Source organism: Microtus pennsylvanicus, chromosome 7, assembly GCF_037038515.1.
Source record: "Microtus pennsylvanicus isolate mMicPen1 chromosome 7, mMicPen1.hap1, whole genome shotgun sequence".
NCBI lineage: Eukaryota > Metazoa > Chordata > Mammalia > Rodentia > Cricetidae > Microtus > Microtus pennsylvanicus.
In genome coordinates this window covers 41,792,685-42,863,460 of record NC_134585.1, presented here as the reverse complement: position 1 = coordinate 42,863,460, position 1,070,776 = coordinate 41,792,685, and the positions used below count along the sequence as shown (strand labels likewise).

Genomic DNA, 1,070,776 nt, shown 5'->3' with positions numbered 1-1,070,776 from the left:
GCTGGTGAGAGAAGAAATGCTCACTTTGGTCTGTTTATCCTGCTAAATTCTTTCCAGCCCTTTGCACTCTAATCCTTGGGATTTTGGGGTTGTATATATAAAATAAGATTTCCTTGGTAATTTTTAGAATTTTGTTTTTGGCAAAGGGTACCACAATATTCACTCACTGAGGTGTCATTCAAAGGAGAAGCAAGAATATTTTTCTCCAGTCCTGGAAATCTTGATATATTTAGGTGCTAGATTGCACGAAAGGATGCCTGACTTATCTGTTATGGGAAGGAAAAGCATTCTTTTCCGAGCATGCACATATATAACTATGCACAATTAGTATGGGTATTTACATTTTCAACTTTATTCCTAGAAAATAAAGAAGCTAGCCTTAGCACAAATTGCATATAACCTTTTATATCGTGTATTCATTAGCAGTTAGATTTGTGTAAAAAAGTAGATGTTTTCTTCAGCAGAGACAGCACCAAAGGACAATTAAACCTCTAGTAACAAATATGATTTCTGCCATATTATGTGACATAAAAATACAGGTAAGTAAGGCTACAGCATCTTTAGTCTTATGTCTAGTGTCTTAGCATCTTAGATGCATGGCTATAAGCTGTAGAATCAGAGAGAGCCGGGTTTGAGGTCAACTTTTGATACTTTCATGTAAGTAACTTAATCTTACTCTTAATGTCTACATGCGGTGGATCTGAAAAGATTTCTTCAAATAATTAATATGGATATTACTTAATATCGGAAAACTATAAGATATATATTAATTGCTCCATAGAGTATAGTAATTGTCTTTTCCTTATCTTCTTCATTCTCCTTAATCCCGAAATTCAGCCAATTGCCATTTCCTATTAGCCCTTCACCAGAAGGGATATGAGTTTGGTTCCTTTGTCTGAATTTCCAAACCAATTAACCAGAGAACACATTTATTCATTCAAGCAGTGCTTGTTGAACACAAAGAGAGCCACCAAAGGGACACCAAGGTGCCATTAAGCTTTTATTCTAAATTGCACTGCTTTGAATACTAAATTTAGATAAAGGAGCCCCCACAGTATCCAGCATAAAGCCTATTATTAGGGATATTCCAAAATGTCCTCAAAAGTGGCATTATAAAATTAGGAAAGAACATACAGATAATTTTGTATAAACTTTTTAACTTTCAAGTAAATTTTAAGGATAGACCAGCATTTAGGTGATGCTTCAAGTGGTGAGAACCAGAGCAGTGTTACTTGTGAAATAAGAGAACTCCTTGTCTGATAGAGATAGAACAATGAAGTATGAAGTGGTATTGTCCAGTTCTAGAAAGAGTGGCCAGTGGCATTGCTGGAGTTGAAAATCTCAAAGTTAAAATAATTAAGGATCTAAAACCAAGAAAGAGATAAAGTGTGTGTTAGCAAAAATTGAATGATATAAACAATGATCAAGTGAAAACTTTAGGAGTACACACACACACACACACACACACACACACACACATATATATATATATATATAGAGAGAGAGAGAGAGAGTAACAGAATAAATGGAAATTAATAGCAAATTACATACAGTAGAAGGAAAAACTGGTAAAACTGGTGCGGACTGATCAGGACAAAGTAGAGTTATCTGAGACAAAATGAAAATACCACTTGTGAGTAATTAGAGTTTTCATATTAGAAAGTAGAAAATAGATCAATAACGTGGGGGAAGACAACGTGGCTCATGTTTTTCCGGGTCTGATGAAAGCTATTATGCCAGGCAGTGATGGCGAACGTCTTTAATTCCAGTACCCGAGAGGCAAAGGCAGGCCGATCTCTGTGAGTTTGAGGCCAGCTTGTTCTGATGAAAGATATAAAAGTCAAAATTCAAGAATATAAGTCAAAAGGGGCAATCACAAGTAGAAACGTAAGAAATAAAATCATATAGGGGTGGGGAAAGCTATAATTTCTAATGAGCTAGTTTTGATTGTGTGTTTCTTAACATAAATGATGTGAGGCAGACAACAGTGTAAAAAAAATCACTGAAGAATTTGAAATAAATAACTTCCCTAGAATTTCAGATCACCGCCTCCCACAAGGTTGTTCTTAAAGCCAAAGATAGAACACTAATTTCTCAGGGGCTGCAGAGATGGCTTAGATGTTACGAGAGCTTGTGGCCCTTACAGAGGACTGAGCATGCGTCGTCCACCATTATCGTCTGCAGATATCTCCAGCGCCAAGAGCTCTACCACCTCTTCTAGCCTTCACAGCCATCTGCACACACACAGCAGACATATAAACATGCAAATAAAAACTGAAGAATCTTAAAAACAAAGCCAACCAACAAAAACATCTCTCAACAAAAGCAAGGTATTCTAAGCCAGCGCATACTAACAAAATCTATTTAAGGGACATTTGGTAGACACAGTGAAAACGATCCTAGTTGACAAAACAAAAATTCAGAAACAGAGGAGGGGCAAAAATAAGAAGAAAATAAGTAGGTAAATTGCATAGGCTTTGGCTGACTAAATCAAAATGCAATGGATTATTTTAGTTTGATACACACGTGCTTGGCACTGCTGAGATGATGACCCAGCCTGACAGCCTGTGTTCTGTCTAGAGCACTCACCTGGTGGAAGGGGAAAACTCCTTCTGCTTGTCTTCTGGGCACCCACACCTCAGCGCACATACAAATAGATACATACATACATACATACATACATACATAGATAAATAAACAAACAAATAAATGTAATTAAATGGTTTAACGATTTCTTTTTATTAGTTCTGTGTGTAGAGAAATGCCTGCATGTGGGTGTGTGCACACAAGTGCGGATGTCAAAGCTGGAGTTACAGGTGCTAGTTGAAGCCACTTGATGTGGGGTCTGGGAATCCTGTTTAGGTCCTCTGGAAAAGCAACAGGTGCTTTTAACCACTGGGCTATTTCTCTAGCCCCAAATGTAATTAAAAAATTTTAAAGGTATCTGTATCGTTATATGTACATAGAATATACATATGTAGAGACTAGACTATAATGTATGTGTGCTTAATGGCACAAAAGAAGGTAAGTAAAATATCCAAAGTTTACTGTGTTGTTTTGCAAAAATACAATGACTAAATAAATCTCATCAGGTCTCTAATAAGCTAGCTATTTATAGTTTATGTTCTATGGGCATATTCAGTCCTTCAACATTATCACACGACATAGTCATCTTTAACATTTATGCTCAAGAATTGAAATAATCAAGTTACAAAACTTCATTTAAGAACATTTCACGCCAGGTGGTGGTGACCCATGCCTTTAATCCCAGCACTCGGAAGGCAGAGGCAGGCGGATCTCTGGGAGTTCGAAACCAGCCTGGTCTACAAGAGCTAGTTCCGGGACAGGAACCAAAGCTACGGAGAAACCCTGTCTCAAGAACAATGGCAATGGGTTTTTGATCCTAGTGCACTTACTGGCTTGGGGGGAGCCTAGGCAGTTTGGATGCTCACCTTACTGGACCTGGATGGAGGTGGGTGGTCCTTGGATTTCCCACAGGTCAGGGAACCCTGATTGCTCTTCGGGCTGACGAGGAAGGAGGACTTGATTGGGGAAGGGAAAGGAAAATGGGAGGCGGTGGCGGGGAGGAGGCAGAAATCTTTAATAAATAAATTAATTAATTAAAAAAGAACATTTCACAATATTTTAAGTAATACTTTTGTGTTGGGCCACATTCATTTCTTTGTGCCTTCAGAAAGCAGCAAGTTTGACACACCTATTAGATTATGTACTTTCACAGACTAGTGAAAAATTAGTGGAAGCTACACATTCTTGCATGTAGTTGATGGAATGGGGAAGAAATTCATGAATGTATGAATAATTTAAAGGAGAATACAGAGTAAAGAACATATGAATTAGAAAAAAAGCACATGAGTACCTCTACAGGTAATATAACTGAATGTTAGACTATTAATATTTTAAATGCAGCAATTTCCCTATATTTATCTAGAAAAAAAATGTATTCTGAGACCACAGAGCAAACTTGAAATTGCAGTTACTACTGAACCCTGTACACATAGTGTTTTATCTATATATAAATATCTGTGATAAATTTCAGTCATAAACTATGCAAAAACAAAAATAAAAGCAAAAAATCCTACGTAACATTGAGTCTTTAACCTTTTGCTTTAAAACTCAACACTTCATGCAATTTTGAAACACAGATCGTCTTAGTTAGGGTTACTATTGCTGTGATGAAACGCCATGATCAAAAGTAACCTGGGGAGGAAAGGGTTTATTTGGCTTATACTTCCAGATTACAGTCCATCATCGGAGGAAGTCAACCCAGGAACTCAAGCAAAAACCTGGAGGCAAGAGCTGATGCAGAGGTCATTTAGGGTGGAGCTGCTTGCTCCCTTGCTTCCCCTGCCTTGCTCAGTCTGCTTTCTTATAGAACCCAGGACCACCAGCTAAGGAGTGTCCCCACTCACAATTAGCTGGGCCCATTGCCATCAACCACAAGTTTCTTGATTAGTGCACTACAGTCAGATCTTATGGGACTTTTTCTCAATGAAGCTTCCCTCCGTTCAGAAACTCTAGCTTGTGTCAAGTTGACATAAAACCACCAGGACATAAATACATGTTACAAACTTTTAAAATATGCTACTTATATGTTAACCTATCTTCATGTTTATAAATGCTCTCACCTCGTGCTCATTCTTAGAAACACAAAACTGAAAGTTTATACCATGTTAGAACTTAGAATTTTGGGGTCAAAAGAACTGAACTGAGAGATTGTGCTGACAGAAGGGTTCTATGAAAGCAATGGGATTCAGAGATGTTCAGTTTTCTCCCCACAGGCTCTGAAATGGGAATGTCAGAGGCAGCAGTAAACCCCAGTTCTTCAAAGCCGGATAATGCCTGCCCTTTCTTTATACACTTTACTCATTTAAGAACACTTGCTGACTACACTGTATTTGGAAAACAGAAAATAGTGTCTGACACCCCTTCCATTCTGATACAAATATCATGCTAAATATCTATGCATATGTGTTTATTATGTCAGTGTTTTTAGGTATAATAATAACATTACTATATTGATATAATCAAATATAAAATGTTTATTCTATTTATATTATATTCTAAAACATTAAGTATTAAATATGAAGTTGACTTTTCTTCCCTTCAAGCATAAAAAAAATTCATTTTGGTCCTAAAATCTCTATTTATAATCCTTGCATAGAACCTCAGCAATTACATAAGATCTGTCTCTTCTAGAAAGTTTTGGGTTGTGTCTATTTTTTAAGTATATAAAATCATTCTGAACATACTTGTTAATGTACAATCTCCTGAACTTGAGACCACTTCTCCTAACCCTCTTACTCAAATTGTCTACCTTCTTGTGACTTCCAATATATACTAGTTATTTTTTAAATAACAATGAAATCAGCAACTTGTTGGGGTGGAGATGTGGCTTAGTGTTTGAGAGCCCTTCTTAAACTCCAGCTCCAGAGGATCTAATGCCCTCTCCTGGTCTCAGGAGAAACGTGCACTCATGGGCACATACCCAGACACCTCACACCCTTATTAGTTCAGACCTTGCTGTTCGTGCTTTTCTTCTTGACTGGAGACACACTGCCTCTTTACATCCCTGTCATGCTGCCTTCCCCACCATGATGGACTATATTAAACTACAAATCTAAGAAGATCTGTCTTACATTTCTTCTTCTTGGGTGTTTAGTCACAAAAAGAAGTAACTGATATAATGAGCACCCATTTCACTGCGAAAAAATCACTCTTTATGTAATAATAAAAGTTATGGGCTTCATGTTTGTCAGAAACACTATTAGCATCATACAAAGATCACAGGAAAATATGAGCAAATAATTGGCTAATAATATAAGTTAACACTTAAAGCTATTTCATGTGCATTGGGACTGCAAATTTAAGTATACCATAATTGAGATCATCATATAAAGTGACTTTCTTGTTTTTCTATAACTGATCAAATCTTTATTGCTTAATCTATACATTGGAAAGTGGAACAGGAAGTCTAATTGCAGTCTTCAAATGGCAATCTAAGTATCTGTGCAGGCTAGTTATGACAATCCTAAAATCCTGTGAAAATGCCTAATTATCTTTCCTCTATGTCTCTTTTACATGATATTTAGATCTTCAGGAGAGGACTGTAAATAATATTATCATTCTAGAAAGAAGGGACATGCTAGCTTCATGCTAGTCCTTGAGTATGCGTTGACAAACCAGTCAATGGGATATTGTCACCGTTATTGGTGACAATAGAAATAGCTAAATCCCAGCACAACATGGGTACCTAAGAAGACAAACTATGGTGGTTGGTACTCATTCTCTGTGTATTGTCCAGTGTGCATCTGTTGCTCAGGTCTGATGCTAATAAGCCTACGTAGGCCCTTTCAGGATCCATTGCCATTTTTGAGCATGTTACATCTCCTTCTACTGATGCTGTCAGCACCCCTCCTGACTGTCTCCCCAACTCTCTGAATAAATCTCTGAACCAACTGCTACATCATAGTCCCTTCTTCCAGAAAAGAAACCTATCTGCACCTCTATTTTCCTGGACTTTAAATATTTCTTACAATTTGAATTGTTTGTGCATATGCCTGGGTGGGGAAACACGTGCATGTGAGTGAAGGTGCCCAGAGAGTCCGGAGGAAGGTGCTGGGAGTTATAGATGGTTGGGAGCTGAAGGCCTTGATACCAGGAACCAAACTTGTGTCCTATTCAACAGCAAGAAGCACTCTTTCCAGTCCCATTTCCTGGAACATTTTGACTTTATTTAAACAAGCTTCTTAATCATTTTTTGATCATATTCGCTGCTGCCCCCTCCCAAATCCTCTAATCTGTATATCTACTCAAATTCATGTTTTTGCCCTTTTTCTAAAACCCATCAAATCTAAGTGCCATTTAAAATGTATGCCAGGAGGTCAATATATGAATTAAAAGCTTTTAGTAACATTTACTTACAGATTGTTTAATTTTTTTTGTTCTAGAATATTTTACAATATTCCTAGAGGACTATAGACCAATTTATTAACTTTTACCTTTGAGATGGTAATATAATTACATTTCCTTTTTCCCTTTCCCATCTCCAAGCTCTCCCATATAAACCCAATTCAGTTCTTCTTGAAATTATTTGCCTATGTCACTAACTGATCATGTATATATATATATATATATATATATATATATATATATATATATATATATATATCCTAATTATAACATGGTCAGATTGCATAATGTTCCCTATATGTATATTTTCAGGGCTGACTGTCTGGCACTGAACAACTAATTGGTCGTTACATGTACAGATAAGTGTAGTCTTCACCCCTCATCCAGAAAACTTTTCTTTGCAACAGACAGACAACATTTCAGAAAACCTCAACCAATCAAAAATGCAGAGTTCAGAGCTCAGTGCCAATGGATCCATCTACAAAATACTCCACCCCTACGACTCAGGGAACATTGCAGATAAGGGGTCTGAAAAACAGTAAGAGCCCGAAGACCAGGGAGCTTGCTGTGAGATTTTGTATCCTGGTAATATCAAAAATTGCTCCCATAAAGTCTCACAAACATGACTGAGTGTGAGCTTCTCCAGTGCGAGCTAAACAAAGATGACACCAGGGGACCTGCCAAACTGGATGGGAAAGCCCACAAGGCCTCGGCCCTACACAGTGAACTGAAGTCAACTAAGCAAAGCTGCGATCAGGAGAGGTGGTCCTTCAGGGGAAGAGCACATCAATTGGTTGTTTCGTACCAAAGTGTCAGCTGTGAAAATAAACATACCTGTAGTGTTGCATGGAACGAACAGGTTATATTTAGGAATATATATGCATATATGTGAAATCACAATTAGTCAAAAAATGATCAAGAGGCCATGAATGTAAGGCAGAGGAGTGGATATATTTGGGAGAGTTTGGAAGGGGGAAAGGGAAGAAAAAAATGTAATCAAACTATAATCTTGAAAAAACATGAAAAATATATTGGGATATAGCTTAGTGGGAGAGCAGTCTCCTAAAATAAATGGGACATCCAGATATACCCACTAACAAGGCTGTGGGGTGTTATAATATCTCAGAAATAAATTTCACCTTAACAAAAATGTTAGCCTGGGAGACGGACATTTGTGTGTGCAAAGGCATCCATGCAGAGAAGAACATCTGTGGAGTCACGTCTTGCTTTTCCACTTTATGTGAGCTCCAGGGATGGCTGTTGCTCGCCAGACTTGTGCAGCAAGAGCTGTTACCCACTGAACCTTCTCTCCAGTCCCCAGCAATGTTTGTCTTAAAAAATATGTGTATGTTGTGATGCTGGCGTGCTGAGGGGAGGTGGTTCAGTCTATTTATGTGTTGTTGCCAGATTTCTGTGACAGGCTAAACATGTTCACCAAGATATTGTAGCATGTGCATTAAATACCAAACCGCGGATGCGCTTTTAAAAATTAGATATGCTAGAACTGTTTCTAAGTCTGTCTCATGCAATGCATAACAATTCTCTTCAGTCTCATTGGGGACAAAAATAGAAAGTTCATATGGTCCGCTATTGCTATTTATAGTTTTAATGACAAAAGAAATCTAAGTTTTAATAAAACAGAGACTGGATATGCTGTCACCAAAATTTTAATATGAGAAAGTCAACATTATAAAAATAAACAAGATTGAAACTGGACCTCCTGTTATTTCGAGGCATTTTTTTTTCAGGCTAATTTTAAAAAGACTCAGGCTCAATCCCAGGCATTTGAAGTCACAAGCACAGCTTGACATTGTCCTTTAACTCCATGCAACTCTAATGCCAATATACGATAGCAATAAACACATGTCTTCCTTCACTAAATCAACTACCAGTTGATATCAGTTGCATCTTTCCTTTTATGAATAGTCGGTATTCTGTGCCTTCACAAAGTGGCTCCCATGTGAAATGGGAACATTAGGGCTACCTCAAATGTTGGCTTTCTTTAAAAGAAAAGAGATAGATAACATAGAAAAATGCATACTTTTGTTTACTTATTTATGAAACACTGTTTTGAAATTTTATCAAAACTAAAACTACCCAGGCTACATCTTATCCAGGTCAAAATTCTGAAAACTTTTCCAGTAAAACTTGGTATGTTTTATTATGATAGCATAAATTGAAAATATTTTACCTGCTTGTCTAAAATGTTTATGATCGTGTTTAGTGGTTTTGTTTTGTTTTTCAGTATGCTGTTTCTTGTTGTGACTCAAGCATTCTCTTCCACATAGAAGACTTCATCCAATAGTGCACAAAGAGGACTGCTCTGGGAGTCCTCCCCACCCAAGCACAACTATTCCTTTTTCTAGGTTCTCATCTGCAATGAGTTGAATCTGTTAATTATTCTAAACTATCAACTTTTATTTAAAATTGTACATCAACTACTTTAGAATAAATGAACATTTATTTCTACCCACACCCTTTTGCGTTCTCACGTTTATTCAGATGTATTTCTATAGGGTTATTTAGGGGCAAACAAAGGTGACAGAAGCTAAGCTTGCTTTCATAGTCCTGTCGCTTACTGCACCACCAGCGCTGGATACACCCATCACCCAACCCCTGGGGGTTTCAGTTCCTCAACACATGAAAGAAGACATTGAACTATGTGGTATGGGAACATTCTAGCATCTATAAGAGACCTGGATCAATCATGGACCCGTTGGGAAACACCCCAAAGAGATATGCTCGAGCCTAACACTTCATAACTTTGTGACAATCGACTTCTCTTCTCTGTCCCGTGTGTTCTCTGATAACCTTCATTGTGTTTCTCCCAAACCCTGTGGTGCCAGATTAAATGAAACTGTGAAATCTGGAAAGGCAGATTCTGCATTTAACTTAACTTTAATATCTACTTTAGTGATCTCAGTGATGTGACTTCAACATCTGCTTAATTTTTCAAGCATTTCTTTATACTTATGCATGCGGAAGTGTGTCCATGTGAGGGTATGCGCACAAGATGGCCAGAGCCCCTTTAAAGCTGGAGTTATAAACTGTTGTGACTATGTTGGTTCTGGGACTCAAGCTTAGGTCCTCTGCAAAAGCAGTAGGTGCTCTTAACCAGTAAGTCATTCTTTCAATCCTTTAAGAATCAAAAATTCTATTTTGTAAAACTTTTTTCATTTTTCTCAGTATAATTGGCACTGCTAATCCTAATGTAACAGGGTTGTTCTGAAAGTTCTATATCAACTGGACACAAACTCGTGTCATCTGAGAGGAGGGAACATCAATTGAGGTAATACGTCCATAAGAATGGGCTGTAGTCAGGCCTGTATGGTATTTTTTAAATTAGTGATTTATGGGGGAGGACCCAATTGATTTTAAGTGGGGATAACCTTGAACTGTTGGTCCAGAGTTCTGTAAGAAAGCTTGCTAAGTAAGCTATGACTGTTCCAAGGTCTCTGTTTCAGCTCCTGCCTCCAGCTTCCTTTCCTGATTGAGTTCCTGCCCTACCTATTTCCAATGATAACCTCTAATATGGATGTATGAGTGAAATAAACCCTTTCCTCCCCAAGTTGCTTTTGGTCATGGAGTTTCAACACAACAATAGTAACCTTAACTGAGATAAGGGTTTGCATGATAAATTTATGTATTAAAATGTAAAATCAGATGATTTGATTCATGAGCCCTGGAAATAGTCTATGTATTTTTTTCTAAAGTAACCTCACCAGTTTATCATTTCTCCTGTAACTGTCGCAATACCCAAGAAAAGGGGAGGGAGGGTTTCTTCTGGCTCACAGTTCAGAAGAATACAATCCATCATAGCCAGGAAGGCATGGCGATGTGAAGAGTTTGGTCTGCAGTGCCAGCAAGGACACAGAGAAAGGGGAAAGCCAGTGCCACCCACATTCCCTCTTATTCCTTCCTCAGCTCATCTTATTGGGTACACACACACACACACACACACACACACACACACACACACACACACCTTGTTAATTTCCTAAGTATTTATTAATTCAATCAAGTTAATAATGGAAATTAAATATTAAAAACAGAAAAAAAATAAAAAAGGTAGCTCCTACTCCACCAGAGGCCAGGCCAGCAACATGAAACCCAGGTAAGACTGTCCCCCGACCTGGCCTGTGCCTGCTCAGCATAACTCTCACAACCTCTCCTCTCCTTGTCACCATATCTTGGCCCACATCTCTAACAGAAGCCTTCTACCACATCATAGCCCAAGCGAACTCCCTGAAAACCAGGTGAGCCACTACCCCACTCCCTACCCTGCCTGTACCCACCCAGAATAACCCTAACTGCCCCTCCTTTCTTTGTCACCATATCCCAGCCCAACTTCTGGAAGAAACCTCTTATTCTACTGGAGGTCAGGGTAGCATCCTGAACCCCAGAGGCCAGACTGGCATCCTGAACACCAGAGACCAGGTTGGCATCCTGAAAACCAGGCAGAAGCCTCCTGTTCTACCAGAGTTAAGTCAGTATCTTGAACCACAGTAGACCTGTGGTCAGTGTGGGGGCCAGCCACGAAAAACTAAGTCTGGCCAGGTCATCCAAAGGAAGTTTCTTTACTTCCAACCATTATCACCTGGGACTTTGGCCAATGATAAATTTAAGTGGAGTCTGGAGTCTAAATAGTTTGCCCTGAGACAATGCCTGGCAGGCCGAGATTACCCGACCCCCAGCCAAGAGCAGACCATTCAGAGGAAATCCCTGGTATTCCAAGCACTGTAAATAAAAACCTGCCAGCACTTCACCAGGACACCCCTAGACAAATATCAGCCAATCAGGGGTCCTGAACCTCATAGACCCCTCACCTCCCTTTACTACTATAAAAACCCAATTTAATGGCACTCCGGGCTCTCTAGATATTCCAATACATTGACCAAGTTTGCAAACTTGTTTAAATTAAAGGTTCTTTGCTTTTACATATGGGACTTGGTCTCCTTTGTTGGCTTTTGTGGGAACCCACGGATTTGGGCAGAACAGTCAGATCAGAGGTCATACACAGAGTCAGAAATCCAAACCTAATCTTGGGCAGCAAGTCCTTGCTGGATCAGAGACCATCCAGGCCATCAGAAGTCCAACCCTTCACTCAGACAAAAGCCCTATACTCAACCACAGACCCCTGCAGTCAGAAGACCAGGGAGAAACAGAAACCGAGGAAGAAAACACCCACCCAACAGTCCAGACATTGGCACCTATAATCACTCCAAATCTAGATGTCTAAATGTCAGTGTAAGAACACAGACAACAACAGCCAGGGCAACATGTCACCACCAGAGACCAGCCATCCCGCTACAGTAAGCCCTGAATTTTCCAACACAGCTGAAGCATGAGAAGATGACCTTAAAACCTACTTTATGAAGATGATAGAAAGTTCTTAAAGAGGAAATGAATAGATCCCTTAAGAAAATTGGGCTGGAGAGATGGCTCAGTGGTTAAGAGAACTGGCTGCTCTTCCAGAGGTCCTGAGTTCAATTCCCAGCAACCACATGGTGGCTCACAACCATCTGTAATGAGATCTGGCGCCCTCCTCTGGTGTGCAGGCATACATGGAGGCAAAATGTTTTGTACATAATAAAAATATATTTTTTTTAAAAAAAAGAGGGCCGGGCGATGGTGGCACACGCCTTTAATCCCAGCACTCGGGAGGCAGAGGCAGGCGGATCTCTGTGAGTTCGAGACCAGCCTGGTCTACAGAGCTAGTTCCAGGTCAGGCTCCAAAGCCACAGAGAAACCCTGTCTCGAAAAACCAAAAAAAAAAAAATAATAATAATAAATAAATAAATAAAAATAAAAAAAAGAAAAGAAAATTGAGGGAAAGATAGCAAAAAATTAGAAATCAATAAATCCCTTAAAGAATGTGAAGAAAGCCAAGAAAAACAAATGAATGATTAAAGGAAATCAATATAATTGTACAGGACTTGCGAATAGAAATAGAAGCAGTAAAGAAAACACAAGCTGATGGAATTCTAGAAATGGAAAATCTAGGTAAGAAAACAAGAAGTACAGATGAAGTATTACCAATAGAATATGAAAGACTGAATAAATCCAGACCCCTCTAGCAGGAAAAAATAGAGCCAAAAATCTAAGGGAGAGAAGTATCAGAAATCTAGGATTAGTCAGTTCAATTTCAAGAACTAGCTGAAGATAAAGTTAGATTGTAATCTTGAGTATAATCTTGAGAAACAGGGAGTTGCCCCCTTGTGAACATCACTGGTATTTTCGGAATTTTCTATGATGCCCTCCCCACCCCCTTTTGGGATTACTGGGCTGTGGTTTCTTCCTATAAAAACCCCTTGTCCAGGTCACTCAGGGTCGAACTCTTCCCCTGTGTGGGTTATGGCTCTTGGCCCCAGTGCACTGGTTCCCATCTTGTCAATTAAACCTTGTGTGATTGCAGCAAGGACGGTCTCTCGTGAGTTACTGGGGGGGGGGGGGTCGTATTTTCCCGAGACTTGAGTGAGAGTCTTCCCACACAGGGGGTCTTTCAAATACAAGAGATGAAAGAGAGAATCACAGGCACTGAAAACATAATAGGCGAACTAGATGCATCAGTCAAAGAAAAAATGCTAAATCTAAAAAAAAAAAAAAAAAAATCCCTGACACAAAACATCCAGGAAATCTGGGACACCCTGAGAATAAACCTAAGCATAACAGGAGTAGTAGAAGGAGAAGAATTCCAGATCAAAGGTCCAGAAAGTATTTTAACAAGGCCATAGAAGAAAATTTACCTATCCTAAAGAAGGAGATGCCTATAAGAGTACAAGAACCTTACACAACACCAAATGAGAAAAACCTCTCACCACATAAAAATGAAAACACTAAACACATGAAACAAAGAAAGAATATTAAATGGAGACACTAGAAGCTGGAAGGGCCTGGACAGAAGTCTTACAGATTCTAAGACACCATAGATGCCAACCCAGACTACTATACCCAGAAAAACTTTCAACCACTGTAGATGGATAAATTAGATTATTCCATGATACAATCAAATTTCAAAAACACCTATCCATAAATCCAGCCCTACAGAAGGTACGAGAAGGAAAACTCCAACCCAAGGAGGTTAACTATACCCATGAAAACACAGGAACTAAATTATCTCACACAAGCATAACCCAAAGAATGAAAACACACGCAATAAAACACACACACATTGTCACCACCAACAACTACATCAAAATAACAGAAATTAATAATCATTGGTCACTAACATTTCTCAATTTCAATAGGCTCAATTCTCTAACAAAAAGACACAGACTAACAGAATAAAAAAACAAGATTCATCCTTTTGCTGCATACAAGAAACACACCCCATCACCAAAGATAGAGTAAAGGGATAGAAAAAGATTTCCCAAGCAAATGATCCCAAGAAGCAAGCTAGTGTAGCTATTCTAATATCTAACAAAATTGACTTCAAATCAAAATTAATCAAAAGAGGTGGGGAAGGACACCATACTCATTAAAAAAATATCTACCAAGATGCCATCTCAATTCTCAATATCTATGCCCCAAACACAATGAAATCCATGTTTGAAAGGAAACACTAATAAAGCTTACATCACACATTGACTATCATACATTAATAGTGGAAAACTTTAATACTTCACTCTCAACTACGAATAGATTATCCAGACAAAAACTAAACAGAGAAATATTAGAGCTAACAGACATTATGAACCAAATAGATCTAACAGATATCTACAGAGCATTTTACCCAGACACAAAAGAATACACCTTTTTCTCAGCACCTCATGGAACATTCTCCAAAATTGACCACATACTCAGTCATAAAGCAAGTCTCAAAAGATACAAGAAAATTGAAATAACCCTCTGCATCCTATCAGACAACCATGTGTTAAAGCTAGATTTCAATAACAGAAACAGCAGAAAGTCTACAAACTCGTGGAGAATGAACAAGTCTCTACTGAATGAGTACCGTGTCAAGAAAGAAATAAAGAAACTAAAGACTTCCTAGAATTCAATGGAAATGAATTCAACATACCCAACTTATGAGACACAATGAAAGCAGTATTAAGACAAAAGTTCATAGCACTAAATGCCTACATAAAGAATTAAAACTTAAAAACACACCTGGAAGCTCTAGAAGAAAAAGAGTCAAAAGCACCCAAGAAAAGTAGACAACAGGGAATAATCAAACTGAAATCAATAAAATAGAAACAAAGAGAAAACGTAAAGAATTAATGAAACCAAGAAAAAAACATAAAGAATTGATGAAACAAAGAGCTTGTTCTTTGAGAAAAGCAACAAGATATACAAACTGATAAATCTTTATCCAAAGTAACTAAAAGTCAGAGAAAGAATATTCAAGTTAACAAAAACAGAAACAAAACTGGGGACATAACAGACTCTGAGTTATTCAAGAGAAATATTAAGTCATACTTAAAAACCTGCATTCCATAAATAAGAAGGTAAATCCAAAGACAAACATAGAGGCATCCTCCTGAATATTAACCTTCATCAGGCGATGAAAGGAGACAGAGACAGAGACCCACATTGGAGCACAGGACTGAAATCTCAAGGTCCAAATCAGGAGCAGAAGGAGAGGGAGCACGAGCAAGGAACTCAGGACCACGAGGGGTGCACCCACACACTGAGACAATGGGGATGTTCTATCGGGATCTCACCAAGGCCAGCTGCCCTGGGTCTGAAAAAGCATGGGATAAAACCGGACTTGCTGAACATAGCGGACAATGAGGACTACTGAGAACTCAAGAACAATGGCAATGGATTTTTGATCCTGCTGCACTTACTGGCTTTGGGAGAGCCTAGGCAGTTTGGATGCTCACCTTACTAGACCTGGAGGGAGGTGGGCGGTCCTTGGACTTCCCACAGGTCAGGGAACCTTGATTGCTCTTCAAGCTGATGAGGGAGAGGGACTTGATTGGGGGAGGGGAAGGGAAATGGGAGGCGGTGGTGAGGAGGAGGCAGAAATCCTTAATAAATAAATAAATTAAAAAAAATAAACATTAGGAAAAAAAAACCAGCATTCCAAAATTTGAAAAATTTAAAAGAAATGAGCAAATTTCTTGATACATACCACTTACCAAAGTTAAATCAAGATCAGATAAACAATTTAAATAGACCTGTAACTGCTGAGGAGATCGAAACAGTCATTAAAAGTCTTTACAACCAAAAAAAGCGCAGGGCCAGATGGTTCTAGTACAGAATTCTACCAGACTTTCAAAGAATAGCTAATACCAGTACTCATCAAATTATTCCACAAAATAGAAACAGAGGAACATTACCAAATTCATTTTATGAGGCTACAGTCACCTTGATACCCAAACCACACAAAGACTCAGGAAAGAAAGAGAATTACAGACCAATATACCTTATAAACATTGATGCAATGGAAATACAATCCAAAACCAAGAACACATCATAAAGCTCATCCACTGTGATTTAGCATGCAAAAAAATCTGCCAATGTAATCCATCATATAAATAATCTGAAAGAAAAACAAACATGTTATCTTCTCATTAGATGCTGAAAAAGCCTTTGACAAAATCCAACACCCCTTCATGATAAAAAAATTGGAGAGATTAGGGATTCAAGAGACATACATGCCTTTATGTAATAAAGGCAATATACAGCAAGCCAATAGTCAACATCAAATTAAGTGGAGAGAGTTCAAACAATTCCATGAAAATCAGGAACAAGACAAGGCTGTCTGCTCTTTTCATATCTATTCAATACTGTACTTGAAGTTCTAGCTAGAACAATAAGACAACTAAAGGAGATTAAGTGGATACAAATTGGAAAGAAAAAAGTCAAAGTATCTTTATTTGCAGATGATATGATAGTATACATAAGAAACCCCAAGAATTATACCAGAGAATTCCTACAGCTGATAAACACCTTAAGTGAAGTGGTTGGATAAAAGAGTAACTCAAAAACATCAGTAGCTTTTCCATATACAAATGATAAATGAGTAGAAAAAGAAATCATGGAAACAAAACCCTTCACAATAGCCATAAATAATACAAAATATCTCAGTGTAACTTTAACCAAGCTAATGAGAGACCTGTATGACTAGAACTTTGAGTCTTTGAAGAAAGAAATTGGAGAAGATATCAGAAAACGGAAGGATCTCCCACGCTCATGAATTGGTAGGATTAACATAGTAAAATGACTTCCAGAGACTGGATGGACCAAAGACCTAGGATTGAACTGAACAGGACTGGCAAAAAAAAAAAAAAGTCAATGCCTAATGATGTTCCACTATACCATACATTGGTGCCTAGAAATATCAGAGAAACTTCATCCAGCAACTGATGAAACAGATGCAGAGACCCACAACCAAATATTAGGTGGAGCCTGGATAATCCTGTGGAAATTGTAGATGGGGAGGGAGGATTGTAGGAGCCAGAGGGGTCAAGGACACCACGAAAAACCCCAGAGAATCAACTAACCTAGTCTCATCGAAACTCAGAGAGACTGAATAGCCAACAATAGAGTCTGCATGGGACCAAGCTAGGCCCTCTTTATATATGCTACAATTATGTAGCTTAGTCTTCTTGTGGGACTCCTAACAGTGGAAGGAGGGGCCATCTCTGACTTTTTTGCAGGCTTTTGGGACTCTATTCCTTGTACTGGATAGATTGCTTTGCCCATTCTTCATACAAGGGGTGGTGCTTATTCTTACTTGATATGCTATGTTTGGTTGATATCCATGGGAGGCCTGTCTTTTTTGGAACAGAAATAGAGGAGGGGGAGGAGGGGAAGTAGGGGGAGGGACTGGAAGGAGAAAAGGGAGGAGAAACTGTGGTCAAGATGTAAAAGAAGAAAGGAAGGAAGACAAGAAGGTGAATAGTTGTATTTCAGTATGTAATTTTTACTTCATCATAACTGAACCTACCCCTACCTGCTACTTACAGATTGTAATAAGAAACATGATTGAAAAATAGTAATAAAGAAATGAAGAATAATCAATCCAAAAAGATAGTCAAGTCGGAGAATAAAAGCAATAGAATTTTAAGACTGAAAATTATGTTATGGAAAGCTTTATGTGTGTTGAAAGAGACAATTACTACATGGAAAGTTTACCCTGAGGAAAATATGAAAACAAAACTTCTCAGGCACAATTTATAAATCTAGGCAGTTGTTTTCATTGGACATGGATGTAGCAGCATAAAGTAGTTTTTCTATGTTTATTTTAATGTATCAAAGGCAAACAGTAAAAGAATGCAAGGTTTGGAACTTACTAGCAGACATTATTTTTTTTTTAATGCCAACACTACAGCATAGTTGAAATGGAAGAAGATATCAGGATGTTCTTTTACAGAGACACTAAGTAATAAAAGGAATCCAGAAGGCAGAGAAACCTGAACTTTTATGGTATGTGGAGAAGTTAAAACACAGAAGCTCTTCAAAGTCAAGGGAACCTATAAACGAGTAAGAATGCTTCAGGCAAGATTGAAAGCTGAGCTGGGAGAGGAGGTAGTGCTATGAATAGCGTGTTGAAATGTAAACAATTCAGCCTGCTTACTGGCCACGGAGAAGCTGAGATGAGAGATACAGGCTGATACATAGAAAGAGAGAAATGAGACAAATGATAAGTGATAGATGACAGATAGGCAGATGGAAGGATGGACGGGTGTGTAGATGAAACTCCACATATTCCCAATTGATTGATGTGGCTGTTTTGTTATGTAAATAGATTAGAACAAAGGAAAAGTTAAAGAGAACAATCTCAGTAAGTATGGATCACAGCACAAGTAAGGTGTAATGTCCAAATGGGTAACCAAGTTGATAATGAATCCTTTAGATATGAGATGAATTTGGAGGTCCCATATTGGGAGTTCCAATCCCAAAGCATATAGCTGTGACCACGGACAGCCATGTTGCTTATAGCCTAGGACCATTCGATGATGTACATTTCAGCTGGTAAACATGCCTGTCTAAGGCAGCACCACCAGGAGGGAGCAGGAGAAAGGGGTCAGAAACGAGTGAGGTAAGGCTTTATCTGCAGAGAACCTCGATTCTGAAAGAAGAGACAGATGTGACCGAAGCAATGGCAGAAGTTTTCTGGTTAGAACAGAAATATAGAGTTATAAACAACCTTCTGAGTCTGGAGGAGAGAAATCCTTCTTCCCCCAGGGAGAAGAGCATAAAATGGGTTAAAGATACAGCATATGCAAATGTACAGAAGCAATACAAATGCATAGTCCTTCTGTTCTTCCATCCTTCTTTCTTTCCTCCTTCCTTCCTTCCTTCCTTTCTCCCTCCCTCCCTCCCTCCCTCCCTCCCTCCCTCCCTCCCTTCTTCCCTTCCTTCCTTCATTTCTTTCTTCTGTCCTTCCTTCTATCCATCCATCCATCCTTTTTCTTTCTTTTTACTTTTGAGACCAAATCTTGCTTGGTGGCCAAGTATGACCCCCAACTTTTATTGCCTAGGCATTCTAAGTGCTGGGGTGAATTACTGTGGCTGACTGATTTACATTGCTTTTAACATCTTGATTTATTATTAAGTCCACTTACTCATCAAAAGGGTAAAACAGGCATATAAATACATATTACATATATGAAAGTGCATATAAATTTTAATCAAGAATGGGTAAATAAATAAATAAGCCCATTGCTTGGACATTAGCCGCGCTCCTCAAAATGGAGTCCCAGAGCTCCAGCAACAGCATCACGAGCCTTCACAGATATGACAATTGTCTGGATCTACCTCAGATTGAGAATCCTGGGGGTTGATCTGGTATTAGCCCATTAGTTCTCCTGGTAATTCTGATGCCAATGTCTGAAAAATGATGCATTTGTCTCAAGAATTCATCTCTACTTGTGCGGAGTGGATCTTGAGAACTCAGAAACAAATCCCTTTTATTTCAAAGGCTTATTTAACCTCACAGATATCAGGACTGTGATTTTTAAAATTTTAGAACCACCCAAGAGCCACCCAAAAAAACCACCTTTTTGTGTTACGTGAGATACAATGACACCTACGCCAAATGGATTTTCATATCACCTTTACAGAGCGAAAGGAAAGTTATTTAGTGTGAATATATATGTAAAATTTAAAAGGATTCTTAGGTACATTTTAGTGTCATAGGGAATGTGACATCTGTACTCAGTGTAAGGAGAAATCATCCAGAAGAAGTAGCCCATCTTCTTCCTACATGGAGATGTATAGGAAAAGCCTATTGATATTGGCTTTGATAATGACCTATTATTATTATACCAAAATCTCTAAAATGAAGAATAAATTTACAACAGTTTATATCAACTAGAAAAGCTGATGGGTATGGCCCAGAAGGGAAAAGATGTGAGCACATCATAGAGATATCCACAGTTTTATGTTTACTGGAGGATCATTTTCAATCCCCAAGACATGGAAACAATCTCAGTCTTCATTAGAGGGTCAGTGGGATCAATTGTGGTATAGAGCTACAGGAGAGTATTGCCCAGCCTTTGCAATGGAGATGGTGCCACTTATAATAGCATGAGTCAACCTGGAAGACATTAGTCTGGGCTACTATTGCTCTTGTGAAACACTACAATCAAAATCAACTTGGGGAGGAATGGTTATTTGACTTGAATATCCAGAGTCAGAGACCACTGACAGAAGCCAAAGCAGGCATTCAAAAATGGCAGGAACCTAGAGGTAGGAGCTGATGCAGAGACCATGGAGGGGTGATGCTTACTGGTTTCTTCCCCTGGTTTGCTCAGCTTGCTTTGCTATAGAACCCAGGGCCACCAGGCCAAGGGTGGCACCATCCACAATTGTTTAGGTCCTCCCACATCAATCACTTGTCAAGAATATGCCTTACATGTTTGCTTACAACTTTTTATTTTCGCTGAGTTTTATCTTTTTTAAATCATTGTATTTTAATATTGGCTTCTGTTTAGTGCTTCTTATTTACTGTTTACTGTATGCATTTGAGGCATGGGGCATGCTTTGATTAAATAAAACTCTCTTCACATCCGTTTTCAGTATACAATGTGCCAGCAATAGTCTTTACAGCAATAGTCTTTGCACTGTGCACTGGGTCCCTAGATTTATTCATTGTATTGGAAACCTGTGTTGCTCTAAACAAAAGCCAACATTAACATTCAATAATTAGAAAAAGATAAAATTCAGTGAAAGTAATGAACTTTGAAAACATCTCTGTCTCTTGAATCTTAAAAAAAAAATTAGAAAACGATTGGAATTTACTGATACACCACACCAAAGCAACAGTTTTGCAAGAGAGAAAAATGATAGCAAGTCTAACTGTGTCCAAGAAAAGAATGGGCCATCACAACACATAAGGCAAAATTACGAGGAGCACAAATCTTTATTCTTTCCATATATTGATAGTATTAAGGAATAAGCCTATTTGTGATTTTTGCTCTTATAGTTCTGAGACCTCCAAAGGCCTTTTCTTCTTATTTATTCCTTACTTCAAATTATCCCAACCTTAACAAAGCAGTTGGAGGTTATAGTCTACACTGAAAATACAGTTTATGAGAATGATTGATGTTGTGTTTCAGCAACAAGTATTCCTTACTAAATAGAGTTGGGGTGGGGTTTTTTTGGTTTTGTTTTGTTTTTGTTTTGTTTTTTAGTTTTCTTGTTTGTTTGTTTTTGTTTTGTTTTTTCTAGATATATGCTATGGTGAATTGAAGGGAAATGGCCCGTTGTAATCTATGAAGACTAAATTTTGACCATGGAAGCTTAGAACTTTTGGTATCAGACATCAAATAAGTGTCTTTTTGTGCTAACTGACCTTTATACCAGTATTGACGCACCTTATGGCTCTGGAGATATATGTTTCAGGTTATCCTGGGAATCATAGGAAGTAAAATTGATCTTTCAGCCTCCAGGCTAACTTGCAGCAACCATGGAAAATGACAATTCTAAAAATTACACCTGTAACAAAGTTATACAATGTCAGCAGCTCTCCATTTCTCATGAGTGCTATCCCTTGCTATGTGATCATATTCTAATCGAATGCTGAGAAGAACTAATGGATTACTACAAATTGTCAACTGTAAAATTCATTATAATGGAAAAAGAACTCATAAAGCTGGGAAAAAATGCTGTCAGGAGTAAAGTCATTCTGATTATTAGCCATCAGAAAACGTCTCCTTGAGTGGAATCATAGTCATAAAGAGAGTGGCTGCTTGGGTTCTAAATCATCAAAACAGAACTCAGAAACCAGGGAAGCAGCTTAAGACTTTTACCCAGGAAATATGATCAAGAATGAATTGCACATTAAAAATAAACACTTTCTTCAACTCCCCAAAATAAAAGCTAGACAGAAGTAGGTGAAAGACTGAGGAGGGAGTCTTTTCCATCTGGCGAAGGGATAGTTTGAGAACCCATCTGCAGAAGTGGGTTTTTCATATGCCAGACAGGAAATGAGGTCTTGCCAGGATAGCAGTAACATTTCCCCCAACTGTCAAGTGATTTTTTTCTCCCCATATCCATTGTCTTAGTCATTGTTCTATTGGTGTGAAGAGACACCATGACCAAGGAAATTCTTATAAAGGAAAGCATTTCTTTGTGGCCTTGCTTACAGTTTCAGGGCTTTGGTCTGTAATCATTATAGCAGGAAACATTGCAGCAGGGATAATGGAGTAGGCACTCATGGTGCTGGAGAAGTAGCTAAGAGTAATATCCTGATCTATTGGTCAAAAGAGAGAGAGAGAGAGAGAGAGAGAGAGAGAGAGAGAGAGAGAGAGAGAGAGAGAACCTGGCATGGAGTTTTAAAATCTCAAAACCCACCCTACCCCTACCACCAGTGGCATACCTCCTCCAGCAAGGCCATACCTGACCCAGCAAGGTCACGCATCCTAATTTTTCTAATCTTTTCAAATAGTACCACTTCTTGGTGACTACAAATTTAAATAGTTGAGCCTATGGGGAGCATTCTTCCTCAAACCACCACATCAATGTCTAGAGAAAGGTAAATGTTAATGACTTTGGCAGTACCTGGGTGGTACTTGTTCCTCTATCCTTCCCATTAGGGCCTCATGTAGTCATACTTAACTCTTGGAGTCTTAAGTAGAAGCTCAGTGAATAAATCTTAAACACATTTTATGCAATAAACCATCAAGAGCTTGAAGGAAGGAACTGAGCCTTCTCTTTGTTTACATTCTTTACAGTATAAAAAGTTTAATAAATTTAAATAGATGTTTGTTACAATGTGATTCAGCAATAACCACTCCTGAGTATCTACCAAAAGAAACCCAAGTTACCATAAGCAGAGCTTCCTGCATGCCCAGTATTACGAAATTGATCACAAGAGCTAAAGGCTAAGCCTAATGTCCATCAACATTTGAAAGGATAAAGAAAATGTAGAAACACACAATGGAGTGGTATTGACCCATAAAGAAGAATAAGATTCTTTTGTTCGTAAAATACTGCAGAGAACTAGATATTATCTTACTAAGCAAAATACACCAACTTTACCACAACAAATAGTGCACCTTTCTCCATGTGCAAAATTTAGCTGTGTGTGTGTGTGTGTGTGTCTGTATCTGTGCGTGTGCGTGTGTGTGAAGGCAGCAAAAAAGTAGAGAGTAAAGGGTCATGGGGCAAATATATATATATATATATATATATATATGTGTGTGTGTGTGTGTGTGTGTGTATACATATATATATATATATACATGAAAATGTTGCAATGAATATACACTATTTTTCAAAGCTAATTGGATGCTGTCTGTTTGCATTTTAGAGACATTACTTTATGGTCCCAAGATATGCTTGTGATCCCTTGGTGACTAGGAAAGTTACAAGCCAAAATAGTTTATATCCATGACAACGGATTTAAAGAAAAAAACCCCACAGATTTGTGAATGGACAATTTTTGTGTCCTTCAATTTGTTATTAAGGAGCATAGGCTGAAGGTGTTTGCACTAACTGCCAGTTTTAAGATGGACATTTCACTCCCCGTTTGTGGAGTTGCTATTAGGCCAAGTGAGGCAATAGAAAGGACACTGCCTTGTACGATGTATACCTGGCACTGAGGTGTGCATATTGTTCATCGCACCAACTGGGACTAGCTTTCTGGAATGTGTCAGACATAATCGTAGAAAGCTCATTGTACGATTAGCGAGCGTGTGGCCACACCTACCATTTCCATACTGACTTGAGGAGGTACTCCTTGAAGTTCCCACGTTCTTCACAGATAAGACAATCCACTCATTCACACTACAAACCATCGCTTAAGAATATAAAGAAACCTGTAATGTTTAATCCAATGCCTGGCACAAGCAGCATGCTCACTGGAAGCCATTTTCCCCTCTTTCTCTTCTAGTTCCTCCTCGTTGCCGTCATCGGCACCTCAGAGATGAACAAGAATCTTCAGGGAAGGAGCCAACGCTACTCCAATGCCAAAAGGAACCAAACCTCCCAGGCCTCCCAGGTTATAATCATGATTTCTCTTTTCCATAATGATCTTCATCTGAGGATCTGCAGGGTTTCACATGACTGGGGAAAGTAGCTAGCTTTAAAAGACCAAAGACCTGGCCGGGGTGGGGTGGGGGCACTCTGACCGATAACTTTACTTGCCGTCTAAATCCTACTTCTTTTATGGTTACTCTGGAATTTAATTTCTTTATCTAACACATGACATCACAGGTAGGGTTGAGAAATAAGAAAAGGCTTATGAAGACAATTAACAGACAACATGCCGTCTCTAGAAGAAGAGGGAATGATGAGACAGCTCGGCTGGTTGAGGGACTTGCTCTGCATGTGTTAGGGTCTGGGTTTGGTCTCTGAAACCCATGTAGAGGTCGGAGAAAAAAAAACAGACTTCACAAAATGGTCCTCTGACTGTATGGCCCTCCCCCCCGTAAAAAGTAAATAATTTTTTAAAGGTGGGATTAGGAGGGGAGATGAGATTAGAAAGGGTGACCGGAGAGCCTGAAATTCAGAGTACATCCTTCATCGAGCCCTTGAATTCAGTCGCTCTGGAGGGTTGGAAAATCAAGTACAGGCAACTGCAGAGCGCCATCTAGTATTGGTTGCTAGAACTGCAGCCGCGTTTCTGACCGGCCAGAGGGGAAATTCTTCACTGTTGAGAATTCTTTAATTATTAAGATGCTGAATTACAGGTGTTGCCTCTCTATGACCACAGAGGGGGCAGCCTTCTCTGAAACAGCCGCTGTTCAGATGACAATTTAGAGTATCTCGTAAAAAATAAATAAGCTACAAACAGATGACAGCATCCGAGGTTGTGCGTGCAAGACAACATCAAGGCACTCTTTACGACCTGTTTCCACAACTGTGGAAATTTGCAGTAAGTTTAATTTTGGTGCATAAACTCGAGTATATTTCAGGAAAAAAAATAGTATTTTTTAAAATAAAGTTGGCATTTTATAAAAAGAACAAGGTTTTATTTAACAACAATTTTAATTCCAAAAGTATCTTTTGATCTTGATTTAAAAAATTAGCTTGAATTTTCTGAAAATGACCCACAGCACACAATATTCCCGTCATCTTAATTTCTCCTTGACTTAACAATCACATTGTTTATTTCAGATAATTGTATGTAGACTCTGTCTTGACACACAATCTGGAACCACTGGGAAGGGAGTCTCAGTGAGGGATTATCTCGATTAGATTGTTTATGGCCATGTCTGTGGGGAAGTATCATAATTATGTTGATGGATGTGGGCTGCAGCCATGCCTGGGGTTAGGTCCTAGATTGAAGACCAAACAGAAAACCAGCCAAGCAAGCATGCATGCATTCATGTCTCTCTGCCCCATAGATGCTCTGTGACCAACCCTTTTGAGCTCCTGCCACTGCGACTTGGACCTGGGATCTGAAATGGATTCTTTGTCTTCCACATTGCTTTCATCGGGGTATTTTACCAGAGCGGCTGTTGAGATTAAGACAGTCCCTGTCCTAATTCAGTTCCGATCGCTGTGATGAACGCTGTGACCGGAAGCAGCTTAGGGAGAAAAGGGTTCATTTCATCTTGCATTTTCAGGTAACAGTCCATCACTGAGGGACGTCAAGGCAGGGACCTTGAAGGCAGAAACCGAAGCAGAGACTAAGGGCGAGCATCACTTACTGGCTTGCTCTCCTTCTCTTACTTGCTTGATTTTTAAAAATACTACTGATAACCCTGTCCCAAGGTGGCAACACCAACACTGGTCTGGAACCTCCCACATTAATCGTTAATCAAGAAAACGCCCCCACAGGCTACTCTACAGGACAATCCGATCGAGGTATTTCTCATTTTGCGTTTCCCTCTCACAAATGACACTAGTTTGTGTCAAATTGAGAAAGAAAAAGAAACTAGCCAACACTATATAATTTTGATTGATTTGGACATTCCTCCAGTTTAGTCTACCAAGCATATGTAAATACTGTGAAAAGATTAAAAAAATAGAAAAGTTGTTTATTATTTGTTTTTTTTTTTTGATTGGTTGGTTTTTTTTGGATAGGGCCTAACGTCATAGTCAAATGAGCCTGGAGCTTGGATCTTTCTTCCTCAACTGCTTTGGTCCTGAGACTACAGGTCTGTGGTACTCCCAGCGACAAATACCATATTTTTCCAAGAAGGACTTTTAAAAGAATGAATCTACAGACTCAGTCAGCCATCTTGAACTTCCTCTTTTAAAAAGACTTTCTTCATAATACTCTTGTTAAATTTCCATATAAACTTCTAAATTTCTCATTAGTTAGAGTGAGCATTGTCACCTTTAATCTGACAGAAAATCTCTTTAATAGTTTGCCTAAATAAATTACATGTTATTGGTGATTCAAGAACATAATGCTTTGACTTCATATGCCATTGTAACATTTCAAAGGCACTAAATCACTCATTATAATGGAATCACTTCTCTGACAGTAAACGTCATGTAACAAATTACTTAACCACTTCAATAGTTTTCCTTTTCTATTCTTCAATTGTTCTCTTTATAATTAAATGAACTTCAAGGGCATATTTTTTTCCTTTAGTGTTGTAGTTAGAACTGCAGTTTTTTCTGCAGAGAAACAGTTATCATTGGTGCTGATGTTCCGTGGTTATTGGAAGGAAATCATCCTTCCATGCAAGTCATGCTGCTTTTGACTCCAGCCCTTCTCAGGGGCTAACCTCTAACTAGATAAAGCAGAGCCTAAAGAAAGGTGAAAACAGAGCCCCCTCTGTGCAGTCATGATGCCCTGCTGAACTGGTCCCCTGTCCGATGTCCTCCCCATGCTGTGCTCTATAAGGCAGTGAACTGATTTATCAGTTATTCTTCATTATCTTTTAAAACCAGTTCTAGCCCTGTAAGACTGTGCCCTATTGTTTGCATCCATAAAAACCATATTTCCAGTCTTCTCTAAAATATTGCTTAGGGTTCAGATTCTACTGAGTGAGTTTCAGGTTTAAAAAAAAATGTACCTGTCAGATACCAAGAAGAAAATTTAGGTGGCAGCTAAGGGGGACACAATCAGTCACTGGTTTTCCAGATAAGGCAAAACTTAGTTCTGTAGAATATTTCAGTGAAGCTGACAGGTATAAACATGCTTCTGTTTTCAAATTGGCTTTTAATGTTCTAGCAAAAATTTTAAATGTCAAGAACTAAAATTATTTGTTATTCAAATTAAAATATGTATATAAGGCTTAGCAAAGAATCATTACATATGTTATTTTGGAAAAGTGATTAATTCAGAAATGTTTTCCTCCCAAAGAGAATCATTGTCATCTTTTTCTGATAATACAGAAACTGTGTTTGGTTATATAACTGCCACCAAATAATTTTTTGATGTTTTAACCTAGAAAGGCAACTCAAAAACATATAAATCCCATATAATATATACAAAATATATGCCACCCCCTACGATAAATGTTCCAAACAGCATCTTTCTTAGAATTGATAAAAATACAAATGTCAAGAAGAATTTGCAGTCTGAAAATTAATAAATAGTGCTCATTGGTCTCCTTCAACATCAGTGGTCTTAATTTCCCAAATAAAAAGACACAGACTAACAGAGTGGATACAAAAACAAGATCCATTCTCATGTTGCATCCAAAAAACAAACCTTAGCATATGATATGTCTATGGATATGAAAAACAGGAAAAGATACTTTAAGCAAATGGACATAAGAAGCAAGTTGAAATAGCCATTTTAATATCTGACAAAATAGACTTGAAGCCAGAAATAATCAGAAGAGATACGGAAGAGTACTACATATTCATCAAAGGGAAAATGGCCTTTACCCCTATGTTCCAGTGTATTTAGCATAGCCTTCTGTAAGCTACCAAAGGAGAAACAACACCAAGCCAATCACAAAGTCTTTGATCTATAGTGGCGTCCTGCCTGCCATATATGCTAGTGGCACAAAGTTTGTGTGAGTAACCAACCCATCTTTGACTTGACTTAAGGCCTATTCCACAAGATGGAACCCATACCTGAAACTGCTTGTATGACCAAGATCTTGAGATTAGCTCCTTGAACCCAGGGTAAAACTATGTATTACTGTTCTTTTAAAATAAAAAAAAATCAATAAAATGATTCCTAATGACATTCTGCTATATTCAGACCAATGTCATGCTCAATTAGCAACAGAGACACTTCCTCCTGCAGCGTATGAGAAGGAATACAGAGGGCCATAGCTAAACATTATGCAGAAAAGGAGAAACCTTAGAACACTCAGCCCTAACCTGGATATCTCCATCAAATCCCTGCTCTCAGTGCTCAGGGAACTCTGAGGAAGAAGAGACAGAAAGAGTGCAAGAGCCAGAGGGGATGGTAGACACCAAGAATACAGAAAAACTGATGAACACAGGAACTCAAAGATACGGAGGCAGGATGCATAGGGCTACAAGGGTCTGCACCAGATGCGTCCTATAGCTGAAAGGAGAAGTGAATGTATGCTCACATCCTGTGGCAGAAGCAGTCTGCTATTGATAACCATTTGCGAATGAAAACTTAGTTTCCTCCAAAGGAGTCTCACTGGGTAAACAAACTACTCCTAAGGGTAGACATCATACGCAGAAGTAAAGCGCCAACAGAAAGCAAGCTTAATGGCACTTTTGGACGTCCCTTTTCTTGCAATGTCATTGTGAGCTCAATTGGATTAAGGAATGTCTAGAAGCACACAACTCTGGGTGTGTCTATGGTGGAATTTCCTAATGTGAATGTTCGGGCCTAGTCCATGAATTAACTTCTTGATGGAGTTCAGTATGATGATAGCTTTACAAGCAGATGGAGAAATGTAGGTCAGGAGGTTGGGACAAGTTGGAGGAAGTAGATCACTGGGGCATGTCTTTGGGCATGGTACCTTGCAACAGGTCCTTCCCGTGCCCCTACTTTGTCCCATTTCCTTTTTCTTACCACCATGGTGAACTGAAATCCCTGATACTGGAAGCCAAAACAAATCCTTCTCTTGGGTTACTTCTGCCAGGCATTTCATAACTGGTCGCAAATGGTCTTAAGTATTAAAAGCATTAATTATCTAATCATTTTAAGGAAAATAACTTAGACAAGGTGATCTGAAATAGAAGCAATGAAATTAATTTGAAAGTATTCATACTCTTCATGTAGCTTCTTATTTTCTATTATAATTCCCTGACCCTGTCCCAATTATTTCTACTCAATGGGCTCTTGTGGTAGACAGTCAACTGTGAGATTTTATCATCTTGGCTGAACCTGCATCTCATGGTACCATGTGTTCTTTGTACAGGTATGTTACAATAGCTAATGGTTTTTCTGACATCTTGAAATTTCTCTTCTGAAGAAAGGACCACATGGTGGATATTCTAGCTAGTCTTTTCGAAGCTTCTGATAAGAATGAACTTTGTGAAAAGTCTCTATTTCTGTGACCAGTCTGCATATCTGTGGCTCCTTCTGCTTCACTGTGTGATAGTGATACTGAGTGGTAGACTTTGGAATGCAGAACCTTTGGTGCCTCAAAGATTCTGATACTTTTCCCAGGCTAATGATAGTTCATGGAGACACACAGAAGTCATAAATATTGAGTGCTCCTACACACAGTTTCCCACTTGTCCTTCTAGTGAGTGCCCACCTGTTGTGCTTCAGGAATGTGAGATGGAAGTCTAAATTGGATTGGAGTGGGAGATGAGATTGTGTTACAATAAGGACTTAGCTCATTTTGTGTTTGGGTCCCATGCTTATACTTGCTAAAATAGATATCCTGAAATCACTACATTTCCCAAGTTCCTGTGAAGCACACCGACCTACATGTTTTACAATCCTAGTTCTACACTTTACCATCAAAATAGAAAACCTCTAGGTATGGAGTCTTGGAATTTTCAATTTTAAAAACTTTCTTGTATGCCAGGCATGGTGGGGCACACTTCCAATCCCACTACTTGGGAGGCTGAGGAGAGGGATCATGGGTTTGAGGTCAGTCTGAATTATATAGCAAGCCCGACACAGCCTTGGCTGCCTAGGAAAATCATTTAAAGCAAACAATGACCCTTTGATTGACAAGTTTAATTACTTTAAAACAGTTTTCTCAATATTGAAAGGATTGCTTTGAACTAAAGAAATGTTAGAGTTAAAATATGCACCTTCTAGAACATGATTGTCATGTTTGCAGCTCTGTTGGTGCTTATCATCATTTCACAGTTCATAGTTGCCTATTTGCTCTTTTATCCTTACATCATAAGGACCTTAACAGTACACAGTGCTTCTTCTCCACCAATGCCCAGGAGAGTTTTTAAACATACTGTATCATAGGAATGGTTGTTTTATTGAACTTAGTTGAAGATATAGATGGACATTTAATTTACACTATGGTTTCACACCCAGGATTTTCCTGTCTTGACTAACTTAGCACACTTGATATAAAGAATGAGTCTGAAATTTTTCTAATGTTTAAATGGCTTAATGTTTAATTAAATAAAGCAACATTAGCAAAATTTATTGTGGAATTAACATAAAAGAATGTGACATGTGAGACACAGAAATCAAAATTCCATTAGAAGGGATAGTTTTAGTCCCTCATGAAGTGTTTTGGTCCAGTGTGTTTGGTATTTCAGTAGCTTCTCAATGTCAGCAACAGACCAACTGCAATGCAATGGAATCCAAGAGGTCAAACACATAAATTAATTACATTGAAATCTGAAATGCAGAACTCTCCAAAACTATGCTTTCTATTTAAGTAGTTCATGGAATGTTTTTGGAAATTAGTCTTCAATATTAACAAGCTGTTAGGTAGGCTGATTATTGATGGATTTATGCAGGTATATTCCCTGGTAATGAGCACAAATTATCTGCAGCAGGAGGGTAGTTAAACATCAGAAGGAACTTGATCTTATGACACCTATGAAGTTATAGAAATAATATTAGTCAGAAGAAATACTTAAGTTATTCATAGATGATGAAAAAATTATTATCTTATCAGCCTGAATTATGCAAATGAATCTCTCTCGGGCGCATACCAGCTATGTCAGACGTGCAGATATAAATAGAGTTTATTAGGAGAAAAATTATAAAAAGAATAACGACCATACTGAACTCATTGGCTTAGGTCAGGCAGAAATAGGATGCGCGCACCTGCCTGGCAGTCCAGGTGAGACTCTCATCAGCTCTGCACAGATTTACAAGGAAGAAGGTCAGAGGACATCTGCATAGTCATGTAACAGTAGATGCCCATGTTTGAGCAAGTGGCCTTGCTAAAAGGGGGTAATATTTGGAAACCAGTATCTGGTGTCAGCCAATTCTTCAATTGCACTAAGTGACCTGCAGAGTCAGCTCTCTGAGAAGTCACGAAAGGAGAAGAAAATAAGCCTTTGGCACCATTCCATTTTGTCATTGTCAGTCAGGCCCCTTGGTCCCTGGGGATGAAATAAATGTGAGCATTCCCTAGCAGGGAGTGACTCCAGATGAATATGTTTCCCACTTTGTTCTTGGGGGTCAGGCAGTGATGCGGCACTGGCTGGGAGCAACGCATGGTGGCACACGCTAGGTGAGACTTCTAGTGCCAGCTCAGATGAAGTGGCCCACCACATGCACTTCTTCCACAGAGCATATTAGTTATTTTTTTCTCCTCCCTTCAACAGAATTGCTAGGAAAAGAATCTAACTCAAAGGAGGGAAGATTTATTTATATTGTGGTTTAGAGAACACAGTTGGCGGGGAGCTTAGGCTGTGGCAGCTCAAGTGTGTGACTGTAGCTTCTCACATCCTACAGGGTCAGGACACCGAGGACTTGAGCTCTAAGCAGGGCAAAGCCATAACCCCCAGTGACCTGCCTTCACCATCATGCCTTCCATCCAAAACGTTCCAAAACTTCTCCAGACACCACGAGATGTTCAAATGCATGACCTTGTGTGAAACATTTCATATTCAAACCACAGCATTGACTAGTATCAGATACTTTGACAAAGGGCTTTTAAAAATTACCTGAGGATTCTGAAAAGTCTAGCAGGAGAAAAATTAGAGAAGAAACCCAAACCTCAAAGAATGACTCTTACTGTGGAGAAGACTGATTCTGCTTTCCTATTTTATTCCCTTCTTCCTTCTACCCTTCTCCTCCTTCTTCATTTGCCCATCCCCCGATTATGATTACTTTCCCTTATGATTTTGTGTCTGTCTTTGTTTTGTGTTTTTGAGATCTTGATATGCTATTTAGCCCAAGGTGGCTTTGAACTCATTATTCACCCAAATTCTGAGATGATATCTCACACCTGAGACCCGAGCAATGGCTCAGTGAGTAGTCAAAAGAATCCAATGTTCTTACAGGGTACATGCGTTCAGTTCCCGGCACCCACATGGAAGTTTGCAACTGCCTGTGACTGCCATTCCATAGGTTCTAATACCCTCTTCTAGCTTTCAAGGGCACTGCACTGCACAAACGGAGACATTCATACATTGGGGTCTATAGTTCAGCTGCAGCCAAGGGCGTGTTGATGTCTGAGACCTGTTTTAGCAATGAAGGCCTTGAAGATGTTAGTGGTCGGTGTGCTTCCTGTGCCCATGTTGATGTCCATGGGCAGGCCTGCTGCGGAGGCTATATTAGTGCCAATGGCCTGTGCTGATGTCTGTGCTCCGTACTGCCACCATGTGGAGGTCTGGGGCACATGTTGGCTCTATGTAGAAGCCTGTGATCCATGTTCTGCCTGACTGAAAGGGCAAGGAAGCTACTTTTGTAGTGGTATCGATAACACAGATGTACAGTTAAAAAAGAGAGACATAGAGGGTTTTTGAGACAACCCCTACCTCTACCCCACCCACTCCTCCCAAAAAGTAACAGCCTAGACAGGAAACCATCAAAGAAAACTCTTAAAATTGTGATAAGGAAGCTGAAGTGTAGCTCTCCATAAGTGAGGGTTCCTGATGGGGTTACTGGTGGGGAAGAAATCAATTTTCTTTAAGGGGCTGGTTACTGGGAGCTTGACCCTGTTCCAGTGAGGAGTATATATGAGCAACACAATTTGAACTTGTGGTTTCTTCTTCTTCTCCTTCTCCTTCTCCTTCTCCTTCTCCTCCTCCTCTTCCTCCTCCTTCTCCTCCTTCTTCCTTCTTCTTTGTCAGGGTTGGGATGGGCCTGGGAGGACTGAGACATGAATGTGATGGAGTACATAATGTGAAATTATCAAATAATCAATAAAAATATTACATTGGAAAAATGACTTAAAATAAAAAATAAAATCCTTTTAAAACACGTATATGCTACCATGCTGAACCATCACTTGATTTCCACTCACAATTTGCACTAATTCATGCAGCCATTAGACTAAAACTACTAATCCTAGTACCCACGAAATGATTCCAATGTGTAAGACCTGTAAAGAATCCTTCATATTCCACCTCCCTATTTCTATTTCTCTCCCAGATGTTCTCCCGTCTGTCAGCCTTGACACACAAGCATACAACATTAAACCATAACCTTTTCTTTCCTTGTTTGTCCCCAAGATTTCACATTAATATTGCAATATAAAATACAGTACAACTTTTAAAGTCTTACAATCTTTAATGTTTTCAACACTTCAAAAGTCCAAGAGAGCTTTAAAAATTCAGTCTCATAACTGAGCTCTTATAAACTAAAAAAAAAAATACACACTTTCTTATTCCAAGAAGGAATAGTCATGGCACCATTCAATCAAATAAAAACAAGGACAGAAAATAAAACCCACCGCCTAAAAGTTTAATTAAAGCCATCTGGAACTCACTCATGATCTAGACTCCAAAAGCCTTGGGCAATTGTGCTTCTCCAGCTCGGCTACCCATATTCCTGTAGTTCACACTGACTCTGCTCCATAGTTGCCATAGTCCTTAGTGGATGTCCCACGGCCCTGGCATCGCCAACATCCTGGGGTTTTCTGCAACTCAGTCTGCAGCTTCTCTTTTGGCCTTTACTGGCTTTCTTCTGAGCTTACCACGCCTACCAAGACCCAAGTGTTCTCCTTCATGCCTTGAAAACCAGTTATGTGAGAGATTCTTACACTTTGTTTGCCAAGTTGATGAGAAGCCTTGCACCCTGTCCTCCTAGTGGGTTCCAGCTTCTGTGTGCTCACCTTGAGGCAATGCTTGACAAAACATTTTGCTTCAATGATACTCGTGATTTTTATAATAGCTGATTTTCAGCCCCAACTAATCAGCACCAATTGTCCTAGTAAAGCAAAGGTTTCACTTCAGTGGTTCTGATCTTAAGCAATAAACTTACCAGAACTTATCTTATTTACACCATCACAGAAATAGTCCTGATAAAAGTATTGGAAGAAAAAAAAAACAAATTTCCACCTCCTCCCACCAGCCTCCCATTTCCCTCCCCCTCCTCCCACTCCTCTCCCCCTCCCTTTCCAGTCCAAAGAGCAGTCAGGGTTCCCTGCCCTGTGGTAAGTCCTAGGTCCTCCCCCCTCCGTCCATATCTAGGAAGGTGAACATCCAGACTGGCTAGGCTCCCACCAAGCCAGCACATTGCGTAGGATCAAAACCGCGTGCCATTGTCCTTGGCGTCTCATCAGCCCTCATTGTTCGCCATGTTCCAAGAGTCCAGTTGTTTTTTTTTCTTTTCTTTATCCTCCTTTTATCAATAAAAAAATTTAAAAAAATTAATTCTACATATTTTGTGCAATTTTTTAATTTTACTTATGAAATTGTTGCCACAATCATACTTGTACACACACACACACACACACACCATCTTTCACATCTTTGCCCTTGGTGATTTTATTTAAGTAAAAAGATCTTTACTAACCAATAATTATACATATCTTCATGATAAGAATGGCCATTTTGTAATAAAGTTGGTAGGTTTTGTGTATAGGGTTTTATAAATTGATGCCGTCATTTACCAATCGGTGATTCTATTACAAGGCATCACAGAAGTTTATCGTCATCTTCATTTAATTTTATTTTCTCTAGAGTGGTTTTCCAAAGTCTTTTTCTACTAAATAAATCTTTAAAAAAAAAAAGTATTGGAAGAACTCTCAAACTTTCCTCTGAAATTTCACAAGCTAGTCCTCAATTGTCTGCATTTATCTCAACATTCTTATCTTCCAAGTTAAGTTATATCTTTTCTAGCTCTAAGCTCCAAATGCTTCAACAAGCCTTCCCCAGAACAAGGTGGTCAAGTCTGTAGCAGTGATGCTTTATGAACCCTGGAACCAATTTCCATTCCAGTTTGTTTTTCTGGTGTCGTAACAAACCTCAGGAGCATAACCTTTCCACGATAGGAAGAAAGAGGTTTATTTCAGTTATAGGTCACAGTCTATCATCAATGAAGCCAGGTCAGGGGATCAAGGAACTGGGATGCCGGAACTAAAGCAGAGACTGTGGAGAAATGCTGCTTACTGGCTTGATTTATGACTCATAGTAAACAGTTATGTCATTTATATATAAGGCCCAGATCCAGTTGCTGAAGGATGGGGATCACCAACAGAGGGCAGGCTCTCCTACATCAATTCTTCTTCCCAGATGGCTAGGTTTGTATCATGCTTGATATACGCGTGTGTTGGTGCTATAGACAACTAACCCTTGCACACTAGGAGAAAGATAGAAAGAATGTAACTATAGGATAATGTAGTTGTTCAATAAACCTTACCCAAGGCTCAGACCATTCTCAGAGAACTTCAGACAAGAGCAAGAAGAAGAGTAGACAAGAACAGAAAAGCAAACTACTGGTGTGAAATCAGCATAACACACAAATGATGAACCAGAATTTAATGGAGCCTCCCCCGCCCAAAGTGCTTAGCAGAAAACTTTAGCAGAAATTAAGATTTCATAAAATAATATGTAAAATGCTGTCAAGGTGCCTCCGTGGTTAAGAGCCCTTCCTGCTCTTACAGAGAACCAGAATGGGAGTTCCCAGAAATCACATCAGTCAGCTTACAACCAACTGTACTCCAGTTGTAGGGCACTCAATACCTTCGTTTAACCTCCGTGGGCACCTGCACACGTCTCAAAAAGTACATGATGATGGCTATACATCCTGATAAATGTGTCACTAAGTCATTTGGCTGTTGTGTGAAAATCCTAAAGTTGTAGTTATAAAAACCAGCATGATACAACATGACTAAGAAACATAATTTTATGTGAACACTATCATCCACATAGTTCCTTATTAACTGAAAGGTTGTTATGCACTGCATAATAGTATATAAGTACATGTTATACATTATCCATATTGAGCATCAAGTATAAAGAGCTATCAGACACCTAGAATTTGATGTATGTTATTCTTCATTTTGCATTTACACTTATCTTTCATATTTATATGTCAGTTATAAAAGGTGTATAATTAGAATTAAATCCAAACATAAAACGGCTGTCTTTTTAAATGTTTGTTTTTATATTTCTTATTTGTGTTTTTGTATCAGTGTAAGTATATGTCATTTGCATGCAGGTGCCCATGAGCTAAGAAAAAGGCTTCAGATCCCCTGAACATGGAACGGTTGGCGTGACAGGCAGTTGTGACCCTCCAGACGTGGGTGTTGGAAAATGAACACAAGTCCTTAGGAAGAGCAGCAAGTGCTCTAAACCACTGAGCTATCGCTCCAGCTCCTAACATTTATCTTTCATTGAAACATTTGGCCCCTGTACACAGAATGTAATTATTGGTATAATTCCACTTTAATCTTATTTTCTACTTTTTATTTATAATTCTGGCCCAAGTTTCTTTTCTCTTGCCCATTTAGAGTATTTTTAACAGTCTATTCTTTTCCACTGGTAGTCTGAAAAGTATATAGAGTGTTTTTAATATTTGAGATTGTTTTATATATTTTAATAAACATTGCTTCTCAAAGTCTAACAATAAATATTTTTGTTATTTGAAAATAAATCCAAGGCCTTATTCTAGCATTCTGATAATAATATTTGCATGTTTTATGTTTATAGTACTAATATTGCTTTGATACAGTCTACACAGTTAAAAAACAACTTTATGGGAAAGTGGGGTAAAGCCACTTGCTGTGCAAGGTTGGTGCCCTGAGTTTGATCCCTGGGATGCGTGGGACAAAGTTATCTTCCAACCTCCGCATGCACCTGAAGGATGCGTGTCTTCCCCCAGTACAGCTTTATAACTGTGTTATACCAAGTACAGGTAAGAACATGTGACAGATAGGCACATTTTAAGAAACAGAGAGTAAATGAATAACTGCTCGCTGTGCCTACAAAATAGAGTGATACGAATGTATTTACTTTCTGAAATCTCTACACAGATGTGTTTGCTAGTTTAACACTACAGGCACTATTTCACTGTATGAGTGGGCTACCAATTCTCCATTCGAAGAGAGAAGTATTCGATGAATATTCATTACTATTTTAAAGTTAGGCTAAAATATTAATGTGCGTGCCTTGTCTGAACATGTGTTGATGAAAATCTGAGGTTAAAATCATTACTTAAATTTCATAAGGCGTTCGCCCATGGTAAGTTTCATACAATGACATAGTAACCATGTTTGTTCCTGTATGCTCATATTCTCCACAATGCCTCTCCAACAGTTTCGTTGCTCTCTAATTTGTCTAACACTAGAGATATTACTTCAATTTTTGTTCGTATTGGTAGACATAAATCATTTATCATCTGTTTGCTTCATGAATTTTGTTGATTAATAGAGTTGGAATATCATTTCATATTATTTGTCATATATGTTATTTGGGTCAGTATGGCAGTATTAAATTAGAAAAAAACAGGCAGTACACATCTGTGGTGATACAGGTCATAGCAATTGCTAGGTAGTGAAGGGATGGGTAGTTTTTGTTTATCAGAGGGCTTACATTCTTGAAGCTTTATGCATTCTGAGCTGGGTCTCATTGGGGCTACCAGGGACATTTAGTAACATTGATTGAAATATAAACTGCCAATTGTAAACTGTATTGTAGCTGCTATATATAATACCAAACTGGGGAGGGGATCCTCATCTAAACAGTAGGAAAACAAGACCTATAGACATATGAGGTATGGTTGCTTGCCACTTTTGTAGATAAACACTTAGTAAACAGATGAGTTCTGAGGTCGGAGAAGGCTGGAAGCTACCTGCTTCTCTGACAGGAGAAAAACTGGGTGCTCTTTCTTCTTTGTCATTGGCATAAACACGGAGGAATGAGGATGATGCTAAGTAGGATGATACCCAGGAAGTGTGGCATGGAGAAGCCATTTACAGGACTGCAGGCTCTTTAGTGTTTGGCTAAATAGATTCCACAAGAAAACAACAACACATTTTTCTTCTGTGACTTGACTTTGCTGTGGTATATTGCTGGTAAGACAAGCAAACAGAGAGAAAACATATCACTAAAATATGCAATCAGGATCAAGTTCAAGGGAATGCAACCAGCACACGCTCAGGAAGCCTCTCATTCAGAAGCTGCCCGCGGCTTAGCCAAAGCTTCAGCTATCACTATCTTGAAATTCTTAACAATTATATTTTGAATTTGTTTTTGTTTTGAATCTTAATTTCTGTAAGTGAAATCTGACCAAAAATGTTATGCCTGAACAGAGGAGGATACATAGAAGATAGGAGGGGGAAAAAAACCCTGCATTTCAGATGTTTTAAATCCCTTTCTCTAGTTCAACAAATTGTTCAGTCAGCTGAATACAGTGTCAATGTATAAAGAGGATAAGTTTTGTATTTAGAATATATGTTATATCTACATCTGTTGTAGAATTAATCACTGTTGTGACTTAATGAGTGCTTTGAGACTTTTTAAAATATTTTTTCCTTTGTGTATTTATTCTGCATGTGAAGGGGTGTGGTATGCTTACCTGTGCTATGGTGTGTGTGTGTGTGTGTGTGTGTGTGTGTGTGTGTGTGTGTGTGTGTGTAGGCCAGTGGACAACTTGCAGGAATCAAATTTCTTCTCCCACCACATGGGAGGAGATTGCAGATTGAATTGTCACTCTGCTCAGTGGCACCCTTAGTCACCAAGCCATTGTGTTAGCCCTCTGGCTGCTTTTAATTTGGTAAAAATGTAATTATCTGTGTTACTTAACTAGAAAATGATAATATATCATGGATCAATATATGTAACTCAAGAAAATTGATGAGGTGGACTAACCCTTGTTACTTGTATTCGAGGTATATCTTTTGCACCAGATTCAGGTAAAATCATAGAATGGAGGGGAAAAAAAAAACTCCACATAAAAGCAATGAATGAAATGCCTTTGGAAATTGGAATTTTGAATTTAGGGATTTCCAACCTGCTGTCTTTGGCCTCTAGGGGAGGCCAGGGGTCCTCTATGGCCACTGGGGGAGGCCAGGGGTCCTCTATGGCCACTGGGGAAGGCCAGGGGCCAGGCAAGTGACTGGCAGACAGAACACGGCTTAGAGAGTTTGTTCAGAGTGGTGACTGGGTACCACCGAAAGAGGCACACAGAGCAGATGGGCAAAACAAGAGTAGGAGGATACCCTGGGACATGGCCACCAGAACTGCTGCTGGCTTGGGCCCAGGACATGTGGGAGTAACAAGCTGGCTAGCATATCACAGCAAAAGAGCTTGCATTCCCTTTTATAAGTAAGCCCCAAAATAAGAGTAAAGCAACACAGACTGTAGGGGAAAGGTGAGACAAAATACACTAATAAAAAAGCAAGAATTACAGAAAGAAATATGTCTAAACAGTGGGTTCCTAAAATCAGGATAAATTGTAAGCATGGCTCAAAGGAATTGTTAAAGACCTCGAGTAACATGTCTTACAAAGATTAGTGCCACCTTCCTGAAACGTTTCTCATTCATTTCACCCACCAATCCTCTAATACCCCAAGTGCACTCTGTGACGCTGGGTTGTCAGCTGGACAGCTTTAGGATCTTCTTGGAGATGAGCCTCTCAGGGTGCCCGTAAGAGGTTATCTTAATGGCTTCAACTGAGGTGGAAAGATTTGCCCATTATGGGAGGTGCTGTTCCCTGGTTTGGCTCCTATACCATATAAATGAAGAAAGGAAACTGAGCAGCAGTATGCAGCCCTCCCTTGCTCTCGGTTTCTTTACTGTAGATGCTGTGTGAGCAGCTGCCCCCAGCTCCTTCTGCTTTGGCATCTCTGCCATGATGAACGAACTGCTCCTTGAACTGTAAGCTGAAATAAACCACTTCCTCCTTAAAGACACGTTTGAGAGAATGTTTTATTATAGCAAGAGACATTCAGCTCTGAAGCCATTCAACTTTGTATCTAACTATAAACAGTCAGATTGGGGTGTTGTAGGAATTTCTACCACCACTATCCTTTAAGTTATCAGCCCAATTGGGCGTGGCCTCTTATTCTAGTTAAGCCGATATAAAGCACGAGTTGGGCCTCTTTTCCGGCCATGGGATGCAGTTGCTGTTCCCTGTTCCAGCAGAGGATTGTGATCTGTGAGTCTACCCCTAAAAGATAACCCTCTATTATTATGAGCTAGTATGGGATTTCTTTTAAGCGTCCTTCTTCATCAGGGAATGGATACAGCGGACAACTCCATTTCTTTTCCCTGGTTCCCCTGTACTTTTTAGATGCTGGTGCAGTGGACCTCCAGTGTCTTGACTATTGCCACATTGATGTTCTTATTCGTCCAAGGTAGTACAAAAGGTCATACTGGTGGCCCACATTGGGAGATGTGGTGGTGTCTACTAAATCCCTCACTTGGTCCATATATTCCCAGACTAACAGCCGTGTCAGTATCAGGGGTCACCTTCTGATGTAGGCTGGCTTAGAGCCTCACTGAAAGCTTGAGGCTAAACTTTGACATGCTATTTCAAGAGACCCAATTTTCCAAAAATGATTTTGGTTCCAAAATTGCTTGCTCCTCATAGAGCTCTAAGGCATAACTCTGGAAGTTCTGCTTTCTCCAGAGCCCATGTTCTTTACATGGGAAGCTCACTAAAGATCAAAGTCCTCTGCACATTGTCTCCAGTGAAGCTTATTTTCTCTGTTATGATATATGTAAGGGAGACCTTCTAAAACCTTCCTAAAAACAATAGTTGCTTAGGGCTGTCCTTCCATCTCGTTTCTCTGAAACTACCTAAAGCAACTGTAACTTTCCTTATTAAAATACAGATACGTAGGACTGATGTAACTGCTCTGTCAGGAAACCCCATTTTGTACAGGTCAGTACACATAGATTTGTAATTATTATGTATTTTTAAATTCTATTTTTGTTATTTCTTTCTGAATGCATGTTTGTGTGTATGTGTATGTTTTAGTGAGTACACATGAACATGTATGTTGTGAGTGTGGAAGCCAGAATTGAATGTTGAGTGTCTTCCTCAATTACTCTCCACCTTCATTTTTGGGTCAGGGTCTCTCACAGAACCTGGAGCTTCCTGATTGGTTACCCTGGCTGACCAACAAGACCCATGGATACTTCTGTCTCTGCGCTCCCAGTGCTGGGATTTTAGGCATGTCCCTCAAGCATGTTTTCTGTTTGTTTGTTTTGCTTTGTTTTATTTTGCTTACAGTGGCTATTTGACTCATTCATCAGACAAGAACGCATGGACAAATTCTTATATGACAACCCTGAGGATACAAGAAACATAGCCTATGGACTAGAGGTACAGATGAAAGAAGCTGATAAGTAAATAGATCATTTTAATATGTCACAGCCAGTGAATATGCTGGCTAATGAGTGCAGGTCTGGGTAATTACAAAAAGGCTGTTTTAATTAGATCTTCTTTCTTAGTTATAAAGACAGAGGTTCCCTAAGAATGCCTCAAGTCATGTGGAGTTTATTAAAAGACTCCACACAGGAGTAAGCAAAACAGACATTAGTGCTCATTCATTCTAGCTTCCAGCCAGTCTAAGGAATACATCAAACCAGGACCCACAAGAAGAACTCTTTTTGGTAGCACTGATTTTCATCGGCTTCAGGAATGTAAAAGATGTCCTTTTGAACCTCACAATGTTCCACCCATAATATTTTCATCCCTTGCTGGCTAAATTTTTGTTTGCCTCCTTCCTTCTGAATCATAGCTTGTATTTCTTGCCTCTTGAGCCTGGTGTTGGATTACTCAGCGATTCCGTTCTTCAACCTCTACCGCTAGATGTTGGCAACTGCCTTCTTCCTGTGTATCTTTCTTCTTTGCTTACTGATTACCCCCTCACTACACCTTCCTTAAAGCTTCCAGAGTAGGTATTCTGTTTATCCCGATTTTAAACATGGGACAAAGCTCTAGAGTCAGGCATGGTGGCCTACTCCTTTAATCCCAGCACTTGGGAGTCAGAGGCAGGTAAATATGTTCAAGGCAAGCTTGGTCTATGCAAGAAGTCCTCTGTCAACTCTCAAAGAAAATTGTAAATCAAAATTTTTATTCTACATTTTATATTTTATTTAAAAATCTTACAAAGTTATAGGTACATATTGGATCAAAACTCCAGTTGAATGCCCTTCTATAATTTAAACTTCTTGTCCTGCCTGCACTAGGCAAAAATCAGATGACAATATAATAGAATGTATTGAATTCCTTTGATTGGAAAAAATTGTAACAAGATGGATAGAGGCCATGATTAGTCAGGACTCACCAACCCCTCGAAAATCTTACTGGGTGGTTAGTGTTACAATCACATTGTAAACAAATGGTTTTTTTTAATATTCCTAACTTACAATCCATGTTCTAATGCTTTATTACCAAAATATACAATAATAAGTAGTTCTATTTGAAGTTGCAGTAGTAATTGGATCAATTAATGCAAACCCCACTGGTACTAACATCACGCTCTCTCCAAATGAGGAAGAGAGTTCACACGATTATCAAGACTCCACTTTCAAACCGGCTCTCAAGGATTATTCCCTAGATCTACTTAAGCATAGAGTCTGATGACACTTAATTACCAAACAAAGACTGGAAATTACCACTTGTACCACATACTTAGGGGAACTGAGATTTTCTACAGTTGTGTTATTGAAATCAAAGTCCCCAAGCAGATTAATTCTAAAGCCAGACATGAGTATTGAGCCCAGGACTAGATAGCTTTGTTCCAGCAAGGTACCATCATGTATCACATTAAAATAGTGTCATTAACACAAACCTCTGGAAATTGTGTTAGAACTTCTTAGCTTTATAGGGTCTACAAGCTCCAGGCATTTGCACACAGATTCTTAATTATAGATATCTAAATGACATAAAAGAACTTGACACTGAGCTGGATGGTGGTGGCAAACGCTTTTAATTCCAGCACTGGGCAGGCAGAGGAGGCAGGCAAATCTCTGTGAGTTTGGGGTCAGCCTGGTCTACAGAGTTAGTTCCAGGACAGCCAGAGCTGTTAGACAGAAAAACCCTGTTTCGGAAAACAAACAAACAAACAAAAAAAAAAACAAAAATCAAAAAACCCAAAAAAACAACAACAAAAAAAAAACCCTTGACATTGGATTCCTGCAAAGATTTTTTTTTTTATTCAATGGGATAAATCTACATATTTTCAAAGCTTGAGAAACACCTTGTAATCATATAAAAGACAGAAAATTTTATTCTCATTTAAATTGAAACTGGAGAGTCAGTGCTCAAGATAAATGCGGTCAAGAGGAGAAAGGGAAAGCCCAGATGTTTAGCAGATTTGTGACGGGGAGTGGCATATTAGTTCAATAGGAGATGGAGGGGGTGCAGGGAATGCCCAGCACGTGCTGTGTGCAATGCAAAGTGTTGGTTGTAGGTTTCTAAGGAAGTCAGAGACAGGAAGGTGAGTTGTTTTTTAAATTGCATAGAGGCCAAAACTTCGCTTTCTATTGTTCAAGTTTTTTTGAATACAACAGATTAGTATTATGATTATAAAATTAGGCTGAAAGGATTTAGAAATGGCTCAGAGATGAAGAGTGTTTGCTGTGCTCGAAGAGGGCCCAAGTTCATCTCTCAGCACTCACATCAGGTGGTTCACAATAACCTGTACCTCCAGTTCTAAGGGATGCAGTGACCTCACCTGGCTTCTCCAGGTACCCACCTCTCTCTCTCTCTTTCTATCACATGTGGGCACACACACACAGAAAATGAAAAATAGAATAAAAATAAATGTTTATTTGAAATGAGAGAAGATAGACAATTTTAACAGCTGATAAAATATGCATCATAAAATTAAAAAAAAAAAGACAGCACAATCTAGATTCTGGTTTCACAGTATCAAAACTTGGGTCTTCCCACTACCCACAAACTTCTAGTATCAGGCACTGGACACATATTCATCTCAGGTCCTGTCATTTGTTACAGTCCCAAATAAATTGGAATAGAGAACAGAGAATTCTTGGAAGCAAATCAAATACCTGGATATCCATCAATAACAAATCTAACAGAGGATATATGGGCCATGTGAATATATCCCACTAGTGCTAACTGAAAAGCATTCCTAATGCTAAATAACACTATCTGATGCTTAGGGTTTATGATTTCTCAAATGACATGCCTATGAGAAGTGTGACAGAAGGATAGTTCCATGGGAAGGTCCAGGAAACAAACACACAGAAATTGCAAACCACTTCAGGAAATCTTGGGAGAATGTGGTGGGGACTCTTTCAAGACCCTGAGAAATGTCTATGTCAGTGGGGTCCGTAAGTGGAGGCTTCATCAGTGCTGTGGCGAATTTACTCGTGCAGGCATGAGTGTAAAGGTGGTGCTATCGAAAGGACCTTAAGGAAGCTTAATTACTCAATTACCTCTCAACAACTTCTCCAGAGATGGCGTTTTCACTTTCTAATTATATTTTTATGACCAGTCGGCGTTCCTTTAAATGTCAGTCCGTAAGACTAGATTAAATGAGAAGTCCCAAGATCACACAGGTTACAAGGCAATTAGAGCCTAGTAAACAGATGCTTGAGCTGAGCAGATGGGAAAGACTGAGTAGAATTCCAAACTCCGTTGAAAAGTTGCATTTGCCTACAGTTGTCATGAAACAAATGTGGCACAAAGGGGAAATGGGTAATTCCCTAACTTGTGTAAAATTCCATCTTTCCTTAGATGCTTGGAACATGTCAGTCCTGGGAAAATATTAATTAGTGTGGTGGCTTAATAAAGCAAAAGAAAGAAGTTAAAGGAATAATAAGGGAGTTTCTTGAGGGTATTCTATCACATCTACCAAAGCTGTTTTGCACTTCAACTTGGGGGCAAAATACTCTAATGTGACATTCATCAGATACACACATACATTTCCATACTAATAAAATTAATTTTAAAAATCAATATTTGATATCCAATTAGTTATGGGCCTCTCCCCAGTAAGGTCACATTCATTTGATAATATATAACTTGGCACAATCCTTAAGTTGTCTCTAGCTAAAGATGACTAAAATTGAGGTTAAAATGAAATGAGTACAGAAAAATATGGGCTGAAGTTACTTGATCTACTGAGACTTGATTCACTGGATTAGAGAGTAAAAAGTATAAAAATTAAATGAATAAAACTTTAGGATCAAAATTAAGTTGAAGGGGCTGTTCAATGTGCACTGCTCTTATTGAGGACCAGAGTTCAGTTCCCAGCATCTGCTTGACACTTACGGCCTCCTGTATCTCCAGCTCCAGGGTATCCAACATCCTCTTCTGAGTCCCTGTGTGTGCATAGACACAGGCAAAGGTACACATAATTCAAAAATTAAAATATTAAAAATAGTAGAAATAGTGACAATCTACAAAATTAAAGTTTTAACATTGTTTCTTTTTATATTCAGGACCAAGCCTGTTAGTGCTTTATTTTTTATGGAAAAATATAACTGGTTTATATTTTTCTGAAATAAGGAACATTGTTAGTAATAAATCTGGTTTTTGATAATATAAAGATGAATCATTATACAAGTAATTAGTTATGCTGCAGAAAATTAGAGCTTTTTCTAAACCATAGGTATCATTGCCTGTTTTCATTATACACAATAAAAAGTGAACAATGGTATTGTTTTATTAAAGAGAGCTATTGAGCCTTTTCATATTAAGAAACATCAGTTTCCTGTTAACTATGCCAAAAATACTGTAAGATTTGTTTTCTACTGCTGTGCATCATAAATATTTGAAAAATGAAATCATCTCTTTGTCTTCACCAAGATCCTCCTGCATGTCCTCTGTGAAAGTCTTGATTCTTCTGCTGAGTGTCTTCTACTTGTCCCCCAGGTAGACTCTCCACTCTTTACTCTGTTGGGAACCCCAGTGGGCTGAACATAAGCCTCTGCACCAGATACATCCCTCTGCCCTCTGCCTTCCTGTGAAGTTCACTTAAAAGAGGCACTGGCTTAGGATAAGAGAGTGGGGAATAGTGGATATGTATTGATACTCTCTAGGACTGCTAAGTCGCTCTGTCCTAGGTTTATGTATTTTGTTCATTAAAGCTACTTCTTATTAGGAAAGAATGATAGTATATACTTGCTATCCCCACTAACCACTCGGGTGGTTTTCCTCTATCCTGCTCACAACTTTGTGTATAGTCTTTAAACTCTTAAATCACCCTTTCCAATGTACTCTGCAGTCTGCTAGAATATTCATTAACTGGTAGACTTGTCTCTTCTTGAATACCTCATTCTTCAGAGTTCAAGTGGTGGTCGGGACAATCTGATAACGTGTAGGTAGCCATATCCAGGGAACCACCTTCCTATTCATCTTAGAAAGAAGTTCAAATCTCAGTCACTTCTCACTGAGTGAGAAACCACTTTGGACCCCCTTCCTTCTAAAAAAAATAGTTTTTCCCCCATTTTTGTTATCCATACTTCCTTATAATTCCCTTTCATCAATTCTGTTCCCCAGTTCTCCTTTACTCCTGAAGTAAGTGTTGTCTTCATGGCCAAAAACCATTCTGGAAACACCGTTAATAACACTATCGGTCTTCATTACGCTTGACACTGACAGCTCACTGGTTCTCAAGCTGTCTTTGCTTTGTTTCTGAGATATATTCTGTTTATTTTTTTCTAGACACCTCTTTTTTCTTTTGTTTCTACCAAAAAAAATTATGTTGATTTTTAGAATCATCTGTCTATATATTAGTCTCATTTATACTTATTTTCCCTAGGAATTTCACCCCTTGATATTTCTTCAATTATCATTTGAGTGCGGATTAATCCAAAGATTTATCTCTGTGGTAAGTCTCTTGTCTGAGTATCCTCTCTAACAGTTCTATGACCAAAGGTCACCCCTGCCCTCAGGCAAGTCAAATCCAAGATATCAAATCAAATCTGCTATCTCATTTCCTTAAATCTAAGGTGCCATTAATTATAAAATGTACTACCATTTCATAAAGTATTAAGAGAAAATTTAGGGCAATTATAGTACTGAATTTTAAGACAAATGAATCAGAGGTGTCAAAATGTAAAGGGTAAAGGTACACTTTTATCTTCAATGAGTAGGACATACAACTTTCCTCGTGTGTTTACGGTTCTTAATCACAGGCATCTTTCTCTACCAGTTTCCTCAGACCAGAATCAGAAAGGCATCTCTAATGTTTGGTTTTGCTGAGTATTCGACTATTCAGATGTTTAATAGGTGCTGCTGTAACGGTATTCTGTAGACAAAACATTCCCAAGAGAATCAATGGACTCAATCAAATAATTCTTGTGCATCTAGATGTGATTATTCAATCAGTTGAAATATCTTGAAAGCTAGACTCATTTTCCTCGGTTCTTTCTTTGCCTCTTTGGATAAATTGCAAGGACTGTCCAATGCTGTCACTCCTTCAAGAGTTTTAAATAGATTTGTTGGTGCATAATTATGTACTCCTAAAGTAGGATGTCGCCAGATTGGTAGGCGACAGAAGAAAGCAGCTAAAGGAGGCTCCAGGAACAGAGCTGAGGGAGTCATCGCCAGCACAGTGTTGGTGGTGTTGCTCTTACCTTCTATTTTGCCTGAAAAGGAAAAATCTTCTTTGCTTCTTTTACCAATTTTAAGATTTGATCATTCAGTTTATATTCATTCAAGGAATTATCCATCCCTTCCTCATGATTAGTATTCCCTTTATTTTCCATAGGTTTCTTCCGAACAGTCCAAAGCAAGTGACATGAAACTGACTGGAGATTTTCTCCTTGCTTGCCTTTTCAATCTTTTTTTTTTTTTTGGACTCTGTTCCATATTTTTTCATCTAAAATGGCTTTTTCTGGAACCCAGGAATTATAATCATAAACAACTTGCAAGGGATCTAATAGTTGTAATTTTGATACTTGTTCTCCTCTTTTAAAAAAAAATCACAAGCTCAACATAAGACAAAGCCTTCCCTGGTTTCCGCCCAATTATTCTCAGTCAATTCCTTCAGTGAGGGTTTTTACTCTTTTATCTCATAGCAGACTTGAGGTTGCCCATTCAGGTGCCTCTTGTATACTGTTCTAGAGGCAGCAGGACCTTGGAGAATGGAACCAATGATTGAGGTGAACTAAAGTCTTGTGCAATAAACACCCAGCTTTATTCAAAGCATCAGACAATTTATACTCTGGGGGTTAAGGCGAGTCACGTGAGTTAAGTGGACAATCACAAGGACAAGCCATATATGGTAAAAACATGTTTTATCCCTAGAGGCATATAAAGGATAGTTTAAAAATTAATTGAATAACATCAGCAAGCAATTATGAGTATTAAAGTAAACTCACTTCCAATTTGTACACCTACAAGAAGCATGAAAGCACATTCCAAGAACGATTCTGTTTTGAAAAAACTGAGGTCATAAGTCCATAGTCTTTTTATTAAATAATTAATTTGTTGGGATTTTCTTATAAGTACTCAAAATTCTTCTTATATGACTCCATCTGGGGCTGTGTTTGGACAATCTGTTGCATGGACTTCAGATTTACCTAGCCAGTAAGTCTCCCACAAACGCACAAGCTAAGCGAATTCTGCTTGTTCCAACTCTCACTTATGTTTCTTACTTATCTATCATCTAGTTACCTATCTTGTTCCTTTTCACTTACCTCTGTATCTTTAATCTACTGTTCAGTTTGTTGGAACCCTAATACAGCATCTTTCTACATTCTTCTTCATTCACCATTCACATCTAGATACCACATCTTGAAAATTAATCTTTATTACCATTTCATAAATTTATCATGTCCTTTTATATTGACAGAATTGATGTAGCTTCATTATCTCTTGCAATGACTCTAGCAACAGCAGCAAAATTAAAGACTCATGTGGTCAGAGAAAGAGAGTATACAGTAAAGAGAGATTCAAAGATGAAGAAAACCTGTAAATGGTTTACAGTGTGTTAAAAATGTATGCAGGCTTGTGAACGAAAAGAATAAGGTTAAAGTCCTTAAAATAAAAAAGAAAAAGAGAGTAGTTAGGTGTGATGGTACACACCTTTAATCTCAACACTTGGGAGACAGAGGCAACAGACCTCTGTGCTGGGATTAAAGGCATGTGCCACCACCACCCAGCTTTTTAATTTAAACATATTAAGCAAAGACTCAGATATAGAAGTTGAAATATAGTTTCTATCTTTCTATAATTAGAACTTAGAAAATTTTACAAAGTTTGATGGTCAAAACCCACAGGAATGACAATGTCTATCATTTGTCTATCAATTTTTAACTAGTTCACATGCTACAGGTTTGATTAGCTATAAGATACTTCAGTTTAGTGGGTCTCAATCTTCCTAATGCCTCAGCCCTTTAAGGCAGTTCCTTATGTTGAGGTGACCACCCCAACCATAAAATTATTTTTGTTGTTACTTCATAACTTTAAGTTTGCTATTGTTATGAATCATAAAGTAAATACTTGTATTATCTCATGGTCTTAGAAGACCCCTGTGATAATCCAATAAAAAAATGGAGTACAGACCTAAACAGAGAACTCAACAGAGGAATCTAAAATGGCTGAAAGATTGCTTTGTTTAACATCCTTAGTCATCAGAAAAATGCAAATCAAAACAACTCTGAGATTCCATCTTACACCTGAAAGAATGGCCAAGATCAAAAACACTGATGACAACTTATGCTGGAGAGGTTGTGGGGAAAAGGGAACACTCCTGCATTGCTGGTGGGAATGCAAGCTGGTACAACCCCTTTGGATGTCAGTGTAGCAATTTCTCAGAAAAGTAGGAAACAACCTTCCTCAAGGCCCAGTAATACCACTTTTGGGTATATATCCAAAGGATGCTCAATCGTGCCACTATGTTCATAGCAGCTTTGTTTGTCATAGCCAGAACCTGGAAACAACCTAGATGCCCCTCGATCAAAGAATGGATAAAAAAAATAAGTGGTACACTTACACAATGGAGTACAACACAGCAGAAAAAAACAATGACAGCTTGAATTTTGCAGGAAAATGGATAGAGCTAGAAAACATTATTTTGAGTGAAGTAACCCAGACACAGAAAGACAATTATCACATGTACTCACTCATAGGTGGTTTCTAAACATAAGGCAAAGAAAGACAGCCTACAAACCACAATCTCACAATCTCAGAGAACTTAGACAACAATGAGGACACTAAGAGAGGCTTATATAGATCTAATCTACATGAGAAGTAGAAAGTAGAAAAAGACAGATCTCCTGAGTAAATTGGAAGCATGAGGACCTTGGGGGAGGATTGAAGAGGGGAGGGGAGAGGCAGGAAGGGGAGCAGAGAAAAAATGTAGAGCTCAATAAATATCAATAAAATATATAAAAAAGGAAAAAAAGAAGACCCCTGTGAAAGGGTCATTTGACTCCCAAAGGGTCAAATCTATAAACCATTAGCATGCAAAAACTGAATACAGAAGGTCGCAATTTGAATTTAAATTTAAGGTGGAAAATTCTACAAAAATGAAGCAAACAAAAGTACATTATGAAAAAAACAGATGTTTGCATCAGGAGAGGAACCCTATTGTTATGAAAAAGAGCAGCATATGCTACCAAATATATAAATAAATCAAAAGCATCTTTTGTTAAAAGCATTGTGTGTACTATGAATAATTTTAAGTATGAGTTAAAAATCAGTTTTTAAAAAATTATATATACTTACAAACTGACATTATGAACTGTACATCCAAGTTTTTTTCATCTTAATGCACATAAGTAATAAGTTTGACATTTGATAATGAAAAACAGTTGGAGGCATTAAATGATTTTAACATGTCTAAACTATGAATAAATCATTTCACTTTAAGAAAAATCTTAAGGAGACTACCATGCATTGCCAGTCTACACAGAGATGCTTGCTCCATTAGAAGATTATGAACACCATCCACTAGGAGCCCTTCATTGTAGAAACATGGACATGTGGATGTCACAGTTCGCATCACCATACGGTGTGCAATTTAATTTTAGGATGGTAAGTTGGAAAGTTGCCTGTGCATTTTTAAATTAAAACACCCAGGTATTAACATTTTAGTGGCATTTTCTTCTTGGCATGTTTTTCCTCCCTCTCTCCAGTGAAATAGATGTGCTATGTTTGAAATGTACCTTATATGTTGGTGTGAAAAAAATCTCGAGTTTGACAGGAAATGTAGACATGAGCACAGTTTTTCATGAATTGGCTCTTGTGCAAAATCTTCTGGCTCCCCACTGAGTTATATATAAATGAACAAATGTGCTCCTAGAACCAAATAGGCCCCACAATTTTATGTGTAGAGGACCTTATAAATACAATCGAGCCCCTTTCTCAAGGAAAAGAAGAAACTTCTTAGGGCTGTGATGAGCAATTTAGGGAGTTTACAGTGGAATAGCTATGAGAGAAAATAGTTGATATAATACTGAAAAGAAAAGGCTGGCATGCTTCTACTCCCTCAGTCCCACATCAATCTTCACCCTAGATCACTCCTAACCCCTTTTGACAGAAGATTAAGTACAAGGGAAACCAGGAGCACAGAGAACTAAATACTATATAAACACATTAAGAATCAAGACAGACATGTGCAAAGTCACCAGACAGCAAAGCTTCAATGTAACCTGACTGAAGGAATTAAAATAGCTAAAGAAAGATTTTGTCATTCAAAAGAGGGATTATCTTTGAGACAAAATGACAGTCAGAAACACAAAGTTGAATGCTTATTTCGACTTAGTCTAGTGTTTTCAGTTTCCATAAAAGTAATGCATTTCAGAAATTTGACTTAACAATCCTCAGCTATCTAACGATATGAAAATGTCAGCATCTAAATATATTGTCAATAGGTAATTTGGACATATAGCTCTGTATGGTTAATTTGCACACAGAGTTTAACTTCACTGTGGCTTAAATGCAATTTCAGCTACAAGCCATATATACATGTGTATGTTTGTGTATATGTATGTGTATGTACCCATACTTCAGTTTCCTTCTTGCAGTTAGGGTGACTCAGTGCAGAGCTAAGTTCCTGTTCAATTCTCTGAGATCCTTCTTAGGTTGCAGCCCTACCTCATGGGCTCCCGTCAGCCTACTTTTTGCAGGTGCAAGCCGAAAGGAACTCTCCATCCCTTTTCTTGGCTTCTGAAGAGTCCAAGTCCTTTCTTCTCACTCCTTTTTTGTGTCCAAATGACATAACTTTCTTCTAGCCTGTTCACCTTTTCCCTTTATTAATAAATTCAAAGTCTTCTGTGTTTTCTACTAATTCTTATATTAGTCTTCTTTTGAATTTTGTTTTCTAGTTTTATGGCTGTTAATCAGAATCTTACCTTGGTTTTCCAAAAGTACTTCATAAAAGGATGGTGGCTACATACTTATACCTCGTTGGGCCCCTAACACACTCTCAACTGCTCGGCTCAAGGAGGAAGCATACTTTGAGTACTTTGGGAAGCAAAACTAATTGTCTTTGCTCTAGTCTTCCTATTTAGGCCAAGAGAATTCTCTGGAAGACCTACTTCAGTGAAGTTGCACTCCTGTGGCACCTTGTATTAGGAAATCTCAGTTGTCAATCTGATGAAGTGTACAATCACCTGGGAGACAGGCACATCTTCCCTACCTCCCTTCTCTATATTTTAATTTTAACAGAAGCACATCACTTGTCCTCCCCCATCCTTGCCCTGTTTGTCTTGAGCTGTAAAAAACCTCCCACCTTGACTAGCCATAGCAATACATTTTTATGAAAATATCTCTTACATTCAAAGAAATTGGACTCTGTGGGGCCCAACCTCACAGTCAAACTAGCAAGCAATACTTTTTGAGATCACTTAAGATTTAACCTACTATCCTACTATGGTAATCAGTCTGTTTAAGTTTAGTCTGCCTTTAAAGAAAACAATGTAAAAACCAACCTTATTTGTCTTGACTTCCCCATGCAATTAGCTTTACAACCTAAGGCTAATACACAGCTTTAACCTTAAATTATGTACTCTCCCATGCTGCTGACCCAGAACAATTTATACGTATTTGTGTGTTATAGTTAATTGTTATGGAACAATCTTTTTGTACACTGTGAAGATGTGTCTTTGCCAAGGTGTCTTCTGATTAGTTTAATAAAAGAGATGACTGGTCGGTAGCTAGACAGGAAGTATAGGCGGGATAGCCAGACAGAGGACACTGGAAGGAAGAAGGGTGGAGTCTCAGAGAACATGCCATGTTGAAAGAAAGTACAGCCATGTGGCAGAGGGTAGATGAGAAATATTGGTTAATTTAAAATATAAGAGTTAGCTAGTAACCAGCGTGAACTATCGACCAAGCATTTATGATTAGTAATATGTCTCTGAATAGTTATTTGGGAGCAGCTACAGAGACACAGAGAAACTCCGCCTACAAAAAATCATTTGCTGAAAACAACCAACAGGTTAGAAGCAACCTCATAGGACAAAGAGTCATAAGAATTGGATTTGGAACGTTAGGCAAATGCATAGGCTCTGAAGGCAATTACATTCTTCGGTCTGCAGTGTTTTTTGGAAGGTAGGAGGACCTACAGAAGGTGGGTCCTAATGAAAATTAGAATACTGAGGGCATATCTTTTGAAGGGACTCAGTTCTCTTTCTCTTTCTTTGCTTCTCAGTCACCATGAGGTAAAGTTCTTCTCCACTATGCCCTCTTATATAATATACTGTGACTAAGCAATATGATAAAGTAACCATAGATTGAAACCTCTGAAACTATGGACCAAAATAAGACTTTTCTTTTTATAAGTTGATTACTTCAAGAATTCTTTCTTAGTGATGGAAAACTGACAAATGCAAAAGATCTCAAGGAACCTATTTAGAGAATTTAAAAATGGACACAACACGGAGATATACAGAAAGCTGTTGTCTGATGTAGTAATAAGAGCAGCGGGGCTGCGTCCCCAACACCCCAGCCGCCTGCACGGCTAGCTTTACCCGAAATAGTTACATGGACACTGTATTCTTTTAAACACTGCTTGGCCCATTAACTCTAGCCCTTACTGGCTAATTCTGATATCCCGATCAACCCATCTCTAATAATCTGTGAGCACCGGTCTTACTGGGAAGATTCTAGCCTAAGTCCATCCTGGGTCGGAGCTGGGGCATGGCGTCTCTCTGAGGCCTCTGTTCCGGAGAGGAGAGCTGTGGAGTCTGAGCTCACTTCCTCTTCCTCCCAGAGTTCTGTTCTGTTTACTCCTCCCACCTATCTTCTAACCAATGAGGACCAAGTAGTTTCTTTTTATTTAACCAATGACCTTCCTCCATCAGTCTGATTTAGGCCTGAACAAATTATACCCACTGTGGAATGGGAACTGAATTCAATAGAAATATGCAGAAAAGAGAGACTGATTATTCCATGGCAGAACTAGGGAAATGCAGCTTCACTGGGCATCAGCTTGTGTTCACAAAATTATTGATCACATGACTATTTCCAGAAGAGGATTTGGGCTATGTGAGGAGAATGGGGGTGACTGGTCCCGAAATGTTTTATTTATCTCCTCCAAACAGGAGGCCTACTGGGGAGAATTAAAGACCTGGGCAGGAAGAAGCAAGGCCCAAGTATGCCCTGCAGCTAATGGAGAAATTTTAGGGGCTTCAAATTGCTTTAAGGAAAATACAAGAGAGGTCTCCAAAGATGTACATAAATCTCTACCAGAGCCAAGTTCTACACTGAAGCCAGTCTGTGAAGTTACCAGTTCACCTCAAACTTGTTCTCCCCAAATTTCTTCACATATCTGTTCTGATAGCTACTGCTGACTTCCAGGAGGAAGTAAGTCTAGGGTGTATAATAGTATCACCGTGTAATAAGCTGTAGAGATTGTGACCTTCATTTCATAAACCTTGTTTTGACTGCATCCTAAGTGTCTTAGATTCCTTTGCTAGTGCAATGATAAAATACCTTGGTAAATATGCAATTTAAATGTGGAAGGTTTATTGGGCACACGATTCAGGGTTCCAGTCCAGCGTTGGGGGAAAGTTAAGACAGCAGAAAATTGAAGAGGCTAGTCATATCCACAGTCAGGAGCAGACATCCATGAGTTCATGCATGCATGCATGCTAAGTGCTCAGCTAAGCTCAGCTTTTGTACAGGAACATGAAATAGTACTGGCCATACCTCAGTTAACCCGATAAGAAAATCTCTCATACGTCCACAGGCCAACCTAGTCTAGACAATTCTTCCTTGCGACTCTTTTCCCATAGGGTCTGCATTGTGTCAAGTCTACAGGCAAAACTACACATCACTACAGGATTTATTTATTTAACTTAAAGATGCACGAACACACCACAGGACCCAGGCAATCATCCCAGGATTTCCCTCAGCTTCATTTATGGCAATGCCTGTTTTGTCCACTTGAAAATATTATAAGCACCTACAATCTCATTATCAGTATGTTTATATACTCTGATGTCTTGTGTGAAACCACCATGTAAATTGATAGGTATTCGCAGATGAAAACATCACGTGATAACAAAGTGCCCTGGCAAACAATGACGTGGCTTGATCACCAGCAAATTATCAAGTCATTTGGGCAGCTAGCATTCTTTTCTCCTGACTCATTCCTGCACCATGATGATTTATGCTTAGATATTGGGAACTAAACCTCGTTTGGGAAAATCATGAAGGCCCCTAAACCTCACTTGAACATTAAGTGGCGCAGAAGACACTCTTGGTAGGGATTTTCCGAAGCCACGGCAAAACCCAGGAACGCAGTCTGAGCGTGGCCGGGCAGCGTGGTGACGTCACGGCACGTCGGGTGCGCCCCGCCCCGGTTCGGCTGGTCGCCAGGGGACGCTCGCGGTTAGGGTCGCCTTGGCAACCCTCCGCTCCGCCCCTCCACCCCTTTAACCTTTAGGCTGCGCGGTTCCGGGTCCCTCTCCGTCCCTGTCCCTGTCCCTCCCCTCCCCTTCGGGCCTGTCGGAACCGGAAGCGAAGATGGCGGCGGCGGCGGTCGAGCTGGTGATCGGCTGGTGCATCTTCGGCCTCTTGCTCCTGGTAGGGGAGGCGCTCCGAGTTCTCCCGGGCTGCGGAGGTGGGAGGAGGAGGGCGGGCCAGCCAGGGCCCTGCGAGCCGGGAGAGCTTCCTCACTCGTCCTGCTCTCTGCTGGGTCCGAGGGTGCCCCAGAGGAAGGTGGGCGAGGTGCTGACTCCCGAGGTCTACTCCCTAACTTCAGGCTCTGTCTCTTGTCTGAGGACGTGGCTGGAGGGTCTGTTTGGGGCCGAGCGACCCTTGGGGTGGAGAAGGGCGTGTTGGCTTTGCTTGGTGTCCGCGCCGCCTCTGTGCCAGTGTCCCGGGCGCTGCCCTGGTCACTTGTTTGTTTTTCTAAATGCCCCATTTCTCCCACCTGCTCCAACCCGTGGGGTAGTAAGTGCCCAGACTTCCCCGTGCTCATTGTGCGATTCTGCCTTGATGACGCGAGTGTCACGTTCTAGATGTCACATTCCACCTAGAACAGCGCGAGCAGGAGTATGGCCAGTGTGACAGCCCTCCTGTCAGCCAGTGTTAGGCTACCCTAACACTGTGATTATACTGCTACCTCTCTGGCCTCAGGTGCCGTCTTTCCAACCGTCTCGTCTTAGATTATTGAGTGCACAAACTCTACTGTCATGGCCCTGAATACTTTGGTTATCACTCTGCTATCAAAAGGCAACGGGCTCTGTTCAGTTTGCTACTCTTTGGGCCTTTTACATTGTCAAGCCTTTCCCTGCTCTTCAAGGACTTTAGTCCTACAGTTATTCAGTGTTTACATTTTGAAACTCGTTGGACATAGTTTGTCCGATTCCCTAGACTGACATTTATGTAGTGTGTTTTTCTAGTAGTTTTTCACCAAGAACCACATACACATAGCACCTGTGTAGCGTGTTCAGGGATCCTAAACCGAATCTTTGGTTCAAGGATGGTACCCTCACTTTCACAAATCCCATTGCCCTGGGCCATTTTTGGGGGGTGGGGAGTGTGAGGGGAGGGCTATTGGAAATCCCTAAGGTGTTAGTGGTGTAGTCTCCAAAGCCATGCAATCCTGTCCTTAGAGAATTCACTGACTTTTCCAGTCTATTTATTTAGAAGAAAATAAACATGTAACCAGTATGAAAGTATAGTGGGACTGTTTTGATTAATGAAAGAAATTAAATCACAATAGTTTTGCTGTAGACCATAGAAGGATACAAAGGGAATAATAACATGGCTTTTATAAAGGACTGATATGTGGGAAACATGGATTTTTAAGTGTTGAAAGACAAAATATGATTTTGTAAATGAAATAGAACTTGGGAGAGGACGTGGTTGGAAGAAAGTGGAAGCAGAAGCAGACTTTGGAAAGTTAGTGAAATTGCATCAGCAACAATAGAATTGAGCATAGGTGAGGTGCAAAAATCGCGATTTATTCAAAATGAAGTTAATGTCAGTCTGTTTAGTGCTTGGCTTATTAGAATGGATCTGTATTCACGTCTGCTTCTCATTCAGGCTTGAAGTAAGTTATTTCAGCTGAAATGTATGCACAAAATCTAGTCTAAGCGGTGTGGAGTCAGAAGTAGAGGATTGCTTTTGATAGCTGGGGATATTCTTCGTGACTGCACCAGAAGTCAGCAAACGCCAGCGTCTTCAGGTTCTGTGGCAATGTGCAATCTAAAACACTGGACATTTTCTTTAGATTCAAGGCTCTTAGTCCAACTTGTGCTTTCAGTGACTCTTTTACTCAGGAGGAGGTGCTGGTAACTAAGTGAGGTGCATCCTCAAAACATGGATACATTGTATTATGTAATATCAGATGTTACATTTATTGAATCACCACAGACCTTGTCAGAAATGTCCTGAGAATTTCCAAGTACAGAAGAGTTGTAAGCTCACAACTTGTTGTACTATGTACAAGTTTTGCAAAATTCTAATTCTCACTTGAAAACTTGAAATTTTAAATTTCATTTTACTTATTCATTTGTGTGATGCGTATGTGTGCTGGCCTGAGGGAGCACTGCAGGTATGTGTGGTGTGTGTGTGTGTGTACCTGCACTCAAGAGTGCACCACGGTGTGCTGGTGGAGGCTGGAGGACAGCTTTCTTCCACTGTGTGTTTCGGGAGCAAACTCTGCTTCGGCAACAACACCTTTGCTGGCTAAACTCCCTCACTGACCCAAAAGCATGAATTTTGTCACTGGCAACAAGTACTGTTGGATGTATTAAAGTGATATTTTGTTTATTGTTGTTCATGTGATAAAGTCCATTAAAAAGCAAGGGCAGTGGTGGCACACGCCTTTAATCCCAGCCCTTGGGAGGGAGGCCAAAGCAGGTGGATCTCTGTGAGTTCAAGGCCAGCCTGGTTTACAAGAGCTAGTTCAAGGACAGGCTCCAAAGCCACAGAGAAACCATCTTGCAATAATCAGTGGAATTTCGAGGAAAGAATGTGGTTGCCTGAGGAAGGTTGCTTGGCTCTCAGCTCTTTTTAAGTGTTCAGAATCTGCCTGATAGCCACCATCACGCTTTGGTATACCACAGGACATTATGCATGCTTTTTATCTTACTGCAGAGCTTAAGGCCCATTGGTTAGAATTTAATAAAGTGAACTGTCCCTGTTTCATCAAACACAGTAACAAGTTAGTGTGTGTGTGTGTGTGTGTGTGTGTACGCCGTGTATGTGTAGTGAAGAGTGCAGACTCGGGGCGCTTTGGTCCCGTTGTCTTGTTTTATGATAATATACCAACAGTGTTACCTGCAGTGGTTTATCAGTCGTGCACCCAAATGTCGGAACGGGTTTTTAAAATGATGTAGTAGTTTTCAGTTTTTGAATCTCTAGAAACACAGGATCTGCGGACTTCTCATTTTAAGAATGAATGTCAGCTGTGTAGAGAGGGTCAAGTAATGAGTGTTTCCTTTTTATGATCTTTGACAAACAAATTGGATGTTAGTTTCTAGGGCCACATGCAGAATAATTACATTTGGTCCCTTATGCTCTAAAATGTAAGCACTTTTACTGACTTCCCCATGTTCTCAGTAATTTGGCCTACGCCACCTTCCAGCTCTTTCTGTGACTACAGAGGCAAACTCCATTTTGTAGCGCACATTTATTAGTGTTCCTTGAGGTGTGGGCATCACCTGTGGAGTTGTGACCACTCCATAGTCTGTGGGGAGCCCCATTAAAGTAGTCTAATAAACTCCCTGGGATCATATCTGCTGCTTAGTTTGACAAAACTCTTTAGCGTCCTCATTCTTTCCTCTACCCCAATGGTTGTCAACCTTGGCCGTTTGTTAAAACCATCTAGGGAGTTTTTAAAATCCTAGTGCCCAGAACAATTAAATCCAAACTGGGAAGAGTTGGAGAACTATTTTAAAATCTTTCCCTGGTTTAATAATAGCTTTTTAAAAGAAAAGAAAATGCCCTGAGGTGTTATTTTATGAGGTATTAACTACAATGCCATTTGTTAAGCAGTTACTGTAGCTATGCAGTGTGCTACACAATAGCTCGTTTAATCTTGAAAACCCATTCCAAGAGTTTTCGTTCTTATCTTATAGGCCAGGAGAATTTGTTCATTATACAGTTACTATTGTCATCTGTAGCATAACCTAAAAGAAAACATGGGGTCCTCTTAAATTAGCCAAAACCTCTTGCTTGGCCATTCTACCTGGCAGCTCTTCGTGAGCTTGTCTCTCTGAGTTTAGTATATGCTTTCTGTGCGCTTGCTGTCAGCTTCAGCTTGGTAAAAAATGCTCATGCGTCTTTCCTGAGATCTGTAAATGAATGCACTGAGTTCTGTGTTAAGTGCTATTCAGTATAGAGAGAAAAGACTCAGCTTCCAGTGAGTTCAAAACAAACTTGAGGAATGTTTACAAGAATTTTGAATCCACCTTAGAAACTTATTACATGTTAATATAACATTTTATGGACAGTAACTTCCTGAAAACAAAACAGACCAACAAAAAGTTTGAACTTTTAAACCAGAATTTGAGCTTAAGTCATTTTTGCTGTGGTTGTATTATTATTATTATTATTATTATGCCTAACATCTAGCTTCTTTTTCTTTTCACTTATTCTTTTCCTTTTTGTAAATGACAATGTTGAAATGACAGCAATAGGAATGACATGCAGCTTTGATGAATTTCAAATGCAGTGGGCCAAGTGAAAGAAACTGGACCCAAAAGATGAGCTGAAACATGAATACATAATGGCATTTGAGAAATGATACAAAGTGTAGGGACAGATTGCAGGGAGTAGTGGTTATGGCGGAAGATGGAGAGTGAGGTTAGCCAAGACAAATCAGAATGTTCAGTTTAGTGGAAACTTCTTGGTATCGTAATTGTGGTAGAATTTGGATGCTTACAGAACAAGTTGTATGGTACAAAGTAAGTTTGTGTCTCTGCACTCCGACAGATCTCGTTTAGAACAGTGGTTCTTACTGTTGACTTATAAAGCCCTGATTCTTTTTTTTTTTTTTTTTTTTTTTTTTTTTGGTTTTTCGAGACAGGGTTTCTCTGTGGTTTTGGAGCCTGTCCTGGAACTAGCTCTTGTAGACCAGGCTGGTCTCGAACTCACAGAGATCCGCTTGCCTCTGCCTCCCGAGTGCTGGGATTAAAGGCATGCGCCACCACCGCCCGGCTAAAGCCCTGATTCTTGAGAAGCCCTACAGATTGGTTGATTTGCTATGGAGTAGGGGATGCATAAAGGTATTTAAAAACTACTAAGATAACTCTAGCTCACAGTCAGGGCTGAGGACACTGACTTAGTATGGTGTTGGCAACTCTCTGTTATGGGGTAGAACATAGGAGCTCAAAATGCAGTTCCTGACCGCTGCCACAATCATGTCTGTTAACATGGAGGTGTTTGGAGCCTACCTGGGTCTCTATTATGAAGCTCTGGGAGGTGGGCCCGGCACCCTGCCTCAGCAGGTCCCCTGTATGATCCCAATGCTGCCTAATGATGTAGAAGCCTAGGACCTATGTATGCTCTAGAAAGGTCTGAAGAATGCCACTCAGCTAAAGATGTGAACCCCATTACCTCTGGGCACAGTTTTCACAGGAAATCTTGTTAGGCACATGAATCTGTTTTCATTATTGGCTTTTCTTTTCTTTTCTTTTTTTTTTTTTTTTTACTTGAGCAGCAAGAGTTTATTTCCGCTTCTGTTTCCAGGGAAATAGTTTGTAATGGTTGAATGAATGCTGGAGTTGATAGCAGAGAGATCGTGAGGTAGAGAGAGTGAGAAACTTGAGGCAGAGAGAGTGAACTGGAAGTGGTGAGGATATATACTCCCAAAGTCCATCCTCAGTGACCTATTCCTCCAACGAGGCTCCATTGACTAAAATTCCTATAACCTACCCAAACTGTGCTACCAACCACGCAGAGGACCATGCATTTAAATATCAGAGACATGGGGGTAAATGCCCTTTAAAGTTTGGATTATAGCTTTTGTGTGGTGGTTAGCAGTTAACTTCTAGGTGGATGGCGTCTGTGGGCTGTAATTTCTGGTACATTTCCTTTAGATTGGAGAGAGACATTGGGACATGACATTGCATGTAACTATTAATGTTTGCTGCGGACATATGCAGTGCTGCATTGTTACTCATAAGGTGTGGATTTACGTAAAATTGTACTGCATTTTCATTCATAAGTAGAGTTTAACATTCTATCTTGTGCAAGTTAATAAAAGTTTTCTTTACACATGTAAAAGAAGTTTTTGCCAAATAAACTCCAAATACAGGTTGATGTTAGTGCTAAAGGAGGTATGAGGTAGTAATAGGTCTTTCTTTTTGCTGTGTTTCAGGCTATTTTGGCATTTTGCTGGATATATGTTCGTAAATACCAGAGTCAGCGGGAGAGTGAAGTTGTCTCCACTGTAACAGCTATTTTCTCATTAGCGGTTGCATTGATCACGTCAGCACTTCTGCCAGTGGACATATTTTTGGTTTCTTACATGAAAAATCAAAATGGTACATTTAAGGTAAGTGTTGCTGTGCTTTGTGGTTATTTTTTCCTTGTGGGTACTTAGCAGTTGTTTCATTAGCAAACCGGTGTATTTTGTCCGTCCTTCCTTCCTTCCTTCCTTCCTTTCTTCCTTCCTTCCTTCCTTCCTTCCTTCCTTCCTTCCTTCCTTCCTTCCTTCCTTCCTTCCTCTCTCTCTGACTCTGTCTCTCTGTCTCTCTGACTCTCTCTCTCTCTCTATGACGTGTGTGTGTGTGTGTGTGTGTGTGTGTGCGCCTTTGCATAGGCATGTAGAGTCCAGACGTGCACATCAGACATCATCTTCTGTCCCTGACCCCGAAGTTTTGTGTTTAGGCAAGGCTGGTGGGTCACATTGCCTTTCCGCATCCCCTGTCTCTGCCCTACCTGTTTAATGCTGAGGATATAGGTGTGGGCAGCCATGCTTGGTTTGCATGTGGGTGCTGAGGATCTTAACTCAGTTTCTGCTGCTTACACAGCAAGCTAGCATTCGTTGCCACTGAAGAACTTTTCCAGATCTGTTTTCTTGTGTGGGAATAGGTAAGTGTAGAAATGAACTGTAAAGAATGAAAACACAAAGTGGTAGACTAGATGCAGACGACTATCTTATATGAGAATCTGGTGTGGGACAATTCTATATTCTGTCAATTATGTTTTAAATAAAAGCTGATTGGTCAGCAGCCAGGCAGGATGTATAGGTGGGACAACCAGACAGGATGTAGAGGCAGGTAAAAGAGAACAGGAGAATTCTGGGAAGGAGGAAGCCCATTCCCCCCCAGCCCTATCCAGACACCGAAGAAGCAGGATGTTACCTGCCCTGCTAAAAAAGCTACTGGGCCATGTGGCTAACATATACTAGAATAATGGGTTAATATAAGTTACAAGACCTAATACAAAGCCTGAGCTAATGGTCGGATCAGTTTATAACTAATGCAGATTCTCTGTGTGATTTTCTTTGGGACCTTACCACCTGTGGGAACTGGACAGGACAAAAACCCCAACAAGCAGGTCCTCATGTTATGAGAATCATCTGTTCAACATCCCAGTCAGTATTGGGAGTCATTTTTTTTTAATGTGAAAATACTTCATTATAATTGCTTTTATTTTTGTGCTTCTTATAATTCCTTTGCAGCATATTTGATTTTATTGACAGTGATGGCACAAGTAAATGTTTTAGAAGGACTTTAGTAAAACAACAGAACAGCATTTACTTCGTAGAGTATAGAGAGAGTTTGCTATGCTAGCAGCCATTAGACTTAGCTGAGTGATTTTGGCCAAGTTCCTTAACTTTTCTCCACTTTGGGTTCCTCATTTTAAAAAGAAAATACATAGCCTAGAGGAAGTTCTTTTTTAGTTATGTAAATTTCTTTTTTTCTTTTCTTTTTTTTTTTTTGACTTTTTTCGAGACAGGGTTTCTCTGTGGTTTTGGAGCCTATCCTGGAACTAGCTCTTGTAGACCAGAACTCACAGAGATCCACCTGCCTCTGCCTCCCAAGTGCTGGGATTAAAGGCATGTGTCATCCCCGCCTGGCTTAGTTATGTAAATTTCTTTTGTTTCTTACTGGCTCAGCCTCTGTGAAGTGGGTACCATATGTCAGTATCTGCACATGGTACTTAATAAATAGATATTTTTTAATTTTCAGTAATTCGTAGTGTTTTAATAACTCTGATTTTGGTTCAAATGCCTTCAATAATTGATAACTCTTTTGTGACTATGTTTTGATATATTCTGACTGTTGCTGAAACTAAAATTTCTTTTTCTCCTATAGGGAAGACTCCTAGTTAGTATTAATGGAGTCTTAGTGTGTGCCAAAGTGTAGTGTTGGGAAAATTGATGGCAGTGACTGTATTGCGTCTGTCTATTAAACGTTTGCATACATTGGACCCTTTGACCTCCCAAGTAGTCCTATGAGGTAGTTAGATTACCTACGGCTTTATGGGTGAAAAAACAAAACAGAGGTTAAGCCTGAAAATATATATATAAAAAAAATTGAAACTCTGCTATCTGCCTCCAGAGGTCTTCTTTCATTTATTTTTTGTGGGGGAAGATGCCCTTTTAATAAATATACTTTTCAATTTAGTGAAAAGTCTCTTCCTGTCTTCATTTGTTTTAATTCAATTTTTCATTTAATTTATATTTTGTGTTTTACACTGAGACATTTTAGGAGGAGATGATTATCTTCAATGGTTTCATTAGATTTTTTTGTTAATTTTTTTTTAATTGTTGGTCAAGAAGTAAATACCCTTAATGATCTTAGATACAGGTAATTAAGTAATTTATCTTAGCATTATGAGGCCATTTTCTCTGATGTCATTATAGTATTAAATTACATGGAAGTGTCTAATTTCTTGTGATTGCGGTTGGGTACACAGCTGTGTTTCTTAGATAAATGATTCTGACATTGTAAGAATGTGGGGGTGTTTTTATTTTGAAGTAGTATAATGAAATCCAGGAAGTACATAATTATCAACTTCTGGGCTATTTTTCTCCTGCAGTCTGTGAAATTAATGCATATGTGTATGTATGTGCATAACTGCTCTGACATAGTACAGGCAGTGTAATTATCCCTCGCATAATTACTGTCTGAACTGAGATTGGTTTTAGTTTTGAATTTAGAATATTTATTTATACATTATAGAGAACTGTTTTCATCTTTGAATTTCTAAAGTAAATATTTCTATGAGCTTATGAACTTTGTTACATATTGTTGATTTTTGGTACTCATGCCTAAATTAGTAGTCTTTTTCTGGGTCTCAGTTATCTTCCTTCTTAAACATTTAGTCTGTGTTCATTAGTTTTTCTTCTTTTCTCAGTGCTAGGGATCACGACTCAGGGTTAGCACACGCAGGCCGGTACTTTACCAGTGAGCTGCTTTCCTAGCCTTGGTGTTGTTTATGTTGGGAACTCTTATTACACTTATAAGAAGAGTTGTACCATTTTCCTTCTGACTGGGCATGTGGTTCATAGGCAGAACACTTGCCAAGCATGTCTGCAACCTTGGACTCTGTGTTCGAATCCAGTTTCCATATCTTATTGTCTCTAGTTTGTTTATTTTTAGCTCCTATAATCTAAATACTGTAATAGTATTTTTCTTGGTAACTTTTATTTGATTTTGAATGTTACTTTTATTGTTGTCATCATCTTCATGATTATCATCTCAGTGTGTGATCCTGGCTGGCCAGAACACCTCCATCCTCCTGCCTCAGGCTCTCTAGCACAGGGACGACAGATAAACATCACATCGTCATCCTCATCACACCCAGCCCCACGTGTGTTCTCATGTGCATGCACGCACTGTGTCTTTTATTCCTGAAATTGTGTTCTTGTTTGAAGCCTATTTGCTGTCTCACCAAAGTAAAAACGGAAAACACACACATAGTTTCTTCCTAGCCCAGTCTTCTCTCTGAGTTCTTGCTCAGTTCTGTTCAGTTATATTATTTTTATATGTCTAATTTGGCGCTACTCTTGCTCCTATTTTAATGGTGATAATGACACCCTGGAGATTTTTTTGCTTCCTGAACCCTAAGAGTCAGTTCAATGTGGGCGGTGAGGTGAGGAAGTTGGGCTAGGGAATGCTGATAATGTTTGAGGGCTTTGGTTTATAGTAATGGTTCTCTTGTGTGGGCCGACCCATCTGGCAAACCTCTGTCTCCCAAAATGTTTACATTATGATTCATAACAGTAGCAAAATTACAGTTCTGAAATAACAAGGAAAATAATGTTATGGTTGGGGGGTCCCCACACCATGAGGAACTATATTAAAGGGTCACAGCATTAGGAAGTTTGAGAGCCGCTGTGAGAGGGAAGTGGAGGGGCAGTGCAGGGACTTTCACTGGCGGTGGTTATGTGTTCCTCTCTGTGTGTCTTATAATGAAAGTTACTGGAGTTGTGTATGTTATGAATCAGAGAAGGAAGTTTTTTTTGAGACAAGAAAGGGTAGCATTGTAAGAGTAGTGTCCTGAAGAAGGGAAGGGACTAGAAATCTCAATATGATTGTGATACAGAGGAAATTGGGGTCCCCTCTAGGTGTTCTCGGTCTCACTAATAAAGGAATTTAAGAGTAGACTCAAATGGAAACTGAAGGACTATTTTATTAGCGTTTAAAAGAAAACCCCAAGTCTGGCCAGCTGTAAACTTCCACTGCTGTGCAGAGGAGAAGGGTAAAGGCCATGCCATTTAAGCTGGCATGGAGGGCAGAGACATGGAGATGAAGGGCGGGGGGGGGGGACTAAGAGAAACATTGGCGGAACCCAAAGTGATAGGGAAAGCGTGCTGAGAAAAAAGAAGGAAGTGAGTCACTCTAAGGGGATCCGCAGACTGACTTATAGGATGCATGGCTGTGGCCTCCAATACGTGTGTACGCCAGTACAGTATTTCAACAAGAACTAAGGATTCTGCCTGTGTCTTTAGCATGGATTGAGGTGAGCCCACTGTCTTAGGGGGATTGTCCTCTGCTAACTCGAATGTTAGGTCTCCACCCAGGCCACAGACCCTATTTTCTTGACCAGAAGGGGTTCTTCCTTACTAGGCTTTTATTGCTACTCTAACAGAAGGATTGACTATAAAGTAGTGTGGACACTTTGAAGAAGATAGGCCTAAAATTTGAGTACAAATAGAGATGAGTTTTAGATTTGTTAGTAAGTTGAGTCATGTCTGTATTTTAGAGTCAGAACTCTGAGACCTACTTCTAAGTGACTGCTTCCCTTCCTGTTGGTGTTTTGTCCTGGATAATTGTTGTAGAAGACTCTCCTACTAGATACCTGTAGCCTTGGACTTCCCTTCCCCTCTGCCAGCCTCTGATGTCTCAGGATATTGCCAGATGCCCTGAGAGAAAGGAATTGCTTCTGACTTAGAATCCCTTTCCCAAGGTGAGGCTATTGCATGAGAGTGGGGAGGGCTGTGTTGGAGCTCAGGTTGTCCTGAAGAAGAGCAAAGGAAATGTGTGTACACCCAGTTATGCCCTTTATCTGTGGAATCCGGAACCCCCTGAAATATTCCAGTCTGTTAGTCTCTAGTCCTAGTTCTTGATTGTTCCCCATTCCTCTGGCCTTTAAATAGCTGAAGTTCCCATTAGTTTCTGCTCTGGGAGACAAGAGTTTACAAACCATATCAAGGCCATAGCAGTTCCCAAAGTGTGCTAGAAGGAAGGCTGTCTAAAATCAGACCCTTGGGAGGCAGGGCAGCATAGAAAGCCAATACACTAACTGCCTTTGCATCCTGTGTGTACTTTACACATACTATCTTAAAAATGGGTTAGACAGAAGAGCCCTCGAAATTAAAAGATGTTAAATTTCAATGAATATTTTCCATTAAATTACTTTTATACTTTCTATCCTTAATTTATATTTTGAAATTTGGAATTTCTAAATTTTAATTTTAAGTGGTTTTCAGTAAGGACAGCACTCCCTCAGATTGTCTGGGAAATGTTGGAGCTTCCTATGATGTGTAACAAAGAAAAAGAGAGAAATACAGTGACCCTCCAGCTCACTGATATGATCATCTTAAGATCCTTTTTACTTTTCGACTTTGGTATATAAGGAATCATGAAGGACACCTGGCTCTGAGGAGCTGACACGTATGATTGTGTCTGTTCTCATTCGGGGGTCTTAGGATAGTGTTCTCCTGGGCCATAGATTTTTTTTTCAGTGCTTCGCCATGGTAGGCAGTGGGTCCTACTTACAATTTCAGTTTCTGTGTGTTTGGATGGCTTCCTTTGTTGAGTTTTTAAAGAGAGAAGTTAAATGTGTTGAAACTGTTGGGTGCAGTGTGTTCTGTTCGCCTTACTCTCAAGTACTCCAGGGCACTTTTTCTTAAATAGACCTTAGGCTTTAATATTTACATGATAATTTATCTTAAGAATTTTTGATAAACTTTTTCTCATCTTTCATCTGGTCAATAATGTCTTCAGCTTTGTTTTTGTTTGTTTGTTTGTTTTATTTGTTTTTTTCTTTTCCTTTTTTATTGATATTTATTGAGCTCTACATTTTTCTCTGCTCTCCTCCCCGCCTCTCCCCTTTCCACTTCAACCCTCCCCCAAGGTCCCCATGCTCCCAGTTTACTCAGGAGATCTTGTCTTTTTCTACTTTCTACTTCTCATGTAGATTAGATCTATGTAAGCCTCTCTTAGTATCCTCATTGTTGTCTAAGTTCTCTGGGATTGTGGTTTGTAGGCTGGCTTTCTTTGCTTTATCTTTAAAAACCACCTATGAGTGAGTACATGTGATAATTGTCTTTCTGTGTCTGTGTTACTTCACTCAAAATAATGTTTTCTAGCTCCATCCATTTTCCTGCAAAATTCAAGCTGTCATTATTTTTTTCTGCTGTGTAGTACTCCATTGTGTAAATGTATCATTTTAAATCTATTCTTCGATCGAGGGGCATTTAGGTTGTTTCCCGGTTCTGCCTATGACAAACAAAGCTGCTATGAACATAGTTGAGTACATGTTCTTATGATATGATTGATCATCCTTTGGATATATACCCAAAAGTGGTATTACTGGGCCTTGAGGAAGGTTGTTTCCTAATTTTCAGAGAAATCTCCACACTGACATTCAAAGGGGTTGTACCAGCTTGCATTCCCACAAGCAATGCAGGAGTGTTCCCTTTTCCCCACAACCTCTGCAGCATAAGTAGTCATCAGTGTTTTTGATCTTGGCCATTCTTACAGGTGTAAGATGGAATCTCAGAGTTGTTTTGATTTGCATTTCTCTGATGACTAAGGATGTTGAACATTTCCTTAAGTGTCTTTCAGCCATTTTAGATTCCTCTGTTGAGTTCTCTGTTTAGGTCTGTATTCCATTTTTTTTATTGGATTATGTGTTCTTTTGTTGTCCAACTCTTGAGTTCTTTGTATATTTTGGAGATCAGACCTTTGTCTGATGTGGGGTTAGTGAAGATCTTTTCCCATTCTGTAGACTGTCGTTTTATCTTGTTGACTGTGTCCTCTGCTTTACAGAAGCTCTTCAGTTTCAGGAGGTCCCATTTATTAATCGTTTTTCTCAGTGTCTGTGCTGCTGGGGTTATAGTTAGGAAGTGGTTCCCTGTGCCCATGCATTCAAGTGTACTTCCCACTTCCTCTTCTGTAAGGTTCAGTGTGGCTTTATGTTGAGGTCTTTGATCCATCTGGACTTGAGTTTTGTGCATGGTGATAGATATGGGTCTATTTTCATTCTTCTACATGTTGATATCCAGTTATGGCAGCACTACTTGTTAAATATGCTTTCATTTATTTTGATATTTTTTGCTTCCTTGTCAAAGAACAGGTGTTCGAAGATGTGTGGATTGATATCCAGGTCTTCTATTCGGTTCCATGTTTTTGTTTCTTTTTTTTTTTAAACGTTTTTTTAAACACATTGCGCTGCATAGTTTTTGGTAAAGAGCCATTAATAAAAATCAGAGGTGCAGACTGGAGTTTACTGGGCTATAGGTTTATCTGTACCTTTACTTTCTTTCTTATGTTTACTTTAGGACAGGCAGAACAGTCTTGTCAGTGGGTAAGCTAGGTATCAACTAGTTTGAACAGTTCCTGATGTGCTAGAGTATTGTGATTGCTGTGCACCTTAAGACTGGGTTCCTGGGTTCACGGAGTCACTGAAATTCTTTATTCTGCTCCTTCTGGGTGGGAGAAGAAAGCCCGGTTTGGGCTTCTTGGTTGCCAAAAACGCAGTAAGAGTTCAAAAGCCATCCAGTCATTCATTGGACGGTACTGTTTAAATGATGTTTATACGGTTACGTGTCTTGGTTTGTCAGATTATTTTTATGTTAAATTTAACACAGAATGTATAGGTCATAACTCATCTTGCTCTAATATATAAGAGATGGATTTTCCTCCACAGTTTTGAACTTTCTGTTATTAGAGTCCTAAGTTGTGGGGATGGGTGAAAGGCTTCTATAATAACCTTGTGATGTTTTATCTGTATAGCAATTCAGAAATTTCTTATTGTTGATATCCTTCAGTTTTTTTCTTGCCATTGGTCTGTTGTCAAATGACTTTTAGAATGTCTTCATTCCATTATACCTAAGTTATGAAAATGATGAATTTAAATTATATTTTCTAAACTTAATTTGTTTTTTTTGTTGTTTTTTGTGTTTTTTTTTTCTTTTTCGAGATAGGGTTTTTCTGTGGCTTTGGAGCCTATAGCTCTTGTAGACCAGGCTGGTCTTGAACTCACAGAGATCCGCCTGCCTCTGCCTCCCAAGTGCTGGGATTAAAGGCGTGCGCCACTCTAAACTTAATTTAAATAACAGTTATGAAGGATGAATGCAAAGGAGTTTGAATTAGCTTTTAGGTATTTTTAAAAGGTGTTGTACACTTGTGTCAGTCAGTGTGCTGCTTAGTTCGCGTCCACTTCACACAAACAAGAGTCACCTGGGAAGAGGGTCCCTCAACTGAGAAATTGCGTCCATCACATCACCCTGTAGACGACTCCATAGATCATTTTCTTAATGATGAGGTGGACAGGACAGCCCTACTGGGCAGTGCCACCCCTGGACATGTAGCCCTGGGTCACGTAAGGCAGCAAGCCGATTAAATCATGAGAGCAAGTCAGTACCTCCATGGTCCCAGCTGCGGTTCCTGCTTGCAGTTCCTGCCCTGACTTCGCTGTATGATGGACTGACTGTAACTTATAGGGAAATAAACCCATTGCTCTCCTGGTTTTGATGAAGTGTTTCAGCACACCAACAAAGCCCCAAGCAGAGCAGTTACTTTGTGTTTCTGTGACTACATGTCTGTCAGAGACAGTCTAAGGGAGGGAGGGCTCATTTTAGCTCGAGCTTCAGTGGGTTAGTCATGTACTCGGACAGACATCCTGGTCTGGGAGCATGCGGAGAGGCGAGGATGCAAGCTCGCCTTGTTCTTTCTTCATCTGCGCAGGGCTCCCAACCCTTGGGATGGTGCGATCCTCTTTCTAGGTGTGTTTCACTTCCTCCTTAATTCTTTCTCGAAAAAACCTTCACAGGCATACTCAGCAATCTATAAATCCTAAAGCCAAGTTCTAAATATTGCCAAGTTGATGATGAAGACTGCCACAATGGCCAATATCCAGATTTTCTAAAGCACAAACCACAGCTGTTTTTCTGCATCAGTTTTTCACTGTTTTCTTTTGCTCTTAATACAAAATGCAAAATACTTAGACTGACCCCCAAGCACCTCCAACGTTGGCCCTTCCTGTGCCTGCATTCACTCTGTGCTGCCTACCTTTCCACAGCTGCTGAGTCTCCTTGAGCTTCTTGTGCATTTTTTCAAGCCTGCTCTATATATTCTGTTCTCTTTTCCCTCTCTGTATCTTCTCTCCGTTTTTCCGAGACTGCCCTTTCTTCCTTGAGTCACATCACTCCTGATTGTTGTTCCCCGCGACTCTGTGTTGATGCGTGTGTGCTTATTTGTCTGCTCTCATTTCTTGTAGAGATCATCCTTTATTTGAGCCAGTGACAGACCCCAGAGATGATACTCAGTTGTACTCTGCATGTTAGGCAAAGCTGTTGTTAAAGAGAATACACTTACTGTTTCCCTTTTATCCTAGGAGTGGGCAAATGCCAATGTCAGCGTCCAGATTGAGAACACTGTTCTGTATGGCTACTATAGTAAGTATCGTTGCGTTTCATTTTCTCTTCCACCTGCCAATCGAATTTAGAGTGAGACTACATGAAGAATCTTAATTTTGATATTAGTTGCAAGATTATAGTTTTGAACACAAGGAATAAATAATATGCATTTGTTCTTAATATTCTGAGACATTTTAAACCTCCTCTGTGTTCATTAATTTTACTTGTAACACTTGTTGAGGATAATTTAATCGTTATTTGAAATCTCCTGGTTGTGTTAAATGAGCCATTTCCTCCACTTGTACTCAGTATTTGATACTTGTGTTTTCTAGCGTTCCTTCACAGACTTGAGGGTAGTAGAGTGCACTCTGGGGAGCTTCTTCTACTCTGCCAGCTTTAATCCAGGGGCCATGATCGCTTGGCCTCTTTCCCTTTCTCCTCTCATCTGGTATTAGACTGGAGAAGGTGTAAAGAGCAACCTAAGTGCTTCCTGTTTGTGGATAGTCCCAGATTCAGGCTTTCCTAAAATAAGGTTTAAATGTATATTCCGGAAACGGATGCCATTTTTAAATCAGTAAGTCAATGTTAATAAGATTTTACTAGGTTATTATATTGGAAACTGAAAAATACACAGACATTTCAAATGCAGGAATAGTTAAGAAAATCTGTGTGTGTGTGTGTGTGTGTGTGTGTGTGTGTGTGTGTGTGTGTGTGCGCGCGCGCGCATGTCAGGTCTGAGCTCAGTTCACTCCTCCCATCATAGGAATCCTGGGTGTTGAATTTGGGTCAGCAGAGTTGGGGTCACACCCCTTACTCACTGAATTATTTTGATTCTTTTTCCAAGAGGCTTACTGGATTGTAATTCAGTAGTTTTGGTTGTGCTCTGTGTCTTTCCTCCTGCTCCATAAGAACCATGAAATTCCTTTAGTTTAGGTTTTAGAAGATTTTTATAGTATTTATATAGAATGCATTTTTATTTACTTGTTTATTTTTATTTTAGAGATTGAAGAACATTTTACTAGTGTTTAAGAGGAAAACATAGTGCAAGTTGTGGAAAAGCTTAGCTGCTGCCCGGAGAGAGAAAAAAATAGTAATGCCTTTTAAGATATGATGAGCCTTCCCATGAACAGAAGTCTGCTAGTCAGCTGAGAGACGAGCCTCACGTCCTCAATATGTGGCTCAATACTTCTGGTTAATATAGTAACCATAGACGATAAGATATAAACAATTCTGTTTTAAGTTTTCTCTCCAAATCCTCTGAAATGATAGAAACGACCTCTTTAAACATTCCTTTCTGGGGACTGTGTCTGCCCTCTGCCACATTACAGTCACCACCCTGTAGGCCTTGTGACAAGATAACCAAACTTGCTAGTGAACTCTGAGTCTGGGAACCACATCTTATCATTGAACTTGGCTGTCACAGCAATGACCTTTTGTTACCAAGGTCACAAGACACTTGTAAATAAAGTTATTGCTTTAGGCAGACTTTTAAATTTGATTCTGTCAGCCTATAGAGAAGGATTTTAGTATTTTCTGAATCTTCCAAGGATAGTCTTTGTCTCCTCAAAGATAAAGTGTCCTGGTCTCATTTTAAATGCAGAGGAAATAATCTAATCATTACTAATAGTGGGGTGCCTTGGGGATAGAGGGCTGAATTCTCTGCAGAAGATGAAGGTGTGCTGAAAAATCATCTGTTGGCATCTTGATTTTAGCTTTTCCTCCGGTGGCCAGGAATAATTTGCATTGTTTTCTTGCTTTTGGACTGTTTGTTGTGTGTCTGGCACTCGGGACTGACATTATGGGACAGAAGCCAACTACTCCCACTCCCTTGACTTGACCATTTTCAGGAGTTCTGGTGGTTGTCCTTAGAGCAACGGTCTGTCCATGTCTGTCAATTTGTCTGTAGTTTTGTTTAGTTGTTAATTGTTGCTCTGTGTTTTATTTATTTATTTTTAAAGTAGCTCTTTTACCAAAACTGACAAGCTGTCTCTGCTATGGGCACGCTACACCCGCAACTCCTTTAAGCCAAGTATCACTGCTGCCCAGAGCTGCAACTTGAAATAATTCAATGACGTTGTGTAGTTACAGAATGCAGTGTCTGGGCTTGCGGGGCAGCTTTCTCCAGTGCCCATGAAAATTGGAGCCAATAGGTAACAAGGCTCTTCTCCTTAAACGGATAGCTTAAAAAAGTGAAAACAAATTGTCTGTTTTAGTGTTGGAATGCATGAATGTTGCCACTACATGCTTATGTCTGAGTGGTCTTGAATGTATGAGTTTACTGTGTTCTGTATGTCTTGGTTACAGCTCAGCTGTTACTATTGCAGCCAGCCACCCAAGCTCAAAATTTATCTCTGAGCATTCTGGCCATTAAAACTAATAGAATAGGGATCTAAATGTCAATTGGATGTAGATCATATTAAACTTGGTTTGTGCTGTTCTGTTTTGTTAAGAAGCTGGCTCTGAAATCAGATTATGGCCTACCCTTTCTCAGACTCCCACTTGCTTTTAAAGTCTCTCTCTCTGGAATAAAAAACTGGCAGACAAGAAAAACAAAAACAGAACAACCAAAAATTATTGGTTTATAAATTTATTGGAATGAAATGAAAATGAAATTTATGCTTTGGCAATGCTGAAGCATGCATGGGCAGTCTATACATGGTGGCTCTGTTGAACTTCTCCGTATTAGGTTTCATGGTCTAAGTTGATGAGGACCACTGACCTGGTCTCTTCCTCAAGAGGGCACCAGATCTCAGTACAGGTGGTTGTGAACCACCAGTGTGGTTGTTGGGACTTGAGCTCAGGACATATTTAAAAATCTTTAATATTTGGGGTTTTTTTCTTTTTCTTTTTTTGGCTCCTTGTCGGGGAATCAAATCCCAGTCTCCCGTGTGACAGGCGGGGATACTCACCACTATACAAACAAGGAAAAATCTTTAATATTTGTAACAAAAAGTTAACTGAAAACTTTAACACAGGGTTAATAATCAAAAGGCTACATAGGTAACCTTAAAACAGCAATCTAATCTATCCATGTCTATAGTTCTGGGAAAATACTCAAATGTGCAAACTTTGCTTTTTAGCTTCTTTAGTTCCATTTCTGACTGTTTTTGTCTACTAAACTATGTCAACCTCAAAACATGGTTTTTTATGTTTAAAGGTTTACCCTAAAGAAGGCTCAAGATGCAGGCATAACATTAACCTTGCTATGCACTGTGAACCTCACACTTCTCAGTGAATTTTCCTGACCCATTACTTTTACACTGTGTTACAGATGGAGAAATTGGTGTTAGTGATCATCCTGTTAGTGAGTGACAATGCCCAAAGTGGATGTTACAACCTTAGCTGGGGCTGTTTGCTGTTAAGGGAGCTAGCTGCTTTCTAGTCAGTGGCTCTGGGAGTGTGACCTGTGGGAATAATTAGTAGTATTAAAACCCCAGCGCAATTTCATGATCATCTGGGATCTTTAAATAATTCAGAATTGTTCCAGAGAGATTCTAATTTAGTGTGTATGTCTTAGTTAGAGTTTCTATTGCTATGAAGAGACACCATGACCATGGCAACTCTTTAAAGGGAAAACATTTAATTGAGCTTGGTTCACAGTTCAGAGGTTTGGTCTATTATGGTCATGGTGGGAAGTGTGGCAGCCTATAGGTAGATGTGGTGCTGGAGAAGAAGCTGAGAGTTCTACACCTGGAATCACTGGCAGCAGAAGATGGCTTGACCATCTGAGAACTCAGAGATCACTCCCAGTGACTCACTTCCTCCAACAGTGCCACAGCTACTCCAATCAGGCCATACTTCCTAATAGTGCCACTCCTGGTGAGCAAGCATTTAAGCACGTGAGTCTCTGGGAGCCATAGACCACCAGAGGGTGTGATAGACAGCTTGGAAATCTACTAGTAAAAAGTAATCATTCTGATTTAGCACTCAGGTTGAGAAACCGTGGTGTGAGCGGCTCTTCATATGACATCTCGTGCGCATGTGTGGAGAGAGTTGGAGGCTGCAGACAATAATACTGAATCACTGAGATCTACTGCAGACAATAATACTGAATCACTGACATCTATTTTGACTGTTCTTAAAGTGTATGTTTTTAACAACAAAAAAATCTACTTGCAAATTATTTGACAGCCATTTTTTCATAGACTATTGAAATTAATATATCTTCTCTAAGCCGAACCCAGCTTTTAGGTTCCTTAGACTGTGGAAGAACTGGAAGTACAGCTGCACCCCCACTGTGCCCAATATCCCATGCCCTGGTTTGATAATCTGCCTGATCCACTCTGTTGGCAGTGGGGGGGAGGGATCTCTCCTGCCTGGTTTCTGTCCTCCCACCAGGTCCCACAGACGTTTAACCCCAAAGAAATCACACGAAGGTCTATATTAATGATAAACTGATTGGCCCATTAGCTCAGGCTTCGTAATTGCTCTTATAATATATATTAGCCCATTATTCTAGTATATGCTGGTCACATGGTCAAATAATTTTCTGAACCTTTTTCAGCGGGGCAGGTCACATCTTCCTTCTTCTTTGTCTGGACAGGACTGAAGAGGAAAGGTCTTCCTCCTTCCCAGAATTCTCCTGCTCTCATTGACCCGCCTCTACTTCCTGTCTGGTTGTCCGGCTTATACTCCCTGCCTGGCTACTGGCCAATCAGCATTTATTTAAAACATAATTGACAGAATATAGACAGTTCTCCCGCACACCACTCAAACCTGGATAACCATTGTTTATCTCTCATCTGGTTTCTCACATTTAAAAGGGGAGGGTAGGACTAAAATTTTGGACAGTGAGGCTCACAGTTGCAGTCACATACATCCTGCCATGCTGTTGTGAGATGAGTGCTTTACTGTGCTCTTCCACGGAGCCATGAAAGCTCCATCCTCAGTGGTGGGTATTTAAGAGTCAGTTTGCTGCTTCCAGGGGGGCACTGAATGCAGTCTCCAGCCTTCTCTCCCTCTGAAGAACACAGCGAGTACAAGTATAGTTTGGACCCGTTGTTGTTCCTTCCAAAGCCAGGTTATCCACTGTTGTTCTGGCATCATGCCTAAGTTCCAGTGTTAGTGCAGCAGAAGGGCGGATACCATCCCAGTGCCAGGATAACCAGTGCCTGTGCTGCAGGTGAAACAGACCCCGTGGGGACATCTGCAAACCTTCAAATCTAGAAACCATATTCTTACTGATCTGTTAAATTCATGGAATTTTGTTTTGTTTGTTCATAGAAAGTTTCCACAAGTAAGGCTGAGCGGGGCTGGGTAGTCAGTGTTTGGGTAGTTCCCAGCTAGTGGGGGTTACTGCAGCTCACTTCCTCTTCCTGGAACTCAGTGGAGGCTGAAAAGGGCACCCTGCTGGTCCTGCCTCTTTGCTCTCTGGTCACAGGGTCTTTAATCCAGAAGCTCCACCTGGGGCATCCTCTTACTCAAGACCCTTTAAGGGTTCATTTTCCTCTCTTGTTGTTTCTGTATCTTTCTTCGTTGTTCTCATATTTTTGTGCAGTGTGACAGACTGCTATTATGTGGCACTTTCGTTTTCAGCTCCGCTTGACGTTTCTGTTTAGGTGTGGTACAGAGTTCTCCTTGTTCCTGTCTTAGTCACTGTTCTACTGCTGTCGAGAGACACTGTGACCAAGGCCACCCTTAAAGGAAAGCATTTACGTGGGGGTTAATCCGTGATCATCATGGTGGGTAGCATGGCTGCACACAGGCAGGTGCTAGAGCAGTAGCTGAAGACTTGATGTCCTTATTCACAGGCAGAGAGAGAGAGAGAGAGAGAGAGAGAGACAGACAGACAGACAGACAGACAGACAGACAGACAGACAGACAGAACAACCCTGGGGCCTGGCACCCTAGTGACACATCTCATCCAGCAAGTCCATACATCCTAATCTTTTCCCGTTAACCAGGAACGAAATGTTCAGATGTAGGAGTCTATGTGGTCCATTCTTACTCAGACTACCGCAGTCCCTCTGGTCTCTTTCTCTAACTAAATGGTTTCAGATTGACTGTTGTCTTTAGCTTTCTACCGTTTCTTCATTGTAAGTTTTTGTGCTGTTGCCTTTGTTCTGGTGGTTGCTTTAACTGTACTTGAAAGTGTAGTATGGCAAAGCCAACCATTTTACCGCTTACCGCCTTACAGAATTTCATTTAAATTTATTATTCTGGCCTTCACCCCTCCCCCCACCAAGCTGCCTGGTTCAGGTTTTGGATGCCTATTGAGGTTGTAGAAATGAGGAGTGCCCAAATCCTGTGTGGGAATTCATAAGATGATATTGATTCTGTTCATCTGTGATTTTCCTTTTGGTGACCTCTAAATGCTTTTTCTTCCTTAGCACTGGTTAGTTCAAGTGATCGTTTTTGTTGTTTCTTACTGTTAATATTAATTACATTAATATGCTATAGTTTACTAACCATGTTAACGTAGTGACCACATGGTTGTTCTTAGTTTCAGCTAACTGAAACACGTCTTCCAACAAGATCTATGTATACATTAAATGATTTGGTCAAATTATGTTTTGCTCCTATAGTGTAAACAATTCCAGGTTATTAAGCTCCTTTCTTTCTTTTTTTTCTTTCTCTCTTTTTTTGTTCTATGAAGAAATTCTGTAGTGAAACAGGAGTGTCAGAGAAGACACATATGTAGTAAGTTATGGACTAAGGGAAGATAAAGTAGACCTGGCCGCTTTCAACTTCTGTTTCATTGTCAGAGTTTGACTACTTGAGAGAGCCTCTAGGAAGTTAGTCTTCATTTCCTGTTGATTAATTGCTATTTGTATCTGCCATCCTTCCTGCGTATTTATTTTATTCGTGTGTTTACATGTATGCCTGTTTGTGTGTGCACCATGAGTGTGCAGGTATCTTCTAAGGCCAGAAGAAGACATGGGATTCCCTAGAACTGGAATTACATTTGATTGTGTTACCCAGCGCAGGTGCTGTGAACCCTCTGCAGAGCAGCAAGTGTTCCCAGCTGCTTAGGCATCTTTCCATCCTTTTCCTGTGTATTTTGAACCTGAAATTAGTCTTGCTTGTCTTGTGTTACTTTAATAGAACAGTGAGACTGAGTGTATTGAACAGAAATACGTCGGGTTACAATACTAGAGCCTGGGAAATACTGCGGTAGAATTACTCGCACCTAGAGGGCCTTCCTGTTGTATCATCCTGTGACAGAAGAGCAAAGAGCACCAGAGACCCATCCTTTTACAGTCTGCATAGTCCTAAGATAATGACAGCAATGTGTTCATGAGTGTATAATCTAGGCATCTTCCATCAAGTCCTGCCTTCTAGCACTGCTGTATTAGGGCTCGGGCTTCCAATACATGAGCTTAGCAGGGCTTATAACTCCTAGAATCTTGTTTGAAAAAGCTCCTCGGATTTATCAGAATTTTGTGACTTTTCTACCTGCAAATGCTGATCAAATAGTACCAGTTCCATACTATGAAGGTTGTAGACACATGGTTAGTAACATGTAAATAAGTAGTAAGTAGATGTTCCTGCTGATCCCTATCAGAGATTAGTGATGGGAAAAGTCGGTATTGAAAGCATTCGTGTACAGTCTTCTTCATGTTCATCTGTATGGCAGTTTTTATTTTGGAAATGTCTGTAATGATGTATTTAAGTGCTTTCCAGACACAATAAAGGCTGAAGATTTGTTGTGACTCAGGTCTATAAAGTTCCTTTGGTAAGACAGAGTGTCTTGTCCCCTGTCCCCTCACCTTTTTAAAAGAAAGTGTTGTCAATCACCCAGGATATTCCGAAGTCATTTCCTCTTCATGTAAAAATTGTTTTCATTGTCTCCAAGTAGAAGCTAGGAAAACTGAAGCATCTTCATTTGTGTGACCTGCATATTCTGCATCTGAACAGACTGTCAGTTGGTCCCTTGGAAGTCACAGACCTTGCCCACTTGTGATTTCAGAGACGCATGAACCTACGGGTTTTCTCCTTACATCCCTCTATTCCTTTGAGTGTTCCTGGTTGGTTCTTTGCTGTCTTCTCTGCTGCCTACCTCTTTAATGTGTCAGTGCCCCAGGGTTTAATATTCTGACTTGTTCTTTATCTCAATTAATCCCTGGCTTATTTTAAACTGTTTAATCTTCAGACCAGTTCTTTATCTCAGTGTCTTACTTGTTTCATATTGTGGCTTGACTCAGTGACTTCCAGATTTAAATCTTGGTGCAGATATCTCTTGAACTTCATATTCCAGTTGTAACTATTGAAGAAATTTCTACTAAGAAATCAAAGATACTTCAAATATAGCACAGCTAAAGCAACTAACTTTCAGCTTGCTAGACCTCTTGATTTTCCTGTTTGCCGTGGACAGAAATTGGAGGGGTAGAGTTTCTTCAGATTAAAAGCCTTGGAGATATCACTACTCCCCCTCCCCATTTTTGTATGTCAAATATGGCAATGTTTTCTTATGCTTGATCATCCCAATTAATTCAAAATCCAACTCCTGATCACTACTTTCTTGCTCCTCTGCTGCTTAAGGCACCATTGCCTCATCTTGGGTTATTGCAGCAGCTTTCTAATACATTGTTTCACTCTCCTTTGTCCCAGAGTATTCATGACATGGTTATCTTGGAGATTATTTAACAACATGTGATCCTGTCCTCATCTGCTCAGAGTCCTAAAATACTTTCCTTTTTTTTTTTTTTTTTTGGTTTTTCGAGACAGGGTTTCTCTGTGGCTTTGGAGCCTGTCCTGGAACTAGCTCTGTAGACCAGGCTGGTCTCGAACTCACAGAGATCCGCCTGCCTCTGCCTCCCGAGTGCTGGGATTAAAGGCGTGCGCCACCATCACCCGGCAATACTTTTTTTTCAGTCACAGGAAGAGTAAGTTGTAACTGAAATCCACTAGGCCTTCTGGGATCTGGCATTTTTCATCTCCCAAACCTCTCTGGCCTTGTTTCATACAACTCTCTTCTGTATGTAAATGCCTAAGATGGTCCATGATGCTAATGCTCTCTGTCTCCTCAGATCTGTGCCCTTTGTTGCCCATTCCTCTTGTGTGCTGGACCTAATAATTTGCTTTTAACAAAGAAAATTAAGCAAAAATTGTGGTTTATCACTTCTGATGTGATTAAGTTTTGCCTTGCTTGTGCACCCTGGCTCTTTTCTCTCCCTTGCTTTGATTAAGCATGCTGCCTTGCAGTCTCCTGCCTTGTATAGAATGGCTCACATAGTAAGGGAATGAAGTAGCTTCCAGCCACAGCCAGTGTGAAATAGAATAGACTAGACAACACAGTGTGCTCAGAGGCAGATCCACCCCTGGTTGAGCCTTGCAGTAACTGCTTGTGGCCAGTTGTAGCCATGGGAGAAATTGTGAGCACTACCAGTGGGTTAAACTTTGCTTATATTCATGGCCCATAGAATCTTTGACAGTTCATGTTCTTTATAAATGTACTTTCTGTTCTTTTTGTTGTTGGTGGTGGTGCTGTTTTTGTCTGGATCACATTGTGTAGCCAGGCTTGCTTTAAAGTCAGAATCCTAAATGTTGGGATTACAGGTGTATACCATTGTGCTGGTTCTCCATGCCCCTTTCAGCCATGAAGTTTAGACATGCCATCAATATCTATATTTTCATCAGTATCTGTTGCTGTGATGAAACATTTATTTAAAAAAAATCAATCTTGCAGGACAACTTAACCTCAGGCTTCAGCGGCCTCAGTCCAGGTTCGAATCGATTGCTTTGGGCTTGAAGTCAGGCAGAACATCTTGATGATGGGAATGCAGTGCAGAGCTTCTCAGCCCACACTGGCTCGGATGCAGGGGAATAACAGGAATGGCCCAGGACTAAATAGATCCTCTTCAAGTCCTGCATCCCCCAGTGGGGGGCCACTCTCAAGGTCTCACCGCCTGCCGACAGTCCACTCAAAGTTAAAATAATCATTGAATTAAATATTGGTTAGAGCAGAGCCCTCCTGGTCTGCTTCTGAAAATTCCTCATGGACATACCCAGAAGTGTGCGTTACATCTCAATAGGTGTAGAGTGGGGTGCAGATAATTGTGAAGGGAGTATTTCTTTGCATTGAGTTTCCCACGTGTAAATGGAAGAAAGATTTCTTTGCATTATTGTATAAGTGAGCCTAGAGTAGGGTTTTGGCCATAATCAGGTAAGAAGATTGGCAGATTCCTCCCCACCAATAGAAAATTGAACTAAAATTGAATAAAACTTCACTACTGAAGTACTTTGGAAACCAGTGTAATGTCTATAACATGTGGGGAGTTTAAGAATTGCTGCAGACTATGTTGGAGTTACATCGGTCCTTGACTACTAGCCACCGCTGCCTGCCCTGGCCTGGAGCCCCAGGTTGATGACTGGGGATCTGTCAGGCAGGCCAGGCCACAAGGCAGCTCTAGAAGGACTGCTCAGCTGCGGGCACTCATTTTGAGTAGTACTTTCTAGTCTTTGGATGGTCATTGATTTACTCAGACACAAAGACAGACACCAGAAAGACAGGCTTGGAAAGGATCAAAACAAAGCAGGAATTAAAACAAGAATCAAACAGCTGAATAAAGAACTTAGTGGAAATAGACTTGACAGATTTAACGCAGACAGTTGTTGATCAAAGAGACAAAGCAGGAACTGCATTCTTCCAGCAGCGCAGCAGCCCAGAGTGGGTGCTATCCAAAATACAGAGCTCAAATGGTATTGTGTCGAATGTCGGTTCAGTGCCTTGTCAGAGTTCAGAGGACTGTCCATGCTAGTTCATCAAACAGGTTTTCTATATGTTAAATTTAGGTGGCCGACTTCAAAGCAGCCACTGTGAACTGGTTCAAAGCATAAGGAATTTAAAGAATTAGAAGGAAGTGAGACTAATGGAAATTTTTCTATAAGGAGCTAGAAATAATTTCTAAAAGACCAAATAGAAATTCTGAGATTGAGGAATTAGAATAGAGAAATGAAAACTCTGCTAAAATACCCCACTGATAGGTTTGACATGGCAGGAGAAAACCTCAGTGAACTTGAAGACAGATGACCCAATCAGAAGATCCAAGGAAAAGAAAGGTTGAAGAGAAATCAATAGAGCTTCAAAGTACTGTGTGTTAACTATCAGACTCTTTCCAAAAGAAAAGGAGAAAGAAGGGGCAAAAAGTTAGAGGAAATTATAACCGTAACCCAGCCCACACATTTAGGAGTCAGTGCAGCTCAAATAGGAAGAACAGAGAACCACTGAAATGTCTCTTGAGAATGTAGCACAAAGGGGAAAAAGTCTTAAGTGTTGGGAAATTCCTGAGCGCTTTTGTGCGATTTCTAGCTGGTCCCTAATGGGAAACAGTGGCAACAGAAGGCACTGGATTCCAGTAGTCCAGGTATGGAAGAAATGGACAGATTAATTAAGGATCCGGTAAGCACTGATATTACCCTTCAAGAAGTGAAGACAGAGTAGACGTTCTGCGGCAAAACTTGGGAGAAGTAATTGCTAGCAGGACTTCCCAAAAAAGATAGTGAAGAAGCCCTCCAGGATGGAAGGGAATAACACTAGACTGTAGGCCACATTCACTCGCATGCACACACGTGTCATCAGAAAGCTTTGTAAGGTAAGTGTTCAGTAGTTAATATAAAGATAATTTTTCTCCTTTCATCCTTATAATCAACATTACATAAAACCATAATTATAACACTACAGTGTTGGGTTTCCTTCGTAGATAAATAGATAGGCAAGTCGGCTGACAACTCAATAGTAACAGTAAAAAGAAAAAGGGGAAAAATTGGAACTATACAAGAAAATAGCTCATATATATAGATAGATAGAGATAGATATAAATATATATAGATATACACACACACACACACACAGACACACACACACAAACACATCCCTGGGACTATTAGTTGGAATTAAATTGCAATAAATTAAGGGATGTATTAATTCCTATAGCAACCACCAAGAAAATCATTCCAAAAATATACACTGAGAAATATCAGAAATCAAAATGCTATACTAGACAACAATTATTTAATACAAAATAAGAGAGTAAAAGAGAGGGGCTGGGAGGCATGGAGAGGAAGGCAGGAATAATGATGAGATGCAAATGGAAACTGTAAATACATCTTTATCAGAAATTATATTAAATGTAAATGATGTAACTACTTCATTTACATTAGCCATTGATTGACAAAGAGGGTTAAAGTAAAACCTTGTAATCAGTTTCCTCTCAGATCGATAACTTCTATTCAGGGTTACAAATAGAAGAAAAGTAAATAGATTAGAAAGAGATACCATACAAACAGTAACAGCAGCAGTTGCAATAAGTGTATTAATATCAGACAAGATGAACTTTAAAATGAGTATTACCTGAGACTAAGGGATTTCATAGTGGCTAAAGAGCTAATATACTAAAACATGTATTAATAATTTTTAATGTATTATTAATAATGACTATAATTATGTAATATGTTCTAATCTTGGGACCCAAGATACAAACAAAACATGATTGGCTGGTTGTGGTGGTGTATACCTTTATAAAGTCCTGTTTATTTGGGAGACTGATGTTGATGCATCACTTGAACCTCTTGAGTTCAAAGCACTATTTTGGATCCATAGAGAAAGGAAGAAAGATAATTGCCAGACAGGGAGAACATAGTTGTAAATCATATGACAAGAAATGAGCATTGATGCTATTGCTATTAACCAATCATAACACAAGCTGATCAGCTAGAAATGAGCAAAATATTGAATAGGCATTCTTACTGGTGGAAATAAATGAACGGCTAATAAATACATACAAATGCCAGCATTATTAATCACTAGACAAATATATTTCTAGAGAGCTATGCTGAGATGGCTGCTTACCTGAGCCTGTCTCCTAAAGTACAGCTGACTTGGTGGTTTAAACAAGCAACTTCCTCATGAGGGCCTGAATGATCTAGTCCTGTAGGAGATGATAGGGCTGTCTGTCTACCTTAATGTCATGTTGCCTTCATCCCCTCCACTTCACACTGGAGATGTTTCTGCTGGGGTGCCTGATCGGGTTCATGGTTTCTTACTACTCATCAAATACTTTTTAGAATTTGGGGAGCATTAGCTGTTCAAGTCCATAGCAGATTATAATACACATATTGTCAAGTATACAGAGAGTCTTCGAATGCTGCCGCTGGGGATGTGAAATGGTACATTGCTTTAGAAAACAGCTGTAATTTTCTTGTAAGGTTAATCTGTTATATGACCCTGTAGTTCCACTTCTAGAATCGACCTAACCGAAGCAGGCAGTGCCCACAAGCCACATGTGTTCACAGTAGCCTCAGGCTGTGAATAGGAAAGCCTGAAGCTGGTGAAGCTTAAAGAAATGCTTGCCCTTATAGTGGACTGTATATTCGGAAGCTGAGTTAGACATCAGCAAGCCCCTAGGTGTTCACTTGCCTGTGGTGTCTGCCGTTGGTGCTGCAAATGCACAGTTGAATACCTGCAACAAAGATAGATATACAGCCATTGAAGCATGCTCCTTTTTATGTCAGCATTTGCAAAAACAAAGAACTTCTGAGCTTAATGAGGAAACCAGATGAAAAAGATGATCATGAGTAATTCCGTGTGTATGAATTCAATATACTGAAAAGCCAAATGTCTGTAGCAGCGGTTGCCTCAGATTGGAAAGCAGTTGGGTATTACTTGCAGACTGCCACAGGCAGCCTCTTAGAAGTACTCTAAATGTGGACCGTGGTAATAGTTACACAAGTCTTTAAATTTACCACCTCTTTCCCTTTGGCATATGTAATGTATGACTTTTGTCAGAGTAAATTCCTTGTTGATATTAGAGACAAGTATGGCAGTCAGTATAGTAGCTACATAGCTGGAAAGTTGAGGGCACTCTTCTGGGCACTATTAGTTGGAGGCACCAAGGCTTTAGGAAAAAAGTCACTGGGGTGTGACCTCCCAGAATACCTGGCATCCTTTCCCCCTTTTCCTTGACCATTGACCATGAAGTGAGCACTGTGTTTGACCATGCTCTACCATCTGGCAGCCCCACCGTCCGCTCCCCATTAATCCACCTTCTTCGACTGACTTCTCCAAACTGTGAGCCAAATTAGCCTTTCAGGTATTCATGATAACATGAAACTTAACTACTTAACTTTTGTTTTTTATCATTTTATGTGCTTTTCTGTAGTTGGAATCTCTTGCTTAATTTGAGGATGAAAAAAAGGAAAATGAGACTAAGTTTTGAAGACAAAGACTTAGGAATTGGAATGTGCTTCTTTGCCTTGTGTGAATCATGGCCTCGAGAGTCACCTGTTTGTAAAGTTTATTGCCTTGTACCTGCCTACTGCTATTTCAGCTAATGTCTGTGTAGCTTTGAAGTAGGCATTCTAGTCGTCAGTTGCTAGACAACGTGGGAGTAACAACAGAAATTGCCTAATCTTTTTTCCTGGTTATTTAATTATCAATTATTCCTATTAAAAATAACCTTGTATTGTGAGCTGTAGAATAAATACTATAAAGAGGGAAATAACAACAAATATGAACAAAATGAGTATTGTTCACTGTACCAATTCCAAGCTGATGCTCGCCAACAACTATATTCACCGTTCTGTATTCTCAGTGCGAATACAGGAGAATGCTGAGTGGCTTTGCTTTTCTCTGAATTTATCTCACTTATCTCTTACATTTAACAAAGTAGCTGAGAAATTAGCAGTGTGAAAAACAGCCCTTATGTTGCAGTTTCTCTGCATCAAGAATCTGGATGCATCTCAGCTGGGCCTCCTGCAAAGATGCTAGGGAGCTGTCTGTGGGTGAGAGTCCTCCTGAGCATCAGCTCCTTGTACAGCAGCTTTTCTGTAGGCCATACTACAGCATGACAGCTGGGGTCTCTAGAAGAAAGAGAGGGACCGGGTGGTCAAGATAGAAGCCAGAGTCTTCTGTAATGTAATCTCAGAGTGACTTTGATTACTTTCTTTATGTTCATCCCAAGAGTTGAGATGTTGCCTCTTTTCCTTATTGCAATATAATCTCCTTAGAATAGGGCTCTGCATTTTTATTTAGGTGTATGCCTAACTCTGGAGTGAAGGCTGAAGCATATTCACGGTGCTTAGTCATGGAACACATTATCTAGAGTCTTTTTCTCTGGATGGAGAGGATCATTCCACTTAGGGGTTTTATGTCTTTTAAACGTAATACATGCTACATAGATTAATTATTAGTTGGCCAACTTTGCATGTTGTAAAAAATCAGAATTGGTGAAGATGGTGGCATTTTAAAAAGTTCTTTGCTGCATTTGATTTGCTCTTCTCTCATTTAGAATTCTTCAGGCAACTTGCATTGATACAGGCCTGTGATTTTTCTCTTATCTTATTCTTGTCAGGTTTATGTATGAAGACTCAGGTAGCTTTATAAAATGAATTGAGAAACCTTTCTCTTGGAGAATGCCGTGGATCACAGAGCACAGCATGGCTTCTCCCTTCCATATCCTGTGGGTTACTAATTACCAAAGGGAAAAGGCAGTTTATACCACCATTTCTGGTCTCTTAATGAGTAGTCTAATATCAGCAGTAAGTTATCAAGTCATTCGATATGAAACCTTCTTAACTGTGTGATGGTTAATTCTTAGAAGCTGTTTCGGAATGCTTCCAGTAGAGGGTGCGGCATCGCTTTCACCCTCTCCCTTGCACAGGGAGCAAAGTGTGATTCCTCCCTGGCTGTTGTTTTGTTCTCATTCCACAGATGACCAGGAAATAGCAGCTATCACTACAGCTGGAATGGGAGGCTGGCCAGGGCTGGTATGTTTTGTCATAAGAGTCTAAAATTCATTTCTTCTCTGCTCTTCATCCTCAGCTCATAGTCCCTTAAGATCAGAACAAGTCCAAAATGACACTGGAGTTCTTTTAAGCCATTGTGTTATCAATTTCAAACAGGAAGCAGGAGAAAGGGAACAGAAACTGAAAGGAATATAGGTATTGGGAGTGTAGCTCCCCTGTGTTTCTTCAGCAGGATAAATGTTGAAGAAATTTGAAAATGTTCTTATTCCCAGAGTATAGTATCTTTGTACTTTGACCCTCCAAGTTTAAAAGTTTTGTGATGACTAATTATCCTTAGGGTTGGGGACTGGACCTTGGCAGGCCAGGCAAGCATCATACCACCGGGCTAAATCCCTGTGCTTTTTTTACTTTAACTTTGAGACAGGATTTCAGTAAGCTGTCTAAGGTGTTCTTGAACTTGATTTGAGCCAGATGGGGGATGAGAAGGAGCTTGAATTTATGATCTTGGTACTTCAGCCTCCAAATTAGCTGGGATTACAGGTCTATGCAGAAAGACTTATCTGTTACCCTTTATCATAGTGCGTTGGGTTAAAGGTTAACCATTTTACTGGTAGTCAGGAGGAAAACATTCTTGAATTTGAATACTTCAAGAAGCCTGGTATATTTAAGTCCATTTTACATGTGCTGGTCTCTAGTAACACAAAGCATTTACAAGGTGGATTTCTTGCTTTTTGTGTATCTAAAGAAAAAGAGTGTGAGAGATTAGCATGTGGTCTTTGCCAGTCTCTCTCTGTTTGCTTGTTTTGCTGGTTCATATATATTAAATTTATTTAAATTTCCTAAGAGATCATGAGTTTAATTTGTGTCAATTTCTATGCATGTGAGATTATTTGTTAATGTTATCTTTGATATTAATAGGCTTCTTAGCCCAAAACCTGCTTACTGTAATTTGGTAATGGCAGTCTTTAACCCAAACACAAGTAAAAGTACACTTTATAAAGGTGTTGGGATTTATAGGGTGTTGAGGGTGGAGTGAAGGAGGACGTCCTTTGCCAACGGAGTCCGAGGCACATCTTTAAATGAAAGTTCTGGTTCATGACAGTATAAGAAACTTTTTTTTGCTTTTCTGTTTATAGATATAGAAAGATGATTGAGAGATAGAGGAATAAACGTTAATTTAGTTCTACCTCTACAGTTTAGCATTTATAAGCTAAAGGGCAGAAATCCTGATGAAGGGCACTGAAGAAAAATAACCTGATAGAGAACATGGTTTAGCCTGGGATTTCAAGAAACTAGCATTTAGGGAAGGTGTCTGGTGTGTTTTGGTTCAGGGCTTGTTTTATTCAGTATAAGTGTTTTGTGGCCACTACCTATAGAGTACAATCGCTGCAATTTTTTCTGATTCACTCGCGGAAAGTCTTTTCCTCTTGAATTTTCCTCCCAGTCAGTCTCTGCCCTAGACAAGTTTTTTTTTTCTTTTTATTTTTCTAATTTCCCATGAGACTAGTATGGCTACTTTGTAGAATTTCTTTATCAGTCATAGAACATGTACCTTTGGGTTCAGGGCTTGTTTTATTCAGTATAAGATCTGTGAACTTCATTTGTGTAACACTGCCCGGCTTGCTGTATGTCTTTTGTATGAATGTATAATCAGTCTGTTGGCGGACATCTGATCTTTTCCGTTATTTTTAACCATTGCAGATAATTTAGCTTGATTGGTTTGAGTTCATTGTTGGTTTACTTAACATTTTCCTGATGATCGGGTCAATAAGCGTCTTTAAGTGTCCTTTTGGTCTCTGTGTGTCTGTTGTCTTTTGGTCTCTGTGTATCTAATTTGTGAGTGGTGTATTTCAGTTAGTGCAGTGATTGTAGATTCATCCATGTTATAGTGTATGTGTAGTGTATTTGACTAATGGTCGTTCTGCATATATGCTATATTGTACTTCATTGTTTGTCTATTAGTGAACCCCGGGTTATAGCTGTGTTTTTGCTATTATAAATAATGAAGCTTTGTGCATGGAATGCAGTTATGAAATAAGCCAGACACCATTTTTTAATTCTTTTGGATACATATACAAAAGAATAATTTTCACTCATAGTAGTTGTAACTTTCAGAGTTTGAGAAATCATTGTAGTGTTCTCCATGGTGACTGTACCATTTCACATTCCACAAGAGTACACAGGTTCTCTGTGTCCTTGTCAACCTGTTATTTTCTCATGTACAGTCGTCATTCTGAGTGTGTGAGCAGGTAGCTTTGCTCTCTTGTATGAAGGAATATGATATCTACTGCTTGGTAACTGGTTTATGAGGCTGTTCTGCTATTATTTTTCTTGAATTTATGTCTGTGCAAAAAAATGCTGATGCACAGATTGGAAAAACAGGTTTGGTGGATCTTAAAGTCTCCAAAAGTTACTTACATTGTTTTCTTTACTTCATAAATGTACTGGATCTTCATTCATGGTTTAAGTTTTCTATTAAATTAAATATTTTACTATCTGAAAATATTTCAAATATAATATTATTTTAAAGCAGAAAAATAATTCCTGCCAAATGACTCTGAATCTAGTTTTACTGACTTAATGCCATTCTTACCTTTTCTTTACTTTATTTAATTTAAGATCAGTGTGCTAATTCTATGTATTTATATTTAGCATAGAAAAATTATTTCTATAAAATTATAGTATTATTTTAGCTCAGTCTTTACTTGCCAGAGTGGCTGGTAAATATTGGGCTGGAATGAGTTCAAAAGTTAATTGAAATGAGACAGTGTACAAGTCTGTGTACTGTACACATAATAATTGAAATGAGGCAGTGGACAGGTCTGTGTACTGTACACATAATAATTGAAATGAGGCAGTGGACAGGTCTGTGTACTGTACACATAATAATTGAAATGAGACAGTGGACATGTCTGTGTACTGTACACATAATAATTGAAATGAGACAGTGGACAGGTCTGTGTACTGTACACATAATAATTGAAATGAGACAGTGGACAGGTCTGTGTACTGTACACATAATAATTGAAATGAGACAGTGGACAGGTCTGTGTACTGTACACATAATAATTGAAATGAGACAGTGGACAGGTCTGTGTACTGTACACATAATAATTGAAATGAGACAGTGGACAGGTCTGTGTACTGTACACATAATAATTGAAATGAGACAGTGTACAAGTCTGTGTACTGTACACATAATAATTGAAATGAGGCAGTGGACAGGTCTGTGTACTGTACACATAATAATTGAAATGAGGCAGTGGGCAGGTCTGTGTACTGTACACATAATAATTGAAATGAGACAGTGTACAAGTCTGTGTACTGTACACATAATAATTGAAATGAGGCAGTGGGCAGGTCTGTGTACTGTACACATAATAATTGAAATGAGGCAGTGGGCAGGTCTGTGTACTGTACACATAATAATTGAAATGAGACAGTGGACAGGTCTGTGTACTGTACACATAATAAGAACCTGCATGTTAGCTTCCACAGTTGCCATCATTAATTTTGTTATACATTGCCTGGAAGATAACTTGTGTTGTTATATATTATTCTAATCTATTTGTTGATTTATTGGGATGGAAAGAGGACAGGCTGTTTGAATACTAACAGAGTTAGGATTACAGGACATCAGTTTGGTAAATTTGATTGTGCCATTTGTTGTTCATCCCTACAGCCTTGTATTCTGTTATTCTCTTCTGTGTGTTCTTCTGGATCCCCTTCGTCTACTTCTACTATGAAGAGAAGGACGACGATGACACCAGTAAATGCACTGTGAGTTGTCTCAATCGAGAGTGGTCGTCTCAGTCAGAGATTACTTCCTCGGTTTTCAAAACATGGCATGACTGTACTTGACTTTATTCTAGTTCTCATTTAGACCCTAATAACTTAGATGATACAGGAAACTGTTTATTTTTTCTGTGCTTTGGCTTGGCTCCCTGTCTCTAACTTAGAGGTTAGAGTACCCACCATAACCTTGCTGTGAGAGTTGGGTAAATTAACTTATATAAATGCTCAGAATAGTGCCTGCCATGATAAATGTTGTACATAGATTTGAATCACACACACAAGCTATGTGGTGGTGCTGCACATCTGTAATCCCAGCACTTTGGAGAAGTAGGCAGGAGAATTGCAAGTCTGGATACACAGTGATTTATAACATATATGTGTTTATATAGTTGTTAGATATTTATATTTTATAGACATAAACATGTATGTGTTATGCCCAGATCAGTGAGGTCCCCCAAAAATCAACAAGGAGACCGGAGTTCTGTATGTAAAAGCAAAGAGCCTTTATTTTATACAAGTTTGCAAACTCAGTTTATCAGTGTGTCCAATGTATTGGAATAATCAGAGAGCCCCGAGCTTAGTTAGAGTTGGGTTTTTATAGTAGTAAAGGTGGGGGTGAGGGACTTCTAAGGTTCAGGACCCCTGATTGCCTGACATTTCTCTAGGGTTGTCTCCGTGAATGTGTGCTGGCAGGTGATCCCATCTACAACAGTTGGAACTTTAGGAATTTCCTTTGGATGGTCTGTTCTTGGGTGGTGTCTGGGTAGTCTCAGTTTGTGGTCCTTCCTGCAACCAGGTATTGCCTTAGGGTAAACTACTGAGACCCAGGCCTCCATTAAGCTTATCAGGGTCAGGCCCAACACTAGCAAGTGATAATTGTTGGAAGTTAAGAACTTCCTTTGGGTGATCCATTTCTATTAAGCTAATCATGGCTGGATCCTATATATGTTCATACATAAGACTATTACTTATTATTAGCCAGACATGGTGACACATAACTTTAATCCCAGCACTTGGGAGACAGAAGCAGGCAGATCTCTGAGTTTGAGGCCAGCCTCGTCTACAGAATGAGTTCTAGGACAGCCAGGGCTACACAGAGAAACTCTGCCTCTAAATAAATAAATACATACATACATACAAGAAGCCAAACAAAATATTGCTTATTTTTCCATTGCTTTTGGTGATTGCATTAAGGGTATTTATTATAGGTGTTGAGTGTTATTCATTTTGGGGAATATTTTTCTATTTTGACAGTTTCACCTTTATGTATTCAGCATGTACTTTTCAAAAGGTCTAACCATTCCAGATTTTAGAATCTTGCAAAGACACATAAGATGCAAAAACCTGATTATAGTTTTCTTTAAATTTAATTTGAAGGCTTTTCTGTTCAACAATTGAAACTTTGTGCTCTTGATTTGAAATGTATATTTGCTATGAAAGAGAGCATTATTGTATTGTCATAATACCTCTGTATATAAAGGCTTGCTAAGTGATATGTTTCCCCCCTTGGCCTCTAGCAAGTTAAAACGGCGCTCAAGTACACTGTGGGATTTGTTGTGATTTGTGCACTTCTTCTTCTTGTTGGGTAAGTCTTGATTTTTCATTATGCCAGTGGGAAATAATGGGATAATAGTAACAAAAGGTTCAGTCAAAAATTTAGGCAAGGAAAAAAAAAAGGAAAAGAAAACTAAACAAATGACCTTTTATGTAATCACTGTGTGAGGACGCAGTGAACTCTGGTTGTTGTGTCTAGTCGTTTCACACATCTCTGCATGTACCTTCTGTTATTACTTTTTATACAAACACATTTGTGTTTTATGTATTGTATTTTTCCCATTCCTGGGACGTTCCATTATTAACACTCCTGCTGCAGTGTTTTGGGTGACTCCTCAGGTCTGGGAGTGTGCATTCATTCCTCAGCTGATGATGGCAGGCCCTTCTTGGAGGACAGCTGTTCATGTGACTGAGCTCCCAGGACATGCGTGGTGTTCGCATGTTAAAAACTAAACGTTAGTGCTCTTATGTTTGACCTTCCTGCCAAATCTTTGTCAGTGAGCTCCTTTCTGAATCCTTTCTGAATCCTTCTGTCTTATTTCAGTAGAAATGTCAGTGAAGTTTCACACATGATTTCTGTCCTTGTTTGTTGTAGACTTTTGCCTTTGTTAAAATAGATCTGATCATTTCACATTTTTATAGCAAAATAAAATGGTCCTTATTTGCAACGATGCAGTTTTTAAAAAATTGCATTAAAATTCTTCTGATACTATAATACAATTACATCATTTCCCCTTTCCCTTTCATCCTTCCAAACTCATGTGCTCACATTCTGTTGAGAGCATACATTAGGTGGCAATATGTACCTAATTTTTGTTTATAGTTAATTTGGTGGGTTTTTAATAAAATAAGCTTTATTCTATCTGTAGGATTGTTTTGCTTTCATGTCTATGTACCTGTGTGCCTGGTGCCTGGGGCCCAGGGTTTGGGACCTGGAGCCTGTAGAGATCAGAGAGGGCATTGGACCCTGTGGAATTGGAGTTATAGACAATTGTGAACATTCATATGGGTGCTGGAAATTGAACCCAGATCCTCTGGAAGCACTCTTAACCACTAGCCATAATTTGGTGTTTTATATTTCAGTAACTAACCTAAAATACTTTAAACATTCATTAGATGCAATTGTGATGGGAATGAGATCTGCTGTGGCTTCTGTGACTCCCAAGGACGATGGAGCATATGTTTCCCATTCAGTTACATTCCTGGTTTTTTTTTTTCCTGTCTTGCTGGGTCATAAAAGGGGTGCATTGAAAGACCATGCATTCAAGCTTTTGTTACTTGTTTTAGCTACGGAATATACTTTCACAAGCCCCCTTTTCTACTAGAGAAAGCCAGTATTTATGCTAATTTTCTCTGAAGACATGAAAGTCTTGTCACATAGCCTGTTACTTAGACCAGGGGTCAGCAAACTTAAGGGGCAGATAGGAAGTAAATGCTTTAGACTTACAGTGCAGTTAGTTTGTGTCATTTGTGGGTCCTTTTGTAGCTCTGGGGTAATCATAGACTCAAAAAGCAACAGTAAAACTTACAGTTTCATAAATACAGTCACTTAATATGTGGCAGATCCCTGATTTAGAATGTGACTGAGAACTACCAATAAAATCACCTATCCCTACAGAAACCAGTGTCCAAAAATCATGAATTAAAGACTAGTAATGTTTCAATTATCTAAGACTGTGTTCTTCTCAGTACCAGATGTAAAGATTTGAATGAGGCATGTATGTCAGTTAAGTGATTTACTAAACTTTTGAGAATTTTTTTAAATTTACCTTTTGTTTTCAATACATCCCCTCTGCAGTTTCTTCTACTTCACTCCTTCCAGTCCCCACCCTCACCTTTCCTTTTCCCCACATTCACTCCCCCTCCTCCTCTTCTCCCTTCTTTTCTACTTCCTTTCAGAAAAGAGCAGGCTTCCCAGGGATTACCACAGCATAACAAGATACAATAAACTCGGCACAAACCCTCATATCAAAGCTGCGTGAGATGACTCAGTAGGAGGAAAAGGGACCCAAGAGCAGACAAAAGAGTCCTAGACACTCCTACTACCACTGTTAGGAGGGACTGCTAGAGAGAGTGTGTGTGTGTGTGTGTGTGTGTGTGTGTGTGTGTGTGTGTGTGTGCGCGCGCGCGCGCGTGTGCGTGCGTGCAGAGACCTAGCTGGGATCCCTGCAAGCTCTGATTGCCGCTTCAGTCTCTGTGAACCCTTTAGCACTGTGTAGTTGATGTCTGTGAACTATGTTCTCCTGGTGTCCTTGACCTCTCTGGCTCCTACAAAAATACCCTGGTTTCTTTTCTTTTTTTCTCTTTCTTTCCTTTCTTTCTTTCTTTCTTTCTTTCTTTCTTTCTTTCTTTCTTTCTTTCTTTCTTTCTTTCTTTCTTTCTTTCTTTGTGTGTGTGTGGGGGGAGTTCAAAACAAGGTTTCTCTGTGTAACAGCTCTATCTGTCCTGGAAATAGCTCTGTAGACCAGGCTAGCCTTGAACTCGACAGAGATCTGCCTGCCTCAGCCTCCTGGGTACACCACCACTGGGTCCTAGTTTCTTGGAAATGGGTTTCCTACTGGCACATCTGTAATTTGTTTCGCTATGGTCTGGTGTAGGTTTGACATTTGTTGGACTCATCATTTTTGTAGCACTGCGGGCTTGTGTCCATGCTAGATCTTGGGGCTAGAAATGAAAGTTGAGGGTCTCTGTTCTCAAGGTTCACACATAGGACTCATGTAAACAAGTGAATTGCAGTGTTTAAGTGCTCTAGTGAGAGATGCACACGAGCTGTTGGTGCGAAAGAGCAGAAGTTTACTCTTCTCTGTGGAATCAGAAGACTAGCAATGAGTGGCAATTGAGCTGAAATTCAAATTGCTCGGTCAGTTAGTTACCTGAAGAGAAAAGGCGAACGGCATGCAGACTGCAGTAGTTTGCTCATGCTGCCATAGCAGAGTGCCACAGACCAGAAGGCTTAAACAGTGGACATTTCATTTTCAGAGTTCTTGAAGCAAAAAGTCTGTGATCAAGATTTTGGCAAGTGTGGCCTCTGGTAAAAATTCTGCCTGACTCACAGCCACTTCTTACTATACCATTTTTTCTCTTCTATGTGGAGGAAACTGTTTGGTCTCTCCACTTATTTCAAGGGTACCAGTCTTAAGGGACAAGGACCCCACTCAGCTGAAGAATGACATAAGAAGTATGTGACTTTAAACCACCTTTCCCCTCAAACTAACCAGCAAACAACCAACAGACCACAATGGGATGTTTCCAATGATTACACGGACCACTGTCACATGATATCAGACAGCTATGTAGGCTCTAAGCCTAGTGTGCACTGTTTAAGGAATAGTGGATTTTCTCTACTTAGCCATGAGAAGACTGGAGATGTGTGATTGTGACTCCAGGAAATTTAATATATATGACTCTGACTCAAAAGTTACAGCTCTATGAAGGATGTGAGGACAGGGCTCTTGGGGATGGTGTTTGAGAAGTGATGTAGTAAAAGGTAGCAGGGTCAGCCAGGTAAGCATCTAGTCGTTGAAGTGAGTAAGGATCTCAAAGAGCAATTCCTCAAGAGAGCAAGAAAGAACAGGATGAGCCATTGGGAAGAGGGAGAGACGTGATGTACTAGTCGAGGATAGGAGGTGAAAACCTTGTCTTTGATTGCAGTAAATTCATCTTTTCAATTTCATATCCCAGGAAGCCATTGGTTAGCATCTCCTTTGCCTCTTATACACTGAATTAAGATAATTCAGTAAGTCAGCAGAGTGTAGAATGTTTTTCCTAAGCAGCTTTTTAGGTTTATTATTTTAAGTGATGAGAGAGAGAATTCTAATCTTACTGTGTTCCCATTCTGTTTGTTACTGTGCCTGTGGAAACTGGGGTGCTCTGTATTCGCTGTTTTTGAGAAAGGCAAATTAAGAAGATCCTGATTTGACTTGGCTATATCTGTCCTACTAAACTATAATTCTCGATTGCCAAAAATCGTCATTTACTAAATCCTGATAGTCAAAAATTAACTGCTTTTGTCCCCAAAAACTAATATATCACATCATTATTTGATTTTAATTGCCTGTTTATTAATTTTTGAGAATTTCACACAATTATATTTCACCAAATTCACTCCACAGTCTTCACCTTAACTCTTCTTATATTTGTCATATATGTTCTAATCGTAGTTAAAATGAAATTTTTTATAAAATATTTTTCTATGCTCACAACAGAAAATTTCAAAATATACTTTGTGGTCTCTAAAGAAAAAGTTATGCCAGACAATTGAGTTATTATATCACTACTTCTTTCTTGCTTATTTTTCTGTTAAATAAATCTTAGTAGTTAAATTAATTATTAATAGTATTGATATATAGTATATAGAAGTTATTTTTTTAAAGCTATTCTTGACTTCTGTTTGATTTTATTGCTGGACAATAAATGAACTTTTTACATTTATGCTTGTGCTTTTGAGTAGTTACTTTTCTTTCTCAGTGTGATAAGAATTGAAGTCTTCAAGATTAAAAAGACTCAAGGCAATGCAAATAGTTAGAATTGCCCCCTAAAAGGTGGGAATTGAACTTGGAGCCTTGGTATGCTAGGCAAACCTTGAGAAACACTGTACCACTGACCTATACCTGCAGCTGACTGGTTAGGAATTAAATAGCCTGGCGTATATATCCCATTCATCTTTTCAGAAGAACTGGAGTAAAAGTTAGAACACTAAGGTTTAAAAGTAATTGCTGTTTTGGGAAAATGTTTTCTATACAGATACTTTAACATATCAACATATTCATTATTTCTTCTATAAAAACTGCACACACCTTACTGATTTTCTTATAATTAAATTAGCTTAGGAAGGAAGTATGAGAGTTACCTTTTGCCCAATAGAGTGGTTTCCCATATATGTTTTCTTGGGACATCTGCTTTTTACCTGAAAGTCTTGATGTCTTTGTTTGTTGTTTGGGGCTAGAAAATAAATTGACTATTCTGTTTTCTATTTGTTTCTTAGTGTAAGCTCTTGTAGTTGTTTCTGTGTGAGTGTGCTCCTCTTGCTTGTAGATTAGAAAACAAAAAACAAATGTATTGATTATTTGTATTGGGTAGGATCTTGAAAGATATTGAAAAGAAGAAAAACAAAATCCATCTTTAGTGTTACTGTGTAATATTTACTGTTTATTGTGATGCATTTTATTTCAGTTTACATATAAATATTTTGAAATGATTGTATGTATTTATTTCTCTGCTGATTCACCATAGAATTTTTCTTATATCATGGTTCAGAATGAATATGTGATACAGTTAGTACACAGATGAGAAACCCCCAGGCCTCTGTGTTGTACAGGTTAGTATACAATTAGTACATAGATGAGAAACCCCCAGGCTTCTGTCGTACAGGTTAGTATACAGTTAGTTCATAGATGAGAACCCCCAGGCCTCTGTGTCGTACAGGTTAGTATACAGTTAGTTCATAGATGAGAAACCCCCAGGCCTCTGTGTCATACAGGTTAGTATACAATTAGTACACAGATGAGAAACCCCCAGGCCTCTGTGTCATACAGGTTAGTATACAATTAGTACACAGATGAGAAACCCCCAGGCTTCTGTGTCATACAGGTTAGTATACAGTTAGTTCATAGATGAGGAACCCCCAGGCCTCTGTGTCATACAGGTTAGTATACAATTAGTACACAGATGAGAAACCCCCAGGCCTCTGTGTTGTACAGGTTAGTATACAGTTAGTTCATAGATGAGAAAACCTCAGGCCTCTGTGTTGTACAGGTTAGTATACAGTTAGTTCATAGATGAGAAACCCCCAGGCCTCTGTGTCAAACAGGTTAGTATACAGTTAGTTCATAGATGAGAAACCCCCAGGCCTCTGTGTCGTACAGGTTAGTATACAGTTAGTTCATAGATGAGAAACCCCAGGCCTCTGTGTCGTACAGGTTAGTATACAGTTAGTTCATAGATGAGAAACCCCCAGGCCTCTGTGTCATACAGGTTAGTATACAGTTAGTTCATAGATGAGAAACCCCCAGGCCTCTGTGTTGTACAGGTTAGTATACAATTAGTACACAGATGAGAAACCCCAGGCCTCTGTGTCATACAGGTTAGTATACAATTAGTACACAGATGAGAAACCCCCAGGCTTCTGTGTCATACAGGTTAGTATACAGTTAGTTCATAGATGAGGAACCCCCAGGCCTCTGTGTCATACAGGTTAGTATACAGTTAGTACATAGATGAGGAACCCCCAGGCCTCTGTGTCATACAGGTTAGTATACAATTAGTACACAGATGAGAAACCCCCAGGCCTCTGTGTCATACAGGTTAGTATACAGTTAGTTCATAGATGAGGAACCCCCAGGCCTCTGTGTCAAACAGGTTAGTATACAGTTAGTTCATAGATGAGGAACCCCCAGGCCTCTGTGTCATACAGGTTAGTATACAGTTAGTACATAGATGAGGAACCCCCAGGCCTCTGTGTCGTACAGGTTAGTATACAATTAGTACGTAGATGAGGAACCCCCAGGCCTCCTTCTGTACAGGGTTAGTTTTTGGAAAAATTGATTTTTCTTTTAAAAATCTTGAAAATTGAGTTTCAGACCTCTCAGTTTTCTATAACTTCCTTTGAGGCATTTAAACAGAGTTATCTTTTCCTTTAGTGCTTTTGTGCCACTGAATCTTCCCAGCAACAAGAATTCTACCGAGTGGGAAAAGGTGAAGTTTCTGTTTGAAGAACTTGGCAGCAGTCGTAAGTATTGAAAACATTTTCTCAAGTAATTCTTGTCTTGTGTTCTTTGGGAACTTAGGAAAATTAGCAAGTTTTTATTTCCCTAGGAACGTGACTCTACCATTATTTACTTAAATGAGGAGGTTTAACTTGTTCAAGCTGCCTTCCAGCTATTATGTAGGTAGCTTCTTCAATTTTGTATGAAGTTACCATGTTATTTATAAAGAAACTTTAATGTGCAAAGTATTTTAATGGACTTATTATTTTAATGTGCTTTTTAATTCTTTATGATAACAGAGTAACATGTTTAAAAAGTATGATAGTGGCATATTGATTTTTATTTTAAATTTTTAATAGAATGCTCTATGATGCTTTTAAAGATGAAGTAATATTTCATTGAGAATGTAAATTACATGTTTCATATGAATTAAATAATGTTTGACTGTAGCACCAGAACACATCAGGATTGCTTTTCTTGAAATTCTAACAAAACAAAGCCTAGGTCATAGAGAATAGGTTAATAGTTGAAGATTTCATTAAGACCCTCTGGTTGTATGCATATGTGGGGGGGGGCATGGGTATGTGCACGTGAGGACAGGTGAGGACAGAGGTGTTGGGTCCCCAGGAGCTGCTGTTACAGATGGTTGTGAACCCCCACTTACAGCCCCATGTCGGTGCTGGGAACTGAACCCTGGTCTTCTGCAAGAGCTGTAAGAGCTATGAGCTGCTGAGACAGCTCTCCATCCTGTGAACCACTATTTTAAAGGGAGGAATCGGCAAGTTCAAGTGACTACATTTAAAGAGTTCCTTAGTTTTTGAAAAATAGCTTTATCATTAGAAAGAGAAATTAGGTTAAAACAGTAAAATATTACTCAAAACTTGTGTGTGTTTGAACGTATCAACTAATTCTAAACAAAGGTAGCATCCTACCTTTTATAAACACCGTACTGAGGTGTTCCTGCTTTGTGTTTGCTCTCTCACAGTCCTGATATCCTTGGATCAGCCTTCTTGTTTCTTACCCAGCAGGTGCATTAAATAATGATTAAACTGCGCCATGGGATCTGTCGTGCAGCTTGTAATTTTCTCGCCTTTCACTTGATGCTTCACCTTGGACACCAAAGTCCCTTAGTGTCTCCTGGTGGCAGCAGGAGAAGGGCAGTGGGACTGGCACTGCAGTCACTGTGGGGGTGGCCTTGACCCCATGGCTACACTGGCCACTGCTTTTCTTGCTGCTAATTCCTTTACCGTTTTGGATTGCTTTTCTGCCCCAAACATCAGTGCTTAGATGGCAGCATTCTTCATTTTTGTCATTATCTTACAATTTTGTCCCTCTTTAGTCTCGGTTTTATTTTATGTTAAATCTGAAACACCACATCTTATATAATCTAGTTATAATATATTTTAAAGTCTAGTTTCATTATCCAGCTGTACTTTCTTGTGTGTATGGGTAATTTGCATGTATGGATGGATGTCTGTGCACCACATACATGCCTTGTAGCATGGAGGCCAGAGAGGAAATCTTTTTCCTAGGAACAGGAGTTACATATGCTTGTGAGCTGCTGTGTGGGTGCTGGGGATTGAACCTGGGTCTTTTGGAAGAGAAGCCAGTGCTCTTAACTACTGAGCCATCTCTTTAGTCTCTACCCAAGAGTTTCTAGTTTCATTTCTCCCATCCCACTTCTTATATATGTTAGAAATCAAGTACATTTAACTATTTCAAAATGTTTACTTAAATGTGTTCTAAAACAAACATATTGTGCACAGGCATGTTATGTAAATATGTGTGGCATATCTGAGTTCAGTCAAGGTGTAGAACAAGTCTAACAACAAAATTTTGCTTAATGTACTAGTCAGTTAATATCATGTCCCATGTTGTAATTTATTAAACTTTATGTTGCTTTACTTGTTTAAAAGTATTATCAATATATTGCCAGTTTCGTATATATCTGGCTTCTTTCACTGAACAGTGCTTTAAGATTAATTTATGTAATTGTTTTTTGTAGCAAAGTAATAGATTGTATAACTATGCCACAACTTGTCAGTCAATAGGATCTGTTTATGTCCATTCCCAGTTACTGATCCTATTTTATCAAGGAAATATCATTCTCAGTTAATAATAGCTATATTTTCATAGTATTTCTTTATGTGACCTGATACAATTTTGTTGCACTGTAGACTCTCGCTCCTGACCTTCCTAACTTGTTAGATAGCATTTCTAATTTATTTGGTTGGTAGGGTTTTAACCTCCACAGTGGCAATACCAGTTGAGGTGACAGGGCATTAGGGGCATTTCCCAGGCCCACCCCTGGATGCAGAGCTAGGTAATGGATAGCTGCAGAGAGAAGTGGAGTTGTTATCCAGTTTCAGGAAGTCACCCCTGAGTGCGTGTAAACAGGAGCAACAGTGAATGAACTTAGTAAGCTGTATACAGGCGTAATAATAGAAGAGATCAGAACCTGAGTGGGTTTGGAGGCTGGAAGCATGCGCAGAATTGGAGGACAGGCAGAAATGATGTAAGTACAGTACTCATGAAATTCTCAAAACAATTAATTTAAATAAAATTTAAAAATAAATCTTGAAAAAAATGAAATATACTCAAAATTTTAGGCTACATATAAAATAATATTTTCAAATTAATGAAAAATTAACCCCAAATTATCACAACTAAAGGAAGGCAGGAAAAAAAAGAGAAAGGAAGGGTATTCCTATGTAGTCCAGGCATGGGCTGGGGAGATGGTACCTCGGTGGGCATGAGGACATAAGTATGGATCCCGGCCACCAGCATTAAAGGTCTGTAACCTCACAACTGACTGGAGATGGGAGGAGCCCCCAGGCTTGCTGGCTTACATAGTAGGTCTACATGAATTGCTGAACTTCAGGTTCAATGAAAGACCAACGTGGAGACCACAGAGGAAGACACAGTGCAGACATTGCACCTCCACCTTTACACACAGAAGTGGACACAGAAGACAAGCTCCATGTAATCCTTTTGTCGTCTTTTTATGTATCTAATAGTTTACTGATTTCTTTTTATGTCCAACAGTTAAACTGGCTTTTCTTCATAATTTTAAAAGGTGAAGGAAAGGAAATCTTAGCTGATCTAAAGGATTGTGTGAAGATCAATTTATAAAGAGTTCTTTAGAAAGTCTTCTCTTGAATAGAATTGACACTTAAAGGACACAGTAATATTTGTTTTATTCCTTCATAATGCCTAAGGAGCCTTATTTATATATTTTACATTGCTATAATAAATATAAACATTAAGAGTATTAAAGATGTACATTAACCGTGTGTTTTCATTTTCCGCAGATGGTTTAGCTGCACTGTCATTTTCTATCAGTTCTCTGACATTGATTGGGATGTTGGCAGCCATCACGTACACAGTAAGTGCAGAGGGGGTCTGAGCTCCGCACAGCAGCGTCCTTTGCACCTGCCTGTCTTGTACTTCAGTCGTCTATGCACTGTCCTTCGCTCTTCAAATTAAGAGATTGAGAGGACGATAAATTTTCAATAACTTGGTCACAGTTATTTTGCAAAATTAGTACTGAGAAATGAATCTTATAACTTGTGAATGAATTACAACTAGTTCTATCCTGTTCAGTAAGTGGACTTAGTGTTGGTACGTGCCAGACCCCAGAACCGTAGGCCAGTATGTTACTAGCTTATAGATTTGTTCTGTCTGCACGTGTACTTTTACGACCAGACGCTGACACTCCTCCAGTCTGTAGAGCCTGGTGCTGTATTTTCTAGCTTTCTGATTTTGTTCAAGTGTCTCTTGAAATAGCAAGGCATGGCAGACTACTACTATGTATACACATTGCTCTGTGGTTGGGTCAGATTAAGAAGAAAAGGGCCATAGTCGATGCTCTATCTTACCCCTTCCCCACGGAATTGTATAAGCAGCATCTAAATGATCTGGAAGCTTTTGAGATTAATGAAATTATGCATAGAGCATTCTTGATTCTTGTAAAGATGGGAAATACTGTTCTTTTGGAAACACTTTGGGATATCTTTCCTTAGGCATAAAAGAGATGGGCCGTTACTCTAATAGCAGAATCAAGTCATGTTACACTATCATTCGTGTTTTCTTACACACAGAATTAAAAGTCCTTGGGCTGGCACGATTGTTTAGTGGGTAAAGGTATCTGCCACTAAGACTAACAGATTCTGAATTTGATTTCTGGAACTAATTGTCCACAAACATGTCCAAATACACAGAGAGAGGGGGGGGAGGGAGGGAGGGAGGGAGGGAGGGAGGGAGAGAGAGAGAGAGAGAGAGAGAGAGAGAGAGAGAGAGAGAGAGAAATAATGTATAAATGTATAAAGATAATTTTTTTAAAAATAGCCTAACAAACATGCATATATCTTTAATATCTTGAGGTGCTTTGGGTACTTTGTTTTAGTATTCCTTTTCAGTTTTCTATGTTTTAATGCATTATACATAAGGAATTTGCCATCTGCTAGTAGTGGGTAGTTATCTGTCTGCCTCACAGAGTATGTTTATAGCTTGTTAGTTGTTTGTCTTTTGCAGAGAAGTCACAAATTGTAACCCAATCAGGAGTTAGACCTGGGGCTACTGTTCTCTGGCTGGTCTGATATACTGATTTTGAGTTAGTTTCTTAACCTTCTTGAGTCTGTATCTTCTAGATTAGAGGGGACTAGGAGAAGTTTCACAGGTGTTTGTGAAGTTCGAGGTATTGTTTATAGAAGTCCTTGGTAATTTACCTGGAAATGAGACAAACAGTAGATGAAAGATTAGTCAGGAGAAACAAATGGACACACGAGGAAACCAATGTGTAATGCCACTGTCAAGAACTCCATAAGGCCTAGGAGTCACCTGCTGGAGTCTGCTGCATTTCTCTGGATTCTCTGGAAGTATGCAAGACTTCTGAGTCAGAGACAAAAGACTTTGCTAACCAATTAGCAGCGCTCCATAGACTAAATGTTGTCTTGTTCAGGTTTCCTGGGTTTCAATTTCCACCAGCAACTGTGTGTAGAATCAAAGGAAACATGAGGTGAGACGCATTACAGAATAGGAGTTCCAGCTCAGGAAGGCTGAATCATTTATATGGACAGTAAACATGACTGCCCTTCTTCCAAAGGAATACACTGCCTGTATCTGTCAAGGCTGTTTGCTACCCAGATGGCCTTCAAATGAGACTATGGGTGTGTGTGTGTGGGGGGGGGGGTGATCAGGTGATTCCTGACTTCTAATTTGTGAGTTAGGAGGAAAGTGAGTGAAGTCACTAAGACCAATTTGAAAGACAGCTTCCTGCAGGAGCAGTGTTATGATATAGAGAAATAGATGTTTGTAATTCACTAACTAACTTTATTTTGTGTGGGGGGGTATTGCCTGCATGTATGTGTACCACTTGTGTTCGGCTGCCTGCATAGGCCAGAAGAGGGAACCAGATCTCCTGGAACGGAAATCCTATCGTAGATAATTGTGAACTGCCATGAGGGTGTTGGGTCCTCTGCAAGAACAGCCAGTGTTCTTAATGCTGAGCTATCTCTCCAGCCCATAGAAAAATATATTTAACTAATGTTTCATGTTGTTCAAAATAGAACTTTGAAATTTTTTCATTTAATAATTTAAACCAAATGATCATGATGAATTTAAATATTCTTAAAGCTGTTTTTCTCAGACACAAAAGAGTGACCTTCACAATAGCACTAAAGTAACCGGAGTAACACTTATTACTAGTATTGGAACCCAGAGGACACTGAGGAGCTGCAGAGTAGAAAGGAAGGCTCTGAGGTCCCCAGGTCAAGGAAGAGGTTTCTGGGGAGTGGCCTAGGAGTCACAGCTTTTCTTTAATAAAATGGAGGTTCTTACTATGAATCTCGCATTCAAGACTTCCCTAACCACTCTGTCATTGCCGTTTCTTCGTGGTCAAGGTGAATAATATTTCAAAAATTCAGTATGATGGTTTAACTAAACAGTGTAACAAGTTAGAATCCACTGACTACCTATGAAATAATTGTTGTTATCTTTGATGACTATTTAGTTTTGTCTACACCAAACTGCAATTTCTACTTCTTTCTTTTCTCTGTGAAACTTTAAAAAAAAAGCAATTATATCATGAACAATGAGGAAATGAATTATTCAAATATATACAAGTCAGAGATGTATTCATAATTGATGGTTAGTTGGAATTGGGCGGATGTGGAAAAAGAATAAATATCATTTAAATAGCACCGGAAATATGCTTGGAGCACAGTGAGATAATATTTCACACCTAACCCAGGGCTTGGCATTTTATCACTGATATTGGCAGTGGAAGGAAGGAGAGTGTGTAGAGCTGAGTTAGTTTGTGTGGGTTTTATATGACATCTCCTATCTGATCACTTGCTTCCCTGATAGAAATGGGCCAGTAATCTTAACTTTATTAAAGTCTAGTCAGAAACACGCCATTTCTTTTGGAAATTACAAACAAAAGACAAAAATCATCCCACAATCATTTGTAGATGGCACCTTTAGTGTAAATAGGTAATTAATGTTACTAATTATATTTGTTTCCAATTGATCTACAGAGGTTTCCAACCTCAGATGGAAGGGCTTGATTGGCCAGCTTTTGACATGTAGTGTGAAAGAAGGCGTGGCAGACAAAGAGGCAAACTGCTGTGACCCTGTCTAGACAGAGTCAGCTAAATAGGAAATGGTGTCTCCTCCAGAATTCATAGCTAATTTTTGTATTGAATTTACAGTCATTTCTAAACCAACAATTTGTGGGTTTCATATATGTTCAAACTATGTTTTATATATATATATGAATTTCATGTATATATATTTAATTTAGTTTAGAAACTAGTTGATTATTAAATTTTCACTTTGCTTCTGACATTGTTTTGTGTCATAAGGACTAGCTATGTAATCTTACACACTCAGTTTTTAGGGAATGAAAAACTAGTTTAATCTGCTTATTATTTTAAGTTTAAGTTGAAAAGGGAGCTGATACCTTTCAAATTTAACAAATGAAACCTCTGAGGATACATATCTATGTAGATATTGTAAACTTTCTTGGTGCCACCAAGTGGGGAAATGTTAAATTAAGATATTTTCATGCACAATATGGCCAGTGGTGTGCTTAGAGACAAGATCACTAACTGCATACTCATCAGGGTACCTTAAAAATGTCATATGTGATCCTACTCTATGTACATTTACTATAGATTGGATTTTAGTGGCCATGTGTAGTACAATATTTTCTTTATGCTGTTGAGAACTCATAATGTGTCTGGTTTGCAGTATTGTCCGCTCATGTTTGGAATCTGCTTTGAGGCTGCTAATGCACCAATCAGTGAATTTACATTGTTGGGTTGTTTTTTGTCTCACCATGAAGGCACTACTTAAGGAGAAAAATATATACCTACTTCTGTCTGTCTGTCTGTCTGTCCGTCTGTCTATCTATAATCTATATACATACATATGTATGTATGTGTGTATGTATGTATGTATGTATATGCAAAACAACTAAATAGTCTCGCCCCTTCTTAGAACACAGAACACGTTACCGTTGCTCTACAAAAAGCCGTGCAGTTGTGTTTGTTATAGTGAATGCTTAATCTTTGTGTTTTTGTTTTCCTCCAGTCTGTCTGGACTGTTTCTATGTCATGCCTAAGACATCTTAGATATGCAGGTGGCAGTTAAACTCTGTATTTTATACCAGCGATGCATGTAGCTCAAGGAAGGTGACTATTCTGTAACCAGGACTGCATTGCGTTGTGCTAGGTACACGGCTCGGCTGTGTCATGACTTTATCTCATCGGCAGTTAGAAGAGTGTCAGTGCCAGGACATAGTCAGCCTTCCCTAACGGGAAAGGGGAGACGATGTATGTGTCCTTATAAGGAAGACCTAAGTCACAACACGTGTGTCACTGAATTATGGGTTTTACAGTGCATGGGGAGTGTTTGTTTATTTTCCATGTCCTCGTTGTTGTCCAATCTTAGCAAAAATCCAAGAATTTTGAGTCAAAAACATCATTCTAAGTAAGGGAGTAACATATATAAAAAAGTTTCCATCCTAAACTGAGCAGGGAAATAAGATGGAAGAAATGTTTGAGCTTTCTGCATAGTGTTTTTAAACACTTTGGTTGTTGATTTATTCTTGGAAGCAAAACAAAACAACAAAAATTGGAGGCAATTAGGGCTAACCTACAAGCATTTTAAAGGCTTATCGTGTTAAACATGTCAGTTTCCTAGGAATCCACTGGAGGGCAGTAGTAAGCAATAAAAGTGCTTTGTACATTCCCCCCCCCCACACACACAAAGTATAAAGTTAAATTCAAAAGATTATTTAGAAACCTTAATATTTTAAAATGTTTATTTCAAACTTACCAAAATCTAGACATTAGAGTTAAATTTTTGATAATCATTGAAACTTAAATGTGCAATTGAGAAGCAAGCCAAAGCTGGGTGTCCAGGCAGTGGTTACTGCCTTGTATTTATTTAGTACCTTCCGTGAGACTTCAGAGAAAGGTGGTGTCCCCTGGTGTCCTCTTCAAACAGGTTATTACCATAGGAGTCTTCTTATTTTTTAAGTCCTTTCCATGACACTACTGAGCAGCTCACATTGGCTCTTCTACTAAGCACATTAGTGTGTATAGGAAAATAACTCCATGTTAAGAGGTCTCTCTTCTGAAGGTTTTTAATCAAGTATTATCCTCATAGGCAAATTCTTTTATCAGCTTAGTAAATGTTTTAGAATAAAGAGGAAGGAAAAGAATTGGGACCTCGTCTGAACATATCAAATAGTCTCCACGCTTGTTACTCAGCTCTAGCTTAGAAGCCTGATTAGCCAAGTTTGGCAGACCAGTAATGTCGACTGCACATTGTTATGTATTATAAGCAAGACACATTTGCAAATCAGGGCAAGTTTCTCAGGCATGGCGTAATTAAGCTGACTTGAAGTGCACTGAACTTCCCTCATGAGGCGGGGTAATAAGTGGCATTCTAGGGAGGGCCCTGCTTGTATTAAAGAGTGACAGCAGATTTTGGAGTAGCTCACTGGAGTGTTTGCAGAGTGGTGAGCAATTGGGGGGGTCAGGGTAGCAAGATGGTGGAAATGCAAGATTGTTACAAGAGCTCTAATTCATGTTAAAAATTAGAAAAACTCCTTTTTAACACAATCTTTAGTGAGAATTGGAGAAGATGTGTGTGTGCGTGCGCACGTGTGTGTATGTGTTAAAAATGGATGGACAAGGAGAACCGCACTGGCTATAGCAGTTGAGGATACTACCTGCTGTTTCTCTCCTTATCTTCTGCATTGACCCTCAAAGCACTTTCCCAGAATCCTCTCCTGTGAGAAGGTTTTGAATGATATCCTCGTGAGTCCTGGAGACTCTTAAAGGTTATTAATTAAAAGATAGCATAGTCTGGAGTGGGTAGAGCTCGATCACCTTGAAGCAGCGTAGAAGATGAACATGAACTAAGTCAGAGCGCAGAACAGTCAGGAAGATGTACATAGCCAGCGCTGTGACAGCAGACTGAATTGGGAGCGTGCTATAAATAATGACTAAAGCAACGGATTCCTCCTGCAGCGGTACTGGAGTTACCATGTTAAAACCTCAGAGCTGTTCAGCACAGAGTGAGGAGCCCAGTTCGTGCCCCTTCCTAACTATGGGGAGAATGAGTAAGGTACTGTGGTTGTGTGCATAGATGACAAGCTTGCATCTGGTTCAGAGTCTGCTGTTGTAACCACAAGGTGATAGTTGTCTATGTTTCTTAAGTACTTAATGTGTCTCTGAATAATGACCACATAGTGAAGGAAATAAAAAAAGAAAAGAGGAACATGACTATTCCTAAGTATGATGGAGGGGAAGGGTTCATATGTGGAAAACATAACCAGAGGCAGGAACCGCTGAGAGTACAGAGTGGACATGACCCTGAGCCCACATCATGTGAGGAAAGGGGAGGGGAAGCCGTGTGCAGCAGCCAGGAGGCTCAAAGGTACAGAGAGAGTGGGCAATTAAAATGGTTGGATTATGCAGGGAAGAGAAACCTTAGCTACTTGTCCTGAGTTTGAAACCTAACACGTAACAAATGCCATTGAGTTTTATGTTGGTGGATATAATAAAAAATAATTTGGGAATGGAATATGGAACTGGGTGCTATGTTTATTTTTAATGATGGAAATTAATTGTTGAAATATATATATATATATATATATATATATATATATATGAAGATTAGTAAAAAGTTTGGTTATTTGTACATAGGATATTAAGTTGTATATAGATAATTAGTCTATTCATCAAATATCAGGAATATATTCTAAAGGTTTACTTCATGTAATTGGAGATATTAGTATATTAGTATAAAAATAATTTTTTACCTTTTGTATTAGCTCATACTATTTTAACATTATTAGTCTGAAGTTGTAACTTACCACTCTGATAAAGTCAGACTAATTCGTTTTAGAAACATATTTGTGTATGTATAACTGGAGTAAATAAAAGAAATCCGAAATAGTGAGTGTGCTCAGAGCCATGTAGGCACGTTGCTAGGTAACCAACTTTACTTATTCACTTCTGCTCACTTTCAAGTTATCACTCCGAAGAAAACCAGTTTTGAACTTGAAAATTGTGTATAAAATGTTTTGAGTAGCTTTAGTAAAACATGTGTATGTTCCTTCCAGGCATATGGCATGTCAGCCTTACCTTTAAACCTGATCAAAGGCACGAGAAATGCTGCTTACGAGCGCCTGGAAAACACTGAAGACATCGAGGAAGTGGAGCAGCACATTCAAGCGATTCGATCAAAAGTGAGTTCCCGTCTTGTCATTGGAAGCGTGGTTGACCTTATCCATCCTGATGTGAGTCTGCCATGAACAGACCCAGAACATCTTACATTGTTTGCATCTGTGCAACAAGTACTTCAAGGATTATGTCCCTATTACTAGTTTTCTATGCAGTATATAGGATAGTGGCAATTTGAGAATTTCTGTTGGTGTTTTAACAACTAAAAATGGCCTGCTGCTTGCTTATGGACAAGACTTTTCCAGTTCTTAGTCACCTGGATTTTATTGTAATTTGGTTTGTTGCCTCTCTTAGGTTCAAATTTGGGTATTTGTTGAGCAGTTTAAGGTTACTTTTAATTTTGTTTGATGTAAATGTATTTCTAAGAGCATGATAGCAATTTTTCTTTTTATGTCGTCTTCAAATAGCATATTATGGATTTATTTTAACAACAAGAAGGGCTTACTTAAGTACTCAGCTTAAAGGTACAGTATGTCCGCTTGGCATGCTGTGTTAGCCAAGCAACTCTTTTATTTTTAATCCATTATCTGGCAGGGATGGGGGTGATGGGCACATGCCATAGCACATGTGTGAAGTCAAAGAACAGCTTATGGGCCTCAGTTATCTTCTCTCACCATGTGAGTTTTGGGACTGAAGTCAGGCCGTCAGGCTTGGCAGCAAGCATCCTTCCTCACTGAACCGTCTAGCAGGTCGTGGAGCAGTTCTTTATGTATTCAGGGATGTGAGTCTGCATCTCTCATCTGGGCACAGCACAGAGAACGGGTGTGCTGATACAGAGCTGACTGTCTCCTTTTTCATCACCATGGGGTAGTGCTGCCTGTGTTCAAGGGTATCCTTTTCTTCCTCACTTAATCCCAAAGTGTGTTTTCCTAACTTGGTAAATTCACAGTGAAATTAACCATCAAAAGTCCAGCCTTTATAAACTTGATGCCCCAAAAAATCCCTGTAACCCATAGCAGTCTACCCCGTCTCATACTGTGAAATGGAACCAGTCTGTTTTGTAAGAGTCCCTGGCATGTTAGAAGTGCTGATGCTGCTACAGTGCCAGGGTCTTGAGACCTTGTACAGTAGTGAAGTCAGGTTGATAAATCCACCATACAGTGGCGTAGGGTTAACATCCCCATTGCAACAAGGACGAACAGAAAGATAACAAGGAAAGTGAGCAGACACCACACCCGAAGTTCCAGGTTTGGCTTCTAGGGCTCCTAGTGACATCATGTCATCTCTTAGAGTGAGCTTAGGTGGCTCTGCTCTTCCTGCTTTGTTACTTGGTGGCACATGTCACACGCGGGCTCTTTTGGTTTGGTTCTACTCGGTGTCCACAGCTTGGCTTTGCCCAGCAGATGTCTCACACTTCTGGCAGCTCCCATATCCTGGGGTTTCCATTCCACCTTAAGCTTTCCCTTCACAGCTCTGGGAGAAGCCTGCTCAGGAGCTCTCTGCAGAAATCCCATCCCTGCTACTTACTGCCAGGCCTGTGACTTTCTGAACCTTGCTGTAAGCCTCATAATCTACTCTTGCAGACTGCCGGTTGAAAATCACGATTGTGAATACCACCTTCTGATGCCAGCCCAAGATACAGCCTGGTCCCTGGCCCACATGTGCAGTGGCCTCTGTGTATCTTTGACAACCTAGGAGGGCACTTCCTTTGATGGCCATTTCCCAGCAGACTGCCCTGAAGGAGCTATCTTTCAGACATCATCATTCAAATGGATTGAAAATATTACTTCCTGTAATTCTCAATGGGCAGACTTTTTTTCCAGCCCCTTTTCCACCAGTCAGTGTGAGTCTGTGATTGCTCTGCAGAGGTGCTGTTCTCAGAAACACTTACTGGCGTTTGTCTGTATCCATTTTGGTTACAACTTTGAGCTCTTCATGCTCCCTTCTCTCCAAACTCTTCCTTTTTCCTATCTGGATGCTCCATCTGCTCAGCATAAAGCTAGGAAGATTGAGCAGTCGTCCCGCCCCAGCATGAAGGGTATGCTGTCTTAAAACTTTCTTTACTTTACGACACAGCCGTTTCCTTTGGAACTTAACTTTACTCAAGTTCTCAGCACCTGGACAGAATGCAGCCAGATTCCTTGTCAAAATGGAACCTGAATGGGCTTCTCTGGGTTCTTGTTGGAGGCTCCATTCCCCTCTGAAACCCCTTGAGCCCCCCTTCCACTGTCCAACATCCTGGACTTCTGAACTCCAACTGGAGTGATCCATTGAGATAAGCTATTAAAGAGGTTGGTTGGTTTCAGTAGGGCCTGGACACTATGGAGAGATGTCTGTCACTGTGGGAGGCGTCTCTGAAAGGTAGTCCAGCTATTACCTTCTGTTTGTTCTTTCACATTAAGGCTGCAGTAGCATGGGTGTATGGGGTTTTTTTGTTGTTGTTTTTGTTTTTTCCAATGAACACAATTTTTACTTGGGCTCTCCCTTGTTCCATAACCCAAGAGGGATTGAACATACTTCTTCCTGACTTTTTTTTCTTTTTTAATTATTATTTATTTATCAAAGATTTCTGTCTCTTCCCTTCCACCGCCTCCCATATCCCTCCCCCTCCCCCAGTCAACTCCCCCTCTCTCATCAGCCCCAAGAGCAGACCGGGTTCCCTGCCCTGTGGGGAGTCCAAGGACCTCCCACCTCCTTCCAGGTCTAGTAAGGTGAACATCCAAACTGCTAGGCTCCCACAAAGCCAGTAGGTGCAGTAGGATCAAACCCCAGTGCCATTGTTCTTGACTTCTCAGCAGTCCTCATTGTCCACTATGATCAATGGGTCCGGTTTTATCCCATGCTTTTTCAGACCCATTCCAGATGAGTGTACGTTTTGTGCCTTAATAGAACAGTATGGAAAATCTCCTGTTCATAGTATCTTTGCGTCTTTAAAATAGAGCCCCAAGTAGATATGTGTGCTTCTAATAAAGCACGTGTGTTATCTTTTCTGGATTTGTTTCTATGGAATGCTTTTATGAATCTTTATGCTCACGTATCTTTAGCGTGTATTAGAAATACAGCGGAAGCACACATCAGGCAGCTCCTTTTCAGACAGACCCTGGTCAGACTGGGCCTGCTACATTGTTTGAGTTGTGTGTTTGCCTGTGAGTGTCCAACTTTAAAAAGGCTGTTTGATTATTTTGTTGAAACTTCAAGGATTTGAAAGACAAAACTCTTGATTTTGTTCTATTGTTTGTAGAGCAAAGATGGTCGACCTTTGCCTGCGAGGGATAGACGTACCTTAAAGCAATGTGAAGAAAGATTACGAACACTTAGGAAAAGAGACCGGCACTTAGAATTCATTGAAAACAGCTGGTGGACGAAATTTTGTGGTGCCCTGCGTCCCCTGAAGGTAAATGGAGTTTTAAAAAAATTACCCTGTCACTATTTTGCAAGCTTATGTAGGACCTTTAGAGAGGTTGAGTTCTCCCTTGGCAGTATTGTACCAAGGCAACTTAAGAACAAGGACTTTGGAGTTGAAATAATCAGGTTTGAGTCACTGCTCTGTGGTTTGGTAGTTTGAACAAGGCACAAACCAACCATCAGAGATCCACTTACTCCTTAAAATATGTCATTAGGAAATTCAAGTGAAAGTAAAGATAAGTAGTATAATAAGCTTGTAGCAAATCTTGTGGGTCAGAACTGTGCTGTACATGGGAGAATGGGAAGGCATACTATGTCTCAGGAAGCTGCCTTAAAGTGACAGCTTGCCTTGTTAGATGAGCATCTAGAAGTATGTGAAGCACTGTTAATGAACTGGAACCCATTGTTTTCTCCCTTTCAAAATCCATTGTTTGCCAGCTTTCTGTTCGTGCTACTGTGGTACCTAAGGCAATGATGGTGACTCTGGAAAGTAATTGACACTGTTAGCTGCACATCCAAGTTTATGTGTTCTACACTGGGGGACTCTCAGAGGTCAGAATTTTATATACAGTAATATGCAGTTTGGAATTTATGATGCGCATTACATAGATTGACTTATTAGGTGTAGACTGACATATGCTCCAATTCCTATATTTGGTAGACTGCAACTGTAGTCTTGTAAGTTCAAAGCCAGCCTGAACTACATAATGAGATGGTCTCAAAAACGCAAAGTAAAATAATGTTTCAGAGAATGACATAAAAAATGAGTCAGACAGGTTGAATTTTGTTACTATTTTATTTACAACCTTAAAAACTACTCTTTTGACTTTTTAAAAATAACAATATATTGTCCATGAAATTAGTTAATTCTAGGCGGTCAGCTTTCTGACCATCTCTTGGGATGCTTGCTTGCTTGGTTGTATAATTTTGTGGGGCTGTGGCTGAGATTAAGGGTCTTGTGTTTGGTAAGAAAGTGCTCAGCCATTGAACCATGCACTTAGCTCAGAATGAAATTTTTAAAGGACCTCACCCTGGTCCTTTCTCCTAAGGTGATTTATCTTATTTTACCAAAAATCTTAAGTTTAATAATAAATTCTTTGTATCATCTAATGAACATTTATAATAAAATCTAGCTCTGTCATCAGCTGCCTTCATGTAAGCATATGTTTTTTCATTGAACATATGTTTAGAATTTTTAAATCAATTTTGTTAAGTATATGGACTGATTTTTTTTTGGCCAAATAACTATGTTAATGCATAGAACTCCCACAAATGTCTTTAAATTGACTTTGTGCTTTGTTCCCTGCAGCTCAGACCAGGTACAGTGGTCTTACACAGTTTAGTTTAAGCTCTCAAGAATTTCATAGATGTGAAACACAGAAATGCCTGCTTTGCCACAGCACAGTGCTATATGTTTTTAAAAATTATCTTTATTTTTGTTACCTCTTTTCATACCATGGGTGTACAAGCACCCCTGGAAAGCAGAGCAGCCTTTGTGTCTCTGGAGTGGGAGTTTTACAGGTGCTCTGAGCACCTAGAATGGGTGCTGGGAGCCAGCTTGCTTGTCTCTCCAGCCCCAGCACTGTTGCTGTCCAGCCACGTGGCTTCATTTTGTATCATGCACTCTGCTTTACTGCAAGAAGTAATCTGGTGTGTCTATATCCTGGCTTGCTTATCTTCTTATTTTCTTTTTGAGACTAAATCTTTGTGCAAGTACGGGTTTTCATTGATTTTCTGTGGATAAATACCTTGCAGGAAAGATTTTCCATCTACTGTTTAACGGATAACTTTGTGAGAAATTGCCCGTTTGTTTTTTCCCTCCAACTGGTACACTGGTTTTATTCATTTAATAGTTTTAGTTAATATATCACTCTTACTTGTGGTGAAAATCTCAGTATGTATTACAGTGTGTAATCATCAGTGGGTTTTTCTACTATGACATTTTATAAAATCATTAAGCTTTTTATGTCAAGGATTTTATCAAATAAATTCACTGCTTGTGTCTTTTCCCAATTTGTGGCATTATTTTATCTTAATATTATTGTGCTATTATTTCTTGTATTTTGGTGAAATCCAATTTATTTATTTCCCATTTGTTCTATGTTCTCATAAATTTTTGTTTCTCTTCAGGTAGTTTTCTCCTACATTCTCTTGTAGAAAATCTATAGTTTAACTCCAAGTTCATATTTGGTTAATGTTAATTTTGTGACTTGTTTATTTTTATATTGGTACCCATCTGTTCCAGCGCAGTTTGCATAGAGATTGGCTTTTCCCTCCTTGAACTTGGGCAGCTCTCACTCTCTTGGGGTATCTGTCCAGTGTTTCTGAGCTCTGCCCCACTGTTCTGGATGTCCTTGTACTGAAGCTTCATTAATGGAACTTTATTGTCAACCATGAAATCAGGCAGAAGTGTTTCCAATTTCATCTTCCTTTTTCAGAGTTATTTTGACATTGGTAGATCATTTCAATTTCCATCTTGAATTCTGTAACACCTGTTGAAATGTCTACTAAGATTATTCTGAATTTGCATGATCTAAAAGTAATTTGTGGAGAAGTGATATTTCAGTATTACTGAATTTCTAGCTTGTGAACTATTTATTTATATATCTCTGTCAATTTTTTTTATATTCATTATAATTTCTTCAAAATAGCTTGAAACTCCAGCAATTTATGGAAGCAGATTCAGAGATCTACAGCTAGCACTGGGCCGGGCTCCCAGAGTCTAATTCAAGAATGGGAGAAACGATAATATGAGTAAAAGGGTCAAGACTGTGGTGTGTGTGTGTGTGTGTGTGTGTGTGTGTGTGTGTGTGTGTGTGAGAGAGAGAGAGAGAGAGAGAGAGAGAGAGAGAGAGAGAGAGAGAGAGAGGAGAGAGGACCCAATATATTTCAGAACTTTATATCTGGATAATAGGGACTACGCCTTTTCTCCAAGTCCATGTGGAAAACCATTTATAATGTTAACTGGGTCAGAAAGAAGAGTACCACCAAATTCTATAAAGTAGATATAGTACGTACATTATTCTAAATACAGCTTATTGAAACTAGAAATTTAAACGAAATCAATAAACTAAGGCCCCTTCCACTTGAAAATTAATCATATAGTCAACACCTCCTGAGTGAGTAGACAGCAGAATTTCTAAAACTTAATGACTTAATGGTTTACCTGAGCACCCCTGTCCAGATGTTGCAGACCTACTATTTAGTAGTCTGTGGTAATCAAGACGTTTCAGATTTTGTAAGATTTCCATTTTCTATTTTGGATTAAAGATACTCAATGGGTAAACTTTACATAAGTAGCCAAAGCTTGCAAAAATTAAAATTTGAAACACTCACACATTTGATAAGGAATACTCAAGTCTGGAGTAGAAATGTATCAGAAGGCCTGGGCTCTTTCTTCCTGTTCATTCTGATTGTTGAACTAATGCTGTTTCTTCAAGTTGTTGAGCTGATGCTTCATGTCTTTGTCGGGCTAGAAGATCAACTTAAAACAGTGATCAGAGAAATACATAGCTCAAAACACAGTGTCAGTAAAAATGGAAGTGAACACAACATTCCAAGCTACCAAAAGGCTAACAAAAGATAAAAGCCACATAAGAAAATAAAGTTGAGAGCAAAGGGGAAGAGACAGGTCAATTAGTGGCTCGTGCCTAGAGCGTTTGTTTTCTAATAGGCAGTCCCTGACTGACTCCATGAAAAGGAACTAGGACCACCCAGGCAAATGCCTGATTCTAGTACTGTGCCTGGGAGAGCCAAAGATAGCTGAGAACAGCTTTCTGTTCCAGAAAGCAAGGAGAAATGCTCAGAACAGAAGGGACCAACTTTTTGGGGTCTACCACTGGGTAAATGTAGGACCATTTAGATACTGAATAGTAATATTAACAGTATACATAGTAACAGTAATGATAATAGTTCCATGAATAAAATACAAATCTATGAGTCTATATTGATGTGAATGAATAAGCCAAATAAAGCTCATTAAACAAAAAATTAGAAAAACTCAGCATGCTAGAAAACAGAATTCAACAGATAAAGTGTACCGTTTCTAGGAAGAGACGTATAGATGCCGAAATTAAAGGCAAACAGTTGCTAAGGGTAAAGTTTTGCCTCTTCTCAAGTATAAAACCACAAAACGTATTAGAGAAGGAAAATGGCACTTTTACAGTAGAGAAGCCTCATCAGTCGTCGGACAGATAGACTTGATTGTGCTTCCTAATATGGTATATTCGAAGGACTCAGTAACGTTTCTCAGCTGTTTTTTTTTAAATACTCATGAGAAATAGACCATTTAGCTTGAAGGACGTTCTATAAAATAATTGCCCCGGTCTCAAAATGTCAAGATTATGGAGAAAAAAAGTAATTAGGACTTGATCCAGACCGAAGGTTACTAAAATGGCAGGAGCTGCGTGAGATGCTGGGTCGCATTTTAGACTGGAGGAGTTTGCTTTTCTGTAAAGGACATGAATGACGCGCTTCAGATTTGGCTAAGGTCATATGAGAATTAATTTCCTGATTTCTATGGTTGAACTGGGCTTATGTTAAAAACATTACTGCTTTTTTAGACATAGGTATGACAAGGCATTTTATCTATTTCTAATCCTCAAACTGATCCCTAGGTATACACGGCAAAAATAATAAAGGAAAGTAAGCTGCGATACACCGGGATCTTTGTACTGTCTTTGAACATGGCTGAGATGAAAATAAGAAGATGTATATGTCTCCTCCGGATATTTCTTCCTCCTCAGGCTTCCCTTTATCTTACCATCCCTCTTTCTTCCAGCTATACAAAAGTCTCTTTCATTAGCATGATAGTGTACTAAATAAATTGCTTCTTGTAGATAACAAGGAAAAATCTCTGCCTTCACGAGCTGATGATGCATTGATATCAACATGAAAATTTGTGCAGCTTTGAAGTATTACACATGGTGGAGCTGAAAGCTTTTATCTTTCAGCATTTAAAATCATATTAATGTCGCCATTCTTAACATAATTCTGTTCACATAATCATAGTTTCCCTTGATATGGCCTGTCAAGCCTAAACAACGGAAACCATGTGACTTCCTTTGATCTGTGAGGAAGTCTTGGTGACTGATGAATATAGTACATATAGCATCAGTTCGAGGACTGGGACCATTGGCAGTCCAGAATGCCTACCGCCACTGCACACAGGAAACCAGATGGTTGCTAGGGAGAACAAAGATTAGTTACCATTCTTTTCAAGCTCTTCAAATGAATTAACATGACCTTATATGGGTTAATAAGCACTCTTAAAGACACCCGATGTGAAGAGAGTGATAAAGAGCTTATGTTTGAAGTAATGGTGGCATACTCATGCAGTTTTCCTGCACTGCGCAGTCTCAGTCTCCACATACTCCATACCTGATGTCTGGTCACTTGCTTAGGAAGAAGCGACACGACAGAGCGGTCAGCAATGCCACTTCTTTCTGCCCACCTTGATGCATGATGCCCATGCACCACAGCCTTTTCCCAAAATTGCGATCATCCTTTGGAGCCAGAGCTACAGGCTGTTTTGTAAGCCACAATTAGGGTGCTGGGAATTGAACCTGGGTCTTCTGGAAGAGCAGACAGGGCTCTTAAAGACTGAGCTGTCTTTGCGTTCACAGTTATGTGAGCCACCTGCACAGGCACACTAGCGTACTTTTTTCAGGAGGAAGACTGACTCTAAACGCCTGATGATTGTTAGGTCATGTGGAACTGAGCTTTTTTTAAAAAATTTATGTATTTATCTTTACTTAAAAATTTCCACCTCCTCCCCTCCTCCCATTCCCCACCCCTTCCCCCCATATCCCCCCTCCCTTTCCAGTCCAAAGAGCAGTCAGGGTTCCCTGCCCTATGGGAAGTCCAAGGTCCTCCCGCCTCCATCCGGGTCTAGGAAGGTGAGCATCCCACAAAGACTAGGCTCCCATAAAGCCAGTACATGCAGTAGGATCAAAACCCAGTTCCATTGTCCTTGGCTTCTCAGTCAGCCCTCCTTGTCAGCCACGTTAAGAGAGTCCGGTTTGATCACATGCTCCATCAGTCCCAGTCTAGCTGGCCTTGGTGAGCTCCCATTAGATCAGCCCCACCGTCTCAGTGGGTGGGTGCACCCCTCGTGGTCCTGACTTCCTTGCTCATCTTCTCCCTCCTTCTGCTCCTCATTTGGACCTTGGGAGCTCAGTCTGGTGCTCCAATGTGGGTCTCTGTCTCTAGCTTCATCCATCACCAGATGAAGGTTCTATGGTGATATGCAAGATATTCATCAGTATGACTATAGGATAAGGCCATTTCAGGCTCCCTCTCCTCAGCTGCCCAAGGATCTAGCTGGGGACATCTCCATGGATACCTGGGTACACCTCTAGAGTCAAGTCTCTTGCCAACCCTAAAATGGCTCCCTTAATTAAGATATCTACTTCCCTGCTCCCATATCCACCCTTCCTCCAACCCAACCGTCCCATTTCCCCAAACTCTCTTCATCCCCCCTTCTCACTTTTTTCTCCCCATCTCCCTTTACCCCCACCCCACCCCCAGTTTCCAGTTTTTGCCTGGCAATCTTGTCTGCTTCCAATATCCAGGAGGATAACTATATGTTTTTCTTTTGGTTCACCTTATTATTTAGCTTCTCTAGGATCACGGATTATAGGTTCAATGTCCTTTATTTATGGCTAGAATCCCCTTATGAGTGAATACATACCATATTCATCTTTTTGGGTCTGAGTTACCTCACTCAGGATAGTGTTTTCTATTTCCATCCGGAACTTGAGCTTTTTAAACAGTGTCTGCTTCCTCTTCTACAACATGATACCTGAGGTCTACACTTCAGTTTCTCATATTTTCCATTCCTGTTATCTCCCTTTTTGAAAAATAAAAAGTGAATCTAACCGCGCGCGCGCGCGCACACACACACACACACACACACACACACCACCACCACCACCACCACCACCAACAACAACAACAACAACAACAACTATAATGCTTTTCTTAACAGAGTATTATGTTCCATCTAAAAAAATTGTTTAGTTTTTCCCTTTCCCATTTTGTGTGCATGTTCAGTGCATTTGTCTCATCTCGAGCAAGTGTTAAAAACAGTCTGCAATGCTTAAGCAGAAGCCATTTCTTACAGTTCTGGAAGCTGGTAGGCTCAGTTCCCCTAGCTGTCACTTCCTGGGTGAACATGTCTGCCTTTTTCTTTTGTCCTTACCCAGTACAGAGAGCAAAGCATTAATCTCTCATTCTTCCATGGATACAGTTCTATTGTGAGGGGTCCTTCAATGTAACCACATCCATGTCATTTCTTCCTAAAGCACCACCTCCCAAAGTGTCACTTTTGGAGTGAGGGCCTCAGTATACAAATCCATGAGGTGGGAATGTGCATGTATTTATAACATAACAGTAGTACACGGTGGTTATATTATAAATAGCCTAAATCCCTAGGTCAAATACACTGTAAAGTTCAAAATTTTTCATTTTTTACAAAATAGGCACACACACATACCTCTTATTAGCCTTTTACCTGCTTTAGATCTCAGTTGTTTTCTTCAAGTTAGTTTTATAGTGGGCGACTTTCTATGATTCTACAATTTTTTTTTAAATTTAATTATTTATGTTTATGGGTGGTTTGCCTGTGTATGTGTATGCACCATTAGCATGTTTGGTCCTTGAAAGCCGTAAGAGAGCATCAGATCCTCTTGACCTAGAGATTAAGATGGTTTTAAGCTACCATATAGGTGCTGGAATGGAACGCAGTGCTCTTAACTGCCGACCTTTTCTCTAGTCCCAGACGGTATAAATTTTAAGTAGTTCTTTTTGTCTCTTAGTTTTGCATGTTGAACAAGGGTATTGTGTGCCTGTCACATTCTTTGCCCCAGAGCTGAGCTCCATGCTCTTCCCTTGGCTTTCTCTGGTTTGTCTTCAGCCTTCTATCTGTGGAACCTGAAGGAATGCGGATCAGCTTCATGCGATAAGTCCTTCTCTGCATCCTTTGGGGTGTGTTCTCCCTCCCCACTCTCCCTCCCTCTCTTCTGCTCTGCCTCACTCACTCACTCGCTCCTTTCAGTGTGTGGCGGGTATGGTATCTTTGATTCATTCTACTTGAAGTTTCGTAAGAATATAGGTCAATAGTTTTCATGTTTGAGAAAGATTTGGGCGTTATTTCTTCAAATATTTGTCCTCTTTTCTTTAAATCCCATTGTTTTAATTAGCCCACGTGTCTTTAAAATTGTTCACTCCTCTTTGTGGCCTCTTCTGTGTGTTCCTTGGTGTGGCTCACCTCAGTTAATGTCCTTCTTCCTTCATGCTTTCACCTGCTCACGTCTGCTCGTGAGTTCTTCTGAACTTTTGCTTCAGTTTTCCTGTTTTCCCCTTCAGCATTTCAGTCCATGTTTAAGTGACATTTTTGTCTTCATTGGTATTGTTCATTTGCTAAAACATCATTTTAAGGTATTGATTATAATTTTTTAAGGTTTTAATCAAATTTAAAGGTTTTGTCTATTAATATCAAAGTCTAGATTTCCCAGAATGCTTATTAATTCTTTTATCTTCCTTGTATTTATCATATTTTCTTGTTTTGAATTTATTTTCATGATTTATTTGTTTGTTTGTTTGTCATATCCTTGGGTTTGGGGGTTCTTTATTGGCATTTGTTTTAGTAATCCTTATGAATAAATTCCACAAGGTTGTTATTCTTTGCTGAGTGTTCACTCTAGCTCCTATCAGTTAGTGTGCTGATTAATAGAGATTTTCTTAAATTCTTGCAAGCCGTGAGCTTAGACTGCCTGGACATTTCTGTGTCTGGGTGCAGTACAACACGGCGGGTGCCTCTCAGCTTAACTTTAGCTTTTACTCCTTCCTGCGCAGTCTCAGGCGGGAGTCTGGGCCTTCTTGGATCTTTCCTGAGCACAAACATACACGTTCCTTCTAGAATGCTAGAAAGTATGAGAACTTTAGATTCCCAGTGGACATCCCATTGCCTGGACCTTCTTGTTAAAGCTTTGGTTAGTGTAATTTTGTGCACTGTCCACTAACGCTGGCGGCCATGCAGTCCCTGGATTTCTTGTCACTGTTGGCAGTCATCGCTCCTACCCAGAGGCTTTTAGCACTGCCAGGACATGTACAGACCTCTTTATGAGTAGCTTCCTCGAGAACCACCAGGCCGCTTAAATTATGGTGTTTTTCTGGAAATGATGCTTTCTTTCAAGGAGCTTCATTCCACTTCTGTGTGCTGTATTACCTCCAGATGCTGCCCTGTGTGGTCTGTTACCTCCAAATGCTCCCGTGTGCTGTGCTACCTCGAGACTACTGCCCCTGTGTGCTGTGTTACCTCCAGATGCTGCCCTGTGTGCTGTGTTACCTCCAAATGCTCCCATGTGTGCTGTGTTACCTCCGATGCTGCCCTGTGTGCTGTGTTACCTCCAGATGCTGCCCTGTGTGCTGTGTTACCTCCGATGCTGCCCTGTGTGCTGTGTTACCTCCAGATGCTGCCCTGTGTGCTGTGTTACCTCCAGATGCTGCCCTGTGTGCTGTGTTACCTCCAGATGCTGCCCTGTGTGCTGTGTTACCTCCAGATGCTGCCCTGTGTGCTGTGTTACCTCCAGATGCTGCCCTGTGTGCTGTGTTACCTCCAGATCCTGCCCTGTGTGCTGTGTTACCTCCAGATGCTCCCCTGTGTGCTGTGTTACCTCCAGATGCTGCCCTGTGTGCTGTGTTACCTCCAGATGCTGCCCTGTGTGCTGTGTTACCTCCAGATGCTGCCCCTGTGTGCTGTGTTACCTCCAGGTGCTGCCCCTGTGGCTGTTTTCAGGCCATAGCATTAGAGTAGGATGTTTGGAGCTAGGACAAGTTCAAGTTTGCTATGCCCTACCCCTGTTAAGCCACATTATCATGAGTTCATGGCCACAGATTGCTCTCTGCTTTTGGTTAATGTCCGTAGTGTGGAAAAGGTTGTTTCATTGGTGCTAGGTCCTTTGCTGCTTTTATGGAGAATAAATGCTTCACGGTTCTTACTCCATGGCTTTTGCTGGCACCACCTCTACAGTTTAATTTTCATATAGAAATTGGCATCTTGGCTAAAGCATAATCTGTGGCTTCTAGGTCAACTCAATATTCTCATCACTGGTGAGATATTTAATTGCTAATTTAACTTCTTGTATACATGCACGTTGGAGGAGCATAAAGTATTTTAGATTCTTTATTTTATTCTGTGATCTTAAGTAGCTAATTAAATAGTCTGACTCATATTTAGACTGGTAAGACAGCTAAGGATTTTTGTATTTAATGTTTTTGCCAAAATGTAACAAAAGGGAGTCTTTGGATCTTCAAGGTCTGTAATTTCTGTGTCATGTTTCAGGACCTCTAATTGGAAGCTGGCAGTTTTACAAGCTGTTTCTCACTAACAGTTAGGAAGAGATACGCCTTACCACTAAATAAATAAATTAAAAAAAAAAAGACTCCGGCCTCCATGTTACATGGGCAGCATACATTGGTATCTGAATCTAGTACTGAAGGAAGATAGAACTTCACCCCTTATAGTGACCATTTGGTACCACAAAGGAATGACTTCAGAGTTCCTTGTCAATAAAATCCTTTTTTTGTAATGAGTTCTCAGTGAGGTCCTGTCTTATGAGAGAGGTCCAAGGACTGTTGCTCCCCTCCATGAGATCATCTTGACCCTCTCCTTTGCTGTCCTTCCTACTCCTTAAGCCCCAAAAACACTATGTTTGAACTGGACAATTCACAGAAGGCAAATCTGAACCTCTTTGTCAAATTCCTATCTGATAAGCTCATCTTGATATGGCAGATAGAATAATATGTTAGTATTTACTTTTATCCTCTCAGCATTCTGAAGCACACTTCATGTGAAATGAAATTTCACACTTATCTGTTCTTATCAATTCTAAAGGAAGAGGTAAACAGATCTAGCCTGTACTTAGAACAGAGCCTTTTTTAATCCTATGGCCTTGCCAGTTCTTTACCTTGACTCGGGTTTGCCTTGAACTTAAACAGAATCAGCTAAGCAAACAAACCAATAAATAAAGCTCAAGATTTTGCTGTTAAAGAATCCATCTCTTTTTCATTCTGAAACAGTTGTTTAGAAACTCATTTCCGATATTTTGTTTCCTCTTTTTTTTTTTTTTTTTTTTTTTTTTTTTGGTTTTTCGAGACAGGGTTTCTCTGTGGCTTTGGAGCCTTGTCCTGGAGCTAGCTCGGTAGACCAGGCTGGTCTCGAACTCACAGAGATCCGCCTGCCTCTGCCTCCCGAGTGCTGGGATTAAAGGCGTGCGCCACCATCGCCCGGCTTTTATGTCCATTCCTAAAACCAAGTTTGTATTGTAGGGGATGCGTGTTAAAATACTTTATGTATTTGCCACAGAAACATAGAACAGTTCCTCAAGCTGATGCTGTTTCTGAAGAAATTTCACTTCCTTCTCTGACTTGAGGTCTCCTTAACAGTACATGTATGTGCCTGTGCATGGGTGTGTATGTAGGTGTGTATGTGTGAGTGAAGTTACTTTTCTCTTTAATATACTTTTCAGTAATAGAACAAAATGTTTTCAATCAAACTAAAGTTTTCATATTTACTTGTTAGCTAAGGCTTTTTAAATGTTTTGCTTCTTTGCATACACATTATTGACCAAAGTGTCTTGATGGGAATTTTGGTACAAAAACTGGGACTATATTCTAAACTAAATTGCACCTTGTATAAGATCATTGTTATGTGGTAGCCACTTATGTCAGCTTCCTGATTTTATTCTTTCAATATTAGTGTTTAGGAAGGTATTATAATGGTTGTATTTTTCATTTTAGATCATTTGGGGAATATTTTTCATCTTAGTCGCATTGCTGTTTGTAACTTCTCTCTTCCTGTCAAAGTAAGTACAGCAGAGATATTTTCTAAAGCACATATACAAAATCTTTGATAGAATCCATTTTGGTGCTGAATTCCATTAGTGTAGCCTATTCTACCTAAAGTGTTGTAGAGCATTAGCCCAGAGAATCGCTAAAAGGTGTATTGACAGTATTTCCTTTTTACTTATTGACAGTGTCTGTGAGACATTGCAGCGAAGTTTAATTTGCTTTCTGTGGCTCAGCAGAAGTGGCATGCTTAAGTTACGATGCTCTTCTTTCTGGCTGGACTGGAAATGTGGCAGTATAATGTAAATTCATTCTTCATGGTTTCTTTTAGTTTAGATAAAGCTCTTCATTCAGCTGGAATAGATTCTGGTTTCATCATCTTTGGAACTAACCTGAGTAATCCACTGAACATGCTTTTGCCTTTGTTGCAAACAGTAAGTAACATGTCAGTCATTTTACACTCCAGTAAAGCATCTGTCCCAGTAGAGTCATTGTCATGCAGACTTGCAAAAGTCAGACATGTGTTGGAGCCATATGCTAAGTTTTTATTTGCAAATTGTACCTAAATTGACGTTGGTTTATAGATGATTATATCTGTGTATTGGCCGACTTTTGATATGAGATACTTACTACTACCAAAGGTGAACTCTTCCAGACCAATTTAGTTTTTAATTTTTAATTAAGTCTTTATTTCATATATAAAAATACAACATAATTGATTTTAGAATTTTTTCCTTAGGATGTTACTATTATTAACATAATAATAGTTGGGATTTTATAAAAATATTTTTTCATGGTATTCTCATATTAGCCTAATCTGAAAGGTGATTAACATTTTAATTATCAAATGTAAATAATTATTTCAAACTATTTTGTTTTAATTTCTAGAGCTCTCAGAGCTTGGCATTTAAACTTGATTTTCATCTTTTTTTTAGGTGTTCCCTCTTGATTATATTCTTATAACAATTATTATTATGTACTTTATTTTTACTTCAATGGCGGGAATTCGAAATATTGGCATATGGTTCTTTTGGATTAGAGTAAGTATATAATATCTTCTGGCTTTTGTATTTATTACTTTGTACATTATTTCCATTGTGGCAATTTATCCTCTTTTTAGTTTGTGTGTTATTTGAGAAAAAGTCTTTGTAGCCCAGATTGGCCTTAAGTCTTCCTACCTTTCCCATCTTTGTGCTAGGATGACAGCGTGTACCGCCACAGCCGCTCTTATATTTAGAATATATTATGTGTAGTATGATACTAAAAGTGATAGAAATAACGTTATGTTCCATGTTAACATAAAGTACTTTCTAGAGCAGGAAGTCTTACGTAGGAGTTGTTTACACACACACACTATTTCTTTCAGATATTTAGCAGTGTTTAGAAACATTTTTTAGTTAGTTACTAGGGACTGCTGTGGAAGTGTAAGGATTAGGGATCAGGGATGCTGCCAATTAAACTTCTGAAGTTGAGAAACCTTGGTCTAGAAGGTATGCTGTTTGTCTTAGCCTTTGATTGCTTTGGGCATACAACGAACACACTGAAGTTCAGAGATTCCCCTCCATGGTGGGTGTCAGAGACTGCTACTGTTGTTAGCCTCTTTATTCATGAGTTCCCCACCTGTACATATACCCAACCAAATAGATGGAATAGGGCTGACCTTTGCCCTTTCATTAGTCCTTGAACATCATAAATACTGATACCCCACCTGTGGTAATTGTCCGTAGCATTGGCATGATTTAGAGTACACAGGAGTGTCTGCATAGACTCCATGTAAACTCTACACCCTGCACTCACTGGAGTTGAGAATGTGCAGATTTTGGTGTCATAGTGAACTTTGGACCCTCCATCCCCATACCAAAGACAACTGCAAACATTGCTTATTTTCTTACATGTATCCTGAGAAAATTGTAAATTGATGCTGAATCAGATAGACATCACTTTTAGATATGAATAAAAGAAAACATAGTAAACATGCATTTGAACTGAAGAAAAACTTCTTTCTGTGGGGGGAATGCTTCAGTGGTTAAAGTACGAGATCCAGTAGTGATGTGACTTCCAGTTTCTCATTAGGAACATCTTATTGTGTGACCACTCCTGTGCATAAGGGGATCTCAGTGACTATATCGTCATCTCATCCAGAACAGAATTCTGTTAGCCTGTAATAGGCTGTTGTCTGGTAAAACAGCAGGAACTAGTAAAGTGGGTCTCACCATTACAATGGACCAAGTCACGTAATTCCTTAAGTTACAGTTAACACTTGAGTTCCCCTTTAGCACAGATAAAAATATCACATCTATAATCAGATTACCATAAATGATCATAAGCTAGTTTTTAAGACAGACTATAGTGTGAAGGTATTAGGATATTGTATCTCCTGAGTAAATTGGGAGCATGGGGACCTTGGGGAAGGGTTGAAGTGGGAAGGGAGAGGCAGGGGCAGGGAGGGGAGCAGAGAAAAATGTAGAGCTCAATAAATATCAATTTCTTTGAGCATAGGCTCTCTGATATTATTTCCAAGTACACATAAGATTAATGCTGAAAGTTTTATAGGAAAAAAAGATCTTTTTTGTTCTTTTGTTTTCAAGTTATTAGTGTTTGTGTTAGAACAATGGGACTGTGTCAGTATGTCCCCATTACATAGTGGCCTGACTTAAAGCTTCAAAAAAACTTTGATTAAACTTTGTTCCGGTTTGTTTTTTATTTTCCCCAGTTATATAAAATCAGAAGAGGGCGAACCAGGCCTCAGGCACTCTTATTTCTATGCATGATACTCCTGCTAATTGTCCTTCATACTAGCTACATGATCTATAGTCTTGCTCCCCAGTATGTTATGTATGGAAGCCAAAATTACTTAATAGAGGTAAGTGCAGTAATTAAAATGCTACTATTTTTGTATTTTAGAAACACTGATACAATTGAAAGAAATAAAAATAAACTTAAAACAAATTTAGAAATGTAAAAGCAAATTTTATTTGTTAATTATTAAATTTATTTTTGACAAAGCTGGTTTTTCAATACTTGTAAACATATTTATGTTTGTTTCATACTTTTAAAAATAAAATAATTTCATTATAAATATACATTAAGTGGATCCTGTGATACCAAGCTTTTCATAAGCACTTTATTAGCTAATACTCCTAATGGTTCTACAAAAATTAGCACTTTTAAATACTTCTACTAACTGTTGCCAAAAGTCGCAGAGTGTTTGTACCTCATGTTTGTGAATTGCTCCTATAGCTCAATGAGAGAGGTTTCCTGGATATTTTATCTGTGAATAATTGGACTTCTTTTAAACATGATGAGTTCCTTGGTGCTGTTTTTCTCTTTTCTTGATATGGTTAACTAATAAAAACCAACAATGCTTTTTATGTTTAATTGAATATAGCGAGCTTGGATTTTTGACAATTTAAAGTATTTTTGCCATATTGGATTCAACATTTGTCTAGTATATTGTTTGCTTTTCTGTTGCTGTGATCAACACCATGGCCAAGGCAGTGTACAAAGGGAGAGTCCGTGTATGATGGCAGGGGTGGGCAGCAGCAGGCATTGCCTAGAGCAGGACGCCAAGAGCTCACGTTTTAACTGCAGGCCCAAAGAGGAGAGAGTAACTGGAAGCCTTTTTACTCTCAAAACCCCCTCCAACCTCCCACCATGATGTACTTCAGCAAGCAAGACCTCACCTCTCACACCCTCCCAGAGTGGACCACCAACTGAGGACCAAGTGTTCAAATATTCAAGATTGGGGAAGGAACTTTCTCATTCAAAACACTACTCTATTTCCTTTTCCTAAAATGCATGTGGTCGTTCTTCCTAACAATTTACACTGGACCTATGTTTTTCCCATTGACCTCCCCATCTCCTTTCTCTTGTACTTCCTCCTTTCCGTGTTTATTTTTACATGAATGAATAAATAAATAAATAAATGCACATCAGTTCTTGTATCACTGACATCTCAGAAAGGCATTTCTAAGAGAACATTAGTAATTACTAATGTAGATGCAACACTCCAGTCAGATCATGTGGTACAGGAGCCTGGGAACTCCATGCTAGATCATGAGATCACATGAACTGAGTGTGATTGTGCAGACCCTGTAATTCTTCTGCCTCACCACTTACCTGCTTTCCTAGCTGATACTCAGCAACTGTTCTGGGAATGAAAATTATTCTTTTGTATGAAGAAAAGATATTTTTTCCCTGTTTGCTTTTTCTTCCTTTCTTTCCAATTTTTTTTCCTCCATTCACCTTTCTCCCCACCCCACCCCCACTTCTGTTTCTTTTTGTGTAGTGGGGAAGGATACTTTTTGAATAAGTTTTTGTTGTTGTTCTTGTTATTTTTTGTTATTTTTTTCCCCACAATCTTTCTGCTTTGACCTTCCATATGCTGGGATTTCAAATGAAATCCAAGACTCCAGGCTTTTGCCTTTTTCTTTTTTGTTATCAAGCTACTCTGAAAAGAAATTCAGTTGTTTACTATAAGACCTAAATTATTGTTGCAAAAGTACTTTAATATTAAATTTATCGTATTTTTTTGTCTTACAGTTTTTATTAAATTGATCTTTTAGAATATTAGATGTCATTAGTATAAAGTAGAATATGAAGTTCGCCATGTGATTAGTCCAGATACATTAATGACTGCAATATTTTTATTTTAATCATATTTTCATCTTTCAGAGCAATATAACTTCTGATATCCATAAAGGCAACTCAACCCTTTCTGTGCCAAAAAGATGTGATGCAGATGCCCCTGAAGGTAAAGCAGCTATTGTCAAGCTGTCTTAGAATTTGTAATTTGTAAGACTTAATAAGGTAGGAAGGAGTCATGCTCTACCTAGTGGAGACTGGGAGAATGATAGCCAAAGAGAAGTTCTGGGTCATAGACACTGAAGTAGCATTTCAGGATTGCAGAAGAATGTATTTAGTATGTGCATCAAGATCAAGCAGTTCCCTGCCAAAGAAAAAAGGACACAAACAGTTTATTTTGAAGTTGCACAGTTGTGTTGTGTGATCATGGGAGTTGAAAACATGGTTAGTCTAACATTGCGTGTTTTTGCTTATGAGGACGCGGGTTGGAATGATGCCTGAAGAAAACTGCAGGATTTTAATGAGTCCTGAAAGGTCTGTGGAAGTGACAAAAGAACCAAGGAAAGTTTTAAGTAAAGGCAGAGAAGTTAGTTCATGATTTATTTTTCTAAAAGTTGAATCTGATAGTTTTATAGAAAAGGGGTTTGAGATCAGAGCATGAAAGTAAATTATGGAAGGAAGAATTCTAGAATGATCCAAAACAGATGGAAAAGCTTGAATAAACTGTAAAGTGCAAGATGAAAGACATTGGTAAGAATAGAGAGAGGGGTGAGGGGTGTTGAGGTCACTGGAGACATGCATGCTAAGAACCAAACTGAAAGGAGGAGATGACAATGGAATGGAGACTGGAATTCAAAAACGTCATTTTCCAAAGAAGAGCAGATAAAGTGCATTGGCGGATGCTGCTCATTCGTTCCTAGCCACTTAGACCCAAAATAATCACTCAGAAACTATATTATTTGCAATACTGTTTGGCCAATAGCTTAAGTGTATTGCTGTCTAACTCTTACATCTAGAATTAACCATTTCCATTATTTTAAATTTTACCATGAGGCTTGTGGCCTACTGGTAAGGTTCCCACTGGCAGCTCGCATCTTTCCCCTCTGGCGGCTACATGGCATCTCCTGACTTCACCTTCTTTCTCCCAGCATTCAGTTTAGTTTCTTCAACCTAGTTCTATTCTGCCCTATCACAGGTCAAAACAACTTCTTTATTAACAGATAGTAATAAAACATATTCACAGCTTACAAAGGGTAATCTCACATCAAAAGTGGATACAGAGAGGTATGCAAAACAGGAAAAATTTTGATGGTTGATGATCATAAAACCAGCTGAAAGTAAAGAGGAATATGAAGAAAGGAAGATGTTTTGCCTAAGTCATTTCTGAAATGCACAGTAGCGCCTGGGAGAGACAGATTAAAAACTAGAAAAGCCATGAAGAACCACAAATTATAAACAGTTCTAAAAGTACAAGTCATAATAGTATGGATGAAACATCTAGAAATGGCACCTGAGCAGTTGCCTCCTTTTTGTGGCAAGCAGATGCAGCCTGGATTCTGAGAAAGCCTGAGGAGCTGGGCTCACAGGGTGAGCCTTCAGCCTTAATCTGAGGAGCCAGGTTCCAAGTCTTACATTTAGTGCTTTTCTGTTTTGTTTAAGAGAGAGAGGAAATTTTATTAGTATTACATCATATGTCCTTTAATTTTTAAAAACAGTTCGTTACCATTTTCTAAGTAAAATGGAAAACTCATTCCAAGCAATGATGTAATGGAAGTCACAGACAGTATATGGACACTGGCAGAAACTGACACCTAGGTCAGTAGAGAAGACACAGGCTGGAGAATGAGAGAGGAGACAAGACTAGCAGTTTACTACCCAAGAAAATGCCATGTGTAGTGGGCAGTGGTGTAGTTGCTTCTTAGTGATTAGAAAAACTTTTATAGAATATATTAAACTACAGTCCTAGAGAATTAAGGAGAGAAATTCTAAAATGAAGGAAATTACCTATCTTAACATAGCTTTGAAATACTCTTAATAATTGTATGTAAATCTAATTTTTAATACAGACTCATGCTAAAAGACACTTAGAAGCTCACAATTTAACCAGTTCTTACCGAGGTTTTTTGCAAAAATGAATGTATTCTTAACTCTCTGTCTCTCTTTCTCTTTTTCTCTCTGTCTCTGTCTCTCTCTCTCTGTGTTGGTCTTAACTCTGTCTCTCTCTCTCTGTGTGTGTGTGTGTGTGTGTGTGTGTGTGTGTGTGCGCATGCACACGCGTGTGTATGTGTGTGTGTTGGTCTTAGCTGTCAACTTGATACAATCTGGAAGCACCAGGAAAGAGTGTTAATGAGAGGTTCCAGAAAAGTGAGTATAGAGAAAGACCTGCACAGATTTAGTGTTGGAATTATCAACACTTTAGAGTGGCTAACTAGAGGAAAAGAGTGAAGCAAGCTTAAAATACCAGCAGGCACCAAGCTAAAAATGAATAAATAAATCCCTAGCAGATTTTCAAATGAGCCTAATAAAATATTTAGAGATAAATATAACAGAAGTGACTGAAATTAAACTCAGTGTAGAAATCCTAAGATGAAAGCAACATTGAGTAAGATGTAAAGAAGAAAATAACAGCTATACCTCCAAGGAACTGGATAAAATCTACATCAGGCAGTCAGAATCAGCATCGCTGAAGAGCACATGTGCTTTGTGCACCTCATAAATGACGGCCTGACAGCACTGGGTGACATGAATCAGTGGATTAATATCATACACAGCCACACTGAAGGGCAAACTGCAGGAATTAGCCTGGGCCTTCAGAAGGCAAGTGTCATAAAATGCAAGAGGAAAAATTGTTACAAAAGTAAGGACATAAAAGGGATATGCTCAAGTGGACAGGTGGAAAATAGATGGAATAAAACATGTCCTATAAATGATAAATTTTCTGGGTTTGATACCTGTACTATAATTAAAGCACTTGGAAGACAGAGGCAGGCAGACCTCTGTAAGTTCGTGACCAGGCTGATCTACATAGTAATTTCCAGGACAGCCAAGGCTACATAATAAAACCCTGTCTCAGAAAAACAAATAATCAACAACACCAAAATGCTGAAATACTGGACACGCAAGTCTAATGTTTCTTGTTAAGGAAAACAAGAAAAGCCAGTCTAAATCCTCAAGGGCTGCTGTTTTTTTTTAAAGAATGTCCCAAGGATAGACCGAGATTGGAAACTACAAAAGTTAGCATTTCGGAGTATCATTTTGGGTTTAATTACACACTTTTTTTTTAATCTAATTTCACATTATTTATATAGGTCTTGACATTTAAATGTATATCTATTCTCTTTCTTAAATTCTTTAAGTAGTATACCCAGCAGTTTAACACAGTGTATTTTGCCACACAAAATAACAGGCTTTAATAAGTATACATGTTGGTGAGTACCTGAACATGCCCTGAGCAATTTCAAATAAAAGGATTAATTCCTTGTGAAAATAAGTTAAATCTTTCTAATTTGCTCTTAATTTTTAAATCTTTAGTGAAATATTTTGTCTTATAGTTCTTTTTCTGGTATGCATTTTTTATTTAAGTTTTTGAGAAATTCATACAGAAAATTTTATTTATATCATATTTATATCATCTATTCCCTTTTTTCCTTCTAGCTCCTTTTGTGTCCCCCACACTGCCTCTTAAATCCATTTCTTCCTTAATTATTGTTACATATATGTGTATATATGCATACATACACACAAACACATGTAAATTACAATCTACTGGGTTTATTTAGTCTTAGGGCTGACTGCTTGGGATTGGGTAACCTGTCGGGGTCATCCCTGGAAAAGACTGTCACTCCCATCTCGGCAGCCACTGACTGCCCATAGCTTTCATCTCGGGGTGAACCGTCCCCCAGCCATGCTGTCATAGCCGTCCAAGTTGTCATTGTGCAGATCTTATCGAGACAGCATAGGCTGATGAGCCAAGAACAAAGGCAAGTTGACAGGTTGTTTGCAGTTCTCCAAGGAAGCACTTAATGGTCCTAGTGACAGTGTTACCCAGTGGTCAGAGTCTAGATAGATTTTAAATGTATAGGCAGTGGGGTTTGCTGAGGAGTCTAGATGATGACAGATGAGAAAGCACTGGGGGTGATGCACATTTAAGTGTGGTTTTGTTGTTGCTGATTTGGGGGGCGGTGGCTGTACTTTAATTTTTTTTGTTACAGAGCCTTGCTACATAGCCCAGAGTGGCCTTAGATTCTCTGCCTCAAACTCACAGTCATCTTGCTTCAGCCTCTAGAATAGTGAGATTGTAAGAGTAACCACTGTTAGCTTAAGTCTTAATTAGAACGTATTTGCTGAAAGTTTCGCATTGTTTTTGATAGTATGTAAAATATTCTCTTTAACAGCCTATTTGGACTTACTGAAGTTATTGCTGAGCCTGATTGACTTGTAGTTTAGGGGTCTTCCTTTATAAATAAAGAATTAATAGGGTGACTTATTATTATACTTAATATAATGCAATCTTATTATTATAACTAATTGTGTAACTTATTAGCTTCTCAACGCTGCAGTTGGGTACTACAAAATAACTCATTAGGTTATTCTCAGGACCAGAAGTTTTTGTGTGGTTTTAATATAGTATTTATTGCCTTATAGATAAGGAAGAAAGCAAAAGAAAGCTATGTAGCTCTAATGAGACACAATGTTTATGTGAATGTAGTAGGCTAAGTTTTATATGACCAACTGGTGATAAAAATGAAATTGGTAACATTCTTTCTTACAGGAGCAATGCGTGTATTTTGGCATCTTGGAAAGGGTTCAGACAACCGCTCCATGCTCCACCCAAGTAGCATAGGCTGTCCTCACATTCTCCATGTAACAGACCCTCCTGCCTTCACTCCCCAGTACTGGGACTGCAGATGCAACCACCATGCTTAGCTTAGGCCTTCTTAAATATAATCAACTCACAATACAAATTCTATTCTAAAAATTCTATTATTAAAAATGCTCACTATAACACTTAACTCTTCTGTATGGAATACCTGACGCTTTATTTTTATTAACCTGATGTGATTCATATATCCTTAAAATGTAATAAAACTACTTCCTTCAGATTTTCCATCCTCTTCAGATCAGCATTCACCCCCCCACACACACCTAGTTCTTCCAGTGAGTTTTAACAAAACGTTGATTCAGCTGTGTGGCATTTGTTCAACTTTAAGTTAGTTAGTACGACTCTGCTTTTTAGTGCTTATTTTCTTTGTTTACCTACCATCTCACTTACCTGGTTTTATATTGTCTTTCTAGTCATTTTAGTTGTTGTGTTTCATGTGTGCTGTAAAGATACCTGAAGATAGCTCTCCACCCTGCTCAGCATCCCCATTGCTGGGCTTTACATGTGTGCTCATCTCCTGCCTTTGGGGTTCTCCCCTCCCTCCCCTGCTCCAGGCTATACTTCATATGTGGGATTTCCTTGTTTAAACCATTTAGTAAGTAATTATATTTTTGATAGTAAAATCGTTTGATAAATAATTACAGATTCTAAATATTTTTAAGTTAAGTTTTAGTGATGATTTAATATGATGACTCAATTATGATTGCACTTGCTCTTACCCAGAACTCCTGAAAATGCTATTAGCTATGCAGTATGTTAGTACTGCTTATAAAAAGTGCATTTAAATTAAAAAGTGTTGTTACTAATCAGAGCTATGTCAGTGGCAGTCAACATACATTAGAAATGTCTTAGCTAACTGTCTAAAAAGAAACAAATGTATAATCTTCAAATTACCAGGTAAAGCCTGCTTTGTGTGACACACAATGGTGCATTTGCTGTTGGTTTACTCAGATGGAGGAAGCAGTGGAGGACAGTAGCAGACACTGGCCTTAGAAATCTTCCTGTTTTACTCTGTGTCTGTGTGCCCTTACATCTCTGTCATCAGAAAGAAAAAGACGTTTTAGTCATTGGTGTTATTGAAACTTTATGTGCCATGTTCCATGACAACAGTCAGTCTCCTGAATACTTCTGACTTGAAAGCACAACCCTCAGTGGTCATCTAGCAATTCAGTCCCCCCCCCCCTTTCTCTCTCCCCCTCTGCCATGTGTGAGGGGGTTGGGGGAGAGAGAGAGAGAGAATCTCAGAGCTGGCCTTCACTTCCACCTTGTTTGAGATTTGACACAGGGTGTCTTATGCTCAGCTGTGTCCTCAGGCTCCTGGCTGAGTGTCACCGGATTCTCATATCGCTACCTTCATCTGACCTAGGAGTGCTGAAGTTACAAATGCACGCTGTAACCCCACTATACAGAGTGTGGGGCTCCAGACTCAGGTCCTCACACCTAAGCAGATGCGCTTTACCCACTGAGCCCTCGCTCCATCCTGAAATTGATTTGGAAGGGTAAAGAAATTAAAGTTATTTTACTTTCATTTCCTCAGAACACTTAGAGAGCTAGAGATGTGCTGGATTGGGATTCAGGGGAGCAGCTGGACACTGGCAGATGGGAAACAAGGATCTCCCTCCCTTTGTTCAGTCGGGAATCATCCATTAGGATGAGAGATGAGCAAGGAGCTAATTTACAGGCATTGTTGTCAGAGTACTTGCCACGCTCTGTACATAACTAAATATAGAAGGTACATAAAGATAACAAATGCCATCGCATGCTTGTGTATGGATTTTTAGGGAACTTCATTTTTAGCAACAAAGCCAAACTGACAATATTTTTAATTTTAGAAAGCTTGCATCGAAGACACACCTTTAAAAATGGAGAGCACGTAAACAGTGCGCTTGGGAAAATATTTAAGATACAGTTTTGGTGGTAGGCCAAGTAATCCGGTCTAAGCCAGTTTCGAATGTCACTGAGTGGATTACTAGGCCTCTGGGGAAGAATGATTTGATTTCACTTGCACTTGCTTGTGCCGGCCCAGCTGCTGCCCTGTAATCCCTCTTCTGGCCCTGAGATTTCTAATTCAGTCAAGTTTTAACTCGCTAAGTGTCCTCCAGTGTGGAAATGAATAGAACTTCTACTTCCTTGTTTAGTCTGCCATTCGTGTTGAGAGTTTGGAGGGACACTTTCCGCATAGTTTTATGCTTACACATAAGGCTCGTGTAATACTTAGCCAGAGAAGATACTCTCCTTGCTTTTCAGTGATTTTATATTCCTGTGTTTCTGTTACAATGGCAAGGCTGTATAAGGGGAGACGGATCTACTGGGGCTTAGATTTAAGAAGAGTTGCCTTCCATCTTGATGGAGAAGTATGGCAACTGGTCACATGTTGTCCGCAGTCAGGAAGCGGGGTAAATGCAGCTCGCTCTCTCCTCTCTCTTCTGTAGTCTGATGCCCACATTCAGTTACCCCTCCTCTTCTCTCTGGAAACAAACACACAGGTACATCCAGAGATTGTCTCCTGGAAGATTCCAAATCCAGTCTAGTTGACCATGAAGAGTGATCATTACAGTTTTAAACAAAACTTTTAAAAAAAAATTTTTTTTTCCTAAGTTCCACCTTATAGTGTTCATTTATAAACACTTGACTTGACTAACTTTCCAGCCATATCTCTTGTTGCGGAAGTGTTCACCTTTGAATTTCTTGGCCCGTTGAGGTTCAAGTCTCCACAGAGAAAAGCAATGAGCCTGTACAAGCTAGTGACGCCACTCATGCCAGAGGAATTGTTCCTCACTCCTGTGGGACTCACAAAGAGTACCGCACAGCCATTTGCAACTCCTGAGAATTGCCATCATGTTATCTTATTATATATTTCATGTTACATCATGAATTTCATTATATTTAACAAAACAAGAATATTAGCCGTCACTTGGTGCAGGATTTTTGATGTTTCTCAGTCTGTGTAGTGATCCTGGGAAGAAAGGATGATAGCCATCTTTACAATTCACAGGCGCCATGGTTCACATAGCAGAGAGGATAAGCAATAGTTGCCTGCATAGCTCTCGGGCTCGGGAGCCTAACCCCTCATTCACCACAGTGGCCTTTATTTTTCTATGCTTCATTTTGAAGACGTACTCAGGGGTCTTGTTTTTACATCCTTAGACTCCTGTCTAATTAAGAAAGTTAGAAAATGTTCTGTTTAGCAGTCTGAATTTTTAGTAAGACCAAGACCATCCCAAATTTTCTTTTCCTTCATCATATTTAGTATGATGGCAGGTGAACGTTCTGTGCTTTAGAGTAGTCGGACTTATTTAATGAAAGTAACAGATGATTATAATATAACTGTGAGTTACTGTGGAATAACTGTATAACTGAGGAGAGTAAAATGTGGGAGGAGCAGAGTAAATGATGAAGTACCCTATTTAGGTGTCTCCCCTGGTGCACTGAACCCCAGCACCTAGTTTAAACCATAAACTTGAGCGCTACAAGGAGGGCAAAGACGTGTTTAGAGCCAGCATTCGGTGAAGGATCATGACATCAGCCTAGACTACATAGGACGCCCCTGTTACAACTAAACAGACACAGTTCCCGCAGAAGTGGAAGGGTATGACGAGACCGTGGGGACTCAGTCAGATAGGAATTTCACTGTCACCCTGCTGACTGCATAGTTCCCTGCCAAAAGATTGATATTGGGCAGTTCAGAAATGCATGTTGAGATACACTGGAAAGGGTCAGAGTAAATGAGATGGAGGTTATTTAAATATTTGCATAATGGATCTCTAGGACAGGTCTTGTGTTCTTGTAAAATATAACCTAATTTGTAGTTTTTCAGAAAACTGTGCGTCAGCCATAAAATTTAGGAAAGTATTTTAGATCCTGTAAATAATAATAAACTGGACAGCAAAACTCCCTGCTTAATTTTGTTTCAAGAAAAGAGCGGCACTTAGCATTATTAAAGCTGAGAAGATGGTTCATAAAATACAAATTAAAGGCTTATTTTCCTATCAGTAGTAGGATATGATAATAGCTCCTAATTGGATGTTTGGCCCCTGCCCATTTCAGATGTAAGTATGTAGAAGTCATACTGTCTTTCTTAATAGATGGGAAAGAAGTTGCTTTGTGAGTCTGTTTTCTTCTGGAGAATAAAGGCCCCCTGCAGGGAGGAAGGTTGTTAAACCCTGTGCAGCAGCAAACACGGCGTCTCTCACAGCTGTGTCCAGCCGTGCTGCCATGCCTGTCTGAGTCGCTTGAAACATTTCCTCTGACTTTGCTGAGGACATGCATTTGTGTCTGTAGCTCCATGGGAATAATGAATACAGTGTGACTGTAAAGTCCACCGCAGCTATCGAGTAACCTGCTTTCTGTTTGAGCTCCATTTTATTTGAAGGAGAAATATAAATGAATTGGCTTTTTATGAAGGCTATAATTCTACAGGAGCCATCTCTGTAAACAATGATAATGGGATTTCTTAGAAGAACCGGCTGCTTTTTCAGGGGAGTGCTCCGAGGGGGATGGGAAGGCAGTAAAGTCCTCTCAAGTGTGAGCTGTCCGTGAGAAGCAGTCTCTTTCGAAAGTGCAGCGTCTGCTAACCATATCTGATTACACTTTCTTTTATTTTTTTCTAGGCGGGAGAGCCTTTTTTGTTTTATATGTGTGGCACTTCAAGTTGTACTTATTTCTCCATTTCAAATAAATTGAACTGGCCGATAAAACTTTTATTTTTAGGATCAAAATTATAATATTGACATTCTCTTTTTCTATGTCATAATAGTCAGCAGTTTAACACTGGGTGATTGAGAGTAGCTGTGGCAGAAGCCCCCACCTCTGTCTGACGTACACTGTCTATGTTTTAGCCGATAGTTGGGCAAAGGTGAGTCATTAGTTATCAAAGGAACAACTTTAACATAACTGTCTGTTTGCTTTTGCAGATCAGTGTACCGTTACCCGCACGTACTTGTTCCTCCACAAGTTCTGGTTCTTCAGTGCTGCGTACTATTTTGGCAACTGGGCCTTTCTTGGGGTAAGTATACGTAGCCCAAGCATGACTCCTCCCTTTGCACTGCTCCACCTGTAAGCTTATGTGTATCTCAGTAGTCTGTTAGAATCTCAGACTGCCATTGAGGGGTTGTTAAAGGTGTAATTTTTGTGTAAGTGAGTGAATGCCACTTGTGAGCAGGTAGCCATGAGCCCAGAAGGGGGCCAGATCTCCAGGCACTGGCGTTATGGGAAGTTGGGAGCTGCTGCGTGTGGGTGCCGCAGACTGAACTCAGGCCCCTGGGAGAACAATATTACCTCTGAGCCATCACTCTCATCCAGCTGCTGAGTTTTCAGTGCGTTGCTTAGGTGGTAGATAGTAGTAACACCACATCTTTGAATTTACAGGTATTCTTGATTGGATTAATTGTGTCCTGCTGTAAAGGGAAGAAGTCAGTCGTTGAAGGTGTGGATGAAGATTCGGACATGAGTGACGACGAGCCGTCTGTCTACTCCGTGTGAACAGCCTCTGTCCTAAGGGCTTTATGAAGCTGGCTGATTATCTGTTATGCATTTTCAAAGTTTTAAAGTAACATTAGGGTGAACTGTCTAGCTTTCATCAAAAATGAGAGCATGGCTATTAAAAAGAACTTTATTTTTTATGTTTTCTGAAGTAACATTATTGTATCATAGATTAACAATTTAAATTGCTATAATAATACTGTGTAAATACAATATTTCCAGGTTGGTGAGGGAATGTTTGTGGAAATTTTCTTTATTGTACAATAGTGTTAAATTTATTAAAACCTTGCAGAATTTACATTTCCTTTGTTGCTTTTTAAAAACATAAGAAGTCACTTGTCTTGTGCCTTAGGGTTTCTGTAATAATGTGAAAATTTTAAGTGTCTTCCTCTGATAGGGTAAGGACCGTGTCATAGTATTGCTCGTGGATAAGCCTAACGCTCGTGGACAGCCTGCTTTCAGTCAACTCAAGTAGAGTTCGTGAAAAATTGTTAAGCTGCTTAACATTCCAGGATGTGTTACAGGTTTTTTTGTTCAAATCTTAATGCATTGAGAGTGTTGCTACCTCCACAGGAGTATTTAGGGCACGTCTATCAATGTAGATAGTATTTGTTTATAGAAGACTTTGAAATTTGTATTATCATAAGTGAAAATACCAAGAATAATGAATGCCGAAAATTGAGTTTACTAAGAGTTGTAAGATAAATGATATCATACTCTGCTATTTTTTCATTTACTGTTTGGAAACTTATAAAGGAATACTCTGAATGTGTTCTAGGTAGTGAAAAATAAAATCTAATTTGCTAATGTCAATTAAAACTCATTAAAAAGTATTTATCTTTATGCTTGATGTAAAATATTTTTATCTCCTGGAGAAGACTTAAGAGTTAACCCCTATCTGCAGATGAATCTTTCGTGCCTGAGGGCCAATAGCACTTTGTTCTGGTTGATTCCCTGCTTCACCTGATGCTCTTCTCGAACCTTCATGTTGCCCTTTGCTCCTGTCGTGTGCCCCCCCCCCCCCCCGGCCTTATGTTGCTCGCTAGGATGCCAGTCTCTTCTGCTCCTAGTTTACATTTTGGGTGGACCGCCCTTTGACCTCCATCTGATTACTTTCCAAACACTAACCTTTTGGTGGGGGTAAGGTACATTACTGTTGTAATTGCGGTGGGTTAAATTGATCCCATTATTGACACACTAAGCCTCCCTGTTTGATTTTATTTTATTGGTTTGATAATGGCAAACAGCCTGATCTGTCAGTCAAGGCTCCCTGATTATCCAACCCTTGCATACCATGCTCACCATGAAGCCGGGCTGCTTTTAACTGCCTTTCTCTTTCTTTGTGTGCTCCAGGGCCACTTACCGTGTTATGCACTGAATATCCACCTTCCAAAGTTCACGTGCTGAAGTCCTCATGTGGTTCCTTAGACAGTGGCTATTTAGAGGCCCCTGAGAAAGGTAATTTGGGTAAAAATAGGCAGTTAAGTGGGTCCCTCATCAACATCTGGGATGTGCAGGCAGCACAGGGAGGAAGCTGTGCAAGGGCACAGAAGATGGCCATAACCTATAAGCTAAGAAAAGAGACCCAAGGAGGACCCAGCCCTGCCAGCTGCTGCCATGTCTGTCAGGAAATAGGCTTTCAGCTTTCAAGTCGATGAGTCTATGGTGTTTGTCATTCAGCCGAGGCATGCTAACACATCCTGAACTTCCTCACTGAGTGTTCTAGCAAGTCCTGGCTCCTATCAGCTTTTCCTTGACATTTAAAGAAAAACTGGAATTAGTTCATTGCTTTGCTGTGAAAGCTTTCACTTATTTCTAAATGAAGCCTCTAAGCCCTCGTGTGAGTTTAAGGCCTTTCTGGTGTTTTCTTTTGCTCCTGGCCTTCTACGCTATTCCCACAGCATTTGTGAGTGATTCCTCACAGCCAAGACTGTTGAACTGTTCCTTGTGCTTGTCATGCCCAGTCAGCCTTCCCGTTGTCTCCTAAGAAGAGTCTTATTTTCCGACCCTTGGGTTTAGTGTTGCGTTCCTCCTCTAAGCCCCTCGAGGAGGTGAGATGCTGGCTCGTTGCTGTTCACTTGGACCTTGTATGGGACAGCATATTGTGACCACCTGCCTACATTTCTACCTTCCCTGCACTGCAAATGCGTGTACAGATCACCCAATTTTCTAACTGTTCTGGGGACCCAGAATAACTTCTTACATGTGGAAAGTGCATGTTTGATAGGTGAATTTGCTAATTTGAAGATGTAAACATGTCTACATTGGTTAAGCCTACATAAGCTGTATTTTTCTCTAAGTGTACAGAGGCATATATGCCTTTTTTGAGATTTTTTTTTGCTACTTAATAAGTTTAGAAATATTTATTCTAATTCTTCTATATACTTATAGGAACCAACTTCTTAGCTTGCCTTCTTTACATGTTTTGTTATTTAAACAACAAAATGTAAATGTATATTTTGCCACTCTCATCTCCTGTGTGTTTAGAAGCCTACTTTGTGCTAATACCACCTTGTCTCTCTCCTGATGGAATGGAATGCATTGGGCTTTCCGTTTGCAGAGAGCTGATTTTCAAGTGTTAGGGCTTCCACTAATGAACAATGTCTTTCCTTTGAAGTCCTCGCAGAAATGCCTAACTTAGAGACTATCTAGAGCATTGAGTTTCCAAAAGACAAAAGGCCCTCATGTTCCACGCAGATTTCAAAGTGATTAATTTATTTAGCCATGTAGAAGGGAAATGAGACCTGGCACTGGCTTCTAGACAGCTCAGAGCTGCTGTACCAAAGAAGTAAAAACACCTTGTTGCATAAGAAAAGAAAACCGGTTAGAAGCTCCAGGGGGGGAAAAGCAATATAAGAATGTTTTCCTGAGCCCACATGATGGCTCAGCAGGTAGATGCTGCATAGTCCTTACCACCTGAGTTCTGTCCCAGGATCTCAAGGTAACCCTGAGACTTATCCTCTGACCTCCACATGCCTGCACTCTGAAACCACATAGATTAAACTAATAGTGTTTTCTGCAAAGGTCCTCTCTGGATGTTTCGTATTTAGAGTAATGCACTACTTTAGAAATAACCCACAAAGAGCAGTAGTTGTTGGCTATTGCAGTGAAAGTAGATATCGGGCTGGGTTACTTTGTCGTCTCTCACTGTGACAACCTGGAGCAGTATCACATTGGAAGGAAGAGTGATTTATTTTGATTCCCAATTCCAAAGATTGCAGTCCATTTTCTGCTTGCATTAAACCTTTTAGAAAGACCAGGCGGCATGGTGGGGAGCACACTGGGGAAAGTCCCTGGTGGTGGTGAGGTAGCAGCGAAAATGTGGGGCTGGGATTCCGATATGCAGACCCAGAGCACACCTCAAGTGAACTCAATTCCTTCCACTATATATATAAAATTAAATAAAAAAAAAAAAAAGGAAAGGGAAAGGAAAGACCTTAGATGAAAGGATACTAAAACCTTCCTATCAAGGGGTATGCTGGTTAATTTTTTGTCGACTTGACACAAAGTGGATCATCTGGGAAGAGGGAACCTCTCCCTCAGACTGGCTTGTAAGCAAATCTGCAGGACATTTTCTAGATGAATGATTAATATGGAGGCCCTGGGCCACTATGCGTGGTGTCACCCCTGGGCAAGTGGTCCTGGATTATGTAAGAAAGAAGGCTGAGCCTATGCAAGCCATAAAGCAAGCCAGTAAGCAGTACTCCTTCAAGGTTCTGCTTCAGTTCCTGCCTCCAGGCCCCTGCTTCAGTTCCTGCCCTGACTGCCTTCAGTGATGGATTATTACCGTGAAATAAATCATTTTCCCCAAGCTGCTTTTGGTTATAGTGTTTATTTCAACTAAAACCAAACTAGAAGAGAAAATGACCCAGAGAGTCTAAAATACTGCTGACAGACCTGACTGTTGTTTCCTGAAAACTGGGCAAGTGTTTAGAACCTTGGGCTAGAAGAGCCATTGAGTTGTCATGTAGGGGGTCAGCAAATAAACTCTTTGCTCGGTTTTGGTCAGTGTTTTAGCATTGAACCATAAAAGCAAACTGAAGGAAAGGGGTGAGCAGTCGAAAGGGGCTGTCAGTGCTATTGTGTGGCAGCACACCCCACCCGAAATATGTTGGTATGAGAATTGTTTTGAGCTAAAGGTATTTAGAAAACAGCAAATGCAAGGACACTGGCAACTTGTCTTTCTAAATGGAGATGAACCCCTCTACAGAAGCTCTGCTCCATACTGGTCATCAGCTTCTCCCCCCAAAAAAATGCACTGTATACAAACTGTTCACTAACCCTTCGCTTCCTCGCTACTTGTGCACCATCAATTGCCCGAGGCCAACTTCTGGTGTCTAGTGTCCTGATGTCTAGTTCCATTTGCGAGGTTCACTGCTCTTGTCCAGCTTGGAAGCATTCAAGTTCCATACCACAGGTTCTGTGTTGTTCAAAACTTAAGTGGGCATGTATGATTTTTCTACTATTAATCTTCTGTTACTGAGCCCCGACTGGTGTGCTAAGATGGATAGAGGAAAGATTATGTTCTCTCGCTGCACTTTATTAGGATTGTGAAGGTAATGTAATCAGTTGAGCATCTGACTGATGGTTCATGGGAGGAGGAGGAGAGAGAAATAGTTTAAGGAGGAGGTGGAGGTGGGGGGGAGCTGTCTCAAGCAAACAAAATGCTTTTATCATAGCAACTCGGTAGGTGACACTTAAAATATACAAACACGGGGTTAATGATGCTTTATAGTCTATAACAAATATATTAAAAATAAAAATCATACTGCTTATGGAGAGATTTCATTAGAAGATAAAATATCCATTGCAATTATATGTGAATCAGTCTCTGAATTTCCTGGCAACCAAGACTAAAAGATGATAGATGAGTCTTTACACTTGAGTAGCAGTGCTCAGTTTACTACAGATATTTCCTTGTTTCTTCCTGTTTTTCTCCATGATATTGAACTCTAGAAGAAAGTTAGAAGAGGAATTCTTACGTAGAGAAATTGAATAGTGAGCTAATGACTACTAAAAATTCAACAGAAAAAAAAACATAGAGAGATACAGAATGTTTTCTTGAGAAAACCTGGCTGCCCATCAAGGATTCTCAGTATACATTGTGTCTATGACACTTCAGTTATTTTACTCAGCACACATAAGCCCCTACATATTCCATATGACAGTGGCTACTGAGATAACTCTACAAACACTCAAAATTTCCAATGATGAGTTGACAAGGAACATGAAAGTTATAACAAAGTCAACAAATGAATATTAAGCCATAAATTAGGGATAGCCTTTTAGCTGAGGCCCAAGATAAGATAACTTACTTTAAGTTTTCCACATGGTTTACTATGCGTTATTTCTACCTCAGGTCCATACTAAAGCTGCTGACCAAGAATGATGTCAAGGTTGAGTATTACAGTACAGGTGCATTAAAGCCCAGCATCTGTTGTCCACAGACAAAAGTGCTTTTTGTGGTAGAGAAGCAGATGAACAGCTGTTGCAGGGAGGCCGCTTGTTTGTCCCGGCCATCCAGCCCTGAAATAATCACACAGAAATTATATTAAAATCACCGCTTGGCCCATTAGCTCTAACTTTTTATTGGCTAACTCTTACATATTAATTTAACCCATTACTATTAATCTGTGCATCACCACGAGGTCATGGCCTACCAGCAAAGTTCCCACATGTCCGACTCTGGTGGCGGCTCCAAAGCACCTCTCAATTCGGCCCTTCTCCCAGAATTCAGTTTTGTCTTCCCCACCTACCTAAGTTCTGCCCTATCAACAGGCCAAGGCACAATTTCTTTATTTATTAATGGTAATCACAGCATACAGAGGGTCTCCCACATCAGCCAGTTTACCACTTGAGATTACATGGCTCACCAGTGGATTCCTTCCCGCACTCAGCACCAGGGTACTGGATGAAGGTGCAGTGCTTGCCTAGCATGCGCAATGAACGCCTCAGGCTGATCCATGGAACAAGACTGATATAGTATGTCTAAAATTTTATTATTTGGATTGGAACCAAAGTTTATTTGATGAAGCAATTTAATATATTGATATTTCGGAGTCTGCTGTGTGGTTTATTCTAATACTTAATGGCAAGAATAACATGATGGCTAGGACTTAGGATCATCATGAAACACTTCTGGGTATGTCTATGAGAGTGCTTTCAAAGATTAGAGTAGGGAAGGCCCATCCTGAACGTGAGTGGCACTGTTGGGTCTACTGGAGGTGGACCTGTGGTAGTCAATCTTGATGGTGAATTTTATTTTGAGTCACCATGGAGACATGCCTCTGGGTGTCTCTGTGTGGCCGCAATTAGAAAGGTCTGGCAGAGCAGAAGAGACCTACTTTGAACATGAGTGGCGCTGTGCCCTAGGCTGGGATCCTAAACTGAATTACATGGAGAAAGAGAACTGACCAGCAGCGTTCATTTTTCTCTGCCACCCCACTACAGATGCAATGTGACCACTGCCAACTTGCGTTCCCTGCCGTGATAGGCTGTGTCCTCCAACTGTGACCCAAAATGAACTCTTACTTCTTCACATTGTATTGCTTTTTTCAGGGGTATGGCCACAGATATGAGAAAAGTAGCAAGCACAACTAATCTTGATAGCAGTTTTGCTAAATTTACCTGAAGCTTTTTGAAAACTTCAGATGTATGGGTAAGTAGATGTTTATATACATAATAAGGTTTCAGTCTGTGTAAGGAAATAACAGTCTTCCTATTAAGAGTAATTGATAGGAGAAAGAAGTTTGTTCCTCATGTGTACAAGAGCTCAAATGCTAGCTTAGCATCAATATAATCAAGTACGAAAGCCTTTGGTAATGGATTTACTGATGCATTTGCTCAAATTGATATTTAAGTGCCTAGTGTATTAGAAACAGCTGTATGCCAGAGACACAGAAACAAAATAGTGCCTATATTCAAGGTGTTGGAAACCATGAGACACATTTAAAACTAAACAGTTTGATGCTGCAAGTGCCATCAAAAACATGTTCCATCCTGTGACAAGGCTGAGAGTTGTGGCTTCAGCATAAGGAAGATGGAGGCTCTTGAGATAACAAATGCCAGCCCACTTACAGTAATCACTTGTCCAAGTGGAAGGAGAGTGGATGCTGTTGAGTGAGTCGGTAAGGGAGGCAGAGACGTCATGATGGGCAAAGTGGGAAGTGAGTGTGCTGTTTAAGAGTGGGGCACCTGGGTAACTCCAGGTGAGGAGGGACTGGCTAAGCAGTATGAACACGTGGCACTCACTAACCATACTTCAACCTCAAAGTAAGTCAGGCTTGAGGAAGTGGGGACCAGAAATTGATGAGAACAGTGGTATTTCATTTGTGTTTTAATAAAGAAAGCTTGCCTGAAGATCAGAGAGTAAAACAGCCTCCCTGGTCAGCCTTACAGACCAGGCAGCGGTGACACACACCTCTAATCCCAGTAGCCACACTAGTTTGCCATAGAAACTGAGCGACAGTGGTGTACGCCTTTAATCCCAGCACTGGAGAGGAATGTAAGACAGGAGAGAGTTCTCAGGCACAGTCTCATTGTGAGGATTCCTGGAGGCTGGATCACCATTTCGGACTGAGATTAAGGTAAGAGCCTGTGGCTGGCTGTATTGCGTTTCTGACCTTCAGGTTAAACCCCAATTTCTGTCTCTGGGTTTTTATTAATTGTGCTACATATGTGTATTAATCTTCAGCTCCACTGTGCTAAGAACCCAAATCACTATGGAACACCTTTCTGATGGGGGAGGAAATGTTGGCATGTGCCACAGCTGCACCACTAAGCACAAGTGCATTAAGTTAGTCACTCTGCTGGTGAGGCAGAGAAAAGAATTCTACATTCACAGTGTGAAAGTGAAACTTCCTAGTACCTGTTATTTAGGAATGCCCCTTTATTATTGTAAGCATTTGCACCCTTTCTGTAAAAGGGCAGAGTAGTTAGGGATTTCATACTTGGCAGGTAGGCTACACAAAGATTTTTTTTTTGCTATGTATTCTGTTTTCGTTTCTGTTACTTTACAACCCTTTCAAAAATAAAAAAAAATAATCTTCTAATTCGATTTGTTCCGCTTATTATATAATATGACAAACTCTAGAGTCCCCATTAATTGCATTGCTTAAAGTGGGTTTGTTTTCAGGAGTACAGTCCGGATGACCTATCTAGACTAACCCTAACCCTGTTTGTATTTAAGGACAGAATGTATGTAGTCCAGGTTAATTCACCAATTGGATCCAGGATGAGTTCAGTTGCTCAAGCAAACTCTAACTTCATCATATATGGGGGGAAGGGAAGGTTAAATCAAGTTAGGCTCTAATGGGGCAACAATGCCCCACTAGACATCAGAGGATAACAAAAAGTCCAGTGCCAGGAATGGGTTTCTTCTTTTGGTCAGTGAGCTAGCATAGACCCCCAAACAGCACAGGCTATTGCCAATGCTCTCAGTTATACTCCAGAACTTCACGGTGAGAACCTATTGCTGAAAAAAACATACACTTGAGTCATAGATCTTGGAGAAATCAAAGTGGTACTGACCTGGAAGCTTCATCACTACCAGCTAGCTTTCATAGAGTTTGAAAGGTCTGTGAACACTAACAGAGGAGAAAAGTTATCATCAGTCTTACCCAGCTGTGCAACCCTGAAAGCCACAATAGCTGTCACCTTGCTATTACATGCCCAGTGTAAATCCCAGCCTCCATCTTTGGAGTCCCCTCCCCTGTGCCCCTGTGCCTCTTGAACCTTGACCCCTCCCCAAGGAGGGTCAAGATGGCCCGCCAAACCTTGACCTTTCCCTAGGAAAGATCAAGAGCACTCCCATGGGCTGTTTAAACTGTTCCCCAGAAAATAAACATGTGGTTTTCCCTTTTCCTCTCCAGTTGGTGACTTTCCGTTCCCTTTGGGGCCACCCAGGAGCGCAGGTGTCTAATTAAAGCTGGATATTTTTTAATCTGGTCTGATTTGGCTTGATTGGGATTATTTTGCATTGGCAGAGAGCTCACGGTAGAAAATATTCCTAACACCCACTAGTACAATAGTGGCATAAATGTAATGGGAGTAACCAATTACTTTTACAATAGGATTTAAGTCCTCATCCACACAATGAAACCCATACTTGGCAATGTTATGGGGGTAAGAAGCTGGATTTAAAGAGGTTCTAGGTCCTAGGTTGGAGCATACTGTAATCATTCTGCTAATTGGGCCTGGCGTTAAGCCAACTCCTAATAGCTTTAAAATCAAAACACAACCCGACAAAACTTACTAACGTAACTCTTCAGTGACTTGATTTTCTTCAAGCTGGTTTTCAAAACTGCACATAATGAAATTCAAGAGTAAAACATCACAGTAACTCAAGCGCAGAGGCAGTCAGCACCGTTATTTAGGAAACAGAAACCACTGGACTATGCCTTCGGCACATTGCTCTCAGTTCGGTTAGAAAGGACAACAGTGCAGTCTTTGTCTCCCAGGCTGTGTTTTTCCGCTTACTTTATTGTAGAGTGAAGTACTTCTCTTCAGTTCTTCACAGAACATTTCAAGTTCAGAAAGTAACATTTGTAAAGCTTTTTCCGCCCTTTCAGAAATGAAGAAAAATTTGTACATGTCCCATCGCTACAGAGTATAAAATCAAAATAAATTTAAATGAAACCTTTGGTGTCACTTTGGGGGCTACAGTTTGTATTTAGTACATAGACTCTGGTTTTCTCATATCTCACACACTGCTGCTCTTAACAGTATAGCAGAAGTACAAAGAAAAGACATACGTTAGGTCAAAAGCCAACCTGAATTGCTTAGTAACAGGATGATTTTAGAGGAGCAATTTTTATTTCTATTATCTTTCCTATATAAAAACAAACTCACATTTCCTATCTTGTTAATTATCAAAAGAATTCACAGCATCCAGAACATATTAGGCTCTCAGCTGACATTACCAGTAATCTCTGCACATGTACAGCCTTAGGAAAACATCATGGCGTAAGATATACACAATGCCACACTTCCCACTTATTAACAATGCACACTGGCTGATACATGCTCCAGGAAGGCTGTTATCTGAGCACTGGACCTTCCGCTCTATCACTAGAGTTCAAATAGATGGATGTGTGAAACAAGTAAACTCTAACACCAAAGCAGCTGGGTGCTGACATCACAGTGCAAAACCAGGCACGTATATGACCCACACCCTTGTCATTTATTATTTCCTGTGAACTACCTGACCAGAAGAGAAGGACTATAAAGATATCTAGCAAAATATGGCCCTGACCAAAAGATATTTATCATTCATGGATTTTTCCCCAAAACTTGAAATTTAATCTATAAAGTTTATAAAAATAGATAGATGGTTACCAAGGGCCAGGTGAAGAAGGAACTACTGATAAAGGGTAGAAAGATTCAATTATAATATGAACAATTTCTATAATCCTAGTGATTATAATTAATAATAATTCATACTCAAATTTACAGAGAAGAATATATTTTTGTGACACTAGTTGAAGTGGGAATTATGCTAATTATTTTGACTTTAGTAATCATTTCTCAGTGTTTATGTATATCAAAACATTACATTGTATACTTGAAAAAATATATAAAAAAATCTTTGCTAATTATGCTTCTTTAAAACTGTAAACAAGTTAATTTTTTAAATTACTTTTTATGGCCAGAACAGATGTACAAGAAAATTTAAAGGCATAAGACTACCAATATATGATTAATTGAATTTTTGTCTTGGAGTTCATGTTTTCATCTTCTCCATTTGTTTTGCTTGGGGCATAGGTCTTGCTAGATTTCCAAACAGGCCCCAGATTACTGAGCTGGAGCAATCCTACTGCCTCAACCTCCTGGCTGCCAGAGACCACAGAAGCCCAGCCTGCGCAGCTTTATTTCTGTCTTTTACTTTTGTCAGTCACAATCCTTTTACTCTTCCTCCCAACGCTTTGAAAGCTGAACCTCTGGTGTTTCATATACACTACTTTGAGTATCAGTTTCTTGTGAAAAAGATGGGGTTTCATGCATATCAAAGATGGACGGCCCCCAGGAGCTTTCCCAACATGGTAGCTCTCTGTTATCTCAATCTTTCCCAATTTGGTTGCAGTAATTTCTCCAGGGGAATTTCATTTCTTTCAAAACTATCACTTCCCTTTGGTTTAACAGAAAAAGGAAAACTTTCAACCGGGGAAGCCCCACGATTCTCAGCATGATGCTTTTTCCATGTCTCATGACTGAGCCCCAGTCGGCTCGCTTCCTCATGGATTCCTTTATGACTGCTGCAGAGTTCTTGCTTGATCCAGTCCTTTTGACATGAAAGGGTCTAGGCCCCTCCTGGTAGACATCAAAATGCTGCTGAGAAATGGATCTGACTCAGCATATTTAAACCTCTGCCATAATTGTCAGATAAAGCAACCGAAATCCAAAGACCAGGTTGCTTTAACTACATAAAAACCATAGCAACTTCAAAGTTGCACCTTCTGTACAGACTGTCTCATTGAATTGATAAATTGATATTATGTACAGTATTTAAACATTGGGCACGTGTACAACCCCCAGAGGGGGGGAAAAACCAAGAACTTACTAGATTCATAATACCTAGAATAAGCAAACTTACTGTTGTCGTGCTGAGTTTAGCTCTCAATCTCAGTATCTAATTTTGTGCATGCTCACCATGCAGAAAACCAAACCCCTTTGTGTTTGCTGCAGTGCAGTGATCTCGGTCCACAGTTCTACCCTGGAGAAGTCAATCACCCTGGGTGAGAGCAGAGACTGGCAGAACTTGATGCTATGTTTGGCTCAGTTGCATGCCTGCATTGGGCACATTCACTCTGAGAAGGAGCCACAAAAATCCCCCAGTGGGACGCTTTGGGTTTAGTAGGCAGTCGGTTCTATTATTTTACACATTGGTGTTCCTGCTCACAATAGAAACTTCTCACTCATCCCACAGTCTCCATAATTGAAATAATTGTTTGTTCTTTGTCCTACTCCCCTCCCCCGGTGTTGTTCTTCATTTAATTCAGTAGCTGCCCCTTAAGCAAATGCAATCGTAATCTGCAGGACCGGCCAAAGAAGTCAGGCAGGAATTCTGTTCTCTCAGGCACCGGCTCTATCAAAGCCACTAAAGGAAACTTTATCTAGATCTCTATCCCTCTATAGAACTAGGATTCAAAGGTTGAGGTGAAATTTTGCCCCCTCAGTGAGGCTGAATAGCAAGTAACTAATCTCCTCTCCTGGCATGTTTCCCTGCAAACCAGCATCCTTCTGCTCTGCCCCCACTTAAGAACCCTAGCTACAAAATGAGTTCCAGGACAGCCAGGACAACCCTGTCTTGAAAAACCAAAGAGGGGGAAAATTCTTGCTACACATGGTTCTTTCCTACTACTTCCTGTCAGCTAGTTGCTGAATGAGCCTCCTGACCCCTGGTTAAGTTTATTTAATCAAATAAATGCAACACATCTTTGCATCATTAAACAAAGATTCCACAGCATAAATGAAAGTACACATCTTAAATTAATATTCCACAACATTTCACCCGAGTCCACTCAACACAGATACCACTATACCTATACCCGGATAAAAATTACCTTTATTGGGAATATTTAGGCATGGAAGATTCAGCAGACAACTTTCTGTGGAAAGAAAAGAAATGTCAACAGTTGTTACGAGTCATATTTTTGTCTGTATGTTTTTGTTTTGCTTGTTAGTCTTGAGATAAGATCTGTTTCCATATCCTAGACTGGCCCATGACTCTAGGATCCTACTGGCTCCACTCACAAGTGTTGAGGTCATTGCTGTGCTGTGCCTGCAAGTTGTGTAGTTTTTAAGAGATCTTGCCTAGAAGATAACTTAGTCAATCTTCATGAGCAGATATTGACAAAAGAGAATCTAGATAAGTCTTTAATGACAGCAAAATTCTTATGATCGTTGTTTAAGAACAGCAATCATTATATGAGGTGACAGTTACATCCTCAATACGAACTGAAGCGTGGCATAAACTTGTGGGGCAGAACCTGGGTGACGCTGCCATTTCAAGGCAAAAGGAGCAGAGAGGTACAATCACAGCTTGAAGTAACTCACATTTCATACACAGACTCCCTCATGAGATCTTGGGGAAAGACAGATTTGATGAATGAATGACACAGTCATTGGGCATCAATAACCACAGCCGTCATTGCCAAGCCTCCTCCCCATCTGTAAATGGCAGTTGTAGTTGAGAATTATCTCCAAAATCCAGGATCATCTGGTTGCATATAATTTACAACCTTTGCTCCAAAGCAGTTCTGAATCTGACTGACAGTCAATCAATTGAAACATGATGGTGCCTTCTAGTAGCCAGCAGGTATTCTAGAACAGACTTCTTAATATCTTCACTGTGTACCTAAGCCCTACCTTGAGATGTTTTCATGGGGACTCCAGGTAATTGTGTATACAAAATAAGTGGACAAGACAAGCATTTACTAGTAGTAAATCATAAAATAAAAATAATTCTTTGCTCTCTCTCTCTCCATATATATATATGCTATTGTTTACTGAAGGCAAAATCTACCAAGCTTGACTATTTGGATATGCCTCTATATTTTTATGTAATGAATCAGATCATGGTTGAATATTTGATAATGCAGAAGCAAAACATCTTCAATGATTCCCAGAGTTGATCTGTATTGATCCTCTAATCATCAATACCAATGACACCACTTCATATAAATGGTAGAAGCATAATCGTACTATTCAGAAATTGCTTGAAATTCTGTCTTATTCTCTGGCCAAAATTAATTCATTTTTAATGAAACTTAAGTCAGCACCTAAAATATCAGTTTTTCAAATCAAACGTTCTAACACAACACGAGGACATACTCGTTTGGTTTTATATGCAGAGGACTGGGGAAGAAAATACTGAAAGATTTTAAACCGTTATGCTACTCTAAGATCAGAAAGCTTTATAAGCAGGTTATTTTTTTTTAAAAAAAAAAGCCCCTGCAGTTCATAAAAGACAATAGTCTTGAATTTGAGCCAAGGTGTTTCAGATAGCTTTGTTGACTTTGAGTGGAATATTGGGATGCAGTGCCAAGTACACAAGATTACAGTTAAGTAGCATGATCCATCATTGTTGACCACTATATTTAATTTCAGATTCCCTTGTGGTTTTTGCATGTTCAGATATATTTTACCATTGTAAAATTTTCCAACCTCCATATTTAGCTATTCAACCCCATACAGATTTGTAAGCCACAGTTAAATACCTGGGAGCTCTACAACATCCCACCCAACATTAGTAGTTACATATTTCTCTTGTCAGCACGTGCTGCATTTTCCCCAAATATATCCTATTAGTGGCTTCAAAACCATTCTGAGTAAAATCATTTTTAACTGAAATTATAGCAAATATTTTTCTGGCTTCAATGCAATAAAACTAGAAATCAATTACAAGAAAAAATGTAAATACTGTGGTGGTTTGGATAAGAATGGCCTCCAGGGCTCAGATATTTAATTCTTAGTCATCAGGGAGTGGTGCTACTTAGAAGGACTAAGAAATGTGGTTGGAAGAAGTATGTCACTGAGGGGATGGGCTTTAAGGCTTCAGAAGCCTAAGACAGGTCTGGTGGTTATCTTCTTCCTGCTGCCTGAGGATCTGGTTGTAGAACTCTCAGTTTCTTCTTCGGCATCATGCCTATCTGCATGCCACCAAGCTCTGTGCTCTGATGACAATGGACTAAACCTCAGAAACTGCAAGCAAGCCCCAACTCTTTGTAAGTATTGCCATGGTCGTGGTGTCTCTTCACAGCGATAGAACACTGACTAAGACACACACAAATACATACAAATTATACGATCTACTTTGTGTATATATGTGTATGATGTGTTTTTGTGGAGAGTGTGTCTGCATAAGTATGTACCACAGAGCACATGGCTAGGGGTCAGTGGCCACCTCAGTCAGTGGCCCTCACATTCCATGTCGTATGATACACTGTTTCTTTGTTGTTCACCACTGTACATGTCAGGCAGGTTAGCCCAAGGTTCCTGGGATTCTTTTGTCTCCACCTCTTACCTCAGTCGAGGAGCCCTGGGACTAGAGAAACATGGTGTTGTGCCCAGCTTTGTGTAGGCTCTAAAGATTCAAGCATCGGTCTTCACACCCAGCAAGCACTTTATTCATTGAGCCTTCTCTCCATCGCTATAAAACCTAGTATACAATAATGGTTTGAGGCAAAAAAAAAAATCAAGAAGTAAATTTCTGTGTTCTGCTTTTTGTTCTTTGAGACAGTCTCACTTTGTAGAATAAGCTGGCCTTGAACTTACTATGTGTCCCCTGCTAACCACAAGCACTATTCCTGCCTTAGATGCCCTAGAGCAAGGATTATGGACATATACCTCTGTGGCTGGCTTTGAAGCAGTAAATTAATTTTTTTGCAATAAATCAAAGTGGAGACATGACATACTTGAAATAAATCAAAATGGAGACACAATATACCCAGTACTTAGAGGTAAGTGTATAGCAATCAGTGTCCACATCAAAAAAGCATGGTGATCTTGAATAAATGACTTGTCTCTGTAGCTTAAAGAACTAGAATGAAAGAAAAAAACATTAAAGAAGAAACAAATGACTGTATACCACAAAACACAGACATCGGTGAAACAAAGAACTGCTTCTATAAAAATATAAAATAGACAAAAAGACTAAGAAAATAAGACAAGACTCAAAGAAAATATGTATGCAAGGGGAAAGATTTTATTGACATGTCACAGAAATAAGTGGGCTCTTTGGAAATTCTTTACTACAGTTCTATGCCTGAAAATTTGATCATCAGAAAAAAAGATTTCTGGGCACATGTATCTTACTAACACTAAATTATGAACAAAAAAGAACTCCCGGACTAAGCAATGATAAGTAACTAAACTTAATCATGGAGTCCCCATCAAAGAAAAGCCCACAACCAGATGGTTTCACTATTGAATTCTATCAAACATTTAAAGAGCTGCCACAATTCTTGTCAAATATTTAAGAAAATAAAGAAAATTTCTAAACAGCTTTACCTTATATGTTGATAATTCATATCTATCCTAGACATATCTAGGAAGAAACAATCAATTTAGAAAATACCTCCATAAGATTGGTCTGTAGCAGGGCAATGGGAGATACAGTGACCACAACTGAGCTTCTGAACCTTCAGTTCCTTTATCTGGGGGAAATAGTCATATTCTATGAATGAAAACTCAAGTATATCAATGTAAAGGAGGTTGTCAGACTATATATGCATATATATACATGTATATATATATACACATTTATATTTTGTCTTCTAGTATAAGTCATTTGTTTCCACTTTCAAGCAATTTATTTGAAGATCTATTGTCCTATCTTTGTTGTTGATAATAAAGAAATTTTTTTTCATGTGATATATTTTAGCATAATTTCCTGTATCCCAGCTCCTCTGAGCTCCCTCTACCTCCCACCTACCCAACTCCAAGCCCTTTCCTTATCCCTCCCTCTCTCTCCCTCTTTCACCCCTCCCTCCCTCTCTTTCTTTTGCTCTCTCTCTGGAAAACAAACAGATAAACAAAAGAAGCAAGCAAACCATAATGAAAATAGAAATAAGGAGGGTTGGAGAGATGGCTCAACGGTTAAGAGCTTTGCCTGCCCTTCCAAAGGCAATTCCCAGCAACCACATATGCTCACAAACGTCTGTAATGCGATTCGGTGCTCTCTTCTGTCCTGCAGGGATACATGCAGGCAGAACACTGAATACATAATAAATAAATAAATCTTTAAAAAAAAGAACATAGAAAAAAGGAGAAAACACAAACATAGACACACATACACACATAAATCCACAAAACTAGAAAACAAAATATAAAAAAAGAGACCAGTAAGATGAAAGAAATTCCCAAAAAAGCAATATGAGATAAAAAGGTCTACAAACAAAAGTTTGTCTTAGGATAGCCATCTACTGTTGAGGATGGGAATCTATGTTGTGTGATATTTTGACCACATTCTGACAATAAAGCTTGCTTTAAATCAGAGGGTGGAGCTCACCTCTAGCTGACCAAGCTTAACCATAGGGGTTTTGGAGGACTGACGACAGATCGGTGACAGGAATTAGTAAGGCAAGGCTGAAAGAGGACCTCAGGCTTTTGGATGGAGAAATGGAAAAGATAGGAGGTCATTGGTGGAATCTCTGTTTCTTCTCTGATCATTCAGGTTCTTACCCTGATATCTGACTCATGATTTTTTTATTGATAAAGAATAATTAGGTAAACACTTTACCTGGCACCCCATGTCAGCACCATTTGTAGGAGTACTTTTCTTTCCCACTACCAGTTCCCAAATAACTGACACTGAGTCTTATATTAATTATATGTGCTCAGCTTATTACTAACTAGCTTTTACAATTTAAATTAGCCCATTTCTATTAATCTCCATTCTGCTACGTGATATTGCCCCCCTTTCATCTTGTACCTCTTGTTTTTTCTCCATGTCTTCCTGGCAACCCCTCTGACTCCATTGCTCTGTTCCCCAGTGTCCTTAGTCTGGTTCTCTCCCTGAGAGAAGAGGTTTGATAAAGATGTCCCATTTAGGCCTGGGTGTTCTATGGTCTCTCATTCTTTGCATACTATACAGTTGTGGGTCTCTGTGTTGGTTCCTATCTATTGCAAGGGAAGCTTTCTCTGATGATGCTTGTGTGAGACACAGATTTATAGGTGTGACAGTGTCTTTGGGAATCATTTTGCTGCAGTGTTTCTTAAGTAGAACAGTTATGTTTGGTTTTCTCTTAGGCCCATGATCTGCTGAGTCTCAGGTTCTTAACTACCAAGTAGTGTGAGGCATGGGCTCCCTCTTGTGGGGTCAACCTTAAATCCAGTTAAAAAGTGATTGGTTGCTCCCAGCATGTTTGTGCCAATGTTGCATTAGCATATTATTCAGGCAGATCACTGTGGTAGATTGCAGGGTTTGTAGTTTTTTGCTTCTCCTCTGATAGTATACAGAGTACCTTTCAGTAGCATGAGCATAATCAGCATGTATTAAGGCTTTATTTAGTCACCAGCCCAATTTATTCGTATTCAATGAGGTAGGTACATGTTGTATTCACCATTGTACTGTCTTAATGTATAGTATGAAATCAAAATGGAACTAATGTGTATCCCCTACTCTTCAACTGGTAAAAAAGTAAAATACCCTATAAGAACAAATTTCCCACAAAAATCTTGAATTAGTGGGCATTGTGAAAGAAAATGGAGACCACACTGTAGCCAAGAATCCTGCTTCTCTCTTACTCATGTGTTGAATCCTGTTTAAAGAGGGACTGCTTAATGGTTTGAAGTCCTGAACCAAAGAAATTATCTATTCTGAAAATCTAGAAAAAAAGGGGGCTAAAGGAATTTGAGGGAATTCCTTGATTTTTAAAAGTTCATGTTATTAAAGGCAATGTTTAAATAATTTTAAATAAAAATTCTGATTTGTAATTGAATAAATGGTTTTCTCAGAAAAAAGGGTTGGCCAGCAGGCAAATCTGTGGACTATTTTCCTAGTTAACGATTCTTGTGGGGAGATCCAGACTACTATTGGTCAGTGCCACCCTATGGAGGTGGTAGTGTTGTAAAGAAGAAAGCAAACTGAGCAGGCCATAAGAATCCTTCCCCTTCTTCTTCAGTTCCTGCCTCCAGGTTTCTGAACTGGTTTCCCACAATGGGCTGTGATCTGAGAAATGTAGGCCAAATGGAGCAGCCTGGTCTCCCCTAGTTTCTTTTGGTCTTGTACTTTTACCACAGCAATGGAAATCCTATGACACTTTGATAGCAAAAGCAGAACAAAAGGAGAGAAGACAAATCTCCTTTATTAATATACATGGCAAAACTCCTCAATGAAATAAGTGAATTCAAAAGCACATTAAAAAGACTAATCACCTTGATTAAAGTTGGATTAATCCCAGAAATGCTAGGAGTATTCCACACATAAAAGTTAATAAGTGCAATACACTACACAAAGTCAAAGTTATAAACAACAAAAATTATATGATCATATTTGACAAAAATTCAACATCCATTATAAAATTGCTCAGTAAATTAGAAATAGAATAAATATCTCAACATAATAAAGGCTATCGGTAATAAGTCAATGATCAATATTTTATTGAACAGGAAAAAAAAACCTAAAAGCCTTTTCACTAAGATCTGGAACAAAACAACAATTTCAGTGGATGAATGAACACGGTACTGAGTCTCTTACAGCAACTGGGCAAGAGAAAGAACTAGAGAACATCAAAATTACAAATAAGTCAGATTGTCACTGTTGGCAGGTGATATAATATTACATAATGACAGGCCTCACTATTCCACCAAAATGTAAGAAATGGATTATCATAAGCTAAAACCTGAATATCTCATGATATAAGACTAACATACAGAATCTAATAAAATTTCTATATATGTATAGTGAATTACCCAAAATAGAAATCAAAAGGATTTTCATTTATAGTTATTAAAAGTAATAAAATATCTATTAATTTAGTCAAAGAGGAAAAATCTCTATAAAGGAAATTTTAAAACAATTATGACAGATATTGAAAATTACACAGTAAAACAAAAATAGAGTAACCCATGAACAACATGTGTTCATGGGTTGGGAGAATAAATATTGTTGAAGTGGCTACAATATCCAGAGCACTCCCTAGAGTCAACAGAATCCCAATCATAATACCAATAATGCTCTATATATAACTAGAAAATGATACCTCAAATTGTATTGAACCTCAAAAGAACCATCTTGACCAAAAATAGCTAAGGATGAGGGATTGCCATACCTGCCTTCAAACATACTACACTATTACAATACAGCCCAAGGACAGACAGAGATGACTGGTACGTTTAAGAGAGCCTAGATGCCAACTTAGACCCCCACAGACGGCTGATTTTTGACAAAAGTGCTCTGGGAAGAGTATGGTATTTTTTATAAGTTTCATGGGGGTAAATTGGATATTCATATGCAAAAGAACAAAACAGTGCTGATCTCTCAAAACTTACAAAAACAAAATAGATATAATAGCTGAAACTACTAGAAGAAAACTCTAGAGAATTGCTTCATTGCATTGGAATGGCCAGGTCTTTCTTTTATAGAACCCAAAGAAAAAGAAACAAAAATAGATAAATGCATCAAATAAAAAGCTTCTGGTTATCAAAGGAGGTATTAATCAAAGTGAAGAGGCAGCTAAAAGAAACAAGAAAATAATTATGACTACAAAATCTGACACAACCAAGATATATACATTTAAGGAAGTCTGAAGCATCAATAACAAAAGAAAATTATAACTTGATAAAAATGGATAATATACCCAAATAGGCATTTCTCAAAAGAACATATATAAATAGCAAATACATATCAAAAGGTGTCAAGATAATCATCAAGGAAATGCAAGCCAAAACTTCATTGGGATAACACCTGTTGTACTAGCTACTTTCAGAAAGAAATAAGGTAAGAAGAAACAAGTATCGGTGAGGATGTGAGATGTGGTAGAAAAAATATCAGCGTGCACACACTGTGAAAAACAATGTGCAACTTCCTGAGAAATTAAAAATACAATTGCCCTATGACCTAGCAATACCACTCCCGAAAATCCACCTGAAAAGATGAAACACGGCTTCAATGCAACAGCCACCACAGGCTCCCATTTATTTAATGCACTATTCATAATAACCAAGTTCTGGAAACAATTAAGTGTCTACCAACTGTTAAATGGCTTTAAGCCATCACAATACACATAACAGAATATAATTACATTGTTAAAAGGGAAAAACAGTAATGGAATCCTATTATTTGCAGCAACATGAATGGCACAGGAAGACAGCCACCACATGACTTTATCCACATGTGGAATCTAGAAATGACGATCGAGCAGAAACTGAGAGTTAGAATAGTGGTTATGGGGCCAGTAGGGGAGAGAGAGGTAGAAGTGTAGAAATGCAGGTAAAGGAAAATGATTATACTGACACGAGAGAAAGGTCCTTGAGTTGTACTGGGATAGTGGTTGACAACAGACTCTGATAACATGCCCTATGCTTTTTAAAGTTTGATGAAAGACTCTTGAATGCCTTTAGTAAAAATTATGTTAGAAAGATATTAATACTGAACTGAACATTGTATAATACAGACATAAAGAAAGCTATAACAGGATGTTCTAAAAGGATGAACACTGTAAATTGGAAAAGCTCCTGTTATTGTCAGTTACCCCCCAGCACACTCTGCACTGTTTGCGGGTGATATGGAAGTCTCAGCTACTTCTCCAGTGTCTGCCTGCCTGCTTCCACACTCCCTACTGTGATCTTTATGTGCTTACCCACTGAAAGTGTAAGCAAGCCCCCAAATTAAATGTTTTCCTTTGTAGAAAGAAGAAAACATAATCTATCATTGATATATACCAAGATTGTTCAATACTAAACATGTGTATTTGTTTTCTCATGGTGGGGAGTCCAGAAGAAAATTAAAAATTGGTCAGATTTCAGAAGTTAATCATACATATCTTAGTATATAGTAATTCACAATACAATTTAATATTCTGACTTAAAGAGCATAGGGTGAGCTAGTTAGGAAATGATTACTATTCTAACAGAATATTCATTTTTGAATAAAATTTTCTCTTATACCATGATTTCAACCCAATTTCATATATATCAAAGATTTCAATGTATAGCAATACCTAAGAGAAAATAAACATAAACTATTGTTTAAAGAATATATTTTAAAATTTAACTCTGTGTTTTACTCAGTGTTCTATTGCAGTAAGGAGAAACCATGACCACAGCAACTCTTATAAAAGAAAGCGTTTATTTAGGGCTGGCTTAGAGTTTCAGAGGTTATTATCAGCATGGAGAATGCATAGCAAGCATGCAGGCATGGTGCTAGAGAGGTAATGAGAGTTCTACATCCAGATCCTTGCAGAGAGACAGAACCACCTACTGGATCTGGCTTGGGTTCTTTAAACCTCACAGCCCACTCCCAGTGACACCCCTTCCTCCAACAATGTCACACCTCTTAATCTTTTTTTTTTTTTGTTTACCCCTGGCTCTTCTGACTTTTAGGTTTTATTTTATTTTATTTTTTTACTTTGTTTTTTTTATTTTTAATTAATTTATTTATTAAGGATTTCTGCCTCCTCCCCGCAACCGCCTCCCATTTCCCTCCCCCTCCCCCGATCAAGTCACCCTCCCTCATCTGCTCGAAGAGCAATCAGGGTTCCCTGACCTGTGGGAAGCCCAAGGACCGCTCACCGCTATCCAGGTCTCCTAAGGTGAGCATCCAAACTGCCTTAATCTTTCTGAGTGGTGTCAGTCCCTGATGACTAAGTATTCAAATAGATTAGCCTATGGAGCTCATTCTTATTCAGCCACCATACCCTGGAAGGTTAAATAATTGTGTAGAAGGGTGATAAAGCAAGACATACACTCATCATCTCAACAGAGAATATTTAATGTAGAAGAAGTTGGGTGCACAGTGTCAGAAGGTCCAAGGGCACAGGGTCAGTGAAGACATAAAGACTGTGAATTACACAGTGTGGATCTTCTGTTACCACTGCCCTTATCACTACCACCCCATCTCTAGGTCCAGGGGAGCAGAGAGAAGACTGCAGTTCTCTGATGCTTGGAGTCTGGAGGACCTGCCGGCCTCCTATTAATGTTCAACAAGAAGCTGAAGGACAAGGGTGCCTTATCAAAGTATCATCTATGGCACTTAGAGTTACTTTGGTTATGTTTGATTTTATTAGGGCTAGAAATAGTCACCATTAAACATGCACAGTTATATTTAATTGGCTATACAAACACTAAAATATCCCTGTGGTAAAAGATAATAAATACAGTCAAGACACTGACAACGGAATTGCAACATAAAAAAGAATAATCATGTTTCTGGCAATCACAGTAGCTAAAAAAATACATATGCCTGAATAGAATGGAATTTTGACAAAGCAAATATATATATAATTCGAAGTGGCAGTGGGAGATAGAGATAGCAAGGAAAACTAAGACAAAGGGAAAGCCCATTAATATGAAAATGTTGTGTTAAATGTGTTAACATATCATCACATCATGGAATATTATATTTAGTACAAAAATAAATAAATAAAACTGGCTCAGAATTTGGTCTAATGGAGTAAAGGCACAAGGACCAGCTTATTGTCCAGACTGTGGAAGATCTAAGCTTTACTGGACTTTCAAGATAACAAGTTAGCCTGCCATCGCCCCATCCATACTACCAAAATAGAGACTTGGATCAAAATAAAAGCCATATTGTTCGTGACGCATTGGAGCAGGAAGTGGTACATTTCAGGACTCTTTCAAACACGCTTGGGAAGATTTTTTGAGGCAAACTATGTCATTAAATGTTTAGTAGCATCATGGAGAATTGCCTCCTTCCTAAGTTTAACAATGACAGATTCTAAATAAAGTTTAAAAGTTTAAAGACGAAGAAGATCAAGAACAGCGCTGGAGAAAAGCAAGGGAAAACCTGATGGAATTCAGCTTTGAAAGTAAAGAAGTACACTGAGTAAAACCCACTTTCAAACAACTATTTCTCAAGGGGCCCCTCCAGCCTGCAGGGAACAAGACCATTAAATCTCAAGCAAGCAATTTCTTACTATACTGAGGTATCAAAGGACAGAATTTGGAGCTGCCAAAGTATCTACAAACAGAGAGGGAGATTTTACACTAGAAGGTGCACTTCTTAAGGAAAGTGCCCAAATTTGTGGGGGGAAATTCCCTCCCTTTCAAACATTTGTGATATTGAAAACATACTTCAAAGGGAAAGCTTCAAAAGCAATCAGAAGAAATTAAAGGCATGCATATTGAAATAGAAAAGAAAAACTGGCTTTGCAGCAAGATCTATGAAGAAAATTCTTGAAAAGATGAATTAAATAAGGTCAAATAGTTTAAGGATGATATAAAATACCAGTTGCACTTTTATATACAAGTAATGTGCTGCCAGAATTTAAATAATATAACTTCCCTTAGTATTAAAGCATAAAATACTTTAGATTTAAGGTGACAAATGTATTCCAGGCTTAGAAAACTGTAAAACATTGTTGGGAAAGCTCTTAAGTAAATGAAAAGACATTAATGAATCAAAGGCTCTGTATCTTAAGATGTAAAGTATCCCCCAGATTAATATGCAGATTCTGGAAAATCTCATCAAAATCTCAATGCATTTTTTTTGACAGAATTTGTCACTATTTTGCTCTAGCTAGCCTATAACTTGCCATGTAGGTCAGGCTGGTCTCAGACTCAGAGATTCACCTGCCTCAGCCTCCCAAGAGTTGGCATTAATGGCGTGCCTACCTTCTAAAGTATTTTTAAATGGTCATGGAAATGGGTACAATGTTGCTCAACTGTAATCCCAGTACTCAGAAGGCCCAGAGGGAGGATCACTTGAGTTTGAGCCAGGCTCAAGACCAGCTGGGTCAACAGTGTTAAAACCCTGGCTCTCCACCCTCCAGCAAAACAAGTGGAAAAAGGTAAAAATCTTTACAACTTATTGTACCTTTTCCAAGATACTATAAACTATCCCAAAGCACATAATATTGACATTGAGATAAAATGATACTTCCAAAGAAAGTAAATGGCAGAATCTATTCAAGCATCAATGAACAGCTGGTTTTATATGGTTACAAATGCAACTTGTTGACTAAAGATAGTCTTTTCTTCAAACAGTGCTGGAGCAATTCCATACACAGAATTTAATATGAGATGGGTCATAGATGACCTTAAACCTAGATGTTGAGTGGGATGTGGTGCATGCCTGCAATACCAGCACCAGTATCACAACTTTGGAAGATAAAGGATCAGGAGTTGACAATGGGCTTCTGCTGCTTAAGGAGTTTGAGGCCAACCTGGCCTACAAGAAAGACTGTCTCAATCAACAAGCAAGAAAAGAAAGAAAAGAAGAAGGCGAGGAGGTTGAGAAAAAGGAAGAAGAAGAGAGGAGAGAGAGAGAGAGAGAGAGAGAGAGAGAGAGAGAGAGAGAGAGAGAGAGAGAGAAAACAACCCCCAAACAAACAAAGTAAAATAACAACAGAAAACCAAAACAACTAATAAATTTAGAAGAAAATTTAGTGAAAACTTTTGGGAAACATTTGGGTAGCCTCTTTTATACTTGCAACATAAAACATAAAGGAACAGAGTTATATAAATTACATTTCATCAAATATGAGAAGTTCTACCACTTAAAAGTTGTAGATAGAATGAAAAGTCCAGATTACTGAGAGGAGATATTTGGAAACCATGGAAAAACTTGTATTTATAACAGATGAAAAGCCATTAAAAGTCAAACGTGAAAAGTTCTCTCCATGGTTATTAGGAATCTCCCTTCCGCAGAGGTGCCTGCCAGTTCATCCAGCCATGGCTCACAACAATCGGTAGTCTGCAGAGGATGACAGAGAAAGACCTCAGGACACTCTGATCCTGAAAGAACAGTATTGTTCTTTAACTAGAAATTGAGGAGGTGCAGGGAAATTAGAAGACAGCTAAAGGAGTCTTTGAGAAAAAAAAAATCATTTTAGTATTCTCCATGCTACTTTCTACAGTGACTGTACCTGTTACAATCTACCCAGCAGCGAGTGAGGGTTCCCCTTTCCCGAAGCCACACTGCATTCACGGTCAGTCATTTTCTTGACCTGAGGCGATCTGACAAGGGCAAGATGAATCCCAAAGTAGAGTTAATTTGCATTTCCCTAATTGCTAAGGTTGTTGAACACATTCTGAAATATTTCTTAGCCATGTTTGTGTCTTTTTTTTTTGAGAACTAACTGTTCATAGCCCATTTTTCAATTGGGCCTCTTGTTTTGTTGACTCTGCTTTTTTGGAGTTTTAAATATTTTGGCTACTAATCCTGTATCAGATGTAGAGTTGGCAAAAATTGTCTTCCACTCTCTGGGCTTCAAAAATCTCAATCTAAAGATGTAAGGATGGCCAAATTGATCATGTAGAATAATGGATTCTCTTTGATAAAGAAGTGGGAACACAAATACATTAAAATAAACCTCAGAGACAAATTAGGGTACAAAATAGACTTTCTAAAGAAAATGTGTATAAATTTAAGTGATTATAATATATTTATCATATAATCACATAATCAAACTAACTTCTAATATAATAATCATTAAATTACATGCATAATTATATATGTATGATAAGCAATTTACAATTTAGATAGGAACTGGAGTTGTAGCTCAATTGTTAGAGTGCTTGCCTAACATGTATGAGGCTCTGGGATCAATTTCCAACACCATAAAAAATAGATGGGCTGATGTATGCCTGTAGCCTCAGAACTCAGCAGGGGAACCAAAAGTTAAAGTCCTCAGAATCACCAATTTAAAGGCATCCCGGGCTACACGTCTCAAAACATTTACAGCTGGGCTATGGCGGCGCTGCCTTTAATCCCAGCACTTGGAAGGCAGATCTTCAGAGTTGAAGGTCAGCCTGCTCTGAGGTGAGTTCCAGGATAGCTACGGCTCTGCAGAGAAACAGCCTCTCAAAAAGCAAGCAAACTAACAAACAAAAATCAATAGACAAATTGAAGGGGAAGATAGTCACAAAAGAGAAAATCCTGCTCATCTGGAAAACAAAAGCAGGCCCAAAAGCACAAACAAAAGAGGGAGGGCGTTCCAAAAGAAAGGTCGGTCTGACAGTTCGGAAGTACCACTCCTTCCCAAGAGCCTACTGGGTAGCAGGTCTGGGACCCAAACTCAAGACTACAGAAGGCATAGTATGTAATTCATCTCTCTCGCTTTAGCTTTTAATAACAAAACCTTCCCCCAGATCTCCACGTATGAAAGTTTAAAAAGGTTGAAGACATTTAAAGTGAGAAATGCCACGGAAATATCAAACTTCACCGTACCAACCAGACTGGGTACAGCCTTAGGAAGTTTGACGTGAACGAAGTACGAACACAGGCAGGTCTCAGGCTCTGTAAGGGCAATGCAGAGAGTTCGATGTTAATGTGCCTCTCAGATCTATCTTAAACTTTTAAGCAGATTTCTTTTCCCCCCATAGCAATTTTCTGGAAAGGAGGGCATATTTTCTCCACTGCCTCTTGTTGCGGGAGGTCCTCCCACTCCTCCAACCTATCGCCGCTACTCTTTTAACTTTTTAACCAGAGATATTTTGCTTTTAAAAATGTTGACTCCAGATCTTACTAAAATGGGAATATAGGATTGAACGCTTAGATGAAAGGGGTGCTTTTGAAAAGCAGATTTGATTAAGTTTTTGACATTATTTATAAACTAGAAACTGCTTGTATTCAGATGGCCTTAGGGACTAAGGAAACACGAGGAAGTGGGACACGGCCACTGAAGAACAGTGGATAACTTTTTAAAGTGTGCTTGTTATTGCTTTAAATCAGTCTACTTATTGCCTGTACATATTTGTTTTCTAAATCGTAAGTCAAAGCTGCGTGTTAATATTTTTTAATCCTTTGACAGTGTTTATATAAATCTTTTATACTTTAAAGGATCCTTGCTTTTAACTTGTTTGTGAAAACCCTGATTTCTTTCGTGCTTGAGCGGAGCAGAATGAGCAGCCGTCAGTTGCCATTCTAGCTAGGACAGCCCGGTGGCTGTCAGCTGTAAGACTAGATGAGATGCTCTACTTGCAACTCACAAAGAGTGTTCTAGGATCCCGGGCTGCAGAACTGGAAGTGTGAGAAGGGGTCATTAAACATCTGGCGTGACACAATGGCCTTCTTGAACACCCAGTGACCAGTGACTAATTCAACGTCAAAGGCCTAAGAATCTGGGACACTTCCTGGCCCATTATTACTGGTTCTGACCTGACTTTACTGCAGTTATGGTTCTGAGCACAGAACACACAACTGTACTTTGTACTGTGCATGCCAAGACATCATACACTGACAACACGGCCTGGAACAGATTAGCTCCCATTCACTTCAGGACTCATGTATGATAATGGGTAACAGTGTTTTTTACTGTCCATACCAAGTTTCCTGCTCTTTTAGAAATATAATGGTAACCCTAATCCTAAACCATATCATCACTCCTCAGCATGTAAATATCAAATTAGATTATTTTGGATTGTTTTACGTTAGAATGTTTCATTTTAAAGCTTGCTGACAAGAAGCTACATTCATGTTCTTACTCTCCTGGAACTCCAGGCTCCAGGATTTAAAAATCCTTTAGAATAGTTAATTTTCTTATTTTTTTAAATATTTCCTACTAAATTTACACACATATATATGTTATATATGTAAGTGTACATATATACACATATACATTCATGAGTGTTTTTGTAGACATCATGCTCATCTGAAAAGTTAAACTGTACAAATTCTCTGAAACGCCACGGGGATGCATTTTTCTGAAAACATCTCTTGACCCCAAAGAGACTGACCTTCCACTGGACCTTGCAGTCAAGTTGATGACAAACCCTGAGATAACTTACAACCATGCACTTAGCCTCATGTCCTGCGTGCTCAGCTTGCTCAGGTTTAACGTGCCTCTAAGGGAACAATGCAACCAACTTTGCTGTGCATTGGATATCTCATGCCATCAACTTTTACAACAGAAATTAAATGTGTAGCTTTAATCTTCAGCTACGTATTCTTCCATGCCCTCACCCAGGATAATGTATGTGGATATAAGCATTTGCTGTGTAAAGCAACCTTAAGACACACATCCCATAAATATAGCAATGAACATGTGGACGTAGGTAGATTATCACCTATTGAGATTTTAAGGACCTTTTAAGGGTCTGCTGGAGTCAGTAAAGTAACTTCTTCTCTTGTAAAACTCTATTAAGAAAATTCTGTAATGAAGTCCTCATCTATTTCCCATGCCATATTTCCTGTGTTGTTCCATAAATACAGAGAAAAATGCTTTGTTAGGGTCAGATAGAAGTCACAGAAGTATAAGTAGAGAATTGGTACTCACTAGAAGTCACAGAAGAAGTAGAGAGTTCAAATTTGTGCTTACTCTTGGTCCAGCTGATCCACAATAATTCCTAAACCTAATTGTTATGTTACTGTGTTTGGGTCACATTACCTGTTCTTGAACACCCCAAGGCAGCGTAGTGGCGTGCTTCCTAGCAATCCCTTCCAGGCTCTTACACTTCCCTCTGCACTCTGGGTCTTCTCAACATGACCCATCTGTAGCTGCTCCCAAGAGCAACCTCAATTGAGTTACTACGGATTCCATCTTGTTTTTATTTTCCCCTGGACTTGTTTATTTATCCTATTTAATAGATATCCCATCCACTTTTTATCTCCTTGAGAATAGGTTTTATCTTCTTCATAAAATCATTTTGCAACAAACGTACTTTGGGGTAATGTTTATCTCTGAGCTCCTGCAGTTTTGTTCTATTTTAGTGTGGACAAAATGCTAGTGGGAGGAAGGTGTTTACACCCAGATTACTGTTTTCTGTTTATTTGCCTTCCCTTGAATTTAATCTAAGGAGTTTTGTGGTTCTGTTGAAAATGGTGTTTGTGTCCTCTGTTCAAGGTCACATACGCTCATTTAAGACAGTAGCTAAAATGAAACTCTAGAGTTTTTGTTTCTTGCTCATGAATATGCTTCTGAGAAGTCTGGTGCTGCTATGGCCGATATCTAAACTCATTAATAAATGTGATTTTAGAAAGAAGACTGATCCTGGCAGCAACGATCCTTTTGTTCCCTATTCTTTAGATCACCAAACTACTTCAGTGAAGTGGAGACACGTTCCTCAGGGACAACCAATGCCCTGTGATTTCCAAGGAGTTTTTATTGTTGTTCTTTGGAACTCTATACTCTAACTGATCCTCTTCGAATGATGCAGGTTGACTTGTTTTGGAAACTGATTCTTCCTCAGTAGATGTTCTCAAGTTTCTAGAAGTAAAACATCACTCTGTCTGCAAAATACCCACTGGCTGACAGCTCTTAAAAATGGATTTGGGTTCATTTTATTAAATGTGTCTGGAAAGACCAGAGAAATAGCCATTTGCTTCATTTAAACCACTTTGCTTTAGAAGTGTTTAGTTTAGAGATGGGGGGAAAAGCAGCTAAGTTAATCACGGTTGTATGTTCTCATCCACAGACCTTCATTAACTTCATTAGCTTGTATTGATGTCCTCTCTGATGCTGCAAGGTGGTTCTTCACAAAGAAATAAATACTACTTACAAACACGTAGTTTAGCCAACTAGACAAGGAAAGAAAAACATCCCTCCCTTTCTTCTGAAACCCAATTTGGTTTTCCTGTTTTCTTTGGTCCCTGTTTATTTTGCTGACAAACTGTCCTGGCTAAAAATAGTTCAAACTGGTGTGTGTATATGTGTGTATGTGTGTGTGTGTGTGTGTTAATGTGTGCAATGGTGTGATTGTGTGTGGTCAGGGGAGACAGATTTTGCCTCCCACTTGATTTAAGGAAGGCCGCTCTTGTTCCTGCCACTGTGCTTGGCACTCAGCCTGGCCAGCTAGTTTCCAGAGGATTCTTCTATGTCTCCCATCTTGGCTCTAGGAATGCTAAGATTGCAGATAGATACAATCACGTTTGGCTTTTTACATGGGCTTCAGGGATCTGAATTCAGGTCTCACAGTTGCTTAGGGAACATTTTTACCCATTGAGCCATATCCCTGTCCCTCTACCTTATCATCATCATCATCATCATCATCATCATCATCATCATCATCAAGACAGGGTCTATCCTTGACCCTGAAACTTCCTATTTTGACTAGTCTGACTAGACAATAAACTCCCAGGACTCAACAAGCCCAGACCTAGGCTTGCAGGGACACGCCTCCACAACTAACTTGTACATAGATCCCAGGGATATGAACTCAGACCCTTACTTATGCTTGCATAGCAACCATTTGACCTACTGAGCCACCTCCCCGACCATCTCAAATGGGCATCCTTATTGCTTATGTTTTTGTTAGGTTTACCTCATTGGTGAAAAAAGGAAGTAAATTTAGAAGTAATTTTAAAACAAAATAATTCTAACTTTATCGAGACCTTTGCACCTTCAAACACTTCAGTAGTTAAAACTCAGATCCATATATATTTCTTACTCCTTCATCTGGAGATATATTTCCATAGGGAAGTACAGATTCACCGAGTCTGCTAAGCTGCACAGACTGCTAAGTGTATGAAGGAGGTCACCTAGAAATGTCACTGATGTGAGGAGCATAAAAGGATTTCTGAGTAGATCAGTTAAAGATGTGATAGGAAAAAAAGTGAAGGGAAATGGGAAACGGAGCTATGGAGAGCCAAGAGATAAAGCAAGACATATCAGGATTCAGATGAAGCCAGTGATGGATTGCTCACTAACAATGATGTCTGTCAGAGGCGCCCCTATCTCGACCTCAGTGGAGATCCGCATGGAAATCACTGCCGAGGCCCAAGCACACAGGCCTCACAGAAACCTGATGGGTGTCATGGCAAAGATGAGCATCGGGGAGGTACAGAGAAGCTCCCGTACTCACGGAGAGAAGTGAGAACAGCGGAATCGGGATAAGACCTCTCTACGGAATTGAGGAATTCGTAGATTCACAGTTAACTGGGGAGATTTGTCTCAGGGGTTTGAATGCAACCTTGATGTGAAGCTAAAACCCACTTTGCCCACAGAAGTGAAGTTTCCTTATGGAAGCTTCCGGTATTGGCACCTTTGTGAACGTGTGCTCAGGTTTTATTATATGCTTATTTATTTAGCACTATTGGATGTTGTTCATCCCTCTTTGGGGATAAATAAAAGTAAAAAAATTAAAATTTGCGAATAAGAAATGGAAGTCAAGCAAATGGCACAGGGCATAAAAAAGAATTCCTATCAGAAAGTCTTGGCAGGTTGAAGGATGCTGAATTAACACGGAACCGAATTAACATTTATCAGCCGTGCTCGGATGTTTGCAGAGATGGGCAAAAGACATGTCTGTGTGATTTGGAGAGGACCCTTGAGAAATAAAACATCCCAATCCTCTAAATGCACTCCAGTCATCTGCAGATTTGCTCACTGCCCAGAAGTGCTGACATTGACCACCGGGACAAGTCCTCCCAAACCCTAAAAATGTCAACAAATGAACACAAATCAGCTTATGTCCACAAGCCCTTCAACCGAAGAAGACTTCACTTTTGCTGTTTCTATTTCCCTTCCTAGCTCATCAGGCTTTGACTCTAATATTGAGGTTCAGCCATGTCCTTGTTGGCTGCACTAGAGTTTCAGGCATAAATCCAACTCTTTCGGCATGTAGTATGCAGTGTGGTCAGTATGTAGATTAACCTCCATTTCTGGGTCTTCCCATGCTAAGTTTGAATAAGGAGAAGTGGGTTCACAACTGAAGTATTAAATTAGAACAGGATTGCAAATGTGTATTCAGGAGCAGACACAGAAAAACACAGAGTGGATTCATGTATCTCATGGGTATGCAAGAAGGCATAAATGAAAGTATGCAGGTGTGGAGGGGAACAATGCCAGGTAACTGGTTCGATTGTCCTACATTTTAGATTTTTCTTTCAAGACCAGGTCTCCCAGTGAACTAGCTGTCATTGATTCAACTGGCTTTGCTGCTGAAGAGCCCCAGGGATCCTCATGTTCAGCCTCTGAAGTCCTGGGATCACCAACATGGGTTGCTTCACCTACCTTTATTTTTTTTTTTACTTTTTATAATATGGGTCTGGGTCTTGGACCAAGGTCCTTATGCTTACATGGCAAGCACTTTGTCAGCTGATTTATCTCCCTAGCCCCCCCAAATAGCTTCTGTCTGAAGTATGGAGTCCCACCCATACGGGATTCAAAATGTAAAGAGATGATTACTTGGGAAACGTGACTTAAGGGGCTATTTCTGACTGCCAGATGACCAAGTCCCATATGAAACTCCAAGGACTATGGAGTGCTATTCTTAGAAAGAAAAAAAAAGCTATTGCTCTTAATCTCATAAATGTTCATTACTGGCTCTACAATACAACATACCAGAAACAAGGCCTTTTGCTACCTTTAGAAAAATCATCGATTCTTCCTGCTTTGAGCCCTCCTGATTTCTTGATTGTTCCCCTTAGCGGACTCTTTCAGACAGATTTCTTTGCATTTATCCTGACCAAAATTAGTACTGCACAGATTTTAAATTTTCTTGGAGTCAAAGAGTGAAAAGTTTCTAAAGAATTAGAAAGCTTTATTTTTTCCTATCTACGTCTTTCTCCTCATCCCTTGTCATACATATGCCACATTCATTTTCTTTCCTTTCACCAAAAGGTGCTGCCATTCTTTGTGGTCTTGGTATTCATTGCTTTTGCATGGAATGATCTGCATTTTCATCTCCCCACATCACCTGTGATTTCTACCGTGCTGGGCTAAAAGGATAGCACTTCAGAGCAAGCTCTGTTGAACATCATGCTGAACGAGCATTCCCTCAGCCTTCAGTTGCCTCCCGTATCACTAGTCTACTTATTTTCATCATAGTAATTATCAAATTACAAGGCTTGTTGATTACTTGTTGCTCTATCCCCTGAAATGTCAGCGGCATGCTAGTAAGGTCCTATTCGGTCATGGTTATTATGGCTGTACCCTCAGCACACAGCACAGTGACTAGCTAGTCGTAAGTGCTCAGAAAATGTATTTTGAATAAGCAAGTGAAAATAATGGGGACATTTCAAACCTTCTTGTCATGTCTCACTCTACACTTTATTTATTGACATATATTAATGACTCTGACATTCTGAAGATACTGGAGAGGGTCGGGGAGGAGGGGAAGGCATGTAGCAGTCCATTTAACTAAAAATACCTGTATTTGACTGTGTAACTGCTGGGGGCAATTAATTACAAAACTTCTATTAACTACTTTCTTCATTGCTGAAATGAAATACCCAATCGGAAGCAGTTTAAGAAGGGGTGTCAGCTCACAGTTTAGAGGCTGCAACCCACCATGGCAGGGAAGACAGAGCAGCAGGTGTGTGAGGTGGCTGGTCACACTGCGTCTGCAGTCAGGAAGCAGAGAGAGAAGAATGCTGGTGCCCACATCACTTTCTACTTTCTATTCAGTCCAGATCTCCAGCTCAATAAATAGATGCACCCACCTCAGTCGACTCCATCTAGAAACCAGCTCTCAGATGTAGCAAGGGTTTGATTCTAGATCCTGTCAAATTGGTGATCCACGTCAACCATCACCAGACATTTCTCAGTGGCGTGAGCAGCATGGGAGAGAAGCAACAAGGGTGACGGTGCCTCGGAGACCAACAAACACATGAGGAGTTACAATGAGGAAGGACGTCACAAAGGAAACATGGTCACCGGGACCTGACCATTATGGAGGTCCAAAGAAGCCAAAAGTCAGAGAGTTTTGGGACTTGTTTTTAGTTGAGATCATTGTGCTTCTAACTCAAACGAAGGTTCCACCTATTTGTAAATCCATCTAGTTGTGTGTTTGTGTGTGTGTGTCTGTTTGTACGTATTGTCTGTATGTGTGTTTGTGTGCCTTTCCATATGTTTGTGTATCTTTCTTTGTGTTTGTCTGTCTGTGTGTTTATGTGTCTGTCTGTATTTTGGTCTGTGTGTATATGTGTGTGTGTGTGTGCGCGTGTGTTTTCCTGGACAAATCCAGAGAAGCAGAACATGCTGATTAAAAGCCTGGGTACTGAAGCTGTCCAATGTTGGTTTCTTTATGTACCAGTTGTGTAACTGACTATATCAATTGCTTCACAGGTGAAATGAAATCAGAAAGCTTTGTTCTGGGGATTTAAAAATCTTAAATAGATTCACAGGTGTGAAAATTAAGAAGTGTACTTGTCAGATACTAAATCCTCAGCAAGTATTAGTTCTCATGATAGGCCTCTTTTTGACTTGAATGACTTTCTAATCTGATCTCAAAAGCTATGAGAAATAACATGTGTGTTCAGGGCGTCGGGGTTGGAGTGAGAAGCTTATCCACGCTAAACTAAGTGGAACAATGCATCATTTCTATTAATACGTAGTCCCACAGAATTCATCTTCAAAATCTTTTATTACATCAACAATTAGAAAGTAGCAGGGACCTCAATGATCCATCCAAATATTCTTTCCCATGCCCCACTGGCAAATGGAAGTGACTTTTCTTGTTATTTCTACCTCTGGTTTGCTAACATCTACTAGTCAGGTCTAGCACTATACTTATTAGCGTTCTCTTAATCTAGGAACATTGTAGAATGCTGTTCTAGAGATCGATAATGTAATTTATAAAACAAAGTCCCCCGTGAATATAAATTAAAGATGACTCCAGAGAATTGTTGCTGAGAGAATGTAGATGTGTGTAAGCCCACCTTGAAGAAGCAACTGATGAATTCAAAGAATAGCAGACCAAAATCCAGCAGCAACAGATGGTACGTTGGATACCAGTATTATAGAATGATTGCTAATTTATGTAAAGGATCTCTTTTGCTTTTTCAAGCAATAAAAATATTTACACCTGAAGAGATGGGGATTATTGGGAATATGCGAGTATAGAGGAGCTTCTCACTCAGGAATCCAGCTGAAGCCTCTTGTCAGTAAAGAAGCAAGAATTCTAGAACAAGTAATGACTCCTTAAGGCCTTGCTTCATTTCAAGCTATAAAGCTGAAAATTTCTAGGAATCTCATCAGAAATACCATTCATAGAGAAGGGGCAAGTACCATCCCCCCTCATTTGAGCATTCCTGGTGGCACATGGTTTTATTTTTATCAGATTATAATTTCATCCAAAGCAACTGTAGAGTCACCTTATAATTTCAGCAAAAGAGAGAAAAAAGTTAAGAAAATTTATTTTATTAGCAACTCTATTAATTAAGGTTCTCTAAAATAACAGAACTTATAGAAGAAATTTTTAATCTATCAATCAATCAATCTATCTATCTATGTATATCTTAGCTAAAGGGATTTATTAGAATGACCTACAGACTGTGGTCTATCTAATCCAACAATGGCTGGCTGTGAACAGAAAGTCCAAGGATCCAGAAGTTACTTAGTCCATTAGGCTTGATGTCTCAGCAGGTCTTCATTAGGTACTGGAATCCCAAAGAAGTAGACTCTAATGCCAGTAAAGGAATGCACTTGCCAGCAAGGCGAGAGCAAGCAGGCAAAGAGCAAAAGCTTCCTTCTTTTATATCTTTATATAGTCTTCTGGCTGTAGGTATGGACCAGATTAAAGGAGGGTCTTACCACCTCAAAAGATCTGGATTAAAGGTATGTCTTCCTACCTCAAAAATCTGATTTTGAAGGGGATCCTCCTACTTCAAATTAAGCAAAAATCCCTCACAGATGTGACTTCCTTTTTTTGTGTATGAATTTGTTTATTTTTTTAATTAATTAATTTATTTATTAAAGATTTCTGTCTCCTCCCCGCCACCGCCTCCCATTTCCCTCCCCCGATCAAGTCCCCCCTCCCTCCTCAGCCCGAAGAGCAATCAGGGTTCCCTGCCCTGTGGGAAGTCCAAGGAACCCCCACCTCCATCCAGTTCTAGTAAGGTGAGCATGCAAACTGCCTAGGCTCCTACAAAGCCAGTACATGCAGTAGGATAAGAAACCCATTGCCATTGTTCTTGAGTTCTCAGTAGTCCTCATTGTCCGCTATGTTCAGCGAGTCCGGTTTTATCCCAGGCTTTTTCAGACCCAGGCCAGCTGGCCTTGGTGAGTTCCCGATAGAACATCCCCATTGTCTCAGTGTGTGGGTGCACCCCTTGCGGTCCTGAGTTCCTTGCTCGTGTTCTCTCTCCTTCTACTCCTGATTTGGACCTTGAGATTTCTGTCCGGTGCTCCAATGTGACTTCCATTTTTTGTATTTTAGTCAATTCTAGATCTAGGGAAGTTGAAAAATAAGAGTAGCCATGATAGCAGTCTTTTGAACTATAATTTATAAGCTACCTAGATGGTATATATGGCTAAATCTAAGTAAGACTGGTAGTGGCTCTCCTTTGGGGAGCTCATACTCAAACTTAGCTCTTACTTTCCCCTGGGAAACTCACTTGGACATGTCTTAGTTCTCTGTGCACATCTCTCCATCTCCAAACCCTCACTTAAAGCCTACAGGAAATAATCTTTAATCAAATCTCCAGCTTTGCATCCAGCTGGCTAGGCCTGAAGTCCTTTTCTGCATCAAAGCCATGAATCCTGGATGGGATTGAGTCAAGGTTCCTCAAAGATGTAGGGACCTTTTGAGCCTGCTGAAGAGGACAGTAGAGAGCTGGGTCTGCCCCTCACTACTGAAAAAAAAAAGCCAGGAGAATAACAACATGTCTTACTAATTCTTCTATTGGTATGACAGAGACAAGATGATGAAGGCAACTCTTATAAAAGAAAGCATTTCATTGGGGGCTTGCTTATGGGTTTCAGAGGGCGAGCCCATGATCATCTTGGTGGGGAGAAGATAGGCATGGCATTGGAGCATTAGCTGAAAGATCTGCATCCTGATCCTCAGGCAGTGGAGAGAGGGGGGCCAGTGACAGAGACACTTTTGAATGTCTCTTTTGAATGGCATGGGCTTTTGAAATCTCAGAGCCACCCCCAGTGATGCACCTCCTCCCACAAGGACACACCTACTCCCATACCTCATATTCCTGTCTCAACTGTTCAACAACTAGCAACTAAGAATGCAAACATTTGCACCTATCTTGGGCCATTTTCATTCAAATCAATACACAGCAGAAGCCAACATTCATGTGCTCACTTATCTGAGGGGCCCCGTGAAATGAAAGCAGAAGGTCAGATAGAGGAAACAGAGTCAAGTAATAGTCTTGGAGTCAAGAGTTAGAACAAAACCAAGGTAATTAGTGACCCATGAATGCAATTATCAAAAATCAAAAGGGCTTGTTTCTGAAAGAGTAGAATTGAATGTTAATTTATTCAAGGACTTAACCATATCTGAAGTTGAACAGAATAGGAAATCTTAACAAAAGCTAGAAATAGAAAAGAAATGTTAGTATAAATATACATCATATTTATCATAGTAAGGAGCTGACAATGTGTTTGGGATTTCCTTTAATGACACAGGAATGCATTTCCAGCCCCCAATACAAAGATCACAGCTCAGTAAATACAAACGTGGATGCTACCCGACTTGCAATTTATACTTAATGCATATTTTAAAATGTCAGCCTGCAATTTGACTCCCGTTTCTTTTTAAAATTTACGATTATGCAAACAGTAAGTACGTGTAATTCTATATAATTACAGTGTATAAAATACTATCAGAGAAAAATTTTATACCAAAATGCATAAAACACACATATATTTATTACTTTATATTCAAATATAGAACCATGGTTTTGTAATAAAAATATCAGATTCCAATTTTAAGTTCTTCTGGTGTCTGGAGGCAAGTAAAACTGTCCAATTTAATGAGACGTTTGACACTCAAGTTTTAATATTCTTCAAGCCTCAAAGAACTACATTTCTACAATAGCACAGTATTATGATCAGTCTGAACAAGGAAGAACATGGGGATTAAAAGCTGAATAGTCTCCATCTCCAGGTTTTCCTGTGTGATGAGCAGCAGCTTTTAGAAACTGACACTTTTAAGAGAACTACATTTTTTTTATCTCTTTTTATCATAGGGATGCCGTGGACTTTTCTTGGCTGTTAGACATTCTTTTGATAAGGGATTTATTTTCTATCATGTCATTAGCATATATACACACTTCCACTCTCTTGAGATAATTGCAGGCTCGTTCACTCTCTGGTTGTTTGTTGGGCTTTCTACAAGGGACTCAGGATGCGTTTCGCTGCTGTCTAATTACTTGGCTGCAAATTAAAGAATGGATTTTGGTCGCCTCGCTTGGACTTTCTATCCTTCGCCGATCAGGAAAGAATTCATTAATTTTCCTCTTCACACACAGAATCTGGCCATGTCCAGCAAAGGGAGGGGGTATTTTTATGTGTTCTGTCTTCTAGGAAAATGCAAGCATGGGTCCATTCAGTGCACCGTGCTATTCTGATTGTTGAACCAGGGTGCATCCAAGTGATCTGCCTTGATAAAATTAGTAGGAAGCTGTCAAATCGACACTGTGATACCAGAGGAGAACACTGCAGGTGACATTGCTATGACATTTGCAAACAGAGCTTTGAAGGGTTGAAGTAGTTGTCCTTGCACCATGAGATCAGATTAATGCTGCTGCCTCCTGTTTGGAAGGACGAGTCGGCACAGAAACAGGGCTGAGTGGATGTGGGTTTCAAAAGCCAACTTTCCTTAGGCAGCGTTTTCAAAACCTGTTTGTTCCTTTAACTGGTATATTAGTCAGGGTTACCTAAAGGAACAGAAATGATAGTTATATATGTGTGTTTATGCATATGTATCCTTGCATTATATATGCATGTGTACACGTGTGCGTGTGTGTGTGTGTGTGTGTGTGTGTGTGTGTGTGTGTGTGTACACTTACAAGATATGGTATAGTCCCAGGAGTTCAATGATAATTATGTCATACTGAAAAGGCTGAGAATCTGGTAATTTTTCAGTCCCCAAGGCTTCATGTCTGAGCAGTTCCATCTGGCCCTGTGGGACTCTTGGAGAGCTGCTAGTGTTTGATATATGGTGGAATCCTAGAGAAGTTTGTTCTAATATCAGAGAAACTTGCTATTGGGAGTGAGGGCAAGCAGGCACAAAGCAAAACTCCCTTCTTTTGGGTCCTTTTATCTGGAAGGTGTGGTCCAGATTCAGGGTGGTTCTTCAAGCCACTACAGCCCGGCTTTACATAATCTGATTAAGGCATCCTTCTTAGGAGTGCCCAGCATCCTGGATATTAGTTGATTCCAGGTGTGGTCAATTTGACAACCAGCATCAACCATCATATTTTACTGATAATTAAAAGGAACAATTTCATACCAGTTTAATGACTGTGACTCCTAAGCCATTTGCTTGGCTTTCCTAAACCTTAGCTTCCCAATCTGAACAATGGACATTGTCCTATTATTGAATTATTCTCAGGAATCAAGTAAAATAATTAAGGGAGCTTAGCAGGAGCCTCACCTAGTGTAAGATTCATAAATGAAGCTATCCTCAGGATCTTCTGTGTTCTAAAGGTACCTGTGAGCTTTCACTAAGACACCGTGTCATCTGTAGTACTTCTCAGTGCGATTGCAACTCTCTGGGCAGAAGGTCCTGTATCTTAAAGTAGGGAACTTTTTGTCAACAAACCCTTGAAAAAAGTTTCTCCAGGAATCTGATGCTGGGAGAAGAGAAGGACTAACATCTAAATGCCAGCCACAGGAGTAAATTGACTTCTAGGAGTGATGTGGGAGTGTCATATATCAATCTGTTGATTTCATTGGTCAAGCAATAAAGAAACTGCTTGGCCCTCATAGGTTAAAACATAGGTGGGTGGAGTAAACAGAACAGAATGCTGGGAGAAAGATGCTGAGTCGAGGAGTCGCCATGATTCTCCCACTCAAGGCAGACACAGGTTAAAATCATTCCTGGTAAGCCAGCTCGTGGGCTACATACATTATTAGAAATGGGCTAGTCCAGGTGCGAGAGTTAGTCGAGAAAAGGCTAGATATAATGGGCCAAGCGGTGTTTAAAAGAATACAGTTTCCGTGTAATTATTTTGGGGCATAAGCTAGAGCTAGCCATGTGGGCGGCCGGGTGCTGGGGACGTAGCCCCGCAGCTCTTATTACAACATAGGAGAGATTCCACACAGAACTGATAACTGGAGTAACAGGTGCTGTCAGTTACAGATGGGATCGCTCCAGCAGGAAAGCAGGCTTCATGCTTCTCCCCCTGTTTAAGCCTAAGCCTTACCTTAGTACCACAAAGATGTACTTGGGAACCATTGAACCTTAACCCGGCCATTTTGGATGAATCCGAAACCCAGAGAAAATGAAAATGCTGGCCTCAGTGACACTTTTTCTGGGGAGGGGGATGCTGGTCTCTGTGATAGCTTTTCTGGTGTGTGTGTGTGGGGGGTGCTTTGTTTTATCTTTCCATTACAAAATCTCCCCTCTAGCCATCTGCTTTCAATTGATTTAGGCTTATCTTTGTTGACAGTGCCGTTTTAGGAACTAGCATATCCACCTGGCATTTGATACTGGCAAGGACTCAAAGGAACTTCTTGATGTATATCTCATATCCTGGAGTAACGTTGTATGTGTTTTTCTCCTCAGATCGAAGCTGTTTTATATTCTAAGAAGAGACAGTTAGATAAAAACAAAGCAAGAAGCTATAACAAGGGGGCTCAGTGGTTCGTAGATAACAAGAATTTGTCTCCTAGTACCATGTCAGGGAGTTCACAACTGCCAGTAACTCCAGCGCTAGGGAAACCAACATCCTCTTCTGGCTTATAGGTGTATGCACACACACATGCATGCACACATATACATACATAAATGAGAATAATAAGATAAACCTTTTTAAAAAAGAACATGAAAAGACAAAAAATAAAAAATGAAAGAAACACTAGAACTCAGTGATTGCACTAGGGAGAAGTTGGAGAAGCAGGGCTAAGGATTTATTTTAGCTACAAAGTAATAGAAAGATTATTCTGTCTATGTAGTAACTGGCCAGATCACTTTAATTATGAATTTTGAATCACCTTCTAGATCAGTTCAACCTTTGATTTATGAGCTAAATTGTACTAAAATAAGTTTGACTGTGTCCAATATGGCTTAATGAGATTTCTTTATATAAAAAGATATTATTGGCTATTATTAGTTCCATTCTTCTGAGTTTAAAGACTATTTGCAAATGTGATCAGTACATCTTCCAATTTTTTGTTTATTGCCCTAATTTTTTTTTACAGTCTGTTTTTTACAATTCATTGAGCACCTACCATGTATTACCAGTCCTTTATAATCAAACATAGAAAATCTCTCATCGAAAGATTGTTACGGAAAAATTGCTGTCAAGCTGGCATCTGTTATTTAGGGACAAATACCCCAAACCGGCATCTCCCTTCAATGCTGGCTTTTCTAAGCCTCCACAGGTAATGCAGCTATTTTCCTCCCTTCACCTCTGCTTTCTTTCATGCGCGGCTGTGTTTGCCTGTATTCCTTGCTGCTTTTTGTTCCAGACCCTTCTTTCTTAAAATAAAGTTCCTGAGTTGCTCCTATCAGCAGGGAGACAGGCTGCCTGCAGAACCCTCAGAGGCAGAGGATTGGAAACTCAGGTTTTTTAATTTAAAGGTTGACTAGGTTACCCTGCAGCACTGAGGGGAGTGCTTTGTTTGTCTGTTTCATCAGCTTTTGTTTCTTTTCATTGGTTTATTAGAGAAAAAAAGAGGCAGGCCTGGGAGTTTCTGGGAAAAACAAAACAAAACAAAAGATCAAGGAAGAAATCCCAGCACTCACAACCCTTGGCCAAAAAGGTGAACAAAACCCCACTTTGAGCAGACTGGACCTGAGCCCTGGGAGTTGGGTATTCCCTTTCCAGGGTGATCTGGTGAGTTCTTCTTGCTGTGCTCTTAGAGTTCTGTACATATTTGCAGGGTGCCCAGTGAGGACGTGAGACGGGAGTGATGCCCCCCATCCCCCATCTCCATCCCTTCCTCTCTGCTTCTGCAAAGGTTCAGTCATCAGCAATGAGGGGAATGAGACACCGTTCTGAATGGTCACACAGCAGCCTCAGGAGTTGTCCAAACTTCTAGTGACTTAATTCAGGCCAAACCAGGATTCCTGCCTTTGGTAAGGAAATAGACATAGCCCATAGGACTAGACTGAGTTGGAGATCTTATTGAAGATAAGACAAGTTTAGAGTCATTGGAGAAAGGAAGTAAGATATAGCAGTGCGCATGGGTGTGGGCTTCTCCAACAGGTGATCATAGAAAGTCAGATATGCATATATGCATGTGGGTACGGCCTCCTCCAGGGAGAGCCGCAGTAAATTAGCATTAGGTAGTTACACTATTATGGTGGCTCTTGACTTACTTCTCAAAAGATGGCTAGGATGATGATGATGATGATGACGACGATGATGATGATGATGATGATTTTGTCTCTTTTTAGTTGTGGGAGCAAATTCTCATCTTCCCTTTTCCTCTTCTTCAGGCTTCCACTCTTGACTTGAATATTTCTCCCTCTGGCAGTCATACTTGAGTTCTCTACAAAGTTAGAAGAGTTGGGGGTGGGAAATGAAAAGAATTCCTTTTAATCAAATCATAAAAACAACCTTCAAACCTGCAAATGGTAACAAGAGATTTTGTTGTTGTTGTGTTTTTTTTTTTAAATTTAGACATCCCTTGAGCTGACTTGCAGTCTAGATCTGGAACTCTGTTGGGTAGGCCTCACAATGAAGTAAAGTATGTGTGGGCTTCAAAAAACTCGTAATAGCTAATTTCACGAGACTCTTTCTTGTTAATCCTCAGCGAAACCTTACAATTTAACTCTAATTTAACTCAGGGAAAGCAATTTTGAAAAATACATGGTGATAACCACATAATAATAACTCTCATCCATCACGTAGAGGGCTCAGTTTCTGAAGTGTGCTACTTTCCATGGCCGGCTCCAATCCACTGACAGCTGGGGCTCCGACCTTTGTGTGGATCAATGATTTCTTCAGGAGGTGACTGGAAGGTAAAGCAGCCTTGGAAACAGGAGGTTCCGAGGCTCAACTGGGAAACACACAGGATGGCTTACAGGCTAGTCGCTCTCTGAGCTGGCCAGACATACCTTTCAGTCGGAATTACCCCTGAGCCATATGCTTGTTAAATATTTTAATTATCAGTGCTGCATCATTTGCATCCAGTTTCACATGATGTCAAGAGGTTCCTGTGCTGTCCTGAAATCTATCCCAGGGCCAGGTAGGCATATACATCCTAAGGCAAAAGCTCCAGCCCAGAGCCAGAGAATCTTATGGATTGGTTTGCTTTTAAGATATTTTTTTGCAAACCCTAATTTTGTGACCCAAGAGATGATTATGTATTTGTGTTACTTACCTGTGTCAGGCAACAAATATATACAATGAGGGCTGGTTCTCGAACATCCTCAATCATTCGTTAATGAAATTCTGACTATATTCCTGGCTTTGAGCACAGGTCACTTACCTGATTCTGAGCATCCTTGAGACTCAAGTTATTACCGTGGGGTAGCTTTCCTTGGTGTCACAGTTTGCCCAGCATCTCTTACCTAGGTTCTTCTAGTCTAGCCCAGTGGTTTGCAGCCTTCCAAACGCTGTGACCCTTTAATACAGTTCCCCAGATTGTGGTGACCTCCCAACCATTTCTGTTGCTACTTCCTAACTGTAATTTTGCTACTCTTATGAATCATAATGTAAATATCTCTGTTTTCAGATGGTCTAAGGCGACCCCTGTGAAAGGGGCGCTCGACCCTCCAGGGGGTAGCGACCCCCAGACTGAAAAGAGCTGCTCTAGTCCCTTGCTCCTCGGAGTGGAGTATAGTATGAGAATTACCTGAAACCTTGTTTGAAATGCAGAATTCATTCCCCCTAAGCAGAATCTGCATTTTAACAAGATCCCAAGGTAATTTGCATGTGTTTAAAGTTTGAGAAGCAATTCGTTAGTAAAGATTACTTTGATTTCTTCTGCAAGGTTGTGGCTGCCCCCAAGTCACTGAGAGGAAAGTTACTGACACTCTTTGTGCAGAATGTCAAGTACTCCAGCTAAGAGGACAACTCTCTCTCCAAGTGAATCTATGGTCACATTGACTGAGATACTTTGGATGATGGTTTTGCTTTTCGGCTGAAGACTTGCTCTTGAAATTCAATTCTGAAACATTCTGTATAGCTGGCTGACTATCAACTTGGTACCCTTGAGATACCAGTCCTGTCAGCCCAGCAATAACTAAAATGATGTACAATGTCTCATATACTTGTGAGTGCCAGAAGTTGTGTTTCTAGTGTTGATGTAGGGAAGGGTTAAGATATCAAACAATAAACACGATACAAGATTAAATTTGAATATCAGGTAAACAACAAGTGCTTTAGCATTTATAGGTGAATGTTGCATAAGCACTTTATATGAATAAAATACACTTAATATCCACAGTACATACTTATACTGAAAATATCGTTATTATTTATTTGGTGTTCAGATTCACTGGGCGTTATATATTTATTTGATATTTGCTTAAATAATGCAAATTAACGAGAAGTCAAAAGACAGGACTTGAATATCAATGGTTTTTACGCTGCAAAGGCTGGAGTTCAGATACTCACCGGTGCCAGACAACTGATCTCCTAGTGAATTGTGTTCTCGGCCTTTATATTTATATTTAGACATAGCACATGAATATAACTTCTGAGCCCTCCAGCATGCCTCTCTCAGTGTTAGGACAGCCAAATTTATTCCTATCAAATTGGTGAAGAAAGCCAAAGGAAGAGACATCGATTTTTGCATTAAAAGAGCCTCCTCTTAAAATGGCTATGCCCTTGATAAAACACATCAAACACCAGCCCAAAGCTCAAATCAATGGCTGCGATGTAAGAAAACTAGGTATGCTACCAGGCAATTAGCTGTTGACAGCTGTTATGCTCAACAGCAGCTTCGACAGAGGTGTCCTTTGAGAGACGGCACGGCTGCCGAGAGAAGGGTTACTCTCGCACACCACAGTCAAACGTAGCAGATATCGCTGTGACTCTTCAGGCATAAGGAATAGAAAAATGCTTGCTAATTCAGCTTTAGAACTCAACCGAATTAAATTTGACAAGCATTCCAAAAAAAAAAATACATAATTTTTCAGGTAACTAGTTGCTTCAGCAGCTTAGATGATATGAAAAGCAATGAATTGGATGGCAATTAACTCCTTGGGCGAATTATTCCTGTGGATTTAGTGAAGTGCAGGCTATGAGCTGCTCCTGGGTAAGTGTAAAGTGAATTTTACCACAGTGGTATCTTGCATTGGCAGGCTTTAAAAAATATATATATACGTATATGTGTATATATATATATGTAAAATTAAATGCTGTGAGCAAATTGTTAGAGAGGATGATTCAAATTTTACTGCTCGAAATTTTGAAGCATCTAAAAAAGGGGGAGTTGTGTCTGTAGAGGATGATAGAGATTGATATCAGACAGAGGAGGGTACCCTTCTGCCACAAAAATCAACTACAAATGGACTGAAGAACTTAATTTAAGACATCAAACTTTTAAATACCCAGAGGAAAACATAGGGGAAATACCTAATGACATATACACAAATAAGAACTTACTGAAAAATATTCCAATAGAACAGAGAATTATCCCAAGAACTGACAAATGAATTAGAATTTGCAGAGCAAAGTACATGACCACTCAAATGAAGAGGTCATTTACAGAGTAGGAAAAAATACTTGCCAGAGATACAACAGAGTGTTCATATCTACAATATATAAAGGAAAAAAATACGTAGGGCTGCAGAGATGGCTCAGTGGTGAAGAGAGCACTGGCTGCTCTTGCAGAGAAGCCAGATTTGGTTCCCAGGACCCAATCCCCTGTAACTCCATCTGCAGGATATCCAATACCACCCTTTGGCTTCTTTGGGAACCAGGCACATAACTGGTACACAGACACACACCTGGTACACAGACACACAGGCAGATAAACACCCAGACATAAAACAAATAAATATAGAAATAAAATTGAACACACAACCAAAATATACTTCAATCATACAATCAACCAATTGTTCAGTTGTCAAAAGAACTTCCAGTGGGCACTATATATTTGAGAAAGAACTTCTTTGTATCTACCTTGCCCCAGTCAAAATGCATCTCATCAAGAAAATAAGTAGCTGGAAGGTGGTGGTGCACACCTTTAATTTCAGTACTCGGGAGGCAGAGGCAGGAAGATCTCTGTGAGTTCAAAGGCAGCCTGGTCTACAGAGAAAGTTGCAGGACAGCCAAGGCTACACTGATAAACCCTGTCTCAGAAACCATACAAACAAACAAATAAAAGAAAAGAAGGAAAGAAAAGAAGTAGCAATAATTTTGGTAGAGAGTGTGGGGAAACAGCACCCGTAAACACCAGTGGTGGACATGTAAGACGGTGCAGCCTATAAAGAAAGAGATCAGTGTGGGAAGCCTGCAAAACCTGGAAATAGAACTAACATATGCTTTAAAAATTCTGATTCTGCTCGGAGGTGGTGGCACACGCCTTTAATCCCAGCACTCGGGAGGCAGAGGCAGGCGGATCTCTGTGAGTTCGAGGCCAGCCTGGTCTACAAGAGCTAGTTCCAGGACAGGAACCAAAAAGCTACAGAGAAACCCTGTCTCAAAAATCCAAAAAAAAAAAAAAAATTCCGATTCTGGCTATACTCAGAGTACTCTAAGTTGAGTTGCCGCATAGGTACTTGCTTATGTTCATTGTTTATTGTTTTACTGCTCAGCATAGCCAAGAAGTGGAACCATCTCAGATGACATAACAGATAAACAGATAAAGAAAATAGGACATGGCGGGTATTTTTTAAAGAAACATTTTCTTAAGATGATCTCTCTGGAGATTTTTAAATAAGGCAGACTCAGAGTGACAAATGCTTTATATTGTCTATAACATGCATAATCTAGATTTAAATGTGTGTGTGTGTGTGTGTGTGTGTGTGTGTGTGTGTGTAGAACAGCAAAGTGAACAATAAGACCACAAGGAAGGGTAACTTTCTTAAGAGAGGCTAAAGTGGAGAAAAGAAAGTGTAGTGAAGTATGTGTTGAAATTGTCAGTGCTCTTTGAGAATGATGGAGACTTTCTTGAGGTGCGCATAACTCCAGGTGCGCATAAATCCGGGAGCTAGGGTCTTGAACAGTAAACAATCCCCAATGCCATCCTGGCCAGTGTCTTCAGGTACTTTGTCTCATGAGCTCCAAGAATGACTTTCACTGACAGTGGAGAAGTAAGTTTCAGGAAAGCACTTCATTATAGGTGAGAGCCCAGGAGGAAGGTAACAGGAAGAACGGCCGGCCATGTAGCTGGGAGATCCCTACCTGGGAGATCCCTACCTGGGAGATCCCTACCTGGGAGTGAATATGGCTTCACTGGGCTGAGGCACAGGGTAGGTGTGAGCTGCTAAGTCGAGGTGTCACCTTCAGGGTGTTCATGTGCCTCTCCACCCAGGTGTCAAGACTGGAGTTGGAGGGACACGTTCTAGGACCAATGGAGCATCCAGTCTCTCAAAGCTTCCGCAAAGCTGTGCTTCTTAAGTTGCTGCAGGAAAGGAGAGTGCCCCAGTTTGGTACCACAGCTGTGATAAACATCATGAAGCAATACAACTTGGGGGAAGATAGGTTTATTTGGCTTACATGTCCTGCTTACAGCTCATCATTGAGGGAAGACAAGGACAAGAACTCAAACCAGAAACAGAGATAGGAATCGTGAAGGAACGCTATCTACCAGTTTGCTCCTGAAGTCTCGCTCAACTAGCTTACTTTTATGAAACGTGGCCACCTACCAAAGGGTGGCACTACCCTAAGGGACTGAGACCTTCTACATCAATCGTTGGCCTGTAGTCCAATCCAATGGAGGCAATCCCTCTGTTGAGGTTCCTTTTTCCCAGGGGTACTAGCTAGTTTTAAGTCAACTTGATACAAGCTAGAGTCATCAGAGAAGAGAGATCCTCAACTGAGAAAATACCTTCGTAAGATCCCACTATGAAGAGTTTTATTAATGATTTATCAATGGGGAAGGGCCCAGTCCACTCTGGGTGGCCCTACCCTTGGACTGGTGGTTCTGGGTTCTTTAAGAAAGCTAACTGACCAAGCAAGCCAGTCAGCAGCACCCTCCATGACCTCTGCATGAGTTCCTGCCTCCAGGTTCCTGCCCTCACTACCTTTGATAATGAACCGTTACACGGAATTGTGAACAAATAAACCCTTTCATCCCCAAGTTGCTTTTGGTCCTGGCGTTCCATCCCAGCAATAGAAACCCTAAGTAGGGCACCAGGTAGCTCTATGTTGTGACAAGTTGACTAAAAGTAACTGGAAAAATAACAACAAGAACACAAATCAGGGCACTTTACCATTTTTGCTGTTTGCTTGCTAGCTGGTACAGAGCTGCTCATAGAAGCAGGGTATTTCTTGGTTCTGACCAAGACAGAACTAGTTGTGAAGGGCAAGACACAGAGCTACACATGCCGGTCCCAGTTCTAACAGCCTCAAACTGCCTCCTCACAGATCTTTCCTCCTTCCTCATCAACAGTTCCTAGAGGGCCTTCTTGGAAACTAAGGGGACAGCAGAAGTTCCAGAGACTGAAGGACTATGGGGAGAAGAATGATGAATGAACCGTAACGGAAAGGCTGTAATAGTATCCACTCCTTGGTATACTGACCTGAAAAACCAAGGACATAAAATAAATCTTATTATCATTTCGACTATTTACTTTTATGCATAACTTTAAAGTTAAATAATAAAACTTTGTATTAAGCAAAGCACAAGGGCTGCCCATTTAGAATGTAGCCACTAAAATTAGCATTACAAATAAACAGCAACTCTTTAATATCAGATATCTAAGACTCGTATTTTCTCTATGACTCTATAAAGATTGTGTTTTGGCAGTTTGGTGATTGGAATGGATATGTTTTTATAAATATTTATGAGGCAAAGGGCATAGTCATAAGGGAAAGTGACCCTTTTTCTCCCTCCCAATTTATGGCTGTCAGGGTCTCCCTTTTAAAGTATTTCTTCCCATAATCCTCTAGAGAAGCTCAGAGAGGGGGAGGGGAGGCCAACACCACAATGCAAATATTATAATGAAGCTGAGGTGTGAGGATATAGACTATTCATTAGTACACACTGGGAAGACCATTTCCTGGTCCTTAGTTAAAAAAGATAGCAATAGCCTATCTATAGCCTGAAGGATGCTAACAGCAATAAGGCATTTTTGCCCAGCTGGAGACAGACACCATGAAACAGCTATATGTTTCTTGGTTGCTGCACATCCAACAAATATCCCATTTCCTTAGAAGATAGCTGACAGTCCATGGTTATCAGTTAAGAAATACTGTCTTCGACTTCAGACATGCCATTACTTTGAAAATGGAAGTGTTTACAATGAAGGCAGGGACTTGGGCTCTACAATAGACTGGCATCTGCAAAACCAAGAAACGAACTGTGAATTCTTATCCCTCAGTTCCATAGCTCAGGCCTGTCTTCTGACTAAGAGTATGGTAGGACCCTTGTATGCTTGGCTCCTTCATTGATTTCTTTGAGATACACCTATATTGTTTATATGTGATAACTGCATGTCTCTTTGTTATTGTTTAATATCCCACTATGTGCACGTGCAGATTATTATCCATTTTTTGTTGGTGGGATTTAGAGTGTGGTTATTTAGATTTGGGGTCCTTATGATTAATACTGTGGCATTCAGGATGTAAGCAATTTATTTTAATAGACAATAGTTTACAGGATAGTTTCACCAATACCCCATCCCAGCATCAATGTTACGACTTCCTGTCTTCACACCAGGATTTAGCACTGTTAAGATTTTAAAGCCGTGGTCATCAGGGTGGAAGTGGTACAGTTTCTTATAGTTTTAGTTTGTTCTCTCTTGATAAGTGGATGATGCTAATCACCATTCTCTCTACCTGATTATTGGCAATTTCTCTTTTGAAATTTTTGTTTCTAAATTAAAGTGCTTGTAGTTCCCCCTTGGCATGTTATTTTGTAATATATATTCTGACATAAATCCATTCTTTTTTAAATAAGCATTTATGATTTTTTAAATTTATGCATATTTGTATGTGTATGCATGGAAAGTGCGTGGGAGCGCAGTGCTTGGAGAGACCAGGGAGGTGTCGGATACCCTGGTGCTCCAGTCACAGGTGCTCTGGGCCACTTGGCATGGGTCCTAGGATTGTAACTTCAGTCTTCTGTAGGAGCAGCAAGTACTCTTAAAGTGCTGAGCCACCTTTCCAGCCCGTCCCTCTGTCTCTACATAGTCAATGCACGGGTTCTTTCCTGGAAATAGGTGTCTGCTCTTGTTCTTTAGCACAAATTATTTTAAACTGAGCTTTTATTTTAGAACTTTTGGGGGTGTGGGGCAAAAGAAGCAAACATTTTCTATGTATCCCTCACCTACTTCCCTATGTAACTAATGCTCTACACTCGCATGGTCCATTGCTGCAATTGGTGAGCCAATATTGATACATTAATATTAATGAAGCCATGTGTTACTGGTGTTTCCTATTTTTCATCCAATGCCTCTTTTCTGTTCCAGGTTCTTATCTAAGCGATTAACCATAATTGTCATGTCTCTTTAGCCAACCTGTGGTGGTGAGAGCCTTTGTTTGGAATGATCTTGAAAGTTGTGAAGAATCCTAATCAATTGGACTATAGCATGTCTCTCTTCATAGAGATTTGATTGCTAGATCAAAGATATATGTTTTTGGGAGGATGGCCACAGAGACGACATGTTGTCTTTCTTATATCGTTCCAAGAGCATGCACTCATGTATGGCGAAACACCTTCAACACCCCCAGTCTCATCAAAATACACACTGCTGGGCAGAGGAAATGGATCAGTGGTCGTGTATTTGCCACAGCAGTTTTGAAGGGAGAACTTAATTCTCTCACTGGAACAAGTTAATATAGAAAATAGTCTCCCTTATTTGTGGGTTAATTTTCTTGTTTTCAAATTACTCCGGTCACCTGCAGTCTGAAAATACTAAGTAAACATTCCAGGAATAACTGAAAAGTTTAAGGCTGTATGCTTTTTTAAAAAATGCTTTATTTATTTATTATGTATACAGTGTTCCTTCTGAATGTACATCTCCATGCCAGAAGAAAGCACCAGATCTTATTAGGGATGAGCCACCACATGGTTGCTGGGAATTGAACTCATGACATTGGAGAGCAGCCAGTGCTCTTAACCTCTGAGCCATCTCTCCAGCCCCTGTAGACGGTTTTGAGTAGCGTGGTGAGTTCTCTGTGGGTCTTACCCAGGCTACGAATCACCCCTTTGTTCCGTGTATTCATGTGCTACATTTATGATGGTTCGCCAGTTTTCCTGGGACTTTCAGACATCCTCTTAGACTGTCCCTTAATGAAAGAAATCGGTACTGTACTCTTATTTGAACCCTGGGTCAGATCTTCTGAGTTTAACATTGCTTAAATGAGAAAATGTGTTCACATACTATGTAATTTAAATACTAAGTGCTTCAGTGTGCATGAAATCAAGACATACATTGATAACACTGTCTTTGTAGTCAATCTGCCTAGAATATTTTAGGAATACTATTATATGTGCTTAACTACAGCACAAGATATGCTTTTACAGATGCTTGATATTGTTACGGTGTGCTGGGTGGTAACACACTTCTTTAATCCCAGCACTCAGGAGGGAGAGGCAGGTGTATCTCTGTGAGTTCAAGGCCAGCCTGCTCTACAGAGCAGCTCCAGAACAGCCAGGGCTATAACACAGAGAAACCCTGTCTTGAAAAACCAAAACCAAAACCAAAACAAAACAAAAAGTAGAAAAAAAAATCAAAAACAGATTAGTGTGGTGCTTACCATGTTGTTGGTGCTAAAATAAATTCTGTAACATGTTGGACTAAATTAAATTAGACACAATTCTATGATATCTCAGAGTAGTAAATGTGAGGGGAAAACTCTTACGTATAACTTTCTATATATGGTTCTGTGTAATTTGGCTAGAGGATACAATTATAAAACAATTGTGTGCAACCTCATTTTGCGTATAAAATGCATGTTGTGACAGAGAGCCAGCTTCATGATGCTTGTGTTACAAGTGACTTTTGAACATACTTATCCACCAAACCTATATGTTTCCATAATGATTTGGCTTAGAGTTGCCTGTATCCGAAAGACGCCTTCTAGTATATTTAACTAATTTTTGTCTTGCCCTCTGAACACAGCCACATACACAAATTTATATTTTTGCTTTGGACATTTGTTTTTTACAAAAAGAGATTGGCTCCAGAGGACTTGAATTGTTTTCTAGAATTTATAAAAATTAACATTTAAAAGTCAAAATAAAAATGTGGTTGGTAACAAAGAAAAAGGAGAAAGGAATGTTTGTGCTTTCTGAGTGTTAATTCCCACTGCCACAGCCCCTCGGAAGGACTGACAAGCTGCTGTACTTGGAACCTGCTAGGTTCCTTCTTTGCCTGTGCTCTGGAAAATGTCCAGCTTCACACCTTCATAAGGATGATGGTCCACGGGGCCCAGAGTCACTCAATATACCGGCCCAGAGCCATTGGAGGGTTAATTAGAGAATATTTATAAATCACTTCAGAAATGAAATAAAGTTCTTCAGATGCCAAAGTTATTAAGATATTTGGCAGCATACTCAGAAAGTGGAAATGGTTATGCTGGCTTAGGTTTTGCTTAATCTTTAAAATTTTAAAGAAAATCCAATTTCTAATTTAATTCAATAAATGTTTACTAAGCACATATGGTCTTTGTTTTAGGATTCTCTAGAAAAGAAGAATCGATAGAATTAATATATATGATTATATATAAAAATATACGAATATAGAAGGTATATGCTAGAACGACTTACAGGCTGTGGTCCAGCTAGTCTAACAATGGCTGTTTACCAAATGGATGGTCCACGAATCCACTAGTTGTTCAGTCCATAAGACTGGATGTCTCTGCTGGTGTGCAGTGTGTGCCAGAATCCTAAAGTAGACTCTAATACCAGTGAAGGAATGGACAAGCCGGTGAGAATGACAGCAAACAGGCAAAGAACAAGCAAGCTTCCTTCTTCCATGTTCTTTATATTAGGATGCCGGCAGAAGGTGTGGTCCGGATTAAAAGTGGGTCTTCTCACATCAGAAGATCTGGATTAAAGGTGTACCTTCCCAACCTCAAAAGGCTGGGATCAAAAGTTGATCTTTCCACTTCAAATGATTTAATTAAGAAAAAAAAATCGTCACAGGTGTAGCAAGCCACTTGGGTTTTGGTTGCTTCCAGTAGTCAAGTGGACAACCAAGAGTAGTTTTCAGAGTTCTCAAAGACAAGGCAAAGGTGAATAAAACTTTCTCCTTCTGAAGGGATTTACTACTCAGAAGCTTCCTCTAAGAGATTCGAAGAATGTTAAAGAGGTCTCTGTGAGTGGTTATTAACTGGAGCTAGAAACTGAGCTTTAGAGCAGGAAATATTTTACATCTGGGCCTTGAAAGATGATACATCCTTGACAGAGGGGATGCTGGGAAGAGGGCTGTCCTGTTTCTATTGTTGTCATGAAACATTGGAACCAAAAGCAAGTTGGGAAAAAAGGGATTTATTTGGCTTACACCTCCACACTGAAAGAAGTCGGGATAGAAACTCAAACAGACAAGGGACCTGGAGGCAGGAGCTGATGTAGAGGCCATAGAGGAGTGCTGCTTACTGGCTTGCTCCTCAAGGCTTGCCCAGCCTGCTCTCTTAAGAAATAAGGTTCACCCCCCCAGGGATGGCACCACCTACAATGGACTGGGCCCTCCCACATCAATCACTAATTAAAAAAATATCCTACAGGGCTGCTTATAGCCTGATCTTATGGAGGCTCCCTCCTCTCTGGTGACTTTAGATTGGGTCAATTTGTCTTAAAACTAGCTAGCACAGAAGCAATTAGAGAAGATCAAGGCTGAACGGTAGGAAAGACATTTCAAGGAAATACCATTAGCAAAATACTGTACCTCAAACGAGAAGGCTGGACTGAGATGGTTGAGTGGGGTCAAGTAAAAAAGACCTCATTCAACAAAGCAAGGGAGTCAGTAGACAGCTACTGGAGGCTTTTGGGAAAGATCAAGGGGCCTAGGTATGGATGTGTGCTTAGGACGTCACTGGACACAAAAGTGGGTACTAAGCAATTATTTATGTAGTAATGAATGCATTACATTTTCTTACATTTTTATGATGACAACCGTTTTTTTAGATGCTTTCCTAATTTCAAGCAAGGCCATGGGTCAAGTTTCTGCTAAAATCTGAGTTGTCTTTTAAATGTATCTGTTGTCTTCCTTGCAGAAATGCTTCTTTTCTCCTCTTCCCCCACGGCACCATCCTACTTTGAACCTCTCTAGTCCCAACCTTCTCCATTCTCACTTGACCCTGTCAATAAAGGGCTACCTGGCTCAGCCCTGTTCACAACATCTTTCTTTTCTTCCAGATTTTACTCATTTATTGGTTCTCCTGATGGAAAGTGAGATGTACTTATGAAAGTCTGAGACCCTTTGTAAGCGTTTGGTGCTCAGGAGGAATCACTGAGGAAGGAAGTGAGGAATACCAGTAGAAGAAAAGCAAAGCTTAAGTGTGTGTGTGTGTGTGTGTGTGCTCTTGAGAGCTCTGAAACCTAGACTTTATGCAATTCTGCTTCAGCGTCTCTATGTGTCAGGGAAACATAATGGAATAAATTGCATGTCTTTGTTATACAAAGCCAGTGAATTTTAATATTTTGATAAGATGTTTAGTAAAAAGATGGGTACGTGATTGCTACTCAGTGAAGTTAACATAAGAGATAAAGAATGAGTTGGGTGTGCTGTCTCATGCCTTTAATCTCAGCACTCAGAAAGCAGAGGCAGAGGCATGTCAGTCTCTGTAAGTTTGAGGCCACTCTGGTTGACAGAGTGGGTTCTGTGACAGCCAGTACTACATGAGAAAAGAGAACTTCTCATAGATACCCTAAAATGTGACATGAAAAATATCTGATTTTAATCACAATAGCTTAGTCCAGTGGGTCACACCTGGCAATAACTAGAGACATTCTTATTTACTGAGAAGTGTTGTTAGTATCTCACGAGTAGAGGGCAGGCATGCTGCTAAGTGATACAGTGGGCAGGATGGTGCTTCACATCCAGTACCAAGTGTAGGCAGCACCAGAGCTGAGAACATTTTTCTTAGACTGAGTGGTCAGTCCTATCAGTTAAAATATAACTGAATGAAACAGTTAAAATATAAGACTACCTACTGAGCACCCCTGGTTGGGGCATTGTAGGCCAGAGCCTATGGAAAAGGTACCTACTAACCCAAGGAGAAGGGCTAGCCATTTGAGTCTGAAACAAACTTTGTATATTTGTGAACATGATTCAGGAGAGGAGAGGGAATGTAATGAACTTTGGCGCAGATGAGGACACGGTGACACAGAATGGCTAGTCAGTGCTCATCCTTTATTAGCTCAGCGTTTCTCGGTACATTACACCATTGTAATGGCGTAATGTCTAGGTAACAATCAGAAGAGATGACATAGGTCAGATTTTTCCCTTATCTTAAAATGAGATGCCGTAAATAAATAGAACAGTCTTGATAATTAAAGATAAAATTAATTTTTTTGATAGTTTGCCAGTGAAGCCAGAAATCTCTCAAAATGAATTAAACTAAATATTGCAGATGATTTAAAAAGATGTCTAAAATGCTTTGAGTTTCTTTTTAGAGGGTCGAGCCCTCTTCTGTTTCTTGAGATTGGGTTGTAATAGCAGCTCATGTGAGTTGACTTGGGCAAAACAGATATTATGGCGCTTAAACTGAGAATTGGCAGACTTCTCAAAGAAAGAAAGAAAGAGAGGGAGGGAGGGAGAAAGAAAGAAGGAAAACCATAAAACACTACACACACACACACACACACACACACACACACACACACACACGCCACATGGCTCCTGGCTTACTGTATTTTAAATCACTTATGAAGTTCCAGGAGAAAGAATCACAGCAAAGACTCAACAGTCTTTTCTGAGGACACATCCCCTGGCCTCTATCAAGACTTCAGGTTACTGCATGGCAGTATGAGGAATGAGGCAGAGCCACCCAGCTCACCTACCTGTAGATTCTTAGCCCTTTGAGACTGAGCAATGCTAATGCTTATTATCTTATTTTTTGAGATAATTTGTGAAGCACTACTACATAACTAACATAAATACACAGCATAAGTTGTTTATTAAGGACTAATACAGATAATTTATATGAGGTTTAGAGATAGATTTTCCAAAAAGGTCCTATGTGAGAGATACGATTTCAATTCAGAATTATCAATTATGGTATCAGTTGTTGGAATAGATTTCCAAGGATTTAATACTGGCTCTGCCTAAGTTTATGGCCAATTTGCTCAACTTCCCAGGCTTCAGTTTCCTCAGCATAAGGATAAAAAGCACAATTTTACCTTGTTATCATAATAATACAAGCAAGCCTTCTCCAAGGCAACTTTAATTATAACTTGACTCTTATCTGGGGGAGGATGGCGCATCCAGCTTTTAAAACCTGCCTAGTGCATGCACACAGGGGGTTGATGTGGCTATATCATATGCAGATGACGGGTTCACACACGTGCGCAAAGGTTTAGCTGAGTCACACGTGGATGTAACCACGCAAGCGAGCATGTGAATCACGTGGGGTCCTTTCACATTCAGGCTCTTCTGCCTGAGGGCTTGTCTACACATGCGTCCTTCTAGAACCCGGAAGTGCAGCCTTATTTTTGACTGAATAATTACAGTAACAAAGACTAACAATTGGATTAGCTCCCCAAAATGTTCTGCTCTAGGAGTAGACAGACACTTCAGCAGTTAAGTTTCTATACAGCTTTTGCAGAGGATGGGCATTTGGTTCTCCACACCAGTGTGAGAGAGCTAACGGTGCCTGCAACTCCAGCTCCAGAGGATCCAATGGCCTCTTCTGGCCTTTGCAGGCAGGTCTGTTCATCTGCACACACAGCCCCAATTAAAAATAGAAATAATCTTTTTAAACAAGTATTCTGGTCTAAGCTTGGCATGGGGAAGTACACCTTTGAACCCAGCACTTGAGAGGCAGAAGCAGACAGATCTTTGCGAGCTCAAGGACTGCTTGGTCTACACAGTAAGTTCCAAGAGAGCCTGAGCTACATAGTAAGTAAGACTTTGTCTCAAAATTGAAATAAAACAAAAGTATTCTGGTTTCAGCTACCATATGTGCCAGCCTATACTAATATTTCTTTGCTGCTGTTTATATTAATGATATCTTTATATGAATTTTAGATATTAGATATATACCTGAAACTTGAAAGATTAAAACCCAAGACAAAATTTAGGTTTAGAGAGACTTTTCTGGGAAATGCCTTTTTGCATGAGTGGGTACATTCAGTCCAGCTCTTGGCCTTTGCTGTCAGTCACCAGCACCCATGAGCTTTCAGAATAAACCAGGCGTAGTTTATTAGTTAGGATCACAAGTAGGGCTAATTGAAGATCTGACAGTGGGAGACGAGGGCAGAACAATCCACCACTTTGGAATATTTTTCTAAAATTTTAACCCGACCTTGATGTAGCAAAATGGAGATAAATTTGATATTTTTTGCCAAAATAATAAAATGTGAGAAAATAAGTCAAGAGCGTGCTTTTCCTGCTAAAAGTACAAGAAAGACGGATTCTAATCAGATTTATTAAATGGAGGTAAGAATAAAATCAAGAGACCTTGAACCGAGTGATCTGTTAAAGCACAGAAAAGATGAACGCTGTTCAAGAGACATGTGAGCAAAAAGGAGCCTACTTGGTGCCTTTTGTTTTGTGGAGAAAGAACTTTCCTTTATTAAGACTGACACTATTTAGAACATCACGATGTCACCGCTAATCAGCGTGCATTTTATCCGAGGGTAATCTGTGTGCACTTCAAAGATGTCTGTAAAGTGAGGCTGACTGTGTTTTGTCATCTGCGAGAGGATAAAGCCGCGAGCAACTGTGTTTCAAATCCTTTCTTGATGTAAATTGTTGAAGCTGTGAACAGAAAAAAACCATGTGGAAAAAGAATACTCCGTCTTAAAGGGAGACAAAGATTTTGATAATGTTAATATGGCATCCGGAAACTTCTGTTCCAAAGAAAGTTACAGTTTAAGAAGATAAAGATTGAGAAACAAATAACTATAGTTACATTTTTCTGTAAATAAAGATAATGGCAGTTCCAATTTTATAGGGGAGTTATGAAGATGGATTATCATTTTAAGTTAATATTAAGGAATATAGAACGGTCCTTTGCACATAATTTATGTTATGTAAGTGCTTAAGTACATAAATATCATAGTTTTTAGGATGCAGACTATTAGGGCTGGAATAAATGTGAACAGTGATAGCTGAGAAACGGGCTGGTGCCTAGAGGAGCATGGGAGGTGCCTGGCCACATGCGTGTGGTCACAGTTATGCTAGAGGAGCATGGGAGGTGCCTGGCCACATGCGTGTGGTCACAGTTATGTTAGCATCCTCCAGTGTGACAACTGGTGATTTTCCTGAGGGCTGAAAATGGCTTCATCTTTTTCTTTCTCAGGACTAGATCTACTTGCTTGGTTTGAGGTGATTATTTTAGACTTTTCTCTGTTTTAAATATCTTTTACCGGAATTTGTTGTACTTTTAAAAAATGCTTATTTGGGGGCTGAAGTAGTTAAGAGCATTGGCTGCTCTTCCAGAGGACCTGGGTTCAGTTCCCACCACCCACATAGCAGCTCACAACTGTTTGTAACTCCAGTTTCAGGAGGGCCAACGCCTTCACACAAACATGGATGCAGGCAAAATGCCAGTGTATTTAAAAATAAAAAAAATGTTTTATTTTAGACTCTGATTTTATTATGGTACCTGTTTAATAACCATGGTACAGTTGTAACATGGGCTTTCCTATTATAATCTATATTCACAAATACACATGTGTGTGAATAAACACACACACACACACACTCAAGCATGCACATGAACGCCCCTTACATGAATGTTGCATAAGTTTCTACCATTTGCATATCTTAGTGAGCAAAATTGATTTTTTTCTCCATGCTTACTATTTTACTGAAAGAAATAATGATAATTGAGAACACTTGTCTTTTTCTGAATCAGGTTTAGATGTTCAGTGGTAATTGTAACAAGTCACATTTGCATTGGGGGCTATACCTCACAAAGTAGTTCCTAGAAATTAGTGAATTTGATTCTTATGGCATCGTTACATAAACATTAATATTGTTCACCTTTTATCTGATGATGCGACAAGCAAGGGAGGCGTCTTGGTTTGCTTTCCGTTGTTGTAAGAAACACCACGACTGAAAACAGCCTGGAGAGGAAAGGGTTTATTTGCCTTCCACTTCTGCTTGCGACAGTCCATCTTTGAAGGAATTCAGGGAAAAAACTCAGACAGAGACCTTGAAGGAAAGATGCTCACTGACTTACTTCTTATGTGCCTTAGAACCATGTGTGCAGGGTTAGTACTCTCTAAAATGGGCTGGGCCCTCCTATAGCAATTATTAATTAAAAAAAATGCCCATGAAGCTTGCTCAAAGGCCAATCATAAGGTTATATTTTCTCACTTGAGTTTCTCTCTTCTCAGGTGACACCAGTTTGTGTCAAATTAACCAAAACTAAGCAACACAGGAGGGAATTTAGCCTAAGAGGAACTGGTTTACCTACCCTCAAGTCCGCAGAAAGGGTAGAGTTGGGAGATGCCAGATTTAAATTATTTTCTAACTTATTTTATTTGAACACTCAAGATTTCACTAGTAAGCTAAGATCAAGTCAAAGAAAATTAAAGATGGTTATCTGTCTCTTCTTTTTGCTAATGTTTTATTCTCTCCATTCTTGCTTAAATACTAGGTTTGAATATTATTTAATTATTATGATTATCCTGAGTCTTCTGATTGCAGGCTCAGCAGACTGTTGAAGAGGTCTTCATTGTTCTCAGAGGAACCAACCCTGTGTTTATTTTTAATACACAGGCTCCTGAAAAGTGAGACAGTACATGTATGTTGTTTCAGTCGCCTTCTTTGATGTACTCTGGAGTGATGGTTATACACTTGTCCTTCACTGGAGCTAAGAATAGTAGATACACCGTAGTGCATTTTTCTGTCAGTCCTGGGCTGTTGACCTCTGCAGCAAAACTTTTTGACATTACCAAGCTGTTCTATAATCTGTGTCATTTTTGGACCTTTTCCAGATCAAGTCTACCTATAGAATTATATAGTCATCATTTACCCAGAAGTGCCATAATGGAGGGACATCAAATGGCTTGTCCTAGCATAAGAATATGACTCACTAATGCAAGATGGGCCAGATGTCTGAGGAACACTTTATTGCTGTCATAAAAACAATTAAGTAAGACCTTATGAAATATTTTCAAAGAATCATCATAATTTTATGAGCAAGCACAGAAATGGGGTTTTTTGAAGCTAATAAAAACCTACTATTCCTTTACCTTAGCACAAAAGTTTAGAATAGAAAAAATACTCATAATTATACTTTTTCCTAATTCTAATGTCATTCATGCGTACAATGATAAAGGGGAAAATATATTTAACAGCATATGCCTGTCAAATAGAGCATGATTTCAGTGAACAGAATACGATTCTTCTCAACCGTACTTTACCCAGCATAAGACTCAGTGCTTTGCCATTACTGAGCTCCTCAAAATGTTTTTCAAGCTAAGCACACAAACTAATGGCAGCATGTAAAACTTTCCACCATTTCAGGTTTGCCTCAAAGCTGGAATTCCGTCATTGACACTGTCATTCAAATGGCTGACACATGACTTATTTATAATAAAACATACACCACAAAAGCAAACAAACAAAACCAAAACAAAAGAATCAGTCCTTAACCATAAAGAAGAAATCAAAACCAAGGTTTGGAGACATGGTTTCCATGTCCAGTTTCTTGACCTCCTGCATAATTTTTCTGCCTGGTTTCATTATCCATGAAGAAAGAGGGAAAATCCCACTACATTCTTTCCTACAAGGTTATGATATAATGCTGGCACATACTCATTGAAAAATATCTTCAACATTTTCCCAAGGAAATATTAAGTTATATCTGTGAATGTGAGGAAGTTGAAACTCACCTGTCACTCTGGCTTCAGAGACATGGGCTTTCTGTGATCATTTGCTATCAGGACTCAGTTAAGTAAAGGAGACTGGAGAGGAGTGAAGGCAGGAGAGGGTGGGAACAACCACTGGCTGCGCTGGATGGAGGTACTGATGCCATAGGAGATGGGAGTGGTGAGTTGACAATTATGTGATCCAATATTTAGTTCCATTTACTAATGCAAGATTTTTGCAAAGTGCTGAAGCTCGGGTGATCATTTATGTGCATATATATATGATTATGTTAACTTATATTTATATTGTGTGCACATGTACATAGGTATAGAGATGCAAACACAAATACTTAAAGCTTAAAGAAAGAGACCATGTGTAACAAATAATTTTTATAAATCCTGGAGCAATATGAGAAATATGTACATTTGATTTTCCAGCTTTGAAAGATTTATTTAGCAGTATTTACCTTCACATTGCCTAAATTGTATTCGTAGAATCAGAACCTTAAGAAATCCCTAAAATTTAGAGTTGTGATGAGAAACCCAAATAGGATACAAGGGGGCAGACTGGTCTAAGAACTCGTTATAAAATTTTACTCATTCTTTAAGGCTCCATCGTTTCTCCTTTGAAGTAACCCTGACCTTCTAATGTCCCCCATCCAAAAACTTACTCTTTTGTTCTGCCCCTACTTGCACGAATCTTTTGAGGTTTGGTCTTGATACCATGGCAGAGAGTGAAGAGGGCAAGCCCTGGCAATTGGTTATCTCTCTTCAGCTCAAGCAGACAGCCTGGAACTCAGAGGAACTCAGTGGACACCATTGATTCCACTAAATCCCATGTGTGTTTGTGGAATGTCAGGTTGTCTTTAACTTCTATCAAGTCTCATATCTGTCTCTAGTCACCTGCCATGACTTCATATCTCAAATTTTATTATCTATCTATCTATCTATCTATCTATCTATCTATCTATCTATCTATCTATCTATCATCTTTCTGAACTGAACTACTCTCAGGATCCCTAACAGAGTGGGTGTCAAGCGCTGTTGACAGAGTGAATACCTACAGATTGTTCTATTCTGTCCGGATCTGTCGTCAGATGTTGAGTTTTAATGCCATTCTGAACAACGTTCAGCTTACTAGCTGCTGTTAGCTCTCTAAATCTCGTGAAGCATAAGCTTACTATAGAAATGAAAACATCATTTACCCTCCAGGTTGACTGAAGACAAAATGAGATAATGCAGTTGATGTACAGTTATTCTTATGGTTTCACGATTGTCTGATGTTTATGACTGCAATTAGAGTAAGCGCTATGTGTGTTTATGTCTTCAGAGTTGAGCACAAGGGCCTCCAGCTTGACAGTGGGTAATTTCGTGTTGAGCAAGGGGGCATTTCATAGCTGAAATTTTATAAAGGCCTTTTTTGACCATTCATATTCATTGTGTTCCACTGGTCTTAGTTCATGAAAATTTCCAACCCTCATTTAAATAGTTTTTTTTTCTTTTTAACAGAAATTCATCACATAGTAGACACTATAGAACCTTGGTTATGGGCTCTGGAGCATTTCCTCTAATCATTTTCAGTTAGAAAGGTTTGAAGCACCGTGTCATCAGAAGGACAGAAAAATAGAATCCTGGCTGGAGTGTCAGGAACACATTCAGGGCAGTACTGTGTAGCTGGCCTAACCAAGATCAGCTGCTACTGTTGTGTTAAACCACCATTGCTACCGACAGAGGTGAACTACCATTGTGGACATTACCCTCAAACCACACTGTTACTTCCATCGACAGCCACATAATAGATGCACAGAACCCCCTGATCTCATTTCATTAGCTTTAAAGTATATTTTTGAATTTATGTGTCTATGTGTGTGTGTGTGCATGTGCTATGTTTAAGTACCTCCAGAAGCCAGAAGAAAAGAACACACCCCATGGATCTGGAGTTATGGTTGATTGTGAGTCACCTGGTGTGGCTATTAGGAATTGAACTCAAGTCCTTTGGAAACATACGCCCTCTAAAAGAGTAGTAAATGCTTTAACTACAGACTCCAGAAACCTCTCCACCATTGCAGTATAGCTAAGGTTTTTGTTTATGTAGCAATAGAGAAACATGATTGTTTATGAAGTTGAAGGCCAGTTATTGTGCTAGGGTAGAGTAAGTGAGAGAAGGAGGTACTCATGGAGTGTGACAATTATGGTTTCTGAACAGGGTATAGCTGTGAAGAACCTATTGAGGTGGACATTAAATCTCCAAAATAACTTCCCAAGCTCATATTTTAAAACTTAATTTTGGAGATGTTGACACTAGAATATGTGACTTTGGGAAGTTGTGAGGCCAGGAGGGTAGATTTCTCCCAATTGTGATAATGTCCTTGTAAAGAGACATAACAGAGGGTTCCTGTGTTTCTGCCGTGTGAGGACACAATTGGTAGCTGTCTTCTTTGAACTGGAAAAGAAGGCCCTGTCCAGTTATTACATCTGCTGGTGCCTTGATCCTGATCTTTTCTGCTGTCAGAATTGTTTTTAAAAATTACATTATTTATAAGCAGACCACGAAATCTTGTTATTGAAGCCTGAATAGAGAAAGAAAAGGAAGGAAAGAAGGAAGGGAGGAAGGGAGGGAGGGAGGAAGGGAGGAAGGATGGATGAAGGGCGTTTGGGAATTACACACTGGAATGGTTTATTCCAAGGATATTCCTTACAGCCATGCAGCTTGATTACCTGAGTTTTAAATGAGAATGTAGTTGAGGGCAGGAAAGGGCTGGGTAACTTGGACTCAAATGCTAGCGAAGAAGCATGTTTGGTTCAATTGACTCATTCAATGAAGAGTCAAGGGTCGCAGAGACTGGCTCTCAGATGTAGTTTCTCCTAGGACGTGAGCTGTGGAAGCTGGGAGAACTTGGCACATCATGCCTCCTGGGTCACTTTGCTGCTAGTTACCAGTGAGAGACGATCTTCCACTAGTCAGAGACCTACATCTACCTCAGTGGAGACAAGCATCTCTGAATTTCTTCCTTGGTGTAGGAGGTTCTTCTTTCTATGTGCTATTTTCATTGGTTGAATAAAGAAGCTGCCTTGGCCTTAGATAGGGCAGCCCCACATTGGATGTCACTCTTTAGTATGGAGGAGTGGGCCGCATCCCGCTGCCTGGCTAGCTTAACCCTGAAATAATTACACAGAAACTGTATTTATTTAATTTATGCCTTTGATATATAAGCTTTAATCATTTTGTCATTAAGTCTGTAAAAATTTTAAAATAATTTCTTTATTTTTATTTTATTTGTGTTGATGTTTGACCCATATGTATGCCTGTGTGAGGATGTTGGAGTTACAGTTGGATGTTGGACTTGGAGTTACAGACAGTGTGAATTATGTACATACATATAATGTGTTCTTAAAAAATATACACCCCACATTCCTTCCCCCCTCCATCCTTGCCTCTCCACCACTCTTTGATCTCAAACGTGCTTTTTATTAAAACCTCACTAGCTGGGCGGTGGTGCCGCACGCCTTAATCCTGCACTCAGGAGGCAGAGGTAGGTGGATCTCTGTGAGTTCGAGACCAGCCTGGTCTACAAGAGCTAGCTCCAGGACAGGCTCCAAAGCTACAGAGAAACCCTGTCTCGAAAAACAAAAACAAAACAAACAAACAAACAAAAAAACCCAAACAAACAAACATAAAAAAAACTCACTAAATCCACTTAGTGCTGCTTGTATATCCATGGGTGTAAGACCATCTTCTGGGGCATAGGAAGCTTCTCAACTCCACATCCTTGAGGAAAACCAACTTTCCCTCACATTACCATCAATGTCCAATGGCTTCTGGGTTAGGAATGGGACTTCGGGAGCCTCTCCATCATTCATGCTGAGACCTGATCTTGTGTAGAAAAGATTGACCACAGACTTAAGTATATTCTTCCCTTTGTCTTCAGAGTGGTAGGGTTACAAGTGTGCACCCTTTTATCTGAGTATAGTTTATTTTCTTGATTATTCATTTATTACTGTTAATGCCTTAATCCATCTCTCTTGTATTTTTGATGAGAGTAGGTAAATGATGAAATGTATTAATAAAAAATGCTGTGGATCCCAAGTGGCTGCAGTGGGCAGCAGGCCATGAGACCATGAGACCATGCCACAGGTCACTGAGTGGGGGCAGGCAGCAGACCCCAGAGCAGCCAGTCCCAGGCAGGGACAGCACACAAGACCTCACTGCAGGTCTCCAAAGGCAGCTGGTCCCCAGCAGGGAGCCAGAGGCAGCAGTGGGCAAAAGACAGAGACATGGATAGGCACACCATGTAGAGTGAGGTTGGATATTTATTTAGTGAGTTATGGAAGGGAAGGGGGAGAAGGAGAAGGGCAGAAAGAGGGAAAAAGAAAGAGGGGGAGAGAAGAGAGAAAGGAGAGACAGAGCTGCCTTTTTGAGAGGGAGATGGAAGAGGAAGGAAGATCTGCCTGCCTCAATGGAAGGGGGAGGGAGTGGGCATGGTTTGTCTCTTAAAAAGACAGATCAGATCATTACGGATGAGTGTAAAGTAAGAAAACAGAGAGACACATCATATTTCAGTATTATTGGTAAGCTAATCTTTTGCTACAGATTCCCAAGTCTTCTGATAGTGCTAAGTTCTGATTTATATTAACATTTTCCTATGGTAGCTTACTTGGTATTGTTTGTATGCTTCTCACTAAATTTCTTCAGTTTTAGTTGGTGAAAATTGCATTCTTTTATTGAAAAGTGTTTACCCTTTCTATCCTATTTAGCTGTTAAACTGAATAAACATGCAAATCACACTATGAAATTTAATGAAGATTTCAATTGATAATCATTACAAAGCATTAGTTTGAGAGTGTTGGGAACAAATATTTTTGCTGCCACACAAAGAAACACATGAGCAATGAAAAAGTAACTTGGCAAGGTAATTTCTTCCTGCTAGAAGAGCACACTCTGATCTAAGCAGGGTTAGCAAGCACACTGGGGAAGGAAGGTCACTTAGTTTTCAATCCAACACAGGTGGTGATTGTGTCCCCATCCCCTTGCCTAGGGCCTGACCTCACTGTGTTTAGCAATTGGCTAATTTTAAAAGAGTAAGCACAAGGAAAATGAAGGAAAGAGACAAGAGGTCTGTCACATCAGTGCATCAAGTTTTGGGAATGCAGCTGGGGTATTTGTATTAGCAAAAGTTTTAGTAGGTGGGGGAGATTATAATACTTGCATAAAAACTTAACATCTGGCAACCTGACTCTACTGAATGTCTCTAACCTTGGATCCCATCTGAATTTTGCTTATGTTTCATGCAGGCATGCATCACCTCAAAATGAGTGTTAAGACAATGAACAAGGAGTTTTCCTGGCCCGTCTTGCAGTAACAAATGTGCTCATCTCTATGGCTATCAGACTATTGAAGCCCTGGAGTCTGAGAAAGTAGAATTTCCCTAGGAACCTGCTGCAAGAGGAAGAAAATGTTGCATGCCTGAGGGAAGCCAGAGTAGGGTCTTGTCTCCAGGAGAAAGATTGACCTCTTGTAAAATGACCTTGTAGGTGAGACTTAGTGAAAAAAAACAGAGGGCAGGGAGTCATCTTGCATGGATGGCTCATGTCTTCACCTCTCTCCACTTGTATTTAAATCTCCCCTTCAGGTTAGTGTCAGGCATTGAATGCGGAGGGATCTGTAGAGAACTGTGGATTGCTGGAGAGTGGAGACTCACTGCAGTTAGTAATCTGCTGGGCAGAGACAGAGGGTCATAACACCATGGCAGGTTCTGAAGAGGATCTGAGACCCTGTGGCAGAAGTGAGAATCTGTTCTAAACAGGACAGGGAAAGTTTATAGGAAGAACCGCAGCCAGGTGTTCTGATCTCCAGGGTGGAGACAGGGAAGGGGTGAGATGTGGAGCAGCAAGTCTGCGGATTAGAGACACGCAACACAGACAATGCAGGGTGCCTCTCAGCATCTATTAAAGGGGGGAGAGCTGCCGTGAAGCAGTTGTTAGATTACTTACAGTCTTGGGTTGGTACCCCAAATACAGACTGAGGGGCATTGCGTCTCTTTGTGTCTCTTCCCAGAGTAGGCATATTGAATAAATCCCCCTGTTCTACTTTTAGTATTTACTATTTAGTATTTACTATTAAAAACTAAATATCGTTTATAGACCCCTGCTATGTCGCAAAGTACATCAGGACTTCAATTTTTAAGTGTAACTTGTGTCCATCGATCACTGCTCCTCAGCCCCCTTCCCTGATCTTCTCTGCATCTGGTAACTAACTACATTTCTAGTTTCAACTTCTATGACATTAACCTTCTTATATTCAACGTGTAAGATCACGGGGCACTTGTTTTTATGGGCCCGGTTTATTTGATTTCATGAAATCATCTCCATTTTCGTGTCTGTTTTCGCAAATGACAGGGTTTTATTTTTTATTTTTGTGGTTATTATTTCATTTTGTATATGTATCACATGGTTTTCTATTATTTGTTCAAGATGATGGAGAGTGAATGAACGTCCCCATTTCTTGGCTGTTGTGGACAGTGTTGCAGTCACCATGGCAGTGCAGATGTCTCTTTGATACACTGATTCCTTTGGCTACGTCCCCAGGAGTGGAACTATTGGATGCTGTCGCAGTTCTGTTTTTTAGTTTTTGAGGGAACTGCTTACTTTTTTCCTGGAACAAGGGCACTAATTTCCCATCAATACTGTTCTAAAGTTCCCTTTTCTCACATTCTCGTTGGCATTTGCTTGCCCTTTACCTTTTTTTTTTTAAACAGTAGCTCATCTTGCTGAATTGACAAAGTTTCTCGTCTTTTTTTCAATGTACATTTCCATGGTGATAAGTGATGGTGATTTTTTTTCTTTTTTAAATCAATCTATTGGCCACTTATATTTCTTCCTAAAAACAAAACAAAACAAGAACTACAGGGGTGTAGAGATAGCTCAGCAAAGGTGTGATTTTGGTTACTGGCTCACAACGGCCTGTAACCACAGCTTACTTATTTATTTATTTTAATTCTTTATTTAATTTATTATTTGTTCTTTTATTTTGCCATTAAGCTTGTGGGTATTCTTACAAATCCTTGATTTTTGTTAACTTCCTTTTCACGACACACACACATACAAATAAATATTGTTCTTAATGAGCATAGTAGCACATACCATTAATCCTAGCACTCAGTAGGCAGAGGCAGGTGGATCTTTTTGAGTTCAAAGCTAGTCTGGTCTACATAGTAAATCATAGGCCAGCCAGGGTTAAACAGTGAGATTTTTGTCTTAAACAAGGAACAAAAACAAACAAAAAAAACAGTACAATATATAGCAATAAAATAAAATAACAATAAAAATTCCCTCTTATAATAATGTCATAAATATTTAGAAGCAATTTGTTTTTAATCCCTTTTCTTTTAAAGCATAAAACATAGCTCCCATCCATCTAATGTTTTCTTCAACCCCAGACATGGTTCAGTTTTGTGTTTGATAATGTATGATGGCCAACTCTTCAGCCTTCACCATGATGTCAATGTAGCCCTTCATCTACTGAATTTAGGTTCCAGCTCTTCGCTGTTAATCCATTCTGCTATAATTAGGCTTCCAAGAGTCTGATTGTCACCTGCGAATGCCAAATATGCTTGTACACCATGTTTCACATTTCCTCTGCAGATCCAGTGAATCCAGGAAACGACCGCTTTCAGAATGTGCAAATTCTCACCACCAACCTGCTGAGAAATTCTTTAGCTCTAACTCCATAACTGTTGGAGTTATATTTGCTCTCTCTGACTGACATGTAACAGGGGTTCAAATAGTCACTTATTTTGTGTGCACTTGTTATAAATGTTCTTGTGAGGTATCCATCAGAGAAGACTACTCAGATATGGGTTCAAGCCAGCAGAATGTCTTTATTAGTTGGCTGGTAGCTAGACTGGGGGTTCTTGACTAGAGTGCCATCCTGAGCTTTTCTCAGGGTGAACTTTTTAAGCACAAAATCCACACCTGATTTAGCAAAAATGTTAGACGTAAGAACTACAGAAACCAAAGAGAAAAGTGCACTTGGGGACTTTTCCACTACTATGGACTTTGATAGGGCAGGGTGTTGTTGCCTGTGTGCTGGGTTCCAAGGACTGAATGACACTTCCATCATGGCCTCAGTTGTGCTGTGGGCTGGGGCCTGTTACAATGTGGCTGAACATAAAAGTAGAGTGTTGGGCTTTTACTCTCTGGCGAAGAGAGTGAGGCCACACCTGTTACGAAGGGCATGGCTAATCAGCATGGAAACTCCATGTGGCCTTTCCTGGACAGTTTTGGGCATTCGGATTGCAAAGAGGGTTAGATTATTCCCCGAGGAAGAGAGCCAGTAAGGAAATGCGTTCTTTGAGGTAGGCAGACTAAGCTGCCACGGTAGCTGTCCTGGGTAATTTCATTAAGACAGGCCACTTTTTTCTGCACCATTTTAATTCAGTTACATTCTCCAAGATATTTCTTTTGGCTTTGACATTTCCTGAGAGTAATTTGAAGGTGGAGGCATAATCACGGAAATGAAATATTTCAACTTCTCTCCTAACTATAGAACTGTGGAGGGATAAATGCCAAGGCTGGAACCTTGCGGGAAGGCTTGCTGTTCCTAGAAGAGAGATTGTGCCCCCTCGTGATGAGAGCAAGAGCCGGGCTGAAAGGAATGTCACCTAATCCCAGACAGATCACAAGGCTGAGAGCCAGGTTAGGAACATGGTGAGCCCTGCCGCGTATCCTCAAGACTGAGTTTAGATTTATTCCTTGTCATGTAGTGCAACAAGAATTTCATCTAGAATCCAGGTGAACGTGTCTGGAGGCAGCCGGCGCCTGCAAAATGACTCTTTTAATTCTGCAATTCTTTGCCCGTTGACAGCTTGTGTCAGACAACGGGTCTGCAGCGTAAGAAACGGTGGGGAAAGGAGGTAGTTTAGCAAAGCTGAAAAGGGCAAGAGAGAGCCAGGGTTGCCTCAGAGATCAGCGGGGGTTTTGTCAAAGCCTTCATGTTGGATTCCAGCTGCTAGATTAGGTTTTAAACGCTGCCCTCCCTCTACTCCCGCTTCCCTCTCTCGTCCCTCCCTTGTTCCTTCCATTCTTCCCTCTCTTTCTTCCTCCTTCCTTTTTGCCTTCCTTCCTTCCGTCACAAGAGCCACTGTTTAGACTACACCAGTGCTCACTGGGGACCTGTACAGACTGATCTTGGGTGCCGTTTTACTTGGGGCCGTACTGTCTTCATTCTGCTGATAAAAGACGTCTGCACGTGTTTCCAATCCCGCTCTTTCTATTCTTTCCGCTTCCAAATGCAGAATGGTCTTCTAGGTCCTTTCCTCCCCACAGAAGTCTTCCTCTGAGAGCGAGTCTCACTTTCTTGTTAGTAACTGTACTGTGCTCCAAATCAATCTCCCCATGAGCAGTGTTTTCTAACTCTACGGCCTGGAGATCAATTCGATGGGTTGCAACCGGTGTTTAAGAAAGGAGTAGATTATATGATAGTGGAGTGCCGTGCACAGTGGAATTATTGATTGCTTAGCTATATTGATTTAGTTAAAGGAGAGTGTGCAAGATTGCATCCTGGAGTGCATCTTGGGTAGGGATGATTGGTAACTTCTGTTGCGGGATAGCGGGGATTCATGGGTGCGTGGTGCTAGGTGTGGTCACAGGCTACACTGTTGAAGGAGTCCAAGCGCGATTGCATTCAGATGTTCTGCGTTCTCTTCACCTTCCAGCTAGATCCAGTTCTGTTTACAAAGCCTTGTTCTTTAGGCACTTTTGTAAGCCCCTGGGACGCTTCCTGTGCATTCCTTGGTTGGACCAGTTCGATCAGCAAAGGTCTCTAAACTATGCTGAGTCATGGGAATTAAGGGTTAAGCCCTGAATATTGATGCTGGAAGAATGAGAAATGGGGAAGGGCAGTCAAAACTGGTGTCACAAAACTAAAATTAATACTGTTTACCCCATCTGCCTCACCCTGAAAATATAAAGAAATGCAAAAGGGAGTTTGCTAATTAAAGTCAAAGATCTCCTCAAATGAAGGCAATATTCTGATTACTGGTAACATCATTGCCTTTTTAATGAAACTCAATATGCCACATCACCCTTAATTAACATTCAGTAAGAGCCTCCTGTTACACTTGGCGATTAGAGGTGGAATGGATTGTACAGAGTAAAAATATCAGATAAGACAGTTTCAAGCATGAAAATGTGACTCTTTGCTCTTTCAACCAATTTATTAAAAGATTATATGGTTTAGGATCTAATCAAGGCCTTGTACAGTGCTTTGTTTCTTTACCATCCTAGAGATGTGGAAGAAGCTAGCATTCCTCAAAGTGGGTACTGACAACTACATGTACTCTCATACACTGTGCTGAGAGCTCTTCCTTATGCGCCGGTGCCAACCAATCTCTAAGATAAACAAGCCATCTAAAGTTCATTTGGTAAGCCCCACACTGATGGAGGAAGGTCATTGGTTAATTATAATAAAGAAACTGCTTGGCCTCATAGGTTAAAACATAGGTGGGAGGAGTAAACAGAACAGAATGCTGGGAGGAAGAGGAAGTGAGCTCAGACTTGACAGCTCTGCTCTCTGGAGCAGAAACGCCACGCTCCTCTCTCCCTGGCAGACACATGCGATGAAGCAAGCCACCAGGTTAGACATGCTGAATCTTTCCCAGTAAGACCGGTGCTCACAGATTATTAGAGATGGGTTGATTGGGATATCAGAATTAGCCAGTAAAGGCTAGAGCTACAGAGCCAAGCAGTGTTTAAATGAATACAATTTGTGTGTTGTTATTTCGGGGTATAAGCTAGCCAGACGGCTGGGGTGCTGGGGACGCAGCCCCGCCACTCCTATTACAACACCACCACATGTATTTGTTTACTTACGTTTAAAATATCTGTTGTGAAACGCAGGAAACTAACACCTTTGGCAAAGGAAGGTGGCTGAGGGGGCGACAAAATCTATTTTTCCCACTACTTTCAGACAGTTTGAATTTTTTCAGAAGTCTATACTAAAATATGAAAATTTCTTTTTTTCTAAGAAGAAAGTACATTTACTTTATTCATTCTACACAATAAGAAAGTTACTTTTTTCAAGGGCAATCGTTATCTTTTATTTCTTTTCTTCTTTCTTCTTCCCTACCTTTCTTCCTTCTTCTCTCCCTGCCTCACCCTCTCTCCTTCCCTTTTTTGCTCCCTCTCTCTATATGTGTATGTAATATATGCATCTATACCCACATATACATGTATATACACACATATATAGGGAGAACATATATATGTATACACACATAGAGACTTTATTTTGCTTTCTTCGTTCTTTTATCGCAAACTTTAACACATTAAGAATGAGAGTCTCTTGAACAGCCTCCACTAGGAGAATGTAGCACTGGGCTGAAGCTGTTAGCCTTGATTATTGCTAAAATACACGAGACTCGGAAGTTGATGATTTCTCAACGTGACATTTGATCCTTGTTATTTAGACCAAATACATTTGGCACATTGCCAGCGATCAGCCATATCTGCTTTATTATTTTACATACAGTATGATCACTTGTGTTTCTACAAATGTTCCAGACCTCAAACAACAAATCATGCACCAGGGAAATAAAAGTCCCCAGTGACTCAGGTTCTGTCATGCTCAGTGGTGCCTCTGAAACGGACTGGTCTGTGTTACCCAGTGTATTCGTAGGGTTAAATCTTTACTATTGCCCACCCCTCACCAAAGACATCGCTATGAATATGTATGGCACATTTTATATTTATGAAAGGAATGAAAAAGCCAGGTGCAGCGTGCTGATTTCTAAAAGTACTAGACCCCACTGAGCTGTAAAGAATACTTGGGCTGTAATCTGCCAAAGACATTAGGAAAGAAAACAGCTTTGTGACTTTTAATCAGTGTGGATATCCATACCCACTCAATAACTAAAACATGCACACATCTCCAACAATTTATATTTTCCTTATTTTCTTTGAAGTTTTCAGTACCCAGAATAAAATTAATCTTCACATGACTTTCTATTCTGATTTAGAAAGCATTGCTTGCTGTGTGTTGGGTTAGCATATTTGTTCTAGAGACATAAATGTTAGCATATTTGTTCATAGTGTATGTCCAGGGTGTGTGCTTAAATGGACTAAGTGGGGGCACTATTAACAGTCTATATGTGCAAAGTTTTGTTGCCAGATGTGTAACTGTGGGATGAAATCAGCATAAACTTTTAGGTTCAACTCTATGATATCTAATTCATTGTATGAGTGTTATAAAGAAGTGTCAGTTTTCTGCTGATCACTTGCTTGCCATCTGCTTCGTGAGGGGATATTTGAAGTCACGCCACTTAGCAGCAGTGATAATTGTGGTAATTAAATTTGGGCAGCTGATACCCCCTTGTTTTCCTCCTCTCCCACTTATGGGAGAGGAGAAAAACAAATGGGCCTGAGTGACAATGGGTGTGCTTAAGTAATTTAACCCCCAGAATTCCTTCCTTTCCACCCTCTCATTGCTAATCTTTCTCTCTTACAGACAATGATCCTGGTGTCTCTTCTAATACTTTCTATGAATTTTGCAATATAAAATATATCATCACAGCATGAGGATCCAGGAAAAAACAATTGTAGGGAAAGGCCACTGTTGTTGAAAATGCCAAAGACTCTGAACTGAAGGAACCGGTGGCTAGGAAGAAAACAAGGGAGGGAAGATGGGAGGGGAGAGGCCATTTTCAGAGTAACAGATATCTTAACGCTGAAACAGACCCTGGATTTGGCAAGGGTTTATAAATCGCTTCAGAGATAACCTCTGACCCATGTTGGCATTTCTTCTTGCGTCTAGCAGTCAGTTATTTTGGTCAGTTTCGGTAATAAAGCAAGGGAGCTGATTACCTCAGAATATAGATGGTAACTTGTAGGCAGCAATATCCTTAGGCTTTCATTTAGCAATTAAGCTATTTTATTTAAAAATTACATTTTAATAAATCAACATGTATGTAGGACCTACAATACGGCAGGCATGTGCAAAATGAGAAAGGAGAAAATCACTTCCAGCACTGGGAATATGCATGAAGCAACACAGAGCGATGGAACAATTGTTCCGGTCTTGTAGTTATTGTTAACATGGGAGAGATAATCTGGGTAAAGAAAACGATGTACAGTTGTGAGTCGCGAGTCTTGGAGGTACGTTATTCCTTTAAGAAGGTAGTTGGAATAAAAGACCCCTGTATTTTGAAGGTGCCAGATCTAATACTCTATGTAATCAATAAGTTGCTAGCGTTGGTTTTACTGTGCGTGTCAATAAATAAATAAGCACATATTTTTTAACATAATATTTTTACTGATTATTTGGGAATTTCACATAACATACCCTGATCACCCTTACTTCCCAGTCCTCCAAGTTTTAATCCCTCACCTTTGTGGCCTCCACCCTGCACCCCTAAAAAACTTTTTAAAAAAGGTCCAATTTGTATTGTTCATATACTCATAAGAGCATGCTCAAACTACAGATGGTCACCCCCTTAAAGAAAAGTGAGTCCTTCCTCACCCCACCCTGAAGAGTAGCCATCTATTGTGGAGAGCTACATTTTAGCATCTTTATCACAATCTTTAAGAGTTCTCTTCGATGGCTTCCTTTGTAGGTTGATACTTTTTGAGGGGAGGGTGTGGGTTGTCACAGAAGCCGTCTATGTCTCTCTTTCTGAACTGAGTCTGCGGTCATTGATGCCACTGCAGAAGAAGCTTCCTGTCCCTTTGATGGATCAAGGACTTATGCAGGGTGTCTTGTGAAGCATAGACCGTGGACATCCACCTGACCTCCTGCATCAGCATGAGCCTTGGGCCTCAACATGGTCTCCGGTGGCATTCTGGGCCACTGATACCAGTATGGTCTCCAGTGTCAGCCTGGTCCACGGACATCAACATGACTTCAAGCAGAGTACAGGCCACAGACATCCACATGACTTTAGGTGATAACCCAGGCCACAAACATCAACTTGGCCAATGGCTGCAGCATGGACCATGAGCATCAGCATGGTCTCGATTATAAAACTATCCTAAATAATTCAAGCAGATGAAAATTTCAAGATAGAAATTGCTGGTTTTTTTATATAACTTCTGTTTCTTGGTAATAATGCATGGTTAATTGTATTTGTGTAGATTAAGAATTCTTTAGTGGGTTATTACTAGTTGGCCTCTGGCTTTCTAGTAAGTTGCTACATAGATAGAATATAGAAATAATTTAACCCGAAATGCATTTATAAAGATTTGTTTATCCTGTTCCTCACCCCGAGCAAACTCTTACCTGGATATTATATTATCTCACCAGGAAAAGTTCTAAGGATGTCCCCTGAATCAGTTAGGTATAGTTACTTCAGAAACTCCCACAAGAATTCATCACTTACTTTCATGAAATAAAAGTTTCTTCAAACTCGTCTTCATAGTGACATATCTGCATGCCTAGTGACCAAGTTACAAGGGTTTAAATTATAGTGATTGGTCTTTAAGATGGTGTGGAAGTGAAATGAGCGCAGCTACAATCATAGGTTCAGTTTTACAGTTGGAAGCTTTTCTGGCCAATGGGATGTAAGGCAGTGTGTGAGTGGTGTGTGTGTACATGAGTGTGTGTGCGTGCATTTGTGTGTGTGTGTGTGTGTGTGTGTGCATAAGGGGATGTGCGTGCATGTGTGTGTGTGTGCATGTGTGTCCATGTGCGTGCATACGTGTGTGTGTGTGTGCATAAGGGGGTGTGCGTGTGTTTGTGTGCATGTGTGTCCATGTGCGTGCATACGTGTGTGTGTGTGTGTGTGTGTGTGTGTGTGTGTGTGTGTGTGTGTATGTATAGGGCTGGCTAGCAGCAAGTCAAGGACCTGTAACTCCAGGGGCTGCTTCATCACCAGGGTGAGTGATGATAGCCTAGTGCTTTCTTATAACCATGGGGCCTTTAGGAGACCAAGTTTAATAAAGGTAATTTTGGATTTCATTTTTTTTCAGTTTGCAATGGGTTCATCTGGACATAACCCCAATATAAGTGGAGAAGCAGTATAGAGATACATAGAAATGTCTAGAGAGGAGATATGTGTTTTGTTTCATTTTGTTCTTTTAAAGCAGAACCATTGGGGTGAAATGAGTTTTTTTTTTCCCATATCTCATTGGACAAATTATTTAATCTTTCTGGCTGTCAGTTTCCACCTGTAAGTTAGGGAAATAATGAAATCTACATCAAAGATAGAATTAAATGAGTTGTGTGTAATTTGTGCTTTCTTCTTTGGTTCATTCATTTCCTTTGATCCTGTTCCATTTTAACACCATGGTGTTTTATTTCCTAATTTTTAATTGTGCTGTCTATATAATGCGAATAAGTCCTTATTATATTTGTTAGGAAAAATCATTCCCAGCTCATGGTCTGGTATTTGCATTTGTTATGCATCTTTAATTTTTATTAATGTGTGTGCTTATGTGGGCATTCATGTCCACATGTGTCATTGCATAAACATTTACATATCTAAGATTGTGGGGGCCTGAAGTTGGCATCGGGAGTCTTTCTTGATTTGCTCTACCTCCTATATTGAGGCGAGGATTTTCTCTCAGCCTTGACTTCCCTGTTTTCTTAGTCAGCCTAGCCAGCTTGCTTCAGGGATACCCTGTTTCTGTTTCCTGTGTGTTGGCATAGTCAGGCCACATTCAGATATCCTGTGCTTTCTGTTGCTGAGAATTTAATACACAAGGCCTATGTTTACACAATTTCCGTCCCCTTCTCTCCTCCCTCCAGCTCCTCTCAGTTTCTCCTCAGTCCTCTCAAATCCCCATCATCTACTTAACTTTTAAAACACAGGTTCTGTAGCTCTGTACTCTGGAAAATACTTTAGTCTCTGAGCCATTCCTTAGCCCCTGCTTATTATATTTTAAATATGACATTTCAAAAAAATTGAAGGTGGCAAAATGATTCTGGCCTCCAAGATGATTTCTTCAAGTGTGCTTTGTTTGGAAGGTGGCTGGTCCTCCATTGTATTTCTTGATTTTCCTGCTTCACTTTGACATGTTGTTATGTAGCTTGCATACCATTTTGTACATGATATTTGACATCTCAAATGAGTGCATTTTCAAATATTTTGTCAGTTGTATGTAGTCACATGAATTGGATGGCTTTCCTATATTGTCAAGATTTCAATGTCCTGTGTTATGGGCTTAGTTTTCTAAAATTGTTTTTTAAGTCTATTTTTCTCCCCACTTTGATCTCTGCTGGTACTATATTCTCTCTCTCTCTCTCTCTCTCTCTCTCTCTCTCTCTCTCTCTCTTCCTCATCCCCTCTCTCCCTCTCTTCTCTCTCCTCTCTCCTCTCTCTTCCTCACCCCCTCTCTCCTTCTCTTCTCTTCGCTTCTCTCTCTCTCTCTCTCTCTCTCTCTCTCTCTCTCTCTCTCTCTCTCTTCCTCATCCCCTCTCTCCCTCTCTTCTCTCTCCTCTCTCCTCTCTCTTCCTCACCCCCTCTCTCCTTCTCTTCTCTTCTCTCTCTCTCTCTCTCTCTCTCTCTCTCTCTCTCTCTCTCTCTCTCTCTCTCTCTCTCTCTCTGTATGTGTGTGTGCTCATGCTCCAGTGCAGGGCAGCAGTCAATGCCAGGTGTCTTTACTAATTGTTTCTCTATCTTATTCTTTGAAGGAGTGTCTCTCAGTGAAGCCAGAGCAACTGATTCAGGTAGACTGGCTGGCTCCACGCGCTGGGACTCCAGGATTCCAGGTAAATGCTGGAGAATGTGACCTATTTATGTGCTGTTGTGCACTGAGCCCAGGTTCCCACGCTTGTGTGATAAGCAGTTTGCCAATGGAACCATCTCCTGCACCTCCTTCTGTTAGTTCTTTACTGTTTCATTTGTCCTGTCTTTATAGCTGCCTTTACCATCTGCTGGGGCTAGTCCTTCATTAGACAGCTTCAAATTTTTGAAAGAATTTTCCTCCTTTTTTATAGTTTTGTTTTAAAGTTTGTGTGATATTTTGAATCATTTTACTTCCAAGTTTTGAAAAATTAGTACATGACAAAAGTCCAAAGAATTTAGTGGGAAGTGATTATCCTTCTTAGCTCTGATTTCTGAATTTCTGCTTCAAAAGCAAAGGACTTCATGACCAAAACACCAGCTCTGGAGACAGCTTCATTGTGTCTGAATTATAGCTTATAATTATGAACTATATTAACGTAGGTAGATAGTTTACCCTCTCCATGCCTCCGTTTCCTTATTCTTTACCTGGATATAAAAATGTCTCAAGCATTTCATTGTTTGGGTCAGTAGTGGGTTGTGACCCCTTTGGGACCCTTTCAGAAGGGTCACCTAGGACCATCAGAAAATACAGATTTTTACACTACAATTCACAATAGTAGCAGAATTATAGTTAAATGACGATGACAATGAAATGACAATGAAAATAATTTCACAGTTGAGGTCACCACAACGTGAGGCACTGTAGGAAAATGTCACATCATTAGAAGGTTGAGAACCACGGGTTTAGGTGAGAAAATATTATAAATAAACCAGTTAGTATAATGTCCCATCTGTTGTAAGTAGTTTGTAAAATTTGGCGATTGTTGCCACCAGTAGGTTGCCTCATGAAGCCATTTCTGGAGAGTACATGTTGGCAGAAGCATACGCACGTTACACAAACAGCTCTAAGCCAAGTGCCCACAGTTGTGCCACTGTCTTGAAGGTTAGCGATTACCAGACAGAAATTATCTTTATCAGCATGTAAATGCCCTAGTCCTTCAATGTATTTCGTGATATACCTCAGTTGTATGTATCATTTATTAAACAGTCTATTGGTAATGAGTATTCGGTTTGTTTCCAGTCTTTTTTTTTTTTTTACTAAAAACAATATTGAGTGGAAAGAGTACTTTGTCAACCTGCAGCTGGGTTATTCCCAAAAGTGTAAGTGCTAGATCATGTTGGGTTTCATTTGGCTTCGTTATTTTTTAATCAACTCATACAGTTATCAGTAATGAGTGGCACACTGTGCCTGGTACAAAATACTATCCAACTTTTTATTGCAATCTATGAGGTAAAATATGGAGTGTACTAACAAAATTTCTTTTCCTTTGATATGCTTTAACTTTGCATTTAGTTTTATTTGAAGAGTCTGTGGATATATTTTGGCCATTTTAATTTTTTTTTTGCTTTTTGTTCATTTTGGTATGTAAGAGCTTTTGCAGTACTACGAATATTTTGTCTTATATGTCTGCTGCAAGAATCTTTTTTTTTCTCTTCTTCACTTGGCACTTACTGTTTATAATTTTTCATGTATAATATAGACATTTCAAGCTGCTCGCTAGAATCATTTCTTTTGAATTTTGTTAGTCCACTCAAAATTCTCTGTTGGATCGTGGGTTGGGCCACAGCTCACACTTACTCTCTGAATCTACTGTGTGATATTGAGGAGTGAGCGTAAGAGAACCAAGAGTTAGGAATTAAGCTTTTGAGTTCTGATTGAGACCAAGCCACGAGGCAGGCCACCTGGAGACTAAAGTAATAGAGTCAGAAGAAGGCCATCATTGTCATAGCTGTCATGGTGGGAACTTGATCCCTTCTGTTCTAGGTGAAGGTGGCTGACTGGTAGACTTTACAGTCATAAGGCATGCAAGTTAACTTCTTTCCTTGTCTTGGTCATTAGAAATGTTTTCTGGGTTTAGCATTTAATGTCAAAGACTTTAGAAAAAAGGAAAAAAATCCCCTTTTCAGGTATTTATGTGTGTATCAAAAATGATTACACATATAATTTGTGCTATCATTACAGATGCTGAAGCCAAAACAGAGCGTCTCTCTCTGCTTATCTAAAAACTGATCTTTTTGGTGCACAGTTATATGATGTTCTTGACAACAGTTGTAATGTTTATTGCTCACCACACCGAAGAGAATATTGTAAGGAAAAATAAGAAACACTTGATAGCTTTCTGCCTTACTGAGCAAGTATATGAAGGGTGGCAGATGCATATGGCTTAGGAAATCAGACCTTCTTTCTCATGTCTACTCTGCTATGCCTGCTGTGAGCTCAAAGCATTTTTTTTTTAATCCATGAAATCTCTCCTCTTAGAACTGCTTCGCTGAACTTTATTCATGCTCAAATTTCTTCATTTTTTTTTGCCGTGATATTTTATAAAAATAACATTTAACTTAATGAGAAAGTTAAACTCATTAAAAAATAATTTTAGGAAATTTGAAAATCAAGAGCTCTAAGAAGAAAATGAATACATTATTAGCTCATTATCCCTGGTAGTATCTTAGACAGTGGAATGGTCTTTCATATGTTCTGTTATTAGATAATTAATGAGTTTCTAATTTGAATATTTGTATTGCTTCTAGGATTTTGCCTTTACAGTAAGTATTGAAAATAATATGATTATACATGCAAATTCACCACACTCAGTGGCGAATTTGCGTGGCACTAGATGAAGAGTGAAATTTTGGATTGAGAGCTAGACGTATTTTAAGGTCGCTGGTAGCAGCTCCTATGGTGTTAGATGCCCACATGGATAAGCATCTCTTTCCTACACTCCTCAATAACACTGACTATTAAATTTGAACATTTCTACCAACTTCTGGATGAAATATGTAATTCCATTGTGTGTTTCAACTTATATTTATTGCTTACTAATATGGATAAAATATTCTTAGTTGATATTTTGTTATTTTAAAAAGATGATTAAGTTTAATTTTGTGATATTGGACTCTATTGAGTCCAACATTTATGAATGATCATTAAATAATGATGACTTTAATCTTTTAGTTATAATATAATATACTGAATATTTATTAAGATAAAAGTGCCCTGAGTCTTGAGTATGTGAGTAAATGTATTCACGTGTCATATGTGTGTATATACACATGCACATAAAGATATATATCCTACTTATACTTGATATTTACACACATATATGTGTGTGTGTGCTTATAGGCATATATATTGGTAGACTATACTTATACTTGACTTTTACATATACATGTTTATAGGTGTGGTTCATCTCATAGAAACATGATTATGTATTGTTTTATTTTAGATTCTTAGATAAGAATGCAATACAAGCATTAACTTACTGTTGGTTTTTAAAACCGTATTTAGAACAATACCACTGCAAATGTGTTTGTTAAAATAATAATATTTATTTATTTTGTGTGCATGTGTGAGTGCCTGGGTTCATGCAGGTGCACTGTGTGCATGTCCACCATCCACACAAGCCAGAAGAGAGTGCTCAGTTCCCTGGAACTGGAGATGCAGATGGTTGTGAGTCACCCACTGTGGATATAGGAGCAGTAAGTTGCAGGAGCATCTCTCTAGCCCTGTTTATGAAATTTTTGCATAAGCCTTGGGATTCTCTCTTTGTGAGCTCTCCTGAGTGTCTCCCAATGTTGCTTCACATAGAAAATCTATATTTTTCATAATTTTATACATGTATAAAATGATCTATCAATCTCTGCTTTCCTCTTTTTCTCTAACCGTTCCAACATGACTCCCTCCCAACCTCATGTACTCTTCCTCCTCCTCTTCCTTTTTTATTTCTTCCTTCCACTGTTTTTGCATAAGTTGACATGAAAAGTCCAAGCTGACATGAAAAGCAACCATCACATTGCCTTTAGACTCACAGGACAAACATCAAAATGAACATATAAAACTTGTCTACAATTTATCAACAAGGTATATGTCATGGACTATATAAGGAAATGCTATGTATAAACTTCTACCAGTGCTCATTTAAGGACATTGCATATGCAAGATAGTTTGAAGAACTGCCTTTTGACGAAACTTCCAGTCTCAGAGTTATATGTAAAGACAAACAATTGTGCACAAAGCAGCAGGATTTTTATCTAGTATGATTGCTCAACTCTAAATGGGACATCTTTCTCAATACCCTTAGCATCACAAAGACTCACAGAACAATTTCAGACAAGGAGGTAGAAAATACAAAACTGGTACTTGTATCTGCTGCTGTTACTTATATGAGACCTACCACTCAATACTCGAGCATAGATGGGAGAGGGGATCTACATGTTCCATCCCTTTATAGACTCTATGTCTTCTCATTCTCCACCCTAGATTCCCTCTACACCAAGTTATTCTATTCTTTCTTGTTTCTGTGGTTAGTTTAGCACATACACTCACATCTAAACACTAGGATCTAAGAAACACAAATAGATGACATATGTCATTTTGTCTCTCTGGTTCTTCATTGTATCACCGAGTATAGTATGTTCTAGTTCCATTCATTTACCTGGGAATCTCATGATCTATTTTTTTTTCTTAAAGTGAATAGAATTCCATTGTGTATATGTGCCACATTATCATTATCCATTCATCAGCTGAAGGACAATAGGCTATTTTCACATCCTACCTATTTTTATTTACAAATAGAAAGGCAACAAACATGACTGAACAGGTATCTATGAAGTAGAATGCTGAATGTTTGGGGGGATATGTGTTGGGGTCTAGTGCCAGCCCGGACCCTAAATTATTTTTCTGGACCAGAGGGGAGGCATGGGAATAAAGACACACCCACATGGCTTTATCAGGAGGGAAATTTTTAGGGATTCCTCATGAAATCCTGAGTTTACATTCTGAAAATCCTCCCCGTTTATTCTCCAAATTGTCTAATATATCAAAACATAAACTGAAAGGGAAATTCGTTAGCATTCTGTTCCCTAGGTAACCAGGTAAATGGCTGTGGTCATGTCCACACATCTCCCTATGCCTGCTGTCATGTCTTTTCTATGTTCCTGCTCTCTCATGTAGGCCGAATTAACGTCTCTTTTCAGGCATCATCCAAATTACAAAGAAGAAGTAGAACAACATCCTGACCCTTTGTTAGGGATGGCGACAGGGCTAGGTGACCACCTTCTGTGCAGCAGGTGTAAACTGTGGCCTGAGATTCCGGTCGCCATACCATGTAGAAAATGAAAAAGGATTATTAAAAGGCCAAACACCCATTAGTATGGCAAAAGGAAGATCTCTTGTCTTTTGCTCATTTGACCCTGCCCCTTGCTGTGGCGTTGATTTACTCTGTTGTTGCTCCTGCCGAATCTTTCACTGACATCAGGACCAGTGTTTCTAAACCTCCATACGGACTAAGGGGCCAGCAGCGTTCCAGGAACCTTTCAGGGTTTGAGAGCCATTTGGAGACTTCTGAATGATCCATCCTCAAGGACTAAAGTGCTCAACTTCTTGGGTATGATTCAGCTGTTGCTGCTACTTTAGCAGAAACTAAACAATTCTGTGTATCTATATGTTCATCCGTTTATTCTTTTCCTCTAGGGAATCGTGACTAATACAATCATTTGTCCAATTCAAGAAGACACCCAGTGCTACTGCTTGTGGCTTTGGGTTCCTAAGATGTCCTATGCATTTACATCATTTCAGTTCAGGGGCCTTGGTCACTACTGCTGTTTTTCCTAAATGTTCCTGTGGGCCACTTGTCATCTGCAGTGTCTACATTATTAGATTGAACTTTTTCACCAGTTTCTTACATTATTGTAATAATTAGGAAGGATAAAGAGATGCTTGTGAAGGAGGAAGGAGGGGAAGAGAGGCATTGTGGGTGTGGGTGAAGTATAATAACTCGAACAGGCTATTGAATATTGGAAAATGGAAATATTGTTTCGATAAGAAGTCTCCCCTTTAATCCCAGCACTCGGGAGGCAGAGGGAGGTGGGTTTCTGTGAGTTTGAGACCATCTACAAGGACAGTTAGGGCTGAGAAACCCTGTCTCATAAAACCAGAAAAAAAAATGTCTCCCCTTACTTCCTATCTAAATACTCCAGTGTCTTTCATTGGTGGAGTGCTTCAAGTGCGTTTCAAGGACTTGTAATCTCTTATGCTATCCTGCCGTCCGCCTCCTCCTTAGTGTCTAGAAGTCCCCTTTGAACCTCTTTGCCCTTTCTTCTGTGACACTGGCCACACCGAAGCTCATTCCTTTCCACACACACACATAGTTAGTGTTGCTAGCCTTTGCTTTTCCACTGATCTTTAATTGGGATATTTCCCATGCGTCTTCAAGCTTGTCAGTTTCACACCGTCTCGCTCATGACATCCAGCAGAGGCATTGGCCCCCTCCGCTCCCTCCTACCAGACTTGACATGGTTGAAGTGCTCTACAGGCAAGAGAAGCTTTTATCCCAGAAATAGCGAGAAACTTCACGAACTGAAGGACTGGTGTGTGACCTGCAAAACAGAAAAACGGAATTGACAAAACTGGGACATTGCTGCCTCCTCCTGATGCACCAAAATAGAACACATTCAGCCGACCCCATTTGTAGTCTGGCGTCGGAGTGCTCCTGTGTGAACAGTCACATGAAGGCACAGAATACAATCTAAACAATGGCAAGGACATATAGGCATTTCATATGTATGTGGGATTCCTTTAAAGAGATAGTCACTGTAATGTCATAATTTCCTAAGAGAGATCATTATTGATGATCTATTTTGTGTTTTGAAAATCTTTCTCCCTCAATTTTCATGAAAGATTTCTTGTTGACTCGTAGAGTGCTAAGCAACCAAACATATAAGAAAAATCATGTAGTTTTGTGTTTTTAAACTTTCAAAAAGAAAAACAAAAGCTGATAATAAAGCAGGGTAACCAGACAACCTAACAATGAATTGGGTAGAAAATCAGAAGTTTTTAACCCACCGCCCTGTGTGTGTGTGTGTGTGTGTGTGTGTGTGTGTGTGTGGCAGAAGAACATAGCAAGTGTCTTCTATCACTCTCTATTTTAGTTTCTGAGACACGCTTTCTCTCTAAACCTGAAACTTGCCATTTTGGTTAGACTGGTTGGCATGTGAGCTCTTGGTATCTTCCACCATCCGTTCACAGTCATGTCTGGCTTTTGCATGACTTCCGGAGACTTACTTGATGTTAGTCTATACTCCACGGTAGAAGAGAGCCAATGTGTCACAGATTGGAATGGGTATTATAGCCTTTGACACCCCCTACTTTAAAATGACACTCATGTTTACTTGTATTGGTTCTTAATAAGAGTAAACAATATATAGCATCGTAATTTGAAATTTCCTTTGATATTTCATATAACTATCTATCAAATTTTGGTCATATTTTAAAATCAGCTTTTATTCCCTAGGGTTACACTCCCTAACCCTGTCAGATAGAACTCATTACTTATATTTTCTCTTCCATAACATTTTGTTCAGTCATAGCAAAGGAGCAGAGCAAACTCCATTTTGAGAAAGAACCCCATTTTAGACAGGACCTAACTAGGCGGGGGGGGGGGTGTGAATGCAGCCCAGCAGAGTCATAAACCTTCCCAAGAAACTGCAGACCATGATCAAAGTGACCCATCAGGGTATCCAAGCAACATCTGTCTACATCTGCTTGCTTCAAAAGTCCTTGTAGGTATCTGATTAATGGCTGTTTTGAAATTCCCCTATTCCCCAATCAACGAATTCAAAGTTTTGTTCTTTTACCAAATCCCGGAATGCCAAGGCTTGTGCCACCCTGTTTGCAGTTTCTCCTTTAAAATCCCCTCACCCTGAAGCCTTGGGGTCGCTTCCCCCACCCGCTGTGGCAGTGTGTTGGATTATAGTTCCACTTAGCTAACTGGTAAACAATAAACCCCAGTTTTGTGTCAGATGCCAGCCCTGTGATGGTCTTTGGGGGTTTTATGTAATACGGGTATAACAATAGCACATTGTAATTTATACTACTGTTTGTGAAGAGAATTATGGTGTATTGAAGAACATGTGTTATGTATCTGTGGAGAAAAGGATCCTGGCCAGATGTGATCGAGCACACCTGTAATCCTAGCTACTTTTGAAAGGTAAAGGCCTACTTGGACTACAGGTTAAATTCAAGGCCAGTTTGGGGAATTTAAAACTTATCTTCGGAATTTCTCCCTCAAAACAAATAAAATGAAACAACCAAACAGTCCAGATCACAGCTACAACAACAATAACACACAGTTAAAAAGATTGAGGGTCGCCGGGCAGTGGTGGCGCACGCCTTTAATCCCAGCACTTGGGAGGCAGAGGCAGGTGGATCTCTGTGAGTTCGAGACCAGCCTGGTCTACAGAGCTAGTTCCAGGACAGGCTCCAAAACCACATAGAAACCCTGTCTCAAAAAACCAAAAAAAAAAAAAAAGATTGGGTGTATGTAGGTCACCATAAGAACGCTTTATTTGTAGCATAAATCTTGGATGCAATCCCCAGTGTCTCCTCACCCCTCCATGGGCGCACACATGAGAGAAAAAGAAAAGGATCCCATTCAATACTGACAGTGGTTGGCTTTGGATAGTAGAACCATTTGTAATCTTTGAAAAGAAAAATCTTTTGGCTTCTGTTCTTTCAAATTTGCTGTTCTTTCAAGCGTTCTTTTCATTGCTTCTGTGATGAGTGTGTTAGCAGCGACAGTTCTAGGCATTCGATGCTATGCAGCGAACAATGCAAGGCAAAGCCTCTCCACTCAGATTGCTATATTCTTCTAAAAATATGATATTTTCATTAATTCTTTGAGAACTTCATGCGTGCCACCCACTGGATCATGATTGATTCATCAGAGGCCACAAAGGAGTTCCATTCTTATGCGAAGACAACGAAAATTAAAGTAATGAGAGGAAGAGGCATTATAAAGGAGGAAAAAGGGGGAAGAAAAGAGAAATGAACTTAAACTATTTGGTTTGTAGACATTACATTCTAGCTTTCACTATTGTACACTCGTGCTTTATTGAAGCTATATTTCTTCCTTATAACACAGCAATAAGTTGCCATCTTTGTTACCTCCCTCTACATGTTAGCTTTGGTTTAGTGCTATTGTTAAGTGTTGTTTCTATTTATGTACGTACATACATACATACACATCCACTAACCTACAATATTATCAGAATTATAGGATTGAACCACTTTGATGAATACTAGACATCTTATTAAAGAAAAGTTCACACATAGAATTAGGATAATGCAAGCTATTTAAGAGTTGGACTTGATGAAGAATCTAATGTTCTAGATAGATGATTGTTCTTAACAATGATTCTGCTGGGACCAGGATGACGATAAACTATTACCTGTCCTTCCAAGGAAGGTAATTGTTAAATCTAATGATGACTTTGGAGAACAGAGTAGCAATTCTTTGGTAAAAATTGATGCTTCTTTTCTGACACAGGTCTGGGACTAGGAATCTAGTGGGTGTGGCAGTTTCTTTGCTGAGAGCACTGTTTGTTAGTCAGAGAATCAGGAGGTAGCCGAAGGAGCCAGAGAACACTCAAATTTCTATCTATCTATCTATCTATCTATCTATCTATCTATCTATCTATCTATCCATCCATCCATCATCTATCTATCTATCTATCTATCTATCTATCTATCTATCTATCTATCTATCTATCTATTTCAGGGAAGATCAAGGAGAGAACACATGCATTTGCTTCTATTTGGAAGAAGATAATATGATTTGGTCAACCATGGAGGAAATAAATCACAAACTGGTCACGCCTGAAGTAAGAGATAATTTGTATAAAGCAGGTAGGGTCCTGTTTAAGATGTCATCATACTCAGAATTGATCATTAGCCTTTTTCATCCTTACTCCTGTCCCCCATACTATAAATCTCTCTTCTAAATGCACATGTTGAACTTGTAGTGGCCAGTACTTCCAAATATGACTTTATTTGGAGTTAAGGTCTTTCCAAGAAATTAAATAGAGATGAAGTTGACAGAATTGGCCCTAGACCAGTATGACTATATTCTTTTTTTTTTTTTTGAAGAGGGGTGCAATGAACTTTATTGATGGTATTCAAGAGAGTAGGGCTCCCTAAGCCCCCTCCTGCTATTCTGGGGGTCTGGGATGGAAACTGTGAGGGAGATGCTCAGTGTTAAGGGTTAGGACAGGGACTGCTCAGCAGCCGAGGACCTCTCTCTTGCTGTGTCCTTGCTGGGATGGGTGGTCCAGGGCGGGCTTCTTACTCCTTGGAGGCCATGTAGGCCATGAGGTCCACCACTCTGTTGCTGTAGCCGAATTCATTGTCGTACCAGGAAATGAGCTTTACAAAGTTGTCATTGAGAGCAATGCCAGCCCCAGCATCGAAGGTGGAAGAGTGGGAGTCACTGTTAAAGTCACAGGAGACAACCTGGTCCTCAGTGTAGCCCAGGATGCCCTTTAGTGGGCCCTCGGATGCCTGCTTCACCACCTTCTTGATGTCATCATACTTGGCAGCTTTCTCCAGGCGGCATGTCAGATCCACGACGGACACATTGGGGGTAGGAACGCCGAAGGCCATGCCCGTGAGCTTCCCGTTCAGCTCTGGGATGACTTTTCCCACAGCCTTGGCAGCGCCAGTGGACGCAGGGATGATGTTCTGGGCAGCACCACGGCCATCTCGCCACAGCTTCCCAGAGGTGCCATCCACAGTCTTCTGGGTAGCCGTGATGGCATGGACTGTTGTCATGAGTCCTTCCACAATGCCAAAGTTGTCATGGATGACCTTGGCCAAGGGGGCTAAGCAGTTGGTGGTGCAGGAAGCGTTGCTGACAATCTTGAGGGAATTGTCATACTTGTCATGGTTCACACCCATCACAAACATGGGGGCATCGGCAGAGGGGGCGGAGATGATGACCCTCTTGGCCCCACCCTTCAAGTGGGCCCCAGCCTTCTCCATGGTGGTGAAGACACCGGTAGACTCCACAACATACTCGGCGCCGGCATCCCCCCATTTGATGTTGGTGGGATCTCTCTCCTGGAAGATGGTGATGGCCTTCCCGTTGATGACAAGCTTCCCATTCTCAGCCTTAACTGTGCCTTTGAACTTGCCATGGGTGGAGTCATACTGGAACATGTAGACCATGTAGTTGAGGTCGATGAAAGGGTCATTGATGGCAACAACGTCCACTTTGCCAGAAGTGAAGGCAGCCCTGGTAACCAGGCGTCCAATACGGCCAAATCCGTTCACTCCGACTTTCACCATCGTGTCTCTGGAACGAGGCTGGCACTGCACGAAAAGAAGCGGCTGTCTCCAGAACAGGGAGGAGCAGAGAGCCGACTATATTCTTAAAATTAGGAGAACATTTGAAATAGGGACAAAGACGCAGGAAAATGCTGTGTGGGCATGAGGGCTGAGGATCAGGGTGATTGTTCTTCACGTCAAAAATGGTGAAGATGGCTGGGAAAGAGGCTTGGAATAGTTCTCTTGCCAGCCTCTAGAAAGAACAAACCCTGCCAAATCTAGACCTCAGACTTTTGGATTTCTGGAGTCTATGATAATATATTTCTGTTGTTTAAGCCACTAGGTGTGTGTGTGATTGTTTTTATGACAGTCATAGCAAATTCATACAAACAGAAAAAAGAGCGTTTTTCCAAGTAACTGACATGTGAGAAAGACATTGCTAATTGTTGCCTGATTAATCAACAGTACTTGTCAATGGGTGAAACACTATGTATTTGATGGTGGGTAAGGGTGGGTAGGAGACAGGAAGCTTGCATGAAACTCTATATAGAGCTGTTAGACTCCCCTGGTCCCCTGTTCTCACTTATACTTGTGAGACATTCTTGACTAAGCAAGGAGATTTGTTTGCTAAGTGATTTACCCAACAAAGCTCTTGACACAAGCAAAATGCATGTCCACTTATTTTCCTTATCCTGTGATGATTGTGGGGTATTTAAAGAGGTAAGATATTTGGTAAATTGACATAGTTTTACTATTTATCATAGATAGCATTTATAAACGCTTCTTATAGTTCTCTAAAAACTGTGACTGCTATAGCACTCCCCAGGGTTCACATATTTGTGGCTCAGTTGCCTGCAGGTGGTGCTATTGAGAGATAATTAAACTTTTAGAGGCAGGTCGTCATTGGAGAAAGGGAGGTGATTGGCTGGAGACTTCCCTCTTCTGGGTCTCCCATTTTGTCACTGTCGTGGAAAACTGACTGCTACAATGCCTTTGCCTCAAACATGCTCCTTGTGACTGAGAGACTTATTAGTTTCTAAGTATACTATTGTTTTTTTTTCCCCAGAGTACTGTTATAGCATAATCGTCTTCCTGTGGAAACTAAAGGTCAAGTCCTAGGACTTCTTGTTGCTATGACAGATATTATTTGGGCTCCCATTGCAGAAAAAGGCAAATGTCAGAATGAAGCCAAGCCAGTATGCACTTTATATAAAGGGAAAAGTGTCAGAATCCTACAGATGATAGTGACATTTATATCCATGACCCTATAACTCTTGAGTGGAACTAAGGCTGGTAATGGGGACACCTGTGTCTAATGAGGACAATTTCTCAACATACAATATTTGTGGCATATCTAATTCATGAAGTTCTTTGTATTTAAATTTTTCTGGAGTTTAAATTTAGTGACAGCTGCTCCCAACACCTGCCTTCGGAGTGCAGTGTCAGGAGTGACCTCCAGAACTATGCAGAACATGATACTAAAAAAGAGATGTGATGACCTTCAAATTATCTACAATTGTAAAGAAGGTTACCTACCCTCATATTGACCTTGGCATCACATCCTTTTCTCTACAGCATCGTGCTGATAATAATTAGTCATTTCTGAAAATAGTGCATCCCATGCACTATTAAAATACAAAATTACTATTAAAATTTTAAGAATCACTGAAAATCTAATCAGGTATGAGGACAGGAGATGGGAAATAGAGAGAGGGGATGCAGGGAAGAAGGGGTTTAGAAGGGAGTAAGTTCAAATTAAGGAAGTATGACAAAACTTTATGGAACCCACTAGTTTGTAATGTAACTTAAAATGCAATTTTTTAATAAAAGGAGTTTGAACAGTATCACTATATGGAGAATAATGTTCCTCCTAGAAGATATGGGCCATTAAATGAAGATTTCATTGCCAGACATAGGTGATGTGGGATTTCCCTTTATATGTTACGAATACCATTGGTGAATAAAGACACTGCCTTGGCTTGTTGGTAGGGAAGAACTTAGGTAGGTAAAATAAAACAGACTTCTTTGAGAAAGGAGGCAGAGTCAGAGAAAAGCCATGTAGCCTGGCCCGAGACAGACGCTGGAACATTACTTTGTAAGTCACTGCCACGTGGCAATACACAGAGTAATGGAGATGGGTTAAATATATATGTAAGAGTTAGCCAATAAGAAGTTAGAGCTACTTCGGGCTGACGAGAGAGGGGGAGTTGATTGGGGGAGGGGGAAGGAAATGGGAGGCGGGGAGGAGACAGAAATCTTTAATAAATAAATAATAATAATAAAAAGAAGTTAGAGCTAATGGGCCAAGCAGTGATTTAATTAATACAGTTTCTGTGTGATTATTTTGGGACTAAGTGTCCGGGAACCAACAAGTTGCTCTGTCCTCCTACACATAGGTTCTCATCCTATAGCTATTGGTCAGAAAGGCATGAGAGGCTACCAAAACAATACAAGCTGTTGCTCTTTGTTACAGAAAGATTATTCCACAGTAGGCCTCATCTGTAGCTAGGCAGCTATTGGAAGTTGATGGCTATGGAGGAATGGAGACTTATTTTCCTTTGGGTCAGATGGCTACTGGTAGGCTGCCCAGGCCTTAGTGGATGACTGCCACATCTACAAGACTAATTAGACTCAGTAGGTTCAAAATAATAACAATTTAAAAAGAACATATGGCATACAGACAGCCACCCTAAGGACCCGCCTCACAAGGGTGGACTGACCAATTCCACTGTCATCTGGGCCCAGATTCAGTGCAGTGAGTAGTTACACCCCAACATCTACTCCATCTACAAGCCTCTGGAGCAGGGGGAGAAGCCAGGGTTATTATAGGAGACTGCTTGTTTGTTCCTGGCTGCCCAGACTTGAAATAATCACACAGAAGCTATATTGTTTAAATTACTGCTTGGTCAATCACTTAAGCCTATTGCTAGCTAGCTCTTATATCTGTGGTCAACCCATTTCTATTAATCTGTGTATCACCACATGGCTGTGACTTACCGGGTTCTGTCCGGTATCTGGCATCTGTCTCTGGTGGGGCTACATGGCTTCTCCTTGACTCTGCCTTCTTTCTTTCTCCCAGCATTCAGTTTAGTTCCTTCCTGCTCCCACCTGGCTTTACTCTGCCCTATTGCAGGCCAAGGCAACTTCATTATTAATTAACCAATAAAAGCAACACATATGCAGAAGGACATCCCACAAACACAGGCTGCAGAACCAGATCCAGGAAGAAGTTTTAGCCAAAAGGATGAAAACTTGAAGCAAGGCTGTGAATGAAACCATCACCCACCACTTCTGAGTGACTCAGAGGAGCCTGAAAGACCCATGGAAGCTCTGAGAAGAGATGAGGTTATGGCAGAGGAATCTGCAAAGCTCAAAGTATACCCAGAAATAGTAGAGAAAGGCAGGTTCATAGGAAGATGCTTTTTAAAAGTAGACTCACAAAATTGGAAGGGAAGATAACAGATCAAAGCCAGATGTGTAGAGAATAATTGCAAAACTAAATATGGAGACACTGTGGTCCATGCTGTAGCCAGAAACCACATGGAACACATGATCTATGGCATTGCTGACTGCAAAAGACAAGGAAGCTTCTTTTGCAGTGCTATGTATGACTGCAGACTCATAGTTGAGAATGACAGACATAGAAGGTTTTCGTGACAACCTTTTTCCCTCTCCCCCAAACCCTTCTCCAAAGAAGAGTCTAGACAGGAAGCAATTGAAAAAAAACTAAAAAATTGTGATAAGGATGCAGAAGTGCAGCTTTTCACAGTTGATAGCGTCTACTGGGAGTGGAGGTAAGGAATCAGTTCTCTTTAGGGGACTGGTCAATGGGCATTCGACCATGCTCCAGTAAGTATACAGGCAACATAGACTGTGCTTGGGTTTTCTTTTTCTTCTTTTGTTTTTGGGGAAGGTCATAAGTGTGGGGTGGACTGGGTGGACTGAGTGGACTGGGAAATGAATGGAATGGGTGCATTATATGAAATTTCCAAATAATCTATAAAAAACATGAAGAAGAAGAAGAAGAAGAAGAAGAAGAAGAAGAAGAAGAAGAAGAAGAAGAAGAAGAAGAAGAAGAAGAAGAAGAAGAAGAAGAAAAAGAAAAAGAGAAGGAGGAGGAGGGAGGAGGAGGAGAAGATGAAAGAGAAGGAAAATTGAAAGGCAGATGTATTTTTGGGTCCTGGGAGTAATTGGAAGGGGTAATGAGGTATGCTCAAAACACATGATATATGTACATGAAATTTCAAAGAATTAACTAAAAATATATTTTAAAGATTCATATAAATAAGAATCCAGGAATACAAAGTCACACGATGCCACTTAGTGCAAACTGTTTGAATGCTTTTCTTTGACACGGAAGCAACTTCAACTAGATTCTCCGGCATCATATTCTACAGTTCTGAGAACGAAAATGGAACTGATCTCTATGGATGTTCCTTTTGAGTTTTATAATCTGGTCTAACACACCTCATTTACCTCTTGTTTAAATCTCTTTTAGATTATAATTTAAATTCATCTTTCTCTTTAAATCATCATCACAGCACCGAAAAATCTGGATAGAACCCTTTCATAAAAGTTTCTATTTTAAGAAAGATGGTTGTCACTCCATACTTCATTTCTGAAGACTAAAGAACTTTATCCCTCATCCTAATCTTTGTTATCATCATATCCTGCCACGCCATTTGCATCATCCTTAAAAATTTCCCTCATTGCTCCTTAAATATGTAAACTGAGATTATGCCTATGGAAGAAGGGATCCATGGCCTAATTTCATTTGATTAATTTCTTTAAAAATGAGTTTTGAGAGAAACTCATGCTAATATATAATAAATTCATAGTCTTTTATCATTTCCAACTTAAAAAGAATGTTATCTTTGTGTTCAGCCAGAAATTTCCATAACTTGTGTATGCTTGGTCTAAGACTGAAAGAATCATATACTTACTGTTGCCATCTTTACTTAAATATAATAACAAATTAAAGTTTTCCAGCAAGGTAAGAATATAAGATTCATTGTAAACCAGGAGAAAAGACAGCAATTATATTGGGTATTTCTGATTCTTTCAGTCTTAGACCAAGAAGACAGTTATTTTTGGCTCTCTTGGTTTACTTTAAAGAGATATCTTTTATATAAGTTGGAGTTATCTAGTTGTTATTTATAGCATTCTTTTCAAATCGTATATAATCTGTCCATTTTATGTACAGTGTTTGTATTAGTACATTTTGAACATGTAATGCATGTATACCACATGAATGTGTAGTGTGTTGTGTATTGCATAAAAGGGTATAGAGCCTTCTGGATTCTCATCGCTTTGTCACACTGGAACATGTGACAAATAAAATGGATGTATATACTTCTTAAACTTGGTTACATGTATTTAAGATATGTAAAAGTTACGATTTTTGCTTTTGCTACTTAAGCTTTTTTTTTTCCTTATTAAGTGAACCCAGGAAGCCATGCAGAACATTGTCAGACACATGAATCTAAATGTGTGGCATCTCATTTCTTTCCAATCTCACACTTTTTCTAAAACAGGCTTACATTTAAGAAAGCTTTTTAATGAAGGAGGAATGAGGACTTAACAGATGGCAGACAGTCGCTTGTTCCTGGCTTTTGAAAGAGCGTACACTGTCCTGTAAAAAACCCATAGAAGCAGAGAGGCAGAGGGGAAGATGAAAGGTATTTCTCATCAGTATGTGAGAAGCAGGTGGGAAATTGATGGAGATGATACAGTTAAACCAGCTAGAGAGAGTGAGACCCAAACTGACTGACAATGTAGGGAAATACCACTAAACATTCAACGAGGAAAATTAATTATTTTTGCAGCAAGGAATAATAATTATTTGTGCAGAAAGAAAATACAGAAAAGAGAAAAAGTAGGGGACTTAGCATATGGCGAGCATTCAACACAGCAGAAAGTCTGCCAGTGGACCTCCTTGCCTTCTTGTTAATTTCTCCTTGGACGAGCAACTTTCTGCATCAAGTGCAATGAGAATATGTAAACTTCACAGATGAAGGTCCACTGTGTTTACAATGGCGAACAAAGTGGTGACGATTCTGATCCTGAGTTTTTCTTTAGTTGGGGAAGGATTAAGGATTTCAAAATACAAGGAAACAAGTATGTGTCCTGCAGTTTATGCCAGATGCAATGGGGCGGGGGATGGAGGTGGATAGAGGGCAGTATGGCTGCAATGGAAATGTAGGAAGTGGTGAGAACTACTTTAGACAGAACGATGACATCATCCGCTTTTTCAGGAAGACAATACTTGACATAACATATGGAGTCCAAGCAGTTATTGCTCAGAGTGTATTCTGGTCAGAAGGAAGAATCTTAGGATTTGAAGGACACAATGGCCTTGGTGTTGTGAAATATTACTTTAAATAGGCAAAGATGTGCTACAATTGTTTATGCTGTTTTTGTTTATTGATGTAAAGATGTGTTACATTTGTTTATTCTGCATTTGTTTAATGATGCAAAGGTGTATTGCTTTGCCTGCCTAGGGCACCTGATTAGTCTAATAAAAAGCTGAACAACCAATATCTAAGCAGTAGAGGAATAGACAGGGCTAGCAGGCAGAGAGAATAAGTAGGAGAAGGAACCTAGACACAAGGACAGAAAGAGAGGGAGACCCCTAAGACTAGCTATCTAGGCAGTCACCAGCCAGACAGACATGGAGTAGGACATACAGAATGAAAGAAATGTAAAAGGCCCCAAAGCAAAACATAGATGAAGAGAAACAGATTAAATTAAGTTATAAGAGTTACTGGGACAAGTGTAAGATAAGGCTGAGAATTCATAACTAATAATATGCCTTTGTGGCATGATTTGGGAGCTGGTTGATGACCCAGAAGATAGCCTGCTACATCTTAGTGCTTGCTGAGGTTAAGGCAGACCAGGTAGGCCACCAAAAGGCTCAACTAGAAGGGTTGTGATACCTAAGAGACTGTATTTGAATTTTTTTTATTTCATTCCATGCAATATGGGACATAAGTGGAGTGTTTTTAGTAGAAGCAGGGTCGGGAAGATTTACATTTTTTACTAGGATGTTTTAGCTGTTGTTATTGAAAAGGGCTAGTGCAGAGGAGGCAGGACTGTAGGTAGATATGATTATGTAGGAAAGGATAAGAGTGGGTTTTCTTATAGCAGTGGCAGTTATGACGAAGAAAAGGTAACGGAATCAAGATAGGTTTGTAGTAGAATTGACAAGATTAGGAGATGGATTTGAAGAATGTTGAGAGAAGAAAGAATAAAAGGCAGTTCTGGGTTGAGAAACTTGGCGATGTCATCCATGAGAATAAAGAAGGTACATGGGATAAAGTTTGTTTCGATCATCTTAGGAAAGCAGACACTGTCCTCAGCAAGGGGAGTGGAGAAACCATCAAGGATGAGATGCAGCTGTGGTCACAAGTGCCAGGCCTCCTTAGCCTTATTCCCCAGGGAAAAAAATGTGTGCGCTATCCACTGATTCTGTGGCTCCACAATGTAGGACAATCAGATCCGCAGCCTCATGATGCAAGACAATTAGACATGATAGGGAGTCAAGTCAAAGCAGGAACTCAGTTTATTACTGTGAACGTCAGCTTATATAAGTCAGATGACTTCATGTAATGTGGGGGTACCTCCAGCCAATGAGAGACAGCCAAGCCTTCCCTCTGGCTGGAGCGGCATCTACCTAGATTTCACTGTTTCATCCCCACTCGGTAGCTTTGAGATTATCCTTCAAACTCAAGCCTGGCTTTTCTCTGCCCTACAGATCTCAAGGTACAGGCCCCGAGATAATTTTGGCCCAACATCTTTCCCTTTTTTGTTTTATATCCCACCCCCTACCCTGGTCACCAAGCCAGAATAGCCCACCGGGGAGAGAGTATGGGTCAGGGACACCCCTATCTGGAGTTTTGGTCTAGATCCTCTCAAATTGAGAGTTCATTCGTGGAGTGAGATATATCAAGCCTATCATAATGTACTCAAAGGGCCATGTCCCTGCTCTATCTGTTTTAGGAATGCTTGTTTCAGCCTTTAGAGAATGCATGAGCCAAAAAGACAGATCAGTAAACAAATAACCATTGGCCCAATTAGGGAAGAAATGAGTGTGGTAAGCCATGGGGACCAATTAAACCAGGTCTCATAAGGGGTTCTTGACTTAAATGAATCAATATATATTTTTAACTCATCTAGGGCTCTTGTAACTATCCCAGAATGGTTTGTATAGAAGTAACATTCTTCCCCAAGTGCCCTGCAAATTCCTCCCTGTTTTGTAAATAGCAAGTCCAAGCTTCTCCTATTTTATAAGGTTACCCTTGCTAAGGAATCCAAAGACTTTTGTAAATAACATAGTGCAGTCTCTGTCTTTTCCAAGGTCACTGTCAATTGTGAGCCAATTATTTCCATTTCTTATAAAATCACCAGGGATGAGGTGCCAAGGGCAGTCCCCACCACCCCTAGCCCCATCAATGTGGTGACAGCCAGAACCATTAGGGGCTCTCTCTTATGCCTACGGGCCAGGGATTTTTCTTGCATGTGGTAAATCATGTGAGGGAAAATTAATGCAAGCAGGCAAGTATCGTTGTGCTGAATGATCAATGGCAGATCCAAAAATACCCGTGATCTTTGGGCATCCTCCATGAAGCTATGGACCCATTAGCCACATCACACATGAGAATAAGAAGAGGGTGTCTTGTGTAAGGTGAGGCTTCTAATCCCCCTACATCTCTAGATGGCTTGGTGAAGGATACTTTGGCGGGGGGGTTGAGGTATGTAAAGTTGAGTTATATACAGACATGTCCCCACGGGCATTAGCTTAGAAGCAGGCCCCTGCATCCAAGGTGGATCCCCAGGAAGTATCTCCATTCGAAGCATGAGTATAAGGCCATGATCATGCTTTTTTTGGTATAGCCTTAATCCCCACATCTTCCCAAATAACGAGGATAGGTCCTTTTTATTCCCCTGATCTGTAAACATTAATACCAGAGGGTTACAAGTAAATTGAATACAACTTCCATATGGGGGTTCCAGGATAGGGGTACCTGGGATCCAATATCCAGTCCTAGTCTTCTTACAGCCCCAGGAAGAACAACAGTAATCAGGAGCTCCTCCCACCATTGTCTCCCCACCCCCCACAGTTTCTAATAACAGAGGCAGTTTGGTTGCTTCCTGGGCACATATAAAAAGATGTCTGCAGGAGGACATGTCTCCTAAGGACATGAGAACGCCCAGGCTCATTAGGGTAAGATGCCTGGGGTAGGGTACATCCCAGAGCACCTCTGCATTCAGGTCTCCTTTTGATCCCAGGAATCCAGTCTCTCACATTTCAGCTCCCACATGACAAATTGCAGAGGTCAAACATCAGGTCAGGCCACTATGTTCAGGGTGTTGTCATCTGAGAAATCTGGTTTAGGATCCCTCCAGGGCCAGTGCTTGACAAGATCCACATCACATTTTGTGGTTGGTAGGGGCTTGCTGCCTGGACCTCAGTCCCTGTGAGAAGAATTAACATTATTACCACCTAGAGGGCCATCTGAAATAGATAAACAGGCAACACTTTCCTCAAGGGACAGTCTCCTTTGGGCAGTGATGATTTTTCTTTTTTTGTGTTTGATTTTAAGGCTTGTCTACCAAAATCTCTTTCTTTCTTTATTGGTCATCTGGGTCTTCCCCATTGTACTGAGGGGAGGGAAGAAATTTTAGGTTATGAGCAGGTTTCCGCGTAGGCATTTCCCCTCTGTTTGGGACGATACATCCTTATTGGCCTGTGTCAACAAGAGATGTGGGCTCCTTCCACCTAACCATTAGGCAGGGGCAGGGCCTCGTTGGTAGTGATCCCCAATGTTTCTGGAATCTATTTTGTTCATCTGATTTTTGAAAATTTAAAATATTGATGGTTAATAATGCCTTTTGCAGTTGTAGATAGGGGGAGACTTCTCCCCCTTTTGGTTTTATAAGGACCTCTTTGAGATATTGATGATGTCCTTTGACAATCGCTTGACCCTGAAGGTTGTATGGGATCCCAGTGATATGGGATATATCCCATCTCTGGAAGAGTTCTTTTAGTGTTTACTTATAAATCAGGGGCCATTGTTGGTCTTGACCTGTTGTGAGAGCCCCAATGTAGCAAAACACTGTAAGAAGTAATAGCTAAGCAGCATTGAAGAGGCTCCTTATCTATCTGGGCAAGAAACTGCTCTTGCCTGGACTGTTTAACTGGACATGCAGGACCCCCAGAGAAATGACCGCTAAACTTGACTAAAGGTAAGATGGTCCTTTGGGGCTCCTGCTTCATCAAGAGTCTGTGAGACATTCTACAGGAAAAAAAAAAGACTGGCAAACTGCCAATATAGGCAAAACAGTCTTTAAAATTTTCTGCTTTGTGGCAAAGTCTGCTAAATGCTATGGGCCTGTAGGCTAAAGACGGATGCTCTAATGGTATAAAAAAACTTTGGGTGACTGTCCAGGTAGTGAGATATCTCTGTCAATTCTAAAATTTTGGAAGTTGCTTGCAATGCACTTCCTGTTTACTTAAGTAATATCATCCTTCTAGAGTCTTTGATGGAGTTGAAAATGTATAGTTATAGTTTTCCTTAGCTATGATAAAAGATAAAATAAATATAAATACTGTAACTGTAATTCCTATTTGATATCTGTTTTGTTATATGTAATTTTACTATGTTAAAGTTAAGAACTTCCTTTTTATTTTAAACAAAAAAGGGTAGGTGATGTGGGAGTCTCCTCTGTGTGCTGCAATTACCATTCATGAATAAAGAAACTGCCTTGGCCTGTTGCTAGGGCAGAATTTATGTAGGCAGGGAGGACTGAATTGAATGCTGGGAAAAAGAAAGACAGAGTCAGGGAAATACCATGGAACCACTGGAGATAGACATGCTAAAATTTTGCTGGTAGGCCACGACCTTGTGGTGATATACAGATTAATAGAAATGGGTTAAATTAATATGTAAGAGTTAGCCAATAAAAAGCTAGAGATAATGGGTCAAGCAGTGTTTTAATTAATATAGTTTCTGTGTGGTTATTCCAGTTGGGCGACCAGGATGAACAAGCTGCTCCTTGCAACAACGGATAACTCCTAGTTGTGTCAAGTTGAGAAAAACAGTGTCTGAGGTAAGGACATCAAAGTCATAACCCACCAAGGTTGTAATGTGAATATTCCAGGAGAAATTAGTCTGAAGGCCTTTTCTGGTAATAATCTCTATACCAAAAGATAAAAACAAATGCGTTTTGCCAAAAAGTTAGCTCTGCTGTCACTGATGGCTGAGATTCTACAGGTTTGGGGTTTTATTGTAGAATGGATATTTCTTGCCTGAATTTCATTTCAATAGCATTTATGGGGATATGGATACACGTGATGACAGAAACCTTAATGAGTTTCAAAGATTATGTTCTGCCTGGCAAAAGGGGAGAAAATCCAATTAGGAATTTGCAACATTAAAGGCTAAGCCATCATTAATTTTGCATTTACTTTTTTTTTTGCTTCTGCTGCAGCATCTAGAGAAAGTTTTGTTGTTTGTTTCTGTTTTGTTTTTGCCTTAGTTTGCATTTTGTCTTCATTCTTTTCACAGTTGGATAAGAACATCATCATTATGTCGCCTCTAGGAATCATTCTGTCATTCCCCTGCTTTCTGACCATAATAATAAACATCATAACGAACATTTTGAAGTAATCTTTCTACATTTATATTATAATGATGCTAAGTAATTATTCCTCAGTACATTCCTATGTAAAAAGAAATGATCTTATGGAGGCGAGAAGAGAGCAGGTAGAATTGATGGCATTGTGACACCTGTTGCTATCAAATCATCACAAGAATGGTTTGCTAGGTGGAAAATTTAAGTTTGTGAACACAGTGTCTTATTTATGAAGAAGAGAGTGACAAAGAATGAGTTCATGGCTTTGGAAAAGTTCAATTTCAGTTATCCTAAAGGCCAGGAGACTGAATTCTACATAGATATACTACTGAATTATACAACTAAGTGCATAACCCACAGTGACTAGACTACTATAATCTATTTATCACACACACATGTGCACACACATGCACACACACACCAGACTTGGAATAGAATTAATTTTATATAAAGCATGTTAAAAACAATCTTTATTCATCAGAAATAAAATACAGTCTTAAATTTTCTAGGGACTTAAATCATCATGACTTTCACTGTTGTGCTTAACTTCAGCGTGAAGCCCTCCTCCAGAGAGTGAAGGAACATTAGTTTTTTTACCTTTTCACAAGGGGGTCACCAGTGGGACTGCTTTCATTCCTTTGTTTGCTTTTAGTGCTCCTTGCTTCCCCTGTTCCTTCCTACAGTTAAAAAAATGCTTTGTGTGTTTATTTCTTATTGGACTCATCAGACTGAATCAATGTCTTGGGAGATTTAATGAGTATGAAGCAATTTTAAGATGTATAAATATGTCTTTGCTATTCTTACATTTATTTGCTTTTTTCCCTTTCTTTCTCTTTTTCTCTTTGTTTTCTCGTTTTTCTTTTTTGCTTTCTTTTTTTCCTTTTTGGTGGGCAACTATATACTTACTATGTTTGGGAAGCCAACTGAAGAGAAACCTCAGGGTCCAGCCTGAAGCCTAAATTTAGGTAGATGTGTTTCTTGAAGACCTGTGTAGCCAGATAGAGACCCTGATTGAATGCTATTTCTCTAGGAAAATCTCTACTTTGGATGCATTCTAAAATGAGCCAGCTCTCAATAAAGTCAACTTGAATGTTCTAAAGGCTCTCTTGGACATCCCAGTCCCTGATCCAGTCAAGGAAAAAAATAAAGAGGGGTGGAAGAAACAATAGGGGACAAAGAAGGATGAAAGAGGTGTAACATGAGGGCCGGGCTCGGAGTTTCTGTCCCGCCCCGTCCCCCAGCCCTTTAGTCCCAGAAAAAATCACACAGAGAGTCTACATTAGGTTATAAATTGATTAGTCCATTAGTTCAGGCTTCTTATTAGTTCTTGTAGCTTATATTAACCCATTATTTTTATCTATGTTAGCCACATGGCTTGGTACCTTTCTCAGCGAGGCAGGTCACATCTTGCTTCTTCAGTGATCTGGGAAGAACTGCGGAGGGAGCTTCCTGCTTCCCAAAATACTCCTGTTCTCGTCATCCCGCCTCTACTTCCTGTCTGGTTGACCCACCTATACTTCCTGCCTGGTCAATCAGCATTTATTTCTGCATAAAACAGAGTAAAATAACTGACATACTGTCAATATAGGTGGGACAGTCTTTCAAATTTCCTGATTCATTGAAAATTCTGCTAGACAATATGGGTTTATAGGTAGAGGAATTTGATGGAGGAAATTCAGAGACAGCTAAAATTAAAGGCCATTTGAGGGTTAGCGTGGAAGCCTAATATCGTAGGAACTTCCATATATATATATATATATACAATCTAAATGAAATTGCCAAATGGTAGAGGCAACAGAGCCCCTACTGATCATCTCTTGCCACCAAATACAACTTTCTGTCCTAAGACTGGGTTCATCTAATTGAGTTGTTGGCCAAAGGGTTACCATGGAAGTTCCCAAACAACCCAAACTCTTGTCAATAATATAGGTTGTTCTCCATAAGTAGACAGTGGGGTCCCATTGCTAAGGACAACACCTACACAATTTATTGAACATGGAGAAGTAGAACTGGTACCTACATTCTAGCATCTTTGGTAAATGAAGGTACTCTGCACACTACCAAAAGAGAAACAAACACCAACTCAGCCAGGAATCTACAGGGGCATCCTGCCTGAAAGATATGCTAGGGCAATGCTGGCACAACACTTGTAGGAGCAGCCAATCAATGTCTGATTTAACCTATGATCCACTCCATGAGATGGAATCCATAGTGGACACTGCTTGGTTCACTAAAAAATTGAGACCGGTTAGTTCAGGGATCTTGGGTAAAGCCAAATACTATTTTTGAAGTATTAATAAAAATCTATTAATGGCATTCTGCTATCCTCATAGATTGGCTCTTTGCTCAGTCATCACTAGAAAAGCTTCCCCCTGCAGCAGATGGGAACAAATACAGAAACCCACAGTCAGACGTGTAGAGAGTGAGAGATCTTGGGACATGCAGCCCTAAAAGGGATGTTTCCATCAAATCCTTCCCTCAGGGCTCATAGTACCTTGAAGAAGAGGCAAAAAGGGTACAAGAGTCAGGAGATGGAGGACACTAAGAAAACAAGGCCCTGTCTGGATCAGCATGAGCCTTTATTAATTCACAGTAACTGAGGCAGCCTGAATAGGTCTGCACAGGTCCTTTGTGTATATTAATGTTTTTATGGGATTCCTGAGTGTGTGAACCCTTCTCTTGGGATCTTTCCTGTTTGTTTTATGCAATTCCACTGTGTTGTTAGGTCGTTGTGATTTTTTCAAATTAATTTATTTATTATCTCATGTATTACATTCTGGCTGCACTTTCTCCTCTCTCCTCTCTTCCCAGTTGCTTCCCATACATTTCTTCTCCCCCTAATTCACTCCTCCTCCTTTTCCCATCAGAAAAGGGCAGAAGCCCCAGAGATATCAACCAAACATGGTATATCAGGTTGCAATAAGACTAGGTCCCTTCCCTCATATTAAGGATGGAAGAGGCAATCCCATAGAAGGAAAAGGGTCTTAAAAGCAGGCAAAAGAGTCAGAGACAGCCTCCATTTGCACTGTCAGCAGCCCCACAAGAAGATCAAGCTTCACAACTGTCACACATATTCAGAGGCCTATATCAGTCCTATATAAGCTCCCTGGTTGTCTGTTCAGTCTCTGCAAGCTCCTATGAGCATAGCTTAGTTGAGTCAGTGGGTTTTCTTATGATGCCCTTAACCCCTCTGACTCCTATAATCCTCCCTCTCCCTTTCCTGCAGGATTCCCTGAGCTCTGCCTAATGTTTGGTTGTGGATCTCTGCCTATTTTTCCCTCAGTGGCTGGATGAAAACCTCTCTGCTGACAATTGGGCTAGGCACCAATCTATGTATATAGCAGAATATCATTAGTAATAATATTACATTTAGTTTCTGTTATCCCTTATAAGCCTGTTTGTTTACTAATAAAGGACAGAAAGGGAGTGGATCTGCATGGAAGGGGAGGTGGGGAGGAACTGGGAGGAGTAAAGGGAGGGAAAAGAATAATCATGATATATTATGTGAGAAAAAAAAATCTATTTTCAATAAAAGCAAAGGAAAAATATCATTGTGCTTCCTAGAGAACAGGAAACAAATTTTTGTTACAATTGGAAAATGTTGAGCTTATTTGGTTCAGCTAGTTTCCTGTCCTGAAGAGTTTTGGTCAAAATATCATTGACACCATCAGATAACGTTTTAACCCCAAGAGAGCTGGCACCTATGTTCCTGTGGGTTTTCGCCATTAATGCCAACAGCTCTGAAGGATGACTATGGTTCATCAGCAGAAAGATGGTCAGCATTAACCCATGGGGAGATGGCTGGTGAGCACTAGATAGACTTTTGATGTGTTACTAAGTGACTTTATCCCAAATTTTAATTTCATAAAATGAATAGGGGAGCAGAGCATTGAAAGCCAGGGTCTCCCACACTGACAACCCACATCATCATGCCCACGTGTCTCTTATTGAAGAGTGAGAATTGACTTTACCTTTTACACATTTGGAGTAAGGAAAAGCAGACCTGGGTAACTTCTAGAGGCCTGCTTTTGTGTTTTCAGAAAGAGAAGCTGTATTTAGATCCCAGGTTGGGATTTCAAATAAAGAACATTTTAATCATTAGAGTAATTCATTACCCACTCTCCCTATATTCAATTACCCCTTAAACTACATACAATTATTTGCAATAGTAATATTAAATAAAAAATAATAGTATTTATTGAGTACTGATTTACAAAATTTTGCTTCAGTCTGACTGATCAAATGCAATTAGTCAACTCCATATTTACTTCAATTTGATGGTGTTTCTCTTTTTAACTTTCTGCATTACATATAAAATTCTAATTTTTTTATGTTTACAATTAATTTCTAACTGTATATGATATTTCTTTAAGTATAATGTCTAACACACTTATGTTATATATAATTTCAAAATGTTTTTGTATGTGAAAAATTTATATTTTAAAGCAATCATACCATAGCTGTCTAAGTTGGTACACAATATAGCTAATATAGTCTCTTGCGCTCTTGTGTGGGCTTTTCTGCATTATTTATCATTAGTTTTCTAATCTCCAGCCCATCATTTTACTTCTGAGTTTCAGTTTCTTCATTTGTAAGATGAAGATAATAATTGTGCCTACTTCATCAGGTTATCATGACACAGTCAGTATGATTCGTGACAAGGAATAACACGCAGTAATAGGCAGCTGTAAAAAAATTCTTTTTCTTCCTAAAATTCTAAGAAGGTCTTATATCCACAAAGAAAGTTGCCAGAGGTCAAGGACCACATTTATATGGGCGTTTCCGTAAAATGTTCTACAGTGTACAATGTACTGACGTCTCTGATAAATGCTATTCAAGTGTGTCATTCTGAGAGTTTAAGTAGAAGGGACTTTGAAAACAGGAGCTCTCTGCTCCCACAGGCAAGTTGCGTTTGTAGAACACACAGTAACATTTTTTTTTCTTTCCAATATTTAAGAGAGGAACAAGAATGGCTGAGTTTGAGTGTCAGCAGGAAAGAAGTGGAGTCATTCTGTGTTAGATGAGTCTTTGGAGTCATTGTTAGGCAGCTGGGTGAAGCTGGACATTGTGTGGGCCTTCACTTACTGTGAGGTCACAGTATCCTAATTTAAGCAACTAACCTTTGCTAAGTGTCATTTAGGTATAGACCATGGCTCCTTCTTGTAATTTTGTATCCCATTGTGTTTCATTAAGTAGTGACTTTTCTTGCACCCAGATTTGTTCCAAACCCATGACAGACTGACAGTGATCTCTCACCAGGGCTCTGCCACACAGCGATGCTATTGGGGTATAGGTGGACTTCAGGATTTTACTGTTAGTTTTAAGTTACACATACCTAAAAAAAATCAACAGCAGCGCTAATGAGACTATAGTTCAAAATATCTATAGTTCAAAATATCTATAGTGGAAACATATATATGTACTCCCAGAATGTATTCAAGCCACTTCCGGCAGGCACTCTGTGAGTCATGCTACATGGTAATAGCCGTGATTGCACCCTCAATTCTGATAGGGGTTCAGGTAGATTCAGTTATCTGTGCGCAAACTTCATGATGGTGGCCAAGGGACAGAAACCAGCTGCCTTTTGCGTCACAGACTGACTAGACTAGAAACTGACATGTGGAGATTGTTTCCCTGTTTAACAGTAGTCTTCTGTTGACAGTCATGCACAAAATTTAAGAAAATTGGGTTCCCTTGCCATTCCACCCCTCCCCCCCCACACCTGTCAATTCCATTAAAAAAAACTTTCTAATCCTGTCTTCTTAAAACAGCACTGAAATAGAGGTTAAGAGGAAAGCATTTAAAGACCACCCAGGTTCCTCCAGGAAAGCTTGGAACCTTCTCTGCTCCAATTCCCTTCCAATGTGCATACTCTATGCAGTTAAGGCACGAACCCAGCATGTGTGCCAGGAGAACTGAGGCATATAAAGTTACAGCAGGGTCCCTCCAAGAAGTATGTAGCCGTGTCTAGAGACATTTTTGTCACATTGGTGGGTGAAGTTGACTTGTACTATTGGCATCCTGTAGATGGAGGAGGCCAGGAATGTTTCTAAATATTCTACATAGTACAAGATAGGTCAACAGTGGAGGATGAAGTGCCAACTAGTGCCAAAATGCCAACAAGGACAAAGCTGCTTTGCAGCTCACTCTAGGAGCGCCATGTATCTTCTGAGGCTGCAGGAGATTCAGAATCATAACCCACTGTTGTCAACCAGACACCAGAATCTTTTCTGAAAGTCAGATGCCTGTCGCTGCATAGCCTCTGAACAGAGAGTGCCAGCAGTGGCTGCAGTTGGCCCAGGCAGCTTTAGTCTTCTAGTTCTTCCACTCGCTCCTGGGCTGCACGTGGGCTTGCTAAGGGCACAAAGAGTCAACTCTGGTTTTGGAACTGCAGTAGCAATCAGGGTCCTAGTGTTAAAATCATGTCTATTAAGTGTTCTGTAAGGGAAGAATTGTGGGTCCATTGCAGAAGATAGGTACTTCAGATCTAGGCCCAGATTGTGACCACAGACTTCCAGGCCTTTTCCTGGCCAGGCTCACCAATGGCATCCAGACAATTGCTTGGCACCTTGAGTTGTGGCTGAACCTATATGAGTTGAAGGACAGTCAGCAGATAAAGCCTTATACCCTCATGGGTATGCTGCCCAGTTCCTTGTACAAGAAAGGCTGTGAACCAGCTACATAGAGCTAGCATTAATAGATTAGGCGCAAAGACTTCTTTAAGCCCCCTCATGTGCTCTCTGCACTTTGTCAGCGCCTATGATGACTAATGACTTTGTGGTCAGCGGTACCATGGGATGTGGGAGTCTCTCTGGGATCCCAACATGGATGTATAGCACTTATTTAAAACCACCTCCCAAGCTATGCAGAATGCTATGGCCTGGGGTGCAAGCCAGGCCTGATTGTCATTGTCCACATCATTGAAAAAAGCAAGATTGCGAACACCAGGACACTGAGGGCCCAAGACGACTAGCCCTGTTCCCAAAACCCAGAGTACTGTTTGGTTCTGTTTTTAATAACCTTTCTTTAAAAAAAAAAGTGAAATAAAATTTTATACTTTAAAAAAAAAAGAAAATTGGGAACAGGAAATCTACTGTTTAAAATACTTTATCTTATAAGTGATATTTAAACACACTTGTCAAAATGTGAGTACCAGTATTTAATAAGCTCCCACCATCAGCTGATTCAAAGCAAGAGAAATCTACATATACTGACTGAACATTTGTTCTGAATAATGTCATGGGTAGAGAAGATTCATCACCTAAGCCAGACAATGTGGCTTACGTCTGTGCTGGAGGGGTAACTGAGAAGGCTGAGAGCACCCACTGTTCTTGCAAAGTCCCAGAGTGCAGTTCCCAACACCCATGTAGGACAAGTCACAATTGTCTGTACCTCTACTGCCATGAGATTGGGGGCCTCTTTCTAGCTTTTGCAGGTACCCGTCCTCACCTGTGCACATACACAGATGCATACACAATTTAAAAAGTAAATCTTAAGAATCTCACAGATACATTAACATAAACTGAACCTAGAAACATGTTAAATAAAATATAAAATCACAGTAAATAAATAAAGTCACATATTTTTATCATACTGCATTGAGTGGTCATACTGCATTGAGGGTATTGAAAAGTTTTAAAATAATTGTACTGAAAGTAGTTCTAATTTAATCTCATTTTATGCTACCTATAAATATAAAATATTTTTTATAAATGAAGATTGTTTGTTCATTTCCAGGCCACCCAGATCAAAATAATCACACAGAAACTATTAATTAAAACACTGTTTGGCCAGTAGCTTAGGCATATTCCTAGCTAGCTCTTACATCTTAAATTACCCCATTTTTATTATTTTATATTTTACCATGAAGCTTGTGGTTTGTTACCTCCATCTTGCTTCTTAGGCAGATACATGGTGTCTCTATCCTTCGACAATAATTGTGAATTATACCTTACAGAATGGCCACATTGAGCACCATTTTGTAAACGGAGACTGTTCTTTAGTTCTCGATCACTCATACCCAAATAATTTTTATTAATTGCAGCACTGTTTGGCACATTGGCTCTGCTTTTTATTAACTAACTCTGGCATCTTAAATCAACCCATTTTCATTAATCTGTGTATCACCACAAGGCTGTGGCCTCCATGTAAGATTCTGGCATTACATCTTCTTTCTCCTTCAGCAGCTATGACCCTGCCTTCTCTCTCTCTCTCTCTCTCTCTCTCTCTCTCTCTCTCGCGCGCGCGCGCTTGCGCTGTTCAGATTTCCTGCCTGCCTGGCTTTACTTTGCTGAGCCATTTGCCTAAACAGCTTTATTCATCAACCATTAAAGCAACACATATACAGAAGGACATCCCACATCAATTTAAAAGGCTTATGCATTCATATATCATCAACTAATATGCCTATATTATATGATATAAGCAAAGAACATTACAGAAAAGGCTTGGGATCTTGACCCAGTGGGAATCTAGAAATCAGAATGAGAGACTAGCTTCTGTGGAGAGATACGTGGGGGCCAAAGTCATATTGGGATGGCATGCATGCTCAGATGCGAAAGACAGCATGGTGCTGCTCTGTCTTGTGGCTGTGGGAGTCCAGTCACAGAACGCAGCCTGTGGGAGCCCAGGCCTAAGCATCTAAACTAGAAACCAAGGGGAGATAAAAAGGCTCCTTTTCTCAGAATCCTCACTTCCACATCCAGTCTAACTTTGTCCTTCCTTAGCTGTATAATCTATGCAACTTACTTTTCAGAAAGTAAAGTTACATATCAAAAATGCTCATTTTTGGCATTATTTTGGAGGATTTTTGAAGTTATCTATTATATTTGGTATTAGCATACCAAAGCACATGCTGGCCTCCAGGCTCACTCAGTACCCTCTCAGTACCCTAAACTTCTCTAGTCCAAAGGTTTCCCTTCTCCCAGGCTCTCAAACCCTGCCACTTCAGTCATGCATGTGATCTCTTGACTCTCTCTCTCTCTCTCTCAGTCTCTCTCTCATGACCTGGTTCAGTATGTTGGCCATTCCACCACTTTCTCTCTCTGCTCTTGTAGATGGTGGGAGCAGTGGGCTGTGTTCCTGCCCAGCTCCCGCACAGCTAGCTTTACCCGAAATAATTACATGGAAACTGTATTCTTTTAAACACTGCCTGGCCCATTATTTTCAGCCTCTTCTTGGCTAATTCTCACATCTTGCTTTAACCCATATTTAATCATCTGTGTAGCACCATGAGGTGGGGCTTACCAGGAAAGATCTTAACCTGCGTCTGTGTCAGGTGGGAGAATCATGGCGACTGCCTGACTCGGCTTCTTTCTCCTAGCATTCTGTTCTGTCTACTCTGCCTATCTAAGCTGCTGTCCTATCAAAAGGGCCAAGGCAGTTTCTTTCTTAACCAATAGGCATATGACCCTCCTCCATCATGCTCTGGACTCTTCCAGGTGCTTCTGGCTGTACTCTCCTTTATACATACAATAAAAACCTTCTTTTCAATCTAACCTTAGAGAGGAATGTCCCCAGGTTATACAATTACAAAACTATATTTCCTGATAATTATTATGTGAAATTTAATTTTATTGTATATAGGAATTACTTGCAGTCCCTTTTTTTATTTTCATTTCAAGGTGATGTAAGCTGACACTATTCCGATTTTGTAGAATAAATTGTGGATATATTTCTATTCAGTAGACGGGGTTATAGAGGATTTGTATCTGTGAAGGGCTCCAAATCTTTTATGAATAATTTTATCCATGATTTCAGTTCATCTTGCATCTTAAATCCTTTTACTGAACACCTTATCCCTTTTATTCTCTTTTTGCTATTTATTAACTTATATTGCTTTATCAAGATATTCCCACACACTTTCATCTTGTTTCACATATCTGCACGCGATCCTATTGTGTGCAAGACACTTCTCATAGGCCATCTGTTCTTCGGACAGAGCCCTGCTGGCAAACAGCGTCGCCCACCTACCAAGAGATCTTGAAAACATCTTTTGTAGGCTTTCTAGTCTACCTGCAGGTGCTAAGAAATTCATATTTTTCTCAGCCCCCGAGGATCCAAATGCTATTCAGGAAGCTGGATTAATTACTGCCGCCAGTCATCGCCAGAAGACGTACCACACTGACCTCGGCTTTCCGTGAACTAGCCTGAGTCTAAATGGAGACCATGCAGAGGATGAAGGCAAGAATAATGGAGGGCTGATCAGTGGAGTCTATTTGGAAATTCTTGGATGTTCTGTTCTTACTCAAGCCTCAGCCATTTCCTGGAAGTATTCTCTCCTAGAGACATTGAAACATCCTGTGAGTTCTCTGTCTGCTTTTCTTGCAGCCCAAGAGCCTTTTCTGACCTGAAGATCTCTATTTCCTTTCCTGGAAAAAGCAAAATTTTTATTTAAAAAAATTTTTTTTCCCTGCAGAATCAGAGATCAGAACCCATTTAAAAACTAATTTAAAGACCAATGTCATAGTTGAAATCTCAACCCCCATGATCTGGTGGGCAGTACAGAGGAATGTCTGCAACAACATTACTACGCTGGCAGAATTCAAATTCCATTTTCAAGACATATTTCAATGGACTGGGCTTTGCTTATTTGTTTGTTCATGAGTTACTAGCATTGTGCTTTTCGATCTCATTTTCATGAGTATGTTAGGTTAATTTCTCTAGGAGTAGCTTCAGGGTAAGTTAGGGAAATAGAGAACAGCTTGAATAGTTAGATTTTAAGTCAGAGCTCCCAAACCTGGGTGTACTGCAGAAACATTTGGAAGAATTTTTTTAAAATTTATTTTAAGTTTTTAAGAACCAGGGGAACAGGGAGACCATGTCTTCTAGAAATGTCAGAAGCTAAACCTATAATGTCTCGCCAACATGGCTGCCTAAAGGTGATCTGAATAAGGATGGCAATAATTGACATGCCAACATGAAGAGGGGAACTCACCAGAACTCAAGCTCACACAAAGAACTACAGGCCACTAAGGGATGCTGACAGCGGAAGACACAGTCTTCCCTGGAAAGAGCACACCAACTGATATCCAATACCAAATGGTCAGTCCCAAAGCATACATATTAGGACATTATACAGACTGAGCAGGTTGTATTTAGGAATGTGCTCGCGCGCGTGCGCGCGCGCACGCGCGCGCGCACACACACACACACACACACACACACGAATGCACACACACAACAATAATTAAACACAAAACAGGCCATGAATTTGAAAGAGAGCAAAGGAATATATAGGAGAGTTTGGAAGGAGGAAAAGGAAGGGGGAATAGCAATATAATCTCAAACAATTATTTTTAAAAGTAGTTTTCTAGAAACTGTAATATAACATCACAACATTGAGTTAGAATGTGTAAGGTGGGCTCCACAATTACGCCCAAGTGTTTTGGTGGAGGGTCACGGCAAGTGTTCCTGAACTCAGGAGGCTTTCTCCAAGTACATAAAGGGAATAAAAAGAGGCTTCTGCAGGCCATGGCTTTCTTCACAGTAGGCAGGGCTAGCCCAAGGCATGAGGCAAAGGAGGGAGGAAGGTACTTCTAGAACCTACAGACAGACTTCACTTTGTGGTATATTCTTTTTTGAGAAAGAACATGTCTTCTGATAAGGATGTCACAAAATCGATAGCAACTGACAAAAAAAAATCAGGACAATGAACAAAATGTTCAGAAACAGTGGAGGAATAAGGTTTGGGGGAATATGGGCAGGAACTATTTTACTAAAACAAACAGAAAGTCTTGAGAGCTGCTCTGTTCCTGAGCCATCTGACAAGTTTTTGTTCCTTCATGATCTCACATCTCTCCGCAGTTAGACAACTGCCTGCCTTCCCTGGGGATGCGGGCTGGGGAGGACTGTCCTCACTGCCATCTCAGATGGTTAAGTACGAAGAATTGGGAGCAAACAACCTTCACAGGCTCAAAGGAACAAATATCAGTTCCCATATGCCTCTAACTTTATTTTCTCTTCAGCCACGCCTGGCACTTGTCTCTAGGTAGGCTTTCAGTTGACACTGAAATCAATTCATTTGTAGCCCCGCTCTAGGAGCCCCGCCGTAAGCTAATGGAAGCAGACAGACTACACATCACTATTTAGAAGCTGCAGGCTGGGCTTATACAAACAGACTTATACCTTGTAGATAAATAAGTGGTGTAGCTCCGCAGGGGACATGCCGCCTGAAAGTTGGTGCACGAAGCATTGGGACTCTGACATTTGAGTTCCTGACAAGCCAGCACCTTTATGTTTGCTCCATAGGACAAATACAAACAGGAATCTCATTAGCTTTTTCTTTGTCGCTTTAAATATATATATCTGTCTAATACTCAGTTAGGAGATGACATGGATGTATGGTTTCTAGATTCAGGAAGCATGTCATAAATAATAAAGGAAGACACCGAATGTGGAATTACACATAGGTTATGTTTTCTCTAGAATTCAGGCAGGGACCCTAATACCCAGTAGGGTATTATTAAGAGACGTTCAAGGCCAGTGGATAGAGCTTAGTTGGTGGAGGGCTTGCTTAGTTTGCAGGAAGCCTTGGGTTAGATTCACAGTACTTCATGAACGAAGAGGATCAGAAGTGCAAGGTTATCCTAGTGTACATAGTAAGTTCAAGGCCGTCCTGAGGTACACAAGACCCAGGAAGGTGGGGTGATTTAGTTTTAAGAGCTCCACCCATAAAGGTGATTACCATTTTATTAAAAAAGAAAAAAGAACTGAAGAGAATGGCATACTCTTGTATCTTTCTGCTTTCCACCGCTTGACGTAACAGCTTCCTCTCTGGAAAGTGTCACAGGATGGCGCCATCTTGGAAGCAGAGAGAGACCCTCACCAGAAATCAAATATCATATCCCCTTGGTTGTCGACACAGGAGTTCTCCAATGGGAAACAAATTTCCATCGTTTTTCTAGCTGTGGATGCTTCTTCAGAAATGCAAGGGCAGATAAGAAGAGAGCAGGGCACGCGCGTCCAATCTCTTGTATCTATGGAAACGTGCAGTGCCTCCTGATGGCTTTATGTGGCTCACATGAACCTTGCCCAAATTCCTGTCATATGGAGCTTGATGACTCCTCCCGAGACAGACCTTTTTCTTTTTTTCGGATTTGCACATCATAATTCAAGTGTTAGAAGATGTTTCTTAGTGCAAGTTCTGCAAACCTGTGAGCTTATGCTTGTTTGGCTAACTCATTCAACTAAGTTTCACAGATACTTTGCAGTTGCCTCTAATATGGGAACTTTCGAAGTAAAATTACAATGTAAGAAATTACTAACTCTTTTTTTTTTTGATTTTCGAGACAGGGTTTCTCCGTAGCTTTTTTGGTTCCTGTCCTGGAACTAGCTCTTGTAGACCAGGCTGGCCTCGAACTCACAGAGATCCGCCTGCCTCTGCCTCCCGAGTGCTGGGATTAAAGGCGCCACCACGGCCCGGCTGAAATTACTAACTCTTAAAGTATATTTTTATTGGTTGTAAAGGATGGAATCACATGACCCAGCGGATGTAATGCAATAAATATTCCAATATCAGCTAGCCACGCACGTGCCAATTGATTCTAATTATGCAAAGACAAGCAAAATGTGCCAGGCTGGAGGAAAATTTGAACTCCTTTGAAGATTATCCAAGTGTAGCCAAGCAGACAAGGGAAGGGTGGGTAGTACAGCGTGAACCTAGCTGCACAGGCAAAGCACTGTAGGAGGCGAGTGAGCATAGCCCGTGCTGCAAGCTCTAAAGAAGCTGGCTTGTCTAGAAGAAAAATTATTGGGAAGTGTGTCACTTAAGATTAAATGCAAGTGACAGAATGATCCTAATTAACAGAGACTGATTAAATGTGGAATTGCGTTTCCATGGAGAAACCCAGAGGTATGGTGGTACAGGGATGGTAGGGAATGGACTCTTTCCAGCTTTTTTTCTTTATATGCACAGTAATTAGTCTGTCTTTCTCTTAGGTGTATTAATTCTCCCGGATCAATAAACACGCATTGAAAGAAGTGTGCCAGGGTTAAACATTGACAATGTACATGCACAGCTCTTATCTCCAGAGGGGGTAAGAGAGCATTCATTCTGGAGGCAAATGTGAGTGACAGGGACCACACCGAAGATGACAAACCTAGGTCATCCCAGACTCCATGTTCCAGTGTGGTAACGGTTTCACCAAGTGTTTATTCTAACAGAGCAAAGGAAGTCACCCATCAACACATTTCCCCAAACACACTAGTGGGAACACCAGGTGCATAGGCTTTGCCAAAGCGAGAGAATCTCCTGCGTAGGCTTTGGATACTGCCTTAGGACATTCTTAGAGTTTGGGTTTGGTGGGAACTGGGAGCCAGTGGTCTGTTACTGTGCATGTCAAGAACAGAGCTGGGCAAGGAGTAGCTGTTATTAAGGAAACTAAAGATAGCCTGGGATAATTTGGCTCCTCATCTGCCACACTCCAGCCTCTTCACAAGCACTAACATTCTAATCAGCCACTCAGCCTTTGTAGAAAGTTCAACGCCGGGTAGGGCTTCTCTTGGAGAACTTTAGCTCACAGTATCAGATATGTATAGTGGGGAGAGAGAAGAGGAGAAACAGGAAGAGGGTGAAAAGCACCGCAGCTACTCTGTCTTATTTTAGCAACACAAATCTACATGTTATTGGGTCAAAATATCACCAGGCAGGAGACCTGATTTACTAATCAATGTCTGCCTCAGGTGTACCATGTAAAAGAAGATAGGTTTTCAAGCACCTCTGATGGTGGGTACACATTAAACATGTTTATATGAAGGTACTTAGCAATGTAATGAAGTCCTATGTCTTACCATGAGAAGGATACCCACAAGCACTGGCTCTAACTTCAGGACATGGCTTGTTCATGCCTCTGCACTCGATGCTCCTACAAATTTATTATAGTTTCACAAAGTGGAGGGTTTGGATTTCTGCCATGACTTGTCCAACTTTTGCTCTGCTATATAGGCTATAGCTATGCATGAGGTCATTTACATGCGAGATGCCTTCGCTAGTTTCTTACCATTATTCCAGTCAGGAATAGACAATAGGTAGTGGGAAGAGGGAATATGCTTTAAAGATGCTGCTGGAAGTCAGGTATACAAATATACTCATATCTCATTGATTATATTGGTCCCAAAAATTCAAATTCACATGAGAGACATAACCTTCAATTCAGACTCCATACTTTTAAAAACATGGTGACTTTGTTAATACAGAAGGTAACCGGGAACACTGAAACAGCTAGTCAGTAGTGCCACAGAAAGTGACTAGGAATACAGTAGAGTTCTTTGAGTAAGTCTAGATCAGGGATCAGCAAATGTCTTCCATGAAGGGCTTGATAGCAAACATTAAGTTTTGTGAACCATATTGTGTTGCACAAGTTCTAATTGGTCTTAATAATAAAAACCCAGACCTAGATATCAGGGCAAACCCTGAAAGATCAGAGAGAGAAAGGAGCAAGTCACAGCTAACTTCTACCTTGCTAGCTCCTCAGCTGAAAAAAGGGTTGAGCTCCTGTCTCCTCCGGCCTTATAGTCCTCTCTCTGCCCAGTCATATGCCTTCCTGTCTGTACAGACCTCCAGACCTCTAGGGTTAACTAGTGGCTAGCCCCGCCCCCTGATCTTTAGGAAAGCTGTATTTGTTAGAGTACAAACAAGATATCAGCACAATATTGGCTCTGAAGTAGCTACTCAGTTTTGTCCTTGTAGTGATAAAGAAGCCATAGATAATAAGCTAGCAAATAACCACAGCTGTCTTCCAATAAAACTTTATTGACAAAAAGTTGGTACAGAATAAAATTTGATCATTGGCCTGTATTATGAATTTGATGTGATCAGTGGGAGGCATTAGGGTTTCATAATAAAGCTACATGAACAGAGAGAAGGTCAGGGGAGAAGGCTCGCTGAGCCACTGCTGATAAGGGACTCAGACCTGGTCCATCACAAATTAGACTTGCAAATTTCTGAAGTTGTTTTGCCTCACAGGCTGACAATCGCCTAATTTTGCTAATGATGGGATTGAGCAGAGACACTCTCAAGTTATTTTCAACTTAAAAGACTTTGGGAATACCAGAAATAGGAAGTCTAATTGGAAACCTTTCAAGGATCCTGGTGTGAAGTATGGGGGAAAATGGAAAGATGATACCAGGGACATTTTAAAGAAAAGATAAACAGAAGACAAAAAGTGGTTGGCTGGATGCGAAGAGTTAAGGAATGTTAGGAACTGCTTGACTGGTTTTGATTGGGATGTAGGAAGGGGGCGCTGTACAAAGTGCTGAGTGTTGAGAGGCTGGTGAGCACCGAGACAACAGCTGTTCTGTATCCGTGATAGAAACACAGGGAGGATCTGCCTCCAGCCAAAGGTCACAAAGGAGAAAGGCATTTCCTCAAGCCAGGTTTTCCCTTTATGTAAGAGATTGGCAAACTTGTCTCGTCAACACTCAGACAGCAAATATTCTACACTTTTCAACCAAGCAGTCGCAAGCACAGCTCCCCCTCTGTCACTAGTAGTAGGAAGAAAAAAACAGAGACAACAGAATAAAGAAATCAGCATGACTGTGTTTCTACCTAACTTTACTTACAGACCCTGGGATTTCAAGTTATCCAACATGGATATATCACAAAATATTTTCTTCAGCCTTCCAAAGATATAAAAACAATTCTTAACATATGGACTGTACTAAACCACGACAGGCCACATTTAGTACTAGGGCCAGTGACTTGCTGGTTCCTGCCGCATGAGCAGGCGAGTCTGCAGAACCTGGAGTGTGTGTTGCGCTCTCCGACCTCCTGTCTCTGAGGATCTGGAGCAGACTACATTATCCAGCTGTACAGAAAGGCTCTGCCAGTTTGAGAACCAGCGCAGAAAGCTGTGTGGATATCACCCGGTGTCTGCTAGTTGACCTCCCGTATTCAGGACTAGAAATTCACTTGCTCACCTACATAAACTACATCTTCCAACACAAATCTATCTGACTCATGTTTTGGCCTATGAGATATTCAGTTTATTTAGCTCAGAATTTGGACGGTAACAAGAAATGTATTTATCATCTTATAACGGTTGCTTGTTTGTTTTTCTCTTTTATAGATTAGACCAGTGTTTTTCAACCTTCCTAATACTGCAACACTTTAATACAGTCCCTCATGTTGTGCTAACTCCCGAACCAGAAAATTATTTTTGTTTCTACTTCATAACTGTAATTTTGCTACTGTTGTGAACTGTGATGTAAATATCTGTGTATTCTGATGGTCTTATGTGACCCCTGTGAATGGGCTGTTCAACCCTCACAGATGGTGCTACTCCCAGGTGGAGAGCCACTGCGTTAGAATTCGGATTGCTCTAGGTTGGGGTCCTATGTGTCTTCCACATCTAAAATAGTCTCAGGTGACTGACTGAAAAAATTTTAAAAGCCCTTTTATTTATGTAGTATTTAAATAACTCTAAAGCAGTATAACATACAACTTAAAAATGACCCAAGGATATATTCTAAAACTAATCCTGGGGAATCTGGCAGGAAATATTACGCATTATGCTTTGAATAGAACCATTGGAGGCAAATATTTTATTATCTCTTATACTAAACTCTATCGTTATAATCACTGCCATATCTTACCTATACCGGGTATTTGTAATGTTTAGTGCACAGAGGCAAGTATTTCTTTTACATTAGCTTCTATCAACAAATGTATAGATCACATGAAATATCTTAATTTTTGACAGGAGAGAATTGAGATTTAATGTAATGGCTTACCCACTGACACTTGCCTAGTGGGTCTGATCTGAGTCCAGTGGCTTCAATAGCCACAAACCTAATCTGAAAATCAAGAGTCCCCAACACAGCTATGAGTTAGAGTCATTTGGGGGAGTTTAGGGAGATTTCACACTTCAAATTAAAAGCATTAATGTAATTCCCTGGTGCCATTTCCCTCTCACGTACTTGAGCTTTTCCTATTTAGTGGACTTGACCTGAGGGGAGACCCTGTATATCCCAGAGCACAGAAATCCTCTGAAACTTGGAGACACCCATCCAATTCAAAGTAGACACAACTACCTGAGAAACAAAAACAGAACAACACACACACACACACACACACACACACACACACACACACCCCTTTGTTTTCGTTACTGAATTTGCAAACCAAACCAGCTAAAAAGAGTGCTCCAAATTCTTCATTAGGAATCGCTGGTTTTCTTACTTTGATATAGCAAGCAAGTGAGAGAGGTCAAGCTGTCAAGGAATAAAGTGCAGACCTGTAATGTCCAGGAGAAAGCAGTTCTTAGTCTGACAACCAGGGCTGTGCATGAACTTGGAGGCGGATTTTCCTCAGGTACCCTGAGACGAATGCAGATTGCCAATTCTTGACTGTCTCTCATAAGAGTCCCTGAGGAGAGGATACAAACTGCCTCTGGTTTCCTGACCCATCCAAATTACAAAATACTAAATTTTATTGTTTTAAGCTATTGAATTTTGAGATTTATTTGTTACACTGTGGTGATTGACCTGCATGAATCCCTGTCCTAACATCTTTGAGAGACCAAAATACGTTTCTACTTTAGAAAACAAAATTGTTCCAAACTAGGAAACTGTAAGCAACTCAGATCATTGCTTTTTCTTGCACTTTCATCCATTCCTTTTCTTTGGCAAACTTTCATCATTATTGAAAAGAAAAAAGGCTGAAAATTTACACGAACTGGTTAATGATATAAATTACTTCAATCTTCATGCACTAATGCACAAGGCCAGGGTTCACCGAGTGCCAAATTTGGTAAATTTTCTGGTAGTGTTATTAGTTTTGCTTTGCAGTAGATGGAACAAATTTGTATTTGACCTTAATATAGCATTCTGCATTTTACCATCAAATCAATGCAAACAACTGGCTGTTTACAATGATTTCAAAACAATAAATGGAAGAGAACATGTAGATGGTTTTGAGTTGCATGATCTGGTGGATCCTCCCTGGATACCTATGTGCATGTGTGTATGTCTGTGTGTGTGTGTGCACGTGTGTGTGTTTGTATGTGTGTGCACATGACTATGTGGAGTGTCCATGGCCATAAAAAGCTCTATTTTGAGGAAGATTTCAGTGTAACTATCTATAGAAATTTCTTGTTTAATTTCATGCTGGAAGTAATAAAATAGATTCCCCACGTTCACTAGAGAATTACAGTCTGGTGATGTTAAAATGGTATTTGCCTAAAATGCTAATTATTCATTATTGCTCATAAATCTTTGGTCTCACAAATCAAAGTCTGAGTTTGCCAATTAGGTTTTACGTGGTTTTGTTTGTTAGGATGACAAATAGATTCTGGGTCACAGGCTGCATGTGGAGGAAGAACAGCAAAAATAATTTAGTTTTATTTTGAAATTTTTTATACTGAAATGATTTTAATTATTTATAATGGCCATTCCAATACATCTACTAAAATGTTATTCGCTAAATTGTCATGTGTTTATATAGCAATACCCTATAATTATTTAAACAATACTGTAGAATACTCTTTATGAATTAGTAGCGAGAACTTTGCCTTATATGGACGCTTAATAAATGTAGATATTCGCAGCTGGAAACATCCATCCCGTGCTGTTGGTACCAGATTCATATTGTTTAACAGCACTCCTCTGTGAACTGGATGTCTTCTGGGAGATGACTGCTCCGAGTGAGTTATTAAGATAGCCTCTCAGGAAAAATCAGAAAGAATGATTGCTTTTCCATGATGCTACTTTGCTTAATAAGGCAGTGCTTTTTCCTCATGGAGCGCACTGTTTTGAGCTCAGGTAATGAGTGTGCACAGGCGGAGACGGAGCCTGACATCAGTTATTTCAGGCTGTGCAGGGTGGGAAAGCTCTCCCTGATATCAGGCGAACTGACAGCATCAGGGAGACTTCCTACTCCTGTTTTTATTTTCACAGATGTACTTTATGCAAAACAGCATGAATCGACATGGAGCTGGGGCTGTGTTCAGAACGTGCAACAAAGACATATATGGAAAGCATAACAACTGTGTGCTACCTCTCTTTAGTAGGCCTTTCTCCTTTAGCTCGTACAAGAAATGTTAACATTCATCTTTATAACTATTTGGTAGTTAGTAAAGGCTTCATCTGGGAATTTAAGAGACTTGAAAACATATGCAGACAAGACAACAAAATTACTAAGATTTTCACAATGTAGTAATAATTATTATTTATTGTTTTGGACTAATTCTGTTAGTGTATGTGTTGTGTTGAAGTTTGTAAGTGTTTACATACTCTGTGTGTATGTGGTGAATGGCATATTCTTCCAACTTGCAAGAGTCTCTCCAAATTCAAACAGTAGCCCCAGGAAGCAGGGGATGCTGGTGAGTCTCAGGTGGTAAACAGGAAGTAAACAAAAGTTCTCTTGTCTGAGAAGAAAAATGCTCCAACCGTTCTTGAGGGACCCTACCAGCAGCATACAATGTAGTATACAGTTCCTGCTGGTGGAGATTCTACCAGCCAAATGGCAGAAAATGATGCCAGGACTCATCACTCATGTCGGGATGGGTTTTCTGGTGATGCAGGTGTTTTTGACCCATCCCTGCTCCTTGTGAGCAACCCCACACCCATACTTCGGTTAGTCACTCCAATCAAAAATACCCCATTTCACCAATTCAATATTTAGGCAATTGCTACTTTGGTTTGTCCAGGGCTCTATTTCTGGGGTGACTAGACATCTGTGTTGTGTTTCCCTAGGAAAACTCTGCCACATTACTGTATGTGTATGTATGCATGTATGTATGTATGTATGTGTGTGTATGTATGTATGTATGTATGTATGTATGTATATGTCTTTGTGTTTCTGTGTCTGTATGTATACATGTGAAAGTCTGGAAAATATTTCATTTCTCTGCTGGGCCCTTTTGGAACCTTGAACTACACCCCAGGCTGAAGGCGTAAGTCACAAACAATGCCACACCAATTTGGGATTATGATTAATAGGGTGATATTTATTTAAAGGGGAAAAAACTTACAGATCACTGTCCCAGGCAACAGCCCTCTACGCAACGCAACCAGGAGTCTAGTTGCCGGAGGAGCAGGAAGTGAAGAGAGAGAGGAGAGGGAAGTGGCTGCTTTTTTAAAGGGAGAGAGACCACGCCCCAATGGGCTGGTATCTCAGCGGCTATTGGCTGGAGGAGTGGGAGGACCTCCCGCAACACCAGGCCCCAGGATAAGCTGAAGGCCGACCCCCTAGCTCACAGCCGAAGCTAAAGGCCATGGGACTCCTCTTTAGAGGAAGTATTAGTTAATGAAGACACAAAGTTGGTGACTGCAGCCCATGCTCTCACCCGTAGTTATACATAGAATGTTGACCACTCAACTTCCCCTATCAGCTGGGTAATATTTCAAACAGCACCTGAGGTTAGTAAAGGGTCAGCAGATGTCTGGAGGATGTAGCCAGGGGGGCTGTTGCTATGCCCCTTAGTTAATAATAGCCTATCAGGAACTAACAGCTGAGCTTTACCTAATCTCTAGCCAATTGTGATATAGGATAAGTAATTCTGTATTTTGAGATTGTAACCTTAATACTGTCTTGTGGTTCTTGTCTTTACATACCCCTTACAAAAACAGACAGGGTCCTTCTCCCTCCATCTGCTGTGTCAGACTGTGAGGCAGAGGACCTGTGCTAGCCCGTACTTAATAAACAAACCTTGCTTTTGCATCCGGAAGTGTGGCTCCGTGGTGGTCTTCTTGGGGGTCCCAGGACTCAGGCACAAGAGGACGTTTTCTTTCATTTGCTTTGACATGAGGGTTCTCAACACGGCTAAACTTGTTTTTTAGACTAGTTTTAAGCATGGATATTACTGGATGCAATGCTACTGACTACCATTTTCATCAGGGACTACCTTGATCTTTAGGAATTTGGCAGAATTATATGCGAAATATAGCAGAAAGAAAAGTGTTACATGCTGTGGCTACATAGGAAATTCCAGGGATACTGCATATTTGAACTTATCCATGAGATAGACAAATTGGCTGACAGCAAAAAGTACTCACAAAAATCAACAGTGTTGAGATCGGAGAGCTGGCTCACTGGCTTCAAGAGGACCAGGGGCTGTTCCCAGCACCCATGTTTGGTGGCTTAGAATTCCTCTTGACTCCAGACCCAGTGGATTTGACACACTCCTCTGGTCTATGTACTTTTGCACATGTGACAATGTAAGTAGAAACTGCTTGTTGGTTTCCTGGCTGCCCAGACCCAAATAATCACACATAAACTATATTAATTACAACTCTGTTTTTGACCTATTAGCTCAGGCTTCTTATTAACTAACATTCACAACTTAAATTAACCCATTTCTATTATTTTATGTATCACCATGAGACTGTGGGCATACAGGTAAGGTTGTACCATCTGTTTCCTTTGGTAGCTACATGGTGTCTCTTTGACTCTGCCTTCTTTCTCCCTGAATTCAGTTTAGTTTTCCTGCCTAGGCTGAAGCAGATTCTTTATTTACCAATGGTAATAAAACATATTCACAACATACAGATGGGAATCCCACATCATCTCCTGTTTTCTGTCTAAATAGAAACAAACAGTCTCTGCTTACAAAATAGCACCCACTGTCTGGGGCTTGGATTCACGTAAGACCTAAAAAATCTTAAGAAAAAAAAACCAGTGCCTTTAGATCCACACAAATGAGAGCCAAGCACAGCTTCTGGGTTGCCATATATTTTCAGGTAGACTCTGTTTGCTCGTGGCAAGCACAGATGGTGCTCTTTTAAGAGAAGGCTTCCTGACTTAGCATTAGCAGCAAAAGCTGAGGATCCTTTAAGAAGCAACTTCCTGGTTTGTGCTGGTGGCAGAAATGGCTCTGGCTCCTTCAGGAGGTCCTACTTAAATGGGTTTGTGAGCAGAGTGCTACAACTTGTACAATGAATGGCAACATAGACCCACTGCCTCCCTGCAGCTGGGACAGTGAGCATGGCTCTTAGAGGTGAAGAACATAACTCTGTCATACTGAAAGGCCAAGAGACGTGGAGGCACCATCCATGACTGCTGCAACCACACTGCTTACCATTTTAAAATGTTTCTTGTCAGAAAAGGATTTCAGATATACAACAGGACAGATTCAGGCATAAAAGACCTCTAAATGAGACTCTGTGTTTAAAAAATGTGGTGTGAGCAAATCATTATGTAAATGGAAAAAGTAAAACAATAGTCCCAATTTGTACATTCTTTGCACAAAATTTCAGACAGACTTTTTAAAAAACAAAACACACTTGTAGCTTAGGTGAAACAATTAAAGGGGGATCTTTATGACACCAGGTGTGGGGCTGCTCTCTTCCTAAGTCAGGTCTGGGTATACTCAACTCCATCAAGTCAAAGGCAATGAGAAAGTCAGTCAAACTTCTGTTGTCCCCCACCTCCCCAAATGGCTTCTCAGAAGCCACAGCTAATCTGATGTATAGAGTCCCAGCCCCCCTTATCCCTACCCACTATTATTCCCTCTCTTTACCTCTTCCTCTCCTCCCCATCGACTCCAACCACATAAACTAGCCTGAAACAGTCTCCCAGGTAGTTCATATTTGTTGGATTCACCTCCGCCCAAGACCCCGATCCCCAGCTCTTCTGAATCATGGGACTGCCAGTATGCAATGGCCAGTTGGGGTTAAAGGGGAACTCACATCTGGTGACTGAGCAGGGACTCAATCAAGCAATGGAGGGTTTATTAAATAGGACATAAAATACTCAAATCATAAGTGAAAATATTGATCCATTTCTCTATGACCAAAGACCTGAAGTGCAAAGATAAACGACTGATTTGGTGAAGGTAGAAGAGTAATATGGGAATTACATAAGCTGTCCATACGCCCAGAAAAGCAGCATGCACATCCATTTATCCACCCATAGTTTGTCCACTCCTCCACTTACCTAATTGCCTGTGATTCTAAGAAGCTGAATAACCAATACACATGATAATATGTTCAACTTCAGTACTTCTTCCAGTTAGGAAGTACTGAGAAGGCATTATGCTATCAATTATTTGGATGGGGCAATTTGAATACAGAATAACTGGTAAAATTAGGTTAAATACTAAAAGAACATAAAGAGAATTTGTAGAAGCAGCAAACATAGAAAACAGCCACTGCTCTAGGTGAAGAGAAAATGAGGAAGGGAATATGAATTCAGAATGCTCTGTCTCTTTCTGTCCCTAATGCAGAAGATATGAGCAGGGACAGGTGCATGGGCGCAGAGAGGCACTAGGTAAACAAGCTGCCAGAGGGGATGTGGGGGTCAGACTGCACGTGCAAGTCAAGCACAGGGTGGTGTGGCACTGGACATACAGGTCACTAACGCGTGTGTGCTACTAGGCCTCATAAACACCAGTAACTGACTATTGTGTTGGCTTAGAAAAGCAATAAAAACATGATGAACTGGGAAGAGAAGCCTTTACATGGTTGGGCTTTAAACTCCTCAGTGGCCTTGATTAGCAACAAAGCTCACCATTCAAAGACATATCCTGCTCTAGTAGCGCAGAGGACAAAAAGCATCAATTTGGAGCCGAGAGTCACTAAAATCGATTACTTGTAGGATGGCAATCAGAAAAAACGCAAGCAACGTAGCAAGGGGATTGCGACGGTAGAAATTTGACAGGAATGACTGCATCCGGTATCGCCAAAGATGCTACTGAGAATAGTCACACACTGCTGGCAAGAGCGCAGGGAGCACATCTGTTTCAAACAGCAGCTGGCAGGGCTGATGTCCATGCCTCACTGATAGCACTGCAGCCCCTAGACATAGCAGAGGTGATCTGGCGCTAAATGCTACAGGAATGAGGGTGCCTAGCCAGGTCGTGTTCTTAATGACCAAACATTGGACACGGCCTAGAGGCTATCAGTAAGAGTGTGACAAGCACATGGTGATCCTTTAGTTGGCATTTTAGCTGGGCAACAGTCTGCAGGGAAAACTAGGACTGTAGGTAACATTCATTACATCCTGAATTGCAATACCGAGCTGGGTGAGGGAGGGGAGGGGAAACAGCTTCGAAAGCTTCTTAAATATTGTATCATCTAGATAAAATTTAAAAAGCATATTAATACTCAGTTTTAAGCATGAGATGATTTTATTGAAAAGGGAAAAAAAAAAAATGAAGACCTTCCAGGCCATCTATTGTTACTGGTTCACATATTCTTCTTCATGGTTCTAACTGTTAAAATAATCATAAAAACTATTTTAACTCGTAAGAAAGAGCCGAGCCCATGATTGGATATTACACACAGGCTAGTGCCTGGCAACTTCCACTCTGTGTTGTTTATGGAAATGTAGATGCGGAAGACATGTAACAACATCACAGAGGCAGGCTGTTGCTTCTTGGAGGAAAAGGAATTAGTAATTTTGTGAGATTAGAGGAGAAGAAAATTAAAGTCTGGGTTTGGAGGGAGTACATTCCTCCTTTGCTATGATTTTAATTTTTCTGTACATTTAATATAATTAATTGATATCACTTAGAAGAAAGTATGATGCAATGTGTAGGCATGTAGTTTAGAGATTTGAAATAATAAATTGGAGACATTTTCTTCATGAAATAAGCAGTAGAATTGTTTTACTAACAGTTCTTAATGTCATTTATATAAATGTGTGTATTTAGAATTAAATCGGCAAGCATAATTCATTTGTAATGTTAGTTTGTTGTGCTGCTTTCTAATCTTCAGGAAGAGATAAGGAGAGAGCAATTTAGGGCAATAAGATATGAAACAGATTTGAGGATGAAACAGAAAATTATTGGAGGTGGAAAGATGAGGAAGGTATAATATCAGAAAAAATTCTTCTAGCTATGTTATTTTTAGACATGAACTCCAAATTAATGCTTATATAATTAATTTTTGGGAAAAGAAATTTGTTCAGATTCTCTTTTGATATTTTCAACTTTAAAAATAATTTTGTATATGAGTACTATTTAGATAATTTCCAGCCCCTCCACCTGCATTCATTCATATGTTTCCCAACTCCTTCTCAACTTCATGATCTCCTCTTTTTAATTATTGTGGCCTATATGTGTGGATATATATATATATACATACATATATATATGTATATATGCACACACATATAGATAATAAATATATCCAGTCTGCTGAGTCTATTTCATGCTGTGTGTTTGTCCATTTGTTAGGACTGACCATTTGGGGTTGGATAACTTATTAGGGGGTCGATCCTTGCAGAAGATTGATTCTTTCCCTCTAAATGACCATTAATTGTCTGTAATTGCTTACATAGCTTAATATTTTATCAACTTGACATAAGCTACAGTCACTTGGGAAGAGAGAACTTAAATTGAGAAATTACTTACACGAGCTTGCCTATAGGCATGTCTGTGTGGACATTTTTGTGAATGAATGATTGATGTGTCAGGGCTTGTCTTAGGGTTTCCATTGCTGTAATCAAACATCATGACCAGGAAGCAGGGTCAAGAGGAAAGGGTTTATTTGGCTTACACTTTCATGTCACTGTTCATCATTCGAATGAAGTCAATCAGGGCAGGAACTCAAAGAGGGCAGGAACCTGGAGGCAGGAGCTGATGCAGAGGCCATGGAGGAGTGCTGCTTACTGGCTTGCTTCCATGCTTTGTTCAGCCTGCATTTTTATAGACCCCAGCACCACCAGCAAGGGAAGGCATCATCCATAATGGGTTGGGCCCTCCCCCAATCAATCACTAATTAAGAAAATGCTTTACAGGTTTACCTACAACCTGATCTTATGGAAGCATTTTCTTAATTTAGGTCGTCTCACCTCAAATGACTTTAAATTGTGTCAAATTAGTATAAAACTGTCCAGTACAGGGCCCATCCCACTGGAAGCAGTGCTAGTCCCGGGCAGATGGGCCTGGGTGAAACAACAGAGCAAGTGAACAAAAACCATAGAGAAAAAGGCAGAAATCAGTGTTTCTCCATGGCCTCCACTTCAGTTTCCTTCCTCAGGGTTCCTATACTGAGTTCCTGCTCTGTCTTCCTGTCATGATGGACTGTGGTTGGAACTCGGAACATGTAAATAAACCCTTTCTTCTCCAAGTTAGTTTAGATCAGAACTTTTTATGTGGTAACAGAAACCAATTAAGACACTCTTCATTTGGGGATGGAGCATTGTGGATATTTTCCCCCAAGCAATGTTGACATATTGCTGGTGGTGTCATTGGACAGGTGTGGTTGAGGTGACCATATTGTTGAGATTTCATGGGTACAGTTACCCTGTCACATAACAAAGATACTGTCAGATAGCAGATGTCCTGGTTCTGTGACTCTTACGATCTTTCCACTGAGTCTTTGGCGTAGGAGTTGGACTGTATATATAACAACTGGGTTGGGCACCCCCACAGTACCTTGCTCTCTACATTGGGACCAGCTGTGTCTTTCTGTAATGATCCCTGTCTGCTTCAAAAATAATATTTCTTGATGAGGGTAAGAGCTACACTTATCTGTGGGTGAATATTTAAAACGGAGTTAGAAAGGATACTGTTTTGGGAAAGTAACAGCAGTAGGTTTTCCTCTAGTGTCTATGACCTCATTAGCAATGGGTAGTTGGTTAAGTTTACAGTACCAGGCATGAATTCTCTCCTACTTTGTCTGTCTTAAGTCCAATTAGATAGCTGCTGGTTGCCTTTAAGGTATAAATGCCAAGGTATTCCTGTAGGTATGTTGCTATGATGGTCATTGTTTTGATACATTGGTTACACAGTTGGGGAGGCCTGCTGACTGTTTTCTCCCATGGAAGCTTACAGATTGCCTCCAGATACCATGAAGCTGATGCTCAATGAGGAAGGTTCCAGGTCAGTTGCAGTTCTATTCCTGAAAGTCCTGTGTCCAAAGTATAGAGTGTCTTCATCAGTAGGCATTACCTTTAAGTCCCGGAGGCAGTCAAACGCAACAGCAGTGACCTGTATTACTTTGGCATTCTCTTCAACTCCCCTGACAAATCTCAGCAGGAAGGTTCCCATGACGGCATGGTCACTGTCACTTTTGCTAGTCTATGGCTCTTAGGGGGAGCATTATCACCTCAAGTAGCAAAACTTCTTCCACCATAAAATATATGTGTATTAGATAAATAGAAAATAATACTTCCCACTCCTCTTTCAAACATCCCTATTTTTAAATTCTTATAAAGAAGCAGAAATATTTGAAGTACAGAGTAAAATTCATGATGGACCTTTAATCAGTGATGGATGTTTGAATATAGGAAGACCTTGGAATGCAGTCGTTTCTGTTATTGGTTTGGGGGTGAGAAAATCTGAGTCATAGAGAATAATACAAAAAAGAAACTCCGAGACGATAGCCTCATTTCAAATGGATGGAATTCTGAGAATCTGTTATGCCTTTGTTGAAGGTCACAAGGCCTGCTTTCCTTATGCGCAGTGTAATGCAAATGGGCATTAAAAATGAGTAGTCTTATTTAATTTTAATTTACTTTACATTTTACTGCAATATCTGCCATGGAAGTCATTCTAAAGGTGATTTTGAAAATATGACCAAACCGAAAATAGAGATCATTATTATAAAGGCTAGCGCACTTTCAAGGAGGTCAAAAGCTCTTTCAAAGAATTAATTAAAATTTGTGGCTCTCTAGAGAAGTAAATAAATATTATTTTTTATGGAATAGTAATGTTCGCCAACTAAAGTATTGTGTTGGTGTGAACCTTAGCTAAAAGTCAAATGGTGGACCATTATCTAGAATGTTTAGAAAACTCAGATTCTAAATTTTTCTCAGATTTGTTTTCCAGTAAAGCTACCATATACCTAGTTGTCTTTACAAGCATTAATAAGTGAAAAAACAATAAAAATTAAGTAAAGAAAGAAAAGGCAAGCAAAGCGGTAAAACAACAAATAAAGTTTAAAGTTATGGTTTTAATCTTCAACTATTTACTGGTGTGTGTGTGTGCGTGTGTGTGTGTGTGTGTGTCCCTGTAGGAGTTCAAAGAGGTCAGAAGCCAGAAGTGAGCATCAGATCCCTCAGGGCTGAACTTACAGGCCCTTGTGATCCAATATGCAAGAAAATGAACTCAGGTTCTCTGCAAGAGCAGTGCTAACTAACTGTTGAGCCTCCAGACTGACATTCATCTTTAAAATAAAGTATGCACTTGAACTTGAGGGTTTTACCTATTTTAGCCACATTATCCTGTTGTATATTTTATTTTTTACTTCTTTAAAAAACGTTAAATGGCTGTGAATGATTGCTAAGTATCCATAGACATTCTCAGTATATGGTTTGACACATGAAATATATTTAGCTTTTCTCTTGAAATATGGAGTTCATTTCCGATGAAGTGAGTAATATATCTACCCATGTAAATGAATTGCTCATTAAAAGCATGCATATGGTTATGTTCATTGCAAAATGCAAAACAATTCAATGAGGAAATTTAACAATATACAAAAACATTTGCAAAATGATCTTTTAGAGCTTTTAAAGTGTAAATCACCATATTTCATGGTAAGAGGGTAATTTTTCAGATTCTATAATATATAGTCTATAATCATTTGATTATATTACAATTCAGAAAGATATATACTTACTCTATTCAAAATTGCAACATTTTCAGTGTAGAACAAGTGATATACATTAATGACACATTTTAGTGGTGATGGGGAAATTTCACATGTGTCTAATAAATGATAGTTGCCTAAATTTCATGGATGAAATGAACTGAATATTAATATTATAAATATGAAATCATTGGGTTTTGTCTATGGACTTCACACAAGAATTCATTTTTATTAAAAATGCATTGCTATTGCTCCAACAAATTTATAAATTAACTCTAAGATCCAAGGAATAAGTCCAAGGAAAATATCCAATTTGGGTCGCAATTTAACACATTTTCCCCAGAAATCAATTTAATGGATATTGCTGTCTTACATTTTTCTTCTCCTGAGAATATTATAGAGAAAGAAAAGCTACACATAATGGTAGTCTTAGCAATAAGTTTAATTAAGATAAGACAGGATTAATTCAATGGTTGGACTATGGAGTTGGCAACATCCAGGTCTTCCTCTATCCTGCCAAAATCATCATTCCATAAGTACGTTTGTCAGCTACTTCTGAATTGTGGGGTTTCCTGTCAAGCTTTCCTGAGGAAAGTTTAATTTCCTTTTCTTTTTAAAATGAAATTTTCCCTTTTACTCAAGATAATTACTTCTAAACCTTTTGGGAACTGTAAAGTCCTGTGGTCACCACCTCAACTGCACTCTGAAGTTGCTTGTCCCTGAAAGATGATAAATGTTTGTGATTTTCACAGTATTGGGAAACTGCTCACTTCTGACCTGAAGTCTCCATTTTCTTCAGATGCACACATGTGATGGAATATTTACTACAGTGTAGCAAATTAGGGCATCCTTCATCTCTTATCTTCTGGATGTGGCGGGAGTGTGTTAAATCCTTTCTCTTAAGTGCTTTGCAAACACCTGATTTGGTATACAGTCCTTTTTATCCTCTTCTTCCTTGGCTGATTCATTTAATGTCTTCCACCCTTAAACTTTAGGAATTGGCAGACAAATCAATTCGTGGTCAGTGAGGAACTGTTCCAGGCTAATCCAGGTCCCTTTCCTATGACACTTTGGCAGTGTTATGTGCTACTTAGGTCTTAGGGTTCCTCTTCACTAGAGCACATCTGTTTGAACTGTGAAGCAGATTTCCAATACCCAAACTCATCAACTGAATGCAGGCTTGAAAAGAGAAATGTCAGTCAGTATGTGACTAATTTGGGGCCTGTTGATCAATAAGGACTATTCAAGCTGTAGGCTATGGTTGGTTGACACAGAGATGATCGATCATCTTTATCTATAGTGTAAGCCAGAATTCACAAATCCAAATCCTAGATTTCTAGAGATGTTCATTATTCATTATTTTGGAATGTCATGCAGGAGACTATTCACACATGGATCTTGATAGGTAGATAGCCTTGTTATAGTAACAAATAGTCCTCATCCATATATATTTTAGGTTTATTTTCTGTTGATGGCTATAGTTCTGCCTCATATGTCATCTTTGTCCAGGATTTAGGATAATGGGGTGGTTGAGATTTATAATCTCAATGACCTAGTAGCAAAGGATAACAAGCAAATAAATGCAAGAAAATCAGACACCTCTTTTTTTCCCAGTCTCTAAAATTTTATTTTCTTATTGCGACTTTACCTTGTTTCATTAATGATAAATTGGTAGCTTCTTCTGTCTTTATACTGTGCAACAGTTTAAGAAGCACTGGAGTCTATGCTGTTTAAGGTGCATCTCTAACAAAAATTCTTGTTACTCAGAGTTTGGCCTGATGCCCAGCACCTTCAAAAGGGCATGGGAGCTTAGGAGAAATATAACATCTAAAGCCCCAACTGAGCCCTGTCAAACACAAATCTTCATTTTAACAGGACTGTTAAGTAATTTTTAAGTACATTAAACTTTGAGCAATAACAATGTATGGCAGATTCTCTCATAACTACTCATTAAAACTCTCTATATGATTAAAAGTGGGTTAGAAAATATCCACCCACAGGAAGATACAACTAATCACATGGAAATGGGTAAAGATAAAAAAAAACTCTTAGGAAAGAAGCAGACCCAATAATACAAATTATAATCCAGAAGCTTCGGTTTGTGTCTGAAGATTAGTTATTTCAATTATTAGACATATATACTAATGTAGTTTTACTGATGATTTCACTTTTATCATCTTCAGTGAAGAAACATCTACTCCCTATTGCACAGAACTCCTCTCAGTGAGGTAAATATACAGTTGACACTCTTGCTAAAACTAAGGTTGAGGCAAAAATAACACCTGTGCTCTTCTCTTCCACCCCTGGTCCCTGTGTTATCCCAGTGGACAATTTCTTCAGCATCTCCTTAGGGTTGTCTACTCCAGGGTATCTTAAATGTTATCCACGCATAGCCTCTTTCACCCAAGAAATTTCTACATGACCCCAGGTACACAAAACAGGTTTATTAATCAAACACATACCAATAACAAAACATATAAGACTATTTTAATTCAATACTTCAATACTGGTGTGATTTGCTATTTATTACAAACAAAACAAACCTACATATAAATGTGATGGGTGTGTTTATTTTTACAAAAATATTTAAATCTTGGAAGTATTCTTGAGTCTACAAAGTGTGTAGCATCTTCAGGGCTTTATTTCCAGCCCTATGCCTTATTTCTGGTTATGGTTTGCCCAGGCTCCTGTGCACCTTTGAAGGTGTGGGTTATCAAAGCAAACTTTCAATAAAAAGGATTTGTATTGGAGGTAAACCTCAAGAAGAGCCTGACTCCAGCTTCCCAAACTGTTCTGTAGTATCCAGAAGGGAAGAATGCAACCAATTTACTTTTAATGAAGCCCATTAAGGACACAACAAGAAAATTAATTTAGCGACTAGAAAAAAGCATTGATCAGTATTTTTATTTTATAATCACCACCTTTCAGAATGCCACATAGATACACACTAAAATGACAGACATGTCTAGGGCCATTTCAGATATTGATATGGGATTCCTCTCTGGATGCTGTGAATATGTTTCATTACCATTGGTTAATAAAGAAGATACTTTGGCCAAAGCAAGGCAAAATAGAGCTAGGTGGGAGAACTAAACTGAATGTTGAGAGAAAGAAGGCAGAGTCAGGAGAAGCCATGTAAGTACCAAAGAAGAAAGATGCTAGAAACTTACTGGTTGGCCACAGCCTCATGGGGACACATAGATTAATAGAAGTGAGTTAATTTAAGATGTAAGAGCTAGTTAGGAATATGACTAAGCCATTGGCCAAGCAGTCTTGTAATTAATATAGTTTCTGTGTGATTATTTGGGTCTGGGTAGCAGGAAAAAAAAAACAAGCATTCTCCCTTTACAAGATATTGCTGGGCAGGCTGTATTTACCTCAGGTTAAAAGTTGTTCACCATTTTAAAATATAAAATTCAATTAAGCAATCAAACTGGCAATTTTTAAAGTGGTACGTTCAAATACAATATGGTCCAAAAACACAGAATTTGATATTTACACATTGAAGAATGGCAGTCGGAAAATATTGTTTCTTTCCATAATCAAGCCATTACAGTTCTATAAAAACAGAAAGCTTTGTATGGACACACAGTAGTAGTCTGAAATCTCGTAGAAGGGTTTCATACAATATTCATAGGACTTGACATAATGCAACAGGCACTTGCGTGTTCAGAACCAAGGTTCACTGAAGGCAGGATTCAGCACAAGCAAACAACACAAGAATTTTCTCAGCTTTATTACTTGTGTGGTTTAAAATTAATTCTTAGTCATTGCACACCTAGACTCATTCTACCATTGCCATGTTTTTATTGTTATATCAATATTCAGTAACTCTATATAGGTTCACAGCTCACAGTTTAAGAAGTTGAGGTCCAGGCTGGTCTTCTTGTATCCCTGCTTGAGCCAAGCTACTCAGGTTAGTGAAAATGGAATTATATGACTTTTGCCATCTTAGCAACACAGAGAGTAATGGGGTTACGTAATCATTTTTCACTAGGACACACCACACCACTTCTTTAATCTAGATCTGTACTTGGTTTACAATGTAGGTAAGTCACACTGTAGGTATCTAGTATGTCTGGGTCACTATTCTAGGGCTTCATTTTCTGATTGTGGATTTTTTTTTGTTACTTTGGAATCTAATTCAAGTGCTCTATCTCTGACCTTCAAAGGAGTCTCTTACTATGTCTTTTTTAATATTTGTGTTACTCGGATTTATTTTTAGTTATTTTTTGATAATTTCATGTTTATTTTTATATTTCATATTTATATTATTTATTATTATATAATTTTCATTTAATTTGCTATGCATACCTTCACCCTCTTTTATCTCTTCTTGTCAAAACTCCATTTCCTCCCAAGAAGTTCTGTTCACATTGATATATTTTTGCTTTGTGTTATGACCCACTATGTTTAACCAAGGCCAACTGTGTGACCATAGCTTTGGAGTCTTGCTGGAAGTCTCACTACTGGCTACACAACTAAAGGCAATGACTCCTCTGCTCCCAGAATCCATCAGTAGTCAACATTTCATCAAGGAAGTGTAGAAACCAAAAGTCACTTCCCTCATCCATGAATGACTAATAACAGGGCCATTCTTGTGCAGGTCCATTCAGGCAACCGTATTATTGTGTTTATAACTGTGGCATGTCCAGAAAATGATGTTTTGCTGCTCTTCTCCCTGCCTTTTGGCTTGTATTCTTTCTGCTTCTTTATCTACAATGTCCCCTGGCCCTTGGAGAGGTTGGTACAAATGTCTTATTTAGGGCTGATCACTCACTGTCACCTACTCTCAGTACCTCAAGTCTTTAGACTTACCACAATTCACTGCTAAGATAAGCTTTTCTGATTCAGGTTTAGAGTAGCAACATTTCTCGATGTGCGTAAACATAGATGTTTAGCAGGCAGCTTAACATTATGTCAGTTTAGTTAAGCACCAAGATGTCTCCAGCCATATGCTTTTTACCTAGGTTTATGATACCAGGTTATGCATTCCGTCCAAAGGAGAGGGTTTTAAATTCAATAAAAAGGCAGTTCGTTACCCATGTAACCATTGAACAACCATCACACAAGTAGGCATATCTTGCTTGGAAGGTTGGTATTATAGTTTATAATGTTCAACATAGCTGAGTCAGTTTATAAATTCCTTCCCCCTCCCATACCTTGCTTAATAGTGTCTGGCATCATGAATCCAGCCAAGAGGGAGGAAGCGTCCAGTTCAGTTCCAGTTTTAATAGGGCTTTTGAATGGCATTGTCATGGAATTCCCATCCTGAATCAAGGTAATTCATTATTTGAAATTGATATTGGGAATTTATACTAATTCTTAAAATTAATGCTGCAAGGTTAAGATTCACATTCTTTAAGAAACTGCGAATTTTTTAAATACTTGATGCCATGGTGCTATAAACATAACATCTATTCCAATTTAAATTCATGTATTATACTTTATACAATGAAATCCATCCCTTGCCAAAAAGTCTTCATTCTAATACCATACTTTTAAAAAAGAATATACTTTTATTTCTTTATTATACCCTAATACTATTTTTATTTGGATTAATAATAGATTGATAGATAGATATATGATAGATAGATAGATAGATAGATAGATAGATAGATAGATAGATAGATAGATGATAGCTAGCTAGCTAGATGTTAGATAGACAGATAGATAGATATTATGGATATTATACTCATCTTGACAGGATCTAGAATTACCTAGGAGACAAGCCTCTGGGAAGTCCTTTAGAGATTACCTAAATTAGTTGGGAAGATCCACTGTGACTGAGGGCAGCATCATTCCATGAGTTGGGCTCCTGGACTGAATAAAAGGAAGAAATGGAGGAAACTTTCTGTTTCCTGGATGGACACAACGTGACTTGCCACCTCCAGTTTCTTCTGCCATATCATCCTAGTCATGATAACTATCACCTATTTTGACTTACAGGTCCAGGTGATATAATCCTTCATTTAAATTTCTTCTTTTTTTATGGAGTTTATGAGGTTTATTGCATAGGAAGCCTTAGTGGATACCAGCTGTTGTATTGAATGGCTTAGAAAATCATGTAAATTTTTTCTTGTTAGGTATTTTGGCACAGCAACAAGACACGTTACTATACAGTATATGAGAGAGGTACTTTTAAAAATTGGCTGATATGATGACAGCAGCAAGTTTGAAATCTGTTGGAAAAGTTAACAGGCCAGAGACCCAGAGAAAAGGTCATGCTTCATTCACGTCTGAAGGCTGACTGCTGACAGAATTCCTTCTTGCTCAAAAAAGTACAATATTTCTTCCACTAAAATCTTTCACTCATTAGATAAGGCACATTGTGAAAGTCAATCTGCCCCATTTAAATAAAGTAATAGGAATATTAATCTCACAGTAAAAATAACTCCCTAATAGAAACCTCCAGAATAATATTAGGCAAAATAATCTACCAAGTAGACATAAAAACTACCACTTCATTTACTTCTATGGACCTTAGTTAGAAGGAGATATGCACCCTCAGATCTTAGTTATTATTCAGAACTCTGAGTGTTGAGGATCACTTTCTATAATGCTTCCATGCTGAAATTATCCCAGAGGGGCTGGAAAAGCTCATGAAGCTTGTATCTTGATCCAGTTTTTACTTACTCAGATACAAGGTAAAATGTTGTTATCTGAAAGAACCAAAAATTTGACATGTAGATCGGAAAGGAAATGAGGCGGATGAATGAAGACATAGGTCGAGCTTATGAATCTTGACAAAGAATTTAACGTTTTGACTATCCGAGCTCTCATATTCCTTCCAGAGAACATAGAGAGTCTTTTCAGTGGCTTTTTAATATAGGTGCATAGGTCATTATGACGTAATTAATGACAATACTGTCTTTGAGACGTGAGATGGCGTGACATAATGTGAAATCCTTTGCCAACACTGTTTTTGAGAGGTTGAGGCATGGTGTAAAAAGTTCGCCAAAGTAGGTGGGGAAATCTATAAGAATAGACTTCAAAGGAAAAGTTGCAAACACCAGAAAACAACACTTTTAAATGCATAAATTATGGATATGCAAGGACATGAGAGTTCTATGAACTGCCAGGGAATTCTTCCTTTCAGATTTGCCATTTGGGGTAGCCATACCACTAAGGTGTAGATTTTGTAAGAATCCTTATACAAAAACTATCACTCTTGCTTCCTGCTTTTCCTCTCACACAGGGCTTTGCCTCTCTCCTCCTCCTCCTCTCTCTCTCTCTCTCTCTCTCTCTCTCTCTCTCTCTCTCTCTCTCCCTCTCTCTCTTTCCCTTTCTTTCTTTCTCTCCTTGTTAATAAATTCTTATATGGCTAAAAAACACCCTATCACTCTTGAAACAACCATATATATAAATATACATATATATTTATATATACATACAGACACACATACATACATACATGTATGTATACAAACACACATGTATGTGTGTATATGTATATACACAAAGGCCAAGATCCAGAATAAAAGATGCAGTTTTCCTGATAGACAAAGGCTGATCCTTGTTGGTACGCTACGAAAAGATGGACATGCTTTGCCTGGTTACAACATTCTAAAGAAATCTTGATGATCTTCTATAAGAGAAAGAAGCTTGAGCTTCTGTGGAAATGCTATGGAGTGATTGAGAAAGCCAAATAAATTGCGGTTGGTGAGACAATTTTAGCTCCGGTTTGGTTCTCTGCTGTGATCACCAGGAAAAACTAACTCTAGTGATCAAATAAATAATCTTTCTTTGTGTAGTCCCCAATAAAATAATATCTGAATATCTATTCCCCTTTAATATAAGTTTTCACTGGTCATATCTGTTTTAGTCAGTGTTCTATTGCTGTGAAGAGAAACCATGGCCACAGCAACTCTTCTAAAGGAAACCATTTAATTGGGGCTGGCTTATAGCTTCAGATATTTATTCTATTCTCATCATGGCAGGGAGGATGCAGTATCATGCTGCCATGGTACTGGATTAGCAGTTGAAATTTGGAGGACGAGTTGCCTTCAGATCTGCAGGCAGCAGGAAGAGAAAGACATTGGGACTGGCTTGGGCTTTTGAAACCCCAAAGCCCACCTCTCTCTCAGCCTACCCTTGTGACATACTTCTTCCAAAAAGGCCATACCCCTTAATCCCTCTCAAGTAGTGCCTCTCCCTGATGACTAACCTTCCATATCTATGAGCCTATGGGCACTCTTATTCAAACTGCAACACTATCTTAAAATAGATTTTACTTTTCCAAGTAGTTTTAGAGTTATTTTTCGGAGTAGTTACTGTGGCAAAAGCGAACATAAAGTACAGAGGGCTCCCTTGATGCTGCTACTCCTGTGTGGTCTCCCTGCCATCAGACATTTTTAAATGTAAAATTGCCATTCTCTAAGGAGAACTTGAGTAGCAGTGGAGGCCCTAAGAAACTGTCGTTACCCACATTTCTTTCTCTGCCAGGAAAGTTTTCTGTTGATTCTAAAACGGCTCAGATTTATCTTCTCAGGCTTTTGAGATGCGCTGGAGTTCCTGGGAAAAGGAAAGGCGTTTGACTTCACTGCTGTTGGCTTCTCCCTACATCAGTACAATGACAGCCAGGTACTAAGGCACTAATTATGCTTCTCCCCGAACAATGGCCCAAGATGCCTTAATTATCCCACTACAAGAGTTAATGGCAATCATCATCCCATCCTTTTTTCCATGGCAATGAGGGTTTCCATTATAAGATGCCTTAACTTTGATTTGGTGATTGACTATTTTCTTCTGTGCATCCCTTTATTCTCCCTCTTCTTTGCATTGCCAATGACTCCCGTGATTCTTCAGCACCATGGTCTCTGGGGTCTGTTCCTCTTATCAGTAGGGCCTGTTTTTGTTTGTTTTAGGACGCACATGACTATTGACAACACGATCAATGCAGTCACCATCATCAGAGGAGGCACTCATCTGAGGGACCATTCTCCTCATTTGGTAGGATCACTTGCTCCTGGACTGTGCAAGCCACTGATGCCGTGGTTACTGTTACACATTACTGTCATGGTTTGCACACATTTGGCATGATGCTGCTTACAGGGTGTGTATGCTATGTAGACACTGTAAAAAGCACCCAAAATATGTCATCTCATTTAACCCCTTCGGTCAACCCTGATTTGTGAGTTTCATGTCCACTTTTATGAAACAGCTGATAACCGAAATTTAGTAAAAAGCCAGTTATTTGAGCAACATTACAAGATGATCTCCAACAGGAACAAATGCATAACCTCCTTTCATAACTTTTATTTGCTGACTGGATAGTGTCTTTTGTTCCTTGTCATACATTATTTTAAATGGGACTACATTGGCACATGCCATGAAAGGACCAGCCATTTCTTTAGTTGACATTCACTGTTTCAATGGACTTTTGGTGACCACCCCTAGGCCAGATTTCAAGAACTCTACACTGAAACAGTGGGCTCTGTACCAAATGATTCTCTGTTGACCAGTCAATACCCACTTTCTTTCTATTCTAGGGGGCAGTCTGCATTCAGGCAGAAGTTTCAGGGAACCCATGTTGCTTTAAAATGGTTAAAACAGAGTTGGGTTTAGGTTGCCATCCTCCCTTCTATGTGGTTTAGTCTCCACAGGTGCCTGTGGGGTTTGACTTGTCTCTGCTGTATACGGGTCAGTGTGCAACCTCTCAGGAGGTTGGGTTACTCTATCTTCTCACTTGACTTGTCTCTGTTGTATATGGGTCAGTGTGTAGCCTCTCAGGTTGGGGTACCCTGTCTTCTCACTTGACTTGTCTGTTGTATATGGGTCAGTGTGTAGCCTCTCAGGTTGGGGTACCCTGTTTTCTCACTTGACTTGTCTCTGTTGTATATGGGTCAGTGTGTAGCCTCTCAGGTTGGGGTACCCTGTTTTCTCACTTGACTTGTCTCTGTTGTATACAGGTCAGTGTTCAGTTTCTCAGGTTGGGGTACCCTACCTTCTTCCCACTTTGTTATTATCTGTTTATTACCTGTCACTCTTAGTTTGTTCCTGTGGCAAGTGAGAATCATGATGGATTTACCCCATAACAGCAAATGTTTAAATTCCATGTATGTGAGCCAGAGCTGAGCCAATTTAACTAGAAATACGGACAGATCTGCTTGACCCTGGATTACATATCTATGGCCATGGTTTATTAAGTATTTCTATAATTGAAGAGAGAAGGAAGTGATGATTTGAGCAATGTAAATTCCATAAAACACTTGTCTAGAACAGAGAATCTACTGTATTGCGATTCTTACCACAAAGCCTCCCTCGTATAATGGCCTCTCCCGTAGACATGTAGAATATTTACCTTACTTAAGCAAATAGAAACATATGTCTCACCTCTTACTTGCACATCCTTTTACACATCTCTCAGTGTGAGTTCAAATTAACATTGCCATCTATAAAAACTTCCTTACCTGTATCTCCATTTGAAGATGCTTTGCATATGTTTGATTGTGGCGCTTATGGGCTATGGAAATGTGACTGCTCTGGAAGATCAACAACTTCTTCTCATTCGACTGTTCCACACACATGTTGAGAGCTAGCTGTACACCACTGCTGCCTAAGGGAACAGAGCTCTGGTGGCAAACACCTGGCAAGGGCTCCTGCATTTGACTTTGTCAATTTGGGGTGGAGAAATGTGTTGGTGAGATGTGACAGGGACATGTCAGAAATGGAAAGCAGTTTGGCAAGAAATTGGTCAGCTAGATCATTGGGAGGTCGAGATGTTAATTATTTTCGATGGAGGCCTCGGGTGTTCTTCCTGCAGTCATACTCCCCTGAGAAGCCGAGGTTGTTGCTTTCCTGTGTCATTACTACAATCTGCCCTTGGTCCTTCACATCATCTTTGTCCACCCATCATGCCTGTAACATCTATCAGAACTTTTACTGTATCATGGATGTTTGCTTAATTGTGTCTCTCCTTTAATATTTTGCTCATACCCATTCGTCAGACTGATAATTATTGATTAGAGGTAATCTGTTAAAGATAAGGAAGGCTGTGCTAAAGTAAATCCACTGTTTATATTTCTATGATAATCATCATAGAGTTCATAAGGGCTAATTATCCCTAAAGTGCTAAAAAAATCCACTATTAGCCATAGATCATTTATATTCTCTGTGCACTGCTTCTTCAGGAATGCGTGTGAAGAGGAGAGACTGCAAAGTAATGAGAGCTCCATGCAAAGAAGATACATAAGCTGCTGGCGAGCCGGGGATTAAAGAAGGCTTTACTGCTACTTCCAGTAATAAGATGCCAGGATCAGTGGAAAGCCAGCAGAGAGATGCTCTGTTTTCCTCTCACAGCAGTTTGGGCTAGACGTGCTCCAAGACCATGGTTTTATCATAGTCAGATGTATTCCATCACCCTCTGGTTCTATCCTATTCTTTCCTGTATCTATCAGCTCCTGTATCTCTAGTTATTTTTCCTCTATTTCTTTTTATTTTAGATCTCAGGTATAGTATATTCAAAGACCCGTTTAACATGTTGTGGGAAAATTTACGGCACTGACTGCCAACCCTTATTGGGAGCTTTGGGATGGTTATTGAAAGAAGCAAAGAGACTGGACCAACTTCAACTTCTCTTGAGATCTAATCATCCCTGAACTTCTTTCTGACATGTAAAACAAGGCCTTTCTTTTTTTTCTGGCCCTGTTCTACTCCATAAAAGTTTAGACTGCCCCTACGAAAGCAGAAGTCCCAAAGCAGAACACAACTTATTGTACCTCAACTACACAGTTAATCATTTGTTTGTTTTTACTAAATTTTTGAGATAGGGCCTCTGTCTAGTCTAGGCTAGCCTGGAACCCAGCCTAGAAATCATTCAGTAGCCCAGAGTGGCCTTGCTGTCTCAGCCTCTGGATTGTTAGGATTACAAGTGTGAGCCACCACATTCTGTACTTCTCTCTTAATATTTCTTAGCTGAAGATGGCAGCATGCATAAATAGTAGCTTCACACAGCTAAAAGTGCCTGTAATATATGTGTGTTGGTGATCATTTGGTAGCATCTCATTAATAATTTACATAGCAATAAACAATGTTTTAATGTTTGGTAGTCCTAAATGTAGAGGCTCACTTCAACACAGGTCCTATGTGTAGCAATCTCAGGAACTACTTTTGAAGGGGCAGTGTCTACTGAGCTTATAGTTTTGGCTGTTGTCTCTAGCTGATCATAAAGCAACAGAAGTCAGGTTTATTCTTGAATTTTTTTAAGCACACACACACACACACACCTCACTAAAATATGGAGGCATCTCTTATTTCTTTCATCAAACCTCTGTATGAGGCTGTCTTGTGATAAGCAAAGATAAAAAGCTAGAATGGTAACAGGTGACATGTTATTCCCAAACTTTGTATTTTTCTCATTGCTTTTCCTTCTTCCTTTGTAATCCCATTATGATTCGTTCTCATCTCATTGCTTCTCTCTGCAGTTTGTCACATTGATTTGCCAATTTCTTCAGACGTTTCTTCAGAATTAGCTGGGGAAGAATCCTGTGTCCCAACATCAAGTTTGAAAACATCCTGAAACCTCTTCTCACCCATTTATAACTCAAAGACCTGGCTATGGACATTGCTCCCATGGGTGAGTCTTGTCATTCTCTAAACTTCAATTTAAATGTCATGGTGTATATCTCAATAGATTTCATAAGCTGACTTTACCAACATCTAGACCAAGAACCAGAATCCTATCCTGAACCCTTTTCCTATTCTCCTTCAGTACTACCTGCTCGCAGTAGGAGTCATATTACCTGGACTAATAGGTGATGCTTGTAAGATACATCTACACTGGGTCGGAGACAGGGCTTAGCCAGTAAAGTGCTGCACAAGCTTGAGGGTTTGTTTAGATCCCCAGCAACCATGTACTAGCTAAGCAAGGTGAAGAGTTCATGATCTCACTGTTGCAAAGTCAAAGAGGGGATGATCCCTAGAGTCCACTGGCCAACAAACCTAGCCAAATTGGTGAGCTCCAGGTTCAGTGAGAAACCATGTCTCAAAATAAATAAATAAAATGATAAGAGACTGAGGATCTGATGTCAATGTATGGCCTCCACACACATGGACATGCACACACAACTATATGCACACTTGCACATAATCTTTTGTATATATACACACACAACCATACAGAGAGGTAGGGCTTGAAGAGAGAGAATAGAGAGTGAGTGAGAGACAAGTATAGGTGATAGATAGATAGATAGATAGACAGAGAAATCTATACTGATAAATGTGGTTGTAGTTATTAGGGTCTTACTATAGATTGGTGATGGCTGTCCACCCTATGACTAGTGTATCAGGTGTTCTCACTCTAAGTGGTCAAGACACTAGTAATTCAAGCCTCTAGTAATTCAAGACACGACATGCATGTTTCTACCAGCTGCCAGCTCCCAGGGCGTTCTCTCCAGTAGGCTTGTGTTCTCTGAAAGTCCCTGTGCTCATCTGTTCAGATTTCAGGGTTATACTGTGATGTTAATTCTTTGATGAAGTCACAGAAATAACTTATTTTCCATCTGGTCTGTGTTTTTCTTATAAACATTGGGTGACTATGTCCAGACAAGGTCTTTGTATGTGGGAGCTGACAATGGCAGCTGAACATCTTATTTTTATAAATAAAACATATGAAACTTTGAGTTCTCTTCTCCATTTTAAACAATGTAAAATTTACAGTGTCTCAATTAAGTAGATTTTTTTTTATATAAAGAAAACTAATTATACTTAAAGCCAAAGTAGTCAATACTAAGTGATTTAAAATTGGTTTTGCACATAATTCCTCTGTACCTGTGATTTCTCTTTCTCAAAATAGCTACCATTTGAAACAACTGTCCTGGCCCAGAGAAGATCTTCCAAAGTGGTTGGGAATGTAGGAAAACATTCAAGATGCCTACTTCTATAGGACACAAGGTAAGCTGTGAGGAAGAAGGTCGAAGCCAACAGAAAAATGAAGTGTTTGGATGATGGCAATGAATGATCTAGGCTATCACCGGCCTCCATTGTTATGTCTTCATTGGAAATAGGAGGAGAAAGAGCGAGGCGAGTGCTGTTATGGAAAGGACCTTGCAGAGGATGAGATTCATTCTCTTCATCTTATGAAAAGTTCTTTTCATTCCTAGGGTCTTGCAGAGTTTCAAAGCATCGGCATCATATTCATCGTCAGAGAAGGCTGATCCTAGTCAAACTTTGACAGCCTCCTGAAGATCCACTTCTCTGACAGTGTGTCTCCACTAGAGAAAAATGGTTATTTATGTATTAGCGTCTGGGATGTTAACTGTCGGCTTCTATGAGTTGTATCATCAGGTTCTTAATTTTTTTTCCTTGCATGCCAGGTGATATCCTTGGAGCTTATGTTCTTTGTGAAAAGTACAGTGCTTAGAAAGCGAATAAAATGCTTCCCCAAACATGAACGCTTAATTGGCAAACAGAGCTCTGTCTCTTAAATTGCCAGGAAATTATTTATAATATTTTTTTTTTGCCTAAATTGTCTCTATATGAGCTGTCTGCTGCTATTTTGAAAACACTCCAAAAATCAATGGCTTAGATGGAAAATAAAATTTTATTATCTTTCTTGATTACTGCAAGTCAAAGGTGAAGGTGTTCTCTGGAGGTCAGAAGACATGTTGGATTGTCTGGAGCTAAAGTTACAGGCCTTTGTGAAGTTCCTGCTACAGTTCAGGCCATCAGAACTACAATTCTCTGGGCTGCATGCTTTCTTGCCCCTAATCCTGAGCCTTAATAAACTTCTCTTTAGAACTTCTTGGGTCTTAATGACTTCCTTTCTGGACACAGCTCTTCTATTCAGAGGAAATTTATGTACAAAGAACTGTGATCCGAAGCAAATATTTTCTCCTTTAATGTTTTTCTTTCTAATATCATGTCACAGAAATCAAAAAGCTAAAACTCACAGAGCTCTGGTACTAGAATGTAGAATCATTGTGGAACTACCCGATCAAGTGATCCAGAAGTCTTTGGAGTTGGTTTTGAGCAGCAACCTGTAAAAGGTTAGAGATTTAGCAAAGGAACCCTAGAATGCTACAAGAGAAAACTGATGGGTAGTTTCCATGAGAACTTAGAAGACTTGGATGCTGATAGAAATACATAAAATAGACTATGCTCACGAGGTTTCTGCTGGGAATTAGAATAAAAGTCATGTGTATTATAGTCTACATATCTCTGAAATGTGGGTTTCTGTTAAGGAACACTGTTGGGACTAATTGAGTCCTGGCTTTCAGCTGCTTTTCCCTCCTAGAACCTTCTAATTAAAGTTACTAGAAGCTGTGCCTAGCTTAGAGGATCAGAGGATGGGATTTTCACCTGTTGGCCATTGACTGCAGTGTATTTAAGCCTACATGGTGTTAATTAAAGGGCGGGCTTTCTGAACCAGTGTTGGGAGGTCCGTCTGTCTCTGCGTCTGTATTATCAACCTCCAAGGCCTTTCCCGAAGCTCCCAAACTGGGGTCTAGCACATAGAGCACAGACTGGAACGCGGTGCACAGCAGAACACTTCATGCTCTTTAGACTACAACTGATAAAGCCGTAGGCGTGGGACTGCCCAAGCCCTTTGGGCTTCAGTTGACATCACCACATGCAGCAGATGCCAGAGACAGAGTTATTTATTTAATCTTTGGCCTTCGATATTTTGATCTTGCTTTGACTTCCTCCATCCTTTGCTGTGTCTCCATTCCTCCCATTCAGAAAAAGAATATTTACATTGTTACGAAGAGACAATATGAATAGTTTGTGCTCTTATGTATGTAATTAATGTAATCAAATTACTACTCAATGTTATGCCAGCTTAATACATATCTTTGCCTATGACTGTAAAACTGTTTAGAAGTAAAATACGTTAAAGTTTTACTTACATGAACTTACATCTGCCCACTTGTTAAAGTCCCTAACCCTCATGTTGAGAAGGCCAACACTTGCCAGAAACTTCAACCCACCCAAGACATATTATTGAAGATTTGGTACAGAGTTGGTAGGGCTTGAGAGGTCCTAATAGCACAGCCATAAACAAATGTGCTATCAGGAAGTGGGGGTTGAAGAATGGGAGGGAGAGGAATCTGTGCACTAGCATTCAAGCACCTATTCATTTCTCTCTGTCCTTGAATGTGGTTTCAGTGGGACTAGCTGCCCAGGTTCTTGTCACCTCGACCTCGCCTCAAGGATGGATGTGTCCCATAGTAGTGAGCCAAATAAATTTTCTTCTTTAAACTGCTTTCACCAGAATAGTTTGTCACAGCACTAGAAATCAACACTAAAACCAAAGTAAAAATCGAGTTGCCTTTTTCTCCATGTAATTTATGTATAATATATATAAAGACAATAGCAAAATTATACCATCTTTTGTTGGCCAAAAGAATATTTGAAATAATGTGGAGTTAAGTATTGTGAATAATGATAGTTTAGAATGTGAGGATGGGGATAATATTGGGTCGAGCAGCAAACCTGTTTCCAAGGGAAGCGCACGGCACCCTGGAAATGATCTAGTGACTGTGTGGCTGGTCCCAGCAGTGATGCAATCCTGAGAGGACCAGCATCTGGGTTGGGAACAGAGGCAGCAGAAAGGAGTACTCTTGGATCCTGGAAATATGGAACCATTAACACTTCTGTGGACAAATGATTCAGAAAAAAATAGGCAGGCTTCTCACTTTCATTGTGTATGTTTTCGTACCGTAGAATTTGAAGCAGCATGAACATAGTCTTGTGAGTAGAAGCATTAAGTTCTTCGAATTTGTCTGTGGCTGTGTGTATGGCATTTAAAATAGCTGGTAATTATAAATATCTTTGTCACATACCCTGGTATAAGCACAGAAACCTGCTTTCATTGAGAGAGTTTTGAAATTCCATTCGATTTTCAAAGTAAAATTTTATACATTATTTCTGAGTTTACAGTTACATGAATGTGTATGTTTATAAAAAACATCTTATATATAACGTCCCATGGTTGAAGTTCCCAAAAAATTTATCCAATATATTGTTTAAATTATTATGTATAATTACTAAATCGCTGTGTATATGGGATAGTCTATTTTACTTGTGGTATAGCATTCTGGAAATTTTACATTAGCTATATGAAATTCTTTGTAGATGTTATACCTGAAGTCTAAAACCTTTCTCCTTTAACAGGTTATCCATTAAAAACAGCAAAGTAAAATGTATTTTTTTGCTTACAGAATCTGCATGCTACTTTATTGATTTTTTTAAATAAAGTTCAATGGTAGTCTCTCTCTTGTCGCATAATCATTCAAAGTAAGTTATGGTTAATTTCTAGAACCAATTCTCCCCACTACACCACAGTTATTGCACTTCTTTGAATATCATACGGATTGTCTGGCTCAGTGTCCTTCTGCCCCCTCCCTCTTTTTGACCTTCCCATATTACGGAAGCTGGCCAGCTACGCATTATATGTCATCACTCCCTTACAGCTGGGCTTCGGCATGGCTTTAAATATCTCCCAACAGACACTTAGGAGCTCGGAGGTAGACATGAGCAATGACAGGAATGTCTCCAGGAAAAAAAAAAAAGCAGCATCCCCCAAGTCCTTGTACCTGGAAAGCCTCAAGGTGACTTTAATACAGGTACATCATCTGTCTTAACTTTTAAAGGGATGGCTTTGGCTGGCTTACTAAAAAAGGTTATAATGTGACATAGCATATCAACACAGCAGTTCAGAAAGGAGTGGAAATTCTAGCTGAATGTTAGCAGTGGAGAGGGTGAGTATGGTCAGGCCCTGGATGTATTTTAGAGCTGATCCAGACAGTTTCATGAACTGAATGCTGAAGTTGAGAGGTGACTCTCCCACCGGATCAAGAACGCTGCAAAATTTATCATGACATGCTTCCCTGTGTCGGATGCTTCCCATAATTCAAAGAAGATGGGGATAGGGAAATGATAATTGGCTAGGGAGATGTGATAGGTGACCTAGTTAAGAATAGTTATTATTATAAAGTTGAGCATAAAATATACAGAGGAATGGGTTTAAGAGAGCCAGCAAAAGGGCATTTGTGATTAATCTCAGCCAAAAATTGAGAAGTGATTTGGAGAACAGTTGATTCTGAATGTAAATGATGCTTTCAAGGCACTTTTCTCTAGGAAAATGTGACAATGAGATTTATACTAAGATTTGTGTATTGGTTTTCATTCCTGCTTCCTGGCACAGAGACTCTCATCCCTCCAAAATTTCCTGTGCAATGGGAGTCTATTTTGTTTTAATGAAGTGACATTTGTTGGGATTCTAGGTGACATTTGCTTATCAGAAAGAACAAACCATGATTAGAAATTCAGTTTTCAGCCCTTCCCCAGTCCTCCAGGAAGATGAGAGAATCTGGAGCCTGAGTTAAGAAATGATCTTTCCTACTAGACGAAGATTTCATAAAAGTTCTTACTGGATTCGGAGAGCTTCCAGATTGTTGAACTAGCAAAAGTCAGTAGAGATAGTGGCCTAGGAAGGACCATGAAAGCTCAGTAAGCCATCCTTGTACGTTGTCCTGTGTGATTCTTTTGCAACTTGGTGTTCCTGGGTCTTGTCCTTTAGTAACTAACTAGTAATCTAGTGGGACTCTACTGTTAGAATTTCATGTCTAAAGTAGAATGCAATCTTGTATGTATGATCCTTTAACAAGTCGGACCTAGTGTTATCTTCAGGTAGATGATGTTCAAATTGAATTAGGCCAATATGGATGGATTTGTGTGGGAGAACTGAATTGGTTGTGTGTGTGTGTGTGTGTGCGTGTGTGTGTGCGTGTGTGTGTGTAAACTCAAACCCTGTATCTGATGTCAGAGCAATGAAATAAGAATTGTTGAATATATAGCAGTGACACTTTTTTTTTAGTTTATTTATTTATTAAAGATTTCTGTCTCTTCCCCGCCACGGCCTCCCATTTCCCTCCCCCTCCCCCAATTAAGTCCCTCCCCTCCTCAGCCCGAAAAGCAATCAGGGTCCCCTGTCCTGTGGGAAGTCCAAGGAACCCCCACCTCCATCCAGGTCTAGCAAGTTGAGCATCCAAACTACCTAGGCTCCCACAAAGCCAGTGCGTGCAGTAGGATCAGAAACCCATTGCCATTGTTCTTGAGTTCTCAGTAGTCCTCATTATCCGCTATGTTCAGAGAGTCCGGTTTTATCCCAGGCTTTTCCAGACCCGGGCCAGCTGGACTTGGTGAGTTCCCAGTAGAACATCCCCATTGTCTCAGTGTGTGGGTGTACCCCTTGCGGTTCTGAGTTCCTTGCTAGTGCTCTCTCTCCTTCTGCTCCTGATTTGGACCTTGAGATTTCTGTCCGGTGCTCCAATGTGGGTCTCTGTCTCTGTCTCCTTTCATTGCCTGCTGAAGGTTAATATTCAGGAGGATGCCTATATGTTTTTCTTTGGGTTCTCCTTATTTAGCTTCTCTAGGATCACTAATTATAGGCTCAATGTCCTTGGTTTATGGCTAGAAACCAAATATGAGTGAGTACATCCCATGTTTCTCTTTTTGGGTCTGGCTTACCTCACTCAGGATAGTGTTTTCTATTTCCATCCATTTGCATGCAAAATTCAAGAAGTCCTTGTTTTTTACTGCTGAGTAGTACTCTAATATGTATATATTCCATACTTTCTTCATCCATTCTTCCATTGAAGGGCATCTAGGTTGTTTCCAGGTTCTGGCTATCACAAACAATGCTGCTATGAACATCGTAGAGCATATACTTTTGTGGTATTATAAGGCCTCTCCTGGGTATATTCCCAAGAGTGGTATTGCTGGGTCCAAGGGTAAGTTGATCCCGAATTTCCTGAGAAACCGCCACACTGCTTTCCAAAGTGGATGCACAAGTTTGCATTCCCACCAGCAATGGATGAGTGTACCCCTTTCTCCACAACCTCTCCAACAAAGGCAAAACTGGATGTCAACCTGTAGAAGAATGAAAATAGATCGATCCATATCTATCACCATGCACAAAACTCAAGTCCAAATGGATTAAAGACCTCAATATCAGTCCGAACACACTGAACCTGATAGAAGAGAAAGTGGGAAGTACTCTACAACACATGGGCACAGGAGACCACTTCCTACGTATAACCCCAGCAGCACAGACATTAAGGACCTCATTGAATAAATGGGACCTCCTGAGACTGAGAAGCTTCTGTAAAGCAAAGGACACTGTCGCTAAGACACAAAGGCAACCCACTGACTGGGAGAAGATCTTCACCAACCCCGCAACTGACAAAGGTCTGATCTCCAAAATATATAAAGATCTCAGGAAACTAGACCGTAAAAGGCTAATCAACCCAATTATAAAATGGGGCATTGAGCTGAACAGAGAATTCTCAACAGAAGAACTTCAAATGGCCAAAAGACACTTAAGGTCATGCTCAACTTCCTTAGCGATCAGGGAAATGCAAATCAAGACAACTTTAAGATACCATCTTACACCTGTCAGAATGGCTAAAATAAGTGACACCTTTTTTTTTTTTTGCTTTCAGTACAAAATCAATGTAGTAGAGCTAAATGGCAGCAGACAGAGGGAAAGAACGGGTTTATTAACTATTCAAGAAATAGCCATCCATTCTAATATACTTAATTAGTAGATAAACTCTGCAATGATGTAGGGCGGAGTGGAGAGAACTGAATGATGGCCTTAAGTAGGGAAGAAGGATTAGACTCCAATGCTCACATAGATGGGGTGGGGCTTAGATGGGCTCATGGGTAATTGATCTTTAGTAGCAAGCAAGGAAGCGGTGTGCACATGTGAAAGTACAGTTGGGGATCTGAAAGCTCTATTTTAATTGACTTAATTTTATCAGTGAGACCAACAATTGAAAATTAATTTGAGGTGATTAATGGATTAATTAATGACTAATAGGGAAGTGGTAATGTTATAGCATTTCAAGATTAATTAAGGACCAATTAGGACTCCATTCAGTACCTGGACACAATCAGATGGAAAGTAGGGGAGGCTGGTAGTGAGAATTGGATCTACATTTTATTTTGAGGAAGACAATAGCAAATTCTAGGTTAGATAGCAGAGCCTCAAGTGGTAAATTGTCAATTCAACATAACCTAGTGTCACTCGAGAGTCTCAGTGGGGTCTAGCTCTGTAATTTTGGCCTTGGCCATGTGTTTGGGAGGTTTTCATGACGGCCTCAGTTGATGTGGGGAGACCAAGACAATGGTTGGTACCATCATTCCCCGATTTGGAGCCCTGAATTACATGAGTGGGAGAAGCTAGCTGAGCACTAAGCACATGTGAATTCGTTCTGTGTCTGCTCTTGACTGAGAAGGTGATGTGACCAGCCATCTTGATCTTATACCTCTGTGACTACCCCAAAGGGATAGGTTGTAATCTTGACTTGTTAGCTAATGTAAGCTTTTTCTCCCCAAACTTATGTTTTGCCATGATATTTTTACCACAGCAATAGGGAAAAAAAAAACAAACCTAAAAGTAGGACAGAGCCCAAAGGAACACCTGGGGCTTGAGGTAGGCACTGATTATGGCTGCGAACAGAGCCAGAAAATCAAATTAAAGCTATGAAGAACAACTGAACAGAGGAGGACAGCTCCATTTAGTCTGCATGGATTGAGAGAACCTGGTCTTAGGGCACCCAGGTCCCGACAGAGGTAATGACGCTGATCCTACTTCTGCTATTTTCCTCGGCAGTAGGGGGGTTGGACAGATGCATGGATGCCCTTTGTTGCTTAGAGTCTGAGATGTTAGGGTAAACCAGAAAGTGTGGAATTCAGCGCGTTTTATGTCTATCTACATAATTCCAAATTATGGAATGTTATGTATTATGCAGGCGTTTTGTGGATACCAGCAAGCATTTTTGAACAAAGAGCTGAATGTTAGGTTTTTCCAAACGTGGTCTCTGACATTTTGAAATAAGGATGTAATTTATATGAAGTAAAATTCCAAAATGACATAATAATATATTCTTTTCAAACAATTCAAATGTTTATATACATGATACTGGTTCTGTGATGTAGATTACAATGCTATTTATATTGGGTGAGAAAATTGGATAAGAGACTTGAGAAAATTGGGTAAGAGACATGGAATATCTATGATCATAGAATAGTAAGCGGCAAATTCAGAGTCCAGTTTTGATTTGGAGTCTCTGAATTTACCAAGTTGTTGTTTTTCGGACACTTCAGAGAGTTTCACTTTATTTTCTTCATTTATAGCCTTAGATAAATTCTTTAGTTCAGTCGGTTCAAGCCTTTAGAACAAAATGCTGAGGACTGGGTGGCTTATAAGCACCTGAATGACTTCTCACAGAGCAGAGGCTAGGCATCTAAGATCAGGGTGTCTGTATCATGGTGTTCTGGTTCAAACCTTCTTCCAGTTTGTACAGAGCAAATGCCTTGTATCCTTACGTGGTGGTAAAAGGTCTAGAGTACTCTCTAGGTCTTCCCCACAATGGCAGCACTCTTCCACATGAATGTTATGACTCATGACATAATGACCTCTCTAACACTGGCCTCCAAAGGATGTCTTTTCTCCTTTGGGGATCAGGCTTTCAGCATGCAAATTTGAGGAGAGGAAAGGGTGACACAACCAACCATTGTATTGCAAAGGCCATCCTGAAAAATAATGTCTTTCTTTAGATCCATGTTGCAAATTCACGCTCACGTCTTGTAGACACTGATACCTTTCCACCAACTTCACTAAGAACTAAGTGACCTAAATCAGCAGGTGTTCCAATTGGATATGCTGTAACTCTTTCTGCTTGGGGAGTCTAATACGTTCCAATTTATTTTGTTTAAAACAGCATCTTCTGAAAGTTTTTTTATACAAAGAAGACAATTCTCAACTTGAGTGTCAACAAAGAAAAGTGTTGATGTGGGTTGATGTGCGAGGCAATTTGTAATGGAGCAACCATGCCCTACCATTTCTCCCATGAATACTCTATTTTTGACTGCAGACAAGTGTGTGCATAATGCGAGAATAAGAGGCAGGGAGAAATGGTGTCTCTCTTGCACCTGCATTCGTCTTGGAGGCAGGTGTTCAGCGCTGCTTTAAATAAGTGTTGGTATAATATGGTGTGTGTGTGTGTGTGTGTGTGTGTGTGTGCTTATCACTGTGCCAGTGCGAGTAATCAGACACCAGAAAGAGATCTGTGCTTAAAGAAACCTGTCGATAACTCGACAAAGTTGGTCTCATAAAGAGCTAATGGGCTTCACTGTTAAAGTGCTTGCTTGGGAGACCATTATGAAGACAAAACTTCTAACAATTCCAGTGGTAGTGTGAGCAAAATCTTCAATTATTTACTATACTCTATTTTAGGATCAATATTCCTTTAATTTATTCCGTTTAGAACCAACCAATAGCTTATATCTCAGTATTTCACTGTGCTATCCAGAGAAGGTTGTTTATAAAGAGAGTGTGTGTGAAGGTTTATAAAGTTCATTGTGATATGTGAAAGCTGGCAGAGGTGACAATAAAACACATTAACTGTCTTTGTTAGGAAACATGGAGTTAGGAATTGGTGGCCTTGTTAGGCTTTATCGACTGAGCCCTCTGATTTCCCTTTTTTCTTACCTTGCTGCTTTTCTGAGACCGGAAGAGAGTGGTGCAAGCAGCGGCAGGCAAAGTGACTTTAATAAAAAGCTAGCACAGGGAAAACCTCAAGGGAATTTTTAGAAACTCTGACTTCAAAGCCAATTTTCTGCTCAAAACCTAAACAAGCTGAAAGTGAATAGTCTACTGATTCCTTCACTGAAAAGATAGTTTTTAGTGATTAAGGAAAGAATCAAGAACTTCTAGCTCATTCCTTTAATTTTTATGCTGTTTCTATAATAATGGGTGCTTTGTGTGAATAATACTTTAATATGATTAAAAATAGAATAATGCTAAAAGGGAGGAGCTGAATTCCCTGTACACAGGAAAAACACAGCTCTCAGTTCAAATTCATTCTGGAGCCAAATATAAGTGACCATATCCTGGAAGCATAGATTCAGGTCATGTCAAATTCCATGTACCAACATGGTAACAGTCTGATGAAATTTTTCTTCTACTATTTTTTAATTTTTAAGATTATAATATAATTATGTAATTTGCCTTCATTTTATGATTTTTTTACAGTATCAGACCAAAATAAGTCATGTTTCAAATACATTGGTGAGAAGATGGCACAGGTGACTTAAAGCAAGGAAGGACATCACTGCTACAACCTGGGATGGGGTCCCAGGACATTATTAGCCTTCCTACTTGGTGGAAGCTAGCGGTCTGTGATATTAATACATTTCAAAAGGTTGACCTATTAGTCACAGGACCGCCCTTTCTTCATTTGTCCGCTTGCGTTGCTCTGGTTTTTTTTTTTTGTTTTGTTTTATAATGCATTCCATCTTGCAATTTGACCCTAGAGTACTTTCTACATCAGTATGTGGAGGGTTTCCCTTCTGTTCTCACAGCTGTGTACTGTTGTTTTGTGTAGCTGTGGCATGATTTCTCCCATTAATAAACACTGAAGATTTTTTCTAATACGTTCACAGCAAAGTCATTTGCCCTATTGTGAACAAGTGTTTATTGTTATTTTATGTAGTGAAACTATATTTGTGAGGTTAATTTCCCAGAAACCCCATCCTTTCAAATTCACGACTTGGCAGGCTGTGTTGGAGCCAGATTTCTATAAAAAAATGTGTTTGGATATGTGTGTCATTTTAAGTATGTGTCACATATATGTAAGTGCCCATGAGTGTCAGAAAAGCTTCCTAGAACTGGACAGGAATGGGCTGTCTGATGTGAATGGTGGGAATGAAACTTGGGTCCAGCTGCCAGAGTGCTCAGCTGCTGGGCCAGTTCCCCAAAACCACCAAATTATATATACAAATATCTGTAGGCAAATTGTTTCAGCTCAACAAGGAAGCATGAATATGATATGTTTAGTCACGTTTCTCATCTCAGTAAAAGAGTGTGGGGGCTTATAAAAGGGAAAAGTCTCATAGGTTGCTGTCTTAGGGTTTCTATTGCTGTGAAGAAACACTATGATCATGGCAACTCTTACAAGGAAAACGTTTAATTAAGGGGGCTCACTTACAGTTTCAGAGGTTCAGTCCATTATCATCATGGCGGTAGCATGGTAGCATGCAGGCAGATGCGTTGCTGGAGAAGTAGCTGAGAGTCCTACATCTTGCAGGCAAGAGGAAGTCCACTGAGACCCTGGGTGGTATCCTGAATATTATAAGAAACCTCAAAATCTGCCCCCACAGTGACACACTTCCTCTAAAAATGTCACATCCACTCCAACAAAGCCGTATCTCCTTATGGTGTCACTCCCTATGAGATTATGGGACCAATCACATTCAAACGACCACAGTTGCTCTCCACAAACTGAGGGCAAGGCCCCGTTGCCGAGACACCTACCCAACTCATTGGACATGGAGAAATCAAGCTGGTGGGTACATAGAGACTTCACCCTTGGTACTGGGATGTATTCTACATGTTACCAAAGAGATGTAAATACCAACCGAGCCACAAACTCTTTGATGTAGATTATTGGTGACCTGGCTGTGAGGTATTCTGGGGCACAAGGCTTGTGGAGGTAACCAATCAAAATCTAATTTGATTGAAGGCCCACTCCACAGATGGAACCTATACTTGATACTGCTTTAGTGACCAAGAACCTGAGACTAGATTGCTCAAGGACCTACGATAAAACCAAAACCAAATATTAATGTTTTTTTTTTAAAAAAGCCTAGTAGTAAAATGACTCCTAATGTCATTCTGCTATACTCACAGCTCAGCCACTATCAGAAAAGCTCCCTCCTGCATCACGTGGGGACAAATACAGAGACCCACAGCCAGACATTATCTAGAGTGAGAGACCTGGGGGCACTCAGCCTAAAGGGAATGCCTTCATCAAATCCTCATCTAGGGCTCAGAGAACTCCAAAGAAGAGGCAGTGGAAAGACAGAGGGGTTGGAGGGCAAGGAAACAAAGATCTCTTAATCAAGATGATCAACTCGAATATGAAGTCATAGAGACAGAGGTAGCGTGAACAGGGTCTGCATAGTGCTGCACTCGTTGGGGTTCTACAGCTAAAAGAAAAAATGGACAAATGTCTCTCTCCATCACTGAAATGGACAGATGTCTCCACCCGTGACCCAGAAACAATCTCCAACTGATAACCATTTAAAAATAAAAATTGTGGTTTCTCCAAGTGAGACTCACTGGGGAAGCAAACTCCTCTTAAAGGCAGGCTGCATGCCCAGCAGTGGAGGTCAGCGGAAAAGGAACTCAATAGCATCTTTGGAGGGTGTTTTATAGGGTCATGTCAGGGCTCTTCCTTTTTTGTTGTTTGTAAATTGTATCTTATTTTTTAATTTTTAATTTAATTTTAATTAAAATTTTATCCTCTCTCCTTTGTCCTACAGGTTCTTTGCGTAAATATTATGACTTCCAGTTTAAGGTTTTTATGTGATTCCTGACTGTGGGAACAAGTGGGTTTCTTTTCTTGTGCCTTTTCTTGGGCTCTTTTCCCTCTGATTGTTTATTTTGTCCAATTCAGAGGTATAGCTTGTGTTTTATCTTATCTTATTTAATTATATTATTACCCCATAGAAGCATGCTTGTTTTCTAAGAAGAGACAGAGAGATTGGGTCCTGATGGGAGGGAAGGTGTCAGGGAGCTAGAAGGAATAGAGAGAGGGGAAACCTTAATTAGGATATATAAGTCTATTTTCAAGAAAAGGGAAAAAGTTCAATAGCAGCTAGAAAACAGGAAAGTGTGTTGGGAGTAAGCCACGTGTTTCCAAGATACAGTATGGAGCAGGTCAGACTAAGGAAAACAGAGCACAATGAATTGCGTGTTTCAGAAAATGCTGCTGGGGCATGAGTAGACGTTGCAGCTTAGCTCATAATAAGAGTGACTGGAAGCAGAGAAGAGTCACAGGGAAGGCCATAATTCTACTTTTCAGGACTTCAGAAAAACACAAAGCTGGGGGAGTCATTTTCTCTTCAAAATTCTCCTCTGGTTTCCTTTGCCCTTAAAAGGAGGTGATATCTTTAAGGTGGCACTCAGTCTGCTCTGTTTGCTCTAGATCTTGTACCCCACTTATTTACTGAACTCCACTCATACGGCCAGATCTCCATGTCCACTCTACAGTAGAGCTCTTCACCTTTCCCCCCTCAGCTTAGTTATCGGATCCCCAGAGAAACGTGCTGACCCTAAACTGAGTCACATATATGCTGAAATGTTTTAACTGTTCCCTCCACTTTCGCCTTGTTGAACTCACCACAGCTATAACTAGATTTTTTGGATTTACTTTCCACCTGCTTCCCCCAAACTGAAAGCTTTGCAAGGCCATGAAAGAACTTGTGGTAGGACAGAAGGACAAGGAAAGTTATAACGGCAGGGGAATGGAAAGGAACCCTGCATTTGGGGGCTGCCTTTGGCAGCTGAGAAGCAATAATCCCAGCTCAATGAACATTTGCTATAAAAACTGCCAGCAGCATGTTGTTTTCCTTTATATAGTGTTCCTTTCATACATAAATATTTGGTGTTATAATAGTAATAGCTGAGGTTTAAGGCCCAGTTCTGTATACCAGATGATGACTGAGAATCTCAAACAAAACTTGAACTTAATACTAAAGACCAAATGGCTGTCAATAGCTATGAAAGAAACACTGTATCTCTTGACGAAACCTTCTTTGTGGCAGCAATACAGACATTTTCTCACAAGCTGCAACCAACCCACGGTATTTTTATCAGCTTGCTTCTCTTGCTTTTATTACACAAAGAAGAATATTATAATTAGACATGAGGAAGTGTGCTCTATCATCAATGGAACTTCATTTATATTGAAAAGTTACTTCAATAAAATTGATTAGAGCAGAAGATCCCCACCATCCAGAAATAAAATTGAATCAATGGTACTAGAAGCTTGGCATGCTGGGAAATTCTTTCAAGGGTGAGGAAGGCACACTGGGAGCTGGAACTCAGCTTGGGCTACACGGGGAGATCTTGTCTCAAATATGTTTTATCTAAATGCATTGTTTTTTAATCTTTAAGAATAAAACTATGAGCTAGGTTTTTACATTAATTTCAACAAAAATTTTAACATGGGAAGAAAATAAATAGTATCTCTCATTTAAGAAATAAGTATCAGTAAACAATGTTTGTTTTTTAACTTTCTAGAGAAGTATGTTGAAGTATAACTAAGACTAAGCTGATCCGTCTCCAGTTAGCTGAATACATAGTACCTGGCTGGAAGACTGCATTTTCCTTGCTTCTGTGCCCTCAAATGTGGCCATGAGGTTTGGAACAGGGTGGCTGAATTCCAGGAAAGCACAAAACACTAGGGGGAGCTCCAAATTCTGAGCACAAACCTCTCAACATCTTGTCAAGCTTGGAGATGACACTTGAGTGGAGCAAGGAAAGGACTGATGACCCATGGAGGATTGGGGCAAGGAGCTGCTGAGGGGCCAATAAAAGCTGCCTGAAAATGTTAGCAGTTGCCTGGACGCTGGGAATACAGCAAAGGGCTTGGACCCTTCCAGTGATAAGGTACTGGGAAAACAAATGAGTATTTCTACAAATGTTGACAGTGGTAGCTTAGGGCCATACTTCAGCAAAGTCCTGAAATCTCACCTCCACGCTACCAAAGTGTTAGACCAGGTTTAGTTACAGGTAAAAGGAAAACAAATACTTCAAAATAACAGCATCCCAAATACTCTAAAACGAATCATCCATAAAGTTATTATAAAGACACTGTTTCCATCCGGTCCTCCCTCTTCTGCCTTTTGCAATCTTTCTCCTCCCTCTCCTGAGCCTCGAGGAGAAGGGGTCTGACATGGATGTCACATTTACAGTTCAGCACACCTCAGATGCTTTTCTCTGCCCTTTAATCAGTTGTGAGTCACCACCGAAGTGCACAAAGCAAATTCCAGAACGAGGATTTGAACTCCGATCCTCATACTTACTTGCACAGAAAGGTCTTACCCACTGAACCGTCTCCGGACTGCTAAACCTGTTTTATAAATGTGGACTCTAGGGATCCAAACGCAGGTCCTCATGATTATTCAGAAAGCATTTTACCAGCTGAGCCATCTCCCTCCCTAACCCAAATCTTCACCTTTATATGTAGGTAGTTTGTGGGCACTGTTGCATGTTGCATGCATGCATTTGTAAGGAGGCCCGAGGCTGGGCATTGAAAACTCCACCTTATATTGTGAGGCAGTCTTTCACTTGAACCACAGGCTTGCTAATTTAGCTGGTCTAGCTTGGGGGTAGGTACAATGGGGACGAGTGCAGTAAAGTGTCCTGGATCTGCCTCCAGAGCCCTATGAGTACAGATAGTATGTCACCTCCGTGTGTCATCTACCTATGTCCTGGGAATCCAAACTTTGATCTTTAGGCTTGTACAAGTGTTTGCCAAGCGCCTGTTTTCACCTCTTGATGCAATCCATTTTGAGGGTTAAGGTTTCAGTATATGAACACGGGGTTGGAGGTGAGGAGTACACCCATTCTGACCACAGCAATACTCACAACCAAACCTGTTTACTAGTTATATTTTCTTTATATAATGAACAATTACAATTTAAAATAGATCTATATATTCCTCCCATAACTTTTGTGTAATATGTTAAGAAACTATAAGTTTCTTATATGGGTGAAGATATTGCATTCTTGTTAAGAAATAATATTCCCCACATTCATGCAGATGTGCATGCTTACATAAGGATAAGTCTCAGTACGCATTTCATATGACAGAGCTATCTAGGGTGCTAGAATTACAAGCCGTGTTTCTATTTTTTTATCTGACTTTTTAATCAAATGAAAAAAAATTAAAGACATTTTCTGAAGATCTTTTTAGGTCCCTGGAGTGTTCTGCTCAGCCCTTTGTTGTTCACGTTCTGAATAAATAATCTCTCAGAAAATGAAGAGTTACTGTCGGGTTGTGAGTAGCACCCCAGTTGAGCTGTTCTTGGGCTAAATAGGTTTCTGTGGGCTGCTCTGTCCATGACTCTTAGCACTGAACGTAGGAGAAAATGCATTTAGGGTTTCAAATAGCACTCCTAGGAATAAAGTGCAGTGGGATGGGGACATGGTGTTCTGTTCTAGTCGCTCCGTCCCTTTGGCAATCACTTGCTCTTTCAGGCCATTGTGAGGCTGGGAACAAGGGGAGACGACCTGTGCTCATACTTTGAGTGGCAAGTTTAATTTAGACTAGCTCTGAGAAATTTGACAACAAGGTTCCATCACCTCCCTCTGAACTCTTTTCATCCCTCAAATTGGCCCCAGCTCCTCCAGTCCCGGCACAATTGTGGTTGGACTTAGCGTGTACACAGAGCTGTTGGTGCAGTTCAGCCCTTGGGAGCCGCTGGAGCCCGGAATAGATTGTTGAGCCCTGGAGAATGCCTTTTAAAATTGCATCTCTGGTTTCCTGGGTGATGTACACATCTGCAGTCATGTGAGAACAATACACAACTTTGTTACTCTAAGTGTGGGCTACTTGAGTTCAGGGGAGGAAGGAGGAAAATGAGAACCCGCACAGCATTTAGATTAAGCTTCCTGTGAGAGAAGGGACTTTGGGAATATACTTTTTTTTTGCATAGTATTATAATTGAAACCCCATAGGGACAACATAACTCAAACCCCAACTCATGAATAATTCTTTTACTTCTCTTCAGTATGGAAACAAGTCTCCACTAGATAACCACAGGACACTTTGAGCTACTGGTGTTTAAGAACTTCAAATGACTGTTACAGGGAGTTCTTACATTGCCCAGCAATGCAGGAACATTATATACTTGTGTGCCCCGAAATCCTACAAGCAGTCATAATAACAAATAGGGAATCTGTGTTTGTTCTGTGGCCATTAGAAAAAATCAAAGCATTAAAATCTCTTATTGTTGCTTTGAAATATAGAAAGAAAATAGAAAATGGGAAAATGCATATTAGCCCATTTGGGTTTAAATATTAGAATCCTTAATAATGGAATGGTTTATAAAATCTTGCCCACAGTGGCTCTATCTGTAGTTATGGCTTTGGACAATACATCACATGGTGGAAACAAAACACAGTTGATAAGAATGCAGATCCAAATGGACACGCAGAGTGGATTGTCAGTAGATTTATTTGTCTTAACTAATCTGAGAGTGTTGCGTGATGTTTTATTCGTGTTCTGACAAATAAAGCTTGTCTGGAGATCAGAGGGTGGAGCTAGGCACTAGTTAACCATAGATTCCAGGCAGTGGTGGCTCAAGCCTTTAACCCCAGTGTTCTGGAGGTGAAAGAGGAAGTGATGAGGTGGGACAGGGAGCGAATCGCTGCCCTTGTGATGCAGGAACAGAGACAGGTAGGAAGCAACTGATAGCTGCTCCCGATTCTCTGATCTTCAAGTATTTGACTTCTGATTTTTTGTTGTTAAGACTAAGTAGGGTCCTACTTTGTAAGAAAAAGGAGAAAGTTTTGGGGAAAACGGTAAAGCAGTTTTATCTTAAGAAATGGGGAGATGTTCTGATTTCAGCAGGCCAAGAACTGTACTGACAGTGATTAAACTAAAACTTTCTCCTACCTTTCACGCTTCCTTTGGGTCACAGTGAAACACAGTTTGTATATCATCCCTGTTCCCTTTTAGATTAGTGCTACCCATAGATCCATGGACTGAGAGCTTGGTCCGTGGCCCATAACTCAGTTATGATGTAGCAGAAACAATTAGAGGTAGGGCTAAGGAGGCAAGTGGTGTTTTTTTAGAATTTCATAACGTATTTTGATGATATTCACCCCAAATCTTCCCACTAAGTCCTCTCAGAGCCATTCACACCCCATACCCTACCACCTTACTCTCTTCAAATTTGTGTCTTTTTTTTTCCTCAGTAACTCACAGATTTTAATTTGTGACTCCCATATACTATGGTGTGGTGTCATCTACAGGAGTGAGATCATCCTACCAAGTGCCACACCCTTATTAAAATAAACTGGCTCACCTCCCTTAGAAGCCATCAATTGTTCCCGGCGTTCAGTTACAGGTCAGGGCTCATGAGTCCCTTGCACTCCATGCTGGATGCTTCACTGGCTTGGTCACGTAAGGGTCTTGGTCATGTGCTCGTCTTGTGCAGGCAGCAAAAGGTGCTGTGAATTTGTGAGCACAGCAGTCTTGTTGCATTTAAAAAGCAGTGTCTTGCTTTGGTTGTCCCTGACCTCTGGGTTTTCCAATTTCCCAGATCCCTCTTCCAAAATGATTTCTGAGCCCTGAGATAAAGAGGTCCCATTTGTGATGGAACACTCCAAAGTTACTCTCAACCCTTTGGCCACTTGTGGCTTTCTGCATTAACCACTGACGATGTAGAATAACTTAACTTCTCTGCTGAATTGAAGAGCTACACAACCCTGGTTCAAGACAGGTTCATCATCCCCTCAAAGTGGGTTGTGGGAGCCATTTCTTACTTTTTGTGCCCCTTCATTTCACAGCTGCCATCAAGCAAGCACCTTGTTCCAGAATATATCCTACCCCAATGTGCTGTCTTGAAAAAGGCACAAGGCAGTGGGACCAACTAATCATAGACTAAAGCTTTCAAAACTGGCATCCAAGATAAGCCTGTCTTTCTTTAATTTTTTTATTCAAATATTTTTGCTACAGTATTAGAAAACTAACATACTGCTGGAAAAAATAAAAATGTAGTTAAAAAATTAATCCATCATCTGGATGGCTAACATGAAATTTGAAGAAAGGAAATTTTATAATAAGCAGAATCAAGATTATCTCCTGAGTATGAGAACTTTTAAAAAGTAAGAGGTTTGTGCTCATTGAGTCAATTGGTAGAAAAAAAGATTTTAAAAATGATTTTAGAGCATAAGATCATTTGTCAAAATAGCTGTTAGGAAAATAACAAGAATGCACAAGAATAGTAAAATAAAGTGGGGAGATTGGGCCTGTGTTTTTAACATATTTTATAAATCAATCTTGGTAATTATTAAAAGCAAGAATAACACAAAATGTAGAGTTTCTATAGAACCATGAAAGATAAGTAAATATGTTAATTTATTGTAGAAAAAATGATTATAGAAAATGTCTTTATAGATAGAAACAGTAAGAGATTGCTTTAATGAAAAAAGGATTAAGAATCACTATAGTTTATCTGCAGTGTTTTCTATTTGCCAATAGAATCACATTTGTAAACAAACAGGAAGTGGCTCTGTGGCTGACGTTTGCCAAGATAATAGATAGCCTAGCTTAGGAACTGGATTGATTTCCCAAGTCGAGCTTAGCAGGCTTGAGCAGTTGGGACTATAGCAATCCAGCTGACAAACTAAACCCTGATGATAAATGTGAGTCGGTCCAGTTGGAAGAAGAAAGGAACTTGTAGGGAGCCTTAGCAATTACTGTTAGATATGATCATAATTAGCATATATATTAGGAATCTGAATAAGAAGGAAACACCAAATTAATGCAACAGTTGAAAAATGAGCTAGGAGCATTAGTTTACAGCGGCAAGGATGATAAAACACAGGTAAGTAGAAATCAAAGAAGTGCTTCAATAAAAAAGACATCAAACAAAGAAAAGAAAAAGGAGCGATCATTTTCAGGAGGGTTTAATCTGAAGCTCACTTATGTGGATATTCTGAAATTATATAATAACTAATGGTACCTACAAAAACAACAAACATGAGCATATTAACTTGTCAGGACCTTGCCAGCCCAGTAAATTATTATGCCTGCCTACACATAGATATCATTTGTAGCAAGAAATTATTACAACAGAGTGCCTGGATTGAGATCTCTGTTTTTAGACTATCATATGCTACATCACACATGCATACAATATGTGATAATGAAGGCAATGGAATTTTTATGAAGTATGAAGTAGCACAGGGTTCCCCTTTTCTGACCACAGTGGACTCAATGGCTGTTCATCCTCAGTATAGACGGTAAGTACCAAACAATGAGTGCTCTCAAGTGAAACCCTGAAGGAGGTTTCCATTATGAGCTTCCATGCTGAAAACAGAAAAGCCATGTGAATGAGATCCTTGCTTCCTGCCTCCCTCTTGCTCATATGATTCTGATCACTTCTAAGCTTAAAACTCTCTTTTGCATCTTTTAAGTCCTCTGATAAATTATGAGCCAACACTTCAGTGATAATGGTTTCAACTGTAGAGTTTTCCTTGTCCAAGTGACCAACAAGAATCAGTGAATAGTAGATGCTATTTAAACCAAAGTGCAGGAGCCAAAGAACTTTCTAAAAGTGTACATCAATGCCAAAGCATCTGTGTTCATTGGGGATATAAAATGGACATGTACGTTTTGATTAAACAGTGAAGCTAATAAAGCCAATGAAAAACACATCAGAATCTACAAATTCATTAGAGAAGGCTCTCCAAGGCCCACTGCTGGAAGAGAGCCCTGTTAGCAAATGAAACAGAAATAAAAAGTATTCCTCTTCCTTAGTCTGCTTGGGAAAATATCTCTTTCACATTTTATTGTTTTATTTTTTTGTCCTCTTAAATCATTCAAAATTATAATTATAAGGGCAATTATATCTACTTTGTCCTGATGGCCAAGTCAATCAAACCCATTTAAATCCAGTTTTATATTCTTTTCTCATTGCAGAGCAAGCTTTGTTTTGTTACTGCCTTGACACAAAGGATACCTTCCTTTTACAAAAAAAGTAAAATTTATCATCCTAATTAGTAAAATGGCCTCAAGAGTGAATCTTTGAATGCTCTAGGATCTTTTTATTTATACTTGCACTGGAATTAAAACTTCTACTGAAATTTGAAGGAAAAAAAACCATAATCCAGAACTATATAGCAGAGCAAGCAACATCACTGCAGAACGTCGAGACGTAATAACTGGCATTTAAATTTTCATGTGTGTGGTGTACACGTGTGTGCTGTGTTTATGTGTAGGGATACATGTGTGCAGGTGATGTGTGTGTGTGTGTGTGTGTGTGTGTGTGTGTGTGTGTGTGTTTGGGGACACACCAAGAAAAAAAGCTGAACTTTTTTATTCCTTCAGTTGTTGAGATTTATTTACATTTATTTTTTTGAGTATGACTATTTGGTCTGCATGTGTGCCTGTGTGTCACAATCATGCCTGATGCCCATGAAAGCCCGAAAATGACATCAGATCCCCTTTGAAACTGGAGTTACAGATAGTTTGGAGCTGCTGTGCTAAGAATCAACCCTGGGTCCTGGAGGAGGAGCCAGTGAAGAGAAGGCCTGAGTCATCTCTCTAGCTCCTCTTTATTCTTCTTAAGATGTTTCTTGTTTAATAGCAATCAGCAGCTGATATCAGTTAGACTATTGATAGGCACCTAGAAAGAGACTTTTGTACTTATTTCTTCCCCTACAAATGTAAGTATTCATTTTCGACCGTATTAGAATATTTTTCTGCTAAATGCATTTTTATTTAGTCATCTCTCATGTATTATGTCCCTTCCACAGTTTTCTCTCCATCCACTCCTCCCAGTATATTCCCTACGTCCCCTCTCCTTGAGATCTATTTCTTCTTCATTTTCCTTTAAAAAAGAGAGCAGGCCTCCCAAGGGATAGCAATGAAATAGCATAAGAAGTTACAACAAAACTAGGCATATGTAAAAGCACAAAAGATACCAGAGACACCAATCTAATGCAAACCGTCTTGGTGCTCTAAACACACAGCTGAGTAAATACAGAGGTTTATTAGGTGTATATTAGGGTGAGTTTATGGCAGGTTTGACTTCACCAAAATATGCTCCATGCACTGGAAGTGTGTTTAAAGGGGGGGGGGGCTTATTTAAAAAGTTTAGTCCCAACTTTGTTTCTCCTGTAGAAAGAAAATTATATCAAAAAGGTGGGAATGAGCCAGTTGGTGGTGGTAGTGCCAGCATTAAATCCCAGCACTCGGGAGGCAGAGGCAGGCAGATCTCTGTGAGTTCGAGGCCAGCCTGTTCTACAAGAGCTAGTTTCAGAATTGCTAGGGGGCTGTTACACAGAGAAACCCTGTCTCTAAAATACAAAAAAAAAGTGGGAATGTTACAAGTACACATTTTGTTTTGATGGCTTGATTGTGATTTAAATAAATTAGTTGGGATGGTGAGTCTCATCTCAGCAGCCTGTGAGTCTCTTCCAGTGTCCTCTTCCAGTCCGCATCAATATGCATTTCTTAGACCCCCATGAGAGAGGAGTAATTTGTTTCCAATTTACAAAAAGAGGAGAGAGGCAGAGAGAGAAAAAATCATAATTTTCCTAGAGATGTATAGCTTAGTTTGAGAGAGGAAAGATGCTTGTGTGGGGTGTGTAGGAAGGAAGAAGGGGGAGAGAGACAGCATGAACATGCATGCTCAAGTATGAACATGTGTGCTTGCAAATGTCCCCATGGTTGATGTCTAGGGTCTTTTTCAATCTCTTTTCCCCTTTTATACAGAGGCAAAGTCTCTCACTTGAAACCAGAGCTCACTGAATTGGTTAGCCTAGCCATTCATCATTCTCTAGAGATCCCTTTTCTGCCACCACAACTTGAGCTCACAGAGATCTGTCTGCCTCTGCCTCTCAAATATTGGGGTTAAAGGTGTGTGCCATCATATCCAACTACTCTCTTTCTTTTTTATTTTAAAGACTTTAACCTTTTTCTTTTCTCTCCCAATCCTGCACATATTTTTTAACACACTGTAAAACATTTAGAGGTTTTCTTTGTCTTTGAATCCCTCTTTACTGTATATCTCTCTTTTTCTGACCACATGAGTCTTTAATTTGCTAAGCAACATGGCTAAGATGAAAGCCGTGGCTTTGATGGCTGAATCCATCCCATTCTTTAGCTTTCTGAGATTCCAGCCTCATGGTGGAGGTACCGGCTTATAGGCAGCCTCTGACATCTGCCCAGGTTTTATGTGGGGACTTAGGATTTGACCTCCAGTTTTTATGCTTGCATAGCAAATACTTTACTCACTGAGTCATGTTTTCTCTCCTCAAGAAGGTTTTTGAAGACTATTTACTCAGCCAGCTGTGTCCCACCCAGCTAATTCCTTCAAGTCCCATATTTGGTAACCTCATAATCAAGAGTGCTTAAAATGTTTCTCACTTGTTTAAAGACTGGAGAAGCAATGTAATAAGATTCTGTCTGGAATTCACGCAGTTGAAATTTAGTGATACCACGCATATCCCACCAAGTCACTGACTGCCTCGGGAAGCAGAGTTCTTTGGCACCTAATCTTCAGCTTGTACTTTTTGTCTCCACAACCCTGGATGGAGGGCTCCATTGTACTTCTTCCTCTGCAGACAGAGGTGGCTAGTGATCTGCTCAGTGTGCCATTTATGTTAGAATATGACTAGTAGAAAGGACTCTTGCCTTCTGCTGGCAAGTAGTTAACAGATTCCCAGCCTCAATCATGTCTTCAAAGTTTTTCCCTGTGTCCGCTGAACTTCCCTAAAGAGTCCTCATCTGTCTTCAACACTCTGAAGACTATTTTGTCTTGGTGATGAGGAAACAGTGATTTGCCAGAGATAGAAACATGGCAGAGTCAAAAATTAGCTTGTTACTTCTCCCTCTTTCTGATTCTAAAGAGCTTTGACAAATGAAAAGCCCAAAGTTTCTAGCTGTCTATCCGAAATGGAAGGAACAGTCAGTCTGATTATTATGTGTCTTAGCTATTGTTTTATTGCCGTGAAGAAAGTCAAGACCAAGACAACTTTGAGAAGAAAGCATTTACTTGGGGCTTGCTCACAGTTTTGGAGAGTTAGTTCTTGCCCATCGTGGCAAGAAGCAAGGTATCAGGCAAGGAGGCAGAGTGCTGGCATAGTAGCTGAGAGCCCATGAGAGCCATTTTCATCCAAACCCCACAGCATTCATGAGAAAAATGAAAAGAAAATTAGAAGAGATGAAGTTGTAAGTCTTGCCATTCAAAGAGAAACATTGCTTCTTAACTCATTATTAGCATGTGACTAATGAAGAGAAAATTACAGTTGATACATTTAGCCTTTCTGTGTGTATTTTGGGAGGTGGAATGCATGTACACATGCATGGAGAAGCCAGAGGTCAACATTGTCTTCTGAAAATCATTTCTCCACTTCATATTTTGGGGACAGTTTGTCGTTTGGAACCTGGATCTTATTGCTTTGGCCTGACTGATCGGTCTCTTAGAGATCCTCCTGTCTCTGTGTCCCTCACACTGGGATTACATGTATGTACATGAACTTAGACACCTATTATGTTGGTGTGCTCTGCAGCAAACCCTTCCCTTTGGAATCCTCTACCTCAATCTCTCTTTAGCATCTTTTAATAGCCCCTTAGCATCAGCCTGGCTCCTAGGTTAAAATGATTGGAATATTTGCAGAACATCACAAAACTTCATCCTCTTCCAACCCTAAAGCTAAGATGAGATAACATCTGAATCTCACAGAAGAGATTTTTCTAATCATATAAAGACATTATCTAAATTCCATAGAAATAATTTGCCTGCCTTACTATGTCCTTCTAGCCAATGACTCTACCTGTACTTTGTAAACATAAAGATTGTTTTGGTGACTTCAGAAGGTGCTGTAATACTTTCCATGGGGAACATGCCATTCTGAAAACCTGAAGCCTTGTTTTGAGCAATGGAAAATCATACTGTTTCAGGATACACTCTATTATTATTATTATTTTAGGTTTTTCAAAACAGGGTTTCTCTGTAGCTTTGGAGCCTGTCCTGGAACTAGCTCTTGTAGACGAGGCTGGCCTCGAACTAACAGAGATTGGCCTACTTCTGCCTCCCGAGTGCTGGGATTAAAGGCGTCTGCCACCACTACCCAGCTCAGAATACATTCTTTACCTTCTTTAAAGCAGAGTGACTATTTTCCCTTGACACCCACATAAAGTGACATAGCCATGCACGTGGTACCCCATCATATTCCCTCTCATGATAACACTCAAGGGGAGGGAATTATGCAGAGTGCGAACATCGAGGGGTGGGAATCTCAGGGGAATCTTAGGCTCCTACTGCAGGAGCTTTTACAAAAGTTTTATGTCCTCCTATTTATTATAGAATGGGGTAATACTGATTGATTCCAGAGTAACCTAACAATGTTAAGCCTTCCCACAGCCTTGTGAGCTAAATAACAGTAATGGCTTTTCACTTTGTGTTTTGAGGAAAAAGTATACGCATCTCAACAGGACAGGTTCAAACACACCTCCCTCTTTCCCCTCTGAGAAAGCCAAAGGTCCCTAATGTCCCCATTCTTTGTCTCACATAAATCAGCTAAATGCTTTTATTCTGAGCCATCTCCTGGAGAATAAAGTCCATTAATCAGACTTGATAATGTTTTAGGTAAATTCTCTTCTTATCCAAACCATGAACTTTGAGCCATCTCAGCCTGAGCCAGCATACATTTCCTCCCCGAAGAGCTCTTCTAAGGAAAGGTTGACTGACCTCAGGGTAAAGCACTCTATAACCAGTCACCCTGTCTTGACACCTCCAACCCTCTTTCCTTCACCAGCTTCCCTACCTGTGGGTTTGTGCAGCCATGTCTATGTTTCCTGTAGAACAAATTCTACTGACTCATGATGCCTGCTCTCCTCTCCTCTCCTTGCTCCTCAAACTCTCCTGCTTAAATACCCGTATTAAAATTGACTTTTAAGAATAAATATTTTAAAAACCCCAACTCTGCTTTAGAACAATAGAAAGGAAAAGCCTTTCTGTGGAATGGACTGCCCCAGGTCTGGTAGTTAGTGCATCTTCCCATTGTAACTGCACTTTCCCCACTTAAGAGAGCACCAAACATTTCCAGCTAAGGAAACCTAAGACCAAATTTGTTCTCTATTTGACACTTCTATGCCTTTTAAGGCAGCATTCTATTCAGCTAATGCGAATAATTTCTTAAATCGTTGCTCTGAGAGCAGAACAATTATTCCTGTGTCCCTGGCTGCTGTGCACTGAGACAATGGCTTAAGTGAATCATGCAGATATCTCTCCACAGCCATCGTCCCTTTCCTTGGAACAGCTAATTAAAATTATCCCTCTCAGACCCCAGCGAACTCAATATGGTTAGCTGAAATTAACACTGGGCTAAAATTGGGATAAATTAAATTCCTTTCATTCTATTTATTTGATGGTTGTTTTATTTAATTTGATCATTAATGTTATTATTTTATTATTTTGGTGTAGGGAACTAAACCCATGGCCTCACACACTCTAGTTGTCTTAGGCTTACCTTTGCTGGCTTGAAAGAGCATGACCAAAAGAAATTTGGGGAAGAAATTGTTTACCCAATTGGGGAAAGCCTTGGTAGTAAATCAAACTGTGAACCTGGAGGCAGGAGCTGATGCAGCAGAATAGAGGCACACTGCCTACTGGCTTGCTTCTCAAGTCTTTCTTGTCCTACAAGAACCCAGGACTGCCAGCCCAGGGATGGCACTAGCGACAAGGGGCTAGACCCTCCCCATCACTTACAGATTAAGAAAATGCCTACAACCTGATCTTATGGAGGTGTTTTCTTAATTGAAGTTCCATCCTCTCAAATGACTTCAGCCTGTGTCACATTGGCATAAAATCAGTCAGCAACCTACCAAAATAAATTAGGACTTTAGAGAAAGCAACCATATGTTTACTAACTCTTCATAGATGGGAAATAAAATTACCACTTAATTTTAAAAGCTACCTTATTTATAATTGTGTGTATGTGTGTGTTCTCACACTCAGATATGCATGTGTGGGGGTGTCCATGGAGGCCAGAAGAGGGCTTCAGATCCATTGGAACTGGAGTTATTGGCCATTGTGAGCCAACAGAAATAGACACTAGGAAGAAAATTTCAGGCCACTGCAAGAGTCTCTAATAGACTGGGTTGTTAGCATTAAACCCTTGATTTTAGATTTGAATAATGTAAAATGAATATGACATAGATGGAAGAGAAAAAAATCAATGTAGTGATGAATGCCTGATTTGAAACTCAACATGCTTTCATAACCACTAGCAAAGTAGGAAGCCACCCAGTTAGCGTGCAGTGCACCACATAGGCTAACATATGCTCACTGGCAATTCGATGAGAAGCCTTTTAATTTTTTTAAATAGAAAGTCTGACTTTATGGCAATTAAGTGGATCCATGTCAAATCATTTTATCATAATCTTCACTTATCTTATTCACAGCTAAAAGACCATGTTTAAATATATTAAATAATATTTAATCATATAAGCCAACATGATGAAGTTATATTATTTGGATTTGGGATTATTTGTGTTCTGGAACACTCTACAACTCTCTGACTCTTGCTAAGTCTGTCAAATCAGATAAGTATCTTATGGATTAAAAAAAATGAAAGGCCATGCTAGTAGGGTTTCTGACACACTAGACTAAGAAATGAATGGAAGAATTTGCTCCTAAAATAAAATACTTGAGGAAATTTTTTTTTGCAATTAATAGTGAAAGGCATCAGCTATTTCAACTAAAAATAGACAACCAGTATTGTCCTTTGTTGTGTAATTGTGGAATAATGACCCTTTTCAACAATAAGTATGGCGATATGACAGTGTCTACAGCTTGACTTCCATACTCGGGATGCAGCCAGGACCCTCCCTTAACCTGTAAATGATCAAAGACATCTTGTTCCTGATGTCTTGATGACTTTCTTGTCCCTGGATCCAATCCCATTCTTCTCTTCATAGTCCTTAGCCAATGGCTACATAGTAACATTTGAACATATTAAACAAGTACTATACCAGTAGGCAATAGCCCAGATTCTATAAATGTAAATTGCCTTGCCTAACTCATACTTATACCACATATTGCTTTGATTTTCCAATCAATTTTAACTCAAGAAAGATACTGCAAATGAAAATTTCCCATTCGATGAGAAGCATCATTCTTATAGAGACAGTGTGGGATGAACCCTATGGGACAGTGAGGGTTCCATACATTGCACTATGCATTGTCTCCTCTTGAAAAGGAAAAGAAGACACCAGTATTGAGCTAAATCATATATGCTCAGATCTGAATTTCTAGTTTTTTTTCCTAAAGACACACACACACATTTCCAATTATTATTTAAGGTCTCATCTTTGTAATTTGCAGAGACAATGCGCTGGTCTCATCAAACAGTAATGAGTGAGCCGCACTGACACGTTTTATTTTGTTCATCAAATTGCCTCCCATCTGGAAAGAGATCCTCGGTGTTAGTTCAATAAGCGATGGAACCCAGGGAGTGGGGATGAGCCACGTCTCCACATTGATTATAAGCTACTTCTTTCTGATGGAAAAGGATCTTGTTGTTGCAGTAAATTAGCTATTGGAAAGGCTCATGGTTTTTGCCAAAGGCAAAGCAGGGTGGATTAGAGGAAAAGAGTGTGGGTTAGCTGGAGTTAAGATGGTAACAGTCAACTGGGTGTTAAAACGAGAACCCAATGACGAGAAAATAAGTGGAGTTTCTTTTGATGATATAGCAACATGCAGTATGTTTCCTGGAGCAAGAGCCTATGATTAGGTTCTTATATCTTAGTTTAGTTACTTTTTTCAGTGCTTTGACCAAACACTGGACAAGAAGTAAGTCAAGGGAGGTAAGATTTGTTTTGACTCAGGGTCTGAGGGGCAAGAGGAGAAAGCTGGCTGGTCACCTTGCATCTTTTCTGAGGAAGTGAGGAACGATGATTGCTTGTGCTCAGACCACTTCTTACCATTTAGTCAGCCTGGGGATAAAGTCCAGAGAATGGGTTCTAATTCTGAGCTAGATTTTCCTGCTTCAGCGAACCTAATCAAGATGATCCCTTGTAGGCTTTGCCAGTGGCTTGTTTCCTAGGTGATTTTAGATTCTGTCAGACTGACCATCAGCATAGCCACCATACACCTGAATGCCCGTTTTGCAAATACATTGAAGTCCGCTGACAGCTTTTAGTAAACAAGTTGCGTAGACATCTTCCTTGTAGTTATAAGATAGAATGACGCTGGCTCACATAGCCACCATCACATCAACCTGTATGGCTACCTACCACACCTGTATCTGCCTGCCCAGTCTGCTTGTGTGAAGATGCTCTATTGGGGACTTCTGTCCTTAAACTTGTATTTTGTTCCTCTGTTCCTAGCGAGGGCCTTGAGCTCCTGAAAAACTCGTTGACTCTGGAGATACAAAAGACATTTTAAGCCGGGCGGTGGTGGCGCACGCCTTTAATCCCAGCACTTGGGAGGCAGAGGCAGGCGGATCTCTGTGAGTTCGAGACCAGCCTGGTCTACAAGAGCTAGTTCCAGGACAGGCTCCAAAACCACAGAGAAACCCTGTCTCGAAAAATCAAAAAACAAACAAATAAACAAAAGACATTTTAGCTTCTCAAGCACACAGATACCTCTAGACAAAAACTGTCAGCAGGGAAAACTTGATATTTCGACAGTGTCCTTGACCCACATCCTATGAGGAAAAAAGAAATTCTTTCTTAAAAAAAAAAGGGCCAGTCTTTCTTGCTTTATTACCTCCAAACACTATGAAAAGACATATTTAAGTTCTGTGTCCTGGGAGGCCTGTAAGTTAGGAGTGACTTGTGTGTGGTCTCCTTCTAGCACCTCTGTTGGGTAATTGAGCAACACTGTGAAATTCCCTACGCTACAACTCAGATGAGTGCTGCAAGATGATCTGATTTATAAAGGCCTTTTGGCTTCTAATCTCTATGATATAGTAGGTAATGCTTCGCAAATGGCGTTTTTATTAGCCTGTGTAATAAAATACAAAATCATTTCGGTTGACAAGTATTTGTCTGGTCGATTAATGTTTCTGAATACATTGCTATTATTTATCATTATTTAACCTTGGTTGAACTCTGGTAGTATTGTCATTGAATGAGACATGATCTCTGTGCTTTAAGGAATAGCTACCATATGATTCAAAAGTAATATATGCATGTAAGTTATAGAGGCAAGCAGAAAGCAAGGGAAACTTGGGGATAAGCTTGCATTTAGTAAGCCTTTGGTTGATTAACATATACACATACATAAATATCAGATTATATATATCATGCTTGTTCAGGCTTTTTCTGTCCACTTTTCTCCATAAAATTTATTTGCCTTTCCCACTGGATTTCTGGAAGTTACAAGCCTAACTTAGAAATCCATATTTTCTATGTTCCCTATTGAAGCCCCAGTAACTTATATAGCTCATGATACAACGGTTCTCTATTGAATAAACAAAATGTTTATAAATTTAGGTGGGTCAGTAAGTAGAGGATGCTGGCCTTGCTGAGACAAAGAGTTGGTATGTATGGTCTGTATTTTGGGAACTACTTTATAGCCTCTCTTTCCTAGAGTTCTGTAAAATTTTATTTCATGTATTCTCTTCTTTGCATTATGTCATGCAGGCATCTTTGATTCCATGACAATGCCTCTAACATGCTCCTAAAACATCATTCTTAATTTTATTTTAGCTTACTTAATTTGAAACGGAAAGCTTTCTTTAAAACAGCCCCTATTAAAATTAACTATCAATAACACCCAAGGGAGACTGAGACAGGGGAATGAGTGCTCACTTCCCAGTTTGCACTACGACAGCATCTTCCTATAGGTTAGCAAGCACTTGAAAAACAATCATCTTGTAAAGAAAACCTCCCAATTAATCAACACAAAGCACACTCAAGTGTGTAGAACTTGAAAGATAGCAGCTGTAGGCATTATTCTTTCTATGAATGCCCAGCTGTTTAGAGAAAGATAACAGCCACAGATGAGGGAGAGAGTGGGAATTGGTTCTGATTTCAAATTTAGATGACCATTACCAGTTTCTTGGAAAAGTACATCTTACTAATGGTGATGTTCAAACATTGGAATTTTATGCTATTAGTTCTTGTTATAGTTAACTCTGATGAAAACGCTTGGGAGTGAAGATGAGATTTTAATAGAGGTGGGCAGGGATTGCTGCATCTTTACAAATGTGCTTGTTTCGGGGGTACATGAGTTTCTAATAGCAACATTGATAACCAGAGGAGGAAGATCTTGTCGGTTCTGTTTCCAGCCAGAGGAATGAGAACCAGGGAAATGTACCTTCGAACATCATCTCTGTCTCCTTACAGAAGCATAGTCATGACTTTATAGCCCAACTGCGTTTCTTAGCTAAGTGCTATCAGGATGTGAGCATCCTCTTACCCAGCAGGGAATACTACTGTGCAAGACCAGCTGTTTTAATATGCATTGCTGATTCACATGCAAATGAAGTGCTCAATGAAGAGGTTGCACAGACATTATATACTACCATGCAGGTGATGGTTTATAATAGGTTTAGAAACTTGTATTTATTTGTTTGTTTCTTTGTTTATCGTGTGCGTCCTCATGTGTGTTGCGTGTACTTCCTGTGTATGTGAGCAGCCCAGTTAGACAATTTATATCTTCTTCACTCGCTTGCTAGCTATTTGCTTGTTTGTTTGTTTGATTAAGACAGGGTCTTTCTGGAGCTCACTAGTCTCTAAGTTGGCCAGTCAGTCCCAGGGATTGTCCTGTCTTATCCTGCAAGTACTGGATTTCAGACAAGGGCCACTGCCCTCTGCTTTTGAGATGTAGGTTAGGGATCCAAACTCAGGCTTTTGTGCTTGTGCAGCAGCCTGTGAACGTGTTCGTTCAGAGTGTGATCTGGATTTTACACTTTAGGAAAGAAAATCTGGTTCCATGGAAAGTGTACTAAGAATAAGGAGAAATAAATAATTAAAATTATGAATCATCTCTTTCATATGACTCGACTCACATAATTAATGTTATTGAGTCTTGGACTCATTAAAGATCAGGTGGAATGATGTAGGAGTATTTCCACTGTTTTCATTTAGATGTTCTCCTGATGTTCAGCTTACCTCTGCCATACTGCAGAAGCACACATGTTCACTTTGCGAGAAAAAGAAAGGGGCTTCAAGTTCAACACCTGACTGAATGAAAGAATGTCAACCCCGAGATACCCCCTTTCATTTGTGGCAACATCTTTATACCCTCTCAGAAGAAGACAGAATTGTAGTTTAAAAGATTTAATGTTCTCTGGACAGATCACACAAGATAGCACATCATACTTCAGATGTGAGACAGGATGAAAGATAAGCCACAAGAGGCACTGATAGGAAACGTAAAACAGGATACCTTTCCTTGGTAGATTTAGAACCATCCTCCAACATAAAATCTCCACATACTCCTGGCACCAGGAAGATGTCAGCTTTCATTTTATTTAATTTTCAAATGTACGCCTGCTCCACTACTCTTCAATCTGTGTTCCGCTATTTAAGTTACAAAGTCACTGAAGGGAGGGGATACCGGAGAGAAGCAGAAGCCAAGCCTACTTGATTTGGTATTCTAAACTGAAGATAAGAAATCAACTCCAGATGATATGCACGACAGTGAAACTCCTTGCTCACGGCGAACAAAAACAAGCTTCGGCCACATTTTTACCCATTCTGGACTTCCGCAGAATATCCAACAAATGTGCTTCAACAATTCAGTGGTAAATTTTCAGAAACGTGGAGAAGCTGAACTGGAAGAATTTGCTTGCCAGCTACCTTTTCTAGATTGTATTTCTTTTCTAAAAAAAATGCTTTTTTATATAATATTTTTATATTTATTTTTATTTTTAAGCACATTGGTGTTTTGCCTGCATGTATGTCTATGTGAGGGTGTAGATCTTGGCATTATAGACAGTTGTGAGCTGCCATGTGGGTGCTGGGAACTGAACTAGAGTTCTTGGGAAGAGCAACTAGTGTTCTTAACTGCTGAGTCATCTCTCCAGGCCCATTTTTTTTTTTTTGTATTTTCATATTGAGCTGAGTTTATATCTTTTGCTCCAGCTCCCAGCAAAGACTGTTGATTAATGATAATTACCATGTCCCTTGCCTGAATGCATCAGGTAACTCTGAATCCAGTTTTTGTCAAATATCCCATGGTTCCATTTCGAGTTCAAGTCCTCCACTGGAACAATCCATGTATTTTATACTGTGGTCCGGAAAAAGCTCATTCTTTTGACTTTTCTTGAGGAACTTTCCTGATGACAGCATTGCCTTGGGTTCACTCAGCTTGACCCCCCTGACAGCTTCTTCCCTGTGACAATCACCTGTGTGCAATTTTGGTCATATTCCACGTACTTCCTTTTAACAAGTCTTAAGTTAGATCACTGATGGATCCAGTAGGCCACAAATATTTGAAACGTACCGTTCATTAAGTTTTGGCATATTTGCATGAAGATGAGACCATCATCAGAATGAAATAATAGAGTATATATCTATTACCTCAAAAGAGCTTTTAATCTCTAGGCTGAGTTTCTGCAGGATACTAGATCATTGCTGGAAAAGAATTGGCAGAAAAGACTGTGTGTGTGCAGATGTCTCCATCCTCTCGTTCTTACTTCATTCCAGGGGTGTTGTTACAAACATGTACAAGGCATTCATCTCTGCAATCAAAATCGTTTTATCACTTCCATACAACACTGCTGAGCAGTCATTTTGTTTCTTCTGCCAGCAACAGCTAGCTACCAATCTCCATTCCTTTACTCTTCCTCGGTCACAGCTCCCTAGAGTTTTGCTGGACAGAATATACTCTTCCTGCTGCCAACCTCATCTGCGAGCTTCCTTTGCAGTTCCATGGGCTCCAGCTCTGACCAATAGGATGTGAGTGGAAGTCTGAGTGCAGCATCCTGGAGTAGCCAGAAAGGAGAGTGGATGTGTGTCCTTTTAGCTTCTGACTGACTGCGACTGAGTTCCGATGGCCATCCGAGAACCATGAGAGACAAACTGAATATTGAAGGTGGCAATATAAAAACAAGAATGGATTCCTCCTAGAGTTAACAAAAGAATAAAAACCTATTCGTGTTATTGAAGACATTGTTACTTCTGGCTTTTTGTTATTGAAAACTATATTCTACTTAGATTGTCTTGTTATCATCAAACTACACTCTATTCATTGTAATTAGAACATTTTCCCTATGGTCTGGATATTTGTGTCCACCCCCTAACTAATGTTGAAACCTAATTTCTGATTTAGTAATATTAAGAAATGGGGTTTGGGGAAGTGAGGAGACCATAAATGTTCTCACTAGAATAGACATCTGGTGAAAGGAGACTGAGGCTCTTGTCTATGTCCTTAACCAAGTGGGGACACTCAGTAGGCTCTGTCTAAGAGAAGTGAGCCCTCATGAGAGTTGTGGAATTCCAAATAGCATTTGGAATCCTCGGACTTTCCAATGGCAAGAAATACACTTGTGTTGTTAATAAGCCATACAACTTATGATTCTTTCGCTATTGCAGCCAAATGGCTTAAGACAAGCTCTGTTTTATAAGTAGGAAAAACCGGGAAACAAAGTGGATAACTAAATAAAACCTGCCTTTGGGTCGTCTTACTGAAATGATCAGGCACTTGTGCTAAAATAAATCCAAGGGTAAAGAATGGACTGTTTGAAGTCAGTTCCAGTGCACAGCATGGACGTGTGGCAATTTCTTTGGAAGATATGTTTTAGCAAAATTGGCAACTGGGAAGAATGGCTTAGTTGCTGCATTCCTCCCTGAAATGTAGTTCTGTGGAAATCTGTTCTTCAGAATTATTCTTTGAACAGAATTTGGCTGGATACACTCTCCTTGTTTATTTGATCCACAATATTAATATTTTTCCCTTCTCTGGGCCATTTCTGTTTTGCATTCATGCCCATGTCAGTTAGAAACTTTTGAAAGGGTAACAAGACTTTATTTGATACCATCAAGTAAATAGCCTGGCAGGGTGCTTTTTCAGAGATATGTTATGAAAAACTGAGTGTTAAATATGCCATCATTCTATGCTTTCTCATATTGAAAAAGCCTAATTTGACGTTATCTTGTCGCCACAGCTGCGCTGATTTTCCTCAGCCCCCTCACACCCCTAAACATTTGAACTCCTTTATTACACTGGTTGATATTATGTAATGAAAGTATTTCAAATGGCCGCAACATAACAGACGTTTACTGCTGCTGAATTGAAATACCAGGCTCAGCAGATGAACAGGTTGCCTAGCAACTGATACTGCAAGCTCCAGCGACTGCTCATGCCCACTGAGATTGACAAGGGAGCCATCACTGGTTGCCTGTAACGTGCTATTTAGCAGTTCTGACAGTGAGACCAAAGCTCCCAAATGAAGATGTATGTGATTAAATATAAAATTTGTCGAATCTATCAATCTACCATCCAGATTGTCTTTAAATATATAGTTAGATATGTAGTCAGAAAGTTTTCTAACTGAATTACTTGTATTAATTAAATGAGGATGGAAAAGGCCCTAGAGGATGGAGCAAGTAGAAAAACTAATATATGAGCAGAATAAAATACAAAATAAAATTACTATGGGCTTTGGCTCCCCATTTTGGGTTGGGGTACAATTTAGTTTGGCTCTAAGTCATATCTCATGCATGAGTAACTAGGCATGTCCAAAAAATTTTACCTTAAAATATAATGAGCGTAAAATGCTTCCTGAATGTCTACACAGGTGGAGCCCCACGCTCTGCTCACTCTTCTGTATGGAGTCGTGGTTGTGTGTCACGCTCCAATTCCCCTGAATCGCGGCACTTTGATGGGGAACTGCAGGCTTTTAGACACTGGGAATGAGATTTTTTTTTTAATGATCCAGGTAATTAACTTTCACGAAATAACATTTCTCCATGTTATTCCTTATTCTCTAGAGCTTTCAAACATGCCAACAGGAAGCACCATTCAGAATGTATCCCCTTAAAGTGCTTTTTAAATCCTAGTATTTGTGACAAATTTTGTGAAATATCCAAGCAAAGAGTTGTAATATCCTTTGTTTTTGGGAAAATGAAGTGAGTCATCTTAAGATCCTCCATATTTCGGAAGCAAATAATTACTTATAACTATGACTTTTTTTAAATAATATCAAATTAATACTTTAGTGTATGTTTCATCTGGAAATTAATATTTTCATCTTCATGAATATGAAGTACATGTTACAGTTTTAAAAATACATGTGCCCTTTGATCCAGCAATTATACTAATAGAAATTTGTCTTAAAATAGGTTCCCTATATCCAGAAACATACTTTTAAGAATATTCCATAAATATTAATTATGAGAGCAGAAACCTGGTAACCTAATTTGCCGCTAATAGGGTACTGGTGCTGTGTATTTTTCTATAGCCATGTATCAGTGAATTTTTCATCATTGTAGCGATACCTGAGGGAAACAATTTGAAAGAAGAAAAGATTAATTTAGGGATTCAGCTTGTGATTGCATCTGCTGGAATCATTAGGGTTTGCATGGGTGTTTAGGGGGGGACAGTAAGCAGAGGGAGAAGGGACTTGGGGCAATATGTAACTGACAATAAGACACTCAGCATTACCCATTTTCTCCAGTTTGACTTCACCTCCCAAAACAGTGCTGCCAGACATGGGCTAAGCACTCCACAGGGGAGTTTGAAGTGTGTGTGTGTGTGGGGGGGTGCGTTTTCTATTCAAGTCATCTGGCGCTATAAAATAGAATACAAGGTATATATGACATATACAATACATATATGTATATACTCGTATGCATCTACATCATATTAAATAGGTCAAAACAGCGTAAGATTATGTAAAGAAAACCACTGTGTCACTAAAAGCTCTAAGCACATACACATTGCAGGTTTTCTATAGTAGTTACTTTTAGAAAATATGAGTTTAAAGTACAAAGTAAATGGAATAGAAGGTGAATTATTTTTGTCATTTTCTATAAGACCTTTTTTTCCCCCCCAAATCAGAGCAAACATGGTGTTGGAGAGATGGTTCAGCAGTTTTGAGTACTGGCTGTCCTTACAGAGGACTTAGGTTCAGTTGCCAGCACCCATATGGTGGCTGTAATTCCAGTTCCAGGGGACCTGATGTTCTCTTCTGGGCTCAGTAGACACTATATGTACATGGTGTATTTTCGTTCATACAGGCAAACCGTTCATACACCTTCAATTTAAAAGTACAACATAGTATTTAAAAACCCAAGCATGTGTACTTGTATGTTTTAATGAATGGTAAAGCAGATGCTATTTAGCAGCAATAATTTATAAAATATTGTTTCACTTATGTTTTCTGCATATATACATATATGAACTTAATTTCTTTTCTTCCATTTTGGAAAAACATATTTTTAATCATTGAATCTCTAATAATCCTATTAAGAAAACTATTACACTTGGTGTTCCTAGATCTTCTTCCTGTCCTAGGTGTGTTTCTAGGGTCTTAAGCAAATTAACTCATGAACTTTCAGAATTACAAGCAATTATCTTTTGAAAAGTCCTGAGAAGAGCAAGGGATTAAGAACACACAAATGTAATACTGATCTCTCATTTTTTTTAAAGCCCCAAAGCCAGTAATGTAATTATCTCCTATTAAGTTTATTTCATCCTTCAATGAAATAATGAAACAAATGTCAGGGAAGTAGAGTTATTGCTTTTTATTACCTCATGTGCACAGAACATCTATAAAAGACCATGTTGAATAAGCATTCTGTGGGTTGTATGATGGGCTTGTCTGTTTTGATTGGTCGTTTCCACCTGATACCCCTTCCTCAGGGATGCGGTACTACATGTTTGTTAGATAAAAATAAGACTCCTCTAGGAAGTTGGCAGTGGAAAGACTAGATTAACTGTGTGATGGTTTCCTACTACCATTCCCAAAGGAGGCAATGCAAAGAATTATTTTTTATTTCTAAGAGTACCAAGAAGGGCTGGTTTCGGGTTACCAGGAGCTTTTTAAAAGGGGAGCTTTAGAGTAGATGTTGTGAGAATGCATGGGAGGCATAACAGGTGACCTCTTCAGAAAGTGCACAAGGTCCATAATGAACAAATACATCACCTTTGAGGGAGGGGTCCACTCAGCCTTCTAATTCCTTACTGAAATGATGCAAGGTTTGTTGCTGGTGCTTGTTTTTCTCCCTCAGGCATCTTTCCCTACTCGTTTTAGGCTTCTTTCTCCTTTACATGAGTGCAGAGACTGTGTAAAAGTTCTTTAAAATATTTGGCATTGGTTTTTAGGTTAGGTCACAAAGTGAGAGGTGTCATCATGGCATCTTCATACATATGTGCCAATATACTTTGTTCTTCTGTGTTCCCGTCCCCTGCTACTCTACCACATGTCCCCTTGTCTCTTCCATCTGGTTGGATTAAGAAAGCCTGAATATTTTATGTTGATTTTTCTTTTTATTAGTAAAGCATAGAATAATCATATTCTATTCTTCCATCTTTCCATCAAAATTCTGTATTCCAAGACTTGTGTATTCCTCATTGCCATCCTCTGGACACCATGTCTGGTTTTCTAAGAATATTCTCCTTATTTGTTGTCCAGTTCATAGTAGTCAGCCCTAAAATAATATGTACAAAAACAGACTCAGCAGGTTGTATTTATACATCATGCACACATATGCATACATATATACATATATGTGTATGTAAGAATAATAATCAGAGATAAAGAAACTATCAACTCAAGAGTGATGAAGTGTGAGAAGGACAGGAGAGAGGATACTTGTGAGGAGGTGAAGAGAAGGAGGGAGAAGTGATTTAATTCTATTTCAATTAAAATGTATTTTTAAATTGTGAAAAGGGGAATATGGCTCTGTAAAGGAACTCAACATATTATATAATGAAGAGTAAATTATAACTGAAAATTACCTCTTTTAACAGACACTCTATATGTCCATTGAATATAGTCTGGTGTATCATTTTCACATACTACCTCAGGCTCATGTTGGTTATTTTGCTTAACAATTATGTGACCTCAGAGTCAAATATTAGATCCTTCATTGCTATCTATGTGCCACAGTCTAAACAGAATGCCTCAGTTTTATAATCTGTAAAATGAGAATAATAATAGTATTGATATGAGCATAAAATGACAGTTCATGTAGGTCATTTCACACTATTTTAGTCCATATTAGCCATAGAAAGCAAGTGAACCCAATTTATGCACATTATTATTAAATAGCTTTCATTATTTCCATAATGCCTGTCTTAATGTAGTCTCTTGAACAACAGCAAACAGAATCTATCTGAAAAAATGTGGCTATCAAGAAGCTGTGCTTCTGTTCTTTTGTTTCTGAATTCCTTCCAAATCTCTCTCAGTTTTTGTGTGGATGTAGTCATCCCACATTGGTATGCCATTTTGTAAGCAGAGACTGATCTTTTAGTCCCAGCCTGCCAGACCCAAATAATCACACAGAAATGATTTCACTTATAGCACTGTTTGGCCTGTTAGCTCAGGCTTCTTATTAACTAACTCTTACATCTTAAATTAACCCATTTCTATTAACCTGTGTATCAGCATGAGGATGTGGCTTACTGGTAAGGATCTGTTATCTATCTCCTTTGGCAGCTATATAGTGTCTTTTTTGACTCCACCTACTCTCTCTCTGTGTATATCTCTGTTCAGATTTTCTTCTAACTCTTCTTTCTTCTTTACTCTGCTAAACCATTGGCCAAAAGAAGTAAAGTAACATACATACACAAGTATGTTTTACTTCTCCTTGTTTCTTCTAGCTTTTCTTCTTCTATTCTAAAAACTCTTCTCTAAGAGCCTTGAAGTAATAATAAATTATTACAAGAGTTATCTTATTGGTCAAAATCACTTAGAAAAGTGATTTGAAAGCTGAGCTATTGCCATGACAACACAATGTCCCAATTCCATTAGAGCAAGACCATGAACAGACTGGGTGGGGGAGCACAGTGCCCAATGACACCTTTCAGGCATAGGTCTCTTTCAGTAGACTGACAAGCAGAGCATTGGCATGCTTTCCATAGTGTCCATAGTTGGACATCTGCAACTCTGAACTTGTACATAGCTTTAAGGTTTCCAACTTATAATCTATTTACAAAAAACCTTTAGTTTAGTTTAAAGATTTTCTGAGGTTAAAAAAAATAGGTAATTATCTGCTACTTATATTAGACTAAAAGGAAATTGCTAATTTTTGATATTAGTTTGAGTAAAAAGGAACAAGGCAGGATTTTATGTGTCTACAGTCCTCATGGGACAAATAGACCTAGTTATGAAGCATGTCTTAGTGTATATTCTACATACTAAAACTATATGGCTAAATGAAAAGTCATTTTCTTGACCATCCACAGATACATGTCCCCAGTAAATGGAATATTTTCATGAGATTAACACATGATCAGTGGGGAAACATCCAAAGTTATTCTTAGTAAGAGACAAAGTGATTTATGAGAGAAATTACAGGTGGGAGCAACTGGTTTCTACAGTCAATAACTCCATGGCCTTTGGAGGTGAGGATCCCTATCAGAGAATCACTTATCTGGTAGGTTGGCCTGTTGAACACTAGTTATCACCTGCTGTATCGCTCATAGCTCCTGACAACTAAATCAGATAAAATACAAGGCAAAGCTCCAAGCCAATGGAAACCAATTTTTTTCCTTACATCCATACTGCTATTTGCCCTCTGGGTGGTATTTCTAGAGTGCTGTGCCTAGACAGTAATACCATAAACAAATATCCTAGTCTTAGTTCTGTATTTATCCCTTGTAGTTCTGATTCTATTTGGATAGTATTTGTATTTTACAGGCATCACATAAAATAAGAATTAAGACATTACTGTAGTCAGGTTATAAAAATACAAAAGTGACAATTGTTGCTTTGGCCTTTGGGAATCTGTCAGGGTTTCTATTTCTGTGAAGAGACACAATGACCACAGCAACTCTTATAAAGGAAACATTTAAGTGAGGGGGCTTGTTTACAGTTTCAGAGGTTCAGTCCTTTACCATGGTGGAGAGCATGGCAGCATTGCAGGCAGACGTGGTGCGGGAGTAATACTGAGAGCTCTACATTTTGTAGACAACAGGAAATAGACTGAGACACTGGGTGGTATCTTGAGCATAGGAGACCTCAAAGTCTGCCCACACTGTAACACACTTCCTCTAACAAGGCCATACTCAATCCAATTTTTTAAAAAGCCACATCTTCTAATAGTGCCACTCCTCATGAGATTATGGGGGTTAGTTACATTCAAACTACTACAGCATCAGAAAACATACTCAAAGGTGATGGAATTGGAGCTGAGATTGACATACAGTAGCATTGTTACTGTGTCAGTGGTGCTTATAAAGACACAATTCTACATCCAGAGGGAAAGCTCTATGTGTTATTATTATTTCTTACTTTGTAGACTTAGTGATTAGTATAAGGTGTGGTGTGTGTGTGTGTGTGTGTGTGTGTGTGTGTGTGTGTGTGTGCGCATCTGTTTTTCTCTAAAGATATGGATGGAGAAAGAGACTCAGAGAGAGGGAGAGAGAGGTAAGGCTGGAAAAATCATAATTCCATTCTAAAGGGTTTTGAAAGTTTTATTAGAGACTGGCAGAGAGAAACTCAAGAAGGTTTCTTAAAGTATGGCTGTGAAATAATTAGATTTTTATTTTAGATAGATAACTTCAGACAGCGATAGAAAGAAGATGGAACTAGGGCAGCAGCAGAGGGAATGAAGATAATGGAACTGACTGATTGATGGGACTTTTAGAGGAGGTACCAGTAGGACTCGTGGTTGATGGAAATGGCAGGAGGCGAGCAGACAGATACTGGGTAACTTCAGGCACTGAGCTTCATTAGGAAGAATGGATGGAGATCATGGCACCAGTGACTAAGGTAGATAAAGATACTTGGGAAGACAAGGTCTTCCATCCTGCTCTGTATGAGTTTGTGATAGCAGTGTGGAATAGGCAGAGGAAAAGGCTATCAAAGATTCAGACTAGTGAACAGTCTGTTGTTCAGTGGTGTGACAGTCACCAGCATATGCTGGGATCAGGTTAGGAAGCCAGCATTCGGACGCTGTACAGCTTGCCTGGGTTACTCTTTCTGGCTAATAGAGTTTTAACCGCAACTATAAGGGGGGGCGGTGGTCTGCTTTCTCCAGGTAACAACACTACCTGGGGTTTTCCTTGGGATCTTAAGAGGACAATAGAAGAAGGAACTGAAATAGCTGCACACCCTAGGCAATGATGGGTAATACACTTGACTCAATCTAGTTGGGCGAAGTCCTTAATAAAATGATCTCAGGTGCTCACCAATCTCTACATGTAGATTTTTTTTGTTATGAAGCTGGTGAAGTTCTTCAATCAAATGTGATAATGATAATTATTTCTTTCCTTTATGGCTTTTACTGTTCCTATTCCAGAAGGTACTGTTCATAAATTCATACATAATTGATCAAATTTCAGTTTTAGCACAGAGCCATTAGGATGGCATTCAGAGACCTTTATTCTAAATGTGTTATACTTAATACGTGTTTTTAGCTGTTACTTAATGATTCTTTTCCATATGATTGCTCTTTCTTCCTCTATAATTTAACCCCCAACATGTGCTCCGAATTTAGTTCGTGGGGATGGAAGAAAGAAAAGCTGAGGAACATTGAGTTAAGAATTGAAAATTGTTCCCTTGACTCCTCATAGGCAGATTAACTTCCTAATGGTGTCCAGCTGGAAACGGTGACTCCCACAGGCCTACAGTGTGCATACTATACTGCTTCCTGAATAAACTATGTTAAAATATTTTACTATCACTTATATCTGTGAGATTTTTTGCCATTTTTTGTTGTCTGTCCTTGAATAATTGCACTTAAACTTTTAATAAGATATTCAAGTGAGGAAAATGTACAATCAGCTGAGAGAGAGGTGACAATCTGGCAAGATCAAGGACCTGAGGGAAAGAGAAAATGGCAAGAGGACAAGAAGGAATTGCAGCAGTCCGCTTTGGCCCCTAAATCCCTTCTTTAAAAGACCTTTTTCCTTAAATTGCTCATAAGCTGTTCATTGACTCATCTAGGTGAGAATTCTCATGAAAATGAACGCTAACTCACTGTTTTATAGCTTCTATAATTCCTGGGACATTTGCCCGTCTCACACCTGGCCCATTTCCCAGGCTCTGTTATCTTCACTGACTACACAGAGATTCTGAATTCTTTTCCACTGTCTCTTGATATTTCTAAGCACCTGCTCTCCTGGGTTTGCCTGCGTTTAAAGGGATTTGATGATCTGTCCCCATCTTCTCACCTCTGCTCTGAAATCTAAATTCTGAATTTTCTTCCTAGTCCTAGAAACCCTCTTAATTCTGTACTATGAAATAGATTATACTGGAGGAAAAAAAATGAAATAGGGTTAAATTTTATGGAAATAAAAAAGGTATATATAATATGAAAATTATTTGATGCACTAGTATTAAACAGAATGCTTTAAAGTTCATTAATTTTTTCTCAAAAATAGAGTGCATTTAATCCATTTAATGTAGGACCCTCTTTAGACCTTACACTTTGATTCCCATTACACTGCCTCACCCTTAAAGTTCAGTGGTATTTTATCTCTGCTGTAATTCCTCATGGGTTATACATCAAGTGGAACTCTCAGGTCAAGATTCATATGCTAAAAACCAATCAAAGCAACAGAACAATCTAGATACCATTTCTGTCCTCACATGTGAATGGGGTCCACTTGCAGAAAGATCTTTGGTGGCATCTCAAACATCCCAGGAGGCTCTGAGGCATCTCTCCAGAGGGTCTTTGAGTTTAATGAGCTTTATCTGAGAAAGAAAAAAGAATGGGTTTCTGGTAGGAGAAAAGTTATCTTTGACTTTTCATTGTTCTGGAATCCGCATTCTACTTTCAGATGTTATTTATTTATAATCGATCTTAAATAGCCTTGCTTTATTGACCTTGAGTGTATATTTTTAGTCTTGAACTGACTTCTCTTAGTATAGCTCGTCTTTGTTTCATGGAAGTGAAGGATATTGGAGGTTGCTGAGTCCTACTTGGTCTTGGTTTTGCTATTCATGACTTACTGACTCTGATAGGTACTGCATTCCTTTTGTATTTGGTTAAGCTTTGAGAATAAACCATTAGACAAGAGCTACTTCTCAAATCACTCTGCCGATTTTACTGCTTATGACCAGACCAATCCTGGAAAGCAGGCTTCCCTTTGCAATGAAGCTACCACATTAGATGGTGTGGCTGGCATCCTCCTGGGCTGTCATTCTTCTCCTTTTGGCTGATTGATCTTTGAGTGAATTCTGGTGCCCTTCCCTTGATTTCCTTATTGTACGGTAGAAGCCACAGTTCCCACATTATCTCTAACTCTGATCTCTAGATGACATTCAGGTTCGGTGACTACCTCTCATGAGTAGATATTCGCTAAAGCAAGACTTCCTGAGACACACATACTCATCAATATCTTCTGTTGAGTACATTCTTAATCATCTCCTAGTCTATATATTCCAAAAAAACCATCTGACACCCCCCCAAAAAAACTCATGTTCTGCAATTCCTTATTCTGCCTTCAATCTTAGCACCTAAAGTGTTGTTCATGCAACAAATACTTCCACCATCCATATGAATGCCAAATTTAGACACTGTAATAATTTTCACAGCTTCCTTTTTTTCTCACCATTTAGCCAGCCAACCATCATTACAGGTAATTTAGCCACTCAAGTAACACTTTAATCTGAACTTGTCTTCCTACATGGATCATATTGTCTAAAGAGATGGTCGACTTTTATTACTATGTCACATTCTGACTTGTCTTTCCCATATAGTCTTACCTGGTCCAGTCTTCTCATGTTTAAAACATAATGATGTCAAAAGGTAGACCAAAACTCTCCAGTTTAAATAGTTCAGAATTCCTTCACTGTTTCCTAGAATAAAGACATTTTACAATCTGGCCTATGATTGTAATTCTTCATTGTACAGAGCCGCAAACTCCTCCGCAACTCTCCTGTGTTCTTCAGTACATGGTCTTCTTCAGATGAGCCATACTTTCTGTTTGTCCAGTCACAGGGCCTTTGTACTAGACTGAAGTACCCATCTTCAGACCACTGCTCATTCACTGCTGTCTGTGGAGATGAACTTTAATTTGCAAACAAGTCAAATTCTCTGCTGATAATTTCTCATGGCACTGTGTCTTATCCCTTCTCTTGTCTGCAGAACTCTTTTGCTTCATGAATTCATGGATAACTGCAGTCTCCTCAATACCCCATGCTCTATAAGGTTTGGAACCATATTATTTTCATCTACCACTGTACTATAGTTCTCAGCAAAGCTTGTAGTACACCAGAGGCATTCAATGCCCATTTATTGAATGTATAGATGTATTAACAACTGGAATAGATGTTTTACAAGTGATACTCCTGGATAATTATGTATATAGGTTTGGGGTAGACTTTGTATTTGTATCCATATTTGTCTGTGTTGCCTTTGATTTGTCCACAGGAAGTTGATGGTACAGATTTGTCCTAAGCCTCATTACCAAGGCTCCTCCATTTTTCTGTGTCCCTTGGTTGCATCAGTTGTAATCCTTTTTGTTTTCTTCCCTTAAACTCTTTCCCTTCTGTTTGCACAGGGAAACGAGTGACAGCAGAGAGGTATTTAGTCTGGACTTCCTGTGCATTTTCTCCCCATGGTACCGGTCCTTTTCTTCTCATTTTTAGAGGCTGCTTCCTTGTAATGAACCAGGTATGGCTTTGATAGCTGTCATTGTCACATTGCCTTGCCATCTATTGCATTGAGCTTTGGTTGCAAGAGAGAATTGTCATCTTTCTGGATAAAGGTGCTGGCAGCTCATTCCCAGAGCTTGCAAATGGTTGGGAGGATTAGTTCAGTTATCATTGATTCCCTCTAGGATTCAACCCATGAGAGCTGCTACGAGTTTTTTTCTATGAGGATTACATGGGCTGAGCAAAATCAAGTGCGTGCTTTGTTTGTGAAGTCATGTGCCCTGTGTGTGTATATCCTCATCCATAAAAGTCCTATTTCCAAGCTCTTACAAAGTCTCCAGTGGGTAGAGAACTTTAGTTATGCAAGATGAATAAGTTCTAGAGATCTGCTGTAGGAGATGATGCTCAACAGTAACTTATTGTGCACTTACCACAGTGGATTTAACGCGATGGATTTCTTTCTGACCTTAACAAAAAAAAGAGGCATATAGATATCTGCTTCTCTTCTTGATTGTAGTGACATTTTCTTAAATACGCATGTGCCCAAATTCATCAAATTATATATATTATAAATTTGTAGAGTTTGGTCCATGCCTCAACAGCCCCATGAGCTTCCCTTTCTTCCAGGCACCAGTTTTGCCGGGATCATCATCTCCAGGCAGCACCATCAACTCTTACCAAGTTGTCTGACTTCTTCCCAGGCTCTGAAATGCCAACTATGTTGAGGCCGGCACTAGATATCAAGGGTGGTATCATCCCTGTAAAGGAGGATACCAAGCAGACAATGATCTCTCTGGCCTCCTGTAATCTTGGAGTTAAAGGTCTCAAGCAGTGGCCATCCTGCAATCCACTGGGGTCAGCTCAAATGAAGCCAAAACCTTGGGGTTCACATTAGATTCTCTGCATTACCATCTCCTACAGTAGGCTCTCCTCTCCTACTGCTACTCCTGTTACCAAACCCTCACTCTTCAGTGTAAACCCTGCTCCTCACCTGCTGCCCAGTACACAGCTGCGGAAGCAAACCAGCCAGTTGGGCTGCAGCAGTAAACCAGGGAAGTCTGGGTTCCTGCTTAGCTGGGGCTTTGGAGGTCCAGGCAGAACAGGGCAGTATCACTTTTTCCTGCCAGTGTCAGTAGTCCCGCCATCATTGATTCTGAACCCATGGATGAGGAGTCGCTGATGTTTCTGGTGGCGGAACTTGTACTGAACTGAGCCAATGAGTTACCCTAACAGGCTGGGGCAGGATGAGTCTGACTTCACGGCAGAATTTCCCTCTGGCTGCTGATGCCAAGTGTTCCAGAAGATCGAGAAACAGAGCAACCAATTCTGCTCTAAGTAAAAGTTACTGGCAAGAGAGAGAAATGTATTTTTATATGTAAGCAGTGTTTTTCTGTCATGCCAGTCAGCTCCCAAATAACTACATAGATCCTTATTAATTATAAATTTTGGGCTGATATGATGGGGGAGAGTCTTCTGGCTTGTGTTAATTTCATTGGTTAAGTAATAAAGAAACTGCTTGGCCTCTGATAGGACAAAAAATTAGGTAGACAGAGTAAACTGAACAGAATGCTGGGAGAAAGAAGCTGAGTCAAGGAGTCGCCATGATTCTCCTACCGGACACAGACGCAGGTTAAGATCTTCCCTGGTAAGACACCTCGTGGTGTTACAGGGATATTAGAAGTGGGTTAGATCTATATGTAAGAGCTAGCCAATAAGAGGCCAAGCAGTGTTTAAAAGAATACAATTTGTGTGTTGTTATTTCGGGGCATAAGCTAGCCAGGCGGCCGGGGTGCCGGGGACGCAGCCCCTCCGCTCCTACTACAACAGAGCTTATGCTTATTACTAACATGCTCTTACATCCCAATCCATATTTCTTATCTATGCTCTACTACATGGCAACACCTTTTTTCAGCATGGTATATTCATTTCCTGCTTCCTTTGCATCTCCTGGCAACTCCCATCACTCCACCTTCTTCTTGATGATGTCCTCTTAGTTTGGGTCTCCAGCCTAACCTCTTTTTGCCTAGCTATTGGCCAATCAAATCCTTATTAAGATTGCAGCACATCTTCAGTGTATAGAAAAAGGATTATCCCATAGCTTTATATGTATATCAATAAGCCTAATTCTAAAAATAGTCATAAGAGCCAGAGCCTTGTTGTAGACTCCACCCTGTTCTCTTGTGGGGCCTCCATCAGGCTTCTCCTGTCATGACCTTTCACCTCTTCCTGCCCCATTCTCAATGGAGTTACCTAACTCCTTTTGCTTCTTTCTCAGTTCCTGTCCTACCTCCCTTCCTCTCATTCTTTCTCTCCCAATTCCCAAATTTATATTTCCTACTAATTCTGAAATTTTAATTTCTCTCTTTTTTTATAAATTTGTCTATTGTTCTTATTCAGATAATAAATGCACAAGATGAAAATTCAAATAGTTCTCCAGGGCCTCTCATGAGAAATAGAAATAGCAACCTTAGCTGTTTTTTGTCACTCTTTCCTATTATGCATGCAAACTAATATTCAAAAGGTATTTTCTGAGAATCTTATACATATCAAGCATTATTCTAGCTGCATGGAATACATCAGTAATAAAATAGATTTAAAACCCCTGCATTCAGGGGATTTCTATTTTCTCAAAGAGGGTAAGAACAGAGAATACAGAAAAATCCACCAAACAAGAAGTTATATAGTGTGCTTGATTGTAGTGGAAGCCATATGGAACAAACAGCGCCAAAGGAGAAGGACCCTGAGCATGGTAAAGAGGTGCACACACATCAGGTGCTCAGATGAGCGTCACTGAGCAAGGCTCAAGGGTATGGTGAACTTGCTAGGTGTGGTCCAGCCTAGCAGACTAAGCATGGAGTGATGCCTACCATGTCCATGGAAACCAGTATAGCTAGAGCAGAGTCAGATAAAGGAGATGAAAGAGACCAACAGACAGGTAGGAGGCATGATTTACATAAGGCAATGAAAGTCAACACTCTTCTTCATTCCTGTAGAGTTTCTTTGGGGTTTTATCATACTTATGGACAAATGATGCATATCTCCTTTTAGTTTTATATTTTAGGTAGTTTCTTATTTTTTAAATTTATTTTTTATTTCATATGTATGTACTGTATTTACATCATCTCTAGATCTGGCTTTTATTCAAAAAGTATTTTCCCCCCTTTATCCCCTTTTCTGTCCCCCTGTTCCCTTTCAACTTCACTGCCTTTAAAAAAATTATTAATGTTACATAATATATGAATAAATATATAAATACAGCATGCTGAGTCCATTTAATGTTGTTCATATGTACATAGTTTTAGACCTGACTATTTGGCATTGGGTAACCAGTTCGTAGGCTCACTTCTGGGGAAGGCTAAATCTCCGTCCCTTTCTCAGGCATCCATAATTACCTCTATCTCTTCATCCAGGTGGTAGATTCTGTGAGCGTTCTCCCAAACACATTGGCATGTCAATTGGTGTTGTCTTTGTGCAAGTCTTGTTTAGGTGAACACATTTTTTGATTTCTCATGGAGAAGACAGAATCACACAGCAGACTTCCTCTGGTTCTTACAGTCTTTCTGCTCTCTCTTTTGTAATGTCTCCTAAGCCTTGGGTGTAGGGGTTATGGTATATCACAGGTCCGGGCAGCCCACAATCAGTTGATCTATGTATTTTGATCAGTTGTGAATCTCTACCTGATGGAAAAGGAAGTTGTTTTTTTTTTTCATGAGGGGTGTGATCTACACTTATCTGTGGGTATAAGGATACATGGACACATATTTAGAACAAAGTTAGAAATGACAGTGGTTTATGAAAGTGACAGCAGTAGCTTCTCTTAGATCCATTGCCTCACTAGGTATACAGATGACTAGGTTTGCAGCACCAAGTGTAATTGCCCTTTGCTGAGCTTGTCTTAAGTCTGGCGGCTTATTTCTCCTCATTTAAGGAGAGCCTAGTCTGTCAAACAGAAGCATCAGCATATGATCTGTCTTTTTTCATTTTCCAAAAGTTGTATTATAATTTCATTTACTTAAATTACCATCGATTATACCAATATCTTAATGAGGCAGATGCTAATAAAATTTGATCAGTACTGTCTCTTTTTCCTTTATCACTTGATACAGGGTGATCTTACTAACTTAGTGGTTCTCAGGTTGTGGTGCCTGCGCCCCAAGGGTCCCCCAGATCCTGGTGGAGGCTCGGAGTGAACACTGCTCTATCACCATGCCAAGACAGTGTATGTATTTTCCATGCTATTGGTATTTGCCCACTAACAATGTAAGACTCGTTGGTAAAAGTCACGATGCTGTAATTACTTCTAGACACTCTTAGGGGGAAAAAAATCAAAACATAACTCAAAGGTTCACAGATAAACTGCATTAATGTATCGGCAAAAATGATCACTTGTATTAAATCTCCACACTTAAATACCTGCCCTTTTCATTTCACAAACAATGCAAGAGACAGTGCACACACTTCTGCTTGTTAAAATACCGTGGCAGTCTCTGAATACCTCATGCTCCTTCCAACACGATGAGAAGAGCGTTGAGATCATTTTCAAACTCTGATTGGGGCTGCACTCTGGGTGATCCCAACCAGGTGTATGGAGACTGCCCATGTGAGGACAGCCCTGGCCACAACTCAAGGCCCTGACATAAATTAACAGTGACAACAAGAGCCTGAGCATTCTGAACGTAGTGAGCACGGCTTATGGAAGGGTAGTCATGGCGTGATTCTGTTGTGATCCACAAACACAGCTTCCGGTGTTCTGTGGGCCTCTACTTCCTGTGGCTTAAGCTTTCCGTGTTGGCCCTACAGCCGAAGTGGAACAAAAGTTTAAATCAGTTTGCTGGAAACTTTTTTTTTAACCTTTAATTATTCTTTTACTGTTTTCTTAAATATCTTCCCGTCTGGGGTACATGATAATTCAGAAGCAATTTTCCTGTCAGCATGTTTTCTTTCTTGCTTTATTTTAATTTTTTTTTTAAGGATGTGAGTGATCATGAAGGGAGGTAGTAAATGGGCTAGGGAAAGTTTTGTTCCAGAATTAGTTTTGCAACTCCCATTTTGAACTTCAACTGAAAACGTTTATTTTTCTTTAGAAAACTGGAGAATTAAGTGTGTGGCTACGCTGATCATAAAACAGTGATACAGCAATTCCCACAAAGCTCGGATTTCAGACATTTGATGCAAAGCAATCAGAGAAGCAGGCTCCAAGAGCACATCTTTCTTAGCACTTGGCTGGGCGCTTGATTGCAGCCATGCCTACTTTCCTCCAGGGACAGGAAGGGCAGAGTGCCTTGTTGTGTTTTAATGGCTCAGATAATTCAAATGCTTGTCTGTGATGTAAGCATAACTTAGGTTAAAAAAAAAAGAAAAATTCTATTATCTGAAATTCTCCAAGTGCCCCAAAATGTCTTAGAATACAGACAGTACATGCTGTGCCTTTTCTTTTTTGACATGGATGGCAGAGAGATGTTGAAGCAATTTCGGTGATATTTATTATCATGTGGTTAGGCAACCTTGTGAAATTTCAGCATGGGCTTTCCCTATAGGAAAGAAAGACAGTGAGGGTCTAAGATTCTTTGTGATCCTTCACTAGATCAAGGTCCAGTATGTTTACCTATAGCTGAATTTTCAAATACGCCCAGGCAAGTGATTTTTGTTCTTGTTGTCGTTGTTCTTATGCTTTCTCCAAAAGACTGAGGCCTTGTGTTTCTTTTGGCAACACCAGATCAAACTCTGTGACTAAAAAGCAGACACAATTGTAACAAGGGCTGCAGATAGTCCACTGTGTGAAGGGAACTTTGTGTTTGTCATTGCCCTGGGGAAATAGTTCTAGAATGTTCCCAGTGGTGGTGTGGCAGGCAAAGGAGACTGAGCACAATGTCAAACTGTCGCTGTTTGACATTGAACCTGATAGTTCTGCAAAAGAGGGGGCAAGGATTCAAGTACCCCAGGCAGAAATTAACAAATGACCAAGACACAATTAATGTATCTTGAACGCTATAATTTCATATTAGAGAACTGATCTGGCTTGAAGTGAAAGCAGAAATCTCTTATGGACACGGTGATGATGGCACCTCACTGGAACTGTCACCCTATTGGTAGCAACAGGCTGCTTGCTTGCTTCTAAACTTTTATTTTATTTTATTTATTTACTTATTTTATTGTTTTTTTTTTACCCATTAACCCCCTTATCTGCCCTTTTGGTCTTTCTGGTTATATCAAGAAATGTCTGAAAATGTTGCTTTTGTTACTTTAGCCAAGGAGGGAAAATAGTCTTTGTTTGGTTTTGTTTTTCTTCTTCACCCTCTTCCCCTTTTCCCTCTCCCCTACCCTTCTCGGCCCTCTCCTTCTTTCTCCTTCTCCTCTGACTCCTCCTTCTTCAGAAAAAGAGATGTGTTGTTGCTGCTGGGAATGATCAGTTAGCTTGTTTTTAATGCTTTCTCTTCTTCCAGGAGAAAGAGGAAATTCTAGACATCTTTGATAGATTATGTGACCTAGTGATGCACGCTAAGCTGTTTCCTGTAATATGGTGGCTTACAATGACTACTGTACAAAATATTCTCTTCTCTTCTTTCGAGAGAGTTTTGAAGTATTCCATAGTATTAAAAAGTAATAAAAAAATCCACTGTATCATTAAAAAGAAACATTTACCAAGTGAAGGAAAAATAATGCTCTAAGCAATTGTACCCAAGAGCAAGATGAGGTACTCGTCATGGTGAATGTCTCCCCTTAGGAAGGAAGCATAGAACTATGTACATTGCTCTTAACCAGGGCTGGCATTACTACAGCGTCCCATCAGACTTAGTGATTAGTAACTTTATCTACGGGAATACAGCCACACTCCATCTTCATCGATGCAAATGTCCTCAATGTTACCTTTGGATATTTTTCTGATCAAATGAATCATGCTATGTATTAATTTTAGGAGTCTCAGAATTGTAGACTTGAATTTAGACTCTCAGGAGACCACAGATTCAACATTTTGTGCTTCATTGATCTGCCGGGCTGCTCAGGAAGCAAATAGGCCCATGGTTTCTATTTCTCTCTCCTTTTCTTCGCTGCCACACATATTTCTGTCTGACAGATTCTTTTAATCCCTTATACATAACTAATCAGAACAATTGTCTCTTCAATCCACTGGGAAGAAAGGGCTTGTTTTTACAAGGAGTCAAGAAATGAGTCTGAATGATTGTGTGCTTAATCTTGATTGCTGTTTTAACAATATATAGAAATGTACCTCAAGCAGCTTGAAAAATGGCATGATTTTCTCCAGACATTTATAGTATTTCTGTGGTGCAATAATATTTTTGCTATTATGCTATATCATACATACTGGCTGGTTTTGTGTGTCAACTTGACACAAGCTAGAGTCATCAGAGAGGAAGGAACTTCAGTTGAGGAAATGCCCCCCTGAGATCCAGCTGTAAGGCATTTTCTCGATTAGTGATGGATGGGGGAGGACCCAACCCATTGTGGGTGGTGCTATCCCTAAGCTGGTGCTCCTGGGTTCTAGAAGAAAGCAGGCTGAATAAGCCATGGGAAGCCAGCCAGTGAACAGCACCCCTTCATGGCTTCTGCATCAGATCTTGTGTCTAAGATCCTGCCGTGTTTGAGTTCCTTTCCTGACCTCCTTCAGCAATGAACAGCAATATAAAAATGTAAGCCAGATAAACTCTTTTGTCTCCAACTTGCTTTTCGGTCAAGGTGTTTCATCACCGCAATAGGAACCCTAACTAGGACACTATGGCTTAGAGAAGCAGTTTACTCTAGAGACATAGATGCAAATTCTGAGTTAGGAAAAGAGGCAGCTTCATTCCTTCTGACCATAACAACTGGCACACAGCTGGAACAGCCCTGAGGCCAGTCTTTGAAGGCACCCCTTGGTTCACTATTCCTGCTGGTGACTCTCTCCATCTCCATCACCTGTACTTTTCTTCCCCTTCAAAGGTTTACCAAGCCTTGCCATTCAGTTGCACTACAGCGCCTATTGATTTTTCTTTTTCGCACAGGTTTTCTCCACAGTGTTGATGCTTTGTGGTCCCCAGGAGTCTTCCATGCTTTTGACTAAGAGAGAAGCACACAGTTGTTTTGTCTCCAAATTGCTTTCTATAATATATACCTCTGTGCGTCTCTCAACTCAGCTGTCAATTCTTTCTCATTCTTCTCTCTCCTTCCTCCTTTTCATTCTTTCTGCCTTTCTTTCTCTGTCTAGCTCCTCATCCATTGATCCCTAAACATAATGACCAGATTTGTTGAGTTTGTTGCTGAAAATAAAAACAAAAGCACTGATTACCAAGCAGAGTGGTAAATTGATTTTATTATTTAACTTATATTTTGAAACCATTATCTTTCATCATGCTTTAAAATAATCTTGTTAGCATAAAGACTTCTAATATGTAGAATTATGTAAACATTATTTGGGACATAAAAAAGGATCCATTTCTAAATAATCTTTGTATTTTGAATCTTAGGCTAGGAACAAGAAATGGAGTAGACTGTTCAATTCTCTTCATAGTCAAACTCAAATATATCTAGACTACCCATTGTTTGACCTGGGGCCTTACAAGCATATAGAATACACAGGAATATTTTATACAGCTAGATAGGTGCTTATGAGTTTCCTTTGGATGCACAAAGAAAGCAGGAGAATTTCTCCTGATGAGGAAATAACATTGAGAGATTTTTCTGAGTGTCCAATAAATTCTGGAAACCCTACAATGCTAGGGCTGAAAAATAGGAAGTTAATGATACCAATTAAAATAGGGCCAGGAAGGTCGCTGCACAGCTGCGCTGAAGCAAAGCCTTTGGAATGGTAGGCGAGGGCTAGCATCCTGCTTATAAACACATGGTTGTCATAATGTCAATCTCAACAGAAAGATGTGCCACCTCAGCTCTGTGATGCCCCAGAAACATGTTGCATAAACAGGGAGGATCTCTGCTTGAGTTCCTGAGAAATATGTGTGCAGTCTGACTACGGAGAATGGCCATGCTTGCTTCGTTGGATTATCTTTTAGAAGAAATGATGTGAACTGATCTCTAGGATCTGAGGATTTGGGATCTGCCCTGAGAAATACCACACACTACTTAACGTTTGTGTATTTCGAGAGCCTAAAACTTTTTCTTCAGGTAAATATTTTGCAACTCAGTTAAAACAATCAGTGCTAATAACCAGTGCCTGGTCCCTGTTGAAGAGGACCAGAATGGATTTCTACGAAGGGCTCTCTGGCTCTCCGCCAAGCCTGGCAGGCTAGAGGTTTGTTTGGCTTCCCCTTCCTTACGCTTCTCTGCAGTGAGAAACACTCGGCCTGTGCTAAGGCTGGTGCTCCATCACAAGCACCGCTCCTGTGAGTGGCCAGAGCAGTTTCTTATGCACCTGGGCTCTCTAAGGTAGCCGACTCATAAGCTTCCTGGCAAGCGAGTGCGCAGGTGAGCAACGTAGAGAGCCCACAATAGTGTTTAGAGTCTCAATCCAAAACATGACAAATGGCTGGCTTAATATTTGCCTCGCTCCATGGAGGGAAGTGTGACTAGATTTCAGCCATCTGATGACAGTCCAGGGATGAGACTATGCAGGAAATGCTCCGTCAAACACTGCTCATCAGATGAGACATCTGATACAATTTATCTGTCTGGAGGCTGCTTCTCCAGAACTTTGAAAAATAGAGGAAAATGAACAGTTGCCTAAAAAGCTCACCATGCCCCGAGATCCTAAAACAAAAGCAAAGGCTATTTCCTGGCACAACGAGCTCATAGTGGAAGCTGAGGGGGTCCCTGAGAATATTTCTGTTTTCAGAAAAGTCTAATAGCAGAATCTTTCTGATGAGCCTTGAGATGACTAGATGCTAAGGGCAGATGTGGCCCTGCTTCCCTTATTCTGCTTTTCCGACCTCTGGGTTGCTGAGAGGAGGGGGTTGCTAGAGAAGGGTGCTGCCAGCTGCCTCCGGCGCGCAATTTCCCTGTGTTCCAGCGAAGGAGAAAATGAAGTAGGGCAGTCTCGGAAAAACCTTGTCAGGCTCCAGCCCGGAACTCACTGGGCAAACACTTAGCTGTGTCATTAAAGACAGCAGGCAGTCAGCGTTCATATAGAAATAGACCTAAACTCATTCACCTTATGCTGTTTATAGAACGCAAATGGCGACAGGATTATGCTGTTATAGAAGATGCAGCTTTATCTGCCAATGCACCCAGCACATTTGACATGTCTCCCTCCAGAATTCCTCTTTCCCTGAGCTAATACTGAAGCAAGTTATTAATGCAGATTTTATTTTGAGAAACGACACTTTATTCTTTATAAAAGAGTTAGAACTAGTAGTTGTTAGTCACTACATTGACAAGGTGTGGCAGCGATTGGGGATGCGGCTCAAGGGTGGAGCGCCTGCTTAGTATGACCAAGGTCCTTGCTTCGGGCCCCAGAATGGCAAAAAAAGTACCACAGCTGTACTGAGAGCAGGAACGCACACAGCTCATCTTTTTTTTTTTTTGATTGCTTTTAAGTTCTCCCCGCCCCCACTTTAATAGCAATTCTGCAAGGAGAAACAAATCCCCAAGTAAATAAAAACATTCCTCAAGACAGCATGTGCCTTGTATTTATGATCACTTGACTTGCATGTAAGTTGTTTGAATTATACTCCAAGTTGAAGTTTTCCATAATGTTCTGAGGAAATACTAGATGATTCACTGTGGGATAAATCCAAACTCTCCCGGCTACTCTCTATATTAACAATTTGCTATGATTTCTTGAAGGACTGGCTATGCTATCTTCCTCCCCAGTTTACAGAACAGACAGATGTGAGTCACCTCCTGGAGTATTCTTTTCTCTTTATGGCATGATTTTATGGCCATGAAATAAAATGAGTAGAACAGAACTCTCATCTGCCGATAGAGTCATCATGACGAACATAACACTAAACTCACAATTTTTATGCCATACTTATCTAATTGAGAAACTAATACTAATTACCCTGAATTGTATTGGGCAGGAAGCTTATCCTGTATATACCAGTGAAAAGTAGAATCACTTAAAAGCTATATGCTGGGTTGGGATATAGTTCAGTTTTGGAATGCTTGCCTAGACATGTCAAAGGCCTTAGGTTCCATCCCCAGCAATGCCTGTGCATTTAAAATATTAAATGTATCTTGAATACTGACCTTAAAAACAAACTTCTTTTGAATATATGATAATACTATAAATAAATGCTGTTCTTTTTGTATTTAATAGAGAACTTTGGGATCTCTATCCCTTGTGTTCTTAGGTTGAACCAAACTCAAACTTGACTTTTGAGGATGTTCTTGGTTATTTTCCTCCCATGCTTCTGTAATTGTCTTCTGGCTGATTTGTCTTAATTGATGACGAGTCTTTGCTCCTCCCCCATCACCTGTTCCATATTGGAGAAGTTAGTCACTTCGGTTCTGTCTTTGCAAAGTAAAATTAGTGAGATGATGTGCTATTAGGTTAATTTTTATTAAGTAGATAGTTGTACACACATCATAATCCCTTGCAAGGAGGAATTCTTGCCAGAGGCTTGGTGTTGAGAGTTCCTGAACGTGAATGAATTCCCCACGTGGAAAGAAAGAGATACTCTCCTTTTGTTTGTTTGCTTTGTTTTCTATCTAGATTATAGAAAGGCTCTATTCTTGTGCGTGTGTAATTGGATTGAAAATGTTTCTAATTGTGATTCATGTGTTTAGTTGGATCAGTCAGGATTTTCCATACGTGTAAGAAAATATATGTCTACATGAAAAGAGAGAGATTTACTTTTAAGAATTGAGGCAAGTGATTGTGGGGACTGGCAAGACCAGTAACTACAGGGCAACCTAGCAGCCGGAAACTCAAGAACGAGCTGATGCCACAGCTTTAGGGTGGAGGTGGCTAGGATGCAGAGTCTCCTGTGTCTAAGGGAAATCAATCTTTTCCTCTTAGGGTCTTTAACTGATCTGATGAGGCCCATGACATTATGGAGAATAACCTGTTTTCCTCAAGGTCTACCAACTTAATTGTTAATCTCACCTTTAAATATACCGGGGAAGTTATGTCTAGACTGTTTACAGAAACACCGCATTTATGGTCTGCTCCTGCTGGTGAGTAAGTTACAGACCACCTTGTGGCATAAGAAAAAACATAAAGATACCTCTGTAGAAGTCAGGAAGGCTGCTATTGACACAGAATGGAGCATGGCAGTTCTTAGCAAGCTCCTCCCGATCCTTTGTCTCACAGAGGACATGCTGGCATTGATCTTGGAGACACTGTGAACTGCACAGCTAATTGCCATTTCTATATTTGCACTGCTTGCTTGGAGCTCAGAGCCATCACATGGCACAGGCACAGCCCCAAGACAGACTCTAGGACCTCAAGGTAGACATTTTAGGGCTGGTGTAGCTCTGTCACCTTGATTATCCTTCTTTGTATTTTTTATTTATATGTATCTGGACATTTTCCAGTGTTCTTAGAGTGTCCTTTCCTCTTTCCTATGAAGTTCAATTATGTTATTAAAATTCACTTTGCACTCAACGATGCCAAGTCCCTTGAAAATAGAGATGTTTTCTTGTTCATAGTTGAATTTCTAGCTCTTAAATATGTGGAATGCCTGTCACAGGTTTGAAATAAATGTATTGAATAAATTAATGTATATTTCTTTATAAGCCGCTCACCTCTCCAGTTCAGAATAGAACACAAGTTTATTATTTTGGGGATGATATTTTATTCCAGTATGTATTTAAAATGTCTCATGACCTTCAAAACATAACTCTAGACTTTCGAAGTGTAGGGGGAAGAAACAGCTACTAGTTCAAATATTATTTATTTTTTGAAAATGGGTACAATTCTGAGATGGCAAAATAAAAGCATGGGCACTGAAATACTGACCTTTGATCATCAACTGGGCCTCTTTTCTTTTGTGGGAGGTCACCTCAGAATGGAGGTCTGCCCTTCTACTGTGTCTGGGCCATTTGGAGGCAGATCGAATCAATATTATAATAATAGTTTGAGAGTCTTCGTGTGCTGCGTGGGTGGTCTATAGGAGGAGATCTGTTTTGACACAGCAACTTCTGTTCTTACGGAAAGTGAAGAATTGCAGATATTCTGGCTGTTTTGAGGTGACTTTTCTGTACTGCTAAGTTCATGACAAGGCCCTTCAATCTACCATCCTTTTCTGATACTGCTCTACGAGTTGAATTGTACCAAGAATGTTCTCCCCAACTTGACTAAACTTTAGACAAGTCTCTTCCCTCACTGTTCCTCTGATCTTACTTTTATTATTGCCTTTTCTTTAGAAAACTTGTAAATTCTTTATCTGTCTCTCTGGGATATAAAATTTTAAAGCAGATTCATGCCAGTTTTACCTGCCGGAGGCATTTTCTCAGGGACGTGGGAGCCATCCCTTTGAAATGTAATATTCAAGGAAGAACATGTGTCCACCTGGTAATTCCATGGGAGGCAGCAACCTCATTCTGTGTGAGCCTGGCTGTGAGTTTAAGCTTTGTATATCTTGACATAAAAATACAAGGGACTTTTTGTTGCTTGAGATATTAGTAGACACATTTATTCCTACCTTCCTGCTTTTAGAAAACTTTCCAGTCCTTTGTTTCAACTCAGACTGATTCTTAGACTCTTTTTGCAATATTGCTCCCACTGTGACTTTGGCTTTGTCCCTAGATATAAGGTCTTACTGACATTTTAAAGACTCACTTAAAAACCAGAGTTGCACCTTTTCAACATGTCTAAAACAGCATGCCATACTACAGAAATGAGCAGGAGTCTAGGTCAAGAGATGATTGGCAAGCTCAGAATAACAGCATCTGTTGGGGCTGACAAGGTGGCTCAGTTTTTAAAAGCACTAGCTGATCTTTAAGAAGACTGGGGTTCGATTCCCAGCACCCACAAGGTATCCCAAACCATCTGTTACTCTGGTTTCAGGGAATCTCTGTCTTCCTCTGGCCCCTGAGGGACCTGCATACATGTGGTACACTGACAAAAATGCAGGCAAAATACACATACACATAAAAATGAAAGCGAATACTTTTTAAAAACAAAAGTAGGTGCGGTCCTTTCGCTTGTTGTATTTACGATTGTCACTTTGGATTGAGTTCTGCTAAAGAGTCAGGCTTATTTTTTTTTCTAAGACAATGCTTTCTCTTAATCACAGTTAGGTGAACACTGGCAATTTCGAAAACATTTCAGCAGGCTTAATTTCTACCCGTGACCATTTTCAACTTTATCTGAGTCTATGTGTATGGATTAATCTTGTCATTATGGTATGCATAGTCAGACACAACTGTACCGATTGCCTGAGGCACCCCAAGTGGATCTTCCGTTCTTGATCTCTAAAACACTAAAAATGCATACACATTTGAAAATTAAGAGTTTTGCAGTGGGACAGAGGCCCCAGGAGTGACTGTGATGTTAGTGAATGAGAAAGCTGATGCATTTCGGCTGGGATGAAGCCAGTTTTGTCCTGACCAGTCTATATCCTTCTTCTTTTGACTGAAATCATCTTGATCTCACTGACTCTTGACACCTGGAATCATGCTTCTGGACGTACCTATCAAATCTGTACTCCATAGAACCATCTGTCTCTCTTCAGTTTTATAGCACCCTGCATCGAGCATTCATATATTGGGGCCAGACTGTTACGATGCATTTGGAAAAGAGCATCAGGAAATCGCCTAGCCCATGTGTATGCTAGAAACTACTTATTACAAAAATCTCTCCTTCCCTGCAGTTCTTAGGGGAGCCTGTGGATGAATCCCTTGTTTCCAAGTTCCATAAGGAAACTAGACACAGACTTTCCCAATTTCTTCTCTTCATTTCAGAAATTGAACCATCTGTCCAGACTACCAATCTGAACAAACTATTGGATAATTTAATCAAACTTTACTTAGACAGCTTGCGTTCTTCAGGCTCTGATCTTTGAATTATCTTTGAGTTTAAATAATTTTTTAAAAAAATATGTAATCAAACCCTTGGAGACAAAAAAACTTCTTAGAATTGACTCCCCATAACAAGGGAGACTTCCCCAACTTGCTTCCTCCAACACCTGGCTTTTTATTCTCCTTTGCTTGGCAGCCACAAAGAAAATGCTTTCGTCCTGATCTCTGACATGCTTGTCTTGTTCACCTTGCAATAATGCCCTCGCTCCCATTGCAATATTTTCAAATGAATCTCTGTCTCTAACTCTGCTTTTGTTGCTTGATACATGAAAATGATTGCCATTCTCATCGATTTCCAAGCTAATTTTTTTTGTCCATTCCTATGTTCTAATTTTCCCGGTCCCAAAATCTATTTACTGTGGCACTGTACTTATCATAGCTACAAATCTAAATGTAGAAGGATATCAGGGACAAGATGGTTTTGTCACCATGGAAACCTTTGTGTAGACTGCAATACTAGAGACACATTAGTTTTGTAACTTCCCTGAACTATGAGAAATCTGTAGAACTTCACTAGCGGATGCTGACATGAACCGTGGAAAACTAGAGCCCAATGATATTATTTGTGGCGGAGTGGGGAGGGGATGAGGATGAGGATGATTTTAAATCTGCACACTAAACTTCCTGAACCATGGGTTTAATAACTGACTTTTTACTGGTGGTTTTTACAGATGGACTTGAAAGTTCAAGTAGTTTACCTCATCGACCTCGTGTTGCTCATGAATCAGTGATAAGAAAACCATTGGAATATCATCTATACCTAGATTAAGTACAAGTAAAACCACGCCTAGGATAGACAGGCAGATCCACTCAGGGTTGCCTGCCACTCTAAAGAGGCTATCCATTTCTGCTATGGTAGCTCCTGTTCTCCTACTCTATGGTAGCTGGCGTGTTTCCATTCTAAAGCCTCTGTTTCTTCTCTGAAAATATTCCCACAGAACATTTCCAGTCATCATCTGAATGGGCAAAGTGGCATTTTGTGCCAGGGAAATGGCTTCCTTATGGCAGCCAGGAGACTTCAGCTGTCATACTGGGGGTGTCATTTATTTATGGTGAGCTTCAGGAGGGCTCTTAGCCTCTCTCTTTCTTAATGATAATCAATGCATCCATGTGTGTGTGTAGATACACAGATGTGTGCTTGTAGGTATATATGGGTGTGTAGGTATGTGTGTGTAGGTATATGTATGTAGGTGTATGTGTAGGTATGTGCATGTGTGTGTGTGTGTAACCCATGGAGGCCAGAGGCATCCAGTCCCCCCAAAGGCAGTTATTGGAAGTCATGAGCCACGTGAGTGCTGAGAAATGAACTTGGGTCCTCTGAAAGAGCAGCAAAGTGCTCTTCACTGCTGAGCCATAGGATAGTCATTTGTTGATTCACATGCTCTTACTAGGAACAAAAAGAGATGGTGCATGGTAATAAGCACTTATTAATGCTAAATAATATTACTTATTTTGCATGAGCATCTGATATTTCCAGTAAATTCTCAGCTACATAAAAAAGATCTTTCAGAATGCTAGCTGCCTAGGATAGTAGCAAATCCATCACAATTGCTTAATACTTCTCGATGGTTGACTTGATGAGCTTGGCTGTAAGAAATACTAAAATAAATGCCACGGATAATTTAACAAACATTTATTGTGTGAAATTTATTGTGCTAGGTCCCTTAAGAAATACAAAATGGATCCGACATGAAATCTGCCCTTTAGGCACTTACAGTCTACCAGGGGATATCAGAAAACGTAACAAGATAGAAGGTCTGAGAGCCCTAGAAGAAGTACAGAGACAGCGTTCTAAGAGTTCACAGGGGAAATTAATTGTAGCTCAGAAAATCATGGGAAACTTCATCAAGAGGAAGTTCATGTTTCACATGACGTAGAAGTGAAATTTAGACATGTGGACAGAGCAAAGACGTCTAGTGCAAGGGCGCAAAGACCCTGGAAGGTTCTGAGTACAATCAGCTGGAAAGGAACTGCCCAAGATTAGATAGTTGTTTCCAGCTAAGAAGACAGCTGCCACTCAGTCTTGAAGATGTGTTTGCGTGTGCACACACGGGTGCGTGAGAGAGTGGGACAGAACTGAAAAGGAAAAGACTAGAATGAGGTTTCCTGAACTGAGGATTCGTAAGTAGTTTTCAACCTGTGTTCTTAAAATATAGATTAAAAAGAAAAAAACAGAAAAATGACCCATGCTGATCACTTGGCATACCTCCTAGCCAACCCAAAATTCCAGCCCCAAATATTTCAGTGAGCAATTTCTGATTAACAGCCACGAAATATTGGCTTGCTAGAAATGTAAGGGTTTATTCAGGACAGTAACTATTTAAAAGAAATATTAATCTAATGTGTTGAATTTACATATTTTTAAACTTATTGAATTCATATTTTTAAACAGCTAATGCAATTTTTTTCAAAAACCCTGACGTTCTACAAATGGGAGTGAGTGACTTTCTATGCAATCTTCATTCATAGCTATAGGCTTCTGAGATGAAGCAGAGAACTATGGGTTTTAATGTGTATACACACACACAAGGAGACATGTGTGTGCGTATGTCAGAGAAAGACATATAGGGTGAGATAAAAGGAAGAAGAGAGAGTCAGAGAAGGGGGATGCTTTATCGAATATTCCTTCTCACCAAAAAAGTCATCTTATAAATTCAATAGGACTATACAATTATATCATAATTAGCATTTAATTTATTGAAAAATATTATGTTATACTCCTTTTTGCATAATGATACCACTTCTATCTTTAAAATCTGGTTAAAAATATACTTTTAACACCTTGACACTGAGAACATTTTCAGCATGGGACAGGGGTTCTGCCTGAGCTGTGCAGTTAGGGCTCCAGCCGGGAGGTGCACTTGAAGACAGAATCACCGCAGTCTCTTACTCTCAACTTGAGTGCCAGGGTCCCCCAGGGTCCCTCAAGGTGGCCAAGGTTGCCAGGAGAAGGAACTGACTTACGTGAGTCCCATGACAGACCACACAGCTCAGGTTTAAATAAAAGCTAATCAAATTAAGCATCCTAGGACATTACCTGCAATGCTTTGGACTGCAAGTTACACACTGTCCAGCGACCCAAAGGCCCTGGCAATGCTGGATTCTTTCTTGGCCTTTCTTGAACATGTGTCTGAGCAAGCAAGAGACATCTCTATGAGAGAGGGCACTGGGAACTACTCTTGCAGCTGGCTCATCTCGGGCTCCTTACTTTCAAACCGGAGACAATTGCATCTATTCTCCTTCTCCGTGGATGCAGAGCAGACATTTAAGGTCCTGAATAAGTTCATTGATGTGTATGTTATAAAGAGCTCCCATAGAAATAGTTTTCTGTGGCACATGCAGCAAACTGCATTGCCTCACACGTTTTCCCTGGATCATTTTCTGTTTAGTAAACTACTGTTTTCTGCCACCCATCACTTTGCCACAAGACAGAAAAGAACGTAATGTTATGAAGACGATGATGGTTGCGGATTCCCGACAAGTCCCTTTTACACGGTCCATTGTTCCAAAGGGCGTTTAAGTAGGAGACACAGAAGCACTATGCAAACCTATTATTACACTGAGAAATCACTAGGCTCAAAGGAGTGATAATGGTATGCTGTTAAAACTCTGAATACATTTTCAGTGTCGGTATTGAAAAGGAAAACTTTATAAATATGTAAATTTCTGTTCAACAAATCCAAAATAAAATGCACTAAAAAACTGATATGTAGACAAAAGTTTATTTACACCATACAACATTTTAAATATTTTATACACAGCTGCAGCAGAGAAAGCTACTCAGAGCCTTCTAGAGAAAACTGCAATAATAAAGATGTGAAATATATTATTCATATAAAAGTGAGATTATTACTTTATTGCATTTAAAGCAATGAAGAATGTAGCTCAACAAACATTCATTTAATGACAAAAACTTTTGCTTTTATATTATAAAGTAAAAAGTGTAGTAATGGCCAAACAGACTGTTATAAACTTTAAAAACTGCATAAATATATACATTGTGCTTCATGGTGAAGTTTTCTGAAAACTAAACCACATGAAGCTGTTACAACATGAATCGTTGCTTGAGGTTTATCTATAAAGATTGCCTTACAAATCCATTCCACGGGTACTTACAACACAGGGTGGTGAAAACTGTACACTTGGCCGTCTCTCCACTAGCCTGACCAGTGAGAAATTACCATACGGAAACACTGATGTGGGCACAGGAAGGTCCTGACAGAGAGGAGTCACACTGTCCTGGTGGAAATGTCAGGCTTCCCAAGTCTCAGTGTCAGTGTATCTGATTGTGTCTCCACCTCACTGCGCTTTGATTGTGTTACACCTCGGTTTGAAAGTCACCCTCTTGCACGTCCAGAGGCAAATTCAGACATTTCTCCCACTCCGCAGGCCTCAGCTCCAGAGCATCCTTTGCCTCCGAGTCTAAGACATTGATTGTGGTGTAATGTGGGTATTCGCTGGGGGCCTTGAAAGTGTCCCATGGGTTCTTGTTTGCTGCAGGGTTCTCCTGTTGAGGAGAAGAACAAAGCTGTTAATTTGATTAGTAATTATTGCAGTTTACAGGATTCCGAGATGGTCAACAATTGAGGGGAGGGGCAAACTGTAGTTTCAGTTTAAATTTTCTCTGACAGGACAAAGCAAAGAATATGCTCCTAAGTTATCACATAAATTTAAGGCATTGAAAGATGTGAACAGTAACGTGGAAGGCAAAGCAGATGATATATCTCAATGTCATTATGACTGCTCAAAGAAAGATGAAGGAGAGTGAAGTTACTGGTAAGAACAAATGTAGAAAATCTGAAGACTGTGGCAGAAATTTTAGTGAAGGAAACAGATCTGCATATAGTTCCCAGGACATCCTATTTAATGCTAAACCTAGTCGTCATTTACTGAAAAAAATTGAAGTCATTCTTTCCTTCAAGAAATTAGCATATTTGAAACTCATGTGTTGTTATATTTTCTTGCTTTGTGGTTTTTGGATGCTGATTCTCTGTGATACTCTCTGTGATTGGATGATATACCCATCATCCTTCGTTTTAAAGATGAGAGTTGTATGGTAAATGTATCCAGAAATATGGAGGGAGGGGCATTTGAACATGCGTCTAGCCTCTGGTCCTCAGTGTGTTTTAGTGTGGATGCCTGTTCAACTGCCATCTTGTGTAGCTCAGTAAGTTCGTGAACCGACTCCTGCAGCAAATAACCAAATACCTGATAATCAAAGATTCACTCATGAATTTGATTTAGTTTAAATCAATGCCATTTAAATATTTCTGTAAGAGGGGCAGTTTGAATGGTACAGAGTTAGCTGAATATCATCAGTGAACAAGATGGAAATCATGACTGAACACTCCTTAGAAGAAAATTCAACCCAAGCACGGAAACAACCAGCAGTTAACCTGAAGGACACCAAATTAAGTAGAGCATTGAATAAAGATAAATTTATTTATTGTTGCAAGAGGAGATGTCAAGTGAGGGCTGTCATTTTTACACTAATCCAGGTTTTAATTGGATACGGAGTTCATTTAAATTTTTCATTATTCATGAGAAACAACTGACCTTGGCTTCACTAAATCATTCCCTCATACACAGTTCCTTTCCTCAGCTCTTTTTATCTTCTATTAGCCCTTGAATTCATTCTCCAGTATTATTAAGATAGTTCGAAACTTTGTTTTCACTCTTGGCTTACAGTAAAATAATTTACTTGTCACATGTCTTATCCTCCTCCCCAGATCTGGTCTCCAATTTGTTATAATCAATTACTAAGGGGAGCACAGAATTGTTACTTGGTTTTTATATTGGTTCCACTCAGTACTTCAAATCTCATATCAAGTTATGTACAAGAGACATTGCCTATAGAAATAGTGATAGCTATAAATTAAATCCTAAAATTCTGAGTACATTAGAGGTTTTAGGAAATAGTCTTACTATGAGGAAATCAAAGACAAACAACTAATAATAAAGACCCAATGAGAAATGAACTTTTAGGAAAGGTGAAGGAGATTATTCAGCTTTACATACTAAAAATGTCACGCCTCCTTTCCTTCTCATTCTGTTTCCTTCAACCAATACCCTGTACTGACTGCTTTTCCTGGCTTTTATATTAGGTTCAAAGGAGGAAATAATAAATTCCACCTGGAAACACACAATGGTTCACTTGGGAGCCCAGGATTCAAGGCCTGATACATACAGGTCCACATATCAATTCCCTACTTCAATATGAAGTGGCCTTGAGCAATGTATTTATTCTACCTAAACCCTAATATTTGAATACTTGCTTAACAGAGTTAGGCTTTGTAGTGCATGGCAAAGATGTAAGGTCATGTGTGAATCAAACCTTCTTTTTTTGAAAACAGTTTTCAAGTGTCAGTGAGGAATTAAATCTGTGCTTATTGTTTATTAAGTATATTTATTACAGAAGGTGATTATACTCAAATGAAAGTTACATTGAGTTCATGTCTATAATTTCACAGAGAAAGGGTTCTGCAGAGCAAATAATGTATGTTGATCATAATTCCTCCTCCTACGATCTTGTTTTATCCCCACCCTCCTTGTTCATTTCACATCTGTGTTCCAGTAAAAGTAATATGGACGATAAAAGGGATGGCTTCTGTTTGTGAGGAGCACATGGTCTTTTCTCAGAGAAGTGGCTTTTAAGATGGCACAGGAAGGCAGGACTGGCTAAGGACACGTGTGTGATTGAGACTGCGTGGTGGTACAGAGTATCAAAATTCAGAATGCTGAGATGGCAAGCTATAGTAATTGTCATTTTTATTCATTCTAGTTGGCATGAAAAAAAAGCAGCTGAAACAAAACACGCAGATGATGAAGAGAAACCAGAGAAGGAGGATCTTCGCATGCCAAATTCCTCAACTTGGAATTTACTTTATAGGCAGAAAGCCTGGATGTGCTGTGGGTCACCTGAACCACCAAGCATCAACGGAAAGGGCCATCCCTATGGATTCTACTGCAGCAGGTCCAGAGTGAGCCCATCTATTTTAGACAGGAGCAGTGTTTAAAAGGGTTTTCTGGAACTCTTTACTGCAATGGAAAATCCAATTAGCCCAACTCTGACAGTTATTCAAAATGCTGGTTCATTTGCTGTTATGTTTGGAAAAGATGGGCCCCCCTTCCCCATTTAAAAAATATGCTAATGGTTCGAGCACATAAACTAAAGTCACCAAGTTGAATTATTGGCAAAATATCTAGATACCAATTGCATAATGTTATTTCTCAGCATATGATCAACTGAATTTCCATGAAGTTCAGTATTAATTTATAAATTGGCTTTCTTACTCACTTCTGTTTATTATCCTGAGTCACTGCCGGCTTGACCCTGTCTCATCCTCATTCATCAATATGTAGTAGTCCCTTCAACCAGAAGTTACCTATCTGTCCTTCCTTGTGGAATGGTTGCACACTCAGCAGCCAAAGCAAACAGACCTGGTACAAGGAGGCAGTGAGCTAGTGGCCAGTGGCCAGGGTCAGTGCCCACAGGCAGCTTATCTTCCTGTATGGTGGGTCTGGCAATGGGGGTAGTGTATAAACTCTCCTAAGAGAAAGGGCCTCATATACTCCATACCTCAAGTGATTGCTAAACTGTGAAATAGCTGAAAGGGATCATTTAATTCTACAGAGAGAGAGAGAGAGAGAGAGAGAGAGAGAGAGAGAGAGAGAGAGAGAGAGAGAGAGAGAGAGAGAGACGAAGGAAGAGAGAGAGAGAGAGAGAGAGAGAGAGAGAGAGAGAGAGAGAGAGAGAGAGAGATAGCTACATAGGCTGGGAGAGGCTTCAATGGAGGCCTGACTATAATGATATGAAATGATGCGACCTGTAAAAGTTCCTGAGTTTATACTGTTGTTTGTCTTCTGAGTTCAAGTGCAGGAGGAGCAGGGAGTTAAAGGGAGTGTTAAAGCCTAGTAATTACAGTACCACTGTAAGCCAACATACACAGAGCTCCCAAACATGCTAACTTGGTGTCGGGACACATCAGTAAGAGCAGTGTTAAGTGATCAAGAGAATTCACAAGCATCCAAGCATGGCAGGCTACTTGAACACTCCCAACAGTCGATGGGGCCAGGAATGGCCTAAAGGTCCAGGAGGTTTAAGTTCCTCCATCTCTCTTTTCTAGTTTGTTCCTTCTCCATTACTGTCATCCTTTCTTTGCTTCCTTCATTGGCCAACCTACTCTCGTTTGGAGACAACGCAAAAGAGAGGATGACTCTTCTAAATGGTCAGGAATCCTTAGAAGCTGCTTGAAGGAAAGAGGATCTTGACTAAATTGTGCAACCAGTCAGGGTAGAAGAGTTTCATCTTGGGATCATCTAGAGCCACCCACTGCATTGTTGGGTGTTGTATATACCTTCCTGCCTAGAAGTGAGAAAACGGACTAAATTATATTTTGGTGTCCTTTTGGTCCCACCTGTTATTGTTCTGCGTAATGGCCATCATTAGCAGGGGTGGGCAGCTGTTGTCCAACAGCAGCCTCAAGACAGAAAAACTGAGATTTCCTGAAAATGTCATTCACTTTCCAATTAGGCAGTTTTTCATTAGCAATGTATCCCTACAAATTATGTGACTGAATTAAGGATAATGAACTCAATTGCGTGTTTGTTATTAATCAGGGCTGAATAAAGGATCTTTTTTTTCTATTCTTGGATATTTGGGACAATAGTCAAGCAGCAATAACGACTGTATCCTTCCCCACTTCCAGATGGTAAATATTTATAAATCTCTTCTGGAAAAGGTGCCCTATTACAGAGATGTGGTGTAATTAGCAGGCTATTTTGGTTGTTAGGAAACTGAGACACAGACATTTGTGCCATTAATGATTTAATACCCAGACCAGTTGTTGTCGTAATTTACACAACAAGGGGAAATTACAATCATATTATAGCAGTCAGTCAGCTGTAGCTGTTGCATAAGCCTTCCAGACTTGTAAACACAACCTCTACTTTAAAAAAAAAATGATGTTTCGATGTTTCTTCATTTTATTTTCTTGTTAGCTTTCAATATTCCGAAATGAGCAGCTAATGTGTTTAGTCTAATCCCAGTGGTGTCACTTTCCCTTGCTGCTAGCTGAAAGTTGAAGATTTCAAAATGGAGGAGTAGAAAAGAATTGCAAAACATGCAATAGTATACATGTCTTCTATATGTCTGGCATTGTGTCAGAGTTGTTAAAAATTGACTGAGTTATTATTGCTGGGAAATAAACTCATACTTGCCATTTACCAGTTACTTACCGTGACCAGGAATGTATAAGTACTGGGAGAAATGAGGGAAACTTATGAGGATATACGTGTGTTTCATCCTTTAGTTTTTTATACACTGATTTCATTAGCTAGTTGGGCAGACTAAGACTCATAAGATGCATGTGAAGGAATCATAGAAGATGATCAAACACCATGCTATTCATATATAGAGATTAGAAATAATATAGGTAAAGTAATATACATTATATCTTTCATCTATGAACCTCTATCATTATATATCTATCATCTATCTATCTATCTCTCATCTATCTATCTATCTATCTATCTATCTATCTATCTATCTATATCTATCTATCATCTATCTCTCTATCATCTATCTATCTATCTATCTATCTATCTATCTATCTATCTATCTATCTATCTCTCATCTCTTATCTATCTATCTATCTATCTATCTATCTATCTATCTATCTATCCATCTATCATCTATCTCTATATATCATCATCTACCTGCATCCATCTGTACATTGATCATTTATTTATTCCCGTTTGGAAAAGAGCTACCCATGGGCTGCATTGCCTGGGCAAGGAGCCCCACATGTGAGCTGAAGAGCTTGTGGGAGGCAGCAGAGCTTGTCCACCTCAATGCCCTCACCCTTGCTTTCGGGATGTCGCAAGAACTACAGCAAATCCATACCATCCATTGCTACTTTCTGTGTCCCACGTAAGTAGAGGAAGCCTTAGGAACAAAGACGTGCAAGACTTGCTCAAGCTCAGGTAGTTCATGGCTGTGTTTTCAAGTAGATGGAATTTCTAGAGTCCTGGCACAGTCCACTTACCGGTGAGAATGAAGCCTTCTCTGAAGCGATGACAGTGCCGTGTGCTGAGTCACAGCATAGAGTTAATTTTATGGAGTCCTCTAAGATGGCAGTGGTATGAATGAATGAGAAGGAAATGGTTACAACCAACAACCCAAGTTCCTGATATTGGCGTTGATCCAAAACTCTCATCCCTAAACAAATTTCTTTTTTTATACCAGTATTATGTTTTGTGGCCTTAAAATGGCAGGCATTAGAATAACAATGGGAAAATTTAGCAAACAATTTGGCGATTTGAATTAACTGAATTTTAATTGGTGGGAAAATGGCCATATGAAACTGACCTGTCTTTTACATATAACTAATCCTAATTAAAGCTTATTAGGGAGAATCTTTGAAATTAGAACCAAACACCTGAAGATTCTTGTCATTCCTTCTAAGTCTCCTGGTCACTTCCCAAGTACATTTTGGGCTTATTAATTTTCCTATGTACACTAGAGTTATTTTTGTTTGTTGGTTGGTTTTGTTTGTTTGTTTTATAGCTGTCCTGGAGGGTAAGGGGCACAGCTGGCCTCATGTGTGGCTGTGGATGCAGAATATACTCACCATACTGCTTGTATTTGGTATGTCCCGAAATCTGTCCAAAGTCTGAAACTTCTGATTGAGTTCCTGAAACAACTCCATATGTCTCTTCCTCGTGTGCATGACCTTCTGCAAGAGAGAACAGGGCGGCTTGCATTCCTAATGTGACTCACATGTTCTTAAAAGCTGTCTTGTACTAAGGGAAGCTAAACCAGGCAGGAGACAGGAGTCCCCAAAGACACCACCTATGCAAATAACATGTCCCACATTTTTTCCTATTCCTATTTTTTTCTGAGAAAGAAGGGCTTTTTATTTCCTCTCACAAGATTACAAAAAAATATAAGTTTCTCCTTCTCATGGGTGCATTAAGACATAGTCATCATTCTTGTGTAAGATTTTCATCCCTTAAAAGTGAAGTCTGGTCTGCAAAAAATTGTTGCAGTAATTTTAAAATGTTAAAAATTTGGACTTTGTGAAGCTCACGAGTTCTTGATGTTTGTCCTGGGAAATATTACGTCTTTATGTCTTACTTTTATAAACAGTGCAAACATAGCTTGCTGCACTAAAGGGGAGCATCATCCCAGGCCCCGCTGTTAATGCTGACTCGTAGCTCTGAAGCACCCGAAAGATGTGTGCAATCTAAGACCGTGCACTCTCCATGCGAATAACCGCTGAGTTTTGCAGAAGGGAAATCTGGCCCATAGGTTTCATATACTTGTTTACCAGATGGTGCAGAATCTTAGCAGTCACGGTTTGGAGCACACATTGTGTGGCCGATGAGCTATTAAAAACCCAGGTACAGTTACATGCCTTTCTTTCAACTTCATTATAACCCAACAATGGGCTTGTAAGCAAAAATGATCTTGGGGCATTTGAATATTTTCCTATTGCAAAACATTTAAAGGGCACTAGTAGAAAAGTCAGAGAATAAATTCTCTGTATTTACAGGTGCTGTTCTGTGGTGATGTTCATTTTCAAAAGTTACAAATCAGCATCTTGGTCATTCTCCATGACTCTGAAGTTATGTTTAAGAGTCCACAGCATTTTAAAGACTAAACATCTGAACACCATTTGCTTGTGTGGTTTTAAGGAGGCTGTTAGGTCTTATGTCTGGGCTCTGATTTTAACTTTTGGCTCACTGTCTTAGCTAGCAAACATTTTCAGCTGTAAGGATTTGTTGAGAAAATAAATACATCTTTTGGGGTAAGATTGGCAACTCTTAGGGTTTTTTTTGTTATTGTTTTTTTTTTCCCTAAAATAGATGCTTACAGAGGGGACAAACAGGGAGAAGGACAAATGGAAAGTTAAACTGAATCTTATTACAAAATTCCACCCCCTCTGCCGACTTCGGTTTCCTAACCTCGGGAGTAGGACCTAGGTAACTTCACTGTTGGGCTAGGGTCTTTTGCTTTCCCGCTGCCTTACACTCATGTGAGAGAATCCTGCCATTTTAAGACATGCAATAACCAATTCCCATCTTGCTGCTGGAGCTCTAGGACTTGGCTGTTGAAGAATCAGGTGGTTGAGGATGAGAACACGGCAGCATGACTCATGATGGAACGTGAAACATAGCAAGCAATTACCGCGCCATTAACTTCCCATCCGTCTCAAAGAGAGTACACGAAAACAGGCTTGTGGGGTTCAGAGAGAAACACCAGGCAAACATAATTTGGCTAGTGATGGCTGATGGAGATTTATGAGAGTGAGGATTTGCATAAGCAACTCGGTGAAGGGATTCTGAGGACCATGTAGCTGGCAAGGTAATTCCGCGTATCCTGTGCTCAGTAGGCAAATAGTTCTATGAAGTACCAGGTCCTAAGACACTCATTGAATTACGGCCCTGGGACACAGAGAATGCTTCAAAAAACAGCCACATTTTCATAGTAATGAACATTTCTTCGCAGTCATTTTCTTCTGTGTAGGAGTGACGCCATACTAACATCACTTCCCTCAGAAGATTTTACTGCACCATTTAATGCATTCTGATGAATGCCTCACAGTGTGCTAAATGCTAGAGTAACAATGGCGAAAAAAAATAAGGCTAAATTACTGCCTTCTATTTGGTCAAAGTCTAATGAGAACACCAGAATTAATGGCATTGTAATCCCAATAAGTGGAAATTTGTAGCTGTGATTAAATACATGAGGATGCTATATAAGATAGGGAGGAACTATGGAAAATACAGATAAGACAATCTCCAAATATTTACAAGTTCGTATTTAAGTTAAAAATAATTAATTATGGCTCTGATTGTCTATATTTTCCCCTCTCTCACACTCTGTTTTGAGAATTCTGATTTCTAGCTCAATATCCACCCATGCTCTTGAATCTCTTCTCCTTGGTGAAACCATCCCTCTTCAAAGACAAGCAATGCATTGTCCTGAAGCTCCTGACACCAAAGGCACAGCATTTTTGCTATAGGCATTTGATGACTGTGTTTTTCAGGCGGCTTCGTTTATCCTTTATCTTGTGAGCTGATTTTACTGTGTTTCGTGTGAGTTTTCTAGTCTCATGTTGCTAGCAATCAAATTTGCTACTCTTCCCTGGCCAAGAGCTAAGTGAGTCCATATCTTTCTAACAGGAATCCTTTTGTGTGTGTTTGTGTCTTATCCAAAGTCTTGTCATGATTCTTGCAATCGAATGCCTTTGTTTGAAAAGCAAGTCTATGTCAAGCGTCTCACTGGGAAACTTGATACCTTACCAGATTGGAGGTTTTATGGATATGGTCTGTTTGAATGAGCAGCACTTGATTCTGAATTTGATGGGCTTTATTTTAAAAACTTAGATTGGTTGGACATACTAAAAATATACAGTGGAAAATATAAAGTTATGGTGACTGCCAATGCTATAGAAACAGAGATCATTTTGAATATTTCACATAGTTCCATGAGAGGTATTCTAATAATAAAGCTAAAATACCCTGCAATAAATAGGGAGGGAAATGACAATTTGGATGCTGATATATAGAGCCTTTCCTACTTGCAAAAATTAGTTGCAAATATATTCTCTTGCCAGATGATCATTCTGAATTGAAATGGCCACCATGGCACTGCCAGAAACACCATAGCAATAATAGCCTACATTCTGGAAGAGGTATCAATTACAGCTGCAGTAAACAGCTCCCATCTCTGACCCAGGCTCAGCTTGGCTTTCCCTACATCATTCCTTCTTTTTCACTGTCTCAGTACATCTTCCTACCTTCATTGTGAATGAGAGAGGTTCCTTCAATAAGAATGCCAGCTTTACGAGAGGATGTTGAAAAATTTCTTTCCAGTGATGCTCTGGACTGGAAACTTAGCTACCCTTTTAGCTTTTACAAAATGTTAAGAGTTTCTTCCCTTTTCCTGCTTAAGAAACTTTTCATTTGTAGCATTTATACTTTTGGTGATCTTAGACACCTTGGTCGATTTTTTTCATGCTTATACAATTTATCGGTCCATTTTAATGGCTCTTCCCAGATCGTGGCTAACCTAAGGATTTGTTTAGTTCTTTCTTTCTTTTATGACTTAAATATCCTGTTTCCCAAAGCAACCAACTTCTATGAAAAACTCAATTTATACTTCATATTTTGAAAATCTTAAAATGAGGGTAAAACTCTAACATATATTTAACATGTACTTTCTATGTAAAAGCAGAAAAATATACAGTGTTTGGCAGTATCTTCTGAATTGAGTTGGTTTCATCATATTTCACTGCAAATACTGTAGGAGTGTTTTGCAATAAAAAATCAGTGCATAGTAATATTCTTTTCCACTCAGATTAATATCATTTAACATTGTTTTGAAAGATTCATGAACCTCTGTCCAAGATGACCGCCAGTCTAACCACATGTATATGCTCTCCGAAGCAGCTTAGTTCTTTATTTCTTTTTCATCTTTTATTAAAAAACATTTAACAAAAACAGCAACAACAAACAACAGCAACAACAATAAGACCTCTCTGAGTGTCAGAAACTTTTATAGCAAAATAATTGCACCCTTTGGAACCTGTTAGTAATTGATATTAGAGAAATAACGATGTGTTGACGAGCGCACTCATAATAACTTGGAAATTTTTTAAAACTGAGATTATAAGGTCACCTGATGTCTTAAACACGTACTATATCTTAAGAATTCTTGAAGACCCTTTAAGTTCTTAGACTATGCCAAGTCTGATAGCTCTAGACCTGTGAAAATTCCATCAATTTCAAGTTTCATGGCCTGAAACAGGAAATCCGGTCTCACTGTGGTTGCAGCTTTAGAAATGAGGCTTACCTGCTAGGGCTATCATGAAGATTTTACAAAGGATATAGAACACATGACACGTGACCACATAGACAGGAGCTACCTATGAGGAGGCAGCCAGTATTGTCTTCCTAATGCCTCACAGTAACTCTGGGAGGCAGCAGCTGTGACCTCTACTTCATTGGCTAGGCTGCTGAAGCTGAAGAAGGCAGTTTGCTATTGCAAGAGATAAGTGCATGTTGCTATCTTAGATGTATTCCAGAGATTCAGAAAGCATCCTGCTAGAGACCGCTGAGGATCTTAAATCATGCTCTGTTCAGATGGGAGAAGAGAGAACTAGGAGGGTTTCTGCATCCTCCATAGCAGGCCCTACCTCTCCAGATATCGAGTAGCTGAAACTATTTTGCAGTGCTGCAATGATGTTTCTAAAGTGGGCACTCATGGTTCTCCCTCAGGACACCCCCTAGCTGGCGATCTCTTCCTCTATGCATCCTTGACACGGGACACACTGTCTGGCAGTCAATAGCCGCTTAGTGAATGTTAGCTGGATGAATGAAATCAATGGGATGACATGGGCACATCAGCAAGGGCGATCCCTGCATCATGGAAAACTACTATAAATTTTATCATCTCCTCCCATTAAAGACAATTCTCTATTGGAAGGAATCTTTACTTTAAAATTTTTAAAATTATTTTCATATTGTGCGAACATATGTGTGTCTGCGTGAGGGTATGTGTGTATGACTACAGGTGCCTGCTGAGGTCAGAAGCTTTGACTCCCCCCACTCCCCGGAACTGGAGCTCCAGGTGCTTGTGAGCCATGGGTGCTGAGCCCCAATAAGCACTTGTGCTAATGACTCTAGGCAGGAGCCCTGTCTTCTCCTTCTCATCCTGTTAGGCATTTCCACCCCCTCCGTAAGTGGTTTTGAGGAGCTGACAGTGGCTTTGCTATGAACTGGTGATTTTCGCTTTCCAATTCAGAAGTGTGAATCACAGAGCTGTGTTTGAACTACAGAGAAAAAGCCTCAAATATAAAAAGATGTACTCGTATGTATGGGTTCTTAACCCTGATGGGAATTGTTAGGAGATGGCAGACACTCTTAGTTCACCTTAGAGCACAGGGCTGGAGAACCTGTGTTCACACGAACTAGAAACATGTTCGGCGAGTCACCATTTCCAGCCTTCGAATTTTATAGACCTATATTGCCATTGTCCATATCCATCTGTAGCTTTGTTCATTAGTGCTCCGTACATTCACTCTCGCGAGAGTGGCCTTTGGAAGATGATCTTTAGAGAATGCCGATACTCATATTGACTTTTTAAAAAGGTGCAGGTTGAAGGGGTTAAGCCTGTTGCTAGAGGATGGTGATTTATGGTCCATTACCAGGTCAGAGTATCAATACATTCACAAGATGGAAGCTGCATCCTGGAATTATGCCCGTATCTGGCTCCAAATATGTGATGATTTGGACAAAAACATACTTTGGTTTTCATATAAACTGTACAGAGGGAATATATAAGAAAACCGAACAAGTTATACATTTTGTCATTGCCCCTCAAGAGTATGCTTGGTTATAAGTGCATGATTTTGAAACAGTTTAAATTTAATCATATGGAAGAGATGGATACAGTCTAGGATTAAATTGCTCAAATTGCTTGCCCTCCAAATGTGTCCTAAAAAATATGCCCTGATTGCTTAATGGATTGTACCTGCTGTAGGGGGTCAGGGACAAAGCAGGAAGGAACCTGTTTTGAACGAGACATTTTTTGAAATAATATGCCTTATATATTTAGAAATTAATATAAGCTACATGTTATAGCTTAGCCTTGTTTCTAATGATATCAAATTATTCTAAATGACTCTCTCTAACATGCCCCTAATTCTTCCAATAAAAGTCAAGCTCTGTGAAGAATGGCTCCATTATCCAACATCTCAGTCTGCCCTCACTCCCTGCTCATGACCATTGATGAAATTCATGGATTTGGTGGCTCTGTGGGGTTTCTCTGAACCTTCAGAGAAACATCCTAAGATATTTTAAAGAATACATTATTCAAGTGGAGGAATGAAACAAGGTTTCTGATTGTGTTTTTGGAAGAGAAGTTTTTTTTTTTTAAAATCTCTCTCTATTTTTAACTTGGAACAGGTACTATTACGCATTACAGAGTCATTGAGGTTATTTGTGATTGTGTTTCTAGGAATTCCTTGAGCTTTTTCTCCTCCAATAATACCAACTTTAGCTGCTTGATTCTGAGAATCACCTTAGGCACCTCCACGCCAACGTCACATTGGAACTCATCCTAACCAGATGTCTATTCTCTTCCTTGGTTCTGTTCCCCACACATATAAAAATGCAAGCCCATAACGTAGGCATCTTTGTCCTGCCTTTCCATACCCCATTCAGTTATTGGCCAGACTTCACAGGTTCCAACCGTCACGGTCAGTTCATCACTCCCTTCCTAGGTTAGCCTCTTTAACTGATATTTCCATCTTCTTGTTTTACCCTATCAATCTATTTAGAATATTACCAACAAAGTCACCTTTAAATTATTTGCCAGATGGTAACAAGTTACTCCGTACTAGTAAACAAATAAAAAAGGCTAAACAAAGTTTAGTCAGACAGGCTTAGCAGCATGTCAGGTAAGAACTTTTGGAGGTGTAACATTTTAAGTTACCCTGTTTATTTCTTTTCCATTGACCTTTGTTTAAGAGAATTCTGGCTCTTGTTTTGTGAACATGCCACACTTTAGCCAATCTCCCTGCAGTCTCTTCCCTCTGGAGTTTCAACCTGCCCTTCCTATCCTCGGGTTATGTTTGATGTGCCCATCTGTGCAATCCAGAGAGGAAACTTCTGAAGTGCTGTCTCCGTACTTGCTTGCTTAGTATACTAGTCTTTGCCTTAACTCACGTTTCATTCAAAAGCTTTTTGTTAAAGCAAACACCATTGAAAATCAGCTGGAATTTAAATCATTCATTCACTCATTCCACAAAGAAACATAATGAGTGTTCAGTGTATATCAGGATCCCTGCTGAAGCTGGAATACAAACCAAGAAATATGTCGCATAACATAGAAATAGCGTTATCGTATTTTCTGTATACTTCCCAGAGAGCAAGAATTATTAGTCTTTCTCTATTTTATAGCTCGTCTGCCTTTTGGGTTATTAGTTCAGGAATGCAGTATTATCCTGGAGGCTGTCAGTCTAAAAAAAAAATTTCTTTTCCACCTATAGTAGCCAACAATTTTCAGAAGTTATTATTTTTATCTTCATACAACAATTAGATCTCAGCATGATGTTTTCAATCAAAATTTGTGTTTGTTTTCCTCCCTCATTTTACTCCTGATCTCCTTCCCCCTGTGTATCTGCCTGCTTTCCTTTGCCATGTGTCTCCGTGTGACATCTAATCTCCCCTATTGTGGTCCTCTATTTAGTGTCGTCGTCTATATCATCACACCCCCTTATTTACATGCATAAAAATATTAAAAGTTAGAATGTGCATATAGGAGACATGCAATTTTTCTTTAAAAAAAACTCTTCCTGAGTCACCTCACTTAATGTAATATTTTCCAGATCCATCCATTTTATTCCGAATTTCATTCCTCCTTATGACTTAATTTTATTAAGAAATTCCATTTTGTGTATGCACCCTATTTCCATTCTTGTGTGGATGGATATAGAGTCTATATCCATTTCCTTGCTAATATGAACAATGTGACATTAAACATGGGACAAGGAGGGCTTTGGATGTATGCCTAGGAGTGGTGTAGCTGGCTCATGCTGTAGGTCTGTTTTAAATTTTTTTGGAGAAATCCTCATGTAACAGCGAATGATCAATAAGGGAAAAGTGATGTCTGAGTATCCTCCGCCCCAAGCTTCACCTCCTGCAGTAACCATGCGATGATGATAGTAGTCAAAGGGGTGAGGAAATGGCACAGTTCTATGCTGCAGATATCTTTGCTAACACTACAGTTCTATGTTTGGAATACTAGGCATAGCATCTGCTTGCTAGCGGTTGCCATAGAGAATAGAAGGAAAAAAGAGCAATTTTCTCCTAACGTTCTCAGTAACACAGTGTGGTTTAATTTGTTTCCAGTTTTGTTCAGACCATATAACCCTGGCTGGCCTGGAAATTTCTATGTGGTTCAAATTGGCCTTGATCTTACAAAGATTCACCTCCTGAGTGCTAGGATTTCATCTCCATGTTTGGTTTTGCTATTACCTAACTTGTTGGCTGTGGTTAGGCTTGATGGTAGATCTAGGTTTTTACTGTTTCTTGTCATGGAGTTCTAGTGAGTTCACTCTTTTGGAATAACATAACGGATTATTACTTTCAGGACTACACACACACACACACACACACACACAAATTTATGTAGCCACAAGAAAGGTGATGCTGTACACAACATATACAAACCATATGCAAACAGATACAGTTTGCTTCTTTATTCCTTTGATACCTAGAGGACTAACACAATATTTTTCCCATTAAGGACACAAAAGACTCAAATGTGGAGACTGATAAATATTTTTTCTTGATTTTCTTTCTTATGAATTTGGTATATTTTGGTTAAAATTTTAGGTTTCAGTGAAATACAGATTTTGTGCTTGGTGACTACGCTGGAGCTGCCTAGATATTTGTGATTTAAGCATTGAAGCTGGATTCTTTATCATTATTTTATGGCATACACCCCGAGTTACTACAAACAAAATCATTTTCCTGGGGCACCATCCTTCACCATCGTGTCAGATACAACCGCTAAGGCACACACTGATGTGTGCTGTACGCTATAGAAACACAACACCTACTCACACAAATGAAAAGATTGAATCAAAAGTTTCCATATTCCAGGAGACGCCTATAATTTTGGAGATATCAGTTAAAATATTGAGTTCTGTGTATGCGTCACAAGGGTAGGAATATGGCTGGAGAAATTTATCATATATTATACCCAATTATGTCGGCGAGCTATGAATCACATCCAATTATCAAGATGCATAAGTGCATTTATGTGATACTTAAACATCATTAATTTTGCGCTGAGCACAGGCTGCATAGACAGCATCATTTTAGTGACTTCCAACATCACTATCACGGCATCAATATAAATTCAATGCAAATTGGAAAATGAAAATCTCCATCTTGTTTATATCTGTGAAAAGACATCTACTAAACACAGGCATATATTGAATCAAATGAGCTACTGGGAGAAACAGAGTTTGAATGTACCACAGATAATCTCAGGACAGGAATCACAGCACAATATAGGCCAGTCTCAGACTAAGCTTTGCTCGCCAGCCAAAGCATTCCCTTGGGATTTCCACAGGTGGGCATTGAAGTCAAACTGGACCAAAATGGCTTATGTTAAAAAAGAAAACAAACAAACAAAACCCCAGGAAATTGGCATTCCTATTTCACAATGAACAGGTTTGACCATTTAACTTCTAACTATAAGTTATCTACTTTTACCTATTATAAAGTAGACCTTTACTTGTCTAGAAAATGTCCTTAGAGGAGTAACTAGACGTCTAAACCATTTACTTCCAGCCATGTCGAGAGGAAGCATCCTAATTTTAGAGCCCCGACTTCCTGAAATAATGATTACACAATGTAATACTATATCCACAGAGCTACAAACGGTGCTGCTTTTGAGTGCTTACAAATCAATCTTGAGTTAAATAATTAAAATTATAAAGCAATTCATGGGGACTTACCTCAAAGTCAAGGTCGGAATACCGGGATTTTCTTCTCTGTTTGTTTTTAGAAGAAGGAGAAAAGCAACAAAGTTATGTTTAGTCAGTTAAACCAATAGAAGTCATTACATTCTATGAAAACAATCGCACTTGCTCTTCACCTTATGCCATTTCATTAAGATTATTTTTCTGATTCCGAAATTTTCCATCTACATGTTTTTGTCATCCCGAACTTCCTTGAAAAATTGAAGGCTAGAGAAACACAGACATTTTCCACCGTGAGTTCTGACATCAGTTGTCAGGAAAGATGCTTCTTGGGAACATTCCATCTGCCTTCAGTCTTGAAAGAGATGCTAGTTTTAGCAAAAACCACTTTGCAGGCATGGAGGATTAGAAGTTGTATCAGAAAAATAATCTAGGAACGTTGACACCTCCCACCAACTGATAGCCAGCTTATTTTTTTAAACAGGCTCTTGCAATGTTGCTCAGGCTGTTCTCGGCACTTAGGGTTTATCTTGCCTCAGCTTCTGGGGTGCCGAGACCTCACCCTCATGTCAAGCAAACTCTGTCTGCCTGCCTGTCTAAGTTCTGAAGTTCCTAATGTCAGTCTTGTACAAATTTCTCAGAATGAGATCATCTCCTCTCCTAGTCCTTCTTGTTGCTAGTTCTTAAGAGCCAGACAATATATATACATATATTTTAAATCCTATTTCGTCAAACCACCGCTATTCCACACCCGAACACCCTGTCTTGCAGTGTTTCTCTCTGACTCTAAATCTGTTAAACAACATCCAAAATCTAGTTACAGATACGAGGGCATTGATGAGATAAAGCAATTAGGCAGTGGGCTTGATAAAATCAGGAAATATGATTAAAACAGAATGAAAGCAGGCCCCTGTGAGGATGCGGCTTTCGTGATTATTAATATGGGGGCAGTATTTTTAGCATCTGCTCCAGGGAGCCACCAATTCTTAAAATGGATGAGGTGTAGAGGGAGAGGCCTGTAAATGTCTAAAAAGATCTTTGCATTTTTAGAGAACAAAGCAAATCTCTGCCGTGCTTTTTCTTTAAGTGGACTCTCTGCCTCTCCTTGAAGGGGGTGGGGAAGAAACATAAGGGAGACATGCAAACCCTTTGGGCAGGTTCCATTTTGTTTTGTTTTCCTACTCCCAGCTCAATCCCCACAACCTTAAAGTCACTAGCTTCTCAGGCTTCTGTTCCCCTGCGGATTCACGGCAGCTCTAGTTGCTATTATGACTGTTGCTCGCTAGGAAAGACAAGAAAAGGACTCGTGAAACGCGATTTTCTGCAGCTAGCACTCTAATTGTCATTAGAAAACCAGACCCTCCTGTGCAGCCTATCCTCAGGAGCACGTGTCAGCAGACAGAAGGGCTAAAGGAGGAAACAGGGACAGTTCTCATTGGGGTGGAGCTGCTGAGCGCGGGGAATCCACTATGAAGAATACCGGGGAGAGGGCAGGAAGGGACATGCCTTATTGAAATGGAAACTCAAACACGATGCTCTCTCATTTCCTCCCGTCTCCATCAGCATGCTGCCTTCACGCTGGTGACATCCTTGGGAGAGGAAGGAGTGTGAGAACATCTCTAAACAGATCTGGCTCTGCACTGCCCTTTGCTGCAGTCTGCTAGACAGAGTGTCAGGGCTTCCATTCTTGGCTCTAGGGACGCTGGCTCTTCACAGCACTGTGATTCAGCAAGGCACTTCTTTTCTTTAATAAATATGTGTTAAGCAAAACTCTTTATAATACAGAAAATCTAAGCATGAAAACATTTAGTTAAAAGCAGTTATTATGAAACATTAGTCATGAGCTTCACATTCCTTCTGAAAATGAACCGGTGGAATCTTTCAAAAGAGGTTCAGCCAGCGAGAAGGAGAGAGCCTTCTGCTGCTTGCTCCGAGGGCCTCTCTGCTGCCAAAGGTGAAAACGGCCATATGTTACCGCATTTGTTTCGGATCACAAGGCACTGCTGCCTAGGAACTGGAGATTTCGGTGCACACATGCTGCAAAAGGCTCCATGCTGTAGGAACTAGAGGGAAAGACGGGAACCTAAAGAACCCAGCACCAGATTCCAGCCTAGAATCCCAAGGCCGCCTATGTCTACATGCCACAGGGAAAGGGAAACACATGTTCCTACAAACGGCACTCTCCTTCTCTCTTTTCTCCTATTCAATTTCATTAAAATTAGAGCCAAACAAAGGGCATAGCAAGTCTGGCAGACTCCAAGATTAGATGAAGGCATGAGCAAATGAATCACACAGATTTTAATCAAAACCCGGTGGGGTGGTGGGGATGGTTACTAAATCAATCAGGGAGGTTTAAAGATCAGCTGGTATAGGAAATGTGTCAGGTGTTTTAAGTTCAAAGGGAAAAAAGGGGTGTATGGCTATTCACTTCCCTACGAGACTGAGTGCTTCAACCTTGTGCATCTTATAAAGTGATTTCACATTTGAACATGATAACCACTCTGTGGAACTGTCGGAAAATAGTGTTATTTTATGAATGAGTGTAACTGAGAACCAGTAGTTTGACCCAGAAGGCAATCAAGTGAACAGTGCTGAAAACTGAGGTCTGATTATAAATCCAGTGTTTTCCATGTGAGGTCTCCCTAGCTCAGATATGGAGAATAAGAGTTGACCAACAAGATGTCTCGGGTATTTTGCTTACTGTTCTGGAACTGAGCAAAAGTCACACGGTGTTAGGGTAAAATCAAACCAAAATAAAAAAAAATGTGATATCACTCTACTAGACCAGTTATGAGCAATGCTACAATAAGAAACAGATGTGACACTTGCTGCTGAAAAGTTCCGTTATCTATGTGTCGGGCCCTGACACATTGGCAGTCCAAGGGGAAACCAGAAAAATACCAACCCATTTTGTTTTTGTGTGTGTCTACCCCAGGTGCACATACATGCAATGTTTGGGAAAGTCTCTCGAGGCTGAAGTTTGCTGAGACTGTGATTCACCTCCGTGCTTACTCCAATGTTCCTCTGAGCCCTGTAGAATATGAGAGTGGCTGGAAATACTGACTGTGTCTGTCTGTCTATTCACATGTGTGTACTCATGTTCCTGTGTGTGTACGCATGTGTGTGGGGGCTAGAAGACCTCAGGTGTCGCTCAGGTACTCCCCATCCTCTGTTTGTTTGTTTTCTGTCTTCCCAGTGTTGGGGTTATAAACATGTGACGCTGTGCCTGGCTTTTTTTTTCAGGCGGGTGCCAGGGACTGAAATGGAGTCGTCATGATCACAACACAAGCGCTTTCCTAACTGACACATGCCCTCAGCTCTGACCATACATCTAATCAAAGAGAATCAACTAAGTATTCCAGCCACAGGATAGTTTTTAAAAATAATTTGATAATTAAAAAAAATTACATGTAAAATTAAAGCAAGCCGATGTGACGATAAATTTTGGTGAAGATACAAGTCTCCCTGCCTACAAAGCCTACATTTCCAGGGAACTTAAACCCCATCCTTCTTTCGGATGCAGTTTCCCTTTTTGCAGTCGTCCACTCAGAACTCATCCCAACTGCGTTATGCTTTTAACACTCCATTAAAATTCTTGTCAAAGACCTTTAATGAGCTCCATTTGGACAAACAGCAAGGTCAATTTTCCACCCTCATCTCCCTTGACTCTCAGAAGCTGGAGAAAGTTAATCACTTTTTCATTAAAGCTCTCATCAGCTCTCGGCTTTTTCTTTCCCCCTTTTGTTTTCTTCTTTCAGTTACTATGGCTCCTTTTGAAATCGCCTTTTGCTGGCTGTTTCCTAGGCCTGGTCTTTCTAAATGTGGAGCTTCTGAGATCTGTTCCGTCCTGTATGCTCTCCTGGATGACATGGCTTACTTACCCCTTAGGTTTTAATACTACCTTCCAATAGGCAAATATCCTTTTTTACATGGTCGTTCTTATCACAGATAATACTAATAACTAGTCAACCAAGACAAAGTCTCAGAACTGTCCCTCCTATACACATATCCCTCATCTTCCATATTAAATCCACTCGTGGGTTGTGTATTTGATCTCTGAAATGTACCTACGTGTCTGTCCCCTCTTTTGCCACCTATATGCTTGCCTCATTAGTCCCATTTAATCAGCCGTGTAGCCTTAGCATTTGGAAGAGGATATGTCACAACAGCTTGTGGCTGCCAAATTCTTGACGAGTGATTGAAGGAGTGTAATATGACAGCCCCAGAACTTAAACTCATGTGACCTTTGTTTTATTGTTACTGTCTCTAGGAAGGATCTGGATAACCAAGTGACCTACACACAGAGTAGACTGGCAATGGAAAGAGTCAGAACAATTGATTGGGAAAACATACCTTTTTACTGATAGAAGGGAGACATTCTTTAAGATCCTTTAAAAGTTGAACAAAATGTATCATGGTCTCAGGCTAAGCGGGCTGCAGTGCATGTGTGCCTAGAGAAGCCTCCACGTGAGACTCTTGTAAAATGATGAATAATTTCTCGGGGGAGCTATGTCATTCTTTGTGTCACTGAAAATTAAACTGGACAAGACACTAGACGATTCACAGCAAGTAATGAATCCCATTGACTAATGAGTGGCAATATGAACGCTATTAAAAGTTTCTATTACAGGGTGAGCAATGGACTCACTCACAGGAAGAAAGCTTTGATAACAAATCCATTAGAAATAGCTGCGGCAATGAAGTCTGGGAATAATTAATTTTCTGAAATGGCTTTTATTCACGCTAATTTTGTTTGTATGCCTGCATAAAAGATAAGATTCTCTAACCCGGGAGCAAAAACAAAGCAATAAAGATGGGAAAATTTTCCTTTTACCAGATCTACATGAGAAAAAAAATATATAAAAATGAACCATGGTTTCTGTGCATGGTGAGTTTTATATGGTTTCTGTTTGAGACAGTACCTCCTGGTTCCCAAGTGAGACCATATCACAGTCTGTGTAAATTCCTGAATATCGACTTGATAGTGTTCACGCTTCTTTACACACACTCAGAGTGGGACACTAATGACATAATTATAATACCGCCTCACATCTGAAGTGCTCCTTACAGTCTTCAGAAGGTTTTCATGTAATTTGATCCTCACACCAGCCATGAGGTGGTGTGACAGCCACCATGAAGTGACATTCTCACTAAAATATTTTACTTCTGATAACCATTCTGTTGAGTGCTCTGAATTCTGTATCCAGGGGCAAAGCCTAGAATGGTATCTCATCCCAGTCATTTGCAGTGAGACTTATCTGAGATCTTATCCAGATAGATATTCTTAGGGACAGAAGCAGTCAGAGAGGCTGGAGTAGCAAAACTTTCCGTAGGTAACAACATAATGCTTTACTGTACTACATTAACGTTTTCTGTTATGTAAATGTCTTGCAAATAAGTGGTACTAAGGCAAGGTGACAAGAGAGTGAAATGTTAGGTCACATTCCTTAAGAACTCAAGAAAAACATATAGTTATCCTCCTGCATATGGGAAGTAAACAAGATTGCCGGGCAAAAAATTGGGATCTTGGGGGTAGGGTGCGATGGGGTTAAGGGGAGATGGGGAGAGAAAAGTGAGAAGGGGAGGATGGGAAGAACTTGGGGAAACGGGATGGTTGGGATAAAGGAAGGGTGGATATGGGAGCAGGGAAGTATATATCTTAATTAAGGGAGCCATTTTAGGGTTGGCAAGAGACTTGAACCTAGAGGGGCTCCCAGGTGCCCAGAGCAATGTCCTCAGTTAGTTCCTTGGGCAGCTGAGGATAGGGAACATGAAATGACCCTATCCTATAGCCATACTGATAAATATCTTGCATATCACCATAGAACCTTCATCTGTCAAAGGATGGAGATAGAGACAAAGACCCACATTCGAGCACCAGAATGAGCTCCCAAGGTCCAAATGAGGAGCAGAAGGAGGGAGAACATGAGCAAGGACGTCAGGACCGCGAGGGGTGCACCCACCCACTGAGACAGTGGGGCTGATCTATTGGGAGCTCACCAAGGGCAGCTGGACTGAGACTGAAAAAGCATGGGATAAAACTGGAATCTCTGAACATGGCGGACAATGAGGGCTGATGAGAAGCCAAGGACAATGGAACTGGGTTTTGATCCTACTTCATATTTTGGCTTTGTGCGAGCCTAGCCAGTTTGGATGCTCACCTTCCTACACCTGGATGGAGCAGGGAGGACCTTGGACTTTCCACAGAGCAGGGAACCCTGACGGCTCGTTGGACTGGAGAGAAAGGGGGAAGAGGAGTGTGGGGAGGGGGAGAGGATTGGGAGGAGGGGGAGGGAAATGGGAGGCTGGGAGGAGGCAGAATTTTTTTTTAATAAAAAACAAACAAATAAATAAATAAATTTAAAAAAAAAAGAACTCAAGTGCTAGGGAAGCTGAGAAGCCACAAAGGGAACCGTGAGGTGACCGATGGATTAGCAGAAGAAGCCAACAGACCTCTAAGATGGATGGGCAAAGTAAGATGACAGTGGGACTCTATCCCAGGCTCGGGCACCTGGCAAAAGCAGAAAGTATTTGGAAGCTATGCCACCAACTAATGTCAAAAGCAGGAACAGAGTAGAGCTCTCCTCCATTTTCACATCCCCCTCAAAACTCAGGCTCTGGCCAGGGATTCATGCTGGCTGAATCCAGCAAGAAATCAGCAACAAACGATCCTGTACTAACCCTGAGCGATGAGGGAAAAGGGCAAAGAATGGGTCATGACCAACCAGATGTGGGACATGTTCAGTCATAAGCTGTTCACTAAATTGTCTGTGTTTCAGACTCAGAGCAAATGCTGGCCAACATTAACTGGCAAAAAAGTGTATATAAAATTTCAGAAAAATAAACCAATAGGAAGCACTACAAATCCAGAAACTGTGCTGACCTTCCTTTAAAAAATGTAATCTTTTTATAATATGCTTTCTTTTTTCAATTTTTATTACTGAATATCAACATGTAGAGGAATGAAAATAGATCCATATCTATCTTGATGCACAAAACTCAAGTCCAAATGGATCAAAGTCCTCAACATGAAGCCAGCCACACTGAACTTCATAGAAGAGAAAGTGGGAAGTACACTTGAATGCATTGACACAGGAGACCACTTCCTAAGTATAACTCCAGCAGCACAGACACGAGAGAAAGAATTAATAAATGGGACCTCCTAATACTGAAAAGCTTCTGTAAAGCAAAAAAAACCACAATCAACAAGACAAAATGACAGCCTACAGAATGGGAAAAGATCTTCACCAACCCCACATCAGACAGTGGTCTGATCTCCAAAATATACAAGGAACTCAAGAAATTGATCTTCTAAAAAACAAATAATCCAATAAAAAATGGAGCACAGACCTAAACAGAGAACTCTCAACAAAAGAATCTAAAATGGCTAAAAGACACTTAAGGAAATGTTCAACATCTTTAGTCATCAAGGAAATGCAAATCAAAACAACATCTTATACCTGTAAGAATGGCCAAGATCAAAAACACTGATGACAACCTATGCTGGAGAGACTGTGGGGAATAGGGAACACTCCTGCATTGCTGATGGGAATGCAACCTGGTACAGCCCCTTTGGATGTCAGTGTGGCGATTTCTCAGAAAATCAGAAAACGACCTTCCTCAAGACCTAGTAATACCACTTTTGGGTATGTATCCAAAGAATGCTCAATTGTGCCACAAAGATATATGCTCAACTATGTTCATAGCAGCTTTGTTTGTCATAGCCAGAACCTGGAAACAACCTAAGTCAACATCCTTAGTCATCAAGGAAATGCAAATCAAAACAACATCTTATACCTGTAAGAATGGCCAAGATAAAAAACACTGATGACAACCTATGCTGGAGAGACTGTGGGAACAACTAAGGATGTTCAACTGAAAATGGATAAGGAAAATATGGTACATTTACACAGTGAAGTAGTACACAGCAGAAAAAAATAACAACATCTTGAATTTTTCAGGAAAATGGATGGAGCCAGAAAACATCAGATTGAGTAAGGTAACCCAGACCCAGAAAGACAATTATCACATGTACTCATTCATAACTAGTTTTAAACATAAAGCAAAGAAAACCAGCCCACAAATCACACTCTCAGAGAACCTAGACAACAATGAGGTCGGACCCTAAGAGAGACTTACATAGATCTAGTTAATCTACATGGGAATTAGAAAAAGACAAGATCTCCTGAGTAAATTGGGAGCATGAGGAACATGGGAGAGAGTTGAAGGGGAAGGGAGAGGCAGGGAGGGAAGCAGAGAAAAATGTAGAGCTCAATAAAAATAAAAAAAAATAAAAACAAACAAAAATGTAAACTTTTACTCTTTGAGAAGTTTCTCAAATGTATTTATATCTTATTCACGCTCTACTTCTCTCCCTAACACTTCCTAGATCCTCTCTCTTCAGCTTCCCACCCAGCTTCTTTTCTTTCTTTCTTTCTTTTTTTATTAATTTATTTATTAACGATTTCTGTCTCTTCCCCGTCACTGCCTCCCATATTCCTCCCCCTCCCCCAATCAACTCCCCCTCTCTCATCAGCCCTAAGAGTAGTCAGGGTTCCCTGCCCTGTGGGGAGTCCAAGGACCTCCCACCTCCTGAGGCCAATTTATGCTACTCATATACTCACAAGTGTGGGACCATCCACTGGAGCAGAGTCAACTCATGAGGGGGCATATCCTCAAAGAAAACTGATTCCCTGAGTTCCCTTAGATGTCATCGACTGTTGCTAGCACCTCAGCTAAAGCTCATGGCTAATGAGACCCCTATGGTAACACATTGACTGCTTTGATCTTGTGTATGACTTGTGTGGGCTATCACAGCTGCTGTGGATTCATGGGTGTAGAAGTTTTGTCATTTCCAGAACTGACTTGTCTTTTTATAAATAATAATGCACTTATAATTTTTGGACAATCAATCAAAAGAACTACATTCTAAAATTTAAACTAGTGCTTAGGCTCATGATCCACCCTTGTCACTGTTTATCTTTCTTTGTCCTTCCTTATGCATGTATGCATCATGTACTCGACATATGGTTACCCAAAGGTGAATATTTCCAGAGCTGAAGACAATTTTATCTTCGCCTTAAGTGATGTAGTTATGATCACTTGGGCTATATCACTTATGAAAACTTAATATTGCAAGTTTTACATACTTTTATAAACTCAAATTCTAAGAATTTTCAGAATTGCTTAATGGATCATCCTGGGAGTGACCACAGTTAGGGCAATACCGTGTAACAGAAACAAAGGCACAATGTAATAATGAGCGTGGAGAAAATCTGGATACACTTTTGTGCCAAGGAACTCCATGAATGTCTTAAACATTTACACCCAGTAATTGGGGGTTAGGAGAACAAACTCCCTTGGAAGCTGGAGCCTTTTCTGACGGTGCAGCAACAGTTGGAGCCTCCTCCTCTCTTTGTTGCTTCTTGCTTACTTGAATAAATGCTTCCACCCACTCACCCACTCGGGTCCCTTTGGCTTTCTTCTTTTTCCTCCCTCAACTTGGGTATTTTCTTGCGTGCTGTTTTCTCATGACTACTGAATTCTGTGCTATCCATTAGCAGCATTTGCCCTTCTTGTTCTTCTTGTCACCTCTTTTTGAGGCAAACTCCTGAGTTAATGTCACGACTTTACATTATGTCTATGAATAGATCATGCAACAGCTTGTCATTGCTGCACCAGCCTCCCAGGTTGCATGTTCCCACATATTTAACCTCTTATTTCATTTGGAGGGGCCAAAGACTTGATAGCTTTATTTCTTAGATGCTTGCTTTGTCTCCTTGAGCAGATGCTTTTGCTTTCGAGATTATAACAACTTATTTAAGTGTTGTGAGGATTAATTAATTCTGTTCTAAGATGATTTGAGGACTTGCTAATGAAAAATTCTATTAAAATGGTAATTTTTAGCATTCACTTTGTTATGTATATATTCTCTTTAAGTTGTTTCCTAAAAGGTCACCTAAGTGGTTACTATTAAACGAAGAACTTAATTTCCTTCCTTTGTAAATACAATCTTTGTGATCACTAAGTCTTTGAAATGTGAATCTTTTGTCATATATATGTGTATATATCCAATATTTTGCTTAGAAATAAGAGTACATAAATTTGAAAAAAAGTTACAATACTCAGAAAATACACTCAATGCTCAGGTACACCAAACCTGCATAACATCAACCTCAGTTGGATTTTAGATGTGAAATGTAAAACATTTCACAAAACCTAAATTATTTTAGTGCAATTCCATTCAAATTTCTTTAAAGACTTTAAAAATAGTCATTGTACAGAAGAAAATTACCACATTGTTCTGATTAGTTTTCATGTTATATCCTTAGATATACTCTTACCCCTTAGAAGACTTTGCAGTTTTGCATGAACATTTTGTAGCTTATGCTTATGTAGGCATTATTATAGTAGACAAAGTACTATCTGTGATATAAGGTTATGATTGGAGTAACAGTAGCAAGTCTACTAGTTTAAAAAAATGGATGCTTTCATCCAGGGACATGACAGCTACTCTAGAATAGGATTGGGTTTGCTGTATCTATCTACATCTTTGATTTGAGAACAATCCAAAACATGGATTTATGCTGAAACTGTCTTCTAATTGAGGTTAATCCAGAACTTAAGACTTTCTTTATAGTCTAGTTTTGGTCTAGAGTTTTCTTGTTCTACTTGAGAAAACTAGAACTATCTACATTTCATGGTCTATTTTAATTTAGACTGAGCATAGTTTTGGGGAATCCAGAAGAGCAACTAGCCTTTGGGGACCTCTGCATCTTAGAACATAGATTATCAGAATAATTCTGATTGAAAGGCCATGCAACCAATTACAGTGATTTTTCTCTAAATAACGACTGATACAATAATATACATTAAAACAATTGGTTATTATATATACATATATAATAAATAAGAATGCATGTTGGTTTTTTATATAGACTATCTATCTTAGCAGCGGTTTATAGCAAGACTTCAAGATGTAGGACATGTACAAATTAGTAGCAGGGTAATGGGATATGTTATTAGAAAATCAGATATCTGATTCTGTGAAGCCTGCTTGCATAATTCTAAAACAGGATGAATTAACGATAATTGTTAGTAACCCCCTACTTCATTGGGAAGAAAAGAAGATGAGGGTAGTATACATTTTTACTGCTGATGGCCTTCTGTAGAGCAAAGGTCCTTGTCTGACTCTTAGTCCTGAATCTTACTTAGTATGCTTAGAATGTATACTTTGAGCCGGGTGGTGGTGGCATACGGGCATGTTTCATCCCAGCACTCTTGAGGCAGAGGCAGGCAGATCTCTGTGAGTTCAAGGCCATCCTGGTCTACAAGAGCTAGTTCCAGGACAGGCTCCAAAGCTACAGAGAAGCCCATTCTTGAAAAACAAAACAAACAAACACACATAAGAATATATGCTTGGAATACTCAATAGTTAAAGACTAACACTTAAAATAGTCAACATTCTATAGGAATAAAACAAAATATTCATTCTGAATAATAATATTGATCTGATATAAATAATGTTTATAATCAATGTGATGGCACCACTCACAGAAATGTTCAATTTCATATTAACAGATTGTCTTATAGGAAAGGATTTAGATTAGCTTTGAATTTGCCAGAGCACCCAGTTATTATTTTATATCTGAAAATGCCTTCCATCAGTTCAGTGAGACCTCAGGAGGGTCTGCTGTATTTTCTTTAGGTTCCACTTAAGTCCCATGGTGAGAGAATTAGGACTGATTAGTATAATTTTAAACACATTGGACTCTACTTTTTAATTACATCTTGAACAAGGAGGTTTGAATGTACCACTAAAAAACCTTTATGTCAAGAATCTTAATATACGCATATCAGAAACCTCACCAAAACTGGCACGGATTGTCCTAACACCAACATTATGTGAATTGGCCTGTATGCCCTTCAAATACCAAGGAACAGGTTAATCTCTATGACTCACCTCTAGAGAACTCATGGATATCGTAGATCCAGTTTCGCTTCTTGACAGTCCTGCGTTATCATCCAATTCGGAGGCCATGAAATTCTTCACAGCCGTGCGAGGCTCAAAGGGTAAACTCTGCATATGTTCCTGGGGTGCAAGATGCTGATCTAAGTTCATATTGAACTGGTCCATGACAGGGGGATTCATACTGAATTCAGGATTCACTTTGTAGTGCAATAGCCTTTCATGCGGCAAGGTTTCCATGCCAATATTCATCTTGCTTTCCTCTTTCATTGTTGGCTGAGTATTTACAGAGCTTCGAGGCATCACGATATAGTCACTTTCCATCATTCTCTCTTGAGGGTGGACTATGTCCATATCAGCCCCTCTTAAATTGTCATCCGTGCATAAGTACACAGTTCTCCGCAGTTCATTGTTCTCTTTCTTCAGACACTGACTGCTCAGCTCATTCATACTCATGGGCATGTGCAGGCCTGTGGGCTGCTGGATGATGACTTTGGAAATGACGTTCCCAGGCAGTGTTGAATAGCTCAGCCCTTCAGGGTTCGTTCCCTTTTCTTCCTCGTCGTCGTTTAGAGAGATCCTGGAGAGTGTTCCTGTTATTGTTGCTGCTCGGCAAGGACCGATATCCTTATGGAGCACTGCAAATTTGACCATAGCAGTTAATAAAAAGAGAGCATTTCTTTTTATCGTTATATGCTATTATTTATCTTTCTACCAAACACTCTCTTAATAAAGCAAAAGAAAAATAATCTTTTAACAAATCATTTGTACTTGTTTCTTCCTAATCCAGGTTACTGAATTTTTATTGATTCTGTTATTTATCTGATATTGATTTTTGATTGTTATTGATTCTCTGATGCTGCCATAGAGAGTGAGCAGACTATAGATAAAGCATATCTGAAAACTGATTAACTGGCTTTCAAAAAGTACAAATGTCTTTCCGTGAAAAAAAAAAACTGCATTAATTTTCAAGCAAAGGATATACTGCCAGAGAAGATTTCTCCATCAGTCCACTTCAAAACATTTCCATAAAAATGTAGGTTTTAGTTACATTCATGTAGGCCTTTCTTCTAAAGTTTTCTAGAAGCTTTGATCATTAAGACAGATTCTTGAGGGCTGAGTGTGGTGGTACACTCCTTTAATTCTAGCACTTTGGAGGCAGAAACAGACACATCTCTGTGAATTCCAGGCCAGCCTGGTCTACATAGTGAATTCAGGACAGCCAGAGCTACATAGTGAGACTGTCTCAAAATGAAACTGGTGTGGAATTACCACAAAGCATAGCAACTATAGTAGAAAATTTCATCATGTATAGCTAACTAGAGAACATTTGTTTCCGAAAGCATAAAAACTTTCAGAATTTTGCCTATTATTGTCCAAGTTTTTAACAGAATCATAATTATGAATTAGCATAGAAGTTGAAAACCAGATTCTTGAGAATCTTTTGCTACTATGAAGAAATGAGGAAATGAACCCTTTTAAGTATTCCAAAGCATGAACCACTCAGACAGTACCTGCTCTCTTTAGAGATGCTGTATCTGTCCTTGTACTGCCGTCTCTTTGTTTCCTATATGTAACATCATGCTAATTATTCATATATAACTTTTAATGAATACACAATATGGTTGTAGATTTTTATATTTTACATTTTTATGTATAAAAATAAGAAAATATTAAGCTTTATGATGTTATTTCTAGGAGCCCAGAACTGAGACTTTAAAATTTAGTGCAGTCAACATATGCAGAAATCTCTAGAAAAATTCTGAGGGAAGATGAGGATGAGCTCAACTTAAGAGGATATTGGCCAAAAAATGAAAACAGAGAATAAACAAACTGCAACTTGTTTCATAATAACACAGTGGTACGATTCTGCATTGGAAAGGCTTAACCCAGACTGCAGTGCAGACAGGGAAAAAGGAATAATCTATCATCAGACAACATTGTGCATGCTGAAGGGCTGGAAGCAGCAGCTCTGGGAAGAGGGTCTGTGACGAAAGTTTTCAGCACTCGCAATGCATCTGAGTGACTTGAATGTCTTCTAAGACCCTGGCTAGTGTGACCCAGGCCCACAGTTTCTAGTCTAGAAGGTCTAGGTAGGTCTTTCAAACTGAATTTCTGGCAAGCATCGAGCAATACACTGCTTGTTTGGGTACCACACTTTGTCAAACAGTGGTTTGATATGAGCTGGTAAGGAAAAAACAAAAGTGTCTGTTCTCATTCTTCCCTCTGTCAAGAACTCTAAGGAGTAGACAAAGAGAGGTAAGGAAGCTAAATTGAGGGTGGATGATTAGGAATTAAATAGATAACTAATCATTGAAATAAGTTCAAGCCTCTGACACAGCCAAATTGTATTCTACACATGGGGAAACTTGTGCCATGGCGTGTGAATTTTAGAGATCATAAAACATGGATAAGATTTGTTTTCTATAGGAAAGGACAATTCCTACTCCCCTCACAGTTGCAAATCATAGCTGGTAGCTTACGACTGCGGTGACCATACCTCACTCAGAATGTTTTGACTGAATCCAAGAATACAGATTAGTTTCCCATGTGACTGTGATTATGGCAAGAAATATGATGTGACATTTGCACAGATTTTAATGGCTCTGAGTTGAATCTGAAAACAACCCATAAGGGAGTCTGGAAGGTAGGAAGTGGGTGCCTTTCCCAACAGAGCAGGTTCTGTCTGTTAAATGGCTGTCGTGACATTTAACTCCTTTGTAGACAGTTTGGAGGGAGACTTAGAAGGTACTCTATCAAACGTTCACTGGCTACACAATCTGAAATAGATGTCCTGCTGAAGGAAGTTAAGATGACAGTGTACAGGGATAAATGCAGAGACTGTTTGCTTTTCTACAAAAACATACCAGAAACATAGCTTTTTACATAATCTTAGGAGAATCCTTGACAGCACCTATAAAACACGGTAGGGCTTTTAGATGAGAAGATGATGCTTATACTGAAGCATAAATCAGATGTGAATGCACACCACATTAATACAAGTAAATAGCTAACTTGATGAGAGCTGCAAGGGTATGCATATATGTGCACACTATAATTTAAATTTATTGACAAATTGGGGGCTATTTTCGGCACCAGGCCTTGGAAGATGCTATTAGAAATGAATCATGACACTTGACTGTTAAATCTGAAAGCAAAAAGCACTCAGATTGAATTAAACGATAATTGATTTCAAATATTCGGGTACTCAGGTATATATCCACTTTCAATGTGAGTAACGATAGCACAGAGAACAACAAATCCAAGGAAAAAGGTGGTACATTTTGATGCGCTTTGGAAGACAATTTCCCAGCTACTAAAAAACATCCAAAATAGAAAATAAATATTTTTTTAAAAAAAATTAAAAGCCCTCTTCTTTAGTGAAAAATTAGCCAATGGTTAGAGGACAGCTACCAGTACACACACACACACACACACACACACACACACACACACACACACACACTAGTAGTTTACCAGTTTAGTGATTGATATCCTCTATATGATAAACAAGGCAGCTATAGCGAGTTGCCTTACAAGTGCTCTTATTCACGAGCCTGGAGGTTTATGACATATCTAGTAGTTTCTGCTGGTATGGTGCTCTCAATAGTCTATTCCTCACTTCCCAGTTCTCTACCTCTCTCCTCTCTCTATAGATCCCCAATGGCACAGTGATTCCCACTGGAAGATGCCACTATTCGCTCACCCAAGTATGATGCATAAAGCATAGCTATTTTTAAAACATCAAAATCCACAAAATGATTTCATATTCCTATAGATTATATTTAAAAGATCAAAGTCTTCTTACCTGATCGACAAGCAATGTCTACATCCTTTTCAAAGTCTGTCTGTAACAAGAAATAAGGCACAGAATCATCATTTAATGAAGATGTCAAATTTTTTAATATTAAAATTCTCTGAATATTATAGATTTATAGCTAGCCAGCATTAGTTTATTGTTTTGTGCAAAAGTAGATTCTCAAGGAATAATCAGAATTTCCTAGAGACAAAAACCCATGGAAAATGGAATAGTTTTGATATGGTAACAGAATACCCCATATAATATGACCGAATTTTAGCTGGAAATGGTGGTTCCAGTGGTAATTCTAGCTACTTAGGAAGATGAAGTAGAAAGATTGCCTGCTCAAAGCCTATCTAAGCCAGAGAATGAGGTCAAGGTCGGTGAGACCATGCTTGGTCTAGAAGTTTAAAGGGGTGGAAATAGGGATGCAGCTCAGTTGCTAGCGGATTTGCCTGGCATGGCTGAGGCCCTGGCTTCAAACCCCGCAGATTAATAAAAGTGTGAGTGGTGGCACACCTCTGTCATCTATCACTTGGGATGGTGAAGGAAGGAGAATCGTAAATTCAAGATCATCCTGGGCTTCATGGTGAGGCTAGCCTAAGATACAAGAGATCTTGTCTCAAAATTAAAAAAAAAAGTTGGGACTATAACTCAGTGGCTGAGCCTGCACAGGCCACACAAAGCCTTGGTTCACTTTCCAGTACTTCCATAAACAAAACAAAAAAACAAGACCAGAATTTTAAGGCAATAGCCTAACTTTAATAAAGCAACCAGAAGGTACCTTTAAATAACTGACTTTGGTTGTTGTGTTTTATGCTTCTAGTTTTAGTGTGTTACCTGCAGCCTCTCAAAGGCCATTGGCTAAAGGATGTTTCCCATCAACCTGTGATACAATATTCTCTAATACACTTATGGTAATGCTTATACTGCTATAGAATTGTATTTTCTCTGCTGTAACCAACGGCTCTCAACAGCAGAGATTAAAGATGAGGGCTAAACATCTATTCCTCTGGCCTAGAATCTTCTGGATATTGGTACCACCTTCTCCAAAATTCATATTTTAAACAAATCAGCTTATTTTTATGGTAAAATCAAATGAGCCTGTTGTAAGCAAGTTTTTCAACTAGATTCCTTTTTTTTAAATATTAGTTTTTAAATTTTTATCACTGCTGCTACTACTCTTATTATCATCATCATTATTGTTATTATTGTTATGTGTGTATAAACATGCTCACATGCTGAAGCACACATGTGGGGGTCAGAGGAAAACTTTGTGGCTGTGGTTTTCTCCTAAGTTGAAGTGGGTCCCGGGGATGAAATTCAGGCCACCAGGTTTGCACAACAAATGCCATTACCTGCTGTAACAGCCCAGTGTCAGTATATTAGACAGATTTTTATGGCTAGCTGGGTTTTGTAAGGAACTGATTTTGTTCCTCATCTTTTAGCTGCTAACATATTGCTTAGCCATATTTTTTATGTTCCATACTTCATAAATGTTAATAAGAGAACAGTTATGCTACAGAAAGCTCATTCCGATTCAGTCTCAGTTCTGTTGATGTTGGTGGTTGGTTGATTGTCTTGTTTAGAGACAGAATCATGCCATGATGACCAGAGTGCCCTTGACCTGGGGATCCTCTTACCTCAGCCTCCCTCACAGTGCAGGCATTCCAGGCATGCACCACTCCCAACTTCCATTTCTGTTTTGGTGACAGCAATTTTATCTCATTTCTAAAATTTGCCGAAGTGTTTATATCTATAATAGCCTTCACTCCAACAGAACACTGGGCTCATGCTCAGGATGGACCCGTCACTGGAGGGGTGCCTTTTCTCTGTTTTAGTTTCTTGGTGCTTTCTTTGGGCTGTATAGGTGAACCACCATTATCTGTGGTCACCTTTAAAGACGCATATTTAACTGCTCGGAGTTGCAGCTCCTCTAATTATTCTATAATCTTCAATTAAGTATGAGTAGGAGAGGGGGAATGATCAAAATTTGTTTTATTAAATTCTCAAAAATTAATAGATAGAAAGAAAAAGACCATAACACACACTGAGAAAAAAAGGGTAAAGTCCATAGTGCTCATGTGTAAAAATCATTATTTTGAATTGGATTCTAGACAAGGTGAAAATACTCTTCACTGTTGTATAGGACACCAATGTAACCCACAAGAGAGTCAACAGCAGACCTTTGATTCAAAGGCAATCCAGAAATAACATTTACTGGATGTTGAAGTAAAAAGTATTTATTTTAAATAATTATTTTATGATTTATGTATTTATGTGGGGTGTGTGTGTGTGTGTGTGTGTGTGTCTCCATGCTTGTAGGAATAAGTGGAGGTCAGAAGAGGGAATCAAATCCCTTGGAGCAGGTACTCATGAGCTGTAGATGTGGGTGCTGGAAACTGAACTCCAGACCTCTGCAAAGGTAGAAAATATTTTAATCATTAACTCATCTCTCCAGCTCACAAGGTTTTAGTCTTAATGAATTAAAAGCAAATTCTGATTTTATACTATTTTATTAATAAGGAATTTGTTATATATACATACATATATTTTTCCCTAAGAAACCATGACTTAATTATCATCCAGAAGGAAAATAGAAGCTCACCATGATTTGAGCGTGTCCATTAGGAAAAGAACTTGAAGAATCAGCATTGATCGGATCCTGACAGTTTCTCAACCGGCATCTAAATGCATCTTGTACCTGTGAATAGGAAAAACACATCGATTTTATTTTTTTCCTCAATAATAACTAGATACTGTCCATATTGCCCATCAGTTATGAGAAAACTCTATCTTTATTTGTACAGTATAAGACTCATCTTGTTTCCTGGCTGGCCTGGAACTAGTTATGTAGATCAGGCTGGGATTCTAGAGAGATCTACTTGCATTTGTCTCCCTAGTGCTGTGGCTGTGATGACGAGCAGCACCACCATGCATAACATTGCTTACTTCTTGATACAAATATAGGGGTACTTGGCTAGGGTCACTGGCCAGTGTATTGGACACTTGTCATCGTCTACCAAGTTAAGTGTTGGAACTCATGAAAGAGCATGATAGCTATTTCTGAGTTAATCCTTTTCACTCCTATTGTATGATGGGTTTTTCTTCTATTGTTATAAACCATGTGCATATTGTTGTGTGTTTGTGTGTGGGGGAGATATTGTTATTGTGTAAGGTACATAATGGATTTGAACACTATGAAAACTAAAATCACACAATGATCTTTTGGTTAGAATTGATTTATGATTTTTCCTTTTCTGTCTCACGTAAGAAACTTGTGTGAAGACTATTCCTTTTCTCTTTTCATGTCTATGTCCCCAGACACAAAAAAAGGAAACAACAGACCAATATAAAACAATCTCTTGACTTCTGGTTGATTGACTTGGGGAAGATCAAATCTCTTGAGCTCAGTCAGACTCCCTTGACATCCCACCAGGTCCCGGATGCAGCATAAACATCTCACAAGAGGTTCCCAAGGATGTTACATTAATTGTTGTTATTACAAAAAATCTCAGCAGAGACAAAGAGCTGAAAGGGGAACATCACTGGTTGTGGAACAAAAGCAACACCTCAGCAACAGGATGCACATCCCACTTCCTGTGGTCCCTTGGGCTCCTCCCAGGTTGTTGATGAATATGTTCACAGACGGTGACTTATCACAAATCAACAGCCAGGTCATTCATTTTTTAATCCTTTGTTTGTCTAACTCCATGTGTTTGATATTCTCCTTCTCATCTACTATACTCTGTTTTTCTGTTATTAAAAGCATAGCTGCTGTTGTGTTTTCCCTATGTTGAGTCACTATTATAGACTACAGGGTAATCATTTGTGGATCTTCTCTTTGGAAAAGCACAGCAATATAACATCCTGTCTCAGTTTTGATGTGAGATGTGTAGAACATATACGTTGGCCAGGAAGCAAAGAGGACAAAACAGAACATAGTGGATCAAAACCTGAGTCCACTAATTTGTTGATTTGGGTCTGGAATGTGGACCTCAGTAGTCACTGTCACAAGTCTGCTCTGTCAGTCCTATAGAGACCTGCACATGCATCTCCTCTCGACCTAGGGTTCTCTGCCTGGTGGGGTAGCTAACTTCAGTGAAGTTGAACTGAGAGCAGGTGTCTTCTGACAACTTCCATTCTACAGTGCTAACATTGCCAATCTCAGATTCCTCCAAAAGAACAATCAGTTCCCTAATAACATTTCTTTGGTCCAACACATCAATTAAGAGTCCGGCTGCACCAAGATCTACTCCAATTTTTTTTCTGAAGATTACATAAAACAGGACTGAATCACTGAGCCTCTCACGCTGAGGCAGACATACCCAGGATAGAGCAAAAACCTATTTCATCATCAGTGTTTTCCAGAGATGCCTTTTTAGATCAAGATATCATTGTAGGCTATAAAATAATACATTAAAGATAGAAAATTGGTAATGACTTTAGTGTTTGCCTGAGTGCCGTTATTTTTCTGTGATTCTTAAGTCTGAAGATGGGAACACACAATGTAAGAGTGTTTTCCTTTTAAAAGTCCTATAAAACATTGTTAGAAAAACAGGTTCATGGTAATTTCTGTTTCTACCCCAACACAACCGTTAAAGTACATTTAATAAAGAAAAATAAAGAATATGTTAGGAACATTGCCTTTTGGGGGTTTGTCACATGAAGATTCCCTTCAAATCGACTTCAAAATACCAGCCTATGTAAAATATGAAACTCTGTGGTAGGAATGAAAGTTGCCATGCAAACTGGATTCGGAGCTCCCTGTCCTGCTTTCACTGTCTTCTTGTTTCTCTTGATGTAGTTGAGAGGTGGTTTGATGGATGCCTATCTTTGTTCTGTTACAATAACAACTACATCAAAGTGTCACCATGTTGGGACATGGAATTTTGACCGACCTAAATATGTGTTCCTGGGCCCTGGTCACTCATATATTTAGCTCTAGAATAACTAATTTCCCTCCTTCGAAAGGATGAGAGTTGTGTGCTTGCACAGACAGTTGCAGTACTAAGCATTAATTTCTCTGACCCTTACTAAAGGTATTTTTTATTTCAAAGCTATGGCCAAAACGTCGTCAAGTGCTTTACAGCTGACATTTAAAAACAGGTAAAAGCAAATTCTGTAAATTTCTCTTCCAAATCATTGTCTTGTGGATTGAAAGAGATAAAAAAAGAAATCTCTTTTTCAAAACATATACTTAGACACACACAAAATCAATACCTTTGACTGCAAAACTTCCAGGTGTAACAGTGGGCTATTAAAAAGGGCACATTTACATTGGAGAATGACATCAGCTTTATTTTATCAATATGAGAGAGAAGACGGAAAAGCACACACATCTTCCACTATGTTTAAGGCCATTTTAAGGTTCTTACAGGTGTCATAATTTAAGAATTAGATTCTAAGACAGTTTTAGTGCACAACTCTCATGCATAAGGATTTCCAGGGAAATTTCATTTGATTCCAAATGCTTTATTTGATTTTTTTCTTTAAATCTGAAAATACACTGAGACTATCACGGTGAATTGGCATTAAATATTTGCTCAACAGCATGGGAGGAAGCGATGAGACAAGATGCACAGGGCGAATCTTCTTACCCCAGAGGGGCTGACGGGAAAAGAGTGTCTAAGAAAAGATAGAGGCACGTGCAAGCACTGTAGTAACTGAATTTTCTAGCAGGCACACAAAGAGTTTGGTCCCTGGGAAATTAATGTGAATTATACCAATAAAAAGCTGGAATTGGCTAAAATTCAAGTTGTAGACAAACATAAAAATAAAAAACAAAAAGCAAAAATAGATCGATTATTGTATGCCATAGTACGATTAAAGTTCCCCTGAATCTCCTATACCAAGGTTACATTTACAAAGATGAGCAGCAACTGTTCTTTATTTACGATTTATGAAGAACTAATTCTTTAGTTAATAATTTTATTTAAAACTATTATTATTAGTTATCATTCCTACAAAATCTGAGTTTCTGTGAAATTAACATCTCAAAACTTTTCTGAAGCCTGGTAAACTCGATTTTTAAATGAATCTGTGGGGGAACCATGAAATATTTAACATTAATTATGCCACACTTCATATCTAGATTATAAAATGTCTTCTCTTTGAACCATTCTGAAATAGGTCTGTCATTCTAAATGATGATCAAATGGAGCTAAAAGTAAGAGGGAGTAGCAAGGGACAGATATGCCACTGCCTTTAAAATATTTAGAGTACTTTAAGGATCCCTGATGGTCTGGAGTGAGATAAAGGTAAGAACAGAAGGCGATATCTTTAAGAAAACAGCAGTTGATATCAGTGATGTCTCGACTAAGTTTCAAAGCAGCTAGGGGGCTTTTAAAAATGTCTAGAGACACAGTCTTTCTCAATGCACACGGTTTTTTGGATGGTATCTGAGTTCAAAGTAGCTTTCAGGGGAATGTTTAACTCCTGTCTCTCCCTCATGAGGAGAGACATTTTGGTTTTCTCACAGCCACAGCAGCGGCAGCAGCAGCAGCAGCAAGCCAAGAGCTTCTCAATTGGTCCTCACTCCCGAGGCAGCTGGCAGAGAGTCACTGTGCAAAGTCCATGCCAGATTTAGAGGTTTGCAGGATAGGGGCACCCAGAACCCTTGGCAGTGTTACAAATCCGCGAAGCCTCCCAGAGAAGAGTTTCACAGTCTGAAATGGGTTCTGGATTTAGCTAGCTGCTGAACTGCTCAGACCGCAAGTCTTCTCCTCTAAAATATGAGAAAGTCTTACTTCAAGCTACTCTTTGTGAATGTTTGTGAAATCACAAGATCATTTTAAGTCAGGAAGACACACCTTTTTCCCTTGTATTCATTTGTTATGATTTCTGGGGAGAAGGCTGTCTTACATGCTCCGCGTCATCTTAAGTCTTGAGTCTACAATCACATCTATTGTTTCAGACTTGAACAAATGGCACAGAGTTTTTTTCACCATAATGTATTTTATATTTAATCATTAAATGAATGAATAAATCTCAGTTTCATAAATATTATGGCAATTGACATAAGGAGCATGAATGACTTGACATTTAAAAAATATTGCTTGACTTTTCTCCTCGTGAAAGAAGAAAAAAGACAGGAAGGTTTGTCCTTTGCTATGCCGTGAAGGGTTCAGGGTGCACTCTCAGATTCAAGAACTGGTGGAGCTTCATTGGGATCCCCCAATGCTGAGGGATCTACCACTTGCTATCTCAAACGTCCGTGCTTTTGACCTTCAAATCCGTTTTTTTTATAGCCCTCTTTGGGGGACACTGAAACTTCTTTAGACCATCTTTCAAACACGCGGTCTGAAAATGTAGCTGCGCTCCTTTCATGTGCAAATGTGAGGGGAAAGAATTCTGTGCTAGACACCACACCTCGCACCTTCACAGGAGACATTTCATTCTAGCCTGCTGCCATAGCCTTTGAGACAGACAGGCGTGCACAGAGGCTGCACAGAATAGCAAGCTCACGCTTAGAGCCTGCAAGGACCGCGCTTGACATTATTGCCATAGGTGACAATAGCTGAAGACGGAGCCATGTTTCTTGTTTTAGAAGTCCTCATTCCTGAACGTCATTCTATTTCGAGCCTTTCAAATTTACTGAACAAAGCCTGGACTACTTTAAGCCAAGGAATGAACCAAAACAAAAAGACATTTGGAAAAAAAGGAATAACCAGATAGGTTTTCATTTTACTCCTTTTGTCGAGACACATGCACCACACCAAAATCACAGAGCTAGAAGGTGAGCTCTTGGGGGTCTGAGAGGAGAGGGAAGTGGGGGCCGCTTGTCACCCTGCCAGTGTCAGGTCTCTGCTCACTGTAGGCAGCATCACGATGCTGCTCCCCAGAGTAGGGGGCATCTGGGAGGAAAACGTGACTGGAAGAATTTAGAGCAGCCATAAATCACAGCTGGGTGCTCCCTGGTAGGCACACCAGTATAACAAGTTGGGTTTTAAGTTCCCTGTGTCTGAAGCCATGTCTTCCATCAGATGTCACACATCTGTTAACCTCTTAGGCTTCTGCATGGGCATATGTCTGAAGATTCAGAAAGATGCAGGTGTTGACTACGTAAGTGGAACAATGAGAACCTGGGGAAGCCTAATTTAGAAGCAGTAAGATCTACACTCCTTGTCTAACAAACAGGATGTGGAGTGAGGTGAGACTTTTGGCTTCTGGGGAAATGTAAAGACCGACAGCATGCCGTCCTCTGCTGGGCCGTGTCCAACCGAGGCTTATTTTGTCGCCTCTTGTCATTCTCCTGCTTCAAGGCACATATTTTATTTTACTAGAAACAGAGAAAAACAATAGAATCTTTAGGTGATTTTCTTTTAGAATTTCAAATTCAGTCTGAAAAGTATGACGGTGTTAGTAAATGAGTTGACTGTCTCTTAATCCATGTGCTATGTATCTGTCTTCCGGGCAAAATGTTCCAATCAAACCCTGATCCTCCCCACACTGGGCCACTTACTAACTCTATAAAATACAGTCACGGCTTTTCAGGTACAAGTTGGAGTAAGTAGCTGTCATCAAGACCATCAGACGCTCTAACTGGAATTGTGATATGATGCAGGGAGGGAGGAAGGAAGAGAGGGAGGGATGCAGGGACGGAGAGAGGGAGGGAGAGGGAGGGAACACAATTCATGTTTATTTTAATGGTTTTCCTTCAGAATTGCTTCACAGGTTTGGATGAATATTTGAGGTCTCATCTGGTGCAATCTGCCTTCATGCCAGAGCCCGGGAGAGAGAGAAGAGGATCTTAACCCTGATACTAATGTCGTCAACCAGCCCTAGGATGCTTGCACAGGGACACAACAAGATCATCCATTTTAATGTGTAAATTTTAAACACCCCCTTTCTATTTAGTGAGGGCTTTATTTTAGATGATTTGGTATCACAGTCTTGTTATTTCCCCCCTCTGACATCAAGCTGCAAGATTGTCTCAGAGCCTGGCACAGCTAGAGCCAGAGATGAGAAGAATGTGCAGGGACCAAAAAAGTGGTTTCCTAGCAACAGGAACTATTCCAAAGGTTTCCTAAGTCTTGTGTAGTTTCATTTCCATAGCAATGAGGAGAATAGTAAATAGTATGTGTTCTTATCTGTTCGATCCAAATGAATTCTAATCACCAAATACAGGAAAATCTATACTTGTATTACAAGATTCAATCTGATTGTCTAGAACACATATTACTGCCTAGATTAGGTGTAATGTATTTTGATAAATCAGATGCCTGAATATTTTAAAACTATTTTTATCTTTTTTGGTTTTGTCTTTTTTTTTTACCCTTAGAAACACTTGCTAAAACAATCAAAAAGGACAAAGTTCTTGTAGAAGAAGAAACTATAGTGTAAGAAAAAAAATGGTATTCAAATACTAAGTTTGTCAGGTTTAAAGATCAGGAACAGATATTTAGATATTCAATTTTCTTTTCATCGAAATAAAGAAGAGGTTTGGGCAGATGGCTCAATGGGTAAATTCTCCTGCCTTGCAAGCAGGAGAATCTGAATTTGAATCCCCCGTGTGTGTATAAAAGAACCAGCATAGTGCTAAATCTATAACCAACCCTAGCCCTTGGGGTAGAGGTGGAGGCAGATAGGAGGAGCCCTACTTAGACCTCACTGACCAGTCAGCCAAAGGCAGAGTTTTGGGTTTAGTGGGAAAGTCTGTCTCAATGCAATAAGGCAGAGAATGGCAGAGGACACCAGAAGCCCTGCTTTGGTTCCATGGACAGCACACTGGTATATTAACATATACTGCATCCATGCAAACAGAGAAGTTCAGGGGTCAGTGCCAGTGCAATTATCTCTCCCTTCTTCTCACATTTTTTCTTTAACATTGATCCCATCAAAAGTAAAATCACAACCAAAATATACCCTCTGCATTATGTACCCTAAATGTCACCATTGCAATTGTTCATTCCTCCTGGAAGGACAAGACTGTATTTCTCTTCCACAACGAATGGGCAAGTCAATATTCATAAAAATAGCAACAATTAAAAAGAATCAAAAAAAAGAAGAAAAAGGAGAGGAATAAGAATATGTATGCATCCAGACCCTTTGAAATTACTCTGAAGAAAATAGCAGAGAATAAAATGATAAAAAAAAGCAATAAAAAAAATATAAAAAAAAGCAATAAAGACAAAAACTGTATTCTTAGGTCTCTTATGGATTATCAGCTAAGAATTACAAATTAAGTATTTAAAAGCCACACGTTACAACTCCGTATTTCACAAACATTGTTCTATTTGCTTTGGTATGTTTTTCTGGAAACAGTACTGATAGGAGGCACCGAGGCTATGGGAAAAGGGTGTTTTTTCTCTTATACTACATTCAGAGTTAGGGGAATAAGGTCACAATATGAGACAAATCTACTGCCAATGTCAGGTGATACCTGTGCAGATTAGAAAGACACATTGCCTTCAAAGAAGCTTGCTGTGATGCAGCCCATATAATGTATAAAATGGTTTAAATTATAAATGTAAAAACCTTAGCTCTTTAGTAACAAAATTTCTATAGGAATTCTGAGGATCACTTGCCCTTAACGGAAGTGTATGGATTTTTTTTATCAGGGTTACAGAGTGTTTATATGATTCAGTGAAAAATAAAAAAAAGAATATGTTCACTTTAGTGTTAAAACTAAAGAATGTTATAATAATTCACTGTGAATTTGTCAATAATACAATTACTCATTTTGAATTATCCACTGAAAAATATCAGAGAAAATGACCATGCTTTTGCTCCTGCTAATAGGGAAAACACGTATTTACAGATTTCTTATTTAGTAGAAGCACTTGTTACATGGTTTGACTTAATTGCACTTAAATCATGTTTTTGACAGCTACTCCTCTAATTAGAAAGTACTGAAAAGTTCTGATTGGTATCAAGAATTTTTCTGCCAAATATTTTTCTCCCTGTAAGCAGCAGAGATTTGATAATAAGCCATCATATCTGTCATTTAAAATTCTGTTTATTTTGAGGAAAGACTAGCAATGTCTAAAAATGAGACATGAGTTGGGCACGTGGCTTAGTGGGTAGAGAGCTTGCCTAACATGCACAAAGTCCTGAGTTTAGGCCCTAGCACAGATAAAATTTACACAGTAAGTCTGAGATTACTGTAGGCTACTCGACATCATGTCTTTAAGATAAAAGAGAGAATTCATCTAAAGGTAGAATGCTTGTCTATGCTTTCATAACTGGGGCATTCGTTTCTTCTGAACATTGCATGCAGATATGTCTTGCACCTTGTTTAAAGCCTGCTAGAGTCCATTCTTAATTGTCAACTGAAATGGCTCTGTGCCTATTAATTTAGAAGAATTCTGTTACTTAAAAACGTTAGAGGAACGTGAGTAAAAGAGATGCGCACTATAGTCATAGTTGGAAAAGAATATAATCTACATTTGCATTCAATTGCTTTTTAACTGTCATTACTTAGCTCTATAAAGAGCTTGATATTTGGGAGATTTTAGAAGTGATATTTTAGGTAGAAGTTGGTGAACAAGGTTTGACAGTTGTACGCTACTTTAGACGTTGAAGTTGTGAAATATCCCCCCCTTGCAAGATGAAGAAGTCACACCTCATCTGTTTTCATGGCTTCTCGTCATAGAATATTCTTAGAATACACCTGTGAGTTTACTGCTGACATCTGCGCCTTCCTGAAATAAGGCAGAAATACGGCTCTTCCCACCTAATAAATCAGGTAGAGGCCTTTCATTCCCTTCACACATCGCTGTAAAACGAAAAGGTGTGTGCTTAGAAGCACGCACACTCTGTGATGCGTACAACACAACAAGTTACTCAAGCACACTCGCTAACGTGGACTGGCAGTTGACCTGTCTCAAAATCACTCACATGGCATGGTGTCAGCTTGTTCTTTAGTCCCTACTCGTCCCCAGAGTAAACACTGAGATGACTCATAAACCTTGTCAACACTGCGTCGGTGCTTGCAAGCACCCTGGATAATTTTCACACTGGTAGGAAAACAATATTTTAGCCCTAAACCACACAAGTCTGCTGTCTCTCGCTGTCTTAGCGATGCTTGGTACCTGTCAGGGTTTCTAATCCAGAGAAGGCTTCCTTTTCCGAAAAGTAACTGAAACTGTGACCCAGACAAGTGCTGGGGTTGCAGGCCTGTAGTTCCCATGGACACTGACTGCCTGGAATGCCTTAGTATGTGAAGGTTTTGTATATACATCCAAATTAAGATCGTTTATCTTTCGTAAACTTTCAAATGCAGTTTGCATGGAAAGTAAGATTAGTTAATAATAGGACCAGGGATATGCTATATGTAGTAGCTATATTAGGAAACAGGTAAGAAATAGCAGGGTATGTTGTCTATGAACAGTGTATTTAAGGCATGCCCCCTTTACCCCTTTACCCTTTCTCCCTCAAGTTTCTCCAGCATGCCTAGTTTATTCATCTGGCTTGAATCTGTTCCTGGTTCTTGGCACCTCTGGATGCGTTCCCCTTGTACAAAGGACATGTATTTCACCCTGTCACTTTATGAGTGTCCAAGTCTCCTGACTTCTTCCTTAGAGTTTCTTTCCGCCTTTGAATCTTAAGCAACAGTGAGTGGAGAAGATCAGCTTAGTCTGAAGAGCAGGATTGCAATCAAAGATCCCCCTGGTTAATTAAGACGCAGGTTCCCACGTTTACTTATCTCTTTCACAACAGAAATCAATTCCTCACCTCTCTCCGAAGAATGCAATGGACCATGACTATCACGAAGCCTTGTAATGAATCAAACACAGCAAAAAGAATTTGGAACAATATGGAACGTTTGTCTGTCATGGCCAGAACTGCAGACATCCATGTCAGAGCCAGAAGGGGCAGTACTACGCAGGAGCTCCAGAGGGAGGCCCTGTGGAAAGAGAAAAGAGAGCAACATTACGTAGTTGCATGCCACGCTCTAGGCCATAACCAAACCCCCCTTCACTCTCCCAAAAAGCATTCTTGTGTGTGGCACCAAGACTATTAACTTGGAAACCACTAAGCAAATAACACTTGAGATTTGGACTTATCTTTTATAGACTATCCCGCAATCGTTATAAAGGTAGTTGCCCAATTATAAATACTCAAGTATTAGCAAACACAATTTTTTTTTCGTCATAGCACTTTCTCACATGCACATGTAAACTTTTTAACAAGAAGATGTAAATGATTGGGACTAACATGGCGTTACTGGCGGTGGTGGCTGACAAAGCTGTTGTAGAAACTACTCCACACTTGGCACATTTGAGCGTCAAACCGCTATGAGGCTCACTCATCTGACTGCAAACAAACAGAACACCCACAAAAAGAACAAAAATATTGAATTGTCACCAGAAAAGTTGCAGCTGCAGGTTATTTTTTAAATACTATTTCATGCAGAAAAGGTATACTTATCAAGGATGAATATTCTAGATCACTTTACAGATGCAGTTAAACCATGTATTCTCCCTGCAACATTCACATTTTAACGCTGTGGGCTCTTGGAGCATGCAAAGTATGTTTCCATCACTTACATTACACATGGCCCTGTGTCTATAAAATACAATTGGCTAATACATTGATTTAAACGCATGCATGTGCTTGTACCCACATAAGTAATAACTCTTTATTCAGACCCATGGTAAATGAACATGTGAGGACTCCAAGACTCAAAGATTTTCATTGTCATATGAAGAAGTTTCAAACGTTAGGAAGACTTCCAGAAATATTAATATTATGGCAGGAGATCTAAGAAAGTAAAATATGTATCATACATATATGTATATATATGATATATATGTAAAGTCTTTGAATGTGAGAGATGAAGTTTCTAACTCTCCAGATTCTTACTCATCAATGCTTGTTCAAATTATAGGATGATCTGAATACAGAGACTGATAGAATGAAAGATTACATAATAATGAAAGCATAAGACATATTTATAACAGTAATTAAGTTCAAAGTAAGAGATTAAAATATACAACACTTAATGATCTATGTGGGGCCAATAATTCAGATTCAAAATATGTAGATCTTATCTATTACTTTATGGAAGCAGAATGAGACTAAATAGAAAACCTTTTGCATGCATTTCCCTTGCAAAATTGTTCCCTGAAACATTATGGGTTTATTAGTACATAAACCTCCTAGAAAACCCAATAAGAAACAAACTGAATCAGAATTCAAAACTTTGTTGTGGCTAACTTCTGCACTCCATGCCCACGTGGAGTCAACGTCTCCTATGTGTTTGCCATGTAAGTCTTTACATTCACGATAGAGTGGAGCTGTGTTATTGTATATAGTAAGTGGGAGAGGATGGAAGGCTTGATTTCTTTTCAGGGAGTACACTCAGGTGTAAATGGCTCTCAGGTGGGATAAGAAAACCTGAAGTCTATCAGATTGATTGGCAGATCTCATGAGGATAAAAACAACCAAATAAGGGTTTGCACTGAGGCTGTAAATCACCCACTTTCTGGATCTAACTAAGCAGGGTCTTTATCCCAACCACACATGTGCACAAACTCGAAGTGTGGTGTGTGTTTTCCCCTATGAGTAGTTCTATGACCTTGTTGAGTTTTGTTTCCAGAGTAGCACCCGGTTGAGTTTGCTCTCGTTGGCTGCATCTCTTATCTCCTCTCAAACCTTCTAATCAGAGGACCCAGACAGATGTCCTTTTTAAAATGTCATAGATGATTATGACAAACAAGTAGACAAGAACACAACTGCCCAAAAATACACCTGAGTCTCTTTCTTGTTAAGCTTAAACACATCATTATTCAAAAGGCATGTATTCATCATTTACTTTTCTTTTCACAAAACATACTAGTTATTTCTCAGTTTAAGAGTACCTTCCCCTGGGCTCCGAGGCAAGACTGAAAAACCAAAGATTATGTAATAATAATAATGATGATGCTGATGATGATGATAATAATAATAATAATAATAATAATAATGTAATCACCCGAGATACAAATGTCTTAATCCTAAAAACCTGATTTAAGTATGAAATTTTCTGATAAATTTGAAGCAGGGTTCAAAGTACTTCATCTTTCTTTGAGACTTGCAGTGGGCTAAAAGGCCTACACATTCTTCAAACAAGTTGGGCAGCTTTGGCATACAAATGACAGGAATGGAGTAGAGTGAAACACCAAGAAAAATGTATTTTTCCATAGTTTATGTGATTTGTACATAAACTAATAAACCGTGGAAAATATATACTAGATTCTAAATTGAGGTCCTACCAATGTAAAATAAGTGCTTTTTGTTATCAAGAGAATTATACACTCATAAAGTTATAAGCCTAAGCGATGATGAGACACAAAGTTGACTTGTCCATATTGTCTGATAAATACATCACCATCAGGGCACAAGATGTGGGCTGCTACCCCACTCTCCCCATGCTGTTCTGTCTGTTCTATCATTACCATAGACTTGGAGTCCACTGCGCTGGGCCCTTCTCAACTCATTCTATTATTTTTAGGAAAAGTTAGTTGACTATTTATTTTTAGTATCTAACATATTCCCTCGAAAGAAAGTATTCTCTCCTCCACTTGAAGAAAATTCACAGAATGTGTTAAGGGTGTGCTGAGCTAACTTCCTTGATTTCAAGTAGATATAACAGAGCAGTTTAATACATTCTAAAAGAAAACACCATTGCAAAGAAATTGAGAAAATATAATTTTTGTTTTGATATTCCAAAAATATACATTATAATTTATATTGTTTTTAATCATTCCCACTTTTTTATATAATATATACTGTTATTTTCAATAACTCACCATTGGTTATTTTATGTATTAGAAAACGTTTAATATGGTTAAAATGTTACACAGCTTTTCAGGCTTGTTTTATTATTTATTAAACATTTATTCATTCATCCCTTTATAAATATTTATTAAGGACAAAACTTAGAAAGTTCTTAGAAGTGATTATAAAGTATAAGAAAGACAACAAATGCAGAAATAGAAAAAAATGGAAGAATGAATAATTAGGCCCTATATTTTACTTTAAATAATATAGTCTAGTTTCATAAAATACACTTCTCTTTATGTATATATATACATATAAACATATTTATATTTATATATTCAGCCAACCTGAAATAGCCAACTTGACAATTAGTGAAATCAATTACTAAGCCAGTCAGCATAAACCATGCTCATTGCCTTCTCAGTGCATCTGATTAAGTTCCTCTTTGAAGTCTTTATTACGCTTGTCACTGCTTCTCTGAAGACTAAAAGTAACTTCACACATTCATCGTATTTTTTTTGAAGTTTCCTTTATTCACACTTCAGATTAGAGAACAAATCTGAATCTATATCTACTGGGTCTACCTTAGAATTTGTGTTTGACAAATGTTGAAGCTTGGACGTTACCTCGTTAGCTCTCCTGTGCTCGGGACAGTGATCATAAGTCTACCTGTAGAAAGACTTGAGTATCTTTGTAGAAGTCCCCATGTGAAGAGGAAAGCACCGAATCAGGTTTGCCAGGGAAATTTATATGAATTCTAAGACTGCTTTTAAAATTAGGGGTTTTCAATTATAATTATCATTGCCAAATGTAAACCAAGCTTGACACGATGCACTAAATAATGAAGGGTGAAGAGAAACACTGGCCACGAGTTTGAGGAATCCTCAGCACTCTGTTGAGCTCATCTCCCTTTCTGACCTCAGTGTCTTGGATGATGAGGTCATGGTCAGGTACATTGCTCATGTTTTATTGCTCATTCCATTCATCATAAGAGTCACTGTTTGTTGGGTAAGGCCTGTCATTTGCTAATGTTCTTTTGAAAACATTATGCACATTACTTCATGTATCTAATGAGGCAAAAGCAATCTTCCTGTTTACTGGATGAGGAAACAGGGCATAGGAAAGATGAAGTAACGTGCCTCAAGACACATGTACAGCTATCGCACTAAAGAGTTCTGACTTAGACTACCAGCTTTAGGAGTTGTTGATGCCACTGGTATCAGACTCAACATTTTCTATGCAGGACTTAGTCCAATCAGCAGAAGAAATGGTTACTCTATTCAGCTACAGGTGGCAAGCTAACAAGGGTAAATCTGTGAAAAGCTCATGTCAAATGGAATAGAAAAGTCAGTGTCAACATCAAGTTGGGAAAGTTTAGACACTAATCTGTAATGAAAAACAGTGTGTAATTTAAAAAGTGCCCCTGTGCCAGGACAGACCCTTCTTTGATTCTACTACTAGGGTTTTATGTGAAAAATATTGAGGTTTATTATTATTATTATTATTGAAAGCTGTTAAATTTAGTCTTTTACTAGGGAAAAGAACTGTCTAAACTCTTACTTTATAATCATCTCATAAATTATAAGGACAGAAAGATTTTTAATTCATCACCAGTAAGTGATCACATATTATGATAGATAAAAAAATCATAAACTATTTAAAACAAACAATTATAAGACTATGCCTTGAAAGAAGGTACTTTTTAATAGAAAGAAAAAAGTTGTCCCCCCTCCTTTTTTTCGATCTTTCGAGACAGGGATTCTCCGTAGTTTTTGGTTTCTGTCCTGGAACTAGCTCTTGTAGACCAGGCTGGCCTCGAACTCACAGAGATCCGCCTGCCTCTGCCTCCCGAGTGCTGGGATTAAAGGCAGTTGTCCCCTTTTTTTGACAGAAAAGATCCATGAGAAAATCAACAGCATCAATATCTCACTCAGATATTTACAAATCCTTAGAATGGGTTATCGCTGTAATCTAAAATGATTCGATGAATCTACACAGGAGATGTTGTTTGATATTGCAATAACAGTAAAAATGGGGCATCTGCTTTTATAGATATTGTAGATGGTAAATGAAAATTACAAATAACTGTTCTAGCAAATTTTAAATCTGTGACAAGAACAATGCTTGATAAGTATCCATTTTATATTAAATGTTTTGTTTTTCTGGTCTACACAATTAGCTAGAGAGGAAAGAACAAACAAATAAATCACTTTTTTTCATTCAATTTAGATGTTTGGGGGTCCAGTGTGAGTAAAGATTTGGGTTTTGAAATCCCTTATCTCAGGACAATTATCAAGACATAGTGTTAGATCTTAATAGATGGGCAAGGAATGTGCATACCCCATATCTTCTCAACGGTCTGATTTATTGCTTATATTTAATACACAATATCAGAGAACCCTGAAATGGCAGAATCTACAGAAACATTAGCACATCAAGAGCAGAGTTTAAGGCCCAGAGCCACATAGGTGACAACCCGGACCTGGACTATGGGATTTACTTGTAAAGAACCTTCAATATCCACCAATGGCAGCTTACCCGGCTCTGTGTTTGAGCTTTTTATCTAGGATTCCATCTCTGGAAACAAGTTTATTAAATACCAAAATGCCAATCACCATGTTGACCTGTCAAATAGAAACAAAGTTGACCTTTCAATGATACTGAAGGGGATCAGGACCCTGCTTCTCCAGTAAACAAGCCTTAACCCCTTACAGAGGGCAGGACTCTGAGGAGTGATGTGAATGACTTCTTAAAGGTGTCACGAGCATCTGAACAATGGTGCATGCCGGTAATATTTAGAGTCCACCAAACGCCATCTCATTTCCATGGTTTGCAGTTTAACATGGCAAAATTAACCTTCGTTTGCCTAGCTTTCAAAAGGCACCAACCCCCCATCAATCTGGTCTTATTCTTTCTAGGGAAACTGCATAAAACAATGGACTAAATGAGTTTTATTCCATTCTTTAAAGCCAAAGCATTTTAAATATCCCAGCAAGGGGCTGGGCTGAGTCTAGGCAGGTGAAGGGACTGAGGATTTTCCACTAGCAGAGAAGACAGAATGGCTAGCTAGTCTCTGCAGCTGTGTTGTGGCTGCTTATCTCCCAGGTTTGGGGACTTTCTGATACACTCTTTTCTCGGAAGGAAAAGCCTATTCAATCTCCAGATTCCTTCAGAGGATGGAGACTGCCGTTAGGTCTGAAAATACACTCTCCTGAATGCATCTTTTCAACTTCTTTCAAAGACTCCTTACATGGCCTTTTGCATAATATTAATGACGTGAAATCAGTAAGAAAATGTTCTGCTGATAGAAGGCTGAAATCTGTCCACTTGCTGGTATGAGAAAGATCCCAAACCTTTCTGTTAATAAGTGATTTAGGAGACGTCACTCTTAGGGTCAGGGCAATATACCACTCATCAGAAGAGTATACCTTGTACTTCATTTTACTTGAACTAAGAGAAAATATAAGTTCTAGGGATTCTATTAATTCACAACTTAAAACATGAGAGAATTTATGACCAGTAGAGATCCATCATATTGGTGTTTCAATTGTATACATACTGGCTATTCCTTCATTATAAGATTATATGTATGTTAACCCAGCAGCTTAGGAAAATAACTCAAAAAATTTGATTAAAATCCAACGCAACAAACAAAAGTGTTCCCAGTCATTTCAAGTTCCCTATGCTTGTCTGTAATACTCATGTCTTCAGTGTTATGGTTTGGTATTGTTTCTTTCTTGTAAACCATGGGCAATTTTTGTTCCCTGTTATAGCTTTGAAGAATGAAGGCTCTTTAAGAGAAGAAGCCTAAAATAGTGTTACTAAGAAAGAGGTTTCCAGTGTCCAAGTTATTGAATGAGCCATTCAAAGAACCGAAAGGTAATTATCTCGCAGATAGCCTAATTGAACAGTGATATGTGTCTTTGTATTTAATATATCTTTTCTTTCCTCCTTAATTTTCGTCAGAATGATGAGTGAGCATAAGAGAGAAGGAGGGGGCTGGAGGTCGAGCAGGAGAGAGACAATGGAGAGAGGGTAGAAAATTGTACATCTTATAATTTTTAAAATTGGGAAACTATTTTGTTATTCTAAAAAGAAAATGATTAAAGTCTTTGTAGTTAATAGCTACTGGTGGTTTTTAAGTTGGAATAATATTGACCCACCAAAAATATCTGGAGTTGTGGTAGACAAAGGGAAGGATGCTACAGAACATACTAGAATATGCAGGACCGACTGTGGAACAGTGACATATCCATTCTAAAATGTTTCTATCACTGAGTTTGTGAAACTGACAGGTATGTATGTATGTATGTATACATATAGATGGATAAATGATAGGTAAAGATATTTGGAAATGGCAGTCTTGATTAATCTCCCTATTCATATATAAATACATTATACAAGATAAGATAGAGGTTTAATGATATAAAGGATGGGATTTTATATATTATAGAGGAAGGATTTATTGAAGTTCACTTGAGCTTCTTCACATATCTGGAATCACTGTAGGAGGAATTCCACTCTCCCAAGTTTAATAACCTCCAGTACTTAAATATGAATATTTTAGGGTAATATAAGATAGAAAGCAATTGATATTAAAATTGATGCAGTAAGTAGTTGGACTTTAAAATTTCTACCCCGCAAACGCTTTATCAAACTTGCCACTCTAAATGAGCCCCTGTAATCTTTCTGCTTTGCTAATCCATCAAGTAAGTGAGTTTCAGAGTTTACCAGGACAACAGCGGCTGCAGGTCCAACGAAGGCGTAGAGCAGTCCTCCTTCAAGCGACAGCCAGCAGCTAAAAATAGCATTAGAGAAAACTAACAAAAATCAGTGATAAGCATCAGGCCACTGGACTGTGGTGCAAGCAGCATCGGCTAGGATTTGACCTTGCAGTGTTGGCGCATTTCAAAGATTTATAGAAAAAGTAGGATTAGAGCATTTCATGAGGAGGAAACACTACCTATCCCTCACTACTGGGCTTTAGCTTGAGGCAGTTAAAATATTTTAGACAAATATTCGTATATCACAATTTCTACTTTTATTTCTTGCAAAGAGATTATCCCAACAAATATTGCTTTACCTCCTTGGCTGACTCTTTCCGAGGGACTTCAGAATTGTAACAGCGTGTTTACAAAATCTTCCTTCAGGCCATTGAGATACTGGGAGAAAGTGTCTTAACAGATATCGAGGAAGGAAATAGATAACTCATATTTGCATGTGTGTGTTGTGTGTGTGTGTGTGTTTTCTTTTTTCCTTTAATTTTACTGTTTCCCAGACTACCAAGAACATTCTCTGGAATAAGTTTATGAATTAGAATGAGCGCAGCTGTGTTTCTCCCATTAACTAATGTCACCAAGAGATCCAGGTTTGCATGGACAGAGATGTGGAACTTTCAGGGGCGGGGTGGGGGGGATGTTCATACTCTGAATCAAAAGGAAATGAAGAGGTCAGAGGGCACAGCACTGGGAGTTTGCAGACGGAGCATGTGCAGTTGCCCACAGTCCGGGCAGAGCTGAGGAGACAGTGAGGGGCTGTATCTCACGGCTGGTGTGGACCCAGGCCCGTACTCACGCAACTATTTTCTGCTATTTGTCCCTTTCACCAATCAGTCCATGCAGCCAGTGAGCTGCCTTCAAAACTTACAATCTGTAGTGGTGACTGCACTGTGCCTCTTCTAACAACGATCTGCTCTATTATTATTGAGGGTGTAGTTCCATAAATCATGCATTTGCCAAAAACCAAAGAAAATGATACATTTAAGAGCATAAATGTGACTCTCTAAGTTATAGCTTAATTAAAACTTTAATCTAGTAGCGATATATACATACAAAAACATTGACAAACATATGTATATTTGTTTAAAGATAACACACGGCTTGGCATGCTTTTGAATTTTATAAACTTGAAAGTGGGACCCATAAACACTAGTAAGGTGTTTTATAAATCTTTGATTTATACCTAAACAGTTACTTCAATAGAAAAAGTAATAACAAAGCAATTATGTTATAGTAGTCCTTAAATAAACACAGCATTTTCTTTCAGTGATATTGACTGAATGAAAGAAAATCAAGACTCCCCAAATGAGGAGTTTCCCCAGCTCTAAGAAGGAGTCTTTGTGTGGGATGGGCAGATGAAGTGATGCCCTTTTCTATGCTCTTAATTTGGTGAGTTCAACATGTGGCTTAATTACTAGTAATTCCTAATTTACACCTGGAAACAATAACAGAATGTCACGTAACGTTTATTTATTCAGTAATATGTACACTCTCCATTTCTCAACTACATCCTCAATATGAAAACCGGCGTCATAAACTATGAAAGTGTATTGCTTCAAATTAGAAATGTTACACCATAAATTGTTTCTTGGACTTTCTGAGCACCACAGGCATATAATGGACATCATACCCCTTTCTAATTTCTTCCACAGTCTAGGCATCTTCTACTATAGAATCTGTCTCCTGACCAATCAATTGCAGCATAACACCACCAAGTAACAACAAAACCTGCATTAATAATAGCTAATGATAATAGACATCAGTGATGTCTGTAACTGAGAAAAGAGTCACATCCTAAAATGCAATAATAGAAAAATAACGCCAAGTTTTTACCAGTTCTAACAGAGAGTATTTAAGCTTTGGCGTGTACAGTACATGTTGATGTATCTTTAAAGGAAAATATTTTGGTGTTAGGAAGAACTGGAAACAGGAATGAGGATTCTTAATAGTTGCATCACTTTCTTTACTTTTACGCATAGAAGTCACCTTCTAGAATTGTTAATGACTCCGTGACAAAGTGAATGGCATTAGGAGGCAAGACAAATAAAATCTGTTTGGTAACTTGCTTACTTATCACCATGGTTAGCATTATGGATGGACTTACTAGTGATCCGTGCCGTATCCCTTCGTCCTGGTGAAGCCTACAGATGTGGCTACTACTAAAGCTGGCAGTCCTGCAAAAAAGCAAGGCGACATTTCATATTCAGGTGACATTTCATCTTCAGCTACAGTCACTTGTGCACACTTGCCCAGGACAGGCCTGGACAGACTTCAGATACTCAGACCGCAGCAACTGCTGTTGGAAGAGTCACCTCGCAATGGATGTTTGTATTGCAAACTTTCAAGTGTGAGACTACAAGAGGCAGGTGGGATTTTAACTTAGAGCACTGCCCTGGTGTTGCTAGGTTACCACTGCATTTGACATGCTTTTAAAGGGAAGTAATAACACAGATTTAGTATATCTTTTAAGTTATTTTTTTCCCTAGGGGTTTGCATCATTATAAAGGAAATTTATAGTTAAAAAATAACCAGAAAGGCAGAAAACTGGATGCCCTGGTGTGATGGCCTGTCATAAGAGTGGAATATTCAGCTGGCCACATATTGATCCATATCAAGTTTAACTTATAATAAGAGCCCCCAAATAATTTTCCCACTTAATAATTTCTTTTCAGTTTTCTTATAACAGTAACGATGTAGGAACAGAGAACGCAGTTACCTGAAAATCTAAACCAGCTCTGACCCTAAGACTTCCTTACTACATATATACACATATTTGGACATGCAGTATTTCTAAGCCGAACATGTTTACTCTTTCAGTTAAAATGAAATCCCCCAGTTGATCATCCTCTTGGTTCGCCCCTCTGCCTGTCTTCCCATTCTTCTTGCTATTTTCTTTCTCCTGGGAGTCTACTCTGCTAAGAGTGTATACGTTCACCAGCTTTAAACACAGAACTGTGGGAGGCATGCCAACGTCACCACGTTTACACTCACAATATAAATTATGAGTATGAACCTCTTCGTCTCCTTCCTCTGCCTCACCCTCACCCTGCATGTTATCTGCTGACTGAATATTGTGATTGAATGATGGAGTGCATTAGAAGCAATCAAGCACACATGTATAACCTAACAATACCTAAGGAGTTAGTAATCTTTATTTCATATAAATTGGACTTCCTTTGTTTACTAAATTGATTTTGGCGCGTTTCTCTTCACTGATATTATATACAACTCTTTGCCGTTCAGAGAATATTGATATTACCTGTAACTTTGCAACTTTTCAATCCCTTTCTTCAAGATCTTTAGTAGCAATATTAGATAAAGAAGCTCTTGGTTACTGGCAAGGAAATCATTCTTTAAGAGAGAGCTTCCTGTACTTGCCGTTTCTTCCTTCGATCTATGGTCCTAACTCACAACCAAAATAAACCTTGGTTCAGTACTGCCATCATTTAAGAAGGTCTTTGTCATGGAATCTAGATAAAAATCTTACCAAACTCCAAGTAGAACGTATTCTCTACCTTTCCTTTTGCTTCTAGAAAGAGTCCTAATACATCAACTAAATATGAATACACCTGTGCTGAATGCTGGCAGATAACTGTTAAGTGGTTTTGATCGTGTGTTTCAGGATGAATTATTCTAGTCTTGGAATAAGTTCACTTGTTCAGAATTGCCCAGATTGTTTTGAACAACCTGTTCTCACTGTCTGCTATAACAGCGGCAGGATGTGAGCGAATGTGCACACATGTATGTGTGCGTACGTGTATGTCTATGTGTGTACTCATGTGTAGTGGTCTCAGGGTGGGGATTTTAAAACTCAAATACAGACATGAAAAACCCTGTCTTTTTTCTAAAACTAAATTTTTAAAAATTAACTATGCTTTCATTCAAACTGGTCCCATGAAATCACTGATCGTTGAGATGTCTATGCCATGAAGCAATTGGAAATGTTCCCCAATAATTATGGGCAGTGGATTAATTGATTCCTAGTATGGCAGCAATTGTACATTTCTACTTTTGAGAAACCCCTTACCTACATGTAAAGTTTCCTTGCCTCTCTGATGGTTCCTTCCTCCTCCCCTGTGCTTCTTTTTTTTTTTTTTTTTTTTTTTTTTAGTATGGAGATCTTTTCTTTTTCTTTTTTCTTTTTTGGAATAGAACACATAGAGAATTTATAGGGTTTGCTATATGTCCTGTGGACATCCTGATTTGGGTGCCCAAGCAATTCAAAGCATTTTGTGATTTCAGAAAATATCACCAGGGAACACATTGTCTTTCTAACTTTAGGTAGCTCAGGTCTCAAGATACACAATGTAGTACACTGAGTGTTTACTAGCTAAAATCTTTGATAATTATCCCCTTATAAAGTTCCAAATGACCCCACGGACGTTTACAAAAGGGCTTCTTCTCTCACGTTTTTGCACTTCATGTTTCAAGTTAGATACCTTAGTAACGTGGCTACAATCACTTTTTACTATTTTCTGATGTCCCTCCCACTGTCACATGAGCAAAACATGAAAAGTATATGCTTACCCCATCCAAGGCACAGAAAGCGTTTCCGTATAAGCCGTGTCCTGATTTTTCCAGTTACAGCCATATATGACTGCCACGCTTCTGTCAAAACCCAACAGAATGAAGCCAGGAAGAAAAAATGCAAGAATGCAGTGGTGGTCGTGCAGATGCTCTGCGGAGACAGAAGGAAGCACATGCTCAACCTGGGCAGGGACCTATGATTCAGAGGACCGGACTTTCCCTTCCCTATCCCTATCCTTCCTTTGTTCACAGACAATCCTACTCTGTAGTCCACACGGCCTTTAGCTTGTCATCCTCCTGCCTCAGCCTCTTGAGTTCTATGATTGCAGGGTTCTGTGACTGCTTTCCACTTGAAGAGGTTAAGTTCTGATAGATTTTTTGCTTTGCATAAAAGCAAAACTATTTACAGAAACTAGAACCCTTACCGGCTCTAGTCTCTATACTGTATACAATATGGGCAGCACAAAAATATGTGTCCTAATTCCGTGTATGTTCTCAGTTTCTTTACTGAGGAGAACCCACACTATGCACTTAAACTCAAGGAAAATTAAAATTACTGCTTTAGTTGATTTTTTAAAAATAAAATTATGGAAATGGCACTTTCTTTAGTTTAAGAGGCAGACACGATGTCTAATTGCTTTGGTTCCATTCTTTATCTCTCTTATTTAACCAGGGATTCTTCTTTTTTGTTTCATCTGTGTTGATGTGAAGATTATACTGGAAAGCTCAACAGCTTTTCACAAGAAAGAAAAAACACTTTGCTTTTATATGCATGTGATACCCAAGTTATAACAGTGAAATACAACATAAGGTTCGGCAATAGTCTAGAGCCAAGGTAGGTTGCGATGTAAAGTATTTAGTAGCTGCATTTGATGCTACTGCATTGCCCTGCCTGTCTTAATCAAGTAATTTTGAAGAGCTAATTGAGTCACTGGCAGTACACAGCTATGATTTCATAGATATTTGTCTTCATGCAATCTAATCATCCTAAATGCGTGGGCCATTAGCAATGCCTTGTCTACAAACGAACAGCAGCTTCATTTTAGTAAAAGCTGCTACTTATTTCCCTATTGGTATGACTTCTTTGTGTATATCTTGTTGTAATACAACTCCTCATAAAGCAGAACCAGCAACAGAAACAATTTCTTTCTTCGTCAGTCATCCATTCCAGAAATTAAAAATAGACAAAGACATTAGGGCACTAATTAGACATTAGCAGGCTTGAAGGCACTAGAGATGGCCTCCTCCCTCATAGTCAATGAAGTATAAAACAAGAATCAGGAAATGCAGGGCTCTAGCACTGATCAGAGGATGGCATCCTGACCTGTATTTCCGTCTCAGAGAAGAGATCTGATATCTTGAACGGCCTAATTGATAACTGGTTTCTTGGGGTCCTGACTTTATCAAAGACAAACTATTGCCCCTTTCTTTAAGAATCAGTGTGAATGGGCCTGTAGTCACTGGGGAGGAAAGCTGTCTGTTCCAGGGATTTTAAGAATCGTACAAAGCACACATTGGTTGTTGTTATTATTGTTCACAGGTTATATTTGCCAAGGTGTAGTAGCATAACTTTTAAATGACAACTTTCATACAGAGCAATGACTGCCATTATTTTCCATAAATGCTATCAGTTCCCACAAGCACCATTATTCTCATGTGCAAGGATTCAGATTCTTTAATCTCTCCTCCCCATAGGCTCCACACTTGACATCAGCAACCCTGCAGATCAAATACCCTCTAAGTCTCTGCAGGATGAGCCTTTTCCCCTGATAAACCTCAAACTCTAAGCACCTCTTTCAGGTTCCTATGCTGGCACCTATTCAACCATTGCGATCACCTGACCCACCTCAGTGACTTCGGCCACAAAGCCCTCTCTTTGTACCCCCTCTCAGTTGGCTCTCAACTCCCATGATAGGCGGGTCCTCATACATCACAATCCCAGATTTATAACTCACTATCTCCTCAAGTTCGCCATTGACATTTGTTTTACCGGCCTTGCCAAATTTGGTTCTACTCTTGAACTGTCATGGATGATGAGGGCTATTATATCACAAAAGTCAAAAGCAGATTTAACTTAGTAAATTGAATTTTTTCTACTGCTATTTTCTACTATTCCAATTCTTAGAAATAGTAGAAAATGTTCTCTGAAGGCAACTGAGGTAAATATACTACTTCTAATGAACCAGAAGCTGCGAGTAATCCTAGATTTAAAAAAAAAAAAAACTAGATAAATCACATTGCAGGTTGGTATTCCAGCCCTGTGCTGGGTATCTGGAAAAGGACAACACAGGAAGAAGAAAAAGGATAAAAATATGTAAATGTCAAGGAAGGCCTAACATCAATACAATAGTACTTCCTGAACAGAACAATAATGAAATTGAATGAACAGCATTTAGGGACTATCATGGAAGAATTCTTCAGAACTGAATGCAATCTTGGCTGTGGGGTAGATTAAACAGGAAAGGTACACATACACACACCAACAAACACACATTCCTAAATGCATTGCCGTGAAATTTTTAACATCTGGGATGAGACTAAAATTTAAAAGTGCTCAGAATTTAAATAATGATAACTTACAAAGGAGTAAGAATCAGAGGGATATTAAATTTCTTGTGAGCCACCCAGGATCCAAGAAGACAGTGGAAAAGTGTCCTTGTTCTAATGAAAGAGAACTTTGAAGTTAGAAGTCTACACCTAGGCAAACTATTATCCAAGTGACAGGCAGAGATATATTTTTAGAATTGAAAGGGACTTTGAAGTTCATTATTTTAAGGTTCTCTCTGAAAGAATTTCTAGGCAGTATAAACCACCAATAATGACTTCAAGAGGAGAGAATGGGATCAGTGAAAGATAGCAAACAAAAGCAATAAAATATATTGAATCTAAATAAAATTTTATTTAATATATTTCATATAATCTTAAAAATACAGCTATCTAGATACAGAATTCAAAAATAATAGCAGTGAGGGTCAAAAGGGAAGAGACATGAGGGCTACAAGGAAACAGAGAAAAATAAGAATATGTCAAATCTCTGTTTTCCCTTCTGGCATGTTGGAGATACTGAGTGATATATGACAGATATATTTAAACATTTATGATCACCATGATAAATTAAGATAGTCATTATAAAGTGGAAACAATATATTTAGTAGTTAACAAAAGAAAAATAAAAGTAAGAGACATCATTACATTCAATTAAAGGTAACGAAAAAAACCCCAAAATTCCGATACATTGGAAAATGTTTTTAAAAATAGCATAAATCACAATAGCTTTAAACTCACTTAAAAAAGAAAAGTAAAACAAAACAACCTTTCATACTTGATTTAAAAAAATCTATTTCTGTAATGGTTATGTGAGAAAGTACCAAAACCACAGACACAGAAGGATGGGAATAAAGAGCTAAAAAGACCTATAGTAAGCAAAGGTGGATATCCAGAATCAGATGGTACAGTGGTCACATCAGAAAAAAAAAACAACGAACAAAACAAAACAAAACAGTAAGTAAGATGAAGAGGGACTTTCCATGCTGGTATAAGGAGCAAGCCACGGCAAATGCTTACAGTTAGGACACCCTCAGAGACCGTAATGACTGTTCACAAGCTATCACATAAAAACTGAGGCAGCAGAAGGAAAGCAGGTTCTGAGAAAAGACTCAGGATACAGTTGTCAGTCCAGACAAGTGCAGGAAAGAGTAAATACAGGGTACTGTGGGTCCTTATAACTGCTGGGTCCTCACAACCGCTGCCCTTCTCATAATTGGATGCTGCTCTTTCTTGTCTTTGCGGTGTGATCTCACTTCCTATGGAACTGATGAAGCAGATGGGTTACTATCATCATATCTCCAGCCTGAAGCTTCTCCTTAGCCCAAAGCAAATTCTCTCCTACCATTACACACTGCAATAGGGCAAGCAGGTGTTTCACCTCTGGAATAACACACTGCCTGTTTTACGTGCTAAAATTTCTGGACTGCTTCTTTCTTAGCTTAGAATTGAAGAAAATTAAAATCCACCTCATAAAATGACATCATACAAACTGGGTGTGACAGTGGATGTCATTAATCTCACCACTCAAAAAGCAGAGGCAGGCAGATGTTTGAGTTTGAGGCCATTTTGGTCTATAGAGCAAGTTCCAGAACAGGGAGCCTACACAGAGAAAGCCTGTCTCAAACAAACAAACAAACAAACAAACCCAACATCATACATGTAGAAAATTTGAGACAAAGCAAGTATTATTTTGGGGGAGGGGAAAGGTGAATTTTAAATTACTGTATCATGAAATATAGTACAGCTTCATATATTTTACAAGTATATATGTTTATTGACAACAGATAAAGCCTGACATACTGTGATTGAATTCACCCACAAAGCCAAAAACAAATCAAAATGTAGAAGGTTCTAAGAGTAACTTTTGTTTTTTATCATCAGAAATAGTAATTACACTTAATTACACATGAGTTAACTATAGTCTCCTTTAGCTAGAATGTCTGTGTAACATTTTCACCTACAAACAAATGTCCTGGAAGTCCTCTTTTAAGTCAAACAAAGCTCCTTTTTGCAATTTTAATTTTCTCTTTGTTTTCAATAGTGGTCAAATTTCTTGATAGGTTAAGATACACATCAAGTTCTTTGTGACTTGTCCCTTCCTGATGCCTGGAATCTCCTTCAATTTTGCTTCAACAGAAATCCTGATTCCCAGAGCTAATAAATGGAATTATTAAAACCTTGAGCCTCTATGATCTTACATAAAACTACAGTTTTTTTTTAAAAAAAATGTTCTTTAAGTGTTTCTGTATCTTAAAAGTTCTGGAATACTGTAAGGCATCTAATTAAAGATCTCGACAGTTGACTTATTTGCTGTTGAGTTAGTTTCGGGAAATTGTGTTTTCCATGGGAGTTATCCATGTCATGTGTATTTCACTCTGTTAGAATATGATTTTATATCAGAAGTGGAAAGGGGGACATAACAACAGACACAGAGGAAATACAGAGAATCATCAGGTCATATTTCAAAAATTTGTACTCTACAAAATTGGACAAGATAAGGGAAATGGAAAACTTTCTGGATAAATACCATTTACCAAAATTAAATCAAGACCAGATAAGCAAATTAAATATCTGTAACTGCTAAAGAAATACAAAGAGTCATCAAAAGTCCCAACCAAAAAAAGCCCAGGACCAGATGGTTTCAGCTCAGAATTCTACAAGATTTTCAAAGAATAATTAATACCAATACTCTTCAAATTATTTCACACAATAGAAACAAACGGAACATTGCTAAACCCTTTTTATGAGGCTACAATTACCTTGATACCCAAACCACAGAAAGACATTACTAAGAAAGAGACAAATTACAGACAAATCTCACTCATGAACATTAATGCAAAAATACTAAATAAAATACTGGTAAATAGAATCCAAGAACACATCAGAACCATTATCCACCATGATCAAGTTGGCTTTATTCCAGAGATTCAGGGATGGTTCAACATACGAAAATCTGTCAACATAATCTGCCATATAAACAAATTGATAAATAAAAACCATTAGATGCTGAAAATACAACATCAACAAATACAACATCTCTTTATGATAAAGGTCTTGGAGAGAGCAGAAATACAGGGAACATACCTAAACATAATTAAGGCAATATACAGCAAGCCAGCAGCCAACATCAAACTAAATGGAGAAAAACTCACAGTGATCCCACTGAAATCAGAAACAAGACAAAGTTGTCCACTCTCTCCATATCTATTCAATACAGTTCTTGAGGTTCTAGCTAGAGCAATACAACAAAAGGAGATCAAGGGGATACAAATCGCAAAAGACGTCAAACTCTATTTGCTGATGATATGATAGTTTGAATAAGCAACCCCAAAAATTTTACCAAGGAACTTCTATAACTCATAAACACTTTCAGTAATGTAGCAAAATAAAAGATAAACTCAAAAATCATTAGCTCTCCTTTACACTTATGATAAACAGGCTGAAAAAGAAATCAGAGAAACATCACCCTTCACAATAGCCACAAATAACATAAAATATCTTGGAGTAACTCTTGTTTGACAAGAACTTTAAATCTTTGAAGAAAGAAATTGAAGAAGACACCAAAAAATGGAAAGATCTACCATGTTCTTGGGTAGGTAGAATTAACAATTCTATTAGGTAAAAATGGTAATCTTATGAAAAGCAATCTACAGATTTAATGCAATGTCATCAAAATCCCAGCAAAATTATTCACAAACCTCAAAAGAATAGTTCTCAACTTCATATGAAAAAGCAAAAAGCCATGTAGCCAAAACAATCCTGTACAATAAAAGAATTTCTGGAGGCATCACAATCCCTGACTTCAAACTTTACTATAGAGCTACAGTACTGAAAACAGCCTCCTATTGGCATAAGAACAGACAGGAGGACAGATGCAACCAAATCGAAGACCCAGATAATAATCCACACACTTTTGAGCACCTGATTTTTGACAAAGTAGCAAAAAATATCAAATGGAATAAAAGAAAGCATATTTAACAAATGCTGCTGGCATAACTGGATATCAACATGTAGAGGAATGAAAAATAGATACATATCTATCACCATGCACAAAACTCAAGTCCAGATGGATCAAAGACCTCAACATAAAGCCAGTCACACTGAATCTCATAGAAGAGAAAGTGGGAAGTACACTTGAAAACATTGGCATAGGAGACCACTTCCTAAATATAACCCCAATAGCACAGACACCGAGATAAACACTTAATAAATGGGACCTTCTGAAACTGAAAAGCTTCTGTAAAGCAAAAAACACGATCAACAAGACAAAATGACAGCCTACAGAATAGGAAAATATCTTCACCAACCCCACATCAGACAGAGGACTGATCTCCAAAATATACAAAGAAGTCAAGAAATTGGTCATCAAAAGAACAAATAACCTAATTTAAAAAATGGAGTACAGACCTAAACAGAGAGCTCTCAACAGAGAAATCTAAAATGGCTGAAAGACACTTAAGGAAATGCTCAACATCCTTAGTCATCATAGAAATGCAAATCAAAACTACTCTGAGATTCCATCTTACACTGACCAAGAATGGTCACTGGTAAGAATGGGCAAGATCAAAAACACTGCTGACAACTTATGCTGGAGAGGATGTGGGGTAAAGGTAACATTCCTCCATTGCTGGTGGGATTGCAAGCTGGTACAGCCCCCTTGAATATCTGTATGATGATTTCACAGAAAATTAGGAAATAACCTTCCTCAAGACCCAGCAATACCACTTTTGGTTATATATCCAAAGGATGCTTAATTGTATCACACGGACATATGCTCAACTATGTTCATAGCAGCTTTGTCATAGCCAGAACCTGGAAACAACCTAACTGCCCCTTGACAGAAAATGGATAAGAAAAATATGGTACAGTTACATAATGGAGTACTATACAGCAGAGAAAAAGAATGGCATCTTGAAATTTGAAGGCAAATGGATGGAGCTAGAGAACATCATATTGAGTGAGGTAACCCAGACCCAGAAAGACAATTATCATATGTACTCACTCATAAGCAGTTTTTAAACATAAAGCAAAAAAAAACACCCAGCCTACAAATCATAATCCCAGAGAACATAGACAACAATGAGAACCCTAAGAGAGACATACATGGATCTAATCTACATGGGAAGTAGAAAAAGACAAAATATCCTGAGTAAATTGGGAGCATGGAGACCATGGGAGAGGCTTGAAGGGGAGGGGAGAGGCAGGGAGGAGAGCAGAGAAAAATGTATATCTCATGAAATCAATAAAAATGAATATGATTTTATACAATTCTTTTTTTTTTACAAGTTAAGCCATTTCATTTCTAATGTTGCTTACTCGTGTTTTTCCTTTCTTTCTTATTAGTTAATTTTTTGAAACAGGAATTCACTAAACTAGTTTTTATCTTCTGAGTACTGAGAGTACAGGCAAGCTTGCACTTTCATTTCTTATTCGATCTATTGAGAAATCTATTTTACCAATGCTTTTCAAACCTTAATTATTGTTTAGTTTTACTTAGAAAAATATTATAGAGTTCCAGAGTTTTTTGTGTAAAATATATTTTTTAGTGCTTTTTATTTGACAAGATTTCCAAGACTCTAATATAATGAACAGTACTATGCTTTTCCCGTCCCTACCACTTAAATGCAAAAAAGAAATTAAGCAATGCTATACATTTGGCTTGTAGATACTTTAAAAATAAAAAATGAGCCTTTTAAAGAGAGACACAAGATGCAAAAACTTCATGAAATACAAAGTTAGAGAAGCTTGGTTTTGCTAAGGTATAAAGAAAAAACAGAATATTGGGATGAAGCCCTTCACCATAATGTTTGAAATTCTGAAAAAAGTGGTAACATCTACGGAGCACATTTAAGGGATACATTGTACATTTTAGTGTGTGAATCAAATTATTTACTTATTTATCTGATTTCATTATTAAACTACTGATTTTTAAACAAAAATTTAATTAAAATGACATTTGTCTTGATATTCACACATATAGGACATGAGCATTGTAATCTTGGAATACAGGCAATTACTTGACAGCATGAGAAGAGAGACATCCTTAATAATCATCATAGCACGTTTGAAGGCAGTTTTTTTTAAAGTTTGCTCCTAATAAATGTGGATTTACATTATTCAGAAGATGGTAGTTCTATAATCTAAAAATGAATTATGTTGAGGATAAATAAGATAATGAATAAAAGGAGCTTTAATCAAGGGTAGTATATATACAATAAATATGAGTTTGCTAATAATTACATCACATTAGGAGTTTAGTCAACTCCATGAATTTTTCACTGTTAAAACAAACATGTCTGAAGATATTTGACTACTTCCTAAAGAATGATGGGAAAACTAACTTGTCAGATACCTATTCCATCTTCAACACTGATATTGCAGCAACAATAAAATGGGATTATCTTACACAGGAGGTAGTGGAGCTCCAAGAAATGAAGTACCTGAAGATACCTAGTTATTTTTACTACCGTGTATTACCCTGTACACTGAAAAACTCTTGACTTTGCTTATGTTGACTTTCCCTGGTACATCATAGCTCTTGAAGTCACTCCAAAACGTTTTTCACATACAATGACTATAAAATGTGAATCATTATAGAAATGATTATCATCTACATAATCATTAAATAAAGCAGATAAATGTACCATTTTTAGGTGTATTTTTTGGGGGGGTTTTATAGATGTCACCACCAAATGTCCTTTGAGGTCACCCAGAGAGATCACCTACTCATAATAACATAATTCATAAAAGACAATATGAAAAATGTCCATCAATGCATAAAATTAAATGGAAACTATTACATAAAGATTCCAAACAGAAACTTGAATGTTAATGTCATGTTATCTAATTTCTCCTATTCCATAATTGCTATAGCTTGTAAACACACTGAGTGTAATATCATTTATAGGCATTTAACAATACTTCTCCTTGACCCAAATACTTAGCCTGTGCCTTCTACTTCCTCTTTGTAATAATGTGGGACATTAGCGGAAGAGATATGATGAGTTCCTTCTTGTGAACTTTTGTTCACCATTAAGTGCCAGTTGAAGAGTTAAGGGCAAAGGCAATAGGTTCTTGAGTTCATAGTCAGCCCGGGCTACCTTGTAAAACTTTGTCTAAACAACAAAACAAAAAATAGGACAAAACAAAAACAAATATAAATGAGCAATGGTGGAGAGTTATAAGGAGAAACAGCATAAGATCTCCCACCACTTTGACTGTGAAATTTGAAGGACATTATTTTCTGTATCATCAAGATCGCTGCCAGAAGACAAACTCTAAATGCATAAAGTTGAAGAGACAGTTAAATACAACACAAAGTAACTGGGTGAATGAATTGTAAAAGCAGTGTTAATTATGAGCATCTTTAACATCTTATTTGCTAGTTCCTGTAATTTCATATTAAAATAAGGCAGTACTATTAAAAAATAGAAGCCAGGTAAGTGTGAACAGAGGTAAAAAAAATGCTCCATAGATGTCAAAAATATGTATCTCAAAGAAAACATGCTCATAATTTGAAGACCTTGAAAAGATTATAACGAACAATGGGAAAAATCTAATTTTTTGAAATATATTTTTTGGGAGTCCAGACACTTGTGTATCAAACATATCAGGTACCACATTATATCCTGTTGTTTGCTGGTTTGTGAAAATGGCATCCTTACTTAAGATGAAATGAAGGTTAATTGCTAAATAAGGCCACAGTTTAAAGTGTCTTATAAGCTCTAAGATATACCTGGGAGTTGATTTGCCCTCAATTCTGTATCTGTAGACAAATCATTTGTTAGTGGGCTCATACCCTAACTCAGATACTCCCTCACACTTTATAAACACTATCCCTCACACTTTATAAACACTACACATATCACTTACTACCAGAGATAATGATGCAAATAGAAGTTGCTTTTTCATGAGTTGAACAAGGATGGTAACAACAGACATGCCACTCTAGATGTGGAAAATCCATGAGGCCTCAACCCTACACAAAGAAGCACAGGTAACTTAGCAAAGCTGGGAGCAGGAGAGGTGGTCCTTCCCAGGGAAGAGCACACATATTGGTTATCTAGTGCCAAATGGATGCAAAGTACATGTAAATATATATACATATAATAACAATCAATGAAAAAGGAGGCCATGAATTTAAAGGAAAAAAAGAGAAGTGTATGGGAAGGTTAGAAGAAAAAAAAGAAGGGAGACATGTTATTAAGAAAATTACAATCTCAAAATAAACAGAAAAAGGTTTCTTTCTGAACCAAATACTTTTCCTGCTAAAAGAATATAGTAATAGAACTCCTAATGGTATTTGTTGTGGGATATTACTTTAACTATGTAAAATGTGTTAAATTTGTTTATATCGCAGAATGGAATGTTACATTAACTATGTAAAGGTGTGTTACACTTGTTTATGCTGCGTTTGTTTAACTATGTGAAGATGTGTTGCTGTTTCACCTTGCCTGCCTAAGGCACCTGATTGGTCTAATAAAAAGCTGAATGGCTAATAACTAGGAGTAGAGCTTTATATCACTGAGATAAGGAAGGAGGAGAAATATCGTCTCAAAAGAAAGAATGAGAGAGGAGAGAATAAGGAAGAAAGGGAGAGAGATGCCCAGTCAGTCAGCCAGTTAGACATGGAGTAGGGACAAACAATGTAAGAGAGGTAAGAAGCACCAAAGCAAAACGTAGATGAAAAGAAACAGGTTTGTTTAAGTTATAAGAGCTAGTGGGAAAGGCATAAGCTAAGGCTGAGCATACATAACTAATAATAAGTCTCCAAGTCATGATTTGGGAGCTGGTTGGGGGCCCAAAAGAAAAAGCCTGCTATAGTTATACCCATAGCTCAGTGTCCCTCAGTCATCACCAGGGGCTTCTTGTGGCAGTAGGGTGGGTGCTGATACAGAGACCCACAACTGGACAGTGTGCAGAGACTCAGAGACTTTAGAACATGCAAGTCCTAAATGGAACGTCTTCAGTAAACCTCACCCTGCAGGGATCAGGTATCAACGCTTAAGAGGAGGCTGAAATACTCACATAGCCTTCACAGATGTGCCACAGGGCGCGTGTGCGCATGCACACACACACTCACACACCCACAACAAAGAAATGTAAAGGATTAATTTTTAAAGCATTTAGAATTGCTTTCAGCGTGTAGCGCACATAGCTAACAAAATGGCAGCAAGGCTGCTGTGATATGTAGGCTTTGGGAATGCTTCTTCGGTGACTTGTAAAGGAGAAAACATTTTTCTGTCTAGAAGACATTTATACTGTTTATCATGTTTTCTCAGGGGTCCTGTTGGAACATAAAATGAAAGTATGTTTTTATTTTGAGGGGGGAGAGAAGATCCTACGTTTTAGTAGCAAACTAGTAATTTTTTGACCTCGCTGTACACTCTTATCACCAGGGTCGCTAAAATAAAACGAGTGCATTAGTATTGCTGTCATCTGAGTGGGTTCGGCGTAAGCAACAGAATTTGTAAGGCTCCCAGGTGATCCTAATGGGCATCCAGGGTTCAGAATCAGCAGTTCGGTTAGAGACTGCTTCTTGGCAACAGAAGATGCCAAATGTTTGATCTTCCCCTAGGTATCCAGAGTCTCACAGCTGCCTTCGTTTATCTGTATGATAGGAATGAAAATATCTGCTATGGATAGTTACTCGAATTATCACAGCAAACTTTTAAGAGGTTGGCAGAATCTCAGTAATAGTAATAATAGCTACCATGCCCAGTTTCCTTAAAGCATCTTGCCTGGACTCAATTCTTAAAGTTACTCCCTCGAAAAAAATAATAGAAAAGAAACATTTGCCTTGGCTTTCTTATGTTCATTTAAAATGCCATTTAAATGGATGGACTTCCTTTCAGAACCTGCTATGAAAATATAAGTGAATAACTAATATTCGGAAGAATTCCGGAACAATGAAAGCCATGAAAAAAAAAAGGAACGTTATAGTAATCTTGTGCTTGGCAGTGTGCAGGCAAGAAACAGACTTCAGCTGACTCTGCTTTGCCACTCTCGGCGCGTGTGGGAGGAAATCCCTGTTGCTAACCAGCTGACCAATTGAATTATGCTACGTGCCACTATCAGGCTTTGTCGGGGATCTTGAGTGTGGAGATCAATGGAGAGAAACTGTTTCCATAGAAACAATCTGAGATTGTTCCTTCCATTTGTGACTATCGTCCACATTCCTATTTAGCCACCTCTGAGCTATCCAAATAGTTCAAGTCCTATCCGTACAAAAATGACCTCCTCGCTCCCCCTCTTTACCCTGCTCCTCCTTTTGTAGTTGGTAGCAGTGAAAGAACCCTATTATCACTAACGAGATGCCGGCTTTGAAATGTGTTCACATTTAATCAATTATCAGTTCCTATTCAATTATCTAATAGTGACCCATTAAATCCATGGTCTCTTCATTCCCACAACCCTACCTGAGACTATCTCTCGCTCTTTCAAAGAAGGCCACACCAAGCCAACCCCCACCCCCAATGGTTCAGCCTCTTTCAGCAGGAGTGAAGTGGAGCTTTTAATCTGGGCGTGCCTTGATGGGATCCCTGCATCTTGCTCTCAACAGATGCTCAGTGGACATGTTTGCACCAGCTTATTACCATTGGATAAATGACTCAGGGCACAGGACCACAGGTTCCAGTCTTCTCTGTGCAGGCAGAGAAATATTGATTTGTTCTTCTCCTGTTTGGAAATTTCCCTCCTTGTTTACTTATTCACTTGATGGTTTTGAGACAGGGATTCAGTATGTAACCAAGTACTGGGGAAAAAAGGCATGCACCACGACGCCCACCTTAAGAATATTGTTTTTACAAGTAAGGGGTCCAAATATCTTTGAAAGGGTATCCATTTAATGGGAAAGAATATCTTGCTCCAGAAAATCTCTAGATATTCTTGTTACCATGTCTTTTCTTTTGTTTGCTTGTTTGATTTTTTGTTTGTTTTTGAGATAGGGTTTCTCTATGTAGCTTTGGAGACTGTCCTGGAACTCATTCTATAGACCAGGCTAACTTGGAACTCACAGACATCTGTTTGCCTCTGTCTCCCAAGTGCTGGGATTAGAGGCGTGTGCCACCACCATCTGGTCTTGTTAGCATGTCTTAAAAGATTTTTTGCTGTTAGGATATTCAGGGTCAAAATACGTATTGCATATCCAGTCTCAGAGAATATTTAATTAAATAGCTTATGAGTGATTTATTTAAGAATATAAGCACATAAAACTGTGTAAATATAAAAACACTTGCCAACAATTAAAACACAGGTGCTCAGCTCAGATAAGTGAGGTCAGGAGGATGAAGACACTTTTAATTTTGAATTTATATTCCTGGAGATATGTTCCATAAGATAATTGATTCACATTACTCAATTTCCTTTATCCATACAGAACACACCAAAATTTTGTCACTACAACTGACTGCTCAATCTGGAGCCTAAAGGGATTAGCAAAAAGGTTGACTGAAGAGAAGGACGGAGGCAGCCAATTGGCTTCTATTACTTCCAGAGCATGAGAAGTCAAGAGGTTACCATCCACTCACTTCTCCCTTGTTTAGGGACAGCGACAGCTGGCTGATGTCTGTGGCTAGACACAGAGCTTTCTTATTAACGCCATTGCCTCTGATGGCCTAGTAAGCTGATCTGAAGCCAGAACAGGAAGAAGTGTCAATAAGAGAAAAGAAGCCAAAGCCAAGACCATTTGGTCAAAAATAGATCTTACAAAATATTTTAAGCATAGCCCTTTATTTTTATATCACAGCTTTAAATTATACTGTTTAAAGCTGGGCGGATGAGCTGAGAAACTCCCTCCATTTTTACTCTCAAGCACAAAAGCAGAGCAGGGAGAAGAAAGCTTTCCAAGCCCTGGCTGAAGGGAAGAGGGAGGAGAGGGGTGGAGCCAAAGGGAAAATGTGTTCCCCGTCTTCTCTGGAGAGCTGTAATTTCATTCTCTTCGCTCAGAGTGGGTGAAAACTGTTCCTCTCACCCCACCTCCAACTCTGTTCATTCCCATACATTTCTGTCTTCTAAGGAGAGACATGGTCAGGACAGACGTTAGAGAAGGGAAGACAGAAGAGACCAGACTACCACGGAAAGAGTGCCTCTCTGCAGTGTCCACCTAGTCCAAGGAACCCAAATCTGTATAAATAATTGAATCCTTTCAAAGCAAGCTGATAGGACATGAAAAATACCCAGTGCCTCCTTATCTGTCTCACTCAACTCAATCTTATATACAACAGTATATATTTCGAAGAGAAATTAGATTGTTATTGACATTTGGCTCTTGATTCCAACTTCTCAAGGCATGAAGCCTCTTCTTGTTTGTGAATGAACACTTTCCCGTCAGACGAAAATATGTTTTCTTGGGTTCCTAGGGTGGCATTCGATGCACGCCTGCAGCAAATACTGACTGGATCACACATCCCACACTTCTTGTTTTCCCTCCCTACACTGATATGAAATTATTTTCTTTTGTATCATCAGCCTCTCACTTTGAAATTCTTATTTTTATCATGATTTCATTGATTACAGCTTCTAAGGAGAAAGGGTGTCTGTTTCCTTTTTATGTCCAGTATAGTATCTGGCATGTGTGTAATAGTCAGGAAATCAAGTCTGCCGTCAATAACTTCAAAGAGGATTCTGGTCAGAATAGACATGTGATTGCCTACAGGTGCTGGAGCAGCGGTCTCTAATCTCTGTTGTAGAGAGGACTGTTTCTCCCAATATTTGTTCTCTCTTTGTTCTCATGATAGAATCTTAAAAGCACACGGGTCCCTGTAATGAGAATTGAATTTTCCACCCTTTACTTAGGTTAAGGTCACAGGATTAGAATCTTGATAAAGAAGATACACAGAAGCGTATGCTGACTGCAAGACATAGCCTTCTCTGTTCCATTTTCTGCTGTGTTATCAGATAGAATGCATACATGAGAGCTGGATCCAGAGCAGTTGCCCAGGCCCCAGAATAAAAATCAGAAGGAATTTATTCATTCCTTCTCATCACACCTATATTATGAGAGAAAAACAAATTTACTTTTTTTTCTTAAAAAAATGCCATTTCTGTCCTTGTTTCCATATAACTCAAGAGTAAATATAAATGTTATACTTGGTATCAATAAATACAAAACAAACATTTATTATTTTGTCCTGAGTTAATAAAATACTGTTTATGATGCTTGAGTAAATGCAATCTTTACTGACTCGTGACTTGTTCTTACAATATTGGTGTCAAGGGAAGAAATTAAGCAATAGTTCTATTTAGTGGCAAAGTCTATGGACCACCATAACAACTGGTCTGGAAATATATCCCAGATAGTAAAATAGTATATCTTGGGTTTGGTCAATAGCTGCCTAATTGGACTTAAGGCTCACTGAATAAGAGGGAACTTAAGCCTGGTACTGGAAACTTAATCATCTAGTCAATGTTAGAGAGGTCATAAATCCTACCAAAGAAGTTTTCTTTCATAATAGATGGAAGCTACTACAGAGCCACAGCTGGTACATCTATAGCACAACCCCTCTATGTAGGCTAAAAAATACCATTGCAGAAGAGGTGGCAGAAAAACTGTACAAGTCAGAGAACCAGGATGCCTCCTATGAGACAGTATCTTTTAGACATAACAGGTATGTTATACCTATGAAGCCTGAATAATATGATTCCCTATAGAAGTCCTGACTAAGGACCACCTTAGCCAACAGGCCAATAGTTATAGGTGGATGTCCACAAGGCCTCACCCCTAGATGAAGAACTACAGGTGGTTAATAGGTGCTGAGGGGGGATGATCAATTTTCTTCAGGGACGAATCCATTAATAGGTTATCCAATCCTAAGTAGGCAGTCCTAGACACATATACATACAAGCAATATTAAATGGATTCAGCAGGGTGTGTCTGTGTGTGTGTGTGTGTGTGGTGTAATAAATAGGGAAGAGCTCAGGAATCATGGGGCAGTTGGAGGAAGAGAGGGAGGAGTTTGAGGCAGGAGAGAGAGAGTAGTGTAAATATGTAAAGGAAGAATATTCGTGTAAAAATAAAAATATTTAAAATTTTAAAAAGACATTGATCTCAACGTTCTGAAGTTGCCTGCAATACTTTGTATAGGGTTAAGGCTTTCCGGGATTTCCCTATCCATACTAACATGTCTATTATTCTTGTCTTATTCAGTTCATATTGGGCAGCCATGCTGGAGAGTCTTTATAGATGCCCTGAAAACTTACACTAAAAGTAATATTGCATAGACTGAGCAGGTTATATTTATGCATGTTGTAGTATGCATGTATGTATATATGTATGTGTGTATGTATATATGTGTGTATGTGCGTATTATGTATACATACATTATATCTGTGTGTGTGCATGCACAGGCATGTATACATTTGAAAAAGAGGTTACATGGGAGGATTTAAAGGGATGAAAGGGGGAAATGATTATATTATCTCAAAAAATAGAAGAAACACATTTTTAGAAAAGATGTTGCATAAAAATATCCTCTGAGTTGATATGGTCCATCCCAGAGGGAAGCCTTTTAAGACTTAGGATATTCTAAAGGGACGCTTCTTAAGAATTAGACAGTGAACAACTCAGAAGCAGCAAGGCATCTTTGAAACTTACTAGATGCACTAGCTCCCTCTGTCTCCATGCTTACCTAGCACTGTAGATACTGAAAGACAGTCTCCGATCGTTTCTGTTGCTTGGAATGGGCAGAGCTCCGATGAGTTGCCTGAAGGTGCTCTCCAGCATGCAGAGCTGCCTGTGAGCTGTGCAGTGTGCTCTGTGCTTCCTGCTTTTGTTAGCCATGCACCCAGAGTGGGACAGGGCTTTCTTTAATGCAGCGGCCCTTAAGTCATTTCTGCTCCTGCAAGTTACCCCTCACTCACCTTCAGTGAGTGAACTCCAATAAGCTCATTAGTTTATCAGGTTGGACATGTGTAGTATTGCCACTTAATCATCGATGCCCTATTTGGAGTGAGTAGACATTTGTTCATGTTCTCCTAGGAATAGTGCCATCCAACAGAAAATTTCTAAGCCCTCAGATTATCCTCGGTACAATGTATCCATTAGAATTTCCTCTTCTATATCAAAATTGAATTCCTACTTTAATCTGAACAAATCCACCCACTATTTCAGAGTGGGTAGTCAAGGCTGTAGAAGTAGCTGCTGTACCAGCCATGCCCTCTGACTTGTTCCTTTAAGCTCATACTGGACAATTAGCCCACCTAGGCCACTCCAACAAATCCAAAGAACTACACCGCAATCCTGGCATTGTTACGACCCATCTCAAATACAGTACAAAGACACTCATGGGGGAAACAACACATTTCTGCTCTTTGTGATAACCACAAAACCCAGACAAGATGCAGAGAAGAGACGTTCGACCAGAGGTGAATCAAGACAAATCTTGTTCAGGCAGATATTTTGAAAGGGTCAGAGAAAGGCTAAGAAGAGTCACATAGAAGAAATGCTTATGTTCTAACCTCACTCACCTGTTACTCAAAGAGGAGGCTGCAGAAACTCGGAATGAGACAATATTCAAATTCCTTATAAGCCAGAGATTATGATGTTTCACTTTTTTAAAAACTCGACTTATTTAATGTAGATTGCCCAAATTGGAAACCTCTTAGCTGTGTTTAAAATGTAGCGCTTGGCATAAGTGTTATTCTGAAACCCATAAGAAATTCAATTACGATACATATTTTAGTCAGCTCAAAATGGGTTTAGATCTTTACTACCATAATTTTATAGATGATAATAATATGAGGATAGATTTTTTAAATCAAACACAGCACGTGATGAAAACGAAAGAAGCCAATGGTGGGGACATAACACCCTGTATTTAATACTCTAACTTGAAACTAGGTGAACTTAAGGGAGATGGTAGAAAACTCAACAGCAAAAAAGAACTGTTGTTTTTAAGAACTGTATCTACTACAATATTTTAACCCAGAACACAGAAAACAAGAAAAGAAGGAAGTAGCAGGCTTGTGAGTTATGAGTTGCCATGCAACCTGTCAGCTGTGAGCAGTTCCGGCCTCAAGGCAAATAGCAACAAACTCAATGGAATATTTTGGGAAATCTTAACCTCCAAAATCTGGGACAAGTCCTCCCACGATTCACTAGCTTGTGGCTCCCTGTGAGCACCATTAGAAAAATTCCACTGTTCAATGAATCACTATATCACATCTCATACATTTCCTACCACACTGGTCCTTAAGATGGAAGGACACAAGATGGATCTTTTGCTTGATACATGACTGCTGTTACTGCTCGCCACTGTCATCTCAGAATGGACCAGAGAGGCTGACTTATGTTCAGAAACAAAAATTCTTCGGTGTAATCTGAATGATTGACTATGTGTAAACTACGGGATGAATGGAAACTTTTGGGTTTTTGTATAGTTGCTGGAGGAACTGGGCTCAGATCCATGAAGCAAGATTCATTTCTTCTTGTAGTAATAAAAGCAGCAGGGCTGTGTCCCCGCCACCCGGCTGCCCGCATGGCTAGCTTTACCAGAAATAATTACACGGACACTGTATTCTTTTAATCACTGCTTGGCCCATTTCTATCTAGCCTCTTCTAGGCTAACTCTTGCACCTGGACTAGCCCATTTCTAATATTCTATGTAGCACAGCTAGGTGCGCTTACCGGGAAGATTCTAGCCTACGTCCATGCTGGGTCGGAGCTTCATCGCGTGTGTCTGCCCAGGAGCCGGGAGCATGGCGTCTCTTCTGAGGCATCTGCTCCCGAGAGGAGAGCTGTCGAGTCTGAGCTCACTTCCTCTTCCTCCCAGCATTCTGTTCTGCTTACTCCACCCACCTATGTTCTAACCTATGAGGGCCAGCAAGCAGTTTCTTTATTTTTTTAACCAATGACCTTCCTCCATCATCTTCTTATATTCTCTGTCTGTCTGTCTGTCTCTCTCTCTCTCTTTCTCTCTCTCTCTCTCTCTCTCTCTCTCTCTCTCTCTCTCTCTGTGTGTGTGTGTGTGTGTGTGTGTATGTGTGTGTAGTGTTCATGTATGCACAAATATTTTTGTATGCGTGTGCATGTGTGTGTGGACATGCACATGGAGGCCCAAGTTTGATGCTGGGTATCACCCTCCATTGCTTATCTATTTTATTCATTTAGTAGGCTCTCCCAGCCAAACCCAGAGCTCATCAGCATGGTTAGACTAACTGACTAGCTTGCCCTTGGGATCCCTGCCTCTGTCTCCCAGGAGCGCACCTGTGGCCACCTGGCATACACATGGGTGTTGATGCATGTGCTCGTGCAAGTGCTACAATGACTTTAACTGTTGATCCATCTTCATAGTGGCCACAGAGAAAGTTTCTTAAAACTCAGTACCGAAGCCATTTATCTCTGTATTGCTGTGCCTGGTACACAGGCTCTCAACTTTCTCAAGCTAGGAGTGAGAAGTAACAGGCAGGACAGACCCTAGAGACTGGAGCATACCAAATAATGCTGTCCATGACATTGATTTAGAAAAATGGTACATTTGGAACAACAGTATATCCATGCATGGTTGAGTTTGTTTAGATAATGTCATGATGGCAGTGGACAATTCCTTGTCATATTTTGTATTTCTATGTCATAAAAGAACACCCACAGCAGTCTAGCAACTTGTAGATCAATACAATATGTACTCATAATCAATAGCTATCAGGGCTCAGAGACTAGAAGAAAAGTCTGTGTTAAAGGAAATACCAGTGTTGAGAAGTCAGACCTTGTCAGCAGTTAAACTAGAATTGTACAAATTTGGCAATGGTGTAAGTTTGTTCCTTACATGGGCTATTTGTTTTTACCCCCAACTCTAATCACAATCTCTAACAGACTAACATAATATTTTTTAGAGTTTGTTACCTACTATTTATTTATATTTTTAAGATTAATTACCTTTTGAGATCATTTAAATACAACAAAAATCAGTGCTTAGTGAGTCAATTCATTCAGTCAACAGTCTCCATAATCAAGATATACAACATTTATCGAAATGCTTCCTTTATATTACTTTTTAATAAACTGCTAGACCCAGCTTCAGATCATCCCTAGTCCAGTTCCTATACAAATTTATCTTTTATAGATACTTTATGGAAACAAAGTTGTGTAGTAGGTAGCCATTTTTCTTCAGGTTTCTTTTTCTTTTATTTTGATTGCTTAGAACAAACCTCAGAGTTTCCTTCTGCTTTCTTCTCTGTATAGTACAAATCATATAAACCTAGTATATACACTCATCTGTTGATGAACTGTGTCCAGTTTTAAGACATCATAAAGGGAATATTATGGACTGCTATGATATGTTGCTGTTTTCCTGAAACTATCTCTTGCTTTTGAAGTTCAAGAAGAAACTTTTGCCAGATCTTGCAGCCAAGTTAATAATATCCCTTGGGATTATTAAGGCTGTGCACTTACCTGCTGTCCTACTATGTACTGAGCCTGCTTAAGCTTGACCTACAATAAAGAAACCAATGAAAGCAGCCGGACTATATCCTGGATTTTCCATGTAATCAGTTTTTATAAACTTAAGGTAAGTATAAAGCTTTAATATTAAATTATATACTCCTCCATGCTCCTGACCCAGAATAGTGTGTGTCTGTGTGTGTGTGTAGGTATGTGTGTGTGTGTGTGTGTGTGTTGTGGTGATCATTTGCCGAAAGCTGCCAACATGATGAAAGCAGCCTTAAAAACATAAATATCCCGTAAATATTGGAAGCAGCGTGTGGAGTATTGAGTGCTGTTCTGGGCGAGTTGGGTCAGTAAAGTAACTTCTTTCCTTGTAAAACTCTGTTTAAAATTTTGTGACAAAGTCCTTACTCCTTCCTATACCTCATTTTTGTCACTATTCAACAATACAGAGCAAAGCCTTTTTGTTAGGGACAGAACAACAGACAGGTGTCAAAGACAGACAGATCCAACATACGCAACAGACTGTCAATACAGACAGACCACAGGCCACAAACTACAGACAGAAGGAAGGCCGAGAGAAAAGTGGAGCATTTAAATTTGGGAACAGTCTTGGTTAAACTACAACAAGAGAAAGTTTTTATTTTTATTCCGTTTAGTGACATTGATGCAATGGGTGTTTGTATATAAGTCTTTGTGTGAACACAGGCTTTTATTTCTCTTGGCTACACAATTAAGCTTGAAGTTACTATAATGACTAGGTTAGTCTTTAGCTATAGAGTGATCACAGAAAAATATGTGTGAGTACGTGTGAGTGTGTTTCCAAAAGTATCTTCCTGAAGAGGAAAGAATCACTGTGAGCGTGAGGAACATCATCTCACAGTCTGGCACCCAGAACCGATTAGGAGGGCTCGAATGAGCTGGGCAGGAGCATTCATCTTTCTGCTTCCCACCTGTGGACTTGGTCTTCACAGTTGCCTCACACTCCTGACATAATGGTTTCCCCACAATGATGAACTGTGCCCTCAAACTGTGAGCCATAAAAGCCGTTTGTTTCTCAGGTATCTTGTCACCAGGAGAAAAGTAACTAGTCCAGCTAGGTTCCGTGGTAGGTGCATGCATAACTTTTCAAGAGTCTGGCAGTTTTCACCCTCGACTGCAGGAACATTTTACAATCCTATTATCTTTGTATTTCGGTGGTTCGCCATCTTGAACAACACAGGATGTGGGCAGTTCCATTAATCTCAGACATTCAGGGGGTGGGTATCCTTGACTCCTTTATGTATTAATGTGTGCTTTCTTGATTATTATTAATACTGAGCATCTTTTAACTTGTTTACAAAGAATTCATATCTCTCTTTTGTGACGTGGCACACACATTTTAATTGATCTCAGAGCAACTGTGAAGAAATCTGTATACAGAAAAGTATAAATCTTCATCTTGGTTGTAGAAAAAGCACCTACCTATAGTACTTCAAGAGCTTATCCTTGGAGCACAGCTTCAGCTAATTTTCAATAAATGAGACAGGATCTCAAAATATCCTAACAAGAAAATATCTTGTTCTGTTAGCTAACAATCTGTATTAACTAGAAAAGAGAATTTTGTGAAAATATTAATTACTAAAATAATCTTCATGGTACTGTCATTATCTGACCACCCAGTGACTAGGAACAGGAAGTATTAAATGATGTTCCTTTGTCTTGTGATCAAGTATATATAGGATTAGTATAATGTAGGAATTTCAATTTTGATAGCCATCTTCCTTGAGTTTTCATGTTTTGTTTAGACTTAGGGCTACATGCCGAACACTGTGAGAAGATTTTTATCTGCATTGCTTCTAGTCTCTACAATAATTCTTCTAGAAAGCACTATCATTTTTTTACTGCAATGAGAAAGGTGAGGCTCTGCTACAGTGTGTTACTTCATACCTTTACCAAAGTTATGGGCCACGCTGACAGTCAGCCTCAGTCCCAAAGAACTAGTCAACCCATGATCTAATTTAACTACAAACCACACCTTAAATATTTGGACATTACAGATTCACACATTTTCCCATAACACACAGGAAGACCATACATGCCATTATGTAGAATTTTCTGTTCGGAAAACAACTTAGAAAACAGGAAACTGAACACACACTTGCAAAACACAAAGTTTATAGGAACAACTTCCCTCAATCTAGGCACATATACAATGGAAATAATAAAGAAATATCAGGTCTCCAAAGATATTACATGTCAAAGTGGAAACTGAGAACTTAATTCCAAGTTTTCTACTCTTAATGTCTGCATCTAATATGGACAAATAATGCAGTAGAAGAAACAACTGAACACAGACCTTTGACATGCAAAGACTGAAAAAAGCTAGTGCTAAGGAAACAGCTGATTGCTACCTATGACTAACGTAGGATTCCAAATCAATGTAAGACAGAGAGGACAGCATCGCAGCATCTGGGACACCTACTTCCATACAGAAGTTCTATTTGTACTCTACTGTTACTATAGGAAAAGAGTCTATGAGATTCATGCTACAGGGTTTAAAAGAACCTTTGGAGGACCTGGCAGTGGTGGCAAAAGTCAGTGGTGGTACACACCATTAATCCCAATGCTCTGGAGGCAGAGGAGGATAGATCTCTGTGAGTAAGAGGACAGCCTGGTCTACAAAGCAAATTCTAGAGCACCCAGGGCTACAAAGAGAAACCTTGTCTAGAAAAATCAAACAAAACAAAACAAAAAAACCAAAACACAAACAAGAATAGCAACAATAAACCAAAACCAAACCAAACCAAAAAAAAAAAAAAACAAAAAACCTTCAAAGGTAAATTTTTTAGATCAGGCTTTAAATTCCAAGATTCAGGCACTTCCTCTGCTCTTGTGTATATGACCCCACATTTTTTTCATTCGAAAGCAAGTTAACAGACTTTTCCATAATTAATTACTGATTTCAGGGGGAAATTTACATCCATAGCCAAAAGTTTAAGTTGTCTTACTTTCCCTTCACAAACAATGACCTGTGAAAATGTTTAACTTGGAAATTAGGAAGCCATTTATAATCTCACTTTCTTGAAGTGTTTGGTTTGGTTGAAGCTTCTGCTGGGATGAGATTGTTAAAGGGAGAAAAACCAAAGGTCGAGAGTAGATAGTGTAATACGTGTCCACTTTAGAGTGGGGCACGATCCACTGAGTGGAGGCGTTGCGTCCTAGAAAGCACTCTGAGGTCAATGGAAACATCTTTCGGGGCAAGCTGTGATTCATATGACAAGGCTGCCATGGAGCTAATGTCAGTTGCACTTTATGTCTACACAAAAATCACAGACTCTTAGTAATAAAAGCCACTTTTCCCAACCCTTTCGACACAAAAGGCTCTTTAGAAATAAGCCGGCCATATGTGAGATTTCAAACAGGGTGTTGAGAAGATAAATTAAAAATAGAGGGAAAAGGAGGGGGGATTTGCAATTAGAGATGAAACCCAAAGAGACTGGGCAATATGTCCTCAGCTCAATAGATGCCCTGTGTAAGATGTGAATGTTGAGTGTGAGGTAACACAGGACACAGCAAAAGAGGATGATGGACTAGCTTTCCATAGGTAACTTCCTGATAGCCTTTACTTCCTAAACTTCCCTTTACTTCCAGTGTCTGATTTTAGAAAATTTACAACTGTAAACTCTACTTGTGCCCCTTTGAAATGTCACCCTCCCACAGACCAGGCACATCCTCCTCAAGGACCTGCAGGCCTTCATCAACCTGGTGCCATAGCTCGAAGTGTCCGAGGGCTGGTCTCATAATTAGCAAATGCAGAAGGCCATTCATGCTGACCTCTCTCTTCTTCAAGGATTCCATTTTCTCTCTCCAGCCTTCAAAAACCCTCCAGTGTTTGGTTTCAGAAAAGTTGTGTCTATTCTCCCACTCCCATTGCAATAGTCTCTCTCTCCCCCTACAGAAAAGAGAAGTCTTCCTTGTCATTTTTTTAACAAGGGTGTAATGACTCCCACAGTAATTCCTGAATAGTACAAGAACATGTTCTCCAGAGGACAAGCATAAAGTAAAGACATTCAGTAGGTGGTAGAATATGAATTCAACCTATGAGCTCCCCTCTTGGAAGACTGGGATCTTTTAACTCTTGCTATAATAGGAGCCAAACTAATGGCGAAATGCTACTTAGAATAATATCATTTGAGAGCCAGCAATTTTGAGTGCAATTTTCTTGTTTAAAAATAAACAGAACAAACAAAACTTAATTTTCTATTTTGAGTTAAAGGACAGACATACTTCATTATTGATGTATTTTCACTTCTTTCATTCCAAAAGAGCTCCAAATTACCAATAGTTACAGCTCATTTATAAAATGACCCCAAGGGACTTTATTCCTCATACTGGGTTGCCTTGCCCAGCCTTAATACAGGGGGAAGTGCTTAGTCTTACTCTAACTTGATATGCCATGTTTTGTTGATACTCATGAGAGATCTCCCTTTTCCTAAACAGAAATGGAGGAGTACACTGGAGGTGGGCAGGTGGGGGGGGACTGGGAGGAGAGGAGGAAGGGGAAACTGTGGCTGGGATATAAAATTATAGATAGATAGATAGATAGATAGATAGATAGATAGATAGATAGATAGATTTAAAAACAACAACAAAATAAACAAACAAGAAAATAACAACAAAAAGACCCCAAAGGCTCATGTGCTTAATAAATGCTTGGTTATCATGTATGGGGCCGTGGGAAATCATTGGATCAGCAAGGTTCTGATGACATCAGTGGATTAATCCATTGACAAACCCATAATTTCAGGGCATTATTGGGAGCTGGTGGAAGCTAAGATGTGATGTATAACAGAAGGAAAAGGGTTACTTGAGGTAATCCCTATTGGGAGGGCATAAGTTACTGGGAGTTTCTTTCTCGTCTGCTTCCTGACTACCCTGCTACAAGTAGCCTTGGTTCAGCATGCCTTTTATACTAAAAAGTTCTTGCTTGCCTCAGCTCCAAACAATGGAGTCAATTGACCAGGAACTCATACTTCGAAAATGCCAAGGAAAAAATAAATACTTCTTATTAAATTGTTTAATAGGATATTTTACCATGGCAATGAAGAAAACCAACCAACATATCAACAGGGGCCTTCTTGATTCAAGTTGCATGGTTCAAGTCACCTTCTAAAAACTATTTTCTTCTCCTGTTTTCATTTGCTTAGCACTTACTGATCTGATACATATCATAAAACTACATTATGATGTATATAACTTAAATATGATATATGAAATATATAGTTTATGTAATATGTATATATAATTGACATTATTTATTAGTACATTAGCTCTACTGGAACTAAAACTCAGGGCTTCCACTCTTACCATACTGACAGAGCTCCTAGGATCTACAATTGGTCACACAACCCCACATTCCACTATTACTGAAGTCCTACATCAAGCATGCCACATTTATCAATGAGCGAACGTGTGAGAAAGATGAAAGCCTGCCCACACATGGCAAGAAAACATGACTATGATGTCAGGTTTGACTCTACCTTGTCGACATTCACTTTAATATATTTCATAAAAAGCAGCAATAAATTTTCACACAGAACAATGACAATAAATGAGCCAATCTTCATCCTGTTGTGACCTCTAAGGATCCAGGTGGTGTCTTGAAGGTGATGGCTACTACAGAGGTTGGTTTGGACTTTCCTGCTGAAGACGCCATGGAATCCCTTACTATGCTCTCTGTCTCCCCGACAGGAATGGAATGATGGCAATGTGGCACAGCTCAAGTGAACATATCCTCCAATAGAAGGCTATAAAGTGAGGGGAATTATTTTTATTACGGGGAAAGTGGCCATCTGTTTCCAAAGAACTCAAGTGAGAACACAAATATCTCCTTCACACGGAGCAGTTTTCAGATAATGGGCTTTTATCGCCTCATGTGCTGGAACACGACTCAAGCTGAACAGCACTCTGTCCCAAAATTTTTGACATGTGGAGGGTTCTAATTATTTCCAAGGAAGGAATAAATTCAGATTAACATGTGAAAAATGTTACCATGTCTCAGAATATACAGCTGGGAGATGAAGATCAGCGAGAAAAATAAGCAAAAATGAAATTAAGTGGGTAACGAAGGATACACGAGAAACACTGGCGCGTGTCTCGTTCGTGATAAAGCAAGACTAGGAAATGCCCGTTCGCATGAGGTATTCACTAAAACTAACTACCAGGGTTTGTTCAATCCCTAGTAATGTGCACTGAAGCTCTACTTAGGACAGCTGCTAACAATAACCCTATGTCTCTTTGGATATCTGCCATCTTGGCTAACCTGAATTTTATAAGGAAGGGTTCCATGTTTGATGTGGGTAGCTGACATCACAGTTTCTTAAATGCCAATTCAAGCAAAGGAGATAGGAGAGCTACTCAGACCGACTGGCAAGGGATACAAACCATCCCACACCTGCCATCATGGTATTACTAGGTTACCAGCATGGATATAATCTCTCCTAATTCCCCCAAGATGTTAACAAGATTTACTCATTCGTAGGCATATGCTATGAATAATAATATCCTCATGTCTCAAAAGAATAAATAATGGGGATAATAACAGTTGGATGAGAATAAACTACTGAAGACAACAAGAGAGCCAACTCTTGACTGCACTGCGGTTAGTCATGTCTTTTTCTTCTATCTTTCTTCTAGCTTCCCTAGCTTTTCTTCTCTGAGTGCATCAAGAATATTCAAGCCACTCCGGAAAGTAAAGATGGATTATTAAATCTCTTTAATAGCTCACGGGTGAGAGTCAAGAGAAACAAGGTTCCCTGCCTGGTGTTCATGCGTGATGCTTCTGTTCCTAGGATACAGCTGTATGATTGATAACATCTCTAGTGGCTTTCACTTCCCCTTTCCTCAACTGGAGAGGTTCTGGGCATTATTTTTCCTAGGTAGCGTGATGGATCTTTTGCCCAGTCTGTGAAGAACGCTGACTGCTCTCCTCCACATTCCAAGGGCCTGACCCTCTGTTGGAAAACATGTTCTCTGTCTGCTCAAGCTCTATTACCCAGGAAAGTAACTTCAATTTAGAAACTATGAGAGTCAGGTGATACCCATTTCCTTAAAAAAGAAAAAAAGATGGCCAAGTTCCTCAGTCTAGGTCCAGCAGCCACAGTGCTGACTTTTATAAGGCTTCATCTGTTTTTCTACCTTAGAAATTTTAACTAAAAAAAAATACAGGGAAAAAACAGTAACTATCTGGTCAAACGAAATCCCACTGTTTTGTTTCTCTTCTTGCATTATAATTTATAGATGAGATCTGGATTTAAAAGATCCTTGCATTTACTGACATGGATAATTGAAAATTGGCTTCGGATTTTAGTAACATCAGGCGATAGAGTACTTTCCCTTTCTTTCCCCTGCCAACACTCAGCAGCGTCTGCTACATCTGCCAGAGCAGACTTGCTGCAGTGGGAGAATTCGTAGCATAGAAACCGAAGTGGCAGAACAAAGCCAAACAGATCCGTGATTTTTCTCATAGCAACAGTGTTAGCAGAGATGAATTAGAAAGGGTGAGACCACGTTATGACATCAACATAGAGTTTAGGGGTTTTGTTCCTGAAATCATGGAACATGTTCCTTAAACCACGAGACCTTGTTTCTTAGCAGAAAATGTCAAGGCACAAAAGTCTGGTGTACATCAAATTCTTGTGCCTTCTAGGAAAAAGCAAACAATCAAATCTAACCTAGGAATCGAATTGTTACATAACCCAGGCAGGATCTCTCCTCGAGCTTTATCCAGAGACCCAACGTGAATATTTCCAGCCTCACGGCACAGGCTTTTGTATTCATTATATAAGAGCCATATGTGTAAGGTTTATTTTAAGAGCTAGCAGTGCACTGCCCTAGTAGAATGACACGTGAAAGGGATCCAGTGTGGGAAGTGTTGGAGCGGATTGTAGAGGACCCAAAGGCTGCAGCTTGCCATCCGAGGCTCTATATTGGGCCTGGCACATCATTTCGTTGAATCACTATCACTTTCTTGCTCCTCTGCCTGGAATGCTGAAATATCCCACTTCTATTTTCTCCTTCTGTCCTATTTACCTTGTAACTCCATATGCAAATTTAGGTCCAGCTAAATATACAATGCCTTTTGGAGAATGACTTCTGAAATGCCCATGTGTTAGGGAAGGATTTAAATTGTCAGGAAACATTTTATTCCTCGGAGTCTATCGTTGTAATGCAGCTTATTCTCTTTAGCTTAGATGAAACCAACTAACAGGCTAGAAAATATTACTACAGTCTGTATTTTAGATCTTTAATCAATCTACATTAATCAGAATATAGCCAGGGAAAGTAGAAAGGTCTCTGGTTGTTTCAAGAGCAGAATTTAAGGGACTTGGTTGAACAGGTCGGTGAAAAGCTGAAGAGATACACTGGGCAGTTTTAGAGCCAAATCAGAAAGATACTACCGCACCATGCCACAGACCTTCAAAATTGGTGGTACTCTGAAACCAGTGCCATGGATCAGCACTTTAGAAGACCTCCCTCTGCTCCTGACTGCCACGTTCTTTCCCTGCCTAAGAAACTGGGTCAGGAGAGCATACACACACAGCTGCTTCTATTACTTTCCAGACCATGCTCCTGCCCCAGCTTGAAGAGTCTAGGGCCATAAAATGAACATACCTTTCCCTAGACCTGTCTTGGCCCTCCCCTGAGTAACCCAGAATCACAAAGCCTTAAGATGCCCAAGAGGAGGCATCTGCTTACAGGTGGGAAAGACAAGAGAGGACAGGTGCATGGTCTTCCAAGTCCTGGCATGAAGAAAAATGTATATTATATCCCATTCGTGGAATTTTTCAAGTTCCTAGACAGTGGAGTCTGGCAGGACAAATAGTAGGGTGTGCAGCCGAATCCCACCCCCTCATCTAATGAGTAAGAGAAAGCTGTTGTTTATTCTGTGGATTCCCAAGCCACTGTTTTTTAAAATATATAGCATTTTGAAGATATTTGTCAAAACAGAAAAAAAATACACTATGCTTTTGTCTAGCATTTTTCCATATTGAGCTTAGGTATGTTCTCTTCCCCAGGGACTTGCACACATTGGTACGAGAGAGCCCAAGTCCAGAATCTGGGCCTATCCAATGGCAACTAGACTCATGGAGACTCCCAGTTAGGAAATAAACAATGGAAGAAGTCCAAAAGGAGGCAGAATCACAAAGTAGAGATTCGGTCTGCCCTGACTTCACACACACCACCTCTTCTCACCATCCACTTTCCACCATTGCATCACATTGATGTTACCGCCCAGGAAGAAGAAAGCAACAGAACTTAACAAAGGTGGAGTTTCCTATAATCTGAACGAAGCACAGCAGAGAAAGCAGCACAAAGCAAAAGCACGAAGATACTAAAGATGCTACATACTACAAATAAAAGCACTCTGCTGAGGGCTCCTTGATCTGGCTTATATGCTCTCTGAGGGAACACACACACCTAATCAGTAAGAAAACAAATAATCCAATTATAAAGTAGGCAAGAGGCCTGAATAGACATTTCTATAAAGAAGACTTACAAAAGCCCAAGAGGAATATGAAACCAAAAATGTTCAACATTCCCAAATCACCAAGGAAATGCAAGTTAAAACCACAATGAGTTGTTATCTCACACCTATTAGGATGGCTATTGTGACAGAGACGATAGATAAATGTTGGAGCTAGTGTAGTTGTAGGTAGTGGAAACCTGTATGGAGGCTTTGTGAGAAATTAAAAATAGAACACCCATATTATCCTGTAATCTTACCACAGGGCATATATCCAAAGACATGATCTGTATGTCTAAAAGACAGTTACTATCTCAGGTACAGTGTAGCATTATTACATGACCCGAGATACAGAATCAGTCTAAGTATCTATATTCTTTGACTGTGTCCTCCATAGGTATGTGTTAGAAATCTAATACCCAGAGCAACAGCACTGAAGTGTGGATCCTAATAGAAAGCAATTGGTCCAGGTAGGCAGAATGGATAGATCAAGCACTATACCATGTGGGTTAAGGGAGTCTGGCCTCACTTTTACTCACGCTAGTACTATCTTAATTATCTAGCATCTACTACCATGGGACCATGGGATGACATATGAGAGGCTGGTATCTTGACATTAGACTTCCTATCTTTGAGTGTCACGAAACAGTAAAATTTTTAGTTATAATAAATTACCAGTCCTGGTACTATGTTGTAATACCACAAAATGAACTTGAGGCACCGTCAACCAATGGATGAGTAAATAAAGTAACTGTGAAGCTTATACTTAATGTGACACTTACTTGGCCTTAAAAAATAATGAATCTATGAATAGACGTGGAGGACAAAATGCTAAGTGAAATAAACCAGGTACAGAAAGACAAATACCTCATTGCCTCATTATTTTAGAATATAAAAGCATTATCACATAAAAAGTAAAGAGTAGGGTAGTGTTATCAGAATCTGGAGGCAAGACTTTATATAAAGGATACAAACACTTTGGTTAGACAAGAAGAGTAAGTTGACTGTATTCAATAAGAACATATTTTGTTTTGAAAACAGCTAAATAATGGGCCAAGCAACAGCTTGCAGAGGTAGTAAAGGGACTTCACCATGTTGGGCTGGGTAGGGCAAGCAGGAAGTTCTGTATTTCCCCTAACAACGGTGCAGCTTAAGTTTTTAAGACGTGCTCCTGGACAATGAAGAATTACAGACACACAATAGGACAGATTCAGATGAAAAAGACATAAATGAGACACAGTATGTTTTAAAAATGTATGTAAGCTTGGGAGAGAGCAGAAAAAGAGTATAGAGAGTTATGAAAAGAAGTAAGTGGTTTTAAAAATATAAAACAAAGTCTTTAAAGACACAGAGTACAGACAGTCATAGATTAAAAGAAGTAAAAAATATTAAGCCATGTAATGATAGACTATACACAGAGAGTCTCAATTATGTATACTATTGTGTTTTCTTTGAATTTTTTGACTAAAGAGAAATGTTTGATACCAGGGACTGCTAAGCTAATATATATATATATATACTTTAAAGGTAAGCTGATTTCAAAATATGGGTCTAAGGATATGTTGCTTTGGAAAAGAGGTTCTTCTTTTGTTTTCATGGAGGATGAGAACTTGTGGACTCATTTCAGGCTTATGTGGTTTGATAGACAAAGACTCCTTGAAAGGTCACCTCAAACACCCCTCAAAAATTACTTTGCCTAATAAAAATCAAGAAGCAATTTGGAGAAGAACTATGCCCATATTCCCAAAAATTATTTCTAAATGTTTGTTTACATTTAAAGGGGGATATGCTATAGAAATTTGAATTGATATGGGATCTTGGTTTATTGATACAAATTTAAGGTTAATTTTGTTATATGTATATTTCTGCTCTTGATTAAGGTATTGTGTTTGTGAAGCTCATTTAAAAATGTAATGTATAATTAAGAAACATAGGTTGATAAATCGTCATCTATAATAGTCAATCTTGTAGTCATGTCAGATTTTCTAAATGTACAAAGATGTATTTCAGAAAGATAGGCATTCTTTAAACCTTTCAAAGACTACAGAAAATGGCATTTAAAATGTTTAAGAATTTAGGACTTATCATGGCAATGAGACACATCTGCTCCTGGCAGCACCAATTACTTCAACAGGAAGATGGGTTTTGAAGAGGCTCCTTATGGAGTTGGTTAGCCATTTGGACAAGAAACTGATCTTGCCTGGACTGCTTGACGAACTGGTCATGTAGGATCCACAGAGAAATGACTGCTGAACTTGCCTAAAGATGAGACCACGGCCCTTTGGGTTCCTGCTTCATGAAAGAACAAAAAGAGTCTTGCAGACATTCTGAAGGACACAGAAGAAAATGACTGATAAACTGCTAATATAGGCAGAACTGTCTTTGAAAGTTCCTGCTTCATGGAAAAGTTTGCTGAATACTATGGGCCTGTAGGCTGAAGATAGATGCCCCAATGGTACAAAAGAACGTTGGGTGCCTATCCAGGTAGCCAGAAGTCTCTGTCAATTCTAGAGTTTGGAAGTTGCTTACAATGCACCTTCTGTTTACTTAGGTAATATTATACCCTTCTGAAGTCTTTGATAAAGTTGAAGACTAGATATTAATAATATAGTTTTCCTTAGTTATGATAAGAGATAAAGTAGATATAAATATTGTAACTTTAATTCTTGCTTGATAAATGTTTTGTTATATGTAATTTTACTATGTTAAAGTTGAAACCTTCCTTTTTTATTTAAACAGAAAAGCGGAGGTGATGTGGGATTTCCCTCTGTATGCTGTGATTACCATTAATGAGTAAAAAAATGTTTTGAACCTATAGCCAGGCAGAACTTAGCTAGGCAGGGAAAACTAATCTGAATGCTGGGAGAATAGAGGCACAGTCAGGGAGATACCATGGAGCCGCTGCAAGAGACAGGCATGCTGAAACTTTGCTGGTAGGCAACAACCTCATGGTGATGCACAGATTAATGGAGAAGGGTTAAATTAAGATGTAAGAGTTAGCAAATAAGAAGCTAGAGCTAATAGACCAAGCAGTGACTTAAGTAACACAGTTTCTGTGTGATTATTTCAGGGCTAAGCAGCCCGGGACTAACTAGCAACCTCCTTACAACAGGTAAAAGTAGATTTAAGAATTCACAATACAGAAAAATTATAACATAAAAAGTAATTAGTGTTAGTTAGCCAGACTGATGATATATGTACACACACACACATACTTACACACATATACACACATATATATACACATACATATATATTTGTGTGTATATACACACATATATACATATACCAACATATATATGTCAGAATTTCAGGTGTTTCTTAAAGAAATGGAAAATGGAGGTGATTTAGTAGACAATTTATAGGGACTCACTAACCTAATAATTTATAAATTATTTATAGAAAATATTTATATTGGGAAACAAAAGTGATTTTTTTCTTTGGGATCATGATTAAGGATTCTAAAACAAAACATGGACTAAAGAGGCAAATGTCATGTTTATATTAATGTAAATACCACATGATATGGAAGCCTTCATGATAAAATATGATCCCCAAGAAATACCTAAACTATGTATTTTTGTGATAGATTTGGTCAAGAACAGGCAGTTGTGGTGAAATGTGGCAGGGCACAGAGGTTTGAGCCAATGCTAATAATCTGGGGGAAACTCAGCAGGCCTATTGTTCAGATTCCAGGCCCCTCCATCTTCAGATCGAAATGCTCTCTTCATCTGAGTGAAGAAAGGAAGTCCCTCACATTAGTCTTAGGACCTCCTTCAGAAGAGATCCAGGAGACACTGCTCGGTCATATGTCCTGCTTAAGGGAAGTAAGGCAGAGTGGAAGGCCAGGTATCCCTTGGATGCTGCCATTTCTCAAATTCCTCCAGCATAAACTATTGAATATGACACCAAAGCACTGTGTGTGAAGGTGGTGTGTCTGGAACCGCGTCCTTTACCATGAGAGCGGCTACAACATACATTTTCTTCATTGAAGAAGCCATGACTTAAGTGAGACCCAGCAGTTTTTCTAAACCAGGTTTCAGGTCAATGAACAAACATTTTCTGAATCATTCAATACTGAGCAACAAAATAAATACAGTTACTTAATGTGGATGGGATAAATGAAGTTGGGATTCAATTTTTAAAAGGACAGGACAGTTGGAGAGAGGAGCAGAGCATGCTTCTACTTCACATCCAAGCTGTGCGGCTCAGAAGTGGTCATTGTGTCTTCAGTGTAAATCCCATGTGTCCTGAGTTCTCTTTTATACAGGGCAATAAAAGTAGTTCATTTATCACGTTATACCCTATGCCTATCATATAGAAGATGATCAGGGAATGATTAGTAAAGATGAAGGCAAAACCACTACAATAATGTACAAGTTAGTATTTGTGTGGTTCTGAGACTCACCTGAAGGAGGCCCCCCCCCTTACTAATCCCCAGTCAAGCAAATGGAAATTATAAAGGGAGATTCTGCCTGTGATATCAAATATGGTAGACTCATGTGGTTATCAAATCATTATCTATGGCTCACTTAGACACTTACCATGAAATTTATTTTCATTTTGGCTTGACATGTTCATTTTTTTATCTTACTGTTTAATGCTTGTCAGAGAATAATACAGATATTAGAATTGTATGACCGTCGAGTATGACAGATTCGGAATGTAAAGAGGGTTAGCCGTACATTGACAAACATAATTAAGGACTTAGAATTTGACTTGGAGTGACAAGCAGCTATCATTTATCACAACAGTAGCAGACAAACTAGCATTGCAATCATAAACAACCTGCACCTCTCCCATCGCTAACCTCGGTCCATAAAGGGTTATAGTTAACTTCTCTGGGATAAGACCCTGTTACTAATTAGTTTTTAACCACCAGTGCAGCAACTTCCGCTCATTGAGATTAGTGCTTTCTGTTTCTGAAACTCCCTTCTGTAATTAACCTTGCTATTATTAGCTGCAAAGCATAGATCCTGTTGCCGGCTGCTTCAGGATTCTGTTTTCTATTTCAATGGCCAGTTACTGTCAAGAGTTTCTCCTAAGAAGGGGCCTGTAACATCCACTTATTTTAATGAAAGATATCTCAATCCTTTCTTGCCCTCTCCTTTCCTTAGCAACTTGAACTGAAATTGTTTATTCATGGCCAGACCTGGGGCAGTTCTCGTCTTGAGATGTATGTGTATCCATAGCCACTCAAAAGCAGAGCTTCCATAAAGAGCTCCATTGCCTGTGGCTTTTGAACAGACCCTGCCCTCTCAGCTGAGACGCTGCCTAGGAATGGTTCAGAAGTGATTCTTCAGTGCTGAACCTGGCACTGCTTCCGAGGGTGGCCACACACTGATCCAATGGGAGATATGTTCCACAGCAAAAGACCAGCGAGATACAGTACAGTAGGTCTAGGAGGGATAACACTGAAGTATCACTGCAGACAGCAAAGAGACAGACCGCTCTCCTGGCTCAGGTTGCTTAGGTATCTGTCTGCAGCAGAGGCAGAACTGTGTGGCAATTGATGTTTATGGGAGCTGAAAGGTACACATTCGTTTGCCAAAGATCAAAAACCTTGGTCCTAATTTGTCATTTCCAAGGGGACCCAGCCAAAGCCATCTTTGGTGCCAGGGACAGGCAGGTGTGTGGGAGAGGCACAAATCGGACTGTATTAGAGAGTTGGAGATATGGCTGCCTCAAATGTGGGGACCAACACCGAAAGGATGGGGGTCATAGAGACTCTCCACTCATATCAGAGTTCTACTAAATGCAAGGTTTGGGGTTGTCTTTAAAATTCAGGCCCCTACCTCAGCGTTATAATGTGGAAAGATGCATATCAAAATCCCCTTTAACACACACCGTGTAACTGGTTTACAGTTCACGGTATCGGTGTCATTCTTTTGTGCGGATAAGTTGACTCTAACTCAGGAGGTCATGTCCAAAATGTCCTTTAATTAGTAAGTGTCAGCTTCTCCTCCCCAATACTGTATTATTTCATTTGCTAACTATATTTTTATTTTAAAAACAGATAAGGGTACCGATAGAAGATAGAGATGATTCACTGAGGGGCTTCACGCAGGCATGAAATGTCACACAGAGGTGAGTATGGACTGTGATTGACAACTCTGTTGCTGTGGCAGACAACCAGCTTTGTTAACAGTGACAGTCATCTCCACACATAAAGAAAATTCAGTCTAGAAAGTAGTTTTGTCTTCTATTGTTTCTTTTTCCTTTCTTTTGAGATGCACATGTCTGTGCATGTAAGCGCAGCTGCACAGGTTTGAGTGGGACGTGCACATGCAAGTGACATTTCTTCAGCAGCTATTCACTGTTTTGAGGCAGAGTCTCTCAGTCCAGTGTTTGGCAATTAGGCAAGGCTGGTCGTCGAGTGAACCCTAGGTTCACATCTCTGCCTCCTAGCGCTGGGATTACAAGTGCAGTCCCATGCTCAAATTTTATGAGCTGAGATGGAACACAGGTCCTCAGGCTTGTGCTCTTACCATTTCTTTATTTTTCTAAAACATATTTATTATTACTACTCTGTAGCTGTACATGCACAGCATGTACACACACATACACACATATTTGTGTCTATAAGGGGTGTACACATACGAGGATTCATGCATGTGTGGAAGCTAGAGGAGAGAACACTTGCAGAGGTCAGTTCTCTCCTTCCACTGTGAACCCCAGGGGTCAGAAGCAGTTTGTCAGGCTTTTCAGGCAAGTGTTTTTCTTCACTGAGCCTTCTTTCAGCCATATCTTTACACATAGGCTTAATTATTAACTACAAAATCTTTGTATAACGTAAGTCTTCAGTTAAAGACGAATTCTGGTTTTGGTGGCACAAGCCTGTAATCCTAGCACAGAGGGGGTGAACATAGGATGATAGGAGTTCAAGTCCTTTCGGAGCTATGTAGGGAGTGAGAGGGGAGCCTGTCCTACTCGAATCCCTGTCTCATACAAACATACAAACAACTAATTGGGAACAATAAAACCAGACATGTATCCCAAAGTGTATCAGTGTTTATACTAACAGCTCTCTTGGGTGGGGGCGGGGGCAAAAATGCAAGTACAGCCATTAGATTGTTGAAGCTTAAACCAGCTTTTCAAGACATAACAAAGCAAAAAAATCAGAAGGAAACTTCAGTCCAGTTGCTAGACAACAGAAAAGCAAGCAACTCAATGAAAAGAAAGCTGTTTCAATTGCAATATAAAAGGCACTGTCAGCAACCAAGTCTTGGGCTTCTGCAAAATTCAGCCACCCAAAATAATATAACACGGCGAGAATTCAAATCTCTACTCTTTGTAAGGGCATGAAATTTAAAGCAACCTTTAGTGAGCAATAGAAAACAAGAATTGTGATCACTGAGAATCCCGAGGATACCACATATTGACTAGAAATTCTCAGCTCTAGAAGATTTAAGTGGAAATTCAGGCAGTCATCCAAGCCACTTTCATCTACAGGGCCAATTTGGTCTGACATTATGAGAAGAGAAACTGAAGTAAATTTGTATTCAGAAGGTGTGTGTAATTACAAAGAGCACGAGCTGTGGATTCCAGGGCACCTGCCTTTAACTCTTAGCTCGACCACTTGTGACACTGGCCTTCAAAGAGCCTCCATTTCTTGGAAACCAGTTATATTATCTGCAATACATGGTGGAATTTCAACAAATCAGTATTGGGCAAGACATCTGGCGTGGTGCCTACTACATAAGAGATTCAGTTTGATTTTTTTTTCTTTTCTTGCTGTGATAGTTCATTTGAGACAGGGTCTTATGTGGTTCAGGACGGCCTCAGACTTGTTAGGTAGCTGAGGATGACCTCGAATGTCTGATTTTTCTCCTTGCCCATTCTGCGTTCTGAATTCAAAGCAAAGCATGCATTACCACAGCCGTTTATCAGGTCCTGGGATGGAGTGCAGAGCTTCGTGCATGCCAGGATTACACTAAGTGAATTACATACCTAGTCTATCTTCCTGGAGTAAGTCCTTCCTTGATTATAATTTATTTTTATGATGCAAGTCACATATGAAAGGTCTTCCAAGCCTTAAGCCCATACATAAATCTCAATGCATTTGGAGACCGAAAGAGGTTTCCACCTTTTTCACGCAGCAGCCATTCTCCGTTCTGTAAAGTGTTAAAGTGTTGGCACAGAGTGGCTTCAGAAATACACACGGAAGCTGCACAGTGCTGAAGAGGGGAAGCAAACATGTCCACACACATGTGACTCTCAGGCACAAACTCAAAGATCTTCAGTCTTCACACTGTTTTTACTTTTCATTTGGATTAGTATTAATCACATGATGCAAAGAGTGTGTGAACTGAATGCAATGTTCTTAGAGTTACAGACTTAGCATAGCTGTTCAGACAGAACGCTTCGCTAGATGCTGCAGGGCCTTGTGTGTCAATGAGTCTGATAATTATTAAAGAGAATCAGCAATGTATGAGTCATGATAGCCTTAATCTCATCAGAAAGACTAACATGGTGGCCACTACAATTACATAGCAGCATGGGTATTATATGGAAATTTAATTCTCAATAAAATGTGAAGATTTTATGGGAATTTTAATTCTTTTCAGCTACAAGATTCATTCCCTTTCCTCACAGTTGACTGCCCTTGATTGAGGAGCTAAATGGAATCTGATAGACGTAGATACAACGACTTTTAAAAGCACTTGTTTTTGTTTTTAAATTCAGGTTTCCATTTTTAAAAGACTCCAACATAGTTTCTCTCCAGCTGGTCTAATATTTATGGTGGTAATGGCTGCATTCACCACTTGGATCCAGAACCATGTTTTGGCAGGTGTTCTGTTGAGCCTGTATCTGATATGTAGCTCATTCAAGTCCGGGCTGCCAATCCAGACTCAGTGCACCTGGGATGTCTGGCACACTCCTCAAACACTGGTGGCATGACGATTAAGAAAGGACAGGTGAAGAGTGTCTCCTTGAAGAGTAGGGCTCCCCCAATGCTACCAGAAGTAATCCCTGGAGGGTGAGAAGCAAGAGGCTCCAGAATAACGTGGGAGGAAACAGGATGGGAAGTCGGAAAGAGGAATATAGACGCAGGGACAAGAGAGGGGCAAGAGTCAAGTCAGGAGAGAGAGCCAGTGATGATGCCGATGTCCGAGAGACATGGGAACACAGAGTTTGGAAGTGCAGGGTTGGATGTATTTATGAAAGTTATCTGCAACTGATAAACACCAACAAACATAACCAGTGTGAGTCTCAGGACACACTGTTTCTTTCCAGATGACTTTCATTTATTTGGCAGACTGCCCTTTAGAAGAGTGGCCCACTGTAACCGGAAGGGCAGCTTTGGGACGAGATTTGGGTGGGCACCACACTGGGAAGAGGAGGCGTGAATCTTGCTTCGTTTAATCAAGGAAGCATTCAAACAGGTTAAGCCTCACCTAGGTAAAAGCTACACCGGTGGTAGAGGCTGGCACTCGCCTGCAGACAACGGTGTGAAGACACCAGACTCAAGTTCTGCTCCGGGAAGGCGGAACTAAAGCCAGATGGAGGTAGAGTATGGAGAGATCATACAGAAATCTCAAAAATATGGACGGAAGCCTGCAAGATGGTTTTGAGTGGGCAGAGGCTGTTACAATGAAAAGACTATTTCAAGATGATTACTATCGGAAACAGGTGTAAGGGGGTTTGGACCCAGAGGCATCTGCATGCCTGTTTAATGAACCAGGTTTGTGCAGAAAGAACTGAGGAGACAAGACTACAGATGAATTTATTGAGGCCTCTACTTGAAGGTTAGCTTTTGCTCACTTGCTAACGATGCCGAGCACGGCCTCTGCTTCCTTCTACACAGTTCTCCTCCTCAGCATCCTGGTAAGAGAGCTGGTATCACACATCAATCTTTATGGTTTATTTAAGCCTTTCTACCTCTTGGGCAAACAAACTCAAAAGTAAGAACCTATAAATTCGGAAGCTTTCTCGGAACATCTTATTATGCCCCAAAGGTGTTGTATGGCTTTCCGTGTTAACTTTAATCATTTTTTTTTTCATTTTCAATGAATAGCTATACTCTTAAAGCTTTTTTTCCTCTGAATTTTCTTGCCAAATTTATGTTAGAAACTGAACTTTATTTCCTAAGTTTCTTATCTTAGGCTTCTTGATTCCCTCTGCTGGACTTCTGGACTGACCATAATGCCCATTTTAATATTATTGGTTTTTTTTCTTCTATGTTGTTAGCCTTTCCATTCAATCAAACAAGAAAAACAAAAGGCTTTTATCCTAGGAACCAGGCACTTGAGGAGGATTTTTTTTTTTTTAGTCAGTGGTAGAATTAAGTGTCAAGGTTCACATGAACCAGCTCAGACTCAGGTTATTGTTGAGGGCAAAACACACGGTGTTAATAAATATGAAGGCCTGCTCCCACTCACGTTTGCATTCCTGTGAGAAGAATCCAGGTAAACAGACAGATGTTAGAAAGGCATTTCCAACACTCCTTGTCCAGTTTCATACAATGCCTGTCAGGTCTCATTCATTCCGACTCAAGTTTGGTGCAGGGATCCTGACTCTGGTTGTCAATAGCATCAAGTGAGCTGTTAGGATTCTATTTTCTGACCTTTACCAAGAACACAGCCAGGATCAATTATTGTTCTTGCCAGGGAAGCTGGACTATAAACGTAGAGGGGGGAAATATGATGACTCTGTAAAGTGTACACAGAAAGGCAGCGTGCCAGCGGGAAGAGATGACCGTGGGTGTGAGCTGGGGATCACCAGAGAAAGGCTTAGGGTTCCACAGCCAGCTGGCCCTGCCACGTAAGGTGGAAGGCAACAGATGATCAATTCTCGCCCACCTCTGACTACTATAAGAGCATAAATCTTAAGAACAATGGTCACTGGGGCTTCTTCATCCATTACAAAGCTTAGAAGCAAAAGCAATTTGGGGTAAGGCAGAGGCATCTTTGCAGGGCCCCTTGTGAGACAAGCGTTAGCAGCCTATGAGTCACGGTTGTTCAGGGAAGAGCTTGCAGAGCATAGTAACTGCCTCATTGTGGCTTTGGTTTTGGAGATGGGGCAAATGCACACACAGCTTGTCATTATACCTAAACGCACTTTGAGGATGTAGTAGCGCTAATGGCTTACTGAGACTTCCCCTAGGTGTTCTGTGAATCTCCATGAGTGTGTCCGACATGGAGCAAAATGCAGGCCGGTTCACAGAAAAAAATACTCATGAACACCACTTGTTCATGACTCTATGCCTAATCACAGCTCCTGGCTTGACTGACTTTTTAACATGTCAACTGATGCGTGACCTTTTCTTCCCAAGACAAGACCGAGGTGTAAAAAGGTCAAGTCACTTTGTCAAAGTTCACAGAATCACAATCTAAACACAGGTGCCACCACCTGGAACCCATAGCCAGGCCCAGTGTCTCTGAAAGGTCTTCTGCTCTCAAAACAAAGCAGCAGCCACACCACCAGCTAGCTGGAGGCAGATGCTTCCTCTTAGCCCTGAAAGACAGGGGTGGAACTTTCTGGGGCCCCCACTGGGCCTGGTGGTTCTCTGGGGGTAACCCTTGGTTTATCAGTCTTATCTGATTTTCATCACAGTTTAATAATCTCTTCCTGAAAAAATATTTTGTGTGTCGCCACCCTGTTACAAAACAGAAGTGAAAATGAATTTCTTTTAATATGTCTCCCAGCCCCACTGGCAGTTTCCCAGAGCATAAGTTTCCAATTATTTCCAGGGTTCATCTTTCTTTATTTCACTTTGGACATCCTGATCTTGGCGCAACAACTCAGCGGCTCACCTATTACCTTGTCCCCCACCTCCACCTCCTTCCAGCTGTTTGCTTTGAGTCTTTGCCATCCACTGTGTACCCCACCCCCATTAGTCTATTATTCTCCAGCTCATTCTGATGCTAACTCACATGTCCTTAATCTGGTTTTATCCTCTATCTCGTGCTTAAAACATGCACATGCAATCTGAGCCGTAACACTGTTATAGACTGATAATATAATAAGCTTAATTTAATGCTCTATAGTAGGTTTTTAAATATTACATTTGCCCATTTTATGTGTAGTGTATGTGTGTGTGTGTGTGTGTGTGTGTGTGTGTGTGTGTGTGTGTATTGGGGGGTGACATGTGTGCCACAGCCCACATGTGGAGCTCCAAGAGCCACTGGCCTGAGTCTGTACTCTCCTTCTACCATGTGAGTTCCAGGGATGGAACTGTAGTGGTCAAGTTTGATAGCAAAGCCATTACCTTCTGAGGCATCTTACTGAGTACTTTGTTTGTTTTTTTTTTTTTTAACTTTAGGTAGTGCTGGGTCTCAAGCATGCTAGAAAAGCTCTCTACCACTGAGTTCTGCCTCCAATTCTCTCTTGAAAAGCGTTGACTCATAAGATGACATCTTTTTTATATTTGAAGCCCCTTAAGAGGAAAAATTCTCCTAGGTTGATGTTTGTGTTTCTCTTCTAGATGATACCTAGCATAGTGAGAGACAAAGCTTGGATGTGCTCACCTTACTTGTTCTGCTCCTGTGCTATATACTCACATTTACCACTAGGCCATTTATGGTCACTCAGTAAATAACTAGTCCATTATAATCTTTTAATTCATTTTCTACCACTCTGACCTATACTCTATAAAACAGAATGAGTTCTTTATTATTTTGATGTGAGCTTTATAAATACATTTTAAAGTTACAGTACATATTTTAATGTCAAATTCTGACAAATCAATGTTTATCTAGACTAGCCAAAGTACATTTCAATTCACTTTTTATAAACGTAGTTCAGGTTCTTCAATGCATTTAATACATTAAATTAGCATACATTAATACCTAATAACTAATTTGTATATTATAATAGACTATATTTAATTAATACATTAATATTATATTCATGAATAATAAAGTACTTATTTTATAATTGTATAGCTTTGTATATTATATAATTATATACAATAAACATATATTAATAATTTCAAGACACTAAATTCAATTGTATCTCTTTCCCCCAATTTATAAATCTTTGGCTATATTTTTGAGGCAATTTTTCTCCTATCTCTATTTTGTTTTTTAGCATTCTGTTAATCTCACAAAGCCATCTCCTCATTTGGTTCCGGGAATAAACTTCAAGATCTTTCTGCTTTTTTCCAAACAGTGGGTGGGTTTCCATGTAAACAGCTTTTAAATTCAGATGCTAAAATCCTGATTTTCATTCCTTTTGCCAAATGTGTTTCATCTGGATCCATTTCTCCTGAGAAAACTGGGTGGGAGGCAGAAGCAAGACCCCCCCCCCCAAGGGACTGGAACGGCACAGTTTCCCATCCTAAACTCCAGAACACAAGAGAGCTCTTTGGGGAGAACAGAATGGGAACTCACTAACCCCACCCCTTTCTCTGTGTGAGCCTCCTGAGCTAACCGCAGTCTATAGGGAGTTGTCCTGTCTTATGTTTTATTTTGTACTATTCTCATTACCATGGCCAAATCAGAATGACATTAAATTCTAAAGGAAGCTGGCTTAGCCTGGTCACCAAGGAGCTTCCTCTCTTCCTTCAGAGATACGCTATATCACGCTAAATTAAATACATTTGATTTTATTCCTTGCCACAACTAGCCATTATGCAGTTTCAATTGGCACCCAACAACGGGTAAGGCTTTTTCATTTGTCTAAAAGAGTGGATTCTCCTAAAATGAGTCATTTAGCATGGCCTCACTTTTCCAATCCTGGATCTTGGCAGGATGCGCTACACTCAAATTACAGTGGCTTTGCCAGTACCATTGAAAACTCATACTGGCTGAACCTATAGCTCTTCAGGGTGAGGGGCAGCAGGTGCAGAGAGGCTGAGAACCTAAGCTCTCCCACCTCCTGGAGCCAGAAGCCCTGGGCTTTTACTGAGAGAGGAAATTGGGCTGCACCAGGGTGCAGCTCTCTATGCAGCAAAGTATTTGGCTTTGGTTCCAGTTTGCTGCAGGTTCTCTCACACCACTTGGTTCTCCTGCCAGTTTCCTGGAAAGTGAGCAAATCTCCTCTTGCTCTGCGTGTATTTGCCTATGAAGACGGATGGTTTCCAAATCCCCACCACCAATGGATGAGAACCGGGGAGTCTGTCCCTGTTGTACCCACAGTGTGATCAGAGTATGTTGCCTGTTTATCTATTTCTGAACACGTATGACAGGCAGAAAGGGGCCTCTGCAGAAGACCCGGATCAGAAAATACGCTCCAGTGCAGATGTATGCTCTAAATTACCAGACAAAGTTGTTCCATGGTCTGTGGCTTAATTAAATACTGCGAGGCTGACTGAACCGCTCAGTTCTCCAGGTACCATTGTCCTTTTGACTAAGCGTTCCTACTAATTAATTGGCAGGCTGCTGCATTTCAGAAGGGGATTTTGAAAGATTGGTCACTAGGACATTTCCATTTGATAGAAAAGCAGTCCCATGGAGATTCTGTTTACTGTTACAAGTGGAGGGATTTTTGTTTCTTTTTCATGTTTCTTGTGTGTGTTTACTCTCTCTTTCTCTCTCTCTCTCTCTCCCTATCTATCTATCTATCTATCTATCTATCTATCTATCTATCTATCATCTATCTATCTATCTATCTATCTATCTATCTATCTATCTATCTATCTGCCATTGATGTCTACCCTGGAGTATTTTTTCAGAGTCATTGGAGTTTTGAGAACTAGGCTCAGTACCCACAGTATGTGTTAAGCCTTGTTCGCGCCTAGGAATGGAAATGGAAAGACTCACTTAAAACTGTTCCCCTCTTCTAGAAATGAAGGCAAAGTTGTGGTAGTACCAGCCATTCTATGCCCTTCCTGCATGTTAGTTTATTCAGTCTTTACAACCCAAGACAAAGTAGACTGAGTTGTGGTAGTATTCCAATTATCTAGATAGTGTAACTGGAGACAGGAAAGTTGAAAATGTGCCCAGCATCACATAGATAAGAAATCATAGAGTCTGGATTCACAACTTGGCACTTACAGGGGCCAGGTCTTGATTTTAACCATAATATAACACCTCTCAAGATTATAGGCTAGATTCCATAATAGAGCTGGGAACTGCAAAGACAGGTCACTCTCCCTATGATGCCAGGAAAAACTTTTACAGTTCATAATCAACAATATTGAGTTGTTTGTGGATTTTTCATTGGGAGCCACAGGCTGCCTGACTAGATAGATTTCTGTTACAGTGAACTCTTGGATTCTCTTGCATAGACTAGGATTCTGAGCAAACACAAAACCCAAGATAGGCATTTGTAAAAGTCTCTGGGGTTTGCCATCCCCGCCTGGCTCTGTCTGACACCTCTTCTTTGGGGAATTCATCTCCTGCAGGTCACCTGGGAGCCAGCCAGGAGACACTAGCAGTGACACCTCTCAGCTGTGGGAGGCCTGTGGCTGTCGCAGCTGAACGCTATAGGAGGCTTTCTGTACTAGATCCTTTTCTCCTTGGAGGGTTTCCCTAAAACAAGATGTGAAGAGGGAGGCCTGGCTACTTAGTGTAAGAAGATAGGAAGTCCCAGGCAGCTTCAGTGTAATGCAAATGAACAAGTCTTTCTTCAGACTTCCCTGTACCTCCTACTATAGTGTCTAGGACGTGAAAAAACTAAGAATGTTTTCTTAAAAGAGTTGAACTCTCTATATAAGGAGAGTAGGTGTGACCGGTCCAGAGGAGGGGGCTTTGACTCCCAGCCAAACATTGTCTACATTCAGTTGAACCAGTCAAGAGGGTCGGTATTAACCTTAAAACTGGTGGTGTTAGAATTTTTCCTAAAACATAAAGTGTAGTTATTTATGCAAATGTATGCAATTATATAATATCTGATACACATGAACTAGACAATATCAATTTTTAAATATAAGACTTTGTTATTAATTAAATAACTTTATAAGAAAAAAACAATAAGGAAAAAAGTGACCTTATGCAAAAGATTTAGCATGAGCAAGTACAAATATCTCCAAAATGTAGAAAATTGTTCTTTGTATAGAACAACAAGAAAAATGAACAGTTATAATAATAGCTAACACCTATTACCACATTCTTAAACATGTGCTAGGTACTTTTAAAGGCAACTCATAGAACCTAGCCCCTTTATAACAGCATAGATGGGTTCAAAGAGAGAACAGTTCTGAGAAATGTATTGTTAATAAATATCATTGCTGTATACATATTCTGGAATGTACTTACACCAACTAAAAAGGCTATGATATCATTAGGCAACATAATCTGATGGAATCTTCATCATATATGTGATCCACTATGTCAAAAGCATCATATGCATGTGGATATGCATCCATATATATGCACATTTATACATAGGTGAATACACACACATGGAAGTATCATGAAGTACTGCAGAAGAAATAAACAAGAAGAGAATACTTGGAATAGAATTCTTGTTATTCCTCTGGGAAAGCGATTGATAAAACATGTAAACAAAGGTTTAATTTTCTTTTCAAGTACTCTCTGTTGCTCTTTCTAGATCATATCTAAATGTAATATCAGTCAGTTAAAATAAAGGCAACACTTTTAGCTATGACAGGAACTGTTAGTTATTTTATAATCTTTATTATCTTTAGTCTCGATGTAACCTTCTAAAACAGACAATCTTTCTGCTGCCAGTTTACAAAGGATGCAACTAAGCCATGTTGGATGGGGTAGGAAATTGAAGGCACAGAGATGTGCACATTGAATTGACATTTTCACTGGGAAAAAAATTGTTTTTTGTACTATGTCCTGTGACTGGATAGACGCTCACTGATGGTCAGTAAACTTGACTGTCACGATGGAACCCCAAAAGAGTGATATGCAGAAGAGTTAATGTGAAATTTGTTATAATGTGCTTATGAATAACTATCAGTGCTATTCATTAAAAACTGAGTGAGATGAAGAGAGGGACAAAGTATCAAACAATGGCAGGGGAGTCATTTGTGAGATAATAGGGGAATTCTAATACCTCACTTGTTACACTGAATTAATTCACCACTAATACGTGAATTGATCAAGACTCAGTTAATTAAAACCTCTGATGTTTAATCTTCTTTTAGTATTTTGATGAAATGAGGAAGCAGTTATAGCAAAGTGTTTCTTGCCTTCCCCAAAAAGCAACCCATCCAAAGGTATGCATGTCTTTATCATGAGAGCAGATTAAAATTGCTTTTCCAGGGTGCCGTGGTGTATAAAAATGCTAAGAACAGTATGTCACAGAGTGCAATAACATTAGAATACTGAAAGTAAACTTGTGAGTTTCATATCTCAAAACTGTTTTCTTTAAAGGAACATCTGCCCTTCCCGTAACACAGCTCCATAACGAGGTAATAAGAAAATAAAATACTTCGTGTAAGGCTGATCAGCTTGAGCAAGCACAAATGCCTCCAGTGATGGCATCGAACATCCTTCTTGCTGTGTGACACAATAGTGAAACAGTGGGAACAACCACAGTTGACACTATTAATCCCTTAATAACATGCCAGATAATTTTGGAAGTATGCCCCTTGTATTTTGTCACGGGATGCTTACAATGAGACTATGACATGAGTACCAATATCTTCCCCTGCATTTTATGAACTTGAAACTACAGCAAGAGGAACTGAGTAACCCTCCGGGTATTAGCATAAATTTCAGGGTCAGGCACTGTACTCCTGGACTTGCGTTCTTTAACAGCATTTATCCCATCCCATAAAAATGAATGGGGCTGGGGTGGCAGAAATGGCTCCATGGGTAAAGTGCTTGCTACCCAGTGTGTGGACCTGAATTCGGACACCCAGAAAGTATGCAAAAGCCGGGCATGTACATCTGTAATCCTGGTGCTCCTCTGGTGAGATGGGAGGCAGACCCTGGAGAATCCCTGGCAATTCTAGGGCAGCTTGCTGGCATCCACATTCAGCAGTGAACAAACTAAGGCCATGTTTTAAAGAAAGTGAGAAGCTATGGGTAATACATAAAGTTATCATGTGACCTCCATGTGTGCCCTCGATCGTGAGTGTACACACACACACAATTGGAGGTAAGGGGAGCACTAATTCCATGCAAATCCTTGGTAGGGTTGCTTCTAAAAACGAAGCTTCCTGAAGGCTGGCACTGTGGCGATTTAGGAGCTGACAGCTGCAGAGAGCCCTGTGAAGTCCAATGGAAGTGCTGACTCCTCAGATCTATAGCACATCCCTGAGCTGTGCCGGCTCCATGAAGACTATGCAATCTGCTGGCATTCTGTGTTTACCAGTGTGTCAAATTGGTATTTCTGCTGAAAACGTGTGGAACATAGAGTCACAGGCCAGGGTGCTTATGAGAGGAATGTTGGTAACTGGTAGAGCACAAGTGCCAATACTCAGTTGGGAAATGCACGGATGAAATCAGAGTGTGAACTGTTGTAATGATTTTTTTTTTACAAGACACAAAATTCTTAGGCTGATGAGCTACTGGGGGAAGGCAGTGAGCTGGGCTAATTTCCTACCATCTGTAGCCTGGGCATTTATTCACTCAGAACTCCCCTGCTCCAAATCCTCCAAACGTAGCTCATGAAACAACCTCAGAAAGCCTCTTCATGGGGCCTGAAAAAGGAAAGGTTTGAACAAGAAACCCTTCCATATATATACACACACACATATATATATCCATAATGCATTATATAATATATAATGTATTATTATGTTATGTATATACTGTGTATATGTATGCTATTATGTATATATTATATATAATGTATGTATAATGTTATGTATAAACACACACATTCACACATTAATTATTGGTGAGACTATGTTTGAACATTTTTTCTTTGGCAGAGAATTCCTCCCTCTGCATCCATCCCAGGGCATGCATTTACTCTAGATTGAGTTGGATTTGGAATGGTTTTAACTTGAAAGGGTGTTTTTGGGATACTCTCTCCAAAGACGCACTGGTGTGTCAGCCTGACTTCATGAGATTGCTTGCTCTGATCTCTTCCTTTCTGTCCAGCAGTTCGTTGATGTCTAGACATTTGGTATCACTTGTGAATGTGGTCAAATGATCTCAGTTTCTTTCTCCTACTGGTGTTCATTCCCTTTAGCCAAACAGCGGGCACCGTGCAATTCTAGGACAAACCTCTTTGTCATTCAAGCAGTTCATTGTCACATCCATCCACAACCTTCCTACACTGTTTCCTTATGAGAAAGCCAGCGTGTATGATACAGAAAAGTGAAGGGAAATGTCATTATTTAATGCAGAAAATGTGATGGATGCTTAATTATCATGTGGATGCAATGATCAAAGAGCAAGAGAATGGCTGGGCTTGTGTTGACTTCAGTGATGTGATAACGAATCCCACAGCACACATATTTGAATGTGATGCTTTTCTTATTTTGATGGATTTTCCTTCCTTTCAGAGAGAACTGGCCCTAGAAACTCAAGCAAAAATCATTCCATTAACTTCAAAATACTCAGAGGACACCCCAAATAAGTATTTTTGTAAATCTTTTGTACTTAGAAAAGAACTGCAAGCTCATTGAAGTGTTTAAAGCTGTATCTATTCTCAGGCATTATTCAACGTATAATTTTTATTTATATTTTTTACCATAGGGGTCCTCTTTAACCAAAAGATACATTTAAAATTCAGTAACAGATAATTTTTTATATTTGATCAGAAAAGATTTTCTGAATATTTCTTGTGTTGGTATGATTATATAATATATAGTTTGTGCCTTTATGAAAAGAGGAATAATAATAAATTATAATTATCTATAATTAATCTGAGTTTCTGCATCTCTAAAATAATGAATTTCTGAGGCTGCAATTGGGATCTCCAAGACAATGAGGACTAAAAATTGTTAAAGCTACAGCACTTACTTTTTTTTTAGTTTATTTTAAATAAAAAGTAGACAAATTTTCTTCCTACAGAAATTTCAGTTAAGTAAATATGTAACACACTATAAAGTAATGAAAATGAGAGCTCTTAAGCACTTTTGCTATGCCACATGAGGAATCAGATTTTTTGGATCCAATTCAGTGTGGTGGGTCTGTATGATTCTAGAAACAGGCAGGTTTCGTCAGCTTATGATGTTCTTGACATCTTGTATCATGGACAGGGACAAGACACCAAAGGCATGGGATGATCACTCTTAATACAGTCATGACATCTCAAGCTCTCCCTTTGATATTTTCATTCCATCTTTCCCTAGAAAGAAAACTAATTATTTATCAAATCCTATGGGGATTGTGTGATAGTTAATAACAAGGTCCAGCAACAAAGAATGCTAAGAATGCATGAGGTAAGTTGGGGCACACAGGCAGAACATCAGTATATTTGTAAGATTTGGCTTCATTTTTTTTTTTTTTTTGGCCAAACATCCCAGAGATGCTTTATTGCTGCTCTGTCCAGAGCCTCCCTCCTTCCAGAAGAAGCATACAGCACAGAAGGTACAAAAAAGCCTTGACAGATGCCAGTGGTATCTGATGGGCTCTTTTGGGGTTTTGTTTCAACCTTCCTAGCCAAATAAACTGAGCTTTCTACTGAAACGCAGAAGACAAAGGTGAAATAGAGCAGAGAGAGATAGATGGGAGAAAGGGAGGGAGTGAATAAGAAATAGGGATAAATAGAGGGAAGGAGAGAGAGGGAAGGAGAGATGGAAAGAGAAAGAGGGAAAGAGAGAGAGTTATATGAGAGATCACCATTTTTGTCTGAACATGCAATCTCCCATGTTCCCACTACCAATGTTTCTGTAATGAACTCTGAAGGTTTTGTTTCCAGACCTGAACCCTGCAAGTCAGGTAAAAATGTTTTGTTGTTTATGACCTACTGATTGAAGGGTAAATCTCACAAAATTGGTTTGACATTGAATCCAGAGCGTTTCCCCAGAGGTGAAAGGTTTGTGTGCTGGCATAACAAACATCGATTTCTTTTTCTTCCTTCTTAGACCTTTTCAACTATAACCTGGAATTGTGACCATTTCGGTATCTGGAAATCTTTTCATCTCCTTGACCTCGTTTTGCTCAAAATGTTCACTTCACCTCCTTTTGTGTTTAGATAGTGACACGTTGATCCTCGCTATCTCTAGTCGCACTTTGACTCGCTTTCTGTAAAGAATCCAGGACCACCCCTCCGTCCCACCCATTCTCACCTTCCAGAGGTGTCTATTTTTACTCTGATTGAAGCGTCATGTGTATCTCAGGCAGCTGGTGACTGGAGCAAATTTACTCCTGTTGTGCATTGTTCGGAGTCCATATGGTGGAAACCCAGACAAAGCTCAAAGACCAGCAGGTCCTCCCTCCCATCAGCAGCAGAACACAGCTCACCTGAAACCTCTGTGAACTTTCCCCAGCCCCAGAAGGTTGTCTTTTCTCCTTGCAGCACAGTCATTTCGGGGAATCACACAAAGGAACTTGAAAGCTACCACATTATTTCCAAGTGTTCAGCCTGTAAACACCACCGAATGAATGTACAGAGAAAATGATCCAAGCAACAAGAGTTAAGTGCGTTTAATTTTTAGAGTGTGTGACCCCCACCCTGTTCCTTTGTTCTTTCTTATCCATCAGGATTAATACTGATGTGAGCTTTATGATGCTCGAGTACTACAAAGACTCAACAGAAACGATTTTCAGACCTATAATAAATACCACCTACGCAGAATAAAAAAAAAATTGCCATTTATCTAAACTGAAGGGAGTTTGTCTTTTTAAAAAAAAACATGATATATGTGGTCAGTAAATGTATTACTCTCGGTAGTCATGTTTGTCTGATACAGAACTGAACATGATAAATGGAATTTGCATACCTTGGCCTAACAGCAAATGATCATTAGCAGAATCTAGCTAGACCCAATGCTCAGAGAAGTCAATTTCCAAGGGAGAACATGTAGTTTAAAATGAAAAGAAGATAGATATAAAATAATAAAATAAAATAAAAGGGATCCTATGGCATTCTGAAATAATCCAAAAGTTATGTCTTGTGGATCTGGCTCCTACTTCAGTAGAGATACTGGAATCTCTGCTTCATTTCTGCTACCTCAAATGAGTTCCCTCACAGTCGCTCTGCCCGAGAGGGCACCATTTCTTACCCATGTGCCCTGTCTGATGTTCATCTTTATTCTTAACTGCCGGTTCTCTTTCAGATTTATTCCTCACACTAAAGCCAACCTTTTCTAAACTCTAATGCCTGTTCTTCATCATTATGGTGAGATTCTGGGCCCACCTCCACCCTATCCCAGGTCCCCTCTCTATGATCTTCAGACTAAGGTTAGAACTGCTCTACTGGCTACCTCATCACATTTTTCTTACGTCAGCAAATTTCAGTTTCTATATGGGTTCCTTTTCCTATTCCTTCCCATCCCAGAACTTTCCCTAACTCTTCCTTTCCATTCTTATTTTATTGTGTTGAGTTAGATTCTCCCTCCTGTCTTGAGCAGGACAGAAACCACACCATTACTCTCCTCTGCCACCTGGTTATCTTCAACAGAACGGAGAATGAGACCGGGTTGTCTCTCTCCTGGTAGGACCTAGTGAGGAGGGAGGCAGAGAAAAGGGATCTACAAATCTCAGAACACATTTCAAAGTCAGATGGATAATCCTGCAGTCATTTAAACCAAACTCTCCTATTTCTACTTACTAGCCAGTGTGTGTGTGTGTGTGTGTTTATGAGTATGTGTGCGTGTGTGTGTGTGTGCGTGCACTTGTGTGTATGATTTGCGCATGTGTGGCATACATATGCATGTTTGCTTCTAAATTTTTACATGTTTTTACTTTTTTGATACTCTTAATTCTTAATGCTTTTGACATTTTTATTGAGCTACTTTTTCTTTCACGTAAAAGATGTGTGATATGAAAAGCAATATGGAATGTATTCACTGTGATTATGAAAGACTCCAATTTGTAAATTGCTGTACTGTAATTGATGTTCATATTTTAAAAGACTGAACCCAACAAAGCCAAATTTTAGTATTTCTTCCTGGTTTTAGAAGTGCATGTATGTGCTCTGTGTGTGTGTGTGTGTGTGTGTGTGTGTAGTATGTGTTGTGTGTGTGTGCATGTGTGTGAGTGTGTGTGTATGTGTTTGGAAATACAACAGGTAAAAGGGAGATACAAGATAACAGAGATACGTATAATGGAAAAAAACACCTTTCTACTTTTTCCTCCTTTTTTCCAGTCCAAAATGTTTACATTTTTTACTTGAAACTGGTTAGATAATATTTTGTATGAATAATGTTTTGGCTTTAAATAGAAAATACATATTCAGAAAAAAATGCTTTGCAATTAAAGAAACTTAGTTGCTTTCTTGCTAATTAAAAAAATACCTAAAATACTATTTATAAGCAAAAAAGGTCACTGAATGAATGCATTTACAATTAATTTTTTTCTTAATTTTGATAAGTTATTAGACTGATTGTAATCCATGACTTTTGGAAGACCTTTTTCACTGATGTGTACATGGCTCTCCTTTTTAAATCACCAAGTAACTCACATATTTAACATATTCTTGTGTCCCAGTCACCCAGCATGACAGATGGGGTCTTGAAAAATGTCTGTTTCTCCCCCATTTCACTAGCTTCTAAATGATCCCTTAACTTTCTTAACATGCAGTGGCCACTGGCCATCATTCTCATCATTGCCTAGCTTTCTTCACATTGATATATTCTCACAGGTATTCCCATCTATGTTTAGATATTGATTTTTATAGAACAGTCTTGGAGCATTCTTTCATTAATAATACAATTCAAGGCTTTTTCAGTGTAAGAAAGATTATATATCCCTTTATGAAATTTGATTCTTTGAAGGGCAATTCTGTCAACTAATCTACAACGGATGCATATGGGGCTGAGAGGTGACTTAGTGACTAAGGGTGCTCGCTGCTCTTCTGTTGGACCCGGGTTTGAGGCCGAGCACACACATGGCCCTTTATAATTGTCTGTAATATCAATCCCTCTTTCTGGCCTTCTTATGTGCCAGGTACACATGTGGTCCAGAGACCCACTCCTCAACATAAAAACAACAATAAACAAAGAAGAGAAGGTCATTCTGTCACCAGCATATTGATTTTCCTGGGGGAGAAATGACTTTTTCCTCTAAAATTTTTTTTTCCTTTTAAAATGTTCTTAGGTTCATAAATGATAAGAAGAATAGGAAAACAAAATAGGAAAAGAAATTTAAATTTGCTTATCATCAACTTTGTAAATTAAAGCAAATTAATTTGCAGTTAAAGTGTGTGGTTTTTTAAACCTATTTATGGTGTAGTGAATAGAATTTGAGATTAATTCTCGCTTCTTTCATCATTGTTATTTTCAATACGATTTTTACCCAAGGTTCAAATTGTTCCTTAAAAAGATTTATTCTTTGCTAGACTCAATGGATTTGAATTTGAATTTGGTTTTTAATTTTATTCTCAGTAAAGTATATATAATCACTGTGGTTTTCTTTAAAAGTCAATTTGACTATGTATGTAGTCTTTCAAGATAATATACAGCCTTGTTTCTTAATACTGAAGTCTTATAGATCAATATATGTTATTGTTATACTAACGGTAATTCATTTAGATTACACCTACAAGTCAACTCTTAAACAGCCTTGTAAAGTTCATTTGAGAAGTCCAGGCAAGTGGAAGCTGAGGCTCCCAGCAAGCAGAGGAAATGATCCACATCCCAGCCTTTTCTCTCTGACAGACTTTCTTCTTGTTACCAAAACTTTGCTGATTTGCAATTAATTCATTTAACTGATGAATGTGTTTGACATTCTGGACCAAAAGCCCTAATCATTGAAAGCCTAGTGATCTGAAAACCCACTTTGACAATAATTCACTGCTGGAAGTCTCATAGCAAAATGTCAGCCATCGCGGAGTGAGCATGCTTGTTAAGTGTAAGTCCATCAATGGCTGCAAAAGCCGGTGCAGTTGAGTGTGTGACTAGAGAAGCAGAGCAAGGAGAAGCAAGGAAAAACGCACTTTTTGTCTTCATACTATAGAAAAGTGCCCCTAAATTATCAAAATCGTCTTTAAATCTTCAATAGTATAACATGTATAATAACTAACATTATAAATGTCTTTAATATTTGATGAAAGAAGAATTGTACAGAACAGTAAATTATAATGTGACACTATAGAAAATTCTATTTGATAAAGCTAAAATGCCAAGAACATAATATGTAACTGAGTCAAAGCTTTACAGTCATATCAAGTTTACTACTTGTCCCTTCTCTTAGGCGTACCTATAAAATCATATGAGATGCCTGATGATCATTTGGGGCCAGTGAAAGGCAGTCATGATATCTCTAGATTTGAAATAGAAATGATTTAGGGCTAGAACTGACTCTTACAGAACTATCAAGGCTTAATTCCAAGTAAAGGACTGCAAACATTTTTGGCTAGATTGCATATTTATGTAATTGCAACTCTGATTAAGGAGAGACACTTGAAATGTAACTAACCTTGAATGCACTGCTACTAATGTAAACTAACAAAACACACATAGTAGCTTACCTCAAGCTGCAAAAGGATCTTTCATTTAAGGTGACCTTTTTTTACATTGAAAGATTTTTTAAATGATCCAGAATTTCAATATTTTATGTTCTATGATGAAATCTCAGGGAACACCAGTATTTGATGAAGGCTGTCTTCAGACTTCATCCTAAATAACCATGTCTATGTGTTGTGGCTAAAATCTTGGCTCTGCAGCTACAAGCCTAAATTCAACACTTGGTTCTACTTTGTATTGGCTATGCAACCTAGGGCAAGACATTTAATATTTGTAGTTTTGATACTTAGAAAAAACCAGTATGGATTTGTTTGTAGATGACTGAGATGAGAGCCACAATGCTTAGGACCTTGAAGAAGTGCTCCTAGGTGATGGGAGTAACAGTCACACTTAGGGTGAGGATGGTACCACTGATAGGCGTAGGATACTGGATAGTTGAGCTTGCATGTGCAAAACAACCATTGGACAGAACCTCTGTAGGTAGAGCTCACCTATTCTGTGAGAGATAGCACCAAGAGCAACGGCAGCTTAGAGCCAATCCTGGGCTGCCAGTTTTCCTCGGTGAAGCGCTCTCACTATAACTGACTCTGCCCTGATTTCCAGCAAGCCTGTTTCAGGACTGGATAACAAAAAAAGGCCATGATAAAGTCAAGGTGAAAGGATGCTTTTCTCTAATGAACAAAGACTGATCATGCATGAGAGAAGAGGAAAGTTAAATCGCTTTATTGATTGCTCCAAAAATCGATATGAAGTTTCTATCCAAACGATCTCTTCCATGCTGAGAGCAAGAACATTCAAAGCCAGAGGAATGAAGGGCCTGGACTCCCTCCTTCCCCTGAGCCAGGATATGTCAATACTTGTGTATAGGTCCTGGAGAAGCCTAGGAGTCCGAAAGCAAACCATCCCTCTGGCTGCCTTCAAATGTTAGCGGGGTCATCCCGTCAAAGCAGTGACTGCTCAAACAGAAGTCTAACAGGAGCTGCAGTAAATGCAACTGGAGACGATGTCATGACTACTTAGTGTAATTGCCAGGCCTGACCTCTTTCCCATGCCCAAAGAAGCTTCTTCAGAGTCTTGGTTCAGTGATAATGCTTGACACCATTAGAAAGAGGATTTTAAAATTACAATCGCACATTACAGAGAACTGGGAAGTGGACATGAGATATCTTGAAGTACTCACAATATGGTTCAAACCTTGGATACCACATCACGATTTTAACAAGATTATAAAGTCAAAAAATAAATAAATAACACAACCCCACAGGACATAGCTCTTAAGAATATTCTCTTTGCTTTCTGGCACTAGTAAAAAGAAAAAGAAACCCCGAAATCTGAATTTTTAACAAATACTGAATGTAGATAATTTTGAAATTGTTTTGTACATAAATAAATGCACTGTACATTTATGACTGCTTTGAGGCTGTCAGTAATATGCACAGCTATAGGGAATCAAAATTTATATATTTGTAATTTTTGTTTGTTTTTCAAGACAGGGTTTCTATGTGTAGCCCAGGCTGTACTGGAACTAATTCTGTAGACCAGCCTAGTCTTGATATCACAAAGATCTGCCTCCTAGTGCTGAATTAAAGACAAGTGCCACCACTGCCTGGCCCTTAAAATTTATATGTTTATAATGAAATAACCAATATACAAGTATCATTAAACTTTTCACGCTCCAATTTTCAAAGCCACAATTAAAGTTCCACAATTGTCAAACTGACTGACGGGGACAAGGCAATGGTTTTACTGCAAGGAGTTAGACAGAAAATGTGAGAGAGTAATGTCAGGGTGATGTGAATTCCAAGCCTAGTGACAAAGTGCTGAATTTGCATTTCATTGGAAATTAAATGCAACTAAAATCAATTTTCAGTGCAACTTTAAACAAAGTTTACTCGACTATGGCAATATTTTGAGCCCAGATATGTTCTATATAAAATGAATGTTTCATTTGATATATCGAGATACACTGCCTACTTATGTGTATTATGTATTTGTATGTACACATTGGAATGTCGCCTTCAAAAAGCTCAGAGCTCTTGAAAGAACTCAGCAAGTAAAAGCACTGTGCCATGGAAACCTGATGACCTGAGTTTGATTCTGCAGGTTCCATGGAGGGAGAAGAAAACCAACTCCCCAAAATTGTTCTCTGATCTCTACACACCCCATGTGGCAAATGCATGACAGTATTCAAACACAGACATGTGCACAAACACACAAATAATAATAGTAACAATAATAACAATCACAATAATAGATTTTTATAAAGAAGAGTCCAATATGGAAGATATTTGGCATATTACTAAAATTAGTAACCTAACAAATTTTAAATTTCATTTTACATGTGTGTGTGTGTGCAAGAATGATTGTGCATGAGCCACGGTGGGCATAGTGAATTCAGGGTACAACTTGCAGAGATGATTCCTTCCTCGAACCGTGTAGGTTTTAGGTACTGAACTCAGGTCATCAGGCTTGGTAGCAACTGCCTTTCCCCAGATGAACAACTGCAAACTGTTCTGGTAAGAAATCCTTTACAAGCTAAGATGAGACATTTGAGTGAGATTTTTTAGTCATAAAAAATGTGTACTGAGCCACAAGGATGGCATGTTTACATACATATGCAACTCTAATGCCTCCAGAGACTCTAAGCTTGTCTTCCTCCATATCACAAATCACATAACTCATCGGAAAACTCAGAAATTTTCTTTTAATAAAAAAAACAAGCAAACACAACATGTTTTAAAATTTTGAAATTATTAAAATGAGTCATTCAACAAAATAACAAAATTTGATAGAAAAATTGTTCTTTCAATAAGAAAATAAAACAGTATTTACAAAAACACTCTAAGAAAGCTGTTATCAACATTTCTTAATTTTCTTATCTTTCATGTTTCTGAAGTAGTTCAAATAGTTTGACCCATTTCTGTAATTTCCTTTCAGTTATTCCGCATGTGCATAATGGGCACAAAATGGAGCAGAGACTGGAAAAAAAGAAAAAAAGAAACAACAAACTATGCCTGCCTTGAAGGCATGATCTGACTTCTGCAGATGAGTGGGCCGTTACCAGCTGGGAGGCTGGCTGGCTGGTGTCAGCACACCACAGAATTGGGGTGAGCTAATGGAAACGTTTTTCAGGACACATGGGGAGACAGCATTTGGGGAAAATAACAAAGTAGAAACAAAGTGACCAGCAACAATTTCTATTTTTAAATTATCCAAGTACTAGAGTAGAGGAATGGGAGTCTGGACTTATTCAAGACTGGATCAGAGTTGTTTCTTTCATTTAGGATGTATAATTTGGTAAGGCTTTGCCTAGATCAGATTGCTTTTAAAGGTACATTCATAATAAAGACACATTATAATATAATGAACACACACACACACACACACACACACACACACACACACACACATATATATATATATATATATATATATATATATATATATTCCTCTTATGAAAAGTCAGGCCATGGAAGAGTTTCTGTGAAGCTGGACTTGGTGGCATATACTTTTAATCCTAGCACCCAGCACTCAGCACTCTGGAGGCAGAGGCAGGTGGATCTCTGCATTCGAGGCCAGCCAGGTCTGCAAAGCATGTTCCAGGACAGCCAGGGCTACACAAAGAAACATTGTCTTGAAAAATCAAATTAACCAAACAAACAAAGAAAAAAAAAACACTGAGTTTTTGTGGATGGGGTATAATCTGAAGATTAATGGAAGAGAGATGGTGTTAAAGAAGAGATATTTGAATTTTGTTGTATAGGCAGCTGAGTCTCCCTCGGTTGAACCACAGATTATAAAGCATCCTGCAGAAAGGTGAGCAGCAGGACATGGAGAGAGAGGACAGAGGCAGCAGAGGGTGATGGGATGAACATAGTCACAGTTTATGATCTACTTGAATGAAATGTCAAGATGAAACCCACCACTCTGTGCAATGCCACTAATAACAATTAAATAACTAACCCACTTTGTTAAGTGATTCAGCTGTGGCTGCATATCAGTGTTATTTGTGAGAGCTTTTCCATCTTAGTTCCTCCAGGTTCCCTCAAGGAAAATCTAACCCGGTCAGCTTCACTAGCAGTCCTGGGGCTTCCAGTCATGGGAAGTCTTGCCAGAACAAGGCCGAGAACCACTGCATAAGATAACGTTTCAGTTTGTTGCTGGCAAAAGGCTGTATCATCTGAACTCCGGTGAGAGATTCAAGAGAAGGAAATGTGGCGAGTGCAGGCAATTATATTTTGGATAGTGATCTGACCAAGAGAAAACCAGTGGGACCGTGCTTCCTGGGCAATGATTCAGACTTTCCAGAAAGTTCATTCATTAATAAAATACACAAATGTGCTCTGCTATCACCCTTCCATTAATTCATCCCTAAAGTGCCCATTCCTAAGCATCCTGGTCTTTTCAAACACTTCAGTTTAAACACAGTACGTGAAGCTAGGATCTGCATTAAAAAGTATAGGTTGCATTTTTTAATTTTTGTGGCTGGATTACCTCACTTGGTACAATTATTTTTCCAGCTCCATTCATTTTCCTGAAAATTTCATATTTCTCTACATCTCAATAAAATTCCATTGTGTGCATGTACCACAATTTCATTTTTGACATCTCAGCTGATGGGCATGTAGACTGTCTGCATTTTTTGACTATCCTGAATAGAGTAGCAATGAACATGGATACAGCAAAATTCAGAGTGTTTGAGGTATATGCCCAGGAGTAGTATATATAGTACATCTAGGAAAGACAGCAGATTTATTTGCAGATCTTTGAAAAAAAAACCACACTGATTTCCACAGAGGCTGTGTCATTCACAGTCCTATCAAAAGAAGAGCTAGAAAAGTTTAAGTGGGGATAAGAGCTAAGAGAAGGGTTGGGGGAGGGTCATTAAGGAAGAGGGGAGGATAGAAAGGGTTAACCAAAACTAAGGATTATGAAAAATTCCTATGGATACCTAGTATTCTGCTAGTCTATTAAACAATAAACAAACAAACAAATGAAGGAGATAAGATTGTCCAGTGGTTAACAGAATTTTCTGCCCTTGCATAAGACTCAGGCTGAGTTTGTAACATACATAGAGAGGCTCACAATTGTCTGTAACTTCAGTTCTAGAGAACTGACTCTCCCTTCAGCCTTGTGCAGGCATGAGGCACACATTTATACATACAGGAAAACACCTATATACATAAAATAAAAATAAATATTTTTTAAACAAATATTTGATTGCAAGACATTGGAAAATCATGCTGCATCCTAGCCAGAAGTTTCCACCCTGCTGGCCAACTCTCATGGTGCCATGAAGTACTAAGAAAGCTGCTTGGGAAGAAGAGTCATCAATGGTCCTATCCAAATGTGCATCCCATGAGCTACAATAATGAACTGTTTAACACTGTATGCCTACAACTAAAACAGTGTCCTGAATATTGTTTTGGTTACTGTCTGCCTTCTGATTGGATTTAAGTCTTCCATATAGGAGAGAACTCATGCCTGGTACGGTAAACTTGGCCAAGGCCCTGTGGCTAGAGAAGTCATAGGCCCTAGGAGAGAGCTTAATGCTATTTTACCTAATGGACACGATATTAAGCTGTCTTCTAAATATGCATCCTTTTATCAGAGTATTTCTGCTATCAGAGAGTTTATATTATGTGTGTGTGTGTGTGTGTGTGTGTGTGTGTGTGTGTGTGTCAGGATGGGGGAGAGTTAAAACAGAGACTCACCACTGCTGAAAATGTGGAGTAACTAACTATAATGTTTGGTCCTACGGGATATGTATGTCACTTCCTTCAAAGCTCAGGAAACATCTTAGAAGGACAGGAAAGACTGTAGATGTCAAAGGAGAGGGCAGAGTGCTATGACACTCTGTATCTTAGATGACAGGGTCATGGCAATCGTGAAGTCAATGTAGCTGTGGCTGACTAAACACAGCCTGTACAAGATTAGACCTGTTGCCATCTTATCATGAGTGGGGTACTCTTGGTGCACTGCTCCTGAGGGGCTAGGTGTACTTAATGGGTTCCCTGGAGAGGGGCTGTCATTTTCCTCAGTGGCATATCTATAGTAAATAACTCCACACTCGTGTTCATGAAAACAACCTCAGTTATAATCAGTGGATCAAAAACAAATTTAAAAAGTAAAAAGAAAAGAAAAAATTGATATAATTTATTTCTCTTTGGATTATAAAATAAATAGAATAAAATTTTTAAAAATGAACAGAAATGGAGAGTATTGTCAGGTATCTAGTTTAGAAACAATGTTTTTTTTTCTGGTAGTTATATAAAAGCACTTTTTATTTTGTTTTTAACTTAAGGTCTCCCTATGTAGCTCTAGCTGTCCTGAAATTTCCTGTGTAGACCAGACTGGCCTTGATCTGACAGAGATCTGCTTGCGTCTGTCTCGCCAGTGATAAGACTAAAGCAGTGTGCCATTATACCAAGCTTACATAAAGACATTTGTTTTTAATTGTGGAAAATACCACTTCTGACCATTGGATTCATTACTGTTGTCTTGGAACAGATTCTACAGGACAGGCTGGAGAGTGTAGGGAGGGAGCATTTGCGAGGAGATGTAGCATGAGGATTAAGGCCTGAGTTCTAGCAGGATAAACAGATAACATGTGGCTTTGGAGAAAGTACTTTAGTTACTACCCAAGATAGGAAAGGCTACAAAGCACCTGTTGAGAAGCATGAAAGAGACAGCTATGAAGAAATCTTTAGCCTAACAAGGATAAGGTACAAAAGAACAGAGAATGACTGGAGGTTCAAGGTAAAACAATCACACCGATGGCTTCAGCACATGAAAGAAGATCTTTGCTGGGCTTGGGGAGCATGGGCTTCTAATATAAATCTTGTTCTGTGGGTCAGAGGTACCCTAGTTGTACTTTACTTTTGTACTTCAAGAGAAGCAAACATCCTAAGGTGATTCTGCCTCACTTTGTAAACTGGCTTTTCTCCAAGAAATCTTAATTGTCTATAGCTTTGTCTTGGTATACTTATATATTTTCAGATCTAGGTGTCTTCCTTTGGTAAGAAATGGAGACTAGCTGCGTAATGATGCTGACAGATGCCTCACCAGCAGATGAGTACATGGCCTGGCTTCCTGTCACAGAGTGCCTGCCATGAGATTTCAGGATGATTGTGCCGTGACTTTAAACCTTCCCAGATGATACGTCAATGTTAGCCGTCATCAAGTGCATCTTACAGCTGGAGGAAGCTGTTTCTCTCTTCCACTTGTGATGCTGATACTTCCTATGGTCAACCCTTGTTGTTTTAGTTTCCTTATTTGTAATACAAGGCGTTTGAAAGACGTGAATCAGCAGCTTTCTTCTAACTCCCTATGAATCCCTGGGAGAGCTCTCCTGGTCTACCTCAGCATTCCCCTTGTCTCATTTCTCTAGTGAAGCCTCCTCAAATACATCAAAATTAGACACTGATCACCAACACTTAAAATAGGCTTAGAAATTTGGGGGTCACATAAAAAACTGAGTCTGGATTCTTTTTGGCAGGGGGAAGGGTTGTTTTTTTGAGACAATGTTTCTGTGTTGCGTTGACTGTCCTGGAACTCACTCTGTAGACCACACTATTCTACAAACTCAGAGATCTGCCTGCCTCTGCCTCCCTAGTACCACCATCGCCCAGCTAGTCTAGAGTTCTAATCATAATGAGACAAGACTTGCACATGGGGCAAAGACGATATGTATCTCCATTAGAATGCTGGGTCTTCCAGAGTTACTGCGATCATAACATCATGCTGATGGGACATGAACTGGGCTTGGGAGAAGCTATGATTCACTCTGGAGTCATCACGCCTTGGGTGGAAATGTCTAGAAAGACAGTTAGGTCCCTCTGGCAAAAATCTCCTGTACCATCATCATGATTTTTGGGAGGCTAACTTGAGAGAAAATTTTCTGGGCCATGTCCAATTATATACATGAAATTGGGAATATAATTAAGAATGAGCATTTGTATCCCTGGTGTGTGTCAGTGCTAATATTAAAAATTCACCGAGTAAGCAATGGCTCTGCTTAAGCTGGTATACAGACAGAGCAGTTCATCCCTCTCTCAAAAAGAAAGTAAACCTAAAAAACATCACAGCAAAGTAATGTTCCTGTGTACTGTTTTTCATTACCTTTGGAGAGCTTCTTCACAAATAAAGATAAATTATATCTACAATTAACATCTATCTAATCACTTTGTTTTCCTATCAAGTGTCAGAATTATGATACTCCTTAAACCTTTCTAGTCAGCCAGGTCCCGACTACTCTCCTTTGGTGTATATTTCCCAGTCTCAGCCCCCATCTTTGGAGGCCCCTCCCCAGTGCACCTCGAACCTTGATGGGTCCCAAGAAGGGTCAAAGTAGCCTGACAAACCTTGACCACTCCTTAGGAAAGGTCAAGACCACTCCCACAGGCTATTTAAACTGCTCCCCAGAAAATAAACACATGGTTTTCCCTTTTCCTCTCCAGTGGTCACATTGGCAGCTTCCGGTTCCTGTCGGGACCACCCAGGAGTACAGGTGTGTAATTAAACCTGGATATCATTTAATCTGGTCTGATTTGGCTTGATTGGGATCATTTTCCCTCAGCGGAGTGGCTCGGTTAGGAAATATTCCTAACCCTTACATTTAGAAAATGTGTATAAAATAAACTCTCGGACACACTGCTATGTTTAAAGGTCAATTGGTGGAATTTTTATAGCAGGTTGGTAAGAGTCTTTGAGAAATTGTTGGTAAACGGTAAGTTATTTTTTAATAGAGCAACTGAAAGTGATATATATGTCTTGCCTCTGGTACTAATAAGTAGGTGAGAAAGTAATTTGTGCTTGTAGAGAACCAATATTATTAATAAAAAATCTAATGGAAAATGAAAAATAAGAATAGAAACTGTTTCTTAAAACTATTTGCCCTTCATTTGCTTTCAGGTATGCTTACCTTTCCCACTAAGTGACTTGTAGTCAAAGATGTCAAAATTAAAGCTCACTCGAAAAAGAATGTCATAAGGTAAGTATTTAAGAATGAGCAGACAAAGAATTAATAGTTTTTTTAAGGTCTTAATGTACCACTGTGATCCTCAAAATACAATACCCTCGGTTATGAAGGAGAATTTGATAAGCTATTATATCTCACACCTCATCCAAAGTGTACTTGGCTTAAGGATAAGAAATGTGTATTTTTTTCTTTTATAATATATTAATTTGGCAGAAAGATTTATTTTTTCACAGGACACAAAGAGTACACTGAAGTCAAGGTGAGCTGACAGTGTAAATGTCACAGATAATATCACAGATAAATGCTCTCGAACTATGGGCTAGACTTCCATCTTTTCATAGAACACTACATATCTTATACTTATTCTAATATTAAAACATAAGCGCCTAAGTGCATATGGAATTTTCAACTAACCTTTACTTCTTTTAATTCTGATCATATTTGAACATATGTCACAGAATTTTCCTTTTCTCAAAAGTGCAAAAATATTTTTTGCTTTCATTTTCAATACATATGGTTGAAATCAATCCTTGTGTGACGCAAAGCAATGATTTATGACACATGTCCAAATGTTATATATCAGTGTATACCGTGGCTTAGAAGTAATTCTATCTTGAGACATAGATTCAACTACAAATATGTTCATTCATTCAAGCCTTTCTTATTTTATGTGGCTCTTTAAAAGTAAATCTTTCAGATGGTTTTGCTGAGACTCAGCAATTTTCAAAACAGAAAATTAGATGTATCGAAATTAGCATATTTTGTTACAATTCTTATAACATCCAGCAATTCTGGAGTATGTTGGAGGTCTTGCCTGTTTTGAATTTGTTGCGTATGATCACACTTTATTCTAGATGAACTTTGATTCTAAAAGAACACATCACAGTTTATTATTATTTTGCTGAGAAAACCTACAAATCTTTTGTTAGCTGAACTCATGGCATTTCTGAAATTTTATCAATTCTAACAGCTGGAGACATTTTTCTTATAAAAACCATGCAAGTTGTTCAGCAACACTCATTAGGAAAGGCCACAGCTATAGATTAGCCTTGCTACCAGTTTTTCCCCTTGTAAAGTATTTTTATGATAATTTTCTATTCAGTGGTGCAAGTGCCTATAATTATTCAAACACAAAGGCTATTGTAAAAGAATTGAAGATGATGCAAAAACACCCACAAGCAAGTGAACTGCTATGACTTTAGACAGAATTCTGTTTTTCAATATAGTCATTGAAAATTTCCATTAGGAAGCATCTTCGTATAAGAGACTGAGGGTAGATGGGGTCCATTTGCAGGGAGATAATGTCCCTAAATACCTATCCGACTGCTATGGATGCATAATCAACAAGACGATTCCATCTTTACTGCATTAATGTATCATTGCTAAATTACTGCAAAATGCAGTGGCGATTCAGATGTTTACTTTCTAACTATGAGGGCACGAAACTCTGAAAATTATTAATAAAAACAGAATCTGGCATAGAATACTTATTAAAAACTGAAAAAAGAAACTTGGTTTTTCTGTGGGTAAGCTCTTAGGATTGTAGTGTGATAACGCTATCAAGATGTTTCCATTCAAGGGCTCCTCACATCCACCTCAGCCACCTAGCCTCCAGCCAGTGGATCCACAGCTATTCCCATTTTACCGCTAAGAAAGAGCTGTGCAGCAGGCAAGAAGACTTGCCCAAGTCTCTTTGACTTAGGGACAGGCTCTCGATTTTGCCATAACAAGTTGAGTCAGAATTCATGACTATGAAGAAGTGCTAACACTAGTGGATGGAGCCTCACTTAGGGCCCCTCTCAGCGAGGGAAGGCACTCTGCGGGCAGTGCTTACTGACACTCGGAACAGGCCGAGTACTTCTGTGTGTCTGAATTGTTGTCCTTTAAGCTTGGTGAAGTTATACAAGTACCTACATTCATTACAGCAAAGCAGACAAAAACCGGTGTTCCCTGGTGTCATTGTGTATTCAGTCGCATCTACTAGGCATCAAATGGTAAAAAAAAAATATTAAATTTTTAAAATCTGACTATTAATATTCCTATCCTATCTTCCAACAAAATATAGAGAATGACTAATAAAAACTGCAAATGAGATTTTTCACCTCATACACATATGTGCAGAAGCAGACATACAATATTGTATAATAAAAACATTTTCTGCAAAGCATATCTGTGTGAAAGATGTTTTCCATTCTGTGAACTTGAGTTAAACATAACTACACCTAAACCTCCGATTGGCTCCTCTCTCTTTGCTAAGTAAAATTTTGGAGCATATGCTTTATTGTAACCCACAAGGGCAACCTAGCCACTTTAATGGATCCAGTTAGTTATTAATCTATCTTCTTATGATCTGAGCTATCCATGTCTGTTATATGAGTGTCTTTCAGGATTATGTGTATACAACGGCACCTGATTTCTACTTAAACATTGTTAGAAAGGAAGGTGACAAAGGGACGTATACAACAGTCTCATTTAGAAATATAAGGCTACGGCCATCCACTAACTTGAATACAGACCCAGCAGTAAAGCACGGAAGGAATATAAATTGAGCGTTAACAAAAATTAGTCTTTAGGGCGGCTAATCACCACCGGTGACTTCGAAGCTACATGTTATTTGAAATTAGCCCGCTGTAAGCTCAGCTTTTGTTGAATCTCTCCTGCCTGGAACTGTGAGTTTGCATCAATTTATACTGCTCTGACTCACTTTCTTATTAAGCAAATTTGAAACAATATGTTATTTTTGGCTTTACTGAGTTCCTTTCCCTTAATATCTTGTGCTTTTTTTTCTCTTTCTTTTTTTTTTAAAGGAAGGTCAAAGAGTTTAATAATCTTTCAACCATTGTTGCGGTGCATTTTTATCCTTACTTGACATACAGGGAAGCAGAGGCAAGTAAAGGATCACATGAGCACACCTACCCAAAAGAGGCACGGACAGACATGCTTCTTCTTCTTCTTTTAAAATCCACTTTTCCATTTCTGTGGCAAGCTTCAGTCACAGTGGTTCTGAACTGGGATCCTCATCACAGCCTCCTACAGAGCAGCTTCAATCTATTCCTCTCAACCCCAGGGGCACAGTGGGCTGTGAGAGCGTGAAGAAAGACGGCAGAAATCCTCCAGGTGCTCCCCACTATCCAATTCACTCTACTCTTAGTAGAAACACTATGTGTGAGTATCATCCCATATTTATGAACCCTGGTTCTTGAATACATTTCCCTTAATTAGTCTCCGTGTGGGAATGTTTGTCCCTGAACCAATTCTCCTAGAGGGTACAGCACACAGTCTTTAGAAATACAGTATTAGTCCTGACATATTTGATACATAAAGGTAACTGATGTCTTTAATGACACCATATTTTTTGTTTTTCTGATTAGAATAACTTTACTGCCTTTAATCATTTAGGTAATCACCTCTATATCTGTGTAGGTACCCACTGGCAAGTCTTTGTCAAGATTCTGTGAAGAAGGACCTCTACCTGGCATTTCTTTACGCCTCTCTTCATTTCCGAGAATAAGTAATACCGATGCAGGATGAGAGTTTGAAAGCGGGAGGATGGGCCCCTCTCTCTCTGTATCGCTTTCCCTTTTGTACCTTTGTAGTTATCCTTAATCCACAGAGACTTCTTTACTTTTCTAAGAACTCCCCTTTACTGGCAAAAAAAGTTACACTCCTTAAATCCTTTTCTGTGAATACCGTTTGATTTTTTGAAAATGGAGCTTAAGTATTTTCTTCCTTGTGTTGTTTGCTGTAGAGATTTCATTCAAATTCTCCTCTTTTCTAATAAATGAACTTCAGAAGCTTTGCAATTATCCTTCTCCTGATAGTTGGGGAGGTGTACAAGCACATTCCAGCCATCACTAGTATAGAAGAGCAACCATGTTTCTACAAATAGGTTGGTCTGCCAACAAGCATTAAGGCTACTGTCATGAGCTCCCTGAGGGGGACTCTGAAGAATCTAGTTTTTCCTTGATGTGCATAGCTTAATTCTATCATCATCAAAAGAAACTACAAACAAATGTCCACCAGAGAATATATCTAGAAAATCTACTGCTCTCACAAAATCCAGACTATCTCCTTTTCAGACACTGATGCAAACCAGTCAAGTAAATCCTGAATATAATCAGCAAATAAGATGGAAAATAAGGAACTTTTTCTCAATGCATTTTTTTTCAGTTAAGTTTATCACCACTTTCTAGCTGTGGAAATAGGTATGTAGTGTTTTGTTTACTCAAAATGACATAAAAAAATTTAATGTGGGTGTTTGGGGTAAAGAAATATAAAATAGTATTTTTTTTTAAAAAAAAAAACAAACAATAAACAGCTAATGAGACCAAATGAGAAAGTTACAGCAGGTGCAGGATGGAACACAGATACATTTCAAAAATAAATCATTTTTAATTGAATAAGGAAGGACATTCAAGAAGACTTATCTGTGACATGAGTTTAAGATTTATAGCATAGGAGTTAATGTTCAAAGAAAATAAATCAAGTTTCTTGACAGTATATAAAGCTAAAAAAGATAATACAGATACAATTATCCATATACTCATGCTTCCATATCACCAAAACAACTTCATGGGCAAAACTGGAATGCTATTTAGAAGTAAACACAGTTCATAGCCTACAGGATTTCTCCACTGTTTGAAAAAGAAAACAAGGAGCACCTGCTATTATTTCATTAGTATAAGGGAGTAGGTTCTATTAACAGCACATACATAGGTGAATGTCTTTGTTTAACACCCTTATCTTTGTATTAATAAGCAAGTGAGCATCTGTTTTCAGACATTTGGTTGATGAGCAGCTTAGAAATGATTGAATAGTGAATATCTCCCATACTTCCATTTTTTTAGAAAAGAAAAGCCTTAAACATCAATAGTTTCAAGATTGCATATTCACTAGTGGGCTTTAAAACTTAGCAGTTACTGGGGGGAGCGGGAGAATGTTTGCTCAGCTTAAATTCTAGTCCTTCAGCTTTTTAGACATTGTTTTTTTAAATTTGGGAACGATTTTGATTCCACGGGAGACATGCATCTCTGGCAGCCTGAAAGCTTATTCTTAGCTTTGTACACACATTCCTTCTCTGTCTAGAATGAACGAATATGCGTCTCACATGCTAACGAGAAAAGGCACTTATGATCATTTGATCTGAGAGGTAGGCTGTCCCTTAGCTGGTAATGAACAAGTTCAAGACCCTTGAAGCAAATGAACCTAATTCGTAATTGCATTGGGTGTGTTGATGCAATGGAATTGTAGAGTATTCTGGAAAGCAAGTGTTCTACTTGGAAAAGAAAATATACTTAACAAGAAATCATGTACAGCATCAAAAAAAGATCAAAGCATATAAGGACAAGAAAAGGGAAACCTTTATTTTTATCAGAGAACTTTCCCCAGAGCAGAAAGTTGTCCCTCCAGGACTCATGATTCTACTTCAACTATTCATCTGCTCTATAGGACACAGTAGCAGATACTCCAAATGCGAGGCATGGTGCATCTTATTCTCAAGTGTTTTTCTAACTGATCATAACCAGTTAGTGACTCTTGTATAGTCATTCCATATACACTCTCTATAGATGAATAATAGCAGGAACTGAAGACAAATATCAACTCCTTAGTGTAACTTGAAGATTGAATACAATGCCCACAAAATCGAAGGAAGATTTTTAGAAAATGGCAAGTTTATTTTAAATTTTATTATAATACCCAACGGGCCTAGATCAGACACATCTAGACGGAAAAAGATGAATGAAGTCGGTAGACTAAAACTCTGATTTCTAGAAAATATACAGCCGTAGTAACAAAAAACCTTACTGTTGGCATAGGAATGAAATGTATATAGGTCAACAAAATAAATGTTCCAGGAAAAGACTCACACACATAGGCATTTGATTTTCACAAAGGGATCAAACAATTCAATGGAAAAGGAAGATCTTTCCAACATCTTAGATTGGTAAAATTGGAAACCCACATGAAAGAGAATGACCCAAAACCCTACTTTCCACCATATTCAAAATCCAAAAACCTATTCTGACGTTGAATTCTAAATCTATATAAAGGCCAAGATTCAAAAGAAGGTTTATAATATTGATAAGTACTTTTGAAAATAATATTGATATGTATTTTATGATATGGAGGAGTAAAATGATCTCTTATAGAGAGGTCACAAAATACAAATCCAAAAAGAAAGTGTACAGAGTTACAAAATTTATAAGTTCTCAAAAGCTGTCTGTCCTCTGGCCTACTCACCCCTCCCTACCCTTCTCTCTTTCATTAAAGGTGTCCTGCCCTCTTCTTTCTGGGCCTCTCACTTTGACACAGAATCAATGACTCTCTCTGTCTTTTTCTCCTCTCCCCCCAAAAATCTTTTATTTAAACAATTCAAGAGGAAAACAAAAACAAAACAACACAATAACAACAACAAAAAACCAAGGAGAGAAGCTTGGAGGTTCAGTGAGTAAAGTTATATCACGTGACTATGAGGAACCAGGTTTGAATCACTAGTTCCCATGGGGGAAAGCTGGGTTTTGCTGTGGTATCTGAAAGCTCTGTACTTGGTGGGTGAGGGCAGGCAGATTCCTGGGCATTGATGACCGACCATCCAGTCTGAATGAAATGTCTGACTGAAATAATAAACTCCAGATTAGGGAAGACACCTCGTCTCAAAAAATTAAGTAGGACAGTAATAGGGGAAGAATCCTGATCTTGACTTCTGGCTTCTACAATTTTTTTTTTCATGGCTGAGGACACACAAAATCTTAAAAAAAAATCTGAGGAAACACTTGAACAAAAATCACAACCAAGAATGTAGAGTGGCCCGAGAGTTTGCAGCAAGGTGACAAACCTCACCAGCTACTGAGGAAGTGGAATTAAAATGTTGACAATGACATAAATACGGAGATGGCGAGACTTTTCTGGAAAGGGGACTGAATGGTGTGGCCATGGTGTGAAACCGTGTCTGTTAATTTCAAGTTAATCACACTCCAGTCTTTCTTTAAATTGTCATTTCTGAGAATTAAAAAAAATGAGAGCCTATATCCATATTTAGACTCTTATAATAATTTTCAATGGCTTCATTGATAGTAACAAAAGATATAGTGGGTTAAAAAAAGCAAATGAAGTTTTGAGGGAAGGGGTAGTGGGGAGCCTGGGGAGAAGGGAATGGGAGATTACTTGTTCAAAACACAATGCACATGTATGAAATGCTGAATAAAAAATTAAAAGGATAACTATTCTAAATGCCTATCAGTTAGATATGGATGCCCAACCTGCTGCTGTAGCACAATGTGATAATTCTTGTGAACACAGAAGAACTGAGAACTGATAACAGTGATACGATTACATCTCTAAAAGAATGTTAGTCAAAAAAGAGTCAGAACAGAAACAATAGTCACTTAGGATTCCAATGACATGAAATGATGAACTGGACAAAGCTCATATATGAAGACTGAAATCAGTACTGGTGGGGAGTGACTGAAAGGAGGCAAGTGTAAGACAGATGGACTTTGTAGGGTGTGGGAACGCCCCACATATTGACTGGAGTGGTGGTTCTCTAGTAGATGCTGGTCAAAACCCATGGTATTATTCACAGGCATTTCACTGCACGTGAGTTTTACCCCCATTAAAATAGCATAAACTTTCAGTTACACGTTGAATAGGTCCCAGAGAGCTAGTCTATAACACAGAAGCTGTAGCTGATAATAACATGTAATAATTCACCAATAGTGTGAACTACACATGTTCTTAAGTCAAAACCAGCAACTGTTAGATGACAGGTGTATGAATTATAGAATTTGCCACACAAGGGGTATTTATTTACTTTTTAAAATATTAAACAAGACTGCCAATATCAGTTAAATAACTAAGAATATGAAAAAAGCCTGATTCTTAGGGTAATGGAAAAATCATTACTGTGGTTTGGTTAGGATGAACATAGTTTTCCAGAATAGCTTTTCTGAGAGCACTGCATTTCGTCTTCAAGACACTGGTAAGTTAAACAGGCTAGCCTAAGAATGGAAGATGGCTTATGGCAAAGAAAGCGTGTGTGTGTGTGAAAGTCAGGGAGTGGAAAAAAGAGCTGCGTGCCAGGCAGAGTGCTAACAGATGGGCAAGTTTTGAAAGAGACTTCTTATCATTTCCCTTAGTAAGTTCAAATCAGAAGCATGGCCCACACTGGTGATCAGATGCCCACCGCTGCGTTTGACAGTAGGTATGGTGGGAATAGTGTGAAAGAAGAGAGAAGTAGGGCACATGAGGTAACGAGGTGGGAGGATGTGGAAGCCAAGACATGTGGGAGCCGGAGGGCAGTGTTACAGGCTTTGAATTTCATTCTGAGTGCAATGAAGCTCCGTTTATTCTGAGGGTTTCAAACAGACACACATCACGATCTGATTTACAATGCTAAAAGTCTGCCAAGGCTGGTTGTGGTGAGGAGTTAAGTAACTGGACAAATTGCACAGAACAGCTACTTGGAAGAGTTCAAAGTGGAAGAGCTGGTCACTGGGAAAACTCTCAGGGAAGGTCTCATTTCACCCGGAACCAGTCATTCTGTCATCCTTGCATTCCTAACCAACCCTCAGATCGCGGCAGCGATGGCCTAGCATTGCAATGTTATCAAAGACCCTGGTCCAGGGCCGCCCAGCTACATCAGTCCCATGTTCCTGACCCCCGGAAACAGGAAAGAGAATATCACTTTTGGAAGTCACTAGGTTTCAGGGAATTTGTTAAGTGGCAATCACTCACTAGTACAAACATATCTTTCATTCAAATAAAGGATCCCTTAGGCATAAGGGATTCATTTTCTAGCTTTCTTTCACAGGTTGGGAAATTTGTCCCATAGCAGTCTAAACAGTGATATATTCACTCTTGTTCCCAACCACCACAACAAAATCAAACAAAAATAAAAATCTATATGAGAAAAGAGAAGAAGGAATTTGTATGTTGCAAAAGCAATAAACATCATTCTTATCCATTAGGAAAGATCTTTTTAAAATACAAATAGAATCTAATTGCTAGTGGGAATTTTAAAGAAATACAAATCATATTCATTTAAAACTTCTGTGGCTCTATTTATGTATGTATACAGATGCGCCATCTACTAAAGACATACACTAAACATTGAATCCTCTTCTAGTCTGACATAGCACAGGGACATCTTGAACATTAATGAGCTATATTTCTATTTACATTTCCAATGTCAACACTAATCACTTCCTCTTTACATAAATCCTTAACTTTTGATTCAACCTACCAGCCTAGAATAAGTATACATATTGCAATGTACTCATTTTTTTGAATTTCATACATATTCAACTTCCTGGTTAAGAACTGGTTTTAGCTCAATCCCATGTCATTCCTTTAAGGAATGACATTCAAAAACGAACCGACTTGCCATCCCAAAAGTTCAAAACCTGACTTTAATCTTCACATTCAAATGCATCTAGTTTTCTTCCTCATTATAGTTTCCTTCCTGATTATAAGTCCGTAGGCTTGCTGTGGCAATGTTTGTGATCTAATATACATAATAATATTCAAGAAGGAGAAAATATATAATAATATTGAAAGGAGGGCTTGAGCCGTAGATGGGGCGACTGTGGGGAGAACAACATGCAGATTAACAGTGCTCTGCAGAAATCTCCCTTTTGTTTCTGTATTACATTTCTGCTTAAATTGTCAGCCAAGAGACTTCCTCTAATAAAAGACTTAATGTTTCCTGCTCCACGTTAGGAAGTTTTTCTTCTTCAAAGAAAGCAAGCTTTGTTGTCTCGCGTATTGGGCATTTGTTAAGTACTTTCAGCTTCTGTAACTTAAAAAATGCCCTATTTGGTTCTGAGTGATTTGATTCAAGCTTTTGTATTTTATATACTGACAACCTATAGTCACTACAAGTGAAGGAATTCTGTGTTCAGGTATTGCTCTTTAAAAAAAAAAAAGAATTCAAAGTGGTTTGCACCCTTTTCATCTCTGCAGAAGCCTTTTCTTATATTGTCATTGGTTCCCTGTTCCAGTTCTGCAGGCTTCGTGGGCTAACTCTTAAGTAGGTATTTCAGAACTTGAGGTCATTTTTTTTCTTTTACATAAAAGCATCAGCCTAAATATAGGCTAGCCTTGACTTACACAGAAGTTCTTCTGCTTGCATGTCCACTGATTTTCGAAAATTCAAGTTGCTTAAGGTTGGCAAACAACAACTCCAGATCAAACCTGTCCATACTCCTTCCTTTGTGTAGTGTCTAAAGTGAGCTGCTTCAGTAGAGTTCAGTGCAAAAGCCAGCAAGACCTGGGATGTTCAAAAGCCGCCCAGTACCCTCCAGTCTGCCAATCTTGCATGTAAGTTTGAACTATGTATAAAAAGGGTGCTTACTGTCCTACTGTTCACATTTCAATCTCTAAGAGATATTTAGGGAAAACCTCAACAGCATATTGGCTCACTGAGAACTCTATTATAAGGACTGGGACAGTGGGAGAGTGCTTTTCTAGCCTGGGTTCAGTCTCCAACACTACAAGGGAAAACAGCCTTTATTGTGCCTGTTACTTCCAGGGACCTTCCAGTTGCTTTGTACTCATGTCTGCTTCCTGCGGCTTTATTTAGTAAACCAGTATTTTAGAGTATATTAGGGATTCTACTAGGCAGTTATACTTCAACAGATCTTTGTTAATATTAGCTAAACTTCTGACCAGTTCATATCATGTACCTAGAAAAAAGTTAAAAATCATATAAACGCTTATTATTTTTACTGATTTTGCTGATTACATCGGAGAAAAACATAATTTTCACCCTCTTTATAAGATTCTCAGAGAGCCTCTCAAGTTCTCATTACTATTTCAGATAAAAAAAACCTGCTTTAACTCAAACATCCACCAGCAACATATGTTCTTTAAAGTATCTGCTAAGTCTTCAGAGCTTCCCTCAACTCCTTCATCTCATCACAGGATAACAGCAACATCATCAAAACATAACTGGGCTGCAGTTTTTTTCCAAACAGGGCTTCCATTGTAGAAGTGGCTTCCATTTTGTTATTTTATGCCTCATTGACGGAGCCCCATGTTCATCCATTCATATGACATTATTCATTTCATGTCATCTATAAAATAATACTATTCTTGGGAGTTTTAAAGTCTAGGAAAGGGCAGATTTGAGACTCAGAATGGCCAGTGTTTATCAGCAAATGATGTTAGAAAAGAAGGTGACGACTCTAAAAGCAGAGGGAAGGTACAGATTTCATGGCACCTTGAAGGGGCAGTAGAAGTAAGACAGCTCCGCCATGGCATGCCTAAGGTGTGGTAGACGAAAGTCAAGCAAAGGAAAATAATGCTAGGGTGATGGTGGTTCCTGTGACATGGGCTAGCCTCGAAATTCACTTCTTGCTGTCATGCCATTGATCCTGCTGGGGGCCTTGGCAGCCTCGAGGACTACCTTTCTCATTCTCCACAAAGCCTACTGACATCTCAGAAGCAGTCCTGAGTGTGATGGTGTTCAAAACACAAAGGTCTTCTCATGATCCTGTTAGACCACCAAAGAGCTTAAGCATGGGATGACCAAAATCAAACGCCTGTTTTTCAATAAATGTAACAACATTCTCATGGAGAAATGGAAGACCAACTGCCTCAAATAAGAGGTAAGGAACAGACCACAGATTGGCTGTGGTAATCCAAAGGAGAGGTTTAGAGGACCAGGTCTAAAGTGGGGGTTAAAAGAGAAAGAGAGAGAGCAGGGATTGCTTAAGGCAAGAGGTTTCTGCACTGCACCACTCCCTGAGGACCAATGGACAGATCATAATTGGGGTACACCTGACATTCTCAGCTGCTGTCCATGCACTGCCCTGACATCTGCTGAATGAGTGCTCCCTTTTGGGCACTTTCTCTTAGTTTTGATGTTGGAATTAGGAACAGTCACTGAACATAAAAACTGGCTTTCCTCTCTCTCAGTTAGTTCATTTGTGACATCTCAACCATTTTAGTAACTCCTGTCTTTCAAACAATTCTACTTGCATCCATCGCCTTTGCTTGCCTTGAACCCATCTTGTTTATCTTCTTCTTGTATTCTCATAGTCTCTGCAATTTTCTAAAGAAAGTTTGGCCTTTATTTTTATTTTATTTTATTTTATTGTTTGTGGTAACAGTGGACTAAAAAGAAAGTCTCTGAAATCTCACTGACGGACAAAACTGTTTTTCAATGCCAGGTACTGGGGAAGTTAAGGATTGAACTAACCATTCGTTTCTCTAGTTTGATCAAAGTTTCAAGGAATTCCTAAGAATCCCAGAAGAGAAGGCAGAATACCTCAAAGTAGACTCAAATGATTTATATAGAAAGATTACATTTAAATCCTTTTACATAGCCAATCAACAAATTACATTTTAATAAATCTAAATAAGAGGCTTTTGCTTCAGACATTAGATTCCTATATATCTGAGAGATAATAAAGACACATTTGGGAAATTATTGGCAGGAGTTGTGTTACAGGAAAAGAATTTGAAATAGCTACACTTTGAAAGGTTATAAACATGATTCATGAGTTCTCAAGGAAAAGGTCCATTTGTTAGGCCTCTTTTTTGTTAGGGTCTCTTTGACTAAAACCTAGAAACTACATTTCTGTAACAGCCTACTGCCTACCCATTTGAGTTTGGAGAAAACAAGTCCTAAGAAAACATATCTTTATCAAATTATCTGAGATACTGTCCAGAGTAGGAAATGCTAACCCTTCATAAAACTAACTGTAGCTACTGACTCCATAGACCCAAGTGGTATGTTTATGGAAATTCATTATTTGTATCTATTATTTAATATACTATTGTATTTTTGTATTTATGCATTTTCTCTCTTAGTGCCATATGACAAAATATCTGACATAGAATTGTTAAAGGGGAAAGACCCCTGGTTTTAGAGGTTTCAATCCACAGTCCTTGTTCTGACACAGGATATCCTGGCAGCAGGTACACATAATGAGGCTGTTAGCTTCCAGGCAGGACAGGAGGGGAGAGTCAAATTAACACAATAGGTACTGTCCCCAACATAAAACCCCGGTGACCCATTTCCCTCATTTCATGCCCACATTTTACAGCTTCAATACTTTACAAAGTCTAGTCAAAGTTTAAACAAATCAATTAATTTAAATACTAAGTCAAAGCTCTTATAATCTACTAATCTCTGGGAATGTACTTAAGACACAATGAGAGGTAATATTAACTAATACCTAACCTCTTAGGTATTTTCAATCCATTCAAATTGGCATTTAAGATTTACCATCATAAGTCGGTCATTTAATAAACATCTGTCGTGCTGACAATACCCAAACTATATAACAGCAATGGATTTAAGGATGGGTTTAATGAAGTATTAACCCCAGAGGTGTATAGTGAGGCTGGAAACAGGTATGACTGCACAAGATGGTTGGTAAGCACTGATAAACATGGATCCAAGTGTAGGAATATACAAAGTATACATGCACATGAGCTAGATCAGGACTTTTGGAGCAATAGATGGCATTGAGATAGAAAAACAATGTTCTGGGATGAAGTACTGCATGGAGCAAGAAGTCATCAATTGACTTTGATGAGCCACAAGTGGTGTGGGACAATTGTCTATATTCTGTCAATTATATTTAAAATAAATGCTGATTGGTCAGTAGCTAGGCTGTAAGTACAGGCAGGACAACCAGATAGGAAGTAGAGGCAGGTCAATGAGAACAGAATTCTGGGAAGAGGGAAGCCCATTCCTCTGCAGTCCTGTCCCACCCACAGAAGAAGCAAGATGTGATTGCCTCACTGAATAAGGTACCAAGCCATATGGCTAGCATAGATAAGAATAATGGGCTAATATAAGACATAAGAGTTAACAAGAAGTATGAGCTAATGGGCCAATCAGTCTATAGCAAATGTAGACCTCTGTGTAATTTCTTTGGGACTTAAGGATTGTGGGAACTGGGCAGGACAGAAACCCTGACAACACACAAGCAGTGTGGTGTTGCAGGTGTGATGAAATAAAACCCAATAAAATAGAATGAGGATGGAGCATCAGTAGAATGTTTAAGATCAATGTTTTCCCCAGTTTTCTAAGTTGTAGAACTCTTAAGTAAAATTTATTTCTGAATCCAAGTACATTAATGAAGAAAAAGTAGTGAATACAAAGATGATTAAAACATGCTCCAGTCCTTTCATGTGTTCACAATTTGAAAAATAACTTGCATAGACAATACATATGTGCATATATCAGATTTGAATTCTAGTTTGTCAGTTGAGCTGCAGAACAAATTGGGTTTAATGATGCTAGATGCAGCAATTGTTCCTGACAGAGACAGGACTGAGTTTGAGAACTGAGAGTTCAACAGGCATAGAGAGATGACATACTGGTCTTGTATGGGGTGGGTAAAGATATTAAGGGTAATTCCCAAAGTTCTGGCATATAAAATTGGTTAGAGACTACAAAAAAGACATTCATTTAAAAACTGTGCTGAGTTGGAATGAGGACCCAAACAGTGATGCTAATACAGAGTAGGAAATTGTGCAAGAGGAAATCTGGGCTCAAAAGTAAGCAGAATCAGATGATCATCACTACAGGAACCCAGCATTGTCACCACTAAGATCACAGCAGACATCCAAGGAATGCTTCCCAAGCACTGGACTCTGGGTTCAAAACAACACAGGACTGTCTTGGGTAGCCTTGACAAGAAGCTAACGTGTCGGTCTGTGTATTGTGTTTCAGGTCATGGAACTAGAAGTGGAACATTTAGGATAGTAAGACTTTCCTTCTCAAGATATTCTTAACCATCTGCTGCTGAGCGAGACACTGATCCCTCCCAGTACAGGATGCAGAAAAATGGAACTTCAAGGCAGGAATTCTGATTTTATGGCCTTGGGTGGGTACAGAATGGAAGCTGAGAGAAGCATATTCAGCATCCCTTCTCTGAAGCTGGCGTCTAAGTGAGTGTGTGACTAAGCTTTGTCTATGGGCAAAGAATGTCTTAGGCAAATTAGCAGAAGCAGAAAGAGGGCTTGACACAATTTAAGATATCCAAATGCTGCAGAATTTCATTTTTAAAAGGTTCAAATCTGATCAAAGAAAAACATCCTCCCTTGCCTATAATCTTCTAATTAGGTGCATCCTTATTAAATGTCCCATTAAAAACTACAGAATTAAAACGTGTCAAGTGGACTGGAGAGATGGCTAAAGTTGCTTGCTAAAGACAAGGCTAAGTCACATTTCAGTTTAGAAAACCAAAATAAACAAAGAGAAGCAACTTTGTGGAGTATGTGATTTTTTAAAAGTGCTCTAAGACAGACATCCTCTGTACCTTTTACAGTTTTTTTTAGTTAAAATACATAGCCAATTATACAATCCAATGCTATATAGTATAAAAACCCATGAGATCAAACTGTCTACATATTGAGAAAATCATGCATAGCAAATAGTTTAGCAGTTTCTATTTCCCAGTTGATGGTGACTTTTGATTGAATACTAGTCTTCTAAGACTAAAGTTAGTGTTTAATTTTTCCCTCATTTTTGAGTATTTTTTGAAACTTTAATCTTTTGCGCTGGATAGAATGGCTTAAGGTTATTTGATCATACTTTGGTATTTTTCATATGATGCAATACTAGTTAGTTTAATCTTTAATCATGTAGGGGTCCACCAATGTGCAAGTCATAAGGATCAACTGGTATTGTTTCAGAAAGTCCACACTTCAAAGGAGGCAGCTCCATGTCCTTCTTACCTAGTTTTATTGGCACATAATTAACATAAAACTCACTATCTAACACAATGCAAAAGTTTGGCCTCAACTGAGAGATTAGCATTTGGTTAATTGTTGTACAGTGATGAATTTCCTTTCATGAAAATACGGATAATTCATTATAAATGGGTTGACTAAATACCGTTAGTCATTTCTTCCTTTTGATTTTTGTTTGTTTGTTTGTTTTTGAGACAAGATCTAAGAATCCGTGGCTGTCTTGGAGCTCACTAAATACAACAGGCTGGCCTCTAACTCACAGCAATTCCCTTTCCTTCTGCCTCCTGAGTGCTGGAATTAAAGGTGTGAGCCACCATGTTCTGTTTATTTATATCCTTTGAATGAATTATATTTAATTTTCCACTGAGACATGCATCCTGAACCTGTTAGAGAAAGGGTCACAAGTTTATGCCCAATCAGTCTGTACTAGCCATTGGACAAGGTATTTTTCTGATTGAGTCTTGGTGACTAAAGGCCACAGAATTCTGTTATAGAATGTGCTATGCTAATTTCAGAGAATATTTCCATAAAGGTCATGGGCAAAGTATCAAAATATAAAAGACCTACATTCTGCCTGAGTCTCCAGAACAAGTTTTGTTCATGATTTGTTGACAAGGATTGTTCTACTCACTCTGGGTGTGTGATATTTTATTTTAACCCAGTAGTAATGTTAAGATGAAAACCCTGAGCTACCTTCAAATACACTCAACTTCTTGTTTGCTTATCATTACCTAACTACCATGGTAGTCAAGAAAAATAATTTTGTCCAACTTTGCTTCATTCTCTTGAGTTCTGTGGAATCTTTGGAATGTTGAAGCACATCACACACTTTTGCAACAAAACAAAAATATTTGGGGGAACTTTGGTGAACAAATAAACTATTTTCTGAGTTTATCTGTATCTGAAACATTCATTGCTTACTGCAAAGTAACAAACAACATAAAAAATAATCTATAAAAACTACAGAATTACACAGGCCTTTTTATGATATAAACTCATAGCCAGTCAATTTGAGTGAAACATGAATATCCTGGTTGAGGTTTTTAAATGTATAAAGAGATCAAAGGGCCAAGATACTTTATGAGAAAAGCTCAAAATACAATGAAGCAAGTTATAATTAAATTTTACAACAGCGTTTTAAGAGGAGATAAGATTGTGCCTTTGGTTCTTATTTTACTGCCAGCTGTTGAATCTATAGTTTAAATATTGAGTGTACTCATCTTTTAAACAGTAGATTATTTTGGATTGTTTCTACTCCAATTCAAAAGCAAGCAGAGAGCACAGCGTGCTAATCAGGTCAATTATATTTCAACAGAGAGTCGGGAGAAACTACACTTCAACCCTTCAGCTCGATGCTGGACAGCAGCAGGAAATGCCAGTTTTCACACAAAGTAGACAAGATAGTAGTACCAGATAATTTGCTCATCAAGATTCTTTCTCCTACGTTTCCTTTTTTTTTTCAAATGGGGAATATTTAAGTCCTAGTCAAAACTTATCAGAAAAGTCAAACATAGGAATCAGACCAATTACAAATCATCAATAGTAGCAAAGAAGTCCTACAGATAACCCAAAAACAAATAAGACACATTTGGCTACTAGTCACTATTTTTAAATTTTCCTTCCTTTGAGTTTATATAGGTTATACTTATATAAAAAATACACATTTTTGCCGTGTTGTATGGTAACAATGTCACATACCAAAACACATACAAAATCAAGTATGTTCAATTTAATTAGACTCAAAACATGTATCAGATACATAATTGTTCCCCCTAGAAAATCTGATATTGTTTAGAATGATTTAGAATAAAATTTTATTTTTTTCAATTTTTAATCTCCTTATAATTCTAATATTAATAGCCCTAAGCTATTAATGTAAGAACATCAGTGCAGAACCAATAACACAAAATTAATGTAGAATAAGAGAAAAACCACATGATCATCACCACCTACTAGCCACTCCTCCCCACAAGCATCAATAACTAGCAGCAAAAATTAGCATAGTCAATCTGGAACAAGCCCACTATGGTTCGAACACCACATGAAACCTATTCTGTAGCTAGTTTCCCGGGGAGAAACCATACCATAGAAAACTTTTCTTTAGTTTTTAATAAGCACACACCAGCCATTTCTCACAATCAGAAATGAAAAGGAAAGCAAGGCTTGTCTTATCTTGCCTCTGACATTCAAAATATTTGAAAGCACCAAGAAAAGATACTATTTTTAAAATGAGGACACAAAAACCTTGAAAAGGCTAAAATGGACATGTAAAGAGAATATTTTGTTCATTTATTTTTGAACATTCTAGCTTCTGGATATTTCTAACATTTAGATCTACACAATCACAATATGGTTGTCATTAGCCATGTGTTACCATTGAAAAATAGAGATGTACCTAGTTCAAATGAGAGGCAATTTAAGTCTTAAAATATACTCCAGATTATGAAGACTTGAGGTGACAAAATATTCTATTAATAATTTTATATTAATTACACTGTTAAATAGTTATAGTGAGTTAAATATAACATCTTTCAATGATTTCAATTGTTCATTTTCACTTTTAAAAATTTAGTCAGTAAAAATGTAAGTTATGGATGTGGTTAGATTTGTATTTCTATAGGTGAGGCAAGATGTAGGTCAGAATCTTAACAATAAATTTCTTAATAAACATTATAGAAAGATCTATTCTACTAGTTGCACTAGTAATTTCTTGTTACATCATATGAAAGAGTTTTTAAAAGCATATATCCTACTGAACATAGATGTTCTCCACAGTGCAATGAGAGGCAGAACCCTAGAATTTAGGATGTAAAAAGTAATGGGTAGTAAGCATTTTATATGGAAACCTTCAAAGTGGGCTCAATCTCAAACAGATTCTGGCTTGATTTGTTTTTCCTGGTTCCTGGACTCTGGGAAGCACTTCTTTTGCATGGGGAAGTTCAAAAACAGTCAATTAAGGAACTGAGACTAGGGACTAAGTGAGCAAAGAGGACGTGCAGCCCAGCACACAGGGAGGATGCAAACAGGAGAAAAGCATGGTAACAGAATTCACACCCCCTCTTCTTTCTCTCTGCTTCCTTCACCTTCACTTCTTCCAACAATCCTTTCCTTCTCATCTGACACGTATGTTCAGCTTCATCTTTTCAACTCAGGTACTTTTCTGTCTTCTTCCTTCCTTCCTATTCTAATTGGTCTCTTGTTCACTGCTGGTCTTCCTTTCTGTGTCTCTGATTTCCATTCTCTTATGGATTTCTTCTAAGAAGTTACATTACTTATTCCTAACAAGGCCATGTACTAGCTTTTAATAAGTTTCCTATTCTTTTATCTCTTTGTGAAGAAAAAGAAACAAGAAACATATTAAAAACTCAAGAACATGGAACTAGTTTTTATTTTCTAGGCTAACAGGTTGTTGTTTTGGTTTGTCTTAAGGATTACCGGCTTACCCTTGGGTTTTTCTGGTCTGGAGCAATGTGGTTCAAGGAGAAAGGTATACCTCCATGGCCCTATTTAGACTCAGAATAGATTCCTTGGGTGGGAATTATGAATCTTAGGGTTGTAAGTTAGCAGGGTAACCAGACATAGTCTTTATACATGTGTTATAAGTATCTATTTAAAAAGCTTCTAAAAAGAAGTATTGGAGTGTTTAACTTTAACTATTGGTTTTGGTGTTTGCAATAAGATTTGTTTTAATTACTTCTAAGACAATGAGGCCTGGGTAAATTAACTTGAGGCTGGGTTTCCTGCAGAATAGTTCAGTAAAGATAGTCATATGGAAGACAATAAGGACATTCAACCAATATACATTCGTCAATTCCCAAAGCTAGAACATATAGTTCCACTCTGACAAAAAGTAGTTATATGCTTAAATAGCTACGATTTTGCTTAGGTATCACAATGCTTTCAGCAAAGAAAATTTCCCAAAGGTCTAGACATAGTTGTAGACTCTGTGATTACTGTATATTCACCATTTTGAAGGTAGATTTTCAGTGATGCTATGATTATAATTCATTGACACAGTCATTTTAGTAATTGGTATGCAAATAAATTAGACCTAAACACAGACATTATGTTGAATTCAATTTGAATGCTACACAATTGGGACAATAAATAAAAAATATTGGTTGTTGGTGTCTCAGTGCTTCCAAGACTTACAGCTTTGATGTCACGTTAAACACATTTTCTGAGTATGATACAGTCTACAGCACTAAATAATTGTAAGCCAACCAAAGATTGATTGTTGACTGTAATAGGCTGTATTTAGCTATTCATTTATTCAGAAACTAAAGGAATAATTAAAATCACGTATTTCAATAGTTACTTGGAATAAATACTTAGACAAATCAGTAACCAACTATATGCTGAAACTAATGCACACATAGAAGCGGAAGCATTAGCAATCATACCTTATTGTGCGTCTGGGTCTGTCCAACGAGTATGAGAATATTGGATGAGATGATAGACAGGCAGAAGTTAATTAGAATTATGGACCTCTCAGAGCGGATGTACCTGGTCAGAGAGAGAAAGAAACGTGACAAATTTTATGTCATATAATTAGTGGAATTAACTCAAAGAAGGAATTTGATCCCAGGTTTCACTTAAAGATATGGAAAACCATTTTCAATATATATTTTCCTTAGGTACCCAATTTTAGAGTACATGGCATGTCGAGAAACCTTTAGACTTATTTTTTTCTGTGATATGTCATAATTGAGAGAACCTAACTTGTATATTCATGAGAACAATGCTTTCTTTTGTCTAGTAAAAGTAATTTCTTAGAATTACATTAACCATTATAATCACTTTCTTACATATGCACATACATATTTATAATATCTATATCAACCAAGAGAAACACTGAGGCCCAACAGTAAAACCCCACCCAGATTTTGAAGCAACTCTCTTATATACTAGAAGAATGCATTACTTTTGTGAAGCCATGGACATCAACAGCTACTCAAGCATTTTTATGTAGCTAGGCTGTTCCTTATGTCCTTGAGTGTCTCTTTGAAGAAAAAGAAGTAGCAGAAGTCTTTATATATGAAAATGATCTCAAGCAATTATTTACCATTAGACTGGAATACTCTTGGTGGCAGCCATATTTTACACTTAGGAAGAAATATATATATATCTGTTATATGATTTAAAAGTGCACTAAGAATGAAAGTAACAGCAAAAGCTGTTCAGAATCAAAGATTCTACCAGCTGTTTACCATCAAAGGGCAGCAGTTATTTTGCTTAACTCTACCCTGGGATTGCCACTAAGTACCAATACTGTAAAAGAACCTTGTACATGATGTGTGTCTCGGTCTGTTATATTTGTATTATAACAGGAGACCTCATTCCATAGCTGGCATAGGATTTTCTATGCAATGATAGATGGAGAAACCAAAGATCTAGAGGAACTTCACGAAAGTTAGAATCTTACAACGTTCTTTCCATTTTCTCACTTTATCTTTCAAGAGTGTGTAGGCAGCAGTCACACACCAAGGAAACTAAAGCAAAGTAAAAGCAACACCAAGCCAGGAGGTGATGGCGCACACCTTTAATCCCAACTCTTGGGAGACAGAGACAAACCTATCTCTGTGAGTTTCAGACCAGCCTGGTCTACAGAGCGAGTTCCAGGACAGGCTCCAAAGCTACAAAGAAACCCTGTCATGAAAAGAACAAAAACAATACAAAACAAAACAAAACAAAAAAAAAACCAAAAACAAACAACAAACCACCAAACCCAAAAAATTAGGTTTCATAATGTAAGGGAAATTTTCTTCACAAATTGGACTAATCTAGGTTGATAGCACAAAATGGGCTTCAAGAGTTGTTGTCCTTTGTTCCTGCATTCTGAATATCTAAACATATGACAAATCATACACCGGGCTGCTAAAGGTAGCAACAAATATTCTCTTGTTCTTTTTTGTTTTTTGTGGATGAAGGCTATAAATCTTTTCTGATGTTAATGGCTTCCATGATGATACAAACACACATCTTGACACCATCAAAAGGATTTCAGTGACATTTTCTGTTTATAAACAGAAGAACAAAATAAAACCCAGACTGAGAAATATAAAAGACCAACTGGCTGCCCCAAATGCTATTGAGATGCTTCCTTTTCTTAATAATACTGAGTCATATTATTGCCTTAAATTCTGTTAAGAATTGTTACTACTTCCCATGCTCTCATATGACATTTTATATTTTAAAGAAAATTTGTGAATTTGTGAAAATTGTGTCAATAAGTTGACCGAGAGAACAAGTTGGATTGCCTTTTGATGTAACAGTGTATTTTAGCTAGTTGTATGGCTAGAGGGAGAGAATATAGTTTAATGTATTATTATCATCATTATTATTATGACTGAGAGGATGTGCTGGATTGCTTTTTGATGCAACAGTGTGTCTTAACTAGTTGTATGGCTAGACAAAGAGAAAACAGCTTAATGTATTATTATTGCTAAATTATCAACATAATCATGATAACCAAAAGTGTTAATGGCAAAGAAAGAGGTATCTCCGAAAACTGAAATCAAGTGGATCACAAATGCAAGGCAGGCACCGCCACTGAGCCACACTTTCAGCCTTCTTAGTTGTTAAGGAGCATCTGGAAAGCACGACATGGGGGCAACTCCAAGTTTCAAACCAGCATATCAACTATAAAGTAATTTGCTTGATACTTCATTTTAGAAAACACTAGAAAAAAATTAACCCTAAATATTTTTATTAGAGAAAAAGGCAGGAAGATTCCCAGCACTCTTTCAGCTGAATCAAAATGTTTTAGGGACTATGTACTTATTGGTGTTTATGAAGCACTTTGAATGGATCTTGCTCCAAGATCCATTGAGAAACTCATGAGTCTTCACACTTCTTTCAAGAAGTAATTATTATTTCAATTCTCCAATGGATAGACGATGAAGTGATGACCACTTAAGCCTTACGAATCCAGATTTGTGCAGTTGCTTGGTACTCTTTTCTGTAATTCTCAACATCAGTCTAGATTTTGATGATTTTCAGAAATTCCTAGAATTTCATTGTAATAAGTGACTGTTCTGTCTTTTCTGAATTTTAGAAAAATTCAGATCAATCAACAAATATATCATATACTGATTTTGGCCATTCGTGTGTGTGTGTGTGTGTGTGTGTGTGTGTGTGTGTGTGTGTGTGAAGAGAAAGAGGGGGAGGGGCATGACAGAAGGTAGAATTGACACATAAACAGAAACTGCTGAAAACTGAATTTACTTCTAGACTCCAGTGGGGTAAGAATTATAATGTTATTATGGTTACCTAATATCTTAGCCAATTGCTTCATGTTTTTAAAAAAGGCATTGTCCTTCACTCATGGGAAGTTGGATTCTTCAAGCCTGTCAGTATGTTTTTACAGCACAACAGCCTAATTGAGTTTTGAACATACAATTCTGTTATCAACAATGTCATCCCAATAGCAGGCACCTTTCAAATTTCCTTTTTCACCATTATGTCAGTGTTTCTCTGCTGTACCATAATATTGCAGTGATGAAGAACTTCTGTTATGTACCCAGGCCTGAATGTATACACACTTTATTTTTTCACAAGGCAAAAAAAAAATCCTAATGTCTTTGACTATTTAAATATCTTTCACAATTAATTCTTCCTTTCAAGAGAGTGAAAGCCACAGTAGACAGAAATGTTTTGTTTAAATATCAATACTAATCTAAATAAATATCCCTTATTAAATAGTAATTGATTTTTAATTTTTCAAATGATTGTATAAAACCCTAAGAAAACATAAAAGGCTTTGAGTTAGGCACATCAACTTTTGCAATTTTAAATATATCAAATAGTCAGGAAACAATAGATAATTATCTGCATACTAATGTAATACTGCATTCTAGACCATCTTAACAATGACAATGGTAATAACGCCTTTAACTGTTAAAATTATAAAATCCATTTAAAAGTTTGGTCATATGGTACATACATATACATATACGTTGTCAATACCTGAGTAGACAATCCAAACCTCATAGGCCCAATTCTTACTAGCATCCTAAACAATTACCTAGCAATTACCCAGAAAAAATATTAAATTTCAACAGACTATGATATAGATGCAATTTAAAATATGAGAGAAAATTTCCCAATAATTCCTTTCCTATTTCTATGATATCCTTTCATCAAACTTGCTCAAAATCTGACTCACACCAAAAACTAAAGTATGTGACCTTTTGTAGAGAACACTGGGATTTTCTTAATGCTTTTAACATCAGAGCAGTCTTTACTCATTGTGCAGGACATACTGAAATCATGTCTGGCACTCAAGAACTTGACATCCTTTTCCTGCAGAGAGAACTTTGACTGTACAAACAGCAACGGATATAAACAATATATCACAGGGAAGGAACTTGAAACATCTGAGAGTTGTGCTTACATGTGAGGAACTTGTTGAAATCTACCATCATATCAGCTAGAAGAAAAGTAGGCATGTGTGTTCCATTTATCTATTCTTACCACAGACAAATAAAGGGAATAGAGTGAGCTAATATGGTTCCTGTGTACCAATTCAATTACAGAAGTTCTAATTCTGTTACAAAAATGCTGCTTTCAATATGTGACGAAGACTTTAACACACCGAAACCGAGTTCTCCATCTCAAGTCTACTCATTCATTACATACCTCCATAGCGCTGCATAGACAACTGCCAAGGTGATCAAGGCTAGGCAGGAGAGGCCACTGCCTACTATGAGAGTTACTGAAGGGGTCCCAGAAGATTCCATGACCTGTAAGTTAAGGGGGAAAAAGAAAAGAAAGAGAAATTTGACATGAATAAAAATAAATTCTAAACTCGGGGAAACTAAGCTATCACTCAAGAATAGCATAAATAGTTGTTATAGTTACCAGATAATTAACCACAGAACACTCGGTTCACACATCCTCAAGCTCCAAAATGACTAAGTCTAGCTCCCCTTTCTCTCACACTGTGAAGTAATGAAGTCTTCAGAGTTTAAAATGTTTGACTACAGCCCCATTGCTTAAAGTTTTCTCAAGGACCCCAAACTACAACTGAATCATCATTCACAGGTGAAATTTCCTTTGAGTGAAATTGGAAGCAGCAGGTTTTTGCTGTGCCCCTCACCCCAACTAAGTACAGGTTAATCATTTCACCATATGATTCTTGGTACGATTTGCCTTGCTACTCCTATTTACAAATCATGATGCGATGGTACACAGTTACTGAAAAACTGAAACTTTCTGACTTTTGACAACTTTGTTCTGAGTCAAGTATTCCCACATTAAATTTTACTTGCTTGGCTTCTAAGAATAAGAAGAAAATGGAATGCTATACTTAGGATCTTCACAGATATTTTTCTTATGAACAAAGTATGTGGAGATAATTTCCATAGTGCCAGTATCAGTCCCTAAAACCATGACCTTGAAAAATAAGCTTATAGCTTTTAAAATCTTTTATATACATAGTACAAACATCCACTGATCCAAATGGCTTCTTTTCTTAGACAGTAACATGACCATAACTAATGAAGTCAGCTGTTTTTCATAAATTTTTATATTAGAAGTTTGAAGCAATACACTAAGTGTGCCACAAAATCTGTATCAAATTATTAGGTATATGAATCAATAAAACAAGTAAAAGGAGTGATGTCTAGGCCAAATTTAGGCAGGAATCGTATTTTATCAGAACATTTATTTTTTATTATTTCAATTTTCTGTAAAATTTTGTCAAAATACATTTGGTAAAACATCATTTTTCTTTTGGACGGTTCTGTACAGCTCTCTCTATCAGAAACTATCTTTTTTTCCTTTTGCAAAAATCTACATGCTTTTAAGGAATGCTTTTACAGTTCCAAACAACCACGTCTCCATGAAAACTTAATTTGATTTAAAAATACACATGTATCCAAGGACACCCTCAGAAAACCTGTACTGAAAATGTCCAATGCAGATATGCAATGTGTTCAGCTGTAGTGTCTGGGGTCTTCCTTCTACTCCTAACAGCATTGTCACAAATTCTCCCAGAACAGCCCTCCAGCTTTAAAATAAACGTTGAGTTGGCAATTATTTTTATATGAAAGTTTGCAGAATATTAGTGATATCAGAGTACATCTTCAATACTATACTGCAGAAATACCAAGTTATAAGACATAGAATTGAGTAGAATTTAGTTATCGCACACCAACTAGAATTCATTCCTCCAAGCTACTGTAGCTGAGGAGAAGAACCCGATTTTGCCACCCTGCAACAATTTTCTATTTCCCCCTTTGAAATGCAGTTCCCTGGAGAAACACTCGCCACAATGTCCCTGCCTTTGCATTAAAGCCGTGTTTTCCCTTTGTTACTTACTATTTCTCTAGGTTGCTGAGCCAAAATGGCGAAGGTAGAGAGCCGATCACATAAGCATTTCGTATGGGATGCATCGGTAAGCACAGTTTTACATCCCTGGGTGGACCACGTTCCCAAAGACTCGTTCCTGCAAAGGGGGTGGAGGGGAGATCGGGATAAATACGCCTGACAGCCAAGTCCGTAAAGAAGAAAATGCAGTTTAATTGAGAGAATCGCCTACTGTAATTCCCGTACAGGAAAAAAAAAATCTACTTGTTGTTGAACAGGACGTAATTTAGATGCATCTCCAGTAATGCTAAGCGAGAGTGGGAAAAAAGCAAGCAGGCGGTGGTGCGGCGTGCAGGGAGCTGTCCAGCGCCGGAGGTGCTGAAATCAGGACTAGCTCTGTCCAGCCCTCTGAGAGGAACGGCGGCGGCAGCAGCGGCACCAGCAGCCGCTGAGCGTTGGCAGACACTTGCTATGTTCATCGGATCGTTTCAAACACTCAGAGTGTAAAGAGGCTTTTCATATTTTCATACCAGCTCTGATTCCAGGCCCGTGGTTTGGACCGTGAATGCTGTCTTTTAAAAGGCGGATTTCTCTAAAAAGCCTGCCTAAAAGGTTACATTGCTTGGGTTGGGTGATAGGATCTTCTCCGCTGCTGGAAAGGGATTTTTCTTCCCTTTAGAATTAGCTGCTGTGAAAATTTCACCCTGGAAACGGGAAGAGGCATCAGCTGGTTCCGACTCTCACTGCCTTTGCCTGGTATCCAGGGGAGGGGTGGGTTTCAGATGTAAGCTTCCCACTCCACATTTCACTTAGTCCAATGCTCCTCTAAAGCCCTTAATATTTCTTCCCCTCAAGACTCTTTGTCCAGGAGGAAAGACATTCAGCTAAAATCAAGTCCACTGAATATTTAGAATAAACCCACCCCAAAGTCCAGCAGGATGGGGGAGGGGGCCTGGTTCAATTTTCTCTTTGGTGTAGCCATTTAAAATGCTAAAGCATATGGTTTCTTTCCCACCCCAGCAGAACAATAAAAATGGTATCAACCTACGTCTTGTTAGTAGAGCTGGTGGCGACGGGGGAGAGCCCTGTCACCCCCTGCTGAACTACTCTATAGAAAGAGAGAAAAAGTGTGTGTGTGGGGGGGAGCTTCAAGGCTCAACCAATCAACTTTATTAACATTACATGTGCGCTGGATAGAATGCACCAATTGTCACCTCCCTTCCCCCAGGCATGGAAACTCTCCAGCTAGGAAACCTGTATGTATGAGTGTATTTAGAATTTAAGTCAGGTTACTATTTGTGTTAAAAATGACTCCAAAACTTGAAGGGGGAAAATAAACAACCACATGGCTTAGTGTTAGTTTCTAGGTACTGTTGGTTTTGCCTTTTACATTTCTTAATGCCTGAGGCCACTGGGTTAAGTGCACAGATAGTGTGTTTGAGATCAGTGATGGTTTCTCTCTGTCACTTAGATGTCCCACTTAAGTTACAGAGTACAGTTTACACTGTCCCTTTTTGGTGTCTATAGTGTTGCCTTTTTTGATATTCATGGATTGATATCAAGAAGGAATAGACTATATTTGGGAACCATTAGGTAACAATTATGACCAATTTTAATAGAAATTTTCAGAATGTTGGTCACTTCAAATTTTTGTATATCTTCCATGATATCTCTCTATGCCAAATTAAAATTTAAAACTAAATGTAGTTTTACTTCTAGTATAACTGTTTCAAAGTATAATTCTAAATAATCATAGGCATGTAGTAAACAAATTATTTCATTAGCTGTATTCTCTTGCTGTGAGTGTGTGTGTGTGTGTGTGTGTGTGTGTGTGTGTGTGCAACAATCAATCAAGGCCAAAATGAAAAACATTTATCTCAACTGGTCAAAGTTTAAAGAAGAAGATACCCTTAATAAGCTGACATGTTTTAAAATGCTACCACTGTTTTATTAGCTCTGGAAGGCAGGTTGAATTCAATGAAATAACTGTCCTCTCAAGATGGAGCCTAGAACTTATGACTTCCACATGATGAATTTATGTCCAAGAAATGAATCCAATATCTTAAAGGAATAGAACTTTACTGCAACCAAGACCTCAAAGAAGACAAAGTTATATATTTATTACATGTAATGAGAGTTCATTACTCAAGAAATAAACATTATTGTACTCTGACTGTCAAATGCAAAGTGTGGATTCAATACAAAGTTGCTAGTCTCCAAAGATCATGTAAAATTTACAAGACATCTTTAGAAAAATGTGTCCATTTGCTTTACTCTGTACAGTGATTGCATGGCTGACCTTCACTAGCCCTAGGCAGAGGTAACTAACTGATTCCTAAGTGACAATCCTTGACTCTTCCCTGTGCTCCTCCTCAACATGCCTCATGCCTTTTTCATGTGTATTCTCTTGAGACTTTATCTCTTTTGGCCCTTCTCTAAAGTAGCACCCCTGTAATGATTTTATCTTATGCACAATAATGTATGCAATACTAAATATGGTTTAACATGCTTTTCCTGGTTTCATATAAAATACAAAATACAATGTACTAAATCCTGCAGGAAGACAGCAGAATTTGGAGCAAGTGGTAGGAGAGATGATCTGAAAAGGTGAGAGAGGAGCTGTCAAGTTCTACATCTGGTTACTATTAAAAGTTGAATCACAAAAGAGGGATGTCATTCTGATGCTAAAGTATATAGCATTTCATAAAACGCCTTGCAATTTTATGACTGAGAACTCCTTTATTTAAGGGGCCAGGATCCCACCTGGATCAAGCTGGCCTCAAGCTCCAAATACAGCTGAGGATGACCATGAAAACTTCTGATATATCTGACTCTGCTTGCTGGGTGCTGGGATTACAGGCATGGACCATCATGTCCAGTTTATATAGTGCTGGTGACTAAACTCAGGGCTTTGTTCATGCTCTATAAACATGAGTAACTGACCTACATCTCCAAACCCATAAAATTTTGGTTGTTTTTCAATTATTAGCCTATCCCTAACCATTATTATAAAACCTCTGGTATGTATACCTGTATTTACAAACTTTCCAAGTCTTACTTTCACTGTCTAGAGTTCTTTGAAAGCACAGCCCACATTTCTGATTGATTTCAAGGTTATACTGTAAAACAAACTGATAGGTGGTTGAGCTAATGAGAAGGGAAATTGTTGTCCTGTGCTGTATAGGACATGTTTTTAGACATCTTCACTGTTCTGACCATCACACTATTATTCCTCTGTCATAATTTTCATGATGCAAGAAAAGGTGTGACTTTGATTTTCTTTTTAAATGTGAAGCTTAGGTTGTCATTTATATGGGAAACATCAGACACTGAAATACGTGTGAAATGTAAAGATATAATTGAATAACAGACCCATAAAGTCAGAAGTAGATGCAAGGATGATATAGGTATCCACATTATACTGAAAATTATACAGTTCCTTTTCATAATGTCTTTCTGTACATTATGTAATTTTTTTTTCAAATAGTCTTTAAACACAGCTACGCTTGCAGAAATTCCACACAACCAGTGGATTCTTTGTTGGCTACACCTACATTCATCAGTGTTAGCTATTAGCTGTCACCTGCACATGTCTTTCTTGCTATTACTAGGCTGGCTAAAAGAAGGAGAACATTTTTCTGCCCCAAGGATTTAAAAGTGCACTGAAAATGCAATAGAATATAAGAATAAGGACTCTAATTGTGTTTACTTTATGACTTAATATTTATTTGAGGTCTTTATCCAATTTTCTAAGCATCTACATGGATGATTTTTGGATCACAGTGCTGGTTGTAATTTTGAAATTTATTCTTTAAAAAATATAGCATTTGTATATATCCTCTATTGCTTAAAATTACACATTGAAATTGAAGGAGAAGTTAACTGCTGTTTGTTATAAAAATTTGTTTAGCTTTTTAAAAAACTAGCAAAATTTGTAGTGAAATGTTTCAAAACTGTTTCAGGATATTGTGGATTTAATCTTAACAAAAATCAGTACAAGTAGATATTCCACTTTATTTTTCTACGGATCAGCCATCCTTTCTCATATATCTCAATAAGCTGTCTTTAATATGATGGATTAAAATTTAGAAAGTTTATTACCACTTAGTTTATTGAGCCCACTTACTTAAAAATCAAAAATTACAACAGTAACTTTGAATATAGGGTTTCTAATTATACATCCTTTCGAAGAAGAGTTATACCTTCTTTACCCAGCGTCACGTAGAAAAAAGAAAGTTTTGAGCAGATGACAGCTAACAGCGAGCAGCTTTCTCCCAGCAGAATGTCTTCTGAAGAAATCCACTTTCTAATGGTTTGTTTCTAAGGCTTAAGTAATTGACATTATTTTTTTAAATATATATTGCACTCAAATAATTATGTATAAGTGGTTCTCGTTTTAAGTTGCTTATGATATACAGGTTTAGAGAGTTCAGATGAGAAATTGTTCTTAATTTTGAGTAGAAAGTCTTTGATTACAGTTTCTGCATTTTGGATCCCTGTAAATGCTGAGACTTTACTATCTGTAGCCATTGATACTATGGCTACACAAATTATAAAGCCAGAGTTTTGCTGTTACCTAAGTGACCATTTAATGCATTGTTTTTCACCCCTTGTTATTCATTCACATCACACAGAGAGCTTCAAAAATTGTCAGTGGGTGGGTCTTGAAGGTGATTGCTCAACATCACTGGTCTTTCCTTGACACTTAGTTTCATGGAGAAGGAAAACGAAGCAGTGAACTTAGGACAATTGTTTTAAGTCAGAGCAAAAAGCCAAGCTTTTTCTCTTATTCTGAGGCTAGGGACTTTTAGAACGTATTTAAATTTTTATTATTTTAAAATATGTGTAGGTGTGTGTGTTTGCACATGAGTATTTGCACATGAGTCCAAATTCCCACGGAGGCCAAACATATTGGATCTACTGGAGCCAGAACCGGAATTCAAGTGATTTCAAAGCATCTTCTTAGGTTCTGGGAAATGGGTGTTCTGGAAGAGCAACAGGTGCTCTTAACTGCTGAGTCATATCTCTGGCCCCACTCTGATTTTCTCTTTAAATATTATTTTTATTGTATAGAAAGTCACACGATTTGTCCAATTTTATCCTACTGAGTGCTAAGATTATGGTACAAAGTACCAGACCCAGTTTCTAATGTGTTTTAAAACAATACATAATAAATCTACCCTATGACATGTCTATGATGTTATAAAAGTCAGATCTAAAGATATGATATACCTATATTTTTATATATGTGTATGTATATGCATATACACACAAACATATACATATATATGCATATATATACATATACCTATAACTCTAAAAAGAGTAGCATTAACATGAAATATTTTGCTTATTGAGTGATTTCTTTCAACCACCAGGAATTTGGGAACCACAAAGAAGATAGTGGAATTAAAACTGGAATTAACAGTGACCGTTTCATTCTATAAAGCAAGTTTATAATTAATCACCGAGAAACTGGGGACCAACGAGCTAGATCAGCTGGTAAGGGTGTTTGATACCATGCCTGAAGGTCTGAGCTTGACCCACATCTCCCATGTGGCGGGAGATAACTGACTTTCACAAGTTGTCTTCTGACCTACATGTTTGTGCGCACACACAGAAAAAATAATTAAAATATACATTACTTCGTTTCAAGAATGTTGAGTGCTTTGCTGATGGTTAACATTTCTACTCAGCACAGCCATATTTCCTGATAAATTCATCTCGCGTTCCTTATGTATGAGGTTAACCCTTGCAATGCCACTTTAGAACTCTTGGTGCCTTTTGAGCTCTTTATCTTTTTTTTGAATCTCTGATTAGTTGCTTAACATTTAGTGGAGACTTAATGAAAAAAATATTCCATCAACTTAATGACTTTTTTTTTTTGGCAGTTTTAGGGAAGCTTTTTCTTCCAGGTACACTATTTTAGCTCTAGTCCACTTGCTGTCCTCCAGAACCAAGCAGACAGATAATTTGAGGAGTAACCAGGGGCTCTAAATAAACTCATCTATTTGCCTCTGGCTTCAGTCATCATTTAATGATAATCTCCGAAAGATTCAACGTTTCTTTCTTAATTATGTTCATTCCAGTAGAAAGACCCACATCAATACATGTTTATAGCATCATTTTCAAGTGCTTGATGAAGGAGAAGACACAGAAAAATAAATAAATGTAATTTTTGAAAGAAAACTGAAAGCCTGTTAGGAATGATGACCAGCAATCCTAGAATATGTTCTTTGCATTATTAAGTCAACAAATTATTGCAGAAAATGCTGTCGGGTCTGCCCTCAACGTCTAAATCACCACCATCTCTTGCTTGACTCCATTTGCTGCTGGGGTTTACTGTTTCCATTTTTGCCTCCTCTCTCAAGTCCAACCCAGGGAAGCCATAAATATTCTAGTGTCAAATTATATCACTCATTAAAAAAATCTGTCAATTCTTTTGTCTTAATTTTTCATTGCCCACCTCCAGCTCACAGTAAAATGCCGAGTCTTTACAGTGCTCTACAACCCCTGTACTGTTTTGCCCCCAACTGTCTCTCTACTACCATCTCTTAAACATTCACTTTTGCATGTCTTTTCCAACTACAATGAGCTCCTTGTTGGCTCATGTTGGCATGCTGTGCTGGCTATTCCCTCAGTTCAGAATGTACTTTTCAGTTGTAAATATACTGCTCCCTACAAGTGGGAAAATAGCTGCCTTCATCTCATCCTATATGAGCCGTGGTCAATGACTGGACAGTGTGAGATAATAACTCTCCATCCACAGGTGGTAAGAAAAAAATGTACAAATTCCATTTAACCCTTCCCATCAAGAGGTGGAGTTTATCCCTTCATCTCTTAAATAGGTCTAACTTGTGACCCTGATTGCACTGTATCGGAAGCATTGTGTGACTTCTGACACCATGCCTCAAGAGGGCTTGCAGTTTCTATTGTGATGGTCTTGAACTGATACTGTGATGTTAAATAGCCCAGGCTAGCCTCACTGAGGATGAGAGACTGCCACTATCTAGCAGGCGTATGAGTGAAGCTATATTAAATCATGTATCCCCATGATGACCTGAAAGATGGAGCCTTGTGTATCACATCAGGTATGCCAAGCTCAATCCAATACTTGAACCAGAGAATTCTGATAAGCAGAGCTGCCATAAACCAATTATACTCCAAGTAACTTGTTCTATAACACTGGGAAAAGCACCCAGTCTTTTTGAGATTCTCATTGCTCTTACTCTGATCTGTGTTGCCCAGTGCACACATCTCATCTGATTCAATGATTTTCATTTGGATATAACTCATACAGAGCTTCACAGATAACAACACATATTCACAAATTGAACCCTGTGTCAAAGACTCCAGTTGGTATCATTTTTCCAACAACTCAGATGACCATTAGGATCATTTGCACTAAAGCAATGTTAAGATATAATGCTACTGCATAGTATCAATTACAGTATAATATAAGTACAACTTTTATATGCACTAGGAAACTAAGAACCTTTGTGTACCTTTACTAAAATATTTGCTTTATTGTAATGATTTGGAACCAAATTTATAATATTTTAAATTTAATGTTCAAATCCAGCTTTGGTTGTCTTTGCTACTAGAATATAAATTTTATGTTCATTTCTGTATTCTGATCCTAAAATGGCCATTGGCATGCACATGGAAGCTGCTTAATGGGTATTTGTGGAGTGACTATCTAGTACAGATTTGGACCTTACATAGACGGACTTTCTTACATGATTCATTAAACAAATATTTACTCCCCAGGTGGTAGGCTGTGAGTGAGGGGCGCTACAGCTCCACTTTGTCTCTTGGCACTTGAGAGCTCCATAGAGAATTTCTTGTAGGTGCGCTGTCCCTGCCCTTTTGTCATAAAATGCACATTAAAACCAAGACTACGTCACTCTCGAGATAGTCTGGCATCACTTACAAGAATGGTGGCACCAGTCTTATTGCCAGGAACATACTTTCTGTTACTGTTTTAAATTCGAAATAAGAGTAGAAAGGAGTGTGGGCAGAGCATTCAGGAAGATAGGTTATAAATATGTATGAGTGCTTCACCATAATTTATTAATAATTAAAGGTTAAAATATGCTAGCTGTCATAATTAATTATGCAATAAGCAAATAATAATAATAATCCTATTAATGAAAATAACAGCTAACATTTTGTTGAGTACTAATACTCAGTCTTAGGTACTCTAGAGGAAACTTAAAACATATTTTTTAAAAATCTTTTTTCTTAGCCTGGTGGTCGTAGCACACACCTTTAATCCTAGCACTTGGGAGGCAGAGGTAGGTGGATCTCTATGAGACTGAAGTCAGCCTGGTCTACAAAGTGATTTTCAGGATAGCCACAGATACACAAAGGGACTTGTCTCGAAAAAAAAAAAAAAAGAAAAGAAATCTTGTTTCTGTTATTGAAAATAGATCTTTTCTCATATAATATATCTTGATTAAAATTATCCCCTCTCTCCCTTTCTCCCAGTTCCTTCTCACCTCCTCTTCCCACCTGATCCTTCCTTTCTGTCCCTCTTTTGAAACAGGTTTTTGAGAGATAACAACCAAACATGACAAAATAAATTATAATAAAATGAAGCAAAAGCTATCACTTCAAAGTTGGACACAGTAACCAAATAAGAGGAAAAGAGTCCCACAAGCAGGCACAAGAGTCAGGGACCCACTCATTCTTAAGTCAGGAGTCTTATAAAAATACTAAGCTAATAGCTATAATATATACTCAGAGAACCTGGTGTAGACCCATGTAGGCCCTGTGCTTGCTGCTTCAGTCTCTGTGAGTGCATACCAGTGATGGAACACACCTTTAATCCCAGCACTCAGGAAACAGAGACAGGAGGAATTTAGAGTTCAAGGCTAGCCTGGTCTATAGAGTGAATTCCAGGACAGTTAGGGCTACCTTATAGTTACATAGAGAAAACCTTATCTAAAAATAAATAAATAAATACAAATAAATAATTCTTAACCTAAATGGTACATGGTGTCAAGAGATGCTGGTGATGACTGTTTCAGCTACATGAAAGGCTGCAGATGGAAGATCATTTGAGTCCACACATTTGAGAACAACATAGTGAGCTCATAGATGGAGCCCACTCCATCTCAAAGCTTTGGGAAAAACATGCTGTTTTCCCCATAGGAAAAATGGAGATAAATTGAGCCTCTGCCTCCATCTAGGATAAGAGGACATGAGAGACAGCAGAGTTTAGAGTTAAAAGTTGCTTGAATCTCTCAGCCTAGTTAATATGCCTACATGAGGCCTGTAATGCCTATCTTTGGTGCTATTGTCTTGTCTTGAAAAGAAATAAATGGAGTCAAGGGATTGTGACTTTCCTAAGGACATCCAGATGATATCCAACTCTGCCAGGATTGGAAGCCAAGGCTGTGGGCTCCCCATCAGTTCCCCCTCCTCTGTTCTGTCAGTATGGGGTAGACACATTGAGATAGCACAGCCAAAGTTAGAAACACAGGGAGAATAGTCCAAAAGGGGAAAAGAATATTGCAACCTAAATCCCTGTAGAAAAAAAATGTATGGCAGGGTTTCATAAACAAGTGATTGGCCAAAGGTTAAATTATAGACGGAGTTGAGAATGATCATGGTGAGCTCGGAGGAGGCTACTGAGAGTTTAGTAGAGAGGTCAGATGGAAATTAAATTGTCAGAAGTTACAGAAAGACCTGTGTGATATAGAAACTTCAGCAACAAAAGGGAAAAGACCACATACAAGTCAGGTAACCCAAAACGAAATCCTTGTGAAAGAAGCCTTTACTTATGGTGGTGTCTTGTTCACTTTCCTGTTGCTCTCAGAAAACACCATAGCCAAAGACAGCCCACAGTAGAGTTTATTTGGCCTTTAGATTCCAGAGGATTAAGAGTCCATCATCACAAGCAGACATGACAGCAAGGGGCAGGCAAGGCAGCAGCAGTAGAAAGCTTAGAAATATCACATCCTCAACGGCAAGTACAAGCAGAGAGCGAATTGGAAGAGAGATGAGGATTTACACCCTCAAATCCTGTCCTGATGGTGCACTTCCTGTAGCAAGGCTACACCTCCCTTAACTTCCCCACTCAGAGATGCCAACTGGAGACCATGTGTTAAAACACCCAAGCCTATTGAGGGCATATTCTCACTTAAGCCACCAGAGGAAGGTATCAATAGCCTAACATCTCATGGTGTAAACTAAACAGTCACCAAGAAATAAAAACAGGATGCAGCGGGGAAGAGAAAGAACTTTCCAAATGGATCCATAGTCATAATGACAGTGATGATGCTATAAAAGAGAGAGGAAAAGTTATTTTTATGGAAACTACAATGGAAGGACATCAGTTTTTTCTTCAATAAGATAGTAAAAAATCTAATATGAAAGTTTCATTGTGCCACTACCACTTTTTTCAGAGATTTCTAAAACTTTTGTATTGCTCATTTTATAAGGCACACTTTGGACCATGGATAAAAACAAAGAAACAAAATCATTTGGAAATAGAAATTTTAATGACACTGAAAATGTTAGTAGGTTTCTCCTAACTAAATTTTGAATGGCAAGTCTAATGAGCAACAAAATATATTTTATTTCTATACATAGTAAGAGCAAGCAAGACTTTCAGAGTTGTTCTTGAGTGTTGAGTGTAGGCAGGGACAGGCGATAAATTATTTTATTTATTTTCAAAGCGTTATAAAATGCTTTGGACATTGAGTGTTAGCTAATCTCAAAATCACAAAACAATTCACTCTATTTGGATTTATTTCCCTCAAAAAAGCTGTTTATCTGGGCTGGTAACCAATTTTTAGCCTGACATAATTTGCAACAGCTGAGATGCATAGCCCTGAGAACGCAGAATTATTGAAATAAAATAGAGCACATTTAAACATATGCTGTTTTCCCCCACTACTTAATAATCCGGACAAAAAGCCAGCCCTGGACTTGAGTAGACCATTGTAAAATAAAAACAAAGTGCATCCAAGGTCCTTCTAATTTAATATCAGCTCACTCATTTCCTCATCCTAATGGCTTTTACTTCACATGCCTTTTTTTTTATAGAGGATTAATCCCAATTTTAATACACACGGAAAAAGGAGTGGACATAAATTTGCAAAGACACTACTGCTTGCTTCTGGGTACTAAGTTACAAGTAGTATTCTTTGCTTCTTTATAATCTTTAGACTTTTCTGTTTATCTTGAGTAACTATACTATCATTATCACCAGAAACTCTTGAAACTCAAAAAAGGGGAAAAGGAAGATGACACAATAAGGCAAATATCTGGATAATAGTGTACATTTGTAGAAAATAAATTTTTTCTTAAGGAATTTTATGACTTAAACCAAATTGCTCCCTCACAAGAAAGCTTAAATAAAAATATGAAAATATCTCTTAAAAGGTACCTGTCTTTTTTGTGGATTATGGATATGAGTATTTCATTTTTTTTTGATGAGTTTGAATGTGGAGTTTATTGAGATAAAGGAATGGGAAGAAAGAATAGGAAAGACAAAGAGACAGAAAGACAGAAAGAGAAAGGGTTGGAGGAGAGGGAGAGAGTCAAAAGGCTGCCTCTTCAGAGAGAATGGCAGAAAGGAAGAGAGATGGATATGAGTATTTCAATATTAAATTGGGTATGTTTTCTTCTCAAGTGTTGTCATTTTGCAGTGTGTGGATATTTTTTTATACTACAGTAATATTATGATATGCAAAAGTGATGCAATAATAGTTTAGTTAAAATTATGACTTATTTTTAGTGATAAATGATGGCACACCATCAGAAAATGACCTTTTTCTATAGTTACACAAATACTCTCTATCCATTCATTGTGAAAGGCAAACAGATCTTTAAAATATATCTGTTATTTTGAATATCGAGGAAAAAATGCCTGGTAAAACAGACGATATAAGTCTAGATGCGTAAGTAGGGCCAGCCATGTCTCATAAAAATCATGCTACATATCTTGGAAAGAGACAACAAAAGCTGTTCGTTTCCTCACAGGTCCTCGCAGCTCTAGCTCAACACAGTGTTAAACCTTAACTATCAAATACGGTTCGGAAGCATTTTAACAAAGGAGCAAAAGTTATATGGATGGTGCTCAACAGTCTTCCATGAGCTAAGACTTCATAACAACAAATTCAAAGGAATCACTAAGCAAGTATTTCAGAAGCCTCGTGGTCACTGCATACATGTGCACATGCCTCTAGCACTTACGCAGATTTGGAAAAGGAGTTCTATGCTAAACATTTTGTTGCTACAACAAGGAACTAAAGGGCTAATTAAGGCTACAGCCTTGAGTCCCTCATCATATTTACATATGGTTCTGAGAGGACCATGAAAATGCAGTTGTACTCTCAGAATTACTTTAAAAAGATTGAGGATTTTAGATCTTGAGATAATCATACTTTAAAAAAATGACCAATTATTGCCTACAAAGATAAATGTAAACAAATGTTCATTGGACCTTTATTTAGTTGAAATGACAATTTGCATGCAGCAGTATTCTTTGGACTCTGAGCAGGGGTCCCAAGTGTTAGAGAGATGTGTCTGTGCTCACGCTGTTATGTCCATTTTGGGAACCTGGGTATTAGTGGAGAGGGAAGAGAAATGAATGGAGCTGGACAGATATTACCATTCATGAACACAAAAATGAAACAAAGTGAGGTCTAAATATCCCAGTAAAATGTTAACTAAGAAAGTAATAGGCCACCCAAATTGAGTGCTTCACAACCATATATCTAAAGTTAGCACATTAATTTTATATTAATACTAATATCCCTCATTTGCAAGTATTGAATTCTTTGAAAAACTAATCAATAACCCAGCATTGCAGTGTTCAAAGTGAAAAAAGCTCATTCAAAGAAGCCAGAAGGTAAACGGTTTTTACTTATTACATAATAGAGATAAGTTCAACCACCTAATGAAAAGTTGTAATGACGGCTTCAGCAAATGCCAAAGACAATTCTGACTTTTTCCTTCTAATTTAAATCACACTTGGATTTGCTTGTGGTCATTTTCAAAAGCACTTCCTCACTTTCATCTCTGCTGTAGCATCTTGTACAAGAGAATAAATGTTCTTCTTCTGCATAAAGCCTTTATCTGTTGTTTTTAAAGCCATGACTGTGGGCCCACAGTGGTGGCACACACCTTAATTCTCAGCACTTGAAGGGCAGAAGCTCATGGAGTTTGGTCAGCCTAGTCTACACAGTGAGTTCCAGGATGGTCAGTACTGTACAGAGAAACCTTGTATTGGAAAATAAAAAAAAAAAAAACAAAAACAAAACAAAAAAAAAACCCACCGTAACTATGACATTAAGAAACTTGTTTTCTAATTTCATCTGTGCCACTGGAGTGCTGCCACCTAGTTTATGTCCCTGTCTAACCTGGACTCATTGTCCCTGTTACCAATTAGACACTTGCAGATTATGCTTATTTTAGAGGTATTTGTAATCAAGAAACTCAACAAGATATCTATTGTTGCCAATTATTTATTTACTAGTTCTATGAATCAAACATTATTAACAATAATGAAAATGAGCTGAGTCTGATGGCTACTGCCTATAATCAAAGCATGAGATCCTAAGGAAGGAGGAAAGCCATAGTTTGAGGCCAGCCTGGTATAAATATTGAGTTCTAGGCAGCTTCAACCCTTGAATAAAGTCTTATTTCAAAAACAAACAAAACAAAAAAAAAATCAACCAACCAAACATCTCTCTGTATAGAACAAAACAAAATCTTAAGAAAATAAAGTTCTATAAAAATACAACACATCACCATACTATAACAACACAATGTTATTGGCAAGGACACTATGTTTGAGTATCAGGCAGCAGGAATTATGTATCAGAATTCTCCGGGGAGGGTTGGAGATGTAGCTCATATGGTAGTGTACCCAGCATGCAGAAAGACCTGGTTTGATTTCTACCATTGCTTACAGCACAGTATGTCTGTGATCCCAGGATTCAAAAGGTGGAGGAGAATTACAGGTTTAAGGTCATCATAGGCTATATACAGACAGAGTAACATACATGACACCCTGTAATAAACACAAATATCTCTGGTAATATTAGATTCTATGGCATAGCACTAGCACTTAAGAGAAATAAGTAATTAATGCCATCTATGAAGAAAAAGAGCTGACTTTATCTGAGTTTTTTGAGTTACTATAGGTATGCCAAGAGGAGAAACAGAATCTTGAGTTAGCAAATCTGTTTGGGACCCTATAACTACATAGTCAACAGCTAAATGATGTCTTAAGTCATGGGCAGTCAGTGTAATATCAAAAGAAAAATTATATGCCACCAGGGGAAAAAAATCTATGTCATATCCTGGCATGAAACGCAAAGGATGTAATCTTCCCACCCTCAGACCCTACCATTACCAATAGACTACCAATGATAACCTTTCATTCAAAGTTTGGAAATGTGCATTTAAAATAATAACCCAAGAAGTATGACTACTAAAAGTTACACACAATCTTTCATGAAATATTGAATCTTATAAAATTTTGACTTTGGGGAAACTTGAAGATAGATCTCTTGTGTAGAGTCCATAGTTTGCCTACTCCCTCTAAACAGTAAGATGTCTTAGGGTTAGGATGCTACAATGAAACACTATGACCAAAGCAACTTGGGGAAGAAAGGATTTATTTTGCTTACATTGACATATCACAGTTCATCATGAAAGAAAGTCAGCACAGAAACTCAGATTGGCAGGAATCTGGAGCCAGAAGCTGATGCAGAGAACATGGAGGGGTGATGCTTACTGGCTTGCTCCTCATGGCTTGCTCAACCTGCCTTTAATGGAACCCAGGATCACTAGTTGAGGGATGACAGCACCCACAATGGGCTGAGCTCTTCCTGATCAATCATTAAGAAAATGCCTTAAAGTCAGATTTAATGGATGCCTTTTCTAAATTGACACTGCCCCCCAAACTCCCAACCCAGCTTTCGGATGACTCTAGCTTGTGTCAAGCTGACATAAGACTAGCCAGAACAGATGTTAAAAGAAATTGTAGAGAAACAGCTTCTGTGGACAGCTTGGAGTCCCCAGGAGTTTATAAAATGCCCTACCTACCCATCTAACCATTGAGTGACTTGCCAATTTTCAACTCTTGACTAAAGGGTCACTTGACCACAAAGTAACGCTCAGAGGGCATTGGAAACCCATGTCTAATTTCATAACTGGTGAGAGTGTATGCAGAAAAGAGTAATGAAGAGGCAGGAGAACTGTTAAGAGGCTTATATAGCACGGCTTTTATTTTCTAAATTCAATGCAAGGTGATTTGTCAAATTTGATGGAAAAATTGAAAGAGCAAAAATGCTTTAATAAACTTACTGGTAAGTGAAATGAAGCTTTTTTTTTTTTTTTACACACCAATTTAAATGTCCTAAAATACTTTCATAAATTAAAGAGTATGGACTTTCACCTTCTTTTCTGGAAAAAAAATAAATGCTTTACTGTCTTTTTTTGTATGCTAGGAATTGAGATTTTTAAAGACTGGAAAGTCAAGTACATATCTTAACTTCACTAAGCACCTATTAGGAAAACTCAAAAAAAAATAATCTATAATCTGCTTAGAAATTATAGGATTGTGACCAGTGTTCTGGTGACACACGGAAAAAAGTACAGAAAGCCATTTTTCAAAAAGTCTAAAGAAATACAGTATAAGTAGGTGTCCTGGTCTCTTTACTGCCCTGCTGTTTCTCTTCCTGATTCTTGCCAGCAGGCTGGTCCTTCAGTTCCTAAATAAGGCAGATAGTGAAAATTCGTGCTTCAAGGTGTAATTAACATTTTAATGAGCAGTCAAAGCCTTTTGTGTTTGGGCTCTTAACCATCTTTGTCCCTTGAGTGGATCTCAATGTTTTGAGCTCAGAAAACAAGGGGATTCCTTCTATGAGATTTTAACTGTGATCACCCAGGCCACAGTTTCAGTGGCTTCCTGCCTGTTCCATCGTAAAGGAGGTTCTTTTGTGGTTGAATGTGTCAAAGGAGAATCTAATGTCACTTTTCAGCTCCTGTTTCTCTTTTAGCATTTGCAGGCACTGCAACCACAACACTGACAATTCAGGAGTGGCTAATATTCTGTAAGTGATCAAGTAATTCTGAGTTCTCACTTGTAAGGTACAGTGGGCTAACTACTATTTGGGAAACAAAGCAACTCACAGAGAAAGCATTGGATAATGCTTGTAATTTAATTATTTTGAAATTAAATTTTGCACAATATTCCGAACGTGCTAAATTTCTTCAGGTCATTAAAAATAAAAGTGTTTCATGGTGCTGGAGAATTGGCTCAGAGATTAAGAGCACTGGCTGCTCTTCCAGAGGTCCTGAGTTCAATTCCCAGCAAGCACAAGTAGCTCACAACCATCTGTAGTAGGATCTGATATCCTCTTCTGGAATAACGCCATACATACAGATAGAGCACTCGTATACATTAAAAAAAAAAACCCAACAATGACAACAACAAACCTATTTCTTTGGAGGCTTCAGAAATAAATGAAGTATTTAAGAGCAAAGCAACAGTGTATAGAAAGCCACTTTAATAGCATCAAACACCAATCTTCATTATTAGGCAAAATAGACAGACAGGGGTACACTGTCAAGAAGAAAACTCCTATGGGAAAATTTTTAAGCATCTTAAAATTAAGGCTTCTAATGAAAAAGTCTTCCCTGTCATAAGTGATACAGCTCCACTGTTATAAAACGTGGCCTGCTCCTGTTCTCATGCTTCCCTTCCCACCATTCTAGGTCCGTTACTAAATGCACACCAGGGCAGCTTGGTTCACACTTGGATATACTTCTGCCATGACAGACTCAAGATAGACCAACCAGAAAGTAGGCCTGAGTTTCAGTTTACCCTAAGGTAACACCTCACTCCAGGAAAGACCATACACTGGAAGTACCCAAGCACCACCCAGGAATGGGCCAATTAGCAGCCAAGGAGAAAGTACCGAACATTTCCAAAGGAAATCCCTAACTTTCCAACTCTTATAGATAGATGTTCCTTAGCCCAGCACATAACCATCACCTTTCACCAAGACGCTCCTAGACAGGTGTCAGCTAATCAGGGGTCTTGAACCTTAGAAAACCCTCACCCCAACTTTTGCTATGATTAAGAAAAAAAATAACCCACCCCAACTGAGCTCAAGACTCTCTGATCATGCCAATGCCTTGGACACACGGAGAGCCCAAGTTCGAACATGAATAGAGTCTGCTCTTTGCTTATACGTATGGGATTCGGTCTTTTGAGGGTACCCGCGATCTGGGCATAACACACAATATGTAGCACAGGATTTATTGTCATCAGATAAAAAGTGGAGAAGCAAAAATTTTGACATATTTTCCCATTGACAAGAAAGTCTAACTTGAGTTTCACTGAATAAGATGTGGAATGTAATGAGAATAGTAATAAATAAATAAATAAATAAATAAATAAATAAATAAATAAATAAATAAGGCCTTTGAGGTTTATAAAAACAGCTTTGTCAGGAACCCTACTACACCCAAGCCTGCACCTGATAATCAGAACCCAGGGACATCACTCACTCAAGTCAACCAGACACAGTCCTAGACCCCACGACACTCACCTACTGGACGGCATATGAGCAGAGACAAAGAGCAATGCTCTGCTTTGGACTTTTAGAGAGACACCAGCCCCCTTGATGTGCCCTGGTGCTGGAGAGTCTCCCCCTAGATCCTGACCCTCGAATTGGAGAATTCTGTTTGATCCTGGACCTGACCTTCAGCTCACACAGGTAATCAGCCTCGGGGAGATAGGAGTTTAGAGTGTTACCCTTGTGCGATGACCCTCAGCATAATAAAATACAACTTTTGCTATACTAACTACACGTGTCTACCTTCTTGCTTGGGACACGGACATTAATAAATCCACACAGGTACTGAAGCAGCTCAACCACTACTTTAATTTTGCTTACTGATTCAGTCATAAATCCAAGGACACTATGCACATTTACCTGTGAGTTACATAATCCTCTCAAAGCTGCCGACTGGTTATGTTCCGGTGTCCTCCAGTTCTGGCTTTCTGTTAGCATGTAGAAATGCCTGCATAGTTAGTTGGCTGATTTTATGAATAGTTGTCATATGGTATCTGTTACAGATACAGACTTTATGTTGAGAAGGGGACTCCAAGTTCCCCACAGAGAAGCAGATGACAACATAACGTTCTCAAATACGAACAGCCTGCTCTGTAGCTAACTCTCAATGATTCAGAGACAACTCCATAAAAGCAGAGATTTTTCTATTGAGGATGCATTTTGGGAAGACTGGTGCGAAAATGGTTTCGTTTCACAGTGGAACATAAAACTGACTTTGCTAATAGCAGACTTTCAACTCTGCAGTGTCAAGCCGAAAACAAATTACCTGTGTTCAAACATCTCTAAATGAGGCCGTTAAATGATGGCTTAGAGTTTAACTGTGGTCGTTTTTCTGGGACAGACTCAGATGGGAAATGGCATTGAGAGACAAAATATCCTGAAGCAGTAATATTCCTGTTTCAGTGTGAAGTGGCCCCCACTGGCTCGTGTGCTAAAATGCTTGGTTCTTGTGGTGCTATTTTGGGGATTACTGGAAACTTTAAGAGGCTGGCTTCCCTGGACAGAGTTAGAGGGGATAGGTTCTGAAAGCAGCCCTCTTCTCCTTCCTATCTGCCTCTGCCACATGTTTCTGCTGTCGTGATGCTCGACCTCATCACAGCCCAGATTAAATGGAGACAATGAAACCTCGAAAACTGTGAGCCCAAGTAAGTTGTTCTCCCTCTGTGCCGTTCTTTCAGGTATTTTGGCCACAGCTATGCAAAACTAAATACAAATAGTTTCACATAACCAAAGTGGCTTTTGTACCACCTAGCACGTGAGAGAAAAGCGGTCGAGGCCCATAGCATGTCCGTGTGATGGTGATCTTTTTTAAAATTGATTTTTATGGAGCTCTACATTTTTCTCTGCTCCCCTCCTTACCTCTTCCCTCCCCGCTTCAACCCTCAAGGTCCCCATTCACTCAGGAGATCTTGTCTTTTTCTACTTTCCATGTAGATTAGTAGATTAGATCTATGTAAATCTCTCTTAGTGTCCTCATTTTGATGGTGATCTTATTTGATGAACTAAGTGCAGCTTTGGGAAAAGATTCATGTATTCCACTCTGTGCGATGACACAGATTCGCCTTAGCTCAAGTTTAGTCTGGTGACAGTGACTTTCCTTCCCTTCCAGATTTCTTGCTACCTAATTAGGCTCCTTTTGCTACCAGATTTGCAGAACAAAGTCTTCTATAAAAACAGACAGAGGATCTACAGAAAGTCAAGCACAAGAGAGGAAGAATTGGCTTTTTGAGGTCCTCTGTCTTTGAACCAATAGCAAGTGCAAACATCTTATGGTATTTATTTATTCATATCTTGAGAATTAATGTCTCTTTTCTATCTAATGTGGCAAGTTAAAAAAAGACTGCTATTCATAATTACTCAGCTTGTCTTCTTTTTTCCCTTCTTTCTAGAGAGACAAAGTACAGATGAACAGAATTCTGCTTTATACATCTAAACCAGGACATAATCTGTTAGGGGCTGTGGCTTATCTAAAATCCCAGTGTAAAAGAAGCATTAGAGATGGGCAAAAGTTGCTAATGGTGCCTATATTTGTACTGCTAGTTAAAATATGAGTTACTTCTTTGCTAGCAGAATTAGTCTTGACACTAATGGGTTCCACATATTCAGCTATATGTACAGTTACGGAAATGTTGAACAAAAGGTTTTGTATTAATATTACAAAGACTACTTCCTTTTGAGCTGTAAGATCGGGTTGCTCTTTATCTGTCTTTCAGATGAAAATAAGGATTGCAGATATTCACCACAGTCATTAATGCTGTGTGCAGAAGTATTCATTCAAGACCTTCTTTCTTGGATACTAGAGGGTGTTACTTAAACATGAGCTTTCTGTGACAAACTCCATCTCACCTGTTCCAAACCAGTTTCTTTTCTAAAGAGACAAATGATGTGGGATTCCCCTCTGTATACTGTGAATATGTTTTTATTACCCTTGGTTAACAAAGAAGCTGCTTTGGCCTATAGCAAGGCAGAATATAGCCAGGCAGGAAATCCAAACAGAGATAAAGAGAGGGAGTAGGATTAATCAAGGAGAGACCATGCAGCTGACCAAGGAGAAAGAGGCTGGAATCTTACTGAAAAGCTACAGCCTTGTGGTGATACACAGATCAATAGAAATGGGTTAATTTAAGATGTAAGAGCAAGTTAGAAATACACCTGAGTCATTGGCTGAACAGTGTTGTGTGATTATTTGGGTCTGGATGGCCAGGAAACGAATGAACAGTTTCCAACAACCACCAAACCTGTACAGAAATTAGTGGGAAGTAGCTATATCTCTAAGTTATATTAATTCTTTCTGGCCTCAGTGTTAACTCATGTATGCTTAGGAAGGAGCCAAGGATGGAGAGATAGAAGCACAACAGCCAAACCTGACCGGAATGGAGATGAATGGAAGCAACAGCTCAAAGGAGGGAACATGGTAACACATGGTAACCCATCTTTCATCCGGTACTGTGTCTTTCAAGCAAATCAGGTCCCAGCTGTACCCACATTGGGACGTACGGTAGCCTTTGATCTACTGGGTCATTTCATGCTCACTCTTCCTGGGCCAGGCCCCCTTGAACAGAGTGCGGCATCCTCCTACAGCATGGTGGTTCCCTTACCAGTCACGCTACAGAGCTATGGCCAGTTTATGACTGCAACATTCAGAGATAAGGGCGAGAGAAGCAGAGGCTCCACTGCGTTTTGCACTCTATTACTGCGTGCTGTCTCTCTCTTCACGCTTTAAAACAATTCTTTTTCAGTCCCTGTGTCAGGTGAGGAGTTAGAAATTAGCAGAGCTGAAGGTCATTGAGGGTGGACCCCTTCCTCATAATTAGCTTTAGGCCCTCACCTCATGCTTCCCTGTTATAAGATGTATCATAAAGACATGAAAAGTGTCACAGTAGTCTCCTTGGAACTGAAAATACTATGGGGCTAGAGACATGGCTCAGCAGTTAAGAGCATTTATTGCTCTTGCAGAGGCTTTAACTCTGTTCTTAGCACTGAATACTGTGTCTTACAACCATCTGTAAGTCCAGTTCCAGGGGATCCGACACCCTCTTCTCGCTGTATGGCATGCATGTGGTGCACATACATGTAGGCAGGCAAAATATTCATAAATATAAATTTCAATAAATCTTAAAAATAACAAAAATGAGTCTGCAGTTGTGACTCAGCCACGGAAGAAGCAAGATGTGACTGCCTCGTCAAATAAGGTACCAAGCCACATGTCTAACACAGACAAGAATAATGGGCTGATATACGTTATAAGAGTTAATAAGAAGTCTGAGCTACTAGGCCAATCAGTTTATAACTTAAAAAAAAAAGAGAAACCAAATATGAGTGACTCAAGAACAATGGCAATGGGTTTTTGATCCTACTGCACGTACTGGCTTTGGGGGAGCCTAGGCAGTTTAGATGCTCACCTTACTAGACCTGGATGGAGGTGGGTGGTCCTTGGGCTTCCCACAGGGCAGGGAACCCTGATTGCTCTTTGGGCTGATGAGGAAGGGGGACTTGGTTGGGGGAGGGGGAGGGAAATGGGAGGCGGTGATGGGGAAGAGACAGAAATCTTTAATAAATAAATAAATAAATAAATTAAAAAATTAGATGTAATTATAAAAAAAGAGAAAGAAAGAAAATAACAAAAGTAATTGTAAATATCAAGTGAAGAGAGAAACTCATTTTTTGTGTTTGTGGAATGAGTTTGATTTGGGGCTCTTTATCCCAAAGTTATTCATCTTCTCAGATATGCCCAGGGATCTCTGAAGATGGACTTCCTGTCTTGGGTTTACTTAAAGGTACTGTACTGAGTAAGTGGTTCTGTCTTATTTATGTCCACACTGCCCCTTTTCTTGGATCAGAAGAACTCTCCTGTAGCCCCAGCAAAGCCCTGTGGGGGACATATTTTTTTATTGTTGTTGTTTGTTTGTTTGTTTGTTTGTTAGTTTTTTAAGTTAATGCATGAAGGCTTTATTATTATTTAACTTCTCTGTGGAATGCCTGATCCTAACTCAACCCTTGAGAACCTGTTCTCTCTAATCGTAGGTATTCCATTGCAAATGACCCTAGGCACTAGACTTTGGAGATGGGATGTATTTCTGATTAGACATAAAAGTGTCTCTAGGTTGGGACTTCACCTTCTTAGTAAATTTCTATTGTCAGACATTTAATAGGCATTTTAGGGAGATGAAAAGATACTCTGCCATCGACGCCATTAAAATATTTAAAGTATTTGTCAGTTTTAGTAGCTTCATAAAAAATATTCTAGCTGAAACAAACACTATTTAGATTATGAAATTCTCATCAGAAGAAGTTCAAGTAGATAAATCAATTCAAAAGACTTGAATAAATTCTCACCATCTGAGTCAACTGTGGGAAAGTATTAAAAAGGTTATCCACATCCTTCTAAGGATTATCAAAACCTAAGAAATTTATTTCAATATGTGAAAGATAACTAGATATTTGGATACTTCTTCACTCTAGCAAGAAATCAGAAAATTTTGTTTTTATTATAAGAAGAGGCCTAGAAATCATCTGTAGGAATATTGACGGGACGGTGGCGTCAGACTAAATGGCTTTGGAATGTCTTCAGGAAATGGAGACGCAGGCTATATTATGTCCTGTCAATCTTACGACTCTTAATTTGAGAGAGAAAAAAAATTGAATTTAGTTCATATTTTACCTAAAAAGAAAGTGCATATGTCCTGAAACAATGGGCATTGGTTTTATAGCAGAATATATTTGAAATACATATTGTACATTTGGTCCAGTTTCTTCTGCTGTCCTTTTCTGTTTTTAAAGGCAGAACTAGAAAATAAAGAATGGCAGAGGGTCTAGAAGATATTTCCTTTCCTTATAAACATTTTATTTTAATAATCTGAACAACAGACATTTGCACAGTATATTGAATTCCTGGACACCTTTGACCCAGATTTTCATATGTTATAATCTGATATAACATCCATACAATTGGTCTAAATTATAGATTTAATATTAATATATATTGCTAACTTATCTCTAAACTTGTTCTAAGTGTAACTGTATATTCATGTCCTGTTGTATCATCTGGTATCCATTCTGGGATTTTACACAGCATTTACCTGTCTTTTGCTTTGTTTTGTTTTTATCGTTAAGGCAATGTCTCACAGTTCTGATTTACCTGGAACCCAGTATCGACATCACACAGACCTTGACCCTGCAGTGACCTTCCTGCTCTGCTTCTCATTTGTGCAGGAATTTCAGGCATGTGTGCAGCTGCTGTCTGTTTTTACTTGTATTTATGTACTTACTCTCCAGTCAGAGAAAGTTCAAATTCTTTGTCTTCATAACATTGATAAGTTTGAGGAGAACTGGCCTCTTACATTGTAGAATGTTTATCTAGGTTTCAGTGTATTTCTCAATAACAGTTTGAGGCTATGCATTTTCAGCCGGAATAGCATAGAATCAGTGTTTTTTTTTAGTACAATATATCAGTAAGCACATGATCTATATTATTCATATTTCTGGTGATATTAGCTTTGATTATTTGGTTAATATTAGATTTAGTAAGTTTCTTCACTTTTTCTATCAGTAATTAGTAAGTATCTTTTGAGGAGCATGGTAGCACTTTAAAAATCAAGATGGTGTATCTGAACCTCTTATGGTAATAAGAAACCTTTTAATTTCTTCTTGACATCTGACATGCTTCAATGTCATTGCCCCAAAACCCTACCATACCACTCCTTTCACCAGTGATTAGTCTTAAACTGAAGCAGATTTGTAGCCTTGAGATATAGATAGATAGATGTATGAATGTAGAGAGAGAGAGAGAGAGGTCAGCAATGTATTGTTTGGTCATTTTTTGGTTCATCTTTGCCATAATTTCCTTTCATTGAAATGTTTTAGTGCTTAAATATTGCTCTCTCAATATAATAGTGTCTCCTTTCCATAGAAAAATGAAGTATGTCTGAATCAGCAGAGGCACAGGATGCTTTAACTCTTAACCTAGTCAAGCATCAAAGACTACAATACTGAAGGTCTGCTGAGTAATCTGCATTGGTCCCTCATATAGTAATTTATAACTAAGCTGATGTCATGATGTTATACCTCTCTCAAATGACAACTGGAGCATAGAGAGAGCTTTCATGCCCAGCAAATACATTCACATCCAAATGCCTTTTCTTTCTTACATCTTTCCTCCCAGTGCATGGTGTAAGAATTCCTTCCCAGCCCAGGTTACAGACCCTCTCTTCTGTAAAATTTCTTGTGATAATAGAAGCATAGCATTGCCCAGGGCTTTTTGTGCTTTGACAGTATTTTTTTATATGTATTCATTTATAGGAGAGAATTTATGGCATAGGGGTTAGTTGTTGAATGTCTCTTCTCTACCACTCAATTTTCAAGTTTTTAATACCAGAGTCTTACAGCAGTCTACTCAGAACCACAATATATAGCTTTGAGCATCTTTAGTAGTGAATATATGTTCATTCAATGAATGAAAAAATAACAGACAAATATAAAACCCCAAAACAAAAACAAAAAATATTAAAGCAACAAAGAGTGGGATACTTTTGTTGTTGATTTACTTATTGATCTATCCTCTATTCTGAATTCATATTCTTGGTAATAGGAAGATTAATGGCACTGCTTCCAAACATTCCAGTTAGCGCCCAGCTTCCCACATCCTCTTTCAGGGTCTAGGCTGGTGAATTCCCCTGACCTTTTTACTCATATATTTTCCACACACCTGTACAGATACAGGAAGCACACAGAACACAAAAGAATTGCCACAGCATGCCATTATTAAAACACTAAATATACATAACCAAGAAAGAGCAATGAAAGCTAGAAAACAAAAACAAAAATACAAGCCACATATAAAGAAAACTCATCAGAATAACAACTGATTCCTTAATGGAAACTTTTGAAAGCTAGAAGAATGTGGATCCATGCATCCCAAGTCCTAAAGGACTATGATGGCTAAGCTAGAATATTGTAGTCAGAAAAAAACATGCCATTATTGAAAAAAAAAACCAAAAACATTCCTTGATATAAGCAATGTAAAAAAAGATATATATCCAATCAACTAAATCTAAAGAAAATACAAAAAACTGAAGAGAGCAATGAGCATAACAGAGAGACTGTGAGAAGTAGTTGAAAGGAAGCCCAAACTGGTCTTCCCCTGTGATCAGGTTGGTGAATACTCCAGCTGTCCTCATAGGGCCATACAGTAACTAACAGAACCAGATGCAGAGATACACACCCAAACATCAGGCCAAGCTTTGGGAATCCAATTGAAGAGAGGTAGGAGGGAATATATGAGCAAGGGAGTTCAACATCACGTTGAAGAAATCTATAGACAGCTGAACCAAGCTCATGGGAACTCATGAACTCTAGACTGACAACTGTGGAGACTCCATGGGACCAAAATGGGTCATCTCTATGTGGGAGACAGTGGTGAAGCTTCGGCTATCTGAGGGGCCTCTGGCAGTAGGACCAGAATCTATCCATGGTGCATGAACTAGCTTTTTGGAACCCATTCCCTATAGTTGGATGCCATGGTCAGTCTTAATGCAGGAGGCTAGGGCTTGGTCCCGCCCCAAATTAATGTGCCAGACTTTGTTGACTCCCCATGGGATCTTTTACTCTTTGGGAGGAGTGAATGGTAGCGAGGGGGCTGGAGGGGAGGAAATGGGTGGGAAGAGGGGATGGGAAGGAGAACTATGGTCGGAATGTAAAATTTAAAAAAATAATTAAATTAAATTGAGAAAGAAAATATGAAGCCATAATTATTAAGCCATAAAATATCACTGAAAACAAAACAACATCAAAAATCAACAACATAATGAATACAATTAACACACATTTAACTTTAACAATCAATGCCCTCAATTTTCCAATCAAAAACACAGGCAGATTAAAAAAATAGAATCCATCTATCTGTTGTCTACAAGAAATATATCTTACTTTCAAAGACAGACACTGCCTTAGACTAAAATGATGATTGGAAGTATTCTAATCAAATAGGACCAGGTAGCAAGCAGTCTTGCTATTCTAATATGTGGCCAAGTCAACTTCAAACTAAAACAAATCAAAAGAGATAAAGAGTGAGACTTCATTCTAGTCAAGGGAGAAGTTTACCAAGAAGACATTACCATCCTAAACATATTACACCAAACTCTAGGGAGTCTAATTTTTTTAAAAATTTACTCCTGAATTTACAGACCCAGATTAACAACAATCCATCAATAGCAGCTGGACTGAATACCCACATTAAACAATATACAAGTCATAGGAACAAAAAAATAATAGAGAAACAACGGAACTAATTGACATCATACATCAAATGGAATTAACAGATACCTACTGAATATTTCATCCAAACACCAAAGAATACACATTCTACTTGGCAGCACACAGAAACTTTTCTAAAATAGACCATATTCTAGGACACAAAACAAATCTTCACTATCAAAAAGATTGAAATCACTCCTTGTATTCTATCTGACTACAATGCAATAAATCACAAAATTGACAGTAAACAAATCTCTAGTAAATACACAAACTCGTGCAGATTGAGCACTGAATGATAAATGGACCAAAGCAGAAATCAAGAGAGAAATAAAATATTTCCTGGAATGAAATAAAAATGAAAACACAACACTTTACTCAACTAACCAAAAGAATGAAAAAAAGGACCCACATTAACAGACTCAGAAATGAACAGAGGAATATCATAAAAGACACCAAAGAAATACATGATATTTTAAGGAACAGTTTTAGAAACCTATGCTCACTATGAGACTTAACGACTGTGGGAACTGGGTAGGACAGAAACCCTGACGAAATGGGGTAAGACTTCCAATGAAACAAACATCCCAGACTCTTTGGGTATAGGGGTTCCAGGGGCTAAGGTGAAGCCTTAACCCAAACATTCCAGACTCTTTGGGTATAGGGGTGCCAGGGGCTAAGGTGAAGCCTTAACCCAAACATTCCAGAGTCTTTGGGTACAGGGGTGCCAGGGGCTAGGATGACACTTTATCCCAGGAAGTAATAACAATTAATGAAAACAGCAGCCATGAATTCCAAAGAGAACAAGGAGGGGTTTGTAGGGAGAAAAAGGAAGAGAAAGGTGTAATTATAATCTCAAAAATTAAAAAAGAAAGATTTAAGGTGGCACTTACAAATAAACAATACAATATAAATATAATGCTACCTTTAATCCTAGAACTTAGATGACAGAGGCCTGTGAATCTCTGAGTATGTGATGAACCTGGTCCATATAGTGAGTTCCAGGCTGCCTGGGCTGTGCAGTCAGACCATTACTTTAACAGAAAAACGAGCAAACAAATACAGATGTCAAAAAGCAGGCATGTGAGGATGAAGTCAGGAATACATAGGCAAAACTCATTTTACTATTCTCTTGCTAGAGATAGGATCTAAATTATGCTTGTAATAAATGCAATGATTATACAGGAAAATATAATAATTATCAATAAACAGCTCTCTAAATATTATGAACTGCGCAGGACCATATAACAGTGTTATAAAATACGCTATGTATCAATTTATATTAATACATGGCAAAGATTAACTTCAAAAGAAAGAAAAATGAGGCTGAGAATGATCATATAAGCATGAGAACCTGAGGTAGTATCCCCAGCATTTATGGAAAAAGCCAGGCATAGTAGCACATATCTGTAATCCTAGTGCTATAAAGAAAAAGACAAGAGACAGGAGCCTGTTGACCATTTCTTCAGTCTAGCCAGTCACTGAGCTCTAGATTCAGTGAAAGACTTTCTCAAAAAAAAAAACAAATATATATATATATATATATATATATATATATATATATATATATGGAGAAGAACAAATGAAGAAGACACTTGATATCAGCCTCTGAACTCTACGTGCATGTGTATATACTGTATGTGCACCCATACATGTGTAATGTGTTTACACACACACACACACACACACACAAACACAAACACACAGGGAAATCCCATAACAATAGTTCTGAATGATATACCTGTGATTGCAGTAAAGATTTGTTGAAGCAATGCTTAGCCTTGTCTCCTGCTTACATCTGTGATTTTGAAATAAAGCTTCCTGGAAACCAAGGCAATACATGTATCATAATATAAATACAACACAAGAGTTAAGTTTACATTAATTAGCATCTTTATAAGATTTCCTTATAATAACAATTTTCTTATAATAGCAATGCTCCTACTAAGAACCAAAGACCAAGAATCAAAAACCCCAATACCAAACATAAGAAGCCCTTTTTGAATTGTTGGACAGAGTTGTCCAAAAGACTCCCCAAATGTATAGTCTATTGTTATTGCCCTTGAAGAATGCCAGAGGTGGAAGATAAGACCCTATTGCTGAAGATACCACGCACTGTAGAAGCAGGTCCCAGAGGCCCTTTAACTGGGACTGATCTAAATGCCTCCTTCCTGGGGACTAACTTTCATGGTACCAGAAGTTGCCATATAATCTTCCAAAGAAGAGAGGCAACCAACACTCCTACCAAGCTTTGATGCCTATGGGCCACGTCAATCACCAGCATGGCATGACAACCCTAAGGGGGCAGTAGTGGCACACACACCAAGGTGGTAACCATCAGCTCTCTAATTCAGCTTAAGACCAGCTTAACAAGAGAGAAACCATTGCTGAAACCGGAAACCAAGCAAACTAATCAGTGCTAGTGAAGTCACAGATATTGAAGAAGAACTACATATATACTACTTTAATATAAAAACATAATCCCAAACAACAATCTATAAACATTTGTTCTTACAACCATAGAAAAATGTAGTCCTCATCTTCCATCACCTCTTTTGGTAACAGATAGAGACCACTATAAAAAAATCACAAATATCAATATAAAAAATGAAATGCAGTGTTGAGAAGTTCAGTCCCAGTGGATACACCTACAAAACACTCCTCTACCTGAGTCTCAAGAAACATTGCTGAAGAAGGGGCAGAGAGATTGAATAAGCAGAATCAGGGGATTTTTATGTAAGATTGTGTCTCCTAGGAATGTCAGAATATATATCCATAAAGTCTCACCAACATCACTGCCTAAGAATGCGCTGAACAAAGATGACATTAGTATACATGTGAACATATTTATAAGATTTTCTCGTTTCTAAAATTTATATATAGAGAGAAGAAAATCATGTTCATTTCAAAGCTTTTTGAGGTGCAAATGGTGAGTATCATGTGAACAGTTATCTGAGTTTTGTCATGGGCATGCACTTTTATTTTATACTAAATATTTTCAGTCATTACACACACAAACTGACTTCACTATGAAATATAACCTTCATCAATATCATGTGCTCACATAGCTTCATTAAATTAGTGGGCTAAATTAAAACTTTGTTCCAAATTAGGAACAATTTTTATAATTTCTATCAGAATATGCTAACTGTGTGTAAGAGAGATTCATTATATTTTCATATATACTGTATTTAAACCATGTTTATCCTCTATTATCCTATATTGTCCCCAGCCCATTCTCACTAATCTTTCTCTTCTCAATGACTTTCTTTCTGTTTGGACCTTGTTTGTTTTTGTTTTCATGATGTAATGTGTTTAATTAGGGATATTTACAGGAGCATAGGGACCTTACCACTGAAGAAGAAAGTGTTTCTGCCTCTCTCCTCCCACCCAGGGAATGCTTTTGTCTAGCTATACCTTAACATTGTTCCCCAAGACAACAGCTTTCTCCTTTATTCCACAATAAATTTAAAACTAAAATCATATTTGCTGCCTCCTTCCAGCCAACTCTCTGCTGCTGCAGAGAAGTATCTCAGGCTCACAGGTCAAGGAAAAGTTCTAAAATGAGAAGCTTGTTTTGATTGCTGATGAATATGACATGCAAAGACCCTCAATCAACCTTCTTGATCAACCTACATAGTCTTCTTTTGTAGCACATTAGGTTTCTTACCAAACCACTAGTCTCATTGTCTGTGGTACAATTTGAAAGAGGAATAATTGGTCAATTAAATATTTCAAATATTTTGCCTTCCCAATCAAGGAAGGGTCCAAACACCCAAGGAATATGACTTTATGAATGTTCTTATGGTAAATAAACAACAAAAAAGGAACATATGTAGTTTCTATTAGAGGGTCCTTTTTTTAAACTTTTTTTTCTTTTTAAGTAAAAGTTAGTTGAAAAACAAAATAGAAAACCATCTTTGACCTTAAAATGATTTTCTTAAAATGTAAATTAACTCTTTTGTTTGGTCATCTTTAGAAAAATTCAGTGCTCTAATAGGGACACAGAATAGTCTGAATAACTCTTAAATATAAGGTCTGGTGTTTCTCCCATTTTAGTGCCTCTACTTTAATTTTTAAAATGTTGCTCCCTGTGATTTATTTTTCACTAATTCAGCAAAACTAATTAAAAAGCACTCCTGGAAAAGGTCTTCACAAAGCACATTTTATGAGCAAATCAGCAATGAGAGTGAGCTGAAGATTTTCAAATACTGTCATATTCAAAGTGAGGTTACAGTAACTTTCATTCCTGCATAGTCATTATAATCATACAGGAAAGTAATTGTCCTTTCACATCAGGATTTATAGAGGTAAGAAGATTTTAACCTTATTTTGTATTTAGGAATAAAAAAAGTTCACTATGAAGAATAATTAAAGTATTGAGTTTGTTTCTCTTTCTCTCGATATATTTGCTGGATTATGCAATGTCCAAACAGTTATACCATAACAAGAAGGGGTTATGAATGCCAGATATGGGTAGCATGGTAATAATCTACACACGATTGGGAGTAAAGGATGAAATAGTGAATAGTCATGTGAATTAGTGGTTAAAGATGGATGAGTTTGCAGTTATCTACCACGTACTGAACAGATACTGTTCCAGGCTATCCTAAGGCATCATATTAATGAAGGTTACTGCCCAAACACTCACAAGAGAAGCAGGTGACACTGTAGATCAGTAAGTCCCTACTGTCACAGAAATGAGAACACAGTAAGTGAATAGTTCATGGCAGAAAAGGCCCAGGACTTCCACTGGTCAAGTAGGCCTCCTTAAGCCTAGTTTTACATCTTTTATGATTCTGCCTACTTCACTGAGCTGCGGTAGCAGAGTCAAAGAATATAACGCAGGTAAAAATGCTTAGGCAAGGCTTGGCACTTATATGCCCTCAAAAACATTAAAGATTTACAAGTTTAGGTTTGGCAGAAGTCCTCAAAATTATTTTTCCATATAAATATGCAAGGAATGTAACCTAGGGCTGGTATGGTATTTCACTATGTCAGGACCACAGTCCCCTTTATCATTTATTGCTCTATCCTGCATGACCTCTGATTCAAACCCCAGGAGGACGGATCCAGTTCCCAATTGCCCAACTTCCTTTCTTTCAGAAGCATAGAAAAATAAATACAAAGATGGTTTTCTGCCTTAACTTGAGACTATTTCCCCAAAGTACCAAATATCATTGCTACTTGCATCATTGACTAACTAGATTTAGATTAAAGGGAGGCATGGTAATATTATTACTTTTAATTATGAAGCTATGGTCTCAGCTGGAAATAAAAGATCTTTTTTTATTGATAAAAGGAGAATAAAGAAAAGAAACAAACAAACAAAAATTTCCACCTCCTCCCAGCCTCCCATTTCCCTCCCCCTCCTCCCACTCTTCTCCCCCTCCTCCCACTCTTCTCCCCCTCCTCCCACCCCTCTCCCCTTCCCCGGATTAAAAGATCTTTTATTATAGAGAAGCAGGTAGAATATTGGTGGTAGGCTCTGCTTCTGCCATATGAGACTAACGTAGCTCAGATTTACTGTCCATAAGAACGCCAAGCATGGAATGTCTGTCCCTTCAGAGTAGCCTTGGCACTCTTCATTTCTAATATCTTTGTAGAGGACAGGAAAGAAATCTAGGTTCGTTTATTCTTAGGTTTTAGAGATGTTTAAAAATATTTTTAGTATTTAGTATTAAATATATTTAGTATATATTATATTTAGTATTTACTCTAGTGATGTTTTACATGAAGAAAACATAAAACATATTTTCAACTTAAAATGAATTCCACATTATTCCACTGTGTTTGCTAAGTATCACATTAGTTCTGTATGAAGTGGCATACCATGATCTTTTTCGAAATGAAAATACCATAACATATACATTCCAGACTATTTCTTGATAGGTATTAATTAACTCTTTTTCTTGCACTGGAGCCATAAAAGAAATAGTGAAAACTCCATGCAGTTTCCTGGCTCTACAGTCATGGTAGCTTGAGGACAGACAGGTTAAGAGTCACTAAAATAAAAGTAACTGATGGTGGTGGTTAGGAGGCAGGTTGAGTTTCAGATAAAATGCTTTGTAGCAAGCAAAAATATCAACTAGAAAAAAAATTAACTGAACAGATGGATTTTGTGAACCCAATTCTCACTATGCTTAAAATAACAAATGCAGAAGCAAAGGGAACACAAGACATCCAATTATCATACCAGTACATATATGGCTGAGTGTTGTATAGATTGTCCAGATCTATTGAAAATACTTCAGATTTTTTTTCAAATTAATCATTTCATTACTGGCACAAAACATGTGGTGCACACAACAAGCAAAAGTACAAAATTCAGTGGAGATACTCTAGGGACTGATAATTCGAATGGCTCTGGGTTTTCATATCTACACAGAGCATGCTGGATGGATCAATACCACCTCTCCGAAAGGGTTCACAGGTTAGGTTAATGTAGAAGCTAGTGCGTAGTCTCTGTGTGGCACTGCTCAGTTGTCCATTGGTAAATATCATTTGTCTAAAAATGGATTTGTTCAAATGTTGAGTTCTGAGAGTGTTAAAAAAAGGCTAGATCTGTTTATCTGATCAGAATGATTGATTATCAAATGGTAACAGAGGCTGGGAGGTGGGAGGTCACACCTTTAATTCCAGCTCTCAAGAGACAGAGTCAGTTGGACCTCTGAGCTCTAGACGAGCCTGGTTTACAGAGCGAGTTCCAAGACAGCCTAGGCTACAAAAATAAGCCCTATCTCAGGAAAAAAGAACGACAGAAAACATTTTAACGTGAAAATATTGCATTGGAGTATGAGACAAATGTGTACATAACACAGAGCAGACTATCGGGCACCTGAACAGAAGTATTACTAGAATTCTCCTCAGATAAAATTTGGTGTTGAACAGGAGGAAACTAAAGCATGAAACTGCAACCAATATATTTTATTAAAGGTATTTCCAGGTTGTTGGGATGGCATATGGTGCCCGTTTGTGTGGGTTACACATGACAACATAAATATGTGTGTAAGTTGCAAGAAAGATTTAGCAAAGAGAATAGGTGTTGCAGAGAATTAATTTGCATGTCAAGGAGTACAAAGTATTGCTGCTGGAGAGCGGGGCAGGAACGACTTAGTTATGGAGTGTAGGTGGCTACATTTCCAAGACAAGTATTTATTTTTCTCTCAAAATCCCTTGAGATTTTGTCATGAGTTCAATAATTCCAGATACATAACTAAAAATGGGTAAAGAAAAGGGAGGAATAGAAGAAGAAGAGTAAGAGATGGGGGATTATTTTCTCCTCCTATCAGCAAAATCTCTAAAGAAACCACCATGTTGCTGTTAGTTAACAAGACAACAAGATGCAGCTGCTGAGACTCTTCTTACAGTCACAGTAATAAAACCATGATAATGATGGTCAGACGAGCAGCAGCTCCTGCATTCCAGATTAGAGCTAACTTTTTAAACCTGTGAGCATCACTTAGCTCTAATTTCACAGTGAGTGCTTTTTTTGTTTTACAAATATTTATTTTTTAAAAAAATATTTGTAATTGAGGTAGAATTATATCATTTCCACCCTTTCCTCCCTCTGATCCCTCCCAGATACCATCCCCATGTCACCTGTCACACTGATAACCTCGTTTCTTTGGTTATTATTATTGTTGTACTCTGCACTCTTCTAGGACCTCAGTACTCTGTTGATCAGTGATCACGATCTCTATGCAACTGCCACAAAACTACCCTTTATGTTGGTCATTTTCATACACTATTTGCTGTTATGATCATGTGCGAGCATCTGGGAAGACTAATTTATTGCTTGGTTATGACTTTTGAAGGTTGTGTAACTCTAATGTCCCATGAAAGCATTTGAATACCTACTGCATGCTCGACCAGGGATGGTCTTCTGGCAACTCTTCAGGCTTCTGTGGAATTCCTCACTTCTTTCAACCAGGGATGCTGAAGTCAGTAGCTACTGACTTCTGGTAACTCTCAATGAAATGCCTTGTGTTATCGTACCTAGCTTTTCTTAATTCAGTAATTGAAAATATACATACATACATATATGGTGTTTATACAAATTCAACTACCTATACTCAACCTTCAAAGACCAGTTGGTGACTTAGTTCCAAATAGTATTTTAATTCTTACTATGCTAGGTTATCTTATGTCTATAGAAGAATATATTCTGTTCTACCTAGGCAAATGCCTATTAACTCCTCGAGTATAAATTAGCAGATGGTTTTGAGCAAGAGTAGGAAAAGTCTATTATGCACTGCTTTAATAGATGGAGTTGGAAATAAAGATTAGATTGGTGTTGAATTTAAGGTAAACGAGGTAATGCAACTGGATAAGTGACTAGATTTAACAAAAAAAGATAGACTCCATTTCAGTATAGAAAAGATAGAAGCTAACAAAATCTTTTATGGGTATCATAAATAACTTCTCAATTAGGTGCTGTCTCAATCTCAGAATTATTGTTAACATAAAAAACCACATTAAAAACATAAAATATTAATTTCATGAGGCAATTTGCTTATCGCTGTTTCAATATTTGTAACTAAACCATGGTTCCATGGGTAGATTAATATTTAACAGAAACACTATAATTTCAAGCGTAAGTTCAATTCTTCGTCGTTTGGAATGCTCGTGGGTGACTGAAAATCACACTGGCCGAACAGCGTAGGAAGGAGAGATAGTGTACTTCTGTGGGCACAGTCTGAATGTCATTTCCAAGAAAGAATGGTAAAAGAAGGCTCAGTGTTTTCCTTAATATTACGTTTGATTAGTGACAATAATGATATACTTCTGGATACAGTATTTGTGCAATTTTAAACAATAGAGGTTTGTTTTTTTTTTGTTTTTGTTTTTGTTTTTGTTTTTCGAGACAGGGTTTCTCTGTGGTTTTGGAGCCTGTCCTGGAACTAGCTCTTGTAGACCAGGCTGGTCTCGAACTCACAGAGATCCGCCTGCCTCTGCCTCCTGAGTTTTTGATAGATGAAATGTTGGAAGGGATAGCCATAGCAACCACAAACTCATAGCAGCTGTGTAGACTGGCAGCTGTGTATATCAACACTTGACATACAGAAGCTATGGAAGGGGAAACCACATACTAATGATCTATCTGTTGATAATCATCTTCCTCTCAGACAGAGGAAGATCAGTGTCTAGCTGTGTTCCCACTGGTGAGCCCACCAGGCTTTAGTAGTTAGTTAGTTTTCTACAACTAAAGATTAGACACATAACCTCAGTAAAACTCTGTGGTGTACTAAACAAGATCTCAAATAGTAGAAAGGAGAGTGGGATTTGTAAGGTGTCTGTGTGTGTGTGTGTGTGTGTGTGTGTGTGTGTGTGTGCCATGCATGTGCACGTGAGTGTAAGAGGTAGGTGAGGAATAGCAAAGCGGAGTGGAAAAACCTTTCCAAAGAAAAGATGAGGAAAAGTGGAAACAGTTTTAGATAAATAAAAAGTTTAGACTACCTCGCCCCCCCCCCCCAGAAAAAGAATATAAAGATACTGTAGGAAGTATGACAGCTTGTATTTACCTGCCTACTGGGGCATGGCCTCTTACACTATTTACGGGGAAGCCAAACCTGCTTGTGGCCCTTCTCTCTCATTCCCCTTGCTCCTTACCGCTGGCTGCTCTTTTGGATCGCGTGATTCAACCGGTCAAGAGGAGGATTCTGATTTGTGAGTTTACCCATAATAAATGAGTATCTATTTCTCGATTCTGAGCTAGTGTGGGGTTTAAGTGTTCGACCACCGAAACATAAAGAAGCAAAGGAAAATACAGAGAACAACTGAAAGAGCAGCCCATGCTAGCCATCTCTTGAAGACTTTGCCATGGAGTTTTTCAGAAATGGAATGCATCCACAGCAGCAAGAGAAGTCCTTATGGCAAGGGAGCGATGCGGGTCATGCTGTGTTGTGACTGTGTCATTTGTTAAAAGGGAAACAATCCAGGTAGAGGTTTCTTTTTTTTTTAATTTATTTATTTATTAAGGATTTCTGCCTCCTCCCGGCAACCGCCTCCCATTTCCCTACCCCTCCCCCGATCAAGTCACCCTCCCTCATCTGCTCAAAGAGCAATCAGGGTTCCCTGACCTGTGGGAAGCCCAAGGACCACCCACCTCCATCCAGGTCTAGTAAAGTGAGCATCCAAACTGCCTAGGCTCCCCCAAAGCCAGTACGTGCAGTAGGATCAAACACCCACTGCGATTGTTCTTGAGTTCTCAGTATTCCTCATTGTCCTCTATGTTCAGCTAGTCCGGATTTATCCCATGCTTTTTCAGACCCAGGCCAGCTGGCCTTGGTGAGTTCCCGATAGAACATCCCCATTGTCTCTTGAATTTTGCATACAAATGGATGGAAACAGGTAGAGGTTTCTAAAGAACCTAGAGAAAGTGACGGGTGTGCGTATGAGGCATGGCTGCAGGAGGGAAAAGAACAGAAGATGATACAGGCTCTTGAGTTAGAGCTGTAAAGCATATGCACTTATCACTTTTTTTCATATCTATAACCACTCAAGAAACTCAGAAAATGTCCGCCAGAAACTCCAAACACAAAGGGTTCTCACACTAACTTTAAGAAGCTCTCCTGACATTTCTCCTTTTTATCTCTTCATGCTTGTAAAACTTCCCTTGGAGGAACTAGGAGTTGACTCTCCCTGCTTTCCCATAGCACTTACTTGTAGACTTCCCAACTCTTAAAACCACATAAGAAACACAGTGAAGGAGCCTTGCCCAAGATGCCAAAGCTTCCAGAGGGTCATCAGCCCACTTGTTTTGTGTAGATGCTTACTTTTCAGTTTGAGCAGAAATATTAAACCTTCAGTCATAAGCCTTAGTGGAATGGAAATGTGGCTTAGTCTGTCTTCAAAGCTCTCATCTTAGTGTCACCAGGGCTAAAAACCACAGGTCTCTGTCCTTCCCAGTCCACATGTCTCCCTTTCCTAATTTTATCTGTCAATGTGGGTTTAATTTCATTTGTAGACCGGTGACAACAGATTGATGTTATAAAATTAGCCTTAATGTTCTCTCCACCACATCTGTGCTATATGCTTGCCAAACTAATGTCAAGCATAGGGTATCTAGAGATTTTCTTCAAGTTACTACGACCAAAGTAGCTGCTCTCATAAAATGAAGGAAATGCTCTACTTATTTGGCTACAGCATTTCAGTTTTGGAAGACGTTGTATAAATCAATGCCTCACACCAGAACATAGCAGACCCAATATGCCTTTCTGATCTTTCAAATTAAATCTACTTCTGGTGAAAATGTGCATAAACTAGAAAATCAGCATCAAGTTCTAACTACCTGAACAGAGAAATGTTTCACTTCTTGTTCAGAAAGAAAATGCCAGAACCATTAATGATGCTTCTCTTCTTCCATCAGATTGCATTATAATGTCTCTATGGTTTCTTGAGAGACTCAAACACATAGCCACTTATAATTTTTGTAAAATCTAGTAAGATGGTGCTGAGGACAACCATGACGACAATTTTTATATTTTTAGTGAAGGACATAAACAATAGAGTTCAAGCAATCCCCAAAGAGTCCTCAATAGATCAGGTAGCTAAGCAACAGCGCAAGCCTGCATCTTCTCAAGACCTCTCTACAATCTACATTTATCCCAGGCAACATGCTCTTGTTTCTGAGAGTGTTCCCACCTTCTAGGAGAAGAATGTTTCACCTTAGTTTCTAGTATGAGAATAGAATAAACTGTTCTTCTACAAAAAGGATGACCAAAACTAGACTTTTAGAAGCCTGTAGAAACAATAATTTTAAGATGCAATGCCAGGAAAGTGTTATCCTTTTCCTGGATATGATGGGGAGAAACTTGTGTTTCTTGAGCCATTTTTCATACCAGGAAGTTGAAGTGCTATAAATGAATAGTCTCATTGTATTCTCATAGCCATGTTATAAAAATTTTTGTTATCCATTCCACTCCAAGAACCTAAGAACGAGACAATGATAACGTAACTGTACAAGGTCATCCATTTCGATTCACAAGTAGCTGTAACTCTGGAGGCTGGGTGGATAAGCTAAACAATAAAATACTCAGAATGCAGTTGCTCTACTAAGAAATTGCTTTCTTCTAAACAGCAATGTCGGGAGTTCTCCCAGACGCCAGGTGAGCAATAAAGAGAAAAATGAAGGGGTTAGAGATTCAGACTTGAGAGGCTTTGATTGACACACCCAGGTGTTCCAAAGAGCATCCTCTCTGGCACATCTGCCCTTTCCCTCCAACGCCAACTTCATCTGCTCTGGCAGGATCGATCAAAGCATTTCGTCACATGCTTTGGGGCGCTCATGATTTGCTCCAATAAGCCCATGCCTTGGGCAGTTTGACTCATGTTAAATGATCTGATTTCCTTTGAGTTTTGATCAATGGTGCAATTAGGCTATACAAATGATATAAAGTGATATAAATTTCACACGCACACGTACACACGATCTCATTTGTACATCATCTGTTTTCTTATTCATTCACTCATTCATTCAGTAGATTCTTAGTGGATTTAGATAAAAGCCACCACTTCTATTGTATGACTATAAAGCAGGACAGGGTTTATCCTCAGTTAATTACCCCAGGGTTGTTTCTTACAACTTTCCCTTGGGCTCTCCTATTGCTTTCTTCTCATTTAATGTGCTGGGCTTATTCCTGCTTTAGCACAGTGGAGTTGCTGCTGTCTAGCCATAATAACTTAATTTCTCCCATTCTCAGATGCTTACTTCATTCTCCACCAGCATCCTGAATAGTAAATGGCTTACTGATCCTGCCAATCTTGGGTGCCTCGTGTTTCCCAGGCTCCACTCTGTGATAAAATTATAAACAAAAACCTGACAAAATCCTTTTTATAGTCCAGCGTAGAAGGCTAATAAAAGCTACCTTTGTAGCCTTTGTTTATTTATTATTTATTTCCTCAGTGGCAATGAGTTAATATACTGAATGCTATCCTTCAGCAGCTTAAGGATAGCAGAAGCATAAAGCATAACTGCTTTGATGAGATTATGATTATTCTTATAAATGCAAATGAATCAATGGCATAAGTAGACAAATCGCCAGAGAAGAGTTAGATTGGGTATCAAAAGAGAGAAGTCTGAACTAAGGGAAGACAGAGCGGATGGGTGAGCAGAAAGAGGACAAACCACTTGCAGATGAACTGTCCCTCAAAGGATCCCGGGAATGAACCAGGCTGCTAAACTCTCTTATTCCTGTCTTCTATATTGTTTAGTTTTATTACCTTTATTTGGCACTCTACCCACATTAGTGAAACACCTGCACTTGTCCATAGTGTTAATGTAAAGATATTAAATAACACACGGCTCCTACCTCCCTGTGTCTCAGCTGTGGAACATGGGCTAGATGACTGAGGGACCTGGGAACCCCAAGTTTTGAACAGGTGAGTGGAACTTCAGAATTGAATATGTCAGTGCACGGTCTGTGGAGCATTTGATGTACTGTGTTTATCCTGTTTCCTTGAATTAGCATTCTCAAGGACATAAGTGACTGTAACATTTTCTTATTCTGAAGTATGATAATGAGTCAGTATCTTATCATAGTTTCTCATTTAAGTAAGCAAGTAAAAAATCCAGCAAAAAAAAATTGTTAAAAAGAAGCAGTGCAGTCTTTTAAACAATGACCACGAGGCACTTTTAAAAAAGTTAGGCCCATACATTAGTTCGTTACACAGTGCATTACAATATGTAACATTATAAGCACATACCACATGTAAAACATATAAATCTGAATTTGGTGGTGGTGACACATGCCTTTAATCCCAGTACTTGGGAGGCAAAGGCAGAGGCAGACACATCCCTGTGAGTTCAAAGCCAGCTTGGTCTACAGAGAGAGTTCCAAGACAGGCTCCAAAGCTACACAGTGAAACCCTGTCTCAAAAACCAAAAATAAACAAACAGAAAAACTACATAATTAAAAAAAGTGGTAAATAAACTAGCTGAATACCGTTATTAAATATATTGAGTGAGGTAACCCAGACACAGAAAGACAATTATTACATGTACTCATAGGTGGTTTTTAAACATAAAGCAAAGAAAGCCAGGCTACAAACCACAATCCCAGAGAACTTAGACAACAATGGAGACACTAAGAGAGACTTACATAGATCTAATTTACATGAGAAGTAGAAACAGACAAGATCTCCTGAGTAAATTGGGAGCATGGGGACCTTGGGGAGGATTGAAGTGGGGAGGCGAGAGGCAGAGAGGGGAACAGAGAAAAATGTAGAGTTCAATAAATATCAATAAAAATATATTAAAAAGCTAAGAATATTAAACTGATCATTAAAATTTCAATTTATACTGGAAAACACCAGCAGGACTTTCCCCTCTATTTCCTCTCTTGCACTCAAGGGATACGAAGTATCTATACTGTTAGTATTAACAATGTAATCAGAACTATTAGACACCCACAGCAACACGTTCAGAGGTGGGTGACAGAGTGCTAAGGATAATTATTTCTAGTCCTCACAACAGTCGGAAGAGTAGTAGCATCTTCCTGTTGCAGATAATACATTGCAGCTTTCAGAGGTGAAGTAACTGTCCTCAGTCATGATTCAGTTCATATCTGTCCAACCCCAAATCTTGCGCCCTTGATGCTGCCCCTCCTCTCATTAGATGATCACCCTTTGGGATAAACTAGGGGATTGTCTCATTAAATCAAAACAAAACACATGAACCAGAGAGCTCCATTCTCCCATTAGACAAGCGATATGGACCGAATTGTGCTTCCCTAAAATTCATCAACTGAAGTGTGAACCCAGGGCCTCAAAATGTAACCACAGAGGATTCTTTATGAAGACTGATGTGATGGAGAAATTACTACGTGGAACTCTCATCAGGACTGATACACATGAAATTGGGAAGGGAGACACTTATCAAGCAAAAATTTGTGGGTTATTTATTTATTTATTTTTTTGCACCTGTGCATTACATCACAGACGTCAAAAGATAAATGGAAACTTCTATTTGGAAGTAATTTGATATTCTCTAGGCAATCTACATCTTCTCTCAGAATATTCAGCATTTCTTCTAAATCAGTCTTTGTTTCTGAAAACACTGACTTCAAAAGATAAATCGGACCTTGCTATGACATTTGTAAGAGAGAAAAAACAAACAGCCAGAAGTTAAGCTGAAAATGGTATCTAGAAAGGTGGTGTCACAGAAAGAAAGTGACGGGGCCAATGAAAAGCGTCAGCACTCTGTTTGGTCTGGCCTTGTACACATAAAACCTCCCTGTATTAATTCCTCCAAAATGTAAAATCAATAATCTCCCTCAGAGGACTCAATAAGAAGGCGTGGGAAGAAGAGTGCAAAACTAATTGTAAAACTAATTCAGCTAAATTGTTTCACACTCTGAAAAGATGGTGTCTTCAGTGTCAGGAGGGAAGGGGTGCCTATTATTTTAGAATTTTGAAGGATTGCCGCCAGTGAAACTTGGGTCACAGAAATGTTTCGAGTCTGAGGCTTTCTACAAAGATCCCAGAGGAGGTGAGGAGGCTTCTCCCTCAGCCCCTAGGGTGTCTTTTCCATCATCATTGCTGTTCTAGATAGTGTGATCAGTGTTTCTGCTGGCTCCACCTTTCTACAAACACACATCCTTCTCTAGCCATTTGTCCACAAAGTAAACGTAAAATGTTAGCAGCTAACATGTCAGCATGTTACATGTACCAGACACTTTACATGTAGCAGCACATTAAAATGTCATGATTTTGTAATACAATTATACTCTGCTCTACTGAAGTGAGAGATAATACTAGCTCCTGAGGGCTACATAAACCAACCATCTTACAGCTCGACCCAGGCCTTTTGAGCACTAAAATCCTTTTAATAAAGTTAAGAGGTCAAGTGATTTACCATCATATTTGTAATATAAATGGTAGGGTCACCTCTAGAAGCCAATATGACTCACGTCCAGGCTCATTTTCACATAATCAAGAACCTTATGGTAGCAAGAATGGAACATGGAGTATTTCCTTCTTTGTCTTAAGCTGCCAAACTAGAAAAGCATTAAGAAAGTCATAGTTCTGGAAAACCTAAAAATACTCTAGTCAGAATATCCAGCAACAGTGTTTCTTGCCTCCCAAAAAAGCATGTAACTTAGCCAACATAGCCCCAACTGTATAAAAACATCCTGGTGGGAGTATAGTGGTCAATAATGTCATACTAGGAACAGGAAGCATCACCCTATATGTAGTCACATCATGTTTTGCAATGCTGTGTCCTGTGCAATTTTACTTTGGGTAAGAGTCATAGTCCCATCATATAGCTTACAACATTCAAATAATTAAAATGATGGTGGGAGAGAAGATTTACCATTTAAGAGTGCATAAGGACTTGTAGAAGACCTAAGTTCAGTACCCAAACTGGGTGGCTCACAACTACCTATAATCCCAGCTCTAGGACATTTACCAGACACTTCTCAACTCGGTGAGCACCTGAATCTCACACTCATATTTCACCTGCGCCTCTCTTCACATACAACTAGTGAAAAATAAAATAGATCTTTAAAACACGAACCCACATTTCTTTTCCTTTAGGAGTCTATATCACCCTTCTCTCAAATCAATACAGAAATAAGAGAGCAGATATGAGCCGGAGTGGGTTACTTTGAAGATTTACAGAGAGAAGTGAAAAGGGTGAGAAAAACTAAAAGAAAACTTTATATTAAAAAAAAGTACTTGAATGGACACAACTGTAAAATGGGACACAAACAGCTTTGGTTGCAGAGTAACCAAAGCTGTAGCTGCTTCCCTTTGTCTTGGTTCTGCTTTCTTTTTCCCACCTGCCTAGGTTTGTAGTAATAAGGAGTGGCGGGGCTGTGTCCCCAGCACCCCGGCTGCCTGCTAGCTTATGCCCGAAATAACAACACACAAACTGTATTCATTTAAACACCGCTTGGCCTATTTCTATCTAGCCTCTTCTAGGCTAATTCTCACATATTAATTTAGCCCATTTCTAATCATCTGTGTGTAGCACCCCAAGGTGTGCTTACTGGGAAGATTCTAGCCTACGTCCATCCTGGGTCGGAGCTTCATGGCTCACGTCTGCCCGGGAGAGGAGAGGATGGTGTCTCTCTCTGAGGTGTCTGCCCCAGAGAGGAAAGCTGTCGAGTCTGAGCCCACTTCCTCTTCCTCCCAGCATTCTGTTCTGTTTACTCCTCCCACCTATAAGGCCAAGCAGTTTCTTTATTGCTTAACCAATGAAATCAACAGATTGATATATGACACTCCCACATCATAGGTTTCTAATGCTTCAAGTACGGGAACGATGTTCTCTTCATTTGTGCTGTGCATCCTCAGTTGTGTTTTTCTGGCTAGAAGGTGCCTGCCCTCTAGCCATCCCATTCCTTCTAATCACTTCCCTAAACTCTGGGAGCAAGAAGGGAGCTGACAGATGGAATATGGAGTCCTAAAGAGACCCGGATAAACATGGCAGGTAAAACTGGAGTGCGAGTGAACGGGAATGAACACAGGTGTGGGCTATCTGAAAGTAAGAGTTCTCCACTGAGTTTTAGAGAAACATGACGCACATGACACGCATGACATGCATGACACACATTACACACATGGCACACATGACAAATATGGCACACATGACACGCATGACACACGGCAAATACGGCACACACGACACACGACAAATATGACACACATGACACACATGATAAATATGACACACGCGATAAATATGACACACATGACAAACATGACACACATGACACGCACGACAAATGTGACACACACGACAAATATGGCGCACATGACAAGTATGACATGGGAAAAATACACTGGGTGATAATATTCTTCTCAGTAGTGCTAAGCAAAGTGGAAACAAAATGTTTTAGAGAAACAAAATGTTGCAGAGTGAAAACATATGATGAATATATATGGAAAAATCCCTCTTGTGCATGGATGCTTTTGGTTGCTTAGATGTAAGGTGGTGTAGCTTAGCGGTGGGGTGCTTGCCTACAATTGCTAGGGCAGTGTTTCAATCCTATAACTGAATTCGAAATAAGGAAAATGGAAGCAAGATCTCACAGAAGATTTATATAGACATCCAAAGATATCAATAGCCCAGTTTTACCTACATGGCAGTAAGAAACAAATCTCCCAAAGATCCAAAGTTTTAGTCATTGCTGGTTTATAATATTAGTGAGAGAAAACTATAGCCTAAAATTTATGAGGGTAAGGATTATGGCTAAGTATTATTAGGCCACCAGGAGAGTGCCTGAAAAATTGTTCTTCCTACACTGCTTTTACTTCCCTAAATTGACTTGGACACAGAAGCATTAACTCATAGCTACCCATAAGGCTGCCACCCTCCTTTCCAAATTATTATTACTAATCAATCCAATCACAGCACTCAGCATATGGAAATGGTTTCTTCACAGCTTTCTCCATTTTTGTTTTTGCTTTTTTTTCTGTCCTCTCGCTATCTTTACTTCATTTGTATTTCTGTTATAGCCAGGACACTGTCACAACTACAGCACACAGTAAGCTCCCTGCCATATAGTAGGCTGTGCAGTCAACTAAAGTGTATTTCCAATGTGTCCCCAACACCCAGATTTCCTCTGTCAGACCTATGTTCAACAACAAGATAATCAAAGCAGGAAGTAATTATTTCAAAAACATGCCAAAGCATCTGTGATACAAGCACACTGCATAACCGGTGATTACTTTTCTTTTTTTAACACTAATGCTAATTGGAAAAGCCAATCCAATATAACTGTTTCAATGTTTGCCAATGGAAAAAAATCAATTGGTTGATGATCCCCATGATTTGTATGGGTTTTAGATAAAGGCTATGGCTTCTTAGCCATCCACCTGGAAATAAATTCTTTTATATGTGAAGAAAAACAAACTTCAAATTATTTAAAGTTCGCTTCGTGATTGACTTTAAGTAGAAACCACAATGCAATATGAAAACAAAAGACATCAAAACAAGAGTGAGAAGCCATGGATCCAGCCTAGGGTTCAACAATGCTGTGCGTTCTTAAGTCAGTTTGTAAGAGCAGGAGGCTGCTCTCTCAGCTTTTTTTTTTTTCATTTGCTGTTTTGTTTTCTCTTGACAAGGTTTCTCTGAGTAGCCCTGGCTGTCCTGGCACTTGCTCTACTAGACTAGACTGGCCTCAGACTCAGAGCTCTGCCTGCCTGCCTCTGCCTCCCGAGTTCTGGAATTACAGGCGTGCACTACCACTGCCTGGCTGGTGTCTCTTCTAATGAGTAAGAATACTTGCTGATGGATCAGATTAAGGATCAGATGGAATTAAGCATCCCGTAAATTCAACAACAACAACAACAACAACAACACACACACACACACACGTATGAGACTTTATGGTTAGGGTCTACAAAGTATTTTTCTTTTCTACAATAAAATTACATTATAATTAGTTAATTAAATTCAGCATACTCTATGTATCTTACAAAGTAAAGACAGCTGAATTTTATTGATGAACAGTCTCAGGTCAATTGCTGACTCATTGTAGAGAAAATTGACCCAAATTATAATAGATGTTCCCGCTTATAATTCTGAGAGAATCTCTAAGGACAGTCATATTGAGTTAGATGTTAGTTTTTTTTTCTTTATCAAAGAGAATTCTTTTCCACAAGAATGAAGGAGTATTAGTGTGTGCAGACTCTGACTACAGCTGCATTAATATTTCCACAGAACACCTCACACAGTCAAAACAACAGACCTATACTCATCTTCTTGAGTTGTGTTGGTGATGAATCCTAGAATCTTTCACTGCTGATGTAAAGCCTTTAATAGGGAATAATACCACTGAGGACAGACAGTGGTAAGCATGTTCTCCATAAGAAGTGCTGGTCTAAATGACAACATCGAGTTGAAGGTGAGCTAGCACTAATTCCTATATGAAGCCACCAACTCACAGTGCCACAGCATATTCTGATGATCCTCCCAGCTTCTTTTCTGATTCTACCACAGAAAAGAGATTGCTAATGAAGTTCGTAGTTTCTGACATTCATGCAGTGTCTCTAAATAGTGAAATGTACTTTTGCTTCCATTTCAAAACCCTTTGGAAGTTCCAGGAGAAACTCAAAGAAACACGGTGTTCCAGAAGAAACTCAAAGGATATAATATCACAGAGTGCATCTGTGGAGAAAGAACATGGGGATACTTCTTTCCAATTAAATTTAAATTTTATCTTTCACTACACAAATATCAAAGAGTTCATGGGTTTTTTTACTCTCAAGTTCTAACTAAACAAAATATAAAAATAATTACATAACAGCTATGTTAGGAGTACAAGGAACTATCCTTAAAATGTATATATGTATACATTTTCTGTAAGTAATCAGACACTTACATCAACCAATCACATACTCATAGCTGGGCAACCTCCATAATAACTTAGCTTATGAATGAGCAAAGACTAAAAGGCTTTGAGACCCTCTGGGTCCTCCAGCATACTAGGCGATTTCAGGACTCTGTGGGAAAGCAGAACAGGTCAGAAGCTGATGTCTACCTCCTGTGTTATCTCTAGCTGCTGCTTCCCCTTCTCACCACCCTGCCTCCCATCTCAAGAGCCTTCTCTGTCAGAAGCTAGGAAGCATCTTAGAGAGCTGAGCTCCTGAAAGACCCTGTATGAATATCTACATTGAAAACATCTTTCTCCAAACTGTGCTGAAACAGAAGTAGCTGATTCGCATTTTGCTTTTTAGTTGGCTGAGCTCCAAGAAACACATTTACCAAGTAAATCTTCAAAGACGATGATAAGCCACAACATGAAAAGTGGGAAATGACATTATCATGGAAGGTACATCACTGTCTTTGTTTGAATATCATGAGTCACATAATTTCATTTTCAATGAAACTATCATTTCATAAAGATCCGGTGTAATGTGGGCTATTGGCTATTAATCCTGTCAGATTATTATCATTATGAAGATGACTTGTTAGAATTTTAATACATCAGTAGACACTTCGTGCAAACAAAAGTATTCTTCATTCAAACCTCATGTCTGCAAAATTCTTACCTCTCTTCCTTTAGTATTCAAATTTCATACTATTAATAAACATTTTAATGTTTGTGCTCAAGTTCTTTCTTCTTCTTTTTCTTCTTCTTCATTATTATTATTTTTATTATTATTATTGAGGCACTGTTTAGTCTGTGTAGCCCTGGCTGTCCTGAAACTCACTATGTGGACCACTCTATCCTCAAACTCACAGAGATCTGCCTGTCTCTGCCTCCTGAGCGCTGGGATTGAAGGCATTCACCACTACCACCTGATATAATACAAGGCTGCAATAAGCCATTTCCTTCAAAAATTGCTTTCTTATCATATTTTTAAAAGCAAAATTGATTATATTCTCTCTCAGTCTCACTTCCTTATCCATACCCCTCACATACACAGACAAACAATATTAACTGATCTCGAGATCCTTTCATTTTTAGAAACCAAAGAAGGTAACAGATTAGAAGTAACTACATTTCAGTTATAGCATTTAGCATCCTAGTTATTGCCCCATAGCTCAAACTAAATATTGAAGAGCCAATTCTGATGCATACATGGGATTAAAGATCCAAGCAGTAGATAGAACCTAATTTTACCCAAGTATTGACACATTTAAAGATAGGTTGAAAACTCCTTCTGGCTTTTCAGAAGACAGAAATTCACTTTGGTTCTTGTAAAAGCCTGAACGGTGTCTTTTAGTAAAGCTGTGGCCAACAACAAAGATAAAATTTTAAATTCCATTTAGACAGTAAAGTGTCGCAAAGTAAATGAGGATTGATTTCGCTCTTTCATTTGATAATGTATTTAACAAGTTATTTGAATGCCCGCTAGGACACTCAGTTTGTTCTGCCTCTCTAAGAAAGTTTTGCTCAATTCCTATGTCAACAGGTCTTCACCAAGAGAACTGGTTCTCTCTCTCTCTCTCTCTCTCTCTCTCTCTCTCTCTCTCTCTCTCTCTCTCTTCTCTCTTGCTTGTGTGTGTCCTATTTCTATCACTTCTACCCCCCCCCCCCAGGGTTTTAAATCTAGAATTCTATGTGTCTTTCTTTTACTCCATTGGGTCACCTCGGATTTTTTTTGCCCCTGCTGACTTGATGTTTATAACTAAAGCATAGACATAGACTTAACCCACAGATACTTCAAAAGACATTTGGCATCAGACACTTGCATAAGGCTGTCATTTAACATTTGGGAATTCACAATATGCTAATTTGCTTCTCAGCAGGTACAGGAATTATCTTGTATTCTTCACAATGTAAAAGTCAATGATAAGAAAGGCCTGTCTTTGAAAGATAAGGTGCATACACATTGTATTTCCTTCCATTACAGGGATTGAGATCTACATACGGAAACTTGAAATAAGATCAATCTGTGTCCCTTGTAAAAGAAGTGATGAGGATGGATGTGGACTTTTAAGGGTTCAGAAAGCAGTTCACTATTCAGAGGGCCTGCAGTGTAGATGGTGGAAGACAAAAGGAATGCAGCAGGCCTAAGAGAAGTGTGCTTGTCTGTGTGGGGATGAGCGGCACTCTGTTCTCCCTGAAAATGGTCCTGGATCTAGCATTGTGGTAGCAGTAGTTTTCCTTTCATGAAGGATTCGTGAGGGCAGACACGTTCTCCCACCAGCCCCATGGGCAAGGAGAGTCAGTCAACATGTTAAAGCAATATATCCACGTATAAACATCTGTAAAACTGCAAGATGAATTTTTGTGCTCCATTGTTCTTTGTTCCTGGCAGGTTACCTTTATTTCAACAATAATAGAGCAAGTAATCCATACACAGAAACTACTAGATTCTGAGTATTCATTAAAGTTTTTTTCCCAAAACAAGTGAAACAATATTTATTTCTCCCGTCTTTTCATATACAAGTTAGCCTTTTTTTTAAAGAAGCAATTCAAAGACTCATCTTAGCCTAGAAAATCTGAAAAGAACTTACATAATGTTGAATTTAAAATGAGTAAAAAACAAAGAATCATTAGGCTGAAGAGATAATTAAGAGCACTGGTAGCTCCTGTAGAGGATCAGAGCTCAGTTTCCAGGGGCACCGACATATGGCGGCACAAAACCACCTGTAACTCTAGTCCCAGGCATCCAATGCCCTCTTCTAGCTTCCATGGATACGTATACAGACATGAACATAGACACACACACACACACATATGCAAACACTGTGGCAAATCTTATCATATCAGCATATAATGCCCATTTCTCTCTGCAAGTTTATTTTTACAGACAGCCTTAATTTCTTTCATTGACTTTGAATAATATAATTTAAGTCAGTTCAAGTCAGGTATTTAAAAACATAAATTCTTAAGCAATTTTAAAATAATGTTTAAAACATTATCTTCTATTCAACAAACATACTCCATTTAAAACCACGGATTATGGGTAATACAGATAACTATCAAAGCATTTTCATTTTCAGTGTCTTCCACTGAGTATAAAAAATTTCATAATTTTCATCTTAGTTGATATGAAAAGCATCTTTTATCTTTTACAAAGAGAGCCACGTATATTTCTGCATTTATAAAGAATCCGAGGAAGCTAAAATCTTTTGAAAGTGAAAATAAAGTCCAAAGTCTTTACTTAGTTAAGTCAGCAGAGTCGAGGCAGCTTGCAACTTCAATGAAGATGCACACACTATTGCTTGTGCATGTTGCACATATCTGAGGGCACTAATTTTTGTTTAACAGAAAATCCCAGGTATGAATAATACATGCAAACAAGCTATAGATGTATTCTGGCAGTATTTTACTTTAAATTATTCTTACTTTGTTCCTCTTTTGGAAGAGTTAGTGGTCACAGTAGTGGTATCCAGAAAGAAAGTGTTTTTTCATTTTTTTTGGGTGGGGTGACTGCAGATACATTTTTTTTTCTTTTTGCTTCAAGTTACATGAGAATAGGCACACTGTCAACAATCTGTCAGGTTCTCACAGCAGCACATGCCAAATGATGGAAATGGGGCTCCAGTTCAGCAGATGGGGACCTACTTCCTTGTAATAGAGGGACCATCCCTAATTTCCGTCATGACATTGCACAGTTAGCGATGGTGGAACCATGAAACTGATTATTATTATTATTGCTAGAGAGAAAAATATAAAGGTAAGATCAGGAGCCTCCACTCCTGCTTGAGTTAAGAGGATTTTTTTCAAGGCAGGGTTTTTTTTCTGAAGCTTTGGAGCCTGTCTTAGAACTAACTCTTATAGACTAGACTGGCCTTGAACTCATAGAGATTCCCCTTCTGGGATTCAAGGTGTGTGCCACCACCACCTGGTTTAAGTTATGAGAATTGATAAAGGTTTGTCCCCTATGTTGTCGACACATTATAACATATTTAGAGTTGTTATGCATCTAAGAACTTATTTTTAATTCAATTAAAATAAAACTATTGTAACATTTAATTTTCATATAACATAGAATGCAGGGAAGATCAGGGCCAAGATTGTTTACATTGTTAGATCTATGAAGTATAGACATCTTTATAAGCATGGTATCTTTGTAAGAGTTTTCTTCCTTAAAAATGAGTTTATGTATTCATGGCAAGTTGATTTTCATTCATTTCTTTCCAAGTCTATGGTGTTTTAGAAAACTCTGATACATACATATATATATATATATATTAAAAATATTAAAATTTTTAACCGTAATTTCACAAGGGAGAATAAAATATGGATCTACTTTGTTTCTTTACACATATCATACTTAATTGCAGAATGATAAAAATGTAGACTCAATAATCCCTGCATGCCTCTTGACGAGCTTGTAGTGTTTAACATGTACAGGAGACCTAAGTCTGTGTCTATAGAATTCAGCTGTTAAAAGTTATTGGAGTCCTTCACAGACTGAAATTGGATAGATTGGAGGCTTCTCAAAGATGTGAAACACTCTACTTTTTAAGTTCCAAGACCTTACTATTTATAAAGAGAGGCACTTAGAACAGAAAAAAAAAAAAGTATCACGATAAACCAAATCAGCATGTGCAGTACAGGGCATAAAACTCTGAGTACTTTCAGCTTTTCTGTTTCAGCTGAACTCGTTCAACTGGAAATCAACTCAAGAGGCTTTTATAATACGGCAATTCAAAACACACTAAGTAATCTGAAATTTAGCCAAACAATGGCAAAATGAAAGGCATACACTTAGAGTAATACACAAAAACATAAAAATAACGCGGCACCTCCAAAATAAAGAGAAAGCTAAATTGTCCTACAAATTGTTTAGTTGTTATTAACCTGTGGTACATGGGTAGAGGGTACCATTCTTATGACAATAATATGAAACTTGAATACAACAGCCCAAAATGTCTTTCAAAGTTTTGCAAGAAAGTAGTTTAAAAAAGACAAACAAGATTTATTGAGGTTTAGTTAGCATTTCATCCCATGCTGAGCACAACTTTCTGATATTCTGCATTCTGTAGCCTTAAGTTCAGAGTTTGGAGCTGGCCACAGTATGGGTATGGGTATTCACATCAGGACAACTGAGAAATATTACAAATTAGGGCCTTTTTCATGACGAGTCAGTTGTTAATTACAGAGGCTCTTTTTGTTGAATGGAGTGGAGGATACTTAAGAATCCTCCAACTTAGGGTGCTTCTGCTAAAGTGGGAATAATATTGCTAATGAGGATAATAAAGGAAAATGATCGACAGATAAAGCAAGAGTCTCGGGTCAAAAGGAAGAGCAGAAAAGCATGCTGAAGACTGGGATAATCACTAAAATAACCTTGCATATAAAACTGATAACATTTAAAGAAACATACATTTAAAAGATTATGCCATGATATAAACAAAATGGTAACATTTCAACAGCTCAGAATTTAAGGTAACTCCGGGGTCTGTTGTTATTTTGTGTTTTTTTTCTATTGGAGACAGGGTCTGACTGTGTAACTCTGGCTCCCATGAAGCTCATTATGTAGACCATGCTGGCCTTGAATTCACACAATTGCTGATGCCCCTGCTTTCTCCATGCTGATTAAATGTGTGCACCACCACGCCAGGTTCTTTTTAAATGCCTGCTTCCGTGTCTGGAATTCTGCCTCTGTATCAACTTTCCACTCAAAACTTGCTTCCCCACTCTCTCAGTTTTCAACTTCTGGAAAACTTTCTCCTCTGTCATACGTAGTTCCTCTTAATGTGTGACTTTTATATGTGTTTCTTTAGGACGCTTTCCTACCTGTGCACATTACTGTGCGTGTTAAAGCTTCATTTTCAGTCTTTATGACCAATTAGTTTCTTCCCACATTGTTGAAGTTAGAATTACTGAGGTGAGAAATCTGGCAAGTCAATTTCTGTAAGCAGCCTATACCCAGGAAGTCTTATTAGAAAAAAAAAATGAGTTTTATACAATTTGTTGAGTAAGGGAAACAAAATTAAGTAAGATTATCTTTATGTGAGAAATTATCATTTTAGTTGGCTTTAAACAATCTACCTCACTAAAAGGCTGGCAAAATGCAACAAAATGGGACAGTAAAGGGAGGAAGATCAAGGCAGTGCTATGGGCATTCATATGAGGGAGAATTCATTTCTGGCTACAGAAAGGCAATTTCCAACCAAATTATTTTAGATGAACTTCATGGACAGATTTCTATTGATGGAAACAAAACATAAGAAGATGCCATTCTGGCAGAAGAATCTGGATGCTGTTGGAAGAAAAATTCTCAATGAGCATATCACGCTTCGGCACAGCTCAGGAGCAGGGCACTGTTCATCGCTTTTCCCGGACTGTGTTCGCAAGGCAGATAACATCTGTCTTCCGGATGAAAGAACATGAATCTTCTGAGTCCAGTTAAAAAAAAGTCCCTGTACCCTAGCGCTGCAGTTGTCACTAATAACACAGCCCACTTTGAGCACCAGAATCACCGGGCACTTTTCATGTCCCCGGTGTGAAGTGCAGTTTGAAGAGCTGGCTTAAACAGTGCTGAGACTGTAGCTCCTGTGTCTGCAGTGAGATATGAGCCTCCCTGCGCCTCTGATCCAGTCTCTTTCAGTACAGCATCAGTGTGCATGGGACAACAACAGGCCAGCTTAATAGTCTGCAAACACATAAGGCTGAATCTCAGGTTCTTCCAATATTTTGACACAAGTGAAGCCTAATAGGCCGGATATTTATTGATTTATTTATTTATTTATTTATTTTGTATAGGCTGGGATGCAGGAGATAAATAGGAATTCTGAGAAAAGCTGCCAGGGACAACTGTGTGATTGTTAGGCTGAACTGTCTTCCTTTAGCTGGGAAGTCTGAGCAGAGAAGGAGCCTTAAAGACAAACTTGAGATGAGGGGATCTGGTGGCGGTAGAAGATGCAGGATTGACTTGAGTTTGGATGAGACGATGTTTCCAGGGGACATTACCGTGGGGATTATGCTCACAATCAATTTGTGCCTTTTGGAAAAGACTTATTTTTATACTTTTAATTTTGTGTACACATATATACATGTATACAAAATCTACATGTATCTAAAGTATATACATTTCTACATATTTCTGTGCATGGCTCTGTGAATATGAATGTAGGGCCGTGAACTGAACTAGGGTGCTCTGCAAGAGCATCAAGACCTCTTAGCCATCTATCTCCTCAGCCCTACATTTCGGATCCTGAGTAGGGTCATTGGGAAGGGAGACATGGGCCTGATATGAAAACTGAGACAGAAAATGGAATTTTTTTAATTATCTATTAGACAAACTCTGGAAAAGAATGTAGAGTCAAGGGTAATTCAAAAATGTGCTGGCAGAGCCTGTATGTTCCTCTGAAAATTCTGCTTTGGTAGTCTAAGCCAAGAAAACTAGGCTTTGTTGACACAAAGGTATACTTCCACGGACAGTTTTACACAAAGATGCTTACCTCGATGTTGTTTACTAGACTGAAACATTTAAAAGAACTTAAGTAGCTACAATTTCTGAAGTGATAAGCAAACTATTCCATGGTCATGAAATGACAATATTGACTAAAATTGAAGTACAACAATCTCATGAAATGTATTTTATCAACATTATTTTAACGAAAGTGTTTTAAAACCATGGCATTATGTCCATCTGATAACAAATATGAAATGAAATGAAGCAAAGAATCAAACTTTAAAAAAGGGTGTTATTTCAGTTGTATAAACTTTTGAAAGGCTTAAAAGAGAAATTATTATTTTGTCTTTGGAGAAAGGATTCTGGAATTTACTATGTAGATTAGGCTCTCTTAAAGTCACAGATCCAACTGCCTTTCCCTCCTGAGTGCTAGGATTAAAGGTGTGTGCCACCACACCAAAAGGAAACAAACAAAACAAAACAAAAAGGCTTCGAAGAGAATGTAACCATTTAGTAATAGAATTACGGTTCTTTTGAATTTGGTGAATTTCAGCATCAGTGGTATTGTCATAGTCCATACATAGTACCTTCAGAGATTAAAAATAAATAAAAAGTTTAATTATTAGTTCAGTTTTTTCAACTGGAAAATATTTCTTTTTTTAAAAAAACAGGAATTCTGGAATCAAAAGTATAGGTAACAGATAAAATGTCAATAAAATAAATGGATGATTTCATTTAAAATAATGACAAACATTTATCAGTAACTGGCAGAAGATTCATCTCTACACTTCTCTGAGAGCTGCATCTTCTAACTGGATTCTCTAATATATATATATATATATATATATATATATATATATATATATATATATATTGTATGTGATATATAATTATGTGTATATATGTATATATACTTGATATATTTTCTATAAGAAATGTTTGGATGGATATTTGGCGTGAACTATCATCTTGTGTTTCCTCCATCACTTTTTGCCTAGGCCTCCTCCACCCTCATCATAAAACCCTTTCTGCAAGCTCTCCTCACTGGTTGCTTTGTTTGTTGTCCTCAGGCTGACCCCTAGGAGTCCTGGTAATTCTCATCCACTGCCCCATTCTCTGAACCTTTCTCAGCCATCTGCCATTATTTAACCTATCCTTCTTCCCACTCCCTGTGGGTCATGCTCTCTGAAGAGCAAGGACAAAGCATGACAATGACTTACTATCAGATTTAAAAAGATCAATGCACATGGATAATTAACCATTGTAATATCCCTCCCTTTTATCCAATGCTTTACTTTTCTAGAAGTAAATGTGCCCATCTTCATTTCCGTTGCTCCAAGTTCAGCCTAGCATTCTTGTGTCCTTTGCAGACTACAAATAGTCTCCTTATGCCTATCTTGTTCACTAAGTGACCTGAAAAATATAATTTGTTACAAAAATGAATAAACAAAGCAGGCCTTTTTTTAATTAAATTAATTATTCATTGGCATCCAAGTCCTGTAAAAAATAGCTCAAATGCATCTCCTATTCCAGAGAGTTCTATCTGATCAAGGACATACTTATCATTTGTGCTTCTTTATTTCCTGTCTTCTGTCTTCACTGTGTCCCAGAAACACTGGCATTCCCTCTGGCCTTTGGTCTGACTGTTCTCAGAGCCTGGTGCTATTGGGCCAGACCCTCTGCCCAAAGGTTTCTTCTGGCTGTCCTGAAGACCACAGCATGAGTGTCTGTTTCTTGTGGAGCATTGTCCTGGCTACACAACTTTACAAGGTAGCCCTGTCCTTTTTCTACAAAATAACAAAACTCCTTTCTGCTTTCTTACTTATTATCTCTGTGATGAGCTATATTTGGGCATTTGTGTACATTGGTCACTATTCTATCAGAATGCTGCATTATAACATTATGACTCCAAATATCCATGGTCATGGAAAGACAGATGCTTGTATCTCTTTCGTACAAATATATGGAGATAGGTGTTTAAACACACCAGGAGATCCAAAGATCTTGCTAAGGACACAGGCTCAACTCTTTCTGCCCCTTTCTCCTCATTGTACACCCTTCAATTTCAAGGTCACAACATGGCTGAGACAGCTGTTACAGCTTTAGTCATGATGGATGAGACATCTGGCAAGCTAGATGTTACCTCCTCCCTGCATCTCACTGAAAAGAATTAATCATATGACCACACATCTCTGAAAAGGGGACTTGGAGAGGTAATATCATGTGTCGGAATTCAGCCTGCTTTACTACCCAGGAAGAGGAAAGTGGAAAATGGATTACAGTCTCTTCCACAGAACACAGGGTTTCATATGTTGTGAAGTTTATTGTCCTCATCATGTATCTCCTTTTATTTCTGTACTCTCAGGCTTCCTCTGCAAGTAGTTGCAACATAGCTGCTTAATAGTGCTTTGTTTAAATCTAGGGAATGACAGAGAGAGTTTCCCAGGTTGGTCTCTTATTAGAGAAGGGAAGCTGTGTCCCCTATACACCTTAGAAAAAGGCTCCTCTAATCTAGTCCATGTCAGAATCAGCAAATGAACCCAGGAAACACTCACTTCATTAACCCTTGGCTAAATCACATGTACATTTACAGAACCAGAAATAACCACTTTTCTCTAAAAGGGAACTGTGGGAAGGATGTATCAAAGCTTTGTTTGGCAGCCCGAGAAACTACAGCTCATTTGGGGACACAACTTATTTCTAAATTCGAGTCACACAAAATATATACATGATTAAAAAGAATGTCACTTCTAACTAATTGTGTTTATTAATATTCATCCGTTCATTCACCTGTGAGTTATACTCATTTACTGAAACTGAGACAAGAACTATACTGTCTCTGTGAAAGTCGCCGTCATGGCTCGCCATTGAACATTTGAAAGGTAGTTATTTGGAAATGAGATTTGTTGTCGGTATAAAGCCCACATGGGTGTCCAAATATTTATTATGAAAAGAAGTTGTACACAACTCTTTAATAGCTTTTAAAATGATTACTTGCCATAATAACAATTTATTGGTCTTAATGAAATATGTTGCGAGAGTAAAATTTATTACTTTTCTTTTTCCTTCTTCCAATGGTGACTGGAAGCTCACAAATGATGTCAGTTACTCACATTATAGCTCAGCTGGATAGCTCCGGCAGAAAGGTTATTGATCACCCTTGTTTATAATCAAGCGCACATTCCACTTAGACTTCCTCTACTTTTAAGTAAAATGGAACTGCTGGCAACTGCCATCCCCTAACTCCATGCCTGAGTCGCTCATCCAGTCTCACCTTTCAAGGTTTTGCTCCCATCTCTTCTGATGATTTGTTCCCAATAGGAAGCCATCATTTCCCATGCTCGACTATAAACATCACAACTTTACCTGTATACTTTTATGGCAGTGAACAACCTTTGCTTTATATTGCAGGGAAGAGTTTGTATGCTTTGAACAGCCTGATTGACCTCATAATGTCTTTATTGGGCAGAAATTACGCTTCTGGATCTTTCTATCTTCCCTGAACCTCTTAGTTCAACAAATACCAGTTAAACAAATACCAGTATAAGATTATATATAGTACTGTAGTGGGAAACCAAAGAAACAGACAGACCTATTCACGCAGAATTCAGACAGGAAGGCTGAGAAATTAGAACGAGTGCTTGAGAAAGAGAGGGTTGCCCAGAGGTCTTTTGAAAGGGATGAAATACTATTTGTGTGGTGTGAAGTAAAAGAAAAAAAAGGCTTGTCATGAATGCCAAAAGCAAGCTGTTGAGAATCTGCACCATGTAAATAGTGCAGATCTGGGGTCCATTAGCAAATTCCTATTTTCAACATTCACTTGCATTGGAATGGTTTAAAAGGGAAGTCTTGTACTAGGCCCTGCAATAAAAATTTGGAAAATGACTTTTGAGTATCTCAAAGCAATTCAATCTATAATACTAGTAGAATGTTCCCGACATTTCAACATTCTGGGGTCCTGCAAGAGCAAGGGTAAAGAAAATCCATTCCAAACTTTTCCTAAGGGTCAATCTCCCCTCTTAATGGTGATTTGAATCAGCAGTGCCTCCAAAGGCCCAAATAGACCTCTTAAACTAACTTCCTAGTAGGGTTATTATGGTCCAAGAGTGTATTAGACTATCCTGAGTGAGGTAACCCAGACCCAAAAAGATGAACATGGGATGTACTCACTCATAATTGGTTTCTAGCCATAAATAAAGGTCACTGAGTCTGTAATTTGTGATCCTAAAGAAGCTAAATAAGAAGGTGAGCCCAAAGAGAAACATATAGTTATACTCCTGGCTATGGAAAGTAGACAAGATTGCCGGGCAAAAAACTGGGATCATGGGGGTAGGGCGGGATGGGGGTAAGGGGAGAGGGGGAGAGAAAAGTGAGAAGGGGAGGTTGGGGGGAACTTGGGGAAACGGGATGATTGGGATATAGGAGGGTTGGATAGTGGAGCAGGGAAGCACATATTTTAGTTAAGGGAGCCACCTTAGGGTTGGCAAGAGTCTCGAACCTAGAGTGGCTCCCAGGTGCCCCAGGCGATGTCCCCAGTTAGTTCCTTGGGCAGCTGAGGATAGGGAACCTGAAATGACCCTATCCTATAGCCATACTGATGAATATCTTGCATATCACCATAGAACCTTCATCTGGCGATGGATGGAAATAGAGACAGAGACCCACACTGGAGCACCAGACTGAGCTCCCAAGGTCCCAATGAGGAGCAGAAGGAGGGAGAACAAGAGCAAGGAAGTCAGGACCACGAAGAGTGCACCCACCCACTGAGACAGTGGGGCTGATCTATTGGGAGCTCACCAAAGCCAGCTGGACTGTGACTGAAAAAGCATGGGATAAAACCGGACTCTCTGAACATGGCGGACAATGAGGGCTGATGAGAAGCCAAGGACAATGGCACGGGGTTTTGATCCTACTTCATGTTCTGGCTTTGTGGGAGCCTAGCCAGTTTGGATGTTCACCTTCCTAGACCTGGATGGAGGGGGGAGGACCTTGGATTTTCCACGGGGCAGGGAACCCTGACTGCTCTTCGGACTGGAGAGGGAGGAGGAGAAAAGTGGGGGGAGGGGGAGAGGGGCAGGAGGAGGGGAGGGAAATGGGAGGCTGGGAGGAGGCGGAAATTTTTTTCTTTTCAATAAATAAATAAAAATAAAAAAAATTTTAAAAAAAGAGTGTACTAGAGCATCTTCTGCAGTTTCCAGCTTCCCTGAACTTTGCTGTTAAATACCTGAAGGCTGTTAGTACTGAACAGAGGATTGTGAGAGTGAAATCCAAGGTCAAGCTGTCCACCGTCATCTACCTGGCCATCCTTGCCAGGAAAAAGTTGACGAGTTGTGATATTTATAAAGCTTGAATCTCTCCCAGCATTTAAATTGCAAACCAGTAATTATAGAGCATTTGACTCTTTGTTCTGGAGTTCATGCTTACCTTTAAGGTAAGAACCATCAACTGATTTTATTGTACACTTGGAAAAGTCCATAATATCTATTTTATCTAACCATAACTAACATGTTATGGGATGGCGAATAGCATTGATATATAACATAAATGATGTAAACAAGATGTATGTAAACAGTGATGTAAAACAAAAACAACAATACAGAAAAATGTAAACAAGCAAAGTAGGCAAAGAAAGTAAGAACAATGTGATAGCTAATTTCAGTTGCCAAGTTGATGAGATCTGGAATCAGCTGACAAGACTCTGGATATGCTTGTGGTGGTTTAACCTTGATCAGGTTAAGTGAAGTGAGAAGACCTGTCCAGTATGGGTGGCCCCATTCCCTGGGCTTGGATTCCAGACTGTAGGAAAAGCAGAAAGTGAGCTGAACACAAGCATTTATCCCTTACTGCTTCCTGATTATAAACACAATGTTAGTAGTCACTTCAGACTACTAACTCCAGGACTTTGTAGTCATGACTGACTATGCCCTTGTTCAGTGGGCAGAAATAAAAACTTTCTTCCTAAAGTTGCTTTTGTTAGGCCATGTTGTTACAGCATTGGAAAAGTAGGTAATACAAGCAAGGAAGGAAATTTGACTATGTTGAGTATGCACATAGGCCATGAAAGTCTATATATTTGCTATCTGAGGGCTACATGTTTTACAATAAACTTTATTTCTAGCAACCAGAGCAAGATTACATAATGTAGATGTATAATAAGCAGATACCTGTTACCCAGCACCTCCATCATGGTGATTTCATTTCCTCCCATCATCACTCACTCCTTTTAAGGGTCTATTTGTTCCTAGGCAGGATGGTTATAGAGAAACTCAGTTCTGTCTTGCATAAATTTCCAGGAACTATTGGTCAATCATTTCTCATATTGGATACAAATAATTCTGTCACATTACTTAGAGAAATTTCACAGAAAGAGATTTTGCAAAATTTTACCTTGTTAAACATTAAAAAAAATAAAGCCAGGCAGTGGTGGCACAAGCCTTTAATCCAGCACTCTGGAGGCAGAGACAGGTGGATCTCTGTGAGTTCAAGGCCAACCTGGTCTAGAAGAGCTTGTTCCAGGACAGGCTCCAGCTCCAAAGCCTTGAGAAACCCTATCTCAAAAAACCAAACCCAAACAAAACAAAGCAAAAACACCAAAAACAAAACAAAACAAAGCAAAAACACCAAAAACAAAACAAAACAAAAACATGGTTACTCTGTGTAGCCCTGGTTGTCCTGGAAATCACTATATTGACCATGCTGGCCTTGAATGCACAGGACCTATCCTCCTCTGAGTGCTGGGATTAAAGATGTGTGCAATCATCCCTGATTTGATTTACACTGAAATTAAGCATTGAAATAATTATGTTGCATGAGCCTTAATAAGTGAGGTAGACTAAATAATAAAAAGATACAATTCTATGGCAAGGAAAATCCCTTTTGTGATTTTTTTGGGGGGGGACTTATTTGTAAATCACTAGTTGTTTACAGAACACTTTTCATTAATTGATTGATTGGAAAAGTGTCTTGACCCATTTTCAACTCGCTATATAACCTATGCATACCTCAAACTTGTGATCTTCCTGGCTCTTCCTCCAATATCTGAGATTATTCATATTCACGAATATGATAACATGTACAGATATTTAAAGTAACCATCGGCTCTTCATCCTCCTCACGATGAGGCTGGTATCAGGGTAATTAGCTTGCTTCTTTGTGAATTTGTCATGAAGCTCCATTTCTTACTTCTTCATAGATTTGTTGTCCTATTCTAAAATTCTGCTCTTAATTTCATGTGTAATTATTAGGTAACTACAATCCCAGTAGCCTAATACTGCTTTCTAACTCTTAAAATTGAACTTATTTACCTTGTCCTTGTCTACTTCACAAACTGCTTTAACACTGATTAAACAATGCTCACTCATCATTTATTGTATACTCAATTCTGCAGGAGGTCCATGTAGTTCAAAGCAGATAATGTATACATTTCTCTTATGTTCTGAAAGATGATTCCTGAAGTGTGACCTTCAAATCTGTCCTCACATCCCAAAGATGTAAAAACTTTTCATATGAGTGATGTGGGCATTGCACCTCGCTTTGCAGCTTCTCCCAAGCCAGTTCCCTTTCTAGCTATTTCTCTGTTTGTAGGGATATTGGAGAAGCTAATGGCTGTGGGCAACCCATTGAGTCTCCTGTAAAAGGTAGTCTTCTCAGTCTAGTTCTAGATCATCAGTTTAGCTCCTCTGTTCCCAGTCCCATCAAGTATGACCTGTATTAGGTTAGCTTAGATTCTGACCAAACCAGCCATCCATTTCTGTGGTATGGCTTCTGTATCCTGCTGTAGAGGAAATTCAAGGTCCAGGATTTTTCTGGGTTGTCAAGAAAGTGGCCTATGCCCCTTTTCTTCCTATACTTCTAAATACATCTGAGAAATTATTATCATTCCATTAAAAAAGATATTATTTATAATTGATGTGAGAGAAAGAAAACTCCAGCAAAACTCAAGTCCCTAAATTCAGCTAATCAAAATTACATTGGATCAAAAAAAATTACATTGTACAAATCAGGATGATCAGGCTTAGGGAAAGAGCTTATCTTTTGCAAACCTGAGGTTTTCTTTGGAAATATCTCATTTCTAAAAATGTATACTAATTATATCACTTCATGTCCTAAAAGTTTCAGTAACTTCTAACCAAATACAGAATAAAGTTCATAATCTTCACACTGATCTTCAGAAATTTGCTTTGGCTCTCCAGACACAATGATCCATTTGCCATTTTCAAAAATGTACTGAAACACCTCTGTTCAAGTTGACCTCTATACACAGCTTCTGAGTGATCAATGAGGTACTCAAAAACTCAGGGAGAAAGAAATAAGGCTTGATATTCTCCTAATATTAAGATTTGAGTAAACTGCAGCACAACGTATAAGATATGCAATATAAGAAAACAGAATAGCATCAAATCAAGATCCGAGTTCGATGAATCACATCTGACAAAAGGTTCTGATCCAAAGCACTGAAAGGAATTTTTAAGAACACAAGAGCAAAACACAAAACCCTAAAATTTAATAAAGTGGACAACAGATAAAGAAATTTTTAAAAAGAAGTCTATGACAACAGGTTCATTTAAAATTTTACACATCACTAATCATTAGGAAAATGAAAATCAAAAGCATAATGGAAAAACAGTTTATCGCAGTAGGATTGAGTTTTATTCAAAAGACTCAAGATTACAGTACTAATCAGGGTGTGGAGGTGAAGAGAGCCCTTGCACATGATCAGTTAGAATATAAACTAGAACAGACATCGCAGGCCACAGGGCATAGACTTCTCAAACCACAATAATAACAACCACACTTGAACTTCTCTAGGGCCTTCTGTCATTTACAACATATTTAGAAGTGCAGAGTATGTTAATTGAAACAAGGGAGGCATGGACAGATGAGTAACTTCATGATCTCTCTCTCTCTCTCTCTCTCTCTCTCTCTCTCTCTCTCTCTCTCTCCATAAACACACACACACACAGACACACACACACAAAGTAAAAGAACATCTGTAGAGAACTGGGCACAAGTTCTAGTTGGGAGTAAAAAGCTCTGTGCACTATGGCACAGAAGACTGTCTTCAGACAACAGCTGCACAGGATATCTCAGAAAGCAAGAAGAAAGGATTTTGATTATTTCCACAATGAAGAAAAGATAAGTGTATGAGGAAATTTGTTTAACTTGATTTAAAAATTACACAATGTGTACATGTATTGAGACATCACAGGGTGCACGATAAATTTATGTCTGTTTTTAAGGCTGTATGCATCAGTGAATGCCTTTTTTTAAAGGAAAAGAAAAAAAATAAAGTCAACATCACTAGGGATGGGACAAAATGAAAGGATATACTATCTCTTCCCAGGAGATAAGAACATGAAATCATAACTGTGAGTTCCCATAAAAGCACAAATTCAATCTAATGAAAAGGAAACATTTGATAAAGCAGATTTAGGGACATTCTGTATGTGAATTTGGCAAAACTATCCAGTTATGAAAACAGGAAAATACCAAGGAGCTGGCTTTATTAAAGGAGGCAGCAAAAACAGAACAGCTGATGAGAGCTTGGGTTATGTTCTTTCAAAATGGAACTATTGGGACACTTCCTCCAAACCTTGAATGGTATGTTTCTGTGACTAGGTGGCTTCAATATATCATTGTAAATCTCCTTTCCTCATTGACAGTATTTTGATTATTTAGAAAAATTGCTTCAATATATGTTGAAAATATTCATTTACGTATGTGGAGAAATGAAGTTCTTATTAATGACTTACGGTGTTCATTGTAAGAATAAAAAGGCTCTTGTTACTTTTTAGTAGGCTTTTGTTGTTTTTCAAAATAAAAATTCAGGGGGCAGGAAGAAATACACACACACACACACACACACACACACACACACAATCTAAAGAATGAACCAAGTTCAGTTGTTAGAACACATATTGCAAAACAAAAAATTATTAAATATAAAGCAGATTTAAAAAAGAAAACCAAGTGAAGAGAAAGGCAGAGCTCAAACAATGACTAAGCATCCATAATTCTCCCTAAAGATGGTTTCCTGTAGTCATTGTAAGTGTAGTAATGCGGTTATTTTCATATCGAATACTGGGAAATATAAATAATGGCAGAAAAGATGAAAATATAGTATTTAATATCTATTGACAGTATCATCTTTGTTTTATCTCACTTATTGCTATGTCCATCGGTGCCTATAAATGTGAACAGCACAGAGAAACACTGTCATTTGCTGGAAAATTAAGTTTTCAGTCCCATTGTACTGTGATGACCACAAGACACACCTTTATTCAAATCTATAAGCACATACTGAAACCACATGATTACAAGGGTCTGCTCACTGTGAGCATCTCCTATATTGCAACGTTATAGAGTATCATGTGTTCAGATCTTCCTCAGATAGCATCCCTATACCATAGCACATCCATTCTTCAAGGTAAATATCTGCTGAGTTCTTGCTACCATCATCCTCTCCTACATAAACTTATCTAAGAAGTGATCCTAGCATCCCTCTATACAGAGGCAGCACAGCCGGATTTCCTTGTGATAGGGGATTGACTAGGAGGGTCTTATTCCTCTCTTCTTAGCAATGCAGTAGGAAGCCTGTTTTCCTAAAATGTAGCGAATTCAAATGATGGTATAGTAAACATGCCAGACACAACTGGAGATGCCAATGTTCTGAAATAGTTGCAGTGTTTCATCAATATTCTGGTATTTCTAACTACACTTCAATTCATAAAAACAAACCAAAACAACTCTTTTCCGATAAAGTTCTAGCATGTTAATGAAAAGTCCTGTACTTCAGCTTTGTTATCTATAAAAGAAATATAATGATATCTACTCTTTAGAATAAAAAAAAATCATGTTGTTTAAAATGTAAGGAAAAGAAAGAGCAACCGCAAAGGTATATGAAAGACCCAGAAACAGGCAAAGGGGATAAGCATAATTTTACACCAAAAGGGAGAATATGGGCTTAATTTAGAAGGGTGATTAAGATCCATCAAGAACTTGGGGTTTCAAGATAAGAAAACCAACTTGAGGAAGCTACATGGGTATGGAAGAACATGGTGTAGTTTGAAAAGTCTCCCTAACAGTATCTCTCCTGTGCATAGTTTGAAGGTCAAGAAGCTGATGCTGCAGAAGAGAGAGGACCAGAAGATGATGGAGACGTGACATCATTCTGCATTTAAAGGTTTAGATTTCCTTGGCCCTGAGGTTCTTGAGGTCGGGCTCCTAGACCGTGACTGGGTTTTGGAACTGGAAGTCTAATACTCAGCAATACCTAGGAATGAAGTTCAAACTCTGAAGTGCAGAAGGGTGTAATCAGTGAAGGGTTTCAGTTTTCACCAGGTTTTACAAAGCGTCAGTGTCTCAGAAGGACAACTACCCTCAGGTCTTCTGGATGAAACTGAGGATTTTAAATGGGATCATGCCTGATAATATCTCTTTGGTGGAAGTGTGAGAGAACTTGTGGGGAGTAAGGAGAAGCCTTTGCAAACAGTTCAGACAGAATAAGGGCTTGAGGGAGGAGGCAAAGTATAGGAGACTTTATGCCAGGGGTAGAATGACTTCCTCATTTTCCGAGGACCTGTGGAATGAGTATCCTCTGCTAGGCTTGATGACAGCTGCTAGGAATAGCAGTCCTCACAGATCTGTGAGACTAAGAACAGACTCAACAAGAGATTACTAATTTAATTGTAATTATATAAGTGCTATGTCTTTCCTTAAATTATTACTTCTGGATTTCAGGGACTATGTCTTACCTTTCTGCCTTCTTAGCTGTCCTATAGAAAAGTATTCAGTTCATGCCTATCTAATGGAATATCCTACTCCTCCCCCCCCTTTTGTGATAGTTTGAATGAAAATGGCCCCCAAAAGCTTATATATTTGATATTTGTTTTCTGTTTGGTGGAATTCTTTGAGAAAGACTTGAAAGTATGGCCTTGATGGAGAAGGTTGAGCCACTGGGAGTGGATTTTGAGGTTTCAAATGCTCACACTATCCCTAGTTAACTCTTGCTGCCTCCTGCTTCTAGATCAAGATTTCAGCTCTCACTTACAGGTCCAGTGCCAAGCCTGCCTGCCTGCCACCATGATGGTAATGGACTCTAACCCCCTGGAATGCCAAATTAAATGAGCCCAAATTAGATGATTCCAAATGGAATCCTTTTTCTTTTGCAAATTGCCTTGGTCATAGTGTTTCTGTCATGGCAATAGGTAACTAAAGCATCTTCTATGATGTCTGAATACTTCTCTTTCTTGATAATTAACATGCCTGTACAGGCATCTAGACTGCTGCTGTGCTTGTCTCCTGTCAAGGAAGAATCATATTTAACCTAAAGTTTACAAGTAGGAAAGTAATAGCTGCCTTCCTTCAGGTTCTTCTGGGAACTACCTCAGTGTTTGGGAAAGTGATGGCATCTGTTGACCTCTAATCCTTGACACTTTTTAAATCTTTTTTTAAATATAAGATTATTTTATTATGTATTCAGTGTTCTGTCTCCATGTATCCCTGCATGTCAGAAGAGGGTACCAGATCTCATTATAGATGTTTGTGAGCCAACACGTGGTTGCTGGGAATTGAACTCAGGAACTCTGGAAAAACAGCCAGTGCTCTTAATCTCTGCGCCATTTCTCTAGCCCTTTCCTCCCCTTCACACTTCTGTTCAGCCCTTTGTGATGCTTTTCTTCTCCTTGATAAGACAAAATATGAATGCTAAATTGATCTGTCCTACTTACTCTGTCTTGATCTTCCTTCCTGTTTCATTCAGAGAAGAGCTCTTATTTTTCAGGTGCTGGGCACTCTACTAGGCTCAGGGGCAATAAAGATAAAGGAGTCACAGTTCTCTTAATTGGAATTGATAAACTCAGAGATGCCCAAGTAAATCGTCATGTGAGAGATGGGATTCTTTTCTACCTTACGAAAAGGGCTGAGGACACAAAGCGGCACTGGACAAATCCTGCCTCCTGAGACCTCTCGATTTTAAGAGTGGTTGGCGAACACTACAGAATCACATGACTGTACCTGCGAGATGTCTCATTAAATACTTAGAAATAATCCCTTGGAATTTCAGAGGAAGCCATGGTGGGCACTAGAAATAGTTCCATTATGTGAATGCCTGAAGGCAATCTAGTTGAACGCAATTGTACAGAGTTTAGAAGTAGAATCTATTAAGAATATTCCTAAAGCGAGCTCTCTGCAGACACAAAAATCCCAATCAAGCCAAATAACAACAAGCCAAATTAAAGAATATCCAGGTTTAATGGGATTTCTGCACTCTCTGGTGGCCCAGAGGAGAACCCGGAAGCCAACAAATGTGACCACTGGGCGGGTCGGGGGGAGCAGTTTAAATAGACTAGGGGCGTGGTCAAGGTTTTGGTGGGCACAGGGGCGGGGCCTCCAAAGATGGCAGCCTAAGACGGGGACTTACAGAATCCACTTTGCAAATGCCCTATGAACTTTCTCCGTGGAATCACAATGCAAGATGAAATACCGGCTGCTTAATCATTTTAAAGTTAGCAGGGCAGAACTTGGGAGATTTTTATTTTTTGCTCATTTATTTTTTAAGGAAGAGGTAGAAAATATTTACATTTCCATCAGCTCCTTAGTCTAGCCTGGGGTCTTCTTGTTGACTGGTCCCAGACTCCTGCTCCATTTCACCTGAGCTTAATGGCTTCTCAAGGCAGTTCGCTAGACCTGTAATTCTCTAGCTGAACAGATTAGCATTTGTAAAGTCGGGCTGAAAATGTTGCTTTACTCTGACTTAACAGTTTTTTATTTTTTTTCCCCCATATGGTTTGCCTGGCTTTGCTTGCTCGTCTTGTAAATAGTATTTATCCTTTTCAAAATTATAACTACTTGTCCTTTCCTAAGCCTGCATCATTTATCCCACGGCGGTAAAAGAAGGGCAGGATTCCTGGTTTCAATAGAAATAAGGCTTCTTGATTAAAGTGGGAGCCGGGCATTTGATAGACTTCTGAGTGTATGAGGTAGCTTTTTCATTGTCATGGCTAGAGCTGAGGTCATGATAAAGAAAACAGTTATTTTCACTTGAGTTGCTGTCTGGGGAACAGATGACCTGGAGCTGTCATGGCCCTGATGGGTAATAGTTAGGGCATCTTTCCCCCCTTCTCTATCTTTGAGATGATTAAGAGAATTGATAACACGTTGAACTAAATGTCAGCCAAAATCAATACCCGGGAGGTAAGAACAGGTTGAGGCCAGTGAATTGACTTCAGACAAATCAGCGGGCCAAAGGAACAGAATCCCCACTTGGGGAAAAAGCTAAAGTGCCTCCTGGTACAGCAGCAAAGAATTATTAAACCTGGTGTTGGAACGAGATGTCACCAACTACCAGAGAAAGGGTGGGAAGGGGACTTCGGTCAAGCCACTACCCGCCCTTCTCAGCTAAGAAGACAGCTTTATGTTACCATCTCCACGAGACTGACAAGCTTTTGACAGATAGAGCATACCACGTAGTTCTCTGTGAAAACAACTGCTTAAAACCGAGACCGCGTCATGCTGATGTTTTGCAATTCCTTATGCTTCTACAATAAATCACTTCTGCTTGTCCTCAGTAATTCTTTGGATTTTTGAGATAATAAATTCTCACTGCAGAATCCCGGCTGGCCCTGAACTTAGTATGCCACCCAAGCTGGCTTTGAACTCACGGCAAATCTCTTGCTCCAATCTTACCAGCACTGGAGCTGCAGCTATAAATCATGCCTGTGGGTTCTGGTTCAGAAGTAAAATCACCTGCACCTTATTCCACGAAATGTGTTCTGCTTGTTATGTTATTCCTCCCTGGCAATTTTAACAGTTTGGGGGTAACTTATTAATTTATTGGGTAGTCTAAAGTACAGATAAAGAAAGAAAGGGGGAAAAGGTGTGGGAGAAGGAAAGGGAGAGAAGAAGAGAGAGTACTGAATGTTCATACTTACATATTTATAGCCATCAGTTGCCTACAACTTGTAATGCAGTTCCTTCTAAGCCCAAAATATCTCTCCTAGTACTCTATGCTGCAGGCTATTTTTATTTTCATATGAGCTTAATAATAAATGGGCAAGAGTGTAATAAATTCTTTAATGAGATTTTGCTCCATGGGTTTTTTTACATAACCTAGGAGTTAGCTTCAACATTTCATTCCTGGGCTCAGAAGGTGAAGGTATAGATTGGCAGACCTGATTATCAGAGTTGCATCCGTAGGATTCACAAGGTCGAAGGGAGAACTGATTCTGGTACCATGGTACACACCTCCGCATACACATACCCCATACCCAATGTATACACACAAGTAAATCAGTCAACCAATTAACCAATAAACAAAATGTAATCTTATTCTTAGTTGAGATATAAATGAAAATTTGGAGGTTCAATGGTTATCTTTTTTGAAGAGTATACCGATTTTATAAATATAAATGAATATTAATTACCTAGATATGAAAGTTATCAATCAGAGGTCTGCAATAGCTTCCTTCCTAGCTGGCATCCATTGCATTATCAATTTTATATGCTAGATCGATCTATTTTACCCAGGTGCTTAGAAATAAATGCAGCAATAGGTTTCAGATTATTGTTCGTAACTTTATACTAGCATCCCGGCCACCCTCATCCAATCCTCTCCACTCCATTGAATGTGAGCTAGAGATCAGAGGTCCTTTCCTTCAGCCAGAATGGGGCAGCTACATTTGAAGCCAGCTGCTATACTGTGGCTTACTCTATGGATGGGCTACCTGGTAACAGGTATAAGTTCGTTAATCTCCAATCTGCAAGGAACTGAAGCTAACCATTACAGAGAATCCCACCCTGTCAGTAACCTCACAAGTGATCTTGAGGTAGACATCTTTCCTCCTAAGCTTCAGAGGAGATCAGAACCCAAGCGGAAGTCATGACTACAATCTGCACTAAGTTTTGATTCACAAAGCCTGTGAGATCACCAACTTTTGCTTTCTTAAGTCATTAAATTTTGAGATGATTTGTTAAATAGCTGCTAATAAGTAACATATCTGAGATGCTTTAGATGTATGAATTCTGAAAGTCTGTTTCTCATTTACCACACCAGAACCTCAGGGAGCTGACATTAGTAACTCCTGTTTTAACCAGTCTTCTGGAACATTCTGGTACCTCTCAGGTTTGAGAACTATTCATTTACAGGAGGAACTCTAAACTCTGTAGCTCAGCCTACAAGACCCTTTCAATGATAGCTTCAAAATCCACAGAGTAGCAACAGGTGAGAGCAGTAAGAGTGGAGGAGACTCGGGGAGGCTGAAGACGAGCGGGAGTGGTCGAGAGAAGGGAGAGGAATAGAACGGCGTGATGAGCGACTGTGGTCTGAGTACAAGCAATTATTGAAAGAAACTGTTTTGACGAAACTCATCACTATGCACAAGTAATATAGACAAACACAATACCAAGCTTGGACCAAAAAAAAATCAAAAACCAAAAATAAAGGCAAATGCCATATCAATTTGTTCCAACCAAAAAGAACTAAAACAAACAAAAACCTTTGCTTAATCCTTTGTTAGTCATTTTTAGGAATTTTATGTTATACTCAGTTTATTAAGCTTTGTATATAGCTGAAGATAGTCTAATAGCCACTGAGTATCTTATTAGCTCCCTAAATTACATTAATTATGAGTACTTCATTTACTAATGGAAGTAATGAGAGTTGCTTCACATTACACACCAGGTTTTATTATAAGCACTTTCTATGTAATATGATAATGTCCTAACCAACACTTACAAGATTTGTGCTGTTATTATGTCTACTTTCAGCCGAGGATATAAGTTTCAGAGAGATTAAACAGTTTACCTGAGAGCATACGACTGCTACCTGGGGAAGCAAGACTTGACATAAGCCTAATCTTGAACTTGGCATTTTAAACTAAAAAAACAACACTGTCTCCCAGATCACAGTTCTTTTAGTTGCTTCTGGTCCTTCATTTCTGAAGACCTCTTCCACAAAAGTAGGTTCAAACATAATGCCATTATGCCACAGTGCATATATATTCATCATTCATTTAGGAAATATTCATTATACATCCCAGGAAATTTTCCAGAAAGTGCAAACGTAGCATTAGGAGAATGAACAAAGAAGAGACATAGTTTATATTCCAGGGATAAAAGAAGCAGGCTCACATAGCTTGATCTGTTGCCAAAATTGTTCTATTGAAAACTTAGTCCCCAATGTGGTAGTCTTGAGAAGTAACACTCTCAAAAGGATTAGATCATGAGAACTCTCATTCATGAATGGATTAATGTCATTATCTTGGAAGTGGTTTTCTTAACATGACAATGGATTTGCTTTTTGAAGGCATGAATGCATTTGGCCCCATTTTCCCCTCGGACATGGTTGTCATCTTTCATCCAGGGACAACCAACAAGAAGGCCCCATCTTTCGTTTATACCTGTTTATTAAACGTTGGAAATTCCATCTTCCAGATTAGAAGGAACAAATACCTGTTCATAAAACTATCCAGTCTCAGAAATTTTGTTACAGTAGAACAAAGTAATCTAACCACTAATAAGAAGCACAAATGATTATTCTAGAAGAAAAAACATAGCACTAAAAATGGCCAAAGATTAGAGAAAAACTGATATTGATAAATGGAGTTTCTAATATTAAAAAGACAAAATTAGTGCAAAGGTATCTTGCGGCATGGATAGAATGCCACGAGCAGATAACAGCAAGTGTAAACTCCTGGTGGGAGTGTACTAAAAGTTCAAAGAGCATCAAGAGGGCCTGTGTAGCTTAAGTAGAGTTAGTTAAAGGCCAGATAGCAAAAGGGGGCAGAGAAAGCAAAAGAGCAAGGTAGAATTTTGAAGTTCTTCTAAACTATTAGAAGGGATGAGGAGTTTATGTGTATGAAATGGTGATCATGGGAGGATGGAGAACAGACTGTGCAGCATTATCTAATTTCAACCTCAATAGATAATTTTGGCTGATCCCTTGGGAAGTCAATGTATGGAAATGGTGGAGACAATAAGATCAATTAGTAAGTACACTTACAAACCTATTCCAATACACAACTTATCATGGAATCTTGGACCACAATGATGGGATAGAAGTGAAAACCGATGATTAAATTCTGGATACATTATGGGCAAAACTGATAGCGGAGAAAGAATGTTGTCACTTGGGTTATCATAGAAAAGTAAGTCATTGTCTTTAGCCTGAGCAATAAAAGATGAAATAGTTTTTACTGAAAGGTGGAAGAATGTGTAAGCCATAGGCTTTTCTGTGGCTAGAAGAGTTCAGCAATTTAGGTACCAAATGCTAAGTTTTTAAGGAATAGTATATCTAAGAAGGGATGTCCAAATGGAAAATCAGATGCACTCACATTCTGAGGAGAAACTATTGTAAGCATTAAAAAATGTAGAAAGCATTAGTTTACTTATAATATTTAAGTATATGGCCTAACCCCAAGCGTAGGGTAAAGGGGAGCTCGGGGGCTTCTTTGTCCCCATAGCCCGCCTGCAGCAAGCAGGGTGGGCCCTTTGTCTGCAAGCAAACCAAGCAGCACGGAGTTTCGATCAGGGCACCTAGTGAGACATCATTGTGGTGAGTGAGTGCTGTGGCACCCGGGAACAGCCCGCCTACACTTCCTGATCAACCTACAGGGCTACACTGCCCGGTACCTCCTCTCTCTTCCTATCCCATCCAGCTTACATCCAGATCCCCCCACCCTCTGTTTCTCTCCCCCCTCCCTTCCCTGGTGGCAGAGCGCCTAGTGCTCAGCCTGCTTGGGCGCTGGGTCCTAACCCCAAGCGTAGGGTAAAGGGGAACTCGGGGGCTTCTTTGTCCCCATAGCCCGCCTGCAGCAAGCAGGGTGGGCCCTTTGTCTGCGAGCGAACCAAGCAGCACGGAGTTTCGATCAGGGCACCTAGTGAGACATCATTGTGGTGAGTGAGTGCTGTGGCACCCGGGAACAGCCCGCCTACACTTCCTGATCAACCTACAGGGCTACACTGCCCGGTACCTCCTCTCTCTTCCTATCCCATCCAGCTTACATCCAGATCCCCCCACCCTCTGTTTCTCTCCCCCCTCCCTTCCCTGGTGGCAGAGCGCCTAGTGCTCAGCCTGCTTGGGCGCTGGGTCCTAACCCCAAGCGTAGGGTAAAGGGGAGCTCGGGGGCTTCTTTGTCCCCATAGCCCGCCTGCAGCAAGCAGGGTGGGCCCTTTGTCTGCGAGCGAACCAAGCAGCACGGAGTTTCGATCAGGGCACCTAGTGAGACATCATTGTGGTGAGTGAGTGCTGTGGCACCCGGGAACAGCCCGCCTACACTTCCTGATCAACCTACAGGGCTACACTGCCCGGTACCTCCTCTCTCTTCCTATCCCATCCAGCTTACATCCAGATCCCCCCACCCTCTGTTTCTCTCCCCCCTCCCTTCCCTGGTGGCAGAGCGCCTAGTGCTCAGCCTGCTTGGGCGCTGGGTCCTAACCCCAAGCGTAGGGTAAAGGGGAGCTCGGGGGCTTCTTTGTCCCCATAGCCCGCCTGCAGCAAGCAGGGTGGGCCCTTTGTCTGCGAGCGAACCAAGCAGCACGGAGTTTCGATCAGGGCACCTAGTGAGACATCATTGTGGTGAGTGAGTGCTGCGGCACCCGGGAACAGCCCGCCTACACTTCCTGATCAACCTACAGGGCTACACTGCCCGGTACCTCCTCTCTCTTCCTATCCCATCCAGCTTACATCCAGATCCCCCCACCCTCTGTTTCTCTCCCCCCTCCCTTCCCTGGTGGCAGAGCGCCTAGTGCTCAGCCTGCTTGGGCGCTGGGTCCTAACCCCAAGCGTAGGGTAAAGGGGAACTCGGGGGCTTCTTTGTCCCCATAGCCCGCCTGCAGCAAGCAGGGTGGGCCCTTTGTCTGCGAGCGAACCAAGCAGCACGGAGTTTCGATCAGGGCACCTAGTGAGACATCATTGTGGTGAGTGAGTGCTGTGGCACCCGGGAACAGCCCGCCTACACTTCCTGATCAACCTACAGGGCTACACTGCCCGGTACCTCCTCTCTCTTCCTATCCCATCCAGCTTACATCCAGATCCCCCCACCCTCTGTTTCTCTCCCCCCTCCCTTCCCTGGTGGCAGAGCGCCTAGTGCTCAGCCTGCTTGGGCGCTGGGTCCTAACCCCAAGCGTAGGGTAAAGGGGAGCTCGGGGGCTTCTTTGTCCCCATAGCCCGCCTGCAGCAAGCAGGGTGGGCCCCTTGTCTGCGAGTGAACCAAGCAGCACGGAGTTTCGATCAGGGCACCTAGTGAGACATCAGTGTGGTGAGTGAGTGCTGTGGCACCCGGGAACAGCCCGCCTACACTTCCTGATCAACCTACAGGGCTACACTGCCCGGTTCCTCCTCTCTCTTCCTATCCCATCCAGCTTACATCCAGATCCCCCTACCCTCTGTCTCCCTCCATCCCTCCCTTCTTGGGGCAGAGTGCCTCCCTGGTCAGCCTGCCTGGGCGCTGGGACTGAACCCGAAGGTGAGTGCAAAGGGGAAGGTGGTAGCTCCTTTGTCTCCATAACCTGCCTGCAGCAAGCAGGGTGGGCCTTTGTTTGCAAGCTAACCAAGCAGCAAGGAGATCGGAACTGGACTCCAGGAGAAACATCACGGGGGAGTGACATCACTTGGAAGGTACATCAGTTGGCAAGAAGACCTGATCCTGTAAAAGAAGATCCATAGGAGAATATTGGAAGGAAGAGATGGGGAGACGCCAATGCAAGAATTCACCCAACAATCTGAAAAACAACACGAAACCACCAGAAGCCAGCGACCTCACAACAGGAGGACATGAACACCTTAATCATGAAGAAGGAGAAAAAACTGACTTCATGACAGTGATTGACACCCTTAAACAGCATATAAAAAACGCCCTTATAGAAATGGATGAGAAGTATAACAGAAAGTTCGAGGAATTGAGTAAATCAGTGAATGATACCCTAGGAAAGCAAGGAAAAACAATCAAGCAGATAATGGAAACAGTTCATGATTTGAAAAATGAAATGGAGGCAAAGAAGAAAACACAAACAGAGGGCCGGCTGGACATGGAAAATCTAGGTAAACGAATAGAGACTACAGAAACAAGCATAACCAGCAGAATACAAGAGATAGAAGAAAGAATCTCAGAGTCTGAGGATAACATAGAGAAAATAAACGCACTGATCAAAGAAAACAGCAAGTCCAACAAACTCTCATCACAAAACATTCAGGAAATATGGGACACAATAAAAAGACCAAACCTAAGAATTATTGGAGTAGAAGAAGGAGAAGAAGTGCAGCTCAACGGTCCAGAAAATATACTTAACAAAATTATAGAAGAAAACTTTCCCAACCTGAAGAAGGATGTACCTATGAAGGTTCAAGAGGCATACAGAACCCCAAATAGGCTGGATCAAAAAAAGACATCCCCTCGCCATATAATAATCAAAACACAAAATATACAGAATAAAGAAAGAATATTAAGAGCCGCAAAGGAAAAAGGCCAACTTACTTATAAAGGTAAACCTATTAGACTTACACCTGACTTCTCTATGGAAACCATGAAAGCCAGAAGGTCCTGGATAGATGTACTGCAAAAACTAAGAGACCATGGATGCAAGCCCAGACTACTATATCCAGCCAAGCTTTCGTTCACCATAAATGGAGAAAACAAAATTTTCCAGGATAAAAACAAATTTAAGCAATACGTAGCCACAAATCCAGCCTTACAGAAAATAATAGAAGGAAAATCACTAACCAAGGAGTCCAACAGAGACCTCAATAACTCAGACATCTAGAGACCCTTCACCAGCGCAACTCAAAGAAGGGAAACACACAAACCCTACTACTTAAAAAGTGACCGGAGTTAACAACCACTGGTCATTAATATCACTTAATGTCAATGGACTCAACTCACCTATAAAAAGGCACAGGCTAAGAGACTGGATACGAAAACAGGATCCAACATTCTGCTGTCTACAAGAAACACACCTCAACCACAAAGACAGGCACCTACTCAGAGTAAAGGGCTGGGAAAAGGCTTATCAAGCAAATGGACCTAAGAAACAAGCAGGTGTGGCCATACTAATTTCTAACAAAGTTGACTTCAAACTTAAATCAATCAAAAGAGATGGAGAGGGACATTTTATACTCATAACAGGAAAAATTCATCAGGAAGAAATCTCAATCCTGAATATCTATGCCCCTAATATAAAAGCACCCACGTATGTAAAAGAAACATTGCTAAAATTCAAGGCAGCCATCAAACCGCACACACTAATAGTAGGAGACTTCAACACTCCTCTCTCACCAATGGACAGGTCAATCAGACAGAAACCTAACAGAGAAATTAGAGAATTAATGGAGGTAATGAAGCAAATGGACTTAACAGACATCTATAGAACATTCCACCCAAATAGGAAAGAATATACCTTTTTCTCTGCAGCTCATGGAACCTTCTCGAAAATTGACCACATACTTGGTAACAAAGCTAACTTACACAGCTACAAAAAAATATTACTAACCACCTGTGTCTTATCAGACCACCATGGATTAAAGTTAGAATTCAACAACAATGCTACCCCCAGAAAGCCTACAAACTCATGGAAACTGAACAGTCAACTACTGAACCATACTTGGATTAAGGAGGAAATAAAGAAAGAAATTAAAGTCTTCCTTGAATTCAATGAAAATAAAGAAACAACATACTCGAACTTATGGGACACTATGAAAGCAGTCCTGAGAGGAAAGTTCATAGCACTAAGTGCCCACTTAAAGAAAACAGAGAAAGCACATATTGGAGACTTAACAGCCCACCTGAAAGCTCTAGAAAAAAAAGAAGCAGACTCACCTAGGAGGAGTAGAAGACTGGAAATAATCAAACTGAGGGCTGAAATCAACAAAATAGAAACACAAAAAACAATCCAAAGAATCAATGAATCAAGAAGCTGGTTCCTGGAAAAAATCAACAAGATTGACAAACCCCTATCCAAACTAATCAAACGGCAGAGAGAAAATTTGCAAATTAATAAGATCAGAAATGAAAGGGGGGTCATAACCACAAACACAGAGGAAATTCAGAGAGTCATTAGATCTTACTACAAAAGCTTGTATGCCACTAAACTGGAAAATGTAAAAGAAATGGACACTTTCTTAGATAAATACGATTTACCAAAATTAAATCAGGACCAGGTGAACAAGCTAAACAGACCTGTCAGTCGCGAAGAACTAGAAGCTGTTATCAAAAACCTCCCTACCAAAAAAAGCCCAGGGCCAGATGGTTTCAATGCGGAATTCTACCAGAACTTCCAAGAAGACCTAATACCTATACTCCTCAATGTATTCCACAATATAGAAACAGAAGGGTCATTACCAAATTCCTTTTATGAAGCTACAGTTACTCTGATACCAAAACCACACAAAGACTCAACCAGGAAAGAGAATTACAGGCCGATCTCACTCATGAATATCGACGCAAAAATCCTCAACAAAATACTGGCAAACCGAATCCAAGAACACATCCGAAAAATTATCCATTATGATCAAGTAGGCTTCATTCCTGAGATGCAGGGCTGGTTCAACATACGAAAATCTATCAATGTAATCCATCATATAAATAAACTGAAAGAAAAAAACCATATGATCATTTCATTAGATGCTGAAAAAGCATTTGACAAAATTCAACATCCATTTATGTTAAAAGTCTTGGAGAGATTAGGGATACAAGGGTCATACCTAAATATAATAAAAGCTATATACAGCAAGCCGACAGCTAACATCAAATTAAATGGAGAGAAACTCAAAGCCATCCCGCTTAACTCAGGAACACGACAAGGCTGCCCACTTTCGCCATACCTCTTCAATATAGTGCTGGAAGTTCTAGCAATAGCAATAAGACAGCATAATGGGATCAAGGGGATTCGAATTGGAAATGAAGAAGTTAAACTTTCGTTATTCGCAGATGATATGATAGTGTACATAAGCGACCCCCAAAATTCCACCAAAGAACTTTTACAGCTGATAAACAGCTTTAGTAATGTGGCAGGATACAAGATCAACTCCAAAAAATCAGTCGCCCTCCTATACTCAAAGGATATGGAAGCAGAGAGGGAAATCAGAGAAGCTTCTCCATTCACGATAGCCACAAACAGCATAAAATATCTTGGGGTAAATCTAACCAAGGAAGTGAAAGATCTATTTGACAAGAACTTTAAGGCATTGAAGAAAGAAATTGAAGAGGATACCAAAAAATGGATGGACATCCCTTGCTCTTGGATTGGGAGGATCAACATAGTAAAAATGGCAATTCTACCAAAGGCAATTTATAGATTCAATGCAATCCCCATCAAGATCCCATCAAAATTCTTCACAGATCTGGAGAGGACAATAATCAACTTTATATGGAAAAACAAAAAACCCAGGATAGCCAAAACAATCCTATACAATAAAGGATCTTCTGGAGGCATTACCATCCCTGACTTCAAACTCTATTACAGAGCTACAGTAATGAAAACAGGGTGGTACTGGCATAAAAACAGAGAAGTCGACCAATGGAATCGTATAGAAGACCCGGACTTTATCCCACAAACCTATGAACACCTCATTTTCGATAAAGGAGCTAAAAGTTTACATTGGAAGAAAGAAAGCATCTTCAACAAATGGTGCTGGCACAACTGGATGTCAACCTGTAGAAGAATGAAAATAGACCCATATCTATCACCGTGCACAAAACTCAAGTCCAAATGGATTAAAGACCTCAATATCAGCCCGAAAACACTGAATCTGATAGAAGAGAAAGTGGGCAATACCCTACAACAGATGGGCACAGGCGATCGCTTCTTAGGTATAACCCCAGAAGCACAGACATTAAGGGCAACATTGAATAAATGGGACCTACTAAAACTGAGAAGCTTCTGTAAAGCAAAGGACACTGTCACTAAGACACAAAGGCAACCTACTGACTGGGAGAAGATCTTCACCAACCCCGCAACAGACAAAGGTCTGATCTCCAAAATATATAGAGAACTCAAGAAACTAGACTTTAAAATGCTAATTAACCCAATTAAAAAATGGGGCGCTGAACTGAACAGAGAATTCTCAACAGAAGAAGTTCAAATGGCCAAAAGACACTTAAGGTCATGCTCAACCTCCTTAGCGATCAGGGAAATGCAAATCAAAACAACTTTGAGATATCATCTTACACCTGTAAGATTGGCTAAAGTCAAAAACACCAAGGATAGCCTTTGCTGGAGAGGCTGTGGAGGAAGGGGTACCCTCATCCATTGCTGGTGGGAATGCAATCTTGTGCAACCACTGTGGAAGTCAGTGTTTCGGTTTCTCCGGAAATTCGGGATCAACCTACCCCTGGACCCAGCAATACCACTCTTGGGAATTTACCCAAGAGATGCTCTATCACATGTCAAAAGCATTTGTTCAACTATGTTCATAGCAGTATTATTTGTAATAGCCAGAACCTGGAAACAACCTAGATGCCCTTCAATGGAAGAATGGATGAAGAAAGTATGGAATATATACACACTAGAGTACTACGCTGCGGTAAAAAACAATGACTTCTCGAATTTTGCATGCAAATGGATGGAAATAGAAAACACTATCCTGAGTGAGGTATCCCAGGCCCAAAAAGACGAACATGGGATGTACTCACTCATAATTGGTGTCTAGCCATAAATAGGGTTCACGGAGTCTACAATAGGCGAAACTAAAGAAGCTAAGTAAGAAGGTGAACCCAAGGAAAAACATATAGTTATCCTCTTGGCTAAGGGAAGTAGACAAAATTGCCGGGGGGGAAAGTGGGATCTTGGGGGTGGGGTGGGATGGGGGTTAGGGGAGATGGGGAGAGAAAAGGTAGAAGGGTAGGAGGGTGGACTTGGGGAAACAGGAGGATCGGGATAAAGGAAGGTTGGATAGGGGAGCACGGAACCACAATTCTTAGTTAAGGGACCCACTTTAGGGTGGGCAGGAGACTTGACCCTAGAGGGGCTCCCAGGTGCCCAAGCTGAGGTCCCCAGTTAGTTCCCTGGGCAGCTGAGGATAGGGAACCTGAAATGACCCTACCCTAGAGCAATACTGACGAATATATTGCATATCATCCTAGAACTTGCATCTGGCAATGGATGGAGATAGAGACAGAGACCCACACTGGAGCACTAGACTGAGCTCCCAAGGTCCCAATGAGGAGCAGAAGGAGTGAGAACATGAGCAAAGATGTCGGGACCACGAGGAGTGCACCCACCCACTGAGACAGTGGAGATGATCTACTGGGAGCTCACCAAGGCCAGCTGGACTGTTACCAGAAAAAGCATGGGATAAAACTGGACTCTCGGAACATGGCGAACAATGAGGGCTGATGAGACGCCAAGGACAATGGCACGCGGTTTTGATCCTACGCAATGTGCTGGCTTGGTGGGAGCCTAGCCAGTCTGGATGTTCACCTTCCTAGATATGGATGGAGGGGGGAGGACCTAGGACGTACCACAGGGCAGGGAACCCTGACAGCTCTTTGGACTGGAAAGGGAGGGGGAGAGGAGTGGGGGGAAGGGGAGAGGGGTGGGAGGAGGGGGAGAAGAGTGGGAGGAGGGGGAGAAGAGTGGGAGGAGGGGGAGGGAAATGGGAGGCTGGTGGGAGGAGGTGGAAATTTGTTTTTTTTTTCTTTTCTTTATCCTCCTTTTATCAATAAAAAAAAAAAAATTAAAACTTGGGAGAAAAAAAAAAAAAAAAATATTTAAGTATATGAGATTCTGTGAAATCTTTAAAAGGATTATTATAGATAAAGCACGAGAATCCATGAACAAAAGCTTCTCTCACTCAGTTTTTCCTCTTAAACACTCACTAAATATTTACTGAGGTCTGGCAAACAACCAGTCCTGATTGTCTGTGTAGCCACTCCTCTCTCCAACCTGAAAAGTGAAGTAGAATGCATTGACATTTGGTTTTATATTTTATGCACTTTGTATACATGTAACAGGGTTTGGAACCATGTTGTTTGGATAAACTATTATCGACTATTACTTCGGTAAGAAAATAAGATATGAAAGTCAATTATATTCCCTATTTGAGCAGGATAACCACACTTACAATAGCGATGGGACAGAAAGGAAGGTCACACGTTTTCCTTGTGGATCTTTAAATCTTAGTTAATCATGAAAGACTTTTTGGAAATGCAAATTTAAAATAAGCCAGGAAATGTCTGGGAAGAATTTCAGGGACATGGAGAGGGAATGCGTTAGAGTTAGCTGAGACCCAGTTACTTACAATTTCTACATTTCATTCTATCTAGGAATACAAAGGACTCACATTAGATAAGAGTCATACTTTCTCAGTGTTCAGGCTCCTGAGAATAACAGGAAGACAAAGAGGAGGGAACTAAAATCCTGGAGAAATAAAAGAAGATGAAGAACGCCATAAGAAAACTGTAGAATAAGTTCAATTCTGCCTTATTCAGATCTTCAAAAAGATTGAAAAATTGTTATAATCAAATGATATTATAGTGTGCATCACTGTGTTTTTCTCCTTGAAGCTGCAGGAAGACAAGCTTCCTCTGCAAAGTGCTCTTAGGTTCACTTTGAAATATATGAAGAAGAGATGAGGGCAAGAAAATGGAAAGAACTTGATGGAGAAAGTTTCTTCAGGACCAAGAGACATGGTGTAGGAACACCCTTCCCCCCAGATAGTCTCAGGAGTAGCTGTAATAAAGTTTATCAATAATTTAAATTCAAAATAAGTTTTATTTTTCTTTCTCCATTTTTATGAGGCTGTATTTAACTCCAGTGGATCATAAGTCTCAGCAGAACGTCTTTCAATTAGAGCAATACATCTATTCATATTGATTCCAAGACTGCTCAAGCCTCATTTTGAAATGTCTTCTTTTTCTTAAAAAAAAATTGAACATCAGTGGAGAGTGAAGAAATTAATACTTTAATGCAATACATGTTATCTCAATCTCAGTTTAATCACTGCAGGTTCTATGGAGTCACCGCTATAAGAGACGAGGGAAGGAAGATGCAATTACCCAAAGCTATTGACTATACAACTCAATAAGCATTAATCAAGTTCATTTGGTGCTTAAGGAACTTCAGCAGGTGTTGCCTAGGTGTGAGGCAGAAAGGAAATAAATTAAAAACTAAAATCCCTAAGTCCAAGTTCTATACAATATGGCAGGGAGGAGTTACAGAGGCAAGAACTGAGTAAGAACACTAGCACAAAGCCTGCTAGGATTTATATCTTTTTTAAAGCAGGAGCTCAGCACTAGACGGATCTAATTAAGAGTTGAGATAGGTGGGGAGATTGCATCAATCAGAATGATTCTACTGAAATGGGAAAAAACACCAGTCCAAAGGCACATAGCACTTCCTTTAGAATTCACAGTTAGAACTCTTCCCCATGATGGAGATTGTGGGTGATATAACAATAGTTAAAAGTTGTAGGAGTCTAAAATAGACATGGGCTTTTCTTCATGAACAGAGTTGGCTGCCACCTATCCAACCATCTTATACTAATTCCAAAATTCAGAAATGGGAAAGGAAAGAGCATGAATACTTCCTCTTGTTTTCAGATCGGAGAAGTAATTGATCCAAATCTATCTCTTCCTTGTACCACACATACAAGTTGCTCTATACTCCTTGGGGTTTCTGTTGTGAGACATGAACTTTTTATTTTTTTGAAAAGGAAAGGAAATGGTTTGGGGTAGGGAGCTAATAGTGGTGCTTCCAGGAGCATCAAGCTACTTCCTGGAAATAGGCTGTGCATAGCTCATGCTTCTTGAGACTCTGAATGCTATCTCAAGTGTTCCTAGCACAAACTCCCAGCACGTCTATTTTATCCAGGTCTTCAGAACAGGGTAAGCATGACATTTGCTGCAACTTTGTACCGCTAGTTAATTCTTTTAGTTTTCCTATGTCTCAGAGCTTACCAGGCACAATTTTTGTGCATTGTGGATATTTATTTGCTCATGGCGTCTTCATTTCAACCCAGCCACAAGTTACTTTATTATCAGGACTGTTTATAGATGAGAAGCCTGAGACCCAACAAGGACAAGTAACTTGAGCCTAGTTCCACAGCCTGGGATGGGAAGAGAATCTGAAAAATGGCTCATTTGCATGTAGAGTGGATGCCAGATCCTCCCTGCTGGCTCTCTTTTTCTGTGACAAAAAGAAATGAGGTATCTTGTCTGAATCGTAAAGTTAAGCCCCCTAGAAGGCTGGTCCTCTAAGAGAGTGAAAGATTGGTAATGTTGTGGCTTGATTCAGCTTTTTTTTTTCTTTCTCAGTTTCCCCGAGCTTAGTTTAGTAACTTTGAATTTGTGAGCCTCCCAAGCGATAGAATTACAGGTGTGTACCACTACACCTAGGTTGAGCAGTGCTGGAAATGGAACTCAGGATTTGTGGACCACAGTAGGCAAGCACTCTACCAACTGAACTACATCTCCAGCCCCTTTTTTATTTATTTTGATGACGTTGCAATCCAGTCTTCACACAGTAATTGGTGAGACCATTTAAAAAATTAAACCAATAAGTCTTCCAGGTCCATTAGCAAAAAAAGCCCCATGTTCCTTCTCAGTGTATTTGGAAACGATCCAAATGTCCTACCATGACCTAAAAATCCTGCCTAGTTCAAATGATGCTTTCCTCACCTAACATGTCCCAGCCACCCCAGAGCATCTTTACATTCTTTGATGAGCAAAGGCAGTATAGCCTGGAGCCACTGTCCTGCTGCATGTGCAGTGGCACACACTCTTATCCAGACCCTTACAGCATTCTAGGCCATCACCCAGACTTCACACTGAATGGTCTTCACAGTGGCCTTTCCTGATAGGCAGTCTAACTTCTAGCTCTCTCAGCTGCTATGCTGACAAAATCATTTCTTATCATACTCTCCTCTTTGTTTTCATTTCCTAAAATTACCTTGTTAATACGAAATAAAAAATTATGCCAATGTATTATCACTGTGTAGATTACACCTAGAGCAGTGGTCTATATTGAAACAGATCTTCTCATTACTATAAAAGACAATATTAATATTTTGGAGAGAAATTAAGAATAGGTTATTATTATTATTATTATTATTATTATTATTATTATTATATTCAGGACTTAAAGCACCAGGCAAGCACAATATCACTTATCTACATCTTCAGCCCATCAACCAAGTATTTTTAAATTAAATGAATAAGGATATATAAAACAGAGATACTGCTGTAATTATAATTTGTTTCATGTTTATTTTATGACTTTCATTAAACTCCCACAAGAAACAGGAGAGCATATGTAGAAAGTACTTCAGTAACAGGGACCAATTTTCTTGAGATGTTATTGAAATAATAATATTAAAATAATTACTATTACATTTCTCAGACTGGAAGCTTCCTAATGAAGAAGAAAACAAAACAGAGCAACGATGACAAAAAAACCCAGGCAGATTTCTTCATTGTCTGGAATTGTTACCATCTTCTTCTAACTGCAGTTGAAATGTATGTGTTTGTAGAAGCAGATTGGACTACAAATGAGTATCCCTTATGACAGAGTTCCGTGCCTTGCATCTTTGTTAGATTCAGTGTTGGAAGAGTGTGGATAACTGATTGGAATTGGTTGGGGGAGTTGGCTGCTCTAAGAATGATTCAGTAGATCCCAGCCTCAAACAATCCCTTGAAATTACTGTTGGCTTAAATTTGATAGTGTCTACAATTTGTCATATATCTTGAAAAGAACAAAAGGTATTTGCTGAGGCATCTAGAGGCATAATGCTCTGAATTCTTTTTCTTTGTTTTCCCATGAAGCAAACAGAATATTGTGGGTTATTATTTCCAATTTGGAAGATGGAAACAAACAAAAACCTGCTAGCAGCCTGGATCAGAATATAGATGTTTGCCTTGTTTCACAGTTAATGTAGACAGTGTCCTGGAAGGAAGATATGTCTGAGAAGCCAGCATCAACAAGGTATCAGGCACCCAGTTTATTCCTTTCTCTCTTCTTATTATATATGTTGGACATCTCCTTCCACATGAGGCAATTTCTCATATTAGGTTATTAGCTGTCTGAGAATTAACTCGCAACTTTAATATAATGAATCAGGTTTTGAATTTTAGAATACTTGTAAAATCTATTAAGCATTCCACAGCTACTTAAATAACCAGATGTCAGCAAAATGCATTTCCAATATTCTATGTTGAGTTTATCACTTTTAAGTTGTCAAAGCTACTTCAATTTAAAAACTTTTAAGCTAATCATCCTCTACTTTCAAGACTCTATTATCTTAGAAAATAGCATAGACTGTGGTAAACAATGTAAAAGCCAATACCTGCTTGGGCAGATGGATGGGATTCTATACAGATTGGGTTATATGTGTGGTTTAGACTAACACATGATGGATATCTACTGTGAGTGAGGCATGGTACTAGGCATAGGAAATCAATTGGGCACGTACTTGATTTTTAATACTGTGCTCTATAGGGAACTTTCAGTAATACAATTGCCATTACAATGTCCTGTGTTTGGTAGAAAAAGGATGTTCCAGAAATATAAGGTAAGAAGTGGAGTTGTGACCAGAAGTGGCCAAAAAGAAGAGATGATGTGTGTGGATAAAGCTATTTTTGGCAAGGGGAACATGAGGAATGAAGTTATGAATCAGTATGATGTTAGGAGAATCACAAGAGGACAGCTACTGGGATGACCAGACAGAGGTGAAAGGGAAAGAGCTGGGGAAGGAGATGGGGTAGATCCTGGAGGTCACACAAATCATGCTAAAGAACCCATCTATACTTAATCTAATGAGTCTGAGTTTATAAGAAACCACTGAAAGTCTTTGGGTAGAAAATGGTACATGTGGGAGCCAAACAGGGGGCATGTAATGTTGCCTACTGCAATTGCTGATTATCAGTGCAAGTTCCTCATCATCAACATAGGAAGTCTGTTACCCTCAAATCTTGACATTGAACTATAACAGAGACAACAGGCAAGTGCAAACCATGGTCCAAAGAGGTGTATATATTCAATATGACTATGATCCACGAAAGTCAATGTTGGGAGATTTTTGGATGTTTGTCTCTAGTAATCAGGTTCATGAATACAGCACCATAGTTCATTTTGTTTAACTCAAATTATACAAGACCCATTTTTACTATTATGACTATAAAGTATTTTGTTATTCTTTCCAAATTGTAGTATTGACCCTTCTGGTGGGAAGAGGTGGGCTGTTCTGAGATAAGTCAAATGACATTTATCTGATACATCATTCAAAATGTCTCATATTCATATATGGTCCCAACATTAGTTTCTATCAACTTCAACTCTTCTTTAGAACAAACCCATGATTTTATACCTTGATTAAACAACTTTCTTTTTCTTTCAAAGACAACAACAATCTTTTAGAGTCAAGAAATCAACCCCTGGTTATTATCATCTTCTTACTCTCAACTCATTCATTATTCTATGTGTCTGAAGTTTTCTTCCTTCACTAACTTCCCTTCCCCTGTGTTAGTTCATTTGTTTGTCTATCATTCAAAATATTTAGAGTTATTAGATTTCGGAAACCTAGTACAATTCTCTAAATGTCAGTCATATAATTAGAAGCAGGTGTTCTTAAAGAAAACTTTGTTGTTTGCTATTTTTCAACATGGGTTAGCTTCTGAAGTCCCACAGTATGCTGTCTTTCTTAAATATACCCTATCTTTGACACAGACTTGAGAACTGAAAAATCTGTCTTTATATAATTTCCTCTATTTTTTAGATGTTTTAATTTTCATTTTGGGTATGTGTGTATGGTGGTGGGTTGTGTGGTGTAGATTTAAATTCAGTGCCTGTGGATATCAGAAGAATATGTCTGATCTCCTGGAGCTGTAGTTACTGGTGATCATGAGCTTCCCTACATGGGTGCTGGGAACCATGCTCGGGTTCCCTGTGAAAACTATTAGAACTATTAACTACTGAGTCATCTCTCCACTACAAGTTTTCTGTATCTACTTTTATTCTCTCACACAACATATACCTCTGCTGTTTTCCCTCACTTCACTCCTCCCAGTGCCCCTTCCCTTCTTCCCAGATCCACTACTCCTTCATTTTCCATCTTAAATAAAATATTTAGGTTGTTTCCAGGTCCTGGCTATTACAAATAATGCTTCTATGAACATAGTTGAGCAAATGTCCTTGTGGTATTATTGTGTATCTTTTGGGTATAGTCCTAAGAGTGGTATTATTAGGTCTTGTGGTAGATTGATTCCCAATTTTCTGAGAAACCCCCATATTGACTTCCAAAGTGGCTGAACAAGTTTGTACTTCCACCAGCAATGGAGGAGTGATCCTCTTACTCCACATCCTTTCCAGCATAAGCTGTCATGTGCAACCTAGATGCCCGAAGAATACGACCTAGGAATGTATAAAGAAAATGTGGTACATTTATACAAAGAAGTATTGCTCAGTGGTAAAGAACAATGACATCTTGAAATTTGCAGGCAAATGGATGGAACTAGAAAAAAACCAGCCTGCATAAGGTAACCCAGACCCAGAAAGACAACCATGGTATGTATTCACTCATAAGTTGATATTAGATGTAAAGCAAAGAATAACCAGGTTACAGTCCACAAATCCACAGAAGCTAGGTTGAAAGGAGAACCCTAAGAGAGACACACATGGAGAGTCCTAGGGAGGAAAACAGTTAAGATCTGCTGGGTAAAGTGGGAGGGGTATAGAAAGGAGGGTTGGGGGATGGGAACATGAGTGATCAAGAAGAAAGAGTTGGGGGAGGGACAGAGAGGGAGAGCAATGTAAGAGATATCTTTTTTTTTTTTTTGGCAGTTTCCAAGTATTTTTATTCAGAATTCTTGTGTTTGTTTCCTGAATCAATAAATACTATACAAAACAATGTAAAAATGGCTACCATATTCTCTCCCCTGATCCCCTCACCTGGGGAACAATTCCCCTGACAACTTCTTGCAGGGATTCTCCCTGTAGATTTGGTCCAGCAAATGAGGCCAGACATCTTTTAGACCCTTGACTCACTTTGAGACTTGGCCGGGTCTTGATAGAAGGAGCCACTATGGGGTCAGGAAGAAACCTGGTGTTTAAGAAATTCTCAAGAATCCACAACCATGACACCAGCTAAGACTCTTAGCAATAGTGGAGAGGTTGTCTGAAAGGGTCTTCCACTTTAATCAGACTAGTGCCTACCTTAATTGTCAGCATAGAACCTACCATCCAGAAACTGATGGAAGCAGATTTAGTGATCTACAGCCAAGCACTGGGCTGAGCTCCTGGAGTTCAGTTGAAGAGAGAGAGGAGGGATCATATGAACAAAAAAGCTCACAGACTATGGACAGAGAACTGGGAAACCTGCATGGAACTGAACTATACCCTCTGAATGTGGGTGACAGTTATATAACTTGATCTGGGGGCACAGGTAGGGGAGGGCTGGCAATGGCATCAGGACATATCCCAGGTGGGATACCTTGCTCAGTCTTGATACATTGCAGAGGGGCTTGGCCCTATCTCATGTTGGTGTGCCAGACTTGTTGACTCCTCACAGAAGCCTTACCCCATTTGAGGAGTGGATAGAGGGATGTGAAGGGGAAGCAGGTAGGAGAAGGGGAGTGAGGGGGAAGAACTGGGGTTGCTATGTAAAATGAAAAGCAAATATTTCTAACAAAATAAATCAAACACTTTGTATCTTGGAGAACCCCTCCTGCATAATTCACTTATATCATTCTATGATATTAACTATGACTCCAAGCTCAACTCTTGAGCACATTTTATAATCTTTTCCTTAACACTGTGATGTGGTTGATAGAAAACAAGTGAGATGCTGAACAGAGCATCCACTTGCTGTTCTAGATCTCCTAGTTAACCACTTAACCACAGTGATACAAAGGATCTTTTTTTTGATTAACATGAGTCATTATATCTGCATACATTTTATCTGTAATACTATTTCTCAATTTAGTATCAGTTTGTAGTGCCTTGCTATAAAACAAGGTCATTTATATTTCTTTGTTATGCTGCTACAATACTGTACTGAAAGTTGTAGAAAATCGTAATTCCTCTGCCTATTACACTAGCTTTTAGACACTCAGCCTAACATTGTTGGTAACATTTTACACAAGAATAAAACCCAGCATGGCTCAAGCCTGGCATCCCGCACAAAGAAGGCTAGAATGGAAGGATGGCCTCAGATTTTGAGACTGGTGTAGGCAGTACAGCGAGTTTCAAAATCAGCTATGTAGGACTACAGAGTAAGACACTATTTCAAAAGACCTCCCCACTCAAGAAAAGTAAGTGCATACAAATGCCACACACAGACACACACACACAAACACCCGCGTGTATGCACACCTTCACGCACATACACACGTATAATATACATTGCTGTGACGCGTCAATTTGATATTTAGAAAACAAAACCACATGCCTTCTTCTGTCATGTCTTCAGGCACTAAGCATGCTGGTGGACTTAAAAATGGTATTCCCAACACAACTGCCTTGTGGCTGACTTGGGAGGCATAGAATTAGCTATTTGTGTTCCTGCGATGAGGGGCAAGAAATTGACAGCACCTGTGATTAAGCACCTGCTCTCCTAATTACAGAATTGCAGATTAGATATTCTACCAAGCAATTCGCTCTCCACATTTCAGATTAAAGGCGCAGATTTACATAATAGGGGAACATTTATCCCACTAATGGTTTCTAATAAATTCATACTTGATTTGCATTAAGGAGCGTTACATTTGAGACATGAATTTAAACACTATCTTTTCAAGATTTCTCGCTGGATGCCGTGGAAGCTACAAGAAGCAATGGCTCCTCAAGAGTCATCAGTTTTGAGGGAATCATTATAGAATAACTCGTGAATTTCAGAAACATAAAAATCAGATTTTAAGCTTGAAATAAATAAGATTATCCTTTCCATATCACATAAGATTTTTGTTTAAAAAGCAAAAATAAAGTACATTATAAGCTGTTGTTGCGCATTTTAGAATAATATAATAGGCATACTGTTTACAGTATTAAAAATATGTGGAGAAGAGTCCCTAGAAAGGGGTGTTAAGAGACAGGAATTTCATGTATCTAAAGAAACACCTCATAAGCACTGACTTTATGACAGGCACTGTTTTAGATGAAACAGTGAAGAGGAAAATGATGTGGTACAGAGCATAAAGAACTTCGAAGGTCATATTGAAGGACGCAGGTTTTCCTTCTTGTAGGCTGGGATGATATTTGTATAAACATAGAAATACACACACACTTGAACTTCTTCTGTTGAGAATTCTCTGTTCAGCTCAGGACTGAAATCTCAAGGTCCAAATCAGGAGCAGAAGGAGAGAGAGCACAAGCAAGGAACTCAGGACCGTAAGGGGTGCACCCACACACTGAGACAATGGGGATGTTCTATTGGGAACTCACCAAGGCCAGCTGGCCTGGGTCTGAAAAAGCATGGGCTAAAACCGGACTTGCTGAACATAGTCGACAATGAGGACTACTGAGAACTCAAGAACAATGGCAATGGGTTTTTGATCCTACTGCAGGATCCTAGGATTTGTAGGAGCCTAGGCAGTTTGGATGCTCACCTTACTAGACCTGGATGGAGGTGGGTGGTCCTTGGACTTCCCACAGGTCAGGGAACCCTGGTTGCTCTTCGAGCAGATGAGGGAGAGGGACTTGATCGGGGGAGGGGGAGGTGTAGTAATATGAGCGGCGGGGCTGGGCTGCTTCCCCAAAACCCCAGCCACCTGCCCGGCTAGCTTATGCCCCGAAATAATTACACAGACACTGTATTCTTTTTATCACTGCTTGGCCCTTAGCTCTGGCCCTTACTGGCTAATTCTGATATCCCAATCAACCCATCTCTAATAATCTGTGAGCACCGGTCTTACCGGGAAAGATTCAGCATGTCTGACCTGGCGGCTTGCTTCATTGCGTGCGCCTGCCTGGGAGAGCGGAGCATGGCCTCTCTTCTGCTCCTGAGAGGAGAGCTGTGGAGTCTGCCCTCACTTCCTCTTCCTCCCGGCCTTCTGTTCTGTCTACTCCTCCCACCTATCTTCTAACCAATGAAATGGGCCGAGGCAGTTCCTTTATTGCTTAGCCAATGAAATCAACAGATTGATATATGACACTCCCACATCACTTCCCCTTTTTCTGTTTAAACAAAAAAAAAAGGCTTTAACTTTAACATAGCAAAATTACATATAAAACAGTTATCAAGTAAAAGTTACATCAGAAACATTTATACATATAACAAAATTGACCGTAAATCTCTATCAATGCAAATTATTCATACCTATATCATTTCCCCCCTTTAAATGTAAAAGAACATTTATAAACAATATTTGGGAACATGGGCGCAGTTTTTTCTCTCCAAACTGCTTCCTGCTGAATGGGGGCGTCGTTAATCAGATTATTTAGGGTGTAACCTGTGTGCCAGGTTTATCTCAGTTGGCAGTTGAGCAAGGCAATTTTCTGAAGATGTTCACAGCAACCCTTCAGGAGGACGTGGTCTATCATACCAAATCGGAATTGAAGAAATGAATAGGGTCTCATCCTCTGTGAAAACAAAAGAAGACTCTCTCCAAAGCATCATATCCTTAGACCCAAATTCTGAAATCGTAATACCCTTATATCCATTCTGGTTTAGCTTGGCAGCCCATGTAATGAAATATCTCTGTGTACTTAGCTCCTTCACAGTCAAAAATTTTAAAGAAAACACAATAATACAAAGAATCCAGACTCTCTGTGAATTTTTCATCTTTACGCGGCTTATTTTTACTCTATCACTTTACTTTATTCTGTCTCTTTAAAGACTTTACCTTTTTTTTTAACCATTAACTTTATTCTCTATATTCTTTTTCTTCTCTCTCCCAAGCCTACGTACATTCATCCAAAAGTGTGACTCGTTTAGAGGTCTGAATCTGTCCTATTGTGAATCTGCAATTTTTTACTATCCAGGAGCACTTTTGATTTGCGCCTTTAAATCACTAGGCGCTTAAGAATCTAAGCTGTGACATTCCTAGGTTAACTTTTTGCTTTTTGAGCGCATATCTTTGACCTGGAATAACCCTGTAGACCAGGCTGTCTTTGAACTCTCAGAGATCCGCTTGTCTCTGCCTCCCAGGCATTGGGATTAAAGGTGTTTGCTACTACACCTTGAACTCACAGAGATCTGTTCGTCTCTGCCTTCTAGGCACTGGGATTAAAGGCGTGTGCTACCACACCTTGAAGTCACAGGTTTACTTTAAGAATTTTAACTTTTAGTCTGACTATATTTTTAACACACAGTAAACCATTTAGAATTTTGCTTTCTCTTTGACGCTCTCTTTACTGTATATCTCTCTTTTTCTGACCACAAGAGCCTTTAAATTACTGAGCAATATCAGTAGGACTAAAGGCGTGGCTTTGCCGGCTGGATCCTTAGCTTTCCAGCCTCACGGCTGAGGTACTGGCTGTAGCCACGTTTATAGCATTTCAAGGTTCCTGCCAGCCAGCGAGCTACAACAGACAACACTCAAGTCCTCTCTCGGTAGCCGGCCCTCCTGCCTCAAACAGTCAGAGTTTGCCCTGGCAGGATGGCCCAGAAAGCCGGCATTTTTAAACGCGCAGCTTTTTTCCTGCTACGGCTGAAAACTGAAAAGCATGCGTTCAGCTTTTCGTCACCACCGTTTAAGTGTTTCGTGGCAGGACCTCTTAATGAGCTGCAGGGATTTGCAGCTGAAGCTGAGTCAGGAAAATTTCAAAATGAAGGACGTACCATTTTGTGCTAGCTCTGGGGCCGCCAGGTAGGAGCGGCACTCAACACTTTAATTCTGAGACTGAGCACGCAGCACAGAAATTCTTTTCATCCAAGTTACATCCAAATCTGACATGCAGCGCACTGTGCAGTCTGAAAACACGTCTCTGTATGGCGGCAGGAATCTGCCATGCTCTTCCGCCTGCCTAAGCCTAATTCTGTCTTCTGCCCAGGAGCAGGCGGGAAGCTCTGAGTCATTGCCACGGTCCCAGAGCACTCTCCTTCCGATCCCAAGCGGGAACACAAACATAAAGCCAGAGTTTGCACTGGCGGCAAAGCCCTGGAAGGCACACTTTAAAATAACGCAGCTTTTTTTCTGCTGCTGTTGCTGAATCAGGAAATCTCTCTACAGCACGCCACCAACAAACAGCAAAAATCTGTGTTAAACTCTCTCTCCCTTATTTTTAAGCCTTCTCAGGTTTTTTAAGTGGGTTTAGTTAGCCACACGTCTGGGCGTCATCTGTAGTAATATGAGCGGCGGGGCTGGGCTGCTTCCCCAAAACCCCAGCCACCAGCCCGGCTAGCTTATGCCCCGAAATAATTACACAGACACTGTATTCTTTTTATCACTGCTTGGCCCTTAGCTCTGGCCCTTACTGGCTAATTCTGATATCCCAATCAACCCATCTCTAATAATCTGTGAGCACCGGTCTTACCGGGAAAGATTCAGCATGTCTGACCTGGCGGCTTGCTTCATTGCGTGCGCCTGCCTGGGAGAGCGGAGCATGGCCTCTCTTCTGCTCCTGAGAGGAGAGCTGTGGAGTCTGCCCTCACTTCCTCTTCCTCCCGGCCTTCTGTTCTGTCTACTCCTCCCACCTATCTTCTAACCAATGAAATGGGCCGAGGCAGTTCCTTTATTGCTTAGCCAATGAAATCAACAGATTGATATATGACACTCCCACATCAGGGAGGGAAATGGGAGGCAGTGGCGGGGAGGAGGCAGAAATCTTTAATAAATATAAATAAAAAAAGAAACACACACACTCCTTTTGTAGTAGCAAGGGGAAATTAATAAGTAGGATGAATAAGAAATACACACAGGGTTTGGGCAGTAAATACTAAGGAAAATGGTTTGGGAAGCAAGAATGAGTCAGGGTGTGTGTGCTGGGGGAATTTTATTTCTTAAGGGTGTCCAGAAAATGTCCACATAAGCATCTAACACAATGAAGAAGCCTCAGGTAATTCTGCAGTTTTCTAGGGGGAGCAAAAGCTACTTCCTATAGTGCCTGGTACATGAGGAAATTCTACAAAGCTGCAAGGACTTGGAAATGCAGCACCCCAGGAAAACAACCAAAGTCTGAAGCAGTTGGAAATTGTGCATGAGCAGCTAGCAAGAAGCAGGTTGACTAGCGACTGAATCCTAATTCCACTTTACATACTGACTTAAAGGTTCATAAAATCCTGCCAGGGATATTTCAGCTTCAAGGAGACATAATATCAGTATTGATGGGTTCGGCATCAGTGACTGGACGAAGACCAATCATTAACAAAATGTTAAAAGAAATTAAATTTTCCAACACTATACTTTGATCTTGATTTCGGCAGGAATTCTATTTATTGAGTGTCATTAATCAGAGCATGTTCCACAAGGAAAATTTCAAGTAGTTAAATCGATCTGTCCTCATATCTCCACCACCCCCCCCTTGGAGGTTAATTTAGAATGGCCTCAGAAATTGACTGTGGCCTATGACGGCCCTCTGGGATTTGCATAATCCAAGGGCACCAGTCTTTTCTCTACTCTTGTATGTGATTGCTACAGGCAAGGCTTCTTGGAAAAGACAACTATGGTCAATTAGTTTACTTGGTTAAGGATTGAAGCTAATTAAGTCAGAACATGAGGTCTCTTCCCTATGTAGGTTCATAACTTGGTCTCAATACATCTGTAGAAGACAATCTAAGGCCTGACCAACTGCCCACAAATGCACGCTTTTGATTAAAAGAAGGATAGAGTGCCCACAAGGAAGTTATTGGTTGTGCCAAGGATATTTCACAGTGATGGTGAAACGATGGTTAGGCACCTTCCTAAAATCCCAAGTGACACACTGAATGGTCTTGAGTTGAGTTGTGCTAGGTGCTTCCCTCGCCCATGACAACCAAGACAAATGAACAGCGATGTCCTTGATATATCTCACCAGGTACACTGAAGGGTGATTTCTCAGTGGGTACCTTTGTTCAAGTGTGCACATATCCTAACCTAGGACATGATCAAGTAAGCCTGCATTTTCTGTTTGTTTTTTCCTATGCTCTTAACGAAGGCAGAATCCAGCTAAAGTTCTTAGGAACTGACCTATTTATTATCAGGGTCTTGGTCTCAGCAAATAAATTTAAGGCTTTCGCACACCAATTAGTATGTTGTTACTTAGTTTCAATTCTTTCCAAATTTTCCAGGCTGCTATGCTTGCACCTGAGAGGCCAAGATGCTGAATGGGCAAGTTTTGAAAGAGAGCGTGTTGTACAATGGCAGATGTGATGAATCACTGGGTTTCTTTTACAGGGGGCAGTTTGTGATGCACACAAGAAAACTGGCTCCTCTAGTCTATGCCGCACTGCTAAGCAATTAGATAACCTTGAAGTCGAGACGCCTCATTTCTATATAGCTGATAATCCAGCTAGTAACGGCTCTACAGAAGATGATCTCAAATCTGTGCTCTGAACTCATTCCCTACTTACAAGTGGGTAAGTTTCTGCCACTCACGTAACTTAAAAACCTAAGGGCTGAAAAATCCATAAGGCTTTTCTAAGAGGGCTAATTTAGTAACATAAAATACTTAGAAAGGCCAGTAAGATTTAAGAGTCAAATAGGAACCTATTAGTATCTCTTTTTCTTCTCATTTCTATATAATACATAAATTACTCTCCTTCATTGGCAATCTAACAATAAAGCCAATTCTTCATATACAATGCAGACGTAGCAAGATGATATACGGTCCTAACAATGAGGATGTACACACAATAAAATAGTTCCCCAATGAAGTATGACTGAAACACCTGCATTGGCAGGCATTCTTTCCTACTGACAGAGCTAATGGAGCAGTACTCATATCAACTGGTTGCATTTGTGTACTGCCTTTTGGGTGTTTACAGATTCTTTCTGTGGGAGTACCCCAGGGCAGATGAGTGTTGATGGTGGGGAGTGATGAGGGAATAGGGGTCAGCACACAGGAACAGGGTGAAAGGGAGTCCTTTAGGTAGCCCTGACTTAGGGAAGTCTGCCCCACTATGCGCAATCAAATATCCCATAGAGTGAGAGGCAGAGGGAGGGAGTTATGAGAAATTCTTACCAACATAAAAGGCATGGCAAAAAAAAATCACACACAACCCAATACACACAAACATACAAACACTTCACAAAATTGGAAACCAAAATATACAAGCAAAAGACCAATAATTCACAGAAACGCCCAAACAAATCAATATGAGAAAATGTCTACAGAAATATTCCAGAATTAATTTTGTTAGCCATCTACTCCTGGGCATGAGCAAAGCCCGCCCGAAGTATGTGGTGAATCTACTCAGAGAGAGTCCATTGGTAAAGACTCATTCCCTTTGCAAGGTGCTTCCAATTACAGATAACCTCTTGTCAGAGATTGGAGCCCATGGCCTTTTTCCTGTCTCAGCGCTGATCCCTTCTGGCTTGAACCTGTACTGTTCATGTACAGTGAACACCATGTCTGTGAATTCATTTGTAGCCCTGCTGGTTGTGAGGGTTCTGTTTGGAGTAATCCATGCCCTCTGTCTCTTACTATCTTTTAGCCTCCTCTTCCACATGAGTCCTCGAACCCAGAAGAGAAGGTGCAATGAAGACAATCCATTTAGGACCGAGCGCTCCAAAATCTCTCATTTTCTACACATTGTTCAATTGTGGGTCTTTGTGTTAGTCCTCATTGACTCTTACACATTTGCTTTATAAGTTTGTGTTTTAAACACAGAGGGCAAGAAAGGGCATGGAGTTGAGTGGGCAGGGAAATGGGAAGAAGCTGGGAAGAGCTGGTGGAGAGGAAATGTATGATCAGAATATATGGTATGAAAAATATTTTTAAGTACAAACTACCAGGTATATTGAAGAATGGCGGGACTGGTGAAAAGGTCTATTTTACAACCTTATACTTGATTTGTATTGAGTGTCTTCAAATGGAAACTCTTGGAATTAGAGTAAACTAGGGAATAAGATCTGCTGCCTCTGACTCCAGCTATACACTAGTTAATTTTCGAGTCGAGCAATCTTTCCCTCTAGTGTCTTTGGACACTAGACAATTGGACAAAGCAATTTTCTCACATTAATATTTTTCCTCTTGTAACCTTTGCTTTCCTTAGTCACTTGAATTATGATGTGAGTTTCTTCATATAGTTCTCCCTTTCAATATTAATGCCAGCTTTACAATGAAACATTCTTATTTCTTATTATAACTTGTTAAACAGCATTTTATAAACCTTATATTCTAAATCTCATTAATTTGAAATTCAGGGAAGGAAAAAGTAGCACCTCCAATAAAAAAGCACTCATTGTATCTGATAACTCATTTTAACCACCAGAAACCTGACAGTGAGCCAGCTTCCGCCTCCAAGGAGAGAACTTATGAAAAACTTGAGTAACTTGCCACCGAATAAAGCTTATTAAAGTTTGTTTTAAATCTCACTCTAATTTTGGGTGAATACTTAAATATTGGCTGCCACTGAATAAGTTTGCCAGTCGTCTGTGAAGAATAAAGGCAGTAACCTGTCAGAACTATGACACAGCAATGCTGAGCTCCCAAACAATCTTGGAAATTGGCACAAATGGATATACTGGAGGATTTGACCTAGGTCACCATGGACTTGAATAGAGGGCATGACTTCTTACTCCACTTTTCCCAGTTTTGAGTCTATGCTGTTATGAAAAATAGGTGTGGTAGATTGCAAGGTATTCTGCATTTTTCTCCAAGTTGATGAAGTTTTCCAGATTCTCCCTTGAAGTGCAGTATGGTCACTTGACACTTTTGATAATAAGTAAATGGAAGTAATGGTTGTCTTATCTGGGACCATGCCAATTAACCTTCCATATTTGCTTTGGTGTCTTACTTTCTATTACTTCAGTGCATATGACCAGAGAGCAAGCTGGAGTGCTCTCAGTAATATTGCCAATGTGTCCATCAGCCTGGATGCTCAATGCAATCTGGAGGCATATTATCCTATCAGCCTCTTACCTACCTGCTCTATTTTTAAAGAAAGAGAAAGATACTCATTTCATTTGAATCAGTTTATACTGAGGTTATTTTTAATAGATATTGCCATTTGTTATTAATATACTCAGTATCGTAGTTTCAGAAATGACTTAAAGCTACTAAGACTGATTTGTATGTGTGCTTGCTTTTAATCTATTACAGAATAAAGCAGTCAACCTTAACACCTAACCAACCACGGGAAATATATCCTTGGGAAGTCATGTAACATGGTGAACCAATAACAAAGGAAGGAAGTTGTCGAACATGTATTAAAATATAACTTACTGGAAAAGGAAAAAAATGCAGCTTGAAAGCAAAATAAGTCTGTGTAAATAAAAGGGGAAATGATTAAGAAGCCACACCAAATGCAGAATGGAGTTTGAAGTGACTACATCTATCCATCAGCTTTGCTTTCTCATTCAAGGCATAAAGAGAACTTACAATAAGACAGAAGAAAAGAGAAAAACGAAGCATTGTTACATTAGTCAGATGATCTGGTGGTTTGAATAAAAGTAGTCCTATTGGCTCAAAGGAGGCATGGCCTTGTTAGAGTAAGTGTGGCTTTATTGTAGGAAGTGCATCACTAGGGGTGGGCTTTGGGATATCAGAAGCTCAAGCTAGATCTAGAGCCACAGTCTCTTCCTGTGAATCTAACTCTCAGCTCCTTCTCTAGCACCATGTATGCCTAGATGCTGCCATGCTTCCCGCCATGATGGCAATGGACTAATCCTCTGAAACTGTAAGCCAGCCCCAATTAAATGGTTTCCTATATAAGAAAGGCCATGGTCATGGTTTCTCTTCACAGAAATAAAAAATCCTAACAAAGATAAATAGTAAGAATAAAAATATTTTCTGTTGGAAAAAGGTGTTATTTTATATACAAAAAGACAACTGAGAGAGAAGTTATGTTTTGAACTCAACGTTGACACACATATATCTGTGTATATTTAATATTCATAATTGAATATATTCATAATATTTCTAAAACCCTTGCTAAAGAACATACTAGGAAAGTGACACCATGTATTACTGATTTTTCAGTCACTGTCATTGTCCTTTTTCTTCATTGATGACAAAATCAAAGTTGTGCTTCAGTGTATTTCCTTGCATTTCATTCAACTATACATGGGATATCTTGTAGAAGGAAAACTTTCTGTTTTTCTTCCTATTTATTGCTAAAGTCTAACCTATTATGATGTTTCTAGATTTAACATTTGGCACTTTTTCTATTGTCCTAATTGTCCCCATAGTCTCTTTTTGTCTATTATGGAACTTTTACTCTCAAACAGACTTTTTGGTAATTTAAGTTTAGTTATTGTTTATTTTGCTATGAAGAGACAAAATCATGAAGGCAATTATTAAAAAAAGGAAGATTTAACTGAGAGTTTGCTTAAGATTTCAGAGGTTTAGTTCATTATCATCACAGCAGGAAGCATGCCGCTCCCCACTCCCCCCACTCCCCCTTTTCACTGAAGTAACATCCTGAGAGCTACATCCTATCCACAGAGTACAGGAAGAGAGAGAACTGTGTCCAGCATGGGCTTTGAAACCTCAATGCTCACCCACTGTGACACACTTCCTCCAACAAGGCTACATTCCTACTCCTTCTCATATAATGTCACTCCCTTATGACTAGGCATTCTAATATATGAACCTGTCGGGCCATTATTAAACAAACTATAAGAATAACCATGATGCAAAAAAATGTATATTTCTGAATTTTTTAAGTTAGAGTTGAAATTGCTGCTTTGTCATCATTTAGTCACAAGAAACTTCAAATTCCTAGTAATTAATATACTTTAATGTGCCAAGTTCTTTGAGCCAAGACAAGAAAATTTAAAAAAAGATATGAAAAATATAATGTCATTTTGTCTGTATTTACAAATTAATACACATAAATTAATTTATGAAAAGCCTTTTTTGATTAAAATGACAATGCATTGGTTAAATTAAAAGAAGCTTTTAAAAAGATAACTACAATTTAATTGTTAGAACTAGCCTACAGACTATTTTCATAAAACTTATTTGGTATCAATGTCACCAGTTAAAAATCTAAAAACACAATTAAGAGCTTGTTTTAATGCATCAAAATTCTTAACCAATCAAGTATGATCACGATTTTTTTTTGCCAATTAGTATTTACATATATTAGGCTACTTCCAGATGAAAACAGAAAATAAAAAGTTTAAAATGGTCTATAAGAATCATTTCTTAACACAATCAGAGACATTACTTATTTGGAATTTTATATTATAATAATTATTATTTTTATTATTATTATAGAAAACTTTCTATTGTTTTAATATCTATGTGAACATACAATCTTCAGAAGAGAAGAAAAATGACACTATACACAGGGTGTTTTGCAAAGCAACATTTAATCTTAGAAAAAATGTTTACTAAAACCTAGTCAACCTTCTCTGGATCCTGTAGTTTATAGAGATGTTGCTCTTCAAATTCCTTTGAAGCCTAACTAGCCAGCGTGGATTATACTTTTGTCTGTACATTTACATATTATTTTAAAGTCGATCCCAAACTATTTTGGATCTGCATGTGTGTCCCCTCACAGATGATCTCACTAAGTTAGGACAGAAATTACCCTTGCCTTATCCCCACTTTCCAAATTGCTTAGCTTTTACTACACACTGAGGGTCATCTGTGTTGTGTGAAATAACAAGTGAAGTTGCTTGTGGTTAAAGAGAAATAAAAAAAAATGCTAGGCATGTTCTCATAGTACAAGTGGCAAAATAATACCCCTCACAGCAGTTGATACAACAATAAGTGCATAATGTCCAGTAGAAACTGGGTTCTAAAATTCGCAGAAGCCACAGTGGTGAAGAAGATGTGTCAGGAGAAGCCAGAACAACTTGAGGCCCCAGGGAAGGGATGTTGAGTTAGTGGTAGAAAGCATACACGGGGATAGAATAAACGATAGGAATATAGTAGACTGTAGCATGGCAAAAGTTTAATGTATATTTAAGAGTAACAATTTTCATATAGTCCATATAAATCCTTGTGCTGACTCCGTGAACAGGTGCATGGAAACTGGACTTATATACCAGAGACTTGGCTATGGTTTGGAAGTGGTCTGTGTCCATCCAAGAGTCATGTGCTAGAAGGTTAATCCCCAGTGTGCTGGCTGAGGTGTCAGACCCTTTCAGAGGCGCAGTCTCAAAGAGGTGGCTAGTGCCTTGGAGGTGTTGCCCTCAGAAGAGGCTGATGTAGTTCTGAACGGACATAGCTGGCTTCTGTGAGGGAACTACTGTAGAAAGAGTACATGCTGAGCACACTTCTGAATTCCTGGATCCTTATGGACCTTGTCTACAAATTCCTAACACCATTGTGAGATCCTCACTGAGACTAATTGGGAAAAGGATGTCCAATTTAGGACTTTTACTTGACCTTAGCCAAAACTCCCGGAAACAATTCCAATCTTGGACATTCGTACTCTAAAACTGTGAGCTTTCCAATTTAAAGTAATGTCATGCATTTAATTCTAGAAATAATAATAGTTATTATTATTCAGACTATTATGCTAGACTCGTGTCCAAACTTAAAAAACACTTTCTTCTCTTTGGTTCTACACATAATGAGAGTATTCACTGTCATATCACCCTCCAATTTTAATTAAAGGTGATTTTCAATATTAGCTTTCAGTGGTCTACTATTTGACCTCTATAATAATTCCATGATTTCTAATTAAATATCTTAGGCTGAAAGGTATTGAGTTAAACACTCCTTTTTCCTAATTTCAAGTGAATTTATATTAGACTTTAATTTCAAAATAATTAATGGCTTTCTTCCAACATTTGAAATTCATGGCTTCTTTTCAAACATCATTCTGTTTTAATGGTGCCTAATTTTCATCTGGAGATTTTATTTTCATTAAAAATGCCATCAAAAATTGGAGAGCTCTAACACAAAGTCCTATGTCCTACAACATTCAATAGTGAACACTGAATAAAAATGTATTTGGAGAAAAACTAGGAGAAGCTTCTTGTAGGATTTTCTATGAAAAAGAATGAGTAAAAATGGATCTCAAGCAATAGAAAATTGAATTATAGGCAGGAATGAAATATGAAAAGAAAAATGAGCAAATGAGAATATATTAATAATGTTCATATATATAACATTTAAAAACAAAAGTAAGAGCCGGACGGTGGTGGCAGAGGCAGGCGAATCTTTGTGAGTTCGAGACCAGCCTGGTCTACAAGAGTTAGTTCCAGGACAGGCTCCAAAACCACAGAGAAACCCTGTCTCGAAAAAAACCAAAAAAACAAAACAAACAAACAAACAAACAAACAAAACAAAAGTAAGAATTAAAAATTAAAGTAGTGTTATAAAAAGTAGATAGAAAATAATAGTGGGAAAAAGAAGAGGACAGGAGGACATCTAACAAGTGTGCAGGAAAGGGTGAGAATACTGGTTTACAGTAGACTTTGTTACATTTACAGTTTGAAATAAATAAACTAATTAAGGTTAAAACTAAAAACAGTACACAGATCATCTAAGATCAAAAGTGCATCTAAGTGCAGAAAGGAAATAAAAAAAATCCATACATTTAAAGAGGGCCGAAGTGCAATTCAGTAATGGAGGGTCAAAACTCCAGACCATTGTTGGCCTAAAAGCAGCCACCAATAAAGAAAGTGTTAAATCTCAACACTACAACACCTTGCTTAACATGCACAAAAATGGCTCAAAATTCAATCCCCAGAATCAGAGCAAAGGAAAGCAAGGGAAAGAAAACAGCAGATCTAAAAGGAGACAGTCCTGGCAGAGTAGTAAGGGTGTGTGTGTGTGTGTGTGTGTGTGCGCGCGCGTGTGCACGCATGCATGTATATATGTGTGGGAGGTGCCTGTCTGTCTGTACACATGTGTGGGGGTGGGGTGCCCAGGTCTACTTAATTCAGAAGAGTAACCTCTCACTTCCAGAAAAAATAGTTATGTCAAGTATGTGGTCACCCAAATCTCATTTGGAAAGGAGTGGCCTACAAATTAGGCACAGTGAGCTAGAGAAGACGACCTGCTAAGTAAGAGAAAAAGATTCTATGGTCTGCATAGCTGTATCTCCAAAATATCCCATGTAGAAATTCTAACATATAATGCGTTCATTCAGGAGGTGGAATTTCTGCAGAGAATAATGTGTGACAGTGACCTCTGGAGTGTGATTAGTGCCTTTATAAAGATTGCCCACAAACTTGTCCTCCTTTTTCCCATGCCAAGACAGATGTAAATGCTTGCAGCAGGTTCTCACCAGTCACTGAATCTATGATTGCAATCTTAGGCATCCAAGTTTTTACATCCCTGCCGCTTATGAACTAAAGCAAGGGAATTCCGATCGCTTCGCAATGAACCAGATGCTACAAGACCTGACAGAAAATGGCCCAGAAAAGTTAAGAAAGCTGCTCTAGGAGAGGGCTGGGGTTGTTCTGCACCAAAGAGAAGGCCTGGAGGAGCAGGCTTCTCTTTTTGTTCTGTACAACAGAAGGACTCACTGACCAGTGGCAACACCAGCAGCTGAAGCCCAGTGAAGTGACTTCCTGGGTGTTGGATATGAGCTGAGGCTACCACTGAGAAGCTAGGAGATTAGCAAATCCAGCCTGGGACATTAGCAGCTACCTGTGGCATGGAACCTTTTAAAGAAAGAAATTAAGAAATTTTCTATTTTCAATGTGTCATACTATCCCACAGTTCATCAATAGAGCTTCGAGGGATATTTCTATTTAATCTCCTTTGCACCTGGGGCTCTGTCTCAAGTTCTTTTGAACTTCTTTATTGACCAGCAATGCCATCACCTGGGCTATTTGTTTTCCTGTGTCATTTGTTAATCCTTTGTCTCTTTCTGATGCTACCTCCCAACTTCTTTATTAAACTCTTTCTCTTCTCTGTTTTAATCTCACGTACATTACCTACTGTTTCAAGAAGTATCATCAGTTTCCATGGAAACATGTTTGATTCAAGATGCATACGCTGAATCCCTGCCCTCCTCAAGTTCGTAGACAGCAGGAGACATATTTCAAGAGCTGCCCTGGTTCAAATTTTTGTTATAATATAGCTCTAGTCAGCAACTTTTCTTTCCCCTTTCAGCTTCACTCACTTATGAAATAGACACCATTGTATGCCTACCCAGTGAAGTTCTGATGGTGAACACAAAAGCCAGAAAACACACCTCTGGATTGATAAGTAATTTGTAGTCTGGTGGTGTTCCAGGAAGTTGAATCACCTACTCTAAGCAGAGCCTGGAAGACAAGATTCACAACCTGAAAAGAACCGGTTATCAGTTGCAAGAAGGCATAGCGAGACCAAATTGACAGAGTGCTAATTCAGCAGCCTGACATGGAACATATATTAAGTCGATCCTTAGATTTTAATCAAAGACAGGTATTGTAGAGCTTCAAGAAATGTGGGTATTAGAATTAACGCGAAACTAGGATATGAGGACCCCCCTAAAGTATCCAAGTTGTCTAAAGACAGTCTGAAAGCCAATTTAAACAATGCCAAATTTATACTTTAAAAAATGATCTTAGGCCAAAGTAGCACCATTCCATTTACATGTTTATTGTATTCTTTGCTGAGAGAGTACTAAAAATAGATTGCCTGGCTACAAGCCTGGGATCAATGATTTCTGAAGTTTTTTTCACTTTGCAGTGTTAGCTGGTATATATCTGTGTGATTTACCAAAGGCAAAACACAGAATCAGGAATAAACTGCTCTTATAATCACCATACATCAAAATCAGAAAAGGAACATTTTAAATTATCTGAATTATTCTTAAGGAGTAATTATCTTTAAATCATGAACCACCAGATTTGCTGAGTGCCCTTTTGTATTAAACTTTTGCCTTGAATTTTAATAAATGACTTAAGCTTTAGATTTTTGTCATATTTGCTTTGGATATGAAATTTTCAAAGTAAAATCAATGTGGTTAAAAATCCAGAAATATGTTTGGCTTTCAAATAAAGTGACAGCTCTTAGATTATCTTTTTAATAAACAGCGAGGTGGCAGTGACCATTAGGAGTATGTTGTTCAGCATGGTGAGGTGTTCCTGTAAACCAGGATTTGGGAGATGAATCCCAACATTTGGTAAGTTGAAGGGGAAAATAACGAATCAAGGCCAGCATGGGCTACACACTAGCAAACTGAAGGCTAATCTGCATTGCCTATTGAGAGCCCGTCTCAGAAAAGACAAAAAAAAAGTCTTAAGTAAGAGAAGAATTCGTTTTAACTTTGTATAGACCACACACAGAGTGAATTCAGTTTCTTACTTTCAAGAGTGTAACTGGGGCTGTTATTAAAACAGATAAATTATTTGCATGGAATCTGATGCCGACTCTTTAAAGTTCAGGCCCTATCCTTCTTATCCTGGAAGATCTTCAACATGGGGCTAAAGGAGAATTTTGAAGGCATCTGCATATAGATGCCACACCAGGAGGTCTAATCTGCGGGTTTACTTCATACTAACACTTAGGCCACCATAGCAGGCAGCTGATACACATTTTAAGGCTTACAGATTGAAAAGCTGGTTCTTGTCGTGATATCATGGTGTCCTTAATATCGAAAATTTTTTGAAAAAAAAATACAAAGAAGATGGCAGTTCAGTAATCATGGAGAGCCCACCCTGGATAGAGATACCCAAGTGAAGCCTTGGCACAATGCTGTAAGCCTGTGACCAGGTTTAGGTTAGGCAGATACAAGATGATGTGGTGACCTACAGGCCAGTCTCAAGCCTTGACACTGTGCTGTATGCCTGTCACCACACTGTTGCAGATGTAAGGTGATCCAGGGAATCTATAGGCCAGTCTCGATGTGAGTTATGTCCCTTCAAACATTTTTATTCTTAAGTATGTGCATGTGTGTGTGTTTTACCTGTGTGGTTTGTTTCACACATGTACAACACGAATCAGAACACAACTTTATAGACCTAGTTCTGTCCTACCTAGTTTTTGTGTGTTCCAGGGTTTGAACTCTGGTCATCAGGCTTGCTGGGCAAGTGCTTTACTCACAGAGCCAGCTCACCAGCCCTGTCTCTGAAACTAATGTGAAGTCAATAGAGGGAAACACCAGACATCAACTTCTGTTCTTCATACATGTACTCTAAGGCAAGTGCACCAACAGCCACATGTTCACACACACACACACAGACACACACACACACACACACACACACATACACACACTTGGGGATTGTAAGTAAATGCTGTGGGAGCTCCTTCTGCTCCTTCAGCCAATAGTCTTTAAGATACCAGCCCACTTGGGCGTGGTCTCTTTTGCTTTAAAAACTGTTTTTTAAGAGACCACACCGAGTGGGCTGGTATCTTAAAGGCTATTGGCTGAAGGAGCTCCCACAGCAAGTAAATGAAGGTTTTTCCTATTTTAGAATAAAAGAACATTCCTCTAGTTACAAAAGAAGAGGAAAAGGCCATATGTTTATAATGCTATGACCCAGTAGTGCTTTTTTTTGTACATTTATTTCTATATACATTGGATGAATAAATAGTACCTATTCATTTTATAACAGAGAAAAGTAAGACATAGAAAGACCAAAGAGTTTTTCCCTAGCCTCTCAGTTATGAACAGAAACTGTACTAGAAGCTGAATTTGCAGTTTTAAATCTAGGGAAATAACCATACTACCATACCCTCATTCACTAGCTAAATAAAGGGTCAGTTTCACTAATTGAATTATTTTCAGATAGTTTGGGAAGCTTGCCAGAAGGGCAGATTCTACTTGTGTTCAGTAGTGTAAAACTACAAGCCATAAATAAGTGAAAGAATGGGGTCACCAGTCATTTTCTTTAGATAACACACACACACACACACACACACACACACACACATACACACACACACTTTTGGCAGAAAGTGACCATTTAGTAGTGGATATCAGTATTTAATTTCTAAAATTAAAAGCATCATCCTCCTAAAATTTAAAAAGCATTTTTTCCTTTCATAATGTTTTAAAAGCAACATTGTCATCGAGACCTTATATAATTATAAAAGAGGTAATTACACTTTGTGGAACAGAGAGCACAGAGAAATTGTTGTGGCAGATTTCGACATTATCTGATCTTGAGGCTTCATATCTCAAAAGCAATTTGTATAGCATATGGGTCAGATTGCCCTGCATACAATGATCAGATTTAACAGGAGTCAGAGATCAAAAGCAGACATATAAAGACAGGACACAGCTCAGACAGTGCCACAATAGAGACAAATGGGAAACTTTGAGATAAAAGGGCTATTTGCATAGGGTACAGGGCATGTCGTTTTTAATATAACAGACGACTAAAGAATCCACGTTTGAGATTGTAGTTTAAGCATACCATCTTCAGGGGTAAAGAGACGCTCCATGTTAAAGGAAGATACTGCTCTTTCAGAGGACCCGAATTTCTCTCCAGGCACTCAGGTCAGGCAGCTTACAACCACCACAGGTGTAGCTCCTGGGTACCCAACTCCACTGTTCTCACCGGCAGTCACAGAGATGCAAAATTAGAAATAGCAAAAATTAAAATAAAAAGAATACCACTGTAGTGGTTTGAATACAAATAGCCCCATTGGCTCATGTGTTCGAACACTTGCTCCCTTGTTGGTAGAACTATTTGGAGGAAGGTTTAGGAGGTTGAGCCTTTTTGGAGGAGATGTGTCATCAGAGTGGTCTTTACAGTTTCAAACGCCCACACCAGAACCGTCTCATTCTCTCTACCTCCAATGTGTAAGCTCTCAGATACTGGTCCAGCGTTGTACAAGCTTGCTACCATGCTTCCTGCCATGTGATCACAGACTAACCCTTTGAAACTGTAAGCAAACCCCAATTAAATGTTTTTCCTTTATAAACTGACTTGGTTATGGTGTCTCTTCACACCAGTAGAAGAAATGTAACCAAGACAACCACCTTCAATAACACACAAACCTAAAGGCAGGAGGGAAAAGTTTGGTGGGGTGCTCATCATAATACCCATCATCAATTCCAGTACGATGGAGGCAGACAGATTTCTATGAGTTTGAGGCCAGCCTGGACTACATAATAACTTCCAGGCCACCCAGAGTTAGAGAGACCCTGTCCCAAAAAAGAAAAAAAAAAGAGTGAAATTTGATTTGTTTCAAGTATATTCCTGTGAAAATACTATTGATGTTAGCATATCCTATATGAAATTAAACCATAGGTAATGGCCCATATCCTGATTTGGAAGATCAAATAAGTGTGATAATAAATAAAATGAACTTGGTGGCTCATACATAATGATAATGAAAATTTTCTAAATGTGTTTTGTTATGGGTGATGGTGGTGAGTGCTCGGTTATCTGCTTTGCCTTGTGCCTGCTGAGCATGTGCTCTCCCACTGAGGTACATCCTCACTCTCTTTTTCGGTTTTTACAGCTATGAATTTGATGGTTGAGATTAACTGTGAGTGATATTTAACTAGTCTGTGTGAATATATCTATCTAGGTGTTAGAAGTTGTAGAGATATTTGTGAGTGAGCAGAAAGTCCATACATTTAATCCAAGATGGAGACACACTTGGATAGATTATCTCTTAGAATTGAAAGAAATTACTATTTAACTATCAATAAAACACTTTATTAGAAAGCATCTGTAAAGTGTCTTCATGTAACACACGCTAATATAGTATTACATGTAACACACGCTAATATAGTATTAACGGCTCAAAAATTATGCATTAAATACAAATCTCTGGTTTGATATGAAAGTCCTCATATATTTCGTTGTTTTTTGTTGTTGTTTTTGTTTTTCGGTTTTTCGAGACAGGCTTTCTCTGTAGCTTTGGAGCCTGTCCTGGAACTAGCTCTTGTAGACCAGGTTGGCCTTGAACTCACAGAGATCCACTTGCCTCAGCCTCCCGAGTGCTCAGATTAAAGGCATGCACCACCACTGCCCAGCTCATATATTTCTTTTATTATTTACTCTTATTCTTATTTAATACGGTCGCAGTTTCATTTAATACTTATTTTTAGTGTAAAAACCGTATTCTGTTCTACCTTATGGATCTACTGGAGACCTACTGTCTCCCAACCAATTTCAGATGGAAAGCCATTGTGCCCCCTAAATAAATACATGTTCATATTCAAGTATTACCATTATTTCTCTTCTATTAAAAAATGTCTCCTTCTTTCCCCATGAAGAAACTTCCACACATCTTACTTCCTGTCCTAGCATCAGAGCCTGAAAAGGTGACCCCCTTCCATATTCTTTCCCTTCCCAATTGACTAAGACATTCCTTAAAGCAGATTAATTTATAGTCACAGCTGTATGCGTGCCCAGTAGATGGAATATTTTATTGAGCTAAACACACAAGCAGTGGGAATGCACTCAAAGCTATTCTTAAAGAAGAAATGAAGTGGTTCATGAGAGAAATTACAGACAGGAGCAGCTGATTTCTACAGCTAGAAACTCCATGGATTTTACCAGGTGGGGCTCCCCAACAGGAATCACTCATCTGGTAGCTTGGCTTGCTGAAAACTACTTGTCATCTGCTGTATGTCCCTACGGTCTTCTGCAAAGGGAAGGGTAATTTTTAGCCATTTGCCATTCATTTTTATTGCTCCTTCATCCATATGATTATTTTATGTTGTTGTAGGCATTAAGATGACTTGCATTTAGGCAAATTCTAGACAGTGTTTGAATAATATTTGTTTGTAAATTGAAATATTGAGAGGTGACAAAGAAACATACCCACAATCTATCCCCATAAATAGTAATGAGAATTTAATTTTTCTCACATTTTTCCCACCTGTTGTTCTCAGCCATTTCCTCTTTTCACTAAACCCTCTAACTCTGTCTCCTTCCCTTCCAATTTTAAATCCCCAGCACCAAATACAAGGAAAGCAATTCTGTCTCATGTTTAACTAAAGAAGAAAGCTTGGCTTATGGGAGAAGTTCTAATTAACAGTATTAAGTCATTCATTTATTGACTAACAATGGCTACATTTGAGAATGTGGCCCTCTTCTTTTAAGTGTGGAGATCCCAACTGCAGTAATTCAGCACCTTTAGTTTAGAGTGAAAAGGGAGAAGCTGTAAAGGAAGAGGAGTATGATGGTTTATGCTTTAACCTGTTTGGATTAGAGGATTCTGCAGGGAAATGGCAGTGAGCATCATTTGTGGAAATGTGTGTCAGAGTTTCCTGCCCCTGCCATTTGAGTCAGTGGGATGAACAAAGATGATACAGCATCATCTGATTTGGGTGAGTACCTTCCAATAAAGGCAGGGACAAATAATACAAATGCAGAGTAAATGTGAAGTCTTCCTCCTTCCACTTTAGAATGTAACTGATCATCTTTGACTGATCTGGAACATGAGAAATCTATACTCTCAAATTTGGAATCTGGACCTCATTCTGGAGGCCTCCTAGGTTCTCGGGCATGTGGTATCAGGGATTTTACTATCACCTTAGGTAACTGTAAGGCCTTCAGACTTAGACTTTTTTTTAAAAAAAACAACTACTCTGGGTTTTTTTTTTTTGATGTTCATGGGAATGCTCAGCTTCCATAAATCTGTAAGCTTTTTGCTCAAATAAATCCTTTCTTACATGTACATGCATATAGTATCTCTATGTGAGTATGTATGTATCTCTCTGTCCCTCTATCATCTACCTATGTGTCATGTATGAATGTGTCTGGTGTCTACATACACACCTATCATCTATTTACCATATCTTTATCTCTGTGAATTTCTCACTTTTTTTGTCTTTCTGGAGAACCTGGAGTAAGACACTGAGGCAATTTTCTGATATTATGCACTTGTCTGTGTTAGAAACTCGTACTTTAGACCACAGACATATGTAGTTCATATTCTGAATGACTAACCAGAGCCAAAACACAGGAGTCACAAATAATAGTCATGAACTCAACTATTGCCCAAATGGTTTGCAGATACAAACTTTTCATTGCTCTGGCTGTTTTCCTTAATTCACCAAAATGTTATAAATCAGTTCTTAAAAACAGGCCTTAAGGGCCAAGCAGTAGCTCTTGAAAAGCAGATATAGATGGAAATAGAGTAAAACAGAAATCAGAGAAGATCAACATGCCTTCAAAGTTGGAGGTAAGCAGTATTATTTTTTAGAAGCACTAGAGAAATCACAGATTAGTTAAAGAAGTTAAATTGTTGGGCCAGGCAGGTGCTTGATCCTCTTTAGCTTACTGTCTTAGACTGTTTGCATTGACGCAACAAAACAATAGTCTAGTGGCTTAATGACAACAGAAATTTCTTTCATGTAAAGCTGGAGGCTAATGAAATACAAGATGAAGTACTAAAATATCTGGTGGACAGTTTGTAAATAGCACCTTTTAGCTATAACTTCAGACTGTGTAAGAGGCATTGGTATTCTCTAAGGTATCTTATATAAAGGCACCGACCTCTCAAGGGCAATAATTCATTCCTTCCTAAAGGTATCCCTAACTCGTAGAAGTGTCACTTGGGTGTTAGGATTCTAACATATGAATTTAGGGTGTAGGGACACATACATTCAGACATTAGGAGATGCAAACAAAATGGTTTTATTGAAGCTTAGAAATACCCAAAAGAAAGGATCTGATCTGTTTCGAGATGACTCTATTGAAAATCTAGATTGCCAAAAATGTTGTAGATGTATGATACAGGTAGAGAAAGGTAATATTGTCTAAGAAGCTCATTTGGCCAGCATTAGTTTGACCTGCTTGGATGTTTCTTGAGCACGAATTGCAGGAGAAAGCCTGTCTCCCAGGTGCAATAGAACTACAGATAGCAGCTTGCCACAGAAGATGTTATGGATGAGAAAAAGATGTGTACCACACACACAGTATTCTTCTTGCCGGCTGTGTAAATACTATGAACTCACATTCTTTCCTATTCATTTCTTCTGATTCAAGCAAGCATCTCTAAGCTCTTGAAGAAAATTTATGACAAAAATAAAAATAATTCCAGGAAATGGAAATGGAATGGCAGGCTCAAAAGGGAAGAGAAATAATTAATTTAAGAAAAAAGAAAATATTTATCCCTTTCAGAAGATATGAAAGCATCTCATCATGAAAATAAGGCTGCAATGTAGTAAAGGTGGAGCTAATATTGAAAAAAAATCTTTGAACATTGAATGAAATGAACATTCTTGTACCACTCAAGACATCTAAAAGTAAGTTGCAAATATTAATCAGTCATAATTCTACTCTATAATATTCCTACACTGTAGGTATTGTTGTTGTTATCCTTGTTTAGAGGAAAAATAACAGATGAGCAGAAAGGAAAGAATCAGCTCAAGGTTGGACATACACCTTAGCTTTTGTCCTCTCTAGTATAGTTAAGGTTTACTACATGGAATTATAAAAGGAAATGTTAAAGACATGGAAACATGAAAAGAACATCAGAATCTTTTATGGAACATTAGCATGTAGCTATAGTAAGATTTTTTGGAATGATAAAATCAATAATAGGAGGAATAGTCACTGAGAAGAAGACAGGTCAGAATTCTTACTTTATGTGACAACTTCTGGAAAAAAGAAAAAAGACACTCACTTGATAAATTCTCTGAGAAACATGTAAAAATAATGTGAAATATCAAACATTAAAGAAAATTGAAAGGCTATTTATGATGCTACATCAAAGTCCCAAGTCTCATGTAATCTGTGTGACTGGTACCAATGATGTCACAGAACTTATTGTGGAGATGACATTAACCCTTGAAGTTCATCACAAGGTAGTTGTCAATCAAGTGTGAATGAATGTGAAAGGAAAGGGTCTTTGTAGCAGATCTATGCTGTGTAAGTTTTGTCTACTGGGTCCTGCTTTATTCATCAAAAATTTACAATCGCCTGCAAGAGGTTATCTAGCCTGCATCTTAGCTTTCTCGTCTCTTCAGTTCAGTACTTCCACTCTCTGGGCATAAAGGCTACCCTGCAGCTCCAACTCCACATCTCTATAGTAAAGCCATCTTGAAGGGACTTCCTTCCCTTAGCATCTACCTGCTTCACTCCCTTCCTTCCATTAAGTCCACACTCAGTGTCACCTTCTTGGTGATGTCTTCCTTGGGTACCCTGTGAGTCTGCCTTCCTCTTATTTCCCTATCACTAATATTCTCTCTTATTTATCTTTCCACATCACAATTATAAGTGTGGCATCTGACTGATTTTGCTTACTGCCTTCCTGCTTGTGTAACTAAAAGGAGAGCTGGTGTATGTGTCTGTTTAGTTGACTGCTATAAAGCTAGGATTCAGAGACATGCCAGACACACTCCAGGTACTTAGGATATAATTCCTGAATGAAGGCTGAGCAATGTCTTCATGATTTCACAAGTAGGAACACAAGCTTCCAAAGTAATGAAATGAAGAATGACCTGTACTAATATGCAGCACACATTATTTGTAAAGACTTATTATTTTCATGAATTCTTTTGTTTTCGAGATTATAATATAACTACATCATTCTCCTCTTTCCTTTCTTCCCTCCAAACCACCCCATACACTTCTTGCTCTCTTTCAAATTCATATCCCCCCTTTCCACTACTTGTTGCTAAGAATACATATAAATTGTATATACAAATAAATCCCTATATATGACCTGCTCAGTCTGTATAAATGTTACTTATATGTTTGTTTTCAGAGCTGACCATTTGGTATTAGATTACCAATTGTTGTAATCTTCTCTGGGTAAGACTATTTCTCCCCCTGCTCTCAGCATTTATTATTGAATCACAGACAATACATCATAAACTAAGAAATACACACACACAGCCGACAAGAGGCTTTATCTGTGACTTTGTACTTTAGAACATTTTCTGTATAATAAGTCCTCTAATGCCCAAACCATTGCTTTCTCATGATGTAGATTTACCCAGCTTGAATATCTTCTCGTGTAACAGAATGAAAGGATAATGAGTTTTCCTAGGGAAATGGTTCTGTGTCCCACATTATTTTTAGATTATCTGCAGACATCTATAAAAATCACAGACATTAGAATGTACTTTGTGAAGTAAGAAATAAAATCCCAGATTATAAGCCACATTTAAACAGATATAAAATGATAAGGGCTTAAACTTGGGGAAACAAACTAGTAGTGAAATATAATTTTGTATGTTGTGATAAAAAATACAGACTATTCTTTGTATATGGCAGTGAAGAAATGATTATACTTATACTTAAGCAACCAGGATCCTGGTTCATGCCAAGGAGAACCATCAGCATGCTGCTGGAGAAACATCTCCCTATTACTTGTGCTTTATAGGTCTAACCAGCTCAAACAAAAACCCTACTTCTTCCCATGGAATTGTTACAATTTCTTTAAAATTTCATAAAAACAGAGGAAAATTGTTTTTCCTACCACGATCCACTGCCTTCTGTTTCTTATTCCTAGTCTTTATTTGGTATCTGAGATGCACGGTGGATGTCAGTCTTAATCTTCATCTCAACTACCCACTCTTTAAAGTTAGAGAAATTAAGACTCATAGAGATAATCTTGTCGCATGTAGGGCAAAATCTAAATCTGGTTAGAGTACCAAATGCTAGGTTCCACAACTGCTTTCTCATTGACTAGGTCAAGGATTGATTGCTACAATTTCCCAGGTGACTCTTGCATAGCCTACAGCGGCTGTTATTTCAACTCAAGTTGAGCTGCTCCTCATGCTTACTGCACCAAGCCATACAGCCTCTCGCTCTTCCAGGTCTAATGCCTGGAAGTCTCTTTCTCCAGATAATGCCTCATGTATACTTTTTCTTCAGGTCTGTCTTCAAACGGTTTTACCAGCAAGGATTATGTTGAACAGAACCCTCTGCAGTCCTTACCATATCATTTTGCTCCATTTTTTTTTCAATTTTAAATCAAAAGATTAATTTTGCTTTTTTCTATTTCTGTGTGTTTTTGTCTGTATGTGTATAGGTCTGCATGCATGTGGATGCTCTTGGAGGCCAGAAGAGAGGCAGGAATTACCTGTAGCTGGAGTTACAAGCAGTAGTGAACTTTCCTACGTGGGTATTGGGAAATCTGGTCATCTATGACAGCAACAAACTTTCTTAATCAGTGGGCCATTTTATCAACCACTATTTTTTTTAAAGTACTTGTTACCTGCCAGCATTTCTCGGTAACTTGCAAAACTTCTTGTCTATCATCTACACACATTAAATAAATGTTCCAAGAGGATAAGGACAATTGCTTTGGTCACCGGACTACTCCGAGTTCTCCTATGAATCTCTTACATACTAAGCATGAGTAAAAGTTCATTGAATATATGGATAACATTTCACATCAACCTAACACTTCATCGTACAGCAATGTGTCATGTTAATGATCATTCTTAGAATCATTCACTCCGCACTGTCTCTGTGAGCAATTTCTAGCTAAGATAGGTATTTAAAATAAAATATCAATTATTTCTGACATCTGCGTAAGTCAGAAATTTTCTTCAACTGGGAGAAGGATATTTATATATTGGTATGTGAACTTACAGTGCTATTAATAATAAAGTTTTGTATTATCTATAATTAACCAGTATTTGTCAAGTATCTAATATTTTGGTGAGTGAAGTAAAATTATATCTTAATCATGTCTATTTTTTTTTTCATTTTTTGAGACAAGGTTTCTCTGTGTAACAGCTTGGCTATTCTGGAACTCATTCTGTAGACCAGATTTGCTTAAAACTAACAGAATCCACCTGCCTCTATCTGTGGAGTGAGTGCTGGAATTAAAGGTGTGTCAAACTCTTTTAATGCACAATTATCATATACTCTGCATTTCAAAGAAAAGAATTGGAATATTGGTATCAGGAAGCAATTTTATTATAATATATATCAAAATGTAAATTTTTCTCTTAATTATTAAGCAGTATGTTTTAAGACCTTACATAGTAACATATTCTTATTTAAATGAAGTCTATACTTTCTATGAGGAGGAACGATTTTTGACAAAGCAGTTGGCTGTCTATGAGTTTCTAGTATCAATCTAATATTGAGCACGTTTAGGCTGTGATTTAATATCCTTAACATTAACCCAATCTTGTGGTTTTTATGACCCCTTTTACTTCAGAAATTAAGATCCCAAAATGTGTTATGAGCCAGGGATTCTGGCAACTAAGGCACCTGAACATGGATCCTACATTTGCCTACTTGAAGTCTGAATGTAGAGCTGAAATGAGGTAAATATGAGGAGCAGCAGGGTGCCACTTCTGCTTGCTCGGTGTATAACATCCCTGGAATATTCCTCTGAAACTTTGTGTTTTTGCTGGTGGCTTTTTCATTGGAACAGAAGTATTGGTTGTGTAGATACCTGACCACGTTTCTTGCTGAAGATTTGGGAGTTTCTCCCTTAGGTTCATCCTAGTTGATCCAATATCTTGTTTAATACTGCATATTCAATTTGCTAGAGTAGGTTGATTCCTGGCATGCTGATTGTGATCACTGCAAAACCCCAGGACTCATCTTCAGTCGACAAAGCAATATGTAAGTTAGGTGGAGATGCTCTGGTCTCCAAGAAAGAAACACCATTGTTTGATATTCACTGTATGTTTCAAATAGTGACACTGGGATCTAGTTACTTCCTCAGTGTAATTAATAATATAGCCAAATACCTCTAGGAGCTCCTGCCTATTGCTGTATCATATAGCCTACAGACTTAAAACTGTTAATTACGAAGTTATCTTTATGACTTTGGAAATGCATATATTGATAGAAGAATTTAAAAAAAACAGGGAAGAGAAATTGGTTGTTACAATTAGATAATACTGTTATCTTTACATGTTTTGAGATAGTCATTCTAGAAATGAATAAAGCAGCTTTGCACTGTGGGTATTAGCAATTCATAAAGCAGGCATCGGTGGGGGAACATGTGTTCTTCAGAGACCATTGCATAATAAGCTTCCAGACTTAATTTTAATCTAATTCAATAAAACACATCATACTCAGACACGAGATGACAAGACAATAGTTAGAGGGCACTGGAAATTTGTCTTGGCTGCGGAGCCTGCTGCCTCCGAGCAAAAGATAATGAAAAATTTAAAGATGAATTGTCCTTGATTCATCACTCTTGTTTCTGAACTTGAGATAATGAAATTTTAAACTAATGTTTACTCCTAAAGTATTACCTACTGCCTCCAAGAATTGTGCTTGATGTAATTCGATTCTTATTAGAGGACAATGATTTAGGGTGTGCTAATGGATTTCTTTCTATACTGCCTGTTTAAAGAAGGGTGTCCTGAGAGCTACAGAATTTCAGGAATGTGTATTTTAGAAGAATAACTTTCTATTTTATTAGTGAATTACACTACTATTGAGAATGTTAAGATATTGGAATTTTATCAAGCCCTAAAAACATCTATAGGATGTAAATTGAGAAGGAACTCTATTGATGCGATAGATGAAAGGGATAGTATAAAGGATTATACAGACTCTTAGCCCATTTTTGTAGCTATATTCTACCAATATCCAAAGTCAAATTCACACTCACATTCACACCGAGTTAGAACTGTCATTAAAACATTAAAACATGCTGTAATGTTGTTGATGGATGGTTTGATTACAGATATAGGTTATAATTTTCTCCTAATTTTAATTCACAAGAAAAATAACTAGTTGAAAGTAGAGGAAGCATCCCCTGGGCTTTAAGTTCTGAAGTCTAGGCAGCCATGGCACTGAAGCACTAGCAAAACATGTGCATCCGTGGACATTAGCAAGCTCAGCAAGCGTTTTGGTACCATGCTTTTACAAGGCTCCGCCCCCAGGCAATGAGCCACCTACCCAAGGACAATCAGCTGGTTAATAAAAGCTCCTTTCTGAAAACCATGCACCTTCATTTCCCCCTCGCAGTGCTAACCCCAAAGAAGGCACAACAGTGGATGAATATTTCATCTTCCAGAAATTCTACCTCCTTAATCCCACCTGGGGCAAGAAAATGCCTTCAGTTTTTACTACAACCTATAGGCATAGGCATCCATAATCCATTGTCTTTTTTTTTTCCAAATTTCTCTGACTGCTAACCTGCAAATCATCAAAGAAAGTTTTATTATTTTTATTCATGACTTTCACTTCAATTTAGGTCTTGAAAAAAAAATCTCGTTCATGTATAATCTCCTCAAAACCTACACCGAACCTAAATACAGTTTCCTTAATTCCATTTGGCTTCTCTGCCATTGCATTCCAACAAGTCCAGGAGAAAAGCATATATGTGAGAGGTGTTTTCTGGAAGCCTAGTGTGGTTAATTATGTCTTGGTCTGGCTAGACTATGATGCTCAGCTCTTTGATCAGTTTTCATGCTCCTGTAGAAGTGGTTGGTATTTAAAATCAGCTGACTTAAGGAAAAGTAAATTGCCTGGCATCCAACAGATGAGCCTCATCAAGCCAACTAAAGCTTTTCCATGTAAAAACTGAGGGCTCCTGGTGACGAAGGAATCTGCTTCAGGACTCTACAGAGAATCCGTTCTGATTTGTCACATGGGCATGACCTACCGATTTTGACTCAGGACTGCACTATCAAACATTAGCTCCATGGGTTACAGAGTTTACCGTTGCCAGTTCCAAAATCATGCAAATCGTTTTTTTTCAAGACAAATCTCTCCTCTGTACTTCTATTTATTAAAAGATTAGTTGTATTTACATTTATGTATGTGTGATGTGTGTGTGTGACAGAGTGGGGGGAGGAAGGAGAGAAGGAGATAGGGAGGGAGGCAGAGAGAGACACACATAGAGAGATTCACACACACACAGAGAGATTCTGTGTGGCTATGTCTCCTTCAGTGCAGATCCCCACAGCATCCAGAAGAGGGTACCACCTCCTATGGAGCTATGGCTCCAGGAGGTTGTGAGACATGAAACAGTGAGATGCTGGTAGGGATCATCTTCAAGAGAAATATTCTTCCTTAACCAATGAGCTATCCCACCAGCCTCATTGCTTCTCAGAATTTCTTTGTCTCCCTGCCTCCCTTTCTCTTAAACTTGATGTAATTAGCATGGATTCAAGTCAGAAAAAAAAAAAGAACAGTTTTATCTTCACTAACGGAAGAGTTGTCAGAAGTGGAAAATTTAAAACAAGGAGGGTATTAAACTGGGACAAATGGTAATAAAGGTGCAGTGATCTAATATAAAAAATTATGGAACCCAACAGGAGGTGACTGGTGTGTTTTCCTTTTTTTCTTCCAGAATGATTTTACTTGTAATAGTCACTGTCTTTGCTATGAGAAACTTCCAAGATTTAGACTCTGGAATCCAGGAAATGAGGCAATGCAAACCTCTGTCCTAGTATACTTAACAGAGACCCCCTTCTTTTACCTCAGCTTGTAGGTGACTTCCATGTCACCACTGTGCATTTAAATCACACCTAAAGTAATAGTCATTCAATTATTGGATACTACAAAACATTATTAGGAAAAGCCATAAAGATAAAAATTATTCCCCCTGCTCCTAATGAAAAAAACTTTGAATAAATAATTTCCCAGAAGCATAACTAATTGACTAATAGCCTCATTCGAGTAAATTCATCCTTATCACATTTTCACGCCAGGAAATGAAAAAAAAACATGTTTCTGAAATTAAAAAGTAAGGTATTATTGGGACTAGGAAGATTGGGGAGTAGTCTCATTAGTTAAGACTACTCACTGCTCTTGCAGGGGATCTAGGTTTGGTTTTCAGCTCCCACATAGTGGCTCCCAACAATCCAAAACACCAGTTCCAGAGAATCCAGTGCCCTCTTCTAATCTCTGTAGACTCCAGGCTCACACATGGCACACATGCATATATTCAGCAAAACATGCAGATATATAAAATAAAAATAAATAGACCTTCAATTTTTTTTCAAAAAACATACTAATATGTTTAGTCATTTTATATGAATACAATTCTTTTGAAATAAATGAAATGAAAATGAAAATAAAATTTCTTTCCTTCTTATTTACTGAAAACTACAAATTAACTGAAATTTGTACATTATATTATAGTTACTAGCTATAATTTTATATAGTTTCATATTTTAGAAATTGAGTTACTAACTTGTCATATCACTTGAGAATTAGAATTCCCATAGGAAATAACTAGAGAGGGATACATATGTGCCCATATATAGGTAGATACAAAGCAGGTAAATAGAAGATAGATGATAGATAGAGAACACTTTTATAAGGCCCTGGAGAAATATCTTTGTGAAACATCTGAGATTTTCTCCACTGTCACACCTCTGGACCATAAGGACAATAGAGAACTCTAGACAGACATTAGCTGCCTCAACTTTGAGGAAGTTGCACCCAGGAAGTCATATGATTTTGACTAAATTGTGGAAAATAGGACATTATAGGAAACAAATTGTCAGATAATATTTTGTTAAGAAAAGTGGGTTTTCTCCACTTTTTTTTTTCTTCCAAAGGTTGGAAAAGGATGGACCAGAATTGGAAGTCAAATAAAAGATGGCAAAGGGGCTGCAAGATATAGGAGAAGAGGGTTCAAGTGTTCCCATGGGAACCAGAGCTGGTTATTGTCACTAGAGTGCTGGCCTGCAGAGGGAGGTAAAGAAGGGAACACCAAACTTCCTTGTTGAGCTTCTGAATTTTTATCTTTGTTTGCAACAATGTCTGTATCTGTCCTCTAAAGAAACCACAGGGTCCACTTGTCATCAGGATTTCCTGCCTTCAAGTCATTTGGATCCTTGCAAGGATTCCAAATTAGTGTAACTCTACATGATTGTCCACATCCATTGAAAGTGATCCACATCCTGACACATGCCAAATATGCCATCACACTTGTAAATAATTCCTTTTCTGTGCAGACTATCCTGGAGAGTTTCTTTCTTTCTTTGTTCTCTTTTCTTTTTTTAAACAGCTGTTGGCCCATGCATGCTCCATTGTTTAGTTCCTAATTCCTCATGCTTTTTACATGACTGAGGTGAGACAGAATTTTCACCAAAAATAGCTCATTACTTCAGTTAGAAGTACCTTGGAACCATGTCCCAGAAAACTAAATTCGAAGTGACTAAACCAGACAAACATCTTTGGCCACTCAGTTGATGAACTAGTGTGCTGGCTAGTTTTTGTCAACTTGACACTAGCTAGTCTCAAAAGTGGGAACCTCATTTGAGAGAATGCTCCCACCAGACTGGCCCACAGATAAGTCTGTGGGATCATTTTCTTGATTCATGATTGACATAGCAGGGCCCAGTCAACTGTGGGAGGTGCTAACCCTAGGTAGTGACCCTGGATGCTATAAGAAAGTCAATTGAGCAAGCTATGAGAGCACAAGCAAGCAGGCAAGCCATATTCTTCTATGGTCTCTGCTTCCGTTCCTGCCTCCAGGCACCTGCCTTCAGTTCCTGCCCTGACTTCCTGAGTGCTGAAGTGTAGGCTAAGAGTCATAGGCTGTACAAAACCCTCTCCTCTCCAGGTTGCTTTTCACCATGGTGTTTTGTCCCAGCAAGAGAAACCCTAACTATAACAACTAGACTGGGGTCAGTTGCTTTATACCATCACCAAGGATGTATTTTTGTTCTGCTTCTACTCCGGGCTTCAACATTATCCAGTTTCATCCCAGTGCTGCCTTCTCAAGGTTACAAGGCACCTGTAAGCAGTCACTAGGATGAAACGCTGGGCTATTCATGACCTCGCAAAAAGAGATTTGCTGTTCTGGAAAAAGCCGTGAGTTGTGGTTTGAATGATCCTAGTAATGTCATGCGCCTACCCTCAAGCAAATTACGTGGTTAAGAGTAAAGTCGGTTAATATACACATTGAGGCCAAATCCAAAAGCAAATAACTTGGTGCAGTGGGCTAGTCCTTTCCCTGACAGTTGAGCTATTATTCCCAGAGGAAACAGAACTTACTCTATATAGCAAAACACCACTTGATATAATTCAACCCCTGTTGATTTCAAAAGGTCTCTAAGTGATTTTCAGTGTGATTAATTGGGATGTTTTAATTTAATTAATTCTAATGTTTCTGTATAAGGATATTCCATTTGTTAATTAAACAAAAATCTTTTTATCAAAATACTTCATTAAATCTAAATAAAAATGAAATCATTTCTGATATCTTTGATATTTTGTATAATAAACAATGTAAAATTAGTGTTAGATTAAGGAAGATGCCAGTTGACACGCAGGTATGTCAGCTAGAATTTACAGGAAATAAACTAGAGAAAGTTGAATAACAGCCTCTCAGAAGAAGTACTGGTGACTAATAACCACCCAGTTTGACAGCAACATGAAATAGAGCATTACAAAGAAGAAACTCAGAGTCTACCCAGAGAGACTGGGAGGTTGAGGCAACTCTCCACCTCCCAGGGACAAAATTGACAACAGCTACACTTAAGATAGAGACCACAGAAAATCACCTCTGAACTCCCAGTGCAGATGTTTAAGGAGAACAAGAGCAGAATGCCTGTCCTGCTCTAATAACACCAATAAACTAACCTGCTCACTAATCTAGACCTGATGGAATGCTTTCTTAGGTTTGCTATTGGTGCCTTTGCCGGGTTAAATAGATGTTTGCTCACATCTTTCCAGGCAAAACATAACCTCAGGCCGACACTGCCCTCTTCTTTCTTAATACATCTTTCTCTTTTATCTTTTTTCTCTTTGTTTCTTCTCTTTATAATTTTCCTTTGGATAGGATCTCCCAGAGAACACAGATCAGCCCAGTTTGCAAAATAGCCATGCCTCAGTCTCCAGACAGCCCAGGTTGTTTTAAATATCTGATTCAATTTTCTTACTAGTCTCTTTTGATTCAAACTTTAGACTAACGACCTCATCTTCCCCCAGTTCACCTCTGTCTTTCTCTTTGTACTTCCTTTTCCTTCCTCTACTTGTTCTCTGTTAACTCCATACTAATCATTAGTCTACCTGTGCTCTGTTTTCAACTTGTGTCCAGAGAACAAATGCATTACTGCACCCAGCACTTCTTAGTATTCCATTCCTTTCATTCACAAAATAACTGAGACTTAAGAAGTGATCCTTTCTAACTTGGTTATTCCTGTATTTTCACAGTGGCTCTACTCTTTGACAGAGAATGTCTTAGCAAACAGTATTCTACTCTCAGGTATTTCTGTCCTGTTCCCCAAACACCAGTCTACTTGAGGAAAAAGATACCTCAGTCCAACTCTACTACAACCCAGAACTCAGTCCTCTGTGAGTGTTGCAAATATATTCATGGAGAGAACATGAGGGATAAAAAACCCAAATGATCTGACTATAATTGCTAATGTATAAATACAAAGACACAAAAATATGACAGATCCAAGCTACATGACTTCTGTAAATTAATTTCCTCCAATGAGAAAGAATTAGACAAAATCTCAGATGCAAAGGTATAAATAATGATAAATAAATATATCAAAGATAGCAAAGAGGATACAAATACCTGGATGAATTCCATGAGAAGGCAAACACAGATGACTGAAATAAAGGTATGAATACAAAACACGGGCATGTTGTTCAATGAGCAGATAGAACTGCTTTTAAAAAGAAAGTGAAATGAAGATAAAAAAGAGAATACAAATGCTTGACTGAATTCCAAGAGAAGACAAACAGATGAATGGAATAAGAAAGTGAATACAAGACATGAAAGTATAGTTCGATGAGAAGATAAAAACACTTTTAAAAAGAGACAAACAGAAAGGTTGAAAATTAAAAATTTAGTAAGGCCATCAATATGGTAGGTATTTAAAAAAGAAGTGAATCATCAAAGAAATCAAGATTTAAATAAGAAAATCTAGAATCACATACACACACACACACACATATGACAAACCACTTGAAATTCCTGCCTCAGCTTCCCCACAATGATGGTTTGTAAAATGGAACTGTGAGCTGAAAGACATCCTTTTGCTGTTGTTTTGCTCTTGTTTCTTTTCGTTAGGTATTTTTTAATTCATAGAACAAAAAGGAAGCAATGACAGAAATTGGTGCTAAGGAAGTGGGGTTGTGACTGATAAAACTGAATATGTGCTTTTCATGACACATGAACAGTCCACATGGCCTGTGGACTGTTAGTGGTTGTAGAAGAATTAGGGACCTTGGGTCAGAAAAGTCACTGAATGCTGGAAGCAGAGTTTAATGAACTGTTTTAGTGAAACCTAGGAAAACAAGGATACAGAGAGATGTGTGCACAATCAAGGCCTGACTTATGACACTTTAGAAGAACAGAGGGTTTTTTTTCTTTTAATCCTATGCAGGGATGTTGCTATTCATGTGATACTTTTGGTTAAGACTCTATGGGTGGTGATAAGGCTAGGACTGAAGGCGAGCTGCAATTATCAAAGACATCAGCACCACTGAAGTGAAACTTCCTGTGGCTCATTGGCACAATAAGGAAATGTCTCCTTGACATCAGTACACTGAGGCTGATGTATCTGTGGTCCAGGAAGGCTGGGATAGCCGAAGAACTTGGCAATGTAAGCCTTGACTCTATGTTCTGGTTCTCAAGGTATGAAAGATTCATGATAGAGGTGGTCCTAGAAAGAACCTGAGGCCTAACAGTGTGTGGCAAAGTAGGAGTCCCTGTCTGGAGGCCCCACGAAACAATTACATAAAACTGTGGAGGTAAAGCCACAACTGGAACGGAGACTCTGGGTACTGCGGAGGCTACAGCCAAGGGACATCAGCCAAGGAGAGTGCAGTTATGGCATGGGGCCAGCCTCAGCCCAAGGTAGAAGCCGTGTGTGCTGCAGGTGGCTGACTTGGATGGGTGGGGCTACTTAAGCTTTTTGAACCTAGAAGGTGAGAAGCAGATGTTGGGCATGAAGCTATAGGATTTGATAATTGTCCCGATATGGGTTTGTTTGGATCTGATTGTTTCTTGTGATGATCTGTTTTTCCATTTACATAGTAAGAATGCTAGTCTATGCCATCATATAGTTATATATTAGCCTCTTCTTTAAAGAGAATTTGAACTTTTAAAGGTGAACTGTAGTTTATGAGGTTGGTGGAAAGAATAGTTTATGGTGTAAAGTGGTATGTTTGTGTGTCAAGGTGATAAGCCAGGGAGCTTTTGATGACTAGCTTTAATTGTTGACTTGTTTGGGATCTCCTGAAAAGAAGGGCGCAGTGAGATATTGTCTACCTAAGATTGGCCCTGTCTGTTGGAAGACTCTCTTAATTAAGAATCCCTATCAAGGAATTGGTGGTACCTACAGTGGGTTATGACACCTAAAAAAATAGTAATACACCACAGTCATGTCCAAAAGTGGTCCTACCCACAAAATCCCTCGTTGTGCCTGAATGGTTCTTACCTAGGTGGTTATAAGTCCTGTCAACTTAACAATTTACACTATCTTAGTTGGGGTTTCTATTGCTGTGATAAAACATATCCAAAGGCAACTTGGGGAAGAAAGGGTTTATTTCAGCTTATAACTCTCAGGTCGCAACCAATCACTGAGAGAATTGAGGACTGGAACCCAGGGGTTGATTTAGAAGCCATAGAGGAGTGCTGCTTACTGATTTGTTCCTCATGGCTTGGTCATCCTGCTTTCTTACAGAATACAAGATCACCAGTTCAGGGTTGAAATCACTTATAGTGGACTGTGCCCTCCTACACCAGTCATTAATTAAGAAAATGCCCCACAGACTTGTCCACAGACCAGTATTATAGAGACATTTTCTCAACTAAGATTCCTTCTCAGAGGAATCGTTGTGTCAAAGTGACAAAATACAACCAGTGTAAACACTAATCAGAATGAATAGCAAAAATGATGAGAAAAAATCAGAAAAAGATCCCCATTTGTAATTACTACAAACTAACCAAACATGTATGCACATGTGCACCACCATCCACCACTACCACCACCTCTCCCCATCACCTCCCCCAGTACCACCCCACCTCCACTACCACCACCACCATCATCACCACCACCTCCACCTCTACCACCTGCACCACCACGAATTCTACCACCACCACCTCCACCACTACCAACTCTACCACCACTACCACCAACCACCACCATCACCTCCACCCCTAACCACCACCTCCACCACTACCAACTCTACCACCACTACCACCAACCACCACCATCACCTCCACCCCTAACCACCACCTCCACCACTACCAACTCTACCACCACTACCACCAACCACCACCATCACCTCCACCCCTAACCACCACCTCCACCACTACCAACTCTACCACCATCACCTCCACCTCTACCACCACCACTTTCACCACCATCACCTCCACCACCATCACCACCACCTTCACTACCATTACCAACACCAACTCCACCACCACCTTCACCACCACCTCCACCAACTCTACCACCATCACCTCCACCCCATCCACCACCTCCACCACTACCAACTCCACCACCGCCACCACCACCTCTACCATCATCACTTTCACCACCACCACTTTCACCACCATCACCTCCACTACCACTACCAATACCAACTACACCACCACATTCACCACCACCTCCACCATCTCTACCACCATCACCATGACGACCAAAACCTTTGACTATAACTGAAAGAAAGAGATTAAAGTGGACAGAGTACCTCATGTGTTCACGGATCGGAAGAATGAATACTCGGAAATAATACTATAGCTAAAAGCAACCCATGTAGTCAATATAATCATTAAATTTCTGGTAGCATTTTTCACAGAAATTGAAAAAATAATCTTAAAATTCATGTGAAAATACAAAATAACCTGGATATCCAAAGTCATCCTAATCAGAAATAAATAGAGTTGGACCTATCTCCACACCTGATTTTTAGCTATGTTACAGAACCATTGTAACAAAAGTACAGCAGAGCTGGTGTGGGTTCAGATAAGTAAATTAAAGCAATGAAGGAATATCAACATATAACCACATCAAGCTACACTCATATGACTTTTTAAAATAAAAATTAAAGATAAACATTTCAGACAAGATAGCCTTTTTAGCAAACAATATTAGGAAAAATGAGTATTCATATGTAAAAGTGGGAAACTACATTATCCCTCCTGTCATGTGTATAAATCAACTCTAAGTAGATCAGAGACATAAATGTGGTACTGAAACTCTGACACTATTAGCAGAAAAAAACAGTAATAAGAAAACAACAACAAAAAATAGATGTAGAAAAAGATTTTCTAAATAGGATTCCAATAACTCAGGAAAAATCTAAAAAATGGAAACTCATGATATTGATATCATCACCAGAAAAGGGGTCAGTTAATCCAGTAAAGAGATAGTCAACAGAGTGGAGGAAAATATTTGCTAGTTATAGAGACAACAAGATTAGTACCGAGAATATACAAATAATACAAAAATGAGAAAACATAAAAAGCATAGATAATATGTGCTTTCAAAAGATGAAATACAAATAACCAATAAATATGAAAAAATAACCCCACAAGTCATTAGAGAAATGAAAATTAAAACAAATTACATTGAGATTCAACATCCTTCCAATCAGCATTTTAATCATTAAGAAAATAATAATTGGGAAGGTGAGATGGTTAAAAGCCCATATTGCTCTTGAAGAAGAACTGAGTTTGGTTTACGCACTCATGGGAGACATCTCACAATCTTCTATAAGTCTAATTTCATGAAATCTTGGGCTTCTGACCTGAAAGGGCACCTGCAGTCATTTGTACAGAACCACATACACACACACATAAATAAAAATAAACCTAAAAAAAACAGTAGAAAGCAGCAATAAATGCTGTAAATCAGTCCAACCTTTATGGAAATCAGTATGGAGATGAAACAACAACAAAACCCACCTGAAAACAGGGCTGCCTAATGGCTCAGCTATACTGTTCCTGCCTTGTTACCCCAAAGAATCAACATCACAGGACACATTAATGTTTTCCAGAACTTTTCACAACAGCTAAGTAATAGAGGAATATGAAAAGAAAAAACTGATATTGATACACAGTGGAATATCTATAAGCCATGAAGAAAAATGTAGGTGTGCTATTTGCTATAAAATAGATAAAATTGGACTTAATCACATAAGCAAATAAAGCCAGTCTCACAAAGCCAGGTACCATGAACAAGTAGCCTCTGCCTCTTGAGTGCCAAGACTGTGGGTAGGAGCGGCCACGCCTAGCAATTTTCGGGAAACACCATCACTAATTCAATAAGGAGGAGAGGACAGATCTCTAAGAGGTGGCCAGGCTATGGATTCTCATGGATGAACTGTGATGGTTAGTATGGATGTGAGTTTGTAATACTAAGAGTGGTAACAACAGCCCACAGAACCCTTTCCTGTTCTCTCTGCATTTGCTGTCCATCATGAGCCGACACAGCTAGAGGCCCTTAATAGATGCGGCACCTTCAGAACCTATGGATTTTAAATTTTGGATCATAATAAATTGTCTGTGGCATTCTGTTAAGGTAGCACAAAATAGACTAGGATGTTTTAAACTTCTATTATTTTTACGAATAACTTATCTTTTGCCACGTTGGAGAAAAATAACAAAGGGTAAGAACAAGATATGGTACAGGTAAAGTATTTCTTAAGTGACTACTTACTCATTGTAGAAATAAATTCATAGTAAGCATTTGCTGGGGGAGGGGAGAAACATTTTCTTCAATGGGGTAATTGTAAGATGTCCTTGACTTTGTAACCAGCTCCCCAATCACGATCCTCTGAGCAACACTAAAGAAACTCAGTGGGTAGTCAAAGCAAATCAAATCAAATCAAAACTAAGCAAGACAAAGGGTCAGAAGGGGAAAAAAAGAGCGGACCAGTGAGAAGAGAGAGTGGATCAGTAGGAGTAGGGTGGGAGGGGGAAGGGACACAAGAGAGGATAGCAGGATTCAGGTTGTGAAAATACATTATATACATGCATGCAAATACCGCCACAATGAAACCATTGTGCATAATAAATATGTACTAATAAAAATAAAGGCAGAAATTAAAAAAAATAAGCTGTACCATAAAAGAGAAAAAAATCTGTAATTTGACAAGTTAACTATGAGTTCTTTCTAGTAAAACAACAGAAGGGAGAAATGGGAACAGAACTAGACCTGCTGTAACTAGAGTTGCCAAAAGCATTTATTTATTTATTTTCTACTCTCAGGACTGCACCAGAACAACTCAGAGTAGCTATTGACTTGCTATCTCAGGTTAGAAGAGTAGAAATTGGGGTCCTTCCATCAGAATCCTGGAGACCTACTTCATTATTTTATTTACTAGTGACATAATTAGACAAGTCATCTACATACCACAAAGACTGATACTTTTCTACATAAAACAGGATTAATAAAATCTACCGTATTCGTTACTTAAATAAGAATTAAAACCCATAGTTTGTTTTCTGTATTATGGTTTATTGTCTGCATCATGGTATATTCAACAGTTCTTCATTCTTCATTGCTGTGCTAAAATACATGGAAAACAATGAATTTGAAAGAGGAATGATTTATTTTGGTTCATGGTTTTGGAAATTTCACAGTCCAAGAGGCTGGGTCCAAGGCTTTTGGTGTTAGTTCAGATAAAACACCCTGACAATGGGGATGTTGTATGTTCTTACTGTTCCATGGTATCCGGGGAGCCAACAGAGACAGAGGAAGGGTCCGAGGTGTCAGCCCCATCAGACATGTGTCACCTAACAGCCTACTCTGCTCTGCTCACCAAAAAATCAATCTATTGTAGACTATTGTAGGTTTATTGACACATCTCACTTCTCAATACTGCCTCCAGTTGGGGAAAATACTGCAAACACATGCATCTTTTGGCAGTACACTTTATTTCCAAACCAGAAAATATGACTAATTGAAATTTCTTTTCTCTGTTGAGTTCTTTAAACATTAGTAGCTCCACATGTTTAGGTACGAACAGACAAAGAAATGGGGACCTGGGATTAGTACTGAGAGTTGGTAAGACTGATGATACATTGCTCTTTGCCCCTGAACACCTGAATTTGAAAGCATGTCCAAAGAAGTGTGTCTGAGGAAACGTAACATATCTCTTTGAAATACAAAAAATGTTCCTGAAATTTTTTATTTATTTCATTAGTGGAACTATCATTTTTGAAAAAGCACATTGGCCAAATATGACATCAATTTTCTTTAATTTGCTTAAATTATATATATATATATATATATATATATATATATATATATATATATATATGACCAGGGGCTGGAGAGATGGCTCAGAGGTTAACAGCACTGGTTGTTCTTCCAGAGAGTTCAATTCCCAGCAACCACAATGGTGGCTCCCAACAGTTTATAATGAGATCTGGTGCCCTCTTCTGGCATGCAGGCATAAATGTTGGTAGAATACTGTATACATAATAAATAAATCTTAAAAAAAATATCAAATCAGAATCTTACAGGGCTAATAAAGTTCTCATTAAAATATAAGCCACAGAACATCCTATGGATGGAAAATCCTTCTGTAGTCTCCCACTGCACTCAGGAAAGAAAAGGACTAACTCTTTGATATGAATAATTAACATTTTGGTAGAGGTTGGTGAGAATTCCAGTTTATGCTACTTTTCTTCCGTATCTAAGGTTGCACCCTTCTCTACACTACCCCATTCATTTTTAAAGTTTAAATATTTAAAATTAATGTTCAAAAAAATAAAATTAAATTAATGTTCACTTTTCAAGTTTTCTAGTTGAGAACACAAGTATGTACCCTCTAAATGAGACACATATCCCACCCCTTTCTCGAGCACACCATTGGCTTTTCAGCTCCCTGCATGTCTCAAACCTCTTCCTGCCGCGGTCCTCACAGTATATACTCAGAACTCTCCCTGGTTGGGGAGAAGGGGTATCCCACTTACCATGCAAACCTCAGCCTTATTTCATTTCTTAAAAAAAACAGCATTGTGGATTTCCCTAACTAAAAATATGAACTCTACTCCAGTCTTCTATTTCTTAACAGCTTATTCCTCACTATTGAGTTAAAAGCACAATTGCCATTACATTTACACATGTGTGCAAACAAAGGTACACACACAATGAACTGGAAGAAGTGACATGTTTAAGACACAGCATTTTAGTTTTGTCTCATCCAAATCCACAATGTCAGCTTCCTTATCCACAAGTCAGAGGGTTGTTACAAATGGAAGTGATATTAGAAATTCCTTCCATTCCACTTCTTATCCCGTGTTTCTACTGTCTATCTAATACCTTTTCCATTGTGTAAATCATAAACATCATATTCTATGATTGCTGGACATCCATCCACTATGGATAATTTCTCATAAGAAGAAGCCTACTGTCAAAAAAAGAGATATGAGAAGAAAAACTCATTCTCCCTATCTGAACAGTATTTCCAAATAAGATGATGAAAAACTAGTTACTAAATCATGATTTTTATTTATTGTGAGGGTACATTTAATAATACATATTAAAATGGCATGCATTTGAAAGTAATCTTTGCATAAACATTGAGTGAACTAGAAGAAAATCTTCAGTTTTATGAAAAGTAGGTTTTTGAATCCTTTGTTAGTGTACCTACAGAGAAATATATTTAAATTTTTGTACTAGAAAAGACTAATTATGATGAAATGCCTTTATATACACCATGCAATTTTCATACAGAAGCTTAACAAAGAGTAGTCACTCCCTATTGTTTTGCTACTTAGAAATGCAATCATAGATTTATTTAGAAATTCTTTGGGGGAAGATAATTATTAGAGAGATTTATGTGTAATAATAGCATGCAAATCTCTGATAAAGTAATACTAGGTTTTGAGATTTGGAAAATTTAGCCAGGTTATTGTTTAAACCTAACACTGAGACGGGAACAAGTTTCTCCTGTTTTGACTTTTACTAGTAGGCCAGTACTAGGCTGCATATGTGTGCTCCTGCAGTGAGCCCTAGCAGAAGCCTCTGAGTGTATGACACCGGGATGTTGTCTACCTTTGGCTAGTTAGACATTCTGCTCGTCTCTTACAGAGAAACAGCACAGCGTTCAGCTCTACAGTAGAAATTACACAGAGGAGCATTGCCCCAGCCATACAATCCTTCACAATTGAAATCCCTTGACGTATGTGCCTTTTCTGCCTTTGTAATCACAGAACCTGATGCCAGTCTCCAGAAAACTGCTGAACCCACTGAATTCCTGTAGAGAACAAATGGCTCTGACCAGAGATGGCAAATGAGATGGATTGGCTGGAGGGCAGAAAATTCCGCTTCCTTCAAAGGGTGAGTTACTTTCTTTTACAGGTTGATGGAGGACATATAAATGTATCTTAGTGCGTTTTCAGCATTTGCAGGGATAGCAGAAATAAGACCCATAAAAGCACAAAGTAGTAGAAACCCAATGCCCAACAAGATCTGTCCTGCTACTTGTACTGACGTTCCTCTTGCCTTTAGTAATGGGCAGCTGGATAGGTGTGGCTATTTGCCACAAATGCAAAATAGTGTGAACGTTTCTTCTTCTAAGGGTCCTGAAGCATTTGATTCCTCTGTGTTTAACAAGATAACCAGAACACTCATTTGCTGGATTGTTGAAAACTGCCATGGTCTGAGTAGCCGTGTGCCCTTGGGTATACTATTCAACCCAACCCACCCTTAGGTTTTCATCCATAAGAGGGAGACAAAATATATAACCTCATCATGGGGTTATTTTTAGTATTCGTTGACTTTTCTCTTATAAAACTTAAACTCCTAGAGGAAAACTGCTAGAATAGAAAAATAGGGTCAGGACCAAGGGAGTAGGGAGAAGGAACTAATGAAGAGATGAACTATATAAGCTTGGGCCTGTGAGTAGAGAGATTCCTGAGAAATAGGAATGAGGCAGAGGACCAGTATGACTGAAGGGTACTCCGTTATATCACCAGCAGAAGAGAGCAAGACAGGCATGTTGGAAGTGCCTCCTTTCAAACAAGAGGAAAAGAAGCTGCAGAGATGATGATGAACATTCATGGTAGTTAGTGAGGTGGGTATCAGTGGAAACACCCATGTTCCCCATTGATTTCCTGTGTCCTTTGTAGGTTAGAATGTGGAGGAACTAGGGTCTGGAATCAGATTACAATTGTTTTCAAAGTTAAAAGAAAAAAAAAACCCTGAACATTTGTTGTATATGCGAATGTACAAAATACAAGCTTGCTGACCACACATCATATCCATTGTACACCTCCTCATTAATTGCTTACTGCTTTTATTTGAAAGGACTGCCCTTCAACTTCTTACATGTAAGGGACAATTTTTAAGTCATTTGACATTAGCTGCACTGTGAAAAGCATGATCACTTTCTAAATGCTACCAAAATTGCTAAACAATTCATATATTGATTGTGTTATTCTATATTTCCCAAGAATAAGAAAATACCCATTAAATAAAAATGGACAGAAGGTGAAACAGTAAAACAACAGACATATATTGACACATATTTTATTGTGGCAGATTGCAAATAAGTTGTTTACACTTGAATTGATCTCAGCTCCGTTTCCATGGATCCTGGAAACTCAAGTGATTCTATCTGTAGCCCTGACACTGCACAGGTACTTTGAGGGCTATATCGGCAAGGAAACCAGTGACCCTTTGGAAACTAGGAAACAGTGTTAGAAGTTGCCCAGATAAAAGACCATGACCCTTTACAATCTGTTAAATGTATTATGGACCAAGATGCTTATAGTGGCCATGTGTCTTGGTGTATCTAAGCGCTTTTAATTTTACTATTATTTTAAAAGAATCAACGTGGGACATGGCTGGTAACCTATGTGATTTATTGAGATTAAAATTAGTATAACAATCTGTATATGACTCAAAAATATATAGATCCTCTGAGAGGTATAAAATGGCTGAGGCACCCAGCACTTTCCTGATACTGCATCAAGAAGAACAAAGCAACAGGGTGTAGCTGTGTATTAACATAAGTACCCCAGGAAAATGGAACAGTAGGGAGTCAGAATCACTGATAGATAGAGACCTGTGACAGCAGAATGGCAAGGGAAATAATATTTCAGGATTTGATGCCTGGACTCTACAGCTGAGTGGGATCTCTCTGGCACAGAGCTAAGGTCCAAAGAGAGAGTCCCAGGAAATGGTTAGTGCACACAATGACAATACTTGCAAAGAGACCATTTCACAACTATTTCCAGCATATATTCTAAAAGGTAAGAAATCTAAAATCTTCACAGTCATCGGGCTTCAGAAAGGAAATTCACTTGGAATACTTCCAAGGAGCTATAGTATGGGTGACTTTGAGGCAATCTACTTTTCTTAATTTAGACTGCCGTAGAAGACAGAAGGCATGGGAAAGAATCCATCTCAAATACAAGGAATGGAGAGCAGTGTAAGCTGGGTGCATATTTTGATTGACTACCTCCACAGGAAATTAGATGATATGAAACCTCAGAGACTGAATTTAGGTGTTTGGAAATATGACTTTAACAGAAAAGAAACAATAAAGACTGAAGAGAGTCTTCAAGATTATTGAGAAGTCATAAAAAACAAACAGTGAGGTGGTGGTGGCACACACCTTTAATCCCAGCACTCAGGAAACAGAGGCAGGAGGATCTCTATGAATTCAAGGTAAGCCTGGTCTACAAAATGAGTTCCAGGACTGACTGTGTAGCTACTCAGAAACCCTGTCTTGAAAAACCAAACACCAAACCGAAACCAAAACAAAACACACTTACCATGAAATAATAGCAGAAAGCTCCCACTCTCAGTTCTCTTCGTCTAGAGAAACACAGGTAAGAAAAGTACTAAATCAAAGTTGGGTGGTGGCGCATGCCTTTAATGCCTGCACTCAGGAGGCAGAGGCAGGGGGATCTCTGTGAGTTTGATGCCAGCCTAGTCTACAGACAGAGTTCCAGGGCAGCAGAGCTACATGGAAAAATCCCTGTCTTGAAAAACAATAACCCATCAAAACTTCCCATCAAACCTGTTAGATTAACAGCAGATTTCTGAGCAGAAGTTTAGGAAGAGAAAATGAATGACATATTTCAACTCTAAAAAGAGAGTAATTCTAAAACAAGATTATTTTACGTAGCCATGCTGTCCTGAGGAACTGGAGAAGATATTCTAAGATAATAAATGTGAAAATTCATGAGCATCAGGCCATCCTTACAAGCTATCTCTCAGCCCTATACTCAGAGGAGAAACAAAGTTAACTGCTGCCGTGATCCAATGTAAAGTATAAGCCCCAGAAGAATGCAAGAGGGAGAAATAGAAAAGAAGCAAACATTATCAACCTAGTGTACACTATCAAACCACAAAAGTAGGAGAGTTAGATATGAGCGTATAAAATTCCAAAGAACTAGGAGAAAATTAATAACACATCTGACACAAACCCACAGCTCTCATTAATCATTTTAAATACTTTTTTTTGTTTTGTTTTGTTTTTTGAGACAGGGTTTCCCTGTGTAACAGTCCTACCTGTCCTGGAACTAGCTCATGTAGACCAGGCTGGCCTTGAACTCACAGAGATCTGCCTGCTTCTACCTTCTGAGTGCTGGGATTAAAGGTATGAACCACCACCCGGCTAATTTTAAATACTCTTAACACTAGTTTGAAAGCACAGGCTTACAAATCTGCTTCCCCTGCCTTCAAGAAAAGCACTTCTGGAGTAAAGTAGTAAAAACTAAGGACGAGAACAAACAATTAGGCCGTCAGGGATAGGTGTAACACGATAAAAGAAACTTAAGAATAAAAATAGAAACATGGATAAGCAACGCTACTACAGAATGCTTAAAGCATAAATATATAATCAAGATATAGCAGTCATAAATGCATATGCACTCAGTAACTGACCACTCACTTTTTAAAACAAAAGTTACTGTGCCTGGGACATAGAGTCCAAGTCACAAGCAGTGTGTGTGTGTGGAAGGGGCGATTAAAATTTTACTTTTACCAATAAATGAGAAAAATCAATAAAAAAATCAGTTAATCTGTGCCATAGACCACATGGACGTAACAACCCTGCAAACATTCCATCTACCATCTTTGGAAATATTTGATCGATGTATGGAACTTTCTTTCTAATAGAGCACAAACATGACTAAAAACAACTCTAATCAAACTCAAAAATATTGAAATGGTATCTAATATTTTTTGATCATAGTGAGAGAAACTAGAAATAAAAAGAAACAGGAAAAACTATATGAATTATTTATACATGTTTCTGCCTTTTGGGGCCAACAGTCCATAATTATGGAAGTTAGCAGAAAAGTTTAAAAAATTCTTAAAATAAATAAAAATGGAAATAAATACATCAAAACCTGTTGGATATATCAAAAAAAACAGTACTAAAGGGGGGTTATAGGCGATGAGTGACTCCTCTAAGCATAGTTTTAAAAATAAAAGGAACCATCTTAATGATGGACCATAGACATCAGAAAAGAAAGAACAACTCAAAATCCAAATTAGCAGAAGGTAAAATGTGACGAAGACAGCAAATGTAAATAGTTAAACAAAGGAACAGTGAAAACAGAAGATAGGAAAACAGAAGAAATTGGTAAATCCTTAGAGTGAACAAAAAAGAGAGAAGGCACTTATGGACAAAATCACAGGTTAAAAGGAGATATTATAAATGATAGAACAGAAATTTTGAATATTGGTAAATATTCTGAAAATCCATATATAAACACCAGAATTTCTAGAAGAAATACACAAATTTCTGAATGCAAGTAACCAACCATTCCATCAAAGAAAAATACAAAAACTTGTGCAGAATAAATAGTTAGGTAAAAAACAGTAACAATCCATCTCCCAACAAATAAAAGCACAACCCTGAACTTATTTTCTGATGGCTTTCAAATAACTAATTATAAACATTTAAATACCTGGCACCAGCACTCCTTAAACGCTCCTGAAATACTCATAGAAACAACCCCACAGTTCTCAAAGAATTCCAGAGTTGAACAGAAAGAGAGAAAAAAAAACTTTTCCTAAGGCCAGCAGTACCCTATTACCAAATCTGACAATAGCTTAACAAAAAAGAAAATAATAGATTTCCTGATTAATGTAGATGCAAAATCCTCAAGAAAATCCTATTGAATAAAATTCAATGGCTCTCCCAGAAAAACTCAAGACTATAATCAAGTTGGTTTCATTCCAGGCTTACCGGAATTGATCAACCATACACAAGTCAGTAAACATAATATGAAGGGCTTGAAGAAAGATGGGCAAAATCATATGATGATCTCAGTAGGGGCCCAAACAGGATTTGGCCAGATGAATCCAATAAAGAGCCTAAGTTTTGAAAGAGAAAGCCTAGGGGTAAACATAATGCTTTTCTGGATGGGACTCCAAAAGTATAAGGGACAAAAGAAAAATTAGCAAACAGGATTATGATGTCTAACTAAACATTTAGGTATAGCAGAGAAAATAACAGAATGATAATGAAACCTACAAAAGGGAGAAAAATGTTGACCAGTTATTCATTTATAAAAGACTCAGAAAATGTAACAAACAAAAATTCAATTTTTAGAATAGACAAATGATATAAATAGAAAATTATAAAATAAAGGCAATTGGTTATTAAAATATGAAAATATTTGTAGTATCACTAGCTTTTGTGGAAATATAAATCAAGTTATAATGAGATTACATCTCACCCCAGTGACAATGGCTCTTACCAAGAATAAATAAATGCTGGCTAGAATGTGGAGAAAAAAGCAACTCTACACCGCGGGGATGTAAAACCACCACAGTGGAAAATAATCACGGAGACTTAGAGACACTAGAAAGAGAAGCAGCAGGTCAAGAGGTGTCTCTCTTCTATAGGTACATACAAAGGGGACAAAGTCTGTAAGGCAGATGCCTGCATCCCCGTGTTTATCAAAGCACTAAACACAAAAGAATTAACCTAGATGCCTGCCAAAACACAAATAAAGAAATATGTTGCACATATGAAATCCAATATTGTTTAGCCCTAAAGAAGAACATAATTACATTAGCCACAAGAAAGTTGATGAGAGTAGATTGGATCTGTGTGCAGACTGATCGTGAAAGAGGGGTGAATGAACATAGCTAATAAGTGATGTGTTTACACATGGACATATCACAATGAATGCCATTTATTTGCAATATTTAATATATTGTAATAACAATGTCACCAACAATAAATGCAAATTATTTTTAAACATTAATAGAAAAGAATTTCCAGGAATTAAGAAGACACAGGAGTGGTATATTAAATCATTAGGCAAAAGAGGAAGATTTTACTGAAACACATGTCATACATTTCTGTGTTGTTCTTTATGTATGTGCTTTTTCATGAGAAAGATGCAAAGCTCCAAATGTCCCTTTAACAATCAGACTTTAAACTCCATCTTTGACCAAAATAAAGCCTGGAGTTTCAGGAAACCATAGCACAAAATAAATTGTAGGCTAGCGGTGATGCATGCTTGTGAATCCAGCACTGGGGATCTGAGGCAAGAGAATTGCAAGTTTAAGACCAGTCTGAATGACATGACAAAAATCCCTGCTTCAGAAGAGTTGTTATACAGTATTGGGAATATTAGGATAAAGTTAAATATCAGTTAGAAAAGCATTGAGAGACACAACCTGACTGATAAAGAATTTGTCTACAAGGTCTCCACCATCGCTATCTGATAATTTTCAAACTCAAGGCTCTGACATAATATATTTTTTTCTGATTATGTCAAAATATAGGTGGACTAGAGAGCTTTCAAAAATGATTTTATTTTTAATTATGATATGGAACTGAATGTGCAAAGTGCTCGCAGAGAGCAGAAAAAGCTGTCCAATTCCTTGGAACTGGGGACATAGGAAATTATAAGCTGCTCCATATGAGTGCTCAGAACAGATCTCGGGTCCTCTGTAAGAGTAGTATGTGCTTTAACAACCAATCCATCTCTTTAGCTCCCCACAGTGCATTTGTGAGACTAGATGCAAGCAGAGACACCCAGGGACCCACGCTCTGAACTTTCACTTTGCCTACAAAATGGTGATATTGATGGAAGCCACAAGTAAGATGGTCGAATGTCCTCTAACTATATGAGATGATACAGAGATTTTTCAAAAGCAGATTGAAGCCAGGAATTTATTATAATGAGCAAATATCCAAAAGTTCATGTAAAATTGAAACCTCCTTTTTTTCAACAACTATATTAAAAATGTGATTATTGAGACATAAGTTTCATATTCTTTTGTTATGAGATGCATAATGAATTCTATAAAAATATCTTGGTTAATGTAGGCAGTGTGCTATATTAATAAAGCACTTTTCAATACTTACTTTGCTTAATAAAAGTTAATGGCTTCCCTATATATCATTTGTGGCAATACTACAACCATTGTATAGTTATATATCATATTTTTAACCTAAAAAAAGAAAGCACACCAAAACCTTTTATACTTTCTTTAGTTCAATACATCTCAAGGTCCTATGTTCATTCAGCAACAAGGGTTATGCTATCCTCCATGTTGAGCTCAGACTATTTTGAAGTAGTTTAAGACATCTGAGCATTTTAAGATTTTCATCTCAAGAACACCATGAAATGAACCCATTTCAAACATATTTATTTCTCTCTGAATTTTTAGCATGAGAATAAATATACATAGGGCAGAACTTCATTCTGAAACAAAAGCTACAGTAGGGAAGACGAAGTGGAGAATCGTGATAAAGCCAAAGAAAATGACCTCCAGGATATCACAGAAAGGTCCATCATGTTAATTTATTCATGATTCCATACATGAAGTCTATCAGAAAGGGTTGTGGCTTCCCTTGAATGAGGTCAGCTATACCTGGACTTTCATTACAACCCCAATCTGTTCCATAAATCAGATGTGGCACCGGTTAGACTCTTTTCTGCTAGGCAATCAGTATAACATTGCGGCAGCTCTATTTTCCATTTGAGACCCACCAGCCCTACGCTGCAGCCTTGCTGCTCACTGATCCATACCCTAACATCACTCCATACCCCTGTCACACGAATGGCTTGGCTCCTGGCTGGCCCAGGGTCTCTGGCCTCAATTACATGCCTCTGAGCCCTTAATTCATGCATTTTAATAGTGGCTTCATAAAGACTGAAACACATTATAGACAGTTTTTAAAGACAGCTTTAGATGTAAATGAGAAATATTGACAACGAACAAAGATATACATGTGTGTTCAACACTGGAAAGCTTAGTGTCCTAGCACTGATCTGCTCGGTCTTGTTTATAAAATTCAGGGAAAGTGCTTTTCAGCTGCTTGGAATCACTACGAGAAATAAGAACGATCCCAATGTGAAGACTTCCAACTGGCCGAGCATGTGAATTCTCACTTAAATGGCATCTGATATATCAGGAGACACTCCAGTATGCACGCTGCAGTACATTGTGTTCAAATCCCCACCTCCTCTCCCTAGCTTAGTAATTTTGGGTAAACTTATAAGTCTCTGTGCTTTGTTTTGTACTACATAAAACCATTCAGACTAGTCACTTACACACATGCAGTATCATATAAAAGTCCCTTGCCTAGTTCGGAAAATAATGCTTTCATTTGTTAAAAAAAAGATGAACATCAGGTCAAGGATCTGATTCAGTGGGCAAAGATGCTTGCTACCAAGCTTGCCATCAGGATGTGTAAGCCAAATTAACCCTTTCCTCTCAAAGTTTCTTTTGGTCATGGGTTTAATTGCAATAATAAAAAAAACAAGCTAACACCTGAGTTTGACTCCAGAATCTACAGAGGAAGGAGACAACAGATTCCACCAAATAATCTGCTGATCTTGACTCGGATACACACTCTCTCTCTCTCTCTCTCTCTCTCTCTCTCTCTCTCTCTCACACACACACACACACACACACACATATGCACACACTAAATAAATCTTACTAAACTTTAATAAAAGAATAAATGTTGAGGAACAACCTAAACAAAAAGAAAATTCAAGAGCCTTTCAGTTTGTTAGTCCTGTGCCAATTCAACTTGAACACCTGCATTCTTTTGCCTACTCTCAAGTAGTACAAATATTTAATATTGTAGCTAATTTATTTACATGCTGTTACAGTTCTCCAGATAATCTTCCAAATATAACCAAATAAATACATTGTTTTTAGAAAAAGGTCTAGATGAAATTTCATTTCATTCCCATATAAGCCTTTAAAGACAAGGCATTGACATCATCATATACATTATCCCCTTCCTTACCAACAATCTGCTCTTAATTTAAAGAGTTTTTGGTTGTGTTTTAACTTTGAAAAAAATTTAATTGTTATTCCCTACTTACCTATAATCTACTCTTAACCAGAAGAGTTTTTGGTTTCATTTGTCTTCACCCTGAAAAGAATTCTATTGTTTGGGGCCAGGGCACTGTTAGACTCTGGAAACTACGAAAATGTGGTCATATTATGGGCCCTTTGCCTGAGACACACGATGGAGAATGAAATTTCATTTTGATACTTAGGACATACTATATTTTGGACCTTGAGAATCATAATATCATCACCAGTCACCAGATGTCCAGGAATGCTTATTACGGCTACAGATGGCTCTTAGGCCTGCCCCTTTCTCTTTTCCCTCTTACATCCCTCTACCCTCCCTTCTTCTTTTTAAATTAAATCTATACTTTTTCTAAGAATACTGAATTCAAATGCCTTTACATAACAAAAAATTAAAAGTAGCTCTCTTTTCAAAGTTACTATATAAATGTAAAGTATTTGAAGGAAATTTCTAGCAATTAGAACAGTAAGACCCCGGCTGCCTGTGAAATGAGAACTTGGCGTATGATTAAGGACACTATGTTCCCATTGCCCAGATAGCCAAGAAGCATTTAAGGCAGGACAGTCAGTTGTTTCACGGAAGTGAAGACTTGCCAGTTTTCACTATAAAATGGGACGGCTTAGTTTTAGTTCTCATTCCATAAAAAACAGAAAAGAGAAAGAAAATTTTCCCTTCTAGAGGAAAAAACCCAAATGAAATATTAGTGTATATAAGCAGTTTTCCCCTTTTATGCTGGACTCCCAGAGCTGAGAGCATGGCTACTTCTTTTGTTATCATTCTGAACCTAAGAAAGTGGACAGGCTCTGTGCCCAGACGGATGCATTTCTCAGTAGAAAGAATAATCAATAGAAGTTAGATCAGGAGGGTGGCTTTGGTTTTCTACCGAGTAAGTTCAAGGACAGCCAATGACATAGCAGGACTTTAAAACAGAAAAAAAAAAAAACAAGCGGAAAAAAAAACTCAAGAAGACTGATCTTTTAAAAAGTGTAAATGAACACAAGATTACTTGCAAATATATTTTCAAAATATAGATGCCCTCAAAAGTTACAGGGAATGCTACAGTACAATAAAAGAAAAGTCTCTCTCACACACTGGCACACACACACATATGCACACACATACATGCATGCACACACACACACTCATACACACTCACTCACACACACATACTCAGTCACTGACATAAACACATACTCATACACTCACATGCACACACACTCGCATGTACACATGAACACACATGCATGTGTGCATTCACACACACACACCACACACATGTGCACACATATTCACTCACACACAGTCCTGGGTGAGTATGCATCCCGCAAACACCAAAATAACTCTAGTGAGACTGTTTTCCTATAGAAAATACTGTTACATTCTTTGAGTAAACATACAAATTTGACATGAATCATAATATAGATGTTACTTTCAGTGGCTGTAATTATTCTATTCTTTTCTACCTTGCATTTAGGATATTTATGTAAGAAACAAAAAAAAAATGCAGGTAAAGAAGCAAACATTGAAAAAGTCGTGTTTCTTATATACATGCATATATGTTCATGATGCCAGTAAGCCTGGCTACGAGCTCCTGAGTAAGGGCTGGTTAAAAAGAATCATCTCCTAAAGCCACGTACCATCTTTGCTTCTGACATGAAGACCGCACTTCTGTTATGTGGGAATGATGGAAATCTGTTTTCATTTCAGACCCCCATTTGGACAATCTAAATGTATTCAGGGCTGATATTTTGAAGTAATTCCTTAATGAATACTTAGTGGGAGGAAGTACAGCAGTGTGAGGAGCAAGTAATGCTATCATTTTATAGACATGCTGGCAATGAACACAACCTCCCTAGGGCAGTCTGCAGAAAGTTTTATTGCAAAGACCTTAGCACCGATGCATATGCAAAAGGGGTCTTTCTGCAATGCACAGTAACACAGCAGAAATCTCTGAAACACAGACACATAAGCATAGGACACAAGGAAATTTTACTAGAATCTGAATGCAGAGAAATTTAGGATCAATCAGAAAAAGAAACACCTGATACTGTCTTATTTGGTTTGTCTATTAGGTCTCACAAGTTCCTTAGATCATCTTATCAATAAGAACATATTGAACCATATGCTTTTTGTTACACGACTGTCCTACGCATTGTAGATTGTGGGGCTGTGTGAATAGCCTATGTACAGTAGATTCCAAGTGCACCCCGACATTAATAAAACATCCCCAAGTGCTTACAGACATTGACAAATGTCAAATATAACTGACTCATTTAAAAATATTTGATGTTGGTATCCAAACTGCACACATTATCATTTTACAGTAGTAGTTATTTAAATTAATTACAGGATTGTCATCTAACATTTCTCAGAAATACTAGTAGTTTGTATTGAAAAAAATTCGTTGAGGCTGGGCATGGTTTGCACATGCATTTAATCTGAACATTGCAAGACAGAAACAGGGAGAACAGCTGTGAGTTTGAAGCCAGCCTGATATACAGAATGAGTTCCAGGATAGCTACATAGTGAGAACCTGTCTTATTTTTTTTCTATGAATTGAATTGAAATTAAAAAGCTAAATAAAAATTTATGACTTTTTTCAAAGCTAAATGAAACATAACTTTTCATGGAATTTTTAAAAGAAATTTCATGTGGAATATACCTTTCTTTCATAAAAATGCTATATTATTTTAGATTTTACTAGGAAAATAAGAAGTTGATACTCATGTTAGAAACTCATGATGTTCCAAGTTAATACATGGCAAGTACTAATTTATATATGTAATATGATTTCATTTTTAGCACATTATTTTAATGTCTTCATAGATTCCTAGGAATTAGCAGCTTGTCATTTCCTTTAGTTATGATGAATTTAAAAGGGTAAACTCAGATAATCTGCATTCTTTTTTGCACACACACACACACACACACAGTGCCAGGCAGTGATAGAGACAGGAGGAAGGAGGAGTCACATGGGAAACAAAGTATCAGAAAACAGTCTTGACAACAAAGTTTAGGGTTTAGTGAAATCCGAAATTATTTCCTGGTAAATACAACAGGACATAACACAAGATGTTTTTAGTTCAACTGTCTAAATCCAGCTATGTATATACTAACCCATTTTAATGCTAGTTTATTTCTGAATTTTCTTTTCATATAGATTGTAACCATTTATAGATTGTAACCATTTATAATAAATGACAATGTGTATAGTTTGATATTTTGACTTTTGTTTGTGAATGCCTATGATTAAAAGTTTGGCAGTTTCAAATACAAGAGATAATATATATTTAAAATAAGGATGTGTATCTACTTTGTGGGTTCTTAACTGGGGGTATATTTGTTAGCTGAGAGAAGAGTATAATTATTCATCCATAGAAAAGGGTGTTTTTGTTTTTATCAGTATAAAGAAAAAGCCAGAAGAATAGGAAAATAAAATCTTTGTCAACTATGCATATGACAGGGAACACCTAGAATGTTTAAAAACCTATAAAACTTATCGTCCCCAAATCATCTAACATCCAATCAGCAGATAGACTATTAAAGCAACCAGATAATTCTCAAAAGAAGAAATAAATACAAATGGCCAATATATAGTTGAAAAATTTTAGCATCACTAGTTATCAGTAAATGCAGATAAAAACAGTTTCGACATCTAGAAAGCAATTCCACACATAAAAAACTTTTTCGACATCTGCAAAGCAATTTCACACCTAAGGCTCAGGGAACATTATAGAAGATAGGGCAGAGAGAGTATAAGATCCAGAGGATCAGGGAGTTTTCTGTGAGATTATTTCTCTTAGTAATATCAGAAGCTACACCCATAAAGTCTCCCAAACATAACAGCCCAAACACATGCTGGACAAGGTCAACACTAACCAAAGTAGACAGTGAAAAGCTCACAAGGCCTCAACTCTTATATATAGGCAATTAAGGAAAGATGGGAAGGAAGAAATGGTCATCAGGGAAGAACATACAAATTGGTTGTCCAGTGCAAAACACTCAGGCCTGAAAACACACATATAAGCAACACAAAAACTGGACAGGTTATATTTAGAAATATATATGTATATACATATACACATGCATACAATTAGTGAAAAAAAAGGCCGTGAGTTTGGCCGAGAAAAGGGATGTGTATATAAGAGGATTGGAGGAAGGAAAAGGAAGAAGGGAATGTTGGAATTATATTCTAGCCTCAAAAAGTGCTAAAAATGTATCAATAAAAAACTGTTTTGAGGTTCTGGCTCACTTTCCTCAGAATGATTATCATTAAAACAGCAAAGGGCAGCAAACACTGGCAAGAATATGGAGGAAAGAGAACCCTTACTGTGGGTAGGAAGGAAGCCTGCTATAGTCACCAAGGAAGACAGTGTAAAAATTCTTCAAAATAATAAAATAAAATAAAATGCCTACCTAACCCTTCTATACAATTTCTGAATTTATACCTGAATAACTTTATTTTTTAATGATTTATTAAATATATTTTAACTATGTGTATTTAGTGTGGCTGTGAGTTTTTGCATGTTCATGTGAGTGTTGATGCCCACTAAGGCCCTAGAATTCCCTGGAACTGGGGTTACAGACTGTAGTGAGCATTCTGACATGGGTTCTGGGAACCAAACTCAGGACCTATATAAGAACATTATGAGCTCTTACCATTGAGTCATCTCTCCAGCCCCTACATAAAGACTTTAAATTAAAAGAAGTATTTGTATGTCTATTATTTTTACACTCTTTATAACAGGTAGCAAAAGAACCCAGCTTAAATGTTCATCCAACAAATGAGCAGATAAAGGAATATGATGCACAATAAATTTTATTCAGTCATAGAGAAAAGCAAAATCACATTTTCAGGAAAACAGATAGAACTAGAAACCACCCTGCTAAGCAAAATGATCTAGAATCAGAAGGACAAATAACTTAAGTTTTTTTCTCATATGTGGAACATTGATTTAAATGCACATATACATGTATGTGTGTGTGGGACCTGGAAATACTAAAAGAAGCATACAATAGCAGGAATAGCATGAGAATACATAGGATATGAGAGAGAGGATTTTTGTAGGGAGAAGAGAACTAGCAATAAAGGGTGAGAATCGCCTTGGGGGAGAAGATGAATAATCAGAAGGTATAATGATTTGCAAGTATGAAATGCCATAATTGAACCCACAATTTATGTGCTTACTTAAAACATAAACAGGGGCCTAAAGAGATGGATATATGCATAAAGAGCGCTAACTGCACATGTATGGGTAGCTGAGTTTGGATCCAAACACTGATGGAAAAGTGCAGTGTGATTGCATGCACCTGTAAGCCTAGTACTCAGGGAGAAGGGCCAGGTGGACCTAAGGGACTGGCTGGCCAGGCAGTACAGCCAATTGATGAGCACCAGTGTTGTGAGAAACTCAGTCTCAAAAATGAGGTAAAGACTTTTTAACATCAGCCTTTGGTCTCTATGTGTATGGGCAAACACACACACACACACACACACAGATACCACACACATACAGATACCACATACAGATACCACACACACACACACACAGAGAGAGAGGGAGAGAGAGAGAGAGAGAGAGAGAGAGAGAGAGAGAGAGAGAGAGAGAGAGAGAGAGAGAGAGAAAGAGAGAGAGAGAGTAAGATACTACACATAGAGAACTTATAGTAATAAATAAAAAACAAAAAAGCACCTAGAAAGTGTTTTTAATGTACTTGGTGTGTTTGAAGTTTTCCAATATTTGAATTTCATAATGGTACAGCTGGCTCCAAAATGCATCCTTAAGAAAAGCTTATGATGGGATCAGTATTGGCCATAATTGTGAAATGTAGGATTATTGAAACCACTGCACATATTGAACATATAGAGCAAATTTGACTCAAGAACATAGAGTTGATTTGTTAGACATGCAGCACTGACATGCAGGAAATGCTTCTCAGAACAAATCTAGGAAAGCTATAATCACCACAGACCAATGAAAATACAATGCATTTTAAGCAAATTATTAGTTTCTGTATCCTGCAGTAGTTACTGAAGAAAAACACTTCCTTCTCAGGAAATGGTTTGACTCAGTAATATCATCATCCAGTTGAAGCGTTTCAACCAGAAATAATGCAGTGTTGTTATTAAGCTGGCCATTATGTACAGCTTAATCTTATTCACAGATATTCTAATCTCATAACATGGTAAGAGACATCAACATGACCCATTATTGAACATTATCGAACATCTCAAAGATAAAAATTAAACAGAATGTAATATTTGATTCTCATTACGAGCTATTGCTTTAAAGTGAATTTGGTTTCCACATGCCCCCCTTTTGGTTTAATGTTAGAGGACCCCAGGGTCAACTCCTAGTCTTTATACAAAGCAATACTTTAAATAGCTAACTCACAGAGAAAATGTGATTTCACTTTTTTTTTCAAATACTCAATGCAAATTCCATTTGCATTCCTGAGAGACCTTGAGATTTATTCCACATTTCTCTTGAAACACAGTATGTCATGCAGTTGGAACACAGAAGAGCAAAACCTCTGGGTGCTCCAGTGTTCTCTGAGATTGATTGAGGCACTTATTGAGGTCAGAAAGGTATTGCTATACACTCTAGTGAGGCTGAGACTGGACGTATGTGTTCGTATGTGTTCAGGGGAGACTGGAAAAGTGTAAAACTGACCAACAGGGTCACAGGGTCATCCAAGTATAAAGTAAAAAGATTTTGATAGAGAAAAATATTCAGCACTGACTACAGAAAAGAATTACATTGGCTGGACTCAGAGAAAAGCTTTTAAGTAAATCTCAGAGCTTAGAGACTATAAAATAGGGTTGTGGAAGAGGTAGTATTTAGAGACTTTTTATTTAGAAATATTTTAATGGTGTCAAAAGGGATAACTGCAAATGTTTTTTTGTACTCCCAGGGAAAATGCAGATAACATAGATGATATGTTTAATAAGATAAGCAAGGGAAGGCAAGAAATGTTCTCCCACAGGCAGAATGCAATTGCCTTCAATTAAAGCAAGCTCTCACAGCTTTGAGACTTGGGTTGGTTTTACATCCTTACGCTATACATCATGATAGAAAAAAGCTAAATTAAAGATTAAACCATTGACTATAACAATTTATAAAAAAAGTTAGGAAGGCTAAAATTTTGCTATATTAATAATACTCCAATTGTATTATTTTAAAGTTCTAGGAAGTAAAGGAAATTTCAACCAAAGAAAGGCAACAGAAGCCATAGAAAACTCCAAAGAGAAACAATGGATACAAATGCTTGCTTTTAATTGCCTTTAAGGGTGTTCCAGGTCTCTGTTCCTTCATTAGACTTCTGCTCATTATTGATATGTCCTTCATACTTATACATTGTTAGCAGAGAAATAACCTTAAAACACAGAAAGGAAAAAAAACCCACAATATTCAATAAACAGTCCAAGCAAGCAAGGTGTATGAATTAATGTGTGTGTTTCTGCTTACATTGTGCTATCCCATGATATTGGAACAATAAATTTCAATAGCCATCTCTGCCTGGTTTCAAAAACTACTTCCTGATTACTTAGAGGTAAACAAATGTCTTTCATATTGCTAGAACTTGTGAACAAACACATAAAGATATTCCAAAGCACGATCTTTTCTTCCCCAGACAAAGCTATTAAAACATCAATATTACTGCACTCAAGACACTCTGAGAACACCATAGAAGTGGAATCGGAAAAAGCCTAAGAGCCAGAGTTTGGGGAGGAGTGCTCTAAAACATTGTCTTCTGGACGGGATGTGGCTGTTGTACTCACAGCAGTAGTGGTTACCCGCACAAACCCTGGGTTTTGGCACCATATGTTAGTTAAAAGAAAATTATTTCGGTTCACAAAGCTGACCTGGGACTACCCTTCAGGAGAGCATCCTCAGATGAATTATAGGCTCATGGCGATAGAGTCATGAAGAAGCCTTGAAGTAGAAAATACAAGAAGAAAATATAGAGTATCTTGGGAAACATAGAGTATCATAGGAAAGTGGATCAGAAAGCGACAGGCACAGATGTTCCTGGATAAACTAGTTTCTTGCTCAAAAGTATTCATTGGGGTGAATAAGCTTTATATCAAGTAATCTAGTCTAGATACCCTGTGCGCTAGGACTCACAAGGAGGGAAAACACCAGAGAAACATCATTTTATACTTCAAGCTTTTCCTGAACCCACAGTCGACCTGGGAAGGGAGACTGTAAAGCCTCACAGCACATACATCACTGCATTATTCTGTCCAGAGTGAGAAAACACAGTAGGACATGGATGGTTTGTGCGAGACAGGAAGTATAAGAGATAAAAGGTTTATAATCTAAGAAAGATTCGCATTAAGTGTGACTTGTCAACATCCCATTCTGCACTGGGAGAGACTCCTGAGACTTCACCCTATCCAGAGAACTATTCGACTTAATGGTTTCTGGGGGAAGGGAAATCATTTTCTCCAGTGGTATAGTCACTGGTGACTTGTCTATGTTCCAGGAACACCTATGCTCATAAAAGTTAGCCTAATTAAACCTAGGGGGCCACCAAATTCAAAACAAAAAAGACATGACAGTGGGGAGGGTGGTGGGGTTGTTGAGAAAAACAAGAGGTTCAGCAGGAGTGGGAATGGAATAAGAGAGGGTAATGGGGGCTGAAAGTTACTAAAATACAGTATCTTTAAAAAAAAAGAATATATGAAAATAAAAGGCTGGAGAGATGGCCCAGTGGTTAAGAGCACTTGTTCCTCTTTCTGAGGACCCAAGTTTGGTTCCAAGCACCCACATGGCTACTCACAACTGCCCATTACTCTAGCCCCAGGGCATTCAATGCCCTTTTCTGGCCTCTATGTGCACTACAATTACATGCACATACAAAAAACATTCATACACATAAAAAACAATAAAAAAAGAATATCACAACAAAACCGAAACAACAAGGCAAACCAAAACCTCTTATTGCTAATCTGGATCTGAGCTTGAGCTTCCTTCCTTCCTTCCTTCCTTCCTTCCTTCCTTCCTTCCTTCCTTCCTCCCTCCCTCCCTCCCTCCCTCATTCCCTCTCTCCCTCCCTCTCTCCCTCCCTTCCTTCTTTCCTTCCTTTATTTCATTCTTGTTTTTTTGAGACATGGTTTCTCAGTAGCTTTGGAGCCTGTCCTGGCACTTGTTTTGTAGATCAGGCTGGTCTTGAACTCACAGATATCTGTCTGCCTCTGCCACCCAAGTTCTGGGATTATAGGCATGTGCCACCACTGCCCAGCTTTAGCTTGAACTTTAACGTTCACTGACCAATGCTCCCTATCTTTCATGTGAATATTTACTATTTTGACCAAATATATTGGTTGTGACTTTAGGCAAATTATACCTACTTTTTGATGTATGGGTCACTGCCAGTCAAACGGTCCAGTCACATTGCTATTGGTCAGAGTGTAGGATACTCTTGGTTTATGAGATCTAGTTTGTGATTCTTCACTGAAAGTTTGCCATGAGTCAATGTTCTAATTTTAGCTTCTCTTTAAAATAATAAGAATTTCCAAGAACAATTCAACACAATCCACTCCTAATTCAATATTCTTGCCCTTAGTCTGATTTCTTTTTCAATATCAGAACAATCTGGAGATTTACTAGATATCACAATCAAAAGCATCCAATAAATAACTTTGATTTAAAGATAGTAGGCTTATTAGTTTTGATTTGTAATAATTAGGAGAAAGGAATATGCATCCAAGAGGGTATTACACTTTTGAGCACTTGACAGGCTCCTAAGGTAGAAAGACTATATTGATGTCTTCTAATAGATCCATAGCTGTTTTCTCGTTGTTAGCTTAAGTTAAATACACCTATGTTTTATGTTATTTTAAATCCTCTTCAAAGTGCGCCAACACTTGCATTTCTAGATGATTTAAATAAGTGTTCAGTTTTACATACAGCTGACCTCCAAAAATAGCAAGGTCTTAAGATTTTTTTCCTACCATGAAGTTTGACAGGGGAATTAGACTTTTTAAAACCTTTTGTATAAATAAATACATCAAAACCCTTTAGTCTACATGATTATGGTGGTACTTGCCTATAATCGCTGTATTTCGAAGGCTGAAGATACTTATAAATTTGAGCCAGCCATAGCTCCATAGATAGACTGTATCCAATGAATAAATACAAAAAAATCAATAATGTTATTGTCCTTCAATATTATGGTTACTCGATGCTTTTTATAATATGTAAAAATGTATTAAAAAGTAATGGAAACAAAATTTGGGTAACTACAATGTTAAAGACACAATGATCAGTGCTTTCCAACACTGAATGAATAATTCAGTCTTTCACCTTTTAGATGCCATTGCAATGTAAAACTGGATAGCTAAATGGTCATTTTAATTAGGCTAGTTATTCTCTCATCTGTGCTAAAATAGAAAGCAGTTGGGTATAATAAACATCACCACCAGCACCTTTGTTAACACAGCGGCAATTTGTAAGAGAATAGTTTTGGAAAAAAGAAACTAAATCTTCAATGATTTAAACAATTTCTAAGTGTATGACATACATTAATTTTTGTGTGTAAGGAAGCAGAATTTCCTTTGCAAAGTGATGAATGTACATTGATCGTTTGTTGAAAAATTCCTGGACTACCCTCAGAATTATCATAATCTTTTGTTTAGCTAGTTAGCAAATTTTATTTGTTCTAGGTCATAGGTCCCTTTCTAATTGGTCCACACCTCTATCCCACCACTACTGTCTGCTCCTTTCACTGTCTACCCTGGATTCCTGTAGGAGCTTGGAACCTTATCTCCTATCTTAATCTGTTTCATCCAATCTTCCTACCATTATTGAAAGTAAACCACTCAACAAGCAGACAGGATTGGGGCCCTGCTGTTTCTTACTTTCCAGAAAAGAGAAACAAGGGGCGAGGCATGAGAGTACTGGATATTTTTTGTACTTCAAAGACTCTGCCATTGACCATGAGAACGAATGTAAGGAATGGGTCAGAGGACTCAGCTCTGAGACGATGGCTCAAAATTACTGGGGTTTGAGGGAGTTTCTTTACTTTTTAGAAGCTCTTTGTTAGTGAAGTAGGAAAAGCCAGGAGGCAAGACCCACACAATGAGAAAGAAGCATGCCATGTTTCTGTGAGAGTTGAGTATTCTCCAAATTATTTTTTAAAATATGTTCTAGTCTTACACAGAAATATTCCAAACTTTATCATAATAATTTTATTTCAAATTAATGCAAGACATGGGACTCTACATTTTAATATCTTTGTATGTCTAAAATTGAAATATTACATTGATTTAATTAAATTCCAAAAGTTTCTTTCCCTTAATAGTAAGAATATAGGAAATATGTTTATAACATTGTTAATTTTTCCTATGGTGTTAACTATGATCTGTGCACACATTACACAGTAAATTACATTTTCTAGACAGCTTCCTATTTCCTTTGCTGAATAGATAAGTTGCTAATTAAACTTCTAGAGCTGGTTGGCTAAGTTATAGCCTCTTGCTAATGAGAACACAGACTTCATTTGATTTTGTGGTTACATATCTACTTTTAACCTCTTTATTACATATCTGCTACCTTGTTCACTGTGTTCTACCAGTACTCAATAAGGTGTTAGTGCAGTGTTGATACCCAAGGAATTATGGTCAAATAAATGAAGTTGTGAACGCATTAGTCAGCAGTGAAGATTACATTACTTAGTGAATGAATAAATGGCTCTTACACCCTCACTGCTGTGGTTGCTGTTTATTGGTTTATTAAAGTTTTAGGTGTCATATTATTATACTGTATGTAAATGGTGTGTGGGTGTAGAGGTCAGAGGGCAAAGCTGTGGAGCTGGCTCTTTCATTATACCATTACCTGGATTCTGGGCATCAAACAAAGGTTATCAGTTTCTCATGCGACAAACCCTTCACTGGCTGAGCCGTCTTGTTGGCCTAATTTATTTCGCTAATATAGAAAAAAAAATCACTTGATCTTCAATCAATCCCCACCTTGTTAATAAGCACAGGATACCATTTTAGTCAAATCTCAACAAGACAAGGGTTTATGCCAGGTATAACATTAGGATTACCCATACAGCTTTGATTTCGTGGGCAATCTATGCAGTTGCTTGGGACACAGTACTGAATGACCCGTAGAAACAAAAAGGGCTTTGAAATAAATTAGGTTTGCATATTTGGCTACTTTATTTTTCATCTAAGTAGCAGAATTTTAAAAGTTAAAAACTGTGAGTTCTGTTGAATAATAATTTCAAAATATAGTGTTTTAGATACATTTTGAAAAATCTAACTTTAAAAACAACAAACCACAATATTTACAGATCCTATTCTATAGGTCAGTCAGCAGATTTTAGTTGGGTCCCCCAAAATTCATTTTTCAAATAAGTTCTATTTCAGTTGTTCTCAACAAGGGATGATTTTGTTCCTTTCAATAGAGAGGTGAATTTTCAATATTTGAAGTCATTTCTATGATAATGCCCAAGGGCAGCGGGGGTGGGGAGGCTGCTACTGGCATCCAGTAAGAAGAAGCAAGCGGTACTGCTAACAACCTGTAATAACAAAAGATGTTGCTATGTGGTGGGGAGACAGAGAGGGCAAAGCCAGTGACATCGAGTCTTCTAGGCTGGTTTCATGACACAGATACATGGAGGCTAAATAAATCCTGGAAATAGCTCAATTTAATGTGCAGGGTTTACAATGGTTGTAAAGGAAGTATTCCTTTTTCTAGAATTTCCATTACTAAAAGTATTTTATTCTCCAGTGATTTGAGGTTGAGACATAAGTGAAGTATCAGTTTACTTAACAGCATAAGCATACACAATAGGTTGTATCTCTAAGTAATCTGAAAGGGAGAGAGCAGATTGGGGAATGGAAACTACAAAACAAAACAAACAACAACAATAAAAATACGATCAACCAGCCATCCTACAAAACAAAACTAATGCAAATGTTCATTTCACTCTTTTAACAAATAGTTCCTTCATGGCTGGCCACATAGTTCATTGGTAGAGCATTTGTCTAAGAAACTGTGACAAAACAACTTACTTTTCTCTCTTGAAAGAACATAGGAAGAACATTTAAATTTTCAAGAACACACAGCAGTATGTTTGCCCCTTTTTATCTCAGTACTGACAGCCAAAGGACACACAACACACACACACACACACACACACACACACACACACACCCTTTAATATATAATTAGTGATGTGTACTTGAAATATACTGAAAAAATAACATTGTATGCTCTTATATAGTGTAGATATTTTGACTAATTTAATTATCATTTCAATTCTGGTAAGGACTGGAGAGATGGCTCAGTATTGATGTATAATCATTAGGACTGAAGTTTGTATCCCAGCATGCATGTAGAAGCTGCAAACCCAGCAAACACCTGTAACCACATCTCTGAGAAAGATGGTGGAGATTGAAAGATCACTTGGTCTTTTTGGTATCCAACCTAGCCAAGAACACATGAACTTGTTTCAGGGAGAGATCTTGCTTCAAAGAAATACTTAGAAGGTATTAGAAAAGTACACCTAACGTCTTCTCCTGGCCTCTTTGAGCACACACAAGCACATTCACACACACACATACACACACACACACACACACATATATATATATCATGATATATATATATATATATGCACATATATTTACATAAACAAACACACACAAAGAAACAAACAATAAATATTTGAAAAATACTATTGCTAGTCTGAGACCATGGAAGCTGCAGCTCAGGAGAAACGCATGTGCCTAGAATGGACAAAGAATGGGTTCAATCTCCCACTGTTCCCTAAAATATATTTTTCTCTACACACAATCATTGCAAAAATCTGACTTCACAACTAGAAAGCAATATGACAGTTCTCTTTAGATCACCAAATAACTTCCACTAATTGATCATTTGTTTCCTTAAAATTAAATTATTATCCTTTGTGTCTCAAGACAAATGCAAGCCTCCTTTTCTAAGCCTTTCATATCAATGCACAAGAGTCGCTTCTTTCACCAGCAGCAGTTGATCCACCATTTAGCAGAACAAATTAAGAACTTATCAGCAATTATGAAAATAATTTCCTTCTTACATTGAATTACTTTGCGGTGCCTCAGCTGAGCACATTGTTATTCTGGGTGGCGTAGGTGTTACTGAAAGGCAATGTGAAAATAAGACCCTGAATTATGAATTTGTCCTGTGAACACTGAATCATTTTGTATTTTCTGTGCAGAACAACTTACGTTTCTCTCTTGAAAGAACATAGAAAGAACATTTAAATTTTCAAGAACACATAGCGGTAGGTACAGGGTACATCTGAACTAGGCAACTATGTACTTTGAAATAATACTTTGTACTCTTTGTATCTGTTCATTTATTTTGTATAGCACTTATATGAATATGGGGAAGGGGAAGGCTATGCAAATTTGATATACTATTAAATACTCCATTCTGTTTTAATTCAGTGAATATTTATTAAATTCTCTGGTCCAGGGACTGTGCCATATATTAGAAAAACAGAAATAGGTTCACAAAGCAAGGGATCCAAAGAAATCCATGAATGAAGACAGGCCTTGCAGAGGAAGCTAGTGTTTTCAAGACAAATTTTAGTTCATGGAACTCTCAAAAATAAGTTCTTTTGTGTTTAGTATTTGAAGCAGAGCAAACATTTAAGAAAAATTCAGGTCAGGCTGAACGATTTATCAACATAGGTTTATTTATCAATAAACTGTCTTTTTATTAAAGTTATGGTGAGGAGAGGGCAGCTTGTCTATAGCACAGGGGCATGATTCCTCTGGCTTCTTTCTGGAAAATGGCCTGCTATTTCTTTCATTAGCAATGTAGTGTATCCACTTATAGATCATTTTCTAGTATTTTCCTGTTTTCCATTTGCATGCAAAAGTTCCTTTATTTTCCCACTATATCCATTCTTTTGCACAGCTGCAATAGACTGGATACTTTTTAAACAACAGAAATTTACTGCAAATAGCTTCAGAGGTTGATAGGTCCAAGCTGCGAGCTTTCAGTGTCTGGCGATTGCTTATTTCTCACACACCATGCCTTCTACCCGGTACTCATTGCTTCCACCAATGCTGTAGCAAAGTATTTGAAAAAGGCAACTTAAAGGAAGACAAAATTAATTTGGCTAGTGGGTTTAAAACAGATAGAGAAATCCCTTATGGTAAGAAAGCATCGTGGCTCTCATTCATTCCTCAACAAACTGGGATACGAATGTTAGTGCTGAGCTCACTTTCGCCTTTAACTTCAGGTTGGAACCCCAGTCCACAGTAGAGTGTCACCTACATTCAGGGTGGGTCTTTCCTCCTCCTTTAAATCTTTCTGAAAACCTTAAAGGCACACTCAGAGGCTTGTTTCCATGCCTCTGTCAATTTGACTATGATAATTAACCATCCTACATGACAAAAGGACAAACATATGCCACTCTATTGCTTGTAGACCACTTCAACATAGGAAATTTGGGAGATACAGATGTCCCAACACAAGCACCAGCATCCATTCAGCATATCAGAGCTGTTAGGATAACCAACTACTCTATTTGCAATTTATTTCTACATGTTCAGTAGATGTTTATGAAGTCAACATCCAATCAATACCTTCTAAGTCTTGGCGATCTTGCTCTGAGTTTTGAAATAACTAGAAGTAAAACATAGTAAGAGAGACTCCTTTTGTAGCCAGCAGATATTGAAATGGCCTAGGTATCTTTCTTCTCTTCCATGTGTATTCTACATTCAAGTTATAAACTACAGAGGATCCATTCATGTATCTACTCCCAGGAAGGAAGCTGACGGTGTGTAGACTTTGGTAAGTAGTATTTTGCTGGAGTAAATTCTGAGATTGTACAGTTTATTATTATGACTATATGCCTAATAGAGTGGCTTATACTATATGCAATGCATTGCTCTCATAATTGAGCCCAAGTATTTTTTTGAATTTTGTTGGGTTAATAAAATTCTTGGATGTATATTTTAAGCATACAGGTGTTCTCCTGTTGTAGCTCCTGGTTGACTACGACTGTGTTCCTTGACATGGTTGAAAATACATATGTGTATGTACCATTATTTTAGTACTATTTCTGTTTTTAAATTCCTCTTTCCCCCATGACCGACCAACCAACCAACCAACCAACCAACCAACCAACCAACCACCAGAAATCCTGGGTTCAGGTTTCAAGTTCTTGTCTGTGTTTATAAATAACACTTCTTAAAACCTAGTAAACACAACTTTCTCTCTTGATCATAACTGCAATCACTGAGGACAGGAGATGGTGCCACCCGCGTTAAGAAATAGAAACTGTCCTATCTTCCTTGGCATAGGCAACTAAGCACACTACCCAAGAACAGTGACAGCTTTGTGGCACTTGAGGGAATTCAGGACAATGAAACTTTCCTGATTTTCACCAAAAACAAGGTTCTAATGAAAACATTAAAAAAAAGAAATTGTAGACTGTAAGTTCACACCAAACAGTTATTTGGATAAAGTATTATAGTAATTTCACAACCTTATGTGCACTTTGTCTTAGAGATACCAATATATGTTAAAGAACAGATTTCCAAATTACTCTCTATTTATAGGCTGTGTTTTCATATATTTTTAAATGTTTTCTTTGGGTTTTAATCTTTGCAAATTCTCCTCTGTGATAGCAACTCAGCTTGACTTCAAGTGTAATTTGTAAAATATTGTGACTTGATTTATAACCCTGAAGTGTAATTACTTCGTGCCCATTATATCAGCAAATGAAAAGGATTAAACAGTAGGCTTTAGTTTCTACCAAAACCATTACCACTGCATGCAATACTATTATTTTTCCTCAGAAACCCTCAAAGTTAGATCTACAACTCCTAATTTTTAAGCACATAATGAGAATAATTTTATATTGTTCTCATATTAATGAATGTTCTTTCAACCTACACTTTACTTATATTAAAGAATATTCATCAACATTCTAAGTTTTGTCACACACATATATTGTTGCTGTGGTTTAGATACTATTTGAATGTGTCCTCAAGGAACCATGTTGAAGCTTCCTCTCAAATAGGATAGGATTATTAAGGGGTGGGGTCTAGCGGAATGTCCTTAGGTCATTGGTGTCTCACCCTTCTTTCTGGCTACTGTTAAGTCACCTGCCATGATGCTTTGCAAGAAACAAGACTATTTTGTTTAGACATTCAGACATCAGAACTGTGGGCTATATAGTAGTAAGGCAATATAACCTTGGATTTCATTAAAATATAATAAACTAGTAACACCTTTTCAATAACATCTAAAGATAATCATTAATTAAGTATGATTATTGAGAATTCAAGGCACAAACTTGTAAAGCAGTTTTTTCTATAGTACAATTAGACAATTCTGAGCCTTAAAATACAGCAAGGAAATGAAAGGATAAATATTAAGGGAAATGTCCAACCCATAGTTTATAAGATATATAAGTAAAGAAAAATTTTATCCTGAATCATTCAAATGGCAATAAATAAATATATCTCTAAAATTATTCAATAAGAATGTTTAAGTCACTTAAATCCTTCATCTTTTAAAAATCAAACCACAGATATTACTAACTTATGAAGTTTATCAGGGGCCTGTCTTCCAGCCAAATCCAAGTTATTGCTATTAATGGTATGCCCCTTAATATTTTAGCAACATAAACTTTAAATTCTGTCAAAAGAGTGTGTTGGGGGACAACTCAGAGCCCCTAAGAAACAATTTATAAATCCAGTCTCTTTAAATACCCTCTCTACCCTCCACAGGTATGGTGCATAGACATATGTGCAAGAAAAACACCCCTGCACATAAAATAATTAAAAAAATAATATACCTGCATAAAAGTAGGGATCTACAAAGCAATGGAACAGTTGAAAAATCATCAAATAGAGTTTTTAGAATTGAGAAAACAAAAAATTACATATAAGCTTTGTAAATGATTTATAGTTTGGACCAATCTGAATTAGTGAACTGAATGTTCCACTTAAATGAAAAGAGACTTCATGCTCTTTCCCATCACAACATTATATCTTAGGCTGGGTAACACAATAAACAAGAAAAATTTATTCTGGAAGAACAAGGTTAAGAGCCTGTATCTGGTGATGGTCTCGCAGTGCTGAAGTGGCACAAGGTGCCACAAGGCAAGAAATGACAAACAGCATACATAGTTGTCTCCTCTGACCATGCTCTCCACCAGCATGCAGTCATGGAGCTAGCTCGCTGAGATGCTTGTTATTCATGATATACAAAGGCCCATCCTCTGAATACCACAGTGGTAGTCATAGCTCTTTCTGCCATCTTATGTCTTAATTGAAATTTAATTCCAGCTCTTGAACTCAAACTATCCAAATCACTGCAGAGGAACAACCACAAAATAATGTTAACCAGAAATATCAAAGAGAGGTTATAAGTCAAGGAGGTCAAGAGAAAACATTCAGAATTCTAGACGAAGATGCAACAGATTATGGTGGAAGCTGTATTCGAAAAAAATGACTGATTTCCGATGTAATGAAACATCGATTCTCTCTACTCTTGGGTACCCTATGCTGACACAACCTTGCAAACATTTTCATTAATTTATCCTGATGTGAACTATAATCAATACTTCCTGTGTGCCAAAAGAGGAAAAGTACTTGAAAGCAGTGTTTTGGGCAGGTGTGGGCAATTTGTTTAACATATAAAGAGACTACATATTGTATTATTTGTGGCCACTGTGATTTCTGCTGTGACTCAGTTCTGCAGCTATATATAGCATAACAGTCTCGGATAACAAGGAGGGATGGACAGCCTCGCAAACCTTCATTCATGAAATCAGAAATCAGTAATGAGTCGTACCACAGGCTGGTGCTTTCAAGCCTTCATGATAGAGGGTCAAGGCAGGAGAAATAAACTATGGAAACATTTCCCTTCACTTGGATGTGAGGTGAAGAAACTACGCTCATGGTCACAATGGGTTGCCCTACTACAGGCACTTTAGTAAACTTTAAAAGGGGTTAGGTTAAAAGGGATTCATTTATACAGTAGCAAATTTAAGAAAATTTATTCAGGAAGTTAGCCATTAAGGGGTATTAATATAAAGAAATCTATGTTGTAATTTAAAACATCGTTTGTTAGCATTCTAAGAATAAAAAGAAAAATTTTTCCAAAGAAAACCAAAAAAGAAACAAACAAAGAAATTTTGCACCATGATATTATGAGAAAATGTGTATCTTTGGTGTTTCATACCATCAGAAAAGAACAGTATGGTAGAAAAACAAACTATATTTACCTTTTAGTTTAGTTTATTCTTCCAGTGAAACTTTAACATTATAACTTTAAAAGAAAATTAATATTTTGTATGGCCTGCCTCCTTTTTGGAGACAGGGTCTGGCCTAGAACTTGCTCTGATGATCATATCTGTCTTCATAGAGATCTTCTGGACTGGAATTGTAGGCCAGCATGAGCCCCCACGTGGGTGCTGAGAACTGAATCCAGGTCCTCTATAAGAACAAGTGCCCATAATTGCTAAGACATCATTCCAGACCTCATTTAAACATTTTAAAAGAAGCATCTACCTTCTTGAATAGTTAGTGAGGCAAGGAAATAACAAAATATGCTTCAAATTGCCAAACTACACAGTGTTTAGTTTGAGTACACTAAAGAGCCTCCACTTGGTATCACCCATGTGCTAGGTTATCTTAGAAATCAGATTGAAACAAGATATAATGGCTGATGCATGATCTGTTCTGCTTTCTAGTAACTGTTAGAAACATTTCTAGACAGTTAAATCAAAGCAGAATCGAACTACTTCTTAATTAGAGAATATATACAGGACATAGAAAGCCTTCATCTTTGCACAAAACTAAATGATGAGTATGTTTTGGATGTATAATGTCACATGCATGTACAGCAGGAATTAAAGTTGTAATGTATAAAAAATATAAATCTTGTTTCTTAAGTGTCAAAGAAAGACAAAAAGTGAAGAATTCACTAACTGTAAAAGTAGGAAATAATGGCATGCCTTTCCAGAAGACCAGGTAGGCTGTCCATAGACATCCCTTACCCTTTCTATAACCCCAAGCCCAGTTCTCAGGGTCATCTATAGTACTGCAGCAGAACACCTGGGGCAGCTTCCCTCCACCCATCCATGCCTCTGGTGGATCCCTACACCACCTCCTCCTGGCCTCCCTTCCCCCCAGCCTCCAATACCAGCAAGCATCCCCCATGAATACATTATGAGCAGGCTTGTAAAACAAGCAGTACTCAGTCAACACATTCTCTGAAAATTCAGGGTGGAAACAAAAACTAAGGAACAAAACTCCCATCCAACTGACATGAACTCAGAAATCAGCACCTAGACCTATAATCATCCTAAACCCCGATGCCGAGGCATCGGCATAGGAACAAAATCATTAGCAGCCAGAGCAACATGTCAATACCAGAGCCCAGCGATCCTACAACACCAAGTCGTGAATATTCATCACAGTAAAAGAACAGGAAAAAGAAGTTAAAACCAACTGTATTCAGATGATAGAGGTCCTTACAGAGGGAATGAATAGATTCCTAGAGGAAAGCAAGGAAACGCAAACAAATAATTGGAGGAAATGAATAAGCCCCTAAAAGACAGCCAAGAAAAAACAAACAGTTGAAGAAAACAGGTAAAACCATTCAAAGCCCTGAAAATGGAAATAGAGGCAATAAAGAAAACACAAACTAAAGGAATCCTAAAGGAAAAAAAAATATTAGGAATGCTTACAGGAACTACAGAGGAAAGCATCACCAATAAACTATAATAGAAGGGAGAAAATTTCAAATGATGAACTACAATAGAAAAAAAATGGATGTGCTGGCAAAATAAAATAAAAATTAAAATCTAAAAAATTCCGGGCACAAAACATTTAGGAATTTTTGAACAGTATGAAGGGTCATAACGGGAACAGAAGTAGGAGAATATTCCCTACTCAAAGGCCCAGAATATATTTCAACAAAATCATAGGAAAAATTTTTACTAACCTAAAGAAGTAGGTGCTTATAAAGGTACAAGAATCTTACAAATCACCATAGAGATTGGATTAGAAAAGAAAGTTTCTGTATCACATAATAATCAAAACATTAAACATACAGAACAGAAAAAGAATATAAAAAGCTGCAAAAGAAAAAAACCCAAAGTAATATATAAAGACAGATCTATTAGAATTATACCTGATTGCTTAATAGAGACTCTAAAAGTCAGAAGGTCTTGGACAGATGTTCTGTGACTGTAAGAGACCACAGATACCCAGCATAAATGGAGAAGATAAGCTATTCCATGATAAAGTCAAATTTAAACAATATCTACCCACAAATACAGCCCTACAGAAGTTGCTAGAAGGAAAACTCCAACCCTGAAATGTTAACTGCACACATGAAAACACAGAAAATAATCTCACACTAGCAAAACAAAAAGAAGGGAAATGAAGACATATATACACAGACACACATACACACATCCACTATCAACAACAACAACAAGAAGCAACAACAAAATAACAGGACCTAAAAGTCATTGTTCATTGGTATCTCTCAAATTCACAACAAAATAACAGGAACTAAAAGTCATTGTTCATTGATAGCTCTCAAATTCAGTTACCTCAATTCACTAATAGTAAGAAACATTAAAAGAATGGATACAAAAACATCCTTTGGCTTCATACAAGAAACATACCTCAAGATCAAAACTAGCCATTATCTCAGGGTAAAAGGGTAGGCAAACGATATTCCAAGAAAATGAAACTAATATGGAAGCTGGTGTAGCCATTTTAATATCTAGCAAAATAGATTTCAAACCAAAATTAATTAAAAGAGATGGGAAAGGATACTAAATATTATCAACAAAAAAATCCACCAATATGGCATTTCAATTCTTAATAACTATGCTCCAAACAAAAGAGCACACACATCTATAAAAGAAACACTACTACAGCTTAAATCACACATTCACACATTGACCCTCACACACTGATAGTGGGAGATTTCAACACTCTGCTCTCATTAATGGACAGGTCATCCAGAAAAGAACTAAACAGGGAAATACCAAAGTTAACTAAAATTACAAACCAAAAGAACCTAACATTTATTTACAGAATATTCCACTCAAGCACGAAAGAATATACCTTCTCAGCACCTCATGGAACTTTCTCCAAAACTGATCACATACTTAGACACAAAACAAATCTAAACAGAGACAAGAAAATTGAAAAAAAACCCCTACACCCAGTCAGACCATGGATTAAATCTGGATGTGGAGGGAGGGATGGAAGATATGGTTCATTGGTTAAGAGCACTGACTGCTCTTTCTGAGGACCCAAGTTCAATTCCCAGCATCCACATGGCAGCTTACAACTGTCTATAATTCTAGTTCTAAGGTACCCAACACTAATGACAAAACATCAATATACATAATATGAAAATAAATAAATTAAAAAATAAGAATAAAACTGGATATCAACAACAGAAACAAAGAAAGCTTGCAAACTAATGGAAACGGAACAACTGTCTATTGAATGATTACTGGGCCAAGATAGGAATAAAGAAAGAAATTAAAGACATCATAGATTCAAAGATAAATACACAATATATGCAAACTTATGGGAAACTGTGAAGGCAGTGCTAAAAGGAAAGTTCATAGCACTAAGTACCTACACTAAAAAAAAAAAAAAGGAGGGATCTCAATCAAACTAACAACTAAGCAGCACACTTAAAAGTTCTAAAACAAAAAGAAGTATGCACACCCAAGAGAAGTAGATGGTAAGAAAATATCAAATTGAGGGCTGAAATCAATTAAATAGAAACAAAGAGAACAATATAAAGAATCAAAGAAACAAAAAGTTCTTTGACAAAACCAAGACAGACAAATTCTTATCAAAACTAACTAAAAGATGGAGAGAAAATATCCAAATTAATAAAATCATAAACCAAAGGGGGATATAACGACAGACACCAAGGAAATCCTGACAAACACAAGGTCATACTTTAAAAAGAACCTGAATGCCACCAAATTTGAAAATCTAAGACATGGGCAAATTTGTTGATAGACACCCATTACCAAAGTCAAATAAAGATCAAGTAAACAATTTAAATAGACCTGTAACCACCAGTGAAATAGAAGCACTCATTGAAAGTCTCTCAACGAAAAACAAAAAAAGAAGCAAACAAATAAAAAACCCAAACCAAACAAACAAAATGAGCAAACCAAACAAACAAAGATACAAAAACTGCCCAGGGTCAGGCAGTTTTAACTCAGAATTCTAACAGACTTTCAAAGAAGAGTTAATACCAATATTCCTCAAATTATTCCACAAGATAGAAACGAAATATTGCCCAATCTTTTTGTGAAGCCTCAGTTACCCTGGTGCCCAAACCACATAAGGACTTAACCAAAATAAAAATTAACGACCAATTTTACTTATGAATCTTTGAGTATTTTAAAAATACTGAAAGAACCCACTAAAAAAATCATCTATCTGAACCATGGTTCAGGAGGCTTTGTTAGCAGTTAGTTGACAGAAAGTAATCATAGAATGTCAGAGGGCATGCAGGAGAGACAGAAAGACACAGGAAGTAGTAGGGTAGGGGTTGAAGTGATACAGGTTTTTCTGGTTTGGCTAAGCAGAAGCTTGGGTCTTTCAGAGATACCAGCAAGTATAGAGGGTAACTAGTTGCTATTCAGTCTCACTGAACTAGCAGGTTTTGGCTCCAGCCTTTGAATCTCAAGTTTTATTCATAAATAGAATAATATAGATTTGGTTAAAACTATCTTTAGCATCAGTGAAAGAACCAGTGCCTGTGGGACAGAATTCCTGCCAGGCTAATATCCATGTATGTGCTAGGCCACTGATAGAGTACCTGACCCATAATTGTGGAGTTGCAATTGCTGGCTGAAAGAGCAGTAGGTAAGGTACAGCCACTGTGCCAAAAATAGAACAACAGGTGGAGTTTGGGGATTCCTGCAGAGAAGGTGGGGAGAATGGATTGTAGGAGCCAGAGGGGTCAAGGATACCAGAAAACTCACAGATTCAAGTAACCTGAGCTCATAGGGGCTCACAGAAATTGAACCAACAACCACAGAGCCTGTATGGGATTGACCTCAGCACTCTGCTTGTGTGTTACAGTTGTGTAACATGGCTTTCTATGGGAGTCCTAAGAGTGGGTGCAGGGACTGTCTCTGATTTACTGGCCTTGGGACGCTATTCCTCGTACTAGGTGCCTTGTTCAGCCTTAATACATGGGGAGATACTTGGTCTTACTACAACTTGATATGCTATGTTTGTTGATATTCATGGAAGACCTGTCGTTTCATAAACAGAAATGGAGGAATGAATTGATGACATTGGGAACAGTGATGGCATCACGGGAAAGGACTGGAAGTAAAGGAAGGTGCAGGAACTGTGACTGGGATGTAAAATAAATAAATAAATTCATGTATTTAAAAACCTTTAAGTATTCAAAGAACAAAATTGAAGATGATATTAGAAGATGGAAAGATCTCTTATGCTCATGGATTATATGATTAAGAGTAAAAATGACCATCCAACCAAAACCAATCAATAGATTCACTGCAATTCTTCTCAAAATCCCAAAACAATTCTATACAGACATTTAAAGAACAATTCTCAGCATCATAATGAAAAATGTAAAGCTAAACATATCATAAACCCATGATAGCTAAAACAATCCTTAGCAATAAAAGAACTTCTGGCACTATCACCATTCATGATTTAAAGTTGTACTACAGACCTATAGTAATAAAAAAAAACTGTATGATATTGCCACTAATCAGGCATATTGATCGAGGGAACTGAAGACACAGACATAAAACCACACACTATAGACACCTGAGTTTTGATAAAGAAGCCAGAAATACACACTGGGATAAAGAAAGCAACTTAAATAAATTGTGCTGATCAAACTTGATGTCTCCATGTAGAAGAATACAAATATATCTATATTTATCACCCTGCACAAAACTCATGCCCACTTGGATCAAAGACCTCAACATAAACCCATATACACTGAATCGGACAGAAGAGAAAGTGGTGAATAGCCTTAAACTCATTGGCACAAGAATAGATATTTTGAAAATAATATCTATAGCATAGGCACTAAGATAAACAACAAATGGGACCCCATGAAACTAAAAGGCTTCTATAAGGAACAGGACAACTTCAATAAGGAAAAATAGCAGCCTATGGAATGGGAAACAATTTTTTCATCAACTCCACATCTGGTAGAGGTCTAATATCCAAGATATATTAAAAAACAAAACAATTCAATTAAAATAGGTACAGATCTAAACAGAGAAGTCTCAGTAGAGGAATCTCAGATGGCTAAGAAAGACTTAAACATCCTTAGCTATCAGGGAAATGGAAATCGACACTACTTTGCGATTCCATCGTACACCTGTCAGAATGACTAAGATCAATAAACGCAAGTGGCAGCTCATGCTGCTGCTAAGGTGGAGCATCTTAAACTTGTGATCCTCAAATGGACGGAAATAGAAAACACTATACTGAGTGAGGTAAGCCAAAAAGAGGAACATGGGATGTACTCACTCATATTTGGTTTCTAGCCATAAATAAAGGACATTGAGCCTATAATTTGTGATCCTAGAGAAGCTAAATAAGAAGGTGAACCCAAAGAAAAACATCTAGGCATCCTTCTGAATATTAACCTTCATCAGGCGATGAAAGGAGACAGAGACAGAGTCCCACATTGGAGCACCGGACAGAAATCTCAAGGTCTAAATCAGGAGCAGAAGGAGAGAGAGCACGGGCAAGGAACTCAGGACCGCGAGGGGTGCACCCACACACTGAGACAATGGGGATGTTCTATCGGGAACTCACCAAGGCCAGCTGGCCTGGGTCTGAAAAAGCATGGAATAAAACCGGACTCGCTGAACATAGCGGACAATGAGGACTACTGAGAAGTCAAGAACAATGGCAATGGGTTTTTGATCCTACTGCACGTACTGGCTTTGTGGGAGCCTAGGCAGTTTGGATGCTCACCTAACTAGACCTGGATGGAGGTGGGTGGTCCTTGGACTTCCGACAGGGCAGGGAACCCTGATTCCTTTTTGGGCTGACAAAAGAGGGGGACTTGATCGGGGGAGGGGGAGGGAAATGGGAGGCGGTGGTGGGAAGGAGGCAGAAATCCTTAATAAATAAATAAATAAATAGGAAAAAAAATAAAAAAAAAAACATGTGATCCTCTTGCTCCAGCTTCCTAAAGAGCTGAGGCTACAGTCCTGCATCCATAGGAATGAGGAACAAATGGAGAATTGTGGAATTTTTAACTATGTAAGATGTGTTACATTTGTTTATGCTGTGGAGTATTACTTTACCTATGTGAAGGTGTGTTACATTTGTTTATACTTCCTTTGTTAGCATGTAAAGGCGTGTAACATTTGTTTATATTGCATTTGTTTAATTATGTAAAAATGTATTGCATTTGTTTCACCTTGCCTGTCTAGGGCATCTGATTGGTCAAATAAAAAGCTCAACATCTAATAGCTAGGCAGTACAGAAATTGGCTGGGCTGGTAGGCAGAGAAAGAATAAGTAGGAGGAGAAATCTAGGCTTGAAAGAAGAGAGAAAGTAGAATGCAGAAGAAAGAGAGGGACACACCCAAGAAGCCAGGCAGCCATCAGCCAGACAGATAGGAGAAGAAGGAAAGGATGACATAAAGAAAGGTAAAAAGCCCTGATATAAATCATAGATAAAGAGGAACAGATTAAAATGAGATAAGTCACACTATTCATAACTAATAATAATCTCCGTGTCATGGTTTGGAAGCTGGTTGGTGGCCCAAAATGAAAAAGGCTTTCTACAGAAAATATTGCATGTTATGAGATGTTTATACTATGTAGCCTGTGTGAGAGATTGAGTGAAATAATAATATATAAACACTTCCAAAAGAGTTGAATTTAAAATTGAAGCTCTCAAGTATTAGATACAACGTAACACTTATATAAAGATAGCTTTTATATCACACAACACTTATATAAAGATATCATTTACTCACACCAATGAATTAATAGATATCAGAAATTATATACAACAGGGGTTGCCTTGGTAATGGGTAGATATGGAGACCCACAGTGAGGTCAATGAGACTTTTTAGCTTAGCAACTTTATTTTTTAAATTTATTTAACTTTCTTTTTAATGTGCATTGGTGTTAGACCCCCTTGGAACTGGGGCTACAGAAAGTTGTGAGCTGCCATGTGAATACTAGGAATTGAATCCGGGTTCTTTGGAAGAATAGTCAGTTTTCTTAAATGCTGAGCCATTTCTCCAGGCCCTAACAGCTTGTTTTAAAGTTGCACAAGTGACATACAATTATGAACTGGTTTTGTAATTAAAAATAATTAAAAAATTTTAAAAGATGGAGATCTGATAAACCAAATTTAAAACACATTTTATAATTTCAACTTCACTAACATAATCATAAAATCATCATTAAGCCGGGCATGGTCAACAATCCCTGCACTTGGGAGACAGAGGCAGGAGAATATCTGTGAGTTTCAGAACAGCCTGACCTACACAACCAGTTCCAGGGCACCCAGGGCTACACAGTGGTATCGTGTCTCAAAGACACACACAAACAAATAATGAATTTTTTATGTCATCCCTCTCCCATATAGAAAACATATCACTATCTATTCACTCTTATCTTTCCTTAGAAAATTTATCTTCAGATTTAATCACCGAATCACTAAGATCATTGTAATCTAACAAGAAGTACAATTAAAACTGAATAGATGTAAACAGAAGGGGCAGGAATACCTTGCTCTTCACTGTTGAAAACTCACCTAGGAAAGGATTTTACCAAGAAAACACTCCAGTCAAAATTCTGTCACACTGGGAAACTTTTTGATTCTTTTACAAATTCTTCAGGGAAGCAGGTGAGAACTATAGTGATCTCCTGAGATGACTTGTTTTACGATGCAAGGAAACAAACCCCACCTCTTTGACCATCCCCTCAAGTACCATGCACAAGCTTAATTTTGACAAGCGACTGATGTTCGTGGAGATGGGTACGAGTCAACTCACAAGCAGATGCTGAGAAAATTGAGTGTGATCGATTTTCTAAGGTTAACACTGACCTCAGACACCAACAGCCTGATAAATTAAAACTAACACCTGCTTTCTGAAAGAAATCTCACAAAAGGTATCCACCCAGGGATGCTTTTGTCATATTGGAGTGCTACATTAGCAATCCTAATGAGTTTTACTTTTCTTTAATTATCACATTTTTGGCATCAATATAGAAGTATAGTCTACCCAGGAAAAGAAGGAGGAGGAAAAAGAGGAGAATGAAGAGGAGCAGGAGGAGGGGGAGGAGGGGGGAGGGGAGGAGGAGGAGGGGGAGGAGGAGGGGGGAGGGGGAAGAGGGGGAGGAGGAGGGAGAGGAGAGGAGGTTGAGGAGGGGGGAGAAGAATCAAATCAAACTGTGTATTACTCACAGACATGCACAAATAGCAACAAAAAGGAAATTAAAATTCCTTGTATCTTTCTTCAGTAGAACACATTTAGACTGCTATAACCTTTGACCCTTCACTTGGCCACAAATTGGCATCCTAAGTTGCTCCTTAGAGTACACAACCAACATTTTCTCTAGCAATTTCTCAAAGAACAAAGCTTGGGAGAAATCTTACTACCATAGATTTCTCAAGAAAATTTTCCAAATGCAAGCACCAAAGGCAGGTGTCTGAGCACAAGCATGTTGTCACCAGCACGAGTTTGGTTTCTCCTTATGGCACTAGGGCTCCAAGAAGACAACCCCTAAGATATCAGAAATTATGCCACAAATAATTAATATCACTAACTTCTTTGACCTCATGAAAAAAAACTAATTTAAAAAATTTCATGAAGCATTCTAGAGCTGAACATAATTATAATCCTTGAAATTCTAACATTTCCCCTTAGACTCTGTAGTGATGGACTGTAACATCATAAAAATCTTAGAGATAGATCACATTTAGAGTGAACGACACTGAGAAAATGTTCAAGTACACACACCTGGCAACATTATCTGTCGGATTCATTTAGCATCTATTGGGCCTCCATTCAACAAAACAAAACAAAGCAAAAAAAAATGTTTGGAACACACAGGAGTCTAAGAATTAACTATGTCTTTTCCGTCTTTCCGCATCAAAACGCCAGAGTTATCATTGCAATGATGACGACCTTAACCAGATGCTGCAATTAATTATAAGGGTAACAAAAGGAAAACAAGGAAGAACCACTCATGTGTATTTAGTACCATTACTTTCTTTTGTCTGCGTGAATCCATAGAAGATATGAATAAATTTTTTTTTAAAAAATCACCCTATTTAATAACAGTACTCTTCATAATATCCATAAAATTTTCTTATTATTCTGATAACAGACTCCTTGTCTTGCATGTTTTTGCTAAATAGTCATAGAGATTGCTGTTTTCTCCTATGATGATAACATAAATTACTAAGGCACAGTATCGAAACAACATTTGAGTTTTAATAATTCTAAAATTTCAGAGCTGTAAAAAAAAAATCCCCATAGCGTTTGCTTACAAATTCTACAGTCCCATCTGCACAAGTAAATGATGTTATCATCATCACAAAAACTTCCATCACGCTGCTCTGAGACTGATGAGGGAGGGTATCTTCAGAGCAAAACCTGCATCCCACTGGGTAATAGTCCCACTCACTAGCAGATAGCTAAGAAAACTTAATGTACTTTGAGTATTTATCCCTATGTAAGATCACAAAACATCAGTCACTTACGATTTTGAGTCATCCCATAGCACACAATAGGGATTCAAAGTGCCCTAAAAATAAAGAGAACAAAATATACCATGAGTAAACATATAAAAATTGTTGAATTATTGAAATACACATTGAATGTTGGCTTTATAATCTTGTAGTCAAAGATACATTAAAGGGTTTTCGTTTCATCCTGTAAGAAATTCACATTTTCTTTCTCATAGATGTGGAAATTTTGTTTTGTGAAATTTTATCAAAACGATTACCTTTATTCCAAATATAAATGTTTTTCAGTATGTTGAAAAAAAACTGAATGCTTCATATATTGTACGGTCATGTCATGGTGATTTCTATGTCCCGTTCATTTCTCTGATTATAATTGCTCAATTACATTATTTATGAAGACCAAGGCATTTACAACGTTATGCTAGAGTGAAAGGCCCACCCTATACTACACATGTACATATCCCATTACCATGTCATCTCGTTGGCTTTTCCTAGAGAACAAGAGAATTGCTAAATGTCTATTTCCAGAGCCCAGTAACAACAGAACTTTAATTAACAGGTCATATTTCAGTGAGGTCATATGTAATGAAACTCTAAGAAAAGAAGGGGCTAGATTTTATGCATCTCAGTAATGCTGTATTAAATATCCACCATGGCCTGTATGATAGTTTTTCTACACCCAGTTAGTCCAAGTAATTTGTTTTGAAAAGTCCTGATATTGACAAATGATTTCTTTCTGTTTGTTCATAATTGGCTTTTCACCCCCTTACATCTAACTCAATTCTTTATATAAAATATTTATATATCTAAAAATTCTATCATGCTCCCTAAGAGTTTTTACTATTCCATTAAAGACATCCTGTGGCTTCATTTTCTCTTATTCTTCATGATACATACTTCCTGAGACATATCTTAAAGGTCCACTTAGGTAAATCATCCACTTGCATCCAGTCTGTGCAGAGCAAAGTGGTGCTATTTCCTTTCCAATTTAGAAAACATATTTATAATAATATAAACTGAAGATTATATCAGCTAGCTGGTAATGTCTTCCTGAACTGGAGTGCTATTACTCACATTGCCTCTTACACAGAGTCTATTGGGAACCTTTAAATTCTGACGTGGGAATCCTATACACTCACTCTCGTTTCTAAGAGTTGAATCATCATAGGGTTAAAAAAAAAAAGATGCACACATGACTGTATCCCCATCCCACCAAGTCATTGATGAAATCAGTGACCGGGCCAACCCAGTTTAAGAGGCACAGAGCTAATATGGACTGCTGTGTTCCTTTTTTCATGTAAACACGCTCCTTAGGAAACAAGCAAGGATAATTCAGTCTTTAGAACCCCAAGTCTCTAATTACAGGGCTGAAAGGAATGTCCTTAATGTCGAGAAAGGAGTCATGGTGGGACAAAAGATATTCACTGGATCAACTTTGGAATTTTATTAGAAATAAAAATCAGTCCCATTAAAGTTTATGAAATCAACTTAACCTCACTTATTTATTACACATTTTAATAGCTACATATGAATAACTCTAATATTTATAACACAATTTTACTACCAAAAGAACATATTCAAGGTGTCTTATCATCAAATAATCATAACCAAATACTATGTTTTCAGAATCTATTATATCATTAATATTCTCCCTTTTATGGAAAATAATGGCCATAGCCCTATAGAAGGTAAATAAGAAACATACAAATGGAATGTTTCTATAACAAGCAAAGAGATATAAATATCACAAGTCAGAGATTCCTAAGAATGACACTAACAGTCTGTGCTAATAGCAAGAGGTTTTATGGAATGCACAGATCCCCACCCGGCTTTTAAGCGAAAAGTATATCTGCGTGGTCATGAGATGGGGATACGATGGTGTCCCACATAGATTTTTTCCTGTCTTTATCAGATCTTATCTGGTTGTTCTTGGATTCATGACTATTGTTATTTTCCGATAAATATTAAATAGCTAAAATATCATATAGCTTTGTTGTATTTATCTAATATTTTATTCACAGTAGCTCATTATCCTTGATTTATCACAATGAAGAAGAGGACTTGGAAGTGCACATTTCATGAATATTAAATACAAGTGTAGGTAAGGAATCTGCTTTCTAGAAATCTTCCTTCCTTCCTTCCTTCCTTCCTTCCTTCCTTCCTTCCTTCCTTCCTTCCTTAACTTCTTTCTTTCTTTCTTTCTTTCTTTCTTTCTTTCTTTCTTTCTTTCTTTCTTTCTTTCTTTCTTTCTTTCTTTCTTTCTTTCTGCTTTTTTGAGACAGGGTTTCTCTGTAGCTTTGGAGCCTGTCCTGGAACTAGTAGACCAGACTGGCCTTTAATTCACAGAGATCCACCTGCCTCTCTTTCCTAAGTGCTGGGATTTAAGACATGTGTCACTACTGCCTGACTGCTTCTAGAAATCTATGAGTTAAGTCAAACTTTTCTATAGACACAGGATACTTATATGCTTCATTTCTTTAAAGTTATATACATGAGTGGTGTGTCTGGATGTATATTTGTGTACCATGCATGTGTCTGAGGCCTGCAAAAGCCAAAGACAAGAATGAATTCTCTGAAACTGGAGTTGTTACCAACAACTGTGAGCCACTATTTGGGTTCTGGTACTAGAACCTGGGTCCTTTGGGAGAGCAACCAGTATTTTTAACTGCTGAGCCACCTTGCTAGCCTCAATGCTTGGTATTTTTCAATTATTTATATTGATTGAAGGTTAAAAAAGAGAAAACAATATCAGAGAGCAAATGCAACCTAATCATCAAGCCTTGGCTACCACTTTAGCTTTTAGTGCCCCAATGCTTTAGATAAAGTTGTAAAGATAGAATGTATCTTGTAGTCTTACTACAAAACTTGGTCTATACTCAGTTTTATTCTCTAGTTTTATCAGCCCTGTACCTCTTAGATTCTATTTCATGCTTCTCTCACTTCCTCTCTTTATGAAAATAATATTAATATCAGCCAATGAGAATTAATACTTGTGTGAAATGTACCATCCCAGCCGACAGCACAAAACAGGCCAATGCTTCTCTGGATGGATCATGCAGTGTAGTTCCCGCTGTGTATGTAGGCTTAGGCACCATGATCAATAACGGAACTTTTGAAGCTTTGGAAGTACACAGAACAGTAGGTATGGATATCTTTATACTTATATGGACTCAGTTACATAAGAAATAGAAGGGCAAGTATGAAAGAAAGAGCAGCAACAAGTGAACTCTTAAAAACAACGAAGGAATCCCAAACAGGCTGAGTGGCTCTTCCAAGAAAAAACTTATAAAATATTGGCTATAATTTTCAGATACTTCTGTTACATTGACCGTGCTACAAGATCTGTTTTGAGGAACTTATGGAAATCAATAATAGAAAGGCCAGTCTTACAGAAAGCAGGAAGAAAATGTAATGGCAGGAACTAGCAGACTGTAAGCAATCTGGGAAGGAACCCAGACAAGCTGGCTTTAAATTCATTAACTAACAAAAGTTGTCAGGTACATGGGACAGATGGGCTAAAGACTAATTTACCAAGCTGTCTATGTAATTGACACTTGAATGCACTGAAACTGCATACATTTGAAAATACGCACTGTTGCTGTCAATTTTTTATCAAAACAAACAAATAATCTGCCTCTGTAGAATCCAATCAAAATGCTACAATTCAAGGCAATTTAAAAATTCTTGGTTACACACTTTTACACATTTTAAAAGAGCACATGGCTCAAATTTCCTAATTACAAGACAAGACAGAAAAATGGCCAAAGTATAGGAGCGTTGGGAACGGGAAGGAGTTTCTCATGTTGGAGTCTGGTTGAAGCCTCTGGGCCCCTGAGAGTGGAGAAGTCCAGAACAATTAACACTTGCTTAAGGCCTTTCCCCCTTTCTCAGCTGTAAAACTGAGATATACTAAAAACTTCACCAGAAGCCTCTTTTACAAAAAGACAGATTCTAAAATCCTTCTGTAACCCCTCTGACTCGTGGTGTAAAAATGGAGGGTCATTTAGGTAACCATTACACAGTGAAATCCAACAGTTTCCCAAAATCTTATATAGGCTCAACACAAGGACATTTGGATTGCTATTCTCCCATACTCGCACAAGGGTCTTGTTCTTCCCCCGAGAGCCTGACTCCTAACCTTCACGACTAAAATCTACGTCAAGAATGTCTTTAGAGGGCTGGGGAGATGGTTCAGCTTTTAGAGAATTTAAGGCTCTCCTAGGACAGGAGTTTGGCTCCCAGCACCCATATCAGGAAGCTCAAAACTATGTTACAGGACACCCAAAGCTTGCTTCCGGCTGCTGTGGGCACTTGTACACATTACAGACACACAGACATACACACACTAAACACACACTCACACATTACACACATACATTATAGACATACACACCACACAGACATACACACACACACACACATTATACACATACACACCACACAGACATACACACACACACACATTATACACATACACACCACACACACATCACACACACACACACACACACACACACACACACACACCAGAAAAATAAGTCTTTAAAATGTTTTTAATATACAGCAACTCTTTTGAGTGCCCACACCCGTGCTGTCGGGTGTGCTTTATTCCTTCCCTAAACACCTTTCTATTTTTATTGAGCCTCAGCTCTCCCTTACACTGGAAGAGAAAACCTTTTCTGTCTGTGACACTGATTCTAATTTACTCATAGGAAAGTCCCCAGAGATTTAGGTGACACTTCAACCTGTAGAGGTAGCAGGACAGAGCTGTGTGTCAACCCCAGCTGCCCTCACAACTACTACAGATGCTCTACGCTCTACCTTAAAGAGGCTTCCCTGTTTTCTTTTAGCTTTCTCTTCTGTCTCAACACCAACCAAAGCATGTATTTATTTAACAGCGGGACATATGGTCAGCATGGTCAATGTGTTCCATTTGGGCAATTCTCTCTTTCCCTTTTCTGTGTACAGAAGACTTGACATCCTCTTATATGTGAAGTGGTTCTACACTGGTACTCGTAATTGGATTCTTTCCCCCCTAATGGAATATTTTAAATACATCTAGCTCTTGGGGATGAAGATGAGGGCAGGGAAAAGGGTCAGGGAAGTCTTACAAAAAGCCTACAAAATTAGTTGGTGAGAAAAAGTAATCTGTTGGCAGAAAGAACAGTTGGAACCGTATTTTCTCCCCACCAAGCCAAGTACCAAGGCTGGCTGGACCTGTCTGGGGACACTGGCTCAGGTGCACAAGGCATTCTGGAGTGTCTGCAGGTAACCTGTGACTCACTGTATTTGGCTTTTAGTAAAAGGTAAAACTGGGGTTTAGGTTTTAGATGCCAATAACGCAAATTTATGTGATCACAAAGTTGCATGTAGAACGTGTGTAAAAGATCAGAAAGAAAGCCCACACTGTGCAAATGACATAAAAGTTGTACCCTGTGGCAACAAGTGGGTAATAGATCATTGAAGCTTATCTTTCCTGTCTGAGTGAAACTTTTGGGTAGTGATAGATATGATAATTAGCATGACAATGATTTTATTTAGTATACATGTATTAATTCATCACTTTGTAACTCATAAATATATAGCAACATTATTTGTCACTTAAAAAATATGAAAAGATAAAAATCAGTATTGGAAGGTAGCTAGTCAGACAACTAGCAGGGTTGTAGGCCACTGAGGATGACCGGACCATACAATGAGCATTGGGCCCTCCTTTCATTTCCATGATAACACATCAATTTGTGAAAGAGGAAGTTTCATAATTGCTCATCCTAGACTTCATAATGCCATGGGCAAGGAAGAAAGAATCATCAAAACTGACCATAAAAGATTTAAAATATCATTTAAAGGGTAGAAGTTCTAGGGCTTTGTTGAATCCAACAAATGTGTCAAGGGAAAGCAATCTCATACTGGTAAAGCATGAATAATATACAAATATAAATTTTCTTTAGTTTCAAAATCCATCAACCAGGCAAGGGTACTGGGAAGGCAGAGGCAGGCGGATCTGTGAGTTCGACGCTAGACTGATCTACAGAGTGAGTTCTAGGACAGCTAGAGCTACACAGAGAAACCCTGTCTTGGAAACCAAATCAAAATAAAAAGCAAGCAAGCAAACAAAATTTATGTTGTACAAGTTTGGTCTAATGAATGAGATATGACTCATAGCCTGGTCCTGTCGGGGACATGGCATTCTAAACAGCCCACAAAATTATAAGATTGCAATAAACTGTCAGGGGAGCACCCTTGCAGACAGCTGATTTTCCTGAAGGCATGGCGAGGAGGAATAACTCTCTCCTCATGAAGTGTGGGTTTGGACACACAAGAGAGCCCTTTCTCAGTGCAGCTGCCTGCAGATCCTCACTGCTATGAGGAACTTACACCTTGAAAAGCAGTACTTCTCCTTTTGCTTTTTACAGATCCTCTGTTTGGATACTAGTCAAAGCCTAAGCCTGAGTGCCCTGGTGCTTATGATACTATTCTCTTCTAAGCTCCTCAACTACATGGAAGTGTTTGCAAAATTTATCTGGAACTCAAAATGTCTGGCTTTTTCTCTTCCTCCTGTCTGTTTCCCTTCCTCTTGCAGATTCTGGCATTAATAGTCTTCCTTTGCTGCTCTTCTCCAAATCAACAATAAAACTGAATTAGAACTTCTTTTTGAATGTGTTTTATTTACTTATTTTAAGTTTTAATTATTATTATTATTTATCTGTGAGACTAAGAACCAGCAAATAGGGGGTTGTGTTCCCCAGGAACAAGCTGGCTGGTCTGTTATCATCCAGACTTCCAAAGGTTCATAGTCGGAAGCTGTAGACGTCACAGGAAATTGCCTGTCTTAACTTTAGCACTTTTCATAGCCTCTCGAATCAAAACAGCCTTAGCCTGTGGAAGCAATGCAAGTAAACAGATGTGGACATAAATAGCTGAAGACACAAAGAAGGGACACAAGGAAGGACAGTGACAACTTTAACATTTCTAGGGCTCTGAGTCAGATGTTCTAGAGTGATTCTTTCTGTCACATTTAGTGATGCCACAGATACCAAGTTCTTCAGTGTGAATGAGAGACTACTCAACAGATACTACTATCTTTTCTTCATTTTCTAAATTTAAAATAAGGCCTTAGGTAAAAATAACCTGGTAGAGAACATATTTAATGTGTAAGAGCCTCTGTTCAATCTTCAGTGCAAAACAAGAAACAAATTAAGCACACACAAATACAAATACAACACACACGAGAGCACACACAAATACACAATATACACATGCAAGAAACATAGACTCACACACAGGCTAGAGTTTCTGAGTTTAGTTTCACCCGGGGGAATCATGCCTGATACTATAAGCCTAGTCATCTACCTGTGCCTGGAGAGGTCAGAGAACTCAAGAGGAAAATATACTACCATTACTTTCTAAAATTCAGTATAATTCCTAATTTGTTCTAAATACTTATCCTTATAGCCACAGAGAAACACCGGTTTCATTTTTCATCAAAGAAGGTAATTTGCATAGCAGCAGGGCAGTCTATCCTCTGCCCACAGAGAAGTTCAGCGAAGTTGCTACAGGAACATAGCGTAAGTACGGATTTCAGGATGTCTTCATTAGCGTTTTGTGCATGTCTAGGTGATGCTGTCTCATGACATCCTTCAATTGTTTCCATTACCCCTCACCATCTTACCTTGACCACTCTCCATGTCTGATGATTTCTTTAATGATGTTCCTACAGGCTAATACGAGAGTCAAGGAAAGATGTCCTCTAGAAAACAGTGATTTTTATAGGAGAGAGGGGTGTGCTTTAGTCCAGTTGACTATGAATGATATTCTCAATGTGAAGTGTAGATTACCTTCCTCTTATAACTAGTGCTCCAATGCAGGCTCTATTAACTTTTGACTGCTTTGTGAACACATTACCACAAATATAGCAGCTCAAAACAACATGGATTTAGAATGTCACAGTTTCCACAGATCAAAAGTCAGTTGGGTTTTATTTTAATTTAGTTACTATTATTGTGATAAACACTGTGACTAAAAACAAGTTGGGGTTGGAAGGGAAGTCAGAGCAGGAAGCAAAGGTAGGAATTTAGAGTCAAGAACTGAAGCATGGGTCATGGAAGAACACTGCTCACTGACCTGCTGCATGGCTTGCTCACCCTGCTTTCTCACACAATCCAAGACCACCTGCCCAGGCATAGACCATATTAAACTGGGCCCTACAATATCAATCATTAATCAAGAAAATGTACTACAAACTTGCCTGGACGTTATCTGATGACATTTCCTCATTCAAGGTTCCTCTTCCCAGATAATTCTAACTTGAGTCAAGTAAAAAAAAAAAAAGACACATTTCTGCTTAAGAATTTTACATGATCAAAATCAAAGTGTTGGTAGGCCTGCATCCCTTTATAATGAACCTGGGTGAGTTCATTATAGTTCCTTCCAGTTGTAGGACTGAGGTCCCACTTGTTAGTTAGCAACAAAGGGTTGATATCAGTTTCTGAGACCACATCTGGACTTTGGGCTGCTTTCTTTGCCTTCAGTGATAGCAGTGACAAGTTGAGGCCTTCTTACATTGCTTTTGTTTGACCACATCTGGGAAAAGTTCTTTACAACCAATGGCTCATTTAATTAAACCCAACCTATTCTGAAGACCTGGGACAACTACCTAATCGCAAAGTCTCTATGTTCAATCACTTAACAACATTCACTTTGAACATACACATATTATAAATGTACATACATAAGACATGGGTTTGGATATACAATCACACTGAAGTCTCATATGACATGTAATAGAACACATTTACAGGCTCTAGGAGAGAAGGAGCTGGCAATTTTAAAAGGTCCTTTTGTTGGTATCTTGTTTGTGCTCTAACAAATAAAGCTTGCCTGAAGATCAGAGAGCAGAGCTAGTCACTAGTTAACATAGAGGTCTGGAGATCTGTACAGACAGACAGAAGTCCTATGGTTGTGCAGAGAGAGGCATCTAAAGTGGGAGGAGACAGTAGCTTTACTCTTTTCTGGCTGACAGGTTAACAAGGTAAGAGATGGCTGTGACTTGCTCCTTTGTCTCTCTGATCTTTTAGCATTTACCCCGATATCTGGCTCTGGGTTTTTCTTAAAAAGACCAATTAGAACTCATGCAATACAGCCTTATTCTGCTTCCCACACAGAAGCTCAACCTGGCCTACTAGCTATTTTTATAAATAAAATTTTATCAGGATAGAGACATATCTATTTACATATTTTATTTATATATGTAGATATAAATATTTATTTATGCATTTCCTGTGGCTGTTTTCAAAATATGCTAGCATAACTGAATACATGTGACAAAACTAATTAGGCATCCATGTACTACCTGCCATTTACTATCTGCCACTTCAAAGAAAAAATTGCTGATCCTTGCTTCAAAAATAGGACAATTATTCTAAAATATTTTCATGAAATAATAAGTAAACATTGTAGATAAGAAGTAAACTACATGGGAAATATGAGGAGGACTCTTTCTCATGTTGAGAAATAGAAACTATAAGTCAAAGAAGTAATTAGGGAACAACTTTTATCTTGCTTTTAGCTATTGGCAGAGCATCTATATCCTTGTCTGGTTAGCATTTCAAGATTTTCCAACAAAATAATCATCAAGAGTTTTAATCAGGCAAAATATCAGAAATTTCTTCCAAATAGACAAAAGTTAGGAAGAAAAAACAGTTGAAAAAGTGGCATTTGTGAAAATCATGGATTCATATATTGCAATGGGGAAATGATTTTCAACACTTATCAACTTTGATAATCATGAAATTACTATTGCATGCTGGGATTTTATTTTGTTGTTTCTTATGCTTATCAATGGAAGAAAGCACTGAACATTTACACCATGTTTCCCTCTATAATTTAAAAATGATATGGTTTGTGATCAATTTACATTCATACACATATATCAAATTTTATCATTTGTAAGTCTGATGTGTTATATACACGAATATGGTAAAGGAAGTAAAACGTACAAGCCATATTCCTGTAAGAATTTACATATATATCTACTTCAGGAACTCCAAATAACTCTGATAATTTGCTTCTCAGCATTGATAAACAGAAACAGTAGCATCCTACCTATAGTATTGATTTTTTTGTTTTTTTTTTTTTTGCTTTTTAAAGATTAGATCACAAACCAGGAAGATTCAGAAGCATATTTCAATCCTAACAGAAATAATTACATAGTTATATTTTATTTGAAAAAGCAGTAAATTTTCAGACTTGCAAAATTGAAACATGACATAGCTACAGTGCCTTCTAACTTATTTTTAAATGCAAGGGTGCCATCTACCTTGGAAAGACACAGTAGGTCTAGATTATCATCCAACAAACAGTCAGAGTGAGTGTATGTGTATCAACTTTTGTGTATATATAGATTCAAGCTACTGTCCTTATTTAAATCTCAGTAGTTATTTTCAACAAAATGATTATCCTCAGATATATCTCATCGAATTAAAAAAATTGTATATGTAAAAGTTTAATTCTTAACAACAACAGTGATATGCAATACAAATGTCTTTCTGGGAAAACCAACATTGATAATACTTAAAAGCAAGGAATTGCTATGTCTAAACATTAAGCATCAGAAACTTTTCCTTTATAGCTCGTGGGAGTGAAGCCTCAACTCTGAGCAAGTGAACGGTGAATAGTGCACCGCTCATTAGTGACTCTGCTAGTTAGAGCGGCAATTTACTTTGCTAAATAGCATTTGGAATGGCATGGTTCCATATTCTATTTCCTGTTCCTATGGGTTCCCAAGGGCCCTATTACGTTTAACATACTATAAATGCTATTTGTGAAAAAGCTTTTTAAAAGGGCAGTTTCATTTATAAATGTTAATAGGCTTTTCCCTAGACTCACTATAACATGCAATTCCCATCTCTCTGTTTTATTCACATGACACACGAAGCACGTCCCATGTGTAAGTTGTTATTCTTTGCTCAGCACAGAACAGGGCAGCAGATACTATAGCTATACGAAAATCGATATATATATATATATATATATATATATATATATATATATATATAATAGCCATGCATATATGTAAGACGTATATATACACACAGATGTGCCACTGTAGTTTTTTATATTAAAAATAGTTCAATTGCAAAGATAAAATCAGTGAATATACAGATGTGTGTCTATTAAGAAGCCTTAGCTTATTTGCTTCAGTGTTCACATTAAAACTCATTTTGTTATGTTCTGAGATTTCAATGTTTCACATAGGCTATTTCATTACCTCTTTAATGGAAAAAAACTAATATCAGTATATGAGATGCTAGTATATGATTGGCAATAAATATCAAGGTATTCAGTAAATCAGTCACGTACTCTTTTCTTCAGTGAAGAATAAAATATTTTTCAAAACCAAATTTTGGTGATAATACAAATGTAAATGCAATAAAAGTTAAAAATTCAAAACTATAAGCCCAAAGGCCTGTAAAAACAGAATTGTCCACAGAAGCACAAGTCTAGAAGTGCAAGTCAGAGTCATGTTTGAAAATGTACTCATCAAAACTAAAGGTCAGAAGGACATCAAATCATGCCCCCCCCCCCTGTGTTTAGTAAGCTCTACAGCTTCCTATTCTCTCTTCATTTCATTTTTCAATGCTTGCTATATATTTGTTACACTGCCTTCAGAAATTGGAATCTATTCAATGAAAAATTTTTGGGTGGAATGCGATCAACACAATTACTTAAAATATTTTAAAATACACTGAATTATTTCTAAGTGAAATATTTCTATGTTGATTTTCATGTCACTATAGGATCTTGATGGTGCATAATAAAAGTTGTTTATAATCGAAACTATTTCCCATATATAGACAATATTTTTATATATGGTCTACTTTATTAAAAAACACCCAACTAAAATATGTTTGCAGAAATTTTTGACTCATATAACAAACATGTTCATTTTATATATATATATATATATATATATATATATATATATATATATATATATATATATTAATTTTTAATTTTTTTCATTTTACATACCAACCACCCATTTACTCCTCAAAAAGGGTTAGGCCTCCCCTGGAGAGTCAAAAAAGTCTGGCATATCAAGCTGAGGCGGGACCAAGCTCCTCCCCCCTGTATCTAGGCTAGCAAGGTATCCCTCCAATGAGAATGGGCTCCAAAGAGCAAGTTCTTGCACTGGGGAAAATCCTGGTTCCAATACCAGTGTCCCCATAGATGGCCCAAGTTACAGAAATGTCACCCACATGCAGAGGGCCTAGTTCAGTCCTATGCAGGTTCCCTAGCTATTAGTCCAAAGTCATTGAGCTCCCACTAGCTTGGGTCAACTGTCTCTGTGGATTTCTGCATCATGATCTTGACTCCTTTGCTCATATAATTTCTTCTCCTCCTCTTCAACTGGACTCTGGAAGCTCGACAGAGTGTATTTCTGCATCTGCTTCCACAAATTACTGGATAAAGATTCTATGATGACAATTAGAGTGGTCATCAATCTGATTACAGAGGAAGGCACCCTCTCAGTGATTGCTAAGACTCTTATCTGGGGTCATCCTTGTAAATTCCTGGGAGTTTCCCTAGCACCAGATTTCTCCCTAACCCTCTAATGGCTCCCACTATCAAGATATCTCTTTCCTTGCTCTTCCTCTCTGTCCCTTCCCCCAACTCAACCATCTGGACATGATATACATTTACTCATAAGTTAGGTATGAGAAGCTAGGTAACAAGCAGGACCCTAAGAGAGACATACATGGGAGCCCCTGGGAAGGGGAAATAGGTAAGATCTTCTGAGTAAATTGGGAGGTGGTGTGAACGGGCAGGAGGAGAACACGTTCATTTAAATAAACCTTGGTAAAGTTACAAGAGTGTGCTATGGTTTTAATATGAAATGTCCCTCACAAGCTCATGTATTAACACTTAAGTCAGCCAGTGGGATGATACAGACCCTTCCAAAGGACAGATCTAGTAGGAAGAGGTAGGTCTGAGGGGGCTGTGCCTTTGAAGGTTATACATGGAAACCAGCTTCTCTCAAAACTTCCTGCCCACCAAGAAGGGAAGAATAGCTTCGACCCTAACTCTCACCACTCTGCTCAAGCTCCTGGGGTCATACAACTTGGGCCCAAACCCTCTAAACCCAAGAGGCAAAATAAATCATTCCTTGCTGAAATTGTCTTGTGGAGTACTTGTTCAGAGTTGAGAAAAGTAAACAGTAAAGACTGTTTCATTAAAACTTTTTTTTGTGTGTGATTGTTCTTTTTCTATTCACCAGAATACATTTCTTTAGCATCTTTTGCATAAGAAGCAAAATACATTTTCTAATGCTGCTCTGCTTATCTGGTCGTCTTAGAATTACACTGCAAATAACATCTCTGATGCTTTACTGCCTATAACTATACAGTGTGTCTACACGAAAGGATAAGAACAAACAAAACAGATAAAATCTCAGCAAAGTTAGAACACATGAACAAATAAGTTTCTTATTAAAAAGCCACTGGGTCTCTCCCTGTTTTCAGTAATGCAGAGAAGGGGATACTAAGGATAAATCTTTAGCTTGGTCACATGTCATCGAAAGTAGGAAAGATCTAATAGTTTAAATATTAATTACAATGTTGGAAAGCCATTACAGAAAGATTTGCAGTTTCATTAAACAGTCCCGAAGCCTGCGGCCTCTTATGATAATGTTCTCAGGAAAGATGATTATTTCTATCTATAAAACTAAGGCCGATTTCTGGGGGAAATTAGAAATTACACAATAGCAGAAACATCTGAGTTTTGTAGCCCAAAGGGAGTGGATGTAAACTCTCTTCTTCACTAATTACATGAACTTGAGAAAACAATTCAATCACTGTTTTCTTTACCTCAAAAATTGCCTTCTTAGAAACATTGCAAGGAACAGTAAAATAAAAACAAAATAATACCATACAACTCTGTGATGGTCTTTTTAATATAGGAGGGGCAATGGCATTATTAGGATGGTCTTGACAGGAACTACACTTCTTGCCCTAATCAATTCACTGTTTAATTATTTAATTAAATGTGGACATGATAGGAAGTAATTTTACATCTATGCCAGGCTGAATAAGACCCAGTTGCAAGACTCAGCTGCAGCTGGATTGATTTAGGCAAAGACTCTGGTCATGCTGGCTTGAAGTCCTAATTCAGACTGCTAGGGCACCCAGAAAAGATGAACAATTCCTTACTCAACCTAACTGTAAGAGTGAAAAGATTGAAACTGTAAGTATTAGCACTTTTACATGCCACCCTATATATTAGATCAATTAAAAAAAATTACTTTATGGGTGTTTTGCCTGCATGTATGCTTGTACATCTTATGGGATCCTTGTGGCCAAGATGACCAGAAGAGGGCATCAGAACCCTTGGAACTTGAGTTCCATATTGTGAGCTGCCTTGTCGATGCTGGGAATTAAACCTGAATCCATAGAAAGACCAGGCAGTGCTCTTAACCACTAAGCCATATTGCCGGTCTCATTACCTTCAATACTGAAACATAATATTCTGTAAGTTAATTCCCCACCTTGGAATTGTTCATAGTTTTTATTGCTAATGAATTTTAGATCCATATCACTTCCCCACTACATAGTAAGATAGATTCTTATTTGCATTCTGACTCCCAAGACATAACAAGAATTCAGTAAACATGCATGCTCAGAAAAATGAACAATTTACTAATTATCCTCTTGGATAAACTGAAGACAGTTTTATCATGAATGAAAGCATAGAATTACATGGTTGTCTGCTTTTAAACATGTTTATAATGAATAAATTAATTTGTGATTATAGAAAGACAGAAAAATGTGCCTTAGTATTATTGGTAAAAATAATGATTATTAACCCCATTCTTGGGCAATTCTGTAAGCAACTCAATGTCAATGACATGATACTTACATTCGCCAAGTGAGCTAGCTCTATCTCCAAAAATGAATCAGTTGTTTTGGGTTCAGGCCTGATTGTGACCACGATGATTTTAGAATTCACGACAGTATAATTTCTGAAACAGAATAATAATGATTAAAAAGAGAAAAGATTGATGGAAACTTTCTTTCATGCCACTCCATACCTGTTGGGATGACATTAAGTAATGCATCCCCAGGAAAAGCATAGACACAGGCTAATTATTCAGAGAAAGATGCAGTCAATGCACTCTTACGAACAAGCTCTCTCAGACTAGAAATTCTGGGGGCAAACTAAAGGCATTTAATCCTTTCATATGCAGAAAAGAGGAAAGAAACAACAATACCAGCAACCTTCTGAGTACTTAAATACAGTTTATTCACAACAAAAATAAACAATAAGTTGAAACCATCAGGCAACCTATGATTGAGTATAACTCATTTATCTTGAGGAAGACCTCACAGCATTATTCTTCAGGAGACCAAATATTCTTGCCAAGTGCTGCTGAGGCAGTTGTTTTTTTGAGTTTGTGAGCTTTGTGTGTGTGTGTGTGTGTGTGTGTGTGTGTGTGTGTGTGTGTGTGCTTACTTCTTCCAAATGCATGAAGATGGAAAAAAAAACTATAATGTGATATAGAGAGAAAGCTTGCAGAACTTTAATGCAATGTTCTCAATTCTAAGAAACATCTCTTCTGAAATACCTTGCCAAGTAACACTCACTTTCAAAGACTTTGTATTTATTCATATACATAACTAGAAAATTATCAACAGCTGGGCAATAGTGACAGATGCCTTTAATCCCAGCACACAGGCAGCAGAAGCAGGAAGATTTCTGTGAGTTTGAGGACAACCAGAGCTATACAGAGAATCCCTGTCTCAATAAACCAATAATACCAAATAGAGAATAATACCAAAAAGAGAAAATCATATAGATACTTTATATAAAACACATAAATGTTATAGAGCATCTACTATTCATAAGCTTAAAAATTTAACTGTAGTTTCTCACATTTTGAAGAAATAAGTCTATTCATTCCTCATTGATGGTCTGAAATAAATCATGTGTTCTTCTAGCAGACAAATTCTATTTTAGAGAATTTATGTATGTATTACACATGAGTTCATTTTTTAAAAAAAATTGTTTGTTTGCCAAGGTAGCATTTAAACTTCACCCAATCTCAACTATAGACTTTAATGCCTCTGCATTTTACCATGTGAGGACTACCATCTATTAAACGAGATCATCTCTTTCTGACGCTTAGCCGTGTCCTTGACTCCTTTGCAGATGATCCCACTTTTCCCCGGTCTTAGAGAAGCACAGATGTGCTATTCCTGTAAATCTCACTTTTCTGCCATTATAGCACACAGACTTTTGTGTTTGACTCAATTCACAGTCCATTTTTGAAATTCAGATCACAAGTCAGCTATACTATAATTTATGGATTCAACAATTCAATAAGCTAACTTTGAGTCACTTTTGGTAATTCAGCATTTATACGTATTCATGGGTGGCTATTAGGAATAATTGTGATGTATCCTTTCGGTGGATCTATATTTTAATGTCTTGGGCAAGTCCCTGGGAACTGCTTGTTTATGTTGTAAATGTATGAGTCGCTTTGTTTTCTGCAGTGGCTGCATTGTTGGAATTCTTGAATTGTGATAAGGTGAAGCAACATCCAATGCTTCTCTTTGGAGGTAACTTTTCTATTTATGCTATTTGATGCACATTTTCACCACCAGTGAATGCTAGACTGTTTTATAACAGAGGGAGAAGGAGCATACTCTATATAGGATACGATTTTAACTCTTTTATCATACATTTAGTATTGCACACAATGAATTCTGAAAAATTCTTAAACACTCAAGAAGGCATCTAGTGTGGTAGAAAGTAGTATGGGAAGAAAAAAGAAAACAAAAACAAAACCATACCATTAATATATTTTATTTTCCTATTGAGAAAAGTGATTGCAAACAGGGAGAGCTGGTTAATTATTCCGTTTCATTGAACATATTGATTAAAGGCAAACCGTGTTTGAAAGGCTATAAAACCAAGTGATAACAATTCAAGACTTCCCTTTGCCAATGGTGGTTTCTTTGTGGGTAGAAGTTACCATGGGTTCTGGTGAGAATTAATGGAAACTGAAATCTGCCAGAGCATCAGGTGAGTGAACACCTTAGAATGGATTCTGGAGGACCATGTGCTTCACTGCCAGAGAACAACACTGCATGATCCCCGTAGGAAAGTTTCTCAGGCCTGAGCTTGCCCGAAGCTGTGTGAGCACTTATTTAGTTTCTTGGAAATAAAGTACGGATGGATCCATTAAATTCCTTTACTCTTGTTCTGCTTAGAATAATTCTTCCCGTTACTGATAGAACACAAAGCACGGCGGTCCTTACATTTATGTTAGTTTTTTTTTTTTCAAATCGGGATGTATTTGAATCATTTGCAATCTATGTAAGCGACTAAGCTACTGAAAAATGGGTATTTAATGTAGGAGTTTGATGTTTTTGGCAAGATATTCCTGAATTCTCTTTGTGTTTGAGAATGCAGATGATGAGCCATGGCAAATAAGGCCATGATGACCTTTGTACAGAGTCAGGTTCCTCAGTAACTTGGGGAATGGTCTGCTGAAAGGGTGCTAGAAAAGGGTGTCTGAGTTACAACTTTGATACAGTGTGGGTATTATAGCATATTTGAATTTATTTGAAAAATTGTGTGTGTCAAGCTACACTTATGGGCATACCTGTCTCATATGTGTGATTATCCATTTGCTCTACGCATCACACAGGAATATGCACAGGTTGATTTTATCATCCAGCAGACCTTCCAGAAGACTGAAGTCCAGGGAGAGCAAGAATAGCTACTAACATTTACATATTTTTGTTTTCATTACGTCTGATAGATGTTTATGCTCAAAACACATTCAAAAGAAAACAATCTTTTAACTATGTTTACTATGTTTATTTAGACTGTAATGTCAATATCACAGTAAGATGCCTAGTAAAGAAAAAATGAGCAGATTACATTATGCAGTGTCTCCTTTTTAAAAATGTATACATTGTGCAAAGTTGGCTTTAATTTATTCCATCAATTTATTATAATTTGCATAAGTGAATAGTTGGCTTCTGATGTGCCACGTCAGGCTTTGTGATCTCCTAATGCTTCCTGGCCAGTTGCACAGTGGTATACATTGCTAAGAAAGCATATCTTACAGCCAAATGGATTTCATGACTAAAGTAATAAAGTCCTTCCCTGTCCTTGAGATTCTCACTGGTATTCACTCAAAGGAGAGTCAACTTATTCCTACAGACAGCAAAAGTGTGATTAATCCTTCCTAACAGGCATGGGACACTCAATGCGACTTCAGAAAATCACAGATTATTGTGAATGCTCTACGAGCATTCTCCATGAGACTATATAATTGGTCATAATAAAATGGAAATGATTGAAGTTATACCAACATTAAACTGAAAATCAACTGCAAAACAAGACATGCAAATATGTAAGAAATTAATGCACACTCAAACTACTAGTGGTTAAGGAAGAAATCACAAGTGATACTAGAAAATTCCTTAAGGTAAATAAAAGTAAAACATAAACCAAACTTAGGAGATGCAGTAAGAACAGTACTAAGAGGTAAATTTAGAAGAGTAAACATAAAAGAAGGAAGACATCAAGTGAAAAAAACACACAAATTTAGACCTGGAAGAATGTTTGGAAATGTCAATAGGAACTGAAATTGAAAATATAAAAATCAACAAAACTAAGAGATGTATTCTATAATATCAACACAACTTACAATCTCTTAACTGAATATATTTTAAAGAAAAATGGTCTCTAATAATAAAATTCAGAAATGAAGGAGGAAATATTTCATCTGGCAGCAGAAGAAATGAAGATCACAATTTCTATGAGCCATTATTTTGTGCCAACAAATAATACACCCTGTACAAAATAGGTCAATTCTTGGATATGTGTAGTCTTCCAAGACTAAATCATGAAGAAATTATTATTGGCAAAGATCTTTGGTTATAGATCTATATAAGTACAATGAAATATATATATGCACAAATATGTGGAATAGTATATTATATGTACACTTGTTCATGTATATATACTATATGTATACAATGCACATGTAAAATATATTGCATAAAATATGAAACTAGTAAGAAGATTTGATTAGAAATGATAATTTTAAATATTATCAGCTGTGAAATCTCAAGGTTAGATGGCTACACTGGAAAATTCTTGGAACATTTTTTTTAAAAAGCCAACTCCAATCCTTAAATTGAAGTAGATTGAAAGAGCAGTTCCTCAGTTTTTCAAGATAGAAAACCTAGAGCCCTGCTATACCACAGGTGGACATAGTTAGCTACAATGTCAGACATTTAAAACATTTATGATGGAAATTTTCATGTTATATTTTTTACCACAAAATTTAATGTAGTGTAATCAAAAATCAGGTGAAGGGAACAGCAAAATAGATCACACAGGCAAAATATAGCCCAAAATAATATGAAAAAACAGTAGCTGTTTATTGATAATTATCAAAATTTCTAGTCATTGTTAATTTTTACACTTACTATTCATGTCCATTTAAAAATGAAGACTTTTATAATGACTTTAATTAAGACCCCTAATTTGGACAAACCAAAATACAACAGAAAACTTGGCATACTGGTCTTCATACAGGACTTCATCAGGATAAGATAAATATATTTGCTTTTAAATTACAACCAGGGAAGCCAGGAAGTGGTGACACATGCCTTTAATCCCAGTACTGGAGAGGCAGAGATAGGCAGATCTCTGTGAGTTTGAGGCCAGCCTGGTCTACAAGAGCTAGTTCCAGGACATGTAGGGCTGTGGCACATAGAAATTCTGTCTTGAAAAACCAAAAAAGAAAGAAAGAAAGAAAAATAAATTGGGCTGGAGAGATGATTAGCAGTTAGAATCACTGGGCGCTCTAGCAGAAGGTTCAATTCAAGCTCCCAGGTGGTGGCTCACAACTCCAGTTCCTGTGCATTAACAGTCCCCTTCTAACCTCTGCAGGCTACATGCACATACATAGTGCACAGCCACGCATGCATGCCAAACACCCATGCACATAAAATATGACAAAATAAGTGACTCTACAAACACAAATTAAGTTAAAATCAGATGGTAGGTGGTTTGCTTAGAAGTTACAAATTAGAAACTCAGTTGTGGAAGTTGTAGTCTTGGTGGAGTGGGTGAGGTGATAGACTTGATTTCAAGTTTGGTTTTCTAACAGATACAGAACTTAGATTTTCAAAAATGCTAATGATCCAGGATGTATGTTCTGTTTTAACAGGCATGGCTAAATGAAGGCGAGACTTTTATGCATAATGCAGTACTACATTATTTTACACAACCAGTCATGTCAATTTGGTACCAAGGATAAATTTAAGATTACATGTCTCTATGATGGAACAAAGAAAGATTCAAAATCTCATAAAATGAAAACATTTCTTTGCACACTGAGAATTAAGTACGATGATTCATAGGTTAGGACTGAAAACTGTGGAGTTTTCTTTCCTGAAGAAGCTGACAGTTCAAGCTCTTTTCTGAAAACTTCAGAGTAAAAGTGATCATCTTTGTTTCTATTATTTCTACTAGTATTTTGATAATTTTCTCTTCCCGCTTGTTTCTTAAGCATACAATGTGCCGCTGGCATGTATGTCTGCAGGCCAGAAGAGGGCAACAGATCTCATTATAGATGGCTGTGAGCCACCATGTGGTTGCTGGTAACTGAACTCAGGTCCTCTGGAAGAGCAATCAGTGCTCTTAACCTCTGAGGCATTTCTCCAGATTCTCTTCCCATTTGTGTTTAATTTCTTTTCTCGAAGATAATTGTCTATGATTTCTGAGAACATTGTAGCTCTTCATTCTTCTGTATTTTTTCTCTTGCATTTTATTTATTTCATGCAGAAAAATTTAACACTTTATTTTACTATTTTATTCTTTTATTAAATTATGTTGTATGTGTCTGTCTGCATGTGGGTTTGTGCACACAAGTGCAGAGCTTTCAGAGACCAAAAGAAAGCAACAGAGTCCCGGATCTTGAGTTATGATAGTTATGAGCCACCAGGCTTCAGTGCAGGAATCAGTCTCCAGTCCTGAAAAGAGTGGCATGTGATCTTAACTGCTGAGACATCCACCAGCCATTTTATAGCATTTTAATACTGCAATGCAATTTAATAAATCCGTAATAAAATAACATTAATAAAAATTAATAAAAAGGAATTTAATAAAATCCTAGTTAGACTCCTTTTGTTATTTCACATGTTAATATAAACATTAAAATGCATTAAGTACATGCTTTCATTTCCCTATGTCTTACCACTCTTCACATACTCAGGAGTCATGGTTTCCTCAAAAAACTTGGAGTCTGATCAATTAAATGATTGTTTACAACTCTTTGTAGAATCTGTGGCTTGATGTATGCTGGATAGACTATTGCTTTTTTCTTAGACATAGTTTTCTTAAGATAAATTTTTAGAAGTAGAGTGGCAACATCAAGGAAATAATATTTCTTAGTTTCTTGGCATTGCCAACTTGGCCTCTAAAAAACATAACAGCATGATATAAACTTTCTACAGCAGTTTCTGAGCTAGCCAGGCCATAGACATGAAGTTTTGGATGTTAGTAGGGACTATGCACAGCTTCGCAGCTCCTCAATTGACCCTGTAGTCTAGGTTGACAGATTTAACCTTCCAGCCTCCCAGAAAGGGGTGAAGAAATGGAAAATCTAGGCCTTGGTCATGCTAACCCAGACTGTTACCAGCATGGCAACCCAAGATTGCCCACCTGTAGTCCTCTCCTGGGACACACAAGAGAAAAGAAACATGCCTATTTTGTGACTCAGAGCTGTGCTATGTGGCCCAGAGTGTCTTCAAACTCTCAATCCTCTTGCCCTTGTCTGTTGTAAGATAGAATTATAGTACTGAACCATTATACCTATATGAATTGTCTAACAACTTTTAGCTAAAAGAAATTGTCTTAAAAAAGGATAAGAGTAGGGTGCAAAAACCAGCACCTATATAATATAGACTCAATTGGAGCATACTTCCTTTATTTGAAGGAACCATTCAAACTGTCTCAATATTAAATTTTAGTTGTGGAAAAAAAGGTTTTATTCATTGTGTGTATGTGTTTGGGTGTGTGTGTGTGTGTGTGTGTGTGTGTGTGTGTGTGAGAGAGAGAGAGAGAGAGAGAGAGAGAGAGAGAGAGAGAGAGAGAGAGAGAGAGAACATGCCACAGCATCTGTGCAGAGGTCTAAGGACAGTTTTCAGGTATCCCTCCTCTTCTCCTCATCACAGTTCAAACTCAGGTCATCAGGACTGCTTCCAGGCTGAGCCATCTCACTAGCTGTGAAATTTCTCAATTTTAAAGAGGGAGACAGCCCAACAGCAAAACAAAATCATAGACAGAAGAAGAGTGGCGTGCACATGAAGGCAAGAGGGAAAAAAACTATATAAATTTAAAAAGAACATGCAAATTTAATCTATGTTCTATGATGAAGGAAACATTCTTAATGATGTTTATTTGAAACATTATAGCTTGCCATATTTCATAATTCCTAGTTTTGTTAGAAAATAATTATACCAAATTACAAAATTCTGAGACTGTAACAGTTCATTTTACATATCTGAAAAAAAAATTTTCAAACGTGGAATAATAGCACTGTGAGTGCTTAGTGTATATATTTCAGACATTAAACAACTAAAAATGAAAACTAAACACTAGCATTTTTCCATTCAAAGAGCACTTAAGCAGATGTCTCATCCCAAGCATTCTATGAACTTCACTTCTGGATAACGATTGACACAAACTGTCTCCTACAGTCACTTACTGATAACTACAAGTAATGCTTAGCATCTAAACACTTCTACTCGACATAACTGTACGGATTTATGAGGAACAGGAGACATTTCAATATTGTTTACATGTGTAATGTTCTAACAGAATAATTGACATATTGATCATTTAAAAACACAAATACTTTGTGAAGAGAACATTCCAAATCCTTTCTTCCAGTCATTTTTAAATATGCAGTCTTTATTATAATCTACAGTCAATCAATTGTGCAGAAAAACACATTATCTCTTTATCTGCCTGTGACTTTGTACTTGTCATTTACTTCAAACTCTTACACAAAGGTAACAAAGGTCTTCAGTCTACAGAAAATATAGTTACCTTCTACAATAAAGAAGAATGCTTGAAGTTGAAAAGAAACTTTAAAACAACTCCCATATTTTACATATAAAAGCACAGAAACTTGCCCCAGGGCCTAGATGAATCCATCTGGATCACGAGTAGGTTAGGATAGCCAGCCTTCCAGATGAATCTCTGTTCCATTCACTTAATAACTTATGGACTCCATTTATACATCATAAGAAACAACTGTCTTTGCCACAAGTTAACAAAATTTGAACCATAATTTTTTTCTTTTGCAAAAATGGCACATCCCTAGACAAATTTCCAATTTTTTTGACTATATTGATTTCTGAAACGGAACTATGTCTCTTCCTCATTGTACGTGAGATAATATTTAATTATATTATTAAGAACAGGATTAACCGTGCAACTATGTTGGCCTTTTTAGGAATGAAATGATCATAACAATCAAGGAATTAATCCCTCCAGTTTCTTATGTTGGATATTTATTTTGTATTCCCTATAGATCTCAGCAGCAAAGAGTAAAAGCATCATCCGTGAAGGGTTTCTATTTAAAGTTGAGCTGAAGGCAGATGAAGTAAATTACTGAGCGACTAGAGAAGCTTTGGAAGCTTTTTAAAATGCTCAAGCTTTTAAAACAAGTCACCTGTTAGTGTCTAGATGAGAATTCTTCAGTGATAAATGTGATAAAATGAACTCTCTTTGGTAATAAGAATCTAACTTTTTTTTTCTGGGCACTTTAAACCTTGAGAAACATTGCTTTCTTTGACCTTTATAGGCCTTGGGTTTTTTTTTTTTATTTTTTAAAACTGTAGCTATAGATACAAAGCCAGTTGAAAGGCTTAGAATAAACTTAGTAGTTTCAAAATATTTTTTTTTAACAGAGCACAACCCAACTCAAATCTACCCAAATGAGCAAGTCCAAATTCAATCCAGAGAAGGGTCTCTGTGTTTGGGAGAGAGGGAGAGACCACACATCAATCATGACCCACCACCTATGTTAGTAATGAGCAGATAGAATGTCTGCAAAGAATAATAACCTGTGTCTGCTATCATGTTAGGAGGCCATTTTTGGCTGGCTTAAACTCTAATTGTTTTTATTTATTAGACTGTTTGCTACGCCTCTGATAAAACTGTACACATTATTCATATGTTATCCTCCCAAAAAACATAAGGCTTTATTTATGAGGGTATGCGGGGAGAGCTCAAAGTAAGTTTGGCTGTGTTAACCAAAATAAAACTTGGTCTCCATCCTTGAGCATGAGGTGCTGTCAGGAAGTAAGTCACCCTGAGTAATAAGATCACTATGCAAATAAATGCAAATGATATTCTCTGTACAATTTAATAAAGTGGGTGAGACACTAGAACACAGGGATGAATGTTGGTGGAATTATTAATTGAACTTTTTTTAATATCTGAGATAAAAAATAGATGGATTTCTTCCAAAAATAGTCTCTGATCGAGAAGCATTTTTTTCTTAATGTAGCTGTAATTGAAATTTTAGTTTTAAGCAAACTATCTTGTGCAAATGAAGAACAAGACCATATTTCCCATGACCATGATTCTCTAATTTCCTATAATACAGAGAAAAGCATCATTAAGTACAAAGAAAAGAAGAAGACAGATGAATTTTACAATGACCCATTCTATTAGAGGGTGGTGAGGATTTTTTTTTTTAATTCTTTACTTTCTAATTTTCAGGCAAGTCATGATTAGTTACAAAAGACTAGTGGGACTTTAATCAGATACCAAAATTGTCTTGGTAGTTGTTTTGAAATACATAATATGCTAATAACCTATTCATTAAAGTGCTCTTTTCTATTTCCTTTGAGAAGCCCTTTGTATTAGTAAAGCTATCTTGACTATTTCAGAGAGTGAACTATAATCACATTTAAAACAAATTACAAAGATTACAACAGCTCATTCCTTTGTAGCTTACCTCAAAGTGGGTAAAATGAGGTCTAAGTTTTTATACAGGACTGCTCCAAGAACGAATACAGACGACTCATCCAATTCTAGAAAGAATAAAGTGGAAAACTATTAGTAAAACCACAGAAAAACACAACCATAAAAACTTTGATCCATTAATCACTAGCTCATTTCAATACTTGTTCAAAGGCAAAGATAAAGACATGTGCCAGAAATTCATTCAGTCTTAGTCGTGCCTACAGTAAGTTAGCCCCATCACCTTGCCCACGTAGTTGTAGACAATAGTGTTTATGATGGTTTTGAATCAGTATCCATCTTTTTTTCTAACAAAGCCAAGATTAGAACCTTCTTCCAGTCCATTAAAAGCTTTTCAATTCCCAATGATATTAGGGGAAATAGTCATATATCATTAAGAGTATGTTCAGGATCACCAAAGTGAGAATTAAGACCACAGTGCCTCTTTTGAAGCTAATATTAGAAGGCACTTAAGACATTAATAGAGGTTAGTCCTTCTTTCCATGTGTTACTTTCGCCAAAACAGTAACTGCAAATAAAAGTGCATTTGAAGTTGAGACATAAACAAACAACAGTGACTGAATAGAAAATGCAATCACATTTCCACATCTAAAGCTTAAGTGCTTTATTTCGGCCTGAAACTGTTAGTAGAGAAATATGAGCACACCAAGCTCAGGTCAATAGTTTGTGGTTCTATTTTCCCCACTTTAATAAATCCCTTCTGTAAGTAAATCTGTTGATTTAGAGGCCAAGGACAAGTGCTTACATTTATAAAATTAGCTTACAAACATGTTTATAAAAGATTCAATATTATGTGATATATGAAGATATATATGATCTACTTAGTGACCTGGTCAGAAATGTTTAGTTCACAGCTTATATTATTCCTCACATTACCTTTTGATGACACAGGAGTAAAAATGCTTTTGGGGATAACGACTCGATCTTCTGAATTTCTTGCCCAGTCCACCATTCCTTTCCGACCCTTCATGGGGAAGTTGATGTCTGTTAGGACAGAGGCTGCAGGAAGCTTCTGAATACTAGCCACTATTTGGAAAAGAAAGAAGACTGTCAACAAAACTTACTCTTAATATCACTGAAATCAAATTCATCAAATCAATTCTGAGTATACTCATAATTGAGTTTCGAGGTAAAGTGCAGTTCGCAGAGCATGAAAACACATGTATTTATTAGACAGCATTGTTATTTCAGGGTGGGGATGCTTTCATTTCCCACTAGCTTTCTTTGGTTTTAATTTGGAATCATACAATGATGGTCAAAGGTGCTGTGAGTGTCCTAAGGTGACAACAGCCATAGCCACACTGCTTGTTCACACTGGTTCCCTATGGCAACTCTTCGAAGCCCGCATTTCCATTAAAAGTTCAGCATACCCATCTGGTAGGCTGAAGTATTTAAATTAGCTTGGCTTCAGAGTATGTCTTCTTTACGTAATTGTCAGAAAGAGCTGGTTATGATTTAGGCAGATCCCATAAAGATATGGACAATAAAACATGCATATTACTCAGACAAAGCATTGTCATAATCCAAGTGGTGCGCCATGGTACCAATAATGATACCAACTACAAAGGCAACTTCATACACAGAAATATCAGATACATCGGTCACAATATAACCTTAAGACTTTTGCCCTAAAATTGCAAGAAATGTAAATATATATTCATATTGGGAATTGTGTTTTTTTACTACTAGAAATACAAGCTTAAAAAATAATTTTGATTTATTTACTTTTATTTTATGTGTGTGGGTGTTTTCCTGCATGTATATCTGGATACCATGTGGGTACAGTGTATGCAGAGGCCTGGAGGGGGCACTGGATCCCCTAGGGCTGTAGTGATCATCAGGCGGGTGTTGACAATTGAACCCAGGTCCTATGGAAGAGCAGTCAGTGGTCTTCACCACTGAGCTATCTTCAACCCCTAGAAATACATATTTCAATACATGTTGATAAAAATATAAGTGATAATTTTTTTAGAAATAGAAGTGTATTTATTTTATGTAATAGTAACATTTACATTTACAGTACATGAACCTATATTTACAATAATGTATATAATAAGGTTTAAGATGATGAATACATAAGCACTATAAAGTATATACATTTTACAATTAAGAAATATAATTTGCAAATTTTATGTAGGCCTAGGCATGTTCTCCATTAATGCTTCAAGTGTCCCATGGAAAATATAAGCGGAAAGATGATGGGAAAACTATAAAAGCTAGCACAACTGGACAGCTAAAGTAAAAACCATTAGGTGCTTCCTAAGTGGATTTTATTCTAGAGGAACTTGTAATTTAAAACAAGAGAGGATGAAATTAAGATTTTTAACAATATTAGTTGCATAAATATATTACTGCACCCCTGGCTTGGTTTCAAATTAAATTGGTTATGTATTATGGCAGTGCACAGTGAAATTATACTTTATGAAAGCTCTTTGTGGCTATTATACACATCCATTATCAGCACAGGATGGAATTTCATTTGGCCTGCAATTTGACATATTAAGCTTAAAAAGGATTTGCTAACTAAATGTTGAAGGGAAAAAAAGGTACTGGATAAGACATAAATTAGTTATGGATGTTAAATGCCACTTTTTTGAATAACGAGTATAATTATTTTAGTTTCTTTTTTAATTTTTAAAACCGAGATGCTTTTCCTTTCCACAAATAACCCCATTCAAATGTGTTCAAGGACACAAAACTTCAGCTGTGTATAGAAAAACAGTCAACACGTTGGAAAATATTTGTCCTTGGCTCTTGAATTATTAATGTTCAAAATTACATTAAAAGTCTTGGACTCTAACTTCAGTTGCCTTGAAGTTTAGAGAAATACATATTTCACTAGCATGATCCAAAAGTTTATGAGAAGACATGACTGCTGTCTTTCCCATATTTCCTATTATTAAGGAAATTATACATGAAGTAAATGTCTGGGTCCTGAAATCTAATCATTTCTTTATTTCTATGAACATTCACATAAAAGTAAAAATTAACACCAAGTAATGTTTAATGGAGGCTTTTTGTCTGCACTTGAAATCATGTTACCCTGAGTAAATGTTGGATTAATACCATGTTTGTGAGCAGGTAAGTTGATTTAGTGATATAGGCATGCATTTTGCTCCACACAACACAGTCTTTCATTAGAGGTATTCTAGTGGTTAAATTATGATGATATAGAATAGATTGTACTTCCTAATACAGTATACAACAAAGAAATATAAAAAGAGGTCAAATTCACTAATTTGTGCCCAAGTCTAAATGTCATAGTCTTCTTCATGAAGAGTACAGAAACAAAAATCGAATGATTCATTACACTTAGGCATGCAGTTTACAAACATGTGTATATATTATTATAATATAAAGCTAAGCTATTTTATCTAGATAGTAAATCATGTTTTAATATGTGTATACAGTCAAACTGAACTAATTATCATGAGCAGCACTTCACTACACTTAACTTTTTCTGAAAATATGATGAAAAGGTTACTAAAACCATTTTAAAAGATATTTAAATAGGTTATAGAGTTCTGTTTTTAGTTTCTGAATTAACAATGTTTAAAACTAATATGTTTTAAAAACCAATAAAGTATTTTAATTTATACATATTTACCCTAAACCCCCCAAGTTGGGTGTTTAAAGCTGACATTCTGGTTGTTCCTGAGCCCTAAATAGTTAATAAAAAACATCCTTCTACAGAGCAAAAATAACTCAAAGGTGTCTTTTTCTCCCCTTTTTAAGTTCTTGTGTATGACATTTGGATCAATCTAATCCCCAAACCCTTCCCTTTTCTGCTGAGTTTAAGTGCTCAAACCCCTTATATAAATCTGGAACCAGTTAGTCTTTGAGCAAATGGGAAACACATATTGGGTGACTACCAGGGAGGTAAGCTCCAAAAAGTAAATCATTAAACTATCACTTGGTAAACATATAGGTTTGGCTAACGAGACAGAAACAAAGTACACATGCATACTAGATACTGTGTTTCTATAATAATTGGCTGATGAATTCAGTCATCATAAGCACCTAGCAGTTAGAAAGACTTTCCTCAATATTAGCTTTTAAAGCTTACAGAGTTTAGATGGAACGTGAAAGGATATGGTGTCTCTGGATAAAGACATTCCATGCTCCAGGAATTGCCCTGAGTTCAAAGGACTGTGCTGTCATTATAAAACTAGATTTAATTTCTTATAAAGTAAAATAGGTGACTCGTTATGGTAAACTATGGAGTGAGGCCACCAGACTGAGTTTAATATCGTGCCTTTGTTGGTCAAACTCTAAAAGGATCCCGGTTCAGTGTAAATGTTTTTCCCAATTCCTAACTTTTTAAAACAGTATTAAATTTATTCTTGGCAGATTTTATACATGTTACAATATCTTGATCATCTCCACCTCCATTTGCTCCTTCCAGGGCTCCCCAGTACCCCTGCCCCAACACATCTCCCTCTGAGTCTTGGTTTTCATTATCTTTCTTTCTTTTTTTTAAATTTATTTTTTAAAGATTTCTGCCTCCTCCCCGCCACTGCCTCCCATTTCCCTCCCCCTCCCCCAATCAAGTCCCCCTCCCTCATCAGCCCAAGAGCAATCAGGGTTCCCTGCCCTGTGGGAAGTCCAAGGACCACCCACCTCCATCCAAACTGCCTAGACTCCCACAAAGCCAGTACGTGCAGTAGGATCAAAAACCCATTGCCATTGTTCTTGACTTCTCAGTAGTCCTCATTGTCCGCTATGTTCAGCAAGTCCGGTTTTATCCCAGGCTTTTTCAGACCCAGGCCAGCTGGCCTTCGTGAGTTGCCAATAGAACATCCCCATTGTCTCAGTGTGTGGGTGCACCCCTCGCGGTCCTGAGTTCCTTGCTCGTGCTCTCTCTCCTTCTGCTCCTGATTTAGACCTTGAGATTTCAGTCCGGTGCTCCAATGTGGGTCTCTCTCTCTGTCTCCTTTCATCACCTGATGAAGGTTAATATTCAGGAGGATGCCTAGATGTTTTTCTTTGGGTTCTCCTTCTTATTTAGCTTCTCTAGGATCACAAATTATAGGCTCAATGTCCTTTATTTATGGCTAGAAACCAAATATGAGTGAGTACATCTCATTTTCCTCTTTTTGGGTCTGGCTTACCTCACTCCCTATCATACAACAATAGTATATGCTCAACTGTGTTCATAGCAGCATTGTTTGTAATAGCCAGAATCTGGAAACAACCTAGATGCCCTTCAATGGAAGAATGGATGAAGAAAGTTATCTTTCTTTTAAGAGTTTTGCTCATCAGAAGCACGGAGAAGTTTTGTAGATGATTCTAAAAGTATATAGGATTTCTTCCTTCATGATCATTTTGCTTTTTCAAAGCAAAATTTACTCATCTGGGAGATTACAAAGTTCTCCCCTTTGCCCTTGTAGAAGTGAAAGAGAACGAAGACTCTGTTGTTCACCATTGTTGTGAGTGTGTTCTACATATAAACTGGAGTTAGTAAATTTGATGTAATAGCCCAAATATTAGACAGAAAAAGAAGGCATGAGGAAAGAAAACAATTGAGAGCAAGAGAGAAAAAGTATATGGATCAAGGTTGTAGGGGTGAGCAAAACAGACAAACTAAGACCAATAAAGAACGCAGCCATCTACCTGCCTGTTTTACCCTTGGAACCCATTTTTGCCCTTGACTCAGGTTCTGATTATTTCTTAGTTTCATAGACCATTTTATAGTTTGTGGTAGGTATTAATAGAAGTCACTATCTATCTCAAAAGTTCCAGTTTGGAAGATAAATTTCAGTGTCTGCAGTTGTTTGCATAGCATATGCAAAATGCTTGGAATAATCCCCCCACAACACATAAACTGGGAGTAGAGCTTCTTCCTTCTCATTCCAGCATAAGGTAGGTGGAAACGGTAGGATCGGAATTCAAAGTCTTCCTGGACTACATAGCAAGTTAGAGACTAACTCGAGAAACATGATACAATGCCTCAAGTTATATAAAAAAAAATAAAAAGCAACAACAAGTATCAATAAAGACAAATTCCAAATTCCACATTTATTTTACAAATTCTGTTCCTTAATAGCAACTCCTGTAGCATAGGTCCAGCACTAACTAGCTCGCTGGGCTAAGAGATGACGGCATGGGAACTACACCAGATCACAGGAGCTTCGATGGACATGTTGGCTATTACTATGGGAGCCAATTTTCATGGAATTAAGTTTAAGAAAGCTACTACATGGCTGGTTATGTGTCGGAATAAAGTATTTAACTTTGGCTACAACATTATTTTTGTGTTTTTTAAGTGAGCTCCGGCAAGGGATTTCTTCTTGAGTGTTTTATGGTAAGTGCCTTCATACACCTGCAGGCAGGAACTGCAGGGGAAATAAGCAGTGTTCCAGTGGTGGTGCAGAAGTGCAGCATCCAGGGATGCGCGCAAGAGTCTTAGGAACTCTATCTGGTTTATTTTACCTATAACATCCCTTTCTTCGTTTTCATTTTCTTACATTCTTTTTTTCTGTCTTCCTTTCTGATTGACTTTGCCAGAAGGAATCAACTTTGCCTCTTTGCTTTTTGGGAGTTTAGGAAATCATCCAGCTTAAAAATTTACTGCTTTAATAAAGAGACTAAATATCATGAATGACAAGCTTAGGGTTTCCAAGGCAGCTAAGACCCCAAGCAGCAAAGAGCCCGTGAAAAACCCTACTTCAAACATGATCCTAAGTGCTCAGTGTAGTGAGTCTCATTCTAGAGGAAACATCCAGGCAAGGGAGCCTTGTAGCCATGACCAAATGTATAAGGAAGTACAGATGTTGTTTAAAGGCTATTTTTTTAAACTATCTTCTCCATTGTGGCTCTGTGTTGCGTCTCAGACATATTTGAAGTTTGCCTCATTTTTCACGATCCTTCAAGCTGTGTTTTTGTGCATCAATATTAGAAAATCATCCAGTTATCAAAATGGAATTGCCTGTGGAAACAATGCTCAGGACTGTGAAAGACTCATCTGCCGAGTTACTCCAAGGAGAGTATGCAGGCGGGCTTTGTCTGGACATGCTAGGATATACATTTGGGGTTTGTTAGAGTATTCATAGAGAACAGACCCCTGGACATGAACTTCTGGTCAAGATTTGAGGACTTAGCAGTTGAAAACTTTGTGGTTTGTATTTTTTATAGCAATGCTGAATCCTTAGTAAAGCACTGAGACTCTAGGAAGAAAAGAAGGACAGTTCTTTTCCAGCCACTTAATAGACAGTTCTTAGGACACTGACATAGACACCTTCCATTCGTTCCTTAATTCATTCATGGAGAATTTGTCAAAGTTCTCTTCTGGACGAGACACTGTTTTTAACACACCACTTATCCAGAAACCTTAGATGTGGTATCTCATTTAACATTCAAATTGACTCAGGAGTCATTATCATTGTCAGTATCTTCACTGTGATTATCAGGGCCTTCCTTTTTGCGAAGGAGAAAATCAGACTCTGTTTAAGCTCCGATGCCAAGGTTATAAGTGGTATCACGGGGATTCAAACCTTGTGTTGCCTGGTGCAGTGTGATTCCTTCTAGCATATTAACAACAAATGTACTCTGCTTCATTGTTCTGCTTTTCACTAAGAACAAAGGACAGATTCAGCCCGAGGCAACAATACACTGGCATGTCCATCAAATGAAAACGAGATACCATGGAAAATAATGGATTAAAAAGTAGCATATGTACTTTCCTTTCTCTGAGCTGTCTTTATGTTCTGACATCTCCATGAAAAATCCTATTTTAAAATTCTGCCACAGTGGTCTGTAGGAATCATTCAGATTATTTCCACAGATAAAACTTGAATTGTCCCCACTTTGGTTCCCCACCAGCATAGACTTCTTTCTCAAAAGGTGGGGATTAGAATGTTGAGAAAGAAACAGATGCTTAGCTGCCACTTTAATGAAAACAGCAGTAGCGGGCAGAACATCCTTTGGACCAGTGAACTCCATCACTTCCATTGCCACCTCCACCAGTGAAAAGTGTAAGATGCCCAAGCCCTATGGACACTGTATAAAATTTAGATGAGGAATCTCCTTGTGGTTACACATTCTCAATTAAAGGATCCTCTGTGATGTGGGATGTCCTTCTGTATACGAGTTGCTTTTATTTGTTGATGAATCAAGCTATTTTGGCCAACACAATAAATGGCTTAACCACACCATGTCAGTCATATTTTGGAGAGTATGTGTTATAAAATGACTGTTTTCTCTAGCAAGTTAGGACAAAAAAATCCTCTTAGTGTTGCCACTTCCTGCATGCCATTGCAAATCCTTCTGACCCAGTGCTCTTCCTGTGTTACAGACAATACAGTGTCGAGAAGATGCCCACTGATTACACCAATTTCTTTTCAGTATAAAGACGCGTATGTCCGTGCTTGTTCAGAAAACACACTTACAAATTTCTGGTTTTCTCTACACAGATATTTCAGAATTTTAATCCTATCAGGAATACAGAAGAAGATAAAAGATGAGAAGTTTTTGCCTGTATACTTAAGGAGTAAAGACAAATTTAGAACACACTTAAGATTAAAGTCCTACTCTTTGTCCAATTTGTGAAATTATGAACAGAACTTCTATAGAAAAGGGGGGCATTCAATTATAATTAACCAAGTATAAAATAATAGGAGGCTTGAAAAATGAAGCATTAATATTTTCTCACACTCTCTTTTATTACTTTGAAATAAGAGGTTGATTAAACCTTATAAAAAATTGAGCCAAGACCTCTGAGGAGCTATGGCTCAGTAATCGTCATCTTCCCCATAGTCACACATTCCCTGAGGAACTGTAACCACGGGGAGTTCTCTATCTTAATAGGAGTACAGACATCAGCGTTAGAGTGTTAAACGTTCATTTGTGAATACATGCATCCCCCCCAAACCTCCACTAAACCCCAGAGCATTTCAAGAACTGCTCTACCACTGAAATTTAGTGATTGAGCAGGAAGGATGAAGTCTTTCTCCTTGAAGGGCTGAAGAATAGTTTAAGGAATGAATCCAACCTTTAAGACAAAAACACAATTTTTAGTATTTCAGATTGTGATAACTGCCACCATGAGGAAGTGACAGATAAGGTCGACAACAGATAATAGATCATGAAAAGCCCCTCTGAACAGGACCGTCAAAGAGGGGCTTAGCAGATGGGTCTAAGCTAAGGAGGAAGGAATTGCCCATGTGGGCCCAGGGCCTACCAAAAGCCAGTTACGTTCCAGAGGCATTGGAATAATACAGAGAGAAGAAAAAAAGAAAGGACTTTTGAATAGGAGAAACATGAGAGATAAGAACTCTTCAGACATCCCAAACTAACAATGATAATAGTATTAATAGTAATAATTGCTATTATGTTAATACTAATAGTAATGACATATTAAGAGTACAGAGAATTTAGGTAGGGTAAAAGGCTCAACATGATCTTGGAAGTTACAAGACAAGGTCTGTATTTAGAACACTGAAATTTATATTTATTTATTACTATTAATTAATAAAGCATTGTATTTTATATGAAAATATAAGTTGCATATCTTCATGTTATAACTAACAATTGACATATAGGTAGGAATATGTTTTCCACCATGGAGAATTGGATATAACAACAATATTCAGCAAACACTAACTGCTCACTGATTCTATACAAAGCACAGTTATGGGTTCTGGGAATGTAGCTATGAATACTAACAGTAAAGTTCCTGCCCTTGTAGTACTGGCATAGGATTTACAGAGAAATTATGATTATTATGAGAAACGATTTACAATCTAAAGTTAAAACTCTTCCTACAGAAAATCTTAGTTGCTGTCATCACCTAGAAAGCCCCTGAACTCATCCTGTCTCTGAAGCCAATCAGAGCTGGGGGAAAATTTTTGTCAGCTATAAAAGCTCACAACACTTTTAACCAACCTCACAAGAGACCTTAAGAACCAGGGACACTAAAACATTTATAAATCCCACAGACTCTAGAGCCATTTGATTAATGTATAAAATAAAAAATAAAATTTGGCAGATGAATGTTTAGATATTATAAAGTTAAATTAGAAAAAAAAAGTACCTTCTAAAAATCAATGGAGCTGCAATTTGGCTTGTGACCAATAAATGCATGGAGAAGAAAACTCTCTCTGTGAGACACCAATTGCCGCTGAAGGCCTTATGCGAGCGTATTATCGTCACACTCCAAAAGGCAACTGTGGTAGATGTTCCTAAATTACACAGCACCTTGTTTTGTGCAGTTATAATATTGGCCTAGAAGGATCAAATCTTTTTCCTCATTGTAAAGTGTGCACCAAGCATAATGCTTAGATTTTTTTTTCAATACAAAGGGTAGCAAATTTTAGTAGTAACTTTAAAGTTTTCTAGGGGAATTGACTAAGGTTAGAAGAAATGGAATATTGTCATCATAGTTACATATCCAGTCAGTATTAGAACCCATAACTGCCTCTGTTTGTGTATTACAAAATAAAGACCCCATTACTTGCCAGATACCAAATATACAGAACACAGAATCACAGTAGTAATTTAGAAAAGTTATTTTACTTGATTGTATTTTGAGAGGATAATCAGAAAACTTTAGTGATGAACTGACTTGTAGGTCTGTTTGTCATGTAATCTTATAATCCACATGTCAAGCTATAATGCCAGCACATTCTATTTTATTGATTTTTTTATTATTAATTTTCAATCAGGCATGGTCTTGCTATGGTAGATCAGGCTGGCATCGAGTTCTCAATCACCTTACTTCAAAGCCAGGTGTACTGAGATTACAGAAGTGTGCTCTTATTCCTGATCAACCTCTGTGAAAAGCTACAAAAAGGGCATCCCCCACTTTCATGGACAGAGTGTTCATTTCTATTCTGAGACTGTTTTTCAGTTTGAAACTTCTGGTCAAAGCCTCTTACTGAGTAAAGGGAATTTGGAGAAGAGGACGAAGTCAGCACAGATTTGTTAGAAAAGCCAAATAAACTCGAGGTTTTGAAAGCAGGAAAGACCATGACAACAGGGAAAAAAATGAAAATAAATTGTTAAGAGAGACTTGTTGCCTCTGTCTTTACATGGCTACCATTACAGAGACAGAACACTATTGTCATAGAGATAAGCAATTATTGCCATAGAAACAGCTGAAACAGGATTAGTTTAATAGAGGCACAGACAGTTGAGCCCTTTTAGTTGAAGAGCAAAATTGCAAAGAAGGATACAATATGGCACTTTTACTAACTCTAAATCCTTACAACATTGCACAAATCAGAAGAGACCAGAACATTTTAAAAACTCAAGTCTTTCTTTCAGGAAGCGTTAGAGTTTAATCTTTCCATTTATACTCACAAGTGTGAATCTAGCAGATTTTACAGGAATTTATCTTAAACAACAAGAAAGTACCCCCCACGGGAAAAGCTAGAAGTTCTCCATGGAAACAAAAAGCCATTCCATGTCCCAGATGGCCCTGCTCTTCACTCCCATGTCAGAAAGCTTGTCCCTGGCTGAAGGCGCTAACAGGTCTCCTGAATGAGGATCAAAGCAGCTACTCAGTCCTGCAAAGTCCTTCTTCACAGATCCCTAGATGACTAAAACTCATCAACAACTTCATTGGAGGTACTAAATAAACTGAATTGAACATATTTGTCACTAGGTATATGTGGCAATGCCTGAGAAATTCAAGATTTCTCCTATATTCTATAAGAAAATTTAATTTTGAGTTTCTGGTTCTCAAGTAAATGATAATTGCCCTGAACACTTAAATATAAAGTCCACCTTCACCATCTCTGTTACATGCAATGCTTCCTATGGGCTGCACATTCTTCCTTCATAAGCGTGCATGTCTTTGGTGGGAAATATGGAAGTTTTCATTTTCTTTCCCTATATGTTTCTCAAAGTGCTCGCAAATTATTAGGTATTTTATATGGCTAATGCTCGAAACTGCGGTTTGTTATCCTTAGGTTTAGAGATCAAGAGGATTATCTCAGTGTGGATATGCGCACAAAAATATATTCAATAAAGTACAAAAGCCAATGTGAAGCTTCATAGACTCAAGACAACTATTCTTAGAGAATAGAAGTTCATTGAGATGTTTAGATTTTAAATCTGGTTAATTTTAGTATATAATGATTAATTTAATTGCAAGATTAAAAATTAAAGAATAAATAAATACAAAAAATAGTAATCAGTAGAGACAAAGAATTGTTCCTATAGCAACACATTCTCTGCTGGATGGTAACTCTAGGAATGAAGAATGAGTGAGTAACATGTTCATAACATTTCCTTGGCTAAGATAGGTTATAAAATATTTATAACAAGGACAATACAGTTATTCTTTAATATGTATAATTAGGCAGAAAACAGGATTTTAATGGAATACGCATTTATGAAGACTGTTAGTACAAAAGAGAACAAATAGCCAGGAATAATTCAATATTGATGTACAAAGCAGAATATAGTGTAAGTATCCCAAGAGTCGTAATCCAAGTCCTTAACAAACAGAGTGGCTTAGAGGGTGACTGCCTGTACAAAATAATGAAACAAATCTTTAACTCTCAATTACCAAGATGAAAAAGGAAAAATCATTCTTTCTGAAGGCCAATCATTGATACAGGATGAACCATGTGAGTGCCCTCCACACTCACAAGGCTTTCAAGACAAATAACACCATGAATACCTGAACACCATAAATTTAGGACCCAAACTTTTGTTGGAAAAGCATAAGGAATGAGGAGGAAATAGAAACATTTTCTATCCACTACACCCAAATGGGACTTTTGAAAATAGATTTTTTTTGAACAACAGTTTCTATCTGACATTTTATAAGCTGTCATTAAAATTGTGTACTCAAATGATGTGGACCTAAAGCACCTCTAAAAAGAAATTATGAAACTTTCTATTATTTCTTAGTGGCAAGACAAATGAGAAAAAGGGGTAAAACTTATTAAATAGAGATTCATAAATAATTATATACAATAGTCACAACAGAGAATTTGTTCAGATTAGAAGTTGGGATAATGTCAGATATAACACAGAAAAGCTTGGGAGATTTGGGTTATTTAAAACAAAAGAAAATACCTATTCAGATGTTTAAAGGTCTTCAGTGACAAAAATGTTACTGAATAATGATCTGATAAATAATTGTGTCCTTGAATGTAAGTAAATAAGACAGTTTAGAGAAAGATGGATGTTCATGTAACTACTTTTCACCCTAATTTACTTAGAAGAAAGTAGAAACCTACTGATAATGCAACATTATCATATTTTATGTTGAGGTCTAGAGTTCTAACTATGACAATACTAATGTTACAAATAAAATATTTGTGTGGTAATGATAAAATACTTTCAAAACTTTCCTTCAGTTATTACACATGGCTTATATCATTTGACTGGCAGCCTAATCTGAGGCACAGCTTTGTGAAATCATGTTAATGACTATTTCCATTCTGGCTCTCGCCCAACGATTTAAATGATATAATGGTGTAGGGTAGTGATGGCTTCCATGGGTAAAATTGGTTAGTTACCCTGAAAACACATAGTATAGACAGTAAGAGAAAGGACTCATATGTAAATGAGAAAAGTCAACACACACACACACACACTAAAATCTAAACTTTAGAGACACTTGAATAGTCACATGATAGATTTCTAACTTTAACTGTCCTAGATATGCTACAGGGAAATATCCTTGCATGTTTATTTTGTGTCTCTTGTTTTTTCTGAGACTATCTTGAATACCTAGTCTCATGAAATCTCCCTACCTTAGCATCCATGATCTCCCTGCATTCGGATATACAATAATTGCTACCGTGGACATAATACCCTGTTTTGCTAAGAACTTCCTCTTTCATTCACAACCCAACCAACTTTCATGATAACTTCTTATCATTTCCAGTATCACCTACCCCAAGCCCCTGCATCTTCTTACCACTCTCAGCTACATCGCTCACATCTCATATAGCTTATTCTTTTCCATTTTGTAGTCATAGTAATCTAGTAAAAGACTAAACATATTACATTATGCTTCTTTTTTTTTGCTCAAATTTAGGTCTTCAGCCAAATGTCTTCCAAATCTCCTTTCATGCCATATCTTTGACAGCCTTTCGTTCATGGTCACACTTCAGTCACCTCCACATTCCTGGAGTTCTCCCATTATTCCAGTGTAAAGCACTTGTGTGCACTATGGTCTTTACATGCTGCTTTTGTTCTATTTGAAGTGTTTTGTCTACACATGCAATGGCAGTTCAAGTACTCAAGGTTTTTCTGCCATTTCCAATATCACTGGTCAGATGCCTTTCCAGACCTTCATGGAATGGGATCCCTCTCTTCACTCAATATTTCTAAACCTGGTAGATTGCTTTATTTCTCTTCACAGCAATTAAAACCATTGAGCATATTGCATGATATTTATTTGACATGTGTCTTATTAATATGAAACAGAAATTTCACAATCCCACAAGAGCAAGAGCTTTGTCAGATTCATTCACTGCCAAAGCCTTAGAATGGAAAACAGAACATGACATGCCCTTAATGAGAGATGGAGACAATATCAAGTGAATTCAACATGAGAATCATTACCCACCACCTGTACTGGTCCTGGGACACACTTTAAATTGGAGATCTTAGCTAGGTGTACAAGAGCCCATCCATAAGGCCCTCCCTGGTTGTTTGTATTGCTGTGCCAAGAAAAGTTGAGATGACTTTTTGCATTAAACTAGCCACAATTTCTACCCCCAGACATTTGGAATAAGTGGATCAGTAAATATTGTGTGATTTAAATGAAGAAAAAAAGAGAACTTATCAAAGAATTCATAGTGCTGTATATCATCCCAAGTCTTTTCTTCCGAACATTGGAACTATCTTCTCAATAGAAAGTGTATGATGAAACTATATAAAAAAAAAACAGCACTTTAATTTTTTTCTGACTTAACGAAAATTACTCATTTATTTCATGTGTCTCTCTAAAGACTTGTAGAGGGCTAGAATGTGGGGGAGAACCTTACACATTCACCACCTAGTCTAGCTAACTAAACTGACGTCAGTAATACAAAATTAAAAAAAAAGATGCAAATTTCTCTATTTTGGGGACTTGGTGTCAACATGTGTCTTGTTTTTTAAGAAAGGAAGTGAAGCAAGTGATGGGGATGTGTGAAGAACAACCTGAAGCAGTGAGAGGAGGGAAATAAGTCTCCCAGGAGAAGCTAGGACTTGCCCACAGACATAGCGTCGGGTTCAAATGCTGTTGCTCCTCAACTGAAGACAAGATGTGATACCAAAGCAGTTATTGAAGTGCACCGTGAGTTATAGAAATTACACAGATTTTATGCTGATAAAAAGACACCATGGGAAAAAAAGAAGATGCTGTAAATGAATGTCTTTATTTGTATTCAATTAAAAAAATATCGAGTACCAATGCTCATTCTAAGAAACCCAGTAGTATATACTTCTAAATCAAGATAAACTGTGATGCTTAACTTCACAATGGAAAAATATACTCACTTTAGTGCATCCGAGACACCCACTTTATTGGTGTGCTGGGGAAGAAAAGGAGCTATATTCTCAAGAATCTTATATTTCAGGAATAACATTTGAAATTTTTTACAGTTGAAAATTCTAACATACGGTATTTGAAGATATTATCAGCCTAAAAACCATTCCCTGTTTGTCTGCTATTGTCAACATTGAATAATTCCTGAGAACTGTGTGAGCCAGTAGTATGTGGGTGGAGCAGCATACATCTGTGCAAAGTAAATCCTTGCAGACAGCTGACTCTAAGGGATATGACCACTGAAGCGTTGTGGAATATTAGTTTAAGATGGGTGGCATTTGTTTGTGCTGTGGAATATTATTTGTAGTGATACAAAGATGTATTATATTCTTTTATGTTGCATTTGTTTAACCCTGTAAATCTGTATTACTTTGCCTGCATAAAATACCTGGTTGGTCTCGTAAAGTGTTGAATGGCCAATAGCTAAGCAGAAGAGGGAAATAGGCAGGGTTGGAATGTAGAAAGAATAAATAGGAGGAGAAATCTATAAGAAGAGAGAGAGGGGGAAAAGGAGGATTGAGAAAATGAGGATAAGAAGAGGCTAGGGACCAACACTCAGCCATATAGTTAGCTAGGAAGTATGAAGAAAAGAAAGATACATAGAATAAAGAAAGGTGAAAAGCTCAGAGGCAAAACATAGCTAAAGAGAAACAAGATAATCTACATTACAAAAGCTGGTGAGTAACAAGCCAAGCTCTGGCTGGGCATTCTTGAGAAAGAATAAGGCTCATGTATTTATTGGGAGCTGGGTGGTGGGACAGAGAGGGGGCAGGGAGAAAACAAGTACACTGAAGCCACCGAGGCCATGGAAACTTAAGCTCTGCTCACTGTCTATACTTTTCTTTAGAATGTTCATATTATCCCATCAACAATTACATACTTTACAAAGTTCTAAACTCTAAGCTTTATTAGAAGTAGATAGTAATAGACATATTTTTCCAAAATATCCTTTGTTCTGTTGTTGACTAGAAAGTGACTCAACTGTTTTCTTTTTCAAGGAATTCTTATACAAACTACCTCTAAGCATTCATTCTCTTACACACGCCTTGATCATTTTCAGGGTAGGCATTACCTCACTTTCCTTTTGCCTTGTGTCACACTGCCGTCTTCACCACTGTCAACATGCACACAGACTCAACTGTTAAATAATGGTCAGATGGAGTTGATCACCATATACGCTTATTGATTTGACTTCTACACTAAAATTCAAGATCCCAATTTTGATTGCCACTTGGGGATTGCCCTTTTCTAAATATCAATATGTGAGAGATGGGTTCAAATGTTGTTAGGATTAATATAACATTAATCCCTCCTTCCCTCCCACAACACTATCAATTATGGGGTTCCATCTATTCTAAACTCAGAGAGAATCTGAAATCCATGCTTACATTTAGTTTTTATTCATACTATTACAAACTCAGTTCTTCATTATGCCATGCATTGACTGCAGTTAAGAGCTTTTTTTTCCTCGATTTACACTAATTATGTTTGCAGTCTTTCCCAATGGCTACACCTCTATTTTTTTTGCTATAGCATCCTTCCTACAAGAGCAAAATTCACAGTGAATGGCTGTGCACCATATGCATGAGGATGTCAACATAGGCCAGAAGGGGCATTAACCCTCTTAAGCTGGAGGTATAAATAAAGAACTAAATATTTTAAAGATAGCCAGTTACCTCCGTATCATCTTTGATAAGAAAACAATGGTGGGAAATGTAAAGAGAATGAATATGTTTTTTGCTTGCTAATCACTTCCTTTCATCTTAAGTGGCTTAAAAAAAAGCAAATTTTTAAAGAATCCAGCATAAATGACCAAATGTTCATTTCTCCAAAAATAGTTCCTTAGCCTTTCAATCATGTATTTCCAGTATTTGGTTCATGTGGCAAATGAAAAGCATGATAATTGTTATGTATTTATATAATCAAAATTTTCTCATATATGGAATCTTTGTCTGCACTTACACCTCTGCTCATATGTGTGCCTGGCACCCACAGAAGCCAGCCAAGGTCTGCGGAGGCCCAAAGATACAATTCTATTTATCTGTCTGATGGTCAGAGAGAACAGCTATGGCTACACGCCCTGGCCTAGGGTGTAGTTACTTGGTGTTTTGGACATCAAGATGACCTGTAGAGCTGTTATCCTCTCCACTCTGACCAAGGTTGGAGAATTCTAGCATACTTCTGTTTTTTCTTTTGAATTTGGAGGTTTCACCTACATAATGACTGCCTTCAAGATACTTGGCCTAGGGTGGGTTTACTTCCTAAACAACAGAATTCTTGTCCCAAGAATTAATGGCTTCATGTCTTAAAGGATTGAAGCAAGTAACTATTCTGGTTGTCCTTTGCATCATGTTACGACAGTCTTTTGCCTTCTTCCCTCATTTTTGTATTGAGGTATAAAAGTGTATGGAATATTAAACACAGGACAGACCCAGTACTCAGAACTCAGAGGTCAGAATTCAGCATTTGGGATCTGCTGAGCTGCCCTTCCAGGACTATCCTATGCTTCTCTTTGTTATGCTCACTCACATATTCATTCTCTTTACTTATTTTTCTAATCCCCATGCCCCCTCCGTGGTAAGTGGTATCCTTGTTGTCGCTGGTCTCTGACAAAGGTCATTAGATCCCATTGGACTAGTTACAGACAGTTGTGATCCACCATGCGGGGCTGGGGAATTGAACCCAGGTCCTTTAGAAAAACAACTCACACTGCTGAGTCATCTCCCTAGTTCCCTATGCAATTACTTTTTACTCTCCAAACATATTTGCTTTCTGGCTAAAACGCTGTTTACCTTTTAAATTACGGGTCATTGTCTTGCTCTGAGTTAAGGCTGTACTAGAATTCACAATTCTCTTGCTTCGGTTTCTGACTGCTGGGATGGCAGATGAGCCTCACAATATCTGAATGGATTCATTTGTATTAGTGACATCAACAAAAGGCTTTGCAATAACTTTGTTTTGTAGTTGAACATAACTTATTGGCTAACACATCACTGACCTTTGGATTCAGCTCAATGAATGCCTATTTAGTTCTACTGTGGGACTTGTATTCTGGAAAAATTTGTCACTTGTATTGGTTTAATAAAGTGCTGATTGGCCAGTAATCTGGCAGGAAGTATAGGTGGGCTGACCAGGACAGGAGCATACTGGGAAGAGGAAAGGCTCAGTCTGCTGTTGTCAGCCAAACACAGAAGAAGCAGGCTGAGAATGCCTCACTGATAAAAGGTATCAAGCCACATGGCTAACACAGACAAGAATTATGGGTTAATTTAAAATGTAAAGTTAAGAAGAATGCTCAGCTATTAGGCCAACCCAGTTTAAAATTAATGTAGGCTTCTGTGTGTTTCTTTGGGGCTGAATGACTGTGGGACCAGGCAGGACAGACCTCTGTCAACATAGTTCTAAGTATAAAACTAAAACAATTAGACTAATCTTGTGAATGCTTCAACGACACATACATTGAATTGGAATGACGCAGAGATTATCATGGCCCCCCAAGCAAGGATGACATAGAAATTTGTGAACTGTTTCATAGCAAAAATAAATAAATATGTTAATCTTGACAAGGTGAATAAATATAATTTGATACATGGAGTTACTGTGAAAAATACATGTGAAATGAGTGTTGAGTAGACACATAAGATTTCATGGTTCAGGGGGAGTCCAGGTTTACTCCATTTGGCTTAGTTCTTTTTTGGAGAACTATTTTTCCAAATGCCATATTAAATTTATTGATATTATATATCTTTTGAAAAACTGACTAGTCTCCTTATAATCTCTTATTCATGCAAGTTCTAGCAAAAAGTAAATCTTCATTTACTAGAAAGTGATACACATGGAGATATTTTTTAATTAAAGATATGTTGAAACTTTTTACTTAATCAGTTTTGGAAGAAAACTATTGGAAGATATATTGGTTTCCCTACCAAATTAATTGGACCACAGACCTTCTTAACTTGATGAATTAAAATTATAATCTTAAGCATAACTTATTATCCTCAATCTTAAGACTATTTTAAGACTATCAGAGGGTAAGGAAGAGGAATTATGAGAGCCAGAGGCATTGAGGATACTGGGAGAGCATGGCCCGCAGAATCAGCTAAGCAAAGCTCATCGTGAGTGGGGGCAGCTAATAGAGATTGAAGTGGCAATTGTGGAGCCTGAATAGGTCTGTACTAGGTCCTATGAATATATGTTATAGCCCTTGGCTTGGTGTTTGGGGAGGACTTCTGACAGTGGGAGTGGGTGGGGCTCTGATTCCTTGGCATGCTCTGGGGTCCTTTTTTTCCCTACTGGGTTGTATTGTCCAGCCTTTATGTGAGGGTTTGTGCCTAGTCATATTGTAACTTGTGCTGTGTTTGATTGATGTCCCTGGGAGGCCTGCTCTTTTATAAAGGAAAAGAGGTGGTGTGTGAGTAGAGGGGAATGAAGGGAGGGGAAACTGTAGTCAGGCTATATTGTATGAGATAAGAATAAATAAAATGGAAAAAGGAAGACTACCATTCTCAAAAGTGACATCTTAGGAGGCAGTTACATTATGGGTTCTAAGCTCAGGTCCATCATTCCAGTACATTCTGCAATTAACCATCACTGAATTATGCAAATTGATACTAGTAGACAAACCTTGGGAATTCCTGTTTGTACGGAATAGTTCCCAGTTCCAACCACCAAGCTATACCAAGGTCTTAGGCAGTGCTTGGAGGCAAATCAGGGATACATAAGATCTCTTTTCAGTGGTTAGTCATTGACATTGTTTGGGATTTTTATTCATAGAATATAAGCTGTAGATTATGGATAGTGAGACTATATAAGAATTCAAAACAGCTGAATATTCATACTATTATGCGAGATTAAAGGCAATTGAGGTTAGTGGTATAAAGGATGACAAATATAGTGAACACATCTTATTGCAAATGAGTTATACAAAATAATCAAGCATACAACAATAGTTAAAATGAAGGTAAGCAATAAATATTTATGATGTTTTAGTTATGGACAAAACACTCTGTAGCTAATAATAATAATTCTATAGGTAATTTGATATGCTATTATTCTGAAATATGTTAATCCAAAATTTAAACTTATTTGATTCTGAAATATGTTTTGGTTCCTCTATATAATTTTAAAATACATTCCCCAAACCTGTCTGATATTGATCTGGTGATATATTTTATTATTTTATCTTTGAAACATCTTTATATCAAACAGACAGGCCTCAAACACCTCAGACAAGTGTTGAGATTAGTAATAATAATAACCCTAATTTATCCAGAGCTCCATTGCCTTTATGTGAAGAAAATTGTAACATGATGAATAAAAGAGAATCTTTCTTAATCACAGTAAAATTAAGACAGGAAGCTTTAAGCAAATAATAAAACTGTAAATCTTCATGAAATCAATTTGTATAATAATCAAGAAGACAATTTCTTTGTTCCTTACCAATTTTCATCTGCAAAGAGAAATATGCCATTTGCACAATACAATTATTGTTGGCTCAGTAGGAAACACTGTTTGTGTGGGTTGTTCCTCTACAGACTCACATGAAATGCTACAGTAACAGCAACTTTTGTGTGTGCTTATGATTTTATAATCTACTAAAGGGATCTGAGCAATCCATTGTGCCCTGGAAAGTGTTTTTAAAAAGCACCACAGTAGCATGCCTACCCATGGAGACATAGTAGCGTGTCCTCCAGAAACATTCTGGAATGTTCCATAAAAATCTAACACATGTTCAGGATACTTTGTAACTCAATAGCCTAGAACAATGCATACATGATAATGAAGCTTCATTTTCCCCAAATTATTGATGTCTAATATTACAAATTATATTTTATAGATAGCAAGGAGTGCTTGGTAAATGTAAAAATAAGCATGGTTTACAGAAGCGTGTGAAGAAACACACGATAGCCTATGAACACTAAAACAAGTGTCTGAAGAGGGAAACATGTATGTATGCATATGTATCTTCATAGGTATGTAATGTGTGATTCATTTCTACTGAAATATTCACTCCTAGGTGAAAGACTCGGGATGCCAATGAAACCTACAAGGCTAAAAAAGCTCAGAACCTTACAAGACTCAGGATACCCAGAAAGTTAAGCCTCTGCATAGGGCACATATGCAGTAGACAACTGCTGCAGGTAGGTATATTCTCCCCTGGAGCACCTTTATGTTTGGCAGTGTTCCAGAAATGTGTAGGAGGAGGGCCCGCTTGTTCATCCCTGCCACCCAGATTCCTTAACCCCAAAATAACCACATAGAAACTGTATTAATTAAATCGCTGCTTGGTCCATTAGCTCTAGCTTCTTATTGGCTAAATCTTATATTAATTTAACTCATTTCTATTAATCTGTGTACCACCATGTGGCAGTGGCTTACCAGGTAAAATTCCCAGTGCCTGTCTCTGGCAGCTCTATGGCATCTCTCTCACTCTGTCTTTTTCCACCCAGCATTCTGTTTAGTTTTCTCCACCCAGCTCATTTCTCCCACAGTTCTTCTATAGACCCAAAGCAGTTCCTTTATTAACCAATGAAAGCAACACATAGACAGAAGGACCTCCTACACCAGAAATGGAACTTTCATGAGTTTTATTCACAAAGTGACGGGCTTTTCAGTAATGCAGGTCCTTTGATGATCCTCTAAATAACCAAATAACCACTCACCCATATTCTTGTAAGTAAGCCCAGTAAACATGGTAGTTCATAAAGCCATACATCCATTGAATATTTTTTAAGTCTGTCATTGGTGCCCTGTCTCAGTTCAACAGACATTTGTTTACATGTTTTCAGGAAAAGCTGTGTAACACAACTGCAGTCTGAACAAGGTTCACAGAATTAAAGATGACTTTGTGAAGAGCAGTTTCATGGCTCCCAAACTAGGTGATAAAGCAGTACCTGGGACTGAAATGTTTGGGGACAATTCCAAAATGGCTACCTTGTCCCATATGATATCAGGTATATGTCTCCTTGCTGTAGTGACAGGTATGTACCCCTTGCTATGCAATTGCATTCAGTTGGCATATACTGAGCCACCTGAGAGTAGAGAATCCTGAAATGTGGATAGTCCCTGGTGCTATCTTGTAGAATTGTGGTTTTCATTTGAAGAATGGGATATCCTCTAAACAACCTATAAACTAGAAAATATATCATAATCCCTGGAGATGTCACACAGGAGATGGGATTATTAGTGGGCTGTGGTAGCAACTGCACAGCACTTTCTCTGGGTGATAACATTTGTAACTTGGGCTCATGTTTCTGCCTACAAAGAACTTGCACGCACAAGGAAGGTAGTGCAAATGGGAAGTGCACATGGAGACACTGTTTTCTGCAGTAGTCTCTGGTTCAGAGGGAAAAATATCGAGAACAGAGAATGAGATGGATGTGTTGACTTGCTGTTTCCGACAGCCAGCTATATGTAAGGGAAAAAAGTAGAAGTTACATCTGCACTAAAAAGTCCTTTGTGGGCTCTCTAAACATAGAACCTTGGAAAGACTCAAATAGAGATGGAGACAAAACTGATAGAAAATGTTTCTTAACTATGGCCTTTAATACAGAAATGGAAAATTCATGATCTAATGCACAGATGTGGGTCTTACTAATAGTTCAGTATAAGGAACCATGGTAATTGTTTGGGTTGTGAAAGGCTTTTGAACAAGAAATGAATGGTTTTAGAGTTTGGCTCGTATAGTTGTGAGACATAGCTGCAGATGGGATCAGTCAGAGTGCCCTGGAATAGAGAAACTGAATAATTCAACTAACTACTCACGCCTTTTGAGACAAAGGCTGAATAATCAAAGGCAGTATGAGGAAATTAGTCCCTGATAGACAAGCTCATAAAAGCCATTAGGGACAGTTAGCTATTGCCAACTGAGATCACCAAAAGTACTAGGGACTGAATGATTACAGGAAAAAAAAGTTAGTGTGGAAAATGTGCATTTTAAAGGGGGGGTTGATGGGTAGCTCACCTAGTTTGAGAGAAATGTGATCTTAGGGGAATAAAGAAATTACTTCATCAGTGCCCTTGAGACTTGCATGATGCTTCACGTTTTTCTAAATATCACGATGAGGACTCTAGCATATCTGGATGATTTAAACTCACATATAAGCTGAGTTTATAAGGCACAAAAGCACTCAAGGCGAGATGAAGGAATTTGTAAAGATATAAAAAGAGAAACAGACAATGGATCCTATCAAAGTTACTCAAAAAAAATGTGACAAGATTTTAATTGAACTGATGTTTCCAAATAAAAAATATACTTAATATGAATGTTTTCAAGGAACAGTTTAGCTGTCATTAGTGACAGATGGACAGTTTGAAGCCATGGTGCAATGCCTAGAGTCTCTCAGACTCTAGAATACAGACCCAGCTATGGGAGGAAAAATCTAGATCATAGCTTTTCTCCACCTTAGTCCTTAGGTATGTCAAGCAATATGAGCCATCCATACCATAACCATCATGGGTAGAAAGATGTCATAGCCACACAGTTGTGCCCCAGAGTGATAAAGCTGAGGGTTTGTTAGTGGACAGTGACTTTGAATCATGGATGCCTAGATGGGATGGTGAATTCATTGACACCACTAGGTCTAACATTGTTCTTACAATAAAACAGTCAATATAAGTGATACTTCACTGGATCTAGAATTTCTTTTTTACTTTCTTCCTTCCAAATCCACAAATCCATTCACATTTGTTTAAAATGACAGTAGTCAATATGAAATCCTGTCCACACTCTATAAAACATTTCATTAATATAATGCTAACCTCTGAGTGCTTTACAAATCTAGGACATCTTAGAATAACAGTAAAGACAACAATGAAAGAGTCTGTAAAAAGAAGCACTATATTGTTGGAAAATGTCACTTACAAGGGCCATGAGGTCACTGAGGGAAGATCTCACTCCTAGCAGTATCCATAAGCCATGATGTTTATTGAGATGAATGTTGGTTGCATACCAGAATGGATAGACATCCAAATCACCTTCTTCAGATTTCAAGCAACATCAAGAAGGAGGGGATAGAAGCAGTGTAAGAGGCAGGGGAAGAAATTTCAAGTAGGCATTTGTGCCACATTAAAACATTCCCTCATGGAGGGTGAGAAGGGAGTGAGCAAGGGAGCTCATAAGATTTAGGTAGCTAATGTAACTGCTACAAAGCTCAGGAAGCTGAGAAAGTTACAAGACACAAAAGCCTTGCCTTCAGGTTATGCTCATTAGTAAACCATTGGGGAGAGAGGAGACCTTTGGGTGGAATTGTGTGCAGTTTGGATAGGAAACTAGGCAAGGTGGTTTTATAAGTTGTCATCTACACAGGAGTAGGTCATTCAGTGAGGTAGCAGCCTTTGCATTAGCCAGGCTCTTATAAGTAATCCCTCATGTAGGCTCTTAGAAGTAGATATAGGAAACACATTGATTACCTAGGTTGGATTTAGGTGACATAATATTGCTTTGTCCTGCAGTTAGTGCCCTACCTTGGGTAAGCAGATGTTTCCTCATCTTTCCCTAAAGAAAGTGACGTAATGATATGTATTTAAACGGAGCTACACACTTAATGTACATGGGACTTGGTCTACCTAAAACACAGCCATTGGATTTCCACAATGACTTCCTCCACATACACCTAAAGCCTTGAATAAAGACATTACATTTGAAAATGTGTGCTGCAAACTCTGGCATTTAATTTCAGTAAAATTTCAAGTAATACTCCTATTTCTTACCTACATTTCCAGTCATTAGGTATGAGTTTTGAAAGTCCATCATCCCCAATCCAACAATGTGTATAAAATCTTCAATCACCTGCATTAACTCTATTGAGCCTGGATAAATCTGGAAAAATAAGTGCAAGTTATACTAAATGAAAAGTCCACATAAAGAAATATAGAGCGAGAAAGCAAGACATCCTTACATAATGAAAACACCATTGAGTTCTGCTTTATTTGGAGAAATGTTTACAACTGGAATCATCTGCTAGCTTTTAAATTAATAGTTGATTCTGATACCAGATATCACACAGCCAGAGCTTTGGAAGTGACATGATACACTAATTAATCTATCCAGAAGCTCAAGGAAACTTAAAATGTCTAGTAGATTGTCTACACACGAATATCATCATTTTATTTTACATAAACCCCTGGATTAAAAAATAATACACTGAAATTGGATTTAGCAATTTTGGCTTATTATCTATATGGAGAACATGAGAAGAAAAATACAAGTATTACTGCTATCTTGAAGACATTTAAAAATAGTAAATCCTTGGATAGTCAATACCTTGTGAGAAATATTTACTTCTAATAATTGTACTAGTCATTATATGAACAACAATAGCAATAATTATAGGATTATAATCATAGCTATAATATAAATAATTTACAAGCGTGCATGAAGGAAACAAACCTATGAGAGTTTTATACTTATTGTAGGCTAAAAATAGAATCTCAAAGAGGCTAATAATGTAGCTGAAGTCATTATGTAAGCCTGATAGTAATGGAGGCAGAATCTGTCTTTTCTCTCATCTGTCATCTATGTGCTTCTGTACCTGTGTTTTCTACCTATCTACCCAGTTAACTATGCATCTACCTAATAGCAAGTCAATTTAGGCCCACGCTTTGTGCGTGCCCACCAACAGCACCACACACACAAAAGGACTGGTTTTCTCAACCATACCATAACCTGGCAAAGCTCTTAGTGTATGTAACAACAAAGACATCCAAGAACATATATACATTGTATCATGTGTAAGCATTTGCATCACTGCAGCATCTAAATGGGAAAATTATGTGCTTCAAATTCCAGTTACTCTATTTTATAAATTCCCGAGTGGGAGAGGAAGAGACCTTATTTGCTGGATAGCATAAGGCAAAAGCTGTGAGGTGCTGTAGGAATTCCTTTAGCCAGTGGCCTTTAAGATACCAGCCCACTTGGGCATGGCTTCTTATAATACTATAAATGTTGATGTAAATCGTTCTCTCTCTCTCTCTCTCTCTCTCTCTCTCTCTCTCTCTCTCTCTCTCTCTCTCTTTCCCTTCCTCCCTCCCTCCCTGCTTCTGGATTCAGTTCCTGTGCCCTACTCATGCAGAGGACTATGATCTGTGAGTCTACCCCTAAATGAATAGCCCTTTATTATATGCATGTCTGAGCTAGTGTGGGATTTATTTTGTAACTTCCATCTTCATCTGGCACCCAAAGTGGATTAGGAAGGGGATTAACAGGACAGGCTGTAAATCTATATGTGCATTTTGCAAAGGGTTATGACTGTTTCTTCTATAAATCAAACACAGCCAACATATGAAATTAATTTATCCACCTATATATACACATATTCCACAGAAAACTGCAGTATTTAGCATCAGAAATATTTAGGAGGTCAGTCTTTTTCTCACCTATACATTTATTAATTAAATGGGAATTCTGAAGCGATCATCCCCGTTAGACAGTCACGGCATGACGTTCCTATGTGCTTGAAAGCTTCCTGATTCTACTGTGTCCTGTTTGTTTCCCTGTGGGAACTTCCTGTTTCTCAGAGGGATGATGGCAAAATAAAAACAAGAGGCTTAACTTTCACTCTTGAACACAGCACCTCCATTTCCTTTACTTCCTCTTCCTTAAAGTGTTTGCTTTAGAAAACTAGTAATGGTAAGTAAGGCTTATACAGTCTCCTTGAAACGCTGGCAAGTCTTTCTAAACTGAAAAGAAAAGTTCCTGCCATCTTAGAGATCCAATAATTTTTCACTTTAAAATGAAAACATCAGGGAAGTTGATAGTTGGTGCTTCTGTCCCTTTGTGTCTTTTGAGAGTACAGGACCTAAATCAACGGCCACATAAATTTGGGCTTCAAGTTTCAAAATTGTCTCCAGTTCCAAATTGCGTAGCATTTGGAAGAGTAGAGAAGCTTATTTTCCTTTGGAGAAAGCCAATTAAAAGAAAATAGATGGCGCAATTACCAAGATGATGAGTGTATGACAGAAGCCGGTGAAAGTCCCTATTGCAGGACACGCAACTGTTTAGCTTGAAGACACATATGTGGTGCTGTGCCTTGTGCCTCTCTAAAGGATGCAGGGCTCCAGTCTCTGAGGCTGCTTGTCATCCGTGTGCCCTCTGACTACATGCTTGTTCAGAACTAGGTTCTTCATTGTCTTCCATCATGGTTGCGGGCCTTTTCATGTTGGCAAGGGTCTAGGTTTTAATTATTATTTTCCTAATATTATAGAGCATGGAATTGGCAAGCTGTTTTGATAAGGGCCTTATGGTAAGCATTTCACAGTTTTCTGGTGATAGGGACTTTAGTGAAACAAGCCACTTCTCTCCTCGCTGCAGAACAGCTATTGGTAGCAGTTTATGAACAATGCTGTTTACGTAATAGACACCGGCTGAATTTAGTTAACCGGATGCAGTTTGCACCCTCCTGAGACAGAGACATGAGAGTGGACTTCCTTATAGAAAGTTTAGAAAAAAAAATTACATCACTTAAATCTACCATCAACACCTGCCACAATGTCTATTTATGTGTGTGTCTCTGTGTGTATGTATTTGTATAGGGGTATATGGGGTGTAGGGTATATTGTTATAAAGTACATTCCTCTTTCACTTCGGTAGGCTATGTTTTCAGTAAGGGTTTTTATCTAAATACTACGGAAATCTTTTAAACTGGGATTGATGGCTAGCCAGTGGGCTCTGGATGGCTGTATTTTTCAGAAATGTACATGCTGTTTGTAAGATTCTGATAACAGAGTTACTTGTTTAGTTTTCTACATTTACGCAAAGATTTATTTGCAGGTCTACTTTTGTTCAGTCTACTTCTCTAATACAAAGAGGGATCAGAAGGATAACTTTTGGTTGGTTTTAACCCTGCCCCCCCCCTTTTTTTTTAAGAAGTCACCTTTTGTGCCACCCACGTTTACCGTGTGGCTGTGATTATGATAACCAGAGTGAAAGCGACAAAATAGCATCCTTTAAAATTTCACACTATCATTTTAAAACATCATTAAGGATCATTTGAATTGAAAAATGTATTTAAAAAAAGAGAACCAATCTCAAATCACAACTAAATAAATTATGGATTCATGATTTTTCCATTGATAAGAATGCATGATATCATTCATTACTTGCTCAAGTTGTGACCTCCTGCTAAAGAACACCATGTGAGGAACTGCAGCCTGGTTTTAAATAGAGAATCATACATCCATTCTAAATATACCCATAATTAATAGCTTTCTAGAAAGATACGCTCTGCTACAACAGCTGTATTCTGTGTGAAGACACCACCTCCTTACAGTTAGGGAACAATGCTGCCCTCTAGGCGAAGGCCAAGGCCAAGTGTATAATTCAAAGGAGCAGAAAAAGGTTTTAAACTAAAAGGTGATTTTCCTCTGGCATTGGGCAGAAGCACAGCGTTGGTCCCTGGTAATGAGGCTGACCATGCTATGCTATTTGTGGATTTTCGATCATAGCTGGAATAAGGGGCATGTTTCATTTCTGAGGGCCTCAAATGTGGTTAGAAATGAGAAAGGATGTGGATAGTTTACATCAACTTCAGTAAATGCTCATTCTGTTTTTCTGGGGTTCTTTAATCTTGGGATTTTTTTTTTTGACCAGAGTCAAGAATAAACTTAAAGCAATTTCATGTTCGGTTATATCACATTCCCATGGTAATTTAAAAACTATACTTCCCCTCTGTCCTCCTGGAAAGCACCTTCTGCATTTTAGGAAAATAAGTCTTACAGTTAGGAAAAGAGGAGAGGACAAGACAATTTTGAAGGACCTAAGTCACTAAAGAAGCCTGACAATCGACAAAGCACAGCAGTAAGTATAGTCTGAACATGATTATGCACGGGAGTTGATGCTCACAACTCTTTTCACATCTGTACACATGAGGCAGATTCTGTGAAGCATGAATTCCTTGCAATTGTTTTTCTCATTAGTAAATAGCACAGCACTTCTATTGAGATATATGCTATTAGGTTGTCTTGTTTTCCCATTATCTAAAACCAGATAGAGGTCTAGCGCTAAAGTATAAAGCTGTCACATAATAGTTTCTTAAAATTGAAAATTAGATAAACATCCTTCTCCCCCCCCATATATTTACACAAAATCCCTCCCATGGGCTGATATTTTAAAATATGAATTGACTTCTGTAAAATTAATGTGTTTTTGCTTATAATGATTTCTAAAATCCTTTTATCCTCTTGGAGAATCAAACTATAGGCTTTTCATGTATTTTATGCATCTAGTCAACTTCATCATAAATTCTAAGACAATGTTAACCTTACCTGCTGGGCATCTTCCCACTTCTCCTTGTTTTCTTCATCTAGAAGGTTGCTAACTATTTGAAAGAAGTTCTGAAAATTAAATTGGATAAAAAGTTTAGGATTTGTATGCGAGAGTGTGCTTTGCAACAACACCTGTTTGGAAAGGTTACATCGCATGAATAGCTGCAGCATTTCTCTCCATCCTGACACATTCTTGATCTTTAAGGAGTCATTTTAACAACATGATTCTCACGTCTCTACATATTTCCCATCTGCATCCCAGAAGCAACCAGAATAGGTAAAATACTCTTTGTTCACAATGATGTATTCCACTGTCACCTAAATTATACTCATAATATCATTATACAATTATTCCTTGCAAATGGAATTTGCCTTCTTTAAAGAAGTCGCTTGTACTCATCAACCACAAGATATCCTGTGAACTGCAAACCGGGGCCACTATTTCATTGTTCCTAATAACAGTGTAGTAAGACCATGATGATGGGCCCCTCACTTTAAATTCTTATTCTGTCCTTCCTGATAATTTTATTTTTTTGCTTTTCAACTATCTATTGAAAGGAGTAAAGAAACATTCAAAATTTCTAGCAAAGAGCATTCAAAATTTCTAGCAAAGAGCATTCAAAATTTCTAGTAAAGAGCACATGTAACAATGCTTAATAAATCTAAACATGCCCTTTTTGAAGTTCCAAATCCTTACCAGTACCCTCAGTGCTAATGGACAAAGACTTTTTTATCTTCATCTATAATTATGCAAATGACTGTCTGGTTTTCTCTTTCCAGGCAGACGAGCTCACTCTGAGGTTCATTTTTCATTTACCGTGAGCACCCTGACTACTGCACTCAACTCAGTTCTGCCACTGATGATTTCCTATGTGAGATGTCACCAGAAAGACTTGCCTGGGTTCTCACATTATGCTGTGCCATCAAGATACAGGAGTCTGGAGAAGAGATAAGGGTGCCTCTTAGTGGTTGACCTGAGACCTACAGTGTCCAGCAGAGACATGATACCCAGACAGCGGCTGATTGGCTGTGTCCTTCGTTGTATCCTATCTAAACTGGTCTGTAGGGGACTAAACAGGCACATTTCAGCTCGCTGACTCGTTCACTAGCTTAGGGCAGGACTCCCCCGTGGGCAAAAATGATATTAATTTGTCAGTTTTGTTTGTCTTTTCTATATACAGCTTTTCAAAACAAGCATTTGCTCTCCTTCCAAATAACGTCACCTGGGTGTTTTTAGATGGAAAAACAAGGCTGCTTCGTTTCCTCTGCTGTGGTTTGAAGCTGTTAGTATCTATATTTAATTGCCCTATTTGTGCTATTTATTTTAATAGTTCCTGGCAATCACATGGCTGAAACATGTTTCGAGTTATAACCTCTGTAAAAGTTTTAGACTATTTTATGCAGCTGCTGGGGACAGGAGGAGGTAGTAAGTCTGCTTTAAACTCATTTTCAATGTGTTTAACCTCTGTACTACCTGCCATTTTTACCACTTAAAATTTCTTGCTTGGAGTGTTAACATTTTAAGGGCTTAGTCCACTGAGCTGTAACTCTACCTATGGGCAGAAAGAATTAACCTTCAGAGTTCTCCAATTGCCTATGGCTGGTTAACTCAGGAGGGGACAGGAAGCTAATGAGGCAAATGCTGTAGGTTTCATCCCTGTGCATGCAAGATGGCTATGTTGAGGTCCTTGACCTTGGTCTGTATCTTAACCCCTCCAGCTATCATATGAAATGCATTCTGCTGCTAACAAGAGACGCCAAGAGAAAAAGGGAAGCAATTTGTGCAAATGCATCTCCATTTCTGGAAAAACACTTCCCAAAGCATGTTTTCCTGACAGTGGGTCAGTGACTTCTTGCTATACATGAAGGCAGCTGCACACACACACAATTCCTTGATGAAAATAATGAATTCAGTGTTCTCTTTTTTAAAATAACCAAGGGACGAACATAAAAGCATGAATTATTAATCCAAATCTTAAACCAAGCCAGCACAGACTAGAGAAAACACTTTGTATTATTTTTCAGGAACAATAAATGGGCCTTTATTGAATCAGAGTAGGAAGGCAGCTCAGATTAAAGTTCCCCTGTGATCTCATAGCTGATCGTATTTCAGAATAATCAACAGCCATTTTCTGACTAATGTGGGCCATGTAGGACACAGTGAGACGAGTGAAGCTTCAGTCATTGTCTGGAGTCATGGGGAAGGCATCTTTGGGCAGAGTGAATCTTTTTTGGTGCATCAGTTTATCCTTAACATTTGCCCATAGGAGATACCTAGTAATGTTCAAAATTAAAGGAAGGTGTTACAAAGTCATAATGCGTTGGATTTGCAAATAAGAATCAGCACCAGTCTTCTGAACTGACAGTGACTCTGTTGTCAGAATCCTGGTTGTATCAAATGCACTTAAAAACATGTGTATTGAATTCGGTTATATGTTTTAATCCACTGTGACTTGTCATACATGAACAGGCTGACAGAATGTAACACGTCAAACAAGACAATGTTTGTAAGAGCAGACTGGTAACGTTTCTGGACACCTGAATGACTCCTGAGTAGTCTGAAGACTCTTTACCTTCACAGTGTTCACTAAGTGCCCTTGCACCCTAGAGATATTCTTCTTTGGGTGATTAATGAATCCAATCATGTATGTCTGTCCCTGATATGTATCACACAGCAGCCTTTCCTTTTAGGGTCCGTGTGCATGCCTGTGTCCGTGTCCGTGTCCGTGTGTGTGTGTGTGTGTCTTTATTGAAACAAGGTTTGGCTATGTAGTCCTGACAAGCCTGGATCCCGCTCTAGACTGGGCTGGCATAGGGCTGATCATGCTCGTGTGGTTTCTGTGCTTTAACACACTGATCCCATGTCTTAGACTTATTTCAAAAACTTAAAGTCCCTGGCAGAGACTCAGTGGTACAAAAACTAACGAATCAGATATATACTAAAAATTCCCTTTTAATGTTTTCTTTTAATTACAAGGTCTTGTTCCATTTTATTTCTCTAATCTGTAAAAGCCACCTGGAAGAGTTAAATGAATTTTGGAGGTAATTTATGTACTATTCCTATTGCATAGAACCTGTTAAATATATTGTCTTTTATGATAACATTTCTTCCATATTATCTTTTTTTATGATTTGCTACATAAATTGTATTTACTACTACATTATGGTAAATGCATAGCTACCATGTTGGTAAAGACTTCCAAGCTCATCTCTACCCCCCTTTGAATATCTCTATCTCTTGCAGAAAAAGCAAAAACAGAACTAATTAAATACTGACTTTAGCTTGGAAGTTTTCAATAGCTGATGTGGGAGTGTCATATCAATCTGTTGATTTCATTGGTAAGCAATAAAGAAACTGCTAGGCCCATTTGATAGGCCCACCTTTAGGTGGGAGGAGTAAACAAAACAGAACGCTGGGAGGAAGAGGAAGTGAGGTCAGACTCGACAGCTCTCCTCTCCAGAGCAGACACCTCAGAGAGAGAGACGCCATGCTACCTGCTCCAGGGAAGACACACGCTATGAAGCTCCGACCCAGGATGAACTTAGAGTAGAATCTTCCCGGTAAGACCGGTGCTCACAGATTGTTAGAGATGGGTTGATTGGGATATCAGAATTAGCCAGTAAGGGCAAGAGCTAAGGGCCAAGCAGTGATTAAAAGAATACAGTGTCCGTGTAATTATTTCGGGGTAAAGCTAGCCGGGCAGGCGGCTTGGGGTGTTGGGGACACAGCCCCGCTGCCGCCCTTATTACAACAAATGACGCCCAGACGTGTGGCTAACTGAGTCCACAGAAAGCCTGAGAAAGCTTGGAAAAGAATAGAGTAAAGCATGTTTCTTGTGGCAATCTCTTGGGTCTACTCTGCTTGCCAGAGGCAAGCAAGCGCCTCATCTAAGAGAGGCTTCCTGACTCTGCTTTAGCTGCAAAGCCTGCAGCTCATTAAGAGGTCCTGCCACGAAACACTTAAACGGTGTTGAGGAAAAGCTGAACACATGCTTTTTGGTTTTCAGCCGCAGCAGGAACAAACCTGTATTGTTTAAAAATGCTGGCTTTCTGGGCCATCCTGCCAGGCCAAACTCTGTTTGAGGCAGGAGGGCCGGCTACCGAGAGAGGACTTGAGTGTTGTCTGTTGTAGCTTGCTGGCTGGTAGGGACCTTGAAACGCCATAGAGGTGTGGCTATAAACATGACTACAGCCAGTACCTCAGCCACGAGGCTGGAAAGCTAAGGAATGGGCTGGATCCAGCCATCAAAGACACACCTTTAGTCCTACTGAGATTGCTTGGTAAATTAAGGACTCATGTGGTCAGAAAAAGAGTGATATACAGTAAAGAGAGATTCAAAGACAGAGAAAATTTCTGAATGGTTTAAAGTGTGTTAAAAATATATGCAGACTAAAAGTTAAAATTCTTAAAGTAAACCTCTGTGACTTCAAGGTGTGGTAGCACACGCCTTTAATCCCAGTGCCTAGAAGGCAGAGACGAACAGATCTCTGTGAGTTCAAGGTGTAGTAGCAAACACCTTTAATCCCAATGCCTGGGAGGCAGAGACAGGCAGATCTCTGAGAGTTCAAAGACAGCCTGGTCTACAGGTCAAAGATATATGCTCAAAAAGCAAAAAGTTAACCTAGGAATGTCACAGCTTAGATTCTTAAGCGCCTAGTGATTTAAAGGCGCAAATCAAAAGTGCTCCTGGATAGTAAAAAATTGCAGATTCACAATAGGACAGATTCAGACTACTATATGATTCACACTGTTGGATGAATGTACGTAGGCTTGAGAGAGAGAGAGAAGAAAAAGAATATAGAGAATAAAGTTGATGATTAAAAAAAAGAGGTAAAGTCTTTAAAGAGACAGAGTACAGATAGTTATAGATATAAATAAAAATAAGCCGCATAAAAATGGAAAATTCACAGAGAGTCTGGATTCTTTGTATTATTGTGTTTTCTTTAAAATTTTTGACTGTGAAGGAGCTAAGTACAGAGAGACATTTCATTACATGGGCTGCCAAGCTAAACCAGAATGGATATAAGGGTATTACGATTTCAGAATTTGGGTCTAAGGATATGATGCTTTGGAGAGAGTCTTCTTTTGTTTTCACAGAGGATGAGACCCTGTTCATTTCTTCTATTCCTATTTGGTATGATGGACCACGTCCTTCTGAAGGTTTGCTGTGAACGCCCTCAGAAAATTGCTTCACTCAACTGCCAACTGAGATGAAACTAGCACACAGGTTATACTATGAAAGACCTAATTAACGACGCCCCCATTCAGCAGGAAGCAGTTTGGAGAGAAAAAACTGCGCCCATGTTCCCAAATATAGTTTATAAATGTTCTTTTACATTTAAAGGGGGATATGATATAGGTATGAATAATTTGCATTAGTATAGATTTTGCTTTATTGATAGAGATTTATGGTCAATTTTGTTATATGTATAAATGTTTCTGATGTAACTTTTACTTGATAACTGTTTTGTTATATGTAATTTTGCTATGTTAAAGTTAAAGCCTTTTTTTTGCTTAAACAGAAAAAGGGGAAGTGATTTGGGAGTGTCATATCAATCTGTTGATTTCATTGGTAAGCAATAAAGAAACTGCTAGGCCCATTTGATAGGCCCACCTTTAGGTGGGAGGAGTAAACAAAACAGAACGCTGGGAGGAAGAGGAAGTGAGGTCAGACTCGACAGCTCTCCTCTCCAGAGCAGACACCTCAGAGAGAGAGACGCCATGCTACCTGCTCCAGGGAAGACACACGCTATGAAGCTCCGACCCAGGATGGACTTAGAGTAGAATCTTCCCGGTAAGACCAGTGCTCACAGATTGTTAGAGATGGGTTGATTGGGATATCAGAATTAGCCAGTAAGGGCAAGAGCTAAGGGCCAAGCAGTGATTAAAAGAATACAGTGTCCGTGTAATTATTTCGGGGTAAAGCTAGCCGGGCAGGCGGCTTGGGGTGTTGGGGACACAGCCCCGCCGCCGCCCTTATTACAACAAATAGCTATCTCTCTTTTCACAGAATAAACCTGATAAGATGGGTTTTGTACAGTGTAGTGATTCCCAGAGGTCTGTTTAGCTAGAGGTGCTGTGCCAAATGGCTGTTGGACACAAAGGTCAAACAGGTAAGACTGTGTTTTCTTGGTATGATGACAGAGAACTAACTCAGAGAACTAAATGCATAATGGTTAGAGAAACATAAACACCTCTGTGGCGATCAAAGGCAAGGTCCCAGAATAGAAAATAATGAAAATAACATTTTTTCATTTCATTTCATTTTGTGGGTAGACGTCTATAATCTTGCTGTACTTCGGATTGGCTTCTACTTGGCAGATTTCTAATGGGCCACACATCAATTTGTGTAACTCATGAAAGAATCTTGAAGGTTCTAGTTGTTTGAAAATTGAAATGTAGATTAGGCTAAGGACTTGATGACCCCAAGTCACAGGAAATGTCCCACTCCATCTTAACTCAGGAGCAAAATGTTTAGACTTCAAAGGGCAAAGATAACCCCGAAAGGAGAAGGCCCTGTAATGTAGAGGTAAAGATCTGATACATTTTGTTGGCTCTATTCAGGTGTGTTGCAATAACTCTAGGAAAGCTTAATGACCAGGAAGAAGGTGTTATCATTACTATAAGGATGAATAGTGTAGGGTAAACCATTCATTGCCACCCAAGAGACTGGGTGATAGCTGCAAAGCCGGGTGTGATGTAGACTCCCGCTGTCCTCATTTTTCCCTTTCACTGTTCTGCCCCGTAGTTTGTCTATAATCCAGGTGTATGAGTCTTATTCATTCTCCCAAACTATAACTTTGTTTATAGATAAATATAGATTATAAGCCTGCTTCCTGTTCTTTATGTTATAACTGGCCTAGAAAAGACACCTGTGTCTCTCAATCTGATTATGAGACTATTGAAACACCGGATCCTGAAAGAAATGGAAATTTCCCAAAGGAATCTCATGCTGGAAAAAAGAAAGAGCAGCAACCAGAGGAAAACTTGTTTCCCTGAAAGAAATCTCAAATAGCTGAATACCTTACAAGTTGAGGCTGAAATCCAGATAATGACAAGTCAATGGTGAACCCACACCTTGCCTGGGACTGCTTAGATGTGGTATCCTTAGTTCTTCATTTAAACATTGATCTCATTTCGGGACACTGGAGATAGACTTGGGACTTAAGATGTTTCTTGGAACCCTTTTTGCCTCTTCCTAATACAGCCATATTAAAGGCATAGTGTTATGTGCTTTTCATGTTTTTGTTTTCTTGGTTTTTCTGTTTAATTGATCTATCGTGGACAAGTACTCAAGCTTTGCTTATTAGAGTTGCTAGGGCCCATGTTCTGTCTCTAAAACTTCTGGTGACCAGGATGTCTAAATATGGTCTTTAGATTAAAAGAAGTAACAACTTCCAACACACCACCTATGCCAAACACAGGGAACCTTGCAGTGCATCTCTACCAATAATACTCTTTGTCTTACAGATGCATTTGGAGAATATGTTCTATTTTCTCAGGAAAGGAATGCGTATAGAGAATTATAAAAGCACAACACAGATATCACAGTGTATGGGGCCAAAGACGGAAGATAAGGATATCATTAAATATGCTTTGCTGCCTAACACAGTGGCTTTTGTGGGGCCAAAGGAAAGAAAGGATATAGTAATGGAAAGGTGAGAAAAGAAAGAGAAAATAATTGGAAGTATATTTACTTTTGCAAGAAGTATATAGAGTGGTTTCTTTTTTCTATATCCTTTAGTGTCCTGGGGATGGGAAAGAATCAACAAGACAGGTGGAGTTCTGAACTCATCCATCCTAAACTCCAGTGCATGAATGGAATCAGTAAATCAATAAATAAATTTGAAATGATTACTTTAAGATTAGGGTTGTGGTTTGAATGCAAAAGGCCTTCTATGGGTTAAAATGTTTGTATACTTGGTCTCCAGTTGACAGTGCTATTTGGGAAGGTTGGGAAACTGGCATCTCAGTGGATGAAGTGGGTCATTGGGCATAGATCTTGAGGCCTCCTCTTCATGCTCTGCTTCCTGAGTGGGGATGCAATATGACTAGAGAGTCTCCTGCCCCTACACAGTAGCTTCCTTAACTGTTCTTCTGCTTCCCCTCCCATGAGGGATTATTTATCTCTGCACTATTTTCTAGGATAAACATTTTCTTGCTTTTTTGAGTTATTTTATCCCAGCAATGAGAACATAACCAAGACAGGTGTATAAGACAGTGGGAAAGTGCTTAACTAGGCTATCAAAAGCCCTGATTTCAATCCTCGGCAGTAAAAATAATAAACAAAGAAAATTAGTTCAACTAGTAATTACAATGGATTAAATTACAAGATTTAAATGTTGCTGATGGAAGGGCACTTTGAGATCCTACCATTTGGTGGTGATTGAGCATGGCTCCTACTGTTTCAAAGATATTAAGAGACTTAAAGCAGATGCTTTAGGCAGAACATTGCTACCTTAGCCTGCCACCTTGGCCATGTGAGGGCACAGTATTCTTCCCTTTGGGAGGGTGTCATAATAAGGTGCCATATTGGAAGATAGAGATTCTCCACAGGACAAATGAACTTCCTGTGGCTCATCTTGGACTAAGTTTCTATGTATTAGAAGAAAAAAAAGCTCATTTTCTTTCCTATTTTGCTGAAATAGCCTAAATGGACAAAGAGAGGTTAAAATATAGTAGATTATAGAGAGACCTGAACTATGAACGGCAGGGGGGAAAAGAGAAAGGGTGGGGAGGGATGAACAGGTAGGGGAGAATGAGAGTGTGAACAGGGAAAGGGAGAGAGAAAATGTAAGAGGGAGGGGATGAACAAACAGGAGGGTATGAGAAACTTTGTGTGAAGAGACAGAGAAAGAGTGTGTTTGGTGGGGGATTATTAGTTAAGAAGAAAACCTTTATCTGTATGTGATATCTAACCTGAGACCATCATGATGAAGAGATACTTTTAAATTGATAATTTGCCCCTAAATATAAGTGGGAAGAGAAAGAGAATACACATATCATGAATAAAATCCATCTAAGCAATTTTTAGAAAGAGAAAGAAAGAAAGAATATTTCTAAGCTGGTCTTGAATAGGCTGGATAGAGTAGACCATACTATTCATAAAGATTGAAAAAGTCAAGGGTCAGGTAAGGTGGAGTCTTCAACTCACAATGGTTATCTGCAAGTTAAAAATATAAGTCTGCTTTTGGAAGCTGCATAGCATAGCAAGTACAGTGCAGTGAAAGTAAAAACAGCTATCATAAAATAGTTTCAATTGCTGAGGGTAGAGAAGGTAGTAGCTTGGTGCACAGAAACACACGATGACAGATTGCACAGGGGAGAAGGCAGAGAATCAAACATTCATCTTTGGTTTCTGGCTCAGAATACCTAGGTTTAGAATAAAACTACATATGCTGTAACCAGCCTGAGAAATACCTGCACTGGAGAGAGAGAGAGAGAGAGAGAGAGAGAGAGAGAGAGAGAGAGAGAGAGAGAGAGAGAGAGAGAGAGCGCTTAATTTTGATCTGGTTGAACATTAAGATTCTACAATGCAGCCAAGTGAAGAGGCCCAGGAGACACTTTGACTTAAGTCTAAATCTCAAGAGATAAAAGCGATATGAATAATTAGTCATAGTTGAAAACAGGAGCCCTTTGGGATAAAGAATATGAATATCAAAAATAGAGCTGAATAGGTAAAGTCAAGGTTAAACACTGGAGCTAAGTCTACTAGGAAGAATAGTAAATGAGATAGGTAAGGGAGGACGAGAGGCAAGAATGACAGGTGATAGAATATAACACATTTGGAAGCTGATCCATGGGTGAAATTAATGCCAAGGCACACAGACTGATCTTCAGCTAGGCAAACACCCGAAGGCAACAGAAGATACAGTACAATAGAATTCATTTTTTCCAACCTTGGCTGCTCATAGTGGAGCACATGCATCTCATCTAGGAACACAGCTACAATATAGACTAATGCAGGCTCTGTTGATTCCCTGTGATGTGTGACACTACTTCTTGATCCCCTGGTGTGGAAATTATGTAGAAAAGGAATTGATCTCAGGCAACATTATGGTATGGATCAATTTGAATGTTCTTACATTATTTGTTTTTAAGTGAACAACCCCTCAAGTGTGGCCTGAACTATGTATGTACATTTTGTCTCAGGCAAGTAATCTGAATAATTTAGAATTGACTGGACTCAATAAATCATAATGTGCATTAGAGTTTTATGCAGAACATCTATCCAAGCAGGATATCTACTGGCTTTGGGTAATTAGAAGCTAGCAAGGACTCAGAAAGACCAGAGACTATCATCCAAATCATCCTACAGTAGGTGTTAGGGCTGAATGTATATGGACCATATGATTCAGGGAAAGAAATTAAGCACATGAAAAAGGCTGAGCTAATTTGAGGGTGTGGGGTACCTTGTGCCAGGGTCTAAAGCTTCCAGGATGACCTGACCTGATAGTTGTGGGCATAGGTCTCCAATATCAGGCCTGGCTAACCCTGCTGGGCCACATCAAATTCTCAGACCTGAAATACTTGGAGAGCAGACTGTTGAAATTCCTCTCCCAATATGTGCTGGTTTAGATGAAAACAACAAGCCTTCTTTTAGTTGCATCCTCACGGAAACTCTGACTCATTTTGTAACCAGCAGAAGGGTGTTGCTCTGGGATACACTGACTGTGATTCACTATGTTTTTTTCTCTGCTATGAAGCAAGACAACTTAGCCTGTAGAGGTTCCTAATAGCTTCAATCAGCAGTGTTTAAATGATGCTACAAGTCTCTTAGGGATAAGTTTGGGACCAAAGGTTCTGGTAAGAGTTAGCATAGTAAGTCGACCTCTGAGATGCTGCAAATGGGATGAAATGCAGCGAAGGAAGAGGATATTGAGTTATTGGGGCTTTAGGGCATATGCTTGGTACTGCTTTCCAAGTCTTCATTTAAAAATGAAAAGTAAGGAAGTGAGTGACACTTACATGGCTAATTATAGTATATTTATTATTCACCTGTTGGCAGCATGGCAGAACAGCCAATTTGATAAATTGTCAATAGTTAGTGTAGACAAAATACTTAAAAAACCAAGACATGGAAACACTCTTTCTTAAGTAAGGATACTTAGAGAATCTAAACCATCCAGGTAACCAGACAATATGTAGAGAGAGCTGCAAGGAGGGGAAGAACACATGTCAGTCCTTGTTGCACTAGGGATTTAGGGAAGCATAACTACATTCAAACAATGGGGGTCACACATTAAGCAAACTCCACTCTGATGTGGGATATCTCTCTTTATGCTGTGAATATATTTTATTATCATTGGCTAATAAAGAAGGTTATTTGGCCAATAGTTAGGCAGAAGAGAGACAGGAAGGAAATCCAAATAAAGTTACAGGGAGAAGAATGGCAGAGTCAGGGAATTGCCAGCAGTCACCAAAGGTGTAAGATGCCAGAACATTACTGGTAAGCCACAGAGCACCTGGCAATATGTAGATTAAGAGATGAGTTAATTTAAGATTTAAAAGCTAGTTAGTAATAAGCCTAAGCCATTTACCAAACAATTTGTAATTAATATTAAGCCACAGAGTGGTTATTGGGAGGTGGCAGGCAGGAGAGAAACCTCCAGTTACACCACTCCTCTACCTACAGAAAAAAATGATACCTGTAAACACAGCATAAGTCACATATATGATGTGACATTTTTGTGCCATCCTGTGCCAAAAGAGCCCAGCAGCCAAGAATAAGTGACTGCAGAAATCTCACCTCTAAATGTAATACAGACGCTGCACTCTTTCCTCCCAAAGCTCAGGAATCAGTGCAGGAAGGGGATAGAGAGACTGTAAGAGCCTGAGACAGTAAATGACAAATGACTCACTGTGCTCTTGATATCATAGGGCAGCTGCACACACGGACTCACAGCAGTTGTAACAGCATGCACAAGAGCTGTTCACGCTCAATCCAGCCAAAAGCCTAACATGAAGACGAGGCTTTGTGTATGAATTCCAAACTGTAATGAAGCTGTTATTGCCAGCAGTTAGCTGCTGGGAGGAGGGTGCGTTTTCTCAAAGGGTGTAACCCCTGGTAAATCAACACTCACTCCAACAGAAAGCCACATTTCATGGACAGCACACACTCATCTTGATGGGTTAAAAAAGGAAAAGGATACAAAGTTGGATGGGTAGGGAAAGGAGTAGGGAATCTCGGGAGAGTTGGCGGATGAGAGATGAATATGATCAAACACATTGTATGAAAACTGCCAAACAACTAAGAAAAATACCTTCAAAAAAATGAGTTCAGCATCTTGGCTCAGACAACATACTTCTGTGAACCATTAAAAGACCGGAAATACCTCTTCAGACAACATGCCATGAACAGCAGAGGTGAAAACTGGTCAGAATGTTCTGAGAAGACTCTGTTCTGGGTCACAGTTTTTCTCTGTGCATCCTTCTATTACTAAATTTATGCATACCGGTTTGCTTATTCTTTTAGAATAGATTAATTCTCTGCTATGCCAGGGTTCACCTTATCTTTCTCTTTTGTGATCATAGATATTCCTCCCCCAAACATCTTTTTGACTTTTCTGCTCCTTCTCACTAGGTGAGGAGAGGTGTGAGCCATACAAAATTATAATAATAATGAGTAGATCTAGTACCTAAAATTTGGCCTAGTCACAAACTGGCTACAAGTCAAAATTTATTTCTCTGGATTACACTGCTGTCCACATATTTAACCGAGTCCCTGCTCTGTGTACACAGTGAAGATGGCATTTGTCTTCTAATCTCTGCAGATCTGTTACATCAGTGGGGAGTCTAAAAGTACCTAACTGTATGAACAAAGTAAATTTTAATCTTGACAACCCTCTTTTCAATAGTCTTGAACCTATCTTATAAAGAGCCTAGCTCTTTTAAACTCATTTAAACAAATTAGGAAAAGTCCAACAAATTCAAAAGCCAATGCAAGCAGACCTTTGGGTCTTGTGGATACTCCTTTCTCTAACAATATCCTTTCCATCCTCAATTCTGCTGCTTAACAATGGTCCCTTCTTGTCTGTAAATGTATTCTTGAATTCATGTATCAGACACTGACTCAAAAGGAACCCTTGACTACTCACCACAGAGTGAGGAGATATCCCAACATCACAGGGCTCCAATTTAACAGGAAGCTACCAGAGATTTTGATATCTCTGACTTCTGATCTCATGTCTTTCTTTTATATAAACAATAAAGATTGAAAATGTTAGAAAACTCATGTTCCTGAGTTAATCAGAACCTAAACAATGAAGCCTGCAAGCAAGGAAAGAAAACACCAAAGTTTGTAGCCACTGAAGGGTCAGACACAGCCTGACTATTGCCTAATACTGTGAGTCACCATTAAGCAAGTCCCATTTTCCTACCCATAGAAAGAATGGGCCCTGTCACATGGTATAAATCATGTATACTGCATTCACCCACTCTAGCACGTAGCTTATGTCACACATTCACTAGGCCTAATTCCTCTTGAAACAAGACTTCCCTTAAAAAAAAAAAACTTTAAAAAGATGACATCTTGCTTTCTCTCACTGATCTGAATTTCTGCTTCAGATCTATCACCCAATGCCTGCAAGCTTAACAAAGCTGAAGGACCATTTGCCATACTTTATCAATTATCCCCTTTCTCTTTCTAAATCCCAAGAAAAGCAAAGGGAAGAATGGTCCCTAAATTTTGGACAGACATGGCCAAGATGCTTGAGAACCAGCATTGTAAGAAAACATCTGGTTTTCTACCAGCCACTGTACAACTTGTCATAGGACAAGCTGCCTGGCATTGAGTTCTCAATAAAGCAGTGTTTAGAGGTTTTCATGTTTTCCTGATCTGGGTTGAATTGTACTTTTTTCTTCTGATTTATATGTTGAAGTCCTAACACTTGATGATCATATGTGAGATTATCTAGAAATATTTCGATCAATGAGGGACTCAGGTTTAAAGAAAAATAGCATGGTTACTGTAGGTCTCTGGTATTCTTATAAAAAAACGTAATAACACAGAGATACCAAGGTACATGTGCAGAGAAAAAATAAGGAGCATTAAAAGATACTGATCGAAGGCTGACATTTACAAGCCAAAGAAATCATTGAAGCCAAGTCTGTGGTCAACTCCTACCTTCAAATCTGAGATACATTTCTGGAATATTTGTTCTGTTAGCCCTATCAAATAAATACAGCATTCAATAGCAATTAAAAAAAACAGAAAACCAAATTTTGATAGTAAATTATAGTAAACACACAAATCTCAATATTACCTTAACTTTTAGCTTAAAAAATGGGAGATTCTGAAAGAATAAAATTATGATATTTTATTGTACTTTTAAAAATCACCCTAAATTATTATTTAGACTCAAAAGACAAAGAAATTGAGATAGCAAGATAGTTCGGAGAGTAAACACACTTGACACTAACACATGAAAGACCAAGTTTGATTCATACGATTTACAGAGGAGAGAACCAATTCCTACAAGTTTCCACTGACCTCCACAAACATCCTATAACACACACACACACATATACACACACACCTTAAATAGGTGAATTATATCATGGATCATTATACTATGCAAAATAAGCCACATTTGGAAAGACAGAATTCACGTTTTCTTTCACATATGAAATCTAGAATAGTTTTTTTTTTTAAGATAAAACTAAAACAGGTCTATTTGGAAAAGAAAGGGGACAAGAGAAAGAGGAGAAAAGAAATGTAAATGAGAAGGTAAATGTTATATTTTGTATGCATGTATAAAAATTCACAATGAAATTCATTTACTTATAAAATTAATATAAATAAATAAAATTATTTCAATAATTTCCTGGCATCAATTAGCAGATAGATTGCAATGTGTAGGTTCACATTCATGTGCTGTCTTTCCTTTCCTACCTAACTGCTGTACTCTTTGCCCTTGGACGTTTGTTCCTCCTTTCAGACAGTAGGGACAGTAGTTATTAGACTTGCAGGTCATGCAGGATAGATCCCTCTCTTGGGCTCACCTCTGGCCTTTTCTCCCATGGGTTTGTGTCATAATACCAGAAAGAAAATGACCACAGCATCCCCTTAATATTGAAATTATCATATAAGAAGGTAGAAGTTCCAGGGCCCAATTGAGGCTCCTTAAGATTAAGCTACTTCTTTCTGTTCAAATATATATAATCAACCTCAGATCTTGGGTAGAGATTTGACATTCTGATTGGCTCCAAGGACTAGAACATTCTGTTGTCTTGTCCTTTGAGGGTTAATGTTACTAATCACCGGGAGACTACTCCTTCGGAAGAAGATTTATCAGAAGACAAGGGAAGGCAATGGATGAAATAATTATCACCCCTAAAGAGATAATGTACTTATTCTCTTCAGAGATCCTCCCCTGTATATGATTGCTCATCAGTGCTCTCCATGTCCATGAAACAGAAGAGAAAAAAAATTACAGAAAAATAAGGTAAACTTATAAAAAGAAGAATCGCCTTTCTTTGCTAACCTTTGAATGTATTATAAAAATTGTCCTCCTTTTCTGCCATTTTTGTACCAGCTGGCCCGGCACCCAGGCAGAAAGGGCCACCTGAAAGGAGACTAGTATAAAAGCAAAGAAAACCAGCCTACAAATCACAATCCCAGAGAATTTAGACAACAATGAGGACACTAAGAGAGACATACATAGATCTAATCTACATGGGAAGTAGAAAAAGACCAGATCTCCTGAGTAAACTGGGAGCATGGGGTCCTTGAGGGAGGGTTGAAGGGGAGGGGAGAGGCAGAGAGGGTAGCAAAAAAAAATACAGAGCTCGATAAAAATCAATAAAAAAATGTTTTGCCAAGTCCTCTTTCTCCATTTTGCATAGTTATCTGGCATAACCCATTCTTTCCATATGGTGCTCTAAGTTCCCAGATGTCCAGTGGTACTTGCTTCTTCCTTTGCCCATTTCCTATTCTCTTGCCAGGTTAGTATGTGAACAAGGATCAGAAAAGAACTTCAAAGGAAAAGATAGAGAAAGATCCTGGCCAATAATTCAAAGAATTTAGAGGAGATTGAAGAGCTCCAAACAAGAGAATCAACTTTGCACAGACATCTATCCCTTGCTTCTTGGAAAATGCTGAGGTTCTTACCAATTTTCAAAAAGAAGAAAGGCTTTCTGTGAGGCAATTAGTCCCTCCAATTTCTTTAAAGCATGAACAAGACTTCATCAAACCCATACTTCAATAAAACTCTCTCCTCTATGAGTCATCTAGTAAGAACCAAGGCCTGATAACAATGAAAGATGTCTGATTTCATTTAAATCAGAACCTCTCCTTTAAATACATCTCTTTGATTAATAGATTATGAATTTCTTTAGAATATGATCTATATTTAATAAAGGCATTGAAAACCTGAGGTAAGAGTCCCCTATTTAATCTCAACAATTAAGAAGTAAATTTCTTAAGCACAAGTGACATGTCAAAGACTAGAGAAAGAACTGTGCTAAAGATAATATCAGCATGTCATAAAGATAATAAAGTGAATATTACTTTAAAATTGGATATTTCGTTAAATATTGCTGTAAATTGCATCTTAGGATGAGCCAAAGAGAAGAAAAAATGAGTTGGAAAATATCGAGTGTCACCAAGACTTGTTGTTTAGGACCTGAAGATTGTGAGGAAATTCGATGATCCTGGCATATTTGAGTTGCTGTTAGATCATGGTAGGTAGAGACTTTCAATAATTTCTTTCTTCATGGTACTTTAAATAAGAATGGTCCCCATAGGCTCATTTATTTGAGTTGGTGAAACTGATTGGGAAGGACTAGAAGGCATGGCTTTGTTGGAGGAGGTGTGGCCTGGGGCTGGACTTTGAGGTTTCCAAGGCCCACACCATCCCCAGTTAGTGCTTTCTGCCTTGTACTTGTGGATAAGATGTAAGCTCTCACTTGCTGTTCCAGCACCATGCCTTCCTTTCTGTGGCCATGACGGCAGTGGACTCTAAACTCTGGGAACTATGAGCCCCCATATTAACTGCTTTATTTTATAAGTTGCCTTGGTAAAGGTATTTTGTCATGACAATAGAAAAGTAAGTAAGAAAATGTCAAACTAATCAGTGGTGATGCACTCTTCAGTAGGCAGAGGCAAGAGGGTCTCTATGAGTTTAAGGCCAGCCTGTTCTACATAGTGAGTACCAAGATTACCAAGGCTACACAAAGAAACCCATCTGAGGGGAAAAATATGTACCAAATAGAAACTCTGATGAGATTTTCTTTCATTCAAGATTTCTTTCTTCTGCTTTGTGATTCATTGTCCTTAAAACCCCTCCTTTCCTTTTCTCTCTCTGTGTCTCCCTTGTCTCCCCATGGGATGATCTGTCAGTTCAACACTCTTGTTTTCTTTATTAATCCATGTTACCTATTATGACAAACTATTTTTTCTAAAAATAACAGTAATATTTAGGGATCTTGTTGATAGAGAATCAAATGTAGAGAGCAAATGTAATTTTTCTGACAGGAGAGGAGCTACACAAAAGAAATTAAACCTTGCCTTTGCCTATAGGACTACTGGATCAACAGATCCCAGAGTTAAGACTCCCTTAAAAAATCCCATACTGGGGCAAACAAGGGCTGAAGGTCTGGTGAATCCAGAGAAGGAATCTGTCTGCCAGAAAGATACATCACACAACTCTGACAACTTATGAGGGATATTCTGGAGCCAAGACAGTGATGGGAGATTGATAAGCAAGACCACAGCTTGACCAGTTTTGCTTAACTATGTGTATATCTTGGCCTGTAAAGCCTCTTCCTTCCGTCTTCAATGTACTGTTCTTTCTACTTGGCATATGGCATTAGGCAGTTGTGACTTGCTGATTAGGTATTGACAGGCACTGGATTTTACCATAAAAATTCTAATAACACAAAATCTTCTTTGCATTCACCCTCCTGCCCTCAGGGACTGTATTGTCCAGCATGTAGACCATTTCTTTTTTTTTTATCATTTTCTTTTTTTATTGATTTTTGTTGAGCTCTACATTTTTTGATGCTCCCCTCCCTGCCTCTCCCTTCCCCTTTAGCCCTCCCAAAGGTCCCCATGCTCCCAATTTACTCAGGAGATCTTTCTAACTAGCTTGGTCTAGACTTTCAATGTTCACACCACTGCTGTGCCTTTGATCACTCACTATGATTCTTTGTTGAGTGTTTCTGTACATGGCTTGCTTCTTGAAGTTTTTTCTCAATTCCTAATACTCCCATGAATATTTTATTTACTACTGAGTTCAGATCTCTATGTGACTAGAATTTTTAAAATTTGGACATCCTGTACTTAAATATCTCAGATCCATTTGTACAATCTAGTGTCGGTCATATTTTTCCCACTGACATTGTAACCACCCTGAGAGCAAGCCTCACTCTTCACGTTTGTACTGCAAATTAAAATACTAACAATAAAAACAGTTTGGTGTACCCACTTTGTGGTCAATCATGCATCTAGCCTGATTGACTTTGAGTGTCACAACAATCCTAAAAGATGGAGACCATCTGAATTATTTATAACCTCTTGAAATGTTATGTCAATTTATTTACTTAATAAAATGGAGCTGTAATCTACAAATCAACAGTGTTATCATGGTTGATCACTGACATGTTTCGAGATGTGTACAATTTTGATTGTCTGAAGCACATGCTTCCATCTGGGGTCTAAAACGGGTATGCTCTCTTCAGTCTTTGTTTCACCTCCCATGCTGTGAACAAGTGCCCCTTGGATAGTTTATGTGATTCTATGTTCCACACACACACACACACACACACACACACACACACACACACACACACACAGAGAGAGAGAGAGAGAGAGAGAAAGAGAGAGAGAGAGAGAGAGAGAGAGAGGGAGGGAGGGAGGGAGGGAGGGAGGGAGAGAGAGAGAGAGAGAGAGAGAGAGAGAGAGAGAGAGAGAGAGAGAGAGAGAGATTCACTGTTTAAATGGCCACGGCCACAGCATGGTGTGATAAAGGGCTCCTCAGTGATCTGAAGAGCAAGAAGCATATAGTGTACTTTACAGAGGCAGGCCATGTGTTAAATATACCAATATACATGTATCACTAATATGAATTAAACTGGGTGTCTTTCATCAGGAAGCCACAACAATCAATGTTAGTGTGATCAAATCATGAAAATGTTGTGACTAGATTCTCAAAGAAACCTAATCCCCATTTGGCTAGGGACCAGTGATTCAGTGTCAGTTCCGTGCTTCCTATTGTTACATATAATTCCAAGAATAATGAAAATCAACTATAGTCTTACACCTTAACATTGCATTTTATGGATGAAGAAATGATATAACAGAAACATAAGAAAGGGTCTTGGAATTCTGAGATTGATAATAGATGAAATCAAAGAAGAGTTTACACATATCTGTTCCAAGTATTCAATTTGTTAGACCTTTACTTCCGGGTAAGGTGGACTTGGGGACAAGCTCAGTCTTCTATAGATAGAATCAGACTTGGCATAAAAGTTTCAATGGCAAAAAATTGTAATGAAGACATTTCTGCCTCTGAATTTGTTTGTGCCATTTTATTTTGTGAATGAGAAACATATTAATCTCCAAACATTAATATTGCCCTGATTCATTTTTTTTTATTTTAACAAACATCTAAGTGTCTGCTATGCTTCAAGTGTTAAGTAAAGCTCCAGAGACATATTCATCCCCAATAAGATTAAAAGTAATACCTGAGGGCAGACATAACACTACAATGTCATGTGTGAGTGCTGCATAAAATGTGTTCACAAGGTTGCAAATGACCAAATGGTAAAAAAATTCTTCTCATGGGTAGAAATTGGTGAGAAGACCTTTGAGAAGAAATTATCCATGAGCCAAACCTTGAAGAATCTGTGCCATTTTGGCAAGGATCTACCACATAAAGGACTTACTGTATTCTGGGAGTTATGACCAAGAGTACAGACTTGGAGAAGAATATACTTGAGAGAAAAAGGCTTCTGGAAGATGGTCTATCGACTCACAGAATAAAAGACTACTTTATCATCCCAGTCTAAAATATATAAACATATATTTTTCAATTTCAATGTCTCATTAATTAAAGAGGGATTTAAAGTGAAAAACAAAAAAAATTATAGAATAGTTACATTCCACAGCTCTTCTTTGTTAGAAAGATGCAAAGCAGTCATAGGTCTAAAAGTTGGTATCATCTCACCCAGGAAAAAGCATAGTGTAAGAGTCATATCTAAAGATAAAAACAACATGATTTATGAGGAGCTTTATTTTTTCCACAAACCAGTTGATGAGGCTGGGTATGCCAGCCATGTACCATATTAAATTCTCCTGTTGAAGAGCTGATGAGGTCTTGTTTGTAGTACTAATAATCACATAAAATATTTATTTGGTTATATTTTGATCCTTCTCTCTTGTATTTCAAATTTCTGGCATTAAAAATGAAGAATAGATATTATATACATTTTGATGATAAACATTAATATGCAACAGTTGCCCATGAGACAGTGTTGAAAGGGGAAATGTACTTGCTTTAAGGTTAAATTTATTGCTTGTTAATTTTAATACAATTTGAATAGATGTAGCACACACTTGATGCACAGACATGCATACATGCATGCATGCAGAACACCCCCCCACACAGACAGCACACGCACACTTCAAAAAGTACAGAGAGAAAATATCTTACTTATATTAAAAGCAGTAAGTTTCCTATGAACCGAAAGGCGAGGCAACAACCATTATTTATATAGTTTATATATTTAATGGTAGGTTAATAGTCCTATGGATTTTTCATTAAATAAAAATTTCATTAAATTCTTACTATGGATTTTTCAGATCATAAACTATAATTATTAAAGAAGTAAACATAAAATCTAAGAACACAAGGTCCTCTTGGTATTTAGAAATTCAGATGAACACAAATTTCCATGGAGAGATTTTAAGCCAAGATTAATCTGTCATGGGTGATTGTGATACTCTTTCGTCAACACATCAAACCCATTCAACAGCTCTTCTTTGTTCCTGTCAGCATTGCTAGCCATTTCAAATGAGATATTCTGCATCTAACTATATTCAAAAGAATGGGACCTTGGTGTACAGTTTTACCTCATCTTCCTTTGAACTTTGGCTGTCAGTTCCCAATTTTAGTGGGGAAGGCAAGGGATGAAATCAATCAAAAGACAATTCTTTGATTATTAGTTTGGCTGTAATTAAAACAAATTATTTGTTAAATTCCTTCTATAGTCAAGACCCTGCACTAATATTAACTTTGGGTCATGGGCTGAGGCTTTCCTAGGGTCCAACAATTTTTTTTTCTCAAGAAGAGTCTCATTTGAGTGCAAAGACGGAATGGGACATAGGGGAGAAGATGCTGTGGATTTCTGAGATGCACAGGACTATAATTTGTAAGGTCAAGACAGACTAAGGCAGTGTGGAAGCAGAGGAAACAATGTCACAGAATCAAGAACATGCAGCATCTGGGAAGCAGTAACTGGCTAATGTGGCTAAGCTGACTAAGGTGCTGTGCCTGAATGGGAGTAGAGGTAATGAACATCATCCATAGCATACTAGACACCAAGGTAAAGGGCTGTCACTCAAGTAGCCTGGAAGTTCGGCTGACATATCGAGAGCTGTTCTAGGATAGCTAATAGGAGAACAGTGTGCCACATGGGTACAAATTAACCAAGATGTAAAGGGGAACAAAGGGAAGAGGCCACAGAAATAACTAGGTGGGGATGCTTAGAGGCTGGCTTAGCATACCAGTGTGGCTACTGACGAAAGGGAGACTGCAAGAGGTCTCATAAGGCAGATTCCACAACAAAGCAAGATGAAAGAAATCTAGATGATGCTGTTACTGACTAGGAAGTGGCGTTTGTATAATGAAGAGCAGGAAATACATGATCACTTGTATTTCAGGGAAAAATCAGTTGACACTATATTAAACCTGGGGTCTCATACCATACCATCCAAAATGCTCAAGCAGATCTTATGCAGGGCAAGTTGAAGTTTACACAAAGTGCAGGAGATACTGAATACAGTTATTAGCCCAAGTTTCCAATGAAACATGGGTATGTGCAGATGACTTTACATTAGATTACTAAAAGCAGAATGAAAGAGGCATAAGATTTTCTGAATGATTCGAGGAACCAAAATTAATTTCTGATATAACTGAGGTGATTGCTAATCTGGCATTTGAAGTGGCTTATGATTTTTGAACTGGGATTGGGAGAGCCTGAGATATAAGAGGAGAATTCCATCAGAGGATAGAGGGTTTGGCAGGTAGCAGTAAACCAGAGAGGCACAGCTTGTGAGGGAAGGAGGAAGACACCAAAGTGCCTAGCACTCTGCATCATTGCTGAGCAGTGACCAGAGGTATGAGCCATGAAGGATCCTGTTTCACACTACACCAAATGACCCAGGAAAATCACTTTACGTGAGTAGTCAAATCTACTAATTTCATGCCCAGACAACTGGTCAAATTAAGTGTTGGATGATTGAAGTCTATAACAAGTAGCTCAATAAAAATGTGTTTCTGGTATTATCTGTTGGCACACACCTTTCATCCTAGCACTTGAGAGGCAGAGGCACACAGGCATCTGAAATCAAGGTTCACCTGGTGGCCTGGTTCACACAGTATTTTCCTGGCCAAGCAGGGCTACACAGTCAGACCTTGTCTCAAAAAATCAAAAAAATAAAAAAGGAAGGAAGGATATAAAAACATGTTTCTAATCCAAATCATCAGTCTTACGTTTTTTGAACTTTAGCACTAAAAACCTCCAAGCCTTGCATTTTTGTCAAATTAGAGACTTTAATGTTGTGTTATGCATGGTGGTTTTTCTATAAGTATATGTCTTATGTTTTTCTCTTTTATGAATATATTTTATTGTATATTATATCAAGGACTTCAAATACTAGCGTTTTATGGCAGTGCTAATAAAAAATTTTCAGAAGAGTAGGGTTAAATATGTATGTTGCTTACTTAATTTATTAAAAGATTAGACTATTTCTACAAGAAAAGTATTATCTTCAAGATGCTCAAATGATTTTAATTTTCTTTTTTTTTCCATTATTGCCATTAAGATGCCAGGCACTCCTGGTCTGGTATGGAATGCAGTGTACACCATTCCTACACACATCAGCTTTCATTTGTCTATGGGATCTTCCTAGAAACATTCACACCTGGATACAGATCAGAGCATTGGTGTCATTAATGATTGATTCCGTTGACAGTTCAGTGTTTTTCTTGATAGCAGAGTTGCATTTTGCTGGAAATGCAAAAATCAACTGAGCAAAAGTACATTTTAGTCTACAGCAGAAAAGGACTTAATCTAAACGTACACAATGACCTTACATTACCTATGCTGTTTCACTGGGCTTTGTTTTAACGGCAAGGCAACACTCAAGTGGGTTAGTACTTAGCAATATTATGGAGGTAAATGATGTTGCTCTAAGGTCTTCCATGACAAGGTCAAAAGGCTTCATAGAGCTACTGAGTTTCTTATTTTTCCATTTCAAATGATCCTCTACGTGCCTTACATTATCAGGCAAGAGTTCTCAATGTTAAATATGCTCTCCCTGTTTCAAATAAGAAGTCCTCATACAGATGTTACACTATGCCTTCTTTGCATGCTATACTTAATATGCTTTCATTATACCTAATGTACTTTTAATAGTCTCCTATGGCAAGATGGTGATATTAAATGTGGGAATAAAATATCCATGACACCACCTTGAATTTGCGATAATGCTTTTCATCCGCGGGCTCAAAGCACTTCACACATACGCTCATTTGGTCTTTTCTTGAGCTTTAATGTGAGCATTTTAATGGTGAGGATACTGAGGTGTAGCGTTTCTACGGGAATTGAGGTCACGGCCAGAGTCCACATTACACACAGTCAAGGTGTTTTGAAGAAGCAATGAACATTTCTTCCTTCCAGCTACCTCCAAGGTGAGTATACTGGCGTCTGGGGGAGAGGAAACATTACACCGATCTTGTCTCTCAGGCTCTATCTCTCTTACCTGGACACCATCCGATGCAGGGATGTAACTTGCCCTTTTAAATGTATCTGTCACATTTCTGAGGATTTCCACAGATACTAGAAGATCACCTGCATAGAAATTCTTCCTCTGTGTCAAATCCAACAGCGTCTTGGTGACCTGGGACATTCCATCACCTGCCAGCATCCGCTGCCCTTTCGCAAGGTGCTCTTTAATCTGTTAAGATCGAAAGAACAGAAAACACATCAGAATCTTCATGACTATTTCTCTGCATATATTCACTGAGCAACTATTTTTAAATTGTTCAGTTAACTTTAAAATAGGCTTGTGGTACTTAGAAGGACTTAGGAACAGGAAATTCTATCCTACATGTTTAGGCCATTTAGGCTCTGGGTCCCGGCATTCCAGGCAGCATCATAGGTTGAGATCATTTGTGGTAAATGGGTCTCAGGCTGGATCTTTTTATTAAGACCAAGTCTCACTATATGAGCAAGCAAAGGCTGTCATTTATGACCACTTTGTCTCTAGCTGCCAAGAGCTGTGATTCTAGGTAGGAGTCAAAAACCCTTGCTTTGGTCCTTTGATTTCTCTAGTTTGTATTGAAGGAGGAAACATGTTGTTTTGAGTACACTATAAAGAGGCCACTACCCTGCAACAAAGGTACACTACATTAGTTGGCCACTGCCAGAATCTCTGTCACCCTTATGCCAGGACATCCTATAGTCTGATGATAAGTCAAAAATTATGTGGTTGGATTGGTGTCACAATTCCTCCATTAGTAATCATGCCTGGATGCAGGAAGTGGCCATGGATCAGGCCATGTATTCATTTTGCTAGGAATCTTAGCTGGTATCATCATTGTAGATCCCTGAGAGTTTCCCTTGTACCATGATTCTACCTGACCTTGAAATGACTCCCTTTCCAAGAGGTTCTTTTAGTTCTCTCTCCCACGCTACCCCTACCTGGTCCTTCATGTTCCCATCCTCATCTACCCCCAGTTCACCTAAGAAATCTCTTCTATTCCTCCTTCCCAGGGAGATCTGAGTGTTCCCCTTGAGCCCTTGCTGCTCCCTAGCTTCTCTGAGGCTGTGGATTAGAGCATGGTTAGTCTTTACTTTACAGCTAACAGAAACTGTGATCAGAATGTAAAATAAATAAATAAGTTAATTAATTAAAAAACCAGTATATTTCATATAACCCACAGTGTAATGGATTAACTGTACAGTATACAAAAGCTAATGTGAACATTGTGGATCTCCTTCAGAACTGACAATCTTGAAGACTAGAATGTGTAATAAATTAATTGAGAAAATGTAGTTTAAGTATAAAAATAAAAAAAAAACTTTTACATGTAACAAGTCTAGGAAGTTATTTAGAGGGATGAGATCAGAAATGATAAAGTATAAGTCAAGTGCTGGTTGATGCAGGCTTTTAATCCCAATAGAGGGAGGTGGATCTCTGTGAGTTTGAGGCCTGCCTGGTCTACAAAGCTAGTTCCAGGACAGCCAGGGCTATACAGAGAAGCCATATCTCAAAAGTACAGAGGGAGTGAGTGAGGGAGGGAGAGAAGGAGGGAAGAGAAATTATAAAAACTTCATAATTGTTTTCTAAGTCAATTTTGGTAATTTGCCTTACCATCATAGAAGGAGCTGGAGTAGTATCTTACTGGCAGAGTACTTCTCTAGAATGTCAGGTTCGAGATTTGATCCCAAGCACATCACATTACTCCAGATAAAAGGGAAACAAGGAAAATCACATGCCTAAAATTCTACCAAATATGACGTTGAGGCAGGATTGTAAAGGCTAGCATGGGTAACATGCCGAGTTCCAGGCAAGCCCAGGTTATGTAATGACCACACTTAAACTCAAAAAGAGAGACTTGTCACAGTCTTAACATCTCAGTTTAGGAAAAATCTGTAAATATCAAGGCTTATTATAACATAATAGAAAGTTAGACAACTTTAGGGTTTTTATATAAAGAAAATGATAACCAAATAAAAATAAAAAAGATAAGACGAAATCCTCTCAATAAGGTTTTTCCAAGATATATAATTTCAATTAGTGTGATGGTCAAGACTTGACTGTCAGTTTTCATGTGTTGCTAATCTTACAGTACAAGAAGAGAGAAACTGTAGGAATTGCAAGGTATGAAACGGAGAGAGAATAAATACCTAAGGAAGGCAAAACTTGACCATCACCATGCCTAACCTGTAATTAAAGTGATTTTAAAATGACAAAATAATCAAGAAAGCATGCACCAGAGAAATATTCAAGAAAGAATATTAAATTTTAATAGTTATGATTGTTCCTTTTTAGTTAAGAAATATGTCATCTGGATCTGAGTAACATCATCGAGGATGCTTTTTTTAAAAGTTCCATCCATTTATATGCAAATTTCAAGATGTCATTGTCTTTTTTTAACTTCTGAGTAGTACTCCATTGTGTGAATGTACCACATTTTCTTTATCCATTCTTCAGTTGAGGGGCATCTAGGATGTTTTCAGGTTTGGGCTATTATGGATAATGCTGCTTTGAACAGAGTTGGGCAAATGTCATTGTGGTATGAGTATGTATCTTTTGGGTATACGCCCAAGAGTGGTATTGCTAGGTCCTGAAGTAGATTGATTCCCAATTTTCTAAGAAACCACCATACTGATTTCCAAAGTGGCTGTACAGTTTGTATTTCTACCAGCAATGGAGGAGTGTTCCCCTTACTCTACATCCTCTCCAGCATAAGCTGTCATAGGTGTTTTTGATCTTAGTCATTCTGACAGGTATAAGATCGTATCTCAGAGTTGTTTTGATTTGCATTTCCCTGATGCTAAGAATTTCGAGCAATTTCTTAAGTGTCTTTTGGCCATTGAGATTCTTCTGGTGAGAATTATTTGTTTAGTTCTGTACCCCATTTTTTGATTGTATTATTTGGTAATTTGATGTCACTTATAAGTGGATATTAGATGTAAAACAAAGGATATCCAGCCTACAGTCCAAGATCCCAGAGAAGCTAGGAAACAAGAAGAACCCTAAGAGAGAAATACATCAATCCCCTTGGAATGGGGAAACAGACAAGACCTCCTGAGAAAATTAGGAGGGGCATGGAGACGGAGGGTGGAAAGGAGAAGGTAAGGAGAGAAAAGAAGAGAACATGAGGGAATGGGATACTCAAGAAGGGGGAAGGACAGTGAGTGAGAGAAAGAATAGAGATATCTTGATTGAGGGAGCCATTAAAGGGCTATCGAAAACCATAGCACTAGAGAAAATCCCAGGAATTTTCAAGGATGACCCCAGCTAAGACTGTAAGCAACAGTGGAGAGGACATCTAAATTGCCCTCTAATCAGACTTATGACTCCTTAATTGTCATCATAGAACCTTCAACCAGAATCAGATGGAAGCAGATACAGAGATCTACAGCAAAGCACTGGGCCGAGCTATATGAGACCTGTCCAAGAGAGGGAGGAGAGATAATATGAGCAAAGTGGTCAAGACCATGATGGGGATACCCACAGAAAGAGCTGACCTGAGCTAGTGAGAGCTCACTGACTCTGGACTGAAAGCAGACAAACCTGCAAAACCAAATTATGCCCATTGAATGTGGGGGACAGTTGTGAGGTTTGGACAGTTTGTGGCACCACTGGGTGGATTTATTCCTAGTGCTTGGACTGGTATCTAGAAGCATATTCTCTTTGGAGGAATACCTTGCTCAGCCTAGATATGAGAGGGAAGGTAGGGCCTTAGTCTTGCCTCAAAGAGAAGTGTCAAACTTTGTTGACTTCCCATGGGAAGCCTTACTCTTTCTGAGGAGTGGAAGAAGAGGTGGGGTGGGGGGATAGTGGAGGAAGCAGTAGGGAGGAGGGAGTATGAATGGGAAAAGCTATGTAAAATGAGAAAAGACTGTATTAAAAAATCTTAATATAAAAAGAAATATGTTATCAGTTCCTTTAAGTATGGCTATCAAAGTGCATTTGATATTTCCTAAAAGCACAATTTCTGTATAGTTACATTTTAAAAGGTGTTATTTTTACTAAATCCTGCATTTTTGAAAATTGTAAATTAATTTCACTCATCAGTATGCAGTGTGTGTGTGTGTGTGTGTGTGAGAGAGAGAGAGAGAGAGAGAGAGAGAGAGAGAGAGAGAGAGAGAGAGAGAGAGACAACACTTTTATATACACATGGCAGTCTGAAAACTTCTTGTCAGAGTTAGTTCTCTTCTTCCACCATGTAGGACCCAGAGGTAAACTCTTGCCATTCGGCTTTGTAGCACACACATTTAACCCTCTGAGCCATCTCGCCAGGCCTAACACCTGGACGGTTGTCATGGCATCACTGTCCCAGTCCTTGCCTAGCTGTAGTCTTAATGTTAGTCCCTATGGCATGGAATTAACACACTTAATCACAGCATACAGACACACATAAATACAGATAGGTGGGAGGAATGGAGGGAAGAAGGGGGAGAGAGAGAAACACACACACACACACACACAGAGAGAGAGAGAGAGAGAGAGAGAGAGAGAGAGAGAGAGAGAGAGAGAGAGAGAGAGAAACTTAGCCATACATAGACAATGTGCCTCAGACTAAGAGCTCATCACCAGGATACCACAATGACACACTGCCAGACTGAACTAATGCTCTTCTCCTAAACTACTGAGGATTTTTCACAATTTCCTGTTTTGGTCACATGTTGCATGACTTCCTGTTACTGTGCTATAGTATTTTCTCTCTTCCTTCCTTTATCTCTTACGAGACACTGAGATTTATTTCTTATCATTCTAAATAGACAAACCATAAGGGATTCCATCCCTGTGCTTGCTCTCATTCTGTCTATTTACCATTCTTACCACAGTGACTATTCATCACGGTTGGCCACCTTCCTGTCCCAATAATCATACCGTACAGTACAGCAGAGATCCATCAGAGCGTATTCCGCTGTCATGCACTAACTATACCTCTGCAGTGGAATGCAGGAAAAAGAACTTCAGGGCCAAGATGGCCCAGGTCTGAAATGCACATCTTGTCACTGCTAGGAGGATTGGTTTCCTACCTCTCATATAATATGTGAAAAAAAAAACTGTGCAGTAAAGTGCTTTAAAAATCATTTGGTTCATCCAAATGAACTGACATAAACCCGAGATAATCAGCAGCAGAAACTATATAAAGAAGGCCCTTTCTATCCCATGAACTGAGCTCCTCATGGGAGAACTCAAGGCTTGCAGCATCTTTACCCTCGTGTTCTGTGGTCTAGTCACACACCCTTTCCTTTCCCTCATGGAGAGATAATTACATCCCTGGTGTGGTACCTTCCCATTTGCTTCTCCTTCTGTCTGAACTACTATGCCTTTTTGGTCACCTTCTCAGAAAGCTCTATTAAAAATGGCTTCCTTATCCTTCTCAATCACCTTATCCCAGTCCAACATACTCAACTTTATCTGCCAGATTTTGTCCATTTGGTTTACTGTTATAATGTTGTCATTGACATTATAATCATTGACTTCAAATATCAAATGGGTGAATTAAAGGATGAATGAGTGAGTCACCATCTATACTCTCATCATTGTTAGAGCATAGGAGTAAACATGAGTGTCGTCCCATCTTACTTGTAGACACTGTCAACAGCAAAAACTTGAATCGGTAGCTTGAGACAAACCAGAAATATGCGACAAAGAATTCTCTTGACTTCCAGAGATACTACAATAGCTAGGCAGAAAAATGTATGGCTCAGTAGAGGTGGTTTAGAGAGTTCTGGAAGGAAGTAAATGGAATGTAGCCTGGAAATGCCATGAGGTCAGTTTTCTACTGACGTGTGCAATTCAGAGTCGGAGGACTTAGATTTCTCTTCTCCTGGAGCAGAAACAGCAGTAGTTACCACTCTGAATGAGCTCCGACTGCTTTAATCTAGTACTTCCCAGTCTATGCCTGTGTCTGAGATAGATATTATTTCACAGATCTATGGGTGTTTCCCTTCACAGAATTAACTAGAATCTTTAAGAAGAAAACATTCAGGCATGATTTATGTTTGCAGTAGTTTCAGTTATGGGATGCACTTGATAGACTATCCAATCAGAGCAAGGAAAGTAAGCTTTTCTCAGTCTGTATCAGCAACACATCTAGCCTGAGTTAGTATTAAATCAGCATCATTTCCACCTGACAGCTACTTAGCAGGCTTATGTCGAATGAGCTGTGCTCAGTCCAGTTCTTAGCAAACAGTTGCTCAGATCTTTCTAGCTCTCACAACTGGCAGTAATTAGCATCCTCCCGGACATGGTTGCTAAAAAGTACCCAGGGCAATTACCTTGCGATAAGTTTATGTTGGTGAAGACTATGCATATCATTGACAGAGAACATAAAGAGTATTCAGAGAGAGCACATTTAATAGCTTGTACTTCACCAGGATTCACTTTTCAGTTCCACTTTTCTCTCTCAATGGATAATGTATACTGGTCCAGAACTTTATGTCTTTTAACATCCAGTTCAGCAATTGTTTCTTCATCTGTTACCCATCTGGACTTGGTATAAAATAAGATGGCTCCTACCTCATGGTGATATTTTGAGAGGTACTGGAAGTTTAGGGAGGTAGGGTTCAAGGGAATGTGGTTTTAGAAATGTCAGTGGAGATGTGTTTGGGGAATTTATTTTCGCTGGCTCATTCCTGTCTGTATGTCTTGACTTTCTATTACTCCAATGTGAGAAGATTTGCTGTATCACATGTTCCCTCTCATAATCAGGATGTCCATCTCTCAGTAATAGTAGCACCAGACAACCATGGTGAGAAATGTGAGCCAAGAGAATCTTCCTTCTTGGTGATGCCTTTTCAGGCATTTGCCACAGCACCAAGAAGCTCAATTACATAATAATAAATGTTATGCTTAATCTTTTACATTCTCTTCCACTATTTAACCATATTTTATTCCTACTCTCTTCTCTTTTTTCAGACAAATAGCTTTTCTGTCATATATGCATCTTAAACTCTCCTGATTCCTACATGTGCTGGTTTTCCATTCATAGGATTTAGCTAATACAATGAATAATTATTGTAATCATGGGGAATGTTTTCATCCTTCAGGGCCCCAAACCATGGTTTGCAAAGTATCTTGTAGACCTGTTGCAGATGTATGTATATATAAATATATATAGTACTAGCAGAGAAGTTCTTGGGCAGTTCGACTTGGTTCAACTCATGCTGATTACCATGTGATTTCTATTGGCCCTTAGTTCGGGCTAGGAATTTCAGTTTCTGGAGTTATTTCTTTTTCTCCCTCCCCCAATTTTCTGAGTCACACAGTTTGCATAAATGCCCTAGGTCTTGAGTTCACATAGTTTTTCTTATCTAGGAAGCCAGAGTAGCAACAGGGTGTTTGGTTGTTGCCGGAGCCCTGGTAGGGTCCCTCTTCTTCTGTGAAGGTGGTCCTGAAAGCATTCCCATGAGGGACTTTGACTCTTAGCCTCCAGCAAGTACTCTGGGCTCACGTATAACCTGATACTCCCAAAACTAAACTCTGTAACTTGGCCTTGTTTTTTTTTTTCCTTCCTTCACTTTTTTTTTGTACAGATTCTCTCTTTTTTAGCTCATCTATACTTCAGTTTGTGAAAATAAATTTCTGTCATTCATTTTTTTTCCTTCCTTCACTTTTTTGTACAGATTCTCTCTTTTTATCTCAGCTATACTTCAGTTTGTGAAAATAATTTTCTGTCATTCAGTATGATCGCTGAAGGTTGCCTTTGCCTAACCTATGATTATATATTTCTGTTACTCTTCTAATGACATCTTACCTAAACTATTTATGACTTCCAAAGGAATAACATGGATCTTGTGTTAGCCTCCTGATTCGCTTTCTTCTCTGGTTTCACATGCTGCTGACAATTCCTCTGGTTAAATCATTACATTTCTTTTCTGCTTCACGAACTCTATTCAGATAAGTGTAATCATGACATGATCTCTACTTTCATGCCTCCTGGAGGTAATCTTGTTCTATCTTACATCATTGTCATATTACTGCATTATCTTTCCACTAGACTCTGAACTCCTGAAGGGCTTGTACTTCACAGTCATCTCAGAGGCCTCTGTAATCTCTCCCATGTCGTCTGTCACACAGTGGTATCCCTTGTTCCATGTGCCTGCTAACCTGAAGTGAAACTAAAGAAAGATTTCCTTTTTGTGTGTGCAATAAAGTAAAGGTGGCAGTTTGATGATTATTCAATATAAAAATATGAACTATTGGAAAACTTTTGCATGACAGAATTGCCTTTTAGAATAAGTCTTCCCAAGAGAAGAACAAAACAATTGGTTATCTGATATGAAATGATCTGAAAACTTATACATTTAAGTAACAGTGCAGAGAATTAGCAGTTTGTATTTATATATTTTTGAATATATATATAATATTTGTATATGTGTGTATATAAGAAAAAACAATTAATTTAAAAAGATGTCATGACTTTGAAAAAGAGCAAGGAAAGGTATATGGGAGGATCTGGAAGAATGAAACAGAAGGGGAAAATGGTGCAATTTTATTATAAATTCAAAAGATAAAAATAAGATTAATAATTTAAAGGCATAAAATTGATGTGATTAGAATTGAAAACTTTGGAATTCGGAATTCAGATTTTAAAAATTTTAAATGTCTACACTTACAGTTCTTTCCTTTCACTCTTTTAAAAATAAATATAAGAAAAATAATATACAATTTACGAAGTAGTTCTATTTGGCCAGTACAGGACTAGAAATGTTTCAGGAGAAATCTGAGTTTTAGCATGAATCTTATAGATGTCACAGACATCCACAATTCTTTATGTAGAAATAAGACTCCAGTCAGATTAGCTGTGAACCAGCACTTCAGAGCTCCTAAGCAGCGCTTGTCCCAAGATTTGTTTTAAAGCAGTCTGAGTCAAGCCTGTCTCTTAGATATTATCATGGTTAGTTCAAATCTTAGAACTCATTTTCACTAAACATTACCAAAAAATTTAATTATTTAAATATCAATCCCAGTTCCTTGCATCTTAAAAGGATATTAAATCTTTTTTTCCTCCTGAATAACAACTTAAGAAATATAGAACTTTAAGAAATTTACTACATTTTGAGGTACTTCTAATTATTTGGACAGTAACAATTTTGGACTATAATGTGTAATGATCCTATAACTGCCAAGACCTACAAGAATATTCTTATGTAATTTTATTCAAATAAAGTAAGGAGGGAAAAAATACGTGATTTCTCCTGGGAAATAATTATTTATTTTTCTAATTTAGGTGTCAGAAATGTTTTTATGATTTTAGTATTCCATTTCAGATGAAAATATCAGTAATCACTCCTGTTGACATTGCAACACCGAGAGGTATTTCCTTCGAAGGACAAGCAGAAAGGTTGCTGTGACACTTATGTATCATACTGCAAGATTAAGAGCAAAATAAACAGGATGGTATATGAAATTTTTGGAGTGTTTGATAGTACTGAATAAAGTATCTTTGGTCTTTATAAGGGAGCATTAAGGCAGGCTGGTCATGGTTTATAGAGTGGGCATATTACTGCACTAAATTTATTCTTTCCATTTTATACCACCCACGGCCAGCCACAGTTACCTCCATTGTCTCAATTCTTTAAAAAGGTCTATTATAGCTTCTCTTTGCAAATGATACACTTGATATAGCTTATATTTATATATTATTTCACCAGTAACTCCTACAGTCCATCGGTAAGGTATATTAAAGATTCTTACTGCTCTGAATGGCTTCATTTAAAATATAATTATACATGAGACTCCTTCACATTAAACAATAATCTAAATATATCTTTTAATTCATTTAATGATTACATCATATTTTTATGATCAAAGTCATTCACTTGGTACTGCTGTTAAGTTATTTATATGTCTACTTGGCATCTCAGAATATGATATCTTAAGTTATAGTGTCTAAATGCTGTAGAGTTAGGACAAACATTTTAAAAATACAGATGTTGGTCAGTTATGTGGATGAATGGGTAAAGCTTCTTGCTCCCAAGCCCAATGTCATGAATGAGATAGTAGAGATTTACATCGTAGAGAGAATGGACTTCTCCAAGTTATTCTCTCTTCTCTTCAAGTGCTCCCTAATATTTGTGTACGTGCACACGTGCGTGCATGCATGCACGTGCACGCGCGCGCACACACACACACACATATACAATTAAGTCTTTAAGTACAGAATCATAATTTTCTTCATGTTTTCTAGTGCTTCAAACCAATGCCCAGTAAGAGAACTTTGAGTAGCCACTGTCTTCACCTGAAGACAGTTGACAGATGGGAGGTTGGGAGGAAATCTGGATTACTGAGTGAAAAAGCAGTGAAAGTCACAGATACGCTTCCTTTATGCTCAGATCTAACAGGATAGCCACACACATGCTGCCCCTTCAAAGCCTCTAAGTGAAATAATGGAAAAATGTGCATTAAGCAGACTCTGTGTTAGCATGATGTGTCTGTTAAAGATCCATGTTTAAAGGTCTGGTTCTTAGCACACAGCATCACTGGGTGCATGAGAAAGCATTAGGAGGAAGAATATAGGTGCAGGAGAGCTAGATCATTGGTCTCATGCATGGGTTTGAAGGTTTGTGTTGAGACTGTATATTGCCACTATAGGGAAATCCACCCTTTACAATTCTCCCACAAAATGTACTATCCTGCCATAGGCCAGAAATTAAATAATCAAACAACTACTGATGATAACTGTAAGTTAAAGAGAACCTTTGCTTCTTTTAAGATGGCTACCAAAGCTCTCTTAGCACAGAAGGCAGCACTGTAGTGTCATAAATTGGCTAGCCCTGTTCTCTATCTAATGCACATATTACTAAAGCATAAAAAAAGCCCAACCAAGATCAATCCCTAATTGGAATGAGAACACACAGTCCTTGAATCTATTTGAATAAGCAAGGAAAGAGTATGAGGTATCCTGTAAAGGATCATGTGTATAGGGCTTAGTCCAGAACAGATGGATATAATATTTAAGAGGTAACTAGATTATGGGACTCTTCTCTTTCCAATGGACTCCCCAGTCAGTAGAGCATCAAACTCTTAATCTCAGCGACATGGGTTTATGCCCCACATTGGGTGTCATTATGTAAGCAGAAGCTTCTCTTTTGTTCCTCATTGCCCAGACCCAAATAATCACACAGAAACTATATTAATTACAATACTCTTTGGCCAGTTTTCTCATGCTTCTTATTAACTAACTCTTACATCTTAAATTAACCCATTTCTATTGATCTATGTATTGACATGAGGCTGTGGCTTTACCTCATTTTTTACATATCTTGTTTCTTCAGCAGTTGCCTGATGTCTTTTTCAGTTAGCAGCTAAATGGTGTCATCTACCTACTCTCTCTATATCCATGTTCAGATTTCCTGCCTGACTTTACTCTGCTAAGGCATTGGCTGAAACAGCTTTATTCATCAACCAATAAAGCAACACATATACAGAAGGACATCCCAAATCAGTGACAGATTCAGAATTTAGTAATAATTTTGGGACTTGGTAAAGATGTAACAACATTTGCTAATAAAGCTGACTGAACTAAAGGGTATAGTGTGTGACACACCACTCCCAGTGCCACCAGGAGGAAGGAAGAAATGTTGGAGAGGCAGGAAAGAAGAAGCGAATTTTTTTCTTTCTTGGTTTTGTTTGTTTGCTTTCTTTGTGTTGGTTTGGTTTGATTTTCTTTGAAATTTTCTTATGGGGGATGCTGTAGGGGTTAGGGGAGGATATGGTAAGCAGAATTGGTGGGCACGATGTGAAATTCCCAAAGATTCAAGAAAGAAGTTATCTTTAAAACAAAGATAGCTATTACAGGAATAGAAGGCTTTCTGTTGAATAGAAAGAGCATGGTCTGAAGACACTGCACATCCATTGATGAAATTCCTGACTCTCCGTAAACATTGTTAGATATGCAAAGAGATAGGAAGATTTGACTAGTAACAAAAGAAAAAGGAAGAGGGGGCGGTAAAGACATGCACAAATTATTCAGATATTAAAACTAGATGGTAGGAAATCTAAATTAGGTATGATTAAAATGCTAAAGAAAATAGATGAGGAAATAGACAAAAAACAAAAATAGTTTGCCTATTTTATGATGGAGAATTCCAAATGAATTATGTATTCATATATATATAAATTCTCGGAGTCAGTAAACTATAGCCTGCAGTTTGAGTTGAATTCATTGAATGTTTTTGTATAATTTTACTGAAACATAGCTATTTCCATTTCTTTATGTTTTATTTGCCATAAAACAGAATATTTAGTTTTTCAAGAATCCATATAGCTCATGAATATGAATGCTTGATTATCACCAAGTGGCACTATTTGATAGGATTAGAAGGTGTGGAGGAAGTGTTAGAGGAAGTGGGTCACTATGAGAAATGGATTGTGAGGTTTCAAAGAGCCTAAAACAGGCTCAGTGACTTTCTCTTCCTGCTGCCTGTGGATCAGGATGTGGTAGTCTCAGCTCTCTTCCAACACCATGATGACCTGGATGTTACCATGCTTTCCGCCACCATGATGTCAATGGACTAGCCTTCTGAAACTGCAAGCCAGCTTCAATTAAACACTTTCTTTTATAAGAATTTTTATAAGGCAAAGGACACAATCAATAAGAGAAAAGAGCAGCCTACTTAATGGGAAAAGAATTTCATCAAACCCACATCTAACAGAGGACTGACCTCCAAATATAAATAACTCAAAGAACTAGACATTAAAATACCAAATAATCCAATTAAAATTGTGCACAATTTGCACAGAGAATTCTCAACAGAAGAATCTCAAATGACTGAAAGACAGTTTAGGAATTGCACAACATCCTTAGCCATCAGAGAAATAAAATCAAAATGACCCTGAGATACCATCTTACACCAGTCAGAATGGCTAAGATCAAAAACACCAATGATAGCTTATGCTGGTGAGGATGTAAAGTAAGGGGAACACTCCTTCATTGCTGGTAGGAGTGAAAACTTGTAGAGCCATTTTGGATTCATTATGGAGTTTTTTCAGAAAACTGGGAATCAACTTACCTAAATACCCAACAATACCACTCTTGACCATATACCCAAAGGATACACACTCATACTGCAAGGATATTTGCTCAACTGTGTTCATAACAGCATTCTTTGTAATATCCAAAACCTGGACACAACCTAGATGCCCTTCAACCAAAGAATGGATAAGGAAAATGTGTTGCATTTACGCAATGGAGTATTATTCACTGGTGAAAAAAATGACATCTTGAAATTTGCAGGCAAATGGATGGAATTAGAAAAAAGAAACATCCTGAGTGAGGTAACCCAGACCCAGAAAGACAAACACTATAAGTGTTTACTTATAAGTGGATATTAGAAAAAAAGCAAAGGATAACCAGTCTATAGTCCATGACATCAGAGAAGCTAGGTAACATGAAGAACCCTAAGAGAGACATACATGAGAAGGGAAAATAGACAAGATCTTCTGAGAAAATTGGGAGCATGGGGGCAAGGAAAAGGGAGGGCAAAAGGGTAAAAGGAGGGAGGAAATGGAGTGGGGAGGAGAACTTGAAGGAATGGGATGGTCAAGATGTGGCCTTGAAGAAACAGCAGTAAGAAAAATCCCAGGGATCCTCAAGCATGACCCCAGATAACACCCTAAGCAATATTGGAGTGGGTGTCTAAACTAGTCTTGCCCTGTTTCAGATTGCTTACTACCTTAATTGTCATCATAAATCCTTCATCCAGTAACTGATAGAAGCAGATATCCACAGTGAAGCACTGGGCTGGGCTCCCAGAGTCCAGTTGAAGAGAGGAAGGAGCGATAATATGAGCAAAATGGTTAAGACCATGATTTTGATACCTACAGAAACAGCTGATCTGAGCTAGTGGAAATTCACTGATTCCAGACTGACAGCAGGGTAATCTGCAAAGAAACAAACTAGGCCCTCTGAATGTAGATGGCAGTTATAAGGTTGGGGTACTCTGTGGGGTCACTGGCAGTGGAACTAGTATTTATCCCTACTGCGTGAACTGGATTTTTGGAATCCATTCTCTTTGGTGGAATTCCTTGCTCAGCTTAAATATAGGCAGAAGGGCCTTAGGGTGATGTGCTGGACTTTGTTGACTCCCCATGGAAACCTTATCCTCTCTGATGAGTGGATGGAGGTAGGGTGGGGCTTAAGGTGGATGGAGCAGAAGGAGGGGAGGGAGTAGGAACTAGAATTGGTAAACAAAATTGAAAAGATTTTAAAATTAATTAATTAATAAAAAATAGAATACCCCCCCAAATGTTGCCATGGTTGTAGTGTCTTTTCACAGCAATAGAACACTTACTAAGACACACATAAAGTTTATCATATTTACTATTTTGTCAGTATGGAACAATTTTGACAGCTTAATTAGTTTATATTCTGTTGGAACAGTAAAAAAATCAAATAATGGAAAACTTATTAGGAGATCACAAAAATGTTATAAAATTTGACATATTAATTATTAACAGTTCCAAGATTTAAATACTTTAACTTAAATCCAAAAACTTTACTGTATGAATTCTTGTAAAATAAATAGGCTTCTGGCCATCTTAAAAGAAATTATGCTCTTTAGCTTTCTTTGGTATTGCTGAATACTGAAATAATTATTTGAGTTCTAGAAGTCATGACTTGGGCAAATTCTCAGAGTTTGGCAATGTTACTGAAAAGGCAGTGAAATGCTTGGTCTTAAGTAGTTAGAACACAAGTATCCACATTCCTACAAGAGAGGATAAAAGTATAGATGCCAACCAAAGTGTTAATTAGTATTGGTAATAGTTCATAATAGCAGAATGTATAGTAGGTATTAATATCAATTCCATTTAATGGGCCTTTGAGTGACCTCTTATTGATTCAATGCGATTATGATGCTCAACCATGGTCAAGACTACTGACACCCCTCTCTGCTTCCTCTGCTAGTTGCTATCTTCTAGCTTCTGTATAACACATATTTATAAATGTTTCTTATGCTGCAGTACCCAGTTCATATTTGAAAATTAAATACTTGTGCTATTTTCTGTACCAGCTGACCCTGCCTTGGCTTCTTCAAGTTTATTATAGAAACAATAATTTTGCATATATTTGCCTAAATTCTGATTCACAATAAGCTAATGCTGATATTAATTCCTTTCCCTTAATCAAGATCTAATAATAACATAGACTAACATTCTCTTAGATAATGTGCTTAAAATTTGTTAAATGAAATGGTTAGCAAATTTGTGGTGCATGCGCACGTGTGTGTGTGTGTGTGTGTGTGTGTGTGCGTGTGCATGCTCATGCTGTGACAGATAAAGAACATGAGGGCAAAATAACAAAACCTATCTTATTTCTTTCTCTGTATATCCTTGCACCGTCTCTTGGTTTCTCTGTCTCTTTTCATCTCTAGCTCTATAGCTCTCTTTAAACATCCTTACGTCAAGACTCAAACTCTTTGACATCTCTTGCCAGGATGTCAAACTTTCAATGATCAGATAAAGCATTCCTTCAAAGTTGGTGTGCTTGTATCAGGACATTGTAAAGAATAGGACCAGAGAATTCAGGATCCGACTTCTAAAAGAGAAAATTTTTACCTATAACTTTGATTTATGTATAGAGGGCCTTTCACCAGGATAATATTGTTAGCCATTTCCAGTCTTTCATGCCATTGTTCAGTCTCTACACAGAAAAGGGAGTGACTTATCCACCTGACAACTTTAGGAAAAACCCCTGGTAAGCGTGTTAAAATCCTTGGTAAGCGTGTTTCCATTACCTTTGTTTAAGATATGCTTTTTTGCAGCAACATTTTTTTTCTGACATCTATAATGCCTGTTTCTTCAGGTGTGTGTGTGTCTTTCTGTCTGTCTGTCTCTCTGTATGTATGTATGTGTGTGAATGTATGTTCACTGTAAGGAAGGGAGATTAAAAAAAGAAAGAGCAGAGTATGTATGTGTGTTTATTAAGTTTAAGAAAACAATAGCATTTTGATGATTGGGTTTAACTTTGTATTTCATAGGGTGTACAAGCAAACTTCACAGGAGTTGATCTGTATTGACTAAAGAAGTCCATAATGTGATGATTTTTCTACAATTACTCCATATTTATACAAATTATTGGACTAGAAAAGCTGCATCTGTACAGTAATATGTGTTGTTTTTAAAAGATTAAAAATCACAAATGAAATGGTTGGATCTGAACTTTTTGACTGCCAATAGATTGCTGTAAATAAGAAAATAAACATTCTTGCACTATTTATATTATCTGTTCTCAGCATTGTACTCCACATTAGGGAAAGTAAACTAAAATAACATGGCATTTACCTTCTAATAACTCACACAAATTGTGCAGCATGATTGATCAGGAATTTTATATTTTAAACTGATTAATGACTCAATTTCCTCTATAATAACTTGTATATAATTAATATATTGATATAATTGAGACATACTCAGCTATTATTTATAGATGATAAAATTTATTTTCAAAATTAGCCTTTGCTTACTTATTTATGAAGCCATTATATGGATACACTATCTACATGTGTTTGCAACATATATTGTAATGTATACATTGAAAGGTTAGAAACTATATGCCTAATTTAAATAAACCCACAGTATATTATAAATAATTGATTACAATTTAATTAGCTTTATGAATATAACAGCATAAAAATAATCAAAGAATAAATGTGAAAGTGATAAACTCTTTCAGAGGAAAGAATGCAATCTTTAAAGTAATTATGGTGTGTGAGACTCTCAGTTGTTTTATATCATAAGCACTATTAAGCTTTGGTTCTCAAAGTTGGACTTAGGGACACAACAAGAGGGATTCTTTAGAGAACTTGTTTTGCCTTCTATCTCCAGCAACCTTAATAGACTCTGCATGATGCAGATAACTGTAGACAAGTGTCATTTAAAACACAGATTGAGCCAGGCGGTGGTGGCGTGAGCCTTTAATCCCAGCACTTGGAAGGCAAAGGAGACGGATCTCTGTGAGTTCGAGTCCAGCCTGATCTACAAGAGCTAGTTCCACGACAGGAACCAAAAGCTGTGGAGAAATCCTGTCTAGAAAATCAAAAAAAAAAAAAAAGAAAGAAAGAAAGAAAAAAAAGATAAAACACAAATTGATCCTTGATCTTATGTAATTGGTACACAGAGATGTGAAAGTCATGATACATAAGCACGCATGATGTGTGTGTGTGTGTACTTATGCATCTTATGTCTGTGTATTTTTTTTAAAGATTTATTTATTATGTATACAGTGTTCTTTCTACATGTATGCCTGCAGGCCAGAAGAGGGCACCAGATCACATTACAGATAGTTGGTTGTGAGCCACCATGTGGTTGCTGGGAATTGACCTCTGGAAGAGCACTCTGAGCCATCTCTCCAGACCCAAGTCTGTGTATTTTTATATGTGTAGATTTTATATTTATGCATTTATACCTATGTGTGTTCTCATATATATGTAGTTAATCATAATTTATGGGTCAAATACTTGTGACATTTATCTTCCCCCTCCTCTCAGTTTCCTTCCTTATCTACTCATAGCCGTCATTTCTCTATTGCTGCTTGTTAGCAATGAGTGTATTTTAAAATTTTTTGGGGGGGTGTTGATTTTTAAACTCAGTTTGAATTTTCTTTCAAAAAAGATATTAATTCACTATACTTGTGTGACTTCATAATAACTTGCAAATAGGAAAAAAAAGTATTTCGTTGATTCTTCATTCCCACACACCCCAAAATACTAAAATGATGCTTTATCTATTCAGTAAAAAAACAAGCTAAGACTCAAATGTGATCATACGACTATGTTGAGGACATGCTGCACACAACACTATATCCTAGATTAGAGGATTGCTAGTCAAAAGCTCCGTAATTCATGTGGCTTTAGGAAAAGAGAATGGGCCTTCCAAGGCAGTACAAGGCCAATTGTACCTGGGATGTAACTCTCATTCTTCACCTCACATAAGTAGATTGTATCTTGAAAATCTTCACTTCCCGTATTAACTAGGAAGGGAGTACCCACAGTTGATATTCTCTTATCGGGGGCATATTCCCAACAATTGATATTAACTTTTTAAATGTGCAGTTCTTACAGGATTCACAACTTGAAATTTTATTTCTTCTATTTCATAGAGTACGTCTACCTCCATTATTAGACAACCTGTACTCAAGAACATAAACTCATTCTTTATCCAACACAAAAGTTAAATACGGAGAGCAAAACTTTCTATGGAAAAGTGATAATTATTCTTAACTAAATCGCAATGATTGGCTTATCATTTATTTAATCCCTGCAACTGTCCTATTCACTGCAACAATAAGAATTGTATAAATTGTATACAGACATATTTGGGTTGAAAAGGAAAAGAAGGTAGTGATATTGTGCTTTGGTAAACATTTGCCTAAAATATAGGATGCCCCGAGAACAATCCTCAATATTACCAAACCAAACAAAACAAAATAAAAACCAAGATACACAAATGAAAAGAAATTAAAAAAATCCAATTTGATTAAAGTAGGCTATCTAACACTAGGGGCAAAAAATCACATAAAATTATGTTATTAATGTTAGTATTCAGGCATCTTACTGGCCTGATCTTGGGGTTTACGTCCTCAGCTGTAGCCATGAAGAGCCCCTCCTGTGTATGTTCCCTGCATTCCGCTTTAAAAGGGCCCTGTCTGCCTCCCATAGTTCTCTTTCTCCCTTCTCCCTTTCCCCCTTCACTTTCCCTCAATAAAAAACCTCTCCACCTGAGCTCCGTTGCATGGCATCTTTCTCGCTCACACTGCTTTTACTAAGTTACATCAGTTTATAATTCTGCAATCTGAATCAGTGATAGATCTTATTAGAAGATAGCTTACATATTATTCCTTACATTTTATGTGAAAAATTAAGCTATATATAATATTTCTATTATGTATAAATGCATATGTGTAGGTATATACATATATGATGCTTTATATATACATGCACACAATCAGCATTTAAAAATTTCTACACTAAATGCTATCCAATACCTTTATATAACAAATCAGCAACAGAATTGACATTCATCTGGTTATGTAGAAAATATAAAAAATTGTATTTTTCTAGTACATATTTATGTAACATGTGAATGTATATTTATAATAAAATTAGGCCCCATATAGCCAATAATTCATTTGTGTATACATATAAACACACATTTGTATACAAAATGAAAGAAATAGGACTATATGTGTTGAAATGATTATCAATTACATTAATGATAAGTTCCTATTTGATATGTGACTGCATTCGGTTTTAGGTTTTCTAAACTGAGTCTTTTGTTTTTCTGGTAACTGAATAAGTACCAATTCTACTTAGTTGGTGCAGCTATTGCCTAAGCTATTATTTTCATACACAAGAAAATTTTCACTGTGTGATTGACAGCAAGAACATGAAAAGCAAACATAAGCCCAGGAGAGCATGGGGGCTCTTAACATCACTGTGTTGGCTTCCTGGGTTTTTTTTTTTTTTCCTTTCTATTTTCCACAGTGTTCACCTTGCCTGTATGTGGAGGACTTCATGTCGGCCAGGCTGAAATGATAGCAGCCTCTGAATACAGCAATGACTTGCACTTGAGCAAGACCAAGCAAAATTTATCTGTGCTCAAAAATATTCTGCACCATCACCATCAGAAAATCCTTTGGGCATATTTCATAAGATTCTGGAATTTAAAACACAGGAACGTGAATACTATTTTGAATATTACATTCCGCTAATAATTCAGTGGTATCTGGGGGAAGGGCCATTTTTAGAAAATTTTGCCATATAATCTTTTGTGATTAATTGTTTCTGTGGTGCAACAAAACACCATGTTCTCTATATTTTAAACTGCATGAGAAATTGGATATCTAAGTAACAGAGCCTTGTCATTCTCCAATTACTGAAAAGTAAAAGATATTTAATTAACAGATACACAGGTTGTAAAATAGTAGTGCAGCATTTAATGAAGACTTGAATCCATCCTGATACACCGTTGAAATTTTACATGTGAAACTGAGAACGGTTTGGCTCCGGTCTTTCTCCCCTCAGACAAGGAATATTTTCACTTAAATTGCCAGGATCTATAAAAACCCAAGCTCAAGGAACAAAACAATTTAGCTCAGAGTCACAGAAATCAGCTTACGATCACATCCCTTTTTCCTTGGGGCATTTCTTCAGAGATTTTTTTTTTTTACTGATTTGATTATACAACAGAAGGTTAAATTCTCACATTCTGATCATTAGGAAAAAATAAACAGAGCAAGTACTAAAGCTGGCTTTGCACCTACTGAATGCTGCAAGTGTCTGTACTCATTGGATATGCATCTTGCAAAGCTCGGCTGTTCCCAGAAGGCCACTCCATGAAGACTGAGAGAGCAGCGTCTGCTAGTGGTGCCTGCGTGTCACAAAGAACAGAGAGAAGCTTTATCGCAGGATACTGGAAGGCATAGCATTGGGAGGCAGACTACAAGCTGGGTTTATGCATTTTCTTTCTTGCTTTAGGAAACATGCACGTGAAATTCTTTTGAATATTTTTGTAATTCATGAGTCATAGTGAGGAAGCAACGCATCAGCAACGTTTTTGAAATCTCTTCTTTGACTCCATTTACAAAACATTTAACTAAAATCGCTCCATCCACTGCTTATTGGACAGACTTATTTATAGAGCAAGGACAGAGACACAATTTACTAAGCAAACATAGCATGCAGTTCAGGGCTATAAACATTATTGGGGGTGGATGGGTCCTCTTACTGTACCTGTGGCATTCAGTGGACATTGATTGAATGCCAGGTCTCCTGCAGGAGTTCTTTTCCACACCATGGATATCAGATAATCCTCTGGGCATATTTCATAAGGTGCTGGAATGGAAGACACAGACTTATGAATGTCAGCAGAGTTTATGCTCTCAAATGTTGGCACAAAGCGTTCATCAAATGCATCTTAATGCAGAGTTCTTCCCTGTCTGTACATATAGAATTTACTGACATGTTAGAGATGTGCTTATAAAGAAACCACCAGGTCTCATTTAACAGTTTCTAAACCCTCACGGGTTCTTTATAGCTTCTTACACACACGTTTTAATTGAAGAGTCAATGGGGTTATCAAATAAATGGACATATTTAAGAACATTAGTGAAAAAAATCTTACAAACTTCATTGAAACTACAGATGTTAATTTTCCAGTAAACCAGTTTTTTGTCATTGTTAATGGCACTGAGAAATATTCACATGCATATGCACGCAAGCACACACACACACGCGCACGCGCACACACACACACACGCACACACACACACACACACACACACACATATATATATATGTCTAGCAATACTAGGCAACTGTTCTACCACTGAGCTATATCCACAGCCCAAGATACATTTTATTTCTTCATAAAATGTATCTTGGTATACTAGCCATGGTAGTCATAGTTGATTTTATGTAAGCATGTTGATTTGATCTTTATGCCTTACTGCTTTTTTAATCTCAATTTATTTACAAAGCAAAGAAACAGAAAAGAGCCAGGCAAGGGTGGTGCACACCTTTAAGTCCAGGACTCGGGAGGCAGGGGCAGGTGCATATCTATGAGTTCGAACCAGCCTGATCTACAAATCTAGTTCCAGGACAGCTAGGACTATTACTCAGAGAAACCCTGTCTCGAAAAACAAAAACAACAACAACAAAAAAAAGGCAAAAAAGACTGAAAAAAGAAAAAAGGGACAGAAAAATAAAAATAATATATCCACAAATGAAATATTATTTCAATTACTTCTTTTATTTTTTGAGATTATAATATAGATTATAATATAATCTTTTCTTCTATCCCTTTTCTTCATCCACACCTCCCATCTCATACCTCTCCTTGTTTTTTTTCAAATTTGTCTCTTTATCCATTAATTATTGTTACATGCATATATGTATATATAAATACGTAAGTAGAACCTGCTAGGTCTGTATTATAAATCATGAAATAGTGAGATTCATCAAACATTGTACTTTCTACTTCAGAATTCATGAACCTATTTCACATTTCTGTATTTAGTTGATGAAGACTATAGCTGCACACATTAGCTCCTTAGGCTGTATTTTCTTTTCAAAGAGTGATGTTTCCGAACTGCACCTGTCAGCACAGGTCACCTCTCTTCTATCTCCTTTACGATGAGGCACCGCTGCTACAAAGAAGAGGTCCCCCTGTGGTGGTAGACAAGGTGGAGGATTCAGTAAAGTTTGGATCCTAGAGTCCTAAGGCACCCCCAGTTTCCTTGGGCTTTCCCAATACCTTCTATGTTATTCATGATATTCTTCTGCCTCTCAGATAGTATATATGCATTTTTCTAAATTCTCACCGAAGCACAATGCTATTGTTTTCATTCTAGGAGGTCTTTGCACCATGGAAGATTTGGTGGCTGATTTTTCTTTCTTTAACCTATGTCTGGATGGCATCTTCTTCATCTCATCAATGTTGTGCTACTAGGCTTATCTCAGTCTGAACTCACTGAACCTTCCCGCAGCTCTGTAGACTTGGATTTATTCCTTTTCCGGGGAATTCCTTTCTCCAGGATCTTAGCTATTTTTTCTCTGGCATCCACCGATTACTTGTGGTGTTTTCCTGGATCCATCTTCTGAATGCTCTCTGCATGATCATCAATGCAAAGCGCTCTTTAGCTAATTTCAAGATTAGTAACAATTGTAGCCTTTTAAAATAAGCCTTATTTAGAATCTCACATCCCTGGATCCATTTAATTTCCCCAACTATGAATAAGAGTTGCACACCATTCTAATATACCACATGGGAAAATAAAGTTGAAGAGGCAAATAAACCTGTTTTTTTTTCATAATTCAAACACTCCATTTATTGCATGTTAACTCTAGATGAGAAAATAAATGTAGATGGGGTCACTAAATGGAAAAAGAGTCATCTAGCCAGGGTATCCTGACCTCACCCCATCAGGATTAAAGCCATGTCTTTCTGACCCCTTAAAAACACCACCTATTACACAGGGACATGTTACACAGAATCAGGGTTCTTTCCTGGAACTCAAAGATGGGTTTTTATCCTTAAATTGGCTGTGGGAATGGGAGGGACACATAGAATGAATGTGTATCATACATACGAAGAAGCACAATAACTCACCCCAAAAATGTCAAACTTAAGTAAGGTGGGACAACCTTTCTGCACGTTTCCTTCCCCCATGGAGCTCAATTAACAGCTTGGATACCACGTTCTGCAGCCACAACTGGTAAGTAGCCATAGCAGAAGCAAGCTGTGAGACTTTAATCGCTGCCTCGTCTAGGCCCCCAACTCATGAAAATCACATGCATCTGTCTCCTGCTGCCTCCACAAATTTCCCACACGCTGGCCACAGTGACCCAACATTTTGTCTCCTAAGAGGAGGTCACCCCAGCAGGAAGGAAAAATATATCATTTTGAATTTACAAAGATCTGTGTGTCTCTGCTTTTCTAATGCTATTATTAAAGGCATGTACCACCACACCCAGTTCCAGTCCCTCTTGATGGCAGATCAAAGAGCTGAATCTGCTTTTTATTCCCTTATCAAAAGTAAAACAAACAATAACAACAACAACAAAACCAATTTGCTGATACTCAAGACTCACCCCCACCTTTGTCACTATTTCTTTCTTCTCCCTGTATGAACTCTGCTAATGACATGTCATACTTTTCCCCATAACTGAAAACATTAGGTAAAATATATGTACATCTTACCCCACCCTTAATCCTCCTCTCTACTGTGGCCACTTATCGAAGGACTTATTCTGTCATAGCTCATTGATTTGTGTCTAGACTGTGCTAAAGAGAACTAATAGTGAAGAAGGAGAGCAGATGGCTCCATGGTTCTTTAGTGTAGGGGTGGGAGACAGCGGAGGAAAAATGAACTACAAATTAGGAAAAAAATATTTCATACAGTAAATAGAAAATCCCATTTTAATCTAAAATCTGAAGGATCTAAAAGGGTTTGGGGGCTTTCTGAAAGAAGTCACATTTGATCGAGATGGTCACTGTGACCCCTCCAGGAAGGGGAAGCGATGCATGCAAACGCCATAAATGCCAACGGGACATGAAGGATGACAGGGTGGACAAAAGCTGGGCACCGCTGTGAGAGGACAGGGCAACACTGTAGGTTACGGGGGTGCTAGTATTCAGGCAGAGGACGATACGATTAAGTTTTCCACCTTAAGATTAATTTGCTTTCATGTAGACTAGATGCAAAGATCTTCCTGGAAGCTAAAGCAAAAGCTTTATGATGACTGTAGGAAACGACGGCTGGACTGCAGAGCGAAACAATAGGAGCCACAGAGCAAACTCAGGAGGTAACTAAATGATTTGCGCAGCGAAGAGGACATAGAGTTCAAGGAGGATTCCTGCTGTCTGGGCTGAGGAACTATGCCTAGAGATGCCAGCTCATTGCTTGACACTCTCCCATGGCTCTGCGGGCCTGACAGGCCCAAGGTAAGTGTGCTCACTATGATGAAAGGATGCCCAGGGCAACTTTAATCTATAATGGCTCTAATTTACTTTCCAGTGCATTAGCCTTAGAGAATTAATGTTCACATCCAAATATCCCCCACTCATCCTTCTCGATCCTCTATATATCTTACTTCAAATAATCTCTCTGGTAAATGTAAACCTCACTTTCCTTTTTTGATGGATGAGCATAGGCAATTTTGAATCCAAGGTTAATATAGGTAGCATATAAAAGGAGAAAAAAAGTCATGCGGATCTCTTTTCTCCAGCTCTGGTTTCTTTCCTGAGCTTGGTTTAAATATACCACCTGAGCTGTGATAGCAACTAGATGTTCTTGGGTATTTCAAAGGCGACCTGTTGGCATCATCTGTCCCTCAGTATTCTCCCTCAGAGGATGGAGCTAGGGGTGTAGAACACTAGGCATCTTTATTAAAATCTGACTTGGGCATCATCTTTCTAAAGCTTCCTCCCCTCTTCCATCCTGCTCCACATTCTCGGTGTGCTTGAAATCCCTCTGACTCCTACAGCCACTTCTTGTGACTTTTCCACTCCACCTCCTTGGCATCATGAGGACTGCTCCGGGTCTCTTGGCTTTAGTCTAACTTTCCTTTAATCTTTTCTTAAAAGGACAAGTGTTGCACTTAAAATAAAACATATTTCCTTTGTGGTTAAGTGTTCCTTTTTCCACAAAGCCCCTCTCAGTGCCTTGGCCACTGGCTATATCAATTTAGCATCTCTCACAGTGGACTGATGGCATTTAGCGGTGCATGTACCACCTCCAAGACGGTACATTTTATTTTTTTGTCTGTTATAATGAACAGCACAGGTGCTTAACATTCAGTAGGTACCCAAACTATATCTGTTAAATTGTTTTTACTGAGCAAAAATATCCACCTAGAAATTTATGTGATGATAGACATGCGCCTCATTTTCACTGTCTTGTGCAGTGGCTACTAACCAAATTTGACTATGGAGTACCAGAAATATGGTTGCTGTGTCTGAGGACTGGGTTTTAAGTTTCATTTAATGTTGTTAGTACAGATTTAGATAGATACCATTTTTGGACAACATTGTTAATAGATAATTACTTTATTTATTAAATACAACCACCAATAATTATAAAATACATTTACATGGAAAGTTAGAATAACTGTTAAGGTCTGCAAGATTTGAGTATATTGCATAATTAAATATTATATGTAATTAGTGTATTTTTAAGGGTTCTGACTATAGTTTATCTAACATGACTATTACATTTGAATATGTTTTGTTCCATTTACACATCCAAGTTCTTTTCCATTATGTTGTCAGTTATTAGCTTTTACTTTTGACATCATATGTTTCTTTTTTTCAATGCTTTCCATTTCAAATTTTCTTCAGCTGCACTTGGAAATAAATTTCCTAAACCTATTGCTATACTGTCTACTATTTTCTGATTTTGACTGTATATAAACCAATGCAAGAGAAATTTTGTACAGTGAGAGACTTCATGTCCTTGTAATGGTCTCAGAATGCCTTTTCGTTTAGTAATATTGCGGGAAAGACACATTCTTTCCCTGTCCTTCTCTGCTGGCCATTGTGGTCAGAATTTGTGCTCATTGCGTATACTCACCACTAGATGGCAATGGTGGGCTAAGAGGGACAATTGTTTTACTTTTGGGTCTGTATCAGAAACTAATGTTCAAAATCAAGGTGGGTAGCCATAGCAACGATCAGCTGGGAACTAGGTGTCACTACTTAATAGTTTTAAAAGACACACTGTTTAGATGAAAACAGAATATCTCATTTTTAAGAGAATATAATATTTACTGTTTAAAGTGGGCTGTGATAAAATCCTTGCATCAGGGATTAACTTTGATGCTCTCCATTCTCACTCTTGGCCTCCTGGCTGTGATCTTGTCCAGTACTCCAGTCAGGCTCTCATGTCAGGGCTTATCCGATGTTGCTCTTACCTTACCTATCCCTCCTCCTTGTCCTCGCACCCTGCAAGGATCATATCACCACCACTAATCCTAACTCAAATCTCACCACCATCTGAATGACTTCTTCAAATACCCGTTCCTACCTCTGCTTTTCCATCTCCCAAAGCATTTGTCAATCATTCTATTATGCTAAGTTTTTTCTAACTCACTCTTTTGTCTGTTCTGCCTAGATCTATTTTCAATAGTGTGAGTTTCTAAGATTACAGATATTGATGGTGACTGATTAAAATAGATATGCTTGTGTGTATATGTGTGCATGTGCATGTGTGCATGCGTGCATGTGTGTATTTAGATGTGGAACATGGTATGACCATATTCATTTCACTTAGAAGCAGAAAGAGAGGCTAGCTACTCTATTACATTTAATTGTAGTCTAAAGGTTTCCAGGGTGCCAGGTATTGATTGACTTAGGGTCTACAGTTGACTGAGAGCCTGGGACTCCTGGCTAGGACATCCTGCAGTGACTTGCACATATCCTAAATAGGATAAAGATGGTCACTTGCATACTATTTCTTGGTGAACCCACAATACTCAATTACTGACTTTCCTAGCAATAATCTATACCCTGATAAAGCAAACAAATAAAAAATAATAGCAGTTTTTCAGCCAACGGAGGTCAACAGGGTTTCTGTTCTGTTTTGTTTTGATGTAACATCTCAACCACAGCCTCTCCTTTCTTCTCTCCTCCTACTCCCTCCTTCTACGTCCTCTCCAACCCCCCTCAATCCATCTCCTCCATATTTTTCAGAAAGGGGCAGGCCTCAGCAAAGCATGGCACATCAAGCTGCCATACACCTCCCCCTGTGTTCAAGCTGGGCAAGGCAATCAGCATGAGGAGTAAAAGTGCCCAAGAACCCAGTCAAAGCACCAGAAACAGCCCCTGCTCCCCCTGATGTTCTGCTGTGCCGCACTGTGAATTGAAGTCTTGGATCAATTGTATTTACTGAGACAGATACCCAGTCCACCACTGATATAAAAGTAATAGGGCAGAGTCCAGCATTTCCAGGTTTATTAATAATATCAAAACTAATTTCTCATCAAAGATGACTGGGTATTCTTTGATGATTATATTTTAATCCATTAAGAAATATACCTGTGCTCATACCAAAATCTAAAGAGCCATAGACACTGTAATATCAAATCATTTTCCCACCTTAGTGGTACTTCTGGAATTCATTCATGGAGCAAACAAACCACTTACTGGAAGACCCAGGAATAGGATATGACAGCATTCTAGTGTCCTTTCTATAGTCCGGATAAAATATCTTGACAGAAAGTAGCTTAGGGAAGGAAAGGATTTATTTGGTTTATGCTTCCAGGTCATAGCCCATCACTGAGAGAAGTCAGAGTAGGAACTCAAGCTAGAATTCCAGGACATAAATCATGGACTAATGCTGCTTGCTGGCTGGCTCACATGCTCGGCAAATGTATAGATAGCTTTCTTATAGAGCCCAAGACCATCTCTGCAGCAATGGTGCTGTCCTCAGTGGGCTGATCTGTCCTGTTTCAATTTACAATCAGAAAATTCCTTTTCAGTCACGCACACAAGCCAATCTGATCTCGGTAATCCCTCGCTTGGGAATCCCGCCTCTCGGGACTCTTGACTGTGTCAAGTTCAGAGTTAAAGCTAACTAGGGCATCCAAAGGCAGTGTCTGAGTAGACAGAATCAAAAGTTAGGTATGAGTAGAGGTCACTGAATGCAGGAGGAGGACACATAAAGGATGAGGTCATCATGGAACAGTGATTCATATACCTGTCTTGATGGATTTATTTTAAACCCGGGGAATTTATTATATTTTAAGTGTTATACTTGAAGTTTGGAGAACAGAGTGAAGGAAATTACTCCAAAAGGCCTGGGGTGATCTCCATGATGCAACTGAGGTCGACAACAAGAATCACAGGGGGTGGTAATAGGAAGTGGATGGGTTCCAAATCTACTTAGGATGGAGGCTGCTCAGTCCATGACTGAATAGAAGGAAAAGTCAAGGATGCTTCAGAATTACAAAATGAAGACAGATTTCAAAGAAAACTGTCCATGGTGCTACATCCTGAGCTCCAGTATGTGACAGAAAATGCCCTGGGGAGGAGAGGATGACAGCAATTGTACTTGAGATACCTGAGCATGTGCAAGTGTTATCCAAAAGGAGCTGCAACAGAAAGAGACTATTACACAAAACCATAGCCAAACAGAGTGCAAGATTATTGAGCCTAGTTCCCCAGGGCACGTCTACAATACAACTCCCAAACCTAAGCCCCCACCTCAGGGAACATTGTAAAAGAGGGGGAAGAAAGATTATAAGAGCCAGAGGAATGGTAAGTTTGCTGTGAAACTGTGTTTTCTAGAAATATTAGATGGTATATCTATAAAGTCTCAGGAAAGTGGCTGCATAAACATCAGCTGAAAAAGGATAGCACTGATAGACATGTGAATGTGGATGGAGAAACGAGGGGAACCCCAAAGGTCCTCATTCCCATACAAAGAACTACAGGCAACTAACTAAGGGATAGGGAGAGTGGGAGAGACAGTCTTAGCCAGGGAAGAGCTCACTATTGGCTATATAACACTAAATGGTCAGCCCAGTAAACACTAAAACAAGTACAAGTAACGTTATACATACTGACAAGGGTGTGTGTGTGTGTGTGTGTGTGTGTGTATGTGTGTGTGCAATTAATGAAATGAGACCATGGATTTGAACGAAAGTAAAGAGGCATAAATTGGAGGGTTTGGAGGGAGGGAAATGAGAGAAGAAAATGATCTAACTTTATTATAATCTCAAAATAATTATTTAAAATTTTAGTTGGTGCCTGAACACCATGCCCATGCCTAGGAGGGAATGCTGAACTGATGGTTCATAGTTTTGTTTTTTGTTGTTTTTGCTTGATTGTTTGTTTTTTCTTTCTGTTTCACCTCTGTTCTGTTTCTCCTCTGTTCATCTTGTAAATTAGAAACTACCAGAGTGGCCTAAGTATAAAAATAAAAGTTTTTTTTTCCCAGCAATATGAAGCGCTCTTGTACTTTTATGTCTCGACACACTGCAATACCAACTGCGCATCAGTTGCCAGATCCTCTGCTTGGTACCCTTACTGCCAAGATAAAAATTCATTTGTAAGACACAACTGTACAGGTATGTAGTTACCACACTCCCTTAAAACAAGGTAGCAATTACCTAGTGATTAGCTGTTAATCTGTCTATTCAAACTGATTTACCGTCTCTTAAAAATAGCAGAAATTATACAGGGCTTAAATCAATCTGATGTGGAAAATTAGTTTTCCCCTCATATGCTAGAATTTCAGCATTAAAGGGAAATTGATTCTAAACTACCAAGCTGGCATGCAGAAGAAAGAAGAAAAACACACGCACTACTCATGACCTCCATGTTTCAAACTGTTCTTGCTGGGGAACTATGAATCATTGTTACTCTGTGAATTCCTTGTGCTGAAGGAGGAGGAGGTGAAAAAAGGCTGGTCGCTGAGCTCAGAGGGCTTCCAGCTTGGATTGCGCACATGGAACTTACTCCCCTGAAGGACTTATTCTTCTGCTCAGGTTAGAAGGAAAGGAGTTTATCAAGTTCCATGTCGTATTTTGTTTGCTCATTTCAAATAGGGTCAGATTATGTGGCCTAGCTAAACTTGGAACATCCACTCTTTCTGTCTTCACCTCTGAAATGGTGCAGTTAAAGGCACACACCGCCATCCCAGTTGTCATCACTGCCTTCTTTAGAAGATTCTCTTTATTTGTCTTCAATTTTATGTCCGTATCTCCATGATTGCCTCTTCTAAGTAAATTATGTACTTAAATTCATCAAATCTCTTGCTAATTTTTAAGAGAACTTCATTTTAAATAAGAAATAAAAGTGAAAAAAAAGCACCTAACCTGAAGCTACTCAGGAAAGAGCTAGTGACCTATGGTCAGTTCAAGAGCTAGGCCATGCTTAGGGGTATTAACTTTGTCTCCAAAAATTTTATTGTTCTGGTAATGAATTATTTTTTATCTTTAAAAATTACTTTTGAGCCTTGAAGCAAATAACCCCTCAGCTCTTCACTTGCTTGTAGTTGTAGATTGCCTGTTTGGCCTCTGTACAGTATTGTACCAGTTCAGGATGGTGTCTGGACAGTATTTTATTATATGTTCCAAAGCAAATTGTGTATTTCAGTCTACCAGATGAACGGTCTTTGGTTTTAATTCCTTAGCAAATTTAATTAGAGAGAAAACTTTAATATGTTCATGCATAGCTCCAAGCTATTCTGTAAGTTCTAAGAGAGCACACACAAGATTTTCCAAGAATATTGGATTTGTTTGTCATATTATATGATTTTAAGAACAGTTAACTATCACTATGTTGCCAAATGTACATGTAGGAAAATAATGTTGGTTTCACAATGGAGGAAGTGGACAAGACTCCTTGAGATTTAGACCACCGGCCACACTTCTTCATGACAGGCGCACTCCGTTCTTTAAGAACATTATTTGGATTCACTGGACCAATGCCAGCCTGATAGGTTACTGTGAGTTGCCTTGAGAGTCTCTGGCCAGAAAGAACAAGTGTGGTTTAAATCTGGGGAAACTGAAGAGCTTAGTATAGAAATTTATGTATTCTATCTAATATCTATTGATTATCTATTTATAAAGGAAGATATATAATTCTACAGACTATAACTGAAAAATAAAATTATAAATTTGGTTTTAAAACTGGTCTGCAACGAATTAGTCTTAGAGATAACAATAAAATCCAGAAGGACTTAAAATTATAAAGTAGGTATTAATATCATAGTTTATAATACCATCACCTAGTTTATTTAGATGATAACATAAAAATGTAACCATTACTTTCATTATGGCATTAAGGGTATAAATATAAATCTAGCGATCTACTATGCTCAGCAAGGCTCAGCACAGTGTATGAGATGTCCAGATGAAAAGGCACTGTACACATGAAATGTGTTGGAATTGAAGTTAATATAATCAATTAAATGGACTATTAATAAGATATAAGAATGGGAGCATGGGCTAACTTTATAAGGTTTCAATGAAAATGATACATTCACAAGGTGGTAGAAAGGAGAAGACTCACCAATAGACTGACTACCAAGAGGCTTCCATAGCAATGTTCAAAGTAAAGGAGGCAAAGACTTTAAGGGGTCCAGATGGATAGTAATAAAAACTACAGTGAAGAAAGAACATGTACCATTGCCTCCAGAAAACGGTCTGTACAAGTGTGATTTCATTACATATATATTTATATATCTATACATATATAGTATATATTTATAGTTGAGTAGAGAGAAGTAATGTTGCAAAGCTATTGGAGCTAGCATTGGGATATAGAATATCAGGACTCTAAGGGTATGCACAAAATTTGGCAAGTAATGAGAACCTATCCAAGGTTTTTAAACCAAGTGAGTCATATGACTAAGGCCATAAACAGACCATACTAATGAGACAAACCTGTTCAGAAAGGATGATGTCATATGATTGATAGGAAGAACACAGAATTCATCAACTGCTATTAATCATCATATATAGTTAAAATGTTTTTTCAAATTGAAGCAATTCCCTATACCACGTTGGCTCCATTTTAGGTGTGAAGACACCAATAAAAAAAATGTTAGTCTTCCCTGGTTACCATATTCCTCACTTTATTTTTATGTTCCTCTACTAAAAACGGGTGTTGGCAAAGGGAGTACACAGGGCCACCTCAGAAAGAAATAGACGGCTGAGAATCTGTCGTTAGGAGAGTGACTGCTCAAATGTCACAAAGGAGTTGCTTGTCAGATAGAAAAGCTCTCCTGTGATAGATCCTGGTAGATCACTGTTGGCAAAGCATGCTGGGAATCTGTGAAAGACACGAGACAAATGGTAGACCGGCAGGTGTGTCCTGAAGGCTTTGCTATTGGTGAGAAGGGGAAACAGCAAAGAGAATAGTGGGCACTGAGGCTGTGGGCACTCACATCAGGCTATGCAAGGAACCAATAAGGAAGAGAAATACCAAACATAATATGAGAGGTTGGTGCTTCAGTGAGCATGGAAATAAAAGAGCGGCATGCATTAATTAAAAATTTTAAGTGTCCTTTGATGCTCTGCTTGAAGATAATTGTTAGACATGGCCTAAAATTTACTTCTTTTACTATGGTAATATTTAAGATGGAAAGAAGTAAAAAAAATTGTAATATGTGTTTCATTACTTTTCTTCTCAATTTAAGGTTGTTGCCAAATATTTCTAAATCAAACAAGGTGGCTAATAGAAGATTAGACCAAATTGATTTTTAAGTTTCTTCCCTGGAATAACCTCTGAGAGTTTTCCCAAAGTCTTCTCTGATGAGCAATCTGCGAAGATGAATTATTATACTAGTTATCTCCATAGCAACAGGTTTGAGTGAAAGACTTGCAGTGCTACCTAATTTAAACCCTGAGTCCTTTGGCCCTCTGTGCTTCTTCCTTTATTCCTCCCATAAAATTCAGCCAATTTGTTCCCAGAACTACAGAGTAGATTATGTAAAAACAATCAAACACTTGTGCTTTGGGCAGGACTCAACACTATTTTGGGTATTTATTAAGCAATAAAATCTCTTTCATCCAAATGCTATCGTCAACACCTAATTTACAATTCTGCTCTTTAAACTGTACCTGAAGTGTTTGACAAGAAGAAACAGGAGTCAATACCTAGTGCCATCTACTGTCAACACTAAACTCAGTGTCTGATTTTAGGTGAATAGCTATGTAAACACTCAGGTGTGAGAATATTTGCTGTTATTTATTATAGCCAAATACATTCACTTAAAACAATTGCTTTCACCTTATGAGGAGCTCATCAGATTTCAGCATAGGTGATGATAAGTTATAAAGATAACCTGTAATGGCAGACCTGGGGCTCTGTGATGCCCTCGAAGCAGCTTGAAGTAAAAGGGCACAATTCATGGCAGTTTGTAAATGGTTCCAGGAGTTTTCTCTTTGGATAAGGAAAGGAACACAATGAACTGACATACTTGGGTTTATGAAAATGACTACAGCTAGCCTCTACATAGAGTGGCACATACCATTAATAACAGCATAACTTGCTAAGATTCATACACTTGTCTCTACAAAATATATACGCATATAGTTTTAGTGGACATGATTATCAACCTATCAGTCTACCAACCGGCACCTGAGGAGAAAACAAGTGAGAAAACTGGACAGGGCACCTCCCCCACCATCACACCAAGAACGGAAAGTCTGCATATGCATATTGTAACTTCTCACTGTGGAAGACGAGAAACACGGAAGACACGCTACAGCCCAGGAAGAGACACATGAGGAATGCCCTTGCTTACTGTTGTTATGATAAAGACACCATGGAGGGAAAGGGTTAATTGATTAACACTTCCCAGTAATAGTCCCTCATGAAGAGAACTTAGGGCAGTGACCCAGAGGCAGAGACTGAAGTGGAGACCTTGGAGGTACACTGTTTACTGGCTTACTTACAGTGCGCTGTGTCCTCACACATCAACTATCAATCAGGAAAAAGCCTTCCCAAACTTTCCTAAAACCAATTTAAGAAAGGCATTTTCTCAATTGCAGTTTCTCTTCCTAGATAACTCCAGATAGGGTCAAGTTGACAAAAAGCTAACCAGGGTACCAACTGCAGTAGGAATCTAGATCTGTTTCTGGGTACTATATATTCATATAAGACTTGATTGAATGATAATTAAGACCTTTTTTTTTCTCTTTATGGAACAGGAAAAATGAGGATTGGGAAGCTGAGAGTTGGACAATAAATGATCCATTACTATTAAAAAAAATCAGCAGCCTTACTTCTCTTTAAGATGGCCAAGAGAGGCCTTATTTTGTAAAAACTTAACACCAGAAAAGTTGAAAATGGATTTGTCTACATTTGTATTATAAATATATTACAGACAGTACCCCTCTTCATTTGTGAAGAAGCATGAGTTAGAGAGGACTCTGCAGTCTGGGCAGTATGTCAACTTTCACCAATGGAGCTGAACTCAAGGACTACGTTTCATTTCCGTGTTCCTTTTTAATCACAATTTAATCACGATTATTCAACTTTAGTAGGCCACTGCAGTCTGAAAGATGATCTGGAGCCATTATCATCATCATCAACCTATTGCCATCAAAATATATATTCTCAAGTCCACGCAAGCTCTACCGAACCAGAGCCTCTGATGCTCTGTAGGGGGCTCAAGAAGTTCAACTTCATGCTTTAACAAGCTGTTGGCATGAATTTGAAGGCCATCAAAGGTTTAAAAGCAATGCCTTCGACTGTGATAGGAGTCCTCTGCAAAGATGCAAGCACAGAGTAAAGTCCTTTCTTCAATCCTTTCTTCACACACAGTCTTATTTGAAAGAAAAAAAATTCAAAAACGCAATCGCTCTGCCCAAGTGATATCTCATAAGTGGGGACGGAGGGGAGGAAGGCAGGCAAGCAGTGCTTTTATCTACAGCATGCCAGTGTGACTGAGGCTAATATAAAAACACATTACAGCATCCAAGACTTGTTTTGCATTTCTAGGGTGACTGCTGCCCTCCTTTGGCACGCAGAGCTTGAGTAAAATACCACAGTTGCTTCTGGTCTCCCTTGGTCCCTGGCTCCCCATACCTCCATTTTCATTTCATGTTCCTGAGCACAGTCAGCCAGCAGGCTAAAATCAGCATGACAGACAAATCAATTGTTTTCCCAAGAAGAAAACTCGAAACTTTATTTGTGGATTAAGAATATGCCTTTCTGAAAGTGATAGATTCCACGTTAGTGATTAGTGACTTCAGAACAATGGACGTTAGTAAGATGGTCCGCACGCAGCCAAAACTTGCGTCTAGTCAGTTCATCAGTCATATTTGATTTCAGAAGAGTGACCAAGAAAAATGGGGGGGGGGGTATGTGAATGAATGGTTCCCATTGCAATAGAAGGCAAAGCCAGTGAAGTTATCACCATCTCACCATTTACTCATCAGAGCCTGAGGATGCACGATGAGGCTGAGATAAATGAAATCATTATTTGGTGAGCAGGACCAATTTAAAAATGGGGACACTTAATTATCTCCCCTGGAGTGATTCTATTTCCCAACCAGTAGTACTCTTACTTTTTGGCCTTTCTGGTTTTCCTTTCTTATGAACACATCTTACTGGGGTGGGGTTGCGGTCAATGATGCCGTTTTAACATTGTCCTACTCTATTAACCCATAAAGGAAAACCCTAATCTTGATGGGCATTTTTAAATATGTTTTGTAGATAATGTAGTAGCATTTGATTAAATCTAAATGCTTAGTTTCCATTAGTTCTCTAGACAAAAATGTACATATGTTATATTTCTCCTTTTTGACAACAGAGGGTTTCTGGGCAAGGTTAATTATTCTGTTTTTGAATTCAAATTAAATGAAACATTAACATAAATACTTGTTCTTCCCAGGACCACCCCCCGCAAAAAAATCAGGAATGAAAATATTAAAAATAATACTGGGAAAAATACTGTTCTAAAAGAAATACTTGTTGAAGCTTTGCAACTGACAAACAGAAAAATGTCTTAGTAAATGTTAAGGTGATATGAACACTTTCCCAGTATGTTTTGTCAATGGGTAGATATGAAACAATATCTTGGCTGGGATTAGGACCACTATTCAGAAAAGAAATAATAATGACCATGATGAAGAAATCGGGGTTAGTGACATTCTAAGACTTAGAATTCAGTGTATAAGTCAGTTCTATTGTGTAAAATTGTGAAATAAATCTTTATAAATACCACTGTTTGATAAAATGACTGCATATGAGGTGTTAGTGGACAGACAGAACAAATATTATGTTGAAAATCCTATCCTCAATAGAGACACAAAGTTTTTAAATTAATAGTTGGGTATACGTTTTAATGCACATTGCATGTTGTGCAAGGTATCAGGTTGAATTATAGCAAAAAAAATTGATACAACAGTATTGTAAATGAGAATATTTTCGTCGCTGTAAAGGCACTAATCTTAAAAATCATTTAGCTGCCTTGAGAAGTAGGTTTCACTAGGGAGCTATAGATCTGTAAGTACATTGCCAGTGGTTTCCAATCTCCTTACTGAAGAGAGAGAAATGAAATGCTAAGACCAAAAAATACAACATCATATAAAATTGCTTTTAGTCATATGAGGTAATCTACTGACCTGTCTTAAATCATGAAGCCCAACAAATAAACGTAACGAGTCAAATATGTAACCTTTCTCCAAACCGATCTGTAAAATGTTTTTCAAACAGCAGGTGGCAATCTCGGTAAATCTGATTGCAGCTGTTCTGTCTTACCTATGCAGATGAGATGCAGTTGAGGACAGTTAACCAGCTTCATGCGCTAAAACTGGTTTAGGTACCTTCAAGTATTAAGAGGGTCTTGCTTCATCATGCTCTACCGTTCTAATGAAATTTCTCCTCTGGCAAAACAAATGTTTTTGTCTAAAGCCTGTTAATTCTCATGCAGTGCAGAGATTTCATTGTTAATCTGCCTAGGCATCCTTCGCAGCAGAGTTCTGTGTGCTATTTGTCTCTTATCGTTCTGAATTCACATGGCCTGAAGAATTAGCAAAATTAATTTGAGATCTCATGCCAAAAGAAAACCTGCTGACAAACTGCAAAACAGGAAACTCAGTTTCTGGGCCAGAGAGATGGATCTCTGGGTGAAAGGCGTTTGCTGTCTTTGCCTGATGACCTCCCAGTATCCAGAAGCAGGAAGGAGCAAACTGGCTCCCCCAGCTTGTCCCCTGACTTTCACGTGTGCCTCAGTATTCACTCCAATGTGATCCTACATCCCTTCAAATGACATTCATCCCAAACCAATACACCTATGGGATAAACCCAGCAGACACTCACATTCTCTGAGTTCATTTCACTTAGCACTGTCTTGTATGTTTCTGTTAGTTTGGCCTACGGTATCAACCTAAAATAATGATTTTGACTTATCTGTGTCTCAGTGTGTCACAATTATTTTAAGGAAAGAATCTAGTTTTCTAAAGGAGACTTTGCGAGAAATGAATAAAGTTTGGACAGTGTCTGCCCTGTGTTATCATTTGTGCTTACATGCAAACCACTTTCATTAGCCATTACATTATATTTTATTCATGGTGATAACTTTATGATTGAAAATTGGACAAGAATGGGTAAATACAGATTTCTAAGGTCATCAAGGAGACATTAATCAGTCATAAAAATGAAAGTATATGAATTTAAACAATAGCTTTTGATTTCATTTGCTTAATGCTTAAAAAATGTAGTAAGGTTTAAGAACATTTTTGTCTTCTCAATAAGCAAATTTTATTACATAGTAGAAAAATATTATAATGATATAAATCATACTCAAATCAATTATTCTTCTTTGTGGTTATTTTTTGACTATCATTGTAGTTCAATGTCACTTTACAATAAATAAATTAAAACTATTAGGATTACTCTAACATATCAGGAGAAGTTGTCATATAGTATTTTTAAAACAAGTATATTGCCAGGTATTAATATCAATCTTTAGATCAAAGACGTGTCATTCCTTACTGCAAGTGGGCTCGCACGCGCGCGCGCACACACACACACACACACACACACACACACACACACACACACACACACGCTTGCGCGCGCGCACCGCACCCCCCCCCACACACATATACACCAGATCCATCTTACCTGGGCACCGCTGCTCACTGCACCGTCTCACTTCCTCCCCTGTTCCTTCACACTGCTGTCCTGTTAAAGCTGCACCCTGACACGTCCTCACTCTCCTCTCCCAGCCTCCATCACAGGACTTGGAACATCCGCTCCAGTGACCCCATTGATTCCACTGACCATTGGCTGAAAGAAATGGGTCTCGCTTAACAGCAGTCGCGGCATGCACTGGTTTAGTAAATGTGTAAATCCGGGGGTGTTAAGATTCTTTCCATTTTTATTCATCTACTGTCAAGAATAAGCTTTGTCCAAATATTGAACTTACTGGCCAAACACTGTGCATTTTGTGGTGCGAAGAATTACATAAGTGTGCATGACACTTCAGATGCACAAGGAACCTACTTTTAGAAACTGGAAGCCTAGTGCTAAACTTTATTAACTCGTCTATTATTCGATTTAAGAATCTCCAGATTTTTCAGACTTTATTATTGCAGTATACCGTAGAATAAACGAATGTAATGGTTTTGTACATATGAATATATAATTAGCTTTCATTTTATGACGCCTGGCATGGTGCTTTGAGGTTTTATGACTTGTAGTTGTCATTTGCACAAAGCCATTGGCCTTACCTGTACATTCGGGGTTGTAGCACTCTCTGCTTTCTGCCCATGGTCCTCTGCACTCAGAGCCTCCGTGAGCAGCTGCCGTGCACTGCCGGCTCCTCTGCTGGGTTCCATTGGAACATGTCACCGAGCAGTGGCTCCATGAACTCCATTCCTGCCATTGGCCATCAACTACGAAAGCAGAGAGAGAGACAGCATAAGATGCTCCAGTGGGGAAAGCTACGCAGGGAGCACAAGGTAACACTAACCTGAAAGATGAATCAATCTCAATCAAGGCTTCTGAATATTTGTAATTAAGATCACACTGCGTGAGATCCTATTACTACTTCCCAATACGTTCTTACCCCCTTTTTTTTTGTCATGAGACTCCTCAATACGTTATTACCCACTTTTTGTTTCTACTTCATTTTATGCATTTTATTATGATGGTTAATAGCTGTTATCAACCTGATATGATTTTGAATCATCATGGCAACAAATATCTGAACATGAACAAGGATTGCCTAGATTTGGTTAAGTTGAGAAGACCCACACTTCATGTGATTAGCACCAAGCTATTGCCTGGGTATTCACTGAGTTGCCCTCCTGACTCTTCCCTGGGTGTCTCTTTTCTTTAGTATCTTTATTTTTCTGCCTAACATTTCTAATCCACACATCCTTACTCTGGAGCATAAGAACCATCAAGGCTGGACCCTGACAATGGGTTGAGATTTTGGACCACTGTTCTCAGGTAAGTAAGAACGCTTTGAAGTGTTCTGGTCAGAGATAATGAAATATTTGGAAAACAAATTTGGAAGATACAGGGGAGGGTCAGGCCTGGATGACAGAGAGTTGGAAAAATCAGGAAGTTGTCAAGAGGTGATGCTCAGAGAAATGAAGGGAAGGATTTGGAAACAAAGCAGAGAAAACATATGGTAAGTCAAAGAGACCTGGCGTCTGATGGTTGGGATGCAGATGACTGCATTTGACCTATCTTTGGAGCTTCATTCACTTGTCATTCAATCACATGATTCTGAGATTGGTGATGAAGAGAGAAATGAAAAGTTTAAGTACCAAGCCCAGTTACCTCAAAAATTATCACATTATGCATGTAAACAATCCAAAGGTGAAAGGCAAGCATGATCTTTACATGCTATATGAGATTTGCAGGTTTTCACAGGATCTTCTTCATAGAAAGGATAATTGCTAGGGCACTGTGACTTGACTCATTTACACAAGGAGACAGCACTGACACATGCTAGAAAACATTGCAGAGGATTAAACCCAAAACCGATGAAAATGTACAAATTAGCATATGAATGCTATAAATGCACTCGTAGATAGGGGGTCTACTTTTTTCAATGTTACTGCATGCTTCTTAATGAGCTTGATTATGACTGAAAAGGAATTTACCATCAATCATAAGTTCTACTAGAAGCTAATATTGCTGTGAAAATCCTCCCAGGCAAACCAGAGTCTGACAGAATGAGTAGGTAATTTCAAGCCTCATATGTAGCTATTAAATAGGGCTGTCGAACAGATATCTGGCTGTACGTAATAAACCTTGTGTGAGATTAAAAACCACAAAATGCCAATTTGATCATTCCATTCGTGTAATTTTAGTGTCTCGTTTTATGAAAAGTACCTGATAGAATCTTATCTGGCCATGTAGTACACTTGCCAGACAAAACAAAAGTTCTAGTAAATCAATAGGACATTATAAATTATCTATGTATCCTCTTTCTTTGACATTCAGGCTAAATGTAGTTTTCATTCCAGATTTTGTTTTTAATGAGGATGAGTTAATATTAGAAACGAGGGACATTTTGAGGTTAAACACTGTCAAAAAATTCATAAGACACAACATATTTGAGATTTGACTAATTTAGGTTACCTAATCAGCCATAACAAAAAATAATGAAATTAAAGATATATCAATCACTTGGGCTTTTATTTGTTTTATTTTGTACTATTAATTAGAAGATCATTTTATTGAATATTAGTTGCATTATTCTGAAATAATTGACTTGATAAAGTAACTTACTGCATATTAAAAAAAGAAAGAAAAATTAATACAAAATCTACTACAAAATTCCAGTGTTCATCCTGTTAGTGTGTTGGCTCCATTACTATACAAGCAGAAAAGTGAGGGCTGAGAAACGGTTCACTTACACCACAGTCACTCAGGGATTTCCTCAGTGCCAGAGTGAGGTCTCGTCATATTAAAACAATTGTTGTTTGATTTTGGTTTCATATAAAGTCCTGATATTTTACAATATCGATTACTATGTACTAAGAACCTCTTCCCCTAAGCATTTTAGGAGCTGGCAGTCTCATTTTTACTGGATGGGAAACAATGGATCACAAGTTCCTGGGAAGTAGGAATTAAATTCTCTTTTTGACTTTTAAGCATCCCAAACAGAGAATGTACATTATCATTCAGGGGCAACTGCTGGGATATTCAAAACTAAAAGTCATTTATTAAGATACAGGTCTCTATTGATCTAAAAACAACATTCTTCTTGGTACTAGAGAACATAAATGAAAAACTCTGCTATCTGAACTTTAACTGGGAAGACAAGTGGTAAAGAGATTGATTCCCTTTCAACACCCATGCTGGTTTTGTACTTGACCTGCTCTGGTAGAAGCAGCAGGCAGGCAATGTCTCTCCTTCCCTAGAATCAGTTCAATGAATTCTGTGAGCTTGTCACACGGCTAAGATGAATCTTGCAGAGTCATTGCAACCTGAGAAATTTGAATAGATCTCGATGACTTGTTCTATTATAAAACCATTTCTGCTGAACTCTGATTCATATCTTGGTATTCTGTCATGAAAATTGCTCCCTGGTAAGTTAGGAAGATGGAAAAACTTAAAAAACTTGAAGCTCATAACGTACTATTAACTCAAGGGTTCCAGAAAAGCTATGGTGTCAATGATGTTGCCCTGGACCTTCAGAGGGCTGTGTCGACTAAGACCGATCCAGCTCTGCTCTCATGATCTTATGTGCTTGGCTATGAAAAGTATACGTGTATTGATGAGGAAGACTTCCATCTTGGAGCCATGAAAAGAAAGTGATAATTTAAACAACGCTATGGGGAATCCCGTCAGGTCCCTTGGGAGATAGGAATGGCTGATTCCCATTGCTAAAAGGAGGCAACGACTGTATGTAACTGAAAGCTCCTGTGGTTGAAAAAGCAGAGAGAAAGTTAGGGCATAAAGGGGGATGGTGAGACCAGGAAGTGTAGAAGAGAGAGTCAGCTGATGTATGGGAGCCAGAGATCATAGGACACCAAAGACCGAGGAAGATAAGTATACGTGTATTGATGAGGAAGACTTCCATCTTGGAGCCATGAAAAGAAAGTGATAATTTAAACAACGCTATGGGGAATCCCGTCAGGTCCCTTGGGAGATAGGATAGTAGCTGTGAAAGAATATGCAAATAGGCACATGAAATAATTTACATTTAAAACTGAAATAGTTTGTTATTTGTGAAAGATGGATTGCACAAGGGCAAGAACCCTGGAAGTGAGAGGAATTGGGGTTCTATAGTATGGGCGAGGCTGGGCAGGTTCTCTGGAGGGTGAGCTGACAGAAACAATAAGGAGGAACCAGACTGATGCTTTGAATAACTCACATAGGGAAAGGAAGATTCCTTTATTGGGCTGTTTGACCGGTTTACAATCAAGTGAGAGAACACAGTTCCAAGATGAAAATTTCCATGTTTATGATATTGAATTAGAAGTTCATCCAGAGACTATTGCATTAAATGAAACCTTGTTTAAAACTGTGCCTCAGGTGGAGAAACGATGCAGCAGTGAAGAATGCTAGCTGTGCTTGCAGAGCATCCTAGTTCGGTTCCCAGGATCTATGTCATGCAGCTTACTATCACTTGCAATTCCAGCCCCAGGAGAACGCACACACACACACACACACACACACACACACACACACACACACACACGTTCATATGTCCATGTACACACATACAGCTGAAATAATTTAAAAATTGAATTTAAAAAATTGCGTCTCTATAGTTTCAAAATGATTTCTCAAGATCATGTTTGCAATCAGCTCACATTACCTCTAAAGTTTTGCATAGATTAAAAGTGAGAAACACAATAGGATATTCCATACAGTGAGGTCCAAAGAAAGCAGGAGTAGCCATACCTACACCAAATGAAATAGATTGGAATCAAAATCAGTAAGAAAAGGCATTATCGGGTCAAACGTTGAATCAGTAGGTAAATTATATAAATTTCTCCAATTGTAAAACAGAGACACAATGTAGCAAAGCCTGTTACAGCTAAAGCAGAAAGGAGAGGAAACTCTTATGTAAGTCATCTTCCACACCAAGTAAAGCATGAATTCCTGAAATAAATAGCATCACACTACCGCTCACAACAGTAAACAAAGGAGAAAAACTATTTAATAGCAGGAAGGAAATGATAGATATCTTGGCAGAACGAAATGACAGACCAAAACAAGCAAGGAAGGAAAACAACACAAAATATTAGCAAGATAAAGGCCTGGCTCTGTGAAAGAAAAACAAAGTAGGGAAACGTAAGCCAGACGAAGTGGAAACAAGGCTCAAATATATAAAACCAGGGCTGTAAAGGGAGACACTACAATATCGTTTCCAAAATTAAAAGGACAATTAAAGAATACTCTGAACAACCATATATAGCAACATGTTGCCTGTCCCAGAGAAACAGATAAACAAGTATCAAATATTTCATACCAAGACACAATCAGAAGAAATAGAGAACCTAAGCATACCAATAAAAAGTAATGAGACTGAATCATTAATAAGTCTTTTATGAATAAACAAAGCAACAACAAACAAGCCAAACCAAACCAAATTAAAATAGAACCATATGTCACTGCTGGGCTCTACCAAGCATTTGAAGAAATACTAAGTTATCTCAAATTATTATGAGGCATTAGAGGAGAAAAATTATTAAAATCTCTTATGAATTTAAATAGAGTGTCCCCACCATAGCTTCATTCATATATTTGGATGCTTAGCCACCAGGGAGGAGAACTCTTTAAAGAACTAAAAGTGGGAGATTCTAGCTTTATAAAGATATATTTGAATGTCAGATCAATAAGGGGTGGAACTGTGATGCTTAATCTTGATAGTCATGCTGGTAAGACTTAGATTCACCATGGGAATACAAATCTGGGTGTGCTTATGAGAAATTGTCTCTATCAGCTTATGGCAGGTGGGAAGACCCACCTTATATGTAGAACCATTAGTATAGGTTCTAGACTGAAAACAAAGAAGAAAGCAAGCGGAACACTAATTGCCTTGTTTCCTGACTCTGGATGCATTGTGAGCAATCAATTCTAGCTTGTCACTAAGAATTTCCCACTATGATATACTACTGTACCTATGAACTTTGAGGCAAAATAAATTACTCCTTTCATAAAGTTTCCTTTATGACAAGCAACTGATACCCCAATGTCAGTTTTCACAAAACAAGAAAAGGCAAATTTTAACGTTTCAATGGACCACCAAAGTCACAGATAACCAAAGAACTTTTGATAAAAAAGAACCAAGCAGGAGCACTGTACTATGTTCACAAAATGTATTGCATGAGTGCAATAATCAAAACAGCATGATAATGGTATAAATATAGGCTAGTCAAGAACCACATAGACAATTAAAGTATATTCATGAATCTACAAAGAGCTTCTAACTACATCTAAAGAGCATAGTTGCCAAAAGAAATAATGGGAAACTGAGTATCTACTTACAGAGGAATGAGATCAGACTCTGCCATTTACAGAAATCAACTTAAGTGGAATCAAAAGTTAGATGTAAAGCATGAAACTACTAGGAGAAAACATAGGGGAGATTCTCCTGAATATGGACAAAAATCAGACCAAACAAAACATTGACAAGTGAGATTACATAAAACCAAAGTTTTTGCACAATAAAATAAACAATCATGAAAGGGAAAACAATCTACTGAATGCAAAACAATATTTGCAAATTCTACACATAAGAGGGAGTTAGCATCCATAATATATAAAGAAAGAATTTCTTAAATATTGAAAAGACAATACTAAAATTTTAGAATAAACAAGCATTCTAGTTAGACACTTTTCAACAGAAGAAAAATGTCTAGCATGTATTTGGAAAAAGAATAATAAAAGCCCAAATCAAAACTACAATGAAAAACATTTAAATATTAAAAAGACAAACAACCAAAGTTAAAAAAAGCAAGAATTCTAGTTAGACACTTTTCAACAGAAGGCAAATGTATGAAAAAACCAGATTAAGACTACAATGAAAGACCCTTTCCACCCATTAAGAACAGCTCTTATGATGGTGAGGAAAGAGTATCTTTACACCCTGTCAGAGGGAGTACAAATTTGTACATCCATTATGGAAAATGTGGATTTTACTCTAAAAACAAAATTGGAATATGACCATAGAAATATTTGAAAATTGAAGAATCACCTGTAATCCTTTGTTTATCGTAGTAGTACCAAAAGAGCCAGGAGCCAAGAAATGGAAAATGTCTATCAAGTCATGGGTGGACAAATCAAGTGTGGTATAACCACAAGAGACTTAAAGTAAAGCAATTGAAATCCTGGGGTATGGACACAAATCAAACTGGAGATCATTAGGTTAAGCAAAATAAACCGGACACAAAAAAGACACCTATCAGGTGACTTTGTGTGTGTATGTAAACTAAATGTGTTGATCTTAAAACTGGGAGGTTCTTTATGAGAGGTTGAGGGACATTAGGGGAAAGGAATGACATGGAAATATGTATTGATGGATACTGGTTTGCATTTAGATAGGAGTAAGACACTCTTATATGCTTTACAGTGTTGTCAGTGACAATCATAAAGATTATTTTATTTAAGTTATAACACTTTCCTCTCTTCTCCCCTCATAAAATACAAGACCTCATAATTTATTCTAGGAAACGCACACAGGTCAGAGTCATCTCTTTTAAAGTCATTTTCAAGTTCTTTCAATTTCATGACAAGCACTTTAGTTTGAATATTTTACTTTTTAAATAAATGTTATCTTTCAATTTAAAAACTCCTGTAGCTTCAGGAGTCATTCTACAACAGTGAATAAGAACAGAGAACAACAAGGCTTTGTTCTGAAACAGGAAAAGTCTGAAGGATCAGTGTAAGCACTATGCAATGAGCTTCCTTACACACTAAAGTCACAGGAGACAGCCACACTTCACTTCAGCAATAGGACAAACTAGCCCATTTTCTAGGGCCAGAAGAATTACAGTGGCAAAGGCTGAATTGTTAGATCTCTGCTACTTGCATGCAATAGGGACTTCATCCTGGCAGACATAACCAAGCCAATCTGGAAGAAATAATAACTGTCTCCTCTTAAATTTTATATGCTATCTTAGTAGATGCTGTTTTCTGTCTATTTTCATATCTAGATCAAGAGTAGTTAAGGGCAAAGAATAGGTAACGCAGATCACATCCCAGTCATTAGGTCTTATGTGTTTTGGACACCAAAACTATCTCAGCAGTGATTCTATTTGAATATTGCTGAATGAGTAAATGGGACAGAGAGAGCACTTGTGAGCAGAAGAATCCTGGCATCTGGTTGTAAAGCTGTCTGATTTAATGATGGAAAAGCCAGGGAGCTCAGATTTGCATTCAGTAAGGAGTCACCCAGAAATCTGAAAGATCCTTTCATAACACAAGGCTCAAATGTTTGAAAAAAGCCTGACTTCTTGCCTTGGAAATGAGCAGAAAAAGAAAAAAAAAAACTCTATGCTTCCTATTTGCTATTTTAAAATGAAGTACAATAAAAGAAGAATCTAATAAAATATTATTTTTAGAAGTTGGAGATGCATATATATGAGAGTGAGTCTGATTGGGAGGGAGTTGAAATGACAAAAAAAGCTGTAATAAAATGAAAACCCTTATACAAATAGTGTACAACTGATAGAAAAATTTTTATAAGAACTGAAAGATCACTGGCACAGTGTTAAAACCCAAAATGGTATAAAACAAATCTCATCACCATGAAAGAGGCCAGAATATTGAAATGAATATAAATTAATTAAATAATAAACAGGCTATTAATGGGGCAGCAATTAGTGTCAAATGGTAACATCCTCATGCAGAGGGAACTGCAGACCTTTGAACCCAGTGCACACAAGTGCTTAGCAATGCCTGGCTCACTGTGTCATCAGGAGGGCTCCCTGCAGAGCGACAGGCAGGCTACTCACCCTTGAATGCTGAGGATCAAAACATTAGGTCAGCAGGACACTGAAACAGGGTTGTTCTGGGGCGACTATCTTTGTATAGAGTTTGCTCTCTAGCAGGATTTGTAAAAATATGCAGATGTTCCTGGAAACTAGACCTGGGAACCTTCTGCACTGTGGGGAGTCTGGCTTCACAGGGATGCTTTTCTGGAACAGGAGAGCAGAAGGACACTTCAGGCCCACAGACAGGCACAGATATTTGGTGCTCACTTGTAGTTGCCTGGAAGAAGATTCTCTTTGACTCTAAGATAAGGCTACAGAGCTCAAATATTACATCTTGGGTTTATTTGACTTATATCCTTCAAAAGACCCTAATATTAAAGGAATATACGTATGCAATCTTGTAAAATATCTTCCACTTTGCCTCACTTTATACTTTTTTTTAGTGTTTCTACTCATCAGATCATTCCTATCATATATATGCTGGGCTCAATTTATAAATTTGAAAAATGAAGAATGGTAAAGGCAATAATAAGTTGTATGAATAAACATCAATAATTAAGAATTGGAGCTGAAGGTGGTCTGGCTTTCACACCATATTTAATTGTATGATTTTGTTTCCCACTAAATCATACAATTAAATTTGTTTTTATATAGTGTATACATGAGTGTTTAGATATATATGATATATTTATTATATAGAATATACCTAATGTATTTAGGGATAGATTTTTGATATAGAGATACTTCAGGTAATCTGGTCTCCTATCTGTCACTCTCATGTTAGTTACTCTTGATCTATTATTTTATTTATACTTTCATACATGAATATATTTCTGATTGAGAAATGCCAAGCAGAAACCAAAATGAGGGTAATTTTGAACCACTAGTTTCTCTCATCCTCCATGCTAATAGGGGAATATTATAAATAAATCAAATTATATGCCTATTAATATTGAGGTTGTGAGTTAAAAATTTAAGATTTTATGAGAATTGTTTAATTTCAAAGGCAGTGATTTTATTTTGAGGCTATCGACTTCTATCATTTTCATATTGGGTATACAAGATAAGTGAAGGTATATCATATCTGACATATTTATGCAGCTAAAGTCAATAAAAGCCCAAACCACTAATAATAAGCTTTTGCCCACTGGAGAAGTTCAAATAACAGGACCATCCAAAGATGGATTTGACATAGTTACATCCTACCATTATTGACAGCCCACCTATGCTTGGAGATAGGCTGTGTTATCACTCCTGGAGCTCCCCAACCCATAGAATATTACTGTGAAATATGTTTAATTCCATTTACAAGGCAAGATTATAAAAATAGTATAACCCACCCAGAGTACAAAATATGCATTTCTCAATGAACTAGAATGACTGGTACTTCTTTACCAATTAGAGAAAAATCTTCCCTTTTCATTACCTAATGTGTGTATATATATACCCAATCATATATAATCCTAACATCCAAACCAAAGCACCATTAAAATCTCACCAAATTACTTAATACACAAGCCTAAATCCCTTAATTAGCCCTTCCTAATTCTCTCTAAAAGGTCTCATTGACAAGTCTCAGAGAGTAAGAATTACAGTAAAAGAATAAAAAAGACTCATACAATTAAATATGTCCTTATGAAAGTACAAAATCCCATCACCACTTGAAATTGGAGCGAGACTTAGAAATTTATATATATGCATATACACACATATATATTAAGCACACACACACACACACACACACACACACACACACATATATATATATATATATATACATATAACAGGAATATGTAGACACTGTAATTTGTTGGAGGAATACCAGGAAACAAGTTGCTTAAATAAGAAGAAAATTGAAGAGAAATTCTATATAATCAAAGGTATCGGTGGGCACCACCATGGATTAAATGCTCAATTCCTTACAACAATTAAAATTTCAGAGAAAACAGCAACCCAAACAAAGTAAGTTGGACTATGTTCTAGCTTTGTTTAGAAAAGAAAGATAGACCACAAAGACAGTAAAACACTAAGGCTATGCACGCAGCTTTCCATAATAACTCTGAACAAGCTGATCCCTTCTGCTGCTCTAGGCATCTACATGTCTCCCATCAACAGCAGCCCCTGTTCTCGGACAAGATATTAATGTAGCAAGGGTGATGGTGTTAATTGTCAGCCTGACAGAATCTGCAATCACCTGGGAGACAAACCTCAGAGCATACCTGCAAATCATTACTTAGATTAAGGTTAGCTTTTAAGTAGGCCTCTTCAGGATTACCTGATTGCATTAATTGATGTGGGAAGGCCCACCTTAATTATTGTCAGGATGATTTTTTTCGTCCTGGGATATCAGACTGTAGAAAAGGAAGAAAAGCAACCCGAGAACTGGCAAGCATTCATTGACTCCACTCTGCTTCTGGACTCCACGCAATTGACTAGATGCTTTAAATCCCTTGTGCCTTGACTTCCTGCCCTTGAACTGGGAGCCAAAATTACCCTTTGTCCTTTAAGTTGCTTTTGTCATAGTATTCTGCCACAGCAGCAGTGGAAGGTACTAAGACAGCAACTAACAGCTAAAGCAGGGACGGCATAACTACTTTTTCCTTTCTTCCCTTTTCGTTTAGATGGCAGGAAGATTGCTTTCCCGTCCCAAAAGATGTGAAAGAAACTGGACCTTGCCTGAGGAAAGAATCTGATGGAATATTAGCTGCTTGTGGTTGTTTACCAAAATACATAAGTGAAAAATATTTCATTATTTGATTACCATTATATGTCACACTTATAGTATCTTATAAAGTTGAGGAACATTTCTTAAAATAACAATCCCAGAGAACTTAGACAACAATGAGGACACTGAGAGAGACTTACATAAATCTAATCTACATGGGAAGTAGAAAAAGACAAGATCTCCCAAGTAAATTGGGAGAATGGGGACCTTGGGGGAGGGTTGAAGTGGGGACGGGAAAGGCAGGGAGGGGAGCAGAGAAAAATGTAAAGCTCAATAAAAATCAATTTAAAAAGGGTCTGAAATCCTTTTCTTGTATTATTTCACTGAAAAAATCATCATTCACTATTTTTTTTTGTCCTTGCACTTTTTTTCCAAATCAGGCCAAGGCGCTATACTGTAGTTCTAACCATACTTTACTAGTGGTTCGCTTCCTATCAAGTCAGTATTTCCTAAGATAATGTAGAAGAAATCCCAGACAGCATGATTATATAAGAAAGGTTAGGTTAAATTTACAACCACTAAACTGCGACATTTTATTGAGACTAGAGTACTTCCTTCCACATTTTACACACTTATATGTGAATCTTCTTCATTTCTTGAAAAGATGGAGTATTTATTCTTTTGGACAAAGTCTTGCATCTCATTGGTACTGATGACGGCTTTGTAGTCAGTGGCGGTGTCAGGGTTTAGCTATAAAACAAATATTTATAAGGAGATTCCCTAGTGGTTGTACCATATAGATCTTATATATTTTTAAATCATATGGGAAAAAATTCTGATATAGAATGAAAATTTTGAAATGCCATAGCTCTAAGAATCCCAATTCACAGTAAGGAAATGGGGATACAGGGTAGGAATTTGATCTGTTGTGGTATACTCAAACTCAATAAGGAAAATTACAAGAGGAAAAAAAAACATAAATTTAAATATACAAATCAGACCCATACAGCTTACTTAGGGAAACAGAAGTGGGCCATATTTCTAAAAAGCTCTGAAAAGCTTTGAAAACTTAAGAGAGAAGTGTTCAGATAATGGCATGTGTCTGTGTGATGTATGTACCTAGAGACGGAAGGAAAACAAATGATATCATGCATGGATTTTCTGGGAGTGATTTGCAAATAACCAATTATGACTTTTTGAACCCTAGTATTAATAATTGAATTACTATTTAGGTGCATACTTCCAAAATTTATGGAACTCATAAAATTTTACACAGAAATACATAAAATCTTATTTCTTTTTAGAGAATATTTTCTATTCTTTCTTTGAAAATTTCATACATGTAACATAATATTTTCTATCCATTTACCACTACTTCCCTCTGACTTCTAGTGGTCTCCATCAAGTTATATAATTTCTAGAACATTAAAGGATTGCCTTATAACAAAGGACACTGACTTGAATAATTAAGAGAATAGATGGAACTGGCTCTGTGTTGGAAAATACACTTATAGAAAAGTCCCAGTAGGAGTTCCACCACGCTGTTTTCATACAGAGTCGTTTATGAACTGTTCTAACAAGAAGCCGTCCAAAGATCAAAGGAGGAATCTTTGTTTTAAACACTGTCTTTTGACATTTTTGTTAGCTATTTGTGATTCACAGTTTTGTCTACATCTTCCTGGATTTTAATATTTATGAACATGAAATTATTCCCTAAATTTTGAACCCTCTGGAACCAGAGATTAGAATTTCTTATTCTTGGTGCACTAACTATTTGCTTGATGTTTGAATAATATTGAAAATAAATATTTGATAATATTATGGAGGCTCTGGGACAATGAGGAGAATTATCAACGTTAGGTGATGTAAAACTGGAGTACTAGGAAAACGGAAGATGTTAAGATGATAATGATACACTCAACGGGAGATTATCTATACTGTCTTATGTTTCTCAGAAAATATTAGCATTGTTCTTACGTGGTCAGTGACACGTTCCCTCCCTTGACTGAATGGCTGTAAAGAACAACATGAGGGGAAACAATTCTAAAACAAGTTTTGCTACCTATGTCTGAAGGTAACAACCAAGACCTGAGAACTTTTTGTCATCCTTCACAATGGACAACTCTGTACAAATAAGCCTTTATTTTAAAACAATAGTGTATACACCTAAAGAAATTCAGAAAAGATGAACTCAAGTCGGTACCACTCAAGAAGATGTATATCGCTGCAAACACAGGAACCAAGAAAAAGACCCCGTTTCATCCACAAAAGAGACAGTAATTAGAGAAAACATTTTTTTTCAGCAAGGCTCGATAGGAGCTGCATGCTTTCCATATGGCATGTCCACCAAGCGCAATACATTAAGTACAGTAATGCAAGCTTCAACAAGTGCCAACTATGCTTACCTGGACAGAGAGCAATATTACAGGGCTTGTGATGCGTCTCCGGGCCTTCACAGGGCCTCCCTCCATACTGAGGGGGTGTGCATGACCTGGTTCGTGTTCTTTGGCCTCGGCCACATGTAAACGAGCATAAGCTCCAAGGTGACCATTCCTCCCAAACTCCATGTACTGTAATAAAGCAAAGGAGCTTCAGCCATAAAGAAAAGACTCAAAGTCACAGACTTCTTTCTGTATAATTAAGAAAAGATATCAATGAATACGATATGAAGTTATTTTGAAAACTCACTTTCCATAAAACTCTAATCAGACATTAACTTTTAAATTTAACTTCTAAATTTATTAAAATACTAAAATTCGATGTGCTTTTTCTTCTACAGTTGAATCAAAAATTTTAAACTATTCCCTTTTTAACATCTTTAATTGGAAATTCCCTTTCTTTCATAAGGAAAATTAATTTTCTCTTACCAGAACTGAACTTTCAAAGTTAATTTATTTTAAATAGCTAATTTTCAATTTAATTCTAATACCTATGAAGTTGCAGAAACATTATGTGTTAGAAAATGAGAAAAATATTATCCCCGAAAATTGGTTGTATATATTTTAAAACTAGCATTTAAAATATTTTTCTCATCTAAAATTTTGGAGGTATATTCCTCATCTTTTGAGTAGGAAGCTATTTGAACCTCTGGATCTTCTCTGGTAGCATTCTCCCCTTCCCCAGGTCAAGGTAGGCACACTCTGTTTCTGAAATCCATAGGGCAAGAAGATTATCTCCCTCCTCTGACAGATGATGAAACTTGAAAAATTCCTAATTATAGTTCCAAAACAACAACAGCACAACCAAAATATAGAAAAATAGAATTAAAGTAACCATGGAAATACCAATGCTCCAAATATCCCATTTTCCATAATTCAAACTTGAATGGAAACAATACTAAGTGTTTCTTCTGAGTGAGTACTGAAGGCTGTGTAAGAAATACTGGTTCAGTTTACAGAAGTTCTCTGGATTTAAGGATTAAATCCTTTTTCTGAATGTCAAATTACTGCTCTCATCTTAATTATTAGCCCTAGGGTATTTATTTATCTTACACATAAAGCATGTACAGAGAGGCCAGGAAGAATGTACTCTTGAGAACCTTCTGTCTTGACACAGAGCCTTAGAACTCTGACACTGTCTTGAGCACAAATTGTTGGGGTCACTCCTGGGAGTAGGGAGTATAGACCCACAAAAAAATGGCAGAAGCAGATTCAGTTTTCTCCTCCAACTGGTAGGTACACACAAGTCAATAGAAAGTGGCAAATGTACCTTCTAAACAAATGCGATATTTCTAGAATTTTCTTCATGATGTTAGCTTAAAGCTGAAATCTAGGTAATTAGCCAGTGCATTAACACAGACTTATTAGTTTTGTGGTTAAAGTACTTACTATCTGCTCTTTTATGGTCTTTAAAGAATGTTATATAGTTTTGTAAACTATGGTAATGTTTCACCATGCCACAGTGTAAGTAGATATACCTCAAACATCACAAAGTATACATTAACACACAATTTTGCATGGTAATTGAAATAATCTGGCTAAATCTCAAAAGCATTTCCCCCAAATAACGCTTTCATGTTAAGGTATACCATTTTCTTCCGTTTATGTTGTTGCCTTGCTGCAGAAAGTTGTGAAAATAGGTTCAAATGTTGAGAACAGCAGCGCAATTAGAGTATAATGCACTGAAAGTCATTGAGTGCGTGGAAGTCACTGGAAAAGCTTTAAAAAAACAATACTTAGAAAAAGTACCAGAAAGAGGGGAGAGCTAATTTTTGTCACCTACCTCATAAAATCTGAGAAAAATGAAAGCTAATTAGTATCTACTGATAACAGAATATCTGATATTTCCATTCAGCGATGTACACACAAGTGTTATATAGTTTTAAAATATGTTTATATGTGCAACACATCTATGTAAACATCAATCATAAGATTTCTCCAAGTAATTTATATAAATATATTTTATTTTTAGTCATATTTTTTCAATTTTTGCGCTTATTTCTTGTTGACATACCTTTCAAGCTAATGAGAACCTTCTCCACTATGTAAAGTGTTCAATACATTGTATAATCTTTTGTCAAATTACTATAGTACTCAAACTACAAAGTACAATGTTAGAAGACATTAAACTTCTAAATTGGCAATTTTTTCTTTGAGAACCACAAAAACTGACAAGGAATCTTAGCAGCTTATTTAAATCATGATACTGGAATCAGAAAATCAATGTTATATAGACATTTTAATAGTCTGTATTGTTATATGTTCAGGTTTTGTGATTCAGTCACTTCATTTAAGTTGCTAATTTCTTATGTAACAAGAAATTATTAATAGTTTGTCACTTTTAGAGACTATTGAGCTGACAAAATATTATAGCAAATATTTAGACAATATAAGATTTATATTAAAAAGATTATTCATAAAATTTATGTTAAGATTAAGTTTTCAATTTAATGTGAAATTGTTATATAATACCTTTTATTTTTCAGTAAAATTCAAAACTTCATGAAAATTATCCAGTGAATTTGAAAAATAGTATTATTAAAGTCATTTAATTTACATCAATTTCATTCTTTTTTTAAGTTTTCTTCTTGACCTTTGGTACCAGATATATTGCCATATTTCTACTTTGTACAAGCAAAAGAGAAAATAAAATATATAGAATACACAAAGCATTATCACCAGGGATTGGAATAAATATCTGTAAATGCTCATATGATTTTGATTGCATTATATATAAAATAATCATTTTAAGGGTAAGAGTTTTACTCTAGAAAGAAATGAATATGACAACTCTGACATTCCTTAAGAAAGAGATCCCAAATCATTCTGTAACCTATACTAACATCTACAGATTTAGTTCCAGACAGTGCAGATCAGCGATTATCAGCTGGTGGTAATTCTGCTCACATGAGTGTTTCCTGATATCCGCAGACACTTTGGCTTGCATCAGCTTGTAAGGAAAAGAAGTGCTACTGGCATTAAGTGGGTAGAAGCCAGGGAGGCTGGTAAGCACACAAAAGAGCAGTATGGCTCCCTTGAAACAAAGACTTATCAGGTGCAAAATGCTGGTGTTCAATCAACAGACGTTGAGAACTCTGAAGTGGAATGCAGAGCTGAAATTCAGCTGGGACAGTAACTAGATAATTGACAGTTGCTCTTTAACTTTCCCAATCTAAGTATAATCCATATATTCTGAATAATAATGATAATAATAATAAACCTTCCAAATTAAAAAGAATGGTCAGAGCAAGAAACTTGCAAAAGGTCTAGTGTGTATATGTGTTAGTGGATCTGAATAAAAAGAATTTGTGAATTAATAAAAAGTAAGTCACTTGTCATACTATCAAGTTTCCTTCATGGTACAAATAAATGCAAGCTCAAACGCTCTCATTTTGTAAAAAAGCTAATTTAATAGTCAATGTGTCCTCTTCTTGTCTCATGTCCATTAATAAAATGACACAAAATTTAGAATTCCCTAGAATGACAAGGTCAGGTATTGATTTGTTTTTATAAAGATGTTCATATTGATAGAAATACTTCTTAAATTTTAAATCACTCAAGATTTACTCTTAATTTTTTACTGTTTTCAAGATATATCATAATAAAAATAACATTTACCAATATGGTAAATTAAAAAAAAAGACAGGATATGAAATAAACTCCTATTTCCTATAACTATGTATTTATTTGATATTTTAAAATAATAAATCCTAAAATTAAAAATAAAACTGATCATCAATTCAACAAACACATCATTAGAGTATAACAATGATATACTTTTCTTTGTGAGCAATAACAACAAAAATTTAGAGAGAAATAGTTTATATGCATGAAGGTAAAAGAGGTTCAAAACTGTTCACATTCTTACACATGATAAGGGTAAAAGTTTATAGTAATCAAAAGAGCTGTCAAGAACATATTACTCAGTTTGCTTGCATGAGACACAGGGAGCGCGAACTCAGTAATACCACATGTGGGGGAGATTTGAGTTCTGGCACGGGTGTGCTCACTTCCCAATTGACGGGCGAATCATCCCCCTCTGGTAGATGAAGACTACCTACCATATATGAACCTTGCATGTGTGTGTAACTGGTGACTTGAAGGTAAGCTATGGAAGGTGGAAATCACATTGAAAACCAATCAGATTCCCACTTAGAAATACGTTTGTCATTAGACCCTGTCCTTGTTCTGTGCAAATGATCTTGACACTAGGTACGCCCTGAAAAGATAAATTTATAAATTTATATATTGATTGTATCACAATGCTCTGTTGATACTGTTTTAATTGATGAGAGCAGGGAACTTGACCCTGTAAATCATCATGTAAATACTGTGGTTGGGAATCATGGTTAAGTATCCCCCAGAAGAACTCATTCTATTCTACTCAAATAAGGATCCACAGTGTTTACACTTGGGATCTGAAGGTTTCGGTATGACGCTCCAAGACTGTTTCTCCCTTGCCTTTCTCCCCACCCAGCTCTTGTAATTGAAGTATGTTCGGTCTATGATCTCTGCTTTAAGTCTTCTGTCATCTTTCTTATTTATGACTCCCTTACATTGTCCACCTTTGATCTGTACTATTTTTCATTACAGTTCTTTCTTGTATCATGCATTCTCAACTGATTCCTACTTTCTTTCAGTGGCAATTATTGTCCTTCTATTGATTAATGTGCCTTCTTTTCCTCGTAGCCTTAGTTTCTGTCTATTTAACCTTGTCCTCCTCTATGGCTTTTCTATGTTTTATACAAAGAGTTTTCACACCTCATTGCATCATCCCTGTTATCTCTTGTTACTTACTTGTTTTTCTCTTTCATGTGGGACCTTTATGTGTTTTTTAAATCAAAACCTACATAGCTTAGAATTGTCCATGGAAACCATTTTAAATTTAGAGTTCAGCAGTGCTGAGTATATTCATGCATCAGTCAAAAAGATGATCCGACATGTAAAATTCTGCAAATTTGAAGATTTATATCCACCAAACAACAGCCATGCCACATTTCCTATATGATTACATTTGCCTTTTCTGCTTGGAAATTGGCATTATTCCTGACCATTCTTCCAGGCCCCTCACTCTTGTTTTTATCAATTGAGAATCAGTTATCTCTGCAATGGAGAGCCCTAAAAGATGTTTAACTTGGAGGTTACAAAGCCTACGGTGCTAAGGCCTTTCTTTTAGAACATCTCCTTTTCGGAAGCTTATGGAAAGTCTATGAGAGCCTCGCTTTAACTGCTGCTGTCATGAAGTTTGCAATCACCTGGTAAGCAAATGATTGGGTACACTGTCAACCTGCCTTGGGACTGACTGAGAAAAGTCCCCATTGCTTTGAGAGGGTGAAAATACAATAAGACTATGTACATCATAAAATAACACAATTTTGATGTAATATACATTTACCCTAACCAGACCCCTGTCTTTGTTTTAAAGCAGTAAATGGATGTGATGAGAACAACCATTTCAGGATTATTTATGAAGTGAAATAAAAGACCATTCTTCAGCCTACTACACTTATTATTATTTCTTTTTCTGATAGGGTCAGTTGAATGGTAGGAGAACTGATGACTGAAGAGTCGTCAATCACATGTCATATTTCTACTAAGCTTGAAAATTTTATTTCCTCATAGATGCAGTTAGTTTTTTTTAACAACTAAAAAATGCAAGAAAAATAACTGAATTTTTAAACTCTTTGAAATTGCTACAACATTTCAATCTTATTTGCATTAGGGAGATTTATCTAACATCCTAACTGCTCTGAAGGCAGAAATGATCACATACAGAATAAAATAGCACAGTCGAGAAAAGTTACACTTAGAGACTCTAATTTAAAAGCCTATACCCCGTTCATATGAAAATAACAAATTGTTCCAAATGCGTAGCATGACACAATTCAAAACATCCACAGGCGTAGTTGCTGCTAACACTACCTGGACAGAGGGCAGTGTTATTGCAAACCCTTGATTCTCTTAACGGGCCGCTGCAGTGTGTCCCGTAAGGTGATACACAAGTTCTGGTTCGCACCTGCGACCCTTGACCACAAGTAACTGAGCATGCGCTCCACTGGGACCACTCTTCCACACCAGATTCACCTGCATGCAAGACAACAAACAAACATGAAATACTGTCTCGATTATTCATCTCGTAATCACTGTCGCAAACTAACGGTGTGACATGCGTGAATAATTTCAATGTAAATATATGACAGTATATACAAAAGTACAAAACATTTCATAGGAACATGAATGTAGAGGGATGTATACAATGCTGATACAAAACCTGCTTCTCATGACCTTGTTAACAAAACCATTCTTTGCAAAGTCCATTGAACTATCAACACTGTGAATGAAGCAATCAATAGTTTTTGTTGAGGATAGTTGTTGATGTTTTCTTCAAGCCTATCTAGGGCCCTGTATTTGACGTCCAAAGGGGCAGAATGCATTTCTCTTCAGACTCTGAAGCTTTGGACGGGATGTTTTTGTCTGTTCTTGACTAGTTATTTATTGTAGCATGCCCTTCCAATTGCTAAAGACTCAGTGGACTTGAAAACTAGTAAGCAAGTTGATAATTTTCTCCACATGGATTTCCTCCCCTTTCACCCTATGCTAGCTCTTAACTTTCTGGTAATCTGTAATATCCTTCTGCTCCCCTTTCACCCCTGACCTAAAGAAGTGACTTTTTAACTTCAGGTGAATGAAAGCTTCTCTATCATTTATGTTAACTGAACATAGAACTAAAATTTATTCCAAAATCAGTTGTTATGAAGCCAGTTACTGCTGGCTTTCATAAAGGTTGTAGTGGTTGGTACAGCATTGAAACTATGCCTAGTTTTCTCATTATCTAAAACCAATGTATGAGGAGACAGGAAACATCAATTTTTTTTTAAAAAAAAATCACTGGAGTAGACTTCTAATCCTATTCTGGCAGCCTGACCAGAATGGATTTAAAAGCCTGACTTGAAATTTTGCCCCTGATTTACATCAAACTCCTATCCAGTAATATCTGCAGTGTGTGTTTATGCTAAGCATGCATGGTGTTGTCAAAACTTTTTACAAGGGAGGGGTTTCTCAGAACTTTCTATCACTATTTATACAGGACAAGGAACAACATAGCTCCATATCATGTATTCAGTACAGAATAATCATTTGGAATATAATTCCAAGGACAGAAATGTCAATCCATTTGTCTGTCTTGTTTCGGAGAGTTAGACAACGATTTAGGGGTATATTAAATGCTAATGAAGTAGCTGATTAACTAGCTGTTGCTGAATGAGTAAAGAATGTGTTTGCATCAGACAATCTTCAGTGAGAAATCTACTGTTAAGAGTTAGTCCACTGCTAGAAAACCTATTAGATGAAGATGTTGATTTAATATTCTGCTATAATCCACTTTCTTATTTTCACGAGGGCTCAGAACAACTAGTTTGCAGAGAAATACTATTCTATTCAAACTCTGTTAGCAGGATCATGAAGAAGGTGTTCGTATGCTCGTCTATCAGTAAGCATGCAGAGGCATAGATAACAATTCATCGATAACTGGTTATCTATCAGAAGGCCACATGCTGGTAATTTGGATGTCAGCTCACATTCATTGGGATTTTCAATACTGAAACTGAAGTTTCAACTGGATGTACAATAATAGATCTCTCTTGATCACTTCAATATTTTAACTTTTACAAATTGATCTATGGCTAATTTTATAACTATCGAATTAGATGTCTGTGGTGTTTGAAGTTATATCTCGTAATTTGCTTTATTACGTTGATTATTATTTAACAAAACAAAAGCCATCATTTGGTGAGTCGAATGATAGGATGATGGTTAAAACTATCTACGCATATGTGTATACATACATAAGCATGCTTAATAATGAAAACATTAAGCTTAAAGTTAGGAAAAAGTAATGTATACTCAATGACATGCCAACCTGCTGGTGATGAGACTGAGTATAACTATTACGGCTCTATGTTATCAATTACAAGCCAGATACGCAAGAATAATGTAAATTCTGGAAGCGAGATGACAAAGGTTATGAGAAAAAAAATAGTTCTACTTTTCCACAAACACAGTTTTTCTTTTTCTCTTGCATTGTAATGATAGACAATTTTAAAAATTAAACTTAGCCATAAATTTGTATCAAGGCCCAATTTAAAGTACAACCTCATACATGTATTTGGAAACCTGAGTTGGCTCTACGGCTATGATTCTGCATGACACTGAGCAAGAGAAGCAGTGGGCTGGGTCATGAGGCGTCAATCATAAATGTTTCCTTCCTCAGAGAAGCCTTCCTCAAAGCTCATTTTGCAGATGAAAATTTGCATAAAAATAAATGCATAAATAATAAATTTTATTTCAAATGTTGAATCAAAATTTGCCACTGAAATAATAGTCTAACCATCAGCTTGATCTTGTTTAATTAAGTGTTATTTCAAGTGACATTTTCACTGCAATTTTTATGCTACTTCCTTTTTTCCTAAGGTGTGAAGGTTATCTAGCAAAGCACATAGATGTATGCTAGAAATAGTTAATATGCTTTAAAAGAAAGATCTTTTGATGCACTGAAATAGTAAAGCATAAACTCAGCACCATTTTCAGTATGTGTCTCTTTGGAGACAGCACAAACTCATCCAGTCAACATGCCAAACATGTCGACAGCTCTCTATAAGTGAATATGCAGGCTCTTTATCCTAAAATGAATCATGAATGGAAACTGGAAAGCCTTGCAGTCAGCTGCATATTGACTCTGGGGGCTCTTGGAAAAATCCATTTATATTTTGAAATTCTATAATAATTTACCTAACTCGAAATCTACTTGTGAAAATCGAGTGCGATCAAGTGCAATAGAGAATTTAAAATTATGATCAAGATATTAATATAACTTTTGCTAGCATGTTAAAACCATGAAACTAGAAGCACATTTAATGTTATGTTCCTATTTTAGATCACATATCATGTATTCCTAATGCAGGCAGTTTCCCTTGTGTAATAAATGGTTACTTTTCTAAACCTGTTTATAAACTAACTGTATGCCTATGATGCTGAATAGTAAGAACCATTAACATTTATCTTATTCTAGCTTATTGCCCTTAGCTTGGGTTTATCCCTTAAACAGACATATTTATATCTTATTTAATTTTCATTAACTATACATATATAACCACATATATATGTATATACATATACATATATATATATATACATATATATATATATATATGTCTAACTTAGATTTTCATCCTACTTTACTGTATTTGTTAGGTTTTAGCTCCATGTATGTATGTGTACTATGTTCATACAATGCCCAGAGTGGCCAGAAGAGAGTGTTGTATCCTTTAGAACTGGAGATAACACCTGGTTGTGAAACACCATGGAGATTATGGGAACCTGCCATGTGGCCACTGCAAGAGCAGTAAGTGTTCTTAAACACTGAGACATTTCCCCAGCCTTAAACTTTAATAGTAGCCTAATTAGTGTTCAGACTTGCCTCAGTTACTAGCATTAGCACTAGTCCTCTAGTTATTCTGATAAAATAATGCTACCTCATAAGAATGTCATTTAAAAGTATTCACTCACCCTGACTCTGTCTAGAAAAGCTTTCTTAAGAATGAAAATATTTACTGATAGTACTGATTTTTAAAGCCAGTTCACATATTTGAGAAGAAATAAGGCATGATGGCTTTTGCTTTCTTTTTCCATGACAGATATAGCATATTATGGCATTTTACAATTTTATTACTTAGCTTCCCTCCATTGTATCATTTATGTTCTCATATTATAGTTAGTAAAATTTCACGACTGTGTATATGCAATATTATTACCTTGATTTGAAGCAAGAAAAGTTCTATAAATAAAACATTATTTTGTAAAATGTTATTGTGTGATAATTCTATTAATTAGTCTATGTTAACTTCAAAAGAAACAATATTTAAAAACTTATCTTTTAGTAATGTAAGTGCCTCGCTTTCAATTATTAATCTTAAAAATACTATAATGAATTTTCCTTTCTTAGTTAAGCATGTTAATTTAATATTAAAGTGTGTACAATATACATGTCTACATTTGTGTATTCAATGTTTGGTTTAAAATGAGTTTATGATCCTATTTCTTATAAATTCAAACATCAACCAAGATTTCTAGAACTTTAATATGGCATGGTCTTTCTGAGAAGATAAAAATATGTGTAAGTGTTTTTAACATTGGGCCCAGCTTTATTTAATGAGTATGTCATCTACTTACCAAAGCACTTGTTAGTGAAAGATTATACATTGTGCAGAAAAACAATGACTGGAAAATCAGAAATAAATGTAAAAAATGTGATTACCAATTTCTAATTTTACAAATCAACATTTCATGACATTTAAGTTTGTCAAAATGTTTTCCTTAAAAATTTAAATTGTCTTAATGTAAACAAGCATTATTAAATGGAATTTAAAAAAAACTTTGGATTAAATTGGATAATACTAAATGCACAAGCTAAAGCTACTAGATCTTGGATATTTAAACTTATGGTTCTCCATTTCACTCCCCTTGTTGACAAGTTTGAGGAATTAGAATAAACCAATCTTTGCTATGTCTTTCGTGTAAAAGAAGGACACATTTCTCAGACAGCAGATGTGTTCTCACAGGGAGATGGATGCCTACGGGACTGAGGGGTCAGTCCACGTTTTATCTCTCTATTGAGAGTAGAAATCCCCGAATCTCTGTTCACTGCTTCAATTATTTTGCTCCCAGTATCAGACAAAAGCACATTTTGGAATTTGGAAATCCACTTGAACAGAATACATTTTTGGACTTCAATAAGTAACTGGTTAAAATATAAATCTTCTCTTAAATAAAGTACACCAAAAGCAATCCTGTAAAGAAAGTTCTCATTTCTGGGTCTGGCTATATCATGTATTATTTTTAAAATTTAAACTGTGTGCTTATAGAATTAATTCTACATATCCTGTTATGAGAAGCTTAGCTTTAATTAATATATTAAAATATATCATTTATCTATTACCCAGACTCCAATTCTGAATTAATATTTGAATTTCTAAGCATTAAGCTAATGTACAGTGTTCTAAACAGATACTATCACAAAGAACACATGAACTGAAGGACACATTCGTTCTTTTGGAGAATTTCATTAAAATTCTCTGAATAGCATGTCACAGATCTGGTTATATAAGCATGATTTCATACTAATGCTACAACAAACAAGAACGAGTGCATAAAATTTTGTAAAACCACAGATAAGCTTAGTTTTAAGTTTTGAAAACGAAAAGCAATGAAAGGTTGGTCAGGTTTGCAATACTGCTTTAAAGATCTCCAACTGGGAGAGCCCCAGGCAATGCTGGCCAGAACTCTAGAATTCTTACTCCAAGCAGCCAAATTGTGGCCCACTGAAATTTCCCAAACTCTACAGACTATTAAAGAATAAATTCTGTGTGTATATATTCATGTATATCTATGAATTTCAAAAATTATGTCAAATAATGCACTTTTCAGTCACACTCAAATTTGTAGGGAGTTAAGAAATAATTTGATTGATGTAGGATTAAAGAATTTTATAAGCCAGAAAGTCAGTTTTGTTGATATTTAATTAGATGGTTAACTTTTTACTATTTATCTTCTGCAACAAATTTATTTCCAAATCGTATATTAAATTATAAAAAGTCTAATTTCTATATCTTTTAGCAGCAAGCAATATTTAGAGATAAAATGACATATGGAAGCATATTTAATGTATCAAATTTGGTTACATTGAATCTCATCAGCTTAGTCCTATTTAAATTATAGTTAATGAAAGCATCAAATCAAATAATTCTCAAAAAAGTAACTTTATTGCTTTCCTTTCAAAGCGCGATGATCCATTTTAGTGGCTAATTAACTTAAGGAATTAATAATACGTAAATCCTAAAGCATCCTATACCAAGAGCAAAGCCAGTATTACACATTATTTGTGTACTTTTCATTCATAGCTACTTTATTTATGGACTTTAACTGGTGACAAAAAAAAATAGCTCAAAAAAAATCAGCTCCAAAACTGACAAATGTGCAGCAAAGGATCATGGAAACATGCAGTGGTTTCATTAAATTAACAACAACAAATAGAAAAATGTAACTAACGTATTACCAGTTTGTGCCATAAATTTAGCAGCATCAGCTTGTTCCTGAGGGACCCTTTTCTCATGGACAGATCGAGGTCGCTGACTTTTAATTGTATGATCTCCCATCATTCCAAATTCTAAAGACAGAATAAAGGTATATGAAAGCCTGTGTGTAGACATTTCTCACAAATTACATTCCTGACCCATGCAATATGTTCCTACACAGACCTAGAAGTTACTGATAAATCCACAATTCTAACTTTTCTAGTCTGATCTGCTTGGAATATGTCTAAACTTTCTATACATCAGCTAGAAAATCTGGATCATGAACAGCTTTCAAGAAACAATCATAACATTCAATCAACGATACATCCGATAACAAGTCAACTCAAGTAACAGAATATATTGTACACTTCTCTGATAATGTTCTGAAGCTACATATCAGAAGAAAAAAATGCAACCACACTATTAATTGTTCTTCCTCAAAGAATTCTGACTGGGTGTCTGCTGCTTCTGGCTAAATGGTTGTCACCCCAACAAGGTTTCCAGCACGTTCAAAAGGAATGGACAGCTATGTACTCTAATTTTCGGAGAGAAATATTCAGACAACGGATTGTTTTTATTTCCACAGATGAGGTAGCCTTGGTTTGCCTCAAGGGGTAGCTTCAGAAGTTCTGAGTCTTCCTTGGCCTGAATCAATCAATTGAACAGTTTCTCTAACCACATGTAAGGCTATGTGTTCGGAAATTTTTTTTGTTCAAATGACAGCATCTAAGTTTTTGTTATTTAATTATTCTATAATAAACTACTAATAAAGACAAAAATATTATCTGTTCCTAACAGACAATTAGAAAGAAAGTGTGAAGATGGAAATTATTCAATCAATAGATCAGCTTCTGTGCAGTGCATTTACAAAACTTCGTGTGCTTAAATGGATTGTAGCCTCAGAACTCTGAGTTTGTGCTGTGCTCACTGAACTCTTAACTGTGATCCAGTGAAAGTCAAGTCTACCATGTAGAATGCTAGATGGCTCTAATTCCTAACACTCTGTTAGTAAAAGAAAATTCCTAGCAAAAATGACCTTCTCTTACATTAAAAATGTTACTGATCTCTTGATACTTAAGAGTTAAAAGTTGAGAATGAAAATTTGACAAAAAGTTGTTTGACTCTTCAGCTTTTTTTCTCATCAACTTCTAAATGCACTTATCCTAAAATACAACTTATTTGCCTTGCACTTTGTAAGGGGCAATTCTACCAACGCTTGTCTTTTATGTAACAAAAAAGGTTAGTTGTTGTCTGTTCAATCAAAATCATCCAGGTATAACCCCAGGAAAATCAACTCTAAGAAATTCTTTCTAGATATTCCATTAAAGAATTTACATCCTGATATTTGAGAAGATATTTGAGAAGTCTAAATGTATGTCTTCTTTTGTCGGTTTGGATAATATTCAAGGATAGAAAATGGAAATATTTATAAAATATCAGTTTGCTAGAAAAAAATAAAATCACTATTTTTTCTATTCCTACCAACATTCCTTTATTAATTCATGTGTAAACTATGTGCTGTGTGAATCATTTCTCACTAAGCATAGAACTATCTAATTACCTTTAAATTTGCTCTTTAGAAAATTTTAACTATAGTTTTTCACTACTATATACTTAAAACTATTATGCAGTTGAAATGTCACTGTATCTTCATTAGCAAACAAATATTAGTGATAATTTATATTAACACTACACACCACCTTTCCACTTAAAATTTTAATTTAACTTGCATGTTCTGCAAGTTTTTATCATTTCCCATATTTATATCAGAGTATATCTTTCCATAATACTGCTGGGGTTCTAATGCTCACACTAAGGTAGTTTTGGCATGAGATGTAAAGAAAGAAAAAAAAAATGTTTATCCCATATATATGACTTTTAAGTTACAAAGTAATAACAGAACCAATTTGATGGAAGACCATTCTTAATCTCAGTGGCATCATGGTAATAACCTGTAATCTATCTTCTGGGAAAAATATTGCAACATTAAGGAAAGTATGATCATGATGCTTAAGGTTATGGGTATTGTTAATTCACTACTGGGGTAAGTTAAAAAGTATCACACTAAATTTCTAATAATTCCACAAACATAAGCAAAAGTCAAATGCTGATTTTTAAAACTGAATTTAGACTATTATTTTATATTACTAGCCAAGTCATTTCTATATATCAAAAAATTACAATAAAAATAATACTTCAGTATCCAAATTTAGTGACTACCAATCATCAATATTTATTGATGAACAGTATATCCTAATGAATATCAGTGCTGATGCTATATCCTTGGTTATAATATTTAAGAAAATATATCCTTCAAATATTTATAGATTTAATTACATCATACACAAACAAAAGTTTAAAGTGGAGTTGCTGATTATTGTGGCAATAAAATTTAACTAGCAAGTTTTTAAAGATGAGAATTGCATTTTTGTTTCTGTGGGGAGATCAAATCTAGCATCTTAATATACATTGGGCAAGTACTCAATCAATGTGCTATATCTGAAAACAAAATGACAATTAATATGTGGTCCTGTAATAGACAAATTACCTATAGTATATATAAGATACACCACTGATTTCCTTTCTTAGAAGGCAAATGAGAATTATGGTGGCATGTAAACATATTCCAAGCCTATTAAGACTAAAGTATCAAATTGAAAATGAAATATGCTTCAATCTAACCAGGAGTGTTTCTATACAATATCTGCATTCCAAACTGTTAGAAAATATAAATCTTTTTCATCTGATTTTAACAAAAGGTAAGATTTACGACAAATGTTCCATATAACATAAATAATGGGTTATTTTTGAAACATTTATGTTGCTTTTCATTTCCTTCATGATGGCATTATCTTCTAATGAAAATAAAGGCCAATTGGATCATTCAATTGTAGGAGACAAAACTATTTTACTAGTGTACTCTCATGTGGTCGATGTAGTTTGTAGTATTATGATTCCTGGATAATATGAAGTCTTCATGAATGGTTGATTCCTAGTCATACAGTCTGCATTGGCAAAGATAATATACTACATTAGTTACACAAGAAAAATAACCAAATAAAAAGATGCTCTGCATTGGTGAAAGCGATGGAAAGCAAGCTGTGAAATCAAATGAAAAAGTACAGCATAAGTGTGCGTATGGTGCATGGTGTATGGAAACAGCGAATTATTTCTTGTCTTTGCGTTGATGGCATTGATGAAGTGGTGAGCGAATAGCTGTTCATGTAGAAAGCCCAAGATGATTGAAGATGACTAGCAAGCTTTAAGGGTTTTCCCTCTGGCATTCACTGTGCTTCTTAATAAAAGCTGGCATTTCTGAAAGTTAGATGCATGAAAGAAAGGCTTTGAAAGTCATCTTCTTTAAGTCTAGGCCTATGACTTGATTAAGCATGAGATCCTTAGGGAGAAAATGGACATTCGAATTTACTTTTGATCACCAGTTGTCAGTAATGGGAATTTTGTTTGGAAGTTGAGGAAGACACTAATATGGGACTTAATTTATCAAAAAGTTAAAGCACATCTACTCAATATTTTACTAATGGGTTTATTTTAAATATATGGACAAGCATTAATACTGTCATTTAATGTCATTTAATGTCAGACTGGCTTTAGAATTTACAGACTTCCCTTTGCATTTCCATCGACATCAACTAACCCGAGAGAGGTCGCTATTGCTTTTCACAAAGACCCAAGACTAAGGCCCTGTTGCTTCACTGTTGGAAATGCACTACTGCCAGTGGATGAGGAGCTATACTCTTGCTCAAAACTGTCTCCAAGGGAAGGTCTGCTCCTTCAGCAATGTCTGTAACAAAGACCTCTTAATTTCAACCTCAGCAACAGCACCAAAAAGCGCTTCCACTTCAAAATACTATGGCATTTCCTTGGTCTCCTTGAAATACTGATTTGCCTAGAATCACACCAGATTTGTATTTTATCTACATAGAGATAAAATTTATATATTGAATAAATATACAAATAGTTTTTTATCACATACAAACTTTTATTCTCTCCCTCTCTCTCTCTTCTCTCTCTCTCTCTCTCTCTCTCTCTCTCTCTCTCTCTCTCTCTCTCTCTCTCTCTCTCTCTCTCTCTCTCTCTCTCTCTCTCTCTCTCTTCTTCCTCTTCTTTCTCTCGGATCTCATGTACCCCAACCTGTCCTGGAACATGCTATATAACAAAGAATAAACTTGAACTTTTACTACTGAACAACATATTCACCACCCATAACATAACTTTAAGTACCACAACTAGGAAACTTAAATGAGATTTTATTTATCAAAATGAAACAGGAGAGAATATCAAGTACATTGCATTGGCTAATGAAAAAGGTGCATCATTTGGTTAACATAAGATAGTGTAGATAGGCAAATTCTGTTAAGAAGCAACAACATATTCTATGAAGAAAGTCGATTAAAGTTAATGCATTCTAAGATCACATTTTTGCTGGTATATAATTATTGAATTTGTCATTTATTTTCATATTAATTGGAATTACATGGCACAATGATTCTGTACGTAAAGACATTCTTCTAAATAATAAAGTTGAAAATACATAGCCACTAAAGAGAAACTAAAACTACCACTATTAGAATATTTTCTTTTAGTTCTGCGGTTTCCTAATTTTTCTAAATTTTTAAATGTATGCAGAATTGAAATTTGCATATTCTCACTTCATAAGCATCTGCTAAGATATTATATATCCAAATGCTTTATGAAAAGACAGGAGAAAGAGGCAATGATTGAAGTATTCACAATCAAAAGTGTCTCTAAAAGTGGCATGCATTATCAAAAACTATAATTTTTTCAATTATATACACTAGCTAAGATGATCAAAAACACCTTAACAATATTTACCATTGATTACAAAATAGTTTAGTTTTCTAAAGGACAGAATCAGTGACTACAAGACAACTTTCAAAGAACTCAAGAACGAAAGTTGCATAGTAAATTGATAAATATTGAAAAACATTTAAATAAAATAGAAATGTTCTTAAAATGCTAGGAACCCAAGAAACTCATTAAATTTTAGTATGCCAATGGTTTGTCCTTGCTATACATTATTTTTATGCTTTAATACCAAATTTATATCACTGATTATAGGGATAAAGATGTTCTTTCTCATACTAGTGAAACAAAATTTTAATTGCAAAATACTCTGACATAAATTACTTTATTAGGTAGCTAACATACTTCTACACATGAATAAAGCATTAAATAATCAAGTATGTGTCTAGCGTGCTCAGAGAAGAGTTTTAGATGTTCTGGGGCATGTTTATTTCAATAAACTTTGATATTAATGTGATCTGACAAGATCTCAGAGAACCTGAAATATAAGCAAACTGAACTGTCTTTAGATATTTTTTTTCTGCTTTTTCCAAGCTAGAACAGAGATTGGGTTCTTTCTGGCCCAGTTTCTGACATGTAGAGAGGTCCTGGATGAAGAGTTTTCAAAAGTGTCAACAAGAGAATGGCAATGACAGGCAGAAATTTGTCCCGGAAGCTTCAGTGGAAACAAACCAGCAAGACAAGCACAAAAGTGAATGGGCCAGATGTTATCGGAGAAGCCAGGTTTTCAACTTAGAGGATACTGGGACTTTGGTTAGAGGATACAGGAATTTGAAGAGTAGTTTATTTGTAGTCAGTCTGTATGAGTGAGTGAGTGTGTGTGTGTGTGTGTGTGTGTGTGTGTGTGTGTGTGTGTTTAAGTGTACCATGTGTCTGCATTGCCTGCAGAGTCCAGAAGAGGGTTTTGGATCCCAGGGGACTGCAGTTTCAGATAGTTGTAGCTGCTATGTAGGTTCTGGGAACCAGGTGTTAACGCTCTGGGAGAGCAATAAGTGTTTTGACCACTGAGTCATTACTCTAGCCAGTTATGGAAACTGGAAGCTATCACATGTTAAGGTTCTGGCAAAGAAAAAGTTAATGACTATTGATCATAAAGTTAAGAGGCGACATTCAAAGGTGTTCCTGGACATTAGAATGGAGGGGAAACCAGGTGAATAGGAACAAAAATATCTGTTGCTTTACTGGGAACTGACTGTGAAATTATGCTGCTACTAATAAAATGTGAAACATTTTAAGGAATTTAAGCAAAAGACAAAGATCCATGCCTTGAATTTCAGACTTTCCATATAAAGTCCATCATCTTTCAAGACAATTTTTAGTTTGATGTTTTTCATAGGGCTTACCCTCATATGCAATGCGGTAATACGTATTTTTTAAGAAATTGTAATAAAATTAATAGAATTATTCTTCTATAATTTTAAATTATAGCTCATATTAAATGGCACTTTTAAACTTGCCAAGTTATTTCTCATTTATTATTTAACAGCACCCAGAATAATTTGATTTAAAGCAATGTTACTGCATTTAGGCTTACTGGAAATTTTATAAGCTATTTTACAAAGATATTACATTATTTAAAGGAATTATTTAATGGAATGTTCAAAAAATAATTGAGATATTATTTCATAAAGTATTGTGCCTTATTCTTACAATATTAATAAAATAAATGTTATCCAAATTTAATTATATACATGGTTGTTTAACCAAAAAGTAAATATATAAGCAATACGTAATAAATCAGATACTTTCTCTTTTATAGAAAATATTGGTACCTAGAGTTGCTGAGTCTCAAAGTTTGCTTTTATTTTCTGAAGGTGAGAGAGGGTGTTTTTCCTTTTTCATTAATAATTTTTTTCATTTATTTTATATACTGGCCACAGTTTCCCCGCCCTACCCCCCCCATCTCCCATCGACCCCCTTCCCATCTACTCTTCCACAGTCTCCCTTCAGAAAGGGGGTAGATCTCCTACTGGCATCAACAAAACTTGGCACATCTTGTTGAGGCAGGATCAAGTTCCTCCCCACGGCAAGTCTGGACAAGGCAAACAAACCAACATGGGGAATATATTCCCAAGACAGCTCAAGTACCACAGGCAGGTCCTGAGTCCACTGCTAGAAGCACCACAAACAGACCAAGCTATGCAAGTGTTACACACGTGCAGAGGGCCTAGGTCGGTCCCATGCAGGCTCCATAGCTGATGCTCAGAATCCATGAGCTCCCCAAGCTCAGGTCAGCTGTCCCTGTAGGTTTCCCCATTATGAAATTTTACTCTCATGACTCATAAAATTATTTTGCATGAGGGAGTGTTTTTATCTGTTATATGTGTGTACATATATATATGTGTGTGTGTGTGTGTGTGTGTGTATACATATACATGTACTTTACAGAAAACATGATATATATGTATTCATTTAACTTGCTGAATATATTGGTGAAGAGATGTATTTTTGGAGTTTATAAAAATGATCAAGTAGGTGGTTCTGGCCACATCTCATTACTACCCTCATGTTTCTATCACTTACTGCAAAACAGTTATATATACACATGACATACATTTACTAAAATAGACGCCAGGCCTGACTTTCTTAATGAAAAATACTCTGAAACATAGTGTCTTTGATTTCTAAAATAACCAGACACTAACTCGGGGTTTCCTTAACCTTGTAGGTTACTCTTCAGGGAGAAATAAAGATACGTGGTGAGCCACCTCCGCATTTTTCTAAGACATCAGATATTCTTACCATCAGTTTACATGCAGTCAAGCTGACCTCCATAAATGAATAGCATCGCTAGCGAATTCCAGGTTCTACGTGGCTGTGTAAGAATGATGCACATTCCCAAAACAGCAGCTAACCTACCGAAAAAGTGAAGGCTACTTTCCCTGGCATGGTGACAAACAGTGCGGATGATGAGAAAAGGAAATGGGAAACTAGGAAATGCAGCTCATATTTGACAGTATCATGCCTGAACTTGCTGCAAATGCAAGTGCTAGCTAATCTGTCTCCAAATTCTCTTTATGTTCTAAAATTACACTTGTTCTGAATTCTCAGGTTGGAATTCAGTCTGTGAGTGACCACCTCAGCATACCAAGAGGCCTGGAAACTAGACCATGCCTGATTGAAGGTTATACAGATTTACAGAAATGCTTTTACATATGTGATTGTTTTTTAGTACATATAATATTATCTGGTTGTCTCAAAACATCATGTATCCAGTCGATATTTAGGAGTTTTCTTGATCCACTTCTAAGTAATGACGTAAGGTTTATCTTGTCTGCAAACCTCCAAACTTTCTAGTGCATATTGAAGTAAATATACCAAACATGCTCTTATAAGCATCTACAGTGGATGAAGTTTTTTAAGAAAAGAAATATTTTTCAGTGGTATTAGAGAATTGATGAAATATATGAACATGAAATATGCATTCACAACATCACAGATGAGAATCTCAATACTGGAGATATGACAGAAAATAAAAAAGATAATTTTATATGTATGAAAGAGGCTTTGTAATTGCTCTTAGTCAGACATATAAGATTTATAAATATATAAATATTACTTAACATGGTAGCCCTTCATAACTTAATTGTAAGTTACCATTCATATTCAGATTAATAACTTTTACTTAATGCTTTTGTTTATTTATTGCCTCAATTTAGACCTCACGTAAATGATTCAACAATTTATTTAATGTATTTGTTAAATGAATATTTAAATTGTGGATATGATATTCATGTCTTCATGTTTCAAATTTCTCCTTTTTATATACTTGATCTTCTTAAGTGTTAACTTAGTCTTAATCTCATGAGAAAACATTTTTTCTCATTTCTTACTTTTATGTAATTTAATTATTTTATTTCTGGAAACTATACTTAGCAACAAATGTATTTTAATGTGGATAGGCACAGTGATACAACTTTGTAATTTCAGTTGTTGGGATGTTAGGTCAAGAGAATTCCAAATTGAGGTCGGCCTGAGCTGAACAGTGAGTTTAAGATCTGGTTGGGTGGAGTATATAGAAAGACCGTATCTCAAGTAAAACAACAAACAAACAAACAAAAAAAAGAACAAATCTGTATTCTTAGATTGAGCAAGGCAGATAGGAAATTAAAAGCCAACTGGGGCAAAGTTGTGAAGCTGTCTCCAAATAAAAATAAAGGAAGTATGGAGCTAATAAATCAATGGTAGAGTGTGTCTACCTTACTTGATGAGGGGTTCAATACCAGTCCCAAACAAAACACAATATCTTAAATTTATTGATATGTATAAATATGTGTATCTATAACTTTATCATATATGTGTGTTTCTATACGCATATATATTAACATACATATTAAAGATACATGTAAGACCTCTGAACGTGTTTGACAAGGAGGGGTGACTGAGAAGCCAAGGACAATGGGTTTTGATCCTACTGCATGTACTGGCTTTATGGGAGCCAGTCTGTTTGGATGCTCACCTTCCTAGACCTGGATGGAGGAGGGAGGACCTTGGACTTCTCACAGGGCAGGGAACCCATACTGCTCTTTGGACTGGAGAGGGAGGGGGAAGGGAATGGGGGAGGGGAAAGGGGGAGGGGGAGGAAAGTGGGAGGAGGGGAGGACGTGGAAATTTTTAAGTAAAAATAAAAAAATAAAATAAAAAAGATACATGTAAAAATTTTGCTGTCAAAATATGTTTCATGAAGTGTTTTCTGTGAGGAAGCATTGTTTGAATTTGATAGATAATTTCACAAATCTCTTACAAATATTCATCTGCTATGCTTAGCTACAAGCAGCACAGAAGGGGAAGGCATGCATTGCCATCTTCTTGGTGCTTTCAATGCTTACAGATGTTCAACAACCCTGTCTGGCTTAGTGCTTTCATGCTGACTCCAACTCCTCCCCACACTATTATTTCATTCGTGCATTGTTGCTCCCTGCATCTGTGTTTCCAATTCTTGGCTGTGCATTTGATTTTGTACATAAATATATAGTTGGATGTTTTAAAACATACCTGATATTCTTTATTTTTGAAATTTAAAATGATTGTATTTATTACATACATTACAAAAGTTAAACCTACTTTTATCATGCATGAGTTTCTCCTTAGTAAGCTTTCCTACATTTATTTTTGGGTATTTGCAATTTCTTTTAGATTGGTATAAATTTTTATTATATTTTCTCATAGAAATCTTAATTTAGTTGTTCAAAATATTGAATACTTATTGTTTGATATGCACAAAAGAATACATTTTGACTTTACCAACATCTGTATACAGTATCTATGATACCATAAACAAAACCAGAAGTGTGTTGTCCCTTCCTCTGCCTAGACACCTGCATGCCATTTATATCCACAAAATCCTATCTGTATCCCGTTTATTATTACTTTAGACTGAACTATTAGGTCTTCTGGCTTCATTTCTTTTTTCTTAATATAGTTGGCTACCTATCTTGATATCCCAGTTCAATATTAGGGCTAGAACCAAAAAAATATATTTTTTTTATTTTTTCTTCTCCAATTAATTTTAAAGATAATTATAACTTGATTAGTTTCCAATGAAACTATTTCTCTTGCTGAGAGCATTCTAAAAAATTATTGTTGGGAATTGAGTTTAGTACCTCCAACATGTTGAGCAAAACCTCAAAGAACCTGAAGGCCTTGGATCTTTCTTTTTATCCATGGAGTTTTGAAATATTGCCAGTATTATAGCCAGGCATTCATGTTTATTCACCATATATGGTAGGAGATGGTCCCTTGAATTCATCACCAGCACTTCAGCAGTGTGCCTGCAATATGCTCACCTATTTAAATAACTTTCGGATTTCTTTGTTAGTTTTATGTTGTTGAGCTTCCGAATATCGCAAGTCTACCTTCATGCCAGCCCCTCTATACTCACTAAGAATTTTCTTTAGAAAAAGCTCCTGGTTTCTGATTATTAAAGAATACATATAAAAGCAAAGAAGATCTCCACTTTCTGTTTCATTCTCTGAACCATCCTAATCATAGAAAACAGTCTCCTGAGTTCACTTCGCACTCATCCAATAACATCAAGCAATGCGACTTCAGACTTTCTTCCTCAAACGAAACTCTTGAAAGTGAGTTACCTCTTAGAAACTATCTTGTTCATCTTGATCCCATTGGCCTTTGACACTCTCTGCCTTTCCCTATCCCACACCTTTCTTGCAAAGCCCACCTTCCATGGAGCAAAGCTGACAGATTTAATTCTCTTCCTCTTCAATTTCGCCCTCTGTGACTTTCATTGCCTAGATACTCCCTCCACTATATAATGTACTTACCCCAGGTTCTGCTTCAACGTTGCCTCACTCAGAAATCCCACTCCACCCCACACAGCCAAATGTTATTTTTAAGTCCACAACTATCTTTGATACTGATAGGCCCACCACTATCTTTTGAACTACCTACGCTAACTATTTGCATATTCTGTATGCAAACTTAGCCTTTATGAAAGCAAGCTAATTATTTCTCTTAGGACAGCTGCTTCTGTTGTATGTTTTAAATTTCTGCTTAACAAACTTTCAGGTCCCAAAATAAACATTTGATGAATAAATAAGTAGCAAGTTAAAAATAAGTCGAGCAAAGATAGTATAGGAAATACCTCAGATTTATCAAAACATCATATGGGCCATTCCTGTATGTATAGAAAGGCACTGGAACAGCCAAAGACATGAAATAAGATTCATTGCCTAATAGAAGAGTAACAATCATTAGCTAGCTGAGGCTGTCACTCAGAGTAAATAGAGCTAATGAGGACAGCTGAGAAAGGGCATAAAGTTAAGGAATCTTGAGGAAGTAAGTGATCTGTGGAGGTGCATGCCTTTAATCTTAGCATTCTGGAAGCAGATTAAGGCAGATCTATGAGTTAGAGGCCAGCTGGATCTACAGAGCCATCCCCAGAATAGCCAAAGCTACACAAAGAAAAACTGTTTTGAAAAAGCAGGAAAAAAAGAAGAAAGGGAGGAAAGACACACACACACACACACACACACACACACACACACACACAGAGAGAGAGAGAGAGAGAGAGAGAGAGAGAGAGAGAGAGAGAGAGAGAGAGAACAAAATCTCCTTGTACTTTATTATTACAACTACTTAAAGTGGAGATTAAAGGAAAGGGAATTGGTTTCATGTTGAGGCTGACATGAGGCAGTAAGGAGAAATACTCCAGAGGCAAAATACGAAGCAACAATAGAAAATCGAATACCTACATAGTGGGAAGTGTGGCCAGGTAGGAGTATATATCTATTCCCCAAAAGAATTTTCAATAACTAAGAGGAACTTGAACTCCTCATTCCCAATTAAGGAACAGCGCAAAGTGTTTCTTTAAATTTATGACATTAAAGGTTGCCTTAGAGGGATGGAGAATCTGTGATCCATTGTGGTTAAGAATTGGCTTAAGATACCACATTTGGTATCTTACATCAAGCAATCCGATTTCAGACTTTCCTCCTCAAACAAAACTCTTGAAAGTGAGTTACCTCTTAGAAACTATCTTGTTCATATTGATCCCATCGGCCTTTGACACTCTCTGCCTTTCCCTATCCAACACCTTTCTTGCAAAGCTCACCTTTGATCTTTTCCTGCAAAGCTTACTCAATGAAATTGGTAATGCCCATTAACCATGACAGTAAAATAGTAATGATTTTTGCATGTTTGGAAATTAGTTATGTAACCGAAGGATTAGAAATAAGTCAACAAATGTTCCAAATTATGCATGAGATACTAACTCTAACTATTCAATTATAATGAGCTTTACCATTAAGATGTAAGAGAAATAATTAGAATTAGTTTTGGTAATGAGAAATTGTTTCCATTTGGGTTACAACTCAATATTTTTTTAATCTGTCATTTTTCCATTTACTTATAATCTCTCTTCAAATGTATACATTGGGTACATTATTCCTTATCATAAGTTTGAATACAGATGGGATATATTGGTTTTAAGATAATTTATTGAATTTTCACATGTTTTGCCGGCTTAAGACTAAAGCATAGAGGCAATATTAAATGTCAGCTATACTGAGGCTCAACAGGTTACATTTTTAAATGAATGCATGAAATGCAGAACTTCTAGACTATTTAGCATTTGACTGCGATCTCTGTTATTGGGTATATTAATAAATAAAATGTGTGTGTGGAGAAAGGTACTCAGTAGTAATAGGGGAAAACAGGAGAAAGGACTGGCTCAAAAAGTGTAGTTCAGTGTCAGAATGACTTAAGAAATAATCTTGTAAGTCAAGAAACTAAAGCAGCGTAGACAAGAAAATCTGGTAAGAAATCTAGAACAAATTTAAATTATTAAACAATCAAAATATTAAATTATAAAGCCCAGTGCTATACAAATAGATTCTTAATAGTTCTTAATAATTAAAGCTCATTCTATTTGGCTCGGGAAAAGATAACCTAAATTAAATATAATTACAATGGAAGGATTAGAAATAAACTACATGGTTTATTAGGCAAGATTTAAAAAATGAGTTAACTTTCTGAGAACTTTCTAACTATCAGCGAAACATAAAAGAAGAATATTTGGTTATAGAAAGGATTGAGCTCTTGATCTCTTCAAATTCTTATGCAGAGAGCATATGAATAATGAATATCATAATAATCCATAAGATTTATCTCTGAATCCTGGAGTTGCTGAAATGACTACCTTTTGGCAACTCCATTTTCTACCAACTTTAAACTTCTGACACCTCTACATTTCATACATGTTCAAAACTTGTCAATGGCTCATCATTTCCACTAGAAATGCCCTAGACCAATGCCCACTAATCTATTACTTGGGCTATGGCTCCTAACAGCCCATCAACAACACTACTTCTTACCTCTATCATTACCAGGCCGATTTATTCTGCTTCAAGTCCATTTTTCACATAGCGGGCAGGCAGATTTCTTTGAAATGTAAAACACACTATATAAAGTCGCTCTGCAGTCACCTTGTCTACACGGCTTCTCAGTGCTTCAAGCACAATGCCAACTCTCCCCAGTCACAACAATCTTAGTTTACTTGCTTAAAAATGTATGCCTCATACTTCCCTTGTGCTAATTGATTTCCTTAATTAGAAAATTTATAATCATCACATGGCTGAATCTTTCTTATGAATCTAATTTAGAAGCTTCACCTCCTTCCCTCCCTGATTACCAAACACAAACTGTGTATTCTGTCATCCTTGAAGTTCCAATTATAATTCTTTAGAAGTCCTTTTTTTTTTGTTACGGTTGTAACCGCCAACATACAACACTCTCAAGTTCACCAGAGTAGAAATTTTGTCAGTTGTGTCTGTCATGGTAACACATAATGCAGGGAACTAAAATATTTTGGAAGCATAAAGGAAAAAAAAACAGAAATAGCCATAAAGGAGAGATCATTTTTATTGAACAATGGCAACACCTAATTATACTCACTTCATTCTAGATGAAATCTTCAGTTCTCCCTTCCATAACAGATGTTTCCTTTTATAGCGTCCAAATTTGTATTTATTCTACTGAAATCCTTAAATTGCATTGGTTCTATACTTACTTCCTTTTAGTTTAGTTTTAGTTTTTCAAATGTGTTTCTTCCTTTTTTTAAAGAGATAAATGACATTTCATTCTTCATTATGTGTACACATGTGTGGGTATTTGCACATGAGTGCCACTGACCACAGGGACCAGAAGAGGGCATCAGATCTCCCAGAACTGGAGGTATAGGTGTCTATGATGTGCCATGAGGTTGCCAGAAAAGAAAACAAACTTTTTAACAATGAAATCATCTCAGCAGCCCAATCGTCTGGTTCCACACTACCCCTCTGTCATTTGGTTTGTCCTTTCTATATCATTTTTGGTGTTCTACATTCTAAAAATAATTTTAAATTCATTTCTTTTCCTAGTTTACATTTCTTTTCCTGTTCTTGGTATGTTTTTAAGATATTTTTATTTCACCTTAAAAAATCATGTGTACACGTGTGTCTGTATGTGAATTTGAGCACATGAGATTAGTGCCAGAAGAAGCCAGAGCATCAGATGACCTGGAGTGGAGTTACAGGTGTTGGGCATGACCTTAAGTGGGTGCTGGGAACCAAGCTCTGGTTTCTACATGAGCAGCACTCAGTTTTAACCGCTGCACCTTCTCCCTGGACATTCTGGATATCATCAATTTTTGGTTGTATCTGTTGATACTTCTGCATTTTAATGCATTTTTAAGATTAAAGTACTTTGTTTTATTTTATTTTTATTTAAGGGATCACCTTACACAGTATTCTCTCTACCACCTCAATAGACTTCTGTAAGCCCTCACTGATAAATTTACAAGTGTTCTTTCATAACAATACATATCTTGATTTGGAGTTATTAAATGATGAAAGTGTATGTTCACTCTAAACACCAAAATGCTGTGTTGCAATGTTCATTTGTTTATTTTTGATTTGTTTGTTTACAAGAGCTCATCCTGCTATATAACTGGAATACTTTCCAGTCTGGTACATCCGGCACTTTAGTGTTATATATTTATTAGTTCATATTAATATAATTTCCATTTTATATATGGCAACAATGGCATTTAAATAGATTTTTTGACTTGTCCATCATCACACATTAATATGTGCTGTGTCTGAGAATAAAAAAAAAGAAAAAATTATATCCAATCACTGTGCAAACCATAGTTAATCTCACACTGTCCTCAACAGGAAGTTGGATCATTGAGATATTGTAGAGCTTAAAATTTTGCATAGTTTCCTTCTGATGCACAGCTGTGTGGCATTTCCATGATGTAAAGACCCAAGGATAATTAATAAAGAATTAGGAGAATGTCTGTTCAGAGAGTTCTCATCTCAGCTGTAGTTTCCTTCTATTGCTTTTTGTAGGTTTTTGTTCATCTGTCATGGGGAGGAAACCTTTCTAAATTAAGAGCCTCCCAATGTGAAGTGATATTAAGATGCTTTGCTGTTGAGTAGTGTTTATACTATGTCTTCCCCGTTGTTGCCACCATGGCCAACCAGATACTTTTGTAATTTTTCCCTCACCCAGAGATATCTTTATTGAAGATGAACAAGATAAATTCACATTTCAAAGGAAACAGTCAGGAGTGTGAGTGCTAAAATACATTAGATTCATATCAGAAGTAGCATAGAAATAAACAGACATACAGGATATATTATAATTCCTTATATCCATGTTACTTAGACAGAATTCTGGAGTCCTTCGAGAGCACAAATGCTTTTAAACTCTAACAAAAAGTGTAACTACCATAGCAATACTCAGTTGCTCTTAGTAAATGCCTGAGAAAGAACTAAACTCTTCCAGTCGACAATCTGTTAATCACTTAATAAATGTCACAGTGGAATCACATTAAGAATTTAATTTTTTTTTGTTGTAACAGTACTCTATATTTTGCTCAAAGCCTACGGTTCCAAAGAACAAGAATTTCCCATTACCCCAAAACACTAGTTTGATCTCCAAAACAATCCGGAAAAATATTCCTCCAGACATTAAGATAAAAAAAAAAAAGGAAAAAAAAACCCCAAAACCACAAGCAACTCCCACATGATGGTTGACATTTTAGAATGACCTTTGTGTAGAATAAAAAGTCATTTTCCAAAAAGCCAAAATTCAAACTTTCCCAGAAACAAATTTGCAAATGAATAGACATTATGAGCTAAAAAAGGAATTACTACCCTGGATAATTTTTCCCCCTAACATTTCTGAAATCAGTAAAGTTAAGTGCCCAGATTACAAACAAATGCTCCATCCATTTTCACATCGCTTCTGCAGCACTGTTAACCCTGGCTTGGCAACTCTGCCTTTTTGCTTTTTAAATCACAAAACCTTCCTTCAGAGCCTTTGTAAATACCAAACTTATTTTTTACCGGTACCCAAACTGTCTCAGTGAATTTAGTAATTTCCAAACTCAGATCAGGTCTCTGGCTCACTGTCTTGACCCCTGATGCTGCCCTGTGATCCCACTCTGATGCTACAGACACTTACTCTATTCTTCCAGCAGCAGACTGTCTTAACATAGGATGATCAGAATCACTTAGATCCTACCCTGAGACAGTTCCGTACATGATATCAGGACACACAGGACAAAGTTCCCATGAAAAGGTCATTCTAAACACAACTCGCAACTGAGAGAAGCATCGGGATTTTCTTCTGTCTAGTCTTGAGACGGCTGGTACCTTTCTTTAGCTCTCACTTGTCACTGGCTTTGGTAGAAGAATAAAAGTTGGTAGAGGAATACAGCAATAAAAATTGTTATTTCATTTATATGCACATTCATGCGCTGGTTTTATTTTTTAGATTTGCAAAATTTAAAAACTCAAGGCTTTTAAGAGAAATATGGACAATATGAAGAACACATTCATCCCAGGCTTCTAAATTCTAGATTTTAAATTTTCCAACCCTTTAACATGTTGATGATTTTTCAGTAGCAACTTTAAAAATGTTAATTTTAACTTAGTCAATCATTCTCTTGATCATGATTAAAATAATAGCAACGTGTCCAATATTTATGATTATTCATTACAGAAGTTTTCTAGACCAACAGACAATAAGTAATCAGCAACTGGTAATAATAAAATTATTTTAAGAAATTGTTTTCCAAGAGGGTTGAGGGGCTAAGGAACTGCTTCTATGTTTTGGTCACAGAAAAAAAAATGACTAAGAACAAATAAAACATAATATTCTTCTTTTTGAGGCCATAAATAATGTTATATATCTTTATAATTTAGTGCTCCTGAGAGTTTTGGATAAATACTATATATCATTTTCTTTTTTTTTACTAGAAAAGGAATCCTTCAAACAGCAGTAGTTCTACAGACTTCTAGGACATTGCAGTGAGGAGAATCACATTTGTGCGTCCACACAGATGCCATTTCCAAGTTTGCTTCCCTCTCTAACTTTGTGAAGAGAAAGAAGCAAACTGGGACAATGGCTGGAGGGAAGATTAGAATGGAATATTTGGGAAACTTTTTAACCTAATTTGGAAAACTCATTTATATTTTGTAGATAATCAAAACACTGCTGTGAATCCAGACAACATGGGGCTGGGCCTCTTTCCACACGATCCTAGTGGATGGCAAGGCTGGCGATGGAGGTCGGGGATCAGCCTGAAGCAGGCAGACTCTCAAGTAGGACACAGGTAGTCTGCTTGACCAACCAAGCAGAAAGGGAAGACTGCTACAGTTGTAATTGCTACCACAATAACGAATATCACATTCTGCTTCAAAGTACATCGATCCGTATGTGGCTTTTGAAATGTTCAGCTCACAATTAGGTATTTTTCTCAATCCTGATGGACAGTAAGTGGAGATGTTTTCTGTTATTAAAAGAGTGGAGTTATTAATTATTTTTAATACAAGATTGTCAGGAAAGTGCTTGTGTTCGTGTGATCCACATTTAAAAAAAAAAGAAAATGTCACTAACAATGAAAACTTGAGGCTTAATTGAAAGACCCTATATTAGACAACTAAATGATTACTTTTTTATACGAATAATGATTTAATATGCCACAACATGGTTTCAGAGCTACTATTTGAGTATCAATGCAAATGGAAAACTTAAGATTATTTCAGAATCAGCCATGAAATGTAAGACATTGGGGATAACCACAATTATCGAAACAAATTCTCTCTCCCCCGCTTCTCTCTCCCTCCTCCCTTCTCTCTCTTTATTGTGTGTGGGGGTATATGCATGTGTATGTACATGCGTTGCATGCGCCTACACATGTAGAAGAGAATCATACCAAGCATCTTCCTCTCTTCTCCCTATCCTATCTTTTCTAACCTTTCACTCCTGATATAATCTAGAAATAAATACCAAGGAGTCTGTGAAACCACTGTCAATATGGTAACCCTTCAAGATTTATTGACTAATAGGTTACACTCTGCACTTTGTCTTTCGGATCATTTTACTTTATTATCGCTCAAGTTTTGATGCTCACCATTGGAATTTACCTCATCATGCATCCCCACTGTGTAACACCTGAAGCCTTTTAAAATGAAGTAACTGTCTGTGATTGAATAGGTGGAACCAAAACAAGAGGGGGAAAACACAGTGTCCAGAAGGGAAATTCCCTTTTTGCTGGTCTGCGCTGCTTTAGGAGTCACTGTGTTTTCCCAGAGTTTCATTTACTGTATTCTAGTTCTGAATCTAGGGATAAGTGCCTTGGCTATGCATCTTATGATCTGAGACAACCTCTCAGTGAAACTAAAGTCCGTGGATTAGGTTAGGCAGGCTGAACAATAAGCTCCACGGCACCGGACACCCATGCTTGAGAAACAAAGGTGTGCTCTTCCATACAGCTGTCACATGGCTCCTGGCCATGTGAACTCGAGTGCCCTGCTTGCACAGAAGGCACTATACTGGCTAAGCCACGCCCCAAGACCCCTGAGCAATTTTTTCAATCAATATCACACTAAAAGCCAAAGTTGGATGCACCAGTGATTCATCTTTTAAATATGTTGTAGAATTAAATTCTCATGTGACACTAAGAATTTTTTAAACATGCCTCATTTGATATTGTGGAAGAAACAATGACACTCTAATTGCCCAATCACTAAAGTGATAGGTATCAGGGTTTATATTGGCTAGTTTGAATGCTTAGGGCTAGGATGCCTTGGAAACGATTTCAATATGGAAACTAAAGATCATAGGAGATATATAAAATCAGAATGTCTGGATGTCCATGATTAGACATATATTCAAGGAAATGACCTAATTATAAGTGAGTTATCAGTCATTACATATTTTGCAACACAGCCAAGTACAGAATATTTTGTTTGGATTACATAACAGGAAGGTGTATGTGAACTGAATTGGAAAAATCTCTATAGGACATATGTCAACTGAGTAGAAGTTCATACTACTTTCAGAACCTCAATACAACACAACTGTGTGTGTATCTGTGTTAATGTATGCATGTGTGTGTGTATGTGTTCACATACACTTGTTAAGTGGCTACCTTACTGGCATGGAGCCAGACAGAAGTAGCATGTCACTGAGTCAACACATTCTTGTAGTATTATGTCATTTTTAGTTTTTGTTTTTACTTTCTCTATACAGGGTTTCTCTATATAACAGCACTAGCTGTCCTGGAACTAGCTCTTGTAGACCAGGCTGGCCTCGAACTCACAGAGATCCACCTTCCTCTGCCTCCCAAGTGCTGGGATCAAAGGCGTGTGCCCCCACCACCTGGTGGCTTTTTAGTCTTTATAGCAAAGATGTCTTCATGTAGCAGTTAAGGTGATACTTTCAAAAACAATCTGCATTTACTATTTCTTAAAAGCTTGCATATTACAATAAAAGGTCTATTAATGCCCTCACTGTCATAAGACTATATAAATGCAATGGCAGATTACTATTTAGAAAGCTATTTAAAGCCAGGGGTGGCTTTGGAAGTGATTATTTCAAGGGTGAGTTTTAGCGAACTGTGACTGAGAGAGGTTGTTAAGCATCAATGCGGAGGTTCTTTCATCTCCAGGGCACTCCTCTGGCTTTGGAAAGAATGTGATTATTTCTCAACTCATTCAGTTTTTCGGTGAAGATACTGAAAGGAATGAAGGTCTTGCTGAGGCCCAGTTCACTTCCACAGACGTTATTCAGTGCACTAACTGCTTCTATCACAGGACACAGAGTGACCTGTGCCTCTCTCTAAAGCTTAGACTATGATTTTAGGATGATTTTCATGCATAAGCTCTATCCTTCTGATACCATTGAGTAGGAAACAGCATGTGTGGTTGTATGAGATGAGAGCATCTAGGCACAGCCAGTCCTTGCTCAGCGCGGAGACAGGCTTTGGGAGAGATAATGTGCTCTCCTGATATCACGACACTAAAAAGCAAGCAACATATTCACAGGGGACTGGGGCACTCTCCACATCTGCTGGTGAGGTCCTGCATTGGCTGCTGCCCTGCTCATCAGATTCTAATGATGAGAATACATACTACAAGCCTGTGCCTTTAAATCTTTAGTAAGAAACTCCTAGTGTACATTTCCAGTCTGTACATTAGGTTCTAATTCAGACATGTTGAATTGGAATCTCTTCTGGAAGGCTTCTGGGTGGTGCTGTTTAGCAAGCAACAAGCCATCATCGCAGCACTGGTGAAGAATCAAACACCCTTTACAGCCATCACAAACAGTCCACAGAAGCATCTGGCTTGGAATTATGTAAACTTTAACCGTTATGAAGCATCATACAGCATCTATATCTCTGTTTTCGATTTAAATATTAGAATACCCTTCAGTGCAAATAAGCATCAGATATATATGACAAACAAAACCTTGTCTAGGATGTGGTCTTCAATCTATGGTGGCAAGACTGAACCCAGGAGGTTTTCACCAGCTTTATTAATTTTACCTGCTAACAACCCTAGACTTTGGAATTTTTTCCTATCTGTATTTAAGGTCCATTTTCAATATTATGATTCATATCTGATATTCAACTTTCAGGCTGAAATTAGGCAAAATACATCTTATATACATGCTACTGAAAGTTAGCTTTCCTCAGTAAATTATTAATTCATCGAATGGTAATTCTGTTTATTCAAGATTTTCAGGTGAAATAAATAAAAAATGGCTTAGTCACCAGTCTGAGCAACTTGAAGGCACCATAAATGTTATAGACAGTATGACCAACTTTTTGTATGCAGCTCTGGATGTTTTCACTCAACATTAGGTCTAAGTAGAATTTTCTATCAAAAAGTGGTAATCGGGATTTTCTTGGGAAATTTTCATTTCAAAAATTTATTTGTTGACTGTAAATTATAAGAGGTTTAGAGAAATAATAATACACAATTGTATTTGTGTTTCTTTAATTTTGGCCTATTCAATGTTATAAACCTTCATCACTGGCTTTTTCCTAGATTATTTCAAATGAGAAGTGAAATAGATGTTAGGAGGGGTCCAACTTCAAGTGAGCCTAGAAACACATGCAACTTTATCAGATAGTCTAGAAGACTATTTGTTTGCACCTCTCACATGAGAAGGAATTTGATGGAACCTAGAGAAGTGGTGCCTGGGTAGCGAGTATAGAGATGGCCTTGGAAGCTTAAGAAGAAGCAAGTTCAAAGCACCTTTAGTCACAGGGCCCAGCAGAGCCACACCACTGAGTCCAGCAGAATCTGGTGATACAGAGATCACTCGGGGGGAAAGTCCTCGCTTATCATCCCAAGAGAAAATGATTGTTATATTTATATCTGGCTAAACAGAATTTTCTTTCACTTTTATACCAAGACAATAGAGTTAGTTGCTTCAAGGTCTTATTTCTTTGAAATATTTTCCCTACACTTTGTTCTTTCAATATTACACAACTTCAATGGTGAAATCTGAACAGGTAAATTCTTCTCTGTAAAATTACTCTTCAGAACCTCTTATTCTACATATATTTAAGGGAAACTAATTTCTTTTTCTTTTTTTTTGGCATACCACTAGGGAAATGAGTAGATAATATCCTTTGTGTACCGGCTCATAATGAACAAAGCAAACAATCTCCAGTCTACTGAAGAGATGACATGTTGTTTTGTGCTTAATGAAAGATAAATTAAAATCATTTGACATTGCCATATGCTAACAATCATTTCCTGAGCAGAAAGAACATTACCACAGATGGCTTGATAGATTGGCCTAGAAAGGTTGCAGGGAATAAACCCTCCATTCTTGCTATAGTTGTCAGTGTGGAAATAGGCACCCTCTTCAGTGAACACAATGGTTGAGAAATTATGTCCATGTCTCCCATTTTTGAATCAGGTGCATAATGTGAACAACTTTCACTTACTTGGATAAATCTTTTAATGTAAAGGTAAAAAAGCATGCAGTAAGATGTTGTGTGTATCCTCATACTCTGGATGTTGATCCAATTGCTGCCAATAATCATGTGTGAATAAGAAGCCACTCAGACTTTAAGTCATGACAATTATTGGACAAGTTCTTAACATTAATTTATATATTGAAAGCAAGGTGTCTTTTTAGCAATATCAACTATGGCCAATATATAAGATAGGTAGTATTACTATGTTCAAAATATCCTGAAATGTAATATGTGAATAACATTCACATTGTTTGGCATTTGTTAAAATTATAAAGTATTACTATATGTAATGATAAAAGTAGTATTTTCTTCATTTCTAATTATTTGTTTGTTAATTGCTAAGTATTATCCAACATGGTTTCCAGTGTTCTAATATTGGAAGTATTATCTAAACTGTGCATATTCATACTTTGTATATCTCCCGGCTTTATGTGAAGGTGATTGTGACAAGGGAAGTGGGTATCCCATGTTGCATATCAGGTTATGAGGAGTCTGTGGAATTTTTTTGACTTTATTTATCACATTCTCCATTTTCTAGTTTGTACTGGAAAAAGCAAGTTATCATTTTTGTCCTGAGTGTAGAAGCTCAAACAAAAATTTAGCCAGCCCTACAAATTATTTAGTTGTTAACTAAACTATAATTGCACTTCCTCTTCTCTCCCCTCTCTCAATCTTTTTCATGTTCTGCATCCCTCACTCCCTTTGATGAGTTAGCTGCTTGCATGTGCATGCACACACATACACACACACACAAATTTCAGGACTGACAACTTGGTACTGGATAATCAATTAGTGGACTCATTGTTTGGTAAACAATGATTCTCCCTTTCTTAGCACTCCTTTGTTGCAATAGTCCTTTGTCTAGGAGTAGGACCTTGTGACACGCTAATTTTAAAGCAAGAAATTCTAGATAAAATATTATCCATGTACACACAACTGGGCAGACTTGGAGAACAGAAGTAGAGTTCATAGAAATAGCAAAATCCCATTAAAAGGTCTAATGGAGAGTAAATTTCTTGGTGAAAAGAGACAATTTTCTGTACTATCATAAGAGTGGTTAAGATATTATTCGAATGGAAAATAACAGATATGGCAGAAGCCTTATGAAAAAGGAAGGTAAATCTAGAAACAGAAATCGATGGCAAGCAAAGTGGGGCCTCAAAATAGGATAATTTGACTTAAAATTTTTTTGGTCCAACTTTATGATGAAGCATGACTGAAAGTGCAGGAAAAGAGGGCCTTGTACTCACAGATAAGCCCTAGGGAAACCAGAAAGAAGTTAAACACAAATTTTTCTATCTTCAAAGAAAGGAGATGTGTACCCCACTTGGAATTCTGGGAAAAGATGTAGTTTTCAACCTGGTGATCTTCTGCTATCAGTAGGGCTAGGCTTCACCCAAAATCCCTAGAATATTGCTTGTTTATTCCAGACTTCCCACCTCTGCCCAAGTCTTATGCATTGCTTCTCAGTCCACAAAACACTTCCATATGAGAGATGTCATTAGTACATTACCACAGCCTAAGCAATTTCTGTTACCTTAGGGACAGACCAATCCTGAAGCCCGCATTCTGTTATATTTATCTTAGTCATCTCCTTATCTTGAATGTTGTTTTTATAGAAGTCAACAGAACTCATCTTCATGGAAGAAGTCATAAATACATTGTAAAAAGATTCAACGAAAACATGTCTTTAGCTTGTTGTATACTCAAGGATATGTTAGCTAATTGCCATCAGGAATTTTTTTCCATAATTATGCTGCACTCAAATATGTGTAAAATAAATGACCTGGTGTCAGATTCCAAAAGTTTGAACCATTACTGGCTAGGTAAATTCATACTGAACAAAGTTTTATTCTTGCCACTCCAAGGATCATTTCACTCCAGACCATGATACTTGCAGGGACTTTCACAGGTGATGGGAATTCAGCCAAAGTCATATTTCAATTTGATGTTGGACCTCAAGGTAATTACATGCAGTATAATATCCAGTGTTGGGCAGTGGCAGGCCTAAGCAGTTTATACCAGGCATGCAAGCCTGAGAGTGCAGAATCAGTGTACTACTCCATTCCATCTTGTTGAGTTTTCATGTTTGATGGGATATGCATCCTTGACTTATAGTATTTCAAATATAAGGTAGCTCTGTAAGTACACAAAATCAGCATAAATTAGGAGGCATTTTTGTCTATATTGGTAAAAACAAATACCACTTCTATTACTAAAACAGTAGGAAAAAGCCTTATCATGGGCACACTATTTTTCTCTCTTGCTCTTAAATAGGTCTTCAGGACAGAATATCCTGGGCAGATTATCATCGGTGGGTAAAAATTCCTTCTGTTAAGCTCGTGTACATCTTCTTCCATTGTTAGAATAGTTATTTTATTCATAAATTCACTGGGAAATAACAGAGAGGAAACTGGTTGAATTTAGAAGAATGGATCACCCAATCTACTCCTTTAATAACTACTTGTAGTGTTAGAGTCATGCAGAATATTATTTTACCTATGTAAAGATGTGTTGTATTTGTTTATGTTGCATTTGTTTAATTATGAAAAGATGTGTTGCTGTTTCACCTTGTCTGCCTAACGTACCTGATTTGTCTAGGAAAAAGCTGAATGACCAATAGCCAAGCAGAGAATGGATAGGCATGGCTGTCAGGCAAACAGATTAAGTAGGAGGGAAAATCTAAGAACATAAGAAAGAGAGGAAGAAGAGAATGGGGAGTAAGTGAGAGACACACTTAGGGCAGAAGTCAGGCAGTTGTCAGCCAGACTTGGAGACAGCAGGAAAAGTAAAATATACAGAAAGAATGAAAGGTAACAAGACCCAAAGGATAATGTAGATAAAGAGAAACAGATTAAAATAAGAGCTAAGCTAAGACTGAGCATTTAAAACTAATAAATTTCCCTGTTGTGATTTGGGAGCTGGTTGGTGGCCTAAAAGAAAACCAGGTACAGTGTTATTCATTGGTGATCCTTCAAATGTAATACAAAAATCTCCATGTTCACTTCCTATTTGGAGGTGTCTACCCACATACTTTTCCCACTGACCTTCTTGCTATTACTATCCCAATCATGTTCTTTTAAAAAGGTTTTCTGATGCCATGCTTGAGGTAAGGACCTTATTCTTGTTAAATGTATATTTTGCCATTGAGGGAGAGTTCATCTTGGCCCATCAACCATATTCTCTGTTGTCACTTAAAATCTAGCTAACTAAGGTTTACATGACTGTTATAATATTTACCAATCATGATTAGCTAACGTGAAATCTTTCAGGTCTCTTTAGAATACAACTAATGTCCTTTTGTGTTCTAACTTCCATTAATACTATTTTAAATGTTTTTCTATCATAATTAATATACTTATGAGAACAAAATATACTTATTCATATATATATAATGGATAATGACAAACTTACATAAATTGGTACACATATCTCCTTAATTTTAAATGAAAAACAGATTTATTTATTTTTATTGGATGTATCTGAGTGTTTTGTCCATATATTTAGGTACACTATGTGTGTGCAGTACCTTTGGAAGCCCAAAGAGGGTGTTGAAACCACCAGAACTTGATTTACAGATATTGGGTACCAGTATGTGGGTCCTAGCAACCAAAACCAGAGCTGCAAATGCCCTTACATCCTTGAGCATTTCTGCTGCCCCAGTTTAAACTTTCAAAACTTCTTTAAGCTGAGTATTGACAACCATCTATTCTCTTATGGGAAATATAACATTGGTTATACTTTGATGTGCCACCAAACACTAGAAAATATTCTTCCTATCCTAGTAACTGATTCTTCTCCTTGCTCCTATTTTGTACTATAAGCTGTATGTTTTAAATAGTGCCAGAAATACATTTTTCTTCAAAGCATGCTCTTAGGACTTTTATTATAAAAAAGTGGGGTTGAGTGCCAACTGACTCCAATGAAGCTTGCTCAATTGATAGAATATGCTTGGATCTCACTGAAGAATTTCCCCAAAGACAGTGTCATTATATGAACAAAATGAACAAAGAAGATCTGCCCTGATAGAGAGGGCAAAGAATCATTCTTAGCAGTGGATGGGTTCTTTTTTTGTTTGTTTTTCGGCCAAAAGAAGGAAAGGGACCTTGTGTGTCTTTCAGAACTGGCACATTCATTGTCTAGCTCTTGGATGCTCTGGTTTTGAGTCATCTAAACGTGACCAGAGCATCCAAAATTCAGCCATTGGAATTCAGAAAGTTCCATATCACCTGCTCTTCTGCTTTTCCATGTCATATTATGAGACTCCCATGTCATACCATGAGGCTTTTCTTCCTCCAGTATCACGTAAGGGTATTCCTACAAGAAATCCCCTCCAATCTCCATTGTTCCATCCTATTTCCTTACCTCCTGGAGAACATTGACCAGTGCAAGTGTTTCTATGCATTTTTGGATTAGAAAAACTAAATCAGAAGTGTTGTTGTATATAAAATTATGACCATTTCTGCTGTTTTTTTTCTAGTCATTCACCAAAGTCTAGTTTCTCATAGCACTAATTCTCCATCAAGTTAGAACAGTTATATAGCTTATTGATATGCATCTTGTCCTCTTTGATGTGATTAAAGATTAAATCCCAACACTGTTTCTATAGCCTTTAAGTATGGTCCACGTTGTGGCTATTGCTGTGGCTTAGATACAAAGGGGTATTTTGATCTTTAAATATAAAAATTTCCTTTCGTTTATATATTTATAGGCTTCAATCCCACAAGCCATCTGTTAGGAATTACTTTCCCTAGCCAGAAGGATGTTGAGGATATTGTGATGTATTGAGAAGGGTCTAACCCAGCATAGGGACATCATTTTCTTTGATGATTAGATCAGGTGGTAGTCTTCGTAATTTAACTTTAAATTGCAAGTGTGACATCAACCATTCAATGCCCATCTCCGTTTCATTTCTCTTATTCTCTCTTTTTCCCTCACACCTACAAAGACACAGGCTGATGTCACTGAAATGTGTATATTACTGTTAAAGGAAGCTGACCATTTAATTATTTTTAAACAGACACACACAGAGCAAGAGAAAAAGACAGCAAGCTTGATGAGTTATATTGTTATATCTACATTTTAAATTTCTCAAGTTAGACTTCTATTAAAAATACCAGGTGTTCACTGTTCATATTTTATGTGTTATTTATTTATATATATTTTTAAATTTTATTTTTATGACTTCTCTACTCATTGGTTTCTGACTATATTTACAGTACCAGACATGAACTCCCTTATGTTTTAAGTAAAAAGTCAGACATTTAATTTACAAATTAATACTTTTGTAAGGCTTTTTCCCCAATAAGTAGTAGAGAACAGGTTTTAAGTTTTTAAAGAACACATACATGAATGTGGCTGAGTGTTATGGTTCATTCCTGCAATCACGGATAACAGAATTCTTATCAAAAAGTGCCATTTCTGAAGTAATACCTCAAGCAAAAATGTTGAGAGCATTTTTATTTACCCAAATGTTGAGAGCATTTTTATTTTGATGGAGGCAGGAGGATTTTTGTGACTCAAGACTTTCTAGAGCAAAATAGCAAGATCTTATCTGAAATAAAAAGACAAATGGATAATCCTTTAGAGGACAAACTCCACATTGTGAATTCCCAAGTATCAGATCTGAGCATTCGGATTCTAGTGACATGTGATGGATCTTGATATTTTGTGTTTTAATCAATTATCTAGTGATTTATTCATCTTGAAATGTTGCTCTGAATAGGCGGCACATGGTGCAATACAGCAGTGGCTCATCACTGTCATATTTCAGAATCCACAACTTTTATATGCTTGTGTTCAAAACTATGAAATGTTTTTATATAAGAGAGGCTTAGTTTCTGTCTTCACATTCAACAAATGTGACTAATATTCTTCCCCCTCACATAGAGAAAGCAGATCTGTGGAGTAATGCAGGGACAAAGCTGTTCAATTCCAGTTCCATAGTTTAAAAAAAAAAAAGCTCTTTTTAGACATGGTAAAGCTTTAAACCCTGAATGTTAAATATGCACTTACTAGATGTACAAAAATAAAATCAAAGAAATCCATAGAACAAAAGACCTCATACTCCAAGTAGCATAACCTCTTTGAAAGTTTTAATTTGGAAATATCATCTACACAACATTGAACCGAGCAAAACCTATCTCAGCAGCTCGAGCAGCAGGGCCACAGAGATGCTGAACCACAAAAAAGTTTATGCCAAACATAATGTGCTTGGGAAAAAGATTATTATCTTTAATGACCTTATAGAATTTTGGGGCTTTGTGTTTAAAAGGTATGCTGGATATCATTTTTTTTAGCTACCACTATTGGTTACCAAAATATTGATCTTGATTTTGAAAACATAAGGATTTTAATTTTAGCTTTTTCTCAACAATAATTCTTTTTTGATAACTTAAATCAAGCAGTCAGTTAGTTATTACAAAATGAAAATGAAATCCTGTCTGATTATGCATACCAAGCACTGAAATAAAAAATATGTTAATTCACAAAGCAAGTGGATTAATAGTTATTTGAAGTAACAAATTAAGCTTGTATCTTAACTCATACAACTTGAAGTGAAATGTTTATTTCAAATTACTGGGGCACGCCACATGCTCCTTAGACTCATTTGAATTTTTGAGATGAGAACAAGTTCGTGTTTTGATGGAGCTATCTAAATAATTACTCCATCTGCATTTCACAGGCCATTAATGCAATTTTTTTTCATACTAACCAATCCATCTGTGTATACAACATGAGTTCATAAGGTAATTATCTGCTCTCTAATATGCCCCTTTGGGCAAAGGAGGCAGATAAAGGGATCACTTGCTGTCATTTAGGGACTTATTTTGTAATTGTCACCATTTGGGAGTCATCTGTCTTTTATCTTCTCAAGTTTTCCCTACCTATGGTAGCGTATCCTAGCAACACATCAGAGGCAAGACTCTGTAACCAACTTGGTGAGGGAGACTTTCTTTAGAAGAGACATCCTGGAAATTCAACAAGTCTCGCTGAGAAACTTTTAGCAGCAATATGGGACCCAAATAACTATTCGGAGACCTAATAATAAGGCATATTTTGCTTTTCTGTAGCAAGGAGTATTAATAGGAATCCTATGTTCCTACTTGGGAAGTTTTATTAGCCTCTACTTCAATAAACATCGTCTGTTATGCAACTGATCCTGAAATAAGTTATGCTTGACTCAGTTGGTGGAGCAACTGAAAAAAGAAGAAGTGGAATTTTAAAAGAGAGACATTCACTGGCATCACACTGAAAGCTGTTTACAATCTGAGAAGAGCTCTCAAAGGATGTCTTTTATATTAATATGCTTTATTGTATCATGGCATCATGTAAAATTAAATCCTATGTTATCGGCACAAATACATCCTATGCCCTCTTAAGATCTCTTATGCTTTTCCATTGGACTTATGGAGTTATACATCTGGATAAAGGACAGACCATGGATCAAAAAAGGCATATGCAAATTTAAGTAGAGATTGGATGAGAATTGGTTTTTTTAAAATTCATTGTTGTTTCCTAGGATCTTGGTATTAAGACTACGCATGGGACGGGCGCATACCTTTAATTTCAACACTTGGGAGGCAGAGGCAGGTGGATTTCTGTGAGTCCGTGGCCTGACTGGTCTACAAGAGCTAGCTCCAGGACAGGCTCCAAAAGTACAGAGAAACCCTGTCTTGAAAAACCTAAAAAATAAAATAAAATAGTATGCATGGGCATGAATAATTACATACACTCAACTCAATCCTCAGCTAGAACTTGAAAACAAGTTAACATCGTTAAGCTCGTGGTTTAGAAATAAGGTGCTTTCACCCTTACTCACAGATTCGAGTATGGCGTATTTCTTCCCAGGTGTCATTGATGTTGTTTTCTCCTTCTCTCTCTTTCCACCTTAATTCATACACACACACACACACACACACACACACACACACACACACACACACACACACAGAGTAGTTATAGAATATGGAGAATCAAACTAAACAATTAAAAAAACCCTGGTTGTCTTGGACACAGATTTCCTATTTGCCTTTGCTAGAAGATATATAGTTTTATCCCAAATGCTAAAAACTGTGTTTCATGTGTATAAAAATTTTTATATTTAATTTTAAAAATACATACCTTAAAGAGTATCTTATTTTAGCAACCTTTAATCTTGCACTGTCGATATCATCCCCAGTGCAATGAAATTTATTAAGATATCCTATGCTTATTTAAGTAATGGAAACAGTTCAACCTACCAGCTGCTATATTGACTTGTACAATGACAGTAAGTAACTATTTTTTGGGGGGGAATAAGTTGGTCTTTATTTCTCCTGCCATTTCATGAAATAACAGGCTATTTGACACCTTCTCTAAGAAACTGCCAATCTAGAATCCATAGCTTTTATGTTGTTTTGTTTTTCACATGGTAAATGGCAGTAGTGTTCACCTTGCAACATGACAGATGCCAGAAAATGCCCTGAGGTGATATTATCCCATGCTCCCACGGTTCACACAATGCTAAAGCTAGTGAGATAGATGGCCTGGTGGGTAAAAAGCCTGATTTTGACCCCAGAACTCTCCTAGTACATTGCTTTCCATATGTATGTATTATTATGCACATGAACCATTGCACACACACACACACAATATAATAAAATTATCTTTAGAGAAACGTAAAGAATAAATCTGATGCGGCTATTAGAGAAATAGTCAGGAGACAAACTTTCTTTACGTTAGTAGTAAGCTCCAGTGGGACCACAAAAGACAAAGGCTTTTTACTTGATATTTCATGAACAACAAAAGTTATGTGACTTTCATCCCTGATAAGTGTTATCCAAATAGCATCTTTTAATTAATGCTATTTTATCCTTTTTGTACAATGGGTGTCCTAGCTACAATTTGCTAATCTGTAAAGGTTCCCCAGGTACTCTTAAGCTGTTTTTTTTTTTTTAATGCTGTTTTAAAAACAGCCAAGTTAATTTGTTGCAATCTCTCTTTAATGACTTGGGTCAGAGAGTTTGACTCATAGGTAAGGAATGCTCAATCCAAACTAACTGTTAAATACCACAGACAAGCAGCTATAGGCACGAGAAAAGCAAGGAACATTGAGCTCTTGCAGGAGCAGAGAGAAACAGGCAACGTTATAATATATAACAACAAAATAATTTTAGAGTCAAGTTTATCAGTGGAGTCATGGCTAATTTCGAGGAGAGGCTCAAGGAAGAGCTAAGGAGTGACACTTTAATAGAGATGTGACGCTGGGCAGTGGTGGCGCATGCCTTTAATCCCAATTCAGGAGGCAGAGGCGGCCGATCTCTGAGTTTGAGACCAGCCTGATGAACAGAGCTACTTCCAGACCTGTTACATAGGGAAACCCTGTTTCGAAAAATCAAATAAATAAATAAAATGTTTTTTTTTTAAAAATGGAAATGTGAAAGAATAGGAAAAATGGAAGGCATGAATAAATGGATGGAGGCAAGAGGCAGGTGGAAGGCCTCACCAGGAAAATGCTAGCCTGTGTGGAAAACTCACAGGGGTGGCTGTGGCTTTCCTGGGAACACTGGGATCAGAGATGCTTCGTTGGCACCATGCATTAGTTGTATAGAAATTATTAACAAACCAGGAAATGTCCCTAGTGAGTTTTAAGGAGAGGAATGTTTTAATTTGTATTTTAGGAATTTCACTTGAAGGACAAGAGGAAAATTGATTGAAGTGAGACAGGAGTGCTTGAAAATTCTGCATAGCTGCATCCAACAACCCAGCAGTTTTAGCTGCATACAGTATTTACCCTCTCACACTTTGTTGCTGGGCACCCTATGTGCCGCTCATACAGGACACTTCCCTGTTGCAGGGAGAGTTTCAGTGCAGTACCGCTGAATCATCATTGTCCATGTCTTTCTGGTCTGGGCTATTCTGGTCTCCACCTTCTAATGGCAGAGTCCAGCTGTAGGGCCTCTATCCACTTTCTCTTCCTTGGCTTCACTCATTACCTTCCTGACTCCACTCTCTGACCACACCCACGCCTGCTTCGCCTTCGGCACCTCTGCTGCTTCTACAGAGGATGCAGTTTCTCAGCAAATCATGTTTCAACATCCCAGGACTATAATGGAAAACAGTTGGAACTGAAGGTTTTATAAGTACTTTGTTTCCCTGTATTCAGGAAAGCCCCTTGACTCCTGTATCACTTCATAAGGATTTCTCAAATCTCCTTCCCACTGATTGGAAGTCATCTTAACCTGTTGATTTCATTCAGGCAGGAATTACAAATGGTCACATAATCATATATAATCTACCCTAATAAGGCTTCATATACTTTTATTTCTGTTATTGGTTAATTGATTTTTACTAGTATTATAACTCCTTCAGGAAAAGTAATTCTAAATAAGATTGACTGGACAAGTATTCTTCCACCAACACTGTGACCAAAAACCTTGCAGCTACATGCCTTCTACAAGTCTGTCATAGAAATCTCACATTTCCAATTTCGTTTTCTTTCCTTTTGGAGTTGGTGTTTTAATTCCAGGAACATGGCCCCTTCACTTTCACTTTCAGGTTGTACTCTATCATTCTTTGTTACCTGCTAAACTAGCCAGTCTAATTTATGACTGTATTAATTACTCTTATATCAATCACTGTAAAAAATACTTGAATACAACATTAGGGAGGATAGGTTTATAGACCCTGGCTTCTTAGCAAAATGTGTCAAGGAAGAAATGAAGGGAAGAAGCTCTGTGTATAAGAGCAGAAGAAGAAAGAAGTACATGCAGCCCTGGTAGCAGTGATGGCAGCCAGAACCAAGATGGACATAGCTTCAGAGGCTGATTCTTTGTGATCTACTTCTTACCCCTTTCCCAAAGCTTCCATATCCTTCAGATAGAGCCATAAGAAGGTGAAGGAACATTAAATAAATAAACCTGTGGAGGATGTTTCAGAGTACAAACATAATAATACTAATGTTTATAAAACCTATAATTTAAAGGCAATCACAAGTGTTACTTGCTCAATGAAGTCTTGTTTTAGTTTCAAAACTTATTGTGATTTCTACTGCATGAAAAATCTCAGCTTCCCTCTCTTCGTGGTATATTTTTTGAGTTTGCATAAAATGTTCTATTTTGTCACGGCAAACATATTTGCTAAGGACAAATTGAACATCATATCTTAAAAAACTACTTACCCGAAAACAAACCTTTATCAACATTTCACTCTCAGATTCTGTAGACCAAACTAATGCCAAGAATGACAAAAACCATAATTTGTTTTTGGACATTTAGCACAGTTCCCTTGATAGGAGGAATACAAAATGAAGAACAAACACACTGATAAACTGAAAGGCTAAGTACTATCCTGATTTTTGTCTTTAAACTTAATGAGAAGAAGAGACATATCAGGAAGAAAATGTCTCTAGAAGATCAATCATAAACTGTTTGCAAAAGAAATTTCAAGTATTATTATTTATATAAATCTCTGAAAATATTTTGAACTATATAATTAAACAAAGGTCACAATTAGAGTCTTACAGCAATATTCATTAGTAGTTATAATCTTGATCTAAATGCAATCAGGCTTCAGTCTGGAAGGATGAGTTCTAACCACCTCCTGCCTAAATGAAGTATTTTTATGTTGATTTCCTTGAATAAAATGGTATAGTATTTATACCTAATCTATGTGTAATGCTGTATACTCTATGTTAATTGTACAACCTAAAATAATTTAAGTCTTTAAATGAGCATTTATTACTCTTTAGGAAATAATGAGAAGAAAAGGGCTGCATACATATTGAATACAGAAGATTTCCTAATATTTTCTTTCTTTCTGATTTTTTGGTTTTTCAAGACAGGGTTTCTCTGTAGCTTTGGAGCCTGTCCTGGAGCTAGCTCTTGTAGGCTGGTCTCGAACTCACAGAGATCCACCTGCCTCTGCCTCCCAAGTGCTGGGATTAAAGGCGTGCACCACCACTGCTGGGCAATATTTTCTATCTTAAGCTCATCACATGTAGAACTTCCTGATATGAAAGGTTAGATGTGTATATCCAAAATATGTGTGCAATTATGAAACTGGAAATTATGCACAATAATTTGGAGTTATTCTTATAAATATTACCAATAAGCTAGTGTATTGACATACAAATGGAACTTTGAAGATAATCATTTAATATATTAATTAGAATATCCATACTTTTATATCAGGGTCTTCCTTTTTTAAAATCTGGCTTTAATTCACTTCTATAGACACTGTTGTCTTTATCTATCAGGGATATTTATCTAACATAACTGGACTAGGAAATGTAATAGTTTTAAACAATGATAGAAATATTATGAATCAACAAAACAATAAAGTTACTTAAACATACATGAAGAATGGTATTTTTCTCTAATTGCTTATTCAAATACCATCCAAAAAAAAAAACACAGTGTGACTAGCAGGCCATGAATAGCATCAACTATCAATCTTCTCGGCATATGGAAGATTATATTTCTGTAAGAAAATGTATATTTTATTTATGTGATTAGGGTTTAAGGTAAGAGCATATTTGATAAGTATCAGTAGTGACTAATTATGTACAATTAACATTATGGATGATTTTAATTATAGTTAATTATATTATCTAGATATTTTAGCATAGAATTTGTTCAAATATTTATTTTTAAAAATTACCTCTCAATAAGATGACATTTTGGAAATGTAGTGTGAGTCAGTCTAACTACAATTGTGGAAAGTTATTAATAAATAAAAATAAAGAGGGAACATACATATGTACACACACATCCATGAATGAAATTCTTTATTTCTAATTCATAAAAGTTCTACTTTTAATTGCTAGGTACTGAAATACTTGACAGCATAGTCCAGGTCATTGTTGCCAGCATGCATTTGTTAAAATGGAGATGCATGAAGAATTACACTAAGGAAGTTAGGCTCCTAAATAGTGGGTATTGAATTCTGGGTCTATAAACAGGACATTTAATGGGAGGTGGGGACCTAATGCCCAGAAAATACTTATCAGCTGTCCTAGCAAGACAAAGTATCATAATTAGACAATAGTGGAGAACCAAGTCGTTAGGTCTGGAATGTGCAATGGTAATATTCTGAAAGCAACTGAGGGTAAAGCTTCAGCATGGGCAATGCTTCTCGTTAGCAGGCCAGTTATGCATTTTATTGGAAAGTGTTGTTATCGATTTTCTGAGTCACAGTCATCAAACATTCCAACTCATTAAATAGTCACAAACCCTTTCCTGAATTTATGAGTTTTAAACTTCTGCTTATGTAGAACACCTCATTCTTTCTTATATATTTACATGACAATTTTCTAAACCTGTCATTTCTTGTTTTTGTTGGGTTTCCCATTTATTTGATCTCTCTAAATCTCCTTCCCTTTCCACTCTCATATCCATCATCCTATGCTTTTATTGCCTCGGGACAGTATTCCTACTTTACATTTGCCTATGTCTTCTCTCTCATCTCTCCTCAGGTTTTTACACTCTCTTTGCCTTGTCAATCTGATCCTGTCGTTTGCCTGTTCTAAACAATATAGTGTATCCTGGCAACACTTGCAATAAATTTTCAAATTAGAGGTCCGTCCTAATAAAACCCTACACCTTTTTAAAACAGCCCGTTTCATATTTCTCCCCACCCCATATTCTAGCAACAATTATTCTGGACCCTCTGCTTCTAGGTTCAAATTTTCAGATTCCACATGTAAATGAGATCACAGCATTTATCTTTCTGGGGCAGGGTTATTTCACCTAGCATATAATAAATAGTAATGCACTGAATGTTTTAAAAATCAATAAGCAAGACTTTTAACATTTTTATCACATCAAAAAATGATAAGATTCTGGGGTCACAGACCAGCTGTTAAAATGTGTACTGTTCAGAGTAAGCAATACAGGTGTAAACCTCAGGCATAACAGTGCCTCTGAGGGAGAGATGGGTGAGACTGATGAGTCCGGAGCTCCCTAGCCTTCCAGTATAGCCAGTCACCAAGTTACAGTGAGAGACCCTGTCTCAAAACACAAGACAAAGAAAAACAGGATGATCCAGGAGGCCAAACTTTGGCCTACATACATACGTGCACACATACTTACTTAGGTGCACACTAAAATATAAACAACAAAAAAATTATTAAGAATTTGATTTGATGGATTTGCCAGGTAGGTTATTAATCAGCAAACTAAGCCAACTGAAACCACAATGTATCACAGATTATATATATATATATATATATATATATATATATATATATATATATGTATACTATATATATAATATAATCACAAATATGTTTGTGTGTCAATTAAAAATGAAAAATATTCAAAACTCTCTAGATCTGAAGATTGGAGTCTAAAACATCTTTTAATTCTGCCACCAAATTATAGTCATGTGAAAATAACTTCCAATTACCTCATCTATAAGCCTCCACTAATACTTGGGCTTGTATAAATCCTTTCAGAACATTAAACTTGTAAGAATTCTTTTAGTGCCACAAGCTTCTTGCCAGTCAGTCTGCACAATGATTAAGCAATTATCTATGGCAATTATGCATGGCTTGCCTAGTATAGTTCCTCTACATTGTCTTGCACTGTTATTTAAATTCGTTAGGGTGAATTTTCTTTTTATATGTTTTTGTCCTTTCTTTCCACCTGTCTTACAACTCTGATATTAGGTAATGATTTTACAGTAGTGATCTTCGACTTAGGGTATGGAAGTATGAATATAGTGAAAGAACATTTAAAAATCCCACATGAATTTTGTCTAATACTATCTCCCTAAGGACCCAGCTTTAATCAAAGAACAAATCTACAACACATCTCAAACATCGGAACTTTTATATTTTTGTATCCTTCCCCACCTCCTCCCAGCTGCGACAAATTTTCTTAGTATTAATAATAAAAGCTCCTACATTGATCTCAGTATTTATCTAATATCATTTGAGTGTAATTTCTACAATCTTTTCCACACCTTATCCTGGATGCCCGGGTGATGTGTCTCAGGGTTCTTCTGTAAATTCTTTCCTTGTCCTGGGACATTAGACTTTGCTTATTTCTTCACAGGGTTTGTTCTTCCTGCTCTTTAGGTTTCAGTGTAAAACTCTTTCTCTCAGAGGTAACACAGAGTACTGACTCTCAGTCTAAAAGGTTATTATTATTTTCCAGACATCCTCCATGTGTTTTTCAGCACTTATCCAGTTCCTATTCATTTGGGTGCTTATGTAATGTCTGTCTTTACCTGTACACTGAGCCTATGAGTAAAGAAACTATCAGTGTGTCTAACATAAAGGGAGAATTCACAAATATATAATGAATATCATTAAATATATGAAAGATTATATTTAAGATTATATTAATGTTAAAAATAAAACAATGGTTTCTAGAATTAGGTGGACCATAAAAATTCTGTAAATCAAAACTGGAATTCATTTTAAGTTGGGAGAAGTTTGGTCCCATATGCAGTGAGAGTCAAGACAGAAACCAAAGTGCAGTATTTCAAGTTCCAGGCAAATGCTATTCTAATCCTGTTTAATATATAATATATCATTACACAGACACATATTGACAGAATCATAATGAAGGGAGCATACTGAAATTCTTGTTTGAATTCAAGCATCATTAATTGAATTTTAATGTAATAAGTTAGTTTCATATAGTTTTAAAGTCATCTTGCTTTAGTGTTTCACTCCATATATAGCATAAATAAGAATATCAAAAACACTGATGGTAAGATACCTATTTATTTTTAATTTTAGTAGTTTGAAAAGGGGCTTTTTCTTTTTCTTTTTTTCAATCATTCCCCAAAAGACAAAATAGTAAAGATAAACATTATAACATGGTCAACTATTGATGGAGGAAGGTCATTGTTTAAAAAATAAAGAAACTGCCTTCGCCCATTTTATTGGTTAGAACATAGGTGGGTGGAGTAAACAGAACAGAATGCTGGGAGGAAGAGGAAGTGAGCTCAGAGATGCCATGCTCCCCTCTCCCGGGCAGACGCCATAGCTCTGCTCTCTGCAGCCAGCCATCAGGTCAGACATGCTGAATCTTTCCTGTTAAGCGCACCTCGTAGTGCTACATAGATTATTAGAAATCGGTTAAGAGGCTGAAACTAATGGGCCAGGCAGTGTTTAAAAGAATACAGTTTGTGTGTTGTTATTTCGGGGAATAAACTAGCAGGCAGCCGGGGTGCTGGGGAAGCAGCCCCGCCACTCCTATTACTACAAACTATGAAATACTTAAGGAAATTAATTCCTCTTCAGTGCCTTTCTTTAAGAACAGTTTCACAGAATACTTAGATGAATCAATCATCATAATAATTTCTTGATCTGAGACTTTCTCATTTCAGACTTAAAGATCCTGTGATAGAAATGATTTCTGAAAGATCTCCATGCTACATTAGTTCATCTTCCTAACAGAATTATTATTAAGGGCCACTTTAATAGGAGATTATGGCAAAAGGTATTTTTAGTTGTTTCCATGTGTGTTTAAAATAAACCAGTAGCTGTATATGGGGATGCAGGCCTGTACTCTGTTGCTTGAGAAACTGAGGTGGGAGGAATGGTTGATCTCATGACTTTCCTACTAACCTAAGAAACAGAGCAAGGACCATTTCTCGAAAAGAAGAGTAAAGAAGAAACAACTATGACCGGTGTACAGGGATCATCCTGAAATAATTTTTATTAAATACCTAAACTGAGGTCTTACATGCCTTAAGGTAAAAGAAAAGTCCAGAAGCCACTGAAGAGGATGAAGAAGATAGATCACTCAAAGAGCAAAGTTCAACTTAATGGGAGAGATAGATAGGATATATTTATAGAATAAGATGAGGGGATGTGATGTGAAGGGAGATTATGAATCTTTTATGATCTCCATGTTAATAACAAAACTAGTGATACCCAAATGTTAGGTTTTCACTGCACTGTTTAATAAAATGAGACAGGATTACATATCCAGAGAATTATTGCACATTTACATGGAAAACTGCCAACAGGAAATGAGTAACTCAGTATCCTGTGGCTTAAATGCTATCCTCAACAGTTTAATAGCTATTATTTGTATGCAAACTACATACATTACCAATATTGAATCACTACTTCAAAAGACTATTTTGTGAAATTTTGTAACTCTATAATCCAAATGTCTTTTTCCTTTTGGTCATAGAGCAATTATTTATCCATTATTTTCTACAGAAATAAGTCTATATTATGTTCCAAATCAAAAGAATGTTAGAGAGTATTTATGAGATGAATAGAAAAGAAACATACCTAAATCAAAGTTAAGAGCCATAAAAACATTAACAATTGCTAATGGGCTTAGATTATCCATTTCTAGGAGGAGACCAGTGTCAGAAAGAGGATTTGGCTATTTCATAGGATCAATGAAGAGTAGATTTTATGATCCCAGACCTGTGCACACAAAATCTAGATGTAACTAGAATAAAAACTGAAATTATAACAATGTTGAAACATATCAAATATTTTTGACTTTATATGGAACAGATAAGTATGGTAATTATATTACATTGAATTAAGATATCATAAAGGATTTACAGAAAGCAATGATTAAAGGGTCATTTTTAAAGACAGATATCTCTGGAACAAGAGCCAAAATGCATTCCAAGAAGCACAAATTTCTGAGGCGTCATGATCCCTCATTTCTGAGATGGAGCCCCCATCTCCATGTCCTTATATCCAACATACTCAAGAAATGTCTGATTAACTGGACAGAGTTGACCTATTCAACATATATCCACCTTGTGCCAACATTATGATACGCAAGGAAAATGCAAAGTGCTTGCCTTAAAAGGAGCTGTGGGTTTGACAGGAAGTATTATTACAATTTTAGTAGAAAGTACTAGAGGATGCTGTGGGATGTGCCTTGAGGATGTGTCACTGGGGCAGTAAGAAAGCCTTTCCAAAGGGTGACAAAATGGCAAAGAGAGACTTAATGAATACAATAATCCAGAAGTGTTTACAGTAGACTACAATTTAAAAACGAAAGCATGCTGTTTAATAGAAAAATGGAAAGAAACTCAAAGTAACAGGATATGGAAGAGGGTGGGATGAGATCTGAAATAAGACTACAGAAAGGAGACAGGATAAATAACAAAGCACATGCTCCACAGTCTGTCCTTGAACAGAAGAAACCAAAGGGGAGAGAAGAGACACTGAAGGCTCAAATCTACAACAGTTACCTTCATCACTGACAAAAGATGAGAAGGGAATGAGATGTGTACTCCTTCATTTCCAAGACTGTTTTCTTGATACTAAATATAGAATAATATCAAAAACCTTGTAAGGAATGGTAGTTTCAAAACTATTTGTCCGAAATACCTTCAAGACACAAGTTATCGCCATTGGCCCTTATTTGCAAGATTTGCTTTTGATGAAAGTTATCTGTCTTTACTCTCCAACCAATAGATGATCAATTAAAACACATGCAAAAAAAATTTTCCACATGCATTTTAAATGTCTCATTAATAAATAATTTAATTAAGTAATTAATACAGATGGCACTCAACATTTTAAGCCTTGTATTTTCTTATTCTTCTTTCTCAGCCTGATACAGCGGGAATGGGCTTAATCTCCCCTCAGCTTGTTATGTCAAACTTTGTTGATTTCCCAAAGGAGGCCTTACTCCCTCTGAGGAGTGGATAGGAGTAGAATGGGGGTTAGATGAGGGGCAGGGGAAGAGAAGGGGAGGGAGCTGGAACTGGGATTGGTAAGTAAAATGAAAAAAAAATTAAAGAAAAAAAGATAAAACACATATTCCTATGAGGAACAGTAAAATGTCAAAACACTGCCTATAACATGTTAGGCAACTGATACTGGTACTGGTAAAAATGGATTCTTTACTGCACTGTTTTATTTTTAGAGACAATAGTACTCTTCTTATTTATCCAAAATTTTCTCCCTGGATGTGCTCAATGTGTAAACATCCCATGGTCTATTTGAGCTATGAAGCTACAATTGCAAGCTTTTATACATATCTTCTTTTTAGATTAGCCTGTGTCAACATGCTCTGATTCAGAACTTATTTACAGGATACTATGTCTTAGGAGACTTGTGCTTGCCTCAAGAGTAACAGGATCCATAGCAAACAGAAAGTAATAGTGATACAATATAAGATACGGAGGGATTTATGGAAGGGGAGGAGAAGAACATAGCATTTAAACTTAATGAACCATAAATTTTGGCAGCCTAAGATTGCTTATATACATGAGAATGGCATATGGTCTCACTTATTAAAAGAGAGAATGCATACATATGTGTTTAGGGGATCGGAGGCTTTAACACAAGTTTGTTGCCAGTCTTTTCGCTGTAGGACTTACTAGAAGATGGGTTACACTGTATTAAACACAATAGGCACTTCCTTACAAAGTACTTCCATCTTCCCTAGGCAATGAGTCTACTTATCACTGATCCAAAGTCTGGATTTAGTTACAACAATCTTTAGGATAATACGCCAACCTCCAGTTTGTGGTATGGCTCCATTATAAATAATTTTCAAACAACCTAGCCAGATCTAGCTACAATTATCAAGTTTTTGTTTTTATCTTGTTTCCTTCTCTACCCCTTTTTGAAATGGGGGTGGGTCTCCCAGTGAACCAGAGTGCACCTTTTGGCTAAGCAGGATGCCCAATGAGTTCCTGGGCTCTGCCAGCCCAGGCCTTCTACTGTTGAGATAATAGGCTCCAGTACTCAGGATTAGCAGGCAGCTTGCATGGGTGCTGGCGGCTTGAATTTAGACCCCTATAGTTACACATTATGTAGCTCCCCACTATACTCCCATCCCCGCCACCAGACTCCACTATCAAAGCTTCACAGCAGATATAATTCTAGTAATTATAAATTAGTTTTCATTTCACTTCGACTAGCTGGCTATTGATGCATGTTGACTTTGACTGCACTCTGCAGAAGTGCTCCTTAAGGAGTGAAAAGCCTCAAGACCAGTTTTGGCTAATTTGTCTAGAGCGGTTTTGAATACACAGCTCTAGTGACAATGTCACACCACTGGTACCATGTATGAGTTAAAACGTAAAATGTATGTTAGAATTCAGAACTTAATTCTTTCAGTTATTATGCCAATCCTTTCCAGTATCTCATAGAAATTAACTATAATTGAAAACCACTGGGCAAAGAAAAGTGAGTTTTCTACAGTGGACTCACACTGGAAAATTCACCGGACCTCAGGGTAGGCCGCCTGCTCGGGTGATATTGCTCAACATAGAATGAACTTAATATTTTTATTTATTTATTTATTAAAGATTTATGCCTCCTCCCCTCCAGGGCCTCCCATATCCCTCCCCCTCCCCCAAACAAGTCCCCCTCCCTCATCAGCCAGAAGAACAATCCGGGTTCCCTGTCTTGTGGGAAGTCCAAGGACCTCCCACCTCCTTCCAGGTCTAGTAAGGTGAGCATCAAATCTGCCTAGGCTCCTACAAAGCCAGTACATGCAGTAGGATCAAAACCCAGTGTCATTGATCTTGATTTCTCAGCAGTCCTCATTGTCCGCTATGTTCAGCAAGTCCGGTTTTATCCCATGCTTTTTCAGACCCAGGCCAGCTGGCCTTGGTGAGTTCCCAATAGAACATTCCCATTGTCTCAGTGTGTGGGTGCACCCCTCGCGGTCCTGAGTTCCTTGCTCGTGCTCTCTCTCCTTCTGCTCCTGATTTGGACCTTGGGGTTTCAGTCCGGTGTTCCAATTTGGGTCTCTGTCTCTGTCTGCTTTCATATTTTTGTAGACTTTGGTTGCAGTTTTCTGTTTGGGCAAATTGTTTTGTTTTATTGGTCTTTGCTTTTTGTTGTTTATTTTGATTCTCATTTTTTTTTTGGTGTGTGTCTCATCTTTTTGCTTTAGTTCTTTAAGGTTGTTTATAAGAGAGAGAGAAAGAACATAGTATTGATGGGTAGGGAATTGGGGAGAACCTGCGAGGAATAGAGGAATAGGGAAACATGATCAAAATATATTGCATTAAATATATTCTTCAATTAAAAAGCTTAATAAAAGTATATCAGATTCATGGAAGTTTCATAAAAACAAGAAAGAACTAACTCATTAGTTAGAAAAGAGAACAATCACACATCATTTTCATTTTTTTGTCCTCTTTCGACATTCCCTCTGTATCAATGACTGCCACTTAATCCCAGCATTTTTTTCTAAATAACAGTTTAGAAATCATGATTGGTTTATGTTTTAAAGAACGTCCTGAATCTTAATTTAAATCTGCTTAACGTAAATAACATTGAATTTTAAAGAATTTTTTTCTGTGACTGTGCATTGCTATGAACTTTTAAATTTTTATACAAGATAGTATATTCTAGTCCAGTTTTACTAAGTGGGGAATTGCATTTCGTGGTTAGGTTTTATAGCAAATTCTGCAGCTCCATGGCAATTATAGTTAAAATAAATACAGAGAGAAATTGAACATTCTACGACTGCATTACTTTAAAATATCTCAGTTTGGAGATTATTCCCTTTTGCCATGATTTCCCTTTTAAAAATTATATTTGCACAGAAACTGTAAGTGATAAATATTTTAAAATATTACACTAGGTTTCTCCCAGGGTTGCATTGTGCTAATATAAAGTTGATTGGTGCAATGACATGACCATCAAACTATTTTAAATGCAGGAGAAAATTTAGCTAGGTTTTAGGTACATAGAAATGTGCATTTTATATAATATGCTTAATATCTGATTTTATTACCTATGGATTATGAGGTTTATGAACAATTAATTCATGCATCTTATTTTTAATTTTCTCCTTCAGTATAATTTAATTATCACCATATTTAACAGCACTTCATGAATATCTCTTAGTGTTGGCTCTTTCATATTTACACGCATTGGTGTTTTTGGTATAAACCAAGGAATAAACATAAAGTTTCTTTTAGGAAATCACACCAATTTCTACTTAGTTCCTATCATCTGGATTAGGCGAAACCTAATTCTGTTCTCTGATGGGTGTTCCATAGAAGCAATTTCTTCTGTCCAATCATAGATAAGAGTCAGTTCATCATGACAATAAGGTTCGGGATGACACTGTGACTTTGGGTCCAGATAATGAATGACCTCTTTAGAAATGTCACTGCGACACTACGAAGAGATTGCTCAGGGTTAGTAGGAACGTTCTTTTTTATAAGTTGACAAAAGATGAATGCAGCTTCCTTCATTTACATTTTTTTATTTGTTGTGGGTATGTGCACATGAATGCAGGTACTTTGGAAGAGCAGAATAGGGCATCAGGCCCCCTGATATGGGGTCACAAGCAGTGTGATGTGACTAACCCAAGATGGGTGCTGGGAACTCAACTCAGATCCTCTCCAAGATCAGCAAGTGCTCTTAATTGCTGAACCTTCTCTCCAGCTTCTTTGAAAATCAGTGTTTCGGTTTCTCAGGAAATTCGGGATCAACCTACCCTTGGACCCACCAATACCACTCCTGGGAATATACCCAAGAGATGCCCTATCATATGACAAGAGCATTTGTTCAACCATGTTCATAGCAGTATTATTTGTAATAGCCAGAACCTGGAAACAACCTAGATGCCCCTCAATGGAAGAATGGATGAAGAAAGTGTGGAATATCTACACATTAGAGTACTACGCTGCGGTAAAAAACAATGACTTCTCGAATTTTGCATACAAATGGATGGAAATAGAAAACACTATTCTGAGTGAGGTAACCCAGATTTAGTGAGAATAAAAGCAACAAAAAGGAATGAGAGTACAGAAGGGGGGACTTGGGGTGCACATTAGATTCTACTGATTCTACTTTACTCTCTGAACTTTACAGTAAATGTTGGTTAATTTTCTTTCTTGCTAAAGCCATTTTAGCAAATCATAGAAATAAAAAAATCTGACAAAAAAATTGCTGTCAGGACACAACTTTTGAAGGATGTCTTCTTGTGAACTGCAGACACATTAACCGCACAAATTAGCAGTATATCTGGTCTGTATATTTATATCTTCAGACACTTTCCAAGTCTTAATATAACCATCATAGAAACAAACACCTGAATTATGAAGCCCTGATGTATAAAATTTCCAACCCTTTAAAAAATTATTGCACAAAAAGATTGTTAAACAAAATTTCCAACAATCCATTAGGAGCCATTAAAATTACCCCATTTTCAATAAACTAATGTTTTAGAGGTACATAATAAATACGTTCATTAGTCTTCTGTTCACCTGCATCTAAAATTAGCTTTAATTGGCTTACTGGATATTTGATGTATATCTTATATAATAAATTAAGCACTTAAAATCCCCCGATCTTAAATTGGGATAAAAGTGTTAGAACACTTTCTAAAAATGCATAAGAATAAAAGCCAATAAAAGAGGAAACACTCTATTTCATATTTTTAAAAGTTATCCCAGCAGATTTACTTGAATATACTAAAATAAAACTGGGTGAAATAAAGTAATTTAGAGTTTAATCTGATAAAAAGTTAATCATATAACAATATGAAATAGAGTCATGGAAAAGCTAACATAACCCTATTTGAAACTTAAACACTCAAATTCCATGAACGTTAACGGTTTGTGGTAAGGCCGACATACAGCTTGATTCTGGTTAGAAATTCAGCTACTAACGTAAAATTGGTTCATCCTAATTTTAGATGAATAAGGCAATGCTAGAGTTAAAGATGAAACTGAGTGGATCTACAAAAATGCTTTTCAGGGATGATTATCCTATTTTGTAACTAAGATGGATTATTAACCAGAAGGATTGATATAAATTGATATAAAATTAGTTTGAATTGTGTTTCCCTTTTGATTTCTCACATGCATAAATGTAAAGTACTTTTAAATCAATAATTCACAATACACAACTGATGTTATTTTATCTTCAATACTTCAGAAGGAATTTTTAGATATGTCTAATTACCTCAAATAAAATATATCTGGGCTAAGCTGGGAACTTAACCCGTTTGGAAATACCCTGTGTCCTGAAAATGGCATTTCAAAAATGCTGGTTTCTTATGGGCACAAGTAGCCTGTGTGAATAGGCAAGTATGTTACAGCATTCAAGTCATTGGCATTAGATAGAGATTGATGAGATATTGAATGGGCTACAAATATAAACATCATACATTTAAATTCTTTCAAAAACAGGTATTACTTTCATCATCTTTTTCTTAATGGTGGCAAATTTTAAAACTCTTCTCAAATGCTGCCACCTAAAGGTAAAGTTGAGAACAGCCTAACAGTGACATTTTTTTAAAAAAATACTTAAATATTTATATTAAAAAATTGAATCACCATATTACAGCCAAATACTAGATTATCTGTAAATTTATACCAGAAGATATAATGGATGAAAGCAGAGGTATGACTAATCAAATAATTTGTAAGAATTTTGCCAATTACTTTAGCAAAGAAAATAGAAGCCTCAAATACTTTATATAAGAGGCAAAATAAAATAAGTAATGAAAATTTTTGGAATTTTATCACATCTTACAATAATAAATATATTAAAGTTTGTACTTTCTAATATGATTGCTGGAGCCTCATTTTTGTCAGTTCACTATGTTCTGTACAAGATAATATGTTTAATTTTGATACAAAGTGGGTAATGGTTACATAGATAAATCAGTTTAAATCTATAAGTATATTAAATTTATAAATATTTTGGGGAACCCTAAGTCCCACCTATAATCAAGACGAATTTGTTGTTTCCAGACAAAGGCAAAGCATAACATAATTCATAGATTAATTATTATTTTAAAGATTTACTTACTTTTATATTATGTGTGTATTTTGCCTGAATGTGTGTCTGTCTACTAGGTGTATGTCTGGTTCCTATGCCTACCTAAAAGAGATACCATATCACCAGATGATATAGAACAGAAGTTGTTCACAGTTTTGAAGTGCCAGGTAAGTGTTGGGCACCCAGACCCTACTACTAAGCTATCTTTCTATACCCCAAGTAACATTTTCAGCTATGTTTAGTAACTACTAAAAAACAATGCACTTGAGAGGGTGTGGCAGGCGAGCTCAAGGTCAATCTCGACAACACAGAGTTTGGAGATAACTCTGGCTGCAAGAGATCTTTAATCAAAACTGATTTAAAAAAACTAGACACAGTAGGCCTATTTTTCAATGGTTTCTCAATACTTAACACCAATAACAGAAAACAAAAGCACGTTGGTTAAGAAAAATATATATTTCAGGCATAGATCTGAGTTTCTACTTTGAAAAAAAACTGCCCAGTGATAACCAGTGATAATGTCTGATAATCGCATTACTTTGATTATATATATTTACGTTCTAGTATTCATTTCAAATTTTGTATGAAAGCATTGCCTACTGTCTTCTTCCAGAAAGGAGCAGAATAATGTTTTTTTTCTATGTTCCCGACATAAGGCTGTAGTTAAAATGATTCTGTTAATCAACCTGAGCCATCTCAATAAACTGAAACTGTTCATTTTTGGGACCCCAAGGAAGACTTCACACTGCAGCAAGACTGTACAGCGGAGGTGTCCTTCACAAAGCAGTGGATCACATTTCTGATGACACCATTTTAGTTTGTCATTTAAGTGTTGTATTTATCCCCTGGAGAACAGAGACCGTGTCCATCCCTTCACTCTGACTGTCAGCTCCTACTTGGAATTCTCCAGAGATATTTGGTGAGTCCATAATCCATTTACAATAAAAGATCAGATAGTTCCTTATTAAGTTATACATTCATATAAATAGTCATAAATACTGTCAGTTATTTTTCCAAAAATAACTTCTAGAAATTTCTTTGGAGTTGTATCATTTAAGCATGGAATACAATAGAAAACACAGACAACATAAAGTTTGCTATATGCTGTTTAGATAATAGCAGCATTGTGGTTTCACTTGGCAAATACAGGGCACATTAATATGTGCCCTGTTGGGTTCTTAGGAAATTAAAACTTCTGACAAATATTGTCAGGAAAATTCACATTTTCCTTTATTTATATATGTGTGTGCGTGCACAGTGCACGCATGCATACATGTGCATATGTATACATGCATGTATATGTGGCGATGACCCACGTATGTGAGTACATTCAGAGACCAGTAGATGGCACTGTCCCATATTGGAACAGAAGATATAGATAGTTGTGCACCTGTGAGAAATGAATTGAGTGTTGGAAACTGTTCTTTGGTCCTTCACTAGAGTAGAAAGTATGTTCAATTGCTGAGCTTTGTCACCAGACCCATAAAACTTTATCATTTTAACACCAAAATTATTTACTTAAAACGGGGGGGGTGTCATGATTTCTTTATTTTTATCTAACGTGCTTAAATTGTGTCGATATCATTAATATTTAAGATACAAGAATATTTTATATGAAAAACCTAGCCACAGAACTCACCGTTCTACTGAGTAAGAAATGACTATTTTATTCTTAAACTTGAATAATAATACAGCTGGACACATTGAATATTGTGTGCGCAAAACAAAAAAGAAGTGAAGCATCTGAATCGTGCCAAAAAGCCTGTCCAGTAAGGGAAACTAGGCTGTTTCAAGGCTGAGAACGCAGCTGAAGAGTAGAGCATGCCAGATACATTCAAGGCCCTGGGTTCCATTCTCAGAACTGGGCTCCAATGTGATAAACTCAGAGTCTTACTGGTCACATGTATTTGCTGCTCCCTGTGATTTTAGTGCCATATCTTGAACTAGGGAAAACCACATGTACAATATGGAATAATGATTTTCTTGACCCACTTAGCCCTATCAAATGCATCATGTGATGTAAGCATTTACTGATAAAACGTGGACCCAAGAATCAACAGCCTTATGAAAGCAGAGAGGGAGAGGAAGGTTGTTATCAAGGCTCTCAGGGAACACGCGATACCCACTATCTCAATTTGAAGCCTTTATATTAACATACATGTTTTCATGTGAAGCATAAGACATGCAGCCAGGCTTGGCTATTTTTTTATGGTTGGAGAATTTTGTCCATGAACCCAATGTATTTTGATCAAACACATCACAATTTATAATTTCTTTTGCTGTCCATAGCATAATGTTCGTCATCAGTTCACTTTGATCAGTATACAGTGAACTCTATTTACAGTATTTTATGGAGTTACAAATATTATTCTGTATATCATGATTGAAAATTTATGAGAGCATATTTCTGGACAGCATCATTAGACAAACTAGCAAGTTCTACCAAAGGAACCAACAGTTATGCCACACATCTAAATTTCATGCATGGAATTATGACTAAAACATTGTTTTATAGATATTAAAAATATAGACTATTAATATAGCTTTAGTCTTCCTAAAATATCATGGTTTTTCTCAAGGTATAAATTTAGAATTTTTATTTACTTTTATTATGTGTTTTTGGGGGGGAGCTTGTGTGCCACAGGGAGAATGTGGAGGTCAAAGAGCAACTGTCTGGAGTGAGTTCTACCTTACATGAGTTTTGGAGACAGAAATCAGGTCTCCAGTGAATGTCAGGGGAATTTACCTGCTGAGCCATCCCTCCAGCCTTAACAAAACTATATAAATAGCATTCTCAAATTTGTCAAAATATGAGCCTAAGTATATTGATTCATTTAAAATCAGTTCGAAGTCTACAGAAATTTCTATGTACAATTAATTAAGAGACCTGGGTTTTACCAAAACTACATGCATTTTAAGACAAGAATAAGTAAATGTGTTTAATAGTCAGAAGTTCATTATGCAAAATCCATAATATGTACTTATGATGAATTCATAGTTCTGAAAGTCAAGCTTTGAAATGAAGTGTTATTGGAAATGTAATAATAAATCATGAGTGCATTTGTGCTATTCCCAGAAGGTCATGTTTTTAAAAAACAGAGTACTAATATTTATATGAAATTCTATATATTTTTTCTGTTCAGCAAAAGTACATTTTAAATAATCGCTTTTATTATAGCAAACCTTTTCCATGGAAGAAAGTTCAACACTATAAAGAGTGTCCCACAAAAATGTACATGGCTAGTATTCTAGAATGTCAAATTTCTTCAGTTAGGAAAAATTGGAAACTGTGCAAAATCTACCCAGGCATCTTCAATACTCAACAATTACATTTCTATTATTTAACTTCCAATATAATTTTAGAGTTTTCATTTAATATTTAGGGTATTCTGAGTTGTACTAACTAACTTAGAATAAAAAAATATATGCTAATTTGTTAATAAAATATAACTCTAGTTCAAATGCATTGAATTACCATTAGGGAAATGTAATAAAAGCATTTGAATATTTAATACCAATTCCTAGTAAATGAAGTTATCATTATTTTAGTTTCCCTCTCATACACTCTCTATAAGCCAATACTTTATCAATATTCTTTTCTGTGATGAAGAACATATATATTGTACATCTTATTTGGTTTTTCACTATCAGAGCCCACAGTCAACCCATGACAGTGGATCTGATTGCTATTACTTAAAAAATTGTTAACAATTATGAGGTGCTTGGGTGTCACTGCAATATTTACTACAAAAGAAGGACCTGGATTCAATCGCTTGAACTCACACAAAAAAAAAGAAAAGAAAAAAGAAAGAAAATTTTGGCAGCATGTATATTATTTTTACCAATTTTTTGAGCTCTATATTTTTCTCTGCTCTCCTCCCTGCCTCTTGGCATCATGCACATTTAACTCCGGTGTTAAAGAGACAGATATAGGCGACTGTCTGGGGCTCACTTTAGGCTAGATCTCCAGGCTCATGGACAAGCTCCATGCCAACGAGAGACCCTGTCTCTAAAAACTGGCAGGTGACTACTAAGGAATGAGTTGACCCAGACATTTATGAACATGCAGTTATGCATCCCCATTAAAAAGTACACACATGGATACATTTAAGCACGCAAAAGGGAGGGAAGGAGGAAAGGAGAGAGGCCAGGAAAGAGGGAGGGATAAAGGGGTGATGGGAGGGTGGAAGGCAGGCAGGCCCTGGTTAATCAGTCAGTTTCCTTTTGAACAAGCACCATCTTTAGTTGCAGGGTTCAGTGTTCCTTATTTTAATCCCATGCCTAATGCACTGACTCCTATTTTATCTCTGGCACATATAGAAATCACATCTGTTATACAAAGCTGCCCTAGTTCTTTCTTCTCTAGGGATTAATGGCATTCCATTCAAGGGATTTTCATTAGCTTTCAGAGCGAAAAATACATGAAATGTGGCTGAAATCCAAGCAACAGTCTCACAAAGATTAACCAAGCCTAAAGCCAGAATATGTTCATCTGCTCTTTAGGAACTATTTTTATCCAGATTCTTCACTGATAAACCAAATAGGGAAAATTAATTCTCTTATGTATCAATAGTAGGTATTTTAGAGTACCTTGCTGGACTTTAACAATTTTAGCAGATTCAAAATTCATAAATTAATCTGTAAGTTTCAACATTGGTTCTTTTTCTCTTCAGTAATTACAACTTTGAATTATGAAAACTGAAGAATGATCAGTCTACAGGGACTTAGTGTTTCTGTGAGTCTAACAGCCAAGAATAAAAATGTGTATTTTTCCCATATTCTTCATCTATAATTCCTTTTAAGGTGGCTCTTTAAAAAAATGTGTCTTGACCAGGGAAGAATACAATGGAAACAATTCAAAATGAGACTCTTGAACTTGTCTAACTGTGCTATCATACAGGGCTATTGTGTCTCACAGAGCAGCCAAGTACTAGATGTCCATTCGAAAACACATTTAGAGACACTCAAAGGGGAAAATAAACACGTGCATCATAAAGTCAGTTGTGACTGAACTTCGGGCATGTTATTTCAAGAAATAAACACTTAATCCACATGATTAGGTAGAATAAATCACAAAATCAATAAAGAGCTCATAGGTGAAGACCTTATTTTTGGCAACTCCTAGGGAGAAAAGTAGTTCTATTACTTAAGGTAACTAAAGAAAGATGAACATTAAAATGGTTCTCACACTTTCAATTCAATAAACTGTACACTCTATTTTATCTTTCTCCTCTCACCTTCTTTGAAGGTAATTATCTTAGCCTTTTCTTCTTTTCAAATGGTAATACCTTTCTAATTTTACTTTTCACATTTTATATGTTTCTCATATATTTCTTTATATAAAACTTCTACATGGCAGAACATAGAAACAGATGACTAATACATTACAGCATTTTTATCTTGTTAGTAAATGCCAGCTATCAAGAATCTGTCTTCAAAGATAATTTTGCATTTCATGAACTAACAGGAGTTAAAATATCTTATTGATGTTTCCATACCTTATTAATGTTTCCAGAACAAAATTATTGTATGCATTCTACCTGGTCTCTTGGTGTCTAGGCCTTGAACATATGGAAATTTACGTTTTCTGAATATGAAAGTTACAGTAAGATTACATAACTTATGTAATTTATCCACAACGAATAAATGTTTAGGGTGGTAAAAGAAGCTTTATTTACTGAAAGACAATGAAAGTCCATAAATTGATAGTTGGAATGTACTTCAAATATGTCTGTTGAACACAATGTCTCCTGTACATGAAGAACGTTTATGCTCCTTTTGCCAGATAATTGCCTCCTGTATGAACAAGTAACCTATTATTCTTCCCATTTATGTAAAGTAAGAAGCCCTTCTTTGAGAAGAAAGCACTCTAGCTGGTGTTCAGGGAGTCATGTCAACTTCAAATTAGTATGTGGGATAGGGACATTTGGGAATACAAATGTTCAACTCTTTAACAACAAGCTTAACAAGAAAAATGCTTATTTTTAATGCTGCGAATGCTTTTTGAAAATTAAATTGAGTTCTTTTTTTCCTTAGTGTGAAATTATTTATAACCACCTCACCCAAAAGAACCTTTTTTGATTGTGAAGAGTATAATTCTAAGAGTCCATTAAATGCACCTGACCAAGTTAAAGAATACGTTGAATGCATCTCATGCCCTCACCTTTTCCGCAGACAGTGATTTGTTTCCTGATTTCTAAAATGTTAATACTAATTATGCATTATTCAAAAAGAATGGAATAAAGAAATGTTTTATTCTTTTACCTGAGAACTGAAGGTGTAAATCAAAATTTTCCAGGCCAAGACTATTTTTTTTTATTTAAAGGAGTAAATTATTCACAACAATTGCACTGTTCTTTTATTTCTTTCAGGTAATCAGGTCCTTTAACAACGCCATCCACGCACAGTGGTAAAAAGCTGGAATCCAACAGAAGCACACATATCACCGGAAATCTCTTATTTTCGCAGATTTTAGAGGAGAGAGTAGTTCTCTGAGCTTAGAGTAGAGGGGGTTTTTGAACTTAGAGGGGGTAAAGTCTGAGCTCAATCACAAAGAAAAAGGTACTGTATAGTATAAAGGCAGAGCTTTATGAAGTTTATTCTATTATTCCAGTCTACCATGGGGCACTGCTAGAAGGTAGGACATTAACAGTTCGTGGAAGTTATGAGGAACTTGAGTCATGGTGATATCTACCATGGTGATTTTGATTCATTTTTGATGTGGGATTCCCCTCTGTATGCTGTGAATATGTTTTATTGCCACTGTTTACAAGCTACTTTCTGCCAATGTCTTAATAGAGTAAGGTCAGGCAGAAATTCAGAGACTAGAGAGAGAGCAAGAGGAGTCAAAGATACACCATCTAGCCTCTGAAGGAGAAAGATGCCTCCAAAACCTTAGCATTAAACTATGAGCCTCATGGTAAAATATAAAATAATAGGAATGGGTTATTTAAAATGTTAAGAGATAGTTAATAAGAAGGCCGAGCTAATAGGCCTATCAGTGTTTGAATTAAAATAGTTTCTGTGTGATTATTTTGGTTCTAGGTGGCTGGGAACGAAAAAACAGCCCCTTCTTACACACTTCAGTTTTTGTTTGTTTATTTTATTGTTTTCTGTTTTTATGCCTTATATTTAAAAAAGAATGAAAGTAGATGCAGAGATTCACTGTAAGTCCAGTTGAGAAGGTGGAGAAACTATATGAGCAAGGGGTGGGGTCAAGATCATGATGGGAAATCCACAGAGACAACTGACCTGATCTTGTGGGAGCTCACAGACAGACAGCTGGGAAGCCAGCATGGGACTGACCTTGACTCTATGTATCTGAGTGACAGTTGCGTACCATGGTCTTTTATGGGGCCCCTCGCAGTGGGACCAGAGCCTTTGCTGATGCATGGCCAGGCTCCTTGGAGCTTATTCTTTATGGTGGCATGTCTTGTTCAGCCTTGGGACAGTGTGGAGGGCCTTGGTCCTGCCTCAGCTTGATACGACATGCTCTGTAGATTCCCAAGGGAGGCCTTACCCCATCTGAATAGAGGCAGAGGAGGAGTGGATGGGCAGGGAACAGGAGAAAGGGGGAGGAGGGAGGAAGGAGCAGGAGAAAAGGAGGGAGGGGGAAACTGGTTGGTACGCAAAATAAAAAAAATAAATAAATCCTTTGTTAAAAAAGGAATTAAACTTCACAGAATAGATGCTAACTGCAGGTTGCTGCTAAGGTGCTTTGTGCACATACCTTGATTCTACTATTTCCTGCCAAAACTAAGGCATTGTTAGAGTCAAGTTTAAATTTGTTCCTCCTTCATAATAAGTTGGCTGGTCAGCTGGTGAACCTAGAGTCAGCAACTGTTACCTATTTGCCATCAAGATGTTCTCTCTGAGTTCCTGTGACAAGTGTTAGTTGGTCTGGAGGGATTAAGTAAAGGTTGGACTAGGAAGTGGTGCTTTGTTCTTGAACAATAGTTTCCATTCCCTGAAGATCACATGACAAGCTAGGGTCAGCTAGGACAATAAGGGTAACTTTCCACCAAATCAAAGTTGAGCCTCCATCTGCTTTAAGCGCAGAGATGTGCTGTCCTTGAAGTTATGAGTGGGTTTTATCCTCTCAAGCACCAGGCTTTGATACCAAATATTTTTGAAGAATGAAGGTTCTTCTCAGGTTCTGTAGAGATAAACTCATACTGATTTCTGATAACCATGTCCGTTAGGAATGCTGCCTACACTAAGCAGGAGAAACTGGCAGAGAACAGTAAACAGCAGCCCAAACTCTTCCACTTTTGACACAGGTCTCATGTAGACCACGGTGGGCTAGAACTGGATATGTAGTTAACGATGACTCTGAACTTCTGATCCTCCTGTTTCTACGTCCCTAGTGCTGGGATATCAGGGGTGTGCTACTCCACTAGTTTTTTTTTTTTTCAGTTGTAAAAGATGGACTAAATCAAGAGTTAAAAACTCAAATACTTTTAGAGGTTACAAAGGTTTAGTGAGTGGAGCATAATGTTTGCAAATGAGCAGGTGAAAGGGAGCTATGATAACCTGGAAGAAATGCTCACCTTCCCAGCCATTGGGTAACTGAGCCCCAATCGATAGCTACAGGAGCTTCTTGTTCAAGTCCATCATGATTTCTCAAGACAGGGACAACAAGACTCTTACCTGTGATTTCCAAATGTTTACTAAATGTGTCAAAGTATCTGTGGTTAAATTCTGGCAATTAAATCAGTTGATGACTGTTACCAGCATGTTATAAGGTTCATCCAGAGCACTTGCTCCAATATGATAATGAGTTTATGGTAGAATATTTAAATGCCATTGCAAATGGGAGAACTGGGAACATGATGCAATGGACTTTGGTCATAGGAAACTCATTGAAAATTATAAAGATAAATATATGAAGGAAGATGAATTTCTTTCAGAAAAACAATTTTCCTTTTTTATTTGAAGCTGCATTTATATGTATCCCTTATAAAAAAGTAAAGAAATAAAAGAAAAGTTTATGCATTTTTGTATGTAGAAATGCATTTATAGCTGCAAATAAGGGGACTCCTTCTTATTATCTCTGTCTTTATAATGCTGTAGTCTGTACTGGATTAGATTTATGAAACAGATGATCAAATTGATTTGGGTATATAAATCTCATTTGTGAGGCTTTACAGTCATCTTTCTTTTGCTTCCTAAATGGTTAAACTATTTTTCAATACTCTTAGCTTTTTTATTCCAGATTTTCCAGTCTAGCAAGTATAAGTGCCCACAGACATAATTATCACTCTAAATTTGAAGCATGCATTTTTTCATATGTAAAACATAGATATTCCTTAAAATTTCCACTTTAGAAAACCTCCAAATAATCTTTCTAGTTTTAATTGTGGGTAAATTATAAATATTAAAGAAGTATGTACCTCAACTACAGATCATTCACATTTATTGTAGGATTATGAATTGGGAAATCTTTGTTATTATCATAGAATTAACAAGTAAAAGATGCATATAATTTAAAATTTCAAAGTAAACGTGCAAGAATTAAAATGCAAGCATCTCATCATCATTTTCTTCATGTGTACTTTGGTTTCTAGCTTACTGTGGAAAAAGACAATCTTTGGCGTCAAATATATTGGTTTCATGTGATCTACTAGATGAGGGTTACTTTATCTTGAGATGCTGTTAATAAAAGAATATTAAAAGAGTAAAAGAGAATTATAGAGATGATTTTTATGTGAAGTTAAAAAACATGCAGGTACACACACATTCACACAGATATATAGCACTACCTGGAGTATGTTTATAGAGCTATAAATCAGAATGTAGAATGTTCAATGGTCATAACCCTTCCCAGAAGTCTATATTATACTAGTACTATAGGCTGTACCTCATCACACATCTGACATATTCCTACACAGAAATATTATAAAAATATGTATCATAATATTTATTCAAAACATCTCAGAGAAAGATAATAATAGTTATCAAGGTTATAACAATTCCCTAAACAAGATCTTCCTATAAATAGCAGCGTGTTAGACTCAGTAAAAACATTCATTTCAAGAGCAAGGGAAAATAAATATGTACCCTTTTAATATATGTTATAAAACTAATATATAACTGCTTATTCCAATTTTGTGTGTTTGATTTAAGAATAATAATGTGTGTAAGAAAGTATATGACTGATTCTCCACTAGGAATACCTTACTAAAGGTAAGAAAATGTATACTGGGATTTATTCCAATCTCTGACACAGAGAATGTTAGAGTAATTGCTCTTAAGAAGTGAGATGTAATTGCAGCAGATTCATCTCTGATAGCTTTTCAAGAGCCAAAAACTAAAGAATTGTTCTTATGTCCACCTTGTAAAATATGGATGAAAACAGAGATACCATACAAGTATAATTCATGGTGAACATGTTGTGGTATCTGACACTCTCCTCTTAAGCACACTGGAAAGTAGCAGGGAGATTCTCATTCTATTGTTTAATAAGATATCTTCATGGGTAATTTATTGATTAATTCATACTTCTTTGAACAAAAGAATAACTTGGAAGAGGAAGAAGAAAGGATAGATGGAGTGGAGCAGGACTAGTCAGTCACATACTGAGCCTTGGAATTAGGAGGGAAATGAGTCTCCACAACCATGCAGAAATTGAAGGTGGAGACTTGTGCTGCATAACAGATGACAGCATTTTGACATGAGGACAAAATTATTCTTCCAATATTGAATGTTCAAGATGGCCCAGAATGATCTTGTGCCTCTACATTTTGAATGAATAGGAGAAAAATCTTGCAGTACCCTTCAGACTATACAGTAGATATTTCACAAGACGGCCATGATTCCAGATATTTCTAGAAAGTATTAATGCCAAAGGAGGAAAAGACAGTTCCCTCCTTTTCTAGATCCTTCAGCCATTGTGCTCAGAAAACAAGAAACCATGATTCTTTAAATTAAAATTTTACTAAACCAGACTTTCAGTAATCATTTTCATATATAACTGCATATACTGTAAATAAACTATTTCTGGTGGTGTTATGGTGAGCAGAATCTTACAAAGAAGTGGTAACTTACATTTAACCTAATAACTAACTCAAAATTCGTTCACAAACTTAGGCCATACTATAAGCCAATAAGCACTTATCTCTATTCGGTATTACTTAATTTTAGTTTTGCACACATACGTAGGAAGTAAAGAAAGGGGAAGCACAGATCAAGCTTTATCCTGATGAACAGAAGAATCAGTCTTTCATTCTTTCAAGCCCTTAAAAGGTTAAATTCAGACAGACTTTGAATGTAAGAAGACCAGCTAAAATTAGGTACTATTGATTTATTAATAATGTCATTTAAATTATTCTGTTCATAACAAGTACCAATTTTCTGACAACTGTAATGGTTGAACATTCAGAGCCTTAGTTCCCGCTGGTTTCCTGAGTGTGATCTTGCTGGTACCCCAAGCAGAGAGCGTACCCCGAGCTGAGGGTGCACCATTAATTCTATTTGCTTTTACTAAATCTGAGAACTTAGCAGACACATAGCATAAAACAAAAATAATGGTGAGAATAAGAACTCTGTCCCCATTTCAATGACTGTTGTCTTAGCAGCACTATCCCTAAGATATGATCATCTACCACTCATGGTAAAACACAGTGCTTTGAGCACCTAGCTGGAGTGAGGCCTGGAAATCCACACTGCTTTCTTTAAAATTGTGCTTGAAAATGGCATACCTTGTTTCTAACTTGATGCTTCAAATCAAGTCTGATGGTGGCTCATTTCTAGACATTATGAGATAGGTGGAAGATGTTAAGTTCTACTGTTTTAGCTTAGAAGAATACAGAAAGAAGAGTAGCAAGTGGACAGTTGTTAAGATATCATTTACAAGATAGTGCTAACTGTAGCTAAATATAGAGTAATCTATATGTATATATATATTTAACTACGTGTAGATATAGCAGCACATAATAATTGTCTTAGTTCCTTTTCTATTGTCATAATGAGACATGACCAAGGCAACTCATAGAAGAATAGTTTAATTGGAATTTGTGTTATCTGAGGAGGTCTCCATGGTGGTCATAGCAGAGACCATAGCAGGAGATAGACAGGCATGGCGCTGAGACATTAACTGAGAGCTTGCAGCTGATCCACAACCATAAGGCAGAGAGGGGAGCGCAAAGAGAACCCCATCTGGGAATGGCATGGGCTTTGGAACTTCAAAGTCAGCACCCAAACAGCAAACTTCCTCTACAAAAGTCAAATTTTCTCCAACAAGGTCACATCTCCTAATCTTTCTAAATAGTTCCACCAACTAAGGACAAACAAGTCTATCATATGAGCCTATGGGGGATATTCTCAGTTCAACCACCACAGTATTTAAATATGAAAATATACTCTGAATAATTCAATAAACATGTATTTATGAACTAAGTGTCATGTAAGAGCATCTTATATCTATAATAGGTTTTCCTTCATTTTTCCCTCTGAAGTGTTGAAACTAATTCTAAACTTAACATAAATAATTCTAGCAAACTCAGTAGAAAGTAGATATGCAACTTTTGAAACTTTCAATTTTGAGGGTACATTTGTTATTTACATGTATTTAAATGTGTTTTACTGTTTCAGAAGCATGGTGTACAATCACCAAATCTGTGGATGTTGAAAGAAATTTTAGTTTATAATCATAGAGCAAAGGAAAAAAATTAGTAAAACTTAAAATTCACAAATCAAGTATTAAACGAATTCCACATCAAAATAAGCAGGAACAGGGGAAGGAAGGAAGGAAGGGAGGGAGGGAGGGAGGGAGGGAGGGAGGGAGGGAGGGAGGAAGGGAGGAAGGGAGGAAGAGAGGGAGGGATGAAGAAAGAGAAGGAGGAGTAGATTTGTGGCCATAAGGGAATATTTTTGTGTTTGAATAATTTTGGAATCGGTTTCCTTTATACAAAAACTGACCTTTTTGGGCCTAACTCCTTAGGTAGAAACAAGTATGGGCAAGAAGCAAAATGGAAAAGTATAAGAGGTGTGTTTATAGGCTAAGGTTACGCTAGAGCAGTAATGAGCAGCCCACAGATGCCTAACAGAATATCCTATCCAGATAGAGATGAAGAGAAATCTGGGAATGATCAGGGGCTCATATGTTTTTGAAAGAAAGGGAGTAAGGCATCAAAGAACAAAGGTATCCTGTTAATACCACTGGGACAAAGAGGTACCCCAGCTTCAGGGCGAACGGAATGGGAGCTTAGAGTAAGATATGCAGTGGATAAAAACTGACATTTCAAAGGTGACAGCTGTCAAGTGTCTTCTCTATAGGCCATTTCTTTGTTTAATAAAGTAGGGTGTGTTCCTTACATGATCAGTATATGCTCCAGGCGGTCACTTCTTCAACCTGACACAGGGATGGATCAAAAGAAAGTCAACACTTTAGAATGAGTTCAGAGATTAGAACAAGGGTAGGTGGCTCATAATTATAAAATATAAGTTCTACAAAGAACTGGGTGTAAAAAATATTTCCCTATTACATATTTGTGATTGGAGATATCAGTCTCCTTGGTAGTAGAGAATAAGAATAAAGCCATAGCTTTCATGTTTGTCACCACCTTTACCGTTACTTAAATTTAGATTATCATTTTAAAAACCATTCTCTGTGATTTCAATGATTACTGCACAATTTTAGGCTGGCTTTATACAAGATTTACTCCTAACTTTCAAGCATGACTGAAGTAGACCCCAAGCTAACGAAGAGCTAAGCAGGTACTAACTGTATCATTCAAGAAAATGTATATGCTTAGGGTGTCCATTATGACTGCTTAAAGCAAAATATTAAAAAAATATTGAAGACTTTGGGCTGAGATGTGGCTCAGAAAAATTGCATCCCCTATGAGCATGAAGCCCTAGGTTTGGTACCCAACAATGGCTAAATTGGATGTGGTGACACCCTTCTACAACCCCAGCACTTAAGATGGGAAACGTCATCTGGAGGTCAAGCTCAACCTTGGCTATGTGGTATAAAAGATCCCTCCCACATGCACAAAATATATTTATGATTTTAGGCCATTTACCTATTACTCACAGACATTCAGTTTAATAACATTTTATACCATTTCCATTAATGAAAACTGTTTCAGTTGACTTAAGAAGTTAATAATCAGCAAAGAACAGAAACATTTTAAATTATTTGTCAAAAAATGAATGAGAGCATTCATTTATTTTAAGCCCATGGTTATTAAATATCAGGCTTTAAAACCTTTTGGAAACAATACAAGTTATGAAATTTATACTCAATTATGATAGATGTTAATTGCTTTTCTCCAAAATATTATTTCTTTGTCAGATATTGTTATACAAATATACATCATATTTTGTTCTGCTGTGACCTACTATGATTAAAAAAGAGCTTAAAACTTTGCCTGTGGATAAGAGTATATAATAAACATTAATGAGTAAGGTTACCTGGAAGGAAATTTTTAAAATTTTTGGATCCTGAACATATACAATTAATTCTAGATGTTTTTCCATGTATGGAATTATGACATCAGGCGTGGTCAGTAAATGTATTTTGCTTCTGAAAAGTCCCCATGGTTTACTGTTTAACATTCCAAACAGAGAAGTAACAAGGTACACAGAGTTTAAAAAAGTAACCCATTATGCTATACACAGGGCCAACATTTATTACTTCAGACAGAATTCTAACTAACTTAGCATGATACACAGAAAACGTTAATTCACTTCCAGCTAAAGTATTACTTGAGCTTTGACACTCTGTGCTCATACTGTGTGAAGCACTGAAGGCTATAGATTTATATGAAATGAAAAAATATGCTGGTGACTTTAAAAACAAAAAAAAAAGTTCATATAGGCTTACAACATTTAAAGACTTAAAATTTTATATCAAAATGGATAATATGAGCAAAACTTTCTTATTTACCCCTGAAAGAAGCTGAGTATATATGGACTCTGTGACCCTCAGATGACAGCTAAAGTTTTATAATCCTGAATGGTAGACATAATATTGTGTTTGTATTGATAATATTTTTCTCAAATTTTATGATAAAATTTTAGTACTTTAAATAAATATTCATTACAATGTTTCATTTCTGCTAATATTCAACATATGGCATATTATTATATAATTTTCACAATTAAAAAAATTCTTTGGTATTTACTAAGAATAAAAGACACAAATGACAAAAATGATCTTTTCACTATCAGGGCTATAACTAAATAACTAGAGAAATCTGAGCATTCCTAATTAAGATACAGTTTTAATGCATCATACATAAGATACACTTTTCACATCTAATAGGAGATAAAGATGTTAACTTCTCATGGATGTGATAAATTAACAACTGTATTAAAGGGCAAAGATTTAAAAACCTATAGCAATAAATTAGAATGACCAATGACAAAACAGATAATTCACCAATATATTATATGTGCCATCACAAAAGTGAAGAAAACTCAGCTCTTTGACTAAATGCAAATGTCAAGGTTTTGACAGCTGACAATTATAGAAAAAGAACTGCCTCCAAGAGATGAATGAGTTCACTGTAGTACCTTCTTACAGTCCTAAAAGTTTTAAAGAGTATTTTATCTCCATGAAGTGAGAAGAGGAAAAATTAAGAGACACGTTTAAAAATAATCCTAATGCAATTCAGTATATTTCTATTACTAATGATGGACATGCTACTTTATGACTGAGGGTCTCCTTTCATGGACCAGGCTGTCACTGAACCAACCATTCATTATCCTTCAGCCTCAGCCTCTTGAGAGCTAGGATTACAAGCATGTACTACAATTAACTATAAGAGATATTTTAAAAATAAAAGATTTTTTTAATTCAATAAATCGGGCATAAGTGTCTCAGAAACCTGACAATCATTAAAACTTGAGTGTTATTGGTGGACAATCATTTTAAAATGTATATACAGAACCTCAAATACCAACACAGAACCATTGGGGTTAATGTGTCCAAAAAGTTTGTATCAGAATAATCTTCACCAAATAAAATGAGCAGAAATAACTAAAAAGGTAAAAAGGTTTTCCCAACAGTATACATTTAATATCAATGAATGCAGAAGCCAAATAAAAAAGACCTAATAAGACATATGGCTGAAGACAAAAAATTAAACAGACACACAGACACAGGGCACACTCTAGCCACAGCTTTGAAAGACAGCTAGTCTGAGATACACAGGACGAAAGCAAACCTGCCACCCATGTTTCTCTAGAGCAAACAGAAACATTTCACAGAGCTCCTCACAGGACAGAAAGAAAACAGAGAAAAAGGCCAAGGCTCCAAATAAATTATTGAGCAACAAAAGAATTTCTTACAAGTACTAGCACCTCAAAATTGTGTATTAATAACGTGAATTATAGAAAAACAAATTCAGATACAAAGTAAAAGAACAATGTAAAATTAAAATTAAAGACATATGAATAAATATTAAGAATCCAATCCTCTTTTATATAGCACTACATAATTAGAGATACTAGGAACAAGACTGATTGAAAATGAAATGAGTGATGCAGAGTATGTTGGGGGAGTTATAGAGTGAGCTATGATTTTTTTTTTTAATGAAAAGGATTAAAAGGATTAGAGACAAGCAATCTCTAGATAAGAAAATGAGACAAAGAGAATACACCAAAGAGATAAGTCCTGTCCAAAAACTAAACTCTACAAATGCAAGAAATGTATTTTAACCTGCAATAGTCCCAAATGAAGAAATGACTGCCAACTTTAAAAGACATGACATGTTTCCAGTCAATCTATGATTTAATGATATATGTAACCTACTGAATACCAGTACCTGCAAGATCTTGGCAACAACAAATAAAACAATAATATCATATACCTCCAGTTCTTAAAGGAAAAAAGAATGAAACTGTTATCTACCTATGGGAGAATGAATCAAACTTCTATAATCATTCTAGATAGATAAACCATTCATTTTTAATGATAATAGACACATTCTCAACAAATACAACAACAACAATGAATACAGAGATAATTCAGTGCCCCGGTGCCTTTTTGAGAAAAGAATTAAAATATTTAACTAATTATAAAATACGACCAGTTAAAAGATAAATGAAACAAAGATGGAGAACCCCAGGGTTCACTGTGGGAAGAATGGAATGGCAACACATCCTGAATCCAGATCCAGAGAACTACTAATAAAAGAAATGCAAATGCCACAGATGAGCGATATAAAAATAGAGCCCAATATTATTCACATGAGAAGGACTTAGTATGTGTAACATGGGAGTCAATAGGCAACTGAAAAACTGACTTTCGTAAAATACCCTAGAAACCACTCCCCTGTTCTCATCTTTCTTCTGTTGACCTGTCTCTCCACCCATCCCCTGCTATGTTCTCCCCCACCTGTCCCTTTCACTCTTTCCTCTTTAATTGAGCAGTTTTGTTGTCTTTTGAATAACACCAGTGAAACTGAAGTGTCCATGTACTCCTAAAACAGCACACACATTCGGATATTCTCAAAATAAATCAACCCTGTAGATTCAGGCATCCACTCGCCTGTCTACACATGCAAAGATCTTGCTGTGGTTTGGAAGAGGTGGGTAGAATTGTAGTGGTGAGAGACGCATGGATGGTCTTCAGCTAGTGTTAAAATTGTTGCTTTGGAGTGGGAAAATTTATGTTTTCATATGAAATTTTCATTGTTATTTTAATTTTTAGAACAACTAAATCTATTTTGTTTAGGAATGAGAAGGAAATGTTCAACCACGAGATAATATTCCCAGGTTCTGTCGCTGATCCCTAATTGAAGATTATTCACAAGCTTGCTCTGGATGATTCAGGTGTTGAAGGCTCACGCGCCTGTAGCTCTTCTAATCATCCCTGTTTCTTCGCTACTCTAGATAGAGGAGGAGATTGTCAGTGAACTTTGAAACTGCAGGTTTAAGCATGTAAGTTAGAACAGATTATTCCTTGACCTGCTCTGTAAATTTCCTGCAGAGCATCTTTAAAGACATTAAAAAACATGATTCGTTTCGCCTGGTGAAAATTTAGTTCAAGGACGTTGAATTTTTCTTACAGCCATTTTGCATGACTCAAGACTATTTCTCACCCGAAGATCAAAGCAAATGTTACGCTTTTGCAAAACCTTGACAAACAACTCTAACAGTCCAGTCATGTGGTAAGCCTCCGCACTTATCTCGCTTTCAGTAATCACGCTGGTGGAGAAATCTGTGCCTCTTCTTTCCTGGAATGTACTTCAGACAGATACGGCCTTTTCCCCAACAGGGAAGATACATCAAAAGTCAACGACATCTTTGAATTGTCGGTGTTCAAAAAGCAGTGGAAAACTTACAGAATACCAATACAATCTCGAGATGCTTCCTATCTGTAAATAAGCAGTGGTCCTTAAATTTATTATGCTTAGACAGGAGTGATGACAGATAATCTTTAGCTTTTAAATGAAAAACTTCTTATCAAATGAAACAAAAACGCTGGTTATATGATTTTGAGCGTCAGTCTGAATGTTCCTTTGTTCTTCTGATTCAGAAATTATGATAATACACTACATTGAAAAGTCTAAACATGGTTTTTTGGAATTATATGAAATTCCATGGAAAATGTTAATGGATCTGAGTAAGATTCTAAAAACCAAAAATCAAACTTGTAGCTGGTTCTTAAGCAATAGCAGAGATGTATTTAAGCCGTCTTCCACCCAGAAGGCTGAGAATGGATACAGTGAAAAGCTTGGCAACCCATGCTGTATGTAGGGCCAGGCCACATCTGACTCTTCCAGATGTTTGTGTTTATACAAGATTCTTCCTACCTAGACATTTATCTTGTGTATTGTTTCTCTATTAATAGAATCCATCCTTATATGAGATGTCACACATACATTACAATAGCCTAGGTGGTCTTCGTGCTGTCTGTAGGACCAAGCCACACTTCTATGTTTATCTCAGTCATTTTCCCTAAAGCCTTATGTTGAACATTGTTGCTCAGTCAATAGAAAATATCTTTATGGAAGCATTCATATGTACTTTGTAAAGTTTCGGTGGAAGCATTCTTAAGCTTTGTTTTACACACTAAATTAGTTCAATAGCATCAATAAACTATTTTCAAATTTTTGCTATGCTAAGGTATTCCTAAAATGAACAGCTGGCATCAGACTCACTGGCTACCGATTTGTGTTGAGCCAGATTTCCTTTTTCCTCATACGGATCAGCACTCTGTTGTCTGGTGTTTGCGGGACACCTTCTCCTATAGACACATACACAGCATGTGTACAACATCTGGAGTCACTTTTACCACCCACAATATTATAGTCAGGGCTTCTCTTGTGCTGTGGATGTCTGCTCATCCCGTTGTATAGCGGTGCCAATATTACAGTGCCTAGACTGTTACATACAGCTTTTCAATGGGGCTTTAAGCACAGCGCATCAGCCTTGCACAGCAAGTCCTTTCCTCACTGGGCCACTTCCTAAGCCCTAACAGGCTATTTTTGCATTTTTTAAATTTTATTTTTAAAAAATTTTATTTTTATTTTACAAACCAATCCCAGTTGCCACTCCCTCCCCTCCTTCTATTCCCTCCACCTCCCCTTCCCCCCACCCTCCATCCACTCCTCAGAGAGGGTAAGGCACATTGCTTTGGGGAAGGTCCAAGGCCCTCACTACTATATCTAGGCTGAGCAAGGTACCCATCCAAAGAGAATGGGTCTAAAAAGCCAGTACAAGCAGTAGTGATAAATCCTGGTGCCAGTGCCAGTGGCCCCGCAGTCTGCTCCAGCCATACAGCTGTCACTCACATTCAGAGAGCCTAGTTTGGTCCTATGTTGGTTCCTTCCCTGTCTGGCTGAAGTTGGTGAGATCCCATTAGCCCACGTTAGCTCTAACAGCCATTTTTAAAGAAATACTTTGAAAAGTTAAATTTCGTATTTTTCATCTTTAACATTTCTTCATAACAATATTATTTTAATTCTGATTTTTTTAGAAACAGTGTTGCTATTATTTCTGTTTATACAAAAATCTGAAATTCCTCTTTTGTATATGTTAATTATCAAGATGGAAGATAAATTAAATGGAGCCTTGGACTGAATAACTGGCAGGAAAGATTTATTGTTTTCCTCTTATCTTCTCTTATTGCTTTTTCTTGAGGTAATGAAAAACAATACCCATTCTTATATATTTAAAGTGTATACACTTTTGACTTTTATAAAATAAATGTGCTTTTAATTGTAGGTTATTGTTACCAAACACTAGCTTATACTTAGGACTTATTCACGTGCTTGTGTGTTTGAATAATTTCTCAGTTCCATGACTTAAATTACTCATGCTCTAATATCACTGTTTCTTCTTTCTTGATGTCTTTCTTTCTCCTGCGTTAATGCTCTCATTCCCCCAAATATAATTCTCAGCACATAATATCTGACTTACCTTCTATAGTTCACCTACTTCTTTTGATTTCACTTGCTTATGCCAAAGCTTAAGTGTCCAAAAGAATACAATGTTACCTGATTCTATGGAGAAATTGGGCAGATTGAAATCCCCAAGAGGAAACAATAGAAACTATTTTGCTTACATTACAATATAAAAGAGCAAAGCTATAATTTTACATTATATAGCAACAAGGAATACAGAAATATTTCTAATTTGGAATTCCCTTGATGACTACTTACAGTAAAAAGAGAGATAGAATAAGCATGTATGTCTCTCACATTCATGGAAATGTAATTTTTTTTTTTGATTTCTAGGAAACAGTTAGTTGAGCTCCATGTTTCTTGCTTGTTTGATACAGGGTCCTGTGATTAGTGCCAAGCTGACTTCAAACTTGCAGAAAATCAGCCTGCAGCAGATTCCTAATACTAGGATAACTGGCATGCATCACTATACTTAGCCTACGTAGTTTAGTCCTTGCATTCAGTTAACTTTGATTAATCGTTCATGTGCCTTTGTAGAACACTTCCAAAAGATTCTTTAACTACATAAGGTGGGTTATGGAAATTAAATCAAACAGACACAGTAAGAGTCTGCATGTGTTGGTGGCTATGGTGATTTCAATGAGACACTGTTCATCATCTCAATCATTTGGTCCCCAAATGGTGACTGTTGGGGAGGATTAGAAAGTTTGGTCTTGGTAAAGAAAGTATGTCACTGGGTACAGGTTTTGCGAGTCCAAAGGTTCAGGCCATTCTTAGTTCTCTCTGTTTTCTGTTTATATTTGAGATGTGAGCTCCAGGCTGTTGCTGCAGGAGCCATGCCTGCCTGCAGCCATGCTTCTCCGTCATGACGATAATTGACTCATCCCTTTGGAACCAAAAGCCAAAAATAAACACTTCTTTTTATAAGTGGCCATGACTATGGTGTTTTGTCACTTCAGCAGAAAAGGAACTAATACAGCCACTCGAGCCAAAAGAGCAGATGCACATTACAGGTCAATGAATAATTTAGGAAAAGCTAAGTAACCTGTATAAACCAAACCAGCAAATAGATCAGACCTCCAACTCAAAATTTGGGATACCGATTCCTACCTTCAAATGATTCTTTCTGTTAAATCATTTGACTGGAATACAATAATTTATATGTCATAAGAAAAAGTTGACGAATAGAAAATATGTGATGACTATCCTTTATTATGTGGCTGCTAGAATTTGAAAAAGATGTCACTGAAGAATGAAAAGAGAACAGGGAGAAATAACGTAAGTTCAAGTAAGCTCATGAGACATTTGTTTTTGTCGTTGTCATTGCTATATCCTGTAATCCTGGAGTGGGTTCAAGAAAACAAGTTGAATTGCCACCACCTGTCCTCTCAAGATTTCAGTTTTCTAGTTCCATAGCAAACAGTAAATTCTCCCACCCGTCAAGGGGAGAGGAAGCAGCTGTGTTGATATTCACCTAGGCATATACGATGTACTCCCAATTTGTCTATGAAAATTCTTCCATTAAAATAAAAAAGAAAGAATAGCTCAGTGGTGAAGAGCTCTGGCTGCTCTTCCAGAGGACCTGGGTTCGATTCCAGCCACCCACATGGTGGTTCACGACTGTCTGTAATTCCAGCGCAGGAGGATCTGATTTCTTCTTCTAGCCTCCAGGCACACAAGTGGTGCACAGACATGGATACAGGCAAGATACTCACACATATACAATAATAAGATACTTAAAAATAAAGAAGACAAGGGAAATGAGCCTGGGTCAATGGGTCACAGCTGAGACCACAAACAGCTCTTATCTACAGGACTCGGGTTCCAGGCACCGGCTGCAGAGGTGCTGTCCTTTCTCTAGATTTTTCTAGGCTAACATTTTCCTTGTACATGTTTTCTTTCCTAATGCTGTTTTGACCTCTCTGTTTTTTTTTTTTAACCACATAAAAGTAGAGACTTGGGTTACAAAAAATCAAAATGCAAAATCAAGGCAAGATTATCGAACTGGGCTTGGACACTCACTTTGATGAGCTTCTTCACAGCTCAACTGAAGATAAGGTTTGGCAGTGGTTGCAACAAATTTATTTAAAACACTATCAAAACCTTTGACTGTGGCATTCTGCACAAAGAAAGATTGGGAAGGGAGGGGATTCTGAACTGGAAATCCTCTGAGGGGCAGTTTGGCTGGAAGAAACCCTACAATAACGCTGTAAGAAACCAATGCACTTTTTCAAAGAGAAAGAATCTAATCCCCGCTTGGACAGACCGTCTTCATGCCTGTATCTAATTCTTCAGGTGGGACATAAACTATCACTGAATGACAGGACTTGGCTTCTAGCCTACATATGCCTTCAAAAGGAGCAAATGAAAGTATTTATCAATAACTCGCCATGTTATCCTTTTTCTTTTAAAGTACATGGACTTCAAGAATTTTCCTTCCATCTCCTTTACCTTATGGCAACCAGACCTTAACTCTAATGCATTATGAGTAAAGGCATGAGAGTATTGTATAAACATCAATTATATTATTAGCAGTGATGAGTGTAAAATAAATTTAGTAATAATTTAGTAAATTACAATTTAAGACTATTGACTACTGATGATTGTTCACATATTTATTCTATTCTTACAAGTTTACTAGTAATAGTATATTTTCAAAACCCTCATGATATAGTTAGTATTAGCCTTGGATGCCAAGACTGCTGATTATATCCTGCACATGGGGTAAGGTTAATAATAGAAAGCTAATTACAGACATAAAGCTTTAGGTTTTTTATTATTTCTTATATAGATCATGGTGATTTGGTACATATAATAATAAGGAGAGATGCATTTATTTATCAAAGGGTTTAAGTAAGATGGACCCAGGAGAGGGCCAGCAGTTAGACTGGTAGGTACAAGTTGCCCTATGAGAAAGCTCACTAGCTTTTAAATTTCTCTAAACTACCAGTTGCCTAAGAGAGGTTACATTTACTTTTTGAAGTGAGTATTAAATAGTTCACTAATTGAGTGAGAAATAATTTTGAAGTCTAATGCTCCATAGTTTCATGCTTGGATTCCCAATTTCTTTCTTAGAGATGTTACTCTTAAATTCCGAGGAGGATCGTGGACATAATAGGTATTACATTGTTATTCTCCACAAAAGAAAATTCTTTTCCATACATTGTTGTTATTATTATTAATAATAGTAACAGCTCCCTTGAAATTAAAATGACATTTACTTCATGAAACTTAACTTATATTTAAGCATAATTCAGAGATTATATAAAATAAATAAAATAAAAGTGTCAACAACTGCAAGAAGAAAACAAGCACAGGAAAGAAAACTCCATCTCAGATGAAATGCAAAAATGGCTACAAATAAAAAAACACAATTAGAAGAACATATTGTCCAAAACAATGAGCACTGGAAACAGTCCAGGGAAAGGACTCAGAGTGAAGCCTTTGTCATTTGTAACTCTCAAAAACACTTCATTGATAAACTTGAGTCTTGTGCTTAGAGAGATGAAGTCCCAGGTATGTAGACAGGAAGGTAAAAAATTCCTGAGTCGTTTGTTAGATGAGCAAGTTATTCTGGGTGTGAAAATCTGTCCAAGACATTTCTAATATAATACATTTTCAGTTTAAAACATGAGGAGCAAAAGTCACCTGTGCAGCTGTCCTTTCAGTATAGTTAAAAGAGAGAACAATCTACAACAATGTGATACACAAAAAATCACTCTGCCCGTCAGACCTTCTCACCAAAGGCATAGATGGGCTCCTACCAGAGTGAAGGCACACATGTAACATCAAAAAACTAATGCCCAACCAGTTCACACCAACATTGTTCTTAAAATATCAAAAGCCAGTACAAAGAAAAAATCTCCACTAAAATATGATAAATATTCTAACCAACAGGAAAAGAAAAAAACTGCAATTCTTTAAGACAAAAAGAACATGAAAACCTAAAGTAGATAAAAAAACCTCATACAAAAATCTTTCCTACAAAACTGAAAATAGCTTTAAAGAGACATCGTAACATCTACATAATTGCAGAAGTTGTAACCTTTCTAAAGCGGAAAATCTAAAATCTATGGGAAGTTCCCAATGAGAACTTTTAGAATACTAAATGAGCTATACAGAAAAATTAAAAATAAAAAATAAGGGGAAAAAGATGAAAAAAGACAATGGGATCCAACTCCTTGTATATGAGTTTGAGATAGGTTTTGGTCCCTTAACATCATCCAAAATCACACTCATTGGTAAATAAAATAAATAGTACTGAACAAACTACCTTCTTATAAGGAAGTACATATATCCTGTGCATACATATTTTCTGATTATAGAGAAATACACATCAACTATTTAATATACTCTGTGCTGGTTGGTCTTATGCCAAATTGACACAAGCTAGGGTCATTTGAGAAGAGAGAACCTCACTTGAAGAAATGCCCCCACCAAACTGACCTCTGCTTTTCTTTTCTTAATTAGTGGTTAATGTGGGAGTCCATCGTACAGAGGGCAGTGCCAGCTTGGACTGGTCCTACTGCTACAAAAAAAGCAGTTTGAGCAAGCCATAAACAGCAAGGCAGTAAGCAGCACTGGTTTCTGTCTCAGTCCCCATCTCTTCCTTCATGCCTTGAGTATCTACCCTGACATATCTCGGTGATAGACTGTAGTCTGCCACATGAAATAACTCTACTCCTCCACAAATTCCCTTTGATCATGGTGTTTTTTCTTAGTAATAAAAACATAACTAGAACATGTTCCCATGATATAAATCCCAGCTGAGTTAAGAAACCAGGGAAACTGCCCAGCCTTAACTGAGGCTGGCCATGACCTACCCACAAGAAATTTTCCTTACACAGCATTTTAACCTACCTATTGCCAGCCATTTTACCCTAAAGTTTCATTGTCTCATTTTATAATTAAAGTGTTCTGTGTTAGACAAAACTTATTGAATTTTCTACCCAAAATTGTCCTTGTGTAGGGTGTGCAAAATATTTTTAGCGCTGAAATTCCATATATAAATATGTTAAATAGTAAAGTTTTATTTATATCTTCTTGTACTTGGAATTGAACTTGGGCCTTGTATTTGCTAGACAAATGCCCTACCACTGACCTACATCTGCAGCCGAATCTTGTTGTTTATTTAGTAGACCGTATTTCATATGCCTTGCTAAATTCAGGCATGACCTTCGTACTTTCCACTTACTCATCAGATTGGAGTTAGTGGCCACAAATAAATATAATCATCCCGGCTGTATCTGCACAGAACAGATGGATAGCCACGAATATACTCAGAAAACTTAACTAGCAATTTTAAGAAGAAGCACACTGAAGCTTTCTGTTATTGAAGATTGTGACTCGGCTGCAATCTTCTAGATTTCTGGTACATCACAAGAAGTGGTATTTCGTGTTGTTATTATAAGTTGTTTCATTGTGTATCCTTAAGTCAGCTCAGCTATTCATAAATGGTTATTTACTGACTTTGTGTTCATTCGTACACACCTTCACTCTGACCTCTTCATATTCAGAACCAAAGGTGCAGGGCGTTGGGAATCCCCAGATGCAGAGACAATGAAATATGGCTTTCAATGATACACTTGCAAATAGGAAATCTTTCAGAGTTGAATAGGAGGATCTCAGAGTTTACAATATAGACAACGTTCACCTGCTATTTTTCTTTTTATAGTATGATCATATTGATGAGAAACAAGTTGCTTTCCTAGATATCACACTCATTTTTCACTCATTGTAAATGCCTTAAAACTACACACGGATATAAGCACAGGGTGGGGAAGAGATTGCAGAAAGCTAAGTAGACAAAGCCAAGGTCCAAACAGTTTCTCTTTTCCCTAACAGAAAGCATTTTCCTTTTGAGTTAGCTATCATATCAAACAAACTGCTGTTTTAATTTTTGCATATTTCTTCAGTCCTGATAAAACCACTGCTTTCATTCTTTTGGGCTTAACAAATACAAATGTCCTCTTAGCAATGTTAGTGCTAAATCAATTTTAAGTTATGTTTATTTTTACAGTGGCTGTTGAAGAAATGGAATTTTTCATGATTTAAATAAATAGAGAATTTATTAATTTTATTTAATAAATTATATTTAGCTAATTGATAAGTTGATTTCAATAAAACATGAAGACAATTGAGACTGATTTCAAGGATTTCTTCATTCTGGAAGAATACTCACCTAGTAAAACATTAAGCAAAGCACTTATTTTCACTGCTTGATAATATAAATAGTGTTAACAGTTTAGTTTAATTTTTATAAGGTTTCAAGGTTATGGCTTCACAAAGTCATAAGCTGACTAGATGTACAGTGTTACCTTCACAAGAAAGAGCCTTCATATTACCAAGAATAAAATTATGTAAACAACTATATTTTAAAACCCTGCAGTATTTTATACTTACTCAGACACCAATTTACATATACACAGTAAAATAAATTCTTTCTTGTTTTTTCATATTCTTTGTTAATACAGTAAACATGATTCAATTGTGAAGTAGCTTCATTAAAGAATTCAGGATGAAAAGTTGCATGTATGAGGATGTCTTGAGATACATTTGAGTATCTTTGGTCTTTTGGTTGTACACATGTATTTTCTATAAGAACAAATATCATATTTTTTTAGAAAGTTGTAAACCTTTGAAATAACCTTTTCCTTAAGACCATGCTCCCTAGAAGTTGCGCAGTAGGCATACACAATCATGTTTTTGACCACACTGCTGGTAATAACAAGAGAAAGGTACAGAGTAGACACTTGTCAACAAGCCAGTGGATATTGGTGGGGACAGTTCATTAATTCAGGAGAGTCTGATCTCTATCTTATATATCATAATTTGTAGTAATATGGAAGAAAATCACCACCCAAAAGAAGTGGCACTATTAGGAGGTGTGGCTCTGTTAGCATGACTAAGGCCTTATTGGAGGGAGTGTGTTACTGTAGAGGCAGACTTTGAGGTCTCATATGCTCAAGAAACATTCAGTATATCAGTTCACTTCCTGTTACCTTTGGATCAATATGCAAGGACTCTCAGCAACAGCATCATGTCTTCCTGCATGCTGCCTTGCTTTCCATCATGTCAGTCCATTGGACTAAACCTCTGAACTGTAAGCGAGCCATCCCAATTAGACATTTTCCTTTATAAGAGTTGCTGTGGTCACGGTGTCTCTTCACAGCAATAGAAACTCTAAGATATCATTATAATTATTATTTTTAAGTAAATTCATGGACAGGAGATAGGGAAATGTCTTATCTAAAATTCAAAGCATTAATTGCTAACTTATCTAATACTGTAATGATATTAGGTTAAATAGGATTATTTGAGAAACTGAAAATACCAAAATGTGAACTATAATTAAACAGGTGAAAATTGATTTTATCAAAGCAGACATATGTTCTTGAATATTTACTAAGATGATATTTGAGAAAACATCTATCATGCCCCTACTTTTGAATTTTGGATCTAAAAGCAAGCAGTGTGGGAAATTTAGATGTTTGTCTGTAAATCGTTAATTTTCCTAGCATAAAAATTGATTCTAGTGGAAGAGATAAATGACTAGCCTAATAATTTAAAAGAAGGCAGAAAAATTGTATATTTACATTTTTTTTTAAAAAATGGGCACACACTCATGCCCTAGCGTGCATGAAGGGGTCAGAGGACAGCTTTGTGAATTTGCTCTCTCTCTTTCTACCTTTACAACCTGTTCCTGGGTTCAGAGAACTGAATTCAAGTTTATGGGCTTATGACACAGCACTTAACCTACTGAGCCATCATGCCGGTCCCCCAAAATGGTATTGTTACTAAAACAACAATGATACAATACTTCAGGTAAATAAAAATATAATAAAGTCTCTTTATTCATCTTTACAAAATAGATATTTTTAAAAATTAAAATGATAAATACCAATTATAAAATGTTTCTAAATATATTTCTTTTGTTTATATCAACAATTTTAGTACTTTCTATATTGATTTTCTTGAGGATAGCTAAATCTCATAAGGTTGAACATAAAATTTGAATTCAGAATATAAGCTTTTAGGTATATATTAGCAACTGACAAATCACAATTTTATTTAAATGGCATAACACTGTAATTTAACAAAAATGTAGCTGAGAAGTTCATGCATAACCATTACCTGTTATACTGTTAGCAATATTATCACAAAAACAATATGGCCAGGATAGCTCACCTAAGTATAGTATGAATGAAAAGACTTGATGACAGAAGTTAAAATTCAACAGCCATTTCAATGTTTGTTATACTAATCATGATGGGTGGAAATATATATAGGGTAGAGAATGCAAATCAGGATAAAGTTAGAATAACAAACAACATTTTGCCTATTCTTTAGTATATAACTTATTGCCACTTCATAGAACTATCGAGAAGATCTGATGATACCTATCTTTACCTGTCCTTTTAGGACTATTTCCTCCTCAGCTTCTAAGTGCGTTCATTCCTGTATTCTCTGCCCACTGTATTCATGACTCGTATTCTGTGCTTTTCCTGTGGCTTCAGCAGGCCATTTAATTATAAGATAAAGTGAAAGGCATTATTGCTGACTTTCCTAAAGCAAATATCACGAGAGCGAGTGAGCTAGAGCAGACGGGTCAGGTTCATATGCTGTTTGAAGACACCAATTTATCAGACTGAGAGAGTTCGAGAAAGGAAAAAGACCTTCTAGTGATAAACTCTGATTCTGAGTATGAACATCCACTTACTTGGAATTTCTCTTTTTTTCCCTTCATATCTAGCATTTTACTGTCTGTGTGACCATAAAGAATTAGACATTTCCATTTATGATTCTGTTATAGACTTGAAAATGTCAAAAATAACACTTGTGAATAGTGACGATCAAGTGACTCTGATTATGGACCTAGATTCATAAGGTACAATATTTAATCAGCTTCATCAGTATCATTTTCTCTGAAAATTTAGATAACACATATTTTATAAGTCACTGATAACACTTGAGATATTTGCTGCTTCCCTTCAGGAATGTATGATTCAAGTCACTGATAATGTGGAAACTCTTTTTTTTTTCTGAACAACAGACATAGCTATTCGTTTCCAAATACTCACTATTAAGTCCCATTTCAGGGGATCACTTTATTGCAGCTTCCAAACCCAGTAAATTCCATTAAGAACATTATTTTATCTTGTAGCCAGAGTGAAAAAAATAGATTTGGTGCACAATAATCATTTAAATATGAATGTAGGAAAATGGATACAGATGATTCTGAAAAATTTGACTTTTTAGTGAACATCTATGACTACATTTCTATTGAAAGCAGTTAGCACAGAAAGAATATACACATGAACTTATATAATATGTCAAAAATACTTGTCTTGTTTTATAGTCATTAAAAAAAGGCTCAAGTTAGTAAGCATTTTATTGAATTAATAATGAGTAATTAATATTTGTTTTGTAACTTATTACATTATCATCTAACAATAAGTCACTACTCATAACACTTTGAAATACTGATCTGCTCACGTTGATTCAACACGTCAAAGACTAAGCTAGCACATAACCCATCACATTATACAGTTTTCCAAAATGAACATGTCTTTGAAAAATGATGAATTCTCCATTACCTAACAATGTGAATCTGATATGCGCTAAGTGGAAAAATACTAAAATTACCCCCTCATCAATACCAATGTGGAATGGAAGCTTAAACTAAAAATTTAAGAGATATGCAATAGTCTAGCCTATATTAATTTCCTCATGCATCTGACATTACATTAAAAAAAGAAGTCTTCCTTTTTGATAAGCTTTAGGGGGTGATTCTGCTTTGACATCACAGTCATGGGATTGTAAGAGCTAAGTGAAAGGGTGAAAAGGGTGTAACAGCTAAGTTACAAAAAGTTACCCATTCTACTGGAGACTCGGAAGCGTTGGGACAACAGCAAGATAATGATACTGGTCTCAAAGTTACATAAGTATGATATTTAACAGCGGGATTAATGAAGACTTAGCAACCTCCTGTGTAATACTTTATGTTCCTGTCTTATAGACATTAGGCATACAGTGGACATATATAAACAGATACTACCATGTGCTCCCTCAGTTCTTCTACTGAGCTCAGAGTTTGCACAGCTCTGTGAATGATCACACAAGAATCAATGTTCAGGACATATACGCGCATTTCACTTGACTCCTAAGCGCTTTGATTTTACCCGACACCTTATTTTTCCTGATTTCTGAACATTGGTAAAATGTTAGTCAGTTGCTCTGCTTAATTCATGCTTTATTGGTTATTCACACACGTGAAGACACATTGAGTCACTGATTCATATTTATTTTGCTTTCGATATCCATCTTTCTTCTCCCACAGCCCTCAGCACCTTTCAACACCAGCATCACCATGCTTCACTGGACACATACTTTCAGAAACCAGTGAACATTTTCTTTCAGTGAGTAGAACTATAAGTACTTGAGGTAATGCTGGTTCAGCGTTACAGGAGCATGGCTAAAGGTTCTAAAGTTTAAGCTTAGTTTCAAATGTTTCAACGACATTTTCTACATGGTTACAGTTTGTTATTTTTGAGATAAGAATTCCAGAATGTGTTGCTGTACAATATTACTTTCTCACTTATTCTCATAACATTTAGCTTACTCATGTGATCTCTATTATGATGACGATTTTAGTCTTGATTTCACTTAGGCGGCTAAAATCAATGACAGGAGCATTCTTTATTTTTCTACCACTTAACAATAAATTTAGTGTATGTAAGAACCTTTTAGTTAAGATACTTTCTGAAAAATAGAACTCGCTTTTGATCACCACATATATTTTGTGTCTTTCACATTCCAAGAAACTTGGTTCTACCCTTTTGAGATTGAAGGTAAATGATAAAGACAATTGTTAGTCAAGTGAGCACATAAATAAATAAAATTGGATCTGTGGAATAAATTAGCATGATCTAAATAAAGCGTGGAGTGGTTTCCATATGAGATAGAATGAACCAGTGCACTGTGGTGAGTATGTTTAGGAAGAACTGAGTAAATGAAAAGTCCTGTGAATAGACCCTCACAAGAAAGGCGTAGGAAAAGTGGTCCTTCAGGGCTTCAATAACATTACCCTTTCAGACTCAGAGTCTTTCTGAAAACATTTGTGATTATACCATCAAACATTCTTTTATGTTAAAACTTGCTAGGAAGTAAGTAGATGTCAATGCCCCATATGAACATCATTCACTTTTTGGCATGTGTATTCCAGGAAAAAAAATGATTCTTATTTTTCTTGTATCTAAATTTTTCTAACTCATTTTGTTCCCTCTACTTTCTTTTTTATTTTAAACTTTGCCATTAAAAACATCACAAATAAAACAATTACCAGACACAAAATCTATAAAACTCACTGAACTTTTATTTGGTTATAGGAGCCATTCAGAAGAGAAGCTGTGGTGTTTCACATTGGATTTTATACTTTTGTTATAAAATCCACCACCAGAAGAGAAGAATCCAACAGTGTTAAAACTGGAAACCAATTAGCTTTCTATCCTTGTTCATTGCTTGTGTTTATTACCTGTATTTGGTCCTGCCTAATTCCCTTTATTACTCTCTTTTCTACATGTTATAATGTACCAACATGTATATTTGTTTACATATACAAATATATTATTGGTTAGATTTCTCACGTGAGGAAGAACATGCTTACATACTGTGAAAGAAAAATTGTTTTATCAGTCATTGCTTCTCTAGTTATGCTCCTCTTGCACACCTTATTAAAAAGAGACAATCACCTTATTTCCTCCCATTTTCTGTTGAGCACACTCCAATTAGCTTTATTTTTAACCCACTTCCAAATTGCAACTATGTTCATGGTGAGCATCCAACCACTCACATACCCAGTGTCACTCCATCAATGCCCTAACTTGTGGGATTCATTCTCTCTTGATCTAATGGGCTGCTTAATTACACTCTGCCTTTCTGCTTACCTGGCATCTTGTGGGCCTCACAAGAGCCCCTCAGGACTCAGTCATTAGAGTCCACCTTCTCTCCATTCATGATTGTGGGATAGTGACTGCAACACTGGAGCTTAAAGCAAAAAACTACCTAAGGATGCCAGGCAACTTGACATCTGCGAGCCTACTATGCCCTCTGACAATTTGATTTTCCGTTTGTTTGTTTTTGAGACAAGGAAACACTACGCACCCTGGCCAGCCTGGAATTCACTTTGCAGAGTGGGCTGGCTTCAAACTCACAGAGATCTTTCACTGCTGCCTCCCACAAGCCACCAAGCCCTGCCTGAACTGTATTTGAATCTTGAGTAGGACTGATTCATAAGTACCACCAACCTTACATATCCAAAATTCTTCTGCAAATACTTTTCATGCTTTATTTCCATCTCAGTTAGTAGTAATCTAGCAGTTGTTGCTAAGCAATACGGTCCATCTCCACTCCCTCCTTCTCTCTCTCCCTTCCCTTCTTCCCTCCCTTTCTCCTTCCTCCTCTTTTCCTTCCTTCCAGCTTTGCTTTCTTCTATCTCTCCTTCCCTCTCCTACAGCCCTCTTTTCTTTTGTTTATTCATGCACTTATTTGGTCATTCTTCCTTTGAGACAGAGTCTCATTATGTCACCTAGGCTGGTCTCAAATTCGTGACATTTCTATCCTAGACTCCCCAGTCTTAAGATTGCAGTATCACCTGGACTAGGTAAAAGTAACCACTTGTCAACCCCCTTATGGCACTTCACACACATTTAAATCAAATAAATTCTTTAGGCTATGCCATGAATGCACCTTCAGAACGTGTCCCCTGCTTCCCTTCACTGCTATAGCTCCTGGAAAGCCATCAGTATTTTTGGATTGCTGTCACTGGTGGGTATTTCCTCTTTTTTTCTTTAACAATTCCAGTGGATTGTAATGGAACAGCCACATTGATCTCTTTCAGCTTCTATCAGACAGATACTACTTCCCCCCTAAAAATATCCAAAGTTTTCAAGAGCCACAAAGAGTAATGGGCAGATCTCTCCTGTCTGCCTGCTTCCATTCTTGCTGTAATCAACACGTACTGGTCAAATGCAGTCCACAGTGCTTCCCTGTCTTAAGACTATACTTCCAAGCATTTGGTTTTACCGTTTGTTCACCTAAGCTTCCACATAACTTCCCTACTCACTTACTTCCATACTTCAGCTCTCTCTTCACGGTCAAGTCTTCATGCATTCTCTTTCAAGTTGTAATTCCTGCCCCTAGGGACACTTCTAACACCCTTCTGTAAGTTTTCTACACTGTACGTAACTTATTTCTTTTAACTGTTGTCACTACCAGAATGGAAACTCTCAAAGGGCATCAGTTTCTAGTATTGTATTTGGAAGCTGGTGTCTATTTAGTAAATATATGTTGAAAATATAAAAAAACAGAATATATATATATATATGTTTTTCGAGACAGGGTTTTTCTGTAGCTTTGGTGCCTGTCCTGGAACTAACTCTTGTAGACCAGGCTGGCCTCGAACTCCCAGAGATCCGCCTGCCTCTGCCTCCCGAGTGCTGGGATTAAAGGTGTGCACCACCACCGCCCGGCTATAGACAGAATATTTTGTGGCAGAAAAAAGTCTCAGGAAACTATAAAGAATGGATAGCCAGGTCCTAAAAAGAGTAGCATAAACACAGATCATGTAAAATTCTGTTATTCAATTTATGAAGTTAAAGATACTCATTTGTTTAGTATTGTACTATATGCATGGTGACACATTGTGTGTTTATGCATGTGAGTATGCGAATGTATGTCTGTTAGGGTCTGTGAGTGTGTGAGTGTGTATGTGAGTATTGGTGAGTGTATGTGAGTCTGTGAATGACTGTATGTGAGTGCCTGTGAGTGTGTGTCAGTGTGTGTATGTGAGTGCCTGTGAGTGTGTGAGTGTGAGTGTGTATGAGTGTATGTGAGTGCCTGTGTGTGTGTGTGTGTATGTGAGTGCCTGTGAGTGTGTGAGTGTGTGTATGTGAGTGCCTGTGAGTGTGTGAGTGTGTGTATGTGAGTGCCTGTGAGTGTGTGAGTGTGTGTGAGTGCCTGTGAGTGTGTGTGAGTGTGTGTGTCTGTGAGTCTGTGAGTGTGTGTGAGTGCCTGTGAGTGTGTGAGTATGTGTGTGTGAGTGCCTGTGTGTGTGTATGCCTGTGAGTCTGTGAGTGCCTGTGAGTGTGTGAGTATGTGTGTGTGAGTGCGAGTGTGTGAGTATGTGTGTGTGAGTGCCTGTGAGTGTGTGTGTGTGCATGTGAGTGCCTGTGAGTATATGAATGTGTATGTGTGCCTGTGAGTGTGTGTGAGAGTGTCTGTGAGCATGTGTATAAATGCCTGTGAGTGTGTGAGTATGTGTGCCTATGAGTATGTGTGTGTGTGTGTGAATGCCTGTGAGCATGTGAGTGTATATAAGTGCCTGTATGTGAGTGCCTGAGTATATGAATGTGTATGTGTGCCTGTGAGCATGTGAGTGTGTGTGTGCCTGTGAGTATGTGAGTGTGCATGTGAGTGCCTGTGAGTATATGAATGTGTATGAGTGTCTGTGAGCATGTGAGTGTGTGTGTGAGTGAGTGCCTGAGTCTGTGAGTGTGTGTGAATGCCACGGAGGGTAAGTGCATGTGAGCACCTGTAAGTGTTTGTATGTGTGTGCACACATGTGCCACAGTGCACGTGTGGACGTCAGAGAAAAACTATTCAGTCATTCCTATCCTTACCTATTCACATGGGTTCCAGAGATCTAAATCTAGATCGTACAGCTTCCAGGAAAAGTGCCTTCACTGTCTGAGTCATCTCACATCTCCAGCAGATTTTATTTCATTATTATTCTTCATGTACATGTGGATATGTGTGAATATTCTCTTTTGCATATGAGACTATTGGATATATGTAAAACATGACCAAAGAAAGACTTTTCATAGTCTTCAATATCTTTGGGACACCTGGAAAAATTTTTAAATAAATCATAAAAATATGTATCTATCTACCTATCTGACTAGGTGGGATATAAAAGATAATCTATCAGCTCAACATGCCAATTCATTTTTAAAAAAAAGTTTAAGTTGTGCCACAAAAGCATTTTAAATTCGAAATAAAACAAGATCACAGAAAAGTACAAAAAATTCCAGAGTAACACAGCTTTATTTTTTTCCTATGCATGGGTTTTGGTCCAATAAGCCATTTTTTGGAGAATTTTCTGGTCTTTCCTTATAGTAACATTATAGTCATCAGCAGGCATATTTTAGTGGATTCATAATTTCACTGTGCAATTGTACAATATCTGCTTCCCACTGGCTGGACACCTCTTCTGCCACAGTAAATAACTTATCAGTAGTGGGAATCACTGTAATTTTTGTGCTGTAAGTTTATTTAAACATTTAAGTTTCTAATAGCAGATGCAAATATTTCCTGCTTATCCTAAATGAACACTGCTTTCTTTCTTTTCTTTCTTTCTTTCTTTCTTTCTTTCTTTCTTTCTTTCTTTCTTTCTTCCTTCCTTCCTTCCTTCCTTCCTTCCTTCCTTCCTTTCTTTTTCTTTCTTTCCTTTTGCTTTTTTAAGTGGGGAATAAAAAAGATAAAATGTTTCCAAAAGACTTGGAAGGCAACACAGCTTCGCAAAGTGTCACCAACTAAGATGACCGAAGTCATTTTATCCTGATCCTATAATGAAGTGCCTCATAAAATGCTTAGATGACAATTTCTACTTCTTAAGACATTTCAGGATTATTTATTTATTCATTCATTCATTCATTTATTTATTTAAGATTTCTGCCTCCTCTCCGCCACCGCCTCCGATTTCCCTCCCCTTCCCCCAATCAACTCCCCCTTCCTCATCAGCCCTAAGAGAGACTTCATGCCTCTAAAATGCAAACTTTACACAATAAACTTTTTTTAAAAAAAATCTTGGTAGTTCTTCACTCAGAGTGAGATCTTACAGTTTAAAGAGACATCAGAAGGAGCTTGAAAGTCAGTTTCTGAATTTCAATAAGAAAACCTGCTAAGCACTAGGAATACTGGCCTTCAATACACACAACTTTAATTGAAGTCATCTTTAATCGTATGTCAGCAGTACTGCAATATACAAACACATTACAAGGCAGGTATTGAATGAAGGAGGAAGCAGAAAGAGTGTAAGAGCTAGAGGCAGGGAATGACTCCGGAGAAAACAGCATCTTCCAGATACAGCCCGACAGAGGCACACATGAACGAATTCATAGTGATTGTGGCAGCAAGCACAAGACCCTCACAGCACCAACCAAGCCAGACACGATGCCAACATGGAAGAGAATATACACCCAGTATCCTAGAGTCTATGTGTAATTAATTCCCGAGGGAAAGATTTGTTTCTTTTCCCATGGAGTTTCACTGAACATATCAACCAAATATCATGGTAGGTCCCAAGTGCAAGAACAGTGGTCAACAAAATAGTCTCCGTTGTGTGTGTATGCATGTGTGTGTGTGCGTTTGTACACTATTTTTAAAAATTTGTTCTGTTGTTTATGGCTTACTACATTTTTATGACATTCATCATTTTTCTTTCATTATTTATTATTGGAAACCTTCAAGGTTCTGCCTTAAAGGTTTTATCTCAGGGTTCAAAAAGAGAAGCCACATTAAGCATAGAAACTAAAGTCTGATGGTGATTGGAAAAAATCTATCACACATTCTTTTTTTATTCATGTGCTCTTTATTTTTTTCTCTTTATTCTACTGCCTCTACTGTAATTATTCTGTCCTAATTGTTTATAATTTTTTGCTCAAATTCTCTGTCTCAATTCTAACTCCAATTCTCTGTTGCAAAACTCTGTTTCAAACCATTCTTGTTCTAATTACTCTACATTCTTTGTGTGCTTTTTCCTCTGCTTCTCTATCTTATTTCTTCTCAATCTATTTCTTCTACATTCTTATTTCTATGTCTATATTTTTATTCCACTTATTCTGCCATAACACATTCCCAAATACACACATTCATTAACAACTTGTTAGTAATAAAAACTACAAAAAAATTCTCAGGGACACAGGCATTCTTTGAAGATACATAGCAAAGCTTTTCAGCTAGTTGGTAGCTAGCCGCAGCTGCAACTGTGGGGAAGTTCTAGCTGTCTCTTAAAGAGAGGCTTCTATAGGTTACAAAGGGAAAAAGCAAAACCATTGAGAGATCTAAGGAAATGCAAATGATACATGTATTATTTCCGACTTCTTAAGCGTGATTAATAATATCTGGACATGGTTAGTCAGTTAGGGGCTGTTGAACTCTTGAATGACTATGATATAAAAAGGACAGACACCTGAAATACCACCCTAATTAGCCATAAATCTTTGAAGGGCATCTCTCGCAAGGTCAGACACCTGCAATTCTGCTCATAAATATAATCTGTGAAAGTTCTGCTTGTTTTCTGTCCACAGGGACACTTGTCTGGCCTATTTGGCCTGTCAGTCAGGCTGCTGATAGAGAACAGGCTTCTATGTTTCTCAGTGTGATGTGGAGAGCATAGTATAGAGAGAAGTCTGTTTTGGTTTTTGAGAGGTGGGGTGAATTTGGGTGGGCAGGTAGGTAAGGAGAATCTGGAAAGAGGGGAAGAGAATAAATATGAATCAAAATATATTGGCTAAAAATACATGGTAAGCAAGGGGAGAAGAAAAAGAATATGACTTAAAAGGAAATGATATAATTATTATCTCAAAAATAAAAGAAATAATTAAAATATATTGTATAGATGAATGTTCAAAAAGGGAAAAACCGAGTTATGCCATGTGGTAGAAATAGGAGAAAATAAAGAAGGAAGCAATGGGAGTCAGAACATGACCACATTGCCGTTGCTGACCTCCCTAGCGCTGCTGTATAGGAGACTGCAATTGGGGCTGCTCTAATAACCTTGGTAAATAGAGTTATAGTCAGATTCTTCAAGTATCCAATTGCATCAGAGAATTAAGTGATTTCGTTTCCCATAAAATAAGTGTAAGTTGTTTAATTAACCATGCCACAAGAGTTGAAATAAAACAATTTCGTCTCTTTGTAAAATAGATTTGTTCAAATTAGCAATTCCTCTCCAAACGCTTTTAATTTGTAACTACATGCTAGAGTTTTAAAGGAAAATTAAAATAAGAGAGCTAGATTATAAAAATTGACAACTTCCTTTGTCCTCTCTCTTTCCCCCTTCACCCTCTGTGTGTGTGTGTGTGTGTGTGTGTGTGTGTGTGTGTGTGTGTGTGTGTTATGTTCATGAGAATGCGGGTGCACATAGCCGTGCACATGTGTAGAGACCAGAGGAGGACCTCGGGTGTCCTGCTCTATCACTGTTTGGCATATGCCTTTGAGAATAGATCGTTCACTGAAACTAGAACTAGCCTGGTGGTTTGTAAATCTCAGCAACCCACCCTTCTCAGCCTTCTGCAGAGCTGCAGTTATAGGCCCATTGGAAGCAACACTCAGCTTTTTACATGTGTTTCATGATCTGAACTCAGTTCCGTATGCTAACACTACAAGTACTTTATCCCATTAACCATCTATTAAGACCTCAAACATAATATTTGGTAAAAATATATAATAAGTTGTCTGGTCTAGTATGCACTGCAAAATATAATACAAGGAGGCTACAGGAAGCCCCTTTCAAATCATGAAAATAATAGTGAGTATTACAAGGTTGTAAACACATTATGATAGACATAAATAAATATTGTTCATTAAATTCAATAAATACTGAGGGTAAAACCTACTGAATTAATACAATGAGAATAAAAAATAAATAAAATGTAGATTTACAGTTTCTATACTAAATGGCAGATAAATGTAAATATATAAACAAATACCTAATATATTATAGTATAATAATATAAGGGCTGCAGAACTAGAGGTATCAATCTATAATTTTATTAAGATTTATACTAAAAATCACACTGCATGTATCTTAGTGACAGAGTAGACATATCAGGTTTAACTCCAATACTGCAAAAAAAAAAAAAAAAACCACTATGACTTGTTCCTAAAGCATAGGGAATGTAAAAACTAATTTAATTTTGGCAAAAATTATCCACTTCATGAACTTCATACTCTTACTGGAGTCCAAAATGTGTGGCTGAAGAGACTGGAAAGATATTTCTGAACCAGTTGATACTCGGAGAAAGTATTTGGCTGACAGGCTGGGCCTGATTGGATAGCTCCACACTGCTTCCTGTTCTTCACTATAATGGCTGCTGTGGGTGTGGCTATTTGGAGACTGTGCCTCTTTGTCTAGAAAGTTAGAAAGGCAACAGGGCATGCTTTGCTCTGTTCTGACAGCCTATTCTATCCTAATTTACTGCTAACTGTTCTTGTCTGCTCTCAACATTCTTAGCTGCTCGAGTCACACAAAAATCTTCACTTATTTATACAATATGAGAAGATACAAACTAAATTAAAAGGTGCATTGGGGTGGAAAAATGTACAGCAGGTTAACTCAAGGTACTTGCTTCTTGTCTCACACCCTGATTTCCATCAATGGAACACACACAGTGAAAGGAGATAATTGAATCGCAAGGTTGTTCTTTGTCTTCCACATGTGTACCTTGACACACACAAGTACATGCATAATGAACAGACAGACCTATAAAAATATATATGTAAATGTATATGAGGATGTGGGATGCATCTCTGTATGCTGTGAATACCACTGGTTAACAAAGAAGCTGTTTTGGGCCTGTGACAGGGTAGAGTAGAACTAGGCAGAGAAAGCTATGTTGAATGCTGGGAGAAAGAGGGCAGAGTTTAGGAGAAGCCATGAAGCTGCCACTGGAGACAGACATGCTGAAACTTTGCTGGTAGGCCACAACCTTGGGGTGATGCACAGATTAATGGAGATGGGTTAAATTAAGATGTAACAGTTAGCCAATAAGAAGTTAGAGCTAATGGGCCAAGCAGTGATTTAAATAGTATGGCTTCTGTGTGATTATTTTGGGGGCTAAGCAGTAGGGAAACAAACAAGCAGCTCTCGTACAACATGTAAATAAGGTTTGTGTGTGTGTGTGTGTGTTTGTGTGTGTACTTTCAAAGCTCAAAATCTACTGATAAGAAAAATGAGAAGAAGTAAATTTCCATGGGAGAATAAGTTTTGCTTAGGAACTTTATGCTTTGAGGTTCATACTGGTGCCTCCCAAGGGCAAATCCCCAGGCTCAAAATCAAATAGAGTTTTGAGTTCGGATCCCTAAAGGTACAAATGAAAACTTGTTTCATGGTAACGAGTGAACGCAGGAAGACAGAGAGTTTATATGGCTGAGGGTCATTTGAGGATGCAGTTAGGGAGCAGAACAGCAGGTTAATAGTGAAAGCAAAGAGGCAGGAGAGAAATGAAAGATCATATACAACAATTCATGGAATGGAAGATGTGCAAGCATGTTATAAAGAGAACCAAAGTTATTAAGTTAGAGATTTAAGTTAGAAGGAGAAGAAAGGTGGCCCAGCCATTTCAAAAGAAACCAGTTACATCAGGGGAATGGATGACAGACAGACCACCAAGATGGTGGATGCGATAGGGCTTCAAGGACTAGCAAGTAAGGACCTAAAAAATAGGTATGTTCTTGCTTCCGACCATAAAGTTGGGGGAAATGAGACTTATCTATCCACTAAAGACAAGGTAATTTTCTGCGTGGGATAAACAATATTCCACTCATTTAACGATCATCACTGCACCAGATGACAGCTGTGAATCTTCAAGATAAAGGAGCATCTGCCGTGTGTGTTGTTTCTTTTTATTCAAATGCTTCGCAGAGTAAAACATGCGCTTGTCAATCTTTAAATACTGTACTTCTCTCTAAAATTTAGCTTTCCTCGGAGAGTTGGTTTTTCTTTAAAGTCTTAAAAAACAGAAAGTCTGAGAGATTATGTAAAACATCAAGAGGTTTTCTGGGCCTTAAATTTTCCCTATGTCAAATTTTCTATTGGCAAAATATAATAACTTTGTTTTCTGTTTGTTTGCCTGAGGGAAAAACTTAGAAGCCTCATTTTGGACTAGATAAAAGTGCAACTGATAAATAATTAAATCTACCTTTCATCTGAGAGAAAAAAAAATAATAGGTTTATAAAATGTTTGAGGGCCCAAGAAGGCATAGCTCTGAGGACAAAGGTAGAATGCAACTTCTTTTCTTTCTGTGAAAAAGAATCTCATGCTGAGTAAATAGGGACTAAAAAAGGAACTAGAAAATCAAAGGTCCCACCAATCCAAGGAGCTGCCTTAGTTGAAGAATGCTTTCACACATCAAGGCAAGTAGAGAGTGGACTGGGAAGTGAGAGGAAGAAAATGGTGCCTAGAGGATTTGCTGCTGGATGCTTTCAACTGTGGGTTTCTTTCTTCCTCATTAATGCAAATGCTAAGGGGACTGGCATTTCACATGAAGCTTCAGTGACATTAAAAGTATGAATCTTAAGCTCGAACTCCAGCACTGTCTCATTGCACTTGAGCTGTGTGGGGAGTGTGCAGCTGAAGAAGATGAATTCACACCCAGCGAACCCCATATTCAGTGTGGCGTTCTCATTTCCTCAACAGTACGTGGGTTTGTGAACCACCCTGGTAGTATAGCAAACTGAAGGGAAGTGGCCTTAGCTAAAAGACAGGGAGTAACTTTCTTCCCTGTATTTGTTGCTCTGAGCTTAGGTCAAAGAAATAACTTGCTCCTCCTCCACTCCTCTTCCTTCCTCCTGCTCACCCACTTCCTTCCTTCCTCCTTCCAGCTGTTACTATGGAAACTCATGACTGCTCAAAGTTCTGAGAAAGAGTGAAGTTTGAAGGCTGAGCCTTAAATGGCACATCTCTATCACTCGCATCAGGACTTGGGGAACATTGCAAAAGAGGCAGGAAAATGTGAGAGTCAGAGGATGCGGAGGAGTGTTGTGGATTGCTGGCTTCCAGACACGACACGCCAATCCTCCCGAAGTCACAGACGTTGTAATTATCTTCCGAAGAGCTGCACCAGATCGGGCCATCAATATTCCATCATGGAGAAACTTGGGACTCGTAAAGTTCTGTCTCTCTTTGAGGACGGATAGTTACTAGCTGTGAGGGAGATATTTTCTTCAAAGGTATGTCTACTGGGAAGTTGTCCACGATCTTATAAGTAATCCATCACCCACTCATATAAGAAACATTAAACTCATCAAGTCAACACACACACACGCAGAAAATAATAAAACGTATGAGAAAAAAGACTAGTTGGTATAATGGATGGGATCAGCAGAAGTGGAATAAGAAAGAAATGTGGAGGATAAGGATACGTTATATACATGTATGAAAATGTTATAATAAAACCCAATATTTCATATAATTAATATATGGTAATCAAAATGGATGGATATATGGTAATTGACCTGACCATATTCACTAATGCTATGACTTGAGACTTACAGACTCCTGGTGAATCTTTGTCCCCAGGTTGTGGCTTTGTTTTGGAAGCTATGAAAACTAAGACTGGGCCTAGAAGGAAGAAGCAGGTCACTGGAGACCTGTGCTGCCAGGCTGCATTTTACCCTGGCTGCATGGCCTATTTCTGTTTTCTCTGCCATGAGGTAAAACTTCCCACCAAATACCCCATCATAATAAGAACCAAGCATACAGGAGCAAGTGACCGTAGACCAGACTCACTAAAAACACCAGCAAAAGGATTTTTGTGTTTAGGCTCTTCTCCAATGCCCACCATTTCAAAAAGAAAGCTAATTAATATCTTCTCTCTTCTTCCTTCACCTGAGATGCAGTTCTCACTTTTTCAGATCATAGGCATTAATCACAACATCAAACATTTAAACTAGAAGCACGGGTTATGTCATAGGAATGGTCAAGTACCTGGTGGTGTGTAAGAAAAAGCAATTATTTACTCTGTTCCTTGTGAGTTCTACTAAAGCCACATCTCTGTATACAGCGCATCACTGTTTGCAATTGCTTACAATTACAAATTCACATACAAATATTCTCGGTTTGAAAATAAGAAAGAAATACAACTACAGATGCAATTTATTAATGACCTTACGCTCTATGTTAGATTTTTGCAAATAATATTATTAAACCTTGCAATTATCATGAGTGTCAGGTGTTACTGATGAGTTTCTCTGTATATAGTCTAGATCTGAATTCTCACAATGCTTTAATGTGAAGGTAACAACTGGAGAAGAGTACTCAGAAGGAAAAAAAATTATCTAAAAGGATCATACTACCACTTTAATGTGAAAATGTATAAAATACAGTATCTTAAATTTCTTATGTACAAGGATAAATTAATAGGTGAAATACTTTTCATTATTAAATCTCTCAAAATTTATGAAATAAACTGTTGAATATATACATATACACTGTTTTTCTCTTATTTTTCTGGGAAATTTTTACAAAATACCAGCGATGGATAAGCATACAGTGCTGGTGGTGTTAGCCTATGACAAATACCGAGGTAAATAAACAGAGATGGCTGATTTCAGGTATTATAGTCTTGCAGAGAAGAATGGAATAAAAATACATATGTGCATATGGACATGGACAGATGCATATACACAAATGTTAAATCTTGGGAAGGTGCTGTCCAGATCTCTTTAGGACAAGAAATCTCTTCACATATTTCTCCAATAGTATTTGAGGGAATCACATGAATTTTATCAAATCAAGATGACAGTGGAAAAGGAATCATAAAAGAGATCCAGCTAACTTAGGTTTTGTTGGGGCAGTGGGTGTCAGGAGGGTCAAAAGTCAGACCCTGAAGGAAGAGGATAAGTTTCCCAGAGAGGGAGATTGATGGTGCTGAAGCAGTCTGTGCCTCCAGATTCTGCCTGTGTCTGAAGAGGATTGGGTAACATAATAATATGGGATAAAACCATAATTCTAAATCGATAACTCATATATTTATTTAGCATTGGGTCTGGTTTTGGTTGCCTTTTCCCACTGTGATTTTATGTGGTGTCAGTATTTTTAAAGCAAAGTAAGACAACAGAAACTTCCATACAATAGAACATCAGGTTTGGGAGTCACAGCTACCTAATGATAAATAGTATATTTGTTTCCTAAATAAGAATTTGTAAATCAAAGTAATTAAAGAAAAAGGAAAAAGCCTTCCTTCTGAATATGGTTGTCATTAATACAGCAGAAATGATCGTAGTGCTCCTGTAGAAACAATTAGAAATCAATTTTACATAATTAGTTATTAATATTCTCTGCTATATTTTCTAATAACTCATTAAATAGTGTCACAACTCAGCACAGATCTTTAATCATCTTAATGAAAATAAATAATCATATTTTTTATTCCAAGTAACAATGGATACTTGTTCCAAGCTAAACATTTCTAGGTCTATTTCCAATTCAATGTGCTTCAATATATTAATGAGTGTTTAACTTAGCTACTTGAAGTAAAACTAGCTTATTTATTAATTTAAATGCATCAAACAACGAATGCTTCTCTCATCCTACATCAGCTAATTTTTGTATCCTCAAATAGAAGCTTTTGCTCATTGCATTTGGTTTATCTTTAACTTTGTCATTCTGCCTTCAGAAATAAGACTGTTTGATTGCATTCCGACTTCAGAAAACTTATAAAAGACAAAGGTGTAGTAAGATACCTTCTCTTTTTGTTGTTTACTATTTGGAATGCTAATTCAAGACATTTAGATTAAAAAAAAAACATTTCAAACAAAAAACACTTGTATACAAGATAAAAGCTGAATCCAAGGCACCTTGGACAACCTAGGATAAAAGCTTCTTTTTCTTAGTCTTATTAGATAAATTGTAATGACAAAAGGTGAAAGTCTCCCATTACGTTACTTGAAGCCCATTTTGTGTAAAGGTATATGACATATTGGACCATGATTACTGTAGGAATGATGCAGAAGATTTAGATTTCTTTACCCCGAGAATGGCAATCTGTTCAACTTAAAAGCTTAATATTGCTCACTGTAAAAAATAATGTAAAGTCTTGTGAATAAATATATCATGTGGAGTATATGAAATATGTGCATTATGACATTTAGAAATGTGTCAAAATATAGCATAACATATATCATCCAAATTAGTACAGTATCACAAGTAAGACATAGAGCAATGTGAATGTTTAAGTTATTTTAAAGATTTTACATCTTGAGCATATCTTATTTGGGGGCCAAGTAATATATGTAAAATGTGTTTAAAGCCAATAATTATTTCCTGGCTAAGTTTCTCAACTCCAGATGAGTTTTCATGTGTCTCCATTTAACAGAATCTACATATCTATGCGCATGCAATACACTTAAGTATTCATGAATATCAAATCAATCTTAAAAGCAAAGGCAGTAATTACTGGCAAAACAATATTAAGAAAATAAATTTCCTTTTGCTAAGATGGGTCTCCTACAAAACCTATTGCATGAAAATTACACTGTGTGCTGTTGACGAGTTATTTCATAATTAAGTCATGATTTCAGTTTACTTCAACAACCTTACCTTGTGACTGATTGAGTAGTATAGTTAGTTATCTTACACAGGAATCAACCAGGCCCATCTAGAAATTCAGTATACAGTGTGTTAGTGCTATAAACACAAAATTAAAAACTGCAGTTAAACTTGTGACTTAACTCTAGATTGCTCACAGCAGTTGAGCAAAAAATTTTGCAAGGTAAGCTAAATTCTTACTGTAATGGCTCACATATTTACCTTAGACTCATGAACCCAGCCTAATGCAGAGCACACGGGTGTCCCCAGACGGGCATCCTCATAGTATTTAGAGTCACTATGCTCATTTCAAAAACCTTCGAAAGTCTCATATTTGTATGTAGCATATTTTAGGTGCTTTCACAGCCCAGCCAGTACTCTCTCTCTCAATCCTCCCAATTCTCCGGCTTTATTGTTAAGGACTCCTGACAGCGAACTTGTCCTATCACGTTGTGGGAGTAACATTGGCAATGACGTATCTATTAGATGATTTCTGTGCTGAAAAGAATCCTTCATGTGGAGGTTATTTAATTGTATAGCTATTTCCGTGGGCATTGGTCATGTTAGCAATGTAGTTAAACAGCATATTACCAGCATTTGTTGAATACTGTTAAAACGCAGTTATTCTGTTATCATTAGCAATATAATCACTCAATTAAAAATTTATACTGCAAAATATACATATTCACAATATTTTTTAAAAAAATGAATTAACTAAGAAATTAGACTGGAGATTAAGTAAAGCTCAAGCACATGCAACACTGTCAATGTTTTTATTATCCATCTGATCATGACTGTCTATAAGACAAATTTCAATATCTTTGTTTTGCATAACATTGAAGGTTCTTCGCAGCTGATTTCTCCCTGTCTTCACCATGACTTGTGGGAGATGTTTGAAAGAGTCTAAACTAACATTCTGTACAGGATTTTTAAAACCATGATATAAAACAATAATTGCTGTTTTTATTTCTATCTCCGTCCCTGTCTCCATTCATTCAAGCATCAAACACCAAAGAATCATGCATCAAGTGTTTCTAATTCTAATATTATAAAGTTTCCTCTTTTCTACAACCAAAAGTGACTTTTCTACCTCACTAATTTCTTAAGAGTATTCACCGACACAATTACATATTCAAATGAAGTCAAGGTAACAACAGTTCTTTGTGTGTATCTGTCTATCTCAGACACCTCACATCACTCAGAGCATCTAGAAAAGTGACTTGCCCATTCTGATGTGCTTTTGTGCCAAAAATAATTTCTTTCAAATGAGAGACTAAATCGACATCATATAATTAAAAAGCCCATAGAACACTCACTATTCTTTTTATTTATTTATTTTTTTTTAATTTATTATTTATTAAGGATTTCTGCCTCCTCCCTGCCACCGCCTCCCATTTCCCTCCCCCTCCCCCTCCCCAGATCAAGTCCCCCTCCCTCATCAGCTCAAAGAGCAATCAGGGTTCCCTGATTGCTGGCCTGGGTCTGAAAAAGCATGGGATAAAACCAGACTTGCTGAACATAGCGGACAATGAGGACTACTGAGAACTCAAGAACAATGGCAATGGGTTTTTGATCGTACTGCACGTACTGGCTTTGTGGGAGCCTGGGCTGTTTGGATGCTCACCTTACTAGACCTGGATAGAGGTGGGCAGTCCTTGGACTTCCGACAGGTCAGGGAACCCTGATTGCTCACTATTCTTTTTAAAATGTGTGTCTGTGTGTGCTGTGTCTGTGTGTGTATGTCTCTCTCTCTCTCTCTCTCTCTCTCTCTCTCTCTCTCTCTCTCTCTCTCTCTGTGTGTGTGTGTGTGTGTGTGTGTGTGTGTGTGTGTATCTGTGTATGTGGTAGCTAGTGAGGTAGGAAAGGGTGGGATGTGATAGAACTTAGAATGCACTGTGTATATGCATAGCGGGAGCAAGTGAAATCCTGAGTGAATGTATGCTGCGGACCTGATCAAGCCCATGTCAAGGACCAATGGCTCAGGCCAGAAAGAGTGTTCACAGTGTGTTCAGAAAATGTCCTCTGTAGTCCCCGGCTCCAGGATGTATATGATCTGAAGACTGCTTCCCTATATAGACTGCTCCTACAAAGACTAAGTCTGCCTCCTATCCATATATTATAACCCTATTTCTGATGTGGGATTTCCCTCTGAATGCTATGATCACCATTGATTAATAAAGAACTGCTTTGAGCCTATAGCAGGGCAGAAGAGAATCAGGCTGGGAAAGCTAGGCTGAATGCTGGGAGAAAGTGGGTGGAGTCAGAGAGTAGTCATGTAGCCCCAGGGGAGATCAGATCCCAGAAGTTTAGTTGGTAAGCCACAGCCATGTGGTGATACATGGATTAATAAAAATGGGTTAAATTAATATGTAAGAATTAGCCAATAAAAAGCTTGAGCTAATGGGCAAAGCAGTGATCTAATTAATACAGTTTTTGTGTGATTATATTGGGGCTAAGTGGCTGGAACCAACAAGCGGTCTCCTTACTACACGTTCCTTGTTTATCTGTATGTAATAACTCCGACTCCCTCTTCCTTTAACTGTATCTAATAAACACTCTGGGCTTCCAGGGTGCTGGAGCTTCTCCTCCAAGAGAGTCCAACCCACCTGATCCCAGCTTTCTCATGTGTCAATGTGTGTCAGCATCCTAGTAAGGTTAATCTCTGGAACTGTGCAGGTAGTACCACCTACGTGAAATTGTCTGTGAACAAATTTACTTAATGAAAAAATCTTGTGGCATAAAACCAAAATTAATGAACTAATGCTATTGCTATTTTCAAAAAAGATGAAAATATCGTAGTAAAAATACATAAAGAAGACATGCTTTTAAAACACGCTTCTCTATAATTTGATTAACTTACTTTTAAATACTTATATAAGTTGAAAATATGCTGTCATGCTTTCTTTGGCTTGATGCCTGCATCAAATGGCACCCATTATCCTGTTCTTTTAAAATGATGACTTCATTTGAACTCATTTGCTTGTTATTTCAATCTGCCTACTTTTTTCTGACACATGTTTTATATTTTAATTTTAAATATTTTTCAAATTGCCCTTTCTTCAACTCGATGTACTTTTAATGTAACTGTCCAATTACTATTTATCTCATCACTACATATACTGTGTTTTTCTTATCATTCATGTGCATTGTGCAATATTTGCAAAACTAACATAAAAAAACCTACCTCAAACCACTTCTCAAAAGACAAAACTAATTCCTAAGAATGATCTGTTGGTTTTCCCATTAGATCATATGTTCACAGAGTCTCAAAGTTGATTTAAACTGTTTTGGCTAAGTACCTACTTCATGGTAGATCCTGTTAGGAAAAATCTGCCTAAGATGGTTCTATTGCTGATAGAGAACAAGGTAAAGATTCCCAAATTTGACCGGGGTGATGTTAGTAACAATGATGGCTGTTTGTTTTCAGAAGCACACTGCTATATTTTTAATTATACACAAAATCATACTATGAGTCCTCTAAGGACTTGGACAAAACCTACTAATCAATGAAGTCATGAAAAGTATTGGTCAGGAGCAAGGTGGCTCTTGACTATTGATCAACTGGACATTTTCCCATTTCTGTTCACATATAAACAGTGTCAGCACAGCAATACTAAGGAAACAGGAGTAATACAATGTCAGGGGAACCATGTATTACCATCTTTGGGTAACTGCAAGGAAGTTAAATGCTCTGAAGCATATGGCTTAACCAGAGACCATGAGATTTCCTCCAAAGCTTACAGCACTTTTGCAGAAAAATAAAAATGAACTTTTCATGAAATAATGTATGCTAAAATATGTATTTTCTGACATTAAATTTTCAGGGCTTTGGGAAAGAACTGTCTTGATTTGCATAATCTACTTGTGTTACAATTCAACCTCAAACACTGAAGGGGAAAAAGGAAGAAAATAATGTTAACACAGCTTAAAATGCACATGTCAAAATCAGCTTCATGAAAAAAATCTATTTTTCATTAATTAATAATTTTGGCACTAGTACTTGTAGTATTATTTTAGTGATGGAAATATGAAATTAGCAAGTGACCTATGGGGCTATATTCATCTGTTACTTTTTATGACATTTTTCCCTAGATAAGAAGAAGTTTTTTAAACTATATAAAGAAGAGTATAATCTCAGAAGTTTTATTTAAAACATGACCCTATATATGTACTCTAAAATTTAGGGAAGTTGATATGTACACCAACTTTCATCTTTTACTTAGACTATATTTCCAGTGTTTGTTTCAATTAATATGGATATTCTAGTATGAAAATTTTGAATAAAATTCAAGTGTTTCAGTTATTAAGAAACTGTATCTATACATGCTAATCTTATTTTTTATTTAAGTATCACAATCACCATTCAAGAAATGTTAAAATAATTAAGTAAACTCTTCTGCACCTTAATACCCCTCACTCTTGTCATTTCTAAGAGCAAGGGACAGACAAAGCTCCCATTATTGTTTATTCCAGTGCATTCTCCACGAGTTCCTTTTGCTAGATTTTTTTTTCTTGAAAGGCCTATGCTTTATGATGCTGAAATGCCAATCGTTAGCATGCATAGGGTTTTTTTTTTACAAAAATAAATATGTGTTTATTGTTAAAACTAAAAAGGAAAGTTTCTACCCTTGGGAAATGCATTGTATATGATTCTTCGATTAGAAGACATTCCTCTAGATATTAAGAAATACACAACTATTATATGCAACTTAATTTGGCATGTCCATTTTATCCACTTATAGCATATAAAATTATGTGCCCCAAACCCTGTCTAACTCTATTAGATAAAATGTAATTTGATCTGCAAAGATTTAAAGGTGGCTAGATTTGAAAATTTCCTTAAACACAGTAAACAAAGAGTTAAAGGTGGCAAAAGGAAGGCCTTGAAGAGTGAAGGTTTTTCTCTTCCTGGAGAACAATTCTGTAAGCCCGGACTGTTCAAATACTGTGATCTGCAGCAGAAGCACAAAGTCTCCTCTCTAGCCAGATGACAAGGTGATGGATGGTACTGCCACAGCGAGCACTCTTCTCTAGACTAAAGTTTTGAAGGCACTAAATGCAATCAGAAACAACCATGTAGGAATTCGGGGCATCTGATTCAATTTTAGGTGGCTTTATCTTTCTCAGAGTAAAAGGAAATTAGATCCATCTGACCTTAAAATAATATTATTGATGCGAAAAAAAAATTTTAGAGCTTTGTAAAGACTGTTGTGATGGTTATTACACCGAGGAGAATCAACGGGGACTCAGAATACAAAATGTATGGTTCAATAATATTCAGGTCATAATATTTTTGCAACTATTAACAAACAGTTTAATTGACTGAGCTGTCCCCCTTATACTTCCACAGACAAAGCTTCACAGATCTGAGTTTTCACTTGAGTGGAGTACATATAAACAATTGAAAAATACTCAATATGGAAATGGAAGAAATAGTTCAGTAGTTGAGAGTGCTTACTGCTCTTTCAGAGTCCCTCAGTTTGGTTCCTAGCACCCAAGCTGGGAGTTTACAATCCAACGGTAATTTCAACTCCCCGAGAACCTGGCTTAGGCAGGCACTTGCACTCATGTGTCCATACCACCCCTCACACAATCATGCAATTAAAAACAAAAATCTTAAATCCTTAATTTGAAAGAACTGCTTACAAATAACTGACAGCTGGGTGTTCCTGTCTGGACATCATTAACCTTGTCTTTAGATTGTTTTTGGTTTTCTTTTTTCAATTTATGATCTACAGCAATGGTTCTCAATTTTCCTAACGCTGAAACATTTTAATGCAATCCCTCATGTTGGGATGACCCCCAGGCATACATTTTTTTCATTGCTACTTCATAACTATAATTTTGCTACTATAATGAATCATGATGTAAATACCTGTGTTTTCCAATGATCTTAGGCAAGTCCTGTAAAAGGGTTGTTTGACCCACAAATAGGTCACAAGTTGAGAACCACTGGTCTAGAGGGAAGAAAATGGAATCTAACTAATCAGTGTTGGGATCTGTGAGTGTGTGTGTGTGTGTGTGTGTGTGTTGCACTTTACATTACAACCCCAGTTCTCCCTTCTATCCTTCCTGCTACTTCCTCTAGCTTCCCCCCTCCAGCCCAGCTGCCATCAACTCCTCCCAAAAGGTAAGGCTTCCTATATGGAGTCAACAAAGCCTGACCCCTTATGTTAAGGCAGGACCAGGCCATTCCCCTCTGCATTAAGGCTGAACATGGCATCTCACCATAAGGAATGGGCTCCAACAAGCTAGCTCATGAACCATGGATAGATTCTGGTCTTACTGCCAGGGGACCCTCAGACAAACAAAGCTACACAACTGTCTCCCATATGCAGAGGGCCAATTTAAGGCCCATGGAGGCTCTACAGCTGTTGGTCTTGAGTTTATGAGTTTCTCCAAACTGGTTCAAATGTCTTTGCAGGTTTCCCTTTCATGATCTTGACCTCCCTTGCTCAACTATTCCATCTCACTCTCTTCAACTGGATTACCAGAGCTTGATCTGGAGCTTGGCTGAGGATCTCTGCATCTGGTTTCATCAATTACTGGATGAAGGCTCCATGATGACTGTGTGGTATTCACCAATCTGATTACAGGGGAAGGCCAATTCAGGCACCCTTTCCACTATTGCTGAGAGTCTTAGCTGGAGTCATTCTTAAAGGGCATTAACCAGTATTATTTTAAATGATGGTATGCTCCATAAAGAAAATACCATATGAATAATAAGGAAATATCTATTTGAAAAAGTAGTCTTAATATAATACAATTTCTGCTTATAAAATTCATATTTTTCTTATGAATTAAATGATTATGTTTTAGTGTATAAAATTTGTTTTTATATTTAAATTGTTTAGATAGAAAATAGAGATACCCAATTAAAGTAGTCAATAATTGCCACAATATTTAGCTGTTTTTTTCAGGGAAGTCAAAATACAAATAACTATTTGCAATGTAGGTTGTTTGTTAGTTATGGTTCTATAATAAATTAAAAAAAATAGTATCATAGCATACATTTTGAATATCAAACTATGGACTGTTATACCATTAAATTAATAATTTAAAAGGGTTTGACAACATGAAAATTTTCAGGAAATGGGTGACTATGCAGAATTCAAGGTTTTGAGTATGATGATATTCCAGCTGAGTGTTATCAATTACCTGGAATGAAAGATGGAAAACGGAAACTAGTGATTTACTCAGTTATGGTTCTATGGGAATATTTGTTTTCCTCTACATTAAATGTTAATACTATTGCATGTTGCCTGTAAAATAATTTTTGAGTGGGTATGTGCATGCAAAGAACCAATACGTAAATATTAGATTCTCAGAGAGTTCTCCTAGTCATTAATTCTGAGCATCTGGTAAATAGGTTAGGTCCCTATTGACTACAGAGTTAGAAATATGGCTTTGACTATGTGAGTTCCCAACTACAGAATGAAAATTAAAAATTAAAACAGCACGGGCCTGTAGAGTCCCAACTGCAGGACTCTATGATGGGTAATAAATAAAAAATGCAAAGACTTGTTTGAGATAGTGAGAATAAATGATTACTGAGCAGTCAGTCCTATATACCAATATTTCTAAGGGTCAGGGAACACACAAGAGTTACCAGAAAGAATGGAAGACCTGTAGGATAGTGAGATGGACTGTGAAATGGTGTATTAGGGGCATTGCAGCCACCGTTCTGGGACTGCACAAGGCTGGGCCTATCACTAGTCAATTATGGACTGAGAAGCGATTCACCGGGTCCTTCTCTCTGCTGACCCCTTGGTGACTGGGTGAATTTGAATAGAATGAAGTCTTCAGTATGTTCCTAATGGTGAGACTACCATGCTCCAGGGGATTGTCTGAACCTACAGTCACATAGATGGCCCCAGCTTAATTTATTGGGTAATGAAACAAATAAAAAAGAGACAAACATAGGAAAGAACTCATAGAAAGGATGGGAGATGATGGGGGGGGGGGGATGTTGAGAAGTAAGAATAATCAGAATGCATGAGATTACCAAAGAATAAATTTAATCAATAAAAGTACATTCATAAACATTTCAAATTTAGTAGACAAACTAAATTTGTCTATCAAACCATAAACATTGATTTTAAAGCATCATCAATATTTTCGTGACCTGGAAGGCGACTGTAATGAGCCTACACATAATGATGCTCTTATTTATTTATTTGCACACATCTATACTGTTCAAGAATACCACATTGTGTCTTTTCAATCACAGAAGACAGGGACCCTAACAACGAGACAGCAGGTTCTGGTTGGTAAACGTTTGCTACAAACCCTTTGCACAGTTCAGAAAGCGTGTACATGTTCTGATCTTCTACCTTTGGTAGGCAAAGGTAAAATAGAACTGACTTTACATTCATAATGGGTCTACTGAATCCCTCAGTTACACTACCTGGGAGATGGAGCTCTATAAAGTGAACGCAGGCGACTTAGACTGCAGAAAAATGGACTTCTTGGTGAGCACTCCGTGTACGGGAAGAATGAAATCCTGCGAAGCATTCACATTTTATGTCATAGTGATTTCGGAATATGGGCTCAGGCTCCTTCCAATACGATGGCTTTTAACAACTGCACTTTCCACCTCTTAATACAACATGAGAATCCAGAGAAAATTAGAGATGACAAGTCACATGATGTGGAAAACTAGAGAAGTAACAATCCAATCTGAATGATCAGACATAGGATATAAATACTGTGGAATGATAATGCTTTGCAATATCAATTTAAAATCATAATTTCCTTTCTTCAAAAGTCAGCACCTTTACTCATTACTATAAACTAATTGAAATTGCAGAAAAATGTTTTGTTAATTTATTTTATAGAAACGAGTGAGAAAGAGAGCTATTATAGAAATTCCTCATCAAAGAAAGAAAATAAATAAAATACTTGATGGTAAAAGCAGATCAAAGGGCTGGAGAGATGGCTCAGTGGTTAAAAGCATGGACTGCTCTTCTGGAGAACCTAGGTTTGATTTCCAACACCTATATGACAGGTCACAACAGCCTGGAATTTTATTTCCAGGGGACCAGACACCCATGGCAAAACAAGTGCACATAAAATAAAAATAAAATAAAGCACATCAATACTTACTGTTTACTTACACTGCACTATGAGATTAGGTTCTGTAAACACTCACCTAAGCAGAAAGTCCTGTAACCTTAGGCATCTGAGAAAATATTTCAGAGTGTGATATTTGACAATTCTAAAGCCCTTGAAGGCACATAAGACCTTAAAGCAACACAAAGCTGGCGGCTGATTACCCAGGTAACAACCAAGGAGAGCAAGTGGCGCAGTGGGGAGATACTGGGGAGATAATTTGCAGATAAGCACGACTTTCTAAAGTTGCAAACTGTGAAACAGCAATCCAGAGTGCCGCCGCTGTATCCCGAAAGCTCTGGGGTATAATGTGCATGCTACTTCCAAGGCCTTCTCAAGTGGCTACAACAAAGGCTGCAGAAAAGGCAGGTTTGCTATGACTAGGATGGAGAGCCCCCTACTAGATTTCATGGCAAGAAGGAAGATCATAGCTGTTGTTCAGTCAGACATTAAGCAAGAGACAGGAAAGATATTAAAGCAGCAAGAGATTCTGGAGGGTCTGTACCCTTAAGGACGGCATCCTTAAAGATCCATATCCATATGTCAGGGAAGACCTGATATATAGGGACAGTAATGGTGGGTAAAAGGAAAGAATGAAGAGAGAAAAGATTAAAGCAAAGCATGAGAGCCAATTCAGGAAAACGAGACAAAGCACACACGAGAGAAAAGTGAGCAACAGAGACAACACAAGGATGTGTTCACCAGTTCTCTCCACACATTGGTTCATAAACTAAAAATCAAAAGAATGGAACCACGAGTAGTCTGGGGAAGAAACTGAGGTTTGGTGAAATATTTATAAATGTGGGGGAATTCTGGACAGATAGTAAGGCAACAGTAGAAAAGATACCACAGACATAAAGACAAGGCTTTCTATCAAATTAAGGACAGGACGTGGAAAAACAAATGGGCGGTGGAGAATATGATGCTTTTTATTTGTTTGTGTTTGGTGGGAGAGGGGAAAGCTGGAGGGATGCTCACAGTAGTCACTGTGATGTGAATGTGGGAAGACGTCTTAGAAGCACAAGAAAAACAACAGAAAAGGTGTTCCAACATGGTTCTACAGGAAGAACAAGCCATAAAGATGGGATTATTCAAAGCAAGTACACAATAGGATATTAGAAACAAGGGGGTGGGGTGGAGTGAGAGTATAGACAGAGAGAAGAATGAGAGCAGGGGCCAGTGTCACCTCCAGAAAGACGAGCTGAAGTAGATGGGATAGCTGTCATATAAAGACGTTTGAAATCCATTCTGTAGAAAACAGCACACAGTCACAGAGGTTTTTAATAAGACAACTGAATTACTCTGAGGATTATTTTATAAAGAAATTTCTGACAGCAATGGTAGGAACCAAATTGGAGTGATATAGAGACTGCATTTATCTACTTACATGAAATCATACTCATACATGTAAAAGCCAGTTCTAAAAGCTCTAACAATTCATTCACACAGCCATGAGTTCTCCTGGTTAAGCTGATTCATTAATCAGGTGATTAGTTCATTTAGATTTATATTAAAATGATCACATATTTCAATAAAGTAACTACTTGAATAAGTAGTTAATCTACTAAATACTAAATTTACTTTTAGATATTAAATATTGTTTTATTTATATCAATATCTAAGTTCTCCATTTTTTAGCAGATATAAAGAGGAAATAAACTTGAAACTTGAAATACAGATGCCTTGACTAAGTATAATTTATTATTCTTTACCTATAACACAACATATTCCTATAGTGCCATGATTTTCTCCCCATTGTTGATTGAGTTCTTACTTCTAAGTATGGAGTATAATTTCTCTTTCTAATAAACATGATTTTACTATTAAAAAACTGTTGCTTTGGGTGTGTGTGTGTATGTGTGTCTGTGTGTGTGCGTACAAAGCATGGGCACTCATGTGCTCATTTGTGTGTACGTGTGTGTGTGTACACATGGGTGTGCACAGTACTCTGTTAGAAAAGGGACTTGATCATCTAGGATGTAAAAGCTGGAAGGCCATGTCTGTTTCGGCAAATGTGAGCATTGTGACTGTTATGAACTGAATGGGCTCCCATAGACTAATGCATTTTAATGCTAGGTCATTAGGAAGTGGCACAACTTGAAAGGGATCAGGCACTGGAGAGGGCTTTGAGGTTTCAAATGCTCAAGCCAGGCTCAGTGATGATCTCTGACTGCTTCCTGTAGATCTGTATGTAGAGCTTTCATGACACTCCAGCAACCAAGGCTGCCTTTGTGGTGCCATACTCCCTGCCATGAAAGTAATGAACTACACCTCTGAAACTACAGGCCAGCCACAGTTAAATGCTTTCCTTTCTAAGAGTTGTTGTGGTCATGGTGTCTCTTCACAATAACAGAACAATGACTAAGATGGTGCCCTTAGATGAGTATTTGAAAATAGAAGATTTTGCTTTCTTAAGGATAGAATAAAGGGGTTAGACTATTTCCTTTCCTTGCCTAAGTTTTAAGATACTGTTTCTTTTAGGGGCAAATTCTGTTTTGTGACTGAATGCTTTCAGTCTCCTCAATATGCAAGAAAGAGTTCAACCTGTTCTCTGGCCATGGATATTGCCACATAGCTATATTCGCTAATCCAGCGAGACAGACTAGGGGATGCTCAATAATGAGCATTTCCTTTCAGTTTTTAAGAATGACTGGAAAATACAATGTTGGTCCCTGACCTAGTCTGCTTTCTATTGCTGTGATAAAACAGTGTGACCAAAAGCAGCTTCAGAGAGAAGGGTTTGTATCAACTGAGCAGTCTGTCATGAAGGGAAGTCATGGCAGGAACTGAAGGCAGGGGCTTGAAGATTGAAACAGAGTCTATAGATGGTTTGCTCATTTGGGTTTTCTCTAGAACTCAGGATCAACCGCCCAGGGGTGTTACCAGCTACAGTTGGATGGGCCATGCTACATCATTGTTAATGAGGAAAATGTATCATAAGCCTGTCCATATACCTATCTTATGGAGTTATCTACTCAGTTGGAGTTCCCTCTTCTCAGATGATAGCCTAACTTGTTTTAAGTTAAAAAATCGCTAGTACATTTGCTGAATATAAAAGCTGAGAAACATTAAGACATCTAAAAGGAAAAGAGGAGAAACCATTTATTTCTGAGGTTGAACGCTATGATGGTCACAGCTCATATCAAGCCTGGTACTGTGTTGGGAAGATAGATGTTTCTGATAAGAACACATTAAGGAGTAACCTGTGTTATGGTGATCCTTGAAATAGCATGGGGCAAAGGGTGGTGGCCATTTTTTCCTTCACAGACATAGGGAACAGACTATTAAAAATTGAAACAAATATCTTGCATTTTAACTAAGTCTGTACACAGAGGTGAAGAATTAGAAGAAAAAAAACCACAACAACAACAAAAAAATCGGGAAATTATTTCATCTGCACAGAATCCTTCTCCTTTTTTTCTGAGGATACAAACCAGTCTGTTGTCAAAGCCATGTTTTTTCTTATACTAATACTTGAAAGCATAGCTCTTTGCCCTCCCTACCCATTCAAACAGACTTTCCATTGTGCTCCCAAAACAGCAATTTGTCCCTGTCATCTTGGACACCAATTCTGTATGTTCAGCTATCAACTTTTAATGTATGAACTAGTTCGTTGAGAGGCAGAAGACAGTTAATTTTTCAAACTGATATGACCCAGTGTTTAACTGGTGCCCATCTTTCCAACAACCCACAGTTCTCATAGCCTCTCTACTACTGTTTACATTACTGAAAGAGACACAAGTGTCCCCATGCCTCCTGTCTTCCCAGCTCCTTTGCCAGTATCCTCCTCCTTCCACCTTTTGCAGTCTGCCTCCAGTCTCAACAGCTCTCTGCCCTTTCTCCATCTGCTATCCTCCCCCCTCCCAGGTGACTCAGTACACACATATGCCGATAAGCCCCACATTTTATTTCCCAACATGAACCCTCTCCCAGCTCCCGAGGGTATATCTTCCTTTGTACCTGCTATTGCCTTGCAAAAGTTCAGGAGTCACAAATTTAACATAGCCTTCACAGACTTATCTTTCTTCCTCCTATATAGTTCCTCACATCGCCCTGAAGTCCTCAATATGGCCCAAATTCAAGACACCATGGTATTCTGCCTAACCTGTTACCCAGCTTTCCAGAGAAGTACCTGGGTCCTTTTGTACCTCCAGAATCATTTTCTTATCCTCAGCAACTAGGTGATGGTTTAAGGACAGACCTCAGAGCTTGTCATTGTCTCATTCTGAATGGCACAGCTACAATTCCTCGCCACTATAATGCTACCTCCAACTAACCTGAAACTCATTTCCTGTCACTGCCCTCACCTCCTTTTTCCAACTTGAGCTTCTCTCCTCATGCCTCACTTTGCTTTTCTACTGCTGGGAAGAAAACAAAACAAAACAAACAACAACCAAAACAACTTGCGGAGGCTCACAGGTTACTCCAGTCAATCTCTGAGAGAAGCCAAGGTAGGGGATCAATGCAGGAACCTGAAGCCGGGGACTTAAACAGGACCATGGAAGAACTCTGTTTACTGACTTGCTTACATAGCCCAGGCCTTCGTGCTAGAGGAAGCTCTTCTACATCAATTAGCAATTAAGAAAGGCTTACAGATAAAGCCGCAGACCAATCTCATTGAAGCATTTCCTCAACTGAAGGTCCCTTTTCCCTGGTGACTCTAGGTTTGTATCAAGTTGACAGCTGAAGCTAATGATGACCACTTCCCACAGAAATGACTCTGGAGAGAACACTGTCTTTCAGAACATCACATGGAAATGTCTCATTCACTTATTCCAATAAATACTGCTTCTCAAAGTGGCCTTTTTTCTATGTTCCACGTATACCATTCTGAGGCTGTGACTTTTCTCCCACTTCATGATCTGCCTTCTTTTTTCTCCATTTTCTTCTTTTTCTCTTAGTACTTTCTCATTTCCTGGATGGTAGATTGTTATTTCTCTAATTTTTCACCAAAGGTTGAAATGTGGACAGATCTCATACTGTGCAGTCCTCATTTCCCAAATGCAATGGAAAACTGTTTCCGAAGCGAAGTTTTCCCTCCCGTATTTCCATACGACACTGCTGTAGTATTCTCCATCCTTTCAAGTGTGTGTAAATGTGTGATTTTGAACTCGGGAGCTTTTTGCTAGTTGAGCTCCTGCCATGGCGTCTCTCAAAGATTGACTTAATAACCTTATCCACAAATAGAGGATCTGAAAAAGCTATTTCAACATTTCCAAGTAATTTATCCATTTTACTTCACCCAATGGCATTGCCCAGGATGCTCTTTCACTATGAGCAACCTGTACACACTAACTGCTCCTTTCGAAGGCACCTGTGCCGTTTTCATTTACTCATTACTTGGCAATATTGGGTCTTGCACCCCAAGCTCCACACATGCTAGATATCCCTTTACAGTTTTTAAAGATAATGGAATTTCTTTTCACAGGAGACATTCTTAATTTCCAGGTGAACTCACAGTCTCTACTGTCAGGTCATTTTTCCAACCACTGCGCCTCGGCAAGGCAATAGTCTTCTGATTCCAACCTCCAACCCTGTCCCCACGCCCCTCATCTTTTGGCTCTCTGCACTCATTTGCATGTACAGTGTTTCCCACAGCTCATTTGTTCCTGTGTGTGGCTCCTCTCACTAGACAGTCAAGCGTTAATATATTCTCCTGCTGTCTGTGCCAGAAGATTCTTCCACCCTTTTCAATGCATGCTAGACATTTGATGCACAGGAGGATATGGAATGAATGGATGTAGGATGGCAAATATGGGTTGTCTTGCGGATCACCCATTTGAGTCATGCCTTGAATGATTGTCAAGTATTCTGACAAGTGAAGAACTCATTCTAGCAAAAAAAAAAAAAAAATCTCGCTGAAACAAACCTGAAATATTTACATTTCCTGTCTTTCGATATACTTTTCTTGTAGTTTCACTATGACCTATGAGGGTCTATTCCTTGACTTTGCAAAGGACAATGATTAACACAAAAAATAAGTATAAGTATACATGCGCCATAATCTCTTCTCTTGTTTATTTGCCCTAAAGTTATTATACATAAATAGCTCCACTATGGTATACAAAAAGTAACTTTTCTTTCTGTATGAAATATAGCCACAATTGTTTCAATGTTATTATAAATGAACAAAAATTCTCTGGAATGATTGTATCCAAAGCTATAGAAGCAAACATTTCATGTGATAGGTTTTTTTAATTTAGGTCACAATACCAGCACCGTCAAGAAGACAATATAGACCTACTCAGTGAACTTCAAAAAATGGGGAAACAATACATCCTGATGATCAAAATTCAGAAAATATTTGATGAAAACCTTCAGTCAGGAGAAAAAATTCTGAGAAGTCATCAGGAATGATTGGTAAAATAATAACTATAGGCGTCTGGCAGTAAAAGGTATGAATGTCTCAAAGGATTGATGAAAATAATGAGGACACTTGTAACCCTAGAATATCATTCTTAGGGTCATAACAAAAGAATGGAAGGCTTTAAAATAGAACTTTTAGAAGAAACATATCTAGGAAGCTCCCAGTAAGTAGAGTATGTGGAAAAGGATGTTGTAAGAAGAAAAACTCAGAACATATCTAAACCTACATAGAGTTCTGCCTAGGTATAAAATAGTGCTTACATACAGATTCATAAACACATACATGTCATTTAATACTCTACAGGCCTTTGCTATGAAATGGGATCATTAAAGGTAAAGAATTGTGAGATTCTAAAGGCTGATGGAGCCTGGCCAATTTGCAATGATAATTTTGAACTCAAAATTACAAATTTACATCACATCAAAGCTTTAAATTCTGTGTTTCATCCTCTTTATGATAGAGTGATTTTATTTGTGGGTTTGTTATTTCTCTTGGCAATGAAAAGGTTCCTGAAGATGGAAGCTGAACCAGGATATGATAATTCTAAACAAAGCTAGTAAGATACAATAAGCATGATGTCATTAGCCAAAGTAGATTACTGACATTAAAAAAAAAAGAGGAGGGGGAGAATAAAAACAAGGCAGTTGATTAAAAAGAAAAAGAAAAAACAAGTCAGTTGAAAGGGTTGAAAAATTTTGGACTCTATTGAAAATGCAATAAAGTACATAAACTTTCTCTTACACAGACTTGCCTTTTAATTCACAAGGTCCACTGGCAACTTCAAACCCACTCACAAACATTCACAGTTAATCTTATTTAAGTGCAACTTTTCAAGCTCTTCTGATAATTTTACCTTTTAGATTCCCCATAAATGTGAAGACTTTAAAGATTAAAACTGGATTGAGAAAAATACACTTTTTTAATTAGCAGTAAAATGTCTATTCTACCTCTGGCTAGTGAAGAGGACAATAAAAATCAATTTTTTTCATTTTTAAATTATATCCTCGACTCAGATTATTAAGAGAAGAAACTTATAATTGTTCTTTTGCATTTCATGGTAATCATTAGCTTCTTGGATATCTAAGTCATTTTTTAAAATAAAATCTCATTTTCTTAAAATTTGAGAATATATATCATACTTTCTTCTATTTCAAAATATTTTTTCTGGGAGAATTTTATTCACTCATAATTTATCAGAGATAATTTTAATTTTCTGCTATTAGCTGCCTTCTTTGAAGAAAACATAGAATATGAGCAAGTCTGAATACTGCTGATAGTTTAAAAAGATGAGTTTCCAGTAGCTCAAACATGGGAAAGCAGATATTTGTAAAAATCACTGAACCTTCCTGAAAGCTCAGGGACACAGACTCTAAACCCTACACATGTTCACTTCCACTGCCACAGGGGCTCGTACGTAATGCCTCTTGACCGGGGACTATCTATGTTCTTGGGTATTTTAGGAAATCTCAAAATCATGAAAAGATGACAAGGGTTAAGTTATTAGAGCACATGAATTATTTTTAGAATTACCATGGCCCATCAATCAAGAACAGAGTGGTTCATCTGCATGCACTGATGTGGGAAGCTCAACTCCCTGCCTTTTTAGGACTTACCAAGGTGGAAAGTTTTAAATTATGTTATTAGTTTACATTTGAGCTCATGACAAGACCAAACTAGATTTCAGTGATGTAATTCCAATATAAATTTTGCACAAAACCTCTTCAGTAAGATGAGTCTCTAACCTCGAATTGATTCAGCTTTGTACTAGGTGCTGTTCTAAACATACACACTGCTCAGCTCACCATGCTAACTTCAATTTCCTCCTAATCTAGACAGGGAAAAAGCCACAAAAACAGACGACAAACTGTAGGTTTGCTAACTGCCATATCTTCAATAAATTACTTCACTTATTTAATTCTCACCTTACTTGTAAAGAAGTAACAACTTCCTTTTAGAGTTGCTATGTGTATTAAAATATAAGCACACCAGATGGTATGCGCTTTGAGTCCAATATGCTGCAGCCATTGCCACAGCATCGATTTCTTCACCAGGTTGCATCTCATTCACCAAGGAATAATGAACTGGCTCACATTTTGACTTGATTCTATATCTTTAACATATCTTACATTTATTACTGACCCATTCTTAGCTATTAATATAACATATTAGTATGAATTATTTATGTATATAGTGCATATGTGTAAATATGTGAATGTATTCAAAAATTGGGAGGCTAATATTACATAGTTCTCCCTGAAGGGAATATAGTTTGATTCCAATATTTATTCTGGCTGTATCTTCTAAAATTTAAAGAACACACAAAATCTGCTAATATATGATGTGGGATTCCCCTTTGTATGCTGTGAATACTATTGATTAATAATGGACTGTCTTGGGCCTGGACAATAGAGGTAGGCAGGGAAAACTAAACTTAATGCTGGGAGAAAAAAGGTGGAGTCAGTGAGAAGCTATGGAGATGCTGTCAGCTGCCAGAGACACTCATGCTGGAACCTTTCTGGTAGGCTACGAGCCTTGTGGTAAAATATAAAATAATAGAAATTGGTTAATTTAAAAGATGAGAGTGAGCTAGAAATATACATAAGTTAATAGGCCAAGCAATGTTGTAATTAATACAGTTTCTTTGTGATTATTTCAGGGCTTAGCAGCTAGGAACAAACAAGCGACCTTCCATAACACACATATACCTAAGAAGTGAGTTTATCTACAGCCCATAACATTGCTTTGGTTATTTTGTGAAATGTATAAAAGGAATATTTGAGCTGAAATACTGAATCTCCCATTTAAGCCCTGAACTGTGTACAACATGATTAACATTTAAAATTCTAATAAGACAGATTTATGTGTATTACCAGTAGGCAACAGTGCAAAAGTTCACTGGGTCATAGATGTAAGGACAGCAAATAACTCACTAAGGGTATATAGATTCAAGATTTAAAACACGAAATATACAAGACTGCAAAATAAATTACTAAATAAAATGATTTCTCCTAACTAAAAATCTAAAATAGTGACTGTGACCTTTAAGAAAATTGTGAATAGTAAAATATTAATTTGTTAATTAGTTAACAGATATAAAGGAGAGAGAGAGAGAGAGGATACATATACTATGTAATTTACAAGAAAATACAAAAGACGAGCTAAAAGCATAGCCCTTATAGCCCATAGTGGTATGGTGATTACATAATATATGAAAGGACCTAAATTCAAATTTCAGTCCAAATAAGAAGAGACTGGTTTTATTTGGTAAAAATGGCAGAACATTTTCAAGACAAATCCAGATAGGAGTCCACACAAGTGGAACAAAGGCATCCCTGTAACCCTGTGATATGCAAATATCCCAGGGGACCTGCTAAATGAGCACCTGTGCTATCTGCCTCTACTTAACGCATTAGCTTCAGTCTTTTTCGGAATCGTGCACAAATCAGAAAACCTGAATGTTTTAGCGTTATGACATGAAGAAAAGGTACCAGGCATAATGCCCAATGATGAGGAATGAAAAACCACAGCAAAAAGGAGCTGTTATCTAGAATAATATGGCCTCAAATGTAATTTTTGAAGGTATAATCAATTATGGACCAGTGTATCTGTCCTCGCTACTTTTATGTCAACTTGACCCAAGCTAGAGTCATCAAAGAGGAAGGAGCCTCAGTGGAGAAAATGCGTCCTAAGATGGGGCTGAAGGTAAGCCTATGAAGCATCTACTTAAACAGTGATAGAGTTCAGCTCACTGTAGGTGGTTCCATCTCTTGGCTAGTGGCCCTGGGTTCTATAAGAATGCAGGCCAAGCAAGCCAGTAAGCTGCACTCTCCATGACTCCTGCCTCCGGGTTCCTGCCCTCACTACTTTTTATGATGAACTGTTACATGGAACAATGAGTAAAATAAACCCTTCCCTCCCTAGTTGCTTGGGCCATGGTGTTTCATCACCACAATAGTAACTCTAATTAAGACCGTTTCGTTTTCTGAGTCTGTTCATTATGTGAGCACTTTCCGTGGATACGCCTAGACATTTGCTAAGACATCTGAATGAAACACTACACATGCCAGGTTTCCACTTGATGAAAGGAGCATTCCAGGTAGTGATCCTGTATACAAACTGAAGATGAGGAAAAGGCAGGTGGAAGTCCCTAGCTAAGAGAAAAGAGTGCAATGGGAAGTGGAGGGCCGGTATGAATACACAGGAATGGGTACGCAGAGGGCATTCAACAAGGCACGCCAGACAAGTCTGATTATTGTTTTGTTCCTTTGTGGATTTTGGGTTGGTTTTTTGCTTTTTTGTTGTTGTTGTTGCTGTTATGGTTTTATTTCTTTCTTTCCTCTTCCCTCTAGAGCAATACGTTTTGCAGAACCTATGACAAAAAAAAAAAAGGAGAACAGAAAGGAAGGACTATTTCAACTGTGATGCACCTGAGCTAGACAAGGCTGGAGATCAGACTTAGAGGTTGTTTACTGGAACAAAGAGTCACCACGGAGCACTGCTGCCCAGCAAAGGTTTATATACCTTTCACACTCGAATCACCAAAAGAAATATTTTCCCCGCAAACCAGTAAAATTGCAGGCCTCTTGACAGCAAGAGGACATGCTGACAGCGCACAGTAAGTGGCCCTCAGAAGAACACAAACACCCACAGGAAGGAAATCGAGTGTGAGGCAGTGAGACTTTCAGAATGACAGGGCATCCAACACTTCGTAGATCACAGAAAAGGAAAAGCAAAGTCTCACTGGGAGTTTAGAGATCATGTGAGCAAGAGACACAGAGCCTGTGGAAGGCTGGCAGCGACAGCACTGACACCTAGAGCAGGCCAAAGTTGTCCATCCATATGACACTTCTGATTTTATTTTCTCCCTTTTGCTCTCTCCTCCACCACAGACCAGCCTCTAATTTGTTATAGAGCACAGGATGGCCTTGAACTCCTGTCTCTCTTGGTTTTATCACCCAAGTGATATATTTACAGCAAAGAGACACCCTATACCTGGCCACCTTGAATGAAGAAGCATCCTCTCCCTGCTCTTAGTTGATGGCATATATGTTCCTAGATAGCTCAGCACAGATGGGTTCCTAATAAGTAATTCAACTCTAAAATCTTTATGACATAGAGAGCTAGTCAATCCCTTACAGATATATGCACTATCCTTTGTCTTGGAGTGAAATAGTCTTAATGTTACCAGGCAGAACAGTATAGTATAAATCTGCTAGTCATGACTGTTGACCTAGAGTTGGTAAAGGGAGGAAAGTAATATTCATCTCTTCACCAATTCTTAGCAAGGATTACTTCTAGATAAGCTAGATGTTACACTACCACTACCCTCTGCATCATTTATTCAACTTTGTATCCATCTTTCCAGGTTTTAAAACTATAATGCACATTTGTTTAAAACCTTTTTTAAACCTTTATTATAATTTTCTTGAGTTGGGTCTAAAAGAGATCTTTACTGACACATTAATTAAATTGTAACTTGACTGTTATAAACAAAATGATTTTAAGTATGTAACTTAAAATAACTAATGTCGTCATCAAAGTCTCTTGTGTGCAATTGCTAATTTGTCTTCCAGAAGACAATTTCAGACTCTGAAGATATGAACACACTATTTAATATATGGAAAATTTGGTAGAATATCATCCTTAAAATTAAACCTTATTTAGTTATCCAAAAGTATAGACTCACAAGTGAGGTACATGGCTATACTTTAGAAAACATCTAACGTCTATACACCACCAAGTATTGCATTTTGATCCACAGCTGAATTTTCTTAAACAATCAATTTCCATCAAAATAGAACTTTTGAAAAAGTAAAATATGTGTTTGTTTGATCAATAAATTTTCTTCAAGGTTTCTGAGGTGGGAGTCCCTTCTGTGTGCTGTGTTTAACCCTAACGAATAAAGAAACTGCTTTGGATTTATAGCAGGGCAAAACTTAGCTTGGCAGGAAAGACTAAGCTGAATGCTGGGAGAAAGAAGGGCAGAGTCAGAGAGATGCCTTTTGGCCCCGCTGGAGACAGATGCTGGAACTTTAGCAGGTAAGCCACAGCCATTTGGCGATACATAGATTAATAGAAATGGGTTAAATCAAGATGTAAGAGTTAGCCAATAAGAAGTTAGAGCTAATGGCCCAAGCAGTGATTTAATAAATACAGTTTCTGTGTGATTATTTTGGGTCTAAGTTAGCCAAGCAGCCTCACTTCTCCAACAAGATTCAATATGCATGTAGTCATTACATTTACATAGATTTACTTATATAACTTATGATTATTTTCTTGATATCTTTTCCAGTTGCTATTATTGAGTAACTTGACAAAGGTTACTTAAGGGAGAACTTATTATGGTTCACAGCTCAAAGAATACAGTCTATCACGGAGGAAAAGTCTCAGCTTGAAACAGCTGATGACATTGTTTTCAAACTCAGGAAGCTACTCATTCTCCACTCACACAGTCTGGGATCCCAGCCAGAAAAAGGTACTGGTCACAGTGGGTGGATCTTCCCACAATGAAAACAAGCAAGAGTATCCCCACAGACATGACCAAAGGCCTGTATCCCATGTGACTCTAGGTTTTCTGAGGTTGACAGTTTCCGCTAATAATCATACAATTTTTAAATTTGGGAACAATTATTCTAGTCTCCAGGCAAATAATCATGATCCAATATGAATATGCACAGAGATACAAGTAAGGAAAGACATGAATGATTATTGCATTAAAAGTCATAATGCTGACAAAAGATAATTCCTTCTGAATAAAACCCTAAAGCAAGATCATTAAAAACCCTAAAGAAGACACTACTAACATTATATTAGGTACAGATATAGGTTGTCATGTATATGAGATTTTTATGAATAAACAATAGTAATACAAACATATTAACAATACATATTATGTTGCTATGAATGTAGTACTGATGAAGTTTTAGGAGAATTGGAGGCTTCGAGAGGCAGTCATCCTTACCACAAAACTACCTCTACAACCCCAAATTAGAAGTTTTGTAACTTCATCCCCATTCACTTACTACCTAGAAATAAGCTCAGCTATTACTGTCTTTCATTCACCTAAGCTAATTTGATCATAGTATGCTATAATGACCCAGAAATTTTTAGCATTCAAATAAACAAAATGAACACTTTTAAACTATGAATAAAGAAAAAGCAAAAAAGGGAAATGCAGTATTTTAATAACAATAATTCTTTCTGCTTTGCAGATATGAAGCTACTCCATTTTAATATAAATGAGTACCTACAAGAAATTAAAATTAAAAAGGCAAGAAAATCATTTTTCAACTGTTAGGAAGCAGACCAATATATATTTTTGCTTTTAAAATCCTTTGCAATACAATGGGAAGCAGGTGAATCTAAGTTAAAAGCGCATATAACAATATTAAATAGCTTTCAAATTTATGAATAACTTTATATATTTGACAGGTAGCATTCTGAGATATAGGTGATTGCTACTAAAATTTTTATTTCCAGAAGGAAATATATCACTGCAAATGACATAAAAGTAGTTATAAATAGAAATCCAATATACAAAAATTGAATGGGAAAGACATAGAAGCTTGATTTCTACAAGTAAACATGTGACATAACCATGATACAGTAGGGGAGTTAATGTGACTCACATCAAGTTGACCCATGAGGGAAGCCTGGTTATAGTCTTAGTTCTGCCTTCCAGCAGCCTTGCGTTTGTGGCTTCCATTTGCTACTGCTCATGTAGCTCATCTTCACATGTAGGAAAACTAGCTGTGCTAGTAATAGAGTTATTCAAGGATCTCTCTATATGACATTTTACTATAAATATAGGTATACCCTGATTTATAGTTTTCATTTTGAAGCAAATTAATGAAGTGTTATAATCCTGTTCTCAAATATCTCTAACTACCTATCAAGATCAACACTTTTTAGTAATGTAGACGTTAAGATAGGATGTAAAAGGTTAGCTAGTGCTGGGGGCCTTTCTACTACACTACCATGACATTTAAACACAAGACCATTCTTCCCCTGATATTTATGCAGTGCTCCAAACAATCATCATGTGGTCACCAAATGTGTCACGTAGTGGCCACCATATGCCACAGGCAGACTTCTAAAGCAAATCTACCTAGGACTCTTCCCAGCAGTTCAGAGCAGTTCACAGCTGTCTAGGATGGGAAGGATCCCCTGAGTGTACTGTGGCTTATAACAATCTCGCTAAAGCTTTCTTCTTATAAAAGTTCCTCTTCACACACTCTTCTCATGCCTCTCTATGATTCACCAGTAACCACACTAAAAAACCAAGTCCTCCTCTGGCTGATACTGCCGTCCTGTTTTAATGGCTCTTACCCAGGGACCTTCCACAAAGTAATGTGCCTTACCCTCTCTGAGGATTGGATGGGGGCGGGGTGGGGTGTGTGTGGAGGGAATGGGGGGAGAGGAGGGAGTGGGAACTTGGATTGGTATTTTAAAAACATCTAATAAATTTTCTAAAAAAGTAAAAAAACATACAAATACATATGTGTAATGTCCTTATGTGCACTGTGTGTGTGTGTGTCTAGGTCTGTGTCCATGTGTATATGTGTGTGTTTTCTCCTCAATATTAACTTTTTAACTAACTAACTAACTAACTAACTAGCATATTTTTCATAGATATGTAAGCGCAGAACATTGAACTCTGTTATATAGACAGTCTCTATATTCCACCAGCTCAGAATCCTACTGCCTTAAAGTCCTGGGTTACAGATTTGTGTTACCATATCCAGCTCCATGAAAAGATTTTGAAAGCATGAGTTACACAAATACAATTTTTGAGATTTTTAATTTTCAATTATGAAGAAACACAATTTTTTACCAATATCTAACACCAATGTTCTAAAAGATAATGATGTCCAGAAACGCCAGAAACTTAATGGTAGGTTTCTGGGAAGAGTGTAACACATAAGAGACACCTGACTCGGTCACAGAAGGAAATGTGAGCTTATAACCCAAATGACACTGACAGAAATGATGGAATTATGCTTTTAATGAAAACAAACAACCACCAGGAGACATGAACTTCCACCTTGAACTTTGCTTCATGTCAAAATTTTACATAAAGAAAACCACAGCAAACTTTACAGAAATGCAGCAATTGAAGGTTTTATTAGTCATTTATTTAAAAGTAATACAAGGGGAAAAAATACAAATAGAAAAACTGAGAGCAAGTCATTGTTTAAGGAACCCTAAATTCAAGTAGATTTTTGTTGTGAATTAGGACATGCAATTTACACAACAAAATAATTAAGGCAATATTAAAGCCATGCTAAATAATATTTTTTAAAATATCCATAATGGAAAGGCCACAATAATTCTGGAGCTAGTAGCAGATCGTCAATCTCAATATCATCATTTTGATAAAACATTCAGGTTACATAAGATGTTAACACTGAACAAAGCTAGAGGAAGAACACACAGGAACTTTATCCTATTCTTGTATCTTCTGGTGAATCTAAAATTATTTTAAAATTTAAAAAAAGCCTAGGCTTATTATATGAGAATCAATCCCAAAAGCTGAAGTCAAAATTCTCAGCCATAATTGGATTGTCTACATGAAACTGGAAATATAATTGTTAATTTGTTACATAACCAAGAACATAATCCTACAGCATTAGGTATTGGATATGTTGTAAGAAATTCTCGCAATATTTTCCACTTTGGAGATGGTCTTTCTTCCTCTAATTTTGATGGTATAATTTGGCTATTAGATATAGGGCCTTGCACATGCCAGGCATGTACTAGAAACCCCCTCCCATCTCTCTCACCCTCCCCCCCCCCCTGTACACATTGGTTTTGTTTTTCCATTGGGCTTCTGAGATTTTAATTCTTCATGTATAGTTATCTCATTAATGTTGCAGGAAAAGTAGCCACCAAATCTGCCACAACTTAGTTATCAAAGTCACATGGACCTGTGAGACAAACATGAGCATGGCCACTGCTCAGTAACACTTCATCCTTGTTCACAAAAAGAAGGAATATTTAGACCAATTGTGCACTGTAATTACCAACTATGAAGCTCTTTGGTAATGGGCTGTGATTAACTTAAAAAGTGATTCCATCTTGACTGTCCATGACCCTAAGATACTCAGGAGAATGTGTCAACCCCTGCACTCACAGTAAAAACAAACAAAAAAAAAGGTTTGTAGCAATTTTTTCATATTTCTCCAGTTAAAAAGGATTCATGAATTTTCTTCTGATAAAACAGAATGTTTCAACCTTAATGATGGATTTTCAAAGAAACGGGAATAATTTTAGGGAAGCTGCTCTTCATGTTGTTCTTCTGGGATTTTATCTGCCTTCAAAATGCTCGTCCTGCTCCACAGGAGCCGCTCAAATGAGTAGAGACTGCTCCTCTCCACTTCTTATCTACTCGCCCCGGAGTAAAAATATCCAAGCATGCAGTGTCTGTCATATACCTGAGGTCTGGAAGTCTGAGAAGTTGCACGTGTACCCCACATTAATAATAATCGGATCCGTTATTTGAAGTCTTTGATTAACCTGGGTGGATATGAAAGCGCTTGGCACATAAGAAACTTTCTTCTTAAAAGACGGAATGCCAGAGGCACACACACTGCTCAGGAAGACTTTATTCTGTTTTTGTAATTGATTATTCGTGCTGGTTCCCTTCATGATTAACAACATTAAATTACTACTGACCACCTCCTCCAATAGGAGCTTATGATCTCCCACCTAAGGTATCTGGCAATGGTCACAGGGTTTCTGAAGAAAACAGGACCGTAACAGAGCACATATTAAGTCTTTCAGATGTGCAGATCCTCCACCTTAGCTAGGTAGCACCATATATGAGCAGCATTTGATCTTATTAGCTACTGTAGACAATGGTGCAAGGGTTCTATGAACTCAGAGAGACTAAGTGATTAGCAGATGTAGAAGAAGAAAAGGAAATACGGCAATTGTTCCAAGTCTTTGCTCACATTATTTCCACTGTGATCTTCCTTAATTCTTTAATCTAGACATTTTGCATATAACATATATAAACATATATCTTTAAATTTCGACTAATTAATGAGGGATCTCATTTTTGGGCTATGTGTCTTCCAATTAACCCCAAATAGCAATCCTTGAAGGTCCTGAGGAATGGCTGCTATAACTGTTACCAATATCTCCTGTTTTCAGGATTTGTTTATTTTCATTTGAGACAAGAAGCAGAGCTCCTGTTCCCTGCATTGCTCTATGCGAATCCTAGTTAGAAATATCACAGGTCCGAATCAGAAGTGACTTCCTGCTTCCAGCAGATGGCAGGCCTGCATCAAGACGGGGCAAATATGGAGGTGGAGTGGGTGGAGGGCGGTACTACTTTGAATATAAAAATGTGTAACCTTAATTTCCTTGCAAAGAGAAAAATTTGAAAAGTGTGTGTGCAGGTAGGTTCAGTAGGAAATAAAGTGTAGGCATTTTGTACAAACTCATTGCAAATGTTACACAAAATTAAAACAAAACAATCAAGGTTGGCAAAATTATAAATATGTGCTGACTAACCTATTATTTTGTTACAAGGCTATGGAAAAATTGGAAACAAAGCTGTAAAACACAGAATGTGTTCAGTTTTGGATTGTAGTAATATGATGCATGAGTTTGTGCCTAAATATAATTCTCAGAGATAGAGTTTTGGCTTAACAGTTAAGAGTGTATACTGTTCTTGTTGAAAACCAGAATTTAGTGCCCACAAACTGTTGGGCATAATTGCCTTTGACTGCAGCTCCAGGGATCCTATGCCCTCTTCTGGCCTCCAGGGGCAACTGCACTCACATGTACATATCCCCCCTCCCCCATTGACATAATTTAAAATGCATGCATGCATACATATATAAATTAGATTAGCTAGATTGATTTTATAATTTGTAGTTGAAAGTTACATTAATGCTTGATTGCTTTTTTTTAACATTTGGAACATGAGGCCACAATGAAGCTCTGCTGGTAGAAAGAACAGAGACTGTGGACCTGTGCCTGAAGCATGAGCAAAGGTCTTGTGAGAAAGCAATTTAAATTCTAGTTTTTGTTTTAGTTTTGATGTTGTTGTTTTGTTTTTCAGCCACAAGGAGTATATGAACATTTTCCATCTATCTCTCCTATCAGCCTTTTCCATGTACTAGACTAGATAGTTTTTCTCCTGGTTCTTGGGGAAATACAGTCTATGGTGTTAACTGTAACATTCATGTCGGTATCTTGGCTCTGTTCCAAGCCTGTGTCATTTGCTGGCAGTAAGTGATGCTAATGAAATAGCATCTACTTCAGGATGTCTGACATGATGTCCATCACTGCCTAAAAGGCCAGTTGCATCGCCGTGAATAGTAGATTTCACATTTGTTTTTTGCCTTCTGAAAAACACCAATGGCATCATGGCTGTGGGTTAAGGATTGCTGGTTTAACAGAATGCATAGATTAGGGTTTCTTTCTTTTGTTTAGTTTTTCTTTCTTTGTAATCCTGGAGGCTTCCTTGTTTGTACATTTGCTTTAGGTTTTCAGTATGTTTGAAATTCGATTATAGGATATGTAACTGTTTTTCCTTGGACCATCCTTTCTTCTCAGTCAGGAATCAGCTTTAAAGCCTTTAAGAAAAAGCTAGAAATGTTTTCCACAGCTATGCTATCACATAAGTTCACTGGGAGTGAATTTCTTAGTTCTCAAAGAAACAGTCATTGTGCTTATTCTCTTTGGCATGGTTATTGTTTTTCCGGAATTAAAAAAAAAAGACTACTATTCTTATTTTCCCCTTTTGCCACCATTTTCCTTGGGTCCGCAGGCATTTGTTCTTGGATCTCGTGCTTTTAATCAACCTAAGCCTTCCAGTTACCACTACTGGGTAATGCAAGCTTGTGTTTTGACTTTCTAATAGAATATTATTTTAGATGGTAATGTCAGAGTAAGTAAACTTTCCAGAACTTGAAGGCAGGCATATCTTTCTATTTAGAATATGTAACCAACATGTCAATGCTTGAAGATACTTGCTAACAGGTATATGTGACCTGGTGTCAACTAATTTAACACAGGGCTTGTTGACAGTAGTAAAATGCTCTTTCCCTATAGTTTCAAGGATAAAGGCACACATATACATAAGAGCATGGTGCGTGGTTCAAGATATCTCATGGGGAGAAGGTAGAAATTTATCAAAAACTTACATTTTACATCACTTATATTGCAATATAGCACAAAAGCAGACCTCAATTTATCACAGATTCCATCTTATTTAGGCTGTTTTGCAAGACTTTCTATAATAAAATAGCTAAATGGGTCACAGTGTAATAATATTTTATATACTTTTCTTAACCCAAAGGCCATGTAGAAGTGACCTAATTAAGGATCTGTAAAGAGCGTTTTAATTTTTCCACTAAAATGAATTTCGTTCGGCTATTTATTACAACTTGAAGATTTCTTTTTGGTTATTTCACACAAAGACTTTAGAGGAAATCAAAAATTAACAGCTTTAGAAACAAAGGTAAATCTTACACATGACAGAATTTCATTCTGCCTATGCTCTATAATCTGTAACATCATTTTTTCTTATATTTGTTTACATTTCTTTATTCATAATTGCTTCTTTTAATTGGGCAGAGCTAGCTTCATTTAAGCTCCCCCTGAGAGTGATGTTGGCAGAAATGATTGACAGTTCCCTCTCCCACACGATACCATCCTGAAAATGCAAATGTCAGTTAACAGGCTTCTCTCACCAGTATTAAGAGTGGGTGTCTGCATTTAGAAGAAAGAAGTCTGGGTACACATATTTCTGAATAAATGCATATGAAATTATGCATTCAAATTGCTGAATCAAATACTGAAATAAAATCATAGAGGTCATATTGCATCCATGCCACAGATATCAGGCTACCCACTATTTCTTAGCTACCCAAGATAGATGAATTAATTTCCTGTGTATGAATATCAAGTCAAGCAACTCCTCCTAGGTTGTCTATGGTAGAGGATTAAAGAATGTATCAGATATATACAGTTGCAAGGAGTTATTTTTACATCATGTCTTTATGTCCTAAGCTTCCCACTAGAGTTTTTCACAGTGAATGAAACTGGAAATGCTTACTTCCTTTCTCCTCACTTTCATATCTACTTAAAATATAAAGATGAAATGGCCAGTAAACTGGGGGACATGGAGCAAGTCAAAGCTAATATGGGACCATCCTATTTTAGTGTCTAGATTATGACTTTGTAAGTACTCTTTACATACTGAAGCACAGACAGAACTCAGCCGTGCTAAAGGAGAGACAATTTTATACCATTTCCCCAAATTCTTATCTGTAAGAATGATAAAAAAAACATTTCAATGTAATACAGTATTTAATCAATGCTGCATGAAGAAAACGACTTGACAATAAATTATCTGGGTTTTTTCCCCCACTCAAGGTAAGGGAGAGAAATTTCTTTCAGGTGTCTGTGTTGAAAATGAGTTGAGGTAGAGAAGAGAGGAAGTTTCTTGTGGTGGAGTCAGAAGTGGTGGTCAGGAAAGCCTCTGTGATTACACCAAACAAAAGATACAAGGAACAAAATGGAGACCTGCTATCTGCTAGCTTTTAAATCTCTGAGCCAGCTCATAGTGGATGCCAGCAGTGTGCATCCAGGAGCAAATTGGAAAGCTTTCCAAGCTCCTCTTAGGAAGTATGACATCAAATTTCTCCTGGCCAGATATCTAGAGGTCACTTGTTTGGGGAAATGGATTAAATATGTTAATCCTACTTCTTCTTCCTTGCATGAAGCACCTCTTACCAACCCTGCCCCTCTTCTATGACCTGCAATGTATGAAGCCCACTTATGTCCTCTGATATATGTTACAATGACAATGGTGATTCTCCCCAGAAGAGAGCATTGTATAGATTCCCAAGTACATGCCTGGACCTTCCTTCTTGAAGTATTCTTCCGTGATACTAGGAGCCACAGGCAAGTGTGGATGTAGCGGAAATGTGCTGAGATAAGTCAACTGTCTCCCACTCTTTCAGCAAGAGCTTGGAAAAGACACGGGAGGGAGGATTTCATGCAGCTTATCTCCTTTAAGACAGACAGCAAAGGCCCCTCCTTCCATCCGAAGGCCGCAGGCACGAGCATATTCAGGAGTGTCAGACCTATATGTGCCCAGCCCTATCTGATCTCTTCAAAATCACTTTTTCCAAAATGAATTTTCCTCTTCGGTGTTCCTCATCCTCCTACCTTACAGAATGAGGGCATTTAAGACAGAGCAGGATTCTGATCAGGGGCTGGTACTTTAAAAGAGATAACCAGTGTTTTATATGCTTCTAAACCTTTATTTTTATTTTATGTATAAGAGTGTTTTACCTGTATGCATGGCTACGTACCGTGTGCATGCAGTGTGCCACAGATGAGGGCTTAGGAACCCAGAGACTTAAGGTACAGGTGGTTGTAAGGTATCATGTGGGTGCTGGGAATTGAACCTTGGTCTCCTGGAAAAGCAGCTAGGCGTCTTCACTTTTATTCTATCTCTTTAGCCCCCTGAATCGATATTTTTGTTTCTGTTTAACTAGAAATGCTTTTACTTCTGACTCATATTATACTGTTATGAATTCTATTTTTGTTATAGTTGATGTTTCATGATATTATATTAAGGAGGCTATAATATTATAAGATATATTTCATATTTTAAGGACTGTTTCTTAATAAGTGATATTTAACTAAAACGTTATATTTTATGAACATAAATATCATTTTTTCTGTAAGTGCAAGCAGTAGATGTATAACTGGGAATTCCTATGATTAAAGTTTGATGAATCATGAGAAAGGGGCATGTTCATTAAACAAAGACTTGTACAATCACACAATCAAAATAGAGAACTGTCCTTCCTACACCATTCAGCAACGAAACTCCTTCTAGGAACGCTACCACAGGAGCCTCTAGCAATCCTCTGGAGCCTTGCATACTCTATGTCTGTCTGCTGCCGCTCCTCCATTATACCTTTCTCACTTGCTCTTAACCAGAAATGCCAAGAAGTGGTCTGGATTCTTCCTAATTTGTATTATCACTTTGTTTTTAATCAAGTCTCCCTGCTACCTGTCAGTTCTCTGTATGCCTTTATTTAACTCCTTGGATATAAGGCCCAGATCCAACCTCTTCCATTGGTAACAAATGGACAATGTTCACTTCTTCTCTTCTTCTTCACTCTACTTCTTCCTTACTCTACGTCACATCCAGGACATCATTCCTTGTCTATGTCCTAATAAGACTAATTTAACTCTAGATTGCCCTCCCATATGCTTCTTACAAATTACTTTTCAAGGAAGTTGTCACTGTCCCTTTGAATCTGCACTAAGTGTTATTTCTCATTTCTAGCCTCATGGAGTCTCTATGACATTGCCTAATAAAGTATTTAAATTATTTGTGGTTATTATTTCTACTTTTTATTAAGTTATATGCAGATGGGAAAAAGAGTTAATTCTGATGCTCTTTCATTCTTCCTTTATTTTAAGGGGAATTTCTAAGGTTAAAACTGAGCAAATGTTCAATCAAAGCTCATTAAAGAATAGATATGAGACAAAATGGTACACATTCACTTATAAGTGGCTATTAACTATTAAGTAAACGATAATCAAATTAGAATCCATAGACCCAGAGAGGCTGGGTAACATGTGGGTTCTATGGGGTACTCATAGATCCCTAGAGAAAAAGAAATAGGATAGATCTTACAGGTGGACTGAAGCTAAGTAGAGCCTAGAGCAGGAGGGGACAGATGAGATGGGACAGTTGCCATGTGTAACTTCATTATGATAGTTTTGCTTTATTATATTTTATTTTGTCATATTTGGTTGTTATCTCTTAGAAACCTGTTCTTTTCTAATGAGAGACAGAAAGATGGTATATACTGAGGGGAGGGGAGGTGGGGGAGGAACTGGGAGGAGTAGAGGAAGGAGAAACTATAATCAACACTTCCCTAACAGCTTAACCAACCCTTCACTTACTTGAGAGCTACATTCCAGAAGCACCCCTGGCCTTCCCCTCCTTCATCGCTGCCGAGTCCTTCCCCTTCCACCCCTAGGCCCTCAATGGGTCTTTAAGCTTTGTTTCTGCAGAGCTCCACACAATATGCACTACGATCTCCCTACACATCCGCAGAGTACTGCGATCTCCCCTAACTGCTTTGTCTAGTTTGGATTCTTTCCCACTCCAGTTTCTCCTATACAGTGCTGATGCAGCAATATTCCATTCTTAAAGGACAACTCTCTCCACAGCAGTTTTTTGCCTATAAATAGTAGCAAGCAATAAACAGAGCTGTTAATGTCATGCCTCTGCCCCCAAGGCCACGTCTTACTAAGCACTCAAAATCCCATATGGCCTGATCACAATTGTGTCTGGAAAGCAATCACTTTTTCTCCTAGAGCTGTGTAATTTTTTTTCTGTGCCACAAAAAAATAGAGAATTCCTTCCTTGCCCACTCTAATTTGGCTTGCCCAGAACATATCAACTTCTATCTCTTCATACTTATGCACATTTCTGCATGCCATTTCAAATGCCATAATATCAAATTGCTTGATGGCTTGTGTATCCTTTGCCTCTATTTTGGCAAATAAAAACTCCCTCTACAAGGAGACTTTCTTTCTTCCACTGTTGCATTCTCCATAACTAGGACAATGTAGACATGCCTTGGAATAGAAAATAAGTATTCAGTGAATGAAGGCATTAAAATAGCTGTGATAATATTCAGTTTTGTAACATAACCAAGTGCATCGATTTAAATCTCTCACATTGAAATGTAATCTACATATACATGTAATCTTTAAAATCTATGTGTGTATAATAAGAAGAAGACAATGTTTAAAGACCTTCTTTTAGTTTTATGACAGTTACCCTACCCATACCAACTCTCTGAATTTATAGCAATCCTAAAAGGCAACTTAGAAAATTTAGCCTACACCAGAGGGTCTGGTAAGAAATACAAGTAAGCATTTGCATGAACAGGAGAGTTTCCACAAAGTCACAAACTAAGGAATCAAGAATGTCCAGAATGTACAGCCAGGAGCACTGACAGCAGGACAGTGTCGGCTCTCCTGACACACTAAGTCAAGCTCATTCTGAGAGATTCTAATGTGTGGGCTCAATTCAAGTCTTCCCCCAGAACTTTAGTTCCCCATATCTGAAAATTTTCATTTCTTCTTATCTGCTCATATTAGTAGGTTAGTACATGTTGCTCACTAAAAAAACAGGATGCTTCCAAACTATTCTAATTTGACTCCTTGACTCTGTTTCTGTTGCTCTGTCTCTCTTTGCCTCTTTCTCTCTGTACCTTTCCCCCACCACACATCTCTCTCTCTTCTCTGCCCTACTCCCATCCCCTCTCCAGACACTACTAAGAGGAAGAAAAGCAACATAAAATGCAGAACACGAAGAGAAGGAAGTCTGCATTCTGCCAGCCTTCTATCTGGAGACAAAGATGTACATTACCAAAATTACAACATCAGTGATTTTGGCAAGCACTTATCAGACAGAGCTGTTGTTCCCTTAATGTATTCCTTCCAGAGTCCTGTCTCCCTGGCCAAATAATCAATAAGAGCCCTGGGATAAAATGAGAATGAAGTCTCAGAATCCAATTACTGAGGTTTGTATATAAAACAGGAGAAACAAAGTATGTAGATTTCTTGCTCTCATTCTATTAGGATAATAAAAGACAGCGGTTGTCAGCTGAAAATGAATACAGCCAGGGTAACTCAAAATACTGTATTGAAAGCATGAAGATATGCCGTGGCAGGCTTTTTATTTTAGCTCCCGTTAATTTCAACAGGAAGTCATTAAAAATCTGGGACATTCTCTCCCAATGAGGAGTCTAAGACTTCCTTCATTTTGAGCATGAGAAGTTTAGAAATATATTTGTACATATTGACCTCTAGCTCTTTTTAAATTGTTCAGAAAATAATTTGATCCTTTTTTTTCTGAAAATTTCATTCAACAAACTAGATCTAGACACACACACACACACACACACACCCTATTTTGGTACACAAAGACTATTCTAAAATACATTCACAATGCATTTTCATATATTTTCTTATTCAATATCACTTTACATTAAAAACAGTGTATGAGTTAATCTTATCCAATTTATTTACTTTCTCTTCTGAATTATGAAAGTCTAAGCTCTATTAATGCATAAAGTGCAACTGTCATGATTTTACTATATACTATAAATATTTAAGTTAGTTCTAAGATTCTCTTATTCAGAAAAAAGACAAACTACTATTTAAACAGAGAAATTAGCTATGCATTTTATCCTAGATACTTTTAATTGAAATTTCCTACTATGGAAGTAATTTTAACTATTTTATTTCATACAACATAAAAATGGGCTTGGCATACTCTGGTTATTTCTCTGTAAGTTGATGGGTGAATAGTATCTCAAATTACACACTAAAAACTTGTGATTAAGGATCTAAACACAAGACTCTTTTAAGATAAAACTATTGAACATTTATTTTGCCTGACATAAAAAAAAATGATGGTCATGTGTCCAAAAAAAGGACTGTGCTGTGAGAATGTAATATGGGAATCCTAGGTTACATAGCAGCAAATTACAATTGTGGATTTTCATTTCTGTATCACTAGTTCTTTTTGTCCTTCTGATTAGCAATATGATATTTTATATATGACCGTGAGTTATTAACTTTTATATAGAGAAGGATGTTATCTGACTGTCTCTATTTACGGATTTTTAAGTGTATCTTTGAATGTACAGTATCTTTTTAAATTGATTTTTATTGAACCCTACATTTTTCTCTGCTCCCCTCCCTGTCCCTCTCCTCCCCTTCAACCCTCCCCCCAAATCCCCATGCTCCCAATTTATTCAGGAGATCTTAAAGAAGATTCAACGAGTAAAAAAAAGAAAAAGAAAAAAAAAGGTTTTTAAAACTCCAAATAAGAAGCTGTCAGAGTACTTGTGATTTTAGAAAACTACATATTAAAACTATCAAGAAATAATAAATGAAATAAATACAAAACTGTATTCAAAATACACTTGATAAAGAAGCCCTAGGATAAAACAAAAATGGAAAGATGCTATGTCTTTCTTGATATTAAAGTTACAAGTTTCCTTTAAGTTCTGTAATTCTAAATATAAAAAGTAGTGGCAAACCCCATTCAGTTTTATACCTCTACACATAGTGTTTGTAAGTATTTGTGAAATAAGAACATATATACTTACACACAGTATCTCCAAGGAAATATTTAGCTAAACTAGGATTTAATAGTATACACAAAAATTGAAAAGTAATAATCAGATCTGCCAGTGGAATTAGCTAAAAATGAAACAATAAACAACAAAAACATAGGAGTAAAAAATAAAAAATAAAAATTCAAAAACTAATAACAAAATTACGATAAAGATGGCTAATGAAAATAATTTGCTATGAGCACAAATTCAAAGATGATTAAAATAAAAACAACTTTAAAAGATTATATAAAACACATCTTCTACAAAGCAAACAAAACAATAATTTAAAAACATATAGAATGAGAAAAATATTTGTAAACAACACATCTAATGAGTAGTGAGTATACAAAATATATTAAGAACTCAAATGACTCAAAGTAAATAAAAAATCCAATTGTAAATAGGCATGACCCTAATAGACTTTTCTCAAAAGAAGTTGTATTATTACATAAAAGGACAAATGTACAGTCATAATTTGATCATATACAACAATTCTTGCCACAATGTATTGTTTTAGTAATGCCATTTGACATTATTTTTAGGTTATTTCATTTTTTATTTTTATGTTATTATTTATTAGTCAAATTACTTACAAATTTTAAGTTCAATTTTCCAATTTTATTAGATATTATTTCCTTGCAGAATTAAAGCAAGAATAAGTAATATTTCAGGCCGAAGAAAAAAATTAAATATGTTTACAATGGAAAAACTTTCCATGCTCCTGTACTGGCAGAATTAATAATGTGAAAATGGCTGTACCATTAAAAGCAATCTATGGATTCACTAAAATTTCCACAGGAATCCAATGTTATATTCATAAAACTAGAAATGCAGAACTAAAATTCATACGGAAACAAAAAGATCATGGGAAGCTGAACTAATGTGAAAAAGAAAGAAGATATTGGAATAACATTTCCTGACCTTTATACTACAAAGCCATAGTGATAAATATACCACAGTAGAAGCACACAAATATAATAGAAGACTGAGAGCTAAACTCACACAGTTTCATCTGATTTTTAACAGAGGTATTGAAAACGACTTCATGCACTGGGGATGGGGCAGCCTACTCAGCAAAAGGTACTGGTAAACTGAATGTCCACCAAGTTAATGATAGGCTTTGAGATCACTAAAGACATGTATTGAACAGGCTTTTCTACTCTGCATTCAGTTGTCTAGATTTAACAGGCCTTTAAGAGAACAATGTAGCAAACCTTACTATGCCTTGCTATTCTAATGAAATCAGCTAAATGAATAGCTCCAATGAGAAGACATATTCCTCCATGTGTCTGAATCAAAATATTCACTGTGGAAATCATTTGCTGAAAGCAGCCGAGAGGTTAAAAGAAATATTATGCAACAAATATCTCAAATGGGAGGAGGGGGAAACTTTTTTTTTCCTTTTCTCAATAAAAAAAAAATAAAAAAATAAAAAACAATGCCCACAATCTAGTGATTTGGGTGTTTATAGTTTTCTGGAAAAAAATATTATAAACAATATGTAGATATAGGTCAATTACAGCTGTGATTTTAAGAGCTATTCTGGCTTAGTTAGGGTTAGCAAACCAACTACTTCATTTGTATAATTCTGTTAAATATTTCTACAAACTTTCTCATAGTATACTTCCCATGGTCATCACTAAATACATACGAAAGTCCTTTGTTAGGAACAGATATGACAGAGAGATCACAAAGACACAACAAACAGACAACAGGGGCAGATTAGTACAGACAGGCCACTACCCACAAACTAAACAGATGGAAGATAAAGGAAGAGAGGTAGAAAATTCAAATTTCAGCTAACACTTGGTCAAACCACTCAAAGAAGAAGTCACTCTTTTTTCATTCCTTAATGTGACATCAACACCTAAATTATAAAACAGAAGAAAGCGAAACATCCAAGGACCACAGCAAAACTGATCATGGCTGCTAAAGATATCTGAGAAGAGCCAATGTCACCATGTGACATTGAGTAGTATCAGTCCCTATTGAACCCAAATTTAGATTAAAACAACAACAACGGCAACAACAACAACAGATACCTGAGTCACAACTGAGATTACTAACTGAAAACCTGAATAGGATCGAAACAAGAAAGCAGAGAAAGTGGATTAGGACATTCACATCAATATACATTTCCAGGTGCTCTTGCTTGAGACTAAGGTCAGCACAGTCTGCCTTTCCCATCTTCTTCCCGTCTCTCTTATTTGCTTGTCACTGCCTTCAGTGCATGTGAGCTGAGCTGGGAGCAAAGGGATTATGCTACTGTTTACAGAAATCAGCAGATGTCCTGTCTACTAGGACAACCAAAGAGAAGTGAGAACTCCCACTGGAGGAGGTTAACAGGAAGGGATGTCAAAAGAACTGAAGTTTTCCAACATGGAAATAACCCAAGCTATTTAGTTAAAAGGGCAGATTAAAAATGATGCTAATATAGGATACAGAGTCTAAGTTTAGCAAAATAAAAATTATAGCATTTGTTTTCCTTTAATTCCCACTATATACCATAAATCTAAATTGCAGTCGAATGCAGCTGACAGATTTACTAAGAAAGCCGGACATACTGCTATTATGGTGTCCTGTTGCAGGCTCAGTAATTGGGCACTGAATCTACAAAAGATTCATACCCAGTTATGTTTCACCGAGGGTAAATTTATCCTGGCAAATGGCATGATTTTCTCTAGCTCAGATACTAAAAGGGAGGCGGTCCACCTGCATGGACAGCTGCTACTTCAGGAAACCTTTGCCAGAAGCCACTATTTAATAGAGTTGTGTGGGCATTATGTGTGTCGCTTCCCCTGACAAAAAGAAAGATGACTTGGACCTGAGACTTTCCCTTGATTTGTTTTTGTGCTCTGCAATTTGTTAGGAAACAAGGCTTGGTAGTGTCATTTCATTTGATTATGTCCAGAGCAATGCTATGATTCTTTATGAATTACTTATCTCACTCTAATAAGGCTTATCATGCAAAATGAGCCTTCTATACATTTCTAATTAGTTTTAAATGAATTTTAGCTTCTCTTTTAGGAAAAGATCTATTCAACCATCTACTCAGAATTTAATCTCCATTATTGAATCATACAACAACCACTCCTATGGGAAAACAAACTCTCTCTCTCTCTCTCTCTCTCTCTCTCTCTCTCTCTTTCTGTGTGTGTTTGTGTGTGCATGTTATATAAATGGCTATTCTTGTTTTAAATTAATAAATTACTCTATATAATAAGCAGGATAAAATAACTTGTATAATGTTTATGTATACTCATTTTCTTCCTTGTGCTCCTATCTAATGTTTTAAAACAAGATGTAATAGAAAATAATGGGTCCACTGACCGAATTATATAATTAAATATAATTTTCCAAGTAAAGGATACATTCATTTGAATGAAACTAAAGGCATACTATGATATTCAATCTAATTTAAAAGCAAATAATTTCAAACAATGAAGATGTTATTTTAGTTACTGAATAAAAATTCATGGTATTGACTCAGCTACATTTTATTATAAAAATAATAATGCTAATAAAATATTTGTATTTTTGTTTTTATTATAGATGCCATTTTTAATCTCCCAATAGGGATAGTTTTCTTTTTTCCAAGAGAGAATTTATATTTTAAATACTAAGAATATTTTTATTACCACAAAAGTTAGTCTATGTTTACTTTTAAATTAAATATAAATGCTTTAATAAACAAATACATTTTCTGCAAATAGCTTAGAATGAAAATAGTTCATATAAACACATCATAAGACCACATCACATATAATAAGACCACTTCTTGGAACATTGGACCATGTCAGAATATAAAGTAATTCTAGAATAATAAAGAAAGCAATGGCATGAGGTTGTGTACACCATGAAGGCATTAAAAATATGAGAAGCAAACTACAGAGTTCATCCGAGTAAGGGGCTTGCTCCCAAGAATATAAGAGCAATGCTCTAAATTCCAGCCCTAGGAGCCATGTAAATATATACGGGCAAGACTGTCTCTCCAGAGACCTTCTCAAGCCTTCACACGCACCCACATTTGCATGTACACACACACTAATTAGATTTTCTAAATTAAAACATTGGAAATAAAAGAGAAGAAACTTGGTGTTAGTACACACAAGTGAGGCAAAAATATTAGATAAGATACATAGTGAATGGGAAGGAAATATTTTTTTAGAGAATGATATATGAATTACCTTTCAAATGAGTATAAACTTCACAGGAATATACAAATGCCCTTGAAGTAATACTTTAAGTTTGCTATCTTTAAGATGATTCTAACATAGAAAAAATGTTGGCTGGAAGAGCTCTATGTAGCTTCTTTCTATGATAGTAAATCACAAACCACTGTTTAAGTAGCAAAGTTCTTCAATATCCACTTCTCAGCAGGTAAAGGAATTGTCGATGAACATATTTGGTGTACAACCCTTTATTACAGATGAATTTTCTGGAATGATTCTTGAAGACTGGTCAAGACCACAGTATTCATTGTCCAGGCTTTCATAGTCTACACACTGACTATGTTTGAAAGCCTTTGGGTTTGTGTTTCTATGCATGTGTATGAAACTGTCCTTCTCAGGAAGCATCTTTGAGGTACAAAAGGTACAATAAAAAGGAAAGAATGAACCAATGTATTTACATTAAGGTTGCTGATAGGATTAGAAGGATAGCAGACAGAGCAGCAATTTGTTATGCTACAAAGCAGAACACTGCAAATGCCAAGATGTTATAAAAAATGCTGAATGAACACAGAGAGAGGAATACGTAATTATTCATTTTCAAATGGGGACTGTAAAATGACTTCACGGTGTTAATAATTCAACAAGACTGCAGGTACGTAGTGCATTTTCCTCCACAGGCAAATAACCAAGGTAGCATAAGCATGGGGTGGATGGAGTGCTACGTTCGTCATAAAGACGGGGTGTCTGGATGATGCTGATGGTCTACTGGGAGGAAATGGATTACAGCTGTCTACATGGGCGAGTAGTATAATGAGGCGTTTTTATGGCTGTGTTTGTTAGAGGGTAGTTTACTATTTTACCAGAAGCTGATGAAGTAGATAGAGAAATTAAGAATATGAACAGGGGTACAGCGAAATTTGATCAAATTAATATGGTGAGGTTGACAAGAGCATGATGGGAGAAGCAATTTCCCTGACAGGATGTGGTGGCGACAGGGATTATGGTGGTAGCAGTGCTGTGTGTGGACAATAGTAACTTGCATACGCAGCAACTGAACTTGCAACTGAAGTGAGATCTTCCCCTGTACAGAAAGCATTCACCAAAGCATTCACAGTTTCTAATCTTGACAGTGACTCTGCCAGGACTATTATTTCCTCCTAATTGCACTGAGTAGTTCTCCTAAGGTCATGTACTTTTGGAGACCTGAATAGGAAGGTAGGTCTCCATGGCTGCCAAGGTCAAACACCAAGACCTAGTGCTTCCATCACTGAACAGGAAGGAGACAGATTCTCCAATGAAGTGCATGGTGATATTGAGTGGAGAGACAGCATAAATTACAAGTTCTCTGAAATAACACTTAAGTCAGTAATTGTAGAGGTCCATGGTCATGCTGGAAAATAGTTGCCGTAAATGTTAATATGGAAACTAGATTATTGCTGGTTGAAAGATAAATGGTAAGTTACCAATTGTTTTCCAGGTAACCAAGGGACTGCTTTCTGGGAGGAAAGTAAAACTTAATGGTTTTTCAAAACTCACTTTTCGTTGGCAGGCTTATTATGATAAGTAACTTAAAATGTCTTCTAGGTTTATAAAACAATAGCTATAAAAGATTCTGAAGCAATTTTCAGGAGAACATGGGAAATGAAGAGGCCCAGCAATGTAGAGACAACACTGGCTATGATTAAAAGCATAGGTAAGCAAATTGGCCAACGCAATGGATATAGGAGCAAAACGGTTTTCTTTTCAAGTTAGCCTCTTGGCTCTGAATGAATTAAGCTAAACGTTAGTTGAACCAAGTTCGGGAGCAAAGACCACCTCTCCAGGGTTCAGACACTGCTCACATGTTCTGCCTAGCAAAGAACACCAAGCATAAAAATCAATCAAGGTTTTTCCCTCTGAATTGTGGTAGATACATAATCTTTATGAAATTGAAGGTGAGAAAAGGAAAGTGAAGGGAATTCGAGAAAAATGATGCTCTCAATTCCACCAGCACCTGAGTTCAGTGCATGCTCTTAGTCCACCAAAAACCAAAAACCAACCAACCAACAAAACAAAAAAAGCTATGCTCAGAAATGACCCAAGCACTTCCATAAGAGAACAGGCAGGAGAGATAAATAACAGACATATATGTCATTCTCCACAAATAGTCTCCTAACTTCTCAGAGCAGTGGGATTCGGGAGTGTAGGAGAGTGTGAAAATGTTTGAGGAACTGGAAAAAAACGGAAGCAGCATTTTGAGACATGAAATTGTACCATCCACAGGACAAGTAGAGCTGGTGATGACACTGGGAGCTTGGCCGAATGCTGCATGGCATTTGATAAGTGGATGGAGCACACTATGGGATTAAATGTCTGTTATCACACCAGGAGGAACACTTTTAATCACTCCATGAACATAAAAATATGTTCCACGCAAAGCAGCCTGTCTGCACCTATTAGAATAGCAACAACTTGGAAATTAAACTGTGTCTGTTCCTTGCAGCAACATCTTCCAACATTAGAAGCCACAGGATAAAACAAACAGCTCCAAGCTCCCATCTGGTCTCTGTGTAGCACAGGAACCCCTTGTAGTTTTTGAGTGATGTTAGTTTGGGGGAATGACTATACCCTGCAGTAATCTGAGCACCTGTGCTACAGGCAAACAATCCATTGGTGTCCCATGAAACGGATTTTGCAAACAAGGAGCCTGTGCCTTTTCTGGTTTTTCTGTGTGTATGTATTTTTGTATTACCTTCTTCTCCAAGCCTCACTTGCTGCACTGCTATATTGCATGTGCATGCAGAATTCCCATTTGATTTAAAGTGCTCTTTGTATGGAAAGGGAAGAACTATATGCCCTTGAAATATTATCTTATTAGATTGTTTTAGTTCTTAACTCTCATACCCATGGGATAGATAGGAAGGAAGCAGGGTTATTCAATTACAAAGTAACTCTCTCCTTAACCAAATGCTTTAAATTAAAGCAAGGCAATTTTTTCATTGGTGGCATTTAAATGGGAGTTATATACAGCTGTCTCCTGGGGCACTTATACTTTGTCCTCTCCCCTTAATTTGACCGGAAGAGATTTCCCAGAGCTGAGCCATCCAGCAGGTGAAGGAAGGGGAAATACGGTAGCATGCCCATTAATCAGAACTCTAAGCTTAGAGACACAAATATATCAGTGTTTGCTAAAAGCTTTTGCCCACAGAGCCTAGAGAAGGCAGAGGGATTTTTTTTTTATTTTACCTGAGAATTATGTTCTTTATAGATCCTTGTTTTTGAGACAAAAGAGAAGGCAGAACAACCGCACAAAACTAAACAAACCCTGTCTACATTAGAAGACTGTCACAAAACTAGATAACAACAAAAAATTCCCTTTATCAGAAAATATGGAGTCTTAAGGGCAATATTTCAAAACAAGTGTCTCACATTCAGTCCCTGCTCTTCTTGTTGCTGTCAAACACTCAGACTCCCTGCCTTCTCCTTCAGATCCCTGCTGTGGACATTGCTTCCTTCTTTTCTTGAACAACAGGGGTGGCAGCTCCTCTGGGTTGACATCTGGCTCCTCTCCTCTCAGACCTCCACCATCCTTATTTATTTTAGTGATCACCTCAACAGAAAAAAACTGTTCTCAACAGATCTTTCTTGCAGATCAACATCAGCCTCAGCCTCAGCAGCTGACCTCACCGTGTAAAACACCAGCCTCAGCCTCAGCAGCTGACCTCACCGGGTAATTCTCAATAAGAAACATACTAAACCAAAGAGTATCTAGTGTGCTGTAAACTCATTCCTAATGTTGCTTCCTATCAGTCAGCATGCTTCCTAACTCCTCCTTATCTGACTTCATCACCACTTTCTGCTAAGGGTTCTGGCCCCTTATCCTCAAACATGGCAGCATATCTACAATTCTACAAACCTGGTTCTTTTATTGATATAATAATATATCATACTCTATAGTGCCTTTTGAGACAGGGTCTTTTCACTATATGCAGAGCTAACCAACTGACTAGACAGCATAGCCTTTGAGCTCTTGGATATGCCTGTCTCTACCAACTCCTTTCCTCCAGCTCTGCCCGAGTTTTAGACCATGCGGCCACATGCATCTTTTATAGAAGTGCTGGAAATGCAAACTTAGGCCCTGATGCTGGCACAGCAGCACGTTACCCACTGATCCCCCTCTCCAGCCCCTCTTTTATATCTTTAAATGTGATAATAGTAACAAAACCAATTCTCTTCCCCAAAAGTCAACTTAGCTCTCAAAAGAAGTCAAATTTACTCGCTCCCGTAGCCTGTACTGAATTCTCAAGTCTATGGTTAGTAGTGGCACCACAGCCTTGGGAAGATATTTTCCACTCTTATGGGTCTAAAAGCTGTGCTCAAAGACAAACACAAGCAGTCATATACAGGCACACATGCATCAAAGCCACATTCTCCATGTTTTTTTCCGAGAGTGCTATTCTCAGCTCTTCTTAAGTATCATTTGTTCTGGTCGTTTTGATCATCTGTCTGAACAAAGCTCATGTCAATTTAAAATACTGATTCCTTCTCTACATTCTCTGTGAGACAATCTGTATTATCCCTAAGATCTCAAAGGCGGGTTTTCCAGCTCACTCTCCCCTTAGTTTTCATAAACAGTTTTCCATTAAGTGGAGAATCTCATCTCGGTGTAGATTTATGAATTATTAGGGCACTGCCACCTTATTTTCTGTTTGATATATTTCTTATTCTCTATGTTTATCAGAGCAATAATTTGTAGATACTATGCATCTTTATGGTTATTTTTTTCAAGTTGATGTGACTTGGTATCAACTAAGCGAAACCCATCTGAGCAGGTCTGTAAGGATACTTCCAGGGAGATAAACTGAGGTGTATCAATGCTCCCCCAAAGTGGGCAGCATCTTCTGGCATCAGCCATGATAGAAAGAGTTCTGAGGAGAAAGCACTGATACATTTGTCCACCCTCCATCACTTGCTACTGTGTGCGCCATTCTGTGCGAGCCAATGCCATGACCTCTCCAGCATACTGTAAAGTACTCTAAAACCAAGAGACAAAAGAATCTTCCTTTCCTGAAGTTGTTTTCTCAGGCATTTGCTCTAGCAATAAGGCTAGAAACCAAGACAATATTCAATTAAATTTTATTGACCATTTATCAGGTGCTGTTAGATGCTGGGAAGAGAACATAAAGTGGCCTGATGAGCCGTTTCCGAGTTCTCAGGCTAGAAGAAGCAGTAACAAAGCAGAACCGCGGGTGTATCACACATGCACGGAAGACACTATAGCCATGACATGGGGGTAGCTGTCCTTCCTCCTTCTCAGTTTCCATTTAGCACTCCATTCAAACTCCAGTCCCCTACCTTCCTAGTCTCCAGAATGTCCCTCGTATAGATGTTCAGAGATGATTTTTTTTACTCTAATGTGGAAATAAAAGTACCTTGCCAGACCAATGACAGACTTGTGGATCAAATAAGCATTTCTCAACCTACCTCAGGACCCAGCAATTCCACTCTTAGGAATATACCCAAGAGATGCCCGATCATACCACAAAAGCATTTGTTCAGCTTTGTTCATAGCAGCACTATTTGTAATAGCCAGAACCTGGAAACAACCTAGGTGCCCCTCAATAGAAGAATGGATAAAGAAGGTGTGGCACATATACACCTTAGAGTTTTACTCAGTGGTAAAAAACAATGACATCTTGAATTTTGCATGCAAATGGGTGGAAATATTAAACACTATCCTGAGTGAAGTAAGCCAGACCCAAAAAGATGAATATAGTATGTACTCACTCATAAGTGGATTCTAGCAATAAATAAAGAACATTGAGCCTATAATTTGTGATCCTAGAGAAGCTAAATAAGAAGGTGAACCCAAAGAAATATCCTCTTGGATATTGGAAGTAGACAATATTGCCAGGCAAAAGTTCGGAGCACGGCGGTAGGGATGGGGTAGGGGTAAGGAGTTATGGGGAGAGAGAAGGGAGAAGAGGAGGATTGGGGAGAGCTTGGGGGAATGGAATGGTTGAGATGGAGGAAGGGTGGATATGGGAGCAGGGAAGTAGATATCTTAATTAAGGGAGCCATTTTAGGGTTGGCAAGAGACTTGACTCTAGAGGGGTTCCCAGGTGTCCAAGGAGATGTCCCCAGCTTGTTCTTTGGGAAGCAGAGGAGAGGGTGCCTGAAGTGACCTTATCCCATAGCCACACTGATGAATATTTTGCATATCACCATAGAATCTTCATCTGGTGATGGATGGAGATAGAGACAGAGACCCACATTGGAGTACTGGACTGAGCTCCCAAGGTCCAAATGAAGAACAGAAGGAGGGAGAACATGAACAAGGAAGTCAGGATTGTGAGGGGTGCGTCCACCCACTGAGACAATGGGAATGATCTAATGGGAGCTCACCAAGGCCAGCTGGACTGGGATTGATGGAGCATGTGATCAAACCGGACTCTCTGAATGTGGCTGACAATGAGGGCTGACTCAGAAGCCAAGGACAATGGCACTGGGTTTTGATTCTCCTGCATGGACTGGCTTTTGGAAGCCTAGTCTGTTTGGATGCTCACCTTCCTATACCTGGAAGGAGAGGGTGATGGAGGAAGGTCATTGGCTAATAAAGGAACGGCCTTGGCCCATTTTATTGGTTAGGACATAGGTAGGTGGAGTAAACAGAACAGAATGCTGGGAGGAAGAGGAAGTGAGCTCAGACTCCACAGCTCTCCTCTCCGGAGCAGATGCCTCAGAGAGACGCCATGCCCCAGCTCCGACCCAGGATGGACTTAGGCTAGAATCTTCCCGGTAAGACCGGTGCTCACAGATTATTAGAGATGGGTTGATCGGTATATCAGAATTAGCCAGTAAAGGCTAGAGCTAAAGGGCCAAGCAGTGTTTAAATGAATACAGTTTGTGTGTTGTTATTTCGGGGCCAAAGCTAGCCGAGCAGGCGGCTGGGGTGTTGGGGACGAAACCCTGCCGCCCATACTACTACAAGAGGGGAGGACCTTGGACTTCCCATAGGGCAGGGAACCCTGACTGCTCTTAGAACTGGAGAGGAAGGGGGAGGGGGATGGAAATAGGAGGAGGGGAGGAGGTGGAAATTTTTAATAAATAAATATAAAAAAAGAATTTGCACATTTCTCTGCTTAATTTTAAAGTCTTATTTCTGAGAACAGTTTTTTTTTTTACCTGCTACCAAATATGGGATTCCAATATTCAAATACAACACTATTTCTTTCTCTTCCTAATTGAATCGAAACTTCTGGATATTTTCTTCCAGCTGATATTTCAATGACTCATATAGCCCTTATCTGATTACACAGCCCTTATATAAAAAATGATATAATTTCTAAAGCTTAATTTTAAGATGGCTTTGTGTTTACAAAGACTATATCTCTAATATTCTAATAAGCATTTACAAGTAAAATCAACCCCAGACCTCAAAACAGGCTTCCTATGCTAGCATGTGGACATAATAGTTCCTCCCAATATTCTCCATTTGAAAAGATCGAAATAAGAGAAAATATTTTTCTTTACTTTGACATCTCATTTTCAGGTAGTAACATTACTTGTTATAGTGTCTCTTAAGTTTCCTTTTCTCCATGATTACTCACCTCCATCTACTGACAGAGCCATTTATACTATTATAATTATAAAATAAATGTTAAGCATATTTGTAGTTTCTACTTCTCAAGTAAAGAGAAGAGATCATGACTCCCCAAAATACCTTTCACACCAGCATTATTTTGTTAAGCTTCGCAGAAGAATAATTTAACATAAAGCTAAATCCCAAGTTTTATATCTACATAACCTATCTAGTATTCTGTCCCTGCCTTAGATATTTTTGGAGAGTGTGCTTCCCCTGACATACAAGGATTTAGATGACTATACCCATTTCTCTTTTTTTCTTATGTTCCCTAAGGTTTAGATCAAGTCCAATGTTGTCAAAACACTTTTAAGACGTCTAATGGTGAACCTGTGTCTATGTTTCACTATTATGTGGCAAACAAAGCTCTTCAATTTTATTGTTAATTTTTTTGTATAAGAATTTACTAATCACTGTGAATCACATATGTTATGCCATTACATAGAAACCTTTTGCATGAGCAGAACTTCAATAAGAAATCTGCTTCCTACATCAAATGCCATCATTGATACCAATGAATATAAGTTTTCATCAACAGTTCCTTAATCATTTTGAAGCTAATGATTTAATGTCTGCTTAACCCTTTGAAATTGGATTTTGATTTCTCTCCTGTCTCACAAGTGGACACAAGAATTATCAACAAACAGCAATTTTTGTCAATAAAGCAACTAATCAAATTTATCTTGTGGGTATTTGATTTGGACCTACAGTTTAAAATACTGCCTCTTGAATTTAATCATGAAAGCTCAATTTCATATCTGAGCGTCCTTCATCTTAATTCTCTTTCTCATTTCAGACAGTTTGGCCTGTTTAATTATTTCAATGTCTTGCTTATGTATAAACTCAAATTTAAATATTTGATGGTAAGAGGCTCCAGTGGGTACAATTAGTTAGGAGACCATCATTTTCCACAGTGTTGTATTTGTAAATACTTTTCTTGCTTTTTCTATGAAATTTTATTTGTGAAAGCTTGTTTTATATGGACTGAGGAAGATAACCACAATGTAGGAACATGGAAAAAAGCTATGCTTAAATGGGGTGGTGTCTGATTATGTATACTTCACTAAGAGGGCAAACTTGACCAGTGAAAATGGCAGGATTGTAAGCAATGAATGAATACTCACAAAAGGATCCAGTTTTTATCCCTTTCTCATAGAGTCTGCATGTACTGCACAGACTGGAGTTGTCCTCATACTTGTATTTCCGGAGAGCATTCGTAGTACGAACAGTGTGGTCTGACTCCTTCTCCGCTGCCTGTGCTATCTAGTTCTACGACATCTCGACACAAGCTAATGTGACCTGAATGAGGGAACCTCAAAAGAGAAAAATATCTTCAGAAGATCTGACTGTAGCCAAACCTGTAGGGTATTTTCTTAATTAGTGATTGATGATAGAGAGCCCAGTCCACTCTTACGAGTGCCCTCCCTGGGTTGGTGGTCCTAGCTTCTATACGAAAGCAGGCTGAGAAAGATATGAAGAGCAAGCTAGTGAGTAGCACTCCTCCATGGCTTCTGCATCAGCTCCTGCCTCCAATTCCTGCCCTGTTTGGGTTCCTGTCCTTACTGCCTTTGATGACGAACTGGGATGTGGAAGTGTGGGCTGAATAAACCCTTTCCTCCTCAAGTTGCTCGGTCATGGTGTTTCATCAGGGCAGTTTTGTAACTCTAACTAAAAACAGATGCCCCTCTTCAGCTGTTGGAAACAATTTCATATCTCATTGTTTCTCGAGCCACTGCTATGAAGGTGTCCTCAACACAGCTCTGTCTTCATTAGTTTGCAATAAGCTGCCTAACGCCCCCACTGGAGAAGGTTTCACTCAATGTCTCATTGTTTGTTTTATTCATCAGTAGTCGCAGGTCTTCTTGTAAAAGGGCATATGGTTCTCTTTCATGTAGCCTCTGTGTCATGATTACTGCTAAAGGCATGGTAAATTGAGGAATCATAATAATTAAACCTTGATGACTTACAAAACTTTATAGTGGTTTTTTTTTCAAACATTCTATACCAAACAAATTCATGGTGACATGAGAAACTTAATAATGCTAAACTTATTTGAAATCTTTTGTAAGTATTTTAAAACAGTACTAACTTACATGTAATATTGCCAAAAAACACTAATGCTAAGAAATATTTTTTTTTGCCAAATAGTGTCTGAGTGCTGTAGACAATCTGTTTCCAAAAAAATCATAACTGACATTTCTAGATTTCAAAATCTCCTATAAATTATTCTTCACACTTTTATGTCAGTCTCTTTCGCTACTGTGTTTAGTGCCAAATTTGCAAATTCTTTAGGCTGAAACGATTCCATTTAAGTACTTAAATGAATTATCCTGACATCTATGGAAATGGGATACAGGGGTTTTGAATCAACCTCGGGAGGTTACCTTTGAACTTGAGCATGCTTACTTTATATTTAAGTGGACAGACAAACCATAATGAGTAAAAAAGCCAGCAGACTTCCGACAACAACAGAGGGTCATTACGTGACTCACTGGCAAATTCTACACATAGAAAGGCTGCATGAAGATTTGTCGGTGAACTCACTAGCAGTGCTTCAGTACATAATGAGGTGATTCACTGCTCTCTAGTATGCGAAAGAAGCCAAACGCATGCAAGAATAATGCTCGATCCACATGTTCAGACTCTACCAACTTGGCAACTAACTTAAAAGAGAAATTTCACAGTGGCTCCTCCAATTTCTCCACAACCCTCTCTTCCTTCTGCTCTTGTCCCCCTCTTCTCCCTCTTCTTCTTTTGTTTTCTTTAGAAAGAATTTGTTAGAAACTACTGGCTGACCTGGTATTGGGTACGCAGTAGAGACTTGCCTCAAATTCATGGCAATCCTACTAAGACATGGGCTAGCAGCTCCTCTCATCTCTCTTCTTCCTTCAGAGTACATACTTTTATAATTAAGCATCTGTCTTCCTCGCCTCTCTCTTTCCTGCATCCACTATTTGTAATTCACTGAACTCAATTTTATTTCTTATTTTACAAGGGACTCAGTGTCTCTTGCATCAAACATTGCAAATGCATGTTGTCTTAATGAAGTAGTGACTTATGGAAGCTACACAATGACACTAAGGCTTCTGCTTTTATGACTGATAGGGACTATTCAAAAGACAAAGTAATCTAATAACTGAGTGTATTCAACAATGCGCAAGGGAAAGAAAACTGCCAAGAGGACAAAGAACACAGGTGAAATATTAAAGGATGTAGAAATCAAATTGTTGCAAACTTTTAAAAATAAAATAAAATGCCATTTTAACAATTATAGGGTCAGAAATTAGTATAGAAATCAACTGACTGTTTTGGAAAATGAAAAATGCGATAGAAAAAATATATATGAAAAGGAGAAAGCTTATAAACAAGAAAATGCTCTACTAGCAAAGGGAGTGATGGAGCAGAGCAACCTATGTACAGTCAAGGTCAATGGGTCTTTGAGACGCGTCCCTGCCCTGCCACAGGGCACAAAGATATAAGCTCTAGTAAGACACACACACACACACACACACACACACACACACACACACGATTCTAACTACGACACTGTAGCACATGCACTTCAAACTCAAGTTTATTTAATTATACAAAAATTATATCATTCATATAATGAAATTATTTTAAAACACATTACAGAAATGATTGTTAATGGACAACAACAAAAACCTACACGGAGTAGAGTTAGTAAAGATATAAATAAGAGGCTCTCAGAATAATAGAATTCACTACATATTTCTTTTTCTGGAGCTAAGAAACAAGCCAAGTCATTTACTACTGAGTTTCCCACAGCGAGTGAAGCTCTCAGCCCTCTACAAAGCTGCTTCCTTTGTCTCAAAGGGAAGCTATTAGAGAAATCCACAACTGTTCTAAATGAAAGGAACAACAGGCTGCTTGTGTTGGACTGTTTGGCGGCCTTGATGGTCAGAGGCTGTAGTCTATCAAGGCGTTGCAGTTCCCTCTAAAGCTAGAAATGAAGGACTCCCGACGGAAACTCCCCACTCTCTACCAGCTCTTATCTGGAGAATGTCTCTAGGCTGACTTTATCTGAAAGCTGACTGTAAGTCTGGATTCTTGATATATCTTTAGCATGACCTTGGCACAGTTTCTTGCCAGAAATTTTTGTTTTGCTCCACCTCTGGTAACCAAGACTTGTACTATAGGAGCTTTACTTTAAGACCCTACTGCCAACAACCCAGTCTTATGTGGAAATGTTCCACTTAATGCAAATTGGGGTTTGTCTCCAGGCTTCTAAATCCTATATTTTTCTGATACCCTGGAATAAAGTTGAGCTAATTCACAAGTCATAGCCCAGAGGACTATGTCCATCATATCCGCAGCCCTCAGACCCTATTCCCAGCTTTGGCTTTCTTCCACCTAGCAGACCTGCAGCTAAACCCGAGGAAGAAGCAGAGTCACGCCCTACCCAAATCATATATCTGCAGAATAAAATCGACATGTAGAACACATTACAGAAGAGAGGGCAGCATGATTTTAAGAACCAGAGGACATAAACTTCTACCACTTTATAGTGTCTTCTATATGACAAGGAAGCTTCATCTGTGATTTATCAGTAATATGTTAGAGAGACAAGACCTGTATAATGACAACATCAGTTGACATGCCACCTCAGAGAGAGGAAACACTACAATGTACCACAATGCCCCACCTCTAGATGAAGAGCTACAGACAGTTAATGGCTGCTGAGGTGAAGAATAAGTATTCTGGTCAGAGAACACCATGATGAGTTATCCAACCTCAAGTGGTCAGCTCTAAACACATATAGACACAAGCAACACTAAGTGGAGTGAAGTTTGTGTGTGTAAAAAACTGTTAATATGAAAAGAAGTCAAAGATTTGAGAGGAAATTGAGAGAGAACATGGGAGGTGTAGGAGAGGAGGAGACAGGGCTACGCAGAAAGGTTGTAAAAACCGGTCTTCATATAATAAATGCAAAGAACCTTTATTCTTATTCAACTTTGAACTCAGACTCTCAGTGTGTCCAACATATTTGACATATTTAATCAGAGAGCCCCGAGTGCACTTGGGGTTGGGTTTTTATAGTAGCAAAGGTTGGGATGAGTGATTTCTAAGGTTCAGGACCACAATGAGTGCTGACTGAGAAGCCAAGGACAATGGCACTGGGTTTTTATCCTACTCCATGAACTGGCTTTGTGGGAGCCTAGTCTGTTTGGATGCTCACCTTCCTAGACCTGGATAGAGGGGGGAGGACCTTAGACTTCTCACAGGGCAGGGAACCCTGACTGCTCTTTGGACTGGAGAGGGAAGGGGAGGGGGGGGAAGAAGGTAAATAGGAGGAAGGGAGGAGGTGAAAAATTTTAATAATAATAATAATAATAAAATAAAAATAAATAAATTGCTTATCTTACTAGTAAAAAAACTGGTCTGGTCTTCATATAAAATCTTCAAAAATTCACATTAAAATTGAAGTTACTAGTGAAGATAAGAAAATATTTTCATCTCAATAATATGATAAAATAAAACTACATCAATAATAATTTGTAAGTATATCAATAAGTTAATGAGACTGATACTTTTTGCAACTTAGCAGACTATACCAAAAAGGGTATTCTTTTTATTTATTTATTTATTTTTAATTTATTTATTTATTAAGGATTTCTGCCTCCTCCCCGCAACCGCCTCCCATTTCCTTCCCCCTCCCCCGATCAAGTCACCCTCCCTCATCTGCTAGAAGAGCAATCAGGGTTCCCTGACCTGTGGGAAGCCCAAGGACCGCCCACCTCTATCCAGGTCTCCTAAGGTGAGCATCCAAACTGCCTAGGCTCCCCCAAAGCCAGTGCGTGCAGTAGGATCAAAAACCCACTGCGATTGTTCTTGAGTTCTCAGTATTCCTCATTGTCCAAAAGGGTATTCTTAAGTTCTATGGCGGTTTATTCGGCAGGATTCACATTTTTAAATGGGAAGAAAAGTAAATATTAATATCTGTGATCCAGAATTCTACTCATAGGAATATGAATTAGAAAATTTATAGTTGTTTAATTGCAATGGTGGTATGCCTCTTCATTGAATGGCAGAGCCTGTTCTATAGTGTGTTTTAAAAAGAAAAAGAGTTATTATTATAATGGGAAGTACAAAGACATGGAAGGTGATGCTGTAATTTAATGGGAAATAGAATAAATGTGGCACAAAAATGTTGCAGTCTCTTAGGGAGCAACCATCAACTCTACATGAATAGATACATGTATACTTAGATATGTAGATATATTTATATACAACTAAAATGTACATTTAAATTCAAATTATATAAACATACATATCCATACTTTATGTATATATTCAAAATTACTTATTTTAGTGTATGGATTAGGAATATTAAGTATATTCATATTACTTGGAATTAAATCTCCATAGCTTTTCTATGATGCAGATAGAAAACTCCATAGTCATTAAACAGAATCTGCTTTTCCCTGTATACCATGCCCTGATGATTACCATTCAGCTTTCTGTTGCTGTGCATTTGACTACTTACAATAATTCATATGAGTGTAATCATATAGTACTTATAATCTGGGAAATTAATTTTATCTTAGTGTAGTATACTTAAAGCTCATCGAGATTGCAGAAAGTAACAAGACTTCCTCCTTTCAAATGCTGGCCGACATTAGATTGTGTGGCTACCACATTTCCTTTATTCACTGACTTGCTCATGGACAGGTAAATTATTACCACCTCTTGGATGCTAAGAGGCTTTAGAGAAAATAGTGGGCATGAGGCATCATTTTTGTTTGTTGGTTTCTTTCTTTCCTTTTGAGATATGGTCTCACTTGACTAGTCTGTGTATTTAGATTGGACTGTCCTTGAAATCATAGCAGTCCACATTTCTCTGCCTGCTGAATGGTGGAACTAGAGCCATGCAGGACTACTTCCAGCACCTTACCTTCTTTGTTTGGCCTGCCTCTATATTTTTAAGAAACGCAAATGTTCTGCTTTTAGTATTAACAAGTAATTATATCAGTCTGTAACATAAAATAAAATGTGTTTTTTCTTTCCCTTCAGACTTAGCTATGCTATCTCCTTCCACCCCACTTCTTCTATTGCCACCTTAAAAACACCACTCACCACGCAAATACCATCTATAGTTGGGAACCACCTACCATTTCTCCATGTTTATATGCTCATACTCAAATATACATTTGGACATATATATGCAGGGTTTTACATTTCAAATGATCGAAGACAGTCCTGTAAAAGGTGTTATTTTTCTCAATATTTATTTTCACTTGTCATTTGTAAGCAGACCGTGTCTTGATTTTCTTATGACAGCTTGTTAATATAAAATGCAATCTCATCTTACTTTCTATTTCTTCAGCAAAGTTCTGGTCATCAGGGTCTTTGTAAAGCATATTTAATTCACTACTAAATTAAACAAATTTTGAAAAGTATAATTTGATTCATTGTTAAATTAAGTTACATTCCATGCTTGTTCTTTTCTTTGATTTTTAGGGTTTATTGTCTTAGGAATTCCATCCTTTGAGAATACTCTAGCATGTATAGAGTAACAAAAATTGCCAGAGCCAATTTAAAAGAGAGAAACGTCATATGGAAAGCTAAGAAACTTCCTAAAATATATACATACAAATATATAAAGTAGCTAAAATAGGGTTACCCTATAATGAAAAGATGTGCCTGCTAGAGAAGACCGGCTAACAAATATAAAGTTCAATGTCCAGAGTGAGTTATCTCTTTTAAAGTTGTTGGCCAATGAAGTCTAGGTCTTAAACACTATGGCTATTACTAATGTTATCTGTTATCCTCTAGAACTTGATGGTAAGAACCTATTGCTGAATATATCATATTTTTGCATCACAGAATCAAGCTGCTGCTCACCTGGAAGCTACATCTCTACTGGTTAGCAGTCATAGTGCTTGAAGGTGCTATGCATGCTACTATAGAAAAAAAGTAATCCTCAGTCTTAGCCAGATGTAAAATTTGAGAGATAGAATAAGTACTATCCTTGTAAGAAATGTCTACCAGTATAATAGTAGCCAAAACATCAAAGGAATAACCAACCATTTTCTGATTTAAGTCCACCCAATAAAACAAAATTCATACTCTGTAATATTATCAGACCTAAATCTGTAGTTCTGTCCCAGGTTCCAGGGGAGTAACTGCTATGATGATGATGATGATGATGATGATGATGATGATGATGACGATGATGATGATGATGATAAATTAAAAGAGTATGAAGCTATTAAACTAATTCCTAAGTATTTGTCATTATACTATGGATCAATATAAACTTCGCTGCTCATAATAGAAACTTCTATTTGCAATAGATTGGAATTAACACTGAGACCCACACCTAGTAAAGGCATAGAGAATAAGAGACTCTGAAATGCTCATCCATAGTGGGCTATCTACACCACATTCCCACCTCACAAGGCTCAGGGCTCATTTTAGAAGGGAGTCAGATGGATTGTAAGGGCAAGAAGCCATGGATGACGACAAGGAGACCCTGTTCTCTTGACACAGCATGGCTGTTGCATACATGAACTCACAGAAGTTGTAAAAGCATTCACAAGACCTGTTAAACCTCACAGCAGACACAATCTCTAACATGGAAAGGGGACTTAGGCATGAAGTCTCATGCATAGGGATATGCTAGTTAAAGTGAGAGCTGCTGAGAAAGGAAAAGTCAGTTTTCTTCAAGAGTGCTTCCCCTGGTGCATCAACCTCACATTCAGTGATGTATGGGCAGTACAAGGACACACACACACAAGTACCCATGCAGAGCTGTATGGTAGGTGGGAAAGAAGACGTGAATCTAGAAGGAAATGGGAAAGAAGTTAATACATTAAAACACATTGCATCACATTCTCAAAGAACTAATAACAATAAAAAAATAAAAATAAATGTAAAAAGAGCATCCATATAAACTCACATGCCATACTCTTTCACAAACCAGACACTCAACAAAGAACAGAAGATACAGCACTAGAAGTTTCAAGACCGGCGAAACAAAACTATTCAAACCATGAACATACACGATAGGAGAAAAACTAACTTATAGGTCTCAGTATTCCTTTCTAAATAGTTTCTGTATATCTACCAAAAATGAACAAGGAGATGATCTATATTGTGTGACTTAAGAGAAGCTACAGAAAGTGAGCACAGTCATTTGCTGAACCTTCATAAGGAGATTCAAAGACAACTGAGAGAGGAATGAGAGAGAGGGAATTCCAGACATCCAAACTCTTGGGAAACAGGAATTCCACATAAAGAAGGAGCAGAAAGACTATGTCAGAGTTAGCTACTTAATAGTAGCAGTGTTTGCTGAACTAAAGAAATATATGACTCTTTATTTTAAAAAAAGGTTTCACAAAATTCAGACTAGCTGAACTGGAAAATAAATACATACTTAGACATATCTTGTATACTGCCTGAGCTGTAACATAAATGTTCTGCATAAATGAGAGAACAGAAAACAGGAGAGAACAAAAGCAGCTGCTTATAAAATGGAATTAATATATCTGTCACATATAAACTTGAAAAAATAAAAGAAATCATAAAAGTGGCTTAAAAGAATCACCTACAATTTAGTTATGTAACATAAAACATTTTAATTTTCACAATAATTTTTGTTTTCTTTATTGAGAAAAAGGTATAAACAACTAGAAGCCTATATGAGTTTGTCTCATCTCTATTGTATACCATAACATCAATTGCTGTTTTATGAATATTTAATAATTGAAGTGGTTGCTTGTTGATTGCTAGGTAATGTGTACCAATGGACGCATCTCCTTTATCTTAACTCTCATAGACAACCTATGTGACAGGCATTTGTTATTCTCATTCACAATGCAGTGGCTCCCCGAGTTTGTAGAGGTGTGAGGCAGACAATCAAGAACTCAATTTCTAATCTTGCAATTCTGAACAGGTGCACTTTCAAATATACCAACCCAATTTTCAAAGAATGAACTTTATTTCTCAGAATGACTGGTATAATTGGTGTTGTTATTTTTTTCTCTCCTTTCTGTCAAAGTCAAGTCCCAGAAGTAGTAGGAAAAGTGTCAAGCTTTCTTTAAAATGTATAGCACTTGTCATTGGGTAAGTTGAAAACCTCCATCCAGAATCCTTTATGTTGAGATAAAGCATACAAACATTCTGCTTAATTAGAACCTTGAGAATCCACAACGTATGCAGAATTTAAAACTATTTTCCAAGAGGCTTCTCATTAGCTATGATTTGCAATAATACTGGGAGAAATATGACAAGCAATTTATCTTCTAAATTTCTCCAAGTCAGTTACAAAGATATTGAAGTCAGTAAAACACATGATAATGACTATTCTTACTATAGAAAACATATTGTTATGATTTTGATTCTTTTAGGGGTGGAGAGGTAAATTGTTCCATATATGTGTGTATATGTGTATATGAAGCTTCTGAATATTTTTAAATTTATTTTTAATTGGATGTATATGCAAAGTCCCAGCAACCCCATTTCTGCAAAAGGTCTGTAACTTCAGTTCCAAAGGCTCTGATATCCTCTTCTGGCTTTCATGGGAACCCTTCAGATACAGACATACATGTGGGCAAAGTATTCATACAAATAAATAAATACATGCAAAATTAATTGTTTCCTTTATTATTGATATTCATTTTCTGTTTATCACTGTGAATTAGCAAAACTATAAACCTCTGAATGTCTTCATCAAACATATCACACTATATGTATTACTAATACACACTTCTACTCTCAAAATATACTGTGAGATTTTATTGTTTGATGGACTTTTTAATGAACAGAAGCAGAAGATGCAGAGACAACTACCTAGGTTTAATCAAGCGTATAGTAAATCAACAGATATGTCAGGTGGTTCTTATAGACCTCCAACTTTTGAGTGGTTGGTGACTGTCATCCCAATGACACCTACAATTGCGAATCTGGTCTTTGAAAATGGTAAATGAGCATCTCCTTTAACAAGGTATAACCTTTTGTCAACAGTAGTCCGGAAAGTTAAACAAAATCATAGAAAGTTAATTAAACTAAATAGGTGAGACAATAAAAGTAAATGACTAGTGTTAGCATACACTCAACAATGAACTACATGGATGGCTAGTTGGCTATGGATAATTAACTTAACAATTTGAATGCACAAACATCCTTGGTTTACAATTAGTGCCATTGATTAAAAACAAACAGGCAAGAGCTAAGGAAGGAGTTATTTTTCTCATCTGTTACTTATCTTCCTTTTCTAGATAGACAATGCTTCATACACTCAGTCTTAGCCACAGTTTATGTCAAACTACAAAGAAGTCAAAGAACTTCATATTATGCATTCACTATTCTTCCTGAACCAATAGGCTTGACTTCTCTATTCTCCCTCTACATTCATCTCTTAAGAAAACTCCCCAACTGTCTCTGAACTACCTTCCACTACTTCGAAACAAGCTTCATTCTCAGGATCGTGAAAAACTTGGGGGAGGGGAAGACTATGATCAAAATCTATTTAAAGCTAAAAACTGTTTTAAATAATAAAATGTATACTTAATTTACCTGTTTCCAAATAATTATTTAGAACATGAAGCATGGTAAGCTTTCTTGAACAAAACCAAGGCATGATGGCACAAGCATATAAGCAAAGCATTACATTGGTAGAAAGAGGAGAATCGGGATTCAAGGTTATCATTGGCTACATTATGAAACTGGGTTCAGCCAGCATTCTTAAAGCTTATCTCAAAAATTATTTCACTTGGCCATATGTAGCTTGTCAATATCCAGTTCATTTTTTTCAGCCAAGTTTCTAGAAAGATCTGCATTCCTTCCTTCTCATGCATCTCGTCTTATTTATCCTTAATTACTATCTATTTAGGTCACTCAGAATTCTGCTCTTCAAAACCACCCCAGAGGCATTCTTGGCAAGTTCGACAGTAAACATTTTGTTTATGAGCGAGAAAAAACAGATCTGCCCTCATTTTTCTTGACCAACAGTAGAACTGTAAATATTTATTCACTCTGCCCATTTTCTACCCTATACTTGGCATAACGGACACCACCATGTTCTTAGGTTTTAAATATCTGACATGCCTTCTAAAGTGTACTTTATTTTCTTCATGTCTTCCATGTCTGTGTGTAAGCAGGAGCTTTCATGTGTGAGCATTTATTACTCAGTGAAGGTATGAATACCACATGTGTAAAGGACAGAGGACAGTATCCAGTATTGGTCATCACCCTACATCTTTTTTGAAGAACATTTCCATTTATTTATTATTTGTTTGTTTGTTTAATGACAGATATGACAGCCACCTAGACAGTGAGCTTCCAGGATTTTCCTATCTGTGTATTCCTCCAAGATCCATTTTGGATAGCTGAGAACACATCAACTGTTTTACTATACTAGCTTTTATGTTGTCTCTAGGGATTCAAACAGGTCCTGCTGTTTGCATAGCAAGCACTTCTACCAACTGAACTATCTTTCTGGACTCCCCACATCTTTTATGTTAGGAAGTCTAAAACCCTGGAATTAGTCTCTTTGTATTTATAATCATTGTCTTGATAAGATCATAAACTCTCATAATTTTAAGTAGCTACTTATGACTTTCAAATTCTTATATGTGATTGGACTGTCTCTCCCACATTCCAAATTGGTATACTTAATCAATTTGAACTTATATGCTTATTACAATGCATGCGGACCTAGAACTCCTGTAGCAAAATCTCTTCCGTGGTCTTTTTCAACTTAGTAACAGCAACTTTACTTTGTAGTTCCTTAGGACAATGTTGGTCCATCTTTCTTGTATTATATTTTTATACATAATCATTTGCAAAATATGATTATATTTATATATAATCATTCACAAAATTCTGTGATTCTTCTCGAAATATTGCCTGACTCTACCAAATTTCTCTCGATTGCCACTATCTTCTCCTCACCAGTTTGTAATTTCACTCGCTCCACGGTAACTTTATTTGTATGACAGAAATTGTTTCCTAACCTATATATCCATATCTCTACTCTTCCCCCTGTGGTTTTAGATAGATGAACCATTCAAAATGTAAAACAGATGCCATGGTCTGCATTTAAAATTGCTCGCAGCAGTGGTTGTGTTTGAACCATTGGTATCTAACTGGTGGTACTGCTTCAGAAGGCTGTGAAACACAGCCTTGCTGCTCATTAAGGTGACCCTTGAGATTTTGTATTCCAGTCACACTTTCTGTCTGTTCTCTGCTTGTAAACTACAGACTCATTGCAACTACCACCTCACATCCCTAACATCATGCCCTCCCAGTCATAACTGTGCCCTCTTACCTGTCAGTCAGAAGAGGCTCAGGATGCTTCTTGACAAATATTTGGTCATAATAGCTAAGACAACATATGAAATTCTCCAAATATTCCCCATGCCATTTATGGGAATAGTCAGAATCCTGGGCGATCATTAAGTGTGAGCCATCCACTGACTCTTCAGGGTATATCACCTAATATCCCTTTCTTTTTTCACTCCCAGGAGCTACCCATGCCTTCCTCCATTTCCTCAGATTCTCCCTAGCATTTGAGATGCATGTATTGTCTGCTGTCATTCGCTAGAGCAGCAGAGTAACCGATTTCCTTTTGTCTGAAGGGCCATAGATCTGGATTCATCCTCTTGAAAGGGTTTTCTGACTTCTATATTAAAACTTGCAATCCATTTCTCTCAGCAAGATATTTAGTGCTTGCAAATGACACCCATATTGGATAGAAAACAAGAAACACCACGTTTGGAGACTTGAAGGACTAATTTCAGTTTTTACCAGAACTAGGGAGCCAAAAAACAAGAACTGTGCAATAATTTCCCCCATTTTAAAATGAGATTAATATGAGAAATAGCAAATATCATTGAAAATGTGTACAGATGACCTAAACATGAAATATATTGTGCCATTAGAAATAAGATAGCACAATTATCAAACCAATAATAGTATCTTTTATTCCTCAGTAAGTAACAAATTACACATGCGTACTCCTCTGAAAGATGAGCACTGGCTCATAATTGAAGGACAATTATTTGTTAGAATTCTTAAGAAGAGTAAATTTCCTCATGAGATTCTGGGGAGCATAAAGTATGTAATCCTTGTAAACATGTCACTAATATTTTTAATTAGCCTGCTTATTTTAGCTTTGTAGGTAAATTTGAAGGGAGTACATTAATGGGCTGGAATTATTACTTGACATCCAGGCTAATTCTCTCACAAAATTAAGTCTCCTTTGCCTTTGGTCATCACTAATTACACAGGTATTCTTAAAAGCATCTCTTTCAATTTGGGAATCTAATTAAGGATCCAGCCCTTCACTCTTACCTACACATAGAGAGGTCTTTTCTCAGCGTTCCCATGTCAGTCATGCCACGCCTTCGACCCAACAATGAGAAATCTACGTTTATTTAAGTTAAATCAGTAAGTTCGTGAATCTATGGCAAAAATATTTCCCTAAAATGACATCATCACGTTCATAATCCGACTTTACTAGTTTACAAATGTATGTTTTCATGGAACTATTCACTATTATTTACATAATAAATATTGGGAAATAATTTTCTAATTTCTTTATATTCTAATAAAAAGGACAATAATTTTGTTTTTAGTATTCATCTATCTATCCACAAATAAAAGTAACTCTCAGTACTCACCAAAGACACTTTTCACACAGAAAGACACAGTTACAAAAAGTGACAGCTTGTTAAAATGCAAAAAGCAACTAACTGTTGGGGTTCAGTTACAATAGACACACAACCACAATACAACCCTAATACAGAAGGTTCAGGAATATTGCAGGAGAGAGAAAGGAAATATTATAAGATTAAAAGATGTCTGCTTTTTATAGACAAGAAAGGAAAGTGAACTCATGAGGTTTCAGCAATATTGCAACTTAAACAGGAACTGAAACAACGGCATCAGATGATATGCCAAGGTGGATGGGGGAAATCTCAAGTGTCTCCATCCTTAAATAAAGAGTTGTAGGCAATATAGACTGCTGACAAGAGAATTATCTTCCTCAGGGGTGAGCCCCCTAACTTGTTAGTCAAGACCAGTGATCCGCTATAAAAACAGATTATATGAGCAACATTTAATGGAATCAACAGGGTACACTCATATATTTATCTCTATATATTTACAAATTATAAATATTAAAAAGAGATCATTAACTAGAGTTAATGAGCTTGGTGAAGGAATGGGAGGGATTTCAGGGATTGGGGCGTGATGTAAATACAGCATATGACATTTAAAAATTAAAACAATTTATAAAGGACAAAAAATGGTTCCCGCTGAATATTAAAGGACTAACGAAAATAAGTCTATTTTATCCTAATACTCCGATGAGCTTTTTAAACCCAAATAGCTCTTTATACATAATGCAAACTTCAAAGCAAAAAAAGGTAATGCAACATTTTCTAAGACAATTCAGTGGCTGCTGTAACATGAAGAGTCAAAGACATTCTAATGTGGAATCTTTTCACTAAAACTAAAAAGTCGCCTATTTTAGTATGAAAATGAATCAGGAATTTTTCCCTAATAAAGCTTTATATTAATGTGTTCCTATTCAAAAGGAAACTATATTCCATAGAATGACTTAAGAAGAAGATGACAGGTTCACAGTAGGCCTAGTAACAAGACAGCCCTTTTGTGACCCAGGTCAGAAGCCTTTCCTCATAATTTTCTATAATCTAAATAGCAAGCATATTAAAATGTTCCAAAGTCTATAATTAATTTAATTAGGCAACTCTATAGTTATAAATTCATTTAATAAAGGAAAAAGCATAAGACCTTGAAATTTTCTAATATCTCTCAATAAATTAGTATGTTTATTTCTAATTTTAATAAGATGTTTCCTATTTTCATCTGTATATTACATGTTTAGACAGTGTGTAATTGTAATTCAATGTCATTCTGTTTCCACCAAGTTTTTACTTTGTTCTGAATCATAGCAAAGTGAACTATATTACTTATTTGAGATATTGATCAGTCTTTTAGAAACTAGGTAAGCATATTTAGCAAGTATTTCTTAGATTCATTTATCTGTATTGTACAGTTTATTTAAACTTTACCTTAGAATCTGGCTTAATTATTCACTTACTCGTGTAATATTTTAAATCTTGCTTTATTTTATGGACTTACCACTCCACAGAGAGCATTGAGTAAGTTTCTGTTGTTTTTTGGCAGTAGTAAGCAACAAAGAGAAAATTACTAAGCAAGTGCACATGTGTGTGGTGAGGGCTACATGGATATTTGTGAGTCCACATCCACGCAATCTATTTAGATAGAGAGGAGTGACTGAGGGGTAAGCACAGCCATCCAAGACAAAAAGCAGACTGTGGGCATGAGAGATAAGGTGAAGGTCTAGATGATGGAGTGACAACTAATAGGCTGGATATAAAATAGCAAACAATTTAGATTTTTACCTAGATAAACATAGTGAAACAAGGTTTTTTTTAAGGTTTACTTGTAATGAGAGCCCAAGGATTTTCAATTAGCAATCGCACACTCAGTGACACAATTTTCACAAGATTAAAAATTTCCGTGGGCCTTCATGTCAGCATGGGTCATTTTCACAGCATGGATGAGCTCTGTGTGATATCCGCACGTATCAGTTAGCCACACTTACTCAATTCTGGACTTCCTAACAGAAGCTCAGTTCTTTCAAGTAGCCTCAAATATTGACCTCTGACATCTTAAGCAGATTTAATCTCTTTAGTTGAGTAACATCTAGATTTTTCTCCCCATACTAATTGCTTAAGACATTTAAGCTTTAGCTTACCATTCTTTCAAGTGTTCTGTTGCAACGACAGCCCAGAATCTCTGTCATTTCTTGATGTGTGTTTGAAACCTACTGATTAGACAGCCAAGCTACCCTTTCTTCACTTGCTCCAGGCTTGTCATCTGGCAATCACACCCTACTTTTCCTATAATCAGCTGGCAGTGTTCAGGAAATTTCTTAAAGTCCATATAGAATCTGTTCCCTTCTGAATTGGAATCACACTGGGTAAAATCTAAATAGCTAAACAGCAGGCTAGGCTCACAGACAGAAAAGGTAGGCCTACTCCCATATGTAGACCCTAGATATGAAGTTTCTTGTGTTATTTGTGTGTTTAAGTCATGAAAGAAAAAAATAAATAAAAGGACAACGAGAGTTAAGCAGGTAAGTAATCTTTTGGGGAAGCTAAGGAAATACTTGTGAGACTGGCTGGACATTGCTTGGGGGAAGCTTGAAAGAGACATGCAATGTTTGCAAACACCAGAATGAAACCACTACTTCATATGCTAATCTTAAACATTCATTCAACTGGATAAATAAGAGATTTGATGTTTCTTTTGTATTCTTCCATTCGAAATAAGCTCAATGCTTGAAAGAAATCACAGTAAGAGAAAGAACTGCTATGTGCCACATGCTGATTCTTCACCTTCTGACCTGGTCGATGACTCTGGTGTTTCTAAAGCATTGAAGTGGCCATAGGAAAGCATAAGAAACTTTTAGTTTGGCAAAAATATGTGCTTCAATCCACATGAATGCTATCCAAGATAAAAGGACCAGAGTTTAATTCTCAAGCGTAAATCCCTACATCTGTCTAGGGACAGAGAGCTGACACAACAGGATCCCAAAATTTGTAGTTTCCAAAAGGAAAGAAATACTCGAAAATTAATGTTTAGCTTCATATATAAAAATGTATCTATTAGCAGCATTCAGTCTTTCCCCACCCCCTATTACTTAGCCTTTCTTGTGCATATTTCTTTACATATGTACATATATTATTAGCTACATTCAACATATGAGAAAGAACATGTGGTTGTGAGAATGTGTGATATCAGTAGTATACATTACTCTACCCAATTTCCTGTAAACTAGTATAGTATTACATAATACACTAAATTTTCATTATTTTAGTTCTGCTGATGAACAGTGAGGTTGTAGTAGTTTAAATGTAATTGACCCCTATAATGTGATAGGAAGTGCCACTATTAGGAGGAGCGGCCTTGTTGGAGTGGGTATGTCCTTGACAGAGGAAGTGTGTCGCTGTGGTGGTGGTCTTTGAGGTCTTCTATATACTCTGGATACCACCTGTGGCTCAATCCACTTGTTGTTGCCTGCAAGATGCAAGACTCTCAGCTACTACTCCAGCATCATGACTGCCTCCATGCCGCCATGGTCTGCATCATGATAGTAATGGATTGAACATCAGAAACTGTAAGCAAGCCACTCCAATTAAATGTTATTTTTATTTTTGAGAGTTGTCGTGGTCATGGTTTTTTCTCAGAGCAATAGAAACCCTAACTAAGACAGAGATTGATTCCAATTCTCTGCTATAGTGACTAACATAACAATAAATGTTCTTATAGGAATTTTAAAAATCTGTTCAATGTGAAAAATAACATTTAGAATAACGGTTAACAACAGGAAGCATCAGACATGCATACTCATGCATGAACGAACACTTGAAAACCTTCTTTAAAACCAGGGGTTTGAGCATCTTTTACAAATACTGCTTTTTTTAATAACTGAATTATTGAAAATCATGAAGTTGACCAATCTCAAGTTCTATTTCTTGCTTAGTTACAAAAATACTGAACCTGGTGATGATCAAAAACAAGACCTAAAATGGGAGGAACTATTACAGAATAGCACATAATTTAAAGTTATTGAATAGTTTCACAGTCAACTGCCTGCGAATTTCTTGCATGTGGGTCATTTCACTATTAATGTGCCCACAATTCCTAATTTGTTCTGACTCATATTGTCTGTGTCATCATCTATACTGGACATTTGAGGCATGTGGGTCATAATTCTGTTTAAAATGCTAATTTCTAAAGGAAAGAGATGTTATGGCAGAGAGATTCGCTCTGACACTGCAGATATCAATAAACATTTTACACCCATAAAATGTTCCTCTTCTTAATGGATTGATTCTGTTCCCTCTTGTGACGGTTCATCGGGCTCTTATGAGAGTGCCAGAAGTTCAGAAAATGGAAACGACTTTCATGAAGCTACATTATTAATTGTTCAATGATAAGAATCAATTAAAATTTAAATTTTCAATTCATCATACATTTAACTAGACATATGAATTTAATCACTGGATCCAGTTTTTGGAAAGATGTATATGCCCATGTTCTGGAAATTAAATGATAAATAAGACACCAGCCCCATTTTCAAGCATTTTAAATAACTGTGCAAAGAGATGGAAAAAACAGTCTTATTTCCTGCAACTATTTGCTTTGAATGCAATTAGCCATTGCTTTGAGGCTGTAAGTTCTTTAAGACAGTAGGTTTTCTTACTCATCTTTGTATCCCTAGATCTGAGACAAGTGCTCTACCATAATAAGATTTTTTTTTTTTGGCTACCAGAAATGGTATGTGTACTGTAAGGATATTGAAAAAATTGTATTTTAAATGGAGAATCAATAAACCAAGGACAAAGTCATTATCTTACTGTGCTTCCTTCCGCTCAAACTTGCTGTTAACTTTTCTGAAAATGTCACTGTACGAGCAACAACCATTACAACACCACACAACAACTGAGCCTTTGGCCCCAAGTCTGCACATACTTAATATGTAGGAAACTTACTCAGGCTTTCATCAATGACCATAGTCTGTCTGATTCAGAGTGTTTAGCTCCCTATGAGATAGCACAGAACACTGTAGTTGGAATTTTCTTTGGGCTACCAACCAGCTCCCAAATAAAGACATGGAGATTTATTATTAATTAGGCTCATCCCACTAGCTCTCTTAACTTAATTTAACTTGTTTCTATTCATCTATGTTTTGCCCCAGGGCTTTTTTTTTTTTACTTTTCTTTCACTCTCTATGTCCTCCTGGTAGTCAAACATGGCCCTCTGGATCCCATATTCCCATTAAAACATGGTTAGCACTAACTAGAATAAGTAGTATATAAAGCAAAAGAGAGAACATTCATGGATAAAGTTGGGAGAGGATGGAAGGTGTAGGTAGACTTAGGAGTAGAGCATAGAATAAATATAATCAAAATACAATGTGTGCAAAGATGAAATTCTTTAAAATTAATAAAATTTTAGGTTATTAGGCAAAAATACAGAACCTCTCTGAAACAAAAGAAAGCAACACAAGCAAACAAAAACCCTAACAAGCAACTTATTCCAGAATTGTGGGTTGCTCATTTAAAGGGAATAGGCATAGCATCTACTCATAAGTTAAAGAACTCTGAAGTCAAGATGTTTTGTTCACACATGGCTCTGCTTTTCATTGATGACTGCACAATTTTAGATGATCACATAATCTGTTTTTACAATGTCCATTTTTGTAAGCAATGCAAATGATATTCTCTGTCATAAAGATTCTATCTAGAAATAATGAAGTGAAAACAGTAATATTTATCAATATCTATATTTGCATCTGTTTTATATCCTCACCCATAACATAAGTAAGTAATACAAAGTGTGTATGTGTGTGTGTGCATGTGTGTGTGTGCGTGTGTTGGGAACCCAGAACTATGTGTTATATGTATGAATATGTGATATTTCTAAAATATAATATTCAGTGAAAAAAACAGATTCTTTGTAAGGACCGAACACCTCTATGTCTAGAAAAGCGTCACTCATCATGATGCCATTTACAAAGCAGGGTTTTTTTTTTTGGTGTGGTTTCATTTGGTTTCATATCCCATATTGCAAGACTGAATGATGAGAGCTTCTAGATGTTCGCTGACTGCCAGGAATATTATTTGCACACATAAATCTAGATACAGGATATGTACCATAACATTGTCAAATATCATCTGGATATATAGTGAAAGTCTGGCGTTGGTGAATAACTAACATCAGCAAATGCATTAGTAAGATGCAAAGGAAATAAAATGTATCTTAAAATACCCACAAAGTGTACTTGTCAGTATTTTATTTTTTAGAGTATAGTCTATCTGTATGGAATTTCATTATTGAGTTGAAACATTAAAATGTCATTTGTATGAAACTTACAACTAAAATGTCATTCTTACAGTAGAGTCAGAAATATCAAATCAAATATAATCCAATAAAAATACCTAAATAAAATAAAACATAATAAACTTACATTATCTCTGACAAACAAATACTTGCTTATGTACTTTTCAAAAACTATTAAAATTAAACATTCATCAGCAATTGTTGGTAATGGAATTAAATGCATTTGGGATAACTGTTTTATGTCATTTAGTTGTGATGACAACCACTTGATCTCCCTGAAACGCTTACTGTCAATTGGATACCTCAATAAATTCACACATACCATTCTCAGAATTAATTTTGTAGTTTGTTGTTTGACATTGGGAAAGCATATATTAGTAGGAAGTACAGTCTTTATATTCTATAGATAATAAAATCTTAACTAAGTAGAGAAAGTGTGAGTAAAAAAAAACTCATAGCCTTTCTTTAAAGTAATAAACATAAACATAAAGTGAAAGAAAACAGTAATTTTTATTTCTAGTCCTTATGTGTAACAAATAATTAGCCTAGAAATAATTCTTTATTTGTCTGTGCCTTTTTTCATTTTTATTGAGCTCTACATTTTTCTCTGCTTCCCTCCCTGCCTCTCCCCTCCCCACTTCAACTCTTCTTCCAAGGTCCCATGCTCCCAATTTACTCAGGAGATCTTGACTTTTATTTGGGACAATTTTATGAACTTTTCTATATTTAAAATCAATGAACACTTTCAATCCTAGCCCCATTAAACGAATGGCTATAATATTAATGAAGAATAAATAAAAAATAATCATAGTGAATTAATAACAAAACATGAGAATTCAAAAACCCAAATGCTTGTAGAAAGCCACAATGTAGAATCAAGATAAGAGGACTAAAGAAATCTCAGTCTTTCTAGCTCCATATATTAAGAATCCAAAATAGGTGAGGAATTAGCCCAAGAATTCTTCACAAGTCCTTAAAATGTAATCAGTTTTACACATTGATTTAAATCAATAAGGAAACTGAAGCATGACATGTCTAAAGGCTAGCAGTACTGCAATTCACGTCAGAATTCAAGTTACAGAGTCCCAAGCTCCCTCTAATTTCTAACTTTTTACCTTGAAAATCCATGCTTGGCATCATATTCCAACACCATTAAATACAACTGGTCTAAAATATATAAGTCCAGCGTCTTGCAAAGTAGGGTATCAAATGAATCCCCCCAAATTTCATATCTCTGGGACATTCCCGTTTTCATAAAGGCTTTCTGTATTCCATTTTCCACATATAAAGTAACCAAACCCCGCTCTTTCCACATGGTCATTCCCAATGCAGCACACTGTCTCCATTGCTCAGAGTCCAGATTGATCTTTAAGACAGATGGCAGCAAATGATGCAGAACATCTCTGCCAGGACACAGCTCATTCGCTTCTCTCTGCCTAGAAACAACCTCTAGGTTCTTTCTCATGGCAGAATGGTTAATGTACCAGACCCGGAGCCAGGAGACTGGACCCAGTTTTGCTTTTACGACTGACTATGTGCACATATCGGGTAAGGCATTTAATGTTCTTGTTCAACTTTCCTCCATTCCAAACTGACTAGCCTGAGAAGCTAAGCTAAATAGCTCTTTTGAATATCTTTTTCCTCTATTTTATGGAGTTGTATATACCTTTATATATATTTAAAAATCACTCAACTGATCACAATAATGAAAGATTAGGGAAAAATTATCAGCATATAATGATTGGACAAATAATTTTTTGCAAATTATAATCTAAAAGAAACAGTAACTCTCCAACACTTAAGCACTAACAAATCAGACTATCTGATAGCCTAAATATACTCAAGAATCATAAGGGGAAAAAGCATAACAGTCACATAAAATTAATGTTTTCCTATTGTTTCCTAAAGCTTTCTTTCCTGGTCTGTTTCTTTCTCACATACTCTATAAAATCTGACAGTATTATTTATGTCCCACCTGTCCATTTCAGTCCTCAGTACGACAACAACATTCTCTGGGCCCATTCTGTAATTACTTAATTTCCAACTCTTGGCTTCTTTTACTAGACACCCCCTACCCTTAACCTTCTGTCAACCACCCCCACTTTTATGTTTGCAATAGTATTCTTCCCAGTCAGAAGCACCACCTGTTGCTCTTAATAATTTTCAGATCCTCCTCTTCTACTATAATTTCCCCCTAGTGATCTGGTCACTTTCCACGTAGATGCTGTTAGGCAATAAAAAGACAGCTTCACTCTCAAAGGTCCTTGATAGGCCCCAAAATCTTTATGTTACCCACATTAAAATCATGACATGCTCTTACAGTTCGTGTTGTATTTTCCCATTCTGACATCAAATTGTTCATCAATCCTTTCAATTTGTGGTGACAGTGGTGCCTGACTACATCTCCATCTGGCTTGTTTCTTTGGCATCTGTATTACTGCCATACCCTCTTAATTAATTTCTGTCAAGCTAGTTTTCCTTCTGTCTAATCCATCATATGAACTAATGTTGAAAATTCTCCTTCTGAAGCAAAAAATAAGATCATATCATTGTCACTGCCCTAAATTTAGCAATCTAAGTTGTATAAAGGATAAGTTCTTAATTTCATAGTATATCCAATAATATCCTTCAAATCTAGATTTACCTCCACATTCTTCTACTTCTCCAATAAACAAGGAGAGGAAATCCAGTATATCTTCTTAAATATATAATGCATTCATGTTACAGAAATACCTTAGACTGTCCAATCATTTCACAATATGTGTACTATTCCTACGTATCTAAGGATATTGATCACACAATTCTCTCTCAAGAGATTAGTCACACATATAAATCCATCTATGAGAGTGATAGCTTGGATTACTAAACAGTAAGGCTTTTCTAAAACTCCTGTAATGCTCTTCTCCACAACCTTTTCAGCATAAGTTGTCATCAGTGTTTTTGATCTTGGCTATTCTTATAGGTGTAAGATGGAATCTCAGAGTTGTTTTGATTTGCATTTCTCTGATGACTAAGGATGTTGAACATTTCCTTGTGTGTCTTTCAGCCATGATAGATTCCTCTGTTGAGAGTTCTCTGTTTAGGTCTGTACTCTATTTTTTTATTGAATTATTTGTTCTTTTGATGACCAATTTCTTGAGTTATTTGTATATTGTGAGGTTAGTGAAGATCATTTCCCATTCTGTAGACTGATTGATATGATAACTTAAGGATATGACTCTCTATTTGGAAGAGGAAAATGTCTAGGAATTATATTAAAATATTATGTAGGACAAAAGACAAGGACCTCTATCCTATGGCTACAGGTTACATGAAAACTCACCATAGCTTTCAAGGCAATGCAAACAGCACCTTCACCTCCTCTCTGTATGTGTGTATGGTGGGTGTCACTGTCTACATAAGCATACTATGGATAGACAAGCCTTTATTGTGCTTTCAATTTGATTCTTATACTCAAAGGCATTTGTATTTTTCTCTCTCATATTTACTTTTATATCTGATATTTGGACTGGATTCTTCATAAAAATGTACCAGGTTTTATACATGTTAATAGATTCAAACTTTTAGCACTCACCTCCTGCCTTGAGTTGAGAAATTGCATTATTATTGACATAATCAGTTAATCTTACTGCAACTTTGCTGGGTCATATGAACCTTCCTGATGCAATGGTTTCCTGTTTAAATCCCAAAGAACAACTAATTCTTCAATATTGTTATTCAAAGAAATGTTTTAAGTCCAGTTAGTTTGGAAAAAAAATCCCAAAATCTTAAAAGTAATCCCCAGACAGGATTGGTGCTGGCCACGAGGAAGGTTTGCTTTTGCATTCATCCCTGGCATATGAATTTAGGGCTGCCTTAAAGCTCGTTCTAAAAGACCTACCTCTCTCTCACATTTCAGTTTATCAGCCTAAGAACCACAAAAATCAATTTCAAGAATGACTAATGCATTTCATTATAAGCCATCCAGGTCTCCATTTTCTCTGCCAGTCAAGAGGGCTACAGGCCTTTTAAAAGCACATACGAATTTTATAAATTATTAGGATTCACTGTACTATGCTACAAGAACACATTATACATTGACCAGCTCTTTTGGCCTTTCTGACTTTTTATTGCTCTCCATCCTCTGCAAATCTGCAGTTTATAGCAAGATCTCTTCCGATTTCAAGCCTTCTTTGTTGGTTTCCACATCATAGAGAACAGGTGGCACTTATTCTGCCATCTACCTTGTTTTCCTTAACCTAGTCATCATCTCTAATCCCACTTATTCTACATCAAAGGGCAGGACATTATTCTTCTTGGCAGCTAAATAATATTCCATAGTATACATGTCATATTTTCTTTACCCACTCATTAGGTGATGGACCCCAACTCTGGTTCCATTGCTTAGTTATGTAGAACTGCTTCAATAAGCATGAATAGGTAGGTATTGTCTTTGTAGGTTTATTTCATTTCAATGTATAACTACTCTGAAGTTCTATAGCTGAACCAGTGGGAACTTCTTTCAGTTTAGGAAAAAAAAATTCTATACTGTTTCCACAGTCGTGTACAAATTCATACTCCAAATAATAGCATATTATCTCCATCATTTGTTTCCTTTATCTTTTGTTTTGGGACCTTTATTTAAACTTTTTGCTCATACATTACATTAAGAACTTTGATCCATTTTGAATTAATTACTATACAGGGTGCAAGACATAATCAAGATCCATAATATGTATGTATATATGTATGTATATATATACACTATTTTAAGATATGTTACATTTGTTTATGCTCTAGAGAATTTGTTTAATGATATAAAGATGTGTTACTTTTGTTTACATTATATTTGATTAACTTGTGAAGCTGTGATGCTTGCCTGTCTAAAACACCTGATGGTCTAATAAAGAGCTGAACAGCCAATAATGAAGCAGGAGAAAGGAGAGGCTGGGCTGGTGAGCACAGTGTATAAACAGAAGGAGAAATCTGGAGAAGGGGGAATGAGAGAAGAGAGAGAGGAGCAAGGAAGGAACAAGGAGAAGAGGATGTCAGGGACCAGCCAGTCAGTCATGGAGTAAGAAGGAAAGTAAGATATACAGAGGTAAGAGAAGGAAAAAGCCCAGAGGCAAATTGTAGACGAGTTAATGTAAGATAAGACAAGCTGACTAGAAACAAGAAACACTAAGGCTGGGCATTTATAAGTAATAATAAGTCTCTTTGTGATTTATTTGGGAGATAGGTAGCAGACCTCCAAAAAGCATAAGAGAAAAAAGAATAAAATAACAAACAAATTATATATGCAAAATTATCAGCACCATATTTTTAAGAGCATGCCCTCTCTATAGCACACATTGCCAGAAGCTGGATAATGAAATCAGTTGGTTGTAGTTGTGTTGACCTATTTCTGGATTCTCTAAAAATTTCCATTGGTACAGTTCTGTCATATGAAAACAAAAATCATGTAGTTGTTAGTTATAGTTCTGCATTATATCCTGTATTATATTCTGCATTATACCATGCACCATATCCTGTGCTATATCCTGCATTATATCCTTCACTATATCCCATATTATATCCTGGAATCAGGAATTATGGCAGACTCTGTCTTTCTTCTTTTGTTCAAAATTGCTTTAGCTATTCAGTCTTTTCTGTTAAAATTTTGGAATTTTTTGTTCTATGAATAAAGTTATTGGTGTTTTATTGGGAGAGGGCTTTCATTTGTAGATAAGTTGTGTATTATTTTACAGTTTACATGCAGTTTTCCAATTCATAAACATGGGAAATAAGATTATTTCTAAAAAATAGGAAAGGAAAATGTCAAATTATCTCTGGTTTCAGATGATAGTATTCTATATGTAAAAAACCTCAAGATTCTACTATGACATTATAATTTACACATAAATTTAGTAAAATAGCAGAATATGGAATCAGATACAATAATCAGAACCTTTTCTGAGCATCAATAATACGTTATCGGAGACTGAAATAGCATGAAGCCAACTCTACCCATAGTAGTCACAATGATTCATTGAAACACAAAACTATAACAGTAAAAGTCCTGTGTCATGAACACCATAGCAAATCCTAGATATTGAAGAAAACACTAAAATGTAGAATGATCTGCTAGTGCGATTTATCAATTCTCAATTGATTCCTTAAACTTATATTTTTCTACAGCCATAATAACCTTATCAAATATGTTCATATATACTGTGGAGTTTAGCCACAACACAGTGACCATGGGTACAACAATGATAACTACGCAGATATATTAAGGAAACACCATAGGTAATATGACCACCAGGCCTCTCAATTAAATTCCTCCCCTTCACTGCTGTCTTTATTAGTACTCAGTGCTCAGTCAGCTTTAAAAATACACACAGGTAGAATTTATGGTAGGAATCTTTAGTTATTTCAAGTAAACTTTTACCAATTTTATTTTCCAATGCTCTTCCCTCCCCACCAGGTGAGGTCTTACTATGTACTCCATCTAGGATCCAAAGTCTTATGTACAAGGGAACTTCCCACTTCAGGATGAGTGTCTATGGCTACAGGTGTGTTCCTTCCCTTGTGTTCTGGCTTCACTGGTGTATGAACGGATGAAAATTTATCAGCAAAAATATCACAAAAAATCTCATTTACATTTTTGTGGTTCCTATATACTAAAGAGTAATGAATAATATCAACATAAGAATGGTAGCTAGATACATTTTAGTGTAATTTTTAAATCAGTGTGTAAATTCTAAGGGCACTTATCCAAGATACAGAGATCAATTTTTTCCCAAAGAATAACTATTTACAATATAAAAGCATCAGAAATCTATCAGAAATATTTTATGACATAACAAAATTCAAAGCTGTTTCTGTCTAGTATAAATTACTTATATTTCCTGAATCTGCATGTCCAATATGACAGTCATTAGCTATCATAGTTTAATCAATGATATTAATTAAAATTAACTTTAGTTATTTAACTATATTTGCCACAGGTTTCCACATGGGCAAGCAGATGTTTCATTGGACAGTACTAGCATTGAGCATTTTCCCTTAACACAAAAGTCACTGAGTACTGGATGAACATCTATGACAAAAGCAATACAAATCAAACAAGATTTCAGAAACACAAATTTCCCCCATTCTTTCTTCATTCTCGCACCATTAATTTAAATAAATCACGAGAGAGTTAATATATATTTGGTACCTAACATCCTTTACCTTCATGGAGAGTTTGCCAAACTAAAGAAGCACACAGCAAATATGTTATGCTCTGTGAACCATTCATCCCTGTCATCACTACTTCACTCTGCTGCCATAGTGCAAAAGCTGCCTTAAATGATGTGTAATGGAATAGACATGGATGTGTTCCCATAAGACATCATTTACAAAACAGGCAGTGGGCTGAACTTTGCCTGCAGACTGAAATTTCCCAACCCCTACTCAGGTTGATAGATAAGCACTTTCATGCAAGGTGAAGAATTCTACAGAGGTACACTGTGATAAATGCTGTAATATGTTTAGACTCTATGGGGACACAGGTTGAGAGACAGATTTTTGACTGAATGAACTGGCAGAGATTTCCCAGAAGGGGTGAGATATGAAATGGCTATTGGTAAATGAGTATGACCTCAGTAAGCACAGAGGGAAGGAATTTCAGCAAGAGGGAGCAACCTTAGAAAAGACAAAAAGGCTAACAGCATAGGACTTGTTCAATGAGTTGGTAGTAGATCACTGTAACTGGAGTTGACAGAGAAACCAGAAAATGTATTAGTAGGAGGCAGTCACACTTTCTAAGTTTAGACTAGGCTGTCTTTTTTAGCACCAACAGAAAAAAAAACAGTATTTTTCTAGGTGATCCATGGCTAAACCTTCAGTACCTCTGATATTTGTTAAAGTAGATTCTTGTACCATAATCTGCAGAAAGTCCAATTCCATACTTTTGTAATTGAATTAAAAGTCTCCATTTTGAGCAATTGTCCTGGTTCTGAGTTTAACTCTTCTTTGAGGACCACTGACATACATGGTTAGTCAAAACACCTCTACTGCATTACCCTAATAAATTAAGACAGGCTGAACAGCTCAAGCTATTAAAACAGGCTAACCATTTAAGACAGGCTGAATACAATTAGGATTACGTTAAGAGCATGGTCTAATGTTAACTCTTCCTCAAGGAAAAAGCCCCAGAGGTGTGGAAGTCACAGTTTAATGTCAACAGTTGCTTCTCCTTGAAAGATAGCTTTTCTCAGAGACCTGAGCCTAGTTCATCATAACCCAAGGATAATATTCAAAGTTATGATGTTACTTTTAACCTTTGGGCCTCCGCTTTCCAGTACTAGGAGAGAATTTTTTTAGTTATTCTCGTTTATTTTCCCATCCTCATATTTTTGATCAAATCCTCTTTCTAGTGTAGTGTCCATTATTGCTTCTTGCGACACATCCAGGATGTACCATAGCAGGCTTTATCAATTCAGTGTCAGAATGAAACATTAAGACTAACTATTACATTTTTGTTAAATACAGATATTACAACAAATCACTGTAGTACCAAATTCAATATAAAAACAAAGAAAGAAAGAAAAACAGGGAGATCTCACATAGCCTGCATTCCAATAGGCCTGCTTCAACCTGAACAAGCTTATCTACAGTAAAATTCCTTTCATTTTCCATACTCAAGAAGATTTCTTATAAAGTAAGTTTGGGTATCTAAGACTCTCTACGCTACAGTATACTTTGTTATGAAATCCTACAAAATACCATGCTAAGGTCAAAAGTTTTATTGACTGGAATGTGAATTGGAAATGTTATCATTTATAACTGAAAATGTCAATCTGAACTTGTAGAATGTTCTAAATTTTGTATACATCTATTGTGATGGGGACTTTCATAAATACTACCCATGGGAAACATTCAAAATCACAGAATATGCCATATGTTATTCAAGGTAGAGGCTACACTGGGAGGTATTTGCACTGTGTGTCTGTTATGAGCAAAAGTGACCCTCTCAGTTACTCTTTTAAAACATTACCATGCGATGATACATGTGCATAAAAATAAATATTAAATCATTTTCCAGTATAAAGTATAACACAAAGCAAATAAATGTGAGAAATAAGCACTTAATGAGAAATCAAGAAAGCTAGCCTTATCATGAGTTCTCTTCATAGAGCTAAAGACACGAACAAATTAGTAGCTCCCATACTAAAGAAAAAATGTGACCGATATTTATGGTTATAGGCTCTAGTGACTTTATGATTTCCAAAGCCAGTTATCTTTTTGGAACAGGTGGTAAATTATTTTCCTTATATTCAGACACTTGAGACACTTCTCCCACATCTGCAAGTTTCTGGTCAGAGTTAAAAGGACTGACTGACAGATGCAGAAATTTTAGCAGTTGTCGCTCTAACTACTGAGCATAGTGGTAGGCATTCAAAGGAGCAAGAAGACAGTTCTCAATTTAAGGGTTTGCCAATTCCTGTGAGGTATATACTTCCGAAATTAGTTATTTTCAACTATCAGTGTAAAAGCTAAAAGACCCAGCTGGGAAAAAGATCTTCAGTATCTTCTGCTTTATTTTATTAATAAAGGCATGGCAATGAACTAAATATGATAAGAATTAAACATGTTCCATCTAGTCATGCATGTATAATATATGCATATATATATTGCACTCACTCTAGTGTGCCCACATAAATGAGCAAGAAAAAAATGCAATAAATTGGCTCTAAGGAAACAGTGTCTTTCAGCACAACAGAACTGATATATGTGTGCATCACAGAGACGGTGGCAGTAAACACAGTTCCTGCATGGGTTCAATTCAGGAAAGATCCCAGAACTCAGAGGGAAAAGTGAGCATGGAGTCCCACCCCTAAACAAGAAGTTAGTTACCTGTACCTGACCCCTGCTGGCAAAGGAAATCCAGTTTTCTCCAAAGGAGTATCACTAAACATCAGCCACACTGTAGGGCATGCCCCATGGCCGGGACCAGGAGGGCCAACATAACTCCATGGCTTTATTGGGTAGGTGTGAATTTTTTCATTTATTTTTGATGTTGTTTTGTTTGTGGGTTTTTTGTGTTTGCATTTTTCTGTCTTATTGGTTTATTGTTTATCTATTTTGATTTTTGTTTTTCTAGGATTTTATTTAACAGAGGGAAAGAACATAAGGCTGGGTGATTTAAGTGGGTCTTCTATCTATCTGTTGCTTTTATTGGTTAATTAATAAAGAAAACTGCTTGTCTTGATAGGTCAGAACATAGGTAGGTGGGGAAGACAGAACAGAATTCTGGGAGGAAGAAGGCACTGAGGCAGTTGCCATGAAGCTCCAGCCCAAGATGGACATAGGTTAGAATCTTCCCAGTAGGCCACCACCTAGTGGTGCTACACAGATTATTGGAAATGGGTTAATCAAGATATGGGTGTTAGCCAAGAAGAGGCTAGATATAATGGGCCAGGCAGTGTTTAAATGAATACAATTTGTGTGTTGTTGTTTCAGGTGTAAAGCTAGCCGTGCAGGAGCCAGGCGGGACCAAAAACAGCCTGCTTGCAATTTCACTACAGCTGCATAGGTAGGGAGGTGGGGAAGGTCTGAGAGACATTGGAAAAGGAGAAATATGTTCAAATATATTGTATAATTTTCTAATGTAAAAATCAAACATATAAAGGGAGAAGATAGATGAATATATAAACCCCAGGTTTTCTGAAGACATAAGGTACAGATTTTATATATAAAAAAATTTACATTTGAGTGTTTAGTTTCCTATTTCTATTGCCTAGAGATTCATATCCTCCTGAACTTTATGTATTTAATTTACATAGAACAGTACTGACGAGACAGTGTAAATAAGATGATTAGTATATAGGTTGCACTCACAGGAAGTAGCACGTAGATTGCTGGGAGAATGGCTGTACAGGGAGAAACCCTGGCTCTGATACAAAAATACCATATGACTTTATAGAAGTTACTACTCTAAAATCATTAGGTGTTCATTTATGTCAAAGGATTTAACATAGCCTGCTGAATAAACAAACATGTTTTGAGGAGCAAAATGAAAAGTGAAAACATCTCCCTAATACTTGATGCTTCATAAACATCAATACTTCCTTCCTATAAGCTCTCCTAGTGGGGAGGGCACAGGAGCAGGGTGACAGAAACAGCAGGTGTCTGCTGAAGGATCAGCACAGCTTCAAGCAAAGGCTTATAGAAGCTACTGTTATACTCCCCAGTGATCCATTCATGTCTCTGAGCCAATTTCAACCCATAGAGTTGTAACAGTTTTTATATTAAAGTCGTTTCAAATTATTTTACTATCAGATTATACTTTATTCCAACCAGCTGCCCTCTATCATGAAATAAATAGCCTCAAGGTCATTTATGCTTTGTCATAAATAAAAGGCAATTATTAAATGACAAACTTTAATGATGATAAAGATAGCTACCCATGCACAGTAGAGCTCTTGGTTAAAACACGTGGTAGGCATTAACTCATCTGATTATCCTCACACCACAAATGTCACAGAGACCATATTAATCTTATTTTATAGAAAAGAAAAACCTAACTGACAACTTATTGTCGAAAGATTGGAAAACTGCAGTTTTCAGAAAAAAAATAACAAAGATGGATTTTTAGAGTCCATCCATTAAATGTGTGCTATTTGAAAATGAAGACACATTTAGATCATAAAAGTGTTCATGTACCTGCCTCAGAAATGACTCAGGCCCCCGAAATTGTCAATTATATAATTTATTCTCTAACAAATCTGTCATCATAAAAATCTACCCTTTATTTTTTGTTTTCATTGTCCATAATTTTGTTGAAAGAATTTTCAACATAATTTTGCAATGGGCCAACTTTAGTAGGGTACATGTAACTCGGTCAATCAATGTTTCTCGGTTATCTCAGTATTTTTAATTACTTTCCAGGTTGGCTATTAGGTAAAACAAATAAATGATCCTGGGAGTGGTGAGTGCACACCTGATCAATCCAACCGTCACCATATGGTGATAAGACTTGGAAATACCAGCAGAAGATACTTGTGATTTGAGCAGAATAAAAAATATTATTTATGCAATAGTCTTCTGAACTTTTATGAATAATTAACCTTTCACTTGTTTTTCTGTATATGTTCATTCTATGATTTCACATTCTGGAATTAAAATTTTTCCTATGTTATTAACCACACACCTATATGGATACAAAAATTTTGAAAATAATGCATCGTTGATATTTTTAACATTCAAAAGATTGTATCCAAGCCTGATTCTGAAATTCAAACTAAAACTTGCAAGTAAATCAATAATTACTAATTAGCAATTTAAATTCTGTAAGTATGAATACATAGTGTATTCATTTTAAAGTAAATATATATTTTAAATGTGTTATTTTCCCACCTTAAGTTAGTTAAAATTAATTTAATATTCTTTAAGTGTAAAAATAGTATGTTTAAATTTATAGGATGTGTTAATATGTAATCCAGTTATCATGGCAGTTAAATGCTTATAATATAAATATGACAATAAATATAATATTTATGTCATATAAAATTTATTAACAAGTATAATTGTCAGATAAATTATTCCAAGGCAACAGGCACTAATTTAAAATTCATAGGATTAAAAGATTATTAATTTGGATATTAAGATGGGTTAACAAATGACTAAAGGACCGAAGTTTATCTTTGGGGTGTCATATCCAAAGATGATGGGGCTGAAGAGATGGCATAGTCAATGAAGTGATGCTAGGCAAGCATCGGGGTCGGAGTCAATCTCCAGAACCCACATATAAAGCAAGGGGTGAAAGAATGTGTCTGCAATCTAAGCTCCAAGGCAAAGATAGAAGGATCATTAGCCAGCCTGCCAGTCTAGTCTATTTAAATAGCTCCGGGCTAGTAAGAAGCCTTATAGTAAAAGAAAGGAAGGGATGAAGGAAGGAAAAGAGGAAAGGAGGGAGGGGAGGGAGGGAGGGAGAGAGGGAGGGAGAAAGAAAGGGTAGAAAGGAGGGAGGAAGGGAGGGAGAAAGGGAGCGGAGGGAGGAAGGGAGGGAGAAAGGGAGCAATGGAGGGAGGGAGGGAAGAAAAAGAGAAAAAAGTTGGGTAGTAGATGTCATTGTGAGGAAATGACACTTGACATTATTTTTCTCTTGCCTCTACATGCACATGCATCCTGATGTGTGGTTGAACATGCAAGAGCTCCTGAACACACACAGAACCATAGATAAAGAAGAAAAGATGCTAGATGGGAAGTTATCACAAAGAACTAAAGAGAAGATAGCCTGTTAACAGAAAAAAATTGCGATAAAAATAAGCAGGGTAAAACAAATGCAAATACAGTCCGCAAAGCAAGAAAGATACTAAGGTGGAGGCAATAGTCAGATGCCTACTCATTCAGAAAGCAGTATATTGTATGACCAAAACCACTGAGGTAGAAATGTTCATAGACCAAAACTGTGTGGACAAAACGAAAAAAAAAAATAGCAGTGGTCAGTACAGGAATGATTTGGTTTCCACATAATGGAGGCAAAACCTGGGGAATCGGCAAAACAATCTGGAGAGCTGCAACCAACTCGATCACAGAAACTTCATCAACCCCAAGTATCCAGGCCAGGCCTTCCCCTCTCTTCCAATAAACAAAACAATTCCCAATAGTATAAGGCAATCTCCACTTCTTTCCTTTTAGTCCTCAGTTTAGCCCTTCCATGCAACTTTTGTTGTTTTAAGAACTAGAAATCACTAATTCCAGAAAGCCAAAATTATAACACAAAACAAAAAACTGCAGAGTAAAACACTTCTAGACAATGAGGTTCACAGACTGCTGGGAGCACATCACCAGATGCAAAAGACTGTGATTGCTAAAAATCGGAATCAAACCCTCACAGGGATTGGTTCATAAGTGTGGGAAGCTGCAGGAAAGTGCCTAGTCAATTTATCTCACAGCATCCCTGTCTCACCAGTGTCATTTTGTTATTGTTGTCCGTGCCATATGCTATCCCCAATTAGACAATAAATCCGAGTTTGATTTGAAACAAAAGGCTGAGATGTAAAACAAAAATAAATGCTGATGTAAAGCATAACCTTTCTCTATTTGGGTACAAGTCATCCTTAGTAATCGAAAAGCAGGCTTTGCTGCCAGCTTTGAATGTCACAGAGGCATTTAAGTACATATGATAAATGATCAAAATCTCTAACAACACAAAATGAATTTATTAAAAATATTCTCTTCTCCAATAAAGCTGCCAATATTTCAAAAGATTTCGAAGACGCTGAAACCTTCCTTCCAAGTTAAGCATGGCACACTCCAAAGGATAAACTACTTAACTGCTAGGTAGGGACGATCCCTAGGTTTGTCAGCTTTCAATAACAAAACAAAAAAGATATACTTTGGCTCATTCATCCTGAGCTTTTGGTTCAAGGTCAGATTGCTCCTTGTGTCTGGGAAGCAGTGGGGAAAAGATCATATTAGGGCCCTTGTGGGCAGAGCAAAACTGTTTTCTCCAAAGAGACATGTGTGTACATGTGCCTCCCATGGTAACCTCAGGGACATCAATTTGGCTAGACTTGCCCGCCAGCAGGACATTAGACCAAAAGATCCTAGTGCCTTTGCCTCCCCACAGCTGAGATTACAGGTCCACACAATTGTGCCCAGATGTTTTGTGGGTACCGGGGATTTATTTCAGGTCTTTGTTATTACATAGCAGACACTTTCCCTATGGAGTCAAATTTCTTCTAAGTATAAAAATATTTCTTATTCAAGTAAGTAGAAAAATCAAATTTTCTTTAGCTGGTTTCAACATACAAAGAGATAACTTACTATATCTTTCCTTCATGTTTCCCATCATTCCCAGTATCTCTCATTTTTGTGTCCCATCCAATGGTTCTACCCTCTCTTCCTTACCCATGCCCCTGTTCACAAGAACCTCTTCATTTCCTCTCACCACACTCACACACCCTTTCTCCTGACTTCTGAAAAAGGAAGGGCAATCCAAAGAGGAAAAAATATGGATTTCTAGTGATTCTGACAAGAGAGGAATAGAGCATGCTAGAGGCAAACTCACATTTGCATTCTAGTGTCAAAAAAAAGCTATTAAAATGCAAAACGTGGATTTTAAATGAATTTGAAATAGCAGCTATTGAAATGCCTGTGGTGTAGATCAAGACCAAAATTGCTAATATAGCTGTGCCCTTTGCCTTCTCATTCATAGTCACCCCAAATCGCTGCCTCTTTAGTTATGAGAGGAGTTTTATCTCTGTTGAACTTGGATAAGTTGCGAAGTGATGTTCCACACATAAATTAAGCTCCTGCTCAACTTCCTGCTTCATAAAAATTTTAGTGCACTTTGGAAGTCAATAAATTTATTAATAATATTTTTGTCCTAAGTCATTATTGTTGGAACTTTAATTCCTACTTTTTAAGAATATTTATCCTAGAGTTACCTTTTGTTTCCACACCATAATATTTCAAGGCCAGAACAGTGAGAATATTCTAAGATATAGAAATATTAAAACTGTGGCTCCCCAGAAAAATATCTGCTGCTGAACGGAACCCATTCCAATCCTATCTCATTAGGTTACATATCTCCAGAGACACATTTTTTTACTCTCAGAAAACATTTATGGCAATTGGCCTTATCTCACTAAAAAGGAAGAAGCATGGATTTTGTGTCCTCTGAGGAGCAACTCTGTATATGTAAGTTTCACGGGTTTTGAAGTCCTAAGCATGAAAGACTGAGTCAAAATGTCTACAAAAATGAGAAACGCAATAGACAATTACTTCTACAGAGAGGGTCTAACACCAGACCCAGCAGCCAAGTCAAACTCACTTTTGCAGAGGCTAAAAACAATGGCAGTGGCTTTACTGGGCTGGCTGAAGCCCCAGATTAAAAAATAAAACAAAGCAAATAGATGCTGGCAAGGAAACATGCATGGAGAAACTTAAGGTCAGGGCAGTTTCAGGGACTATTAGAAAGCACACCTCACTTCCATTCCATTTTGAATTAAGAGTGGCATACTGTGGGCACTTTCATAATCAGTACTTGCAGACTTTGTCCATTCTAATTGCTTTCCTATCAACAAAATAGAAGTCCTTATTTTGAAAAAGGATTATATGTTTATCAGGGGCAATGTGCCATTCAGGATTATAAATTACAAATATTTGCTGAATATTTCTGAAAGAAAAAAGAAAGGTTGGCTGTCAAAGAGAGAAAAGAAATCTACAAGCAGGTCACACTATTGATAGAAGAAAAGAAATAAGGTCTTGTGTTACATATGCAGGATCCCAAAGATAAAGATAGTGTCCATTGTCCTCATTCTGTGAGGGAGGATGCAGAGACTTGGCAAGGCAATATCTGCCCTAAGTAGAAAACCAAAAAATACACAGACACATAAAGAGACCTACGTGGGTTAATTTCACAGTGTTATTTGAAGAGTAAAAGAAGAGAGAAACAGAGATGGAGGGAGAAAATCAGGAAGAAGTAGATATATGCATACAAAACAACTGAGTCATACACTCAAGTTTGAGAATGAAAAACCTGGAAGTTTGATTTTTCCTGAATTGCACCCAGTAAAGCCTAAAGTAAAGACATAATGTGAAAAGATGAACTAATAGCTACACCCAATTCTAAGACTCTGAACCTAGTGTAGTACCTAGGGTACCTGTGAGTCACCAGTGTTTCCTAGAAAAGAATGACTTCAGTGGTCAAGGTACAGGTGGATACTACGGTAGGCTGGTACATTGATAACATTTCCAACTGATCCCAGAAGGGCCCCATAACAGGTTGACAGTAGGGTCTCTTTCAAATAGAGATGGGGCAAAAGCAGTGTAGTAGGAATCTGTGAAATAAAAGCAGGTTCTGCCATAGGACAATGGTCTTTTATCCTGTCATTGGTATTATTTTAATAAAATGCTGATTGGCCAGTATCCAGGCAGGAAGTATAAGCGGGGCGACCAGGCAGGAAGTAGAGGTGGAGACCAGAATTCTGGGAAGAGGAAAGCTCAGTCTGCAGTCATCAACCAGAAAGAGAGGAAGCAAGATGAGAATGCCTCCCTGATGAAAAGTACCAAGCCATGTAGCTAACAGAGAGAAGAATAATGGGTTAAGATGTAAAAATTAATAAGTAGCCAGAGTGACTAGGCCAACCTGTTTATAATTAATATAAACCACTGTGTGTTTATTTGGGACTGAACTAACGCGGTACTGGGCAGGACAGAAATCACAATCAACAAGGTTCTTCTTAATGCCCAGCGAATCACACTCCATCCAGGAAAGGAGCCTGATGAACTCTAATAAAAGAGGACACTAGTCATCATGAGACACCAAGGTCAACACGAAAAGAACTGAAACCACTAGTTCAAAGAGAGAGTTTCAAACAGAGTCTATGGGAAACACAGAAAGCCAGAGGAACAGCACGAAAGTGAAGCCCTAATATAGCAACAGCACTACAAAAAGAGTATTTAATGTCATTGCATAGAAATCAGAGTAAGAAGTGAGATTCCCCTGTACCTTTTGGTAATATTCAAGTTAAAGGTTATATTCCAGATGCTAAGACGATGCTGATGTCTCTGATTACCCTCTTGTGCTAGCTCCTTCTTGATGAACTTGCAGTGCTCAGATGCTGAAAAGTTTAGCTGCATGAGCAAAAGAACTAGACAACTAGGTTCAAAAGTGTTTTGTTGACTACCTACTGATCTTCAACTCATTATTTAACCCCCTAGTATTTCTATTTTGGTTTGTTGTGTATATATAAAATGTAGCTAATAAGAGCAGCCTCTGTATGTCTGGGAGAATTAAGAGTGGCTATATTTCAAAACACAAGTCATCACATTACCAAGTAATAACTGTTCAAGACAGTTACCACTATCATTATTGTTGAAGAGAGACTCAAGAAGATGTTCTATTCTACATTGGAATTTCAGTTACTCAACACCTGAAGCATAAAGATGCTACATGCCAAGACAGCAGGGCCATAAAACAAGTGCCTGCCTAGTTTGGTCAACATAAAGAAACCTTATCTCAAAAAGGAGGGAGGCAGTTAAAATCAGGGGCACACAAAACATAATTTTTTTCAGTTTCTCAAAAATCTAAGTATATTATGATTTATATTGAAAAAGCTATTTATTCTTTTTTAAAAAGAAATACTCTATTTAGGTCATTGCTATAAACAGAAACTTCCCTTTGCATATGTAACTTTATACAAATAACATATCTTAACTTAACATTTTAATACGGGCTGTGTTTTTAATGGAAATTATATTTCTTCTAGGAGAAAGGAAGGAAGAAATGAAGGAGGGAAACCTCCTTCTTCTGTAACTCTTCCTGCACCATCTATACATCTAAACATAGTGATAGCTCCATATTTTCTGTGAAACACAGACATATTTTAAATACTAAAAGACTCCAAAGTCTGGGAAAGCCAATAAGAACCTCTGTCCCAATTCCAATAATAAATTCATCAGTTGAAAAGCAAGCACTTATTATTTAAGTAGTAATATTATTATGTATTTTTTTTCTAAAATCTGATAGATTTGTGTAAGGGAGGAAATCAACATGTCATATAATCATTATAAGCTTTGGTAGACTTAATTTAAAACGGTGTGATGGAGACTTAGACACATTTTACCTCTTGTAAAACATTAGAATATGATCAGCATGCACTTCTCTATTGCACTAGAAAGTGTTCTGGAAAGAAATCACTGTGACCAATGGAAATGTTATTTGCTATTAACTAGCCGAAACACCGGCAGGTCTAAAGTACCTGCATCTCATTTTGGATTTAATTATTGCAATAACATCTCATTTACTTCAAGGTATTACAATTATCTCCTGTTTTAAATTGAAAGGTATTTTAGAATGAATGCAGTTAATGAAGCAAAGGGTTCAAAATGTCCAGAGTATTGAGCTTTAAAGTAGAGCAACCTACATTTTAAACAAATGTGTTTGTGCATGCAAAATTCATTTCCTTTCATAAGAACCTGTCTATGTGCCAATGAAAATAGCACAGTGATTTTTTTTGCTGATTTCAATGTTATTAATTATTTTTTTATTTTAATAGCCTCAAGTACAAATTTAAAATAGGCATCGACATTAGTAAAGCTCCTTTAAAAAACACACATAGAGAATTTCACAAGATATCATGTGTTAGTGTGAACTACTCCTTAAAATTTCCCTAAGATTAATCTATTTTAAAATTAAATCAAGTTTCACATTGGATATGCACCAAGGGTTGCACCTGAGCCTGTTCTTGCTGTATATACTTGAAACAGTTCCAAATAGTTCTTACGTGTTGAGCACAGGTTTTGGAGTGGGGATATTTTACATGCTGTGACTCTTAGTAGATGCACTTTGACTCTTTTTTCTGTCACTCTAACACTGTGCCATACTCCAGACATCTGTCCATTTTACAGCTTTTAACTGTCCACAAGCTGAACCCTTAAGAATTGTCCCAAGTGATACCATCTCCCCAGAGCACAGATAACAGAAATGCAGGCATACCAAGACTGTGTATCAGCCTAGGGTGCATAATAATTCAGAAACCTGTGGAAATATTATTACTTCTGATAAAAAACAAAGGGATGAAAATAAAAGCAATCTAGTATTGTATTCCTCATTGTAATGATGTAGTTGTTGCAAAATAAGTTTTATTTTTAATGGAGAAAGGAGCCTTGTAGTCAAAATTGCCTACAAGGGCTTATTGATTCCTGGACAAGCACGCAAAGACCTTACATGACCACTTCATAGGTCCTAAGTGCAGAAGTTGCCATAGTGCCTCAGAGAAATCAGAGCATTTCTGGTTTTTTAAAATTGTTTTGGCCCTGCTCAACATACAATGGTGTTTGGGTTCTGGTTTGCTCTTCTGTAGAACCTGCTCATTCATTGGCATGGGTTATTTGCCTGTGATACTCTTTGATAAGCTCACCCAAATGACCTTGTCTACCCTTCTGCATAGCAACCCTTCACCTTAGGACAGCGCACATTGAACATGTTCCATGATAACAATTAGTAAAAGAGTGAAAATAAAGTCATTTCTTTTCAATGAGCATCACTTTCATACTAATTCTTTGGATGTATTTTAAATCTCTTATGAATACACATATACATGAGTCCTGAGCCCAGGACAGTCCAGAGAGCTAATAATCTCTGAACAGTCCTGACACTACCACAGATTGAAAATGGTGTACTATCATGTAGGGAAAAGAGGTCCTTGCACTTACAGAAAATAAGCACAAGGGAAACCACGGATGCTGATCACTTAAAGTTGATTCATCAAAGGAAGAGTTGAGGAACCTGTATTCTGCCAAAAAAGCTGGGAATGGATATGGCTAACAACCTGGTGATATCTGTGCTATTCATATGAACAAAACCATACCAAATCCTTCCTTAGACCCATAAAGCAATACATGTAGACTATCTGTACAACCTATCTTTATGGAATAAGTGATATACCCTTTGAAAAGACTTTGATGCAATCATGCCTTATTATACACACGGGATTGTGTCACATAAAGGGACCACTGCACTTGAGTGCGCATAAAATAAAGTGCCCAGTGACAGACTCTAGAAGTTTGAACCAATACCAGCTACTGAGTTGTACTGAACCAGATTTCCTTCTTGTCTCACATGAATCATTAGTCTACCAGTCTTGATGTTTGAAGAGACCCCCACACCAAGTAATTATACTAATTTGGCTATATTGCATTGGTGGATTTGATTTAATGGTAAACAATCTATCAAGAATTTAGAAGTTTAACTATTTGATGGCCCTCAGATATACAAGAAATTACATACTGATACTACATAATTTTATTACATGATGTAACAGAGCATGTTCATTGAAAATAATTTGTACAAAAGTGACAATTAATTCATTTGTTTTTCACTGAGCATCGCTTTCATACTAATGCACTATGTATATTTGAAATCCCTTCGGAATGCACATAAATGATTTGAATATTATTGTGTCGAAAATATTTACTTATATGATTCTTAGAGCATTATAAAGACAGATAAAGTACTAGGAAGAAGCATATGTCCAGAGCTTGTCAACACCTACAGGAGTTCAGGAGACACCTACATAACTTCACTTCATTTTCAAATTCCTCACATGTTTCTATGAACTAGAAGGACCGTTAAGGAAAGGCTTCAGAATATAAGTCAAAGGTCCTAATTTATCAGTGTTTACTTTCTGTGGAGAGGGATAAAAATCTGCAATGATATGCATCAGGCAAATCCCAGTCCTTGAACAATTTTAGTTGAAATTCTACAGGAGAACAAATACATGTGAACATCGCAGTAAGTGCCGCAAAAAGCTCTATTAGAAGTGATGATCTGAGTCAGTCTTCTGGTTCTGGGAAGTTCACCTTGAAGATAAGATGACTAAACTGTTACTGAAGAGTGAACAATAGCTGGACAAGCAGAGAGAAGCAAAGAAGGGGTTAAAATAAATATTCCAAAAACAACATCCTCATGTGTCAACTTTTCTTATATGCTGGCTCCTTAAAATATTTTCAGTATTTCTAAAAAAAAAAATCTTTGATTATAGTCAGTGTGTATTAATACTACCAAAAACATTATACAAATAGATAAAGAAACATTATATAGATACCCTTATATTACTTGTTTGTGACAAGATTGATTACTGACAATATTTTTATGTATTTTAAAGGCTACTTTTATACTTAAAGTTAAAAAAATATACATCTCATGGTAGTGTTTTATTTTTAAATGGGATTTTAAGCATTCTCTTTTAAAAGGAGGCTGTTGCCCTAAAGTTGTGTTTTCTGATGACATGAACATTTAGCACTAATTTATCAAATCAAAGCAAGATTATACACTTCTGGGATCCAACTGAACTCAACATTTTGTTTATTTGCTTGCATGACCAACCTGCATCTGCTGTTTCTCAATCAGTGCTGCCTTTTGAACAGACATGTTTGGTTCTTATGAATTCAAGAAGAGGGTAGAATGTCAATTTTTTCCAACAGGAGACAGTGAACTGTGACCTCAAGGGACTTAAAGAATAAAAGTTATTTATAGAAATATTTTCTAAAAACAATGGAAAGCTTTAAAGTAGGTGGATTCAAATTTGGTGCTGTTAAAAATAGCTGCTTCCTAGAGCATGCTGTTCCCTTCTCAACTTTTAATGAACCCTTGAAAGCTCACTTGAGAATGATAATCAGGTTGGCATTATTCTCTGAGTGCCCCAAATCTAAAAACAGAACCAAACTTTTGAAGCAATGGGGACATAACAAGTATGGTTGACAACCTTCTGTGCTTCAATAATGCCATGCTTTCCTCTATAGTCCAGGACTCTTTTACATTTAATAATAAGTCAGATGACCTTCAAAATAAATGTACATAGAAGTATGTTCATGACAAAATGGTATTCATTGGTAAAATACAAAGAACTAAAGAGTCATCACTAGTCACTGGGGACTTTTATATATAAAAGACATTCCATTCATATGCTTTATTCTTTAGCATACTTAAAAGTAATAAATCTTCCTTGCTTGATAGTGCTGCAATTATAGCACTTAGGACAATTATGAGGAAAGATAAAAAAATCTGAGGTTAGCCTTTGCTAAATAGCAAATTCAAGGACAGCTTGGGTTACCTGAAAGGCCCTATCTAAAACGTAAAGATAACCAAACTATAAAATAAACAGTACAGTAAATCAACGATGATTATCAACATAATAGTCTTCATGAATTATGTTACTCTAGTTAATAGGCATTATATAAAAACGTTAATTAAAACATTGGAACCATAAAGTTTCCTTATATAGCCATAAATTTAGAAAATTAGTAATCAATAATCAATTTCTGTAGAGTATTAATTTTTAAAATTTCAAGTACCAATCTGGCCTTTACAGAATAAAATCATATACCAAAACTTCAAAGTTGTAGTTCTTCAGTTTCCATGATGGCACTTCATGTGAGAATGCTAAAATTATATTTGAGTTTGCTTTTAATTACTTTTTGTTACATAATATGAATTTAAGATTACCAAACATATATTTTATACCTTAAAATTATTGCTTTGATTAATAAAAATTAATTTGTGGTCTCCAAAAATTATATTCTCCCTTCTATTTTATTATGGCCATCTTCTAACCCAGAGTGAAATTAGAACAGTCTTATAGAAAATTGGTATACCCATCCACTTCATCTGCTATTAATATTTTATTTTTCACTTACTAATATCTATCCATTGTTAACCATTCAAATCAGTTATCAATCACCTTTTAATGCTTTTTTGTATAAATTCATATTGATGAATTTTTAGTATTCTTAATATTCTCAATTAAAAGTATTCCCAATGCATTATAGATCTAGATTTACTACACTGTAATTATGAAGAATAACATGAAAGGTGTATAACTTGTAACCATACATAAAGTATATTTAAGAAATAACAGCAAACATAGACATTTATATTATAGACAAGTATATCAGCAAATGGTCAACCAAAAAAATCAAACTACTCTGAATGATCACTGGATAGCTACATATATGATGATAGATAGATAGATAGATAGATAGATAGATAGATAGATAGATAGTAGATAGATGATAGATAGATAGATAGATAGATAGATGATAGATAGATAGATAGTAGATAGATGATAGATAGATAGATAGATAGATAGATAGATAGATAGATAGATAGAATAAATAGATGATGGATAGACAGATAAATGATAGGCAGGTAGAAAGATAGAAAGAGAAATTGATAGATGGTACATTAGATAGATAGATGATAGGCTGATAGATGATAAATAGATAGGCAGATAGAAAGATGATAGAGAGAGAAATTAATAGATGATAGATTACATAGACAGATGATAGACAGATAGATAGATGATAGATAGACAGACAGATGATTGGCAGATAGATAGATAGATAGATAGATAGATAGATAGATAGATAGACAGCTGATAGATGATAGACAGATACAAGAGATGGTAGATAGATAGATAGATAGATAGATAGATAGATAGATAGATAGATGATAGATTAGATAGATAGATAGATAGATAGATAGATAGATAGCTGATAGATGATAGACAGATACAAGAGATGGTAGATAGATAGATAGATAGATAGATAGATAGATAGATAGATAGATAGATAAAAAGACAGACACTGCATACACATATTACGAGATGAATACTGATTCTTTTCTGTTGGTTCTTAGTTTATTAACCATTCTCCATATTTCCAAACACTCTTCACTGATGAGATTATTAGACATGTCTACTTTTTGGAAGGCCTTTTTATACCACTCGCTCTATCGTGTAAGCTTCTGATCCCTTCTGACCACCCTTCTAGCTCCACTTTCCAAGGCAGAAGGACCAACTCCTTCAGGATGTCTTGATGAGATCAGAAAATCATAAATAGTTTTATAATGTGAGTCAATGCTGCCAAACTATTTAACTTTAAATTATGCAGGCTCAGAAACAAGTTATCAGTCCTGCCAAACCAGACTGTAGTTGTGCCTGTACAACCTCCCTTGTTTCTCCTAGTCTAAGTCAACTAACAAAATAAAAATCAACAAATGGAAAATAAAGCTTCACATGTTTATGAACACCATTTCTATCTTTAAAGAGCGATTAGATGACAGACAAGTACAACAAACAAGATGTTTTCTGGTGCCACGTGGCTGAAGCATTTGGCTTGGGGAAACTCTGATTTCAGAATTTGAGGCAGAGAAGTGAGAAGAACCAATTAAAACAGCTTTCAAAGCACCAGAGAAAAATGATCAGCTTTGGTCCTATTGTTTTTCAAGTTGTCAATCAAAACAAGTTATGAACCAAGATATGATAAAACATTTAAAAAAAAACCTTAGAATACATTTGTTAATATGTTCTGTAGAGAAACTGTAATGGTAATCACATGTAGTTAGAAAATGCAGACGGACAAACAGACAGGGTTGTTGTTGTTTTTCCTGTGGCTGATTAAATTCTATTGTGTTGCGGAAGCTCTTTCATCTTCTGTGTCCACTTTGATCAATGAGAAAGGATAGCATGAAGCCCTGTATTGAGTCCAGCTATGGCTATCCATTCGGATAGGGAGAATGCTAGACTGTTAGCTGATGTCTGAAATTGGAAACGGTGGAAGGAACTAGCAGAGAGTCATATTTGCTTGTGAGCTCAGGCACAGACTCTATCTGAACCAGTCTTAGTCACTGGCTGTATAACACTAAGGCAATACAATTGATTACTTGGTTTTTATATGGTGTGTCTTTCAACACTGTAGTGCAGCCAAGGTAAATAGCAGGATTCTAGGGGCAATTTCCTAGAATTAGTTACTCAAATCGTTTTGAACTGTTCTTAAGAATCAGAATTATACTTATTCTCATGTACACAGTACCTATGTAGTGTAGGGAGCCTTTCTGTATTGGTGTTGCTTTTACTGGTTAATAAAGACGCTGCTTCCCTCGCCAGATGAAAGTTCTAAGATGATATGCAAGATATTCGTCAGTATTGCGCTAGGATGGGGTCATTTCAGGTTCCCTATCCTCAGCTGCCCAAGGAACTAACTGGGGACCTCAGCTTGGGCACCTGGGAGCCCCTCTAGGGTCAATTCTCCTGCCCACCCTAAAGTGGGTCCCTTAACTAAGGATTGTGGTTCCGTGCTCCCCTATCCAACCTTCCTTTATCCCGATCCTCCTATTTCCCCAAGTCCCCCCTCCTTCCCTTCTACCTTTTCTCTCCCCATCTCCCCTTACCCCCTTCCCACCCCACCCCCAAGATCCCACTTTTCTCCCCGGCAATTTTGTCTACTTCCCTTATCCAAGAGGATAACGATATGTTTTTCCTTGTGTTCACCTTCTTACTTAGCTTCTTTAGGTTCGCCAATAGAGACCCACACTGGAGCACTGGACTGAGCTCCCAAGGTCCCAATGAGGAGCAGAAGGAGGGAGAACATGAGCAAAGAAGTCGGGACCACGAGGGGTGCACCCACCCACTGAGACAGTGGAGCTGATCTACTGGGAGCTCACCAAGGCCAGCTGGACTATTACCAAAAAAAGCATGGGATAAAACTGAACTCTCTGATCATGACGAACAATGAGGGCTGATGAGACGCCAAGGACAATGGCACGCAGTTTTGATCCTACGCAATCTGCTGGCTTGGTGGGAGCCTAGCCAGTTTGGATGTTCACCTTCCTAGATATGGACGGAGGGGGGAGGACCTAGGACTTACCACAGGGCAGGGAACCCTGACTGCTCTTTGGACTGGAGAGAGAGGGGGAGAGGAGTGGGGGGAAGGGGAGAGGGGTGGGAGGAGGGGGAGAAGAGTGGGAGGAGAGGGAGAAGAGTGGGAGGTGGGGGAGGGAAAGGGGAGGCTGGGAGGAGGTGGAAATTTGTTTTTTTTTTCTTTATTCTTCTTTTATCAATAAAAAAATGTTAAAAAAAAATAAATAAAGACGCTGCTTTCAGCTAATGGCTTAACAGAATATAGCCAGGCTGGAAGAGATATGTATAAAGAGAGAGTAAAGAGTCAGGAGAAGCCATGTAGCCCCACCAGAGACAGACATCAGACGGAAAATTGCTAGTAAGCCACAGCCACATGACAATTCACATATTAATAGAAATGACTAAGGTGTAAGAGCTAGACAATAAGAAGCTAGAGCTAATAGGCCAAGCAGTGATTTAATTAATATAGCTTCTATGTGGTTATTTCAGAGGTGAGCAGCCAGGAACAAACAAGCGGTCTCTTAAGTATTCTCCGAAATAGTTAAGCTTTTCACATGCCTTATAGAATTCCTAGAATAAATTTTACCAACTCTATACCTTAGTTACAAAGGAGGTTATCAAAGCTTCCTTAAAAGATCGATAGCTTATTTATAAAGTATTTGTATGTAGTTTCCTACACTGAAATTACTTGACAGTGAACAGAAACAAAAAGACAATGCCTATTACTTTTTAAAACTGTTTCACTGACAGGAGTTTGAGTTGAAAATGACACCAGGTCTTTTATATTTCCAAATCCTATCTTAATGACTATCAAACACTAAATTGATTCCTGATTACAACATTGAAAAGATTTTACTTTTCACATCTTCTGATTGATTATAACATAGATAATAGACAGATAGATAGATACATAAATAGATAGATACATAGATAGATAGATAGATAGATAGATAGATAGATAGATAGATAGATACATAGATACATAGATAGATGGTAGATAGATAGATAGATAGATAGATAGATAGATAGATAGATAGAGATAGATACATATATACATACATACATACATACATACATACATACATAGTAGAGATAAGTGAGAGATAGACAGATAGACAGACAGACAGGTAAGTAGAGAGATGAAATAAAATAGTGAATAACATTTGCCTTTAAGGAATACAAATTAAGTAATTGGTGATTTTATAATGGAATAAATATATGAAAAGTTCCTGAGACTCAAGCACTTAAGTTGTGAATCTTCTGGCAGTCTCCATGTTCAGAAGCATACTCTCTTCCTCTACCCCAAACCTCTATTCACTTTTTGATACTGTATGGATATTTAACTCTGTACAAAGCTGGAGAACACTGCTCTCTTCGTATTTAGTTTACCTCTCTGTCTCCTCTAGTTCCTGTTTTGTTTGCTTATGTGTGTCTAAGTTTGCTAAGTTCCATAAAAATGGTTCATAGACATCCTCAGTCCTCCATGGTAAAGAAATAATTGGAATCACACAGTGAAGGTGAGAATGTCTTTGAGAATAGAAGGCAGCACACATTTATCAGTGCTGAAGACCACCCTTTATTGGGATCACTGTCCCCACAGCTCCCTGGTGAAGAGGACTCTATTGTCTCCTATTTGTCCAGGGCACCACCATATCCTAGAAGAGTGTTTAAAGCTGAGTATAGGGCAGGAGTGCCAGAGAGTGGCCAATCACAACAGACATCTCTGCCCTATTGACCTGTGCAGCTGTTTTCACTAAAGTCCTGTCATCTTCACTTGCTTTGCCTCTTTATATTTCTCATAGTTCTGGGGTTTCAATCCTTCGTGTGGTTAAAATAACACCATCAAATCTGATTTGAGCACTCCAGTAAGAAAGTTCTTTTTATTCAAAAGGAATAGTTAAGATATTGAAGGATGGTACTGTCTAGGCAGAAATGAACATGGTCAAGTGAGCACCATGAGCTACTCAAGATAATATTTCTAATTTCAACAGACATTCCCAAATATTAAAACTCTTGTCACCTAAGCTACATACTCCTCCTTTTAGTAGTACTTGAAATAAATCACTATATCACAAGAATTCGTCTAATTTTATGGAAGTTCTTTGAAATATTGATATCTGAAAAATTCTAGGACAAAGCTTTTGGATTAATTTCTTCAGATTTTCCTCATTTACAAAGCTGTCTTTTTCTCTGTCTCAATAACAGTAATTTCCACAAATAGATATGCCAGTCTGGTCAGACTCACTGGTCTGACATATCTGCAAATTGTAAAGTGCTTACTTGCACAATAAGTTTCCCTAATTGCAGTTATGAAGGATGCATATGTCCATTAATTCTGTAGAATTAGCCTTTGAAGAGTTCATATTCAAAATATAAGGAGCATTAAGAAAATGCCGCTCCTACAAATAACTGTTTGCTTTTGAAACAATGTCTTAATGATCATTTAATTTTTCTCTGGGGAACAATTAGAACGAGCTTGAGGTTTCTATGTGGACATAAAATGAGCTGCAGGTTTAAGTCAGCATCACCTAAGAAACATTGTTCAAATAATACCTGTGCTTGGATGCACCTGTTGGAAAACTTAAGTGGTTAGGTCTGACATAGTACCTTAGGTGCCTTTCTAACTATGATAAAGCTTGTGGCTATATAACAGGAAACACATCACTGTTTACTTAGATGGCCTTCCTCAAGGAATAATTTGAAATTTTGACTTCTTCTGCTTGCTTGCTTTTCTAGAATCACTTTTTCAAGTGTATTTTTGCCTCATTATCAATAGCCATGTTCTCTTTAATTTATTAAATTTGTTTCTACTGCCTCTCTGGAGGAGATAAACACATTTGTGTCAATCACTTGGTAGACATCTAGTGAAAGAAGCTGAAATAACCACAAAGTTTGAAAAATGTACCTTACCCAAAGAAATAAAATAAAATTGAGCAATAGAAAATCCTACTCATGAATAAACTGCTTCTTTTTATGTGAAAAACTCAACAGAATTCTTAACTGAGAGATTTAAATTATTTAAAAAGAATTTGTGGTTTTTCCTCTTTGGTTTCTTTTAAAAAACTTTCATATTCCTACATGATTATTGTGCCTTTTACAGTGTCTCTAAACTTTTTTGCTCTATTTTGTTGTTTTATTTTTAGTTGTTTGAATTCTGTTGTCTGTTTCCATGCTTGTTTGTTTTAGTTTTCCTTCCCCAATCTCCACATCACTACAACAGTGCTATTCAGTTCTCAAGCCTGAGGCTACTTTCTAGAGAGTGAACACCATCTCCCAAGGCCATGTTAAAAGCTTATTTCAGTACACTGACAGATATTGTAAGACAAACAGTATAGGGCAATACTTCATGGTAGTCATAATGGTCTTAATAGACATGCATGCAGAGAGAGAGCAAGAGAGAGAATGCAAAGAAGATACACTGCTCAGAAGAAAAAGCCATCTGCCTGCCATTCAGACGAAGAAAACCAAGGATATGTGTAAGAAAGACCACAACCAAGCTATCCATAACATAAAGAAACATACTCTTTCTTTTCAAATGGCTTATTTAAGAGGTCAATCTGAAATGTAAAACGAACAAACAGGCCCACACACATTAAAGCAGTCATTTATGAAATTCCTCTTCAAGATATTGCAGAAACAACGTGTCACCAAAAGTAGTATAAAATTTCGCAAGGAAAATTATGGGATGTCACATTTCTTAGCATATAATCAGTACAGAACATTTTCATTTCAGGATTGATCCACCCCACACAGTTCCTCACAGTAGCCTGTGAGGATTCTCTGTGATCCCCTGGAGTCTCTCTATTCTCTGATCTGACTCAACAGCACAGGTGATAATTCTCTGAAGAGCAGAAAGCCCTATTCTTTAAAAGATTTACACAATAGGATCAATTTGTAGGAGAATGAAAAGTCCTATAATTACCAATGAAATCTGGAGTTCCCAGATGTTTCCTAATGCAAGTGCTCACAGAAAAAGCAAACTATAACTTTCCAGCTTTGTTTAAAGTTGACCTCCTACAATACAAAAGGAAAAGGCAATTTTCTTGACTAAAAGACTGGACTCCTCAGTCCTTTAGTGTAAAACTCAGTGTAAAATTTAGCATGAAGCTTCACAGTTTCCATTCTGAATGCCAATTCTAACTGTATAGACGTTCATTGGGTCTGGTTAACTTTGGTGTGCTATGTTTTCATTTATTTGCAAGTTATTTTTTTACAATAATGGTTATAAAATTTCAAAGAAGGACTTCACACAATAGAATATAAAATGTCTTATTCCCCAACTATTTGAAACCATGGAGGGACAAAAACAGGAATCCAAGACATAGTTTCATTATTTAGGTTAGATGAAACTTACAGAAAATGAAGCTTTCTCCAAAGACATGAACTTCTAATACGATGAGCAAGGAGATAGTAGGAAAGGGACAAAATAAAGAAATGTGGAATGGGAGCAGTTGCAGGGACTCCAGAAAGTTCACGTTACCTTTTCGGCCTATTGTGGACTAAAACCAACAACAACAACAAAAAAAAAATTCCAAGGTTCCAAATGGAAAGAGCACCAGACCTTATGGGTCGAACTGGGGAAACACAGCATGCATCTGAAGCAACCAATACAAAAAATAAGTCAGGGCCATATGGGATGGTGAATATTTCAGCAGACATCTGTGTATGTGCAGGCAGAGGACCTCAAAACAGGATGGATTAGTCTCCTTCACACATTTCCTCAAACAACTTCCCTGCCAATGCCTTGATACCACGCAGGCCCTAGAAATAGGCTAAATCTTAGCAGAGAGGGGAGACATGAGAAACTTACTTGGTTTCTGTTACACTGGGAAATGCTAATCCTAAATGGTTCTTTGTCTAATTGTCCACATTGGTAAAGGGAGTGACGTTCATGATCTTTATGGTCTCTTATAAAGAGGGTTCACGACATCCGTTCACCAGAGCCCTGGCATCCAGCCCTTTGCAAAGAAAAACTGCCCATTTTGTCAGCAATCCCCAATTCACAAATGACACTTTTGAGTGCTTTCCAAATTTGGGGGTAGACGCCATGTGTTCCTGGTGATTAATGTGCATCTAATTTGTCAATTAGTATAGAACATCCAGTCCCTGATATGATAAGTTCGGATGACAATTTTGTTTTGGCAACTCACGAATACAAATATGTGTGAAAAACAAGACTGATATACATAACAGAGAAGGTGTCGAAAATAAAATATATCTTGCATACTTAAGTTTAAGTAACTAAAATCCTTTAGAAGCCATTAGTGCTATGAAAAAAAGAAAGTATTGTACCATGTTCCAGTACATTGATTTATCTAAGAAAATTGCCAAGTTATAGTGATGGCTTTAAAAAACATGGAGGAGCACCACAGCCAGGGTAAGGCAAGGTCAGCTGAACTCATTTAAAAGCACACCTTGGTAGATGGCTTTTTAAACTGTTTATTCACAGCCAGCTTTATAAGTAATTTTGTAAAGCCTAAAACCCACAGTTGAGATCACATGGACTGCAGATGAAAATAGAATACGCTGAACCTACTAAAGGAAGGCTCTTTCAAAATTTGACTTCAATCACTTCCCCCATCACTTCCCCTATCACTTCAATCATTTATCATTGCTTTGGAACTGAATAATATAAATATTTAGCTTCTGAGTTTCTTTAAGTTGTTTCTATAAAGCTGAATACGATGGTAAAAGTCCCAGTGATGGTGTTATATGTTCATTTTGCTAGAAAGTATGTGGTTGTATGTGCCTTAGTGAGCACATTATTTCACCGTTGGCATTTCTCGGAGATGCAACTCTCTCCACACTAATAGCTAGTGCTTCCATTTCTCTTTACAGCCCCCATGCTGCAGAAAAAAAAAATCATTTCCCCAAACTTGCTAAATAGAAATGAGAGTCAAACGGCAAACTTTTTAAAAACAGTGATATTGAGTTTCAAAATTCAATCAATCTCAAAGGTACAGCAACAGAACACAACAGAGACAATGAGCCTTTGGTAGACAATGTTGGTCTCAAACTCCCAGTATGAAGCATCCATAGGCTTCTTGGCTCCTTTCATTTCAGTAAGGAGCACTGCTGACAACATGTCTTTCCTGGGCAGAGGGGTGCCTATACTATTCCTTTAGGAAAGCCTGTGATATTTTACTTTATTTCCAAACCGAGATATGAGAGAGCATAACATATGGAATATTTAAATTTTCTTCCTCATGCTGAAATACAAAAGAAAAATTAAAATGGCCAGAGTTCAAGATGAAAACTGAGACATACTTTGGGGTGAACAGCTCTTGTTTGCTCAGCACAGTCGCCTGCTGTACTGCTGCCCTTTCTTTCAGATCCCCAGTGTAATTCCAGTGTGGAAAAAGAGGGAGATGGTTGCTGTTCAAACACAAAATTAACTAGGAATAATCAGAGTATTATCCCATATGTAAACCTCATTTTAAATGGCATCAAAGTTAATGGGCTACAAAACAGAATGAAAGATCTGACATAGTTATTTCAATGTTAAAAAATTATCCTTCGGCAGACTGTCTAGTGACCATATTTGACATCAATTTTGGTTACAAATATGAAGTTCATAATTATAACGTAGTATAATAGTGCACATAATCTAAGACAGTATTTGTATATAAACCTTAGTTTGTATCTACACAATAACATACACTGGATGCATATGGCAGCTCTGGTCAATAATTTATGCACTGGCACTATTTTGTGAATTAACATTTAGCTTCTAGCCAGAGGAGTAGGACTGTTCTCACAGCCTGAGCATCTCAGCGGGGTGAGGCAAGAAGACTGCTCGTGCCAAGTAGTCTGGGTCCAGATTGGGCAAGACAGCAAGATGCTGACTCCTTAAGACTCATTGAATTCCTTAGGATCTCTTCAGGAAAAAAAAAAAAGCATAATATATATTTGGAATTTACAATCAACCAGGATGGCAATTTTTAATTGAACTTAAATTCACATTTAAGTGTGGATAGATGCTAGAACGATCCTTTTAGTTAAATCTTAAGGGTATATTCACCCTAGAAAGAGAACAAATAGTAACTGAAACTTTGAAACTAACTATAATACCATCAATTATAATATTATTATATTAGCAATTAGATGTCTCTATTGATACCCATTGTAGTTACTACTACAGAATAAAACAATCTATGGTCTGATGGTCATTCTCTAAAAATGTGCTTTTGTGTTATGAAAATGAAAAGTAATTAATGGTCTGTATTTTCAAGATTCCCATCAATTCAAATACTGATGGGCAAAAGAGTGGAAATTAAAGAGGCAACACATTCAAACATGTTACATTTCGGTGGTCGCATGATGGTTGGTAAGTTTAAATACGTGTCAGCAAAGTAAGAAGTTGGCTAATATACCTAGAATTAAAAACGACCAGATATCAGGTACACAGTGCTGTTAGACACAGCCCCATCAATTTCAAAATCTCCCTAAGAGGGATAAAACCCGGACACTGAATATTCTAACAACCAAATAAATGCCTGGTCCTTGTTTCTTGCCTCTTACATAACTGGGGATGTGTGACTAAGCACTCTTACAATATCAGTGGCTATTTTCTGAGGAGAGAAGAAACAGGATGAGAAATGTACCACAATGTCTACTGCAGTTCAGTAAAGGAAAAGCTATGCATTCTGCAGAACACTGAGATTTCCTGTGATTAATTCAAATAGCCAATTGGCTGCCTGAACACTAAAATGGGTGAAGTATTTTAGCCTGCATTAGTGTACAATCTATAGTCAAAACAAAATAAAATCAGTAGAAGGCATTTATCGTGGTTTATGTGACAGAAGATTGTAAGAGTCAGAGGACAGGAAGAAGTGATGGGAAATATTCTCTTCTGGACATGACATGGTTATAGCATTCATGAACTCTCAGACTTAACCAAAGTTCTGCCATAGATAGGGAAGAAACCCTCAAGAGCTCATTCATTACCAAGGAGCTATGGTGTATGTGAACTCTTTAAAGTTGAAAACTATCATTATTTTTGAGGGTGTGGCTTGATATACCTCTCATGCTCCAGCAGACAGCCCCATACTCCTATGTAAATATGAGGAACAGCCATTGAACTTGGTGGCTCCTCAGTGCTGTGACTATAGCTACCCTGCTGAATTTCCTTGTCCATTAAGAACGCTTAGTTTTCTCTGAGCGCCAATACCACAGTGTTCTCTCCTTGCTCTTTTGATGGAGGAAGGTCATTGGTTAATTAAATAAAGAAACTGCTTGCCCTGATAGGTTAGAACATAGGTGGGTGGAGTAAACAGAACAGAATGCTGGGAGGAAGAGGAAGTGAGCTCAGAGACGCCATGCTCCCCTCTCCCGGGCAGACGAGATAGCTCTGCTCTCTGAGGCAGATGAAGCAAGCCTCCAGGTCAGACATGCTGAATCTTTCCCAGTAAGACCGGTGCTACACAAGTTTATTAGAGATGGGTCGATCGGGATATCAGAATTAGCCAGTAAGGGCTAGAGCTATTGGGCCAAGCAGTGTTTAAATGAATACAATTTGTGTGTTGTTATTTCGGGGCATAAGCTAGCCAGGCGGCCGGGGTGCTGGGGACGCAGCCCCACCGCTCCTACTACTACACTCTTTTAGCTGAGAGATCCCTACAGTACTTTGTCTCTAGATGGTGCATCCTAAACTTGGTAAATGGGTTCCTGCTTCCACTTAAAAAGATAACTGTGTGAGCATCATTAGCTTCCTGTTAGAATCCTTATGTACTTTGTCTTGGAGGGAAACCATTCATCATGATACTGTCACATAAAGAACAATTATACAACCATAAATCATATAATGGAAAAATTCAGGCTTCAAAATAGCTTCCAAATTGATCTTGTGGTAAGTTAAAATGGTAGTTATGTATCTGCTTTGAAATTTTAGAGGTCAGGCAACCATTTCACTAAATACAATGATCCTTTGACCCAGGGCTTTACCTGAATGGACTTTCTAAGGTCCTTGAGGTCTCTGAAGAACTAGCAACATTTAACTATGGACTCAATTTTACCAAAATGTGCATATATACATCAGTTACTTGTCCCTTGCCTCTACGCTGTTGTCCTAGATATCATTTCTGAGCGGTGATAAAACCAGACCACAAGCAACATGAGGAGGGAAGGGCTAATTTGATTGTACTTCTGCTTCACAAAATGGAGGTTACAGCAGAAACTTAAGGTTCTAGGCAGGAATCTAAAAGCAGGAATGGACCAGGGACCATGGAGGAATCTGGCTTACAGGCTTGCTCAGCTTGTTTCCTTATAAGACCTATAACACAGGAGTGGTGTTCAACACAAGACCATTCTTACAGTGGTGGAACTTCCCAAAGTCGGCTGGGCTCTTCCACATCAATCATTATATAAAGATTTGTGCACATGACAATCAGATGAAGACAATTCCATAATTGAGGTTCCCTCTTCCCAGGTGACTATAGTTTATACCAAATTGATATAAACTATTTAGCACAATTATATAGGGTGAAAATTCAAAGACCAGACATAGTTTTACAGCCAGGTATAGTAAGTAAAAGTTGGAGCCTACCTATTCAGTGTGGATTTTATATGTCCAATATGAAGTCAAAACCATCCCCATATACAAACAGGCCTTATTCATAAGTGTATCCATCATGTTTTTCTCAGATTAGAATAGGTTCATGGGATCTTTATATTGATCAACTCATGGAAATAGTGGAATGAAGGGTCCAGTCTAAGAATGTGTCTTACCATACTCAACAGTGGAGGAGAAAAAGACTTCAAGCTATGCGAACTAGAAATGAGTTCTGTGAGAATTAAAATCACAAGGCTTATAAAAGTTTAAAACTTAAAATAAAAAAAAGGTCAGAAAAGCTGTCATTGCTCCTTCAGTGAGTGACATACACTTCATAAACACACCACACTCTTTCCCCAACTTTCTCTTAGAGGAATAGAATTTGCCAGAACCTTGGGATTTGTAAAGCATAAATCTGCAGGAGTCCTGGAAAAAGGAAACTTGTGAGCAGTAATAAAACACATGTTATAGGAAAAAAGTAAATTGTCTTTCTCTTTTCTTTGGGGAAATAACAAAAAAAATCAATTCTTTAGAATAAAGCATTAAAAACTAGGAGAAAGCTTTATTAAAGACTGAAATAAGCTAACTACTATAAACACCAGTATTACTATGAATTTTATCTTTACTATTTATTTATTTATTCTTCTCTTATATATAACATCCCAACAGTGGTTTCCCTTCCCTTCTATCCTCCCAGTTCCTCCTCCCCACCTCCCCACTCCTCAGATCCACTCTTCCTCTGTTTCCTTTCAGAAAAGAACAGTCCTTAACGGCTTGAATAAATTTTCATTCTTTTAGCTATTCTTAGACACTCTTCCATTAATAGGCTCTTTAGAATTGAATAAAATCTCAGACCCGATAACAATAAAATTAGAGATTACTCAACTAAATTAAAGTACTTCCCTCTCTCCCTCATGCATACATAAATACATACAAAGTGAGTAAGTCAATAACAAAATATTAAAAACTAAAGAATGAATAAATAATATTAAGACTAAAAAATAAAGTTAACAGTATTTAACTACAGCCACATATATATGTAATATGTTATTTCTGAGTGACACTCAGGCTATAGTTTTGTGTTGAATGAAAATAATATGAAAGAAAGTGAAGACAAACCCTACACTGAAAATCAAAGCAAAAACTTCACAAGAGTACTTCCACAGTTGTATACTAGAATATATTACTTTAAAAAAGTCAATGAAATGAATAATCCTCATTATATACAGGCTTAAGGGAAAGGAAATACCCTGGCCTTGGGCCAGGGATATCTGGAGTGGATGAAACTGTCATGTTCTCTCTTTTTCTCAACAGATATTCCAATATGAGGAAAAAGATAAAATCACAAATCAAACTAAACACCTGATAACTTTACCTGTTCTGTATAGACATTGAGGTTTGACTGAATGCTCAATAATCAACCTAATTAAACAAAAACGTGGAATAAAATCATAATCTCTTATCATATTTGCAATATAATAAAAAGATTAAAGTCATTTTTCATTTGCTTATTGAGTCTGAGCAAAACAAAATATCTTTATTGTTAAAAAAATAAGTAAATTTCAAGCAACACACTATTTACTGTTGAAATTTTTATATATAAATTCAAATATGTGATCTATATGTGATGCATAAAGCTACTGACCGTGCCACCTTTGAACCAACAAAGTAACATAAATTTCTCTAAATTTAAGTAGTTAAAATTATAATTTGCTTCAAGAATATAAAATGAGCTATAACTGTTTCAGAGCCAAATATTTTGTAAAGTCAATCAAAGATGGAAAGGCATTATAAAATACATTTTTATAAAATATAATTATGTGCTAACACCTAGCATAATTGATACATGTCCTGGACACTGCAGATATATGGATTTTTAAATGATATAGGGATTTTAACCCCTAATGACTCACAGTCTACTAGATTACACAATATACAAATAGAGAAAGATAGAGAGAAAGGGAGATGCAGTAGGAGACAGAGTGACAGAAACAGAGACAGGGAGGAGGGAGGCACGTACCCAGGCTCCTAAGGATATCCACTATTATGAAGAAAATCCATAAGGAATAACCACATGAAAATGGGTGCATAAGAAATAGACGGAGCTGTTCTGGATTTGTTTCTATCTTACATAAAATCAGAAAAAAAAAACATATATTTAGAATACCACTTGGCAAGTGTGGACTTTACCACGCCGGTAGCCATGCTACTTTTTTATTTATTGCTCTTGGAATCATCCATTATTCTAGAAGTTTCTGGACCGCACATTTTTGGTTTGAGCACATCACATATTACCATGTGTGACTTTACAAAATCCTTCCCTCTTCTGACTACTTATTCCTGGACTTCATATCCTCCTTCATATCCTCCTTCATATCTACTTCATTGTCCTGTTCAACACCTACCTGCTTCCTGAGAAAAACTACTTGAAAAAAAAATGTTGTGCTTTTTTTTTATATCAGAAAGAGTCTTCAGTCAGCCATCAAGCCAGATTAATTATTTACATGGAATTAGAATACTGGGTGAAAACTCATTTTAAGTTTCACTAAGTGCTTGCTTACAGTGTAGCAGGAAATGATGACCCAGCTATGTTGTTTTTGTGGTTGATGAGCTAACAGCTTTGTATTTTTGTTGTTACTGCTGTTGTTGTTGTTTGTTTGGCTGTCTTACATCTTAGGAATTAATAATTAGAAATGCCTGCCCCACAGATTCCTCCCTCACATAATTTACTCTGTGGGCACTGAGGACAAATTTGGTTACTTGTGCCCTCCCGTCCTTATTTATAGGTATGTATCCTATTTCCTGATTATTCTACTTTCCTAGTTTTGAGAGCCTCTTACAAATTGGATCTTGTAGCTTTTTCAGGGTTTGAACTTCTGCTAACATGAAATGTAGTATTCACTGACATTCACTTGATGGGCGACAGTGAAGCTGGCCAGACTTTCCCTGCTGTCAACCAAACCACCATGTGAAGCCCAAGCATACCCTGCTCAGTTCTTGATGACACCTGAATGTTTCACTGCTACATCGTTCTGAGCAGGCGCTCCTTGAGATTCATTTTCCAACCACAGAGAAGATCAGGGAAGCAGAATCTCTACCTTTTTTTTTTTAACTTTAAGGAAGGACTTTATTTATACCAAATAATAAAACTCCAGTTTTCATATCACATTCATGCTGAGGCAGAAGCTTAATAAAATACATAAAGGACCAGAATATAATTGTTCAGGTAGCTTTTAGGAGGCTAATGAACATTTATCAATGCATATATTTGAAGTAATTAATTTTTTTTGAGAAAAGGAGAAAAAAAAAACAAGTTTCCACCTCCTCCCAGCCTCCCATTTCCCTCCGCCTCCTCCCACCCTTCTCCCCCTCCTCCCACCCTTTTCTCCCTCCTCCCCCACTTCTCCCCCTCCCCCCCCCTCTTCTCCCCCTCCCTCTCCAGTCCAAAGAGCAGTCAGGGTTTTCTGCCCTGTGGTAAGTCCTAGGTCCTCCCCCCTCCGTCCATATCTAGGAAGGTGAACATCCAAACTGGCTAGGCTCCCACAAAGCCAGCACATTAAGTAGGATCAAAACCCCGTGCCATTGTCCTTAGCGTCTCATCAGCCCTCATTGTTCGCCATGTTCAGAGAGTCCAGTTTTATCCCAAAATTGCCGGGGAGAAAATTGGGATCTTGGGGGTGGGGTGGGATGGGGGTAAGGGGAGATGGGGAGAGAAAAGTTAGAAGGGAAGGAGGTGGGGCCTTGGGGAAACAGGAGGATTGGGATAAAGGAAGATTGGACAGGGGAGCACGGAACCACAATCAGGTGCCCAAGCCGAGGTCCCCAGTTAGTTCCTTGTGCAGCTGAGGATAGGGAACCTGAAATGACCCTATCCTATAGCAATACTGACGAATATCTTGCATATCATCATAGAACCTTCATCTGGTGATGGATGGAGATAGAGACAAAGACGCACACTGGAGCACTGGACTGAGCTCCCAAGGTCCCAATGAGGAGCAGAAGGAGGGAGAACATGAGCAAAGAAGTCGGGACCACGAGGGGTGCACCCACCCACTGAGACAGTGGAGCTGATCTATTGGGAGCTCACCAAGGCCAGCTGGACTGTGACTGAATCTCTACCTTTTTAACTTTCCTGACAAATCTCACATTCCTCCTACTCTCAGAGCATCAGATGGAAAAGCACAGGATTTGCAAGGGTGCTTATTTACTCTCTGGTGTGGTCAGCTTTGCATTTCTCAGGTGTCCCTGCTTGATTGCTGATAGGCAGAAAGCAACTGCATTTTTAACCTTGCCTGTTGGACTGCAGAACTTATCATTGCTTTTATTTTCCCTTACTTTAATTTCATATATTGAATTTTTACTTGAACTCCCATATTTTATTTGCCAATAAATTTTCCTTCCTCCCTGATTCTTCAAGAAAAAAAAACAAAACAGCTTTTGTTTTAGAGATGCAATGCATACTTTTATTTTAATTGGAATAATAATTTATAGCCTTTGATGTATTATTTTATTCCTTGAATATCTGTCTTTCCTTTTTTTCTATTTTATTAAAATTTTTAATATTAGGCTTTCCTTAACTTGTTTTTCTTCAAAGCCCAGAAGTAGTTTATTGGAAACTGTCCATCAGGTCTTGGTGAGCTTCGTCCATGAGTTTTACTGAAACACAACTGCTGAAGATGTTAAACATTTACATATGGCGTGGCTTGATTCAGTGTCTACTGAGTTATTCCAAGAAGGAGAGTGGTTGAGGAAGAAAGAGAAGGGCAAGCTTGAATTCAAGTATTTTCATCCTACAAGAGTTTCTAGTATGTCCCTCCACCTTCCTGTGATTCTGGCGAGCTGGTTTAAATATTCGCCTGGTTCCACATTTCCTATATTTTAAGTATACCGCAGTATAGTCTTCTTCTTAAGGATCAGATATATATGTATATATGATAAGTTAAAAAGGAAGAATTTTTATCATAAGCTCAGTTACTCTGCTGATCTTGGCTTCAGTTTTATTAAAAATTAAAAAAAAATCACACTGCAACTAGCACATCATAAAACCACACTCAAATTTCTTTGGAAAATGTCCCTTGTATTAACTTTAGAATTTCTCATAATTGCAATTTATATCATATTGCTCACAACTTTTTCCCAGTGGAAATCAAGTCCCCTTGATAAAGGATATATTAAAAGAGAAGGCCTAATTAAAACTAGGCCAGACATCTCTATTCAGATTTCGGTGACCCCATTATAAAAAGTGAGATTAAATCTCAAGAAATAACCATTTTCTGCATTTCATAAATGTCAGAGCTCCAAAACCTACAATTTAAAAAAATATCTCTTTTGCTTCTAGGCTAACAAGATTATTATAAAAATCTATGAACCAGTGTCTATTTTTTTTTCCTGTTTTAACTGACTTTCTAACAGAGAATACAGTGGAATAAAGACTGAGATGTAAATGGTTCAGAAACACATCAACAAACAACACAGATAAGCAGCAAGAAAGCACAGATTAACTCCAGAGCGACAAAGAAAACTGGAGGACAAACCTTATATGCAGATATCTAAATTATTCTGGATCATTCCAAATAATACCAGACAGCATGGTGGAGAAAAAGGCAGCCTTCAAGTCAGCATTCAAAGGGAGAAATATGGTGTCTCAGATTAACAATCTCTATACAAACGTAACTTTAAACTTTCGGGATAACACATCAGAACAGTGGGTACTTGACTGCACTTCCAATGGACCTAGGCAGCACCTGTGCCCTCCAGTTTACTGATGAACTCAAGTGCACTCATTCCTAGGAGTCCACCCTGACACCTTTTCCTGGTATAGGAGATTATCCTGTCTATGGGTTGCTGTCATTGGTTGAATAAAGAAACTGCCTTGGCCTTTTGATAGGGCAACACTTAGGTAGGCGGAGTAGACTAAACTGAATGCTGGGAAGAAAGGAGAGAGGGAGAACCACCATGGATCTGCCAGGTCAGACATGCTGAATCTTTTCCGGTAAGGCACGACCTGGTGGTGACATACAGATTATTATAAACGGGTTAAATCAAGATGGGAAAATTAGCCAATAAGAGGCTAGAACTTATGGGCCAAGCAGTAATTTAATTAATATAATTTTTGTGTGATTGTTTGGGGTATAAGCTAGACAGGCAGCCAGGACAAACAAAGGGTCCCCGCTCTCTCTTCAACATATTTCCGTTGATCTCCATTGTCAATCTATGTAGTCCACTGCCTTTGCTTTCCCCTAGTTGAGTCACATGCACAGATGAGAATTGCCTTAAAGGCTTCATGAAGAATCTATTCCATGAATGTATAAATGTAAGTCAAGCAATGCCACTCTTTGCTCCAAACTCTTCACTGATCCTACATCTCAAACCAAAGGGAAATCAAAGTGTAATATTGACACAACTCCAACTTCCATAGCACAGATTAAATTTTGAGCCCTTTGACCCACTAGATATTAGTAGCAGGATTTTATTTTTTTATTTATTTATTTGTTGAAAAAATTTCTGCCTCCTCCCCACCTCTCATTTCCCTCCCCCTCCCCACACTCCTCTCCCCCTCCCCACACTCCATTCCCCCTCCCTCTCAAGTCTGAAGAGCAGTCTGGATTTTTTTTTTAACACAAATCAATACATATTGTAGAATGCATACCAAATATAAAACATAAAGGGGTAAAATGATTACATTCATCATATAATTTCATTCTAAACTACTTGCTTAATTTAATTCATAGAATTTTTCAAATCAACTTTATAAAAATATGATATAAAAATGATACAAATTTGCAATATCAGAAAAGTACTAAAAATCTCTCTTATGCTACATTATTATTTAATTTACCATTATTTGACTTCAAAAACAGCATATAATAAGCTGTAGCATCACATTTTATTAATATTATAGTTTGTCTTTGGGGATACACAAAACATAACAAAATTATTAATAAATATTTTAAAATTCACATGCAAATAAATTTACATTCCTTACATGATTCTAGCAGTATGCAAATTATCTTCATTTAACTAGGACGGGCAACTGTTTGACAATATTTGTTCAACTGATTTAACTATTTATGTGGCCTCATTTATTTATTAAATTTATAGTGTTCTGTATACATATTTGCTATATTTTAGAGTGGGATAAATTTATGGAACTCCATAATTGCATCAAAAAAATAAAAACTCTCAGTTCTGAAATCTAATCATATTATAATAGCCTGAGTAATGAAGCTGACTCTCTTTCCTGATAATTAACTTATATCAAAAATTACATGATTTACAGAAACATCTATCAAAACAAAAATTAATTAAAGTATTCTAGGTATTAAATTTTTTTCTTTTGATTTTTACTTTCAGACTACTGTGACATTTTCTTACTTTACTTTTCACCTTCAAAGAGGATGCACCCTTACGTTGAGGAAAGCAAATTAAGACAAAATAACTTCAAATAAAAAGAGACTGTATCAATTACATACCTGACGCACTTCATCATACAAAGCTCAATTGATGTTTGGAAAAATTTCCTAGATGCTTGTACGAACATACTATCACACAATAGGTTTGACAAGGGCTTACTTCTCAGTGTTGACTTGGACAATAACTCTTCTTAGATCATGGATTCATGTACATGAATACATGACAACAGAGTATTGTAGGCTTCTTAGTATTTTATTTTTTTGCCTCCACTTGCCCTATTAGTGTCTACTCTCTACTCAAAACAACACTGTAATTCAGTTGTGACATCAGATGCAGTAAATACATATGTTCCTAAGGTAAGCTTTAAATCATTAATGTTTGAAAAAATGGCCCCCAAAGGGAGTGGCACTATGAGGAAACATGACCTTATTGGAGAAAGTGTGTCCCATTAGAACAGGCTCTGAGTTCTCCTTTGTTCACCATTCCCTCAATGTGACAGGCAGGTGACTTCCTGTTGCCTGCAAGATGTGCAGGATTCTCAACTACTTCAGCACCATGTCTGTCTGCACTCCATCATAGTCCCCACCATGATGATAATTAATTGAGCCTGTAAAACTATAAGTGAGACATCCTAATTAAATGTTTTCTTTGCAAGATCTGCTGTGGTCATGGTGTCTCTTCATAACAAAACAAAAACAATGAAACTCATCAATATATAATTTATAATAAGCATTTTCAAACTATCATAGTTTTTGTTACACAATTAATTAACTTGCCATATACCCATTCCTCTGGGGTTATGTCTCAGAGGTACAATAAAAAAATTAAGATCTTTAGTACACTGGGTTCTTGGTTCTAACTTGAGATCCACTCAGAAATTTGGAAATCTTGTTACCTTTGATAAATCTGAGATTTCCCTTTAGAAATACTTAACGAGCATCATACACAATTTTCGGGCTATGCTGTGGTTTTGATGTGACTAGTTCTCCAGCATTTCATTTATTGGATATTTGGTCCTCCGTGTAGAAATGTAAGTGGTGGTAAGGAGTATACAAGGTGAGGTCTGGAGAGATATGCTTAGATTACCCACCTTAGAAGTAGAAAACCTGTTCTCTTGGAAGACTAGCTACATTTCTTTAGATTGCCATTAAAAAAAAATAAAAGTGACCCTGCTCTTCCTAAGAGTTCAGCATTCTGCCTTAACATGCGCTCTGGTCTATGTATTGCAGAGTTGGCAGGGCCATTGTTTATGTTGACAGAGGGCTTCTCAGAGTTGGTCCCCTGTTATTTGGACATATAGTCTCTAAAACGGCAAGGTTAATAATACGTTGAAATTGAAGCACTTCATTACCAGCCTTGGGTATTTTGTTATAGCAATGTATATTGTTCTAATGTAGTACTTTGTAAATATTACACATACATTAGTTAATGTCTACCATAACATATATAATTGTAGCATTCAAGCTTTCTTTAAACAGGCCTGATCAGACATGACATCACGTTCAGATAATAGGAGTGCTGTAGAGCTCAGAACATTTATCAGTATAAAAATCTACAACACCACAAGATTATTAGTATGTCTATAATTTAGAGCAAGCTCAGTCTGAAAATGCCTTATAATAATAAATGGAAGAATCTTTGTGACAGCATTTGTCATAACTTCATTAACTTTTTCACCCCACAATCCAAATATCTAGATGCTAAAGGTTTGAAGTTTCTATAAATCTGGCTTCATTAACAGAAATAAATTAAATTTAGTTTGTTCCATTTTAATTTATATTGGAAACGCTATTTTTATAGCTGAAAGCAGTAGTAAGTTACTGGAGAGAGTTTTTCTTTCAAATAAAAGGAAATAAACAGCAATTGTAAAATGGAAGCTCTTTTAGTGAGGAGTAAAAGCTACACTTAATTGGTGGTCTAAGGATCAGTATGTAAAATATACTTAGAGACCATACCGGGTAAAAATGTTAGTAGTAGGCTCTCTACAATACACAGTTGATCAAACTGCAGGAAATAAATGACTGTAAGGAGCCCAGCAACAATCTGTACCTCTACAATCCAATTCCTATACCTCAGATTCAGGGAACTTCAGAGAAAGAGCCAGTGGCCCAGGACACCAGGGAGATAATGCCTCCTACACATGGCATGGCTACCACAACTATGAAATCTCAGCAACATGGTAAGCAAAAACTACAGATTGACTATATATGCTACAAGTCAATATGAATGGAGGAAATTTGACAGACACAAAGAGCTACAGACAATGTACAGGTGCATGGAGAAGGAGAATGAAAGCTATCCAGAAACAAGGCCCCTGATAGGTTCTCTAGTCCCAAGTGGTCATTTCTAAACACATGTCCAAATAGGCAGCACAAATGAACTCAATAATATGTGTATTTGCATTCACGCGTGTGTGTGTGCGCGTGCACCCACACATGTCCTGAATGTGTCAGAGAGCTGCGGAAGCATGATGGAAGCAGTTATAAGTGGGGAATGGGGTGGGTAGGAATAATGTAGACACTCATGCATGAAATCAAAAGAATTCTTACTTTTGTAATTTGTACTTTTGAAAATGTCCTAATTATGTTTCCAACCTTGTCACTCAGATAGTTTACCCCCTAAACCAATATATATATACATATATGTATACATACACACACACACACACACACACACACACACATATATATATATATATATATATATATATATATATATATATATATATATATATATACCAATAACCTTATGCAGGGCTTAATCTTTATTGGATAATAAAGTAGCGGGATGGAAAAAGTGCTATTCACGTGTAGGAATTTTAAGTAATAAGCGTCTCATTAGCTGTTAGAGGTAAACAAGGAGAACCGCAACGACCCACCAAGTAGGATGGAAAAGTATCTTAATACCTCTTTCCCTTTGCAGTTATTCTAAAATATTCATAGAAAGTATTATAAATTGATACCTGATTGTACGCCTCAGAGTAAGGGGGAACCTGTGACCCAATTGTAACTGACTCCACACAGCCTGGCTCCTGATCCCAAGGTTTAAAAATTAATTCATATCCTGTTGGCTTCCTCTAGTTATTCTATTCAGAGGAGACTTGAAAGGCTTTAGGATTAAAGGGGTTGAAAAGCCTCTGTAAGGTTAACAAGATCTCCAACCCTTTAGAAGGAGTCCACAGTGTTCTAAAGCTCATTGACAAAGAGCTTAAGGGAACCCAGCCTCTAGTACACACTGCAAAACTTGCCTTTTTGTACTTGTCTGCGGTGGACCTCTTTCGTTCTCTTCCCCCATTTAGTTTGTACGGCTTTATTTGGACTATTTCCTTCTTCCTGCTTCCTGTTTTTCTGTTTAATTTTATTGGAATTCTTTTTATTGTGGTTGCATTATTTCTTCATCTAATAATCACTTGAGATATTACGTATCCCTTTTATATACTACAGAATAAAATTACTAGTTTAGAAATGATAGAAACTCATTTCTTGCTCTTCTAAGGTAAAGATTCACACTGAAGACACAGCTTCTATAGTGTTGATAATATCCTCTGGTTCACAGATAGCACTGCCTAGCTGTGTCCAAGTATACCAGAAGGGACATGGCATCTGTTTTAGGCACTAATGCCATTGATAGGTCCCATTTCCATACACTAATCAATTCTCAGAGGTTTTACATCCTCGGGACATCACCTTGGAAGTTAAATTTCGATGACCTTCATTTCAATTTCAAGTCATAAAGGTAATAATACATTTAAATAATAACAATACACGAAGCATATTTTTCAAACTTTGCTGGAATGTTTTAGCTTTTATTATTTATTTTTGTTTTCTTGTGTGTTTTTAAGACTTGAACTTAACATATAGTGCAATCTGGCTTTGGACATGTGATGATAACCCTCCTGCTTCAGCATTCTGAATATGAAGATTACTGACATAGGATACTATGATATGCTTACTGTACTATTTTTAAGTGTTTTATTTATAATGATCAACGTTTTCCTCTATAGGAGAAATAACTTTATCTCCTTTGAAAAATGCTTCCCGTGTGAACATATGACTCAAGTTGAATTTTGTTTACTTCTTTCCCTCTTGAAAAAAAGAAAAGAAAAGAACTATGATGCTCTAAGCTCAGCAAAGTCACTCTGCTTTGCACAGAGTTGAGTTGCAATGGAAGAATACATTAAGCATCACAAGCAAGGTTGCCTGTGAGAAGCAACATGTTGCCTGAGCAATTTGTGACCTTCCTTAAAAATAACATCCCAGAAAGCAGATTCTTAACCAGGTACAAGGTTCTAAATAGTCTAAATGTTGACAGTGATATAATTTTGCAGGTGAAAATGTGGGCAAAGAATTTCTGGTCTACAAGACGCAAATTAACATCTCTATTCATCTGTCCTTTTTCTGTGTGTATTCCCAGAACCTTACAGCCCTGAAAAATACAGATATTCATGGAATGAGTATGAATCCTATAATCCCAGAAAGGAAAGTTATCCACTAGTCAAGATTACCTTCAATGAACTAGTTACATGAACAGTAAAATCCTATTGTGTTCAATCATTAAAACTGTAAAGTTTGTAATTCGAGTTAATGTGGCCAAAACTAACACATTATGCATAGTCTAAAGTGCTAAATTTCATATTAATGAGCAAGTATTTAATTTTATGCAAGAAAAGCAATGCCATCTAGAAATTAATCACAGGATAAATATTTTAATGAGAACTAATAGAGAGTAAAATTCTTTTCAAATCTTTAAATTGAAATAAGCAATTAAAAATGAAATGAAGAAAAGCCATATTTGCATACATGTACATAATATCAAAACATCTGTGAGGTTAAGTCATTAGACAACTTAAAGTAATAACTCCACTGAAATGTTTTATTATGATGATATTCTTCTGACATTTAGTAGTAACATTGGTATTATTGTTTTAACTTGCAAATCCTAGATTTAATTCTGACTCTCAGAATTAATGAAGTGTTACAATTTTATAATGGTGATGATACTTACAATCTTGCATATCAACAATCACAATTGATGAATGTGTGTATCTCATGAAAAGAACATATGCAAAACTACCTACACAAAAAGGAATCCCTAAGACCTGGACACACTCCTCAGTTTGACCTTTTATGTCACCCTGCTGCTCTGATTACACTATCAACATAAACAAAGTCAACTTTAAAATCTAGTTTTTTTTTTTAATTCACACATCTGTCTTTTGTAAGTCCCAGAGCAAACATCACAATGGCAGAGGCTTACTGACATCCACAAAATGGCATATGGGTTATACTCATTGGGTTATGTAGATGAAAGTTACTGTCCTCCCTGGTCCCACAGCTGTTCAGTCCCAAATAAACACACAGAGGTTTATATTGGTTATAAACTGATTGGCATATTGATCAGGCTTATTACTAACAAGCTCTTACAACTTAACCCATAATTCTTTTTTTTATTGATAAAAGGAGAATAAAAAAAAAATTTCCACCTCCTCCCAGCCTCCCATTTCCCTCCCCCTCCTCCCATTCTACTCCCCCTCCTCCCACTCTTCTCCCCCTCCTCCCACTCTTCTCCCCCTCCTCCCACCCCTCTCCCCTTCCCCCCACTCCTATCTATGATTAATCGCATGGCTTGTTCTTCCTTTGTGTCTGGCTGGTGACTGCGTCTCTGTCTTTCCTCTTCCCAGAAATCTCCTAGTCTGATTGCCCCACCTATACTTCCTGACTGGCTACTGCATAATCAGCACTTTATTAAACCAATATGAGTGAAATACCTTTACAATGCACACGAGCATTGTTCCACAGCAGGGCTAGATAGAAGTTGTGATGAAACACAGGAGGCTTTGTCTACAAAAATGATTTTTTAACTCATTTTGCCAATGAAAGTAGGTTCATTTGCTGCTTATGAGCTTTTTGGCCCAGAGCAGACCAAGAATTCAAATGAAAGCAATCATAAATGCTAATAAGAAGGGCTATGGAGGTGACTACATGGGGAAATTGTTGTCTTGGTGCTTTTGAATCCTCTAAATCTCTTGACAGCAGTATAAAATCTAGAGTTCATTATGAAATTAGTCACATTTTGAAACCCTGAGAGATACTCAAAATGTTACATATAAGTTATGATCTTTGTTCTAAAGATAGTCCTGTTTATAAACAACTAAATGTGTTTTCTTGACAAAGTGAAGACATCAAATTTTAGAAAGGCATTTGGTGGGGGTGGAGAGATGGCTCAGTTCTTCCAGCTCACAAGCATCAGAACTACAGGTGAGGGGACCAGACATCCATAGGCATCAGGCTTGCACATGATCCACAAACACACATACAAGCAAACATTCATATGCACAAAATAGATTCTATTTTCTTATACTTTAATAAAAGAAAGATACTTTGGTTTCTCATTTGACTTTCTTTGGCATTAGGAGAGAAACTATTTTCTAGGGTGATTTCATTAACTGAGAGTTCATCCTCTCCACTAGGAGACCCTCTGCAAATACCTGAAAGTTCTAGAAGTTCCTATGATTCTATTTATATCAATAAGTTCTGAATGTTTTGTTGAAACATTCAGGCTGCAGGGGGAAAATAAATCCTGCAATAAGAAAGTAATGACATGTCAATAAAAAGACTCTTGCTAAAGTTCTTCCTGACAGGAAGAAAAAAACCTACAACACTATTCAGAAACTGAGTTATCAGAAGTGCCTGTAGTGAGCAGAGTTCATCTTTCATGAGGCAGGAAAGAAACATATGAGCAGCATAAGGAAGGGACTCCAAGGTTATGTATTTTCTCTATTGTTTTGACTTTTTGTGGGTCTTCTAAGAAAAACGAGCATTGAAATAAAACTACCAAACTATGCCAATAGCCTAAGTGTCCTTGTCTTGTTAAATTAATGAATAGTGTGTTCACACTGCCAGCAAAGAAAATTGATGTATTTAAAGGAGAATGTGTTTATGATTTCTAGAACCAAGTAGGAAAATGTAATTATGGCAACATTCTAAAAATGCTGGTTCTAAGGGAATCGCCATTCCTTTTTTCCTTCAAATTTAAATAGGAATGATCACAACGTACTGAAATCATACATCTTTTTAATTGAGACTATATACTTTCAATAAGTGCAGGTTAACTTGAAAGCCTTGATAACCTGGAAATGCCACAGGATTCTTTATTTGATGCAAGCACTAGATCAATAATCCAACATATATTCATTGAAAAGCACATTTTACTTGGCACTATACTCAAAGCTGCACAAGTCATAAAAATTATATGATACTGTCTCTGTCTTGGCAGATTTTACAGTCTGAGAATACAAGGCTCTAGAAATATTAGTATACCAAAGCAAGTACATAAAAATGTAACGGGAAAAAGATTCACAGCATAGGTAGATACTTAACCACCAGCTTCTTGCCATGGATTAGCTTCATTGGGGCTTCATTACTGCATTAGCATTCAAGGAATGTAACAGCTTCCACACAGTGACACGGTTTCACTTAAGAAACAAACAAAATATTGCAGAATGATTTTATGCGTATTTGTTTAATTATTCTTGATACAGGCTGCTGTGAACTTGCCCTCCTTCTGCTTCAGCTTCCTGAGTGATAGGATTTGCTCTTTCCTTTGAAGGAGAACTCCATGTAGGCCAAAATATTTTGAATAAATAAAGTGTTAGCCTAACCTGCTGGGTTCAACTTTTGATGAAAGAGAGTCTTCTGTTTTGTGTTAATTTCATTGGTTAAATAAAGAGACTGCCTTGGCCCTTTAATAGGACATAAAATTAAGTAGGTGGAGTAAACAGAACAGAATGCTGGGAGAAAGAAGCTGACTCAAGGAGTTGCCATGATTCTCCTACAGGACACAGACGCAGTTTAAGATCTTCCCTGGTAAGACACCTTGTGGTGTTACAGGGATATTAGAAATGGGTTAAATCAATATGTAAGAGCTAGCCAATAAGAGGCTGGAACTAATGGGCCAGGCAGTGTTTAAAAAAATGCAGTTTCCGTGTAATTATTTCGGGTGTAAAGCTAGCCGGGTGGCCGGACGCAGCCCGTCACCTAATACAACAAACTTTCAGCAAATGAGAGGGAAGGAGGGAGAGAAAGAAGAAAAGGGAGTGAGAGAGAGAATAGACTATCCTGAGGGACAACCATCAAGTACAATTTCATCAACTATCACTTGACTTATCCTGAGTTTGGAGACTGTGCTAAATTACGAAGACATTGGGAGTAGCTTCCTTGCTAAGAATGGATGGGAACTCTACGTCAGGCATCTTCTAGAACCTGCTTCTTTTCTGTCTTCTTCCACAAACACTTAGGAACTCACCCACAGGAAGGGTACATAAGGAAAACTACCCAGAAAGTTCATGTCCCTGCGTGTGTTTTCATTATTCTCATACCTTGTCTGTAAACTCCTTCTCTTCATCATCATGTATGGTTTACCTTCTTCATTAAGATGTCAATTGATTTTCTCTGCTAATACTTCCTAGCCCAAAATATTGTATTTGGATGATAATTCCCACTGTTACATTTCTTTCCTTTCCCTTTTAGTCTCTCACTTATCAAAACCCTTTTTCATAATAGTTTCATCACACTTTATTTAAAAATTGATTAAGAATGAACTTAATTTTGTGGCAGTTAATTGTTAATGATTATTTCCTGCTTTTTTTCTTTTGGTGTATTGATGGACACCAAGGTTAAAGCTAGAAAGAAGGAGTAGAAGGAGTATCAATATCAGCTAAGGAACATACTTTCAACTTGTTATTTCTTCTGCCCTCTTCCTTTCTAAGCATGGGGACAAAAGAAGAAATAATTTCCCTTGGCAATACCACTTTCACAAAACTGAACAGCATCCAATTAAGACTCACATATAACTTCTAGTACTTGCAAATGTATTTTAGTACTTCTAAGGTACCAAATAATAGGTTAATTTGTGACATCTTCATACATATTTATCATTGGGCTTTCATCATAATAATTCCCATTACATTCTACTGTCTATAAGTTTATTCCCACCTCCCTGTCCGTAAGTAGCTCCTGTTCTACCTTCATGTCATATAAATACATATACAGGTATACACAGTTATATAGAGAGATTTAAACTCCACATTTCAGAGGTAGCATGGCATACTTGTCTGTGCCTTGCTTAATTTTACTTTACATTGATATCCAATTTCATTATCTGTCTGCAGATGGTATACTTTCATTCTTCTTTGTGAGTAAACAAACCTCCATTGTGGGTACACACACATATACACAAAGACACTCATACATACACACACAGGCATCAAACACCATCTTTCCTTTACTCATCTGTTAGAGAACATCTAAGCTCTTTCCATGTCTTAGCAGTTATGGATACCGCATCAATACAGATGACTGTGCCCGCATCTCAGTAGAATGCTGGCATAGTTATAAGTATCCTGTTATTGTAAGATATACCCAGGAATGGTATTGCTGGATGATATGATGATATAAGAACTAATAGAATGAATGACTGAGTGTGGTGTGTGTGTGTGTGTGTGTGTGTGTGTGTGTGTGTGTATGTGTTGTATTTAATACAGTGGCTTACAGGATGTGCTCTAGCTAGTGCATCAAATCTGATATCTATTCAGATATTGAGGCTGGAAGACCCATATTTGTTTTCTTTATACTTTAGAATTCCAAAGAAGCAATTCTAATATCATTAAAGAATGCCTCAGCATCCAGACAAAAGAGCTTGCCAGCAAAGGTGAGGACAAGCAGAGAAAAAGCAGAAGCCTCTGTCTTCCATGTCCTTTTATGTAGGCTGACACCAGAAGTCTCAGCCCAAATTTCAGATAGTTCTTCTGACCTTCAATTACCCATATTTAGGGCTGGTCTTCTCTCATCCAATGAGTCCATTGAGAAACTATCCTCTGAGGTGTGCCCAGCTCCTTGGGTTTTAGTTTATTCCATGATTTAGCAAGGTCATTGGCTAATAAAGAAACTGCTTGGCCCTGATGGGTTAGAACATAGGTGGGTGGAGTAAACAGAACAGAATGCTGGGAGGAAGAGGAAGTGAGCTCAGATGTCAGGCTGTGCTCTCTGAGGCAGACACGATGAAGCAAGCCACCAGGTCAGACATGCTGAATCTTTCCCGGTAAGACCAGTGCTACACTTTTTATTAGAGATGGGTTGATCGGGATATCAGAATTAGCCAGTAAGGGCTAGAGCTAATGGGCCAAGCAGTGTTTAAAAGAATACAATTTGTGTGTTGTTATTTCGGGGCATAAGCTAGCCAGGCGACCAGCAGCTGGGGCGGCAGAAATGCAACCCACAGCTCCTTCAACAATTCCAGATGTAGTCAAGTTGACAATCAAATTAGAAATCACAATGTTCTCTTGTTAGTTTTCTCATGAACCTGTACACTGTTTTCGATAATGACTCAGCAATTTCATTTCCTGCCCAGTCTTTAAGTACCCTGCTGCCCATCCTCACCAGTATGTGTTTGTTGTTTCCTTGATACAGCATTATGACTGGGGTATGATAGAATCCCTATGTAGTTCTGATTTACGTTCACTGGTGACTAAGAATATTCAATGTTATGTTGGGAACTGTTCAGTTCATTTGCCAACAGATTTATTAGATTATTTGGAAATGTAACTTGTCATTATTTTATATATTCTGGATAGAACTCCCATCTGATGTATAACTACCACTGCACTTCTGCTGTTCTATAAGCTCTCTTTGCTGGTTAATAATTTTCTTTGCTGAGAAGAACACTTTTCACAAGCATATTGGAGGAAGGGTCTATTATGTACCAGTTAGCTACAATCAAGATACTCCCAACTTTAACTCTAAACACAGTCTTATATCTCATCACAGCCCTATCTATGAACTCACAGAAAATTCCTTGTGATTTACCGCCACAAGTACTTGGTTTAAATTTTGCCTTTTTATTTAACTGGCTATGGTGTTCTGAATAAATTACAATCTGAACTACTCCTTCATGTCAGAATCAAATGAATGCAGTCACCTTCCCTCTTGCTGGCTGCACCTGCTCTCAAGAAGAGTGTCATCAGAGCTGAACTCTGAAGCTCTGCATCCTCTCCAAGTTCAGGCTCTGAGAATATCTAAGAAAACCATTTTTCTCTTTGCAAGATAATATCCTGTTCATAGCTCCTGCAAGCTCCATTTACATTCTAACTCTTTCAACCGTTTACCCTGCCATATGATGTCTCTGTAAAAGAAAAATGTAATATCCATGTGAGTTTCCCATTAAATCAGGTGTATTTGTTTATACATGTTTATACAAATATATTTTTATACTTAATATTTTCTATTTTTATGCATTTGTGGTAACAAAAATATTTTTACTGTCTTATTTTTTATATTTTAAAGATATTTAGCTCTTTTTAGAACTATGTTATATTCCAACTAATTCACATTCCCACCCAGACTATTCTACAGAATACTGGTTTTGCAAACAAAACCAATCACAGAAAGTACATTATTAATGTCAGGAAAGTCTTCCTCTATCTATGTGAGACACTCTCAGAAACACTAAGAAAAATGTTGTCTAGCACAAGTTTTCACAACTGAGAAACTCTTTCCAACTCTTTCCAAGGACTTTCTAAATACTAAAGGTATTTTGAAATAACTTTACCTTAGGTATTAAAGGCTATCCCTTATTTTTATAATCTTTTATAACATAAAGAGTCCAACTATTCTAAATCTCCATGCCTTAAGGATAATGTAGTTTAGGCAACTTTTGCATTTTTTTCCACTCAAAGATATATGTGTGTAGCAGACTGGGCAGCCTGAGAGTTGAGAACAAAATAGATGTTAGGAGAACTAGGGTGATTAGTCTTCCTTGTCAATGTGGACTGGACTTGGAACCACCTAGAAGACACAGTGGTATATCTGTGAGGTCATTTCCAGAAACGTTTAACTAAGGTGAGGAGACACACTCTGAATGTAAACCACTCTTTGGGCTGAGGTCCTGGACTAAAAAGTCCCAGAAATTCATCTCTCCTTGCTTCCTGACTACAGACACACACCTCCCAACACAGCTGATCATGCCCCCACCCTTTAATGAGAAAAAATAAACCCCTCTCTTTAATTGCTTCTTCTCATGTGTTTTGTTTCAGCAATGGGAAAAGTAACCAATAATGCAAGCCCCAATAAAAATATGCAACAGCAAGGATTTTCTCTCCCCTCCAAGAAAAGACGGCAATCAATTTGAAAGAAAGAAAATAAACTTTTAAAAAAATCTCTAAATCATTGATGGGTAAGAAGAAATAAAGGTCTGAAGATCAATCAGAACTGAGAATAGACTCAGCATCCTGCAGTCCACAACAGTAGCAGAAATAAAGACAAACAAGCAAACATCCCCCTATACACACAAAAACAAACAAAACAAAACAAAAACAAAAACACTGATACTAAATCCCAGTGACAGTTATAATGGGTTCCTAATGAGTTACTTCAGATATATGTAGGTGATATGCCTGAGTTCTCAGCATAGTTTCACACTCTACAGAACTATACCTTTATCTTCTCAGGTACTGAGTTTCTCCTGATCAATGAGGAAAAACTAAACATACTTTCTTGGATTTATTTCAGAATTAAGACATTAATAAGTAGAGATTTTTTTACTTGTTAGCTTAAGTCCGTAAGTATTTGAGTTGGTCAGGGTCCATAACAACAGGTAGCATGAAAAGTGGGATGAGTTGGAGAAGAGAAATAGAGACCAGAAGGAGAAGGGAGGTAATTTACTTTAGGAAGAGGCTATAGTTGCCAGGTTTCAGATCTGCAGAACACTCCTCTGAGCTGTACAAGCAGAAAAGAGTTGATGTATCTTCAAAAAAGGAAGTCTAGATACAAAATCTTACTTCATTGGGAAACGTCATTTTTCAAAGGCTTTCAACTGATTACAAAGAATACTACTCTTTATAAAATATTTATCTAAGTATCAGTCACACCTAAAAACTATCTTTGACCAAAATTTGGACCCCACAGCAAAGCCAAATATACACATAATATTAAACATCACAACCAACACAATAGGCACCAATCATATTACAACACAAGTTCAACCCAGACATCCCTTATCTTTTTTGTCTGTCAGGGTGCTTGTGTCCCTGGGAAAATGTAGACAGGAATATTAAAAGAGCTGGGGATATAAAGTCTTATTCATTAAGCTAGCTGTATTTATGCAATATTTTCTCACTGCTATCTTTTTGCTAAATATTGCCTTCGTAAAATCAATGTATCTGTCCCGTTTCACCAGAACTTAGGAGAAAATAAAAATCAGTATAGAAAATTTGTTTTACAATTGACTTTTCTTACTGTAAAAAGAGACCTGATCATTTGAGAACTCAGAGATAGTCTCCTTCAGAAAGCATATTTAAAAAGGGAAGTTAGGAGTAAGTATATGTTCATTACACTGTGGGGACAGAGAGACGGAAAAGGAAAGAGGTTATGGTAGTAAGGATTGTGGAAGCCCTGTGTGAGAGCCGATCTCTGTGAATGTGTGCTATTGCTGTTGGCATGAGCAAGGCTGGATCCAGGACTACATTAACCTCATACCCATGGAGAAGTGGCAAATCACACTCTGGCTATTCCTGTTTCTCTGTCTGTCTGTTATTTCTTTATTCCCCATCTTCCATAGTCAAATCCAATTCTCTAGAGTTATGCTAGATAGATCACATCATAAAAGGAAAAGCAAATGTATGATCTTGGAAGTATTAATTTAAAGTATGGCAATAATGAGACCTAACCAAAGAGTGAGACTCTCTCAACACTCCAAAGTAAATGAATTTATAGGGAATTTTATCTTAGAAACAGACCATATGTGAAAATGGTTTCATTCCTACATTTTAAAACTATCACGTTTACATATAAAATTACATTTTAAAGGATTGATTTTATTTTTAACAGCATGCATGTTTGTCTTTCTGTGTGTGTCATATCTATGTGTAGACATGTAGATGTGTTCAGGTGTAGATGCAGGTGTTGTCAGCAGCCTGCAGAAACCACTGGAACCCCTGACCTCGAATTATGGGTACTGAAATCTACAAAAGCAGCCAGACACTCTGCGAGGGCAGCTAGCAGCATTCTCAACTCCTGAGTGATCTATCCTAGCCTCTTGAAAGTATATGTTTTACATTGTAGAAATAATATCAATTTCTAAAATAAAAAGATGCTGACAGTTTCATATTTATTAGAATATAGCTACATGCTTAAAACAATACTTGCTAATAATTTTTCAAGATTATGTGGTATGAATAGTTGCTTTTTCTTATCTATGTACAGTTCTTTCACGATGGACACGTTTCAGGGACCATGTGTATTAGGAACGGATAACCAGAATTAGGACAACTGGGACTACAGGAGCTGGCTTCTCTGACCTTTTATTTTTTGAAAAGTCCAGTCGCAGCTGCATGTTGGTTTTTTTTTTCATTGTACTATTGGCTAAAACAAAAATCTATGATATAACTCATTGAAAACACAGCAATAATATTTTACAGGACTTCCCATTAAGAGTCTTGTTTCTTTCACTCTTAAATCTCAGCTGGTCTCATTACTTATTTTGACAAATAGGACATGGCACCATAACAGGCCGTCTGGGACTCTGACCATAAAAAGGTCTTGCAGTTACTACAAATGCTCATTTGAGCACTGCAACACGGTGCTATGACAGAGAGGTCATTACGGGATTCTGCTATTCATTACTACACTGTGGTATGGGATTATTTTAAATATTTATTTAGAACACATGATAATTCTAAGCATTATATTATTGTCCAGAGCTCCATGGATAAAAATTCAGATTTCAGGGTCCCTGAAATTTGTCTCATGAGTGCTGATTTGGGTTAAACAGAGAATATAGCATCCAAGCAGAGGAAGATACAGAAATTGGCACATTCTTATTTAAATCTAAATTTTGTGAAAATGAAAGCAGATATTTGATATGTTTCTTAAATGTACAATGTATCCACTTCAGTTGCATTGCACCATTGGCAAATCCTCACTTCAAAGCTTTATCAGAGTCTTCTCTTAGTAATAAACTTTCTCAGTCACTTCATGGTTTTAGCTTTTAACTATAAACTAAATTTAGTTTTTCCATATTTTAATTTTACATCTTTTACTATACAAAGTTAAAGCAATGCTCCAGCTCTGTGTAGAGGCCTGTCATTGCATACAGAGCAGTTTGACAACGAAATAATCTAAGAAAGTTACCCATTTGTAGCTGCAATTTTTGAAACAATAGCAGTATTAGGTCAATGCCATATTTTAAAATATTAAAAACAATCATACTGATAAGTATGACATTTTTCCATAGGATTTTTTTTCTAAAATGACATTACTATGTTGATTATTAGCTGTCACACTTCCAAGAACTTTTAAGTCACCATCACTAAGTTGAATTTTTTAGATAAGCTTCCAATTATGCCTGTGAGGTTCAACATATGCTACATTTTGATACTGATATTTTTAAAAATTAATTAAAATGAAATTAGCCAATATAATAATTGAAAATATAAGATAACATTTCAATATTCATATTAATCAAACTAATAATATTTATTTGATACTTTTATTTATTTATTTGTTTATTTATTTATTTATTTATTATGCATACAATATTCTGTCTGTGTGCATGTCTGCAGGCCAGAAGAGGGCACCAGACCTCTTTACAGATGGTTGTGAGCCACCATGTGGTTGCTGGGAATTGAACTCAGGACCTTTGGAAGAACAGGCAATGCTCTTAACCACTGAGCCATCTCTCCAACCCCTATTAATTTGATTCTTAAACTGTCCTTATACACCGCAAAATCATGGGTATGAGTGAAATTATGCTATTCTTTGGTACATATAATTGATTTAGATGGCAACAAAACAGAAATAGCTTTTTTTCTCCAACAAGGAAAATGACAATTACTGATATTCTTCTAAAAGTGACACAGAATCAGGACCTGCCAATAAAAACGGCTTTATCAAAAGTTCTACCAAAGAGTCACCGTCTCATGCGGTGCTGATAACTTCAGAGCTGGGAGCAACATTAGGGAGCTAGATCCCACACCAAAGCCGCAGGCTCCTCCAGTAGGCACACATCTAATGTAAACATGCAAAGTGACCACACACAAGCTAATTATAATGGGTGGAAAAGAAAGGGAATTCAATAAAGACATTGAAAATTTTAAACTCTCCTTTTCTCAAGGTAGAGTCATGCCTATTTTTTCCTTAGTGTAAAAAGTGTAAAACCTTTCTCTGAGACACTTCAGTGTAAAGAAGCTAAGATTCTAAAAAGAACATGCCTTACCTAAGACCAAGAGTAGATGAGTAAATACATAAACTCTAGCTAAAATACATTTGTGAAAAATTAAATGACAATGTATTAAACATGACGCCTTCATCCTTTGAAGTCAAATAAACTTTTAATAGACCAGATTGTATTGTTAAAATTGAGTACAGAGAAGTTAGAGATCATGATGATTATAATTATTATTTCACAACCATATACAGACCTTAAAAGAATGTAAAAATTAGTTTATATGAATATAATGATGCACAACTATACTCAAAATATTAAGCATAATTTATGGAGATTATCTTATTTCACTAATACTACATTAAGAGGTGCACTAAAAGCAAGTATTTAAAAGATATACAACAGGACAGAGAAAGAAACATATTCTGTATGCCTCAAGGCATGTCTCAGGCCCTTTGAATCCTGAGTACACACAGTTCCTTGTCAACTTCCTCATTTAAGCCAGAATAGCAAGTAAACGTGAGAATGATAAATATGTTTGGGAGTCCATTCAAGTAGCTGTAACAGACTTGACAGTCTGACTAATTTATACCGAACAGAAATTTTTATCACAGTTCTGAGGTCTTTGAGTTTGAGATCAGGGTACCAGCGCATCATGTTATGAAGAAGGACCACTTCTATACTGTGGACTCCCAGATTGCCACTGAATTTAAAATAGTGAAATACAATCGGTTAGCTCCCTGGTCTCTAGCTTGCTAAGATAATGCCAACTAATCACACTATTGTGGGTTATATCTAAACCTAATTGCCTTCTAAAATTCCCCAAATATTGGCCTACTCCAGAAAGGGAGGCTCATATTTGTGTGCACAAAGGTAGAGACCAGAGGATGATCTTGGGTATCATTTCTCAGGTGTTACCACCTTCAGTGTTAATGATTTATAATGTGTTATTAACTGGATAGAGCAAGCCAAGAAGATTAGGACTGCTGGCCAGTGAGTCCAGGATACTCTGTCACAGTCTAGGTCAGCTGGCCAGTGGGTCCAGGGTCCTCTGTCACAGTCTAGGTCAGCTGGCCAGTGGGTCCAGGGTCCTCTGTCACAGTCTACATCAGCTGTCCCATGAGCTCCCAGAGCTCTGCCCATCTTTACCTCTGCAGAGCTGGGACTAAAAGCAAGGAATATCACCTTGACTTTCAAGCACTTTACTATGTCATCTCAACAGCACTACTGTGTCTTTAGTATATGTGGAGGTGGGTTCAATGTCAATATGTAAATTTCTAGTGTGACAAAACAGATCATACAAATATTTTAACCCAAATATCAAAAATGTCTTAAAATTTTTATTTTTCCTAAATATGTTTTTTTTTTGAGGGGGGATGGCTCTTAAGGAATTGTGATGCTGATGCTGCAAAAACAGTGCTTAAAATCACTCTTTGTCTTCTACACATTGAAGGAACACTAGGAAAAATCAAAGGACAAAAGAACACTTACCCTTAAAAGATAAGTTTCACTTGTGTTATTTCTTTCCACTTAAAACTAATCCTTTTATCCTGTGAATGGAATTTCCATAATCAAACTTTGCTGACATAGTGATTTTTCTATTGACTGAGATGCTTTTAGAGAATATTAAATTGCATGGAAATCACTACACTGCAGATGATTTCCTCTGTAAAAATACACGTGACTAACTAACTTTACCCTAAGATCACTGTCTCTATTACACTAAAATACTTGAACTCCTGGCGTTCTCATCTCTAATAGTTTCTAGACAAAGAAGAGAGAGTGCAGGGCTGATGTGTCTGCCCGGTCTTTGATAAATACTTCTGAAACCAGTGGAAATTATTCATTGATAGGTGTAAAATTTCTGCTCTTTAAAATTGCTTTTTACTCAAAGCTATTAATGTCTGCTGAAGAATAATTTAAAAATCAAACCCATGATGGGTGGAATAAATGAAGATCCTAATGGCACATTTTAGTAAACATGAGCATTTTTTAAAGGCACAATATAAGTTGTATGACTTAGATGAATTCATGCATTTACTTATTACTTATGTTTCTATTAAGTTATGAATTTATTTTATTTTACTTTTTTATTCATTTATGAATTTATTTATTTACTTATTACTTTTAGTGGTACTGTTTATTAGTCACTAGGATGATTTCTCAGATCTGAAGAAAAAGTAATTTATATATTATTACCCTCAAATTTAAAATTCCAAAAATAGTTAATAAAATACATGGACTAATTTCAAGTACTGAAATGGAACTCTGTATTATTTATAATTTAGTGTGCGAACATTTGGTAAATCATATAGTTTTTGAACAGAGAAAACTTCGCTCAGAAATCAGAAAATACTATTACAAGGTAGTAAAAATGGAACCGATGAATTGTAGTAGTAAAATTTAAGTAATGAATAAAAATACAACTTGTCTACAAAGTAAAATTCAACTTTTCTGTATGCTAGATGTCTCGGTAAAATTTAAGGCAATATCATTTGGTACAGTGTACAGTACCACAAATTGCCATGGGCTTTATATTTCCCCTGCTTTAAAGGCATTTCTGAAATCTAAAGGAATTAGCAGTATGAGGCAAGTTATGAAAATAAAAACACAAACAAGGAGCCTTCAAAGACTCCTAAACTCTAGCCTTCTTTGTAGCTACTCATGAACGTTCAGAGAAATGAATTGTGCAGACTACGGTGATTTTTTCGGAGGCTGAGGCAAGATGATCACAAGTGTGACGCCAGCACGGCCTAGAGAATGAGCTGCAGGCTATGGCAGACTTCCTAGCAAGATCCTGTTCTCAAACCAAAACGCAAAAGCAAACAATATAAGAAAAATAGACAAGTATGTTATCTTTTATATCTTTTCTAATGTTACCATCAAAGTTGATGAAGTACAACTCGAGAGGAAAGTTACTGTCCATTTGACAAATTCTTATTACATTGTAGGAGGTCCTTCTGCATTTGTGTTGATTTCATTGGTTGAATAAAAAAGCTGCCTTGATCTTTTGATAGGGCAGCCCATAGGTGGGCATAGTAGACAGAACAGAATTCTGGGAGGAAGAAGGCAGGCAGAGAGCCACCCCCACCATGAAGCTGCCAGGTCAGACATGCTGAATTTTTCCCAGTAATCCACGGCATCGTGGTGACATACAGATTATTAGAAATGGGTTGAATCAAGATGTGAGAGTTAGCCAGTAAGAGGCTAGAGCTAACAGGCTAGGCAGCAATTTAATTAATACATATCTCCATGTGAGTATTTCGGGCATAAGCTAGCTGGGTGGCCAGGATGACAAGCAGCCCGCCAGCCCAGGTGTAAGCCAGTTGGGCTGTGGAACGCAGCCTGCCGCTCCATCTACAACATTACATCTGTGAGTACTGGTGTGGGAGGCCCTTCTGCCTATGTGTTGCTTTTATTGGTTAATGAATAAAGAAACTGCCTAGGCCTATTGATAGGGCAGAACTTAGGTAGGCAGAGGAAACTAAACTGAATGCTGGGAGAAGGAAGACAGACAGAGAGAGAGAGAGAGAGAGAGAGAGAGAGAGAGAGAGAGAGAGAGAGAGAGAGAGAGAAGCCGTGGAACCTCCCACAGAGTCAGACATGCTGACTACCACATGGCGATACACAGATTAATGGAGATGGGTTAAATTCATAAGTAAGAGTTAGGCAATTAATAAGCTAGAGCTAATGGACCAATCAGTAATTTAACTGATACAGTTTCTGTGTGTTATTTTGGGTGTAAGCTAGCCGGGCGGCCAGGAACAAACAAGTAGAACTCCTTGCAACAAAGTATCTTTGCAACCATATTTTTATAATATAAAAAGTATCACTTCTAGAAACATCAAGAATTGTTCTTATCTATTTTCAATTCTCCTATAGCTGTTCTGGAATGATAACAGAAAATCCAAAACATTTTCATTATTCTATGTGATGATCTGTCTACATGAAAAGTAGTTGTTTAGTCTTTAAATGATAATTTTCATAGATAGACAATTGTGGTCTGAGTTCCTGTAATAGGTGGATCTATTAAGTAAAATATTATTTATGGATATCATTTTAAAATATACACACTTGCCATTTCTGCATAGAGACAGTAACACTTTCATTTAACTTCATGAATATAGAAAAATTGCTTATGAAACACTGAATAGCCAAATAGATTTATATTTTGGCCATTCTTGGCTCTCTGTGAATTACATAGAAATAAATGCCATATTAATTTTAAGGTCTATTTATTGGATGTACATGAGTGTTCTTAGTGTACGCATGTATTTCCTCTGTGCGTACATCTGACACCTGTAGAGTTTAGAAGTAGAAGCTCAATCCCTAGACCTGGAATTACGGGTGGTTTTAAATCACCATGAAGTGCTGAGAGCCATAGCTTTTAATTTCTCAGCAAACATTATTTAATTCTCAGGACCCCAGACTTCACCTTATAGGGTTACACTGAAGTATTCTCAAAGTTTCACTCAATTTTCTCTTCATCTTAGAAAACTGTCATTTAATAAAAAAAATTATTTATTTTTCTATTATCATAACTCCTTACTTGACTGACATTTTTCTCATAAAATTTTTAAATTACACAAAGGGAAATAGTCTCTGTTTGCTGTGTTTACTGAATCCCTACTACCTAGAATAGACCTTTTAATTTAACTTGTTTTTTATTGATTTTATTGAGCTATACATTTTAACTTGTTTAAATTGCATGCAACCTCTACCCTTTTCACTATAACTAGCATCTACTCCTTCCTACTTCTATCACAAATGTGTTTATTGGAGACTCGGTGAAAGAACATGGTTCTGTGGGGCTAGACCAGCACATACCTGCGAGTTCAGGAAGGAAAGAGCTTATATAGTAGTCAGGATAAAGTGACTACATCCAGGCCAGAAAATACCGGTTTTATTTCAAACTAATGTTAAAAGTGCATGCAGCATATTTCTGATATGGACAGCTCCAGTGTCTGCTCACAAAGTTCCATCATATACCATTCTTGGTTTATTGTATACAGCATTAACAAAACAAAAAACTATTCCAGGAAAACCAGCCCAGAGTAATCATGACAGATATTATGGACGGTGGCTGCAGCCAGGTCAAGGTGAACTCATATACTGTGTACATAACAAAAACTGTACCCCTGTTACATGAAGACATACATATTTCGTTACAGAATAATCTTAGGTTAGGAAGAAAGAAAGCACCAAGAATCATGATCCTTCAGCTACTTATCAAACATTGTATTTCATAAACTGTGTTCATATAGTCTATCTACTGCTTCTATGACTCATTCTGACCTAAATTAACTTCCTGCTAAACTTCTGCAGTCTCATTCCTGTCTCCTCAAAAACACTTACAACATGGAATCAGTATAGAAGTGTAATTATAAAACAATCTGTGCTTGTTTTCTTTCCTCAGTGGAAATGGCACGTGATAGAAAGACTACCATGGGTCAATTTCACAAGGATTTCAAGCTTATCTTTCAGTAAGGCTTTTTAGTCATACAAAATGCCTACAGATTTCTATAGTAGGAATACTGTTTAAATGGGAAGAATTTCAATAGTAGGAATACAATTTAAAAGGGAAGAATACCGCTTTGGGTGACTTTGGCTAACCAGTAAATTAAATGGCTCATTCATATAAGCTGTTTCTACTGTTCCATACAAGGGCTAAGTGCGCATACAAATTAAGACTTTTTTGTGGAAACTGAGAAGGAAGGCTCTTAAACATTTTCAGTTGAATGCACCCCAAATTTATCAGCACACTACATGAAAACAATAATTGACAATAAAATATAAATTCACCTGAAACAGTAAAAATGTGAACTGTTAAAATTTAGATAATTTTACATTTTATCCACCACAAAATTTATAATCTAACCAATAAAAACCTTAGCAGAGTGAGCTGAGGCTTTACCCAATTGGATATTTCAGTAAACAGATTCAGCTACATACATAGGGAATTATTGATACAATATAATTTGGGCATTAAGTGTGTTCAGTGAATTACTGAGATAGCTTATCATAGTATGTCAATGTCACCTGTCCACGACAGTATTCTCCCTGGAACTTATATCAGACTGAAATCTGAGGTTAATCAGTACTATTCATAATCCCCATATATTTTAGCTGATGTGCTTAAGAATTCTAAAATCGTTTCTTTAGTGGAAGAAATCTCTTGGGAAAGAGAAAGCAAAACTTAATAGTAGTTAATCCTTCCTAGAGCTTGTGTGTGCGTGAGGGATCAGTGTAAGAGATGGTTATTGCTGTGTTGACTTTCATTACTCCAGCTGTTAACCAGATGTTCAAAACAAGCAAATTGCTTTGGAATAGTTTTCTAAATTCTTCTTAATCCATTAAATTCTGCAAATGTTGAAATATTTTTAATCATGCCCCTAAAAAATTTATATATAATTAGCACAATATAAGAATTCTCATTTTATTTAAATATAATTGTTTTTGATGATGAAATACACAAATAAATATTATCATAGATATGTGGTTGTGTTTTAATGCAGATAGAATACAAAGTACATTAAATTTTAATTACAACCAAAATAAGTTTCACTTCTGGGAGAATATGGTGTTTAGCATATGTAAATAGAAAATATATTCAAAGACATAAAATTAATGAAGTGAAAAGATAAACTTTTTCTGATGCACTTTTCAAATAAAAATTTTAGTTTTTGCCTGACACAGATCTACAAATGGCCTCTAAAATCTTAAAATCAAATAAGTAGCTGTCTTTCTATAAAGAAAAATAACTTCATTTTGATTGCTTTCTCTTGAACGTTTATATCCCTAGCACACTGAATCATTGCCATAAGGTAGAAACTTGGATCATATTGGTTTCCAATAATTGAGTGCTATTATAATTAAGACCATTCCTAAATTGATATAAAGAATGTCCCAAAATTATCTTCTTCTATCCAAAAAGATAGTATTCAATTTCAGCACCCATCCAAACAAAAGCTGAGAAATTTAAAAGGAACTTAACAAATTTTTTAAAGAGAAAAATTAAATAAACTATTCCTTCAGCTAAGGAATGAACTTTTTACCTCTGTTTCTTTTTATAGATATCCTGTTTCTTTTGCCATTACATGATGCTGAATTTAACTATATTTTTGTCGACTATAAATGACATATTAACAACTTAAAATCATTACTTTATACAAGAGGTAATTGTAATTCTATTTTATTTTGATCTTTCATAATTATAATTATAGAACAGATTAAGCACCTAGTTGTGTTAATGTGGTGCTAAGAGAAGTTCAAAGCAATTAAACGGCAAAGTCTTTGCTCCTGTAACATAAAACATTCATGTTTTTCTAGAACAGAATATTAAAAATAGACTGCATTTATACCTGAGTGGATATTTACATTAATTAAAAACATAAAGTCTTTAAAATTCATATAAGTGACTAAAACTTATTCATGAGCTCTGTATGCTAATAGCAGGTCAAAATTTAATCACTTTCACCCTTATTACTAAGGAATATAACCTACACATTAGAAAAAAAAATATTGGAAGAAGTATTAGACAGACAAAGCTGCTCAAGAAGGCTTAGAATAAAAGTCCCTTGCATTTTTGAACATCCCATAGCAACAAAGAATTTCAGGGGCTTAGTACTAGATTGGATTTATCTCGACAGAATGGTGGACTAAGAACATATACTTGAATTCACTTTTGCCCCCTCTCTGTGTCACAGTTTTCATATGTGGACAGTAAAAGTTAACTCAATAATTATATCTCATGGGCCTCAGACATAGGAAAGAATTCATTGACATGTTGCAAAATGTATAAGTAAACAGGCTTAGGAGACTATTTTGTTCCATTTAGATTGCCTTTACAACATCATGGTGCGGGACAATTGTCTATATTCTGTCAATTATGTTTTAAATAAATGCTGATTGGCCAGTAGCCAGGCAGGAAGTTTCAGCAGGACAACCAAACAGGAAGTAGAGGTGGGTCAAGTAGAATAGGAGTATTTTGGGAAGAAGGAAGCTCTTTCTGCAGTTGTGAGCCCACAGCACAGAAGAAGCAAGATGCGATTGCCTCACTGAAAAAAGGAACCAAGCCATGTGGCTAGCATAGATAGACAAGAATAATAGGCTAATGTAAGTTATTAGAGTTAATAAGAAGCCTGAGCTAATGGGCCAATCAGTTTATGATTAATGTAGACCTCTGTGTTATTTCTTTGGGACTTAACGACTGCAGGAACTGGGCAAGACAGAAAACTCAGTCAACATCAGCCAGCGCAAGTAAGAAATTTCTCTTAACAGATTTACTGTGCTAACCACTGCTTAACTGCCGCCTGGTAAACAGAAACATTTATTGCAAGAAAGGTCAGTTGTATCGCCAATTTGTATCTATTTAGCCAAAATAAATGCTAAATTGATAGTAGCTGATTTCAGTAGGTTGAGAGAAAACAGAATAGTTCATTTCAATTTTGTCATTGAAAAACTGTGAATATAAATACACCTATTAATATTGCAACTTGTGTTCAAAAACATTAAACTACAAGTTTCAAAAAGGTGTTTATGATGTGATTAGGTTTGTTAAAACTCTTTAAAACGTGAGCATTCCAAAGGTAGGAAGAGTTAGGCAGAGGTTCTGTTTACCTACTAAATTTATCAAGTGAGCCAATCAGAAGAGTAGTGTGAGTAGATTAAATTAGTTCTCTAAAATACTTCTATTTTTGTCCTTTAGAGAACAGATTCTTATATGTACTCTTTTAAGGGTTAATTTCTAAAGAGATACTCCACAAATCATAAAGTTTGGACTATAATTGGTATTCCTTAAATAATGGCACATATAATTTTAATTGCTTCATATGGCACAGAGATGAGTGTTTATTACGTAGTCTTTGCCTCCTAGACAATGTATCTCTGTAACATCACAATTTATACTCCTAAAGACGAAATTTTATGAGTTCATCGATGTCCTCTAATCCGTACTCTCGGTTTTGTGTGGAATCCAGAGGAAAGAGAAGGCATGTTTATTTCTAAGCTACTTGTCTGGTTGATGTAAGAGTGGAAGCTCGTTATGAAATGACTTTCTGATCGTTGTCTACAGATGACAAAGCAAAGCCATCATCCATGCAACACTCACTGGGAGAAGCCGAAATCTTAAGTTTCACATTGCTTAAAAAATAAATTAGGAGAATTGGCTGCTCCTGAATACCTATGCATTAACTGTGTTTATTTCTTGTACAGACTACATTAAAAACAAAAAGAAAAAGCAAGTCCATAGATGTGACCCTGTTTTGAAAGGACAGAAAGTGAGCAATAACATGAAGCATGCTGCCCTGGTTTCCAGAGACAGAACCAGTGAAAGATGAAATCACACACAGAAATGTTTCCATCTGAAGTCAAAATTCTTACCCCCTGACATTGATATAAAAAAACTAAACTGTCCTAACAACATATAAATCTTCTTGAAGGAGCTCAAGTATATTGAAAACTTGATAATAAACATAAAAAAACTTATGTTTATTATCAAAATGCAGAGCCATTGTATTAAAAACCTGAACACCAGTGAACCAAAGATATGAAATTAAATACACAGGTTTATGTAGGCAATGTTGACAATAATACCAACATTTTTGGATACTGATTTAAATTTCAAAAATTACTTTTATGGGCATTATGGTCTCCTTGTCTTACAATCCTGTCACAGGTGTGACCTCATCCGTAGCTTCTAACCAGGCGAATTAAGAAGCTGGAAATGTGTTTCTGGCTGGAGTACTTGTGACATCATACAAAATTTAAATTTTTGTTTTTATATAGAAAGCAAACAAGTTGATCACTTGGGAAATCAAATGCACAGGTACATTTTATTACTATCTTTCTTAATTAAGTCTAGGAACAAATGTTAAGGACGAGGCAGAAATAAGACATGTTTCAAGGGAAATTGACGCTTCAGAAAGAGCAAGATTGATGGAATGCAGAGACAGAAGTGACAGTTGGCTTCATGTTAGGACATGTAGGAATCCTGAGATTCTAACTTGATAGAACCAATAAAATGGTAATCCATTAAAATCAAACAGTATCAGAGTGGCCTATACTAGTTGGACAGACACCCTTACTGGAAAAGTACTCAGAAGTTAAAGTTGCTTTCATGGCCAAATGTAATTTAATTACACATCACTGACTAATTCATTTTAAAAGTAGAATAATAGGATGCTATGAAGAGAATGGCTTGTCTTTAAAAGGAGGAGTAATGAAAAACAGGTATGTTGACTTAACTCACTGTTTTTTCAGCTGCAGAGGAAATAAAGAATACAGGCTACACATTACCATACACTGAACACCCCAGGAAACACTTTAATTTCTCTTGGGTCTGTTAAATAAATGGATTACTTTTTATTAGGGATCAAAATTTCATTTGGTGTAGCAAAATCACTAGCACAGTAAAGTGCTTTGGGATCACCAAATTGATAACATTTACTGAGTCTGTACTGCATTGTTCCGGCATTGAGAAACTCCCATGTGGACATGGTCAAGCATCCAGCACTGCCTTGCTCAATCTCCCTAATTCTACGCTAAAATTACCTGCTGTGAATACTGAGAGTAAGACGCCCTGAAGTTTAGAGAGATGTGAAATATTCTGAAGTACACAGGGCCAGAAACGAAGAAGCAGGAGTTGATTCTGGACAATTTGACTTTGAACACTATGAGATGTCTCTTCTAGAAATTTTGCTCTACCAATAAAATCCATGTCGGTAAGAAAGATCTGAAGTGTGAAACTGAAAGTAAAGATGTGGAATTTGCAGTCTCTAGAAGATAAAATTTTCCTGCAGAACAGTCAATAGTTAAGGGAATTGGATACTCTCTAATTTTCCATACATAGTATGAGACTTCTTCTGAACTACCCATGTAGGTTGCTGTGATTGCAAACAGAGAACGGTCTTTAGATTTTAGGAAACTACTTAACAAATGGATTATTTTTAAGTCCATAGTCAAGGGCTGGAGAGATGGCTCAGTGGTTAAGTCAAATCTATCATTTCTGATCATCGTGGAGATCCATAGACTAATTGTTTATTCACTTTATTGGAAAGGCGCCAAGTGAATTTTCAAAAATTTTAAGCCTTCTACTTTAAATTTTAGCTTCATTTCTGGCAGTGTGCTCGTAGCTTCACGATTCTCCAATGGAGACTATAATAAAAGTCAGTAAGTACAATTTCACAAAGGATATTCTCAAACTACTGGAAAACATTGAGCTTTTCTTACTCTACAAATGTGTATAATGCCTTAATCATTGAATATTACATATAAAAATATGCAAACGTGTGTGTTACATATCACACTCACACGTCAAAATTGTAGCAATTAGCTCCATTCCTGGATTTTCTTCAGCAAACAGAAAGGGGGAAAGCAGAATGTATTTGCTTTCTTTTTTAATTCCTCAGTTGTCCAATGGATTATATACTCTCCTCTGACCCCTAGAGTGATCCTCTTTTTTTTTCTTTTTTTTTTTATTAAAAATTTCCGCCTCCTCCCTGCCTCCCTTTGTCCTCCCCCTTCCCCACTCCCCACCCCCACTCCCCTTCCCCTCCCTTTCCTGTTGAAAGAGCAGTCAGGGCTCCCTGCCCTGTGGGAAGTTCAAGGTCCTCCCTCCTCCATCCAGGTCTAGGAAGGTGAGCATCCAAACAGGCAAGGCTCCCACAAAGCCAGTACATGCAGTAGGAACAAAACTCAGTGCCATTGTCCTTGGCTTCTCAGCAGCCCTCATTGTCCGCCATGTTCAGAGTCTGGTTTTATCCCATGCTTTTTCAGTCCCAGTCCAGCTGGCCTTGGTGAGCTCCTGTTAGATCCTCTTATAATTAATGAGCATAAATAGCATAACCCAAACGTTTTGAGAATCTGAAACACAGGAAAAGGAAACACTGGCCTTCCTTAGAAGAGAGTTTGACAGCACTCCATGAACGGTGAGAGCTGTTCCCTCCCTAGTAAGCAACCCAAAGGCTTGTTTAAAGTTCACCCCAGCCTCCCCCTGCCCTCCCACTTCTCAGAGGAGGTAAGAATACTTCCCTGACAGACAAAACCCCACCTACTCAAAGGGGAGGTTAATTAACGCTACATAATTAACCTCACAAGAAAATTGCTAAGATTAATGAAGCAGTGCTTACTAAGTGATTACAAACTCCTCGGGAACCTCTATGAAAATATTTGTTTACAAAAACCATCAACATTTATTAATAAAAGATTCTGTGTAAATTACCACAATGGTTAATCGATGTGTAAGTCCTACACTGTGTGTTCATTGACAAATGAGGAAACAAAGAGGGAAAGAAATGAAAATGAGCAAAGAGAGGAAGGAAAAAACACAGTAGAGGAAATGAGAGCTGCAGAAAGGAAAAGGTTCAGGGAACAGGACAAGGTTCACCTGAAACTACCAGCCTAGAATGACTGTTTTTTACTTGCATAGGCAGCAGTAACGGCTCATCTGATGATAACAATATCTTCTGTTTAATTCACTCCTAAGACTCAGAAAACCTCAAGTAACTTTCAAAGTAAAAGCTGCACAATAGAGTACAATATTATGCATGTGGGAGTGAATTCCTTCCCCTCAAATACAGTACAAGATCATAGTCATCACACAACTACCTGGAATTATTTAGCACATCAACAATAAGTCAAAGCACCATTGAGAACAATCACCATGATTATTGCACAGTCCTTTCCAGCTGGCTCTTACCTGAATCAGAATAGGCAGGTTAAACTGAAGCACCATGAAGACCCTGTATACTAAGCCACAAAAATCAATCTTCTCATGGTTCTTGGCCATCACATATTGATCAAGGTTTAAAGTTAGGTCTCTTCTTACCCACTAATAGCCTGGGATGATATGAAAGCCCCTTCACTACATGCAAGTTTACATGCCATAAATAAGAGACTTCAAAGCCTTATTCTATCAAAGAAATTAGTGGTGTTACCTTTGCTCACAAGTGATTGGCTAGAGCTATTCAAATAATCCCACTTAAAAACAGTGGTATATGAATGCGATTCCAATGACATGCCCAAACAGCCCATGCCTGGAGTAATTGGGAGGAGGAGAACAATAATGATACCCCAATCATCCATTTATATCAATGGAATTCCAACATTAATAACATTCTTGGTTTTGCTTTAATAATATATCTTCAATCAGAGATATGCATTGTGAGTAATCAGAGAACTAAAAATATCAGATGGACTGATAATTTACAACTAACTAAAACTTTATTGAAATAATAGAAAAGATCAGAATGTACCTACCACAATGTAATCCATTTATAATTATAGATTTTAAATAAACTATTGATGGCTGAGGAGACAGATCATCTGATCAAATCCTTGACACTTAGTATGAAGCTCAGAGTTCACATCCCAGAAGTGATGTACATGCCAGACATGAACAGCCGACGGTGCCTGCAATCCTAGTCCTCTGCAGGCAGAAACAGGGATTCCCTGGGGTAAGATGACCAAATAGTCGATGCAAATTTGTGAGCTCACAAACAGAGCAACAAGAGACCTTCCTTCAATATACAAGGGGATGAGCAATCGAGGAAGATACCTAGATCAACCTCTGGCCTACACATGCATACCTTACACATATTTGTGCACCCACATATTGAGGATGTGTATGCACAAACAATAATAAAATAATAAATAATATTAGAGCTAAATCTGAGAGTTAAATGGGTCTAAGATGAGTTTATCACAGACGACTCATATGTGAACAAGAGACATGCTTACATTAATGCAAGTTTTCAGGTGGGCTTATGGATGGAAGTCAACTGGGGACAGGCCTAAAGTCTAGAGAACTAGAAAAATGGAGAGCCAGGGTGTCCTACGTCAAATCCAGACTGTCAGGATCCATATGCTAAAGCAGGGGTTCTCAAACTGCTTTACTGTGATATTTTAATACAGTTCCTTGTGCTATGGTGAGCCCAACCACAACATTATTTTTGCTGATACTTCATAACCATAATTTCACTACTATTATAAATCATAATGTAAATAGCTCTGGATAGACAGTTGCCCAAAGGGTTGCGACCCATGAATTGGGAATGACTGCTCTATAGGCAGTGTTACACAGCAAATACAAGAAGTAGGTGATGAGAGGTGATTTCTTTGACTAAAGTGAAGCAGGAAAAGGTGACCTCACCTTTGACATAAACCTACCATGGATTCTATCCCATAATGCTTGGACAAGCAAACCTTGAGATGTCTTGGTGGACTGAGGCTTGCTAGCAGACAATAAAGGCCAATTGGGCTAGATGACACCTGGTGGTTAGGTGGCAGAACGTTGGTGGCATACTCTCCAGCGGGTCTAAACATCATCTGATATATAGTGGGGGATGCAGGATGGCACAAGTCTAGATGCTAGTCTCATACAAAACTGAGTAACACATTGTGTGGGGAGCTACATATTATATACAATCCTCACATATATGGAGGGAAGCTAAGAGCAGATTTGTGGGTCATAGGATCCTTGACAAATATTATGGATTCTATCCTATCTTGAGCATAATAAAAAAAAATGTGGTTCTTGCATTTTCTTGGCAATTCAACATTGGAAACAGTTTTACAGAAGGAAATACATAGGACTAGCCTTCCCAAATTCTCATAAGCAGGCTAAGATGCTGCAGCAGCTTTTCAAATGCATTTGCTTCTGTGATCAGTACAGGGAGATGGGAGGGGCTGATGAGCAAGACTCTAGGCCCTCCTAACTGCTTAAACTAACAACTTCTTTTGGTTGTTTCTTTAATATTTTGGGTGTCGACTTTTCTATAAAGAAAATTAATGTTACCAATGCTAAGGAGTAAAGATGAGCATGCTTGCAAAAAATCTGCCTTCTTTCTCTTGCCTTCATCAGTTTAGTCACTTAGGGAATCAACTCCTACTCTATAATATCATTGCTCAGTTTTTGTGGTTTCTGTGGTCTCATGACGGAGACCAGAGGCCACCACATGCACTATTTATTATGCCTAGAATTCATTTATGCCCTTTACAAGAAATTCAACACCAACATATGGTCATTAAAAAATTCCAAGAAAACCACAAAGGGATTAAAAAAGTCACATATTTTAGGTGAGTAGATTTTTAACACACCATAAGCTACAGTTTTAAAAGCTGCTCCCTAGCTATTTTATTACATACTTGAAATAAAAGATTATTAAAAAATAAAGGGACACTGTACCGTATTCATTTCTTAGGCATTTTTCATTACTTAAACCATTGGCTTTGAAATTACAAAAAACTGAGGACAGCCAAAAGTGGCTGACCACAGGCTGATGGATCTGTAGGAAAGCTGACCTCTCCGGAGAGCCAAAGTAAACTGAAATCCCTCAGTCTGTGGGGCGCTAGCAGGTTTTTGAAAGCTTGCCAGATTAATAGGGAAAGATTACATAAAGTAAACAGATTTGTCCCTCCCAAGGTGCCCTCCTTTCCATATCACCATTATTTTGAATAGGCAACTTAAAGATATTTTCCCAATATCTGGTATATTCTAGTTCACAAAATCTCATAAAATTGTATGGGTAAACTTAGAAAAACAAAGACAATTATTTTCCTTTTCAGGTCCCTTTTCACATATGAAAAAGAATTAATGGCTGAGGTGAGGTGGTCAGCAGGAAAAGGCCGTGGCTGCACAGGCATAACTACCTACATTCTAACCCCGATTACCAGCAGAAGGATACTAATCCCTGAAAGCTGTCCCCTGACCTCCACACATGCACCACAGCATGCTGTGCCCTCTCTCATATGTACACACACATCATTTCCACAGAAACACACAAAATAGTGCTCATGTTTAAATGTCTATAATAGTCAGCTAGAAAATCAACAAACTGGATGATGAATATAGAAAGATTTTTAGAGAACATAAGATAAGGGTAGTGATTAAGAAGAATATATACAAGATGTCGAGGTTAAAATAATAATCATATTGTTACTATACAGTTGTACTTTCAAAAAAAGCAGCAGTTAGAAGACACTTACAACTTCTCTATGCACTCTGGATGATCAATGTGCCAAAGAAAGGGTTAATTATTTTATTAATCCTTTTGCACATTGAAGGGAAGAATGAAAATTTAGCATGGGTTTCCCATCAGCCTCAGCGACTCTAAGGAACCACTTATAGCTATGTATATACCCCTTCTGTTTAGGAGAACTGCAGGAAGCAACCACCTGCCCTCTGTTAATTTGAGAATCAAGGAAGACAAGGATTATGGCAGACAATGACAAAGCCATAACTAGCAACAAGTTTAACCAAGAAGGAGACAGTGACTATCCAGCTTCAAGAGGAGAGTGAGGTGGAATTTCCCTCTGTATGCTGTGAATGCCATTGGTTAATAAAGAATCTGCTTTGGGAAGAGAACTGCAATCTAATGGATGAAACCACTGAATTATTAACAGCAGTCTTATCAGAAGGTTTATTCTGTTCATTTCCTGACTGGATGTCAAATGGTCCTTCAGGACCAGGCTCTTTCACGTTATAGAGACGTTACTGGATGCATATTCTGACAATGATTATGGTCAACTGAAGCAATTTTCCCATTGCATATTTTCAAGTGAAGGTTTTCTCAATCAGGCAATGGTGAAAGTCTTTTAATTTTCATAATACAAAACTTAGATTCAAGTGTTTCCACAACTGTGAGAAACCACTAAGACTACCAATTACTGCACATTTTGTACCTTTCAGTTATATTATTGTTGTGTTTGTTTGATATTTAGACCACACAATATTGGTTTAAGTAGGCTGCACCTCACACTGCCAGTGCCCAAATAAGCAATGCCTGCAGAAAAGCTCGACAAGCCATGCTTTTTCATTGGGAGGATTGACCCTATTCTTTTAACACATAAAATGTTAATGCACTTTACTCTTTTTTTCTACAAACAGCATTTAAACTTCCCAATGGATAATGCAAATTAAAGTATGAACATTCAAGTATAGAAATTAATATTTTTACCCACCCAAAGTTTATCAGTTTATTTGCAAAAATTCACCTTAAAAGGATCATCAGGAGAAATTTTTCAGAAGGGTAAACTTTTCTGTGACACTTTTATCATTTACTCACAATAATTTTCAAAAGGTTTTTCACCCCTGTAGCTTTTTCTCTGCTGGAGTCCGAATTTTCTTTGTTTTGTTATTGATGTCTACATGTATTTAAAACATTGTGATCCAGCCCCATTGGAACTCTAAGGTCATTTCTATGCACAAATTGGTTATATTTTTTTCAAACAATTTTCACTTCCCAATGAAACTTGCAATCTAAGAAGAAGTCTGGAAATATTCTATCTTAGAAGTAGGTCACCAAGTCAGTTCTTTCCTTTCTCATAATGCAAACACTGTTTACCTCCTGTTTTATAAGGTAATTTCAAAGACAAAACTAAATGACAGTGTTCTGTTTCTCTTTCATATTGCCGTGATAAAACACTGTGAAGAAGGAACTTTGAGGAGGAAAGGGCACATTTCTTCTCACGCTTCCAGGTAATAGTTCATCCCTGAAGGAAGTCAAGGTAGGACCTGAGCAGGAATCTGGGACATACCACCATAAGGAACATTCCTTATGGGCTTGCTGCCTATGACTTGTTCAGCTTTTCTTCTTCTATACATAGGGCCACCTGTCCAGTGGTAGCAACATCACAATGGGCTGGGCCCTCACATATAAATCATTAACCAAGAAAATGCCACCCACAGACCTGCCCACACTGGCCCATCTGATTAAGACATTTCCTTGGTTGTGCTTTCCTCTTTCCAGATGACTCTAGTTTGTGCTAAGTTGCGGGGGGGAGGGGGCAGTAATGGTAACACTTATGTCCTAAGAAAAGACTCCTATTTGTTCCACTGGTTTTAAATGTTATATTTTCTATGTGCATGCTATTTGGAGAACTTTCTTTACTAACTGAAGATAAATGAGCAGTCTTTAATAACTAGGAAGGTGGGTTATTCTCTGATAAGATTGAACTCTTAGATCACAACATAAATGGAGCCATCAACAGAACTATTGAGAAAACATTTTATAATTTTACTTTAGAAAGATTTCAAAATCTTCAAACGAACACTAAAATAATCCACTTTATTTTCTGAACAACATCTGAATATGTAAGAAGCTGGGGGCTCGATGCCTATTGTCATACTCCAGTGAAAGAAATGCCAACAAAGCCATCCTTTTCTTCTAAGTGATTTAAAACAGATATGAAAGTGAATCCTTTGGCATTTGGAGAGAACTCCTTTGTGAGGCAAACCTCCAAATATAATCTTCATTTTGTATAATGCAGCAGAGTTTAAAATACTTGGAAACAATTTAACTTAAATAGCTTGGTTGCCTATAAGCAAAGACATCCAAAGGACAGCTTTCCAGGCTGAGATGAATCATCCACCACTGGGTTGATTATTTGAAGTATTAGTCATGCCTCCATCAGTATAAAAATCTAAAGATGCTGTCTTTTATTCATATAATTCAAAATGTACACAAACTCATGAGGTTGAATGGTTCTTCATTAAATTCACAGACAAGTTCAAATAATTAAATCACATTCTAAAATATTACCCATTCCTATGTAGAGAATAAGATTTTTAAGTGATATCAAAAATCTCAGTGATTAAAAGAGAATCTTTTAAATGGATGCATAACAATAAAAATATAAAGGTAGGATAAGCAACCAGATAAATAATAATCCCATGCTGATGTTATATAAAATAGAACTCTTTTATTTGATAATCAAAAACACTGCAGCTGTAAGAACCAATTTTAACATGGGCAGATTTTAAACCTTAATAAAAAAATGTGTCCCCATGAAAGATTATTTCCCTTCTAATGCAAGTTTGAAAGACTCCATGCTGTACACGTTGATGGACCATTCTTCATAAAGGAGAGTAACTACCCTACTATACTTGATACATGGCAATTCACACCACTAATTTGAGTTGTGCTTTGCTTCAGAATTTCAACCACATTTACATAGAAATAACAGAAACTTTTCTTAAAAATTCCAACAGAGTTCCTTGCTTGTTCGGGTTTGTTTGTTTGCTTCTGTTTTTGTCTTACAGGGTTACATTCACTAAAGAAAGAATTTCACACACAACACATTACAACCAAATAGTATACTTCTGGTCTTGAAATAAATATGTTCACATCAATAAGTAAATTAAGGAAAGAATGTTTATAAACAATGATATTTTCCTTTACACACACACACACACATACACACACACACAAAGCAAGATGGCAGCTGATACCTCAGCTGCAGCCTGCCTAACATCTCAGGTGTCACTTTTCGTTGTTTGTATTCTCCATCCTCCTGCCAAGAAGAAAAAGTAAAGTGTCGTCCAGACTTTTCTGTGGACAATTGAAAGACAAAAGGCAGCGTCAACAATGAAAACACCTGGATCAATAGGAAGATTCAGTTTCATATTGGCTATTAGCTTTATGTTGAACCTCAGTTATCTGTTTATTACTGCGCACAATTATAAAAATACATTAATATATGTCAATCACATTAGAAGAATACTTTATAACAAACATAAAACTCTGCACTATGTGGAATTCAATGAAAAAAACAACACTGTTTTGAACCACCAAAAGGAGAAGTTTGAGGGAAGAAAATAATTACTAACACTTGTTAATATCCTAGCATAACATGACAAATGTGCTAAGTATCAATAGGAGCAATCTTATTGAACACAACTCCATTATCACAGGTGTAATTCCCAGCTTATTAAGGAGTCAAGTTTACTTACTTGTCAAAGGTTCCTGAGTCATTCTACAAACTCAACTCCATGTACATCAAACTACTGCTTTCACTTCAATGAAATGACACATCTAGGAATCTTAATGTATATCAGATCTTAAATAAAGAAAATAAATCTCTGATACATTAAGTGACTACATTAGGAAACTGAACTGAGAACTTTTCATGGATATTGATAGAAATTAAAATATCAAATTATTAATCTCGCTACTTATTTTTATACTCAATATAGCATTTACCAAGTATTACAAATGTAAGAAGAAATTAAAATATATTAGTGATACCATTTTTGTGTCAAAGGACAGCTCAAAAGATAGCTTCATGATCTTTTGGATTCATAATCCGAAAGCCCAACACATGCTATTTTATATATATATATATATATATATATATATATATATATATATATATATATAAAGAGAGAGAGAATTATGATTATTGGGGGAAGAACATGTGTATATGTTCATGTGGAGGCCAGAGGTCAACATCAGGTGATAGTTATCAAGACAGCTATCCATCTTTTTATTTACTTATTTATTATGATACAGCATCGCTCATTGGTATGTATCTTACCAAGAAGGCTAGACATTCTTAGATCTCCACTTCCCGAGTTCTTGATTTATAACACCTCCAAAATCCTAGCTTTATTACAGTTTCTGGGATTTAATTCAGGTCCTATGTGGCAAATATTTTACTGACTGAGCTATCTTTAAACGCCAGGAAAATTTATTTATTTAATTACACTAATTCTTACTTTAAGAGCCAGTTGACTTTTATAGGAAATATATACCAGGTTAATTCTAAATGAAACTGTATTTCACAAAATAACAATCTCAAAAGATGACTAACAGTATAATACCTTAAGGGAAATGCAGTGAATTAAAGGATGCGTGGAGCTCAAGTATCAGGGAAGTAAAACGCCTACCTTAATTTTTGAAGAAACATAATTTTAATACATTTATCTGCAGCAGACACAAAGACCTATTGAATCACAAGCCGCTTGCCTTATGTGTGCAAGCATGACATGCAGGCACACTTCACTTAATTTCCAACTCTCTCAATATTATAAAGCAGTTGCTTCCAAAACCACATTGCAAGCATTTTCTTTCATAAACACTGCATATGTGAAGCGCTTCCAAAATTGGTAAATGTCTAAAATTGAAAGCAGGGAAATCAGCAATTTTTGACTAGCATTTTTCATGTTTGGCAATATTCTGCTATTACAAAATGTATAGTTCCTAATCTAGAGTTAAAATACAAATCAACGTTCTGTTTTATTCAAGTGTTGTCTTCAAACTGTTTTTGGAAGTTTTGGAAATGCTATGACTATAGCGGTGGTGCCAGGGGTAGAAGATATGCGCAGAGAAATGTACCGATTTTATTATCACTATTTTCTAGATGATAAAACTTAACAAGCTATTCTTATCATTCACAGGTCCAAACAAATATGGCGAAATAATACTACTAAGTGCCGGTATTCCACTTGCTCTTTCAAAGCATTTTTAGAAGACCTCAGAGATTCGTCTCTGACATCAGCAATGCATTAATGAAATTGGAAAGGTTATGAATGGTATTCATCTTCTCATAGAAGAGAAAGTAAAAGGTGACTGCTTTTCCAAAATGATTCATCAGTAATTTTTGACTGCAATTAATACATTAACATCTTCCCTTTTCATAACTTTATTCTTTCGTTCACTTAATGTTTATTTCAACCGGTAGTCACAAAGATTATGTTAAGACTGGGCTACAATTTCAAAACTCCAGTCTTTTTACTCAACTAAAAATCTGGCAAAGGAGAAAATATAAGTAAAAGAACCACATAGCAAAACAGTTAAGTGCTAGAACAAAACTACAGTATTTGCAAAGTGCTGCGGGATTCAGCAAAAGAAGGGGCAAACTTCAGGGTCTTTTTCCTCAAGGAAAGATGGATGCGCTATATATTCTTTGAAGAAGGTTCAGCGATAGCAATAATTCACAAAAGACTCATGATCCAAGGAGGATAAGAAGGAAGATGAAAAGTAGGAGAAAACGTAATGTAAAGGCAAATAAGAAAAGAGAAGTATTAAAGGCACTGGAGATAAAAATCCCTCAAGATTATAAATGTGGGCAAACACACACACACACACACACACACACACACACATACACACACACACACACACACATGGGTTAGAGTCTAGAGTTTACCCAGTCACACAGTGACTCTTCCCTTGGGAGCTGGAATATTCAAGATTAGCATAGCCAGTCTAGAAAGACAAATGGGTGAGTGTGTGCAGATTTCCTGGAATCTATACAGGGATCCTGCTTCCCTTCACATAAGTAGAGCCATTGATGTCAGCAGCACACAAAGGTTCCTTTAAGACTTCTTATATGACTTGGATATTCTGGTGTAGGCTTCTTCTGTGCAAACTGTTTTAATATTGCCATTCTAAATAAAGTACTGACATACGATCTCATGCCAAAATGTCTATCCTAACTATATACTTCAGAGTCATCTTCTGTAATAAAGCATATTAATAAAAACGTGAAAATGGTTTTCTGAATGGTTGCCAGTCTTTTCCCAGAATTCCATCCAAAAATCCAGTGGATACTAATGTTAAGTTGTGTGTGTGTGTGTGTGTGTGTATGTTTGTGTGAGATATGGTCTTAGAAACCAAATACTGTCTAAACTGTCAAATTACTGTTTTGAAAAAGAGTCACTTTTCTAAAATTAGTCTCATTTCAAAAAAAAAAGCAGGAGTGAATGATAGCTAACTTTCTGTGAGCAGATGTCACCTCCAACTATGTCAAACACAACTTTCAATTAGAATGTTCTGGAGTGTACTCAGATGAGATGTTCAATGAAACACCAGTGCAGGAAATTTGCTGGGTGTTGTAGTCTGCAATTGTTGGTATCACAAGAAAGGGTAATAAGTTCTGCATCTTGATGAATAATATTTATTTAAAAAAAAATATCCTCTCTTACAGCAGACATCCACTGTGGAGAGCCTACTCTTTGCTCAGTGCTAACTCCATTCTCATAACCAAATTGGGCATCATCACAATAGCCATTGTCATACTTTGGTCATGAACCTCACTACTATGCAAAAACCATCTGGAGTTGTGTCTATTGTTTGGAGAATCCCTGACAAATCTGCGCCACTTGTATGATACAATCTAGGTAGACCTGATGAGGCTGACTGTAGTCACTAGGCACCCAATGAATGAACTGCAAGTCCACAGTTGTGGTGGGAATAATGCTGTATTAATTCTCATAACACCTTCAGCACAGATGAATATTTTCTTCCATAAAAAACATGACCATCAAACAATATAAGCGTGGGTGAAATTTTTAAAACCTCATATTAAAAATTAGAAGAACCCTTGAGTTAAATAAGAGCAGCAGTTCAGTATGTAATTATTAGCCTCAACCTCTGGCTGCAGTTATGTGGTTTACTTGAAATAATATTGAATAAATCATTCCTAACATAGTATTTTATGTCACTTACATAAAATATTTAAGAATTAATGTTCTTTGCATAATTGGTACAAAATTAGGATTCTAAATTTTTATATTTTTTCTACAATGCATCCTAAACAAAAAAAAACTTCTTTGGATGAAATAAGAAGGCTATCATACATATTTTAAAGAATTATTTATAAATTACCAACTACAATGTATCAGGGGAACTACTTATCCTCACGTTTTTAACTCCAGGCACCCAGACAATTAGAAAGCATAAATTTAGACTACAAAGAATATAGCTGGGCAGTTTTTATTGATACAGCTTTTAAAAAAATCCCCTATTATATAAATTTGGTACTTTGGTGTCATACACATTATAAAATTTCAAGATAAGCACATATTTGCCTCTGCAAGTATTTCCTTCTCATTTTTACAGCTGATTAGCAACATGAAATAAGTCTTTTACCCATGCTTTATGATACAATGCCTCCAACCCACTCATCTGCAAATCAAATGTGCACTGTGGCTTCTACACATCCCAGCAATGCCCACATCCCATGCTGACCAGCAGCAGCAGCCCCGAAAACCATGCATAATGAGCTCCCAACTTTTCTTTTGCCACCTTCATTTGAGAACAGGCTGCAGACCTGGATAAATTCTCCGCTTTCAATCTGATCAGGGCTGAAGTTGACGATCGAATTTGAACAACGGAAGAACTGCATTTATAATTCCCATTTAAACACCAAGAAGACACACAAAGCTCGGTTTCTGATGCCCACTGCTTTCTCAGTGAGCTTGTGGCATCCCAGTTTCTGTGTGTACTGTAGTTCTTATTCTAGGGGACACTAATTAGTTTTAAATGGTGTTAAATACCATCCCTGCAGTTGTAAGTGCTTCTCTGGGATTTTTTTTTTTACTAGAGAAAAGAACTCCTGTAATTTAAAACTACTTTGTTTTCTTCAGCCACAGATGTTAGTGAGACACTGACCTGTGGAAATCTGAAAATGCTTCAGCCCTTTCTCCTTGCCATTAGCCTGCACTCATTTTCTAACTTTCTTTTCTGCCTTGTGCCATTGCTTTTCCATAATTCCCATCCCCCAAATTGCAGCCAGCAGAGAAACAGCACCAAGCTGTCGAGGCTTCTCTACCCCTCCCCTTTCCCCTTGCTGGCTCCACTTCCCTACAAAGCCTTGGCTACCATTAAAGAAAATTCTCCAACAACGTGTCAATTTTATATTGGCCACAAAGACAACTTCTGTTGGGGGAGGGAGAGGAAAGAGGGACTGGAGCTTGGCTGTCCCTTTCCACAGACTGGGATCTTTGTGGCAATCAGAAAACATTTCCTGCATAAGAAATCAACACACTCACTGGTTGCAGGGCTGGGGGACAAGAAAGAATATGTACTGGCTCTGTCCTCTAACAAATGGAGCGTAGCCATTAACCTTGCAAGCAAAAGTCATTTTCTCAAGATATGCCATGCTTTCTTACATTATTAAAAAAATAATCCACAATCTTAAAGCTTCTGCTAGCTCCCCCACTGAGGATGGGTGAACATTACAAGCCACAGGAACACTTGCGATTCTTCCTCTGCATTTCCGTTGCACTATTTTGTTTTGTTTTCCCCCACTTAGCTCATTCCTCTCTCTCTCTCTCTCTCTCTCTCTCTCTCTCTCTCTCTCTCTCTCTCTCTCTCTCTCTCTCTCTCTCCATATCACCATATCAACAACGGACCAAGGAAGTATTGAGAAACGACTTGCAAGAAGCAACTTGGTGGTTTAGAATCTGTCTGTGCCTTCGCTGCCACCACCCCCTCCTTTCTGCTGGAGACTTCAGAGATGGAGACCCAGGGAGCTGGGGCTTCCAGTGTGTTTCTCTTGCCTGACCAAAGACCACACATAGGGATGTATTGTGCAAAATTCTCTCCACAAAACAAGGACCTGGGTGAAAACGGTCCCTCTTGACTTCAGAGACAGGCAGTCTCCGAGTCCACAGAGGCTTTCTGTTGAGTGTTTCCTCAAGTCACAGGGAGAGGAGAGAGGGTGAGAAACAGGTGAAAGGAAGGGAAGAGGACATTTGCTGGACTTGATCAGAAGGAAGTTTGTATATGCATTTACCCTTAGGAGCATGTGTGGATTCCTAGCCTGCACAGAAGCACACATTTCCTCATTAACCCTTAACACAACTGGCTGCTCATTTCTGTATCTCTCTGCTCCTGAACATTCTCCCCAGACTTCCAGAGCACTCTGCTGAGCTGCTCATCTCCTCCGCTTGTCTCTAATGTCATGAAGGCTAAACCTAGTTTCAGAGCCCTTCAACAGTGAAGACCACAAATCAAATTACTTCAAAGCTGACAGAATAAATTAGGCTGAAGTAGTGATCCAGCAAGGGTTACTTCCATGCAAAGTTTTCCCCACCCCCCCCAGCACCCATTTCCCCCTTTCTCTGGGCACTTACCTTCTTTGGGTGGTCTTTTAGCCTCCCTGGTCAGATTGCAGACTTGAGTAGTTTGCAGCTCCTGAGTCAGGCAGCCCTCCGTCTGCTCATTCAGGGGTAACACGACGTTATTCAACAAAACCAGCGACTGGTCATCAATCCCCCACTCTCCCAAATGCTGAGGGCAGGTGCACTTTGTGTACATGATTCCACAAGACTCTGTTCTCCCATTTTCTGATTTTAAGCAACTCTCCAACCAAGTGCATAAGACATGGCAGCCAAACTGGCTTGGGCTCACCTTGTTCAGCACCAAAAACTCAAAAAAAGATTTCTGATCTTCTTCGCCCTTTTTCTGTAATCCTGGAAAATCAGTTGGAAATACTCGACGTATCTGAATAAAATTTTTATCATACTGTAGAAAAACAAAAGCATTCTTGGAACTGCAGAGTTGCATTATTGAATGGTTCTTTCTCAAAAGATCCTTTATTTTTTCATGGGAAAAATGATCAAACTGATAAGCCAGAAGGGAAAAGTTAGAGCAGCTAAGGTCTTTTTTGGAAAATTTCAGGTAAATGCTATATTTGGTTGGATCTGGATTTTCCAGCGTCCAAGTGCAGTTTGTAAAGTTTTTGGGAAACATTTCACTTACAGAATAGGATCCATAAATGACTCCCTTCACCAAAGTTGAACACCAGAAGTCTTGGGCAGCATTAAATCCAAACATAACCAGGAGATAGGTGGAAAATATATAAATCAGCAGGTTACGAACAGCCTTCATCCTATGTCATTTGGCCTGTAAAAATGGCAGCGGAAGTGAAAAGCAAGCAGAAGACCACAGGCATTGAGAAAACAAAACCCATCCAATATTGCAGCCAGCTGTTTTCAAGATTTCCGTAAAAAGCCCTTTTTAAAAGAAGGGCAGGTGATTTTTATTTTATAACGCCGGGAAATTACCAGTTGCCGTGCGAACAGCGCCCTCACGTGGCTACTGGCGATGAACAGATTCTCCACTTTCAATATAAAAATAACATTTAATAGATTATTAATAGTTATGTCCTAATTCATCCACCAGAGTTTCCTGCACATCCATTATCAATCTACCAAGTGAAGCGGGACAACTGGCTTCCTGGAGTAACCTACATGTTAATTGCTGAGATACTGGACTCAAGTTCCCCAGCCTGTTCCTCTCCCTCCGTCTTCCGCCTGCGGTAAACACCACCACACAGAATCTAATCTGATAATCTGGGAGCAGCTGTCATGGCATCATTTCTTTACTCTTTAATGTGAAAAGTAATCACGATAAATTATAGTCACAGCTTTAAAGGCACAAACGATCATGGGTTCCAGATGGAGCATTGTCTCCCAAATGCCCCTACTTGCCTTTGCAGGGGGCACCATGTGAACTGATGAGAAATGCTCGTGCAAAAACATGGGCATTCGTGGGGACTCATAGGACAGTAAAGCCAGCGTCTGGGAAGGGCACAGATGGACAGACACAGGAAAGTCCTGATGTTCAGCATCGCCACTGAGGACAAGATTTGAGGCAGTCATTTCATATGGCATGCCCTCCTGGGATACATAAAGTGGATCACTGTATTAGTATCTGTATCCAAAGGCGATGTGTGTGCGGAGGGGGATCCCAGAACTGCACTCACTGAGCTCCCTCCAGTCTTTGAATTTTCTCTCTAAATTGTGGTTCTCTTATCTAGCATTATCTCCTCTAAATTAGGATTTACACATTATAGATATAAAAATTGGTAGCTTTCCCCCTATTGCTCTCAATGACTGAATTTCTGCCTTTCAAACAAGTGCTCCAGAGCTCTTCTTTTTTTGTTTGTTTTTATTCATTATCAAAGCATCCTCGATTAGATTTATCTCTGTAAGTTGTTATCCCAAAATAACTTGAATATTTTTCAGCTTTAACCTTTACGAAGTTATTTCTCAGAATAAATGACAGTGCTTTTTTTTTTTTTTTGCCCAGCCTTTGAACTGATGAAAGTGATGTCAAGTTAATTTTAAAAGGCTTTAGGCTGAAGTCTTTTCCACTGTTCTATAAGAAGAGCTATTCAGACAGACATATAGACAGTTAAAGAGTTCCCATGCCTGCTCTGTCTGGTCCTCTTTGAGCCAAAGCACAAAACCTTCTTTGCCATTGCATAACACACCAACACATACACTCCCAATCCAATGACCGAAGTCCCTGAACATATCTGCATTTTATAGATCATTATTCAAATAGTATGTCTTGACAGAGGCCAAACAGCCCCAACTGTAAATCTCTATATAGCAGCAGTCTAAAATAACACAGGAGCTGACAGGACTACCAGAACAGCGTTTTCTCTTCCAAACGCACAGCGCAATGAGAAATGCCTTTTCCAGTTGAAAAATAAAGGCAATGATCTTTTAGAGATCAAAATGTGTGTTTAGGAAAAAACTGGAAACAGTCTCCTCCGCGTGTGTAAGAGTGTGTGTGTGTGTGTGTGTGTGTGTGTGTGTGTGTGTGTGTGCTGTAGCACTTCGCAGGCAATGCAGGTCTGCGCAGTGTTCTTCAGGATAGAGTGTAGGCGTTGAAAGCCAATGTGACAGTAAGTGTCTAAATTAGGAATTCCAACCATGAAAGGGGGCTTCATTTTATAATCAGGAACTCAAAAGGAGGTCGTAGTTCTTTTCCTTATAAAATCGATATTTCTGCTTCCATTTATTTGACAATGCATGTCTGCAATACTGTGCTTATCAGTGATGAGGAGTGGGAACGAGCTGCTTTCACATCCCTCTTGAGCAGGCACCCTTCACGGAAAGCTCTTCATTTTTAATCAGTCTTGGTGGAGGAAGTCTTGAATTTTCTTCCAAATAATAATAAATATGAATCATTGAACTGCCCCCCCCCCCCCACTGCAGGGCCTGTTCAAACAACTGTATGTCTGTCTACGGAAAATAACGGGCCAGGGGTTGGCTAAGGGATGGTCACCGAGGTCTCCAGAATGCTGTATTTATTTATTTATTTATTTGGCTCTTGCTGAGAGGTAAACCAGCACTGAGTTTAGCTATTTTCAAAACTGATCTTCTGGGTGACACTTTAGTTTAGCCGAACATAGACGGCGCCATCACTCCACTGATTTTTTCCCCCACTAGAAGACCCAGTCCTACTGGATCCTAACTTCCTTTTAACCTACCCCCTACCCCACCGCTAAAATTATCTCAATCACGCACGAGTTGCTAGATTTTCTGGGTCTCTCTCCCTATTCCTTCCCACCCAGCTCACCTCTTCAAAACCAGAGACTTCTCTTAACTTTTCAACTGCGGCGTTTAAGTAAGCTCAGAATCTCTCCATCCGCCAGCAACAGCCTTGACTTCCCTCCCCACAAAAACTGATTCCAAGCTTCTCTGGGGCGACCCCAGAAGACAGAGGTGACCCCGAGGCCCCCTTCCTTACCTTCCACTCCGAAAGCTCCGGGAGGCTTTTGGTCTAAGACACCAACACAGGCACAGGTCCCAACAACAGTGACGGAGAGACTCCCCTTCGGTCCCAATCGCCGTTGCCCATTTTTCCCCCGGCTCAGCTTCAAATAACAGGATTTATTATTGGGGAAAAAATGCACGCATACGAGAAGCAATGAGGGGGGACATAAGAAAAAGGGGTATCCAGTGGCCAGAGCCTTGCGCCTTCTCCAAGTGAATGAAGCCTCCAAAGGAGAGCCGGGGAGAGGCCCCCAGAAGGGGGTCTCGACAGAAACAACAAACAAAAAAACAAAAAACAAATAACAAAAATGGAAGTGGATTAAGAGCGCAGATGTGTTTTCCCAAACCCACCTCCCCCCCACAAACGGATTGGCCAAGAAGCCAAAAAAGCGCTGAGAAGTGGCCGCCGGCGGCGGCGGCTGAGGCTGCGGGCTGGGCGGCGGGCTGCTGACAGGAGTGCTCCCGGCCGGTGGCGAGGCTGGAGCAGGAGCCGGCTGCTCGGTGCGCCCTCCTCCCTGGCCCTCCTCCCTGCCAGGTACCGATAGACCGAGCGCGGCTGACGAGCTGAGGCAAAAAAAATCCTGGGCTGGCGACGTCGGGAAGCTGTGTGAATGCCCGGCAAGGAGGGAGGCGCGCGAGGGCGCGATATAGTAAAGCTGTGTGTCGGGCGTGCGCGCCGGCGCGCGGCGCTCGCTCTCCCCGGGGCTGCGCGCGCGATGGGGGCCGCGCGCTCCCCGGCGCGCACCCGCCGCCCCGGCAACCAACACACACCCCCGCGCCGCACGCGCGTACTCGTGGGTGCGCGCGTCCCCGGCGGAGCGCTGCCCCGCGGGGGGCTGGAGTTCGGCCTTCCCCCGCCTCCCCGAGGACCAGCGGGCGCGGGAGCGAGGAGGGCGGGAGCGGGCTTTGCCGGGCTGCAGCCGTGCCCGCGCCCCCGCTGCTCCAGAGCCGAGCACGTCCGGAAAAGCGGTCTTTTCTTCGTCTGGGAGGTTTTCTCATCCTCAGTTCCCACCGCTGAGGCTGGTGGCTACCAACTCTAGGAGAAAGTCCCCAGGAGGAGAGGCAGGGGGGGCGCGGAGGACGGGAAGGCGACCCGGAGGGGTAGGAAGTAAACGCTGGACTCGACCGTCCTTCTTTTTCGGCCTTTCAGTGCGGACTTGACGCAGCGGGGGAGCTGTCAGTCACCACCGGGATTTAGCGTTGATCCAGTCAGCAGCTGAGGGGCCACCTCTTGCCTCCCGCGGCTACTTGTCTCTGGCTAGAGGCTGGAACAATAATTGGTTTTTGTTGTTCTTTTGTTTTTTGTGTGTTTTTGTTTTTGTTTTCCGTCAGAGCCAGACTGCAATTAGCATCTTATTTGTTCAGGCTCGAAACAGTCTTTGTCAGGACCACTGTGCGGGCTACCGAGGTCAGGCTTCCTGCACTGCTCTCTGCGTGGCGACGGGGCAATAGTGCGGGTTCTAAACTTTTGATTCGTTCTGCCTTCTTAATGCATTTATTCCTTGTCAAGTTTCCCCTCCTCCTCGTAGCAAGTTTGGGTAAGTGATGGGAAGAAATGAGGAAAAGCTACTGTTGTCCGTAGAGAAGGGGGGAAAGAGGATACATTTCTAGACGCCTTCATCGTTTCATTTACGTGTTGTTTATTTTTGCCTCCTGCACAGACCTCTGAAGAAGTATCTGATAGGTTTCAGAAGCAGGCTGCAACTGGTCATTCGCCTTCTAGTTTTGTCTCTACTTGTAGCCGCGGCTGGTGGTTTGCAAAACAAGTGTTTGGATAGTGTGGTGATGTGGTGGGAGGAGACATGATGGGCTATGCTTTTGAGCCGCGAGCCTTCCTAAGGGTGAGTTGCCTGAGCGGCAGGTGAAGTTGAATGAAGCAATTTTCCGTCATTTGCTCTCTACTCTCTCATTTGCATTTTTTATTCTCCTTCTTGTTCCTCTCCCCTGGAGCGACTGCATAGCCAAGAGCACAGTTTTCCAGGGCGGGCTATCATGAGAACACGGGAAGATGCTGATGATCGTTTATGCACCAGAATTGTTTGAAATATTAAAATTTGTTCTTTGGCTCTTTACATCGTAATACATATTAATAGAATGACCCTTTTGGAGGCTTTCTCTTTTAGGACAAGAATTGAAGGAACACCCTGTAAGGGAAACAGTTAATCACTCTCCAGCAGGCTTCAACTATGTTCCCAGGAACAAATCACCAGGGAGAGCAGCCTGGGTGGCATTTTGGTTTTGTGTCATTTTTAGTTCATTACAATGCTTTTATTCATTTAAGAGAATGTGAAAAGAAAATGGGTCTTATATATCAAATGCAAAACGCAAAACATAGTATGTATAATGCACACATTTTCTTGTAAAAACAAAGACTATTCTACAGTACAAAAGAGGGTAAATGTTTCATTTATTTCAACTTTTGGCATAACAGTCATAATATTTGCAAGACATTTGGGTCAGTCTGTAATTTTATTCAGAGCAATTAATAAATAAATTCATAATAAGTGTGTAATAAAAATGGAGAATAAAAATACTTTGCATGGTTTGTCCATAAACACATGTAATAATGTGGGGTTAGTTAGAATTCTCACACAGCAGTGTCTTCTCACTTATCACTGAGCACTGTGATTTTGATGTTTCTTAGAAATCCCTAATGTCATGGCACCGTGGAGTAAGAATAACAGCCTAGGGGGACAATTTAAAAAGACTTAATCCTAAATGGAAAGGAGCACTGTTCCTGGGATCATTTTAATTCAAGTAGGATGCAGGGCTGGGTCAGAAAGGAAAGCCACTCTCGAGAAGGCGCTTCACCCTTCACACTCTTTCCCCTAACCTTCATAAATCAGCTACCGAGCTGGCCTGCTGATGATCCTGCTGAGGTATATTTATAGCAGATAATTTGTAGATGATAAATATGCCAAGCAAGACACAGCTACAGTAACCCAGGGCTCATCTGACGTCCTCAGGGGGTCACAATCAAGAATAACAAGTGGAACTATGTGAGGAGAAGCTGGCCTCCAGGCCACAACAACACCATCCAAGCCAGCCCAAGAAGACATCATTTTGTTTTCTGCCTGTGTGGAGTTCCTTGGGAAAGCTTTGCTGTCGTTGACTCAACAATAAAAAGGAAGACAGTATGCACCCTGGGCTCTGTGTCCTAAGATGATAATTACCAGATTATCATTACTTAGTTCACATGTGTCCCTATGTTTATTTTTCTAAATATTTCACATTACATATGTACATCTATTCATGCATACGTTTTTATATGCATATGTTATCCCCTAATCTGTCTGTACAAATATGTATATTTGTTACGTACACATGTGTCTCACTTTGACATGTTTGGAAGGGTACATTATGTTTTTTATTCATGGCAAGTAGTGTAATTTACACAAAAACTATCAAATTAATAGTAAAACTAGATTTTATCCATATCCTTGTTGATCTTCACAAGGCATGCTGAGAAATCAGTGTAAATTTGTCCAAATCTAGACTGGTATTTTATGGCATTACCATCATTCAAAGTGGCCAAGGTATCTAAAGTTGAACATCTTCACAATTGTGCCTTCTATTATTTATCAGTATTATTAATCACTCCAGGGAAATAATGTTTCTATGTATAGTACTTTTAAACTTCCTTTTCTTAGCTAACTTTCAACTTTCTGCATTTGACAATACCCTATCTTCCTGGATTATTGCTTATGATTCAGTGTCATCTGCATAATTCCCATCAAATAAGAAGAATATCCATTTCAGAAAATGCTTTCGAGTGTTTTTTTTTCTTTACATGTATATGTATTTGCGTGGATATCTGTGTACAACATGCATGCACGAGCGCTCAGAGGTCAGAAGAGGCATTGGCTCCTCTGGAACTGGAATTACAGATGTTTGTCAGCTGCCAAGTGGGTTCTTGGAACCAAGCCTGGGTCCTTCACAGAAGCAGTTAACCCTGAGTCATCTCTCCAGCCCCATTTTTTACAAAAAGCTTTCCCTTGTCATGTCTCATATAGCATTTTAGGTAACACTATATTGCCACATTCCAAGTTTTGTCGCTTATCATTTTTAGTAAGATTAAAAGAAGCACACATTGTAGGAAGTTTTTTCATTGTTCATTCCATGCATAATTTTTTTCAGTAATTGACATCTCTGCTGATGTACGCACAAGATTTGAAAATGAATCATCTTCCTCGGTCTTCTCCTCCTAGGTTTCCTTCCTCTTGTCTAGAATCTCCTGAGATATGAACTCTGTTGAGGTCCAGACTCAATGGTGTTCACACATTCCAGGGTAGGAGAGTGAGAATTAGAATTATTAACAGAGATAAGAGAGAAATGAAAGACAACAACGAAGAACATCAGGGAAATTCAGTGAATACTGAATTTTCCTGGATTTATTTGTATACTTCACTCCAAAAGGGAAGGAGGGAGGCAATAGACTTTATTAACCTGATATAAGGAATAGATCAAGTATTCTGCAGGCAGTCACCCCCTGAGACCTCCTGCCAATATCTTTGAAGGAGCAAGATTGGACTTGAATTCTCTGTTTGGTCAAGATGGAGCAGATCCACCTCTATACTCAAAATACTAATTAACCACGCCCTACGTTGGGATCTCTTGTTTGTAGCCACACCAGTTATCAATAACTTTGAGGGAGCAAGAATAAGCTCAAACTCTACAGCTTTTACTCAAGGTGAAACAGGCCTCATATCTGTGGGCACTGGCAGAACTCAAATCATTTTCTCATGCACCTAAATCAACAAATGTTTAAATAGTCATAAAGTGGTAAAATATCATGTTTGAAATGCTATGCTAAAACTTGTTATGTCTAGCACAGAGACAAGTTTACCCTCTCCTCCTCGTTATTTTTTCTTAAATATCAAAGTATCTTAGTAACCAAACTGGATTCAGTCTCCACATAAATATAAATCGGTTATTTTCTCCTCAGATATTGCTGAAAAGAAAGCACAGGCCAAAGCAGTAAAAAGTAAAGGGAGTGAGGGAGGTAGAAAGGCAACAAGAGAAGTTTGCCTGTTTGCCTTGGCAGTCCAATGTTGAGTCTGATTGGATCTCATCTCAACCAGCCCAGGGGACCACTGATCTCACTTCTCAATTGTATTCGTGTTCCCCAGTATAGTGACATAGGCAAGAAGTTTAGGTCTTTGGTAGTTGTTGACTGTCAATTTCTACAGTTTTGTTCATTGCATTCAGGAAACATGTGTGGTCTCATGGATATATTGCAAACTAATTTGGAAATTTGGGGTTTTAAAAGCTCAGAATAAAAGTTGTCAGTGGAGTAAGTCACCTCAAAATTCTTCTGTCAGTTACGGAGTCTTTGCCCTAAAGTTATTTTAGTTATGACATTTTCTTTGATCTATACAAACTCAAGTCTTTAGAAGTAAGATGCTTTCACAATAAAGTTGACATTAATTATTTACCTGGTTAGGGACATGAAGCTGTGGCCTTTCTATACTTATAGTAGGAAATGGATAAGTGATTACTATTTTTTCTATTATTTTCTAAGTAAAAAAAAAAATGTGCCTGTTATTTAAGTTAACCTCTGAATATGAACAAATAGCTGTTCTGCCCAGATAAGGCACCAACGAAGGGACAAATAGCAGTCTCCACCAAGTCTAGCCTCATAGACGGATGTATGTTACTGAGTGATTTACAGGAGTGTGACTAAGAGGTAACTCATAAAGAGCTGCCTTACCCCCAAAGCACATACCTCAAGAACACTGCTTGTCTGTAATCCAGTGCTGGGGGTTCAGGGGTCTCCAGTGCAACTCTCCCCTTCCCTGAAATCACTTACTGCTTTTATCCATGTGAGGAGGGATCTTGTCAAGCTGTAATTTTCTTTCTTCCTTGAAAGAAATTAAGGAATACTAGTTAGAACATGTGATGGCATTTTGTTTGTATTTTAACAAATGAAGCTTCCCTGAAGATCAGAGTACAAAAGAGAGCCTCTGGAGGTCAGGCAGTGGTTGCACACACCTTAATCCCAGCACTTGGAAAACAGACACAGATAAATCTATATTCGTTCAAGGCCACCCTGGGCTACACAAAATTGCTCCAGTCTAAAAGAGAAACAGTGCTCACACAAAGGTGATCCTAGCATTTATGATCACATGCCTTTAGTCCCAGCAGCTGTGGGATAATACTTTTATACACTGTAATAATTGTTACTCATACTGGTTTAATTAAATGCTGTCTGGCCAGCAGCCAGGAAGGAAGTATTGGTGGCGCTACCAGAAGAGGAGAATTCTGGGAAGAGGAAGAAGAAAAGGTAAAAGGTCCCTCTAGGGACTGGCTGCTATGTTTCTCTGATCTTTCATCTTTCACCCCTTAATATCTGTCTCCAAGATATTTTTTATTAAGAACAATTAGAATTCCTGCTACAAGAGCATCACACTCAAGAATCACACAGATATTATAGACAAGAACTAAGCAAGTGCAGAGACTGAAGAATATTGCTAGTAGTCTAGATTGTGTGTATGTTTCTCTACTGCCAACAATGTGCTTAACACAGTGAAAGGAAAACCAGCTTAGTTTATATTTAAGGTATATATTTATTATAACACTAATTAATGCACTGCCCATACGTGCAACACATTCTGATAGAATAAAAGTGTCAGTATACAGTCTCTGATCATGATTCAATGTAATTTTTAATATAAAGATACCTTTAGGATGAACAAGACAGTTCGGCAGGTAAAACACTTCCACTCAAATCTGATGCCTGGAGTTCACCCCTAGAGTTGCTTAGTAAAAGGGAACAACTGACTCCCAAAAGTAGTCCTCCCACCCACCTCTACATATGTACCATGATTTGTGGTTGAACACGCATGCACATACACACACGCACATGTGCACTCATACGATAAACTATAGAAACTGTCGATGGTACTGTATTTGTGCTCTATGTTGCTGTGTGAATATAGAATGCATATGCACCATACCATTCCAATATACCCCAGCCTCCACTTTCAAGCCCCTACCCCTCCCACTGCTAACTTTCATTTCCCTAACAGGTTTACTTCTACTCTCATGGCCCACATGCACACATGATTTTATCTATTTGTCTTTCTGGAAGAAAGGGTGACCCAGCCCCTGTGTTATGAGCAAACGAGAAGTGTCCTCAATATTCATCAGACATGTGGTAGTGTGGGTGAAGGAAGGATACCCTCTCCAATCCTCATCTGGACCATCAACACCTGAGATAGGTGGAGTTGTCGCTGGAGTCATAAGAGCAGGAGGGCTTTCCCTTCACCTCACCAGCTGCAACACCACAGAGCTGGCCCTAATGGTATGGGTGTGGAAGAGCTGAACCTGAGGGTCTGAAAGGAGTAAATGAAATAAATGGGATCAAGATACATGATGTAAAGGACGCATAGAATAAATAAACAGAAAACAAAAGTGGCTTCCTTTTGCAGTACAGGAGAACTAACATAGAGACCCACTAGTGGACAATGGAGAGAGAGATTCCAGAACACTCAGTACTTAATGGAATGCCTTTCTGAAATCCCTTCCTTGAGGGATTAGGGAGCTATGCTGAAGAGGAGGTGGAGAGACTGTAGGAAGTCAGAGAAGATGGCTGACTCCAATGAAGCTGTGTATTCTAGACACTGCAAGAACAATGCATAAATGACCTCACCGTGACTGCAGCAACAGGCACAGGGCTGAACAGATTCATGTCAGATATGGCCATGGTGCTGAGAGGGGAAAAAGAACATAGGCTCTTATCTGTAACCAAGCTATCTGAAATTGACATCTGTTTGCAAAGGAAAAAAGAATTTTTGTCCCCAATGAAATCTCACTGGGTATATTGCCAGATCCAGCTCTGGTGAGGGTCAAGTTCCAAAGAGGATGTGTGGAGTTTGTGGGGTGGGGAAGGGAGACTGCCCCGATCTGAGGGTGAATAGTGATGGCTGCCTATTATTGAAGAAAGAATACCACCTTTTATCCTCTATAGTTGTACATAGGATTAAATGGGCGAAAAAAGGTATGTGAGCTAGGGTGTGGCTTGATATCAGGGGTTGAGGAAGCTTGCATTGACCTTAAGACTAGGCATCAGTCCTATGTTAATGGAAGGGCCACAAGTTTCTCTTTAGAGATAATGACTCTTTTTTTAACAAGCAGAAACTTTGCTAAACCAACCAAAGGAATGGAGACTTTTGCCTAGTCCTAGGGAAAGGACATTCTTGGGGTATCAAACACTCCATTAGAAAATAGTTCAGTTTGTTATATAACTTTGTTTATCCAAATAGTTAAAGCTTAAAGTGAACAAAGAGGAAGCTAGACAAATATTACTATGAATGAACCTGAGTACACCTTAGGAATTTTAAATCCTGATTGTTATTATTTCCATCACCCAGAACTCTGACAAAATGTCTAGCCACCCCAAGCTCTGGCACTTGCAGGTTCCAGGGCCACACATGTGACATTAAGTTCTCAGACATCTTACATAGCCACCCAGGACCCTCGAGCCTTACATGATGTACATGTGGCATGGTCATGTGATCTGTGCATGACACAGCTACATAAGTCCCTTGCACATGCACTAGGCAGCCTTTAAAAGCTGGACATGCATGCTCCACTGTCTTCCTGCACCAACTTCCTCAGGCCTGTGTGTTTCTCTCTTTCTGTCTGTTCTTCTTCTGGAGATGCAGCTTCTGCCTTTCTCTCTTCTCTTCCTCCCTCCCCTTACTCCCTTCTCCTTTTCCTTTTCCCCTCTGTAACCCACTAAATGAGCTCTATAACCTAACTCTATCTGCATGGAGTATCTGGCTGTTTTCCACCACCAGGGTCTCCTATCCGCCAAGGGGACCCTCCAAGGCCACTAGTGACCCACTACTGCCCTTTATGGGACCCCCACCCTCACCCCTCATGGCTCCAGGCTTGGGTGACCCTTTTATAAATAACTTCAGTGGTGCTGAGACTCCCTAAGCTCTCCCGCCCATCCACTCCTGGGACCAGGATCTGGACAGGGTTTCTACACAACAACCTGCATTCCATCTTACTGGTCGCCGACTTTTACACACACCAGCAACTTAGATTGGTGAGGTTTTTTTTTTTTCCCTTCTGGTCACCATAACTATTTCTCCGAACCCAAGGACTTGATCATTGAGGTCCCGGCAATCCTCCGATGTTCCGAGAAGGAGGGGGAATGCCCCCAGCCATGGCCTTCAAGGGTACATTTGAGCCATTGGCTGATATTCATCTCTGGTTGTTACCCACAGCTAAGGACGAAGATTCGGCTCCTTGCTGCTCAGAATTTTGTCCTTGTTTCTCGGACGGTTGCCCTCTCTTGGTCTGCTTGAAGCAGTCTTATTCGGTCCTCAGTTCCTGTACTGATGGGTCTCGAATTGATTTGACCTAGCCCTTGACCCTCATTTTATCCATAAGATGCTCATGGTTAATTACCATTGGGTCCTCGCCTTACTCACATTCTTAGCCACAGGAAATAAACCCTCAAAAACTATCAGTCCAACCTCCCCACTGGGATGTCTATTAGAGACCCTAAAACCTCAGAGCTTAATGCCTTACTTACAGATTCCCAAGCTTATTCGCCTTTGTACTAAGAAATAGCCTAAGTATCCTTTAGATAATAACTTAAAGTGGCTGCCTAACGGCACTTTAGAACTTTAGATCCTGATATTCTGCAGGAGCTTTCTAACTTTTATCAACACACAAGAAGATGGAAAGAGCGTCCTTATGTCCAAGCCTTTTTCTATCTAAGCTCTAAGCCCTCTGTCCTTGTGAGCTATTCTCCCACCCACATGTTCCTGGCTATGCCATCTAAGCC

The 1,070,776-nt window shown here is 38.1% G+C and overlaps 2 protein-coding genes, 1 non-coding gene and 1 pseudogene across 5 annotated transcripts; 2 read left to right on the top strand and 2 right to left on the bottom strand.

Moving 5' to 3' along the window:
* The first annotated feature begins 55,978 nt into the window (after positions 1-55,978).
* Lmbrd1 (LMBR1 domain containing 1) lies at positions 55,979-141,421 on the top strand. Its single transcript, XM_075980560.1, has 16 exons — positions 55,979-56,467; positions 62,217-62,393; positions 71,918-71,978; positions 91,306-91,403; positions 92,936-93,003; positions 99,611-99,699; positions 102,988-103,061; positions 110,316-110,441; positions 113,618-113,770; positions 125,584-125,648; positions 125,963-126,065; positions 126,567-126,671; positions 128,345-128,494; positions 130,306-130,384; positions 140,011-140,102; positions 140,465-141,421. The coding sequence occupies exons 1-16, from the start codon at positions 56,408-56,410 to the stop codon at positions 140,576-140,578; spliced, it is 1,614 nt and encodes a 537-aa protein (XP_075836675.1). The 5' UTR covers positions 55,979-56,407; the 3' UTR covers positions 140,579-141,421.
* An 87,389-nt stretch (positions 141,422-228,810) lies between these two features.
* On the bottom strand, positions 228,811-230,059 carry LOC142854632 (glyceraldehyde-3-phosphate dehydrogenase pseudogene; annotated as a pseudogene).
* A 116,823-nt stretch (positions 230,060-346,882) lies between these two features.
* Adgrb3 (adhesion G protein-coupled receptor B3) lies at positions 346,883-1,061,603 on the bottom strand. Of its 3 annotated transcripts, XM_075980557.1 has the most exons (31): positions 1,060,949-1,061,598; positions 1,057,537-1,058,308; positions 811,106-811,216; positions 804,919-805,080; positions 798,964-799,128; positions 785,716-785,880; positions 785,108-785,272; positions 767,755-767,856; positions 767,286-767,392; positions 747,032-747,226; positions 723,045-723,113; positions 718,494-718,602; positions 694,163-694,312; positions 693,261-693,336; positions 683,117-683,219; positions 668,216-668,259; positions 497,385-497,511; positions 495,702-495,805; positions 491,465-491,567; positions 406,550-406,700; positions 404,127-404,196; positions 401,976-402,042; positions 399,783-399,868; positions 394,698-394,796; positions 394,215-394,386; positions 384,145-384,240; positions 381,546-381,585; positions 377,732-378,375; positions 365,806-365,841; positions 355,897-356,001; positions 346,883-349,772 (listed from the first exon to the last, which is right to left on the bottom strand). In XM_075980557.1, the coding sequence occupies exons 2-31, from the start codon at positions 1,058,291-1,058,293 to the stop codon at positions 349,584-349,586; spliced, it is 4,569 nt and encodes a 1,522-aa protein (XP_075836672.1). In that variant the 5' UTR covers positions 1,058,294-1,058,308; positions 1,060,949-1,061,598; the 3' UTR covers positions 346,883-349,583. The 3 variants fall into 3 exon arrangements, with proteins under 3 accessions (XP_075836672.1, XP_075836674.1, XP_075836673.1); XM_075980559.1 differs by lacking the exon at positions 355,897-356,001 and having other exon boundaries at positions 348,968-349,772; positions 1,060,949-1,061,603; XM_075980558.1 differs by lacking the exon at positions 394,698-394,796 and having other exon boundaries at positions 348,968-349,772; positions 1,060,949-1,061,491.
* Positions 606,571-606,672, top strand: LOC142855169 (small nucleolar RNA SNORD22). The gene has a single exon (XR_012911434.1). It is a non-coding gene; the product is annotated as a small nucleolar RNA SNORD22 (small nucleolar RNA).
* Positions 1,061,604-1,070,776: the final 9,173 nt, after the last annotated feature.

Bases quoted from the DNA above. Each gene is read 5' to 3' on its own strand.
- Adgrb3 (XM_075980557.1), bottom strand. From the start codon at position 1,058,293: ATGAAGGCTGTTCGTAACCTGCTGATTTATATATTTTCCACCTATCTC. The intron at 785,273-785,715 runs GTAAGGCCAATG...CATTTCTTTCAG, and splicing joins CTACAACCCCGAATGTACAG to CCAATGGTCAGTGGAATCAA. The intron at 491,568-495,701 runs GTATGTAATGAA...CTCTCTGACCAG, and splicing joins GTCTATGCAGCGCTATGGAG to GTACATCCGCTCTGAGAGGT.
- Lmbrd1 (XM_075980560.1), top strand. From the start codon at position 56,408: ATGGCGGCGGCGGCGGTCGAGCTGGTGATCGGCTGGTGCATCTTCGGC. The intron at 91,404-92,935 runs GTGAGTTGTCTC...CTTGGCCTCTAG, and splicing joins ATGACACCAGTAAATGCACT to CAAGTTAAAACGGCGCTCAA. The intron at 128,495-130,305 runs GTAAGTGCAGTA...TTCATCTTTCAG, and splicing joins GCCAAAATTACTTAATAGAG to AGCAATATAACTTCTGATAT.